We start from the raw sequence: 1153005 nt of genomic DNA, 5'->3' as shown, positions 1-1153005 counted from the left end.
GCTCCTAAAATGAGTTAGGTGATCTGATCTCTTACTTGATCAAGTAGTAATAGTTTTAAAATACAAGCAGAAAAGACTCACATTAGACACCGGGGGGAAAAAATTGTCAAACTGCAGGAACTATAGGAGGGATTGATGTTACTGCTCATCAGGCAGGCATCCCTCAGGGATGGTAAAGTATGGATGACCTTGCGCTTGGGCAGGGGGATGGACTGATTCACTCCTGAAGTCACTTTTGATTTTTAATTTTAATTTTTTTTGCTATGGTGTTATTCTTCTATTGTATCTTTGAATAGTAAATAACTTTATTTAAAATATATAATTGCAGAAGCTCACTCATTGAAAAAGAGAGATTTGGCAATATGGGCAGTCATTCCTTTCCTAGTGGCAGTGGGAAGCTTGTATCTTTGCTACAGAAAGAAACAGTGCTCAAAACATTCTGGTGAGTGACATATTTGCATTAACACATACTCTCTAAGTTAGGTGTTTGTTTTAAGATTGCTGGACAGGTGCACTTAAAAGGCATCACTAAGAGGAATTTCAGTGTATAACTTTTGCTCACCTGGTCCTGATCTGCTAGGGACACCTCAAGCTGCAAGAGGGGGGATCAGAGGCACTGCTTACAGTTCAAGCGAGTGTTCTTGCAGCCGCTTGCCTCCATTATTTATCTTTCCAGGAAGTGCGATCACTTAGAGTGAAGACCTTGACCTGGCTAGGGTATTGAAGGATAACAGTTCTGCTCTCATAGCAGATTGAAAATGTGAGGAGCCAGAACTTAGCTTTGCATCGTCTTACTCCTGGTAGTGAAGTGACATCTGAAAGACCCAGCCTTGGGGACTACATTCTGAGCTATGTTTTTTAAGCTGTGAATTTTTTTAACTAATTATTAATTTTGGGGTTTTGCAAAATCATGAAGTGAAAGATGGAATAAGTCACAAGAAGAAACAATGACTGGGAAGGGTACAGGACAAGTGTAAATGTAGGGCATCTGCAGGCAGTGGGTACAGATCAGTGACATATAACCTAAGGCAGCCTCTTAAGTAACTGTAGCGTGAGTCTTATGGTTGCAATGTGAGGCTTACTCAGCTTGTGAGCTGACAGGGATATAGGTGGGATATCTATGACTTGAGATGGAATTCAACTTGCAGATTGAAAAAGCAGGGGGAGAGGATTTAGACAAGCAAAGTCCCTAAACTCCTATTTCGGTCACTGGGATTGACACAGATAACCGTATGAACCGACCTGTTGTAGGTGTCTACTTAAGAGTGAGCTGATAGTTCTCTTGATCAGTTTTCATGGCACAAACCCTATTGACCAGGTCTCCATCGCATAAGGGGTGTTCAGAAATCTGAAGGCAGTTGATTTTGTCTACAAACGGAATACCACTCCAGCGCCTGTCATCAAAACTAGCCATACGAGGGCTCTGCACTCTTCATTTCAGAGCTTTATAGAGCTCTGGTAGAGTACCAGTGTGACGCTGGAAATGGACAGTAAGCGAGCAGTGACTGTAACTTGTTTCTTTTCTGAGGTTCTGCACAACTTCCTGTGCCGGCAGGAAGGCGTCAGGAGGAGCAGATGCTCAAAATCGTAGAGCTTCATGGGAGAAATGAACCCACCAAAGAAGCAGCTGAGGAAAACTCATCATGTAATTCTGTTGAATGGGTAAGTGGTTTATAAAAAGACTCTCGCTATGAGAGAATGGCTTTCAAAATGAGGCACTGGGGAGTGCGCTGAAGAGAACGGACACAACAAGTTACTGTTCCTAAGATGGCATCTTACTACACGTGAAAAAGGTTTTACAAAAAAAAAGTTTTCTTGCAAGAGACAACGCTCAGAAATAATAAAAAAACCATATATTTATGTAATAGGAAAGTATTGGATTCTGTTGTTATGTTTAAAATTGCCTGGAGAAGAAGACAGCAAAAAATGGAGACTGTCAATATAGAGACTGAATGGATGAAGTGTAAAAGTAGTAAAAAATGGCAGTAAAGTCCCTTTACATATAATTGTATATCAAGCTCAAGGGGCGTGGACCAGCTTCAGCTCACAGGGCCATTAGAGCAGGCAAAACTTGCTGAGAGCAGGCAGCAGATTTCAGGCAAGCTCTTTTTTCCAAGCAGTTATTCATCTTTTAATTACATTAAAACATAAAGCAGGCAAGAGAAAGAAGTCCTAATTTAACTCTTGCATACGCAGGCACAAATTCCCTTACAATCAGCTGGACAGGCTTGTTGGACAAGCCACACAGAGGTGACGTAAAACGCTAAAGCCCACGGTCGCCACTGCAGTTATTGAGCTTACAGATTCCTGAATTCTCCTGTTAGAGAACCTGGCTTCAGTCTTGATTTGGTCATATTGGTACTGAAATCATGGTGAGAGAGAATACCAGGATGCAGGTAGTAAACCAGTAATATCTATCTTTTATTGTGCAATAGTCATCATTCTAAAAAAAAGAAAATTTATAGCTGGGAAAATTCATTCCCCATAATGCGTAGAATCTCACTGAAGCAAAGAGACTTGCTTTTACAATTACAAAAGGTCTTTTGTTGCTGCTTTATAATTTAGCAGCTGTTAGCCAAAGTGACCTGTCAAGTTCACTGTTTTCTTTCATGTAACAGACCTTTTAGCTATTTTAGTGAAAGCAGAAAGTGCGATTTCATAGTGGTATCATTTTAAATGTTAAAGCATAATTGGATCTTATAAATCATTCAAGAGATCCGGTAGATTATTAAAACCCGTACACATGATGTGCACGGACACTATATTTCAAACGAATTAAGCCAGTAGTCATGTGCAAATATTATGGTGTCTCTGGAGCTGCACTCATTGCCTTTCAATTGTGTTGCAGAACACGATTGATTTAATTTAATTTTTTTTTATGTTTGTGCAGAAGTAAGTCTCTAGAATGTTTGCAGTAGTATTTTTACATTGCTTACACTTTTTTTAAGCTTGGAAAGCATAAAAAAAACCCTTTTTTTTTTTTTTTTTTAAACTGTACATTCTGGGTATGTTTGGGCACCATTTCTAGAACAGCAAACGTTGAAGGTTCTGTACGCCTCTGCAAGGCTATTTACAGTCTCCAATCTATGTCATGGTTTTTTCCAGTTCTTGGGGTTGCGAAGGCAGTCTTGTATCACAGAACTTGAATCCAGGCATGGATTTCTTTCATGCTTTTGCCAAGAAAGGTTGGACCAGATGATCCTTGAGGTCCCTTCCAACCTGGTATTCTATGATTCTATGATTTTGTTCTCACCTGTATCAAATGTCATAACAGGGCTGAACAATTAGGTCAGGTGGCAACACATACCTCCAAGTATCTAAGTTAGCTTAACCTGAGAGTGAACATCCCCATGGCAAAGCTGGGCACTCTAGCCATGATTTTACTATATAGCACTTGTCTCTCTCTCTCTGGAGATTCATCCCATATTTCCTGAGTTGAGAAGCTCAGGGAGCGTTTCACAGACAGTTCTGCCAGCTGCAGGGGAATTTGGCCCTTGAGGAGGGAATTCTTGGAGCAGTTGATAATTTTTTTCAGTGCTAAGTTCTGCAGGTTTCAACCCAAATCTAAGCATGGCTGCAGCATTAATGCAAACTTTCAGCTCATGGAACCACACAAAAAGCACGCTCCTGAGAGGCTCTGGTTGTGCAAAAATGCATAGAAGCATGATCCAGATTAGTTGGCCGTACCTACCATGCCTCCTGTTTGACATTCAGCCAGCAGGTACCTCTCTCTGTTCTGAACGTTCTTCATTAAAACAAAAATAGTAAAGCCCCATTGTAAAGTATTGGTGTGAAGGCAAAAAGCTGCATGACTTCCACCTTTTTCCTGGTTTATGCCATGTCAGCTTGAGAATTTGATTTGATCTGTCTGTGAGCACACGTCTTTGTGCACGTTTCAGGCAGATCTTTAATTCACAGGTTTTGCTGAAGGACTTACCGGAATCCACCATGGTCTTAGAAAATGAAAGCAGGATGATTTTTGCAGTCCAGAATAACATCTGAATACTGCAGCAGTTTGCTAGTTCACTGCATCAGAGTATCCATCCGGAAGGAACAGAGTGATAAAGCTTTTTGGAAATATTGGAGTTAAAGGATTAAGGGGGTAAAAAAGCTTTGCCATTTCAGATTTCATAGAAGCTGGTTTACACCGGGAACTTGACATCTTTGGTATTCTAAATAAGTACTCTGTGCCTGGTACCTAATTAACTAAGAGAATTGAATCCAAACATAGGAAGACTTTGCCTTTCAATGTTAGTATTGAGACACTCCCTCTGAAACTGTAACTCCGGGGCCCATGTTTCTCTCTGTTCTTTTGGGCTGGGCTAGGTGCTGTGTCTTGGGTAAAAGTTCATTTTAAACAGACTTTATGGGTAAAAGTTATTTTGACTGGAGTTTTCATTGCTTTTTAAGGCTGTGTCTACACTTTATGAATCACTCGATTCTTTTCTGAATGAATCAAGAGGAAAAGATGACAAATCCACTGCGACTATTGTATCCAGTGCAGCATATGAGCAAATCCCACAAACTAGGGCAGCTGAAAAAGTCTAGAACAAGAGGGAGACAAGCATCCACCACCTACTTTGACATTTAGAACTAAAAGGACAATGTCATAAACAAAATATGGCTAAATAACTATGAAACGGAAAACAATATGATAATTTGCTGCTGAAGGATGGATTACGTGAGTTTCCTGTCAGAAGCACGTCAGTGGGACAATATACAAGAAAAAAGGTTGGTTCCAAGCAGTCTTTCAATTTTTTGTCACTAACAAAACACTGTAAAGAGTCTGAATTGGGAGGGTTTGTCATTCTAGAACACTGTCTTCAGCTCTTCCCCCTGTGTCCAGAAATAATAAAGGATGTATTATCATACTTTGAAAAATCTTCTGGACTGAATAATTTTCTCCAACAAAAGCATTTCTCCAGCCAGACCATGTATAAATAGCAGAAGGTAGAGAAAAAATGTACATGGTGGTAATCATTTGACCAAATAGGCAACACTGCATATAGGATGGAGTGTCATCTCTGAACCGATCATCAGTGCTGACCACATCATAGCCAGAGTGATGTGCCAGAAAGTCCCTGTAGAAAGGGACTGTTAGTGTTAATTCATTCACACGCTAGGAAATCTCTTCCAGAGAAGGTAGTCTCCTATTCACAATGAAACACTGGGTTTAAATGAAGCTATATGTATAATTATTATGTATAATTATTGTCTAACTGGTAGAGGAGGGGTGCTTGGAGGAGATGGGCATGTAAACACTTGTTCCACTTTTGCCAGCTCTAAAACTTTAAAAAAAAAATCACTGAAGAAAAATCAAAACTGAAAATGTAAGTAAAACCTGGCTTCCAGGGTCTGAACAGAGCTGAAGAGTATTGACAGCAAAGCTAAGGGCAGTTGTCCAAGGACTGCTGAATAGTAAGAGCAGATATCTGAAACGTGAATGTATTTATGTACCAGGGTTATTTCGTCTTCTGTTAAAGTTCTTCAGAGCTTAGCTGGAGGTTAGATCATCTTGCCAGCAAAGCAGGGAGAAACTACTTCACTGCTCAAGAGGATTTTGGGCAGCGCAGTAGATGCAGACTAGCTTTCCTGGAGCCCTTAAAAACAGTTTTTTGGTAGTCTAAATGTGTGGCTGCCTTGCTACTCAATATTCTGTAAAGATATCTTTGAGGCCTTGCAGCATGGCTTGTGCTCTCGCTCTGTCTATGCTATAGCGACTGCAGTTCACAAAGCTACCTCTGAAATTACTGTAGCTCAGCTGTGGTCACTGCTTGGTGAGGATCCTCTTTCCTGGGCTGTTCTGTAACCTGCCCTGAATGCCCCTCTGCAGTGAATGTACTGCTATCTGAAATACGCTGTAATCACTGCACTGTGAATATGCCCTGTACAAGAGAAACTATTTGTTTATAGTACATGTCATGATATTTATGTATAAATTGAATAATGCAAGAGGATTTTCTTTTCTTCCTTTTGAAGTTCAGTCAGGTTTTTTTGTCCTGAAACTCATTGTTACAGATTTGTTTCCTTTACTGCATGGTGAAACACTGTCATGTGTCATATTCCTTTGAGGATCACAAATGAGACTGGATTTCCACAAACCATGTAACTTTGTCCTTTGCACAAGAAAGCCAAAATCAGTAAAAAGGGTGATGACCTTCATCCCAGGTCCCTGATCGAGGAAGCTCTCAGTTACGCACCAGCGCTGTAAGTGAGTGCAGTAAATTTTGGTATTTCGATATATTACTGGTTACTTCTCTACTTAAGCACAATGAGGAGACGTTGAGTATTCAGGGAATTGTTAAAGGAAAACCACTAAATGAAGAGATTGCCACCAAGCCACAGTTTAATAGTCTCCAAATCATATTTTCATTGCAACACTATTAATAAATTGTTGATTAAATGTGGTTCCTACCAGTCAAGAATGCTGACATATTAACAGCTGCTCATATTTTGTATGCTAACATGGCAATTTCCAACATCTGGCAGTTGAAGACTACACTCAATTTATCATGACCTATTTTTATCTATGTCTGACAGTAGCTATGAGCCAGCAGAGTATTTTCAGAGCTCAACAAGAGTTTGACACCTATGCATCATGTATATCATCTCTGCTTCTGTACCATTTGGGAAGCAACGAAGCCTGATGAGGATTTTCCAGGGCAGGCGGACTTCTGCTTTTTATTCTTCATGGTTATTTTGGTAGCTTTAAAACAAAAAAGAACTCTGTACTTAACCTCAGGACATATTCTAGCGTCCAGTATGATCTCAATTTTAACTGTCTGTTTTCACTGTTCAGTATATAATGAAGCCCATCTGCCTAATAACAGAACTTGAAGAGAATCCTGGGCCTTTGCTTTTAGCCAGTTTTGGTGGTTATTCCCTCTTGAACAGGCTGCTGCAAAGTGATGGTTCCATTCTGGTTTAATTTGCAGTTCAAAGTGCTGCGTTAAGCACACGCTAAAACACGCTAATTTAAGAGCAAGACTGGCACAAGCCCAGTATGCGTTCTGCTGTGCTTTTACTGTCTCATCAATGTACTTGGTTTAGTCATAGTCCTACAAATGGAGGCTCCCTCTCTGTTTCTGTTACGCTCATGACCCTGGGTTGGAGAGCTAGTCAACTTGAGAGTATAGCCCTAAACTCTCTCTCTTCCTGCTCCATTGCACAATCATCCAGGGAGTTGCAGTTTAATTAATCTACCTAGCATTTAGGCAGCTCATCTTAGCAACTGGGTACAAATTATTTCAGTCTGAATTGAACCACACTTTTTTCCCCAAGCCCTGGGTTGGGGTTCTTTCGTCTCATAGTGCTTGTGGAAGAAGCGTATGGAGCAGGTATTCCGGGCTCCGTTACACCAAGGATCCTCAGTAGTAGGCAGGATGATGAGGCACCGAACCAATGTATTGGCAAAATAGTCATGTTTGTGTGTGATGCTACAGCTAATGTTCTTGTGCCTGATAACAGTGCTGTCAGAACAGCAATGACGTTTACTTGGTTGACTAAACTTCATTTGAAACGTTGATTTTATCTAAAGCGGTTTCTCTGTACTGTTGACATCAAAACCACTGCAAAACTGCCACTATTCTCAAAAACTCAACAGCTACGGCCCAGGCTTAAATCACCTTAAGGATGCCTTCATTCAACTAGTTAAGAACACTCGCAGTTTAGAAATGCTCCTCCATTAGACAGGCGCAACTCTGTAGACAGGCTACATCTACAGAGAAAGTCTGATCTATGCAAACAGAAAGGGGATCGTTTGAATTGTAATTCTTGCCTAGTTCCTAGCATTGCTTGGGAAACAAAAGTTGAAATCAATACTTTGTCTGAGCTAAAATGTCTTTAGCCGCTTCTCTATTAAAGACTGCAATCTTCAAGTAGATCCTAAATTTAAGGAAAAATACCACCCGAAGGGAAAGTGAAGCGTGTCTTGGGGTCCACAGGATCCATTTTTTCCACTAAGCTAAAGAGGATGGTATGTTGGTTTTATTCTGCTATGATAAACTGGGCTTTCAAACCCAAATGCAATTTTGTGTGCTGCATCTATTTCACCATCAGACTCCAAATCAAGATATACTGCCACATCCTCTATAAATAACAGCAGGAAAAAAACAAACAGAGAGTAAATCTATAAGATGTTCAGAATTTATTTTTGCCATCATGTTTGCCTTGAGTAGTTACAATGAGGACAGCTGTAAAGGTTGGGAGTTTTTTTATTATTTCTTTTAATAAGGGGTCTTGTCTCAGTGTTTTGTAAACAGGAAACTCTGAATACAACTGACAAACGAATGCACATATCAAAAGAGCACTAACCAATTTTTCTGACCAAAAAAAAAAAGCGCAGGTGATAATATTTCCCATTTTCTACATTATATTAAATACTGAGATGGGAGGAAGGATTTTGATGAACTACTATATTCTAATGACAAGGCTCTGGCTAGGTTGCTGTGGTCTGGTGCTCGGCACTGGTGGATTTTATCAGCCAATAGGATGTGACAACAATTAATTCCTTGTCCTTTTTCCAGACCAGAGCCAGTTGGCAGGACGCAGCAACATCTTATACAGCCAGAGCTGCTCTTATCAAATTTACTTCATAACTGTGTCTCAGGAAGTATTCAACTCCACAGAGGTCGAGGAGTATAAAAAGGATAAGGTAGAGAGGGAGTGTTTCACATTATCAGCAGACTAAAGACAGACAGAGGTTAGAGATATAACCGAACAACGTAAGGGTTCAAAATAATAACAAGGAATTGGGTCTGTCACGTCCATCTGCTCTGAAATGCTCTATGTTCTGTTACCTGCTGATGGACCTGTCTTGTCCTAAAGCTGAATGGTCGGTTCCACGAGCCAGGAGTGCTGTATCTGTGCGTTGCCAGGTATAACAGGGTTGCAGTTCACAGTTGGGGCTTCTGAGACTGCCATGGAAATAAACCATGACAGCAAGTAATAGGTATTGCTCCCTTTTTTACTTTATAGTTTTTTCATTCTGTAAAGAGGAAAACCAAGATAAACATCTCTAATGGAGACAGCAGAAAAAGGTCAGGTGTTAAAGGTGACAGACACTCCAAAAATATCAGTGGGCTGGGTGGGTTTGCTCGGATAGAATAACTCTCCTTTCTCAGATCAGCAGCTGTACCATATCAAATACAATTCGTCCTTTGAAGTTTCTTTTTAAATACAGTCTAAGCTTAACCTAAAGACTCTAGGTCTAATCTAAACAGGGACTGCTATCGAGCAAGAAAGGAAATGGAAAGAGTAGCTACCATTTCATTTAAGCTCTGCGGGGAAAATATGAGCCGATTGCCTCTGTGTAGAAAGAATAACAACTGTGTGGTAGCAGTGTGGTAGCAAAGTTGTGTGAGCGTTGGGCCCGGGTACTGAGTGTGAGAACCTCAGACAGACACAGGCCATTTCCAAGACACTGTAACCAGTAATCGTCACGCAAATGGCTACTCTATTAAATAGCACGTAGTCCATCTAGATGGATTTAAACAGATTTAAAAGATAATTTGGGGGCAAAATAATGCAAGACCTGTGTTTATATCCATGACCACGTTTCTTCAACACACCGAAGCATCCTATGGGTTTAGGTAAGAGTCTGTTCATGGTTGGAACCCCCCCTCCAAGTCAAGGACTCTCCCGGTCCTATACAGGTCTGGTTTTTATTTCCCTGTTTACTGAAGGTCTTCTCGCTTTCTGATAAGCAAAACCTAAAGTCAAATCGTCTGTTACAAAAGCACCCTCTGGTTCACATTTCCCACCCCACCTGTGGGGGGTGTTTCGGAGCCTGGCATGCTCATTTGCTGCCCCGTTAACAACAACAGAATGGTGTCAGTGTTTGCCTACTGAAAAATGCCTACGTCTTCTTATCAGTTGCGCTATGCCCCATCGTTACTTTCTGGAAACCAGAAGGAGCCAGCTCTGTGAAATGTGTGTGCCTGGGGAACTTCCACTCCATCAAATTGCCTTGGAAATCTTCCTCACAGTGTATACGGGTGTCACCTCACTTCACACACAGTTCTGTGATAGCAGGTCAGCCCTTCTCATTTCTTCAACGTATGCATCAATTAGTATTTTAAAATGAAAAAAAAAAAATTATGTTGGATGCAAAAGGTTTTTCTTGATGCGTTGCCCGCACAGACGCTCAACAGGAGGACACTTTCTCTTTGGGATTCCTTCCCTTGGAGAAAATGTTTTTGTACAATATAAGAGAAATAGTATTGTTTAGTTCATGAGAACTTAACGTGGCCAAAATATTCTTTGAATGTGAAAGTCTTTTGAAAGCTTTCTTGGAATTGACTCAGTCATTCTTTTGTGTCTTTATCTCTCTCTAATAAATAGGAACTTCCTTTAAAAGGTTCACTCAGTCTGTTTAAACGTTTACAAAACAATCTTACCCTCTCACAGCTCATTTATTTTTCTTTTCTTTTCTTTTGTTCTTTTCTTTTTTTTTCTTTTTGTCTTTGTCGTTTTTTTCTTTGTCGTCTTTGTCTATTCTTTCTGACCATGCCATAGAACAACTTTTTACAATGGCGACCACAGCTCAGCATGGTGGCCCTCTGTTTGAGCAGGGTTTTACAAGCATTAAGGTAGAGCAAATGACAACTGGACTGCCTGTGTGAGACCAGCTGAGGAATCATGGTACTTACAAATCATGACTAAAGCACTTGAGTGGACAATATTCAGTTGCCTTAGGGTGTGACCTCTCTTTCTGTCATTACAATAAAAAACAAGAGTAGTCTTGGAAGCCTTGATATCATGAACCTTAAAACTGAAGTATAAAAAACCCAGTAAAGATCAGCATCCAGGAAAGTATTCAATCAAGGATTGAAAACTAGGCAGAAGTATTTACACTGCAAATATTAATTTATTGGCTGTAATATATTCATTGGTTTTGCAGTCTAATATGGCTATGCCTAGTGCACTAATAAATGTGTTTGAGTAGAGTCAATATACAAGGATGAAAGTATGTTTCCCATGGTGCAGCTTTGCCAGACGACAGTGTTATCACCCCAGCTCTCAACTCAGAAAGTCACACAGCCAGTTAGTTGACCTCGGCCTTCCCCATTTTACCTGCCTTTAAACTTCACTTAAACAGTAAGTGAGCTTATTAATTGCATCTGTGAAATACATTTTAAGGATATTTTGAGAAGTAAACGATAATCAAATAATGAAAACCTATATGTATAGAATTTACAGAACCTATACAGTGTCACAGAACATCACACTGTGCTTACATGAGCTCCTCTTCCGTCTATGCCTCATCAGTGCCTGTTTAGTCTAATCTTTCTAACTGCGTTTTGCAAAACAACGTAGTAATTGCATCATTTAATCACTAGACGTAAATAAATTTACCACGCATTCCGGAAATGAAATGACCTTTAAAAACTATTAACCAGACTTAGAGCAAGTTTTCAGAAGCAGTGCAAAGGAAAACCTTGCTCTTTAGTAAATAAAGTGTGTTGATACTCTTAAGTTCAACAAAGAATCCAGGACACTGGAAAATTTGAGGTTTTTGATAATTTTGTCTCAGTGTGGAACATGCAATGCTTGTTTATGGTTCAGATGTTATCCTCTTGCTAAGAGAAAAAAAGTGCTTTTCATGCTTCTGCCAAGATACAACTTAAGAAAAACAGTGAATTCATCATTTCAGGTTGTGTTTTCTTCCTCCCCTGCTGCTTCTATTCAGATACATAACAGATTTGTGGAAAATGTCAAAAGGTCCTTCTCACGTAACTTCCTGCACCTTTTGGAATAAGCTTTAAGGGATGATAAGCTCTAATAGAAGTTTAACATTTCAGTTATTCATCTGGCTGTGACGCAAATGGCTCTTTAGAGTAGAGCTGATAAATGTATTTATTCGGACTTCTCCAAAATGGACGCTACTGCAAAGAGCATAGGATAAAATTTCTTCTCTAAGAGAAAATCAGCACAAGGTCACACAAATCTCACGTAAGCCTGAACATCTGGCCAAATGCCATAAAATTTGAGTACATCTGAATGGGGTTTGAAAATTATGTGTGTGACAGTCAACGTTTGTATCACGTAAAACGGTGAGGGTGACAGAGCACTGGAACAGGCTGCCCAGGGAGGTTGTGGAGTCCCCTTCTCTGGAGATTTTCAAGACCCGCCTGGATGCAGCCCTGAGGGATGTGCTTTAGGCAATCCTGCTCTAGCAGGGGAGTTGGACTAGATGATCTCTAGAGGTCCCTTCCAACTCTGAAGATTCTGTGATTCTGTGATAAATAATTTAAACTTTTGGCCCAAGTTAGGAACAACAAAACCTAATTCTGTGTAAACCCTCAATAAATACTCATCCAAGCTGTTGCTCATACTATTCTTCAAAGAAAGAAACCTGAAAGAAGCAAATAGTGAATATTGTTTACATTAAAATAATAATATAAAATTTAAACAAGCCCACAGATAATGGCTTATCTCACTGGAGAGCTGACCAGATGGGTTGGCATCAAAACACTGCTTGCTTTCCTGCGTGAGCCTCCTATTTGTACTCGGCTTTGGTTTCGCAAACAGTTGTAACAGTCTTGTGCCTTGTGCACAGAACTGCTATTTTTAACGAAAAACAAATTGTAAGAAAATATTTAAACAATACAGCAAGCGTGATTTGAAAAGTCTGAGCAGTACTGATGTGTGCACATGCATGAATACAAATATGACAGTTTAAAAAAAAAAAAAAAGCCAAGCAGACAGTGCTACTATGGTGACCTTTCACCTTGTAGAAATTCAAGCCCTCCGGTTTATTTTCAGTTTTAGCACTTTTGGAGCCATCTTCTCAAAATTTTTTTTTTGCAAAGGAAAATGGGTCAAGAATGAGGACACCTTTTCTGCCAGGTTATGTGTCAAAGGTGTGGACATACTGACATATCCTGTTGACTGAAGCTGATGATCTTCCCCTCTGCCTTTTCAGGGCACTTTTGTTCCTCTTTCTGTGTAACTGCACTTTTGTTCCTCTTTCTGTGTAACTAACACCGATGTTCATGATTCAGAGTCATGAGAATGCGTGAAGTAGATATTTTATTTTGTTAAGTTTTCCTTTAGAGGGAGGAATTTCTTTTTCTTTAATGGCCATATATAATATTCATGTTACGGAAAAGGACAAAGAAAAGGTCGTGGTACTTGACACACCAGCGACTGCCGCTGCGTTTGTATGGAAACACCAGATGATATTCATAGCTAACAAGGGCCAGTTATTTGCCCTCTTCGTGTTCCTTGTTCTGAAGGAACCCTACAGGTTTCAACATGCACTTTAATGTAAAAACTTCAAACCTTGCTTAAAACTGAATGCAAGTCAGTTGCAATTATGTCATGAGGCTGAAGTCACAGGGACAAATAGTTCTGATGAACTGTTTGAATAAAGCTTACAGCCTGAGATGTGTCCCTGATTTTCTAGGAAATGCAAAATCCCTTGTTGGAGAATGTAAGATGGAAAATCATGGGTCTTTTGTTTCAGAAAGGTACTAGATTTCCTGTACTTGTGGTGTGTAGTCTTGCTCTGAGTTGTTATAGATGTTACAGGACAGATTTTGCCTGGGGAATAGGTGGCTATAGACATCTGTGAGAAAGGAATTTAATTTTAAATTTTTTTCTCAATTAAAACCCATTTTTTGCTAATTTCTCTATAGCATAACATGAGTGGAAAATTGTCGTCAAGCATGTTTTCTGGGGAGACCTTATAGCAGCCTTCCAGTACCTCAAAGGGGCCTACAGGAAAGATGGGGAGGGACTCTTTGTCAGGGAGTGGAGCGATAGGATGAAGGGTAACAGTTTTAAACTGAAAGAGGGGAGATTTAGATTAGATGTTAGGAATAAATTCTTTACTGTAAGGGTGGTGAGACACTGGAACAGGTTGTCCAGAGAAGTTGTGGATGCCCCATCCCTGGAAGTGTTCAAGGCCAGGCTGGATGGGGCTTTGAGCAGCCTGGTCTAGTGGGAGGTGTCCCTGCCCATGGCGGGGGGGTTGGGACTAGATGGTCTTTAAGGTCCCTTCCAACCCGAACCATTCTATGATTCTATGTCCAAAGACATCCAAACTTGGATTTAATTTGTGGAATCCATAGTCAGGGTCTTCTACAGAGAACACTGCACCCTTGGATCCATCAGCATTATTCATGCATGATGCCCTAGTTTTGATAGGTTCCCCCAGATAATTTGCTCAGATTGTGTCCAATCTGCAGACTCTAGTGTAGGTGTAACTCACCTGAAATAAGCTCCGCCAGGACTAGCATAGCCACCTGGAGTTTGACGGGGGCCGAGTTACCTTGCTGCTTGGCCAGAAAATTTAACTTGTTCAAAACTCAGTGTAGCTATCGCTGATCAGCTTCCACCAACTGAGCTAACACTGTCCATGTACTGCTCAGCTCCCAGCGCAGACCCTCAAACAGCTCTGTTGTATGTAAACATGGGTCCAGTGTTTGGCGTTTTAATGACGGGGGACCACAGTTTTCAAGCTAATCACAAAGCTCACCATAAGTCACAGAGGACCACAGGACTTCAAAGTGATCTTTTTTTTCAGCACAGTCCATTTTATTGCAAGGTTTGATGCTGCATAATGTCAATAACAAGTTATTTCACTGCAGATGGATTTTGATACTGGCTGTTTGCTGAAGTATCAGATTTACTCCTTCAAATATCCCCCTCTGAGCAAGTTCTTTGTGGAGCACCTCTGCAAAGTTCCCTTTACTGGTCCTGGAGAGATGTTGATTCAGCAGATCTGTTTCAGACATCTACTCTGGCCCGAGTGCAAGGCCAGGGGAACCAAGTTAGCTATCTGCGTCACAGACCTCTACTTTTCATCCAGTGAATCTCACTCCCAGGGTGTGCTGGTGAGACATCAGGTCTGCAACAAGGTCCTCTGCATGGCAGAGAGGAGAGTCTTGGCTGAGCACAGCCAGCACCTCACAGAGCCCCTAACTATGGTAGTGAAGAAGTGAGATGCTCCCCTTCCTCCTGAGCATATATAGCATATACTCTGGTGAAACTGGGCTATTGACCCTCTGCTCAGATGGGGTTATCTGAAGGAACAAATCTGATTCTCGAGCAAACAATATCAAAATCTGATTTTCGTTTGTTAGTCACACTGTGTATCTTGAAGGAGAGGCTGGTTTCTACTGGTGAGCAACTGGTTGTACCAGCCACACCAGGGTGATAAAGCCAGAATCTTGAATAGCTGTTAGCACAGAGGTGTGTGCTCCAAACAGTGCTTAGATACGGATGTTTGCTAAGGGATGACCATCCCTCTGGTGTGCCACCGTTGATTGGATGGGACAGTTGCATAAAGAACCCCAGAATAAGAGCAGTCTCCATCCTCCGAGAGAGCCCTGAGGCTGTTCCTGTTCAGAAGAAAGCCAGACTCTAGCAGCAACATGTCTCAGCTGGAAACTGCAATGGGAATGACCATTGCGGTCTTTGACAAGTACGCAAAGATGGATGGCAACAGGCAAACCCTCACCAAAGCAGAACTGAAGACCCTCCTGGAAAAAGAGCTCCCAAACTTCCTCTCGGTAAGAGAACAGCACGGCATCATTTCTATATAGCGGGTGGAGGGGCTGCCTGCAGACATAGCTTTTAGTACATTACAGGGGAAATTACACCCAGAAACATGCAATGGTTTGTAGAAAAAATTTCCCAAAAAAAGTCTTTGCGCATACTGTGTAAAACTGATTCTAATGCTCAGGGCCATTCCCTGTTTACTAAATTCATCACTGGAGTTATCAGGACAATGGCTTTGAAATAGACTGGGTTTCATCTTCAGAACTCACCTACTTCTTCTGTTTATCCCTGGATTTATAAGCTCATCTCACGTCACAACTGCTGTGAAGGTACTTATGTTGTCAGCAATCGAAGATCTTGATTGCAGATGGGGAATCTCTCTAAATATTTATACACTTACTTTCTCTAGGTATTTCTACTACATACTCAGCATGCTCAGCAAAATGCTGCATAAACAAGAACAACAGGTGAACTCAGAGCAAACTGTTTTGCATTTGTCTTTAATAGTAAAAGAAAGACTTGAAAAAGTATTTGACAACATAGATTTGTAATCATCATGTGCATTTAAGTAGGGTGTTTATATATATATATTTTATATATATATATATAAATAATTTCTCTTAGTAGGTATTCAAAATGCTTAATATGTTATAGCAAAAAGCTCTAGCTGCCTGGGAGACAAAATGCTTTTAATTTTCAATTGTTTTTTATTTGCTTCCCTTCACTAAAAATCCAGAAAACACTTTTAAATGTCTTGTTCTTTCCACACAAGAGTAATGTTTATCTGTCCCTACAGTTATTAGTCTTAATTGCAAAAGCCTAGAACCACATGTTCCAAATGTGGCTACCACTTTTTGTCTCCAGCTTAATTCAGTTTTTTTAACAACTATTTCAGGGCACTGCAGCCAGGGTACTTGATACAATTTAGTATCTTTCCATGCAAGCTATATGAAATCACCCTATGAAATCCAGGCCTGCTGGATTTATGACTCACAAACGAAACACAGATGCGATATTCAGAATCAGAACCTGGGTGGCTCTGGGAGGATAGATGAAAATGTCTCTGAAAAAAACTCTGGAAGAGAGATCAGTGGTTGTGACCCAACAGCGTCATAGGAACCATCCTGTTCCTGGTCATGGAGCTCTACGTTACCTGTAACACTTACACATAAAAAAAAAACAAAACCAACAACAAAACGGCAATTCCAACGGGGCGTGGAAATCCCCCAGAAACTTGACATTTGGTCTAAAAAAACTTGGGGAGCTGCTGCGCTAGACAACTACCAAATGGGGCGATGCTCAAAGGTCGTTCCTCTCTGTGATTACTGGCCAGGCACCACCTTTTCTAGGCCCCCATAGTTTCTTTTACTGGTTCTGCTTATTTTCTGAAACTGATGGAAAAAATGGTATTTTCCAGGGAGATAATTAACTGAATGTCCTTTTATATTCTAGTCTCCATTTTTCTTCCCATTTTACCTCTTCTAGAAAAAAAAAGCAAACCACAAAATAACATTTTATGCCAGTACTTACAATAAATTTAAACCAACAATGTCTTGTGTTGCAGACTACAAAAAAAAAAAAAAAAAAAGCAAGAAAAAAGTTTGGCTTCAGAAAAGAAACTTTTACCTGCTGTTTATGGACATATCAATATTTTTTTTTAGTTGCAAGAATGTTCTGGGAAACAGAGTCTTTTAAATATTCATATATATTTCTGGTCTTAGAATTGGTTATACCTGACACAGCTCACAAGTACCTGGAAAGGTCTGGAATCAATCGGAGGCAGCAATAAATCCATACCACAGCACTGAAGGACTGGACTCAGAGTTCACAAAAAAAATAATTCCCACATTTCAAAGTACTTCAGAGGACTAGTTCATATCTTTCACTAAACTTAAAATATTCGCTTATAAAACTAAAACTGATTGTAATTTGCAAAGAAATAAAACCTTCCAGACACATTCATCAGTCAGATCTACGGAACTGGTTCAATTTTTAGTGATTTTAAAAGGGCATATATTTAAAGTGAAACACGAAATTACAGAATGAGAAATTTAGTTGATTAGACCATGATCAAGAGGTGCCATCAGGTTTCAGTTAAGGTTGTCATTATTTAAAATTCCTGTAAATATTCCAAAAGTTTATATAATTTCTTCCTAGTATAATAGCGGATTTGTGTTTTTTTTAGCTTCAACAAAATGCACGCAGTTGTTTCCTACATTAGATAGATCTCTACTGCCATCCCTTGTTTATTTATAAAATTGCGTTTTCTAAAATCACCGTAGTTAATCAGTGCTGGGACTCAAGCCGAAAAGCCCTCCTGTAAGCTACTTCAGGAAAATAACCTTTCTTTTTTATTTATTTTGGAAAGATTAGGGGAAAAAAAAAAAGAAATCTCTTTTTACTTGGGTGGTGCCTCACTTAACATCAGCCTTGAGATGGACTTGAGTCAACCCGCCAGAATTATGGCAATTTAGAAAGAAAAAGATTTTCCTGATATTTTTTGCTGCCATGGCTCAAGCTCAGCATCAGGGTTGCTTCAGGAGGTGCCTTCCAGGGCGCCAGCTCCTGTGAGCAGCTTGTGCCGGGCACCAAGGCCAGAGGGAGCACTCGAAGCACTTCTGAGGCCCTTTGCATCTTTGCTGGGGTGGCGGTGCTTAATGAAGCTTAAATCTGACATTTGCCCCAGGAACGCAGCATTTTGCAGAACTGCAAACCGCCCGAGCTCCAGCCCAGCCGTTCCACGGGAGCGGATGGGGAATGCGTGGCATTTAGTTCAGCCGGGTAACATCCTCCAGGCTTTGCATTACACAGCTTAGCCACCATAAATGTTGTTTTAAATGTAGAAAAGGTGCCTGTCCGTGCTGGTGACCACAGCTCTCAGGTGTAATAAACACGGGAGCATACACTTTCAGAGGTGCGATGTGGTCGTTCCTGCTGCGGAGAGGGTGGGAAGATGCAGGTGTGCGCCCGTGCCATGAGGATGCCGGGATTCACGCTTGCCCCCGCCATCACCCAGAGCCCCCCAACCTCTGCCTGTTCCCCATGTGCATGGGCCTGATCCCAGCAGCGGCCCGAATTCCTGCGGGAATGATGTGCTTTTCAGGCAGCTGGAGGAGGAGACGTGCAGCTCTGGCTGAGATGGGCAGGCAGAGGCACGGCTCCCCGGGGATGTGACCTTCGTCCCATGCTGGGCGCTGAGCAGTGATCTCAGCCAAACACGGTGCAAAGGAAATCATGGCTTTATACCCAGAGATATGATGCACGAAACAATCAGAGAGAATTAAAAAAAAAGGCCTCACTAGCAGAAAATATGATAACCTGACACTCCAGGCAGGCCTACGGCAAGGCTGCGTGCAGGAGCTGTTACACCTCCATCACACCCCCACAGAAAGGTACAATGTACCTGAGCTGGCATCAGCCTCATGCTCCCTGGGTGCCCCCCTGCATGCCTCGGTGAGGGCCTGGACCCCAACCAGGACCCTTGCTTTGGGGGTACAGGTAGTTACGATGCTGCATTAGGGTTTGTGCCACCTCTCACCTAAACCTGCTCCTTTTCTTTTGCAGTCAGGGAAGGACAAGGACGCCATTGATAAAGTCTTCAAGAACCTGGATGAAAACGGTGACTCCCAAGTGGACTTCAAAGAATTTGTCATCTTTGTGGCATCTCTGACTTGCTACTGTCACAAATATTTTGAGCAGAAAGCAGCCAATTAATTGTCAAACTGCTCTCAAGAAGCCGTCTTTGCCTGTGCTCCATATGCTAGTAATATGGATCCCTTCACTTCTTCCACGTACCGCCATGCAGTTTACAAGCGTGCTGGGCTGTAAAAATAAATCCTACTGTGCTTCCTTCCCTGTCTCGAATGTTAATTTCTGCTCCTTTGTGGAAGAGCCTGGGTTTAACGGCTCCCACGAGCTCTCACTGAATATTTTCTCTCTTTTGCTGCTTTTTAAAATTCTGTTCTTGGCCAAAAGGCTCAATATTCATCCCAGCGCAGAGGCCACACAAGGGCTGGAGCCATGAGTCAGCTGGAGGCTGCTTTTCTACAGCAGCATCTCTGGGATGCAGCCTGCCAAGCTTCGGCTGATGGAGACTGCAGCCTAAATCTTCACGTGTGCCACCCCGGCTGCACGGGACGGGTCTCACAGGAGCTGCCTTGGAGCCTGTTTGGTACCCACAGCTGTGGGGTTGTTGCAGGCCTGCCATGAAGGCTCCTTCTTAGTTAAATAAAAACAAACCAAAACAAGTCTATCTTTTTTTGCAGCGTGGAGGATTCTGTGCAGTTTTATGTGCTGGTGACCCACCCCACGTGGATTTACTTCCTATAACATGATAAGGCTTCTCTACCAATACAATATTACTATACCATTGGCAATGTTGGGTTGCACACTGTAACCATTTTATTTTAAATAAATTTAAATACCCCCCAAATCGCATGCCATAGTATTTCTGCATGAAGCAAGACTAATGACAGCAGTTCTTGCTTCTTTACCTGAAAAACGTCTGCGCGGAGAAGTGGAAGAGTTTGCTTTCAGCGGAGCAAGCAGCAGACATCAGCTGTGACTCTGCAGCTGAAGCAAGACTGAACCAAATAGAATTTTGGAGCACTTTGCAGGTGACCATCCCAGTGCAAACTGCAATAAGTGTCAATTTCAGTTCCTTTATCTTCAGAAGGGTCCTTTTTGGTGCTATTCCCATCTTATGCCAAGAGTCAAGTCATTCCCTGTCCGACTGCACGTGCAAACGTGCTGTGCAGGTAGAGGTGCTGCAACTCCCTGTGCAGCTGCACCATGGTTCTGTGCAGCGTTGCAGCTCCGGCTGGAGATCACGCTGCGCAGCAGACATAGGAACAAGAGCTCTGTAGCTGCAGAGCGCTGCTTTAACTGCAAAAACACTTTCCTCTCCCAGCTGAAGCCCGGTACGATGAGCTAACTGGTCAAGTCACATACCTAGAGCTGTTTTCCTGCATTTCCCACTTCTGATGTTAAGCCACAGGGTTGATGCATTCATAACTGTGTATAAGCACACATATGTTTAAGTGTATTCATCTTCTTTCAAGATGAATCTTCATCTTTTGGGGCCTATTTGATTGTTTCAGCATGTTTTAAGCGTTACAGCTGTCCTTTCATTTAGCCACATTTTGTCCCTTGGTTTGGCTGTACTGACTAAATGGACTAAACACCACTTCAAACTTTCTTCCTACTATCGGGCACAGGGTCCCGAGGCCCTTTAATGGCTGTGACTGCCAGCTGCTTCGGGAAAGGCTGTGCTCCTCTCTGCCCTGCCACTGTTGGGTCACATCACGCCAGGGGCCAGGCTTGCCTTGGTGATGGTTGCTCTGTGCCCATCAGAGCTGTCCGACCCCGGTAAGACCTCAGAGTCCCATGTTCCCCTCACGCTACGTGTGCCTGGCATACCCACCAGCGCCGTACCTGGCCCAGACGCCCGCAGAGGGGTCCCCCACCCAAGAAGCATTAGAGCCACAATGGCTACGAATGGGAGCATCTCACTGGTGCGGCTGGAACTGGCACTGCAATGGCTACTCTTATCCTGTGGCCATGGTTAAATCATAGAATCATAGAATCACAGAATGGTTTGGGTTGGAAGGGACCTTAAAGATCATCCAGTTCCAACCCACCTGCCCTGGGCAGGGACACCTCCCACTAGACCAGGCTGCTCAAAGCCCCATCCAGCCTGGCCTTGAACACTTCCAGGGATGGGGCACCCACAACCTCCCTGGGCGACCTGTTCCAGTGCCTCACCACCCTCACAGGAAAGAATTTCTTCCTAGTATCGAATCTAAATCTACCCTCCTTCAGTTTGAAACCGTTACCCCTCATCCTATCATTACACTCCCTGATAAAGAGTCCCTCCCCATCCTTCCTGTAGGCCCCCTTGAGGTACTGGAAGGCCGCTGTAAGGTCTCCCTGGAGCCTTCTCTTCTCCAGGCTGAACAGCCCCAATTCTCTCACCTGTCCTCATAGCAGAGGTGCTCCAACCCCCTGATCATCTTCATGGTCCTCTGCTGGACTCGTTCCAACAGGTCCATGTCCTTCTTGTGCTGAGGACTCCAGAGCTGGACACAGTACTCCAGGTGGGGTCTCACCAGAGCCGAGTAGAGGGGCAGAATCACCTCCCTCGACCTGCTGGCCATACTTCTTTTGATGTGACCCAGGATGCAGTTGGCTTTCTGGGCTGCAAGTGCACATTGCCGGCTCATGTTGAGCTTCTCATCCACCAGCACCCCCAAGTCCTTCTCCTCAGGGCTGCTCTCAAGCCATTCTTCACCCAACCTGTATTTGTGCCTGGGATTGCCATGACCCAGGTGCAGGACCTTGCAGTTGGCCTGGTTGAACTTCATGAGGTTCATTTTCATAGAAATCAATAAAGCCCATACTTAATATGCAACCAAAAACTAGCGAGTGCTGCCCACATTCTTGATTTCTCCCTGGCACCTTGCTGAGAACAGATTCCCAGCTTAGCGTAGCCATACAACAAGAAACTAATGATCAGTTATTCCTCAGTCTCTAACAGACTTCATAAACTAGTACCTGCTTTCAAGGGACTGCTCGAAAAAGAGAAAGCATGTGGCTGTGTGTCTGCCTGCGTGTGTGCGCAGGCCTGTCCCTGCCGAAAGGGGCAGCAAGGCTGTGTCACCACCATTCCCGTGCTGCTACTGACCGAGCTGGTACAACAGACCATTTTGAGCAGGGGTCTGCCTTCTTGCCCCCAAATCCTTGCGGCGTGACAGCGTGGCACAAAATCATGCTGAACAACACTCAGAGGGTTGCTGAGCTCCTGGATGGCCAGAAATAAATTGCATCACGTAACATTACACTTGCAGAAGCAACATTACTTGCTTTATTGGCAACAGAAATATTTCTCTGCACTACCTGAGCAAGAAAACTACTAATTATGGAAATGCGCAAAAGTCTTCCCAATCCAGGGATCCCAAATTAGCCTTTTTTTCAGAGACTACTCCATATTATTTCAGTTGTTTGAGATACCTTTACAGCTCTAATCCCATATGTCCCTGCCCGATGGCTGCTGTGCAGCTCATCACCTGCAAGGGCTGGCACGTTCCACTGTCACATCCCTCACTATTTTGTCAGGGCTATAAATAAGCAAAGCGCCCTCCTTATTGCAAAGGCAGCTGACTATAAATTACAGATTACAAATTATAAATTTCATATATTGTGTATCTAGACAGCTAGTGGTATAAACCATCCTTGGGTGAGGAAATTTAGGCAATACCTATCATCAACTGATTGGTGTACCTTCATTTTTTTTAAATGCATTTTTTGCTTTTCCAAGCTTAGCATTAGCATCTAAAAGGTTTCCTCTGCAGTGCTTCATAATATCCATCCTCACTGAAATTATTTTTTTTTACCACTGTGTGGCACTAAATACAGCCTTATTACCCACTGAGCCCAAAATTCCATGTATCATTATTGACACAGAATGTAAAGAATTTGTGTTATGATTTTAAATATTCAGAAGTGTTCTTAACATCGTGGCAATTTTATTTCTACACAAACACTCTATGTCCCATCGAGAGCATTTCACTGATCGCAGCGGAAGCAGCAGGAGCCGAGGGCCACGCAGAGGCTCCATCTCTTGGGGTTTGGGTAGGGTTTAGCTGCACCATCCCAGGCTCACCCTTGTGAAAGTTGTTTCCCCTTCTTTGTAAATTGCAAATCCCTTGTGCAATTTACTGTAGCATCATTCTACACCCCATTGTGATCGCTTTTAAAACACATCTTTTAAAGAGCTTGTTGGTGAAAAGCTCCTCTCTTGTCAGTCAGGGGATTCACCTTATTACTCCATTTTATCTATCGGGTTTTTAAACCACGCTGTTCAGCAGCGAGAGCTGTATGTCATTGTAAGCAATACTGTAATTTATCCCATATTTCACTCTTATTTCATGAATTTCCTGCCCCCGGTGTCCGATACCTACACAATTTCACTCACTCTCTAATACCATTTTGCCCGTTTTCCTGGTTTTGTGCAGGTTTTATCTGTGCTTGTAGGGCATTTGAAGGTGTGGTTTTCTCCGCTTACCTGCAGTTCTGCTCTCATCAGCCTGAAGCTGCTTTGTAACTATTCCACCGCCAAAAAATGAGCACCAACCACCTGTGATGAGCTGAAGCACCCTTGCTCCCATGAAGGAATACCTGAGCCACCCCTCTCACCGCCAGCTCAAGCGTGCTATGAAACGAGTGGGATGTTATTTTTCACATTGTTCCTGCAGGGCCCAGCCCTGCAAACTCTTATGCTTGTGTTTCACCCTCCTCAGGCCCCCTGCTCCCAGTGGGACCTGGCCCAGTGAGACACCTGGAGATCCCAAGGACGGTGCCCAGGAGCGCACGGATGCTGTGTGCTGCTTTGCTAACCAGAGGGAGCTGTGCACGTTCAGAGCTGCAGAAAGAGGGGGAAGAAAAGGGGTTGGGTTTGGGTTTGTTTTTTTTTTTTTTTTCTCCCTGCAGATCTTTCAAAAGCTGTAACTCAGTGATGAATATTCATTTCAATGTAGTACTGAAAATTCAACTGATGACACCTCAGAGAGAAAATGATCCAAGAATAAAAGAAATTAACATATAGCTCCCACCTTATCATAGAACAAAAGTGACTTTTCAGAATATATTATTTAACCTAAAAGCATTTCAGCCGAGTTGCTTTAATATCTTTCAATCCACTAATTTTTTCCCCAGTATTATTAATTTTCACTATGAACCCACAGTTTACCCCAAATATACTGTGTATTTCCTTCCCTGGGTAAACTTTAGTCATTCAAGGTTGAAGTTGCAGAGATGCTAGACTTGGGTTTATACCTACCATTTAATCCCAGCTCTTAGGCCAAAGTGTATTGCGTAGAACGAGATAGTTTAAGAAACAGTATAAGGCAGATGTACGAGAAGGCAAAAGACAGCATAAAGAGCAGCTCAGCAAATACGAGCTAACAGTTGTAAGCAGGACATGTTAACTTACATTAACAGTAAATAGGATATGGGAAAAGATATTGCTAGCAAATTAGGAAATCATCATCTGTGATGAGTTTCAAATTAGGCGAGTCTTAAAGGCAGAGGTCAGAAAGTCAGCTAAGCAGCAAACCAGCCAAGAGGTGTTTTTGTTATCTTATACAGAACAAAATATAAATTTGTTTTACTATAGATGAAGATATTCTAGTATCTGTAGGTGCCATTTTGAAATTTGGTGGGGTACTGTCATGGCTTTTCAGTTTTTAAAATGACATATTGAAATCTTTTTTCTGAGTGTACATATGGGAGAAAATAGGCGTAATATTGTACCTAACCCTGAAGTCACTTGTGGTCACTTATGTTGTGGTTTTACCTAGGAAGGTTCCTCATTATTTTACCTTCAAGTTCACTGGGGCTCATGGAAAAAAAATAATTCACCCAGTCAAGCATAGAATTTATCTCCCCAGTAAACCCAGTTTGGGGCTGGAAACTGGACATTTCTCTCCCCAGAGCCTCTGAGCATCCCATGCTAGCAACATTTGATTTTCTTCAACACTTGACCTCCAGTGCCAAGATCAAGCTCTTTGCAAAATACGTTTCAGCTGCTGGTTTCCTTATAAAAGGTGGGTAGAGGAGGAGGAGGCAGCGATGCTACCTATCTTTTATGCAGAAACTTCACCGTGAAATGCTCCTGTAGGAGCTGGGAAATTGTGTTCAAACCTTTTCTCGGCTGAAACCCACACACGCCAGCTGAGCGCACTAAACAGCAGGAGCCAGGGTGGCGGGAGGCCCAGGGCACCTTCCCCCTGCTCCCTCCAGCGCATCGGAGACCGGTGAGGCTGAGGAGGCCTGGAAAAGGGCACATGAGAAGCAGCACGTCTCTGTAGCCTGGTAGGTGGAGTATACAGTCGGCAGCGCAGGTGTCTGGGTCACAGATAAACTATAATTCTGTATAGAATAAAATACAGAATTCTGTATTTTAATCAATGCCTACTTAATGCAAAATACACAGCCGGTATTTTGCATTAAGACACACTTTGCCAGTTAAGTTCCCAACCTATCGAATGGTAGAGCTATGGTCGCTGCTCCAGTCCTCTCTCTTGGACCACGTTCTCTGCAGCAGGCTGAAAAGGTTGCAGCAGAGGATGGAAGGGAGCATCTCCTCCTCCTCCTCCTCCTCGTTCTGCTCCGAGCAGCCAGTCAGCCCTGTAAAAGCGGGTAAAACAGTGGGTGATGCTCAGCCCACCAGCAGCAGAGACAAAGTCCTGCCAGTCTGACCCCACTCTGACCACTCAGCAGTGCTCGGTGAAGCTCTTAAACGAAAAAAAAGCTGACTCCTGCTCAGATACCTGAAAGGAAGGATCAAGATATCTGTTTGGCTAAAGAGTGTTCCCTTTCAGAGGGAGGTCTGGAGCTTGCCCGGTGTCTTCTGGGACATCACCTGCTGCCTGTGTGATGCAGCTCCCCAATGGATGGACTCACACTTTTGGGTCCCTTTCTGAGATCCCCTTCCCAGGTGCTGGGAGCAGAGCCCTGGGGCTTAACACAAGGTTCTGCAGTCTGCGCAGATCCACCCACCTGGAAATTAGTCATTCCAGCAGCTAATTGACTATGCTTTTGTACAGCTTTTTCAGGCCATTTTCTTCCCCAGACTCGTTCCTTTTTTTTTTTTTCCCCTAGTCAATAATTTTTTTTACTCCTCTACCAACCTGAAAGACTCTGGGTCACAGCTCCATTCTGGAAGCTGCTTATTGTCTGAAGGGAGAGAAAATCCTTATTTTTTTTTAAGGGCACAGCTCTGCTACACTCCAACAAGTGATCAATAGGTGCATACACCATATTATGCTGCAGGACTAGGCACCAGAATATTCTATAAATAGGTTTGATTTTGCCTTGTAAACCTTTCCATGATATCCAAATAAATGCACTGAATTTTTTTCCTCATGATTTTATAGCTTCCTATTTAGATGTAATTGCCAATAACATTTTCTTTTGTTTTATGACAGGCAGAAGTTGGTCTCTAAAGTATTAGGTAGCTATTGACTGTTGCATTCAGAAAGAACAAAAGGTTCCTGATAAGAAATGGAGAAGAAAGCTGAGCAGAGATGTGCTGAGAGAGCCAGGAACGTCCTCTCCAGGATGTAAGCACAAGCACAGAGAGACTGAACCAACCTGCAGGTCACTGCTGCGGTTTTAGCCTTGCTACCTAAAACGGTTTCAATCTGATGAAGGCTTGAAATCCCAGGATTGTGGGTTTGCTTTGGAAACATTTTAATGTTCAAATATTTGTTTTCCCTTAGTGCCTCTAAATCCTTGTCATAGTGATTATAACTCCCTTCTTCCTCATTTCCCAACCCTACTCTGTAATTTAAGTCTGTGATGCTTTGACCAAGTAGTTTTGGATGAAGATGTTCTGGAAGCCACCGATACATCACAAAAGTAAATTTTGTGTTTCTGAATTAAGTTCCTCACCTGTGCTGACCTCAGCTAGTTCCGTCTCTCCATACTCTCCATGAGATTTCATATCCGTCAGTGTAAGTTAATGGGTTTAAAAGGCTGAACAGTAAAACCTGCAGAACAAGTAAAAGGCCAAAGACCCTGAGCCCTTTGCCACTCTTTCTGCAGGTAGTAAGAGGGCTGTCTGAAATGAATATTCAATCTCCCATGACAAAAAAACCCCTCTTCTTCCCCGTCACTGCCTTCCCAAATGAAAAAGCTGGGAGAAAGAGAAATCCCAGAGCTGCAGCTGTAGGGGAGCAGCAAAGGATCTAAAGTAAATGATAAATATGGACTAATCAGGGATGATGCTTGGTTTGTCCTCTGAGGGCCCTGTGGTCGGAGGCAAAGAAGCGTGCCTTGCCTGGGGCTCAGCCTGGGGCTAGGGCTGGGAGAAAGGGAGAGCCCAGGGCTGCAGTTTTAGGGTGCTGGAAAGCATCTTCCAGAGCTAACTCAGGGCTGCTGCTTGATTACGCTACCGCAGAATACGTGATCTGAGCATGGAGCTGGGTGCCCGGCCACCTGCCACCTTAGTGAAAGCCACACTCCGTGGGCTGGTATCATTCCCAGCCATCATATGAGAGGCAGGAGGATTTTAGTCTGGTTTTGGCAGGGACAAGTGCAATTCCTGCAAAGCCAGGTACTGCCCTGCCGGTCTCTGGATAGGAAGGCTCTGTTGGCTTTCTCGCGTCACGAGGCAGCAGCAGATCCTCACCGACAGCCTGCCCTTGCTCAAAGCCTCTGGAGAGGCAGGGAAGATAACAAAGGGCAGGATAAAGCCAAGGCAGCGCAGCAGGGTGAGGCAGACGTGCAGGAAAGGACATTTTCCCCCAGCTGAATTTGAGCTGTGTCCTTGCTTTTCCCTGCTGTCCAGTTTCCTCCTTCTTTTCCTTTCTGTTTTCTTCCTGCCCAAATACGAAGGAGTCTTGCAGCGGAAAGCCGCACTGTGGTTTATTCTGTAAATAACAAGCCGAAGCTTTTCTCTCCTGCTAAATCCCCCAAAATCAAGCAAAAGATCTGTCCTCCTCTTGACAGCGGCGGCTGCTATTTTGGCTGCCAGGTCAGCCAGCACAACGTAGTCCTTTCCAGCGAGTCTCGCGCTGCTGCATGGCAGCTCAGCCTTTCAGCCCTCAGAGAATGAGCACATTGGGAGCTGAATATAAGCAATGTTTGCTTCCAATTTGCTCAGGCTATGCCCAATTACTTTATTAATGGACTGGTTTGCAGCAGGGTTCAGCTCAAACAAAGCTGTGCTTTAGGTTCGGCTTTGCAGTCCTCCCAGTTTTAGAGCAATAAAAACGAAGCAATGTTAACTTTCCTTCTGTGGGACATTGTCTACAGAAGCATGAAGGAAAGATCTCTCTATGGGCAGCCTGTCCTCTGCAGAGCTCAGTGCTAATGAAAGCAGAAGGACAAATAACTTTATTTTCCTGATACCTTTGGTTAGGACAGGATGGCTCTTCAAGAGACAGTTCAACAGCTTTAAATATCCATTTAATAATTCTTCTGGGATAATGGGTGTGGTGCTTCCCTTCACCAAGCAAGTCCAACATCCTCCTGCAATCCTACTTTTGGACTCCGTTCTCCTCGATAGGAGTTGGGACAGGCTTTTCAGAGAGATCCAGGAGACCTCTGGATCCGCTTTCTGGGGTATCAGGAACGCGGTTGCTGACAGCAGCGTGCAGGTACTGATAGCTGTGTGCTTCAGAAAACACTGAGCGAGGCTGCTAGGCCCTGAATGGGAAGGGAAGACAAGTATCACCCCCACCATCCGCATCACAGATGAGGCTTTGAGAGTCTGGACAAGACGATAGGAAGAGGAGGTAGCTCTACATGGGTTTCTACAATTGTAAAGCATAATTTTGGCCACTTTGCCTCTCAGAGATGAAAACATCCCATACATGTGCTTGGAAATGGTTTCTATAGAAGGAATCAGCGCAGGCAGAGCCATCTCCTACAAAGCAGAGCAAAACACTCTGGAAGGCTGCTGTCCTGTGAGTTGATGTCCGGAGCCTGCTATGAACTGGCCCCATGCCTGGACCGAGACGCAGCAGTGCTGCTCACTGTCCCATCCACAGACTGCTCTGTAACCCGAGGAGGTCATCTTTAAACCAAAGGGTTTAGCGGTGGCTACTTGCCGCTTTTAACTGCTGGTGTGACCTCTGCCATTTTTAAAATCTACCTGTTCTTTGAAAGAATCATCTTCAAATAAATATAAATCGATTATTAGTATATTTGTTGTCCTGTGGAGCCTATTACTGTATTTCTTTTACAATTTTTTTCAAAGACTTGGGCTTTGTATAGCATTGTAAAAATAAACCAGAATATTTTTTTTGTACTGCCTGGGGAGGGCTAATAAGTCTAGATGTTTTGCAATAAATATCCACCTCCCATTGAAATTTTTATTTTAATATTTTAAAACATATATAGTACTGAAGCACCTGTACTGAAGTGAAAAAAAATGTAAGAAGAAAAGGAGAACATACAGACCTGGTAGGGGTCACACTTTATAACCACACAATCTCTTCAAATGGCATCACATGTCAGCTACACTTGGGGACCAGAAGTGGTGGGCCTCCTCCTGCCAGGCTACAAGAATGCTGATATATTGTCATTAGACAAGATATCGACCTTGGCAGAAAGATGTGGGGATTAAGATTCTTGCTTGGAAAATCCCTCAAAGCAATTTGGAAAAACTGCTGAGTCCCCAGTTGCAGTTGATAGCAGAGAACTAAGTTTTGCAATTGGTCAACAATATGGGGCGATAGAAGACAATTCACGATAACATACAAAAGAGCCTTAGATGCTTCGTTATAGGATATCGTTTGTTCTCTATTTACGTAGTGCCTTTGTTTCAAAGTACGAGGGAAGGATAACAGCAGTGAAACGGAAAGCAATACTTGACAATGAAAGCAAACAAGCCATCAGCTCTGGACCTCAAGTGAGAACAATAGATAGAGTTTACAGAGGAAAGGAAAATACCAAGACAGTGGGGGAAGCGGCATAAAAGAAAGAAAACAGATTCCTATGGCTATATTTAGAGATTAAATTGTGAATGATAAGGAAGTACTTTTTTGCTGCATTGCCTCGAGGTAAGGTGCAGAGACTATGTCCACTTTTGTTTTAGATCTTTTCTCATGTCCTCCTTTGCTGAGGTGCCTGAGTCTGCAATACCACACTGCAATGGATGCTGGAAGTTTTAAATCTACTGCATATGTCTACATTGTACTGATGTGCCTGACCTTCTGAGAAGCACTGCAGTACTTAGCAAATCCATTTCTTTCCCTCGAATATCGGAATCACCCATGCGTTTTGCCCCCTCCTTCCCCAGAGAGATTCTGCCTCGCTTTTGTCATCACCTACCCTCTGCCAGGAGAACTGGTACCCCTTTTCTCCCCTACACACTATGTTGTCCAAGGCTTATCTGCTTCCACCCCAGGAACAGTCAGCAGCTGGGCTAGGAATCACTGCAGCCCCCAGGACGACAGCATAAGATGATGGGGAGAAAAAAAAAAGGACTCTTCTAGAGAGCGTAAGGATGAGACAGGGATGGGGAGAATCACCTTTCAGGGCATTAAACCAAGACAGCAGTTATACTTTCTATGTAGGAATCATAGAATCATAGAACGTGTTGGGTTGGAAGGGACCCTTAAAGGTCACCTAGTCCAACCCCCCTGCAGCTAGCAGGGACATCTTCAACTAGACCAGGTTGCTCAGAGCCTCGTCAAGCCTGACCTTGAATGTCTCCAGGGATGGGGCCTCCACCACCTCTCTGGGTAACCTGTGCCAGTGTCTCACCACCCTTATTGTAAAGAAGGATCAAACCCCTTCATTGTTGGCGAAATAAAACCAAATGTATTCATTTCCATAAGCCATGGGCAAAGAAGTGCTACACACAGCCAATAGCTGAAGGACTGAAGGCGGTGGCCTTGTTATCCTGCAACAGTTCTAGCCTGACGTGCCAGACAGGAGCAGACTGTCTTCCCAGTCCACCCTGGAAAATCCCAAAAGCAAATGCTTCAGGACATATGGAGTACGACAAAGCCTTGAGATAAGTGAGATATTCTGCAAAAGGCAGGCAGTGTTAACAGACACGTCTGACTTTGGCCTTTTAAAAGCCGAGGAATTAAAATTATAATTAATAGTTGTGCCAACAGGTTTTGGCTCTACTTAACAAGATCCCGCCAACAAAGTCTTGAGCCTTTGCTTTCTCTTCAGACCGGCTTCTGCAAGATCAAGGACCATTTGCTGCAACAGGCTGGCCACTGACCTACATAGAACAGCAAAGCACAATGCGATAAAGGGCAAAGCTGAAGTTCCTTTTCAAAAATAATCTAAGTTTAGAAATAATTTAGATGCTGGTGTGGCTGTGTGACTCCAGAAGCTGCAGAGCCTAAAGCCGGTGGTTTAATCTGTACCTGATTCTTGGCAGACCTTGTGCTGCTGCTGATTTTGCATCTAAAAATCTCTGCTTAAGGTCTTTTTAGTTCTGAACGGCAGAGGCATAGATGAAGACACAGAGAAACCACATTTCTTATTATGTAACAGTCTCTAAGCATCGTATTTTGTATTAATTTAAAGAGGTCTGCTCTAATTTATGCATACTGCCCAGCCCAAAGGAGGCTGAAATTCCTGACCTAGGCCTCCAGGCAGTATGGCAAGATAAATAAAAAATGTTAATAATATCTCTCATTATATGTCTCTAGTTGCTTACATGTCTTTTAACAGTTTTCAGGGCTGGGATTTTCCAGACTGCTGGGTGCTGATCTAAGTCTGACCTTGTTGCTTTCAGGGATTGAGGCATCCGTTCAAAATAGATCCCAATGTGAATATGTAACTTGGGACATGGGGGCAATTATTTTTTTTCTACTCTTATGAAGTACTATTTTGCTTGTTAAATCACATCAACTCAGTCTTTTACCAGCCTTGAAATAATTTATCCTGGTTGATCCTATCTTCATCTTGCTGTTATGCAAAGTGGTTGATGTTTGATGACCCAAGCACAGTCAATCTTATAATTTCTTAATTTGTATCAGGAGATTTTAAAAGTGCAACTTATATCATATCTGAGCAAAACCCCTTTACATGTGAGAAATTACTGGCCATCCATTTTGTGATCGAACGCATACAGCAAGATTAGTGATCATCTGTAGCTCAGCTGTTATTTTTACTGGGTTATCAAAGCTCTGGGGAGGATTTTGTAAAGCTATTTAGCCTGAAGGAAGGGATTAAAGAGGTTTCGCCCCATGAAACATCTGTTACAAATGTACTTTCTCATATCCAGAGCAGAATGTTAAAGTTAGTCAGAAAGGGGCAGAGTCTCTTTCCTGTTCAGCAGTCGTACCCTCTGCTGGGCCATCCCATGGGTCAACCCACTCTTTCTCTCCCAGCCCAAAGCAGAAGCTGCCCCCACCACTACAGAAGAGAGGACTTCTTTGGACGCTGAGCCCCTCAACACCCTGATGGGATACTTCAACTTCTTCCTCAAGCTCTCCTCCCTTTTGTCAATTAACGAGAAACTAGGACTTAAAGTGACTGTTAGAGTCAGAAAGGCCAACCATCCATGATCTCCTGCTCTTCTTGCCCTAATTCCCAGAATCTACCCTCATGCTTTTGTGGTATATGCACTTGCGCACACTTTTTTTTCTTTTTTTTGTTTTCCAAATAGGTACCTGCTGGAAGAGTGCATAATCATGTCTACTTTGAGCAATAACTGATTCTTTTCCCAAATGGAGCCCATTATCTACAATCCTTCTATTTGTGTGATTTTTTTAAAAAAAAAAAAAAGCTGTGCTGGCTAAAAAACAAAACAAAACAAAAGAATAGACTATTAAACAAACTTGGGTACTAGCAGTTCTGATACTGATATGGCCCAAGAGCTGTTTTCTGTACCTTTCTTCTCCTCTCACAGGGCTCTCTCAAGCCCACTTATCCCAGCCCCAGGATAAAGCTTGTACTCTAGGGGCAAGGATAACTTGTTTTCTCCAGTAGCAGATAGGACTAGGTTGTGCTATGCTTTTAGTGCTTATAGTATTGCTTTCTATAATATTTGGGGAGAAAGGAGATACGCAGTAATAAGCAGGCATATCCACCACAGAGCAATATACACTGTGCAAACTTAAGTGCTGAAAGAAGTTGGATAGAAACAAACTCTCAGCTTATTCTCCTGCTTCGTGCATGGGAGATTTTCAGAGAAATTGAGGAGACTAGACTCGATGTTCCTCATTCTTAGTGCTTTTTTTATTATTGAGTTTAGGAAAACAGCCTGATTTTTAATTTTCAGGGCAAAAGGAGAATTTAATTCTTCCCCTCTATATGAGAAGGGGAAGAATTATATACTCATGCTTATAAATGCTGGTCTTAGTAAACTGAAGCTTCAGAAGGGTGGGGAAATGGCTTACTGTAGCATGACAGCAGTATCTTAATAAGAGCCATAAGTGACACTGCTCACACTGCATGTCTGTCCTCAGTTCAGCCACAGACAAGTGACAGACCCCTTAAAAACACATCATCGTTGTTGCTGCTGATGATATCCCGTCGAACACAACGATGGTGGCTGCTGAGTGCTTAGTAGGACGTACCTGTCCTCGTCAGTCCATGCTCATAGCACATGAGCACAGAAGCAGTGGTGAGGCAATGATGTACCTACTATGCATGTGTTAAGAAATAACGAAGCAAGGATACTAAGGTGAAAAATTCCTAAATCTGGATACCTGGGGAGCTGCCGGGAGGGCCCAGGACTTATACCCTGTAGTCTTCCAGGAATGGAAGAGATTTCTTCTTGCAGAGCCGGGTTGTGGCAACACAAAATAGAACAGAAATTTTTAAGACTGTTTCAGGCTGATATATAGAAGAATTAGAATACAGTTTCTAGTGCTGAGTATGAGGACAAGGTCATAAATAAGAAGGCAGACAGTAAAACAACAGCAAATGCTTGTGCCTACTGCTATAAATTGCATCTCAAAGATTAACTGGTTGAGGTACACCAGCCAAGCTTTTCCATTATGGCATGGGTTTTAAAAAGTCCTTAAGCACTTCAGTTGGTTAAAGTTGTACTGGAAATCCTGGCGAATACATCCTGAAACCTTACAATGGATACAGTGGTCCAATGACCAAGACTTCTTTCCGAGGCAGTGAGGATGGGGCAACCAGACTTCTCCCATCACTGGTATGCACAGACCATGCCGCAGTCCTATTTGGGAGTCCACCTTCAGTGCCTTTTCAGACCTTTTGGTTGAGAACAACAAAACAGTGAAACATGTGAGCTCTTGTCTACTAAAAGCTGGAGTAAATCCAGAGTAATGTCACGGGGGTCATAAAACAGCCTGTAAATAACCACTGAAAACCTGGGCTATATTAAAACTGGTGATATGTGATTTAAAAAAGCTATCATTCCCCTCAGTCTCTGTGCCCACATCCAGGTGACACGCTGCCCCCTCCGCGGGGATGGCTGGGACGCAGCAGTTGACTTGGCAACTGCTACTGTAATCAAATATTTTCCCTCCGAATCAGAAAGTATTAAAAACATACTGACAAAATGCACCCTGCATTTTTCTCATGTAATAAATCTGCTTTCATATTTAAAGACCTTACTTCTTCCCCTGGCAGGACATAACTGTGGAATATTTCTTTCCTCAGAAGGCGCTGTACCAGCCCAGTTTCTGGAGGGCCTGTGAAGGGGCGATGCAGAAGTGCAAAAGAGGAGCTTTGTGCAGGTTGCTGCTGGTGGAGGCACAGGAGGTGTTCAAGGGACATCCATGGGCTTTGCTGAAGATACTGCAAGGAGCAAACCATTACAGGGCTCGCAGACCCAGCTGGCTAATGCAGGACAGGAGGCTGCCAAAGCCCTCCCTACCCTGGGAAAAGGACTGTCACTCAGTCATGTCAAAAATTTCCTGCATTCCCCATAGTACATGGGCTCCCACTCCAACACATTTCTGAGCATGGCCTAAGCAGGCGAGAGCATTTGCTCATGCTATAAGACCCCTACAGAATCCGTACAGGCTGTTGTAACCTGTTCTTAAAGCCATTTTGACTCAAGCTATTCAGATAATATCTTCTGGTTTGGGGTGGGCGCATGAGAAAGAAGCTAAGACAATTTCCAGGTACACCCTGCCTTTGGGGGCTGCTGCCTGGCTTTAGAGGACATGGAGCCGTTCCCTGAAAGAAGTAAGCAGAAATAACTGCGGCCTTATGGGACATCTGCAGCCAAGTCTCAAACACAGATGACAAATATCTTGCCTTGAATATAATCTTGGCTATTCTATTTAGTAAAGGCAACTATTAACTAATTATCAGCCAGTGGTTATACAGCACTCTCAAGTACAGCAGATTCATGATGCGAAGGGTAGCCGCTCCTTCTTCCTATATTTTTTTATTTATTTTTTGCAAAATAACTCTGGGGAGGCATGCAGAGAAGCAAAGCCTCTGAAACACATTTAATTAGATAAGCTGAATCTGCAATGTAGAATTTGGAAACCGTCCAGGTTCAGGATGGATAATTCAGTAATCTGGCTGGGTGATAGCGGACTCTGCTGATTTATGTGGGAATCAACTGCTGCTCTTCTGGGTTTCCCTTTCGCCTCCAGCCCAGTAATTCATCTGACCACCCCCTCTCCCATCTAAAGCTTCCGGGGTTTCTCACGTCGCCATCCCTCTGCCCTGAAACACACACATACGCATGCTTTTTCAGGACCGGTTTTGCACGTGTAGAGAAATGGAGGGGCACGGATTAGCGAAACCATTGCAGTCGATGGGTAATGGGGCCATGGAGGAGAGGACCTCCCAGGTCCCTGGTCCTATGGGATTTCTGCTGTATCTCCTTCCTAACCAAGAAGCTCCCTCTTCAAGGGAGGGAAGAGGGCTCTGTATATCTCCTGCTGTGCCCTCACTGATATTTATTCCCCTGGAAGCAGGCTGTAGAAATAAAGAAATCAAAGAAACAAGACTACAACTTGCACAAGGACTGAGAAGCTTCTTAAAGCAGCTCCAGGGCCAATCACAGTCATTGAGACATCCTGAATTAGCAGCACTCTGTGTGTGTCGAAGGGCACCCTGATGAAGAAACACAGATTATCCTTCATATTGGCAAAGTGATATCTGGGACAAGCTTGCACAATATTATAATCTAGAACTCAAGGTGTCCGTGGCCCTTGCCCAGGTAACTGCACCTGAATTGTTGACTCCTCACAGGTTGAAGTTAATTTACCAAAGTCCTAGTCACCGTCTTTTAACATTGTCTGAAAAGTGCTGGAAGTGTGTCCCATCCCCGGCATGCTCATATCTGGGGGCCAGAGACAAAACCCTGAGCTGGTCCGTGGAGCTGAGGGCAGCAGGGAAAGGGCAGAGCAGCCAGTGAGCAGAGCGATGGCTTCTGCTGCTGCAGAAGAGAGGGAGATGGGGAGCTGTGGAGGAACTTGTCGGTGGAGGATGGAAAGCAGAGTCTTCAATTCTTTAAATCGCACAGCAGATTAAAAAGAGGAGTCTCTGCCTGGCATTTTCTCTCTCAAAAGCAAACTGCTGGCCAGCCGCTTTGGAAGGAAACTCATCAGTTTGTTTACAGTGTCACCTGGAGCTGTAAAATAATTTTTCTGTCGCTAGAAAATATTTGGGCTTAACTGACACTGCTGCAACCCTGGGGAAAAATATGATGAGGGAGAAGGAGGCAAGGCTGCAAATGCAGGAGACGTGCTGTGTGTGCACAGCAGGCTGCCGGTCCCCGAGCAGCCTGTCATCACTCCTGCCCGCCTGGCAGAGCAGGTACGCCGTGCGTGCCGGCAGAATACGGCTGACTAACACATCTGCGCTCCAGAGGATGCTTCATCTTCATCGGCCTGCAAGCAAGAATCAAGGCATGTCTTACAAATAAATAATTTTTGAATGACAGGACATGTGAAGGCTGATTTCAGAGGGCTTTGTGTGCCGGGTTGGGTTGTTATGTGTGTAATAAAGTGCAGGCAGTGACTGAAGCATTTCCTGCAGCTCTCTCCTCCCTCATGTGAGTTCCCTGGTACTCACTCACACATTTGCTTTCACAGTGTAATCTGGCTTTCTGCAAGAAGCCCTCGTTTTCCTCTATCCTTCTGCCTGAGTTTTGCAAAGCTGTGAAAACAGACTATCTTTGAGATACCTAACACGCGATTCCTTTTGGTTAAAAAGTTTGGGTTTCCATTTTGGGAAAACAGTTGTGGTGTAGCTCCATTGCAGGGGGACTTCTTAAAAGCCTGACGTCTGATGTCCCTTCAATTAATCATTCTTTCCAAAAAAAAAGTTTATTTAATATGTCAGACAAAACTGCAAGTATGTCATGCATGTGAAACATGAATTACTTATTCAATTCTGATAGCATTCAAGCCTCACAAAATTCCTTTGCTGATCCCTGGACCTATTAGCTGAGAACATTCTCCATAAATCTAGTCTCTTCAGTCTCAGAACCGAACCCATTTTTTTGGTAAGAGAACAGGGAAGGGAGTCCGTGCTTTACTATTTTTAATAACAGAACAAGAAGTAACAGAGTTTTCTTTTTCCATGATTCTCCAGTGAGTATTATTTTTCACAACCAGTATCTTTTCTTCTTTCGAGGTAAATATATTGCTCTTTTGCTGGTTCAAATATGAAGCCAAGGAATCTATACTAATCTCATCATTTTAAGCTGAAAAAACCACATGTACTCTAAGAAGCTAACAAGAATAGATAGGTGACCACCATCAAGGTTTCCACTGTGGTTTCACTCTTGCTGTGTGCCTGCTGTCCAGACAATTCTTTGACTATGGAGGCCAGAGTGAAAGCATTGTCTTTAGACTGTATATGTGCAATTCAGCTCAGGGGAGTTTAGCTGTGGACACGTACTGGCTCAATTTCTTCTAACAAACCTCTCACTATTTGTCTCATGCTTACCCACAGACACATACCAGCATCTTTTCTGCAGAACAGTCACTACCATTGCTGGTCCTGCATGCAACCCAAAGCAAGAAACACCCCAAAGCAATAAACTGACGAAGTAGTAAGCCAAAATAAATGGCCTAAGACCCAGGTACTGTAGGAATACGGTGAGATTGGAATAATCTAATTCACAGTTGACAACCCAATTCTGGCTAATTTCAATCAAATCTGATAAACAGCTCCAGATGTCACTGGTGGGACTGACAGAGAGGTGAACAAGCAGCCGGAAGGATCCTTACAAAACCAGAGCAAAAATAAATTCGTCCAGGGACTGCTTTGTCCTTTTAGGACTCAGCTTAGAAAACATATACCCTCTGACGTGCAAATTTGGATAAGGGCAGGTAAAACTCCTCTAGCAGGTGGGAAGTCATGCTGATATATTGCCCTACTTACTACTGCATGCCCAAATCTTTTCCAAAACAAACCCTCTACCTGTGCTCCCATTTCTATGTGGGACAGATGCTTGGTCAATGCAGTATCTTTTGTACAAAAATCCTGTTTTCACCCCACTGAACTTACAAAGGCTTAGAGTGTCAAAAGTGCATAGGGGTACTGGCTCTGGCTGCCTAAGACTGTGTTATGGCCGTTTCGCTCCTTTGGGACTCCTTTGAAAACAGCTGACTGTATAGACAGAATGGTCAGAAACATAAACTCCATGGGAGGTGCTACAGATGTTTTTTACTGCTTACTCAGGGAGCGTGACTTATAAAGCAAACATTCAGGACTTTTGCAGGTCACAAAAGGTGAGCATTAAAGACAAATTAAATATTATTGAACAGTTTTTTACATTTCTTAAATCCTTCCCACAGTCTCTTCTGCACTGAGACTAGTCTAGTAGTGTCAGGCCCAAAATCTATTTCCCATGAAGTCCAGAGGAAAATCCTTACATCACATCCAATGTAAAGGTGTAAATCAGGGCAACGTGTTGTCCTAGATGTCTTCAGTCTCATTTACACTAAGATACTGCTCAGTGTCTCAGGGTTGCACCTCTAGCAGTGGCATATTCACTGTATTTGAATAGGTTAGCATTTTAGAGAAATCACAAAGCTTTTCATGAATATCAGCAAACCCATATAATGGTAAAGGTTGTGTGGCCCAAAGAGGCAATGGTGGAATTCAGCCATCAGAGGATCATCCTGGTCATGGACAGCCTACAAGAGACACAAGACCCATCGTAATGAAATTCAAAGAAAGATGTACTTCAGAGGAGTGAAGAACTTAATATCAAAAAATAACGCAAATTCTATCCTGGTACCATGAATAAAAGGATATTAAGACTTTCAAGAGCTCTCTATTAAGAAGTACAAAGTTGCTGTAGTCTGAGGAGCACCAAACTAACATGTGTAAATAGTAGTTGGATGGTTATTATGTCTTTCCACAACAGGGTAAAATTATGTTGGAAAGTTTCCAACACTGTTTACTCATCTATTAGGATGTTGTTTAGAAGGAATAATTTATTTTAAAAAGCATGCAATGGAGTGGCAGAGCCACAAGGCAAGGTGATAATCAGCCCCCTGCTATGTGACCCTTCCTTTGGGTATCCTACCAGGATAGCCTTATGATTACAGCCTTTCCTCCTAGATTAAAGATGGACTGATGACTGTCAGATTAGGCCTACCCCTGTGCAGATTTGCCCTTCCCTTTTATCTCCCGCTTTCACTGCCTTCTGCCTTTGTCCATCTGATCAGACGAATTATCAAACCATATTTTTGTGCTGAGCAGAAAACCCCATCCCAGCGCATGGATGGATTTTCAAAGGAACCTAGTCATAGAATCATAGGGTTGGAAGGGACCTCTGGAGATCATCTAGTCCAAGGCCCCTGCCAGAGCAGGGTCACCTAGAGCAGGTTACACAGGAACGCGTCCAGGCGGGTTTTGAATGTCTCCAGAGTTAGAGACTCTACCACCTCCCTGGGCAGCCTGTTCCAGTGCTCCGCCACCCTCAAAGTAAAGAAGTTCCTCCTCATGTTTAGGTGGAACTTCCTATGCTCAAGTTTGTGCCCTTTACCTCTTGCCCTGTTGCTGGGCACCACTGAAAAGAGCCTGGCCCCATCCTCCCGACACCCACCCTTTAAGTGTTTATAAGTGTTGATAAGGTCCCCCCTCAGCCATATTTTTTCCAGACTGAAGAGACCAAATCCCTCAGCCTTTCTTCATAAGAGAGGTGTTCCAGTCCCCTAATCATCTTGGTAGCTCTCTGCTGCACCCTCTCCAGGGGGAGATGTTGGTTTTGATGAGGCTTTTGATGGACAGAGGAGACGAAGCCTGCCAGTCCATGATAGGAGTCCACCAGGTACTCCTGGAGGTTAACCGATGGGTTTTCACTGCTCTGAAAGGCCTCCAAGATTTCACTTTTAAAACTCAGGCTCCATCGTTATCACCTCTCTGTCTTCACTCCCCACCACCGCCTTGTCCCACACCTCTCCTGCTCCTGCCTGGATCTCCTGCAGTCAGGGCTGGAGCCAAGCCAAGCAGCCTTGGTGGAGTTTATCAGCTCAGAATCTGCCAGCAATAGGTCCTGGCCCCTGCTGGGGCTGGCATACCAAGGTGTGCCTCTGCTGTCTGAGGCAATGTGGGCATCGAGGAACCACAATGTCACCCAAAGACAACAGGGACCCACGGCACCGTTCCCTCCAGCCAAGCCATGGCAGGTCAGGAGGCTCTGCACAAATTACTATGTCTACATATCGCAGCAATCTGCCTGTCAAAAATAGTAGCTTCGGTCTTGAAGTTGATATGAGGATGATGCTGCACCCAGATTAATGAGCACACTCACTCTCAGCAGGCCAAATTAGCCAGGGCAGGCTGGTGGGTTAATTCAGTTCCAGAGCTGGCTTGTTTTCTAGTTGTGACCTTGTTTGCCTCTAATTTGGGTATCTTTGCATGCTCTCACACTACAACTACATCTTGAGACCCGGCAGCATCTATGACACTTCTGAAACGCCGCTTAGTCATTTAGTTCATATAAGCCTTGACACGCTCAGCAGAGCTATACATAAATATGTTTTAAATATCTAGGCACCAGCACACTTCTCAGGTGGTTTCAGGAATCCAGCCCACACAGCCGTTTAATGCCAACCCGAGAGATGCTGGTTGCTGCTTCATGCAAAACCTGGACTGACTCTCACAAAAGTAAATCAAATTGCAGCACAAAATACAAGAATCAAATTAAAATACTAGTGATCACCGTACTAGTAGTTCACATGATGAGGGGACAGCTGGAATGGGCACCAGAAAATGTAAGTGCGGTGACTAGCCCTGAGAACTGCCTACATTTATTTGAAGAATAAAATCTGGTCTGTCTCCTTCGTTTGCTCATGAGGGAGGAAACTAACACTTAAAAGATGTACATAAAATCTTCAAGAAAACATTTTAAATGAAATGACTGTTTTCAGATTTACTTTCAAAAGAAATTCCCTTATGCTGGGCTCATATTCACAAGGCTCAAGGCAGCGGTAGCAAAAAATTTAGTAGGCCTTTACTGTAAAGACACAACCTGAGTCAAAAAAGAGTTAAAATTTTTTAAAGTCAGGAGAAAATTGCTCATTACACCTGCAATAATCTGAATTACTGTACCATATCCGTATTTTAGCATTACCTAGTCACCCAGGTTGAAATATCCTGTTATTGCCAAAATTCTCCAAGAAGCAATTGTATTACTAGACATTATGAAAAAAAATGGAATTCTCATGATTAGTAGGAACAATGTAGCAGGACCAAAAAAAAAATAATTTTTTATTCAGTATCTTGGAGCGATAGACAGAACCAAATTTCTGAAAAATTGCCTCTTTCATCTCTCAGAAAATTGAGCCTGTAATTATATTCCAGATCTTGGTAGAGACTTAGTTTTTTATATCATTGTTATGCACTTGTTCTTTATATGCATGTTAATGTGCCTTTTTGAAGTTTCCGTAATTTTTATGTATAGATGATTCATTTTGAGCAGCAGTAAAGGAATCTTGAAAATTTTCACCTTTTCTCCACACTTTTTGCAAATCCCCTCACAGCTTCGCATCGATGGGAGCTTGTAACCGCGTGTTTTCAGCCTACGTATTTACAGAAACGCTTCGGAGTTAATACGCGGTAACCACGGGAAGCTGCGACAACTTTCATACCGGAGCGAAACTGTAAGGAGATATTGAAAGCGAGCTGCTGGGAAGAATAACTCCGTTAAATTGCAAATACAGATGTCCCGGTTGAGCCGGGAGGGTTCTGTGGGAGGCTTGCCGGGGGAAGGCAGGCAGGGTGGGGAGGTGCGATTAGCCGGGGCCCCCGGCAGGGACGGGGTTATCACCGGCAGGGACTCCTGCCAGGTCACGGGGCAGTATTTCTCTGAAGCGGACAATCTGCAGGAGTTTAGTCATAATAAAACAGGATAAAGTGTGTTTTCGTAAACATGGAAAGGACGCAGGCTCATGCTGCGAAAACAGCTGCGAAAACGGTCAGTGTTTCGGAGTCTGACCTTCCCAGCTTCAACTTTTAAGAGATTTAATTCTTCATAGAATATTTAAACAGGAAACACTGACCATGAGTAGAAAGTCAAGAGTGGGAGGAAAAGAAAGTATTTTCAAGCAAATATTGTGTTTGGGATTTCGCTTTTGCAAAACCTGGTAAAAACAGAGGGAATTGAGGGGAAAAAAAGGAAGTACAATTTTTTTCTCAGACATATTTCCCCACAGAATGATCAGTGAAGGAGAGACGCTCGTTTCAATTTGTGCAAATCTGCAGTTTAGGGAAGTATGTGAATATCACAGGGAGAGTTTCAGAATTAAATGTCCGGATCTCTCAGGCCCAGCCTCTGCGCAGAGAAACCAAAAGGGAAACCTCGGGCACTGCTGGCACTTCCAAGATTACATCAAGAACTGCGTTGCTTCACTCGCCTTATACCCACTGTAGCGTGGCTGGTTTTGCCAGCAGTTGTTAACGCCGCAGCACAGTGATACCTCACCTTCAGAGCGCGGTTTCATCTGTGCTTGGGCTGATCTTTCAGCCTGAGCCTCCCCAGCTGCCTTGGCAGGGCTCTGGGTAGCAAAGGGGCACCGTCACTTCCAAAGCTCTGTTTCATACTATGTCGATGCCTTCTTTTTTTTTTTTTTTTGGCTTATAAAAGGGTTTCCATTTTTTAATGCTTTAATTCCTGCTCAAATTTTAAAGGTTTGTCAACAGATAAAAAAATTGCAGGAGGGCACCTAAATGTTTAATCCAGCTCCGTGTCTACTACTAGATGACTTAGGCGTTACTCATGTCCTCTTGCACAGGTCAGAAAGCTCATGCTCGCAGACCCCTTGCAGGACTAGGACCGTACCTCACGAGTTAAGAACATCTCAGCATGCTCAGCCATGTTTGGCTTTGGCACGTTGCGGATGACAAGGCCAGCTGTACGGGTAGGGGTCTGGACGTCTAATCAACCAGAAGGAGCAAGCAGCTATCTCTGGCGTCCTCCCCCATTCCCCAGCAGAACACATTTTTCCAGAGCCACTGATATTCTTGTAGCACAGACTTGATTTATCACTTGCGCCTTCAGGAGCTACTGCAATGCACACACTTAATTTGATAGCAATAGTTACAGTACCACGAACTGTTAACGTTTACAGAGGATCTTTCTGCAAATGACTTGTATTTACAAAAATAAATTGCATTTCCTATTTTCAAACATTCAAATCTGTGAATATGAATGCTCCTGCATTTGTATAAAAATATCCTCAAGATGCTCATACTAAAACATTATTGAAACATGCACAAATATATATATATATATTTATGTGAGAAACACAGTATGAGAATTAAAGAAAAGAAATACGCTAAATATGCCCTATCAGAGAAACACATTAAATAAATACCTGTTTTTAAATTGCCTTTTCAGCCCATATAAGACTCCAACAACTACGTTGCTCAGGCAGATGGTCCCCTCAGCAACTTCTACAGAAGTACACAGAGCGGAATTTAGCAATTAGATAAAAAAGTTGAGCTACTTTCTAATTTCCAAGTACATTAAGCAATTAGCAGGAACACTTTGTGGATTAGCTTTTGCAAGCCCTGCTAGAGGGGCCTCATGTCCTCAGCCTTGCTGGACCCGCGGGCCGCTGGGCTAATATGCGAGTTAAACCTGCACAGCCACGTGCCATTTGCTGCAAAACACTTTGCGTGTGGTAGCGGGGTCTCTTCTATTACCTCCAAATGTTTTTAACATCTCTAAGTTATTTGTCTGATAGAGGGCAGTAAATAAAGGCGCAAAGGGCTGTCCCTTTGACCCGCAGTGTAGAGCTCTGCAGCAGCACGCAGCAGCCTGGGGTGGTTTTTATGCCCGGGATTAACAGGGATTGGGAACGGTGCAGAAGCAGCATGCTGAATCAAGGGCCGGAAATCGCTTTGCGGGGCAATTTCTCCGGTAAGATTCAAAAACAATGATTTCCAAGTACAAACATACACCCTAATGCCCTATATTCAGAATTTGTTTATTTAATCTCAATTTTTGTACAGTAAATGGTGCAGCTCAGAGCTTGTTTGGATGAGCTGACAACGCTGCGTTTCATGGCACGAAGTTTTGGCTGCAAATGACAAAGCTATCAGAATATTTGGGAGAGGTGCATGCAAATAAGTTTGTTAAACTTTGACAGCAAAAGAGAGAAAAAAGAGAACATGTTTGCCATCAGAGACATTGCGTCATGCCCTTTTTCCCTTATTAGGGAAGGCAATGAAGCATTTCTGTTTATGCTGAACTTACTCCTGGTAGTTGTGGATACAATTAGTTCCAAATGTGTATTATTTTTAAAAATCTTTATCTCCCAAGTACATATTGAACTTTGACGAATAAAAGATTCTCTTGGATCCACTCTCAGTCAGATGGATCTAGATGATCTTTAAGGTCCCTTTCAACTCTAACAACCATTCTATGATTCCATGATTCTGTGGGTTTATTTTTTTCCTCATGTTCATTTTGACCTTATGAAGGATTCAGAATTAGGGAAAGTGAAACATTTATTTTCCTTCAAAGTCCTCTCCTTGCAAAAGCAGCATGCCTGCTTTTTTTCCTCATCCTTGATTCTCGGTCCCTTTGGTCCACTTCTCCATAGTCTTCAAGCATCATAAAAGCTGCAGCTCTCTTTTCCCTAGGTTTCTAATAATTCTCTCTTACTTGTTTCTACAGCCTCTCTCCTATTCCCTTTAAGGACATTGCCAGCACTCTACAAACTGCATAATGAATAATAATGAAGTATTTTATTGCATGCTTAGCTGTAAGCACACTCATGAATCATCTAAGTTTGATTATGAATGAAGATTTACACTTAACCTTGCCTCAGATGTATAGGTGCATTAAGAATATGAGTAATATCTGCGACAGACAGACATGTCTCCAAGTTTTCTGTAATAAGCAAGAAAATCCCTTCTTGATTTGCTCTTCAGCGGTCTCAAGAATATGTCTGTGGAATAAAAGTATTTTTTTCTCTCTTAGCTGAAGGACAGAGCTGCATAGTTCATCATGCCAAGCTAATGTATTTATGGTCCAAAGAGCTCTCCTCACCCCCAGACTTCAGGCTTACAGTGGAATCCAAGGTATGTAATGATGATATGAACATGATATACTTTACTGTAACCTGTGCTTCAGGCAGCTGTTAATGCCAGTCTAGCTTTTTGTAGTCTGCAGCCAAAGGAAAGTTGTCTGCAGCATATGTATAGCTTCAGCCCCCAGCATACTTACTGTGAAGTCAATGGCACGCTGAAGTAGATGCCACAGAACCAAAGAGCCATTTGTTAAAATTCAAGTCTCAGATGTTAATGTATATTTGGGATCATTTCTCTGCCTATGAGACAAATTAATTTCCTCCCTGCTAAATTACTCTGTGGTAGCGCCTAAAGTCTCACACAAAGATACACAGACACATTGTACTAAACTTTACAGAAACACTCCAAAAGATGGTCCGGCTCCAAAGAGGTAAAAGTCAAAGGTAGCAAAAAGGTCAAAACACATAAAGGAGAAACCAAGAAGTACGGTGGGAAGGGAAACAGAGAGATACACCGACTCCCCACAACAGCTCAGCAGATCAGTAACAGGAGGATTTGAACTCAGTCTGTTGGCCCCTAGTCTAATCTTCTATTGTATGCTGCTGCTTCTGACAATCTTGGTCAGGGGAGAGATGCCTTACTATTTCAATATTGCCCCAAATAATCTCTTTTTAAGTTGCTCTTGTTATGCAGACCCCTAAATTTTCAGCCCCAGTTGATATAAGTCATATGCCGCTTTGTTAACCAGAAGTTCATTATATTTTTCACTGAGTGTAAATGCTTTCAGTGGCATGCAGGTCAATAATATCCTACTCCCTGCTTAGTTTATGAACACGGAACCCTTATGCACATGATGTAGATCCAAAAATGTACACAGTGAGTTTCTCTGCAGCATCTCAGTTAGTGGTTCTGGTCCTGAACAGTCAGGGAAGGGAATCAATCAAACACTGCTTCTCCTTGGACTCTTCCTCTCATTGATCTGCAAAAAAGAACATGAGTAATTTTTAAGTTCAGACCTTCAAAAAGCTAAGTAATGTGGAAGGATTGCTTGGTTTTATTTACATGCAACGCTCCTCCTAAGACATCCTCATAGAATTTTTAATTATTAATGTTAAATTATGTTTATCAGTACCTAAATGTGCCTCAACGATGAAAATACCAGATGAAGTATTACCAAAGGCTTCATCGACCTCATCACATACACTTTTAGCTTCTCCCTGTGCTCTTATTTATGTGTAAACAGTAGTGAAGGCAATGGCAACACGTATTGATGGTACTGTGGATTAGATTTTAATTATTACAGTACGTAGAACAAAGACATAATTAAGTTCATGCAATATACCACTGCTGTAGGATAAATTTACCTTCTTTGCAACATTTTCTAGAAAACCATTTCGCTACGAACTGACGCTGTTTTTAATCACACTGCCAAAATATAAAACTGCGTTCAAAATTCAAGTGCTGTACACCAAGTACATCTTCAGCTTGGAGGTCTCCAGACCTTTTTGGAGTGCAGGGGCATGACCCGTGCTTACAAAGAGGTGGAGCTCAGGTATGGGCCCAGCTATCACCTACATCTGCATTTCCCATCTGCAGAGCCAGCTATCAGGTGCCAGACTGAATTTGCAAGCGCACAGTGACAGGCAGGCTTTGTGGACGAGGGAAGATAAGAAGTAGGTGCAAAATTTGCAGCAGATCAATGTGGACAGCACAGACATGCTATTTATCTTCCCAGAGCTCCTTGGAAAGGGCTCAAGGCACCTTCAAGGGCATTTCCTCTTACAAGCGAAAGTGAGCACCTCCGTGGCTAAACTCCTTAGTGATCTATAAAGGATTAAGCGTTAGAGGGAAACAAGAAGAGTCAAAGTTCTGTAATTGATTTTTGGCAGAGAGGAGCACTCAAAAAAGCCCACAGATTTGGTAGTAGCAGGCAAAACTGATTTCTTGGATCTGAGTGCTGTACAGAAGTATGAAAAGGGTGCAGACAGGAAAAGATGACAGCAAGACCACAGGGCAAACACAGAGAGCAGGAGCTGCCTGCATGTTAAAAGAAGGAGAGGGAAAAGAAGGCAAAAAAGAGATTAATATAAATTTTCTTTCCATAAAAGCCCTGTTTTCTACTCAATTTTTTTTCCATTTTACCTTAGCCTTTGTCGTCAGTGAACGGTGTCTGTTCGTTCTAGCAATAAATCCAACCTACAGTTTCTAGATTCCACTATTTGACAAGATGTTGGAACTTTGTCATTTGATTATTTGCACATTTCTATCTGATTATTTGCACATTTCTACTGAAGTACTTGCCTGCGTGACATTCAGACCGCCACACCCATCACAAAATACACCTTGGAGTAAGTGTAAGAGTGGGGTTTGCTCGCCTGAGCTTTTTTAGAACTGAAATACAATTCCAAAAGAAGAGCTAAGCTGCACATGTAGAATCGCGGGACTACTTTAGCATCCTGCAAACACATTTGGAGAGAGCAAAATTAAACATTTAAGCATGCTGATTAAGGCACTGATTCTGCAAATACTTACTACCAGGCTTAATCCCTTTCAAAGCAGGGGGACTATTCACGGTCAGAAAAGCTGTGCCGGTGAGTAAACATTTGCCTCCCTCAGCCCTTGAAAGCGATTGCAGGCGATATTTTTCTTCTAGATGGACAGTGCTCACTTGTCGGCAGTCCACAATGATGAAATTACAGTTATTGTAATCGTGAAAATTATATAGGACCGCCCCTAATAGCAGCCTGTAGTCAGTAATTGGCTCGGTGGTGAGATGAGAAGCGCTTAGTCATTCCGTGAGAGGCACACAGGAAATGCCGAGGTGAACTGTCGCAATTAGACACGTATTATTAGTATTGATTAAAACACAACTAGTTACACTGGTTGTGCATATTCTGTAGGCAGACCTTTTGAAAAACTGAGTAATCTAGCCTTAGCCCTGCAATACAGGCCTTGTTTACAATAGAAAGTTGTGCTGACCTAACCGTATTACTACAGTTAAAGCTGTACCTCTCCCATTTAGGAGGACTTGTATCAGAATAGCTTATTTTTCCTTAGCAGAAGGAAAGCCAATGGCAGTGTAAAACACCTCCGTACCAGTATAAGCATGCATCAATTGAAATAGTACAATTAAACAGGTTGTAAAAATTCACACAGATCAGATAATGTAGTTAAATTGGTACCTGATGTACAAAGAGAGCAGACTCTCTATTTCACAAATAAATGTCAATCAGTGAATCTCAACCCTCTTGCACACGAGAAGGAGAAGAGAGAAGTGAAAACGCCCAGTGTTTAGAACAGACCCTTTTATGCCTGAGCATCTTGTGACTTAACCAGCATTTGCAATTCAGTGAAATGCAATGTATACACTTGGCGGCTGCCTGTAAAAGTACTTGAATCAGTCTGAACCGATTCTTTGAACAGGAGCGAAGAGGGAATCACTACGGCTGGAGGGAGAGAAGATGCTCATTTAAGAAAACACTAAAAGGTCACAGAGGAATAAATGTTTCTGCCAACATTAATTTTACTATAATGTTGCAGTTTCTCATCTAGAAAATTGAAGGGATTTTTCCTCATTCTTGCAGTCAGAGAAAGTAATGCATATACGTGAATGAGAAACGTACTGCGTTATGGTGGAAGCTGGTTCATACTTTCTGAAGAAGGTTTTTGTTTTCCAGTGATCGCTGATGAGCACCACGCTGCTGAGGGACAGACGGCAGGACCAGGCGGCACAAACTGGGCTTCTGTATGGGACCCTTCTGAGTGGGACCCTGCCTCTGGCCTGATGTAAAACCTCTGGTAAATCACCTTCTCTCCCTGTGTCTCAGTTTCTTCCTTTACAAAAGGTCAATTTGCAAAGCACTTTGAGAAATAACAATGACAAACAAGTACTATATATTAGTTGGGTGGAATTGTTATTAGCTTCTACACCTTCTTTTCTTGTGCAATAGCCACCATTAAAGGCAGAAAATTCAGCTTTGATTGCTTATTAGATAATGTACTAGTTTTGGATCCAAATCTGAATTCAGATTTCAAATGAAGTTCAAAGCTTCAACTTATTAAATGTGATTTTTCAGTGTGAGGCATTTATTTCTTAAAAATCCATGTTATAGAAAATGCAAATTTTCATACAAAATACCTCAGTAAAGCACATTTTGTTCCTATTTATTATCTTGAATATCCAAATGGACACAATCAATCTGCTCAGCAACGTTAACCTGTTTTTGAAGATTCCCCTCGTTATGTATTTATAGAGAAATTGCTACAAGTAATTCCATTACCAATTGCTACCAGTAATTCCATTAGGCTGAATCCCTGAGTAACCTTGTTTCTGACACTATAACCAGATATATCGCATGAAGTAGTGAGCTGAATGCATCATGCACTGGGTGGCTGCTGGGAAGGATATACCGAAAGTTAGGAAAAGAGAAAATAGCACACAGATGTGAGATCTAACAAATCCAGCCAGGATTTGGGGTGGATTGGTCCTCGCTATATCTTACTAGTAAACTTACTACAATTAAAATGAAAAAAAAAAAAAGTTTTTATTTGCATAATTGCCTGGCACGTGGCACATCTTTTATGTAAAGTCTCGATTATAGAAATAAAAATATTCACATGTGAAAACATTTTCAGGATCAGAATCAATATCATAGAATCATAGAATAATTTGGGTTGGAAGGGACCTTTAAAGGTCATCTAGTCCGATCTCCCTTCAATGAGCAGGGACATCTTCAACTGGATCAAGCTGCTCAGAGTTTCGTCCAACCTGACCTTGAATGTTTCCAGGGATGGGGCATCTACCACCTCTCTGGGTGACCTGTGCCAGTGTTTCACCACCCTCAGTGTAAAAAATGTCTTCCTTATAGCTAGTCTGAGTCCACCCTCCTTTAGTTTAAAACCATGTTCTATCACAACAGGCCCTACCAAAAGTCTGTCCCCATCTTTCTTAAAAACACCCTTTAAGTACTGAAAGGCTGCAGTAAGGTGTCCCTGGAGTCTTCTCCAGGCTGAACAATCCCAACTCTGTCAGCCTGTCCTCAAAGGAGAGGTGCTCTATCCCTCTGATAGATGGGTCTTTCCTGTGCTGAGGGCTCCAGAACTGGACAGAGTGCTCCAGGTGGGGTCTCACCAGAGCGGAGTAGAGGGGCAGAATCACCTCCCTCGACCTGCTGGCCATGATTCTTTTGATGCAGCCCAGCTCATATCCCTGAGGGATACCACTTGTCACTAATCTCCATCTGGATATTGAGACATTGACCACTGCTCTCTGGATATGACCAGCCAACCAATTCCTCATCCACCGAACAGTCCACCCATCAAATCCATATCTCTCCAATTTAGAGAGAAGGATGTTGTGGGGACGATGTCAAAGGTGTTACAGAAGTCCAGACAGATGACATCCATAGCTCTTCCCTTGTCAACAGATATAGTTACTCCATCACAGAAGGCCACCAGGTTGATCAGGCATGACTTGTCCTTGGATATTGTCAGTGTTTCCATATGTAAGTTTCAGGCATGTTCTGTAACTGCAAGATCACATTTGGTCTCATTTTTTCTGCTTCAGTTCTGTAAAGGATCAAATATAAATAAAGTTAAACTGGAATAAAGAAAACAGAAGCTAGTCCCAGCTGCTTGTATAGTAAGTGTGGGAGAATAGCTACTCTTGCTTAATTCAAATTATCTCTATTTCTGTTTTACAGTTGTCTCTATTTTGCATATACTAGCTAAATTTATGCTTATTAAGTAAATTGTTTTATATCTGAAATGTTTATATTATGCCGGTTTTGTTGATATAGCACAGAAAAGAATCTAAAAGATATATTTCAATAATACTCTGTCTAATTATTTAATCCATTGCATAATGAACTACTTTCCTTCTTTTGTATTTTCTGTATTCTTGGTATATGTAAGAAATTCTCTTTACATGGCACTGAATCTTTGAATTGCAATAACACATTATTTTCTCTGAGACAGAAACTTCCTCAGTATGGAAATGGTTCGTTCCTCAAGTCCTGAAAAATCTTTCCAATATTTAAAGGTATAGTCTTGAATATCAGTGGCCCAGGCCCCACTGGCTTTATCAATATCAATTTTACTGAGCTGTTTGCCAGGATGCGCGTCATGAAATACATGAATAGCTTGTGTTTTATTAATTGTCTTTTGGATATCATCCCAGCATCTTCTGGCCATTCCAAATCATGTTTGCTGTAGAGATGGGTTTGAATTAATTCTCCAAATTCAGTTCAAGGCAGTTCAGACACAGGCTCTCATGTATTCCTTTCTCTTACAAATTTCCAGCCTGTGTCTCCTAGTCTTGTCCCATGCTGTTATCTGAAAATCTATGCAAATTATGAACACTTATTAAAAAGCTTTAATTTTGCCCAGAGTTGTATGAAAATGATATGGTAAACATGTATCTATGGAGGAGGAGAATAGTCTAGGATCATAACAAGCTGTGTTCTTCCTGCTCAATTAGTTATAAATTGTGTATCTTTCTGGCCTTAACTTAGGAAACCACTTTAACCTGTGATTAAATCCCAGTGAAATTAAGATCTCAGCACACATTTAAGACTTAGCCTACACTTCGGTGTTTAAAAGAGTAGCTTAACAACATGCATTCCTGAAGGAATATTTATCATGGTAAACCAGCATTTCCCTATGAGTGGGACACAGACTCCAGGCAATCCACCAAAAGAGATCTAAGAGAACATGAGACACTGACAAATTAATTAAATAACACTGAGACTACTTAAATATTCAACTTTTGTGAGGTCTGACGTAGTAAGTTTGGTAGCTCCACCCTTTCCATGCCCTGCAGGTGACTCTTGGCATTATCTCAGTGCTCCACAACCCACACTCCCTTATCATTCACCTTCAAGAATTCAGTCAATCTCTTGAAACACGCATGGAAATGATGTATGCTTATACTGAGAAATGCAGAGATGCACCATTCAGCACTCCTATCTGAAAAAAACAGTATAATTTGTAGACATGAATATATATTAACATATACATGCATATTTGTGGATTTCTGCTTTTACTTTTATGAACCTGTGGAACAAACTTTGCGACACCAGTATTTTCTTCTTCCCAGGGGAGTAAGGGTGTATATTAACCAGGTAAACATAGATTAATCTCTGTATAGCGTCTTCTCTGACATTTTGCTAAACTGAAAAATTGGCTGCATCATTGTTATTCTGTGCTTTCTAGCCATCCATAACTGAACTGACTGCATGCTGGAGGTGGGAAACTATTAGAACCTTATATATGCGCTATACCCTGTCAAAGTGTGATACAGCTCACGTGGTTCTTCCCCGGTGCCCTTCCAGGCATTGGGGCTTACAGGGTATGTTCCCTTCTGGAAAACTAAATATACTCCACATTGTTTAACTAATGCTTTATCTTCAGAAGCAGGTTTTCCAATAAAATAGAAATATAAATATTCTGCTGTGACTTCCTGTGAGCTCCCTTATACCATAGCGTACAAATGGCTCTTTTCATTATCTGATGTCACGTGGAAAAGGGACTGAAAGAAAGAACACTTATGCAAGATGAAAGGAGTGTTCATAGTTGCATGTGATAAAACTTTCCCAAAGAGATAACTTAAATTATGAAGCTTATTTTTTTCATTGGCATTATGTTCATCTCTTACCGAGACATTTAGCCACTGCAAACAGTAACTGATACTGTCTGCAAATATGATACACTACCGTGGGTGTTGTGCAAACCAAATACAGCCCACAAGACAATTCCTCTCATACCATCATTACCATCTTGTACAATCTTGGAGTGGAGATAAAAGGAAATGACTAATTCAGGAGGTGCATGAATCTCAGCAGAAGTTGTTGCTTCCGAATGAAGGAGTGGTTTGCCATCGCTTGGCAAGAAGAGACTGGCACATCTGTCCAACAGCAGCTCCAGGGTTAAAAAAGTGGAGAATGAAGGTGCACGAACCTCTGATAAACCTTCTTTGCTCCTTCTGGGAATGGGTTGCTGCTGCAATAATATTATCGCAAGAGCTTGTCCATAGAGAGTTCTGCCACTGCTGCATGTGAGTGCAGAAACACGTCGGTGCAACCTCTCCCTTCAGCCCTGGGAAGGCTAAGAGCCTGGTGAGACCAGCAGAAAGACGGAGCTTCTACTGAATGGAACAGCACGGTACTGTCCACTGTGCCAATGATGATGTACTCTTGGCAGGTGATAAATCATGTCAGCCTCCATAACGTTTCCATTGCGATTATATCTATGTATCTATTTATTGTGATATTTTATCTTGCGGGTTTTAACTATGATGTATTAAAACACGGTGCAGTGTAATCCAAAAGCAATGAGGCAAGTAACTGTAAAAGCCAAAATTAGGATAAAGAGAACAATGTATTTCAAATTAAGTGGGAACAAGATTACTTGTTAGCTGAAAATAATGAGCACCTTCAGTGCCTTATGTGCATGCAAATGATAGGTGTGCCAAAGGAATATAATATCAGCTGACATTACAAAACCTAACACCACGGAAAACAAGAGAAATGCACTGGAGAACCTAATCATTACGGAATTAAAAGAAAATCCCCCCAAAATCAACATCACAAGCAAAGAAGTCTGCTGACTGAACCTGCCGCTGCATAAACTCAAAACCTGGCAGCGTCCTATAAGATGTCCCTCAGGTGAGCCCCTGGAATGGGATGGCGAGCCAGAAAAAGGCATGTAGTTAAAATGTTCCTTACAACTACAGGTTAAAAAAAAAAAAAGTAACAAATCTCAGAAGTTGATTATAATCTCATTAACTACAGAAAGCAGAGTAGTTGACGGAAACAATCACACGCTGAAAATTTGAGACCAATCACAGAAAAATGTAAGCGCTTGTCATTGACTTTGGATGAGACCATTAACAGCAGGAAATCAGGCAGGTATTAAATTTCAGCTGAGCTATTATTGCTAAGGTTTTCTTTGTAAAACAAATGGGGCAGTACTTTTAACGTACATCAGAAGTACTTCTTCCTACCACTGGCTCGTGTAGCAGTTTTCAAAACTCCCTTGTCACAAATAATGACAAGCAGTGACTGTCAAGAAAAGTCAGTTAATGAGTTTGCTGAAAAGAAACTGCAGCTGAATGCCTCACTTTCACTGCACGATACATTACCAGACAGTTGGTGGTAAATCTATGAAACAAGAAACATGAAGACTAGTATCATACATACGGTTAACCTCACTCACAGAAAAAATACTGCACGTATGTACAGAAAATGGACCAAATCTTAAGGATCTGAATCCAAACTATGGGAATTTCCCCCCTCATTCAAAAGCTGGGTGACTGTAAGCAGGTAACCTGCTTTCTTAACTTTTCCAAATGTGCATGTCTTGAAGTTGAGAGAGCAAATAACACATTTCAGTTATAAGAGCCTATCTCTGCTCATTGGTCTTCCTACCAGCTTTGTAATAGCTCCAGACTGCATGGTGCCTAAAATCCAAGAGAACTATTCAGGTCACCTATTATCCATGGAAGAGCTTAAAATTTACTAGAGTTTCCACGTCGGACTGCAAAATTTTCTACAAAGAACCACACACATATTTAAAAGTATCCCAAACTGAAGTCTTAAAGCTGTAATTGAGAAAGAAGTGCCTGAAGTCATCCCCTGAGAGCCCATTCCCCCACCTAGCATCCACGAATAGCACTGAATTTAGCTCAAAATCCATTTAGTACTCCCAGCTGACATTAGCACTTTTATCCCGCCTGTGGAGACAGCTCTTCCAGAAGACTGCTCTAACCAGCAGTCTAGAGAATATCTTAGGATGAGGTCCATATCCTCCCTCCTCATACCTCTCAGTAAGTCACTCATGAGATAGGGAGAGTATTTGCATTTTGCATTACAGGGTTAGGTAAACTGCATACATATAAATGGAAACAGAGTTTTATTTGCAAGACTTTTAGACTTTTCATTTCTAAAGAGTATCTTCAGCAACGAGATAGAGGGAATTTGTCTCTGTTTTTGTATTCTTCTTGGTTCCGCCTTTCCTTTCCAAACAATAACCTAGTTGCAACAAGAGGGATGGAGAGTGGCCTGTATCCCAGGGCGTTCTGCCATTTGCTCATTCCTTTGGAAAATTAGAATCAGTCGGTTCAGCTTACTCAAGACTGAATAGGTCCTAGAAGAAATATCTCCATCTTCCAAGGCAAATGCATGAATCGTTAGATTACTGTGCACAAGGCTGCCACTGCTATGTCCTCCACTGGTAGCTGCCTTGTTCTGAAGACACAAAACATTATTTTGAACTTTGAAGTTATGCCTACAGCATCATAAAACACAAGACCAATGAATGGACTTGAACACAGCACTACATAGTACTTCACTGTTAGCACAGGCTTCGCCACTAACAGCTGTCTAGCATCATCTGGAGAGGGCACATGCCAAGAACCACCCCCGATAGGAAACCTGGGTGCAGACACACTGGTTTTTGGGAGTGAGGAGAGAAGAAAATGTAGTCATGTGAACGTGAAGCAGGGGCCCTTTATGGCCCCTACTTACTCGTAAAAATGTCTTGGTGGCCAGAGATATTGCGGGCAAAGGCAAATCTGCTGAATTTTCAGATGTTTTTTTAATAGTGTTTTCTACTGATGAGTTCTAAGTACTTCTCCATTTCAGCATATGGGAGTCCTGGATCAGGTGGCAGCCCTAAGCAGTCGGGGCAGAGAAGTCAGTGTCTCATACAGGTGCCCTCAATCCCTTTTTACAGGGGCTTATAGTTTTTCACTGACTGCAGAAGAAATGTTGCAATATTTTTTGGCACAGCAGTGCTTCAGTTCCAGATATGGAAATCACTTTTATGTACAACAGTGAAGCATGGAGTTTTCAGCTTGTCTCTTAAAGATATAATTTCCTACCTGAAAAACTTTGCAATGAAGTACTCTTCAATGTACAGAAGCATACACATCTGTGAAAGTATGCTCCCAGGAATAAAAATCTATAAAATCAAAATATTGCAACAAGCTAGAAAGCAGTGCCCTTGGCTGCCAATTCTTTTTCACCACTGTGAATATTGACACCAACATTTAGGAAGAAAATATTTGTTCTGTGAAATAAACTATTCTCTTATTTAATGATACTGCATTCATTTTACCCCTTTAACAGATAAAGTCCAAGCGATCCATCTTGTAGGATTATGCTCCCATCTGTGATCTGTAGTGATGGCCCAAACCTGGCAGCTAATATTCTCCTCTGATACACCACCACTGCATTAGTTTGGTCTTTACTGCCTCCCCCTTGTGTGATCTGATGTCAGTAGGTTCATGATTTAGCTCTATCTGGGCCTACAATCAGCCTCAGAGAAAAAAAATATGTCGCGTTCTTAGGGAAAATGACCTCTGTCTTCCCTACATCTGGAAAAGCTGTCTGGGTCTAGACATTTAACCATTCCTTTATTTCATGACCTCTTCAGCTGCTGAAATGTGTGGGTTTTTAACATCAAGACAGCAATTTCCATTCAGCCAATTAAAGCTATGCCTTCTTTTTTTGTCTCTGGGGAGTTGATATTGAAATAGTATCAAACTCAAAAGACACACCAATTTGAACACAAAATCCTAATGAAACCAGAAAACAAGCGGTTTTCATCTCATTGGAAATAGCTGTCTCCAGAGAAAACACCTTTATATATATACAAAATCTAAACTGGCCTTGGGAAGTCAGATAGTTTTATTCCAGTTCCAACAAGTAACTCTTCAAATGAGCATTTAAATATCATGCAGTTAGAATTACAAGCCAAAATATCATGAAAGATACTTCAGAGACCGTATCAGCACAGTTGCAAAGTATTGAAATATTAGCTACTTCTTGACAGAAAAATATCCTTTCCTTCTCTCGTGCTGCTCATTTTTTTCTCTTTCAGGCTGACAGCCCTGTAGTCAACCACACAAGCTAGAAATCTCTCCTCGGTGCAGTTACAGGTTTGGAAATGCAGGTACTAGATCTCAGCACGTATTTCGAAACAATTTTTTTCTAAGATGAAAATAGTAATACTTTTGTTGGGATTCAATACCCTTTTTCAAATGCTGCTTTTGTCACACTTGGCTTTTTTTTTCCTATTCTATATGAACCCTTTGTAATGGCTGCTGGTATTATTCAGGCACTCTTAATAGTTCTTCAGTATCTATGGAATTACTTATTTTTAATGGCAGCACTTCCTAGGTTATCAGTTCTATCAGAAAGCAGCAATGGCCATTCTCCCTCCCGCTCCCACACAGAGAAAACAGTTCACACACTAAAAAATATACAGAATAAACATAGGTTTATTACAGCCTGTAAGTCATGCATACAGATTCACTTACATGCCACAGCTTTCAAAACATGTATTTCCTTTTTTTTTTTTAGGCATCTGAAAACATGCACTGTTTTTGCTTTGCAGTTTTTACCATGGGATAAGAAAGCTTTTTTGATCGGTCAAAACATAGTGTCAAAGTACTGGGACAATAAGCCATTAATACACAAAGGACCTTTTCTTTTACTAGGGTCTGCAACAGAGTATCATGTTAAGAAAATGCTGATGCATTGGATGAAAAGAGTAATACTTGTGATGCAATTACTTTAAGAAATCAATGTATTTTCATGTGTTTCTTTCACTTTTCATTTCATATAGATGATCAATAAAGATGGAATGACTCTTTTAGTATATTCATTCCAAAATCTGTGGCTGGATCGTCAGCTAGTATAACGCGATCTGCTCTGTCTTCAGCCTTTTCACTGACTGAGAATATGGCCAATATCTGAAAAAAATGTTTGGTGGAATTAGTGTAGAACAATAATTGTATTTCTGACGAGTAAGGCAAGGATTGGATGCTGATGCTGCAGGCTACTCAAGGATGGTTAATTGTATTCATGAACTATTTGTAAGACAGCAAGCTGCCAAAACCTCAGACATTTCCAACATGGTAATTCTGGAATGCTGTAGTAAATAGGAAAAAACAGATGTCATAATGTGTTTCATCTAGTTTAAAACTTAACATGTAATTAACTTAATGGTTTGACAATAGCTGATGTAGCAACAAATATAATGCAATTAAATTAGTACCTCATTATGACAAGAAATTCTTCTACATATGCATTACCAAAAAAAGATCAGATTTTGAGACATTGGTATATTTTATGGTGACTAACTGTCCTTAAAACGCAATCACATGTAATACCTGCTTTGTGTTTCATCACTTGTGGAAATTATTTTATTTTTGTAACACTGAACTTTCTGTAGCCTTTTCATTACACCACTAGTGAAACCTGTTCCTTGGTTTATTGTTTCCAATGCCGTACCTAGGTGCTTGGACTTTCACATTCGTTATGTAGTAGAAAGCTTTCATTTTCTTTATCTTTTGTACTGCTTGGCTGTTTGTCCGAAGTGGTGTAGGCAATTATCACCTTTTTTTCACATGTTCTGTGAGTATTTTTTACGGTAGACTTCAGGTGGTCTGTTTTATGCGCACGGCAGCATGTTGAGACAGAGCCCTGTTCATTTATTATTTTGGACTTCCCAAAGGTTTCTCAAGGTATTATTAGGGTTTCCCAATTGTTAGTGCTGCAGGATGAAAAAGGGCAAGAGTACACCGAAGCACAATAAGCTAAAAAAAAAAATAATAAAAATAGAGTCCCAAAGAAAGACCAACAACAAACCCAGACATCCTTATCACAGAACAGTACTGCCTGACCTGCAATTTCTGTGACAGTTTCCTATGGGCAGTTTGTCTTCAAAGAAAGCAAAAATACATTTTGAGGTTATAGTAATACAGTCGTATTAAACAGAAAATAATTTTACTTCAAATTACGTAATTGATATTTTAAGTGACTCAAATCTTCCAAGCTCACCATGCCAGCATGTTCCCATTAAAGATACCGAAACTTGTTAGAGAGAAGTCTAAAAGGAAAAAGGAACTGTGGCCTAATGCAGATCCTACTAAAATTTAATGTGACTTTCCATTCACTGCCATAGATGAGGTCCTTGATGCTGACGACAAAGTGGCCTTCTGATGCTGTGAATATCTACAGCTTGGTTTTTCACTGTGCAGGGATATTATTAGGAAAGAGGGTTCAGTAAAAAGGAATCTGAAAACTGATCTAGTGCTGAGGAATGCCTTTTAAATGTGTCATTTGAACCTAGTTATTACTTCTGGGAGGTGTGAACGTTTTGCATGTGTCTTTGCTCAAAACCTGAAATCGACCGTGAAAAGTAGTAAAAAAGTTACGCAAGCCTTCATGCAATTAAGCAAAGTAGTTTCAAAGATAATTATATACTTTGGAAGCTGTACATCAAGATATCCAATAAAATGCATCATGTATCTGTGGGATGTTCCTTGTTTCACCTTACATTAAGGTCTGTCCATTTTCTGGATTTAAAAAATATCTATGAATTTATGTATATATTTAGATTCTGCACACTTAGATGATCTTTTTCGTCTCAAACTACATTTATTCCCTCATGAATGTTGCTCTATCTCCATTTCCAAAATGCTGAATGGGCAGATTGTTTCTAGCGAGCATTTCATATGAAGAGTTTATGAAGTGTGAACAATAGAGGACTGTCTAATGATTGGTTATCATGACTTTCAAAGTTAACTGATACAGAACCCCTGCTCAGGGAAAATCAGGGTTTTTTTTATGGCACCTAGCAGGAAATTTTAGGGAATACTATAAACTGACCAGTTTTAAGGAAGTAAGATGGATGGCCAACAGTAAAATGCTTACAAGCCGTGGCTATGTAATACTGAAGTGCTGTGCAATGCCTCCTTCAGTATGTTCCTTAATAGGAAAAAAAGTATTATATGGTGAAACTGATACATTTTTTCAAAATTTATTGGAGACCCTTTCCAGCAGGGGTCAGAATGAAAAAGGGAAAAAGTGGTACTTGCTGAGGCTGACAGCTAAAAGCACAAATCTATCAGTCACTCAGATGTGGTTTAGCATTCTTTTCAATGCAGATCATTTAGCCTCGATTTTCCAAACAAGTGCTGTCACCTACAATACACACCCACCTCGTCATTCTCACTGTGTGTAGGCTGTCACACAGGGGCAACAAACACAGTTCCCATAAAGAACTTCCATCTTTGATAGCAGTTCAGAAAGGAAAAGCCACTGATCGGTGTTAGCACGCTCTATCCCCATGGCTTTTTGGAGGAAAAGTTCATTAGCTGCTTCGCATGCCAAGGGACCAGCTGTCCTCCAGCACATGGAGCAGCTCTGATTGACCAGGAGGACAAGTGAGAAATAAGCTCACAGCGGTGCCAGCACGGCATATGGTCATGTACCAGCTGTTTCTGAAATGCTTGCCAAATGGAGACCAGAATCGGCTTGGCTGTTAGGAAAATAAAACCCAACAAAAAACAACAAGCAAACAAAAAATTCCACCGTCGGGATTCCTAAGATCTGACCACAAAACCACAACTGTCAATTTGAAATGTCACACAGCAACTACGTGAATATTCAGAATAATCTGTCATTGGCTTGCATGCTCTGACTTGCTCCATTCAGAGAACACTGAAGTTCTGAGCATTTGACCCTTCTACAGAGCTTTCGGAGAAAAAAAAATATTATAGAAAGGGTGAAATAAGGTAAATGGATTCGTATTAGTGATATACATTACCAGCACATTGAGAATACATTCAAAAACTGAATGGAGATTGATTTAAATTGGTGTCAATTGTTATTACAGACAAATCCCAGGTGTCCTGCATTTTACTATATTTTATTTCTACCTTGAAAAGGGGAATTCAGATTCTGAGCTCATGAACAAAAGGAGATTTGATTGCGATTGGCGCAGGTCGTATTACAGCATTGGTGAAATGCTTCTGATAAACCAGTGCAATGACTCAGCAGAAAACAGTCAGCAGGATTTTTCCCCCAAAGCTTTTCAGTTTCATCTTTTCATAACAAGAAAACAACTTAAACAGTAATTAAACAGTTCAGAGAACGACACTGTCCTTCCATCACGGGGTTTAAAGCACTACTTTCTCTTTAGAGCTTTCCTTCGCTCCTTCAGGGTTTGGGGGACGCCGAACTGATTAACTCCACGTTCACATGACATCAATTACTGCCTCATCAGCATTTAAGAGAACATCAGTAGCTCATGTAACTACACAATCCCGCACAATATTTAACTTCAAAAACTTAAGCTTTTTGGCTAGCCTAATCAAATTTATGACTAAATTAGGTGCAAAGGATGTTCAAAAAAAGGCGAAGCCTAGCTGAAACAAAAATAAGAGTAATGCTGCTCCTGTACCAGGAAATGAGTATATAGGCTGGGAGGCAGTGGTTACTATCTTGGCTTGCGTTCATGTTTCTTATGAGATGTATTTTTGTATACAGGCTTAACCTGTCAAAAGGCCTAAACGGGACAACATCCGGGGTGGGGGGGATCATCTTTTCAAAGATGAACTTGGTTCCAGGGACTGGAGATGTTTGCACAAAAGAAACTGTGTTAGCCAACATAGATGACATACTGCATTTTGGAACTCTAGGAACCACACGTTTAGCAGTGAGTAAAAGGAAGAAAACCCTGAGGATTACGCACAGACAGAAGACCATCTTTGACGTTTTACATAACATTGACTTTCCTTAGACCCGTATGTATTCATACCTTTGAGAAATGTGAGGTGTTACTGTACACCTGAAAAGGGCATTATTATTTTCCCAATTAAGAAGCTTAATTAGTACTTTGGTGTGTCATCTTTGTCATATTTTCAGTCTTAGAGTGGCCCATTTTCACCCATCTACTATGCTAAAAATGTTGCTCTTTCATTACTCTACGGTTGTGTAAACAGTTCTGATTAAGCTGGCATTTAATCAATTGGAATAAAATTTTCCTGGCTCCCGAGGAGGTCACCTACTGAAACCGACTTTCAACAGCATCAATCTCTTAAAAGATGACTTTCATTTCCAGACGGCCCCTCATTTGCCAGGAAAAAATAAACTTTTATTTGCCAACCTTGCCCTCAAGAGGCGCGAAGGATTTCAAAAGGCCCTCGCATGACAAACACCGCCACCGCGCTCCATCATTATCCCCCACTTCCTCCTTCGCATTCCCGCCCCGGCCCTGGGTGTTTCCCCTCTCCCTCGCTGCCAGGCCGCCAGCCCTCCCGAGGGGCGAGGCCGGATCCCGCCGGCAGCTCCCTCAGAGAGGTGAGGTGAGGGGCCGCCGCCCGCCTCAGGGGCACCCCGCGGGCCGGCGCCGCTCCCCTCGCCCACCGCCGAAGCGGCCCTCACAGGCACTCTCCCCGCCGGCCGCCCCGGTGACTTTCAAACGCCTCGCCCGCCCCTTTTCTCCTCAGGCGCCCGGCGGACAGCGCGGCGCTCTCCCGGCGGCGGGCGGGGCCGGGCCGCGGCTGTACAACCAGGGCAAAGGCATACTACCCCTCCTTCCCCCCGCCCGCCCTGCGCGGCCTCCCGCTATGGAGCCGGCTCGCCAGCGCCCGGGCACTACGGGAGGGGGACAGAGGGACCAAGCCCTCCCGCTCGGAGCGCCCCCGGCCGCCCCGCCAGGTCGGGCGCGGCCCCGCAAGCCGGTGGGATGCGGGCCGCCCTCTGGGCGGAAGGATACGGGGAGGAGCCTGCGGCGCGGTCCGCCGGGGCGCTGAGTCCTGTTGCCGGGTGACGGAGCGACCGGCCCCCCTCCCTCCCCGTGGCGCTGGGAGCCGCCGCCGCCGCCGGTTTACGTAACGCCTCCCAGGGCAGGTCCCGGCTCCGTCCCGCCCGCCTCACTCGGGGACGGCAGCAGCGGGACGGAGTCCGCCGCCTCCTCCGGCTGCCAGAGGCCCCAGGGCCCCGCTCTGCGCCGTCACGGCAGGTAAATACCCGCCGCGGGCCCGGGGAGCAGAGGGAGGGACGGGGCGGGAGGGAAGAAGGGAGGGTGGCTGCCGCCCTCCCCGTGGCAACGGGAGGACGGAGCCGGGAGGCGGCAGCGGCGGGCGCCCCCCCGGCCCCCCCACCCCGTTCCTTCCTGCCGCTGCGCTGAGGGACGGGCGGGCTCGACCCCCGGGGCCCGGCCGAGGAGGCCCGCGCCGGCCCGCTTCTCCCCTCCGCTAACAGCCCGGGAAGAGGAGGAGTTGCGGGGCCGGGCCTGGCCGGCGCTGGGAGGACGGTTTCCCGGGACGGCGCGTCCCGCTTCTGGGCTGCGCCTGCCGCAGCGCGGCGGGAGCGTGCCGGGCAGGCCGGGGGCAGGGCGGGGGGGAGAGGGGAGGAAGCGCGGCGACGGGAGAGAGGGGCCGGGGAGGGGGTGACAGGGAGGCGAGGGGCCGGGCCGGGGGGGGGGGGGGGCTGGCTGCAGGCCGGCGGCGAGGCAGGGCTCGGGGGCGGGGCCGGGGGGCCCGGCCGGGGTGCCCCGGTCCCAGCGCCTGCCTGGGAGCTGAGCTCTCGCCGGCCCCCTACCCCCCCCTCCATCCCACCCGGCCCCTGGGGTCCCAGCCTCAGGTAAGCGGCTTGGGTCGGGAGGGAGGTGGCGGCCTGGAGCGGGAGCCGGGGCTGCAGTGCCTTCGGGCCGGGTCACGCCCGGGAGGAGAGGAGGAGGAAGGCGGCACCCAGCAGCCACCCGTGGCGGGTGCCGGCCTGCGCCGATGTCACCCGGCACAGTGGGACGGGGAAACCGGAGGATGCGGCGCTTCGGGTGAGGGTAGCGGGAGCCGGAGGCGGGCAGCCCCTTCCCTGCCCGGCCTGACCGTGCGGTGGAAGTGACAGGGCTTTCCGCAGCCACCTCCATCTCCCTCCCCGGAGCTGCCGGCCCGGCCGGTGCTGGGTATGGCTCACGCCGTGACCTTTCATCCTGTGCGTGACTGTACAAAGCGCCGGCAGCGGCTGCGGGGCGGGTAGGGGCAGCCGGGGCTGGACGCCTGGGGTCGGGGTGGGTGGAAACCACCCCTGGCCTTACGGGGTCTGGTGGGACTCGCTCCCCTCTTTTTTTTTCTTTATTCCCCCCTTCGCCCTCCCCCTTCCAACAGCATTGTCCTTTAGGGGCCTATTGAAGGCAAAAGGCGGATAGAAAGGCTAGGGCTGCCGCTGTTCCAGGAGGAGGAGCTGGGCTGATAGGAGACTGATGGGAACCGCATCCTATGGCCGCTCGGAGCTGGGCGCCGCCGGGGCGGGCCCGGCAGGGCCGCAGCCTCTCGTTGGCAATGGGCGGGGTGGGGATGGGGGGGGGGTGGGGGGACACACAGACGACAAGGTTTGGCGAAGGTTACAGCTGAATGCAGAAGTGACACGAACTGACACTTCATTCCAGCAAACTCATTGCTATCTTCTCCTCGCGTTGACTCGGTTAAAAGTATGCAGTTACTGAGTCGCGTTATGAAACTTTGGGAAAAGAGAAAGTGCGGAGCTTTTTTCCCCCGTTTTGCCATTGTTTTAATTGCTCATTGCAGTACCTGGTACTGATCTGAAGGGTGAAAATAGTATGATTTCCTTGCCCTTTCAAAGAAAAGGCCTTCCTATATTGCAGTGTTTTCCGTATGTTAGTAATTTGGGTTGTACTTTATAGGCCTGGGATCAGAGGACACTGGTACGGGTACTTGGTGTTCCTCATGCAGACCCTTTTAGATGTTTAGGTTTCTACCCTTCTGTTGCACAGTGTATATTCCGTGTTCCTGGGATAAGTGAGATATGCTGATCAAATGTGGTTTCTTAGCTGTCAAAAGTGAGCTCGTGGTGATTCAGTAGATAATTGTGTAAAACAAACTACTTCACTGCAGTGCTTAAAACCCAAGTATTGTGGGCTTCTCGCAATCCATGGGAGTCTGAAATTGACATTTTTCTTTATTGTTTAAGACAAAAATGTGCCTTTTAAAAGTAAATGACATGGAACTTGATCGTTACTTGACATGTAACTGTACAGATTTTATTTTGTACTAATCCTCCATCTGCTGTTTCTTGTCAGCATGGATATGCTAAAACGGTAGTGTGCAACCCCTCCCTTCCAATCAATAAAGCATATAATATAGGTATCAGAATCTTCTGTTTTGATCATTGAGATGTAAGAGGGGATGTAGATAACTTGAATAAAATGAGTAGTATGCTATATATTTATAATGTTCTCAATTTTCAAAGACTAAGAATTATAGGGAAAATCCTGATTTGTACAGTCCGTTGAAAGCATCAGCAGTTTATATCCCCGCCATATTCTGCTTAGCAGATATTCCCGCATGTACAGTCACAGAACTTTTATCAGTTCATTTGTTTTGTGCACAGCAAGGGTAATGGTTCTTTGAGAGCACAGATTCCGCAAATCTGTGTTGGATGCATGACCCTCTAGCTTTTCTGCTCATCAGCAGGGGAATCAGAAGGACGGGAAGGGGCAAACAGATTCTATGTGACCCAAGAGGAAAAATTGGAGGCCTCAAACTTCTCTTGTTATCTTAATATGCTGATTTCATAGCCAGCGTTCCCCACTGCTTTTGTTGTTGTTGCTGCTATTCGTTATTCTTCCAAGTAAGAGAAATTCCATAGGGGTAAGATGATGTCAGCATTTTCCTTTGCTCATTTGCTGTGCATTCTAGCAGGAATAGGGACAGTGGAAGATCTAGATACTGCTCGTAACTTCATTATTTGTCCTTCTTGAGAATCTTGTTTCTAGGTGAATAGGGGGAATGAAGGAAGCCGAGAGGTTGGTTTTATACTTAGCACGGGTGAATTTTCTGTGGAAATCAGAATCTGTAGAGTCAGAATAGACTTTCTGCCTACTTAGCTAGAATCCTTGCAAAATCATCTGTCAGTTTGCTGCTTCTTTAACCTTTGCGTAAAGAAGCATATAAAATTTGTAATAATAGATGTTGAAATTAGTACGTGTTAAATACTTCCTTTAAAGCCACCTAAACATTAAATGCCTTCAAAATAAGAAAATTGAGCTTTTTTTTAAATATAATTGGGCTTTTCTATAGTTTGTGTAATTGTTTCGTGTTATTCCATTGCAGCTTGTTTTTCTTCTTAAGACATGCATTTATAGCGTAGGTTGCATACCTGACTGATAATGTGAAGACCCTAAAATTGTATAAAGGTAATAATGACCAGTAGCTAATAACTAAAAGTAGTAACTTATTACTATAGTAAGAGGAGTAACAGTGTCTGGTAAAGCAGAATGTGATGAAGGCAGCAAGACTTCAGAATTCCTGTAGGCTAAGAGAAGTAGCAGGAACTCTTCTAGTTATCTGTACTGCTAGTGGAGCTTGGAATACAAATGATCTTCTAGAAGCTATTTAATATGCTCTGTTTATGGAGGTAGTTTCTTCTGTATTGTGGAACAGAGATTGGAATCCTTCATTTTAGTCCAAGAACAGTGACAGGCTGGTTAGGTAATTTGTAAATGTAATTATAGAAATGAGTTGTTGTGTTGTGTCCACCCCCCCAACCCCACCCTAAGAATTTTTTCCCAGTAAAGTCAATTTCATGATACCAAATGAATATTTGAATGCTCAGTTGCATTTCAATCTACAGACATAAAGAAAATGGGCTGGTAGGAGGGAAAACAATGCTTTTTCATAATTTGCAAATAATTTACCAGATTTTTTTAGGCAGAAATACTATGTAACTGCAGGACTGTCAGAGTGTTTTAGTAGAAGAAGATCTAGATGAGCTAGTTATAATATTTTTACTAAAAAGCATCTTGTTCTACTTTTCCCAAAAGTTGGTTGGGTGTATTTGTAATGGATGCTGAGGGATTGAATGTGTATTTCACTGGGCCACGGTGGTGGTTGTGGGGGTGGAGGAAGTGTTGAGTGTTTTGAACATTCAGTACAAAGATTATTCTTCCATGGACTTCTTACTAGAAATTATTTCTCAAGCTTAATTGGAAGCTACTGAATATTTTTAATTTTTAATCTGCTATTTCCTTTATAATTTCACATGCAAATGTTTGGGTTTACCTACGTAAAACTATTCATTGATTATTTCTGCATCATCTAGACTGTGTTTATAACTTAGCTTCTGTACATCCACTTTGGTATCTGTCTTTCCAAGAGATTTATTTCTAAGGCATTAGTGTGGAAATTTCAATTATAAAGGATTTAAATTCATTTTTCACTGTTGTGATGTTATATGTAATGAGTGAATTATATCCTGCTGAGTTTGTGCATAGCCTGTGCTCAGGCTTGCTGTAACAATCTTCATTTTTAATATAATTTGGGGGATGTTTAAATTTCTCTTTTTTGTTGTATTGAGGAGGAAGTTTCAAATATGTGGACCATGCTAATTTTACTTTTGTCTGTAACTTTTTAGGACTTATTCTAGAAAGGATTGCATGTGAAAATTTACACTCTGTGCAAATAAACTTGTTAATAAATAAAAATAAATCTGAATAGTTTTGTGTTCTTGTAACTTTTAAAAATCTTCCCCTAGTTACTATTACATTTATATAAGGAACAAGGTCTGCTGGATAGAACTCTGGAGTAGGATTGAAGACACCTGCAGTTTTTTAACTGCTCTGTCACTGAGTGAATCCAAGCAAATTGTTTCGTCTTAATGTGCCTGTCCTTAAGATACTGTATGGAAAGGAGGAGCTGTGTGCCTTTTATATGTTATTAAATTGTGTGAGTGGGGGTTTTTGTTGTTTTTATGGTTTGATGAACTAGCTTGGTTACAGAAGAATTCTGAAGGGAGCCATAGTTGCATTGCTGAAGAAATTTTGCATATATAGACTGTAGAAGAAAGTACAGAGAGAGAAATAAGAGTAAGAGACTACGGGTAGCTGAGGGCCAGAAAAAAAGCAAGTTTTCATAAGATTGCCATTCTGATGTTAAAACTACACAGAGTTGAGTTGTACCATACGCTCTGCAAGGTTATTCCAGGTAGTGTTAGTTTAGTCAGGATTTAGATTGAGATAATCTTCAACAGTGAAGTGGGAAAAAGTGCTAAAACATATACAGAATGATTAAGGAAATAATGTTGGTCATTTAGCATGTGTCATATGTGCTTTTTAAGAAAATAAAGTGTTGTATTAGCCTAAAGAAAAAAGGCTGCTTGAAGCATCGCTAATGAAGAAATCAGTAATGCGTATTGCTGCTGTTGGATGAGTAATTAATTCTCGCTACATCTTTGTGACACTGTAATCTGTTATTACAAACTTGAAACAAATTTGAAGACTCTTGCTGAGTGGGAGTGCAACATTAAAACACTGCATTGAATTTAGGACACTGGAGCATTTTGAAAGAAACAGAGCCAGCTTCCAGTGATTTGTCTGATTGATAACTTTACTTATGAAACTTCAGGAGAAGCTTTCACTGTTTCATGGTATTTTAATTCTGCTGGCTGAAGATTTTGAGCTATCAGCTGTTACTAATTAGCTAAAGGTTGCTGTTGAGTGACTTTCTATTCTCCTGGTTCTGTCTTCTGGGGTAGAAGTTCACTCTGCTGCTTTTTTGACTATTGCACTTAACAGTGAAACAGAATAAACTGTAGGAATTCTTGTTTTATTGCAGTTTTTATGGCTGCTTTGCTGAAAGTCACGTTGAATTGTGTGGGGTGACACAGGAGTTTTAAAATGTTTCTATAAGCTCAGAGAGTAGTTTAATTTTCATATTTATATAGATCATTTTTTCACCAGCTTCTCTGAACAGGATATCTGATCAGCTTAAGAGAAACCTCAGAGTTCCAGTTTTTAGTAACTTTGTTCTTCAGTTGTGAAAGAAATGCCTTGGTTAACAGTACAGTAACTTCCTTGAAAAGAAGTAATATAATGCTGACCTGCTGTTTTTGTAAGAGGTTTTCTGATGGTGATAGTTAAGTATTTTGCGTTTTAGTAAAATAATATTTCCAGCTGTCATTTGAAGTAGCAAACAGCAAACTTATTATTTTAAGAGCAGTATTAACCTGTCCTACCTGTTATGTTTGTAAACTTTTTTTTTTTAAATAAGCAATAGTATTTTTAAGCAACACATTTAATCATAAAAGTGGCGATATGGTATGGCAACAAGTATCACCACTGTTTTTATAGTAAAAGAAGAAGAAAAAGTTGACGGTCTTACAACATAAACTGAACAAACAATGCTTATGCAAATGCACTCAAGTGCTAAAATATATGTTCTTTCCTATGAATTGTTCCTCTGTTTAAAATTGCAGAGTCTCCTGGTCTCAATTTCATAAACACACAGAGTTTAATTTACTAACATTTTGGATTAAAAATTAGAGGTAGTAGAAGTGCAGGAGAAAAGTATTTGAAACAATTTCCTTTGTAGGTCTGCCATATTTTCTGTATCAGTACAGAAGAATCAGTATCTTCTCTGCTGGTTAAGTTGTAGAGCTTGCAAATTCAACTTGTCAGAACTCTTTGCGATTGCCCAGCCTCTTGTGGCTCACACATTTTGTACATTTTTACACAGTTATTAGTGAAAGCATTGTCTATATGTGACTTCCAACTGAATTTATGATAACATTTATTTTTTTTAGGAAAATATCAGTTGAAAAGACTATACAGTTAGGCAATGGTTATATTTGTTTTTAAACCCTTCATGAGGCTATTTTAAGCTTTTCAAAAAGGTAGTAATTAACTCCTTGAATTGCAAACCAAGTATAGAAAACTTCAATAGTAAGTATTGAGAGAAGACCTTCATACAAATTAAAGAAGTTAATCAAATAAAATGTGTAGTGTGGTCATTAACTATTTAGATGTTTATATATATACCCGTGCTTATGGGTTATTAACTTTTGGAGTATAAATAGCTGGAGAAATACCATCACCTTTAAATGGGCAGTGGTTATTGGATCTTTGGAATTCATAATTCATTCTGCTTTTCCTTCCCCAACTGAAAGATGCAATGTATGCCTAAGAATGAATTGTATATTAATTGAAATAAATCTTGTATGGTTGCACCAAAAGAGTGGCTACTGGGCTACTTGGTGCTGCAGTAGTGTTCCAGCTGATGTGAAGAGCACTGAATATTTTATCAGGGTGACGCCACTGGTGGCCGGGGAGGGATGATTCCTTCAGGTGGCTGCCTGTGCCTCAGAGGAGGCTGTCAGCACCCCTTGAGGCGTGCTGGTCTCTGCATCTACACATGGAGACGTTTTGAAACTGAAGGCAGGTCTGTTTTAGTGGACGCACATGTAACTTGCTGCTCAGGCCTCCAAACCATTGCCAGCCTGCTTGGGAAGGGAGTTCAAACACAGACAAATAGCTGTTAGTAATAGGTAGTTTTTGAACTGCACTAAAAGCTGGGTAAATTGAAGATATCAGGAGGGCAGGAAGGAGGGTGATCAAAATAGTCAAGAGCATATATCTGTTCTTTCCATTACTTGACTGCATCCTCTGTTGTGTTGTTAAACCCCGCATATATCCTAGGTGATTGAAGGGCCAGTAAATATAGTCCTGTAGATAAATGTCTCGGTGAGCTTAAAATGTGTGTATCCTTTGTGATCTTAGTTACATTTGGTTTTGGTTTTTATTAGCTCCATTTATGTTTCCTCAAACCTGAGAACAAGTTACTGAAGTACGATGATGGTAATCAACGATGTGTGGTCTGTGGCTTGTGTACATAGTAACAGGTAGAGCTTTTGATAGTGTTCCTGTGAAGATTCTCATGGGACTGAACACAAAAAGGCTAACTGTCTCCTCCTTGACGTTACAGCTAGACAGGTATTTTCTCCCCAGGATATCCAGCCAATCCCTGTGTGTTATAGACTTGAGGTAAATGGGAGAGTGAGATGTTTATTGCTGGCTTTGCTCTGGTACACTGATAAGGTCTGCAATTTTAAATTGAAAAACTGAAATCATACCAATGTCTTCAATGGTAAAAAGAAATGTAAGAGTCTGAAATCCGATGTCAGTGATACTGAAATTGCATCGGTGGTTGGGGACTACTGTAAAGTATGAGCTGAGGCAACGTCTGTGTTCTTGAGGTCTTCTGCATTATCACACACGCTTTCTCTTGGGTTCTTCATGTTTCGGTGATCCCTAATATTCTAGGCTAGTTACAGTGCAACACCTGCTTCTCTCTTACCAAGCTTGAAGCAACCAGTAATTTCTTTGTTGTCTCCAGGCTACTGTTGTGGTGGGTTTTGTTTGTTTTGAGGCTGTATCTGCTGAATGATGTAAGTACAGGGTACAGTTGCATGGGTCAGTTGTAAATCTCTGTGAAAATGTTGGAAGTGCATATCATATCTGTTGAAGTACCGGGATTGGCTTCCACACTTCACGGTCCAAAGAGTAATGGTGATATTAAAGATTTGCATCTGAATTAGCTAAAATGTAGTTTTCTGCTTAAAATGCTGAAAGGAGCAACCCTACTTCCTTTCTTATGCAAGATGTGGAAATTCTGTGGCAATGGGGTGAGTTGATCACTTATTTGTATTTTTTAAAGGCTGGCCCACCAAAAATGAGGGTTGTTTTTTTTTTTTTTTTTCCATTTGGAACAAATTGATCCAGTTTGTCTCTGCAACCACACAGTGGATGGGTTAAGTACAAGGACAGAAGGGTGAGAACGCCAGGAAGGGACGATGGGAGAAACAGTAGGCCCATCCTCTCTTGGCAGTATGGAGTCACAGTGCAGTTTGTATTACACTAACTAGCCTATGAGTCGTCAGCCACAAAGGTTTCTCTGCCAACATGCTGCTGCTGGTATCGTTCTCTTGAAAGTTAGTTACTGCTGGTGTGAAAACCATCACTTCTGGTTTTTACAAACTGATACTTGTGGTGTCAGTAGTAGTAATTACTTCAAATTTTATCAGTTATGTGCAGTATTGTTTTAAGTTCATTTTTATGTGAAAAATATTTACTTAAATTCCTTGTCATTGTATGCCGATTCGTATTTTTAAACTTATAAAAAAACTAACATATTTCTAAGTTACATGATATGTGTACGTTTTTATTTTTTTCAGATAGGATTTAAAAAAAATGTAGTCTCGTTTAAAGAAAGGAGTAAAATTTATTTCAAACACCAGTTTTAAGCAGGTTTGAAATTTAGTTCAAAATCCAGTCTGGACAGTAACAAACTAAACTGGAAAAAAAGCCTCGTGGCAGTTTATATTCATCATTTTTTAAGAACGGAATGGAATTATTCAGACTGTACTACTGGTAACTGGATAGCTATGGACAAATTCTTACTAAAATAATGTAAATGTTTCCACTGTTAATGGCAGCTGGGCATTTGAAATTAGTGAAGCAGCATTCACTCCTCTAGATTCAAACAGTCTATAAATCTTTCAATCTATTAAATTGGATCAATGCTTGAAGGAGTTTTTAACAGTTGTAAGTCCTTATTAAAATTAATACTAAATTTTTTTGAGAGATAATGCTTTCGGGTGGGGGGGGCATGGGAAACAGATATGCTGTACTTACACTTACCTGGTACAACTGCACAACAAACCGGAACCAGAAATTAGTTTTTTTTGGTCAGGTTTTATTTTGTCTGAAATGCTCTGGGCTCCCTTATGTTTATTGAAATGGAAGCACTGGCTATGTGCTGCACAATGAAGTACTTGCTTTTGATTTTTTTTTTAATACATCTTTAGTATTGAGTCTTGACCTCCTGAAAGTTTCCTGAGTGATGCTATGAAGTAACAATTCTTTTGTCTTGAAGGTAAAATTTTCTTCCTCAATTACCAAGACACCTATTGAACCATGACCTGCAAAACTTACGAACTATTAGGGTTTATTAATTAAATTTTTAAGTCATATTACATGTAGTGAAGAACCACTTCCTAGGTCTCCATTATGAAGAGATGCTTCTTACAAGTCTGCTGTATGTAATAGGAACCCTTTCAAAAGAGTCTGTTTATGAAGCCACTTCCAGATCTTCTTACAATTCTGTGAAGTGATGAAATTTTGGTATGTGGTAGGCATAATAAGCTGTGACTGTTCTTCACAGTGTTTGTATGTTTTGCTGCTAGGTCATGCTTTTTCTTTTCCTCTTTCCATGTTCAATATATTCATCAATGACCTGGATGAGGGGATAGAGTGCACCCTCAGCAAGTTTGCTGATGATACAAAGCTGAGGGGGGTGGCTGACACACCGGAAGGCTGTGCCGCCATACAGAGAGACCTGGACAGGCTGGCGAGTTGGGCAGAGAGGAACCTTATGAAATTCAATAAGGGCAAGTGTAGGGTGCTGCACCTGGGGAGGAATAACCCCATGCACCAGTACAGGTTGGGGGCTGACCTGCTGGAGAGCAGCTCAGCTGAAAGAGACCTGGGAGTCCTGGTGGACAACAGGATGACCATGAGCCAGCAATGTGCCCTTGCGGCCAAAAAGGCCAGTGGCATCCTGGGGTGCATCAAGAAGAGTGCAGCCAGCAGGTTGAGGGAGGTCATCCTCCCCCTCTACTCTGCCTTGGTGAGGCCGCACCTGGAGTACTGTGTCCAGTTCTGGGCTCCCCGGCTCAAGAAGGACACGGAACTGCTGGAGATCATGCAGCAGACAGCTACCAAGATGATTAGGGGACTGGAACACCTCTCTTATGAAGAAAGGCTGAGGGATTTGGGTCTCTTCAGTCTGGAAAAAAGACGGCTGAGGGGGGACCTTATCAACACTTATAAATACTTAAAGGGTGGGTGTCAGGAGGATGGGGCCAGGCTCTTTTCAGTGGTGCCCGGGGACAAGACAAGAGGTAATGGGCACAAACTTGAGCATAGGAAGCTCCACCTAAACAGGAGGAGGAACTTCTTTACTTTGAGGGTGGCAGAGCACAGGCAGAGAGGTGGTGGAGTCTCCAACTCTGGAGACATTCAAAACCCGCCTGGATGCATTCCTGTGTAACCTGCTCTAGGTGACCCTGCTCTGGCAGGGGGCTTGGACTAGATGATCTCCAGAGGTCCCTTCCAACCCTATGATTCCATCTTGCCTTCCACCCCCACCACCCCCAACTTACAAATTGTACGTTTTCCAGCTTATTTTACACGTTTGTTTTGAGAGAGTGGAGAGTATTCAGATTATTGAGAATTTGGTATCTTGGATACGCAGCTGAACCCCTTGTGCAGGTGCCTCAGCTGCTGATTCTGCAGTCCATTGTTTCCCATAGCTCAGTTTTTGCCCTCTAACAGGATTGATGTTCTGGCATCTTGTAACAAAGTTCATATATGTTAATAATGTGCAGTCCTGTGAGTGGATCAGCTAATTGAACTCCTCTGGCTACCTTTTTTTTTTTTTAATTGTTGTTCTTGTACTAAGGTAAGCATGAATGTTTTATAAGAACAGCTGTACTGGTTCAGACAAAGACTTTGTCAAATCCGGTACTTGTCTGCAACAGCATCTGTGAGTGAGTTGTTAGGGAGAAAAAAGAACAGGGAGAGTATATGTGATACCTCTCCTGAATACTCCCTCAGCCTCACACTATTTTCAGTCTAGGGGATTTCCTGAGCCTGATGTGGTTTGTCTAGTTGGAAACTCTCAAGGGATCTCTTTTGTTCCATTTCCTTTGAAACCCATCTAATTTATTTTTTTTTTGAGCCCTCAGTATCTTTTGGCAAGGAATTCCTAATACCTGTTGTGTCAAGTTTTGTACATAGCTCTTACTAATTCATTGGTACTTCCTATTAAAAAAATATACTGAACAGTCAATCTCTATCCAGGGAGAGGCATGTTGTCTTTGATATTACAGGACCAGGGTTACATGTTATGTACAATATGTGTGTGAAACATTAATTCAGTGACACAAGGATGACTTAGGTTTCTGTGACTTATTCTTTTGACTACTGGTGGATTTGAGCTTACAGTTTCATGAAATATCTAACATAGTACTTAAGAAATAGATCCTGAGATTAATAGTCAGCTCACAACTCATTGTTCTGTCTATTAATAGCATGAGGTTATTATTCCTCCTCTGTCTCACTTCAAGTTTATCTATGCTGAATTTTATTTGCCTTTTTATTGCCCAGACCAATTTCATGAGGTCTGTCTGTATTTTTTCAGTTATGTTGTATTCAATATCCCTGATAGCTTGCTGTTGTTTGGTAGCTTCTTAACTGTGTTGCCCATCCAATTTTCCAGGTCGCTTAAGCAATGCAGGTCCCAGTGCAGAATCCTACAGAACTGGGCTGGTGACAGCCCTGATGTCATCTTGGTTGTATCTCTGTTCTTTTTTGTTGCTAACCTAAGTAAATGAGGCTTATATGGTAGCTCTTGAATCCTTTGAGTAATTCCATTAAGCTTTTATACAGGATTAGCAGCTTCAGATTTTCATTTGGATAAGTGTTATGAAAATAAGCTTGCAGATTTACAAGAAAAAAAGATCCTGCAGTAATGCCCACAGACTGGTTTCTGTCCCCTCTATTGGTTCTGTGACTTGACTTGACTTACACTAGAACCATAGCATAAGCCCAGCCTTGTTAGACATCAGTGAGCTGTAAAACATATATCCATTACAAATGAGATTGTATCACTCTTGCACATCCCAATAATACTTCTTAAAAAAGGAAATTCTGTGTATATCTAAAAATTAATTCACAGTGCTGCTTTTATGCTTCTGACCATTTCTAGTGTTCCTTGCTTTGATTCCAGCCAGGTGTTTCAATGTGTTCCTCATGGCATGGCAGTGCTTCTGAAGCTTTGTGGCAGAAATTATCTGAACTGGGATGGAAGGAGAGGTTTGTTTATAGCACAGGGATTATCATTTTTTTTTTTTCTTTTATGATAGTGTTTCAGTGCCTTGGCCATGAATCAAGTCCCTGCTTTGCTGTTTTATTAGGTAAATTTCTTAAATTATTGAGGAATGTGATTAAAAAATAACAAATTCTTTTACTTCTGAATTCACATGTCTTTTAAATGCCATGTGAAATTTATTAAGGACACAGATTCTATTGTTCGCTAGGTTTTAAATAGGCTTTGTTTCTGTTTCTGGGCTTTGACAGTGCCCTCCCCACTATGTGGTGTTTGGTTTGTATGTTAAGGATTTGTTTAGATTTTTCACTGAAAGAAACAAAAGAAATGATGGTAAAATTGCTGATTCCTCCATAATGTATGAGAACAATTTTGGACTTCTGTTACTATCATATGATGTGACCGTGCTTTTGATTATCAGTCTTCTAGAGGGGTCTGAAATTTACTGAAGTGAATATGTAATTTTTAGTATGTTGTTTGTTAACCAAACTTGATAAAATTTTTACTTTGATTTGCACTAATTAGGATTTGTGTATTTTTGCTAGATGTAGTTGTTAAGGAGAGGAAGGATTGTCTGCTTTTAATACAACGATTCTGGGAAAAAATATTACTTCTAAAAAACTTTGTTCTGGTTAAAAATGTGGACTCATATCCACATTAAATTATTATAATAATAAACCCGTAAGAATTCTACAGTCTTTTTTTTTTCCCCTTGCATTGAAAAATTGTCATACATTGTCAAAGACCATAGTGGTGGGAAAAAAAAACCCTTCTGAAAATGACAGCTGTTAATTGTAAACTATGTAATATACTGGCATATTTCACAGAATAATAGAGAAAACTTTGTATAAAACAGCAGTTACGACTTAACTATTGTGTGAGAATGTGTTTGGTCTAATTGTTGACATATATCAGTAGGCAGAATGAAGCACTGGAAACACAGAAGTTATCCCTTATGGGAATGGAAGGAAGGAAAAAGGTAGAATGCAGCTTTATGTAGGAGATCAACTTCTCTGTAGTACATGTATCAAAATGTGTAAAGAGTAACTATTAGGCTTGGGAGACTTTATTTGCAGATTATACAAATAAGTAAGATAGAAGTTTTCAACTTCCTTCTATATGTAGATGCTGTAATTTTTACTTTTTTTTTTTTTTCTCCACTGAGATTGTAGACCCTAGTGTAGTGGATTTAAGACTACAGACAATTTGCTTCCTTTTTAAGTTACGTTTTTATGATCTTCAAGAAATAGTCTATGGACCTTTAGTTTACCTGAAAGAACAATAGTAAGGGGTATGGTTTTTGCTCTCCTATTCCAATATTTTCTGTTAACTTAAGAGTTGGTAGTAGGCATATCTTTAAGAAAGCTTGAAAACTTGTTAAAGCATTAAGTCTACTTATTTTTTTCATTGACAAAATATGTTTGTTCAGAATCTTGCTGTGTGGATTCATAATTTTCAGAGACCTCTTGGTGCTGATAAAATACAGATAAGGTTATGTTTGATTAATTCAGTGGGTTTTGTGGTTTGGCTTTGGTCACCGTTTTCCAAGATCAGAAACAATTGGGGAAAAAAGGCCTTACTTTTAAGCTCCTTAAAAGAACTTCTTTTTTTGTATGAAGGGGAATTATGGAGGAAAAAAACGTTGTTGAAGACATGGAAAAGTCTTGCCTGGCGTGAGCTTTTAGCCAGTCTGCTCTTTCTGTTGATAGTCTGATAAGAACAGTTACATGTGCTAGCACTTCTTGGTGGGCTTGTATCAAGCTTCGTTGAAGAGCGATTTATTTACACCTTTGGTTTACTGCACTTTTTGGTAATCTTAGTGTAATTTTACACTATCATGCTGTATTTTCCATAGGCACAAGTGTCACAAGAAGGTGTTTGTGTGGCGCTCATTATTGTAGTACCAGTACACTTTTTTTAAATTTATGTTTTTATTATTATTTTATGTATTTCTTATTACAATACCCATATTCCATTTCACTTATGGAGAAGACAAGAATTATTTAGTCTTCAAAAAAAGGTTATTTTAAGGTAAATAACAAGAACAACTCTGCTCTGGGGAACAGACCTCAAGTGTTCCATTCATCCATTCATCAATTCTCCTTCCTTTTTCTTGAAGTTTGAAGTTCTTGCTTTTCCTTAACTAGATTTCAGGAGCCCAAAACTCGGTTATTGTCTTCTGTTGTCTATTTTAGGTCAAAATAATGTTTAGTGACTATCACACTGAGTAGAATTTTGAGAAAGAGTATCTGTTCTAAGGTAGTCTAATTTGTAAAATTTGAGTGTTTACACATTATTGTATTCTCATTCCTTCACATGACACTTCATAAATTGGATCCTGTCCCTATAGTTGTTAAGCTGTTGACAGCTTATCTAACAATGACCTTGTTAAGGTCATTCATTATTATTACAAAAACTGGAGGTTACTTAAAAGGAAAATTTTGACTAGGAAATGGAGTAACTAGAAGTTCTTTTGAAAGATACTCATCATATGTTGTTGACTTTAGGCATTGTAAGTAATCAGTAGTTTTCTCAAACTATTGATAGAGATGTGTAAGTTTTTACTTGGTAATTCTTATTATTAGACTTTTTCCTCCATCATATTTTATATCTGGAAATGGAGAATTCTTTCCAACTTGGTAGTTAAAATAACTAGACTTGCATTAGTTACTTAGGTTGTACTGTAGTCTCCCTTTTTCAGATTAACCATGGTCGTTGTGAGGATGGAGAACGTTATTTTTAACAAGATAGCATGAAAAAAGGTTAAGAAGGGATGATAACTTATTTGTCACAAAATGTTATCTCTAAAATCGCGCTTCACATCTATTAGCAGAAATGTTCACTCTTTGAGTGACTTGTATTAATTTGATATGGAAAGCCTCTCTCTAGTAGTGGGATGGCAAAGTACTTGGTTTGCAAGAAATCTTTTTAATTCTAAAACGTAATGGAAATATGTTTAAGACTTTCTGTAAAACAAAGTGCTCGAGACATCTGTAAAATGAGAACTTTCAAATATTATTTCAGAGTTTTGTTCAGATTTCCAGTTTCTATATCGTGTATATTTTGAAACTTAATGTTAAAATAGATACTTGAATATGATATTGAAAAAAGCTGGACTACAATATTTGAACATCATAGAAATTTTGTTGTTGTCTCATTTCTTAATTCCTGTGATAACCTGTCTCTCTCTTGCTGTGTCTCCCATCTCCTCCCCATCTAACAAAAGCAAGACACACTTTAACTGGTCAGCCAGAGTAAATCAGAGTTTGTCAGCGTAGATCTCAAGAACTGAATTTCTCAAATGCCTCATGAAAATAAGTGTTAAGATAGGAGAGGCCGCATTGTCACCTCATTCAGGGAAAAGCTAAAGCATAAACTCAGTCCTTACTACGTGCTAAGGGTTTAAACTGTGTGCCTAAGTAAGTTTTGATTGAAGTGACTCAGTATCCAGAAGCCTTTTGTTTTGCTATATAATAGAATCATGGAATGGTTTGGGTGGGAAGGAACCTTTAAAGATCATCTAGCCCAATGTCCCCTATTGTGGGCAGGGACATCTTCTATTAGATCAGGTTGCTCAAAGCCCTGTCCAGCCTGACCTTGAACACTTCAAGTAAGACATCCACAACTTCTCTTGGCAAGCTGTTCCACTGTTTCACCACCCTTGTTGTAAAAACTGTCTTCCTTATGTCCAATCTAAATCTACCGTCTTTCAGTTTAAAATCATTGACCCTTGTCCTGTCACTACAGGCACTTGTAAAAAGTGTGTCCCCATTTCTCTTATAAGCCCACTTCAAGTATTGAAAGGCTGCAATAAACTATCCCTGGAGCCTTCTCTTCTGTAGGCTTAACAACCCCAGCTCTCTCGATCTTTCTTCATAGGACAGGTGTTCCATCCCTCTGATTTTCATGGCACTCCTCTGGATCTGCTGTAACAGGTCCATGTCTTTCTTGTACTGGGGACCCCAGAGCTGGATGCAGTCCGCCAGGTAGGATTTTACAAGAGCGTAGTAGAGGGGCAGAATCTCCTCCCTTGACCTGCTGGCCATGCCTCTCTTTATGGAGGCCAGCATACAATTGGCTTTCTGGGCTGCAGGGTCTGGCTCACGTCCAATTTTTCATCTACCAGTATCCCCAAGTCCTTCTCTGCCAGGTTGCTCTCAAACTATTCATCCCCGACTCTGAATTGATACTGAGGGTTGCCCTGGCCCAGGTGCAGAACCTTGCACTTGGCCTTGTTGAACTTAATGAGGTTTGCATGAACCCACTCCTCAAGCCTGTCAAAGTTGCTCTGGATGGCATCCCTTCCCTCAAGCAAATCAATTGCACGACTCAGCTTGGTGTCACCTGCAAACTTGCTGAGGGTGTACTCAATCCCACTGTCAATGTCATGGATGAAGATCTTAAATAGTATTAGTCCCAGTATGGACCTTGGAGGGACACCAGTAGTTACTGGTTTCCACTTGGACATTGAGCCATTGACTGTAACTCTTTGGACACGGCCATTCAGACAATTCCTTATCCATCTAATAGTCCATCCATCAAATCCATATTTCTCCAATTTAGAGAGAAGGATGTTGTGTGGGACCATGCCAAAGGCCTAACAGAAATCTATGTAGGTGACATCTATAGCTTTTCCATTGCCCACTGATGCAGTTGCTTTTGATTGAAGTAACTCAGTTTCAGAAGCCCATTGCTCTGCTATATTGGATACTCAAAAGCTTAAATGAAAAATGTGGTCACCTTAACCAACCCCTGTTCATCCCACCTCTCTTGACTGTTTTTGATTGTATCTTTGCAAACCAAAGACTGCTTGGAACATGTGTTTGCTGTCCCTCTCCATTCACTGTACACTTTGTAAAAGAAAAGACTATGGGTAGATGGGAGACCTGCTGAATGAAAATAAATTAATTTCTTGTTCAGTCACCTTCTCACTTTTTTTTTCCTCCTGATTTTCGTCCCCATCCACTCTTCCATAATTCCCCTTTCCAGTGGAACTTTCTGTGAACTCCATCAAAAAGTTGTTGATTTCCTGAACATCCAGGCAGTTCTTCTCCATGTCTCAAAAAAGACAAATCAAGAGTGTTGCTTTTCCCGAACGTTTCAAACGTGGGGTTTGGGGGGCTGACTAGGGTTGTGGCATTGACTTAGGAAGAGTGTTCATCACATGAGAGTGATGTGGAGTACCAACTGGAGACGGACAAAATAGATGTTTAAGTGGAATGTTCTTCAACAATTAAGAGAATGTGGACTGCTTAAGAGTTTGGACTTGTGGCTCTTTGTTTGAAGTATCTTGGTCACAATATTAGACTTTTCTCATACTTTCGGTTCTCTAACTACGTGGTGAAGCAGTAACCCTTTGCATGATGTTTCTACCTGCTGTTATTTGTGCTTACTTATGAGATTCTGACTAATACAGACATGTTACTCACAAAGATTGAATACTCTTGCTTTACCTACTTTCTCAAAATGAACATTGTCATCAGAGAAGGTGGCTTTAACATAGCGTAGAGTTTTGTCAACTCTGTAGCAACTGGTTATAATGGGTTTCTTTTTGATGATGTCGCAATTGACTCAGTAAAGATCTAGAATATACAGTTGTTCCTGGGTGGTGATGCAAAGAAAGATTCTAAAAACTACGATCTTTTTTTTGTGTGGACATAGGTATCCACTGCAAGGTCACGTTTCAATTTTGTTTGGTCAGAAGACACATGCTGCTCACATGAAATGCTGTCCACAGTATACAGTTTAGATAGTTATATTAGGTGATGTCTGTTTTGAGTGTGTTGGTCATCTTACAGTGGGGTTGAAACATAGCAGTAGATTTTGCTTAGATCCTTTAGTCTTTGTTTCCTTTAAATGAAGGGATATTTCCTGCTAGAATTTGAGCTTTCTCCTGCTGAGAAGCTGGAGAGGAGAGAGAAGGCCTACACAAATGTCAGATTAGCATGTGGTTGATTGGCAGACCAGTCCAAAAATGCCTTTTTTGGACTGGCTGCTTCTGGGTTAGAGGGCAGAATACCTACATGTGTGGTGCTTGCACCTTCTGCCCCTTACTGAGATTGATTTGGGATTGTGGGTGGTGTAAGTCTTAGGATGGTTTGTCTATTGTAGGATGTGCTTTAGACTGTGAGCTCTCAGGTACGACTGGTATATGCTCTCTGTAAAGAGGGTTAAATGTTAATTCTGGCACTGACGAATTATGTTCTGCTCAATTTTTTTAAGTTTTTGTGAGGACAGATTTTGGATGATAAAATGCTTTCCTGTCCTGAGGCAAGGCAAATATTGAAACTAAAAAAAACCTTCAAAAGACCCAAGCCTGAAGATAGCAACTGTTTAGTGGTAGGATTTATGAAACTCCTGGCCAGGTGAATGTAATAAATTCAGTGTTTCTATAAACAAGACACTTTTTTCTATTCCAGAAATGGAAATCACTGCAAAATAGTAGGATTATATTGTCTTCTAATGATGCAAAATATACAGTCAGTCTTTATGCAAACTAAAGTAGATTGGGGTTTTCTTTAATCAAAGTGGGTTTGGTTTTTTTCAGCTGATAGTGAAAGTAATAAAATCTTGACTTTCCCATAAAGCTACGTCAAACATATTTCAATCAATGGATTAGTTGTTAAGTCTTTGATGAAAGAGTCTCTCTTCCTGCATTAGAAAGTACCTTTCCTAAAAGTCACCTTTAAACTTGGAATTATTCCTCTTATTCTTCAAAATGACACTGAATAGGTGTACTATATATGTGGATTAAGCAGTATGTAAATGACTGCTTTCTACATTGTGTGGTTTTTTTACTGTTTAATATTATTCATGTATGGATACATATTATCACAACTTATCATTTTTTCCTCTTTATAGGTCCTGCTGGGGACTTGCATCTGGCCTCAATGTGAAATTAAGGTAGAAAAACACATCTACATATGTGTTTGCTATTAGGATTTAGTTTATTCACTGGTCATGCCTGAAGAGTGATGTTCGTCTCTAGACGGCTAACTGCCAGGAAATATAAATGATTGTCCTAGAAGTCAAGCCTCTCTCCTATTTACTGGAGTGAAAATCACCTCCAGATATCGACGGAATATCAACTACAGAAAATGCTTCACGTTATAAGGATGCCAACCACCTAGATTCATGCGCCCTATCTGTACAGTTGTTGTGGATGGTTTGCCATCTGAAAGCTCCTCAAGCTCTTATCCAGGCCCTCTATCTGTTTCTGAAATGTCTCTGCTACATGCTTTGGGTCCAGTGCAGACCTGGCTGGGACAAGAGCTAGAGAAGTGTGGCATTGATGCCATGATTTATACTCGGTATGTCCTCAGTCTTCTGCTGCATGATAGCTATGACTACGACCTGCAGGAACAGGTATTTACATATTTTAGATGTTGTCCAGTGAAAGTGAGTTTTTGTAACAGTTATGTTTTGTGTATTATACGTGGGTATGGCTCAGATGGGGAGGCGGTTGTCTTTCAGTGTGTGGGTGGAAGGGGGGTATAAACCACATGGGAATCAAATTTGATGGGTGAAGTGAGATTAATGTAGTTAGTGTGCTGTATGAGCAATAACATTAAACAAAATTTTCACATTGCTACATTTAATATCAGAATTAGTAATACTGGAATGTTCTGTATCATAAATGCAGACATTCAGTATTTGTGATTATATGGTTACTTTAATACTGGAACATTAGTAAACTAATGTAATTATTGTAAACTGTGTGTCAAATTGGCCTGCTTCATAGTAGTTTGTAGACTCCCCATTACATCTCCTCATGGATTTAATCTTGTGCTATTTTCAGTAAAGAATAAAAAAAACCCACTTTTTTTTAGCATTTAAATATTTAAAATGTATTATTGCACATACATTATTCATCTCTTCTAAAAGAATGTTAATGATGAATCCTGATAAAAGGCATGCAAAAGAGTCGTGGAACAGTGAGTCGCTCTACATGGCTGTAATTCAAAAAGGGCAGGGGAAGAAAAGTGAAGCTGTGTATCAGAGAGGCACACTTGTATTACTGTTTCCATGTGCCTTTATTGCTGTGGACTTTATACGTCCCTAGAACATACTTTTCAGCCCTGATTTCACCTCTTTTTTTTCTTTTTTATTTTTTTTTAATTTCTCTGCATCATCAACCTATATCAAAATACTTTTAATAGTGGAGTTTTCTGGATATAAGACTCAGGGAAGTTCTGGTGTTTTCAACAAGGTATAAGGATGCTGTTGATCATAGACTTCATCTTACAAAGTAGCTGTGATTGCAGTGGGAAGAAAGGAAAGCAAATATCTCTTATTCGGTGGCTTAATTATTAGTTCTTTTTTGTTTCTGTTGTTTTGGTTATACTTCATACGTTGCTACCTAACTGCTTCAGAACTTTCATTGTTTTCTAGTTTACATTTTTAAAAATTCAGCAAGAGCAGGGCAGGGTATTGTGGAATAGATGTAAATGTGGCTGAAGCAGAAATAATTATTTTCAGATACTGCCAGTTTCTGAACTCTTAGCAACCATTACTGTGCCTAAAAACCTTCATGCTTCCATTGTGCAAAACAGAAAACTTGATGTGCAACAGTGATTTTTGTTCAAAAGTTTATCTGGCAGCAGTGGAAGTCACTAGGAACAACCTCATGGTTAATAATAATAGTAATTTAAAAAAAAACACACTGTAAGCAATTTTTAGAACATACCTTAACAGCGAATTTATTTAGGTCTTGGTCAGACGTGAATAACTGTACTTTAGAAGGCGACAGAATAAGGTTCCAAAACCTGTTTGAAAGGCGGGTGTGTGGGGCAAGGACAGAAAAAAGAAACTAAGTGAAACCACACCAGAATGTGAGGAGCTTTATAGATAGCCCCGTGGCCTTGGGTCAAAATGAAGACTGCTTTCTTTTCAGTCCATTTTAGAGCATAGTCGTAACTGAAGTCACTACTGTGATAATTTGAAACGGCTGAAGTGCCAAAATTAGTTTTCTTTTTATCAGGACTTGCAAGAAGCAGGGTAACTATATTATGAAAAACTCATTCAGTTTATTTCTCATTTCGATACCTTAACTGAGTGCTTTGTGGGTTGATAGTGGAGCTTTAAGGAATGTGTCTGTTCTTTTTCCAAGTTGATTATCTAAACCTACTGAGCCAAAAAGGGAAGAATACCACATGCTGACAGGGAAGCCAAGACCTGTGTTGCTGAGCAGGTGCTGTAGTACAAGTACAGGATGTCTTCTGAACGACATTGAGATTTGAAGAAGCTGGAAGTTCCTTTTTCAGCTCCTCCAATTTGATCCTGCTTATAACATACTTTTATTGCATTTGTTCCCTCTACTTCAAACAACTGTTTTCTAAGTTTTGAGACCTAATACCAATTTAGTTTTGGGATGATATTCTGTAATAATGATTGGGTGCATATGTTGTGAAACGTGCTGCTACCTAGTTCCTTTCTCAAATAGCTTAATCTTTAAAGACTACAAATACAAATTTCTTATATGGAAAATTAAGGAAATCTTAAAACACATCTGCTTGTACTTTTATTTCTTTTATTTATTTTTTTATTTATTTATTTTTATTGCCTACTGGTTATTTGTATGACCTCACATTTTAAAATTAATTTTGGTTAAGTCATTCAGAAACAAGAAAATCTGTGCTCCAAAGCAGATGTTTGCATATAAGTAGTTTCAATCCAATTTTGGTGATGCATACAACATTAAGACAAAGGGGAAAAACAAATACTAGTGTTGTTTACAAATAGAAATCAGGGAGGAGTGCAGCAATTAACCATCTAAATGGGAAATAATTGAGGAGTAAAATAGCGAGAGTTGCTGCACTCTTTTAATGCAGTTTAATTCCCATGGAAGAGTTGCTGCTTGGCATCGCAGGAATCTTTTCTCCCATAAGATTTCTTTGATTCTTGACAAAGATGACAGAATTTCCAGGAAAAGAACTGTTCTCAAGAGTGGGTTTATTGCAATGATTTCTCCACAACTTAAAGGACAGCTACAAGGAGGACGGAGGCTCTCTCTTCACAAGGAGCCACATGGAGAAAACAAGGGGCAATGGGTGCCAGTTGCGCTAGGTGAAGTTTCATCTCAATATGAGAGAGAATTTTTTTTTTTTTATAGTGAGAACGATCATTCACTGGAACAACCTCCTCAAGAACGTGATGGAGTCCCTACTGCTGGAGGTTTTCAAGATGCAGTAGGACAGGGTGCTAGATAATCTTATCCAGGCTCCCTTTCCCTCAAATGGGTGGACCAGATGATCTTTCGAGGTCCCTTCCAACCTGGACTGTTCTATGATTCTTTGCTTCTAGAACTCTGTTTCTGTGGGGAGCGATTAGCCATCGCTTCTTCCCCAAAACGCAGCAGTGGCTTCTGTTTTGAACAGGTTAAAAGGAATGTGTGGTCTCTGAACAGCCAGAATGGGATTACACATATGAGCAATCCATTGGGTTGTGCTTTTTGTGGGGATGGTGAAGAGGATAAATTTAGGAAGTCTTAATCTTATGGTTACTGGATAAATGATCTTCATTAGAAATGTTGCAAACTCAAATTAAGATGGTCATTAAGATCTTTCCACCTCAGAATGTTGATGACATCATTAGCACTGTTTTAGTTGCTTCAGGGAGCCTCCTTCCATGCTTTCTTTATAGTGTTCTGGTGTCATCAACTGTAGCAGGGAAATGGAACTCTGAAGTCCTTGACTGAGGTTCTGTAAGGTAAGTACAGAAAGATTTAAAATAAAAAATTAATGAAAAAACATCCCCAACCTTACTAGGCATATCTAGCTATTTAAAATATCGGTGTTATCAGTCACTTCTGTTTACATTTAAAATAAGTATTTCAAAAAAACATGGCTGTCTTGATTGACTAGGTCTTCAGGGTTATTTTTGAGAATAAGCAGGATGTTCCCTTCTGGTTTGTTACTGCTCTTGACTCTGCTGCAGACTTCTGTGGCTTTGGTCACTTGACCTGTCTTCCTCCAATATTATCTTTCACTGAATGGTGAGGTAGTTTGATGTGTGGATAGAAGATAAAATGTGTTTAAGGGTTTGGTGTGTGGCATTGTTTCGGGGTTTTTTTTTTTCTTTGGTTTGGTTTTCTTCGTTTGGGTTTTTTTTTTGTCCATGAGTCTGTTTTTTGGGATCCTTGTTTGTTTTTATTATTACTGTTGATTCTATGCCTTGCCCAATTAGAGTGGTCTTTGTTGGGTATCATTATATGGACACAGGCTCAATATCGCAAAATGATAGATCAAAAAGTCAGGAATTTTCAGAGAGTTGATAGGAGCTTTGTGGAAGTACTTGTGTGGGGGGCTGTGCAGGGAGGCACAGTACAGGAAACACAGGGGAATGTAAAACACTAATACACCGCAACCAAATTTTACTGGAATGTTTGCAGTTTTTATTCTGACTTATTGGCTTGAACTATTAAAATACTGGGAAAATTGACAGACAGGTATGTTTTGCCCATCTGTGTTTCAAAGTACTAGAGAGCTTTCAAGAAAATAATCTTGTTTATGGTAGATTACACTGTGGTACCAAGATCTTCCAGAGCTGCTATGGTTCTAAAGATGTTACACATACCTATCAAGAATTACTGTAACACCTCCTAAATATACACACTTTAAATGTTTTTTTTTTTAAAAATACTGAAGTTAACTTATTGTTGGCATTTATAACACAATTCTTATTCAAGCCATACTTGCTACTTTTGGAAATGAGCCTAAAACTTAAGATGTACAAGTTCTTAAGCAGTCCTTCATCCTTGGTGTGGGCACTTTTTTCATTTGATTTCCCTCTCCTCACCCCAAATGCGCCCCCCCCCCCCCTTTTTTTTTCCGGCACTGATATTGCTGGTGAGAGGGTTTAAGAGGGTGGAAGGGAGGAGGCTCTTTGGGATTTTTTTCACAGCGTTCACTGGTGGAGGAGAGAATACAAAGACAACATGAATTGAGTTTGCACATTTTCCTCGATTACTGTGGCACAGCAGCATGTTCATAGAAATTGGGTTTTTTGTGGCTAGTTAGTTTAGGTCTGTCGTATCAGAAGACAAGTAAGGACTTCAGTGGTAGATTTGCCTTACTATATTTTTCTAGAAACCAAGGTGTTTCTTGCTTACAAACTTTCTAGAGAATATGATTCTCAAATTGATTTATGCATAAGTTAGATGTCTACATGGTCAAAATTATTAAAGGAATCTGTTGAACCATGTTATATAACATATTATATTCATTATTTAGTGGTGTTTGTTTTGGGGGTGGGTTTGTTTTGTTTTTATTTTCTAAGATTTGAGGCCTATCAATGGTCTCTGTTCAAAATGCTTGGAAACCACTGGTAGTTTGTTGTGAGGTAGATGACCTTTTAGGTGCTTTTGGTCTGTTAAGGAAAACCTCATAGAATTGGTGTGGATTTAAAGACTGTGTGATGGTAACTAAAGTGCAGAATGTTTCTGTTAAGTATATATGCTTTCATCATTTGCATTTTATTACTGATTTTTCTTATTTTGGAGTAAATGATAAATTAAGGAGAAAACCCCATGAAATTACTGACAAACCTTTAACTTTTGGAGACACACAGAGTTTCTTTTGGGGGAGATCTGAACATTTCTGAGACAGCCTTTTGACTTTAGACTAGATTGATTTTTAATTAGAATGCCTTGCTCTTAGTTTCCTGATGTTAAACCAACTAGGTGCTTTTAAGATATCTGATTGTTATTTAAATGTTAATTAAAAGTATATATGTAGATACACGTGTTCTCAAACCAGTTTGTGATACAGTAAATATTGCATTAAGATAATATAATCTGTGTGAAGTGGAAGGCATTGCCTTAAAATATATTTTGTGTGAAACAGTATTTCATTGATCTTTATTTGTACAGTATTAAAAACAGTGTTCTGTGTTGTATATTTTCTATAATATTTATAAGCATAGCTGGTTCTGAATATAACCAGTTCTTTTTTGTTTTGCCTGCAGACTGTTCTCCCTTTTGAAGGGGTAGAGCCTTTATTTAAAAAAAAAAAAAAACAAAAAAAAAAAAAACAAACAAAAAAAAAAAAAACAAAAAAAAAAAAACCCAAAAAAACAACAAACCACCACCAAAACCCAAACCCAACAGCTAGACACTGCGAGATAAAGGCTTTGTTTGTAAGCCTGTGGTCATGCAGCATTTGTTGCATGCGTACATACATTTGTTATGCATACTTTCCCTATCAAGTGGCTTCTGTTGCTTTTGATCTACTTCTCTCAACTAATTTTTGGAAGTTGACATTTTTTTTCTGACCCTCAAAAGTAAAAATCCTAAAAAATTTTTTAAAAAAATATAGTAACTAACTCTGAGAATTAAGTAGCTGTTGTACTGCAAAGTATGTTCTTCTGTGACCAGCATGAGATTTTTCCTTTTGATTTTTCAATTTATAAGAGGGAGGGTTTCACTCTGGAAGACTAACTCTTTGTAGACTGATTTGAAATATATCCACTCACATAATCTTTTACATGGAGGGATAGAAAAAGTCTTCACAATGTTAGCTACGCTTCTGGTGACTCTCTGATCACAGTTTTTATTCTTGCGTTTTCATTGCTAGCACGTACGTATTTAAAGGCCAAAATGTAGTTTTCTTTTTTTTATATTAGAAGAGAAAAGCAGAGCAGTGGAAAAAGAGATCTGAGCACGCATATGATTAATTTTAGGTCTTTACTCTGTGGTTTTATCTCTGTAAATGCTTTTGGACTATCACGCTGAACTAGGATGGGGATATCATTGCCAACTCTTCTGCATTTGGTTAGTGTGTGCGGGTGACGGGATGCTTTTTGCTGACAGCACTTGTGATGCACCTGCTAGGTTCCAAGATCCAGCCGTTCGTGGGGCGTTTGTTTTGACTGCCATCCCATGTTAACCCAGTAGAGGGACCTGATGTCTAGATTTATATTCTATTAATGGATATTTAGTTTTTCACACGTATATGTTAGGGGGAAAAGAATGTGTTTTGTTTTGAAGTGAAAATCTCATCCATAACCTAAAGACAGGAGGAGAAATGAGGATTTGGTCCTCTGTACTACGCTAAGCATGTATTAAATGTTAATCTGGCTGGTATGCCTATTTAACAAAAGGTGACAATGCAGGTTCTAGTATAATTGCAACTGCTCTTTTATCATCCCTAAGAATTAACTGTGGGTCATTGAAACCTGCTTTTTTTTAATGCATTAAAATATGCAGCGTATAGTTCAGTTATAGTAGGGTAATGCTGTGTGACTGCTGCGCATGTCATTAAGTTTCAAAGTTCACCAGCAACATGTAAAAGTAAACTTCTCGAATGCAAAAACAGTTTAGTTTGTATTTGTGTTACTGCTCATTAAGCTGTGCAATATTCCTGTAGGAACAATTTTAAAAATTTTCTGACCTTAGTTTTTTAATCGTTACCCAAATTAAGTATGTAAAATTCAAGTTGCGAAAATCTGTGTATGAAGAAGAGGATAGTTAGGTAGGCAAGGGAACTGTGAGACCAAGACTTTTGCCTGTGCTTTTTTTTATATGATTAACTTGAAGTCCGTGGAGTATTCAAATGCGTACATGTTTGCAAGGAATATGGAAATAAAATCCCTTTTTTTCTCATACGTAAGCTTGTAAACTGAAGAAATAGCAGACATATTTGAGAAACAGTACTACATCCTCAAGTTAACATGCCCATACAGCTTATTTATTAATAGACAATAGTTTAATTTTTTTTAAAAGCCAGACAACTACGTCAAAAAGTTAACAGAGGATAACTTAGCTGTGGAGGAGGTACCAGCCGAGGACTATGTAACTCACGTTGTCATATTTAAACTTTGGAAAATAAAATCTTTTGTATACAGTATTAACTTGGTGAGAAAAATTGCGGGGATGTGGGTTCCTCTGCAGTTAAGCAGTGGAAGGTGACTGAAATGGCTTTACTGTAAAGACATGTGCCTCGGAAAACTCCCAGATATCTCTGAAGTGCTGTGTGTGCAGCAGGGTAGGGCCTCTTGTTTTTGGACTTGGAGCAGATAAAGCCCCCAGCACGATGGGTTTTGTCCTGTGAAAGCACCTGTAGTTCGCTTTGTGCGGAACAGCTGCACTGTAGTTGTTTTGCAGGTGCTGAAGTCGTTTCAGTTGGATTCCTCAAATACTGTCAGTACAAGAGCTTCCAGCCAAAGGTCATGTAACAGTTATGACCAATGCAACCAGAGTTCATACTGGTGCAGTGTCTCTGGGGGACGTATTCTTTATTTTATTTTATTTAAATTTATTAATTTTTAGTTGGCATTTTACTTGTTTATGATAACTGCTCTGTTCTGTATTTCTGTTTTGGTGACTGTTAGATGTGGGGTAGATTTGGAGTATTGTGGACTGTGCGTTTGTATTCTTTATTCCATTTTAGGGATGGGAATTGCAGTGGCAGGGATTGGAGCTCTGCAGTAGGCTCTCAGGGTCACTGTATTTGTGCAAATTTTACAGGTTTCAGGGTAGTCAGTTTCAGCTGATGTGTTAGTACAAAAGAAAAACATTTGTTCTCAAGGACTATGGCTTGATGAGAAATTTTTCTTTCAAACTGTCTTCCGCCTTTGTACCAGTGTGAGTGATCATGTTGAAATGCTGACTCCTTTGCAAACATATCTGTGCCAATATGTGAAACGTCCATTTCAGGACGTGAAACTTATGTAGGCTCTGTGGTGCCTCTCTTATGTACTATCCTATTGAAGTAGGCACATCTGTGTAATATAGTTAAAATGTTATCATTAGCTTCTGCTCTGAGTAATCAAAGCCATCTTTTACTTATGGTGTATCTCTCACAGTCATGCAAAAAGAATAACAGAATCACTTTTTTTTGTTAAGTTCTGACTTCTAATGTATTCTCGCAAAGGCTTACGTGGTGCAAAGCAGAGATATAAGCTCAAGTGCCAGGCTGGTTAGAACTCCGAAGAGTCAGGATTTATTTGCAGCCATCTCTGCGCGGATATTATTGTAGTGTTTTGGATTCTGGGTCTAGCTGAGATACCTCCTTAGTGTGCTTTGTACAGTAGACCATTGCATGACGGCACACTCGCCACATGTCTCCAAGCATAGGTGTGCACTGCCTACATTCTCTGAAATCAGATGACTACAGTTGTCTGTGATGCTTGCTACACAACTTTATTCCTAAAGTCCAAGAGAGCAACCATGAATGCTGTGGAATAACTTCTCCAGTCCTAACACTTCCCTTTCAGATATCTGGGCTCTGTAATGGCAATTTCTGTTGAGTTCTTGGCTTTGTTTTGTGCCACGTAGCTAAGATGTGCAAGTAAAATGATGTCTTCGTAGCTGTAGCTATAGCCTTGGTAAATTTTCTTCATTTCTGCTTTTACTTTAATGGTAAAACTCTACAGGCAGCCTGTTCAACAAACATAGGATTTCAACAGATGCAGTATTTGCATGTTCTCTCACTCTTGGGAGTGGGTGTGATCAAATTTCTTCTGCTTGGTTTCAACCTAGAGTAACTTCTAATTAGTGAACAACACATAGACTGCCCTTTCAAGTTGGTAGGATTATAAGCAAGAGTTTATAATTGACGGAAACTCGAATTACAGGATTTCATACTCAGATTGATTGGTTTCGATAGGTAAAGTTCTTCCCTGCCTGCAAATAATGGAATAATCAGTCCTGAACGCCTTGAGGACCTTGAAGTCATAGGAGTGCGGCGTGATGTGGTCTGATAAATTATCAGCTGTTCTGTTCAGTCCAACTGCATAGGATTGTAACATTCCAGTTACAGCAACTGGGAAAGAGGGGACTGCAGCGGCTAGATGATTCTCTGTCTTTTCACAAAAAGTCTTGAGTTCTTTCCCTGGTAATACCTGGATTTGGAGTAATTATCTAACATTAAAGAATGTTTTCCACTCCCCTCCATTCTGTGGTTGCATGGCTTTTGACATGGAGAAAACTTGTGCTGCTCTCTGAAAGTCCACTTATCTGCTGGTTTGGCTCCTGAACCTCATGTTGCATGTCTTTTGGAGAATATAAGCTGAGCTTGTGCCACTGTTCTTGTGCGTTCTTCTGAATTGTCTTGCATATGTATTATCTCATTATCGTGTGTCTCAGTCTGAGGCAGCCTGTGAGGAATGTCTGAGCTGATCCTGGCCATTTAGACCTTTCTCATTAATTATAGTGAGATGCAATGTCTCTTAAAATTTTTGCAAAAGCAATTATGAAAAGATGTATATCCCTGTGGCTCTAAGCAATCCATGAGAGTTCTTCCTGAATCTCAGTTTAGGGGAATTATTTTTTCAGGGAAGATCACTGAAGGTATTTATACAGTCTGCTTCTTGAATAATCTTAAAGGTGAAATACACGTGTAATCTCTGGCCATTTTCCCCAGATTCTCCGTTATGAGATCCCATTATGAGAGCTAGTGTTTGTGCAGGCCTTTGGAGAGTGCTGCTGGCTTGAGTTGAGACTATTCTGTCTCATGGGCAGAATAAAGATCTGTGAATTCTGTAGTACTACCAAAACATTTTGGGATTTGTGGTGTCTTATACAATCCATGACCTTGGTTTAGCAATTCTTTTGGGTGATCTTCCTTTTTCTATTTTTGAACTTCTTTCAAAGGAACAATGGCATATGCATTCATCGTTCACTCTGTCCATGTGAGCATTCGTTCCATTTTTCCCTTTGGCCTGTCCAGTAATTTGATGATCTATTCTAATAGCGTTTGAGAATCTTTAAAGAAGTTTTGTAAGAAAGTTTCTCCTACAGCTTGGTAGAGGAGCTTTTAAAAGCTGTGGGTAACTTTTTCCCCTTCCCTGGAGATATCTCTAAGTCTATTAACTGATAATTATAAGAAGGAAAAATAGTTCACACATATTACTCAATCTTGCAGGACTCTGCTTGCGTAGTTTAACAATTTTGGGAATTCTTTTTCACATCAGGTGATCTTGTCTGGATATTTGGGCTACTTGTTTTGATGGTATTCTTTGAGTTGGATTCTTAAAGGGAGAGAGACTGTGCATGTGATTATTTTGTATTTGACATTCAATGCTTCTTATTTTTGTATGAACTTGTTACTAGAACCTGCCTGTTGAAGCAGCACCTTTTGGCTAACCAGCTATAACTTTTATGAGAGCAAGAAATGCCAGGCTGGTAATATGCTTGAATAGCAACTGGTTTGTGCTGAAATGGAAATGCTCAGAAAAGAGTTCTTCAAAATTCTCTGATTCAGAATTTTTTTTTTAACTCAGTATTTTCTTTTCCCTTCTACGGGAATGGAGATTCTTGCCCTGAAGTCTCTTGTGTATAATTTGAAATAGAAACGTCAACCACATAGATAATTACGGCTCTTCAGGATATTATCTGAAAACTTATAAAGTTTTATGTGTTATATTTGTTCATCTTCATGTGTATCTAATTCAATCTGTAGTGTATTTATGGAGGCAGAATCTTAGGGAATCAGTTTACCTGAACTTACTTTAAGAAAAAAACACTGATTTTTAAAAACACATTTTTCTGCTGGTTTGATTTCCTCATTTGGGGAGTTTGTTGATCAGATTATTAAGTCTGATTCCTTTCCTGTGTGTTCTGCTGACAAGGCAAAGTTAAAGTCTGTTTACTTACCTGAATAGAAACTGGGACCTTGAGTCATCTAATGTTTCTGCATCAGTGAACTTTACTCCAGCTTTTATGAAGTATGGGTAGTTCCTGCAAGATTCTTGAAGTATGTTTTAACAGCGATTTTTCCATTTGTGTAGACTGTGAGCTTCAAAACAATTTTCTTTCAGTCTTACCACAAGGTGTCACATTTGTTCTCTTACTGAGAATAGATATTTCTTTATTATCTTTATAACAAATGAAAGTTAGAAGATTCACTACAAAACTTGCTTTTCTTTTGCTTCTCCAATTTCTTAGTAGTGTGGAGGGAAGCGGTGGAATTGATGTTTTTTGCGTAGTTGAGCAGGAGAAACAATTTAGAAATATCTTTCTAAAATTTGTGCCTGTATATTAATTCAGGATTGAATTAAGTGCTCCAAATACAATCCAATAGTGCATTTCTCAAGGCAGCATTACCATAAGGAATACAGATACTTTACCACCATTTCTTTAGCCACATTTATGGTTCTTAAGTTATTCTTGTCATGAAACTTTGCGCTTCCAGTGTCTTTACAATTAAAAATTTCTAATATGAATTTGTCTGGCTACTTAGTAGGTAGGTACAGTAGGACTCTGAAGAATAAATGTTTCAATAGCAGTTTAAATATTCAAACTTGAATTTTTCCAATATCCAGATGGCCTCGCCTTCCTATTGATATTTATTTAATATTAGGTGGTCATCCCTTAAAAATTTAACTAGTGGTAGTCTGTTTTAAATATTAGAGTTTTATAAACCAAATTTCAATTTTTCTTTTGTGTGCATGCACTCTTTTTAAATCTATAAGTTTGGGGTGGCGTTACTTTTATGAAACATTCATTGACCACTGAACACAATTGTGAAAATTCTAAGTTACGGTAGAGCTCTTGCATTAAAATGAGCATTATCATATGATCTCTAGTTCTGTTAGGAAGCAAAGGTAAATGAAGACGTCTAGTAGCTGAAGAGAACAGAAGTCCCTAGTGATTCTTTCCATGTGAAGTAACTAGTTTACTTGCCTTCATGCATACAGAATGTTTTGTTGAAGTGCTTCCTTTCCTGGTTGTCATGGACTTAATATTTTCCAGCCTAAACCTACAACAGGCTTCTGATCACCGGAGACAAAGTGGGGAGAAAAAAAAAAAAAAAAAAAAAAAAAAAAAAACCAAAACCACACAACCAAAAAACAAAACAAAACAAACAAACAAAAAAACAAACAACAACAAAAAAAACAAAAACAAAAAAAAAACAAAAAAACCCAACCAACCAACCAAAAAAAAAAAACCCAACAAAAAAAACCCCTTAATTTAAACCATTTGAAACTATTGGATTCTACTACAAACACTCTCTAGGGAATATGACATTTTCTTGTTTCTTAGCTGGTCTACTGTAATCTTTTTCTTATTTTTTTTTTTTTAGTGTGTGTGTGTAGTTCTACAGTGGTTCTAATAGATTATAACACAAGAATTACGTGTGAGGACATTTTTTTCTTCACTGCTCTGTAGTGTTTTGTGGGTGTGGTGTTTGATTTGTGTGCAGAAAGTGCAAGGCCCTCAATAAATTTAGGGTATATCAAATACATATGTAGTTTGCTGATAAACACTGTTGTTTATATGAGGATTTTAAACTTCAGAGTTTTATGTGGAATAGCTGCAATCCATGGTGTTTGCTAATCTTGTAAAATCTGAGGCTAAAAAATTAGTGAGTTTGTCCAGGAAAAATATTCAAACACTCAAGTTTTCAACATTTTTTTTTTCCTGTAAAGCTTAAAATGGCAGTGTGAAGCCCTAGCAGCCAGGTGGGACTGAAAACCATATGTTCAGAAACCAGTATTCTGTGTGTTGGCTAAAGGGGTAGAAAGGAGGAGAGAGGATTCTACTGAAGCTCTGTCCTCAATCACTGCACCCTACAAGATGAGCTGTGTTGTTCCCAGAGCCCACCAACAATGTGCTCGCTCTGGGAGGAGGGATGAGACCGTGATACGTGCAGCTCTGTGGTGGATGCGTGAGGCAGAATTCCATATAGCCTCTACTTAAATAAATGTAGTATTTCTCGCAAGGATTAAATTTGTAAAAATTGAAGTGTCAGAGTTTGTAGACAAGGTCAGCTGTCTTTCAAATTATGTGTGTGAAGAAGTGAATGAAGTGCTTTACAAATTTCTGTAAGCATGAAGGTTCTTCTTGCTCTGCTGACAGACTGCTAACATATACATCAAGTAGTAAAGCTACTCTTGCAGACATTCACTTTAATGTACCAGTACAAAGCAAAGCTTTGTTGGTGTAGATAAAGCATTTTGTTTTCAATATATAGCATTTTGACAATGTTTTCCTAGGGTAGGTGTTGCCTAAATCAAATTTCCACCTCAAAGCAGAATAAATGAAGTTAACTCTGCACATTTGCTGGTGTGCCTGGATTTTCATTTTGAGTAATGTATTGCAAGTGGGTATGTATTTTTTCATTTGTAACTGTGCTCGTGTGGATGAGTGAGACAGGCTTTGGAAGCGGGTGGAGAGTAGGTGGGTCTCATCAGTTTGTATACTTTCACGTGAATATCGGGAAGAGTTAGAGTGCTCTACAGCCTCATAGTGTATAAACACATATTTAAACTACAATTTTGGAAAAGACTTACGAATTTATTTCAGTCTATTGGACCTATTTTCTGAGAATTTTATTTTTCTTATCTTTTTTTTAATTATTTCTTTCTGTTAGTCATTCTAATAACAAAACAGTAGCCTGTTCAAATTTCTTGTTTTAAATGAACCACTGACATCTTGCACAAGTGTAAGGAAAACCAGAGTGACTGGTAGCGTCTTGTTCTTTCAGAACTAAATCCATTTCTCCAGTTTTGGTGATCAAATAAGACTTAAAGAGGTAAATCCAACAAATTGCTCTACTCTTTCCTGAAGGAATTGCTCATGTAAAATCATAAATAGGAGCCATTTTGATGGCGGCTTCTGAAGGTGATTGGTCCCTCTCCACCCTCTTTTTTCCCCCATCTTATTCTCTGATGGCACAGAGACAACTAGTTCCACTGACAACTTGGTTTTACTTCATTTTGAAGCCATGAGGAATTGAGAGTTTTTTTAAATGAGGGTAGGCCTTAGCCTGGATTTCATTAGAAGCAGTAACAGATACGTTGAAAAGGTTGAATGAAACAGGTATGCTGAAAAGCATCAGGTGTTTTTGGATCTCTTTGTACATTAAAAGGTATTAAAGATTATTTTCCTGATAGCCAGAATATTTTTTTAATGAGATGAACACGGGAAATAACATGTGTATATATGTTGTCCCAAAGTGACATTCCCATATGTGAATGGGCCGTGAAGAATAAGCAAGTCTGATAATAAATTTTGTAAATTCTGAACTGTGATACAAAATGAGTGCTACGTATCTTCCGATGGTTATATGTAATGTCATAGCATTCTTCTTTGATTTTATTGTTCTTAATGAAATCTTGCATGTTTGGGAACCTGTTCTTTCCTCACACCACCCACCCACCCAGCAGTATCTAATTTTCTTCTGAAACTAGTTGAGGTTCATTTTAAGATAGGCACTGCTATCTCTATTTGTAATGATGTTCATTGTGAGACTGACTTGAAGGCTTTGGGATCTAATGTTGCATTTTCTTCTTTTGGCTTTTTCAGCTTTCTTCTAAGTTTAATCTAACTCTGAACTACTTGCTTTTCATCTTTATTATTTCAGAGATCAGTGAAACTCTAACATATTTTGTGTAAATTACAGTAATACCTTCAATCATAAGTTGGCTATAAAATTATCTTTATGGATATGCTTTGCAATTGGAAAATATTGCAGTGAAGTGTGAGTAGTGTCCATGTCCCGTAAAAAATATATGTGCGTTTCTGAATAGTAAGTGCAAGTTTTCTGTAATCAAACTAATCTTTAATGTTACAAAAAGTAGGCTTTTGTGGATAGGATGAAGTTGGTTTTATTTTAAAAAGTGTGTTATTTGTAGTCCTGTTCTGCTATAGTACTGAGATATTAATGTATTTTAAATAATATAATTTCTTTATTTCAATTTTAGGAGAATGACATCTTCCTGGGCTGGGAAAAGGGAGCTTACAAGAAATGGGGAAAGAGTAAGAAAAAGTGCTCTGATCTAACACTAGAGGAAATGAAAAAACAGGCTGCTGTCCAGTGTCTTCGCTCTGCTTCTGATGAAGTAAGTTTAGACTATTTAATAGATTGTTAAGACTTTATGCCTTTCTTTGTGTTAGATATATTTAGCTTGTGATGCTTAGCTTTTAATTCTTAAAATGCAAGTTCCCCAAGAGTTCTCTGAAAGTTCTTTATTTTTCTTTAGGAAATTATGAAATCTGTGTATGGCCGCAGGATTTCACAAAAGGTTCTGTACTATGTAGTGTTATGCTTTCCTTTCTGTAAGCCCTCGCCTGTTCTTGTCAGGGACAGTTGCAATGCACCAGTTTGTGTTGAAATTACCACAAAGCTTTGCAAAAAGATATTTCTTAAAATTCTAAACTTAACTTTGTGTTGTGTGTGAGCAGCAAGGAATGGAATATTTGGGCAGAAAGCCATCGTGCTTTGTGTGTGCTGTATGTGTGAGGAGAGGTAAAGGCAACAGGTTGAAGGAATATACATACCAGAGGCAGCAGATACCATGTAGCTCAATGAAAAAGTGGAGAGAGAGAGAGAGACCATCAAAGGAAATATTTACAAAGAGAAAATAATCTGTAGCACAGGTCAATGAAAGCTCTTCAGGAAGACTTTTCAGACAGCAGAAATGAGAAAGACTGTCTTTTAGTTTACAGAACTACAAATACTCTCATCTGTCACTAATCTAAGAACAAACTACTCTGCCTATGCAGCCTGATTGCATTATTGCGCTATACAGCTTCCTGGTCGCAGTTTGTGATTGCACAAGCATTTGTGTGGTTGTGTGGAGAACTGGATTGGGAAAGTGAATCAGTTTCCTGAGATTAACCTGGTTGGGGTGGAGGAAATGTTAACCCAGAGAGGTTTCCTGGTCAGATTTGTAGCACAGACACTGGTGCCAGCAAGACTGGGGCAGGTATGTGGCCAAGAATAATGAGGGAAATGGCGTTGATTTGTGTGGTTATTCCTATCACCACCACCTTCAGCAGCATTGCCGTCATATACCGGCTGACTGTTTGCGAAGCTTCTTGAGCATTTGTTCAGTTACTAAAGTGCTCCCTGATTAATAGGGAGTTTTCTGAACTCGCATTCCCCCATTACTTAGTATCCTAACAAAAGGATGCAAAATAGAATTTTGTTGTTAATTTGCTCTGCTCTCGTAGTTACAGAATATTGAGGTAGCACTCTGATTACCATAAAAGTTAATTTAAATATGAGGAAGTAATTGCAAGAAAAAATAATAGTCTCATATGTAGACCGCAGGAATACCGTTGATCGATTTTTTAGCTTTAGAAATTACTCTCTTGATGCATCTTCACACAGCTGAAAATCAAGGAGCATCACTTAAAACTAAATTTGTAGCATATAGAGAAATCCAGTTGAAAAGAAAAAGGAAGGAGGTAAATTTATTAATAATCCCTGGTCTGCCTCCACTTGAGAGTTTGTATAATCCAAAACAGAAGAAGGGAAGAGACCCTTCAACTAGAGTTTTGAATGAATAAAAAGGTGTGGAATCTGAAAGGTTGAATGAGTAACTTCCTCCTTTGACTCCTGCCACCTTGTCAGATTTTTATTGTTCAACGTTAACCGGTAATCTAAAACCTATAGACCTGTGTTACTTCAGGGCTATTTTGACTTCTCTTGCATGCCTGGACAATTCAGCTTGCACATTTGTGGTCTTTAACGAAATTGTAGGTTATAATTTTTAAAATGTATTTTCAAACACAGAGTGGAACCTTCAGACCTTTTTAAAAGTTGTTGTTACTTAAAGCTGTTCTGTAGGTAGTTTAACACTTGTATTGCATAAGAGAGAAATATGGATATTTTTTTTTTTCATTTTTTTTTCCTCTGGAGTTGGGGGGAAGGGTGATCCTGCTTTGATGCTAGTAATGCTTTAAAGTAACTTGTAAGGTATCTTTTCTTTCTGCTTTTCAAACACGTTTCCTGTGTTGGCTGGTTTCTGTACTTATGTTTGTGTGCTAATCTGATGGGAATAATCAGTAGTTTTTGGACTGTAAAACATAATGTTACAGTACTATTTCTGCTGAGGCATTCAGGCTGCCCCATGCAATGTTCACGATTTCATCTCTACAAAAAAGATAAAAATACTCTGTTAACTGTAGCCAAAACTGATGGTTAGTGGTGTGGAGGAGCGTTTATAAAAACTGTTGAGATAGAAAGAAATACTTTTTTTTACAATGCTACTTGAATTTTTTTAAGTTGTTTTCTGAATCATCTGGAAATGTTTACTTGTAGATATATAGATTATTTTTTTTTTTTTGTCAAATAGGTAGAAGTTGGATGTGTACATAAGGATCTGGATAAATGTGTCAACTAGCAGCTTTGTTCTCACAGGTTTTTCTTCTTGCAAGGGGTCTGGCAATAGTCCATGTGGGCAGTTCTGGAGCTTGCTTATAGTTGCTATTCTTTTGTGATCATTTTTTCAAAGTAGGTGGATACGGAAATACCAATATCCTCGCATGAATATGAAACACTTGCTCTTCCAGCCTACCCTCTTTTTTCAACCTTAGCATTGGAGCAAAGCAAGCAAGGATGAGGTCGCTCCATTATTGGGAGTAATTGACAGAAGTCTTAGTGTATTTAAACTTATGTATATTTATATACAACTGTATTTAAGTGAAATGGTTAGAATGTTTACCCTGTGTGTGTTTGTAGAGGGAGCATATATACACACATGTATGCGTATGCACACACAAATGAAAAAAACACAACACACACACTCACCCCCCCAAAAAAAGGGTGACAATTAAATGAAGATTTTCAGTATTCTGCAGCCTGATCTGTTGGAGGGGGGGAAAATGTACAGAGGATGAAAGGGTATTGAGGGTTAATAATAACTTTTAAAACTCCCATAGGAAATGACAGAAATCCAGGTACCATAATTCTGATGTTTATATTTAGTTACTTAAACAAGTAATGTGTTGAGAAATTGAAGGCAGTCTGCTTCCTTCCCCCTACCAGTAATCAAAGGTCCTGAAATTAGGTGATCACTTGAAAAAGATGCTTGGTGGGGAGGGGAAGTCTATAGATTTGATGAAAATCAACTTGATAACAGTAAACACTGTTTTGTCAGTGTTTCATTTGATGGTTGAAATAAATATTTTAAAATCTTGTCTCTTCTGGATTTTCATTTACATAGTATTCATTCTTAGGGAGTACTTTATTTGGTAGCTTAGTTCTGTTTGAATTCATTTTTTTTTTCTCTTATTAAAAAGAGTAATGCTGTAAAATGCTAGGCTGAGAGAGAAATCCAAGATTCTAGTTATAATTTTATGGTGAAAAAAAACCCCACATTTGAATTCAGAAAGCCTACAGTTCAGTGTTTATTTCTAAAACATTTCCTAAGTTACAGAGTGTGAGAGGTCAGGGAAGCTGCACTCTTTTGACCACTCTGCATCACTGTGTCTTGTGGTGGCAAAGCATGTTGTGGATTAAGTGCTTTTGTGGCCTGATTTTGACAGATACTATCTGGTATACGTGAGAATGCAATTTGTTAATGTAGGTATGTTCTGAGGACAGTATTTTTTGCGTGACAAGCATTTTGGTGTCTCAAGGTGTCCTATATTTGTATGAATCTTTGGCTGCAGATGTTCCTGATGCAGTCAGGAGCAGAGAAAATGTAAGTACATTGCAACGCCAGAAAAGACAGAATGATGGTGAGAAGAACTCTTAAGACAAGTACTTTAATTTAGTAATCAATTACTATTCTTACTGCATTTCTAAAGTTTATTTTTTCCAAAACACTTGAATGGAATATAAGTAGCAGTTCAAAGGCATGGTGAAGAATTCTTCAGATTTTTAAAAACTTGTTAACATTGACCTTGAATAGAGACTTTATCTTAATTCTTATCCTGCTGAATTGTAGAAGAAACTTTAAAATGCTGGTTCACAATTAACTAGCAAAGGTATCCATTCTAATGACGTGTTGGGTAAAAAAGCCCAATTGTTTAGGACTGGGGAGTATTTATGTAAAAGTCCTTTGAGGAAAATAAGAGATCTTATCCTGAAATTACTGCCTCAAATTTTAAGTAAAAACGGCTGTTTCTCTCAGCATTAAATTGCCTTTTTTTTGTTAGTGGTTTTCTTTGTTGTTTTTTTTTTTTTTTTTAATTCCTGTCTGGTACCCTAAAAATAAGGTCAGTTTGTCCACGTATTGTTTCTGAGATGCCTTTTTTTTTTTTTTTTTTAAAGGTCTCTTAATTCTGAAAGTCTGTAAATTGTTCTGGATTTGAATAATGAAACTTGTCAGTAGCAAGACAGAGAAAGCAGTATCTTTGAGACTCAGAAGATTAGGAAAAAAATGTAAGAGTTTGGAAATTCACCTGCGTTGTATTTTTGCAAGGTGGATACTGTCTGAGCAAGATTGGAAGTAGAGGTTACTTGTTGAGACTGATACATGCAAGACACTTCAGTATATGTATTTCCTACTAATAATATTGAGATTACTTATGTTGCGTGTCCATTGGTCATTAATCCAAGCTTAATTACCTTTTAACTGACCAGTTTTCTGCTAAAGGCTGCATTACTCAATCGAGCAAGCAGGTTTTCAGCTGTGTTATTGCAGTTCCTATATAAAAGATACAGTTCATTTACTGAAGACTTGTAGTATTACATATGCAATTCCACATTCAAGATGGTGCTAGAGTTTTGGTTAAAGCATTTGGTGTTATCTTTATTCTGCTGAACTGTATGAGGACATTTTAAGAATGAGCAAAAGAGGCTACTGCGTATGTACCTGCTCTGATGAAACCAGATCTCCTTCTTTGCCTATAGGTGGCCACTTCACCTAAGCTATTCTACAGCACATACCAAGACATTGCTAGTGTCTGACGCTGCTGATCTCTCATGTCCTAATGGGGTTCAGGCAACGTGGTCCGTTTCTGAAGTAACCAGGCTCTCAGAATCTGCTAACTGGCACATGAAACTGTTAAAGAATTAGTCTTGGTTGATAGATTCCATAATGAATTTGAAAGAGCACTGCTCTAATGTATTGGACAAAAGCAAATGGTGCCTTCCATCCCACTGTTCTAAGAGGTTACTGCTTGGAGATAACACTGAAACATAATTGGTGAAGCTTCATAATGGTAATTTCTTTGAAATGTAGTCAGGTGGGGGCCTGCTGTTATTTGGAGCATTGACTTTGCTCATTCTGAATTATGAGGAGGGAATACGACCCTTCTGATATCCGTATTACCGTATGTGAGCACTTACAGGAACAAGTGTGGCTCTAGTGAACAGTGTCACTAAAAATTTGAAATGGTAATCTTCTCAAATGTATCTTGCTTTCGGCACAAATTTGAGATGTGTCTAGAATAAGGTTCTTTTGAAAATTTCTTAGCGTTTGTCATCTTTGTTGCTCTAAGTGCAGAACTGTCAAATGCTCCACGCAGTTACTACAGTTCTGCACATAAACCGTATTTGAAGAAATAAGCTCCTAATCAGGCCAAATTAGTCAGTTTGTTATGATTGCATGTCTGAGCGTATTTTTAGTGATGGCTTACTCCAGCCAACTATTGTAGTCTCCAAAGATTACGGTATTTGTCTGCCGGTGAGACCAAGGTGTTTTTGCGTAGTCTGTCTTGCACTTTGTGATAGTGATGTGTGAGAACAGAGGCAAACAGGCTTGTGGAGCCCGCAGCACAGGGAGTATGTTTCTTTTCATCTTATGTAGGATGACAGATTAGCTAGATTATTAAAAATTCATTGTAATCACTGGTTTATTTCTGGTGGTCTCTGTTTCTCTGGTGTAAGGCAGTATCAATTAGATAGTACACTCTGACTGCTATGCTGGGGTACCAGGGAATCAGCTAGTAAATATTAGATGGTTTGCTAAGTGATTTAATTTACGCATCTTCATGTAACTAGAAGTGACATGAACAAGAGATGTGCAAAGGAAGCGCCCAATGTTCTTTTGACTTTTTTAAAAATAGGTGAAAAATGTTAGTCAAAAAGCTGTGTATGGAGAGTAACCAAGTGCTGGGAAGAAAACTGTTAATGTAAAGATAAAGATGGTAAGGTATGGTAAGGATGAAGCAAGTTGTGTAAAAGCCATCTTAATAAATCAGAAAGATGAAACGCTGAAGTTGCTGTTGAAAAGTCCATGTTTATTAAAGCAAAAAAATTGAGTTACGGTTCTGAAACAACCATTAATGCTTCTTGAAGCATATATCCTGATTAGCTGTCGTAAGCGTTTCTGTGTGTCTGAAGATGATTGTTGAGAATGTTTTTCCAGGAAATCCCAAAACACCTCACAAAGTCAGTGAATATTACCTTCCTTTTGCATTGTATGCAGCTGGCCTTCTAGAAAGGGATATACTGTCTCTCTCTAGAACACACAACATAGGTTAGGAAAGGATTTTAAAATAACCAGGAGCTAAAAAGAATTTTAGACAAGACATATGTTTGGAAAAATAAAATGGAGCTAGGATTGATATCACTCAGCTGCTTCTGTGAGAAGGCACCACAGGGTTTTATGATTTCCAACCAGTCATTGTTTTTCTACAATAATTTAATTTGTATTGGTTTAAGATTATTTGTATTGGCTCTCTATTATCAAATCCGTTGGCTTCAAAAGTTTCCTTCTTTCTCCATATACTAAGTAAGCTGTATGGTATTGAATTTGGCAAACTATATCAGCCTGTGTTTTATAACTTAATATACCATACAGACAATTGAAATTAATTTGCTTGCCAAGGTAACCATCAGAGAGTAAAATAATTACAATATATTGATTCCTTTTTCCTTATGACTTTGGCATTTAAATAGGTACTCATAGTACCACATACCTGATTTGTTAGGTTACTGAAGCTGCTACCCTGAGTATAATAGCGTAATGGATGCTGACAAAATTTTTAATTATTCCAATTTTTGTATGAGTTTTCTTGATACAGAAACCATTTATACTGAACTGGAGAAGTTCTTTGTGGCCGTTTAGTCTGCATAGAAGTTGCTTAATAACTTGGAGGGGGGGCATTTGTTTCTCAGTTTACATCAAGACAGCAAAAGTAAATAAGTGTTTGACAGTGAATATAGCAGAGTACCTACTGAGGAAATTTTAAGTGTCCCTTCTGCATTTCACTTGATGCAGAAAATAACTTTTGCATAATTGGTGGCAACCAATTAAAAGTTTCTCTCGTGAGAAAAGCTTCTCCCTCTTGTCTTGCTTGGTATTGGATTTTTGTGATATTAAGTCAGTTTGTCTGCTTGGAAATAGATATTCTAAGGTCACACATCTATTGAAGATTACTTGGATCAATTATTGGTGAGCCCCAAAAGTGAAGTTAATAAATAGAATTTGTTTTTCTGACTGGTCCAATGTCTTTGTTGTAAATCAGTACCTATTCAAGTGAAAAGATAAAGATTTAATTACGTTCTCACTACTGAAGGGTCAAAAAGGTGTTGTACACGTACGTACCCTAAATGTTTCTTAGTTTAATCTGCCTTATAGTGGAGGAAAATCCCATAATGCAAATGGGTGCCATGTTTTATTGCTTTGAACTCTACCTGGATTGAACACCCCATGGAGCCTGCTGTTTTGGTGGATTTATTTATCTATTTATTTATTTAGTAATGATCTTGGTGTTAGTTTTGGGGTTTTTTTGTGCTTTTTTTTGGTCTTTCTTGAGCACCTCTTTTGAGAGTACTTGTAACCAGATGAATTATGCTGTATCAGAATGTTAGAAAATGAAAATGTAAACTTTTATCTAGCTCTCATCATCCTACAAAATATAGAAATAGATGTGTGGTTGCAGTGAATCACACTTTGTGCCTTACTCCGTTCACATGGCGTAACAGCTGATTCAGACAGAACAGCTACCTAATCTTCTGCTTGGGGACAGGCTACATGCCAAGAAAACAGTCCTGGTACACTACAGTCATAGTTCCATCTCTGTCTGGAGAGTCCTATGACCTGTTAAAAGAATGATTTGAAACTATGAATATATTGATTTACTTTAACTTCTAGATTGTTTGAACTTGTATTCTGTGAAAGGAGCGTCTGTATTCTGCTGTAGCTGATCCTGCTTCAGCAGAGGTTTGGACTAGATGATCTCCAGAGGTTCATTCCAACCTAAACAACTCTGTGCGCCTGGGAAAGAGAAATGAGGATTTGTTTTAACAGCGTGAGCTAGTAAACTCTCAAAAACCTAAAAGTAACTGAGTGATTATTTTAATTGTTAAAGTAAAATGAAGTGTAGTGCTTTTGTCTTTTCAAAATGCATGAAGAGGATCAAGGAACTTTCCTCATAACCTTATAGGCCTGAAGAAACAAGCCATGTTTAGTAAATATTTACAGTACACAGTTCAAACCTTCTGGAGGAAAACTTATTAACTTACCTTAGGCTAGAAGCAAAAAAAACCAAAGAAGCAAAAAGGAAGACCCCCAAACCAATACACCCCCCCCCCTAAAAACAACCTTTCCCTTTGAGTTGTACAATGTGATGGAATGTTTCTGTGTATATATTTATGGTATGTCAGATGTGGAAAGCTCATTCTAACAGCTTTGTTTTCCTTTTTTTGTCCAGAATTTTTGGTTATTGCATATGTACAGATCTGCAGAATAAAGTATAAATTTGCATGGCAATTTTGGGATCTAGTATGTAAGAGCCGTAACTAGATGACGTTACTGGGTGACAGGAAGGGCTGAAAGATCAGTTAAACCAAAGAATTTTGATGAATGGTGCTATCCTTAGTTTCATAGAATAATTGCGTGAAATAAGAGTGGTGCATGAACATTTGTGATCAAATTGAGGGAAAACTTGTTAAATCTCCTGGATGGTGACTGCTTGGTCCTTGTTTGCAACATTCAGAAGTAACCTACTAACAGAGATGAATATCAATAAGAATTAAAGCGATTTGTCAAGAATCTGAGAGGAGCTAATGTTTCACAGCTTCTTGTTAGAAACTCACAACACTGAGCCCACTGTTAACACAGGCAGCAGTTTTTAGTAGATTTGGTGTACTTCAATATTGTTTTGTTTCCATGGTTCACAGTTGATTGAACTGATAATTTTAAATTTATAAAAAATATTTCAGGAGTAACTAAATTTATAGATTTAGTATCTTCTGGGAACATTTTCTGCAGCTATACAGGGGTGTGAACGCACGTATAAAAGCAATTGGATTGCTTTAAGCTAATGAGTTACCACTTGTCATCTCTGACTGCTCTACTTCCAAAGCAGAGCATGCTAAAAAGATCTTTGATTTAAGATTTGACATTACACACATATATCTGCCTGTGTTTGGAAAAAAAAAAAAAGACAAAAAACTCAACAACCATTTTACATATATATGTGTAAATATATATGTTTATAAATATATATATAAAATATAAATGTGTGTATATATATTTATATATATTTTATATATATATTAAAATGTGTGTGAGCTTTGCTGTTTTTTTTTTTTAATTGCCATCATTCCTCATTACACAGAACTACATTAATTTGGCTCTGAACAGAGCAAAATTGGTGTGTTGGTCAGCAAGCAAGACCAGCTATTAGAGTCCTCTAACTGCAGCAGTCGGGTTGACTGTTCTTGTTCATGCTGGGTGAGTTCAGAAGCTTAATTTATCTGTTAGCATGGTCACTCCTGTGCCAGTAACATAACACCTATCCTTTATGTAATCCTTCCCTTGCTTCAGCCAGCTGATAAAAAGCCAAAAAGAACAACTTCTGATGGAACTGGATTTAAGTTAAAGCAGGGAAAGGAAATAGAAATACGTTGGAAACCGTAAAACAGAATAAAATGTGTTCTCATCATGGAGGAAGTTTTGTTACGCAAAATTAAAAATATGAATTAAAAAAATGAGGTGCTGCCCTTTGTAGTTTGAATGAGAGAAAAGGGTTAGTAGAAATCTGGGTCAGTAGTTTAAATAATCTTACAAGTAATCATGAGATTTAAGCCTTTCGTGTTGGAATTACAAAAGCAATCATAATTAGGCACTTCCACGTTGAAAAATGCTTTTAAGGTACTCCAGTATTTGTTCTATTTGGGGACTGTTTTTAATTTTGAACAGAAGCAAAGCAGTTGAAGCAGATCACCTGATTTTCTTAACTGATTGTGTCCTGTTGAACCAAGCCAGTGCCTGGAATATCTTACTTTCTGGCAATGGGGTTGCTGCATTAACTTCAACAGTTTAAAAATATAGTAACTAAATCTTTTATTTAGAGAACAACACTGTCATATATGAAATAATTGCTGAGGCATTCGTTACATTAGGTCTGCAGCTAGTTTTTATATACTGCAGTAGGAGGTTGAGCAAGTGGTCTCTAGAGACTTGGCATTCTGCACGGTAGCTTCCTCCCCCCCCCCCCGCCACCCTTTTTATTTTTATTTTATTTAGAAGCTAGCGCTGGCTCCCGCAGCATGCTATGCAGGACAGCATGCAGCCTGTCAGATGACTCAAGTATTAGTTTCATGGTACAGGAGGAAATGAAGCATTTGATTCCAAAAGTTTTCACTTCTTCGGTGTAATGGTGAGCATATTGTTGCTGGTTTGGGGGATTACTTTTTTTTTTTTTGACATGATGTTATAATTAAGTTAAGGAAGCGAATCTGTATTTCTTAGATTTTGAGTATTTGCTACAGGTGTCCTTTTGATGAGACAGTTCGGAGAGCTTAGCGAAAACAAGGCCAGCTCCTCCTCTGTTGCCCTTTTGGGGGGAGAAAGGGGGGGGTCAGGAGTGGTATAGCCATAAAGTGATGCTTATTACAACTACATAGGTTTGTCCGTGTTACTGTGCTACTTGGTTCTTTCTGAACAGTTTAATTTATGGTGGTAAATTTACCGATATAGAAGATGCCTTCTGAAGTTTAATATTGCTAAGTCATCCTCCGTTAAGTATGTGGCATAAAGGTTTATATTTAGCACTTCAGTGCAGCAATGCAGTTAGGAATAGAAAATTGCTTTTTCACTTGGCTGCAAATAATTAAAATTTAGAAGTTAGCATATAAGTCATTGCTTCAGTATATGATTTTTTCAAGCGTGTGTTTCTGACAGAGAATTAAACTAACTCATTTCACTGTATAAATTAGTATACCCTTTCCCATAATATTTTCTTGTGCTTTAGCAACATATATTCACATTTCTCAGCAATTTCTGACCAGTAATCAGGAGAGAGGAGAAACTCTTACATCTTGGAAAAATGAAATCTTTATACCACCATGGTGACACAGCAAATCAAACTCTTTTTTTTTATGCATCTCTGTAACTTGATATTTGATCTGCATTACTGTTGGAGAGAATGCGTGTTCCACGACTATATGCATACAAGATCATGTCAAATTGTAGGAGGTTTGTATGTCTCAGTCTCCAAGCATGAAGGGGATGAGATGCTGCAGTTGATAATTGGGGAAACTGCTCAGAGGGTAGAAGAAGCTGCGCACTTTCCCTGGTTACCGTTCCCAGCTGGGTGGTGTGTGCAGGGCACTTCTTGCATCCTTTTCACTTGTTTTGGATTGCTGCGTTTTGCTGTGATTCCAGCCTTTTGTTTGGTGTTATGGAAAGTATTATCTCCAAATGTGATCCCAGAGCATCGAAATAAGAATACTAAAATCTGATCTAGTTAAAGATGTTCCTGCTTACTGCAGGGGGGTTGGACTTGATGACCTTTAAAGGTCCCTTCCAACCCAACACATTCTATGGTCTACACAGCGCGCACCTCAACTAGTTTTTCTTCCAAAAGGAAAGGCTGTAGGTTGGTATTTCACTGACTGGCATGCACCTTTTATTCCATTAGAATAGCGCGGGGTTTTCTCCTGTGGGACAGTTGGTAGTCTATTGTGCCACTTCGTGCTGTTCTGGTGCTGCTGCTTTAGAACTGCTCACAAGTCTAGGTAGATGGTTAAAGCAGAAGAAAATGCACATGAGAATAACACTGAAATTGGATTTTAAAAGGAGGCTTGAGTGTATGGAAGGTTTATGTGGGGGAATAAAGGAGGAAAATAGAGGCTTATAGGGAGTAAGCTGTTTATTTTTCCCTTTGCTGTCCTGAGCAAACAACAAAACGTTTAAAAAAGAAGAAAAATTGGGCATTGTAAACTAGCAAAACTATGGGATAAGTTTTGCATGAAGATACTGTGGTAGCCTTTCCTCTCCCTCTCTGCCACTTATACGTATATGTCGTCATGCTGTTCTCCTTTTCACCTTCACTCCTGATTTTCTGTATCTTTTTAACAGTCCTATTCTCACAGGTATAAATTGTGCAACCAAAACAGTCAGACTTAGCTTTTTAAAATGCATCTTAGTGATCAGTTGATTCTTGAACTTTTCATGAGACTCTTGGCTAAATGTGAAGTGATATAGTGCAGTAAACATGATACTGCATAGTTTGCAAAACCTTGGATATACAACAATGCTTATGACTTGGAGTTGGAAACCTCTGTGTGAATGTATCTACGTGTTTCGTGAAATCGTTTTGACCTGCAATTAATGTATTTATAGTAATGGATTTCTATCTAGTAAGAATTTTTGTTGCTTTTTAATGTGTAGTTACCACGCAAAAAGAAAAATAGATGTCTGCCAAGATATATTTACTGTATTGATGTTGTTCTAGAAAATGAATATTCTTTTTAGTAAGTTGCGCTTTCTTTTTTATTTTTTTTTTTCTTCCCCCCTCTCTCCCCTCCCTGTGGTTTTGTTGTGCAGAGCTCCGGGATTGAAACGTTAGTGGAGGAGCTTTGCTCCAGACTGAAAGACCTTCAGAGTAAGCAAGGTGAGGAATAAATCTTTAAACTCTTGAGGCCATATCTTGTATTTATCAACTGTGTAACATTCTGAGGGGTGGGGGGACAGGCTGTTAATTCAGTAGCTTTTCATGAAGACCATGCAATTTTAAAATACACTTGAATAATTTCATTCAAATAGTTTGAGCAATTTTGTACTAGTATGCTTTGTTTACCTAGGAAATAGCCATTCACAAATGGAGTTTCATATATATAACATACATATATATATATTACTGTTCATATCCAGCTATATTCAGGATCCCTCCTCCCTACCAAAAGAAGTCAAAATAAAGTAGGCTTGTTTCTGTTCGTTTTGTGTGTTGGTATTGGTAAAGAATAGATTGGCCTTAAAATTGTTACATACTAGCTATTCCTGTGAGAAGCATCCAAGTAGCCATGGCAGAGAGGTGTGCCTAAAATTTCAAGGCTTTAGCGGGATGATAATGAGGACTTTTATGTTCTCAAGCTCAGGCCCTGGAGCATAAGGTAAAATTGTTGTGTCTCCGATGAAAGTTCATCGCACATACATGTTTATTCAGGCACACAGCAGCAGCCTTTGACACTTATAGTAAAATTAATATATTTATGGTGTAGTATAAATAGCAATAAATGAAGTATAAATATTTACCTGCTTAAAGCATGATTTTAGCTGTTTCGATTCCCTTTTTCTGTTGTTTAAACAGTTATTACTAGTCAGCTCTTAGTATTTCATAGTGCTATGCTGTGACGCTTTCTTACTGAGCCAAGATGATGCTAACCATTTATTTTGGAAAAAAAAAAAGCAAAACGAGTGTGTATCTCGCATCACTACTTTGGTATTTTACAGATTTTAATACAAAGGATTTAGAAATATTTAGAGCCACCTCTCACACAGGAAATATGCCCTTACATCTATCCAAAGCACAGCAACTACTGTGGGGTGCTTCCTTTTAGTGAAATACATGAGAGAATTGAGGCAACCATTTGTAAAGATGTTTAGTTAAATAGTTGCTTTTTAAAATCTTTTTTTATACCTAGCAATGTACGAAGAAGATAAAGATTTGAATATGAAATAGCTAAAAATCCAAAAGAAAGTCTCCTTGTTGGGGGCATTGCTAACCATGAAGTTGCATGTAGCTGCTAGCCAGTCACATTTGGTGAAATTTGTAGGGCTTAATAAGACAACTGTGGAAAACTTGAATCTTGGGTGATAATTTATAATTTCTTAATGTATAATAATCAGGCTATAAATTGTTCTGTTATTTACAGTGTTATATGGAAATTTACTACTATTGCAGGTATACATCCTGGTGCTTTTTGTTAAATACTGTTATAAAATACACTGGTGTTTTGAATTTTTCTGTTAAGTGTTTGGAATTTTCTTCCAAAACAGAGGAGAAGATTCACAAAAAGTTAGAAGGCTCTTTGTCTCCCGAGACTGACTTATCTCCCACAGCAAAGGATCAAGTAGAAATGTACGCATTTTTTTTTTGTTGTTGTTATTATTATTCTTATCTGAGATGCTTTTCTCCTTTTGCTCCCATATTTTAAAACAGTAAAGTTAACTTAGTGGGGAATCTGGAGTTTTGTGGATATTTAGAAATAATTCTTTTTCCTGACATCTTCTTTTGTTCATCTTATGGATTTAAATATGAGCATTTGATACCGTGGGCTAGTATAATTTTTGTCAAAGTCCTCACTGCTTTCTTCTGACTATAAGCAGAACTCAACTTTCCTTAAGATCAAGTCAGCTAGACAAATAAAAAGCCTTTAAAACTGCATTAATTGACATATTAGACTTGTGGGGAGAGAATTCGTTTCCCGTCTCCAGAATTCTGTCTTCTGTTGCAGAAGTGGGAAACTGGAACTCTTTGTACTCTTTATAACCAAAGTATTCTATTAGTTACCAAGTGCCTGAGTCTGGTGTTACGGAAGTACCCGGGAGTTTTATCGTTAACTTCTCTAGGAGATGTGAATGCTTCTGTATCTCTTAGTAATAGCCATCGCTAGCAACAGTCTAGTGTAAGTGTGGCTAAATGGATGATACTTTAAGGAACTGATTGTGCTAATGTGCACTTAACGGACTTAAAAAGATTTTTTTTTAATAGTTTTTCCTTGAAATATGTGCAATTCAGTATAAATCTCTTTACTGTCAAACACATGCTACTTTAAAAATTGCAGAAAACCATATTTTAGTCTTGTCCCTCTTGGACAAAGCTGTTAGCATTGTAAACTACTGTAGAACTACACTTTTTTGCAATAACTAAGATGTTTTGTTAGAAGTGGGTGCTTGTTGACCGTCTTTGCAAAACCATGTTGATGTTGTTTGATTTCTGCGATTGCTACAGCTTTTTCTTAATAGCTGGACGATCAGACTACGTAGACCTTAACAGATTGTATCTCATTTCACCAAAGAGAAGTAAAATAACCTGAAATTCAGGACTTCCTCATTTATACTCTAAATCATACATGTTTGAGAAGACTGCAGTGAATTGCTACATTGTTTAATAAATCTGGAGTCAGGCCTTCACAGTTTTAACCATCCAGAATTTCGGTCTACAGCGAAGTTTAGTGCTCCCTAAAAATAGGATTGTTTTACTTGACGGTATGTTTTGAAACATAATTAATATAAGCACTTTTAAAGCTTATCTTAATCTTCCCTTTGTTATCAAATAAACAGTGCAATGAGTGGCGTGTGCATATGTAGAACAAACTAGATTTTGTGGCAATTAGAATGGTAGTGTTTTGATGTGTTTTTAGTAATACTTCTAGTCTTAATGCCTGTCTGAAGTTCTACAATTTGAATGTCACCTTTTTGTTTTGCTTTCAGGTACTATGAAGCATTTCCTCCTCTTTCTGAAAAGCCAGTTTGCCTGCAGGAAATTATGACTGTATGGAATAAATCCAAAGTATGCTCTTACTCTAGCTCCTCATCTTCATCCACTGTTCCACCAACTAGCACGGATACATCTTCTCCAAAGGACTGCAATAGTGAAGGTGAAGTAACTAAAGACAGAAGTAATAAAGTATCTGCCACTGTACAGGAAAGAACCCAGCAGAAGAAAAGTAAAAATGAGAAAGAAAACAAGTTTAGTAACAACACTGTTGAAGAGAAGCCTGTTTTGTACAAAAAGCAAGTCCGACATAAGTCTGAGGGAAAGATGCGTCCTCGCTCCTGGTCATCCGGATCCAGTGAGGCTGGCTCAAGTTCTAGTGGTAATCAATGTGAATACAAGGCATCAATGAAATGTATTAAAGTAAGACACAAAACAAGAGAGGTTCGAAATAAAAAGGGGCGTAATGGGCAAAGCAGGCTTTCAGTGAAATCTGGTGAAAAGGCTGATAGAAAAGTCCTCAGCGGAAGCAGTAGCAGCAGTAGCAGCGGGTCCATCAAACAGCTTTGCAAAAGAGGTAAAAGGCCATTAAAAGAAATTGGAAGAAAAGAAGCTGGCGGTAGCGATGGAAAAGATTTGTATTTAGACAGCAGAAATGAAAAGGAATATAAAGAAGAACCCTTGTGGTATACTGAGCCGATTACAGAGTACTTTGTTCCTCTTAGCAGAAAAAGCAAGCTGGAGACTACATACCGCAACAGAGAAGATATATGTGGCGTAACATCAGAGGCTGTAGAAGAGTTGTCTGAATCAGTGCATGGTCTTTGTATTAGCAACAATAATATTCATAAAACATACCTCGCAGCAGGTACTTTCATAGATGGTCACTTTGTAGAAATGCCTGCAGTTCTAAATGAGGATATTGACCTCGCTGGGACCTCAATATGTTCTCAACCAGAGGACGACAAATATTTAGATGATGTTCATCTGTCAGAACTAACGCACTTCTATGAAGTGGATATTGATCAATCCATGTTGGATCCTGGTGCCTCAGATACGATGCAAGGGGAGAGTCGGATTTTAAATATGATTCGACAAAAGAGCAAAGAAAAAACTGATTTTGAGGCAGAATGTTGCATAGTGTTAGATGGAATGGAGTTGCAAGGGGAAAGTGCAATATGGACAGATTCGACCAGCTCTGTTGGTGCTGAAGGGTGGTTCTTGCAAGACCTTAGTAATTTAGCTCAATTTTGGGAGTGCTGTTCATCTTCTAGCTCTGGTGATGCAGATGGGGAAAGTTTTGGAGGAGATTCTCCGATCAGATTCTCCCCCATCTTAGACAGCACAATGCTTAATTCACACATGCTTGCTGGCAATCAAGAGCTCTTTTCAGATATTAATGAAGGGTCTGGTATAAACTCTTGTTTTTCAGTGTTTGAAGTGCAATGCAGTAACTCTGTTTTACCATTTTCTTTTGAAACACTCAACTTGGGAAACGAAAATGCAGATTCTAGTAGCACTGCTAATATTCTTGGGAAAACACAGTCTAGATTGCTAATATGGACCAAAAATAGTGCCTTTGATGAAAATGAACACTGTTCCAATCTTTCAACAAGAACCTGTAGTCCATGGTCACACTCAGAAGAAACACGTTCAGACAATGAGACTTTAAATATTCCATATGAAGAATCCACGCAATTTAATGCAGAAGATATTAATTATGTAGTTCCTAGAGTGTCTTCGAATTATGTAGATGAAGAAATTCTAGATTTTTTGCCCGAAGAAACCTGCCAGCAACAAGCTAGGACTTTAGGAGAAATGTCCACTTTGATTTTCAAAAAAAAATCTAAGCTAGAATCTGTCTGTGGTATTCAGCTAGAACAAAAAGCAGAAAGTAAAGACTATGAAACTACACAAGGGTGTAGTGAAAGCAGTCCACGTGGAGAAGGCTACAGCTCAGGGGTTATTAAAGATATTTGGACAAATATGGCAGACAGAAATTCGGCAGCGATGGTAGAAATAGAAGGAATAGAAGATGAATTGTTTTCAACTGATGTAAATAACTATTGCTGCTGTTTGGATACAGAAGCAAAAGTTGAAACCCTCCAGGAGCCCAATAAGGCAGTGCAGAGATCAGAGTATCATCTTTGGGAAGGTCAAAAGGAGAATTTAGAAAAGAGATCCTTTGTCTCAAATGACTTATCAAAAGTGGATGGTGGTGACTATACTACACCATCAAAACCTTGGGATGTTAACCAGGATAAAGAAAACTCGTTTATACTTGGTGGGGTGTATGGGGAGCTCAAAACATTTAACAGTGATGGAGAATGGGCAGTGGTGCCACCAGGTCACTCAAAAGGGAGCTTATTACAATGTGCAGCTTCTGATGTAGTGACAATAGCTGGTACGGATGTTTTTATGACTCCAGGTAACAGCTTTGCCCCTGGTCATAGGCAATTATGGAGGCCATTTGTATCATTTGAACAGAATGAGCAATCAAAGAGTGGAGATAACGGATTAAATAAGGGTTTTTCTTTTATCTTCCATGAAGACTTACTAGGAGCTTGTGGTAACTTTCAAGTTGAAGAACCAGGGCTTGAATACTCATTCTCTTCCTTTGATCTGAACAATCCGTTTTCACAAGTTCTTCATGTAGAGTGTTCGTTTGAGCCAGAAGGAATTGCATCTTTCAGCCCTAGTTTTAAACCTAAGTCAATTCTGTGCTCTGATTCAGACAGTGAGGTTTTACACCCCAGGATATGTGGTGTTGATCGAACGCAGTACAGGGCTATACGGATTTCTCCAAGGACTCACTTTCGCCCGATTTCTGCATCTGAACTTTCTCCAGGTGGTGGAAGTGAGTCGGAATTTGAGTCAGAAAAAGATGAGGGAAGTATTGCTGTCCCTTCTCAAGTAGATGTATTTGAGGATCCACAAGCAGATCTCAAACCTCTGGAAGAAGATGCAGAAAAAGAAGGGCATTATTATGGAAAATCAGAGCTTGAATCTGGAAAATTTCTTCCCAGATTAAAAAAGTCTGGAATGGAGAAGAGTGCACAAACATCATTGGATTCCCAAGAAGAGTCGGCTGGGATGTTGCCAGTAGGAAACCAAGATCCCTGTTTAGAATGCAGTATGAAAGAATCTCTAGATGGGAGGGCGATGGAGAGCTCTAAAGTAAACTGCAGAATAGTGGAGCCACGTGAGGAAACTAGCAGGTTTTGCAGTTGTAAAGCAGGGTGCCATTTCCCCACGTACGAGGATAATCCTGTTTCTTCAGGAGAGCTCGAAGAGGTATGTGGATATATAACGTTACAGAATTTGCAGCGGGCAGCTGATAACCAGCAATTTGTCATGTGACAGTTCAAGTTAAATGTTTGAAATTGTATAGTTCTTTTGAAAAATACAGTTTTGTAGAAACACTGGAGGTTCCATCTGAACATAAGGAAAAACTTTTTTACTGTAAGGGTGACCTGGCACTGGCACAGGTTGCCCAGGAAGGTTGTAGAGTCTCCATCCTTGGAGATATTCAAAAGACATCTAGACATGGTCCTGGGCAACCTGCTGTAGGTGGCCCAGCTCGAGCAGGGGGAGTTGGATGTCATGACCTCCAGAGTTCCTTTTGAACCTCAATCATTCTGTGATTCTGTGAAAAATTAACCATCTTCAGGCATTACGGTGTCATCTTGCATACCTTTAGAAATATATGCATGTGAAGACTCATGTGACTTTAAAATCTGTTTACCTTAGGTTTTTAGCTTATCTGATTTACATATAATATGTTAAAATGTGCATAAAGTTTGAGTAATGAGATATTACTGATGTTTATTCAAACCTATTTTAAAGAGGATGATCTGAAGTCAGTCTTTGCAATATGAATTATGGTTACTTCCAAGTAGAAGAATTTGGAGTTGAATTACTGGATGTAAATTTCAGGAAAGAAGGGTTTGTAGAAAGGCTTAATTTTCTGGAAATTAAAATGTTCTCTTGTCAGCGTAGACACAAAAAGAAATAAAACATGGATGCAAAATATCCATCACTACCACAGTACTGTAAGGAAGGCTAACTGTAACTACAGGTTACAAGAGCAAAAGAGCAAAAATCCCTTCCAGCCAAAAATATTCAAGTTGTCCTTGCTGTGAGCTCCCTCTGCTCTTGAGAAGAAATATTTGGCCAGCAAAATGAAGATCCTTAAATGTGTCCAGAGGATGGCAACAAAGCTGGTGACAGGGCTGGACCTGTGAGGAGTGGCTGAGGACTTTGGGTTTGTCTAGTTTGGAGAAAAGGAGGCTGAGGGGTTGACCTCATTGATCTCCTCAGCTTCCTGAGGAGGGGGAATAAGAGGGAGGTCCTGGTCTCTTCTCCCTGGGATCCAGTGAGAGGAGGCATGGGAATGGTTCAAAGCTGCACCAGGGGAGCTTTAGACTTGATATTTGGAAGGATTTCTTTGCTGAGAGGTGCATCAAACACTGGAACAGGCTTCCTAGAGAGGTGGTGGATGCCCCAAGCCTGTCAGTGTTTGAGAGGCATTTGGACAATGCCCTTAATAACATGCTTTAGCTTTTGCTGAGCCCTGAAGTGGTCAGGTAGTTGGACTAGATGGTTGTTGTAGCTCCCTTCCAACTGAAACAGTCTAGTCTATTCTAGTCTAAAATAATTTAGTCGTGTGGCCAGCCCAGAGGTGTTGTCTGGATAGTTGTAAGTTGCATCTTAGATTTTCTTTTCCTCTTCAGCCCCTTACACATACTCGGCAGTTGTTGTATCTACATTAGGAGGGATTTTTTTTTCATTTTCAACTGAAGAGTTGCACCCAGCTTGTGCTGTGCGATTGCAGACTCCTCAATTATAAGTTTGAAACACTAATTCATGTATGGGAAGGCTAGCCTTTTTCTTGCTAAAACTGAAGCTAACCTTTTTATTGAACAAAATTAGAGTTCCTATTTTCCTTCTTCCCCATTTGTTTCTCCTCTCATCCTCCTTTAAATTAATTGCTATTGCAGTTTCTTTTCCCAATGTCAATAAGTTGATGTCTGCTGTTTGCACATGAGAATCAAATTTATGACTTTTCCAGGCTTAGCTGTTAAATTAACAGCGATGAAGTGGCTCCAAAAATCTTTTCTGGAGTCTAGGAAGTTTCTGGGTGTGTGCCAGTCCTTGCAAAAAGTGTCACCAAAAAATAAATAAAGTTAGAGTGTAAGTCCCAACAGATTCCGAAATTACCTTTTTCCAGGAGTAAGCAAAATCTGACTTCATCATGCAGTAGGACATAATGAATAAACAAATGGTATGATACGGTTATTTGTGACGGCAAGAGTCTAAAGTTCCTTCCAGCCCTTTCCAGATTTCCTTTCTGGATGCTTAGTGCTCCATGAGGATGCTTACGCTGATCTTTACTTCAATCACTTACCCATTCAAGAAAGTGTCTAGTCTAAGATAAGTGTACAGTGGTTCCATAGTTCATGGTAGCTATGAGGCTTGAAAAAAACTTTGGTACTGAATAGGGCTCAGAAAGCTCTGGTATTGGATTTTCTTTAAGTTCCTTCGTGCAAGAGGAAAACTTAACTGCTTCCCTTGCTCAGGTCACTTTCATAGCTTTTCAGTGCACTTTCAGGCATTTTCATAGCTTCAGAATTATAAACCAGTGAGAAGTACAAAGGGCCAACAACAGTCTCAGCAGCCTGGACTCCAGTTTGGTTTGCAATTCCTGGGGGCCTTGAGGAGCCTGATTACAACCTAAACTCAGAAAGACTGGATTAACTAGTCCTAGCAGCTAGCTAGTATCTAGCAGCTCTCAAGAGGATGTGTGCAGACTGGGCTTTTCTATGAGCTGTTAGTGTGCATCTCAAGATAACAGGCTTTTTGACTTTACATTTATCTAGATTTATTATTGTGGTTAAGTGTATCTGTAAAAGAGCAAAGTTTTTTAAGCATTAAACCAATTTTAATATGTTGGTTAGAAGTAAACCTTAATCAGTAAAGATGATGACTGTCTCATGTGTGGGAAGGGGTGCAAAAGTCATGCAAATATGTCTTTTGGTGCACAAACTTTTTTAAGAGTGATACCGTTTATTTTCATGAGTGTTAAACAAAATCAATATAAAATACCTAGAACTAGAATGGTTTAGGAGAAGCATTCTTCCTGGACACCCCACACATGCACGGGGAAAAAGAGTTTTAACTTGAGCAGAGGCTATGGAATTGACTGATTAGTATAGATCAATATTTGTAAAGATTTTTTTAAAAATCAAACTTCTGTGCTTCTGTTTATTGACTTATGATAACAATTAAAGTTTTGTTTAACTCACTGTTATTTAACATAAAGTTTGAGTTGTGTTCTGAGGTACCTCCAATATTTTTGCATAAATAATGGATGTGAAAATACTAGTGTAGACCACAGTGTAGTAGAAAACATTCTGGTTTGCATCATATAAACTTGAATTACACACATGCTGTGCAAACGCGTGTCTTTGAATACCTTCTATTTATTTAACTGAATCTGGTTCAGTTTCCTCCCTCTTAGAGCGCTTCTTTTAGAACTATAGGATGTTTTGCAGCAGGAATTTGCTGATAGCTCCTGCAGAAATTCTTGTGAAAGTGAATGATAATTATATACCTAGCTTTAAGATTAAATAAAAAAAACAAAACATACAAAACCCCACCCCCAAACAAAAAAAAAAACCCACTCTCCCAAACAACAGAAAATATCCCATAAAAAATACCCCCCGAAATACAGTCCTTTTTATTCCGAGTAAATGCTCTTAGCACTTAGCTGTGGAGTCATGGGTAGGTACATGATCTGGTCCAGTTAATGGTCTCTGAATATAACAACGCTGAATCTCTTATGAACAAATTTGATGTGGGCTCTGATCTAGTAGGTGTGCCCTAAGAATGCTTATACTATTGCGTCCTTGACAAAGATAAAGTTTGGCAAAACGATTGCACTCTCAAAATAACAGTCAGTGGCTTACTAGAGGACATGGAATGTGACTAATTTTTCTGGTCTGGGGTGTAAAATACATGTTTATGAAAATCCCTGATGATATCAAACTGGAAAAGTCTGCAGTTACACTGGAAGACAGGATTAGAATCAAAAGGTTGTTAAATTGGAGAAACGATCTGAAAAATAAAATGCAGTGACAAATGCAAACTTCTAAAGAAAATAATAATCCTCTTAAACACAGTGTGAGGAGCGACAGGCGAGGAAATGATGCGAAACAGAAAAGCACCTTCAAGTAGATCATAAACTGAGCATAAATCAGCAATGGCACACTGCAAAAGACAGCGACCTTGTGATATATAAATAGGAAAGGCCTTCTGTAAGAGGGGAAGCAGTTGCTCAGCTGGAGCTAGAAAGCCTTTTGCTGGAGTACCGGGCTCAGCTCCCATTACCTTGTATCAAGAAAGATGTCCTGAAGGGAGAGCAACACAAAGATCACTACTTTTGAAAACAGAGTGAAGGAACTGGGGTTGCTCTGTCTCAAAAAAACCCAAAACAAATGAACAAAAAACCCCAAACAAACCAACAACAACCCCCAGAAAACGAAAGAACAACCAGAGAAACTTGAAGAACCACCCAGCAGTTTTGCAGAAGCCATGTTCATAGTTACAGGAGGTAAGGGAGAAGCTGTGCTTGTCCTGTAGGCTCTGGTAAATACAAAGAAAGTTGATGTGATGACCTTAAATCATAGCAAGGGAAATTGAAGAAAAAGAACTCTAAACAGAAAATGAGCTTAGTAAAGCTCAATATTAAATTTATAATTGAGTAAGGTTCAATTATTTTTAGGGAAGCAGTGGAAAATCTGTCTTGAAGAGATTTAGAGTGTAGGAGTAGTGCATTGTAGTTGATTCTGGCTTTGTGCTAGAATAGGGACTAGATGATCTCATAGGGTCCCTTACAAATACTTTCAGTGAAATTTGAGAATTAGGTGACTGCCAAATAGGTTTTAAGAACATAAATCATAGAATCATCAAATAGTTTGGGTTGGAAGGAACCTTTAAAGGTCATCTAGTCCAACCTCACCTGCAATGAGCAGGGACTCCTTCAACTAGGTCAGGTTGCTCAGAGCCCCATCCAGCCTGACCTTGAATGTTTCTAGGGATGGGGCATCTACCACCTCTCTGGATGACCTGTTCCAGTGTTTCACCACCCTCATTGTAAAAAATGTCTTCCTTATAGCTAGTCTAAATCTGTCCTCCTTTAGTTTAAAACCATTACCCCTTGTCCTGTCATAATAGGCCATGCTAAAAAGTCTGTCCCTGTCTTTCCTGTAGGCCCCTTTTAAGTACTGGAAGGCCGCTATAAGGTCTCCTTGGAGCCTTTTCTTCTCCAGGCTGAACAACCCCAACTTTCTCAGCCTGTCCTCGTAGGAGAGGTGCTCCAGCCCTCTGGTCATCTTCATGGCTCTCCTCTGGACCCATTCCAACAGGTCCATGTCTTTCCTGTGCTGAGGGCTCCAGAACTGGACAACAGTATTCCAGGTGGGGTCTCACCAGAGCAGAGCAGAGGGGCAGAATCACCTCCCTCAACTGCTCGCCATGCTTCTTTTCATGCAGCCCAGGATGTGGTTGGCTTTCTGGGCTCACTCACGTGTGAGTCCACGTTGTTGTCTCATGTCCAGCTTTTCATTCACCAGTATCCCCAAGTCCTTGTTGGTAGGGCTGCTCTAAATCCTTTCATTCCCCAGCCTGTATTGATACTGGGGGTTGTCCTGACCCAGGTGCAGGACCTTGTACTTGGCCTTGTTGAACCTCATGACCTTCTTAAGCCTGTCCAGGTGACTCTTGATGGCATCCTGTCCCTCAGGCATGTCAGCCGCACCACTCAGCACTGTCTGTGTCATTGATGAAGACATTGAACAGTACTGGTCCCAGTATGGACCTCCGAGGGACACTGCTTATCACCAGTCGCCATCTGGACATTTAGCTGTTGACCACTACCCTCTGAATGTGACCATCCAACCAATTCCTCATCCACTGAACAGTCCACCCATCAAATTCTTATGTCTCCAATTTAGAGAGCAAGATGTTCTGGGGGACCGTGTCAAAGGCCTTACAGAAGTCCAGGTAGATGACATCTGTAGCTCTTCCCTTATCCACTGGTGTAGTCACTCCATCATAGAAGGCCACTAGATCGGTCAGGCAAGACTTGCCCTTAGTGAAGCCATGCTGGATGTCTAAAATCACCTGTCTATCCTCCATGTGTCTCAGCATAGCTTCTAAGAGGATCTGTTCCATGATCTTCCCAGACACAGAGGTGAGGCTGACAGGTTGGTAGTTTCCAGGGTCCTCCTTTGTACCTTTTTTAAAAATGGGTACAACGTTTCCCTTTTTCCAGTCACTGGGGACTTCACCTGAACTGACGTAACTTTTCAAATAACAGAAAGAGTGGCTTGGCAACTACATCAGCCAATTCCCTCAGGACTCTGTGATACGTTTTCTGTATGTTCAGGTTCCTCAGGTGATCAGAACCTGATCTTCTCTTACAGTGGGGGGGACTTTGCTCCCCCGTTCTGTGCCTTGTGGTCTATCCACTTGAGAAATGTGGGGAGAGATGTTGCCAGTGAAGACTGAGGCAAAAAAGTTGTTGAGTACCTCATCCATTGTTACCAGTTTGCTAGTCTTGCTCATCGGGGGGGGTTTGCTTTCTTGGACCTTCCTTTGCTGGCTGACGTACCTGTAGAAGCCCTTCTTCTTATTCTTTGCATTCCTTGCCAAGTTCAGCTCCAGCTGCACCTTGGCCTTCCTGATCCAATCCCTACACAACCAGGCAGTGTCCCTATACTCTTCCCTTCCGTCCCTGTACTTCCACGGCCTGTGCACTTCCTTCTTGCCCTTTAGTTTGACCTGCAGGTCTTGACTTAGCCATGCCGATCTCTTGCCCTCTTTTCCTGATTTCTTACATGTAAAGTCTAGACTCAGCTCCCTTTGTTCATTCGTGACCAGCTTCTTGAGACAGATGTCACTTCCCTGGGTAGCTGATGAACTAAAATTAGGATCTGATCTTGGACTGGGACTCAATGAGTTCATTGCTGCTTTGATTTCTAAATTATTCATGTGTTCCTTGTATTCTTTCTTGTAAGGGATTGTAGAGCAGGTTCAAATTTGTACTTACAGATTAATGTGACTTAATTTTTCTGAGGTTGGTTATGAATCTGTCAGTCGTAACACTTCAGATAATATTCAGATCATAATGAGGCTTTAGTGCTTATTTCGTTCAGATTCTGCAAAACTTTTGTCACTGCCTCGATCCTTGTCAGCCTGCATTCTGAAAGCGTGGAATTATTCAATCCTGGTGTTTTCAAATTAGTATCTAAAGCCCAAATAGACTCTCCTGAAAGGTGTATCAACTTAAATGAAAAATAGTAGCTATTTAGATGGGTAGCTAGAAAGTTTAATAAAACTTCTAATAAAGTACTGGAAGTGCCCTTTTTCTCAAGATAGATGGTCCTTAAAACAGTAGGCCCCGGCTCGTAAGACCCCCAGCTTTGCATAAATTATGATTGAAGAATAAAGTTCTGACCAGTGTAACTTTTCTAACTAGCAAATGACTAATCAGCCATATGAACTTGCTGTAGACTTTTATCTGTAACTGTAGGGGGAAAACTTGTGATAGAAGTAAGGAAATCAACAAAAATGATTGCCACCTCATACAATATTGTCAGTTAAGGAACAGCAAAAAAAATTGTACTAATATTTCCCCCTGTGCAGATTGTTGATAAGATTGAAGTTGTTAAGCACATCCTATACAAAAACACGTTGTATATTCATAAATGCTCTCCAAGAAATTTATTTGAGATTGCAAAATAAAACTATCTGTCATTTTCTGCCAAGAAGAAAGAATAAAGTAAATTCCTAATGAACTACTTGTATGAGCAATAAAGCTCTTACCTGAGGAGAAATGATTTTTATATATATAAAAAAATAACTGTTTTGGGGTTTGTGGGGTTTTTAAATTTATCAACGTGAACTTCCCTTTTAATACATCTGTATACATAAGAAGAAGGGGAAGGATTTCTCCTACCTTTTTTTCCTTGGCTTTTCCATCTGTGCATTTACCATTCAGGTAATAAAACCTCATATTGCAGATGTGACAGTACCAAGTTTATAATTTTATCATATGATTCGGTCTTTTTTCTTGAATTCTGCTTTCATGCATGTAGACCTGGTCTTTCCCAACTTTGGTAGTCATTGTTTCCTCACCTGCCTAAATGCCCCTTGGCAAAGATATTCCTAAAAGTCAGCTTAGTATCCTGTCATACAGAAACTACAGTTAAACTTTATCTTATGTCAGCAAACCAACAGTACCACTCAAATGTGCTGTTTATCAGGCTGCCTCCTGGTCACAGTTGGAAACCATGGTGTTGGATACATCCCTTGCTGTAGTGAGTATGGAATGGTTTACACAAGCAAAACGAGGAGAAGAGTAAAATGCCCCTTCCAAGCATTTGTTCTGGTAGGCCCAGCTCCTCAGTCTGAAGTGTGTCTATCAAAGCAGCTTGTCCTTTTCCCCAGGTCAATATAATACGATATTCTGCTGCATACTCGCAATACAGCTTCATCAGCTAATTAATTACTTATTGATGTCCATTGTAGTCTGGCAAAGAAAGAAGCAGTACAATAAAACTGTGTAGAACAGTAATCTTCCTTGGCTGCTTTATTTCAAATATGTGTGTGAGTGGAAAAGGTGAGGAAAAATCTCATCAGCTGTAGGAAATGGCATTCATGATGCAGGAAACAATCTCACTTCTCTGCTTGTTTTTGCTTTTATTCAATTGTATCCTTAAAACTCTGAGTTGCTTTTCCATCGTGATGATGAAGATCAAATACGCTGTTTAAAATGGTCGTTATCCACTGAAGATCACAAAATCTCCTTCATGTTAGCCGCTTCATTCCAGCTAGGTTATGGTGTCATTTCACTGTAATTTGATCTTTGAAGCATCGCTAGATTTTTTTTTTTTAAAGTTGAAAAAAACCCTAATACTTGCCTTTATTTCTTTAGAAAGTATTTGTACTGATGTTTACAAAGAGTGGTTATTCTTTTGTATACCAGAGGTTTCATTTGAAATTTTGGATGAAAAACCTAAGTGGACAGCCCTGCTGTTGTGTGAAGTTCTTGGGAAGGTTCATTTGAGAAGACAGGCATAAAGTGATGTTGGAAGGGACAAATGTGAGCTAGATGCCAATGAAAGACATACAAGTGCTATTTAAAGTTTTGAAACTATTTTACTCTTTCAAACTCTTATACAGACAATAGCAAACATTAAACTTTTTTTCTGCTGTTGTCTTAACTCTCAGTAGGGGAGAGGTATCAGAGGGACAGAAGCAGAATTGGAGTTTTAGTTTCTGCATGTAACTGCACAATTCTGACCCAAATCTACTGAAAATTCATAGACAACTGTGGTTGAGATCAGGCAGTACTTGGGGCAGGAGAGTCTTGCATAACTATAATCTTACAGTACTGTTTGTGCTTGTGAATGCTGACGTCCTCGAGTGATTTTACATCGCCTCAACCAGAGGCTGTAAGAGAAGCCTCAGTTACCATATGTTACCGTAGAACAAGAAAGGAAACCCCCCATCTGTCTTCTCTCAGACCTGCAGCACGACTGGGAGCAAAACAGCATCGCAGTTGGGTTTGCCTTGGTGTCTTTGAGCTCTACTTTAAAATAGAGTAAAATAAGTATGAATAGTTTCAGAGAAAAAAGACTTCCACATGTAATTTCTAATACCAGTACCGTTGAGAATAATAGTTATTTGGGTGGATAGCTGGAAAACATAGTAAAACTTTTCATAGAACACTGGAAATGTATGTGAGTGTGTATGAGAGAGAAGGAGGCATAAATTGAAAATGCTGTTTTAAAAGGGAAAGAATGCCAACAAAGGAAGGCAGTCATGGTACTATTCTGGAGGTGGTATTTCGTATTTACTAATTGGGAGTATTTCTTTAATTAACAGAAATTTTCATAACGACAGACCATGCAATTATAGTTAACATCTAAGCAACTGTAGGAAAAAACGGGTTTCTTCAGTGAACGTGTAAAACGGACATCAGCTGCTGTCCCCCATCACCTCCCAAACAGAACCCCCAAATGGATTTAGCATGGATAGTGGGTCTTTCTACATCATCTGTCCTTTTGCTTTATACAGCTGACCTTAATGCTGGTTTAGAAATGAGCGTGAGTCATTCCATGAGGGTCAGTGTGGGGGCAGGAGGACCAGGTCTGAGCTCAAACTGAAGTTGTGCTGGGCTGCTTCTGCATTCAGCCAGGAGATGTCTCTCTGGCTTTCTCCAACTCATGTCCAACTCTCCAACGCTGCCCTGGTGTCGACGCAGGGATGGAAGGACATGGGAGCTGAGGCAGCCGGTGGCCAGCATCAGTTCGGTCACTGAGAGAAACCACTGATGGTTCAGTTACCATCCTGAAGCAGGGGCATAGGCTCTGATGATGACTTAGCCCAGGGAGCTTGTAATACCCTGCTGCCAGACTCATGCTGGCTTTGCTCGTGACCCGCTGTGGTTCCTCACGTGTGCAGATAGGAGTGCAAGTGTGCCACCAGCAATGTGGGAAGCTTTGTGGCTAATAAAGCATTGTGCCTGTGGAGTTTAGATGCTTCTCTTGATAGTCAGCAGCAGAGTGAGGCTTCTGTTGAATTTATTTGTAAATGCACATATTTCTTACTAAGTCCTGCTTCAAATGCCCTTGGGCTTGCTGTCTGTCTTTCTGTCTGTCTTTCTTACTATGGTTTAAGTTTCTAAGAACTCCCTTTTCTGGGGTTGGGGTTTCAGATTTTGGAGGGTGATTCCAAAAAGGACTGTTCCTCGGTGTTACGAGAGGAAACTAGCACAGATAATTTCAATATTTATTACTGCAGAATTTACCAGGGAAAAAAGTTTAATCTGGCACACGCTTCTGAACAGAGCACTCTTGGGTTGCTCATTTGTTTTGAGGGAGACTTCTGATTATTAAGTAATAAGCATTTGTAAGTATAGGTTTTATAGGTTATAATTCTACAGTAGCTTAAGGAAGAACAAAAGGAGGTTCGTTAATTGTCCATGCTTAAATGTTCTCAGGTTTATAGAGGAGGAAGCTGGAGAGAAACTTGGTGTTGAAGCTCATTTGTTACTGATTTTTAGTAGCTAGTTGCACTATAGTTTGTTTTTGAATCATTCTGTCTAATATCTGTAAGGGTTGTCACAAGCCGGCATCATCTTCTGAAGGTTAATGGGGTTACCCCAGCTGCAGTTATAAAACCAGGGACATGTCTGTTGTGACAAGCCTTTGGTATTTTAGCCATGTCCGTTAATTTAATAAGGGAAGGGCTCTGGTCAACTTAAATTAGCATCAAAATATGGTGGTGGGGGTAGTATTTAGGCATTTTTAGTCAGTGGATGGAGATACTTTTAGCATAAAGACAAATTATTAATCATCCCCACAACTAGTTTTTCCTCATGGTGGCACATTAATTCTCTGGTTTAATTTTATGTTATGCCATTGAAGATAATGGTACTACTTTAAACATTACATTTTGCTACTTGTGATTTCCTTTCTTTTCTGTTTTGTTTTACACTGAACTATTTGTCAGGTTGACTAACGTTTCATTGTATTTTCATCTCTTGGGTAGCTATCTGTTCTCTCTTGGTTTGTACTTAGATTATACGGCGTAGGGCTGGAATTTATGGGGTTTTTTTCTGGATTTGTACAAGTCTGTATCGGCAAAGTATGAGCCCTTGTGTGGATTATAAGAGTTCAGATAATGGATGTTCTGTGTAGTTTGACAGTCCTTTCCCATTAGTATTAGAAATTGAACATTGAGACCTATAAAAAATGCATTGTAACAACAGAGTTTCTTCCTCTACATGTAAGTATATTATTTATGGCATAATGAAGCGTGATTACTGTCTAAATACTTTCCTATATTGAATACTAATCTGCAGAGAATGAGTGGCAGCCAGGAAAAGCAATGCTGGTGGGAAAAGGCGCTCTATTCTCCCCTTTTTCCTGCATCACAGTGTGAAGGTAAGAAGCTTACAGCTGTTTAAACTAACTTGCTCTTGCACCTGTGTTAGAATAAAGTGCTCTTTCTTACGGATTGGAATTGTTGCAGATGAGTTGGAACTACCATATGCATTTAAAAAAACAACAAACCACAGTAAACTTCCATAATAAATTCTGTTATCTCAGAGAGAACTGGGATGCTTCAGTTGGATTTGTAATAAATCTCTAGTATGCTTCTAAATAGTTTTAAAATGAAAGTACTTTTAAAATAGCCTTAAATATTTATGTAAATTTACTTAATTCCAGAGCCTGGAATTAAGTAAATAGAATATTAATCTTTGACTCTGAAAATACTTTATTACATTTTTGAATACATTTCAACCTGAATAATACTTACTTAGGTAGCTAATTTTACATGAATGTGAAAACATGGTAATTACCTTTTATGGGTTCGCCTAAATAACATGCCAGTTATTCAGTGAACGTGTGGAATTTCTCTTAAGCTGGGAATGAGAGGGATTTGCCTCTCGGCCACTCCTTTCACAGTGACAATCTGGGACTTTTTCTGTCCCGCACAGAGTCAGTCCAGCCTCGGTGGGAGGCTGCTCCCAAGCGGAAGCAGGTGTGCTTCCAGCACTCTCTATTGCCTCCCAAGAATTCATACCATCTGACAGCTGGCCCCAGCCCAGGTTTTCAGTGGGCAGGCAAGAAGCCAGGCAGCGGTTTTTTTTTTTTTGTTGGTTTTTTTTTTTGCCTGCATACCACTTTACCTTTCCTGGGGAGAAAGCAAGAAACTAAATCCGAACATTCTGTGTACCTAACTGACAGGCTGTCTGATGCTTTCTGTTGGCAGCGGCTCAGTGCAATAAACTTTTCATCAGAGACCTGGTTCCTTAATAATCTGGAAGTAGATTAGCCAGTAATTATTATTGAACTATTTTTGGAGTGCACCTTAAAGTGCAACCAACTAAACTCTGTTCTCGGTGCCTAAATGCCCTTACTTTGGTGTTTAGGACAGTTTGCGTTACTTTCAAGAACATCTTACTTAGCTCCCAGCTACAGAAGTGTGTTTGCACAGTGAGAGAGAATAGATTGATGCCTACAGGACTTCGGTTTGCCTCCTGGACTCCTCACAGAACGTCCCATGTTAGAAAAATACTTAGTATTTACGGAATAAAGATATTTAGTAGCCCTTTTGTAAAGTTGTGGGTTTTTTTTCATGGTGACAATTGCTGAGGTATTATTGGTCTAAAAGCAAATGCGGTGACTCGCACTCTTGAGTCCATATTTTACAGAGTAATCCTTGAATTCCTGTGAGTGCGTTGTGTCATCTTTTTGCTGACATCTGCTGGTGAACCTGCATAACTGTGCAAGTGTTTCACCACCTTATTCCATCAGAGGAAGACAGAATATACAGTATAAAATACTACAAAGTCCAGAACCTGCTTGATACAGTGGAAGAATTTTTGTGACGTAGAGTAGTTCCACAATTTCCTCTTTTAGACTAAGTTTAACAAAACTAGAGCTTTATTATCGGAGTTAATGTTATTCTTTCATGAATCTTTAGCTGTATCCAGTTTTCTGCGTGGGTATTTTTTCTATGTGGATATTGACGTATGTGATCCATATATGTGTCTATGATATATGTTGATATTATGTATGGAAATTTACTCTGGTAAGTAGAAACCACAGACATTCATGGCAACTTAGGTTTTTTGACCTTCAGTCAGGATCAGGCTGCTGCAGTTTATTTTGTATGGATATAGAAATAGGAATGATGTGGAACACTATACAGTATCAGAATTGAAAAATGTACAGAACCATTTATAGTAAAAGAGCAATTCTTGCTCTTTGTACCTTACTGTTTTAGAAGTTTTCATTAACTAAGTAGCTGCTTTTTTTTCTTATTATTTGGCTATCCAGGTAGGATTTGATGAAGCTTCCGTAAGGTATTATGCTCATCTCTTTAAGGGTGACACTATAAAATCCCCCACAAGCACAGAGTTTACGTGGCTTAGAGTGTGAACGTTAAGAATGCTTGTCTAGATGTTTTCATTTCAGCTAAATGTAAATAACAGTGTTCCTCAATTCTGTTTTTTCTTCCTTTTTCCTCTGAAACATCCCCACAAACACAATGTAAGAGTGTTACACAAATGCCAAGGGAGAGAATGGTGTAGGAGAATTTGCAGATGTAAAAGAAATATCCAATGATGATGAACATCTTTTAGATTTTAATATGGTAAGTTTGTCATTGGTTTGGGGGAGGAGTTTTTTTGTTTATTTTATAAGGGTGTGCTACCATGTCTTTCTTTTCATCACAGTTTTCAGTCTGGCCTCAAATGTAATTCCTACAAAAACCTTCACAAGCTTTTCTTTCCTCACTTTGTTTTTTACTCTCCTGTGTCTCGAGCGTTCTTCTGAAAACTCTTCAGCGTCGTACTTTGGGGAGTACAACCCTTTGTACAAACAGTTGTACTTCTAGTAGTTAAGCAAACTCAGTTTCCTTTGGGAACACTTGGCTTTTGCTTGTCGTGTGTGTTAAACGCGAGTCTTTTTTTCCTCAACTTCTAATTTCAGTAAGTGTAGAATGGGCTGATGTGCACTGTGAAGGCAGAAAGGAGCATAACTAAAGGCATAAACGTAGCATATGCTGAATTCTGTCCTGCTCACGAACAAAGACCTGCTTTTTTGCTGTAGGGAGAATCTTTGTGTACACATGCACTTACTGATATTAAACTTTATACTGTGCCATGCTTGCTATAGTTTTACTGATTCAGCTGAAAATATATTGGTTTTGCTTGAAGTTCAGTCAGATCTGTGCTGTGTTTTCTTGCTATTTAATACTCACTACCAAATTTTGGAGATAATTTTTACAGTAATTTTCTAACATGACCTGTGATAATGATGCATTCTAACCGAGTTCACTTTTGATTCTCTTGCTGTTTTGTGCAAATCCTAAAGTTAAGGAATAGGAAAAAACAATAAAAGCCTCATCTTTTTTTCCTGCTGTTCTGCAGTCCTTTCTACATAGTGGACTAAGTCAGGAAAGAGGAGGACTTGCCCTGTAATTGTGACATCTCTCTTGACCAACTACAAAAATATATAACCTCCCAGCTCAGAAAAAAAGCAAGCGTGTTCTTTCTTGTTCCCCATCAACACTGTCAGTTTAAATCCTTAGGTTTCTTCTGTTTATGAAGCAAGATGTGCAGATGATATAAATGCTGAGGCAAAACCAAATGGCTTCAGGAAGAAGATCTACTCCAGTGATAGCTCCAGCTCTGAAGACACAGCTTCAGAAGGTGGAAGTGAATGGGCTGATCCGTGTGAGGAGGAGCTTTTTTCTCGAACTCAACTATAAAAACAGAGTAGAACAGATGATTTAAAAGTAACATGAGATGGAAAACTATCCTTCTTGAGGGTCTGTAGCTCTAAAACAACAACTTGAGTTTCCTCTTCAGTTAATGGATTCAGATGTGTATTTATCTTTCTCTTCTTGCTTATTTTATAGATGAGGACACAGCTGTCCTGTTGAAGATTTTTTTTTTTTTTCCCAAAAAAACTGTTAAATTCTTGGCTATTTGAACTAGACTAGATTGTGTTGTCAAATCAAGAATGGATGTGCATGTGCTTGTCTTAGTAGTACCACTGCTTTTTTGCATCTTAATTGCAGTTATTTTCATTCGTAACTGTAGCCCTACCACTATTACTATCTTCTTAGCATCGCAGTGTCTACAACTACTTCTGCTGTTCAGAGACTTCAGCTTTCTGCACATTAGGCTTTGTTCTTTAAGAACTGGGAGATAAATACTTAACACTGTAATCTATCAGTGCCTTTCTGAATGCAGGAGAAAAGCATGAATGACTTGTCCAGTCTTCATTCAGTAAATCTCATAACTTTGAAGTAGGAACAACAGGGTTGTGCTTTAGAGACTTACAGAAACTGTGTTTTCTATCCTATGATTCCCCCCTCCCGCAAACCAACACTGAGGATACCATGGTTTGTATTTTTGCTAACTGGAGAAGCCAAGGATTTTTTGTAGGTATGGAGGCAATGTGGGGTTGTTTTTTTTTTTGCTTTTTTTCTTTTTTTTTGTCCTTTTTAGCAACTTGCCAATGTGGGGCAGAAGTTTAAAAAGTAACACCAAAAATAATAAACCACTGGGGTGATGTGTGGATTGTTGTGAATTTTGTAACGAGTAATGAGAATGTTGTCTTGTTGCAGATGATGGCATTCATGTAAGCTGCAAAAGCATCCTGTACTTGAGCCTGAATGACTGAAACTCTCTAAAATGCTCAGAGTGTTCAATGTTTTAAATGCAAAGGGTCGGTGCTTCACTTGAAAGAAATCCTGTGGCTGCTGCAGTTAGCTGCTGTTGTGGCTGTAATTTAGTAAATCTCGTAGTTCCATTTTGTGTTTCTGAGAGAATGTGTGGGGCAAGTTATGTGTGTGGTGGGTGGGGGTAGGGAAAGTGATGATTTTCAACATACATGTGTGATTGCAGTAGTGATTGTTGCTTTATGTGACTTGCTTTTAAATTTTATTTTGTTAACTTAGTCAATACATCATCAAGTTGCATCTGTACAAGATTATCAACTCCTTGTGCTTTTAACACATTATGCAAAATGTATAAGCCAGGAGGAGCAATATTTGCAAAACTAAACATTCTGAGTTTTTACCAACTCATAGTTTGTAAAACAACAACAACTAACTAGTCTATACAATAGCAGCATGTCTATAACATCAGGAAGTGCAGAAAGTCCAATACTGACTTGAAAAGCTTAACCATTAATTTTGACAGGCAATAAACCTCATGAGAACTCTAGGTGTTTGAAACGTGAGCTGAACTGCCTTTGAAATATGTTCTGTGCTAGAAGGGTTTTCTGAGTAACTGGGTTTTGTTGCCTTTATTCGATTGATAACGTAAGAGTTGAAATCCGTGGTTGGGAAACCATGCCACTCTTTGTGCAACGCTTTTGTCGAGATCCTTACTTAAAATTGGCTTGGTTTGTCCTTACCCAGGGACTTCCTTTTGGTCCTCCTCTTAGACTATGTTTTAGGGTTTGTATTCATACAACAAATCTTGTGACACTTTACAGTTTCTTTTCTTAATTTATTTGCAGACTTTGGATAGAGTTTTATATATTTTACTTTCTTCTGGAGCTTCCTTGAGAGGTTGTTTAGCACCTGCACTGAGAACTAGTTAACTGTAACATGAAAGTAAAAAAGAACTTTACACACAAATTCTTCAAATCACTACAGTGAAGAATGGAATAGAACTTCATTCGAGAACAAGAAATGACCAAATGGACATATTTCAAACACAAACTTCAGCTCAGTTAATTTTGGCTAGAGCTGCTTCTTTGGTAAGAAAGGGCTCAAAACCAACAAAGGTGTTGCTTATAGTTACATTGTGGCATGTAATAATGCCAGCACCTTTGGGGAAGATAAAATCATATATTGAGCTTGGGCAATAACAAATTGTCTTTACTTGTTTTCATAGTTTAATGGCAAAAGCTCTAAAGCTTTCAGTGAGAGTTGAAGTGTGGTTTTTAGTTTTTCTGTATGGATAGAAACACACACAACAACAACAACAAAAGCATTAAAGGTTGGCATACGCTGAACCGCACCGTGGTATGAAGCGCATTGCATATCCATAGCACTGAAGTATCAGTTTTCCATTCCTGGGCTGAAATTTGTTTCTACTTTTTGCTTCAAGTGGTTGTATTGTTCTGATTTCACGTACACCAGAGTAACTGATTTTGTTTTCTTGTGGAGTTACTTAACACCGAATAAAAATATAAAAGGACAATTGGATGGTGTCTGGGTGCGTTCATTTTCTTTGGCTAACGTATATAACTTAGATCCAACACGGCAGTTAAGCATCAAACATTCTGTGGAGAGAGCACGAGGTATCGAATTTGGGAGTCCTTTTCATTGCTATAATTTTTTAGTCTATTTTTTATTATTTTTCAATACAATGCAGGAAAAGTAAATACACTGCCTATGTTCTTTAAAAATAAAGGACAAGCAAACAAAATAAAATTTCATAATCTCATTCCAAACATTAATTTGTAATGACGACTTCACAATAAGAGAATACGAGACCTCATGAATATGAGACCTCATTCAAAAAAAATATAAAATTAAAACCCAAGCAAACCCACACCCTCTCACATAACAGTCAAAGAACTTTTACATAGTGTGGAATCTAAAATAGCAGACTATATTTTTGCCTTCAAGTTGTGCTCAGCCATCAAGTGGTCAGTGTCTCACTTCTACTTTTGGAAAAACTGCACCTGTGAGAAGAAGATGCATACATCTGACTCCATGGCCAGACCTCTTTTTATGAAAAGGAAAAAAAGACAGACCCAATTTTCAACATCGCACATTTCAGCTTGGGTTTCTGTGTAGAATGACTGCAACTCCCCTGAATTAGAAGTGCAATGAAAACAACACATAACTACACACTTGGGAAATAACAGAAAATAGTTGTTTTGTAAGGTCCTTGGGTGAGTATTTTTGTTCATTAGTATCTAGCATGCTTTTTAAACTTAGCACTTAAAACTTTCAAAGGCATCAATTATTTTTAATTATTTCTTAAACATGGCAGGAGTATATTTTGTGTTTATAGAAGATGCTGATAAAAAATTAAATTTAATCAGATGGGCCTTTCAATTACTGTATCTGAATTAACTCTACATGTCCTAAAGAATTAGTTTCCAATGTAAACAATGTTTCTATCATGCAAAAACCACTGTATAGTCCTTGTCAGCAATTGCATCTGTCAGTGGTAGGGCAGGCTTCAAACGCATGTCAAACCATGACTTCATGGGAGTGAAGGTGCTGCCCACAGTGAAAATCCATGGAAAGGTACTGCGGTTCTCAGAGAGCCAGTCTTCCCAGGATTCCTTGACAGTAACTCATTCCTTTCCTGCCAGGACCAGCATATTTAAGCATTATCCTCAATGAATTTGTCATCTGCCTTCCATGTACAGCATCTCACATAATTTTCTTTTATGACCTGTGAAACTATTAGCAACAAGGCTCCAGAGGTTTGGGACAAATTAACTCATACGGTTTAGCTTTCTACAGTAAGATCCCTTTTCCATTGTTCAAGTTACTCTTAAAATGCATTATAATGTGCAAGTGCTTATAAATTTTATGAGCTACCTCTCTGCTCCAATGTGATGATAATGGGATTCAAGCTGGCACTGGGTCGGCATGCTGCTGAGAGAAAAAGTGACTGGGTGGCAAAGCACTGTTTTCCCTACCTTACTTCATCATTGTGTACAGCTTCCCCTATAAAAAAACACACCGAGGAGAGACTGAGATGAGAGGTGTCCATGTGTGCTTCCTTCTCCTACCTACCTGCAGCCTTCCCGTAGGGCAAGTGCTTCTGGAAGAACAGTACCTGTTACTGTGATGTATGTGCAACTGTAGAACCCTGTTAACCCAAGAACATGAGGAGGTGCAAAAGCCGTAATAAGTCTCCATTTCCCTCTCACTACAAGGCATGGGCACTTTTATTAACAGCAGTAACAGCTGTATAATACTGCTACAATTGCTTTTCACATAAAGGTTTTAGAAATTCTTAATGAAGGTGGCTTAACTGCCCACCATTTCTGCGTAGACCTTAGTTTACTCACTACAGCAAGGAGACACGGTGAGCCGTAGCAGCTCTCCTTGTATCACAGAATTGAGCAGTCTCAAATTCTTGAATGCGTTCTAAACATCAATCAAGCCTGTTAAAAAGTATAGATGAGTATATTTTCATATTCATTTCAGTGCTTTTCTTGTTCACAGACATGGAAATGCCTGAGCAAACGGCACTACAGTACAGTAGTGGTACTGAAGGCAAATGCGTAAGCACTAGAATAGACTGCCCAAAAAAGGGATGCCACTTCCACCATTACTGACTTTTAGGAACAGATTAGGTGAATGTGTCAGAAATTATGTAGGTATGTATACATGCATCCTGCCTCGGGGAAAAATGAGGAATTAAGTGATCTCCAGATTTCTCTGAATCACATTTTCCATACAGGAACAGTTTATATCCAGAAGGGCTGTTAAATTGATTCAGTTTACAGAGAAAAAAACCCAAAACATTAGATTGCCTAATTCAAACTTGTGCAGGTTTTCCTTTATTGATCTCAAACTTGTGTTTGAAAGAAGTGCAACTTGTGTGTGGTTTAAGCCCATTGTCCAAGGAGTAATTTGCCTCATTAATCCCCACCTGCTGTGGTAGGCCACCCTGATCCCTTCCAGATACGGGACAGAAACCAGAACTGAATTTTCTTTTTTGCACAGTTACTTTATTCATGCAATAATGAATGTTAAGGACTGTTAGCATGCTTTTTGTTCCCAATACTCTTTTGGTATTCCCTTTTACATTTTTTTTTTTTTTTTACATTTCATAACTTCTAATTTTTGTACTGATGTTTGGCTTTTAATTGTCTTCACTTGGAGATATGGTTTTAGCCCATAGTCTTTTGACTCTGGAACCCTTATCTGTTTCACAACAAAGTCTTCTTCAAGAAGTCTCAAAAGTCATTCACATTTTTTAATTTTTCCTCCATTTTCCCTATAATTTTATTACATAGAATATTGAATTCTTTGAAGCACTGCAGATCCACAGAGACATAATAATTGGATCTGTTATCTGCTCAAACTGAATGTTACTTGGTTTCGTTCATCATTACTGTTCTAGACAATAACTAGTTTTTAGTTCAGTAGTTTGTTTTTTTCTAGCGAGTTCCAATAGAAAGTTACCACATGTTGGGTGCAATGCTTTTTGTTACAGAATTAATCTGTCTGCTTTTGGAAACATAATTTAAATTGTACTTGCTTAAGAGAATAAATCTGCTGTAGCATTCCAACTTTTCGTTATGCAGCCGTGCATAATATAAACCTTGTTTCCTTCACTGGCATGATTTAGTGATAAGATCCATAACAGAAGTACCACGGAGGCTTTGTTAGCAATTATTTATGGGCACTTAAGATTCTGCAATTCTGAGATATTAATACAAGTAGCAATATTTTTAGTTTGTATAGTCTTACTCCTTCACACCTTATTACTCATTTTGTCTTCCCCGAACAGCTTGTAGACAGTGACAGAAACATTCCAGTCACACGCATCATGTTCCAGTAATATCAATGCAAACGTGCTGGAAAGTCTCGCACTCTCTTCCCCTACCATTCCTGCTCTTCATTTTCTTGCTGTCTCATGGAGGGGAACTTTAAAGCATGTAACTTCTTACCCAGTGGTAACAAAAGAGTCAACAGTAATGGCAGTTATGGACCTGCCTTCGTTTTTCTTACCCTTTATCAGGTTTAAGTTCCTATAGGAGGAGGCAGCCTTTTGGGAGAATGAAGAGAGACGTTCACCAGCTGTTCCTGATTCATTCCAAACCACTTAAAAAGGTTTGGTGCACAGACGTTCCACTGCCAGTAGGAATGCCCGTGATGATGGCTGTGCTAGAAATGGACTATCAAACACAGATGTGCAAAAGGCAAATATTCGTTTTGTGACAACAAAATTGATTTGTGATGAATTTGAAGTAGAAGAGCATAATACTCTCCATTTGTCAAAAACATCACCATTTGCTTGCGAGGTATTGATATTTTTGATCAAATCATCATCCTGATCATCGCTACGTGTCAGCAGAAACTGAATTTATTCATTGTTCCCTCTTCCTGTGCCATAAAACACACATTAGTTACTTTACCATATGTACAAGTAATTCTGTAAAGCAAGGAGGAAAAAGATCAATGCCTCATCTCTGTTCTAACACTCACCTTCAAGAGTGAACTCTTCTTTTAGCGTGATGGACTATAACAGAGATTATCCATCACTGCCTACGCTTAGTGCCCCTGCACTCTCGTCTACGTGAGCTAAAACTACCTTTAAATGACAGCGATGGAAAACGGAGGCAGGAGCTGCTATCAGCGAGTATTCAGTGCTGTGCAACTGTTACGTCTTCACAACATGCAAATCTTTGGTTAACTAGAGAAACAAATATTATATAGAAATGTCTTCTAGCTCATGAGAGAATGACTGACCACAAAGTGGACAGGGAGCTGCACAGCTGATTGAAACGAAGCTCAGCTTGGCCATCTCTGAAACTGTTTGCATCATACTTGGCTTCTGATGAATGAAAATTCAATCTATATGTTCCCATCTAGTTCTTAAAAAAAAATAATAAAGTCGTATCAATTGCAAAATTGCTGAAGCTTCAAAACAGAACTGAAAGCCTAAGCGGAGAATTATTTCCCACATCCACAGGCATTAGAAGCATAAGGGAAGCTTGCGTTTCTGTTCCTTAACTCTACCTTGTTCTAAAGCAACAGAGGAAGGACTAGGAAGGACTTTTGCCTTGCATGCTTTTTTCACATGTAGTATATTTTGGAGAAATTGGTGAGACACAACAGAGCACAAACCCTTCCAGCTTTTTTGCAGAGTAACCATGAAACTAGCATATCAGATTCTGCTGGCATGAATACGAGTTTGTACGACAGAGTTTTTCAATCGAACGTTTTCAAAGATTTGAAATCTCTAGCACTGAGGTACTATTAGACCAGTTAGATGTTTTTTGCCCACTAGGTGATTATCAGTTGCCAGTTTGAAGCTGCTCCATGTGGTGCTTCCTTTTCTACACAACAGCCACAGGCAAGACACTCTTAAACAAATTTGTCCCAAGAATTTTTACAAAAATGAGTATTTTACATGTTTACCTGACTCTAAATCGATGGCAGAGCACTGATGATAAAACCGCGCTGAGTTAAGTGCCACACTAACTTCTTGTTGTGCTTGTGAGGATTTACTTACAACCCATCTATTAAAACAGGAAAACTCGATTTCTCGGCGTGCCCATCTGAACTTGTCAGCTTTGTACAGCTGAAAAACAAAGGTGTTAAAGGTCCTCTTTGCACTTAGTTATGCATTTGTACGTCCCGTACCTGGTAGTACCTGTTCTGTTTCCTTTTAATAATTGGGACGTGCCACGTTTCCGTGAGAGCTAATGGTGTGACGCTACATTTAATCACATAATGTCAGCCCTTCACCCTTTACCAATAGAAGAAGAATAATACACAATACTTGCAGACAGAAACCATATTATGTTGGACAGAGGTGGCTTTAACAGAATCAATGCTAACTGCTAATGCAAAAAAGTCAACTTTTGCTAATAGCTTACAAGATCCAGAAATGCTGTTTACCCTTTTCCATGAGTTATGCAGTCATTCACATGCAATAAAGAGTATTTTTTTATATTGGCTAGGCTGTGATTTTCTGTAAACATTTTGAGGCCAACCCTGGTATTTCCACACTGCGTAGCACACTGGGACCCTGGCTCTTCTGTGCTTCTTCAGTGCAAAGAACAGTTAAGAATTTTGTTGTGAACGGGTATCAAAAAACCTACCAGCTGAATAGGAAGAGTCATCTGTGGGTTGGAAATGGAAAATAGCCATTAAAATAAATCACTTAGAACGGGATCTCAAAGGTATGATTGTTAGGCAAAATTCTATCCTTAAATAAGTGCTGACTCAAAAAGCATTTAAGCGCCTAACTCCTTGTGTGATTTGAAACTTTTAGCTGTTGCCTGTGCTCTGCTACTGCTGAAAGATTTCCTGCAGCAGGTATTTCTAATAGTTTCTTCAGCCTAAATAATATTACAAAGATGGGAGTATCATTACTTCCTTCGGAGACACAGACTTACAGAACGCATGACTGTGTATTTCCATTCTTTACCTACCCTAGAAACCTAAGAACTTTGATGACAATATACTTCTCTGGTTGCTCCAACAGAATTTATTCACACTCTCAAAAACAGAAAGAAAATGTTAATACTGAAAAAGGAATTAGTGACAGCATATGCTCCAAAATAGTATCTCTCTTGCACATAAACAAGCTTATAGTGCTTCAAAGCTGTTTTGGTTTTATTTACCTTCTTTTAATAGTAATATGCAAGCTGTCTTGCACAGGTAGCAGTGTTTTTCAAAGAAAGATACAGAGAAATTAGTGCCAATCTTAATTATGTTGATACCCATTTTAGAAATCCAGCAGAATAAGCACTGAAATTTATCACTCTCTGACCCGGTCACAGAAAGTATCTGCAGAGGTGTAATTTTTGGCTGACAGTAGGTTTTCAGTGCCTACTTCTCATCTTGATAATGACCTAATTCTCATCTTGATAGCGTGGAACTGGTGTCAGCGGGGTCATGGTGGCAAGTATTTCCACACAAGTTTATCTCATCCTCTCAAAATTTATACAGGTGAAACTTGCCCACATCAAAGCTTAAGCAATCACAGCTTTGCTCTTCTTGATATTAAGCTAACTACATTAACGCAAATTCAGAGATTTCTGCATTTGCTGCACTCACACTTCCAGCTTCAGGGTAAACATAAGAGGCATGAGGTGATGAGGCTGATACTTACACCCTCAGGATAGGGGACAACTTTACTCTTTTATCATACAACTTTATCTTGTTCTAGAGAGACGATCACCATGTCTAGGTGCAAAACACATACGACCTGTGTGGAAAAAAAACCAGAATGAGTTTTAAAGATGATAAGGAAACGAGAACTCTGCTCCTGTGAGCTACCAGCTGCTTGTAACTCCTTCGATTCCAGTACGAGGTGTGGGCCATAGATTGACTACACAGATGCCAAAAGGGAACACTTTTGAGACAGGGAGTAAAGATAAGATAATGGAAAGATAAATCAGACGTGCTAGAACAATCATCACCACCCCAGAGCCTCCACTGTTGGTACTGCGGTTCAATTCCACGGAGCCACGGATACACCTTCACTTGATGCCCCAGACTGGGACCTTCCACAGCCCAAGCGTGCAAAACCCATCAAGTTTTGCTTTCCCACTGAACGCAGCCAGAAACATAGGCAGAGCCCTCCGCAGAGCTGCTCCCCCCGGGGCCCGCCATCGCGCAGCTCCGGCCGCCCGCTAAGGCCGCTGGCGGTAGCGCAGGACGAGCTGCAGCCGCCCCGTAGCCGAAGAGCGGCTCTCCCCCCCAACACAGCGCGGCACTCCTCTAAACGACCGGCCTCCCTTAAAGCCCACCGCACTTCAACCCCTTCCCTTCCCCGGGACGACTCCGCCGCGGCTCAGCCGGGCAGGCACAACCCGTCCCCGCCGTTCGTCCGCAACTTCGGCCTCGCTGAGGCGATTCAAAATGGCGGCCAACGCCCAGCGGCCGCCTCCCCCCCCGTCGCCCGCCCCGCGCAGGCGTTTCCTTCCCTGCCGGGCGGCGCTTCTCGCCGCCGCGCTGGGGAGGGGGAGCGGTGGCGGGGCGAGAGGAGGCCGAGCCGCGGGGAGCGGAGCGTCCCGGCAGGAGACCAGCACCTGTCCCGCCGGCAGAGCCCGCCGCTGCGCCCGCAGCCAGGTGTGCGCCGAGCCCGCCGCGGGAGCGGGCGCCATGGGAGGCCCTTCGCCGCGCCGAGAGGGCGCCCAGCGGCTGGGGGCTGCGCCGCCTCAGCCCCGCTGAACCCGCCGCTCCTCCGCGGGGACCGGAGAGCGACATGGACCGGCCGCCGCAGCCGCCAGCCGCCTGCTAGTCCCGCAGCACCAGCTGTGGGGCGGGTTGGGCATGGCCCAGCATGAGGAGAGCGGCGGAGGGCAGCGCTACCCCGGTGAGGCGTCAAACTTTCTGCCTGGCTCTTCCTCCTCGGGGCGGCAGAGCCGGCCGGGCGGCGGCTCGCAGCCAGCCCTGCCGGGGATCGGGCCGCTCTTGGGGCTGGGGCGGGGGAGGTTCGGTGGCACCTGCTGGGGCGAGGGGCAGAGCCCGGGGCGGCGGGGGGGGGGGGGGGGAGCGGCCGCTGCCGGGGCGGGCCGGGCCGGCGGGAGCAGCCCCCGGTGGTGAGGGGCTCGCCTGGGGCCGGGCGGGCGGCAGGGTGACGAGCGGCAGGCTGCTCGCTTTGCTCGGCCGTGGCCACCTTAAAAAAAGTTGAGAGGAGCAGCTCGTCTTCGCCGAGTGGTTGAAAGAGCGCGGAGGAGAGCGAGCGTGGCTTCCTCCGGGCTTTGGGGGAAGGTAGTGCCTGGGTGTTTCGGTTTTGGGGCTTTTTCTTTTTTTTCTTTTCTTTTTTTTTTGGTGTGGTTTTGTTTTGTTTTGGTTGGTTTTTTTGTTGTTGTTGTTTTAAATGAAGGCCACCAGCTAGGAGGAAGCCTTCGCCGTGTCGGGTCAGCCTGAAAGCCCGTGAAAAGGCAGCAACTTCCATCTCTGTCAGAGCCTTCTCTTCCTAATGGAAGTCTCCTAGGCGATTCCCAAAGACCAAACAGAAGTACAGCCCGTGTTAGCTGAAGTTCTTGTGGCGCTGCAGCTAATTTAATGTGGCATCAGGTTTCTTCAGTAATATTGGTGGGGGGGAGGAAGAAAGCCCTGTAAACTGCTTCTGGAGCAGAGGCTTGAGAAGAGCACTGTGACTCACTTATATTGCCTGCCTGACATAGCAAAAAAGTGGAAAAGTGGTGAATGGTTTACTTATGATCACTTTCCAGGCGCTCCACTCACAAGTCAGGTTTGTAAAGCTCACGCTCTGTGAAGGAAGCCGGCTGGGAGTTAGATAAAAGACTTCTTAATTAAAAAAAAATAAAATATCCCATTTCTTTTTGCTATTAAAGTTTTGGCAGTGCTTACATATGTATCCTCAATCACTGTATCTCATTCGCATGCGTTGTTGAAAGCTAGGCTGTTCTGTAGGCTCAGGAATCCTTCACTGTTGGCAGTGCTGTGGCTGTTAGAACATGAACATAAACAATCTGAACCAAGAAATGTTTAATAAACAAAGCTGGTTTTGATGCTGTTGTGCACTGAGGTCACCTGCAGTTGCACTTGATAGCAGCAATGTGCTTCTTAGTACATTCAATAAAAATATTGTTAAATGCATGGAGAGTTTAAACCCCTTACTTTTTTTTTGTATGTTTTTCCTTTAAGAAGAAAAAAAAACATTTGCAACGTTGTAATTGAGGCAATTCCTTCCTTTTAAAATCTTTTTTTAAAAAAATGCTGGCAGAGATAAGTGTTGAAGAGACAAAGTGATAAAAATTGAGACGTTAACTCTGTGAGAGCTGAGCAGTATATGTAAACCATTCTTCTTGTTTCTATGAGGCAAGAAGATATAAAGCCTGTTTTGTAGATAGTTGTCTTCCCCTTCCTTCTAAGCAAGTTCATTGCCTAAATTGCATTGCAAGTCACAGCAAACTTGGAAGAACGTGGAAAGATGAGTTGGCATCTTTCTCATCTTTGTATTACTCTTAACAGTTTGGCGTGCTGTTAAGTTTCTTTAAATTTTACATTAAAATGGGTTAAAAAGCCATTTTATTCTAGATCTGAGAAATTATAAACAAATATGACTTGTTCCCTCTGTGTGGTTGGGTGATACGTAAAGTCAAAATGTGTTCTAAATCTTCTGGGTATTATCAGAGCCTTCTTGCATGTTGTGATCAGAATCTGGGGAATGTAAGGCCGTATGGACAGCCATAGTGAGATGGACCAAATTTACCTGGGAGAGGGCCTAAAAGCAGGACTAACGGACATTGATATTTCCCTGAAGTTCTGACACTTGCAGTTCAGGAACTTCCTGAGTTTCTTCTTGTTTAGGAATCCTCAGTGATTTTTTTTCTTCCCTGAGCTTACCTGTAAACTTTTAGCATCCACTGTGTACTGTGGCAAGGAGTTATGCAGTTCAGCTACCTTTTGCATGAATAGCTATGTCCTTATGTTAATTTTGAACCTAGCTACAAAACTATCTTTATTTGGTGCCCCTTAGCATTTACGTTGGAAGAGTTAGTGAGTAAATAATATCTACCTACCCTCTCATCGCCACTTGTGACCTCTACTGTAATTTCCTATCTCCTTTTTCCTTGTCATCTCGCTTCTGGGATATTCACACTTGTTAGGTCATCGTTCCTATAAGACATAGCATATTTGCAAATACCAGTTTTACTTAAGTATATTATCATCTAAGTAAACCATGGGGATGATGAATGTTGTGCAGACAAAAATCCTTATGCTTTCTCAGTAGTTTATTATACTGCTAATACTTTAATAATGTTATGTTTGTTATGGTGATGTTACAATAATGTTATTAAATGATTTACGGAAAGAAGTTAGTATTGGACCACACAACACTTGGAATGTTTGACATCAATTGTCAGATTTTGCACTTACCAGCGAGGCAGAGAAAACGAGGAGTATAAATACCACTTCACTACATCCTTAAAAACAATCCTACAACAACCTAACACAAAATGAATCAAGGAGTTCTCATGTATGTTTTTGACAGCTGATTACATCTCAAGTTTTCATTTAAAGCCCTTGATTGGGTATACTTCAAAGCTTCCCACAGTTTCGCTGAACTGTGTAAAACCTTTGTAACTTGTTATTGCATAATTTGCTCCAGCAAGCTAAAGCTGTTATATACTTCTGCATTTGCTGGCTGCCTGTTTACAGGATCTCTTCCTGTTAAATGTCTTGCTTAAAAACATACCAGTCCAAGTTAAAATAGCCTCAGTACCCTGCATGGAAATTTATTTTCACTTCTCTTTGAGCTTTCTTGTTTACAGAATTGTTTGGCCTCTTGAGCTGCTGTATTTACTGGCTCTTCCAAGGCCGCCTGGATGCCTACCATTTGTAAGCTTCGTCAAGAAGAGTCATACAATTAAACTAAGGACTGGCTGCTACTTGGGAAAATCATTGAGCAGAAGCGAAGGCAGCCACCAGAGGAATTTGTTATGGGAACATGCTTGTGCTATTTACCCAAACAACATCAAACTTTTTCTTCTTGGTTGATTACATTTCTGTACTTTCATGTTCTGGGCTGCATTTTCTGGATGCATTAATAAGCACGAATTGTGATAAAGCAAACACCTGCACCTTTGCTTATACAGTTCCATGGTGTGTGTGTGTATACGCTTTAGAGAAACATTGGGGCAGAGTGGGCTGTTGATATGAAGAGCAATGTAACGTGTATGAAGGGGTGGGTGAGCAAGGGGAAGAGAAAACAGTCAGACTTACGTTAGAACAATAAGCGAATCCAAGCGAGAATGTCTTAGAGGAGGAGATCCAAGTATACGCAACAGTAATTATATCTAATGCTGCATGTTCTGTCATATTCATACACTTTGTCTGTCACAGTTGGCTTCATAAAATAGAATAGTTTGTTGCTGGTATTCAAGGATTGTTATTTAGGGGGTTTTTATATGTTGGGCATTTTTTTGTTTGTTTGTTTTTTCTGGACCTTGCAATTTTAATTTAGTGAACAGAGAGGTTCATAATGTATGTGGTTGGTATGCTAGCTTTCTCAAGACATCACTTCTTTAAATTGCATAGGATGTAAACTTTTAAAACCATGGTAATGTGAAAAAAGAAAAGTTGCTATAGCAACTCTGTAAGAAAAGTGTTCATCTTCACAAGCTTTTTAGTCAATAAATTGACTAAAAGTGAATACTTGCATATCCAAAGGATTAGGCAACTGATGCATTGATTGATTTGGATGTGTAGTACATGGTTGGCTGTTAAAAAGTTCTGAAAAGGTCTAACAGATGAAATATCCAGGGTTGTTTCTACTTGACTTTTCCCTACGCTTAGGAGTGGATTGAACTGGAGCATTGGGTCAGCTAGCAAATACCATTTGTGTAGTAAGCTAAAGAGTTGGTGTAGCATATGAAGTAGGTTTGGATTCATGAACTTTTCATGTGACTGAAAGCTTGTGGAAAAAATCGTTACAGTTTGAACCAGTGGAATATGTTCGAAATGTGTTTTCTGTCACTGACTGCCTGTCAGTATCACAAAGCCAAAGTGTATTGATGGGCTCAGATCAAAGAATGGATGGTCAAACCCTGGTATTCGGCAGGGCTTAGGTGCCATTAGCCAGTGGTTTGGAACTGCTGGGAGGAACCAGTTTTCCCAAATGAGATGTTTGGGGTTTGGTTTGGGTTTGTTGTGGTTTTTTTTTTTTTTTTTTTTTTTTTTTGTAGGGGTGGTGTTTGTTTGTTTTTTAAAAGTAGAATATGGGGAGGACCTCCTAGAGGACAACCGGCACCTTTAATTAAGTGCTGCACATGAGACAGAACAGACCAGAAGCAGAAGACCAGGCTTCAGGAGCGGGAGAAAAATCCGTCTAGAAAGCGAGCTGTTTGCAAGATGGGAGGAATATTCTTCACTCCTTCACACTTAGTGCAGAGTGTTTCAGAGTGAAGAAACTGAAGCAATATGTGCATATTTGTTCTGCCAACTGCTGCAGAGTAATTACATTGCAAACTTCAGCAGAGCTATTGGTAATTTAACTATTCATATAGAAAGAGAAGATACATGTAATGTCACAATAACAATCATGTAGTGGCTTAAAGGGTCAGTAGCAGTTTTTGGGAGCCAGGGCTGTGGCCCTGAAGGTGTTCCAGGTTTATGAAAGGCCACAATTGCCCACAAAGACGGTGCATCTAACCCGCAGCTCATTCTTGACTGCCCTGTCTTTAAGGGTCGCTCAGATCTTGACTGGAAGTGGGGCACTGACTGGATTAACTGCCCTGCTGGCAGCCCCTGAGGAGACAGGGTGTGTATGTATAGCAAATATGAAGGATAGCGATCCCTGAGTGCAGTAAATACAGTGTATTTGCAAGTGTCAGTTTTACTGTAGATGCGCTGATGAAGTGTGTCATATGTATTGTCAAAACGTTGACTACATGGATAGCTTTATAGCTATTCAGATTTTGCATCTCTTGCTTAATGCAAAACTAATATGTTACGCATTCTGTTTCAGTGACAACTTTATTATCAATGTTATGGTTTCCAGAAGAATGCTAAAAAATTCTATTTAAATGAACACTTTAGTATTTTGGCCTAAGTGTTTTGGTCTAAGTTTTGTAGCCCCTCCAACATCAGTAGATATGCAGTTATGACTGTATAAAAACAAATTTCAAATATTTGTCTTAATATTGACACGGAACATTAAAGTACTGCAGTTTTTATAGTATGTAATTTCACTCTCAGGAAATGTATACGAAGCAAACACTGGCACACAAACTGCTTATGAAAAGGTTTTCATGCATGATGTTTTCTAGAAGCCTAATTTAAGTTGCCATTGTCCTGCTTGTTTAAGCAGGGGGAAGGGATAGTTACCACATGTAAGAGAAGATGAACAACTTGTAATTAAAAGCCTAAATTATGACAGGACTGTGTGTATTTAAAAAAAAAAAAACAAAAAAAAAAAAACAACCCAACAAACGGGCAAGAACAAACCACAACCTTCCTGCAAGCTCATAATCTTGTCTTTTCTTTCTTTTTAACCAGTTACCAGTTGGGCCAAGACAACTGATGTAAATTTATCCAGCTCCTTAAATGGTTTGAGCTTCATGGGAATTCTGGACGCAAGAGTGGGCAGCAGTATCCAGGGCCTTCAAAACTTGAACTCCGGGACCCCGACATCTCTCTCCTTGCCTGAGTATGAGCCTGGGCAGCTGTCCAATGCTTTAGAAGATTGTCATAGCCTTAAATCAGTGGATTCTGGTATTCCAACTCTAGAAATAGGAAATCCAGAGCCTGTTCACTGCAGTGTGTTAAATGTGAAGAGAAAGCAGTCAGAATCTGAAATTGTGCCTGACAGGGCTTTTCAGAGCGCATGCACACTGCCGTCTTACGTGCCTCCACATTCTCTGACTTCTGAACATGACCACGCTGTGCGAAAATCCTCTACTTTCCCAAGAACTGGGTATGACACTGTCAAACTTTATAGTCCAACTTCAAAAACTCTGAATCGAAGTGATGATATCTCTGTCTGTAGTGTTTCCAGTCTTAGCACAGAACTGTCAACAACTTTATCAGTTAGCAATGAAGACATTTTGGACTTTGTGGTCACAAGCAGTTCAAGTGCAATTGTGAATCTTGAGACTGATGAGGCGCACTTCTCGGATGTTACTCTGAATTCCACTAAAGAGACCAATGATCAGAGCCAGCAGGAGTGTTGTCAAGAGACAGATGTGGACAGTAAACGAAAAATATTGGGACCTTTTACAAGCTTCTTTGCCAGGTAATGTTTCCGTAAAATGCATTCATATTTTAACAGTGAGATAAGGTAAGATCATAGGGGAGAAGTCTTGTGTGATATTTTACTTTGGAAGAGGTACTATCTTGCTATTTTAATTTAAATTGGTATTAACGTATTTTTTCTGTTCTGAGTAAGTCGGCAAATATCGTTAGGGACTAGGGCTCTGAATCCTACTCTGTGTTATCTTTATGATGTATGGCAGCATGTTAAATCTTCTTAAAAGATTCCTTCTACGTTACAGTAAAAGGAGTTCTGAACAAGGTTTCTTTTCCTCTGAACAAGGGTTTTCTTCCTAGTTTCTCCAGTGATGCTTTTTGTGATTTTTGGCTAAGGTCCTTAATCTCATGTCCCATAAATAGGTAGAAATAGGTAGGATCCGTACCTGTATTGAAGAGCTTTGGCATCTAAGGATTCATAAGTGGTCTAGTAGCGATGGAGTATTTTATTCATCAGTGTAAGTCTGTGAAGCTTAAATACAAGTACTTGCCAAACACTTAGGTGACTACTATGATTTTTCCAAATCTCAGTTATAGTTTTGTTAATACTTTTTTTTCCTTCACTTTTGTATGGAATGAGAGCATCTGACACTTTGTCACTCAGTTATTGAAATGAAAGCATTGGCCACTCAAAGCAATTACATGACCTTTTCTAAACGTGGCCCTTGTATGAACGATAAGGTATTTGAAATGCAGATATCCAGTGAAAGTGGTGAATGAGGAACAGGACTAGTCTACTTTTGGGGGGTTGGGTTGTTTGTTGGTGGTTTTTTATATTTTTATTTAAGGCCTTCATAATGTCTCTTATTTTTAGGATATAATGTCTGAACTATGATATATTTTGAAGAAGCAGTTCTACAAATAAACTTTAGACATCAGAGTTGGCTGTATCTAACCTGTTTTGAACATGTGATTGCTTCAGCTAATCTCTCTTTTCTCGTGTAATTTTTCTTTGCATGAGATGAATAGGCTGATATGAATAGACTGATAAAATAATTGGCAAACATCATTCTTTGAAAGGCTGCCTTATTTGCAAAGCTTAAGAGAAGCAGTTTCTTTAGATCTGCTAAACTGGCTGAAGCCTGCATTGGTTTTTATGCTTAGGTGAAAGTTAGAGTAGAGTACTGTGCGGCAGAACTTCAGTCATGTTTGAGATGCTGAAGGTTTTGTGGACCTCATCTCTGTTTGTTGCCATGGAACCAGACTTAATTCTGAAGCAGGAGGCTTCTCAGCACTTCAAAGCATGAACTTTTGTTACCCATTCTGGTAGCACAACTGCTAACTCAAACAAATGCTGTCCTTCAGCCTGGAGGGAGCACAGTGAAACAGGCACGTTTAGATCCTGCTCAAAGTAGGATGTTTAACCACTTCTCAACTTTTCTCATCCAACAAAGTAAAGCCATCTGTCCAAATTCTATTCTAGTGTAGTCTCTAGTGGCTTTGCCAATGTTACAGAAACAGTGGTACTCACTAGACTAAGCTTTTTAACCTGAATCTTTTCAGGCACATTGAATTCCAGACAACGAAAGGCTGTCCTTACTACTATTTAAATGGGCAACAGGTAATCTTGGTCACCACATGATGTCCTCATGAGAATATGAGGATTAAAGTCAAACTACGTGATCGTCTTTGAAGTACCAGGTGCTCTATCTGCTCTGTCTGTAACCTGGCCTTTAATATCCTTCCCTTTAACATAAGCTCTCTGCTCTGTTTTGAAAACAAGAATTGCTCGCTTTTTGTCTGTACTTGCGCACCACGCACCCATATTTTACGCATCAGTTCCCTTATGTCATTTGACCCGGTGGTGAGTTTTACAGGTATTGAATAAGCAGGGACCTTGAGGGCCCTTCTATGCCACAGGGAATATTATCTATATTTATGCTGTCAACGTTGTTAAGGACTGTGGTGGGTTGACCCTGAGTGGATGCCAGATGGCTACCAAAGCAAGTCTATCGCTCCTCATCCTCAACTGGACAGGGGACAGAAAATACAACAAAAGGCACATGAGTTGAGATAAGGACAGGGAGAGGTCATTCAGCAATTACCGTTATGGGCAAAACAGACTTGACTTGGGGAAAATTAATTTAATTTATTACCAATCAAATCAGAGGAGGATAACGAGAAATAAAACCTAAATCTTAAAACACCTTACCCCTGCCTCTCCCTTCTGCCTGGGCTCAACTTCACTCCCGATTTCTCTGCCTCCTCCCCCTGAGCAGCGCAGGGGGACAGGGAATGGAGGTTGTGGTCAGTTCATCACACCTCCTCGGGGGGAGGACTCCTCACACTCTTGCCTTGCTTCATTGTGGGGTCCCTGCCATGGAAGACAGTCCTCCACAAACTTCTCTAACTTGAGTCCTTCTCACAGGCTGGAGTTCTTCACAAACTGCTCCAGCATGGGTCCCCCATGAGGTCACAAGTCCTGCCAGCAAACCTACTCCAGTGTAGGCTCCTCTCTCCACACGGCCACAGATCTTGCCAGGAGCCTGCTCCAGTGTGGGCTTCCCATAGGGCCACAGCCTCCTTTAGGCATCCACCTGCTCCGGTGTGGGGTCCTCCATGCAGATGGATATCTGCTCCAGCGTTAACCTCCATGGGCTGCAGGGGGACAGCCTGCCTCACCCTGGTCTTCACGGGCTGCAAGGGAATCTCTGCTTCGGTGCCTGGAGCACCTCCTCCCCCTCCTCCTCCTTCTTCACTGACCTTGGTGTCTGCAGAGTTGTTGCTCTCACATGTTCTCACTTCTCTCTTCTGGTTGCTGTTGCATAGTGTTTTGGGTTTTTTTCCCCCCTTCTTGTATATGTTATCACAGAGGTGTTACCACCATTGCTGATGGCTGGCCTTAGCCAGTGGCGGGTCTGTCTTGGAGCCGGCTGGCATTTGCTTTATCAGATACAAGGGAAGCTTCTAACGATGCTTCCCCTATGCTTCCTCTAATGATCCCATACAGTCCCTGTTCCCTGGGGTCCTTGGATTCCCAGGGCTTAAATGAGTACTACAGTAAATGAACTTGGATTTTGCAGTGTTTCGTTTGAAAGTAACTCAACTTCTAGGGTCCTTCCTACCTATCTCACCAGGCGCTGTGTGCCAGGGTTTGTGTACAGTGTTAGATGAGGAGGAGGCATTTGGAATAGTATCTTTGAAGACCAGCTGGCTGAGAAAGGAGCTTCCTAAAGTGGTTTGTAAAAAGTGCTGTGGTGGTAGGTATAAACAAAGTCCCAGAGAGGAGCATGTTCTTAGCACTTCAAGTTCTGCTGGAAGGAGTTACGCTTGAGATTCACTTTCTTGCAGGTTAAGTGCATAAACCTTCCTTTTTGAAAACCAAGGATGAACTATGGCAGAAGAAAGCCAAATTGCTTTGGCTTTGGTCAGTGGCTGGCACACTTGTGTACAGCATGGAAGAACAAGCACCTGGGTGGTTTGTACACAGCCTTTCTACCTTCCAGCAGCCTGATGGTCATGGGGTAAGACTGCAGTGCAGGGGCACTCAGCCTTCATCTGCAGGTTTAGCTCTTTGAGAGCTCCTCTGGGGATATGGGTTTGAACCACTGACAGCAAAGATGAATCAGCTTAGTTTTTGCTCGTTGTTGATATTTGGTAAAAGGAGAAACCTTATTTCTTGAAATGGCAGCTGTGCTTGTGTTGAACCCTGTTTGTCATATGAGAATGTGTTAGTTTCTCTGAACTTGTCGAGATCAAGTTTTCTCTGGATATGTCAGTTAAGATTTGTGGCTGTCTGTAGACATAATACTGACAAAAATTAGATGCCTCCAGTGCTTGGTCACATGCGTCTAAGCTGCTTACTTATCAAGTAAGGGTAAATCTTCTATAGTATCAAGAAGATGCTTAGAGAAGCACCTGCTTTGGAACATTATTATTATTTTGGAACAAAATTATTTCTTAGCACTCCATAGGCTTATTTTTCCTAGTGAGACCGTATGCATGTATACTATGCATGAGGTTGTGTGTTCCTTATCAGTTGTGGCATTATCTATGGTGTGTTATGAAGTGTTGGTGTTGGCTCAGGGCTGCATTTGAAAATTGAGTTATAGAGGAGATGGAAGAAAGGAGAACCCTGTTGGCTCATTGCCGGTCAGTCCCGACACCTTCAAGCGCATTTGGGAACGGAGTGCTCCTGCCCTGCCTTCTTGAGCACTATGCTGAAGAAAGTTTCCTGGACTGCCCCTCTGTCTTTGTTGCTCTCTCTGCAGCAGTTTGAGACTGAAAGGTCTGGTTGTTCCCTCCGGCTGTTACTTGCCTCTTTGGGTGTGGCAGGAAGATCCAAAGCGAGAAAAAGAGACCGCTTTCCTGGTTTGCACATAGCTTTCCTCTTGAAAGAGCGTAAGGCATCACAGGTACAGTGCTAAGTGAAGTACTAGTGCTGTCATTAGGCTCCAGGTTAGCACATGAAAATGGATTATTGCTTCTGAAAGCAGCTGTAGTGCTGACTGTTGACAAAGAAACCTAACATGTTGGCCGTTTTCAAGTGTCACGTGTGCTTGTATCAGCTCTAAAAGTCCAGAGGTCTTTCACATAAAGCATGAGTTGCAATTAATTTCCTTCATTTGAATATATGCAGGAACTTGGTTTGAGAAATAGTGTGAGCAAATAATTGGCTGAGGGGCTAAAGAGTCGGTGGTTTGTCCCTTTGCCCTAGTGACCCAGAGTAGTGTAGGTTAATGAATTTTACCTTTGGACTTCGCTTCTGTACAGTACTGCTGAAACACAGACTTTTTAAGTGCTTGGGTTTTTAAACAGCTTTGCTGAATCAGGACTGTTGTGATCTTGATGTAGAAGTTGTACTTTTCATTTATCGCTTTCATTTGTCACTTTGGGGAGCGAGGATGAGGCTTTTTATGGTTACACACAGAGGGACCATAAAAAAGAATATGTTCAGTTAAATAATAAGCCATGCAGTTCCCTTCCTTTTGAATGGACTACAAGACTCTTAAGTCTTTATTGAGTCCACTGCTGTGGATATTGTCTATTTTTCCAGGAGTCTGGCTCCTCTTCTTTTTCAGGCTGCTCCTAGAAGTTTTTGATCTAAATGTTCTAAGTAGCAGGATCTCAAGAAACCTCTACAGAGAATAGGGACTACACATGAAATAAAGGGCTTTAGGAATATTACATTTTAAGGTTTCCAAAGAATCTCTGTGTTTCTGAGAGAAAGCTTCTGAAGCAGGATTGGCATCCTAAACCATACATAGAAGGACAAATCTAGTCCAGACTGTGGCCTTACGTGTAGTCTGAGAAGAAAAAGGGCTTAAGTTTCACAATAATAACTACTGGTTTCAGCATTAAGTCTGAAATCATGTAACACATACATTTATATCACATACGTACACACACGCATATGTTTTGAGGTGACTGGTCACACTTAATTGGGAGTTCTGAACTTAAGGAATTGTGTCCATTGATACCATTGATAAGTCACCTGCATTATTGAATAGGACCCTTTCATAATGCCATTTATTGCTTTTAATGAGAGGGCAGCCTATTGTACTTCGCTAATTTTGGTGTTAAATGGAAAGTAGAATAACAAGGAGCATTATGCTGTTTGTTTCCCACTTTCATTTCTCCAAAAAGGGAATTCACTGACCACAGAAGGGAAGAGAAAGGATGAAAATAATTATGATTGAGTAATTTGAGATATTAAACTTTATATGTGATGTTGTCTCCTCTTCTGTGCATGTTTTATGTTAAATGAAACCTATTAGATAAGAGCATAGGCTGTTCAGGAGGAGACAGGCTGAGAACAGGACTGAAGTGTGTAGGAGGAGGGACAGAAAGAGCTGGATGTGCCATGGGGGAGGATATGAATACACTGCTTTTAACCACAAGTGAACAAAAACTAGCTGAGCTGCAAGTGATGTTGTCCAGAAGCTGGGAGGAAGGACTCCCTAAACCCAGCCTCTGATGGAGGGAACCTGCAGGGACACCCAGCATAGGCTGCTTCACCACCCTGTGGGTGGGCTGGGCTCCCCAGCCCTGCTGTCGCTGGACCCCCCAGGATTCACTTTCCTGTTGGAGGGAAAAGGGGAATTTGGTGGCAGTTTCGTCCCTCCCACTACTTTATCTGGATGCATTTTGAGCTGATAGTTACCAGTAACAGGCATCTAAAAGGTTTGGGGAGAGAGGAAGGCAAACAACATATGTTTTAGTGGTATGGGAAGCAGCATAGGCACCGAGGGTCCGTGTTGACAGATGATGCTGGAAACAGTATTTCAGCAGCCCATGAGGCATTTAGGTATACTCATCTGATGGATGCTTCAGTCTTCACAATATAATTTTGGGTACTACTTATTTGAAAGCCACTTTCTGTCTACTTGAAACAAAAGACTAATGGTCCTCCCCTCATCTGTACTTACTATCATATCTCTGTGTAGAACAAAAGAAAAGTTGTACCATTTTTCTGAAATAAACATTCTGTCTCAAAGCAAATCTTCCGTAGGTGTAAAGTTGGAGTTCTACAAAGATAACAGCCTTTTCTTTTGATAAAGGTTGAAAATTGATACAGTGAATGATACAGTGTTCAGAATTCCTGTCCTCTAATTCACTGCATGAAGTCTTGGACTTTTTCACATGGCCTGTTCTCCACTAGGTGTTGAACTGAAACTGTCCATATTAATTTTAATCCCTGTTTTTTATGTGTAGAATAACGTAACTTTTGTTTAGAATTACCATTCTGTTGGTTCTTCCTTAAATTTTGCACTGAATCTTATTTGAGATGCAGCCCTTTAGAATAAAGGGAAGTTGCTTTTGCAGATGAAATCTTTATTTAAACTCATGTTAGTGCAAAACTGCTTTCAGTTACTCAACAGCAAAACTAAGAGGCTTGTTGAAGTTATTTGTTCTATGGAAGTTAAATGAAAATCTGCTCAGCAGTACTTTGTCTTGGGTGTTTGGTTTTTTTTTCATTTTTTTTTTTCATTAATGGTATAAAACTATGCAGTGAATGGGGACTTAATGTGATCCAGTTATTATTTAGAATAAAGTCAAGTGCATCTGTTTCTTTTCTAGTGGCTGGTGGGAAGCATTACAAAAGTTTCCTACCTGGCTAGTGGATGAGATTTATGGTGTAGATGGGTGTTTTATGTCGCTTGCAGCATTAGTCTATAATGCTTTTCCCCCCTGTTTTTTCTCCTTCATCTCCTGTGTGGGGCTGCCTTTTGTAAAGCTTGTGGTTGTTCAGTTCTACGCATTCCACATGCTTGCTTTTGAACAGAAAGAGTAAGAATTACATACATTTTGATAGATGCATACAAGACTTGAGGAACTAATTCAGATGAATGAAATTAAGGTGTGTTTTCATTCTGATTCATTGGCTGTATGAAGGTTTAGTGAATTAGTGGGTTAGATGGACTTCGTATCTTCAGTTAATTCGGAAGAACTTTCCTGATGTTTCCTGTGTTAAAAGGAGCTGTGAGAAGAAGTGGATGAGCACTGGGGGATAGGGAGAATATCAGCACAATCGCTGCCATGTGACACACTGTCTCGCTCTCCGTCTAATCAAAATACCATTTAGCGTTCAACTGACTCTTTTTCCTTCCTTAGCAGCAGTATCAACTGCTGTAAGTTATTGCAAGTACAGAAATGATTAAAAAAAAAGAAATTACTCCAACTGTAAAGAGTACTTAATTCAGGGTTGACATTGTGAGGGAATGTTATGTACACTTACAGATTCTGAAAAATGCAGTGAGTGAGGTGAAATTAGATGAAATCTTGCTCCTTGATTTTTATTTTTTAATACTGTCAACTGTCCTTTCCCAGTGTTATGTAATCTGTGGGGATGTTGGAGTCAACATTGACTTTTTTTTTTAAACATCTTTGTAAAGGCTCAAATAAGAAACCGGTTGTTAATAAAATTACGTGTATGGATGAATACATTTAACAGAAATAGTATATGGAGACCATGGGTTTGCTGGAACAGGAATATGTGTTTTTTATGCCTTGCTCTGGATATTCAGAGTTCTGTTAAATAAATGTTGAGTTTGCTGTCAGGAAAAAAATAATCCATGAATTCTTCTTTATGAACTGTTAATCTCAATTTGGGCATTAGTTACATTGCTGTTTTAAGGAGCTATCTGTATTAAGTCTCTCTTCATAGTCATTAAGTGCCTCAAAAATTTACGAGACATACCATAAGAATAATAAAGAAAAAAAACTTACAGTAAATAAGGAGTCATTCACACCTTACATTGACAGCTGACAGAATAAACACAAGAACTTGGTAACAAACGTGTTACTTAGTGCTTGGACTCCCCTTTGTGAGCTGCAGCCTTTCTCAAGTACAGAGCCGCAAACCAGTTTAGGTCGGAAAGGACTTCTGGAGCCATCTGGTGTAACCTCCTACTCAGTGCAGGGTTGACTTCGGCATTACGTCGTGTTCCTGAGGACGTTGTCTAGCCAATTTGAGTATATCCGAGGATAGAATTAACCACAACCTCTCTAGGCTATATCGTCCAGGATTTATCCACTATGGGATTATTTTTTTTTTCTCCCTTTTTATCCATTTGGAGAATACCTTGCAGCAGCTTGGTGCTTTGCCACTTGTTTTTTTTCTGTTTGCATCTCTGAGAATGGTCATCCAGGCTAAATGAAACCATCTCCCTCAGCGTCCCCACTAGTATGTCATAGGCCTCAGCACCCAGCCATCACAGTGGTCATCCACTGGATTTCCTCCAGTTTTTGATCTCTCTATTTTAGTTCAGGGGCCCCAAACTGGATACAGATACAGTCTCATGGATACCAGATAGAACTTTTAATCACTTTCCTCTTGATCTTGCTAATGCAACCCAGAACGTGTTTAATCTTTATTGCTGCAGGATCTTGCTGCTGACTCAAGTTCAGTTTTTTGCTTAGGGTGACGTTTCATGTATTCATTACATTTTTTATCTGTGTGGTAATAGTACTTCAGATCAATGAAGAAAGCTGGGAATAGAATTTTGGGTTATTCCAATAACATCGGGGTAGCTGGGAATTTTGCCAGCTAGAAAAGAACCATCATGTATAGCCGGTTGACTCTGGTAGTTTGAACTTGGACCCAAATGTTGCTTTTGTATGAGAGTCCTAACTTGCTGAAACTCCTGTTTCTGCGGATTCTGCAGCATTCGTGTGGTAGGCTAGCACTATGCATCATGCACAGGCACAGTGGTTCTTGGGTTGCTACAACCAGTCATAACTGCTAAACATGCAGGACTGCTGTGACTTATCTTTTTGCGTCTTTGATGCTTCAGTGCAAGCAGCTCTGCTTTCTCTCCTCTGAAATGAGGGCTACCCTCTAAGAGAAAGAAGGTAAATATAGAACTTTGTAGTCTTGATAAGTAGTTTATCGAACCCTGCTTTTTTTTTTTTTCCAGAAACCTACAGAGAGATTTCCAAATGACCCTTTTGCAAGCTATCGGGTATCCTGTACTGCTAATTTGTATTGTATTACTGTCTTCCTCAACTGAGGAAATCTTTTTTTAGATCTGCAAGTATCTGCTGCATTGTAAAGTGTATTGGTTCTTGGTTCTTATTGAACATGCTGGAGTGTCAGTGGTTGGAAAACTTCATTTATAAAATGTGACAAGGATTTATAAAACATGATTTGTCATTAGTTACTGCTTTAGTAGGTAGGTCAACTTCTAGGCTGTCTGGCTCTATTCCTGCTGGATTTGTTTATCCATAAACCAAGCATTGTTATTCCTTTACCTTGACCTTTGGAACTCTCTGTGAGATAAAGTTCTGCAAACCCTGCTTTTGCATGTGATTTTTGAATTTTATTGAAAGTATAACTTTTGAGTCATTGACAAGGGTTCTTCACTGTAGCCAGAATACTTGGACTTTTTGATGATGTTTTGTTCTCCTTGCTTTGGTTTGCTTTTTTGTTGTTTTCTTTTTTTGCTTTTGTTTTGTGGTGGTGGCTTTTTTTTTTTTTAAATATAAAAGTGTAGGTTGACAGGCAATCTGGTGTTGGGAAGAGAGAATGCAAGAACTGACAGTCACTACATCTAGTGAATTATTTCTAGAAACCAGTGTTCTCTGGTCATGAGTACCAGCTGTTGGCTTTTGTCTGTGGAGAGTGTAGATTTAGGGCTTCTCAGAAGATTTCTGGTCGGGCTTCTGAGAAGAATTTCTTCTTACTTCCTTCAGTTCCCTAGTCATCATGATCTGTGTGTCAGTGTCTTGTTCCTCCACTAATCCGGTAACCAAAATTGCTGTGACACAATCCGCTGCTGATATTTGAGAGTTTGTTTTCTGTGCCTCTGGAAATGATTTAAGTGGCCAGGGTGCAAATTGTGAATATAGAGGTGAGAATCTTTCTTCTGTTTATTGAGGGTAAGTGGTGAAGGCTGTAGTTAGTACAGAATACAAAAGGTCATTGAAGGATGAGGAAAAAAACCCAAATACTGTTACACTTTTTGCCTAAATTGCATAAGGGTGTTGAGAATGTTTCCTAAATAGTGTTAATTGAATTTGTACCATGCTAGGTAAGATGGCTGGACACTTTAACTCACAATGCAGCAAATATTTAATAACATTTCTCTTAATATATTTTTTGCTTAATAGATGCTGTACGTTACGTAAAGCATCCTGTTTCACTGTCAGTTTCTGGATGCCTTGTGGAATAATGTCTGTAGAGACATCTCACACTGTGATCTTGTGCTCGACATATGGGCTTACCTTAGGTCTTATGATTAATATCTGCTTACTGTCAAACTCTTTATCTAGAAGTCCATTATACACTCCAGTATGGCTGCCTTTGCATAGGCTGAGGGGCTCAACGCATGAGTGCTCTCTCCATGTGTAGTTTAGAGTTGCCAGGAAATTTCAGGATCTTCCTCCAGAAGCAGCTGAAATGGACTTTGACTTGCCTCTTTCCTGCTTCTTAAGAATACATGTGAGTCTGACAGTTGTCTGAAATTGTTTTTCAAGATAACTTTCTTCTGCAAAACCTGAACCTTTTGCAGTTTCTCCACTGTCCTTGTTTTTCATCTGCTCTACTCACGAGACTGGTAAGTCCTTCCAGTTGTTAATTCACATGACTAGTCCAATTGTTTTATCTTCTGAAAGTAAACTTCTTAATTGAAAGACTAATTAAAATTTGAATGTGAGCATGCATCTTGAGAGCAGGAAATGTTATATGTGTTTTTAACGCTCATAAGAAAAATTTACTTGCAAATCAGTTTTGGGTAAATGCAGGTAAAAAAGTGAATCAGTCTGTGCACAAGTTTTGTCAGTTTCTAGTTAATTCTTATGCTTGTTTCTTTACAGTAACTGTCTCTTTAAAAGTAAGGAGCCCATTTATTTGCAAATATAATCCCTATGCTGGGTCGGCATTGAAGTAGTCTACCACAGAGCAGCATGTGCCATCTCACTTTTGTTTTGCTTGCAGCTATCATTCCATGCTGGTAGTTCACATATTGTGGTCTTTGGAACTTCGTGTAAGGAGCCATGTCAAAATAGGAACATCAAAATAGTTAAAAATCTTCATTGTTAGATTTTCTGGAGAACCCAAATACCCTTATCATGAAAACTCATACGTCCTAAGCTCCTATACCCTTTTATTTCAGGCAGCTGGTATATCTTGGGAGGTCTGGAGGAAAAAAAAATGCTGTAGCGTTGCCTGGATGTCCAGGTGTAGAGGGTGTGTGTGCACCAACAGGCGTCGGTGGGTGTATGTGTGTCCACCTTGCTTGACTCCACCCTCTGACAGCGACGGTGTTGGAGCCCATCCTTTTTTCCTGTTGTTGGACTGAGATGTGCCGGAGATACAGTTCCTTGACTCCAGTGGTACTGAACTTCAGAGGTATCTCAAGGGGCACAGTATTGAGCCTGCCTGGCTAGAGGAGACTTTGAGACTTTTCAAGGAGGAGGTTTACAGCTGACTTTAAGTTCTGGACTAAATTGGTAACAGAAACCGTGGCAGCACTGTCTCTGCTCCTTTTAGTGGATGGGTTTGTATACTGAACTGGGGGGAATGTTGGGGAGGGATGACCTTTTGAGAGGTGACTTCACATAAGGGGCTAACCTTGCCTGGGACAAGCTACAGCTGAAGTGTGAAGAAATGAATACTGGAACGCTTGTGGAGCACTGCTATGAACTCATCGCGTGGCTGTAGTTGCTGACAGTTGTGTTACAGACTTCCTGTCTTTTTAGAAAGAGAATTGAGCTAAACTAGATAAACTTTCTGCTTTGGTGCTGATGTAGGACTTTGTTTAAAAGCATAAGCTGGAAAAAGCTGTGATAGGTACTATGTCGGTAGATTTGGTTTGATTGCTTTTTGTTGATGTGGTTCTAATTTTTTTTTTTACTTGATTGAGGCTTCAGCCTGACCATGACAGCACACAAGGCTTCATAAATACTGGCAATATATGAATGTGCAGTATGTGCAACTGTTCAGTAAGTTTGTCTTATAACGCTTATAGAACTGAAATGAAGTGGTTCTGAAGTTATATTAAAAAAAAAAAAAAAAAAGATTAAGTTTTCCTGACACTGTTGAACCTATCTGTTAGTGTTAACTTCCTCCTTTCCCCACAAAAAAGGCAGTTGGGTAGATAAGTATACAATAATGGTGCAATACTGTGTATGTTCAAGCAAAAGGTTGTTAGATTTCTCTCCTGTATCACAGGATGCTGTTTGTATGGGTGTAGGCATTAACTCTGGAGTTAGAATTAATTTCTCTTCAGGCAGGTAACTCCTCTCCACAGCTCAATTAAAATAACAAGGTTAAACAGCTGTTCAGTGCCAAATTTTGCTTTTAGGGGACTGTGCAAAAGTAATTTTCTGTTTGAAACGTGATCTCAATTTAACTTGTGTGCTTGGTTTTCCTAAAATAAGCAGCTGCAGACGCTTAGTGTAAAATAGTTAACATGTTCGATATGAAATGTAACCCATGACACTTTAATGGCTCCACGCTATGATATTGCAAACATGATGTATCATGTTAGATATTCCTGTTAATATCCCTACTATAAATGAGCGTGATGTGCTCTAATGGGTGTGAGGAGGACAATGAGACTGAGATAATGACCAGCCTATGATATCTTCTTTACAGGCATGTCAACCCTTTTTACATTCAAGATCTGAAATTAATTTTTATATCTTAAAACACTTGTAATTAAACTTTGAGATCTTTTTACCCTAGGATTTCTGAGCTTGTTTTTGGAGTGAAAACCTGTTTTTTTCAAATAGAGAATTTTTGCTCCTTACTAACCTCTATTTTCCATTAGGTAAAATCTTCTTAAGTTACCTTTAAAGTGGAAATTTTTGGTGAATTATATTTGCTCAGAAGTGAGACTGCTTAGTATTTTTTTTTTTTTTTTTAAAATCCTAGGGAGCTGTGTAAGTATGGGAGGAAAGGAACTCCTCTTTGTGCTGTGGCAGCAGAAAAATGAAAGCTTTTGCTATGAATTATTTGCTCTGATAGATATGTATATGGCAGAAATCATTACTTCCTTCTAAGGGAGTTGCACATTTTAAGGATCTGCTTTCAGTCCAGAAGTCTCAAGCAGGGGCTTTATCGGGACCCCGTGGTGTTGTCCTGATTTATTGCAAAGCTCTGCAGAAATTGAACCAGAGAACATTCCATAGTATTTTATTCTTTTTCCTTAAGTTTTCTAAAATTAGGTGCACAGGGAGCAGCATCTCTTCTGCTTCTCCCATGCAAGCCCAGCTGTCATGTGGTTTACTTTTGGCTTGTTCCAGTCTGGGGTAGATATCAGGGTTTAACAATGTTGTGTGTCCTCAGTCAAAGCAAGAGCAGGTTATGTTTATGGTTCTATATCTGGTTGTGCCAGTTTCTGGCTTCTGATTATGTTACACCTTTTGGGAATTTTGAGACTTTTTGGGGTGCATAAAGAGTGTGGACACCAGCAAAACACCAGAACTTAGGCACAGACAGAGAGCAGAGAAAAAGAGGAAAAGGAGAGTAAGTTGTGCTGCACAGAATGGGAATTTTATATTTACCATGCCTGGTGCTTTCAGTTCAATGTATTTTTTTAAATTAAAAAAGGAAAGAAAAGGCAATCCAGAAGTCCCTGACATAATGCACCGAGAGGAAGAGAAGCCAGGTGCCCTAGAACGTGCAGTGGAAATCCTGCAGACAGAACTGAGCAAGTGCTATGCCATCTGCTAGATAGTCTGTAGAACAGATTACTTACTATGATGCTCCCTCTAAAGGGAAAACAGATAGTTAGGCTTGTGGAATTGAATGAAAGCAAGTATGTGAGATTGACTTTTCAGGTTTAGCTCATCTCACGCAGGCACTTGCAGCAGAGAGCTATTATACTTTATCATTCCAGTTCATCTTTATTTTGCTGCGAGGATAAAGACCTACTGCTGCTCTTAAAATCCTTCAGAGGAGATTGGGGGGATTGTTGCATGTATATATATACCTGTTGTAGCAACCTCTGGTGTGGATAGATAGGCAGAGAAAATTGCCTGTTAGTCCTTTAATTTTCATGTTACTGCAGCACTAATCAACTGTGGTGAAAGCCTTTTACTTGCAAAAGAGGATTTGAATGTGCACAGAACTGTCACACAGGTGTGCCTCTTTGTTGGGGCTCTGATCATCAGGTGTCCCTGATGCTAGAAGTTCTTGTTTTCTCTAAAGACAGTTTGTGGTATGGAATTTAGTTTCCTTGCTTCTGAAGTAGAAACAACCTGAAGCAAAACCTTTTGCAAGAGCAGCTGGCTAGTGTTGCACTGTGTATCCTATTTACCTGCAGTGGTTTTGGTGATGTTACTCCTGTTATATTTTCCTTTTTAGTCTTAGATATATTTTAGAACTTGCTTGGTATTTCTCAATTTTAAATTAACTAATTATATATATATAAAAAACATAACTTAATATCTGTCTCTCTTTGTGTTTATTTCTCTGGTTGCTGTCTCAAAGGATCCTATAAATCCATCATCTCAGGCTGTCTTACATACATGTTATGAATTTGGGCAGGGGTAAGAAGACAATTACATGCGGAAGCCTTTCAGGGTACTAAACACACAAAGAGAATGGATTCTCCTTATTGCCAAGGTGAAGGAGTTGCTGGTGAAAAGAAAGCAATTTCAACTGAGATACATTTCTTGGAAGTTGCTTTTATTGTCTCTTTTTCCAAACACTAGCAGTTGTAGTGGTAGCAGTGTAGTCAAATTGTTGATTAATGCTGTAGTTAGCTTATAAATCTCTAAGTAGCATTACAGCTGTAATGATGAGCTACAGGAGACCTTGATAACACTGAAACGGAGTATGCCAGTTGTAGAGACAAAGCAAATCTTTGATTTTGATACAGTAGTTTACCTGTAGTATTATAAGTTCCTCCTTTGAAAAAAGTGGAAAGAGGGAAAACACAGCAGTATGCTTCTGTGTTTTCCATGCTGTTCTTCTTTAGTGTTTTCCCTACAGTTGTTTCCCCTACATCTTTATACTATGTTTTATTTTGTGTGGGATAGGGGAAAGCTGAAAGGGGTTTGTAGAAGTATAGTTACTGCTTAGCTTTGACAGCACTTGTTACTGACTTGTGTGATTTGCGTACCTAAACACCTTGTTCTTATCTTTTAATATGATAATCTGTTCCTGGTTTGAGTTTCAAGGTAACTGTACCCTTGTGATATAGAAGCATGTGATCATTTGTGTAAATATATGCATATTTAAGGATGGCAGTGCACCCTTACCTTATAATACATTCCAGTGCACGGTGACATTTGTGCCTCCATTTCTTTTCCTTGTATTAAAGATTTATCCTGTACTCCAAGCAATACTATCTCTGTTGGTGTATTTATGATATTGTTCATGTCAGCTGATCCAAAGCGGCCAGGAAAAACAACTTTTTTGTGTCCATGTTTTTCCTCTTGCAGATGTGTATTCAGCCCTTTTAGAACATGAAGTTCAATATAGTTTTATTTCCCAAACTGCCACACTTTATGAATAAGAAACAATCGGTACTTGCTGGGTCAACCCACTGGGCATTAAGGTAGTAACTGTAAGTAAGGAAAAGCAGTAATGCCAGACTGGAAGCATCCGTGGTGTGAAGGTGCTATAGCTGCCTGCTGATGGAAGTAGCAAAAATACTTTTGTCTCAGTGGAATTGGTATTTTTTCCTTTTAAATGAGGGAGCGAAAGCCTATAGTCAAGTTCCCAAAAAAACCTACCAGAACGTGTGTAAATAATTGAGCTAACCTGGACATATTGGAATATTCGCTGAAATAGACAGTAGGGGAAAAAAAATAAATCTGTTATTTTAATAATCCAAGCATGCCATGGGTGTAGAATGTCTGTTGTGCTCTTGGAGGGTCTGAGTGCTGCCAAAAGCATGAAGACTGGTCTGTACTGTATGTCCAGTTTTGAAAAAACATAGTTGTGGTGAGAAGATGCAAGTCTGGCATATTGCTTTATGATTAAAAGCTAGCAATAGCAATAAAAATAATTCAACTTTCAGTGGCTTTGTCTAACTTTATGACTATTACTTCAGTGTTTAAGCTGGTTAATTTGAGACATTTCAGAGAGACTTCAGAATTAATGTGTTTTCATAGCTGCTTTTAAGGTTATTCAGAAAAAATAATCTTTTATGAAAGCAGATCAAATACAGCAAAAAAACTATGATGTCTGCAAATTTTTTTGTTATTTTTGGTAGTAGTGTGTTGTAACAGGTGGGTGGAAAATGTTTATACAGCAAGAGATACAGTGTCTTAGCCTGACTTTGAGCCTGAATGATCTAGAGGGAGGCTAAAACAGAAGGCTACTTCTAGAAAGTTACAAATAAACTTTTTTTTATCTACTAAAAATTCTTACTTAACCTAAGTCCATTGTCTAGCATGGTGATAAATACTGCATAATGTGTCAATGAGGGTGGGAAACAGTGCCTGCCAGCACAACCACAAGAGGAGTTGGAATGTGTGATTGGGATACATAAGCAATTAGTAAATTCTTCTTTCTGTTTACTATAATTAATCAACTTTTTTTTAATCAAACTTTTTTTTTAATAGGAATTTGTTTACCAGAAAGCAAAGTGCAAGATTTGAAAAACAAAATGATGTGGGATGGAAGTTGTTTGGAAAAGTACCCCTCAGAGAAAACTCACAGAAAGATCCAAAGAAAATACAAAAGGTACTTGTTTAATTCTCCGTTAGGGTTAGCGGTAAATGTAGAAGCCAGTTAAGTGTTTGATCGGTGTATATGACTGTGAAGCCTTTTTGTTTGATGAGTTGCGCACCATTTCTTGGACAGTATCAAGGAAGATTCTTCATTGAAATTTTTCTTTTCGCTTCTATTATAGCAGTGCTATTCAAAAGAATGTGTTCTACATGATTATTACATTGAGTACTCCATCAAAACAGACACCACTTTGGTATAAAGCATTTCATGTGACGATTCAAAGTATATGAATGCGTACTTGGTTTTTATAGTCAACCTTAGCAGGTATTTTGAAAATCTTTCAATCTTTTTTTTAATCTTTTTCTAGCTTTCACTGGTTTGTGGCCCTTGTGTGTCAGACCCATCTTATAACGTGCTGTTTGAAGGGAAATTGTGTTCAGCTGGGCCTTGCTTATTTGTGCTTAAATAGTAATTAAAAATACATAATTTCAAGATAGAGTGAATGTGGTAGAGTGCCAGAAACTTGTGCTGGAATGCTGGTTTTACCCACTCCTTGTTTTCTGAAGTGTTTGCTGTTTGGAGTTAAGATTTTTCCATGTGTTGATGAAAATTTGATTACTGACTTGAAATGTTGGAACAATATAATACAGTAAAGGATAAATGAATGGAATAAAGGTGATTTTTTTTTTTTCTTGTTCAGTATAGTTCAAAAGGGGTCATGTATTGAAATTGTTTATTGAAATGGTTCCCTGAATAGAGAAAAGGTTTAAAAGCATCATAAACACCAAAGAATTTAGGTTTCTCCTTGTCTTCGTTGCTGCTTAACTAGTTTTGACATGGATTTTTATGTGTATATCTGTTGCTTATATTTGCCAGTAGTTAGATCCACAATTTGTCAAATTTTAGCAGCCGTTTCTGGGGGCAGGGGAGGGAGATGAAGAGGTTATACAAAAATCTTTTCAGGCCTTCCTTGTTGTGCCCTAAGAGAATAAAAAACACAGTGAAAATCCCTTTCCTCCTGCTCTGCATATCCCTTCTCAAGGTATAGCATTATAACATTGTTGAAAACATAATATTTCAGAGGACTGGTCGTACTGCAGATAAATGTAAGCACATTGCGAGTGAATCAAATAACCTGCCTTCCCAAGGGGAGAAATCTTGTGAAATCCGACTGCATGGTCAGTAGTTTATGAGCTGCTCTTTCAGCGAGAAGAAATCATCCTCTTTCAGTCTGACTCACTTGATCTAGGATTTTTGGATTGCATATAGGCATTTTATGTGTTTGGGGCTTTTGTTTTATTTCATTCGGTTCTCGCTTCCGTGTCCAAACCACTGAGGGAATAGGAAGGTTTGCATGGAGAGAGACCATGCAGTTAGAACTTCAAACCCAGCTGCTGTGTGTGAAATGAGAATGCTGATTTGAAGGACTGTGCAGCTTAATTTAGGGTAAAGTACTTTGGAAATGCACATGTGTCATGTGGCTGTTCTTAGCTGTAGTTAGGCTGTTAATTTAAGTGAAGTTCGAGCAGCTTTTCAAAGTTGTCACTATGATCAACCATTCAGACTTTATCTGCTGCTTGTCTTGATACAATTAACAGTTCCGAAGTGTTCACCAAAGTTTTTTGATTACGCTATTGAAGAGGCTTAATAATCTCAGTACTCTGACACTTTATAGTGTATTTTATTGTAGTCATCTGTTCTTTGATAAGTGGGTAAATCATTTATTAACATTTTGTGGTTGTTGCTGGTACTGTGAATATTTTTCCTTTAGATCCAAACTATCTTGCATCATGAGTATTCAGTGTTCCCAGAACACTACAACATTGAATGGTTGTATTAAATTTGTTAGAAAAAAGTAGCTATTAAAGAATTGGGTAGTATGGCATCGAACCATTAGTGAGTTTCTGGCAAGATTGCAAGTCTGAAATGCCTCTTGGATAGCAATAACTAATCTTTCCTAATTTATTTGGTGCTTTCCTGAAGTTATTTTTGACATGCAGAATTTCTGAGGCATGGGTAATGCTGTAAATAATTAACCCAGTCTCACCAGCACCCAAAAGCACATCTCAATTTAGGTTACCCCTCACAGGTTGCTTTGACAATGACAAAGTGGCACTTGTGTTGCAGAGTTTTTTGCCCATTTAGAGATATGCTTTTATCGCTTTGATTTGTGCCTAAAGAATCTGCATATGTGTAAGTGGAGGAGTTGACAGCATATGGCTATTGGGATGATGCCTGTTGGCCAACACCAGTTCCTTCTTTCTGGAAAAAAGGGTACTAGGCCAGAAGAATAAATACTCTGGGTCTTTTTCTACCTTGAGGTATGTATTTTATTTCCAAGGCCAGAAGAGTAGGTGCTTGAAAGATCCTTATCTCATGTATTGAAGAATTTGGAGGTATGCACTGAAGAGGTGCCTAAACTGTTTCTTTTATAGGCGACTGTTAATTGTCTGCACTTTGTATATGCTTTACTTGAAATTGGGCTGCTTTTTTTTCCTTTAATTTATTTTTCTTTCCAGATGTGCTGAGGCCTTCCTTAAAGCTCAGTGCAATGGGAGTTATGCTTGCATTATATGAAATCCACTAGAGACACCAGGTGCCCTGAGAAGTTGATTGTTTGGGGATGCACGGTTGATGACTGTTTTGGAGCTCGAGACTCCATATTTTGATCACCAGTGTTTCATAACTTGCATGTGGTCTTATGCAAAGAGACATGGAAAACATTATGGAACACTCTTACATGGACTTGTCAGTATGGGAGCTGGGTCTTGCTTGAGGACTGTGCAGGGACCTGCAAAGCCCCGAACATTGATGGCAACATCATAATCGTTAATTGAATTCTGTCAGCTCTACATATGGTGAAGTGTGTACAGCACACAGTCTGAGTGGAAAATGCCACCTAGACAGAAGAAACTAGTTAAAAATCTAAGTATTCTTTTAACATAGCGTTGTGTGTACCTTCCTGTACACTTCAAGAAAACCAAACTGGAGGGAGAAAAGGGAGAGCCAGTTTTTCTGACGTCATGAGAAATCAGCAGGATTTTGAACTCTGCTGTCTGTTGCTCCCTTGAGCTAACATAGTGATTCGTAGCAGCAGTCACCTGTCACTTCATGCCATGAATTTCTGATTATATTACACAACTGGGCTTGTGAAAACTTGATGAGAAATAGTTAGACGTTGCCATGTGCTGCTGGCCACAGTTATCGTGGGTATTGCTTCCTTCCCATAGTACACTTTATTCCTTCTGTCTTCTGTATGTGCAGGATTATCTAACTTCATTCATAGGATTCAGTGCTCTGACAGACTTATTTCTAATGTTTTGTGCTGCTGACATGATGAACAAAAGAATTGTGCGTTGGCGTGCCCTTGTAACTAACTTTTCATCACTCTTGGGTATTCATCTGGATTTGTACTGAAGAGATACTTAGTGCCCTGTTAAAGGTTTTCATGCCTGTTTGCTGGTGACAGAAAACTGACAGGCTTCTGAGGGACTGCTACTTGAGATGCCTCAAGTTTGGGAAAGGGTGGAGATGTAGACTGTGCCTTCCTCTTGAGCTTGACCCTGTCTCTCGTGTTCCAGTTCCTGCATCTGTTGGTGCTGCTGGTGCTTGAAACAGTGGTTGTTTATTGAGCAAGAGCCTTTCCATTCTCTGTCTGCTCAGGCTTGACTTACTGATTCTTTTCAAGGGAAAAAACCCAAACTTATTCGTACCACGGAGTCCAGGTCTTCCTGAAAATTGTCTGTTCACAGTGATGTAGGGCCTGCAGGTCGAGGGAGGTGATTCTCCCCCTCTACTCTGCTCTGGTGAGACCCCACCTGGGGTACTGCGTCCAGCTCTGGAATCCTTAGCACAAGAAGGACATGGACCTGTTGGAACAGGTCCAGCGGAGGGCCACGAAGGTGATCAGAGGGCTGGAGCACCTCTGCTGTGAGGACAGGTGAGAGAATTGGGGTTGTTCAGCCTGGAGAAGAGAAGGCTCCAAGGAGACCTTATAGTGGCCTTCCAGTACCTAAAGGGGACCTACAGGAAAGATGGGGAGGGACTCTTTATCAGGGAGTGTAATGATAGGACGAGGGGCAACAGTTTTAAACTGAAAGAGGGTAGATTTAGATTAGATATAAGAAAGAAATTCTTTCCTGTGAGGGTGGTGAGGCACTGGAACAGGTTGCCCAGAGAAGTTGTGACTGCCCCATCCCTGGAAGTGTTCAAGGCCAGGCTGGATGGGGCTTTGAGCAGCCTGGTCTAGTGGGAGGTGTCCCTGCCCATGGCAGGTGGGTTTGAACTGGATGATGTTTGAGGTCCCATCTAACCCGAACCATTCTATGATTCTATGATGTTATTGTCTATGTGGTAAAATACTCATTAGCCCATAGTTTGTAGGAGAATCAATCTGCCTGACTACAGAGACTCTTCAGTAGTGTTTCTGTTAGCAACATTTTGGTCAGAGTTAATTCTGAAAGGCAACTGAGAGGAAAGGTGATAGATTCTTCAACGTGATTTTTACTTGACTGTGGTTTTCTGTCTTGAAAAAAAAATAAAAATTCAAGTTACATGTAACTTGTTTAGACTATCAGAGGTCCTTTGGATTATCTAAGATGCGACAAAATAGCCTGACCATAGCAGTAGCTATGGTTATCAATTTCTGTTTGTGTCTGTCCTCAAGTTTCACATACCTAGGGAAATTTGTCCGATCATACCTGCTTGGTATGAAGCTCTTTGTGCCCAGTAACTAAGATGACTGAGCCACCAAGCAATCCTTTCTCAAATCAGCTGCTTTTGCTTCTGGACAGACATCAAAGAAATCCTTTGTGCCAGGTCACTAATTAGAGCCCTGTGACTATCCCATGAATATGGCTGTAGGCTCCTATAGTGAGTTCATCATTATGTTCATGGTTCCATCTTTTGATACCTTTTTTTTTTTTTTCCAGAATGAGATGAGCAATGTTAATTGCAAACATAGTCTTCTGAAAGATAAGGATGTTAGTGCACATGTTTTTTTAAACTTATATGAAGGGAATAGTCTTTAAATACATTCATATTGTATGTTGTTCTGATACTTTCCCCATAATAATCTCATCTGGAACTGAAAGAAATTTGCACGATAGTATGCAGTTTTAAGCTGTTTATGTAAAGCATGAAAAAGGGGGGGGGGAAGTAATTGAACTGTGAAGTGGCTAACAATTGTTCTTAGAAATACCAATTCTTATTTCCTTCTGGCCTGCTATTTAATAAATAAATAATGAAAACTTGAGACCCTCAAACATCGGTTGCCTTTCATAAGTTGAATGTTGTTATACCACAGATGAAGAAGTACATATACAACTGAGGCCAGACACAATTTCTAAGGAGCTGTAACATTTTTTCTGTCTGACCTCTGACCAAAAGAATGGACAGACAGGTTTTTGAGCACATAAACCTTTTCTTAAATCCTATAAAAGCTTCTAACAGCACTCGCTTGTTCAACTAGTATATGTAAGACATAGCATCATAATCTATTTTAACAATGTGGGAATTAAAGTCACTCCAGCAAAGTCGGTGTTTGGCCTACTTTTACTGCTGACAGTATACATGAATGTTTCTCTTTCAATGAAGAGTCAGTATTGGCATAGGCTAAGGTTGGATTGCTTTGCATCATCACCAGAGGCTTTATATGTAGTTTTTACCCAGGTAAATGTTTTAAAGCTTAAAAGTTGTCAGAACAAGTAATCTCGTCTGAGAAGCTAGAAGTATGTGTACAATGGAGGTTTGCATGATTCATTTTTTTGTATCAATTATCTTTAGGAATCCTGCTTGAGCAGAACTGGTTATGTCAGTTGCTTTTGTAATTGATGTGTGAAAATGCACTAAAAGTCAGATGACAGTTACTTCACTGAAAGTAATAACCAAAGTTAGATTCTCTTCCCTTCCAGTAGACTGTAGAACTGAGCTAGGCTTTGCAGCCACTCTTCCTTTCAGGAGCTCTTTCCAGGATTGGCAAGAACAGCAGATGTAAATGCCATATCTTTGCAACTTCCTTCCTCTACCCTCCAGTGGTTTTGTTAGTGAATGCTCTTGAAAAAGAAATTCCTTTAAAAATTCAAGAAGATGTAACATTGTTCTCAGTGTATCATTTGGTTGTCTCCTCATGTGACTAGTTTTCACAGAACTTGTTTGCAACTGGCCAGTTAAGACCTTGTGTATTAACAGAATAATATTGTTATGGTTTGAGAAAATCCATAACAATTTATTGTCATTTATACAATTATTCTATTACCCGATGACTCCTTCCCACCTGGGAATGGGAATTGGGGAAAACAAGGAAATACAGGGGTTGAAATATAAATAGATTTAATAGAATAAGACTAAATAATTAACAACAATACTAAAGACCCATTAGTATTGATATATATATATATATATATATATATATAAAAATGCATTAGTATTGATCCCAATACTAATATAAAATATACGAGGATTATACTCAGCCAATTCTATCAGTAGGATGCTGTGCACTCCCAGCAGTGATCAGCAAATGTTGGACACTGCGAGCACAACAGCTTCAGGAGGAAGGGAAGGGCTCAGGGGTCTAGCGCTGAGGCAAAGAGTTTTCTGGACCACTACCATCAAGGGAGAGAGAGAGTGCACAGCAAACTTTCTAATTTACATTGAATGTGACGTTCATGGTATGAAATAATCCTGTTGGCCAGTGTGGGTCAAGTGCCCAGGTCTTGCTTCTCCTCATCCCTGCACCTGGCAAGGCTTGGAAACACCGAGACCTTGAATCCCACGTAGCCTAGCTGGCTATAAAGTAAATATTTTCATGAATTCAGACACTAGAGTTTTCTAAAAGTCCAGTTTTCCCAAGCATTAGAAGAGAAGTTAGTCCTGTCGCTCAAATCAGGACAAATGTGTATAGAGGAAAGTCAGATTTTAGCTATATCTTAGACACATGTTACAGTTGTCTTACCCAAAGGAGTAGCTTAAGTGAAATTACTTTTTTTCTGCAGTGTATGTCTCTTTCTGTAATATGAAAATCCATTTTTTTTAATCAGTGAGTAATTTTTTCCGCTCCAAATATACTGTGACCCTGTGAAGACCGTTCAGTTTAACTTTATGAATTCCAATAATAGCTCAATGAAGTGTCTTCATTTTCTTTGAGTTTCAATACCAGTAAAATTCAGCATGTATAACACTTGAGGCTTGTCGATAACAATCTTTACTCATAATTCACGTCTAAATACTTTATGATCTCATTTGCTGACAATCTATACCAGAATATTTTAAATTTCTAATGGCAATTCCTTAATAATAAAAAGTAGCTATGATTTTTAACCTAGGGATTGTCATCTTCCCAAACTTAAAAGGTTTTCTGTTCTGAAAGCCATAGTGCACTCTCTTGGTGGGGGGGTGGACTTTTTTCTTTCTTTCCTCCCCCTCCCCCCGCCCCCCCCCCAAGGTTAAGGATTCACATAAACAAATTGCTGGGGAGTTGGATTCCGGCCATGAAGCCACCAGCGATGAAAACAGCCTGCCCACCTCAAGATGCAGTGGAAAACTACAGGGGTTTATGTGCAGCTGTGGATAACAAGTTTGTGTGTGCGAGGCCGCAGGAGCAGATTGCAGGTGTGCGGTAGGTGAAGTGGCAGCATAAGAGCTTATAGCCAGGCTTTTCAGTACACCTTGCTTATTCTGCCCTTAACCATTGCAGCAGAGTCATTTGAATCAAATTGTTCAGCCTGATGATCACACTAATACAATATTGCTTCTGTCATACAAGCTGCCAGCAGTGTATTCCCACACCCTCCTACCAAACAATTTTGGGTTGTTGTTTGTTTTTTGTTGTTTTTTTTTTTTTTCCAATCATTCCTGTATTTGCTTCTTTCAATGAGGGGGGAGATGGAAAGTGTCATTCTTTTTTGGTACCACTGATAAAATTTCCCAACTGGGCTGTCATCAGCTGGAGATACAACAGGCTTTCTTTTAGGAGTGATGCACTAACAGGAAATAAATCAACATGATTTACCAGTGGTTTTTCTGTAATAATTAGATCATGACTATGTGTGGGATCAACAGTCTAGTTAATTAAAATCAATTGTACTTAAGAGGCTTACTCTGCAGCATATGATAAAGTGAAAATGAGCTCTCAAAACAGCCAAATACGTTGCTTGGCTCATAGGCGATGTTTTTTTACAGGATGAATAGTTAAGCTTATAATAGTACTTGAAGAAAAACCTTTGCAGTTGATTTGGGTCATTTACCATTCAAGTTGATCTTCACTTGATTTTCTTTTTTTTTTTTTTTTTGGTAAGCTATAATCCTTGTTGATTAATAAAATCACTTTACTTAAAGCCTGTTTTTTGGCTTGTACATATTAGGTGGAAAAAGGTTGCAGAGCAACAGCACCCAGCAAGAAATACTGAAAGAGATTACTACAAGCCATGCTTTAGGCAGTGATAAGAGCTGCTGTTGAGAGCAGCATATTTTATCCAGGAAAAAACCCACAACCCAGTGAACAGTCACCCAACTGCTGGTGTGTGGAGGTTCTCATGCAGCTCCGTGTGCAGGAGCACCCCAGATGGAAGCCGTGCAGCGTGGCTAGCTGCCACCATGTGTTCTGCTTCCTCTCACCCTCTGCTGATGGGTGACAATTGTCTAAAAATACTGAGCTTTTTGAAGCGTTTGCCTTAACCATGTGTTAGGCTGTATTCAGATGGACGATTCAGGGCCTTCTGAAGAGGAAGTGGCTCGTTGAAGCTGGCTGCTAATTGAGGCAGGAGGTAGATCTACAGTTTTGGATAAAGTGTTGTCTTTTGCTTGTACTGAGTTTTCTTTGGACAGATCATGTGATAAATCATTGTGACTAATGGCTATAGCTGTCAGTGGCAGGGTGGCTGTTTGCATGTGGACTTTTTTCACACTTTAAAGTGTTCTAGGCTATAAACTGTTTAGTGCAATTTTTTCTCTTCTGCAGTAGAATTCTGAGGGTGTAAATGATTCACTTCCCTTGTTCTCCTCCTCTGGATTCATTTCTACTTGTCAGCCTTCAAAAAAGCAGGATTTAGATCAGTCATGGTGTGTCTGAGTTCCTTTTCCTAAGAACAAAGAAACAAAAGTGCAGTTGCAGTGCAAGAAGGCATAGTTAACTGTGGTTAGTCTAAACCTAACCTATTCTTGTTGCAGTCTCTGGAAATAAAGGTTTAACTCTAATTTTCCCACTTAAGAATTATAACCCAAAACTTGCAAGTTGCCTTAAAGCACTGCTATTTCTTGTCTTTCCTTCTGATCCAATTAAATATTTTTATTTTATTGTAATCATATATAAAGGGCGTCTAATTTTTGTGAAAGTAAATAAAAATAAGTAAAGAAAGGAAACCTGTTTTGTCACTGATAAAGTCCTAAAATATATTATTTTTTTCCCCCAATAAGAAGAAATGTACTAAATAGATTATTCAGCAATTCAGTAGGCTGTATTACTCTGCAAAGAGTGTGTTGCCCTTGTCCTAACTTGAAAATTCCCTGCCTCAAACAAATCTACTATCATATTTAAACAGATAAAGCAAGAGTAATAGCTTCCATCCACAGTAAATGAAAGGGTAACTTAATACTACGGCAGAAGGATTGTTTTTGAGCATTTTAATAATAAAAGAATGTAATATGACTCACCCAGGTATCGTAATCTAGCGGAGTCTAGCTGCCAAGGTGCTGTTTTTGATGCTCTTGGAACTTCTTCCCTTATGTTACGAACATGTGAAAGCACAGAATATGTTCCGAGCATTAGGCTAATAGCAAATGATAGGGCTTTGAGTATGAGTTTTAACAGTTATTTCAAGCTACAAAGTGTTTTTTGAAAGGAAGTGAGATGGTTTCCTGCCCCCTCCTTTGCCAGTTTTAAAGCTTTTATTTTAGCTTTATCACTCTGTAAAACTCCTCATATATTGTCCTGGTCAAAAGCTGGAGGGATCCTAAATAGGTCTAACAGGCGGTGTTTAAGAGTAGGTACCTCTTTTCTGTAATAAAGATACTAAATAGATAGAAGTATAAGCTTTTTTTTTTCACTTGTTATTGCAGTAAAAATGTCAGCTGCTAGCCTCTACTGAAGGGTCTGTTTCAATGCAAGTGGTATGCTTTAGGGGAAATGCAGTAAGTGTACAGTTGTGCAGTGCAATCATAAAGTTTGTCTGTCTTAATTGAAGCAGTCACTTTGTAGCACAACTTGATGCTTAGCTCTAGATGGAATATAAATTCACATGGCACAAAATTATTTTTAAATGCAGGAAGCCACAACTTCATGGAGAAATGCTTGACTCTTGAGGATTCTAGCTCTTCTTACCCCCAAAATTTCAAGGCCGGGGAAGACAACTATTCAGAAGACCTGATATATTCGTGGAAGTTTGTTCTCATTTGCTGTTAAATGAGAACGTAACATGTAGCTGGCATTTGTGTGTCTGTAGTGCTTATAGATAGATACTGAAACACCTACATCTTTGTAGCCAGTAAATTTTTCAGTGTGGTAACCTTTCACTGTGTGTGCTGATAAGCAACATGTGGGTGGCTTTTGGATTTTTTTCTTCTTCCCATGGGTTTTGGAATGAAAATAGAAGTCTGTAGAGAGTGAGCCCGGAAATACTGGCGTGTATACTTTTGAATGTTGCATTGCACAAACACTTGGCAAAACATTACTGTGAAGCAAAGCTGGAGATAAATCCTTAAAGGCAGGTGAGTTAGCATGTGGTGGAACTGCCTATCCTAAGAGGAGACTAGAACTTGCATTGCTAAAATGTAAAATCAACTGAGAAAGCTTTGCAAGACTTCAGTATGTTAATTTTGTGTTAAACAGAAGCAAGCTTCCAAGAAACCCGACCTGAAGGTTTTCTTTGTCTGTCTTCCAGTTTATACATCTCAAACTTCATCTAAAACTAAAGAAGTGGGGGAGGTGAAGGTTTTGAAAGGCTAACTCTTGCTGTGCTCACTTGCAACAACAAAGAAAGCTGATGTTCTTTGGCTCTGCAAAATGAATGAAGTCACTGTATGTGTGTTACTAGAAACCCTGAGGATCCAGATGTAAGGATTTTTAAAAGCCAGACTGGTACTTTTTCCTTAAGTGTCTTTCTGAAGAAAGACTGGGAAAATATTTCTTCAAATTTTATGTTATCATTCTCCCTTTCTCTCACAGAATCACAGGCAGGGGACATTTGATCTCATTTTTTTCAATATGATATTATTACACATTTTTTTGTGCCTGTGAGTAATTTCCACATAAAAATTTTCTTTTGCTGCATTGAGAAGTTGTCTCTTTAGCATGACAAAGTTCAGTGGAAACAATTTCATTAATATTAAAGCCTGGAAATAGTCATTGCTTTAAGCTAGACTATGAAGGTGTGTTGCCTTCCTCCGTGTATTTTATTTGTATTTGTGTTAAAAAGCTAGAATCTCTTCTCCTCAAGACTGAACCTTAAGTTGTAAAGATGACTATATTCTGGAAAATTTAAATGTTGATACAGAATGTATGAGAGTCTGCCACTCTGAACAGATGATGAAAGATAATATGAAGCGCAGCACCAGTATGAGTACAAAAGAAGCCTTTATTAGACATGTAAGAAATTGGCACCAGTAATTGCTTCAAGGGTAATTTCAGGGATCAGAGAAGCAAACATGGATGTAGAAAAACACTCAAAAAGGCCTTAATGCAATAGACTTACCGCCTTGGTTTTCTGTCATTTCTAAGGGCAGACAGGTATCAAAACTTAAAAGGTCAGAGATCCTTAGAGATGCACAAATTTTGATAATGAAGCAGAATAAAAATTTGAAAAAAAGAGGGGGGAAGTGGAATATGGTTAAAAGTATCAAGTGAATTACCTTTTCTCACACTAGTGTAGTGTAGGTACTGAAGTCACGTAGCTAAATACAAGCCTGCTCATACTTACCTACATAGACAGCTGTTTGCAAACAAAAATAGTAACTGTGTGCTGTGGTGGGTATCTGAATGGCATAATAATGAGTTGTTGTGCATTGTAAAGTAGATGGCATTCCTGGGTGGCTTTTATGCTGTCTTGAAGATTGCAAGTATTTGAGGTCGTATTTGCAACTGATTTGAGAACATGCAAGATAAAACGCTGTATGCCTGTGACTCCTTTCCTGCATCCCAGAGTTAACCTGATGCTTTGGCCATTTCAGAATGGTGTCAGCATGAAGGTGACATGATGTGGAGAGTCCTCTTTATTTCTGTGTCTTACTGAGAATGAAGGGGACAGTTCTGACATGCTCTTCAGCCAGGCTGAAGAGCATGTTATTTGAGACTAGATAGGAAAGATAAGTCGTTTTTTTCCTGCAACATCAGCACTAATGTGAAATGTCAGAAGAAAAAGTGGCTGAGAGATTACTTGGAAGGGTATGGTGCTGAGGTTATAGAAAATTGAGGGGGAGAGATCAGCGAGCAGACATACAGTTTATGTAAAATTTTGTTTTTACATCAAGTCCATATCCAGTGTAATCTCGGTCTCTGGAATTGACATTTAAGGAAAACGCTGAAAACAGGTGTTTGCAGTATTTTATTCTGGCAGATGTTCATCCCCCACAAAAAAACCCAAAAACCAAAAAAACACAAAACCCAAAACCATTTAGTTTGTATTCTCTTGCTCAAGCATTTACCAGATGCTTGCCCTGCTGGAAGCCTTTCTTATAGATGTTTCCACTCATTTGATACGGTAGTGTATCAGATAGTATCAGTATATAGGGAAACTGCACAAGTCTGTATGTGCAGATTAAATTACATCCTTTTCAGTGTTCTAACTAGTAGGGGTGGGGGGGGTTTTGTTACTGTGACTCATATTGGAGTCACTCGTAAAAGTATGCTGCACCATCTAATTACAGATCCTACATTTGGCAATAAAAAGCTGTTCTTAAGCCACATGGTTCATAGGTGTGCTTTGTCTCTTGAGTACTTCAAATGCAGGGAACTATTCATGTTCTCCCCTCCCCCTTTTTTTTTTAATAAGGCATGTCACTCTATATGAACCAAAAAGCATTTAAGTTGCTTACATATATCACAAATGAAATAAGAACCCTGAGGGTGAGAACCATCTGATACACGTTGGCATGACTAGAGGTGACAAATTCCGAAACAGGAAAACTTATTCTTTCTTGGAAGGCCTAACTTGGCCTTATCTAGACTCAGGTTTTAAATGTTCCTTAATTTGATGTCTCCATTGCTCAAAATACAATGCTATAAAACTACACATATGTAAAAATTGTTAAAATAGTCCAGTGGCTGGAGCATGGGGCTGCAAAGCAGAGTATGTGGCTTCTAGTTCTCTCTTTACTGTTAACCTTTTGGAAGATTTGTGCATTATTTTATTCATTTAACTTCAGCGTGATTGTATGGGACCAAAGTTGCAAGCCCAAATTCCATATCACCTGTAATCAGAGGAGAGAAGTAGATGCTTTTCAGGGGAAAAGGGGGAAATTCAGAGCATTTGAAGTGATACCTAAAAATAGGTAGTGTGAGGTTTTCCTCATGTGAACTGGCCGTAATCTCTTATCCTGACATTGCTTAAGCATTCTTAATTTCCCGAGTATGGAACAGGAGAATACTGTGGTACTAAAGATGAGAAGGATGTCCTGGTGGAAGATAAAACTTCGCGCACATAACGTTATTTCAGTCAAGTTCTGTCATCACATTTCTATTTTCTGCTGTGGTATCCTTTCTGTAATGTAAGAGGATTATATATATATAGAGATGGGTAAGGCACGTAGGGCTGATAGTTCTTGAACCATTAATTGTAGAACTTGCCAGATCACTGGCAAAGTGTGCAGGTTTGTGTGTGCAACTCAGATTTCTCAGGTTCTCAGATCAGTAATAATTAATTGCATTTCAGAATAGTTCTGTACTGCTTTTGGAGTTATATTAAAAAGCCCTCATACATATCCCTTAAGGAGCTGTTTGAAAGTTTAATGTCTGAGCTCAGCAGTTTGTATTCTCTCTCTGTTAAGTTTTGAAGGATACTCTCATAATCCCATCTTTGCCTGAGGTGTCAGTCTCCTTAAGTTCTCTGATTACCGTAGTTGTATGATATATGTAAGAGCTGCCATTAAAATTACTACTTTATCGCTTGGAGCCATATCAAGAACCAAGTCTTAGTTTCTTGACCCAAAAGATCATCACAATGATCTGCTGTTTCCATTCCAAGCTTCCAAAAGAAACACCCGGCTGCTGGCTCCTTTTCCTTCCTTTTCCTTCCATGTTTACATTGCCCCACAGCAGACGCTACTGGAGTAACCAAACTAATCCAACAAAACAAAAGATTAGTTTTTGGCAGTATCATTTCCCCAATCCTAGTGTCTTGTACAGTCACACAACTACTTATGGTGGCACAAAAAAAACCCAACGGTGTGAGGGGCCGGAAGGGCAACGTAGGGCAGTGAAGTGCTGGGGGTGTGTGTGCCAGCTTGAATTTATCTGTTAAAACACTTTATAAATAAAAGGCAAGAGATTGCAGATGGACAGATAGACATGCAGTAGAAAGCTGTGAAGCAATACTGACGCAATATTTAGGTAGCAGTCAGACTCAAAACCCAGGAAAAAATAATTTTCCATTTGCTTGTGCGATTCTGGTACAGTTCCTATCTTGTATACTGAATAAGGTGGGAATTCCAGTGGAAAAAAATATCATGTAATTAAAGCTTGTGCCTAACTTGTTGGAGTAGCCTCAGGTACTTTTATAATTGTGGCAGCCTAAAAATAGTGACTGCTACCAAACATGTGTGTGATGTGTGGTTAGCTGTGGTTTGAGTTACAGAGCCTACTTGGCATTTCACCCAGAGAAGGACGTTCCCATGTCACCAGGCATCACTCTCTCCCGATCTGTTCTGCAGAATGCATAACTGATTGAGCCCTTCTTTTTGTGTATCCACAAATGGCTATTTCCTGTGTCCAGGAGAGCTGCAGTATCGTCCTGTTCTCACAGAGGTTTACCGCAGCAATACTATTGTCCACCTAAGGTTGCTCTTGTGATCTGAAGTTTTTTCTGTGTTAATAGCTGTAATTTTACATATTTTTTTTTATATGTGTGATAATTTACTTCTGAGAAAAAACATTGGCAGTGGAGGCTATAGTGCTTTTCATGGGCTATGTTGACTTGCCACTGTGGTAATTATTTGTGCTCTGACACTAGATGCTTGGATGGCAGATGTCTGTAATTAATTGGCAGCGGCAGGAATGGAGATACTTTTAAATGGTGAGCTGTTCCTCGTTTGATATAGAATCATAGAATGTGTTAGGTTGGAAGGGACCTTAAAGATCATCTAGTTCCAACCCCCCTGCCATGGGCAGGGACACCTTCCACTAGACCAGGCTGTTCGAAGCCCCATCCAGCCTGGCCTTGAACACCTCCAGGGACAGTGTCGCTGCATCCGTGAATCAGATGAGAAGTCACGGGTTCAACACAATAGCTGATACAACAGACAGCAATTTTAAGAAAATAAGTTATGTCCGCTTTTGCAAAGCCACCTTTTGAAAGCGGCATACTTTAGCGGCTTCGGTTGGTTTCGAGTTGGTCCTTGCTGCACGTTTGGTGATTCAGGATCAGGCCTTGATGGAGCCTGGCAGGGGCGACTCCCAGTCCGTGAAACTAAGGCATGTGGAATCCTCGGTACTGCGCTGCGGGGCGGAGAGCTGGCGGTCCCAGACGAACAGATAACGGGGTAACCCGCGGGTCTCCGTGGAGGGCGTCTCCCCGGGGTTAGATAACGGAGCTTCTGGACACGGGTCCATCTCGCACCTAGATCGGAAGCGGGTTGGGAAGAGCCTGCTGGGGGCGAGGGGCACAGGAGGCGGAAAGCGTGTGCCGGGCGGAGCAGCGCGGTACCGCGCAGGGCAGGCGCCTGCGTCGCCGGGGCCGCCGCCGCCGCCTTTCGCCCGGGGCCACCGCCGCCGTGCGTGCTCAGGCAGCGCTGGCGAGACGGAGAGAACCGATCGGCCGCGCCGGCTCCGCGGGTGATTAGCGGGGCTGGCGGGGCGGGGCGGAGGGCGGCCCGGGCTGGGCTGGGCTGGGCTGGGCTGGGCTGGGCAGGGCCGGGGCGGGCGGGCGGCCCGCGAGGCCGTGCGGGCCCGGGCGGCGCCGCGGCGGGGAGCCAGGCCCGCGGTGCGGGGCGGGCATGGGGCTCTGGCGCCGCTGCCGCCTGTGAAGGACCGCAGCTTTCATGGTGAGTGAGGCCGCGGGGAATGGTGTGGGGGCGGGCAGCTGCTTGGGTCGGGGGGAGCCGCGGGGGTGGGCGCGGACTTCATCACGGATCGGTCAAGCCAGCCTCGTCCGCTCTGAAACGGCCTCGCCGGGTCCGGCAGGGAAGCAGCTTGCTGGGAAGGGCATCCCCTTTGTGCGAGGCGGGCCGGGGGGACCCCGCCGGGGGTGGGAGGCGGCGGTGAGGGCCCACCCGGGACTGGGACTTGTAGCAGCGTGGAGGCTGCCGGCTGGGACCGGCGGGTGTGCCCGCGGCCGGCCGGCTCCCGTCCCGTGCCAGCCTGCTAGCCACGCAGCGGCAGTCGAGGCGTTTGCCAGCCGGGCGCTCAGCGTGGATATTTCATGTTCGGCTTCCTCGGAGAGTGGTTACCTTGAGACAAACGGGGCCAAAACGAGATGACCTTGATAGAGCAGTTTGTGTTAGTGTAGGTTCAGCTCTGCCGTGGTGCCGGTCCCCGGGGAGGCTCGGTGCGTGTGGGGAGTCACACAGCCCTCTCCCGGCTAGCCCAGCTGGGCTTTTAGCGCTTGCCCTGCCTTCTGCTGGGTTGTTGGTGTTTCTCCCTGGCGGTGGTTTAGGATCCCTTTGCAGGGTAGCTTCTCTTTCGTAGAGAATTGCGGAGGATCTCCACAACTTGAGCTCCTTGCATCTCAACTGCAAACTGTCGGGTTCCACCCAGAATTAAAACTTGGTTTCAGGGGTGTGTGTTTTTTGTTTGGTTGGTTTGCGTTTTTAAAATCAGGGCTTTAATCTACAGCACACTCTCTTAGAACATCTTCAAACCTGAGTTCAGCTATTGTGGCTGAATGATGAATAGATTAAAACGAAATCTGGAAGAAAGCCTAAGTGATCTCAGTGATAAGGATGTATTCTAAATAGTAAACGATCAGCTCATCCTAAATTGATCCTAAAATTAATTTACAACCATATCAGGTTAGTAACCCCTAATTACAGTATAGGATTTAAATGGATGGTGAACTGTGTACCTGTGAGAGATTTGTGTCTGTTTTTTGGGTTTTTTTGGTGTTTTTTTTTTTTTTTTAAGAAAAAGCTTAAAATGAGCTATTGTGTGTGGTTCAGCCAATTGCAGTATGCCTGTGTGTGCAAATACTTCTACTTGCTCAGTCAGCAGGTACTCTTAATATGAGTTTGTGGAGGTTTCAGTCTGCTTCATTGCTGTATCGTACATTGTGCTCTGTTCAAAATTGCATTCTCTTCTTACTGGAATAAAAGATCATTTTCACGAGCTTTTTTTCTTCTGTGAATTTTTGGTGGGGTTTTTTTGGGGGGTGGAGTGGTTTTTTTTCTGTTTGTTTTTTAATTTTCCCTTATTAAAAAACAGTCTTGTAGATAACGACTGTCACTAGCAGACATCTTTATTCTTTTTTGTCTGCCACTGAAAAGGATGAAATTACTACAAAGGGCTCATAGTTGTAATCTGATAAAATGTGCCACTCCCATTTTTGTGCTGCTCTGGCTTCTTTACTGTAGGGTAGTGCTGGATAGAACACGTCAGTGAATACTTGCTGAAATGCAGGGTGGGCTGTTGCTTTAAGAGGTTTGAATAACTGTACTAATATGCCAATACTGTAACTAGCCGCCCATATTCCAAAATAAAACACAATAAATAATTCCTTAACTAAGGAATTCTTAGAATAATGATATACGTAGTGCTGGTCCGGAAAACTTTGTGCTTAGGTGAATGAGATTTCCAAATTAATTCTGCTGTATGGAATAAAATCCCCATTGCAGCCTAGTGTGTACAGTTTTTCTCACCTTCAAAAGCAATTTTGCTCTGTAGTTGGCTTTCGATGAAAGAAAACCCCCAAAATAATTTTTGCTAGACAAAATTAGGCAGCTTTTCTGGAACTTCTACTGTAATAAGCATTGGGTGCATGTGTTTTAATGTCAAAATCTGTGATGCTTTAGGGAGATCAATATATGATTATTTCTGCATATTAGCAGTTTCGTGTGGATGGCAGATGTTTTTCCTTTCACTAGTAGTGTCTTGAAGGGGTAAAAACATTAGAGTTAGGGAAAAGGTTCACCTTCTCTGTAGAAGCGGTAGTAGAAGTTAATATTTGACTATGTTAATTTGTGAAAAATAGCTAATAAACAAATCAGTCTCCTAATAGCAACTAGGGGAAAGAATAGCTGTTTACTTCATTCCTGTCAGCACAGTGGATATACTCTGCAGTTGATGGTGCAGCTGAAGCATGTTATGATGGTGCACTCATACACTTGTCCCCGTCAGCTGCTTGCAAGGAGTTATTAATGCAGCAATAATGTCTTTGCTTTCTGAATATGCTGTCGATCACAATACTTTTTTTACTGTATTTCTTTGTCTATTTTCTTGTTGGATTTTCATTTGTTTTTTTTTTTAGTCAACAGCTTTGTCAGCATGAGCACTATCCCTTTACTAAACAAAGCTAAGTACTATTGAGTAATTGAAATACATTTTTCTTGATTTTTTTTTTCCTTGTTTTCAAACTGATGTCATGCATAGCAGTATTAGCTAGCATTAATGAGGCAGACATTCCAAATTCATGACAGTGTTTCCCGTCACAGCAATGCTGGCATTGTAGGATTGATTGTTGAGACAGTGCCCAGATAACAAACAAGGGAAAAGAGGGTTTTTCTGTGTCCTGAGAGCTTCACAGACGTGCCCCCATGAGTCCCACAGAACTAGCTTGAACTAGAATTAAATTGTATGATACAGAGTAGAAAACAACAGACCTGCTGCTCTGCATTCATGTGTGTTTTTCATCCATCCTTTTATTTTATTTTTTTTTTTTTTAGGATGAGGTTGGAGAAGAAGGCCTTTCTAGAAGTGATAGGGGTCTCGTTTTAGTTTCTGAATGTGTTGGAAAGGTTGGATCTGTTGCCCAAGGACAGGTTAGGCTGAAAGAAAGAAATGAGTACCATTTGAGGAGCTGATTGTGCTAACGGGAAAAAGTCCATGGCTGGAACAGTGTTCATAGTGCTCATTTGTGATGATTAGTTTTCACAGTATGGTTTATTTTTTAAATTATTATTTTAATATAAATGATATAAGCAAGCTACGCATGAAAGCAGATGGTTTTTGTAAGTGTCAAAATTCATTACAAAGTTGAATGTAAAAATATCTATAATATGGGTTTGGTTTTTCTGTAGGACTGTCTGACCATGTTTGTAGTTTGTATATCACTGATACTTTGCATACTTAACATTTGCTATAGTACTTCAAGCTTTGGAGTGGATGGGAGTTTTGTAAAGGTTGTTTTATTCCATTAGGTCATGGTTTTGGTACATTTTCTTCCAAAACAGTATTTGTAGGAAAAATAAAAATAGTATGTAATGCCAGGTCCCCTAATGTAGATCACAGTGATACAGGAATTAAGGGTGGAAGGAACTCTGAGGGGCTAACTCCGCTCTCAGAGCAGAGTCTGCTTAGACCAGCTTCCCAGGGCTCATCCACCTGAGCTTTGAACGTCTTCAGGGTTGCAGGTTCCACCACATCTCAGGAGATTTGTTCCCAGTGTTTGAGTACCTTCTTAGTGATTTTTTTTTTTTTCCCTAAAACCGGAATCCTCCTTGTAGCAGTTTGTGCCTGTTGTCTTCATGTTCTTTATACACGTGCCTTAGAGACTTATACTCGGCCTTCACCATCCTGTTATTGCTGTTGACCAAAGATCCCTATGAAGCCTTCTCTAAAGGCTGAACAAACCCAGTTCTCTCAGCCTCTCTTTGTACGTCAGTTGCTCCAGACCCATCATCTTGGTGCCTCTTTGCTAGTCTTACTGCAATGTGTCAGTGCCTATACTACAAACTCAAATTAATACATTATGCTCTGTTATGATTTAGAACTGTCGTACTTCCAAGGCATCATAAAAAGTGTGGGGTTTCTGTCTAACCATGATTTTAACGTTTTTTGGGGTTTTTTTGTTTGCCATCATTGGCCTGATGCATCTGAAAATAGCTTGGGTAGGAGAAATCTTATGATGAGATTTTAGGACATGGAGCTCATAGTCGTTTTTGACTTTGATTTCAAAACCACGTAAGTCAAAACAAAAATATTTTAAATAGGTCTTATACCTTGGGTAGTATCTGCTGTTTGTATGCTCATTCTTAGCAGTACTTTGTAAAAGCAGGCTGCTGCTCACAGGAACTTAAGATGTTTCTACAAATAGAAGGAATGGAAAAAACCATCATAACTCACTCCTGAACATAAATTTTAACATTGTTTTCAATTCTGAGGTTGCTCTAGTTGTAAAGCTTTAAAGGGCAGAGATGTGAAAGCATTATCTTGGAAGACTTTTGTAGACCCTGTTTAAATTCTCATGTAGTTCATCTTGGTGTTCTCCATGCTTTTAACTTGCCCTGTCTTTTGCTTCTTTAGGAATATGAAGAAAAAACTGGACGAGCTCACAGACCACTCTCTCCTAAACAGAATGTGAGGAAGAATCTTGATTTTGAACCACTCTCCACTACAGCACTTATTTTAGAGGACAGACCAGCGTAAGTTTTCAGAAATACCACAGAGAGGGTCCCTTTAAAATAAGGCTAGCAAAGCTTTTCGTAATGTTTGTATTTGATTACTCTAATTCAAACAGATGATTTATAATTTTAGGTAGAAATTTTTTCAGGCTAGAGAATATAAAAGGGGAATGATTATGACAAAAATTATTCAAACAAAATTAACGTTATTTCATAATAAAAGCAATGGCTTTGTATGAAAGGAGGTAATTAGGAGAGCAGAGCTCAAGTTTTGAGTAATTCTAGCTTCTAAGCATGCATAAGGGATTTTTATTTTCCCTGGGAGAACGTAAGCATAAAAATGAAGGTGGTATATGCTAAAGAAATTGAGAAGCAAGGATACAATGTCCTGTTTACGCAGAGAAAGACCACACCTCCATAAATAATGAAACAATATAATGATTGTTCTGCAGTGGGTTCAGCATCACATTTTAAAGGTTGTGAAGTACTTGATAGGTTGTTTTATGCTTCTGTTACTGCAAGGAGATACTTGCATATGCAGTGTAACTCCACAACAATTTAGCTGCTCTACCATGGTTTGCTCCTGAATTACACGAATTCAGTCATGCTTAGTCAGTTTATGAATGGTACCCAGCTTTACAGGCATGGCGTCTGCATTTTTAATATAGCTGTACATTGGTGTAAAGAACTGGCATAACACAGGGCTGTGTTTTCTTTAACAAATCTGTAGGAAGAATGCTCATATCAAAGTATTCTAGTTGAAGGGTCATTTAAGACACTTTTTGGCTTGACTTGTAGATTGTGTGTCAAGGCTTCTTGGGACATCTAGAACAGTATGAGTGTGATTATTTGTTATAGCAGGTTTTATTGTGTACAGCTGGAAACAGTACATACTAGCTTATTTGTTGTATTTAAAACCTGTCTGTTAAAAATGATTCTTTATGTGAGATAATCTGAGAACCAGTGTTCAGCTAGATTGAATTAGTGTGTCACATTACAGGATAATGTTCAGATTTTGCTTTCTTTCCTGTTGTTGATAGATTGAGGAACTCCTAGCAGAAGAGGTATTTTTAAGATTCTATACAATTGAATGATCATTTCTTTTATCTATTAGGGAAAACTACTCTGGACAGCAGTGCTGTCCTCTGAATCTTTTGATTCTTTAGAATTAATTTCTTGTTTACAGTTTTCATACTTTTTTAACCTTTTAGGCTTGAAGTAATTTCTTTTTGATATCCTATGACAAAAAGATTTAAGACTTTCGTAAGAAAAATGCAGTGAGATTTTAGTCCAAAATGGCTGCTCTTGATTTTGCACTCACTCACAGGGTTTAGGTAAAGCTTTCTAGGAAAAATCAGTAAATATTCCATATTCCCTCTAGCTTTAACTGGAAAAATCTTAGTAGATACTAAACATCATCTCACATATATGGTGATGTTGTTAAGAAGTAGGACAAATAATATAAGTGATGGAATTTAAGTTAGCAGAACTTGCGTTGTTTCATCCGGTTATTGTTTCCAAAGTTCCCTTAATTCACACCATTTCTAAAGATTTGGATTTAAAAAAGATGCTGGTCAATTTACATAAATGAAACTGGAAAAGAGTGAATTGTTTTCTGTGGTTAACAGTGACACTAATGTGAAAATCTACTTTTCTTGTTCTTTTAACGATCTTGATTCTAAAAAATATTCATAGGCAATGCATACTTTAGAGGTAATATGATTATGTAAATAGTAAAGAATACTACTATTATTGGTGACTGTTGATGGCTAGCAGCTGCCTTGTGTGTGACACCTTACAGGAACATGAAGGTGAATTTTTGCATATCTTTTTTATTAACCAAAGGTATAAACTGTCTTGGGAATACAATACAGTGTTCTACAATACAGGAGAACAAAATATTTAAGTCATTTCCTGTTCTGATGTTTTGGTGATCCTGTAGTTGTATGAGGTACATGGTGGTTATGCTAATTACAAATATGATTAGCTTAAAGTTAATGTGGTCTGACATATGAGTATGTGTATTTGTGTGACAGAGATGTTACCATCAGGGTTTAATCACAAACCAAATGGCTGTGTTGGTATTGATCAACGGAGAATATAGAGGATGGCTCCAGTGCCACTTGTTGCTGTCTAAGTGAGGAGGAGCAGTTAAGCCTTTAAAATAGACATGGTGTCTCAGAGAGCAGAGGGGAAAAAAAAGGAGTGTAGGGAGTCATTACTTCATGGGTAAAGAAAGTTGTGGATGTAACTCTTAAATGAGGTGTACAGTGAGAGAGTATGGTCTTGCATCATACCTGTAGAGAGCAGTTTAAATGAAAACTACCAGCTTGGTATATACCAGTATATTCTCTTTATTTATGAAGATCAGCCCATGGGTTCAGTTGTTTAATAATAAAAATGCTGAAATTACCAAACATAAGGAAATTACTCAGCATGTTTCGTGTATAAAAGTAGTCGTAGCTGGTCAGTGTTCTTTCCTTCTCTTCTGCTGACTCTGGCAAAAAAAAATTCTTTCCAAGGATCTGTTGCTCTCTTTACTCTTTGAACAGATATTTTGACAAGAACCAGTGTATGCTTTTCTTTCAGAAGTGCCTAGAATTTTCTTTGGACAGACTTGCCAACTTTCAATACTGATTATTATTTTTTTTTAAATTTAAGGAACCTCCCTGCAAAACCAGCAGAAGAAGCTCAGAAACACAGGCAACAGTACGAAGAAATGGTGGTTCAAGCAAAAAAAAGAGGTGATGGAATTTCTTGTCTTCATAGGAAAGAAGTGTAAAGTTAAGGGGTATTTCTAAACCTGAAATGCACTTGTGTCAGTCTGTTGCTCTGTAACGTGAGGGATCTGTACCTGCTCTCGAAGAAGAATCAATCCAGAGAAGAGAGAGGGACAACAGTTTCATTACAAAGCCCTACACCAGGCCGAGAAAGAAAACAATCCTGGAATCCAGCACGAAATAATTTTATTTTCATTTGTAACTCTTAAATAATTGAGTGGCATCTGTTCGTGGATTTAAAAATTTACTGATACAGTGAAGTAGATTATCAGTCAAATTAGTGAAGACTAGGCTTATTTAGATAACTACAGGATATTTGATGGTTTCATGTTGGGAACAACCTGTTGAGGCTGTAGTATATCAATACATAATTTTCCGCATAGGAAAATGTATGTAGTTACGTTCATTTGATAATCTGTCTCCCATCTAAAATTTACAGCTTTCCCAAGGTTTTGCTTGTAACTTCTTGTCTGATACTGTTCACAGAAGTGTCTCTGCAACACTGTGCCATGCATATCAGGTAGAGCTGACAGGTTTGGTTTTCTTCTGCAGATATTTTAGATCAGCTGGGTTTTCTAATAAACACAAGCATTGCAATAATAGTAAATTTGGACTCATTGAAGTTTTGTGTCCAGTGAGAGCTACTGGAAATATTTTTTTTTCCAGCTGGCCAGGCCCCTGTGCCGTATGAATCAGTGGAAAGGTGATATGAACACAGGACCTGCTCGCTTTCTGCAGTTGACATATTAATAAAAGTATCCCCTTGTGGTTTTGAGTATCATACACCTACTAGTGAATTTCTAACTTCATGTGACTCCCACGTTAGTATATCCACTCAATACGTGATAGTCCAGAAGAGTTTCTCTGTTCTTTCGTTGCACGTAGGGTAGATGGTTTGGGAGAAACGGGACGATGCTCAGGTTAGGCAATGGGCCAGGTCCTTGTGCTGTCTTCACTGTACTGGAGTATGTCATCATGTCCAGATAAATACCCTGACAAACTCACTTCCCCAAAAGCCACTCCAGATGAACAACTTTGCAGAGTCATGTGTAATGTAGTGTAGAGGTCAGGAAATCAAAGAGTGTAAACACCCTCTTTTTGTTTAGAGAAAATCTCAAAGTCTGCATTTAGGCAGGCTAACAAAGAGCTCATGTCGAAGGTGAAAACATTAGGAGGCAGTTGGTATGGTTCTGCTCAGGCACAGCTTCTGTTGGGCTTTAAAAAACGTGGACGCATCAGGTTGTGCATGTTCATTCCAAAGACCTTGTTCATGGTACTGCTGCTCTTCAGTTAGTTTTTCTTCCAGGTCAGTACCTTCCTATATTGTAGGCAGTGTGTGTGTGCTTGCACATGCCCTGTAGTGCCACTGTGCTGCTACAAAGAGTGTCTGCCTGCATTTGTTAAACTACATGTCTAACAAATTTGCCTATGGGAAAAATAGTAGTTGAAGCAAAAATGTAAAATATGTTTAAACATGAAAAATGTTTTCTTTTTAATGAACTGAAGATTTCCGGTGTATATATATTCGTGATGTGTGACATTTTGATTAACCGTACGCTAAGTAGCATCAAAAATGTGGCTCTTGTGATCACGGAATCATGGAATCTTCAGAGTTGGAAGGGACCTCTAGAGATCATCTAGTCCAACTCCCCTGCTAGAGCAGGGTTGCCTAGAGCACATTACTCAGGACTGCATCCAGGCGGGTCTTGAAAATCTCCAGAGAAGGGGACTCCACAACCTCCCTGGGCAGCCTGTTCCAGTGCTCTGTCACCCTCACTGTAAAGAAGTTTTTCCGTGTATTTGAACGGAACTTCCTATGTTCCAACTTGTGCCCATTGCCCCTTGTCCTGTCACTGGGAACCATTGAAAAGAGCCTGGCTCCGTCCTCCTTAAACCCACCCTTTAGATACTTGTAAACATTAATCAGGTCCCCCCTCAACCTTCTCTTTTGCAGGCTAAAGAGTCCCAGCTCTTTCAGCCTTTCCTCATAAGGGAGGTGCTCCAGTCCCATAATCATCTTGGTTGCCCTTCGCTGGACTCACTCCAGTAGTTCCCTGTCCCTCTTGAACTGGGGAGCCCAAAACTGGACACAGTACTCCAGTTGTGGCCTCACCAGTGCAGAGTAAAGGGGGAGAATGACCTCCCTCGACCTACTGGCCACAGTCTTCCCTATGCAGCCCAGGATGCCATTGGCCTTCTTGGCGACAAGGGCACACTGCTGGCTCATGGATAATTTGCTGTCTACCAGGACCCTCAGGTCCTTCTCCTCAGAGCTGCTTCCCAGCATGTCCGCCCCTAACATATACTGGTGTTTGGCATTCTTCCTTCCCAGGTGCAGGACCCTCCTCATTAGGTTCTTCTCTGCCCAGCTCTCCAGCCTGTCCAGGTCACGCTGGATGGCAGGACGGCCCTCTGGAGTGTCGGCCACCCCTCCCAGCTTGGTATCATCAGCGAACTTGCTGAGGATACACTCTGTCCCCTCATCTAGGTGATGTCCTGACAGTATATCTAAATCACAGTTTACGAAGAGCAACACAGAAGAGTGAAAACAAAATATAAAACTTGTATTATTTTAGCCTGTATTTTGGAATCTGCCATACAAAAAAGGGTGGGGCTTTATTAGGAAATACTCTGACCTGTCCTACTAGGTGGGGCTGTTGGCTGAGATGCTAATTCAAAGCTACTAATGTGGTTAGGTTTGAAGTGTCAAAGGAGCCACATATTATCCAACTCCCTTTGTCCCATCCATCAAAAATGAGCCTCATGGATAATTCCGCTTTTTTCTTTATTCACATGTGGCATCGCTGCTTAGCTTGCTGTATGCCTGGGAAATTTTAATTTGAACAGTCTACTCTACACTTAGGTGAATATAGTGTGCTTTTACATGGATATGTAGCCATGAATAGCTAACACTGAATATTTGGTTTCTGATTTTATTAATTTAAAAAGGAAATGGCTTTTTTGCAGAGCTTAAAGAAGCCCAGAAGAGGAAGAAACAACTGGAAGAACGCTGTAAACTGGAAGACAGCATCGGCAATGCTGTTCTGACTTGGAACAATGAAATCTTGCCCAACTGGGAAACTATGTAAGACAGTATGTTATACTGAGTTTTAATTAAAATTGCTGAGTCTGTATCCTGAAGAGAAGTTACAAAGTTAGCAAGTATAATTTTAAATGCTCTTGGAAGCTTTTGTTCAAAAGTTGCTTTTGGACAGCTACAAAGAAAATGAGCAACAAATGTTTCATTATTTCTACAAGATGGCTGGAAGTGATGCAGTTCTTATTTGTCTTTAATGGAGGTTTGGGATATTCAGAAACTGTGAAACACAGAGTAGTGATCTGTGGTAGAGAATGTAAAAGCAGAAAGCATAATGCTTGAACACCATGCATTTATCAGAAGTGAGCTTTCCTTGACTACTTGAGCTGTTGATGTTATAATATCAAATGCAGATTGATGTGACGTGTATGGCATTATGAAGCCTCTTTAATTACAGAGTGGTATACCTGCTGGGATAATCAAGTGATGGAAGAGAGAAGTAGGGAAAAAGTTATTTTAAAAAAAAATATTAAGTGCTAAAAGATTTCCTACAAAGACACAGCACAGGCAATTGGTAAGCTACCTTCGCTGTCTGGTTTTTCATGTCCTTTGTACTTTGCTAGTCATCTTAAAAAAAAAAAAAAAAAAAAAAAAAAAAACCAAACAAAAACCAAAAAAAACCCACCACAAACACCAAAACCAGCTTCCCCCTCCTCCCCCCCCCAATATAACCACCACCACAACAACAAAAACAGGTCTCCACAACACTCACGACTGCAGTTTGCTTAATCTTGGAATTCAGTTGTCCTGAGAATATATGTTAAAAATATGGTTGGAATTTGTTGGAAAATGCATTTCTGGGGAACTGAAGTAATAAATTAAGTATTAGCAAATTGCAGATTTGCATGTCTGTCTTTAGTATTTGAAGATGCATCCGTTATGGCTGCTGTTAAAATAATGACACCTTTTCCTGTACTGGTTTATAAATCCAGAATTTCCACAGTGTATTCACTATTTTACATTTTAGTTCAGGATCTGCTTTTAGGTATATAGATTGTTGTGTTTTATGTTACTACCACAAACTTTCATTGGTGCTTAGGTGCTATTCTGTTCCTCTTTCTGGGCTCTTGGATTGATGAACATCAGCTCCAGCCATTTCAAAGCCTGTGTTCTGTTAAAATGTATTTCATGCTGAAAGTTGTTATTTGTTACATCTTCATGTGTTTTTCTGGAGGGTTAGAGCTGCAAAGCTGTGTGGGAAACGGCATGTCTCATTTGCACGGCAGGGTGATAACAGAGGGGAGAGGGTAGACTTCCAAAACTCGTTTCTGTGTTTAATTTTACATGGAGATTTAAGTTTGTCCAGTGTTTATCATAGGCAGTGGTGCAGATACAGATTTAGTTTTCATTTGTTTATTTCTGTCCCCTATGATTCTTGCTGGTAAAGTAGGGTTGCAGATTACAGATATTGTGATTGCAGTGCTTCTGTCAAAATAAGCCATTAACTTGGAAGGAAGTAAGCTTTCCTTTACAGTTCAAAGCGAAATAGCACTAAAGAATGGGTATGTGCAAATCACTTTTGACTTCTTGGCCTGTTGATCTTCATTTTGGTTTGGATCCCTTCAGCAGTGGTAGGAGGACGCATTCACAATTCACCCGGCACTGAAATATTTCTCAGAATTAATCCATTTTATTTTAAACAGGTGTTGTTCCCGTAAAGTTCGAGAGCTATGGTGGCAGGGCATCCCACCGAGTGTGAGAGGCAAAGTCTGGAGCTTGGCAATTGGCAACGAGTTGAACATCACCCATGGTGAGACTGTTGTTTTGTCTACATTATCTTAGAAAGAGAAGTAGTAAGGGCACAGTCTTGGTTTTTATTATGGTGTATCAGAACCTGAGGTGTGGGTGTGGTATGTTATCTAGTTATGCTTTTTTTGTGGTGCTTTGACCTGTTTTGTTCAAAAATACAGTGTCTTTTTATCTTGTGACTGCTCTAGGACTGCCACTCTGAGTTGTTTCTGATTATCGCTGTTGCTGTGTCTTGCTTTGGCATTAGATGGAGATGGTCAGAATTAATGACTCAAGCTTGCTTTTTTCATTTTGACACCTAGAATTGTTGTTAATTTTGTAGTGCCTATGAGTATGCATATAGCATGCTCTGATTTAGAGCAAAACATTAGGTTTGTGAGAGATTAAAAGACCCCTGGGAAAATTTGTACGTTTGCTTATATGTGTGTTTGTGAAAATAGGAATAATGTAGTACTTCAGAGTACAGAAGAACACAACTTTGAAAGGCTAACATATATAATTAATTCCAACTTATAAATGTGGTAGATTGCCTGTACTCCTGCTGTATTGTGCTGCTTTTCTGTGCTTGGCGTAGTTACCTTGGGTGTAGTTCTTGGATGGAATTTTCTAGACTTATCCCAATTATCCATTCAGACTATAATTTTGAACGCTAGTGCTCTGCAAGAAAAATGCTTGAACATCAAATGCAACTTGTACCTGGATTGCCTTTTGTTTTCACTTAATCTTTAGTTACAGGTTAGCAGAACAAGTCTTTCAGAACCATAACCTATTTAGAAATTCAACTACTGGGTTAGAGATACTGTTACTTGTAATGAGTGGGGCAGCACTGCTCGCATGGTAGGTGGTTAGTACCTGACAATGGATATGAGCATATACAAATAGTGGACTTGGTCTTCTCTGTTTTGTTTTGGTTTGTTTTTTCCAGAACTGTATGATATTTGCCTGGCTCGTGCCAAAGAGAAGTGGCGATCACTTAGCACCGGAGGGGCTGAAGTAGAATGTGAAGGTATACTTTTCATGAAGACCTTATGCTGTGTTACAAAAAAAGAGATTTTGTAAAATTGTTCCTTAAAATTAAGTAAGAGATTATAAACAAAAAAATTCATATAAAAATGCCTCTGGTCAAAAGAGAGTTTGTTTTTGTGGAAGCAAGAAATAATTTTACTCTTTCTTCTCAATGAAACCATAGTCTCTTACAAAACACACTTGTTAATTTTTCTTTATAAACTATCTCTAGGTATGGTTCTTATTTGATGCTAATTTGTAGGAAAAGTAGTAAAGTTTGGGGATTATAATTTGAATTGCAACACTTTTCTGCATCCATAGTTTTGGAATTGAAATTCAAATTATAGCAGAAAATGACATTTTAGTCCCTTTTTGCAGCTTTGAGCCCATCTCTTGGGTGTGTTTCAGAGAGAAGCAATTTAGTTTTGCAGATGAAGTGATTTGAGATTTACTAATTGATTGGAAGAGTTGTCTGTTTTTGAGAGAGTATAAAGCTACATGCAGATGCTTGAAACTGCCTTTGATAAGTAATTATGCTGAGCAGAAAAAGGAGAACATACATACTGGCATTTATCAACAGAAAAATATTTTTGATTGGAAATCCCCTGCTTTGTTCTTTTAAGATTGTCTGCATCTCAAGATGACATCTAGTACATTTCCAGCTTCCTCTTGCACTTAATTTTGTGGAGTGTGTACGCTCATGTGATTGGTGTAAGCATTTGCTAGTGACAGCTCTTGGTTTTTGATTGTTTAATAAGCAGCAGCAAGTAACTCCCAACTATACTTACTAGAATGGACAAAATACAAATAAAAATTTTCAGTATCAGAAAGAAAACTAGTACTTCAGAAATTTACTTTGTATGAGGTCTCTTTCAGTTATGGAGAATTTATTGTAGTGTCCATGATGTTTAACAACACATACAAAGAATAAATAAACATGATTTTGGAAGGAGAGCTGACAGTAGTAGAGATAGGTGGTATCTATCAAATACTTCTGCTTTAGGACTTCTCCCTCCCTCCACAACCTTTTCACAGAGTCAGCTATTTCAGGAGCCGCTGGGAAGCCTTGCTGAAGGCGAGGGGTCACAGGTTAACAGCCTTGTGTCTGTCTAATGATTTGTTAGCCAATACCAGTGAAGTGCCTGGCCTGCCTTGTCATGCATCTTTCACCCATGACTTCAAATCATACTGAGGGTCAGTGTGCGGTATAGGGCTGCTTTGAGACTGGACATACTTGCTTCTTAGCCACTGTGCTGAATTCAGGGAATTTTCTTGTCTATACGCTTATTCCCTAGCATTCGCCTCAAAATAAATGAACTGTGCAAAAACTAACCCTTACTGGAAAGAAAAAAGAAATGAGGGTACACTGATCCATGTAATAAAACCAGTAACTTTGGCTTTTGTAGATGCTGGATTTTCTGCAGCTGACAGAGAAGCAAGCTTGGAGTTAATAAAACTGGATATCTCAAGAACATTTCCTAATCTCTGTATATTCCAGCAAGTAAGCAATGTTAACTTTTGTCTTGACTTCTCAGAGAAATTAAGTTTACATAATCTTGCCTGTCCGTTGGTTGAAACAGCCCATTGAGTTCCAGTCTGAAGAAGCAGATACCTTGAGAGAAAAAAGTTCTTAAAGATTTTGGAAAACTAAATAATCTAGAAAATACTAACCTCAAGGTACTATGCGTTTCGAAGAGGCAACAAAACCAATCTGTTGGCTAATGATCGTGATTCATCTAGCCCAGCTCATGCTGGTTTCTGTTTGATGAAGTGATGCAGGTGAGTGTTTCCAAGTCCGTGAATCAACACTGATGGGTTGCAAATACAGGGTAAGTGAGAGAGAGAGCACAGCTCAAGCAAGCAAGACTTGGTAGCCTCTTATTGGTTCCATGCAAGACTAATTTAACTTGTATGTTTTTGGTGTGCTTTAATGACTCATTTTAACCGTATATTTTGTCCTATAACAAATTTCAGCAGCCCTGTAAAAGCTTTAGATTGTGATAAGTCAACATTTTTGGGTGAGAAACTTTTCCCTTTGGAAATTCTCAGCCAGTTACAGTACTTACAGCAGCTGTTAGCAGTCAACAGCGTGAAATTCTTTTTAGCTATATATGTAATTTGTGATATGCTCTGTGTGTGTTATGGCATATTGTCGTAGTTTTAACTATTTTCTTCACGGTTGACTTCTGCCTCTAGTCTACTCTGCAGTTAAGTAGTTCTCATTGGTGTTCTACTTTCTTGTCACTAGTGTCAAAGTGCTGCTAACCTATAAGGAATCTCTTAGGTTACATTCCTCTTGCATAAGGATTTACTATGCAATTGGTGTATTGGATGAACTTTATGCATTTGTAATAAACGTGGTATGGAGGGCTGTTTCATGCTTTTAAAGCCAAAATTATTTCGAAAGACTTGGTGCTGTTCAAAGCTGCATAGGGAAATAATGCAGCTTCAGAAGTAATAGATACTGTCTGGAGCACTGTAGGGTTTTTAACGTTTGTTATATACTCAGATGTATTGTCTTGTTTTTCTTTAATTATAGGGTGGTCCGTACCATGACACGTTGCACAGTATTTTAGGAGCCTATACTTGTTACAGGCCTGATGTAGGCTATGTAAGTGACGAAAATTTTTTTCGGGGGTGAGGAGGGAGAGCTAGGGGGAGGGAGGGTTGTGTTAATCAGTCCTTTGTAGACCAGTGTTAAATGCTTTTGTGAATACTGAATACTTGTGGGGTTTCTGTGTGCTTTCTTCTATTCTAATGCATACTTGAGAAGGGTATACAAGGGTTCTGTTGCTAGATTTAAGCTTAACAGGTTAAGTAATTGGAAAACTCCAAAGTACATATTTGTACTGCTTGAAAATTGTAGTCAAAGGAGAAGTTGCAGTTAAATTGGTCCTTGAAGTACATACTGTTCTTAATGGCAGTCTTAGTGAGACTATTCTCAGTTGAGTATCTATATATATATGGATAACTATACTCTGTTGAGTATCTTACTCCTCTTGATACGTATTTCTGTGCCTTAGCACTGTGAGTTTCTGGAACAATCTTTAAAGCAATGTCCATTGAGGCTACGTGAGCTACCTCAAAGTATTTGAAGTAGTGATTATGAGAGGAGTGAGTGGATTTCAGATACTTCATGTAGTCTTTTTTCCCGGAGCAGGGATATATAAGAGCTTATTCTTTATTAGGGAGCAGTTGTTTTAGAGAAGGCAAATGTAGAAAGATAACGTTCCTATTCTATGAGTTGTATGTGGTGCTTGGCAAAAACTGCTGAATGTGACAGCTGGGAAACTAGAAAAAGGGCAGGTCAGGTGGTGTGCTTCATTTGGCATGGAACCTGTTGTGTTGGGAAGGAACTTGTTCCTCAGGTTTGCAGGAAAGACTGTCACACCTTGGTTCATGTGACTCTTCAGCTGTAGCGTTACACCCTCTGAGAGAGCGAGCTTTGCCTATGTTCAGCATTGATTCCATAGCATACTTTGTAGAATAATGCAACAACATCATGAGCTGATGGTAAATGAAACATGAGTTAATCTTAAAATGCAACTTACTGCTTGTCAAATGAGTCATTGCAGTTGTCTGTAACTGCCAGTAATTGATTGAAAAAGGAAAGGAAAGAAAAGACTTTGTCTCTAGTGTCCTAGTCCAGCTTTCCACAAATAAGGGTATGTATGACCCATCCCTAGGAGAAGAGGGATTGCTTAGGAACAGCTTATTCTTCAAAAAAATCTTTATTGTGCATATTTGAAAGTGCTGTCATCCTAGCCTGTCTTAGGAGTTCTACTTAGAGCCTTTGAAAGGAGGCAAGATGGGGATCATTAGCTTCCATGCTCTGAACATTCAATACCAAAGGGTCATGTGGGTTAAAAAAATCTTGCCTTTCTGAATGTTTTGCAAAATTCAGCACCTCAGTGAGTGCATTAAACACTAGTGATTACAAGGACAAAATGAGGCAGTATTCTTGGAAGAACACAGTTATTGCTGAATGATAACACTTCTCCTTTCTTCAGGTACAGGGCATGTCATTCATAGCGGCAGTATTGATCTTGAACTTGGATACTGCAGATGCCTTCATTGCTTTTTCTAATCTTTTAAATAAACCCTGTCAGATGGCGTTTTTCCGTGTGGACCATGGCCTTGTAAGTATGCAAGAAAACTGTAATCTACATGTAGTAGCTATGTGTAGGGAAAGGTGTTTTTTTATTAAAAAAAAAATTATGGTCTCAGTAGCTTGGTAAATAAGTCAGAATTCATTTTAAAGCAACATGCTTGATAAACAAAAAAAGCCCCAACACACACGCACACCTCCTCAAAAAAACCAAACCAAAACCCACCCCACTAACCTTTTTAAGCAGGCAGGTGAATTAAATCGTTCAGCTGCTATTTTATGATGCTCAGAGAATAGTTAATGAGAATATTATTGTAGGTGTTTCTCAAATTGGGCACTGCAGTTGATAGCTGAAAACACCTTAATATTAGAAGAAGTGTCTTGAAGGTGCTTTTTATCCCAAACTAATAGGTTGCTGAAAATAGACTGTTGCAGGGAGAGGCAGGTTTCCTGTCTCTTAGTGTAGCAGCTGTGTTTGACAAGCAGCCTGGGGGAAATCAGATGAGCAGACCCCTCCGGTTTTCAGTGGGAGCTGGTTGCCTGATTCTCTCTGGGGTCTCTGAAGTTCCTTGTTATCATGTACACTGGGCTACTTGTATACCCCATCTCCCAAAATGTGTTTTTAATTTACTTTAAAAGTATTTTTTAAAAAATATATGGCATTCTTTATCTCTTTCTCACTAATTTACCTTTTAACACTATGAAAATAGGATCTGCTTCTCAAAAGTTCAAATGGGAGAAAAAAAGCAAGGGAACGGATGACATAGCAGCAGTCACTTTTGTTGCTTAAACAGTAGGACCACTAGGGATCCTATCAGTATTTCCTGCTGGAAAAGCAGTATGTAATTCCCTGTTGCAGCCCCTGAATCTCATCAGTTATAAACGCCCATGGGGAGATGTACCACAGCGCAGACAGCATTGCTAGAAACAGTATCAGTCCATCTCCATTACTGTACTTTGAAAAAGAGGACGTGGTCATGCATTCAGTGTGTAAATATGGTTCTTGTGAAGATGATTTTGGAATTAAATTTACTGGAATAAGATGATATTTTTAGCTGAAATAGTGTGTTTTGATATGCTCTTGAATACTGCTGTTTAGTTCTGTTAGCCTGGCTAAATAGAGGCTACATGATAAATGAATGCTTACGGAACAGTTGAGATGGTGATACAATATTAACATATCATGAAATTACAAAGCCGTGATTCACACCACAAGGAAAACTTTGTACCTAAAATTTCAAACCGATTAGTGACACATAAAGTGAGACAGTTTGGGCTTCCTGTGGTTAATATACTCACCTGCTGTCTACCCTCATCTTTTTGTGTCAGTTTTCCAGCTTAATAACCAAATGCTGATTTGTCTTAACATATAATAAACTAAAAAAATAAAGCCAGCATTAGTTAGTTGTGGAAATGATAGTAATTTATACCAGTTTATCTTGATTCATTTTGTTGGTTGCAATTTTATTCAACTCGGAATTATTTTAGTTACTAGTAAGTGAATGTCTTGTTGAATGTTGATTTGATCAAGATAAATACCTGAACCGCTATTGCATTTCTGATACAGCTGCCAGCATTACTGTCAATAGATGTGATTGTAGCAGTTATGTGTAAAATTCCTTCTCTGAAGTACTTTTGAAACACTTTAGTAGAACTCTCTTACTGCAGTGCTAGCATGTAAACAGCTCATTTTGGAAGCCGGACTGTAACTGATGGTTCAGAGATTTTACGTAACTTTCTGTGGGTATTTTTGTAGAATACACCCATCTCTGATTGGCTTTTAAGCCTTATACTCTTACTGACTACCAGGCTCAATCTTTTATTTGTCGCTGTTAATGAAGGTAGTCTACCATCTGTCACTTCATTCAGATGAAATGGAAAATGTTTCTTTAAGGACATTTAAAAAAAAAATGGAAAGCAAATCTGTCATTCTTTAAAAGGATTTCAGACAAAAGGCTCCTCTTTTCACTTTACTGTTATGGTGTTTTGGGGAGAAGCATGATGATACAACTCATACTTTGAAGTAATCATAGCCATTCTTTATTGCTTTTAATGGGATATTGTGATTAAAATTACTGAATCATTCAAGGATTTTGCTTAACTTTTCTCCCTATAGTATTAAGAGCATGGTGGGGGGGAGGGGGGTGGGGTGGGGGAAGGGGCAGCTAAAAACCCTTTTTTTTTTTTTTTTTTTTAAACTCTTAGTTGGATTGGAAGATTGTCTTTTTCCATGTCCTCTATTATGAAATTTGACCTAAATATTCAAATTTTAAAGTAATATGAAAGCTTTTGTGTTTTAAAAGGAGTACAGTTCAGGGGTTGCGGTATCAGGTGGGAGTTACAATCTGTTTCTCTTGCATAGGTGTTTTGTCTTGGTCTTTGGCTTTTCTGTGTGAACTTTGTCTCTCCCTCTTTGCAGTAGAAATGCTATTATCTCATTTTAAAACGTATGGTGTAAAAGAAGCTTTGATATTAGAATGTGGTTTGTGATTGGAGCCAACTGGACACTTCACTCTTGCTGTGGACTATTAAATTATTTTAGTTACATATTTCATTTTACAATCCATTGAGCCTTGGATTTTATTCAGTGTAATATTAAATTACTGCCACAAGCATAAAGCACCATTCTGTTATAATTATTTTGAGAAATCAGCAAATAACTTCTGCTGGTATTTTTCTTTCCAAAGGAAGCTGGCCAAGACCCAAAACAATAATTATATTGTTCAGTATGAGAACAGTGTATAGGCTGAATCTTAAACTCTGTGTGCTTGCAGATTCTGTCCTTTATGTAAATGTTTAGTTCTTTATTGTATCATGTAATTCATAGGATCCTGTTTTTGAAGAGCATTAATCCAACAACAGATAACACGTTTAAGCCTATTAATACAGCTGACTGCTTTTTTCTCCCCATTGTATTTTCCCAGATGTTGACTTACTTTGCCGCATTTGAGGTATTCTTCGAAGAAAATCTGCCAAAGTTATTTGCTCACTTCAAAAAAAATAATTTAACTCCAGACATCTATCTTATTGATTGGTAAGACATTGAAAGTATAATTAATGTGTGTACTAGCGTATAGTTCCGTGTCAGTATTCATGACAGAAGCTGGAGTGCTTTTACCTGGTTTAGTGTTCTTTTAAGATAAAGGCTTTATCTTTTGTTCAGTACTTGAGTTTGTTAATCTAAATCATTCCCACATACTTTGCAATGTTTAATGTTTGCCTTTATTATTGTACTTCTGCTGAATTTGAAGCTTCTTTTGAAATACATCTGTATAGCACTGTTTATCCATATTTAGTGCATATTTGGATTGATCTTCTGAGAAAATCTACTGCGTGTGTAGGTGTGTACCAGGGGTGTATTTCCAGAAAGTATTGCTAGTCTTGCATTTGGAAGTTATAGTTTGTCCTCTTGCTCAGAAAAGGAAGAGTCATTAAAACATAGTGTTTCTGTCCATACAACAAAAAGCTAGAAGCTACAGAAAAGCAAACACGTAGGCTTTTTTAGCAGGATGAACTATGACTCTTGTGCAGTATCTCTCTCATATGTTAGGTGGTCCCAGACCCTATTTAGAGGATCCCAGTACAGGTTGTTTAAGAACTGGTCTTGACACCATCCAACTGAATAGCTAAAGGGCATTAGCATGTTTTTAATTACTGCAGCTATTCCACTTAGCAGAAAGGCAATTACAATCTTTTTATTTGATGAAACTGACTTTAGTTCTAGTGTAATTGAACCTTTTTCATTAGAGAGGAAAAAAGACAAGGATCTTATTTGCACTCCTGCCAAATTTCAGTGTGGTATAAGGCACTCCAAATTGAGCATTTGCATTTGTGCCCATCATGCTTGGGTTTGGGGCAGCTGAAATATCTCTTCTCAGCAAGACTTTGTTGTCAATTTCAGAATGATATGAAATCTTTTTTGTGAAAAATTGATTTGCACTTAAATTGTTGGCAACATCACCTCAAGTATCTGACTAAACACCTTCAGTAAAAGATGGAATTCCCAGTAGTAATAGTATTTTTTTCTGAGATTCAGAAGTTACTCTTTTGGAAAACATTTGTACTGTTAATGCAATTCTGCCTGAACTAACCTCTCGATACCCTGGTAATCTTTAAGACCTAGTTGCTAGGACTGAATTTGTTGCTGATCCATTAGACAGAAATCCATTTAAAGTAATTCAGTCCAATCCAACAGCCAGAAGTTTGAATACAAAAGTTTTTATAGAATCATAGAAGTCATCTCGTCTAAACCCACCGCTCAAAGAAGGGTCAGCTAGAAAAGGTTGCTCAGGAGCTTTTCCAGTCATGTTTTCATTATCTCCAAGGATGGAGACTCTACAACCTCTCCAGGTAAGCCATTCCAGTGTCCAGCCTTGACTCCTGTCAAGTATTTTTACACATTTAGATTCAAGACGTCTCTTCTCCCGGCTAAATAGTCCCAGCTTTCTCAGCCTCTCCCTGCGTATCAGATGATCCAAGTCTTTAATCATGTTCATGGCAAGCTGGACTCGCTCCAGTATAGCCATGTCTCTCTTGTACTGGGAAGCCCAGAACTGGCTCACTAGTGCTGAGTAGATGCATGACCTGCCTTGGCTTGCTGGCAGTGCTGTTCCTAATGCAGCCCAGGAGTTTGTGTACGTTATTTACTGCAAAGACATGTTGCTGGCTTACATTCAACTTGTCCACCAGGACCTCCATGTCCGTTTCTGCAAAGCTACTTTACAGTCTTTTGGCTTCCCATGTGTATTGGGGCCCAGGCATATTTCCTCCACAGGTGTAGGATTTGGCGTTTCCCTTTGCACTTCATGAGACTCTCGTCGGCTCATTTCTCCAGTGTCTCAGGGTCCCTATGGAGTGTTGTATCGACCACTCTTCCCAGTTTCGTATCACCTTTAAACTTGCTGAGGGTACAGTCTGACCTGTCATCCTTAATGAAGATATTTAAAAGTGCTGGATGAGTATCAGACTCTGGAGTACTCTACCAGTGGATTGGCTTGAAGCTGTACTTCATGCCACTAATGACAACCTTCTGAGCTTGTCGGTTCCAGCCAGTTTTCAGTCCATCTCACTGTCCATTTATCTGGTCCATACTTCATCAGTTCATCAACAAGGATTTTATGGTATACAGTGCAGAAAACCCTGCTGACATCAAGATAAACAACATCCATTGCTCTCCCTTCATCCACGAAGGCAGTCATCCCATCGTAGAAGGCTACCGGGTTGGTCAGGCATGATTTTGCTTTCATAAATCCATACTGACTTCTCCCAGTCACCTTTCTGCCCATCATATGTTTTGAAATTATCTCCAGGAATTTTTTTTCCATCACTTACCGAGGGATGGTGGTTAGACTGACCAGGCTGTGTTTCCCTCTATCCTGCTTCTTGAAGATAGGAGTGACATTTGTTTTCTTCTAGTCTTCAGGAACTTCCCCTGATCACTGGGACCTTTGAAAGACAATTGAGAGTAGTCTCACAATGACACCAATTTCCTCAGCGCTCACATGTGTATCTCATCAGGTCCCATGTACTTGCACATGCCAAATCTGTTTAAATATTCCCTAACTTGATCCTCCTTGCACTAGGCTTTCCCACTGGTCTGGAGGACTTGAGCTTCCTGAAGGTAAGTCTCAGTAAAGGCTGAGATGAAGAAGGCAGTGAGTACCACAACCTCCTGCATGTACTTTGTCACCAGGTTTCCTGCCCTGTTCAGCAACAGGCTCATGTTTTCCTGAGGTTTTTTTCTGCTGATGTACTGTGGAAAGCCCTTCTCATTGTCCTTAACATCCATTGCCAGATTCAACTCCAGATGGGCTTTGGCTTTCTTAGCCCCCTTCCTGCATACTCAGACAATGTCTCTGTATTTCTTTGGGGTTATCTGCCCCTCCTTCAGCCTTTTGTATGCTTCCTTATTATATTTGAGTTTTGTCAGGAGGTTCTTGTTCATCCATGCAGGCTTCCTGCTGCCTTTGCTTGAGTTCTGTAGTCTTCATGTGCCTCGTGCACAGAGGTTACTGTAACATGGGCTTTGTTTGGCTTGGCTTTTACACTGGGACTAAATCCTAATGCCACATGAGTAGAAGAATGAGGGGATGTGTAATGGATAGGTTAATACCATCGGAAGGGTTTTCATGACTGCAGGCTGAGAATATTAAGCTGAACTAGATCTTAAGCTGAACAGAGCAGGAAGATGCTGGAAAAAATACTGGAATAGGATAGAAGGGAAGGCAGAAGGCAGAGGCTGGTATGCTCAATGATGAGAGGAAAGATGTTGAAATTGTATTGCTTCAGACAATGTTGTGAAAAGCCTGTGTGTGGAGGAAACAATTGAAATAAAAGGGATATCACAATAGGAAGACTGTAAACATGCTGGAGAGTAACTGAACAGACAACATTAAAATCACCAGGTTATTGTATTTTCAGTGGATTACTATTTAATATGATGCTGTCATAAATAAGGTGATTTTTTTATGTAGGAGAGACTAAAAACAAGTGTCTTCACGGTGCAGGCATGTTAATACCACTCTGTTGTCTAACTTTGAGCTTTACATTGTGAAGAAGAAATCCTGAGGAGCAACACCAGAAATTGGAGATTTAGAAAAAGACTGTTGTGATGAAAGGTGGAAGGTTTACATTCACCTCAGCAATTTTGCTTTGATAAACTAGTCTTTATTGTGTTCTCTGGAGTAAACATTTATGTGATCAGTTGTTCTCTCTGAGCACATTTATAGGTTAAAAAAAAAAAAAAGAAAAAAGACTGACTTAGGACAAAGAACTGAAATGTTGCATTCTGAGTGTGGGGCACATCGTACCACCCCCTTTTGTTGCTTCTGTGGGTGTTGTTAAGAGCCCTTGAAAAAACCTTCTGCAGGAGTGCTTGTGGATGGTGCTTCTCAAGGTCTTTGTATGAATGGACTGACAACCCTTAGCATTTCTTGCTGACTACCTGCATCCATATTAAAGCTCTTTATTTTAATTCCAAGGACAATTTACTGTGTTCACCCCCATCTGTAGAGAGTCACAACACTATGATCTTGCACAGGAATGTTGACTAGTTGAGGCAGTCCTGCCCAATCCTGCATTAAACTTTTTTCACCCTTGTCTTGAGCTAGACAGCTTGTCCCACTCTGTCTTTAATTTTGTTAGACAGTGGAGTTGGTATTTAACTGTGTAAGATTCAGGTATAATATTTAAAGATATGCATATATAAGTATATATATACATATGTGTGTGTGCGCATATATATATACACACACTCTTAAAATACTTTGATCCTGTAGGAAGCAGATTCAGATATTTTTTTCTTTAAATGGCCACTGGAAACTCAGTGAATTGGGCTTTATATGTGCTGTCCTTCCATTACTTTCAGGAAGTAATACAGAAAAGATGTAAGGAAAAATCATGTGGTTCTGTGTTCTCACAAGTGAGTAACTATTAAAGCTCAAGACTTTGGAAAATATTGTTTATAAGGTTGCCTGTGGCTCGTGGCTGACAGTGAATTTGCTGTAGTACAGATATCGCTCCGTTAAAAACAACTGTTTCCGGATAGATAAGAATGTGGTTTCAGCGTATTTAAAGTCAGGGAAGAATATGGTACACTGTTGCTCTGAATAGAGAGACCTTTTGGTTGTGGGTAAAAATCTCTATGAAACAGCCTTGCTCTAACATCATTACTTTTATTTAAATGTGCGTTTGTTCTGAGCTCCAAAGGGATGCCTGCTGCTATTCCGGTGGCTGGCATGGTTACTGTGCAGGCATGTGTGCAGTAAATCTCAGTTGGTGCCAGCTCTGGGAGGGCTCCAGTAGCCGGTGCTGCACAGACCAGTTGCTGGGAAACCCTCATGCTCCTGCCGCAATTACAGTGGAATCAACTAGTCTCCTTTGTGCTGCTTCCTGTAACCAGTGCTGCGGGGAACGGCAGTAAAATCGGTGTGCTTAAATCATTTGTGGAAGGGATGCGTTCCAAGGAAAAAGGAATGCTGTGTGTATAGATGGGCCCATCTGTGCAGGTGATGCAGTGCTGCTTTGGGTTTTCTTGGGGCTGGTAGAGGATTTAGGGAGGGGAGATCCCCTGCCAGTTTAGTTCCACCACTGCCTTCTGCAATGGGAAAATGCCGAGGACTTGAGAATTTAATTAAAAGGTACAATGGCATTGATTATCAGTGGATACCTGCCAGAAGTGAGGCGTCTCTTTTTAAAAGGACCCATGTGCTTCAAGCCCAAACTCCAACTGATAAATCTCACGGTAAGAATTAAAAAGCTAGACAGGTTTTTACTTTTTTTGAAGAATATAAAGGGAATCAGTTGTGAGGGGAGCGTAAAGAGCAACGTACGGTCAGGTTCACAGAGAATAGGGGGGAAATAGTGTCTGAATAGCCCAGTTTTGGCCTCTCGGCTCTGTCAGCTGATGTATCACAGGCTCTTGTGAGCAGAGCAGAACGTGGATTTGCAAAGGACACATGCTGTCTATTTATGGCCCACCGCTGCTATACAAACACCCTTTATCCCTACTCAGAAAAATGATTTTGGCAATAATTATAGCCAAGGGCTTTGTTTGTACTGATGGATTGACCAATGATTCTTCAGTATTGCATTGACTGTGATTGTGCTCTCTGAACGCTAACTTTCTATTGACACCATTTGCTTGTTACAATAAAGGTCCGAGCCACTTTGTGTGGACATTTGTAGTGGGCACTTCCAGTGAAGTGTTTATAAGCTTGCTGTCTGTTACATTAAAAGAAACATAGTCCATGTCATGCCAGTAACTCTTCACCACACCACCCCCCAAAAAAAAATGAAGCTGAAGATTATGCTTTAAACGTATGCCTCCTTTTCAAAGAAAAAACGGACTGTAATTCTGTCCAAAGGTTTCTGGTGACATCCTGATTTTTTGAGCTTGAGTTGTTACCTGACTTCAAAACATCAGTCGTCAGCCCAATTTACGAGTGTGCTTATCCTTATGTCATTGCAGGCTAGGGTGGAATCAAGTGAAATACTGTGTTGCCTTGTTGTACTCCTAGGCAAGAGAGCAAGGCTTTTTGGGTGCTTCTGACTGACTGGAAATTGCTCAGGAACTCACACAGGATTTGTATTATATTGATGCATTTTAGAATACAGTCAGATTTGGTGAGTGCTGAGAAGTTGCTCTGTTGCGGTCAGTATTGTATAATATATAATACTTTTTCTTTCCCTTACAAGGAACAAAGTAAATGCTTCCACTTCTATTTTAAATTGTAATAATTTTAAAGTTGTACTAAGTAAACTATTGCCAAAAAGCATGTTGCAATAACTTTGAAGGTGCCAGTGGGAACAGAGATGCCACTATACAATAAAGTAGTGCATATGAACACTTGGAAAGATGCAATCTTTGTCTCAAAGCAGATGTAGTTGGAATTGATACAAAGTGTAATAACTAAATACTAGTACCAGAGTGAAGGAGGGAGGATCCAAGAATAAGTTTAAAAGCTCAATTAGGTCATCAGTTTTCACAGCTGAACTCCAAAGTTGCATAAATATTTTTGTGCTGTTACAGACATGGGAAAGGACTGTGTAGTGCAAGAATATGGAAGATCAGATTTGCATCAGTGTTGTTGTGCTTGAGTTGCCAACCTGAAATATGGCATACCTGTCTTCAGTGCTGTTGCTAATGATATTTATGAAGACTTTTTAATTAAAAAATAAAGAGGAAAAAAAAAAGAAAAAACAAGGAAAGAAAACACAGAGTTTGTGTTTATCATGGTAACAGTGCTTTGCTTTCTTGATAACGTTATTATGGTCATATGCTTTCCCTGTGAGTAGCAAACCAGCCAGCATTCCATGCATCTCCCTCAAAGTGCGCTTTCATCATAAGCAGGACTGGGAGGAGCAGGAGCATCTGGTATTTAGTTTTTTCCCCTCTTCCAAACTGATAGCAGCCAATAGCCTGCTTTTATGTTACTCTGGACATCTCTGTGCTAGTTAGCTGTGTTGTCTGCACCTGGGACTTCTCGTGGGTTGGAAGAGAGCTGCAGACAGAAAATCATCCTGTGGCACGGCGAGTAGAGTGCTAGTGCTGCTGAGAGCCGCTGCTGTGACTGGTTTAGTCTAGCAGCTGCTTTATTGCTATAATAAATTTCAGCTGGGTCCCAGACCAATAGCTCAGATGTCTAATAAAAAATGTCTTCCAGTAGGAAATGTTTGAAGGGAGGAAATGCTGTATCCATTCTTAGCAGTAATGATTCGACTATTGTTTCATTGCTTGTTCTAGGGCACCCAGTCTCCATTCTTGGGGCTTGATACATTTAATTCCATGCTAGTACTAATGAAAGTTGATTCCTGCAAATTACACTTCCTTCCAAATAATGAAGAGATCAATGTCAAATACCTTATTTGATGTGACAGCTTTTTTGATGCAAATAAATCTTTTCCTACAAAAAGTAGTTTTCTAATAAATAGTTCTCGCTCTTTCTTCTGACAGTTAATTTTCTGCCTAGTTGCAGGTTTGATACACATGGGTTATTCAGGTTAGGTCTGAATCATGACAGAATAATAGCTTTTGTGAATAAAAAGAGATTAAAAAAAATAGGCAGTTACTTATGTTTAACCAGGACTAGTTTCTGGCTGAGTGTTTGCCTGCTGCTTGGTGACCAGGAAAGGACTCAGCTGAATTGCTTCCTATTACACTGTTCCTTTTAAATGGAAAAGCTGTTCCTGTTTCCTGTGCGTGTGTGTGTAATAGACAAAAAGTCTTAATTTTGCTGTGTAGGTATTCTGTAGCAAGACATTTTTATACGGCATGTGACTGTATAAGAAAGTTGAAAGAGTGTACAAATTCTGCAACACATCATCAGCCAGTAACTCAAAAAGGGGGCTTTTATTGTGCTATTCTTATACATTAGTGTATGTATGTGAAATGCATATGAGAACAGTAGTGGGTTTTTTTCATCCCAGACTCTACCCCTTATTTACTTTTTCTATATTTCAAATTTAGCTTTTTGGAGAACAGAATTTAAATTATTTCTACTTGTTATAAAACCATTGCAATGAGATGTAAAAATAGAAAAAAGTAAAATCTGAAGGATCCTAAACCTGCAATTTACTTATCACCTGAATTTGTGCAAAAGGTTTAGTCTCGTCTTGTTCCTTGTAAAATGAATACGTTTTCCCATTTTCCTGAAGTGTGCTGATTCACAGAGAAGCTGGATACTTGATGAAACATCATTCAAGCAATCTTATATAGTAAAAAGCAAATACTGCAGAAAACCTTTATTAGAATTTGCTGTGAAAATACATTAATTCATATTCTACACCTATATATGTGTGTGTGTATATCTGTTCCATTATATTTTTTTATTTTAATTTAAACCCAAATTTACTAAATGAAAAATTGAAGGGGCTAAGGAGGGGTCTTAAACACAAGAGAACTACTGTTCAGTTCACCACAGTTGAAAAGAAATTTTGTGTTAAAAGATGTGGAAAAGATTTATTTAAATTTGAGGCTTTGCTGACCTCTGCCGGAGAAAGAGTTATTTGCAGTTTTACAGAGATCTTTTATGCAGTGCATCTGTGGAGAAATGTGTTCTCTCTAAATCCTGAAGGAAAAAAAATCACTGTTATTCTTTTCCCTTATATACTATAACATGATTCCAGGAAACTAAATTCTCTTCACTTGCTGTTCTGACATTGTTAGTGGCAATGAAAACTGCTCTGCCTTGTAGCGAAGTGTTGGATAGAGGAGGGAGTAGGGAGCATCTTCATGTTCCCATCTGCAAGGCTGTCAGCATTTTGATGAACGAAGCGTGCTCTTGGCAGTTAATGAAAATGCAATTTTAGCAACGGGGAGGAGGTTCTTGCTTCTGCTGTTACTTTTACTCTTTGGGGATCGCATCTGTTCAAGCATGCTCAGCCACCATTCTCTCTGGACATCTTGCCTGTTTCTCCCAACTCACTAGAGTTTAAACTGATCTGCCTGGAACACAGAGATGATTTTACACATTTCCTTCATCTGATGCACAAATTCCCTTTGCATTACGTCTAAAGATTCAGCTTTTTGTGTTCTCACAGCTAATACTGCATCAGTCCTCAACTCTGAAGTGATGATTAAGTATGCCTTTGGTTATACCTGTGGCCAGTGCATGTCTATCGTAAAACCACATATATTGTTTCTTCTGGTGTGATCTGAGAAAATTGAACTTGGAGACCCAGATTGATAGCAAGATGCCTTAACTGTTGTACAGTTCTGTGTTGTTTCATGTATTGCTATGCAGCAACTAACAGAAGTACTCCTGAAATAAAAAAAAAGTATTTAACTAATAATCAGTGTGTGTACTTCTGTGACTATCCAAGACATTTTCTTGTGCAGTAACTGAAAATTTTACTCTGTTTTTCAGGATATTCACATTGTACAGCAAATCTTTGCCACTAGACTTGGCATGTCGTGTCTGGGATGTGTTCTGCCGTGATGGAGAAGAGTTCTTATTCCGTACAGCCCTGGGAATATTAAAACTTTTTGAAGATATTTTGACCAAAATGGACTTCATTCATATAGCCCAGTTTTTAACAAAGCTACCAGAGGACTTGCCTTCAGAAGAATTCTTCACATCTATTTCTGCCATTCAGATGCAAAGTAGAAACAAAAAGTGGGCTCAGGTAAAGAAGGTGCTGATCTTTGATAACAGATGATTGTACTGTACTCATGAAAATGTGGTTTGGCAACACCTGGAAGAATGTTTTAGCAGAACTAGGGTTTGATTTTACAGGTGGATAGGACTGTGTAGCTCACTCCATGCTTTTAGTATACATTCAGGTGAGTGGATTCCTTGAGCTTTTTCACTTCTGGAAAGGGAGAGCTCAGTCAACATTCAAAATTGAAATTGTTGGCTGAAGCCGACCAAGTAAAGTATGAGACGACTTTTTTAACTTACTAATTACAAAGGCTGCTAGCAACATCACAACTTGATATTTAAAAGCAGAAATTCACTCTGAGAGAAGATGACAGTTTGTCAGGACATATACAGTCATTATCTAAATATCGTTGATGATCTAGTTTGCCTAATTTGGGTCTGTAAAGACATGACTACGTGTCAGACTTCTTCACTGGAAATTAGCACTAAAGCCTTTACTTCAACAATTGTAGTCTCATCACTGTAATTGCAACTAAATTCTAGCTTAAGGAAAATAAAGATGAAAGTGTGTCATCGGAATGTGGAAATTAAGTGATTGTAACAGACATCATGCTGGAGAGTTAAGTCAAATGTAGCTTTTCAAGTGTAAACTACATTTTTTTTCTTTCTTTCAAAGCAGTAATACAGCCTGCTTCATGAAGCATGCTGTATTAGAGCTTTGCCCAGTTTATCCATTCTTTTTTGCAGTGAAACTGAAAGGTGATGTTAAACATAGTGGTTATGGGAATTCATGGTTCTTTCCTGGAGTTAATAGTCTGCCTGTAGACAGGGGGGACTGCCAGCTTGCTATTTGAGATGAGAATTTCTAACCTTCACAGTAGGATTAGATGGTAGCCTTCTGAACCTTATCTTGTGTATAAGGGGGAGCACAACCTGTGCTCCTCAGGCTGTCAGCATTTCCTCCCTGACACGGCTTTCCTGACAGCTTATTTTGCGTTTACCTTCTGGTCTTTGTCATAAACTGCTAGTACAGATCGATCTTTTTTTGTATCCTTAAGAACATTTTTCAGACAGCAGTGTCTCTACAAGGAGCCTGCCATGGTCCTTGTTGAGACGATTCACTTTCTTTGAACATGTCTTGTGTGGATGAGGATCACATACCAATTCAATTCTCAGCCTATAGCTGCTTCATTTGCAGAGAAGGGGAGATAGTGGTCCTATTCTGCCAAGTAACCCAAGTAATAGGCTTGCTTAGCCAGTGGTTTTCAGTCTTTGACACCTATGAAGGTTCAGTGGTGATTATCACAACAGAAGGAAGACTTCAAAGTAACCTAGCCCAAGCAGTCTTCCAGTCTCTTCATCATCTTCATTCTGACTGTGCTGGAATTTCCAATAGTTTTTGCTTATTGTGGCAAGCTGAAGAAAAAATGCTGCTAAGCTCTGGTGCTGAACTCGAAACAGTTAGCATGCTGTAGGGTTGGTATTGGCTGACCTCTTACCTATCTTGACTTCTGCACCAGCTGGCTTTCTTCACCAGGTAGTTCCATTGCTGAGTAAGTTTCCATCAGGAAAGCCGCTTCACTCTCTCACCTGCCATCTTTTCCAAGCCAGAAGTGGGTAGGGGCTGTGAGTTTGCTCACGGCATGTGCTTACTGGCACTCCTCAGTCACTGAGGTACCACTGTTGGAACCAACCTAGAAACACTAATGAAGACAAAGAGTGTATGGGATTATGTTTTCTATTACTAAGATGCCATCTGTGATGACCCCTTATCTCTCTTCAGGCTTTTAAAGTTCACGTGGATGAGTTTGGACTCAGAAACCCGAACTTTGCTTTCTAAGACAGGCTTTTGGAAGTGTGTGACTTGGTTGCACAGGTGGTCTCATAGCAGTGCTAGAGCTGTGTCAGCATGCACCCACATAATATGCTTGAGAAGTCTGGCTGCAGTTGGGATGCTCCCTAGCTGGATAGTTATTTCTGAGTATTGTTTTAGGAGTCAGATGCTTTGCTGTGGTATCTATATGTTTTCTGTAGGGAAATAACTTTTCAAAGTAGCAAAATGAATGTCTATTGTGATGGGCGTGCTACCTTTAAGATAAACTCTAGGTGGACTGACTGACCAGGGGCACCAGTTCCCAGAGGATGCAGAGTGCTTTTGAGCTTAGAAGATTGGGCTTTGTGTTCCCATCGCTAGCATAATCTCATTTGGTTACAGTAACCGTACTGCATAAGCAAGCAGCAGAGCTTGAGGTACTACTTCTTTGTAAGAATATATTTGGACAAATTCAGCTGCGCTTCTCAGCAGTAGGTGTCTTTGGCACTCAAAAACACACCTGCTTACTGAACCTTTCATCTTGCTGTGCCATAGTAATTATAGTCCTGGTATCCTGTGGATCACGTTCTGGCGTGGTGATACATGTAGGACCTCATCTGAAATGTTACGGGCTGCTTATGAATCCAGATCCCACAGTCCTGGTTCCCTCGTCAAACGGACTGGTGTATGTTTTCCATCTTGCTCCATTTTCCTTTGGTCAATGACAATGTGATCAGGAAACTAAAGACTGAAAGGAGTCCTGCTAAATCACACACATGGCATTTCTGATAACAAGGACTCTGGTTATCAACAGGAAACCTGTGAGCTCTGTTCTTCTGGAATTATCTACAGGAACTCCAGGGCCTTGTGCCAATACAGCCTTAGCCCGAAACGTGAGTGGCTGTTGTTACATCCACTGCTTTGTTAACAGTAGAGAAATAGAAATGGTAGAAGAGATTAGACTGTTGGTTTAGCATTTCTGTAATCTGGATGTTTCAAATCTTAGCTGCATAAAGTTTTCTAAATAACTAAAGAATCTGAGCTGTGTTAGTTGGCTTCATGTCTGTGCTTTTCTGGATCGGTATTCAGGTGCCATTCTCTGGTTCCTTAAAAAGAGTAGCTTTTTTCCACTAGGGACGTTGTTACTGTGGCACTTGAAACTCTCATAAGCTCACTTGATTGAGTAGCTGTTTACACCGCCTATCTCTGTGAAGAGGACCTCACTGAAATCTCTCTCCAATTCTAGAAATTGCTGAACAGCCAGCCAGCTGTGGCTCTGTTCAGATCGATGTTGAACTCTTCTGTTGCAACAGCTATGGATGCTTTTGCATTGAAGCATAGGCAGTGTTGTGTGACTGCCCTATGAGTGATTTAGGCCCACCTCCTGTTAATTCTGGTGGTGCAGAGGTTTGCTTGAAGTCAGAGAGAGAGAAGGCGGTGCTTACTCGTAACTGCGGTTCTCTGAGATGAAATGTCCCTCAGTACATTCAGTTCCAGGGTGATTCTTGGGGATGCTGCTGGACTTCAGCAGAGACTAACCATAGGGCAGGGGGTGTGTAAGCAGCCTGGGAAACTGGTTATCATTGTGCCCTCTACATGAGGGCTAACAAAACAAAATTTTGTGTTGGATAATAGGAAATACAAATTTTCAGTGTGGATGCAAATGTGGACTTTTTGCTTTGGAAAAAGACGTAAGCATATCTGGAGACAGTGACGTGCTCTAGACGAGAACCAGTCAGTGCTATGGTAATTCTGTCCTGAACTCTTTGGTAATATCAGACTGCTGAGGCTGCTCACTTGCTGTGTTTTTAGACAGTCCATTTATCTTGAGAATTACAACTTCCCCTCAGACAGCATCCTTTAATAGTGCTAGACTCGTGTAGTCTGGGTAAGAATCTCAGCTCTCGGGCTTCAAAAGTGTGTATTTGGGGGAGATTGAATTTAAACCTTTGCAAAATCCATTTGTGTCTGCCATGTCACGAGAACTTATGGGAGGGGTCTCCATCAGTAGAGAGGTTCTCTAAATTTGATTACATTTAGTAGTTAAAATAGTATTGCTCAGAGATAATTAAATTGGAAACTCTTCAGACGGGGATTTATTGAGTCATTTTTTAAATCTAATACTTTTTTCTCTGTCATTTCTTGAAACATCTAGATACTGGCTGCTCTGCAGAAAGATAACCGGGAAATGGAAAAAGGAAGTCCTTCACTCAAACGTTAAAACTACGATTGCCTCCAGTGACTCACAGGAGAAGTGGCAAAAGTACTGAGTACTGTTTGACGTGTATGAGCCTGCAAATCAAAGTGTTATTTCAGAGTTTTGTTTAGTAGTAGGATAGCCTTAAAGCGGGGGGGGGAAGTTCTTGAGAGCAGTAAAAAAAAAAAAAAAGGAAGAACATTGAGGGATAAAACCCTTCTAAGTGAAACCTAGGCTTAGCCTTAAACTTTTAGTGGAATGAGCATTTGCTGTGGACAGCGTTACACATTCTGTACTTCTGATGAGGGCAGTGAAACCGAACAATATTAAGGGGTTTTTTTTAAGTTTCTTTTTTTCTTTGATGTTTTAAGACTGGGCTTTCAGCAATGTCAGTTGCTTTGAAAGCTGTTCCCCAGTTTCATTCTTAGGCAGGATATATTTCCCATACCCATAACAGTAAGTGGATGTGGATTTTAAATAACTGGTGCTGGAATTCATAGTTAAATGATGTAAGGACCATTTCTTTAGAAATGCTTCTTGTTTTCTAGGCTGTGGGTCCCATTTACCAAAGAAGTCATGTAGACATAGAACTACATTCCATTCTTTAATAAGAAAAAGTTAGGTAGAAAGTAAACTTGGAAGAGAAGTCACGCTAGCAGTGCAAAACCAATTATTCTTCAAGATGCCTTGGAAATCTGTGTTTCCAATCTGGATGCATATGGAAGAAGTTCCATTAATCAGACTAGATTCCAAATTGACCGGAGGGTTTCTAATATTAAGCTGGCATCGTTTCCCAATTGTACACCCTTTCCTCGGTTTAAACACAGGGTTACATACTACTAAACATATGTTTCCACATCTCCTCCTTCTGGGGCAGTGCCGTCTCAGGGTGTTCTTGCCTACCAGCTACTAATTCCTGTGCTGCCCCTCCAGTCATGCTGATAAAACTGTGGGCTGAGCAGATGAATTGAGAAATGGTTAAAAGCAATTTTTATAGTTTCTTTAAACCTAGCTCTGCTCACTGGCAAAACTGAGGAGGAAGGGTGTAGGGGAGAACTTAATGTAAGCCAACATTGCTGCTGAAAAGAAAAGGTTCTGGGGGGATCTCCTGAAGCTGCTGCTGCCACGGTGGGAAAGCGTTATGTGGAGCTGATCTAAATGTAGTGACGAGTGAAAGAAGTTTACTGGGGAATGTGCCAGCCAAATACTATCAGGTACAAGTACAAGCTGTCATTTCCTAGTGTTTTATCCAGCCTCTAATGCATGGGAGCAAGTTACAGAGATGGCAAACTGTGGTTGCATAATACTGTTATACAGCTTAGATCCCCTCTGCATTCAGATGAATGTTGAACTGTAAATCATGAGTGCCTCTGATTTACAAGAATGTTTATTGTGTAGTGTATAGTGTAAAATCTATTTTATAAATAACGACGATCATTGAAAAGGGAAACTGAAGCAATATTTGTGTTAACTGTAAATCGGCGTTACTAAATCCTCTAGCTATGTGGTCAGTGGTTTCCCAGTGCTCTTCAGTCTGTTTTATGCTGATTGTTTTGGCATTGTCTGAATAAAAAAATGAGAATAATAGTTGCACACTGCTCAGCTCAACATACAATGTAAAAGACTGTAGGACACAATCAAAAAGTTGTCCTTTAGTACAAACATTGTTTCTGTGAGGGATGATTTGATTGTAATATTAAAAAGAGTAAGTGAGATTCCCTGGTAAGTGAGGACGCATAGTTGCTGCAGAAGTTGTGTAATGCAAATGCAGCTTGCAAGTCTGATACCTCACGGGCCTCTTTTCCTGTCCACTTTGTGTACCTGGCATAATGGATGTGGTTTTTTCTGTTGGCCGTCTTAATTTCTCCGTAAGACTTCATCTAGGTCATCACTTACTGAAAACAGACATCAAGATGTTGGTATGAAGCACGTATTAATTCTTCTGGAGTTTGTATAGCTTTGGTCCTTGAGTGACCGGTACTTGTATGCTACGTTGCTTTGAAGTGCAATAGAAAGCTGGAAGGTCAGTAAGTGTTTTGTAATATTACTTTTTCTATTATTACAACAAATAATGCCTTTCCATGAAGGAAATGAGAGGCCTACCATCTGAAACATTTGCACTATGCTTTTAAACAGTTTATTAAACACAGAGACAACTTTTTCCTCAATATACATTTTTAGGTGGTACTGTAACAGGCTTTGTGATTTCAGTCTTCATCGCAACTAGATTTGTATTTCCTTTTAAACCAAGTCTACAAGCGTGGCTTGTTTGTCTGGTTAAAATGCATTCTTTAGCCACTAGGTATCTTTGCAGCCATCGACAGCCTGTTCTCCTTTTTCTCTTCTTAATAAGATGTTGAATGTAACGGTGAAAATGGGCATAGTTGTGGGGGAAAGGCCTGCTGCAACACTTGTGCACTGTTTGTTACTTGCAAATGTAATTATTTTGTTCTGTGATTTGATCTTTCTGTTCTTAGAAGATGTATATATTTTCTAAATGATTTCTTTGTGTATATAAGGTATGTTCTTTAATGAAGAAAAGCAATGCAATAAGGAGCTTTGCACAGTTTGTTTTCAAACAAAATACATCTTAAAAAAAAAAAATCACCTGCCTAAAGATGCAATTGTTTCAACTTCTCAGTAACTTGATTTGAAAGTAACGCTTGAATTTTGATAAAAACGGAGATGAGTAGTAAGGGCATGGAATTACTTGCCACTGAGCTTTTCAAATTTCTTGCAGCATACCAAATCTCTTAATTAGTTATTAAGGAATATTTCTGTAATAAATTCAGGGATTCCATAAAAATTTTTGACAATTCTGTTGTTCAGGTGCTTGAGAGTATCTGTAACCTGATGTGTGAGATTTTCTTTCATTGAGCAAGTGTTCCTATCAAGCAAACTTTATTTTCTTCATGGGTTTAAGGAAAAATAAAAATACTGCAATACATCCGAAGTCTGCAACTACCACTGTACATGCAGCAGATTAGAGAAACCAGAAAACTTCAGCCAGGTTTGGAATTCTGTGCGACCTGCACTTTATAATAAAGTTTTGCAACTTCAATCAGCAATCAATCATTAACATTATTTCATTTAGTAAAAAATTTCATTTGAAAGAAACAGGTACCTTGTAACAGCTTATTTTTGAATGTTTTAGAATCTAGGATGACACAGAGAACTGTTGATACATCCCCTGTACATCATGTTTAAATTGGTTTTATGTAGTTATCAAGTTTGTTTTGTTTAGATATGTGTATCAAACTGGAACTTTTTTCAACTGTAAATATATGGTTTTGTTAAATAAAGTCATGTAAAGTTATCTTAATCACCTATTGTCAGTGTAATTCAGAAATTAGCTAGCTGCGCTAGCTACTCTTTCAATAGAAAAGCTCACTTTTCATAATGAGGCCTAAGGTGAAAGGTACAAATATTGGTGTTGTCTTTTCATTCCACGTGTTTGGGTGTTACATTTGTCTCCTTTTACTGTCCAGCAAAACCAGACAGAGGCGGATCTCCTGGTATTTTCATAGAATCATAGACTTGTCTAGGTTGGAAGAGACCTTTCAGATCATCTAGTCAACCATCTTGTGAAAAGTTTTTGAATATTAGTTGTGTAATGTCTCTTAGTGAATTGAGTGTTGGAGCTGTTGAAGATCCAGAGTACTTCAGTTGTTTGCAGAACAAGAGCCTCTGCTGTTCCACTGTGTTTATGCAATAGTTCTGCAAAACTGTAACGATCTTAGAAGAAGATAACCAAGTCACTGCTGCATGATTGCAGTAAGAGTAAGAAATTACTGATCTCTTATTTTGCTATGACAAGAAAAAACAAGATTCAAACCTTTAGTAGTGTAATAGCCACTTTAATTATGCTTTGTCTTTTAAATACCCAGGCAATTATGAAAACCTAGTTCAGAGATTTAAAGAAGAGAAAGGTGTAAGCCATTCCTAAAAATGTCTTTATGTAACTTTATCTACTTTTTATCCCCATATAAGTGTATTCAGTGACTTGTGTACTTTGTTTAAATGCAGCAGTGCAGAGGGGACTGAAACGGTGATGGGCTTACGCTACTCTCTACCTCTTCATACACCATGAATGAGGAGGACAAGGCTGAGGACCCTCTAAAAATGTAGAAGCTGGAAGACTAAAAAATTCATAACTCTAGTTTTGAGCGGTAAGATTTATGTATATTTTTATACTATGAAAATAGTTCTTAAAGTAATAAACCTTTCTTGTGCATTGCCAACGTAAACGTGGCAGCCAAGTATACTTACAGAATAGGTGAATGATGTAATACTTCTGTAGTATATTGGCTGTATGCAAGTCGTGTCAGGTATTGACAATAAACTTCTCTCTGATCTACGAAAACCACCCCTTGCGATGTGTGGAGAAGGCACGTCTATTTATTGTACAGGTGAAGCTGATACTAAGTGATAAAATCCATACAGTTAGGGTATGGTGAGTGCTCTTATTAAACGGTATTTCCATGGCCTCAAAGGACAGAATGCTAAGGTGTTTTTCCAAAAGTGTAGGCTTTTGACAGGCTCTTTTTGTTTCTTCAGGATAGGCACGCATGTATGTTTTCATTCAAAAATGGGTAAAACTGCTCTTATCACTTCATTGAATGCATAATACTGACATGTCATTTAGAAAAGGGTTTTTCAGGAGTATGTAATGTATTCCCCAGGACTTACCAAAAAGGAGCATGTCAAAAACGAGAATTAGGGAAAACTCCTTAGTTTATTTTTTCCCATTCTTTCTTTTCTTTGGTCATCCTCAGCAAGGAAAGAGGAATTGGCTTCCTTGATTTTTTTCTGGATTCCACTACAAGTAAGGATCACACCAGCATGGTGACGCTTCAGTGTTTCCAGTTGCTGACTGAGCAGCTCTGCAGTATCCACCTTTTCTTCGAAGTCCCGAAGCAATATCTCATTTCCAAGCAACCCACACTTCTGCTGCAGTTTCAGATTGTTTCTCCGCAGTCTGTCTCTGGCCTTTTTGGTTTTGGTCAGAATGTCTCTCTTCTGGGCCAGGACGGTCTCAATGTCCATCAATTCAGCCTTTCTGTCTTGATTCTCAGCTTCCACAAACTGTAGTTTTTCCCTGAACTGGCTGAGAATATGTACTGCCTTTGATACCTTCTTTTTGAGCTTCAGGATTTCTTCAGTGAGGTCATCGATCTTTTCGCTGTGTTTCTGATTCTCTTTCTTCATGTGCTCAAAGTCCATAAAATGTTGACCCTCTGCCAGTTCTCCCTGAGCTTTCAAGATGGTTTCAAGGGTTTGGATTTCATGCTTCAGCTTGATATTTTCCACACGGGCCTAGAGGAGTAGAAACAAAAGAAGAATGACTTTTTAAAATCTCTGCCTTTCCAGGGAAGAAGTGCTTCTTTTTAAAAGAAGTCATGGCAATAATGAAGCTTCAAGGGGAGAAAAGCACGGTACCCCTTCTGTTGCTTAATACTGAGAAGTAGATGTTAGTGGAAGAGGAAAACGCTGCCCTTTTCAGAACGTTTATGACAAGCGAAGATAGAGATGAGACAGACGGGACTGCGGCCACAGCTCCACCGGGGCCCTGATCCTCACCTCACGCACTTGTTGCTCCTTGTCCCCTTCACGGGCCTGGATGCGCTCCACCGCCCTGGCCGCCGCCTCCCTGCCGCCCAGCCGCCGCCCGAGGCTGAAGACGGCCACCGCCTTCTTGCGTGCCTGGAAGGCGGCCCACTCCGCCTGGGCTCGGGCCTGCCGCTCCTCGCCGCCCCGCCGCCGGGCCGCCTCCCGCTCCCGGCAGGCGGCGGCCTCCCGCTCCCTCTGCTCCCGCAGCTCCTGCAGCCGCCGCAGGCGCTCGCCGTACCGCTGCGGCCCGTCCGCCCCCGCCTCCGCCCGCGGCCCCTCGCCCCGCCGCAGACGCAGCAGCTCCCCCAGACGCAGCTGCAGGCGGGCGCTGGCCTGCCGCAGCCGCTCCCGCTCGCCCGCCAGCCCGCGGTGCTGCTCCAGCAGCTCCGCCCGCTCCCGCCGCTCCTCTTCGCCCTCCTCCGCTACGTCCCGCTGCTCCGCGGCCGCCTCGCCCGCCGCCTCGCCGCTCCTCCGCTCGGCCTCGCCGGGAGGGACTGCGGCCTCTTCAGGCTGAGCGATGGGAGGCGTCTCGTCCGCGGCACCGTTCCCGCTGATCGACGCCGCCGCCTCCTCCCCGGCACCGCCGGCTGCTGGCGCGGCCTCCGAGGGCCCCGGCGGTCCCTCCGCGATCTCCGACCCCGGCGGCTCCGGTGGTTCCCAAGGCTCTGGCGACTCCGAGGGCCCCGACGGTCCCTCTGCGACCGACGGCCCTGGCGGCTCCGAAGGCCCCGGCGGTCCCGCCGCGACCTGCGGCTCTGACGGCTCCGACGGCTCCGGCTCCTGTACCTCGCAGGGCTGTGGCTCCGCCGGCCTCGGTTCTGCGGGTTCCCCGGGCCCGTCTAGCACCTCGGGCCCCGGCGACTCCCCTGGGGCAGCCGGGCTCAGCTCCCCCGGCCCCGGCAGCCCCTCGAGGCGCTCCGGCCCTGGCCCGCCGGCCGCCGCCATGGCCGGGCTGCTCTACGCTTCCCCCGTTGCCCGGGCAACGGGACTCGGCCCCGGCGGGCGGCCCAGCCCCGCCCCGCCCCTCTCCCCGTGTCTCCGACTCGGCCGCGCCCCCTCGCCCCGGCCAACCACTCAGCGGCGGGGTCGCTCGGGGTCGCCTCTTCGATTGGCCGCGCGCGATCCGTCTATCCTTTCCCGCGACCAATCGTAGCCGCTCATTCGTTTTGATACCCCCCGCGCCCAGGCGCGTTGGCCCCATTGGCCGGGGATCCGAGGGGAGGGCCGAGTCCTCCACCCCCATTGGCCGATCGCCGGTGGGCCCCGCCCTCCGGGCGGGCGGCCATTGGCGGTGCCGAAGCGGGGGCGTGCCGGCGCGTGCGCGCGGCCGGCCGGCGGGCGGGGTAAGATGGCGGAACTGGGGAAGAAGTACTGCGTGTACTGCCTGGCCGAGGTGAGTTCCCTCCGCTTCCGCTGCACCGAGTGCGCCGACATCGAGCTCTGCCCCGACTGCTTCTCGGCGGGTGCCGAGATCGGCCCGCACCGACGATGGCACGGCTACCAGCTCGTCGACGGCGGTCGCTTCACCCTCTGGGGCGCCGAGGCCGAGGGCGGCTGGAGCAGCCGGGAGGAGCAGCTGCTGCTGGACGCCATCGAGCAGTTCGGCTTCGGCAACTGGGTAAGTGCCGCGGCGGGCGCTCCCTAGGCCTGGGGCGGCGGGTGCGGGGGGCAGCGGGGGCCGCCGGCCTGAGGGGGGGCCGTCGGCCTGGGCTGAGGGGGCCCGCGGGCCTGGCAGCGGCGGGGGACGCGCGGCGTCCTGACAGGAGGCCCCGCTGTCGCCCCCCGCTCCGAGGCGGTGCGGGGACTGCGGCCTGGCTGGCTGGCAGGTGCGGGTGGCCGCCTGCCGGGTTGGTGGCCTTTACGTGGGCTACTGTGGGAGAAGTGTCGCTTCAAGGAGCGCTTCAGGCTTCTCGGACCTGTCGCTACCTCAAGTTCCATCCTGTGCCTTCCCCCCAGCCTGTCTGCGTTACAGATCTATCCCCTCTTCTTCTTACTGTCTTTTTCTTCAGGATGTCACAGCTGCAAAGTTGCTGCTTGCCTTCTGTGTGCTGTACAGTCAGGCTCGTTTTAATAAAGCAGCAGTGAAAAGCGTCATAATTTGATTCATTGTTACTTGATTATATTCTGCTTCATTAAATGTGGAGCCTTTTTGAAAATAATGAAGTTTATCATTATTGTAGCTTTAGTTCTTAAATAACTAGAAAAGAGTAAATGCTATCTTTCTTACTGTAAATACGCTCTTTCTTTATTTCTATATTGCTCTAAAAGTACTTCGGCAATGCAATATAAATGAGCAAAATCCGAACATGTAGTGATCTCAGTGCTGGCTTGGGACTGAGGCAGCTTCCTGGTGATGGTAAGCTTACTTTTTGAGCAACGGATACTCAGGAATCGCCATGGGGATCCAGTGTCTCGATAGTGTTCCTGTAGCTAGAGGATCTGGTGCAGCTTGCCTTGGTGATGTTCCTGAGCTCTTTCCGTGGTTTACATGCCCCCTGCGCTTGTAAATACTTATCTGGACCTAAAAATGCAGATCTGATGGAAACGCGGCTAACTTCAGTATTGCTAGAAAAGTTTAGGCATTGTGAGTTGGCTTTTGAGGAGCAGGGAACAAGAAGTCGTGCTGTTACCTGAGTGCGCATTGTGCTGGAGATGTAATGGGAATCATTTTATCGCTCCTCCTTATTTTCCATTTAGGAGGACATGGCTGCTCACGTGGGAGCCTCCCGAACGCCTCAGGAGGTGATGGAACACTATGTGAGCATGTATATCCACGGCAACCTGGGAAAAGCCTGCATCCCTGACACTATTCCCAACAGAGTAACGGATCACACGTGTCCCAGCGGTGGCCCGCTTTCTCCTAGCTTGACCACGCCGCTCCCACCATTGGATATATCGGTGGCTGAGCAGCAGCAGCTGGGATACATGCCGCTTCGGGATGACTACGAGATTGAATATGATCAAGATGCGGAGACTCTGATCAGTGGCCTTTCGGTGAACTATGATGACGATGATGTGGAAATAGAGTTAAAAAGAGCTCACGTAGACATGTATGTAAGGAAACTCAAGGAGAGGCAACGGCGGAAGAACATTGCGCGAGACTATAACTTGGTACCGGCCTTTCTGGGGAAGGATAAAAAGGACAAGGAGAAAGCTCCCAAACGAAAGATCACAAAAGAAGAGAAGGAGTTGAGGCTGAAACTGAGGCCTCTGTACCAGTTCATGTCTTGCAAGGAGTTTGAAGACTTCTTTGAGAACATGCACAAGGAGAGGATACTTCGAGCAAAGATTCGGGAGCTGCAGCGGTATCGTCGAAATGGAATCACCAAAATGGAAGAGTCGGCAGAATACGAGGCAGCCAGGCATAAACGGGAAAAGAGGAAGGAGAACAAAAACATAGCTAGTTCTAAGAGAGGGAAGGAAGACGGTAAAGAGGGTGAATTTGCTGCCATTGAAAACCTGCCTGGCTTTGAACTCCTATCGGACCGGGAAAAGGTGCTCTGCAGCTCTCTAAATTTGAGTCCTGCACGTTATGTGACTGTAAAAACTATAATCATTAAAGACCATCTCCAAAAAAGACAAGGAATTCCTTCAAAGAGTCGCCTTCCCAGTTACTTAGATAAGGTACTGAAGAAAAGGATTTTAAACTTTCTCACAGAAAGCGGTTGGATATCCAGGGATGCTTCATGAAACTCAGCTGATCTGAAAAAACACAGCAGAGGCCCATTAGAGCCTCAAGAACTCCGTTATTTTTTCCTTCCCTCCCCAAAGATACAGAAATTATGTCCCTTAACAACAACAAAAAAGCAAATATGTAAACCCCCACAGTATTCATGATCCGTGGTTCAAATAGACTTTAGCTTTGGATCATGGAAAATACTTAATTGTGAAACTTCTACATTGGATTTCACTGCTTTTGGTACATTATTAGAACAGATTTCTTTCATGTGAACTTATTCAAGTCCAGTAGTCCCAGAGTGCTTTACTCCTTGCTGCTGGACAAATGAATATCTGTGTAATCCTTGCTTGTTTTTTTGAAGGGGGGAGATAGTTTTCAGCAAATGAAACCTTCTTCTCCCTTTTTTTGTTTTGTTTTGTTTTTTTTTTTTTTGGCGTAATGCTGGCAGCAAAGTGAAGGTTACAAAAGTCCTGAGCTCAGGAGCATGCCGAGCGGGGATTTTTGTGACCATTGCTAAGGTTTCCGAACATTCTCCTTAGTAACTACAGCCGAGGCACTGGGACAGCGGGGTGAGAGTTTCTGTTGAGAATACAGCAGGGATGAGCCATGGCAGGGAGTAGAAGGAATGAAATATGGTAGGTGAGATGCCTCCAGGTACTTGTGCTGTGGAAAGGGTTCTTGAAGAGCTACTGCCTTCACACCCAGCTGGTCCGGACATAGCTTTGATGTGTTTGCTGAAACAGACCCCACTGAAGCTTCGATGTTAATTCACTCGTAGCGAAGTTGCAGGAGTACAGGGCAGCTGTGGTGCTCTGTTCCGGAGAAGGGGTCAGCACTACTGTGAAGTAGCTGATTTGGGCCAGAAATGGGGTTTGGGAAAAATAGGCGGTGAGTTTTCTTGCAGGGGTTGGGAGCCCCAGGAAGCAAAATCAGTTTCTTCTTGTGGGGGGAGCCTACTCCTCCTCCTTTGATATCTGTAACTTCCAAGCTTCTACGGGCTGAGGAGGTGTAGCTGCCTCCTTCTGGATTTGATTGTGAGGGACAGGGAGCGAGATTCTCAAACAGAGAGTGGTGACTGAGATGATGATTGTTTTTTAAAAACAAAAATGAGAAGTGATACAGATTAGGTAAAAATACACGGCCAGCATGGTCTGGTCCTAAAGTACGGAGCTGTAAATCAAGCCATTACAGGGTTCTAATTGCACATAACTTGAAATGTACCGGACTAAACCTGTTGAAATGACTGACATGGTAGGAGAACTGTGAATGCAGCCCAGTGCAGGGAGAACAGTGCACCGTGACAGATAACTCGTCACAACTCTGACGACTATGCTCTCAACTGGGTGCTTGCGACAGGCGCCAGCTGGTGATATAACACAGCGCGTAACAAATGCCAGATCCACAGTGCTGTACCGATTAGGGGAAACATGTTGAAGGAGGACTAGAAAACGATTTTTATACTCGCTTCATCCTTAAATTCCCATGGTGGTATTTAATCAAATGAATAAAAATTGGTGGTTGCCCCATGGAAGATGGCACAGTGTTACTTGTGCCTAAGCCTGTCTGCCGCTCATGTCCAGAGCAGGAAGCGGTGACTGGAGGCCAGCTGGGCAGGTCTCCTGGAGCACAGGTGTGCCAAAACGTGGAACTTCACTGGCTTCCGAACAAGTGCAAGCACTGGAAACAACATCTCGGTTTGATGCTTTGGGCTGTAGTCAGTGAGGATACCACAAAATCTTAAAACAGTATTAATTCTGCACCTTGGCAGAGGTATACTGATCAGAACTGGGTTTTAGTTAATGTGTCCAGCATTACCAAAATAGCGTTACCAGTGAGTTTAGAATAAAAGGGGTACAATTACAAAGCCAGCATTTCTATGGAAGAAAAAACCAAAACTCTAGTGCCTTTTTCTTTTGAGCTTGTGATGTTATGTCCCTTCAAAAAAGGTAAGGGCTATGTCCTCTCGGATGTAATATTTTGTTTGGCTTACGTGTAGGTGGCTTCTTGTGGAGTACTTGAGCCAAAACTGTCTCTGCTTGGCAGCAGTGGAACTAACTGCAATGTGCAGAGTAGCTTTTAAGACCCACTTCCACCCTATATGCATGTACAAAGAGCACACAAGTTCATAAGGTATAAACCCTTGGTTATTTTCTCTGTCCTACTCCCGTGGAAAGGAAGCTCAGCCTTTCTTTCTAGTATTCTAGTTATGCAATTTGGTTCTTCCTGTAACTTGTTACCTAACTGCCATAACATACCATTACTGATAAGTGTTCCGGAGCCTCAACTCTGCATGTAGCTGGGAGTTTAAAAGAACTGAGGGGTTTTTTTAATTATTATTTTCTCAGATCCGTGATTTTTGTATTTCTACACTGTTTTGGCACATCTAAGTCTAACTGAAGCAATAGTCTAAAACCCATCTGAACAGTAACTTAAAAAAAAAAAATCTAGGCACCAACGAGTCACTTAAATGTTGAAGTGAATTCTGCATTTACATTTTGTAGTTTCTTAATTCCTCAGCCCCTCCAAAATGTTTCTTTGGTGCTAGACGTAACTTATTGAACATCAAAATGAATGTAAAATAAAGTATTTTTAATGTATGAAATATGGATATCAATATTTATTTTATACTTGCAAGCGAATTCAAGGTGGTAAATGTTTGCTTTAGCAAATACTAGTCCCTTGGAAAGGGCTTCCCTAGAAGCAATGTCTCATTGTCAGCTATGCTTTTAATTTTAAAGGTGACTTGCACTAGAGGATGCTGCTGTTCCATATTTTCACATGGAACTGATTTAGTCTAAGCATTCCTTTGTTATGAGCTGCTGTTTTTTTGTTTGATTGTTTGTTTGTTTTTAAATTGAGATGCAGTTATATTAATCCAGCAACTTACTAGAGCTACGCTGCTTCTCTTCTGTGGTGAAGGGGCTGAGAAAAAAAACATGGCAAAGAGCTCTTCAACTTGTATTTTCTGTTGATCTGGAAGTGCTTCCTGTACTGTACGAATAACCTCGCCTTCATGTTGCTAATGAAAAGGTGTTTTATATGCTTAATGCTCTTGACTTTTCTAATTAAAGATATTACTAATGATAGTATCTGTCCTAACAGCATTGATGTAAACCTATGAAAAAGTGTCACTCCATAAGCTATTCAAAATACTGATCTGCTACTGATAGAGGCAGCAATAAGTCTGTTTTAATGCTGTATGTTTACTTCAATCAGTCCAGTCCCGCTGATGTTCTACAGTAATATTTGCTCACTAGGTAACAAGGGAGCATTAATCTCCATTCTGTGTGTATTACCCAGCGCAGAAGGGCTTGTTACAGAGTATTCTGGACACAGACCCTCCTGCCCTACGTTCCGTTGCAGTCCCTGCAAGCATTAATAACAGCGTTAGTAGGTTTGCACGAGCCTTTGACCATAAACTGCCTTGTAAATCACACAAACTAAGCACTCTGCCATTATTCTCTTGTGTGGTGGCTGCATCAAAGTTCTTTGCAACTGTAACAGATTTCATTAGCTTTTTGGTTTACTATCTCATCTTGCAAAATGTTTTTGCATGTGCCCCAATTGCTCTTAAGTGATGACACATTAAATACTGTGAAGGAAGGTACCTGGTGAGCATGTTCAGCTCATCAGCTGCTTCCTTAAAGGGAATGTTGCACTCATTTGAATAGTGTCCTGGTGCAGCTGTGCCAGACACACAAATGCCTGTGCTGAAATCATGTAAAACCTATCTGATGTTGTGCACACTCAGCATTTTACTAGGTTTTTGCATTGTATATTGGTAAATAAACTTGTATTAAAGTTTCTTTCTATTATTGATTTGATGGTAACGTAGCTTGTGTAATGAGGAAAACGGTTGAAGTCTTTGCAATAACAAATGGAGATGCATTTAGCTAAATGGTGATGGGTGGAGAAGTGGTCTTTATGAAATAGCTAAGCCAGAGGTACTGGTGGTAGCTGCTCTTATGCTTAAATTTCAGAACCACCTCCCTCTGGTCTTGATTTCTTCAGCGCTTCTTATTGTTGGACGGCAGAGTGCAAGATGTTTTGAGCTCTTGGTGAAGACTGAAGCTCTGAAAGGGCAGGCAGAGGAAAAGGAATCACTTACTTAAATGAGACAGTTATGAGCTTTAAAGATATTAGTTTGTGTCTTGCGTTGAACATGTAACAGTAACTTGTGTTTAGAAATACCCTGAATGAAGTAATGTAGTCCAAAAAAGACAGTTTGTGTGAGGTGCTGGGAAGCTCATTAACAAAATCTTAGTCTGCCAGGGAAGAAGCTGTCTGTTTGTTTTAATTACCCTACTGGAAAAACTTCTATACTAATGAAGTTATTAGATTTAGTTTAGATAGTGGGGTTGGGAGGGGACAGAACAACACATGACAGTTCTGAAGAGGAATGTGGCAGAGTAGTTGAGCACAGGTTCCAATCAGAGTGCAACAAAACTGTTTCTTCAATCCTGCTTCACACAGCTACAGCGTGCTCTAGCCCAGATGGAAGAAAGTTACTTCCAAATTGAATTTAAGTATATGGATTCCCCTTTTTTTTTCCCCTGTAGTGTTACATTCAGTCTTTGCACTGTAGTTGTCTTTTCACGCACACCAAAAAGTATCCTCCCTCCCCTGCCCAGTCAAAGCATTGATTTTCTTTCTTAAGAGTTGAGAAAGAATGAATGAATCCTTAAACATGGTTAATCCCCAAACAGTAGCATGGGCTTAGGTTGTTCCTAGTTAACTGTCTGATTCCCATGAGGCAAACCAGCGCTGGAAAAAATGTCTTATGGGACAAGCGATCACTTCTCACCATAAGGTGGCCTACTGTTCAGTAAGCTGTTGGCAACTCTGTATCTGAACCAAAAAAAAAAACCCCAACTTGACCTTAGGTAAGAAGGTCCTTAATGCAAGACAGCCAGAAACAAGGGTGAAAAATTTAGAAGTACTTACTGTTTAACTAGTCCTAATAACATGCATAAGTAAGTTTGAAGTTTCTGTCCTGTGTGTTAAATGTGTGGGCTTTGAGGATACAAGAGGACAGATGCTTTGTCAGCTGTGCAATTTGCCAGGTTCCATCCACTCCTATCTGGGTGACCAGACAAATGTAGGACAAAGCATTTGGTTAATCACATATTGTATTTTAGCCTGATTCTGCAGGATTGGGAGCAGCAGCTGGAGTTAGACATGGTGAGAGCTGCGTATGGGAAAAGTTCTGTTGCAACTTAAGATCCAAGCTGAGTAAATGCAAGAAATGAAGATGAAACTAAGTTCACGTTTTTGTTTGAGCCACTTTCATGCAATTATTTATGTAATTCTAAGAGACAGCATATACCAAACTCTCAGCTACTCGCTTCTTTGGGTATTCTGGCTTTCAGCAGGGTTGTAACTACAGTTTGCATAACAAACTGATTGTAAAGCTTGGAAGTTACAAGACTATCAAAATTGTTTAAACCAATTTATACAATATTAAATTAAAAATCCAGAGATAGGATAAATTCTATAGGTTCTTCAATGCCATACAAGTATTAGATGGTTTTCTTGAGTCAACATTACTACAGAACACAAAGGGTAGAAGAATTACAAAAGTTGTCTACTCTCCATTGCCTTTTATTTACAGGTCAGAATTCACAAAGGTTTCGATTTCAGTTGTTGAGAAAAATTATTTCTGAATAGACAAAAAAGGGCATTTATCACATGTGTGTAAAAGCTGACAGACGCTTGCAGAAAACAGGTTATTTATTTGTACTATTTCACCCACTTCTGCAATGTTACATCCTGTAAAACAAAAGGAAGTGTTTGAACCACTATTTGGATTTTCAGTCTACACAAAGTGATAAACATGAGATGGGAAAATTCTTGTGAGCATTTCGTTGCTTTCAATTTAGTGCACCTTTGGTAGCAATAGTGGTAAAAAAATGTTATCATCTAAAGCATTTGAGGGCTTAATGGCTCTTGTATTTCACACTTAAGAAGACAGCTTACGGAACAGTGATGTTGAAGGCCACTAAGCAAGAAAATTTAATTGTCTGCTTCATTTTCACTAGGAGACCTCAACCAATTCATATAAACCTCTCAGGGGGCAGAGGAATGAGGAAAGCATGGTGTAAGAGAAAAACCATCCAGCTGTTTAATAGTTGTATGGCATTTTAAATTCTCAGATTAAGCATTTTAAGCGTCTTTCACAACACCCACCAAGGCAGGCCGCAGTGTACGCCCATGCAGCTTATAGCCAATCTTGGATACTAATGCAATAGTGCCAGGCTCCTTCCCTTCCATGGGAGCATGGAACAACGCTTCGTGTTCATAGGGATCAAACTTGGCTCCGACAGGATTCAGTCTGAGCAGGCCGTGTTTTTTAAACACTTTTTGAATCTGTACTTCTGTCATAACAAGACCTTCGTATAAGCTCTTCAGGTGAGGATTTTCATCCTTAATTTCTTCTTTTGGAACACTTTCTGTTGCTTTCTCCAAGATGTCTGCAACTTCTAGTAAGTCCTTGCAGAAGCTCTGAATCCCTAAAAAGAAATAAGAGAAGGGTCTGGGATTACACCACTGAGGGAAACAGGCATTAAAAAACCCCAACCAAACACAACCCCAAAACCTCAGAAATAATCTGTTCTCTTTTAGGTTTTTAACAAGGTACATGATATTGTAAACATTTGCGGTAAAATGCCCTTCACAAGTTTACTTGATAATACAGAACTATTACAGATACCTTGAAATCTACACCAACTCTTCTAGTTCTATGGGAAAAATGTATTTCAACTTAATACTTAAAAGAGGTAAAGTTACACTGATGATCTGACATTAACAGTTAACATTCTAACTGAAGTTACCAAAACCTTCAGATGCCTTAATGTAGTTTCTTCATGTCTCCCTCATCCTGGGATTCACCTGAAGTTCGAAGCATTATGTTACCCTATTCCTACCCTTTAATCTGATGTGCTAAAAATACTTGCAGAAGAAAAAGCATGTAGTCAGACTGACTAGGAGTCTGAAGATGAACGGGGATTCTGCCTTGAATGGAAAGAATTCACACCTCTCCCTTCCCACTACAAACCGCATTTATGGAGTCAGAAGCTACGCCTTTGTAAAGACAAAGCAATTCCTAAGCTAACGATAGTCTGCATCCTGAAGCTGTTCTCTGGCTCACACTAAAAGAATCTGGACTAATCTCACTTAAGGCAAACTGTCTCTAGAAATCATGAAAAATCAAAATAATTCACTAGAATAACACATTTCAATGTAGAGGTAAGCCACTGACAAACTGCACTGCATTTTGGTAGCTTTGTTCCTTTTCTTTTAAGCCACAGACAGCCTTTTCAACTCTAACTCACATATTAGATGTTTTTTTTCCCCTTACCAAGAAGCAATATGAGCAGCATTACCAGAGGACAAGTCTTTCTTAGGTTTAAACAAAAAAACTACATAAACACCTTGCAAGATTTATAGGGATCAGCTAGTTCTCAGGAAAGGGTCTGAGACAACTTTAACAACTGCACAACTCCATAGAGTTCTTTATAGAGCTCTTTATAGAACTGTAACTAACAGTGTCCAAGTAGTTCCAAAAGTATGAACAAATGAATTGAGGTTTTCGATTAAAACTAGAACTGTGGTTAAGGCAGAAGTGTCCCAAAACCAGATTAACCAGTTGTCTAGGGATCTGGATCAAACCAAATAACCAAACTCTTCAGAAGGTGATTTGTTTTGGTTGGGTTTTATGTTTTGCGTTTGTTATTTCTGCAGATACCTGTGACTGCATCTCTGTGAATTTTTGCAAGTCTGAGAAATGAGCTTCTCTTCCTTCAACAGCAAAAGCAGTCATATACTAATGATAAAATCATGCAGATTATCTGTAATTTATAATGAGAAATTTTATTTGAATGTTTATTTCTATTATAGCATCTCTGAACTCAGACGTGACTCAAAGCCCTTCTGCATTAAGTAGCATATTAGTGAAACAATGCTTATTGAAAATCATCTTCAGGATGAAGCATTGAAACATCCATGAAACGGTATAGAATCATAGAATCATAGGGTTGGAAGGGACCTCTGGAGATCATCTAGTCCAACCCCCGGTACAAGAATACTACGTAACTGAGAAATGCTTTTTCTTACAGTACACATTAACTGAAGACCCCATATTCAGAAATTAAAACTTCTGTATTCAGAAGAGCCAAAAAAGAACCAAACCCAAAATAAACACCAAGAACAAAAAAAAAACCAAACCCAAACCAGAAGGAAAGCTAGTATTCCATGCTCTTGGTTCAGGTTTTGGCAGTCAATTTCAAGACCAAAGTGTGTGAAAAAAAGCAAACTTCAGGACACAAACCTCACTGAAAAATCTACTCCTGCAGTACATATTGTAGGAAATCAGACACCAAATTTAAAGAGTTCAAGTTGTTTACTGTAGCAGTGTAAGTCTCATCTTTGTCTAGCGAGATGATTACAAGTCTGATGCAAAGTGAGGAACTGCTCAAACCTCTCTGCCTCAAATACATTTTTTAACCAAGTAGTCAGAATCACTGGGAAGTACAACTTGTCAAAACTGTGGGCCAGTCAGCTCAGTTTTCCGGGCTTTGCATTTCCTGGGTCTTATGAGCATACACACAGGGAGTCTCCACTGACCGTATAACTTTGCCTCTTCTACCAGTTTCTGGCTTCTTTGCCTCACGTTTTCTGCATCTGCCAAGGCACGCTTGTACTTGTCCTAAAGAAGAAAAACCAGTAACAGAAGAGATTTCATTCCTGGTGGTTGGATGGTTCACAATAATTCACAACAGCATATTCAATATAACCCAGCATTTTAAACAGTTACATAGCCTAAACCCACCATCTAATGAGTAATCTGAAGACAACATGACACTTATCACAGCATCCTTCCCACCAAGGCAGATGTTTCCTTCACTTCAGTGCAGACAGAAGTAACCGAAATGAACTAAGAGGGGTCTCCAGACTCTTAGTATTTGTCAATAGGTTAGCTGGAAAAAAATTTTAACTCTACAGATATATCAAGTTTTATGGATCAAAGATTTCTGCTTTTTCTGACGTGTGTTCACAGAAAGCCTTCATCAGTCATAAGGTATTTTGACACTATGGCAAATGAGTGTCCGCCAGTTACTTCAAACTTCACATACTATGAAGTCTAACTCCTCTGTCGTTCAGGTTAAGTTTTGGTCTATTGCTAGCAATATGGCCATCTAAGAGCAGATAAATGAAGAATGAAAATTCAATACTAAGAATGAAATTCAACAAACTTAGGCACTTCAGGTTGAATGCTTCACCACCTAACCCAGAATTCCATGTTAGGCTTCCACTCTGAATATGCTTGACCTTCACATGCTTAATGAAGAATCAAAACAGAATAAAAATAGTCAACGAGTTGACTGAAGAGACATGTTAGGTAGCCAATAGCAAATGCTGTCACCAAAGATGCTAAATGACATCTCAGCTCTGTCCTTCAGTGCTTTGGGAAGGGCAACAGAAAGGAAACTCAATCCAATTATGATAGGTGCTGCTTCTAGAGAAGGTTCTGGGCTACCTCTCAAAGTCTCAAACACTCTAGAAAGACATTTTGTATAAAGCACTCATCCAGAAAAGCAACACCTTTGTTTAATCCACACCTCCCACTTTTCAGGGCATCCTCCACCCTCTGCTCAAGCCGCACGTGGGAGAAAATGCAAGATACACTACGCCACACAGAGGGAATGAGACGCTTCAGCCTTGTGTTTGAAGAGCTCTCCAACAGAGAAGGTTTGAAACTTCCAGTTTTTAAGTACCTAATAAGTACACTATTATAGAAAAGCTAAGCATCATTAACCCTGACCTTTGAAAAGTCAGCAGCTGCTTTCATAAGGCCTACTTTTAGCACAAGCAAATACACACATCAAAGACACATTCAAACCCTTCCATGGGCTTACAAAAGTTATTTCTCCACTGAGTAAAACTTAAGTGAACTGAAGTCAGCAAAACTCAGTTACAAATTTTCAGGCTGGAGAAGGTCCAATTCCATCCAGAAACTGAAAAGAAACTATCCAAAAATCTTAATTTTGGTCTCAGGTCTTGTAGTACATTTACTCTTAAGTTTAAAGAAATTATTGAATTGCAGGTTTTTATTCAACAACTAAACAGCAATCACACAACTGTATCCACATCATGCACGGAGAACCCATAATGAGCGCTGTTCAGTATGCGGTCTGTGAAGTATGCAACCTGATGACCAAAAGACACTTACGGTAACGTCTTTTAGTTGTTCTTCCAGTTTGGCCTTTTCTTCCGTTAACATTTTTTCAGCAGAGCTGGCTTCAACCTTCTGCTCATTTTGGCTCTGACTCTGGTCCTCTTCCAAGTTCTGGCCAGTATTTTTCTGTTGTGTTGCTACACAAAGCAGTCGTGGAGAAGTCCTAAGGCAAAAACACGTGGACAATATTAATAAGTTTCTTACTCTGGACGACACTTTATTTGACACGTCAATGTGTACAAAATTCTCACATTAAAGCACAAATTAATACAACAATTCAAGGTCTGTAAGAACTGTTTGCAGAACCTTTAATCAGAAGTAACTGAAGCTAGCCTGTCTGAATTGTTGCAAAAAATAACTTTGCTGCAAGAGAACAATCACTGGGCAGCAGCTTGTAAGTGTCGACTAATTCAGTTTTAAAATCGCAGCGCTTTTAAGGGCAATATGAGCTCATTTTCAGCACAGTACTCTATCAGGAAGCAAATCTAGTTTCTGTGATGCAATCACCTGCAACAGCCTCCCAGAAGACACACCGACGAGAACAGTGGAGAGCAACGGAAAAGCACCTTCTGTGTCACTCCTGTATCTCATTGCTATTTTGCAAACACCACGTAAAGAAAAGCCAGTCACCATGAAGATGGCAATTTATCCCTTCCTAACGCTTTTTGGACTGAAGTAGCCGAGCTACCTGAGCAAACCTGTTCACGGACGGGGCAGGTGGATCAGTGCTGCAACGCCAAAAGGCCTCGGATCCCCGCACGCCACATCCCGACCCCAGGCCTGGAGGCCTTCGGGCTCAAGACCGGGCCAGGAGGGCCCCGCAACGCCTGGCCGAGCCGCTCTCCGGGGGAGGGTAAGGGAAGCCAGCAAAGGGCGGCGGGGGAACGGGGGCCCAGCACCACCATCCCGTCCTGGCTGCAGGAAGGGGCTCCCCGGCGCAGAGCCAGAGGGCCGGGGCTCGGGGAGGGAAGCACCCCACCGCGGCGCGGCTGGGCCCCGCTCTCCTCCTGGCCTGGCCGGGCGACGGCGAGGCGGTGACTGCGGACCCGTTCCGCCGCGACCGATGTGGGCCAGGCGGCGCGGCGCGACCCTCACCTCAGGGAGAAGCTCAGCAGCGGGTACCGCGGGCGCAGCGCGGCCCGCACGCACTGGGCCACCGCCGCCATAGCGCCTTCCTGCCCACTGACCGCCTCAGCCCGCCCCTCCGGGCCTCCGACAGACCGCCGCCAATCAGCGAGCGGGCAGGCTAAGAGTGATGTGGCCGAGGACCAATCCGCGAAGCGAACGCACGCCTCAGGCCAAACAGGCGAGGCGGGAGGGGTGGAGCCTGTCGCTCTTCCGGAGCGCTGTGGGAAGCTCCTGCGAGGAGCGTTCTCCTTGCCCCGCCTCGTGGCGGAAGGTGACGTAGAGTGGGCGTGGCCGCAGGCTAGGCGAGGGGGCGGGGCTCACGGCTCGCACGCTCAGGCGCCATTTTGTCTTGTGAGGGTCGGAGGCGGGAGGGCCTGTGGCTGCCTTGAGCCGCGGCCCCGGGGGGCCGTTGCTGCCCTTCCGCGGGGTGGGAAAGCATAATGTCGGGAACGAGAGCTTGCGCTCGTATGCAGGGCACTGGCTGAGGTCAGTTGTTGGTGTTTCCCTGTCAAAACTGGATCAGCACTAGCTGGAGGCAGTTTGGTGGGTGCAGGTGAACTGGTCTAAGGATCCACGTGTTTCCTGTGCAGGTTGTGGCAGAAAAATTCTGAAGCTGAAGATTGCAGCACATTTTTTTTAAGTACTGAATAACCCTGTTATCAATAATACCGTGTAGCATCTGTCAATAGTTTGTCTGCAAACCTCCATATAGAGGTTTTCATGATGTATGTCTATACACATTGTAACTGTTGCATACAGTCTTGCTGGATAATCGTCATCTAAAACCTTGATCGTCCATTAAAAGGGATAATGTTGCTAATCTACTGCTGTCAAATTTGGCCACCTGTTTGTGCAAGTGTCCCGTGTAACTGGGGGCTACGGAAGCCCTGCTTGGTGATACTTGGATGACTTCTTAACTTCGGCAGCGTTGTCAATTAGTTTGTCATTATCCTGTTAAAAGGGAAAAGAAAATCAAGGTCATGCATTTATCGTACAGTCACGAAGCGAGTGCTAGATTTTTCATAGATGCGTGAACACCAGCTGTTAACCTGATTTTTGCATGCATTTGTACACTTCCCAAACAATTTGAAGAAGATGCAGATTCCATAATACAAATTCAGTAAATGTTACGTTCAAGTGTGCAATTAAAGTACTACTAAAAAAGAAGCTGCAGAAGACATTTCTGGCTTGCTGCGTAAGAATCCTGCAGAAGTTAGGACTTTGCTAAGTTCAATCAAACTTTGGCAGAGGACACTTAAGTTTTCAGCTTGGCCTTTATTTGGCAGGTCTATGATGTGTTGCTTCACGGCCTCTGCAGAAAGCAGGATAAATGGCATAACGAGGCCAGTGGTCTCACACTGTGACAACCATTAGATCCCCAGGAGTCTCACTGTCTCTTACAGTTACATGGATTTCTCCTGTGAGAAGATTTGGAAGAGCATACTAATAAATGCTCTTGGGTGACAACAGACAGCAGCTCTAAGATAAGAACCAAATGGTTTTGCAGTCTGTGGTTTTTATATTTTGGTGATTGCTGTTTTGTGAGGTGACACTGGTACAGTCCAAGGGCTTGCCTTTACAGAACACAGCAAAGAAAAAGGATGTACGCCGTGTGCTATCCATACATGGAGTGGCTGTACTGCCTTCAGTATCTGCTTTCTGGAAAGTAGGTAAGCCACAAATTCCAAGCTTCATCCTCAGAAATACTGGAAGAAGTAATTGAGGAAATCTGTTAAAGAGGCCGATAATGCTGAGGAAGGATCAGAGAGAACAAGGAGAAAAATAGGAGTAGCCATAAAGGACCCATTTACCCCAAATGACAGTTCATAGGCTTTTTGCAAGCAAATTTTCAAGATATTCCACAGTGAAAATGGATTTTGTTGTGATTTTCTGAATGTGAACAGCAAGCACAGATACTGATGGGTCAAGACTTAACAGCACATGCAGCACAGAAGAAGAGCGCGCAGGTTTACATGGAGCTTGTTTGCATCGTGACTGATGTTGGCTGTAAGTCCCACTGACAAAAAAAAAGTTTTTCATACTTTGTTCTGACTTAGACTGTTGCAGTCTGATCTGTTTTATTTGTAGTGCCACCTAGTGGGTTGGTTTTTTTTTAAACTCAACTAGTGAGTATTCAGTATCTGTTGTTTGACCCAGTTGTCAGTCACAGATATTCAGTAACAAGCGTAGTTTTGTTCTTGAGCAGTCCTCTCTATATCAAGCGGCCTTTTGCTCTTCACATAAATACCGGGTTTGAATATGATTTGATAGTAAGTAATGCTTATTCTGAATTCTAAAACGTTAACCAGCTGCTGCTTTTCAACTTGATGTGGTTAAAAGTGACTCTGACCTCTAATTTCTGTGGACTAGTGATAGGATCAGATAGTCCGGATATAATTCACAGTTCCTCTAGTGGTTTACTTTGTGGTCTTCTGCAGTTATTTAACCTCATTTCCACATTTCTACAACTGTAAATTAAGGGTAGTAATCTTTCAGTACCTTACAAGAAAGTTGTTTAGAGAGCATGAGGGAATTTCTGTGATATTTTGGAAATTCAAAATGTCAACTGAATGATAAGTCTCTTTTTTAATATTAACATTGCACTTGTAGTAAAGAGACTTGTAATCCTTTAAGATGATAAATGCCATAAATGCAAGATTTGTGGTTGAAAAGTTAAATGAAAAATCAAGGCATTGCTTTTTCTCAAAAAAAAAAAAGAAGCTAGTTCTGTCTCCTAATGTTAAGATAATCCATTGATATTCAGCCAGCAAACAGAATGTCATTATATTTGTGTTTCAAATATGAACTGTATTATAAATGTTTTGAGGGTGAAAGCAAAAGGCTATCATGGCTTTCTGATCAGCAATGTTATATGTCATCCTAATCAGAACCAAATATTGAGCTGTGGTGGGAGCAAGTGGGAAAAAATGCTAAAAAATATCTTGGTAAATATTCTAGCAGTGATGTTTCAGGCCAATTACCAGGAAATACCTACATCAAATTAAAAAATGTTAATTAGCTGTAAGACTGTTACTGATCTATATAGCAGTGAAGGCAAACTTGTTATTCATACCTGTGCCCTTTGGAAAAGGTCGCAGATAAGACCACTTAGCCATAGTATTCCATAGTCCCTTGTGGGAAGATATCTAGTGTAAAATTAAGGAACTGATCCTTGTGTATAAAATAATAAAAATAATTTCTCTATAAGTATTACTGGGACTGAGGATCAGCTGCACGCTGGATCCACTTCAGGCAGAAGACAATAAAGATTAAGTCATTACTTGAATCCAGAAACTTTAAATCTTGAAATGCAGTTTGGGGTGTGTGTGGGAGATAACCTTACTTTCTTGTAATTAGAGCAGTACTAAGATATTTAATCTGTATGTTCAGAATTTATAATTTTTAATGCAAACATTTTAAGAAATCTCTCCCAAGAGAGAGTGCATAATACATACTTTCTGCCTAGTTTCTCCTTAGGCTGAAAATACAGAATCATACATCTTGCTCTGATTATAAAGAGTACTCTTTGAGTTCCCATAGCTTTTTGCTAACTAGTTTGAAAGGTACGTTTTGTAACTATCTTGTTGCCTGGAGAATGTTGTCGCTGTGTTGGAAATCTAATAGCTATAGCCACAGGGCTCTGAAGAGAGCTAATTAGAGCAATTTAGAATAACAGAAGTTCTGTTCCTGGGAGGACACCGAAGAGGTCCTTCCCCAGAGCAGCATGCCATAATTTCACAGACAATTTATTGTAATATTCCTGCATAAGTCATCTGGTATCCCAAGGATTTACAAATCTGGCTATTACGGTTTGTTCTGTTAGCCGTCATGTTATCAGGGGCTTTCATGTGTGTCTTGTAACATTCCTGGAGATATAAAAATGGGAAAAAAAACAGTCAATCAAGCATTGTCTGTCTTACTTTAGCCTGGTTACCAGTCAGAACCAAGCTGTTCAAATGCACAGAAACAATCTTCTGTCATGCTGGTGTGGCTTTCCACCTTAGGACAAATGTATTGAGCTTTGAGAGAATAGTTTTCAAATCAGTTGTGATTCTCTTAATGTGGTGTCATGGATTTTCTTAATATTTTTCTTAAAAATAAATTGTTGCCTTTCAAATTGCCAGAACAAGTTGATAGAAGACGAAGTCAGCTCTCTTTTGTCACATTCAGATTTGCTAAGAAGGCAGCAGTTGTTGGTATCCATTTTTGTACAAAGGCTAAGAATGGAAGTGCTGTTATTGGAATGGTATTTTGACATTCAGATCTACATTTTTCTTTCTTTCTTAATTTTTCGTTAATATTTCATGAATTAGTTGCTGTGGGCCCGTTTCTGCTACCCTTGTGTACAAGTGATTTGTATTAGTTAAAGGGAATGTTGTACAGTGAAGGACTGCCAAACCAGGTGCTAGGCAAATAGGCTGCCAGTACCGCTGTAAAAGCCTGAGGCCTGGCTATTTATTGCTCAAGTGTGACTTGTGCAAATGTTCCTCCCTTGCTTTTTACATATTTTTTCTGCTGATTGACAGGATGTTGAACTGCATGGTTGGTTGGGCCGGTGCGCGGATCTCTGTTTAGGCATGATGTTTTAGTGCGCTGATTCACAGTTCAGTCTCATAGGCAGGCTGCTCTTCACGCACCCAGCTGGCGAAGAAAGGAGGAATGCTCATTCTGCTGACGTTGTGCAAGGGTATTGAAAAGCTGTGAATACAAGAAGCATAAAGCAAAATTTAAAAGGAGTAGCTTCCGCTTTAATTCAACTCCTGTAGAAAGCAGCAAGAGCTTTTAATGTTTTTCTGTGTGTAATTAATGAGTGGGTGCACACTCCTGTGGGACCATTGCTGTGCTTCACTCAATCCTAATCTAGCCAGGTGGGTCTGGACAGAATGGGGACAAACAGTTCAGCTAAAAATAGCTGGAGTGGGAGGGAATAAAAAACTTCTGAAAATCTGACTGCCACATAGATAAGATCTACCTAACAACTTTTTGATGCTTTATGTAGAGGTCATAATCTCTAATCCTGGATTTAAACTGGTCCCTAAAATGAGTGCTTTGTGCTTTGTTCCCTTTCCACAAGCATCTGTGAAGGCAGAACTTCAACCCTGTGATAGGAGCTCATATCATCATTAAAGTTAGACTGGTGAAATTGTTTTGTCAGATTTTCCTCAAAATTGGTTGGGTTCTGTTGCTGATATCTGTGGTATAACTCCATGTTTTGAAGTTTATTTGAATGTAAAACCTGCGCCAGGCAGGTACAGACAGAACTGAATGAAAGCCCTTGTTTTACATCCACAGTACTTGAAGCTTGTTCAGAAAGCAAGAGTGTGGCGGCTTTAAGTTTTCTAATAGTTATCACCCAAACTACTTTCACTGCTGTTTTAAAGGTCACCTCAGATTTATGAATCACCTCAGGTTAATGTGTTGTTAATCAATCAGAAACCAGTTGAAAATTATTGGTTCAGCACTGTGAATGCTCTTGTGCTAGATGTTTATAGAATAAAATACCAGGAAGGGAATCTGTACTTCCATGCTGTGTGTTAAATAGCAATTCTGCTGCGTTAGCTGAAACTACGTAGTCTTTCCCTCTGACTTCATTACAAGCTCCTGGTCTCTGCAGTGTTCTCTGGTCTGAGCACATTGTTGGTCCTTTGATTTTGCCCAGGCTTGTGCTGTCCTTTCTCCTTTTTCCCCTTTTACCTTCTGCTCTGCACTTTTCTATCACCACATCTGCTGCATTTGGAGTGGAAGAGCCTCTGTACCACACTGCTTCCATCTCTGCTTCCGTACTGGTTCTTGAGTTTTGCCAAAGCTGTCCTTGCTTAAGATTTCATCATGATTTGTGATCAAGAACACCTTCATCTTTTTGATATTAAACATTGCTTCAACAGCATTGTGTTAATTTCTAGAGGTGGTGTGACTGGTACCCCCTGCTCTGGTTCGTGATATTAGTGTTGGTTGATAATTATGCTTGTGCTGTGGTAAAGCATTAAGGTGGAGAATCCCTGCCCCTCTGTGGCTTCTCTTTTAATTCATCTTTATTACTGAACAAAGCAGACTCTTCCATTCAGAGAGCTTATAGCTTTTTTTATGACTAGCGCTGCCTGTAGTTTATTAGACCACCTTTTTCTGCTTGCTTAATTTGTATTTTAGGTCTATTTTTAAAATGATATTTTTATTGTGTCTTTTTAAATGTGTGTTTATTACTTTTCTATGACTCCCCAAGTGCCTTGGCTGGCAAAGTCTTAATGAATAAAATTACTGTCATGTTATAGCTATAAAAATCCACTCCCTCCTTGGAATGGGGCATGCAAGTTTGAAGAAGCTGAGGAAAATGAGAAGTATAGTTATCTTGGAGTTATTTTAAGTAAAATAGAATAAACACATAGGAAAAATGTTTGAAAAATTATTTTGTAGTTATGAACTGTTAATGTGTTGATCTTCCTAATTTTACATTATGCACATAAACCAAATGGTGTATCTGTACTATTATTACAGTGATGTTTGCTCTGTAGGACAGATCCACCGAGGCTAACTTTGTGGAAGTTGAATGCTGACAGTGCTCTGGAAGTACCAAAGAATTCTATATGTGCTAGAAAACCTGCTTGAGTGTCACGGTACATTGTCATGCTAATTAGCTCTGACGTGGTCGTGCTTCTGTAGAGCAACTAGTATCTGAGGCAGCTTGTGTCTCATACAGCTCTATACTGCTCTGCAGACACATTAGCGGCTGTCTACACATTGATTTGACAGCTTTTCTGTTATTTGGAACAGAAGGAGCTGTATTGGACTGACGGTTGTTGTTTTTCAGAGATAACTCTGAGAGCTGTAAAGTAGATGCTGTACTCTTCTGCCAGAAGACGGCGTGACAGACTCAGAGGATCTGTTCTCATGGTTCTCATTGCAAATAACTGTTTCAGAGCCAGATTTTCAGTAAACTCCAGCTAAACTATGTGGATCGTGTAAGCAGGTGGCCAGTGCAGCTACAAGCAAGGTCAAGCAAGAGCATGGCACAGGAAATATTTATGAATTAATGGCTATTTCCCTGTTACAGCTCATGGTTTGTAAGGAATAAATTCCCAGGTGGGGGCAGTTCTGAGCCAGCGAGGAAATTTATCTCGCTTTTTACTTTTCAGATACTACCTGCCGTTGTAAGGGTTCTGCAGATCACTAAGTAAGTGCAAAATGCTGGTAGAGTTAGGTGATGACTTAAGGCAGCCTCGTCTCTTCAGGCAGAGTCACTGAACAGGAGAGACAGGATACATTTATCATCCTCTGTTGGCACAATGCGATGGGTTGACCCTGGCCAGCAGCAAAGCACCACGAGCCGCTCGCTTACGTCCTGCCACAGCAGGAATGGGGAAGAGAGAATTGAAAGGGCAAAAGCAAGAAAAATTTACGGGTCAAGATAAAGACAGTTTAATAAGTGAAGGAAAAAATGAAAAAAAACCCCACCAAGTGATGCGAAGGCAATCACCATCTCTCACCAACAGACCAATGCTTGGCCAGCCTCTGAGCAGCAACTGCCTTGGAATACTCCCTTCCCAGTTTTATTGCTGAGCATGACATGGCATGCAATAACCCTTTGGTCAATTTGGTCAGCTGTGCCAGCCACATCTCCTCCCAACCTCCTATCCGCCCCAGCCTGTTTGCTGGGGGGCAGAGTGAAAACCTGAGGAGGCCTTGGTGCTTTGCAGCTGCTGTTCAGCAATAGCTAAAACATTGGTGTATTACAAACACCGTTTTAATCATAAATCTAAAACACAGCATCATACAAGTTGCTGTGAAGAAAATTAACTCCATCCCAGCTGGACCAGGTACCTACAATAATAGATACACCTCACCCTACAGTGGGATAAACACTGTGTTGGCTATAAATACAACTTGACTGCATCTGCATCTTGTCTTCTTCTTTTCTTTAGTTAGTGTTAATGACATGTATCCAGTTGACATAGAGAAATACCAGTATCTTCAGCTCCTAATAAATTTTATGAAAGCTATAAGCAAAAATTTTCAAGCGGAATGGCTGAAATTGAGCATCTGATCTCTATTTATGCACATAAATACTTTGGTCTTCAGACATGTACTTCACTTGAGTTCCAGACAATTTGTAGTAGTCCGATCACTCTAAGACTGCATTTTACAGGGGTTGTATAGTCATCATTTTTTGCTTGCATTTCTTGATATATTTTCATTGTATATTTAGGTGAAATTCTAGGTAAATATGCAACCTAGATAAATATAAGGCTCTGATTTAGAGAAACTTATTCCTGTAGAACCGTCTGTTTTTTCTTCTAGAGAAGTCTGTGCCCTGTGGCGAAACCTCACTCTGTTTAGGACCTTCCTGGAATGTCATTTCTAGCATTCCTCCATTTGCCCTGGAAGCGCTCCTGCTTTATTTGAACTTCTGGTTTTATGTGAAATTTGTTACATTTCTTTCTGGAAGAGAAGATCACTTGAAGCAGAGAGGGTGAGATGGCATGTAATGTGGGATGGAGGGGGTATAAGGCTCTGGAAACAGTAATACATTATTAAAACCAAGCAGTGTTTTGGCCTACGAAGGGTCAAGGGATGAGTTGAGCATTAGGCTTCATTTTGTTTGGCCAGTGATACCACTGCGTAGCTTTTGTATCTGTTATTTGGGCGGGCAGCTGAGTTGTCTGGTTTTTTCCACCATGTAAATTACAAAGCGAGTGATTGAGGTGCTAAATATGTGTAGTCCTGTTGTAGATAACCCACATACCCCACCTGGCCTCCAGCAGCTGTTCCAGAGTGTGCAAGCCTTAGTAAGGCTTGTTTTGTTTCCACCAGCACCATGCTGAGTCTCATTTAAAATGCTTTTAGATACCTATTTTTAGGCACCTGAATCACTCTTCAAACATCAGTTCTAGCGAATACGTCTACAAAAGTCCTGTAAGCCACAGTTCTGCACCTAGTATGTCACCTATACCATTGCAGCTGGTGTACAAGCTCCTCTGTGCATGTCAAAAGAAGACACTATCAAAGATATTTAAAGCCCAGCAAGTTGCTCTCTATCTTTCAGTCAGTATGGCGCTTTACATCACTGGGGCTTGTCTGCGTGTGCATTCCGTGTGTTTGTGTGTCCACTTGGCTCTTGGCAAAATAATTTGTGCCCTTTGCAGTCTGCCTTCCAGAATGATCCTGAGGCCTTTGTTTGGCTCAGTCTCCTGGCCTTCAATCTGTTTTCCTTAGCTCTGCTCTCATCCAGTGTTTCTTATGACTATGACTCTTGCCAGTGGTTTACCCAGCTATTTCAGGAGATATCCTGTCTTCTGACTCTTGCGTTTTGTGCTCTGGCTTGTGAGCTGGCCAGAAATGTGAGGGTCAACATAACCTTGATTTGAGTCATCGCTCTGTCTCATGTTGAATTCCTAATTATATGTTGGATTCCTGACTATTTACCAGCATGTTCTTCTTGCTTTGAACCTAAAGATGACCTCAAGAGACAGGCTTTTAAACCAAACCATTTGCCTAAGGCGGCTTTGGATGCTCCTTAAGAGCCTCCTTCTGTAGCTTTTTTTTAACTAGTTCCCTGTAAGTGAATAGAAAGCAAGGTTACATGTTTGGGATGAGTGAAAAAGTAGTTTAACCTCAGGAAGGACTTCATAAACCTTAGCGAAAATTGAGTTTTCTATTTCCATATCCCATCTTCTTTCTTCAGCAAGATTTGCTATAAGCCAAATGCTCATTGCTTATCCTTGATGTTTCTTGGGCTCTCTAACATACATTGGTGCCAGAGATGGTGTGTACATAGTACAAACAAAAATATGTGTAATGGTCAGTTTAATATGGTGTCAGGATACTTCCACGTCTATGTGATGGGCATATTGATGTGTATCACAGACTGGCCTGAACACAAAATTTATTTCCTTGTTTAGAAAGCGTGTAGCCCTAGTAATGGCATTACAAAGATCTCTTTTCAGTCATGTCAAAGTTGTTGCATTTGTTCTGACTTGTTAAAAAAAGATAATGTTGATTTATGTTATTTAACCATAAATACTTACCTCTTGCTCGGACCATATTGAAAATAAACCCCATTGTATTTAACAAGAAATGCTGCCCCGTATGCCACACAGAAGTGGCAGCCAGCATACAGCAGATTGGAAAGGTCTTCTATTGTTTTGCTAAAGTTCTGAAGTGAAAAGAACGTACCTGTGAAAATATTTAAGTAATATAGTCGTCTTATACTGTACCTCGTGTTCTGAAAATGCCTCTGAAAATGAATGAAAATAAATTGTACCTAATGTATTCTGTGTTTTGCAAGGAGGGCAAGCCTTTTCCCCTGATTTATTAGTGTTTGGAAAAAATTCATTGCACATAAAAATCCTATATTAAAAATAGTAATTCATGATGTTTTAATATCTTTTCCCCATAGTTAAAGAAGAGTAGGAAGTATAGCAGTAATTGTATTTTACTGCTCTGAAAATATTTCTATTTTTTGACAGTAACTGGCATCAAAAATAACAATAAAAAAAATATAAGCCATACTGAGAATTCCTTCTCTGATGTTTTATGTCTACTCAGAGAAGATAGAGCACAATTGTTCAGCTGCAGTAAAGTTCTCATTTTTATTGTGCAGAACTAAATTTATCCTTGCTGTAATTTTTCTGAAATCAGCAGAGTTGCTCCTGCTAGGCATGAGAGTGCCCTGCTCCAATTGTATTGCTGTTGTAGGAGAGACTACACTCGAACAGAGTTTTTTCCCTTCAGTTGAATACACGCATACACGTAAATTGCATTTACTTCTGCAACAGTTTGTATGAGTATAGTCAGCACAGATAGAAGAGCACAGTAACTTGAATCTTTGGCTTTCAGGTGGATGAGATAAGCATTTGTCATTCCAGAGGAAGGATGCTGTTCCCTATCATGTACTTCATCTGAAATGCTTCACCACATATGTGATTAGGCAGAAGCCTTCTTTAGAAACAAATTTGGGTTAGTACTCATGAGATGTTCAGAATCTTTCTACAGAATATCCAGAAATCAAGGCAGGGGGGAGGGGAGAGAAGAGCTTTGTTTTTTTTTAACAAATAAGTTTCTAGCATTGTATCAGAATATTCTGTGGTTATAAAAAAAACCCAGGTGGTGCAAAAGAAAATAGGCTGATGGGAGTTTTTCCAAAGCTGCTCTTTTAATTAAATAGATGTGTCAGTATAAGGTTTACACAGACGTAGGACCAAACTGAGATTTGACATCTAGTTTCTATTCTGAGATTACTCATTTTCTCACTATTAGGCTGTACAGACCCCAGTTGAGCTAGTTCTCTGTAAACTGAAGATTCACCATTCGCTCCCAGCATTTCATGTTCTGGTCTCCCTTGTATTGATGTGAAAATGGGAATTTTTCACAGAGCTGATTCATTTTTTTTTCCCTTCCCTTGGAAGTACCGTGTTTCCAGAAATGTGTATGGTTCATTTCTGTGCCTGCTTATATTTATTTATTTTTAATGGATTCTTTCACTGTCATCAGTAGCATATGTATGATACAGGTTGCCATGGTAAATATGAATTTTTTATTAACATTGTAAATATTAATTTAAAACATGAGAAGCTTGTAACTGAGATGTTAACACTACTTTGAAATTTTCCTGCTCCTGAGGTGATAGAAATTATATATGGGGTTACAAATGTGAAAAGCAACATGTCTTGGGAAGGAGGTGCTGTAGTGATAGTACAGCAGCCTAAAGGCACAGAAACGTAGGATATTTGGACTGTGAAGCAAAGACAATAGGAGGTCAGATATAAGCTGCTGACAGTTTAATACTAGAGATGACATGGAACTAAGGTTCAAGTTTTAAACTTCCTCATGTTTCTGGACCATTTGTAGTCAGTACTTTGCATCACTGTGTGACCAATTGGCTCAACTGAATCCAGTATAAAAAAGAGAGTGTGAAGAGACATGGTCAGCTTCAAGGCAGGGAGGGGCACAGGGCTGGCCTCCCGAAGTTTCCTTTATGACTTTACATCTAACTGTGCTTAACAAGTAATTTTAGGCAGATTTTTGAAAGCTCCCGAATGTCAGTTACCCAAATTTCACTGAGCTCAATGGGAGTTACCAGCCAGGAAGTTCTTGAAAATTCACCTTTCTAGACATATCATGTCTCTAAAACTCATGTCCTTCAGCCTCTGTTAGATTGATCGTGAAATGAGTCCGATGCTGCTTTCTTTCTTGGGAGATGAGGAAACAAGTATTTTTGGATAGGTGTTTTGTCCAATGAAGAATTTTTTTCTGCATAACCTGTGATTCCTGATGAATTTCTATTCGTCCATGAAGTCCATGGTGTTATGACTGAGTGTTAATTTTTCACTGTGGATTCACTTTTGGAGCAGAAAGTTATGAGGTTGTTGTCTTGCCCTGAGACTTTGACTTGTATTTGATGCTGTCACTGAAGAGTGATTTTAGAAGAAGCTACATGATGAGAGGTTCTATCTTTCATCAGATATGTTAAATTGGGGTCGCTTCTGTCAATGGCCCTCTTAAAAATCACCTCTGTGTCTTGTCAGACATTCCATTTCCCGGTGAAATTAATTCTAAAAATCAAGGACTGTGTCTGAGATATTACAAAGCCCATAATGGTGGCTCTGTTTGCCCCGTCTTCATTGCACTACTGGAATTGCACTTACTATTTTTGTCAGGACTTATATTACAAAACTCAATTTTACTCCGTTCTATATCACAAAGCAGCATATGTCACGCAAACTCTACTGAGCAGAGTAAGATTACTACATGAAATCTTACATCATCTTGTGATATATATACACACAAGATTACTCAGAAAATAACTTGTCACCACTGTAGACACTTCATGGTTGCTGGAAAAAACACTCCATAGTGAAGGTCATATGTATATATACACTGATTTAACAGCTCTATTCGCCCTTTGCTAGAACAGTGCTGCTAGCAGAATGACAGTTTAGTAAGGCCTCATACTTTCAAGGAAAGCTTTCTGATCCCCTCTGTTTAAAGAACCAAAGTTCCTTATATTGAAAAGAAACAGAACTTTGTAACTACATTATTTTGTGAAAAGAAAAGCACTCTCAACTCCATTTCACCTTAGAGACTATTAAGTCTCCAAATGTGTCACAAATGTTGCTATATAGCACACCATAGCGATTGCAGCATTAGATTCGACACTTTCAGATTGTTAATTCCTTAGTTTGAATCATTTTGGGGATTTTTTTCTTTTTTAATACGGATAAACAGTGCAAGGAGTTCAGTGTCTCTGGTTCTTTCAGCTGAGATGTTAAAAAGCATAGTCCTCTCAGACTCTTTGTAGGCTGAAATCTTATAACCATTCACAAGAAGAGGGTTTAGGAAAGCTGATTTTGGGTCATGTCTCTTTTCCATGCTCCCGTTCACTGTGCTGTATGCTTTTTCTGCTTGATGCATGTCAGTAGTGATTTCAAAGGTAAGAAGGCTTCCTTCCTTTTCTCATGAAAAGCCGCTTAGATTTTGCCGATTTGTAACCTATTGAAATATAACCTTTAGTATTAGTGTCCTGTGCCTTTGAGGTGGCTCCCAAAAGCCCAGGTCTTTCTGTTGGTTCTGTGCATTCCCAACTGAGATGGTTAGTTTTGCAGACTCACCTTTTATGTGTTCTGACTTACTGTGTGTCTAGAACTAAAATTCATTTTGGATGGGTAATGCTGGTTGATTTCTTGTCTTAAAATGTTTCACAAAACCAGTAAGGTTTTTTTTTTGTATTTCTGTGGGGTGTATTTGATAAGAAGTGACATTTCACATTCTTCTGCTGTTGGTACAGAAAAATTCTGTCCTAAGTAACTTGACTTCTAACAGACCCACATTCAGTTTTTCACAAGTGTCCGATCTGGCTTTGTGTTAGTTGATTTCTTTAATGGTTCCAGTGATATCTTATAACAGAAGAATGTTATATGCGACGCAGTAGTGTTGTGCTCTTTGTAGTCCGCAAATCAATAAATGCACTTAAAAAAACTAAACTCTAAAAACATTAATTACAGATATAGGCAAAGGTCACTCTCTCTGTCAAATTCCTCTCCCTATCCTATTTCTAAATAAAGAAAGTATAAAGCAGCATGCAATTTGTGAAGTCAAGTGACAGTATTTATATTTGTATGTAAATTAGACTGTAAGGGTTCAATGTTGGAATTGGAATGGAAAAATCTCAGTGAGCAGAATTCCCTCCCCGCTTAATAAAAATGGAGGTCTCTCCTCGTGTAGTATGTAACAACAACCACGAAAAATCCAGAAACATTATTGTGCTCAACTGTCAGTATCTCCATGTGGAATTACTTCTTGCTTGTAAACTAGCAGGAGGGTCTCTCAGCACTTTTACAGTAACCAAGCTGGGGCCTAAATTGGTATTCTACCACTTTGATTTAAATTCTAGCAATTATATAAAATAGATAGACACCTTTTGATATTTTTTCAAGTCCTGAATGTTGAATTAAAATGTGGAACTTCCTAATTGTCAAACGCTGTCATGAAGAGTTCGCTTGAAAGCAATTCAGACATTACAGAGAAGGGTACGGCTTAGTCAGCTTATTATTTCTTTCATTTAACTTGAGTTCTAATATGAAATTGTTTTAATAGCTTTGTTGCCGTTTTAAATGTTTTATGGGCTTTCCTTCTGCACAGAAATTTTAGTCACCATGTTTAATTTAGGAATCTTTCCTTAATGAAATTCATATTTAAAAAAGTCGGCAAGATTGTAAGCAAAATTCTGTGTTTATTCTCAGGACAGATACAGCATAGACAAGAAGAATGTAGTGCTCTTGTTTGTTAGATAGGCATGGTCATCTGGATCAATCTGCATCAATTAAAAGTCATCACCACAGCCCCTGGAAATGGCAGCACTGTGTCCTATGCTCTGCATTGTGCAGGTACTCTCAAACTATGTCTTGGCAAAGTCAACTGAGACAACCAGCTTTGCACTGAAGGAAAGGAGAAGCATTTACTCGTTTCTTCTACTAGCAAAGGTTTGGGGGCAATAGCCTATGTCAAGGGATAGTAACAGTGACTGTAAATTGTTGATACCTGTCCTAGCATCCTTCCTTGCAACATGAATGTGAATCGTGGCCTGAACTTTCATTTCACTTGTTCAATGATACTTGAGTCTTATTTTGGAATAGAAGAACAACTTCTAGCATTACAAATATGCTCATTTTTTCTGCAAGTTTGCAGTATGGGTTGTGATGCAGGTTGTCTATACCAGTGTAACTTCTGCCTTATTCTAAATTGCTGAAAATTACGCCGAGCTATGGACAATGGGGGTTTAGGGTCTTTCCACAGTAGGTAAATGGATTTGTGCTAACTGTGTGATAACTAACATGTAAAAAACCTGGTGGTTATATGGTATATACACAGCCTGTTTTTCTATAGCTGACATAATTTTGTTTGTTTTTAAGGTAGGATTTCCAAGTAATTATCATTGTGCTTTTTGAAATGTTAGCTTCTGCACAAGAACCAGTCTACCTGCTTTGTCAATTTTGGTTTGACTTAAAAGGTCACTATTAAACCAGTATTTATTTGAATCAGTGCTAGTCTATATAGTTGATGAATTCACCTGCTATCCAGAAGGTGGATAAAGGGACAGATACACTCTTCAGCTAGAGGTTAGCATACCTGATGCAGAGCCTCAGGTTGGTAAATGTGTGATGTGGTGCAAAATCAGCCAGTGTAGCTCAAGCCACAACTGGCATGGTTTGAGATGAGCTTTGACCTTGTCCTGAAGAAATGAGGAGGACTTAAACATTCTGGCTTGTTGGCTGTGATGCAAATGGAGTAACTTCCAGCCAAGAGAAGGCAACATGCAGCTTTAGGGCAGTGACACTGCCTAAGGCAGTGTCCGGGCAGTAACTGCTCTAGACAGCTGCTAAAAATCTAGTTTATATTTGTTACTTTTGTAGCATAAAAATGTAGATACAAACTCATAAACTCAAAGAAGCAGATGCAAAATACAGAGGTGTAAGCCAGATTAGATGTAACGTAAGAATGTCATAATATTCACGCATAATACTTCAAAATATCTTTAATTAAGCCAATGCAACTCACAGAGAAATTTGGGGGGAAGAAAGGGTGCTACATTACAAAAATTACTAATCCCCACTGTCTAAATCAACTCAGGCATTGGAAAGAATAAATGTCATGGAAAGTCAATAAGACTTGGCTCCTGGGTAACCTGTGTTATTTTAAATGTCATGCTCTGTGCTAAATAGTGACTCATTTTGTACATGTTACTAATTCTTCTTGGGAAATGATCTACATTAAACTAATGCCTGTGAAAGGAGCAGTCATTCCCTGGCCATCCATTTCTGATTTTTTGATTCTTTAAATATTGATACCCCTGCAAGGGGTCTAAAGAGAAAAAATGTCTCATAAACTAAAGGTGACCCAAATGCCTAGTAAAGATCTATGGCAAAGAAACCAAAGGTGTCAAATGCTGTATGAATTCTGACACAGGAATGTTACGTACAGAGGCAGACACGCTTGCAACCCGTAAGTGCAGTTAGGGTCTGAAAGAGGGTTTCATATGTAATTACAAATTTCCAGGAAATACTTCACTGAAGTTGTATTTATGCTAAAATAAACATCTTTAATGTATTGAGCTGAATACTGTAGCATTTTCCAGTTTCTCCTCTTTCTAAAACCTGCTTATGTGTCCTCAAAGTAACACAGATGGTCTTGATTGTCAAATACTTGGTTGTTAACTTTGAATTCCATGTTGTTTTCTAGAGGAAAGTTGTTTTTCTGTTTCTGTCAGAACAAACAACATCAGATTGTATATGTTCTGGTCTCTACTGTTCCTTCACATTAGTCTTGTACTCAGTGCAATCAATGGCTCAGTCTAACACATACGGAAAGCAGTAGGAGGTATTCTATTGATTAATAGGAGTTGGACTTCTCAAAGAAAAAGAAAATCATCCTCTGAGATCAGAATCTGGCATCCATTTTCCTTTCTGCAATTCTAAGTATCTTTCCTGACTTTTTTGTGAACATGGGAGAGATTTTACACAACCACCTTTAAGTCTACAACGGGAGCCGAAGAAGCAGAAATATTTTGTCTTGTTTCTGTTCTGGCTAGATACGTGCTTGATTATAGTGTTCTCCTGTATAACACCATAGAAAAGATCTGGCAGTTAGTAACTGTTTCGAAAGCTGTGTACTTTGGCTGTAAATAGCATTCCATGTGGAAAATTGGCATATCAGGTGTCAGCTCAGGATACTCAGAATTCGTCCTCTTTCTGCTACCAAATCAGGCACAGGAAATGTAAGGATTTTGTGGTTTCATGTTCCACTGTGCTGTTTCGTTCTCATTACTGCTATTTTACCTCCCATCCAGCTTCCACAAGTTTCTTAAATGAATGAGGTTCTACAAAAATGGAAGGAGGAGAACTATGCGAACTGCAGGCTTGGTAGCGTCACCTCAGTCCCTGAAGAGGATATGGAGCAAGTTATGTTGGAAGCTACTTCCCAGGCATTTGAAGAGTGAGAAGATAATTGAGAACAGCACAGCACAGATTTACCCTGGCAAATGATACCCGAACAATTCATTATATTCTAGAATGAAATGAGTGCTCTGTGGTCGAAGGAACAGTTGCGGATGTTGTTTACCTTGATAAGGCTTCTTACATGGTCTCCCATACCATCTTTGTAGCTAAACTAGTGAGACATGGATTGGGTAGTGGATGACAAAATGGACTCAATTTTGGCACAAAGGGGAGTGATCAATGGTTTGGAATAAAACTGGCAGGCAACCACAAGTGATCTTCCTCAGTGATCCATACTGGGGCTGATACTGTTGGACACCTTCATCAGCATGAAGGGGCAATCTGCACCCTTAGCGAGTTCATAAATGATGCCAAATTGTGTGTGTGGGAGGGAAGCAGCTGATATGTTAGATTGGAGCAGAACTTCTATACAGGGGGGCCTCAACAAGTGGGAGGAATGGGCTGGTAGGAGCCTCATAATGTTCATAATGCAAACGCACCGTTCTGCCAAGACAGATTAGTACAGGCTGGGGGCCAACTGGCTAACCTGTGGGGCTCCTGGTGGGCGACGAGGTGATCATGAGTCATCAGGAACACCCTCAGAGCAATGAAAGCCAATTGCATTCTAAGCTGCCTTGTCAAGACTGTAGCTAGCAGGTCAAGTGGTTATTCCCTTCTATTAATTACTTACAGGACCCCATGTAGAGAAGGGTGTTCAGTTTTGACCTTCTGTGCAAGAGAGAGAAGAATAAACTGGAGCAAGTCCAGCAGGAAGTAAGATGGTGAGGGAGCTGCTGCATAGGAAAATTCAGGAAGGTTAAGGCAGTGTAAGGTAAAGTTGAGAAGGCTGTGCTTGTTTACCCTGGACAAGTTAAGGCTAAGGGAGGATCTAACTGCAGCCTTCCACTACCTCGAGAAGGGATATAGAGAGGACGGAACCAGAACTGCACAGCAGAAGGGCAAGATGCAATGGATAGAAGTTGCTACATAGAAAATTCAAAGGCATTAGGAAAATTTCTTAGATAGGTAGTTACATATTTATTTCACAGGGAGGGTGCTTAAGTACTGAAACAGGTTGCCCAGAGAGGTTGTGGAGCCTCCATCCTTGCAGATACTGTAACTTGTTAAGTCCCTGAGCAACTGATTTCACTTTGGAACTCACCATGGAGGCAGTTGGGTTTGTCGATCTTCAGAGGTCTTTTCCAATCTAAACTATTCTATAATTATCCCATTCTATAAGTCTTCACCTCTGGACATGACATCCTTCTGAAACGTAGGAGAGATGTAGTGAGGACATGGGAAAGAAGTGCGAGGTTTGGAAGTTATTCTGTGGGCTTTCCTAGAAGATTTTCTAGATCTTAGGTTAGTCCTTGAGTCAGCTCTTCTCCTGATTTCCATGGGTGTATCGATCCTTAGAAGTACCGCAGAGCTCTGTTAATGCCTGAATAGCAGTGTGGTCCAGCGTACGAGACACAAAACTGCCACTCTGAGCTGACTTCTGTACCTGATCATCCTACTGAGTTGATAATGTACAAGTCACTAGTTTGTTTTCCCTTCCCATTCCTTCCCAATTTAGACTGCAAACTTTCTGGATTGGGAGGTGAATTTTTACTAACTGTTTAGCATACAGCATGTCAGGACCTTGCATTGGGTAGGTCTGTAAGTGCTTTTTTTGGAAAACACCGTCTGAGGTGAGCAATGCTGTAAAAATGCAAAGTGTTACAGCTGGAATTTCCCTCCGACTACATTTGTCATGTAACACTGAGAAAACATGAAAGTCCTCAGTGCTGTACTGCTCCCAGTAAGAGTCTTAAAAACACTTATATTATGAATGGAAATGTTAGCAGCGGTGACTGGAGATGGGGACTGAATTAGAGTAATCTGGGAGGAGAGAGGCTGAAGAGTCTTGTTACAGTTCATAGGGCAAGTTGAGGGAGAATAATTATTTGCTTGTAAGACTCTGCTTGTCCCCTGGCTCCCTCCTCTGCCCTCCTCCTAGAATAAAAATAAAGCCACAGGGCTTTATTTGGGACTGAAATCCATATGCAACTTCATGGAAGACTTTGTGTTGGTTCTGTAGTGTTAATTCCTGCAGGGTACTGCGAACCCTTGACTACTAAAATGTTGATGTAAAGTGCTCACAGGATTTATGAGCTAGAATTAAGAAAAATAACTGATGTGCACTGCTGCCATAGGTTCTTGGCTGTCTCTTGTAGCCAACTTTACTGCCACTAGAATTGTTTCTGGCAAAGTACTGCAGCTTCCTTTCTTTCCTTTTCCAGAATGGAAGGAAATATCTGATCATGCCCTGTGCATGTGTTTCCTGCAGCTTTTTACAAAGACAGCTGGGACTACTGTTGAAATGAATAGTTCAGAGACCCAGTGGATAGTTCTAGCTGCTTTGCAATCCATGAGGCAATAGAAGAGCAACCATAAAGCCCACTCCATGGCCAGGGTCAGATTAACTCACTTTTGGAAGAGTATCTCCAGCTGCCACACAGGTGATTTAGTAGCTCTGTGTTATTACTTTCTGCTAGGCCATGCAACTGTGGGTACAACTGGGACATGATTCGGTGCTTCATCAGTGTTAAATGAATAGCTGCCCTTGGCTCCCACACACAATGGCTGCTGAGCTAATTTCTGAACATTGAAGACGATTGTGAACCATGCTTGCTGATTTCCTTACCTTTCCCAAACTGAATGCAAGCACCTGGGACAGCTCGGGATGAGGTTGAAGCTTTTAAAAGTATTTGTTCTTAGCAATTATTTGTCAGAATTCACCCTTTTCTTTAAAAATAAGGAAAAAAGGAAAAAGGATTCTTACCTATTGAGAGTGTAAAGCTGTGATTTAAATTACTTTGGAGATGGTATTTCTAAAATAAATACTAGTCTTAGGTTTATATTAACTTGTCCTTTGCTGACTTTTGCTCTGATAGAGCTACTATGAACACAGAGCAGGTGACTCGGAAAGCGTTTAATTTTATTTTGTTACTGCCCCTGCTTGTGTCATTATTCCTCGTGAAGGTCCAGGATGTGATCTGTGAGTAATTTGTAATTATATCAATTAGAAAGGTAATGCTGGGCTTGCAGATAAATCACAGGACTTGATGGCAGGTGATGTAGGTTCTTTTGGCTTCATTACCTTTGTGGCCTCCAGCAAGTCACTGGATTTTGGTGTCTTATAGTACCTATCTGCTTATGTTGGACTCAGAAGCCGTGTCAAGTACAACAGAGCCTCAACATTTATACATACATTACGTTATACAACATTGCTGTCTGTAGTAAAAATAACTGTTTTTATGATGGTCAGTGTTATAGGGTAGCTTCAGAAGAGGAACTTAAATCCTTCTGAAATTAATAGGCTGTAATCTGAGTACCTTGACTAAATACATAGTTGAGAAGAGATCTCTTCCAATAGCAAATTTTCTGACAGAAAATTCTTGACCTGTGATAATCCTGGGAAAACTGATCTACAGCTTAATCCTGCACACAAAATAGATGGATAGAAGTAACCTGATGTCTTTATGAAAGACAACATTCCTATTGAATAAGGATTTTTTTTTGTTGGTTCATTCTGTTGTAGGCTATGATAACTGCTATGCAGGGTGACACCTGCTAAGTAGAGAGAGACTATTATGAAGAATTATCTATCATTTTTCCTTTTTTGTTGAAACACATTTGTGAGAACATAGCTTATTGTTATGTTGGCTGAAAAAGAAATATCTGTGCACATATTTCTGTAAAATTTATTTGGACTTTTATGAGTAGTATATTTTTATGTGATAAAGAGAGGAAGATAAAGTGATAAAGAGAGCCAGAAAGATCAGTTAACTATACCGATCTCAAACTGTATGCTGGAGTCACAGGTCCATTTAACTGCAGCATGGAGAATTCTGATTCCTGAATACATTTTGTTTGGTATGATGATTTTTAAATAAGCCTTTAAAGTTTCTGGTTTTTTAAGTATTTTGTAGTTTTCTTAAAAGTACATAGGGCTAATGGATTGACTTGTAGCATAGAAAAGGCAAAGTAATTTTTTTTTTAAGCTTATGATTCTCATACCTTTACATGCCTGTCCTAGTTTGTCGAAATTTGTGTTGTTAAAAATTGGATTTGAGAACACATACTATCCTTAGCGTCCTTGACATATTCACACTCTACGAGGATAACTCCTTACTCCTGTTTTTTACAAGTGGTCTAATTAATTTCAGTGGAACTTGTCACAAGACTCAAGATTTTTCATGGGTTTAGGGCCTTTTAGATTGATTCTAAAGTAGTGCAATCCACTTATCTTCCCTATGCAGTTTGACATGACTACTGTTCTTAGCTTTGACATCGAATAGCATAGCTGTGTGCTGTTAATCAGCTGCTACGTCCCACTCCATGTATTTGCTTGTGATTCCTGTGTCTCCCTTTAATTCTTTGATTAACTAATGGGAGGTGTTATTGGTGTTTGTCGAGTGGTTTGAAATCCATATATGAATGGTGTTGGAAAAGTGAAAAGCTGTTCTTAGGCAATGCCAGGAAAAACAGGCATTGCTTTGAATGTGGCCCATGGAGTTATCCTCAGTCACTCCCTTATCATTACAAAAAAATAAATAAAACAATGGGGTATGACTGGGCTCATTAAAAACATATTTCGTTATTAAGCATCCTGTAAAGAACATACTGTAATATCAATTACTGGCTTCATCAGTTTTGGGAAATGGGAGCATCAAAGTACATGAAAGCCAATATGCACCAATGGTATAGTCATTGATTTTCATAGGACTGTGGGAGTCAAAAATGGAAATTGATATTGCAGTGATGTCCTGGGTAATTGACCGTTTAAGTGATTCGGTAGTAGTCCTGTAGGTAAGGGAAGAGGTGCCCTTCTTTGGTGCCTGTTCCATGTTAATGAGGTTCATACTTAGTTTTTTATGCTTGTTTCATTTACAGTAGAGCTTCAAGTACCTGATCTTGACTTGGGAGTACTTGGCATCTTGCAGGATCGGGAATTGTGCCTGCCGAAGCTTGCTGCATTTAATTTAATTTTATCATTTTATTCACTGTTACTTACTCCATCTGTCCCAAGGGGAACATAGAGAAAGGAAAAGGGAAAGGAGAGAGTGCCAGTATAGTATAATAGCAGAAAGAAAGAACTAATTTTAAACTGTTTTGAAACATGCTTTCTGTATGCAATGTGGTCCTCCCAGGTGGCAAAGAGCTTAACTATTGAGAAGAATTGCAATAAACTTAGGTTTTCTTAGAATGGCATAACATAGTGTATTGATAACACCTACTTACAAGCACTGTCCAAAAAGGGTTTTCTAACCTAGGGAAATTGTAAAGTGGATAGGACCCAAAACCACAGAAATCCTTATTATGATCATAATTTATAGTGAGGGTCATACAGAGGGTTAATAAAAGACTTAATAGATATTTGAGTAAAAGGCAAATCAGCAATTACAGTCCAATAGGTTGCTTATGAACGTTGCCTTTAACTATCCATTAAACCTTCTAAGGATATTGTCAGCTGTAATATGTAAATCTTATAACTATACTGTCTTTATAACATGTTACAGTCATTTAACCTTTATAAAATATTTATAAATGGAACCTTATTATAAGTGTAGCCCATATTTTGTGTCTTTGATTTTCCCTCTGCAGCATGCTGCTTATTTTGCAGATCAATATTGTCTTATTGCTTCCTTGTATTCCCTCATCTGCCTGTATGTAAGAAAAGAGAATTTTCTTTAGATTAGCATCCCCATGCTACTGTGGAATTGTGCAAATGTGTTTAATTGTACACACAAATGTTATGAATGGCTTCCGAAAGATCAGCTCAGGAAATGCCAGAATGAATGTTGCCTGTCACAAGAAGCACATGCAACCCTGATCCGAAGGGCTTCTGTCTCACAGCACATGAAATTGGGAGTTAAGCCTCTGTGTGGTGTACATGAAGCAGTGTTCCTCCTCTTCCTCCTGTGCTGTGACATCTTACAATGTGGCAGGACCAGTATGGCAGTATGGGTGGAAGGAAGATCCAGACTCAATGATGTGTCATTTGGTGGATTCGCTGTTAGCCCACTTTGAAGCAGAAGAGTATTTTTGAAGTAGATCTCCCAGTTGTCAGTACTTTGTCTGCATTTCTTTGCGTCATAGAGCAGTTGCAGTTTGGACGAGCTAGATAGATTGCTTTCAGAGGAAACTAAACGAGAAGATCCACTGTGGGAACATACCAAATATGCCCCAATCCCTAATAATGAGGACTGCAACCATGAATTGCCCTCAGCACCATGAAGTTTTCTAGCATGAATCAAATGCATACCAAGAAGAGGCTCTTGGACACTTGAGAGTTTGTGCAGCACCCAGAAAGTACTTCTAGTGCTATATAAATGCCCATATGGCAAGTATGCCTTGATGTTTGCTGCCGTTGACCACCTTGAAATTTGCTTCTTTTTTCTTTTCTGGGACTCCTGCCTCGATATTGGCAGGGTTTGATGGTGATAATGAGACTGAGTGTTTATGGGTAAGAATCAGGGACAGGGCTAACAAGGCAGATATCGTAGTACGAGTCTGTTATAGACCGCCCAATCAGGATGAGGAGGCAGATGAAATATTCTAGAAACGGCTGGGAGAAGTCTCAAGATCGCGAGCTCTTGTCCTCGTGGGGGACTTCAATTTGCCGGACATTTGCTGGGAATACAATACAGCAGGGAGGGAACAGTCTAGAAGGTTCCTGGAATGTGCTGGGGATAACTTCCTGACACACCTAGTGAGAGAGCCAACTAGGGAAGGTGCCCTGCTGGATCTGTTGTTTGTAAACAGGGAAGGTCTTGTGGGGGATGTGAAGGTTGGAGGCTGTCTTGGGAACAGTGACCATGAAATGATAGAGTTTTCGATTCTGCGAGAAGCAAGGAGAGGGGTCAGCAGAACTGCTACCTTGGACTTCCGGAGGGCGGACTTTGGGCTTTTCAGGAGCCTGGTTGACAAAGTCCCCTGGGAGGCAGTCTTCCAGGGCAAAGGAGCCCAGGAAGCCTGGATGATTTTCAAGAAGGAAGTCTTAAAGGCGCATGGAGCAGGCTGTCCCCATGTGCCAGAAGACAAGCCGTCGGGGAAAAAGACCGGCCTGGCTAAGCGGGAGCTAGTGTTGCAACTTAGGGAAAAAAAGAGGATCTATGGCCTCTGGAAGGAAGGGCAGGCCACTCAAGATGACTACAAAGAGGTAGTTAAGCTATGTAGGGAAAAAATCAGGAGGGCCAAAGCCCAGCTAGAGCTAAACCTGGCTTCTGTTGTCAAGGACAACAAAAAAAGTTTCTATAAATATATTAGCAATAAGAAGAGGACTAAGGATTATCTCTGTCCTCTAGTAGATAGGGCCGGCAACATAGTGACCAAGGATGAGGAAAAGGCTGAGGTACTTAATGAAGTCTTTGCCTCAGTCTTCAGCAGTAGGACCAGTTGTTCCCTGAGCACCCAGACCCCTGAACTAGAAGACAGGGATGGGGAGCAGAATGAAGCCCCCATAATCCAAAGGGAAACGGTGAGGGACCTGCTTCAGCACCTGGAGGTGCACAAATCTATGGGGCCGGATGGGATCCACCCAAGGGTATTGAAAGAGCTGGCGGAGGTGCTCGCCAGGCCACTTGGTATCATTTATGAACAGTCCTGGACAACCGGGGAGGTCCCAGCTGACTGGAGGTTAGCAAATGTGACACCCATCCACAAGAAGGGCCGGAAGGAGGATCCGGGGAACTACAAGCCAGTCAGTCTGACCTCGGTGCCTGGGAAGGTCATGGAACAGATCCTCCTCAGTGCCATTACATGGCACATGCAGGAGAACAGGGTGATCAGGCCCAGTCAGCATGGGTTTGTGAAGGGCAGGTCATGCCTATCAAACCTAATATCCTTCTATGATAAGGTGACCCACTTAGTGGATGAGGGAAAGGCTGCGGATGTTATCTACTTGGATTTTTGCAAAGCTTTTGACACCGTTTCCCACAGCATTCTCCTGGAGAAACTGGCTGCTCATGGCCTGGACAGGTGTACTCTTCGCTGGGTAAAAAACTGGCTGGATGACCGTGCCCAGAGAGTGGTGGTAAATGGAGTTAAATCCAGTTGGTGTCCAGTCACAAGTGGTGTCCCCCAGGGCTCGGTGGTGGGGCCGGTTCTCTTTAATATCTTTATCAATGATCTGGATGAAGGGATCGAATGCACCCTCAGTAAGTTCGCAGATGACACTAAACTGGGCGGGCATGTTGATCTGCTTGAGGGTAGATTGGCTCTGCAGAGGGATCTGGACAGGCTGGACCGATGGGCTGAGACCAATGGTATGAGGTTCAACAAGGCCAAATGCCGGGTCCTGCACTTGGGTCACAACAACTCCATGCAGCGCTACAGGATTGGGGCAGAGTGGCTCGAAAGCAGTCCGACAGAAAAGGACTTGGGAGTGTTGGTTGATAGCCGGCTGAATATGAGCCAGCAGTGTGCCCAGGTGGCCAAGAAGGCCAACAGCATCCTAGCCTGTATCAGGAATAGTGTGGTGAGCCGGACTAGGGAAGTGATCATCCCCCTGTACTCGGCACTGGTGAGGCCCCACCTTGAGTACTGCGTTCAGTTTTGGGCCCCTCGCTACAAGAGGGACATTGAGGTGTTGGAGCGTGTCCAGAGAAGGGCTACAAAGCTGGTGAGGGGTCTGGAGGACAAACCTTATGAAGAACGACTGAGGGAGCTGGGGTTGTTTAGCCTGGAGAAGAGGAGGCTGAGGGGAGACCTTATCACCCTCTACAACTACCTGAAAGGAGGTTGTAGAGAGATGGGGGCTGACCTCTTCTCCCTGGTGACAAGTGATAGAACGAGGGGAAACGGGTTCAAGTTACGTCAGGGGAGGTTTAGATTGGATATTAGGAAACATTTTTTCACTGAGAGGGTTATTAAACATTGGAATAGGCTGCCCAGGGAGGTGGTGGATTCACCATCCCTGGAGGTGTTTAAAAAAAGGGTAGATGGGGCACTTAGGGACGTGGTTTAGAAGTGGCTCTTGTCAGGGTAGGCTAAAGGTTGGACTCGATGATCTTAAAGGTCCCTTCCAACCTCAACAATTCTATGATTCTATGATTCTATTATATTCTTAATTTACAAGCACTATCCCACGTGGCAGCCTGTCTTTGCTGAACCTATTTCTGAACAGAACCTTGGTCTCTTTTACAGTATCTCTCATTTTTCCCCATCTTGTTATTATTTCAGCCCACTCCCCACGGTCTTTCCAGATGGAAATGTCTTGCTGCTTCAGCCTTCCAGAAGATCCAACAAGGTACATGCTGTGGTCCTAGGAATATAATCATGTTTATTATCTTGTACTGTGAGAAAGCTGGAAAATTCTTCAGTGGCAGAACAAAGAGCTTGCTAACGTCAGGATAGCTTCTAGATGCAAGGGGGCTGGCGGTCAGCGGTGTACAAAGCACTGGAAGATGAAGGTTCTCTTGATAACAATAACTGCACTTTTGGGAAAACACAGTGGATGTACCCCTGCTGAGGAGATATGAAAAGCTTTTCAGGTGGGACCACACTTCTGAGGCTGCCATGCACTTGGATGCTTGTGCCCTGGGTCCTGGGATCATTATGCAGGGGTCCTGGGGGAGGACTCAGGCTCTAATGCCACTCCAAGGGAAGCTGAATCCCACAAATGACTCTCGTGAAAAGCTGTCAACATCGAGGGGTATTTCTTTTACTTGCTCTCTGCTGTGGCCAGTATCAACAGTCAGTCCCCTGTGTCAGATTTAGTGTTTTCATTTTATGTGAGCAAAGGTCTGCACAGCAACACTAAGGATCCCACCTCCTTCCTACGAAAACAAGCACAGGCTGGGTTTGTTTCAGAAATCAAGCCCAGGGTTTATCTTCATCTGCTGTTACGTTAGAAAACTATGAAGTTTTCTGTCTCCGTTAATATTTTACCCTAAATTTCAACTTCATTCTAACAAAGGCAAACTGTGAGAACAGTACCAACCTTAATGTTAGTACATAAAATATGTGTATATTTTAGGTGACTAGCCATAATTAAGACTTGGCTTGTTTTCATCCTCTTTCTTGGCCTGTGTGATAATGAACAAACAATTCTGATGAGTTATTTATCAAACTTGCTTGTAATGATAAAATAGAGTAAAAATCAGGTAATTTAAAATTATATTTAAAATTGAAATTAAATATATTTTCTTTTGAAAATACATCTTTTAAAAAATACCTTTAAAACATGAGTATATACTAAGCCCTGACTTTAGTAAAAAATACTTTTAATTATTTTTATGCATTAAAAGTTTATTATATTGTTGTCAATATTTTCAATAGCCAAACCACTGCAGTCACTGAGTAAGTCTTTGAAACTCTAGGTTTCTGAGGCTGTAATACAGGATTAGTTTTCTTCTGCAGACAAAAAAATGCTCCCTTATTTTGGCCTTTTCAAATAGTTCAGTTCAATAATTATTGAGCTCCAAGCTGAGAAACTGACCTGTGCTGAAAAAGCCAAAAAACTTGATTTTCTCTCTCAAACTGTTGTTATGATAGGAGGATCAGATCTACTAATTAAACACTTGGAGACAACAGCTATAAGAGACAATCAGATTAGTTTACTAATTTTAGATTAGTAAAGCCTTCTTTATCAATTACAAAATTTTGAAAATAAAATGTGAATAGACAAACATTTTTCTTTGGGTATACAGCAGACTGAAGATTTTTACTTACTTATAAAATATCTCCAAACACTGTGTTATGCATTTGGGGTAAATTAGAATTTTTAATCTTAATTCAGTTTGACAGAAGTTACACAAAAGCAAACATTTAATAAATAAGACACATGCTATTCACAAGAGTCTTACTCTAAGACCCCGAAGAGTCAAAATAATTGTGCATTACTCAAATAAGGTCTTAAATTAATTCATTTTTGTCAGCAAAGTGAAAATAACAATACATGCCACCAATGAAAATTAACTAAGTAAAGAATACAATTGCAAAACAAAAGTAATGATTATTTAAGGTCTTCTACTTGGTAATTCAAGTTATCATTAAAATCCGTGACTATCAGCATAGTCACAAATTATCGGTAATTCAAAGGCAGCAGCATAACTTTCTTTACTCTTCACACAGTCCCAGTATTCAACGATAGAAAATTCTGTGGCAAGATGGGAAATAGAAGAAAAATTCTGTTGAAGGAGACTGACAGTTCTGTTTTCAGTAATTCTTCAGTGGTAAAATGCTTACTAAGCAGTTAAAGCTGAATTGAAATGTTCTTACATATATTGAAATGCTAACTTAATCTACAGGAAATCACACTCATTGCAGCGTCTTGTTCAGTAATGTGGTGGTTAGTCAGTCTAACACTACGGATGGTCTTTTGATTTTTTAGTTTCTTCTTTCTTATTCCTGGTAACACTTTCTCTGTATTTTTAACTGTAAGTCGATAAAAATAAACTGACCACCATAAGGAAATTGAGCCAACAAAGGCAGTTTGCCTATGGATATGAACTTAATGGAGAAACAACAACAAACGCCCTTAGAAGACCATTAATTTGGACTGAAAAGGCTGAACTATATTTTTAATTGTAGCATTTTTAACTTCTGTGCTGTTACTTTAGGTTGTTTCTCAATGGATTTAAATGGTATGTGATGAATAAAATATTGATTGGTGGTTTCGGATGACAGATGCTTCTAAATCTGAACAAACATAACTAATATGAAATTCAAATTCTGATCAAACAGAAAATTAATATGAATTTCATATTTTCTTGCTTTTAATAAGCACAGATGTCTTGCCAGTGGCTCAGGCTCTGTCAAGCATCACTGCATCACTTTTTGTGGGCTCAGACATAAAGGTATAGAGTTCTTTCTATGTATGTGCCTTGCATGCAGAATCAAACTGGTTGATATTCAAGCATAACTGATGTTGACTTTTTTGAATGGCAGTTGTGGTCCTAATGTAAAAATCCTGAAACCCTTGCTTTTCCAGTACAATATGCATTTAGTAATTTAGGACCAGGAGGGTCCTAGCTCATCAGTGAATCACGTTCCCTGGTCTTGCAGGCAATTTGATCATATAATCCCTTTAACAGACTGCTGCAGCTTTGTGCCTCTTACTGCTTGACAATGGGTAAAAAAGATAAAATTGCTGATACTTCTTTTATCTTCTACCAGGTTACTGAAGATAAACAATGCCCTAGTCTAAATGAATCACAGAATCACAGAATCTTCAGAGCTGGAAGGGACCTCTAGAGATCATCTAGTCCAACTCCCCTGCTAGAGCAGGATTGCCTAGAGCACATTACTCAGGACTGCATCCAGGCGAGTCTTGAAAATCTCCAGAGAAGGGGACTCCACAACCTCCCTGGGCAGCCTGTTCCAGTGCTCTGTCACCCTCACCGTAAAGAAGTTTTTCCGTGTATTTGAACGGAGCTTCCTATGTTCCAACTTGTGCCCATTGCCCTTCGTCCTGTCACTGGGAACCATTGAAAAGAGTCTGGCACCATCCTCCTTCAACCCACCCTTTAGATACTTGTATGCCATAATAAGGTCTCTCCTCAGCCTTCTCTTCTCCAGGCTAAAGAGTCCCAGCTCTCTCAGCCTTTCCTCATAAGGGAGATGCTCTGGTCCCTCAGTCATCTTGGTTGCCCTTCGCTGGACTCGCTCCAGCAGTTCCCTGTCCCTCTTGAACTGGGGAGCCCAAAACTGGACACAGTACTCCAGTTGTGGCCTCACCAGTGCAGAGTAAAGGGGGAGAATGACCTCCTTCGACCTACTGGCCACACTCTTCCCTATGCAGCCCAGGATTCCATTGGCCTTCTTGGCAACAAGGGCACATTGTTGGCTCATGGATAATTTACTGTCTACCAGGACCCCCAGATCCTTCTCCTCAGAACTACTTCCCAGCAGGTCCACCCCTAACCTATACTGGTGCTTAGCATTCTTCCTCCCCAGGTGCAGGACCTTGCACTTGCTTTTGTTGAACCTCATTAGATCCTTCTCTGCCCAGCTCTCCAGCCTGTCCAGATCACGCTGGATGGCAGCACGGCCCTCTGGGGTGTCAGCCACCCCTCCCAGTTTGGTATCATCAGCGAACTTGCTGAGGATATACTCTGTCCCATCATCCAGGTCATTAATGAATATACTGAACAAAATTGGACCAAGTATTGACCCCTGGGGGACACCACTCGTTACAGGCCTCCAACTAGACTCTGTGCAGCTGATCACAACCCTCTGAGTTCTGTCACTCAGCCAGCTCTCGATCCACCTCACTGTCACCTCATCTAGCCCATACTTCCTCAGCTTCCTAATGAGGATGTTATGGGAGACAGTGTCAAAAGCCTTGCTAAAGTCAAGGTAGATGACATCTACGGCTCTCCCCTCATCCAGCCAACCAGTTATAACATCATAGAAAGCTATCAGATTGGTCAAGCATGATTTACCCTTGGTAAATCCATGTTGACCACTTCCAATAACTTCCTGTTCCTCAACGTGTTTGGAGATAACATCCAGAATGAGTCACTCCATTACCTTCCTAGGGACAGAGGTGAGACTAACTGGTCTGTAGTTCCCTGGGTCCTCCTTCTTGCCTTTTTTGAAGACTGGAGTGATGTCAGCCTTCCTCCAGTCCTCAGGCACCTCTCCTGTTCCCCATGACCTTTCAAAGACGATGGAGAGTGGTCTAGCAATAACATCTGCCAGCTGTCTCAGTACTCACGGGTGCATCCTGTCAGGGCCCATGGACTTATGAATGTCCAGATTGGCCAAGTGGTCTCTGACCCGGTCCTCCTCATCTGAGGGAAAATCTTCCTCTCTCCAGACCTTCCCCCTTGCCTCCAGGATATGGGATTCGTGAGACACAGCTTTAGCAGTGAAGACCGAAGAAAAGAAGGCATTCAGTAACTCAGCCTTCTCTGTGTCTTCCACCACTAGGGCACCCGTCTCATTCATCAGTGGGCCTACATTTTCCCTAGTCTTCCTTTTTCTATTGATATACTGAAAGAACCTCTTATTGTCTTTAACTGCAGTGGCCAAGCTGAGTTCAGATTGAGCTTTGTCCTTTCTAATTTTTCCCCCTACATAGCTTTGTTATATCTTGATAATCCTCATAAGTTTCCAGCCCCCTTTTCCAGAGAATGTAAGCTTTCCTTTTTTTCCTGAGGTCCAGCCAAAGCTCTCTATTTAGCCAGGCTGGTTTTCTTCCCCGTCGGCTCATTTTTCGAGACATGGGGATGGCCTTCTCCTGTGCATCTAAGAGCACCTGCTTGAAGTATGACCAGTCTTCCTGGGCACCTTTGCTCTTCAAAACTGCCTCCCAAGGGACACTCTCGACCATGCTCCTAAACAGGCTAAAGTCTGCCCTTTGGAAATCCAAGGTGGCAGTTCTGCTGGCTCCCCGCCTTGCTTCACCAAGAATTGAAAATTCTACCATTTCATGGTCACTGTGCCCAAGACGACCTCCAACCTTTACATCCCCCACAAGACCTTCTCTGTTAACAAACAGTAGGTCCAGTAGGGCACTTCCCCTAGTTGGTTCCTTCACCAGCTGTGTTAGGAAGTTGTTTTCCACACACTCCAGGAACCTCCGGGACTGTTCCCTCTCTGCTGTGTTATATTTCCAGCAGACATCTGGGAAGTTGAAGTCCCCCACAAGAACAAGGGCAAATGATCATGAGACCTCTGCCAGCTGCTTATAGAATACTTCATCAGATTCTACATCCTGATTAGGGGGTCTATAACAAACTCCCATCACGATATCTGCCTTGTTGGCCTTCCCCTTAATTCTTATCCATACACACTCAACACTGTCATTCACACTGTTAAGTTCTAGACATTCATAACTGCCCCTAACATAGAGGGCCACCCCGCCACCTCTCCTTCCTTGCCTATCCCTTCTGAAAAGTTGGTAGCCATCGATTACAGCACTCCACTTGTGTGTGTCTTCCCACCACGTTTCTGTGATGGCAACTATATCATAGTTTCCTTGCTGAACAATGGCCTCCAGCTCCTCCTGTGTATTCCCCATGCTGCGTGCATTAGTGTAGATGCACTTCAGCTGGGCTAACTGTTCTGCTACTTCCTTGGGGGGACAAGCCCTAATTCGCACCTGATCATGCTCGGACACTTCTGTACTTCCCAAATTATCACTACCCCTCATGTCTTTGCTACCACACAAATCACCATCCCCCACCATCACTGAGACAGATTGCAAGACCTTGCTAACACTTTTACCCAGAAGCACTGGTATGCTGCTCCCAGGCACCACTTTTGTAATCCTGGTTTCATCCCCATCCCCCTTCAAACAAAAAATTTCAAAAAAAATGAGGTATCGGTTTAGTGAACAATGAAGTATATGAACACAAGAATTGCCATGTAGGTCAAAATATTGTGTGTCTTGTCCTGTGTCCTAGGTTTGCCAATGTCCTATTCCAGACTGAGGTTTAAGAAGCTCTTTTCTGAATCATTGCACAGTGTCCTTCCTCTGGGGGAGGCATTTTTGTACTGGCTGTCAGTGAGAAATCCACACAAACTCCTGCTATATAACTTGTGTGTTCATCCTGTTTATATAAACATTTAAGTTTTGGTTTTAGTGCCTTATAGTGATGAGTTTCAGAGGTTAACCTGACAATTTTTATATTTTAAATATTTCTGCCTTTTACCTTTACTACTTCACTGAGTAAAGGTATACCAAACCCTGACTGACTGTGGCTATACCATTGATTATTTCATATATCTCCATCATATGTCTTCTTGTTGGCATCTTGCTGAAGCACTTAGTTTCCTCCATTATCTTTGAAAACAAGATGCCCAGAACTAAATGCACTATTTCAGCTGAAGGCATACTAATGACTAGAATAAAATGGCATGCTAACATTATTTTTATTCTCTTCTGTATTGTTCTGTTATAACCTGCTGGGGTTGTTCAGCCTGGAGAAGAGAAGGCTCCAGGGAGATCTTATAGCAGCCTTCCAGTACCTGAAGGGGGCCTACAGGAAGGCTGGGGAGGGGCTATTTGCAAGGGCATGTAGCGATAGGACAAGGGGCAGTGGTTTTAAATTAGAGCAGGGTAGGTTTAGATTAGACATTAGGAAGAAGTTCTTTACAATGAGGGTGGTGAGACACTGGAACAGGTTGCCCAGAGAGGTGGTGGAGGCCCCATCCCTGAAGACATTCAAGGCCAGGCTTGATGAGACTCTGAGCAACCTGATCTAGTTAAAGATGTCCCTGCTAGCTGCAGGGGGGTTGGACTAGATGACCTTTAAAGGTCCCTTCCAACCCAACATATTCTATGATTCTATCATTCCATTGCAGAAAATAAGGCTGAGGATCTCAAGAAATCTTTTGCCCTCCTTCTCCCATAATCCTAACACATTGTTTGCTTCTTTATTTGCAATTGTGTGTTGATCAGAAGCTTTTGTATTCAGTCTGTTTACAGTAGTGCTCCTGTCTCTTTCCTGAAAGGTTCTAATTAATATGGAATTTATCAGTGTCTAAATAATTCAGACAAGATTAATTTATAGTGAACTATGTCTGGATTAAAATCCTCATGTGTTGGATTGCTGAGTGGACTGGTGAAAGCATACACTGCCTTTCAGTTCTGGGGCAGTTCGATATGGTAATGACCAAAAATTCCCACCAACATGGATGGAGTTTGTGGTGATATCATCTTGGCACTTTTTTTCATAATCGGTGTATTTTTAGGAAATCTTCACCAAGAGGCCAAGGCTAGCATGAAATAGAGCCTGTACAGGTGTCTCTGAGAGGTGTGCCAGAGTGAAAAAGCTGCCACTGCTGCTCACTCTGCATTATTAATTCTAAAAAGATGCTAGGGAAGGGCAGATAAGTGGGTTTTTTTGCCCGTCAGGAACTTAAATAATATTTCTGCCCTCCCCAAAGTGATGTCATGAGTGTCTTTTGCTCCTTGGGTCAATGAGTCAGACAACTATGTTATATCATTCCTTTAATAACCTAACCAAACTTAGCCTAAACATGTGCTGGTGACTGTGGCCATGGCCAAAGGATCCAGCAGTAATAATACATTCTGATTAGGAGGCACCTATGCCTGAGGATTGTAGCTTCATTAGCTGTAATTAGCATGAATATGCAACAAGCTGAAATATGCACAGGATGAGTAAAATCTGAAGAAACTTAACATTTACATCCCATTGCCTCAAAACACTTAAAATGGTCCATAAATATATGTCTGTACAGGAGCAATACAGCATACAGCCTATCGCCTGGTTGAGTCCTGACATGCATATAGATATGGAAATCTCATTTCATTACAAGAGTGTATATGGTGTATTCAAAGAGTGAAACATACACAACACACTGGGTACATGCATTATCAATATATGAGCAGTTACCTATCATTTTAGATTGATACAGATAGAAGATATGTAGTAGTTTGATATATCTGTATATCTGTACAGATACACAGATCTGTACAGATTGATATATCTGTATTATAATATATCCGTACCGGTACACATGTATTAGATGCAGGAATAAAATAAATATCTTTTCCTAGTATGTGTCTGAAGTCTTATTAATTGCACAAATTAGACAGCACAATGTGTGATGGAAAAGCAGTTTATTCCTTCCAGAAATTTCAAGTGCAAAGCAATGAAAAATCTGGGGGTTTATTACATATTTTCTGTTATTATAAAAGCGTCTTCACCTATTGCATGAGGTAACCCGTCATGACAAGTCTTACTTATCATGACAAGTCATCAACTATATTACTTACAAGTTCAGCATTCATCCCCAGTGTTCTCTCCTTATAGTAACGGTCCATGCAAGACTCATCCTAGACATATGGCATTAGAAAAATATTACTCTGTCTCAGAACTGGAGTTGTTCAGAACTCTGCCACTGATCACCATATAGTAATGTCTGTCTCATTTGGAGGACCTGAAGAGGACCAGGGCTTTTCTGTGTTTAATGTTGTGTAGGACTGGTAGGAAAGTGTCTGGCTTCTACAGCCTAAGGTTGAAGTTGCCAAGGGACAAATGGAGAAGCATATAAATATCCAAAACAAATGACCACTAGATGTGTAGAGTACACACATGCATGTATCAGGGCACACATTTTTGCTAGTTAAGTAGAGAAACCAACCATTTAGTTTGGTTACATTTTGACTCGTTACTTCTGGGCATCATAGCAGAAGTGGGTAATGATAAAAAGGGGATGATCCAGGTGGGAGTTTAAATCTTTGTGTCTGATAGACAAATTCTAGAATTGTAAAACACTCTTATTGAAAGAGACCTCCAGAGGTTATCAGTGTCGTTCCCTTGTCCCTGTCTTCTCTGGTTTTGAATCCACAGAGGGACCTGGCTATATTGACAGTCCTCATACAAATTGAGATTCGTTCTTTCAATGCTCTTAATTTCATGTACTCTGTTCATCTTAATCATGTGAAGCACAGGTGCCCAAAATGGTAATTTTTCATGATGCTGAAAGATTGATTTAGCATACTGAATGAGCAAAATGCAGCTCTTTCTCTGTTTCTCCTGCTCCTTGCATTATTTCTGTAGCTGGTGTGGTATCAACCAGCTATTATGGTTTTGTCTTGATTTTTATGAGTTCATCTTTAGATTGCTGTAGCCACAGTTTCTAGTGATATATTTAAAAATTCTAATTCAGTCTTGCTACTGCTCAATAGGTCTGCAAACTGTCAAATTGATCATAGCATTCTCATCACTCAGCAGTCTTCTGCATAAGACCAACATGTTGCAGCACTTGAGCAGCTTTCATCTTTTCAAACTACTTGTTTCTGCTTATATACATTCTGCATGGAACTCAGAATTTATCAGTGATTTTACAAGGAGGAAATAAAATCTCGGGAGAAATTTATTTTCATTTCTGTTTTGTTTATTATGTCTTCTGTTGTCATTATAAAATACAGAATCTACTATTCCTTATATTGAGGAACAGGGATTTAAAAATAATGTTCATCTGAAGTTTATAGGACAAGTTTCTGAGGCTTTTTCAATTTTAAATGCATTTTCATTTTTTTGGTGAGATTTGAGTTACTTATTACATTCCTCCTTTCCTTATCATGGAGTGTGAGGTTCTCAAGGTGTTATGGAGCTGTATTTCCACTTTTTTTCCTACATGGACCTAGTGTAACTCCGGTAAAGTTGCTTTTGATTTCAGTAGCTACCATTGCTATGAGAATTGTCTCTCTGATTTTGAAACTGCTGAAAATGCATTGCTTTTATTCAGATATTTGAAAGGACAACAGAATGCTATAGACCTAAGAAGAAAGCCAGTACCAGATGCAGCCATAATGTGAAAGAAGGGATGTTGCTGGATGACTGCTTTTGTGTCATCTGACTATATCACATGCTCCTCTTGGTCCACTGCTTTTCCCTTGCCTACAGTAGTGGATCTACCTTTGTGAAGTGTAGAGAGAGAGAAAGGAGTCAAGTACCATGCCTTGACTTTCCTCCACAATCAGTCTCACAGTGACAAGAAGCTCCTTGCTTTAGGGTCAGATGCTGAGCTATTAGGAATATTCTGTGCCTGCCCCTCCCCCCCCTTTTTTTTTCTGCAGCTCTCTGTATTCTATTTTTCTAGACAATGGTGTGTTGTTGTGGATGGATGTACCACTTGTGGTTTAAGCTTTCTTTAACCTCAGAGCAGCATAAAGAAATTTGTTGGAGTCATTTAGTGACAATAAATAGTTACAGCCTGCTTTCCTAGGGAAATGACACAGCCAGGTCTGGTTTTGCCAATAGTGATGTTTACATCACCTGAATTTGAAATGGAGTAGAGCTATCAGAAGTAGTACATTCCTGCATGTTTTGTGAAAACTGGTTGGCTGGTGAAGGAGGTGTAACCTGTTAGTGTTGGAATACCTTTGATTCAAAGGTGTTCAGGCATCAGTGTCAATCCATCTTGAGTAGTAGGTTTTCCTAATGCTAGTAATTGTATAACTACATATTTTAAAACAGGGGGACTCACTAAAGGGTGGTTTATTTTGATTGTAATTTATCATTGGAAGGCTGTGTCTGGGGATAACTGTATTCTCTGTCACTTTTTCCTTAATTACTTTTTTCTAAACTGAATAGCCTTTTGAATACAGCTTCTAAATATGGCACAAGAAATAATTGGTGAAATTGTAAAGGACCTTAATGGCCTTAAAAACTATTGAAAATTCTAATTCTAATTTATTTATTCGTAAATTAGAGTTTCTATTGCAGGAGCTCAAGGCAGATGTCTCAGGCTCCCTGAGAATCCTGTGCTTATCACCTCTGCATAATTTAAGAGCAGATATAGCACTTAGATATTTATGTTTGATCCATTTTTCAAACTCACAGAAATTGGGTACATCATGATGCTTTCAGAATGTAAATATTTAATACAGACTTCTTCCAGGAGATGGAACCATATTGATCCTGTGTTCTTAATCTTTACAACTTTGTCATTTGTCTGACTGAAATTTGAAAGCTATCCTTTGTGTTTTTTAGAGTTCTCTTTCCGTTTATGCTGAACGACTTGACTAAACTCCAGATCACTAGGACTGTAATTTATGTAACTCAGTTTTTCAGCCTCTATCTCCTCGTTGAAACACTGTGTGGTTTGTTTCATTACTGAAATAGACTGCACTCCATAAATTACTTTTCAGTCTTTCAACAGGTAAGCTAAGGCTCTAAGTGTGAATGAAGGGAAAAATTCTGAACTTCATACACAGAAGCTGTAATTCAAACAACAAAGCAGATGTATTTCAGTAGGAGTAAAATCAAAGCTTCCAAGACTTTTTCTATTTTGAGATTGTAAGTTAGGATAATAAAAGCTTCAGTAATAAGGATCGATTAAATGAAGTCATATTCAGACCGTAAGTAACAGAACATTCACCTCCACTCTAATGAGAGGGCACTTGGTTTTAGCAGAACGTCGTTTCTTTCTATGAAATGAATTATGTATGTTTTCCATGGTTTAGATCTAGGATTTTTAATAAGTAGCAACTACACCTTACTTCTATTCATGTGGGTATTAATTATATGGTAGAGACCATAATTACTGGTATTATCAATTGGTGATAAGACTTTGCCCAAATCAATCTGGAGCAGACTTTGCACCTTTCTATAAAGCAAAAGAGCAGGTAGGGACTGTGTGATATTTTGGAAGAGTAGGCAATATAGAGAAGATCGGTGTGTAGCAAAAACTCTAAAACTGAAGTTGTTGCCCTGCACGGGGCTAGAATTGATTGTTCAGAAGCTAATAGTTTGCAGGTCCTTTTCCCAGGTGAGTATTACTAGAAGTTTACCATCACTATGCACTAGGAAGAGTACAATACATTTTAACCAGAATCATTGCTGAAAATGTCCAGTAACTAATAGTAATCTATCCAACAGATACAGACTTTCTTTCTGCAGTTCTGTTTTTGCCATTATGTCTTTAATCCTATTTGTCCAGGACACATACTCCAGTTTACCCTCACAATTTCTGAGACACTGAATCATTTCATTTCCCTAAATCCCTCTGTGACTAGATGATGAATTCTTGCAACTCAGTAATGCTGCACCATGTCCCTCCCTGAAGCAACATATCCAATAAGAGGGAGACTTTAAGTAACCTTGGTGCTTTTGCACCAAGTTTCTTGTGACCCAGATGTTCATGTGGCTGACTTGGGTAAGGTCTTGCAAAAGTGAATTCTTTTTCATGAAAGTAATGGGAATAGGACATAATTCTGGTAGTTATCTGGCTAGTTTGATAATGTCGCCTGAAAGCAGTGGAAAATGACATGTAAATAATTGAATTGCACATGCCTGTGTTGTTACTTTGTTGTTATTACTCCATATCTGAGTGTAGCTTCATAGAGATAGAAAGCTGTGCTTGCTGCTGCTCTCTGCTTTTATAGTTAAGCTACTTTGCATTTAAAAAGTTAAAACGGTGATAGAGCAAGGAGATATAAATAGAACACTGTCTCTCAATATCCAGTAACAGATGTTTGGGGAAAAATAAAAGAAACAGGGCAAATACTGAATAATCTTTCCCTGGTGCCATCCAACCTTTCCGTAAATGGTAACTTGGGGACTTTCAGACCTGGATGTTTCATCTGTACCATGATGCTCAAAAGCCTTCATGTGCTATTACCTCTCTCTAATGCCTCTTTTACTTCTGGCTTCCACAACATCTCATGTGGAATTTAATTATGTTAAAAAGTGTTTCATTTTGTGTGGTTTAGAACTGCTTGATTCACGAGCTACTTTCTCCCTACCAATTATTTCATAGAACTATACTGTGCTCCTCTTCAGTCATCATTCATCCAAGCTCAAGAGTCTGACTAGCCTCTTCTCATATAGATGTTGCTCATAACTTCCAGTCATCATTGTTGCACATTTCCTTCTCCGGGTTCTGTTACATTCTTTCTGAGATGGGAAGATCAGCACTCCACACAGCATTTAAAGAGCAGGCACACCATATGTATATACAACAGTGAAAACTGTCTTTGCACCTATTTTAGCAATTTCTTTGCTATAAAATGTGGCCATTCTAGGGAAAAAGAATGTTTCAGTACCTTGTCATGACATTTACAAGGTCTTTACAGGGCATTTGCATTACAGTGTGCTGTGCAGTTCATCCAGGAAGACCTTACCCCTTTGATCTCTTCTAATGCACCCTTTCCTAGTCTAAAAGGGTTTCAGAGCTCACCAATGGCCATGTTCTCTTCACTGGATATGACTGGCTGTGGAGCAGATACTTCGTTGACCAGTACTTACTTTAGACCTTTCATTTCTGAGCCTCACAAACAGCTACTGCTGGCTGCTTGCTTGGTGTAACTCTTGATCCCCATGTTAAGTACGCAAAGGTGCTTCACACCTTCTACATGCCAGTAGTCTCTCCTTCTCCATTGCTTTGTTTATCTGGCTCTTCCTCCTACTGCTTCCCCGTGCATGGAGTGTCATGTTCTTCCTTTGTTATCTGCTCCCCTTTCAGGGTCTTCCACTTCTACATTACTTTGCTTGCATTATTTTTCCTCTTCTCATCTTGTTTTAGAAATCAATGGTGAAGCATTTAATGTGATGGGAGATTGGAGATCTGTGGCCCATTTTGTCAAGTAGCATACAAACTTGATAGAAAAGATAATCTTAGTTTATAAGAGCTTACCATGTAAATTAAAGGTAACAGGGGGCTATGACAAGGGAAATGGAGCAGAGCAGTGAACTGTGAAAACTAGAGGTAGTCACAATAGCACTAAAAGTACACATAGGTCCAAGTCTAACCTGGAGACGTATAGTACTGAAATGTGGTGTGGAAGCAATAGTCCTTGTGTGTTTTTAATAGGCAGAATCAAACCTTTGGTTCAGATACTACTATGCACTAAGGTAAGAAAGTGTTAAAACTGAGACAGTATTTTCTGGTGCCTCAGACCCCTGTTCAAGTGAAGACTAAAAAGTCTCTGCTGCTACAGTACTAAAAAATGATAAATAAACACACTAAATAAAAACACCAAATACACTCTAAGGTTAATAACAAGCACTCCCTATCATAGTGTTGTATGCATGGTTTTATGCACAGGAACTCTTTTGTATCCAGGATGTGATAAAAAGTTATTATTGATAGATGCATAGTCTGCTTAAGAAAAGCTACAAAATATTCCACTCCTAACAAACTTTTACCTAAGATATACTTTTTTTCCTTATAATTGTTTATAGTGTCTTAATGTGTTATCTTAGACCTGTATGTACAACATGTAAGGGGTTTTGAGAATAATAAATGGAAGTTGCTATAGAAATAATACAAGAGTACTTAAGAATGACTTTTAAATGGTTCGTTGAAGTAGATACTGGAACGGCAATCTAAATTCTATCAGACAAGGTAATGGAGGGTAAAGAAACTGGCAAGCAGAGTGACTGGAAAACTAAGTGACAATATAAGCTTAAAGCATAGAAAAGCTTTGAGAAACTCTATGCAAATGGGCCAGGAAACTAACATGTACGTGAAGGACTGAAGCTTGAAAGGAGTAAAAGAAATATCTGGTTGAAAAGGGGTCAAGGAAGAGCTGAGCCAAAGGTGTTACTGAGTGCTTTTGCTCTGGATGTATGGCATCCATGCAGCCTAGGGCTAAATTCCCACTTGTGGTGTTTTGATTTAAAATAAACCTCTGTAGACATGGAAACTCAGGTAATTGGCAAAACTGCTCAGGTGCCATATTTCTGTCTAAGCTATTTTACACACAAATATTTGCACATTGGCCTGATAGCTACTAGTAGCTACTATTTTGGCTGATAACGCTGGATATCTAGCAGCCAATCACAAATGTATGAATCCTCCATATTAAGCCTGGAAGAAAATCCTGCCTTGAAAAGGGGAACACATCTTCAAGAAATCCATGGGAATACAACCTGGGGGGGAAACATTCATAGCTGGTTAATTCTAGTTTGAATGTGTTTAGTCTAAAGTGTTCTGACAATGGAGTGCTTACTGATAGTTATTTGAGAAATACATAGTAAAAATAGCAGAGGCAATTTCAGTTTTCCTAGGGAACAATCACGAAGAAAGTTGTTCCCAGTACTTTTCTAGAACTAGACAAGTGTTCACAGGTTTCTTTAGCAAGAATAAGTGCTCTAAAAAGAAAGCTTATCACCACAGTTCAGCCACATGACAAAGCATCCTGAGCGAATTAGTATATCACATACGTATCACAGGGGAATCCTGTCGCGGTTTTACAGATTTGGTGTGCATTGATGATCAGGCTGCTGTTGAATACAGTAAAACAGCAGATGCTGTGTTGAAATTTTGATTAAGGAGAAGACCGTTTTTAAGTATCTCAGCCAACATGGTTCCGTGAGGATTTGGAAGGAAGGATGTTCAGACAACATGGCAGGTGAATGCCTTTTCTGTACTGGTCTATAATGAAGCCTAGGCTTCTCAACACATGTGGTGTTTGGAACAATTGACTCTGTTGACTTCAAAAGGGGTAAGAATTTAATGTAATTTGCTCTGTTTTTAGCCAATTGGATAGTGCCACACCCTATTTAGTTTTGATTAGTTTAGTCAATGCGCAGGATTAGTAAATGTTAAATATTAATGTTAATCATACAGCAGTGCCACATACAGGCTGTCAACATTCTCATCTTTAGCCAGAAGTGCAGGTGTGCAAATGAGGAATGTTTTGGCTTTAAAACCCAAACCTTTCTGCCTCTCACACCTGCACGTGTTTGGAAAATGAATGTAGCCAACAAAAGCTCTTCTAAAGTATTATTGTCCAAGGATTCCCTATGCAAACACTTGTGAGACATGCACACATATATAAAAGAAGGAGATGCTATTCCAAGAAGTGTAAAGCATGCTTATTGCATGGAAGTTGATGTGGTCTAGCCATGCTCATCAGAACAGCAGCTTGTAGGAGGTATTTGATTACCTGCAGAGTCAGTCTCTGTCTCAGTTGACTGGTACATGATTATCTAAAAAGCCTCATCTTGCTACCTCTGAAGTCAATGACAGTCTCCTCATCTTCTTGTCATTAGTGGGTCATCTGTTGGGAATATTTCATTAGATTGTAGTTCACATACATGAGCTCCCCAATAAAATCTTTGTAAATATCGCCTTTCTTCTTTGTTTGTTTTAAGGGACAAGCTTAAACATTTTCACTTGCCTTCTGCATTTTTTTTTGCTATTATGTTTTTTTGTTTATTGTAGGGTTGTATTTTTTTTAACACTCAAAATTACAGGATCAAAATAACTACAGGAGTAAGTGGTATGTTACTCTACTGATTTCAGTGAAGTTATAAATGCATAGTTTATAATCTTCATGGCAAAATCCGGCAAAATGCAAAGTTTGGTTTTAATAATCTCAGTTTTTGTAAGAAAATGTACTTTGAACACTGCTTGTTGCATTGTATTTTGAAGATGTTAGTTCAGAATGAAATAGGAATTTGGTAAAGTGTATTTGTGAAAAGAATCAGTCACACATGGGATAATATTCCCTGGAAATTGTACAGACCCTCATGAAATCTCTGTTGCTGAAAAGCAAGGTCCTCTTATAGTACAGGATATACAGATGCCTAATATGTATCTTCTGGAGGTCAAGGAGGAGATAAGAAGATCAGAAGTGATATGGAACATTCACAATCAATAAACCTTTTATGAAGAGAAGTTGGATCCTGCCTTCCCCTCCAGGGACCTCCCTAAGGAAAAAGCAAGTGTGGGTGTGAATCTCTTCCTGGTGTCCAGTAAGACAAGTGATTCAGGAAGGAGTTAGTGCAGTTACTGGTAGAGTTTCAGCTGTGTCAGTTAGCCTAAGCACAGCAACCTTGGTAACATAGCCGAGGAAAGCACAACTGAACTTATTTAGAGCTAGTTTGATTATCTCTTTTAACAGGAGATGTGAATCTGGCTTAATGTGTAAAACTTGAGGAAGCCATAGTTGAAGATAATGATGGGGAATACTGGCAGAACTATTCAAAGTGAATAAATATCACGAAGGGAAAGAATTAAACTTTTTGGAGAGATTGAAAGGATATCTAACTAGAAATAATGGAACTGAGTCAAAACAAAACTGTTAGGATACGTGTGTCATTTGCATTGTGGCTCTAATGGAGTCACATTTTCTTACATTTGAGCTCATTTAAGGCATACATCCGCTTAAAAAGATCACTGTAGGCTTGGCTTGTGTGGTAGTAAGTCTATCTAAGGTTCAAAACCAACATTTATAATAGGAGAAGAAATAAGTGAATGGCAGTAGCTGTTAAGACATGATTAAATTTGGTGTATATGTCACCGGTGAATGGCTAGAGGCTACTTTTATTCTCTGGTAAGTGTTTGGTGACCAGAACTAGCAGCTGTATTGCTGTGGCATTGCATGAGCTCTCCTAGATTAGCATCCTCTGTATAACCCACGCACAGAAATACCCTTTAATTTGGCTGGTCTGTTGACCTAATAGTATTCCTGGAATCCAAGTATCTCTAAGGTTTCAGCCCTGCAAGACCTACAAACCTCAGATTACTAAATGGCTACTCCTTTTAACTGTGCTGCAAATGGGTTTCCAACCTAGGTTAGGGGTCACAGCATGAATAAGACTTCAGGGTAAACTGGAAATAAAAAGCCCAGATGACAAATTAGATAGCTTACATTGGGGCATCATTAGTATGAGAAATACTGCTATGAAGTCAATCCTTCTCCTTTGAAATGCTAATGCTTAGTGAATGCAATGGACACGGAGTTGGGATTTTCTCCATATTTCACTTTTTAAAAATGCACAAAAATGTTTCAAGAGTTGCAAAGGATGATTCCTAGTGAAATCAGTGCGTCCACTTGCATGACTGAAGTTAAACATGTGCTCAAGGTCTCTGCTGATTTGTGAGCCTTGGCATAGGACCTTCTTTTATTGGTCTTTTTTGTCTTTGCAAAGTCAGTAATGTATTCAACGTATTTTCTATAATTTACAACCCAACAGTGATAAGCAGTGTATCGAATGTTGCTGTAGTGACTAATGAAGTTCAGGGGCCACGTGCTTCCACAGCTTTATGCAGAATTAGGCTGGTTTTGGAGATGGAGGGAGACTCAGCCAATATGAAAAAAGATTAAGTATGCACCCTATTCACAGTAATACTCATATCCGTAGGAATAACTACTAATACAGCTAAGGTGGAAAACCTAGAAAATGAAGGTTCTTTGAAAATTGAGTGGTAGAAATAAACTGAGGATGAGAAAAATTCTATATCAAGCCAGCTACAACTGAATATCTTCACTAATATTTTTTTCTGCTGACACCAGAGATCCCATGAGAAGTCTTCTTTTTTTTTTTTTTCTTCCTAAAACAGAAGATTTGTGTCCTGTGATGCAGTTCTAGCAAGCTAAAACTACAAGAGCACTGCTGGAAAATTGCAGGAACAATGATTTATTCCTGGGTTGAAAGCTGAACAAGGGAAAACACATAAACACTGCACTATAGGCACAAAGGGTGATTATTTTTGCCACATGAAACAGTTTTAAAATTCATGGGAAAAAGTAATTTTTAACAGTATGCTGTAGGAGGTTTAGGTCTTATAAAAATAGCTATGGACGGTATGTTTTTTTTTCAGACTGCTATCTGCTCTACCATTCAGGTATTTTTAATGGCTTTTCTTTAATAAGAGTTAGAGTAGTTATGTTTATTGATGGATGGATTTATATGATTACAGCAGACTAAAATTGCAGAATCTTTACAATAGCAGAAACAAATCTGCAGCCTTACTGTATTTTTCTTGAGCAAGTTGTCTTGGGATCAAAGATCTGATCATTCTATTTGATTGATCCCCCCACACCCACCCACCCCCAGTTGTATTTATTTTAAGTATTTTGGTGGATAAATGTACTACTTTTCTGGCTGCTACACTCTGAATCATATGTGAAATTAAAGTGAAGTATGGGAATTTAGCAGTAGGTTTGTCACTAAAATATATGTAAAAGCCTCTGTTTCTTTGTCAGTTTTTACAGTTTAGGTGATGCAAACTCAGATCCCATATGCTCTTTCATGAGTCCTAAGCAGATTTGGTTTTTTAGGTGTTTCTAACATCTGTTTTTCCCAGATTTCTTGTTCCACCTTCTGTAGATCAGGGATACAGAATTACCAACTATAGATAGAAAAAAAATAAAAATCCTAGTGTCCTGGTTTAAGATCCTTTTTTCTTAAAAATTATTTCCCAAGTATCATTTCAAAACCAGAAGAAATCAGCTCAGGTCCTGTAATGTAATAACCACTAAAAGCTTTTGTAAGTTTAGTCAGGCAGGAGAAGATGGTGAGAAAATCATGCTAGACCTTTCTGACACAGCACTGCAAAACAAAAGCACAAAAGTTGAAAAATCATGAGAATGTCTTAAAGAATGTGACATTAAAATGAAGTTCTTGACTCCACTTTCTTTGTCTTCCAATATCCTGAGTCTAGAGGATTAATTTATTCACTGTTTTTGCTTTTTGAAAACGTGAGGACTATCAATCACACTTCCTAAATGCCAACACTGAGATTTTTATGCAGTCTCCTGAGTCCAACAGATGAAGCTCTAAGAAAAATATTCTGAATCTATAAGCTGCTGTATAAGCTTTATACATTGTTTCCTACGGATACACATTTGCTCTTATTTACCTCTCACACAGTACTTATTCCCAGTTTCCAATGAATGATATAGCAGGCATATGGAAAAAAACTTCCCTGCTTTTTGATAATCCCAAAGAAAATTGAAACAGCCGCTCATGCCAGATTTCTAAAGGCAAATTCATTTTCTAGAGCATTTGGGCTCTTAGCTCCCATTGATCTTTGTAGAAGTTGGGGGCCAAGAGCACTGAAAATGCCTACCTGCATCTTTACAGATTTAGGCTCTTTCAAGACTCTGGATCAAAGGGAACTTCAGGGTAGGCTGTGATTGTTTGGAATTGGTGAGAAAATATTGCATAGGAAAGAAAAAAAGAGAAATGCTTTTCTTTTGGATATTTTTTCATCCTGTGTGTTTATAAGAGGTACTGATAATGGAATTTGTAGAGGGCTGTTCAAAACAGTTTGATATTTATCCACCAGTTTGGTCTTTTTCAAGTTAGTTAGGTCATCCTATATTCATATGACAATACTAAAAAGTACCTTTTCTTTGGGAAAAGTAGTACATTGTCTTGATACAAGTAATCTGGCTTGGCGCATAAAACAAGACTTAAAAATATTACAAAATATGGGGCTTTTTTTTGTTTTACTCGCTCAAATGCAGAGCAAGAATTATTTAAAATAAATTAATGTTTAAATGTAGAAATACAATTGATAAAGGGAACCTTGGAAACTGTGAAGTCCTTTGTATTTCTCCAGCTTGTGATTCCAGCGCCCTCCAGCCTTTTACTTACACAAAACATCTGCCTTCAGCTGTTCCATTTTTCAGGAACAATAGCTTGTAGGAGAAGAATTGGTGCCAGTTGTCTTTTATGTTTCTGTTACTTTAATTTTCACTATTACCCATACAGCTTTTTTTGAAAATGGGCTTCTCTAGAATGTGTGATAGTCAGGTTCCCTGGCATCACACAGTACACATTTTTCACAGTGCTACATTGCTTTCAGTAACTTTCTTTTTTGGGGAAAGGGGAGGAAGACTTATCTTTATCCATTCATCGAGACCATGCAAATCTATATTGCAAACAAACACGGAAAAAAAAATTACATAAAAAAGAATAAGCCAACTCAGAAAAAAATACTACCTAAACCAAATTCCTGTACTATTCTGTTAATTATTTAAAGCATCTCTTCCTGAATGTTGTTACTTTAGGTAAATCTATTACACATATTGAAAACAGTGTGGTCTTCTATGATGTTTTAGTTAAGTATGTCTTCTATACAAAAATCTCTCATTTTTGTTGGTTTGGCTTTGAACCAGACACTGCTATATCTGCAGACCTTGGCCATGAGAAAAAATTTAGCAAACTCACTGGAAAACTTACAGCAAAATCCTCCCCCACCCCTTCAAATAGGCACCCAACCACACAGTACCCAGTCCCACACCAACTTAAGCTTTTATGTTTGCAATAGAAAGGATTTGCTCTGTTGGTCAAAATGTATTAACCATAAATTGGAGCCTTCTCCCATCTGCATTCCTCACTAAGCTTTTTCCATGAAGAGTTTGAGAGGACTGAGGTAGCTGTAAACATGTCATACTGACTTCCCACTAAACGTTTACCAGATGGGAAGATCTCCTATTAGAAAAATGGTGCCTTCAGGGATCTGTTGCAAAAGACCAAAAGACTAATTTAGAATGGATTGGTTTTAGTTGAGCTTAACATTTATTTATTTTTCTGATACCATTTTCTCAGAACTGCAACTATATTAGCAAACTGATTAATAAATGACACTGATAAAAATACTGGTAAGATTAGATCACAATGTAAGTGGTTGGTAAGACACTAACAGTATTTAAAATAAAAGGAACTGCATATCCATACCTATATGAAGCTGAATGTAAACCTGAGAATTAGATCCTTCACACCACATTTTACTTACGTAAATACCCAAACCTTTCCCAGCTTTCCATATTTTCTCAAATTAGCTTCATGCAATTTTAGGACAGAAAAAGCACGAATGCAAAGCTATTCTGTGAAAAACAAACTCCCCTAGTCTAGCCAGCCACATAAAAGAAAAAGCTCTTCTTGTTTTGTGGTAAACTCTTAAAGTGTAGACAATTAAGCCAACTCTCTCATGTTTTCAGAACTCTCCCCATTGATTGTTGGTGAGAAATTATGAGGGCTGAAGGCAGATAATCTTATAATAGCCACCACAACATTATGCTTCACCATATGCTTTCTATTTCAGACTAAGCCCCTGTTTCAGACTTTGTGGCATAACAAATTTATACAGGTTAGTTTATTTTTTTTTTCTGATTGATAGAAGATAAAACTTAGAGGCTCAAGGCAGCTTGTATTTCTTGTCAGCCTGTTTTATGAGTGACAGTAATTTTACAACTTTTTTCCTCTTTCATTTTATGAGCTAGAACTAGAGAAAAATATACTGTATATTTACCTACTTACTAGTAAAAATCCTGCAAGGTGCTGAGCTGTTCAGTTACTTTCATTGAATTAAATGAGAGCTGGAGATGCTCAAAGGATGAGGTTTCTAGACAACCTCTGACTTCTTGTTTATGGGCTACTGGCCTATATAAAGGTGGGTTGTTGCATCAGTTTTCTCTGCATACATGCTGTTTGCTAACTTGATATTGATATTGATTAGAAGCTATTTAGTTTTCCCTCAAATCATTTACAGCTCTTCCAGATTTTTTCTAATATGTCAGTTAGAATACTCATACCTGAACACAGCACTCCTTAATAATCATAGATAATACATTATGCTGAAATCCACTCTTTTTTATGTTGTTCAAATTTGAATAGGGTAATTGAACGTGTACTTTGTAGCTTAGTCAGTCTTTCATGGAACAAAGGCAGCTACTCACTTTTTCGACTTCAGAACTGCCCACAGAAGTAGAGTTTTGTTTTTCTACTGACAAGTGTTGCTTCCTATTAATTAGGCTTTCTTCTGTGGGCATCTGGGCTAGCTGCTGACAGCAGTGTATCAGTGAATTAATGTGAACAAAACAATCTGACATCTGCTTGATTGTTTATTCTCTCAAATGGAACAACTATTGAGAAAAGTGTTAAGACACCTAGATTTATTGAATAGAAAGATTTTTTTTTTGGTAATTGTAGTAATACAAACAGAAATTATTTTGGATCCCGAGCGGCCTAGCTAAATAAAAAACTGCTGTTTGGCATAAGGGAAATCAGGGTATGGCATTGTGTATAATAATTTGCATTTAACACAGAAGACAGTATTTGCTTTTTGTTAATTGGGTAATAAGGCAATAAAGCTTTGCCATTTATTAATTTGTTAGTTTAGAATGTGGTCAGAGTGAGTAATAAGGCTATTTTGGAGTCAAGCATTTTGATAAGACGTGTGAGATTAAATTGTTTTCATGCATGAGCATTTTGTCTAAAACCCTGCAGGTCACTGTGTTCTTAATGATGTTAGTAACACAAACACAATGTAAATAGTAATCGGTTTGCATCTAATTAATAGAACAAGGTATCCTAAATGCATCCTGATACATTAATTTAAATCAACCTTTAAAAGATGTAAACAATCTATAAGGAGCATGCTTAAACAGGTAATTCTTTTGTGATTTTCTACCATGTTGTGCATCTGTGGTTATCTTGCATTATCAATTTAAGAAAGCTGTGAGTATGAACATATAACAAACAGTTATCAATATTTTTATTTGCAAGAGTACTTCTTACGTCCAGTAGCAAAAGAAGTATTATTATTGTATCTTGGTTTCTGCTCAAGCAGAACATGCGGCTTTCTGTAATACTTGTGTTTGATCAGAAATGAACACGGTAAAAATAAAGTGGGTTAATTGAAGACTTTTTAATCTTAATCTAATCTGACAGTCAATAAAAATGTGCGTAGACTTTATTAGTATAGCACTAATAATTCTGCCATTAGCAGAAAGAAACTTGCTTTGGATTTACAACGCACTAATTCACTAATTCTTTTTCAAGCTTTTTCTATTTCTGTTTTGGGACTAGAGGAGCTCAGAGGTGTCTGACACTAGGTTATTTGTCTTTTTGTCTGCCTGTGCGTATTTGCTGAGCCAGAGTTTATAGGAAACATAAAAGGTGACAGAAATTTAGGGAAGCCTCTTTGTTTTAGGAATCCTTAAACTCAGTCTAAACTAGCTTTTTGGCAACCTTTAAGAAGCTCCAGTTAAAGAGGCTTTGAAACTGGGAAAGCGCTTTGCTCTTCAGAGTTGGTCTCTTATACTGCTTAGCTCACTTGGGCTTTCTAGACAAAATTATACACACTGGTCTGTAAATTAGCTTCCTCCTTTATTAACATACTTGATGTTAACAAACCTAGAAAAATCAGTAGTGATTCCGTTCTGTTCTGTTTGCATTTCAGCTGGAATAAACATAACAGAATAAGAAGTAATTAAATATTCCGGTCATGCTTTGGACTAGAATTACGTTATTTTGATTGTCCTTTGCATAACTAAACATTTCCATGAAGCAGGATCAACCTTTGTTTTCTCTTTTTGTACAGTAGCTACCTAACACAACTGGACCCTGATCTGTGATGTGATCCCCTAACTTTGGATAAAACAAATACATGTTTTTACCTCTTAGGTGATTTAACCACAGGACTTTGAATGACATTAATGGGACTTATATAATGAAACTTCTTTTCCAGTTTTGCAGACCTCTGCCTTCTCATCCAATCTGCTTGATACTCATACTGTCATCAAACATACGCAATAGTGATATAATGCAATTCAGGTACTGTTGCTACCATATCCCTAGTCTAGAGTTACAACATTTTATTATTGTGAATTATTGATATATTAAATATGCATTATTTATTAGATTGCAAGATTCAGTAAGTGTGTATTAATCTGGTTGATGTGAAAAGAGCTTCAATGGCTATTGAAGAAGTGGCCAGGTAAAAGCCTTTCACTTAGTGGCAGAAGTTCTCTGTATTTATCCTGAGAATGTCTATTGCAGAGACAAGGGATGGTGCAAATATTTTCCTAGCATTGCTCATACATCTGTCTTGGTTATGATAATCTCTAAAGGAGAGAAGTTACCTTGATTTCCATTTAATCCTTGACTGCTTAGGAGCTTGATACTAAGGGATTCAGTTAGTGACAAGCGCAGTGGTAGGCTGAGTGATTCATCCACATGTACTCAAATCTTACAATTCATAAAGATAAATAAGAATTACATCCCTTTCTCTCTGCTTTAGCGTCCTTCAGGTGAGATTTTTAATTGACTTGCCTACGAATAAAAGGCCTGTGAAATTATTCTTTGTCAGTGACTCATCAGTTGGGCTGTGTATCTGTCCATCCACCTTGGTCAACATCTTCTGAACCTGTAAGACAATTTCAACAAAATTGGCAAACAGGGGGAGGTCACAAAAATGGGTGGCAAGTTTCAAGATTGGGCAGACAAGAAGGACTTTATTAGTGGATTTGTTAGGCTCCTGTGAAGATACACGGGAAAGAATTCTGACAGTGGGAAAAGATTCAAGCAGACCTTGCAAGTGACCATCAGATGCAGGGCTGGAGGATACCAGGCTTCATTCATTCGAGAGCTACTGCTTGGTTTTCTTTTCATTTCTCATTGTGGGAAATGTCAGTTACTGACAGATATAAAGAGCATGACTCTTAGGAATGTGGACGTTATCATCTCTTCTCTTTGCTGCTGCTCAGTGGGAGCCCTACCTGTTGAACACAGTGGTGAATGCAAAATGGATAGGCATGACAAAGTCCAACTGTGTTCACTCAGGTGAAGTGTAAGGTTTTATATGCCAGTTTTAACATGTAGGGACTCAGGCCCTTCAAGCTATACTGAGTATTTTTACGTTATTCTACAAGTGTTGAGAAATCATCACTATTTCAAAGGAGACAGGCCACAATGTCAGAATCAAAATTATTGAATTCCTAAAAATGGACAAATCACCCCTTCATGTTGGTTGATAGGGTTGTGGTTGGTCAGTGTTTTCTTAACAATTCAGCATTGCATTTTTTCCTTTGTTGCTTTTTGTGCAGAGATGCAAAAGTTGGAATGTGACACACTCAACATGCAAGTGTTACCCCAGCAAAAAAATGATTTCCCACTCATGTGTTTTCTGCGAGCAGTTGAATCACTGCCTAATTTCTGTGACCCTAAAGAACATGTCCAAACAGCAATGATTCAAATAAGTGTTTGACCACCAGCTGTCACTGAGACCAGTTTGCAAGATTCAAGGGGGTTTTATCTGGAAAACTAACTTTCTGTCCACTTAAAACCGGGTGGTTTTCCTCTTACAAGGGCAGTGTTTCAGAATGATAAGACACTGTGAGAAAACACACTGCATGCAAAGATGATTCTCATCTCACGCTCATGTTTCACTTCCTTTAGATAGTTCCCTGTAGCTTCTCCTAGGCCTTCTGAGCTTTCAGTGTTGTTTCCAGAAATCAAGATTTCAAAACAGTCAACTTGCTTTTTACACAAGATGTAAACGGCTTGAGGAATGAATTTAATATGCAGCCCCTTCAAGAGTCCCAGAGGCAGCTTCTGGTGACCTAGGCCAGGTGGTGCTGCCTGCTGGAGTTCCTGCTGGCTGCCCGAGCTCCTGCTGGCAAGGTTTTTGGGGCAGAATCTCCCCAACCAGCAGCTGGAGATTCCCAGAGAAGGGGCAATTTCTTCTGTTAATTCAGACACCGCACGGGAGGAACAAGAGGGAAGGCTGTGCAAAAGCCATTTTGAGGCTGTAGGGCTGCGCTTGGGACTCTGAAAGAGGACTTTATTGGAAGCTGCAGAAAAAGCACATGGGATTATTTTATTTAGCTATTTTTATTTTTAATCTTTATTCCTTTTGAAAGGTGAGAGTCATCCTGAATTTGAAGCTGCCTTATAGTTTGAGCCACAACAGTAGTTACGGGGTAGGTTACCATAGGTTTCCTAACACTGAAGGTGTACGGCTAATATGTAATCATGTAGCTTGCTGAAAGTAATTTTTACATGAATTTGGGATGACCAGGTTATTTTAGGTCATTGTGGTAGTCATCCCAGGCCTGTAAACAGTTTAGTTAAACCAGCGGATACTATTTTTTCTATTAATCTTCCTAGAAAAGCCTTTGTAATCCTAATTTTCTAGGCCATTAGGGTAAAGGCAGATTACAACTAAAGCTGGTTTACTAACTTTACTCACCTTGGTTTTCCCCAGCCCAGATCTCTCTTACTAGGTGTCATCTAATGTGTCTGCCTGTAGCTGCAGTGATTACTGCCCTCGGTGGTCTTTCAAGTATGTTTTCTGACATTTAGGCCTGAGCAAGCTTATCTTACTGTGAAGTTAGATTCAACTTCAGAGTTGGCCCTGGACTGCACAGCAAGTTGGACCAGGAATCCTCCGGAGGTCCCCACTGACCTCAGTTACCCCATGATTCTAACCTGCTCCATCTCATGGCATCGAACCGCTTCACAAGTACCAATTTTATTCACAGTTACACAGCATGCTGCAGTGGAGCAGGAAGAGCATCCAGTCTATGATGCCTAAATCTTCTCCCACCCCTTCAGCTGTCTGTTTTGAGTTACGCCACATGGCACAGACCCTGTCATTGCCCTCCTGGCCGGGACCACACTGCCCCGAGCATTTCCGGGTGCTGCCATGGATCAGTCACAAGTTACAAGTCACCTGTCCCCACAGTGGGCAACACTGGATTAATGATCGGCTCTGGACAATGCAGGTGACAGCCGGCTGCTTGTGAGGAGCTGAGGGGCTAAGGAAAGGAAGGGCTCCCATTCTCCATGGGAGCACTTCTCGTCTTAATCACAAGAATCGTTATTTTTGCACCTGCTCCATTCGCTCCTCGGCTTCCAGCTGCTGACAAACAGACCCCTTCTGGCTTTTTTCCTGCAGCCTCCCGGGACTCACTGTCAAACCAGGGCCATCCCCTGTGCCGGCAGGGGGAGGGCTGGCGCGCTGGCCCCCAGCGGCCCTCGGCCCCGAGGGGCTGTGTGAGTTTTGCTCGGAGCGCCCTCGGAACGCCTCTCCCCGGAGCTCCGCGGGAAACTTCCCACGCAGCGGGCTCTGCCGATGCCAGCTCCTTCCCGTCTCACCGGGAGAGACCCGTCCCCCGCCGCTGCCCACCCGGGGCGCGGGCGGCTGTGCCCGTCACCCCGCGTCTGTCCGTCCGTCTGTGCCGAGCCCACACCCCCCGCCCGCCGCCGCCCGGCGTTTCGGCGCGGGCCAGCAGATGGCGGCGCCGCCCCGGCTGGGCGCGGAGCCCCGCGCACGCCGCTGCCGAGCGAGCCCCGCTCCGGTTACAACCCTCCCCCGCCCCCGCCCTCCGCGGCGGTGTCTCCCTCCCCGCCACCTCCCCGCCTGTCACTACCACGCCGGAGAGCCACCATGGCGCACGGCGGGCCACGCGTGTCCGCCGCCGCCGCTCCGCGCGGGGCCGCCCGCCTGCCGCCGCCGCTGCTGCTGCTGCTGCTGCTGCCACCGCTGCTGCTGGGCGCCGCCGCCGCGCTGCGCTGCGCGGAGCCCTGCGGCCGCCCGCGCCCTGGAGCCCTGACCCGCGGGGCGCGCAGCCCGCCGGAGCCGCGGCGCGGCGGCGAGGCGGCGGCGGGTGGCAGCCGCTCCAGGAGAGCATCCTCGGCGGCGGGCCGGGAGCAGGTCTCCCTCATCAGCACCTCTTTCGTGCTCAAAGGGGACGCGTCTCACAACCAGGCGATGGTGCACTGGACGGGCGAGAACAGCAGCGTGAGTGCGAGGGGCGGGGTGTGGGGGGGTCCCTGCCCTTACCCCTGCCTTTACCCCTGCGCTTACCATTGCTTTACTTCCCCAACTTGCGGGGGGCAGCCTGCCGCTGCCGCCTGCGCTCCGCCGGGCTCGGTGCGGACGGGGCGCGCTGCTCCCGCCGCCCGCTGCCTAGTCGGGGGCGCGGGGGTGCCCGCGGGCTCCGCTCGGGTCGAGCAGTACTCCGACGGCCGGTGAGGTGCCGCCGGGAGGCGAAGCGCCACCGGGGTCGGGCCAGCCCCGCGCACCTTCCGCCACTTCCCCAGAAGTTTGGAAAGTTTGCGAGCGCGCATCTTGCAGAGGGGCCGGGTGCGCGGTGTGCGCCGCGTTGCGAGGAGGAGGAGGAGGAGGTGGAAGGCTTTATCCCGGAGCGGCGAGGCGGTGTCCGTGTGCGATCGGCGTGCCCCCGGGGCTGTGCGAAGGTCTCCGGATAAAGGAGAGGCTAGGGGCGAGCTGCGGCGCGGGGATTATCTCCGCCGGCCCGCATAAGGTCCCAGCTTAAATTGTCGAGTCTTAATCGATTCTCCTCAATTCAGTCATCCCCGGCTACTTTTCCCCGCGCCGCGCTCTGCCTCCTCAAGCGCCGGGGAAAGAAAACCCCCAAACAAAACCAAAATCAAATAAAGTCCATGCCCGGGTTTGAGGTGGATGTGAGCGGCGGGAGCGGGTGAGCGGCGCGGCCCCGCGGAGAATCCGCCCGGCGGGCACCGAGCCTCCGCCACGGCGCGGGCGATGCGCGGGGAGGGCCGGGGCCCGCTCTCCCTCCCCGCACGGCCCGGAGCTTCACCCCGCCGGGAGCGGTGGCGGGGAGGGGGGGAGGGGGGAATTCCCGCAAAGGAATAGCAGCAGCTCACCGAAGATATTTACAGCCTCATCCGTGGATAAAAATCGCGCGCTGAGACCAGTGTTACTGCGTTAGAGCATCAGCGTTCACAACTTTTCGCAGTTAAAGCCCTGTGCCTTGCCTTTATTATTTAATTATATATTTTAGACAGCAGCTCTCACGGTGAGCACCTATAATCTATTTTTAACTAATTTTCAATTTCAGCTCGTCTTCATTTCTTTATGTATCGACCCATTAATGGTTGCCTATTTGCACAGGTAATTTCAGGGATTTGCTGCTTCTAATTTATCCTTCGCTGAAACATTGTATCATAACAGTGAGTGTCATAGGTAAATATTACATAGCACCTTGCACTGTCTGTGTAACTTCAGAGACAGGAAAATATTGTTATGAAGGCTCAAGATCAACTTTCTCCTGGAGGATTTTAGTGTTTCTGGAAAACTCTTGACTGTTTTTGCTACAGTTCAGCTAAGCTCCGACTCTGCTTGAACTTTGTGAATTTAGCATAAAGTTTACTTAAACTTGGCTCAGTTCAGAGAGCTTGTGTTGTACAAGCAAGTGTGTGAATTATCATCCTTTCAGTATGATCTCAAGTCCTGTTTTTTGCCCGTTCTGCTAGGGAGTCACCCAGGATGTGGAGCTGCTAAGGCTCCACTGGTGAGGATGTAGTGATTCCCTTGAGCATGCTGAGCGCTTGTGTTAATGCGCTTGTATAATCAGGTGTCAGAGTCGGTGTCAGAGTCGGAGTCAGCGTCATAAAGCTTGACAGTTTCAAAGTCAGTTTTTTATTTGCTCAGGAAGGAAGCATAAGATGATGGCCATTTTCTATGAAAAGAAAATGTTGCAAATCAGCAGCATCAGCTATTCTGATTCTGCCCTTCCTCTACTTCTCTGCTGTTAGACTGCTGCTGGTTTTTGTGGACAGTGCTTGCAGGCTATTAGGACTACTTCCTTGAAGAAGTCAGTATTAAAAAGTTGGCATAAGTTCATTTTTGACATAAAAGGCAAGTAACAGCTTTCATGCAAAGCACTCTGCACTCTAAAACGAATATAGTAGAACCTTGCTAATCCACATTTATGACTAGTGGTCTCTCCTCGCCTCTCTGCAAAGATTTAATAACAGATGCTGCAGTGAGGGCTTGTATTGCTAAAATGTTATTATTTTTTCACAGTATGCTACAGTTGACTTACTAGAATACTACCAAGTAGTCTTTTCAAAAGCAAAGATAAGTGGCAACTGTCAGAATAAATGAAAGTGGTTACAGTCTTTGCTGCAACTTCTTAGTTCTTTCTTGTTTGCTTAGTTACTATCTGCTAATTCAGTATTGCAGGATGATACTGTCACCATGAATGCCTGCAGACATAGTCTACAGCATTTACACATTCAATAGAAAATACTTTTGCCAAGTTACTTAAAAAATTATGTTGCTTACTCTGCCTGCCATCAAGTGATTACCATCAAGCAAGACTGGATTTGAACGAGTGACCTGGTAATGAAAAACTCTTTGCTGCCTTAACCCAAATGAGAGCAGACAGTCTTTTTGCGCTGGATGTTTTACAGTATGACTGTCAGCATTTTTTACACCTTCTTTTCTTGTTAGCTTTGTTTTATTGCACGCTTCCAGTAGAAGAGCTGATTTTAACAAAGGCTTCCAGAGAAAAATGATTTGTAAAGACAGTGTGTAGAATCTTTTTTTTTTTTTTAAAAGAAGTGGAAGAAATACATTAAGCCCAATGGGACCAGGGTAGACTTAAAGGGTTTGGAGAGAATTTTACTGCCTCTAAGTACGTGAGATTAAAACAATTGAAAAGAAGTACCTGATCCAAAACATATTTAAAGTAGTCTTGAATGTTTGTTTGTTTATATAGATATGTATGTACGTGTGAATGTATTTATTTGTTTATTTATTTTACTCTGGGTTAAGTGTTTGGAGGAACACTAAGATCCAGTGCTTCTCAAACCTTGCGCCTTACCCTACATTCTTAAATCTGTGGCAAATCTTGCCTTGCCTCAGAAGCACAGGCTTTAACCATGAAGTGCTGTTCTGTCCCAAGCATATTGGATCAGGCCCTGCAAACCTCAGGAGGTGCTAAGCAATCTTAAAGTGTCACCACGCACATTTGGCACCTCATTGGAGGTACTCAGCACTTTGTAAACCAAGGAGCTGAACTAGTTCCTTTACCCTGTAAAGCTGTGTGGCTGAAAATTTGACAGTGATGAGCTCCAGATGACCGTATATCCTCTTAAACGCCTCACCTAGTAAAATAAGTGAAGAAGAAATATGCAGTAGGATTATTCCTTTGAGCTCTGTGATGGAGAGACAAATAACCATAAAAGCAGAGGGGGCAGCTGCTTCTCTGAGGGATGTTCACCTGCACGAATAGTTCATTGAAAGTGCTACGATGGAGTACTCATATGTGTGGATCAAGGGCCAATAAATAAATTTGAGAGGGGCAGAGGTTAGGTTGATGTGCACATGGAGCTTTAAAACATTTATTTACATCTTTTAAATCCTCCTGTGCTGCAATAATAGGAGCAGGTGAATTTTTGGTTGCATGAGATGTCTTGAAAGAAACTAAGGAGGCTATAAATTAAATTGGTCCTCTTTCCTCCCCTTTTTTTCCTGTACTGTAGAAGTCTGATGTATCCTCTCGTAATGCTGTTAGTTTTGCGAATTAGAGAAGTGGTGGATTTGATAGCACAGCAGAGTATATAGTTGCACTGATTGTAAAGTGAGCTTGAATAACTGGGAAGATCACTGTGCACTTCCTTGCTTTGTCAAGTGAGAACTGTGCAGGGAGGTATGCAAATTGCTTCCTGTATTGTGTCCTCATTACTTTTATTTTGTACTCTAATAATTAATTATTTATAAATTACACAGACAATAAGCCTGCCCCCGACCTCTCTTGACAGTGGGATGCATAGTTAAAACCATCACTAGTGATGCAAATCTTGCAAAGCTAGTCCTTGTAACATCAAGAGTATATCAGGTTAGCAAATTCCTACAATTAGTATTTCTGCTCTCTGTCCCCTATCCACAGAAATCTGTTGTGCACTATTACTTTCAAACAAAGGCTCATGCAAGTGGAACTAATTTCCTTTCCAGTCTTAAAATATCATAAACTGAAGACATGACAGGTGGGTGGTGCAGCGCACCATTGACGCTGGTGAGGGCTACTGACTGACGTTTGTGTAACTGATAAATAATGTGAAGTTGTGCATCAGAATATATACAGGTAGTGTGCATACAGAATAGCCTCTTACTGTGTTAAGCTGAATATGTATGTTCACAGATTTGCTAAAAATACACTACCCTTTCTGATTTGGGGAAAAATAGTCAACTGATGACAGCTTTTAAAAACCCTGCTTTTCCTTAGAAGAGACCTTATAGTCATCCCTGGAGCTTTTTCTGTGCTAGGTAAACAACTTTCTTTGCAAAACTATATTCTTTTTTCCCCTTCTGGACAATTCCCGTTGTGCATTAGTACTAGCTGATTTAAAAAAAAAATAAAAATCAAAGCCAAAAGAGAAATACAGGGAGAATGAGACTTGTATTCACGATTGATTTTGATTCATGAGCTGCTCTTCATGCTGTGTGCAGACTGCTAAAGTGTTGTGAACAGGACTTTGGCCAACTAGTTCTATGTCTGTAGTTTCATGGTTCCAGTATTTCCTTTTTTTTTGTTTGTTGTAAAAATATTAAGTCCATGCAGGCACTTATTTGTCCAGTAAGTTGATGTCACGATCCCTCATAAACATGTAGATTTTTGTTATCGAAAATAAATATACACACATTTTTTTCTAGACTTACTATTTAGCAGCACCTTCTCAGAAAGGCAGGTTTATCACATATCTACAGAAATCGCTACACACAAAAAATTTAGCTGATCCGGACTTTTCTGTATTTGATGTACAGATGCTTTGTTTAATTTAAAAAATATTACTTTTTGCGATACAGTTTCACCATATATGATTTATAGAGCCCTGTGATCACTAAATGTATTCTTCTGGCAGATATTTTATTTAATTGGTTTTCTGTTTTGTTTAGTTGGCAATAAACTTTGCTGAGGGGATCTATAAATAGCATTGACTTAAATCTGTAGCAGTATCACTAATGGTAAATGTAATTATCTATCCAAACTGGGCAAAAGTCCATTTGTGGTAAGGTTTTGGTGCTGTTTCTCCAGAGTAGCCAGACCACTTTTTATGAAACTAAAGGGAGCATGAGGTCAAAAATCCTGATGGCTCAGACCTTTGATAAATGGCAGATATATTGCAAAGTGAAAGGCAGATTTCTAGGGAGTTTTTTTTTTAAAATTCCTTGAGATGATAGTGCGATAAAAAAACAAACAGAAACCAAATCCAATAATCATATTTGAATGGAACAGCAGAATCCCTTGTGGAAAACAGAATGATTTTAATCTGACTGAAGTAACTCAGGAGTTTAACATCTTTTTTTCCTTTTTTTTTTCTTGATGTAAAGTTTATGGCTTACTTCATTTATTTGCTTCTGCCAGCCTCTGTTTTCCCTCTCTTCCAGCCCTACAGCTTGCTAGTCATGTCGCTGCCTGCTGAGCTCTCTCCACGTTTCAGCAAATTCCAGCTGCTAAAGAAAAGAAGGGGCACCTCTTCTCATCCCCTAAGTAGGCTCTTAAAATTGATACATACTTTAATTAGGAAGTGTGTGTTTCAAACATACTTGAAAGTCCTTGTCCATGCGCAGCCTTCCACACCTGCAGTTGTACCTGGTTTTACCTGGTTTGCTGGTTTAACTGGTGTTACCTGGTTTGCTTAGAAGCAAGCTACTAACAGCCTTAGCCTGAGTAGGTACTACTGTGCCGAAATAGGGATGTGCTCAGAGAGTTTAAATCTAGGAGGGAAATTTAGCAATGAACACTAAAGACAGACACCAGATTGAAATCCTATCTCTGATACTGCTGATGTATTACACGTTCATGATAAACCAAACCTGGCTTAATAACAGTCATTAGATATGTGTTTAGGCTGTTGATTGCAGGTTCGCATATCCCAGTGGGAACATAATGCATTCTTCCCAAGCTTGACGGTGTTAGGAGTCTACTGATACAGATCTTTGGAGGAAGAAATGAGGACATCCTTTTGATTTTATTAAAATTCAATAGACTAGTACGTTCTTTTTGAAAGAACAGAAGGGGAAAATTATGAGCTTCCCAGAAAAAACTAATTGTTCTGCTAAAATGGGAAATTCTGTGAGGTGTGTGTACTGATTGATGAATTTAAAACATGAAACCGCCCAGATTACGCAAGTTTTTATGCCAAGCCCTTTGTATGTCCAAATAAAGTATTTTATGGTTCTGTCAATTAAGACCAAAGGATGTTAGCATAAGGAGAGAAAATCTGCAGTACAATGCAAGTGTTCTAGTTCCTGAAAGCACGAATTCATTTAAGCAAAAGCTGAAAGTGTAGGTTGAAAGTAGTCTGCAGTATATGACTGCTCGCCGTAGCTCAGGATGAAACTTGATGACCTGCAACATTCCTTCAGCATTTTTATTCCCCTAGTCTCACATTCTTTACCAAACATTCCCATCCCCAACTCTCTGCCCCAGTAATAATAATTTAAAAAACTAACAAATCACCAGTGACAAAACCACTTTCGAAAGAAATAATGGATGGAATCCTTTTTCGTGCCTAACTTCAGCCTTCAAGTCTAAGCTTCGACTTCTGCAGTTGCAGGAGGTGGAGGTGGTCCCTGGATTCATCCCTCCCCTGGCAATGTTAGCATCTGTACTTGAGAAAGCTTTGATGAGTTAACTCCTGAAAGCATGTCTCTCTCTGCACTTATTGTAGGGGGGCCTAGGAGACAAACTTTGATGAAACACAGAATTTATTTAAAGTTATCCCTGACCCAAATATCTGGAGTTTATTGCTGCTGCAGTTATTTTCTTCCTTCCTATTGTAGCATGGCTGTTTGAGTTCCAGTTATGGATTATGACTCTGTTGTGGTGGGTATTGCACAACCCCAATGCAAAAATACAGGTGCAGCTCTAAAGATTTTACAACGCTTCTACCTGAAAAGCAGAATTATATGCTTAAAGGTTGTACATTGACAGAGATTACACAAAGGTCTAAGTTTCAGTCCAAAGGCTGCTCCAACAGCTGTTTAAGTATTTTTTTTTTTCTAATGACTTGGAATATTCATACATAAGCAGCCACTGGGGAAAGGCCTAAAAATTTCTCTCCAAGTTGAGAATTAATTGGGAGGTTAGAAACATGCTCACTCTATGTTTGTATGTAGGTAGGTTTTTCTGTCTCTTTCTCTTTTGTCCAAACCAGTGGATCTGCAATGTGCCAAGAAAAAGTGGAACAGTTTTAGCAGCAAGGGTTATGAGTCTTTGTTCTGCCAGGAGATGTGTATTTCAACTCTTCCTGCAGAAGGGGGAATTAGATTCTTCTGCTGGGTGAGCACTCTAAGCCCAGTGCTGTTGTACAAGGGTGAGGTGGGCAGTGTTGCCTGCTGTGAGAAGTCACTGTGCCCTGTGAAATGCTCAGTGTTGTAGGTTCGTGCTGGCACATCTGCTGCACTTGCTGGTTTTGGTAAGATGGGTGGAGAAGTGCTGTGCTTATGGATCCTGTTGGATTTCGTCAGCCCTGGATGAGGCTTCTGTGGGAAGAGGAGAGATGATGAGGCACTGGTGTCTTGCAGGACTGAGAGCGTGCATGCTGCCCTTGGCACAACTGGCAATGCTCCACACAGCCCCATCACCACATCTGCGAACTCTGAAGCAGTGCTGCTGTATTCACAGTGATGCCTTGGGGAAATTCGAGGCTTCGCCAGAGGTTTAGCGCGAGGTTCCAAATGAACGGCTGTTGGGTTAAATTGGAGCTGAACAGGAGTACTGAGGAACTTTGCCAGCTACCTCACCAGTATCCTCTAAAATAGCACTTGCATTACATAGGTGATTTTATGCCTCAGTTTCCTACCTGCAATGCGAGAATAATGGTACTTCCCTTTCTCTTAGGATTGCTGTTGCACTTTGATATTAAAGTAATGCTTATTACCATAACACCTAAAAGGGGCAGGAAATAATCTCTATGGTTTCTTTGTTCCTTTGACTGTTTCACAGTCCAGTCTAGGAATTAGAGAAGAAAAGGCTCTGACAAGTCATGCAAACTTCTTTGCTTGTTCTCATGTTTGTTTTGATCAGGGCTCCTTTTAATGTGTAGTCCAGTTTAATGTAAATGCCTAGACTCTGGCACTTCAAGATCACGGAACAGACTTACGATTATGTGACTAAAACCATTTTCAGTGAAATGTAACCTGTATTTTTCCTCCCTCATTTACCAGTATACTGAAAGAGCTGTGCTTCTGTCTCAGTGTTTGTGGCTTTCCTACTCTTGTAGACTAATAATTATTTCTCTGAATAACATTTATTTTGGCCTTTAAAATTTTCTGTTATAGCCCACTTTTTCTAGCTCTTTAATTGCAGCATCTGGATAGGACAATACCTATATATAATAGTACCTACCTACTGTGTATTTGACTGGCGCATTTTTAGAAATTTACATACACACAGAGATTATTGTGCATTTCTGGCTTCCCTCTAATCTCTCTGATGTCCTTGTGATGATCTGTGTTTTCTAAAAAGAAAACCACAGAACAGTAAGTAGTTTTTTTTTTTTTTAAAAAGATAAGTCATGAAAGCACTTAAATAATTTGGTCATTAGCAAAAAATTAATTTCCGTGGTTTCTGTGCAGTAACATTGTTAAAAGGTTTTTCTAGTAGATGAAGTGGATGTATTTAATGTTTATTTTTTCCCCATTCACTTTATGAAATCTGTTTCTTCCATTGTCTTTGTAAGATCATCAGAGGTACGGTAAAACGGCATGAAGTGTCATAGAAGCGTATTTGCAAGCACCAACTACTGTGATGTGTCCTTATTCCTACTGAGCAGTAGGCCCATGTTTACTGGCCAGTGTGTTCAGTTTTAGCAGATGGCAAGCTACACTCTGTGAAAACACATTTTTTATCACTGTTACTGTCTCTTTCCGGCTCCCCAGACTGAAAGTGCCACAGGGAGAGAGCAGTCTTCCCCCTGCACGTGTACGAGCAAGATGTGGTGTACTGGGGCTCTTCTCTGAGTTGGTGGCATGTTACCTTATATTAACAAATAATAATGGTGATGACTGAGGATTGAGCTGTTCCACCTGTAAATTTTAGCAACGTGTAGCCTGGCCTCCCTAACTGAGCTACAGTAGAGAAAAGTTGCTTTCCTCAGGTCTTGAAGAACAGCCTGTTTATGGTTAATGCATTCCCATGCTTGCCTCCACAAGCAATTGTCACTGCAAGAGACATGCCCAAGGGGATGGAGCTGGAGGGTGAGAGGAATATGTTGGAACCACTCTTTGAGCTTTGGGCAGTGTTTCACAGTGTTAAATGTGAATGATTCTGAAGAAATAGTTGTTTCTTCTATGAAAACACAATTGTATCAGGGGATGTTAGGTTGCCATAAAACCCTCCTGGGTCTAAGTTCAATGAGATATTTTTCCTGTGTTTGCTAGCAGAAAAATACCTTGTAAGATGCTCTTTTCATAGGATTGGAACTGCCTGTGAGTCTAAGGCATCTAAATCTGCAGCAGTATTTGTTAAATCTTCCCATTTTTGGAAAGCAGAATATTCTTTTCTCAGATCTTCTTCTATGCTCCTACGTATTGTATTGGGTGTTCAGCATAAGTAGGCATCAGTGTTGGCATAGGTATAAGAGTATAACCCTGAGGGAACTCATGAACCCCTTTTGTATAGGCAGCTCTTTTTTATGCATGGTTTTTGAGGGGCTCTATGGATGAGGCATAAAAATAGAAATAAACCAAACAAAAGCAACACATGCCAGTGACAGGTGGATTACTTTCTGGGTGCATAGAGGTCTTTGCCAATCAATTGCCACCACAAGGCAATTGGGGACCCATCAGGAAGTAGTGCACTTACACAGTGCTCCAACATTCAGTCTGGATAGATCTCGTGAGGTGAACTCTGGGGATATTTGTAGCAGCAAATGCCTGGAGATGCCCAGGAACCTGGCTGGTGATGCTGGAGACCAGTAACCACATGCAGTTGGGTGGCACAGAAACACTAATGATCTATAGCCCAGCTCACCTCAACCGGCAGTGATTTCCCCAGTGGGAAAGGAAGTCAAAATTGAGTGATTTGGATCTGCTATGTGTTTGTGTGTTTGTGCTTACAGGCTCTAATTTCAATATTTCTTAACTAAACAAACCCCGGTATCCTACTCCATGACAAGTGGGTATTAACATCTAAGTTCCCAGCTGGTTTTTAGAGTGATCCCACTGTGCTCTTTCTGAGCGTTTTATGGGACCCCGTTGAGACTATTAAGGGTTCACATTAGATTTGTCTGCTACACATTGGTTTGTGGATATGCTATGTGAACATCGTTCCTTCTGACCTCTGTCATTTTAGTCTTGTAAACCGCACAAGTTTAATTGATATGTATAGACTTTGGAGTCTTGGGTATTGTAGGATTTCATGTGGTTACAACGTAGAAGCAAGCAGGCATCTGAACTAAAAATATTTCCTCCCCCAGGCTCAGGTGCCCCCCCACAGGCACCGGGACTTCATCAGAATTGCAGCTTTTGATTTAGAGGGCCGTTTCTTATTTTGCTAATTTGTTTGGCTTTTAATCAGTGGTTAACATAATCCTATGTTTCCCTGCCTGTTACCCAACCACATAATGGCAAGCATGTCAAAATGTCTCAGCTGCCTTGAGAGCAGTCCTGAAACGTATCCTTTGCCCTCAGTGAGCAGTATAAACTGAACAGAAACTATGCAAAATAGTTGGGGGTATGGGGGGAGTATGGGGGCTTTGGAGTGGTAGCTGTGTCCTGAGCACCAGTGACAGGCTACAGAGGATGGACAGTGAACTCCCTGGTTGCCCTTGGGTTTGTGCTGGTGCTGGGGGTAGAGAATTGGGAAGCTGTTAATGTTGTTGGTCCTGAGCTTTTCTTTCCCCTGAATGAGGGAGGCCAATAGTGGTGGAGTCAGCTGAGACCTAATCCTGTTCATTTTGAGGTTTCCCAGCCTGATAGGAAAAACAAATATGAAAGAATCCAGAGTTATTTTTTCCTCTCTTGTATGTGACATCCACTGAGGTGCTGCTGAGCACATGGAGGAGGGAGGAGGAGGATGTGTGCATGGAGCAAAAGTGCCCATATTTTTGGAGCAAGCAGCCCACTATCAATGTGTTTAATTTCTCTTGGGTCATGGATATTATTATTAAATTCTGTCTAAAATCACTGTAAAGAAAAGAAGCAAGAAAGTGTGTTGCACATCAACCAAACAGCATTTTTGTAGCTCTCTGAAACCCACTTTGTGATTCACTGACTAAGCTGTTGGCTTCCACCAGCTTCTGCAAAGGAAGATGCAGAAGGAAGGCATTCCCCTGCATATAGGCTGAATCGGGCACCTCTGCTCAAAAATTGTAAGATGGAGCTCAGCGAACACGTTTTCAGTTCATAATGAAATAACATATGTTCATCTTCATGCAGCATCTCTCAAGGGCTACTGTGTGGAGCACTGAGGGCCACTAACAAGATCTCCTTTTCCTTCCTTCCTCCTCTTCCAGCTGCTTTAAAACAGATGGTTTTTTTATAAAGTGGGCTACATTTAGAAGGCTTTGAACCTTGGTATTCCTTTTAATAATCTCATTGCTTCTGGAGAACTCTAAAAGACAGCGTCTTTTAAATTCATTGTATAAGCACCTTGTGCCCTGTGTTCCATTTTTGTATTTAAAAAACCCTCGGAGGAGAGGAGGAGATGATTGATATCAGGCTATCATCATATATATTCAGTGTGAGAGCTAGGTTGTTACCTGGTAAAATATCAACATAAAATATTTTTTTAAGTTTAGCTAACTGCAGAAAAGCCACTTCTTAAACTAGCACAAACTGGCAGAACTTAAGAACTGAATGAAAGGCAAGCTGCTTCATCAGCAGGTGGACTTGGTTCGGCCTGATCAGCCTGCAAGCACACAGGAATTTTTGAGCTGCTTTTGTGTGTGCTACTGAGGCAAGAGATGTTTTATGAACACTGAAAAGAAGACCCTCTGCTTCCTGTTTGAATCAGTGTCCATATTATTGTGAGGGATTACATCTTGGCTCTAACGTTCGTGACTGCAAAGAGACTGTTCCTGAAGATGGGAATGTAAAGGCTAGAGAAGGATATAATCTTTATCTTGTTTGCAGAAACTGCCAGCAAGTCTGGTTATTACATTGCTGTACGTTGTGAAGTATATCGAGGCTCCCGGAGGGAGCAGGACTCAGTCCAGCGTGATGTTTCACAGGGGTCGGTAGCTCAGAAGTCAAGCCCATTGAGATGAGAGCACTGAAATTCACATTTAGGCATAGACTGTGTGCCAGGAAATAATATAAAGAGTTCATAGTCTTTGATCCACAGTCTGTTGTATGTGGATGGTTTGCACAAAGTATGCAAGCTTTTTATTTTTTGTAGCAACTAAATGGACTTGTATTTATTAACTGAACCTGATTATCACAGTCACCATCACTCAGTGAGAAACTCTGCTCCCCTTTAGGCAACTTCTGCGCCTGTCCTTCGTTTCTGTTACTTTTCTGTCTGCTTTTTTGTATGTCTCTCATTCGTTCTTTCTTTTCTTTGTCTCTGTGTGTCTCCTTTGTTATTCTCCCTTCATTTCGTTCTCTGTATTAAATCACCTTTCTCACCCCTGAGGGCTTAAATAGCATCATCTTCTTGGTTCCATCTGGAAAAAAAGATCTTCGAAGAATGGTTAGTAATGACACAGACATGTCATCAGTTTGGGGGTTGCCATTCCAGTGAATATAGATGTTCACACTTGGTCACATGTTGTCTGCAGGCTTGGACAGACAGCGTGGCATTGCTTAAGGGAATCTTGCGTCCATGGCAGTATCTGTAGCTCTAGAGGACAGCAATAGCAGATGTTTAAAAAAAACACTGGCCCCAGAATACATCATTTAAGTTGGAACTGGCCCAGTGTGTTTCACTTCATGCCCTGTCCCTGTTGTCGTTAAATCCCAGCCAGCAGCTAGGGCCACGCAGCCGCTCGCTCACTCCCCCCAGTTGCAATGAGGGAGAGAATTGGAAGAGTAAACGTGAGAAAACTTGTGGGTAAAGACAGTTTAATAAATAAAGCAAAAGCTATGTGTGCAAGCAAAGCAAAACAAGGAGTTTATTCACTACTTCCCATCGGCAGGTGGGTGTTCAGCCATCTCCAGGAAAGCAGGGCTCCATCACACATAATGGTTACTTGGGAAGACAAACACCATAACTCCAAATGTCCCCCCCTTCCTTCTTCTTCCCCCAGCTTTATATACTGAGCATGACGTCATATGGTATGGAATAGCCCTTTGGTCAGTTGGGGTCAGCTGTCCCGGCTGTGCCCCCTCCCAACTTCTTGTGCACCCCCAGCCTGCTTATTGGCAGGGCAGCATGAGATGCAGAAAAGGCCTTGACTCTGTGTAAGCACTGCTCAGCAGTAACTAAAACATCCCTGTGTTATCAATACTGTTTTCAGCACAAATCCAAAACATAGCCCTGTTGTAGCTACTATGAAGAAAATTAACTCTGTTCCAGCCAGAATCAGCACATGCTACCAGCCTAAATCTGTGATCTCTTAATCTCACCTAGGGTTAGTTTTGGATTGGGGACATGGATTGGGATACACTGCTTCTGTGTCAAGCTTCTGTGTCAGTTTAAATGATCATAACTAGAAATAAAAGACTCAAAATCCCATTTCCAGTCATCCAGTTATGTAATCTGCACATGCCATCTAATAAGAATTTATATACTACCCATCGCTGGAATGACTCTGCTTCTCATCCAGGTTTAATTGAAAAATAATCATAATCTATTCAGTGTTAGATTTAGTGCATAATGGAAGTATTGTGAGCAAAACACAACTTCTGAAATGTCTGTTACAGTGTATTTTATTGTCTGAATTAAGTTCAGATATTAGTGTATGTCATTCTGATATGTGACTTTGCCAAGTATGCCTCATTATTCCTTTTTGCAACCTATAGGCAATGAATTCTTTTTCCTTTAAATGAAGTGAACTATTTACAAGCTGTTACTTATTGCAGGAATTAAAATGAATGAAGCTTCTTTTGAAAACAAACGCAAGCTGAGGAAAGAAAAGACAGCAAATGAGTGTGAAGCTGTTGTAGGAGGGAAATTGCAGCTCATCTTTGTAAACTCTGTGGCTTTAGCTGAGCCTTGAAAACATGGGAGTCAAAAGCAGGAAAGTGCTAAGGTCTCGATTTCTGGCATAGCTTGTTTCTCTGATGCAAGTTCACTTGCTGTGCAGCCACTACAGTTCATGGACTGAAAGAAGATGAACAGATTTAGAGTGCTTTTATCTAACATGAAATTGATACTGTCTTATGGGAATGACTTCTAAGAAGAACATAAGCATGTCTGTGCTAGGCTAGACCTGTGGATATCTAGGGAAGAGCTTCAGACTCAGACAAATATTTTGTGATCCTTTACCAGACAGCTTTTCTGGCCAACAGCAACAGCAATTGGTGGCTCAGGGGTACCTGTAAAAGCTTTTCAGGTGCAAAAAACATACCTTGTTTATAAACATGAAAATGAGAGGAAAGATGAGCTTACGTACTTAAATGCAGCAGTTAGTTAGCCAAAATTGCTAGTTCTGAATTTCTATTGATTACATCATCCTTTCCTCAAACCTAAATGAGTTCAAATTCTGGGGTGTGTTGTGATTTATATTTTGTGGGTCTGTAGCTACATTTTAGAATTTCAAAACCATTTCTTACTATATTGATTTAAATAGTGTTTAAATTCCAAAAGATGATATAAAATAACAAGTAGACCTATTAACACATAATTTACAAAGTACTTATTTTCTACTGTTTCTCACCAATTTGGGAAGTTTGAAGAGTACTGTTTCTGTTGAGTGAATGTTGTTTCTAGAAAGAAAGATGCATGACAAAAGTAGTTTTTAGAGGTCTTTTTGTTTTTATGGAATTTATTAAAGCATCTTTTAGAAGTGTTGGATGATAGTACTATCATATGGAAAAAGTACTAAGTATCCTGAATGTTTTCCTTGATTATTTAAAGTGGAAGAAATGTTCATTAAATGGACAACCTCATCTGAGCCAGGATTAATTTTCAATTCAAGCCATTATTCTCTTGGTACATAACCAATACAGTGTATGTTCTTATGAACAAGTGAGTCTCATTTTTAATTTATGAAAGTTTACCTGAGAGTATTCAAATGTCTCACCCTTTCCAAGCATTAAAAAATGCCTTTGATGTCTTAGCGTTTGACTTTAAAACAGCTGATCTTCTGGTGTGCTGTATAATAAAGTTGTTTTGATACATACAAGAAATGCTGCTTGTTCATTCCAAGTTTGCATGGCATAATTAAGCTACGTTTATGTTCAGTAAAAATTGGCGATTCTGTTAAAACAAAATCATTCCTTTTCTCTTAAGTTACTGTAAGGCAAATTATTAAACAGGCATGATCAAGTTTCTTAGATTTTAAGAAGTGCTGGAGGTGAATTTTGAAGTTCTTCTTGCTCATTCTTATTTTCAAGTAGTTCATGATTTTTAAATAAAGATTTCTAGTGCTCTTTTTTCATTTTTAATATTGGATTGAAGGATATCAATAAAAACATTCAATTATAGTGGACTGTCTGTAGGCTCCACTGGAACCCGAGTCGTGATTAGATTTCTCAGCTAGAGGAGAGCAGCACCATTTCATTGACTTAAATTTCACTCATTATGGAAGGATTCTTAGCTTTGATTTGCCTCACAGTTAGTGGAGTGTTCACAGGATGGGGAAAAGTAAACAAAAACAGGTAATATTACAAGAATTGTATTTTAAATGTTGAATTCCGCACTGTTCCTTCTTACTGTTTTTCCTCTTAATTTTTTTCCCTAAACATTTCTGTATTATCGAGTTTGTCTAGAAAAAGCAAGCTTGTTAGCTCAAGTAGAGGTTTGTTGCTTTTTGCCTTTCTTTGTCTTCTCACTCTCTCTTAGTCCTCTACCTTCCCTTCTATGGACTGGTTAATTTAATCTTTCCAGCTGCCGTATTGGTTTGTTCAGCGTCACTAGGGTCAGCATGCTACATATGAAAGACACATCAGCTGAAGGAAAGGAATATCCCGGTCAACATACCATCACTGCAGATAGAGGGAAACCAGCTGGCACGAGTGAATTGATTTCTGCATCAATCTACTTGCACAGGCAATCAGTTCAATGGAGAGAAACGAGACCTGAGTCCTCATCACTTCCGTGTTGCAGAAGGCTCCCTATATCGAAGTCTCATTCTTCCAAATTCACTGATGCACTCTGCTAACTCTTACCTATGAGAGCAATGGGACTCCATGCGGTGTTACTGAACCCAAAGCCTGTAGAAGGCAACAGCAGGCTTCAGTGTGTTTTGGATCAGATCCTTGGGCCAGTGCTGCAACCATACTAGTCACCATATTAGTTGGGAGGTATTTAAGCCCCAAAAGTATTTGGAGGGATGTCTCATCTCTCATTGCCAACAGTGTGAGGCTCATCCTGATAATAAAGCAGGACCAATTTTATTTGTAATTTTTTAGTATACTCAGCTGCTTTTTGTAATTTCTGAACCACATGCATACTAATAATTCTGAGGAATGACACGCAGTTTTAGTAGGCATCATTATTATATCTACTTGGGGAAAAAACCATGGTGCTTTTGTGCTTCCTCACATTTTTGGTGAAGGAAGAGCAGTGCAGCAAAACAGGACTGTTCTATAATAAAATTTTTCTGGGCACTATAATGTATAACTTAGGTAATGGCTTAAATAGTCAAGTTAAAGAGAAAATAATTAGAAGGTTAATTTGGATTCACCCTTCCCTATTACTGCTTAAAGATGTTGACTGTAGAGTTCTGTTGCTGCTTCATTTAGCTTGACTATTGCAATGACCTAACTCCTTGTGCATCAGACTTGTTTGGATATGAAGTACGGTTTTTGAGTCGCTAGATCTGAGCATGTAGCACTTGCGGCTTTTTTAACACTGTAGAATTAGGAGCGAATAAGCTGACATTGGCTCACACAAAGGGAACAGACTTGCTCTGCTTTGGTCCCAAAGGTGTCATTGATTCTGTTTGCATTACATGGTCAAATATTTGTATATGGTATCATTGAGGCTAACAAAAGGTTGTCATAGGGCAGTGTTTATGTCACAAATTGTGACATTTACTTGTTGATGGGATAGTGTAATGTCAGCGTGTTGTGGTGCAAATGTCATCATTTTGTGATGTGACAAATTGTCCCTAAGGATAGGCTTTTTAAGAGACCTTAACGGATGTTGGAAAAATGAATAGTTTTAGACTTATTTTATTTGTGTCACATTTAGGAACAATCAGAAGTTTAGGAAGCAAAGCTTGCAGCAATTGGTATCACTTTTCATTCTTGAAGGGTCTTTGCTAATGTCACAAACTTTAGTGATTATATACATGAAGCTTCCTCAGCAGGCAAATTTGTTGACTCATCATGCTTCAAGGCAGCCCCAGAGATGACAGTTCTTCAGTAGCTAACGTGTTTAATTGGACCATTCTCCATTTTTAGCAGACGGGATTTTCCTATTTTAACCACAAAATAGTAGGAGAATTTGGAAAGCTTCCCGTCTGTCAAAACTTAAGTGCAATAGAAAGTAAGATAATTTTGTTTGTGGTTGTTCCATCCTTCATTCAAACCTTGTTAGAAGTAATTGTGAGACATACTAAGCAGTGCTGCGTACGCCTTATCTACAAGGCAAATTCAGCTGGGATGGCTGTGCTTTGTTAACACAACTAAATTGAGCCAGAAGTATATTTGGTATGGCAGTGTATTCCTGGGCAGTTCCTCATGTATGCCTGAGACATACTGTAGGAAATCGAAGGAGATGTTCAGTAGTTTCCAGAAGACATTTTAGATAAAATTAAGACATGCAAATTGCACTGAAATCGGAGCCTTTGAGGATGTTGATCGGGTGTTGTAAACATGAAGGGAATATTGTGGCAAGAACTGAAGGCTGCAGCTTTTTCTGTGGAAATAGTAGATTTCTGCTTCTGTAGAAATAGACGCAATGGAAAAGTTGTTTGCCCAAGCACAGAATAATTAAATCACAGATTTTCTCTTCAGATGAGGTGTTTCTGGATTTAATGATGAAATTTGGTCTTAGACAGGCCTAGTCATACTTCAGGGTGGTGGCAGCATGCAGACTTACTCTGTCAAATGTGCGTCAGAAAAGCAACATGGAATAGCAGTAGTGGTCAGTATCCTGCCCTCAGTTCTTGAAGAGCTGGGTATTCATTCTAAGCTGGACTTCAGATGAGTGATTTTATATGAAACTACTTTCCACTAGATTTGGAAAAAGTTCTGATGAAATGTGTGCTTTCCAAATCTGTATGTTCTCAACTTAGTGTTCGCACCGAAATTTGGGTTTGTCTATGTGCTGTATGTGAAGCTATATAAGCAGGTGGGCTCAGGTGCTTATTCTGCCTGTATAGTTTGTAGATTTAATGCAGAAGTTTGAGCTGCTCTTCTTTGAAAACACAGATAAATATAAATAAAATATAGTGTGTTCTCTTGTAAAATTTTCTAAGTGAGGCTGGGATAGGCAGTCCCTGGATGACTCCTCCCCAGGAGCTGAGAGAAGCCTGTCCACTTATATCAGCTTCAACTATGGCACTACTGTCAGAGAACTCTTCTTGCTGTACTTGGCCAATGTTGAGCTAATGCTCTGTGGATTTTCTACAGAAGCAGGCTGTAACTTGCTGCTAAGGAAGAGAAACTGGATACAGAAAAAGCATAGTGAGCAAATTCCTGAAGTAGGACATTTTTGCCCAGATTACCAACAACGTAAGCCTCTGTTGCCGTAGTTTCTCTGTCAGTTCAAAAACAGACTCCAGGTGAGTTGCGATTTCTTTACAGAGGACTGTCAGTGGTTGCAACATGACGCGGTTCTTGCAGAAATGGCAAACGAGGCGGGTCTGGTTGTTTCTACATTTCTTGGGCTTCAGGAGAACTACTGGTTTGTGGGGCTGCCAGAAGCTTTCTGTTCAACCTTGAGCACATAACTTGAGTCTTTCTATATCTAAACGTCACGTACGGAAGTCTTGTTCCGCCTCTTTGGTTAGAAGGGCAACATCAAAGATCATGAAGTGTTTGGATACTTCGGAAATTTGTGTGATCATGTTACCATAGGTAAACAGAAGGGAAAAGAGAGGCAAGCTACACAGGAAAGTTATTTTTCTGATGTTAGTCTGATATAAGGGGATCTCATTTTACAGTCCCTCATCCAGAGCTTTCATGTGGCTTTACATCCTACATGACACTGTTTTTCAAATGTTGCCCTGTAAAAACAGTAGAGCATTATGAATGATTTCTCATTGACATGTATTTTTAATACCTGATACTGGTATTAGTGAAATATGCTTCTTACCAAGCCATGTTTTATTTTGATATATATTATTTTCTTTGTAATAACATCTACTTAAAAAATCATTGGGAAATTTTACCTTCCTTAAAGAATGTTTGAGATTTTTAAAATTCTTTTTCTCAACTATATGGTTTTTTAATTTTAATTTGGTAAGAGTTAAATTTCTTAGAATCATTGCATACATAATAATTTGAAATGTGTCTGGCATTAGTTCTGTAAAAACAATCTGGATGTTCTCTGATCTGGATCTACAGAGCCATAAAATATATATGGCACTGTATTAAGTTTTATAATGCTCATTACTTCAATGTTGTACCTGTTGGGTGGAAAATCACTGAAGCAGATGAAGAGTATTGCTCTTTGAGCAGCAGAAATATTAGAAGTGCTTTTACATGGCCCCTTCTAGATATGAGTTTCACTGCAAGAAATAATTAGTATTTAAACTGTTTGTGAACGAATATGACTATTCCTCCAGAGCAGAAGAATTACAAATCAGCGGAGCACTGCAGAGTTTTTCTTTGGGCTAAAATAATTGCCATATGAGGTCTTCAAGATATAATGAAGGATATCTGTGGTCTAGCAAAGTGAGCTTAAAGCTCAATATAGTAGGACCCTGTTTCAAATTCCCAAATCTTTCACGTGACTGTCATTGTAATTTGGGGCAATGCTCTTTGTTCCTTTGTTCCAGTTGTTAGAGGTGTATTAGCAACGTAATCTGTGTGTCTTTAAAATTAACTGTGCCTTCACATTTAGTTACTTTCAGGGTCAATTGCTACGCTACTAAAGACAACAAATTTAACCTACCTGCTTTGTAATCATTGTAATTGGTACTCTGGAAGGCCTGGGATCTACATGCGTGTTATACAACATTGACTGTTGTACTCCAACAATGATCTCCAAAAGGTTAAATATTTAGATAGTGTTATCTAACCTTCTACTTATGATTATAGCCCTAATAAACCTCAATATTGTCTTGATATCCTTCTGTTTTTGAAAGGGATTTTTATTTATGATCTGTAGAAAATGTATTTATTTAATGAGCATTGCATTAGCATTGCTAATGGTCATAATGTGTTTAGTTTCAAAGGATACCTGCTTTGAAATTTACTGCAGAATAGTGCAAGTGCCACCATTCACTTGAGAGAGTCTAGGAGAAAGTAATGTTAATGTTTTAATTTTAGAATATGTCATTGTAGTGTTCCACTTTCATTACTGAAGTGCCAATTGTTTGGTCTGAATAGATGTACAGAACATGAAACAGCCCTGTAAGTATCATGGTACAAAACCATACGAAAAGGTGGAAGTTTGTGGTGGGTGTATAATCCCCAGCTCAGTTTTGCACGATGAGAGCTTGTTGTCTTGTTTTGGTTGTAAGCAACTTCTGAGTATAAGAAGTGGTACACGTGCTCCATTTATGTGGGCAGCCCAGGTTCACCTGTCTATTGTACGGGTTTAGATGCTTTGCAGTATGCTGGTATTGCATTCTCCCAGGTTATAGGCCTCTTAAAACAACCCCTCCAAAACCAGGGTTGTTTTTAGTTGGCTCATTTCACTGTACCGGTGAATGGTACAGCTCTGCAACCATTGCACTGACACAACTGAAAGGGCATCAGACACAGGCAAGGCGCTGCGAACAAGTGGCCAGAGCAGTACGGAAATGGGAACTTTGGGAAGTAGCTTCACTGCTGAATCAGTGTATTGTGAAACAGATTCATTAACGTGTTGTTTGCTACCTGTTTCTCTGGGTAGCAGTGCTACCCTAAGCAGCCACAGAGTATTTCCAGGCCTGTACAAACCCTCTCAGCTGGTATCAGTGTAGTTGTTCATGGAGAAATGACTTGGAGAATTAATTGTGATAAGAAGAACCTGGGCAGCTGGGTTTAGACTATTTTCTTTAATGTCTGATTTAAATCTGCCTTGCTTCAGTTTACTTCTTTCCCTATCCACTAGGGATATGGAGAAAAGTTTATTCCCTGTCTCTTTTCATCAAGCTTTAATGTATCTGAAAGCCTTTATTATGCTTCTCCTATGTCTTGCATTCTTCAGATTTAATAACCTCAGCTTTGTCATCCTTTCCTTGTTGCTCACTTGGTGCTGCTTTTCTAGACCTCTCATCATTTTTATTGTATTCTTCCAGGCTCTCTGCATTTAATCCACATTAGTCCTGTGATGCTTTGGCATGAACACACTCTTCCAACTGAGGTCTTCAGGCTGGAGAAGTTTCCTTTCTGAGGGTCACAGTCTGCATGTGTCTTGTCTCGTAGCCTCTTTATCCATTACCTGATGGTGCCATGCTGTTGAGAAAAAGGCAGACATTACTGTCTCATGATTCATTTAATGCTCACAGCTCTTCTTTTGCTGAGTGTAGTTTGCTCTTGCCTATTCTGATTATGCTCATTGATTGCCATCGTTCTTGCTGAATGGCACCCAGCCATTTTTGATCATTTTTCCAGTTTGTGAAGATCACTTTGAGTTCTCATCCTGTGCCTCAGTCTGTATGTTTCATCTTGGTGTCATCCTCTGATTTAATAAGCATAGCCACTTCATGCAGATGTTAAATAATACCAGACTAAGGACGTGTTCCCTTGCAAACCTGCTTGATGCAGAGGGCATCTTTTGCCTCTCTATTGTCCCTAAGACCTGTTACTGTGCTATATGAAGGAATTAGATCATTTTGATACTATTTGCTTTTCAAATTTTAAACTGGACTTCACTCATTGCTAGCAGACAGTTTGTTTGCTGGTAGGTTCTAGAATTTTTCTGGGAATTGAAGCTACACTTGCTAGTTGGTGATTTTCAGACTCCTCCTATCTCTCCTCCTCTTTTTATAAGAATAGGTTCAATGTCGGTCTTTTTTTGGTCACTGTTATACATCCCATTTTCCATTATTTCTTTAAGAAGCAAGTAAAACAATCTCAAAACTTGTCAGTTTGAGAATCTGAGGATGATGTTCATCTCCACCTTATACTAGTATGCTTCTGTTGCCTTGTGCTTTGTTAAAATACCACCTAAATTGTTCTTTCACCCATGTCCATCTCCAAGCATCTGTTAATTTTCAATGCATTTCACTTAGCTTTGCCACCACAGCTCTTTGTGCGATCTTGTGGTAAAGCAAATGAGTGACCTGATTTAGATAAAAGTAGGTCTGTAGTCATTCTCCACAATGTCTTTCCTTTTCATGCTTTGCATGACACCCTCCTCCACCTGCATCCTTTACCCCCACACCCACACTGGGGGAATCACATGTGAAGAAGTCTGTATCCAGAAGTGACTGACAAGAAATTTGTGACAGGCTGTCTCCTGTTGCATTCCTATTCCAAAATATGTCTCCATAGGTTTGTTCACTTTAGTGGTAAACTCCAGGAATTGAATTTTTTTTCTTGCTGATTAAAATACTGTACAACGCCACAAATCTTTTAGAAGAATACGAATTCCTATATTTCTGTGGCTTTTACTTCACATGTCAAACTCTGCTTTCAATTAGTGCATCTGCTTCAAGGCCTGGATAGTGTCATTGGGTTTTGCATGCCATTGCCTGGATGTTCTTCCACACTGGCATATGGGCACACAGCATATGTCCTCCCACGCTGCCTCCCACCTCTGCTTCACTGCACTTCTACTGCTGGGCAGTCTCCCGGTCTTCCGTTATTTGTTTTTTCTTTATTTCTTCTTTTTATTCTCTTGACACTGCTGGCATTTTCTTTCTCTCTCCCTCCGCATCCTTAATTCTTTAACCTGCATGAGCCTCATAATACATTTCTGGATTATAGACATTTATAGGTAAATTTTGTATGAGAAAAATACACAGCTGGTAAAAATAAGTTAAAATCAGGGAAGGATCAGAAGCTCTGTGTGCATGTACGTATACTTACTTATGTCTCACTTGATATACTTTATTGGTTAACCTCTCATTTATTTACTTCCCAGAAAATCATTGAAATGTTTACAAGTAATGACCTCTGCTGCCTTGGTTCTGTGTTTACTTTTCCATATCCCTTTACCCATGTAGCTGATGTGAAATCTATAGTTCTGGAACAGTACCTTGTATGTCACTTAGTATAATTTTGATTTTGATCTTGGAGTAGGGCATATAGGTGCTATGGTAAAGCAGGTAATAATATTCAGCAGATGTTAATGCATTAAACATAGGAGTTCAGAGGCAGGCTTCTCACTTTCATTATTATTACCGCACAGCTTTTAAGTGTCTCTATGTCTTCCTAGGCAGATATCTGGAATTTATTGAGCGGAGTAAATTCCTTCTGGGTGTTTACAGGAAGAAGTGACAAATGTGATTTGATAACATTGACTATTACATGATTCCCTTCCTGCTGGTGAATCCAAAGCAACTTTTGAGAGCAATATGAAATTAAGTTATCACTAAGGCTAGCCACTGTGAGTTACAGTAAAATCAAGCATTTGGTTAAACCCTCAAAGCTGCAGAATTTCTTACGGAGGCATTCAGACAACAGAAGAAAAATATCGGAATGTTAATGAGCTTTATGTCTACCAGAATTAAATTGATTTTTCAGATAAACAGAAGTGCGTAGCTTCCTGAACAGAACAAAGAAGAAACGTTGCTGGCGCTCATACCAAGCCATTGCTACAGACAGTGTGATGAAGCTGTTGAGGAAAGTCTTTTAAAGAGTAACCAGTGGTACAGGGGGTACTAGTGAGCAAAGTGTGTCTGCTGTAATAATTACCCACAACATTAGATGACTGTTTCTGGTGCGGTTCATGTGTAGCAAAATGCCTCACTGTCTTGCATGCTCTATATTGCAAGTTTAGTAGGTTTCATAGACTACTCATGGCATTTATGTAAGCAGAAGACTGAAAATGGGCAAGGCTTGCTATTAAGCATGAGGAAACTGAAATGCTGAAGGTATGGAACTGTGTATTTCCCGTGTATTTCTACAGAGGTCAGTGAAGCTGTATGAGCAGTTGTGTACACTGTCCTAGGGGACCTGTGTTGTAAAGAAGCAAGAGCTGTAATACGAGATTTACCACTGGTAAGATCCAAAGACTTCACTAGCTGTCTAAAGCCAGTGCTCTTTAGTAGAGTGCGGAAGGAAAGCTTAGCATGACAGAAGAGAGAGGGCTTGGGTCTTCAAAAGACATCATACAATACTTGGCTTTAGATAGTTTTACTGAATATTAAAGAAGGCTCTGAATTTTGCATTGCTACTGCTTGGACTGTTTTTTAAGACAGTCAGTGAGTTTTTTGAGCTCATGGTATTTTTGTTGGAGGAAAAAACAAAGGTGAAGTTTGTAAATATTTAAGAAAGGCTCTGAAAATAATTTGGGAAAACATTGAAAACAAAGAACAGAGGAGATTGTGCCAGTGGGAGTTGCCATTGTGATTTCAAGTCCGCCACCTCTCTGAGAGCCAGGAAGTTGAGCTCTACGATAGTGCAGGGACATGTTGAAAGTGTGAGTATATTTAGGGATGTGGGAGTTCTGTGATGAGGAAAAGTGGTACTGTGTTATGGCCATCAGGCTCAATTTTTCACTTTGGCTTTACTAGAACCAGATTTGATTTTTGAACAAGTCTGTAATCAATCTCTTTCTTGACCTTGATAATCTACCTTTTATTTTCTTTTTGATCCTTTTTGTCTATTCAGATAAAACTTCAAGGAAAAGGCAGTTTCTTGCCATGCATTTCTGCAGCACAAAGCACAGAGGAATCCCAAATTTGAACAGAGTTTTGAAGTTCTACAATGCAGAGAGAGGAGTTCACCAGAAGAAGAGTTGATGCACATTATTTTGCCTGCTGAGCTGTAGCAGATCTTTACAAAAAGTTTACAGAGAGCATTGGCTCCACTTGTCTAATAATCTGTGCTTCAGTAGTTTGTGATCCCACGTATGTTCTGCTTCAGGCTAGATAATTAGCGTTGCCAGTGGTTATCACTTTCTGTGTAATAACTCATATCTGTCCTGGACTAGAGAATCATAGAATCATAGAATCATAGAATCTTCATGGTTGGAAAGGACCTTTGAAATCATCGAGTCCAACCATACACACACCAAAAAAAAACCAAACAAAAAAACCCCAACCACAAACCACCACAAACAAACAACCTACAATCTCTGCCACTAGAACATGCACTGAAGTGCCAAATCCAGACGTTTCTTAAATACCTCTAGGGATGGTGACTCAACCACCTCCCTGGGCAGGCTGTTCCAGTGCCTGACCACTCTTTCAGTAAATTCTTCCTAATATCTAATCTAAACCTCCCCTGCCGCAGCTTCAGACCATTTCCTCTGGTCCTGTCATTATTCACCTGGGAGAAGAGGCCAACACCCACCTCTCTACAGCCTCCTTTGAGGTAGTTGTAGAGGGCAATGAGGTCTCCCCTCAGCCTGCTCTTCTCCAAGCTAAACATGGCCAGCTCCCTCAGCCTCTCCTCATATGACCTGGTCTCCAGACCCCTCACCAGCCTGGCAGCTCTCCTCTGGACACGCTCCAGCACCTCAATGTCCCTCTGGTACAGAGGGGCCCAGAACTGAACACAGTACTCGAGGTGAGGCCTCACCAGTGCGGAGTACAGAGGCACGATCACTTCCCTGCTCCTGCTGGCCATGCTATTCCTGATACAAGCCAGAATGCTGTTGGTCTTCCTGGCCACCTGGGCACACTGCTGGCTCACGTTAAGCTGGCCGTCCACCAGCACCCCCAGGTCCTTTTCTGCCGGGCAGCTTTCCAGCCACTCTTCCCCAAGCCTGTAGCGTTGCTACAGGATGATACAGGTTGCTACAGGATGATAATCTTTTGTTCCATCTCAGGGTTGCTGTGCGTCCTCATGCCACTGTATATATACTACTTAAACAGTAATAATCTCTCTTTGGACTTTCTTGCTCTTGCTTTTCTGTGACATTGAGCATCTTTAAGGGTTTGAGAGAGAGAGTGAGTGGGTGATACACTTCACTGGGGAATGAGGACTGTAAAGGGGAGGTCATGCTACATCATGCTACAGTATTACTTTAACTTGGGCAGACAAGACTTCCTGTCACCTAGGGAGCATATTTTAAACTTCCAGGGTGGGAAAAAACGCCTGTGCCTTTGCTTGCTGAGTAGGAGACATATCATACAGGGCAATGCAGCATATAGAGCTTAACGGGAGTATTTAGCCATTTGTCCATATCAGCACACAGCAGATCAGCCTGTAGAGTTTCTGGTCACTCGATGGTGGCTTGCAGAGAACTTGTTTGATGATGGCACTCTCTGCACCTGGACAGCACCGGTGGCTTGGAGTGGGTACGGGTATGGCTCCATGCTCCCATTTTTCTTCAGAGAATTGTTTACCATCAGAGCATCCAATTGTGACTAACTAAGGAGTGGAGGCAACAAGTGGGGAGGAGGAGGACGTTATCATAATTTCTGATTGTAAATACTCCCTCACTTTGTCTTTACTCTGTTCTGAATCTGAATCAATAAGAAATAAGGATAAGTTATGAGTAAGACATACAGTGTAACTGAGCCCCAAAATGTTTACAAGATCACACTTTGATTTTTAAACAATTGCTTAAGCAGATAGTTTGTTGATAGAAGGACATTTCTTGAGTTTGAAAATGATTTACGATTTATACAGTAATTGAAGTGGCAGTTGCTTCATCACACTTAAGTTTATTGATTCCATTAGTACATTGACCTCCTTTCTGCTGAACCACCAGTTTGAATGTCTGTGCTGTGTAAGATAAATTAAAAGGAAAAGATGCCATTTTCCTAACTGTGCGGGACCCAGTTTTCTGCAATAAGTAAAGAAATGAAAGCAACCAAACAAGTGGAAAAAGAAAAATCAGAGGAGAAATGGTGCTTTGAATATCTGGGATTTTTCAAAGCAACTTTGTGTTTATCAGAATATGTCTTTTCTGCAGGTCGGTGATAGATGCTGAGTTAGCTTGCTCTGTTAAAGTGGCCAGCATCCATATTCCAGCAGTTTGAATAAGCAGAAATCCAGAAGAATATGAAAACTATCATATGAATGGGAGAACAAGGCCAGCTGGAAAGTGACTTCTGTATGATTCCACTTTGTATATTCTACGTGTTCCATAATAGTTTCCGCACTTTTATTTCCCCCCAGAAAGATCACTCATAGTTAGGCAATACTCAAAGCTGCAAAATAAAAATGTGGAGCATTGGCATGTGAACTCAGTGGGAGCTGAAAGACAGAAATTGCAGCAAGACAGAAATCTCTCTTTGCTTATGTTCTGCTGGAGCAGCAGCTCCCTCCTCCTCTGGCCTCTTTAGAGCAAGCTGCCTTCTGCTGCAGTCTCGCTCAGTCTTATCTCACCTTTGGGAAGATAGTGGCTTTCTGCACCAAACAGTGCCTGTAAGAGTAGGAGCTGCTGCCTTGCCAGGACCAAATGATCCTCCATCTCTGTCTGCCCTCCCTGAATTCCTGGCATCATTCAGCTTGCAGCATTTTCCCCTGGACAGTGTGGTATGAAAGCTGGTGGTCTGCCATGGCACTGAGTGCTCGGCTAGTCTGAGCATGGCACTAAGGAATGAACATTTTGGCTGTTGCTGCGTGTCCCTTAGATTTGATAGGTTTTTCGGCTTTTTCCTCTTGATCACTGATGAAAGTCAGCCAGACTGAAAGGACATGTTTTGCTCTTTGTAGCTGGGAAACAGAACAAAACAAAGTAAAGATTTGGCCCTTGGGATAATTGAAATGAGAATAACCCATCATTCTGTGTCTGGTGGAAGGATAGTTAATATTTTTACCATTGATAGTATAGGCTGGGCTAACAGATGTAAAGCTTCAAAAGCACCTGTAGGATATTCTGATCATTTAATCAGGCAGTTCTGAGAAATAAAGGACTTTGATTACAACCAAGGCTTCATGTAGCAGTCTCAAGCTAACATTCAAGGTCTCTTAGCAGTACTTAGATACTGGTAGAAGAGGTATTTAGCAAAGTCATCTTAGGAGCACCATGTTTTTAACAGCACGATTTGTGCCTGGATTACCACAAAGTGAGTTTTGACACGATCCCAGGAGCACCTTTTCATGGGATTTGGCCCAGGCATGCCGTGCTTTCACTGGACTGAGCCTGGACAAGCTGAGTAGGAGAAAGAGAAATTGGGAACCGTCATGCTCTTTCCAAAGGTTTTTCAAGCAGATTTGTTTTCATCTTAATGCAAGATGGAAACTTTTGGATGCAGTGCCTGATTTGGAGACCAAAGGGATTGCATAGTCTCACATTTATTAAATTGCGATGTGAGTTGGGCCATATGGCACAGAAGCAGAACATGGGGATTGTGAAGGGTTTTCTCCAGGGATCCAGCTCTTTCTGTGACTACAGTGGAGTTATTACCATTTTATGGTGCAGACATGCTCAGATGCTGTACTGAGAAGTGCAGTATAGTAATCTGAACTGGACTGAATTAATTTCTTCTATATGACAGCAAAGTCTCTGGCCACATTATGAAGTTGGCACTTGTCATCTTTTTTGGTTGTGGTACTCTAAATTTGGACCATCTGTGTGGGGTTACATTAGTGTTGTTGCTCAGAAGTTTACAAGCTTTCTAACAGCCAAGTGGAAAGGGCATTTCTCATTATTGTACTGATGGCTGAGACATTAAATGCTTGTTGTTATGTTCACAAATGAGTGTACAGATTTTTGGCAAAACCAAGGAGTCAGATTCACTCATGCAGATTAAGGTCTTATTACAGTACGTCCAAGGGGGTTGTATACACCCAGGTTGAACCAATGGGTCTTTCATGTGAAACGAGGAGTAGGTTTTAGATAAATGATAGAATTGGCATAATATTTTACCAGCCCTTTCTTTTTTTTTTTTTCCCCATCCATTTGATTAAGGGAGAAAACAGGATCTAATTTAATTTCCCTTCCTCCTCCCTGTAAAAATCTGTTTTACTGGCAAATTAAAGTGATGAGAATTTCTGAAAATTTTATCAAGCAAATACTTTCCATCTGACAAGGCTGAAATTCCAAAGTTGCCAGGAAACCAGAAAGCTAGTGTGACGTTAATTAGAAGAGATGGTCTGGCTTTTGCTTTTGCCATCTAACTCCATTTTTCTGTCCTTGCATCGTTTCACAGAGAAAGCCCAATAACTATTTTAGGTTCAGTAGCCAGCTGATTGTCTTGTCTTTTACGTTGCATAGCATGAATAAAAAAAGAGCTTATTTGCAGAAGTATCATGAAATATTTGTCTGTGCTACCTGTGAAAATACAATAATTTTTTTAGATTTTATGATGTGGCCTGAGCTTAAATGAGGAAAGGGAGAATGGTGACCAAAAGAGTGGCTAAGTACATAAAAACTGCAAGAAATACTTTCCACAAGCTCACTGTTATAATTTTATTAGAATGATAATTAGGAACCAAACCATAGTTTGAATACAGAAAAGGTTATGCTTCCCACCTCCTAATTTAAGGAGATGTATAAGGATTAAATTAAAGTAAATGTGCCTGTAATTTACTGTATTGCGTGCATTCAGCATACTTGCTCTTTGACAAGTATCCAGCTTCATTCAGTGCCAGCTACTTCCTAATCAAGTAATAGATGAGGCTGGAAGGAGGCTGCTCAGCATCCTCTGGTTGAGCGGTTGCTGCTGGGTAAAGAGGATTAAAGGGGCCAAATGTAGAATAAACAAGAGGAAGCGGGATGCTATAGGAGCATTTGTAGGACGAAATTTTTAGAAGTAGTGGCTCTGGATGCACCCATGGTGTCTGTGTTGCTATCCTGAATAATTAGTTACTTTTTTTGTCATTTAGCTGTCATTGCAGTGGCCTCCTGTCTTGTGACTTATAAACACATGCTGTCAAAAAAAAAAAAATACAATTAAGAAGTAAGTAAACTTAAGCTGCAGCTTCTTTAGTCCTGGGATCACAGGGAGTGACTACATTCATTGATCCACAGTGTGAATGTATTAGGACTGCATCTTCTACAAGAAGAAATAAACCAGGTATTAGGGATGAGTTTAACCATCCTGTGGAACAACTGCAGAATATTCTAAGTTTAGATTATGCCATAAAGTGTATTCATTTTTTTTCTGAAGTATTTATATGGAATTTCTTGAGAATTTTGGTTAGAAGCTTAAGTGGAATCCGTTAAGTCATAGTAATAGCAATCATTTGATGATGGATGTCACAGTTTTAGATCAATAGAAGCCAGATCAAAGTGGCCAGTCTCTGGGATCTTGAGCTTCTGCTTTGAATCGGTAAAATGGGAATAACGATGGTTCCTTATGTTCATATAGTTATCCAGAGAATTAATTCATTAACATGCAGTTGCTGGTGATGGGAGGCCTACAAGTATGTGGCGGGAGTGTTGGTATCGGGTATGGTTACGTACATACTATATCCAGTTGGATTCCATGGAATACATAGTGGTATTTTTGAGGGTTTCTAAAGTTTAGTACTATGGACTGCACTGAGATGAGGGAAAAAATGGAATCTGAAGTTCTTGTTTTTCTTCAAGACTCTCAGTTCACATGACTCTTCCTTTGGAACCTGACACTTTATTCTTTCCAACCATGGTCCAAGTTAAAGCAAAAGTGAAATAGTGTTTTCCATTGTCTCCCAGTAGGCATTGGATGCACTGGATACATGCCTATGCCTTGATTACATTATAAAATGCATGTAATGGCAATAGCTCTGGTTTGTGTTAGAGAGCTTGGTCCTGCAGTGTGCTGGACACTCCTGCCAGTTGTCAGTGCCCTTGCGATGGCTCAGAGTCTTCAATGTGTCCCTTAGGACTAAGTGAACAAGCTGAAATGCATTGCAGTGCTCAGTATTTATATTTTCGTTATACTGCTTTTTCTTTCCCTTTCTCTTTGTTAACTGTTCTCTTTGTCTGGCTTTGGGCTCAGGTATTCTCAGGTCCATAACTGATTCTAGGTTGTTGACTAAGTTTTCCACTATCTGTCTACTTCTTGCAGCCAAATTAATTTTTAATGGCGCATCAATTCAGCATGTATCAGCTTACACGTCAGAGTGTGTGAGATTCACCCTTTGTCCCATCCCTAATGCATTTCCCTTTTAGCAGTCACTGTTTGTGTATCTTTTTTTTTTTTTTGTTATTTTTTGATTTAGGACCTTGAAATGCACTGATGCTGCTTCATTAAGTTTTATTTAGCAAGTGCAGATTGCGTTTGTGATCAGTAAGCTGGTGAACACTGTCAGTTCAGTGAAACTACATACATCCCTGGTGTGCCATCACGCGCATGATGCTGCTCTTCTGTCACCGACATACTCCAAAGCAGAGGCAGTTTTAAGAGAGCACCATACCTAACTCAACTTTCACGTTTACTGTGGAATAACGTAAAGCTCTCTATCAGTCAGAACGTGGAGCAGGAGCCAGCAGTCCTGGGTTCGGTTTTCCTGGCAGATTTGTAAGATGCTGGGAGTGCAGACTTTTGGATGCTGGTGCTGGCTGTCCTGCTGATTTGTTGTTGCTGTTTCTTATTTGTGTTGCCACAGTGTCTAAGCATCCCAGGCAGGGAGCTGAACATCTTTGTTCTATGTATGTGCTCTGTACACACAACACAAAATGTGGTTTGGGGAACACTTTACAAACTTGTAGGAATAAAGTTAATTTTCTACAATTTATGCTCAAGTATTTAAATCAGCTTGGCTGGGTTTTTTTCCCCAGAAGTGGTGTACTGCTTTTTCACCTTTACAAAGACCAAGCTTATGGAAATAAATTAAGATAGCAAAGCAAAAAGTTTTGAAAATGATTGATTACAATAATATATTTACAGCTATTTAATTAGTTCAAATATTTAAGATTTTTTGGATACGCATCTTGAGTTTTTTGGTTTTTTTTAAAGGAGCATGTGAAAGGACTGAGAACAAAATCCTTTCTGAAAATTAGGTCTAGTTAAGGTTGCCTGAAATGAAGATGAGTGTGAGTCAGCTCACCACATCTATATTAATATTGAGGAACCTAATTTGTTTGGAAACAAAGTTTGTTTGGAAAGAAGCCTGTCTGGAAAGAAGCCTGTTTGGAAACACTGTTGCCATTTGTTTTTCTAGCTTCCTTTAATCCCTCCATACAGAGGGCTAAATGAGATACACCTCATCATATTGCTGTCAGAGTTAATACTTTTGCAAGAGTCTGAATACTTCACAAAATACAGCTCTAAAGTATTAATTTATTTATTATTGTGGCTCCTGGTGGAGACATACTTTGCCTTTCTGTATCCAGGTCTCTCTAAAATGAGCACAATGGTATTTGGTAATGATCTGTGTTTTTCCTGTGGGGAATGGAAACCAATTGATGCAGGCAGGAAATTCTGATGAGCTCCCCCTTTTCAAATTTTGTAGCTTAGGAGTTCCCTCTGCCACATTGCTGCCCCCTTAACCTGAAATTTTAAGCTATTTCCCTCTCTTGTTTTGATGTCTACTTTGTAACGTATTCCTATTAACATCACATTTGTGTCCTGCATTATATCTGGTGCTGCTGTGTAGCTGAGAGGTGCAAGCGTTTCAACCCAGAGTGAGTTTGTGGCTTGTATTCATATTCAAATTTTGGTATCATCTATTTATGAAATTATTCATCAGATTCCTCTGTGAATGCTTTTAATGGTTTAATGTGTTCAGCTGATAACAAACTGCATGCTGAAACGTAATGTTGCTCTTTTTAGACTTGATTAGACTCTATCCTTGATTGTGATTTAATGGCTGTTCACAAGCTTGTTCGCTCTTGCTGTTGCATATTAAGTACCAAAGTATCCAGCCAGGTCTGCCAAAATCTTTCAAGGGACCATGGTTTCTCAAGGGAGATGAAAAGCCCTAAGTAGGCTAACGTTTTGATTCAGGACTTGGATTGTATTTGATTGTTCTTGATTACCAAAGATTTTGTCCGTAAATCCCTCTGGAAATGTTTCAGTGCTCAAAGACCTGTCTCAGTGCTGGGTTTTACTCTCCTAAAATGCTATCTAAACAATCAAACAAAATCCTTTTTAAAGCAATTAGCACAAGTAATAGCAGTCAAAACAATTCCAAATATAAGTTTTATTCACCTTCTCCTTTTAATTTCCCAAATGCCCATCTATCTCAGCTATTGTGCCAGAAAAAGCAGTGTATGATTAGAAGTAAGCTATTTCTCATATGCTTTATGCATCATCTCTAACATCTTGTATTTGTGTATCATGGGTACTTGCATGGCCCCAATTACCATAATCTCTGCTTTTTAGCATACATTATTTCTCACTCTGCCCCTACAGAAGTAACGATAGACCTAACTCTCTTAACAGGAAGGTGCGGGGATTTCCACAAGAAGTCTACAGAGCAAGGGCTTGATCTGGAGTCCTACTCTAATGCCATTACCAAACAGTCGTGTTTAAACTAGGAAAGGATTAATGGAAGTGTGACAGTGACACTGTAGTTAGGAGATTGTTTAAGCTAGACTTGAAGTTATACTATATGCTTGAACAGCACAGGAAGAGATGAAATTTCTTCAGTAGTTTTCTGGACAAAGGGTCAGATGAGGGAAGATGCCCACTGGGCAGTGGGAATGTGGGACCACGGAAGTATGTTGATGTCTTGAAGTGATGTGCTCCTCACTTTTGGCTAACGTGTCTTTTGTAAGCCCTAGTGAACTCATGTTTTCTAAGAAAATATCTGTAAGAATAAATTAGCTTTTAAAGTGTAGGTTGGTGACAGCTGACCCTCAGGTGATGCTGAAAGTAGCCTGTCAGCAATGGCATGTTTTAAAGCAGAGCTGATTTCCACAGCCTGCATTAACTGTTGCTTTTCTAAAGAAAGGAATAGTCTAAGGATTTGCCAGTGCTTTTTTATACCAGTGAGTCTGTATTGACTTCGGTGGAATTATTTCTGGTTTACTCCGGCTAGCTGAGAGGAATTTAGTTGCCAGTGCCTCTGCTTTCCTTTCTCATGTCTGGCTGTGGTTAATGTACTGCCACAAGATTATTGCAAGATGCTGATTTCATTTTAGTTGAAATATTAACATCAACAGAGTGCCTTTGAACTGCATTTTATTTGCTTATTAAGCAAAATATGTTGATTATTAAAAAAAAAATAAAAAGAAACTTATCACCTAGAATAGAATAGACTAGAATAGACTATTTCAGTGGGAAGGGAGCTACAAGGATCATCTTAGTCCAACTGCCTGACCACTTCAGGGCTGATCACATGAAGTGTGTTGTTAAGAGCATTGTCCAAATGCTTCTTAAACACTGACAGGCTTAGGGCATTGACCACCTCTCTAGGAAGCCTGTTCCAGGGTTCGACCACCCTCTCAGTAAAGCAATGCTTCCTAAAGTTCAGTCCAAACCTCCCTTAGTGCAGCTTTGAACCATTCCCATGCATCCAGCAGATGTCCCTGCTTACTGCAGGGGGGTTGGACTAGATGACCTTTAAAGGTCCCTTCCAACCCAACACATTCTATGATTCCATGATACTATCACTGGATACCAGAGAGAAGAGACCAGCACCTCCCTCCCCTCTTCCAGTGCTCCCCAGCCACTCGTCTCCCAGTTTATACTTGTGCCCAGCATTACTCTGTCCTAGGTGCAGAATCCTGCATTTGGACTTGTTAAATTTCATCTCATTAATCATTGCCCCATTATTTAACATCAAGATCAAGAGAGTCAACAGCACGTCATGGTTTGGTATAATCAGCAAACTTGCTAATGGTGCATTCGACTCCTGCATCAAGATCATTGATAAATATATCGAACCGAACTGGCCCTAGAACTAAACCCTGAGGAACGCCACTGGTGACTGTTGCCAGCCAGATGTAGCTCCCTGCCTGTGGCCCAGCCGTACCCTTTCCTGCCGTCTTCCCTGTCCTCTCACCTCAGTTTTGCTCACCCATTGGCTCTCCTCCAACCTAGGCTGACTCACTGCGCAGCCCTTTTTATACCCTCCCTGGACCAGGCATGTCACAGACACAGCCCCTGCCCACATTCTGCCTCTTGTGACAGAGAACCAGTGGGAGGGGGGTGACAGGTGCTGATAAAAGGCCCAGCCCTCGGCTGCCCAGGGAAAAAGGGCTGTTGCTCTTCAAATTTACTCAAATGGGACAGATGAGTGGGTCAACATGGACAGCCCACTGTTGCTCTTGTCTGTGTGCCTCTCGCCTGGGGCTGCGGTCACATCACAGCCCCTCATTGCCCCCATCCCATCCCGCCTCCCCTTGGCCTCCTCCTTGCTGTCAGGGCCGGGGCAGAGGGAGGTGGAGCCCAGCATGAAGGTGCAGACAAATAAATGTGGTGTCTAAACACTGGGGAGCAATTCAGCTGTATAACACAGTGACCTTTTGCCACTTTGGCTGTCTGAAAGCTGTCTGTATGCATGAAATTGGCAGAATAAAACACATGCCTTTTTAGATCAGCCAGGTGGGGTACACTTAAGGCATCTGAAATTGCACTAAATACTTATTTTAATTCCCGTCATAATGCCTGGAACTCCACTGGCTCCATATATGCACAGTTAGCTCACACCTGGCTGTGCTTGGGAAAGATACCAAACTCACTAGCCTTTTATTAAGCACATTTAGAGATTAAATGCAGGAAGTTGTACATGAAGGAATGATTTTGCTGTAATATGTAATGTGGTACATACCAGTTATCAGGGAAAAGCCATGGGAAAGATGCAGTTTTGAACCCTGGTGAGTAGGTGCAATTGATTTGTTTTGAGAGTAGTCTTACAAGGAGGCAGGTTCTTGTACCCTGCTTTAAAACACTTGCAAAGATTAAAACCTCCAACATGCCTATTCCCGTCCAAGTGGCTCTTTTGTGATTGTATTCAACCCCATGCCTTCATCACTGCCTGCTAAAAGTCCTTCATTTTTCCATGGGGAAATAATCACCAGCTGAAGTGGATCAAGAATTACTTCTACGTGGATCATACTCTGCAACAAGTTTAATTACAGCTGAAGTGGCAGATATTCCCCTTGTGACACATCCTCCCTTTATTGGCACCAGAAGAAACATTTAACAGTGGAGGAACTCCGAACTTCCAGGAGAATATTCTGCTTTGCTGCTGCTCTGACCAGGTGACTCTTACATTAGCCCAGCTGCCCTTTCATCTTCCTTTCAGGAGAGAAGCAATATATAACTTGTGATTTAGTACATACCCAGCACAAGGACTGGGTATGGGGTTTTAAAATCAGCAAAATATTCTGCAAGCTTAAATTGCATGATAGTATTTTATTATGGCAGCAACTCTGGATTTTGTTAAGATTTAATGTAGACATTTTTATTACTTATTAATCAAATTCCAGATATGTCAGGAACATGATTTAATTCCTACTTAATAATCCTCTAAATGCAAATATTGGAACTCTTTAAAACAAGCAGAATATTTTTTCACTTGAGCTTGATGAAGCTGATTAAGAATTACCTGCAATAAGTTGTTTTAGTTCCAGTGTAGACTATCTGTTTAATGAAATAAATTACCACCTCAGGGGAGCGTAAAGAGAAACATTGGAACATCCTAAGGGCAAGATTTTCAGAAGCACTTTGTGATGGCTTAACTCTGCTCTTTACCCTTCACTTCAAAGGGAGGAAGGTGAGGGAAACACCCAGTGTCCATCGTGGATAAATGGCACACGGAGAATGCAGAAACATTTTTTTTCTCTATGATGTTCTCTATAAGATGTTTGTTCAGCATTGCTATGAAATCCTAGTTGTCTTGCTAAAATCAAAAGTCTTCTGCCAAAGGCAAGGACAGGTTAAACTAAGTGAGCTGAAAAACAGCTGTTACATTCACTGGCAGTACTTTATTGTCTGTGTCTTGTTAGCTTTTTGTTTGATTTGGCTCAGTTCCTTGAGAAACAATCCCATCTCTTAAAGAAATAAACCTCATGTTACCACCTTAAAATAATATGAAAAGTACTTGATTCTTCTTACTACATTCCTCCCATCTTCTTCTCCCTTTGAGCTGTGTTGTTTGGCCATTTTTCTGTTGGCCCCTTTCAGTGCTGAACCTGATACCTGCAATATTTTTCATTGCCTTATCCCCTAAAAACTCCAGCATATCACAGTGCTTGCCAGAAGCCATTCAAGCAAAATATGACCAGCTTATGAACTATCTTTAATTAATATGCATATACTTATGAGAAATAGGTGGTGTCAAATACTGTTCGGCCAAACCAAGCATTGTGCTGTTGTTTTTATTCACAGATCTCCTCTGCTTCGTTTGCTGGAATCTCTGTTGAATCATAACATTAAGCTGGGAGTCCTTCAGAGGGTGGGGGATTTGGGTAGTTTGCCAGGGGGCTGGGCCCCACCCTACCTTCTGGAGCCTGGGAAATAATAGACCGTGCTAGGGAAACAATGTGGATCCAATTTGAAGTCCGAGAAACGAGGATGTTCTGTGGCAGATCAGAAAGGCACGGCTTTTAACCCACTTTCTTATGCCTGGCTTTTGCTGGTGTCCTTGGGAGCACAGTGATCAAACATGACACACAACAAGCACCACCTCAGCTAAGCATGGTGGTGCAGGGGCAGGCAGAGTTATGGCCTTAAATTTGAATTTTCCATGGTTTTGCAATAGACGGAGTGTAACTCTATTGCTGCTGATTCACACATGCGTATTATGTGTGCTGAGAGGGAAGGTACCAGAGCTTCTTCCCCCGTGCCCCACAAGGCTCCAGCCTCCTGCAGAGCAGGGTAGGGCTCAAAGACAGCAGTGCTTTGCAAGCTTATGTTCAAGCATTTACAGCCACCTCTTCTGCAGAGCACCCAGATCACAGATTTATTACTTGTTATTAATTATCCTTCTGGGTGTTGATAAAATACATAATGAAAAATATACTGAAGAGTAACTGTGGTTTCTTTTCTTTTGGGTGCTGGAGTTGGGTGCATACTCACTCTGTGCACGCTAGGAGCATAGAGTGAGTAAAGGGTCCTCTGGGAGTTCATTGCTGGAGAAGCTGCATGTAATTGCTTTTGAGAAGTGGATATATTCATTTCAGGACGCTGCTTATTAAGCTTCCATATGGAAGGAAAGAGAGCTTTCCATGCATGATCATAGAATCGTAGAATGGTCTGGGTTGGAAGGGACCTTAAAGATCACCTTGTTCCAACCCCCCTGCCTTGATCCTTTTCATGCAGATGGAAACCACAGCTGTCTGTCTTTTTCTAACTCTTCTGTGTTCTGTGTTAGAAGCTCACAGGTAACTGTGCATTTGCACGCTGAGGCGGCTTTGGTTAGGCAGAGTCATCATAGAATCATACACTATCGAGTCCAACTCCCTTCTCCTTGCAGGACTGCCTAATACTAAACCATATGACTAAGGAAAGTAATTTGGTTTCATGTCCAGTTCTTAACCCTGACTGTCTTTGCAGCCTGAAATAAATCACTTAGGCCAACATTTTTTGAATGGCAATGTCTGAAGTTAGACATTCAAATTTGTAGTTAAGCATGTAAGTAGGACTGCTCTGATTTTTATAGACACTGACTCCCACAGTGTCTTTATGTGTTATATTGTGTGGGGGTTTGCAGCATTACTGAAAACTAAGTGTGGATTTAGGTGCATAACATAATACAGCTAAGTTTGAGAATATCAGCCTTGACCTACACAAGCTTAATTTTTTGCTGGTCTGTTAAGCTAACCTAGTAAGGCTTACCTGGCTGAAGAGGATGCCTGGAGGACTGATGGACAGTGAGTTTTTTGATTATGAAAGTGTTTTGATCAACCAGTAGCGTATCTTCTCTGGTTTACGAATAAAGACAGTTACTGTTACAATATAAAGAGGGAGATTTCTTCAGACTCTTTGCCCAAATATAGTGCAGTTGTCATGTGTAAATGTAACAATGTGATACATTTCTGAATATCAAGACTGTGCTGTTAAACACAGCCTGGTTTGATCCACGCTCCACCAAAACAGATGAACTGAAGTTTCATAACGAGCAGTTAGATACCTTTTTAGAGACATGCTATATCATACTGCCGAGATAAGGGCTCCTTTGTGGTGTCCTGGATTCATAAGCATACTGGCTTCATGGGCTGGGGCAGAATGTTTGAGCATGTTATTAAAAAATAATAATAAATTCCACTGTTTTGGTAAAGTTTTGGGGCCACATTCCAATCTCATTTTCATCACATATCTCTGGCATGGAGAACAGAGGAGCTTACAGCTATATTAGGGGCTAACTTCCTTTTCGTCACAGGGGGACCAAAGCACAGAGCTCTCCTTTTAAATTCCTCTGGTCCAGACTTACAGTGCAAGGACACGTTAATCCTGCTTCGTAATATAAAGGGAGTGAGTTCCGTGGCATACTCTAAAGAACTAGATTTGATAGTAGTAAGTGCAAGTGCAGCTTTCAGCTTGTTGCAGAGTTAGAGCTCCAGAGAGTGCGTGTTAAAAAAGAAGTTCCCAGTGAATGTAATATTGTTTGCAGGCAGAAGAGTCTTCAAGTCTAGTATCCATCTCACTTCCGTTTCGTGAGTGCTGTGACAACTCTGCCCCTTTTGGGGACAGACCAAAGTCTGCTGCAACTTTGTGTGGAACATGTATCAAAGCCTACTTTTGTCTTGGTGAATTCAATGGGAATTTTGTCTTTAAATGTAGTGGCAGCCCTGCTGGATTCCTTCTGTTATAATTTATTCTTTAAGGAGTTTATGTCCAGAAGTACTGACTGCCTCTTGCTTCCAGTGACTTAAACACGAGCTGACTGCTTATCACCCTTGAAAGGTGGGGGTCTTTCCCGCAGAAGATTCCAGTTTAAACAGACAGGCATAATTGCTCCGAGACAATTTTTCCCTTGGCTCCTGATGAGACTGTCTTAAGTCAGGCTTAGTTTGCTTTGGTGTGTTTGAGGCAGAGGTGTGACACTGCTTTTCGCATAATTGGGTTAACACTGAAAGCGTTGTCTATTTTGATTAACATGGTGCAGTTTTTCTTTAACAGGTAGAGAACCAGTACAGACACAGAATCATTTTGACTGCCAGAAAAAACGTTCTTCAGGCAAATGGATTTATCAGATACTTGATCAATCTTTCAAAATCCAGCTGTTGAACAGAATCAGCACAGGCAAATGTGTTTTCTGCAGTTTTAAATCATGTGTCAGAAAGGATCTTGACTTTTAAGAAATGCACTGCCTGTGTTGTTTTTTCACTCCGAAGCCATGAAGCTGCTTTGCTCCAATTTGGATTCAAGCGTCTTGTGCAGCACAGGGCTGTGTGCGGTACACAACTGCTGGAATTGTTTCTTTTTTTAACTAAGAGATTGGCAGCCACTTGGATGAGTCACAATCATGAGCCTAATTTTAGCTGGTATGTATGTATTGGGAGAATCTACCAGAGACAGTTGCATCTCAAGGCCTGAGAGAGGTGAAGTGAATTTAGTTTTGGGGCTTCTTAGAAATCAGCTTTTGTGTCTGAATTGTTTGTTCTGTCGTGTTTTTGTATAGTCGTATTATATGATCTTTCTGTTGGAATTCACCTAGTTCCTTCACCTTCAAAGAGTTTATCAGAAGGAGACAATCTAGAGTGACATCAATACTTTGACTGATGCTTGTTGGGTATGTGTTTGACTTGTATTTGTGTTTTGAACATAACGAAGTCCAGAGTTTAAGCTGTCTGTAGTGTCCCAGTTCATTTCTTAATTTATCTGTACGCAACCTCTGCTGGTTTCCTCTGGCTGACATGGGAAATAGTATCCAGGAAGGTGTGGTAGCGTGTAGTTTGAGAGGAGTTAGTTTAGTATATGCAGTCAGAGCCCTACAGTCATTCAGGCTGCCAGCGCTCATGCCACTGTTTAGTGACTGCTACTGTTATTTTAAGGCAGTAAAGGTGTTCTGTTGAATACTGCATTTTAGTCTTTTGGTTCACCTGTATCAAAGTAACACAACCTCTGGCAGGAGCTGGTTCCTACTTCTGGCAGCCTGTTAGGAAAGCAACGCAAACGGTGGTGCCTGCCTTTAAATGCTGTGTGCATGAGAAAGAAAAGGCATGTGCTTTTTATGGCATCTTGCTGTTCCCTAATGCATTATTCCTGTTTCCGCTGAGGCAAAGGTGTCAGACTGGATTGTGCAAGGATATGGAAGCCAAGTTGTCATTTACTGCCCTTGTTTAGAAAGCAGCCATTAGTAGTACCCAAGTCCCTCTTCTGCTTTGTGTTCTGCTCAGCTTCTGTGTGCACCTAGGTAGTAAACTACCATATGTTGTTTATAGTGAATGCAAAGCCAGTGTATCATTTTCCACTTAATCAGGATGTTCCTAATCGTCAAATTGCCCAGAGAACTAATTAAAGCCAAATGTACTCAATAACTACTGTTTAGGAGACACGGTAATTCTGCTTAGCAGGAACATCCTCAGGTGATTTACAGGTACCTGGGCCACGTCCCATTTTCAAACTGAACCTGGACTGGTTTCTCCTAGGAGAGCTCTTACTTTTATCTGAGCTATGATGCAGGGAATGTCTATGCAAACAAGTTCTCTCACTGTCTGATCCGTGTTGAAGCTCTGTCTTCTCTAGACCAGATAGGCAGTGTCCTTCCAGTCGTTGCTGTGGGTGGGTAGCCAGCCCTGATGCTGCTCTAGGCACAGATGCTTCTTCCATTACCCCAAGGAGTCTCAGGCTGCACTGGTGGTGGTGATGGTGATGGTCCCACTTAATCTTTGCTTATGCTTAGCATAAACACCTCCTAGCCCTGGACACATGTTCCTGATTTGTGGTGCTTCTTGTGTTGTCCTGGCAAACTATTTGTTCAGCTGTGCAGCAGCTAAATCTGGATACTGATCTGGCTGAAAAGTAACCTAGAGAAAGGGGGAAAAAAAGAAGAGAAGAGAGGTGTCTCATCCAAGTCTGTTTTCTAGCCTGGTTCACTATGTGGCTGCGCAAACAGCTGTACAAGCACAAAGAAGGGAGTGGTGGGAATAAGTGGGTGAGGTCAGGGAGAAGGGAGGCTATTTAAGCCAGCACTGCTGCCAAAACGTTACTTGCCAAATTACTTCTCAGCTCCTCTGTTTTCTTGAACATTTCCTCACATCTGCTCTGTCACAGTAACTCTTATGGATGTTACCACTTCTGCGTAATAGCGTAACAGCTGTACTGGTTCAGACAAAGACTTCATCTAGCCCAATATCCTGTCTCCAACAGTGGCCATAATAAGCAGACCCAGGGGGTAAGAAGGGGACACACATGTCTGACACTTCCATGAATCTTCTCTCAGCCTCAAACAATGTTTAACTCGGGGGATTTCTTGAACTTGATATGGTTCATTTGCAAAGTAACTCTCAGTGGTTGTTTTGAGTACTTGTCCAAGTCAAGTACTCCCCCGAAGGCCATGTAAAATTGTGATGTTCATGACATCTTTTGGCAAGGAGTCCACAGTTTTCCTACTTGGGATAATCTTGAAGTCTGTAGGCAGGAGAGACCTATAGTACCAACATGAATGGGCCTGGGACCATGCTGGCCCAGAGCGTGACAGGTGTGGGAGCAGTCCAGAACTGTCACACCTCTGCTCAACAAATGTGCCCTCCAAACCAGGGTAGCTCCAGCTGCTCCTCCTGTTGGGACTGGTCCCTGCTCACTATGGCTCTCAGGCCGTGTCTAGGGATTGTTGGCTGTGTTGGCAAGAGCCAAATAAGTGAGGGGCCCCTCAATGGCTCCCAGCATGGGCAGGTAAGTTCCAGTGCTTGGGCGTGTTCCATGGTGCTCTTTAATTTACAGAAGGAGGTGCAGCCATGATGCCTTCAGTGAAACATGTGTGGACTAATATAATTGGGATATTCCTAGATTGGCATTTTTAGCCTCTGAGGGTTTAGGAAGATGATAATTTCCTAGAGGAGATGATAGTGCTTATTTAGTGTGCTTAAATGTATAATTCCATTGAGTCAGGTTTAATGCCCAGTCCAGTCATCTGTGACCTATTGTCATTATTTTTATTAATATATCTTTTTACATAATGTTGACCCACTACAACATATAAACAGATAAAAATACTGGAGAAAAGTCTTCCTTGAAGAATTGGAAGTATCATGAAGTTAGTAACGCCTGCTAACTACTGCTCAGCGCAGATGAAATGTTTTGGTTGTCTCAGTCCAGTATGTGAAAGAAAGGTGTGAAAGGACCCTTTGCATAAGCCAGTGAAGGGTAATTAAGTTCTCAGTTGGTGTGCTCAGCTGAAATGACCAGGAATGACTCAGGATGCACATTATAAGTTCTTCTCTGGGGTGGTTGGGTTGAGTTCATACCTGAAAGTGCACCAGCCAGTGGAAAAGTTTGCAGCCTGCATCAGTTCTATGGGCAAATGAAAGTTTTTTACATCCTAATTGTGGTGGTTTAACCCTAGCCAGCAACTAGGACCATGCAGCTGCTCCCTCACTTCCCTCCCCCCTGCATAGGGTAGGGAGAAGAGAGAAAAGGAGGGGAAAGGAAAAAAACTTATGGGTTGATATAAAGACAGTTTAATAGAATAGTAACAGAAGAGGAAAATACTACTACTACTACTACTAACGCCAAAAGAATATACAAAATAAGGTAATACAACAGAAGTCACTCTCACCACCCAATGATCGGTTGCCCATCCTGAGCAGTGATTGTGGATTCCTACCCTCCCCGGCCAACCCCTGTTTATATACTGAGCATGGTGTCCATGGTGTGGAATATTCCTTTGGCCACCTTGTTCTGTCTATGCTCCCTCTCAGTTTGTATGGGAAGGTGAAAAAGTCCTTGATTAAGGTAAACATCACTTAGCAACAACTAAACCGATGTGATAATCAACATTATTCTCATATCAAATCCAAAAGACAGCAGCCACTAGAAACAAAATTAACTCTATCCCAGCTGAAACCAGGATGCTAATGCATGTCTAATTCCATTGGGATTCATGCTAGATCATAACTGGGTAACTCATAATTTCCTGTGCACATCTGGGCTTTGTGACCAAGTGTGTGAATTGCAGTGCTGCTCGAGAAGGGTGAATCCTCTGAGACAAGGCTGTGTTGACAAACTAGGGCAAATTTCAAATGTTTGTTTAGTGGTGTGTTTGATGGAGATGATAATTGTCTAGAACATACATACCCATTTTCTGGGATGAGAGGGAAAACTCTCCATCTCTTTTCACCTGGTGTTCATCATGTTTCTCACAGTAATCCGTGCTTAGGCCTGCAGGGCAGTCCTGATCGGTGTGGCACTGCCTGAGCCACCTGAGTTGCTTTGTCAATAAGGAACACATAGAAAGAGAATAAAATTACCTGGTATTTATTAGCACATTAAAATCTTTTTATGAATAGTCTGTACATTCCTTTCTTCCATCCCCTTGGGATGTGATTCCCCCTTTGTAAGATACTCGCAATTTATGTAAATGATTGTGATTGCCAAACTAATCAAACCAAGGACAAAGGCAATCACAGCCGCTCATCTAGCATCCAGCTTCCTGACTCCAGCCCCCACATTAGCTTCTACTTCATTAAAATATATATGACCCAATTCAAGAGCTAATTTGGACAAAACCATTAGGCTTCTGTCCTCATCACTGGTAGAAGTCTGAGGTTCATTTTCACACACGAGCGAGCAGTTGCAGCTTTAAGATGCATGAAGGTTATTGCCATGTATGTGCATATGAAAAGGAGGGGGAAAGTGGCAGACAGTGGACATACTCATTATTTCTGTAGCAATATCGTTCTATAAGGTCTTATTTGCACTCCACCTGTGGAACACTAGTCAGGATATAAAAATACATGGATGAGTTAAACACATGAAAGGAAAACTGAGCCTCTGAGAAGGGAGAGTGGCAGGATGCAGATGTTGCATCATAACTGTTAGGTAGCTAATAGAAGAGTTGGTGGTGGTCTCACTGGAGTCCCTAGTGGAAGATGTCTGGTCGTATCTCCAGAGGGGTTTGGACCAAGCCCAGAGGATCTCTACACACTCTGCAAAGTTGCTTGGTTTGGTTTGGTGTTGTTTGTTTTTTTTTTCATATTGGATAACTGTTTTAAATGCCTTAACTTCAAGAGAAGTCTTTAGCAGGCAGATTTTGCAAAAATACTCAGAAGAGCTACAGATTCAGACTCTCAAGATAGTTTTTAATCCGGCAAATCCAAGTAATTTATCCCAGTAGTTTCCCAGTCTTGGGAAGGATGCTATGACTAGATTGTGTCAGTAATATCTACCGGCATGGGTGGCTGTCAGGGGTATCAAGTTACTCTCCGGACTGATGGATGAGTCACTAGAATCTCTGCTTTGTTTGTGCATTTTATCAGAGATCATCAGGCAGCCGTCAGTATGATTGACTAACTCCACGCCAAGTGTCAGGCAAAAGTAGTTGAACTGAAGTAACACAAGTGACAGCTAAAGAATAAGCAACGATCTGTCTTTTCAAATGAGTTGTTCTCTTGGCAATTTGACAAATTGTATGGTGTAACTGAAAGTTCTAGTTAATGTGTTACATTACTTTATTTCAAAATATTCTGTTACGAATTGCTTATATTTAAATTCTGCTGGGTAGAATGCTTAATGCTATCAGTACAAATACAATAAAATTGACACAGAAATGCTGAGACAGTGCAAGTCTTCTGAGATTTATTCCTAAATATACTTGCAAATTCCTGTTTCAGCATTTTTAAAAATAATTTGACATTTTTGTTTTCTACGAAATAGAATTTAATGGGAGAGTTCTCAATATAAATAGACAAGAAGGAGAAAGGGTGGGATTGAAAACAATTTGTTTGCCCTCAGAAAACCTCCTGCAAACTTTTGCTCAGCAGATTTATTTGGGTGCCATATCAACCATTTGATCTAATTTGTCTGCCTTGCATGGGTAATTCATGTAAGAAAACCTGACTTCTTTTTTCGTTGAGTTTGATCAAAATTTTTCTGGTTCCATGCTGTAAGGATGACATTTTAATGGGCCATGTAAATAAGGAGTATCTCCATGGGCTCCAGTTTTGTTGCACAAATATACGCCAAAAATGTTGGAAGAATCTTCTTCCAAACTTTTGTTTTTCCTGGCTGGTTAATGCCTTGGGAGAGCTCACAGCTCTTGTGATTATCAGTGCATCAGTGTTTACCCATGTTTTTTGAAATTACTGTCATTCTGTAAGAAAATGTGAATCACGGTTAATTGAGCAGCAGCTGTATTAATTTATTATGACCATATTTCAAGGACTTATAATTTGTTTCTCACAGTCTGGCCAGTTGGTGTCTTGTATGTGGCTAGCTAACTTGTAAAAAGTTTAACTGGAAAAATTAAAGTGTGATTTTAAACAATTGCAGTTTTAGGGGTATATGTCCCTATGGGGATATCCTTGTTCTACAATGATTTTTTTTTTCCTTTTTTTCCCCTAGATTGACAAATAAAATTTGTGACTAATTTGAAATATTCTCCTCTGATTCCAGAGTAAGCATCCCCACACGAAGAGCTATTTGCAAGCAATCAAGTGGCCATATTTTAAAAACTTCCCTTGAAGGTGCTTCAGATGTCCTTGTTTTATTCTGTGTTGCAAGGGACTAGGACTGTACATTGTCAGCTCCCATGCTCGACTGAGGGTGCAAAGTCAATCACATTTGATCATTAAAAATGTCCACTGTGCATTAAATTGCTAATATTCTATCTTGGGCTAAGATTATTTAGATGTTTGCAGGGCTTAGAGTATCTAGGTGCTTTAGGTTTCCTGTCATGCTTGTTAGTCTGATACGGTGTGAAGACACACTGTTTCTGTTGGCAGGTACAGATTGTAGATTACGCACCAGTTGTATGGCAGTACGTCTCCTGTTTGTCTTCGTCACTGCTACCTGCTGCCTGTGGTGAAGATTTGTCCAGGAGTCTCTGTGAGAACAAGAGCAGACAGCAGAAACAGATAACTATAACTTCTTTTAGGAGTTATATTTTTGCACGTGGCATTCTTCAAGTTTTGATTTCATCCCTGGTGATGATAACTGCATGTTATTGGGATGAAGCGGAGACTCCAGTTATCATCATTATGCTGAGGCTTGGGGCTAACACAGAAGATGGGGGAAGCTGCTTTTGCCAGTTGCTGTGCCGAAAGCAAGGCAGCATCTTCTCAGTGTCACGCTGGTGGGGCTGGTACTCTTCCTGCTGACGTGAAGGCTCTCCCTCATGTTTTGGTCTGATTTAAGCACCATTGGCATCAAGATGTGTGACTGTTCTAGTGTAGCTGATATGACCAAATTTCTTCCTCCAAATGGGTTGATACCGGAGTTCACATGGGGGCTAGGTGGTTACGACCTAACATAGATAGGAAGGAGCGGAGACCATTTAAATAGAAGATTACCAGCAAGTTATTGCAGAGAATATAACCCCTGCTTGCCCTGAAGGTATTTACCTGTTCTCTAATAGCTGAATTTGCAATGACATCTTAGTGCCTGTGGCAACTAGTGCCATAAGAACTTTTTCTTTCAGATACAGGCTTTGTATCTAAACCTTTCAAAGGCGGCGGTACTGGCAGAAGCTGGCGTATGTGTGCTGGAAGCAATGAGCCTGTGCTAACTTCAGCAGATCCTGCCGCAGCTGCAGTGAGGCTGGTCGGCATCTGCATGGCCAGTGGCCCCTTGCTCCATCGCCTGACTTGGGACTACCTACTGTGCAGCTGGGGAGGCCATTTTGGAGAGAAGAGGAAGGGAAGGGAGGGCTCTAAAACTCCTCCCTCTCCCCCACGCACCAGTCAGCCCATTTCTGTGCAGGGTTCTCTCCCGATGAGAAGCTGGGTTTTTTTTGGAGGACATATACCTGCTGGCATCACTCCAGAAACTGTTAGATGTGACAGTGCTTTTGAGATCTGTTGTGGAGAGCTGTGGGTGGAATCTCTTGGCAAGAGTTTAAAAAAGAAAAAAAGACAATTGCACTAACCTCGCTTCTCCTCCCCCATTTAAAACAACTTGGTTGTTGGCATTTTCTCTTCCATTTTCAAAGGATGAACACTAATCCAGAGGTGATGATGATAATGGTTGATGGGTTTACTTTTGTTACGTAGTGAGTGTTGTATTATCCTTTTTTTTCTGTGATTTATGGTTAAAAATAAAACTGCCGACAGTTCTGAGAATGCAGGGGAAGCTTGGCTAACACACATATGGAGATGAAAAAATAAATAGATGAAAAAAATTACATTCTTCATTAGTGAGTATGTTTCTTGCAGGCTAATTTTTCTAAGGCAGATAGTAAAATTATGCTATATAAATTCAAACAACTATATTTAAAATATTTTATTACTTTGTTGGCTACTCCCTTTTTTACGGTATGTGCCCAGACTTTTGAAACACAGAGGTCATCTTCTTAAAGAATCCTACCATTGCCTTAGTTTGCAAATTAGCTCCTTGAAATATCAGCTGTACGTATTTTGCATTTAATAAATTCATTTATTAAGGAAGCAAGAAATTGATTATGCAATTACTGTGGATCAGGCACCAAACATCCTAGTATGTTAGATGAAGCATGAAGCTGATCGATAAAAATCGATTTCATCAGCATTTCTTAGCAGTGAACTAGCTGCTTGGGAGCAAACAAAAGCACACCCTTGCAAACCCCTCTCTCCTCTAAGTGTTTTCAGATGCTGGGACTGAAACACAAATGTCCTGCGCAATAGATCTGTGTATATAATCAGGGAATTTGTTATGTATAAAATGCAGTTTGCATTTCATTGCTGGAAAAAAGTTACATACGTGTTTGTTAGTAGTATATACGTCTGAGTGAGATATATGAATCCCATGAGTAAGAAACATATTATAAAATCTACGTGAAGAAAAATTTTGTGTATCTTAACATTAAAGCTGTGCTGAATGCTGGCAACAGTTCAGAATCAAAACTATCATGGTTTGTATGTGTCTGCCTGTTTCCTTCTTCTTAAAGGTCCTTTAAATCTTTCCTTGAGAGCAGGCTCTTGCAGGTAGTTTGTAGAGGATGCTGCCAAACTCTTCTCGTAGTGGACATATTAGAGGCCATGCAAAACAAAACAAGTCTTTTCTCTGGGAATGTATGTGCAGAGTGATTGCTAAACACTTTGCCTACTTTTTTGGGGGAAGGGGGAGTGTCAAAAATGTTCCTGTTGCAGTTGATGGAATGGATCATGTCCTACTATGTACTGCATAAAAGCGACAACATATATCCATTTTGGGAGGTGGGCAATAGAACATAATGACCCTGTCACATTAACACCAACTTTCTTAATGTCGCTCCATTTGGATTCTAAATATGCAAGCATCAGGCCATTAACTGTTACAAAACACTTAACTGCTGTTAACTGTCTACAAAATAATGATTGTGCTGGGCAGCAGTGTAATTATTGCGCTTTTGTTTGTTTGCGTATTTGTTTAATAATCTTCAATTTGGATTTTCCGGGCCAAGTTCTGCACTCTTCTGGATAAGTCTTAGACCTTCAATTTTTGACAAATATTGAATGTAGTTTACATAGTGTACTGAGATTAAGGAGATGACAGTGCTGTTATTCTAGTGGCTTCAGTGGAGTTCCTTTCCATTTACACCTAAATAATTAAGATTAGAGTCAGGTCATTGTTGGGTGGAGCCCTATTTTTTCTTTTTTCTTTTTACTAGAATCCATCTAATGTTATTCAGCTGCTTGAAAAATTTAAAGGAGCCAAAGTAAGTATTGCTTGGTGGTTTGGGAGTCTTTCCTATCTTTGAACAGTTTTATTTTGAAAATAAAATTATGCAAGCTAATTTTAATGCATTTTCCAAAACTGTGCTTATGATCTATGGTTTGTGTTACTGGTACACTTTCTTCCAGCGTGAGATCTCCCAGCTAGTCCTGGGAGATGTTGTAACAGTAGAATAATCTTTATCCCTCTCTCTATGAACCTGTAAAAACTACTACGACCACAAACCTACACAGATGAAGGAAGCAAAGCAAGTTAAACTCAAGGCAGATTTATGTCCCTCTTCAGCCAAACACTTCAGCATGTGTTCAACTACAGACATGGGTTTAATCCATTTATAGGCAACAAGTCACTTAAGCGCATGACTAAGTCCCACTGCATTACCATAAGAGGTGAGTGTGGGTGTACGTACTTTGCAGACTTGGAGTCTATTCCACACATAAGTGCAAGAGTCTGATAGTGTTGCGTGTGTGACGTTTGTGCCATGGTAGCTAGGTGTAAAGCCACAGAGTAGGGGTGAATCATCAACATCACCACAGCAACAAACTTCTTTATACTCAAACCTTTGTCTCTTGTGAGGCAGAATCTCTCATTACACGACCTTGGTAGAGCAGTAAGGAGGTTTTTATTGGAACAAACCGAGCAGGGGGGCTTGTACTTGTTGAAGTTCAACCAGCAGCTTTGCTTTGCTTTGCACAGGAGATGTCAATTTGGAGTTCAAGTCCTGTGGTTGCCTCCCAGATGCTGCCCTGGTGCTCTTGTGCACCTGCAGAAAGCTGTGGCCATCCCTGTGCTGAGGGACTTGGGATGAGAGGGGCACTGAGTACCCTGCTGCTCCCTGGCACCTGCCTGCAATCCAGAAAGGAGCAGACTTTGTTAAAGCCACAAACATTTGTGTATCAGCAGCAGCTACATCTAACTGTGCCGTGTAGGGCCATCCATGAAATTAAATTATTTGATACACCAGATTCTTAACTAGTGAGATTCAGTACCTGAATTAATTACAACGATGTAAACCAGCCAAGGGGAGGACACATCTTCCTGTGTGTGTTTTCCATTCTGAGAGTTTGCTCACTGAAGCAGACATCTGAAGTCCTTTTTTTAAAAAAATAACAACACAAATTGATTATTTTGAGGGAATGCAAATGTTCAGAATGAACCATTTTTTACCTATTTTGGGATTTGAATGATTGCGCCATAAACTGTGCCATAAACCCTTCCAGTCTCCATCAGGGTGATGAACTTTCTAAAATGAATTTTGTGTTGTCCTATTCTCCTCTCTAACATGGGTACAAATGCTTCTGTAAGGACTCTAAAAAGGAAGGATACTTTTTGATTCTTTGCATCGCGATCTGTAAACAATCTGAGATTCCTTACGGGATATAGTTTGTCAAACACCTGTCAGTCATGTAATCTCTGCTTTGTTGAATCCTCAAAAAAGGAATAGGATTCTGTTTCCAACTTGGCGCTTTAAAATGATTTAATAACAATGATGAGTTGAATGTTTTATGAGACTTTTTGGCTTGTGTATGCTTTTCTTGATATGGATGAAGGCACTTGAAGCTGAACCCGGAGCAAGGGTCAGAAAAGGGGTTATGATCAGATGGCCATCATGGGAGTCCTTTTTTCCCCCCATACTATTTATTTTGATAATAGAGCTCTTGATGGCGGCAGAGAAGAGATTCATGGCAGATGGCAAGCAGGAAGGCCTTGCAGGCGTAGCAAGGTTGGGTGCCCCTCTGAAGAGCTGGCCAGTATTCTTTCATTCGTTGTGATAATTATGGCTTGAGGTTTTTTCTATTTCTGAAAAACAGCAGGAGGAAAAGAATATTAAAAACTACACTGAGAAGATACCGCAATGACTATTCCTCAGTTGCTGGCTCTTGCAACTGGATGCTTGCTGTTGTTCTCTACCTCAACAAGTTTATTTGGAAGTTGTATAGATACTTTTAAATCTTTAAAAAAACCCACCCAAACCGAAGGAATTTGTGGTTGAACAGGGGAGACAGAAGACAAATGGCTGGCCAGCTCGTCTTTGTCTTTGCTTAATGACACTCTGTCCTGGCAGTTATACTGTGGATTTGACTGGGCTTGTTTCCCAAAATTTATATCCATCTATAATCAGAAGTTAATGTGGTAGAGTGATTCCAGTTCTGATTCTGTGCTCTCTCTCTTAATTAAATTATTTGAGACAGTTTGTGGTGAATAGAGGCAGTGCTACCCAGAAGTTGTAACCTTCTGTCCATCTTGCAGGAAATAAGTGCTATTCCATGGGTGTCCTCATCACGGATAAGAAGCTTCCTTCCCGGACAAACGTAGTTCAGTTCAATGGTTTATGTTTACATCAGTCACTGTTAAACTTAAACTAAGACTTCATGCCAGAAGAGTGCCAGCTAGTGCTGGGAAGCCTTTCCAAATGCTCTGCCTAGCTCTTTCGAACATAGGCTGTTCTTAAGATGATACAGTCTTTGGGGCTTACTGATTTAACAGGCTTCAGCTGTCTTTGGCCTGTTAGTACTTCTACAGTTTAAGTGTTAAGCATATGTCAACTCTACATTTTAGTTCTGGGAATGAGATTTTTATCCAACTTGCAAATTCTTAGCATTTGCTTACTGACTATATTTGTAATTGATATTTTGATTTTTTAAAGTGCTGGATGTGTTACACAATGTGGTTGTCCTCCATGACTAAATATTGGTAAAATTTGCTATCGTAGCTATTTTTTAACCAGCAAAAAAGGAACACTTTAATTCCTGAGAACACTCTCTTCTGTGTTAATGGATGTGAAATAAAGGGTGGAAAAAGCTTTATGGTACAAATCTTTTAATACAAAAATGCACAGGAGAATTAGACAACACGTAAGAGGATATCTTCTCCAGGTAATATAGCCTGTAGCTTGTGACTCTGCAAAGCAGATGATGTGTTAACTGTACAGCTCAAGAGAAACACTTCCATTGTAGTTTTTGATCATTTGAACTAGTCAAGACCCTTATGACTGCTTGATCTTAACAAAATAGATGACATTTTTGTCTTGAATTAGCCGTTACAATTGTAGTTCAGCAATATTTAAATACTGCATAAACTCTCAAAGCTTTCATTCCACTTTCGATGTACACATTATAGTAATTTTTTGAAGCAGAGTGATCCTTTCCAGACACAATATAAGGGTAGCTGAATAGTTTGCGTTTAATTCCTGAAATGTACATTTCTAGGTATATTCCTGGAGATGAGGCAAATGTGATATAACATTATGGTTTTCTTTTCAGTTCCCACGATTAGTTTTTTCTCATGATGTGGATACAACCCAAGATTTATCAGTTTCAATTTATCAGGTCAATAATGGCCATCTTTCCAGATGTAATATATTAAGCTCAACAGACAGCAGCCTTTTAACATTTCTGTCCTCTAAATTGCTATTTATGAGGAGAAGACGAGTCAGTGGAATCAGCTGGGTTCACATTTTCCCAGGTCTTCAGAATGGAAGACACTAGAGGAAAATAAACTTCTGAGTGCCTTCTGGATCTAACCAGCAGAGGTGGGTTATTCTCTGCCTACAATAATGTATCGTAAGATACTCTTTGCTGTCCGCAAGCTAATAAATTGTAGTCTGTGCTATCAAGGGAGTGTAAAACATGACCTCAGGAATTTGATATCCTTTTATATTGAGGGCTAGATAAACCTGGGTTCTTTATTTACTGCAAGGATTCAGAAATAGTTTCATATTTAATGGCAGTTATTGATTTACTAGGGTTTTTATTCTGTCCTGAGGGGTTGGAAAGAGGAGTGCTTTTGCTCATGCATAAAGTAACAGCAAACAAAATTTTCAAATCCCAGGCACATCAAAAGGTACATCCCTAAATCAGCATAATCTAATTAGTAGTCTTTAGACTACTTCTACTGTTTTCTTTCTGTTTCCCTGGGAGGAATCAGAGGAGGTGGGGATTAGCTCCTCCTGTACACGGAAAGGCACTCGGATCTGTCACTCCCACTTCAGTCTGGCCTATGAGAGGAGCACCGAAACTGGGATGTGTTGCACGTCTTATATCTGAGGTTTTATCACTCGCTCTTAAATAACCAAGTGACCTGATTTATATCACTGCTAAGCACCCATAGCCTCTGATAACTTTCATAATTTTCATGGTGTTCATAATTTGAAAACAAGATATTTAGATAAATGTGGACTTTGTTTTCCAGCTTTAGGATGAAGCTTTCAGAATTTTACCCTTTATTTCAACAACATAGGCATCAATGTAGTTTTCTGGAATGGTCTTTTAGATGCATCATCGTGTTGGTTACTTTTACCTTCCCTCCCTCCTTCTGCTATCTGTCTCATCTACAATCCCCTGAGAGTTACAGCTGCTTTTCTTGCACTCATCTGAGTCAGCCATAGTGAATATTGCTGAATAGAGACATAACCACGATTCCCTCCACCCTGATATTATACACTGTTATCCTGAGCTGCCTCGAAGAGTAGGAGTGATGTGAATATCCACATATAGATGCAGTTAGAAGACTGTATCACTGTCTTCAAGAGGTCCAGCATCTCCACGCTATTGTGTCTCTGCCTGTGTTTGGAGACTGAGACCGTTATGTTGAAATAGTGCTCCTTTTTAAGCTTCAGAATACAGTAATTCTTTGTTGTGTGCTTTTGCTCCTTAACATGTAGATGGCTTGCATGACTAACAGTACTTTTGATACTATTTCTGTTTGCGGATTTCTGGTTGCAAGGACACCTTTCCATAGACAACCTAGCTGGTTCAGTCTTTCAAGGGGGAGAGCACAGGTTTTTAATGTGGAAACTTGCTAACCCAGCATTTGTGTTGTGCGAGTAATAGTGCAGACCTGGCATGATTCATTGAAGTAGCAGATTTCATGTGTTCTTTGCATGTGCTAGTGCTAAATTTTGTCTACTTCCGTATCTTTTTATACATTGATATGCAAGGTAAGTGGAAAAAATTGAATTGATATGAAATGTCAACTGTTTAAACAGATATGTTAGAGGACCAGTTCTTTCATGCTCATTACCAAACCAGGAGTATTTCAAATATATTCATCAAATTCTATGTGAACTTTGCAAAACAAACAGTTGAATTTCTTTCACTGAATGTTGATGGTTTTCTGTAGCTCCAATTAACTCATTGAAAGGATCTGCTTTGTGATGTACCTGAACTCTGTAAGCCTCACTGGGAATTTGGTCCATTCAGTGAAGGCACTTTTAGTTTATTAGGCAGCTTGGTGTATTCTTAGAAAGAAAACTTCAAGATATATATGAAGGATTTGGTATGTATTGAATGAATACATGATTTGTGTACTGCAGAAAGAGAGGAACTGGTTTATCTTGTGATCTCTTGCCTATACAAAAACTTGCAATATGTTAACAAGGTTGGGATATTGTTGCTAGCACATATTGGAGGAAAGCCAAGCTCTGCTCGTATTTGGCTTCAATTCTAGTAAGTAATTTTTGATTATTTCAATTAAATTATTCGATTTATGTAATTCTATAATGCCTTGATAATGCAGAGGCCTGTGCCGCACACCTGCAATGTCAACTTTATATAATAGCTACTATTTGGGAGGAACATAATAGAAAATAATAGGATAAAAAAAAGAGTAGGATATAAACTTGCTGATTTCACCTGGTGGTTACACCAAGACTTTTATAATGTGCTTGTTCTCTAATACATTCCTGTCTTATGCATTTTGCCAACACCCTGAAATAAACATAATAGAATTTTGGAAGAATAAATGATGGATTTCTACCAAAATAGCAATTCGTGACATCCCGCATTGCTTGGTCTCATGCTGGGAGTGCTGCCGTCACTTGAGGCAAGCCTGCAGCCATCCCCCCACACCATTTCACGTGTGGGGTTTGTGGTATTCGGGATCTGGTACCATCCAAATGCAAAGGCATATGGGTCAGGATGAAGAAATATTTAAATTACCAGTTTCAGGGCGTGAACATGAGTTCTCTCTTTTCTTTTTCTTCAGTATAGCATTGAGGTCTTTTACTGGTGCCTATTCATTCAAAATAACAGTTTTCTTCTTCAAGGAACAGAATTATGCAATTGCCATAATGCTCCTGTTGGGTTTGCTGATGGGGCACTGGTGTATTTGTAAGAGTTGTGGTTGGAAATGCAGCTGCTTCTGTCTTGGGTGGAGAGGAAAGTAATTGTACTTCTTAGTTCATAGCTGTCCAGAATGGAAATTTTTAAAAGGGAGAATTTTCTGGTGAGTCATAGATATTAATGTAGATACTGATTCTTTTTTTTTCCTGTCTGTCTCTACTAATTATCTGATAGGGAACTTCTCAACCAGAAGACCAGGCTGCTGCTTTCTAAGCTTAAGATACTTTCATTGTTGGAATCTAAATATAAAGCTGCAATCAATAGGATGATCAGTTTTCTGCAAGCAAAGGGAGCATAGTGTATGTAATCATCACTATGTGTATATGTAGCTTGTTGAAGTGATTAGAAAAATGATGGCATCAGCTTTTTTATTACAGCAGTTGGATTAGTTAGGGCTTCATCTTGCAATATTATCCCAGAAACAGCAGATAAAGCAGCTGTTAGGGAAGCTTTGCTTGTTCCCGTTTACAAGGAGCTTGCACCTGTACTTGTTTATTTTCCAGTGTGTGGGGAAAATGCAGAGACCATAAAGCCACTAAGTGGCCAGAAATGATACCAGTCCATTACAGTTTTCATGGTTCATATTTTTTTACTGTGCTATAAGTAGTTAATCCAAGCCACCCATGGAAACACACATAAACCATGTGCCTCCCGTACTATAGTGGATGCTACTGTTTGCCTTCATCTTTCCTGAGCGATATGTTGGTCCTGATCCCACAGCCTTCTCCTGTGTTGAACAGTCCTTCCTTGCATGTAATCCTGGCTCAGCAGGACCCTCTCTAGGAGTATAACTTTGTGTGTGGGAGAACCTGAAAAGTCAGGTTGTGATTTCTGTTTTAACTTCCCAGGTGCATGGATTTCCACTGCTTATTGATCAAAGGCAGTAGAAATAAATACACGCGTGCCAGGATTAAGACATACAGACACCATGCAACTCTTTCTTTATTTGGGCATATATGATTTGAAGGGTAGACTTTCAAGTTTGTTTGGTTTTTGGGGTGGGTGTGTTTTTTTTAACTTAACCTTCTTTAATCCTCTCTGGGCTTTGAAATACACATAGTTTCATTTTCAAAGGCACTGAATAGTGGATCTCCTGACATCAGACACTGAGTACTTTCAAAGATTTATAGGTAGAGATTTAGAAATCCAATTTAGTTTCCAACCAAGTATGAAGCCTGAGATGTTTATTAAGCTTTACTTAAAAAAAAGTAAGAATATCAGTATGTATTCCCATAAAGGTCATTATTTTTTTCGTTCACAAGCATATGAATGAAACATTCCTTTTTCCGCTTGTGATGACACTTTTTATTGATGCTTCACCTAGAAAAAGTTTTCCCCAAAACGTAGTTTGTGTTTGGAGTTAAACAGCAGGCTTCGGCAAGTTTCTTTTGACAAGGACTTTAATATTTGGCATCCAGCCATTGAAAATACACAATCCTTGCTGCTTTGCTTAAGGCTGCATTGTTCGTCAAGAGCAGAGCTATCGTGCAAGATCATGGAAAATGAGGGGATTGTAAAGGCAGCTTGGTTAAAGGCTTTGCAAATTTAAGACAAGGCTTTAAAATATTTCTGAAGTTAAAAGGAAGCATTCATGTATTGGTGAGGTGTGTTTTTGCAGACTCCTGTTTGCCATGTGTGTCTTCATAGTCATATACTTTGTGCTAAATGTAGACAGACAGGGCTGTATCAGATCCATACAGGAATGATAGTCAAATTTTATTTCACTGTCAAATTGAGCAGTGTCAAATTTGCTTCAATAAAAATTTCCTGCTGTTGGAATTATTTATTAAAACTAGGAGGCTTTTCTTAACAGTTACGGCACTCAGATGAAGAAAGGTGATCTTAAAAATAGCTTGGACCTAACCCATATAAAGACTTTCGTAGCTCAGCATCAACGTCTTGAGCTGTATTAGGGTTAACAGGGCAGTCATATGGTATGAAAAATTGTGATGTTTTGTTCTTGTGAATAGCTGCTTTCTCTGTTGCTTGCAACTTTTAAGTGATCCACAGCTGCTCCGTGTAAAAATCAATACAGTAATCCAGTCCGGAGGTCCTAAGGTGTAGCAGCAGTGGCAATTATGCTTTGACAATAGACTTCTAAAGTGTGTGGTATGGCTTCATTACCGTGAATAACTTTAAATATACTGCCAGTTTTTTGAGGCTCCTCTGATCAGGGCTGAGCTGGAGCGGAGATCTTAAATCAAAGCAGCTGCTCTATCTGAGCAGTCCAAGTAAATGGGTCTTAATGGTGGCAGCTAGCGTGGTAATGAAAATCTGTTACACCTATTGCTTGGTGTAGCAGAGCTTTGGATACCACAAAAGGTTGTCTTCAGATGAGATAGGGGATTAGGATTAGTTTAAGGTGGACAGAGCAGATGGTTAAAGAAAATTAGCCACTCTGTATTTCAGGGGAGCAGCATAGATTTCAGATTACTTTGTGCTGCCTTTGTTGCTTTTTTTTTATTGTAGACATTTGCAAAGATTACTTTGGATGTGTGCATACCAATAAAGAAACTTGTAGTTTATGCAAACAAGGAGTCTAGCTTGCACATTCATCTGAGATAAAGAAGATATTCAAGCCATTAAGGAAATGAAAACATAACGATAGAAATAAGCCCATATAGATATGGCATTATTGTATTTGGTCTTCTGCCAGATGCAGCCCTTGGAGTTGTAGTGTTTTGCTGTCTTTAATACAGAGATGTGGCCACTGAGACAGGTGGTCAGAGCTGGAAGTTACTTAAATCAGAATGCAGTATTGCCTGTTGGGGCTTGCTGTCGTAGGGGACTCTACTTTCATTGATCAGATCAAGATGGATGGCTGTGAAATTGGATCTCCAGCCACACTGGAGTATAAGGGACTCAAGCAGAGGGATTATGCCCCAGTTTTGACATACTGCTCTAGGTGTAGCCCCAGGGCTGCTGACACCATCCCAGCGGTCTCTCTTTTGGCGGAAGCCTAACTAACTGCCTCACCCTTGAAGAATTTAAGATAAAGGAATGTGTGTTCCAGTCTGAAGAAAAAAAATACAAATGTTTCTAGCTGTCAGTGCAGTGTGTGTAGCAGGCCTTTTCTGCTGTAAGTTAGCTTCAGGTTCATACGGGAATTAAAAAGGTCAATCTCTTGCAAAGTAACCGACAAGACGATGTTAAGTTGCTCAAACAGACATCCCTCTCTTTCTCTGAAGTGTAATCTATCAATCATTTCTTAGCCTCTTTCTTTGCTGTCATGAGATGATAGCAAATTAATTGTAGGTGTGTACATCAGACTTTTAAGTCTGTATGTGTGCTTCTCTACAAAAATAAGTTTCAAAAATGGCTTGGAAATTGTAATTCTAGTGAGCACGCTCCTTCACCCATAAGACTTTATGTCTTTATAAAGTCATGAACAAGAATTAAACTTGGTTTTAAAAATTGGTTTTTAGAAATTAATGATTGTTAACAGAGAAGGATGGCTGTTAAGTGGGCTTCTCTACAAAAAATGCAACCAGCCCCTAGGACTCCAAACTTTTTCATTGCCCAGGTGTCTCTAGCAAGCTGTTCTTTTCCATGGGAAGAAATTTGCTATGGAATTGATTCTCTTGACAGTGTAGCAGGGGTGTCCAAAATAAGTCAAAATGCAGTCTTGCTTGACATTTTTGAAAGGACAACAGGATCCTGTCAGTTTGTCTGTCTCACTGCAGCAAACAGGGATCTTCACTGCCTGTGCATTTGCTGTAGGATTGACCTACAGAGCCACATAAAAGGGCATGGTTGTAGTTTCGTGATAAAGTGACCCTTAAAAATCCCATTCTTTATTCCTTAAACTGATTAGAAGACCACCACCTTTTGCAGGGCTTTTTTTAAATCCAGTTCTGTAAAGATAAATATCTAGGTCAGAATCTAGAGGTGCTGTCACCTTTTTTTTTTTTTTTTTTTCAAAGGTGTAGTATGTTTGGAAACTCTTTAATAATGTTAGATTGCTACAAGGAATCCATTGGGTTTCTAAAACACTCATTGAATTTAACCTCTAAAGCTCAACTTCCAGCAGATTAACTGAGGATTGTCAGCTAGTGCCTTCATCTTGATTTAGGCTGACATGAAAATTTTGAGAAAAAAGCAAAGAAAAAATTCTGTGTTCTCTTTATCCTATTCACATGCCTTTTGAGCTCTTCTCATTTACTTCACTTCCTTCATTATATTGCAAAATCGAGCTTAACTGTGTCACTTAGCAATGTAGGGCACCTGGCTCTGTGGTCTTGTTCTGCTGCTAATGAGGGTATTGACCACCCTGCTGATGAGACTGTGGCTGCTGGTGTGTTTGCCTGCATTGGGTGCGTCCGGCAGAGCCGGTAGCAGGGAGGGAGCGAAGTGTCAAAGCCAGAAGTGATGTTAACTCCATGGAGCTGAGCCCTGGGTACAATGGCTTTGCCTGGGTTGTGCAGAAACAAGACACCAGTTGCATGCTTGTTAGGATAGAAAACCTGTCCCCCTGAAAGGAGCACCTTTGCACTGAAGGACTTCTTGGGACTATATGCTTTGCTGGTGACCATACCTTTTTTTGCTGTCGTGAAGTGATACTTGTTGCTCTGGAAATCAGTTTAATGAATCAGCTGTCTGTAGGACTCTTCAGAAGATGCATCCTGCTGATATAAAAACAATTGAATTCTAGTTCTTGTTTAGATGTTTTTTTCTCTGACTTCAAGAAAAGAAGGTTTTTAAAGAGTATGTAGGTACTTAAATATTCAGGCAGAGACCTTGTGAAATTTAAAAAAAACAATCTGTATTTACAGATTTTTACAGTAACCTGTAGTTACTACAGGTGCTTAAATGCCTTACAAGTCTGCCCTGTGGCTTCTCTGCTGTAGATATTCCTTTACTAAAATGAAAAGATAATCAGGATTAATTAACTAATGGAAAATATATGGCAGTTGGACAGTATGCTGACAACAAAAAGTAACTTTCAAGAAATGTGAAATTCTTGTAATGCCTTTCTAAGACCAATAGGAAATACATCGGTCTGACATGGTGGAGGTAGTGAGGAAGAAGAGGTTGTTCCACACACCCTCTAAAGAAACAATGTCCCCTTAATGGCAGAACTCTGGGGTCCTTCTTTGCCGAAGGAAGTCTGACAGCATTTGTAGGTTAAATGAAATGAATTAGCAAACAAGTAATTATATTTGCATGTAACCTTGTTAAGATAATATCCTGTCCATCTTAAACCTGTCATATTAGACCTATTTAATCTTTGTGACGCATGGAGCGGTATATTATGTTTGACAGCTTCTAAAGGAAGAAGGACGAGAGACTGTAATTGGAATGCTGCCGTTGGATAATAATGATGAGCACTTCTCATCTTCAAAGGGTTTTCAGCCTCTCTAGCTAATCCACACATCCGCTGAGTGGGGAAGGTAAGTTTTATCCATGTTTTACAGATGGGGAAACTGAGATGCAAGAAGAATCATCGGATTAGGGCTTGGAAGTGCCTAGATGCTAGTAATGCTGTGTAAAAACAAAATTAGTTTAGATTTAGATTACATACATTACATCAATCATCCTGGTATTTGACCCTTCAAATATAAAGTCAGTCTCATGCACTACCAATATAACAAGTGTTCTCTAGTAATTCTATTACTGTTGAGTTCAATAATGTTTACGAGTAAAATGTGCAGAGTTTCTGAATGTTTGCGCTTGGAAGTGAAGTTCGGATCCTGAAAGCCTTCCGGGTATAGAATCTGTTTGTAATTAGTGGAATTTCAGACTCAGAAAACGGGGAGAGTATCACCTATCTCACTGGAGTGTGCAGCTTCCCGAACAGTTTTACTTGCTGGACTGGCATATTAAGGCAATTTGAGTTTACTGGTTATTAAAATGGTAAAACTAAATCAGTTGCTGAAGTGGACATCTTCCTTTCCTGAAGTGATTGCTTTTGGTGCTAAACAGATAGGTGGTTTAAAAATAACATTTTTTTTTTTGGTTTTAAATCTGTAACTTAATGTTACTAAACTGGAAAATGTTTTAAAAAATTAAGTTTGCCTTCTACTATTCATACATACTAGAATTCCTTTTATGTAGACAGCAAAACGGTGGGTCAATTATTACACATATTATTCGCTCCTGTGCGATTCTGTTGTCCCAAAGGCTAGTGAGTATCAGATATACATTAGATATTTTTACAAAAAGTATTTAATGAAAAAATAAATACTAAATTATTTTTTCCTCATTTTCAATTTAGTAAAGCTTCCCCGATGTCACCAAATCCTAATATACACATCAGCCATAAAAAGAACCATACTACAGTTCCCTGTTCGAACCCAATGGGTGAACTTTACGCAGCTGGAGAACAGACACAAAAATATTCCAACTGACGACATTTCTAATTACTATCTATGTATCTGGAGAATGCTTCATATATAGAAAAAAAAAAAGCAAGCGAATATTGCAACATTTAAAAACCTAATTAATAAAACCAGAAATGCTCCTTTTTCCTTTTCACTGATAGTCTTCCCCCTTCCCTTATTTTTACTTTGCAGTGCCGCCCAGTAATTTTGCAACTAGATGCCCCTTTTGTTTTCTTTCCCTTTTGCATTTTCTGGGGAAATTTCTATATGCACTTGTTAGTTCCCCGATAAAAGAAAACGTTTTCACTTAGTCTTTACCTGGGTTCTATTGGTTGAAATGACAACGCTGCTAAAAATCAATGTGCAGAAAGCCAGATCATTACTGAGGTTTTCCCTTGAACAGTTCATAGAGACAGCAAGCTCAGGAAAACAGCCTGAGTAAACTGCATCGTGATTGATTTCAAGTACATCTGATGGAGTATAATTGTCCACCCATTCATTTCTTTTCATTCGCATCTCTACCCGCTTCCTCTTTTGGGATCAAATAATCAGTAGCAATAATCACAAGCAGCAAGAATAAAAAAAGAAAATACATAGAAATGATCCCCAAATCATGGCTGCAAAACCAAATAGCAGTAACTTTATATTTCATTTATGATTTCCCATGTTCCACTATACTATCAGCAGAATCTTTGGGAAAGCCCTCACTCCACTTTATATTAAGTTAATAAAAATGCACACTTTAGTTTATATTGACGGTTTTGCTGTTAATGGCATTGAGACTAGATTTTCAAGTGTGTCAACATCATCACCAATATCTTCTTCCTCTTAATTTCTTTTGAAATGTGGCAAGAGAATCAATACTGTGAGGGGTTAAGTTCCCAGCATTTCTGGGTGGTTGCTTTTTTTTTAATTTTGGGTTGTTTTCTCCTTAGTTTTTTAATTGACATTTATGGCACTCAAAATGGAGACTCCGCAGTTCAGAAAATATGACTCTAAGTGGCCTTTTTGAACGGAGCATTAATTGTGGAATGTGGTCTGGTACCTACTTGATACAAATCCAGAGTATTAAATTGATATTAATAAACTTCCTTCAATAGGAGTCCCGATTAAAAGAAATTTAGATTCTACTCATACCCTTAACCTTGTAAGTTTACATCAGCACAAACTGCTGCAAACTCTTAATATGAGAAGAAATTGTTCTTCTGTGATTATCTGCCACGGACCATAAATCTGTTTTATAAAATCACACTCTACTTAAAGTATTATTCGAAAAGTTATTTAATTCATTGGCATTTTTGGTTTCAGGCACAAACATGTATCTTAAGGCTACCTAAGCAAATGTTTTTGGAATGTTTTTAAAAAAATAATTATATAAAAGTACTGTCATCTTACCTATGTATAGTTATAGCATGCCTGTGAATTGCTGTTACTGTGCTGAAAGGAACTGTTGTCATTAATGTGGACCTTTTTTGGGTTTTTTTGTGCTCTTACTGTTAACAGCTTTCATGCCACTGAGGATATCATCCGAGCACTATGATTTCTTGTGAATGTTTGCTCTAACGTTGTATGTTACTTTTAAATTTTGTTTAGTCCTGAATTCCTCTCTCAAATAATGCCTTGTCATTACGTCCTGGGGTTCTGTACTTGCAACTTCTCAACGTTTTAAGTATCAAATTTACTAGTGAAAAACTCATGGTTTTTTTTTCTTCTTGCCCAATTTGAAATGTGAGAAATGTGTGAACTAAGTTATGTTCCTCCTTTTCTGCGTGCGTGTTCCTAAACCTATCTCCAGTAAGAGATAAGCTTCTTCAGGTGGAAGGTTCATTGACTGTCATCAGAAAAAAAATCGCTTTTTTCAGATTATGCCTTTAGTGACCTCACCCACTGAAGGCAATGGGACTGTGCAGTGAGAACAAGGCTATGAGAAACAAAAGCAGCAATACTTCGTTTTGTTCAGGTATGTCTCTGCAAGGAGCAGATGCCATGGAAAAGAAGGCATTTTGAAGCTCTTCAGAACAGAACAATACTTTTGAGCATCTAAAAAGTCATGTCCGCTGTCATTTTTATAGGGAGATCATTAAACACTTTCTAGCTATTCAAACAGTTTCTCCTTTTGCACTCAATTTTAGGTGAACTAAATCCTTTCCTTCTTTCCTTTTTACTTTTCACGTAGTTAATCATCAGCTACGTTCATGTTTCCTTCTTCCTTCAGCTCAAGCCCTCATAGGTTTACCTTGCTTTATTATTTTGTTGTAGGCAAGTGACTCCAGCTCTGATGCTCTTTTGTAACCTTCGGTGAGAGCTCTCCAGTTTATCTACATCTTTCAAATAATGCTATGCATAGAAGTGCTTGTTAGCCAAATAGATCTGGGTTAATACTGCCTGTTAATAAGTGATTTAAATGTTAGATGTGTTACTGTGTTAATACAGGTAAATTTGGCCAGTAGCATATTGGCAAATAGATTTCTGTATTACACGAGTGTTTGTATATTCTCTTCCTATTTCAGCTGTGACTTTCAGGGAGTGCTGTTTACCTCTGCCATTCTGGATGAATTCTTCTATCCATTTTAAAAAAGCATAGGAGGACTTTATGGTAGAGAAGGCCCTCTTTACATTGAGATCTTCCCAGATAGTGAAGTTTTATGGGAAACAGCAATGAATTGGTTTCTGATGAGAATCACAATTGCATGAATTAATAACTCAATTGTATTAATTTTTGAATACAAACATATTGTGGGTCTTTGCATTGTCTCAGAATGTGTTTTAATTAATTACGCAAGATAGCACAAGGCATAACTCATTTTTGGTTTAAAATAAAGGAAAACATTTGAGTCTGATGTGTGGACCTGAGATTGATATCTACAGTCTTGTATTCCCCCTCTTCTTGTATTTCGGGGAAGTTCGGATGTTTTGGTATAGTCCATGAAACTGTACAGCAAGGAAAAACTGTGGAATTTGACTCTCAGTCAAGGATAAAATTCCACACACAATTCTATCGCTATACTTAGTGAGTCTGCAGCCTATTTTTTCTTATATTTTATTCATTATTTCTAAAATGTGTCTACAAGTAAGTCTCCTGGGATTAACTTTTTGGTTTTCTAAAAGCTGACAGTATGTCAGAAATAAACCTTCTGGCATTGGAGAAAAGGAGGCTTTGAGGTGTGGTTCTCAAAATCAAGACTTTGGGCCATGATACACTCCTTTTAGCTACATATCCATAATCAAATAGCCAGTTAAATTCCTGGGAGAAAGACTAGATAAATGTAACAGCTGATGCTGCGCTGTGTGTGACTAACTCACAGGTCTTTTGCAATTGCATGTTAAAGCACAGGGACACACTTCTGATTTCATCTGCTTCCAAGTACAAAATTACACGTTGTTCCTCATTAATAATATTCTTTTAAAAATAGTACAAGGATGAAGACAAAGCATGAACTATCTCTTATAACGATACCCTGGAGCACGAGAGATGCTACAAGCTTCTGATCTTGGTGTGAAAATAGTAAGCAAATGGAAAATGCCTGCGTATCAAGAATGCGTATCTTCCTGAATACTCTCATGCATGCTTTGCTTTGCTTTGGTGGATTTTAGTCTATACCACTGTGTTTTAACTCCTGTCCAGCATAATATATTAGTGTCTAATTACACCGCTCTTCAAACCAGTGGATCTCCAGGCTGTTTTTAGAGCTGATGGCTTAATACATTAACACAGAATATCCATCACAATAGTTGTTTGTTGCAGAAAATACAGGAGCTGTGCTGTTCATAGAAAGGAAAGACTACCTTGTGCCTGTGAAACTTGAGAGCCTGAGACTCGGTTTCTTACACAGGCAGTAGAAGTGTTGGAAAATATCTCTGTTCCAGTCTTTTTAATGACCTGGTGGTTAGATGAACTTCTACCAGAGCAAGAGATGCAGGTTTCACTGTAGACCAGTATCGACTGGATAAATGTTTTCTCCTTTGGGAGAATAATTGAGAGTAGTGAATGACAGTAAAAAAGCTGAGAATAATGAATGTAAGTAAGTGCCTAACCGAATGCAGAATTCACTCCTCTGCCAGGAAGCCTTGAATTTTCCTTGTTGCTTTCAGTGATTTAAATTTACCAAATGAAACTTGTTCCGTGTAACTTCTATTGAAAAGAAAAAGAGAAACTGGTTTGAGTGTGAGCCTTTGCCATTGGGATGGAGTTTTCTCCTCAGAGTCCATGGGAAAATGCTTTTGGGAAGTCTGCCTATTGATAGAGCCAAAAAGAAACCATAGAGGGATCATAATGACACAAGTAATGTTGGAAGCAAACAGAAAGACATTATTGGAAGGTAATGCAGGAGGGCTGAAGTGCAAGATACCAGGGTAGTCTGTCAGAAGAATTGTTCTCTTGCTGCCACAATGATGGCATGTGGTGGACAAAGAGATGAAAGACCAAAACTGAGTGATCTGTGAGAAAGACACAAAGGTGTAAATTTGGCAGAGGCGTCATAGTTGGTATTTCTAAATTTAGATACTAAGGCAATACTGTAGCAATATAAGGTGAGAGGGGGCTCGGTATATTCGTCAATTGGAGTTATGGTGCTTTGTAGTGGCAGAGCAGAGATGTCTCGGGGTGGAAGTGAAACACTCCTGTCACCCAGCTTGTTCCTAGAGTGCGTCTTTGTTAAGAGAAACAGATTCCTCAGATCTTAGACTAATTCCCAGCTGCAGTGGAAGTGCAGCTTCTCCAGTTACCAGGTATGTGCCTGCACCTGAGCCGCTTCCGCTTGGCAGCTCTCAATACTGCAGAGCTGTTGGGGGTGTTGGCTGCGCCGGCACTAGCAGGACAGATCTTTATAGGGAAATATGTGTGGGTTTTATACTTGGGAAACTACTGCTACGAAAACTGCCTTCAAAAAAGAGGCATCCCCTCTACAAAGCCACTGTGCTTGTCACCAGTTTTAAAGGCTCTGCTCAAAACTCCCGGAACTCTTCGGTTCTTTTTTCGGTGCTTTGCTTTTTCACCTTCTCTGCCAAGATTGTTTACATTTCATTGCTGTGTATTGCTTGTAGGCTATTTAGTCGCTCTAAAGGACCTGTAGCAGAAAAAGGTCTCATAATATGAGATGCTCAGTTCTTGTTAGTGCAGCTGCCATCTGTGGGAAGGGAATTCTGCATGGGTGGCTGTAGGTGCGAATTGAAAAAAATGGGGAGGTGATGAAGAAATCGAAGATGATGTGAATGTGAACCGAGAAATTGGATTGCTGAACATTTCTTGTCCTGCAGCATAAAATAATTATTGATGAAAGTTTTACTCTGCAGAAAATCTGTTTTGAGCTTCTTGCACACGAGCTTTTGCATTCAGCATGCAGATTTAAATGATGTGGGGAAATGCAGTCTCTTTTAGAAAGCAGCTGTTGATGATAATGGCACTAACCTGGAATTTGTTTCCATTTCCTGTCACTTTGGCAGAACAAGCTAGAAAAGCACTGAGCATCCTTTGCTGTTCTCATGATGAAGAGGACTGATCTTTTGCACTGTGCTTTGGGTTCCTTCAACTCCACAGAATAGATTATCTGTTGCTTTTTCAGGAAGAAGTTACAATAATTGTATTGATTGTCTTTCATTTGACTCTTGACTGAGAGGAATAAAAAGCTTCAGGATTATTGATTTAGTTTTGCGCTCAAGTATTTTACTTTTGTTTTCACTTCCCATAGGACCTAATCCCAAGGCCATTTAGGCAGTTGTGTGAGGCCTTAATGCAGTAGAGATAATGCAGTTTTGCTCTGCAGAAGCCTGAATCAGCAGAGAGCCCATGCGTCTACCTCCTTGCTCAGGCATTTGTAACTATATCGTCTGAGAATAACCCTAAAATGAATTAAGAGAAGTTTAAACAAATGGATTTGTTTATTTTGCTTTTTTAGCAACTGTTCTTTTTTCTTATGCACCCGAATGACTTCAGATAGGTACAGCAAGGATCTATCTAGATGTAGTTGAAGATGTCCCTGCTTACTGGAGGAGGGTTGGACTAGATGACCTTTAAAGGTCTCTTCCAACCCAACATATTCTATGATTCTCTGATTCTATCCCTGTCAGTGACCAACACCAGAGGGACAGGAATTTAGGGCTAGAGACTTTCGCATGCCAAGCACACCTTGATCTTATTGCTACTGAAATGCTGTATCTGTCATAGTAGAAACAGTCAGTGCATTGTGCTTTGGAACATCCATGAGTAGGAGTTAGGCAGTGTTGTCATAGTCAGCACTTAAATTTTAGTCTGTAAATGTTATTTTCTTCTCCTTACACCCTATTCTCCATCCTCAAATAAAGTGGAGCTTCGGCAATACTGATGCAAGCAATTTTGTAGGAAAGGTTGTTGAACTCCATGCTGACTACAGAGGTGATGCCCAGCTCAGAGGCTGGAACTGAGAATCCTTTTTTCAGTCTCTCAGTGCTTCAGTGTTTGTAAAAATAGTCTCCTGTAAACCTGTTGGATTTTATGTTTAATACTAATGTTTCCAATTCCTTTACTTGGAAAAATAATTAAATAAACCCACGAATATAAACAAAATATTGCTAGGCAGAAATATTTAGGCACAAAATACAAGCTAAGCACAGAAACATGCCATTAAATAAAACAAGTAAAACTTACTTCATTGATTAGGGTCTGTTGAGTTTAAAGGCCTTGTGGTTCAAAGACCCCACATTGAATCAACACAACTTCTATATCTGGCAGCTTATGCACTGTGCCTATAGATGTAATGCAAGCGTGTGTAAGAGGAAAGGAGTGGGGCACATGAATTGATTGTTTATGGAACACAGTTCCTGTGTTTGCTCTACCATTATTAAAATCACACAATACTGTAATAATGTAAGTTTATCTTTGACTTCTTGGCCACATTTTTCCCATCATTTTTAAACATTTTCACAGGAGTTATATTGGTGCTATATCCCTCTGCCACTTCATTTTCTTGATGTTGCAGGTAAAGCGTATTAAGAACTAGGAAATGCTTTGGGACAAAAAGAACACGTGCATTTAAAATTGTTTTACTATATTGAATTCAGCTTTCACTCTGAAATAGTGCCTTATGCACACAAGAATTTTAGGAAGGCAATCAAATATACTTAAGTCCAGGTCAGCTTTGTTCTCTTGGACAAAATTGTTTCTCCTGGGATGGCTGGTAGCTAATAACAGAGTCTGTTTCTCTAGTCTTAGTTTTGGCTTACTGGGTGACCTTGGGAAATCTTTTCTGTGTCTTGTCCTCATTTGTAAGGTAAGGATAAGGAGGCAGAGATCCATTGCACAATGCTTTGGCATCTCTTGATGAAAAATGCTGTGGCATTTCCAAGTTTTTTGTTATCATCCAAGTGTGGTCATTAGTATACTTTCCTTGAGAACATTAAGCCCTTCTCCAACCTTCTTTCTTTCCTCCAAAAAATTTATGTATATACTTTACGTCCAGGAACCTCCTAGCACTTTATAAAGATCAGAGGATAACATTATCTCTGTTTTACAGATGTAGCAACGGAGAATCTGTAAAGAGTAAGATCCTTCTTGGAGATTATGTATCTTGCTCAGTGGTCCAGGTTCCTATCTCCCAGCAGCTTTAATCGCTAGACAACTTTGTTACCCTTTGTAAGAGAGAGACGGATGAAAAAGCCATCTGCTGCTTGTGGTTGCTAGGGAGGCTCGTCCTGCCCGCAGGTTGGGCTCATCCACTTTCTCGCACATTTGTACTTGTTTGGACCACTGCTCTGTACCGAGCTAAAGCTGAGTTAGCTCCTGCTCTTTTCCTTCTCCTCACAGTAGTATGGCAACTGGACAATTTGAGGTGGGCTGCATGAATTTAAATCTATAACCTCTTAATATATACATGCGGAAAGGGAGATTAAATGTAGATTTTGTAAAACGTTGCTCTTCTACTTGCTCATTGTCTAAAGCTTGCAACATGGATGAGGAAGAAAACTGCTTTTAGTGAAGACTACTCACGCCCGAGACACTGGCAGAATACTGAGGTTTATATAAATCTGTTCATTATGGTTCTGTGGGGAATTTCCAAATGTATTAGCATTTTTAGGTCCTCTTATCAGCACTTCAAAGATAAAGTGGTGTGAGATGAATGCTTCTCCCTTAGCGTGCCGGGTTTTACATACACTGTGCACCCAAAATAGGTAGGAAAGTCTAAAAGGGGATTTATAAGCAGATGTTAAAAAATGCAGTGAATGATTTTTCATATCGTTTTTAGTTATGGTTTGTCAGATGGCTTCTCACAGGAGCATAATCACAAGCCAGATAATCACTAATAGTTTATTTAAAGAAAAAAAAAAAAGAAGAAAAGGCAGGCTGGGTAGTGTTTTTGTGAGGTACTGCTGATGGGGGCTCTGTGTGTCTCCATCACGTTTATCTCCCTGCTCACTGTCGTCATGGAAGCTCAGAGCCCACTGGGAGATCCTGCTCTGCACGGGACTGGATTACTGACCCTAATGCATGGAAAATGGAATGTATTAAGCGGCAGCCACATTTTCAACCCTAAGGACTTCACAAGGAATTTGAAACAAAAGGCCAGAGCCCTCTGAGGAGATTTTCATCCCAGGGGGGAGTCTCATTTTTAAAAAACAAATTAGCATCACCATAGAGAAGGAACTTCTAATGACGAAAAATTAGAATACAAAATGAAAGATTTTTTCATTCTCCTGAGTGCTGCTTTCCATCTTTTTTTACCAGTCGAAGGAGCGCTCTTGTCTTAGATGTAGCTGAGGTGAGCTAAGCTCTGACCTCAATGCAGTCGGTTGCACTCACATTGGAAGTGGGAAAACTAGCAACATCAGAATGTCTTGCCAATCCATGGGTGAAAGATAAAAGAGGCTCATTCTTTTATAGAGGGTTAACAACAGCGGTCTCTTGATTTATATGTATATAAATTCACTAAAGGTCCATGAAAGGAGAAATCTACAGGAGTTAATCTAGCAGGGGCAGATAGGGTTGGGTTTTTTCTCCTTTTCCTTTTGGTGGCAAATAAACTATTTCACAGACTTGTAATAAAAAATAGTCAGAATTCTGAAAAGACCTGTGAAAGAAAGCTCAAGAGCAATAAAACCTTGGCTTGTATGTGCTTGCATGTGGAAAATGTGGGTGTCATATCCCCCAGAAGACAGCCAGGAGCTGTCTTCTGAGGTTTGCATTTGGAAACGTGAACGATGGAATTGCCAGAGGTAAGGCATGGACAACCTCCATGTCTCCTTAACTCTGGTTTGCTGCCTTGTCCTACAGATTTGTGTTGCAGCAACTGGGCGTTGAGTTGAGTGGTGAGGTTAATGGCAGATGTGTGTCTGTGCGTGGGAGATGGGAGGGCGTGGGGCAAGCCTGGGAGACTTGTTTTGCCCCCCTGGGGCAACACCAGAATAGCTCCTGCCAGGGAGGTCTGTGGGGACTGTGCGCTGAATTAATGCAAAATGTGTTTCACCTACCTTTCCCTACGATAGATGCAGTCCTCTGAGTTCAGTGTACATCTTTTGAACTTCTCTAAGGAGTTGTTTTAGCCTTGTTGCAAATGGTAGCAGATTTATAAGATAACAAGCTTATACTATGAGTGTTTTTTCCTTAACCCTGGCTATCCAAATGTAATAATACTCTGCAGATTTTTCCCTGAAGGGTGCCCGTGTAGCCTGTCACTTCAGAGGATATGCACTAAAATTGAAACAACACTTCATTATGAAGAATAAGCAGATTTTAATGATGGCTGTTGTTGTATGAGACTTTACAAGTGAGGCGTACATTTTTGGTACAACCAAACCAAGAGCAAATCCAGCAGTACTGTTACTGCTTTTTGACTTTTTGCTGTAGAAAAATACTAAAAATATCTAGTTACATGTTTTTATATGCAAAAGACTTCATAAATATTAAATAACTAGTTCTCAAAAAATATATACTCAAAGCCAAAGTTGTCCCAATGCCTCTCCTCATCTCAGATATTGTTTAATTTCTGTCATTCCGTAGTAATTCATGCAATGCTCCGTCTTGATTTGGTTTTGATGGTATAGTACCTGATAGAAGTGTAGTATAGGAACAAAATAGGTAAATACGTAATTTATTTTAAAAGATTATATGCTACAGCATCCTTCAGTATATTTGTGTATAAGTCTATATGTGAGCATGTATCTCTTTGTACAATTAACAATACTGACATAGCAGTTTTACCACTGAAAGCTCTGGTTTTGGATGCTCTGTAGAACATAATAGGAGTCTTTTATTGTAAAGGTGGTGGCAAAATATCCTTTTTCTGCTCTATACACTGAACACTTAAAGGTCACACTTATTGAGAACAGCAGCTTTATTTTTGCCAGACAAGTGGAGTGTTTTGTCCTGGTTTATGCATTTTAGTCTGAGGAGTGAGTTGTGGCACTTGTGATGTGACTTGGCATCGTTTCAATTCTGTGAGCATTGGGTGACATACACTACAGCCACTGTGAGCTCAGGCAGAGAGGCGCAAAACACCCTGGTGTGGTTTTGATAAAGAAAGATGCTGAATCACTGTCTGCCCTAAAGAACTCTCCTCCAACAACACAGTAAGATTAAATTACAGTAACTTCCCAACTGTTCTTTTTTTTTTTTTTTTTTTTTAGCATCTACTAACATAAGCATACAGTAATGGTGGAAAGTGGGATAGCCAAAACACTGCATAGGGTGAGATAATAATGGTAAATCACGATAGGAGAGAGAATGAAACAGGGATCTGTTCTCCAGTGCCAAAGCTATAAGGGAACGTGGGGGGAAAAAATGAAGCAAAAAAACCCAACAAAACCCCACGCTGTGATTAACATGGCAAAAAAGCAGAGATGCTGGCATTCCTGTATGTGAATCAGGAGAAGACAGTAGTGACAAATGGACCCACGACAGCCCCCCAGACATTTGCAGCTGATTAGAAGCACCACAGATGAGCAGCTGTCATGCCAATGAAATATTATGGAATTGAAATGAACTTACAGCTGGTTGGGGTGTCACCCCTCGTACTTCACTTTTATCACTGCTGCTCCAGGCTCCTACTCTTTACCTTGTCAATGAGTCTCTCTATCTCCCTGCATGCATTCCATTTAATTAGGTTCACTTTAAATCAAAATGGGGCTCAGTTTCTGCAAGCCTGTGTTTTATAAGGTAGTGAGGTATGGCGCAGACTTAAACTGTTCTTCCTCAAGCACAACTGAGATTGGGTAGGTTATCACTGGTACAAGTGAGATGCTGATCAGCTAATAGCTACAAAAGTTTGGAGACCACTAGCTTTCAAAAAATTATGTTATCACACTGCTTTCTGTTCTTCATTTGTCTCACCCTTCTTTTCAATGCTCTTTTTCCTCTAGCCCTGTACAGAAAGCTTATTAATATTTTGTTCAGCTACCAGCTAACAGAATGAGGTTGCAAATAAAAGAAATACTTCTCCTCAAGTATCTGTATCCTTAAAAATATATACCTATATACTTAAAATGCTGAGCCCTGGTATAACATGTGTAAAATATATTTGCAGATCATTTAGCTCAAGCCATGGTGTGAAAGGTAATTCTAGTTGACTGCTGGGAAATAGGAAGTGTAGCCTCTCATTTTCTGCTTTCAGTGCTGAGCTATTCATGGAACCTGCAACTTTTTTTTTTTTTTTTCTTTTTGGTCTCTATTATTTTCCATTATTCTCTAGATTTAGCTGCTTCTAAATCCAAAGGAATACTCTGGGTTTAAAATATTGCCTCCAGGAGCAGAAAGCCTGTTTTCCTGTAGGATGGATGTTTTGCTCTTGAGTCTATTAATTATGGCCTTTTCTTTCAACGGGAATAATTGTGTTATTAATAGTCTTTTCGTGAACAGAAGAAAGGGCTCTTTGGAAGGAGAATGCTCTTGCTTCACAAAAGGTTTCTGATAGCCTTAAGGTGGATTTATCTGGTGGAGCCTTGGCTAACCTTCATATTAAACAGACAGAAGCAGTTTAGGGAATTTGGGGATGTGAAGCAAATTAGAAAATAAATTAAAAGCATTATAGCTCAATAGTATAAATTAATGCAGCTGCCGTAAGCTTCATCCTGAGAGAGTTGTCAATATCTGCAAAGCTCCTGCTATGGGGAAGAAAATTAATGTGTACTTTAACATTTGTGTTTTGCCCCACAAGATGCAATTTGAAAGAGTCCCCAGTAGCTTTGATGGCTTTCCTTATCTTAACTCCTTCCACACCAGTGCCCTGGGCGTTCTCTGGGGACTGCAGAGCGAAGGGGCTAACAGCCCATCCCAAGCCAAGCATGTTGTGAGTAAAAGCTGTGCGAAACAGATGCTGCTGACAACACTGATGTCCAGGCTTCCCTCCGCAGGGCGGGAGAAGGCTGTGCAGGTTGTGGCAGGCTCGGTCCAGCAATTTCTCTGTCTTGCAGATGAATAGTTTGGGCATAGAGGCATCAGCTGATCTGTGTCCACAGAGCAAAACTCTCTTCTGTTCTGCTATGGTTTTGTTAGTATTGGTGGGAGAGGAGCACTAACCTCCCTCCCTCTCGTATCCCAGCCCTCTGCAGCAGCTCTTTGTCCGCTCTTGTCAACGGAGATTTTAGTATTGTCTCTTTCCTCCCTGACACCTGAGTGGAGGCTCTACCAAGAGATCAGAGAGGGCAGTGGCGCATCTTTTATTACTTATGGAACAGAGAGAGGAGCGCTGCTCATCCTAAACCAACATGAGACAAACCTCCCAAAGCAGAAAAGAGCGAGATTGCAAGAACTGTGTCTTCAGCACGGACAGAGTCATTCAGAGCGGCTACGTGAGAATTGAGGATAATAATAAAAAAAATGTTCATTTCCTGGTTAAAAAGAAGACTTTGTATGGCATTTGTGTTCTCTGGTACTCTTAATATAAACAGCAATTGAAAACTGTTGTTGCTGTTGTATTTATATTCTAGTTGCACCGGGCACTCTTAGTCAGATCTGGTCCATGGTGTTCTGAGAACTGTGCAAACACATAATAACTGAGAAATTATGTTCCGGGGAGTTTGTGATCTTGATCAAAATAAAATGTTTCAAAGCATATGAAAGGATGGAAAGTGGTGAGGGCAATCATGATATGGCCCATGGCTGGCTAGGTAAAAATCAGCCCCACAAGGGTAAGCAGGAGATGGTGTCTGGCCACAGTTAACAACCTCCAAGATACAGATTTTAGAGCAGAACCTTTTCAGCTGTCCTGAGTCAGCCTTCCTAGCATTAGATGTGTAAGAGAGAGAGTTTGAGGTACCAGAGGACAAATGGCTATTTGAGATTGCCATTATTGGTACATTGGAGCATACTGGAGTGAGATAACTACTGGAAACACAGGCTGTGCAAGTGCTTACTGCAGGGGACAAGGAGGGTGTTCTTGAGTGAGAGCCAATAGAGAGACTTCAGTGATGACAATGATGTGTCAGGGCTTTTCGATGGTCCTCATGGAGACGAGCTGGGTGTTACGAAAATGGCAAGTATGCATGCTGGGTGCAGGAGGATGCAATCTGTGACAGAATATGGCAGCAAATTTTCTGGAGAGAATTTGATAAGTTTAATTCATTTGCTGATATCTATGAGGAGATATCCTAGGGACCTCATTCCATGTCTGTAGGTAAGATAGGAGATACTTTTCTACATTTTAGCTCGCTGGCTTTTTTTAGGGGGGTTTTGTCTCTTAATTTTTAATAAAAAGGACTACTTTCTGTGTTTAATACATGTTACTACTTTAAACGTTAATTCTAATCCTGACACTGTGAAATAGATTATAGCATGCTTCTGGCAGAACATAACTTGCCTCCAGAGCAAACAAGGAAACTCATAATCTCGAAAATCTGACCTTTGCTTAATTTCTGCTTACTTGTTCTCAGTATGTGTTTCTCCTGTAGTCTTCTCTTTATTTAAGCCATGAGAGAGCAAGAATGTTAGCTTTCTTCAAGCTACTCAGTGAACTTTGGATGCCTTGTATTTGTCTGTGTGAGGAGAAGGGTTTGGGCAAGGAAGATGAGGAATTGCACCTATGCGGAGAAGGATGTAACAGAGACCTTTACGCCAAAGTTGGAGTGAAAAATTCTTATCAAATGAAGGCTCACTTAGGCATAACTCTGCATCTGGTATTTGGCCTAAACTACCTCCAGCCTCTGCTACAAAACTCAAAAAATACCGTCTGGGCAATTTGTTTGAGCTGTAAACATTACGAATGGAGTAAGGAGGCCTAAGATGTGACAGCGAGTGCTAATATCTTTATTCTGCTGCACCTGAGACCCTGACATTCCCCTTATAGTGCTGCTGAAAATGCAGGTCAATTAATAGGAGCAGAGTTCTCATTTTTGATCCTGTATTTAATTCCCTGAAGCTATTATTGCCTTGAGGGAATGGGGGAAAAGTGGAGAAGATAATTAGACTTGACCTTGTGCTATGGACTTGTGCAAACTGTTGGATTAGCAATGAACACTGTCAAAGCTTGGTTAGAAAGTGTGGGGGGCAACAACACATTGTAAAGCATGTTGCTGAATATGCAAGAGAAGAAAAATTAAAATAGGAAAGACAAGAGGGAAGCTGAAAACAAATACTGAGGCCAACTCTGTAAGTGTGATGCTGTCAGGAGTTAATGTCTTTTTCTTTTTTTGTTGTCAGAACATCAGTGATAATCAGACAAAATGGTACTTACTGCAGAGAAACAATTAACTTGGGCCTTCGCAGCCTAAATGATTTAAAAAAAAAAAAAGGGAAAAAGATAGGAATAACACTAAGGGAACATGTTATAACAGAACTTGTGATGGCTAAACAGCAGCCCTACATCAAATAGATGGAGCAGAGCAGCTGATTCTGATCAGCTTTGCTTTTTCTTTCCCATTTCTCACTGCACATTCTCTCACATTATCCTACTATTAGCATTACCGGCTTCCATTTTGGTGTGGATTACAATGGCTTGAATAAGTCTTTTTTTGGAAACCATCGGGCCTTAGACATCAAAGAACAGCTGTAGATAGAGCTGGCTTTTAATGTAGCTAAAGTTCACATCTCTGTGTAAAATAAAATGGAGCAGTGCCCACATTGATGCTGACATGGTGACACTGGGCCTTGGGGAATTCAATTTCTCATTTTTGGTTTCCTTGCCTTCAGCCACACCCCCCATTAGGGATTCTGGGCCAAACCCTGTTCACCTTGCTGATGTGAGAATAGTTTTTGATATCAGTAGGATTCCTCGCTTGCATCTTTAGAGCATGCAGCCTGTGTCCTAAATGTAGGCATTGTTCAGCAAGTAGGGGTGAAAGGAAAAGAAGGTGATATGAAACCCAAGATATAATTAGAAATTTTGCGAAATGCTTATTTTTGTTTGCCTGAATCTTCGTGGCACTGGAAATCCAAAGTCAAAAGCAGGTCAGCAAAATGAAACATGCCAGAAAACACTTCAAAGGGTAAAACTGTAGGACTGGATTCTGCTCTCGTTTCCAGTGGTGTAAATGTAGAGCGATGTGGACATTTTCCAGATTTATGTAGCTATCACAAACAACTGTGCCCAACATAGGAAATGGAACTGATCATTGTTTTCAAGACCAGGAGGTAGCGCAGGAAGGAGAATTTGAAAACTTGATGTGATTTATGAAAATGTATTAATTTCTGAATTCCTAGGACTTAGCAGTAGCATTACAACTCAGCTGGAGCTGTAACATGAAGTTAGGAAATTTCAAAGGCAGCATTAAGAGGCAGACTGCTTCCAAGAACGAGCATGTGGTTGTTGCATTCCCTGTGCGTGGGTCCCCAGAAAGCAGAGCAGTGCCACGACCCTTTTGTTTCCTTTCCTTCCTGCCCCTGGGGCTTCGGCACAGTGGGCGATGCTGATCTGGCTCAGCCCCACTGTGCAGAGGAGGAAAACAGTGAGTAAAATATTCGTCATCCACATACCCTCTCCTGGCTTTTGAGGATCCGAATAGAAGCTGGGAATGACCTGGCTTTGCTGACCATTCCTTTCTACTTCAATTTCTGTAAGTAAAGGTACCTGTGGCCCCTGTGTACTGTGAAGCAAACAGAATTGTATTTGTGTTACTGCTTTAGTAATGGGCTGCACTGCCAAAACAGAGCAAATGGGGACTGAGCAATGAAAGAGGAAACTAATCCCCTGTTTATACCAAATCATTTTCCATAGACCTCTCTGAAAGAAACAAAGAGAAAGTGAAGGCCAGGGAAGAGGGTGCTGCAAAAACATGTATCAATTACTGTATGAAGAAGTAACTGTAAACTTTCCTTTTTAAAATTTGCTAAGCTTCATTGATTTAACATTGCACTCAACATGGAAATTTTCCTCCTGAGTAGCTAGGTTACAGTACACCTGACCTCTTGCCTGCTCTTTCTTTTATTTTTCAAAAGTGACTTTTTAATAATGATTTGTAAAACAAAGTGTGATTCGCTTTTATAAGTGCTCTCTCTATATTCCTGTATTCTTTGGCCATTGAAGTAATTGCTTGTAGGAGACATATATGTTAATGTAATGAAAAAAACCCCTATAAGTATAGTGTATCCAAATTCATGTTCTTATTCTGAGCAGACTTATTTTTAAGATAAAGTGCCCTTGCATACAATCTCACATTTAACAATATGCCATGATCTGTACATATTCTGGTGAACGTTAAATGACATAGATATTGGGCTGGACGAGTTCTAATATTTTGTACTTCCTCCATGGAGTCTCTGAAAGTTAATCCAAACCCTACTTCCATTGGGCTGCCAAGGTAGAAAGGAAAAAAACAAGAAAAAAAATTCCCAGCAAACTGCAGGGTAAAAGATTATTACAGGAGGGAATGAAATGCTAAAAGGAGAAGTTAAAAGCACTGCCCAGCTACACTGTAGGTTTATATTTGGATTATCTAATGAAAGCGCAATGAGAGGAGTATATATGATATATGTAAGTGTGATGTAAATGTAAATTATATCAGTATCATCCTACATCTAAGGAGGTAGCAGTGCTTTATATATATTATTTAAAGATTATATACATTTTGATATTATAGGTAATGCATAGGTGAATTATCTGAATTGCAGGAAGGTTAAATGGTGTGCTGGGGCTAGTGGGCCAGTTGCGGAGCTGGGATTAACTTTCAGTAACCTCAGAGCGAGGGACTGCGGTGTCCGACTGTGCCGATAACAGAGCTGGGAACGGAGGGTCCCTGCATGCAACGTTCATCAGGATAAAATTACAGTTCGCGTACAATGTTCTGGTCAATTAAGGTAGAAAATAACCTTCTGATTGCTGAAGATTTTTTCACTCTTTTCCGCTTCAGTTATTCTGGCACGCATCTGGAGTGTGTGGGTTGCCTGAAGTGGGGACGTTTTCTGGCCTCCTGACTGGGAGTGACACTGGTGCTGTGACATTTCACTGCACGTCTGTGGCCCTGTGGTTAGATAGCAGTCAGCAAATGGTATTAAAGGGATATTCACGAGCTAACTTGATGCTGGGGAGCTAGATTCCATGCTTGCCTGTCTCTTTCAAAAAGAAACAGGCTCTGATTCTGAATTACCTTCTGGAGGCTTCATTTCGCTTCTGGAGACTTCAACATCTGTGGATGTGGTCAAAGTTGACTTGTTTCCCCAGGCCATAATTTGCTTTGTGAATGTCTCCCCAGGAGTCTTGCTTCTGTAGGTGAGGGAAGGATAGGTGCCTGCTCTAGCAATTCCAGGTTCTTCTGCTGTTATTTAATGGTTGACTTTCCAGATTTTTGGGAATTGAGTCTCATTTTTCCTTGCACCGTAGCTTTTCAGAGGACTCAAACACACCATAGATATTGTTGCTTAACCAGTTACTGTAAATCAGCTGAGCCATGGTGACTTTCTGTGGGTGCTTGATCACAACTCTCAGCCCTTAAGTATGCCCTCATTGCTTCACAGAGATCTCCAGGCAGATCTCTGATTTAACTGATTGCACTACCTTGCTCTCCGCTCTCTTTGTTTTTCAATGGTGTATTAGTACTTCAAAGTCAGAAATAGTTCAAAGTTTTAAATCAGTTGCTAGTCCTGGAGAAAGCTTGTTTTTGTTCGTCTTAAGATTCAGTTTACTATCCCTTTTTTTTTTTTTTTATTTAAAATCAGAATGTATATTACTTGATAATTTGATCAGCGCTGCAGCAACAAAGGCCAGCCAGTGCCTCATTGCCTGTTGTGCCCTCTGGTTTGAATAGTAACAGCACATTTTCATGCTGAGTTTAGATGAATTGGCTCCTGCCTGTGTGTGCTGGGTAATGTCCTTTCATATTCTTGGCATTGGTAATGAATAGGATTTTGAACACAGCTTGCAGATGTTAAGGCTTATGGTAGGAAAAACCCCCACAAAAACTTTAAGCTTCTAATATGTGCCTAAAAGCCAAAGAGGGTATCAAAATTATGGTACTACTTCAGTTGCTATTGGTTGCTTGCTAGATCTCTAGTTGCCTGTATGAGCACTTAAATGCGTTTGGTGATAGGTGACTTAATTTTATAGTTCGCAGATTTTTTTTTTCCTGTCGTTTTGTCTGTATATAAGAGAACTTTGTCAACCTGCTTGCTTTTAGACCTACATTCATCTTTTAAATCCTGGATATCTTCTTGAACATTAATGGTGTTCTTGCATCTTAATTAAGATCAAAGTTTGACCTGTTTTTTTTTTCCCCTGAAGTAACAAAATAGCTCTGTTACTCATACCATGGTTTACTATAGGAAATCCTAAAAAAAATCGCAAAAAGAACAAACCAAAAACCTGAAAAAAACCCAGCCAAATCCCCAAGACTAAAATGTCCCCACGACCAAAATGTCTGTTGCCTGAAGATAGTCAGAGTATTTGCCACCTTGTGATTTATTATTTGTTTGCAAAACCAGAAACTGAAAAAACCTTTGCAGCGTCAAAACCGTCAACTTCTTATTTTAACAGGGTGTATTTCTGAATAGTAACACAAATAAAAAACAACTAACAAATAACAAATCTCCTTTTTTGAGGAATTACTGTGGTTTGCAGATCCTGTTTGATTTTACAGCAGAGAGTAATGCTATTGAAAAGCCGGATTTAACACAGACAGTTAAGAGGGATTCTGTGTGTTGTTTTTTTTTTGGCCTTTTTTTTTTTTTTTCCAAGGGAGATGTTTATTTCATCTGTGGATTTAATCCTTCCTTCAAAGAGAACTGGAGGATAAAGTGAATGCCAGAGCAGCACTGCGGGTTTCTACTGTACTTTTGCTCTTTGTTGCTGCAGTGCTAAACAAGTTTCTGTTAATGTGGTGGTGCAGGTGAAAATGCTGGGACTTCATTAACAGTCCAGATGATGAAGTGTGAACTAGAATAAAATCCAGTTCCTCCTCTGTTCGCTGAGTTAGATTTGCAGCACTAGCAGAAGCAGAAAGCGGCGTACCCTGCTCGTGTTATTCCACTGAACAGATTTCACTCAGACTCTATGTGGGCAGTAGAGTAAAAGAAAAGTAGCAATAAAAATGTGAAATCTTTATGCAGTCACATTTCTGAGTAAAACCAAACATGAGACCTTCAAAGTGAGGCTTCGCAGACCAATTACATTGGGTCATGTGTGCCATAGCCAAAATATACTGAGAAAAATAACTTGAGAATGACACATTAACAAGGAAAAGGTAAGGAAATGAACACATCGTTTTACCTTGTAGCGCAGTGTCAGAGAACGGGGTCAGACTCTGACACGGGTGCATGTGGTTTTACCGGTGCCTGATTTACTACCTCTTTAACTCCAGCATGCATAAGGTGGATGGTCTTGTGGCCAAAGACCTTGTTTAGATCTTAGAAGTAAATCTGAATGAATAATAATGATTTTTCCAATTTCCTGGCTAAAATGAATTAAAAAAATTGGAGACCAAAAATAATGTTTTAAACCAGGTTAAAGGCATTGATTTTTTTTTTCCTGCCCATTTGTTCAGACTCTCATGTGAGAATAAATTCAGTGATGTTTCAGTACTGTTGCAGTGGGATGGTACGAACAGACAAGCAGTGACAGGAGAGTCTGATCTGATTAAGAAGTAACCAGCTCATTGAAGAATTACAGTAGATGCTAAAGAAAAACCTGTTTTTGTTCTGCCTTTCATAATCTCTCTGGTAAACCTCTTTTCTAAACAGTGTTTTACATAAAAAAAAATGAACTCGTGTTAAAAAGAGTGCCTCAACATGTTTTTTTAAGAGAGGTGAACCAATAAAACCTTTCTCAACAATGGGAAGCACATTTAACACTTCACTGTTCTTAAGTATCACAACACACAAGAAAATGAAAAAAGAAGAAAAATCAGAGTCAGGTGAAGATGGTAATAACAGAAGTTCTTTAAAAGCTGGTGTTTCTTGTCTCTTGGTAATGCAATCAATAGACTCTCTAAAAGCTTTAAGGCAGTAAGAGTTTCTTTATATAGTGGTGTAGCTTTGAAATTCCCTTTCATACCTGGGTAGAACAACATTAAATCAAGAGACAGCATCATCAGACTTGCTTTGACTGACGAAAGAAAGGAGGTGGTTGTCTGTGCTCAGTCCTTTTTTTCTCCAAGAGAGCTTGCTACCTGCAAATCATTGGAGACAAAATTAGATTCTGCATCCATATTACCTTCTCAGAGAGATCTTTGCAGATCGGACTAGCACTTTCCCTTTTTCCCTAGGAGTCACCTAAATCTTTACTGTTTTTCGCTCAGTCGTATATACAGGAGACTTCGCTTATTTCCCAGGGCAGACTTCAGGTGATGCATAAAACGTAGGTCGTGAACACTGGTGGTAATTAAAGATCCATGGTATGTATATTCTAGGTTGTTAACTTAGGCATCTGGGCAAAATTCCAGCTTGGGTAATTATGTGCTGTCTGGCTGACTCCTGTCAGTGGCTTCCGCTGGGTAAGGTGTTGTGTTCAAGTCTTCTCCTACATGAGTGCCTAATATAAGTTGCTCAGTCTCCTGGGCCTGTGATTCTAGGAGCTGATTGCTGATTTACCCTTTGAAAAATCACTAATGATTTTACATGTCTATATCTCGTCACCCCATAAAAAGTCCAGTTCTGAAAGGGCACATCCTCAACCAAAAATCAAGTCCTTTCAGTATTTCTTGTTAAATTAAGCATATGAAATAACCAGTTATTTTGGAAAATTTAAGCTTTCAGCAGAAATTCAACAATTTCTGGATAGATTTTGTTCAACAGTAAGTTTCAATGCATTTACCAAAAAAAAAAAAAAAATACTTTCTTTTTGACCAAATACCCCCTCCTCCCCCATCAGTAATGCTGAATTGCCTGAGAATATGTGTATCTTTCTGTCGGAGAATAATCGGGGAGAACTGCAGTTCATGCTAAGTCTTTATTGGAGAGGAGTCAATTAGTAGGAGAGAATTCTCGTTGCTATTATCTTAATGTATTCATATATTTATAAATATTGACATTCTGTTCCTCTGTGTTGCCTGAGTGTTAGTTGAAAGCTTTTGAATATCTAAATCATTAATACTGGAACAGATTCTAGCTTGAGGAAAGTGGTGCTACTTTTTATTCCGTCAAATGCTTTGTGAGAACTGTATTTTGTCATGTGCATGCTCTGCTGTGTGTTACTGCTAAGTACCAAATTCCTGAAGACACTGGAGATGTAGTTCTAACAGCATCTTAAGCTGCTCAGTTAGAACAGAGGACTAAATATAGCTCTGGTCATTTTTATTTTAAAAATTGAGTTTTATAGTAAGAAGATGCTCCAGTAATGTATCCCAAGGGACTACCGTGATGAAGTTAATATAGCAGAGATTTTATGTTTTATAACATCACCTGTGGCAAACTGTGTTGTCACCGAAAACATGCTGCCATTGTGGAAATAACCTCCTCAGGCATAATTTCTGTGGTTTCTTGAATAACGTGAGTGGAACTTCAGAATGAAAATTTCCCAAAACATAGAATAGATATTAATGGGATTAGATGTACATATTGTGCCTCTGTAAATCTGATGCTGGTGTTGTTGACTGCTTACACAGACTTGGCTTTCTGATGCCGGGAAGAATCGAATCACAGCGGTTAATGTCATAGATTATGAGATGCCAAATAAACAGATTTTTCCCTTTTTTCATCTGCATTTTTTCCTGGTAGAGAGGTAAAAAAATAAGAGGAGAGGATAGAGTATGTCATCAGATCCAATTAGGAAACCTCTCTGCTGTTGAGGTGGGACTAGCAACAGTTCTGGGACATTCTTCATCCTTTGCCGCTAACAAGAACATAAAGATTTCATTAGATATTGGTGAAAACTTTTTCATTATGAAAATCATTGGTGGTTAAGCATTAGAACAGGTGCCCAGAGAAGCTCTGGTATCCCCACCCTTGGAGATACTCAGGGTTTGACTGGGTACAACCCTGAGCAGCCTGCTCTAACTTGGAAGTTGACCCTGCTTTCAGTAGGGCCTTGGAGCAGGTGACCTCCAGAGATCCGTTCCCTTTTATTCCATGATTCTAAATACGCATCCGGATATTTGGAGATTAATTTATCACTTGTTATTTCACTAACTTCACTCAGTTCATCCTAAAAGATCCTGTCCGCACTCCATTATAGCAGGTGGAGATGTTAATTTTGACTTCAGTTAGAATTAGTCCAAGTTCTGAGTCTCTGTAGTCCTGTTCCAGGGCCCATTAGATCAGACCTTTAACGACTCTAATTCATTTCTCTAATTTCTCTAATCCATTTATACATGTGACATCTATAACAGTGTGTGGGAGGCAGTTCCACAATATCACTGTATGAAAAAACCCTATTCTGCAGCCTAAAAGTTTATCTACTTTTTTATTTGCATTCCTTCCTATTGCCTTCCCTCTGTGGTTTGATAAAAGTTGGTCAGACCATTTATATGAAGCAGAAACAGTAAAAAAAACCATTTTGAATAAAAGAGCTTAGTACGTAACACTGGATTGGGAACTGTCAACCATGACAGAAGATAAAAGTGTTGAAATTGAAATAAGCATCCTGGACGGTGTATTTCTACCTCACCCTCAGCGCTAATATGCCTCGGTTGCGATAGTAAGACATTCTGCGAGCAGAAGGTACAGCCTCTTCTAAGAGCAGGACTGGTCTGCAATGGATTATTTCTCAAAACTTGCTGACTGGCAGCAAGCCCTCGGCTGGTTTAAGAGCATCCTTCTGCCCCAGCTGAGGAGCTTGCCCGGCAGGCTCATTGCTCCTGGGAGAAGCCAGATTTGAGCCAGTGACCCGGAGGTGAAAAAGCCCTGTATCCCATTAGCTGTTCTCTGGGGGATGTTCAGTCTCTCCAATTTTAACTGTTTAAGGATTGCTGCATTTTCTCTGATTTGGCAGAAGCGAACCGTTGATAAGAAATGAGATCAGACCCATTCCACTGAGGTTTCCTCTCTCACCCTCTCTGCTTGTAGCTCGACAGTTTGGATAGTGAAGAAATCAGTTATTTACTAACATTTTACAGTAGTTGAGCAGAAAAATGTCACAATATCTCTCTAATACAGCCTCTAGCTCCAAATCATGCAAGACACTGCTTTGAAATGGCTGGAAATATGCATGACTGCAGCAAGCGGATACATTATAGCCAACAGCTTTGCAATCAAGTTGAGATGACTATATATGAATATTTCCTAGTATTTGCACCTCTTCTATTTTGAGAGCAGTATTTTTGCTACTTGTAGGCTGGATTCCTCTGGTAGGTTTTATTAGCATGAGGAAGAAACTTTGGCTGCTTGGGTCTATCCTTTGTGGTTCTCACAGTTTTACAGTCGCTAGTTGTGTAACCCTTTTTATTACTGACAGGTGCTGCTGAGGTTTGTTAGTGCAGAGTTGCGTGGGACTAACTTCTGAACTAGCTGTGACAGCTAGAAATCTGAACAATTAAAAAAAGGGGAGTAATTCTTTTTATCGTGGCATTTTCTGCTCTGAGACAGTGGTCATGGTTCCAGTGCCTCATTAAAGGCATCCCAGAAGCTGCCCTTCAAACCAAACTTGTAGGTAGGACCAACAGCAAGCTGGCTTATGGAAGCACAGGTCTCCTCAGAGTGCATCTTCTTGAACCTCCCGGGCGCTGGAGCCTGCTCTAACTTGCCTACAGTTTGCATGTGGGAACAGGGCGAATCGTGGTTGTAGCCACTTCACAGACTGTTCTTTAGAGCCAATGACGTGACCTCCCTGGGAGATGGGAGAGTCTGGCATCTCTGAGTCTATGCAAGAGATGATTTGTTTCAATAAAAATAATGTTGGCTGTAGTAAGCAAATAGTGGACTTTCCCATGAGCCTAATTCTTTTTCCCTGGAGGGTATATAATATAGGAAGGTAGCTTTATTCCCAGGCATTTCTGCCTTGAATGGTGAGTGAGAATGGGTGATTCTACCTGAAAGAGCATAGAATAAAAAATGAACAGTGATAGTGATACATTTTTTTTTTTAGCAATCCAGCTGAATTCTGTTCAGGTGCTCCCGAGTATGGCCACATTCAGCAGCCTGTTAGAAGGAAACCAAGCAAGACAGCTCTTACTATGTATGGAGAATCAATTTGAGCCGATGGCCTGGAATGTGGGAGTCTGCCACTACAGCTGTGATGCCACCAGTGGAGCCTGATGGCATTCCTTGTGGAGCCTGACAGGATGCCTCGGTGCAGTGCAGTTCTGCCAGCTGTCTCTCTTCCATGGAGTAAAGCACAGTCCATTTAGATTCAATTTTGGTTTTATTCTTTGATGAGTGTTTAATAACCATTTCCAAATCTCTGCACAGTTGGAAAGTGACATTGTCAAGAACGGTGCAGCCATCTGAAATTATGTGGTAATGCTTGTTGTAACAGCACTGGGAAGAAGTAAAGCGGAAAAGTTTTACTTCCTTCAGGGCAGAGTTGGCTAAATGGAATTGAGATATCCTGGGATAAAATAAATGCCCTTTTGGTTTTGGCTTGCTTTCCATCGTGAGAGAAATGGGATGGCATTTTTAGCCAGGAATAAAAAGTCATATATTCTCATCCTAGCCTTGATATCAGCTTGCTGCATGACATTTGAAAAGTCACGTGAACAAAATTTTGAGTTTACTTGTTCTACAACCAGGTGCTTTTATCATTCGCCTAGATTCTTAAGGTAAACCCATAACTATGCTTTCCATTCTGGACGTCATTCTGGATGTTCCCAGCACTTGCTATTTGGATAATTAATTGAATATTGATACAGACATTCAGGACTGAATGTTTCAGCTTTATTTTTGCTGTAGGAACTCTTTGGGTTGCAAGGAAAATTAGTGGAACATAGAGGCATGCACCATCTTCTCAAATAATTTCTTTTATTTCTTAGTTTCTTCCTGGTTCAATTGTAGGCAATAATTCATATCTCATTGCATTGTTTTGAGGCTTTTAATCAATTAGAGTTGGGTACTGCGAGATATTGAACATCGTTAGCTCTGATGGATATTAACAGATGAGAATGCAGAGCACCTGGTGCAAGAAGGGGTCTTAATATTTGCAATTGCTTTGAGATCTTTGCTTTGAGATGATATTCAAGTGCTAAGCCTTATTAAGCTCTATCTTAATGCTGTCAACCCACTGCACTGTCAGTGGGCACTAGCCGTTCGTGGCAATGTTCTTTTATTCATGATATGCTTTACTGCTTTTCCTCTGATCTTTTCCACTGACTGCTTCATATAAATGTTTTGATGAACTCTGTAAGTGCTCAAAAGCCTTCCTTCTTGCAACTCTCCACTATCCTTTTCTCTGTTTTCTTTTTCTGATACTCCACCTTTTTGCTTTGCTTCTTCACTGCAGCAAAAACAGTAGGCACAGCAATCTCTGTCCTTCAGAGCAAAAGGATTACAGGGGTTAGATGGTAAAAGTATACATCGAATGAATAATTCCCATTAGAAAATCAGTTTGTTGACTAAGGGAAAGTAGCTGGGGAGGAAGGGAAGAGAAGAAAAAGGCCTATTTAAAATTGTTTTTCCCTGTTGAAGCCTTGTTAGACGGAACAGCTGATGTCTGTGGAAACTCTCTAACGTCCTTGCCTTGACCATGAACCTCCTCTTCATTGCTTGAGCTCCCTTTTTGCTAATAGAGGGGTTAACTCAGTAGATGGCAGTCTCCTTCCTCTGAGTCAGCGCAGAGAGGCAGCGAGCCAGGGCTGCGAGGCCGTTCAGCAAATGCCCTCTTTTGGAGAAGGTACAAAGCCCACACCCTGGTGAACTGGGGTCAGTCAGGACTGCTGTGCAGATTTCATGAAAGTAGGTGTGTTCGTGTGTTCTACGCCAGTAGGCTATCGCTCTCATAATTACATCTCATCTTTCCAAGTTAACAGTTGCTATTTTTATTATACCATTAAGTTTGGAAACAATACATACATGAGATCTGAGCTTTGTCTCACCAAAGGTAGCTTTACATGACTGTTGAGCAGTGGAGCTGATCTTCATTCATGTATGGAAGTGAAAGTGGAGGGTCAATCCCAACGTGTTGTCTTTAGCAAGGTGTTTGTCCAAAAATATGAGAAAAGACCCATGAAGGTAAATGATATGTTTAAAACCCTAATGACAAGTGGCATGTGAGAAGGTGTGCTGCTCCCAAATGCAGCTTCTCACACAGAGATATGTCCTCATGGAATAGAAGCTCTTTTTAAAAATTTCATTCTTATTGTGATAGTTGCAGCAAAAACCTGCACTGTGTTTAGTATAACACCAAAAAATAATTTACTTTGTATTTTGATACTAATATTTAATTTAATGGTTAATATTTTATTAAAATATTTTAGGAAGTAATGAAATTTTGTATGCCTTGATAGATTTCTTATTAAAATATTGAAAACTTTCAGTCCTAAATTAATGAATTAGACTTAAAAAGTCATTTATGAGACGTAAAAAGAATCCAAAGTGTATTTTGAAGTTGGATTGTTTTGGCTTCTAAGTGAGGTTCTGCATGGTTTCACTTACTCCAGGAGAAACCACTGCTTTTAAACACTGCTTTGAGTTGTCTGCATCTTAGCTTGCGGAGGCAAGTCAACTTCCAGCCCCAGACACTATCATATGATGGCAGAAACTCAATGCTGGAGTTTCCAGTTGAGGGTTTTGTTTTTTTTTTTTTTTTTTTACTTCATTCTCATCAGCTAGTATAGTGACCAGAGCATCAACATATCTGTGAAACAGTGAATCCATTACTAATTAGGCAGCTGCCTGTTATGCCAGCTGGAGTTTGTTTAGTCCTCTAGCTTACAGTCCCACGCAACTGCGCATTGCAGTGTTCAGGCTTGGAGGTCATATATATCTGGATGATCCTTGTCTCTCTTCCATTAGAAGAACATACAGGCCTGGATAGATTAGTTAATTGCTAAAATGTTCTTGCTTATTATATTTTTTCTCTCCGAGCTTAAAAAAAAAATAAATAAAAACATTAGCTACTAATACCTCTAATTTTGGAGCCTCTGAATAGATTTTGGTTAAGTATTTTGCACCATGGATTTTGACATGCTGTACGTTGCCATAGTATTACTACAACACCTGCTTCAAATTCTTCTCTCTCCTACCTGTCAGTGCATCATTTCATGCTCCACTAAGTGGTGCGAATAGCAAAACCATCTGTTCATTACTCATCTAGCCATTGTGTGAAATATGAATGAAACATCTCATGTCTGAAAGAGTCATTGTCAACTGAGTCCAGCTGGTATGGCTGTATTCTGCCCAGAATCCAGAGTCCAGTTGCTTCCTTCAGTTGTTGTGTTTCCTCTCAGCGCAGTACTTTTTCAAGCAAATGTCTAATCCATGATTCGAAATCTTCTGTTTATTCACTTTCTCCCCCTTGAAGTGTGCTTTAGGGTTGACATCCTTGCTAGGACATTAACTGTGGCATGAGGTCATTCTTTGATTTTATCCTTGTAGGTACCAATAAGTGAATAATATATGCATGTATACCTACAAACGAGGGAAAGAGATTAATATGTTACATATAACAGGAAGTTAAGGAATGTTTTAAAGAACTTATTTTTGCCCGCACACTGTCTTTACTGAAATAACTTCCATCAAAAGTTTTCACCACCAGGTCTAGAGTTCCATCTCTGTCAGAGCTATTTCTACCATCCTTTCTTTTGGCAGAAAGAATTGTTCCTTGGGAAGCCATCATTGTCAGTACTGCACAGATCAGATGGCAATGGCTTCTAAAATAGCAGGTTAATATCCCTGTCTGACAGGATTAAACGCTTAACAGTGATTCTTGCTTTTACAGCTATCAGGATAAGTGATGCCATATGCAATGATAAAGATGTGACATTGTTCAGCTTGCTTTCTGGAGAATGATTAAATGACATGCTTAAATCCTTTGTGGCCCCAGGTTTGATGGTACTGAGTGATACAGTGGAATAGAGCAGCTATACCTTAAGTGAGAAACAATGGCTAAGTTACGTATCTAAAATTTAGTTTATACTTCTAAGTTGCAGGCAGAAGGAACAGCACACACAATTTTCATTTGTAACTAACAAACAGATATACCATAAAATCTGTCTCTGGTGTAAGCTTTCCCATGCTCCTCATGAAGGCACTCATTCCTTTTGGGTGGAAGAGGCTGGATGACAACACCTTCAGTAAAGCCTGAATCTGCATCATCTCTTTAGACTTTAGGGTAAGATTCTATTTGTAAATTTAAATATCTGAATAGAGTTGTCTACATGTGAAGCAGGAGTCTAAGCTTCTGTTATAAAGTCATCAAAGATCTCATTGTAAGAGTCTAAAGTTATTCAGCTTCTAAAGCAACGCAGTCTAGGGCTGTTCAGCTAAGCAAATTTAAGTGCCTCTTTTAGGATGAGGTGAGCAGCTGACATGGACTCCATTGACTGTAGTAAGTGCTCAGGTGACTTCTTCACGTGTGAACACCTGTGTGTGGTACCATTCAGGTGTCCATTGTGAGATGGATCCAAGCCTCTCTTTGTGCAGTTTACAGCAAGATGAGTATTCCGTCTCATAATCCATGGAACAAACTGGACCATTGCAGCACAACAGATGAGGAAGGTTTGGCTTGTTGAGATAGAGCTGTTAGGGTCGGGTGAACCCCAGGTCAAAGGTGGGTTGTTTTCTGTGTACAGATTTACGTGGGCTTTAACATCCGTACACCTGAGGCATTGAAGGAACAGCTGAGCTGTAGGATTTTGAGGCTGTCATGGGACCTCAACAATAAATGTAGGTACTAAAACAAAGGTTGGTGTCTAAATATCTTTGAGGAGTTGGGCCTTGGCATTGTGCACAGGTTGCTGACATCATATTTAAAAACAGTGTTTGGAGTGGTAGTTTGGTCCGCTTCCATATTTTTTATTGCTAGCATAGAATTAAAGAGTTGTGTTGTAAGATATTAATCATTCATACTAGGATATTGCAGAAAACAGTGCTGTGAGAGATCTCAAGTGCTAAAATGGCCATCATATCTCCAAAGTCAGGATCAGCTGTACCAGTGTATTTGTAGAAGGCCTTGGAAGGGTGGAGTTTGGCAGGTAGGTGCTTGGGGGCCTCATCCACCACTGTCATGCTGATAGTCCCATTGAGCTGGATTCTGTTACAGGTGTTTAGGGAGCTTCTTTTCATGCTTAAGTTTTTCTCCAGTACAGAGGCAGTAAAAGAGTGCTTACTCTAACTTTGGTGTTTCCAGTCTTTTGACTGTTAATCTGTAGCCCCTTAGTGGTTTTGAGCGTCATGTATTATTTCACATATAGAAATGACATCATTAACCGAAAGTATTAGGAATATGAGAACTCTTAGACTAGATTTTAATATAAAAATATATGTTTCTTTTACATTGAGAAGTTGTAGCTGTCTGGCACAAGCCTTCTGCCATCACGAGCAATTCTTTAGTGGTTCTTTAGTGTCTCCATTGTGTAGCTTTAAGGGATCCCCATAATGGGAAATTAACCGTTATATAATCAGGCATCTAACACTTTGCAGTAGGATAAAATATAACTTGCAGGTTTGTGTTATGTGCAGTTTCCAGGCTGGTAGGATGTGAGCAGGTTTGGGCCAGCCTTAATGCTAAAAAGCAACTCAAAGTTCAGAAATCTGGAAAGCTGCCGGTATTTGCTTTGCTTAATAAAGCAAACTGTAAGTCAAACATTTAATCACAGCATTCTGGTAACAGGGGGCCTGTTTTAATACAGATCTTTTATTGGCCTCTTTGTAGTTCAGAAATAATAAAGGCGATCCTGGTGGATAAGGTGTTTTCAATGCAAGTCTCATGTGGAACCTTTATTTTCAGACACAGGCCTTGTATAACAATATGAATCACCGACATGAGAGCTGTTCTGATCTACGGTGGTTTTTCCAGTAGGGAAATAACCCGCTGAGTTTATTAATGTTTGTCTAATTTACATCATTAGGGTCATTTTTAAAATAGCCCTGTCTGTTTGCTTTATTGCCTGCGCGAGTGTTGGGAGGAGGGATGCCAGAGCACGAGTGCTGCTCAGTTCTGAGCAGACGGAAAAGCTGAGCCTTGGGTCCTCCCAGGCGCTCCCCGAGCAGAGGAGAAAAGCTTCAAGGCTTCAAGCTCTGAAGGCCTGCACACCACCGCAGTATGGTTTTTCTAGTTCCTCAAAAGACCTTTGTGACAGCAGGAGAAGCAGGGCTTGTGTGCTCAACAGGGAGACAATATGACACCCATTTCAAGATTTTAAAAGGAAATCTGTGTCATCCCTCTTCTTCCAGGTGTTGCACATACCAATTAACAAAGGGGGATTTTCACAGCTCTTTGTGTGCTCATCATTCGGCAGTGCCTGCAGAATTCAGCGGGGTTGTCCTTGTGCTGCTGGTGGTGGAGAGGAAGCTCATCAGTGGTGCTGGGAATGCTACGGTGCTTCTGAAAGGCTTGTGCAGCTCCTCTGAAGCACCCTCTCTTCTGAGGGATGGAAGATGTTTTTCTATGTCATTGCAGGAGACAGTATTGACAGTATCGTGTTACTACCACTGCTAGCAGTAATACAGGTGAGACTAGTTAGTTGAAAACACTGATCTGCAGGTCAGACTGAAATTTTATTTATATTTTTTCCTCATTAATTCTCGAAGGGGAATAAATGAAAGAAAAAAGGTAATACTGCATTTGAAATCTAGCAGACCAAGTTTTCATCTTTGTCTTCCAGTGAAAAACTGGAGTCTCTCTTTGGTTCGATAAGACTGGAATTTGATCAGGCTTCTATAATTTTTGTAAGCTGTTTGATATCTGTCTATCTACATATACATAGGAGATATGCGGACAGTTGCCTGTACTTGACTAAAATTATACTATATTGTAGTAATGGCAGAAGTAATTCAGTTCCACAGTTTCCGCAACTAAATCCTTTTTACCTGAGTGGGAAAAATTTAAGGAATTGTCCAGTCTGAGCCGCAATGCCTGTTGAGTTTGCCAGTGAGCAGCAGTGAGGTGCTCTGTCCCGTAGTGCATCCAGCCAGGCAGGTAAAGCAGAGGCAGAGATTTGGAAAAATCCTGATCTTTGCTCTTTATGAGTTTATAACATTTAAATTTAACACTCTCACTAGTAGAGCATTACACAGATTCCTTGGAGAAGGGTGTTCGAATGACTTGTGTCAATATATTGCAGAATTTAAGATTTTGAGATTATTGGGATTTTGGATAAAAAGGAACCTTGAAAGAGCTGTTTAATCTGGTACACTGACTGTACTTGGTTCTGTAGTAGACTGTAAGGAAGAAGTTAGATGCAACATACTTTCTTCTTTTTCCTGGGTAGGAAATTTTTTCTTCTCTTTGTGTGGACAGCTGCTCAGCTTCAGGTAAAAAACATTATAGTTTATGGGACTGCCAGCTGGAGCCAATTAAAATCTAATGGACCAGAGTTGGCACTGAAATATCTTTTTCTGCCCTAGCAATGTAGAGTTTTTGTTCTGCTGCTTATACATGATTTAAAAGGTTTACTATGTTGTTAAGAAACAAATTTACTCACCGTTTTGCAAACCAAGACATGTTTGAATTTAAAATCTGACACAAAAGTATTACGCTTTGCGTCCTTTAATGAAGTCATGGTTCCACCAAGCATGGAGTTGTGATAGAATCATAGAATAGTTTGGGTGGAAGGGACCTTTAAAGGTCATCTAGTCCAACCCCCCTGCAATAAGCAGGGACATCTTCAAGTAGGCCAGGTTGTTCAGAGCCCCGTCAAGCTCATCCACTGTGATGGAGGGAGTTTCCCTCCCTGATGTTCTCCCCGAAATATATGAGATGGAAGCAGAGAGCTAAATAACTTGCTTTGGTCACATCAAGGATCTGCTATGTAGCTAGGAAAAAATGCAGGTCTTAAGACAGATGATGTGTCTTTTAGTTCTGACTGCCTCAAGCAAAAGAAACCTAGGACAAGACTAGGAGCTTAAGTTATAGTATTGGAGAGTGAAAATCATTATTATTGAGAGTAACATGGGCAAAGGGAGATGTGGATGAGGTACGCTAGAGGGACAGAACAGAGAGTAAGAATTCAGCAAAAAGAATTGATTTTTGGAAAAAGAATTCAGTTCATTTGAACTGGAAGGAGCTGTTGTTTGTTCTTGAGAGATACAATTCAGACTAGTCTCTTTGTGCAAACCTGAAGGCTTAAAAGGCATTTTTTACCTTTCCAAAATTAAGTATTTTTCAAAGATTGAATTGAGACTTTTTGACTTAGTTTCGAAGGTGGGGAGAATTTTTTTTTTTTTTTTTTTTTTTTTTACAAAACATACAAATTTCACCAACACTGTATGAAACATGGCTCGTGTAGGCCATCTTTCTATCTAGGAAGCTCTTCTATTTCTTTACTTTGTGGTAACTTAAGTGCATTTCACTTAATGTTTTCAGTGAGAACTTTTGATCGGTTAGCAACCAAGGTTCGCCTGACAAACAGGAACTCAATTGCTTGTGATCGTTTCTCCACATTCTTAAAAGATTGCTCAGGGCACAAAAGATATGCTGATAACAGGTACAAAAGTAATCCTGTAGATGCATGAAAAAGGAAAGAGATGACGTTTAAGGCATAAACCTGGAGTATATTATCCTGTGGTTTCCACAAACAAGCTGGCTGTGCATTTGAAAGAGTGAGAAATGTGAATGGTGGGCATTTGAAAGTGTGATAAACTTAGGCCTGATTTCTCTTTTGCTGCTTATGGGGCAGCTTTAAGCTGCTTTAAGCATTCTGCCATTTATTCAAAGATTTCTGTATTCAAAGACTGGTCAACGTGACTGACTTTATTCATGAACTGACCAGTTTTAAGCCCAAAATGGGTTATTCCATGCATGTGTTCATACGTGCTGAGGGTGGTCAAGTTGCTCTAGAAGGGAGGAAGAAAAGAGAAATGGGAGAATAATAAAAGAGCATGAGAAAAAATTGAATTTAGAGGTACTTGTATGAAACGGATTACACAAGGCCTGAAAAACTTGTATATTTGGATGAGCTGCTTCAAAATGTCAAAGGTGGGTCATGAAATCTAGGGCGCATCTAGCGTAATGGTAGCCACAAACAGTTGATGTTTGTCCTGCTTTCACTTGTCACAGTGTTTTGCTGGTTCCTGGGTGACCAGTCCTTTTTGTCAATGAAGATCAGTTTGTGTTGAGTAGCATTTAGTGTTAGACCACTCAGAGGTGAAGATGCAGAGCTAAGAGAGAACAGTCCTCAGAGAAATGACACTGGGCCCAGGCCTAATTTGGTCCTAATTTTCATTTTTCCATAACTTTCCTTTTCCAAGGCCTTTGGGGACCATTTCTGTCTGGTTTTGTGTAAATAAGTTAATGAAATCACAAGTAATTTCTTAGAGCTTTACACAGTTAAAACTATGTAGTTCTCCTTACGATATATTCGGCTCCCCTCAATACTGAAACCAAGGATTCAAAGAGACCTGGAGATCATACAGCTGTAGGGTCGTCCTCAGGCCTGAGATACGCTCTCAGGAAACCATTGGAAGTGCTGCATAGGTGGTGTTATTATGCCTGTATCACAGCCAGAGCACTTCCCTCTCTGAACTTGTCAATGTGTCACTTATAATGGGCATTAAATTTAATATTTGGAGAGACACACAACTTCATAATATTAATAGCAGCTTCATAATGTTAAAGAGAAAGATATAACCTAATTGGAGAATGAATGTAGACTTTTTTGGCTGCTTTTCAGGCAGAAGATTTATTAGAAGCACTGTAGTACTCTTAATTCCTAATCCATCTCCTCTCCCCCACCTTACAGTAAGTTACTCTATTTGCCTCTCTCTCTCAGGAGTACTTTTGAAATGGCATCTTCTTACGTACCTGGTTTTTAGAGAACAGTGTGGAGGAAAAGGAAAAAGACACCAATCCAAACTAGAATATGGATGATTCATAGTAAGAAGTATTGAGGTTGTAAAAAACCCTAGTAGGGATTCTGACGAGTTGGCATATCTTCTTCCACATCGATAAATTTGTCACTGGTGAAAGTGTTTATTCCTTCGCAGTTGTATGATTTATGCTGGACCTTTTGTACTGCATATGTGGACCTATAGCTCATCCTCAAATGGTAGAAGATGAACTCTGACTAATAGATTTCAGTGACTATCCTACAATTTATGCAGGAGTAGTATTTTAAAGGGTAGTGTGCATGATTTAAGTAGGATTTGAGAATATAGCCATGGTTTGTCCTTTGCTGTCAGCAAAGGCATCCTAAGTTCATTTCTTTAAAGAAGCTCCAGGCCAAATGTCAGGAAAAATTAAATCAAGCAGTGATGTAGTCCTGTAGGGAAAATGTATTTCAATTGTGAGGTATTCATGGATATAATATATCATCCTGTAGTCTGTGACTGTTGGGTGTACTTACAGGCAATGTGGCTTGGTAAATGCTACTTGTTAAGAAATTTGGCTATGATAAAAAATGACCTGCCAGGGAGAGAGACAGTTTTGTTAATTTTATTTATGAAACTTTCATCAAAATTGAAAGAATGTGTCTATGTGGTGGCAAATCCTCAATGATATGGCATCTTTAATAAACGAACATTATTTTTGTCTTTCAGTAAGGAGGTACCATAATCTTTTCGAGCTTTGGCTCCTGCAGTCTGAGAAACAAGTTGGACACAAGCCTCTTGTTTTGCTCAGCCACCACCATTTTACTACCCAATTTGCCCTTCCTGAGGGCAAGTGTAAGCAAATGTTCTGTCTTTCCAACAGATGTGGGACAAAGCTAGGTTTGTCAGATCAGCCTGGATCCAAACCTGGAAAGAATTAACTCCACCCTCTGTAGTTTTGTTTTCATAAAGAGTTTCTTTTTTTTTTTTTCCCTGGTATATTCTAAATAAAACAAACCAGACCCTTACAGTTCAGATTAGTCTTTAGTGTGGATACCTGACCCAGGAGCAAGATGGTGTAGGGCATAATTAGAGGCCTGGCAAGCTGAGATGGAGCCACAAACTGCCTTTCCATGAGACACTTCCTTGCCCATGCTGTTGTATTAGCTTATTCTCTAAGCTTTTCTGGGGGCATAGAGGCTTGCAGTGGTTTTCTTTATCGTCTTTAATTACAGATGTGTTACCTTTGTGGTATCAGTAGTTGCAAGCACTGATGTGTAGCATTTAAACATCCATGTCATTCTTAGCCCTGTTGTTTGATTACTGTGAAGCGTTACATGTGGAGCACACACAGAATTTAGGAAGAGTATCTTTTCAGATGCAAATGGACATTTAAATCAGAAGAAGCCGATGCACATTTGATAGCAGCATCCTTCCAGAATGAAAAGATTTATCACCTTTTGAATCGTTAAGGAACAATAGACCTGGTCCCTCAGCTGGCCAAAATCATTGTATTGCTTTGGGCTTTAGCGACCCTCTGACATTAATGATCTAACCCAGTATTGTTCCTATATCCGAGGAAGAGAGTAATGAAGCCACATTTCATGGATTTATTTTAAGGACATGAGAAATAGAAGGGGCCAGATTCTGCTTCAGCTTGTGCCACTGTAAGTCCGTATGAGATGAATTAAAAACCTGAAGTAATTTTAAGCGGAGCACTTGTGTTATTCCACAGTAACACTTCCTTAGCCAGAAGCTTAAAACCAATGACAGAAAAAGATTGAATCATAAGAATTTCTGAATAGTTTCATTGTATGCTAGCACAATGCACAAGATGTTCTGGGCAAGGAAATAGGTTGCATGGAGTTTTGAATAGGAAAAAACCCTCACATAGTTAACCCTTTAGAGCCTGCAGACATGGGGAAGTGTCACACCAGCTGTAGACAGGAAAATTCAGGATGGGCTGTCACCGGACAGGCTCATGTGGCCCTTTCATGTCTGGCAAGCCAGTCCTTTAGGGAACATTTTATTATTCACGGTCTATCTGCAAAATAGTTCTTTTCGTGTCAAATTCACCTTTGTTTATCACTTTTTTGTTTGCATTTATCAAATTAAAAGAGCCATCTAAAGGAAAACAACGTTTTTGTTGTATCCTTCAATATTCATTCTTCTTACGTGTCTTAGAAGAATCATTAATTACCCAGGGTCTGTTGGAACTAAAGTACCTTGGGAGACAGTTAACCAATGCCTCTTCACTGCAAAGGATGTGGTTGACAGATCAAAGTGCGTTTTTCTCATAATAGTGAGCAAAAGATTTTAGTCGAGCTGCCCATATGACCATAAAGAGATGATCTCTTTTCCTGGGAGTCAAGGCTGATTTTACATTCATTGAATCTCTCTGAAGTGCATTTAATTACGGTGGCTCTCCTTTGTTATATTGCTGGAACACTTTGCTTTGCTTGGATTTAGTAGTTTTCCCCAGGTTGTTCTAGAGTCCAACCTAAATGATACTGTGTCACCCACAAACCTCTGTCTAAACTATTCAGATTTCTAATGAAGATGTTTCATAAACCCAAAGTTACTAAGACCATGGAAGCAAGTCTATTGATTAATTTCTTACATAAATGTTTTATATATTTCTTCTATAAATGCTTTTCTAAACATTGGTCCTGTCTGTTTAGACCAATACCTAGTGTTCGCAGCTCTTGGGTGAATAAGCATTCATTCCCATCCTTTCTTCCCCAGGTTCTCCTTTATCTTATTTCCTGCCAGTTTTCCTGTCTTCTTTGGTATTACTGCCTGCAGTATTTTTCTCCTTTGGTGTGTCTCATTTCCAGTTATTTCCTCCTTCCTTCATTGGAACCAGTAATTACTCAGTTTTCCCAGATAGTTAATTTCCTCAGCTTTTTTCCCAGTCCCCTAATTTTTTTTTCATGCTCTCTCTCTTTTTGCTATTGAGAGGTTCTTTTGTCCAACTCCATTATATTTTATGCAGGTAGTTCAAATATATTTCCCTGTTCTGCCTTGATTAACATGGACACGAGATGGTGCTTGTAGTAGCTGTTACCTATTGTACAGTTATTCAGCAATACCTGCAGGTATTTGCTTCCTTTTTTAGAGACTCATTCATTGCCTGTTGGCCCTGACTGAGAGATAGGAGCTCTCACTGAAGCTATTAAAAAAGGTTTGTTAAGAGGCAAACAAAAGCGTATTCTGCAATTGGTAAATGAAGCAATTGTTGCTGAAGGAGACTGAAGACAGTACAGTTGTTGGCAGTTGTGATTCCTACCCCCTCTTCTTTGGCAAAGCAATTTATGTAGATGTTATCAGATGGCATTCTAGGTACACTGGCCTACTTGGAGTGATGGAGATCTCCCGTGCATGTACCGTCTGCTCCTGGCCTGGATTTGCTTGTGGGAGGTGAGGAGAGCAAAGCCCAGAGCCAACCTGCGCTGCAGACGGCAGCGGGTGCTGAAGCAGCCCCTCTCAGATCAGTGAGACCTGGCTGTCTAGGTCGGCAGCTTCCTACTTCTTTGCATTTGTCCTTTGAAAAGTGTGGTTAAAAATTTTAGACTTATTTATGTAGTTTGGTGCATAATGATAAATATGCCTTTTTTTTTTTTTTTTTTTTTTTTTTTTTACAGAAGCCATTTGTAGCACAATGGTTGTGTTGCACTTTTATTTCTAAAGACTTCTCAGGGATTCTTTCCGGGCCATATGACTCACAACTTTGAAGTCACTGAGCAAAGGGTCAAGCCCTTCTTCACTCAATAGATGCTTTCAGCTCCAAGTGCTACTAGTACATTCAAGGCTAAAAATCTTGTCTATTGAAACAGCTGTAGCTTCAAAATGTCGTGAAGCTGCATTAACGCTTCATTTCCTGCAGTGAATCATTTTGCTTATGAAAGTGTAAGAGTTGGGGTCATTTGGGAAAAAAAAAAGAAAAAAAAAAACCCTCTGTGCTCTGGGATGGATCTTCCCCCCCACTGGATAACTTCATCCCATTGCAGCAGTAAAATGCAGTGATATGGAATAATTATGTGTTCCTAAGCCTTTCCAATTGATCTACTGTTGTGAAAATATATTCAGTAAATTCTCCTGAGTGACTTTGGACAGCAAAACACAAGGACATTATGACTAAAAGAAATACTTATTTGCCTGATATAATGGAGTGTTGTGACCACAGGAACTTCATTGTCAACCTCTATTCTAGATTAGAGTAGGTTTGTTGTCAGAAAAATGGGTGTGTGGTTCAGAAGGTGACTGCAAAAATGACTTGTGGGGCTTCATATTTATTCCCTTCCTCTACTTTCTGGCCTTAAAATTTAATTTTGGATTGGAAAATCAAGCTCTTTTCTTCCTGTTACTGTGAGCAGGAAGGAGATTTTTTTTTTTTTTTTTTTTCCTGAGAGAAGCCAAACGGCAATTTTGCTGGGTGAGGAAACGGGAAAAACAAAGCCTAGCTGTCTTCTCTTGGCTTTCTGGTGCGACTTGTATTTAAAATATAATTTAGTTTTAAAAATATTCAGATTTAAGGGAGCAGATGCTTGGAAAAAAGAATGTGCCATTATTAATGATTTGCTTCTGTCGGTAGCTGCATTTTGAATCACCACTGTCTTCCCCAGGCTGTATTAGCACCGTGAACAATGAAAACAGAAAAGTGCAATGTCATAGATAAAAAGTATACTCATTAGTATTCCACTGTTTTCCTCCAAGTATTCATCTTCTGCATTTGTCAGCCATACTTTAAAATACGAGGTAAAAATTGTTTAAATGTTTGTCAAATGGGGATGTAGGAGTTAGGAAATGCTGTAATGAGAAGTTATTTCAATACACCAGATAATTTATATGCTATGTAATACACACAGTTTGATATTATTAAGACATTATTGCAGAATTAACAGATTTCAGAAAGACACTATGTAACAGCCAATGAATATGATACATTGCAAATAAGGTCATCTTGTTATACAGCTAGAAGTAATAAATTTATACTGCTCAGGATTGTTTTTCTATATACATTTATCCTTCAGTGGCATTTGAATATTTTTCTTTGTGTCTTAAAACAACAAAAGAACTTACTGTAAGAGCTCAGAAACAATGAAAATAGAAGGAAAACTAAGAAAAGAGAGGAGGCAAAGAGCATTGCAGAGGAAAATGCTCCTTCAAAAATATATTTTTATGTATTTTAATTTCAAGAATATAATTTTAATGGGAGACTAACCTGCCAAGATACAGAGTTGCCTAAACAAAGAGAAATTGAAACTGCTGTGCTTTCAGTTTTTACACTATTTAAGCTTGAAAATTTCAACAGAAAGTTTTAAATTTTCTGGGTTTATAATTAAGTGTTTGAATTTTAAATGCCATTTCCATCTAGCTGCATCCCTCTTTTGGATTTCACTACTGAGAAATGATAGGATGTGGAAAGATTTGGGAAAAAGAGAAAAAAACCCAACTGTGAAGGAAAAAAAAAAGGAACCTGTAAGTTTTGTCAGCATAATTAAACAAAATCTCCAAACACCTCTTCCAAAATGTTTTTTTTTTTTTCCCCCTCCATATTTTTAATTATGGAGAGGTCCATTTTTGTCTACAGACACCTACTTTGAAAAAAAAAATCGACTAGTTCTACTTGTTAAATTATTATGGTAGAAGTGAGAACATCTAGCGTGTTTCTGAATAGTGTGACAACTATAATTACCCACACAGGGAATAATTTTTGAGAGTAGAGGGATCATCAGTCCAGGTGTCAAAGACACGGCAAGATCAAGCGACTGGAAACCGAAGCTAGACAAATTCAAGCAGAAGGTAAAAGCACAGGTTTTAAAAAGGGTTGTGTGGGGGGGTGTTATCCATAGGAACGTCTCATCAGGGTGTGCTGCTCTATCTCCATCTCTTGATGTCTCACATTGGTAGGATGGCTTTCTGAAAGATGTGCTGGAAGGAACTGGAAGATTTCTCGGGATTTATATGCCTCATTCTGTCAGGGGCAAAGTTGGATGAGATATCACAGCAGTCCTTCTGGTCTTAAAGTCAGAATCTATGAAACATTTATTCAGGCAGCTTTGTGAGTCTCTCCTCTAATGGCTGTGAGCTTCATCCTACATGCTGAGCTGGAGGAACCAGAAGCCTTGCAGAGAAAGGCTTATCTGACTGTTTCAAGGGGATGGTTCAGAATACCCACATAATCCAGTACAGCATGTGGTACAGCCAGGGCTGCCGTGTCATCTTCTGTGAACCATTTGACAGCCATGTGTGTTGGCTTGTAAAGGCATACAGCTGGACACCCTCATCACTCCTCTGCATGTGCTTCTCTCCTCTCTATTCTAATTCCCACTTCATCTGCAACCTGCTGGTAAACATACAGCAGTGTCTTGATGTCCCCTCTGTCACCTGAAGAACGTATTGCTCGTATTGCTGCAACCCACTTCTTGAAGAAACCTTCATTTGGGAAAAGGAATTTTTGAGCCCACCAGTACCTGATCTCTTCGTAGCTTTTACCAAGGATGTTAATTGCAAAGCCAGGGAGAGGAGGAGGAGGGTTGTTTCTGTGAGGTGGGCAGCTCTTTACTGATGAGTAAAGGGTGTCCTGCTGAGAGCCTCTGGAGGAAGTACATTTTTCACCCAGTTTTAATGTTGTGTGGAGTTAGATGTGGTGTTGCTAGCACTTTCTGTACAGAAATGTATTGTGCAGGTCACATTCTGTAATTTCAGGCAAAGAATAGGTGCAAGAGTCAGATGTAGCTGCCGTCATTAGTTAATGAGTTGTTAGCAGCATGAAAATAAAGATATTGACCAGATGGTGAACATCCTCTGAGTGAGTGTGGTGGGTTTACCCTGGCTGGATGCCAGGTGCCCACCGAAGCTGCTCTATCACTCCCCTCAGCTGGACAGGGGACAAAAAATACAATGAAAGGGTCAAGATAAGGACAGGGGGATCACTCAGCAATTATCATCACAAGCAAAACAGACTTGACTTGGGGAAAGTTGATTTAGTTTATTACCAATCAAATCAGAGGAGGATAATGAGAAATAAAAACTAAATCTCAAAACACCTTCCCCCTACTGCTTCCTTCTTCCTGGGCTCAACTTCACTCCCAAATTCTCTGCCTCTTCCCCCTGAGCAGCGCAGGGGGACAGGGAATGGGGGTTGTGATCAGTTCATCACATGTTGTTTCTGCCGCACCTTCCTCCTCAGCGGGAGGACTCCTCACACTCTTCCCCTGCTCCAGCATGGTGTCCCTCCCATGGGAGACAGTCCTCCACGAACTTCTCTAACTTGAGTCCTTCCCACGGGCTGCAGTTCTTCACAAACTGCTCCAGCGTGGGTCCTTTTTACAGTGTGCAGTCCTTCAGGACCAGACTTCCCCAGTGTGGGTCCCCCATGGGGTCACAAGTCCTGCCAGCAAACCTGCTGCAGTGTGAGCTCCTCTCTCCATGGGGTCACAGGTCCTGCCAGGAGCCTGTTCCAGCGCAGGCTTCCCATGGTGTCACGTCCTCCTTTGGGCATCCACCTGCTCTGGTGTGGGGTCCTCCATGGGCTGCAGATGGATATCTGCTCCAGCGTTAACCTCCATGGGCTGCAGGGGGACAGCCTGCCTCACCATGGTCTTCACCACGGGCTGCAAGGGAATCTCTGCTTCGGTGCCTGGAGCACCTCCTCCCCCTCCTTCTTCACTGACCTTGGTGTCTGCAGAGTTGTTGCTCTCACATATTCTCACTTCTTACTCTGGCTGCAGTTGTGCAGGTATTTTTTTACCCTTTCTTAAATATGTTATGACAGAGGCGCTACTGCTGTTGTTGATGGGCTCAGCCTTGCCAGTGGTGGGTCTGGCTGGCATTGGCTTTGTCAAACATAGGGGAAGCTTCTAGCAGCTTCTCACAGAAGCAACCCCTGTAGACCCTCCGTTACCAAAACCTGGTCACACAAACCCAATACCGTGAGAGAAGCTGTTGCATGTGAACAGCAAGGCTTTAACTTGAATTATATGAAGATTACTGAAAAGTTGAAAAAAGTTATTTAAGGCTATGCAGGGCTAATATTCATAGTAGCTGAAAGACTGCAAATGGAAGAAGAATTTTGTTCAATTTTTCTTGGTTCTCTATCACTTTGAATGCAGTGACAAGAACCAGGATAGTATTAAAGATTTGTGGGCCAGGATATATGGTTCCCATTCATTAAATAACATGGCTTCATAGCTGTCCAGTGGATAAAGAAAAGCAATGTTAGGTTCACATTGTAAAGGAACGAGATTGAGACAACTGAAATATATCTTGAGTTTTTCTCATTACAATATTTGACCAAGAGAGGAGCCTGTCTTATGCTAGGGTCAGCTGCAGGTGGCTCTGGCTCCTGGTTTGCCCAAACTCGTACCTGCCTGATGGAGCAGTGAGGGTAAGGTGATGTCTGCCAGGGTCCAAGTTGTCCCGAGGAGAGGGGAAGGAGAGTTGGGTAGAGCTGAGATGGTGACTTTGTGCCTGCTCAAGACTCCCTCTTGGGAGGTGACAGGAGACCTTTTAGTGGCTGAATTTTTGCTGTCCCAGTGGACAAGAGGAAAGTAGCATCAGGTTAAATTGCATGTACCGAAAGAACTCATTCATTACTTAAATCTTGATCCCTCAGAGGGTTTGTGCAGGATTAGTCAGCATCAATACGGGGCCAGTAGGAGTTAAATTATTTTCCTGGAGTCTCAGCAAGGAGTGGAATCAGAGCCAGAATTTGAAGGCAGTGTTTGAAGCCAGGTCCTGCAGTTGGACAATGAGGCTCGGCTCTCTTTTCATGGGGTACGGAACAGCTGGGTAGAAACATCTATTATTTGTAATACACATATTCAGAATATCTGCGCAATTAAATTGTAGCATTGATCCTTCAGCAGTTGCATTTGAGATCTCTGTGGACTAGAGGATTCAGACCTTAGTAGATTTTATGTTTCCTAAATCGATTTTGTAATTATGTTTTCACTATTTCAAATTTTCCCCCTGAAATACCAACATTTGATATACTTTCTCCATCTGTCTCTGTCCAGATTCAAATAGTTTGTGAGGTAAATTTAATCTCTCTATTGCATCGTTAGATTCAACAGCTTGTCAGCATTTCCATCCTGAGCCGTGTTATGGAGGTCTTTGTAACTCATCTGTGTACTAGTGAAATTTGGGCTTAAATTACTAAGATGTGAGTTGTTCTCCCCCCTGTTGCTTATGGGTAATTAAAATAAATTGGTATGGAATGCATTTTTAAGTTTGAGGAAGACCTAATGTTTAGACAGGGAATTGCTTAAGAGGTTGTTTTTTGCTGCTTACACTTAGATAAAGCCTGCCTCATTAGTGCAGTTTGCAGTTATTGTTAATTAGTCCATGCAAAACAAAGCAAGGAGATTGTTTGCCTGATTTTCTTCTAAATCTCACCTTTTTTAAACAGGTGTTATTCCAGCATCTCTAATAAAACTACTGTAGATTTAATGACATGCTGAATAATGCTCTCCAAGTCAAAAGTGTTCCTTGCTTGGTAAAACCTGAACTCCGCGATCTTCAGTTGCCAAACGAGGATATAGCTCATTCTCCATGTGTACTTCGGGCACCTATATTTTATTCCAGGCATTTACTGCTGTATGCCCAGAGGGTGCAGATTTACACAGCTGCGTCTCCTCTTACATGCAACTCATTTAAGCTATTTGCTGCACTGACACTCGGTGGGGCGAGGTGTTGACCCAGGGTTTGTGGCAGCGTGAGGTCTGAACTTTGTGCTTGCACCTAACTCAAAATATCCTCACTCAGAATAATTACCAGCTTTTGCTGTGATCAACCTTATTTGTCCCATCTCATTCCTCTCTTCGAATCTAGATGTGCACAGTGTGGACATTAAAAGGAAGTTAAATCAGCTGTTGAAGTCACAGTTTAGCAACCCTGCCTTGTGTGGGTAGGTAGTTCCATGTGTGCTCGACGAACCAGGTGTGCGGTTACTCAGTGTGAGATTAATTTACCAGGAATGAGTAGGACACAGACAAAGGTTCTGAAGACAAACAAGCAAACGTGGTCACTTAAGATGTTTTAAAATATATTGCTGCATGCACTAAGTATGTCTCGGAGAGATCTGTGGTATGCTGAGATGGGCAGAGCCTTGGCAATTTGATGCAGATTGCATATCATTTTCTAAGGCTGACATACAAGTGGCAATGCAGGACCATTAGAAATTGAAAAAATAAGTAAAACTTCTTATATGCTTCCATTCACAATGCAGAAAGTGGACACCTAAAGGGAAGTCTACTTCTTTTTTCCCAGAGGGATTTTAAATTAGAATAGAGTTAATGAGAATTAAAACCCCAAACACTTACTGTATAGGTAGTGGGAGCCAGCCTGTAACATTTGTGCCGTTCCGCTACAGCTAGCGGCTCTCTTTCAGCACTGCCCGTGCATCGTGCAGTGGGTTATACCAGTGTAGCTGCTGCAAGGAAAGAGTTACAAAATCATCTTAACCTGATAGCAGTCTTAACTCTGCTGGCTGATGATGCCCAGCTTAGAATCCCTTTTTGGTGGCTCTAACTGTTGAGTTTATAGCAGCAGCGTGTACTCTCATTAGTGCTTCTGTAATTTGCTGGGCTGTTTTATCTCTGAGAAGTGACCTGTGTTACACCAGTGCTGCATGTAGGACAGTCTGGAACCACTTCAGGTGTTAGGTGCTGGATGATCAAGGCTAATGAAACACCTTTGGATTCTGGAGAGTCCAGGAGACTTGGGAGGTTGATTGTCAGCATTCACATTCTGAAGCTGCATTTCTTGACTTGCTTTGTGTTGCCCCTTCCTTACGTTTACTTATAAAAGAAATCTCCCATATTCAGTGTCAGATGAAACGTTGACTCATCTGAAATCATCGGGGCCAGCATTTCACTCCAGGTCTTTCCAGTCCTCATACTTTCCTCTGCCCTGGGAAGGATTAGGCGTAGTTAATAGCCTCTGAACAAGAGCTGAAGGTGAGCTTTCCCTTTCCACTCCAGTTCCACAGGATGTTTGTTCAGGAATAGCCCTGATTTGTCAGAAATATTTACTGTATACACTTTTGCTCTTACTCAAGCATAAATAATGCTTTTTTTTTTTTTTTTTTCAGTTGTCAGGGTCAGTTGCATGCATAGCGTAATCCAGTATTCAGAGTAGGAAAACTCTCCCAAAGTGCTTGTGGCTTTTCACGAATTTTAAGCTTTGAAAATTAATTTTTGGCAGAAATGTAGTGTGAATGGTCTGAGTAGGAAATAACAATTATTGCATATCTACTGTCATTGTTTCTGTGTTTGTTCAGTGTTAGTTTGGCAGTAAGTAATGTGCTGGGATTTTTTTTGATGTTTATTTTATTACATTGTGGTACGCAGAATAATTGCAAAAGTACACTTGTTGGTTTTCGGCTTCAGGATAGAGGCTCTTGTTTTATTGGTAAGATGGGATACTTGTCAAAATAAGAAACTAAAACTGTGTATAGGCTGGGACCAGAAACCCAATCCTGATCTTGCTTACAGCGGTTCAGCCATTGCCTTGTGTCTTTGTTAAGCTCTGCACATCTACTGGATCGACGACATCGTAGTCGTGTACAAAACTTGTGAAGAAAAAGCAGTGCTGACTTCAGCATGCCAAGGTATTGGTCGGTTTGATTGACACAGTCCTTCTATCAAACTCACTGAATTTACAGATAATTATACATGCAGAAAACAGGGTGCTATGTAGTAGCTTTGTGCTTGTTTTGTTTTATGAGGGAGTAGAAACTAGTGGCTGAATTAAAACAACCAAACCTCTGAAGAGGTCTTCAGTAACTTAAAATAAAATTAGTAAATTTCTAGTATAGGCCTGCCTTCTGCTGTGTATTTTTTCAGTCAAATAAGTGGCATCTTCACATGATATTTAACAGGTAAACTGTTTGAAAGAAGGTACCTCCTTAAATTATGAAGCAGAGATGCAGAAAACTGTATTGGTGCTGGGTGCTGTTGTCTCAGCTCAGCTGCAGTCTCTCCCTACAGACTGAGAAACTGTTACTGCATGACCTCCTGGTGAGAGCAGTTGTTGTTAAAATAGTTAAATTCAATACGGCTTAAATCAAGATAGAGATTTTATGTAAAAGTCACACAAAGGGTATCTGCTCTTATTGCCACTAAATAGCTTTCTATTTTAGATGACAGCAAATGCAACAATTCTGACCAAAAAAGCTTCTAGAAATACAAAAACTATGGATACGACATATTAAAAGTGATAAAGAGCTTGTATTTAAGTAAAAATCGAATACAGCTTGTATGCGTGTGGAACAGACTGGTGCCAAAAAACCCAAAGCTGCGCAAGCCTTATCTTAGTTTCTTGCTGAATTGTTTTCCTTTTTAATCTTGAAGGCTGACATAGTTTTGTCATTAATATCTCTGTAGTACCAAAATATTTCAGATAACAGGTTGTAAGTTGATTTTTGGAACTTGACCATATGTATTTCTTGGCTTTGATGCTATAGGTGAAGCCTAAATTGCAGATAGGTCAAAAATAAATGAAAAGGTATTAACTGTCCGTTAATATTAATGTTGCATATGGATATTACTGGGGAGTCCAGTAACAGCCATGACTGCTGGGGTTTGTGGTGGAATGGGAAGCTCAAACCAAGCGATTCTGTAGCCTGGTTCAGCCAAGGTCAGAAGGGAGTAATACTTCTGAGCTCTGCTGGATTGCTGCAGGAAAGTGGAATGGGCTCATTGTCAAAATCTTTCTTGCACACATGGGACTCAGGAGAGGTTTGAAAGAGCTCAGAGACGATGACAGAGATGGACTTAGTAAAGGACTTGCCAATGGGGCAGTATGGGGAAGCTTTTGCTTGCTTTGTACGCACTTCTAATTTGTCCTACTTCATTTATTAGTATCAATATGAGGTTACATATATTTTGTTTGATATGATGCAGCCACACTTTTCAGCATTTTAAATAAGACATCACTCAGCCTTCTCTAGGCATCTTATTTCTAAATGTGTGCTTTCTTTCTGTGACAAGAGCTGGGAGCTGGCAGCCTAAAGGGAGAGGTAGCAAGAGATGGGGGAGTTCAGGAAAGAAAAGACAAGAATTTTCCTTCGGTGTGAGGAGAAAGATCAATAATACCTTTGATCACTGCATTTTTGTAAATGATTTGACACGGATCATTGGTGACTGGAGCATGCTAAAGCCATGTGGTCACTTCACTTGGAAGATCAATATATAAATGCAAGGCAGACAAAGAACGACATGAATAACTGGTTTTCTTGAATACTTGGCTGCTTCTTGCCAAGTGCAACATATAGGTGGCTTTTAGGGACTGGTGGATGAACACAATTTTTGTGGTCTCCTGTGTGGGAGCTTAAGCTACAATGATAAAATCCAATCTAATAATTTTTCTCCAGCGAAGGTCCAGCAAAGTTAACTGTACTAGCATGTACCAACCATCGTCTCACCAGGGCTAGTACGCTTCTAGGTCATCAGTGGTGGGAGATAGGAGCATAGACTGAATTCACTTCACTGTTTTCAATTCTTTTTGACCCTCCCCATTAGATTTCTTTTGTGTTCAGTGGTCTGGAAGTGCCCTCCTTGCCATTTTTTCAGTGTGCATATATGGTTGAGTGAAAACGAACTGTACATCCTCCCCGCTACGCACTTTCTTCTGTTTCTCATTTCTTTCTCATCCATTTTACTTTTATTAATTAATCTATTCTGCTTTATTAATTATCCTTTTAATGCCACATGACACCAGGGAATGGCAGTTACATTGAAGGCTTTTGTGAATTTGGCTAAAGAGGTAGGGAGTCTGACATGGTGAATATGCAGACAGCAGATGTGTGTGTGGCAGACGTTTATTCTTGTGCTGGTGAGCCCCGCTCCTGAGCTTTTGTTTATATCAGAAATCCAAACTCAGATCTGACTTAGCGAATAGCCCCTAACTCTGGAGTAGGCTGACTTAAAACTTGAGGACAGAAATCTTTCTGGTTTCCTATCAGCTACAGCTTTGAAATGTAAATAAGTTAGTATTGATTTTGTGTGTGTGTGTGTGAATGTGTGCATACCTACATACTTACTTCCCCACCAACCAAGTATTTTACAATTCTCTTTTCTGTAATGTTTCTTCCCTCCTATTCTGTCCAAGGCCTTTCTGCCATTTCCAACACATACAGGATGCTATGGAATAAAAATCCATGTAGAGGTAAGCATGTTAAGCCAGCAGGCTGTTCTTTACCTGCCGTGTGGGCAGATGCACAGACCATTTGAAGGCACTCTAGTTTGAGAAGAAAGTCAGCTTCAGACGAAAGACAGTGTTTGAGAAATAAAACTCACACTTTCAAGGACTGGGGCAGAGGTTGGATGCCATTCGGATTTTTCTTATCCTTTCTAAAATTTCAAATTTTAGGTAAAAACCATGTTTCTCCCAGAACTCCAGCTACTTCAAAGTCATTCTGCCTGCAGAAGTTTCACAGCTTGGGCTGAAGTTACTGATATGATGGAAGATGCTGTGGGCTTTGAGATTTTGTGGGGTGTTCTAGCCAAAAGGCTCTTGTTCATTAATAATTGAAGTGGAGAGTTAAAAGCAAGCCATGGGAAAGAATGTGTAATGTTTTTTAGAAGTCTAGGAATTTCATGCTTCCTAAATTTTTAAAATTAGTGCATTTTATTGTGTTTTCCCAATGTTAGAAAATGCCATGCAGCATTCAGAAGAACCCATCTTACTATTTTTGTAATTAGTAATTTTTATGCTGATGACATCTACCTATTCCACCATAAATTAATTCCTTGTCTGTTACGGAAACGAATTGAGAAACCATTGTGATTGAATAGGCTTGCAGCCTAAATACACAAATTAGCAGTAGGAAATATTAGTATCTCCCTTTTGCAAATAGGGGGTATAGGCACGGGGAAATTCAGTGATTTGGACTTACATATTCTACATCTGCTGAAGGCCTGGATCCCCAGGAACAGAGCCCACATTTTGCAAGATCTCTGAAACTATGAATCTGTTTTATTTGATTGTGTCTGCCATTGAACAGGTCAGAATTATTTAAAAAACATGAAGAAGCTAGTCTCCTCCAATATTCTCAATGTGAGTTAACGGTCAGTATTCTAACCCTAGTTTTACTGAAAGAAGAACTGGTAGAGAAGTGAATCAGGTGTTCTCTGATATTCCCAAGCCAAACATCCCAAAGAGGGATTATAAGGCTAATTTAGGAATTCTCTTGCTTTCACAGTAATTCCCTGCTCAGCTTTCACCACTGAGATACGATCAGAATCACAGTCTTCAATATTAAATGTCACTGCTTAGTTAGAAGTCAGTTATGTGAAAGACTGCAAGCTGCTATATGTTTACGTGTGATCAAAGCAGCTATAAAATTCCACCACTTTTCTAAATAAAAAATGAAGTTTTATGTGTTAGTGTTGAGTTTGTCCAGGTTCAGACTGTGAAAACAGTGGAGTTTGGGTCCTGCATAGCCTTAGAACTCAACTATATAGTATTATAGTCTGATAAATAATATTATATTTTTTCTTATAATTTCTCTTTCTATTTAATTGTTTTTATTTATTCCTATTTGTATGCAAAAATCAATCACTAATATAGTGTTAACATTGTTAATACCTTAATTGATCTCAAAGTCAGATTTTAATACAACAGCTTCTGCTTGTTAATATTTCAGTGAGTTCGTTTTAAGCTGAATGAAATCTACCTTTCTCAGTGCAGTTTTCCTTTTTAGTTAATCATCTTTGTGTACCAGCAATTGTCTGAATGCTACTTCTTGCACTAAACGTGTAGTTCATTTCCTTCCTTATTATAAAGCCACTTTCTCTAACAGGATTGCCATTTATTTCAACGGTACAGAAATGTTCTGTATCATTATCAAAGTAACCACCTGGAGTGCTATAAGTAATGCACATCCAGGGAACAAAACTCTGCTCTTTATTACAGATTTTCAAATGCAAAGTAGCTGCATGTCAGTTTAAAATAACTATTGACTTCAGTAGAGTTGCTCAAGATTTATACTTGTGTAATTGAGAGCAAAATGTAGCTTCATGTATATATCTTCTAATAATGCAGCAATATTGTGTGAGAAGTAAATCTAAACTTTATTGCCGTCTAATAAATTATCTGGTAAACACTATAATTAAACTACAAACCAGTTCATTAGATGCAGGCTATATCACTAGATTGGTTCTAATATAAGCTAGGTAGTTGCAGATTGTGAGTGGCTGATTGTGAATATTATTGCTGTGACAGCAACAGTTAATTCAAATAATGATGGGACTTTAATGGACGAGGTTGTGTGACAGAATTAGCAAAGGCAGATTTGCTGAATAATTGGTTCTTTCTTGGGTACAGTAAGTGAAGTCATTGATTTCTATTCTCTTCCTTCTCCTCCTTCCTTTTACAGTAGTACTCATCAATCTGATCAGATGTGCATAATGCCCTGAGACTTTAACACAGCTGTAGCAGAAGTTCAGTGCCTCTCGGAATGGGCCAAGCCTGGTAGGAGAAATACCAGACTAAATCCATCCCCGAGCCAGGAGGTGCCTTGTCCAGGAGGTGTGGGTTGTGAAACAAGGCAAGGGAAGGCACCCAGCTGGGAATAACACTGCGCTGTGGCTGGACCTGGGACAAAAGTGGGGTTTTCTGCCACACGCCTGCTGAGCTCTTCTACCTGCTCCTAATTTTTTTTAAAAAATGAAGTTACAGCCTAATGTAGTGTTTTCCAAGTGTAAATTGCTTTGCCTGCACTGCAGTTTTGATGTGGTTGTTCTTTTCTTTACTTTTTCTTAACTTGACCTGTTGCTAAAATCATCACAGTCAAGCTATTTCACTCACAGATCAAACATTGTGTCATACTGTCCTTTTCTCTTACAGTGTGAATACTCGCACGTTTTTATATACGTGAGCCATTGCAAAGTGTATGCATGGGTATGAGCTCACGAATGTATACATCTGTGAGATCGCATGGGCTACAGTGTTTTCAAAGCTCTAATGCCAAAATTTCTCAGCAAATGCCTTCAGGGTACGTCGCGTGATCTAGTACACAATCCTGTTTAATGTATTTTTTTTAATAGCACCAGACTGTGGGTTGTACTGCCAGATTTAAATTGATAATAGTTGCTGTAATAGCCATTTTAAGGAGAAATGAAAGATGTGAACTAAAACACTGGAGGCAGTTGGTTAAAATGTGGCTTGATAGGCAGGTGATGTAGCTCCAGACTCTGCATTAGAATAAATCAATTTTCTTATACAGTAACATTTCTCCGAAAGTTTATAGAGTTGGAGCTATATTTCGTACCTCAAGGGCCCTGCTTTGATTTTATTTTTGCATGTTGAAAGCCTTGATTGGACCTGTGTGTTAACTTGCCATCACTTCAAGGAAGTGTTACATAGATTCATCAGTACTCATTTTCCTGTGCCTCGCTACCTGACGTGTTCCGCAGCAGATGGGGGGAGTAACAGCTCCCGGCTGCTGATGCCACTGCAGTCTCTACATTCCTCTCACACCCAGATTCTGTTTTTTAATGCCACAGAACTGCATTTAGGAGTTCAGTAATTTAGGACATCTACTTTGCAAACTCTGACAGTGCTGAAACAAGGCTTTTGAATAATTCTTAAAAATTAACATTTTTCATAGGTCTCCGTACACTGGAGTGACAGGTACAGACTGTGCAGGTACAAAGAAAACTCTTCCTTTTCTGCATGCTCTGTGTCATATCCTTGCTGTTGTTATATTTTCTGGATTCAGGGCTGATTCCACTGGATTCTGGAATTCAGGGCTGATTTCATGTGGGTTCTAGAATTCCTCTGATTTTGGTTAACATGTTGGGTTCTAATTTCATGGAATAATGAAGTATTGACCCAAACTATGGACTTAAATGTCCACACAGCTTGAGGAAATCATAGAAATGATTTAGATGATATACACATTTTGGTTCCTCTTTTACTAGCATGCAATGTTTTTATTGGATTCTGGAGAGTTGAGAAAGTCAGGCTTTTTAATTTGCAGTCTGTAGGATTCTTGCAGATGCTTTGCAAATAGTTTTATACTCCAAGAACTCTGGACTGATCTTCTGCCAAAACCCAGGAGATATTCTGCTTTTTCTGATAAAGCAGGCAGTCTTTGCTTGGTAACCTGTCAACCAGGATCTAGACTAGCATAATGAAATATGTGCTGCTTTATTATAATCTTTAGTGATTGATTAACATTTAAAATAATTTCAAGATGGTAAGATCAGTTGCAGTTCATCATTATGGTCCTTGTTTTACAGAGAGACAAGATTAGGTACAACAGATGAACAGCTCAAAACCTTGTTTAAATATTATAAAATCTGAATACTTTCTTAATCTGTGACTTTATGCCTTGATTCTGAAAAGAATTAGGCATATATTAGTTATATTGCGTGCAGACTTCTGTCATTCTTCCTTTACACCCAAGAAAGGTTTTTAAACGTCAATGATTTTTTTTTTTTCATAATCATTTGTAGTATCCCTGAGACAATGTGATATATACCCTTTTGCAGCATTTGGATGCTACCAGATAAATTCAGCTTTGACGCTGGACATTTGTGTTGATAAAGCATCAATTGCTGTTTACACAGGTGCTAAATAAATAACAAACATTTCACTTTCCAACTTCTCCCTTATGGACCTTTTGTTAGAAGTGCTGCAGGGTACCACTGGCATGGTATTTTGATAGTTTACGTAGAAACATTAGAGAGTTCTTGGTTCCAAATTCTCCTCATGTTTCCAGTTCTGCAGCTGATAAAAGCTGTTCTGGAAAAGAGCAGATGTTCACTTTTCTTGTGAAAGTCATGGTTGTGCCTACACTTTCTCTAGGTTTAGTCTTTTCCTTCCGGAATGATAACAAATGTAAATTTACAGACAAGTAGCTCTGGCACCACTCACTTTTTACGGTATCGTCAGTACTTGTGGAGCAGAAATCCACAGACTCTCGTAAAAATATGGCGCGTTCCTGGTTTATTTGCAGGTGTACCAATTTAAAATTGTAGATTTGCTGTTTGTACTACTGAAATCGTGGAATGGCATGTTATATACAAGCCTTACAGCAAATGACTAACAGGCAGTTCCTGAAGGATTGTAAATTTAATTCGACATTTCCTGACTGGATTAGCTTTCATCTCCTATGTTAGTATAATGCAGGTTCCCCTATAAAGTTGTATCTAAAATAATATGATTTAAAGAATAATGTGGATAGTTGCTTTTTGACTCTTTGGTAATTATTATGGTTGTTAATCCTTAAAGATCCAAGAATCTATGTGAAACTAATTGGGTATTTCAGAGCTCTGCTATGTTTATCTAACAGTTTAAGTACTTCTCAATTTAGTTTGGAATTTACTTTTATTTAAGAATGGGTAAAAAGGAACGGATGTATTTAAATGGATGCATATTATTCCATGCACAACTGTATATTGTTTTAAAACCAGTTACGTCAATTTAAATTGCATTTGAATGTTTACTTAAGAAAATTAAACCTACCTGAGTCAGTTTTGTTTTTTAAGGGCAATGGCATGGAGTTCAATAAGGCAGTTTGAAATTACGTTGTTTATGGTATGGACACTACTGAGTATGGAATGGCTCTAATTGGAAGGTAAAGCAAATTGATTTAAACCGCCTGTAGTGATGCTTAATGTAAGTACGGTTGGTAAGTGGTAACTTCTTAAGTGATTGTAACTCCGTGACTCTCAGTGAAGTGCCCATATCTTCAGGAGAAACTTAGAGCTCAGACTTATAATCAGTTTATTACAGCTTAATAAATTACCATGCATCATCAGAGGCACAGCAGTGAAAGCCCAGCAACATAATCTACCTTAAATCTCAGTGTAAGAGGTTTGAGCTACATGGGATTACCTGGCTGTGGGCTAAGAGTGTGCATAAGGATCACAGAGTTGTGGTAACGTGAACTTGAGACAATAATGAATAGTGTGTAGGGCTATATGTTTTTCTGTTTTTCATAATGCATTAATAAACCTCAGTGGATTACAGCCACTAGTTTGTAAATGAAGAATCTGTATTAGAATTGTTCCTGTGGTATTCTGCAAATCCCATAAATTAATTACATAGGTATTTATTTGAATTTTCTTTGCAAATCCCATTAAGCCTGTGTTTAGAAGTTCAAATTATATACCTTGATGTTTTTCAAAAATTTTGAACTTTCTAGGGCTCCATTCGTTGTAATCAAATCACTGGAAGTTGCTACAGATTGAGCACTTTTTAAAAACAAGCCATATGTTTAGGCTCTTAATGAAATGTGTGAGCCTAGTTTTAGCACCCTCAGGAAATGTCCAAAGTCTATTCATTAATAAGATAACTTCCATTTATCTTAAAGATATTAACTCAATCTGTAATTGATTCTGAGCTATTACTGAATATTTAAAAATACCTGTTTTAAAAAATACCTCATGCTGCAGTGGAAGGGCTTCTGGAGAGGTATTCGCGTAGAGCGATCACCTCTGTGTAGCTGTACAAAACAAACCAGTGACTCAGGTTAGAAAGAATTGTTCAGGGACTGAAGTCTGTACAATACAGGTCAGCGGGTGGAAATGCAGACTCTGTGTAATCGGTAGCATCTGTTATTTACAGATGTAACGTCTCCTCTGAATTCTTCTAAAAGATAAAAGATGTTAAAACCCAATATTTTGACTTGGGCTCCTCTCTGCGAGGTGAAACAGTGCTCCCAAATCACCTTGTTTCCCAGCAGTGTCAAAAAGTAGTCTAAAGTACGTTTGTTCACACAGTGCTTAATTTGAAAAAGAAAAAGAAATCAGGATGTCAGGACTGCAGGCATCCTCCCATTGACTTGAATCCAGCCATTTTAGTTACATACAGCCCAAGCTGATGTAGGGTATTTGTTGTTTTCCCAGTTGGCTGGGTGGTATGAAGTAGGCATTAAGACCATAGTATAGTTCTTCCTGCACGTGCCTTGCATGTGCCTTACATGTGCATCTTGCCTTACAAAGCTGTGCAATCTGATGGTGCCGCACCAGCTCCAGGAGCCAAACCAAGCTCTCTCCTGTTGAAGACCCTTCAGGTGAGCTTCAAGGCTCATGGCTGGGCATGCTGGACCCGCTCTGTTGATAGCCTGAGGATGGCAGGCTTCATGCTGTCACTCTGTTATCTCTGTCTATCTGGATCTCTGGTGTCGTGTCTATCAGATTGTATGGGGAAGCAAGTAAGTAGAAATCTAGAGCACTTTTTTGAGACTTAAACAATTTAGGGCAATGCTCAGGTTTTCTGTTTCTTTGATTAAACTTCTTTCCAAATCCAAGTACTATGTGTTTAAAATTAAGATACATAAAACCAAGATGAAGTAGTAAACTGGAATGATATTTTTTTAGGAAATTAACCAAGATAGGATCTTTAATGACATGTAATAGGATATTTTTTATTAATGCATTTAAATAGTCAACCTCAGATATGATCAGAAAATTAATGAGATTACATTTGATGTAAATTTCAATTCATTATTACTGTCACTGTGTTCGTAGTCTCTGTAATAACATCTGCGTACCGTGCTAGTTCAAAAGGATAGCTCTGCCATGGAACTCATTGAGCGAGCACATCCAGTCAGGAAGTGTTTTAGAATGAGTCGGAGTTGTGTATTTAATATTGAAAGCTTTCTGTGATACTGTAGTGATCTGTAAATATTAAGACTGAAACAGTAGCTAATTAAGGCAAGCCTCTCTGTCCTATGAACAACAGTTTTAGTAACAACCCCAGCCTGGGTAAAGGAGAGTTGCTTGTTTGTTTGTTTCCAGATTTCACTTACTTCCATTAATTATTGAGCAGAAATACCAGACTGAACAAACTTCACTGTAACTTTTCCAGAGGTGAATATCATATCAGGAAAAAAAAAATTCCACATAAACAATATAACACGTTTCTTTTTCTGAGGTTAACAAATAAAGAAGAGATGATAGAAGATTAAAGAACTAATAGTTTCTAATCAGTCCTTTACTCAGGTTTTTCCTCTTTTCACTTATAAAAGTAATTTTAACTTGAGGAGCTTCCATAGGTATTTCACTTCCAGCTCAGGTCTCCTCTGGCCTTATTTTAGAAGACAGAAATGTGCTTGCATTTTCTTTTTGTTGTCATCTGTTTTCCTCCTCTTCCAAGGGATACTTCTTATATTAGCATTACAAACTCCAGGAGAAAGGGTCCAAGACATTACTTGAATCAACAGGTTTAAGAGTGTGTGCTGCAAATGTCATTATGTGATTCTGTTTGTTGGTAGGCAGTCTCTACGTTGTCTTTCCAAAAGGCTGCTGAGCTTATTTTGATATTATTTGAAACTGAATTAAGGTAGGAGAATGTTTATTAAAAAAACATGTGAGCGCTGGAGTTGGAAGTGTAGGGGAGCCCTTTCAGGCCAGCGCCTCTGAATAACGGTGCCAGTGAGGTAAAGAGAAATAGGACTGCACCTAACTTGTTTCCTTTCACCATTTCTTGTCCTAGTTTTTCAGCAGCAAACTAGAGGCCGGAAGCTGCTCAGTGGCACTGTATGGTGCTGCTGTTCTCCTGACAAGCCTGTTCCAATGTTATCCAGGTACGAAAAAGCCTTTGAACCCTTTTATAGATGTGGTTGAGCGTGACTTTTTCTGGTAATTCTTTTCCATGTTTTCTTATTCAGAAAGGGTGACAACTGCCTCTTTCCTAGAAGCTGAGATCTGAAATTGAGTAGCTTTAGTAGCCGTCTTTCATCATTCTGCTAGGAGGAAGAGGTCAGGCCACTTAAAGATGATGAAGACTGATGTATCACAGACAGGGTCAGAAGCAGAATTTGCTTCATTCTCGTAGAATTACATTAACTCTTGAAGAGCTGGGTTTTGCTCCAATTTCTACTCTGTAGGCAGTATTTTCAGCTGACTTTTGTGGAGCAGTTCACATAAAGTGTCTACCGTCAAGCTGAATACATCATCTTAATCACTGATTATATAAATCTGTTTCTTCCTACCTATCATCACTTCGTGAACAACTATCTTACATTTCCCTTCTTCAGAGTTTTAGCTTTTTTTTCGCTTCACTTTAGGTACCGAGTTGCATAAAAAGTCTTTCTTGTAGCCAAAGTAGGAATTATCATAAAATTCCAGTGTATAAACTTACCTACAGTGTATCGCGATTGATATCAGCAAATTCAGTTGTGTGAAGTACATGGCATGGAGTCTGTTCTAAAACCTTTGATGGGAGGTTTGTCAACAGGCCCTCCTCAAATCCCTAGTAGAGAGAGCAGTTAGCAAGGTCAGGGTCAGGTAGTGACTGTGGACCATGGGCAAACCCAGATTTTGCCGAGAATCATCAAAGTTTCAAAGGTTGCAGCCATATGATAGCTGAGCAGTGACCTATATTATTCCTTAGTCTTTTGAAGCCAGTGACTTGAAAAGGTAGGTCCTATAATGTCCATATGCAAGACCAGGTTGAAACATATTTCTGCTCTCATACAGAAAAGCTGATGTTGCTACAGCTTTCTACCAATTCCATGGCTGTTGAAGCATTGTTGGTCTTTAAAGCTGTTAATGTGCCATGTTTAATAAAAGTAACTACTTTTGTTCCAGTTTAATACCTTGACCCAGATGTGCCAATCTCAGAATCATCTATCACACAGAACTTGCACATCTCCTGCTGTTGGCAGGTTCTACACCTTTGTTGCAGATAGAGTTGCTCCCTCCTCTGATGCAAATGTATAGCCACTTCCCAGATACTCTCTCTGTCCCATAAAAAAGATTTATTAATTCTAGAAGTCCCTTTCCAGATCTAATTAGTGACTCTCTTAACCAATTTGTACTGGCACCATCTTTCTTATCCATTTCCTTCTAAAAAGGTTCATAATGTAACAGTGTAGTTGACAGTGAATTGACAGCGAATGCATAGAAAGTTGAGTCGATGCAGGTCGGGAAGGTCCTAATAGTAGCACAGTGTTCTTGTTACAAAGGTTTAGTTGTTTTTTAAATCAGTAAATGAAACTGGAGCTTTCAAACTGAATGTGGCTGCTGCCTAGGTATAGAAAAGCTCATTTGTCTTGTTCATATTCAGTCGCTCATAACGAACCATAGTGCAACAAATTTTGGGATTCCATCTGAGGTGGTAATTTTCATGACTTCTGGTCATGTTTATATCAGAGATTCTGTCTCAGGGATATGGAAATTGTTTGTTGTTAACCCCTACATATGTAGGATGGAGTTTGCAAAACTGTCTAATACAGTCTGTTGCCACTGGGGGCGTCAAAGGTAGTTTTACCTCTGATTTCAGTGAGAATAGAATTACGTGCCTACTCCACATGCTTTTAATAATCCAGTTCCCTAGTTGTTTTAAGTTTGGATACGCTTGTCCCTGGCAAATGTACTTTGCTTAATAAAGTTCCTTCTGGACTTAGTTCTTGACTGTATCCCATGACCAGTATACCCTTGCTAATAAGGAATTATAAACTTGTGATTTCATCTGACCTAACTTTTCATGGCAGTGCGTTTATACTTTCACTTTAACTATTTGATAGCATTTTTGCCTTACTTGAGCAAAGACTCTTTTAAAACATATCAAGTCTTAAAAGAAATTCAGTGTAAAGAGATTTGAAAAAGGTTTCTTCTTGAACATCCCATTATCCGAAGAATCCATAGAGGGAATAGTTATGATACCATGATGCTCTGTATGAGAGTAATTGAACGGAAGGTAGTATTTTAATGGTAAGATTTACGCTGTATAAAAGACTTGACTGAGTATCACCTTGCATTGAATAAACCAGTAGGTGAGATCATCATTTAGGTAGTCACAGAAATGACTGGACATATCTGTCTCTCTCCTTGTTACTAGTCTCTCCTTCATCCCCTGCCATTCTTTTCTACTAGGTCTTCCTATTCAAATTCACCATGCAGAACAGCTGCCCTGGGCCAGCTCCTGCTGAGCCAGGCTGATGGGAGAGCGCTGATTTTTGTTGCTTTTCTGTGATAGGTTGTGGGTGGATGTTGGACATAATGAACCCAGACAAAAAAAAAAAAAAAAAAAAAAAAAAAAAAAAAAAAAAAAAGTAAAAATAATGTCCTAAACCCAAAACAGAGTCTGAGCAGTTTTGGGGAGGGTGGGATGGTGTTCTGGGAAAATACAATTGCTGTGTATTCCATCTGTGCCAGCATCCGAGAGGAATGGTTATTAGAGCAGGACCCAGAGCATCACACCTGCAGTCCAGTCTCTGTGGGATCGGTAATTACGTGTTAATTAACAAGTCTGGAATGAGTGAGAGTTTGCATGTCAGCAGATAATCTGTATAGTGACTAATAAGCTGCAGAATGTTTTCAATTAGCAGGCTTGAAAAGGAAATCCCAGTGAGTGTTTTGCTTGGTTGGGAAAGCACTGAATGAATGCACTCTGTTGTTAGGACCCTCAAAATACGAAAGTGGCAGATTTAAAAACTACATTGTAAAGATTAAGATCTGTGGAACGTGTATACTTAAATTACTTGCTACTGCCACGCAGTGATGAAATCATAGAGATTAAATTTAAGTGAAATGAAATTTTTTCACTTGATTAAATAAGAGCAAACATGGAAAAATTCCACTCTTGCATAGATTCATTAAGGCATTGTAGTGGTCTAAACTGTATTTTTATTACAAGTTTTTTAATGGACTGATGTAGGGACATCTCCAGAATGTGTTCACTTGGGATGGAAACAAATGTTGCATTCTTTCTTTGACACAGATTCAGAGAATCACTGACTATACTCCAGGTCGGTTAGGTTTTTCACTGTGATTTCCAGGTGTTAGATTCCCTCCATTATATGTTTACATAGTAACATAAGGAAAAAAGTTATTTCCCAGTGACCTGGCTTGTCTATTTTGACTTGCCTTTATTTCTGTTCTGTCCATATTTGCGCGCAGGGCAGGGGCTACATTTGGAGAGGTAATTTACAGAAGTGTTTGAGCAATTTTATCATTCCCCTTTTTTTTCCCCCTCTTTTTCACTAGAATGGTATTACAAGGGCCGGCAATCTGCGACCCTGTTTTTTAATTAGCTACAAGTAAGAACTCATACAAGGGAAGAATGATTAAAATTTGTTTGGTATGTTACAATTTGTAGAAGTGGACTATAAAACTTTTCAATTAGATTGAACGACTTAAGAGCTTCATGATATATAGTGTATAATTTTGAACAACTTTCAGGCACCACAGATGGATCAGAACTGGTCAAATTAACCTAAAGGCATGGTTTTCAATTTAATTCTAGATAAGTGAGCTGTATTCAAAATTACAGTCAGACAGAAGACATACACTGTGATGGCCCTGGTGTATTGAGAATTACTGTTAGGGAGATATGCTCAAAATATGGTTGATTTTCAGACTTGAGAATATCCAGAACAACCTGGCTCTGGCACCATGCTGCACAGCTGCTTTTGGTGTCTTCTCCTAGTGAGGATGCTTTTTGGGAAAGAAAGGCTGACAGAGACCTGCTTTGTCCATTCCTCACCTGCCATGGCTCATCTTCAGCTCTCCCAAGCAGGATTGGAGCTGTGTGGAGCCTACCCTGCCCGGGCTGAGCTACTGGAGCAGGAGTCTGAACTCCACTCCTGTGCTATTGCCACATCGTATATCCCTGATAATGAACATTTTGCAGAAAGTGAGAGTTTTTTATGGTCTTGGAACAAGTGCAGCTTGGATATGAATAATGTCAGCAGTTGTAGCTTTTCTTCATAATAATCATTGGTCTTCTAGTTGGCAGTGAGCTGTTGGCATGTCTAAAGTGCAGAAGACAGAATCCCTCCTATTCATCCCGGGTGGTACCTCTTACCCCATGGAAACCACTGAACTTCTACTTGTGGTGTTCAAGGCTTGAGTTGCCCTCTGTGGACCTTCCGTCAACTTCAAAGGCACTGCTTTCTCTGTCCCTTCCCTCCCCCCCACATCCCTCAGATTGCTGCTGCTGCCGTGCTTAGGGAAGAAAGACAAAGGCCCATGGAAAGCTGTGAGGTCATTTCCATGTGGTGAGATAGAGCAGAGTTGGGCTGGTCACTTTAAAAGTCCAGATGCTTCAAGAAGTTTTACCAAATTTCTCTTCCGTGTTTTCCTGCAGATCCCTTCCTAGCTGCTACACTGAACTGATGCTGGATGTAAGAGATCTTAATACCATGTAAGACATCATCTCCTTCACGGAGCTAAAATTTTTATTATATTGTAATTAATTTGTAAGGTTTTCTGTGGGTATCTGCTAGGAAATTGAATTGGATGTACAGATTTGGCCAAGCTCCTTCTAGAGCAGGCAGGCAGGCGTTCTGCCATGTCAGATAAACTATGATCCTTGACTTCAAGCCATTTTAATTCTCATGGGCCTTATTAGTTCTCAACTCCATCAACTGCACACTATTGGGTTATTTTTAATTAAATTAATCTAGTTCAAGATCTTCCCCTCCTCCCACCAATTTCTGAAGGATACCTGAGCTTGTATGTCACTCAGTTCAGCTTGCAGATTTTTCAGCCCTCTTCTGTCATGTTAAAACCAGGATTGGTTGGAGCCTAAGAAATGGCATATGTTTTTCACTCTGAAGACAGCATGTATCGAGAATTATGTCCTCACAGGTAATTGAAGTTTCAGTTGTTGTACGAGCCACCTCTTTTCACACTGTCAGGGAAAAGAGGCACCATGGCAGACTACTAGCATTTCAAATCAACAGCTGGCATTTCTAACACATGCAGACCGTTATGTGTATAAATGTGAAGAGTTTTAAATCTGTTAGGGTGACTGTAAATTGGTTGACATCAGAGATTTCTTTGGATAGAAAATGTACCTGTGGTCATCTCGTGTTAACTCTTCTGGTTTTCCATCAGTATGACAGCTGTCCTTAGCTTATTGTTGAGAAAGTTTGTGAAGTGATGAAGTCATATTATCCCCACCTTACATGTCTTATTCCAGATTTTCCCCCCTACTTTGGGGTACATGTAGAAATGATCTAATTACTTGCGATTCCTCTTAGAAAGTACTGGCTGCATTCCTGCTTCCCCTACAATTTGACAAGTTATGCTATACAGAATGCTAAAATCAAAATGCCAGTGAAACAATAGTAGCAGTTGCCAGCACATCATGTTTGACACTGCTGTACCACTGAATGAATGAACAGGACTTTTAAATTACTATGAAATAAAAACACATTGAAGAGGAGCGTAAAGGACTTAGTCTTTCAGACGTTCAACCAACCTCATGGAGGTCATTTAACTTCTCTGTACCTGTTTGTCTCTGTTTACCATCACTCGTGTGATTTGCAGTTTCAGGAAATTCCTCTCATGAATGTCTCTAAAATGCTGTGAGACACCTGGCTGCCAAAGAACTATAAATATTGGCGAATACGCTTCTAATTTTTTGTACTGCATTTGTACCGCTGTCTGAACTGTGGTCACCACTGTAGCTTTAAAAACAGACTCTCAAACTGTGCAGTCTCAAATGAGAGGTAGCTTTAAAAAGCTGATGCTTTTCCCAAGGTCTATAAAACAGATAATACCAAACAAAAGCTGTAATTCACTGTAATTTCTGCAACATTAATGCCTCTTGTCCTGGCTGTCAGCGTGGCTCCACGATGAATCCGCTTGTATGCTGGTTGGAAGGGCTGGTTCAAGTGGTGTGGGATTCCTAAACTGAGGAGGTTGGCCAAAATCCCATCCTGCTGTCTCCTCTGTGAGATTGCATTACCCCAGCCAGGCTGGGGTGGCATGCTGGACCTGCTGGTTTTTTAACTAGGCATCATGAGTCGGACACTTTACTATTAGAAGTACAGAGTTTGGGCTATTTAATTATTTGTTAGCTGTAAGAATCTGAGGATTCATGAACCGACTCTTTTGAGGAATGCAGTGTTTTCATCAGATAAATGTTTAAAACAGGGCTAAGGTAGTAGCCAACCACAGCAGAAAAATATTTTTTCCTTTGAGATAACCTCTTAAATATATACATATTTAAAACCATTTTATCTTCTCTAATTCTAAGCACCCCTTCTGTCAGCGGCAGACAGAAATAAAAAGAAAAAACCCTCAGTGGATGCCTTTATTTTTTTGTGAAATGTGTCAGATGATAAGCAAAATGTAACTGGGTATTTATTTTACTTTTCATGTGCCCTGCAAACTGTGGAAGGCAGCAAGAGAGAGATAGAGCAGCAACAGCCTGATAAGCATGGCTTTTCCTTTTTTGACGGCTTTCTGTTTATACTGCCTTTAAGCGAACACTGGGCCTGAGACCAAATGTCTTTACTCATCTGGGAGATTTCAGAGCTGCTGGGAATAAACTGGTACAAAAAACCAACTTCTTGATTACAAGATCTGTAGGTAAACGTTACTCCTGCAATAATCACCATTTCCTCTCCATCTCCTCCACAGCACATTCTGTTCTCGCAGTGCCTAACAAACAATAATAGCAAAAATAAGGCGTATTTTTTACACTGGTTATTTTCTGTCTCCTTACTGAAAAGGACACATAATGGAATGAATCTGGCTTCCCATCTGTTGCTAGGTGCAATTCAAAGTGGCAGTTTTGACCTATAAAGATTTGGCTGGTTTGCGTCATGCTTACCCTAGAGACAGCCTCTCCCCTTTAATTTCTCTGTGTCTCCATTTTCCATCTGTGAAAAATCAGGATAACTCTACTTTTCTACTTCACAGGGATTTTACAAGGACACATTTATTAACAGGCACAAAGCATAGGCTCTGTATTAGACATCACACAACTATCTTGCCTAAAAACTTGCTGCCACCCTCAGTCCCACAGAATCCAAGTCCATTGACCTTCATTGCGTGATAGAAGGTGATTCATTGTTCTAGGCTGTATTATGTATTGCCAGCTCCTAATCTTGACATTTTTAATCACATATATAACATAATACTTGCAAGTTGTCCAGCTGAATTTTGTGTTGCCCAATAAATAGATTGGGACATCCCAGGGTTATAAAGTTAGAAATATGTTTAAATGTTGCAGTTTTGGGTCACAAATAAAATAAGGGGCAGTGGGGACCACAAACTGTTGGGTTGGAGGAGGTGTATGCAAGATATTTATTTACTTGAGAAAGGCTTCCTCCGAGCCCATATATCTAGAGTTGTGTTTTCCTGTTGTGTTAGAAGTGAAGTAGTTCTTCAGTAACCTTCATAAATCAATAGTTCTCAGGTGCATTTTTGCAGTCACATGTGGGTCAGGTTTAAGCAGTTCAACATGCTTATTTGAGGGAAGACATCTCCAGGGCATGTTGGCTGATCAAAGCAATATTTTAGACCTATACTAAATTATGGACTTAGTCCTGCAAGAGTTCAGGAGATGGGTAGGGGCATTTCAAGGAGCCTTGGCTTTACAGCAGCAACCCTTCAGTCCACACTTACGCCATTTCATACCTGTCCTATTTCTGATGTGATTGTTGGAATGACAAAATTCAAGCTCAACTGTGATAGTAGTTCTGCAACTGAATGATGGATGGGGCAGCAGCGTTTCTTGTGGATGATTGCAAGACATGGTCCATTGAGCTAGATGGATCAGCTTTCTCATTCGTTTGGCTCTTACCTTGGAAAAAGTAGGGTCCATCCTTACCAGACCTTTATAACCCTTGGTAAAATCTTTGACTTTTATTTCCCTGCTGTGCTAAGCATGGATAGCACATATGCTACCATGATACCAGCCCTTGGTGGGGATTTCGGTGTCTGTTCCCAAGCTCATGGAGACAGACAAGATGCAAGCTGTGCTGAAGTAGCACGTGGGAAACTGTTATCAGGTCTATTAAAGATCATTGCCATATTTTATGTTTTCCAGCATATTACATCCAAATATTCTATTCTTATAATAATAGTATTTTCACAACATTAATGAAAATTGACCTTGTTTGGTACAATACTGTTCTCTTAAAACTCCATTGTATTATGTGTGTATGCATCCACATGCTTTGCAGAAGATGCAAAGTCTTCTGCAGAGATCTCCACTAGCTAAAAAAAAAATCAGCTTCCACTCTACCTAACTGAGTAACTCCCCTTAATTCTATTCTTTGTGGTTTTGATAAATATAGGATTTTATCCTTTTCAGCTACCCTGAGAGAATTTTTAAAAAATTAAATAAAATTAAACTGCAGCAGAGGGTTTGGTGGTTTTTTTTAACGTGTTTAGGAACATGTTAACAAACTGCAAATAAGCAACAAATTAAAATTTAGCTAAAAGTGTATTCATTTTAGTTAACTAAACAAAACCCACAAGATCTTTCATTTGAACGCCAGTGATGTGCAAGTTGATTTTTTGAGTTTTGGCAGTGAGACAGCTTTTGAGAACTGGAAATAAGACTATCAGGGAAAGATAAAGACAGGGTCGCATCCTGCAAGGCTTTACTCGTTTGAATAGCTCGTCTTATTTCCTTAGGGCATATTTGCCTGTAGCACAGCATTCCAGTGGAAAATCTCTTAATTTTGTCAAAGATGGGGTCAGGAGGAGCTGACTTCTGCCTGTGTAGGAGGGCGCAGGCAGGTTGAGCTGTACTGAGCCTCCTCATGCACCGCCTGCTCAGCCCAAGGAGCAGCGCATTGGCTTGACCATGTGAGCTATTTCACAGCACCTCGTTAGCATGGGATGATGGCTTTATTGGGGGAACGAGTCATAAAAAAGCTTCCTTCAGTTAAAAATGAGCAGTTTCATTTTAGTGTGATGACAGCCTGATACTGAGGATTGAATATTTACGTTAAAGCTAGTTTTGTGTATGTGTGCAGGCAAGAGAAGCGAACTGTGGACACACATGCCTAGAAAGCAGCCACTGCAGGGGGTGAAATCAAAAGGAAGAAAACCTGCTGTGATATTTTTATTTTTATTTTTTAAACTTCTGAGGTTTTTATTCTCCTGTCAGCTCAGTGGTCAAAACAATTGCATGGAAGGCCCGTCCCTGAATTTCACTTACAAGAGGGATCATTTGCAACTATGGATAAGCAAAGTACCAAGGATGAAAGTATCAGATTTGGTTTTTACTGCTAGTCATAAAGGAAACATTTAATTATTGCACAGTCCTGTATCTTGTCATCATGGAAACAGTCTACAGAAAGTTTCTGTCTTATCTGTTCCAGTGGAAAAAACGTAATGTGGGAAAATGTGTCAAAACCGCCCCACGTAATGTAATACCAGTGTTTAAAAATCCATGTTCACCTTTCATGTGATATCCCAAAGTGCTTTTCAGATGGGGAAACAGGAACGCAGATTAATGATGTGGTACTTCTGGCTCGCTATTGCAATATATTTATTTAATTTTTCTTTTGTGTTTTGTTACCTAGGAAAGCCAATGTTGTTTTTTGTTATTGTTCATACCACAGAAGTGCCCCCACCCTGCCCTGGTCCTGAGGTCTCCAGATGCTTCTGTAATGTAAATAATGCATATCAGCAGGTCACTGGGTGAGGTGGGGGCAGAGGGAACAGAACCCAGGCTCCAGGGCATGTTTTCCTGGCCATTAGACCGGACTGCCTCCCTAGTGTTGGTTTTTGTCATTGACATTATATTGATTTCCAAGGAAAATGCCACAGAAAAGCAGCCACGCACTCGCTGAGAACAGAGCTAGCATAATAGTTATTAGATTTAGAAGCATAGCGCATGCATAGCTCACCCAAAAAAGCATATGATTATCTACAGTCAATCACAGGCTAATACCTCTGTCACTGCGTAACCACAGATATGCATCATGAAGAACAATAGCTAAATTCTTCGATACTAAAATGACAGACTTCTACCTGACAAGTCAGCATAAACTAATTTATGTGAGAAGAGGTCTGACTCAACCTCTTATTAATTGCTGTTTATGTTTTGTGATGACAGCCAGTAGAGGGCACTGGTAGATGTCTATATAGTAGAGAGCTGTGCATTCCCATTCCATAAGAGCCCAAATAAACCCACACAACTTGGTGTGACTCACTGACAAGAATATGTTGTGTTTCTCACCACAGTGCTTTATCCACCAATAGTATAAGTCTGCTTGAGCTACCAGCAAGTGGACTTAGTTCTTCAGCACGTATTGTAGACCTCATGCTTTATGTCAGGAGGTCTTCATCTAACTCCATTGACGACCAGAATGATAGTTCTTCGGATACACTATTTTCTGATGAAATAGAAAATAGTATTTGCAGATAATGTATAGGGATATCTATACATCCATAATTGGGATATCCATATGGGATATCCATATTTAGAGATTAGGTGGGGAAGGCGAAAAAGTGTTACATATCTTGTATAATTTAGCCACCTTGATTAGAGATGGACCTAACTGAAGATACTGTACTTCTGTCCTCATTGATTAAGATTTTTAGGTGCAGCTATTCTCTCTGACATCCCTGCTTGCCTAGATGGTGTCACATACATCTAACATACAGGCATACTACCTGCAAGGGAGGAGCTAATTTCAAAGGGCTGTTTGTTGTTGTGGGCAGCTCAGTACATGGATTGAGCGACCGCATGGACCCAAATACTCATATGAGACACTTTAGCCCTGAGGCCCTGGCCCGTTCTCTCCTACCCACATTTTTAATATATTTTTGTGTGATGGCTCCATTTATGTCCTGTTCTTTGTAAAACAACTAGCACAGTGGTGCTCGGGTTGTGACTGGACCCCTGGGCGTTATCATGTCATTAATAACAGTAAAGTCATTTCCACCTTCAAAGCCTGTGATGACCCCATCATGTTCTTCTATCTATTTTTTAAATGGTGTTCATCGTTAGTCCTCATAAAGACCACAGGAGGAACATTGACTTGCCACTGAGAATATTGGATCTTAGAGCGAACAGATCAGTTGTGGTCAGTTTTGGGTATTTTGGTGCCTTTGTATTCTTCAGGTTAAAGTGCTATTTATTCTTAGTGGTGTTGACCTGATTTTAATCCTAGCTAATGCCTTGCAGCCATTGAATGGAATACATTGAGTAGAAAAATAAATTCAGTCTTACAGAATGATGCTATAAGAGTAGTTTAAAAAGGTCAAAGATGGAATTTATTTTCTCTGTGTTGCTGGAACTCCTGTGTTTGAGTGTTTAGAAACTTGATATGCCTTTACAGCAAGTGAATAAATCAGAGAAAAGCTAGAGCTTTATATTGGCAGTTCCTGAATACCTCGCCGAGTAGCTTCTCCTTGGAGGTAAATCAGTGAGAGGTAAAAGGTGTTGAATGTCTTCACCTATTTGTGGATGTAGAACAGATCGGGGCAGGACGGAATAGAATCCATCCATTAATTAAGTCACCACAAATGGTTTTCAGTCAATGCACAGTTTCTGCACATACTAGAATAATAAAGAATGGGGGCGTCTGTATCAGAGGTCATAAGAAAAAACTCAAGTGTGTTAAATGTTCACATCTGTCAATCCTGCTCTTTTTGGAGTGGATGGAAAATAGCTGAAGAAATCATGATGCGTGTCCCAAATGACTCTACGCACGATCTGGGAAGACTCCAGGGATGGTATTTGATTCTGAACACACACTATTTTTTCTCATCAGTCCTCAAATTGCCATCACACACAGTTATTAAGCTATTACCCAGCTTTTGTGAAATTCACAGAATCGTTGCAACAAGATAAAGCCCTAAGTGAAAATCTCAGTGGCTTACAACAAACACTTGTTGAACAAAGCACAGTTCATTCTGCTGTTTTCTTCTGGTGATGTTCAGGGGCATTTACATTTAATACACTAATGTATCAGCAACTGTATTCAAAATGGGAGGAATAGAGAGTCTATTAATAGAGAGTCTCTAATAGAGAGTTTCATGAAAATATTTCATGAAACCTACTAATGAAAGTTAGGATTTTGTAGATTGCTCCCTGGAACAGTAAGATCTGTTGAGCACTTAGATGTGATTCCTGTAACTTGATCAGGGCACATGGAACTACTCTTACAGGAGAGGGGAAAAGACTACCTGGTTGATACAGTACAATTTGTTAAAAGGATAATTGGTGATTATGTGAATTTCTTAACAAAAGCTATCAACTTTACTAAAGTACCAATTCACTTGTAGATTTAAACAAAATGCTGATGACTGATGATAAGGATTTTTATTGGTTTGAAGACTTTGAACAAAGGTTTAGTATAATCTGACTATGACTTCCATTGACTTTGGTGCAATAGGCCCAGAAAATGTTTCCATATTTTAGGTTGAAAATACTTTGGCTTTTTCTCTAGCGCTTACGATGTTTAAGTTACTAGAAACACTTTTGCTTTGCACTTCTTAAATGTATAATTTTCATCCTGTGCTGTTTTTTGCTCAAACTAAATGGAGTTTTAGTTTTAACCACTCTTCTCTTAAAGAGAAAGAGAAAGCTTATTTTAAATATGGTCCTTTTCATGGAATCTTAAAAAAAAATAATTATTAGAAATACTTAATTTACACAAATTTTTAGAAAACATTTGTTCTTTATTTCTTAAATGCTATGCCTGCACTTCAGATTTATAGTACCCATCCCTTTTAAAAATGGGAAATGTAGACAAGGAAGACAAGGAAATGATTCCAAGTGTTCATTTAGTTTTTACACTGAAAGACATGAATCTTTTGGTGTTCAATTTTGTGCAGATGGTTCAGAGCATATATTAATCTACGGTGGGGGCATGTGTATGTGAACCCTTAACATCTGGAAATAAAATCAACTTCCTTATAATCTGTACAGAGTTTTTTTAAAAAAGACCAAATTATCTTGTTATTCAGCTGAAAGGGTTGTGTTTGCAACAGGACAACAACAATTCTAGCAGAATTTTGCCAGATGTGTAGTAATGCCTTTGTTTCACTTTGGGAAGGTGACTGTTTTAAAATGGCTTTTCTAATTCAGAATATTTTGATATTCAATAAATAATTTAAAAGAGTCTCGATTAGGATGGATGCCTTTAATAAATGTATTTTAAATTAAATAGGATTGAAATATTAATTTATTTTTTCTGCCTAGCTCCAAGTTGCCCATCAAGTCGTATTTTTTGTTAGCTCCAAATTCTCCCCTGTGTAAAGTCACGGGGTCAGCAGACTTAATCCATGCAAACATTTTTGCCCAGTGTCACTTTTGGTAACTTAATTTATACTTAATTGTTCAATATAATTACAAAGAGTACTTTAGTGATATTTTCTGAGAAATAGTCTCAATGAACCATTGCTAACACCATGGCTCCACAAATGAAATGTAGTATCTCAGTCTGCTAGTTCTGGCATCAGGTTTTTTGTTAAGTAAATAAAAGGTGACATGAGTAGATTTGCTGCTGAGCTCCGCCTGCAAAAAAGAATAATTTCCCCCATACCACATCAAGGTTTCTTACTCCTTATATCATTTCCCTGCACTGAGTGTAATGGGACTCTGTATAAGCCATCTCCACAGTAGAGAGTAGCTTCTCAAATAGGCTGGTGTATTCCTGCTTGGTATCTGTGGACTATGGATGGACTATAATAATGACACAACACTGGGCACTGTTGTTACAATCATATTGGAGAGTCTGCTGCATTTTTTATAGTGCGTGTGTTGCAGGGGGCTGTACAATTTAACTTGGGCACCAGCTTTTATTACAAAAAGGCTAGGCTGGCTTAAATTCATACTGCAATTCAGAACACTAAAGAGAATGACACCACCAGTAGACGTGGAGCTTTATGAAAACTGACCTTCATGCTATTATTAAAAATAAGAAAACAAAAGCTCGACACTGAATCCTAATGAAGAAGATCTTTGCATTAATTCAGAGAATGTAATATCATTTTGTAGACCTTCTCAGGTGGCTAGAGTAACTCCACTACAGCTGTGAAAGGATGAGTGCAATTACTCGTGTAATACTCCATTTCTAAAGTGCTGAATAGCCATTCAGTTCCTTGATCAAGGCCGTTGTTGGTCCTTTGCTATCTGGTGAAAATGATATGAAAAAAATATTAATATGTAAACGGTAGTATCTATTCATATAAAAATAAGAGGAATAATGCATGCCTGCTCCATAGGTAATCTGGAAGTATACCTGTCTATTATTCTTTTTTCAGCTGGTCAAAATATTTTTCTTTGCTTCTCTGTATTGCACATGGATTTCTGAGGTTCCATTCAAGTTATTTCCTTAAATATTTGATCTAGTAATTCTTATGTAAATACTAGCAATCCAGGGCAAGATTCTGGTCTATTTTCATTTGCCAAGGTCTGGAGTAACTGTGTTCAGCCGAATTATTCTAGACTTGTGTGGTAAAGGAGATCATGGTCTGGTCCGTACTGGTAAATGTGAGTTGTAGTCTCTCGTTTGATTCACTTAATGTTGTTCTCATTATGTTAATGGCTGTTGCACACATATATTAGGAGAATAGACCCTATTAGGAACTGTCTAAAAAGTGAAATGAAAATGATAATCACTTTGTCTTGGATGAGGTATTGTATTTGTTCTATGGGATTTTAAAGGATATTGTAGTGTTTAAATTATCTGGTGCATTAGAGACTGGTTCAGATAGGCTTCGGTTGATTGACAGTGGTGGGTATATTTTAGAAAATTATTATACGCATTGGGACTTTAATTTTGCTGTGAATTATATTATTTTTGGAAATGTAAATTGCCATCTCTCCCAGGAGAAAGAAATAGTGTTCCGCTTATTTGATTTTTAGCAATAATTAAAATGATGTGTTAAATTAGGCTCAGGTAGTATCGTGAAACGGGACTTACCTACCTTGTGTGGAGGAGTTCAGAATCCTTGACAGAGCCATGAAATTTTGTAGTAAAATAAAGTGGGTACTCTGTGGTTTGTATCCTAGAACTCACCCTTCTCCACGTGTATCATCATGTAAGAAGTGTATCATCATGTATCATCAAGTAGTCTGGCAGAGAGACAAGGTGGCAGAGCCGCTCACTGAGATCGAGGGTGGGTGCTCTCCAAATGAGAATTAAACTAATTGAAGAACGGATGAGTGGACTCGAGCTATTGCCTTGCCTTACACTTAGCTGACACAGAAGACTGTAATTTTGAATGCTGTCGATCCTTTAATTTTCATCTGTTGCCATTCATGAGGCTGTGACTGAATCAGTAAGTACCTATGCAAGGGCTTCGAAGGAGAATTCACTGCCAGCTGAATAGATCTGCACGTTACATCTCACTTTTTAGACCACTGGGCTTTGTGGTAGGGCTGTAGGAGGGAATAAGGTTAAAAGAAAAATCATTGGATCTCCTTGTTGTTTGGACTTCATGGTTTCCTACCAGCAGCCCCAATTTAGTTAAGGTTGTTATTTTCTCCCCTAGAGAAGAGAAATCAGGAGAAAAGTAAAGTGATGTTTGTTACAGCTGATGGGAAGCAAATTGAGTGCAGTGGAGTGGGTGATCTTTATTGAGGACTAGGTGGCAATGTCACATATCACCCTCTGCGCAGAACCTGGCAAGTGTAAAGATCCTCTTTCCTTCCTAACCAGAACAGGGGACGGTTGTCACACTAAATGGATGGAGTGGGTGTGAGAGGACTCGGAGAGTTCTTTTATGCCTCTAGTTGAGGAGAATCTGAGATAACCTGTTAATCTCCAAGGGACAGCAAAGAAAGTCAACAGCTTGGTTCAGAGAAAGAAAAAGCCTTAAGTGTGAGTACTATGAGAGCAGCATAAGTTGTTTCTAAATAGGGGCAGTGTGTTTCTCCATGTTCATCCTTAAGTGCTCTAAGCACAAGATGTTTGTCTGAAGCACAGGGCTGGGATTTGGAATAGCGTTCAAATAATTTCCATAGTTACAGCAAAGACAATTATAAATTTACCATATCAGGGAACTACAGAATTAAGACTTAAATTACTTTCTGTTGTACTACATTGTCTGCATATGCTCCATGTATAATGTCATAAAAATGGAAACGCTCTGCAATTTAACCGTGCCACTTCTTACTGAGGTCATCCTGGCCTTTGAAACCACTTATTGTCCAAACACTGGGAGGAGCATCAAGAATGGATTCCTAGCATTGATTTTTAATTTCTTTCCACTTTTGTCATGGGCTTTACAGGTATGACCTTATCTCAAAATGCTTGTATTTAATTACAAATTGCTTACATCTTCTATAATTATATAGGTGACAATGTGTAGTCGTAATTTAGGATGCTACAGTTCAGCTGTGGTAGGAAACTACAGTCTCTGGGGCCTCAGATTATAATTCTCAGTGTTTTGGGAGTGTAAGCAAAAGTTAGCAATGTGATGCTCAAATTTTGTGAGATTAGGGACCATCCACTTAGGCATCTCTCTAGCAGAAATTCACGGAATCACGGAATCTTCAGAGTTGGAAGGGACCTCTAGAGATCATCTAGTCCAACTCCCCTGCTAGAGCAGGGTTGCCTAAAGCACATCCCTCAGGGCTGCATCCAGGCGGGTCTTGAAAGTCTCCAGACAAGGGGACTCCACAACCTCCCTGGGCAGCCTGTTCCAGTGCTCTGTCACCCTCACCGTAAAGAAGTTTTTCCGTGTATTTGAACGGAACTTCCTATGTTCTAGCTTGTGCCCATTGCCCCTTGTCCTGTCACTGGGAACCATTGAAAAGAGCCTGGCTCCGTCCTCCTTAAACCCACCCTTTAGATACTTGTAAACATTAATCACGTCCCCCCTCAACCTTCTCTTCTGCAGGCTAAAGAGTCCCAGCTCTCTCAGCCTTTCCTCATAAGGGAGGTGCTCCAGTCCCATAATCATCTTGGTTGCCCTTCGCTGGACTCGCTCCAGTAGTTCCCTGTCCCTCTTGAACTGGGGAGCCCAAAACTGGACACAGTACTCCAGTTGTGGCCTCACCAGTGCAGAGTAGAGGGGGAGAATGACCTCCCTCGACCTACTGGCCACAGTCTTCCCTATGCAGCCCAGGATGCCATTGGCCTTCTTGGCGACAAGGGCACACTGCTGGCTCATGGATAATTTACTGTCTACCAGGACCCTCAGGTCCTTCTCCTCAGAGCATTCTGAACATTATTGTAAACCAAACACAAACAAGGAGAATGCAAAACTTGCAACGCTGAATCAAAACAGCTCTGTGATTCCTATAGTCTCTATTGCCAGGTAGTACTTCATTTTTCCGAATGCAGGGATAGAAAATGGCCAGTAATGGGTAACCGCCAAATAAACATAAATTTCAACATTACTGAGGCTTATCATATGCAAACCAAAAAAAGTAGAATAGTATTCTCTCCAAAACATTATTTATAACATTAGCTGGTGTATTGATTGGATATCCTCTCAACCAGTGTTTTTATTGACTTTATGTTCTTATCTGTTCATCATAGTACTATTCCTTTTCACGTTCCTTTTCTTTTTCATACCTGGAGGCAAAAATGTCATTTCATCTCAATAACAATTGGACTCGATGATTTTCAAATTCATAAAAAATAAAAAAGCCTGAGAGGTTCGCCAAATCCTCCACATTCTGCATTCATATTTTTCTGTATTGCTTTCCCCAGCCTCCTGTGCCTGCGTCTTGATGACCACTTCCTTGTCAAATCAAAAAGTCTTCCTGCTGTCAGAGAAACTCCTTAGTTCTGCCTTCTATTATTTGGAACAATTTCTTCACATCTCTCCACCTCATCAACTCACCTTATTGACTGTCTCTTGTGCTTCACATTTTGTCAAAGAACATATTTTTCTCCCTTTTCCTTGCCTGTATCTTCATTTCTTTGTCATTCTGCACTGTCTTGGTATTGCAGTCATTAATTGCAAAATTTCAAGGTAAAAAACAATATGGGCACAGTTTTTTTGAAAAAGAAGCTGTAGAATATTTGCCTTATTCTGTTATTTCCCCGGCTGCTTCTCTCCCTGCAAAAATGAGGCTCAGTTTCTGTAAATGTTCTTTTTCAGCTCCCAGCTCTGTCGTGCAAAACGGCATCTTGAGGTTGGCTCATCCATGTTGATTATGGTTATGTAGAAAGGGAGGACGAACAGCCTTGTTCTTCTGCTATTTCTATTAGACCAAATGAGAATCATTCTTTCTCAAAATCATAAGCAAGTATTATGCAGCCATTTGCTGTGTGGCGCTTGCAAGGAAAAGCCATCGCAGGAAAATATCTTTATCAGGAAATACTGATAGTATTTTTCTAGAGCTGAAACTTTAATACAGCACATTACTGATGTGTCTTGCACTATAACCGTGCTGTTGAATCGATGAGCAATTTTTTGCTTTAATCCAGCAGAGTATCTATAGTGGCAAAACTTTCCCTATGCAGATATGGCCGAAGAGGCCAAAGTCTGCCCCAGCCCTACCTCAGCTTGCTGTGTCTTTCAGCACCCTCACCTGGCCTAACTGCTCTGTAAACAAGAGCATTACTTTTTTTGTCATGTGAAATGGCTTCGTGTTAAGGAATTGTGCTGTCCTGTGGGCAAGCTGCATTTCAGACAGCATCTTGGCACAGAAGAAGCTGTCTGCTCTCGGGGAGTGATGTTTTCCTCTGCTTTTGAGCGTATCATATGTTTTTCACAAGTGAATTTCTTAGTCTGAACGTGATGCCATGGTGCGTGGATCAATACTGTTCCTCTGTGGCAAGGTATACAGAATGCCAAATGCGTTCAGCAGTCTGTTATTATAAGGCAACTTAGCGGAGCCAAGAAGCCTGCAACCACCACTTTCATTAAGGGTAATTATCCTTGAGCAGCTGGGATAGGAGCAGGAGCCTGAATGGTAATTAGCTGCAATTGTTAGGAGATGCGTTTTCAGGTTCCTGTACCATTTTTCTCTCTGTTTAAAGGACAGACTGAGGGAATTGTGATAAATCCTGAGTTCTTGCTGTTGGAGAGGAGCTAGCTGCCTACTGATCAGCTCAAATTAGAATGTTCTTTGCATGTCCGTGTGGTCTTGCTGCAGTGAGAAATCATCCTGCACTTGGATGGTTTGGGTCTTTGCGGCAACATTAACATTTTCCTGTCTGTTTTCTCAACAGATGTATTGCTTTACTGTTGAGTTTTATGTTGTAATAAATTAAAGTGACAACTACTGCAGATCTGTATTTGTTATACAGGTAGAGAGATACGTATGCATGCCACCAATGAACAGAATTACCAGACTGGTAGAAGCAGACAGATAAAACCTCAGTCACAGATAAGCTCGATGTGTTTCTATCCATCAACCTTTTCAAAATATACATTTTCAGTAGAAGTTTGGTGCTAGATTTAAATGGAAGAATGACTTTTTATTTTTAAACACCCCCCCCCAATCTTCTTTGGTGTTATGTTTTGGTGTCAGTAGATAGCATTGGAAGACCCTGAGAAGTAGCACGGCCTTGCTGCAAGATCTTTTCATGAAATGAGAGAATTTGTAAAGAGAGGAAAACAAATTAGTAAAGCTCTTATCACACAGCACAAATCTGCTAGACACTTGATCACCTCTGCTCTGTTTTTGGATTATATAACAGTCATCCTTATCTACTAATGTTCATCTTCAAAACTTTTTACAAGTATTAGTTGGAGTACTAGTATTAGTTAACCACTAAAAAGAGGTGCATGATGGAAAACTGAAATAAAGATGTTAGTAGTACACACATTTCCTGTACTGCATTTCTGTGTAGGAAACACTTCTTGTTAGTTTGGAAGAAAAAATAAAGATTAAAGACTTGCTTCTGTGCTTGCAAAGGACCCCTGAGGAATTGTGTCGGTGAGGATCAAGGGCACTCAGTATGTCTGTGCTAGATGCTGGGTCCTGGTAGGATTTGTCCTGGACGTACAGTTGTCTTTTCTGATTGCCCAATTATATTTTCCATGACCGGCATTTGTAGTGTACTATGTAGAATAATTATTGACTTCTTTTCACATTGCATGCAAGAATAAACAATAACGATCCCTGTCTGTAAAGCAGGCATGTTTCATGATATTACAGATTTGACTGTATATCCTGTTTTTTTCCCTGATACTTAAGACTTTTTTCTGTGAGTTATGGTTTTTCTGCTGTTAGAAATGTAAAACAATGGTTTCATCCCCTCCTCCAGTTCTAGCGGAATTTCAGCATGTGCTATTTATGACAGTATTGAGAATCACTGATGGATTGCATCGGTGCGAGTGGAGAGGACTCCAGCGGAGACTGAAGCATTTGAGGAGCCAGGCACAGGTCTGATTTTTGCTGTATGCCTTGAGGTGAGTTTTTCAACTTTCTGAAAGCCTTTTTGGAAGTCTCCACCGATCTCTGGAGGGGAGGCCATGCTGATCTATCCCTTAATCAGTAGCAGAAGTTTTCGTTGTCAGGTACATTTCTGTCTCTGACACTTTTCCTTTGCAAACCACAAAGTCCAGCAGTTCATGTTCTGTTGTAAGTGTGCTTTGTTAGTGCTGGTACTATTTTGGCTGCTGCTTCTTTGTATAGAAAAGAACGTGGTATAAAGGCTTGGTTATAGTGAAGCCTAAGAGAGATGAGCTCAGAGCATGGAGTAGAGATGTCTTGAGCTTAAAATAATGATTGATTTATAAACAGCAGAATCTATCCAAATACCTTCCTGTGCAGCAGCTCTTCTCGCTGCCCTCTTCCTTCTTTTTGGCTAATCTTCCTGTCCAGCAGCTATTTGCTTGTAGGTTGTATGAAGTTACAACTTAATAATGGGAATTCCCCCATTTGTTGGCTACATATAGGCCCCCTGGTGCCTTGTTAAGTGCTCCATTACCAGTGAATGTTCTTAATTATGTTCTGGAAGACGTTGTTCAAGTCACAAGTCATTTACTCAAGGTTTGGGCCCAGCAGGTAAACATTTTCAAATTAATTTAGGTTGCTAAACAGAAACTGCTTAGATCTCTTGAATGCTGATAACTTGCACTTCCCACTGAATTCAGTGGGAGAAGAGATTATTTACCGCATTTTGAAATCAGGCTGATTGCTGGTTAAATGACAGCATGAGCTTTTGCTAGTCTCCCAGTTTGGAATATATTGAATATGATTTGGATGTAGAGAGAGGTGTCTATAAAGTGCCTGACTTGCATATTTAGAAGGGACATTAGGCATGTGCTAATGAAAACAGTCACCTATAAATTACTAGTAGCAACATCTGATCATAAATGACTAAACATGAAGATTTGTTGTTCTCTATCTTACCAGTTTTACATAAAGTAAAACAATAAAGCTGTCTTAAGAATCTCTATTATTTCTATGTGCCTGCAAATATGTACTATAGCAAATGCTCTAAATATTGTAGATACTAAAGGTATTTATAGGTGAATGATTTTTCTTTTATTCTTTTATATAAGGACATAACTTTGGTTTTATGGACCTTCACTTAATGTAAATCTTTTTTTTTCCCTTTCATTGAAAGCCATAGAATCTTTCTGATTTCTTTGCTGTCATTATCATCATCAACTTTGTCCTTGTGCCTTTACTAATGAATGACAGCCATTAGAAAACCAGCGTCAGCAAAATTTATACAGGACTTTATGCAGCAGGAAGGGCAGGACTCCCAGGGTTGCTCTGCTGATGCACCCAGACCTTTACAACAGCAGACTTACATCGTGACCAAATCCAGACACTGACAAACAATAGGGGAAAGTGTTTCCTTGCCTCCCATATCCAGTAGTAAATCAATCAGTAAATAAAGCTAGCAAGCAAGCAAACTAAAAAACCTCTGAACAGATATAAATTTCCTTTAGCCTGGTTTACATAATTCCATTAATTTTCAGTGAGAAGACCGTGCCCCTCTCTCACTGACCAATAAAGAAATGGAAGGTTGTGAGTTTGACATGAGTATGGCCTCAGTTTCTGATGCACACACTCATCAATTATGATGATACCTGAATTTCCAGAATCTTAATTTCAACAGGGTCTGTCGGCAGAAGAATAGCTTGTATTAGAAGTGGTCATGGTGGTTTATGTAGCAAACTTCTACATGGGCGTGGTTTTTTTTGTAGCTGGAACTGGGGACTCCTTTTATTGTATCTTAAAGTACACGCAGTTTTGTTTTTTATTCACTCCCACCGTTGATGACCTGTCCACCTTTGAGAAAACATGCTAACTGTTTTAATCTGAGCTAATAGCGGTGAATATCAATACTTTTTAGTGCTATACTTTGGTTTCCATCTGTGACTTTGTTAGTATAGAACTTCTGACTTCAGCATAGTGATCTTAATCATTGAGCTTGCAGAAAAACTGTCAACAACAGACTTTTATTTTTAAATAGCTGTAATGCTATACTTGTTAAGATTTCTTTAGGAAAATATCACTTCAACACACATCTGCATCTACCCACAGTAAAAAGGATGATATTTTAGGTAGGTAAAGCCAAAAAATCAATGTCAAATATCATGCAGGTTGTTCTGTCAGGGTTTATGAAGTAAAATCTATCTATTTGTAAGTGAATTTACAATAAAAATCCAGATTTCTATCAGTGAATCTTGCTAAAAATATTGTACATGTAGGGAAGGGAACGGAGACATCAGACCCTGTGGAAGTGTACAAGAAATATAACCCCTGACTGACACCTCCTGGAAGCAGGGAGGTGCCTGAGGCATCTGCCAGGAAAGCTGTATGTGGATGGACTGCTTAGTCACCAGGAGGTGGGTGGCACTGAAAACTGGTTTGCAAGACTGGTTGTGTGTCTTGAGATCATACAGGTTGTGTGGGTATTTGACAACTGGGTGTTTGTGGAAACCGAGGGGCTCCTATTGGAAGAACACATAAATAGTAGGGATTTGGGTTACTTTGGATAGAAAAATAAGTAAGTGCTTAGAAAAAAGGATACTGGGTGCTTGAGGGGTGTGTGCAACATCTGGATTTGGAAGAACATGAAACTGCTGAATCAGCACAGTAGACCCTAACTTTGATGCTGCTGTTTCCATGTCCCTGTGGCCTTTGCTAGCTGAATTAGACAGCCGGGGGTGAGGTCCACAACTGCCCTTTCTGCAGTGGTGATTGTGGCTTGAAGTTCTTGCTGTGCACTTGCCATGCTCAGCAAGACTCGAGCTATGGGTTGGAACTGGTCTGGGGTGAGGAACAGTGGAGGACCTGTCTTCTGACAAGCGAGCAGCCCATGAGGTTTCTCCAGCTAAGTGAGCCACAAAGACAGGAGTCCTGTTTAAGTACCAGTAAGCACTTTGATACATGGTTAAAATGAAAAAATACCTTAGTAGAGCTGGCAAGAAAGACTAATGCTGCAGACATTGTGGATGTAGTGGTTGAAAAAGTTATCAAAGTGGAAACTGATTGCTCTACCTTTGTAACAGAGACTTCAGCCCCTTCATTTTTAACATCTGGGATGCTCTCTTTAGTTTCCTTTCTATTGAGAATAGAGAGATGACGTGCCTCAGTCAGGTTCGTCTGCCCTGCCATTCTCCCAGCTCAGTATAGATAAGAATTTCTTTCTGCTTTCCCAGCTGCTGCTGAATTCTCTTTTGTAAATAGTTCCCAATTTTTTCCCTTCATTTGAAGTCCCATTTGATTCTGAACAGCCAGCCATGATGTAGCTACCTCCCTGCGTGCCAGATGACTTCCTCAGTTGTTTTTCCCCCAGAGAGTTCCCACTCTTTCCCCCCCACTTGCTGGGGATGTGAGGATGTGCCTCTGCATTTCCTAAGTGACCTAGATCAAAAGGGACAGAGTTGACAAGAGTTATGGTACTTCCTCTTCAGCCTGTTCATCCTTGCCTGCTGATCTCCACATGCTTTCCTCTTTTGGCAGTCTTTTTAGCCATTTCAATGGAACAATGTTTCCTATAATATTCATGCATTGATATCAAAGGGTTTATTGGAATTCCAGAAGAAGAAATTGCTGCTACGTATCAGCAATAATTAACATTACTTAAATCTGTGATCCTCATCCATAACAATATAACATCAAAGACCCTGAAGATAAAGGAGCAGTAGCATCTAATGCTGCAGAGACTGTTTTCACCAGGTCATATATTTACATTTGTTTAGTAAGAGTTTGAAAGCAAAACTAAAGTTCAATTATTTTTATTACTTACAGGAATCCAACTACTTTAGTCTATCACGGATGCAGAAGGTATACCTGGCCCACTAGTATGAGGAAGAGCAAAGAGATCATGATTAGGCAGCAAAAAGTCTTTTTGAAGACTTCTGCAAGTTGAGGTTCTGGGTTTATTCTGCCAGTTCTTCAGAACTGATACCCCACTGCTGTGTAGTGGAGCATGCTGGGTTGTTACCATACATTCTTCCCTGTATCCCTGTGGGAGGGTTCATCCTCCCCTTCCTTTCAGAGAATCCGGAGACTGTTGTTGGTATATGAACTCCTCCATGTTTTTAATCACTAAGAATAATCTAACTAGCTTCCTAATGAGTATGTGAAAGCTTTCTTCCAAAAAAAGAAAAAAAAAAAAAAAAAAGAAGAGTATATTCGACCTTTTTTGCCTGGGTTATTTACTTTTTCAGTTGCAGAGCCACCTGTTCTCTCCGGTATGGTATGCATTTCTTTCCTTTCTCTAACACTTATGGTTTTTCATATTCAGGAATGCTGTCGTTAAGCCACAAGGCACTATTATGTAATTTTCCTGTGAACAGAAAGGACTTTTCCCACCCTTGTTGCCTGAATAGTTAAATCACAGTGGAATATATATTTACAGAGGCCAAAAATAATCTATGATGTAGAGGGGCAGTCGGTGCTGTGCTGGCACATGTTTGGAAGAGGCGGCAAAAATTTCTCTGTTGGCATCTTGTTGGTGTCATTCAGACTCAAGGCCTGGGATAAACGGTTTATCATCTCCCATCCCAGGGTACTTGCACTGAGGGCAGTTCTAGTCCTGAGTCTGGTTACTTGAGAGGCACAGCTCATATAATAGTTCAAATTCCTCTTCATTTATTGTATGAAGCTTAGTGGACTAGTCTGGAGTATTACATGTTTCACTGCTGTATCTGTAATTGTTTTAGCCCATTTATTCTTCTGCAGCTGTTCCACTGCAAACTTAAAGAAGACAGGCCTTTTGAACCAGCTTATATAAACTGATAGGACCTCAGTAAAGGTATTTTTCTTGAAGAAACCCAAAGCAAACACCACCCAAAAGCCCAAAATAACAAAAAAACCACCCCACCTGGTAGCCATATCTGAATAGCTGCAGATACTGAGATCTGCACTGAATACCTGCATGTTATTCTCCCCAACAAAAGCCTCCACTGTATTATGGAAACTTCCCTGTCCTGTTTTGAGTGACCTTACTGAGAACACAGTCCTGTGAAACCTGCCTGCAGAAGCAAATTGTTAACTAGATCGGTAGATTGAACTGATTTTGAACTACTCCAGGCTCAGCAGCCTTAGTTTCCTTTGGTAGATATATTGATGAACCAACATTAATTCCTCAACCTGTTTACGCTTCATGTTGCCAGAAGACCAATCTAATGCTTTTTCACTCCGTTCAGAAGGCTGAGAGAATACTAAACTGCATTTTTCTTTCCAGGTTACTATTAAGCTGAAAAACGTTTCAAACCACACCACTCCTCCCCCCAGCTGTACCTACTGATTACTTGGACTAGTCTCCCTTACTCAGCCTTTATCTTTGTCCACCTGGCATCAAGAATTGGTAGAAACAGCAGTCTCAGCTGGGGCTTTTTAGCTTAAAAACACTCTTCCGTGTTCATTACAACAATACTCTTAGGGATGTGACTTGATTAGGCTACATGGAGCTTGTCTGAACCACCAAAGAGAGCAATCGATCACTTGGTGGGTATGCTAAAAATGTCTGTAAACGAGAGAGGACTGCTTTGGAGGGGCATCTGGTGGGACCATCTTAAAGTAAGTTTGCTCTATTAAAATGCTAGGAACTCTTATGATGCTGTCATTAAGGGGTGAGCTGTCTTTTTGGAGCAGCAGCATTAGAAATATTGTTTTTTAAATGTGTACATATATATGTGTACATACAGTGAGTATAGATGTCTCATTCCACTAGAAGTAAATTTTTCCTCTTTATTGTAGAGGTTGGTGATAACTTATGACTAATTTTTAACTCTTGAAAAAGTAAAGAAAAGGTCTCCATTCATTCCCATACATAGACTTGCTTCAGGGCCTCATATGAGACCACACTGTTATCTTACAGCCCTCAGCGTCTCCCTGTGTCTAGCAACAGGTATGTGGGCAACTCCTTATGTAAGCTGCTCTATTAATTGCTGCTGGTTACCGTTCTGTGTTGGCCACTTCTTGGTTCCCTGGTATGACTTGACTCTGCAGTTCAGTCTCTGGTGTTCTTTTACTTCACGTTATCCCTAAATGTCAGCTGGTTAGGGACTTGCCTTGTAAATGATCTTTCTCATCTGATCCTCAGGATACCAGTGACTAGCTTGCACATGGACCTTTTCCAACTTTTTTATCCACTTCCCTATCAGTCATTTCTTGAATTGTTACATCTGGTGTGAAGTAGTTGCCCTGAGGCTGAGAATTAGAGCTGATATCTCTAAGAAAACCCCAGCTTCAGCATCTACTTTATAAGCCTGTAGGTTTGTGCAGTGTGTTTGCATTTCTCACCAGTGCATTAGGAAGCTCCCGTGCTAATTGTTTGCAAACTGACTTTTCACAGATGATCTCTTATGTCTTACATCTGGGCACAGAACGCTGGCTGGCATGCCCTTGCCAGGTCTGGCACAGCTGGCTTCGCTTCACTTGAGCTGTCTCTTAAGACAACTGGCACGAGGAAAACTGCATGAAAGTATTTGCAGTGCATACAAATAGGCATACAGAATTACTCCTCCTGTCTGCCTTCTGGCATGCCATCTCTTTCGATGTTTTAGAAAGCTGGTCTTTCCTGCCTCCTCCCCTGCTTGGAAGTGCTATAAGCTTGCATAGCTATCTGTAAGACCCACTGAGAAACTGCAAGCATGAGGTTTGGTATCACTTTTGAAAATTCGGACAGATAGAATGAAGCTTGTTCTTTAGCATTTTCGTATGCGGAAAGTGATAACTCCAAAATTCAAGTACAGAGATGCTTGGTTTAGTCAACACGATCAGTAAATTTAATCGCATATGGAAATGCTTTTGCCATCTGAATCTGCTGGCAGTGCTTGTCATTATTATTTTGAAAGATCAGAATTTTTGAACACAAAAACTTACAATTTGAGCAGACATAGGTAGGATGCAACTATTTGTTATCTGCTGTAATAGATAACTACTGTCTTGTTACCTAGCTTTAATGTTAAGATGCAGGCCTGCTGGGTAGCTATGGATTTACTTGGCAAATGCAGCTGGCTTATTGTCTTTAGTTCACCCAGAAGTGACACAGCAAATTATACTGGTAATCATAGCCAATATGATACAGAAAAAGTTAAGAAATTCAGAATGTAAGAGGGAAGAAGAATAATTTTTATAAAAGGTTACTGTTTACTCAAAAATGTGAGGTCTCTGTGCTTTGTATTGTAAAGGTGAAAAGGAAAAGGGCCAAGTCAGCTTGGGGCTCGTGTTGGTATAATTCCATGGCAGAATAACAGTATTTTCCTGTTATATGAAGAGATCATAACCAAGCTGCATCCTTACTATATCAGAGACATATAACCATGTAACACCCATGCTTCAGAAAACTAGATTTAGCAGACGAGTGAAATAAATAAGCCAGGAAAGGAGAGGATGGAAATGTGGGTGTTGGTGGTAATCGCACCATTAACAGTAATTCCCATTGCCCAGCCATTAGGACAGAGTTCACGTGTCAGGCAGATGAGATGCATAAAAGATGTAACAAGAGAGACGGGACCCTTTACGCTCCTAGAAACAAACTAGCCAAGGATGGAGCATAGTCTGGGAAAATTGCACCATATGCTCGTGGGTTGTACTGAATCTCACCACAGAAAACCTGAAAGCTGGCTGGGGGTCTGTGTCTCGGCAAAGGCGGAGTAGGTGTTTGGAGAGCAGGCTGATGGAGGTAACAAAATCACTGCGATGTTCTGCCAGGCGCCATCCTAACATGGCTCAGGGCCAAGCCTGAACAAGCTTCCTGGCCCCATATCCCCACGCTTAACTGTGGCTCCTGCTGCTTAAGGACCCAGCTTGTCTGCACAGCCTGCCAGCATCTCCTCTCTGCCGCGGTGGGCAGAGGCTGGCGGACGGAGGCTTCCCACCATGCTGGAGGGGAGCCAGCCCTGTCTGCTGTCACCTTGGCAAGTGGTGTACCCTGGGCTGGGAAGGCAGGGCAGGCACATGCTCCCAGGGATGGTGGAGATGGGGGGTGAAGGCAGGCACCAACTACGAGGGTGAGGGTTCCTCTGCTGGCACGGCCAAATGAAGTTTAGCCTATGCCTCCTAGTAGCTGAAATATGACACAGATCTTATGAAACAATTTAGCTTTGAAAAGCTGCACATCCTGTCCGCAGTCCTTCAGCTCAGAGACTAGAAGGTCTCGTTGATTCAGGATGCTTTAGTAGCGTGTATGGCCTTGGACTTGCTTAGTTTTCCTGTTTGCAACAGAGATGCTGTTTGTGGCTCATAATACAGAGAGAAAAATACCCAAATGTCAGCAGGGTTTCCACGTTGTGTATCTTGGTGAAATTCCTCTTCTCTGAAACTCAAAAGCTAGCTCCTGCTTATAGAGTTATCACTGGGGAAAGGACAGGCAGCAGGAATTAGCAGAAACCAAACTCCCATGATGTGGGCATAAGAAGCTCTCTCTTGACATAGTTTGCCAACATCTTCACACGAGGATTTGGTTCATACGTTAAAAAAAGCCACCCTTACTCTTCATACCCACCTATATATCATTCATTTGAAGTGTTCTCTTTAAACTGGTAGATTTTAGTGCACGCAGAGGCCGGTGACTTGAATCTATCTGATCGTACGGGAGCACGGGGGACTGCTCTGAAGAGCCTTTTTGCTTACAGACCTGACGGAGCTGTTCAGGTTTTTTTTTTTTTCTCATCACATGCTTTAAGTCCTAATTATATTTTTATTCATTAAAACAACAAACTTAAACGCATTTCTTAGTATTGCATTGCCTGGAGCTGTTAGATACTATTACAGAGTAATTATGTAGTTAAGACACTGTTAAAGCATGTGTAGAATTTGAAAGGCATTTTTTACTTGTAAGGCTTTATATGTGTGTATGTGTATATATATATATACACACACTCTCTCTCTGCTGAAGGAGGGGGGAAAAAGAAACAACAACAAAACTAACAAAAAAAAAATGGAAATTCCACTAAGGAACACAAACCAACATTTAAGTAATAGTGAAGAGTCTGGCTTAACTCAAAAATTCAAGGAAACTCAGAGTTAAGGCTGAAAATTTGTGTTGATAATAAGTCCTGATATGTTATTTCTTTCTTTTTACAGTAATGAGAATGGAGGCTGGAGTGATCAGGCCTTCAGCTTTAACTCAGAATCTAATTGGACACTTAATATTGAAAAAGAAAAAAAAATAAATCAGATTCTTGTAAATCAGTTGTAAATCAGTTTTTCTTTTAATAACACAGTATACTACTTCTATAGAGAGGAGAAGGTCTTAAAGAAAGCTGTTCTTCCAGGTAACAATATCTCCAGCCTGGCGTGCTAAGATGCAGGCACGAATGCGATCTCTCAACAGCAGCAAACGTTCATAAGGAGCACAACAGGATCACCCTGTAGGCAGAGAAGTGATGTGAAAGCAGAAAGGTTGCAGTATTCTGCAAACTGCAGGTGATCAAAAAGTCAGATTACTATTTCAGAAATCAGTAAGCAGCTTACTGAGTGCGTTACGTATGTGTATATATTATCTCTATATGATCAATATATATACAGTGTAAATATAAACACATAATCAGCATAGGTGATATTTCTATCCGTGTTTACTTTCTGACCTTTGAATAGATAGAGTTTACTTGCTAAAGTCTCATGAACTTAAATACTTCTCTTTGAGCTCAAATACTATGATTCAACCAGTTAGAATTTCAAAAATAAATATTCTTTTTTAGTAAGTGTTTAATTGCAGTAAAATCCTAAAAGTTAAAAATAGTAGTTATAAATTATTGACGCTGAATTCCTTTCCGTTTAGAAAGGTCGCTTAAAACTTCTCTCTGATTTGCATTTTATTGATGTGGACTGTAATATTTGAAAAAACTTACAAAAACAGGTAAAATGGGAAGCAGAGATGAAAAACTCTCTCTTTTTTTTTTTTTTTTGGAAGTCTAAGAGAACTCGTTATTCTTTCTCGCAGCTTGGCTGAACGGTGTTTCCCGCAGATGCGATGAGACCTCCTCCTACTGCTTCATTTTATTTTAGACACTGAGTGCACTCAGTTTCTACGCAGGGGATGAAAACCTCAAACTCTCTGAATGAGAAGTACTTGAAATCATACAAAACAGCTAGTGCACATTGATCGCTCCTCTCATCCCAAATGGCCACGATCAAACCCTTTTCCCCAGGAGAGACGGCTTTTCTTTCCAGGCTCCAGTACTTCCAATTCAGTTGTGAAGTAGGATGCTCCGATGGGAACATCTTTAATGCAGGTTCCTCTCAAGACCTCATCGACTGGAGTTGGGGTTATTGGCATCCACTGCCTTTGAGATGGAAAATAAATCTCATGATCTAGAACTCAAAGAAAATGTTCTTTGTATTTCCCTTGAGGGCACTAATCCCTATTTTTAATTGGGAGGCAAAACTTAAAAAGTGGAATTTATTAGGCCACATGTTCCATGAAGTAAAAGAGCAATTTGCACAGCAGCAGCTTTGTATTCCAGTGGTAGTGAAAGAAATGCTTGAAATGGGCATAAAGGTTGAACAGAGATCCATTTCAAGCGCTTAAACATCTTTTAGGAAAATATTGCTGACATGCTTTGGTGGTGTTTTGCCTTTTTTTTTTTTTTTTTTAAAGTCCATATCCTTCTAAAGAAAGACTAGGCTGTATTTAAAAAAAGAAAAGAAATCTACTGGATGCATCGCTATGACAGCTATTACCTGTTGCTGGGTTTGTCACATTTTTATTTGAAGCCATAGAGCTTTCATATTCTGAGCGTATCTGGGGAAATTGCCGTGTGGTTCAGAGTCACTTGAGGATATTTGGAGTTTAAATTTGATCTATGCTCCATCATTATTTTTTTTTCTGACAAGCAATGTTAATACGTTTCATTGGGAGAGAAATGTCAGAAACATCACCCTTTCTATTGAAGCTCAAGTCCCTGCATGGTGTTATGAAAAAAACTGATACCCAGAGTTCTCTTGCAGTACCGTTGTCTTGGGTAATGTTCCTCCCTTCACCCTCAATCCATTCCAGCATCACATGCTTTATAGCCCCTGTAGATGGTGCGTGGCTGCTGTGAGCTGGATGCAGGCAGGCTGTACTGCAACCACAGACATGCTCTGATATTTTTTTTATATAGAAGACACATGCCTCTTGAGGATTTTTGTGGCGAAAGAAGTTCAGCTGCTGGAAAATGAAGGATAGTCATGCCACGGACAAACCAAGTAGCTTTGTCGTCGTACAGCATGCAGCTTTTTATTTGCAGAGGAAAATAATACTTTGTGGTTTGGGTTAGTCTGGATCCGCGGGTTGGAAAGTTGACTTGACTTTCTCAGACCCTGCTGTTGATGAGTATCTTGCTAAGTCTGCCCTTCTTTCCTAGTTCCCATCTTAAATGCAGTTGTAGTGAATTCTTAACTTCGGAGTTTGCAATCTTTCTGCCAAACTTGTTGCACAGGTAGTGAATTTTCAGCTGTCAAATTCTGAATGAAGACTTGTTGCAGGGACACAAACACCTGAGCTAATTTCACCATGTTTTTCTCTTCCCCATGAAAAAAAGGACGAAAAACTTCTCTTGCAGGGTCTCTAATGAGCTGTTTGCATTCTACACCCCCTTCTGCACACTGCAATACAGAGTAAGCAGTCAGGACTAATTTTACTTTAACAGGAAATATTTTGTGTTTCCAGGGGAAAGGAGAATCTTGAATTTACTTAAATTCCTTAACAACTCGTAGTAATTCAAGACATAGCACGTGCCATGTAGATCTGATAGCTGAAACGTGTATCAGAGAAGCACAATTACGTGTACTAAAGTGTAGATTTGAATCACAGTTTGGCCTGAACGTGACCCTGAAGTATGTGTCTTACATTAATATTTACAATTGATATCAATCATTGCAATTAGTAATAACACTAATGGGACAGAAGCAAAATAGTAACCTTATTAAAATTCTCATTTCAATAATGTAATGTGACTCAGGCATTTGAAGTGAAAATTGATGCATGTTGATTAAATTTGAAAAATAATTTTTTTGAGTCTTTTCCTCAAAAAACCTCTTTATAGCTTGATTTGTCACTAAGGTTTACAGTTACCTGTAGTGGAAATGCAGAGCTTCATTAAAATAAATGGAGATCAGGAGAAAGAATAGCTGGAAGATCTAGTCTTGTAGCAGACTCCTGCTGGAGCAGGTTTGGTTTTTGTTTGTCTCTGGGGTTATGTATCTTGCAATTTAAATATCATTTAAATATCATAACCTAAAGTCATTAGGGATTAGAAATATTTATGGAAACTGTAAAATGTGTGATAATACTATCAGATGAAGTATTCAAAGCATCAGTTGTAGTAAATATATAGTAATCATAACACTGAGTTTTCAGGTAATTCCCCTACTTTTCTAATCAAAACAGCACGATAAAATAGAAGCACTTAATTTCATATTGTGTTATGATCTTTCTGCTAACTCAGATAGTAAAAGAGTACAAATACTTCTCACCACATCTTAGCCAAGAAATGCACATTTAAAAATAGGTTCTTGGTAGTTTCTACAGCATTCTGTATTCTCCTGCCAGGAATCCTCTGTTCTGGTCCTGATTATTTTCAAGCTGCAATTATGTAAGCCATAATGATAATGAAAGATACTTGGTGCTCTAAGAAAATATCGTAAGCAAGAGAGCAGAAAATTATTTCAGTGCTGTCTTGGGCTTTGCAAGCTTAACAATGTCACCCATCTCATGACTGAAATATTTGCAAAAACACTTAGTCTCACCAGTTCTTTCTCAGCTTTTCATCTTAGGCAGTCTCTCTATCTTTTTTTTTCTCTCCGTTTCAGACTTTCTTAATTGCTACAAGACCTAGCGCACAAAAGTCTCATCTGAATGCATCATGCAGAATCTTCCTGGCTGTAGCAGAAATGCCTGTCCTGGGTGTGTGTGGTTTTTTTTAGTTTAGTTTTGTTTTGTTTTCATTTACTATAGTAATTAAAGGATCCCTTTGGTTTATATTGTAGGGGTTGCATACAAAGAAGTTAATCAGCTTCTGTCTATCTGTTGTAAACCTTTCTCTTCTGTTACTAAAAACACATTTTCTGTAGCGAGAAATGCTGCAGTTGCCTGATCCTGTCGGCTGCCTACATTTGGCAAGTGTGGAGTACAGTTGCAAAATTCTAGCTAAACTGGGATTTTTGAGCTGCTGCCTTTGGTTCTTTGCTATCGGGAATCTCCATCACTACTTGGTTTTGGAGAGATTTCCCCTCCGGCTACCCATTCCGGTATTTACGGTGCTCAGACTTAAAGGATTTTTCCTAAAATCCATCCTAAACCTCCCCTGGTGCAACTTGAGGCCACTTCCTCTTGTCCTATCGTGTATTACTTGGGAGAAGAGACCAACACCCACCTCGGTACAACCTCCTTTCAGGTAGTTGTAGAAAGCCATAAGGTCTCCCCTCAGTCTCCTTTTCTGCAGGCTAAATGACCCCAGTTCCTTCAGTTACTCCTCATTAAGACTTGTTCTCCAGACCCCTCACTAGCTTTGTTGCCCTTCTCTGGACGCACTCCAGCACCTCAATGTCTTTTTTTTTTTTTTGTGGTGAGGGACCCAAAACTGGACACAATACTTGAGGTGGGGTAAGTTCTTTGGGACGGGGATCTTTTGAGCTCGGTGTTTGTGCAACATCTAGCGCAGTCGGTTTAATTAGAGACCTACTGTGCAGTATCATCATGAAAAACTAATGATCTGTTAAAGTTCAGGGAATAGCTTAACTGAAAACATAGATCCTTATCTATCTTGTACCAAACTTTAGGTTCACTGTCTTCTCAGAAAATTTTTGTATTTAAATAGCTACAGAGAAATCAAAAGCAGAATATGCAGAGCAATTATAGAGGAGACATAGGGCTCCATACTACTCGCCAGACTAACCACCCTGACTGTCTTTCTTGTCATTCCTATTTATTTTCACATGCTTTCAGATTGCTTTCATCCTTCCCCATCAATTTGAAAATCGGTTATTTCCTTTTTTTTTTTTTTTGTCACAACACTTCTGAACTCCCAACCCGTTGTTAGGGGCCCATCATTGTTTTCTTGGGTGTAGAACAATTTTCCTTACCCTTGATTGGACTTTTATCGCTAACTGGGAATTTGACTGACAGGAGAAATCGTAATCATTTTCTTGCCTCTATTGATGGTGGTTTGGAAGAGAAATTTCCTACCCATTGCGCAAAGGCTAATACCTGTATGTACCTCTCATACTCGGGTTCCATATAAATTTGGTCTTATTACTGCAGACTTTCATTTCCTGATAGCTCCTGCAAGGCATTCTTTCACAGGAGATGTTTTGGCACCTTAAACTTTATTTACATCTGGATATCGTGCCTGCAGACTTACCCAAGTAAGATGCTGACTGATTGAAAGTAGTCTTTTTGTATTCCATTTGAAGAATTCACCATCTGCAAGCTGTAATTAGACTTCTTACTAATTAGATATAACAAAGCTGCATAATGCCAAGTTTGAGGAAAAATAATTGTTAGAAATATGATGTAATATATGGCTGATTGTTTTTATTGCTTAACTGTAAATAAAATGTTCCTCTCATGTCCTGGGCATCCATAGTTTCCTACCCCTGTAGGTTTAAAGTCATTCATGGCACTACTTTGGTTGCTATAGTGATACCAATTTCCTGTCTCAGATTATTGTACTTCAGAGGTGCATGAGGCCTTTTAATCTTCCTTTTCTTTATTTTTTTCCTTTCTTCCCATTTCAGTCTTTGATTTTACAGATGCTCTTACTCAAGGACTGGAATTCCTATATTTTTTTCCCACTGTCTGATGGAAACCAGAATAAATAAATACTGTTCCCCCACGGGACTAATGAAGATTACTGCTGCTTTACTGGTACCCTTGCTGAACGTTGCTCTATATCGAGACCTTAAAAAAAATGTTATATTTAGTTTCGTTATGGGTCACTAAGCTAGAGAAGCACATGCTGTTCACCTTGACCAAATCAAGAGCAGCTGCACCCAACCAAGTAGAATTTACACACGTATGAAAAGCAGCTTGTCAGCCATGAGAGATGCTAGGTTGTCTGAAAAGTCCGGTTGGGCTGAGCCTCCATCATGGTGACTGAACCCCAACTGAGATGGTTTGCTCTTTCTGTGATATATGTAATAGAAAGAAACCATAAAGCAGTATTAGGTGATCAATATTCCCTTTGTTTCTCTACATGCGACAAAGCTCATGTGAATCTGCTGTGAGGATCAAGCTCTTTCTGTGGGGTTGTCACTGTGTTGGGTGTCCCTATATTGCTTCCTGCTCTTTCTCTACATCCCTTTGAGGGCTGCTCTGATCAGAGTGCGTGTGCCTTTGGCCTGTTAGTCTTTTGACAGAATATTTCCATTGACTCTGTGGTCTAATTACCTCTGCATTTTGTTCTCCTTCCTGCCGTACAGCATTGCCACTGTAGCCTTGATCATCAGCATATGTGGAATTTGGTATGTTTTGTGAGATGGGTAGCCCCAAGCAGCCTCAGTTCAAAGGTCTGTATTGCTAAATGCCTTTCTGCTCAGAAATCACTCATATAGATGAATGATGCCATTTTTGATACAGATCACATCCTGAAAACTCTGTGGAATCAGACAGGCTGCTAGAGTGTCTAAGCAGCAGGAAAAAATCATTACTGAATAAGGAAAAGATTCCAGGTGGGATTACTGAGTTTCCAAATGGGCAAAATCTGTAGGGGGGGAAGTGCATGTAGAAAACAGTCAGGAAAAGGAAGGGATCTCTTTCTTTGGCTGGAAGTAAATGATGTGTTTGTACTTTAGCAGGTAATGCATGCTAAAACTCAAGGAAAAATGGGAAATGAAGAAGATGGATGTGTGTGGATCCCAGGATGAATTCATATCCCATAGAATTATACATGAATTAAGCAGGGCAGCAATGATGCTTGTATAACTGAGAAGGAATGCACAATATGCTCTTTTTTGTTAATGTCTTTCTCATGTATATATGCTGTTCTACCTCATTTTCATTCTAATTTAGGCTCTCTTCTGATTTCTGTCCCTTGAGTGGCTGTCTAGCGTGGTGGATTTATGCTGTTTGTTCAGCAACATTCTCACTTTTCTGAATTCTGTCCCACGTGCGTTTAGCATAATCTTCATTTGCACTTCCACTTGCTGCCTACTTGTTCAGATTTTTCTCCCAGGCCATTAGTTGAGTTCTGTTTTCTTGTGGGAAAAGATTTTCTTCCTATGGTAGAAGTAATTAAGTCTCCTATGCTAAAATCATCTTCTCCAGGATACTTCAGATTTACTCTACTATCGTTCCCTTGAAATCCATATGCGATGTTATGCACTGGTGATATTAAAAACTTGGCTTCTCATGCTCCTTTTCCAGACAATGGAAGTTTCTGTGGCTGAACTGGCTGGCAGCAGGTGGGTCCCAAAGCAGTACCTGCACCACACCATTAGCAGCTATTTGCTTACCCTGCGGTGTTGTCTTTTTTATTTGTGCTAGTGTTCTCGGGTAGCAGCTGCTTGCTTCGCTATCTGTGTTCGGCTGCCTGTGTGTGGGCATAAAATCCATGTGAGGATCACTCTACTGTGGTTGTAATAGCAGAAAATAGATGTATTTTCATGTCTCAAAAGATCTTTAGATCTTTTCAAAGAGAAGTGAACTGTGATTGTGCAGGGTGAAAAGGGTCTTGTGCTTTTTAACTTATATATGATGACACAAGGGACAACTGCATTTCTTTCTTCTTTTTCTGTTCCTTTTATTGATGCTGGGAATTCAAGGCTTGTCTGGCTCAGGGGAATCCACAGGATTTATCGTTTCTCTCTTTTGTACTTATTTGACTTCATACCAATGATTGGTTTAAAAGTATTTTTATTAGCTTTTTAAAATTAATTGAATTGTGGTGCTATATCTCCACCTCAGCTGCCAGTGTATACTGTAACCACCTCTTGGAACCTGGAAGAATATTATAGAACAAGCTAGGAAGATCAGGTCAACCAGAATCTGAAAATTTTAAAACTTAATTTTTTTTTCTTGCTTTTAAAATTTGACGTGGGAATAGCAAACCTAGATTAAAAATGATGTAAAATGAATATTTCCCTGGTTGCAGGCAAGGTAACAAGTCAGGTCCAAGGTCAAGCCAGGAGATCCAAACAACAATTCAGGACCATCAGGGAATGGGAGTGGGAACAGGCACAACTATGACACAGCTCAGGCCAGGACCCTGTGCCAGAACTGAAAGGAAGATCCCCAGGGCTGTGGACAAGAGGGTACATGGATTGGGGTCCAGGGGGAGGATGCCCAGGGCAGAAGGCGTATTGATGCTCTCAGGTCCCTGAGAAACTTTAATACATTTACTGGGAGAATCTTATGGCCAAAGTCACTGTGACATTAGAAGTGCCCAGTAGAGCTGAAAGGTAGATGAAGCTGCCTATGTTGAGAATGAGCGTGAGGAGCTTCTGATTGGTGAACACTGGCTTTCAAATGGAGCAATTATGAGGAAAAATGGAGACAAAATAGTATCATTGCAACAGCAGACTGAATGAAGCCCACAGAGACCTACAATTCCAGTTCATGCGCTCTCTTACCAAGACTTCTTGTACAGTAGAGGAGCCTGGTAAGGGAAGAGGAAAGGTATATTTCTTAGAACAGCTAAAAAAGATGATAATTATAACTGATTTACTCTGAAAATAATCAGTGGACTTACATTGCGCTTTCTACAAAAGCCTGGCTTTCCAAAATCTTTTTGTGCTTTTGATCTGTGAAAGGAACTGCAGGTGATACTCATGTCGTATTTATATCAAAACACACGATTTCAGACAGAAATCAAGTACTTAAAATAATAAATAATTTAAACAGCTGATATTATCATTTCTGTAAAAGATCTGGATGCAAAATTAGATGACAGTGAAGAACCAAGGTCAAAAATCAGATTCTTAATACTATCTGACTAATAGTAAAAAGATTTGGTTTCCCGAGTCATTTGTCTTTCAAGTAGGAGACTCTTGTGGTAGGGGTATTTTTTACACAATGCATTTGGCCTTCTGCCAACAGATGAGCACTCCAGATTGATACTAATGAAAGAAATATTAATGCACCGTAGCATGTCAGTTATCTTCAAAAGGTCTCCAGCAACCATTTATCACTTAAATTTTACATCTTATAGCTGGGGACCAAATTGTGTTACATGTTAGAATAGTTCTGCTAAATTTGATCCATCATTAACTTTCATTTGTTGATAATTTGAACATGATTTTTTTATTTAAGTTATGCATCTTTGTCAACTTGATGGAAACGTCCTGAATTGTCATGTTGTCGTAGATGAGTGATGCTGTTTCACAGTTGAGACTTGACTGTCTTCTGAAATGCCTTTAAGGATATATCCCCCAGGAAAAAGTCCTGAGGCTGGGGACTTTATTTGTTGCATTTGGGGGGGAGGGAAGAAGGAAAAAAAGACTTAAATTGGATTCTCAATTGCTGAATCATGCACAGAAACTTAGTTTTGTTTTTGTTTTTTTTTTTTTTTAACTTCATTGTTATGATGGCTTTCATTGCTAGGGTTACCAGGCTTCCAAGCAAAACAGAATAGTTATAAAGAGGAAAAGTAACACCAACGAAAATTCTCTTTGTCTGCTAGGTGGGTTTCAGTGGATTGGGTGACATATCTCAGGTGCAAGAAGGCAAACAAATCCATTGTAGAGGACATGACGCAGTCACAGGTCTCAGCACTAAGCAATGTAACGTTAGTTGCCTGAGACTTCAGATAAAGGCAACACCTGGAGGGGTTTGACCAAGGAGGGTCAACACAGAAGGATCTCCCATCGTAATATTGAGAGAAATCCTTTGGCTAAAGGAGTTAGACTTGTTTAGCATGGGATGGCTGCTCCTGTTGACGAGTAAGGGGCAACACTTGGTAGGCTGTGGAAATATCAATCTTTCTCTGTAACGCTGGACTGTTGCAAAGCTCATCAGCTTCTTTTCCCTGTACAAGCCATACTTTTTCTCCTTGCCTTTTTAGAAAGCAAGCACACATCAGCTTAGACTTACGTTATTTTTTAAAGCTCTAAAATAAAATTCTTTGTGACATGCAGAACTCTGGCTAGCGGAAGCTCAGAGAAGGCTCATACATGGCAGGTAATGTGCTCAAATAACATTTTCAGGAGCATGGTACGGGGCCTGTGTTGAATAAAAACAATGGGAATCAAATAAAATGTACTTGAGCAGCCAGTAGTTAATTTAACAAGCTCAGGTGACACCTTCAGATGATGCAAATTAAAACCAGAGCAAAAGAGACAACAGAGGGTTAAACACTGATTGTAGCTTATGAAGTGCCTTGAAAATAGAAGCAAAGCCTTGGCATTGGGAAGAAACGTGTTTTGTTTTGTTTTTTTTCTTTTTGGAAAAACTGTGTCTGATCAGTATTCTCACCTTCATTTAAATGGGCAGTGCAAATGAATTCTTCATTAAGAGCTGAGGATTGCTGTGTATGTTGTGTTTGTGCCTGTGTTTGATTTAATTTACTCTTCTGAGGATCTGTAGCAGTATAAAGGCCTTAGGTAGACTTTCTCATAGTGATTAGGTCCTTGCGTTGTAAGTCAAGAGATCATGGTTGTAGTCGTTTCTCCATTACCGAGAGTATTGGGGGCTTTGGATAATGTACCTCATCCAGGATATGCTTGGAGTGCAATTTAAAGACCCTTGAATCACTGTACTGAGCTCCCAGGTTTCTGGAAAGGCTAATTAGCTCAGGTTGTGCACATAAAATACCTCTGTTCTGCTTCTAGACAAAACTGGGTCAAGAAGCAGCAAAAATGAGTTGTTGCTGCACCCTCAGCAAATAAACCTTAGCATGCTCTGCGGAGAGCTACGTCCATAACACTGTATGGTTAATTAGCAGCTTGAATAATTTGACCGTGTCTGGGCATAATTGACAGAGTTGCCAGCATTTTGCACCTTTGTCACATTGTCCCAGCCTTACAGTGGCCAGTAGTTGGTTGTCACGTTGTCTGTGAATTGTTCTGGTGACACTGCAGCGGCTCTTGGGTGTGTGGTTATTCTTGCTGCAGTGTGTGAAGTCCTGGTGTCTGTCAAAGGCCGTTGTGCCGGGAACAGAGTGGAGACAGCGGGATTTCCGAAGTATCATGCTAAACGAAGTCCTGACTCTGTGGTTTTATGGTGGTATCTCTTCAGTCAATAATGGTACTTCGTGGGGGAGTTCTTTGCTACTTCCCTTATCTTTTAAAACAGAGGGACAGTGATATTATGGCTGAGTGTGTTTAGAGAGAGCGCTGCTGAGATGCAGGCTCAGTTATGGTGCTGTCACAAATGCATAAATGTCAAGTCGCCTACGCTACCTGGTGTTAAAAACCCTGGACATTTAGTGCATCTGTTCCTAATTTTATGTTGCTTTAAAAGCACCATGATTCATTCGTGATACAAGAAAAACGCACCAAGTAATATCTCAATTTGCATGTTTTGCAGTGAGTTGAGCAGTGCTCTGACAATGGATATATGAACATCTCTTTTCATCTAACAGTAGTATAAAGATTTCTGATACGTGTTATCTTTCTTAGTAAATAGTAAGAACATCTTTCAAAGTTGCTTAATAGTTTGTTATTTTCTGGGTTGTGTCTAAATTATTCTAGAACCTATCTTAGAGTTTTTGTTTGTCTTATATACATATTTTGTATAGCTTTGTATATCTCTTGATATTTACAGTTTATCACTTCTCAATGTTAATATCTCATCTACTTAATCACCTCATGTCATCTACTTAATAGCATTTAGAGTTGTGCTTCATGTTTAGGTTTGTCGGAAAAACAAATGTGTGGGTCACAAAAAAACAACAAACCAACTCTGTTAAAAATATGTTCTCCGCCCTCTTTGCAAGAATTTAAAAAAAAAAAAATAAACAAGAGACAGTGTGTGCATATTGCAGGACTCTGTAATGGCCCGAGGCACTATTTTGGTATCGTATTGAGAATGGAGATGCTCCTTTAGTTCGTGTATGTCTCTGGAAGAGGGAGGATTTGAGTCTGGCAGTCACTGTTTAAGGAGGAACTTTTAGGGTTTTTTTCTAATGATGATGTGTATATTTCATTTAAAGTAACTAGGGAAAAATTTGGTGAAGCTTATTTACTTACTGGCAAAAAACTATATGATCCTAACATGAAAAACTCCATAGTAGGAGTAAGACTGTCTTTATATTAACAAGCCACTTAGCTCATCCCTGGATTAAGTGATGTGACTCAGTCACTTTCATTCTTGCTGTACCATGGAAACCAGCTGGATACAGAAAATTGCATTTTTGGAGAACAAGGCATAGTTAGTCACTTTAGCAGTGAGGCGTAGGGGAATTGTTGTGGAATTTATTTTACTCAAAATGTTCTGTAAAAAGGAATAATTTACATTTCAGTTGTTATAGACTTTCTGCTTATTTGTAACCTAAAATAAATTTTGCAATGGAAGCAGTCCTCGGGGAAAACGAGTTACGACAAACATCGTTACACCAAACCGTTGCTTCTTGTACTCTGTGGAGGTTATGCTCTCTCCCCTTAAACACACTCACGGTTCACCGAAGCTTGTTATCGACTCAGCGTGTTGCTATTTCCGACTTGGGAGGTTTTATGGAAAAATAAATTTAAATGCTAGTGATCTTCGTTATCAGCTTATAACACTGTTAAAGTCAACCCAGTAATGGGGTCCCAGACTGACAGTGTGTCTCGGCCTTTTCCACTGAACGGCACATAACCTGAGTGGCATCTGAAATCCACAGCTGGATTCTGTAACGCTGCATGGTCCAGGCTGATCTGGTCCGAGTTACGCCTCTACAGCTCTGCTCAATCAAGGATGGCCAGGGAGTGAATTCATCCACCTTCCTGGCTCCACAGGGCAGCAGGTTACTGGGAGGCTGTTGCTCTGTCCCTGTGCCTGCCTTAGGCAAGAGATATTTGACTCTTGGAGCTGTGTAGCAGTGAAGGGGCTCTGACCGCTTTCGGGTGCCTGCGACCAGGCTGGCCTCAGCGCACAGTCCTGGGAGAAGGTTTTCCTGGGAGCTCTGGGCACAGCCCTGTGTCCTCGCTTCCCCTTAGTCCCTGGACTGTGAGATCCCCCAGGACAGGATTGCGTTGGCCAGCACGCTGTTGCTCTGGCCTCTCCGGGAACCTGTTGCTTCTCCCAGGTCGATGTGAACAAGAAATAAGCGTCCAGCTCTGTGGTCGTTAATCCCAGACCAGGCGTTCCTTCATCATCCAGCAGCCCAAGTGTGATCTGGGGCAGCGCTGTCAAATTAGCCAGGCAGCGCAGCGTGAAATCTGTGCTGGCTCTGTGCCTGATGCTGGAAGACAGATGTTACCTGATCCATAGGGGTGATTGGAACGGTGCAAGAGGATAATACCTGAGCCAACATAAAGCTTGACAATAGAAAATCAACTTTTGAGCCTTTGTTCATCAGATTTGAACTGTCAGGGTGAGTTAATACTGATGCAGTGCTTGGGTGTTTTTTTAGAAGCCCTCAGGGTAGCTCTGCTGTAGTGTCAAACTACAGCCTAACTCTGATTTAGCAGCTGTTTATGTAAAGCGGGTGGTGAAACTTTGAAAGAAAATGAGTGGTTAATGTCCTCGACTGCTTTTGAAACCCTACCATGAGAGAGGTTTGCATGCAGTGAGCGCGGCAGCTCTTCCTAAGCAGCAACTGGACTCAGCTCATGTTAATTTTAGACTTAAAGTAGGGAGTCGGAGCCTGGTTACTGATGTGCCGTCTGTATACAATGCCATTAAATGAAACCAACTGTAGATGAAGCTCAACTAGGCACATTGCTGAATACTTTATTTTTCTTTTGTAGCTTTAATTTTTTTTTTAGGAAACGTTACTATTATTTTGAGCTTGTTTGTATTTCTTTCTTTTTTCTTTTCCACAGTGGGAGAAGGGGATTACAGTAAAATGAGTTTTTCCTTCACGTTGTCAGCAACACCATTTGCCATTTTAAGGGCAATGTTTTTAGTCCAGCAATGTGTTAGATATGTTCATAAAAGAAAGGAATGCTTGGAAATATGGCTTCCTCCAAAAGAAAAAATAGCAGAAGTGCACGCTATATGGACTTTTGTGAGGAAAATCTTGTTGTAAATTGGTGCAAATTATATGCACAATTTTAAGAGCTGTTTAATAGTTTTCAGCTAGTTAATACTGTCACTTCCAAATCCTGATCAGCTGCAATGAAGCATCATTTCAACAGATGACAATTTTACAGTCTGCAGAAGAAGTTACTAGAAAGTCATCTCTGTGCAATAGAAGTTCATAGCAGGATCTCACTGGTACAGATAATTTTTGTAAATTTTAAGGCTTATTCTTTACAGTAGTAGTTCATTTTCTAGGCTGAAACTACAGTGACTATCAGAACATTGTCTTAAGGATATAAATTGGTCTTAAAGGATAAGTTGAGGAAGGACTCCCTTTTCATGGTGCAGTGTACTATTGCAAGGTTACAACCATTAAGGGGAAAGTTCTTGCTTTAACATACCTTGCTTTATCCTCTTGGAGACAGGCTATTGTTAGCTTTTTTCTAGTGTGACTTAGAGTACTTTGCAATTACCACATGTTACAGAAGTAGAATATATCATATTATTTGAGATTCTTTTAAAATATAATCTATGGGTATGCTGAACGGCTTGTGGACAGATGACTTTTAAAAAGTTTTTTTTCAAGCCACCAATGCTTTCTGCTTAAAATGAAATTGTCTGGTTCAGAAAAGGAGATGCAGCTTTAACAAAGTATAGGGGTTTTGATATATTCATGTAGAATCTGATGGGACTTATTCTGATGCATCACAATGGACTGTATAAGTGATCGCATTCATGTAATGGGAGATATTCATATAAAACTGACTGAGTCTGTACAGAAGGAAAGAAAAAAGAATCCGAATTTTGGTTTTGTGGGAAGAATTTTATCTTAGATGCAACTGCCAGTCTTATTCTTTCACACGGAGACATTCTTAAAACCAGAAATTAATTTATGTAATGAACATACAGTCATCCTTGTGGGGGTGAGAATTAGATCCTGAAATGAAGTGTCTGTTTTAACGAAGTGTCTGTTTTTTTTTTTTTTAAAAAAAAAAGAGCCCATGTTACCTCTAATATTTATAATATTTACAGAAGCATGACAGAAACAACCCCAGAGCTTATCCAATTACACTTTAATGCTGTAAATAGATTTGAAATATTGGGTGCTTCCAAGGTGCTACAGGCATGTAGGAGATCATCTACAAAATTCTTGTGTGTGTAACAATAGAAATCTTAGTTGAGCATCAGTTAAATGGCACTCTTCTTTATTACATTAAAATTCAGTCATGTTTGAAGAATTGACTCCTGCAGTAGGAATATCAGAATTAAAAAATAGACTAATAAAAAAAACAACAAACAAAACCAAAAAAAACCCCCAACAAACCACCCTTGTTGCAATGCATTTTTTCCTTTAATTCTAAATTGCAGCTGATCAATGTCGTTGGCTAGCCCATGGTATGAGTGGAATAAAAGTTGGTTTGGAACAAATTGCTGCTGTCTAGGTCAGCAGCACAGTTGTCCTTTAGAAAATGAGCTTTAGGAGTTGAGCCCTAATTCGATGAATACTTGGTATGTGCCTGGGTGCTTTGCTGAATCATGGCTTCTGTGCTGGAAGTACAGGGCTAGATCCTCTTAATTTGAGTCCTCTCTGGGCTGTCGCAGAGTTTTGGCTGGATGGGATTCTGCTTCTGGGAATCCTGCGCACTTAGACTGAGCTTTTTTTGTTGAGGGAACGTCTTGTGCACTAGGGAACTATGTGAACTTGCCTGTCCCTGCTGTGGCACAACTAATATATTAAACTCCTTTTGTTAAATAGAAGCCTGTGCTTCCTAAAGGTCATGATTTCAGTCCCCTTTGAGCACCCTGCACAGGGTGGTAGGGAAGGGTCATTTTAAGTTTATGATGAGCGTTTGAGAAAGTCACCATTCAGGCTTGGAAAATGTTGCTCACGCAGCTGAACAAGTCCACGCTTGTTGCAGCGAGCTGTGGCCACTTGCTGCAGCTGCATCACTTTTCTTAGTTTTTTTTTCTTAAGCTGTGGGTCCTTTTCCTCTGAAAGGTTCTGAGGTCTTCTCTGTGTGTTTGTGTGCAGTTTAACAATAAAAATACTTTGTCAGTGGCTTTTGGTTGTTTTGTGTTTTTTTTTTTTGATTAGCAGCATTAATTAAGACAGTGATTCATAACATTTTTGGCCATTAGCCTCCATTGTGGTTTTCACAATATACCATTATTTTCTTTCTTTCTTCATAGTGGGCTACTAGCCCAGACTCCTTCCCCTTCTGCTGGAGTAGCAGCATGGATTTAACAGAAATCTCTCTGGGCTCAGAAAGAAAAGTGACTCATCTCCCCTTCCTCATCCACTCATGTACATCTTAATAAAAAGAAGTTTGTTTAATCATCTTGTTATGAATGTAGGGTATAGATTCAGCCTTGCCTTTGCAGTCTGTTTAATTTTTCATTTAAGCTAATGCGTTCCAAAGAGTTAATGTTATCTTAGTCAAGTGAGGGCTCAGGGCAGATCCTGCTCACTCATCCTGCTATAGCAGCCCTGCTGACTGGTCTGGCTGCTCCACCTCATTGCGGTAGGAGATGTGAAAGACATGCTTTGCAGCTATAGCCCTGGTCGCTCTGGGAAACCAGGCACCCTAGCTAAAAATAGTCTCCTCTAAGTTAGCAGCTTTGTTTGTGAATACACAGGCATGAGAAGCTGATTTGGGTAATAAGAGATTCTCATGGTAGACTGGGAACCAGGGCTATCTGGGAAGAGACAGACAGGAGAAAGACAGAGATGACAAAGATGTCGTGGTTTTAATCCTAGCATTGCCGGTCTATGGAATGCTTGATGTTGCATCCTTTAATTTTGCTAACCACTGTGTATTTACATAAAATCTCAGTCAAGGTCAGAATTTCATCCCACTAAATGCTTTACGCATGTATGAGAGAAAGTGTTTATCTCAAAGACCATAAAGTTTTAGCAAGCCAAGAACTATGTGAGGAAAACAAAGAATTATTGTATCTTTACTCAGCTCATGGGGAGTTAAGGTGAAGGAGACTTCCTTAAGAGGTTGAAAACTTACCATCAGAGGAATTCAACCTGAATTTTTGCGTTCAGGATGTGAGCCTTCGGACCAGTTCCCCTCTTCTCCTTATTTCCTGTGACTTGGCTGCTTCACCCTCCCTCTGCAAAGCTTTCTGTAACCCTCCCCGTCTTTTCACTTGTGCAGCTGAATTGAACTCATCCTACTGCCTGGGGGAATCCCTCCTCTGTGGAGGGAAGCTGTATTCATTGGTGTCTTATTCGCAGGTGGAACCAGCTCATTTTGTCAGCTATGGAAGATTTTCAGCTAGATGATCTGTGGTACAAGGAAGGAAAATAAAGATGGGGGTTGGGAAATGCAGTAGATAAAGGCTTAAGTGGTCAGAATTTAAATCTTAAATTGCCAATTGCATGGCTGGCTAGAAAAAGAAAATGTGGGAAGAAAAAGGAGGCAGTAAACATGATGATTAAGTGGATCTTACTCAGAGTAAATTATAGCATTCCTGAATGAAAGTCTTCTCTTTAACAGAGAAATCATTAAATGTTAAACTCACGCTATTATTTGTGTTTCATTGGGTAGACTTGCATGTGCAGAAATATCCATTTTAATTAGTGTTGAAAAGAAGTCTCGTGTACAGAGCACTGCCTGGTAGGTATTTTTGTACTCTCGCTCAGTGAACTCATTTTATATGATGATGATTTCCTCTAATTTTTAATTAACATGTCTAAGTTAGAGTTGGGGAGAATGATCAGTATTTCATTAACTGTCTCACACTTGGAGATCTATGCAAACCTAATTGATACGGTTGCTACAGGGTACTTTGTCAAAAAGAGCTGTCCTGCCGCTACTTTTCTCCCCTTGCTTTTCAGTGATACGAATTTGAGTGAAAGGCACACTGCCACAGCATATAGTTTTACCTCTAAAATGACAGCATATGATGTGGCGTTATATTTCAATGCAATGTTTCAGCCAGAATATTTCAAAACATTTTCTAGACTGTGTATCGGAAGATCATTTGCTTATCACTGGTATATAGTGCCCCCCCTTTGTAAAGAGTGTATATAGCAGTGGTTAGGAAAAGAAGTGAGACTATTTCTTGCTCCTTCTCTGGGGAAAATTATTGGCTCAACTCTAAGCATCGCAATTAAAAATATACTTGCTAGTCTATAATGAATACCTCTAAATTCATAATGTTTAATATCACAAATTAGTAAAGCTTATTGCTGATACTTATTGATTTATTTAACCATATATACAAATAAATTATAGTGTCTGACTGGAAAAAGTGGTTGAGATGCGTGAAGGCAGGATGGTCTAGTGGTAAAGGTGCTGTGCTTGTGAGGCCTCTGCTCTGCCACAACCTGCTTAATTACTGGGACCAAATCTCTGGGTACAACTATAGATGTACTAAAGAAAGTAATTTTGGGTGAGGAAGAGACTGTTATTACTCATGCTCGTTAGTAAGTGAATATACTCATACTACATGTTTTTCAAGGGGTTTAGGTTAAGCTGTAGTTGTAACTATATGGTTTCTGTTGCTATACTGTGATAATGAGAAAGGAGAAGAAAAGAGCAAAGGTAAAAAAGAACTGAAACCTAGTAACGTACTTGGTACTCTGCCCACAAATTATGCCATGGAACTGAGTTAGAGATTGTAAAGTCTTGAGTAGAAATGCTATCTCTGAACTTGCTTTATCTCAGGAAAAACAAGCCTTTTCACTGTCTGCTTATCATAGTGAGAAGAGCTAACTGCAATAGCAGTAGAATTGATATGTTATAAATTATTCAAATATGTTTTTATGAAGCCATTATTAAAAGGAGAATAAAAACTTCATTTTCTTCACAAAGTGGTGAAAGTGATTATGGTAATATAATATACTTGGTTTCTTTTAAAGTTTTGGACATGAAAATCTGATCAAGAAATCTTTTGTCTTAAAATATGATATTCACATGAGATATTAAGGCACATGAGATTAATTTAAAAGCAATCCATGTGGCATAGAATTGCAGAATAATTGAGGTTGGAGGGGACATCTGGAGGTCATCTGGTCCAGCTTCCTGCTCAAAGTCGGGCTTATATCAAAAGTGAGATGAAGTCGTTAAGGCCTGGTCCAGGCACGTTTTGAGATCTCCAAGGGCGGAGATTCCTCAGCCTCGCTGGGCAACCTGTCCTAGTACTTAACTATTCTTATGGTGAAAATATTTATCCTTTTATATCCCACTGGAAGTTATCCTCCAGCTTGTGGTTTTTCTTTTCTTGTTTGAAGAGTCTGTCTCTTCTCTTTAGATAGTCTTCTCTGCTTCGCTGGGCAAATGGAGCTCCCTTACTTTTCCCTATCTGTCCTGCACTTCAGCTCTCTAACTGTGATCCTCTGCTGCACTCACTTCAGTCTGTCAATCTTTGTTGCAGCAGGATCCCCAAAATGGACACAGTATTCTAGATTTTGTATGTAGTTGTCGATACGGAGTTGCTGAATGATAAATATCAATGGTGGGATCCCCACAATTACCTGGATGTAAGTTTATATGCCAGACTTGCCATGAGAAGCCGAATGTGACCTGGAAGGATAAGTTACATACATCTCTGTCTTTGCACCTTGTATTCCAGTTTTGAGAAAAAAGGGGTAGGAGAGAAACCCATTTTGAAAGAAGAGAGGAGGGTACGGAGTACTCGGTTATAATGGTGATATTAAGTACAAATTCTAAAGCTTCATTTTCCTGGAGAGGTGACAAAGAAGTGAGTTATGGAGAGATGAGTGAGGGTATGTCTTTTGATTGGAGCAAGCACAATGCAAGCCGTCAAGCAAACTGAAACACTGGAGCCGCTTTAGTGCTAAGCATGATGTAACGCAATGAACAGTTTTCTTTATTAACTGTTTCCGGTTCTGCAATTAGGAACGTAACCCATTGCGTTATGAGAATAAAATTTATTTTTCCTGGTAGGCTTTTTCGTGTTGGGTAAATATGACAGTCGGAACACATGGTGTTTCCTTAAAAGCTGTGAACTCAAATGATGCCTTAGTGTTGAAAAAGGGATCGTAAGCGTTAAGAGTCAAAGGCAGGTCTGTCATCTACAGAAGTCAGAGCATGTTTGCCACCAGCTAGAATAGTCCATTTGGGGCAATTTCTTGGGAGTGGATGGGGAGTAATCTCTCTTGGGGGAAGCACTGGCGACTTAATTCACAATTTTGTGAAAACTCATTTCCTTAGTTTCTAGGTTTTAGTTCTGAATCCAGTGCTAGTCAGTATTTCTGTGGTTTCAATACTGATAAGAATTTTGCTGTTAAGTTTGTGGATGGCACGAAAATTGCTCAAACAATGACGGTTGTTACAAGGATAATCTGAAATGGCTGATTAGATGATGAAGTTCCAGCAAAATTCATTTTGGTAAAGCCAGATGAAAAGCTGTACATCAGGAAGTAACAAAAATGAATGTGAGGCTCCCAGTGTGGAAGGTGGAAGGCTGCTTTGGGAAGCAGTGACACAGAAGTCAGTGTAAGGTTATTGAGGGGTAGCTTGCTCAACATGTACTTAAACTGGATTGGTGTGGCAAACAGAGCTCATGAGGTTTGTTCTTGATGCTGTAATTCCTATCTCTTTTTTTTTTTTTTCTTCTTTTTTTTTTTTTTCCCCTTTTTTCCTCTCTCTGTCTCCAGCCGCAGAGTTTTTCTTGACGAGCTTGCTCTTTTCTTCTACAGAAAATCAGTTGGATTCTACTGGCAATTAGCCCAGGGAAGCAGAGACTAGTTAGAATAATTATTGCTGGAGGTGTAGGTGGAGGTCTACAAAGCCTAAGGCTAAACAAGAGGAGACAGATTAGAAACAGCTCTTTGGAGTCTGAGAGATGAATAATGTCTGGGCTTGGAAAGTTCTTGGATTCTTGGGGAGAACCTGGTGGAGTGGAGGAAAAAATGCTGATTATTTTTGTATGTATCTGCATTCATTTAATCCTCCCTCTGCATGCTCTAATTTTATTAGGCGTTTGCCAAGTGATCTGTCCCTTTTAGGGAAAGAAGAACAAAATGTTTAACATAGTTCTACAACAGCAGCACTCTGCTGGCTTATTCCAGAATCACTTTCATGGAAACCTGTGGAGAGGCTCCTGTAAGCTGTTTGTGGGCTGTCCATAAAGGGTATATCAAGTACAAGTCAGAAAATTTGCTTCTGGTAGCTGCTGCTGTTCAGGTCTGATGCCTTCACCTCAGAAGTGCCCTCAATTCTAGGGGACGTACTCTGAAGATAAGAGATGAGAGGTGGGGAGAGGACCCACAAAAAATGGTCCAGATACTGGAAAATAAGCTTTATGAATTGAGTTGCAGGCAGACCAGTCATTAATCTTATTAAAGAGAAAAGGTCAAGAGATAATGTGATTGCTGTGTACAAGTACTTATATATGGAGAATATATTTGTCAGCAAGGGCCTTTTAATCTCCAGTACAAGGACATGATAAGATCCCATAGCTAAAGATTGAAGGTAGACAAATTTAGTCTAGAAGTATGCCATCATTACCTGCCTGTCCGCATAAATAAATACTGGAACTCTTTACTAGAGGAAGATGTAGAAGCTGTATTTTTTTGAAATGTATGTAGCTGTATTTAGAGCAATGTGCTTTAAGCGTGTTTGAGTTACAGGTATTTGGGCCTGGAAGGGAAGGAAAAGAGGAAGATGGACAGGAAGGACCAGGTGACACCTTCTAGCTTTGGGCTTTGCATCTGAGATGCCTTCAGTTTATTCCTTATGTTTAAGGGCTACTTGAGCATTGTTGTTTGAGTTTTCATAATCGCAGCAAATCTTAAGCAAGCAAGGTGGTGATTATCTGACACCTTAAGTGCATCAATCTGCAGGAGGTCAGGAGAGATACCTTTTTCTTCTGGACACGTGCTTGGCTCTACTTGCAGTCCCACCTGCCCCAGTGCAGCCCCCAACAGGTGTTAAGTTCCTTCAGGGAGTTGAGAAGAGCCACAACCTGGGATGAGACAGTGCCTGAGAAAACAGAGGCAAAGAACCTAGATCTTTGGCTTACCGCCTCTTTATAAAGAGAGTCTTTTCAGGAAATATGATTGTATTTTGTGCTTTGAGGGCCATTTCCAGTGCGCAAAATTGCTGCTGCCTCATAGCTCTGCGGGGATACCATCTTCTCCTTACTCCTGTGTTACAGGCAAACATTCTTGACTGTGGCAACTTTGCCACTGTCCTCCCTTCCCAATATAAGAGCAAAATATCAAATTAATCACTTAAAATAAATCAGAATATCATGTCTGTTTCTGATGCATAAACCTTCAGGAACAATCATGGGATTTTACACAAAATACAAATCACGTTAGAGTAAGTTAGGCTACAGGTACATCTTAGGAGCTAGAACCTACGTTTTAGTGAAGCTGAGCTAGGCTACAAAATGTGTTACAAGCTGTCTGACATGCCTAAGTACAGAAATAATTCACTTTACAGTAAAAAGGAACCACTGCCAGGAAGTAAAATATTTTTTTTTAAAAAAAACATGTATTCTTCGTGTTTTTTTTTTTTTTAACATTCTTCAATTTCTTTTTAGTTCAGGAACTAATTATCTTATTTACCCCTCTAGTAAACATTTACCTTGTAGCCTTTATCCACTTGGATTCATTATGAATTCAAGCAGAAAACATTTAACTTTTGTGATCGTTGTCTGCCATTACCTGCTATGAAGACCATTATATTTTATGGTATTGAACATTACTGGAATTAAGGTTGTAGTAGCAATTCCTTTAAGAAATACCTATTTCCATGGATTTGCAGCTCTATTCTAAGCATTCTGGAGAGGAAACATTTAGCTACAGGCAGTTATTTAAATTTTTATTTCTGTCCTTTTTCCTTTGGTGTTGAAAATAAAATTTTAAACAGCATCATCTTCTGAACCTATAAAATAAACAGATTGTCTTGGAGGCTTACTGATTATTCCCCCCCACGCCTCGCTTTTGTCCATCCCCCTACCCCTCTTCTAGCTGAAGTGGGATGGACCCTTTTCTCTAGTCTGTCAGTGTGAAATAGCTATGAGAGTCACTGCAAAGCTGAAAGGTAATTAATAATTAAAGACAGATCTGAAGGAATGTATCTATAATGCATTGATTTGTGGGGGGAGGAGTATGTAAGTTGTTTTTTTTTTAATAAAAGAAAGACTTAGCAAATAGTCTTGATTTTTAGACACAAATCCGTTTTACAAACTTCAGACTAAGCTTCTTATTAGTCATAACACTGCTCCTGGGTATGAGTTAGGTATTCAGTTCGCAGATCTCTCAGGCCTTGTTCATCTCAGCTAGTCTTGCACAGCCACAGACCATTAGTATTCTTTGCTCTGAGAAAATTTAAAAAAAAAAAAAAAAAGGACAGACAACCCTAGGTACCAGGATACTAAAAGCAAAACAAAGACTTGCCTGAGCTGTGATCAGAGACCCTGCACGTTTCCCTAAGCTATTTCTCTTAAGGCATTGAGGAGTAAGTATTTCTTGGGGACTGACAGTTTTCCAAACAGCTTAACCTGCTGAGGAAATGGACACTGCTTGAGTTGGATGGGAACCAAAGAACTGAACTGACTTGTTTGAGCATCTTTTTTTCCCCTTCCTGGTTGATGCATTTCTCTAGTAGCACATTTACTGCCTTTTTATTTTATTCATGGGGAATTCACATTATTTCCAGGTATCTGATGATTCCTATTTTTTCACTGTAGTCCTCTATGTCCTTTACATCCATACTCTGGTCTTCCTCTTTTGTTCAGAATTTTTTTGACCATTGTCCTGTTGTGCCTTATTTAATTAGCATGACTGATTTAGAGCGGCTTGTGTTATGTCTCCTTCCCTGAGAAATGCACTTCAGGCTGCTTGTGTTGTGACCTGGGGAGGGGAGAGGGAAGCTGCAAAAAATATCACTTCAGGTAAATTGCTGTCTATTTGTTGTTACAGGATTAAAGGATGCTTTTGCCTTCTCTGGACTAGGGAATATGGAGGGGACTTGATTTCTTTCCCTGCTGATAGGGAGTCAATGCCCTTGGAATTGCATAGGTTTCTGTGGGTAGCTGTCTGCACTGGGTGGCTTGTGAATATGGGTGGGAAATCTCTGGATTGAGCTAATGTCTCCCAGCACTGAACTTTAACATTTATAATTTCCTTCTTCATATAGCAGTAATAGCGATACTGTATTAATTAACTAATACCGTAATGTCTCTGAAAGAAAGCCTGAGCCATTTTTATCTGTATTTTTCTGATATCTTGCACAAGATTTTTTACCGGGGTACCATTCGCATGTTTGACTGTTGAAAGTCAAATTTCAGCTGAAATAAACTTCTGTTTCCTTATTTTTGACACTGCTCTTCCTGAAGAAATGTCACTGATCTCCCATTGGGAAAAAGAGTTCACTGAAGAATTGACAGGAAAAATAGAAGATTTTTTTTTTTCCTAAACCTTGATCAGCTTTTGACATGCTTCTGTCTTCAGGAGGTGGCTGACTAATCTTGAATGGATGTTTTATTCATTTTATTGTGTCTACAAAATAAACTTCTACAAGCTATTTCTTGGGCTGGATTGAAAGCATGTTTTCCCTTACGTAGGTGATCATGGATTGACATAATAGGTCTGAGGTCACTTCCAGCAATCTACCTCTGCTCGCTTTCTCCTCTACATTGTGAGTGAACTTGTACTTTAAGAAATGTCTATTTAGAGGGATCTTCAGGAGTGTAAGTTCCCACTATAGGATAACAAAGCTTGCATTATGAAGTATAATATAATTAAGTATAATATAATAAAGTTATTCTCTTTGAGTAGTCTTGTGTCCCTTATAACTTGACATTTAAAGTCATAAATTTGTACAACTGCACGTATTTTGTGGAAAATACAGCCTGACCATTTCTCCCGTGCACAAAATATATGAGACTTTTGCAAATACTGGTTTTTATCAAAATTGGATGTTTCCCTCCATGAAAGAAATTTCAAGGTCTGATTTACTTTTAATATGTTTAGAATGGGCTTAATCCAGATTCCCATTGGTTTAAATAGACTTTGGATCAGACTCAAAATAAATGCATGGGTATGGAAGGGTGAGGAGGGAGCAAGAAAAACATCCGTTTGCTAACAACATCGAGCTGAAAAATTGCCACTGGGTTTGTGCTGTATCCTCTGCACTCTCGTTATTAGTGCTTTTCTGTTATGGCATCAGTCAAACCCCAAACTCAAGAAAAACAATTTGCAAGAATTAAAAGGTTCAGATCTATTTCTTTGTTTTGGGATAAGGCAATTTCCATCAGAAGAAGACTATTGACTTGTAAACAGAGAAGGTTATGCTGTAAGTTTCAGAAATAGAATATAAATGGAGACAGTCATTTACAATAAAAATATAGAACAAACTCATTAGAAAAAAAAGATTGGAAGATAAATAGCCGCTCCAGAGAGATGCTCACTATAATGAAGGACAACGGTAAATGTCCTGTACACTGTACAGAAGTTTTAACTGTTTAATAGTGTTAAGCTCTGTAATAAAGTACCCCAGTATTAGACACATCATAGCCATGCATGCCATTTTGAAGAAATGAAATGTGATTTTTTTGGTAGTTACAAAAACTAGTCTGCTGCACCTTCTGAGATGATACATAGGTGCATAAATTTCTTCTAACTCTTTCCTCAGATTACCATTTATTCCTTGGTGGAAAGGCACACAAGGGGAAAAATGAATTTTTCCCATATTGAAAATGTTGTCTTTTTGTCACAGTTTATATTACATGACAGATATGACATCTGTGGGATAGAAGTACGTAACTGTACTTCAGACCACCTTGCTCTGGCAAGTGCTGGTGCATTGCTGTAAGGCGTGGGTACCAGTGTTAGGGTAAGTGGTCTTGAATGAATGCAAGACTTGGGTCTGTGAGCATCATGTATTGGAAAAGAAGGTCTTTAAGATTAGTGGCACGCAGAATTTATTTCAAGTCTGTTGATCTTGCTTCTCAGTTTGTCCTCTTTTTGTTGTTTGTGGTTTTGTTTTGTTTTTCTCTCTGCCTGGACTTCTTCCACAGCTCATTTAAGCACAGATTCCATCCAGGCTTTCTGAGAGGGTCAGGCTGGAAGTGTAGGTCCTTAGCATGATAAATCAATAGGGGGAAAAAAAAAAAAAGTACTTTCAAAGGACTATCAGATCTAGATAGGCAAAACTGATCTCCAGAGGTATCTTTTTTTGGTCTTAGGGACTGGTAGATCCTAAAGTTAGGTGGGATAAATCAGAGTGATACATCTCTGCCTCCATTTCCCAACTGTAAAATAGACAGTACTGCTACCTTATGTTAAGGGGCTGTGAGAAGCCTGGAATTACTGCATTTCTACAGAAAAGAGCCATGAGAAAGGTGTAAGTGTTAGAGACAGCTGTTCAAAAGTGTTGTAGGGATGAATCAAAAATATTTTCCTTCCAAGTCTTGTGCTGCTTAACTGTTGTACCTATGCTTATATCTATGAAGACAGAAAAGAGTAGTTCTCATAACATGAAGAAAGAAGTTCTTAACATATTTCAAAAACAGTCTGGGCTCAGAGGGGAGAGACCAAGCATGAAAAACATCAGTCTCTAAGGGGGAGAATTTCACATTAAGAGCTTGTTGCTGAAACTGCTTTGCAGCCCTAGCTACAGCCTGCTACATGCTGACATACAAAAACTGTCTCTAAAGAATCTGTCGAATGCCTAAGTCTTTGCTGGAGTAAAATAAAGAAATATAGACCTCATTTATCAGGGCCTACAATCTTTTCCTGCTTGTATCTACTTGATCTGAAGGTCATTTAAAATGTATTAGAGGTTTAAGATTGGAATGCAAGGCTAATTTGAAACCTGGCTCTAAGATGACCGATTGTGTTAATATTCTTCATACTGGTTAAACTAAAGCATAGTGTCTATGTGACAGGACGGCATTAGCTAGAGATCCAAAAGGATGTCGCATTGCCTGGTGAAATAGCTGTTTCTTTTCACAGATAATGCTGAATAATTCCACTTAGCTTTAATGGCCCCATGGCTCTTAAAGTAATGAACACCTAGGGCAGAGGCGGGGTAAAGAAATACAAAAAGCTGGCGAGAACTCAGTGCTCGCAGATTGGAAACCTCCTGGCTTGGCTTTGCACTGAATGTGGAGAACTCTCCAGCACTCCCCCGGCCCCTTCCAATGTTTTCTCTGACATATTTGGCCCCTGACCAATTTTCCCAACTGCTCCCAAGCCCTTTCTAATAGTCTCCTAACCCAGTTGGATGTTCCCTCGGCTCCTTTACGCCCTTTCCATTGGCACGGATACGAAGTTCTGCTGCTTCAGGGATAATGCTGAAGATAAATGTGCTTTCATCCTTCTTCCTCTCAGAGGGGGTCATTTCCAGTATTTTACAGTAGCTGAATTCTGTTAACGTCATTTGAGGTGTCCCAAATTTATTCTGAATGTGGCCACAGGGAGCAGATGGGCTTGGCATTTGCATGGGAATGGTCCCATTTCACACCATACTGGGGCAGTGTGTTGGTGATACCTCTACTGAAATTAATTATTTTAGCAAGATAAGTAGGAATGAAACAGTTAAAATGAGAGGCAGACGTAGAGAGACCAACTTCCACCCAGTAAAAGGGACAGCAAGGGGGTGGCATTGGGCCCAGTCTGTCCCTGTGCGAAGCAAATAGTCTTTGCTGGGAGAGTCACCCGTGCCCAGCCCACTGGGAGGGTGATCTGCTAGGGGACAAGAGGACTTTTTTTCATCAGCACTTGAAGTCACAGTCCCAGATAGGTTTTGTGTTAGTCCTGTTTCACTAGGCAACCCCATGACTTTTTTCTTTTCTTTTTTTTTTTTTCCTTTCTCCCTGCCCCCTACCGTTTTTGTGGCATTTTCCAGGCCTGATTTTGTCTTTGGAATATGGGGTGTTAAAGTACCCCTGAGCATCTTAATGCCTTTCAGTGCACCACATCACAAAAGGTGCGGAACAAGTTTTGCACCTGCCTATGCTGTGTCTCTGGTCTTCTGACTGAAATATTAATCAGCATCACTCTGTCACTGCCTTGACCTTTAGCATGTTTGTCCTGGCAGTGCACCTTTCAGGTAGGAATGTGCTGTTGTCCCCTTCTGTAGATCATGTGGCCATGTTTATCTTTCTCATTTATAAAGAACAAATTCAGGTACCTACAATATTCAGGAAATATAAAGTCCGGTCCTTATTCATGATAAGAAGGATATTAAACATTCTGACTCTTTGCCTGATCTTGATGCAGCGTCAAAGTCCTTGCTCCTATATGCAGTCTTACAAAGCCTCTTTATGATAGGCAGTTAGGTCTTATTTGAGCACAGTAAGCCGTTCTCAGAGATAACGAAATGTAATTTTGAGGTCAGGGTAGGTTGATGCAACCTCTGATAAATATGATGTTATCTGGTACAATAATATTTAATCGTGTGGTTCTGGTGAAGACAGAGCAGCTGTGAGGGAGAGTAACCAGTATGAACGTATCTGCCAACAGCCCTGCGTCAAATGAACAGTTTTCCCAGCTTATGGTATCCTCTACAGATGTTTCCATATGTCTTGCATAATAATGTCTTTTTTGAACTAAAGAGCATAATTATTTTTATATGGTAATTTAAATTAAAAAAAAAAGAAAAAGCTCTGGCTTTGAAAAAGGATTTAGTGATGCAGACTGGAAGCTCACTTTCAATTTTTGGCATTTTACTACTGGGCAGTAACACTGCATGACAGACCGGGAATATTTCACAAACAGCACTTAAAATTTGATCTTTCTTTTCTGGTAGTGAGTATATAACGTTGATGACCAAGGTGAATTGCCTATCCATAGTACTGGATTCCTGAAATATCTGTAAGAGTCAAGATGTCTTACACATGTCGTCTTTGGATGTCAGCTCTGCTTCATCCTGAATTTTCATGGGCATGGAAAATAATATTCAGACAATAGGTTTGCTTCTGCAGGAAGGATTGTTAATTCAATTTTGAATGCATTACTATAGGAGAAAACTAAAGCTAGTCTCTATTTCAAAAAAATTTAAAATTAGGAGTCAAGCCAGACTAGGAAAAAAATATTCTTGCTTCATGCTTTAGAAATTTATTCTCTTGGCATGTTTGCAGATGTGGTTTTAAGAGCTTATCAAATGCTATGTTAAATATTTGAATCTAAAAAATATTCCAGTTGAGTAGAAAAAGGCGATGGCAGAGAACTGGAGATTTTTGTGTCAATGACATTGTTTGGTGATGTTGTTTTGGCTTCTTTGAAAAAGAACAGAAAGTTTAATTGAACAAGTATTTAAAATATTAGATGCTGTTTCCCAAGCGGCAGATTTAATCTAGAATTTTGGGCCCTGTAATTCTGTGGCCTTCAAATCGAGTTCCCATCTGTTTGAGTGAGCGAGCTCTGCATCTGCAGCATCTCCAGAAATATCAGAGCTGCATCTAATGATTATAGAAATGAGTAGCAACATGAATATGTTAGAGTAGCAGTAATCCAGATTAGTTAACCAATTTTACATATGCTTTGATTTTTTGAAGACTAAATATGGGAAGTTACGAACACAGTAGTCCCTATTGTTGTGTTGATGGCTCCGGCAGTACCACCTAGACGCCAACTTCTAAAACCTGAAGTAACAGCCCAACTGCCTGAGTTGCAAATCGCTGAAGGCTGGAAAATATATTTGGGAAGCATCTTTATTTATTATATATTTATATTTCCCCCCATTCTAATACTTCTGTATTTTTTGTTTGCCACTGTTGGAGACACATTACTGATCTCGATGGACCTGTGATATGAACGGTTATGGCTACTTTAGCCTTATGGCTATCTATCTCTCTGTCAAATACGATTGAAATCAGTCAGTGGATTTAGAACTATAAGGTAGGGATGAGCAGCCAAAAGCATATATATACAGTGTACGTGCAATGCCATCACATAATCTTCTTAGGAGCTTGCACTGAAAATCTGAGATCAGTTGTTGATGATGTGAAGACTTCTCTTTTTTTCTGAACTTAGACTGTAGGCTCCTGAAAGCAATAGGCTGTCTTTTTGTTCTGTGTTTGTGCAGTGCTAACAGAATATAATCCTGTTCTTGCTAGATAGTGGATTAAATGTATTAGATATCTTAAAGTTACTCTTCTGTATAAATGTTTGCAGGGTCAATGTGTAAAGTACTATATTTAACATGGTTTTGAATCCGGAAGCAATCACAGCCACTGCTTTCAAGACTATGCACTTATTCAGCTCTTGTGGATAGAAATACCTCTTAGAGAATAGGAATTGAGCCATTATTTTGTCTTGCCTTGAATTATGAATAAATTCGCTGTACAGAATTATTACTAATGCTTAAGACAAGTGCACTGGTCCGGTCAGTGACTTCATACACTGTAAGTTCTCTCTTCTTCCAATACAATTTAGTTGGAAGAACTATAAATCTAATTCTTTAAGTCTTTCATGTTAAGTCATGGGTTGCTTTTATGAACTTTATTACCAGAGAGGAGTAGAAGCTTATACAGTGAATTCTCATTAGCTTTAGTAATGGTCTAAATGTCTCCTTTTTCACCTTTCATCATAATGCTGCAACAGAGCGAACCTAAACGCTCTCTTTCTGTTTACAGTTCTCCCAGTGTGATCAATAGACCTGTGGTAATATACCATCGTATTAATAATCTCTTGGGTTTTACTTTTCTTCTAAGAGTCTTTGTTTCAAGTAATGAATGTTAAAACTAGCATCGACATCAGCATGGTGACTGAAGAGCCTGCTGCTGCAAAAGTCGAAATGGCTTGACGGATTGGAGCAGTAGGTGGTTGCCTATAATTTGTTAGGGAGTTTTTTGATTATTAGTTGTCAAGAAAGTTTTGGAAGTACAGGGGGTGGTGGTGATGAGTTAATAGGCTGTGCCTAGAACATCTTGATTTCCCTGAAATAGTTACAGTTTACAGTGAAATAGTTATAGTTTAATAGCTGAAAAGGTGAGTTCGGCTGCGTTCTTGAACAGAACAGCAGCTTATGTCCCAGTCATACAGAGTATTAAGTGCCTGTTCAAGTGACTCTCAGAAGCACTTCTCTTGATTTCAGTGCGTTCATTCACATGAATTAAATTAAGCAGATGCTAAAAAGTATGCAGGCACTTGAGTCTGTCTGAGCAGTGTATTTCCCTGGTAGCTCTGGCTGCCCAGAAGTGTTTACAGGGTGCTCTCACCTTCTAATAAACTTGGGAAAACACAAAAACTTGCAATCATACTTGAAATTATACCTTTGAAAGGATGAGTCTTTTGCTGTTAAACTTCTGAATAGATGCCAAAAAAAATAATTACTTCAAATCACAAATGGCAGGGGTCAAATACAGCTTAATCCATAAGAATTGCCACGTAGAGAGAAAAAGAGAGATCTGTGTTAGGAATGGTCTGTGAAATAATACATCATGGAAGAAGCATGGGGGGAAAAAAGGATTTTTTTTTTTTTTTCATAAGTCAATGTTTATCAAAAAGAGAAGGATCTTAGCAAATCCTTCACTGAAAATGAAAAAAACACCCCAAAGATAAAATGTAAACACCAGGGAAACTGATTGATCTAGAATTCGTTCCTTTTTCCTTTCTTGCCCCTCTTAGGTGACGTGGTGATGAAAAGAGAGGATTAAAATGGGCTTCTTTAAAGCCAAAATTTTATTAGGAAATGATTAAAACCACATTCTATCTCTTGGAAGTGAGGGTTTGGTCTTTTTGGCCCAGCCGTGCAGCAAAGCATTTTCAGAAGGGAGCAAGAGAAAAGGAGAGGGGGAAAGCGTAGATCATTCTAACTTTAATTATTCATGGATAATAATATCTGTGGAATTTTCCATTTGTTTTCCCTGTCCATTATTCACTGAAAACTGAAGAAAGAAAGGTCTATATCCAGAAAGGATTTTTGGATCAGAAACTGCTAGAACTCTTTTGTTAGGAGAACAATTTTGAGCTGTAACTACCATAACAGTGAGAATCCACCCAGGCAGGAACTAAGTTAGGGAAGTAGGGGAATGGCATGGGAGGATCAAAACTCTCTCTCTGCACCACCCCCCCATCCCCCCAAAAACGGTGGGGGGAGGATGAAAAAGTAGAGGTAGAGAAATTTCTGAACTTAAGGTCTCCCAGCCTGGGCGAATTGACCAGAATTACTGTTATTACTTCCACTGAAAACTTAACTTCCAATGCACATTGTGTATGACTTTTGGAATCCTAAGGGATTTATCTTCCATATGTCCATATCACAGAATATATATCACAGATGTATATTCCATATCACAGAATATGGAGAAATACTGGTCAACTCTGGCTTTATGGAGAGGTCAAGGACTTTACTAAAGCAGCAAGTAATACAGCACTACTTTGTGACAAACGCTGAAAGTTTTGATTTTCCTTTTTCATTTTAAATCTATACTGTGTGACATGGTTGGTGCGTGCCTGTCAGGTAGTATCAAAATAAAACAATTTATTGGAAGGAAAAGGGTGAAAATACTGTCCCCTGAATTCTATGCAGGGAACCTGACAGGGAACTGGAGATATGATGCTCTGTTTATTCTAATGTTCCTGAAGGGAGGTGAAGCTGCAGTGTCTGCCAGCTCGCTGCAGAGGGGCAGAACGTGCTGAGATCAGAGCAAGCAGTAGAAAGGTAGTCAGAAAGCTGTAAAGTGCAGTAAGGACTGTGCCTAAGAGAAGGCTGTGGAGCTCAGATACTGAGCAAGGGATCTGTACCAGACATCCATGTCTTTATTTTGGACCAAAGTATGTGTGTATTTTTACTTGTTTTTACTTAAAACCCCCAAACAACCAAAATTCCAATCTTCGCGCTTCATTAACGTTTTCCCTCTTTAGGAATTGCAGGTAGAAAGGCCTTAGTGGTGTTATTGGTAACACAGATTCTGAGGAATCTGGGAAGAAGGAATGCTTAGGGACTTTTGTTTCAGGGCAGTGAAAGCTGAAGGAATACATTCCTTAGGTATTTTTGACCAGAAGCACCATCGGGTGTTCATAGGTAGCTACCACACAACAGGGAATTATTGTTGCCACCTCCATTGACATACTATCTCCAAGAACTGTGGGTGAATTTAAGATGAAATGGTTTAAAATGGTTTCACAAGTCTCCTCATAGAACAGGAGACTGGATGCATTAGGAGATCTCTAGGTAGCCCTATAAATCCATCTTTAAATAAAGAATTTGGTGAGTCTAATTCTCTTCCGTTGCCTACATTTATTTTAGCTATAAAAGAATACCACAAAAAATCTAAATTTATTTTAGCTGTCCGTGACTGATGGTAGTATGAGCTGGCTAAGGATCATACCCTTGATCATTGCTCAGTTGCTGTTGTGCTTCAAGCCTCTCTCTGTATCTACAGGCCACCCAAGCGCTTTCACTAGGACAGCCCTGTGTATGAACCATTGGCTTCCATCCAGCCTGTAAAACGCTTGTAATTATGGAGTGCCATTGAAATGAAATCAGTGAAACAGGGCTATGCTCGTACAAATGACGCAGAGAATCCAGAGATCCTGAAGACCTTTATGTTTTTATTATGAAATGATTCTTCCTGTTCTTTGCATCTGTTTATTAATTGAGAAAAAACACTGTTCTGGTTAGCAGGATCACTATTTAGCCTGAAAAGATGCCCATGATCCAGAGGACAATGCTGTAAAATCTGTTAAATAGCTGACCTACATTTTTTGGACATTGGGATGAAATCCACTGGCATAGTTGAAATAGCGGTCAGCCCCCCCGGCAGCTTCGTACTTCCTAGGTTGTGACAGGAATCTGCCAACAGCATTTAAGAATTCAAAGATGGCTCATTATAGCTTTGTTTTTCCTACTAAGTCATTCTCCATACTTCTGAAATGCAAAATAAGGTATTTTAATTTTTGAAAGAATTTACCAGCCCAGATTGGGAAATAGACATCTGTTTCTCAGAGCTATGACTCTGATTTAGGCACCAATCCTGCGGCATAAATAAGACATCGTGCTGCATATGGCTGCTCCCCAATGCAGTTTGCAGTTACCTGAAAGCCATTCATTTCGCGTGTGTGGAACAACAGTAGCTTTCTGATCTGGTGTGTGCATCCCCTAGATGAACAACAGCTACCAAGCAGTACAGTGAGCACACTCCTTGGCCCTGCAAGTCTTTAACACTTAGGACAGGTGCTGAGTTAAAGAAATGGCTTATCTCGAAGGTGCTTTGTTGATGCTTCCATAGAGGTTGAGTTCAAAGCAGGTGGATTGAGGGTAACCCAACAGGATCTTGTGTGTACAATAATAACCAGGTCCATTCAGGAATGAAGCATTGGGCTTACCCTGTGTCAGAATGTCTCCAATGCACGTCATTGAAATAATATGTCTGAATTTAAAAAGTTATGGTTGTACAGGGATAAAACAAGGTGGCTTACTAAGTTTAGGGTTCAGTTTTTGGTTCTGCACGAATGTAAGAAAATGAAGTGTAATCTCTTTGTATATATATCTTTTGATATTTTCTTTTTTTTTTTTTATTTCCATGCACCAAATAGGCATTCTTGCATCTCTTAAAAAAAACATCCCAGGTCAGTTTTTGTGGCCTAAGAGGAATTTCAATTGTTCAGAAGAGCACAGTCTGTAACTTTTTCCTTAATAATTGGAGCCAATAGATGCTCCCAGTAGTGAAGTTTCTTTCTTTTTCTCCTTAATTGCAAGCACCAGCAGAAAGCTGTAGTTAAGACACTGACAATAGAATAAATAGCTGACCTGACGAAGCGTGCTTGGGCTGTAGCCAGGAATCTCATCAGTAGATACTCTCCCCTTTGGGAAATAGTTCTTTCTCTTGGCTTTGTAAGTCTTGTAGTAACCCATTTAAAAATAAAAGATTTTTTTTTTCTTGCTTGCTTTCTTTTAAACCAAGCCTTTTTTTTTTATAAATCACCAAATTCCAGTGGTGGTCTGGTAGATTGTGACCCTTTTGAGAATAGGAGAGAATAATATTATTGGTGAATTATGGATTGGTTCTGCTTTTACCTGTATCAGTATACATCCAGGAATACGTGCTGTTAATTTATTAGGCTTAGATAACCCTGAGTGAGACTGGTATTACAGATCAGTTCTGTAAAACGTTGTGTTATTTCCAAAGTGCAGTCTACATAACACTCATGGTTTGGAATTCTGTTCTCTCACAAGCTCCAGCGTACAGAGACTGTGGCATAAAAGTATCATCAGCATATTAATTATCTCAATAATCAAAGTGAATGCCTACAGTTGCTGTTTGCTGGAGATTTCGTCTGGTGGTCAGGAGCAGAGGAAGTGCCAGCTAAGTAACGGCATGCTCCAAACTGCTGGAGCCTGATGTTGACCCCGCATTAAAGAAAGCGAAGAGCTGTGCAAGGAACCAGAGGTTCTTCCCACTCTCTATGAGGTTGCTATAGGAACGTGGGTATAAGAACCACTAATATGGACTGGCAGCCAGCGAGAGAAATCTGTTTTACATGATCTAAATATTAAACATAGCATTCGGATTGATATACCAGTCATGGACTAGTGCTTTATGTTGTTTGACCAGTGAATTTGTGAGACGTTGAGTGCATGGAACGTGTTTCTTGCTGACATAGGCTGAAGATGTTTTGTGGAGGAAATTTGTTTGTGTATTTTGTTGGCTGTTGGTGATGTAGATGAGTAATTTACAGAGTATGGAGCTGGTGCTTGAAGGAAAAAAAAAGTGATACTTCTAGGAATGAAAAATGACAGACATAAAAGTTGAGTTTCTGATCTTGTAGGGAAGACCAGAGCTCATTTTCTGCCTGAATGTGTTATCTGGATAATCAAAGTTAATAACCATTATTTAACACTTTGGATTAAAAAAAAAATATGTCTGCAGATGTCCAAGAGAATTGTCTCCTAAACTTAAACTAGCAACCAGATTGGTTCTTCCTGCTGAGAAAGTCATACAAATTGCTTGCGGGCTGTCATGTGGTGGGGGGATTTATGTGACTATTCCAACTCCACTGCTCATGTGAAATGGGCAATCTTTCACAAAGTCACCAGGTTTGCACAAAACTTTGAGTGCTGAAATCGCTCTTCTCGGAAAGAGAAAGGGGGGGGGGGCGGGGAACCAGTCTAAAAGCAAAACCAGCAAGAGGTAAAAATAAAGTGAAATACAGGTCAGATTTTCAGGAGCCTCACTCTTGCATTTACCAGAATAATGCTGCCCATGATCATGTTCTGTTTTTTACATCAGTTCATATATATAAATGTATTTATTCTCATTTTCTTTTTAGGTGATCCTGATCCTTACCAAGTATTATCATACTGATATGGGGAGAGTGTTGGAGAGCTCTTTGTGGAGGTAAGTTCTCTGCTGTTCTTATAACCTCCCCGCCGTTCTCATAATAAATCCATCTCTTTTCCCTTTCCAAACTGCTGCTGGGTTGACTTGGTAGCCAATTGATGCTAATATAGCAGGATTATCCAGTTGGTCATCAGCTCTTACTCATTCTCTTCCTTAAATGCAGTTCAGTAAGAAAGAGTTTGAAAAGAGTTTTAACAGTAAACAATGATAGAAACTATAAGGTACCTTCCTGATGCCGCTTTGCCAGGTGCCATTCTTTTCCTTTTCTTAGAAATTTTGCATCAAAGTTACTTAAGAACTTTGAAATACTTCTTGTGTTGGGATGTGTCTCTCAGGAGTTCTTACTGCTCTTGAGTACTGTATTGAGGTTAGTAAGTAATCCTGATTTAGCAGCAGTCACAATTAGATGAAATATAATACCAGTGCAGGTTATTTTGTGTCTTACGACAACTGGAAATATGTAGTAATCCAAATAAATTTCTAAATTGATTCACATTTCCTTAACATTCGTGAATTAAGATATCAATATGCTTGTTGCCTTCATGTTCACAAATTGCACGCTCAGGTGTATATCAGCACAAAACCAGGGCTAGGATAAGCCGATGTTATACTAGTCATGCTGCTTATCTTCTCCTGTGTTAATTTTGTTTTGCCGAGTGGGCTTTTTGTGCTCTAATTTTCTGGGTATCTGTATAAGTCTTCCACCACAAATTTTTGCTAGATGCATTATGTACACTTCAGAAGTGAAAGTATTTCACTGTTACCAATAAATATAATATTGCTCCAATATTCACTATGCTAGTTCTGCTGCGTTATCTGTAGCAGTGGAAATATTCTTGAAATATTCTGCTGGGATGTCTAAATAGTTGTTATAAATGATAGGAGACTTATTTGAGGAGTCTTACGTGAAATTCTTTTGTAGCCCATAAGCTTCAGGTCTAGAAACAAATGGGTTATCTAATAACTTGTGGCTTAGGTGCTTGTAAACTTCCTAGAGCTTGTATGGGCACTCAGCCTTCACCTGTGTGTGTAAGGAGCTTTACACAGACAATCCAAGAAAAGCAGTGGGCAACGGAACAGGGAGTGGGAAAAGTCTGTGACCAGGATGTGCTGCACACCAGCCTTGTTACTTGTTTTGGAGGAGGCTGCATTGTTTTAACCATGTGGGATTTCTCATAGCGACAGCGTATCTTTGCAATACCTCGTTGTCATACTAGTAGCTGAGGAGTACAGTCTGGCCAGGGGCAGTGGTCCATGCAACACAAGGGTATTTGCAAGTAAAAAGGAAACTTCTAATCATAAAAAGGGGGTGTTCAGGAAAGAGACTAAGCTCAAATGGAGATGGCGTAGTATTGTCTCAGGATTGGCCTTTTTAGGGTTATGATGGTTCATTTGTAATTATCCTTTAAACTTACAAGATGGGAAATTAATTGCACGTTTGTTTCTGGTTTAATTTTTGTCCAACATCTTGTGCAAAGAAGACAACCAAATGGCAATTTGGATACTCCCGTAATTGCGTAAGCACACATTGCTTTCCTGTTATATGCCCCTGGTCTATACAACATGTGCAATATGTTTTAAGTTTTGCTATCCACGCGTCAGTGTAATCTATCATAGAAGTCTTTTAAACTTATTCAGTCGGACTCTTCAAAATAAACTCTCTGCTCTTTCAAAATAAACATAAAACAGGCTTCAGATAATGTTGCTTTCTTTTGAGAACATAAACACTTCAAACAAGGTCATTCAGACCTTGCTGACAGCTGGTGTAAAGAAGTACTGGTGTGAACTGCATTCAAATAAAATTGATGCTAGCGTGCATCATAGCGAAATCAGGTCCTTTTACTTACAAGTAATAGATGTACCAGATGCTTTGGTTGTTTATAAAACTAGGATGGAAAAGCTGAAAGGAAGCAAGCGCTTAAGATTAGCACTTGCACCAGGCGTGGTAGCTGATCCATCCCTAGATATGTTCTGCTCTGGGCTCACCTCTTTCCTTTGCCCACTGGGGCGTAAAAGCGGCACGTGCGGTTGGCAGACTTGGGGAATTACAAAGAGCCTGGATCTGGAAGAGCACAAATGACACCAACTGGTGCAAAAATATCAAATAGTGCCTCTCTCTGTTGAGACGTAGCTCATTATTTGTACTAAGTGAAGTAAAAATAAATACTGTTGGTGAAGTCAAGGAACTTCTGTGTTTTTTCTCTGTGTTAAATGGTTGGGTGTGCATTCGTGCAGCTCCATGTTTGCTGATGGGGCCGGGGTGCTGTACTCACATTGGCAGCCTGCCCAGAATGCACCATGTATATTTTTAAACTTTTTTGTTTGATTCTCTTTTGCATTCCTCTCATTTGCATCAGAACAAATATATAGTTAAACAGGTGTGGAAAAATGTTACAGGGATTTTTGTCAGAGGGCAAAAGCTATTGGTCTTTGTGAGGTTTCTGTGCCCTAGTGGGAATGGATCCTGTCTGGTTATTTCCTGAACCAGTCCAATGTTTTTTCTTCTTCCTATCTTGCCTGGCTAGATCATACCAGACACTTCATATAGTCTAAGTGAAAATAAACTTGTTTTATAACCTGATCAGTCCCCACCAGGTTAATTTTTAATCTCCCACTTTCATCTTGCCAATCAGTAAATATTATCCTAGCTTGGCATTTGTCAGTTCTTTTCTTTCTTGAAACTGCACCTTTTTTTTCTTCCTCTAAAACATATTTCCTCTTCATCTCTCTCTCTTTTTCTCCCATCACTCAAAATAAACGGGTTGGTTTTTTTCCTTGCTGAGTGGAACAGGGAATGAGAAGGGAAGGGTGACTCAGTGGTCCAGTGATGCTTATTTGTTCTTTGTGACCTTGGAGTTGCAGTCAGACTTTTAAGAGTAATGTAAATGGTGGGGGAAAACACCAGTCGGAGGTACGTGGCTGGGGAGGCTTTATGCAAGGAAGATAGATGTTTGGAAGTGGATCTAGGTGACGAATTTCTGTGCCTCTGCAGAGCATTGTTAATTTGTGTAGATAATTTATGCCTGCCCATGTGGGTCAGGTTACAGGATTGGGAGGCCTAAATTTTAATTACCTTGGAATCTTTTCATTGTTGAATAAACAGGAAGAATGGTGCTGGATAATGAAAATCTTAACAAGTTTTTACTAGTGGCAGCCATGTCTGGTTACACTGAAGAGGTGGAGGCATAAATCTTGGTGGAAGCATGTAGTTAGAAAACACCAGGGTGTGCTTCTCTAGTCGGCTATTTCTGATACTTTGCTAATTTGCTTATTTAAGTAATTGTTAAAGTTGGGGTAAATTGTATTGTTATTTGACTCAAAATAAGGTAGCGAAATAAACAGATGACATCAGTTGCCTCTTGAATGTAAATTAAAATAACTTGTTGAGAAGGAACACAGGATTGTTTTCAGGTTTATTTTTGGAGTTTCTAAACTGCAGTACATATTGGGAATACAGGTTCATTGTTGTGTTAGGCCTCATTAGCATAACGAAAAAACCACTACTGTGACTAAAACTTAAAATTCAGGTACTCCAGCTATCTTCACAAATTGTGCATGTATTAAAGAGACTTTGCATACCAGTGCTGTTCCTATCAGAGTCCGCACATATCTTTACCCAGAATGTTTACTGTATGAAGGACCTGAATCAAACAGACCTTTTAGGATAACAGATACTTGAGTATGTGTTTTCATATGCTTTATGGACCAGTTTGTGCATAAATATATTGCTGCACATATTTTACAACCTCAGGTGCTTGCTTGCATAGATTGCATGCCTGCAACTTTTGATGTGTGTACTTGAATCTTACAATCACATATTTTAACTTTGAATTGGTAGTCACTAAGAAATTAATACTAATACTTACCTACACACCTGAGCTAATTAATCCTAATAATGTCTCTTGGAAATAGATATATTTTATTGCTATTACTATTTCATTTTCTACACGAGGCACCTGCAATGGTAACTGATTGCTGAAGGTTCTGCAGTGACTCAGCACCCTATGGCCACGGAATTGGCTTCCAGCCCTGTGCTTAGGTTGGCTCAGAGTCCTGTTTCTGGTATGTGTGCAGCCTTTCCTTCTTAACTTGATCTAAGCAATGAATAATAGATGCTGCTGATGATTGCTAATAAAGTTTTGATTGCGTATTATCAAGCTGTAATGATATGGTAGTGCTAATGCAACTTGCTGTGTAATTGCCATTGTTCCCAATGGCATCACCATGTTGTTATTGCTTCACCACAGCAAAACAAATGACATTATTTGATGTTAACTGCACTGTTAACTCCTCTCAGCATTGCATGCTGAACCCCAAGTAGGCCCATTTTCAGAGATGTTGGGATATTTTGCCCCATGTTGTCAATAATGAACTGCTAAATGCAGAAACAGACTTCTCCGACTGCTTAAATGTGGTTTGGATACCCTAGCTGATCATCCTGGGACTCCTCACTCCAAAGGCAGCCTGAGGAGGAAGCGCAGTCACAGCGCTGTGTGAGGAGGTTGTGAGTCCAAGTCAGTGGCCGGGCAGCTGGAGGTGAGAGCAATTGCATGAGCCTCATGGACAGCATAAGACTTTGCAAACCTCAGGGAGTCGTGAAAATCCTCTCTTCGGTGGCACAGTTGTTTCTATCTGCACCCACAAAAAAACACGTATTCAGGGCAAGACTGGGTTGTAGAAACCCATTGGCCATCAGCAGTGATCAATGCACAGTGACCGCAGGGTGCTTTGGGCATTTACACAAAGATGCATGTCTACACTAAGGTTAAAACCCAGACTATGAAGAGCAGGACATTCTTTTAAGGTAGACTCAGTTAACAACACTCAAGAAAGGAAGATTTCCAGACCCTGTGTGGCTTAGAGTGCTAGAAAATGAGTATGGGCATTTGTTTCTAAACTCTTTGGACATGCAGGTGAAGCTTATTTCACCTGTTTAGTGAGATTAATTTAAAAAGCAAACCAATAAACTCAATATAGAGTCTGGTGCCCCAGTGAAATTCTTTCTTGGTGTGAAGTTCTGCTTAGTAAGTGAGCAACTGTATTCTGCAGCAATTTGTGCTTCCAGATGGTCTTATATTGTGGTTCTGTTTTGAAAAGTGACTTTGTAGAAATGGCCCCAAGGGATGGAGTTATTGAGTCTGTGATTTCCATAACAAATTTGCTCTCTTTCCAAGTAAAAACAAGAAAAGGAATGGCTTCCTAATTATTAGACCAGCAAACTCAGCTTGGGATCTAATGTCTAGCTGTGCTTTCTCTGGCTAATGCATCATCCTGAGTAATGCAGGTTCTGCAATCAAAATAGACTGCCCTCAATTATACCTGTGCTGCTCTTTTGTCCTATTATATCCTTCTTTACACCTGTTCCACTGTGAAAAGGTTTTCAGTAGTACTGTTGAAAAGGCAGTCCTACAATTAAAATTTTATTTCTCTTATTGAACAACAGATTTTTATGCTCTCTTTGATCATATTTCCATATTCACCTAATAGAATTACAAAGACTTTCATTATATTTGCTGCAATTTCTGTGTTGCTAATACTCTACAGTGCATCATTATGAGTTGAATTGTACAGGAAAGTCTCTATTTTAAATTTATTTTGGGCATTTAAAATGAGCTGTAAATTCATAGTTAGGCTGAAATCCACTACATTCACTTTCTATCAGCAAGGTTTTATTATGGGTGTTGTGTAAGAAAAATATGTTAGAGACAAAGGAAATGAAAGCAACATGTCTTGACAAAATTTGGAATGCGCAAGATACTGAAGAGATGATTATTGATGTTTCTGATGGGCAGTGGTATTGATTTAGGGACGATGTTGCAGTGTGCTTCTGTAGTGTATGCTCTAACGGACACATGACCCACCATAGTCTTTCCTAAGACCAAGATGTAGCATATTAGCAATAACCTTACTGTAACCTTGGTGCTGCACTTATCCTGTCGTATGTTTTGGCTGTAGCTTTTGGCCATTCAATAAAGGAATGAACTTTGGTCATGGATGGTGAGAACCATTCTCTGAGTTGTAGACCCCTCTGAAGGAGATGTCTTTTAAATGGCTCTCCAGGGCATGGGGCTTACCTTAAGGAGGTCCATTTATGTCTGTGTTACCATAATAGCATTTAAAAAATACTTTTATGTCTTGTATGTATGAAGGTCTGAACTGAAAAAAAAATATAAAATCCCACAATCAAGTAAAAGCTACCAAAGAACTCTATCCAGAATACTTCACTGAATATCTGCTGCTCACAGATGAGAGTGCTGTGTCATAACTACTCTTCCAAGTCTTCAACAACTCTGAGTGGTGATGATGATTTCAAATGTTTACATGTTTCTACACTAGTTTGTGAATACACAAAGGATATATGACAGATAGATTAAAATCCAGTTGGAAAGACGTGATTTATATAGTTAAGAAAAGGCTCTTGCTTGCAGTACACTTGTGTTTCATTGGAGCTTGTTGCAGCATGGCTGCTGAGCATCTTTATATCTTGGAGCATGGGAATTTTTCTACTTTACAGGTTGATTTTTTTTTTTTCTTTTCTTTAATCCTCCTTCTGGAAAAGGAATTCAGTCATTGTGAGATATAACTCATAATAAGTGAGTCATAGAATCATAGAACCATAGGGTTGGAAGGGACCTCTGGAGATCATCTAGTCCAACTCCCCTGCCAGAGCAGGGTCACCTAGAGCAGGTTGCACAGGAACGCGTCCAGGCGGGTTTTGAATGTCTCCAGAGAAGGAGACTCCACCACCTCTCTGGGCAGCCTGTGCCAGTGCTCTGCCACCCTCAAAGTAAAGAAGTTCCTCCTCATGTTTAGGTGGAACTTCCTATGCTCAAGTTTGTGCCCATTACCTCTTGTCCTGTCCCCGGGCACCACTGAAAAGATCCTGGCCCCATCCTCCTGACACCCACCCTTTAAGTATTTATAAGTGTTGATAAGATCCCCCCCTCATCTGTCTTTTTTCCAGACTGAAGAGACCCAAATCCCTCAGCTTTTCTTCACAAGAGAGGTGTTCCAGTCCCCTAATCATATTGGTAGCCCTTTGCTGCACCCTCTCCAGCAGTTCTGTGTCCTTCTTGAGCCGGGGAGCCCAGAACTGGACACAGTACTCCAGGTGTGGCCTCACCAAGGCAGAGTAGAGGGGGAGGATGACCTCCCTCAACCTGCTGGCCACACTCTTCTTGATGCACCCCAGGATGCCATTAGCCTTTTTGGCCATGAGGGCGCATTGCTGGCTCATGGTCATCCTGTTGTCCACCAGGACTCCCAGGTCTCTTTCAGCTGAGCTGCTCTCCAGCAGGTCAGCCTCCAACCTGTACTGGTGCATGGGGTTATTCCTCCCCAGGTGCAGCACCCTACACTTGCCCTTATTGAATTTCATAAGGTTCCTCTTTGCCCAACTCTCCAGCCTGTCCAGGTCACTCTGTATGGCGGCACAGCCTTCCGGTGTGTCAGCTACCCGCCCCAGCTTTGTGTCATCAGCAAACTTGCTGAGGGTGCACTCTATCCCCTCATCCAGGTCACTGATGAATACATTGAAGAGAACTGGACCCAGTACTGACCCCTGGGGATCACCACTCGTCACTGACCTCCAACTAGACTGTGCCCCTAATCACTACCCTCTGAGCTCTGTCTTTCAACCAGTTATCTATCCACCTTACTGTCCATTCATCTAACCCACTCTTCCTAAGCTTCCCTATGAGGATACTGTGGGACACCATGTCAAACGCCTTGCTTAAGTCAAGGTAGACCACATCTACCGCCCTCCCCTCATCTATCCATCCAGTCATGCCATCATAGAAGGCTATCAGATTAGTCAGACATGGTTTCCCCTTGGTGAATCCATGTTGAGTACTTCTGATAGCTTTCTTTTCCTCCACATGCCTTGAGATGACGCCCAGAACAAGCTGTTCCATCATCTTTCCAGGGATGGAGGTGAGGCTGGCTGGCCTGTAGTTCCCCGGCTCCTCCTTCTTGCCCTTTTTGAAGACTGGAGTGACACTGGCTTTCCTCCAGTCCTCAGGCACCTCGCCTGTTCTCCAGGACCTTTCAAAGATTATGGAGAGCAGCCCAGCAATGACTTCCGCCAGCTCCTTCAGCACTCTCGGGTGCATCCCATCAGGGCCCATGGACTTGTGAATATCTAATTGACCTAATTGATCCCTCACTCAATCCTCCTCAACCTAGGGGAAGTCGTCTTCTTTCCCTGTTACTTTCCCCAGAACCTGGGACTCCTGAAGGCTGGGCCGAGCAGCAAAGACCAAAGCAAAGAAGGCATTCAGTAACTCCGTTTTCTCTGCATCCTCCGTCACCATGGCTCCTGTCTCATTCAACAGTGGGCCCACAATTTCTCTGGTCTTCCTTTTGCCTCCAGTATACTTGTAGAAGCCCTTCCTGTTGAGCTTGACATCCCTTGCCAGGTTTAATTCCAAGGCAGCCTTGGCTTTCCTTGTTTCATCCCTGCACGCTCTGGCGGCATTCTTGTAATCCTCCCAAAGGGTCAGTCCATTCTTGTGCTTACTGTAAACTTTCTTCTTCCACTTTTTCAGAAGCTCCCTGCTCAACCATGCAGGTCTCCTGTGTCCCTTGGCTGATTTCTTGCTCTTAGGGATGCACTGATCCTGAGCGTGGAGGAAGTGGTCTTTGAATACCAACCAGCTTTCTTGAGCCCCTTTGCCTTCCAGAGCCCTAGCCCACAGGATCTTTCCAAGCAGTTTCTTGAAGAGGTCGAAGTTAGCCCTCCTGAAATCCAAGGTTGTAATTTTACTTCTTGACGTTTTGTTTTGTGTGTAGTACCCACAATCCTGAACTCTATCATTTCATGATCGCTACAGTCTAGGGTGCCCCCTACCTTAATGTCCTCCACCAGTCCCTCTGTGTTTGTCAGTACCAGGTCCAGGAGTGCTCTTCTCCTTGTTGGCTCCTGTACCACCTGTGTCAAAAAGTTATCATCAATGCACTGGAAGAGCCTCCTGGACTGTGCGTGCCTGGCTGTGTAGTCTTCCCAGCAGATATCAGGGTGATTGAAGTCCCCCATGAAAACCAAGGCCTGCGATTGTGAGGCTACCTTCAGCTGTCTGTAGAAAGCCTCATCAGCTTCCCCATCCTGATCAGGTCGCCTATAATAAACACCCACAACAGTGTCCCTCATACTTGCCTGCCCCTTAATCCTTACCCATAAGCTCTCAACCCTCTCTTCATCCGCCCCTAATGAGAGCTCGATGCATTCCAATTGCTCTTTCACATAGAGTGCAATTCCACCACCATGCCTCGCTGGTCTGTCTTTCCTGAAAAGGACACAGCCATCCATGACAGCATTCCAGTCATGTGAGCTGTCCCACCATGTCTCAGTAATTGCAATGAGATCGTGGCCCTGCAACCGCACACAGATCTCCAGCTCTTCCTGCTTATTCCCCATGCTGCGTGCATTGGTGTATAAGGATTTCAGAGAGGGAGTCGTGTGTGTAGGTTTTACCCTTGGGATGTGGTGTGCCTTCTGGCTCTCAGAAATACTGGCACACTGGCCCACAAGTGCTGAGCAACTATGCCCTGGCACCTCACCAGCAAGCCCAGTACCCACCCCCCTTCAAATATAGTTTAAAGCCCTCTCAGTGAGCCCTGATAACTCTTGTCCTAGAACCCTTTTCCCCCTGGAAGACAAGGTATTCCCGCCTGTTACCAGCAGGCCTGGTGTTTTGTAGATCAGGCCATGATCAAAGAACCCAAAGTCCTGCCGGCAGCACCAATTTATTAAGTCAATTTATTAAGAAAGAATAACCATTTTTTTTAGAGTGGTTTAAGAATCCTGTTCTATTTGAGTAACTTGAACCTAAGTCATAGAATTTCTGATTGCTTTAACTGGAACTGGTATCATAAACATTTTTTATAGGCACAGGCTGTATGGGAATTGTACCACAGGTTCTTGTTTTCAGTAGACTCCTTTTGGCTGGGACTGACAACAGTAGAATAAGCAATCTTTCCTACCCAAAACCCATCTAGGTTGGTAGCAGTAGGAAGCTTAGGAAGTTCACTGGCGTTTCCTCAGATCTGTCATGGTATCTTATTGCATAAGCTTCCTTACAAGAAATTATCATCTTTCTTGCTGGCCTCAGCAGACAGGTTTAAGATGAGGAGTAGAGAAACAGTGTCCTTCGAAGCATTAGTTGTCAGTGGGGTTTGTCATTTTGTGTGTTGCCTTTGCCCTCCCTCCCGGCATAAAAGAGGGAAGCTTGCGTCGGCACTGCCCACGATACACTTCTACACGATCAAACCAAGAATTGCAATCTTGGAGCTTTTATTGTGGCATGATTCCTCTGTACTAAATTCATATAAAAACAGTTGAACTATCAGTTTTTAGCTAATCAGAAGTACTTTGCTGCATTGTCATCCATTAACTCCCACTGTCAGCAGGCCCGCACAGCAGGGAGGCGCGGGGCCCATAACCTAGGGCAGATGGAATGACACTGTATATGTATATTAAATGATGTTTCTTTTGCCATGCTGCAAAATGGAATAAATAAGAAACCATAATCAAAGCAGCTAGTTTCATTGCTCATCACATTTTTATGATGATGAATGAGGTATAAAAACCTGAGTAGGATATATTGTTTAAAACCTGAAAAGGGCGAAGTCATGGCTTAGGGGAGCATATGGTAAAGGAGATACGACATCACACTCAGCAAGCAGTGATGCTGCTGGTTCCACCTTCAGCCTACTGTGTGACCTTGTTTGAAGGACTTATGGTTCCTGGGCTTTTCTCTGCTTGGTCTTTGCCCGATTCATTCTTTGGTATATAAGTAATTTGGAGAACTGATTGTACAAGTGCAGTGGGACCCTGTCAGTGCTAGGGCTGTAATGCTGCGTTAATACAAATAATACGAAGGAGCTGAAACATTTCGGGATATTTGATATTTGTCTCCTTAAAGTTTTTGGCTTGATCCTGAGAAGGACAGGAGACTATCAGAGAGCACTAACATACCATGAGACCCATCCAAACCCACTTACCCGTAGTTTCGCTACAAGGCAGCTAATCAAGAAGTGCCTTTTTTCAGCTGCTGTTTTGAAAATGCTACTTTGCAACCCCCCGTTGCTTCTCTTAGTGCTGGGCACCTTGTGTCACTGATGCGGTATGTGGTGTGCGAGCAGCTTCGCTTGCTTCTGTAGTTTGTGCGGTCTGCTCTAGTGCATCCCCTGCAAACGGATTGCAAATTAATTTGGTTGTTGGGGCTGAATGAATGAACAGCTGCATAGTTAATTATGCAGAATGGTATAGAAAAATGTAGTGTTAATGTTTTATACTCTCATTATCCTTGCAGTATGGAATATATTTTTCAGTGTGAAAATGACAAAGGCAATATTTCCCACATAACTTATTTATTAGGAACTTTGTATTGTTAGGCATCTTTCTCTGCTTTAATTTAGTAGGGATTGGGACAATTAAAAACTCCATATAGGCCAGTTTTAAAAATGTAGATATAATCTTACATGCTGAAGTGTTGGGACTGTGGGTAGTTTACAAAAACTAAACCCATTTTACAGTAAGATTTAAATGTCTTGATTCTTTTTGGTGTTCTGAAATGTAGAAGACTAGTTGAGAGATTTCCTTTTTCTTCTCCCTGCAACCTCGCATTGAACAGATGACTGATAATTAGTCAGTTAGTCAACTGAAGCTCTGTTCCAGCTACTTTTTTGGTTTGTGTTTTTTTTGGGTTTTTTTGTGGGTATTTCCATGACCTGTGAGCACATTTGATCCCAATTTTCTACCATGGGATATGAAATTGTAATTTCAGTTGGGGGGTGGGGGATATACCTGTTCTCGCCTACTTGTTGAAAAGCACCTGTCTGTGTTAGTTTTATTTTTTTCAAATCTGGTATGTACTTTCTTTGTCAAATGGATATTGTTTTTCTTGAAGAGGGTGCATGCGGTTCAAATTATGCCCCTTGATAAAAAGACATTGCGCTATCAGTGAAATACAGCCACCTCTGGGCAAAAGCCAGGGAAACATGTAAAGCAGACACGCAGTAAATTGTGCTTCCTTAATATCAAAAAGCCTAACAGTTCAGCTCAAAAGCATCTACATCGTTCAGCCTTTTGATATGCAGTCTTTCAAGCTTTCCTTTCTGGCAGGAAGAGGATGTATGGTCGTGCTTTCTGTATGATTCAGATAGTTTTCCGTAACGCTGATCCGTCCTTCGGATCGCTGGCTGTTCTGAAGGCTTCAACATAAAATGTTAACACATGGGAGAGAAAATGATTTTAAATTTTACTCTCTTCCAAGAATTTGGAGACTTATCACTGTTTTATCTTAATTCTTACCATATGCTGTCCACTCCTTAATTTTGTAATGTCTCTTTGGGACAGACTGGATATGGAAAAATGTGATTTTAAAATAAAGTTGTGCTGTTCTGAAGTACGCTAACTAGAGTTTGAGATTTCTCTCCCTTAACCCTACCCCCTAGGTACTGTCTGTGCTAAATACTGGTGTCTCAGGTTTCAGTAGTTTTTAATTTGCTTTTTCTTCAGCCTCAGACACGTAAAATTAGAAAAGCAGTAATATGTTACTCTTTAGCCTCATTTAAAAATGATTGGAGGCAAAATATACAAATGATGGAGTTTTGTATGTGTGATGATTTCAAGTGTGTGATACTTATATTCTCAGTATTATTTTGCTGCAGTTTTCAACTGAGACTGCTCTGTGCTAATGAGAAGGATGCACTGGTAAGAAACTATTCTCCTTCACTGTGAGAGGGCAGCACTTTTCTGGCAAAGTGCGGAAGCCCAGGGTGAAAACTCTCATGCCTTGGCTTTCCATATGGCCTCAGGTGAATATGTGAATCTGCCGGTGTTCCAGAGTGGAAAGCATCCAAGAAGCACATTAAAATAAAATTAAAGAGGGAAAGAAAGTTAATTATTTAAAGATCAGAAAAGTATGTTACACGTATGCTGTATAAAGCACCCTGACTTTGTACCTATCACAGTGTTACCTTAATAGGTCACAGTTGGAGGAGACCTTGACTCCTTGCTTAAATATGCTTTAGGTACAAATCTCTTAATGTGCACTGATGTGTGAATTGAAGAGTCGTTTTCCAAAAACTTCACACTGGTAAGTGGACATAGCTTCTTAAAAGGCATGTTAACATTTGTAAAGTACTTTGATAAGTAAATATGAGTAAATATTTTTCTCTTGATTTCCATGTTAACTGGACGTCTTGGTCTTTGTACTTCCAAATTGTTGCGTTTTTATAAAAAATGCATCTTGGGAATCGATAAATGTTGATATTATTATAATAAACATTATTATTTATTTTTTCTTTGGCGTGTTTGGTAGGGCTGGGAATAGGGCATAAGTTTTCTGATGCCCAGTTGACCACTTAAATGTCTGCTTTGCTCGGAAGTCTCTTCTGTATTGCATACATTCAGAGAATAATGTTTGTTGCAAGGGAGCTCTGGTGGTCATCAAGTACAACCTCTGCTCAAAGCAGGGTTCACTGCAGAAGTTAATCACGTTGCTTATGGCCTCATCCTGTCCAGTTCTGAAAATTTTCCAGGATGGAGATCCCACAGCTTCACTGGGAAACCTGTGCCTATACTTTGCCGCTTTTACTGTAAGGGGTTACGTCAGCTGGAATTTCCCATCTTGCAGCTTGTGCTTGCCATCTATTGCCATTTCACTGTGTACCCTGGTCCTGTCTTATTTATAACCTTCTTTTAGGTACTGGGAGACTGAAATCAGATTCCCCATTAGCCTTGCTTCCCAGACTAACCTAACCCAGCACCCTCAGCCATTCCTTGTCGATCGTGTGCTCCAGTTCCCTCATCATCTTAGAGACCCTCCGCTGGACTCACTCCAGGCTGCTGATTTCTCTCTTCTATGAAGCAACACAAAATTATTTTATTCCATTTGTAGAAGTGGGATGATCTGTCCTCTGTGGGTCCCCCTCTGCTGCTCTGCCCACATATAGGCTGTGCTTGGGTGAACAGTTAGAATAGTTACCTTATTTATCTGAATATAAAAATAAGTGTGAAAATCCCTAAATGCTGAAATCGTTAACAGTAGAAATTCAGTTCTTTAAAAATTACTTATACACCCAAGTCACTTCATTACCTCTTGAAAAAGGTAACATTGGTCTTGTTTGCATTGAACCTCTCAGTGTACAAACAGTGGGGATGCCAGAATTAACTTTTTGTCCTCACTTTTGTTATGCAGTATGAATTCTTGATGCGTTTTGATTTAGTTGCTGGTACATTATTTATGACACCTCTTGGCTGCAGCTGCTGTAATCCACGAACCAAAGCCAAGCCTGTTGTTTCTAGTCATAGAATTGTAGTTTGTTGTGGAGTGACTCCCAGGTAATTAGGCAGGATGTGCTGTAATTGGTTGTAACATGGGCTCTTCTAAATAAAGCATTAATCAGACTGAATGACAAGTTAAAGTTTTGTGTTGGCTTTTTTTTGTTTGTTTTTTTTCTTTCGAAGATTTGCCTACCACAGGTAAATACTATTGTAGCCACAAACGTTAGGAAGATTAATTTTGCCAGAAAAGGAAGGAGAATTATGTGCTTTTTTTTTTTTTAATGGTCTTTTGCTTAGAAGAGAATTCTTTAAGTCAGGATATTGAAATGTGCAAAGCAGAGTTTTTTAGGGCAAGAATCCATGTACTAATCCTGAGATATGCATAAAGCTCACGTTTTTTTCAAAGAGTGAAATTCATATAGCAGTTCTTATTACTGTCAAATTTATGAAGTTTTGGAGAATTTTGGGTCATCTTTAGCTTGACCTGTATGTTTGTAGATGTATATTCTTGGTATATTCTTGATTGACAGGGTTGCAAAGGTCAAATGTAGACACCTGAAATCACTGGAGTAAAAACTGCTGATCGCTTTAAAAAGTGATTATGAACTGAGGAGAAATTGTAAGAGGCACAACATTTGTTTGGTGGATTTCTTGTTTCTTAGCATCTTCCCATCGAAGCTGGATTCTTTTGTGGAGTACGTGATGGATACAAGGTAACTGGAAGTAACGCAAAGAAAATGGGATGAAATTCAGCTTTAGCTCTGAAAATCAGAATATACTGTAGCCACTCCAAAATCTATGAGAAGCTAATGGATTTGCCTCAATTTGTGCAGCAAGCTTGTGAAACAGTCTTTGGCACAAGAACATTTAGGGCTGGGGATGGGAAACAAAGGGGAGTCAAATAGTGTTTGTTCCATTGAAGGTTGTTCCCTCAAATATGTTATTTTATCATGTTCTTTTCTTAAGAGAGAACTTAAAGAAGGAAAGGTCAAAGCTTTTCTCTTTTATGTCTCTGTCCTGTTCTGAATCTATATATTCAGTTTGACTGGCTAGTTGGGAACGGTACTGAAGAAAAATGAACTACCGTTACGTGTTACAAAGCAAGTGTCAGCATGACACTGAGGCAGAGCCTAGACCACACAGGGATTCTTCCAGTTTTCGTTTTGCTCCACAGTGTGCTGCATATTCAGTATTTAATTTTCCCTTTGCACCCTCTCTGTAAAATTCCTGTGAGAAGTTGCAGCTGTTGTTGCTGCCCAGCTTGCGGTGAGCAAGTCAGTGTGTTTTCACTATAAGAAAACCGTCACTTCAGAAGAACTGAACTATGTGGTGTCACCCCTGGGGACAAGCTAACCTGCATGGCCCTCCACCTTCTCTCCTTGAAAACAACCCATATTTTAGGGCACAAAAGCATGTGCCCTACTGGGGGACAAAGCAATAAATTGGCGTAATTGGTGTAAAGAGTGCTAGTGCTTTTGGAAGCAGTGGGGCTGTAATGATTTGCACAGGTTACAAGTCAGGAACAACCACTAAAAATAGACTTCAACTGCAGTTTGTACCGATTGTGGCTTTTTTAGAGCAACCATTTGTGGAGTGTAGTGTTATTTACTATGGAAATAGTAACATCTGTTTCCATTCTTTTTTTTCCCTCTGGTTGGTAGCCTCTGAGGCGACATTCCTTTGATTGCTGCAGTATCTGTTCCACAGATGAAGCCCTGCAGCAGAAAAGGGGTTAAACTTGAGCTCAACAGCAGGAATTTTCTTATTGTGACAGTTTGCACAGCATTTTTTTTTTTTTGCATCACAAAGCATTTTCATCTAGGCAGAAACTGGGTGATCTGAGTAAAAACTATAGGCTTGAAGGCCTTGGGCTTCCTCCATGCATCTGATGATGGTTGTATTGGTTCGGACATTAAGGTGGAGAGAATTGACATGTTAGAACTAAGTCTTGTCATCCATTTGTTCTTGTCTTCGTGATCTATTCTTTGATCTGTCACAAGCAAGGATCCTTGAGCCTCATACCTTATCACTCGTTTTGTCACTTAGTGTAATAGGCAGAAGGTTTCAAGGAGGCACACTGGAGGCCAAGTGAACTCTGGAGTAGATTCTTGGCTCCTGGTTTTCTTCTGCATTTGACAGCAAATGGCAAGAGTCCCAGTGTTTGAACCATGCCCTTCTCCCCCATCCAGGCTTAACTCAATCCTGCCTAGGCAGCTGAATGACAGCAACACAGCCGGTTGCAGAAAGACAATAGTTTTTACCTACTACAGTTTGCTTACAACACATGGTTTAGCTTTGTATTGGAAACAAGCAAATGGATCAGCCCCACCTGTGCTTAAAGATATGAATATGAAAATGTAAGCATTAGAGATCTGATTGCCTCCAGCTGTCTGCGGCCACTGCTCAGAATTTGGTCAGTGGTAGGGTTGGCACTTGGTGTGGCATCTGGTGCTTTCATATTTTATCTTAAAATCAGCACGTGGCTCACATGGAGCCTTGTAAGGCTCACCAGAGCTGTTGTCAGTGCTCCGTTCAGTGTAAATGTGCCTTAAATTGGTCACTGTATTTGTTCACGTGCTAAATAAACTAATGCTATATTTCCACAAAAGGTAAGTAATTACTGATAACCCACCTAATTTTCAGAGGGTGGGTGTTCAATACTTTCTAGTTACCGAGTTCTTCACTCTGAGTACTCAGAATGGGAGTTACCCAAAATTTTTGTCATCTTTGAAATTAAATGGTGAGATGTGCATGAAGAAAACCCCCACTTGATAAACAAAGAAAATGTACTGTTTACTAAGTTTTGTGTTTTAGTTACTGGGAATTCTTGGGATCTGGTAAGGATGGCAACTGTTTTGTTTATGCAATAGAACAAGAAGTATCACCAAAAAGAAATTTAGAAGTTTAACTGATTTTGTTGATTTCTACTTTGTTTTTCCACATCTTTACCAAATTTCTGCTTAAGTTTCTTTCCTTATAAATGAGTCTAGGACTTTTTGAACTGATATATTCTGCTTCACTGATTCTTTTCTGTATCATATTCTGGGAGTTTGCTCTCTTTTTAAATTGAAGTTTCCTGATACTCATTCTCTATTTAAGGGAATAGGGGGAAAGCGCTATGCAGTGTCAATAAGGCACAGGTTAAATATATTAAAAACTGGTTAATTCACAGATCTTTTAAATTTAATTAACATTGAGTAATTTTAACTGCCTGGAGTTCAGCAGTGATCAGTATTAGCCTTGCTTCAAGTCAACATTTTAACCACTTATTTGTCAGTAAATACAAATTATTGCTGATTACGGTTGTGGGTGACAAAAAAAAATTGAAAGAGTCGTGAGGACTGGACAGACAGAAGAGCTTTAAGTTGGCCCATTAAAACCAAGTTCAGCTTAATGGAATGTTATTTTTCTGGGAACAAGAAATGTGGGATATGATGTACAAAATATGCTGGCATATGGTGGAAAATAGTGATGGTAAAAAGGCTGAGGGGATCAGAGAGGTGACCTCCATGGTGTGTCTTGGGTAATTATGAACTTCATGTAAATCGCACTCAGGCGCAGGGAGAAGAACAGTATGTTGCTTTCTGTGCACACTGCTGCGAGGGTGATGCTGAAATACATCAGGGCCTCCTGTCCGTACATTCAGATGCATGGAGAAAAGTGGACGAGAGTTACGGGAGCATTTCAAAGCTGGAGAAAATGGCCTGCTGTGAGAGATGCACAGGGTTCATTCTTTCAGCTTATCAAAGGGAAGTAAAGGGCTCTTTAATGGTGAAGTTTACAAAGAGGGCTTGATGTTTGCTCTGCTCAACCCCAGGTGACCCTGCCTGTAGCCAGCAGGCTGCAGGGAAATCACGGCCATGCCTATTAATTTGTTTTCTCTTTCTGGTATCCTCCATCTTATCTGTTTTGACCAAAAATACCTTTCTGACTCCTTGCTCCTTAGCCAAACAGATTTCTCTTTAAACTATTTTCTAGTAGTTTTCCTTAAAAAAGAAAGGGAGGCAGTAACTGCTCTGTTGGATGGGGCATGTTCATTCTCCAATTGTTTTTGCAGGGGTGGGATAGAGAGAAGGAAGACCGAAGAGTAGTAAGAGGCAAGTTAGAAAATAACTATGTGGAAGAAGTCATCACTATACTTTACAAAAAGCATTCTAACATTTTGACATATCAAAATCCTTTTTAAACAATATTAACTTAGTTTATAAATTTCATCCCACTTAAAAATTAACAGTACATAGCACCAATTGTGCTGTGAGCTGGAAGAGTTGGTAATCTTGGTCTGATTGCTCACAGCAAAGTTGTTAAAATGATCAGAGTCGATGCTGATTTATGTTCTTATAGGCAGCTACAGGGGAAGGACCAGGGAACTCATAGAAATGTAGCCGTGAAACATGCTCTTCTCCTTGGATGCGAATGATTCGGAACAGAGCTTCAGCCATTAGCACGATGATCGGTTTTATTTTCTTGTCTGTTTAGTTTCATCGGTATTAGGTTTTGAAACTCTGAAACCTCGTCAGTTGATCCTTTTAAAGACCATGTGAAGTGAGACAGTATCATCACCTCTGTGCAACAGAGAGACGGGAAGGAATCCAGACTCAAGCATGGGTGATGCTCACTGAGAGCCTGCATAATTAAGGTGTCTTAGCAAAGTGCAATGTGTATAGACCATTTCTGTGTGCCTTCAGGTGCCTCTGCACTCTCAGGCTTTGGGATTTCCTTCTTAGACCAGAGGCAAGGATATTATTCCTGTTTTGTTTGCTTCTCATCCACGTATTCTGTCATTTCGAATGGGAATGTTTTCCCAAGAGAGTGTTAATTAAAAAGAAACAAGATATTTTAAATTGAAAGATTATTTGCAAATGCTGCATGAATGAAAACATTAAATGAGTGAATCTCCTGCAGTCTTTTGTGTCACTCCTGCTTATAGAAACAATCCCGAGAAAGAGACAAAACGCCCAACGGCTTAGATCAGTAGCATTTAACAATTTGAAATAGTCTAATTACCCACGTACTTCTTAGGAGAAGGGATCAGTACTTGGAGGGAGGACAGAAGACTTACATGATCCAGAAACACTATAAGTTAGTAAATGCAGATTTTGTTTAGGTTTAAATAGAGATGTTCTGAAATGACATTAGACAGGTTGGATGTGGGACATTTCTCTGAGTGGAGATCGTATGTTTTTGGTAGATTTTAATGGTCAATTTGAGTATCATCTGTGCCAGGTAAGCAGTCTTCTCTAATTTGAAAAATTGTTCAAGTGTTGTTCTGAATTGCACTGTTACATTTAGACAGATTGAAAAATATGAAAACTTGAAATAAATGGGCAGGAAGGAGAAAAATAAATCAAGATGATAGCTCTGTTGTAGGATATGGCTTTGAAAAGCCCTACTATAAATACCCTCCAAACCACCAAAGAGAAAGCTTTTTAGGAGATTATGGTTTTAGGAAAATCTTTTACGTGTTTCACTTTCTTGCCATTCTTTTTTTTTTTTTTTTTTTTTTTTCCTATCGGATGAGGAGTGACGGAAGGTGAGAATAAACTCACTGAGTATGGTGAGAGTCAGGGTGATATAGTGCAAAGCAATATTAGAGTCCTTCTCGGCTACACCTTCATCACTTTCAGCCCTGTATGCTTTGAATTAGGATAAGGAGCCATTGGGTCCTTGTGAGTCAGCACTGAGCACCTTCTCCTTTAGGAGGAAGATAAGGAGGAAAAATAGATTCGTCAAATAACGTAACCTCCATTTAAATCCTGTGGAAGTTATATTAAAAGGAGAATCTCTCCCTGGAAAGCTTTTGCAATGTGAGAATTAAATTTAACAGGCTAAGCTTTCCGTGATAATAATTGCACAGCTAAGGATGATGCAAATTTAATGGCTCTAATCAGATGAGGTGAAAGAAAGCAAACATTAGGTTTATGCTTTAATTTGTGATTTGCTCTATGGTTGATTCTTCTGTGCAAGAAGAAAGACGTGTTATGTGTGTTGTTTGTTTTTTTTTTTTCTTTTTTTTTTTTTTAACCTAGAAAGCTTTGGAAAATATTAATCAAATTGGGTGCTCTTCATCAACGTAAATTGATTCCATCTTAAAATGATACATTTTACAACATTTAAATTAAAATAATTTAGTGAAAATTATCATCTAGAAAATGAGAATGACCATAGTAGGTCACAACAGCCTGCTGAGTTGGACAGTCCTTTGTTTTGTTTCTGCCAGTAGCTCATACCAAATACTTATGAACTGTAAGAAAAGGACATTGCACTCCTGGAGTGGAGTTTAACAGAATCACATAATCATTGAGGGTGGAAGGAACCTCTCAAGATAGTCTAGTCCAAGCCCCCTGCTCAGAGCATGGTCAACTATAGCAGGTTGCCCAGGACCTTGCTCAGCTGGGTTTTGAATATCTCCAGGGATGGAGACTCCAAAACCTCTCAGGGCAACCTGTGCCAGTGTTTGACCCTCTTGACATGAAAAGATCTTTTTCTGACATTTAAATGGAATTTCCTGTGTTTCAGTTCATACCCATTGCCTCTCGTCCTGTCGTTGGGCATCACAGAGAAGAACCTGGCTCAGTTTTCCTCACAACACCCCCATCAGATGTTTATAGACATTGATAAGGTTCCCCCTTCACCAGGATAAACACTCCCAACTCTGTCTCTCCTTATTTGTCAAATGCTCCAGTCCCTTAACCACCCTCAATGCCCTTAGCTGACTTGCTTCGGTATGTCTGTGTCTCTCTTGTACTGGGGAGACCAGACCTGAACCCGGCACTCCAGACTGACTTAGCAGTGCTGAATGGGAAGGTTCACCTCCCTCAACCTGGTGGCCACACTCTTCCTAATGCAGCCTAAGAGACTGTTGCCTTTCTTTGCAGCAAGGGCACATTGCTGGCTCACGTTCAAGGTTGTCCACCCTTGTTGAGTTTCATGAGATTCCTGTCAGCTCATTTCACCAGCCTGTGGAGGTCCCTCTGAATTAGCAGCACAGCTATCCAATGTATCAGTCACTCATCCCAGTTTTGTATCATCTGCAAACTTGCTGAGGTTACAGTCTGTGACATCATCCAAGTCACTAATGAATATGTTAAGCAGTACTGGCTCCGGTATCAACCCATGGGGTATGTTACTAGGGCCTCACCTCCAGCTGGACTTCATCCTGCTGATCATAGAATCATAGAATCTTCATGGTTGGAAAGGACCCTTTGAGATCATTGAGTCCAACCATAAGTAGGTTGATCACAACCTGCTGAGCCTAGAATTTCAGCCTACCTCACTATCCACTTATCTAGACCATACTTCATCAGTTTGTCAATTAGGATCTTATGGGAGATGGCAACAAAAGCCTTGCTGAAGTCAAAGTAAACAGTATCTACAGCTTTCCCCTCACCCTGTGAGCTACCTAGAAAGTTATCGGTTTGGTTAAGCATGATTTTCCTCTTCATAAATCTATGCTGACTACTCCCAAACCTTCTTGTTCCTTCCTATGTGTAGAAATTAGTTTCAGGATTATTTGCTCCATCCTTCCCAGGGATGAAGGTGAGGCTGACATGCCTGTAGTTCCACAGATCCTCCTCCTTGCCCTTCTTGAAGATAGGAGGGACATTCATTCTTCCGTGAACACTCTCCCAGACTCCATCAATGTTTGACTCTGGCAGTTCCTGAGCTTGAGGTGCAGTCCCCTTGTTTAATATCCCTCATAGATGTGGGCTTCTTCCCCATCCAGGTTTCCTTTTTTTTTTTAACTTTCTTTTATTTTTTTTAGCTTGGGCATACATTTTTTACCACAGCTGTGGGTTATGATGAAACACCCCTTCCACTTTATCCTGTAAGCTTTTGGTTTTATGGACACTACAGTTTTTGGTCCTTGAAGAGAAGTCATTTTATTCCTTTTGCTTGCCCTTGACTGTCTTATGTGTACTTGTTGTGCTTCCCTTGTGTCCTGTTTGAGGTAAGTAGAGCAGTATTGAATGGGGTATTAAAGATAAGAGCATGATGAAGGGGCTCATACAGTGCTATAATGGAATTTCCTGTTTTGTTCTCTGTTACCTTCCTAAACATTTCTGAATTTATTTGTTTTTTGAATCACTGTTGAATGGCAGATTGATGTTTTCATGGTAGTCTGTATCATACCACTCAGGTACCTTTATGGAATGGTAGCAGTTTGTGCAAGAGCCTTCATTTTGTATGTAATGTTAAAACATCCCTTTAAATTTATCTACTGTGAATTTCTTTTGCCATTTTAATGATCAGTCACTCAGTATCATGAGGTTCATCTACAACTTTTCATGCTTACTGTCTTACTTGCTATTTATTCATCTTTGTTTTGCTCCTTTGAATGATGGATGTAGCACTATCAGCAGACTTTTGTCACTGTCTGCCCCTGTTTCTGTAATTATGAATACTTTAAATAGGACTGACCAAATTACCTTGTGGGACTCCTTTGACTTTTCTCAATAGCAAAAATGAATCAAACCTCATGTTTCCCATTTTTAGAGTAATTCCAAATGAAGACCTATTCACTTGTCCTCTTATCCTCTAGCAATATAGTTTCTTGAGCGTATTTTGTGGGGGTTCATTCTGAAAGATTTTTGGAATAGGCTATTTGGTTGAATTTTCCTTTTTATATGTTCATTGATTCTGTCAAAACCCGAGGATGTTAATGAGTTATGCATTCTCTTTCCAAAGCCATGTGGACCCTCACTCAGTACCTCTTATTTTTCCATGTGTCAAATTACAGAATTGGAATAGTTTTTACTAATTTGCCTAGTGCTGACATCAAACTTTACTGCCCTGAAGTACCTCTCTAAATTGCTCTTGGAGACCTTTAAAAAAAATTGGAATCCATATTTGCAATGTCCATTTCTCTAATACAAACATTATTTTAAATGAGAAGACACTCTCTGCAATTAACGGCTTAGTGATTTCATCCTTGAGTTCCCTTAGAACATTTGGATGAATACCATCTGGTTTGGGCAGAGGAGTAGTGTTGATTTGTGTAAAATGTCTTTCACTGACACTTTAATATGAGACATATCTTAATATAGCGACAGCAAAAAAGAGCTCTGACGTGGGAACCTTTCAGAGCAGCTCCAGGGTGAACAAAGATGAAAAACATTAGTTTGCTTTCTCTGCTGTGGCCTCATCTCTGGATGCTCTTTTCTCACCTTGCTCATGTGTTGGCGCCACAGATTGCTGTGGCAGGCTTCACATCTTTTGGTAGGTCAACGGAACATCTATTATTACAGTGTAAACTTTTTCAAGTTGTGTTTCAGAGGTTTTTATTTTGGCCTGTTGCATTATAGTGTTATCCTTCTGAGGAATTTTGTTCCCCTGTAGTCTTCAGCTAGCCAAAAATTCTTTCTTTCTTCAAGTAATTTTTCTTTTTAACCATGCTTTTTTTTTTTTTTCCTTTGGTCCGCTTTAGGTAGTATGCACTTGTACTAAAATTCAATCTCATGCCTTTAAAAAGACATTTCTGATGTTTTACCTAATTCATTCTTTCTTTTAGTTTTCTTTTTTTAACCAAGCTTCCTCCTTTTTGTGCAAGAATCCTGTTGAACCCACTCCCATTGTGGATATTTTGGCTTCCTTGCTTATGCATAGATGTTGAATATATGTCTGTGCTGATCATGGTTGCAGAGCGGCTCACCGACAGCCCTGTGGAGACTTGGTGAGGAGTTGCTTCCCCTCGGAGTTTCCTGGCTAGCTGCTCACCAAGCAGGGTCTGAAAATTTGCTCTGGCATCGTGCCCTGATATAACATTTAAGCAAGCTATGTGGGGTCATTGAAATCTCCCATTATGGCTATGTTTCCTGATCTGGCAGTCGTTGAGTTCACGAAGCAAATTGGAGTCTCTGCTCCCATCCAGGCCAGTCCAGTGGTGGTATGGTAAATACCGCATACTGAACTTCCAGCCCACAGGGATTGCCTGTTACTTCATACAGTTAACTTATTTATTGGATTTAACTTTAAGCATTTCCTGATGAACAGTACCCTTGCTAGCTACTCTGTTTTTTCTGTTTCCATCCCTTCCCCCAGTATTTAAGCAATCTTCTAACTTCTTAGATATCTAACGTTTATATAGAAGGACACTTACTTTATCCTCTGGTCTGATTTTTTTTTTTAATGCTTTCTTAAATGGGACTTTGTTTTATCGCACTGCTTTTTTTTGTTGTTGTTGTTGTTTTTTAATTGTCTCTTTTTCCTATGACTGTGAGTTTACATATTGGAGATGTCAAAAATGAGGCAATACTACATTTCTTTTTAGGGAAGAGGGTCCTTAACTCAAAAGCATTCCTGCCTTTCTCCCTCACTGCAGCGGCTTCCCTGGGAAAATTCTCACTAAGAGCGAGGAAGCCTTTGTAAAATCCTTGGCCATGTGTTTTGTGTACATTTGTCATCTGGCCTTTTCCTTTTTTTTTTCCTCCTTTTTTTCCTTTTTTTTTTTTTTTTTCTTTTAGTTATACATATTTGATATAAAAGCAAGTTGAAACTAACCAGAATTCAGAGGCTTTGACTTTTCTGGTGAATAAAAACAAAGATAGTGCACATGAATAAAACAGATTTTGCGTGTCTGCAGCAGCTTCCCACACTCCTTCCATCTAGCAGCCAACGCTTTCCATTGGCTTTTCAATTAAAGCTCTATGTGTAGGGACAGATTTGCATCATTTAAAATAAAACCGCTGTTTAATGCCTCATATACATTACCTCCAGAACATTATTATTCTTTAATTTTTACAGCTAGAAACAGCTTAGTCATCTGGACTGTAGTTTTATCTCACTACCACTTGTGCCTGTCTGTGGCTGGAGCAGAGATGTTTACTAGTCCTTTCCTCGCCGTCTCTGCCTCTTTTTTCTGCCTTCCCCTTTATAGGGAGACATCTCTTATGTTCTTTCACCTGAAAAGAGATCTCTCCCCATCTTCCCCCACCCATTTTTTCAGTGTGTTTTAAAATATAAGCAGAAATTTTAATAATGGAGATCAGCATTTCTAAGAATAAATAAAATTTTTGATGGTTTCTAAGAGGGTAATTGTGGATAAAATTTCCTAGAAATTTCTTAAGGTTTCCATGCATTTCCGAACATGGCTTCATATATTTTTAAGAAAAGAGCTTTTGTTTGTTTTTGCAGTAGTAAGACTCTGTCTATGACCTTCCTGTACGGCGGAAGGTCCTTTTCTTGCTAAGGAGCCCATTACAAGCACAAGTCTCTGTATCAGACCTGTCAGGAAAAGAAAAGGAGGAAGCCTTGTCCCCTTATCCCCACATATCTTTCATCAGGTGAATTATATATCTGAGGATGAGGAGAGGATAGTAAGAGGTGAAAACCTGGAGGGGGAAAAGAGGTGGGGGGAATTCCTCGAACACCATTTCATACTTTCTCTCTTTCTCTGCAGAAAATACTAATATACAAAATATATATAAATGCTGCATGTCAGCTAAACCATGTATTAAGGCTTATATCATCATTATTTTCAGCTTGTGTATGTCAACTCAACTGGGTGTACTTAGGGATATATGGTTGCACGAAGAGGCTGCCTGGGAATGTGAAGTGCTTTGTAAGCAAGGACTGATTGTCCTTCCTTTGGGATTTTGCACTGTTCCTCCTCATCAGGAGCAAAACAAGGTCTAAGCACCAAGGAGTGCTTTTTAATTGGCTTCTTAATTGGCTTTTACTGCCAGTGTCAGTGGCTTAGGATAGGACTTCAGGATGTGCCAGGTACATACAGAAAATGAACTTGTTTGCCATGAGGTGGAAATCTGTTCCATCATTCAGCCAGTGGAGCCATAATCACTTCAAGCTGGGATCTTGTTGGATCCCATCACCAAGCGAGCAGGGCTAGGCCAGGCTTCCCTACTGCTATATCAACCCCGGAGCTGCGTGCTAAGTGTAGTAGAGAGAAGAGGTGGCCACTGAGTAACTGTTACTGCCCCTCTGAGTGACAAAAATTGATGCCAGTGCTGTCTCTTGATAAGGCACTAAATAAAATCATTATATTTCATTAGCAGCAAGCCAGTCTTTATAAAAGGAGAGGACTTAACCCTGTTATCTTGAACACACTTCAACTCCTACATGTGCATTTTTTCAGATTTTGCGGAGGTGTTGATCACAGTTAATGGTGATGTGATACTCTGTGTGTTTGTATGCGTGTGTTTTTGTATTCAGACACGTATACCATTTAGAAGCAATTCATTGTACTCTCAAAGAGAGGAAATACCAAGCGCTAGAGAGCTCTACACTCTAACAAAAAAAAAAAAAAAAAAAAAAAAAAAAAAAGAAAAGGCATGAATAGAAGCAATGGCTGGGAATTGAAGCAAGACAAATTCAAATTAGAAATCAGACACACATTTTTAATTGGAAGCATAATTATATGCTGAAACAAACCAACCAGAGTAAGTGATAGATTCCTCTAGTCAAGACTAGGTGGCATTTAGAAATACAGTGTGTTGGCTAGACAAGAGTTACCATCTTCTTGTGTAGCTGTACTTCAGCAAAATGCTCTGGCCAGTTTCATGTGGCAGGTCAGGCTAGAGGCTCTAGTGCTTCTTTCCAGATTAAAACTAAGTGAATCTAAAGATTGTTGCTATGTTTAACAGTATTGCTGTGAGACAGAGGCATCTAAAGATGGAAAACACAACCTTGTTAAAATGTGGAGGGGCAAGTGTTGAAGGAAGGCTCCTGTTAAATTTCTAATTTCTAGATCTGTTTGTAGCATGATTTTTTTCTTTTCCTTCTCATGGGCATTTTCTTCACCCGTGTTGGCAAAGAATTTGAATGTAGAACAGCTTTACAAGTTGGGGTCTAATTGCCTTTCTTAATGTACTTTTGTCATCGGTTGGATTGGGGGATACTAGGATGCTCTCATTTCCCAGTGAAGAGAAAGGAGCAGCAATTTAAGATAGAATTTCTTTTCCTTTCTGTTTTTGGCACATTTGACCCTTTTCACATGTAGACATAGGAATACTTTTCTCAGTGCTTTTTATGTTGTGTTGTGGGGGCTGTGTCCTTCTATTTGTCATTAATTTGTCGCTTCGATATCATCCATAAGCTTGGAATAGAAAACTGGACACTGTGTATGAGAAATCTCCAGTGGCCTTACACTGGAGGAGGCAGCTTATCCATTTCCTACACTGGCTGCTCCATCAGCCTTAATGTCAGTCGGAAGAAGCAGCATGCCAGCAAAGTAGGGATGGGGAATGCTGGAAGAACCGAAATGTGCCAGCCTCTGAGGAAATTGTAATGATTGTCCTTGTATTCTAGCAAACTCTAACTCTTTCTGTATGTCTTGGGGGAGTGAAGGGAAATAAGGTTTGAACAGGCATTTTTAACTGTTTTTCTGTTCCTTCTTGTAATACTCACTGTTCTGCCTGACAGTCTATTGGCAGCCAGGGACTGCTGGTATCCCCTGGAGGGGGAGGAGGAATCCTGCCTTGAGAATTACATGGACATGATCAGCTTTCAGCAGTTGTAGGATCTCAGCCACCCAAAGCTGCTGTTGCCATCCATCATCTTTGTTTCAAAAATTTGCTTTCTGAATGCATTTCCTTAAAGCTGCAGGAAGGCATCATATAGCTCTTAGTACCATAGTATGCAAGATTTTATGTACCTGGTACTCTGGGAGACTATGAAATGTATAGGATCTCTTGGAGGGGTGTCTGTTTCTGTCTCTTTTTTTTTTCCTTTCTTTTCTTTTATTCTTTTTTCTGTAGTTTACAGATTACACAGGAAGTAAAAATACCTATCCAGCTGTTTTCCCCAATTTTAAATAGGTTTGGAAGCTTCCTATGAAGTCATCTGTCACCTAGTTACTACACATAAATGTGTTCCTAAATGTAACAGGTTTCAGATTGCTGGCTGAATTCCGCTTTGCCTGTGTCAGAAAAGCCCCACAAACTACAGACAGCTGGAGCTAAACAGAACTAATCATTCCCTGGAAGTGCCTCTACTGTGTATGGCAAATGGACCGCAGTTACTTAACTGCTTTTTAGGTTTGCCTGTGTATTTTTGTGAAGACTGTACACAATATTAAGGAAGTTATAAATTTTAAATTGCCCTTTTTGCTACTTTTCATACAGTGAAAGAGTAATTTGGAGTTGGGGAACTTCTTAGTAGGGGCTTGATTTCATTTATTCTGCGCAGCAGAAGCTATCTAAAGTATTTAGCAGTGCTACTGGAAACAAAGAGGAAAGGAAGGAAAATAAAGATGCTTAAGCTTTAATGAGCAGAGTTGTAACTAACTCCATTTCCCTTTTCTCCTCTCCATGTAAGTCTTGTTTTTTTAAAGGAAGAGCTCTCCTCTAAATGCATCAAGTGAGTGTAAGCCCCGGACATTCCTATTAACTTAAATGCCTAAATTAGGTAGTTGCCTGAGGTAATACGTATAGCTAATGGAGATGAGTAGAGGCCTCCAGAGGATGATTGGGAAGATAGGAATGATGACCTGACCATGGCAGTTGCCTTTTTCTGTCCACTGGTTTCTGCAAGGTGAATGTTAAGTGGGATGGATCTGGATCATAAGAGTCCCATTGGAAAAGGAGGAGTCCGTAGGTACCAGCTCTACAACTTTCTTGTTTTAGAATCAGAGATGATGATCTAAGATACATTTAGGGGAAAGGAGGAAACAAAAATACAACCGGAACAATAAGGAAATGCAATCGGTGAAGTTCAGCTTGGTGCTTTGTTGAACAAGAAACAGTAAAGAAGGTGGGAGGGATACAACAGGAGAATGACTCAGTCACAGAGAGAGAAAAACAGTAGCAGATTAAATTCATCTTTTCTGAAGACCTGTCAGATGATGCCCATGTTCCATGCAGGACATTTCTGGAGTAGGAAAAGATTTGCTGGATGTATATTGTGTACTCAGAGGTGATGATAACTACAATTGTAGTCTTTTTGATGCAACAGGGATGTTGCTGCCATTGCTTCCTGCGCTTCAGTGAGTTGCTAGATTTTTCTTTCTGAGAAGAAGTAGTATCCAAAAGAAATGGACATTGCAGTCAATTCCTGGCTGTCTGGGTAGGGAGATGTCCTTTTCTTACGGAAAGGAACAGCTTAGCGTGCCATCTCCATCTGCTGGTTGAGCAGATTGGCATCAGAAGTATCTGAACTGATTTCAGAAGAAAGACAACTAACATATTGAAAAATATCAGTAGGAAAGTAGAAAGCCTAATATACGCTTTCTGAAAAATGGAGCTTAATCAACAAGATACTAAAAATTACAGCCTTCCCTTAGATGATTTAAATAATCTCTTATATTTTCATGGAAGGGATATAATTACATATTGCTCAATCAATTGCATAAGGTATTACTGTGGAATATAACTTGACTGATATATGCATATCACTATATCTGTACTACTGCAAACATGGTAAAATAAGCATCTTTACTTGGAGAAGGCATCGTGGTTTGTTTTAAAGTTCAACCATGTGTAAAGCAATTATATAAATTGTATATTTTACAAACTTTGTGTGTTTAGTTTCTGACAATGTGTTGGATAATCTCATTGTTATCCTTAGGGTGTAAAATTACTTAATTGCTAATGAAAATGTTCAGCCCACCTGAAAAAATGTATTACCTAAGTACTTCTATTAAATATTTTCTGTTCTGTACAGAGTAGAGGAAGTTCTCATTTTTAAACTGGTTGTCACTGAAGTATTCACTTACTGTTGCTACACTTCATCATTTGAAATGTGCTTAGAGGAGGAACTTAGGAAACGTATTTTCCTTTTCAGACTTTAGTACATAAAATAGTCTGAGTGGCATGCTGATAACCTTCAGGGCAAAGGGATTTCTTCTGTGCCCCAATAATGAAAGGTGCACGTTCAAGGCTTTCCTGGAGCAAACTAGAAACCTTAAAAAGGGCAGAGGTGAGCTCTACCAGCTGGCAAGTTTTCTTGGCAGGTTGACTTCACTAAAATAGTATATTAATGAAGTCATGATCTGTAACTTTGGAGTTCAATCATTAAAATATGCATATTTACATATTTTAAAATTTATATGTGTATATTGCAGGTACATTCCTGAATTTTAGCATTTGGATCATCAGCATAACATTATAGGGATATAGTTTCCCTATTGTTGTTTTAATCTGTATTCAAAGTAAAAAAGAGGTAAAGCTTCTACAAGCTCTATGCTTTCCTTATTTTCAGGGATTACCTTGATATCGATCTATCCCTTCATTCAAATTTGGATTTGTTTATATAAGTGTGTTTAGGTAACTACATAGAGAGGTAGAGAGAAGCATGAACTTCTCAGCCGCACGTTTCAATTAAAAGAAAACCACAGTGATCCAAGAGCAATTAATGTCATAATCTTCTGATGTCTCTGTTTAGGGTCATGGTTTTGCATCTGGATATCATAGTGACTTTTGATGGAAAAACAGTGTGGCTTCATGTTTACTGAATCCATTTATTTGAAACCAGAGAAAGTCCAGCGGGGTTCAAGTGCAGGGAACTTGTATTAACCACACAGTTCATGACAAAATGAATGTGTGTGTGTTTTTGTTTTTTTTTTTTCTTTTTTTTCACTAAGAAAACCCAATATGAGTGTTTTAGCATTTTGGAAAATGTTTGAGGTATAGGCCAAACTGTTGATAACTGTAAGTAGCAAATTAAAAACTTATTGTGCTAGTTATAACTTGAAAATGAACCTTGTGCTTTGCTTTACGTTCCTCCTCTTCCGGAGTGGCAGACAATGTGGTTAGTACTATGTAATGCTTAGTTTTCAGTGTATTACCTGTGAGTAGTTCTTCTAAAAGCAGCAGGATACAGGAAGGAATTGGTGTAAACCTGATTGGCTATTCATTCCTTAAGAGCTGGTTATCCTTAGGTAAGTTCCTCTGTCCAATCTTTGCCAGCTTGTAAACTGTGACTGGCAAGAATATATATCAAGTATCAAAAGGAATTGGACTTCTCATGAAGTCTCCTACAGGTGGTTGTCTGATATACATCCTTTTACCCCATTTGAGTTTCTCTCCTTTGAGAGAAGGAGATAGTTTTGCCTTCATGGCAAATATTTTCTCTCAGGAAGCACACCTTTGTTTAAGAGACCATTTCTATCTTAAAAAAATTCAGCCCGAATAGAGCGTGAATAACCACCAGCAGCTGGTTATTTCTGTTTCGTCCTATTAGAATATGCAATGTGTACTCTGGTACTGCAAGCAAGAGAGTAAAATACATAAATGCACTTTGAAGAGTAATAACAGTCATATAGTAGTTGATTGTATATTCCCTGATAACATACCACTACTAAGAACTTCTGAACCTGTTATTTGTTGCTGCCTGGATTGTTTAGCAACGATAAATCCTGTGAATGTTGGGTCAATGGTCCTATTAGTGGGGCTTTGTGCTAGCTCCCACTTCAGAGGCACTCACTAATATTTCTTCTTCAACCTTGCCTACAGGAAACTTAATTAGAAAATGAGACCTTATTTTATTGCTCCGTTTCAAATCCAAAGAGTAGAAAATATACTCAAAGGGATCTGAAAGGATATGCTGGTACGTCTGCCACAGAAAAGTCTGGGTTTGATGTCTTTGCTGGAAAGTAAAATTCATTCCTGTGATACCCCTCAAGCTTCTGAACTCTTAAGCCATTCTTCAAGCCATAGATTATTTGAGCAAATGACCAATATCTCTCTAGCAGGTCCTTTGTACAGGGGTGATGGCACTGAAGAGGGTTTTTTTCCTTTTTCTTGGGTTTATTTCAAGTGACCATATAGACTTCTGGTGACGTCTAAAAGAGGCTAACCATATTTCATGTACTAAAGAAGAATCGTATTTATTACACCAACCATATTTCATATACCAGGTGCTTTTTATGAACTTTTCTGAAGGGGAGGATTGACCCCAAATCAGGATTGAAGCTGGAGTTGCCCACTTGCGTGGTTTCTGGTGATGTCTTGGCTGAGCAGGACAGAGGCAGGAGTCCCACCTTTGGAAATGGTTAGTATAATGAAGCCCCAACTCTGAGAATGAGAAGTCACCAGAGGATATGTTACATGGCTGAGTTGTGGAGCTGATGTAAATAGAGAGGTGACAGAGAAGGACAGGAGCTTTCCCAAGTGTCCTTATGCTGCTGAATTTCTTCCTCCATTCAGTGCTGGAGTTTCTGTTCTTATTACTGTCTTTCCTTGGAAGAAGTATGTTTGAAACTATTGTTATTATATCTTTAGCCTGGGGATCTTGGGGACCTTCTACCAGATGAGAGGCTTCTATATTCACGTGCTACAGAGTGCAACGGAGGCAGCAGATGTCAGGGTGAAGCTGGGCTAAAGGCATCTCTAAGGACATCTACTAACTGCCCCTGGCCCAGTGATGGTGGTTTAGGGAGAGATGACGTAGCTCAGAGGTAGTGCAAGAAGTCTCTTGACATCAGATGAACACGAATTCCCTTTTAGGGAGTGGAAATGGATTTGTTTGTGTGTGGTCTAGTCTCTGAGACTGCCTTAACCACTAAAGCTCACGGGAAGGGGTAAGTGAGCTGTAGAAGCAAGATCATAGAATCACAGGTGTGTTGGCTGGAGGTGACTTTTGGAGACTATGTAGTGCAGCCTCCTGAGATCTTTGCATTGGGCAATTTCACCATCAGCAGCTGTGCAAACTGAGGTGAGGGATTATTGCTGATGTGTCTTTGGGGCTGCGTATTTAGATTATAAATATGCATAAGTTTTAGCATTTTCTAATTTTAGTACTGTTTCTTTTCCTTGTAATAAAATTACCTTATAAAGGGCTTATGAGAAGGGATCAAGCCACTGAGGTGTACTCATATAAGTAAGAACCCTTGGATGTTTGCATCCTTCCACTTTCTTGCTTACAACACTGCTCTAAACAAGAATTGCGGGACTTAGCACCAAATATTTGACTTTGAACGAAAATAGAAATGCATATATGAAGTGATAAGGGAAATGATATGGAAGTGGAAATCAGGCTTCTGTACTCATGAGACATTCCAGGATTTCTTATGAATCATATATATTCATCCCTTAATGTTATTCTGAAGATAGATAATAGCTGAGAACTACCTCTTGCCCTGTTTCAGTAGTATCTTATGGTATCTGAAGGAGAAATATTTATGAAGTACCTAGTAGTTTTGAAATATGAGAGAATCATACAGTTGGGAAGTAAAGGCCACCTTTTATCTGCAGAGCTGGTTCAGTGAAGGTTGTGGTAGGAACTGTTTCTCAACGCACTGCTGTTTGGAAGGACCACCTCTAGCAGAGGGAGGGTGCAGCCTCTGTCGCTGTCGCCTGTGGAACCACTAACATCTAGTGTGTGATTGCCAACAAGGCTGTCAATTGGTACTATTTGTGTTGGTAGTTTTTGTGAGTCTAATTAAATTCTTCAAGCCATTCATATTGCTTTCCTTGGCCTTGCTGGTTTATTTAATGTTACCCACAGTCTGTGAGAAGGCATTTATGCTTATGTTGCATTGGTGCCAAATTAGATGTTTTAATGGCTACACCTTGTTGAAAACTGATGCTTGTGGCTTAGGAGTACATGAATGGAAATAAACACTGACAGCACCTAGGAATAATAATTTGGTTTTCTCATTTTTAGTTGTGAGCTTTTGCACACAGACAACACTTGCAGGTATTAATAAGCCCATCTGCTCTCCCAGCATTGGCACACCAACTAAAATAAGCCAATGTTATTATAAGCAACTACAGGTAGATTGGGGGGGCTATGCATTTGAAGATGTGAGCTTGCCTCAATCAGCTCTGGTGAGTCCCACTTTAATTTCCGTTATCTAAGGATTTGTCTGGGAGTGGTGTAAGGGAGTGTCTGTGTTTCTATACATACTGAGAATTTCCAGGATGTAGAAGTGACATTTTGGGGCAGGGGGGAGGGTGCAAGCTGTTAGTCTTCTGCTTAATATAGTTCAAGATTTTTCCTGGTTATTGGAGGGATCACCATGTTGACAGGAGTGCTCAGCTGAGTGCTCTGGCATGTTGCCATTTACTAACTTTCATTTGAGCCTAGTCTGCAAAGTAATACTGATTTCTCAAATAAATGTTTTAAAACCGCAGGATATTCCCACACTGAAAGAAACCCCAGGGGTCATCTGCTTCCTCTTTCCTGCTACATCAGGAGAGGCTATTTCTACCTCTTTCTTTCAATGCTATTTTTTCCAACAGTACCTATTGTCCCAAGCTATGCAGTAACCTAGGAACACAGCACTTCCAGCCACAAGTAACCCAGGAACTCAGCATTGCAAGTCATATGCAGAATGAAATATTTCCCACCCTTTATTTGGCTATACAGTGCTGGATGGAAAGAAAAATGTTATTTTGCTTTAGGAAGTGGTGAACCTTTATGCCTTATAGATTAACTTGCTGTGTATTCAGAACTTGATATATTCCGGCTTTATGTCCTTTATAGAACCAAGTGTATAATTGTTGTTCCGTAGAAAGTTCTTACAGTAAGAGGTGAAAAGCCTATTTAAGGGATCTTTGAGGAAAGATATCACAGAAATATAAATATCCATTGGTGTTTTACTTACGCACAATTTAAAAATTAATAAAGGAGCTAGAAAGTTTCTTGTTTGAACTTTTTTTTTAGATGAACTACAAGTTCCCATTACACTCTTTCTTTTTAAGTAGTGATCTATCCCAAATGAAAATTTAACCCTGGATCCAAAGGCAGTTTGTGAACATCCTTTCTTACTGCTAAAAGCCATGGACCTGATATTGAGTCCTTAAAGAGGAAGTGTTTAAGGACTGAGGGCACGTTCAGAATGTGAGCTTGAGTCTAGAGATGTGTCTCCTCTATTGTCAGATTTGAGAACCTTTAAAAATTCTGGGGTTCTTAGGCTTATTTTGTGGAAATGAGTAAACTGGGGAAATTTTCTTTTCTTTTCTTCTCTCTCTCTCTTTTTTTTTTTTTTTTTCATTTATGAATACTGCTTTTGCTGTCAGGGCACAAGAGAGTTTCTTTAAGGAAATTTATTGCTGAAATAAGGGAAGAAAATGAAATTCTGCTGGCTGCCGCTTCAGACTTATGTACAAAGAACATATGGACAATAATTACTTTTAAAGCCTCCCTGGAAAATATAAAATCTCTTGCTATTAACTAAACTGCCTTTAAAACTAAAGAAGGCATGTGGAAGGCCTGCACAATTTTTTCGTGTGTGTCCATGCGTAATTCTCTGTGGATTTTTCATTTCAAGTCTACATTTGCAATATTCTCCATTTCTTTCCTCTTATCCCTTTAAAGAACTTTTTAAATGCCTATTTAGACACAGAGAACACGTATTGTAATCCACAATTCCACTACTGAGTTTATTTATTTTTCATTTGATTATTGTGTTTTATTATAGTGTTGCATGGGCATTTTGGTTAGCTAAATATATATGTGTTGATCGGATTAATTTACAGTTGGAGCCGTGTGTCTTAATATAGGCAGTTCTTCCTTCGCAATGACTTTTCTGGTAGCTTGCAGTCTATTTGTACTTTCCTTGGTAACATTTCCCAGAGGTGGGATTTAAGGAAGGAAATGGAGCAAATCTAGATTCAGACTTTGCTTTTGGATCTCCTCTCTCTAGAGGATCAGAACAAATCCCTGAATTTAATGATGCACTCGAATGTAATGAAAATTTGGATATTAATCATCACTGGGAACCTGTGTTCTGTGCTCATTAAATAGAAAATTTTGGTGAGTGCTTCCCATTCCCTCATGAGATACCAGAACAGCAGGTAGACACCAAGCAACATCCCATCATAAGGCAAATTTTCTTTGAGGTAGAGCTGTGCATATTGCATTAGTTTTCAATGAAACCTCAGATTCTACTTTTACTAATGTAACTTTAACATCATAAATATGCAAAAGGGCTTTATCATATGCAATACAGGATTCTCATCACTTTTGTTAGTGAAAGTCTGGACTATTTAGAAAGGCCAGTTGTTTGAGTCTGCATGTGAATTAGACTGAGAAACAGATTTCAAGAGTGAAGAACAATAATTCAAGTGGCATTAGAAATAAGTGACTGCTGAAACCTTTCCTGACTTCCTTGTGAAATATATCTTTTTTTAATTAATTATGCTTGTATACAAGCATGCAACATGACCTAAATCTTTGGAGTCACGTAGTGACTCTAAGCAGTGTTGTCAATCTGATGCATTCAGAAGTCAGAAACAAGCTTGAGTTAATCAATTTTGAATTGTTTTTCCTTGTCTTTTGGCATTTTTGCCTTTAGGACTGGTATGTTGAAGGTTTTTTCTGCTTTCACAAAGAACAGAATGCTTTAAAAAGAGGAAGGGGAGGGAGGAAGCTGTGATTTTTGGGTGCTTATGTATCTCCCTGAAAGCAAAGAGGTCATTTAAAGGGAAAAAAATTAAAATCTTAAGTCTCAGGCTGATACTCAGATTTATCATAAGATTTTACAGTATGAAGCAGAAGGTAATTCCCATGGCTAGACCTGTGTCTTGCCTGTTCCCAGGACAGGATTACCTTCTTTCTCCATAGTGCCCCACACTGATACAGCCAAGGTATGTTAAGTTATGGTGCGAGAGAACAGGAGTACAGGTATTTCCTGTTCTGATGGGTTCTTATGCAGGAGAACTGTAGGAAAACATTTGGAATCCAGCTAGAACTTATGCTCCAGGTTGCTTTACCTGCCACCATCCTCCCTCCTGGCACTGTAGCTTGTCCTGGTAGGGGGCTGTCACATGCATGGAGACATGCAAAGACACGCAAGCTTTAAAGAGCGAGGGCTACATATGGATCGTGTCACTAAGTGTTTCTGCAGAAATACAGTATTGGTGTGATGGCTCTTCCACCATGCAAGAAGTTTAGCTTTTTATATTCTGTGTGGGCATGTGGAGTTCCCCCTGAGTTATTGTTTGGTTCATACTATAAGCAAATGACTGATTGAAAAATGATTCAAGATCCATGTGTTGCATCAGAAGGAAAAAGAAAATAAACACAAAAACCTGAGGGTTTTTTGGGTAATCGATACAGGGCACTTAGGAGCAAAGCAAATACCACAGTGAGTTTAAATTGTCTCTTCTCAAACCGCTTTAAAGTTGGAAAAGCAATATCTATGCTAACCTGTAAGAATGCAACTGAAGCTGTGTAACATCTGAAATTACTGAGTGCCAGAGGTAAAACTGTGTTTTTAGAATACGAGTATGAATTCACAGATGCATGTATTTTTAAACATGCAAAACCCCCATAGATTAGTAGCAAGTGATTGGATTCATGCTGTTGGTTTCTCTGTAAACTCTGCATCACAGGGGTAGGATCTTGCTCAAGTGTATTTGGGGTGAAATCTTGTTTTTCCTACAGTCACCTGGCAGGTGTGATGTTCTAGGTTCAGGACGCTACAGCTCCCTGCAGCGGCTGATGAGTCGCATGTATGTAAGGCTTGCAATCCCAAATCCAGAACTCGGCAAGGATGAAAGGACAGTATTTTTAGAAGCATTCACATATGCAGTATAACATGTTATATGTTTAAGTCTGTGTTTATAAAGACAGATTATTCTAGATGTTTAAAAAATGCAGATCAGAATAGAATATGTCATTTCTAATACATATTCTTTACCAGCTAATGTTATTTTAAAATAGATTCTATATGTATACATTATATATATACCTATGGTTTTTTCTCTTTGTAAAACAAAACTGAAGTTTAAAACTAATTAGTTTTAAAGACAAATTAGCATATTTTTACTCAATTGTGTATTAGAACGTCATGTATCAATACATTGTATGTTATTTTTTTAAAGTGAAGCCTCTGAAGAAGATTTCAACTTACTTATTGTTTGTTACTGATCTTACGCAGTGGTACTTGAATATTCTTACTTCCAAACACTGAATGGGAAGTGGTGGAATGGAATAGCGTTAATTCACCAGCAGCACTTTCTAATTGTTTGTGTGTTTTGGCTCTTTTGATTTAAAGAAGTAATGTTTGTTGTGGAAATATTAGCTATGTTTTATGTTTGGTGTGGGTGCTAAGCAGCTCTCCTTCCAGGACTGGTCTGAGCTTGCAAAACTATCTATGCATTCTTATACTAATGAACTTAATATTAGATTTTATACAATCTGCTGAACAAAACCCAAATGGGAGTAAAACTATTGAAGATACCTTTCTAAGTCCTCTTCTCTTGTGCAGTTTCATACTCATCTATGTAACTTATAGTAAATGAGTATCTGCAATTACTTGCTCAGTCTGCATTCTTTCCTAAGTGCCACCTCCTTGTTTGCTTGGTTTATATTCAGGAGAGGACTTGGGGAGACAGTGGCCTTATTTATTCTAATGTTATAATAACATATGTTAGTTTACTTGTATACACCGACAAATGTATGTTCTGTGCTGTAGAAGGAAAAAACAAAACCTCTTTTTCTAGCATTTAGCGTCAGTTGCTTTAGTTGAGTCTAGGTTTTAAAAACTGAGTTCTTCTTCCCTGTAAACACATTTGTCCATAATTTACCAAGTATGAAAGCCTGTTAGTTGCTTGTCCTTCCCATCCCGTGCTGACTGACTGCTTTGAATTTCAGGAGTAAATTAATTTGTGAGCAGTGGTTCATTCCATTTTGGCTTTAAGGCTTAATGAGACTGTAATGTATCCAGGCTGAGGTTTCTGTTTGATCTCTTAATAGTAAGAAATAGAAAAGTAGATTGCACTAATCATTAACGATTGCTAATACATTTGTTTCTCTCTATTCTGATAGAATGACTCTCTAATGCATGGGTTGGAGTCGAGCACATGGTAAATCTGGAAGGGTTATATTATCTTACCTATGTAATGTCACTGGCAAAAAATACATAGTTCGTTATAGAGAAGGCTGGCCATCTTTCACGTTTCCCTCTGTAGGAGTTGAAGATGGGAGGGTCAGTGCTGTTTAGAATAGCAGGGTATTTTTATTGGGAGCCTTCTCCTGTGAGCCACTCTGCAGGCATGACAGAGCTGACCCTAATGCCAATGGAGGAGGCGGGATGCTTTCAGTCATGCCACGTGGGAATTAATAATCCAGAGCATTGTGGTGGAACTGGTGGCGCATTTGTCCTGTGAAAGTAAGGGTTCACCTTTAATGTAGCGACTCTGGTGCTCTCTGAATTTATTCCTGAGACTCAGTCCTTTTATTCTCTCATAGGTGTTGGAGTGAATTATCTGTCCTGCCAGAACAGCCTGAAATGAATATACTTCCTTTAGGAAAATTGCAAAATTAAATTAAACTTTAAAGAAACCACATAATCCCTTTTGAATATTTAACTTAAACCTTGACTTTTTTTTTCTTCCCGCCGCCCCCCTCACTTGGCCTGACGTGGGACAGAATCAGAACTGAGGAATGGAAACCAGGGGTGGGAGGGCAGCCCTGGGCTAGAAGCTGGGTTTTTGGGTGGTGGCCAATCATGGGAGAAAGCCAAACTGGAAAACTTGCAGAGGTGTTAAAGGCTCTGAGCCCACAGTCCTGGGGCTCACTGATCTAAGCTAGAAAAAACTGCTGATCTGAAAAGGTAGTACAAAATGTATCGTAAAACATCAGGATGATAAAATAATATATGCAGTGAAATGGGAAACAATCTCAGACTTTTCAAAAACATCTGGATGTTCTGGAGTGTTTTTTTGTTGTTGTTTTTTTTTTTCTTTTTTTTTAAGTAATAGGACTTAAAAAATCTGCAGCATATGGGAGCTGCAAATTCCCACCATGTGTTGCTGCTAAGTGTAAGGATGTATGGTTTGTGCAGCAATTTTTATTGTTTTTAAAGTGTCTGATTTAGCTGCTTGCTTTGCTTCCTTCCCCTGCCCTAGTGAGAGAAGGCTGTCAGCTTGTGGCAGGAGAGAGCATTAGAGCCATCACGGACAACATCCTGGTGATCTGGAGATGGACGTAGATCCCGGCAGAAACAGACCCTGGGAGCTGAAAAGTTTCCAGTGTAACTTGACTGCCCGGCTCGCTTTCCACAGACCCTGTCAGCAACACTTAACTGTGGTGCTGATAAGTGCTATAAAATGTCATGGATGTTGTCTAGAGCCAAATCCTGATGGTGTTGCATTAGATTTGATCATGGGAATATGCATTCTCTTAGAAACAGTTCTGATATTAAAAATAATCTTTTCTTGCACCAACATTTGGCCGGCAGCTCTATAGACACTTCCCAGTAACAACACAGACGGCTTTATTTGCTTTTGGAAGGTTTTGCTGCCCAAGTTCATGCTCTGTCCCTGCCTTTCTCCACCCCATTTTTTTTTTTTTTAAATAGGGCTAGATCAAGGCACAGTGGATTTTGCAAGAAACCTTATGCTTTTTGGTGTCTCGTTGACAAAACAGATAAGGCAGTCAAGTGTCTTTTCCTGGCACACAAACATTTACTGACTGGAAGAAACAGTGTGTGGGGGAGTATCCAAACATTTACAGAAAGAAGAATGGCTGTGGCAGCTGCGTTGTATTTTATAACTGTGATAAAGATAAAATCATTCTGGTGCTTTTTTGAACCTAAGGAAATTATTTACTTGAGAGGAAAAAAAACCAGAAAAAACGTTTTCCGGTGTATATGAAGAAACCCACATGCACGCTCCGCTTAAACTCCAGTGCAACAATTTTGGCAAGTTTAAGGTTTGGGAATGTTTTCCTTGAGACACAACGTTCCTTGGGGACACATGGAGCAGGGCCTCGCAGCCCAGACAGGGTGTAGCAGGCTCTTGAGGATCCTTATGCCTTGTGATGTCCTCCTTTTTTTTTTTTTTTTAATAATTTTTTAAAGGGAGCTTGAGATTAGGTGATCTGGTTTTCAGGAGTGAGTTCTTAGCAATAGGCGAGCTCCTTTCTTTGAAACTTTGTCAGTGTTTGAAACACTGGGATAACTTCACAGTTCAGAGTGTGTTAGGCACATCTTGGTGGCACAGTGAAAATATTAGAAGCTGCCAGATGGGTGATATGATATTGCGGGCAGATGACAGGGACTATGACTAAGGCTTGTGGAGGTTCAACCATAATGAAGACCTTCAATAACAGATGCTGTATAATTTTTAAGTGCAAATGCAATGAAGAGTATCTCCCTGTAACTCGGAGCATTAGCATCCTGTTGAGTAGGCAGATGGTTCTGGAAACCAGGAAATGAAGGCATTAACTACCTGTTGTATATGCTAGTATTTGCTAGTAATGATAGTTTATTATTCTTAGAAACAAGGCACACATTTTCTCTGTTGTTTCTTTAGAAAGATTTCTTTGTATGTGATGACTAATGTTTTCTTCGCTTGGAGTTTTCATTGAGTTTTGGTTGGGGGTTTTTTACTGCTTTTAAAGACACTAAAGGTTGCTAAATAGCCTGCAAAAACAGTGTGCTAAGTTAAGAGATGTATCACAGGATTGTGCTTAGCCCTGAATAATGAAGACTAATCGCATGAGACCAAAGTCTATTTTTTGCCTTGTATTCTGGGAGATAGAATAGAAGGATAATCTTCTAGTTCAGGCATAAATTCTGGGTTTGGCTCTGCTATAAAGTTCATACACTGTGCTCTCAGAGGCTATCCAGGGAGCTTTCTCTAGGCATCTACAGAGGATCTCAAAGGCCAATTTTGTGCATTTAGGAAACAAAAGGCTTCAAGGTCAGTCATGACTCTGGGAAAGTGATACCCTGGGCTGGGTACACAGCTCCCATCACTCACAGCTTAACTGATACACAGACAGTGCATTTCCTAAATCCCATGCAAAGTGCTCACTTCTATGCAATCCTATCTTTTTGGGCACTGTTCTCTGTTTATAATTGTGATAGTCTCAGTACAATTATCCAGGGTCACTCAGAAAATGTTACCTATCTATCTTTCATGTTATATCTTGACATGCTGAAACTTGATGCAAAATCCATGGAAGCACCACATCTGCTATGAAGATATGAGCTGTACTTCACAGGGTTTCATGCCCAAAGGAACCACTAGAGGATTTAGTTCTACTTTTCTTTAAAGAAAATCATCGAAAAAGATTTTTTTGTTATACTTCTGTACTCCTTTAAGACTAAAGAATTTTTGTCTTCTGGAGTCTAAATTCTTTGTGCCAGATTGTAGAAGAGATAGTGAAACCTCCAATACTTGATACTCTTGGAATGACAAGGAATTTATTAGTTACGATTACACGAGTCCATTAGAAAAGAAAGAGTTCATAGAACTGTTTTTGTAGTTTCATCTTTTGCTTGTGCTTCATCTCTGATGCTGCAGAAGAAGCTAAATAGCGTTCTTTCCTTTTCTGCCTTTGGAGTAAGTCTAGATAGCTGCATGGGAGGGAGAAAGTGTTGTTTCTGACCTCAGCGGGTGATTTTGAAAGCCCTAAAATATGAGATGTCAATAAAATGATTTTTCTTAATGGAGAACAGAAGTCATTCTGACTCTTTGGGGAGAAAGGCAAGAAACTTTCTTTTCCTGTGAAGGAAGAGAGATGAGCAGACAGAGGTTTTGGAGTCTGTTTACCTTTATAGTCTTTCTGTCCCTGAAAGTCAAAACATCATATTTCCTGTCCAGTTCAACAAAGCATGTTAACTGCAGAAAAGTTCTCCAAGAATCTGTGGCAAAAAATGAAAAAGAAGAGGAGAAATATATTCTAGAAGGATAGCATAATTTTCTTTTAAAGACTTCAAGCAATGCATCGTCCCCTGGTAAAATATTTCAATTCAATTTTCCCAGCTGTGAAAGTAATCAAAAGCTTCTTTCAAGGTTTAACTTGCTAATGAGATCCAGTGACTGGAAGTTAGTTATGCCATTGTCTGCATGATTAACTATTTCCAGCCTGTTATCAGATAGCTTTTATGTGTGAAAATACCTGTGCGTGGTGATGAAGTCAGCCTATAACATTCTCTTTGATGATCTGAATATGTTGTGCTTCTTAAGTCTCACATCATAAATCATGTTTTCTAGGCTTGAGTCATTTTTGTGGCTCTCCTTTGAATGTTTTCCAGTATTTCCACATGTTTCTTAAATTGTGGACACTGTGCTGGTGTTCTGTGAGAGGTCTCACAAATAGTATAAAAAAAAGTGATATTATTTCTATTCGCCTAACCTTTATTTGATTCCCCCCATCCCCCTGCTCCCTAGAATGTCATACATGCTTTTCATTAAGGTCTTCAAGAGCTTATCCTGAAGTCCTCATCCTTCTCTTTCCTCCAGCTTCTCTTTTTTTCTCTCGCTTCCACTGAAGCTCTTCTCCACAGTCCCAAAGTGGGTGGCTGCCATGGCAGTGACCAACTGATAGCCTTCAGGCATCCAACTCTGGAAGTATCTATTTCTTTTTTTCATAATTCTGTAGGAAACACAGGCTTTTATTTTAAAAACTTCGACAAATATCTAAACTAAATTTCTTAGGTAGGCAAGTCAAGTACAATCCTGAAGTTCCCATTAGGCACATAAAAGCTCCATTCTTAATTCCCCTCGTGTTGCCATGCATTTAGTTCTATTAAATGAATCCCGTTAGATTCTCCTTGTAGACAGCAACTCAGCTTCTCAGACACCAAATTTTCTTCCCTAACCTTTGAGATGCTGTCTCACCTACCGCTGTTATCCCAGGAGATCTTATATTTTTGATAAAAATAACTTCAGATGAAGAATGAATCCCTTATGGCTCCACTAAATGAGGAGTTGTCGGTATCAAGAACATTTTGAGACTTGCGAGTATACTACAATTGAATCCAACTGAAGTACACTATGTTAATTCCACATCATCATTTTTTAATTGATATGTCATGTTGTACTAAGTCAAATGCCATGGAGAAATCAAGTGCACTATAGCATACAATTGCCTTTGTTAACCAGACCTGTTATCTCTTCACAAAAAGACAACAGGTTTGTTTTACAAGACCAACCTTCCATTAAACTAACTGATTGACATTAATTAGATTTTTAGCCTCTAATTCTTTGTTGATGAAATTCCAAATTAATCACTCCTTTTACTGAATGCTAAATAACTGTTCTAGAGGTCTATGGCCCATGTCTTTTATCTTTATTTAAATATTGGATCTCCTTTGGGAGTCCTTTATTTCTTTGGAATTTCCCCAGTTTTCAAAGGTTTTTTTAAAACTTAATATTAGCAATTCAGGGAGGCTCCTCACCTTGTCCTTTTAACACTTTAGGAGTATGTATTATCCCAGCTGCTGATTTGAACATTGTTTAATTTTAGTAGATCTTGCCTAACGTCCTCTATCTCATATGGCAAACTTTCTGTTCCATCCACAACTTCGCATGAGATGAATGCATCCTCCTGCTTCATTCTGAATACAGAACAGAAAAAAAAAAACACATTTGAGCATCTCTGTGTACTTTACGTCACCCTTTATACAGTTTTACCGCTCCCCTCTTGCAGATCTCCTGTATCTTTTCTTCCCACTATTATCTTTTATGCATTGTCATTCACTTACCTTTCTTCAGCCTTATATATCCAGACACTCTTTTTTTTTCCTGTGTGTGTTTTATATGTTCTCGTTTCTTTTCTGGTTTGATTGCTAATTCCGTGTCTCATTTTAAGTAAAATACCTTCTTGGCCTGTTTTGTGTGCATCTGGATGATGATGACTTCATGGCAGTTTAGCAGAATGCTTGTAAAGACACGCTTGTGTTTTGTTAAAACTTACAACTTAGATTTATTTTGTTGGTTTTTAATTTTTATGTGAACTGTTGCTTTAAGTTTTGGAAAAATGATCCTACAGTTTTCAAATTTTCTGTAAAATATGCACCTGTGCTTTTAGATAGAATTTGTTTTTCTGTGTGGTGGTGTTTTGCAGAAGGTAAGTGCAATGAAGTCACAATCATGAGAATTGCCATCTGATGTTGTGTGTATTTTTTTAAGAACAGTGTTTCACATTCCGTTATCTGAAATAGATCATGGGTAAGGAACCTGGAGTTTTGGGGGTTCTGATGTGTTGATTTTGTCAACTGTCGAAGGCAAATATTTTTCTTTGCTAGAATTTTGTTTATTTTTCTTGGTGGAGCTGAGCAAATCAGCTGATGCAGAGCCCGCGGAGAGCTGTGCCACTGTGCCAGTGCGGAGGCTCCATGCCATCAGTGAATTTCAGCAGCTGCTATCTGCAAATATGACATATTTTTAAGGGTGTTGGTGGTATTTACACAATATTATAGTGACAACTGTTCATTCAGGCCCTCTCGTGCATGAGCTGTTGTTAATGCAACACACTAGATCTTCTGCTTGCTGTCCCTCCTATGCTACAACTGAAATGGTATTAACGTTACTTCCTACTCTCACAGTGTTTGAGGAGGCGTGGGTTATTAAGCTGTATTAGCTCCCTCAGGCATCTTCAGTGTGCTGCTCTGGTGCTCACTTCTGCCTTTAGCGGTGGTTAGTCTCTTTGGCAGCAGAGAGCAATGTAGCCCCACAGGTTTATATTTACATTTAGGAAGTGCTACAGAGGGAAAGCAAATACCCTGAAGCGGTTGATGCCCGCCGTGAACCCAAGACAGATGGCACGGCCACCCTGCAACAGGATCTGTTCATGATGAGCCTCTGATCAATCTTCTTTCCATCTCCTCCGTTGTTCAATGAGCCCAGGTAGGCTCAGGATGCTGCCACGGTGAGAAAGGGCTGTGTGCAGGCAGTTTTTGTGGGTCTGATTAGGAAATCTGCTCCATGGAGAAAGGATGTTGGCTGAGGGTCTTTTAAGCAGAGAGGAGTAGAAGAAGAGGGGCTGATAGTTGAGGGCAGGGGGCACATCTGAACTGGGGAAGCTTATGTGCACACCAGCAGCTCCATCTCGCAAATATTCCTGTAACTCCAACTGGATTGCTTCCAATATCTGAGTTGTGGGTACGTATTTGTAATACCTATATCATGTAGAAATGACTCATGCAGCTGTATGTTGCTCTTAGCCCCAAGAGGACGGTTGGGGGTACAACCTAGAGTTTGACACATACATCAACTGCAAACCGAGAGACTTAAGACAGTGTGGACTTGATGTCCGAAGTGTAGTTGCCTCCTTCAGAATCTGACAAGTTTATTGCAATATTTTCTATACATATCATCCACCTCTTCAGATTTTGGCTCCAAGTCCTGTACTTTCTTCTCTTGCTCATTAGTACTCCTTCAGATAGAGCAGTCAAGGATGCACTGATGAGTGCTGTGGTAAGGATGACTTTATTATGAATACAATTACAGATGTTCTTTATGGTTTGTTTGACCCTTTTTAATCACTTTAATCACTTCCCTTCCGTGAGTTGCTGTCTGCTGACAACGGACTTTGTTTTCTATCTGTTGCTTAATGTGTGGAGACTAAATAACCTTGTACTTCAACTACATCTTCAATGTTTGCGTCTCTAATAGAAAATTGATTGATCAACTAATTGATAAAATCTAGCTAAGAATTCACTAAAGAGCTTGTGGGCACCAAAGAGGTGAGGAAAAAATGGAAAATCTATTTATTCTAATTAACTCTGTAAAAAACAATTTTGGGAAACAATTCCTGCCTTGGTGGTGTAGAAACCTACAGTTATAGGCAAAATAGCTTTATATAATGTTTCTCATTTTATTAAGAGGGAATTTCTGATTTGCCAGAGGGGCTCACTTTGCAGCGGTTTTTGCTAGTCAGGTAAGGTAGAAGAAGAAAATTAAAACTAGAGTCCTGGCAGCTTGAATGTAAAGTGTACTCACCAGTGGTCTTTGTTCTTCTTGTAGCCCCAAGCACAGAAAATCTCCCGTGCTGTTTCATTTCTTGCCTCAATGCATGTATTTGAAAGCTGTGAGTCAAAGTCAGTGGTAAAAGTGAGTGCCTGAGATATGGGAGTAAAATGGAAAGAAGCTGCAAGATATCAGCCGCATGACTCTAAATCTCATTGATTTTTATCTCCTCCTTTGTATGTTGGAGTTCAGGAGCAGCTTTTGCCCTTGCCTCCTGCTTCCTCCGCAGGAATGACAAAAAGGTTATTTTGACCTGTAAATGCTTTGGAGTCGAAGTGTATGTGCATGCATGGATAATTCAGTCACTTTCTACAACTCTTCATGCAACACATAATATGCTGCAGGTGATTCCTTGGGTTAAATCTGGTCCTGTAGCTAAGCTTTTATTTTTTAAAAAAACAAACCACCACCAACGAACAAAACCCCCAAACCAACAACAACAAACCCACCCAAAGCCAATCAAGCTCCCCTTTCTTCAGTAATTTCTTTCAGTTGTTAGAAGTATAAACCAACAACTCTTTGCTTGTCTGATTTTAAAGCCTGACCGTAAGAATAGTCTTAAAGGGGTGTAAAGATTTATTTCACTGAGAAGCCAAACTTGGAAAAATTCAAATGATACCAGTGTGAATAGCAACTCTTTCAACTTTAGTTAATTACTTCATTGCCTAGATTAGGCAGTGAAATAATTAACTAAATAATATGCTTGATTTCCAAACTCAGACGGCTTCCTCAGGTATCAAAACCTTCCAGTATTTCCTCTCCATCTGTCAAATTTTCTGCTTTCCCTATAGCCTTACCTGACAAGATTTATAATTTCCTTGTGAGTTTTCAGTGCAAAACTTTCTCCATGTTACCATTTAAATCTTCGAAGCCACACAAGTTAATCAAATGTAGTATAAAATTAAATATGGGACTAAAAGCAGGCCCAACCATTTAATATTTAGTTCACTTGAAAATTTTATTTTTCAGTTTGCTACAAGATTTTCCCCTACGTTGCAGTAAATGGTAGGCTCTTATCTTTGAATTGAGGCATTTTCCCCACAGCGCGTGGTGCTTTCATGCAGTGAAGTTATTCCCCGTGTGCAGAGCTGGGCTGGGAGGCAATGGACGCTCGCTAATGTGAGCCGCAGTTCACTTCTAGCCCTAAACAGGGTTATTGTTATCTCACTTTGGCTTCTTTAGCAGATGTACTTTATAGATCAGATATAAAAAATATATCTCTGAGGGGGGGTGTGGGACATTTTCTTCCTAAAAATCTTTGCTTCCTCCTCGCCTTTATGAATAGCACAGAGCCACTGCTGTTACTCAAGTGCTGCACTGAGTGGCAAAGCAGCTCGTGCAATACGGCTGTTTTCCATCCGAAAGTGCCTTCGTGATCCTTCCGGCTGCTTCGGATGTGCCTGGCTATTGGGAAACCAGCAGCGATGCTGTGCTGCTTTGACTAACCTTAATTTTAAAAAGAGGGAAATCTTTTTCAAATTAAAGAAATAATACATTTCTACCAAACTGTCTGGGATTTTCTAAAAGAAGCATTACTATATTTTATAGCTATATTACAAGTATGAAATAGGATTAGATTTAATACAGACAGACTGTGATCTCTTCAAAGAGTTTGGCTCATTATGCTTCTGTGTACCATGAGCTATATATTGTCAAGTGAATATATTGTGTCATGGAAGTTACAAGTTCAGTTCAGATGACTTAGCTTAAATTGCTGCAAATGGAATAGTTCTGGTTCAAGGCTCTTATAAGCTCCTCAAGTCTGAATGTTCTAGCTCAAGATATTTATATCTCCTGCCTGTGAAGGCCAGGCTAGTTTGTTTGTTCTGCAAGAACAGCAGCTTGAGGAGACTTTTCTCCTTTTCTGTTCATTTCATAATGTGTTTCTTTGGTTGTGTGGTGTTTTTTTTCCTTTTCTATAGGTTTTTCTCACTTCTGTGCACTCATGATACTGTTAAATAAGCAAGTTAAAGACTCGTGACTTCTGTTCAGTAGGAGTGAAAAAGAACATACACAAACATCAAGCAGCAGGAACTAAAACTTGAATATCCAACTCTAATTTGACATAAGTTGTATCTGCAGTAAGATAACGTGTCATTTTGTACCATTGACCACTTATCATATAATAAAATCGAGCATGCTGTAAAAAGTTAAGATTGCCAGATACACCATACATTTATTGCAGGCTTTGAGGGTAATATAAAATTTCATTCATAGATAAGAGAAAACTACTCAGTCTGTGAAATTTTTACATTCTTTAAAGTTGTATTCTGCAGACTTAGGACCATTAAAACAGAATTAATTTCTTACAGCTACAAACCTAACTGATATGAATATTTAATATAGGAAATTATATTTAATGTTTGGAATGCATTAGTAATTACTGATTATTTTCACAAGGAAATTTGAAGCGATATTCAGGTTAACCTTGGAGAGTTGGTATGATGTGAGAGAGTCAGGGAGTCAGGTGAAAGCCAGTACTCCGAGAGCCTGTGGGAGGCTGTATAGCATGAGGCTGCGGATAGGTTCTGTAGGCACCACAGATCTCTCAGGTGCCCGCAGCCGGTGCGTGGTGCCAGGGCGTAACAGAAACCCTGCACTTGAGACCATGAGTTCCCCACGCCAGGGCAGGGCATTCACAATCCCAAACTAATTTGGGGCAAGCTGCCAGTTACTCTTAACACCTTTATAAATTTTCTGCTGGTGAAACCAATAAAACGCGTTGTGGTTCACTTCAGCTATGCGTGGGGAGAAAGCAAGCAGAAGAAAACGCCTTTTGCAGGATCCCCCTGGAAAAGCAGCTGTAGGATGGAGGGAGCAGAGTTGCAGGGTGTGCTAATGCCAGGGATGCTCAGGCACACAGGCTTAGTGGGAAACCTTCTCCTAAAACGCTGTGGTTCCATGGTGAGTAGGTTGGGCTTCTATCTATCTGTGATTTCCTGGAAAGATCTGGCGCTTTTTTGTTGTTTGTCTTCTTCAGTCTTGTTGGAGTTTCTTACTTTGGTTAATTTGTCTGAGATTCCTGCTTTGCAGATGGTGCAGACAGGAGCCCCTGCCCCGAGTTCAGAGCGTTTGCAGCTCAGAGAAGTGAGCGGTTCCACCTTTAGCTCCTGATGCAGAAACCATTGTTCAAATACAGCATTCAAAATATGTAACATCTGTGGGAACTTTACCTGGCTTTGTACTAATGAGACAAGGAAAATGGGGAATGTAAGGAAGTCAGAAAGCTTCCTTTTTTTGAAAGCCCTGTGTAAGGCAGCAGCAATGGTGAAAAAGGGAAATGATCTTCTACATCTTTACTTTTGCCCCAAGCAAATCCTTTTCAAAAGTATGTATTCCATAGCTCAGCAATTTTTGCCTTGTTTGGGCATTATTGTATAGCATTATTTACATGTTTATGTAAATAAGTTTACCGATTAAAGCTGACACATTTTCTTTCCTGTTAGTTTTCTGATACTGCCTTCCCTTCTTCCGCTATTCCATTAATAAAAAGAAATTCAATTTCTTGGAATTCAGACCTTAAAGAATGAAGGATAGTATCATACCCTTGCACATTACCTATATCCATATATGGATGTAGATAAAGATTTTTAGTATGAGTAAATCTTTCTGATGTTCCAGAATTGTTACTGAGAGCTTTTGGTTAAAAAGGAAATAAAAGTAAAGGTGAAAATAGAAAGACAAAAGTTGGGCTTTGTCCTTTTATATCTTACAAATAGGAGGTACGTGTCTGGAAAATGACTGCCTTCTGAGGCCTCCCTCTGATTCAACTAATCTTTTAAAATTGGTGCTGATACTCACTTTTGCTCAAATCTGGGAATAAAACCTGTTCTAATGATGACCTGTGATCTGCTTCTGCCTCCTCCCTTTCATATAAAGCCTGCTTGTAATGGAAAAAAAAATGGTTGACATGCTATAGACAGAGCATGCTATACACATGCTTTGAAAAAATATAACTATGTAAAAGTGAGCTCAGTTTGACCAAACTTACCCAGTTCCTCTGTTTTTCTATTAAGGCCATGCCAACAACTTCCATGCGAGCCCCCTATCTAGCTGAGGGTGACCCGTTAGGTTTATTTGATGTTTGGTTTGTGGGTTGGAAAGATATGAAAGATGAATGTACACATATTCTCTGTAAAAAAATGTGAATTGGATGCAGATTAAGCAGAAATTTGTGTATCTGGTTTGGGCAGGATTCTGAAGTGCACACACTTATGTGCAAACTTGGGCCCTAAATGGTAGTTCCCATTTATTTTGATTTCTTTGAGGTCTGGTTATATGGTTTTGGAATGCTGTAGGTGACAGAATTACTTGATGTTTAGTTCAGTTGATGAAGGGATCAGCATTTTTCTTTCAGTAAGAGTCCTAGTCATGGTAAACGGACTGTACAAGGACTGAAAATACGCTCCAGTGTATTCCACAACCTGCTGGTGGAAAACTCCCGTTTACTGGATTAAGTCTAACCAAACTTCTGTTGAAGTAAGCCAAGCATTTAATGGAAAACTTTGGGTTTTAATGTACAGCCAAGACACAAGTGATGTTTTGTATGTCCCTGAATTCCAGGGTGACATTGCCCATGAGTGGAGCTGGGCATGCGAGAGCACAAGATCGTCTGGGTTGTGAACAGATGCTGTTACATTTCATAGATTTTTACCAATGGTTTTGTTTCAGTGGTACCCACATACGGCTGTTGGCTCTGCCGCGCTGCATGTTCTGTGGGAAGGCAGTATGTTAATATCATCGGTTAGAAAATTCAGCCAGGTGTTAAGTTGAACAGGAGTCAGATGACAATCTTGAACAGTTGTTTTTAGATGGAGGTTTTGGCCTGTTATTTACTGTCTTTATAGAAACACATGCCACTCGGCATCATAACACTTGCATCTCCCACCAGTTAAGACTTTTTATGTGCTGCAGTCTTGATGCAGATAATGATACCTGTGGAGCAGATACTTTCCATGCTCCAGCAATCGCTGTTACATCTCAAGATAACCTTTTCCCAGGAAAAAGATTTCATAATCAGGAGATGTGTCTTTCTCAGAGTTAGTTAGCTAGCTAGCTAGTGTTACTCTTGCAGAAGGTAATACTGAATAACTGCAGATGTGATTACAACCCTGTCAGTTTTGATATGAAAAGGTGTTTTAAGTTAGTCTCAGTTTCTCTTAAGTTATTAAGTTTCTCTGGATCATACTCTTCTTCCTTATAACAGAATTGTTATCCTCACGATACAGTCCCTAAATAGTCTTAATGCCTAAATGGGATTATATAGCAGAAATTGAGATGGGTGCACTTTTGTGCCAACAGCGTGCAAGAGTATGACAATCTTTGCTTTGTGCCCAATTTCATAGGAAGTACATTTTTACCAAACTAAGGCAATACAATTGTTAAGTGATTTAAGAAACCTAAAACCTTGTAAAAACTAGAAAATGGTTGGCACAAGGGGTTTTGAAGCGCAGTGTCCTCTCACTAACAATGACTGACAGCGGATGCTAAGGAAAGAGTATGAAAACGAACATATAGGCATATATACCAGTAAGGTCAAAGTCTGTCCTATGCACTTCCAGGATTACTCACAGGCATAGGAATCTGCTGCTTCTGCTACGAGCACATCCTTTGGAAAGCTGTCCACCTTTTTCTATAACCTCCATTGTTATCATCCCTCTTTTACGCATACAAATTTTGCTATACTACCTCTGTGAAACCTCATTTTCCAAATCACATTTTTCAAGAGGATTTATGTTTTCTTTAAAGACAAAGGCTTGGCTTGTGCAGTGTTTCCCGCAAGTACTTCATTTCCAGCTCTGCCAATGATTCGCTTTGATTTTGGACAAGACTGTTTATCCACTTTGTGGAAGCAGAGGTAATAGTATTTCTCTGCAGAGATAAGTTTAACGTTTTTTAATGGTTAAAGATACTGCACTACTAGGTCCACACTATATCATAACATTTTATTCATTAACTGGGTGGTGAATAAAGCTTATAGTACAGTGGGATCATGAGATACTGCTTGGGAGCCAGCTTAAATTTACCTAGTGATGAAAATTCAGTACACAGCTGACTAGCTCTGTCTGGCATTTCAAAAATATACATCTGAAACACATTGAGCTTTTTCCTTAAACAACACTTCATTGTGGATTTTTTTTTTTTTTTAGTAGAAGTTTTTCATGTCATATCTGTACTTGCAGAGAACTTAACTCCTATGGAATGATGGTTAAATAGGCTCTAAATTTTCTTATGAGGTCTTAAACCCCTTTTCTTTCAGGCTTTGCTCTCATTCTCATAATGTAAAAAGCCCTTTGGTTCCACCAGCTTGCACTGTCCATGTTTGCTGCTTACCCAACCTGGCATGCCAAAGTCAGTTTGCTGATTCCAGCCCTTCTAGAAACTGTTGAAAGAGTCAAGCTATATTTTTGCCGTGTAACATGCCAGAGAAATAGTGATTTATAGCGTTTATTTCCAAGTTGACGTATGGTGCAAGAGGCTGATTTTCATCATATTTTCTTGTGCTCTAAAGCACACAGTAAAATGGGTGTGTGCCTTGCGACGCACAGAGAAAATTATTCCCATTAACTGGCACAAGTGGCTACTTGCATGTGGGCGATGCTGAGCAAATGCTTCTAAAATTAACTACTGACATGTAATAAGAAGAAAACCCTCTATCGTGCTGTAAGGTTCCTGTAGGAATCCATTCTCCCTGATCTGAAATGTGGCATAGATGTGATCTCCTTAGAGCTGCTGCTACTTCCACCTCCTGCCTCACACAGTGATTCTTTTTTATGACGGCAACATTTTTTAGAAGATTGGGAAATATAGAACATGACATCAGAAAGAGAGATCACTCGCTTGTCTGGCTATTTTAAAATGGATATTTATCCTCTGTTGTGGTGTAAAATAACTGAAAAACAACAATGCTAAAAATAAATGTATTGTTGTGGTAAATGAGTCAAAATTGTATTCTTTCTCCTTGCATTATTCTAAATGATGCATTTTATCCAGTCCTATTCTGTCATGTTTTTTTAAATGATACTTTATTCCTTAAACGATAACACTGATTTTAAATGCATCAAACAATTTAGTCGGGAATAGTGCAAAGCTGCTGCTGTGCCAGTTTCTCCGTGCCAGCTCGGGGCCGAACTACACTGCACTGGACAGCCTCTGTTTTCAAGTACTCCTTAAATAAAACTGAGAAATGTTTTAATTGTTGACTTTCAGGTTGAAAAAGCTGGTGCATTAACTTATAATGTCTCCTCCTATGCTGTGCTTATTGATTCCTCGGGCCAGAAGTGGAGATAATAACGAACTGATGTGCTTTAACAGCAATTTATTGTAATAACTAGTCATGATTGTTTGATGGCATCTCTTCTTCTCCTTTTCCTTCCCTCCTGCAATACTGTCTCATCTATACTTTTGCTTCATCTCCCTAAGTCCATTGGTTCATCTGACCTCCTTATTAGTGTCTGTTTAGTGCCAAGTGCGCTAAACAGACAGTGCACAGTTTTAATCCCTCATTAGATAGTCAAAGAATTTTGCATGCACCAGGACAAAACACAGATTTTCATAATAACGTACTTGCAGTTCTTCTCTGGGTCAAGTTCAATAGGAAAATAAAATATTTAGTGGATACCTCATTTTAAAATTTGGGTTGTAACTTCAAAGTAGTGCAAATACTGTTCTGCTAAGAAATGAAGAGCTGGTGTAGATTGACTTGTATGTGTGCTGAACGATTTTTTTTTTTTTTTCTCTTTAAAAATCTTTGCTCCTGATTTTGGTCTTAGCAGGTTGAGAGCTCTGCAGGGAAAACTTCATAACTTCATAAATGCTTTACAGATAGTTAGTAAATTAGGCTGTAATTTACATCAAACTAACATTTGATCTCATCATCTAGAAAAAGCATAGCATGCTGCAAAAGTTAATGGTGATTGTCAAATTAGATGATGGTTTTTATGCTGGCTACTATAATCTCTGGTGATGTAGATGGATAAACCATTATCCAACAGGACATGCAGTTTAGGGAGCTGTAGAGTAAATCTCTCAAACTTGGACATAAAACTGCTGAAGATATTTGGGGAAAAAAAAGAAGCTATTGATAGGTGAATACTTACTTTTGATACATATAATCATTCTCATAATGCACATGGTTGTAAATTAATCTGGCAGGTTTTATTTTGTAGATATAATGTTTAAAGAGGAGAATGCCTGATTCATTTAAGTGTGAGTGACCTGAACTCTCACCAATGGGGCGTATGGATGCTCATGTCTGCTAAGAACTAAAACCTTGGAAACACACACACACTGTGACAGGGGGTGACTGCAGCTGCTGTAGGTGACTAAGCCCCAGTAGGGAACTGCTATAATTTTTTTTTTTCATCATTCTGTTAATTCTTGAGTCTTTCCAACTGATGATCAAGCTGTTTTAAGGGTGTTTTTTTCCAATGTGAAGAAGTGGTTTTGAAGTCAAGACAGTGGAGTGTCCTCCTTATCAATAATATGAAAAAACTTCAAATTATTCTCTTCATTCTCTGTTCTCGATGAGAAAAGATAAGGCAAAAGCTTCTATAGACATGATAGATTAGAGGAGATTTGTAAAGTAGTTTAAAAGGTTGGTGAATTACACGTCATTTCATGAAATACATGTCTTTCTGCATGTGTTGCTTTTAAGCAATATTTGACATGTGATTTTCCTAACTGGACATCTGAGTGTAGTGATAGGTCAAGGCAGAATTTAATCCAGATACTAAAGAGCACATTAGACTGTGAATTATCAAATTGTTGACTGTTTTTATTCCAGTATTACTCACTAGATTTCTCTAAAGCTCTGCAATGAAGAGAATGAAACCAGCGTGTCTTATTTAAGTATGACCATTCATTACTTCTGATGCACATGGTTGAGGTAAGGCTCTGGAACCCGTAATGACCATTGTGTGTCAGTAGAGATGGGTAATAAAGGTCTCCAGAGGTGAAATATATTTCATTACCTGCAAGGGCTCTAGTGACATCTCGCCAGCACTGTATGGTTTATGTTTCTAGTGCTTATGAATTGATTTATTGTGGGTCTCTATCACTTGTAGGGTTTCATTATATCACTGCAGATACAGAGATCATCTGATATGCCTTCCAGATTAGTTATTTTGCAGTTATTTTATTGACTTTTGAGTTGTGTGATGTATTGGTTAAAGTGCCTTCAGAAGATCTTCATTTTCCATATATTACTGCAAGAGAATATTTCAGTGCGGCTGTGCTACCTACTAATTCCCTTGATGGAAGATGTAAAATACTTCTGCAGAGAGCAGAGAAGAAAGTTCTTGTAATGGTTGCAGAGCATTTGTATTGTGATTCCTTCTTTCCAAGATTACATTTACAAAGGCTGTAATTGTCTGTGCTTGGTCTCTGCCCAAGAGCAAGGGTTTTGTTGGGGTTTTGTTGGGGTGTGTGTCTGTCTGTCTGTTTTTGTTTTTAGACCAAAGCCAAAATGGCTTAGTCATTATACAGAGGTATGAAAAAAACTAAGTAAAACAATTGTCCCTGCTGCCACTATAGAGAACTGGAAAAATTGAAAAGCCTGAATAAAAAATCAGAGAAAGCTAAAATTGTAAAATCCTTCCCTTGGAAGGATAGTGGGGTGTTTGATTAGCTTCAGCAGTGAGAAAAATGTTCATTTTTATGTTGACTAAAACATTTCTTTTTACCCTCATATGTCAATGTTCCTAGTGAAATCTGGCTCAAGTACACATGCTTGAGTGTCACTCTCTGTGAGTCAAGAACCTTGCTGCTTTTGTGATGTACTTACTCCTAGTCATATTTTTTGTTATGCATTTATGCATTTAGAGGGTGTTTTCCTCCGACCAGGAAAAAAATTAAAATTAAAACCTCTGCTTGGCTGTTTACTGGAGTACAGGGCAATCTACCCACTGTGTGACCAATTCTCTGACCATGCTGCCTTCTGAAGACTCAGGCACATTTCTCAGAAATGTTCTTCTGAGCAGTCACGTGGTAGCAGGACCCTGTCCCTGGGAGGGTGGTCCTTGAAGAAGTGGGGAGAAGGTGGGCTCTGAAACATTTCTGTTCCTGTGGACCCTAAAGAAGTGACTGGCCAGGGAGGTTTGAACAACCTCTGTAGGACAGGAAGACATTGAGTCTGAAGACTGTGACTCTGGGATGACGGGTTTCCTAGGAATTTTTCTTGAGCTTTACAAAAATTCCAAAATGTGGTGTGTTTTTACAGTACACTAAGGGTTATCAACTCATCTCCTTAGTAATTTGCCTAATAGACAAAACCAATACCAAAAAATGCCCAAAAGAAGATAAAAACAAAAGCATGCTTTGCGTTTGTTTTTTCCTAATACAGAGCTTTGATTCTGGTTGGCAGTGGCAGAGGGCTGGGACGTCATTAGCTTTGATTCTGCAATTTTGAGCTTAGTTTGAGAACAGTCAATTATTGACTAATTGTTTGAGACAATTTAGACTTAAAGCACCTAGGAAGCCAAGTGATCATAAATGATAGTTGCCTAGTTTCTTAAATAAAGCTATTCACAAAGCTCTTTTAAAGATGTAATTTAAATCTTTGTAATATTATGCTTGTTAGTTCTCAAAATAGTAATAATTTCCATTTATAGTACTAGTGTGCAGTTGTTACACTGTAACACTATGCTCTGGATAGTATTTATTCAATGTTTTTAATTGGAAGAGCTTAAAGCATTTCACAAAGCATTAATAATCCTTGCAATTGCCCTCTTAAAGGAAGTATTCATAGCCCCAGTTTCCCTATAAAAGAAGACAGAGACATTGAGTCATTTGCCTTGGGTAACAGAACAAGCCAGTGGCAGAGTGAAAATATAACCTGTGGGTCGTGATCTCTGAGAAGTGAAATAAATCTTCAAAAACACAGACAAATGTTTTTCATTGCATGGGAATTCCTTTATATGAACAGGGGGAATAGTAGAGATGAGTACGTTTCATGACTGAGTGCTTATGGAATTATGTACTAATTTTCTTGGACTGTTTCTCATGTTTTTTGTTGTTTTCGTTTTTTTTACGTTCTTTTTGAAAGAGTAGAAGTAAAATTTCCTAATAGGGCTATATAAGTGTGGTTATCTTCTGTCTTGTTTTTTCACTATGGTATAACAAAAAAAAAAAAGTACGTGCAGTGCTTTTGTGAGCATTTGAATTGCAGATTAGTATTTAACTGTTCAGCTGCAATGATATCAAGCACTACCAACCAGGGCTGACACAAGTGATATGGAAATACGGAACAATGCAATTTTTGCATCTCTGAGGAGATTCAAATCATTAGCCTGTGTAGAATAAAGTATATTTGAACAGATATCAGCCATATGAGAATAGACACTTTTAATTGAGTCAAGCCTAGTCCTTGAAAAAATGCTTTGTTTCCATAACCAATATTAGGCTACTATAGCATTTTTATTTTTCTTTCTGTATGTGAGGCGTTTTCTGTATTTAGAGCTATAAAAATGTGAAAGGTCAGATTAGCGTTATGGTTTTAATAATTAACATTCTGCTGTAAATCAAGTGTATAGCTTAGTTTGATGTTTTTATATAAATTTCTCAAGAAGTATAAGAACTTAAAAATTAAGGTTCACATCACAAAAAAGCAATGTTATATTGGAAAGGAAATAACTACCATGAAGAGATTATGTGTCTGAATTAAGTTGTATTTCTTCATCTAGTGCGGGGCATTTTATTCTCAATTTCTGCTCAGCAAAGAGAGGTGATTCCAATCCTGTCCACGTTCTGAAAGAATATTGATGGCTTTTGCATTTTGAAAGACAGGAGAGATGTAACCAGCTGCTCTTAGTCTTCTGTCTTTACTGTTGAAGGAAAGGTGTCTGGTGCTGTATTGGTTTCTAACGTGAATCTTGCACAAATTCATCGCGTTGAGTTGCTGTAGTGATACAGCAGGAAATGGAGACCATTTTATAGCCACTGTGAAGAAAATAGCCTAGGAGGGTGCTCTGCTCCCCGTGTCCTTGGACCCGTGCTAACACTAATCTTGTTTCTGCTGGTAGTGATTTTGGAAAGATGCCATTACTTCGCACCACTGTGATGCTTTATGAAAGGAAAAACACTGAGTTTTAAAAAGAAATATAAGAATAAAAATATACTCAGTGATGGCTTTGGTCTCTTCTTGTGGGGTTGGGCATCTGACTGAAAAGAAACTCTCTTTCTATGAAACACACTGCAACTGGTTCTGTGCCAAACTGGTTGTGAGAAATGCATTGTTGGTATTCAGATTTTCAAAATCAAGTATTCAGTCTGCAGTGCTGCATGAAACATGTTATAGATTAAATATATTATGAATGAAGATGTCAGATCTGCTTCAGGGGAAATAATTAATGCTAGTTGCAAGGCATGCTGTCACCATGACAAAATCCAAGTGGTAAATTGGATGATCTAGTGACCACTGATCTTTGTATCTCATTGGGAGACTGTCATATGTTTGTGGCCCATGTCTGAATAGCAGCTATTCTTCTGTAGTCAAAAGAACAAAATATCAACAACAAAAATTTTTCCCTTTTAGTGGTATACTTTGGGAAAAAAAGTTATGTATTTAAGAGCAACAGATACAAGATTGGGGATAAGCATAAGAGGAGAAAGGGAGAATTTTGCAACAAGGCAGTTATACTTTCAAGTAACCAAGTTACTTTTTCTTGCTGATGTAAGAAAATCTGTGTGTTGATCTTCAAGCAGCTCAGGATTACTAGGTGACCAATGATCCAGCTAGTCCAGTGTATAACATCCGAGTACCAAACGCTTAAGAAAAAGTGCAGAACATGTTAAGAGGTTTCTTTGGTATCTAAACTGGTTGAGACCCTGAGGAATAGGGTTTGATAAGGTTTCCAAAATGTGCTGGAACACTTGCCAGCTACTCTAGAAATTGTTATTTCTCTAAATATCATGCCATGACCTAAATATCAGTCTTTCTCTGCTTGATTATTATGTGACAGAGAAATCCACGCATTGGTTGCTTGGGAAAGATTGTTTTGCTTGATCAGGTCTGATTTGATACGTTCTTTGTTTTGTCCAGTATACCTTTGTCATGGTGCCGCATTGAAAAAAGTGTCAGATCAGCCCTCCGTAGCCTGTGCTTTTGTTATACAGCACGCTTATCATGTTTCCTCTAATTTTGTCGTCATAAAATAATCTTTCAGTCTTTTAAGTCACTCTTTTTGAGGGAATACTGGTATCAGTCTATAATTAATCTAATACTCCCTCCCTGAACCCCCTTCAGCTCTTTAATAAATGGATTTAGCAATTTGGATTAAGCATAAAGCAGACTAATTCTGCAGCTAGAAATGGATTTTAAACTTTTACTTTAATGTTTTGCTGAACCTTGGCCTAAATGAATATATTGGTTAAATCGGAAGTGTTTCTTAATTAGTATGCAGACACTGGTGAATGAATGTTATGAAATTCTTAGTAGCTATTTTTGGATTAAGTTAATAAAATTACTGAGCGTGTCATAAAGGACTATTTTTATTATTTTTACTCTTGTACACTGACATCTAAGTATATGACAGTTGTTTCCAATTTTAAGTTTTCTTCTGCTTCTTAATGGATCAACACCATATTTCAGAAACTAACTTGTGTTTAGTGTAGGGCCCAAATCATACAGTGCCAAATTTGGCATATGAAGAGTTCAAGAAAATAAATCCTCCATTTACCAAAGGCTATAAAAGAAACCTCGACTGACCTTTAACTGTAATGTCATAATCATGACTATATAGCATAGAACACCGTATGGGATTTCAGGTGAAATAACTTAATTTATGTTAAAACAGTTTAGGACATTGGAATAAATCTGTTCCCTTTGGTTCCAACAAGCTGCATGCTGTAGCAGCTTTGTTAATCTTCCAATACATGTAAGGCACACCACCGTTTAAATCTTTGCGATGGATAGGTACACATACACAAACAATAAAATGATTGTATGAATTAAGTGAAAAAAGTTTTATAATGTGGATTTGTTAGGATTACCCTCTTCCAAGGCCTGAGCTGCCTGTGCAGTGGGAAATGTAATACTGTTTGGCTGGTGGGTCTCGTTTTCTCCCCCTCTCCCTCCCCTTTTTTCTTCAGTTCCCAGTCCGAAATCTGAAGCTTTCCCAAATCCACATCCAATCCACAGGGATAAGTTTCTGGGAGTCAGTTAGCCTTCCACTGAAATGTGGCTGGTCTGGGGCACTGACATCTGTGGCCGTGACCTTCCTGTGAACCATCTAACGAGTCTATTGCCATTTTTCTGCTTTTCATTCAATATACGTGGCAAAGATTCACTAATTGCATTTGCTGAGCTATGCTACCTTTAAAACATTACTTTTACAATGTCCTTTCCCCTCATCTGCTTTTTTTTCCCTCTTTTCTGCGGTATCTGGAGAGTATCAAGCTGATAGTTGCAAACTGAGTATGAGCTTTTGAAGTCCAGACATTTGGAATATTGCTTGGCTTTAATGGTGAGAATAAGTGTGTTATTGAGAGATATTAAAGACAACTGGAGTCCTAATGACGTCAGGCCTGAAAAAATGATTATTCTATCAGTAGAACATTTAATTTCCAAAAATTAAATTATGCATCATTTCCAGATTTGTAATAAAATAATTAGTGCCTGCACTTTCTCATTATCGACTGGTTTGCTCCAATTTCTTTGTATGAAAGGGGCTTTGTCGTTTAGTGAGGAGTCATATTATAGTCAAGTTTTACACATTTTATTGTCTCGACTTCAGCTCCAAGAATTACATGTCTACTTGGGAAATGAATTCACAGTACCACAGCGGCTGGCAAGCTTCCAGATTTTAATTGCTTACCAGTGAGGTTCAGGGCAGACTCTTCTTCCTAGGGTGGGAAAATGAAAAAGAAGCAAACCTCAGTTGTGCTAAAGAAAATGAAAATCACCTTCTTGAAAAAAGTATTCACTGATATGCAAAACAAAGAACTTCATCATAGTTGTCATTGCATAGTGGACTCTGTGGCTGAATTGGCAAAACTGGGGAACTAAGCAAAGTTGGAGCTATCATGGTATTTAGCCAAGTCTTACGGCTTTTTGTAACTTCTTTTAGGCAGACTGAGGTAGCTGATGGGGAAAAAAGGGACTTAAGATCAAAATACGGGTACAAAGTTGAGAGGAAGGATGGCCTAAAAAGCTCTGTAGTAGCAAGCCAGAGAAGTTGCCCAGAACACGTCAGCTGCAAAGTAAAAGGTCAAGGCGCAAGGAGGTCGAGTGATGAGATCCTGTTACTGAAAGCCAAGAAATCTGGATTTCGATCTTGTGGCTCCTGTCATGCCTTGTTTCTGGTGTGCTCTGTGTGCAAAGAGGGAACATTTTTCCGCCATTTGCCTAAAGATCTCTTCCTCTCTCTCTCTTTTAAAGAAGTGTTTTCTATTGTATAACTTCATATCATTGCTTTCTTGTCTCCACCTTGTAGTATGCAACCATCATGATACCAAAAAAGTAGTGAGAATAACAGAGAGTAAAGGACTGGTGAAGGCTGAAGTGAAATAGTAACTCTAAGTGTGGGAAGTTGTTTGTTGCCATTTGTTGTTGCTGTCTAGAAAGGATGCTATTTATTTGATACAGCTTTAAAGGGGACCATTGATGCTTTGAGGAGGAGGATGACGTGTTTCACCTGCTGACGCTACTGCAGCAGCTACATAAGACTGTAAAAGGGAGCGAAAAGGAAAGAGGACAGTGTTGAACAGGCTCAACTCTAGGCTTTTCTAGAAAGAGTGATTCCTCAAAGTGAATCAGTTAATAGGTGACAAAAGGGTGAATTTTGTGTTTGCTACGAAAGTGGGTAGAGAGCACGTAGAGCTCTACTAGGAAGGATCTTTATTGCACTGTGCATGAATAGATGAAAAATAACATGCTTGAATTTGGATATGAGCAGCTTGGGAGATTGTGGAGGAGGTGAGATGCGGTAATCCACAGCTGTAGGCGAGTTTGGCAGCTGGAAGGATGGCTGGATTGGTGCGGGGGGGGGGGGTCTCTGTTCCAGGACATGTTTACTTGGAGCGTGGACAGCCTGACATCTGGTTGCCTTCTAATGAAACCCAGAGTCTCAACTTCATTGCCTCTCCTGAGCTTTCCTTTCATACCTGTTAATTGGCTTATACTAACGTTTGAGCAATCCCCATATTTTTTATTCTTCTTTTCATTGCCAGCCTGGTAAATGACGGGAAAGACATCAACATAGTTTAGCAGAGGGGAAAAATATTTCCATGCAGTGCAACATGGGCACTAAAATACATTTACCTAGCAAGAGGAAACACACTGCTTACGTGACTTAAGATCTCCTTATCTGTCAACAATTACGTGCTCCAATAGGTACTGTTTAACCTCAAGATACTAATAGTATGCATGCTAAAAACAGCTCTAGTTAGATTTGTCAGATCCAAAACTTTATAAGCCTTGCTATTCATTCACTAATGTTCACACTCACCAATGTTCATGCTCGTTAAATGTAACACTCATTAAAAATATATAATCCATATTCATCATTTTAGTTATCCATCACTAAATCAGATTAACAGATCACCATACAATTTTACATTCTTTTCACAACTTAATGGAAATGATCCATTATTCAAGTACTGAGCATTGCCCATCTGCACTCTTTTTTTTAATTTTTTTCTACAGTTGAGTCACCTATTAATGAGTGACAAAAAGAGTAATGCTGACAGGAGCGTTTGGAGATCTTCAAAATGTTGTTGCTAAGACCTCTTGTAGGGTTTGGTCAGCCTTCTGAGTCACCCCGCTTCTGGCTTCTCGTGCATCCCCAGGTGGGGTACTCCTATCTTGGCAATGCCTCTGAAGGATGGGATCTCTGTGTTTGGATTAATGGTTTCCCTTATTATGTCTGATGACTTTTCGTATTTCTCATTTTAATCCATTTTTAAAAAATGGCCTTATGTCTTGGTAACTTCTTTCCCATGAGAGGAGGTCTCTTTTAATCAAAACACTTCATTAAAGGTATTTTTCTGGTAAATATCTCATTCTTATTGCCAATACTGCCATATAAATAACACATAGCATAGTCACATATAAAATTCTATGTATCTTGGATAAGCAGAACATTGTATGTGTTTCTATTCCAGTTTATGGTTTCTGAGTGCACTAAGGAGACAAAAGACAATATGATATCGTGCTTAACTTCAATATTAATCACAACAATAACAAACTATAAGCATATCCCTCGCTGATTTGTCTCACCTAGGTTTAACTCAAGCAACACCTTGACTCTAAGAGATTTCTCCCTCAGGATTTCTCCACCTGTCTGTGTTATTAATTCTAATTATTTTTGTCTTGAACAACATCTCCAGAGAAGGTGGTGTTGCTGAAACCAGTGTGTAGCAGTCAGTTCTTAGAGGACAGCCTCCATCGCCTGAGACCTGGCACCATGGGGCCTGGGAATAGGGTCCAAAACCTTCTGAAAGCGTTTGCAGCTTCTCAGCTGCTGTCAAGGCTAAATGATGCAATTGTAGGAGAAACTCTTGGCAATCTGTTCTGTTCCTAGTCAGGAGTGCACTAGAAGATATACAGGGTGCTTCAATGCCTGGACGGTTCATGTCACTCAGTGCACAGAGATGAGCAATGCTAACCAGACTTAAGAGTTTCACAAGAAATGCTAAGGGAGAGGGGTGAAAAACAGGATGGGGGAGAGCTGAGTCTGTGCCTGATCATTGCAAAAAAAATTGCTTTCCAGCACCTGTGAAGACTTGTACAGCTCATGATGAATTCTCTCTCTCTCTCTCTCTGTAGTGCTCTTGTGTATGCGCGTAATTCCTTTGGCCAAGGACTTCCAGGTTGCACACATAATATAGTCTTTTAAAAATACCACTTAGTAAATCCAACGTGTTCTCTTTTATTCTTTTGACTTCCTTTACCCTTCATTTTGCCCCCACACACAATTCTATTTATAATTACTGAAGAGCTGCTTGTCGAGGCTACCATCGGTGGGGATGCTGGGCAGGTGATGTGCTGGGGGACAGCGGGGACACCTTTTGCTGCTGGCGTTCCCTTACTCAGCCAGTTCCCAGGAGCTCTCCCAGACGCGCTGCGGTGCCCTCCTGAACCTGATCCCACTGGGCTGACGGTCTCAATTGGCTGTGCATGGAGCCGGGTGTTCAGTTTTTTTGAACTTGCTCTTCTCCCTCTTTTCCTCCTGGCTTTCCTTTTTTTTCTACCTTGTTTCCCGTGTCTGCCCTCTGCCTTCCCTCCCCAGCTGCCTCCTGAGAGTTGCTGTTAAGGGGAGTGGGTGCAGGCTGGGCTTGCTGGTTTGTGAAAGGTTTTCGCAGAGGAACCTTGTAGGAGGCTGAAAGGTGAGAATTGTTTTCTTTTTCTTCAGTAAACACTTGAAAAAAGCAGCTTTGACAATGAAATAAACCTTCAGAGGTGATAGCAGAAGTAAAAGTGAAAATTTTCCACAGTGCAGAAAACATATCAGGCAATGTGTTTTTTAATTACAGTTACAGGAAAGCAAACAAAGAAACCTGTGAAGTCTGCAGTTTTTTGATTTGATAATAGTAGCTCTGTGAATTGCTGAGAGTGTTGCCATGCTGGGAAATCATCACATTCCCCCACTCTTGCCCCTATACCTGTAAGGCAAAATCAACTCCACTTTACCCATTTATCTAAAGCTTATTCATCGCTGCTGTAAGCTTCACAAAACAAGAGTGGATCTGAGTTATTGATCACTCAAAAGTGAGGTACTTTAATGACAGAAAAATAAAGAAAACATCAGTAGGTCCTATATAAGTATTTTAAACATTAAGCAAACCTGTTTCATACACATCCTTTACTAACCATGCATTTAGCAGCAGATTTTTTCTGTGTAGGTCCAGTGATGCAGTGAGTTGGGTTTGTTTGCATGTTGTGCAACATTTGATTTCACCTGCGTGTTTCCAACTCAGGAAAAAGTGGTCAGATAACCTTTACAGATAGGATGTGAGCCTTTGTCCTGTAGCTAAAACATGATGAGCCAATTTGTACTGACCTTTTGAAGTGTTTGGACGGGCTCTTACATTATGAACATTTTCTTGTGTTGTTCAGTGGTATTCCAAGATTACTATTTGCATTTCCTGTTCTCATTTCTTGCCTGCTCAGCCTTCATATTTCCTTCCCAAATACATCTTTTCTGTATGTCCTCATGCCTTTTTCTATGTCTTTTTTCCCTGTCCTTTCTAATTTGAATTCCTTTGTTCTCTTTCAGCATGAAATAACCTCACCCGCATCCTTACCCTGACTCTGTAAAGCCTTTCAGGAGCCATCCTCCTCTGAGATCCCCTAATGTCAAAAATGAAACAAAACAGAAGAACAAAGAGCCCAACTTAATGATAAATGCATCTTTCTGAGTTTCAGTATTTAGCCTGTGTTGTTTCACTGGGCTGTATTCTTTGTTCATATGATAGAGACACTTCCTTGGAGAATTTACAGGGTCAAAAGTACCACTGGAGAAAGCAATCAGTTAAAGAGGTTATCACGTACAAGCACAGTATGTTGGACAAAAATAGTTGCTATTAGAAAAGGAAGATTTATTTTAAATATTTTTTAGTAGTCTAAATGGCAGTAGTGGGTCTTTAGGAGGGATGTGAGCAATGAGAAATCTGTAGAGGAATCATTTGTTTAAGAGAGCTTCTCATGTGTAAGGGGAATGGGAACGAGGGGAGGGAAGTTGTGTTGTCAGTGGAGGAGGGAGGCAGGGGAGCAACTTCATGAGAGATCAGGACGGTTTTCTGGACTTTCTGCTCCAAGTTCAATGGAGCTTCAAACTGGAACGAAGAATTTTGGATGACAGTCTGGCCTTTTCAAAAGATGAAGGGGTTTGTATCCTCCTTAAATATTTAAAGAACACGGGGAGCACTTTGAAAAGACTAAAGCATTGAACTAGGCAATTAAAAGAGAGAAGATTCTGCTGAGACCTTGTTTTTGAAGAGGTACTGGGGAGATAAAAAAGCAGGCTGGTCCAAATGCTTAGTACACAGAAGACAGCGGATAGTAATTGCTTAAGCAAATGTGTGTTGTAAAAAAAAAAAAAAAAAGTGAGCAATGGAAAAAAGGTCAGTGTTCCCAATTTGCCATTGAGAACCTGAGTAGAGTTTTTCATGTTTGCATTAGAAATCTGTGCACTTGCATGGCTGTGTGTAATACCCCTCTGTACTGCTGAAATTAGGAGCCTTCCAGCCTCGTTCTACTTGGATAAAATTATTTCATTCAGCCTCTGCCCATCCAGTCATTGAGAACTGATGGGATATCACAAGATTTATTGTGCTCTGTAGATTTTTGAAAACTCACAGATTTTTCATGGCTGAAAATCTCTCCAAAGGAGTTAATTGTTAGATTTATCAATTATCAACAAACTCCACCCCCTCACCTCCCCCACCAACCCTGCTACCACAAGGATTTTTGTCCTGAATTGGGAGATCTTTGATATAGCTAGTGGTACCTGTAATGTGCTTCAGAGATGCATAAATGGGAAAGACATAGGTCATTCAGTAGTGGGTATTCACAATTGAAAGAATCCTAGGAAAATAATTGGCTTCAGAAGACTTTTGATTTGTGATTAATTATTCACAGCACAATTTCTCTAGCCCATCTTGGTCTTACGCTTTAATCTCTTCAATTTGTCTGGCCTTCATTAGTTTTATTTGTAAGTTCGTTAAAATTAATCTTTCTGAAAAAGAAGGCTGAATATAATCTCGCTTGTGCGATGAATGTGCGATGAACATTTTGCTTTGTTACACACATCTATATCTGGGGGAGCAGCGTATGAAAGCGTAGTCATGTGGATTAGATGAATGTGCAATCAGTTGTCTCCAAATGTAATATGTTACACAGCTTTCCCTCTACAAAACAATGGAGCATCTGCATGGACACATTCCACACTGCAGCACTGCTTTCATATAGCTGTATATTTTTTAAAAAAGATAAAAAGCGCTACTATGATTGGCTTCAAACTATTTGTAAGTGGACTGCAAGTGCCAAGCTGGGGTACGCTTTAGGTGCTGCATTTAGTTTCTTAGTCCTTATTACGTCCCACGTGCTTGCTGCTGGTGTCTTAGCGCTGGGGTTGTACAGGCAATTTTAATGATCAGAAGTTCCTCTGGCACAGAAAGGGGCAGCTCATTTCCCTCTTCTTCCCCAGCTACAGGCCACTGGTACCTGAACTGTCCCCTGTGCGGGTGCAGCTGCGGGGCAAGCCGGGCAGAGTGCAGGGCTGGCTGAGGATGCCCTCGGGAAGGGGAGCAGTTTGCAGCCAGATTTTTTTTTGCAGCAGCAGTTTCTTGCTGAAGCTCACTTCTCTCGCCAGGGGTTTTGGCACAAAGAGGGGAGCAGTAGCCCGTGGCAGGGAAGCAAGGGCCACGGGGAGCCTGCCTGTCTGCTCCTGGAAGCATCAGCAAGCAGTTCTTTATTTAGAGAAGTAGGATAGCACTGCTGTTTGTCAAAGGCAGCTGAAAGGATGGATAACAGGATGTTGAGGATGGTATTAGTGCTAACAAATTTAGGTACTAATCAAGATTGATGCATGGTTTGCTAGAGTGGTATTTTAATATATTGGTTGACAGAAAAAAGTGAAATACTGCTTTGGCAATTTTGATATTTTTGTTCCTAACTCTCCTCTGGTGTATTTGACTGGAAAGTGACATAGGATCCCCTCTGATTTGGGACTCTGTTTTGTAGCTATTTGCTTGAGTTTCATGCGCCTTCTTTTGATCTCTTTAGACGTATTTCTGTATTCATCAGCAGATACATTCTTCATCAGGTACCAGTGTTTCATCTGAGCCTTTTTCAAAATTATAATGATGCTCTGATAGTTCATATTCCAGGAGGAGTAAGTATCACCTTGTTTTAGTTGCTATTAAATTGTTACTTTGGTTTTGTCCTCTGTGTAGTTGTGTAGTTTTTAAACATGCTTTATGGCTCAGCTGAATATAGTTGAATTTGCTTAGCCCTTTTTTGTGAACAAAATAATAAGCTTGAATTAATATTTCTTAATTAGCAGTCCCTAGTCTTTGCTGATAAAAGTCACTTTGAAAATGAATCCAACCAGGGTTGCTATAGTGCTAGAGATACTCATTAGGTACTTCTGTCTATAAGAGTGTTCCAGATGTTCCCCCAGGTTTTAGTGCTGGTACTTGAAATGACTGACAATGGATGAGGAGGAGTTTGGGGTGTAAGTCCTCAAAACAGCATATCTGCAATTTTGCAGTTGGCCAGTATGGAGCAGAAGCAAGGGAAAATAGAGTGGAAGTGTGTAACCAGCACGAAGGGACATATGGCACACTGGTGGTCATGCTGTTGTTCAGGCACTCTGCCGCCAGCTCAGTTGAGGATCAGTTTGCTGCTTTCTTGTGTTTCAAATCTTTACTTGGCATGAAGGAAGAAGGGAAAATGTAACGCCTTCAGGGTCCTGTGATAACGGTCCTCACTGCAGAGTGCCCTGCAGGCACTAATGCCCCCATGACACATCTAAGTAGAGTGTTTCAGAATTGCATAAAGACTGACTTTTGGTCTCTGGTCCTAAAATCTGAAAGCACTGGTGAAAGCCTCACCACTCTGGGGAGATGAAACGTCCTACGGAGGTAAGGGGACGTTTTGCAGATGAAAGAGAGAAGTTGGAACTGTCTGAGAGCTTCTGGTGGTCTGCTGGATCTGGGTAGGGGAAAAGTGAGGAATCACAAGGTAATGCAGGTGGTATGAGAGGTTTACTTTCAAGATGCAAGACAGCGCTGTGCTGTGTGGTCAGCATGCTTGTTCCTTTGTTCTGGGAATTTTAAAAGTGGTTTACAGAGACAAAGTGTCTGAGCCTGAGGTGAAGTGAATTCATGCCAGTATCCTTCCTTTTGGGTAAAACTTAAGGGATCCTGGAGAGAATCATCTAATATCCAACAGACAGGTGCCAGCCAGTACGAAATGGCTGCACTGAAAGCAAACAGCGCATAGCGGTGTGTTTTATGGAGGGACAGCATGGTTTAAAATGCATACAAAAACCAAAAGTGGGTGTTTACGTGTTGTCACATGTTTATCAATGTCGTCTGAGGCTTTGATGATCTTAGAGGGTCTCCTCTCATGAGATACAAACACTACCTAATAAGAATTTGAAATGCTCATTTTTCTTGTCAGGGATAAGTGCCATTTAAATCTGAGATGAGATTTGAGACCTCTTCCCAGAAGAGCTGTTCATTAATTTTTGCTGATAAATAACACTTGGAGGATGTAGCACATAGTTTTCTCTTCTTCCCAATGTTGCTATAAAGTCTGTAACACAGCAAGGGGGGAACCCAAAGCTTAAACCCTCTTGATTTAGCCCTGTGTCTATCTCAATATTCATTTCTTGGGAATTACAGGTACCACCATAACCACGTGGGATCACAGATTAATCCTAACTTCTTTCTAATTTTGGAGTTTGATTTGATAAGATGCAGTACCTGGTGATTGCTGAAATACTGACTGTGTCTGGAACACCATCAGATTATTCCTAGTATTCTGCTCTAACTAGGAGTAGAATTTAACTTTGCAGAGGTTTGCCTTAACTCTTAAATTTTAGCTTCCATAAGCTTTGCTGAACTTGAGATTCAGAAAAGAGACATGGTATTATTAGGCAATGAATTGTTTGTTACAAAATGTTGTTACCACCTCAGCCATTTACATATTACCAATGTAGAATTAAGGAAATATTTAACTTCAGTCGTACTTGCTTTGCCAGTTGCTTTCATGGACAAAATTTTCAGTTGGTATATTCAGAATTTCACAAATTTAAGGACTTGCTAATGGCAAGGGGTTTAGTTTTTGTGTTGCTTGCATGGATGTGTTTCCGACTAGAGATTGCTTTAGAAATCTGCAGTAGCGTGTGTCTGGAGAGTGAAACCTGCTTTGTGTGAATGTGTTAGCAGCATTTTCTTATGATGGCATATTCGAAAAAAACTGAATACTGGAAATCCTTGACTAGCCATACATTAATTTTCCTCAGGTAGTGGGTGGTAGAAGGATGGTGGTTGTTACTCTTCTGGTCAGTGGCTTTGTCTTGGTTCACTGAGTTTCTCTCACCACAAACACGTTGCGTGTGGATCACTACTCACCATGTGTCCCAACCGATCCAGCCAATATCATCTCCTTTTTCCAAGTGGGCTGAAATTGGGCAGTCAAATGGAAACTCCTATTCACAGTTTGTGGTGAAAAAACTAATGAAATGCTCCATTAATCATTTAGTTTGACCTTCATTCCCGCTGTAATGAAGACTGAGAGGCAACATTAGCCCATCTGAAAGGTTTAAGCATTTGGGATTGATTTTGAATGGGATAAGGCCATCAGTGATATGATACGGGATTACTAAAGGCTTAAATAAATAACTCATGTCTTATAGTTCTGCTAACATAACAATCAGTCATACATAGTAATTCTAGGTACTGTATTTAAATACATTATTGAAATGCCTCTCATTGCTGGGCGTTTTGTCTGTTTGCTGAGAAACTTGGGAAGGCTGTTTACTTTGGCTATCCAGTATTTTATTGCACTACTTATAATGCTGTGAATGTTAATAATGCTAAGTGAAGCAGGAATTATTTTTTAATACCTGCAAAATAAAAATACCGCTGCTTTGTGCAGAGTTTCATCAGTCAGTGTTGGCAGCATTCTCCTCTTTGTGCCAGATGATCCCGGATCCAAATCCCTCTTAGAGACGTGGACATCAATTGTCTCAACATCTCGACATGGTGTTTGGTGTTCCATGTGAGATGTTGGGCCATATCCATACTTGAAGCGCAAATTCTGAAATTACAGGCACGATATATGAAAAATGTAGAGGAATTTAGGATACTGTGTAATTTATATTTTTCTTTTGTAATACTTCTTTCACAACCTTTATAATTAGGATGGAGCCTCTGTGGAAACAAGCACTGGTATTCAAAGGGCTTTCCATTATAAGTGTCTCCATTAAGTAAATAGATGTAGGAGTCGTAGCAAAGCAATTTGTTGTTTAGCTGTATAAAACAGCTGTGATTTGTGCTTATTGAATTTTAAAACAGCACAAAAAGTTAGAGCAGAATTTAGGAAATAGCTATGCAGTTCTTGTTCACTGTTACAAAAAGTTGAGTGATGCATACAAATAGCACTAATTAATTTTTCAGTAGGAAACCAACACTTCATGCATACTGATTCTTCCAACACTGGCATGAAATTGGTTACACTATTGCTATACCAGGAGCAAGAGGCATCGCTACAGGGAATTAGGATGTGTGTTGAAAGGTGTTACGCAATCAGCACTTCTTGGATCTGCAGTCTCATTGACTGAAGGCATTAAAAATGGGAAAATGTATCATTCCGGTTTTACCTATTACTTTGAAAATGTATGAAATTGAAATGTAATTTTCTGATTTTTTGTTACTTTAGGTAAATTAGGCTGTGATCAGTCTGTAACAAATGGAAGGATTACTGTGGTGCTTGAGCCAGGGTTGACGGCAAGCTCTAGGCAATGACAATCTTTAAATGAGCTGAACTTGTTGCTTGTCAAGTGATATTTGTCAGTAGAGCAGGTTTAATGTGAGATTTTTAGTAACAATAAGACTTTGTGGTTTTGTAGAATTTTGTTTAAAGAGCTGTAGAGTTACTTTCTTCCTATTAATGAATGAAGACTCAGAATACATTGTGGTTTTTTTTCTTTTATCAGGCTGCAATATTCAAGATAATAAGCCTTTAAAAACTCTAGGAGGTAGTTAAAGGCTGCAGCTGTTAATGTTACTTCTTTGCATTTAACTTTTTTCAAATGCAGTGAGAAGCAGAAACATATATGAAATTCCTGTACAGCAGGAAGCTGAATTGATCGTTCTGATGATAGGGAGAGTAAATTTTTGGAAATGTTTTCACAACAGAAAAACATGTTAAAATAATAAATGAGTCATGATAGGTGAAACTTCAGGTCATTGAGGCAACGCCTCTGCACATCCACTGTTGACTTAGCCCATTTAGTACTTTCCACCTTTGGATGACGACGCATGAGAAGACTGACAGAAGATAAACATGTTGGTACTGGGCTTCTCACAGTCACTGTCACTTTGCACTTCCCTTTGATAGGGCTCTATGTACTTTTCCTGGAACAAAAGTACAGCCTGCAGAATTAGCAGTTGATGAGGTTCACACCTTGCACCAAAGAAAATCTTTCTGTAGCCCTTGTATTGAAATAACTTGTAACTGACCAAATTGTGTTTATGCCTTTGCAAAACACGTAAATTGCAGTCCCTGACTTGACTGCAGCCTCTGGGATGATTTGTCCAGACTCAGAACAGTTGGAAGGTCTTTTTCTTCCCCTGCCCGTGTCAGAGTGCCTACTCTGCAAGCTGCTGCAGTAATCTCATGTTTCCTGAGAACGGGGTGACCGGCTATTGGTATATATCACAACAGACATTTGGCTTAAAGACTTCAGGGTGTTGGAACAGTCCAGCCACAGAATGCAACAACAGAATTGTGAAATTTTGGGTGTCAGTGAAATAATTGTTACCGATTTCACTGGATGCAAACTCAGGTCTTCTTTAGAAAGTTCCCCTGTTGCTTAATCGGCTGATACGGAACGGTTTGGAATATTTCAGAAATTTCTTTTGTAATTCTCTCTGGCAATAGCAAATCATCCTAACAGGCAAAGGGCTTGAAAGCTGATGTATCAGGACCATTCTTAAGTACAAACGTACATTGCTGTTGTGATGCTCTGGGACCAGCAGGGAATTTCATTTCACAACTCCAGTGCTCTAATGCATAGCCAGGGCCTTTTTAGTAGGGCAAGACCTTTCACCAGCTGGAAAATCTGAGCCAAACTGAGAATTAGCTAAGTGTTTCTAATGATTTTTCAGCACTACCTACTTTGTAACAAAACACCCAACTAAACAGACTTGTTGTATAATATTACATTTTTTGATCTGCTCTATCAAATTTTGGGTGCATTAAATGATTAAATGACTCATTCATTCTTTATACTACTCAGACTGCAAACTGCTCCATGGTGGTGGGGTAGAGTTTCTCCTGATGTAAACAGAGGTCAGTGGGAAGAACAAGGTTCAAGTCCAGTTCTTTGAATACACAGCAGAACGTTGTTGTTGCTTTTTAATTGGACTACGTTAGTATTAGAATGATACAACCCCAGAGTAGCACAATTTCTATCTGAAAGAGGAAAAGAAAGCATGCCGGACAACCCAAACAAAAATTTATTGTCAAATGGCAAGGATGGGGTAAGGTAACACTGTTGAAAGAGATCTTTTACTGTTAATGTTCGAGCATTAATAGAGGTATTGAGCTTGCAATAAAAAGTCATCTGAAGAATTCAAATCTGTTTTATAAATAAAATTTTATTTGCATACCAAAGCTTTTTATGAAAGTAATTATTATGGTCAAGTAAACCAGGGTGCAGTTTGTAACAGAGAGGAGAATATTGTCACCTCTCACTGGACCCTAGATGCATTGGAAAAGTGCGTAGAACAAAAGATTTCTTACAAACAAAGTGAATCTGTAGCCTGGTGGTTTCCTCCCCTCTCTGACTCTCCCTGACTGAGAGGTATCACTAGTTTTATGCCCCAGTGTATTTTCTGATACTATGTTTTAAACCCCTGTATGAGATCCTATAGATGCTTGAGAGCTTGTTCTATATGTTGTACAGACAAGTCTTCATGTAGAATGAATCCATCTAATGCCTTTTGTGTCCAGTTTTCCTCCTCCTTTCATAACATGTCTCCTTTTATTGAGTATGACACTGATTCAGGCTGTCTGATCTGTTCCTTTCAGACATTTGTCACTTAGATTCTTCTACCCAGTGTCTTATGGCAGGTGATTACTAAGGTTATTCTTCTTCTGTGTTTTTTTTTTTTTTAATTGTAACCTAGGCTTTGTAGCTTGCATTTCTCTGTAGAATATTGTAGAATATATGAAGCGCCTGTCTCCCCGTGTCTCTGTATTTCTAAGTCATTAACAGTTTTATTACTGCCTCCGTTCTATTAACTATAGGTTTATATTATCAGTGATTTTTTTTAAGCCTACTTAGCTTCCTTCTGAGTCTTTGATCAGCTTTAGCATAGACCACTTTTAGATTCAAGCTATTACTCCTTTTGGATTCAAGCTATTATTCCTTTTAGTTCTCTCTCCTACCATTGTAAATACTCCCTTACCAGAAAGGGATTATTCTTAAAAAGAGTACTCTCACCTTTCCTTCCAGGTATAAATGAAGTATTCTCATTCCCTCTCCTCTGGGCTTTATCTTTACAACCCTTCCATTGTTTTGCTTGCCTACTTTAGATTCTTTCTAACTTATTAATGTCCTTTTTGTAATAAGCGCCCAAAATGGCATGCAGTACTTTAAAGCGCAGGTGCTAAATAATTGATTTTCTATGAATAATTCAGTCCATACTCTGTTAATGAACTGATCCTGCCTCCACAGAAGCATCCGTTGTTCGTAAGTGTGTGCCAAATTGTTTGTGCAAACAAATTTCAGGTGATGGGATCTTGAATAGTTCAGCTGTTTGGGTTTGGTGGTATATGACTCTTAACATACGGTCCTGTCTTATCACAGTCTTCCTTAGTTAAATTGGTGCAAAGGGCATATGTCTTAAGAGGGCTTTAATGTGCTCTTGAGTATTAGTAGTGTTAAAAGTATGGCTCATCAGCTCATTTTCATCAATAGAATCTATGCTTTTAGTCCACCACGAATGTGAGATTAGATTTTTTGCCTCCCGTTCAGGTAAACAGCTTTAATCTAAGACCCTGAGTACAGCTGTTACTGTCCATGAGTTTTTGGCACATACATCCGCATTCTTGGTTGCATGTCTAAACTTAATTTACCCTAAATGTGTTCCTAAGCAACTTCAGCTAAATTGAAATAAATACATTGCTTAAGCTGAAATGAGAGCAGATATAAACACCTTGCAGAAATGCGATGCGATTCTGCAATCCAGTCCTGTCTGTGTGCCAGCATTGCAAGAGTGAAATTTGTCAGTGCCAGAAAGTAGGGTTACAGAGTGCCATTCAGTGAAAAGAAACCAAGGCAGGCCTGCTAAAACCGGCAAATAAGGGAGTTATCACCAGAATCCTTTATCTGTTCCCATAATCATAATCTGAATCCTGTTCCAAGAATTAAAGCAGAAATAACATCTAACAACATAAGCATGGTCTTTCACAGATTAAGCGTCAAAAGCAAAATTTGGAGTGGTTTTATTCATGATTATATCATTTTTAAAATACAGGATTTAAAAAAAGCATGTAGCTGGGACATCATCATTTGTCAGTGAGTCAATGAAGGATCACAGTGCATTACGTTTTCTGTTATTAATCTGCTTGCCACAGTCTGTGAGACTGGAGACATTGAATTTTGACAGGGACGTTGAATCTCGTAACAAGCTATTACAGGAACATTCTAAGGAAAGTATCACTTAAAATTATTTAACAAGCAATTTGTTATTTTGACTTCATATTCAATGGTTTAATTGCCTAGACTGTAAGACGTTGTGTCAAGACCGTCTTCCTCTTCTATGCTTTGCTATCTACCTCAGGTTGGGTGATACAGATAATGTAGTGATGCAGATACATAGTAGTACTGAAATTCTATATTAGTTTAACTCTATAGAATATTCACATTTTTTTTATTCAGACACTCTAAATAAAAAAAAAATCAAAGTATCAAACTATAGATTTAAAACAGTCTTACAACACGTAATATTGTTTGAGACAAGGTATGCTTGATGCTATATCTGAAGGGAAGATTTAACAGACTTTGGTCCTGAATGTTAGATCTCAACTAGGCAAATCAGCTGTAATTCCTCTGTCTGCAAAGTGAAACATCATTCTGATCTTGGTTACTACCTCTGATTTTAGGATTTCTCAATTAAGGAGGCCATTTCATAATGCAGTTCAAAAGTAGAAAAATTCTATCCTATCCCTCACGAGCGGTTCTAGGAGATGGTATTTCTTTGACTGATGGGCTGATTTTGACTTCTAGTAAGAAAAATGAATTGCAGCCATAACTATGAACTCTCTATTTCCAATTCCCATAAGTGCTCTTCTATTGTATATTAAGGACCTGAGATCTGAAAGAAGATTTAGCAAGGAGGACTATAATTCAGAATTAATAGAATATCTGGAGTTACATCAGGGTATTTGATTGGCTAGTGTACAGGTTATTACTTCTTTAGAGTTCATTCAAAACACATTGTTTCAAAATAGCTGTATGTCTATCACATTTAATTTTTTTTATGACAGCAATAAAATGAATGCAAGTCATTTCTGTGGAATCGATTGTCAACAAAGGTTAAATGTCCCAAGAAGTACCTTGTGTTTCAATCATTGTGCCTGAAAGAGGTGTGGATAGCTTAAAAACTTGAAAAAGCACTGGCAAGTACACAAAAGTCTGTTCTATGGCATAAAGATGAGAAATGGTATCAAAAGGAAGGTGTAGGATGAAGTATAAAGACGTATTCATATTGGGACCAAGAGGAATTACATAACTGAGAGCCATCCTACAGATAGTTTCCTGAGAAACTTCAGGTTGGTGTAATGAAAGTTGAGCACATCACACTGAATTGTAGTACAAAAGTGTAGCTTGGCTTTATTAGGATTTGAGAAATAGAGAGAAGCAAAGAAGATTGCGGGAGAAAAAAGATGAAACTTTAAAGTATTCAGAAATGGCAGAAATAAAACGGAGAGCAACATTTGAACCTTTTATTGATATTTGAGATTTAAAAAAAAACAACAAACACTTCGAAGATTTGCTTTAGCATATCTGTGGTGGCTTCCAGCTCCCAGCACACTAGAACTCAGGTTTTTTTGAATTCTTTTTGTTTGATGGTAAAAATACTTACTGTTAATGCATAGACTTGTGAGCAAGATTATTTGGCAAAGCAGTATAAATAGGTGACAGAAAATTGGCTAACGTACTTCTGGCAAAGTTATTTTCCACTTTTTGCTCATTGGGCCCAATTGTGTAGTCCCTGTAGAGCATTACTGATCTGTGTCATTTGGAGAATCTTTTAATAGCAGTTAATCATGGACTTTAAAAAGTAGAATGACAATAATGCAAGAATTTTCCCCTGATTAAAGATAATATTTAGTTAATACCCCATGATTATCTTTTTAAGACCTGGTGGTATGTGGGTTACTTTCACAATAAAATCTTTGATGTTTTGTGCAGATTATTTTATGTAGTCATGAATTGAGAATAACAAATAGTAGCATCTTCTGTAGGAAGATATATCCTTTTGTTATATCTAAAATATAATATATTCTAAAAGCAAAGCAAATTGAATCCTCCAGATTAGATGGATGTTAAGAACTCAGTTCAGGAAAGCACTCAGAAGAGCTTAAGCATGATCTCCTCAGCTTTCAGTGTTTTTAAAACCAAAATCTAAACAACAAAAACATTCAGCCCTCCTAGAATTGTGTTCCCTGAAGGCACCAATGGGCCTTGGTGGCCCTCACCAACCTCCCCCGGGCCCTCTCCCATCCCCTGTCCCTGGGCCCAGAAACCCCATTTCAGCTCAGCCTGGGATCATCAGCCCCTGCCTGAACCACACCATGGTCGTACCTATCTCCAGCTCTGCCACCAAGTGCCACTGCCTGGCCATGGCCCTTGATCATCTAGACCCCAATGCGCAGGCTGACTTGTTGACTAGACTTCAGACCTGCCTCCTCACCATGACCATTGCCTTATGATCTGGACTCATGGTTGGACACAGCCACCGTCTCCAGTCTTTCCAGCTCACTGCACTTGACATGGTAGGATGGGGCCCTCATCATTAAAGTTCTTGTCCTGCTGACCTTGTCCTTCAGGGAGCAGTCATCCCTTGTTGCTCCTTGACAAATTAAGGCTAATTCCATGTATTTTACAACAGTAAGAACTGCCCCTGCATGAATTCAAACACTGCAATCCAGTGTTTCAATAGTTGCTTTAGGCTCATTCTATTATAAATCCTATTCGGGGAGGAAAGGAGACAAAATACACAAAATACACGCTCTGTTGCCTGCTTCTGCAAAACAATTTAAAGGGAATGTCCTCTCTGAAAATGGAAGTCTGAAAAACTACTTTTCCTTATACTGGTAATTAACTTCCTGCTGGGAAAAGTGCCATGTGTCCTGTTTGTTTCTGGAACACAAATCTGACAATGAGGAGAGGTCAGCCCATCTAGGGAGAGGGAATACACTGGGTTGAAGAGTTTCAGAAGATCATAGTCAAAGACTTATTTTCCAATATCGAAACTGTAGTAAGTACAAAATTGCATCTGTTGTGTAAATACAGTGTCAGGGATGGTTGAACTTTTTCTTTACAGAGTATTTTGCCTCTGTCATTTTTCTGCAGTTTTTTAGTGTGGCTCTGTAAACCCATTGGGATGTTGACCTTGATTTTGTTCCTGAAAAAAACTAAACCCAAACAACCAAACACAAAAAACTCAAACAAACTCAAAGAGGTTTCTGTTATGAAAGAAAAGCAAATGATTAAGCAGTTTTGCAAAGAGAGACTGTACATCGATCATGCCAATTTAGGCTGATTTATAGTAGAAGATACAGAATGCTTTCTAATCCAGGTAAATATTCTCAGCCTAATCCATGGATATTGTGATAGGTGAATATGTAAGGACCAATATATTGAGCTGCAGGCATCTTCAGCGTGATACTTGTTTTTACTCTTTATTCGTGTATTCCTGTTAAAACAAGAATGGGAAATTTGTCATCCAGGATTCTGGCACATGATGTGGCAGAGCTTTTCAGGGAGATGCAGCAGCTCTTCTTCGATGGATGTAGCTGCGGAACTACATTGTGGTAGCAGCATAATTTAATCAGTTCCTTCTCTGGGCTGTCACCTTGATTCTCTCTGTGTGCTGGCTCTGCCCTGGTAATAACAATCACTGTTATTTTTCTAATGGAATTGTTCTACAGCTTGACCAGTTTTCCCATTCTAGTCATCAGACAGGCACACAAACACCTCCTGGAGCACAGCACTGCATGCTGTGCAAGGGCAGGAATAAGTGGCTGGGACTGAGGAGGTGATTACTTAGGCTGCTATAGGCAATACTGCTGGTGAATGTGTAATTGCAGCCTAGCTCCCATTGACTTTCAGCCTCTGTCACTTGTGCTTATGGAAAACTGAATCATTGTGTACGGCCCAGCAATAATTCCTGTTGTAGACTTCCAGCGTATTTGATCTGACTACTTGGTGTTTTCAGACTGAAATACCTGACCTCTTCTTGGCTTATCTGTCTTTATGTGACCCCCTGAGTAGACAATGTGAAGACTGAGATGCAGCTGTAATTACTGGCTTGCCTAAACATTTTGGAGGATCCGATCTGTTGTAAACAATTGCATTAGGTGAGCACTTCCCCTGCTAGTGAAACCACCTGTAGTCACTTATCACAGCCTGCTCTCATTTCTCCACTTTGGAAGAACTGAGTTTTTGCAGATTACTGCTGCTTAACAATTCTCAGTCTTCTTTCAGCTCCTTTGCCCCGGCTCCGGAGGGGCCATGATCCATAGTGTAAGAGTGTAAAACCACATTCGTATTCATAAATGGAATGCATGAAGTGTGTAACTCAAAGTGAAATTGAAAAGAGCAATATGAATTTTGGAAGAGGGGAAAAAAAGCCTTTCAGAATCACTTAATCTCTTTTTGAGCTTTATCAGTATAAGAAAATACCTAGAAGAATACGTGTCTTTTATTAACCGGAGGACCATATTGCTTGCACCTTATATTAAGTCATCATGTTGCTTTCACTGGGGCAATTTAAGAGAATAAGATGCAAATCAGTATAACGTTGTTCGAATCTTGCTGTATGTAATGCTTGAAGTTATATTTTCCAGGTGTTTTCTATATAATCTGACTTGCGCTGCCTTACAGACACATTTTTTTCAAAATTAGAAATCACCATTTAATACGGTGTTGTGGTTTAACCCCAGCCAGCAACTTGGACCATGCAGCCGTTTACTCCTCACCCACCCCCTTCACCTCACCCCTGCCCAGTAGGGTAGGGAGAAAGATGAGGGAGAAAAGGGAGGGGGAAAAAGGAAAAAAAAACTCGTGGGTTGAGATAAAGGCAGTTTAATAGAACAGTAACGTAAGAGAAAAATAATAATGATGGTAACAGTAAAAGAATATACAAAATAAAGTGATGTGACACAAATTGTTCCTACCACCCAAGGATTGGTTGCCTATCCTGTCCCAAGCAGCGATCACGGATCCCTGACTCCTATTATATACTGACCATGATGTCTATGGTATGGAATATTCCTTTGGCCAGCTTGTCCTGTCTATGCTCCCTCTCAGCTTCTTTGTGAAGCTGAAAAGGTCCTTGACTTAATAGAAGCGTTACTTGGCAATAACTAAAACAGTATGTGTTATCAACATTATTCTCATACTAAATCCAAAACACAGCAGCTACTAGAAAGAAAATTAACTCTATCCCAACCCAAACCAGGACAGTATCCATACCTTATTTTATACCATCTACATCGTGCCCAAGTCTTAGACTTCTCAACAAGTCACCACCGCTTTTCCTGTCGTTGATAAAGATATATATATATATACACACACACACAGAGATATCATTCCCTCTAAAATGTCTGTTGAGTTCTTTTAGTCCATGACTTTGGGCTCCATCTGTCATAACAGTCTTTCAGAGCAGGAGAGGTAGTGTGTGGTGTTAAATTGTTGCATGCTGCATCTGGAGCTTGCAGCTGGTGTATCTGGCACGGCCCGTGCCCATGGTCTGTGGATTGAAAGTGTTGATCTCAAGAAAATTGCCAGGGATGAGCTATACCCACTCAATGCCATGCGCTTTGGCCTAAGTGTTTATGAGGTTGTTTTGGAAAAGAGTCCTGTTGTCTGATTCAATTCTTTCTGGGGTGTCATGTTGCCATAAAACTTCTTTTTCAAGGTCCAGGATACTGTTCCAGGCAGTGACATGGGGCATGGGATATGTTTCCAGGTTGTTGCATCTACCATTGTAAGCACATGGTGTTTGCCTTAGCGGGTTTGTTGGAGTGTGATACAATCAATCTGCCAGGCCTCCCCATATTTGTATTTCAGCCATCCTCCTCCATACCAGAGAGGTTTTAACCACTTGGCTTGCTTAATTGCAGTGCGATAGTGTCCATGGTTAAGTCCACCCCTCAATCATGAGCCCATCTACGTGTTGCATGTCTTCCTTGGTGGCCTGTGGTGTCACGGGCCCATTGAGCTATGAGTAATTCACCCTTATGTTGCCAGTCCAGATCCACCTGGGCCACTTCAGTCTTAGCAGTCTGATCCACTTGCTGTCCAGCTGAGTCTTAAAAACATCCAATGTTGGGGATTCCACCACTTCCCTGGGGAGATTATTCCAGTGGTGGATTGTTCTCATTGTGAAAAATTTTCCTCTTGTGTCCAATTGAAATCTTCCCAGGAGTAACTTTACCCATCCCCCCTTGTCTTTTCCATGTGACTCCTTGTAAAAAGGGGGTCTCCATCTTCTTTGTAGCCACCCTTTAAATACTGGAACGTGATGATGAGGTCTCCCCTAAACCTTCTTTTCTCAAAGCTGAACAAACCCAGTTCTCTCAGCCTTTCCTCATATGGCAGGCTTCCCTGTCCTTTGGTGATCTTGGTGGCCCTTCTCTGGACACTCTCTAGCCAGTCCACATCTTTTTTGTATAGCAGGGACCAAAACTGAACATAGTATTCCAGGTGTGGCCTGAGAAGCGCTGAGTGGGATAATGACTTCTTTATCTCTGCTGGTGATGCCCTTGTTGACACAACCCAGCATCCTGTTGGCTTGCTTTGCTGCCGCAGCACACTGCTCACTCATATTGAGCTTGCTGTCCACCGGGACCCTCAGGTCCCTTTCCACAGAGCTGCTCCCCAGCCAGGTAGATCCTAGTCTGTGCTGCACTCCTGGGTTATGTTTTCCCAGGTGCGAGACCTTACACTTGTTCTTGTTGAACTTCATAAGGTTCTTGTTAACCCACTCTTCCAGCCTATGCAGGTCTTCCTGCAGGGTGTCTCTCCCTTTCAAAGTGTCCACTTAACCACTCAGTTTGGTATAATCAGCAAACTTGATCCCATCGTCCAGATCACTTATGAAGATATTAAACAGCGTTGGGACCAATATCAATCCCCAGAGGATCCCACTTGTGACAGGTTGCCAGTTTGAAAAAGAAGTATTTACCACCATCCCCTGGGTGAGACCTGTCAGCCAGTTCCCCACCCACCGCACAGACTACTTGTCTAGACCATAACGCATCAGTTTCTCTAGGAAGAGGCTGTGGGGACTGTATCAAAAGCCTTAGAGAAATCCACATAAACAATGTCCACTACTTGCCTTGCATCAGCCGAAATAGTTAATTTGTCATAGGAGATCAGATTTGTCAAGCACAATTTGCCCTTGGTGAAACCGTAATGTCTTTTCCTAATCACATGCTTCATTTGACTAGCAATAGCTCCCAGGAGCATTCATTCCATAACTTTCCCAGGGTCTGAAGTAAGACTGATTGGCCTTTAATTTCATGGATCCTCTTTTAAGCCCTTCTTGTAGATGGGGGCGACATTAGACTTCTACCAGTCTTCTTGGACATCCCGTGTTCTCCATGGCTTCTCAAAGACTGTGGAGAGTAGCCTCGCAGTGATGTCGGACGGCTCTCTTAACACCCCCGGGTGGATACTCAGGGCCCACCAATTCGTAGGGGTCAAGCTCCTGTAATAGTTCACGTACGAACTTACAGTAAAATAACAGTATTCTTGTTCTTTGGTTTGCTATATGGTCTGTGAATGTTAAGAAGCAATATCTCAGTTCTCAGAGCCAAAGACAAAACGTATTTATAGTCTTTTAACTAGTTAAGAGTTTGAGTTATCAATGTATAGCAAGTTTCTCCCTCACTTGCTCTCTGCCCAAGGTGATGGGCATTATGTGAGCTCATTATCAGCCACTAACAGTTAGCTCTTGGCTTCTGCTAGTGCAGTGTATTTGTATTTCAGGGTGGATAACGCTCTGGTTCTTCTCTCCCCGATTTATTTTTTTAATTGTAAAAATCAGATGGAATAAATTTATTCTAGAGATGTCTGGGCTTTGAGGGATCCAGCCAGTTTTTCATTATTACGTGCTCTTACATTACTTTTTATGCCAATGAAATACTTCATCTGTAAAGGATTACCTTTCATCCTCTTTTCCTTTAAATATACAGTTACACTTCTGAACATAGCGTGGAGAGTTTCTTATGAGTCTGAAGTGTGATGGCTCCCTGTTAGCTCCTGCAGGAGATGGTAATGGAAATCTTCACACTTTTGTCTTGAGGTTGAGCTGGGGTCTTCAGTTGTAGAAGTCGTGGACTGGGCCAGCGTGTACTGTCCAATGGGTTAAACGAGCACTGTGGAACTAAATATTTCCAAGACTTCATAAGGTCTGGACCCAATCCTAAATAAACATTAAAAAGTTTGAAAGGGACATAGTCCCAAGATGTGCTTTACAATTATGAGCCACAGATTTTCACATGGGCCAGAAATAGGTTTTGATTGATGAAATGGCACTAGTTCAGCCAGTGGTGCTAAAAAATACATTGATTGCACGTAAGCAAATAGAGATTTGACTAATGCATGGTTTAGTGGCCACATAGGATCCTTCCAGGCGTACATAAGTTATTGATAATGAAATATTTCATGCCTCCGGTATATTTTACCCTTCAACTGGAAGTATTTGTGATGTAGTAATTAGCTCTGCTGAAGTTGACACGAAAGTTTTGCCACTTTGAGGGGGCATAATGTGTGTGAAAAGCAAACAGGTTGTTACGTTGTAGTAGAGAGGTAGATGAGTTCTTTAACTTTTATTTCTGTAAGAAATATTTTACAGGGCTAACACTGAAAGCCAGTCTCAACTGCTACTGTGGAGTGATAGTTGCTCTATAATAAACTTATGATGCTGTCATAGGATGAAATATATAGATGTAGGCACACGGTTGTGTTATAAATATTTGATTCTGTGTTTTTTCCAAGACTCACAGCTTGAATCATGGGCTTTTGTTGCTTTCCTTTACAGATTATATGAGGGAAAGTTGATTCCACATCGTACAAAAAAATACCTTTGGAGGGGAATAGAGAGATATTGAATATCAAGCACAAGAAGGTTTATAACAAACAGTAAAAGGAAGACAAGCAGGAAAAAGGAAAAATTAAGATACAGAGCTTGTGAGAGTCACTCCATCAAGCAGTGAAATAGACTTGTTCTTCTCCAGCGTGCCTGCTCAGGCTATACTGTTTCAGGCTGCTGAATTCCGTACTCTGTCATACTTCCCAGGTCTTTGGCTCGTCTGTTCATTTTTTTGTTGTCGTTCACAGCAAAGAAATCTTCTCCATAGGACTGTAGTGATAAATGGCTAGAAACCAGGACATCCATCTTAGTTATAATTATGACCTTGCAACTTTTAAGGAGTATTGGAGGGATTTCTTGCTCAAAAATTCCCCAGAAAATGCTCGTTCATAGTAACAACGCTCCAAATGAAACTGGCAGTGAACTGTTCATAACACAAGGTCAGTGAATCATTTAATACTAGTTAGTTGTGGAAAAAAGTATTCCCTAATTTAGGTGCTGTTAGTGTCCTAATAGTTAATGTCTGTAAACATGGCAATGAATGCCCACTATCCTCTGCAAATGATCATTTAGCTTAAATACATGGAAAAAAAAAGGTCTTCCATCTAAGTTATAGTCCTGTTTTCATATTATTCATAGTTAACACTGTCAACCAGCATGGAGGCTGACTAATCTGTGCAATATTGAAAGATAATGCATACCTTAATAGTGCCTGGGGTTGCAAAAAATTTGCTTTAGAAGTATGGGATACCACTTCTACAGCAGGGAGCATTTGTACATGCAGGTTGCATTCTTCTTGCTGTGCAGGAGCAGCCTTGATGCCAAACTTGAGGCTAAATTCATCACCTATATACTTCATCTTCTCCAGTGCCTTCAGGGTTGCCTCTGAGGTAACCCAGTGGTGTTTCTGGGAACTCCTGTTTCAGTGTACACTCGAGCGTGTATTTATTTGTATGCAGCCTGGCAGTCTCCTGTGGCTCTGGCACACGTGCAGCAGACGTTCATGCAGTACTTCTTAAATGGCCACCAAGTTTATATGCCAAAAATGTAGATGGATTTCTGTGGTTAGCAGGAGTTTGGGCTGTCCACAAAGAAAATGTGGAACAATAATGCGAGCCTAAGTACAGGCATGGCCAGAGCACCTCTAGTGGGACCAGAATCTCTGATGGAATAGAAACAACAATAATAAAGAAGGAATTGGTGTTGAGAGGCTGTGTGCCATCCAAGCCTTGGAGTATAGAGGAAATACAAAAAGGTTCAAGCTAGGCTATTGCTTCTTATTCCTTTTCTCTCATTTTTTCATTTTCAATATGATGTCTCCTGTGGATTTCCACATCCACCATCTCTCTGCCTTTGTAGAGCCTCCCCAGGTGTATTGTCTCCAATAGTTTTGCAGTGTATTCTTTTGTGTAGCTTTCCTTGCTGCTTCTATTATTTGAGCTACTTTTGGCCAAATATATTGGTCCAGATAAGGGAATTACTTCATGCCTCAAACCCTAAAATAGTAATAAAAAAGGAGTATTGGAGAGGGAAAGCAATCTTTTCCCTTAATCATATCTGTTAACTCTTCTCCAAACCATCTTTTGTTTGTAGGCATAGCCCTACATTGGAGTTACTGTCAGCAAGAAAAAAGAATCCCCTAAATTAAAAAAAGGAAAAACAACAAAACCCAACTCTTTTTCACTGGTAAAATTATCTCCAAATATATGGCGTATGTCTGCCTAAACAGTACAATATAAATAGTAGCACAGGAGTGAGGTAGCAAAATGTTGCAGCAGCAGCATCTCTCGCAGAAGGAACCAGGAGTCGCATTACCATCCCTATGATCATTATGATAGCAGGACTGTCTTGGTTAGTCTGGCAGCCATCCCTAAGTGTGCGAAATGAGATGTGGGGACAGAGAGGAAACCTGTGTGTGAAGAAAACACATTTCTTAATTGAGCTGGGACTGAGAGTGGAGGAGCCTTTATGAGAACACCTTTTATTATCTCTCTCTGCATCAGGTACAAGAAGTGACCTGGAGCACTTTGTGTTAGAAATATTTTCCGCTGTTAGCATAAGCATAACAAACAACATAGCACAGCAGTCAAGACGCTAATGTGCATTGGCAGTGTATGCAAATGCTATAAAAAAAAATTTAATTTATTTATATACACTGCTATCAGTGTGGTGGGAATTGAAAATAATAACATCTGAATTGTTTAGTTGTTTTCTGGATAAATAAAAAGTGTCTAATGTAGGAACCTGATATTACATATATATTAGTTTTTTAGAGGGGAGAATTTAAAAAATGTTTTTATGTGTTGTGTTCTAGAAGGTGCTTTGCAGCTGAAGAGACTTGCTCTGTTCTCTGACAAATTGCCATGCTAAATGAGGCTCTATTTATTGAGGTGTTATCATTTTTCTACTAGAAAATGGGGCGTTCCTTTTCTAGCTACTTGGAAGCTTATTCTCTAAGGAAGGGTGTCCATTACTCAGGCTAGTTGTCCCAATTCCAGCACCGTTTTGTTACTCGGAGAACAAGTCTGGAATTTGCAGGACAGAAAAAAAAGAAGGAGGAGGATTGATGTAGCTCAAGCTAGACAAGAAGAAATTAAAGCTTGACTGCTTTGAAAGATGGATGCCTCCCAGCAGGAGCTCAGAGAAGAATTGCTTGTAAGAATAGAAAGTGGGGACAGGTTGCTGGGAAACGGATTAATGAGCTGGAAGATAAATTGAGAGGAAAAATTAAACAGCAGATAGACCCTGCCTTTAGTGTCACAAAGACTAATGTCCAGTTCCCTGTAAGTGAAGAAGCTGTGAGTAAAACTTCCATTTTAAATCCTCATGCTCTTAGTTTCCAGACCAAGACGTGTTCTGTGATCATATCTAGTGGTGAGGCAGGTTGGGATGCATCACGCTGCACGTGTACTGCTGCCTGCTCTTGGTGGTTTCAAGACATGCCATAGTGCATGGATAAAGACACTGATAGCATTACATGGGAGACAGGCAGAACTGGGCCCTGAAATGAGAAGGGTTACCAATAGTGTGCTCTGTTAAATCCCATTTGGATGCATGTACCTTACTTCTCTTCAGCGGATGGGAAACAGTAATGTTTTCTGACATGTTTTTAAGGGGAAAAATGTTTTCCTAATTGATTTCAAAGTTTACCTGTAAAAATGAATGGAATACCTGAGTGATTGCTTTCGAAAACAGACTATTAAAATGCTATGCATGATGTACATGCGTTGGTACAGAATCAATTTGTCATCATTTTACAATCTACCCATTTGGGACTAAGGTTAAGTTGGCCTGAGATCACTAGGGAAAACTTTGACTGTCACAAAAGTCCTTTTGTTAGTCAGAGTAATGAGGTGGTATGTCATTAGGAGTAAGCCAGTGATGAAATTTGTAAGCAAGAAGAACATTTTGCATACGCATGGGAGATCTACTGCAGATTCTCAGACAAAAGGAGAACATGTCCCATTTAGAGACACAACAGTGGAAAACGCAGATTATGGAAATGGGTCATGCTCGGCAACAATATGTAATGCCTGAGGGAGTATCCAAGAAGCGTCTAAGAGCTGGAAATGTAATGACACGGTTATGGATGGAGCAGCTCTGCTCATCCATTGGAGCAGAAAGCAAATACATCATTTCTCAAGAGCAAGAGAAGACAGGTGCAACAAGAACTGAAGGGAATTAAGAGTTACATACTGTGTAAAGTTCTCCTGTACTAAGGCCTTGCTGTTGAGTCCTTTTGGACGCATTTCCCAACACATAAGTTGTAGGCTTTTATTTGGTAAAATCTTATATGCCTCTATTATGCTTTCAGTTAACCAGGTGCAAATTTAGAGTCAATCTGTTTAGTTCAGTAGAGTTACTTGACATTTCTAAGGTGACTGAAGCAAAGTCTAGCCTCTATGGATGTTATAAATTTGAATGCAAAGAGGGCAGTTGTGTGAAACGATGCTCTTGTCAGAGCATGAGAACAAGAATGTTAACAGGAAGGAGGTCATCCTTCTAAATTTATAAAATTGCATTAAATTAAGTTTTCTAAAATTCTGGCCTTTAACCCAAGCGAAGGCTAGCATGGGACAGAATTTTATAGGCTGTGTAAGTGGGAAGATGAAGAAAGTAGCCCAGCTGAAAACAAGCTGAGGTAGACCGGGTAGAGAATGATACCGCTTACTGGGTTTTGGCCTAAATCTGGTTGCACTGATCTCAACAGTTCAGTATATAAGCTACAGGGGGCTAGATATGGAAATATCATGGAAATTTTAGGCAAAAGCTAGGTGGTGGACTAGTTCTATTGGAAACTATTTAGACCATATGGATCTAGCAAGCAAAGGAAAACAAAAGAAAGAGAGGGAGCAGCGCCTGAAATACAGTATTTTTAGACAACATGGAATATTTTATTGCTCTGTTTGCTCATCTTTCAGGCAAGAGAAGGAGGGAAAAAATGGGGAGTTCATTTTGTCTAACCATACTACATATGAAGGTGATTTGAGTAATTTTAAGTTTTATGCTATTTTGCCACTTGTCAAAATGTGCAGATGTGCCCACTTTTTCGTGATAGTTGATATACTGCAGCCGGAGTTGGGCAACGCTTAAAAGGTTGGCGCTGAAAATACAAACAATTTTTTTGCTGTTTTAGCTCCCCTGGCCTCTTTCTGTAGTCCAGCAAAAGGATGGAGACAGCATCAGCTTTTCCAGGGTTCTCTCAGATTTCTACTTTCTCTTACTGTCTGCTAAGTTATGAACAGTCTTATGCCTGGTAAAGCATCTGGATAATCTTTAATTCTGTAGTGAATAAATTCTCCTGCCTTTAGCACTGATGTGAAATAATGGGTCTGACCTTTAATTTCAGACCCTAGTCTTGTGGGATAAAGTGAAGCATAATGCTTTTTTCGCAGCTCCAGGAGGTTCTCTGTTTAATATTGTCAAGCGTACAATAGGATCTCATGTCTCATTATTATTGGGCAGTTTTAGGGATTTTATTAGAAGTATTTAGAACAATAACAAGAGATGCCCTTTGTAGAAGCTCGTGTATAGCATCCTGATAAAGCTTTTCGACAGAGGGTCCCATGAATCATCTCAAGGCCTGACATTAGGAAGACGCCTGTCTCTAGTCAGGTAATTGCACCACTTTTTCCTCGCTCTATCGTATGTAAAAGTTATAAAAACCACTCCTGTCCTTCAACTGTTCTGGGTTTTTTTTTCCCCCCGGTATAGTCCTATGATTAATAAGATATTTACCGTGAATGTAAAAAAGAAGTTAAGATAAAGGTAAATTTGCAGGCATAATTCAGAGCTCTGAATTCTCGGATCCCTCATTATGAAAATGAAATTCTCCCAATGCAGGCTTTGGAAATGTGGTATTAGGAATAACTTTACTTGAAGAATATGAGAGAAATGCTCTAAGGACATGCCATTGTATTAGAATAGTATGAGGAAATACTATCAAAGGATCAGAAACGTGCACCAGAAACTTGCTTTTCAACCAATATTTATCCTAACAAGCTTCAAAATTGTGAGGTGTTTATAGAGCATTTTTTGAAAAATGGTCTTGAAATTTAACTTGCAGAGGATTTAAATATGAACTCGTTGCATTTTCATTGTACTGTTGGGCAGGAACTTTCCAGTCCTACTAATCTGGACAGAGGATTTTTTCTGATTTTCTCTTCATGCTGGTTTGCTTATGCTTCATATTTCTACTAATCTGCTGTTTGTTAGAACACACTACTAATGTGTAGTGTGTTAAAAATACAGTAATTTTCAGTAATGCTGATACTGGTAAAGTAAATCTGAACAATGTAACCTAATGTAGAGATGAAGTAGCTTCATCTCTATATCTCTGCTCTTAAGAAGTCACATTATAATTATATCAATACCTAATAAAGTTTGTGAAGGTTTCTTTTGTTTTGTGAAATACACTATTAGGCATCAAATTAAAGAAGAGATGACAATGCCCAGCCCTGACGGCTGTGCACTCTGCATCCCAAACACAGTGATTGTGGGAAAAGACCCCTTTCTTTCATTTGTATTTTTTAAGGAGAGCTTTGCTTATTTTTATGTCATGTGTTATAAAGTGTACCCTTCAACCAGTTTTAATTTCACGCAGTGTTGTTAGTCTGATATATGTCATAGTATACTAGAATGGTTTGGGTTAGAAGGGACCTTAGAGATCATCTAGTTCCAACCCCCCTGCCATGGTCAGGGACACCCTCCACAAGACCAGGTTACTCAAAAAAAAAATCTAAAAAAATATAACTAAGGTATATATCTCCTTTCCTCTCTACTTGGAGTTTGCCTTAGAAGGTGATGGCAATTGCAAAAGCCCCATTGCTTTCCGGGAAGCCAAAATGTCGCATGTTTGTGAAGTTTATTGAAGCCAACAGAGACAGTTGTCATAAAACATTTTGTTTTCTTTTCTTCTGATTTAAATGGCTGTTAAATAGAATTGTCCAGAACTTTAAGAAAAGATGGGAGAAGTGGAAATTTGAGAAGAAAATAAGACAGTAGAGGCTTTCTTCCCTGCAAACCAGTTTTAGTATCCGTAATCCATGAGCATGCTAGAGGTGTATGGCCCTCATCCATAATCCCCAAAATGGTCCATTATGAATGAAAGTTATAAGGATACGGCTATTATAATTTAGTAAGAAACATTAATATTTCCCATTAATTTGGCTGTAATTTCAAAAGAGAGTAAGTTTCTATCAGTTGGTGTATTGCTAAAACATTGATAATTGATTAGTTTCTTTCCAATTAGACGTGTTCTCATTTAGGGATCTTTCCATTTGTTTGACTGCCAAAACTGTGGTGAGATGCAATTTGTTACTAAAATGCCTTGAAGTCTGTAACATGTCTGTTATCTTTAGAAGCCAGTGGAGAGGTTCCTCATTAATTTCAATAGGAATTGGGTTGATGCAAAAATTATTTGGTTTTAAGACTTATTTCTGCTTTGTTTTTACCAGCACATACTGTGGGTTGTGCATTTTTTTCCAGACTTCTTTCTCATTAAAAAACCACATTATTTGGAGAGAGAAGCTCTAAGCGTTGTGTGGTTGGGAGACTAGAGTTCTGGTTTTCAGCTCTTAGTAAGAAGAATTTCTCTCTATCTGAGGATACTCATTTGTCACCTGTGAAGATATTTCAAGTTTGTCACAATCAACAGTTGCAGTTAATATTCTTTGTTCTATTTAATTTTTATTTCTTTACAAGAAAGGAAAGATAACCATGGGCCTCCTAAAATTATGAGATAGAAAGCAAAGAACTGGGAAGACAGATGGAGAGTGTTAGGAGAGGGTCAGGGTGGGCATTTAGAGTTTTGGGTCCTTTTTAAAATCTATAAACTGACTTCTGCCTTTATAGTTTCTGAATGGAAAAACAATTGTGCTCTATAGGAGTCTGCTTGTCCTAATCTAATCTACACATGGCCTTAGAGTCACAACACTCAAGTTTCAAATGAATCCATAAATTGAACTAAAATCATATCTATATTTTAAACAATGAAAATATAAATTACATTCATTCTGTCTTGGAGAGAAGGGAAAAGTCCATGAAATGTGGGTGGTCTGAAGTCTGTGCAGCAGATGAGAGCTCTAATTTATAAAGGGGTCATGATTTTAGGGGATAAATGTTTATAATCCCAGATGGGAAAAGGTCTTAGAAAATAATCTTACAGTCATGGGATTGCCACTCAGAGAAGAATTACCTTCTTCTGGACATACCGTCCGTTATAATTCAGTTAAATATGTGTATGTACAGTCGTAATAATTTAACACCTTCCTTCTGTTGTGTCTTACTATGCTGGAAAAAGGCTTTAATTCTTCAGTGAACTCTCTGTCTCTCTGTTTTCCAACCTCCATTGGTTCTTCCAGATGTCTGTAATAGATGCCATGAAATGATAAAAGGATTAAGGTATTAAGCCATCTGGTGATGTAAGTCTTCGTAGCATTAAAAATTCTAATGGACATCTCAGTGTAGTACACATTTTCAAGACTACCTTTATTTCATTTTCAGTGCCTGTCTTGTAGGGTCTTTTAAGGCGTAGATTTACTTTTTTACGCATTTTAGAGATCAAACAAACATTCAGTACTTTGGTTATTTGGCAGCCTTCTCTTAGTATTTTCACTTACTTGAAAAGTCCTTACAAATACTGGAATATTTCTCCTATCTTTTTGTTACATAATTTTAGTTGTGAAGCATTTTTATTTAAGTTTATTCCATGTTCTGAGTTCATTAACAGCATTTTAAGTACTCTTCCTTTTACTAAAACATCTAAGGTCCAGATTTTTTAACAGCATCCCTTTGAGGATCTGAGCTTGATTCACTGCAAGGTCCATAGAGTTCACGCAATACAGTGTGATGGAAATGAAATGAGAGTTAAGCTTCTTACACTGCAGTTTGTACAGTTGCTTTAATAAGCAAAATGCTCTCAATGTAACTGAAGCAGGCAGCTTACAAATGTCTGGAATTGTAATTGTAAAATTATCCAGTCCTTCAGAGTGGTTCTCCTTTGCAAGTGCTTCTGAGGAAAAGTACTTGTGGATTGACTCTGGAAAGCTTGTAAATGCATACTGTGTTTCTAGGGCTCACTGACAACACCCAGACAACAGCTCCCGCCGGATTTTCAGCATGGAACAATATCTCATGGGTTGTAGTGGTGTAGGAAAGCGTTGCAGGCACAGGAAGTTTCTAAACATAACATGGTCACAATTATCACAGAATCACAGAATTGTAGGGGTTGGAAGGGACCTTTGGAGATCATCTAGTCTAACCCCCCTGCCAGAGCAGGGTCACCTAGAGCAGGTTGGACAGGAACGCATCCAGGCGGGTTTTGAATGTCTCCAGAGAAGGAGACTCCAGCGCCTCTCCGGGCAGCCTGTTCCAGTGCTCTGCATCCTCAAAGTAAAGAAGTTTTTCCTCACGTTGAGATGGAACTTCCTGTGTTCCCGCCTGTGCCCATTGCCCCTTGTCCTGTCACTGGGCACCACTGAGACGAGTTTGACCCCATCCTCTTGAGACCTGCCCTTTAGATATTTATAAGCATTGATAAGATCCCTTCTCAGTCGTCTTTTCTCCAGGCTAAACAGCCCCAGGTGTCTCAGCCTTTCCTCATAAGAGAGGTGCTCCATTCCCTTGATCATCTTTGTAGCCCCCCTGCTGGACTCTCTCCAGCAGTTCCCTGTCCTTCTTGAACTGGAGATCCCAGAACTAGACTCCAGATGTGGCCTCAGCAGGGCAGAGTAGAGGGGGAGGATGACCTCCCTTGACCTGCTGGCCATGCTCTTTTTAATGCGCTTCAGGAGAGCGTTGGCCTTTTTGGCCACAAGGGCACACTGCTGCCTCATGGTCGACTTGTTGTCCACCAGGACTCTCAGGTCTCTCTCTCTACAGAGCTGCTCTCCAGCAGGTCAGCCCCTAATCTGTACCAGTGCATGGGGTTATTTCTTCCTAGGTTCAGGATCCTACACTTGCCCTTGTTGAATTTCATTAGGTTCCTCACTGCCTAACTCTCCAGCCTGTCCAGGTCTCTCTGAATGGCAACACAGCCTTCTGGTGTGTCAGCCACTCCTCACAGTTTTGTATCATTGGCAGACTGGCTGTGGGTACACTCTGTCTTCTCATCCAGGTCATTGATGAATATATTGAACAAGACCAGCCCCAGTACTGACCCCTGGGGAACACTGGTGCGGGGGAACACTGCTATTTACTGGTCTCCAACTGGACTCTGCACCACTGATCCACAACCCTTTGAGCTCTGCTGTTCAGGCAGTTCTCAATCCACCTCACTGTCCACTCATCTAACCCACATTTCCTAAGCTTACCTGTGAGGATGTTATGGGGGACAAGGCCATGTTTTGGTATTTTTACCCCAACTAAGTAATTTAAATAAGCAGTAATAAGTTGGCAGTATTTGCCAAAACCTCCTTTTTGGTGTGAGGGCATTGCCATCAGACACTTGAAGACCTAATTTAAATGTCAGTGATGTAGATGTCTATGTTTGTTGTCTCAGTTTCTGTTTTCTATGTGTTTGTATAAAGATTGTCTGTGTGCTATTAACGTAGTCCTGAAACCACATTCCAAACCAGAGCCCTTGTCTACCTGTTTCTCCTCATTGGTGATAAAGCGAGCCCACATGACTGTCTCAGATGTTGGCATTTGCATTGTAGAGGTATAATATTTGTCAAGGTGAGTCCCACCATTGGCAAGGCAAAGTCGGAAACCCCCAAACCTTACTTGATTCCTGATCTTAATATGCAAGCTCCCTTCTCGGCTGAGGCGGCTATATAAGGGTCACATAGAATAAAAATGGCAAAGTAATTTATTGCAGTGACACATTGCACTTGTGTTGAAATGGGCTGCATCTCGTAACACGTTTTACAGAAGAGCAACTTTGAATTCAGTTACTAAGGCACTTAACCATTGGGGAATCACATCTGCGCAAGAAGTGATCAAAGCAGCTACGATGTGAGAGCCACTGACTGCAGTGCCACACGAGTAAAAGCTTCTTAGGCCTATATCCACAAGGACCATTACCTGCAGCAAATCAAGGAAAGCTGTCAAAACTCTAAGTAACAGGAAGCCTTGAACAATTAGAGTCTCCTTTCGGAAATACCAGTCATACTCATTCATAAAAGAAATGGGGTTTGTCTGCATGAAATTCAACTGCAGCTGGAATTTCTGAAGTGAAGAACGATGTTGGGGGTAAAACCCAGATACAGAAGAGGTTCTGGCTGACCTTTACAAAATAAATTTCTGATAGATTTTCCTTGCTTTGCTCCAGCCAGTTAATCATGTACTATCAGTTGCTATGTTCTATACTTAGACTCCATCTTACTGATCAGGTTCTAACCTGAGGCATCTGAAGACAGCCAACAGGAAGTTTTCATTCCCTCTTAAAATTCAAATGAAACCACTATCCTGTCAGATACATGAAATTATTTCCCCTTTTATTAATGAACTTCAGCCAGGATTTTGTTTTGGGAAGGTTGACTTTTTCTAATCGAAGTTGGCTGTTCAATATCTTTTTCTACCCTTAGGATTTTAATCAGAAGGCTGTATTTTCGTTTTACGCTTCAGGATACCATTCATTCCGAAAGACACAGGGTATCTCTTTGCTGTAATTAGGAAGATGGGGCCTTGGCCTGGGATTTACATGCAGCCCTTGGGTGACTGTCAAAACCAATCCATAGCTTTTGTAATCCCTTTCCTTTGGGAAGGGGAAAAATGTTTAAAGCATCCCTGCTCAACTCTTCTGTTGGTCACTTTAGCATTTTCTCTAGGCTTAACACTTATGAATGATCCCAAGAGGGAAGGGATAGACCTGGATAGGGCATGTTACTACTCTGAATTTGATATAGCGCTGAAATATCACAAAATGTGCTTTAGAAAACTATATTGGAAATATGAATGCCTTAATTTGTGGGGTGGTTTTTTCAGTTTCTAGCTCGGATGATTCTGTAGCATACACTGTTTGTTTTATCAAGCTCCCTTTTATAGGTCTAGAATTTGTGTGCACTCATTAGCAGTAAATTGGGTTATGACTTGGTCTCTGTTTCTCTTGGCCTCTGGTTTGCTTTTCTTTGAAATACCACTACTTTTTAAAGATTTATAAATATCTCGACCCATTTCAGTAAAACTGTAAGATCACTAGCAAGGGCATTGGCCAGTTCCTCCTTCCTCTTCTAGTAAATCTGAAGTTTAACAGTCTCTAAGAAGCCTTTCTCTCCAGAATGTGTCATCGTTTTCTGCTCAGGATGTCCTAATTTTTCTCAGGAAAGAACATAAGAACTGCTGCTCTCGTCAGGGCAGGCGTCCTGCCAGCCCAGTTTCCTTTCTCCAGGAAAGATCAGTACCTTATGGAAGAATAGAAGAAGTGAGACATTAAAAAGAAGCTTTAAAATACATTATTTTGTTGAATTTATTCTAGCCATTGATCCAAACAATATCATTCTCCTTTAGCAAGTAGCACTCTCATATATGAAATGGTCTTTTCCATGGTTTTAGCAGCCTTACACAGTCATTAACTCTATTTTATGTTAAAGCATAATAGGTACTTACTAATTTTCTCTCTAGACTCATATAAATTGCTGTATGAAATATAAAATTTTGATAAAAATGCAAATGTAGCACCTACACACTCCTCTGTTTATAGTAGAAAGTTTTTAACTTATTAGGCCCCTGTACAATAAATCTTAATCTGCTCCATTTGCTACATACAGAAAATATTCTCCAGCTGTTGAAAACAAGAGTAAATAATGTTGGAGAAAGCAGAAGCTGACATAGATTAAGTGACCTTTCTAATAAAAGGAACAATAATTGTAAATTAAAGTTTCAATTACCCAACATACCGATGGATCAATATCTACAGATGAGACTCCTGTTGTGGCGATAAATACTAAAGGGAAAGGTGCTATATGCAAGAGGGGTTTCTTTTTAAATTCTCTTCTTTCAGCCTCACGGATATTTTTTTTGCATTTTTTCCACTGTGGAAAAAAATTTCTTGTGTGGGTATGTGTTTCTGTCCCCAAAACTAGAACTTCTTTTCCTTATCTTCCTTTCTGTTGATGTGCCCTTGGCATCTTTCCATTCTTCATCCCTCCTCCTGCCCTCACCGTTGCTCACTTTCTTTCTCCGTGGATCTCTTTGCGAGGAAAACTGATGTCGTCCATTTATATTCTGCTCTCTGCTGCTGTTTACATTTCTGATTTTCTCACTTTCTATTTCCACAGCATGCTCTTCATATTAAATCATTTATCTTTGTTTTATTTCTCCACTCTGAACTTTGATCTTTATTTACACCTGGAAGATTTTCCCTATTCAGTGGGGAAATAAACTCTCTTTGTTCAGACCCTTTCTGAGAACTCGTCTCCTGTGTGTGATTGATACTAATAAGCCATGCAAATGATTTTATGTATTCTTAAAATGATTTACAGTTTGAGATAAAGTAATCTTCAGCCCTGTAATGTCTTATGTGTCTGTCTTGTACGTGATTATAGCTGCCTTGGGGCAGGGTTCCTGTCTTCGTTTCTTTTGCCTGCAGCTTGGAGCATGTTACTATCACTAAACAAGTCATGTTGTTATTGACTAATAGATGGGGTATTTTACTTCTCTGGTTTCTTAATTTGAACCTGGGTGAAAGGTGATTCCTTTTTTGAACTACTTAAATATTAGCTTACAGCTATTGTGATTCTCAACCCAATGGAAACAAACAAGGTATTTTGTTGGCAGAAGCATTTTAGATAAAATGTACTGTTGGCACGGCTTCTGAATCTTGATTTAGAAGATTTTAGAAGAGACATTTTGAATGATTTCTAAATGAAATGCAGTGAATGATATGCTGTGTTTGCTTCAGAAAGTGACTGACGCTCAATCTAGAATTTCTTCACAGTTGTATAGTTACTGCTTTTGATTTTAATGTGAAATTCAAACCACCACTATCAATTTGATTAATGGGGTAATACAACTTGTGACATTAAAAAAAAGTTAGATGTTGATAAAGGTAGTATTTGCCTAGGAAGCTGAAAATATATTCCAATTATTGCTGAAGAGTTATGAAGTCAGGTCTCTGAAAATGTTAGCTTGATTCTTAATGTTACAACTTTAAATAATACTTGTCATTTGAATATTTGAGCAGTTCTCCATTCTGTAAGACTTTACGCTGAAATCTTAATCTCTGCAGGGGCAAATAACTTTGTTACATAAACTAATTGGTTGTGAAGAAAGGAAAAGGGCATAAAATTGACACGAGAATAATCAGAAATGCCACTATCTTTGAAATCCACTGATTAGAACAGTTCTGAAAAAGTTACATCTGCAATACAAATATGCAAAAAGCATGTTGGCCTTTTTATTTTTAACATTTCATTTTCTTTTTGCATAAAATATGTAATATTTTTATTATATTTAACTATTGTGGTAGAACAAAATATTGTCCATTTGTAAGCAAACACACCATTTTCTTTATGGGTAAAGTAAAAGAATGCAGTTTCAGAGGGAGAGAGCAGTACTTCATACAAAATGTAGTTTAACACACACTGTTCCAAGAGGTGATGGACTTTAAACTGTAGAGGTGAAACAGAAAAAAAGAAGGAACATTCAGAAGCAGATTAGTGTGGAAGGGTAGGGGAAGGTAAGGGATGTAACAGGAGGAATGGTAGAACTGAAACCTTCAATATCTATCAGATTTATAAATCACTTTTTCTAGAGATAGTGGTAATAGTACCAAAAGAGACCTCCTCAATGATGCAAGTCTCTACATGGTCCTTCTTTTTTGTAGTATCCTCTTAAGTATTCTGGCAGTGTTCTTTTAAAATACAGACGCTCTTCTCTCCGAGGCAGATCAGTCTGGCCGTCATTACACTGTAGTCGTCCAAATAGCATATTTTCACAAATGGAGAAAAGCGGAACTGGCGGGAAGGCAGAGATCATCAAACTAGACACTCGTCTCAAGAGGAAGAAATATAGCCACATGCAATTAATTAATTTAGAATTCTTTTGTTTTCATAGTAGAGTAGAGCTATACTCTGAGAAAAATGGTTTTGTTAGCTGTGAAAACAACGTTGGTTCCCTCATGCTGTATTAAAATGTTGGTGTACGCTAGTTAATATTTCTTAGTGCTTCTCTGTGGGAGAGGGAGTCCTCTATGCCAGAGTGTGTAGGTGTGTGCAAGTAAATATATGTGTGTGTCTGTGTGCAGTTCTGACTTTGTGTTCTCATCAGGCAAGAGGAGCTGCGATTGGGAAAAATAAAAATTTTACCCCCATTTGCAGCTGCAAAGCTGAAGAACAGAGAAATTAAGAAATTTGAGACCACAGAACTAATCTCAGGTGACAGAACTAGGACCTACTGAGCCCAGAAGTTCCCTCCATAGCAGGAGTGTTATTGCTGCCACTCCTCTAGCTCTCCACTTGCAGAATTACAAGCCTTGGACTAATCTTGTCTATGAGGAATGCTACTGGGCTATTAAGATTCATATCACAAAAGACTTCAACTTTTAGGAAACAACATCATCCTCAGTGCTGTCATCTTGCCTCCCATCTCTTCAATGACTTGATTAATCTAAACTTGTCTTTAATGTAAGACTGGTACTCCTTACGGATTTTGTGTTTTTAATTACCCTTGCCTTAGAGAAGATTGGTTTGTTGTTTCAGTGCTCATGTAAATTCTTTACGGAAAATGAGGCGCCTCAAATGGCATAAATTGCATGTTTTATCGTCAGTTTTCTCCAAATAAATTGACAGTTTCAGAGATTTTAATACTTATAGTCCTACCCTCAGTTAAGACTGTGAGCAGGCCCAACGAGATTCATGACCATCTTTGAATAATAAGATATTGCACAGAATGAATGAAAACGGCAAATGCCAGCCCTGTGCTGTTACTGAAATGTCGATGCACCAGAGGCATATAAAGTTGTGGCTGAAAAAAAGGCTTTGAAAGGAAAGCAGAGTATAGACAGCTATGAATGCAGCTTTAAAAGAACAAAGTAGATGACCTGAAAGCAGAGCAGATTTAATGTACACCTTGCAGAATGAAAATTGCATCCCTCCCCTTCTCCCCACTGATATCTTGCTTACGTGCTTTTAGAAAACAGCAGTGACAAGTTGATGTTTTACACCAATTAACATTTTCTCTGTGTTAGACTTCAAAGTTTCTGCATTCTTGATGAAATCTAAATTGCGTGGTAAAATATTAAAATGATATTGTTTAAATTCTGTCATCTTCTTATGCTTTTACAACCCATTTGCTTCTATATTTTCACTCATTTCATTCAGTAGTTGCTGCAATATTGATTGTCAATTCCGAGGCCCGGTAGGCTAGAGGGCTTTCATACGATGTTTGAATATGTACTGGTACTATCAGGCCCTAAATCCAAAATATTTTCCGAGGTTGCACAGGTGTTGCATTTGTTTCACTGAATTTTTCATTTCCTCTTCAATTCAAAGTCCTATGGGGTGGGTTTCCATCTTCTTGGCCCTGTATGAGAATTTCTCTTAGACTGTTGAATCTAGTATCTGACTCCAGACAAAATCCATTCTTCAGAGAAGCTGGCAACGTGCTGTCTCTGAATTGACTGATGCCATCTGTATGTTGATTTTCACATGCTCTGTGTGCTTATGCCCTGAAATATGAAAGTTTTCTTTATTATATAGATAAAATCATGAGCAGAGATATGCGGAATTATATTGCTTTTCTTGGTATATAGTATTCAAATGTAATGGGTCTTTATTTTTTTGCCTTTTAATCACTAGCAACTGGTACGGCAAACTCAAAAATGAAGTTGAGCACCAATATTGCTTTAATGTAGCAGTGCATCAAGTTTTACTATTGTATCTTTATATCTAAATGATTTCTTCTTCCTATTTCTGACCTTGATGTTCTACATTTTTATGTCCAGATGAAGCAGTTTTATGGTTGAGAGGTTTTTTTCTAAAGCAAATGATGAATGTAGCTTTACACAAGAATTTTAATGCAACAGATGCATTCACTTATAGTAGGACCTCAAAGACTCTTTGACAGCAGAATGAAAATATATTAGTTTGTCATTAAAGGAATTTTGAATTTCTTACTAACTTAGATAAATGTAGCAAAGTATATCTTTGACATCTCATTAGTTAAGTTGATTCCAATAGAGTTGTACATTGTTAAATATGATAAAACATAACATTAGACCCTTGACTGGAAAATACAGTACAGAACAAACTGGAATTGATTTGTTGGGGTTTTTTTCCCCACTTTTTCTTTTAAGTGCAAATACAACTATGAGATAAATCACTCTCATTAGCTGGTGGTCATACTAAGTCTGCTACAACCACATCACCTAGCCAGCAGACAGACAGCAGGAGTAAGTAAGAATTTTTTTTTTAAGATTTTCTTTTTACTACATTCATATCTTGCACCCTGTCCTACTCCCATGATCCTGCCTTCTTTTGGTTCATAAGTGGTCCTTACTTTGTCGTATTGTTTTTGGAGTTTGTTTTCTGTCAAACATATCCCAATACCATCAAACATACCCCAGTACTTTCTGCTTTTGCACTGTATTAGTATCATAGAGTCTTCATGAATTGATAGGCATTGTGGTGGTGGTGCTGAAACCTTGGAAAGATGAAACACTTTAAATGCAACAAAAATAAGTTAAAGAATTTTAATGAGTAGACCCCAAATTCATTTTTAAAACCAGTTGTATAAAGTCCTACTTTTGAGAAACCTGACTTGTGATTTTTGTGTATTTGGGATTCACAGTGCAGTATCACAGTGTACCATTTTATATGTCATCATTTAATTTAATCAATATCAACAGTATGTTAAGCATTGACTTTGTTATTTCTCACTTAAGTGAAACGTTTACCTCTGGATCAGCTTCACGCAGATACAGCCTTTGCCGGTCAGCTGGCTAGCTGACATTTCTACAGGGTGATTTTATCAGATTTGTTACTGGTTGAATGTATCCTATTCAGAACCAACTAGGAACATAAAAGGAACCGGTGATACTGGAGTGTCATTCTTTAAAATGTCCTTGCAGAAAACTCAAGGGAAAAAGAATGGTAAAATGAATTAACTCTATGTGCTGCGCAGCAAGCCCTTCTAATGGTCATTAGTTGTCTCTTCATCAAGGTTGTAATACTATCCCTGAGAAACAGGGATTTTTGAGCACTGGTTTTAAGGGGATGGTATGATAACAAAGATGGCAGTAATAGTAAAATTTTGTCTGACAGTTAAGAAATAGTAACACAAGCAGATGGAGCAATTTCAGCAGGAAGAAAGAATGGTGGGAATGACATGCCTGCCCCAGAACCCCATTTATTCATGGGCTACATTTTTAAACCTATAAGAATTTCACTAATAAATTTATGTTAGCTTCACCTATTATTATGTTCTTGAAACAATTTTACATCTGTGCAGATGCTTTTGAACTTGCATACTTCTGTAGCCATGTCCAGTCAGTCCCCTGTATACAAAGCAGATTCCTCAGAAGGATCTAAGAGGAATTAGGGTTTGGGGACTTCTTGCAGAAGGTGTTCAGTGTTTAGTTTGAAATTGATACGTTTAAACATTTCATACCAATTTCTGTTAGTAAATACAGAAAGCTACAGTTTAAATTGTCCTCTGCAAACACAAGGAAGGTATCGGCTATTATGTTTTACATTTTAGCCTTCTGCCAAAGACAAACTGAGAATAAGTCCAGTTCCAGACAATACTGCTTGTCCTACTGAAAATATTCTGTTGATCATCTGATGACTGGACATGCCCAGGCCCTTTTTTAGTTTTTAAACCAGAGGAGACTCACTATCATCTGTTAATTTGTCATCGCTAATTAGTAATTGCTGGTAACATTCTCCCCCAAACATCTTTTCCCTCTTTCATTAAATATAGTTAGGGAAGAGATCATCACATACTCTGTTTTCCAGGTTGCCCATACCACTGAGGGAGATTAATTGAATATACAGGTTTCTGAAGAGCTAGCAGACTGGTTGGTGTTATCTCCTGGGAAATGGCTTTATGCAGGAACAGCTCAGAGCAATCAAAGTCAGGAGCATATTGCACAAATGCATCTATACTTTTGGGCGGGGGGGGGGGAGGGGGTGATGGGGGGGTGACGGGGACACCTGTCTTCAAACTGACTTTGAGTCATCTGTTACCAACTTGAGTCAAAGATGGATTGCAAACTCCACCTCAGTCCTGACCACAATGACCAGTTGAAGCTCTTGCCTTTGTCCCACACCCCTGATCTCCAAGCTCTGGGGGCCTTTGGTAGGGCTGCGTCTTGCAGTTTATAACTGGTACATGAGCCAAATTTCACAAAGCTGATACTTATCCCGGTCCTGCTGGGGTGTCTCTGCGTACTCTCCCATGCTTCCATTTCTAGGACAATTTTCATTTGCTCACTTTCATGATACTATGCCTATGTAATGCAATGCGAACACCCAAGCCAAGCTGGCTTCCTACAGACAGGTGTATTTATTACAGGAACAAGTCAAACTTCCTGCAGTGTCTGATTATTTGGGGCTTTGCCCTTCTTGGAAGTGTGCCAGCCCTCTTCCTTGCCTTAGATGATAATTGGCTCATTTAAAGGATCTAGTAAAATGATAGACTAGAGACTCTTTCAAAGGTGATAAAAACAATTACTGGTGCTGGTAGTTATTCTCTTCTATCATATTTTCCTTTACAACTTTGAGAGATGTGGAAGAGGGCCGAAGAGGCATTTTTTTGTCTGTGTATGTGTACAGAGACATTTTCACTTTCAATAAGAATATATGAGGGACATATTACAAAACACGGTATAGAGACATTGTTTGCCAGGATTCAGTCTTTCCAGTGCAGACAAGATTGAATGGTGCTTCAGGTATGTCATCGAATCTTCCCAAGATGACATAATGTTCAACTAGTCTCATTCTTTATGTAAAATTAGAAAATATGCAGAATTACTGAAATTTTCATTATTGAAACATAAAGCATAATTCAGGGGCATGAATAAGATGCAGATCAGTCCAAAATATGTAGAATTACTAAATTTATTTATACTCTTGCGCGGCAAACCCACAATATAGTTAACAATGTGTGCAGGAGCATGCAGATAGCTCTCTATAGTATGATTTAATGATTGTATAGCTTGGTTTTATCATTTCTATGTGTATATGTTTCTAGAAATAAGAAAAATGAAGAAATTCAAAATGGCTCAGTCAACAAATTAACTAAAAAAAAGGAGGAAATTGAGCAAAGTAGAGATGCACAGTGTTTTCACAATGCTGCAGAAAGACAGGGTGGACAGCATTACAGGAGTGACCAGTTTATGGCAAGAGAATTAATGAGCAGGAAATGAGGCAGCATAATGATAAGGTGGAAAAGAGTAGATATGGAAAGAATGATGCAAAAAGAAGGTATGCTGTTTGGTGAGAGAGAAATTACATGATGATCTATGAAATTAGAGAGGAAAGAAATATATGACGAAGTGAAATTGGATTTAATGAGGTAGAAGAAAGGTGATTAGGTACAGAAGAAAAATAGAATTTAGTGATGAGAAAATCCTATTAAATTATCCAATAAATCTTCTTGCCACTCAAGAATTTCCCTTCTTTCTCCTTCTTCTCCCCAGGATATTTTCCAAGGTAGTTGTCTCAATATGTAACCATACAGGAATGCCATTTTCCTTATGAAGCACTTCACCATCTCTCCATAGGACAAAGAAAATTATATGTAGTCATGGCCTTCAGGACTGTAGTCTACATAGTGTGTTAATGCTTTGTCAAGACCATGTTTTAAGTGATTGAGTTAACTTATTTTAAGGGTTCTTCTGTTTAGTTTGGTTTTGGTTTGGTGGGTTATATCTGTTCATTATATCAGATACTGCATATGAAATAACCATCTTTCTGATACTCTCCATTGCATAAGTTAAATCTCTGGACTTTGTACCGTCCTGCTTTTAACGTCATTCAGTTCCATATTACAGCTTCTTTTGCAGAGCAAAGCAGGTAGGAACGGCAATATAGTGCACGTAGCAGGTGGCTTTCCATTAGGAAATGATCAGTTTATCTGAACGGTACTCAAAAGGTAAAGTGCACGGTATTTGTGCAGTCTCTTTACTTTCTTTTTTTGATGGCTGAACAGGAAAATTCAGCACTTCATTCCTTAACAAAGCCTTAACTTAATTCATGCCTTAACAATTCCAGTGCAGCTGCTATTGCATTGTCAGTGTGTGACCTTTCTGCCTTAGTGTCATGTCATTGAGACCTCATTTGGCAAGAATTTCCCTATTGGTTAAAACTGTGTATGTTTGGACAGCAAGATGGAAATGCCAGCAAAATTACATATTTTCCACAAAAGGTGGTGTAACAAAACAAGCCTGGAAAGACTTCAAGGACAATTCACGCTTTACTGGTCTGAAACAGGGCTCTCTTCAAGTCAGTGAGCTAATAGAGATGGAGGGCTGTCCTGAAAAAGCAGTACAACTAAATTGCAAAGTTTTACTGTAGTTTAATTTGCATACAAAAAGCTTTCCTGTGAAGTTACAGTAAATCTGATGCATGCACTAAAGCATCAGTCTTAAGGTGGAGTGTTTTACAGAGTGGAAGGCAGCTAAATTTGCCAGTGTTTCTGGAGGTCTCCTGATCTCTTAGTGATGAGTAGTCACCAGTTTTTAAGTTGTTTTTTTGTTGTTTTTTTTTTTTTTTTCCTTTGGCAATAGTTTTAGATCTTCTAAAAGACTTTTTTGAAGACTATTTCACAGGAAAAAAAGAAATCCAGGAGCTAAAGTTAATGCAGTTGTCATAAAAGAAATATTTTGGTCTAGTCAACTCATAAAACTTCTTGGAGTGTACTGTTATGCTTATCCTACAAACTGGGAATACTGAGCAGAAATAAATGTATACCAACCAAGTCTTCCACTTCTGTGTCCTTCATGGGGAAACATTTTGAGTGTTGCAATTCCACAAGTCTATTTGTTCAGCTTGAAGTACATTTCAGAACTGTTCTGGTCAATTAGATAGGCCTGATGTTGCTCAGCAAAGTTCTTAACTTGCAAGGAAGCTCCCTTAAGCAGTAGTCCCCATGACATGGAAGGTGCTGACATCAAAACCGAGCAAGCTGCTTTCCTTTCCTACAGTCTCTGGCTGGTAACCCCATCTCCATAAATTCATGTTACTCACCCATTGGCATGCTGAAGATGCAATTGGCGTTTTAGAGAAACAGAATTGTTAACTTATTTTAACAAGCGAACCAGTATCTGAACAAAGCCTGTGTACCAGGATTTTGGAAACGTGTGTATGAAGTAAGAACACCCCTAATGACTGTGAAAAAGAAAAAATATTGAAGTAATGACACAATTTAAAGAGATAAATAAATTTAGCTCTGTGCTGTATCTGTTTCTTAAATACTTGATATTAACAGTAAGGACCCTGCATATTAATCCTAAAACCTCTCTTTCCTGGGAAGAAGATGCACAGCCCTTTTCCCAGCTATATGACTACAGTCTGTATTTTTAGCGATGGACCAAACACCAGTGATTCTTGCATTGGGTTCTGGGCTGGTTCCTGCTCTGTGTGTGTGTACCGAAGAGTCAAATTGTATGTAAAGTGAAATTTGAAAAGAAGACAGCAAGAAAGAATTTTTTAAGGAATATAAAATAAAACATGATAGCTGTTGAAAGCTGAAGGAAGCTTGAAGTGGCAAGAAGAGAGGAAGTATTCTAAATTTATAATGAAAATTAATTATGCATTCATTGCATTTGAAGAGGTCAGACATGATGAATTTAAATAGTACACGAGAATGAAGGCCATCTTTTATATTAAAGGCATTACAGCAGGGTGATGTGAGGAGAGAGAGGGAAATAAAGGAAGCAAAGGGGGAAAATTGCAACACTGAGGCAGTAAGTAACAAGAACATTAAATCGAACAGATCTGCTTTGCGACTAAATTGATTCATGATTTTCAGGCAATTCAAAATAATGATAATATATTAGCCATAAAATTATACTGGAAAAATGTTTAAAGCTGCTGAGAAAGTTAATAAAAGAAGGAATTTCAAAGTGGAGTCTCACCAGCTTGCAGCAACCTTTACAACTTCTGTGCATTGGAAGAATCCTTTCTTAAAATTTTGTTCCTTTCTTACATATAGTTGCTATATATGCTACCTGCTTTTATGGGGAAAATACTAGTTTTTTCTTCTGTTTTTCGCTATTTCCACTGCAACAGCTGCCACATCTGTGCTGTTTGCACTACCCCGTTTCATTTCTGAATATAGTATATGAGCAAAGAGATTAAAGACAAGCCTGTGTAAATGCTGTATGGGATAACTAGCTGTAAGCCTAAAGCAGAGTATCTTGCTCCACTTTCTGCATTAGAGGAGCAGAGAGTTGTTCTTAGCAAGGACAGACTACTGAATAGCACCAGTAGAAATACAGTGTAACCTTTCTGCTTAACACTGGTTTGATATATATATTCTGAAGTATATTAAGATACTGCATTACTGAACCACCTTTCTGTTTAGAAACACAGATACTTTGGAGCTGGGGACCCCATACCTTCCATGTGGAGTTGGGCAATACTTATATTGATATCTAAACACTGCTCTCAGACTCAATAGTTTATTTTGACTCAAGGTATTGCTATGGAGCTTGAGCATGACTGGGAAGTCAGAAACTCGCACCACTTTCCTAGCAAAGTCATACCTTTAATTATGGAAATTCCAGGTGAAGGGAGTCCTTCAAGGATTTCATTTCTATGTCTCTGAGCTAAGCATTGTCGACAGAAAGTGAAATCAGAGAGGCTTAGTGGTTAAGGAGTGGGAAAAAAAGGTATAACAGCAAATAGTAAATTGTCACCTCAGGCTTTTACAAAATAGCACATAAGAGAAATAAAGAGTATTTTTCCCTAGAGGGTGGTTTCATGTATCTAGTTGTCCATGGGGTGCAAGGTTACCAGAACAGGATACTGTACCAGATAATTCCCCTATGGCAGCTGTTATGCTTCACTGGTTTTAATATTATCCCCAACTTCACTTGAGGGAATTCTCCAGCAGAGATTCTAAAGCATAGCACGTAACCTAATAGCATTATTGTTTTTATTTTTTTATCACAGGCAAGTTCTTCATTTACTTACAGTCAATCTCTATACTGAAAATGGTACCGTAATTCTAATAGTCACAATTAGATAACCACAGTTAGATTGAATCAATACTCATTCTTGTGAAGAATGTTATACTGAAATTGTGGAGTATGGCTCTCTTCTTCCACCTGACAAATACAATTATCACTGTAAACCTGGTCCAAAGTCCACCTAATTAATGTAATACGTTATTTACCAATTAAATAACATATTAATAATAGATCAGTATTTAGTTAGTATTTAACACATGTTAGTAAATAGTATTTAACACGTGTGCTGTTCTCGTATTTTACGATCCTAAGTGTTCAGTGTGGTTATCTATTGATGACTTATTGCACTGTGTTTGGTGAAAACCCTAACAAATTTAACAGTCAAGAAGGCTTTTAGCACATGGGAGTTTTGATACCTAGTAAGGAGTGGGGGCTTTTCATGTTATATTTCCTTTTCCCTTTTATTTCCCTTATTCGTCACCCTAGAAATGAGAGTAATTGTTATTCTGAGAGTAGAAAATTTCTGTGATATATTCCTCCTTAACCCCAAAGTGCTTGCTGTTACTTTCCTCTTAAGCTTTGCATTGTGTTTTGAACTGACAAATGGTGGGGCTGGCATGGTTCTACTAAAATCATCAATGGTGAAACCACTCATATTAAGCTCTCATTTTTTCTTTGAGGACTTCACAATTCGTTCCCTTTACACTGAAAAAACTGATATACATTGATTTACCTCTAGGAAGTTTTCCTTTGCAAGGCGCTTCAGCCTGCTAGCACCTATGGATGTTCCTAATTTATTGATGAATTCACAGAGCCTAAATATATTACCAGGAGGAGGTCTTGGTGGGTTCCTTTTGATGAAGTATGAGAGTCTTGTCTGTAATTATGTGTTAGCTTTAAATCAGCTTCCTTTATGCAGCAATCAGCACAGTATATAAGGTTACAAAACACACCATCACTTTTTGATTGAGTTACGTTAGTTAGTGCTTTTGCAATATCAGTCAGGTCTGTCAGCTTTTCATTTGCCCCGTGAACAAAGTTGTGGGCGCTGGGTAACCAAGCGGGACTAATACTCTCCCTTCTCCATGACACTCATAGGTGGGCATTAGGTAGTTCTTGGAAAAGCAGTAATAGATGAAATACGAGAAAGAAATAGTAACAAGAATGTGGTGGGCAATCAGCAGACCAGATCATGCAGAAGTTTTTTTGTTGGAGAGGCATTCATAAAATAGGACAATCATCTCTTGTTTTCAACTTGCCATTTTAGTGCTATCCACGGGCATAATTCAATTCCAGTCATGACTTAAATTTTGCCTTAAGTTTGGCTCTAAAATTAAAATCCTATCCTTTTTCAACTTTTATTTTTATTTTAAAATGTTTCTACGTATTTCCTTTCATTTTCAATATCTCTGTCCTCAACCAGAAGTGGATTTTTTTTCTTTTAAAAAAGGTGCAACAGGGAAAAATCCTTCCCTTCTAGGACGCAGTCAAATTTTCCTCATCAGTTAGGTTGACAGCGGATTTAGCACATTTATTAATTATGAGGGCAATTTGTTAGAACAAACAGGATTCCAAACCTTTAGGAGGCCTGGTGTGATTATAAATAAATAAAAAAACCTTGAAAAATGCTTCAAGGCAAGAGCTCAGCAAATAAAAAGAAGGGACTCTACTTTGAGACTATGCCAGTAAACTGGAGGGTACTTTTGAAAAATTATGCCAAGTATGTTAGCAATTAATGGTCTACAAGTGTATATATAGTTTTTTGCTTGCTAGAGGTTCATTTAAACAAAACATGTTATGTTCTTGTATATGAATCTCCTTGTGAACATCTTCTGCCTTAGGGACTGGCAGTAGTTCTGTCCTCTTTCTTGTGTGTCTGATTGTGTTTCCAGCTATGGATCACCTGTCTGTGCTACTCCGCAGATAAAATTCTGCAACAGCAATGATTACTCTCGGAAGTTGTTTCTGGGTTGGCACATGCTCTTCTTTTTCAGGAGAATGGGTGCTTTCCAGGCCCTTGTAGGGATCTCTGGAGGTCATCTATCTAGTCAAACTCGCCACTTAAAAAATGCAGCCACCTTCTTCAAAATTACTATCCATCATAATTAACCAAAAGGGGAAGGTTTATTTTCAGACATCGCTTTTCATGTTGCATTTGTTCCCTAACAGACTACTTATTGAGCAGAACCAAAACACTAATGCTGGGGACATCAGTTGTCATAAATTACTACAGCGCTGCTTTTTGTGTGCCAGCAGATACAAGAGATTTGGGTGCTAATCAGCTGTCATGATCAACTACTGTATTTAGAGAATCTTAACTTTTCTGTGTTAGAGGCAGGCAGTGTGGTGATTTAGTTGGATAGCACTGAGATTATTGATTTCGGATCTTGAGAGACTTGTTAAATATATCATGAAGGCCAGTATTCATTTATTTATGTTTTCATGAACAGGCATCAACACTGAAACAATGAAAGTGGAATGCACAGTGGCAATATGAATAAACCTCACGTTAATGTCTTCAGAAGGAGCAAATGCCTGTTTGTAACAAACACAGTCATATTTTCTGTCCTGATCTGCCCTATGTCTCCATATTTACAGATATTTATTATTTCCACGAGTGTGTGTGTATATATATACACACCTCACCCTGTGAACATATGCCTTACAGTGCTGTAGCCACTTCATTCCTTGGTACAGAGCCAGTATGAACAGTTGTGTCTTGTCTTACTGTCTTGGGATTAGGATATCTGTATTTTCTTCTATGGCAGGGAGTTTGCATCCAATCGTTGCCGTTGACATGCCTCTATCCCATTGCTATACATTCTGCCATGAGAAGCAGAAAATAATGGAATGCAACCAAAGAATCTGCTCATTGCTGACAGTAGAACTTCAGAACTGAAAATACTTTTTTCCATAACTAACAAGGATACCCTTTTCTGAAGGAAATATGAGAGCACTTGCGCAGTGAACTGGACTCACCTCTCTGTTACACTGCTGTTAAAAAGGGTTCTGTGGTTGCGTTTCTGAGGCAGTTCCAGTGAAATTCAGGGAGCTGCTCCAGTTATACAGCTTTGTAAAACAGAGCTGAATTTGACTCATAGACATGTTTTTCTTCAGATGTAAGATTTGATTTCACTGATGTGCTACTGTAGTGTGCTGCTTTTGTAACTGCATTTGTTTCTTTGAAGTCAAGTATAACAATGACGTACTGTCAAGGTAGGTCAGACCCACGGAGGTGTGTGAGGTAGTCAAGAGGAGGATATTGTGGGCTGTGAGAGTGCCTGTGACCCAGAAAGTTGCACAGAAGTGCATTTGCTCTGTGTGCTGATGACATACTCGCTTTGTTTTTTCAAGAACTCAGTTACTCATTTTCCCACTCTATTATGTTTATTGGACAAGTTCCACATAGTTCATGATCAGCAGAAAACTGAGGTCATACCATTAACATTTTTTGGCATTCACAGCTAGATACATTTTTTTCCCCCTTTTAACAGAACAAGGCTTTGAAATAAATAAATTTTAAAACCCCAAAGCCAATTGTAGTACCTTGTAGGTCAATGACTTGGTTTTCCAAAAAATGGTGGTGCCTGACAATACCTATCAGCAATTGCTCAGCCTTTCTGAAAATCAAGACATCTGCTTAGGTACATGAGAGCCAATGTTACCATCCAACTTAAGGATTCTATGTTAACTTGTATTTTTTTTTTCCATAATTTTTTTATGGCTTTGAGGGTAATTTCCCTGACACAGAAGTTAACAACCAAAGAAAACAGACTCACATCTGAGTGTCTAAGTATAAACCATCAAAAAAGTGAAGGAGTCTCAGATTTTGGACATTTAATATCTGAGCTGTGCATCTTTGTCCGTCTGTGATTGACCCAAAGGTCTCTGGGATCAGCTGAAAGGCTGATATTTATGTCAGAGTTTTAAAAAAGCTCTGAGTGCTTTGTGCACCACTCCTGATTTTCAGTAAGATGTATTCTCTTTCTGAATATTTATATTGAGATTCCCAAAGGACAGGACGGTAGGGGATTCACTCAGTGACTGACTTTCAGGCTGCCCTGGACTTTATAATTTGTGATTTCAATTCTGTTTTAGCTGTGACTATATTAACAAAGTAGGTTAGTTTAAGTATGTTAAGACACAAAGTAGATATATATTGAGCATAGTTACAAACATAATGGATAGTACTTGAAAAACTTCTACAAATAATTTGAGGTTAGTTTTTTTAATTACGATTTTTTTAATTTGCAGGTACTCAGAGAAATGTTGTCCTATTAGCTGGGTATTCTAAAGGTTGCATTGGTTTATATTGTATTATGTGTATATATAAAATATTCTTATAAAGATAATTGTATTATTAAAATGGCTAACATCTAATGAAAGGGATGTTTTAGGAATTTTGAGATTAATTCAATATTCAGAAGGTTGGTGCTTTATCTCAAAGGTTTGTGCTCTTCCTTGCGTTTGCCCTGTGGAGTCCTCTTCCTCTGCAGCCCATTCCTTCCTGTCGTTGTCCTCAGTGACTCTGGCCCACCTTGGCTTTCTCCTGTGGTCTCTTCTTGCTTCCGCAACCATTTGTAAAAGTTGGGGGGGAGACTGTTCCACGTTTGGGTGATTACAGCTTTCATTTCGGGTGTCTCTCACACAGCCCACACGTGGTCTGTGCTGCAGGACGGCTGCTTGGTCTGTACCAGGAGCTGCTCTCGCTCATTACCTTTTCTCTCATTATGCCTCAAAGCCAGAAAGGCATCATTTCAGCTGCTGCCTGCTCCTGTGGTTCAGGCAGTACAGGACCAGGAAGATTTCACAGGCCTCGTCTGCGGACAGCTGTGTTTAATGATGCTCTTCTGTGGATTTTGGAAGATCCTGTAGTTAAAATGATCATAATTCAGTCTTTACAAATGCTTTTGTGAACATTTCATAGCCATATCCAAGCCATTCTCCATGTTTTGTGCAGACAAGGCAAGATGATTTCAAAGGAAACATTCTGTGCCTTTCTGGATGACATCCTGCTGCTTCCCAACCATTTTTTTTGTTTGCCTTTTTTTTTTTTTCCCCTCCATCATATATTAATTCCGTCTCTTCCTCCTTCAGAGACAGATGGTGAGCTGGTGATACTAATGAGCTCCCTGCTGCCCAGGGAAGGCAGACTGAAATGCTTTGTGTTCTGAGAACTAACAGGCTGAGCACCCTCACTATGGATGTAACACATGAGATGAAAGGTTTGATGCACAAATACTGTAGCAGACTTTCTTCACATGCACCTATGAACCATGTTTCCCCAAGAGAACAACTTCCCGAAACAGCCTGCCTAATAGTCCGATCCTTACTGTGTTTATTGGAGTGTTGCTCTGAATGGTACAATAATCTCTCTCTTTTATGGAGATGGAGAGAGCATTAGGTTGTGGACACATGGCAATTGAATGCCCTGCTTCTCTGGCATTAGCACACTGAGAAATAAAAACAAAGAGCACCTGCTGTTCTTCAGAATGAGTCTTTGAACATTATAAAAACTTTCTTGGCAGAAAGCCATTCTTTCCTGGGCAGACTTTAAAAAGAATGCAATTAATTATAGGAGCTGCAGACCTCTAAGGTAACAAAATGCAATTATCATGGGATTCATGATGGATTCAGTTATGTCTTGTTTAAAATGTAACAGGATTGTCAAAACTGACTTGTACTAAGTATGTAATTAAAGACGGGTCCAGTTGGCCTGGAAGTCTAATGGTTGCAGTCGTGTGGCCAGTTCAAGGCTGACTACAGAGTTCCCAAGGGATGGTAGGTATGTGGATTCAGCGTGATCCTGAGGAGTTTTTCAAAACCTAATGAATTGGTTATGATTCTGAGAACTTTCATAATGGATTCATTAAATGTTCTCTCTCCAGCAGAGATCACAAAGAAAGACATATCCCTTTCTCCACACTCAGCAGAAAAACTGCAGTGACACAAGATTTCTAATTGAGTGAATGTGAAACATTCACTTTTTGTGTTTAAAAACAAATAAATACTGGTATCAGGGTATCTGTCTTTTAATGAGAGATCTTTCTCAAGAAACAGCACTTTGCCACTGCAATGGAGAACATCAAAAAACCCAGACTCTGCTCTCAGTTACTATATAAAGATATAGCACGTAAGTTTAGGGGACAGATACTAAATCTTAACTCTAACCTGACCAACTATCATAGCTGATAAGGAGGCATTGGTCTCTTATCAAAGCAGGTGCTTTGATATCTGTTGATACAGAATAGTACCCAGCCCACATTTAAGTTAATTACTGTATACGAGCAAGTAACAGATGTGCTGCAGATGGCTAGGGTGATTAAAATAAAAAAGCTCACAAATAAAGATTTCACAGGTTCGGAAGCTAACAATAAATAAATGGCTTAAAAAGCACTATATTAAAACTCAAATATTTTAGTAATTGAACTAAAACCGTATTTGTTTCCATATTATCAGTCGGTTGCTGTGAATAGGTTTAAAACAAAATAATGAGTTACAGACTTAAACAGAGATGTTTTTCCCATTTGAATTTACTAGTACTATGCCAACGGTTACTCTGGGAACATGTGTGTGTACTCTCTTCTTGGTTCTGTGCTTTCACCAACTTTCAGTGAGAACATAAAATGAGGGTCAGTCTGAAAGTGGCTGATGGTCTTTGTTTTAGAATGTACATTTACATTTACTGAAATGAAAGCTTTTTACAGGAATGTACTGGTTTCACCAAGAATGCTTTTACAAGCGTTTCTGATTTATGACTGGAAATTCCACCCTGAAAGGAAAGGATGCCATGTATAGAGAGGCAAACACCTATCTTGGAAAAAGCAAGGTGGTCCTGGAGGCACTGTAGGATCAAGAAGTTGAACCAGAGGTTCCCACAAGACTGGTCGATACCTTCACCATAAGTGGTTTTTCTCTTCTGGGATGTTGCTCCTTCTCTGGGTTTTGTCGTTTTGGGTGGTTGTGTTTTTTGGTTTTGGGTTTTTTGGTTTTTTTTTTTTTTGTGAAAAACCTTGGCAAGTCTTATTTCATCTTTGTTTTCATCCTAATTCAAGCCGTGGCAATTTATGGAGTCTCAAAACTTTCATAAGACAAGAAAATGGTTTCCTGCCTAGCAGTGAGGGACGTCATTGTAAGGTGAGAAAGATTATGAAATGTTAGTAAAGGAAATGATACAATCTCAGTAATTTAAGTGTGACCCAATTTCCAAATTAGTAATAAAAATGTAGACCACCTTGCTGTGAGATCTGATCAAGAAGAACCACTTAGACAGATACATGATGTAACATGGAATTAGTGTAAAGGAGCTTAGTATGTTCAATGTACTACACTAAATAACATGTACAGAAGACCCATCATACTGTGGAACTCGGGACTGGATTAAAAAAAAAAATGAAAAAGAAAATTCATCTTTTAGAAATTGTTCCTAAATAAGTTTTTGTTTCTTTGTTGTTTTGTGGGGTTTTTTTCCTCATGGGATTGCAAATGGTACTTTATCAGCAAAATCGTGTACGAATTTTTATTTTAAGAGGGTGTTTTTAATATTAGGTGAAATAACTGCTTTTTGAAAGAGGTGACTAAACACAGGTGAACTGCTTCTTTCCGGATTTTGCTATAGCTGTTTTTGCAAGTAGTTATTAAGGGGGAGATAATAAGAAGAGAATACTCAGCTTCTACTATTTGCAGCTATAGACTGCTATGTATGAGTGGGACACCAGATAACCCCACTCATGGCACAGAAAGGACATGGAAGTTTCTCCCCATATCTTAAGACATTCTCCTTTTTATTCTAGTAAACCTCTGCACTGTATAGTCATTTACACCATATTCACATGGAGGTAGCCCTGCTAGTAGAATCACAGAATACTTTGCGTATCCACTGTAATAACAAGCTTCCTCACTATGTTCCCCTGACCTTTCTCTTTGAGTCCTGCAATACCCTGTGGTCTTCTCCACGTGCTTCTTGGAAGGGCAAGAGGCAGTACTTGCTGTGGCCGATGATGAGCCTCACGACTGCTGGCAAGCCAGCCAGCTGCTGCCTGCCAGACCCCCTGTTGGCCTCTTCCATTTGCCTTTCCCTCAGTGGAGATGCTAATTGAGTCTGTATCCTTTATCCAGCTATTTCTATTCATAAAACTTGTTGGAGTTCAGGATTTTTGATGTCTCTCTTCCTCTGAAATCTGGGTCCAAAAGCCATTTTGGATGGGGAAAGGAACTGGAAGAGAAAACAAATGATCGCGTAAGTCTTGTTTCCTGAGGGAGCCAGACTAAAGATGTCTATTTAAGACTTGTCTCACACATTATAGATCAAGCAGGATGCATCCTCTGGTGTACAGGTATAGTGGGAAGCTTAATTACAGGGGTGATTGAGAATTTAAAACTGTGCCTCTAGTGCCATGTGATAGCTCTAGGTTTGTATTATTTCAGAAATGCAGTTGTCATTTGTTCACATGTTCTAGGTAGTTATCTGTTTCCAACTGTTTCCTCTCAGGTCATAGCCAGAGATGACATAATTACATGCATTTATATATATTTTTATATACTTATATATATGATTTTTTATTTGACAAAAAATGTTGCACCGTGCGTTGTTCTGTCAAATGAGAAGGTAAGCATGAGATGCGATACAGTTATTTCTTTGCAGTGTTCTCTCACTTATTAAATTTGATTTCTATTAATGCTTTCTATTAGTTTGGATTTCTGGGTATGGTGGAACGTTATCAAGTATAACACGATTGTATTGTTCAGACAAGTTTTATGTTTGCATTGTCACAGATGCCCCCTTAAAGAACTAGAATGAAAGGAAAAAGAGCAACATTGCCTCTTCCTGAATTTGCATCATGAAACACCTCCTTAGAAATCACCTTTAAATTTCCATCATGTCATATGAAAAACTCCTGCTTTTCCCTTTAGTTGTGAGACAAATTACCCCACCCCTCAGATGTACAGAAAGGTGTAAGTTGAGGAAGTATTTAGAGTTGTTTAAGCTTTCTAAGTTTGAGCATATGCTGGTGGCACTGTGGAAACCTGGGAAACTTTCTCCCTGTGAGAGAAGATGCCTTTTCAATGCTGAATAAAGCGCCTCTGCTTTAAATATGGAGAGGCTTTGGTATTTTGGATTTAATGAGGCCTAAATATGTCAACATTGGAGGCTGTTTGCTTTTGTTAAATAGTTGGCACACTATACTGGCTGGCACTGTATTTGCTCTGTCAAAATCCTGTGCAACTCATTGTTTCCCAAGCTATATGGATTCAGCTCTTCAGGCCTGTCTTCATATTAGGTTGTTCTGTTTAGTTTTTGGATGAACTACCTCTGCTTTCTCTTTTTCCCCCCCCCCCAAATGTCTTGCTATTTCTTCTGTTACACATCCTACAAGCACTGATATAGACAAATTAATGTGAATAATTCTTTTGAATAAAGCCAGTACAAGAAAAGTGATGGATTTGAAATATGAACTGTGGAAGTTTAGCTCATGTAGATACTCTAATGGAGACTGATCGTAATCAAAATTGGTTTCTGAATATCCAAGACTACAGTTCTTTTAGCCAGGGGCACGAGGCTCTCATGCATATGGAGCTGGATTCCTCTGCAGTCCCAAATCTGCAATCTCCTGAGCTTGCACTACAAGGGATTATACTTGTTATAAATGACAGCTCTATAATCCGCTATCAGATTTCTCCACCAAAAATAGTTCTCGTCACGAGGCCTACTTGACTTAGTGTCTAGAAAACATATTTTCTCCAGAGTTGTTGCAGTTTTTAATTTCTCTTTCTGTGGTTAGCGTGCAAAGGACTACAGTAAATCATCTCTTTTGCTGTTGTGTACCATGTCTCTCTTGTGAGTACAATGCCAGAATTATAATGTGAATTGTTAATATTTCCATGCTCAGTGCTGAAGTCAATGGAAACTTGGCGTGTAGGATGATGGGATTATCACTACGAGTTCAGTAAAAGGCGTTATTGCTTTACTGCGTCATTTTCCATGAGGTAATTTTGGAGTATCTTTATTTTTGTCCAAAGATTTTGATGGCCTCCTGAAAATACCCCAAAATCTAGGGGTTGATAATCAAATGAAGAGGCTGCAGACAAGGTGGAGAGCTGGTCTGAAGACTTTCTCAGAAAGACTCATTACTGCTTCACTGGGAAAACAGAAAATTGAAATTAATGAGATTCTCTGGATGTCTGTGTGTTCAGGGTCAATCAATTTTTATTAGTGATCTGGTTGATGGTGTAGGCAGTGTATATATTAAATTTGTAGATGTCATGGAGTCTAAAGGGCTCGTAAGCATCTTGGAAGACAAAATTTGAATTCAAAATGATCTTGGCAAACTGAGGAAATGACTGGAAAGAGAGAGGAGATTAGTTAGTAGGTGTAAGTGCAAACCTTTGTGCTTCAACAGGAACTGACAGCCTCACAGCTACTGATTAAGTGGAAATTTTTACAGAAATAAAATGGATCACAAACTGAACTTCAGTCCTGTCTTGGTGATGCAGAAAAACCAAACCTCACACTGGAATATATGTATATCTGAGTTTATATGCAAAAGGTACAAATTAGTCCTTCTAGTCAATTCAATTTTGTAGGGCATCAGGTGGGAGCGAGCCTAGAAAAGAGCATCAGGGATGAAGGAGGGTCTAACATGTGACCTATGGCAAAGACCAGAATAATGTGGGTTGTTTATTTTAAAGAGCAGTCAACGGGTGATGTGTTAACAGTCTTCAAATATATTCAAAAATGTCAGCAAAGAGGATGCAGTCCCCAAATGCATAGTGCTAGATGATGAATAGCAAGCTTATATGTTAGCAACGAAAACACAAGTTAGAAATTAGGGAACTTTATAAAATTATATGCCATTTGGATTATTTGCCTAAGGAGTTTATAAAATCTTCTTTACTGCAGGTTAATAAATATATAAACAAACATCTGTTAGGGATGACAGAGTTATAATTCACCTGCCTTGGCAGTGGTGGAAGTGGAGTAGGCTTCTTTTGAAGAAACTTGCAGCCCTGTTTTCTGAATTTCTGTGTGGTCTTGTTTGTTTGTTTGTTTGTTGTGATTCTAATGGCAAATTGATATTATCAGAAAATAAATTTTGGAGTTTAGGACTTACTTATTGCTTTATGTACTTAAAGCCTGAAAAATTTCACACCACCCGGTAATTTTGCTTATATTTAAGTGATAAGAAGGTATCTTAAATTAGGCAGATGAATACTGGTATGCTGATCAATAATTATTTAATATATCTGCAATAGATTAAATCAGATGTTATTATTCCTTCCGTACGTGGTAAATTGTATCTTCCTTCTGGAGGACTTCCTTTTATGACCGTGCCTAAAATAAGCACTTTTATCTGCTCTGACATCTTGATGGTAAATAAAATATAGTTAGTGTTATGGCTCTTTTTTAAGTGTCAGATTTATTCTGATTACTATTGTGACCTCCTGAAAGTGGTAATTTGGAAAACACAGTAGGAATGTTAATAGGCTCCACAGGCACATTAGCCTATGTGGCATTAGAGTTTGTTTCGAAGTTCAGTAGAAGTTTGTACAATAAAGCAGGATTTGCCTCTGTGCCCTTGGTCTCATTTGTATTGATGTGCTGTTCTATCTGGCATGATACTTCTGTGTAAAGCAGTATAAACTCAGATTGGAAAGTAATGTGACATTATTATCACAGAGAGGAATAACCTACAGCAGGATCTGATGGGGATTTGGGAGAGGCAAAGGATCTGGTTGCTTTTGTCCCTGTAACTGCCTTACCCATGGTGGAGATGGGCATGGCAGAGCAGGCGGGTCGCCTTGAGGTGTTTGAGGTGGGTGGGACACCTGAATTAATCCTCTGTAGAGGTGAGAAGTTCACCAGTAATCCAACAGTCGGCAGCTGTTCTGCCTGCCTCAGGACCTTTCATTTTTCATACAGAAAGCAAGTTTTTGATCCTGTGAGGTGCTTCCTTCATTGTGGATAACAGGTATGCTGGAATGTGTGTTTAGATCCACGGTTCAGTAATGGAAGAATCGAGGACTTTCTCCGAGAAGGAAGTTATTTTTACAGTAGTTGTATACAACAACAGTTAAATACTTATAGGCACTGTGACAGGAAATTGGAATCCTGACTGCTAGTTGTGATTTATGCTCAAATCAAGAAGCTTCTTTTAGGTTTTTCATGCTTTGCATACATTCACATTTCTGCCCTAGTGCATTTTCAATTCCTTTTGTTACCTTAAATATCCTACACCTTTTAGATTTGGAAGAATGGACAATTTCCACCAGGCTCGTTTGTTCTGAGTTGCAGCATTACCTCATGGTTTTATCCCATCAAATATAGTAAACACTTAGTTAGCTCTGTTAGCTCTCCTGGATCACCATGCAAACTTGTAAATGAATTCGATATTGTACACAGATGTCAGCTCCATTATAAAGGTAGAACACTGAATTCAGATCCCTGAGCTTATCGCTGAACTTAACGTTCACTATCATTTTAAAAAAAGAAAAGCTCTCAGGGGCTTTAGCATTAAGAGTAGCCCACTGCAGTTGATGGAGGTTGTGAGCATCGTGCATGGCAATACTTGCAGGACCAGAGTTGGAGCTTGGTTTATATGACTGTTGCGTTGTACAACTATTACCACTTGAAAACATTTTCAGACAAATATGAATGCTCTCCAAATGTATGCGAAGAAGAGGAGCCAAGAATTGTTTGTGTTGCTGACTGATGACATTTGTAATTTTCTGTAGTGAAATCAAATTTTTATGAAAGCTGTAGTGTTCCAAAATACATTAGAACAAGTAATTCCAAGGTTAAGATTGAATTGTGGATGTTTCCAAGTGGCAAAACATTGCCAAAAAGGCACAAGTGTAGACCAGATGAAGAAGCACTCGTTCTGTGGTTAGGTTTGTTGGGACAGGTACGGTGACAGTTTTGCATCTCTGATAAATGCAGCACACATCAGTTGTGTGTCTTATAGTTCTCTTCCGTTATATTATCCCTTATAGTTCTGTTTGGTCACTATTAGTTTCGGAGAGAGTAGCAATGTGTTTGGGGAGTACATAGGTAAAAGAGCATGCATTATTTAGTGCATATGCAGTGCATGAGGATTAATTGAGAGGCCTCATTAAAGGATAGAAAGCTCTGTTGCAAGTGGTTCGGCAGGTGAACTAGGAAACCTTTTGAACTGCTCCCCTGCACGCTTTTGTTGAGTTGGATTCAAGTTGTTGGGGAGAAGAAACAATGTTTTTTGGTTACTGAAATAACTTTGAATGGGAATATGTCCTCAATGGAAACTATTCTTAACCACTTGGATTATCAGATTTCAGGAGGAAATCATGTATTTATAAATGTCTCTATATATTTAATGTCGATAGGAAAATAACGTTTACATTTTGAAGCAGTCTTTAGGGAATTAATTGTCGAGTTAAAAAGTATTGTTCCTTATCAGCAGGGATGGTGGTAGCTGGTAGAGAAATGGAAGGATAATGCTGGAATATTTACTTGGCTCTGGACGAGCAAGTGGCTTTCCTCTGGAGCACAAAGTGACCAGACCAGGAGTTCTGGCTCCTGTGATAAACCTCTGTGACTGAGAAGGGCTGCTGTCAGTAGATCTTGTCTCCTGCAAGTTCTGCCAAGCAACTATGTGTAGTTAAATTCACAGTGGGGCATTCAAACAGAATCAGCTCTTATAGTTGTTGTTACCACATACTTTATGGCATGTAGAGCCAATTCCATTTTTCATATCACTGTTTTTCAAAACTGAGTGTTTTCTAGGGGCAGACTGGACCAAGCATTGGTACTCTGCTTCGCCTGCAGGTGCTCATTCTGAAGTTAGGTGCTGGCATCATTCTGTTCTGTGGATTGTGTGATTTGATGGACAATATTCCCTATTAGCAAAACTAATGGCAAGAATGGTAGCATTCCTCTCACATCAAGGATTAATTCACAAGCCAAAGATACCATTGTGGAATCAGTGAGGGTGAAACTCAGAGGAATGACTAAGGACATTGATTTTCCCTTGGACCTCTTCCCTATATTTGAGTGTGTTTGAGGTTGTGATTGAGTTTAATTTTGGATAGGAAGCACATGGCAGTCGGCTGGGGAGCGGAGACTTTGCTGGGACACAGAACTAGTAATTGAGCCTCTTGTTCTGCTTGAGTCAAGCAACAGAGTATTGCAAGTTTTCTGTGAATGTTAGCTCATAGTTGAGAATTAATTTATTTCAATCCTGTCTAGACCCGTCCTGTGTTCATTTTCTACAAATAGACTTCAGCAAATGGCAGGATTTGCCAAATCAATACATTTTAACTATACATTACAGAATACTCAGGGATGACAATTGGAATTTATAATCACAAATGCTTAGGACAGAAGACCGATTCTGAGTTGCAAGTTGATCAGGCAAAAAACCAGATTTAATATGTTACCTTGTGCCCTGTCAGAGCTCAGGTATTTTATAGCTAAGAAGCTACAAGTCAAGAATTATTTTACAAATAATCTGAGAGAACTATTGTTGATTTTTCAGATAATTTCCAAAAAGAGTAATTTGTCTGAATAAATAATGCAACGCAATGTTCTGTGATATTCTTATGTATTGAGGTGAATTTAGTGCTTATATACACAGAAAGCACAGGGCTTGATACCAGGTGATTTACTTAGGTGCCTTTTTACTGGGAACTTAGGATGGACTGTTCTCTGCCCTTCAGCATCTCTTTCTTTCCTGTATACATCTTCCCAGAATATTTACTGTTTTCAGGAAATGCAATTTGTCTCACCATTCTCAGAGCTTCACCTTGTCTCTCTTATAATGGAAACTAGGGTGGTGAGAGGGTGGCAAGTGAATTCAGAAAGGATGGGCTAAATCCAGAGTAAGTACCTGGAGATGATGCAGTTAAATAAGCAGACTACTGTAGGTTTAGATGAACAATTTTCCAGCCATCTGTCCTATTTTTCTCTCCAGAACTGACGGCACAGTATCAAAACTGTGGACTAGTTAGTGACAGCTGTTAGAGGTACCTGTAAGCCCTCTGTATAGTGGTTCACAAATAGTGGTATGGACCACTGGAGATCTGCAAGTTCATGGGCCAGTGCTTCACAGCTGAGCTGTGGAACTACGTTGCAGGCATGTTGTTTTCAACTGGAACTGTAAAGTATAGTGATATCTGAAATATTCTGACAGAGGTCCACTTATCCAAAATTTTTGGAACCAATTGCCTGCAGACAGCATACCTGATGTTTAAGGCATTTATTTTCTCTTCTCTGAGATGGGGCAGTAAATTGACACCAAGCACTGATATGCTAAAAGAGAACATAATAGAAAATTCCAAAGCAAATACAAATAGGCCTTCCCATCTGTGTGCCAAGGATGCCTGACGTTGCTATCAGTACTGTTAGTGATGGTCTACCTGCAATTTAAATGAAATTTGTGCCCAGCATGTCCAGCTTTCAGAATAAGGAATAATGCATTTCTCTTTCCTTGCTTATGCTACACACAAAGTCTTTTGTAATCGCTGCCAAAAGATAAGAATAGAATGGGAAGAAAAAGTAACAAAAAAACAATGCTGTTCTGATGGGGAAGGCAAAGAAAAGATAGGTATAAAAGAAAGATCGGATGTGCAATTGGTGCTGTGATAATAATTTGAAATGCAGCTACTAAAGGTCAGCCATCTCCAAAGGCAAATTTTGCTCTGCTGCTCATGGACTTGTAAGCTGGCGCGGAGAGGCTTACAGGAAGTAAGAAGTAGGGATGGGGTGGGCAGCAGAGGATAGCAGATCATCTTTTCCTCCTTAGGACCTTAGATCTTCTAATGGTGAAATCATGTACATCTCTAGTTTTCATATGCCTGACAGTATTGCTTATTCGCCACAGCTTCAAGGCATGAATGACCCTGCTCTGTTCCTGTCTATTATACCTCTGATTTTGCAGATCTGCTTCTTGAGGGATGGGGGACCAGCAGAACTGATTCTCTCCCACATTCTTCTATGCTATTTGACACGTTTACTAACAAAGACAACGTATTTTTCCCCCAAATCTATACCTAAATATTTAAAGAGACAACTGCAAAGCATAAAATTGAAGCCTGAAAATCTACCTACAGTCTGCATAACCCAAACTGTATTTTCATGAAGATATTAAATTGAAAAGATTACATGAATGTTCTTCTTTTCTTTCCTCTTACACTTGGTGGTATGTGCGTAAAGATGTGAGAGTCTGAATGTGGTGTTATTTATTATTATTATTGTTGTTGTTATTTAGTAAAGCCACAGACCTGAAATGATAAGTAACCAAAACCTCATAATAATAAGTAGGCATGACATGTGGGTTGCTCATAAAGTATTTGTTCCATTAATCCCACTCTATCGTGTGGTTTAAAAGTGATCACATTTTGAATATCACTGTAAGTAACTTAGTAGTTTGGAATAACTTGAAATTTCTTATCAATCCATCAGCCAATATCTCTTACTTATAATTCGCATTCTTAACAGAATAAGCGACTCAAAGCTGCTTCTTATTTTACTTCTTTTTTTAGTAATTTACAGCTTCCTTTGATCATATGGTAATATCCTTCACTTTTGCATCCTTCAGTGTCTTAGAGGCAACCGGTATCAACTTTGTTCTATTTTTATGCTTTGTTGACGCAAAACCAGAAGTTTCTCTGACCTCTTGTAATATTTGAGGAAATTTGAGGAATCTGAAGCTCAGCTGAGTTGAATGCACATTTATACACCTGGGTAAAATACGTGAAACGTTAGGAGAATTTGAGACAAATCCAAAAGCTATAATCAAAAGAAAAAATTAGAAACTTGAAGTGCTAATCAAAATGCTGTCCACACATAGCTGCTGAATAGGCCATATGTGGCCAATGCAAATACAGGTGTGACGTGACTGTTCATTGTTCTGCTAGATTAGTCGGTTCCTGAAGACATAGCACTAATGTTGGAGGACACTTTCTCTGGGATTTGATGGGTCATCTGATTATCATATTTTGTATTATTCTTACTAATCTCATGCAGTAGAATAGATGAATTTGTAAGCAGGTAAATAAGGAGTGGAACTATATTGGAAGGAGCTGGAACAAAAGATCACTTTTCCTTCTGAGACAGTTGTGCAGCAAAGCAAAGGGTCTTTAGCAAGCACAAGAGAAAATTATTGCCACAGGTAATTTTTATATAATATTGCTAATGAAGGAAGGAAAGTATTACCACCGGAAAAGGTTCTGTAGCTATTTCTGGAAAGGGTGTTGCACCTGTCAAGTTAAGTCCTTTATTTGATAGTATAGCTTTTTTTCTTGTTCTCATGTAATGTGATCTATGTTGGCTTAAAAAAAAATAATGTTCTTCAATAAAAAACCACCGAAGAATAAAAAGTACTGTAAGAATTGTTTTACTTGTCTTTAATTGTAAGGTGGAATAATGAAATTTGTCTTTCTTAAAGTGCATTATAGATGACCCTACTGTCCAGACTCATTTACTATTATTAGATCTTTTCAAACCTGAGAAGCGCTGACATCCTGTCATTAATACTCTTGTAAATTCTGAAGTAAACAGATTTCAAAGACACTTGACTGTTAGTGTGAAGACAAGGTCAAAGAGTTGAACGACAAGTCCTCCTGGTACAATAAGACTACCCATCAATCAGTTTTACTAGCAACTTCTTAATAAAGAAAAGAGATCAGAACATGGCAAAATACAGTCTTGGAAAATGTATGTGCCTAATGTCCATTTTGGTATCCTTGGACTAGTAGTTAACGACGAACAACTCTTATATATGGTCTGGAAATATGGTAGTCTCCTGTAGGAGAACCTCTTCTTCAGTTTAAAACTTTTGAAATTCAGAAATTGAAAAATTCTATTATGCCAAAACTTTCTGAACAAGATATATTAAAGTAACTAAAATAACCAAGATGATTACATTTCATTTAAGAATTATCAGGTTTTAGTATTGATAAGTCAAGGATGGTCATTTACAGCCCTTAAAAACAATTTTATTGCAGTTATTAAGTATTCTTTTGCATGAGCGTGCAAGCTTCACTGTCGATGGATTCAGCAAATACACAGCTCTGAAGCTAGGTCATTGTCTAACTTTCTGCTGAAAGTTTTTGGAACTTTTTAGCTTGCCCTGTGGTGCCACTGTGTTTCATTTCCTTAAATCTTCTGTGGCATTTATTCTGCAGGGTTAGATTTTACAGACAGGTTAATCAGTGGTAATGTTAAATACAGCCAGTCTACCAGTTTAATAGTAGGACATGGTCTAAAGTCAGTCAGATGGCTCTGGAAGAAGGAATTCCCTTTATCTACTAATTAAATGTATAGGAACAATAAAATTATGATTCAGATCTCATTAGCACAGGATATTAAAAATTAGAGAAAATATAAAATGCCTACATGTGAAAGGACGTCGATGCCTTCAACAGTCAAGATTCTATATGTATCTTTAAGATAAACTGTGGGGCTTTTTCACTTTGTCATTATCTCATGATGATAATGAGAGTTTGTCTCAGTCTGTTCCAGTCTGAACACAAGATACATTTACATCTAAATTTACTTTACTGTATGAAGCTGAGAGAAGGAGGGCAGACTGCAGACTCCTGGGTTCACTGGGATTACCTGCAAATGTGGAGCAATAGGCATTGCATGGACTGACTCCTCCTAACCACCCTCCTTATGCTTTCTCCAGTGATAGCTGGAGTCTTGATTTCTGTGAAAAAAGACTGCTTGGAGTGGATATGATTTGGAAGTAAGAACAGCAAATGTATCTTAGTCTTTCTCCCCAAACACTGGGATGTTGGTTTTCATTTTATTGGTGTAAGATCAAGCTGGTTTCCGAGCCATGTATAAAAGGTACTTAATAAAATATGCCTGCTGGGACTAGTGGCGAGCATTTGGGATCTGTACATTTATTTGTGGAGTAGTGGTGTTGTGCTGAAGTTTCACTATGAACCTGAGGCTTGACCGCATATACCAAAATGTTTGCCAAAGCTTCCATAGGTTAAATTCCCCAAAGTGGTGGTTCTGAGCGGAATCAACAACAGCAGAGAAGAAAAAAATGCTTTCATTGGGCAAAACCACATGTTTTTTTCATGTAAGCTTGACTGCTTTGGGCAGTTGAATAAGACTTAGTTATGTGACTGCAAAAAAAAAAAAAGTAGATAAAATGCTTCTGTGCCACCTTTCAAACTACAAATTTAGAGTATGGGATATGACTATAATTTCAGACTTCATATCCAAAGATTGTGCAGGCCCTATGTGGTAGGTACATTGCTTATCTGGTACTCTTCCTGATGCAGCCTGAGAGACTGTTGGAATTCTTTGCAGCAAGGGCATGTTGCTGGCTTACAGTCAACTTGATGTCCACCAGGACCCCCAGGGCCTTTCTGCAAAGCTGCTTTCCAGCCTGTTGTGCTCCGGTATATACTGGTGCATGGGGTTATTACTCTCCAGGTGCGAGACTTCCCTGTGTTGAGCATTGTGACATTTCTGTTTGCCCATATCTCCACAAGATGTATCACTGATGTATCGGCCACTCCTCAGTTTTGTATCATCTACAAACTTGCTGTCATCCCATGGATCTCTTTCCTGTCATGTCAGCAGCTGTGGAGTCTGCACCTCTTCACTTGGTGACCCAGATCTTCCACCACCACAAGGCTCCTGCAAGGAAGAACGCATCTCCTGCTGTCCCAGCCTCAGTGAGAGACCCCAGACACCCCATCAGCCCCAGACCTGCAGAGCTGCATCCGCTGCTGGCAGCTCCATCTGGGCTTGAATGGTAGATGTTAGGGCAAGCAGAACATGTAAATAACCTTCGCTCCTACAAAAAGAACTCCTTTTTAGATGCTGAGTCACTTTTTTGTCTTCCTAGTCTCCCGTAATGCCAGACAAGAATGTGATTGAAGTATTCGACTCCTTGAGTGCTTTGTGTTATTTTGAACGTAGAGAGCTATTCTTATTCTGTGGGGGTTGTTTTCACTTGCATTTGAAATTACATGGCAACAATTTATTGTGGCCCAAGCCTCCGTTAAGAGCAGTTAGTCATCATCAAGTGAACGAATGTATTAGCATGTCACCCTGGTATATATCAGCCTCTCTCCTATAAAGCACAGTCAGCTCTGAACACACTCTCAGTGCGGCTTTCTTTTTTCAAAATATATCCAGCATGGCATGTATTCAGAAGACTACTTCTGCCAAGGATCATCTCCTTACTGTTTGATTTTACGAACATTCATTAACGGCGTGGAAGCACTGTAGATCCACGTGAAAGTGTTAATGGCCATAAAACCGCCTGCTTCCTGTACTTGTTGCTATGAAGTGTGATCTCAGTTTGGAAACTCGTATGTAAATGCGTGTATTCGTCTTAAGATTCTGTTTCCTAGCAAACTGCGACGCAGTGCAAAATGTGCTGCATTTGCTGTGGTTGGCCTTCGTAATCTGTCTGCATAATTTATGGGAACACTTCATGGCACCTTCTGCTGCTAATGGTCTCTCAGAGTCCTGCAGAAAAGGCTGGTTCTGCCTCCTAATTTTAAGAGCCATGATGGTGGCACTGTTTGTCTCTTTTCTGGATCTATTTTGGATTTATGTCTGGCCAAGGGTTTGGAAGAGCTGCTGTAAAAGCAGAAACATCTGCTGGGGCTTTATGTGCTGCCAGCTTGCCAAGTTCAACAGCAGGCCAAACTACAGCTGATGGGCTCGGCCCTCCCCAGGTGTCACTGCCGTTACAGGAGAACAACTGCAAGGGAAATTTGGCTGCTCTAAACAAAATAAATTTTAAAAAAAGCATCAGCGATTGTAGGAAGGCTATTAGGAGATTATGACTGGGGTCATTAGCAAGTAACAGAAACAAATTGTGCGGAAGTGGTTGTGAGCATCTGAGTTCCCCCAGTTACCCTGGTTACTGCAGCACCCTCAGGTGTGCCCCTGGTTACTGCAGAACCTCAGGTGTGCCTCCTCCCATCCTTATCTGCAGGCTTTCCCACTGTGTTCTGCAAACTGCCAGTTCAGGTGGCACAGACGTACGCTGATTTTAAAGGCTGTTAAGAAAGCCTTTACTTGTTTAACTGTCTAAATGTTTTCATGACTTAAGACACATTGCGGCAACCTCGTTCACGGGCATATGTGAGGCAGGAGGTATTTTAAACACCGGCAATGAACTTATGTTGCAGGAGAGGAATTAAAAATGATGCCTTAAAATTCCTTGCAAAGGTTTTATTCCTGATGCAATTGTAATAATTTAGAATAATCACTCCTTTGACACTGGGGACGTGGGAACTGATCTCCTGGATGAACTTGCGCTGCATCCGAGCACTGCCCAGCCTCCATCCATGATGTGTACTAGCAGTTTCGGAGAAGCGTGCCGGAAAACCCACAACAGATGACTGTGGGGCAGTTGATGCATTTCTAATACACTCAGTATAAGGCTTGATACCTTCCAGAGTCTGTTTATCTGTATTTACTCACTATTTAGGATAGTTTCATTCTTCATAAAAATGTCCGGTTACTCCCTTAGTTCTGCCAAGCATTTGGCTTCAGGTGCAGAGTATCACAGTCAAATTACTGACAAAACATTGACTTCATTTACCTTTTTATAAAGTGCTACAACCTGGCCATATCATTCACTCCCCCTCCCACCTCTCCCAGAGCAATCGTAAAGGTGAGGTCAGCACTTCGGCAGCAAAAGCAAAAACTTCTACAAATGGAGTTAAAGAAGAGTTCCACTTACTGGAGAGTAAAGTTGCTGAGTATTATAGCTGGCAGAGCCCATCACTAGAGAAATACATAATTGCATGTGAATGTGAACATACAATTTATGAAATTATTATCAGTTCTTTTTTTAATTTAGTAAATGTTCTTCTTGCAGCCAGATCTTTCCAGCGATTACAAGAAAACTTGCTGTTCTGGTCAGAAAGCACAAGGCCAAATGCTCTCTTCTCATGCATCCCAACATCCTTCTTGCCTTCCTGAGGCAAGTCAGCTGCCTGACCGAGAATAAATTTGTTTCAGAAATATTTCGTCTGTGTGTAGTGGTTTAAATAAAAAGCCTGGGCTGTGGGAAATACCTAGCATTTTTCCATGGTGGAGAATTTTAATGTTCCTTGCAAACCTCAAGAAAATGTTCTTAATCCATCCCCTTTCCCCAAATATGTAAGATGAGAATTTTTTTTTGTAATTACTCATTTCCAGTCAGAGCACTGACAAAAGAAGAATAGTACTGGAAGTGATATAATGATGTTTCCACTTCTGGCAATATAGTTAGTATGCATAATTTTGGAAAATGGCATTTTAGCACCAAAGGCTTCTCTTTCTTTTTTTTCTTCTCCCCCCCACCCCCCGCCCCCAATTTTCAACAAACACACTTTTTCAAATGCTGTTGTTTATTCAAATTGGTGGAAGGAAGTTAACACTCTATAGGGAGTGAAGTATTTTTTTTTGTAGGTAGTAATTAAATAGTTAAGTGAAAACACTGGGGTTTTTTCCTAATGCAGAACTTTGAGAAATAATAAATTCAGCTTGTGAAGGAAAGCCTTTTTATTAAAAAATATACACCTAACAGTAAAATTCTTCCTGTACTCTAATCCAGCTAGCATTTTTATGGACCAAAACCCCCCAAATTAACATTAATCATTTTTGTAACACTGTGTGAGTTATCAGTTCTGGTATTTTATGTATGTTTCTAATGGGCCAGAGCTGACTCTGAGTAGCAAACCCCTCAAACGCTCCATGATATACTCCATTCCTTGCTGAGACCTACTAATGCAATGCTGGATTTGCAGCTGCTGAAACTAAATCTACACAGGACCATTTCTTAGGATAAATGCTTGCACACTAACGGCTAGTTACAGGACATGTTGAATCAATGAAGAAAGTTACATGACATGTTGAATTTAATGAAGACAGCGTGGTAAGAAATCGATCTTTCCCTATTTCCCACAATTTAATTCTCGTTTTCTACTCCCTTATTTAGGTCACTACAACTGGTTGTGGGGCTGAGTTGTAAACAGGATTACTGAAATGATCCGGGTTAAAAGCAAGTCTTCAAAACCGTTAATTTGAACATGGATCATTTCAGTTGTTGGGTATTTTTTAACAAGAGCAAACGCCTGAACAATGGTGGGGAATTTTTAAGGTGCTCCCAGGCCCGGCTGTATCCAGCACCTGCCCCAGCCCCGCCTGCATTGCAAAGCTAAGAAGGAAGAAATAACACAGAGCTTTTACTTTTTACAAAAGTAAGACATAACCCTGTCTTCCTGGCAGTGTCTTGTCTGCTTTGTCACTGTGACACTGCTTGTTTCATGGTTGAACAGATTCATCACAAATATCTGTGTACTGCAAGCGTGGCTACAGGCTGTACCTTCCAAGCCGCGCCGTCAGCGAGTGCGGTGTGTTGGCAATGGAATTAATGCACCAAGACAGTAGTTTCAGAATAGGTGTCCTGCCTAAACTAACAGTTTCTGGGAGAAAAGGTGATAGCTGCAGCTAGTAGAAGCTGATGCGATGTTGTGCGGGCCTGCAAAATATAAAGTCTAATTATTGGAGCTGTGCAACAAAGTAATGAGGAGCTTGAAAATGTAACTGATAAGCAGCACGATTATAGGCTAATGAGGAGGATGTTTGTGGTATACTGAAGGACTAATGAAAGGCTGTAGAAGATAACTGTAAGACTATGCAGAGTAGGAATATTTAAATACAGCACTGAAAGATATGCAGTATAAACTAAAGACACAGTGCTGCTAACTATTAAAGTTTAAGTGTGTGTGTCTATATTGTACAGATTAAGTAATTAACCAAAAACAGTACACAATAAGTGCATGACAGAAGATACCAGTAAGGGAAAACATGATACTGTACATAAATAGGTATTATATAGCTTGAATTTTTTGCGCCAAGTAACACCCCATCCGTATACACAGCTGTTTATCACCTTCCAGGTTCCCTCATAAGAAAATGTGAACGATTCCTGTCCTGTGCGAAGCTTTGTGTCTGGACAGCTCTGAGACAGGGTAATTCCTGGAAAACATTGGCTTTGAAACACTTTCTGCAAAGGTAGCTGCGACATTAGGATAGAAAGTTGTAGCCCGGCATGCCAGTACGGGGCACAGTCAGGCCAGGTACCCTGCAGCGGCAGGGGAGCCGAATGTCAAACCCTCAGAGGAGAAGCCAACATGTAGCATCATTTAGTACTTGTCTCCTGCGATTTTTAAGTATGTTGAAAAATAAGGCTGCGTCCTATGCCTCACTGTGAAGTTAGTAACTGTAGCTCCTGAGGAAGGATCTGACTCCCTGAAGTCACCTAGCAGAGTAATCCTGGCTTTTATTATTGGCTACAGAGGACTGGTTTTCCCTCTCAGTGCAGCTAGTTGAATTGTGTGTATTTAATGCGCTGAATAAAAGTCCAGTTCTAGAATTCATTTATCCTCCTTGAGTTCTCACTCGATATGAATGTGGCTGTTCAGTGTTTTGGTTTCATTTGGATTTTTTTCTGTAGTTTTTTTTAGGTCATTATTTTACAATCAGTATGTTTACAGGTCACTAAAAAGCCACTGTGGATGGCTGCCTGTGCACATAATACCTGTAAAAATGTGAAGGAATCTCTATAACTGTATAAAGGCAGAGTTGCACCATGTTGCACCATCTATACTTATCAGCACATTACAGAGTAGGTCGCTTTAACTAAAAAGGCTGTTGTGGTAATCCACATTTCTTAAAAATATCTATGTTATCAGCATATATGATCAATATATGTTATCAGTAATGGATCGGTAAGTAGAAACAGGATACATTCATCTTTGCAGTACTTTTGGAAAAAACAGTAAATTCTGTATTGCCTAAATGTGAAGTTGCTAAACTGTTTATCTGTTAGCTCTTGCCTATGCCAATGATTCTTTAGTGTAAAACTGGATTGAGGAAGAAACATTTCTATATTTCTAGTTTTGAGAGGAAAAATATTTAATTTCAAAAAGGCTTGACTTTTCTGGAAACCAGAGAGAGGGGTATTTTCAGAAAGTACTCCCGTAGAGCTGATAGCTGATGAGTAATCTGTTAATTGGATTGCTAGGAGTCATACTCTTCTACAGCCTTTGAAGAAACTTTCATTGGCATGAATTCCTCAATAGATGGGTTGGGTACTGGAACCCAATGTTACAGTGTGTTTCTACTCTGAAGAAAGGCTTTAGGGGTTTGGAGGTTTTTTGTTGCTGTTTAAGAGGATTTTATGAGGCTAACCAAAGTCTCTGCAATTTCCACATCATACGCGTAAGAACCCTTGAAGTCTTCTGTGCTGTTTAAGTAAAGAAGATACAGTAGTGTACCACTTCTTTAGTGATACTGCTCTGGTTACTTCCCTTTCAGTAGGTTTGTCCTGGCATTTGTTGTTGGAACTTCTGATGTATCTGTTTTAGATATTCCATCATCTGGTCTTCACTACTGTACAGTTCTATAGATACCTATTTTCCTTGCAGATATTTGAGGTATAGGACATAGTGTTGTCTCGATTTTTCATGTGAGGGACCAGAACATAAAGGAAATCCTGGTGTTAGACATAAGTGTGTGATAGATCAAAAACCTGAATTAATTTCTCTTGCACTTTAAAGTTCATGGTGTAAATACTGGATCTTTCTTCTGACCAAAAGGAGGGGAAGGCAGGAAAATAACATTTGCATACAGTCTGGAGAAAATTAAGTGGGAAGAAGTCCAGTGAGTGTTATGCACAGATACACTCTTCCTTGACTCTGTAATATGCGTCTCAATTGAATCTCTTTTTTACAACAATTTATCAATAATCTAAACCAGCAGATCTTGCGTAGGGTTTTTTCCAAAGGCTTTCTTTTTGTTTCGCTAGTTGAGCAATCCATGAGTCATCATTTGAAGTCTCTTCATCGTTGTCTTTTAGGATTTTCAGTTAATAGGGCTTGTGCAGGATGGCTCATTCGGCTAGAATGGAGCTTGAGTTAATCTTCAAGAAGGAAAGGTAGAGGAAATCCGATGAACATGTGTGTTAAGTGTTCCAACCATTCTCTTTCCAGTGCATCTCTTCAATTCATTAAAAATAACAGAAAACAGGAAAGGACGCGTTTGCAGTTGACATTTCCTTTGAGTATTACATTTGACTTGGCAATGCACTTTTCATCTGTCTGAAAATTTTCATTAACATCTTCCGATAGACATTTTAATGTTTCTTATATATTTTAATGTTTGTTATATATTTTTTAATATATGCTTGTAAATATAATCTGGCAAAAAAAATAACAATGAGCAATACTGAATCACAGGTGTGAGTCATTGGTGGAGAGCTGTATAATGATAGTGAAGTTTAGACAGGCAAACATTTGGTTCATGTCTCTGTTGGTAGCTGTTAAATTTCTTCTTCTTTCTCAGTATTTCTGTTGGAAGATGTCCAGACTCAGTGTTTAGGTACACTTCCAAAGTATGTTAGGCATAAATTCATTTTAGCTCAAATATAAAAAAGTTGCATTTTTAAGGACGAGACACAAATTTCCTCAGAGTTTAGGGGCTTTGGAAGTTTTGTTTCGTCAGGGTATGTTCATCAGGATATAAACTATTGTTTGAGCTCACAGTATTAAAACAAGCTAAAAAGACATGATTCTGCCTGTGCTCTAACATCATTGTTTGATTTTGATGATTATTTCAATATGCCATTGTTATAGTAACAAGTGATTTTTCCTTAAAGAAAAAAAAGAAGAATGGCACATATTTCAGCAGATGTATACACTTTCAAAGAAGCTATTACCCACGCACAAGCCCTGGCAGACACAGGTTGTGTGATATCTGCATCTGTACATGAATAATCCCGTTGTTCCAGCATCCAGTGGTCTCACTACTCTTGAATGGCCCATTACCTGAATACTGGAAGACGTGTTTCCTGCGAGACCTCCACTGAGTTTTTCTCTACTAAGAAACGTCCATACAACCTGTAGCCTGTAGTGCACAGCTGGATAAGCAGCAGCGGGAAGCAGCCAGTGGATAGCTTGCTGTATCCCCTGGAATGTCTCACAGAAAGCCAAATGCTCACTAACTGCATCCAGATCACTCAGAACTGCAGGCCAGGCGCATTTTAAGAAATCAGACTTTATACTTCTTGCTCTGGCTTACGGAGTTCTGCTGTTGTGCTACCACTGCAAATAAATCATGCTATAGATGGATGTTTTACTCTTATCAGGTACGTGGGTATCCTCTTTCCATTAGAAATACCTGTTCATGAATTGTTAGGGAGGAAAGGCAATATATTTATCCTGATAAACACAGATGGTTCATTTGTGAGGGTTTTTTTTTCACCCTCTCCTTAACACTTTTTACACAGCACAAGTTTGGTTCTTAACACACAAAAAAATTCTCTTTGTGACTGGAAGAGTATAAAGGGCTTCTCCTCTCCTAAATTAGGTATAAAACACATTTTGTGCTGCTTCTTTATAATATATTCTTGAAATAGGCATGCTATCAGATCCCAGAATTCATCCTTCCCAGCCCTGTCTGTAGCCCAGTAGTGCAATTACAGGGAATTCTGTTCTAGCTGTGTGCTACAAAATGTTAATTCTTTATAGATGCAGAGTCAGGAACATGGAATTTATATCTCAAGTAAAAAAGTTGTAGTGACTTGTTTTCTCTGGATTGTAGCAGAATTGGAAAACCAATTATTTTGGACAGTGCTCCCCTTGAATAATGTCCTTGAGCTATGTCCTCTTGTACGTAAATTTCTCAAAGAGTAGCTGACATTCCTGCGCTCCCTCAAGGCTGGGTTATAATAAAAAAGATTTGGGAGTCTGAACAAATTTATCCATAGATCCACAGATCTTCTGCCAATCCAGGTACTCCTGCTTAGGCATTAGCCTGTTGTCTCAGATTGGAACTGGATTAATCTTTTTCCACATTGAGATAGCTAATTTGTACCAGAAAATAAAAGATGTTTGACTGTATACTTTTTCTACCTTTGTCTGAAAATACCTTTGTTACCATAGTGTACTCTTTTTGTTACCACTTTATTCTTTTCTTGGAGTACTTTTTATAAGCCATGAGAATTAGAAGAGGAAGTTTTAGACTGAAACTTTTTATCTTTGAAATGGCTTATCCTCTTTGGGCTTCCTGCCTGTACTCTTTTCATACCTTGATACAGTTGCCACCACCGTCCCTCCTGCAGTGTAACTCTCCAGTGGTCCCATTGTATTAGTCCTGCAACTGCCTCTTCAAAGTAAATTGGATCATCTTTAAGATTCAAGAATTATTTTAGGATGTTATTACTGGGCAAGCCACTGACCTGATGATATTCCATCCTCCAAGAGAATAGAGTAGGTTCTGTTTCCACCATGCATACTTGTTCTGCCTGATTTCAGTACGTCTGTCTGAAGTCAGTATTTTAGTCTTTGCTTTAATTTCTTTTCTGTCAAACACCTCCGGCAAATTAGGTTTAGCACTGTCCATCCTATTCCCCTTAGAATTTTAATTAGCTTGGTGCTGAATACCCGGTGTGGTGCAATTATACGTATTTGATTTCTACATAATTATTTGTCAAAACTGAATTGCTACGATTCCATTAACTTTTGTAATGCATTGCTGTATATCCGCAGGTGAAGCAACATTACAGGGGAAAAAAAAAACTGGATCAAATCCATTCAGATGTCACTATAAAATAGATAAAGTCTCAACTTTAGGTCTGTGTGTCATAGGCTTATGCCCAGTCATTTTTTGACTGGTAGAGAGGGAAGAAAAGCAAGGTAAATATGAACTGTTCTTTACTTGGTGTAACTTAGGACATGATCTGGGCATATCATTCTGTGCCCCATATGCTTGGTAATGCCAAAGATACAGAAAGCCGCTCCATGATCATAGCTGAAAGTTCTCACGTGGAAAGCTGGATGTGTGAAAGCAAAGTAGCCACCTCTGGCTTCATACAGCATGCTGACTTAGGTGACATCCTCGATGGGACTGGGACATGGGTGGGTACACAGTGCTCATGGCAGCCTCCTGCAGGCACCAGCCCCTCAGGGACCGTTCTGCCTCAAGCGCCTTGGAGGGGACCTCAGGCTGTGGGCCGCCTGTCAAGGTGTACACACTTAGCCAGGAATTTGGTTTCTCACTTTTCTCTCTTGCTGTACTCAGTCATGTTCCTACGAATTTCAGCAGTGACTCCCCTGGGTGAGGAGTTTGAGTCAACAGAGCCCACTGGAGAACAATAAACATGGTAGAATGGGGCTATAGGGCAAAAATCACTGCATAGGCAGTCCTCAGCGCCACACTGGGAGGGACAGAGGTCTCATCCTGGTTCTCTTGGACATGAGAGCTGTGGCATGTTCACAATTGTTTGAATAATGTAGAGGTATGAACAGCGTACCTTCAGCCCTGTTTGTTAAAGGAGATTGTTATTCCGGTGAAAAAAAGGGAGTATAGAGTGGAAATCCTCCCACCAACCACCTGTCTTAGGGAGGGCTTCTTGGTGAAGAAGGGAGAGGTGCCTTAGATGTGCCTGAGTCCCCTGCCAAATGTGAAAGGGAAAACTGTAAATAAGGAGAGACCATATGGTGCAAGTTGATCCTATATAGAACAAACAAGGCTTCATACAAAGTGATTCAATTTCAGATGTGACTTGTTTTCAGTTTCACTAACTAAGGCTTTCCTATATTAACATTTCACTTGCACGTTCTTTTTATGCCGTTCTGATATTGCCGATACAGGTGCATAGCAAGGATGCCATTTTTCACTTTAGTTTTTTCAGGAATATGAAACAATTTCTACCAAGTGCCCACATTTGAAATATTCATAGATTTGTATGTACGACGTACTGATGGCCAAGTTCTGACTTTGGTTTTATTCATTCAGAATTTAGTGCTCCGTTGAAAAAGAGCTGGAGGATTGGATAGATACCTTTATCAAGTATGAATTCTGGTAGAGGTCCATTGCGAGTCTTCCAGATCTCAGGCCGAATGGTTCTGTTATACAACACCAAGCTCTGAAGTTAGCTCTTCCTTTTCTGCATAGCCAAAGAGGTGCTGTTAGTACTTGCCAATGAGCCTTTGCTTTGCTTAGTTTTTTTTTTCCCACCTTGTTGGTGGTGATGGAAAGGCATACATGTTGTGCTTCCGTGACTGCACAGAGCAGTGTCGGGATGAAAGCTAGCACTGCACAGAACTGCTAAATACAGACAGAACTAGCCATGTTTTTTCAAACCTAGAAAAATATTCTTAATAGCGGCAGGTTCCTTTTAGTTTCTTTTAGCTAAGGAGCACTGAAAAGAACAAAAGAATGGTGGAGAAGCATTGAAAAGGGATAGTTACTGCAACAAAGTGGGGTTTTTTTTTTTTGCAGAGTTTCAATGATGAAGCCTTTAAAGAGAGCGTTTACAGATGTTTGATTTCTTTCAGGTCCTCAGATTTTGGGACATTATATACGAAGTTGAATCTACAGCCTGGGATTTCCACTGTTATTGACAATTTCTACATTTGTCCCACCAACAAAAAAAAGGTATGTGGCAAAAAAATTACTTTTCATAGGGCAGCTGAGACTCAACTATGCAATGCTGCAACCATGTGAAGTGTGTTTTACTGGTTTTCAAAATATAGGGAAGTGGTTTTCACAAAGTTACAGGTCACCTTAGATGAATTTGTGACGAAAGGAAGTGGGATATTTATTCTTGCTGAATAATATAGGAAGGAAGAAATGCCGTGATGGAGTATGAAAACTTTTGAGGCCATTGACTCCTGGAAATGGAGGTTCCATGGAGCTTTCCACAGAAATGGAAGAGCAACTCCTGTAAGTTTCCACACATCCACCTAAAATTTTTGAACTAGTGTTCAACCTCTTCATCCTTTATGCACAATTTCAAAGTCCTTTGCATGTTCCTTAATATAAAGCATAGGGACTGGGGAGGCTGTCATTGAGAATGATGTTTATCCTGTGTAAAACCTTAATTAAAAATTAAAAAAACCCTCTCCTTGAAACTCTTTCTTAAAAACTGCTCCTGCATCATTACTGAGCCAAAAAGCTTTTCATGGAGCCTAGGAAGATTAAGTGGACTTTATAAGCGAGAGCGAAATCGACCCATTGAGTGTATTTACAATGGATGTTATATTAGAAGCAACAGGAAGAGCGATTATGAGGAAAAAACCCAATAACAACCCTTCTATGTCTGCAAAATGCCTGTGTCTTAAACAGCAAAAATTGTGAAGTACATTGTGAATAACAGAAGCACAGTAGGTCTTTCATGAAATAAGAATTTTCTCTTGATAAGGGCCTTTTAACCCCAGTGTAATACAAAAGCATTGATTTCATGCAGAGGCCACTGATTGGAAGGACAATGTTAGTTGTGTTTATCTGTCTGTTCTGCTTAATCAAAAATCAGTGTAACTCAGCGAGGCTGCCTGGATGGTTAAGTAGATATTTTATTTCTCTTGCAATTGTCACTGGAGTTTTTGCACCCAAGCTATGCTTATGCCTGAGCTCAGTAATATATTTTCAATTTGCTGCAAAGTCAGAAATTATTTTTTTGTTTCTTGAAGTGGAACTACCACCAAGCACAAAGGCTCTGTGTCTCAGAGATAAGATCTACTGGTGATTTCAAGTCCAAAAGAATAAAAAAAAAAATCTTCACCCATTTCAGCTTTGGGAATAAAAGCTAAAAGTAAGAGACAGATGAGAGCTCTGTGGAGGATTTTTTCCCAGCTCACCCAGCTCTAATATAAAAGCCTGCATAAGCACAGGGGGGCTAGTGACAATGTGGTTGTGCCAGTTGTCTTGAAAAATAAAGGGGGGTAAAGAGGGCTGAATTTCAAGCCTGAAGGACACACACAAAAACCAAAAAAATCTCACGTTAACCCTGTCTCAGAAAAATCTATATTCTGCTCAAGAAAATTTGAAGTTCTTAGAGATACAAAGCCTGCTTAGTGTAAACTATCACCATATTGGAATCCATTTGTTATACAAAGTCCCTTTGGGTAGTTGTTAAATACACTGGTTTTATGCAGAGGTTTTCTTCTATGAAGATGTTATTCAATAGCATACAAACAACAAAACCAGCCGAGCAGAAAGGACTTCAGGATTTAGGGCCTTTAAACGATGCCAGAGGGAAACATGTTTCTGTATGCAAATATACATACACACACACATACATGGTACCAAAATGGTGAAAGCATTGGAATTAAATTGCCAACAGCAACTGGTCTTTGAGGTGTTGCAGTCACACATGGCAAGTAAGGGAGAAGTCTACATGTGATAAGAACTTTGTCAGTCATAATGGCAACTTTTCTGGTGTTGGACACTGACTAAGGCTACCAGCTGATTTCATAAAAGTTATTTAGAAGGATGGAAGAAAATGTTTCCCCATCCATCCATTTCAGCCCATTTGCAATAAGGTGGGATAGAACCTTTAGAGCTCTGACTCCCTTTTCTGAGCTGAGCAAAGTCTCAGGGTTTCACTCATTCCTGGTATTACTAGACTTCAGATCATTATGGTATGGATTTTTGTCAACCAGTTCACATCTTTTGAAACGCGCTGAAAACGGAAACTGTGCTGGAGTGCTGACTGTGTGTTCTGGAACTGAGCATGCAGTTTGAATTTAAAGCGTAAGTAGTCCCATGCTACCAGTTAGCATTTAGAGACTGGGAATATGCATGAAAGCAGAGATCAAAGACGTTGATGGGTATTTTTTGAATACTTTGCATATTAAGCATTATTCTATGCCTTCATTCCGTTTACCCATTGTAAACCGCATCTATGGAAGAACTGGTACTGCAAATTTAATGCTTATACTTTCCACCTCAATGTTATAAGAGCATTAACCTCACCTGGTTTTAGCTCAGTGCAACTTAGGTGCCTAGTCAAGCCCTCTCCCTCTGCAGTCAGTGGAGAAACGCATGTACCTGCAGGCAGTTCATCCTATTAAAGTCATAGTTCTTTGTATTTGTCAGAGTAAGACTTGAATGATCTTGTGGAGGTTCTTATACATGATGTTGAGACTGTTGTGGGTCTGACCAGAGACTCACTGCAGCTTCCTACAAAGACATACAAAGAGACGGAAGACTATTTTGTTTTGGAATGCAATTAGATAAAATATTTGCTATAAAGTTCCAGTCTACTTCCTGGACTGACATTATTTCTTCAGTTTATCTCTGCCAGTATACCAGCTCCTGGAGCGACTTTCACTCAACACGCCTCCACTCTGTGAGCTGCAGTTATACCATTCAGACCAATGGACTTATAAGTGAGCTTTATACAGCAAATGTGAAGTTCCACGGAAAATTTTCAGTGCCTATCAATTGCTTTAGTTTGCATTTTCTTAAGATAGATTGAAAAGAAAAAAAAAGTTTATACATCTTATCTTCCCTACCCTGTAGTTTAAGAAGTCAAAATTCCACAGAATTGTAATGCTGTTTGTGAAGAAGTGCGTTAGCAGATGCAGAGGGTACAACAACATCCTTTTCACATAGTGCTCCATGGAAAAGAGACTGTATAAAAAAAGAACAAAATTGTAAGGTAAACTACAGGAATGCTGGGGGATTTTAACTAGCTGGTAGAAGCAATTTATAAACCCTACTAAATCTAGGCAAAGTGGCAGATTCCTTTTCTCTCACTCTTCGATGAACAAGTTGTGATGACTACTGTTCATGGGCCTAAGAGATGAATGAGGAAGGAATTGTATCAAGGTCGTTTCTACACAATCTTTTGTAGTCTGGGTCTTTTTCTGTCTGAATGCAGCAGAACTCTGATGCGGAACTTGAGTTGCTCTGGTTACTGCAGGACTCAAGCTACGAAACTCAGTTTTGACAAGAAAAGGTGACAAACCTCTGAGGGTAGAGCTTTAAAGGGCTTTGTGTATCACTCTGAATGGGCCTTTCTGATGAAATCATGGGATGGAGGTGCGAACTGCGGCTGTATTGTTTGGGATTCAGAGCTGAATTGCAGTCACCTGGCAGCACAAGTAGAAGACATTTGCACCTACCTGCAAAAGAACATGTAGGCTCCCCCTAAACGCTATACAATGGAGTAATAGGCAAGGTAACCCTGTAATTAAGAGTTCACACTTCCTAAGGGTACATTAATATTTGCTTTGCATTCTGGCTGTTTTTAGTGTAGTATAAGCCCGCAACCGAAGACACTGAAACTGTTATTCTGACATGGTTTTGGAAAGTTGTAGAGTAATGAAGGTGAGTTCTCCTATGTAAGCTCTCTGATGCAAACTTCTCCATTTGAAGCACTTTTTCATTGATTTGTGACATAAAATAGCCTTACTCTGTGCAGGCCTTGAAGTCCTGTGCATTGATAAGGGATTTTCCTGCACTTTACATGGCAGAATTTACATAATTATATCCTTTTCTGTAATTACTCTATGCCAATAGTATCAAATAGTGCAGGCATCCCATAATGTACCATGTGGGGGAGATAATTTGATTTGAATCCTCTGTTTTTCTAAACAGCATTATAATTGTGATTTGGAAGTGATGCACATGTTTCATGGAGTATGGAATTATGCTTTCCATAGTGTCAATCTGGAGTCAGCTGAACAAAGTAAATTCTTTCTACAGAAGGCAAAAGTTAGCAGAATTCATCTAAGAATTTAACATTTTTATAGGGCATATGTGCTGTTTGGTGTAGAAATTACACATTTGCTTTAATTCTGTTTGTATAATATTGCGGGGGAGGAGTTGAATGAACACTGATCTTTTCCCACATTCAGCGCATATTTTAATTTTCATTGGTGCTAATGCAACTGATGGATCCATCCTTCTGTTTATGTGCTTCTGGAAAAGAGGCAGCTAAGCGGTGTACATTCAGGCTTTTCATATTAAGAGAAAATAAATTTTGATTGTGCATACACTGACTGATTAGTTAAATGGGTTGAACACTTACATTTCCCAGCTGTCACAATAACCAATAGCTGCATGTTTTTCAGAACTAAAAGGCAAGATGACAAACCTGTACTCTTGCTTGACAAACCATGCAGAACACTTAAGATAGTAATAAGGCTATATGCTATCCTGTACAATATTTTAAATCCTGATAGCTTAAAATAGTATAAATTACACATGATCACAAAAGGGTATTTGCCACAGCTATAAAAGCATTCCCAAGATGCAACTGGCTTGAGCAATGTTTGTAAGCACTTACAGGTAAATGCAGTCCTACAGCATTTTGACATTCGTCTTTCAGAGGAAAACAATTGGTAGTGGAAGTTGTCAAAATGCAGTATGACTACATTTAGTTGTAAGGAATAATTCTACTCAAGTATCAATTTCCTTAGAGACCGTACCAGAACATCCACGAACACAGAGAGCAGAGTTATCCTACACTTATATTAGTAGAAGTTGTCAACTATGGAATATTCCTTTCAATAACCTGAGTAGTTACTTCAGGAAGATTTCACTGTGAAACTGCAGAATATGGGTATGTTGTGATGCATCATCTCTCTACCATGATGCATTCTTTCCTTATAAGCAGTATCACCATTCAGTTTTATTCTAGTGATGCACCACCAGAGCACTGATGTAACCTGACAGCATCATTTTGCTTAAGACTTCTGGCTGGGACTGTTCAGTTCATCTTCAGATTTTCCAAAGGCTTCCAGAAGTATGCCCAGTAATCAAATTTTTTTTCCACCCATAATTTGCTAGTAAGTGGATTGCTGTGAGAGGCAGTCCTATGCAGAAATCCCAGATTTTATTCATACACACATAGCTGATGAACAGTTTCCTCGTTGACAGCCAGGAAGCTATTAAATGTGAGTGGAGCTCAATAGATTAAAACAGAGCTTTCACTGAGCGGTTGGCTAGCAGTCACCATCTACAGCAGAGGTCACCAAACCCAAGCCATACAGAGCGAAGGTTTGATGGGGTGTGAGTATGTATATGTGGAAAAATATGATAAATCTTTGAGAAACAGAGAAACAGTTGAAAATTAAACATATATATGGAGCGATCACGAGGAATCTGGGTATTAGAAAAGTATTTGAGCTATTTACTGGCTAAATGGAGGCAAGGACCTTCAGCATTCCCTGTCTGACTGATTCCTGCTTTGTTTGAGAAATCAGGGCTTTTTCATATGTTGTATGTTAACAGGTCTGCATCAAGAATGTGTAACTCTTATGTAATTTTCATACTCTATGTAACACCTCCTGTCTTAAAGAGTAGACTATGAATGCATTTTTCTGTATAGCGTGACAGAGAAAGGTTTGGTTTCCTTTCCACAACAATTTTGCTGATGCTTTCTGTGCCTTTCCTTGTCCTGGTCTTCTGTGTATGGAGCTAGAAAGGAATCCCAGCTCTTCTTGATTAGGTGCATTTTTGTCTTTGAATACTTTTTTGCATGCATGTCTACCTCTGCCTCTAAATCTTTTTGTTTCAGTTCTGCTCCCTTTGACCTATAAATTTTTTTATAGTCCAGCATCTGGAGTAGACTTGGGTCAAGGGCTACACCTTATTTAAAAAAAGAAAAATGATGACCCTCAAAAAACCCCAAATCAACAAACCTGGCTAACAGTGCAAGCGAACAGTAGACTGCCATGACTAGTGTGAAGGTTTAACATAGTATGTAGGATAATTACCCATCAAGGTAGAGGGTGTGTGGGCTAAATGGGTGCACACTTGAACAGACATTCTGTGTTATTGTTCTATCCTATAATTTATTCGATGCTTAATGTAGAGTTCTCAATTGAAGTTTTTGAGATTGACCTTCTGCTGTGATTTTGCAGCCTAATGTACAACTTTTGCATTCTTTTGTGCTCAGGCATACAATTATTCTACGGAAAAATAGTCCTGTCTTTACTGCATGCTTATTATAGATTCTTTTGTTCTGTTTTTATGAATTTCCTGTCTAAAACTCATTAATCATAAAAGCAGACCAACAACTACCAAAAAGCTGTAATGTTAAATTAAGTTTACTGTAGTGAAGCCAAAAATAAAAAGACTAGTTGGTGGGAGTACAACATAAAAAAGATTTATGTGATAATGGAAAAGACCTGTGAGCAAGTGTTAAGAGACCATTGTGCATATGATTCTGCACTTGAGAGACATCCATTTCCCTCCTGGTAATTCTGGGAAGAGAAGGAATCCAAGCATCGTATTTTCAGCAAGGTTTTATTTCCTATTATGATGAGCAGGGGTCATTGCTTGAAGAAATAGGAATAGTCAATCAAGAGCACCGAGTAGAAAGCAGGTCTGAAGCTACCCTCGCTACCTGCAGCGATGTGTGCTGCTGAGCGGGTGGCTGGTCGGAGAGGAGCCATAAACAGGAAAGCATAATGTTCCACACCAGAGGGGGTTTAAGATCTGGGATTTTGAGTTGGTTTGTCTGAAAAGAAGGGCAATTTTGCAAAATTTAGACCAGGCTCTGTCATGTCAAAGCTCTTTATTTTAAAATGTAGATTCTTATGCTTAGGCCCAAATCTGAATCCTAGCCATAAGCCAGAGGAAAATATAGAGGCGTGGTGGTAGATTTGCAGTGCGGGACAGTAGGCAGGTCATGTGTTTTTCTTGTCCAGCCTGCCCATGGGCTCATCGACCTGAAAGTACTTCTTGATTCCTCCTCTGCTTGAGATAACAACTAGGGAGAAAACGAAAATCAACCGATCAACCAAAATTGTCTGCGGTAGGTCTCTAGACATGAGTGAGACCTAGGCTTTTGTCTGGCATGGCAGAGACTTGTGTCCTACCTAGAGCTACAGCTGTCTTCTAATCAGTAGCTATGAGGATCATGCCTGTCTTTTTTGAAGGCTATACATTCCCATGAGAATATTATCCTGGAAGATTTTCTGATGCAATATGGAGCTTGCAGAATTAAATATAAGGAGGAAGCAAATTATAATATATGAGATAGCATCCAAAGGAGAAGGTGTCCATACGAAGAATGGACAGTTACCGATTCAGGGTTGCATGAAATCTGTGACAGATAAAACCAGAAAGGAAGAGGTGGTTATATCAGCGGTGCTGAATCTTTGCAAAAGGAAAGAGAAGAAAAGAGAGAGAAACTAATTGTAAAGAGCAAATGGTAAAGGATTAGTAACAAGCATCTTACGGTACTTAATCAGTATTTAATTCGTTGCCCGCTATGTCAGGATCAAATGGGTACAGATAAGTCTACAGAACAGAGTGAGGTTTCTGCTAAAGTGGCATACACAAGATGATGTTTTTCTGTGATTAATTTGGATTATTTATATCTATTGCAGTTATCCTGTGTGTTTAGATTACTTTCGTCTAATAATTTACTGAACATCACAACATGCCTAGAGGCATGTATCAACGTTCCCATGTTACAGAAGGGAGGAAATTGGGAACTCTTTCATCTTAACTCAGAGTCTAACTGCAGCAACAACTAACCAATAGGACAATGTTAAGGAGGTTATATGAAAACTTCTAAACCGTCTTTGAAGAAAGATGAGTAATACCGTTCAGGAGGTCTGCAAGGACAACATACAGTAGGCATATTCCCCAGACAGCCCAAAAATAATGGTATAGAGTGTTTGAAACACATCCATCATGCTTGCTGATGGACCTTCTGAATCTCCTGGAGACCTGTGCATTTCCTCCTCATTTCCCCAATGATGGAACAGCAGCACGAGTCCCAGCTTCCACGCTTCATGCTCTGCTAGCGTTTTCCAATCTACTGATGTGTCACATTCTGCTTCTCTTCACTGCAGCTGTTTGACTTCCCTCCACTCATTGCTGACCACACAAACTCCTCTGGCTCTTTCAGGAGCAGAGATGCAGCAGCATTTTTTTTCCCTGGGGTCAGCATGGAAGCACGGTAGAAATGAGCAGGGTTTAAATTGCTACCACAGCCATTTTGCAGGGCTGGCAGCATCTCACCCCACTGAGAATCCCGTGGCTTCTACCTCCCTACACTGCTGGGAGCGAAACTGCCGCTTAAACCAGTCAGCTGCTGCAATCTTGCTGTCACAGCACAAATATTTGTACAGGACTCCTAAACTACCATGAATCTCACTGTTAAGTACACCAGTGATTTTGTTTATTCCACTCTCTTTGTGGCATTTACTAGAAGGGATGAACGTAAGTGCTTACCAGTTTCTAATTCTGAAATGAGCCCTGATTCCAAGTGGCCCCAGCACCCTGCAGCAGAAAACTTCTACTGAAAAGGCAGGACCTGTGTGACAAATATGTTTTAATCATGTCATTCTCATGCAGCCTGTACACATTTATTTGAATATAGTCTTCAAAAATTAATGCAAACATAAAACAGAATTTTTTTTTTCCATTTCTCACTATGTGTTTCTGTCAGGCAGAGAAAGAATCTCACTTCTGGAAACTGAAGTCTCTTATGTTTAACTAAGCTACCTCTGAAGCCTTCTTGACAGTGGCCTCTTTCAAGCTTGTGCTAGAGACAGATTTTTTCCATCTGTGGGAGTAACTAATGCTGACATCCGTTCATAGCAGAAGATTGCTATCAGATGAATGGTGAATTCTTCCTAATTCCTGATTTGGTTTTGAGGAGGAATCTTCTGCAGCCTTGTTTTGTGTATAACCAGTATTTCTTTCCCCCATTTTTTTTTTCAAAATGATTTTTTGCAACCTTTCCATCACTTCTTTCTTTCCATCTCTTAATCTCTTTCCAGCTCTTTCTTGTTTTCCAGCTTTTCTTTCTTCCATTTCTCAGCATTACTCCTTTTTAAACCTCGCAAGTAATTTCTGGGCCGAATTAAACCTTTTTCTTTTACAGTTACAATTACTAAAAAAAAATATATATATTTAGAAGAATGTAGTTAATGGTCTATGTTTCTATTCAAAAATCATCATTTTCTTGGGATAATAAGAAAACTGCTGACACATCCCTGACTATAATTCATAAAATGAATCTCTTCAACGGTGCTAGTAGGATGATTCGATCAGGGAGCTGTTAGCCAGGAGACCTGACTTTAATTTCTATGACCTTGAGCAAGCCTGAGCCTCCCTGAAGCCTGACTTCCCATTGCCTCCCACCTTGTATTGTCATTTGCCTTGTGCAAAAACAGTGTGATGTGACATGATTTGACAGTCTACCTTGAGGTCAGATTACAGGGTTTTGCAAAAAGTACAGAATTATTCTGGTTTAGTTTCCTTATTTATAAACTTAAGACAATAATACTGAAGTCTACAGAGCACCTGTGATCCCTAAATAAATGCTGAGTATTTTTATGATCCCATTTCAAGGCGAATGCATATTTATAAGGTATTTTTTGTGTCACATCCCTGCAGTACTGAACAGCATTTTAAGATTTGCAGCATGCTGAAAATAATTGTTATAAATACGTTCCTATGTTTTTCAAGATTGTTTAGCATTTATCAGGCACGGCTGGTTCAGGACAAAGGTAGTAATTTGAGTATGATGGTAACATAAATGAGGAAATTAAACTACTTGCTCCAAATGGAACAGGATTAATTTCTACTGCATTGCTGGATCTACAATTTTTACAGGTTTACAGTCCTGTTCTCAGTCCTTTAAACAATATTACCTATCTGGACATTGAAACGGCATTCAGATTTGACTTTGAAATGCTCTCCTCCTTTTCCAGAAGACACTAAGTCTGCGCAAGGATATCTTGTGGAAAGGTCTGGTGAGGGAAGTGCCTCAGGTAGCACTGAGGGATTGTGGAGTGTTTATCTTGCAAAGCTTGGTGCCAGAAATGGACGACTGCTAGTTGCATAAAAGGCAGTGCTTTCAGTGTAACTATGACTACAGGAATCAGACCAGGATCACTGGGAATAAGCAAACATCTCCTGTCAATTTAAGATATTAAATGCACTGGTGGTGTTCTTCTTTAATGCTAATATACGTCCTGTTTGTTTCACTCAGCCACACCTGTAGACTAATTTTTTTCCACATTTTGTCACTTTGTAGGATTTTCTGTGTTTAAGTGCTTTTACAGTTTGTTTGTGATGCAGTGCAGGCAGGGATAAATTAGCAGGGCTTTGGCTAAAGGTTCGAGTCTGTCTGGGAGAATAATGTGCCTCGCACTTCATTCTTTCTGTGGGCTCTAGCAAAGGCAATGGTTCTCTTACTTGCTGCAGCTGAAGGGTTGAGAAATGCTCTTCTGTTCTGCAAGGTGCAGTAACACAGGAGCAGGAGATCCGGGCCTCCAGTTTTTACATCTTTGCTACGTAGAGCTCGGGGATACAGGGTTTCTGCTGCGCTTTGGGATGGCAAAGCCCAAAGGCTCCTCTGAAACTCTCCCATGCTGTATATTGTTGCAAGGTCCAGCCATAACTTTTCACTTGACTTAAGCAGACAAAGTCTATAAAACTGTCCTTTCTGAAATAAAATGCCGTTCAGGACGTAATAATGTTCCACTCTAATATTGCGTGGTATATTGTTAGACCATATTAAAACCACTTGTGAGTTGTACCCTGCCGTAAGATCTCAAAATTTTATACGCGTGTAGATGATTTGGTGTCTCCTGTTAATAGCTTTGGGAATTCTGAAGACGTTATAGGATTTCCCTTTTACAGATGTGGAAATAGAAAGATGTAAGTGACTTGCCTGGGGAAGAAATGAGAGAAATTTAATAATATGCCACACGTCTAAGCCAGACTCTCAGCTTGAAGCACAAAACTACCATTTGCCCCTCAACAAAATAATAGATTAATTAAATCAAATGCATTTTTAACAGTTCAGGGGAGAGTATGGGCTTGTGAAAGGTCTGTCAATACCATGAATATTATCAATAGTCAAATATATGAAAGCTTGTTTTTGAAGAAAAAGTCAGAATGGTTAATATTTCCAGAATGAATGACTGAAACTTGGGAAGTATTTTCAATGGTAAGACCATTATTAGCTTTGAGCAAGGACCAAGTAGATTTTGACACTTTTTTGTGTTATGATTTTGGAAGATTAAATAGAGAACACAGAATTTGATAAAATATTCTGCAATGCCTCTTCTAAGACTAAAGATGTGACTTATGAGCCAAATTTCTTAATAATTTTATAGAAAGCTAATCTGTGTTAATAACAAAATTTTAAAGCTTTTCTAAAGAGTTGAAGGCAATTTGAACTACATCTTTAAAAAGTTATACTTGGAAACAAAGAAGGGAGCTGAATTTACATTTAGAACCTAAATTTTAGACACTCTGTTGGAAAACAATGGCTCTGTGTTTCTGCTCAATGCATAAAATTCACTTTTTATTAACACTTATCTGCTATAAACCAGTTACCATGTAAAACATGGCTGGGTTAGGATAAGGTCAGAAATGCTTATCAATACTCTGAAAATTTCTGAAAAAATTATATCCTGGCTTACAGATGGAAATAAAGGACTTGGGAAAGAGTTGATGGAGCCGAGGTAAGGAAAAAAAGATGAGATTAAGTGAAATATTTTGTTTAAATTGTGACCCTCTTAAATGTAGTTTTTTAAAAGTATGTCAAAGTTTACTTGTAAAATTAATAAATACTCCTAATTAAAATGAATGTTCAAATTGAGAAATTGTCAAACTGTGCGTTGGAAAACATTGCCTGTGCCACTTCAGCATTTTCTGATCAACATTTATTTTTTCTGAAAGTGCCCTGGCATTTTAATAGCCAGTAAAGTGCCAGAATCTTATATATTTTTTTCTGCGATAGCTGGTAAATTTTTGACTTACAGCATCATTTATAACTCTGAGTTTATCTCAAGGCTATAATGTATTCTGCTTTACTTATATATTTTTCTCTCCGTGGGATTCTTTGATTCATTAATAAGGGGATTATCCTCTTCCCCCTTTTTTTTTTAAACTAAGATGTTAAGAGGCAAATTCATTAGGCTGATGCTCACAGTCTGCAGGTAACACTGCAGTGTTTTTCTTTTTTCCTGTATTCTGTGGTCCATGATTTAGGTAATTGCCAGTTATTTATCTTTTTTGAACATTTTGATAGCACACTGGGTTTTGTTTGCGGTGTGTTTTTTTACCCTCTCTCTTGTCTGTTCTCTTTGACTGGAAAAATTACTGGAGCTTGGCAGTGGCTGAGGCTGGACACTTTGCTGTTCCTTAATACTACTGTGCCACCTGCCACTGCATTTAAGCTGTGTTCACAAACATAAGCTAAATATCACCCAGGTAAAAACCAGAGAAGGGCTAAATCTCTAAATATTGATTCTAACAAATAAGTTTATTTAAAAATCATCAAGTGCTGCGGTGGCAGAACCCAGGAGTCCTCCTTTCTGCCTTTTCTGCAGGTCAGTTTATAAATTTCAGCTAACAAAATTATCCCCAGAGAACACTGAGGTTGTAAACTTGCAGTGACATCCACTGTGGTAGGAGCTACAGGCTTTTACCAGAAATCTCCAAAAAAAGGTCTATTCTCAAGGCTGTAGCCATTTTTAGTAGATCTTAGAAAGGTGAAGAATAACATGAGAATGCACAATAAATTTTCAGTCCACTTTTTAATCCAGTAAATCTATGTCAATAGCTGCACAGTAAGATGTTATTGTGCTTTTTCCCTAAAGGATTTGAGTTTCCAGTTTATTGTGATTTCTTAAGGAACTACAAAAATCAGGAGGAAACCTCCAATTTCAGCCTGCCCAGCTCTGTTATAGCATATTATAAGGTAATCGGGGCACTCCAGCTTGATGACCTTTCATCTAGGGCTCTTGTTTAACAATGTACAGTGCTGCAATCTGGGCTTTCATGTGATTTGAGTATTGATTTGCCAGATAGGGAGAACTGCAATAATAACCTGGGGAGGTCTAGCATCGCTGTGAACTGGTTTGCTTTCATTCCTTATGGCTCTAGGCAAGGCAGTCAGTTCCCAGGAGAGGTGGGCTGCTGGAAACGCCATGTCTCTCCCCAACTTTGCTTGTGTGAAAGCCCCGAAAAAGTGTTTCCCTGGTGTAACTGGCTCTCCCTCCAGCCTTCCTTTCCAGCTTATTTCCATTCCACTTCTCTTCTTATCCTCCCACCCTTCCAGTTGCAGATTGGCCTGGAGGGGGCTTTTCCTGGCACCCTCACCCCAGGAGCAGCCACATTCATCTCAGTATCTATTGCTGGGCAGCCTTGCACAGGCACTGCTAATGGCTGCAGCATTGGAAGCTGAGGGAGTTGCACGTCAGATGCAAAACTGCGTATCAGATGCAATTTTGGTCATGAATCACCTCAAAATGGTGCTCAGCTCTCATAATGTATTGTTTCTTTCCTTCGGACAAAGAAATGTGCTGGCATTATCTGGTTCAAATCTCTATGTAAATTAACTTCTTCCCTTCCTAAAGCTCTAGGGTATCAATCCAGTTCACACTGGGGTACCATGGTGATGGGTGGCTTCCAAATACCAAAGAGAATAAGTGTGTTAATGGTTGCTGTGGTGTTCTTAATCCCCTCATGATCCTCTTTATATGAGACTAGTTCTATGTGAAGAACCTATGATCCAGACTAAATACTCTTCATGTCAAAGGAATGACAATACGGGGAGTAGTGATGTCTCATGGGGTTGAGTTGATGACTGATGTCAGTACTCCAGGTTTCTAAAGCTATGTCACCAGTTGTCTTTGTAATCCTGGATATGTTTACTCGATCTAAAAGACTCTTTGTAAATGGGGTTCTTTCATGTGAAGGAGGTTTCTTACCGACTATTTCAGAATACAGTATATTGTCAATATTTGTTCATCGCATATAATGGCGGGTATGCAATATTTATAGTCTTCCCATAAGGATTACCGTTGGGAATAGTGGAGTCACAACCAATTGCCTCAGCTGCTACTTACAAAAGCCAGCTAAGTTACCATACCTTGGTTGGAATAATCTAGCCCTGTGTTAGAAGTATATTACCCAGCAAACACAATGCAATTGATGCCTATTTGAAGAGACCTCAGTCGTTTCAAAAGTCTCAGGAGACAAAATAATTATTTGTGTGGCTGAATGACTGAAGAAAAGAGAAGCTGTTTGTTATCTGAAGTAACAGGACAGCATATGTTTCACTGCAGTGTGGCTGGCAGCCTAGAGCCTTGAAAAATGTGTTCTTGTCTTCAGGGGAGCATAGACATCAACTTCGTGCATCTCAAGAGGTGTTAAAACAGCATCTGATGAGTCAAGTTGCAATAAAATGAGCCTTGCTAGGGAAGAGCAAGCAACATATTCAAAATTTTGTCAACTGCCATTTTACCTTTGCCTTTTTTAATCAGATAAAATCTGCTGCAATTTCTCACAAGTTTTCTTGAGCTTTAAAATAAAGATGCCCTGAGCTATTCTCTATCTCTCACCCAACCATTTTGAAATTTTAACCTTAGAAGTGAAAATAAAATAAAAAGTTAAAATGCAGTCTGTATTTTTGTTTCTGTTCCCTTACCTATTAAAAATTACTGAGTTAGTCACCAGGGGAGAGACCTATGGAACCTGTCTTTACTTTGGAAAAAAGAATTGTCAATTTTTATTTTTATCATTTTGAAGAACACTTTTTACTGCCAAACAAATATCGTGAAGAGTCAATGCTGCAAAAGTACATAGTCCTAAATTTGTCACGTTCGTGTTCAGATATGCCATGCCATCTGTCTTCGTGGTTGTAAGAAGCTTATTAGACGTAACCCTTTGGGTAGTTTAGAGCTTGTATTTTGTGGTAGAAGATATCAGTGATGCCCACAGTTTTAACACCCTCACTCTGGTAAAGAAGAAAAGATGGTAATCATTAGAGACTTTTTATACCCAGCAGCTTGCAAACATTGTAGAAAATAGTCAGTCCTTGTACAAGATAAAGCTGAAATGTGTGTGAAATGTTTTTCAAAGACCGTATGTTTTCTAGAAGGTCAAGCAATTTCATCACTGCACTTGGCAAGAATGAGGGACTTCATTTGCTGGTGATGAAAACAGCCTGGTAAAAAAGGGACTGCATCAAAAGAAGCGTGACCAGCAGGTTGAGGGAGGTGATTCTGCCCCTCTACTCTGCTCTCGTGAGACCCCACCTGGAGTACTGCATCCAGCTCTGGAGCCCTCAGCACAAGAAGGACATGGACCTGTTGGAGCGGGTCCAGAGGAGGGCCACGAAGATGATCAGAGGGCTGGAGCCCTCTCCTATGAGGACAGGCTGAGAGAGTTGGGGTTGTTCAGCCTGGAGATGAGAAGGCTCCTTAGCTCCCTTAGATGGGGGGCTTCTCATTTCTGATGATTTTCACCTCAGAATTCCTTTTTGCTCACAGAGTCATGTTTGTAATGGAAATTATGAAGGATTTAAGGAAACCCTTTAATCTTTTCTCTCTTTTCTCTTCTTTCCATGTTGAGAAATTATCACCCAAAGTGGAAGGAGTGTCCTTTTCTTCATTCAGAAAAAATATGGAAAATTAAATCAATCAATATAGATTATTTCAATATATATCGGCTAAAACGGCGTAATTCTGCCATGGCTATTACATCATGGGGAAATTGTTACATTAGGAAGGCTAATAATTGCCTCAATGGAAGATATCCTATTTTGTTAGCGTACCTCATGCTGTTGCATGTTTATTGCAATTATCAAGGTAAATGAGTGGTTTGTACATGCAACGTTGCATTCTGTTGACATCTTTATAGCACTACTTGGTCACGTTCTCAGGGGTAGTGGTTCAACTGGTTCATGAGCGACAGCAATTAGTAGGTAAGACAGCACAGACAAATATTTTTAATATTTTTTTCTTTTTTAACTTTTCCATGGCTGTGAGCAACATGGAAGAGCATCACAGGCACTGTGTTGCTCCCAGTGCTGCTTTATGAGCTGACCTAAAGAGATAGGTAACTAGCTGAATACCGTTGGAAAAAAGAAAAAAAAGACGTAAATTAGGTGGATTTACTCTTCAAGAAGTAAGCGAAGGAGCATTTATCAAAATATTGTACAAAACTTCTGCTGCTGTGTTTACTTGTGTCACTTTATTCACTCATCATTACCCTTCTCAGAGCCTAAATCTTTTGCCTGCCACCAGAACTTGAGTGTTGCAAATAGTTTCTTAATTGTTCTATTCACTGTGAGTATCTTTATTATCAGATTATGTCCTTATGACACAGAATATACCTAGAGATGTATGATATGCAATATAAATATGATAAGAAGTGTCACTAGAGCTCATCCTTGATTAAGAATTTATTTTACTCTCCTCTTAACAAGGATTGACTGGATCACAGGCCATTTCATTTAGGAGGCTGTATGTGAGAGCTTTGTTGATTTTTAATTTTCCTCCATTGATTTTCAGCATCCAGAGAGCACTTGTTCTCTAATGGCTCTCTGTGTTGGTGTTTGCTTGCAAATTGAAGTAAAAGATAAATGGCTTTCAGGGTAATACCTCTCCAAGGGCTTCTACTTGAGGGCCGGTGGCTGTTAGCAGAGCTACAGTAAGTTTAGAAAAGTTCTGTGCTCAAACAAAAGCATTCCTGAGTCTCTAAATGTAGTAAAATTGTTTTAGGCCTGGTGTGACAACAATCTGTAACTGATTTATAAATCTTTACAAGGAATAGTCCCATTTGTCCACATTTTTCTATGAAAGTGAAATGCTCTGCACTTTTCGTAATAGGGATTCAAATGTTTTCCTTGCACATGTTTTTCCTCAGCAAACAATTGATTTTTCAGTAAAAGAAGAGGAGGAGAGCTGCTGGTATTCGGTTAGTTATAAACAAGCATTTGTACTAAGATGCAGCAATTTTTTCCTTGTGCTAAGGCTGAAAGTTTTGGCCTGTCTATTGGAAAACAATATTTTGAAACATTAATTTTCAAAATCTTTTCTTGCTTAGGAATATTAAGTTCATCTATAGTGTAAACTTGCTTTATATTTGGATATTTCAAGCCTGCTTGTACACTGCTGCTGTGATACATCATTGCATCGTGTAACAGTGTTCTGTCTTATAACCACTGCTGATGAAAGGGTCCTGCCTAGCACCCCTTACACATTGCCTTCTCAGACCAGGCTTCGCTACTTAGAAAAGACTTACCCTTATTCTAGGCTTGAGTTAGAAAGCCATGGAAAAAGGGGTGTGAGGCTCTTGGAGCTCCAGGGAGATGATCCCGTAAATCGTGAGCCTCATCTCCCACAGGTGCTGCGCAGCATCTCTTCCCATCAGCTTCTCTGGGAATGATTGCTGTTCATTGCCTCAGAAAGTTGTATTTGTGTGTCAGATAGATTTATACAGCGTGTACACACAGACTGCAGTATGTATTTTCATACATTCAAATTGTAAAATTGGGCTAATACAAATTTTTAAGAGAGTTCAGTTATTAAACGTATGCTGCATATATAGCATCCATGTTTATCTTTTCTTGATTAGGCTTTCAGCTTTTCAACTGTCCTGTAAAATCAGTAAGAATTTGGCTTAAGGAACCTGTGATACATTTTTTTTTACTAGCTGCTTCTTATGTCACTTGCATTGAGCTTAAGCAGCTTCAGCAAAGGTCTGGAGGAAGATACGCATTCACATGTCTGGATCAGTACTGAAACAGCTGAACAAACTACTTCATTAGCATATAGGTCTGAGAAATTAAAGATTCGGTCTGAAATGAAGAGGAGCTACAAATCCTGGGCTCCTTTCTCTGTTCTGCTGCTGTGTCATTTTGTGCCTCCAAGATGGGTATTAAGGACAGTCTCCTTAACAGTCCCCTTGTCCTGCAGCATCCAGCATCAGTCAGAGTTTCATCAAAACTGAAGAATGGAGACCTGAATTTCAGGTTGGTTTCTGTGTTCTGCTTCGGCAGAAGTTTAAACTGTTCATGTTTGGCATTAAGCGCATGGATGATGCCATTGACTTCAGTTCAGCGCATAAGGTTAAGCATTTGCACAATTGCATTTGGGAACTGGGGAATAAAATGGAATGCACAAAAATTAGTCTTTACCAGAGGAGCGGGACAGTAGTCTCTCCATATGTTAATTTATAAATGAGAAGAGTAGCTTTTTTCCAAGCAAATTAAGTAATTGTTCTATAGCAAAATGCAGTTTATCTGGAACCTTCCCTTAGCTCTTTTTCAAAATTCATAAATTGCTGATGGCTGTGTGTGCCACAGGGTACGCACAAAAATCTTTTGCTGGAGGCTTTGTTTCAAGCTTGTGGCGCTTTTCCTTCTCAGTAGCCAGGCTTATTACATCAGATGTGCTTTTGTTTTGTTTCTTCAGTGCAGCTTTCAGGGTGACCTCTGCTGAGATAAAAGGACTAAAACCACTGTGGATTTTCCTGAAGCAACATCTTCAGCAGCGATGGGGCAGTTCATCGCTCTGAAAGCAGCTGCACACTCCAGAAAAGAACCCAAACCAGACCAGAGCAGACCTGGCAGAGCTCTTGCTTTTGTCTGTCCCTCCTGTGTTGCTTGTGAATCAGGCAATGCTAAATCTTAAAATATAGTAGTATAGGTAATGACCATAGTAATGATGGAGAAAAAGCATCGTCTTATGTTTTCCCTGGGGAATTTAAAGAGTATCGTAATGTCGTTACATTCCTGGTCAGCTGTTCATTGGGGGCTCTTCTGGAAAAGCTTGATTTTTGGGCTGTATCTTCAGTGCATGGCTCAGTGCTGTTTAAACTCAGGCAAATCTAATGTGAAGGGGTTTGAAATGCTGCCAATAGTAAGGGATGGCTTTAAGCTACTGCTACAAGAAGTACCACCGAAGAAGGGAAGATGACCAGGTTCGGACCATGCAGAGGTACCACAGCTGCTCTGTAATGAAGGGACACATATATGCTGGCGGTCCATCCCAGGGCCTGGTTTCCTTGTCAGTGAGTTTAAGTATGGTTTTAGGCCAGCACAGAGCTCCAGAAAAAGGATGCTCCCCCTCTCCCTCCCCTCTAAAAATGGGGAGCCGCAGGTTGGGCTCCGAGGAGCTCTTCTCAAAAAGAGAAAGATATATCCGCCAAATGACTGAAGGGCAAAGTGGCAGACCCAAGGGACGTTAAATGGAGTGTGTCCTGATTTTTCTTCTGTTTAGCTTTAAAGCCTGATGCAGCAGCCTTCCCGCAAGAGAGGTGGTGGTGCCTGTCGCCTGGGATGGTGCGGATGAGGCTCGCTGCTCTGCTCACGCTGTAGGAGCTCAGTAGGGATCCAGCAGTTTTTGGTGGGAGGGTAGGGTGCTGCGTATTTAACTTTGCATAGCTGTGAATGGCTAAATTGAAAGTCAGGGAGTAGAGAAATGAAACCTCCATCTCTTGTGGAAGTGGCAAATAATAGTCTCTATTGTGAAGGTGACTCTCTGTTTACTTTTATTGCAATAGAAGGTAGCAGATTTTGTAAGCAATATTAGAATATTTTGCAATCCATAAATCAATCCATATTCTTTGAAATGAGGGTGGAGGCAGAGGTATATGTGTCTGTTTATCAGCAATGGATGCCCTAGAGTATTTCCTGGGAAACAGGTAAGACTAATTTTAGGGAATAGTCCTGGAATAAGACTCAAATGAATAAGATAGTGAATATTTTTCTTAATACTTCTTTTTAATAAGATGCCTAACAAGGGAGTTGAGGGAGGGCACTGGGGTGGTTTGAAGCTGAAAATCAAGCATTTTATGGAAATAGGCTCATTAAAGCTGCCTGTTGTAGAAGTGCAACTGTTTTGCTATGAAAGTGATATTTGTTCAATAATTGAAATTTTTTTTTAAAAAGAAATATACTGTCAGTTTTCTTTTTTGATTATGTAATTCATAAATCCCATTTATAAGTAGACTAAATATCTTGCCCCAGAAAGCCTGGAACACATCTACCGGGTTTTTACTGGTCTGGTAATGTCATCAACCTGCAGAATGAAGATTTATTTTGTTGACTGGGCAAATTACTAATGTGAATCAGTTCTGCCCCACAGCCTGTATTGTCTAATGTTGATGGACCAGACTCAAGTTGCTTTAAGTTCTTTACCTTATTTAAAATACCTTCTTCTACGAACTACTAACTTATTTTACAATATATTTTTAAAAATATTTTTAAAAAGCAATTCTTTCACTTTGGAACTTTTCTTAGATCTTAAACAATAGCCCTTGCTATTGCCCTTGCACACAGGTTTGGGGAAGCCACTTGATTACTTATTGTAATCTTACTTATTGTCATCTTTTTAACCATCGTATTAATACTTCAATTCTACAGAGTGCTACTTAGTTCTTATTTACACCATAGAGAGTGACAGCCTTGGCTTAAGGAAGTCTATGCAACTTATTCCAGGTTCAGTGCTCAGTCTCAGGATGCAGTGCAGGGCGACTGCTCCCTGTGGGACAGGGGACTGGGAGCTGAGGGCGATCCTGTGGCCGGTGGGGCAGGAACAGTGAATGCCAGGCACATCCACAGTGATGAGGCCACGGTCAAGGGGGTCAGCCCCGGCTGTGGCCTCCCCACAGGACTTCTGGGACCCTCTTCCTCCCTCCCACCCCAAAATTCTCACAAATATTTTCAACCTGAGTTAGCTGTTCTGCTAATCCCATCAGCCAACCCCCAGGCTGGTCTGCTTGAGCAGGAGGCTGGACCGGAGACCTCCTGAGGTCTGTGGGCTTCTGGGGTTACTGAGTGCCACACACATTCAGAATTCAGTTTCATGGTTCCTCCAGTCAAAGGTTATGGTTTACTTAATGTGTTTTTACTTTACATGTCCAGTTGTTTAACTTAAATTCAAAACTGCTTAAGATTCTTTTCTGGGTAAGACGAGCAGTTTGAATTGGGCCATTTATGTATGCAATCTGGTTATATATTGCAGAGTTAAGGACACCATGAGAAAGGAAAATGCTATGAAGCATGCAGTATAAATCTTTGAAATAGATCCTCTGAGTCTCCCAGTCACCAGTTTCTCACTGCTCACTGTACAAAAATGTCTTGGTTCAATCCTCCAGTTGGCCACAGACCCCATTTTAAACATTTATTTCTCATTTCTGTGATATCCTTTCCCTTTTGTAAGTATCTGAACTAGACTTTTCAAGATTGTAGCATTTCTTCCCTCCCATTCCCCTGATGGGACAAAAGATTGCTCTTGTCATGCCCCCCGGAGCCCGAGTGAGACAAGAATCAGTGCCTTGTTAGGCTGAGAGTGTCCCGAATTCTCTAGGGATGGAAAGCCATGCTGTTGTAAGCAAGATGACCAAAGTTCACTTGGGTTTGTTGCATTATGTTTATAAATATTGGTTCTTTTGTCACTTGGCTGACTTGTCACTTAACAACCTTCCTGTTTTGAAGTCTAGTGGCACGCTGGAGGCCAGTTGAACCCGAGAGGCACTGGTGATCTATTGTGTGGGAGTTAAGGGTGTCTGAAGCTGTGGTTTGCAATTCAGTGAATGCTGATCAGTTCCTGTGGCAGATGCCATTAGTTATGGTTTCCCTTTAAGCAAAAGGTTTGCAAGCGCCTTTGTACCAAGTTCATGGGTAAAAGAGAAAGACATACTGTGCACATGGAGTATTCACCCCTTTCCAGAGCAGCCCACTCTTCTGCAGAGCTTTTTCTTTTTCTATACATTACATACTTTTCCCTTTGTTGATGGATATTTTCACCGCTTCCATCCAATTTTGTTTAAAATATGGCTGTCTGGGTAAAATGGTTAATACTTTTCACTTCAGTTTGTTCATTCAAAGACATCAATGCATGCTACAAATTTGTCTAAGCCATGGCAAAACTGAGTGTGAGGTGTTGGAATGCAGTTTTTCATGTAAAAAGAGACAGAGAAAGGTAGAGCCCATCAGGGTGGGTCACTCCCCATGTGTGGCAGCATCAAGGATTGCTTGCAGAGTGCCGATTGCATGCCAATTAATAGACCATGCTCTCAACCTTTATTTTCTTAGGTGTTGGTAGTGCATGAGCTGCTGGGTCTTTGGCTGTTCATACAGGGTATTGAAGGTAGACTTGTATAGGACTTTTGTTTTGTTTTGTTTTCTCCAGAATTCTTTTTAAAGCAGGCAAGCTGTGAGAATCTGCAGTGTACCTATAGGCAAAGTACATTCTGTACAGCACATTTAGTGACCCCTTTCAGCTCTCCCTGTAAACAGTAGAGCACCTGTCGATGGACTTTGCGTTGGCATTTTCATCGGGTTTCTGAAGAGGCAACATTGCTGGCTCGATCAATAAAACTCAGTTAGATTTACTGATTACACAATTCTCTTTTCCCAAGACAAACAGCGAGTTCGTAATTGCTTAGTGTACTATGTTTTCTAGCAGCTATATCCAACCACACCAGCCAGTTTGCATGTGTCACAGGACAGGATTCAGATCGCTTCAGATCTCTTTTTTTCTCCCACACTGCGGTGAGCTGGCGGACTTTCTTCAGCAGAAAAGCAGAAATGCGCATTTTACGATCTGAGCCTGTCACTGCAGTCTTCAGAGCAGTGACCATAAGATGAAACAGATGTTTTGAGATTTTAAAAGGGTAGATGGTGATGGCTGAGTGTGCTACCTTAAAAAAGACATAGGTTGTCTCAAAGAGTATACTAATCTTACAAATTAGTAATAACAAATGAGGTTATCGTAGTATGTCCAACTGAGCTACACTGTCACTGATTTTAATTTTATTTCTGAATAGAAATATATTTTTTGTTGTTTCCAAGACTATGCTAGGAACTGTGAGATGGCCTATGTGTTGTTACCTCTACAACTGTATACCTGCTCTTTTCTTGTACATGGGCAGATAATGTCAGTATTAAGTTTCAGGAGTTTTAAGTCTCCGGTACACATGAAAACTCTGGGCTCAGTGTAAGTGTTGGATCTCTTGTGCAAACTAAATGCCAGTCAAGAAAAACTGATAGTTAAAGTCTTGCAGCTGAGGGTAATTAATTCATTTAATCAAGGCGATCTGGATATCTGCAAACCACTATGCTACATGTTAATGGGCAAGTGTCTCCAAGTGCTTTTTCTCCCCTGGGTTTGGTAAAGCAGTTATTCTTCTCTTTGAAAATGCAGGTCATGTACAACTTGGAAAATACGTGCTAAATAACACAAAACAGTTAGATGAGAACTTCCATTCCAATAATCACATTTTCCCCAGAATTGCTGTTGCTTTTTAGTAATCTATTTACTGCTGTAAGAATGCTGCAATTACTGGGCTAAGGCGTACTTACTGAAGTACTTCCTAAATAGCTCTGTTAGAGGTATGTCCTTCTTTAATTTGGCTGCTTGTGAGGGAATTACAGGCATTCCCTTCCTATTTCCTTTCTTCTGGAGCACAGATTCTCTGTTGAGACGAATAGACAGAGTTTCATTGATAACATCACTCAATTTTGAGCATTCTCTTTGCTATACCTTCTCCCGCACTTCGGTCATTACTGCTGCAAGAAACACTTTTCATCAGTTTGCATAATTTGTTTTGGTAAATGTAATAGGTTGACCATCCCTCTTGCTGGGTGTGCAAACCTGATATGCCTGGAAAAATCTATGGAAAAAGAAGGGAAGGATTCAATGACACTGAGTGGCTGGAATTGCCTTCTCTTAGAGGTTATGTCATTTTTTTTCTAAATAATTTTGATACTCTTGGGGCTTGATTCTCCACTGTCCTGAAACCTGCTTAGGGACTTCTCAAACTATGAGAAGAAGCTTCAAGCTCACAAGTACTCCATCAGCTCTGTGACAATACAAAATGGAGGTGGCAGAGAAACAGGGATGGTTTTAGACGGCAAACAGAAAGAATTTGAGGATCCTAATACAAGGATTAATAAATGTTCCCAGGGGCAGAAACAGCCTGAGTTTCCTAATGAGTATTTTATTGCATTTCAGGCAACCGTTTCACCATAGTTATCATCTTTGCTTTCTTTGAAACAGACTGACCTGCAGCTGAACTGTGCTAAGACACAGTTTTAACAGAATTATACCAGCTGTTAATAGTGAGTTAGAAAAAACCCTGTGCTAGATTCGCAGCTGGTATAAATTGATGCAATTACATTGTGTTCAGAGGAGCTCTGCTCATTATATGAACCTGAGGGTCTGGTGTGTGAGGCTTTTCCGAGGCTGATGTGCAGCACGTGGCTGCTTTTTTCTCCACGTGCTGTGCAGTTTTGCTTACCGTGAGGTGGTGCAAATATCTGCTTTTAGTCTTAGAGATTCCTCTCTTGGATTTTGAAGAGTCTTCTGAATTTGCCCTTTTAATGCTTCTAATGCTTCCCAGCTCTTAAAGAGCTGAGTGTGACAACTGTTTGCCTGGCTGGAAGTGCACTAGCTGGTTGCAGATATGGAACCTCCCTAAGGTAGGCATAAATGTATGCAATATGTTATTTCACTGCATAGTGTAAAAGCACTTAAAAGGAGGTCTCATTTTCAAGGAGAAACTGTATTGTGACACGTTGAAGATATTTACACGTGAGCAGTATCTGCATTGTGGTTTTAGCTACCGGTTTGCAGATAGGCAGAATGGGAATAAATCAGTGGGCTCATCTTTTCCAGGTTGCCTGCTCCTTAGGAAAACTATAACTAAAGCTTTCTCCTTTGGACAGATTTGTCTCCTCTGGAAATCAGTTGGTTGGGTTTTTTTCAGTATCAGATAAAGTTTTTAATGAATAACTTAATCTCTTTAAGTAATTTTCGTGTAGTTCTCTTAAACTACAAAATTCCTAGGAGATGGGTACTATCTAAGTCCAAAGAGACTTGAAAAAAAAAATGCTAGGCTGCTTTTGTCCAAAACAGCATTTCTCAGTATCTGTCTACAATAGTGCAATGTCTGTGATAAGTTGAGGTTTTTCCCCTGTTATTTTGGCACCATGAAGCAAGAGCTCTATGATAGAGATGCTATTTAGTAGCCCTTGCTTACTCCTATATGTAGAAATAAAAGTCTTCCAAAGAAATAAAGGTAAATAAATATATGCTAAAGACATTTTGAACATATTTACTTCTTTGGATGTCTAAACCGAGTCATTTTTTCAGATGATTACTGCTTGCCATTTTCTAAAGTAGAGATTGTCTCCAAGTGGATGTCCTGGAATGAGATATCAAATCCATTTTGTCTTTGCTTCTTAGGCAGCTTATTACAGCTAGAGAGAAGGGCAGCCAAATGTTAAATGACGTGTCTCAGGCCATAGATACTAGTTTCAGATACAGCATTAAAATTCAGAAAAAATTAGTACCCTTCCTTGGACTGATAGCTTTCAGTGAAAAAAAAAAAAACCAAACAAACCACAACCCAAACAAAAAAAAACACCCAATAAAACCCAAGATTTTTTTTTCCTCTCCCCATTGCAAAACTTTTATATTTTTTTTAATAGGTTTTGTGCATGTGTGTGTATCTCCATTAAATATATGATTGCCTAAGTTACTTCTCTTTCCCTATATGTAGCAGCCCTTATGACCAAGGGGAGCTATTCCTTGTGCATAAGATAAGAGTGTATATGTTTCTAGCCTATTTTAATATGGTTTAGCAGGTGGAAGAAGGAGCGGAATTACCTGTTAGGTGGTCAGGTACTCCTTGGTGTAGCAGCAGCAGGTGAACTGCTGGCCTCTAGTGGTAAATGGGGAGTAATCTGAGAGTCTGAGTATCTCTTGCTCAGATATGATGTCTTCTGATGTTACTTCATGTGAGTTACACCAAAATTTTAAGTATGAGTGAGACTATGGCTGTGATTTAGTTTCAGTTACATGAATTATTTTCAGTGTGATTCAGATAATCTTGAAATGGAATACTCTTCATTTGTACTGGTGTAAATAGAATTCAAGCTGTGTGTGAGCACTGGAAGAATTAAATTCTTCTAATGAGAGCTAAGGGCAGAGTTATTTTAAGAGACCATGCAGCCAGTATTTTATAATTTCTGTAAAGAGGATATTTTATAATTTCTGTAAAGAGGAAGAGTCTTTGTCAGGCTGCTCGTGACAGAGAAATAAATGTTGTTATAAAACATGTAATCCTCTGAAAATATGTTTTGGTTTTTTTCTTTTCCAAGTGAATCTATAGAGAGATATGGCTCTCCCTGGGCTATATGGCAGCTCATTCTTTTTAGAATTAATGAGGAAAATAATATAAAGGCCAGTTTGGTGGCCTACAGGTTAAATGTTGTGTTACAGGGCTGATCTCTGCCCTTCTGAGATGGCAGAAGCCACAGAGGGGCAAGCTGCAACATTCCCATTTTTAACACATCACTGAACTGTGATCCAGTCCAGCAAGTGTTGCAGTGGTGCTCATGTGAGCTCTCCTAATGAAATTTAGTAGTTGTCACATGGAAATGATAGCCAAAACATGCTAAATCTGTCTAGCAGTCTCCAGGACAAATGCTCATTATAGCAATACCTTAGAGGGTTTGAAAGAAGGGAGGAAAATGCAAACCTTTCAGCACAATTGCGAGGAGAAAGGTCCTTCATTAATTCCAGAAGCAATCAGCTTGAGAAGCAAGGCACTTATTCTTACTAATTTTTGTATTGTCAGATGTTTTTGTATTACTTTAATTTTCTTGAATAAATATATCTGAGTTAAAACTTACACGTTGCCCAACCTTTATTAATACCAAATAAAGTTACTCTCTGCTTAGTTCAGTCCTTTTTTTAAAGGACAGAAATAATGGCCTTGAGTCCTAATTACAGAAAATGGTGTAATTCAAAGGTAGAACCGAAGGATCTGTGCCAAGGTAAAACCAGAATGGACTCTGATTCCTTTGCTTTGAATGGTGAGTTAGGCTTTGGCGTTGAGGTTGAGCTGCTGTTTTCTGGTTAGCCTGGAGTAGCTGCCATTTCTGCAAGGATATTCCCTTCTGTAAGACATTCTTCATCCCCTTTTTCCTCCTTCTCCTCAAGTCACTGGAATGACAGAAACGATTTGCTTACGCTTATAAGCACCTCAGTAACAGTATTTGCCAAATTTTCTTTGGCAGGACGTTTTGTGGTGACTAAAAGTTTCTCTTTTTGTATCCGTTTACTCCCTTTTTTTGGTCTATTTGGAAACATGTAAGGCATCTGCTGGGTTTCCAGGTGTGTTCTATCCAGCAGAAGGCGGCATAGATGGCAGAGAAGTCCCAGGAATACAATATACTTTTCTTCATAAAAGCTAACTTTCAGTGCAGATGGCTCAGCTGCAGGCGAAGGGCAGTAGAGCGCAGCTTCTCCCTGCCTGCCTGCCCGGCCGTGGGCTGGCCAACGGCATTGGGGTTGTTGCGATCTGAAGGAAGAAAATGTCAAAAGCAGATTAAAAAGGCAAAAGCAGATTAAAAAGCCAAAAACTGCAACATGCTTGAACAGCCAGGTGTTGTTAACACAGTATAGTTTCTGTGAAGTTTCTGTTACTGTAGACATTTTAACATTTAAGATTTGCCTCTGAAAAACTTGTGTGTTTCAGCAGCTCCTGAGTCTCTTGGAGCTTTTTCCCTGGGTGTCCCCAGCTTGGAAGAATGTGTGGCTTTACTGTAGCTGCTGGAGATCCGGCTTTGTGTTTGGTTCTTAGTGCTGTTCCCCTCATTCATAGGGAGCAGTGGCTTGGAAGAAAAGACTGATGCCCCTCCTGGCATTCATAATAGGATTTCCTTCCATTTACAGGCCCTTAACGTTACTTACTCAGCTGTGCAGGGGTTGATGTCAGTGAATAGCTGGCTGAGTCATTTTTGAGTTATTTAGTGTGTTGAGAATAAGCCTGAAGCTGTCAGACAAATAACATCTACATAGGCTTTTTCTAGCTGCAGCCATTCTTAATTTCTGTGCTATATTAAAGCTAAGCTAATAATAGTACTTTGAGTGATATTTTGATGGGAAGCTTTGCTAATGCATTTGCGAAGACTAAAGAGGCCGGTTAATTCAGTGCTAGAAATGTTAGAGAGGCAATGATGCTAAACTGGAGATTGAATGAATAGATGGAGCAGCTAGTTGTTTTGCTAAAGAAGATAAAATATCTGTGTGTAAAGTCTTTGCAGCACATTAACTGGTGAATAGGCACAATAGCTGCATTGTCATAGTTGGAGCTGCTTCTTTTCTTCTTTAGGAATGGATGCTCAGTGTTTCAAGTAGAAACTGATTGTTAACAGTGAGACTAATTTTAAGAATATGGGTACAGATATTCAGTTCCTTGTTACATGGTAGTAGTCATTCCCACACTGAATCTTTTTTCAGAAATAGCCTAGTGTTTGGCCCAAGTTAATTAGAAAGGAGGAGGGGTGTGGTGTGCGTCTCTGAGCTGTCAGCAGATGATGTACAGATGGCACCCATGTCTGCACTACTGTGCAGCAAAATAAAATAGGGCTGTCTCCAAGTGATTTGGTTACTTGAGAAGGTTCAGAGGAGAGCAGTGGCAATGAGAGCTGCATCTGAGAAGAGCAGGTGAGGATGGGGAAGCATCCTGGAGAGCTTGATAAAGCCACCGTTGTACCAGAGTTTTGTCAAATACTTCTGTGTACAGCTGGAAAACCAGACCCCTCTTTGGTGGCATTGATGGAGTCATTGGAGCTGTGGTGACTTGCCACATTTGAGAATTTGTCTCAAATGGGTCAGCTGCCTTATTGAGACTTCGGTGAACTCAAAGATGTGGAGTAGCTGACATCCACTGCTGACTAATCTGAGAAATGTCATGGTTAGGAAAGTAAGATTAGGAAATCTAATAATAAACACAACAGTCACTGCCAGACTGTAACCCTCTAGAAATCATTGATTTTGTATTAAGTTCAGTTAGATGTTAACTGGTCATAAAAGCAAAAATTACAGATGGATCCTTTCTAGAAATGAATAATTTCATATTTGTATCAATAAGCTTGTAATAAATATTGTATAGTGTGTGTTGACTTCTGTGGTTATGTGTTTTTTATGTGTAGGAGGAGTTGCAGAGTGGGAGCTAAACGTACCCTGACAGGGTTATTCTTGTTTACTTCCTTGCTTTTCTTTACCCTTTGGTGTCTCTCTGTGGAGTAATTGTATTGTATTAGATAAATTCTATTCCTTATATAAAATTGTTTAGATAAGCTTGAAAACTGTTTTGAAAGAAAATGCTCTACTAAATTCTGTGGATTGTGTTTTATTTCCTTCATTCTTACTGAATTAGGCCATAGAAGAAGAATTGTAAGTTATATGGTATTGTTTAGTATCAGTAATGGTGGCAGAAAACAGCTTTATATGTTTGACTAATATTTCCTTGGCTAAGTCAGTGAAAGCATCGAGGGCAGCACAAAGAAACTGGCCAGGGCGAGAGTAGGAGACAGAAATACTGAAAAAGATGATTAAAAATGAAAATATATTAGTGTGAAGAAGCTAAACTTGGGATAGTCTTGCTGCCTTTGCCATAAATCCCCACATTTATGGGGTAAGCTAGCACGTGAAGTCCTGTGGTGGGAAACCTGATGCATGTGTACTTGTTGCTGACTGCTGCTCTCGGCTTGTCTGTGGCACTTCCTATCCAAGCATTTCAGTACGATTTCCAAGCATTATATAGTGAAACTGTAACCCAGACCAGTTAAGAGACTCATCTGAGGCTGTCCAGGAATGCGAGGCAGATGCAGAACCCAGCCTGTGTGAGGCTTTCTTCTATCTTCCGTCGCTCAGTGTGGCAGCATCATGGTGGGACCCACAGCATCTTTGCCTTTGGGGTGCATGTATTCTTTGATTGCGGGACATTGGTCAGTATAGAGTCACAAAATGGGTCCTGTAAGTTACCTTCACAGGGGTGTTGTGGAGACTGCCGATGCACGTTACCTTGTGGGAGATGTTATCTGTAGTCTGTATACAATAAACAAAGGGAGCAGTGCCAGATCTTCAGCCCACCTGGCAGTGGCAATTTTCTTCCAGATTGGCTCTTGCTTTGAACGTGAGGAAGGCAATGAGGGTCAATGCCCCATATTCTCTGCATCCCCCTTTGCTCCAGTTGTGCAGTTTGCTCACAGCATACGTAAGCAGATGAGCTCCTCTTTTGTATTCTCTTTGTGATTTCTTTCCATGTTTTGCTTTTTTTTCCCCTTCGTACATGGACCAAGTGATAAACCTTGAAAGCAAATGTGCAAGAATAAACAGATTGTCCACTCTTTGTATCCCGTACAGGCTTTGAAATGTTTTTTCTCTCAGCTAGAAATGTCAAAATAGTCAGCAACTGGAAAGCTAGTGCTTTGTATTAAGGGAAAATGTTGACACAATTTTCACCAGCATCAAGGCTCTTAATGAGCAACTCTTCAGGAAGAGAAGACCAACACAAGTAATTGTATTGCTCTTTGGGATTACCCTGTCAGCTGTAGTTCTCCTTTTCAGAAAAGCACAGAAGAGTATTTTTAAGGTAATTAGAAATGCAAGATACTGAGGACTGAGAGTCAGTTTTTACACCTGGAATATTGAAGCTTCCAGTCATCCTGAAAAATTGAATAACCGTTTCTGCCACTGCATGTTGAGAACAGGCTTGCAGATGTGGTGCAGGGCCATTAATGAGTTGATGGTAGATCATTGCCCTAACCTTGTCTTGGCCTCCATGTCATTCACAGGCAAAGTCTGAATATCTTTAGATGATGTAACTGAGGAGGATGCTGCCTCTTGAGATTTCTAAAACTCAAATATTCTCTTGCCTAGTACCGTTATTCATGCAGGGACACTGGAACAAGGACGTTTTTAGCAGTTAAAGCATTGAATAATGAAAGCTAAGGGAAATACTCTCAGTTCTCTTTGTGAGATTTAAGCATGCAAAGTCTATTAATACCAATGATGGTAATGCTTTTAAATTCTGCTAGTACTCAAATGTAAAAATATGCAAACGGATATAAAATATGTATCTTTTTGGCCAGGATTGTCTGAAAAATGAAATATTGCTGTTCTAGAATTTACTGAAATGGCTCTTGGTTTTTATGGGGGGGTGGAAAAAAGAGCCATCACAAGCTTTACTAAATGGACATAATCACTCACTGGTCTATGTACAGTGTAGCTGTGATGCTTTGTGCTTTTGCTGTCGATTCCACTGTCACTATCCCAGATATAAAGGCTGTTCATGCAGGATCCGTACACAGTGTGAAGGAGGTTTTTTTTTAATACCTAGACATTTATAAGATAGCTCTATGCAAGAATTGGTTTAGTATTGGGACAGAACCAGAAGGAGAACACCAAAGTCCAAATTCAGGTTCTCCGAAGACTGAAACATTTGGTAGGCGAACTAACTTAGACATCCTTAGATGTCGTTTCCCTCAGAAGAAAATTGTGTCCTATGTATTTTGAAGCAATTTTTGTTGTTGTTTTGGGGATGGTGGTGGTTATTATGGAAGGAGATTTTTGTATTCCAACTAGCGCTGATACTATTTTAAGCAACACACAGAAAAAAATATCAAGGGGCTGGATTGAAAAAGCCAAACATTACTTTCTTGCTACTGTCTCTCGTTACTCTTCCCCTGCTTCCTAAATGATACTTCCTATTTAATTTCCTGATTATACGATGATTTTAAAGAACTGTCAACTTTAGAAAACTTGGAAATTGGATTTGCTTATGGACATCCAGAATATTTAGATTCTTTTTTGTTAAAGCTTTTGGATTTATTTTATTTTGTGATTATGTTATCGCTAAGTGCCTAATTCTAACAGCTACCATTTTTATTTAATTTATATTTTTGTTAGAGCCTCACCTGTAGAAATAAGATTTAAACCTCATAGAAGTAATAAGGATTGTTTGCTCCTGAAAGCTTCAGTTATATGTCCTCATCTCTCAGAAGGTCACATGCGCTGGCTGTCCCTCAGGTTTCAAACAGAATGAGATCCTTTAGATGCATTTTATGTTTCAGCCTAACAAATAATATTTGGTTATGTACTTAATGAAAAAGATTGCTGGTGGATGCTCTCGGTCTACTTTAGGTTGTTATCAGTGCTCATCGATCCATGAGAGCAGTTTAATTACACTAAAAATGAATGTTGATGGATGTAGAAAGAAATAAATCTTTTAAATCTGTATAGCATAATTCACTGAAATAACAGAGTTTACTGCCCTTTCTAAGGCTACCTTTAAGAAAGGTTAAAATGGAGATATAATGTGCTGTGTCTGCATCCTTCAGCACTCGCGTTTAACCTGTCTGTCACTGCTTCTAAAATCAAGGGCTGGAACAATGAGTTGATTTGTAGATGAGAGCTTTGTAGGCTTCAGGTGATCTGTCTTTATGTGGTATCTTATGTTTATATTGGGTTAACTTGCTGTGGATTTATTTTAACCACACTTAAAATGGCAAGAATTAGCTATGAAAGGGTAGGAAGTGGGCTTTACTGTTATTCATATAGCATATGAAAGAGTTATTGACTGACCGTAGCTCTGTCTCTTAGCTCTTGGTGTGGCAATATTTTGGTTGAGTGGGAAATGTAGACTTTATTCCGTTTTGCTGCGAGGAAGTGCATTCTGGAGGTTTTTCTTGAACATAAAGTATTGTTCAACCAGCAGAATCACCAGCTGTGTTCCAAATTGTGGGATTCAAGACAGTTATTTGTATGCATGTGAGGCAGAAGGATAATTGATGTTTAGGTCAGTACCTTGAAAGGTCTCTCAAAATAACATAGTAGTAGTGTGATCTGATTGTTGCTAATCTCATTTCCTGGTCCAAAAAGTGTTTGAGATTTTTGGCTGCGTTTTCTGGCAGTCGGCTGAATTGCTGGGTGAAAATACAGTAATTTAGAACAACTCACATTTCTTTAACTCTATTTGTAAGTGAATTTCTCCAAGGGCTTGATAAAGCCTTTAATTACAGAATAGCTGTGGAATAAATATCCATAGGACAATGCAGGTACCATTTAAAGCTCAGCTACATCACCTTTACGGCAATCAAGCTTAATGTCAACTAATGAGCAGAGTGTTCATGAGAGAGTAGATATTGGCAGGATAATAGAGCTGTTGCTACAACTATAAAAGGTCATTGGATTTTTAAGCTTTCGGTTAGCACTTACTTAAATGGACAGGAACCGGGACTGATGTTTCAGCCATTCTCGCTGTAAAGTCACTTAAATACATATGTACATATGATGAAAATCTGACAGCTTCTACCTTCACGGATATTCGGGGAAAGCAGACCTGACCTTGGTGGCACTTACCTTCCCTGCTTTAAGTGCAAGGCAAGCACTGCTCAAAGTAGGTCATGTTTGTCACTCTCCCATTCTCTCACTGACTTCAGACACTGACTCACAGGTTCAGCTGTCCCTTCATTTAAAACAAAACCCCAAACTTTTCTATCAAACAGTAATCAAACCATTTTAGAGATTTCCCCCCTCCCCCCAGCCTTTCTCAATGTTACGGTGTCTATTTTTGAAGCTGAGACTGAAGTGATATCCCTGAAGTCAAAAAGGATCTGGGTTGTGGAGACAGAAGATGTAACTTGGGTATCCTGGTGCTGGTTTGGTGTCCTGTCCGTTGGGCTGTGCTGTCCACAGCAGTGGTGTGTCCAGTGCTCCCAACTTGCCTCTGTATTTGGTTTTATAGTCACAGTAATGAGTGTTGCTCATCTTGTTTCCTGCTATACTATTTATTAGATTAAAATCTGTGTGCTGTCCTCAGGTTCAGGGGTGGCGTATAACAGTCCAGTATTTATGGGTCATTTAACTTTGCAGTTTTTAAACACAGTTATTGATATTCCTCTGTCCTTTATTTGTAATCGCTGCAAGGACTTGATGCTCCGATCTGATCAAGTGTGTTGTACAGAGAAGTAGCTTGCAAAATATTAAAGAAAAGATGAATAGGAAAAAGGAAAAGTTGCTTGTTAAACTGCACCCCTAGTTCCTCCTGATTTCGGAAAAGGATAAATTCTTAAACTCTACATGATTTATTATTTTGTAAGAATGGCATTTTCCCCATAATTATTTGATTCGGTGATTTGTAAAAAGGAAAAAAAAAAACCAGCTATTGCTACTGTAGTTCTGTAATCTTGTACGTAATAGTCCAGATCCAGAAGTGATATGAACATTCATATTAATGAGGGACTTGCTTCCTTCATTAGTAGTAGTCCGAAAAGCTAAGTGTTTAGTACATTTTAATTGTCAAAATTAATGAAAAAGCAATGGCATCTCAACATGACACATCACAGAATTGGAGTGAGAGGTAGTTGAAATATATCATTGAATATGGAAGTGACCAATATATCGTTGAAGTGTGAGGGTGACCGCCTTTGTCTAGAGACTGAGGATATCTTCACTTAGAGGCAGTTTTTTAAAAATAACCACTAAGAAGAAATTGGCCTTTCATTGTCATTATTGACTACTTCTTTGTGTGTGTGTGTTCGCTGTTAAAACCTTAAGCATCTAATCCTGTGTTAAGTTTGTATTTCTAAATCAATACTACCAAAGGAGAATTTTGCTTGCAGAGTTTATTCCATGTCTGACAAATGAAAACTATTAATGAGAAGTTCCTAATTTCCATATACATTTCTACTGTGCATCATGAACTGTCTTGAAATGATAAATCGATGCTGTTGGTTGCTCAGTTGTTCATATGTTCTAGTATAAATTGCCGTTATTATTAATACTCTAAAATATGTTTGGGTCTCTGTTGCTATTGGTACTTTTTCTTGCACCGAGAGACTTGTTGAACATCTCCCAAAGCAGTAAAATGACTGCTAAATCTGGGGAACTGATACAGATTGCAAGTAGCTGTAACGAGGGCATGGCAGTACAGAAAAGGTAGTGAAGCTACAAGTGTCCCCTTATTCAGCGAGACTGTAGCATGCCTGGAGATGAAGAAAGTGAACTGGGGATACCTGTTCTAACTTTCAGTTTATTAATAGCTGATCTTCCTACAATTCAGGTCTTTTGTCTTTGGAAAAGCTATGTTCTTTCTCAATTATGTGTGCACTGTTAACCTTCAGGAATAATTACCTGGGGGAAAAAATAAAATCAATTATGTACACACATGGCAGATTAGACCTGAGTTTCATCTCTACTGAAGTGACTTTTCACTCCTACTAACAGTAATTTGATTGTTTTGTTTGGTTTTTTTAAAAAAAAAAAAACTTAATAGAAAATATGCAGCAAGAGGATGTGACACCGTTTAAAATAGTCTTCATTGTCCATTGCCATTTCCTATTGATGACAAAGTCATAAAAGTGTTTGCTGAATGTTTACCAAAGAAGGGTTCTATTGAAGTACAATCTGTCCCTTTTTCAAGACCACCATGATATTAATATTAAGCAGGTTTTCCTGCAGACATGGCAAATAGAGGACAATAACAGTTTTGTGTCCTCTGTTTGTTAATCAAATCGAGATGTTAAATAAGCAGGCGGTCTCTTGATAAAGGGTAGCTCTGTATTTGTAGATCCAGACTGCTTGCAGGTCGGTTTGAGCTAGGTAAGAATTTGCAGTGGGCGTTGTTTTAATAGAGCATAGTGGTGTGTTGCCTGAGAAACGTGGCAGTTCTAATAAGAAACTATGGTCAATAAGGTATGATTGAAGGCACTAACTTCCTTTAGAATTAACCTTTAATGAAAATCTCAATGTGATTAAGAAAGAAAGGAGATTCTTCATAAATATTATATGTTAATAGTATTAACACTTAAGAGGTACTGAAACATACCGTGATATATTTGCAGAACTTGAGTGTCTTCCCCAGTTGTATACCAATACATGCTTTCTGAAATACATAATCAGTAGACTACTTCAGTGTGGTACACATCAGATTTGGCAGCAGGTGTGATTATCATCTCCTTTCTGAAGCAAGTTAATTGTCACATAGTTGTCACAAGTTAATTTAACACATAGGTATTTTCCACTGAAGGTGAAATATCAGTGCTGCCTACTTGATGAGGATATTTAGATTCCATGGCTCTTTTACTAAAGGTGGATTTTTTTCTGTCATTAGGGTTGTAATCTGATGAAGCTTGTAATTGTTAGGCACGTTCTTTAGCTGTCAGCTGTCACTCTGTTGAAGAAGCTGGAGCTTTTCATTGGCACTGTATGTGACTTTGAAGTCTTCTGGGGTGGGCAGAACTGCTGTGTTACAGTATTGCTAATAAAAATGTAAATACTAAAAGACACGTTATCCAGGGAAATTCAGATCTGCAGAATGTGCAGATCTAGGCAGTGAACATTTGTGAGGAGCAGCGGCAATAGAGATTTGGGTATTGAGATGAGCAACATTGGCTTTTGACTCTTTGAAGTGTCACAGATGGCAGGGAGGCAGATTAACAATTCTTTGAGAAAACAGTTGTGTGTGCTACCAGGCTTTTGACAGATGGGTTTCTGCAGTAAGGCCTGCAAGCTATAGTTTCCGCTGCTACTGTTGACTTACGAATTCAGGGGAGTTAGTGGTGGATCAATAGGGATTTCAGCAGGCTTCAAGGCTTATAGTGGGAGGTGAGTGAGTGATATCCTTGGACATTCAAGAGGTTACTCAGTAATAAATCAGGCAAAGATATGAATTTTCTACCACAACAATGGTATGACCAAATGAACTTTGTAGCTTGAAAGACAATTTTTCCCGCTTCAACAAATACGCATATGACTAGGATTCAGTTAATTCAGTTTGGTAATTGGATCAGCGGTTTCCGTGGTAAAGCCTGACTACTGGTAGTGCTGACAATAAAAACCAAAGATCTGTTATTCCTTCTGAGAGCCAAAAGGCTAATCCCTTTGGTGCTGTTTTCCATGGGGTGGCCGAGCCCATCACTGATGCCCCTCTGGATCTGTGGGAGCAGCACCCCATGGATCTGCCATGTGTCCGTCCCATGACACATGGGTTGAACCACCTGAGCTCCTGGACGGGGAAAGGAGTAAAAGCTTTAAGGAAGAAGACAAGTACCATAAATTGGTACTGACTGGTTATGAAAGAAATGGGAAGGGAGTGAAATCTAAAGACTCGATTAAAAACAGAGAGAGGGAGCAGGGCAGGATCTTTGCTGTATGCGTGGGATGCACACCAGCTCCTCCTATAGGAAGAGGAGGCAGGTGTATATGGATATTCTAATGTCTTTATCTTAAGCTTCTTTTTTCAGATGTATTCAGGTACCTGATAAAGGGGAAAAAAAAAAAAAAAGAAAAAGAAGCTTGGATTAAACTGACCTCAGATCTGCTATACAATGTCGCATCCAACGCAGAGGGAGCGTACCTCTTTAAAAGAATTGTGAGTGCTTATCTGAATGGTTATAGAAATTCTTGTCATGTTAGATAAAAGCCAATGTACAGAAATGAAGAATTAGGAAGCAAGCAAATAAGAGTGCTAGGATTTAGTTGTGTCAGAGATGTCAGTAGAAGTCATATGTCACTTCAGGAGGCATGAAGAGCATTGCATGGTGGGGTATTTGGTGGGCATTTTCTCTTGGATTAAAAATTGTAGGCAGAACACGAGCCAACATACTGAAGTTTCAATGTGTGGGGAAAAAAAAATCAAATTGGGGCACAGCAAACTGGGCAGTGTATCACCCTTGCTGTACAAGGGACCGCTGTACAAATCTGCACCAAAATACAAATATATTAATTATAATCTTAATAAAAACAGCAGCTACAGATGGCATTAGCATCTTTAGAGAAAATTTGAAAGAGATACTGTAGGTGAATTTTCATAATCTAAAATTACTGAACTTTTAAGTAACTCAGTTTCCTAACATTTGTAATTCTTCTTATTGCACTGGATCAATCAGCAGAATGCTTAATGCCAGGGAGGGAATGCTTCACACTGACAGTCTAAAGGAGAGAGGAGAAACTCACAATTCTCTCAGAGTAAGAAGCAATAGGATTCATTGCTGATGATACTTTAGGAAATGTTAGGAACAGCGTGTCAGGTGCATTGGTGAGAGCATCTTCTGGGCATACTGATAGACAAGGCTAATAAAGCCGGCGCACAAGAACGTGAAAGAAAGAGCACTTGGCAGGAAGCCACAGGCAAAAAGTTCTCTGTATTTAGAAATGAGTAAAATTGCAGTTGAAAGGAGGCATAAAAAAGCAAGGCTAGGCGTGTAAGGAGTAGAACCAGAACACTGATCCTATTAGCACAGGAAGCACAGGGCTGCATATTGCATGGGGACTGACCGTAGACTCATCCTTATTTCACAGTGTCTGAGACCAGAAAGGGGAGAATGAAATCATGCAGGGTTCAGACTGGCTATTAAATTGTATTGACTAGCGTTGTACTGAGCCTGAGAGATTTGCTGAGACAGTTTTGCCCCAAAGCACTGCATACTACAAGCAGACAGGGGAGGCTCAGGCATGGCCAGTGGTGGAAGGTGGTACTTGCTGCCGGCCTACGCTGCACACCTTGGCTGAACAGTTCTCGGTCAGCATGGTCTGGGGTAAGATTCCTTCCCAATCCTAAATCTCATGTGAACACAGAGGAGATGAAGCTATGAACTTGAAAAATGGTTTATTTTCACTGCCACAACGTCGTGTCTTTTTATTTCTGCTTTCAGCTATCATATCCTAACACACATATATCATCGAAACTGAGCATTTCTCTTCCATTACATCTTTTCCCCGTCTAAGTACCAACAGTTTGCTCCTGCTGAACAGATTGGGCTCTGGAGGCCTTACATGGTAAAGCTGACACTTCATCCCTTAAAGCGTTCCTGTGGCTCCACCCCCCCCCCCCAGTTCTGTGGATTACCACATTTCACATTTGAGTAAATTTATTTGCTAATTATACCCTGCCATACCTACTTAATACTCTATGTGGTTTTGGGGTTTTTTTGTCACCTACAAATGGAACCAGCAAAGAATCCATATAAGAATCTGTATGATCAGTGATGCTGACTACTTACTGGGAGATACTGAATGCTGATTAACTATAGATACTACAACTAGGGCAGCTTACTATTTCTTGTGTTCCTTACAAAACGTGTAATTGTGACTGTGAGGTTGACTTTTGTGTTAGGCATAATAGAGGATGGTCCGAGTGAGACATGATGGAAAATTACTAGTTGAACCAAACCCAGTATACATGCCAAGAAAAAGGACCTCAGTACTGTTGCTGCAAAAACTATGTGTGTATCCATGAGAACCTGACCTTCAAAGAAGAAGATAACAAGAAGGGAGTACAACAGTGTAGTCAGGTATCAGACAGCTGCTGTTAGCAAAGCTGGATCATGAGTCTGGTAAGGCTCACTGCAGGCACTGGCCATGCGTGCAGCGACTCTAGCCTGTACTTTTTCTACTCAATCCAGTGCAGGATATGAGGGGGGCTGTCTCGGGCCGGAGAGGGAGAGAGAGAGACATGAGCGCGCTTCGAAGATACAGGGGACGCCCTGAACAAGCGCTGTGCCTGCCTTCCCTCTGCCGTACCGATGTAGCTCCTCATTATCCTGCTGCTCAGCGGTACTACTACAATCTGTGGGGTGGTAAGACTCTTGGAAGTAACTTTTGGAACATTTGGGAACTGCTTAGCAAGGGCCATGCCTACTTCCCTCTGCCGTACTGATGGGTCTCCTTGTTAACCCGCTGCTCAGTGGTACTACTACGATTTATGGGGTGGTAAGACTCCCTGAAGTAACTTTTGGGACATGTGGGAACTGTTTAGCAAGGCTTTGCAATAAAGCCAAATTCACTGCTTTTTTTCTCTGTAGCAAGACTTCACAATAAAGCAGAGTTAACCTTTTTTTTTTTTTTTTCTTTCCTTTGTGTGGGCTCCAGTTTGTATGTCAGAATCTTTAAAAAAGAACCGGTTACAACTTTTCAAAGTCTTTCTTGCTGGCCTAGTTCTGCTTCTGCCGCAGACCATAGCAAACGTCTCTTCCTAGCCAGTGGGAGCGAAGTTAGGCAGGCAGTGAGAGCTTTATAAAATCCCACCCTACAATTACAACCAAAAATAATTTTCTAGCAAATGGTTGTCTCTGGATTCTTTTTTTACAGCAAAGCCATGCACTGGGTATTTGATTCTGTAGACTCCGAAGATGATGCTGGGGTGAGGAAATTCAACCTAAAAATAACTTAGAGGAGCTCTTTTATGCTTCAACAAAGATGCAGTTGTAGGCCTGTCACTTCTGGACCTCCAGGGCTGAAAAATAAGTGTTGGATGCTCTGAAAAGACAATATATATATATGCATGTAGGCACGTGCCTGTGCGCTCTAGATGTGTACACAGAAACTTTTTCAATTTTTACCCTCCTTTGGGCAAATTAGAAATGTTTCTTCAAGAATATGGATTACTCTCTTCTTCAGCATCCTTATTGCATTATTCTATAGGTAACACCCAAACTACTGCAATACTTTAAGACTATTGTTTGCTAATTTGTTGTAAATCTAGGTACAGTTTATAAAATAGTGACACTGTTGATACAAGTGAGTCACTGCCAGCAGAACTGCAGAAAAAGCTAGATTCTCAGAAGGAATCTGAGGTGATGCTTTGTAAGTAGAGCAATAGACATGGGACTATGTTGTGCTCAGCACTTATACCACAGTAGATCCCAATCAGCTCCACTAACTTTACCAAATCCATGTGAACTTCAGGGTGCGTTTATTTGAGAGCAGAATATAAACTATGGTGTCCCACTACTTGCTTTACTCGTGGGTGGATTAACAAGGTTCAGTACTCAAGTTGTTGCTGAATTGTGACTCCCAGTAGTGCATTTCCCCTTTGTTGCAGCCCTGGCTGCAGCATCCTAGGAGGCTGATGAAAATGTCACTTGGGAATGAGGTGGCCAAATTCCTGTGGGTAAAAGGCATCTATTTTTTAGCTCATAGGAGACCGAGTTTGTCACCTGTTGGTTGCTTTCAGTTTTCAGAGTCTATGTGGCAAGAGTGCAGAAAAGTTTTTCTCATATTTATTTGAGTTGAAGGACTTGGGAATACAGTCTTTTGGCTTTTCAGGGGGACATCGTTGGTCTTGCAGTGCTCTGCTACTGTTCTGCTGGAAAAGCTGTCCATATGGTGTAAGGTAAATCAAAAGCCAGAAACGGAGCTGATCCTGTTTGCATTCTGTAGCTCTTCCACAAAGAGTTAATATTCTTCCATTTGTTTTAAAGGGTGATTTTTTTTTTTTTTGCATTTATTTTACTCTGAGCCTCCAGTAACACCCATCAAGCCTGATTATACGAAGGGTTTGCAGTCAGACTCTACTGAGGGAGACGGAAGGATGTAAACATTGCTGCTTGCTTCATAAAGAAGCATATTAATCTCAGTCTGCCAGGCCTTTGTAAACCTTTGCAGTGGATAAATGATATTACAATTCTTCAAGCATGTAGAGAAGGGAAAGCTGGTTACTTCACTTGTGCTGTCAGCTATCATGGGCAACATAAAGTCTGTATTCCTACAGCTGCTGACAGTTTGTAGAAGTCATGAATAAAAATATGCATCTTTAGTCAAATTGTGCTGCCTAACCCCGGTCTGCTGTTAGCAGGATATCCTATTTCTGGGTGGAATATAATAGATTTGATTGAATAATTCTATTTTGAGTTTAGTATTTCATCTTTCTGCCTGTATTTTCAAGATTATAAATAAATCCATGTGATCATTTAGACATTATCTTACAATAAAAATCTATGGTAATTTCTGTATAGGAGAGAAGAATTCATTTGTAATTTTGATCAAATGTTAAATGTATACTTATGTATATTCATTGTTATTTAATATTTCTGTCACAGTATTACAAAAAACTTCTAATTGCACTCTAAGACGATAATTTCAAGAAACATTCTTTGTGGTAGTCAGTGTTGACCAGTGTTATAAAAGGTAGATTATGAAAAGGACGCCATTCTTGCTTTCTGGAGGTCATAAATAGAATCATAAATGTACCACAATAATACAAATTCTAATTCATATTTCTGTGTAATTACAGAAAACATGGGTCGTTATGTCTTCTGTAATTTTCTAGCTGCATTTCCTGTAAATTCCAGCTGTACCATTTTTCTATATATTTTCATAGCTGAAGGAAAATGTCATTTCCCAGTAGACAGAGTCCTCTGTAAATAAAGTAAAAACAGAAATGTAAAATGTCAGCAACTGTTTTCTTTTAAAGAAGGCCATTTTGCTTGTGTGTTTGCATGCAGAGAGTAGGGAAAAGGAGTTACGTTTCTTTTCCCCAGTATTGCTGATAAGGATGATATTTCAAGCAGCATTTTTAATTTGTTCTTCTCCAGGGGCTGACTGGTATAAAATGGTGATAATGAATTATTAACAGTTTTTAACAGAGATGCTGCCAGTTCACAGTGTGCCTGTAATCCGCGGTTGGGTCCTGTCCTCCTTGGAGGAATAGGACTTTGTTCTGTGAAATCAGTGGGATTTCAGCTGTGATCAGATGACCTTTGAGAAACAGCTGTAGTGGTCTGAGGTGTTATCAACCCTGTTATCGTTCATCCTTTGAGTCGGAGACTGGTCTGGAAGACAGTTGAGGTAGCAGAATGAATTGTTCAAGGACTGTTCAGCAGCTTTCATGCAAAATCAACTATCTTTGTTTAATCAGGTTGCACTAGTTATCCAAGCCAAGCCATCTAAGTTGGGTCTGAAGAGGAGGAGGAATGTTTATACAATCAGCTACTCAGTCAACAGTAGGAGAGGTGGTCTTCAGCCAAAGAGTTAGTGAACAGCTTATACAAGGGAAAGGCTTCCACCATTCCAATGGCTACACGTAGAAACATGTAGTCATTGGAAATGCCAGCTGTCAGTTTTTCTGAGTTGTCCTGGTGTCAGCTGGGATAGAGTTATTTTCTTCCTCGTACTGCTGTGTTTTGGATTTAGTATGAGAATGATGTTAATAACACATATTGTTTTAGTTGTTGTTATGTGATATTTATACTGGCCAAGGACTTTTTCAGCTTCCCATAGTGGTGGTGAGAGCAACTTGTGTTGTATCACTTTATTTTGTATATTATTTTACAATTGTTGTTGTTATTTTCTTCTTCTGTCACTGTTTTATTAAACTGTCTTTCTCTCAACCCGCAAGTTGTTTTTTTCGCCTCCTTTTTTCCCCTCTTATCCCTACCCTACTGGCGTGGGGAGTGAGCGGCTGCATGATCCTAGTTGCTGTCTGGGGTTGAACCATGACGTTGGTTTATCTTAATCTTGGAGAAAAAGGTTGGGGAGGGTAAGATTTGTACATTGGGGCCCAGATTCATTCCAAAAACTGCATAGATATCTTTGGCTTACCCTCCTAACCTGCAATCTTAGTCTTTCCCTGTAGAAGAGTGGCATTGCGAGGGTACATTTCCTTCCGTGTAGGATGTAAATAGTCCTGTGCTTGGTCTTTTAACTCACTGTAGAAGGACCACATGCCATTTTGTACACGTGGATTAAGTATTGCCCTTGATTGTCTACAATTAGGTGGGATGAATTTGGTGTTAACAGCTCAAACACACAATCAAGTTATTGTGCTAACAAATTGCTTCTGACAAAGTCATGCAAGTTATCTTTAACCACATCCCACTGCCTTTTAAGTTGTAGTGCATTAATTTGTATTTATTATGGTCTAAGACTATGCACACTGGTGGTTGCCATGGGTCAGCTGATGTTTGGTAGATGAATAAACTATAATAACTGGACTTGGAATCTAATCCCAAGATGAATTTGTGCATCAAGAGTATTGTTGTTACTGAACTTCTTTATTAGAGTATCTGTGCACTAAGAAACCAAGTATTACATTAATAGATGTGATCTAAGGTAATAAATGATGTGATCTGCTTAGTTTAATATCCTGTCTCCAAGAGAAATTAGTTTGGGAAAAACATCAATATCTCACAACAAGGAGTGAAGGGGGAAGAGTTAATGTTTCCTACTTTTTTTTTTTTTTTTAAATAAACCACTAGTCAGTTTTCTTGAATGACCCTTTACTCTTCTGTCATGAGATAGAGAACTAAAGCTCCCTCTCAATACAACTCATTATTTTTGATATATTAATTATGCATCTTCTTGTTTATTTCCCTTCTGGGATAAACACTATCAATGTTTTCAAATCCTACTTCAAAGGAAGAAGCTCTGTTTACAAAGAATTCCTAAAAATATGTCTGATCTTGAAAGTATGTTCCAGACACAAACTCTTTGATAAATGTAACATTACTGTTATACCAAAGCATCGTGAAAAAAGATTGAGTCAGAAAATAATGCCCTGTCTATTCATTGACCTGATGCTGCTACCTTTAAACTTGAAGATGGCTGGAGTTAGTATGAGAAAATCTATCTTGTTAAGTTTCAGAGGATAGGGAAGGAGCAACATATTTCCTATAAATTGTGCAATTTGTGTATTCCAATTTTTGAATGGAAATGCTGGACTTCCCAGGTCCTCAGCAGAGTGTTAGAATTGAATAACAAAGGGAAGCATAAACCAGGCTATGCAGTCACTGGAGGAACAAAGATAATCTACATATTTATGAGAATAAATAAGGACAACTTTTGGACTACTTCTTTTTGCTGTCTCAGTTGCTGCTTCCAATTATAGCATCCCTTTTTTATCTGTCTTCATCTTTTTCTTAATTAATGCTATGGAGTCATCCTCATACATGTTGTCTAGACATCTTTTTTCATACTTAAGTATTTTCATTTTTAAAAAATGTATGTTGCCTAATGATTGCAATGTACTCTGAGATGGTATGAATACCCCTAGTAATGTTTGCCTTAGGCTACTTTTTTGGTATATCAATGACCTGTAAGGTAGGTGTGAATCAGAGCACTAGAGTTACAGCCCAAGCATTCTATGTAATGAGCAGTGAGAGCTTTGTCACCTTGAGGGTGGATGAAGAATATATCAGGACTTCTAACAGAAAAGTGGCTCCTCTGTAAAAGCTTCTGACTTTTTTCACATCTCAAAACTTTAATATTTCAGTTAAGACTCTTAAGACAACGGTGGTCTTTTAGATAAGTTGTTTTTTGTATTTTTTTACTTGAGCACTGGCACTCAATTTATTACTGCAGATGAGAAGGAGCATTCAAGAACATTAGAATGCATGTCAGGATGTTCTTCAAATCACAAGATTTGTTTAGTTTGCTGTTGCACAGGCACAATGATATTCTGAAAGGAGCAAGGCATTAGAGTCATTTTAAATTAGGTTTTACAGCTTAATATATTTCTTGCGTAGTGATAGATGACTTGTTTTACAATACAAATAAAGTCATTGGAATTAATTATGGGGCATAAAATTAAACATAAACTTGCTGAGTCCTTGCAGAATTGTGGCCTAACAATTATTACATCCTGGAAAATTACTACGTTTAAGTACATCTCAAAACTTGGCTTTTAATTTAGGAGGTAGATCTGAACTGTCAGAGTACTTTATGAAACACATTTATATAAAAATCAAAAAATCAAGTTTGATAGGAGCAGTTTTTTCCATATATCGGTGTTCATTTAAAAAAATTGCTTCTGATTGTCAAATTTCATGTAATGAAGTCTTAGTCAAAACTTGGTAACTGTTATGAAAAGATGGGTTGGAAAGAGGCAACTCGTGACCAGCCCAGGGGCAAGTCAAAAGTTGTTGGTACATCTTTTTATTGTTTGTCAAGGAGTCAGAAGATGCTACAAGGGGGATGAGTATCTTTCGTAATAGTGTCTGCCAGACCACAGCTGTGTGCAGCAGGGACTGCACGTACCATGTCTGAGAAGTCTTTACTATGTAAAGAAGAGAGCAAAGGAGGACTTAATCTTTACTGTGTCTTTGAGTATACATTCCCACTGTAATCTGCAATGGATTGCTGTTGTTGCTGCAGAGTAACAGTAGACATTGCTTGAATGTTGTATTAGATAAGGGAAAATGAGGTAAAATAGGTGCAAATTAAAGCATGTTCAAACTTGTGTTCTATAAATGTAATTGAACTTTTAATATGGACTTTTTGTAGACTTCTCATCATGGTTGTATTTATTAGTAGTATTTTGCTGCAAGAAAATAATTCTTGAAGGATAACTAGATTTTTCTCTTCTGTCAGTGAAAATAAAAACAATCAAAGTTGATTTGATGGGAAAATGGAAAATGCTTGTCCTCCATTTTATACACGAAGGCTGAATAAATGCCAGTTTTGCATATTCTCCAATTAACTTAAAATTTGCAAAGATACCTTGACTAAATCTTGCAATTCTTTGCTCATTGGTATTAAATTAGGTGAAACATTTGGTTTATTCAGTACATGCAGTTGTACAGATAAATTAATCCATAATCATAGTGCAGATGTCCTTTATTTGGGAAAGAAACCATGGCAGCCTGCTGCAGTATTGGTTCACATGTTTGGACCTGGGACTTAGGGTAGTGTAGCCGATGTCTGAGTACCATTTAAATTGAAGGATCAGTGTTCCATTTCTGCTAACTAAATATATAAGCATTAATTGCTATAAAGATCTCAAGAATAACATAGAGCTTCCCATGGGTAGTATCTCCTTTTAGCGTTGGAGAAATCATTGTAACTTCAAATGTTTCCCAAGATAGTCTGAGATTTTGAGCAGTTCTAGTTCTTCTCAGTTACTTAAAGATTTGAAAGATACTGAAGCTGTATCGAAGTGCTCAAGAAATTAAGCAACAGTGGTAGTAGAAGACTTTAGAATAGCTTTTATTCTATAATAAAGTATAATGTGTTTGATATGCTTCAGAATTACAGTATTTAAGATATCTAAGAATGTAATTCTCAGTTATATTCCCCCCCCCCCCCGCCCCGAGTTCTCCACTGTTAACCAGCAGCTAGAAGAATTAAAATTTTGGTAATAATTTCTGGAATTCTCATACAGGCAGAAAACAGAACATTTTTAAAAGAAAAAGTTGAAAGGCAAGAGCAATTAGTTCAGCTTGGAGCTCTTTCCTCCATGGCTGGACAGTTTTAAAGTGACTGAATCAGTTTCTCTTAGCAGAGGCCAGGTCACAGTTAGTACAATTTCAGTAGCACAAGCCTAAACCCAAGGTTTAAAGTGGAGAGTACTCGCTAACCCCACAACAGGTTGCTGTTATGTGTTTACTCTAGTGATGTATTTCATGTTTATATGAAGTATTGATTTCTTTGTCAAAATTCTCTGTAAGAAGAGCAAATATACTTACATCTTATTGATAACATTTGGCCACTTGCCTTTCCCCTTTCAGTTCTTTTTGCAATCCTTTTTGGTTGCATTGCTGTGTGCTTCTGATCATCAAGCTGACAGACTTGAAGGCACTCTTGCTGCTGAATTTGGTCAACAAGCTATTTGTGATTGCAGTAGATGTTTGATGTATTTGAGTGCATTTTACTGAGCATGTTTTGCTGTTTGTTTTGCTCTAGAAGTAAACGCAGGCATGGTTCCCTGAAATCACCGTTTGGCAGCAAGGGCTAATGGCAGGACCAACCTCTCAATGTCCAGACCAAGTCTTCTAACCATCTTCTTGCTGATGGCTGATGCTGACCTTTGAGTTAGAAAAGAGCTGTGTCTCTTGTGAGAAGTATTTGACTGAATGCTGCGTTTTAGAACTAGAAACTTGAATGAGCAGCTTGGTGCTTTCACATATCTAAAGGTGTTATATCTCAGATTGTAAATCTGACCATTGACTGTACATCACAATTATGTCATATAAGTGCAGCTGGAAGAACATTTGTCTGGCATTAAACCAACCAGCTCAACTCTTTCAGACAGCAGCACACATATAACAGTTTCAGATCATTCATCCATCTAGATTTTGATCTACTGTGAAAAGAAATGCCAGAATTGATGCACTTGGTCACACTGCTGACAGATTCCTCAGGATGCTTTGAAGAAATCTGACAGCTCCAATTTAAGTTTACTAATGCAATAAAGTGTTTTTTAAAGGGAATAAACATTTTATAAGGGGAGCTGTAGTCTTGCCGGGGAAAGTCTTTGGCCTTACAAAAACATAAAGCAAACAAACTGCCCTCCATAAAATAACATGGCTTTATAGTAACATCCTTAGAGAAATTGATATAGTTCAATCTGCTGAAGAAACTAAAGGATTCCATATGCCATTGGATTTCTGGGGCAAAATCCTTAAAGTGCAGAAATATTCTAACAGAAGAAAGGTTAAATTGTGTGATTAAAAAACCAAAACAGAACACCTGGTTTTTCAAAAATTTTTTTCCCCTAAATTAAACATGAAATATTGACTTAAATATGGGTCTTTATGGAAATACCTTTACAAAGGTCAAATCCAGTTGTTTGATATTTTTTAATAATACTCCTTGGTTGATATGAAACTTTGTATTTCAGCCCACAAAGCTACTGATGTGTCCAAACCATCTACTCGTTTCAGGACTGCCTCCAGTTTTACATCAGAGTAACTGGTTTCATATCTTTCTTGAATCATTTTGAATATATGGAACCAGAGTGAGAGCACAGTTAGTGTAATCGCTTTGTCCAAACGTATGGAGCAAGAAGTAATTTAGGAGAGAAAGCTGCTTTGACATGTCTATTGGCATTGTAGTGTCCCCTATGCTCCTTGACAGGAAGGAATAAGAAAACTCATCTCTCCTTTCCCATTCAAATTGGACCAATTTCCTTAATGTTATAACATAGGATGGATGAAATAGATTTTTAACTTGAGCTTGTGGAAGAACTTAATTGCTGTTCAGGATAATTACTTGTTTTCTGCCGTACTGTAATACATAATGTTGTCTTTGCAGTAAAATAGCATCTTAGAGTGAGAGCACTTAATAACAATTAGTCTGATTTTAAACTATAACCATCAATGTGAAGGTAAGCATCATGTTGTTCCTCACTTCAGAGATGTACAGTGAAGATAATCAATTGGTTTGATTGTGTCTGTTGTGTCAGGTGGAAACACCAAAATAATCAAGAGAATGGAAGAAACTTGTATTGCCTGCAGTGAGTCAAGTGGTCCTCCCACCGGTACCCCTTGTTCACTGGGGACGTCTGAAAGTATGAAACTGAAGTGCCAGTAGAGAAGATATTAAAATAAATGGCCAGAAGCTGATGATAGTTCCCTAGGAGGGGAAAGGAACTTAGGGATGTAATAGTTCTGCCTTGTACCTGTTGCTGAAATCTGATGGGCCGCCAGGGGAGCAGAAGGTGTCAAATAGACCTCAAAATTGGAGAGGGAAGAAAAGGGAGAATGTGTGATCTGCGGAACTACCCAGTAAGCCCAATACCCATAACTAATCAGTAGAAACACTTTTAAAGAATAAAAATAATAAATAAATTTTGTATTGAAGGGCTTCTGTATGAATCTTAATGTCTCAAAAATGTTAGAGTTTTTTTGAGGAACCTATTTTTGAACAGGAAAGATATGTTTGATATTCTGTTTGGATTTTTCTAATGGTCCTACTTTCCTACTTCTACTGCTGCTTTGTGTGTTCTGGTATTGGCACGGGAGTCTGTGGATGTAAAACATTTGCAATGGTTCAAAAAAGGATTAAGAAATTTGTGGAAGAAAAGTACATCTAGACTGTTAACACAAAGCTGCCGCTCTTGTCTTGGAAACCACTGCCATCTTCTATCAACTCATGGTTCAGTATAGAAAAACTGTGGGGCAAAAAGTGTTGGGCAAAGATTTACTTTTCCTATAGTAGTTTTTCTCAGAAATCTATTCCTCTCCAGTCCCGGAGAAAAGACATTGATGTGAACCCTCTGTCAGCACCAGTGTGGCTAATCTTAGGAATATGTGAAGAGTATAAAACTGCAAAAGCCCCTACATAGCATCTTCATCTCCCACTGGCTGGTGCTCCCTGGGGCTATTATTTTTTTTTTTTTAAATCTGAAATGATGAATGCGCCCAACATATTTTTTTAAGTTAAATATTATAGTTGTTCTCTGAATAGATTATTATTGAATATTTACTCTCCTGTAACTGAAAACGCTTACTTAATTTAAAACTGTTCCAGTAGTATGAAAGATGTGTCACACGGTGTATGATCCTGTTCAGAAGGAGATGCACCAGAATACACCTGAATGCACCTGAAATGATTCAACATACTCTTTGTCAACATTCTGAATGGAATTCCCTTATAGCTTTATCATGTGATGTTTTCTATATATTGTCTTTGTTAAGTGATGGATTCACTGGATGAACACGATATTGGGTGCTAAACTTTCTCATAGCTTTCTAAATCTTCTCATTTCTTTCAGCAGATAGATATGGATACAGTCTTCTCTGTGAATCTGGCACACACACGTCTCCCCGGTTACTCATTTCTTTGTTGCTTCTTATAGCACACTCATCATCATTCTCTTAAGCCTAGCTCAAAATTTAGCATCTAAATACAATTTTGATGGAATTGAAGTGCAGGAGAATGATCCCGAGAATGTCACTGGGTGAGTTACAATCCCCGGAGGTCCAACTTTTTTCACTAGTGGAGTGCTTGAAGTGCCTAGGCTTTTACTGCCGTGCAAGCCAAGAGCTGCCTCCGTGTCTTGGCACCTCCCTGGTGCCTGAGGCAGTGTGTGATTCATGCAGCCAGCATCTCGCTGCTTAGGCCCCCAAGCAAATAATCTAGTAGGTATATTCAGTACATGTCTAACCTATGCTGAAAGCGTTGCAAAGTTACGGCTACTGTAATTGCTACGAGTGGTGCCTATACCTGTATAAAGTAAGTGATAAAGGGCATCTGTCCAAGTAATGGATAACCAGGATCTTAGGACTGCTTTAGCTAGAGGGAGAGCTTGCACTCTTCAGAAGTGTTCCCTAAACTTCTGTTCTCCTAGGAGAATTTCTGTTTTATACTAAATAGTCAGGGAATATAAAATGTACTTCTGAAAGCCAGAGCCAGATCCAGGACTTTGCCTTTCCGGATGATTCCCAAAAGCAGGGACCTAGAGACAGGATGCTGGCACTCCCCCCTTCTTGCCTCCCTAAATCTCCTCCTCTTGCTGATATAGTGGCCAAGCATTAAGGTGTGCCCTTTTCCAGTTCGGCGGAAAGCTGCTGGGTGGCATGCTCTTCAACCTTATGAGTAGCTTACCATGTAGTATAGTAAATAACAATTCTCGCTCCTCCAACTTAAAAAGGAAAGTGTATGTTACTTCTGTCTATACAAAGTGAAACATTTAATTTAGGGGAAAGCTGATAATCCTGGTGTTCTGTCACTGTCAAACTGGAGGCTTTTGCTCAGTGTACGATCTCAAGAAAGAGGTGGTATTTTTTACTATTTTATCTCGCTTATTTTAGCTGAGCCCTTGATCCTCTGCCCATTTCAGTGTACTGACAGTATTCGCATTCCACTCTAGATGCCTCAGTCTCTACATTCAGTATATTGTAATTTTTTTGGTTGTTTCTTAAAATAAATAAATAAAAATAAAAAATTAACACAGACCCAAGGGAAACCCAGATGTCAAGACACAATATACCCAAGTTCACCTTTTTTTACCCCTAGAATCAATATGTCTGTGTTTGCATGATAGGTAAGAGTATCTTTCCATTGTGCCTCTGCTTTCAGGGTTGTCTGAAGAAGCCTCATGGGGGCACTTGGTTAGACAAACGTTTATGCTCCTGAAATAGAACACTTGTTAATTCTGCTTGGGCAAGTAGGTGTCTTGACTCCCCTTGAGGATGTGACCAAAGGGCCATGTTGGTACCTACGCTCAAACTCAACGCATGTTTTCATCTTCTTCTGCATTTCTAAATTATTCCTAAACCTTTTCCATAAGGAAATTAACTTAAGCTGTGTAAGTTCTAGAAGTAACTATGTTGAAAGTGCCATGTACTATGAAGAAGATTTGAAGACATGGTTCAATATTTTGTTTTAAATGGATTTATTATTACATATGGGGATTCTTTGCTTCCACAGTCCTGAATGGCACAGAAGGAGAAGAATGACAGCATGTGTGGGAGTATTGATTTTGTATAACTAGACTATTAAATGATAGCAAAAAATGCATCACTCAATAGATACTGCTAAGGACAATATCACATTCATCTGTCGCTGTGGAATGAAAAGAAATTTTAGACTAATACCTCAGTTTTTTATATAGATTTTATGGACTTTTTTTTTGCTTTTATAATTGGATTAGAATTGTTGCACTTGTAACCTTTTTAGTAAGTACTCATTCAAGTATTGACACATGTATGTGTTTTATTAGTATCACCCTTGTTGCGCAAGGGCTTGTGCTGCGAACAAATGTATATCCGTCTCCCTAGAAATGTCTCTCAATGACTCTAAATTCCAGGAAAACATATAATTTATAATAATATTGATTTTCATTTCTTCCCTTTACTTGAATTTAGCAACATCTCTTCAGGCTGACAGCGTTGGCTATTAAAACCCTCTGTTCGGGTTCAGATGGAGCTATAGTTCAAACAGTCTCCCTGGATGATGTTTAAATCACGTCAGCCCCTCTGCAAGGTCTTTGTGACTGTTTAGTAGAGTTGTGAGGCATTGTGTTGCCTATAATAGTTCTGTCCAGTGAAAAATTGCCTAATAAAACTACTTTTAAACTTGTGTTGAATTAGTAGCATTATTAAAGAGGTTGAAAAAAGTGGCTATGATATTGTGAGGTACTGGTTTATTTTTTTTAAATTGATTTTCATTTTTAAATTGACCTTATGGGGGCAGGGGTAGCATTAAGGTAGGCGATTATGTTATGTATTAGTTTTTAATCCCTTTCTGACTTCAAGTATCTGGGAATAAAAGAAATGTCTTGGAACCATTTTTTTGTTCATAACAATTTCTAGATCTCTGTAATTTAGCGATCTTAGAAGTTCATGAACAGGAATTAGGAATTAATAGCATCATGTAGATAAAAAAGACATTGGAAATGGAAAGCAGACATGTTACCATATTTCATCTGGAAATATGACGGAGAGGCACTCTGAATTTTCATGTAGATACAGTATGTATTTGAGTTGGTAAAGAGGCAATTCTCAAAAGCAAATGCAAACCTTTTATCCAAAACGCATAACTGATATGAGGGTAATGTTGATCCAAAGACGGCCTTTGTGATCGCGGAGTAATTTTTTTTTTTTTATTGTGTATGCACAAGATGTAATATTTTGAATTGTTTTGGTGTGCAGAAAAACGTATAGCTGTCCTGTATTATAACATCCTGAGGGATGAAGTCTAACGCATATCAGTCCTGATGAAACTGCTGTGAGTTTCATGTGAGAAGGTGATCTAACACCTTCCTAATGCAGAGAAATAGGTGGTTTCCAAACACAATGTATTAAGACCTAATCCTGTACTTGACTCGTGAGGTGTGCCTCAAGTGGGACTATTTGTATAGGCAAGGATAATAATTTCCAAATCGCTCTTTCCCAAATACAAGCATCAGGAGCTAGATTAAGTGCAATGCCAACAATATGAAATTGCTCACTTGTTCTTGCTCTCAAGAACACTTGTTATTAATTTCCCTTCATGTTTTTTATTCTTATTTTAAATAAACCATATTTTTTTTCTGTATGTTTTGCTGAAAATGTCTGAGCTCAGCTGGGGAGAACATACCCATGTAAACAGTCCTATTAAGGTCAAGGTTTGTGGACCCATGTAAACAGTTGTATTAGTGTCTGTCGCTAATTATGTTACAGAATAACTGAACAGTGGCACAGGATCATGTTCTCATGGGGTTTCTTTAGGTGTAGGAAGATCTCTGTGATTTTACCCCTTCCACATCCACTGCCTTTTCCAGTGTTTTTTTTTGCTGGGTTTTTTTAGTTGTTTGGGATTTTTTTTTTTTTGTCAGCTTTTAAGCTCTGCATATCTGTTCCCTTTAATATAAATGGTAACTTTACATATATGAGTAATGTTTTTTAATTCAGTGGAGACTACCAGTGAGTTTAAGACTCCACCTTCATTCTCTGGGGCAGGGATGATAGTGCAGAGCATATTTCCAGCTCTGTAAACAAACAATAAATAGTAACTACACATAAAATATTAGGCTTAGATTTATCAGTATGCAGAAAAGTGCAGAACTGTTTGGTTGTTTTTTTTTTTTTTTTTTTTAAAAAAGACACAACTGCTTTCGCCCTTGTGCTTAAATAATTCAAAACTGGCAAAATGATCTGGTGTTAACCTTGCCGAAGTATTTTCTTTTGGAACCAAGACCCAAGCAAGAGAAAGATTATCCCAGATGTATGCTTTTTGAGGAGATATACATGACAGAAAAGACCCAGTTAGAAGTGAAAAACACTATTTCAACCTGACCTTTAACATCCATCCCCAGATGATGCTCTGTGAATAGCTCTGGTGGCTTTCACTTTGGAAAGTCTTGTTTTAACCTAATGCCTGGCATGCTGAGGCTCTCTGCAGTCCGCATCATCGTTATAGGTGATGCAATTCTGACAATACAATCTTGGACTAGAAATATGGTGGCAGAAGCTGTGTTGGTGATGGTAACGATCTGTATTTGCAGTAGTGAGAGTCAGGTTGTGGTTGTTTAGTGGGGAGAGCAGAGGTTGTTCACCTGGGAAACGTGGATGAGGTGTGACTGTATTTGTCTTTTGTTTTGTTTTTGTTTTCCTAATGCATTGTTAGCATCTTTCTATTAGCATTTCCAATGCGTGCATCTCTCCCCCAAGACCCTATCTATGCTGCGCACAAAACAGAAATGACCTTTCACTGAATCAAGGGCAGACTATCTCCAGAATGATCATAATCTTTATACCCTAAAAATGCCTTTTTTTTTTTTTTTTTCCTTAAAAAAAAAACCAAACAAGTCAGGTAGGTAAGAAATACATCTTTTCTGGATTTTTATGTGTTGTCTTTCCTGCTCATCCCTCCTTGGTGCAGGGTGCATCATCAGGTATAAATTAGTGATGAGAACTTAGAGCTGCTGCTTTGGGACCTTGCTGGTACAAACTCGCTGGTATTTCATACAGTGTGTGGTGACAGCGGGAACAAGCACGACCGTTGATGACCTGACATCTCCTTTCCTTTGTGGTGGCGTTTCCAGATTACATACAGCACCAGACTTGGCAACATTGGTTGAAGCGACTCAGGCTAATAATTTAGGTCATTTATTGGGGTTATTTATTTTTTTTTATCCTTCTGTTAAATTTTTTTCCAAATAACAAAAGGTTGCAGCAGGAAGCGTATGAGAATGTCCAGCAGCAGATGCTGCCTGCTACAAAAGGGGGCTGGAAGGGGATTTGAGGGCACTAAATGGGGATAAAGAGAAAAATAAGCTGCAAGTCCATTTTAAAAGGTCTTGAAGCCATAATCCATCTCTATCATAGGATTTTGTGGTGTTTAGAAACCCATGTCAGGGCAGTTTTTTCAGCTTCAGATACTGGTGGTGGCATAAGGTTAAATTAAAAAATAAAAAAAAAAAAAAAAAAAAAAAACAAACCAAACCAAAACAAAAAAAAGGTGGTGTGAAATTGTAGTAACTAGTAGCAGAAAAAAGTTGAAGCCACAGGGGTGAACAACAGCTGACATATCAAAGTGTAAAGTACGTTTTATCTCAGTTCTCAGTCCTTTTGTAAGATATTAATGGTTTATTTGAAATGCAAATTAGAAGGAATGAGATTTTATTGCAAAACCATATTCCACATCAAACTTTGATGTCTGATTATACAGAAAGAACTTCTAAAATTTTTCCGTAGTTTTTTAAATCACCTCAACGTATTCTTAAAGGGCCTGCGCTTAAGATAAAAAGACTTGGTAAGCAAACAGTGGTTGCTGGTTTAAGTGCAGTTTCCTATTCACCAAAGCGGGAGAATTGTTAAGTCTCCTTTGTTTAAGTTGAGTGGAAGGAGAGGGCGGGAGGCGAGTAAAGACATTGTGGTTATTATCACAGAGACTATTTTATACAGCCCTTTTGTACTACCTGACCGGGAATCAATAGTATTTTATTGGAAAACAAACAAGCAAAATGAAAACCTAAGAAAGCTCCTGAGCGCAGCTGCCTGTGTTGCTGTTGGGAAATGAAATCTCCCTTCAACTTTCAGCATTTGCACAAAAGGGCATCAATGCTGTTGGAATTTTACATTAAATTTGACTTCTCTTTAGAACCTTTCTAAATTATTTTTTTTAACCAAAAGCATAGTCTTACTGTTTTCATGCAATATAAATCACATGTTCTTGTATGTGCTGTACCAATACAGTAACTTATACATGGAAAGGTCTTACTTTTTTTCTCTCTTATTTTTATTCAGCTCTGTGCTCTTATTCCCGTCCCTCTTTTCTTCCTCTGCTCCCATCCACAATTCCACTTCTTTACCATGGTATAAATGGCAGCCAATTTGCAAGGAAGTGGAGAAGTACTCTTAAACGACATCGTCTCAGAGAAACTCTTGATCTCTTTGGTTTGCACTTTGAGTGTCTTTGTGCCTTCCTCCACTCAGGAAGCATTACCGACTCAACAAGGTAGCAGAGATTTCAACTCTAATTCAGGCTGGAAGTTGTCAAACTCAAATGGAAACTCCTATTGATATGAAAGAAAAAAATTGTTTGAACGCTTCATCAGAAAAAAATGGGACAAAACTGTGATAATTTTCGAATGTAATAAGAGTGATTTTGAAATCTTGTTGTCAAAATAGACATTGTTTGCTCATCCTGCTGATCCTCTTTTTCTTTGGTTTGGTAATGACCACTTCATGAAACACTGGCTTCAATCCTGGGAGGAGAGTCCCCTAAAATTATTATTGTGATTTTTTTTTTTTTTGCCTTTCTTGTGCTTTTCAGTTAGTTAATTTTTTAAAAAGAATGCTTTTAGAAATACAAATGGGTAGAATTGTAAAAACTAAGTATGGTTAACTTTTTGGATAGGATTCCTCAGGCCTGGAGTATTGGTGTCAACATCTCTGTTACAATTGGTGGAAGGAACTGCGCTTTTGGGGTGCAGTTCAGTTCACAGGATAGATGTCTGAATTTATACCCTTAAAGTGCCTATTTCTCTTTGTTGCCCAGAGAAACTTGGATAACTAACTCAGGTTTAGGTATTTATGTAGCTGTCTAAATTTAGAAATTAATTTTATGCTCTAACTTGACAGCATCCAGTCAAAATAAACCTTGGCATCAGAGTTAGACAGCTGAATTCAGGCTTCTATATATTGTGTAACAGCTGCCAAAGAACAAACGAATATTCAAAAGTTAAAGGAATGGAAGAAAGAAAAATGCTGAAAACGCTATAGCTATGATTTTATTAAAAAAAAAAAGAAAAGTCAGTGCTGTGCCCTCACCTGGGACACTGTGTTTGGTTCTGATTGCTGTATCAGAAAGACACATTAGAGAAGCAGAGTGGTTGAGACAAGAGGAGAATGACAGGGGTTTGGAGAAAGTGTTCTCATATGAAAAGAGATTGAAAAGACTTGGACTATTTAGGGAGAGATGAATAAGAAGGAAACAGTAAAACTAACCAAAGTAATGATTACAGTAAAGCAGGATGGGAATTTGTATTTTATTTTTAAAGCTTGAATAGAAGAACAAGAAAACACTGATTGAAACTGGAAGGGGGAAATTGAAAACTGGTGAAAGAAAAGACATTATTCACACATTGTGTAATTAACCCATGGCAGTCATTTCCCTAAGATGGCATCGAGGCTAGTGTTTTACCAGCCTTGGAAATAGGGACTGGAAATATATATGGGAACAAGCGAAACACCTATGGCCATGATAATATGCAACATGCCACCCTCAAAAACACTTTCAGTGCCCCTAGAACAGCATGACTTTGTGATGATTTCGGACTTTCACCATTTCTGAGCAAAATAGAAAGTAAATGGTTTTGAGGAATTTTTTTGAACAGTTAATTTGTTTATGCAAAATAAATGTACTGTTTGAAACCATCAGATTGGATATTGCTTAGTTATCATCTGTTCTCATTTATTCAACTTTATGCAAAATCTGTTGTGGTCCTCTATCAGAATGAAGGCATATTTTTGTTTGTGATATATTAAGGACAAAATAGCAGCAATATTTCAAAAAGAGTGGGCTAAATCAGTTTCAGTACATTGTCTGGCTGGGAGATGAGCTCAAAGGAATCTCAAAGCAATTCAAGCAGGTTTCAGCCTTTAAATGCTAATTGAGTTTGTCTGCAATGTTATTGATAGAGCCTCTAAGGAAGAGAATGAGAATTCATTATTCCTTATATGAATAACTGAAGGAAGAGGAAATGAATTAAAGCAGATGTACTTTTTCTTCCTAAAGTCTAGATTTACCAAACCAATTTCACTCATTTCAATCTTGTGTCTAGTGGTCAGTGTAATGTCTTAGGTTTTGTTCTGTTTGAAGGTCGTTAAATATCTGTTGCAAAAATCAGTGGTTTCTTTTAATTAAGCTGCTAGCAAAATGTGATTTCTTGTTGATTGCTCTGGTTGTGGGATGAAACATAGCCATGCAGTCCTTTTCCATGTCCGCTTTGGTCTATTCCACAAGGATTATGTGAAGCCCTATTTCTCTGAGTTAAGAAGAGCTGAGTTTTATGAAAGCCTCAAGGTCGTTTTAACCAGGACCTGCCATCAAGTTCTCTTATGTGCTGTTGTGTCTTTTTTGGCCAAGGAGATCTGGAATTTCTGTCCTTGTTTCATCACCTACTGCTCTTGGTGGCATTTTGTTGTGCTGTGCAATTCCCTGATTCTCAGCTCAAGCTGGAATGTGGTTGGGGCTGTGTGGGATTGGTGTGAGAAGGCAACACAGCAGCTTCCCGCTGTTATGTTGTGGTCCATGGAAAATAGTATGGGGAGACCACTTCCAGAAGGGTATGACAAATATCTATGAGGTAGCACATTAATTAGAGGTGGTGGGAAGCAATAGAAAAGGAGATGCTTGCACCTAAATTATGGAGTTTTTTGCTCCCTAATCTGCAATGTTGTTCTGCCTGGGTGCACTTCTCTCCCCTTTCCCAATGTAGTTTGCTGTGGTCCAACCCTTAACGTTGTTACTAACAAGAATTTTCCATGAAGCTGCTGCTGCTGTGAGTGTCAAATTGGGTTAGAATGTGACTTGGAATGAGCAATGAGGAGTTTAAAACTGGGAACGCTGGGCTGTATTCATTAGTGCATACCAGCTGCTCTGTTTTGATGTGAAGGGTATGAAAACATCATCAGACCAGGAGATTAAACTAGGTTTATTGCTGCTTTCTGTCACTTTCAAAGGGACTGCTGTACTGTACTGGTGAATCCCTGTAATTTTGAGACCAGTTTGAAAAAGGAAGGCTATTCATCTTTTAGACTTATTTTGTTAAACTCTGCGAAAATGAATATCATTGAGAGGACTATTATTTTTCACAGAGTTGCAGTAAAAACTGGAGAGCATCTCTAAAGATTGTGCTGGATACTGTATATGTGTACCGTGGGTAGCTGTGCCCCAAACATCTTATGGGCCATTTGCTGAAATTAATATTTTTTTTTTTTCAGTTTCAGTCATGGTATTTCTATTTATTTCTTCTTTCATAAACCAGATATAAAACAAAGAGCTTGCAAGCTATCAGATATTCAGTAACGAAGTGTGTTAATTTTTCTTAGCATTCTTTTTTATTGTGGCATTGGAATAAGCAATATAATTATGCTCCCTTAAACCAACCCAAAAAGCATTTCCGTGAGCAAAAGTTAGTGCTTTTCTCCACAGCACTGCAGACCAGAGCCCCTATGTATTTCTTGGCATTCTCTCTTAATCTTAAATTTAAAACAGAACAACAACAACAAAAGTTGTATTAGTACAGGATTTCGCCATAGTGATTCTGGTTTCCTCCTTGTCACAGCCCCTCCCAGCTGCTTTTGTAGGGTCTCTCTTGCCGTTCTGGCTATATTTCTCTTTCATAGGTCTTCGTGCTGTTGATATAAGTATAATGACACCTCTCAGGGCAAAACAGTCTGGCACTATAGCTCTTTATCTTTGTGCGTCCCGAACCTGTCTTGGGGCCTTATGTCAAATCTCTTAAATCTTGAAATAGGGGGTGGGTGCACAGCAAATAATGCCTGAGTTTGCAAGGGTCCTGATGAAATCTTGTTTCCTAGGACTTCCGTGTGATGTAATACTGGCTCTCTCCCCTTAAAAGCAGGCCTTAATGCAAATATGTTAGACTTAGTGGGAGGCTCTGCTTGAAGTTTCTTAACCTTCTTGCTACCAGATGCATAATTTCTTAACTAATAATAATAATTTCCTCTGAACTATTTCATTCTCACAGCAAAATATACTTTATGTACATTTGTCTATTATGCTCCATTAATAAGTAAAGAGTGATGATAATGTAAGTAAGCAAAATGCAAAGATTGTAAATATTCCCATGTTCAGGTCCAAGTGATGGAGATTTAAATATAATCGCTATATAAGAAGTTATATTTACTTGGTAGCTGCCAAGTGAAAAAACAGCGGATGCATATTTAAATTGAACTTGGTTTGAAGTCTGCAAGCACTGAACATATTTAGATTCATTGCAGCTCTTTGTATTATAGCTCTTGAGGGGAAAGTGATGAAGGAGGGGGAGAGAGTTTGTAGGATTATAACTCTGCAAAAATATCCAAACTCTGAAACTAATGAGGATACTTGGCAAAGTTTTTCCATGAATATACTTCAGTATATGCACGCATTAATCATAGTATATCTATTCTGCCTAATAGGCAGCCAGAAGCTGTCTCTAATCAGTATGTGTATATATAGATACGCACGTGTATATGTATATATATAAATGAAAGCTTTACATCTGTAGCAGAAGAAACGAAGAAGGAAGATTTAGAAAACATGCGTTTGAAAAAGAGTTAAGTTAGAGCAAAATAAAAGAATGACCCTGTGTAATAACCTGTGCTTTGTGGCAGGTAGTCTGAGAGAGAAGCGTGTCGTGGCCAGTGTTAAGTATTAGGAGATGATGAGTAGCATGGTTCTCTTAAATTGTTAGTGCTCCTCTGTGTGTCACAGTCCCTGGCAGGCCACAGAGCATGTCCACTTGGGCTGTTGAGCCAGTGAAGCGTCTGTCTTTTTCAAATGATGCTTGTGGCTAATTGCTGTTGAATTGAATGCTGCCATAGAGTTTTTCAGAGGCGTTTTTGGAACGCTTCATATTGAACCTTTTTGATACTATCTATATACCTCCTTAAGGATTGTGTTTAAGTATTCTTTTGGTGCCAGTTGAAGTATGATCGGATTTGCAGAGCACATGAAGTAGTCACAGCCAATGTAGAGAAAAATGGGGAAAAAATGTCAGTGTGACTTCAGAAGTGACAATAAAAACATATGGCTAGTGCAGAATAAAGGTTGATTTCCAAATAGGTGGATTTAATTCTTTTTTCTTGACAGGATTTTAAAACATAAGTGCTATTGATATAAATTTGATAAGAAAGCAGAGCACCACTGTAACTTCTTAGCACCTGGTATGCTCCAATGATGCAAACTGAATAGAAGTCTGGTTTAAAGTGAGTTTAAAGTAAAATGAAACCTATTCCTATGTCATTATTGTCACCAACAGCGTACCAGTGACTGTAGCCATAAAAAAGTATTAATTTCCTTTAAAAAAAAAAAAATTGGCCTTGAAAATGGCATCAAATAGTTTGCTTGCTTTAATGGCTAAGTCTTGAGAATCAGCAGAAATAATCATAGACTTGTTCATGGTGGCCCTAATGACAACTTCAAAATTATTGTTTACTCTCTTTGAAGTGGTGACCAAAGTCTTCCTTTATCACCTTTGTCTTTGCCTGCAAGGGAGATGATTCTCTTTTCATCGCTTTCCAAATGGAGATGCCACAAACTGGCAACACTAGGAGAGAGGCTCATTAAATGAGAATATGATAGTGTTTCAAGGCATTCAAAATTAGCTGTACATGCTTAAAATGACTATCTGCTCTCCCTTATGAACCATATACTGCAATTAATTGGACAACCTTTGAGAATATTTCCAGCCATCTGGATATCTACAAAAATGGTGGAAGAGCTTTATCTCTTCAGGTTTAAAAAAAAAAAAAAAAAAAGGCAAGCTTGAGTTTAATATCAATTAGGGCTTTAACATCTGTTACTAGAACTAATAGTCCATAAACATCAGAATTCTCAACATAAAATGTTAAAGGTTGGAATGTATCTGACTTGATGTTTAGCAGTATAAATGTTATGCATCTAGCTAGAGATAATTTTCTAGTGTTTCTGTCTAGTCAATGGACAGAGGCATCTGTGGAGGATGGTTTGTTCTGTTCTAAGATAGATCTCTAACATGACTAGCAGAAGTCGCCCTTTCAAGGTGCCTGCACCTCTCTGCCATGACATTAGAGAGAAGCGAGGTATTTGTCTATTTAGATGGCTAGGGTTATTCAGATTACTTCCAGTCTAAGTACCAAACTGCAGCTTATTTAAAAAAAAAAAAAAAAAAAAAAAAAAAAAAAAAAAAAAAAAGGAGGAGGAGAAAGAAAAAGCAGGAGGAAAAAAATAGTAGCGTGAAGTGGTGATGGATATCTCATAGCAGGTATGAGTCAAGTGGCATATTGGGAATCTTTTACGTCAGCCTGGCTTTGCAATTAGTAGGGAAGGGAGAGGGGAAAAGGCTGTTTGAAAGTAGTTAAGTAAGACATACTGTTATAGCTGGAATACTATACTCTTTGTTCGTTTACTTTCACTTGTCCCACTTAGGTCTCAGCCCCAAAAAGAACTATGCAGTAGGTATTGTCTTGGTTGTTTAAGTCCAACCACTTTTTAGACTGAATTTTTTATAGCTGCTCAAGCATAGATGCTGATGATTCTGTGCTGTAGGGGTAATTACCATTTTCTCACCTTAAAACTTTTTCTAGAGAAATTAGAGCACTTCTATCTCCATGCTTCTTTCTCAGTGATTTAGCATATCCCCGGTGTATTTGAATTGTTCATTAACCAGATGCTACCTAGATTAGAAGGGAAAAGGTAATCTACCGTGCAACATGACCCAATACTTGCTTAAAAATGAACTAAATTTGTTCCAAACCATAGCAAATAACATGGGCTTGTCCCTTAGGCTTTCCACTGAAAATTTCATGCACAGCTTATAAATGTCATCTCTGTGTCCATATGCAGTCTGTACACATGCCATTTTGTATAATAAGGTGCCTTGTCAGACTTGGACAAAGTCGGGATAATGTTGTAGGGACAAGCCACACGCCATTCCTCTTCTTTTTAAAAAAAAAAAAAAAAAAAAAAATCCTGCCATACAGGGAAAATCAAATAAGTAGTTCAATAGAGACTCTGGAATTAGATCTTGCTCCCTTCTGCATAGATTTGTTTAGGACTTCATGAAGCTTTAAGGCCACGTGAATAGAACTGGAGACTTTGGTTAAGGTTCATAAAGAGATTGAGGGACTGTAGGAAGCAGACAGACTTCTTGCAGAATTTGTGTAAACGCTTAAACAATTTGGTGATTAAACCCAAACTTTAGCTAAACCGTTGTAGGCACGGTTGTAGATCATTCTAAGAATATATTTCAGTGCTTTCAATGTCTTCATAGCTCCAACTACAGGAGCTAAAACCTCCAATAAATGTATACTTTTGGGGATTCTTTTTAAAATTATTCTCATTTACTGTCCATAGCTGCATCCAGACCACTGGAAATGCGCAGAAAAGGATGAGGGCTAGGGGAAGAGCCAAGACTCAGTTGTCTCTACGTGCTCACTTGTATTAAAACTTGTAGAATTTTAATTTCCTGTGGTCCCATTCATAGTCTTTAAACTTTATGCCACACAAGCCACAGGAAAAGACATGGTCCTTACCTGAGGAATCTGCGACATATTGAAAAAATGCAAGTATAATTACCATAGGTTTGCTATGATGACAGTAGTAAGAGTAACATCCTGGTAACATAATACAGACCTGAGGCACCTTCTTGTCATCTGTTTGCCATTAAAAAACATCTGTAGCTTCTGTGCCTGTTTTGCTGTTAAACCTAGCTACAAGACTGGCACTGAACTTTTTTTTTTTTTTTCTTTCTTCTATATTGTTGCCCAGAAACATACTCCTAGTGTTTCAGATATTTCCTTTCATCTTTCCTCCTCTCTCTGACAGAGCAGGTAAGTGCTGTGATGTTCAAGATCAAACCATCACCATGCAGAGAGTTCAACTTTAGTGAAATGAGTTCATTTGTTTTAGATAATGATATAAAATACATAGTTACAATTTTTGAAACTGCTATATGTATATATTGGAAAAACTGAATTACTCCGTGATCTTATGAATGTCAAATATTACAAAGCAATACTTTTCTTCCTGGTGAAGTTCTAATGTCAGCATGCTGTGGCAATGTTATAAGCATATGTTTTTTCTGTAGAAAGCCTAACAGATGGGTATATTTGGTACTTTATTCACAAAGGTGATCAATAATTTATATGCTACTTTGCATCCAATTGTAAAACTGCTCAATGAGCAAATTAAAGCTTAAGAAGACTGTTGGGTTTGTGGAACAGAATTCTATTCATCATTTCAGTTCCCTTATCTCAAGCCTCTCTCCTTTTTCTGTCTGTCCTTACTGTTGCTGCTTCTCTTGCTGACCATCGGCTTCTCTCCTCCGCTATTCATCCTCTTTTTTGTGTTACAGAATTTCCATTTCTATAAAAACATCACAACCTTCCACAACCTACTCATAGTTCTCGCATCCTATTTGGAATCATGAATTTATAGGAAAATGGCAATTTGCACCAACTACAATGGAGGGAGATAGAAATAAAATTCCTGTTCCCCACTTAAAAATATTGGCAGATATTCCCTCTTGACCCATCTGCTGAGTAGTGGGCCATTCAGCCCCGTATTCTCTCTTTAGAAACTGTGTTTCTTTGCTGCTTGTAGCTTTAAGCAAAATTTCTTCACCCTGTTTGCACAAATGTCCACTAGAGATACTTCCGTTAGAGTCAAAAAGGTAAATGATCCCCATATTTCTGTAGTATTTATTTTCTGTTCTGCAATTTGACAAAGTGACTCTTATGAGTTCACAGTGAAGAAATTAAGTGTCTTGGAAGGCTCTGCTGGCCTCAGAATTAATGAAGTAAAGACCATCGATTTTACTGGGGATAGTGCCATGTCAATTAACAAACAAATTACTTTGTTATATGTACGACTTAAGGTCAGTGAGAAGATCTGAAAGGCATCTAGAAAAATTCAAGTTGTTAATTTCTTAAGTCAGAGTCTATACTGATACCCACTGCATTTAGTGCATGAAATTCTTCTCCCAACTGCAGTACATTGCAAGGAAGGAAAGGAAGTCATTCTGCTGCAGACAATATTTCCCTGTGTTGAAACGTTAATAAATGTGACTTAATTTTGGTTAAACTGTGAAAATCAGGAAGGTTCCATTTGTGGATGATTTGATGCTAAAATGTATATGCTCACTAATTGTAATTTGGTTTTAAATGTGTTAAACACACATGAGGCACTCTATTTCAGAGTGGGTAGAGATAATTTCAATAGAGTGCTATTGATATTCTGTCGGGCTTTACTAGTAATCAATAGAAAAGGTTGGCAGCAACGTCACTTATATTAGCACATTGTTTTGTTTTAGTTTTCCATTTATTGAGAAAACAAATAGTTCAAATCTTGATCTAAACTCTAAAAACCTTCAATTTTTGACAGCTCCTGACTATTCTTATGACTGACAGTAAAATAATCACGCTAAGTCCTGTCACACCAGTGTTACCAGTTAGAATCTTTTCTGGTTGTGATGGTTTGATTATTATTTTTTTTCCAAAGACATTTGCAAGGGAATTCAAGTCAGAATTGGGAGCAGATGTCTCAGCAGTCACTGAATGGCCAAAGTTGAGGTAAAGGTAGCTAGAAGTCTTGAAAGTGAAGCCAGGAATTTTGTAGATCACAGGGATAGGAAAAAAGCCAGAAGAGGGGGAATAAAGAGGAGAATATGAAAGATGCTTGAAGAAGTATCAGTGGGAGAAATTTGTATTTGCAAAGGCCAGGAAAAAGGGATCTGCTGTAATATTTTGACAATGTAGTATATGAAACAAAACTGAATAATACGAAAGCAAAGTCATATCTTAGACTTGACACGCAGTGTCTGCAAAATGTAGATGCATGACAAAAAGGTGCCTGAGTGGAAAGTTGGGTCTGAACCAGGATAAAACAGTGCCATCTCCTAATCCAGAAGCTGTCAAATGGCTGAACTTTGATGAGTTTTTCTTAAAAAAAAAAATATACATTTTACCAAATAAGCTTAACTGTTACTTAAGAGAGAGTTTATTTGGTTTAAGCATGTGTACAGTTGAGATTTATAACAAATTAATGAGATCAATTTAAAATTGATTCAAGTTAAACCAGTTCAATTTGTCATGAAGACTGAATTTCGGATGGGTCAACTACTGGAACAAGAGATTAAGGCAAAGTTTTTCCACAGTGAGAATTTCCAGATAGTTGGCAGTTATGAAAATCAAACTTCTTATTGATGGTTAAATCAAATGTAGGAACTTAACTGTGTTCTCTTTTCGTCTCTTGGCCTCAGTGGCTTGCCCGGGTCACTCTGTGAGTCAATGGCAGAGCTGGAAATAAAACTGAAGAATTATTACTCCCAGTCACAGGCACTAACCACAAGACAATCTTTCTCCTCATTTCCCTTTTAATGGACTACACTTGCATTTAGCATTCCACTCCAGTCAACAGGGGAAAATTATTGGCTATAGTTAGGCAAGCATACTAAAGAGTACCTCAGAGTTTATGGATGAAAACAGCTATAAAAATGCTCAGGTTTATTATTATTATTTATTGTTTGCAAACATGGAAATTCAATAAAAGTTTACAGATAAAAGAGGCCCAGCACAGGACTTAAGTTTCCCATTATTTCTTTTCTGTTCCAAAAGCAATATGCATTGCCTGAAATATTTAGCTGAAAGATGTTGTTGCCAACATATTTCTGATATTTATTCTTGGAAAAATATATTAAAATATGGAAGAACTCGTTATGAAAAATTATCTTAAATTATTCTGTTTCCATTCTTAGCTTCTCCATCTAGTAATTGTTACATGGTTCTCTGCTCAGAACATAAACCAGGACCTATTAGTGAAATCAAGAGTTCCTATAGTCCTGAGTAATCTGTGAAGGGTTTTCTTTCATTGCCAGATCATTTTCACTAGTCTGAATGGCAGCTCAGTTCTCCACACTGAGGTCAGTTCCCAAATTTTGTAGTTGATTTGTCTTCCTGTCGTTGCCAATCAGCATGAGTGAGTGGTGGGAATGAGTTGTATTATCAAGTACCATTCAACGTGAACAACCCGTAAAAATTAATGGCTATATTTTTCTTTTGGGGATTCCATTAATTTAAATGTGAAACATATTTGACAGCAAACATTTAAACCGTGAATTGAAATAATTGAGAACTGAGATGAAAAGCTAAGGTTAGCAGGTTATGAAACTTCAGACAGTCTGACTGCACAAGTTCAGCAAGGACACCACAGCATGTCCAGCAATGGGTAAGACACAAAATGAAGACTGTTTTCCTGGAGACATAGTCACAAAATTAAAAGAAACGGATCTGCATACCTAGCAGAACCTGGCAGTGGTTATAGGGGTGCAGCAAAAGCATGGGGCAGCTAAACACCAGGCAGCAAGCAGTGTTTGTTTTGCGTATCTACTGCCAGTCTTGTAAATGAGCTGCAGAGATGTGCCATGCAGCACACCATGGAGAGCAGAGAATAACCTTTGGGACGTGTACAATAACGAGGCTTGAGGGCAACGCTTCATCATGTTCAGGAATTGCAAATTACTTCCGTGAGGAGAGGACCTACCCCTGTGCATTTGGGTGCTAGAGGGGTGTTGTATCTATCTAGTTGCAGAACAAAGAGGCAGTGGTGTGAAATACTTACTGGTCTTTCCAACGGCCACAAGGCCCTGCAGTAGGTGGTGCATATTTTTTAATTCAGCATCTCTAGTACTTTAGGTGTATGGAATGAGAATCTATGAATGAGCTCAAGGTGGTGAAATGGGGAATTGGTGCTGATAATAGATAATATGCTGGTAGTGCTAAGAAAGGGTGAACAAATTACCATGAGCAAGTAGTCCAGTAGTGCCATTGCAGAGATGAGAGAGGTATTTTGAATGCTGTGCTTGGGGGAGTGGAGTCATATGCAGAAGCATAACACATGCATTGCTATGTTTGGTATTGCTACCTATGCTAAACTTGAAAAATGTGACAAAAAAATACAGTTTTGTGAGGAACTCCTGACAACTACAAGTGTGTTGGTGTGCCTGGAACTATGTGGAGTGTCTTGTTGTTCGTCATGTCCACCCTGTGCTTTTTCAATTTAAAGGACTTTCTGTCTTCTCTTTCTGTTTATTTATTTATTATCAAAGGATTGAGAGTATAATCAACCTCATTTGACCAAGAAGCAGCAATTTTAAAGCCTCCTGCTCCTTGTTGATTTGTGTGACTCACATACTTAAGCTTTGTTCGTTCTTTAACGCTAAATGCCAGTACAGTGAAGAAAAAATCAAGCAAGCCTCAGAACCTAACACAAACCACAGTCAACAAGTAGCAGAATTCAATAGCAAATTTCAGGCTTCACTTGACTACAAATTAATTCTGCATTCTAACTGTGCTCTCTGGTTCATTAACATTCCAGTTTCTGTTGTGTTTTCTGGGCACTGCCTTTAACTCTTAACACATCCCAGTTTATTTCTGCATAACGTCATTCTACCATAACATTCCAGTAGCAGGCACCGGGTTTAGAGAAACGCAGCTTTTTCTTTTTCTTTTTTTTTTTTTTTCCTCCCCTCCCCCTTCCAACATATTTCTCATCAAAGGAGTTTTTCCATCAGCTTCCGTAAGGCAATATTTCACCAAGTGCGCATTAAAAATGAGGATAAAGTAAGTGTAAGTGTGAGTACATCAGTAAAAATAGCTTCCCCCCCCTTTTTTCCCTCCTCTCTATTTTTTTTATTTGCAAGTCATTTGGATCTTTCAGAACTCTCTTAAAAGTCATTAATATTGTTATGGTACTCTCTAGTCTCAGTAGAGAGACTTAACCTATTAAATAGACTCAAGGAGGTGGGGAACCCTTCTGCGATAGCAACAATATCAGCCCTGTTTTGCAAGATTCCTCTCACCTTCCCCACCCCTTAGAAAGGTATAATTTGTACCTAGTAATCTGAAAATAACATGAAGATTTGTTTTTAATGCAAAAATGAATATAGTAAAATTTACTGAATGTGAAATCATCATGTTAATATAAAGTACAAATGACATAAACCGTCAGCCTTTGGGTTTGCAAGCTGATCAACTGGCATAAGAGAAATCTCCTAATCTCCAGGTGCATGAGGTTTTATGCATTCCTCTAAAGCATTAGACCACAGCTGGAAACAGATGAGGATGATCTGTGGCACTTAGTGTAACAATTCCCAGAAAAATGTGCATTTAGTATTTGCAGCCATGAAATGAGTACGTTTAATGGATTTCTGTGGTCTTTTTTCTTGGACACGTGGTAATCCAAAAAATGAAATGTTTGGCAGACTGTAATACAAAGTGCGAGACAGACAGTTTTTTATTATTTTATTTTTTTTGTTTATTTGTTCTTTAATAAAAGGTGAGTGATGCAATGTAGTTCTTTCACTCTGTTCTGCTTCATGTGCCTCAGTCACAAATATGTAATGGAAATGCGGAGCGACTCGTATCACGTTCGCAAGCTGCTCCATAGTCAAATGTCCAGGGACTCGGAGCTGACTTCAGAGCCCTGCTCTTGGGATTATTTCTGGTTTTCATGTGGTGCCTGTGTAATGCACAACGCATAAACTAAGCAGGGAGTGTAACCTAGTTTCTCCTGCTTCCCACTGAGTACCTTGAGTATGAGGCCATAGAAACAGCTTACTCTGCCTGCAAATACCTTCACTCCTCTAACGCACAGCTATGAAACGTATCTTCACCAGACTCTCCTGTAGCCTGATGGACAGGCACTCTGACTTGTATTCCTCCCACTAAATTCTAGACCCTTAATGGAATGGAAATGTTAAAAGGAGTTTCAGAATCTTACGTCAGTAATGAATGGAAAGAGAGAAGCAGTTCTCCATCAAATATATTTACAGGTAAATTGCCTGTGGAATGTATACACGCACACCCTCTCAACCCAGAGAGATTCACAACAAATTCTCTGCAAGTTTAGGAAAGCATCTAGAATTAGATGGAGGAAGACTTGTCTCTCTGAGATGCATGACAGGTGGGTTTGAGTTTCTTCTACCCAAGGGAAGACCCAGATCCCCACCTCTTCCATTCCTGGTTATATATGCTAACTTGCAGGGCGCTGTGTAAGTGATTATTGTCACCCACCATTGGACGTGGGTTATAGATATGAGTCCTACCTGCAGATGTGGCACCTGGATCTCAAGTGGAGGGAGCCACTAAGCCGATACTCGGGTGCCTTTGCTTGAGAGCATGGCAGGAATTTGGAGACAACCCTGTTGTCTAGCTGTTGTAGGTTTCTCCTTGTTAACTTTGGGGCTTTCTAGGTCATTCTTTGGAACCTTTTCCTGCTAGTGATTTTTTTATTTTTTTTTTATTTTTTTTAAGGGGATACACAGTCCTTGGTTAAAAGCAAAACGAGAACATGTGAACGTTACTGCCTCAGTCTGTGAGCTGGCTCACATAGCAGCAACAGTTGCAGACTTGGCCAGATGAAGCAGGTTTCAGACACATCCCAACCAGACCCCTTCAGGTCTTCAGCGTCTCCACTAAGGCTGTTCTCTCTCCTGCTCCGCAGGATAAGGGGTAATACTCTTTTCACTCCTCCTTCCTATTCTGGATGAAGTGAGCGTGAGCAGGGCTGATTGCACCCACAGAAGATTACTAATCGCTTCTGGCAGCTTGGTATTAATATCCCCATCACAGCGTCAAATCCTGGTGCTGTGAAAAGGAAATGCATCTTCTTAAAGCTCTTAGCCTGCAAGACACAATTTAGTTGTGAATAGGGATATTTCTGCTAGAAATATAATGTCCTTTCCCTGATTTTGTACCAAAGACAGTCACCTAGCGGTTTTTATTTGCAGTTATGAGCGTGTAGTAAACTGTGTGACTTAAGCATGTTACATATCAATGCAATACATAAATCATGGTCAACTGAAAATAAGCCAGATCTTTGCATACATGAAAATGTTACTCAAGTGAACGGAAAAATCATGTTTGCATGATCTTTTTTCCTCTCACTGTAAGCATTGAAGAGTAAGTGAAATGCCAATTGTCAATATGCAGTTATGCCATTTCGTATTGTTAAAACTGGATGGATTTGTGAACAGTCTAATAGTACGGGTTCTCCAGAATTATTATTTTTTTCTTCATCTGGGGAAGCGATGATATAATATTATCAGAAGATGTTACGGTAGCACTTTGGCCAACGTAGTATGACGTGTCTTGCTGTGAATTAAAGTAGAGCACGTTCTCTCTCCCTTCTTGTGATGTCCCTAGTATCTTAAATTTCTAAGGAACTGTGTATTTTGGGGGGTTTAGCGTTTTGGTTTTAAATAATGGGGAATAAGTGATCATCTTCACCGTATTTTGCAGTAACACAATTCCACTGATATCTTTTTAGTACAGCTCTTTTACAGATATTGTAAATAGAGCAAGGTGAGCATTGTCTCTCTCATGAAGGATAAGGGGTTACAACTGATGCAAAACATATAATCTAAGCTACTTTTAGTGCTAATTGCCTCTCTGTTCGAAGCCGTGGTGTGGTAACAACTGTTTGGTCTGCTGTAGGACAGAAAATACACATACGGTCTCGCCATGTCTTTAGTACTAGTACTGTCAAAGACTGCCTTGAATTTAGTAAAAATCATAGTAATTTGGAACTCAATAAAATCAATCCGTTAAAAAGTTCAACAAATAATTGGCTCCAGCATGCCGAAACATGTGTCACTGAAAATTGGGTAGGTTTTTGAGTGTTACGTTTTTATTTTGCTAAAATAAGTGAAATATTTGAATACAGTCATTTTCTCCAACTCTTCAAATGTCACAAATGTATTTCTAAGAAGAAAATAGTTTGGGATTAAGAAGCATAGGTATTTTAGGTTACGTGAAAATTGAATCAACTAAGCATTTTAAAATGTTCTTCATTTTAAATTAATAGTCAATATGTCCACAGCAATTCAGTGAGATTTATTACGTACTTACTTGACTTCAATTCTTGGAAAAATACTGGAAGAAGTCACTAAAAGTACCTGTAAGCACCCAGAAAAATAAAGGAGATGAGGGATGGTAAACATACATCTGCCAAGAACAAAATGTGTCAAACCAATTTAATTTTCATCTCATAAAATAACAGGTCTTGTGGGTAAAGGACAGGCAGTAGATGTCATTTATTTTGACTTCAGCACAAGAAATTATTGTAGGTAGATAGAAAACTGTTGGAAAAGCTATAATAGGGGAGTGTTATTAATATTTCACTGTCAAAAGGAAGCGTGTGTCAAGAATGTGCTTATTAAATCTGTAGATGACACCAACCTGAGAAGTACTGTAAGTACTTGGAAAACAGTGAAGCAGAAGAACAGGAAAAAAACTTACAATGTGATTACATAGGGAGAGGTACCTGGAAAATGTAATGATGTTGCAGTAAGTAGGGAATACCTTAATTTTGCTACAGTTTAAAATGAATTATGGCTGAATAAAAAGCATGGCAGATCATTGCATTTGCTATTTTTCTTGATAATTATGATTGAAAAAGATCTGCCTTGCAGTATTCACGTTAGCACTTAAGGTGTGATATTTCTATCTAATGATTTGGGTGAAAGAGTCCATGCAAATGGAAAGGGACACAATATCTGTTTGAGAAAAGTGCAAATCTTTGTCATAAAACTTAAAAGCTATTTTATATCACAACTACCAAAAACTTCAATTTCAGCATTGCAACTGCTACCTCCACTCTATCCAGCCATCAGACTTTCTTTTATTGGCTGAAGTTTTATCATTTAAGTGGGAAAAGTACAATTTATTTGATCATTTGAAAATAACAGAATAGAGGTTCTGTAATGAGGCAATTTTCATCTCTTTGTAACAATGAGAAAGCAAATATTCTTGGTAAAAGTAGTTTAGCGTCGTATTTGAATATTGTTGTTGAAAGGATGTTACTTTGTCTTTATATCATATATTACTTCTGATATAAGTATATTAACATCTGTATATACATCTTAATAAACTGTCTATACATGTATCTCTATGTGCATGTTAATTATACCCGAGAGCCTTACATTTTGCAGAATTGTCTCTTTAAACCCTCCTTTAGGAAGCTACTATTGTTGTAAGAAAACTATTTACTGACATTCACAAAACAAATACAGAAAGACCGGAATTCAAATCCCAATTCCCTTAATAATACTGTGTTAACCTCATTAAAGAAATTCTATTAAGTGTTGGAGCATTGTGGGGTTAAGTAAAGGATTGCCGAACAGTTTCTTTTCATTGTATCAAAACTATTGGGCTTAAGTGATCAAGTCTCAGCAAAATAAATGCTTCCCAAATTCGTTTAACTTAAAATAATGGTGGCAAATTTTTTTAAATATAAAATTGCTGTTTAGTTACCACGTTAGCATTTTATTTTTGTGTTTCTAGACAATGTATTTTTAATATTAATCCCGTTAATATGTTTTACCATCTTTTTCTTAGTAAAATTGTTTTATCTTCACTGAAATAATTATATTTTCTTTAATAAGATGAACATTTAATGTGCTCTTGGCATGAATTAATTTTTAATAAACCATTAATAAGTCAAATCTCTATGGATTTCTTTCCCTTAAAAATCAAACCTCTTCCAGCAAGGAGTTTTTGATAGATCCTGGTATTTGAATTTATTGTAGCATTTTCAACATTATTCATAATAAGAAGAAAGGAAACACTCTGGTTAGCCAGACTGCAGATGATTATTTTTTTTCCCCCTTTGATACATTTGTGAGACAATGTAAAATTTGTGTTGTTAGAGAAGATGATTCTTTAAGGTGTGGTGAAGCCTGGGTTATTATAATGTGTGTTCTAATTTCCTAGTAGAAATTAACAAAACAACAAATTTTATCTGTTTATCTACCTGTCAGAATGTTTGTGTTGTACTCAAGCACTGATTCACTCTTCAATTGGCTGATGAGCTACTGTGATAGTTTTTGCATTGATGCTTCAGAGATCTGAGTTGCAGAACTGACACGGTCCGAGTATGGAAACAGGAATTCTGCCTAGAACTTGAAAACCTACCTTGGTAAGCTACAGTCCTAGCCTTCTATTCTGTCCAAGATTTACACAGGAGGTAGCGTGGATATATTGGTAGCTGATTTAAGATTGTCAGCAATTGCTCTTTAAATGATAGGGTTGGAAGGGACCTCTGGAGATCATCTAGTCTAACCCCCCTGCCAGAGCAGGGTCACCTAGACCAGGTTACGCAGGAACGCGTCCAGGTGGGTTTTGAATGTCTCCAGAGTTGGAGACTCCACCACCTCTCTGGGCAGCCTGTTCCAGTGCTCTGCCACCCTCAAAGTAAAGAAGTTCCTCCTCATGTTTAGGTGGAACTTCCTATGCTCAAGTTTGTGCCCATTGCCTCTTGTCCTGTCCCTGGGCACCACTGAAAAGAGCCTGGCCCCATCCTCCTGACACCCATCCTTTAAGTATTTATAAGTGTTGATAAGATCCCCCCTCAGCCATCTTTTTTCCAGACTGAAGAGACCCAAATCCCTCAGCCTTTCTTCACAAGAGAGGTGTTCCAGTCCCCTAATCATATTGGTAGCTCTCTGCTGCACCCTCTCCAGCAGTTCCGTGTCCTTCTTGAGCCGGGGAGCCCAGAACTGGACACAGTACTCCAGGTGTGGCCTCACCAAGGCAGAGTAGAGGGGGAGGATGACCTCCCTTGACCTGCTGGCCGCACTCTTCTTGATGCACCCCAGGATGCCACTGGCCTTCTTGGCCATGAGGGCACATTGCTGGCTCATAAATTAAACGTACCCTGAATTTACATGCAAACTCCATGAAAAAGCTGTACATTCCAGCTCTCGGGGGGGGGGGGGAGGGGGGGGGCGGGGAGGATGCTCAGAAAAGAGAATATCTGGGTTACTTTTTGTTGCACTGACTGTAGAGTTGGGAAAAGCTGGACAAGCCTTTGAGCTGTTCAGTTCAAAACAGAAGTAGCAAATCTCAGAGGGAACGGTTTGTCAGGGTTTAGTTACATTGATATCAGTTGCAGTTCAGGAGAGTGTATGTTGGTACTTGTGGGATGGAGCGGAAAATGCTGAGTTGTTCTTCCCAGGGAGAAAGAGATCAAGACCTAGAAATGTAAACTATCCTTTTAAAAGAAAGGGACTTATATACTAATTCCTCGGTGTAAATTTAGGAAATCTGATAGTGGGTTTTATCTGCTCACAGGCACTCAACTTTTTTACCAGAGACTTTTTGTTGACCTCTAGTGGGTTATTGTATTTACCTGAAGTCAGTGACATTCAGAAAGCTGGAGTTGGAGCTGCGTAACCTCTTGCTCTTAGCCTGTTGTTTCGTGGGCGCTATTTCTGTGAGCAGAGAACATAAAGTCCTTGAGTGGAAGGCTTCTCTTGGGTCATTTTGTGCAGCTGGAGTTCTGTTTCAATACAAAATTGAAGCAAGTCTCGTAGATGTTTGCTTAAAACTTACAGAAAAAACAGTTTGCTTTGAATTTTAAACTCTGTTGTATTATCGACTGCAAAGAAACAAGTGGGTACATAACCACTTGGTCAGGATCCACCCTGAGGGAAGAGCTACGCTTGGTTCTACTAATACCTAATTGTTTTTAATGACATTTTGGAGGGACTAAGGCCTAGCATAACACCTCGTCATCAGCTCAACTCCAGCTGTGCTGCCAATTCCCTTGAATTAAATGGGGCTTCTGCCAGCCTTCCGGTTGGAGCACTTGTGTGTGCTGCGTGGGATCAGGCCATACGTGAACAGGGGTTTACTCACTTCACTGCTCCCAAGGTCCATGTCCTGTCCCCCTCCCTGCAATAACTGTGTGTTATTAACGAAATGGTGGTGAACCTGACTTAACTTCGGCATTTTAAAGGAACTGTAGCAAAGAAGAGGAAATAGTGTGTCTAAATTGTAATATAGGCATTTCTGTTTTCGGCAAAACAGATGTGGTTGTTTCTTCTTCCATTGCATTATGGAAACAACACTTTGCTTAGGTTTGGGCCTTTCTTGCTGTTCTCAGAAGTGTTGCTGTGTGTGTAGAATTCAAAGACAAGACATTTTTGTTCCTGTGCCATTGTGTGTTGAAGATGTTCTCAGTCTGAGCCATTAATTTATGAAGAAACTTACATTTACTCTTGTTAAATTGGAGCTAAAGGTTTTTAGAATAGACTTCAAAGAGGAATGTATGAAACAGGCTGAAGAACTTATAATTGGCCTGGATTTATAAACTATGTAGCTATAATATATCTTGTGGTTACTTGCAAAAAGCTTGTTAGCTTCCTTGCTTCAAAGGTGCTGACAGTTTCTACTGTGGTACAGTTTGAATAAGCCTGCAAACATGCAAATGCAATCCAAGATAAGCTTTTACTAACACTAACAACCAATTGATCAGGTCGAGTGACAGAGGTGGACATGCAGGGCTAAACCAAAGTCTGGAGAGGATTCTTATTCCTTTATTTGTATTCATTTTCTTTGCTGCTAAATCAAAGAGATAGAAGGGAAACACCCACAGGCATTCTCGTGTAATATGGTTCTGTGACCATAAGGATCACGTCTTTTGCAGGCGTCTTTTCTAAGAAATTACTGATGCTTTGTACCTTATAATGTAGCCATTTTTATTATTTTCTAACTTAGTTACAGTACATTTCAATGTTTACATTACCTGCTTTCCTTGTTCTGCTTGCACTAATTCTGTCCATCTTGAAGTAAGGAAACTTGAATAGTTTCCACATACTTTTACTTAAATAGGAGCGATCTTCTGGTTTTGCTTGTTTTTTTTCCTAAGATTTAAAGCAATCCAGCATGGAGGATGACTACGGTGTTCAGAAAATTGCTGTGTTATGTTAAATGCGGGGGGTTTTGTCACTCTTATGAAGATAAATTAGTAAGTGCTCTTCTAATTGTAGTTTGGCGGAACCTTCTGAAGATACTCATGTATTTCGTTAGTAGAATATTTGCTTAGGAGATGAGACAGATTCAGTGCTGTTGTCAGCATGATGGCGCTGTAACTCTCCACTCCTGGGGAAACTGCCATTGCACAGAGTGCAGGGCACAACAAGGAAGAGAGGAAGGAAATGAAGAGGAAAGAAAACTCAGGAGTGATATGAACCCTTGTGGTTTGGCCTCTGTATTAAGCAGCAAAGACTTTTTTCTATAAAATATATGAGTGGTTTTTGTAAACAGGGATACAAGGCTTCATAATCCCTGTTCCTCCCTGCTCTATGCTCCTCATAGGTAATCTCACAGTTGCAGCTGGTTTGATAGGAGACGTAGACTTGAATCCTTTCAGACATTGGACTTCAGTCTCTACTCTGTCACAACTACATTTTGTGCAGGTTTTCATGCTGGTGGCAAATGTTACTAGTACTTTGAGAACACTTACCAGACTGAGGCTCCAAAGGTGTATAGAAAAGAAATAATCCAGGGTTTTTATTTGTTTCGGGGTTTTTTGTTTGTTTCGGTTTTAGGTTGCGGTTTGGCTTTTTTTTTGTTGTGGTTTTTTTTTTTTTTTTTTAAACTGGTTGTTCTTCATTACCACAATATTCAGCAAAACCTGGGTGGAAATGGCAAACACATAATACCATCTGTAAAGCAAGGGAAGGAGGAAGAATCTTGGCATTACAAGTCTGTCAGTTTAACCCTTTGTTTTTTTAAAATAAATTCTTTGTAAGCAACTAGAAGATTACAATGATGCTTAATAACGGTAATCAAGAAATCAAGATTAATCAAGAAAAATATGTCATGAATTTAGTTCTCTGTTCTGACAGCTTAACAGTTCTGGTAGATAGAGGAGAAGCCGTAGATGTCTGTATATGTACACATTAGAAAAATCTGTCAGAATGGACTGATACATCAAAAGGGACTTCAGGAGCCTGACTTCAGCCCAATCATTATTCTGTATTTTCATTAAGTACTTTGGATGAAGTACAGAGACTGTTTATTCAGTCGTCAGGTGACAATAACATGGGAAAGTGTGCAAGGATGTTTGGGTGGCAAGGTCTGGATTCTGTGAATGTAAACCAATTCTAGTTGTTTTGTTACTGAAACACTATGGAAAAAATAAAATAAGCTTATCTGGGTTGCTGTGTAGAAAGGACAGATGTAAACTTCTATATTTAGGTAGGAATAATTAACTGTACAAGCACAGGATGGGTAATGACTCCTTAGGCATCATCAATATAAGAAAAAAATGTGGGTTAATAGTCAATCTCAACTTGAACTTAGGTAAACAATGTCTTGTCAATGATGTCAAACACCATCTGGAGTGTGTGACAGAAACATTGTGTTAAACAACAGAAGAAATTCTTTAGCCCTCCTTGAGCCTCCTAAGGTCAAAAAGGATAGGGACCAATTTAGGAGAGTTCAGAGAAAAATGAGTCCTAAAAGGTCCGTTTAAAAAAAAAAAAAAGGCAAACTAATAAGAAAAGGTTGAAGGAATGGGATTTTACAGAGAAGTTAAGATTAAGGTGTCATGATAACAGCTTTCAAATATATTAAAGGCTGCTGCAAAGAGGTAGAGAATACGTTCAGTCTTTCACAAGGGAGATCAGTGAGAAACAGACTTGAATTGCAGCAAGGAAGATTTAGGTTATACATCAGAAAAAAACCTTCTAAGCATAAGCATGGTAAACCTTTGAAACAGGTAGCCTAGGGAGAATGTGATATTTCCATTATTTGAGGTTTCAAGAACGAGTGTCTTTTCTTGGTGTTGGGAAATATAGCAGAGGCACAGGGAGCTCTTTGACTAGGGGTAATAGATGCATACGAATTTGATGCATCAAGTAACATCTGTTAGCTTTATGTTGGATTCTTGGAAACAATATGTTAGTAATTGTATGTTTGTTTGATATTGATATGTGAAAATACTGGGGTATAATGCAGTTAAATATATGTTGAACCTGAGAAGAGGAGCATAACTTACTCCCTTGCTCTCTCATTCTTCTGTGCAAAGGCATTCTACCTGTTAGTGTTTCAAAGGTGAAGTAGAGAACAAATCTGAACTGCTTTTCTTACAGATTTTTTTTCTCCTAAAATGCTGGTTCAGCACTCGGCAGCTCAGAGCATGACATTTCCACTGGAGACGTGTACCTCTGTCCTAACCCTGTCCTAATGGCACCACTGGGCCCAATGCTTCTTGGCCAGTGCTTGTTATTGACTTTGATTTCGCAGAACCTGACAGCAAAGGTCCTGCAAACTCCAGCCTTGTTATAGTCTTTTTTTCTATGTCTCATAACTTCTTTAGCTTTCACTGTGCTGCTGCTTTTTTTATTTTTATTTTTTTTCCCCCTCTTGCTTGTGTAATCCTGGTTGGGATCATATCAAATGGTGTTCTTAACCATTGGGTCCAAAGCCACCTCTCTGCTTGGTCCTGCTTTTGTTGGGAAAATAGATCTCTTCTGGTTTTGTTTTTAAACAGCAGAGGGCTTCACTTCGGGTCAGACTGTTTATCTGAAAGGCACTTCAGAGATAAAAAGAAGAATGCTGTATTTATCTTGCAGTAACAGCAACATCCAGTGAATAATGCAGCCATCTCCCTTGGCTCCTGTGCCTGAGACACAAACAAACCAGCTATAGAAAGCAGTTCATGTTGCTAGAGACTCTCAATTTAAGCACTGCCTATTAAAGAACATCTACATGGCCAATTTTTTCTTGTTTTCCTCCCTCAAAGGGAGCTGTTTTTCAGTCACAAAGGTTCTCAGTCCCAACAGATGGAAGAACTGTCATCTCTCTTCTCCTTAAGTGGAAAAAGGACATTCATCAGCTCTTGGAATTGGGTGCAAAAATCAATAGCTCCTATGTTGTTAAATCCATTCAAAGCAGTAGTTTCAGCATATTTGTAAAACAGCTTAATGCTGTGAATAATAATAATTAAAAAAGCCTTGCAATAGGACAGCCTCACTAATTTTAGTATTTAGCCAGAATATTCCCTATTAGCCTACTTAAATATTCGTATAGATCCACAATATAAGGGCTTTTTTTTCTAATCCTAAACATACTTAATTTTAAAACCGGGAATTAATTTCTCACATTTCTTATCTTCTAAATACTTACCTCAAAATTCGATTTGTCACTAGCTTAGCTAGTGCTGTATGCATTGTGAGCTGTGACAGAATTGCTAGTACAACCTGGGCTGTTTGGAAGTGACTCAAAGGCAAGGAGGAGGTAGATGGGTGCTGCTTCACTGAGTTTCTGATTTTGAACTGATCCACAGTACGTAGCTGAGCTTCCGCTGCAATATCCTCCAGTGGTGACATTTCAAGGTATTGGAATTAGTCTAGGATAAATACATTGAGTCGTTTGGCAAATATAAACTTTCTTTGCTCAGGGATGGTGAGAGCAGTAGTGGGAAATATTTTTTCTGTAATTAACATTGTGTCTTTCACTGAAATTAGCCTGTGGTTTTTTTCAGAATATATAACACACTTTGAGTCTTTGCTGACACTGTTCACTTGAGACTTTGTGACCGTGTGCAATTCTCTTTAGTTTTTCTAAATTTCAGAGTAAACTCTGCTTTTAAAGATACACAGGGCTTTTCATCATTGTGCAAAATTCTGTTGAATCTCAGAATTAAGAGCTCGTGTTCACTGGATAAGGAAATCTGGAATTATGTTGTTCAGGCCATGCTATGGCAATAGCCTTTGACAGAAATACATTTCACATCTCATTTATGATAAAGCACATGTGAAAAAATGAAGTCGGAATGTATGTAACCTGAGAGACTGAGATCTGGGTTTTTTTCTGCACATAGAACTGAGTTATGAATTTTTACGTCCTATGCAGCAGATCAGTGCCCTAATCTCTGTGTTTTGAGTGGTCTACCTTTGTGAGGCTGTAACTTTGGGAAGATCTCAGGTGGTCTGATATACAATGAAAAGTTTCATGCCCAGAACTGGTTCAGGGTCATAGCTACTCTTGGTAGTGATCACAGAACGGTTGAGGTTGGAAGGGACCTCTGGAGGTCATCTGGTCCAACCCCCCAGCTCAAGCAGGGCCACCTACAGCCATTTGTCCAGGGCTTTGTCCAGATGGCTTTTGAGTACCTCTATGGAGACTCCACAACCTCCCTAGGCAACCTGTGCCAGTGCTTGGTCACCCTCGCACTAAGAAAGTGTTTTCTGATGTTCAGAGGCAACCTCCCATGTTTCAATTTATGCCCATTGCCTCTGGTCCTGTCACTGGGCACCACTGGAAGGAGCCTGGCTCTATCTTCTTTGCACCCTCCCTTCAGGTATTTATAGACATTGATAAGATCCCCCCTAAACTTTCTCTTCCCCAGGCTGAACAGTCCCATTTATAATATCACTCTTATATTGTATCATACTAAATTTTATTATCTTTATGAAAACTCATTGAAGTTTCTGTTTATGTCAGTCAGATTATGTACTGACCCGAAAGCAGTTGCACCTATAAAAATCCATTGAAAGCAGTTGGTTTGACATAGTAGCATAGTCAGAGTCGAGTACTATGTGTTTCAATAAATGTAATCATGATTTAATACATGAAGTTGTATTTTCTGGTGGTGACAAACTTCTGAGCAGTTCAGTTTGACTTTGAGATCCCAGATTGGGTTTGGAGTGGAAGAACAGTAAATAGCTGTGAAAATCTCCGAAAGAGAATGTCTTCTGTAATAAAATTTTGCAGTCATATGTATAATGCAAATTTCACTAAATATGTGTACTTCAGGATAAGCAGGAATGTTCTTTCCGTGTTCAGACAGATTTATCCTATGCTTCAGGGAAATCCCTTTATTTTATCACAATTTTTTTCTGTGGTAACAAGGTACTATCAATCACATTACAGTAACAACAGATTTTGTTTTCTTCTGGAGAACAAATGCGCTTGCAGTAGCAGATCTCATTCAGTGTATTGTTTTCAATAGCGTGTATTGTTTTCAGTTTTCAAGGCGAATCCTTGAGATATCCTCCTCTAAATGAAAAAGCTTGAATTCTTAGATCTCGTTATTGCTTAGGTTTGGAGGAAGTTGTGTTAAAATTCAATTGTGTTAGTAAAGATGGTCAATTGGTTAAAGAATTCACTCTTGTATCTGTAACATCTCTAAAATGGCACCTTTTTTGATTCTGACCTTAAAGATTAAAGGTGACGTATGGGGTTGTTAGAAGTGGATTTCACAGAAAGCTTTGAAGAAAATCCTGGTCTACTAGTCAAAGAAGACACAAAGCTGTAATTCTTTCTTTGATGAAGTCCACCACTGTGAGATTTGACACTTGAGTCCCCGTTGTATTCTATACACGCGTGATGGATTTCTGATAAAAGTATGTGCTGCTCTCTCATCTGGCTTTGTGTGTGTTTACCTGTGGTTATTTTAGAGGATATATGACATCTCTATCCGTTCTTGCTGTCAGTGTTCTCAGGGTAAATAATAGATGATCTTCTAAAAGTTTTATTGTATAAATTAAATTGCAGATAAAGAGGAGCTTAGTGGCTCATTACTACAGAAGAAATAAAATTTCTTTTTAATTGGCAGTAGTGTTGAGAAATATGTGTGCATAGTCTTTTGAGCATTTTATAAAGTTATCCTTAATGTAGTGTTTCCTCTCTTCTTTAAAACTTTTAATAAAGATGCTGAATTCAGTCTTGAGTACTTGGTATGTGGTAGTTAAACACATAAATTAACTAAATGTGGCTTGGTTAGATTCTTCATAAGAATATTAAGGAAATGTTTCTGCAGACTGGATAAAAACTGATTAATGCTTTATCATGACATTGCCTCACATGAACTATGTTACTGGTGGGAAATACTGAAGGAATTTTGCTGAGACCTCTGTGTCTCGTTCCTTTTAAAAAATGAATAAATAAGTAAAAAAGGCAGTGTTCTGAGACCAGCGTATCTTAAACGATCCTTTTGTGGCACGTACTCAACAAAACTGCCAGAGTGCATTCTTGTGCTTATGGCTTATCTTAATGTTTTCTTCTGTCAGACAAGTTGGCAGGTATTTTATTTCTTCTCCTCTTTTAACAACTCTTTGCTACTGGCCTAAGGTATAGCTTCAGTTAAAAGGAGCGTGTTGGAGAGAAATCAAAGGAGCTACAATTCCTTATGGGCACGAAGGTATCACCACATGTATGATATTACATCTGCAAAATATGTGCAGAATTTGGATGCTATGTGGTTTGGGTTTTGGGCGATCTGGGTGCATGATGACAGGATATTAACCCTTAGATCTTCAGCTGGGTTCAAGGCACATCATACTGAACATTGACCATCTTTACAGCTGGAAGAATGGAAAAAATTATCGCTGCACTGGGGGGATGTTTTTGCACTTGGTAGTTGATGGATTTTCTGTTGGGCATTTGGTAAGGGAAGATTGCAGAGGGATAAGGGAAAAGGCAGGTGGGAATTGCAGGAGGATGCAGAACCTGAGCGTAGCCAAATAGTTGGTCAGATGGGCATGCTGCCTGTATGCCTTGAATGCTCAACACCAGTTAAGCATGCGATTGAGGATGCAGCACTTCTTCAGTCATGGCAGGTTAACAATGAATCTTTCCGGTGTATTTTTCAAGTGTTTTTTGTGTGGTGTTATCAGGATCTCTTAAGTGCCCACCCTCATTCACAGTCTCTCAGCTGCAGTTATCCATCCTGGTGATGGCTTCTCGGGCTTTTAAGTAATACCAGAGTGCTAAAACCCTATCATCATTTAATGTCAGCAATTAAATAAAAGGCAATACTCCAATATTTCCTTCTTCTGTAAACTCGGTCAGTTCCTTTTCTCTTTCACATCTGGGAAAAGTTTGCATGTCTTTGTCTTATCTGGCTCAGAAGGTAGGATAAGAGAGGCACCTAGACTGAATGCCTGCACTTTTTATTTTTTTTAAACTTTAAACTACCAGTAATCCTTTCAAATGAATAAAAATCACTAGTAACCTCCATTACTATTCAGTGGACTTGAGAATTAGGTGGCAGATTTCAGTTACCTGTGGTTCACCTTGCAGCTCCTGAGTTGTTGCAGAGCTGGAATCTTTTGCAGCATAATAAAAAAGAAGAGTCCGGACTGTCACAAATTAGGTGATTGTTTTGCACTTAGAAAGCTGCATATTTGGGGGAATTTTATATATGTATATTTTAAACAATTTTCAAGTAGTACAATCTCATTAGTTTATCAAAAGAAATACCGAGATGTAACGTGACTACGATTTATGAGTATTGTAACAGGAGATAGTTTTCAAGAAACACTAAGCCAGACAACTTAAACGTCATGCTGCATGCAAGTTTTAATGGGTTGTGACTTTCACCTCTTGAGGTTCCTGGCTTGAAACTAGTGAATTATTCTATAATGTAGAATATACTGTAGGCAAATGCAAATACTAGTTGAACTTGAGAATAATAGGTGGTGTTGCATAGCCTTTACTGCACTGATTTCAGGCTGTTTCTGATGATCCCTTCCCTTAGAAATCTGTGAATCAATGATTCCCAAGTAGTAAAAAAAGCTTTGGTAAAGCTAAGCTAACATTGACCTTTCAAATTCTTAGTAAAAATAAATTGTCAAAGTTATACCAAAAAATGAAACTCAGCTTTATTTGCAGCATTAAAGCCTTTCTTCAGTAGATCTGGAACAGGGGACTTGAAAATCATAAGCTTTTCATGAGATCTTGGTGGTTACATCTGGCTTGTTCTTTGCTCCTCCATCCCAAACAGAATAAGCAGTTGGCACATCATCTTTGTAACAGTAAGTGGAGCCGTCTGTCTCACTCTTAGTGGACTCTATCCCAACCTTTGTGTCCAGTTCTTTAGAATTGACTGAACATTTTGTTTTCAGTTTTAAATTTTCCAAGTCTAATGGTGAGTTAGTTACCTTGTACTCTTCATTTGTTTTCTACCAGACATGACCAACTCTGACCTAAATCGATGGCTGCAAATTTGTCCAAATTATCTCTTTTAGAATTTATGTTCTTCTGAATCTTTTCTGAGCTAATGATGATGTTAAGACTTGATCCTGTAATAGCATGGCTGTCACTCTCATCACCAGGTTTAACTTCCTCAGGGTTTAACTTTATTTTTTACTTTTTTTTTTTTTTTTTTATTCATGCAGATGATATCAGTTCTACGGGGGTAGTATTGCTTGAGTTGCAGCTGCTAGAGTAGGCCTGTCAATCTGTCAAGTTTTGGTCACTTTCTGCCATTCATTGGTGTTTCTTTGTATCGATCACCCTAAACAGGGATATGTCTCCTGAAAACTATTGTAATATTGTTGTGATTTTTTTAGTTGCCTTATAATTTGTGAATGGTATTCCTGTCATCCCTGTCTACTGCTCTTCATACCATGGGGAGGATTTTTTTGATTTTTAAAGGTTAGAGAAAGTGATACTAAATGAATGGTAACAGCAGAATATCCCAGGAGATAACAGACATAGAGGAAATTTCATAAGAAAATGCTTGCGTCTAACAGAAAAAGCTATTGAAGAAATGAAATGAAGTAACAGTCATTCAATAAAGACATCAAGAGGAGAGAGGGTTCTCCACCATTCTCATGCTGTGTATTAAAAAAAACTAGTGAAGCGTGTCAGAGCTATCTATTCTTTTTTGCAGGAAAATCGCTTTTGACCACTAGAATTCACCAAATCACCAGGTCAAACTCAGGCCTTTTTGGGGTAGAAGGAGTTATTTATGATTGGTGAAGAACATGAGACCTGAAACAGTGTGTGAGGAAGCTGTTACTGCTGCTGCTGTTGTGTTGTATTTTAAGGGAAATGCATAAATTAATAAATCTTAGGCCTGAAAGTCCATTGAACTTTTTTTATAATACTGATCACAGAATGTCACCAGTGTGATGAGCTGAAGAGCTTGTCTGGAGTCTGTAGGCAAAGCAGTTTGTTTATAAGATGCCTTGAGTATTATTAAAATACTAGATTATTAAATCAGAAAAGTCTGACTAAAATATTCTGATTCATGAGGCATATAATACTGAAATGCAGAATTACTTGGGATAATATACATAAGGATTATAAAATGTCTGCAATAGCATGAGACAATAATAATAACAACAGCTGTTCTCAGTAAGAGACATTCCTTGGTCGTTGCAGGCATTTGTTTAAGTTTTTAAATAATTTATTTTTACATTTAAATATAATTTTATTACAGAGGTTTATGTAACTCACAACATCTATAATTTCAATAGAAAAACAAATTGGTAAGAACCAAACAGGAAAATTCTCATAAGAGTGATTTCCTGGTACTGCTAGGCTGTTATATCTGGAAATTGTCTGTTTTGGGACAAAACCCAGCACCAAGCTATACATCTGTACAAAGACAGATGTCTTGTGTTTTGTTTGTTTGTTTGCTTTTTAAATTCATATTGAATCGGTGCTGCTCTCTCTGTCCCTGACAACTGCTTGATTTTTCTTGTTTCCCCTCATCCTTTGCAGACCGCAGTATTGACTCCCATTTAGAGCAAATGGATGCAGTCTGTGATTTTTATCCGTAAGCTTTCTTTCCAACTGCTTGTCATTCTCAATGCGACCGAGGAGTCTGTTGCTACCTTACTGCAGTTGTTTTTGGAAATGTGCTCCATCATTTTTACACAGCAGCAGAAGCCGGAATGCCTTCAAGTTGTGGATTTGGTAAATTAAGGCAAACAGATGAATTGTGAAAGTGTGTTGCTCTGTACTTGTCAGTGAGATATTCTGAAATTCAATTCAGAAATACTCCCTTTGCAACTCTGTTTTGTTTCACAGGGAAATATTTGTACGGGAAACACTGTAAATCAGTTTGCTAAAGTATGTCATCCATGATTCCTAAATTCCTAGTTCTCATCTGGGAGTAAGGTTTTATTCATCATGACTCACTTGGGAGGTTTATAATAATCTGTCATCATCTCCCTTTCCTCCCCACCTGTCCTGTCTGACCCTTTTCTCCTGCTAATCAGTGACGGAGATGTTTTTATTTCCTTGCATCTTGTCATCTTGGTGACTCCTCTGGAGGTAGTGCTGAGTTCAGATAATCCATTTCAACTCGGAGTTTCAGACAAGTACAGAGGAAGACAGCAGGGAGTCATAGAAAATGGCATTTGGTAGAATAGAAAATAAGCAATGAATTTTTAAAACACAAGTGATAAAGACATGGGGACACATAGGGAAAGAAACAGTAGCAAAACTATTTCCAGAAATGGGACATCTTTTCAAGTCATGGCTTGGAAACAATGGGGCAGGTTATGATGTCCTAAATCATTGCTGCACCTTTTAAAGAGGCATTGCACACGTGGCTTCAAAAAAAGGCCCTGAAGTGTTAACTGAGTAAATTCTTTATTAGATTGATTTCTCGTTGATAAGCATCTACATCCATTACTACAACGTTATTTGTGTTTCACTGGTAAGCTCATGAATTTGTTACATCCTGCAAACTAGAAGGATGTTTACTTGTACTCACTTTTTAGTACACCACAGTTTGCGCTAATTGAAATTCTCACAGTGATTTCTAAGTTCAGAATGTAGGTTTAAAGAAATATAGTGGTTTAGCAAGCTGGCACTGCTGACTTCTCAGGATTGTACTTACATCTTTTTGCTGTTTATAGCACACATAATTTATAAAATTGAAATCCCAGGAATGTGCTCAGCCCCACAATAGGATGGTGTTGGAAGGTGAGCTCAGCTGACATGTCACCTCCAATTTTCTGCAAGACCTGAGATTTTTTTACACAGGGGTTTGGTTGTTTGGGTTTTTTTTGTTTGTTTGTTTGTTTTAAGATAAATTGCATGAATCACAAGGAAAAGGTGTCTAAGGTCACCCAGTAAAGCTCATAGTTCAGTGCCTAGTTTTTCTTGGGCTTTTTATCCTCTGATTTAAGTACCTGATTGCATGGTCTTATTAAAAATGAACCAGAAGCAAGAACATATAGAAACCCTATCAAAAACAGCTGCTGCAATTTGGAAAGTTAGGTTAGCCAAATGGTAAGTTTTAATATTAAATAGAGATGCAGTGGCTTTCCAGCACTTTCGTTGAAGGTCAGGAGAACATAACTGGTAATCAAAATATGATTATTTAATACTATTTAATAATTGAATAGTCATAAAATCTATTGTGTGACGTAGCTAAGTGCCTTTCAAGCAGTGACGTAGTGACGGGTAGGTGAGGTATCTTTACTCTGCCTCTGCTCTTGGATTATCGTTGCAACAGAGCCTTAAAGAAACCAAAAAATTATTACCATGTTTTGATCTTGAACCAAAGAAGTTATTTAGTGGTAAATTCACTGTGCTTCATATGTAAACATGATTGTTGTATCCAAAACCTTTCAACTATGAAAAACTCAACTGTGACAGCCATTGTTTGCCTTTGTACTCAAGCCTTCAAGAAAGCATGATAATAATTAAATGTAAGGATATCTTTTAGTAATTGAGGTGATAGGGCTTCTTTGATACCTTCTCTGTAGTAACTGTTCTTAAGCATGAACAGTGTCTGTGCTGGACAAGGCAAAAAAGCTGTGCAGTTTTTGGTCTGACCTGGGCAGCCATTGAGCAAAGGGCTTCAAAAAGCCCGGAGAGGGATTGATCAATGCTGATTTGCTTCTCGTGAGTCAATAATTCAGATTATCAAACAGTAAATTCTACTAATATGCAAATGAAACATGTTCTTATCAGTTTCTTCTTTTCAGATGTCAGAATAATGCCATGATTTTGGTGTATTATGTACTTGTGAAGTAAGAAGGCAATAGCGATGTTTCCTTTCAGTTTCATTTTGGCACAGAGCATCTTTAATTCTTTGTTGTGTCTGTTTTTTTATGAGGGACAAACATGAAGGGGGGGGAAGGGGTGGTTAAGGCCTGATACCACCACTTTTGGGGTCAATAGCAAATAGCCTGCTCAAATAAACTGTTGTCAATACAGGTCTTCCTACTGACCTCTGTGAATTTTGGACCAGCCCCATGAGAATGGGAGCAGGTCCCTAGCAGAAGAAAAGCAAAAAGAGCAGAAAAGTAATGTTCATCACAAGTTTAAAAAGTTTGGAATAAGGGCCTTGAAGCTTTGAATAACCTAAAGGGACAATGAGGCATCTTTACCTTCATTCCCTCAAAGCATATTGTATCATATGCAGATGGCTCAGGGCAGGTCTGAACATCATTTGGTGAGACCCCACCTGGAGTACTGTGTCCAGCTCTGGGGCCCCCAACATAAGAAGGACATGGACCTGCTCGAGTGTGTCCAGAGGAGGGCCACAAAGATGTTCAAAGGGCTTGGAGCACCTCTCCTGTGAGGACAGAGTTGGGGTTGTTTAGCCTAAGGAAGAGAAGGCTCCGGGGAAACCTTATAGCAGCCTTCCAGTACCTAAAGGGGGACTACAAGAAAGATGGGGAAGGGACTCTTGATCCAGGGAGTGTAGTGACACAGGATGAGGGGTAACAGTTTTAAACTGAAAAGGGGGTATATTAGATTAGATATTAGGAAGAAATTCTTTACTGTGAGGGTGGTGAGGCACTGGAACAGGTTGCCCAGGGATGTTGGGTGTGTCCCCTCCCTGGAAGTGGTTCAAGACCGTGTTGGATGGTTCTTTGTGTAAGCTGGTCTAGTGGGAGGTGTCCCCGCCCATGCCAAGGGGGTTGGAACTAGATGATCTTTAGGCTCCCTTCCAACCCAAACCGTTCTGTGATCATCACAGTTGTTTTTTGAATATCCAGCTCTAGGAATGATGCCCACAAGCCCATCTTCCAGCACCTGCTCTTTATAAAGCACACGGAGGCTGTCAGGTGTTCAAGCATGTGAACTGTGCAGGAACGTCTAAGCCAGTTCAAAGCTGTAGCCAGTTGCCTGGGGCTGCAGAAGGTAATGGAAGTATATCTCAGCAGCAACTGCAAGCTGTCAGCTGTATCATGAAGTAAGGGGAAAGAACGAGATCCTAGAAAAGAGACATGATTAGGGTGAGGAGAAAGAAAGAGATCTGCATCCTTCTGCAGCTTGAAGAGCTGTGATCCCTGGTCCCTCAAACCCAGTTCCTCCAAATCATGCACATCCCAGTACTCTTCCTGCATCCTGCTATCAGCCTTTCCCACACAAAACCCCACTAGCCCTTCCTAGCCTAGCCCTCGAAATGCCAATGACTGCTTCTGCCCCTTCTGCAATTCTTAACTCAGGGCGTTGCCACTGCAAAATTGAATTGTTCTAATAATACTGAAGCCTGGAATCACCTGTGAGTCATTTGACAGGAAAAGCTGAACAAAGACAGGGTGCAAAAATGTCTCTGTGGCCTGACTGGAGTGTTTCTGGGGTAGGCATTTTTTGCTTCAAATTTCAGGAATTTAATGATGTTTGTCGCTGTTTGCTTAATTTGTTGTGATGGGAGAGAAAGAGGATTCTGCCGTTTGTGCAATGGCCTCAAGGCTGCACGCCCTCCCTGCGTGCAGGCAGCTGGGTTGTGTCCCCTGTCTCAGCAGCCCAGCCCTGTCTCCCCGAGAAAGCAGGAAAGAGAGTGGCAAAGAGGTCAGGCTGCAGCTTCTGTCTGATGGTGGTTTATGCGTTCTGTATTTTTATTCTTCAATGAAAAATGAATAAGTAGTTTTCAGGTGAAGGTCTAAAAGCCAGATCTTGTATTTCCTGGACAGAGACCCCAGCCCCATACACTATTAGGAAAATGTAAGCACTGCTGCTGTCTTCAGTTCTTCATTTCCTCCTTTTTGAGCTTGGTGATGTCCATACTTGTGGACATGTGCTGAGTACGTCTCCCAGATTAGTAGACACAAATTTTAGGCCCATGGGAGCCTGAATTTATGAATCTGAGCTTGATTTGCTATGCATTTACATACACAGCTGAGGAAAGATGGCAAATGCACAAACGCAAAGCACCCTGGTAATTTTTCTGTGGAAAGCAGAAGTTCTCAGGGCCCATTAGGTATGGAACTTGTTACGATGAAAATTGTTTTGTAGCTCTCATGTTTGGACTCTACCTAAATTTTGCCTGATAATTGTGGATGCTTGGGTGCTTTATTTTCCCCTTAAAAATTGATAGATAAAGTATGTCTTAGGGAAAATTGAGGCATACGCAAATAGTACATTTACATTGCTATAGAATGTTTTATGTTAGAAATTAGTTCTCAAATCTACAGATGGCTTATTTCTTTTTTGCATTCCTTTTCATTAAAACTGTATTAGGATCCAATAGGAACTAATGATCTAAAGATGTAATAGGCACTGAATTTTGCAAATTAGTGAATATACAAATTCAGGTTTTTTTCAAGAAAGAATAGATAATGCAACTCAAAATATATTTTAGATCTTTTTTGACAAATGTAGATTAATATTGAATTAAAGGCTTCCTAGAATACTAATAAATATTATTTGATAATTTTCAGTAAAGCTCGAGATTCTTAGGGTAATGTACAGTAAATTGCAAATCTCATTATGTCGGTCTTTGGAAATCCTTTCTGAGAAGAAAGTAGATAGTGATTATAATGCAAATTGTAAAGTGCAAACTAAATATTAGCTAGTAAGGTGCTATTCTGTTTAGATTTTATGGTTCTTGTTTTCTCCCATAGATAAACCTACTGCATTCGTTTTAAAAATAAATAGTGTTATGGAGTTTCTATGCCTATTGTACATTAGGTTAAAGCACTAATTCTTATTTTTTTGCTTTCTTTTAATTCGTGGGGTTGTTTAATATGATTCTATTTATATGTGGAGATACAGAAGAGTGCTCTCATTTGCTCTTTCCTCCTCTGAAATTTTTATTTTTTGCAGTGACTTCTTACTCTGGAGAAGTGGAAGGAAAGGTGATTTGAACGGGTGTGACATGGCTTTCTGGGTTCCCTGGCACCTCTTGTGGCCTTAATTTCTCTAGATTGGTCATGACTTTCCTATTGAGCTGTCATCCTGTCTCTCCTTAAAGCGATGATGTTCGCAACTGCTTTGACACCCTTTCATGACGACGCAGCTGTCAGAAGCATAACTTTTCCTCGGTGTATGTAGTACATAATGAAACTGTCTTTATGTCCAGGGTGGGTTCCTATGGCAACAACAATGTGTTCGCTGAAAGGTTAATTACAGTCATGTTGGTAAATGAAGAGCTTGAAGAGCTGCATGGTGACTAATCCCATCTACCTGTGGCTGCCACTGAGGCAATGCTTGGTTTAGGAGAGTGTATCGTTCACTATGTTTTTGAATTATGCAACCCCCAAAGCGACACCTTTTACAACAATCAGGGAGGGCAAATTTTATCAGTGTTATTTCCATCAGATTTGGACTAAGGACATAGTCCAGGGGGCTTGCCTCACTGACTGGTTCCACAGGGCTGGGGGCAGCTGGTGACTCTGAAGCATCTTATGGGGCTGGTTCCCTTGGCCAGCTTGGGAACCTGACAGCAGAAGCTTTTCACTTCTAACTAGATATTTTTTGAAGGTTTTCTCTGGTTTCATTAGTGCAGAAATGTAATGTCAAAATTTGTAACTACTCTTGAAAACAGATGAACAAGGCAGTAGCGGGCCCGGGTTTACGAGCCAGCAGTGCATTATCCCTTCCTCCTTGTTTGACCCCATTACCGAGAGTCTGCAAGGAACTGGTACGCAGAGTGAAAAGTTTCAGACCAAATCCTTACAGACTTACTAGATTCCATTTTATTGGTATCTGACAACATATATGAGAAAGTGTAATCTCTGCATTAGCCCTACAAAGGTATCAATGCATGATAGAAATATTGAGAGAAAACTCCTCTGAAACACCATGGAGGGAAATCCACAGCTGTCATCTTTAAGCTGTAACTAAAGTTTTCAAGGACAAAAGGGATTGAATTGTCAGGTGAAGTTTAATAACTACATCTTCTATTCCAGTTAGTTACTTTTTCCAGTTTCACTTGTTGAGTATCATAGAATATCTCGAGTTGAAAGGCATCCCATGAGGATCATCAAGTCCAACTTCCTGCTCCTCGCAGACCACCTGTATCCTTGAACACTACCTGTATCCAAAGATATCTAGTATCTTTGTTACTCTGGTCACCATATTGAATTTCTACAATTGCCTTTTGAAAGCAAAGACTGGTTCAGTGATTTTGGTTTTTTTGTTTGTTTGTTTTCATAGTATGAAATGTAAGTAAAATCCTTAGTAATGTAACTTGAGCAAAATGCGGGGTTTTTTTGGTAATAGGCAGCCTGGGAGTGTATTCAGGAGGCAATGGGATATACTATTCTACTGTCTAGTCCCAGCATGGGTGATACCAGAGAGGAGTGTGTATTGCAGGATTCGTACACATTGCTGCCTACCGTTTATCAGACAATGACTTTATTTACAGAGAAATGTGTGCAGATGTGTAAGGAAAAGCAAATACAGTTGAGCCAACAAAAGGTGCACTAAGCTTAGCCATGCTTTTATCATTCTCATTTTCTTTCTTTACCTAGTTTGATTTTATGCCTTTCTGTGCCTTTATAGCATCTGTCTGTCTGTAGGAAGTACATTACTGTTTCACAAGTGATAAATAGTAACAAAATTTCACCTGGCCTGCAGTGAGAAGTGGGGGACACTTGGTCAGAGAAATTTACTCAGTAAAGTAGGAAAAAACCACCATATAAGGCGATTGGAATTTTAGACTTTGGAAGACTGTAATCACAATTTGCAAATGTATTTGCAGATTTCCTCGTGGAATCGAGAAGGTGTAGAAGGTTTAAACAGGATGCACAGAAACGTTTCATTTTCTTTTTTCTTTTTTTTTTCCTAGTACAAGGAAATCTGTTTTGTAGATATCAGTCTTTTAAATATATCTACTATGAAGTGAGATGGCTTGGTGCTTATTTCTTAGTACATGATTAGATCATTCCAGTGATGGATGCAGAATAGTTAGATATCCTGTTTCTAGTGTTATTGAAGTCTTGTGAGACATGATAACTGCTCATCAGCAGGAATAGCTAGCAAAATGTTAGAAGGACATGACAGAGGTCACTTTTTTATAAATCTAAGTTCTGTCAACATTTGTGTGTAGTCACGTAGTTTATACTGCAGCATTTGGGTTTGTTTAGTCTCAGAAAAAAAGAATGAGAGAAAAAAAAAAGATAATTAATAAGAGATAGATATAGGGGTTTGTTTATTTATTTATTTTATTTTTCCCAATATCCTGTCCCTCTGCACAGAACAGAGTAAGCCAAGTAGAAGACCACAGAGATATGCAGGAACTGAATGGGCAGTTGTTATTATCAGTAGTTGTTACTGAAATAATCTACAGTAGTCACATTGCAGATAACCATCCTGGCAGGGTGCTGTCATCCCTTAAGAACAGAGTCGGTCTGATCTTTGTGGGGACAAGGACATGAATAGTGATAAATACAGCATCTGCATGTGAAAAAAACTACGTGTGAATGCCGTAACATCATTCCCCATTTTTAGTTTAGTATCTGGAAAACAACTCTAAAATCTGTGTTGAAAAGACATGGGGAAGGCACACCATGGGTTAGTGCTCTGTGTGGACAATGTCGATGCAGTGTTGAAGTAATGCTTTTGGACAGCTAAACCAGTATGTAAAAACTTTTGTATGGTCTGTCTAATGGTAATTTTATTTCCAAAAACTTTCAAAGTTTCCTTGGGGGGACAGGATATGCCCGGCAGAACAAAAAGCCCTATAGCTCTATGCTGTTACGATGATAGGAAGCGACTTCAAAGGCAGGGATACAAAGCTTTTCTTGCCCTTAGTAAGGTTTAGTCTCCAGACCTGTATATAAAGGCTAGAAAAGGGCTAGCAAAGTACATGTGTTTACACAAAACACATGAACGTTGGCTGCTAAATAAGTGGTTGGACTGCTGCCATCTTTGGGTAACCTACTATAATAGCATATGTTGGTGAGAAAACATGTTTATGTAAACGACCAATTTGTAGACAAGGAATGCTGAGTGGGATCTGTCTCATCTGAGCATGCCTGACGTTAAGAAGACTAGAAGATTAGCCTCGTCAATAGGAATTACTCCCTCTTCCTCCAGCCCTTGCAAGGGAAGAATGATACCCTGAGCACTTCACTGCTCACTACCTGCTGCCATGTGATAATTGCTTTGACTCAATCAAGCCTGAATTAAAATGTTATTGATAATTTGTCTGCAAAGAAACACTTGTTCACTTTTCTTAATGGGAGGTCGTGTCATCGCTTACTTTAATCAGCTAAAACTTTAAAATTCACCTTGGTCTTTTTGCTTTGCTGTGGAAGTATTGGTCAGTAAGTTTTCAACCTGTTGATTTCTATACGCAGAACTAACTGGTGAAAGCAAAGAGGAAGATATGCAAGGAAATCCAGGGATGGCATGCAAAAAAAATAAAAAAAGGTATATATAGAGATAACACTTTACAAGTAAGAGAACTTATCAATTGCTTAGCAACAATAGCTGAGCAAATCTCAGCAATTTTATTTCTTCTACATCTGTCTAAAGACTTTCTTCTAATTGTTAGATCTGAAGTGTAACAATAAGCCATTTTCATTTAATGTTCCGGTAGAAAAAACGCATAGATCCCTATAGTAAAACTCAAAACTGATCAATTTACCTGAGTTTGCACGAAGATACGGATAGGAATTTACAATGCTGCTGTTTTCGTTAAGTTGCCTAGCTAGTGCTGAAAATTCTATTGGGGTCATATAAGAGAAGAAATTAGTTAATCTCTGAGAGATTAACAAATGTTAATCTTGGATGTCTCAGATGTTTGGCCAAGAAAATCTACAGCTTTGATCGCTGAGAACTGAGTTCCACTTCAGAAAACATTCCATTAGGTGTGTACCTGAAGGGAATATACCTTGGCAAAAAGATCAGTGTGTGGAATGGTGCCAATGAAGAACAAGGTTTTCGTATTAGCTATTCTTATTGTATATACTTGTTTTGATTTCTGGTTGGAAAAATCCTTTGGAGAAAACCTGTCATTGACTATACCCAGTCTGACTTTGGCTTAATCTTTCAACAAATATGTGACCAAATATCTTTGCTGGTTGTATTTTGGTAAAGTGTGACTAGTTTTTGTCCAGTATTTACTGGTCTTTCTTTAAATGTGCATCCTGCAAGCATATAGGATGTTGATCCCCACTTGCTTTTTCAGTGTTTTTTAGCATCACATTGTAGTTACTTTGTGAATTTCTGGATTTTGTTGGTTTTTTTTTTTGTTTTTTTTTTTTTCATTCTGAGGCTAAAAAGCAGCTTATGCTTTTAAATAACCAGGTGAGAATAGTAGCTTGATTATGAGCTTGATAGAGCTAGTGAGTTTGGTTCTGTAAAAAATGCTGAAGTAATATCTGACTAGGAAAGGGTATCGATGCTGCAGAAGAATATTTTATAGCACATAAATTTCTTCCAATACATGCACATGAAGGAGTGATTCAGTTAACTGCAGTTGTCAGCATACAACTTTGTATGTAATATTTTTTTGGGGGAAAAAGGACAAGCTAGAGTGTTAACTTCAAATGAAGTTTATTCAGAGCACATAAGCGCTTTCCAATGCAAAACAGTTGTGCCCAGGAAAAGCGTTGGCTAGTTTGTGGCCTGGGACATCATTACTGATCATTCATTCTGTGTTGCTTATAGAAATTTTTCTATCTGTTATTTTAGAAGGCGCAGTTTTTAATTTGTGGAGTGATTTCCCCCCCCACCCCCGGTCTCCATTTTCACATCAAAGTCTAAACATCCTGATTGCTACCATGATTGAGGCAAATCTCTGTGGGAGGAGATTTATTCCAGTATACATCTAGCAGATAGGGTGGGGATTTTCTTTTGCTCTCATAAGATTATGTAAAAGCAGGCATAAATTGAGTCTCATTAGTACTGGATATAGGAAGGCTAGTTTCTTCATTCTCTCTCTACCAACAATTAGCATAAAATGTTACTCTGTGCTCCAGTATGCTTTTGTGATCTCTTTTTCACAGCTGACATAATTCAAATACACTTTACGATTAATGGTGCTCCACATTATCGGAGTGTTGTACAAATCATTAACAGTCCTTGTCATTCCCCTTTCATTTTTGTGATGAGAAAGGTATTATCATCATCATCTTTACTGAAAAATCTAACAGACAGGCAAGTGAAGAGTCTTCTTCATTGTGATTCACTGGCAGACAGTCAGCCCCAGATAATGACAACGCCCGGAGTAGTGCGGGTGGTCACTAGGGTGCAATTCGGACTGCTGAACCGTGCTGCCTCGCTGGGAGGAGAGGTAAGAAAGGATTTAATAACAAGTGCTAGGTGGCTGCAGGCAGCTGTGTTAGGAAATGAGGCAGTATTTATTGGAAGATGCATATAGCTGTTGTATTTCCTCACCAGGGAAGTGAAAGCATAAATATTCAGCCAGATTTCTAATTATTCCTATCTAGTTAAGGGCACTATGCAACCTGTTTGGAGCTAAATCCCTGTGAAAAGAATGGCCATTTTTAGTGGCAAGACAGCTTCCCTCTCCTGTTGTCTTATGCAGCGTATGCGTCAAGCATAGACATCAGATTTCTGTAATTCCTCATCATGCTTGTCCTGTTTTCCTGTTTTAAATCCACCCAGTAGGTGACCAGTTTCCAGTTAGATTTTTCAGAAGTGGTTTTGTTTCAGTTGTAGTGAGACCCACTTTTTAAGTAAGAAGTGTGGTTGCACATCAAATACATATTTTGTGACTCCATTGGAGTCCTGCTTGATGAGGTATCTTCCGATTTACACTAGCCTTCAGTCTGCTGTTGTGTTACAGTGAATATTTTTGTTCCTGATATGTGAAGAAATAAAGAACTGAAGACTAATGATACATGGAAATCAAGCGCTAGAAGTCGGGTTGAGAAGTAAACATTTGTTTTCTCTCTTCCTGTCTTCTGCATTTTGGGTATGGCGCATTTTGGGGTTTTTTTTCTGTCCATGTGTGTAAGGGAAGGATAGGTGAAAAGAAGTGTGACTTTAGGGATTGTACAACTGTGGATTTTGGACTACGGAAGTACGAAATTCCTTCACTGAAGACATGGGTCATGAGATGAACTTATTTCCCTTTACTGCACCCTCAGCAAGTTTGCAGGTGGCACCAAGCGGAGTGCTGTGGTTGACACACCAGAGGGACCTGGACAGGCTTGAGAATTGAACCTCATGAGGTTCAACAAGGCCAAGTGCAGAGTCCTGCCCCTGGATTGGGGCAGCCCCCGGTATCAATACAGGCAGGCGGATGAAGGGAGTAAGAGTGGTCCTGCCAAGAAGGACTTGGGGATACTGGTGGATGAAAAGCTGGACATGAGCCGACAATGTATGCTAGCAGCCCAGAAAACCAACCGCATCCTGGGCTGCATCAAAAGCAGCATGGCCAGCAGGTCAAGAGAGGGGATTAGGGGATTCTCTGCCTCTCTCCACTCTCATGAGACCCCACCTGGAGTACTGTATGCAACTCTGGGGCCCCCACCATAAGAAGGACATGGACCTGTTGGAGCGAGTCCAGAGGAGGGCCACAAAAATGATCAGCGGGCTGGCATGAGGACAGGCTGAGAGAGTTGGGGTTGTTCAGCCTGGAGAAGAGAGGGCTCCGGGGAGACCTTATTTGTGGCCTTTCAGTACTTAAAGGGGGCTTATAAGAAAGATGCGGAAAAACATTTTAGCAGGGCCTTTTGCAAGAGGACAAGGGGTAATGGTTTTAAACTAAAAGAGGGAAGATTTAGAGCAGATATAAGGAAGACATTTTTTTACAACGAGGGTGGGGAAACACTGGCCCAGGTTGCCCAGAGAGGTGGTAGATGTGTTATCCCTGGAACCATTCAAGGTCAGGTTGGACGGGGCTCTGAGCAACCTGATCTAGTTGAAGATGTCCCTGCTGCTTGCAGGGGGGTTGGACTAGATGACTTTTAAAAGGTCCCTTCTAACAGAAACTATTCTATGATTCTACTGTCTGCAGATCTCCTTCTATTTAAATCTTTGCTAAGTTGGTTCTGAAGAATTTGTTTTCCGTCATCCCAGCCATAGAAATGAGTAACCTTTATTGTCTCACTAATTTAAAACAGTTGCTTCTCTGTGAAAGTAGTGCCGCTCCATCTTCTCCTTCACTCTTCTGGTGTAGGACTGTAGCCTTAGTAGCTCATATTCATTTACTGTCTTGTCTGTTTCAGAATTAAGCACACTTAAGCCCACCTATCCAGTTTACAGAAGTTTTTCCTTGTTGTCCTCGTTACAGCTGGGATAGAGTTAATTTTCTTTCTAGTGGCTGCCGTATGTAGGATTTAGTATGAGAATAATGCTGATAACACATATTTGCTAAGTAACGTTTTGTCATGAAAGTCAAGGACTTTCTCAGCTTCCCATAGAAGCTGAGAGGTAGCATAAACAGGACAAAGGAATATTCCATACCATAGATGCCATGCTCAGTATACAAATGGGGGTGTGCTGGGGGGCAGGGATCCGTGATTGCTGCTCAAGACGGGCTGGGCAACTGATCGTTGGGTGGTGAGAGCAATTTATTTTGCATCACTTAATGGTAAAAGAATATACAAAATAATTATCATTATTATTTTTTCTCTTCCATTACTGTTCTATTAAAGGGTCTTTATCTCAACCCATGAGGTTTTTTTCCCCCCTCCTTTTCTCTCCCTTTTCCCTACCCTACTGGACGGTGGGGGAGGAGGGTGAGTGGAGGGCTGCGTGGTCCTAGTTGCCAGCTGGGGTTAAACCAAGACACTCATTAGTTTTATTATCTAAATTCTTTAACATTTGAAATGTGAAGTACATGTACCATGCCTTGGGCTCATCTGGTGGTGTTTGTGTGTGCTTCTGATTTTGTATTTCCAGCTAAAACTAAATGAGGAAAAAAAGGGAATCCAGAACTGATGTCCTCTTTGTAGTCTAAGCACAAATCAAGCCCAGGCTAAGAAAAAGTTGACTAACCACAAAGGATCTTTCTGCATTTTCAATCATTGTGACAAAAGCATCATAAATAATAATACTGTCAGAAACTAGTAATCTTTCAAATCTTTTTTTCCTTAGGAAATCCAATTGTTTTGCCATTAATATAGTATCTTATTTTGTATCAACTACTTACAAAGAAAAACTATATTATGTATAATGATAGCTTACCATAAATGCTTCCCATTTAGCCTATTACTTTGAGATCCTGTATTATTACCCTGACACATTTATGTCTCATCATAGTTTGACCAATGTGACATAAAAGTATTAGCAAATTTCTTGAAGCTGCATAATTTACCTTTCTGTAAAAGATAAGCCTCTCATATTAAAAAGGAAAAGCTGAAAGGGAATATAAAGTTGTGCATGGTGGTTTTGGATTCCTGTAGATGAAAAATTCCTAAGGACTTTGTATAGTGAAATTTTATTATAAAATTTATTATATAAATATATAAAATTATAAATTATATAAATATATATAAATTTATTATAAAAGTTTTCCTAGCTGAAATTCTTCCCAGTCCCCATATACATTTATCTGTAGTTGTCAGATAATACAGCAGCCAACTAGTTCAGTCCTTAACAAGCTTTGAATGTGCGTGAAAAGTCAAGTGATGAAATAAGGTAGATGATAAGCCAACCCTAGGCGTCTCCATAGTTTGAGGCCAAACCAGAGCTGCCTAAAGTTGTTGTGACTGTGGCTTTGTCCCAGGATAGTATCTCATGCTGTGGGTCGAGGTCATCCAATCTGCCAAGTCTCTGTTACAGTCCCATGAATAATTTTTCATGACTGGTTGCGAGAATAAAATCTTAAACCAGGATCTGCAAGGGGGCACCAGTATATCTATTCAAGTACTGATTCTGTTTGTTTTTACTGGATGCTCAGGGTTGGAACTTGACTTTATCTGTGTTTGTGATGCAGTGTTTAACTTGCAGATGACATTTAGAAGTTTGTAAATAACTCCTATTATACTTTATATTCAGCCTTGTGTTCTTGTTCTAACAGGCACATTCTTTCCCAATGAGTCGGAAATACAGATCTTCCAACAGAACATTTTTTCAGCAGTATTTTCCTGCCTGAGCCACTTACCTATTGTACAACTGTCTACTGAGGAAATTTCAAAATTTCCTGAAATAATCATCACTGAAAGAGAAGGGAATGAAAAATGGATACAGTAATAGAGAGTAGTGGCAAAAGCATACAGAAGCAGATGAGTTTTTCTTTTGCTCTTCTTGCAAAGGTGTTTTATTTTCCTCCAAATGTCTGTTTCCCTTTGAAATCTGGTTTCTAGTTGAAAGTTTGTTTTACATAAATGATTTTTTGGCAGGGAAACCCTAGATGACATATCTAATGTATACTGCAGGCATCTGTTCTTCTCTGATACTAAGTCCTGCTAGAACATTTTAAAGCCTTTCGACTACCAGATGGCTGTATGACTTTTCAAAAGAACTTTTTCATTTTGAACCTGGGCTCAGGTTATCTCAGTCCAACTGTTTGTGAATTCTGAAAAAAGCATTGGGGAAATACATGAGTACAGTGCTCCTTAGTTTAATAATACATATTTATCAAGCTTTTCCTCTTTCTATGTACTAATATTTAAAGGAACAAGTCCCAGTGGCCCATTTTGTGATGGGCTGGTTTCCTTAGTAGAACATGATTTTTGGAGTTTGTGGCAGCTGTTTGGTCATTTGTCAAATAAATTCTAAGTTTTCATATGGAACATGAAGAATTTAACTTTGTTGAGACCAACGTGATATACCTTACCAAGCAGAATCAATGTGTCTCTTTGTGCCTTTTAAAATTACGTGGTTTAACTGGCTTTTTAATTTGGTGACATGCTTTTTAGTTTAAGGATTTCCTACCATTGGTTGTTTGCAAAAAAAGAAAAAAACACCAAAACAAAGGAAAATATGAGAAAAGGGCTTTATATTAGGACTTGATTACTTCAAATATTAGATTCATTTTGAGTTTTAAAAACTTCATTGAATAGTCACGGTAGGTATAGCACTGAGTCACCCTGTTTGATTTTTCTATTGCTCATCTTAATTAGCCATAACAAGAAGAATTTTTTAAAGTGACTAAATGATTTACAAGAACATGTATCAGTGAAAATGGTGTGCTTAGATACCTTTGAAAATATTTTATCCTGTATTTACTGTAATCTGTGATGAACTTTACAAATGCATAGGGCAAAATATGCTACAGTGAAATCAAGCACTCTGATGCGTTCAGTAATGATTTTGATAAAATCTTTGTTTTCAGAGCTTAAGCATTGCTTTAAAAACATTAAAAGTAGGTTGATGAAATCACAAGGAGCCATGAACATTTTCTCCTCTCTATGAGATTTGCTGTAACACTCAGTGTCAGTTGTAAGCAGAACCAGAAGTAACAGGAATATTTTAAACAGCCAGAGGAATTGGAACATCCGTAATATTTGAGAGAATGGAATTATCTTGACTGAAGTTTGGGTTGCTATATGGTCTTAAGTTAAACAGAATCTTATGTTTTGCTTTACTTATCTGTTATATGAGAGCCTGATTCGAAGCTGAATCTTCCCATATCCTCCACTGGGTTTTGAATAGGTTTCAGATGAATCTCCCATGGTTATTATGGAGGTTAATAAGTTAATGTTTGTATAGCACATAGAAAATGTAAAGTAATCCCTGCCCAGTGAATATGTCGAATTTAGAAGCAGCTGTAGTCCAGGTATAGATGGAGAGAAGGGAGTGTGAAAGGTTGAGGCAAGCTACATATCTCCATGACCGGGACCGTGTCATGTGATTCAAGAACATATGCCACTGTGATAATCAAAGAGCTATAGCCTCTTTAATCTTCCTCATCCAATAAATCTATCTGATCTGAAATAAGCCTTCCAAAAAATTGAATGAGGGGCAACCTCTGAGAAGACAACCTTTTCACGCTCCTTATAACCCATGAGCATGGTTTTACTGTTCTGTAATAAGAATAAACCATTTCTTTGGGGAAAAAAAAAATTACTCTCTTTGAGCAAATGTACAGATAAAGGTATTGTTGGATTATGCTAAATATTAGGGATTCAAGGTGAATGCTTCTATTTTGGGGCTTTGTTATCTGCGTTTAGGCTAACTACTGATGCTAGCATTTGGATTTTGTCTTACTAAGCTATTCTAGACAGGCAGAAAATTTGATTATTTGCAAGCATGTCCAAAGACCAGTTGTAAGAGTAAGGTGGCATCATGGAGTGAGATATTTCAGGTTAGCTCTTGTAAAAGACAGTTTATTCTATAAGTTAAATAAATATAGCTCTGTTACATTTGGGTTCCCAGTCATAATATGCCACCTTTGTATCTGAGGCATTGCCTTTGCGGGAGGAAGCCAGAAAGGGAGGATGATGAAGATGTGAGAGGGCTGGACTTGGAGACTATTCAGAGGAAACCCGTGCTTTCACATGGTGGTGATGTGTTTGGAATAATGAAACCAGTTAGCAGAACTCTGGGCTTGTAGAGGAGTCCCTATGGGCATGTTAAGAGAGAAAAAAGTGACACATTAATTTTCACTTACTAGTGAGTACCTTTAAAGATGCTTGGCTTCCTGCTATCTCTGCCCCTTCCGTGTAGAGATTACCTTAAGAGCCTTTAGTATCAGAAAAAATAATTGTTTAAACAATATTTTAATATGCTTTTGCTTGGAAGCAGAGATACTGTTAAACTCTGCACTAAGCCATGAAGTCCGTCCTTTTTGTTGCAGTTTTTTTTAAACAGAAAATCGTTGCCAAAAGTATGTTCCCTTGTTTTATTACATGACACTTCTTTGCCTCACTTTTTCAGTAAAGTACAATTGAGATCAAGGAGGATAGTGAACTTCTGAGGTAAAAATCAGGGACAGCTGCAAGGTATGTTTTACAGCCAAAGAGGATCACTTATCATCTGTGCTACTAAGAGCCACGGGGTAGCTTCTGTCTCTACACACATCTTTGCAGAAAAACTTAAAGATAACCAAAGATGCTGAGAAGCATTCTTTTAATCCTGCCTCTTACACCAGAAATGTCTGAGAATTTGAACTGAAGGGCTTAGAGAACACACTGAAGTGCTGTAATAAATAAACATATTTGGCTGTGGATAAAGTCGGCTGGACACATCTGCCTCCAGAGATGAATAATGCAGCCCTGTGTGGCAGCCAGAAGGGCCAGTTAAGCGTGATGTGAGCTGCTTGCAGCCCCCAGGAGATATTAACAATTGCATTTAATGCTTATGTAGCACTTTCCCAACATTTAACTGGATTACTGGAGGCTTGTAACTTAAAGGCTTCTGATGACTTAAAACAGAAGAATAGCTGAAATCCATTAAAATAAAAAATGACTACAAAAAAGAGCAGTATTACCTGCCTAAACCTCAGGCTCTGCAACAATAGCATGATGAAGAACAAATACAACCGGAGGGCAGAAAAATCCTTCTCCTTATGGACATACCCTAGGACAGGAGCACTTAACCAGGAACAAAAGAAGACATGTGTCCTCTCAAACCGGAGCTTCACCAAATGTAGCTTGTTACGTATGGAGTATGTACTAGGTCATACACAGTGATCAAACAAAACAAAGACATGGCATTATATTGATAGCAATGGTAGATAAAGGGTTTTTTCATCACGATAGTAATAAATTAAACTGTGCTCTTGCTAGCCAAAATGTGATCTGGCCCTAACGTGTGTAAAAGGGCCAGTACGGAAGACATAAAATAAGGCTGAAATAAAGCTAGTCTATGTGAAAGGACATATATGTTGCAGTATGTAGAGTGGGGAAGAATAGCTAAAAATTTACACTTTCCTTAAGTGGAAGTGAAGAAGTTGGTAAAGGATTATGGTGAAGTAAGAGTTCTCTCCCTGTGTACCCTTCAAGCTGACGGAGCTGTGTTGACTCGTGAACAAAACACCAAGCAAGAGCATCCTAACCAAGCCTCCCGCTAATATTAGGTACAGACTAGATAGGAAGGGTTTGAAGCAAATCATACCAGACATCTTTCATAACCCATTAATGGCAGTGCATTATTGCAAGCAGATACTGAGGCATTAGAGTACAAAATGCGCAGATACCAAAACCATGGAATCTTGTTGTCAAAAGGATGATCCAAGTATTTAGTTGCTTAGTATTTCCTAATACTGGATTTACTTTTTAGTTGCTTATAACTCTGCCTGGCTTTAGTTTGGTAAAGCTTAGATTGGATTTTTGTTTTACATATCTGCTATGCAATTGTTTTAATTTACTGCGAAAGTTCTATAATTTTTTTGTAATATTAGGCAGTAAATGGCCTTTGAAGGTTAGGTATGCATCTTTTGCCAGCGAATGAAGACGGTATGTGGAACTATGTGCAAGAAAGGATTATATGCTCAAAGACTCATTTGTAATATATACCTAAGAAGCTGAGCCAAGGTTGTGCAAGAAAAGTCAGCATAAGTTTTGGCAATTACGGCTCCAGCGCTTCTGGTCTGTATCTCTGGGATAGGAGTGCTGGAGTATTAAGAGCTCAGAGTAAACATGTCTGTGCTGTCCCATGTGAATTCACCTCTGGCTTTGTCCCACAGGAACAATCAGTTATTTCCCATGAATCCTGGAGGCCTTTATCAGCTCAAATACAACACTGTGCCTGAGATAACCAAGAGCTGGAGTGCCAGAGAAGGCAGTGTCGAATCCCATGGAGATCTCTCCTCATGTGCTCTTCGTGCTTCAACCTCCCGTGCACATGTGGCAGTAGCAATATTATTTGGTTTTCCTTCGCCCTCCTCCCTCACCCTCCCGAAATTGGACACTTGACTTTAATATTGTTTTAGGCTGTTTTCTGAAGAATATATCCCTTGCTGAACCATTTATCCTTTTGACACAGGACAATTATGTCTTAGACAAGTTAGCTCTTTAATCTTTCCCATGAAGTGTAAGTGGAAAAAAAGCGTGGTTTTATTGTGAAGAAATAACACGTCGGAGCCCAATTTTGATGACTTGAGTCATCAAAGCATTAGCTAATTCGCTTATTAGTGAATGCTCGCTGGAGCATCTAACTCCAGAAGTAGCCCTACTGGATTCATTGGGTCTACTCATAGAGCAAGAGGTCTCTTACTCTGAATAAATGTAAAGAAGTGGTTCTCTAGCATTAGAACAGACAGAAGATCTGACAAGAAAAATATTTGAGGTCTTTGTTATTTCTTTTTAATTTTGACTTCTAGCAAGTTCTGCTAAAGCTCATAGGAATTTGTAGGAATGTGGAAGGAATAAATACTGAGGTAGCATATCAAGATTTGGCTTCCCTTGGTAAGGGGAAAAAGAGATATTCTGATGCTAATAGCTCAGCACACTGCAAATATAGCAATGCACAAGCCATGTCAACAGTTATGTGCATGCTTGACCAGCCAAATATAATTGCGCTCGGTCAACCTAATGCAATGGTGACACATGACGTGTCCCTTTCCAGCAAGGCAGGATGTGCAGTTTTATTATGCCATGTTGCATGGGCCAGTAATCAACCTACTATTGGTTGATTACTTTGGTTTGATTACTTTGCTTTTGGTGTAGGAAATCAAGCAAATTTGTTGTAAATACTAAGGAAAATATACTGTAGCTGGATTTCTGCTTGAGGTTTGTACATCCATTTTTCTGTCGGGTGAAACATGTTTCATTTTATAAACCTCAAATCACTGTCCAATCCAATATACATTGTCTTTTAATCTTAATTTTAGCATTCCTATTCTTTGTTCTTGACTTTTTGTTTTTGTTTTTCTATCCAAACATATGTGAAACCAGAAGACTATATTTTGTCTCCAGTAACTTTACTCCTGTTTTTGGAACCTGTATGTAAAAAAGCATATGGATGTCTGTGAGCACAAAACTCTAACCTGTGTTTGTAGTGATGATGAAAATTCAGTAGTTGCTCCTATAAACATTCAGTTACATATCTGTATCTACTTGCATGCATAATTATTCATGCAACTTTTGAAAAATTAGGTCATTCATAATTTTGCTTACGCTGCCACTGACAAAATGGTCATTCATCTTAATGTTTCAGGAGCATACTTGACAGTGTATAGTTAGCAAGTTTATGATTACAGAAACACTTATGTCCTCAGATGGCTGAGAAAGCTGATTATTTGTAGATGGTGCAGGCAGCACTTTGGAAGTGTGAGCACCCAAGTCTTTCTGTGCTGAACTCTCAAATGTTGGAAGTGTATCTGTCCTTTGGGGACCAGTTCTTTGGAGAACCATTATTTGTTTGGCTTTGGTTTTTCGATGGTTTGGTGGTGGGTTATTTTTTTTTTTTTTTTTTCTTCATGGAAAAAGGTGCAGAAAAGTAAGTTTCATGCTGTAGTCCATAACCAAGCTGAAAAAAAGGAATTTTGTTAAAAGGCTTAAAACAACCAATGATTTTTTGAAGAATCTTTCTTATTGCAAAACTTTTGTCTGCAACAAGACAACAAGTTCTGAGACTTGCATTTTGCTAAATTTTCTAAGCAAAGTAATTTGGCTCAAACATCACACAAAGATATTTTCAAAATGCTAAGAGAAGCTTATAATAGAATTTTCAAGATTTGAGTCATACTATACCTTTACCTTCAAGACACTAATATTCTTCTTATACTAAAAAAGTTTCTATTGTATGTAGGGTACGGAGCTCAGTGTTAAAGTTTTTCATAATAAAAATATTAATAACAGTGTTATTGTGGTTGAGTTGCATGCAATCAGATATTTTAGTTGATTCTCCGTATTGCTGCTGTGTATCAGGATAATAAATTGCAGATTTATTTTCTATTCAGTAATTTTCCAGTCTGTTTGTGAATATGCTGTAGAATTTTGCATGTTATGCAGTCTAATTCCCTACTTCTGAACTAATTATTATACAAATCCAAGATGAAGTTCACTATCTGCGGTGTTGTGGAATTGATGCTATTTCAAAGCTTGTTTGATGTCAGATATTTTACCTAGATATTAATGATTGTGGTCTTTGTGTGAAATTGTTTTTACAGCAGAATCAGAAATAAAAAAGAGCAACAAAAATGATACTAATGCCCAGTAACTCGGTGGAGGGTGTGCCAAAGTTATACTTTTCTTCAGGTTTTCTAGCAAGTGTTTCTATTCAGTGCTGGATTCTCATAGCAGAGATCACCGGGAAGAACTTGGCATCTTAGTTTTCATCATTTAGGCAAGTCCTTCATATCCTACTGTGAGTCTGAGGGGACATCCTGCCCATTGTCTTTTTTTTTTTTTTTCTTCCCTTTGTATTTTAAAACAGTATTAAAGTTAAGGATATGCTTGGTGGATTGCTGGTTGATTTGAGGCCCTGTGTGTAGCTTCTCTGTATCAAACAATATCAAACGATAATTAAATAAATGGTATCAATAATAATATTAAATAATATAAATCGTATCAAACGATAAATTTTGTTTGGATAATTTTCATCTGGAATTTTGCGGGAAATGACGTTTAAAGGTTTTAAATCTATTCCAAAAACATGCTTCAGTCAAACTTCACACTTCTCTTCCCTCTTTCTTTTATGAATACCTGCTGAGATGGAATCTTATTTTTATTTCTTTGGTGGTTTTTTTCCTGCCACCTTGATTAAAAATGTGAAATGGCAACAAATTCTTCTCCCAGAATGTATCTGCACAATATTTGGTAGTAATCATGTAATCTGTCTGATTGCATAGGCTGATTGCAAAAGCAGGTGTTCAGATTGATTACATAAAACAGTTTCCCTTTTGCAAATAACTGTCATTAAGAGGCGAATTGTGCTCTCATGCTAGTTTAATTCCAAAGTCACTCCATTTGAATTCATGGAAAGTCTTTGGATTTCAACCAAGATAAGGTGTTTAGTGAACAGTTCAGATGGCAAACTGGCATCTAGCTGTATAATTTTTTTTATTTTTATTTTTTTTTTGCCCAGGTGTTTTAAAGCCAGAGAGGATGTTTTGGAGTGATTGTGCAGAGGTCATTATCTGAGATACAGATTAAAGAATGGAGCTATGTAAAGTGGATTTTTATATTTTTTTGGTTTGTAATGGGAATTTCAGGTCTGGGTGTTATAAACCAAGTATTTCATTCTGTCGGTGTCATTAATGGTACTGAAAAGTTGCTTGGAAATGGGCCCCAAGCAAAAAATACAGCGTACTTCAGGAGTGCCATTTATTTGCCACAGCTTCCTCTGCAATTCCTAATGTGGGTAATACTCTTCTGTGACACCTGTAGACCTTTCTTCAGTTCAAATATGATTCCGTTAATGTAGAGATGCATTGTGGTTACTTGGGTACTAATAGTGTCCCCTTATCTCCTGGTAAGACCTGAAGTATTCTGACATTCCCCCACAGGGGATGCATTTGCTGTGATAGCGAGTAGGATGGTGTTAGTACGACTCTCACCAGCCCCTCTTGATCTTTGGGTTGTTGTGCTTCATGAGATGAACTACATTTTACAGGAAAAGCAGAACACATGCAGTGAACCCTAATCTAGGAAAAAAAGTTGCATCGTTTTGAAGTCTTACTTTACATGTAAACAGTGTTTTTATGTAACAAGTATAGACAGCATAGTGTTAAAGAGATAATTAGTAGAGATCTGGGGAAAATCCAGCAAACCAGCAATATTATGCCAGGCTAAAAGTCATGTTAGAAATCTGCAGTACTATTTCATGCGGTTTCATCAGTGTTGCACTTGTAAGAGACTGTTATAGTGGCCTCTTCTAGCCTTAAAAGGTATGAACCTGTGAGGTTTTTATATTTAGGGAAAATACAGCAATTGCTCTGTATTTTTATGGTAAATAAGTACTTCTAAAAATTGTCTGGTGTCAATAATTTAATGCATAACTGATTCGACTTTTTACATATGGGTTGCAGTTTGCCTTTTAGATCAATTCCTCCAACAAATGGAAGCCTCATAATATATTTGAGCACTCTGTGGTGCTTAGAGTTAATATTAAGGCACATGGCAAAAAGTGTTACGATCTTCTTACAGGGCTTCATTGTCTTTTTTTTTATATCACAGAAGGAGAGATAAAGGGTTCTTTCTCGAGCATGCCCTGTATTTGAACAGAATGCTGCTTGACGCTGTCATATTGCAATCCAAGTTCATTGCACTAAAACCAACACTGCCATGGCATGAGCACAACTGGGCAGATTCTGTTGTCTAAGCTGTAAATTCACAACCTGCTGTGCAAGTGGTAGCTTATCAAAACTTGATTAAGAGGTAGAGACTGGGGAGATGGGATAGGAGTCTCAAATGTTACACTTTTTGAACTCTTACTTGAAAACCCTGGCGACAAATAGCTGATAGCAGTAGGTTGCTATTGCAAAGGCTTGAACAGGTCCAGTAAAGGGGCAGTGGTGCACATCTGTGTCAGCCGAGCCTCAGCGGTGATACCTGCCTCTCAATTACACTTATCTCTGAAGTTTCATGGGTACATACCACCTTCATAAAACATACTAGACAAGGATATTGCATGCACAGAGCTCAGTAAAAAGGTGACTGTCTTGTCTGATGCTGAGTTGGAAAGTTACTGATGGAGGATCTGTAAAGGGTGGTGAAATTTAGAACAGAAAAACACTTTAATAAATCCTAACTCTTGACTCTAATGAATGTTGATTGACTGTGTAACTTTTAGGTAGGTTTGAGTTGGAATAAATGTCAAATATAATTCAGTTCACACAGCAGTGTGAAAAGAACTGTTACTTCCCTTGGAGAAAACCTGACAGCCCAACTTTCTTAAAGGGCTTTTCTGTCTTGCTTGTTCATTCTCACTTTTTAATGAAGCCTTTCACAATTGACACTTCCCTAACAAAAGGTAACACAGGTCATTCCATTAAACAGAATATTCTTCCATCAGCGACATCACATCTGTAATCTGAGATCAGAAACTATTATTTCTCTTTCATCTGATGGAAAGGATGAGTTGTTACTCAAGAATAGTGTGGTATTCTGAAGTGATGTCTGTAGACTGTGGGTGCTTGGTATTAAGGGCACATGTTGAGAACAGGTATTTAACTGCCATAAATATAAAATATGTGGTGTTACATATATGAAACTAAGAAATGTGTGGTATTAAGTTCTTGAGTGAAAAAGAAGATGGACTGCATTAATACCCAGCTCTGCAACAGTCTTCGCATTTACAGAAGCTTTTTGGGAGTGGATTTGGGGGATGGTGGGAGAGGAGAGAAAGGATCAAAATTGCTTAGTGCCTGTGATTAAGATCAGATTTTTCAAGAGCTCAGAGTACCAAGTTCAGACATAATTGGAAAAGGTACTCATGGGGTCACAACAGGAGTTGCTGTATCCTTAGCATTTTTGAAAACCATGTCTTTATTTACATGCTTCAGTAGAAGGTAAGATTTTTTGAAAGCTGGTCTTTGTTTTTCTCCATCAATTCACAACGTGGAGACTGATGGTAATAATTTTTCCCTCGTACTTCAGTCCCTTTTCTTTTTTACGTTACAAATGGTGGTCAGGATCTGTGCTCACATTTCTGATCTGCTGTGGTTGGTTCAGAGTCACAGAAGTATTCAGAAGTCCTTTGGGTCCATCTGTTGTATTTTAGTCATCTGGGGCAGGATCACACTGCTTTAAGTTGTTGGAGATTTCTAAGATGACCAGTATGCGTGCCAGTCAAAATCAGGAGGAGCCGGGAGTATTAAATTTGCTTCTAACAGGGGAAGGACCAACACAGGGTGGGTTGAAAAAGTAAGACTTGACCTCCAAGAGCAGTCAAGAAAGGTGTAGCAGCAGGGAGAGAAAGGAAGAGCAGGAGCAGAAAGTTGTAGGAGCTAGAGATTGCTTTTGACAAGTGCTTCAGGAAGCAACTGTCATGTCAACAATTCAGCCACGTTGAACAGAGCCACCTACAGTGCCGCCCCTTGTTGAATGCTGCGATACGTGTTAATTCAGCATTGTAACGAAAATAAAGAAATAAATGTGTCTGAAGAGCAGGAGGCTGAGTAGAACTATTAAGAGCCACTATTGAAACTTAGAAAAGGTTTGTCCCTGTAAAATGTAGCAAAGTGTGTTCTGGATGTAATTAAATAGGTAAGACTTGACAGATAGTAAAGAGATGATGGAGGAAAACAGCACCTGTATTGTTCCCAGGTAAGACTAAGATTCAGTTTGTGTTTGTATTTGTTACAGAAAACAAGGCAACTAGAGATGCAGTTTGGTGAAAATGGTATTATTTATATGGAGAGCAGGAATTGTGAAAAAAAGCTTTTCTATTACTGGCAGTGGTTTTTTTTTATACTTCTCTTGAGATGTTTGAGAAAATCATTTTAGTAGTCCAGTTGGAAGATAAATTTTGACACTTTCTGATCATTCCATAATTACAGCTGTTTATGACTTGGGAGAAGCTGGCTATGTGGTGTGGGTAATGATGATATCCCCTGTGATTACTCAGGAGGCAGCAGGACTCGTAAGGTTTCCTGCAATTTTTGTCTACGCAAATTGTACAAAAGCCACTCTGGGATATAATATTTCTCATGCAGCAAAATACTGTTCTTCAAAGATTCTTTAAATACATTTAAATATGTATTTAAGATTCTAATAAATACATTTCCTATGTAGATAAAAAACAAATAAATCTTAGAATTATTTGCACCGCTGTATTTCTCTGCCGTATTTTGCTGCCATGGTATATATTCCCACTTGCATTAGAACACACTAGTACTGCTTTGAAGTAAGAGTTATACTTGATTTTCCTTCATTTTAGCCACTTCTCTTTTCGTAAGATGGCCCTTTCAAGTTGGAAGGCTACAGTACACACTTAATGCTTTCCAAATTGCTACTCAGAATTGAATGGATTGAGTGCAGGATGGCAACTGGGGAGTAAGGGAGACAAATATTCACATAATTCAACAGTATTTGCAAAATTGTCTATTTATTTTTTTATTTGCAGTGGGAATCCATGTGTGTTGAAGTCCTATCACATTACTCCCTAGCCCAAGAGGTGAAGCTTGTCTTTGCAGAAGACAAAGCTTGCTTGGGATTTGGTCTGAGGGAAGGCTAAGAACTGCCAGCAACCTTTGTGTCTTCTCTTCCATCTGCAAGGGGCACTCTTGGTCTTGTATTCTCCAGGGTACAGAAGTGTATATATTTTAATAAAACTCCATATCTAGACTGTGCGCAAGTGCCTCCTTGAAAAGTATTTTTAAGGATCTCTCTGTGATCAAATCATATCGTTCCATTAATTCAAATAAACTGAGACAGAACCCATCATCCAGAAGCACCGCTAACTCACAATGCTGGTGGAGTGACCTTTTTTTCTGAGGCAAAGAATGGTTTATACTGACTTGTAGTCAGCATGATTTGACCTCATGTGACTTTTGATTCCTTTTTACTGAGTAATTCAAGTGCAGTCCATTCAGAATTTGTAATATAATCGTTGAATGCTGTGATTCTGCTTTTTCTTTAGAGTGGTGAGACTGCTAGTGGTAATTACTAGATCTAAAAATAGATATATTAGCTAACTTTCACATCAGAAATAGCGTGGGGGGGTGGAATGGAGTGCTAATACAAGTGTTAACTTTTCACACTGAATTGAGCACCTCTTGATAATATGAAAGCCATGGAATACTGGTGTGCTATAGAGGATAAACCAGCTCCAAGGCCTGAATTCTTACGCCTCTGCAAAACAAGACGCTCGTCACAAATTGTTTTACTTCAACAGGTGGCCACAGCAAACCTGATTCTGCAGCTTCCTCTTACGTTAGAAAGGATTACTTATTTCACTAAAACACCTCATATGAAGTGAAGAAGGACTGCAGAGACCCTTACCTCCAACTCTATTTTTTTGAAAGGTCAAAATAGATCTGGACTTCATAGCTTTAGCCACAATTTTTACACTGGCAAATGTGGTTGAACCAGATTTCATAGCAAGGGATTTTATTTCTCAGGGTAAAGATTTGTATCTGTTAGACCGAGCTTCAGCAGATTTAATGGTCTTCGTATTTGGCTCTTTCATTTCTGGAGGGAACTATGACGTTGAATGGGTAAAGGTTACACTTCATTAATGGAAAATCGGCATTTGAGACTTCTTTTGACAGCACAGATGACGTTTATTTTTCTCCACCATATTGTTTGTTTCCTTGTTCTGTGGCTACTATTTTGATCTACGTTATGCCCGTTATAGCAACAGTTTTACATTAAATGGTCAAAATACCAGCATGGAAAATGAGAGGAAACCAACACAGGATGAAACCTGTGTGCTTTTTTTGGAGAAGTGTTAAGTGTGGATATTCTGAAGTACTTACAGCAGAGGACGGTTTAATATTAAATCATATTTTAATTCCATCATCTTAGTCCTACAATGCATATAAGTATTATCCCCATTATGTTGATGGGTATTATGAAGCACAGAGAGGTGAGGTGAAGTGAAGAGTCCCCCAAGTCTTATAGTGAATTGTTGAGAAAATCTCAAATACAGCTTGGAAACCTGAGTCTCTAATGCCTGGTTTTGCTTCCTGCCCATCACAGCCACATCCTTGTTGGGATCCAAGAGTCATCTTCTGGTGAATCTTGTTTGAACTATCAATATGGTAGTTTGTCATAACATACTGGTCTGTGACCGGAGCAGGCATTTTTGCTGTCCCTTTTCTAGAGTGTAACCTTCAGCAGAGAGGTTGCAGACACCCATCTCAAAATACAGCAGAGATGGCATAGCTTTAGAGTCTTGTGTTGAGGGGGAAGGCTTTGTGAACATGTAATTTTATTACAAATCTTCTGTTGAGAAAAGGCTGTGTGCTTTTTGCAGCCATGATCTATGTTTGTGTAGTGCGATGTGCTTTGGAAAACAGTTACTACCTTGTCAGCCTGCATTATGTTACAGAATTCACAGCAAGTTGTTTTGTTACCATCACTCTATTGCAAAAAGTACTCTTCAGTGAATGAAACCTTTGAAGGTGTTTTTCCCCCCTCATGTTTAACAAAGTGAACATTGATTAATAAAGTCACAGCTGATTATTTTGCCTAAAGATACAACAAGCTGGATTTGGGAATAGATACAAAAGATGCAATGCACTCCTAAGTTCTGAAGGTAAGCATAGACAGAATACTGACATAAAATCAAACCGTTTTTCATTATATGAGCATTCAGAGTATCACAGGATCAGCCACTGCTATTGTGCTACATAATGGGAACTACAGACCATCAAACGTTTTCCTGGGGGGCCCAGAGCTGATAGAGATACAGGGAAGTGCAGAAATGAATTTAACTCCGACTTTTGATGGGCATGCTTATATGAATGTTTAAATTACCTATAAGCTACACTGCTCATTCTCCTTTTCCCGTGATAGTTCATCCACTTCCAGTTTCACTTAGACATGAATAACAGAGAGAAGTCAAAAGATGTAACGGAGTTGGAGGAACAAAGTACATAAATTCTCAGCCTGAGCATGGTAAATCTTGGACACCAATGACAATACAGACTTGAAATGCATATCGTAACATGGTCTGTATCCCATGAATGTTTCCAAAGCTTTGCAGACATGTAAAGACTTTGTCCATACTCATTTTCCTGGTGAAAAACAGAGATAATCTTTGGTTAATAGGTTATGATGTGAACATGTGGGTAGGCTGCAAAATTTAGCTGTTTCGTGTCTTTCTGATAAATGTCTCAATATGAGGCAGACTTTTTTCAGTGGGATTATTTTATTGTAGAACTTTGGTGTAGTTGGAAACCAAATCTGCACTATGTTGAGCTATATGGCCCCAGTTCACTGACAAGTGTTTCTCTCTAGCAGATATAGGTTCCACACTCTAAAAGAAACTGTGGCCTAAATCTGAATTCAAAAATTCTTCCAAAACCCAAAGACTAAACATACTCATTAAATGTAAATTTGAAGATGGATAAGAAAGATGTCAAGAATTATTTTGTATTAGAAAAATATTGTCATCGTGCTGCAGCTGCCCTACCCAGTTGGATTTCTATAAAGCTTTGTGCTGATGACCTGTGCCTTGTTCAGCAGAGGGACCTGAGAGTCCCCTGATGTTACCAAGGGAAGAGAATAGGAACCAGAAGAGCAGGTCGTAACCTGAAGCTTGACAGGTTGGGTATATTGCTGAGAGTTTACAGGGATTTACCATTCTCTAGAATTGATATCGGCCAGTCCAAAAACATAGCTTCAACTTCTTGTTTCATCCTGTTTCAACTAGCTGTTGGCAATTTGACGTTTCTTAGTCAGAGCGTGTTTTCCAGGTGAACAGTTCAGCTTCTCAATGGCTTGCAGTGATTACTGTCAGTTAGCATGGTGCCACAACAGGTTGTTCGGGCATGAACCTGCGCTGTTCTCTTTTACTCTTTTCATCTTTGGCTGCAGCAATTATAACAGCCTGAATCACATCTAGCCTTTCATTAATACCCATTGCCGTGACTGTTTGCAAAGTCACCTTCATAGCTCCAGGATACTGAAAACTCTTCCAAGTGATAAACCTTGGAAAAGATGCTCAGAATAGGAGGTTTAGCAGACTCAGGCTTCTCTGTAGGCATAGATTTAAAATCTCTGAAAATTGTAGAAAGCATGAAAGATGATGATGCACTTGGGTATTTTTGGAGCTTAGCAGTTTGAAAATCATGCCACTAGTATATCATCAGTAGTACAACGAATGAAATTAATGGCCTTGCTTTCTATATATGACAGTGGAAATGAGGGCAGTGTAGCTCATTTGAATTAATTTGCCATAAATATTTGATGTGTCTTTAAAAATTACCAAATTCTCATTTAGGGGTTAAAAAAATAGAAGCGAGTTCAAAAAACACTCAGCAGCTCTCAGCACTCAGTGTGGCCAGTCTGGTTTTTGCAGCTGTATTTATTTACTTTTATCATGATTGCACCTACAGGCAAAGGTATGATTGAGCTCGGCACTGTCCAGATGTGAAGCCGAGAGAGAGTCTTGCCCTGGGCAACTTGTAATCAGGCTGACAGAGAAATGGATGTGCTGAAGCCTTTTGAAAACTTGGTTAGGACTGTAGGCATGCTGACTGTGTTTCAGATGGTGGGATCCTATTGCTGCTTTGTTTATGAATCCTAACTTCATTATTATTTCTGCATCCCCAGTCACCACTTTGATTTATGCAGCTAAAACTGACAGAAATTTTGGTTCTTACTTTCTGAAACATTTTGATTTAGGATCCTTTGGTTCTGTATAAACATGCAATAACAGAATCATAGAATTGTTTAGTAATCACAGAAAAATTATTTCACAAACCACAGAGGACTGTTTGCAGGCAGTTTGGGAAGACTAGCTATCCACCTGGGCAATCTTCTTAAATGAGGCTCATTTTTTCTTCATATTTTGAGGTTTTGGGGTGTTTGGTGTGGGTTTGTTTTTTTTTTTTTTTGTAAATATAGCATCTTTGATGTCTTTTAAGTCCCATAGGCCCTTCTGTTTTCAGTAGCAATAAATGAGTTATGGCCTATTCCTCTACAAACTTTGTCTTGTCTGCTTATTAATTTTCTCAAAGAAATGCCTAGGAGCAAGCTGATGAAGCGAGGTAGATTTGACTGTGAGACAGCGTCAGGCAAGAGAGAAAATAACCTTCTTTTCCACCACTCCCTGTCCCTCTGCCTGTCACTGAACTGTTTAACTTGAATAAATTATCAAGAACTGTTAGTAAATTAGTATGCCATCTGGGACGGGCTGTTGATTATTGTGTGATTTCTATTTACTTTTCTGGAATGGACTGCAGTCTCAGATGAGCGCTTCTTTCAGGAAACTCACTGTAGATATGACAAAAGGCTGTTTTTTCTGGATATAGATCATACTGAGAGTTTTTAATTAACTTTTAATTATGTGAAAGAGGCTCTTCGTATCTCCTAGTGTTTCTTTTTTTAATGTCTCATCCTTTATGGCTAACTCATGCCACCCTGCCTCCACCCACTTAGTTGTGGTTGTATTACAGTGAATTTGATGGTGCTTAGAAGTTCTTAGGAGCATTACCTCAAATACAATTGATATAAAAGACCATAAATCTTCTTATGCTTTTTATCAGTGGCTAGCTGTGGTCCAGGGCTGCAATGGATTAAAACATAGGAGGTGAGGGACAAGGTGTCCTGGAAAGTTATACTGGAAAGGATTTTATAAACATGAGAAAATACACTATGTTGTTTGCAGGGCAAATGAGGCGGGGACCCGGGGGGATGACCAAAACAAAAAGCAAATTTTGAAACATATCTTGAGGACCAGAAAAGGTCATTTGACTGTACTCTAGAGCAGAAATGAGCAATTAAACATTCCTGATTATTTTAAATGATGCTAGAAAATCAAGGGTGCAATCTCATCCTTCCAATTTAGGAATCTGAGATCAAGCCTCATCAAAATGTTAGGGGCTTGGACTAATTGGGTCAATAGACCGCACTTTACCTAGGCATCTGCCTTGCTCCAACAAGATACAAACCTCTGAAAAATCCAGTGGGCAATCTAATCTTCCCAGCTTCAGTGCTTGCCTTTCTATATGGGCTGTACAGGGAACAGCATTTGTGGGCGACTATGGGGTGGCTGTTGAGACAACAGCAATTGTTAGGTACCTCCATCTACACGCATTTTTTTCAGGATGGTACTTTCAGAGCCGCAGTCACTCTGCAGGCTGGAGCAATGAGCCAGTAGGAAACATGTTCAACATGTTTCAATGTTCAACAAAGGCAAATAAAAAAAAAAATCCTCTATCTGGGGTGAAATAACTCCAGCAACTGTATGAATGGGGCCGACTGGCTAGAAAACAGCTTTGCAGGAAAGATCTGGGGTTCCTTGTTGAACTCCCAAGGGCAGAGCAGTGTGCCTTTGCAGCAAAGAAACCCAACCGCATAGTCTAGAAAGAGTGTAGCCAGCAGCTCCAGGAAAGTGATCCTTCCCCTCTATTTAGGAATTTTGAGATTGTATCTGGAATAGATTCTCCAGTTTTGGGCTCCCTGGGACAAGAGAGGCACTCACATACCAGAGGGAGCCCAGTGGAGGGGCAGTTAGATCCAGCACTGGGGCACAAAAGACACGAGGAGAGACTGCGGGAGCTGGACTTGTTCAGCCTTAGCAAGGCTCAGGGGAGATCTTATCGCTGTCTAAAACCAGCTGTGCATGAAACTGGAGTCAGACTCTGCTCAGTGGTGTGGACCAGAGGTAGAGCTAACAACACCATCTGGAACATGGGAAACTCCAATGGCTTACAAGGAAACACATTTTTATGAGGAGGGTCATTGAACACTGAAACAGGCCGTCCAGACTGTGGGATCTCCATCCGTAGAGATATTCAGGACTGGAGGGGACATGGTCCTGAACTATCTGCTCTACTTGGTCTTGCCTGGAGGAGGAGTTTGGAGTAGATTATCTCTGGAAGTCCTTTCCTACCTATATGTTTGTGTTATTCCCTTCTCTTTGGTGTTCTCGAAGTTAAACTGGGCAAATAAATCCTAGTAGCCACATAGCCTGTCCCTTAGTTCAACAGATGGCCTGAGGAGCATAGGCAAAGTAGAGGGAAAAACAGTGAGATAAGATTAAGTTCTTACCTAGGAATAAGAACATGTTCATTTGAAAAGAAAGTAAGGGAAAGACCGTAAAAGCATGCAACTTCCAAGACAAGAAGCTATTTCTAATGTAACACCTGGGCAGTATCCATCTGGGTCTATCAAACACTGGAACTGAGTCTCCCAGAATGATGCCTAATTACCAGTTGAGGTGAATTGTTTTTATCCTTTCTGTCTAACCCAGGTTATTTAAGACTGCCTGTTCAGTTTGGAAGACATACAGGTCTGTTCTGTTTGCTGTATGTGCATGCCAGTTGAGCAGTAGATTTAATCAAAAACATACACATCTGCACAGCTGAGATTAGAAATTGGCTCTGGAGCAGTAAGGTGTTCATCCCTCATGAAAGTTAACTCTAAGGTACTGAGACCACTGAGCAGTATACTGTGACCTTAACGTACAGTAAAGGGGTGAAATTTATTATTCGGTCATTGGAAGTAGATAGTACTTTAAAGTGAAAGTTTGAAGTTACTTTGCAATAGTTTGTGGGGTTTTTTTCATGAGAACAACTCCTAGTATCAATATCAACATTTTTTCAGGATTAATGCTTCATTGGCAGCATCGGGGGTGGGATGTGGGAGGGAGGAGTCGCTTTTTTATTTACTGCGAAAATTTGTTTTGTTTATATGGGGCTGCTTCCAGTAACGCCATATATACTTCCAATATGCTTGAGACAATCCAGTGACTTGTGTGGTATCCAGTACTTTCTGCCAATGAGTCAAAATATGAACAATAGTGAGTTTTTGAGGAGAATGGCAAGACAGGTTTTCTCTTCCTTTCTTTGTTGAAATGCAATTGTTCCTGCTAATGTATCTTCAATATTTTGTGCCAGTTCCTGAATTTCTTTGTTTTTGTAGTTCCTCCATTTCCCTTTTAAAGCAACATATGTATTTTTATTCCCATGCTGTTGGCATTGATGTGAAACCTAGAGAAACTGTGATATATGTAAAATCTCGTAAGAAATTTGTGTTACAGCCTCAAGAACTACTACAAAATCTTGTTAAGTGCCAACACAGTAGCGTGACCAATGTTTTGTTTGGATTTGGGTTTAGATGGGGTCAGTCCCAGGGTCTGCAAAACTGTCAGTTTGCAAAGTTCTTGCTGACTGAGAACAGAATTGGTACCCCAAGACTAACCTTGGTCGGATGTTTTTAGAGCTCTGTGTAGCTGTCTGTCTTAGAAGAAAAAGATAACAGTATCACCTGGGTTTTCTTTTTCAGTATCAGCCATAATTCGTAGCTGAATCTATAGTGATGTTCTTGCCAAGAAAGAAAGCTCCTGAAATCTTCCTAGCTGCCTTCTGTCTCTGTAAACACACTGCCAGGATCTGAGCTCTCTAATGTCTCATTTTCAGTAAAATATTATGTTTCTATAAAAAAAAAAAAATAATCCCCTGTATTAATTACAAACTTTTCCTGATGATTAAATGTTAGTAAAAGTGAGAGAAGGGGAATTAGTAGAAATGTTCGTGCATTTATTTCATTTACTTTCCTATTCACCTTTCAACTTTTCATTAAAATGTATAGAGAAAGAGACAAAAGAACATGCTTAGGAACAAACAAACAAACAATAACCCTTGCCCCTAAATTTTACAAATCTAGCAAATGAGCAAAATAACATTGTTTCTATTTCTTTCTTAGTTTTGGTGGTGTGTGCAGCCTTTTTTCTCTCATACATATGAGAATATGTAAAGAGTTGCCTAAGGTTTAGTAATCACAGCATTCAACGGGGGAAGATACCATGACCCGTTCCTGCAATGACGCGTGCGAGTGCTCTAACCACTGAGCAACGAAGTCAGTGTCTCTGTCCCAACAAATATTTTCTTTGTATCTGTATAAGGTGGAGCAGCCCCAGAAGGAATACCCTCACCCCATAATTACCTCATGGGCCTTAGGAGTCATGCTGGTAAATCTTCTGATGGAAGTTTTCAGCAATACATTTCAGTTACGTCAAAACGATGCTTTTCAATAGAAAAAAAAGAAAAAAGAAGTTTTATACATCATCTTTCAAAAGCTCAAATCAACACCCATCGCAAGTATACCTGGAGAAAACTAGCGCAATGAGTGCCAGGGTATGTGCATTTACTATAAAACCCTACCTCAATATAAAATGGGTACTTTACAACTGCAAAAATCTAAGCCCTAATGTAGGAAGGTTTATTATCGACAGTGCTGCTAGAATCAGGCACAGTAGTACTGTATGCTTCCGAATATAAAAGCTGTATTCTTCGGTGAAGTCCGTTTTCTATTAATGAGATTCACCCTAATGGGACCAAAAATTACTTTAAAAGACATTTACTTTCTGCTTTTCAAGGGCTTTTTTTTCCAGTCCATTTGGACTGGATATCAAAGATAAGGCGAAATATTTCAATAGCAAGAGCTTTTATAATTAAGCTTTGTAGCCTACATAATGGAGATATGGCCAAATTCAAGTGAAAAATAATTACTGTTTTTCCAGCGCTTGCTTCTGCTGCTCTGCCTCCCTTTCTTGTTCCCCTTCCATTTTCTCCTTCAAAACCACATAATCAGTTGTGCCTTATGTATGAAAGGCTTGCTCAACGCAGCTCTCTCCCCCAGGTTTATATTTTTCCCTGTGGCCTAGGAGAGAAGAGCTCTTCAATCTCTAACTACACCCAGACCGCTATTAAGAAGAGCACCTACAGTTCTCAAAAGGAAGCAGGTGCTTCCTTAAAGGGTAAAGACTTCAGCAACTCACTTCTTAGTGCCAGGTACCCCTTTAGATATGGGAACATACAAGTTCAAAATACAGTGTGCGACACACCTGAGAGACTTTGCAGATGATATTAAGATGGGCAGGGTGTTTATTGTTTTCTGATCTTCAGGAACCGCTCCCATCACTAGGGTCATTCAAAGCTCTCAGTGATTTCAGCCAGCTGCTTCAGCGACTTTGGATGTAGCCCATCTGGTGGCATAAACCTGTGTGTATTTGCAGATGTATATACACGCGCATGCACACCTCCAAGTCCAGAAAATACTACTTATTCTTTATGATTTGTAACAGACTTGTTAAGTACATGGATCTTCATAAGAAGTGTTCTATAGAATTTGGAGGGAGAGGAATAGAGATAATTGGAAGTTCATTCCTCAACTGGCATAAGGGATATCTTGGCATGGCATTATGGCATGGCCTTTGGCTGCGAGAACACCAGGAACACATTGAGTATTTAGGATTGGAGGTGACAATTTGTGCAAAGTGAGATTCCCCAGATTAATGTTTTAAGAGCTTCCTTTTCCAGCCTTCCCAGAAAATTCTTATGCAGCCTCATAATAGAACTGAGTTTCATAATCAAAGACACACTTGTAATATTTTTAAGGCATACTAATGTTTTACCTATTACACAAGATGATGAGGTCCTGATTGATCCCATATGACTGATATTTTTAACCACCACAACTGCCTGATGTTCCTTCGTATTTTCTCCCTGTCCACTAATTACCGTCCACATAATTTCTCTTTGAGTTTACTGTGGTTTTTGCTGCTGACAAATTAATGGCTGGTGACTAGGAACAGTTTGACCTGTTTCTCCATTGAATGAGATCAACACACGTATGCAGTCATTTGTTGTGCATCCATTATCCTGTTTGGGAAGCATAGTTTTATATTTTTTGCTCTGTAATGTTTGCAGGCAGAAGATTTTTGCAGGTTTATTGGCGATCTGCAAAATAACTTCTTAAATTAGATTGCAAATGTCCAAACTAAAAAGATTGCTGTGTGCCTGTTCTGTCTGGGAAATACTAAAGTTTGTGGACATGTTGGTGAGAGAGTGAAACTTGCCCATTTCTGCTGTGCAGTCTAACTGCCTTTTTCTTTTTTTTCCCCCTTCGAGTCACACAAAATGTCCTTATTTTATGGGCAATACAAAACCTGGTTAGGGAACATTCCCCTGCTGTGACTAGAGTTGGAGCTATGCCCTCCCAGTGCTGTTCCCCACTCAAACTTCTGATGTTGAGTGTACTGGGAAAGACTATGTGATTCAGTTCCTGGTATACTGGAGTGCATAGTTTTAAATTAAACCATTTGAATGTGTAAAGATATTAATATGATGATCATCCCACAAAACATCTCAACATTAGGTTTTGCTCTATTTAGAGGTAGGAACTCTACAAAGGGTACATTAAATGATTGCTGTTGCCAAAGAATTAGCAATAGTCAGGCTGACGTTTGACCTTGCAGGAAGACCAAAGGACTTTTCTGTTTTCACTTTAAAAAAAGTAGTAAAAGTAGTATCTGTAACAAACAGTGTTAGGTTCTTTTATGTCAATCTTAGGTACCTAATAAAGCTTCTGTTCCTCTCGGTGTAAGTTCAGCCTGTGCCAAGAGATCCACTGGATATATATTAAACATATTCCTTATTAATTAACTACTTGCTCATAACAGTGACAATGTACAGAAGATAAACAATGTATGTATATCTTAGCTCTGCAAGACAGATGCAAATAACACTAGAAAAATCAGCTTTTAAAGAAAGGACTGTCTATGACCATGTTGAGTACTGTTTCTCCTCTCCCTCTGCTGTGATCTTTGGCATATTCACACCTCTCTCAGTATATTTCAGGAATACAAAATTTCTTAATATGTGCCAGATTTTTAAAATTCTCGGCCTGGCAGCATGAGTTACTGCTCTGAAATGATCTTGAGCAGAGCATTCCTCATGAAAATTTGGCCTGCCACGCTAGTCAAGTGGCAACAATTTTTTGGTTCCAGCAGGTTATAGGTGGGTGAGATTTGTTCCCGTGGAGGAAGAGGTAATGATCAGCTTGCTTATCCTACCTGACACTTCTCTAAATAAGAAGACTGAAGAATTGGTATCCCCTAGAGAGCTGGCATAGTCAGCATCTTTGAGGTGTTAAGTTACAGAGATCTGGCAGATTTGGGTACATGCAGGTTTCCAACTAGCGCAACAGGGCAGGATTTTCAGGCTGGTCATTAACATCAGTCAGAATTTTTGTAGCTGTTTCTCGGTGGGCATTCATTATTATGATATGTAACCACCCTTAAACTTGCTTCCACTATAGTGAGTGCCCTAGAGAAAAGCCAACTATTTCAAAACTATTTCATTTTACTCTCAGATTATATTATTTCAGGCTTGCCTAGTTGCAGTGTAAGCCAGTTGTCCTCCGTCCAGTTGCTCTGAATGCATTTTTCTGTTCAGGTGCTAACTCTGATGCTCATTCCCTCTTTAGCATGTTTCATGTGTTACCAGCTTCTCCAGTTGGTAACCAGCTCATTTTAAGATCCTAAACTCCTATTATTCACTCCACATCCTAAAGTGTCTAATATGTTGCTGGTACTAGATAAATAATCTTACAGCTTCCGATGTGATATTCCAAATGATTAATGAGCTGACCACAACACAGGGGAGAGGAAACTGTAATACATGCTTTCCATTAGCCCCACCAGGATTGCTTCATATGGCCTTTGATTGTGTCCTGAGATTATGTGATCTGTGTAGCGGATGTTTCTCAGGAGCCATCCTTAACGTTCCCAACTTCCTTTCTCTTATGGTGCTTCTCATAGAGACTAGTTGCTGTTTTGAAATGCATCTGTGTGACAGCTTGAAAGGGACTCTTCAAGAGAAAGTAAATACAAATTCTAAAGGAAGCTGTGAATGCTTACCATGAAAAGTAATATACCATTCTGGGATGTGTGTACATTCACGTATATATGTATTCCGTCAGTGTGCATTTACACAATTCAGTTGCACACACAAGCTGATTTTCTAGCTCTTGTTAACTTTCAGTGATTCATTAGTGATTAGATTTGCTAATAACTAACATTTGTGAGGAGCGATTTTTTTGGGTGCAACTTTCAGGGAAAATTTGCAAGATTAACGTGCTACCTGGAAAGCATTTTATTTTATACTCTGCTTGGAATTACACTGGGTCGATTCTTTAGATATTGTTTTTGCCACTATGAGAGTAAAGGGACTGTATTTCACTCTGCAGCTTTGCCACTCTTGAGTTATCAGGTCTTTCATACCATCCAAGATAAAAATCATAACCCTTGGCAGTCCCCTTTGTGTGTTTTATGAATGCTGTCTGAGAAGCAACATCTCATTTACAACTGGGACCAGGAGGCAGAGTAATTTCTGTGTCAGCCAAGCATATCTAATAACTTATAAATAATGTAAATTGTAAAAAAAAAAGAAAAAAAAAGAAAAAAAAAGAAAAAGAAAAATAGATGAGTTAGTTACTTAATCTGAAAAACGTTGAGCGTGTGACTGCAGCGCTATGAAGCTTGATGAATACCGCCCCTAGATCGGCAGTATTGCCACAAAGACTATTTATCTTCAGAACTCATATAGGCAGGCAGCTGTATGTGATGGTATCACTAGGACTTTGGTGCTGCCCTGTGCCCAGCAACCTTGTCTCCAGTTTAGCTAAGAACCTTCATCTAGGCGTTAACATTACATGTTCTTAATGGAAATTAATTGACCTTAGTGGGGATGGCTCATAAGTTTGCATCATTGAGGTTTTTTGCTGGAGTGAGTCCAGCACTCTAGGATTGAATCCCCATAGCCAAATCCTCTATGTCCAGTGGGAGTTCCGTCTACTGGAGGTGACTGAAGAGGTGTAGGTGCTTCCTGGGCATGCTTGGCCTCTCGGTGCATGGATGCTCTGTGCTTAAATGAAGACTTTCTGTATTTTGATTTCTTATTCAGCCCAAAGGAGGTTTCTTCCTTCGAAGTCAGTTTAGAGTGCTCAGGAATATCAAGTGTCTTGATTTCAGACCATATGCAGGATTATAGAATTAAAAAATGGCATGTCTCATCTCTCTCGCCACTTACTGCGCAAATTTCCTGTGGCAAGTCAGATGCTGTGAGTCTAGAAATATCTTCATGATGGACATTTTGACTTTTTATTTTTCCCAAATTTAATGTGAGAAATACAGAAAGGAAAATAAAAGCTGGAATTAAAATTAAGATCAGTTGCTGAAGCTGAAAGAGCACAATTGTAATATGTTAGAAGATTGCCTTGTTTTAGAGAAAGTGCTGATTAAGATCAAATTTATCTTGAGTTTACATTTGATTGGACCTAAACTGAGGGGAGGGGGGGATATATTTCAGACACAGTGGAAATGATGCATGTTAATATCCTGTGTTTATTGCCACTTGAAATTACAGCATAGCTTTGAATTGCTGCCAAATCTACAGTTAAGTCTCCCTAGTAATCACTATGATTATTCCAAGTCTTCATGGTAATAGCGGGAAGAAGTATGATACACAAGCTACTGTAGCCTAAGCTGTCAGAGTCTTTTTATCCTTTGGGGTTCAGATTGTGATTCCACCCAGTAGAGGGAATGGTGAGACATGCACATTGGGCAATCAGTCCTGAAAGGGAGACTAAATAAATGGATTTAATTATGTTCTTTTCAGTTTTATTTGGCTTTTATATTACCTTCTGCCTCACTAACTTTTCCTGAAATGAGGAAAAACATAGCTTCTCTTTGGTTTTGGAATGCTTTAATTCATATGTTGGCATGGTGTAGTATTTTTCCATTTTTATTAGAAATTTTTTTTTGCTTTCCTTCCTGTGGTTCTATAACATATTCTATTTTTACTCATTTTCTTTACAATCCATGGGATAGTTTATCTCCTTGAAATATTCTTTTACCTCTGCTTAACTATTGGAAGTTGTAGATTTACGTCTGCTCTGAATGTATACACATGTGTTATTGTGGTTGATGGGAGATTAAGTAGTGAGGTCAGGGATAAACAGCATAATATAAAGTTACAATTTACTAAAAAAATATTAGGAAAGTCTCACAGGAGGGAGAAATGCTCTGTAAAAAGTTGTTTAAAAGAAGCTTAAGTGAAATTTAGATGTGATTAAAAGCTGTTCTGGTTTTTGGATACACAATTATTCAAGCAAGTAGTTGTTTATTTTGAGTTAAAACCCTCAGCAATCACTGTTAGTCAGCTCTCCAGATAGTATGTCCCAGTTGCATCCCTTCATCAGTTGCTAGCAGGAAGGTTTTGCTATTTGTTCCACTTACAAAGTAAATAAAACTTGTTATGGAATGCATTTAATGTGGATACAATATTTACTCTGGAATATTTTCCTCAATAAGTAGTGTTAGCCAGCAGGCAAGTCTGAGGACCCAGTGTGTTAGCTGTGGGAAGCAAATCTGTATGCCTGGCACATAATGATCGGTTTAAGCTATTGAAATATAAATCAGAACAGTGAGTGAAATTGAAAAATATTTCATTAAATGAATTACGATGTGGATGTGAATAAAAGTATAGTTAGGGACTCTGCCATATATGCTTAGATGTCTACAATCTTTGGGCTGTTTTTTTTTCTGATAGATTTAACTCTGAAAGATACATAACATTTTTGAAGGGCAGCATTAGCAAATATCACAGCACGCTTGCATTTCATTATAGCTAGCATTTTTATTGTGACTTCAGTTTCTAGAATGATGTTCTCTGTAAGATGCTCTTGGGTGCTCATTGTGAAACTTAGACGTGCCTAATCTAAAGGCTCATTAACAGTGAAAACCACTCCCAAATTTATAAACCTAATTCCTTTAGTATTATTTCAAAGCCAATATTTTGGTATTTTTGGAAGCATAAGATTTCTTGGGCCAGAAAAAGAAAGCAAGGCAAAATACTGCTGTAGTCCAGAGATTACTGTTCTGTACAAGTGCAGTTTTATGCCTTTTCTGGAGTATATATGCCATAGTGATTTTTTGTCTCAGTTGTATACATTTAAAAAAAACATTAACAGGAGAGAATGAAGATAATGGTATTTACAGAAAGTGTTATTTGGGCTAGAAGGCTGTATCCAAAGATATTAAGCTTTCTATATGGAATTACTGCTGTACTGCTTCTAGCGATACAGCGTGGAAGCACTTGGACATGCTGCTAAGCATGAGTCTCAGGACCAGCCCTCTGCATGCGTTAAAATGCGAGGAGGTGCCTGGCCACCAGCTTCAGCAGAAATTGTGGAGCTCACGTTGCAGCCTTGCTTGTAGAGGTTGCTTTAGCACAGGACCAGGTCCTTCTTTCTGTGATCTGGTCTGGAACCAACAAGAATGAGCACTATATAGCTCACTCAGAATGCAGATAGTTTGGATTCATTTATTTCCAAGAAAAACTAGATATTTTGAGCCTGAGTTGCAGACAGTAGCATGGCAAGCAAAATACAAATCTCTGTGCTGGGCATAAACCGCGTCTTCGCTCCGCCTTGCGACGTGAGCAAAGGGACAGGGCAGCACATTCAATTTTAGGTCACTGCTGTGCCCTCTGCAGAAAACCTGCCAAATTCAATGTGTTACAAGAATCTTTGAATGCTATATGTAGGCCACCAGCAGCGTACTGGGTGCGCACGTAGTAATAAATTAAACAGATCCTGTTTAAAGAGTTTACTGAGAGACAGGAGGCTATTGAATACGGTTGGAATAAGAAATGGCATTTGTGAAGGTGTCGTTTATAGAGGCTTTCCAATAAAAATGACAGAGTTTCCTACACTTGGGTAAAGTGTATCATTAAAAAAATACAAGATCATAGTAAGGTTATTGGCTATTACCTTGCTCTTCTAACTGACCTAGTCACACAGCTACTAGAAATAGGTTTGGCTTAACATATGCTTTAGTTTGGGGTTGCAGTGGTGGACTGTGGACCCTGAAGTTTGTGCAGTTCTCTTTCTCGTTCAACAACGTACCTCACTATGTCCCCTATTTTAGGTATATGAAAGCTATGCAGAAATTAGTGCAACTTTGTATGTGCTTTAAGTACAAGTGCACATGCTTAAGTAACCTGTCAAATTACAGCATCTACAAATGTGGTATTTATAGTTCTTCCCCCAAGACCAATTGCAGTAAAAGCTCAGTCCGGCTCTCATATCTGTGTAATTCATTAGAAATTTCAAATTTTTAACTTCAGCTTTACTATAAAAAAAAAAGACTGCATAAAAATTGTACTGTTTTGCCTAATATATTTCCTTCTCTGTGTTCACGTTATTGTAATTCTGTTTGCATAACTCATTGCCATTTATCTCTGTAAGCAATTTACAGTCACTGTATCACAGTGATCAGGATTCTGTGGTGCCTTCTGCATCATTTGTTGAATATTCTAAAAACATTTTGAATTCACGATTTATTTATTTTTTTAATTATTTTTGAAGTGAGAGCCAAATAAAGCCCAGCTGGGCATTGAAAAAATCCATATTTTGTTTGTAAGCTATCAATTGATTAAGGCACCTCTTTGAATGCAAACTGGGCCTGTTTGATCTGGAATGACAATAAAAATGTATTCTCACATTGGCATTTTTAGAACCACCTTATAACATGCTGGCCAACTGCAGAAGGTGGAGAAGTTGAAAAGAGTGAAGTTCTGATTAAATTATGTGGGGATAATTTCTTAGTTGCTGACAGCGTGACATGGAGCTCACGGAAGGAGAGAGCTCAAGCTATTAGTGTGCTTGAGTTAAGGTATTATCTGGACCCGAGAAAAGGAAATGCAAATAATTGATGGGCATATTTTTCTGCATCAAAGTGAATTGCCATTTTATCCCAAATGTGTCAGCAGGAGGAGAATGGTGAAGCAATGGAGAGATGTTACAAACTAGTTCTTTCTCCTAGGCCATTCTTCTGATATAACTATAACAGTGATTATTTTTACATTTACTATTTATAAAGGCAGCCTCACTAGATAAAGTGATGTATTTATATGGACATATTAAAATGAGTCATTACTAGTATTAATTCTTTTTTGGTTAGTCTGAAGATTTTGTCATGTGGCCTCACACACCTTGCACAAGGACCAAAATCCAAGGCAGTCATTTTGAGTAGAGATGAGGAGTGATCAATTTGGAATGATTTGCAAGAGATGTTACAGAATTTAACATTGACGGATTTGGTCAGGGAAGATTAATAGGATCTTGCAGTCCTTATCTCTTTGATGCTTTTGAATGTCTTGTCCACAAAATTTTGACAGGTAAGGTAGGTACAAAATCTGACTCTTATGCAAGAAAAATAAGGCTATGCTGTCTGTTATAAAGAAAAAAGTCTTCTGAATATATTTTGTTTGTTTTTTCTTTTAGATTATTCTCGTAAGTTCTTCCCATAATGATCGTGACCAAAGTCTTTTCATAAGCACGGATGAAGGAGCCACCTTCCAGAAACAACCTATTACTTTCTTTGTGGAAACTCTTCTTTTTCACCCAAAAGAAGAAGATAAAGTACTTGCTTACACTAAGGAAGGCAAGGTAAAGCTTGAAGATACAGCATTTGTTTGAAATTTAGGAATTTATTTTTAAGGAGATATAAAACAGTTCTGATATGCTGATTAGTGTTGGGTTTTATGACATATCAGTTGCCCAGAAGGGAATCATATGCTGGTGTTGAGGCTTATTAAAATATATCTTTTTTTTTTTTTTTTTCCCCCCAGGAATTTCAATCCTGGCATTTTCAGTTGATATGGATATTGCTAATATTTATTCTCATGCATAAAATAGTTAAATAGTACCTCTGCAATATGCTCCTCCCTAGAAAGTGACCATAAGCAATTGCTCTGTAATTTATAGTGTAGTAGAAAGTTAATGAAGCTGAAATAGTGCATCCAACAGCCGTTCCTGAGATGTAATATAAAATAAACAGCACAGTCATACAGCAGAAGAGGAGTTGGGGAATCAGTGAAGCTGTAGAAATGTAGAATAATTCTCTCTCTTATGATGTATTTATACCACTTTTAGATTCAGGACTTGTATCATGTGGTTAATAAATTTTGGCCATCTTTCAGATTTCTTCTGGTTAAATTATAAAGTCATTTTTTTGAATGGGTTAGGCTAAGCACTGATGAGTGCGCACACAGTTTGTTCATCCCTTTTTTTATCAGTTGTAAAGTCACCGTGATTCTGGTCCTTGTAGTGGTCTTAACTTACCTGCATCGTTACTCCTGTTTTAAACTGAAATTAGTAAGCTCCAGTCCATTTTAATCCTTGTCAGACTTCACAGCATCTGTATATTTAGGTGGCGAGATTGGTTAAAGTTGCCCATGCTACAGCCAAATACTGCACAGACTTCAATCATCATAGATTTCAATTTCATAGAATCGTCTAGGTTGCAAGGAACATTTAAGATCATCAGCGTCCAACGATTTACCTAACACTGCCAAAACTACCACTGAGCTATGTCCCTAAGCACCATGTCTACCCGTCTTTTAATTACCTCCAGGGATGGTGACTCAACCACTTCCCTGGGCAGCCTGTTCCAATGCTTGACAAGCCTTTCTGTGAAGAATTTTTTCCTAATATCCATCCTAAACCTCTCCTGGCGCAACTTCAGGCCATTTCCTCTTGTCCTACCACTTGTCACTTGGGAAAAGAAACCAATCCCCACCTCGCTACGACCTCCTTTCATGTAGAGAGCAATAAGGTCTCCTCTCAGCCTCCTTTTCTCCAGGCTAAACAACTCCAGGTCCCTCAAGTCCACTCCTCATAAGCCCTGTGCTCCAGGCCCCTCACCACCTTCGTTGCCCTTCTCTGGACACACTGCAGCACCTCAACGTCTTTAGTGTCGTGAGGGGCCCAAAACTGAACACAGTACTGGAGGTGCGGCCTCACCAGTGCTGAGCACAGCAGTACAATCACTTCCCTAGTCCATCAGGTCATCCTTTGGGATATTTTCTGGGATATATAAGTTAACAGCTGATCCCAAAACAATTCATGTTTACAGGGATTTGCAGAAAAGGATAGAACTAGAATAAAAAACATAGCAAATCAAACTCAGTCACAAATTACATTAAATATTTTACTTAGCAGCTTCAATCCTAACACAATTACAAATATGTTGAATGCATGTTATGTAAACAGAATACTTCAGGGAAGCCTGAAGTTATGAAAAGCCTATGTTATGAAACATATGTCAGTTTCAGTTTTGTTTCTGACAATAGATATAATTCCTGCATTCTGTGTAGTTACGGAATTGACAGAACCTTTAAGTGTAAGAGTCCGAAGAATTGTATTGAAGAAGTTGTCCAGCCCACAAGAAGCGCATAGAAATATTTGCCGGTAAAGAGGAGGAGGCAGAAGCACAAAGTGAAGCATTTGCTTTGTGTTTTGATGAATTATGCATGATAGGGATATTTTCACGCATTTTATACTTGGATAATATTCCAAAAGGAGTGATGCTATTATTTGCCACTCTTAAAATATGACTGGACAAAAAACCCTACAAAATATTCAGTAAAGCTCTGCAGGAGTAGCAGGAATGGTAAGGTAATCTGATGGACTTTTCTCAGGCGTTCAATATGATGCTAAAAGGAGTCAACCATAAAGACTTACTGGTGAAGTCTTACATGTTTACCTAAGATGTGTAGGAATAAAGGATGCCTTTTACTATAGCTGGTTCAGTAACCTGTTTAAATTTTGTATAATATCTGATATATTTAGCCTAGGGGGAAGAGGAAGTGATATTGGCAAAGGAGGAGCTAAACATCAAAATTGCAACATGACATAAAAAGAGGTCACTGTACTAAAATCAATGCTCTTCAGAGATAGCGTTGATCTGAATTTGGCCTAGGGAGATGGTATGCTCTACTATGCTTGAGTTTAGTAACTTTACCTTCACTGAAAGAAAGTAGTATCAATCTAAAACTCAGGAAGAGCCATTACCTCCTGGTACTCAAATGATTTCTTACAGTCGCGCTTTTGAGAATACAAGGAATACAGGATCACGTCCTTCATAAATAGCAATTGGGCTTCTTTGTCTACTGGAGCATCACGGCCTTTCTCACAACTTCTGATTTGATTTAGAGCTTATTTTGTATTGCAAAATATGCGTTCTTCTTTCATTCAGAACCCTAGATTTTGTTTAAATAAAGCTCTAGCCTCTAGCTGACACTATAAATGAATGCAAATCCAGTCAATATGGTTGGATTAATCCATTTACTGCCTCAAATCTATACTTTCCTTTTCTGGCTACCTCAGTTATAATGAATAACAATTAGCTATTCACTGAGTCTATATAAATGCTTCTAGATTTTTTTAAAACTCAACAAGGATGCAGTAGATTTTAATTGTTCATTTAGAAGCTGAAAGGATGAAAAATGGTAAAACTGCGAAAAGCCTTTTCAATTTTTTTAAAAATTGATTCCACGCATTTATTACATGGGTGGCAATAAACGGAATTCTAGCGTCTATTAGATGTGTAAGCCAGAGATTTTAGCTGTCCACTAATATAACTGTTTTCACCTCATAGTTAATCACATTTAATAGTTTTATCATATGTACCTGTTAAAAAACAAAACACATTTGAGTCACACATTGGTCATTTTTTTAATTAAAGGAAGTTGAACGTACGCCTAAGCTGGGTATGCATTATTTTGTATTTATTTCAAACAATGCATCAGTTAAAAATTCTTCTTAGTTTGGATGTGCCTTATCAATCTTATCGTACAGTAAGATTGCAAGGGCTTCCCCCTACACTAAACCAAACTGTTCATTCATAAGCTCCCAGACTTCAGTCTTAAATGTGTGTGAGGGCAGGTAGTTTAGGTTTGGTGGTAAGGATTTGGGTTGGTCTTTTTCAGCCCCTACTGCACAGACATTTCTGTTGTAATGCTAGGAATCTTCTCTCATTTTCTGCTGAAATTAGTCGATGACAAAATTATGTCCCTTTATTCATTTGCCAGTGTTGTCCCTTATCCTAAATAGCTCTTTTCCCTCTTGCTAGGAACCTCTTGAATTCTTGGCTTTCTTTGCAGTTTGGACACCATGGTTAGGGCAGAGCATTAAATGATCATCTCTTCCAGATTTATAGTGGTCTGCTGAGGCTGGTAACCAACTGAGCAGGGTCCACCCTTCTAGAAAGATGGTCAAACCGATGATTATCTTTTCTATAATGCCTGTGGTGATAAATGTTTGAAGAAGTAAGAAGCTCAGGTTCTCCGATTTGCATGGTCTAGCCCATTAAAAGCCACATGCCTCCCTTCCAGGAGGTTGCGCTGAGCTATTTGATATAAAATGCACTGGTTGCAGCAAACCCTAACCCACGTAATAAAACTAAGATCAGAAAGTTAGCAGGCAAATCAGGAGCCTGGCTCTGCTGCCCCATCATTAACGCATTTAGCTCTGGGGTTGAAGACTTTTTGATCTGTGATCGTTTCTGTCTATGCATTGACTGGGTGAATGCTAAAGTAAGCAATCTGAGTCCTGATAGTAATTTCTCACCCGAAATGTGGTCTACCTGCTTTAATTGAGCATGCAGTGGAACAAAGCCCAGTCATTCTGAAAGGCAGAGTAACTGGGAAATACTCTTTTATCTCTAATTCAAATTTTAGTAAATTTACCCATAGAATTTATGCTGAGATGAGTGACCTTAGCCTTTATCTTTACATATTAATATTGCCGGTGTTCTGTAGTAAAACATAATACATAATCGTGGGGTGTTTTTTTTCATTTGTCATTGAACCTGTCATTTTAAAACAAAAACATTTCTTACTAGTCCTCATAAGACACTTTCCCTCAGAACCATCAGCGACTGAACTGGTGACTTACTCCCACATCAGAGAAGAACAGTTTTACTTGCCTTTTTTTTTTTTTCCCTATTAGAGATATTAAGAGAAAACGCATCATATGTAAATTGGATCAAAGAAGAAATGCATGCAGACAGCAGGGGGCTTTAAATCTGTCTTTTTAGAATTCTGATAGATATTTCCTATTTCAACCAGAGGAAACGCATTATGAAGGCAAATGCTGAAGGAGGGAGATTTTTGAATAGCTATTTTATATCCCACTTTATTCTGGGGGAAAACAGCTTTCATCTGCAGTCTTGATATCCATCCATATTATTAGCCTTTGCTTTTTTACCAGGGGTGAACTGTTCAGAGGGAAGGTGGAGCTGGAGACCTCGTCCTCCAGGCCATCGTCGACCTCTCTGCTGAGTGACCATTTCTCATGGGTCACAAATTGGACCCACAAAACAAGCCCTTAAGTGCATCTCTCCTTATCAAATCTCTTAAGCATTTCTCTAACATCTTTTGGTCCTATTTTAGCAGAGTTTTAAATCCATTGACTTCCTAGCTTAAGTATTTTTGATGGCATTAAGGCTTGAAGCATAAAGGTAATATTTCTGCTTATTTGGCCAATGAATGGGAAGAAGGAGAAGAAAAGTGTCCTTTTACCATCCCTCTGTGAAATCATGCTGATGTAAAAAAGCATCTGACCGAAAATGAACTGTGAATTGTTTTCATGGTAAACAAGAAGACATTGTCACTGAGTTTTGTTCATTATAGATTATATTTTATAAGATTTTCTCTATGAAAGGTTATTACTCTGAAAAACATTGTAGAGAACTCCTGGTAATGATTTTTATTTTTTTTTTATTGGTGTACAATCTGTTATTTTAATAGTGACATAGGGCCTGTCTTTGAAGATGTACAACATTAACAGTTTCCTATCATCCAATTTTTCTTTTTTTTTTTTTTTTTTTTTTCTTTCGTAGGTTTATGTATCCATTGACTTGGGGAAAAAATGGATCCTTCTGCAGGAACGAGTTTCAAAAGATCATATTTTTTGGTAAGAAGTCTGTTATTTTCCAAACAAAAAAATGAACAGCAAAAAGTACTTCGTTCTAATCAAGAAAGATGTTTCCAGAGGTACTGATGGGGACAGTACAAGCCTTGGTGTCTTTTGCAATTTGTATCAGTGTTGCTGCACATTGCAAATCCGTACTCGTGCCAGCGATCGTACTGAGTGTCAGCACGTGTAGGGGTTATAGGTCTGGATCTATGGAGCCCAGGATTTAAAGAGAGCTGTAATGTCCAATGAAATTGCTCTTCGTTTTACTGGTGAAATTGATCTTTAGAAAGGAGACCAGTCTTTTTTTGCAGAGAAAAATCTATAACATTTTTTTAAGCGAGGTTGAATCAGACCTATTAACTGGAGTCATATATAAACTTAAGCTATTAAGGAAACTGGGGAAAAAGATGACTTTATCGAGTACACGTATATCAAAGGATTTCATGTTCAGCTCAAATATTTTGCAGTCTCTCAAAATGTTTAAGAAGTGATTTGAGCAGGTTGACAAAATGTTTGAAGAATAAGTCAATGCCTGTTTTCTATACAAATGAAATTAATTTGAAAAGTGTATAACTCTTTACACTGAAATTACTCTTTTGATAGTGTTTTTAATTGATTTTGTATTTAAAAATGGTCAGTTTGCACACTCAATGGTTATCTGATTTCTGTTGAAAAAGCCAGAGAATTCCCCCTTTCACTTTTTACTTCAGTGTGTAAGTATGGACTATGCATAACTGTATCATTACCAATAATAAGTATTTTTTTATTACAGGATTAGTCATAACATGCTAGACACTTCTGTTCCCTAAATGACTTTTGATTTTAGTTCTAGAAGGACTCCGATCTGTGTCAATTACATAAAATATAATTATCCACATGTCTATGGAGCCATATCTGGCTTTCAGCAATATTTGGTGGTTTGCTAGTGGTGTTGCCAGTATTGAAATGGATCTACCTGATCTTGGTTGCAAGATTTGAGGTGTGTTTGGCATTCATGCTGTGATCCTTCTTGTTCTTCAGGTAGTTGCTTTTCTCTTGAGTTGAAATAGATACTCCCATTGTCGAGGAAAGACAAAACAAACAAACCCCCAACCTGCTTAAACTGCCGGCGTAGCGGTTACAAAGCATGCAGAGCTGTTGAAATACCTAGAGAGACATTGGCCATTGGCCTTCAAAAAAACTTGGGGAGGTTGTGACCCGGGGCAGGGACACGTGGACAGGTTAAACCCTGTTTCAAAGGTTGGGAGCACAAGAACTAACCTACCCTGCTGCCCTGCTGGTGTAATTATCCCTGGACATGTAAAGGGAGCTTTTTCATGCTTCCGAGTGCCTCTTCTTCAGTCTGCAACCTACTTAGTGGCTGTACTTTTAGAACACAAGCCTGCGGTTGGTTTGTAGTAACACCCATCTGATTTACTCCGGTTTATCTCAACCTTTTCTACTGAATTACTTAAGCAGAAAGTGTCAGGCTGATTCACTTGCTCCTGCAAAATAAAGCCTTAGTGAAGAACTTATTTCTGCACAGCAGCTGGAGTTTCATAGGCAATACACTTTACAGGTCTCTTAACTACCACGTGAAAGGGTATAATTATTTAGAAGTAATACATTGGGTCAGAAATGTCATGTCTGCCTTAAAACTGATTTTTCTGTAGCAAGATTATATAGAGTGTAAATCAGGAGATCATGTGGCGCTCTGTCTTTAATCAAACAAATTTTTCAAATGTGTTAGGTCTGAAAACTGTCAAAGTTACTAACAGGTAAGAAAGAACAGTGGAAGCCTCTCTCTAGTCTAGGTATATATTTAGCACACTTAAATTATGAAAAACGTAACATATCACTGAGATATGTGTCAGTTTTGCTCTGACTCAAACAATCTCTCAATAATTTTTGTATGTAAGAATTAAAGCCAGTAAGGCGTGTTTAATATTAAGTCTGCATTTTGCTATGTGTCAGAATCTTTATATCATTCAGACACAATCAGGGAAGCATCCTGGAGCTTCAATAGGAATAACTCCCATGTAGTACTTCAAAGTCATGGTTGTTCATAAACGTCACATTCCTCTCAGATAAGAATAATAAATTATAAAAGTCTGTACATTTATAACCACTAGAAGTATTTTCTAGGTTTTCGCTTTCCGCTTTTCTGTATGTAGACCATTCTGATTTCTCTCAACAGCTGTATCAGCCAGCAACAGCAAGGATTTGGGAGCAAATTAGAATCATAGAATCATTCACGTTGGAAAAGACCCTTGGGATCATCGAGTCCAACCATCAACTCCACTCTACGAAGTTCTCCCTTACACTATATCCCTTAACACCACATCTAAACGAGTCTTAAACACATCCAGGGATGGTGACTCCACCACCTCCCTGGGCAGCCTATTCCAGTGTCTGACCGGTCTTTCTGTGAAGAATTTTTTCCTAATGTCCAGCCTAAAGCTGCCCTGCTGCAGCTTGAACCCGTTCCCTCCTGTTCTATCGCTAATTACCTGTGAGAAGAGACCAGCACCAACCTCTCTACAATGTCCTTTCAGGTAGTTGTAGAGAGTGATGAGGTCTCCCCTCAGCCTCCTCTTCCTCAAACTAAACAGTCCCAGCTCCTTCAATCGCTCCTCATAAGATTTATTCTCCAGGCCCTTCACCAGCTTCGTTGCCCTCCTCTGCACTCGCTCCAGCACCTCAATATCTCTCTTGTATTGAGGTGCCCAGAACTGGACACAATACTCAAGGTGTGGCCTCACCAGTGCTGAGCACAGGGGGACAATCACCTCCCTCCTCCTGCTGGTCACACTATTTCTAATACAAGCCAGGATGCCATTGGCCCTCTTGGCCACCTGGGCACACTGCTGGCTCATGTTCAGCCGCTTGTCAGTTAGAACCCCCAGGTCCTTTTCTGCCAGGCAGCTCTCCAGCCATGCTTCCCCAAGCCTGTGGCGATGCATGGGGTTGTTGTGGCCCAAGTGCAGGACCTGGCACTAGGTGCCTCATCAGTACCAAATGATCCTTCCCTTAAACTTTCATAGAAATACAGATATATAAATATATTTTACTTCTAATATCATACACAACATTGCCATATAGAATCTGATGCAAGTGGGGGTTTGGACGTGATGGGAGTTACTCTGTCATTATATGAAACTTTATGGCCTTCATCACCCGAGTTATCTGAGTGCTAGATGGAAACAAGTATTTGTGTAGTTTTCAACAGATGTAAGAATACAGGTTTTGTCATACCTTGACTGTTAGGACACTAAGTCCAGTATTGTTTTCTTGGCAATATATAACATCTGGTGTGTTAAAGATAGGTTAAATTAATTCAAACTAATTGTACAGCTCTGTAAATGAGGGTGTGTGTCTTGCTGATACTGGCTGGTTCTGGGCAGATCTTTAGCAGATGTTTCTTCTTTGATTTCAGTCAGGCTTTGCCACTGAAGTTGATAATATAGCCTAAGATTTTTTTGCAGCCTGGTAAGTACAAATATTATCAGTCATAATATTTTCCTGTGCTTTGTAAAAACAAATTTTTTGGTGCCTCCAGCAGCAGCCAGATCTTCATGCATTTCCTGAAGAAGCATTTCTGTTTTAATCAATGAAAATCCAAATGCAATTAATTTAATGGCATGTTTTATGTATTTATATTAAGGGAAGGTCAGTAGGGACTGAGTATTCTAAATTATTTATGTTCTGATCTTACGCTGTAAGTTTATAAGCAATATATTAAAATCATCTTCTTGGCTTTATTTGCTTTTCAAGTGTTTTGCACCATCCCTGAAGTATCTTTGCGAATTTAATGTATGGAATTTGGTCTTTCATGATAGTGGAACTAATGGAAGGATGACTGGGACCAGTGGAAAGTGTATACTACCATCTCTATTTTAGGAGTACGGAATATTTTCTTCCTATTTGTGATATAGTGTGGCATTTTCTTACCCCTTCCCAGACATTTTACCAATTTGTTTCATTATTCTTTTGGAAAGGAAAATTGACCAATCCTTCATAGCAGTTTGTCTTCTCTTAGCATTTTAGGAAGCAAAACAGGATCCCTAGAGGGGTGATCATTGCCCCAAGCCTGTCAATGTTTTAAGAGGCTTTTGGGCAATGTCTATAACAACATGCTTTAACTTTTGGTCCACTCTGAAGTGGTCAGGCAGTTGGACTACATGGTCATTGTAGGTTCCTTCCAACTAAAAATATTGTAGTCTAGTCCATTCTATTCTAAAATCAAAAGAGCTGTAAGGCTGCAGATAGAATCATAGAATCATTTTGGTTGGAAGAAACCTTTAAGATCATCAAGTCCATCCGTTAACCTAGCACTGCCAAGTTACCACGAAACCACGTCCCTCAGCACTACATCTGATAGATGTAAAGATGGTTTCAAAACATATATTCTAGGAATTTCTTTTTTGTTTTGTTTTGTTTTCTCATTCAAGTTAGAATGAAAAAATCAAAATACAGGGAAAAAAACCCTGTTCCTAAATGATGGAAATACTGAAAATAATTGCTCTGACATTGTTCATTAAAAAGGTTTTTTAAATTTTCAAAGCAAAATTATGAAATGTGGATTTGAAATTAACTTAATAAATTTAACTACTAAGTCACACTGTAATTAAAAAAAAATTAATTTTGTATCAACATTTAGAAAATAAACCTTATATAAAGACTAGCTAGGAAGATTCAGAATTTTTTTTTTTAATGTGAGAAGTTTCCATTTTGAGCAAATTCTTGTGCTTTAAAATTAAGAAACTTTGGTTACTGTGACCTGCTGCATGTAAACTGCAACTGGCCATGCAGTATTGCCCTAATGTGATGATTTTTGTTTAGGGGATGTTACACTACCCATCCTTTATAAGTACATATATCAAGCCCGTTTAAAAAAAAAAAAAAAAAAGGTGTATTGTATGGTAATCCTGGAGAGGAAGCGAGAGTAGTGCAGTTTAGGATTTCTCCGGCTCTGATGCTATTCTTTTCAGTCCCCAGGGCTTATGCACCAGTTAAGTTCCTTTTGATTTCTCAAAATAGAGCGTTGTAATACATAAGCAAAGAATAGATTGTGAATCAGCTGTCTACACCAGCACAAACATACCCCAGGACAGTAGGTCATGCATTGGTAATTACAGAGAATTAGGCCCAGCACATTTCCTTTATGACTCTGCCTAGAGCCTTAGACATTCTTTATCCTCAGTGCGCTAGATATGTGGATCCTATGCTATGGGTATCTGTTACTCTTATTTTTAGCTGTAGGTTCTCCGTTTTCATGAGAGGTGAGAACATAAAAAAAAAAAAATGGCGAGTTTATTTGGGTATAGCAGTTGTTCTCAGAGGACTGAAGTTCTGTTCTCACGATGAAATCCCACAAGAGTAATCAATCACAGCCATACCCATTATTAATGTCAAGTCTAGCGGGTTCCTGGCTATTCAAGTGTCAGGTGAACGAGGGGATTTCAGCGATGTTATGCCCTGAAGGAAAGAGAAATGCAAAGAGGACTTCATTGAGCCTTTAACATCGAATTTTGTGTGAAAGGCTCTTGTGTGGGAAGCCAAGAATCTGTGTGGGTAGTCACTCTTAACGTGTGACTTGATTACTTGGGATGGTATTTGTTTCTATTTCTGTCTGTGTGGTGATGTGTATGACTCTATTGAGTTTATGTGTCACGGTTTGATAGCAGAGGCGTTTGGGCCTTCTGTGAGAAGAGACCAGGAACTGCACCTGTGTCAGACAGAGGCAGTTCCAGCCAGCTCCAAGACAGACCTACTGCTGGCCAGAGCTGAGCCCATGGGTGACACTGGCGGCACCTCTGTGGTAACATATTTAAGAAAGGGTAAAAAAGCTGCGCAATAGCATCTGGGAGAGAAGAGTGAGAAAAATGTGAAAGAAACAACTCTGCAAACACCTCCTCTGCCTCTGCAGTGAAGAAGGAGGGGGGAGGAGGTCCTCCAGGTGCCAGAGCAGAGATTCTTCTGCAGCCTGTGCTGAAGACCATTGTGAGGCAGGCTGTCCCCCTGCGGCCCATGGAGGTCTGCACTGGAGCAGATATCTACCTGCAGCCCATGGAAGACTCCATGCCAGAGCAGGTGAATGCCCAAAGGAGGCTGTGACCCCATAGAGAGCCCATGCTGGAGCAGGCTTCTGGGAGGACCTGTGGGCCTGTGGAGAGGAGTCCACGCTGGAGCAGGTTTGCTGCTAGGAACTCTGGCCTTATGGGGGACCCGTGCTGGAGCAGTCTGTTCCTGAAAGACTGCACCCCGTGAGAAGGATGCATGCTGGAGAAGTTTGTGGAGGACTCTCTCCCATGGGACAGACTCCACGCTGGAGCAGGGGAAGAGCACAAGGAGGAGGGAGCAGCAGAGACAACGTGTGAGGAACTGACCGCAACCCCCATTCCCCATCCCTTTGCGCTGCTCAGTCAGAGGACTTTAGAAGAGTCAAGGTGTGAAATTGAATCTGAGGAGAGGGGTTTTTTTAGTTTTGTGTCATTTTTCTCACTATCCTACACTGTTATTAATTGGCAATAAATTAAATTAATCTTTCTCAAGTCAAGTCTGTTTCACCTGTGACAGTAATTGGTGAGCTATCTCTCTGTCTTTATCTCAACTCATGAGCTTTTCATCTTATTTTCTCCTCCTGTCTTGTTAAGAAGGGGGAGGGATAGAGCAGCTTGCTGGGCACCTGGAGGCCAGCCAAGGTCAACCCATGGCAATGACAAACCACTCCAGCTATGCTGTTTGGATAAAGGTGACAGGAAAGATATTTTCGTTAAAAAGTATTTAAGCATAGGGAATAAATAAGTAGCAGCACACTTTGGCTGTGTATGGCATTGACTGAATCATTGAAGGTATGTCTTTTAAAGCAGATGCAAAGGTGGCAAGGCCTGAAATACAAATCAGTCATAATCAAACACATTTTTAGCTTGTATGAATCAAATCATAGTTTTGTCTCCCTGAGTAACCAGGTTGCCAAGAGTCAATACCGTTTTAAGCTACTCAGTAGAAAATTTTGCATGCTTTTGACTTGCTTTCTAAGCAAGGCACCGCCCTTAAGTAAAATATGCCTTCATGCCTTGAAGTAAAATATGAATCATAATTATCCTGTAAGGGACTGTTTTTTGTCAGTGTTAGGTTGATGGTTGGACTAGCTGATCTGAAAGGTCCCTTCCAACCTAGGCGATTCTATGATTCTATGATGTCTATGATTCACATTTTGGGATGCATAGTATTATGTCAGTGGTAATTTTTGTTCATGTATATTACACAAATATGAAATTTCAGGTGAGTATTGGTGTTTTTCTAATACTACATGCAACTACAATAAGAAAATACTAGGGCAGTCTGTGAAGAAGAGAGGTAGCTGATTAAAAGAAAAATTATTACTAAAATAATGCCAAAGGTCTCATAATTGGAATGCTTAACAGAAAATTCTAAATTCTTAGAATTTCAGCGTGGTTATAGGGAGGTGATTGTGCCTCTGTACTCAGCACTGGTGAGGCCTCACCTCGAGTACTGTGTTCAGTTCTGGGCCCCTCTGTACCAGAGGGACATTGAGGTGCTGGAGCGTGTCCAGAGGAGAGCTGCCAGGCTGGTGAGGGGTCTGGAGACCAGGTCATATGAGGAGAGGCTGAGGGAGCTGGGCATGTTTAGCTTGGAGAAGAGGAGGCTGAGGGGAGACCTCACTGCCCTCTACAACTACTTAAAAGGAGGTTGTAGAGAGGTGGGTGTTGGCCTCTTCTCCCAGGTGAATAATGACAGGACCAGAGGAAATGGTCTGAAGCTGCGGCAGGGGAGGTTTAGATTAGATATTAGGAGGGATTACTTTACTGAAAGAGTGGTCAGGCACTGGAACAGCCTGCCCAGGGAGGTGGTTGAGTCACCATCCCTAGAGGTGTTTAAGAAACGTCTGGATTTGGCACTTCAGTGCATGTTCTAGTGGCAGAGATTGTAGGTTGTTTGTTTGTGGGGGGTTTTTTTGGTGTGGTTTTTTTTTTGGTGTGTGTATGGTTGGAGTCGATGATCTCAAAGGTCCTTTCCAACCATGAAGATTCTATGATTCTATGATTTAAAAGTATAAAATACCAGATGGTCATATCATGGAGTATACGTTTATACACAGACCAAAGCAGATGCAGAGGGCTTGTTATTCCCCTCCATTGCACCATTTTCATGCTGATGTAATGCTGTTAAGGTCAGTGGAATTACCTGGCGAACACTAATGCAAAGACATGAAGAATTAGATCGTACAACAGCTAATCTTTCAGGTGAACCTCCCTAAAGTCTAAAAAACCACGTGTAAAAGAAAGGGCTCTAGTGTCCCTCAGGAGACCTAATTCAGGCCTGAATGGAAGCAAAGGTGCCCTGAATTTCCTTCTGCTTCTCAACGTGTTTTATCAGATGCAGCTTTATAACATAAAGGAGGTTAGTCATGCACAAAGGCTGCACTGGCACTGAGGCCATTTCACCTCTGCACGACCAAAAAGGGAGTATCTTGCTGCTTTTCTTGCATGGGATCGGTGCTCAACTGCTGCCATGATCTGGTGACTTAAGAAACAGAAAACTAATCCCTCCAAAAAGTTCTAAAATTACATTCTGCAGGACTAGTTTTCCCAAGGGGCTCAACATGGTGTCAGACAAGCACAAGGGAGATCATGGGAACTTGTGTTCACAGGAAAGGGAAGAAGCATGTTGAGGCTGCCGGTATTTACACCACCCTACAATCAAGTTGGGCGATTTTAATTCTGAAGTGTTGTAACCACGCTGTTACATGATCTGACATGCTGGTGTGTTGCACTTGCTTTATCCAACATTATGTACTTGGTCAAGAGATATTTCTTTTCCTAGAGGAAGACTTGTCTGATCTAAAACTAAAGTTCGTCTGAATTTCATTGGAAATTTTAACAGTTGAACGTAAATTGCTAAAACAACCCAAACCCAGAAAACCCTGAATGCGGTGGTGAGCCATCCTTTACCCAAGTAAAACAAATAAACAAAGAAATGGTCCCAGATTGCTGAGATATGACCGTTTTCATTGCAAACTACTTTGAGAAGAAAAGTGGGGAATTCTAACCAAACAAAGCTAAAAGCCCTGCTGAAATTGAGAAAAATAGTTCCCAAGAAAGTGCTTGTTCTATTTGGGGAAAAAATGTTAAAAATTGATGCTGAAATGTCAACTAAAAAGGAAGAAGCTGTTGGATTATCAGGGTCCATTGTGTCTGTGCTTTGTAAGATGGAAGAGGTCCTATCCTAAAGCCAGCTGAGGAACAGTAAACTGTGCTTGTGAATGAATGTGTGAAAACAGTCCTCACAGTGGTACATGCATTTATGTTGTTATAGTAGTAAGTTTGTAAATGAGAATGCAAAAAAAAAATTGACTTATATTTCTCCCTTAATATGAAAAAACATATAATCGAGCCTTCCTTTTAAGTGGATCATTTACTTTATGTGTTTCTGTATGTACATTTTTTGCCCATCATTTTAAGAAAGCTGTATCGCGCGGGGACCTAGAGGGTCCTAGACTGTTTAGCCTGCGTAGTGTCATACGACTTTCCCTTTGGTTCATGATTTAAGCTCAAGTGAAATAGCAGTATTGCTTTTTAAAGTGCTGTTGGCAGAGGAGTCCACTGAAATGAGTAGATTAGTTTATTCTTCAGGGATATAGCTTCAAATTCTCTGCATTAGTTATACTCTGCTCTGAAGATTTTCTTAGCAGCCGTAATAGATGGGGTCTTTTTTTCGGTAAAAGAAGAAAGGACTATTTCTAAGTGTTTGTAAAGCTGGGTAAAGGGACTTAGGAGTTTGGAAACTCTGTTCTTAAGCTGACATTTTAAAGTAGCCTTTGAGGGTGTAATGTCTTCACTGAGTAAACGGTCTCTGCTGTTATAGCTTATCTGTACAATTAGAGTAATGAAAAACACAGAACATATTTTTGAAATGTTCTGCTTACTTAATTTGTGCCTTTTGGAATGGATAAACTCTGCACTTAAAGGGTGGATTTCTCCTGTCAGATGTGTCTAAAGTTAGAGGTCTACAGGTCTAGCTTAATGGTCATTTCTTTCAGCACCTTGTGTCTTCCATCTTTGTAGGATCGCCTGTAAATTAGACAATTCCCACCACTGGAACCTGGCAAGTGCAATGGGACATCTGAGGCAGTGAATGAGAGGCAAGACTGGGGACACAGAATGGGGTGGCTTAATGTGGTAGAGCAATTAGCAGAAATGCTTGTCAGACTGCAGCCCAGAGCTGTCATCCTAAACCACCTTTATAGTCAATGGACACCGAGTTTAGGAAGCTGGTTTAGGAAGAGTGGACTTAACCTTTGGAAGTAACTGTTCTCCTGAAGAATGAAGGATAGTTTTAAAAGGGGCAGTAGGGGAAATGTCTGAACTTCAGGGGGAAAGAGGTATTGCTTTTTTCTGGCTGGTTTATAAAAAAAAAACCAAACCAACCCTTCCTTGTGATTTATTCACATCTACTCAAATAGAAATCTAAAGGAGAAAAGTAGTCTGGGTTGGAAACTTTCATCTTCTGTGTTGAGGCAGTGTTCATTAAAACAGATCAGTTACAACCTCTTGCACTAGAAGATTACACTGGAAACGAGATTAGAGGCTACTTGTGCCAGCTGCCACTGTTAGAAGCAACACGGTAGACATGAGATCATTGTCACTTCTAAGCTGTTGAAGGAAATACAGGAAGGTAAAGATGTTGAAAAATATCTCAAACTGTGCTTATGAAATTGTGTGTGATAAATTATAGATATAAGAGGTTGTTTCAAAAGTACTCAAAAACTGTCTTTGCATTATTGATGCCAATCAGCACATCAGGCTGAGCCTTGGAAGATTTCAACCCTAAAGTTTTTTGTAGTTTAGTTTGTGGTTCAGCTGCATGAAGTCCAGCACAAAAAATAAACTATTCAGCAAGCACAATTTTCTTCCTTCAAAAAGCTGATTCCAGAGATGATAGCAGGTTTGATTTGGTGTGAGTATCTAGAAAAACATCAACAGCTCATACAGCAAAAAAGTTCACAGATCCCTTCCCTCTGCTCAGATATATTCTTACCAGACCTCAATGAATGTAACATCTTCTCTGACTTAATGTGTTGCCTCCAAAATGCTAGTATAGTTTGTTTTTCAGAGACCAGTTTCTTAAATGGAAGATTTTTCCATGCATTTACTAAACAATTCCCACTAGAAGTTTCCTTCACATCTTATGGCTTGGCGCGGGCTCATCCCTCCCCCTCCCTCTCCTTCTTCGGACTGATAATTTATCTTATTAGGGAAAAACGGCATATGTGCTTATTTCTGGTTGTTATGCAGCAGTGGAAATCATCCAGTCTCTTCCCCCTGGCCTGCATTCCCAAGGAACCACCAATTACTGAGTCTGAGTTTTAACCGCTCCTCGTAAATCAATGCTATTAAAATCATTAAACAGTGATGTAATTTCAGTCGAAAGTGTAGTTTTATTGCATTTGATTATTAATAATTGTATCAAAATGATAATTTTCTCTCAAGTATTTTAATGGGCTTTTTTAATATCTGCATCCAGCTGCACTTTATCACTCAGTGTATCTCCTTTGCGTGTCTTCAGCCCACATCTGCTGACTCGATGGACTCGTACCGTGCCAGTGAAGAGCGATGTAGCTATGGGAGTGGGGCAGGATTCTGTTTCGCTTAGTGACAGCATGACCGTCAGCTCAAAGCTTTCTCTGGAGACTCTGCCTGACTAATGACAAGGGAAGGGCTGGACAAAAGCACAGCTGGGGCTGCCTTTCCCAGATTGGGATGGAAGCCCTAAGGGTAGAAAGCTTATCTTTTGGCTGAGCGTATTTGACATGGGAGATACTAAGAGAAAATCAGCTGGTATTCCCATTACACCTTTTCAAAGTTAAACTGCACCTTGATCAATTCTGGCTGAATTTCCTTCTCAGGATATTCTTCTCAAAATTATTCTTCACTTTCTTCCTTTGTCAAAGTGGAATCTACTCTTCTCCTGAATATGCTAACCAAAAATGTATCAATTCATAATGAAGCTGTGTCTCAAGTTTAAAATATTTCTAATAAGAATGGAATCTAGGTCTTTTTTAGCACTAAATCTGCCTTGTAGTCTCAAATGTCAAAGGTAATTGTAAAAAGATGCTCTAGTGCTTGCCAGTGCATGTGAGTGTGTGCATATCTGTGTGTGTGTATATTTATCCATTTATGATTATGAAGTTTTGTTTCTGGTTTCATACCTATTTCTATTCTTTCCCCCAATTGTTCCTATTTGTATGCATATTTTAGTAAAAGAGATTCTAAAGAAATTTAAGAAAAAAGTGATGTCAAGTACAGAATAAGTAGTTTCCATCTAGGTGTTAGTAATAGTACATTATAAAAAGTGTTTATTTTAATTTCCCAGATAGAATGTTAAAGCTGGTTAGTATGAAATCCTCTCTTTTCTCCATCCACATAATGATTATTCTGTAGCTGGCTCTACATAACTTGATTATATTATGTTCTCAGGGCTGTTGCTGGAGTTGATGGAGACCCTGATTTAGTTCATATGGAAATCCAGGACCCCAGTGGAGGTATGGAAATGAAAATGTTATCAATTGATGCCCTAGTGTATAGTCACTTCTCTTTGTTTTAGAGAGTACTTTATGGATTGTTTTTAAAACTAGTCAGAAGAGAAATTGTGCAAGTCAGATTCTTTCTCTGTTTTTCTGTAGTCAGCAAAGCTGTCCTGTTATATAAAAATATAGTATAATTTAAAATTTACTTGTTTTCCACTCTAAGGCGAATTGACGTCAAGATGCTATGCTCTGTTGAAAACATCCATTAATACTACAATTTATTCTGGCAGTTAAACATTGAACATTTTTTCCTGATTTGCAAATAAAACTGGCAGTGCAGTGTTAGTGCTGGGTAAGCGTCTGTTAAAGTGAATCGCTGCATATGTCAGTCCTACTGCACTAACCACCATCTCCCAGAATTTCCTCATGTTACAGTATCCAGTGTACTCTGAGACTTCAAAGGGAAAATAAATGAAAAAGCAGATTAGCAGTCAGGATGTGCTGTACTAAAGAGTCACCAAGATTCCAAAAGCTTGTATAGTTTCTTGTTACCAACTGTACTCTTAAAAGATAATTTAATTCCTTGACTCGGATGATCTAAGTTCCTGTGCAGTCTTAAAAATGAGTTGTAAAGAACGCGCAATTTGATTTTCCCTGATCCAGTAGCTTTTCCTCATTTCAGCCCTATTAAAAAATCAAAGTTACCATGTTAAATTCTGGATGACAAAGTTTCTAAATCTTTCAGTGGTGAGATTTCTGAGACTTGGTGACCCTTACACAGCCCCATCAGCTGCTCTATTTAGAGACAATGTAAGACAATTCTTCAGGAGCTAGGTAGAAAGATTTAATATTTTTTTTTAGTTAACAGAAACAGCAGAAAAAGAAAAACTCTCACGAAATATTTCCTGGCTGGGTTCTCAACAAACTGACTTTGTGCACGTATGGTCAGTACAAGCATCGCCATTGATTTTAGTGGAAACAGCATCTTTGTATGACCTATCTGAGGAGGAACTATAATGCTTGTCTTGCTGCCCATTGCTACCGCTTGCTCAAATATCCTTGTGGTGATGATTTGAACACCAGGAAAACTTGGATTGACTCTAGCTGCCTCTTAAACAGATCCAGATTTAAAAACAAATATTTGTATCTAATATACTCGTTTGGCCTTTTCTAATTGAAAGTCATAAAGTGTGGAATGCATTTCCTATCACACTGCAAAAGTAATGAACCACATGCATGGAGGTGCATTATTTGCTCTTTCATACTGTATCTGGAGTGTGGGGAGAATTAGTGATCTGGACGCAGGATTGTGTGTATAACAGTTTTCTCACTGCACTTGGGAAAGTCACTCAAGTACTTTGTGCTGAGAAGCTTGTGACAAAGGTTGAGCTGTACAAGGGCTTGAATCTAAAAGGTGGTGTTTGGGCCACAGGTAGTATGAGATATGATTATTGGCTCTGCTCTCTGTGATAAGAACAGATTGCATCAAAGATGCAGTGATCCTGTTCTAACACCCCAGGCAGAGAGGATATTCCTTGCCCATTGCTAACTGGAGAGCAAGAGAGAGGCCAGAGCCTCCACTGATATAAATCAGTGCAGGCTTTTTCAGCAAGGTATTAACTCTGAATATAGAAGTCCTGCCCCAAAAGAACAGTTCCAATAGTGTGTTAATAGCGTGTCTTAACTTTCCTACAGAGCTTTAAAAATAGCCTTTAAAATTCTGCATGCTATCTATTAAATGGAGTCTGATTCTCTTCTTGCTCATCACAGTTTTATGCTGGGGTTGATCTATTGATTTCAGTTATGTTGTGTCAGGCTGACGTTTCTCCAAGTGAATAATTCGGCTCTGTGCATAGGTTAAGTGAGAAAAGAGGCTCCTTCTATTATCCCCACCCATGAATGTCTCATTCATCTAACCCCTAATCTCTCTGGACCAGCAAAATTTGGATAATAACAGACTGCCTCCCAGGAATGATCTGAACTGTAAGCAGTTCATTCTCAGTACATTGGAGATTGAAAAACTCTTATATGAGGGTTTAATATAATAATTTTACAACTAACTTGACTGGCAAAGGCAGCACTTTCCCTACATGAATAACATTTTATACTGCTTGCTTCTTTTTCCCTTGATAGCCCTGTCATATGTTTCTGTCTCTCTTCCCTCAGGTTATCGTTACATCACTTGCCAGATTCAAAATTGCTCTGATAAGACAATGACAGTCCAGTTTGCTGGTGGCACTGATCGGGATTCCCTTACTGTGCAGGATGACTACATATTTCTTCAGGTACTGCCGCTTTCTGGAGAGACACTCCATTTCCAAATTCAAAAATAAAATTTTAAACAGTGCAGCAACACTGTAATTTAGGAGCATGGAGAAACCTGTTACAGAGTATGAATGGTGATTTATGAATTTATACGTGGAACAAAGCATTCCTTTATCAGGGAAAAGAAAAAAAAAAAACAGTGCATCTTTAATTTGTGCAACCAGATGCCTGTTTATTTGGTTGATTTTAATTTATCACTGACCTAGCTTTAACAAGGTGGAAGCTTTCAAATAGATTGTATGGTTCAAAATTACTTGTACGTTAAGCAAAATGCAACCCTTTTGTTTTCCTGCTTACAACCTCTTCTGGGTCCTTTCCAGTACCTCCATAGTACAAAAAGGTTACCTGATTCAAGGAATCAGGTATTCAAGGAAAGCCACTTACAGTGTAGTGGCTCAGCTTCTTCACATGGATTCTCTTGTGAAGAAGTTTTGCTGGGAAAGAATTTATACAGCTGTGCTTAGGAAGCGCAGGGTGAAACGGCTATAGCTGGGAAGCTTGGAGCCACTTCTGATGGTCCAAATTGCATTAGGGTTATTTCATTCCCAAACTGTAAGACCTGCATGCAGAAACCTGGGCTGGGACTCCATCAGCCTTGTGGCATCATGTACAGTTCAGGCATGCTTAAAGTCATGTCATTTTATGTGCTTGGGACTGGTTATGATTTGAATCTGTCAGAGCTACAAACTTCTGAAAGAAAGGTTATGTCTTATTTTTTAAGATTTTCCTAGGAAAGTTGCTTGTACTTTCCTCAGTGTTTGACTATTATTTTTCCCTTACTTTGGTAAGATTTGCTTGTTGCAAGGGCTTGTTTGTTGACTCTTGCAGGAAAGCAATGCTGTGGTGATGGGTAGCTCTCCCCATCACTGCCTCGGTGTACATCAGATTAGCTTCTGTGCAACTTTCCCCCATTGTGGCTGTTTCTTCCAAAAGGATGTGTAAATTGATAAAGAGACAAAAAATCTGTTCTCCTCTTGTTTGCCATAGTGGTTTCAAAGGCCCACATGGCTTAGAACGTTTATCACCACAAAAAAAAAAAGCAAAACGGATTTGGAAGATTATTTTTGAGTTAAAGTAGGCATTTTTCAGCTCAGGTCTAGCACTCTTGGCACCCATTTTGCTCAAAGGTGGTATTATCTCTGGATCCCTCCAGGCACACTCTAAAATCCATTTCACGGTGTGTAGATGGTGAGAAGTACTTCTCACCATGTGTGCTTCCAGACTGCTGTGCCTCCTCTTCAAGCATTTTGTTTTGCCAGACGTCTTGTATAATTGCATCTTGAGTTGTTGTTATTCTGTCTCATGCCAGGCATGGGCAGACACAAAATGGACGTGCAACCTGGAAAGTAACGGACGGTTGCTACTAGCAAAACGATGGCATTGATAACATAGTCTCTGTAGATTTGCGGTATGTCAGTGCCAGTAAATGAGATGTGCATGTATTCCACATAAAGGAGTAATGTCTCTAGTCTTTTCCTTTCAGACTTACCTGCAGTAATTCACGGTATGGAATATACATCTCTCTTATTGCTAAATTGGTTTACTGTTAGCCGTATCTATGTTACGGCAGGATAGAAGATAACTCTGGGATCCTATAATCACATCTGAAGTGCAGCCACCCCCAAGGTGTGATGCAGGACACTGCTTAACTGGTCCAGTGAAACCACACAGCAGCTGCACAGCTGAGAAACAACATCCGTTTGAAACCACTTGGAAATTCTTTTATCGCTAGACTAAGATATTGCTATGTAAATTAGAATATCGCTATATGAGTTAGAGTCAGACCAGGGACTCCTCGTAATATCACAGCGGTATCTGTCAGAAAGAAGATGGGACAGAATCATCTGGGCAAAAAGAGGAGAGTTTGAGACTGTCTTATTGCCCCCGGCATCGCTCGCATCCCCTCAGCTGTGCAGCTGTGAATCAGAGCCTTGCAGGTCTCCGCTGCTAATCCTGCTAATCTCAGACTTCTACCATCTTGGAGGAAGATCTCCACCCCATTTCTTTAGTATGTCTATATCCACGAAGATCAGGAACTTTCTAATACTCATTTCTTTTCCAGCTTGCACTGACAGTCAGACAGTTTGAGAGGTGATGTTAGTAGGAGGATTAAAGTTTCAACACTGTTTTTAAGCACAGACCAGCCTTTAATGTCAGTGAGGCTTGACACAACTAGCTGCTTCCACTCTGATTCTCTGCTGCCTTGCATCATCTTCAGTCATTTAAAAGGAGTGACATAGAATAAATGCATAATGAACAAGAAGGCTATTAAAAGATGAATAAGACTGCTATTTAACACTCATTAAATAAATGGTGAGGTTTTTGGTTTAATCCATAATTTAACAAATCACATTCTTAATGGGCATCACATTCTTTCTACCACAAAAAGAAAAGGAAATTGGTTTAAAAAAAAAGGAAATTGGTTTAAAAAAAAAAAGAGGGAAAATGATTATATTTGTAAATACTTTGAGATCTTGAAAATATTCAGGCAGGTGGATTTACTGGCATGTATCAACTCTATTTTTGCCAAGCCGAGCCCAGTTTGCGTGCTTCAGGATAGGCTGTTTTCTGAATCAGGTTCCCTTTTTAAACACAAAAGTTGAGGAGAAAAGCAGTGAGATTAGGGTACGATTTTAAATGGATTTTCTAAGACAAAGAAGGAAGATGAGTCTGTGCTTCTGTTCCACAGTCTGATTTGTCATGGACAACCAGAGAAAAATTTCGCACATTTCATTTCACTTCTTCCATTTTCTTTTTTGACCAGTCCATTACTGCAAAGCAGCCACCCTTTATAAACTCAGTGAAAATGACTGGAGAGCCATTACCTAGGTGATCTGTAGGGAAAAAAATGTGAAATATTATTTGCAAAAGGCTAAAACCTTTGCTAATCTAATCTGATGGGGGTTCAAGAGGCTTAGTTGGTTATGTGTGATTTATATACCAGCACAGATTTTTGTGTTATATTTCTGACTTGAAAAACCTAGGGCAGCTGTTAGTTGAGCATTTTCATAGATGGTTATTTAGAATGGTCCTTTTGGTACTTTGGAACAATATTTGCATTGATTTTTTTGGAAATAAGGTAAAGGTCTTCAAATGACCAGTGTATCTGCTATTACAAAGAGGAGAAAGGAACTAATGGGCAATAGTCAGAACAGTGGTGTTCCTTTCAATGTGCCTTTCTGTTGGCTTTCTTTGGTGAAAATCTTTATAAGCGCCCAAGTATTTTACATAAAACTTAATCTGTCTTCAGTTCCACACATGCAGGCAGTTGAAATACATATTTAACCTTTCTAGGCGTATAATTGTGTCTTCAGGAGGTATCGTTGTCTTTCAAATTGACCAACCAATGGATTCAGAATTACATCACTATCGTCCATGTGGCATGTCAGCATCTCGCACCGGAAAATGTTTTATCCTGTGTAGAAAATATTAGTCAAATATAGCTAATGCTTTACATAATGTTAGCGTAATTTATTTAGCCTTTTTTGCTCTGCTTTGAATAGTGCTGTTGGAGTACCACTTGACCTTGAGGTACCTGGTGTTCATGGCCAGTGTACCTCCTCCTGACCTCTTACTGGGAAGGTGCTGCAGCTGGGTTTCTACAAAAGGGCAGAAATGTGGGAGGCCTATAGGTACCGAGATATCAATAAGGATTGCAGATGGTGAGATGCTGAAGTCTCAGGTATCACCCATGACAGCTGAAATGGCAAAAGAGGGAAGTCAATAACTTTTTTTTTGGTCTTCCTAAAGAGGCGGAGACCATAAGAGTTTCAGTCTTTGGAGTTTATTTTCCCCACAATTTTTTATTTATTCTTTTAGAATAAACACAGTACACTGTGCAAATTGATCACATGTAATAGAAGTAATAGCTATGTATTTCAGTTGCAGGTTAAAAAAAAATAGTCTTCTACTGCACACTCTTTAGAGTGTGAAATGTATGAGTGTGACATAAACTATCACAAGGTTCTGTTTTTCCTTTGTATAGACAACATCAGCAAATCAGACCAAGTATTATGTGTCTTATCGTCGCAACGGCTTTGTACAGATGAAGTTGCCAAAATACGCGTTGCCAAAGGTAAGTATACATGTTTTTCTTTCTTTTTGTATATTTTTCTTCTTCTCTTTCTACCTAAACTAGCTTTGTTCTTTTCTTTAACCTCATTCTTCTGAGATCATAATTTCTCCTTGCAAAGATTTCTGAATCCCTTTTGTGGTATATTCTTGCCCTACTGTTTTTATTTTTATTCTAGGAATGTAGTAGCCCATAAACCGTAGAGGGCAAGAACATACAATAGCTTATTTGTCATTAAATTTTGGGCTTTGCTTCCATGAAACAATGCTACACACCCAGTGGCACTATAATGATATTGAACAAGTGTTCTTTCAAGAATCAATTACAGTTTAATTCCACATGGTGCTTTCTGGTATAAGCATGAATAGTAATAGAAGAGAATTTTACCAGTTGATGGTGCTCTATTTCATTAAAGAATCCCAATATGAACTTTAATTACTTAACAAAACGGCAAGGCTTGTTGAGAGGTTCCTTCAGTCTAGCATATTTTTATAGTGACAAGGTTTCTCTACTTGCATAGTAAATTAGCAATAAAGCACAGACAGATATTTATATATGCAATTGAATTTTTGTGCTGCACTTAATGTATTTCATAACTTTATGTATAGTTAGAAAGCTTCTACAATCCGGAAGAAAAATGACTTGGAGGTTTTAAAGACCCGGCTGGATAAAGCCCCAGGGAACCTGGTCTGGCCTCACAGTTCACCCTGCTCCGAGCAGGAGGTCTGTCTAGAGACCTCCTGAGGTTCCTGCCTTTTCATGTGGTTCTGTCACTTAGTAGAGAACTAAGACATGTGATTTTTACATGTCTTGAAATGCACAGGTTTAATTCATTGCTTATCTAATGAAGGACAGTGGAGTACAAGCTATTTCCTTCTTTTCTTCACAAAGAATGTGTTAATTTTTTTTATCTTTGCCTTTTTTTTTTTTTTTTTTTTTAAACCTAAGTGGTGGTCCGTAGTCTTCTGGTTTTAAATATACAGCATATTAATAAAACCCAGAAATCAAATCCTCAGATGTTATTTGGGATATATTCCCAGTAGCACTATGGAAATAGCTATTTATTTATTTATTTATCTATTTTGACAAAAAATGTATAGACACAGGTAAATATATCAACCTCTCCATATAATTATCTCAGTGTTTTTAAGGCCTTCAGTGTAGCCTTTATGTTTTCTTGGGGAAATTTGTAATTAGGAAAACAATAGGAGAATATCCAGTTGTAAATGTTACAACATGCCAGATGTGCACACTCTGAGGGACTGCAGGCCTCGGGCAGCTCCCGCTGGCACAGGGACACCCCAAGGGACTGCAGCCCATGGCAACTTTCCTAAAGAAGTGTCCGCACCTTAGTGCAAGCGTTGACTATACTAACTTGTGTGGGAAAATGTTGTCTGTTGGGAAGTGGAGGGGCAGAAATCTTATAAGAGAAACCTGGGCATTTCTTCCTTCTGCTTTTGGATGGCCTGTGTAGGATATGTACCTTTCCATTGCAGTTTCCTTCTCATGCCCAGTAATCTGCTGCATTTGGCCAGTGGAGCACTGTTTGCCCTTCCTGATACTGCCATCACATAGAAGATGGACATACTAACTCAATTTTTTAAGGGTTGCACAGAGTGTTATGATTGTAGACAGTAGGGATAATTACTCAAGCATTCAGGAAAGGGATTATTTTTTTTTAAGTTGGATGCATACTATACCTGTTTAATGACACATGCCTCTGATTTAAATATCTATATAGCAGTACACTATATTAATAAAAGGTATGTTATTTGGGTTCAGATCTAGCTATCTGACACATCTCCATAAATGGGTGGAGGTTGTCAGAACTCAAGAACTATATGAGATTATTCCCTTGTAGGCATCCACGTTTGTAATAGGTGAGCTTGCATCAGTTGTGAAGAGCAGCAAATGCTATGGGAAGGCTGGAGACATGGCACACAGTGGGTGACCTATATCTTTGTTCCATGGCTTTCCTTGGCAGCAAAACCAGTTTAAAAAGTCCTCCCCAGTCATTTATTTCTCCTACTCCCCTGCAGTCCACTATATGTTGTGTTTGCAGGACCGCACTATAAACAAGATCAGTTCAGCAATCTGATTGAAAAATAAGCCTGAAAAAAGTATAATTTGTTTTTCAAAAAGGCAGATCAAGAGACAACTTGATTTTAATGAAGAAGCCTCCTTATGGGGAGAAAACACAGAGTCTTAAAAGTGCTTTAGTAGAGAAAGACCCACCATAGCTGTGAGCTCAATCCAGATGCATTCAAATTAGAAACTGAGCTCAACTTCTTAATGTTGTTGGTGACTATTTATTTGAAAAAGTGCCAAGGAAAGTGACAGATATTCTAGGTTTTGAAGTTTTCAAATCATAACTGAGTACCTTTCTGGGAGATTTGCTCTAGCCGTATAGAAGTTATTTGCTCCTCCTGCATCTTATAAAATATGCAGAAATAATTGTTGGAAATTCTCTGGTTGGAAAGATAGCAGAGAGCGAACTAGGGTATCTAATAATCACTCTTAGCCTTAAAATCCATTAACGTGCAAAGGGTACTTAGTTTATGGGGCATATGGTCTTACAGAGTTCATTTCTGACATACTCGAAAAATGTCAGTCATAACTCACTAGTATTTTTGCCATATGTAATCTGGATTGTTTGAAACAGTGCTGCATGCTGAATTCTTTGTTTTGGAAAATATAGGTTTTGTTTATTTGTCTTTTTTTTTTTTTTCCTTGCTAAGCAGATTAACTCCAGGCTTGGCTGAATAAATAAATTAGAAGTTAATGGTTTCATTTTGGATAGAGTCAATAGCAAGCTAGGAACAGGATGACTGTGACATTTGGAAAAGGATGTTTTTGTGTTCTTCCTAGTTCAGGCAATACCTGATGAGTGGAACGAAATAAACTGTATCTCTTTAGCATTTTGATGATGCCTCCAAGAGAAGTTTTTTGGGTATCTGCACACAACAGAGCTGAAAATTTCACTAAGAGAGCCTGGAAGCCATACATCTATCCGTTAGAACAGTGGTGAATGGGAGAGATTTTAACCTCTTCTGTAAAAGATACGTTTTTTTGAAGTGATTTGGTACCTTTGCATTACAGCAGAAATTTTAGATACTGAAGTAAATAAGACTAATAAGATAAATAAGAACACAGCTGTGAAATTTTTCATCACACATATCAATGAGAATCATCAGAGTGCAGTAGAAATGTATCTTCCAATCCAGTTTGAACAGAAGGAAAAAGATTCATATGATCAAATTAATGATGAAATTTTGCAAAGAAGCAGGATATCAGCAAAGACACCGGGACATTAAGAGTACATCTGGAATGCATGACTGTGGAGTTGATACTCTTATGGTGTTAGAAGATAAACAGAATGAAAGAATTTACAAAGAATCTGTTTTTTAAGTTTGGTTAAAAACAACAGCTTCTGAAAGAACTGAGTTTCCGAGTTTTGTATTAGATTCTGCCTAACCAGGAGATGAAGCGAGTCTGAAATAGGCTATATTGCATTTTTCTCAAAAGAATTGGATGAGGCTTCAAAAAATCTGTTTCCAAGTGATCTCTGTAAAGTGCTTCATATCACTGGCCAGAGTTTTTGAGCAGCAATTGTGTACAGGGAAGGAAAACTGTAGCTAAGACAGAAGATACTACACGCTGGTCAAGGATGTGTCTAACAAAATTAGGAGAGCTGCGCTGGAAAACCAGGCTCCAGCCTCAGGGAGTGGTGCTGGGCTCTTCAGATATTATTCTTTTGCAGCATAGATGTGTTTCACGGTGATTTTATATATGGAGATAGAATGAACATTTTCAGACTGAGCAATTACAAAATGTTATTGATGTCTCGTTTTCCTTTTGATATGAAGAGGTTGAAAATCTGCAAAAAAAAAAAAAAAAAATTGTTTTATATTGTTTATATTTGCATTTGTGCCTGTATTTGTCCAAATGTACCCACAAAGAGAAACCGAGAAAAGGATAAATGTTTGTCTTTGGATATATGTCAACGCCTCCTTACTTGTGAATCAAAGGCTGATAAAAGCAGCTTCCAGCCAAGCTTTACATGTGCTAAGTTTCTAGGCTCCGGCTCCACAGTGACACTTAGATCACCTTTTTGTAACACATCGGAGCTCTGTGTATGTACAGAGAGCAGAGCTGTTGGGGGCCATTTAATGAACAGAATTGATATTTTCTTTTTTAGCTTTTTTGCCTGCTGTTGACAGATTATTTTTTTTTTTTTAGTAGCGTGTTTGATACTGACACTACATTGAATCACACAGCTGTCTCCTGCATTTGACAGGAGTCACATTCTGGCTGCAGCCAGGAAGAGGGGTAGCGAAGCCATATGAAAGGCCGCCTGTATGTTTCCCAAAACAGAAGAGGAAATTTGGAGTGATTGTATTAAAACTGAATTGGCTTTTATTCTGTATTCCATTTTACCAAGGTAGCTTGTTTTCTGCTGCTAAAGCCTAGATCAGAAGTGAATAACTCGTAGGAAATGAATACCAAGCCAAGAGCGGCAAGATTGCATTTGTGTCATGAGGTGACTGGCTGGGCATGCAGGTGTGTTCAGGGAGATCTAGTAAGATCCAGGGAGACCCAGCAATCTTCCTTGGGCGAGTTTCATGCCAGAGCAGGGGTTCAGCCGCCGCTGCTGGGAGACCAAGTCTGCTGTAGCCCCATCCAGAGAGTTGTCACACCTGTATTGCATGGAAGTTCCTGCAGCTCTGATTGCCCTCACCTAGAGAAGTCTGGAGAAGGAGGAATATGTTGGGTTCTGGTCCTTATTCGGGGTTTCGAGTCATGCTCTAATGTGACTAACAGTAAAACTGGGAACTAGTTCATTCTAAGAGTTTAAGAAAAAAAACTGTTAATACAATTGCTGACCAAACCAAGGAATCTGCTGCAAATCCTGGTAGTTTTACTGTTGCAATTTGTAAGAATTTAATTATCCTGAGTCCCCTTCCCACCTCTGGTGAATAAGCTCCATTGATAATGATCTCCTTTTATGAACTGATACAAGGCATTCATTGATTCTGCATTTGTTCATGACAGCTACAAAATCTTATTAATGTGAGAGCTCTATTGTCTGTTATATCCTACTGTAATTCAGAAAGTTTAGTTCTGCTGTGGAAAAAGATTCATCTATTTTGATCTCTGTATGTCTCTTCAATCTAGTGAAATGGGCAATAATGTAAAATTTTTCAGGTAACAAAGATAAAAGAGAGTACAGGGGAAAAATAAACAAAAATAAAAGGAAAAAAAATCCTATTGCCTTAGAAATAATTCATATTGCCATGTATTCATGGTAATATGAATCTCCTATACACGCCTTTCATCAACTCCATATATTCTTTTTATGTGATTATCCCCTAGTGCCCTTCTGAGGGGCTCGAAACAGGTCCACCTCTTCCCTGCCTCAGTCTGAGATATACATCATTATTTTAACCACAGGTTTTCTTCCACGCTTGTCTGTATCATCCAATAATAGATACAATACTATCAAGAGTAAAATATTTTGAGCAGTTTTACTCTTTCTCTCTAAATAGCCATCAGTCTTTTGAAGCACGTATTCCCTTCTCTGTTAAGCTCCCTCTTACCAAAACTTTTTCAAGGATTCCTTAAATGGGCCCATTCATTAACAGCAGAAATGTCAGGAAACATTCCTGCAGCCCTTTTGTCAGTAGACAAAGTTCTCTTGAGGCTCTGGCTGCGTGATGGTTGGATAACGAAGTACTGAGGCTATGAGAGCTCATTTAGCAAGGCTCTTAAGTCTCCCAAGAATTGTTTCTCTGCTTGGGTACCCCTTTGCCACCTCCGTCATCTGTCACGTGAGGTGGCTTAGGCTGAGGTTGTTCCCCTGTGCCAGGCAGAAAAGCAGAGTGTAGCTGCAGCAGGACCACTTCTCCAGCCTTCTGAAAGTCCATTGTTGAACAAAGAATAAAGGGAAACAAAATAGAAATAGAGATAGCAGTGGCATTTGATGCAGTAGAAGTATCCCTTTGCCAGGTGGTGTCACTGCAGTAGCCAGTGAACCTGGGCTGGAGCAGCTGTCTGGCTCCCCGGACATACAAATCTATCCGAGGAGGATTCAAGGAACTGTTCTTTTATTCCTGCTGTAGCTTGTTATTGATTTCTCTCCTTGCACCGTTTTACTCAGCCAGGCAAGGAAGATTAGGGAGATTATCTTTGGGATATGTGCCATCCAGTTACCTTGATTGTACTTAAGAGATTACAGGGGTATAACTGTGGTGCAACTGGAGGTCAAGGCTGAGACTACGCAGCCTTGAGTGCTTACATCTGTTGTGCTTCTGATACATTTACTCCTTGTGATTCTCTGTTTAATTTATCACTTGCTTCAGGTTAACGTATTGCCAACCACGGCATTAAAAGATTGCAGAGGGTCAAAATTCTGACATTGGAGTAAAAATTGTAAGATATGAAAAATGGGAATTTTGAGTTTCTTTTTTATTTGCCTTATTGACTGAAGCGTCCTGCCTGTGTAGCATTTTGTCAGCTGTGCGGAACATTGCCTACAGTGATTTCACTGAATGGTATTTCCTGTGTTATCCCCACACTTTACTACAGAAAGGAGCAGCGGCTTGCTGTGCGATCCTTGTCATCTTTTATATTCTTCGGTCTTCAAGGTGTAATTGTATTTGTGTCATAGCGTTTCTTATCGTGGTTAGTAATACAGTAAACCATATAGAATGTTTATTGAATATAAAATTCTATAAAGTATTAGCAGGCTTACAGGCTGGTGAGTTACTAAATGTAGATGGTATGGGGCTGTGTACAGTGAAAACAACGCATTTCTCTTCCCTTCCTCCTCTAAACCTCTTTCCCTCCTCCCACCTATCCTCAGCTCCCCAAAAACACGGCTCTTAATTGTTTAATGCTTTTGTGCTTCTTGACTCATAATTGATTTTTGATTTGGTGTTCGTTCCGCCTTCTGTGAAAACAGACTCAACTGCATTAAAAGCATATAATTTGGGGAAAATGCTAGAGTGATCATGTTGGTATCTCTGAGTTAAAAGTAAAGAAATAATTCAGAAGCAGTGTGGTTGTTTTTAAGAAGTGATATTTGATCGTTGCTCTGTACTTGCTGGAAGAGCTTTTGGGTGCTTGCTTTCCATTGCATGGCTGAACATGCACAGTTATTTCAATGTCATGTGCACACCCTCAGATTCATTTATATTGTTTAATAGACCAGGTCTGTCCATGTGATATGACGTTTCTTTGAAGTGGTGCTCATCTTTAGTACAATTTGGCCTTCTATACATGTCTAATTATTTCTAGTATCACTTTGAAACTGTCTTTGTGTTTATTTGAACAATTGTGTTCTTTGCTACTGATGAAAGGTATAAACACAGCAGCTTACAAGTCCCTGAGAGAGCAGGAGTGGTATGACCTGTCACTGGATGCCTTGTTTAATAATACCAGTTTTTAATATGCAGTCTTTGATCGCTTTCAGCATTCATTTAGCATTTTTGTAGAAAAGTAATTCAGATTCAACAGTTTTCCAGCTGCCCTTAATTCTAATTCCATGATCAAGTTGAAATTCTTACTTGTTTGGAAATTGTCTGCTTTCTTTAGTATAGTTAAGAAATCATAGCTTTTGAATTTAAAAAAAAAAAAAAAAACAAACAAAAAAAAACAAAAAACAAAAAAAACCACCAAAAAACCCACAACAAACTAAAAACTAAAACCAGAACAAAACCCAAAAAGCTCAAATCCTGGTTTTTTAATGATGTATGTTTAACATTTCAAGTGATCTCAATAAGGTGTGTTTTTATTTTCTCCTGTTTTCACAGGACCATAGAAAATAGATGTGGAAAGGATGTTGAGAGGTCCTTTTCCAAAACATAGTCATCTGCCTAAACCAGTTCTGACAGATATTTGTCTAACATACTCTTAACAATTCCCAAAGATGAAGATTACTTTACTTTCCTAGGCATTTCATCCTCAGTGTGTATGACCCGGCCCTACTATAGAAGGATATTCTGATGTCTAACCTAAATCTCCTTAACTGCGATTTATACCCAGTATTTAACTGCAGGTAGACAGAAGACAGTTTATTCCATTTTCCTTGGGGTAGTTGTTTGTGTTATTTGAAGGCTGTTTTCTCTTTACTCTCATCCACCATAGGGAAATGACCCTGTGGACTTGATGGCGTAGTGGATTTTAAGAGTACTTTGCAGGCGTCTTTGGTTGCACGTATAGGTAGACCTATCCCTGGCCCTGGGATGGTCCACTGTCTTGAACCTATGAGTAGTTCCACAGATTTTTAGTGATGAACATACAGACATCTGTGCTTAGTGTGCTATAACATTACCCAGTAAAGAGAGGAGGATGAAGGAAACATTGTGTCAAAGGAATTCACAGAATATAGTGCACAAGAAGCACCTTAGCAAACAGAACCAAGAATTGTCATGGGGATTTAGATTTAAAGAAAAAAAAAAAAGGGGAGTTTTGGACAATATATAGTTAGTAGCATTGGAAGTCTCATCAGAGCTCTACAAAAGAAAAGCTTACAACCTGAAAAGATGAGATAAAGCTAATGGAGAAAATTGCATGGCATTTGGGAATGACAGCCTATTCCTGATACAAAATGCCATTGGCGAGCTTTGCAAAAACAAAAAAGAGAGAGAAGTGAGAATGACGGCAGCATGGATGCTTGGGTCAACAAGACATGGGACAGAGCAAACATGTGCAGAGCAAAAGCAAAGTAGTAGAGAAATGGGAATGCCACAGAGAAAAATGAAGTCGGGGTTATAGCAAACCTGGAGAAAGATTCTGCCTTCGGACACCCAAAAATACACAGACTCTCTCGTTTGAGCACAGAAATGAAAGGGAAGCACAAGAATTCAAATACTGAATGTATATAAGAAAGCAGCCTGGCGATAAACAAATATCTGAGTAGTTACAATAAGAAATGTTCCAAATTCTGAAGGTCTCTAACATCAGTAAAGAAGATCTTTATAAATAATTTGAATAAACCATGTGTGAATAGCATAATTACAGAAAAATTAGATGATCAGCGGGACTTTGAGTAGCCTGTGGAATGTGGAGAGAGAAAGCATGAGGTCCAGCAAGAATGCAATTGCAGTAGTCCAAGCATAAAATCATAAAAGAATGAATGCTTTCCTTATAGGATCTGCTGAGATTACAGCCTGAGGTAGTATCTGTGGCCGTAAATTAGGTAAAGCGATAAAAACTCTGATTCCTTGAATCAAGATATTTCTTCTCTCTCAGGAGTCCTTGCTAGTTAACTCTTTACTGACAGTAAATTCTGTCTAGCAATATTTGCTGATATACCGTCTTTGTGTGCTTTTCATCTGTTGAGCAGTGGGTATCATGTCAGTAGAAGCAGCCTGGTCTAGTGGGAGGTGTCCCTGGCCCATGGCAGGGGGGTTGGAACTAGATGATCTTCACGGTCCCCTTCCAACTCTGACCATTCTGTGATTCTATGACATGACAATTTAGCTTTGTTTTAGCTAGGTTATCAACAGTCTGTGTCATTCAGGAATGTTAAAGGTATTGTGCGTGACATTTGCAGTTTTCCTTACTTTGCCAATTAATTTTCCCAGAGGATTATGTCATGATTGTGGGCAGAAAGTTTCACAGGATTCTTGCAAGGTAGTATAACTGAAGGTCTGTTTTGCTTCTTGACGGAGAAAGAAATCACTGCCAAAAGAAGTAATAGTAAGGCTGAACTAGAAATCTGAAAGTGTAAATTCTGAATGGAAGGAACAAAGTTCAAGGAAGTGGAAAGACAATTTGACTTGCTAAAACCAGGATCCGTTGAATTCTTGCCTCAGAAAAAAATTGGCAGCAAACAGTCTGAGTGTACAAACCTCTTTGCTTGGTAACAGTCACTACCAAGAGAAAAGTAAGCCCTCATTTGTTGTGGTAAACTTCTCCAGTCCAACCACTCATTCTTCACCTGATGCCTTCACTCTGCTCAAAATTAATTTTGCTGTCTTTCTGCACCACGTGTTTTAGCTCTTTGTGCGCTGCTTCTGCTGACTCAGCATCTCCCACCCCACCCCGAGACACGAGAACCACAATTGTGCTTGTCCTCTCAGCTCGCACCTCTGCCGCCACAGGCCACCCATGCAGCCACTGCTGCCCCACCAGAGCTTGGGGAAGGAAAGTGCCTTATCTACATTCACTGGAGTTTTGCATTTGTTTGTGGCACTGTATAAATGTTTTATTGTAATAACATGGATGATAATTTTGCTGAAAGCTCCTGGCATCACAGGAGAGTAAGGGTTTTCTAGAGGTTTTCACGTGGAAAAAAAGGTTTCATTACTCCTTGCTTCACTCCCTGCTTCACTTCCATCCTTACTTAATGGATAATGACAGGAGCTTTTCTCACACTGCAAAAGAGAAAGTGAATTCAGTATTAGATGTGGTGTAATGTGGGCTACCCAGCCATATCTTCAAGGCAGGAGATGAAGCGTTCTGTACAAGTAAGAGGCTGTTTAAAGAACCTGTTGGGATCAGTTGCTGTGTTTTGCTGGCATTTCTGTGGCAGAACAGTTACTGTTTTGTACTCGGATGGAAAGAACTGAAGTTCTGTTGGACTCTCTGCTTCTGACTGATTTTTGAGTACAAGAGAAGAGATCTATTAACAGGATGCTAAATAAAAATCTACTTCAGCACAAAGTTCAACAAGAAAGTCTTTGAAAACAGCATTGAGCTGTCATTGATAAGGAAACTGCATTTAGGTTCTTTTGGGTTGAGATGTGTCAGACATGTAAAAATACTTTAAATTTAAGTAATGATTAGTTATTTAATGACAATTTTTTGTTCATATTAAAAATCTTTCCATTGTATTATTTTATTTCTATTCATGTCTTTTTTTTTTTTTTTAAATTAATTGCCATAATTGAATCCTGCTTGTTGCCTAAAGCATGACTGCCATGCTTTGCCAAGTATTCAGCATTTCTCAGCAATACTCGTGTTTTCTTCAATCTTAACTGGATCCTTATAGAATTTGTTTTATTTCTCTCTTAGAGTTCTACAAAGTTGTTTCCTTGAGATATGTATATATACATACGTATATTTATATGTATATATATTTAAGCCAATTTTCCCCAACTCATATTCTTTTGACATTTTGGTGGCTTTATTTCATATTCACTCCACCGCCTTAGTTATTTTTCCAGTAATAAGGTGACCAGAACTGTATATATTCTCTCAGTTAAGTACCATGGTCATAAAGAGTTTACAAGCTTCCAGTCTTCGTGACTAGATGTCATTTCACATGTAGCCCCAACATCTGCCTTTATGCTGCCATCCCCTATTGCAAACTCACGTCCTTTTTTCTGTTTGCTAAGCTTAGTTCAGCGTTGCTAGTTCCCAATTTATTTCTTCTGCTTAATATTAGTATTAAATTATTTTCCCCAGCTGTGCATTTTTTGTCTGAGAAGTTTGGAGTGAAGAAGCTGGGAAAACTGAAAGAAAGCTGTTGCAGTATTCATGCCTGAAATTCTTGAGAAATGAATGCAGAGTGTTGACTCTCATGTTATTACTGTTGGATATTCCAGTGGATTTGTCCACATAGAGAGATAAATTAGCATTGTGTGCTATAATATACATGAGCTGTATGTCCCACTTCTTATGTGTAACTGCTGTAAATTATATCTGATCCTCTTTAAGCTATGTTATGCTTTACCCTGGACAAAATAGTTTTTAATTCTTTAGCTACCTGGGGATTATTTTTTTAGATTAACTTTGTTTATGTTGTTCCAGTCTTCCATTGACTCTCATCCGGATCTTAGAAAATCATTTACTTTTTTCTTCCCTTGCCTTTTTTTTCCCCCCCTTCTTTTCAAGAAGTCATTTCCCATGAAAGTCAAAGCAGATCACAGCTTTAGTACCAGCTTGTGTACTGTAGCCAGAAGGCAGTGACTGATCACCTCAGAGTGGGGGGATACAGCATGTTGATTAGCATTGTGCTGAGACATTACTGTCTCTGAACTTTCAGATGCATTACTCTCCTCCTTCCCTCCCCCACCCCCCATATTCAATTCTCCTGGTCAACTTACTGTTTGTAAAATAGAAATTATGAGAAAGGGAGTCATTTTGTATCTTATTTTTCTCCAGGATTTACAGATAATCAGTACAGATGAAAACCAGGTGTTTGTGGCTGTTCAGGAGTGGTACCAGACAGACACGTACAACCTGTACCAGTCTGACCCGCAAGGTGTTTACTACTCTATCCTGCTGGAGAATGTCCGCAGCACAAAGCAGCCAGAAGAGAATGTCCTGATAGATATTCTGGAGGTAGGTCTTTATCTCTTCCAATATGTGTAGTCTCGGTAGAGTTTTAGTTTGTTTTTTTTTTTTTTTTTGATTGAATATAATTAATTTTACATTAATATATTTTCACAGTTGTTTTTAATGTAAAAAGACTAGGATTTCTTTCTTATTGATAGTGCATTGTTACTACTTACGTTTCCCTCTTGCCCTTGTGCTGTGTGTTCTAAGAGCAAGATTCTTGGTATGAGGTTCCATGGATGTGCAAAAGCAGAATTGGCTGAGTTTGTTTTTTTATTTTAAAATATTGAGAAGTGAAACTGGCAGCGCAATTTATTATTGAAGTAAGAAGTTATGCAGCTGCCTATGTACAGCTTTTTTCTTCTAGGTGACTTGGTGATACGCTTTCTGACTCTGAGCAGGACATCTTTTAGCCAGTAGGGTCTTAAATAGTAATTGCGTGAGCCTTGTGCTAGGTTGTGTCAGCTCGGACAAGCAAAGAATGGACAAAATTAGATACTGGGCAGCAAATCCTCTTGGTTTCAGTAGGTGTCTTGTGCAAACAACATTTGCTATGAGACTGTCCTGTAAACAAATCTATCTTGTATTTTCACATCAGCTCACTTGGCACAAGAAAAGACTGAAGAATACAGTATTTTGGAAGAGTAGCACAAACTGTTATCAATTCCATTCCTGTTGATGATGATATTTAAATGTTATAAGGTGTTGTCGTGGTTTAACCCCAGATGGCAGGTAGGTCCACGCAGCCACTCACTCCCCCTGTGCTCCCTCCTGCCCTCTCCCACCCCAGTAGGATAGGGAGAAGAGGGAGAAAAAGGAGAAAAAAAAAAAAAAAAAAGAGAGAAAGAAGAAAGAAACCCCAAACCAAACAAAGAAAACCCAAACCTCATGGGTTGACGTAAAGACAGTTTAATAGAACAATAACGGAAGAGAAAATAATAACGGTGAAAGAATATACCAAAAAAAAAAGTGATGCAATACAGTTGCTCACCACCTGATGATCACTTGCCCAGCCCACCCTGAGCAGAGATCGTGGGTCCCTGCCCACTGGCCAACCATCATTTATATACTGAGCATGACATCTATGGTATGGAATACTCCTTTGGCCAGCTTGTCCTGTCTATGCTCCCTCTCAGCTTCTTTGTGAAGCTGAAAAAGTCCTTGAGTTAATAGAAGCATTACTTGGCAGCAACTAAAACAGTATGTGTTATCGACATTATTCTCATACTAAATCCAAAGCACAGCAGCTACTAGAAAGAAAATTAACTGTATCCCAGGTGAAACTAGGACAGGTGTACATTTGCTCTGGTTCTGTTCTTTCTTGTAGCATGGTAACACTGGCCATTATCAGGGTATTAAACTAATGGACCTTTGGTCCGACAGTTTGGCCACTGCTACTCTCTAATCTGCCTGGTGTTAGTTAAAAAAAAATATCTTTATACGTGCACTAGATTTTTCTGGAAAATGTTTGTAGTAATTCAGGGTACAAGTCATACATATACAGAGCTGTTAAATGGCAGTAATTAGGCTCTTCTAGGTAGGGGGAAATGACAGTAGTTTTCCCCCCACCTTATCTCCTCCATCTTTGTTTAACCTTTTCTTTCCGAATGGCTCTAGTAAAGCAAAAATTGTATCATTACCAATGGTTATTTTCTAGACTCTACCTCTTTAGAAATGAGGCTTCTTAATGAGTGAAGCTACACATTGTGTGTAGCCACATTCCCAGAGGGTGATTTGTTGAGAGCATTAGTTTGCAGCTCTTTGCTCCTGGTCACTCCTGTGGGATGCAAAGCTCAAAGGTAGTTGGGTGCAATCTCTTTTCCCTGTGTAGCATGTCATTTCAGATAAGTTGTACAGAGATGCCACCCCTGGATGTCCTTTTTTCTGAAAGAGTTATTTACTTAATTCAGTTTCACTGATGATTTCATAAATTCAAAATGCTGCTGAGGGCACATTTGATAATGCGCAAGAGAAAGATATCCTAGATTATCGTGGGTGCTGGATTAATTTGTAGGGTTGCATTAAAAAGAAAATGTGCATGTGATAAAGAGTAATAGGAAAAACAATACATGGAGCCATACATTTCAATTTTTTAGAGCTATTTTTGGAATAGACTTGCATTATAGTAGAACACTTATTTGCTTACAGTAAGAAAGCCTACAGCTTCCAGGTAGCTTATATGATAAATAACTAGTGTTCATTTTCTGTACTAGAATGGGATCGAGTACTTGTATCTACAAGTAGCATATGGATTATTTACACAGTAATAAATAGCTGCTAAATATAACATGTATTGCAGTCCTTGAGGATGGTATGTTTTTGGTTTAGTCTGGGTTTTCTCTCTGGGCATTTTGATGCAAGTATCCCATCTCGGCAAGAGGAATCTTCAGTGCAACACTGAGACAGTCCTGAACGGTTGACCAGTTCTCTTTCCACCAGTGCATAATTCTCCCTAAAATTTGCACTGTTCATCTTCGTTATCTTCTGCTGACCTCACTTCATCTTTTACTTGTACATCTGCTGTAAAATCTTTTATAGGTTTCTACCTGTCTGCGTTCATTTTCTTTTATATGCTTTATCTCTTTTTTTGTACTGTATTTCTTTTCATGTTGCATATGAGAAAGGGGAATAATTCCAAAATACTTGTTCAAAGAAGAAAAGACAAAGAAAGGAGCATGCCCTTGGAGCACAGGAAAGGAGCATAGACATTTGTGACTGTACAAAAGGAGTGTGTCCTTGAAATTGTATCAAGTACTGCCAATGTGAACCAGTCACAAATTTGACATAGGCATATTTGCAAAATGGGCACACGAATGTAATACTTCTAGACTGGATCTTGTTATGACTCCTCATATGGGTAAGAGCTACACAAGTTGCAGTACACATTCTTCATCCTTTTTTTCCCAAACAATAAATTGTATATATTTAAATTTTAATCACAAACTTCTATTATATAGCTGTATTTTTTGTATTTCAGTAACTGCTTCTAATAAACACTGTGGGGCCATCTGAGCAGTGCTTCTTGCTACCAAGTAGTATAGAATATTGTTTGGCTGTAAAATCAGTAATGTAAAAATGCAGAAATTAACGTGTCAGAATACATCATCATAGCAGGAAACCCATTTAGAGAATAGGTTTATAAGGCACCAAGTGCCTTATGAGCATAGTGGGGTACCACTAACCCCTAGAATCATAGAATCATAGGGTTGGAAGGGACCTCTGGAGATCATCTAGTCCAACTCCCCTGCCAGAGCAGGGTCACCTAGAGCAGGTTACACAGGAACGCGTCCAGGCGGGTTTTGAATGTCTCCAGAGTTAGAGACGCCACCACCTCTCTGGGCAGCCTGTGCCAGTGCTCTGCCACCCTCAAAGTAAAGAAGTTCCTCCTCATGTTTAGGTGGAACTTCCTATGCTCAAGTTTGTGCCCATTACCTCTTGTCCTGTCCCCGGGCACCACTGAAAAGAGCCTGGCCCCATCCTCCTGACACCCACCATTTAAGTATTGATAGTGTTGATTTTAAGTGTTGATAATTAAGTGTTGATAACATTAAGTGTTGATAACACATCCTGATAACATGATAACATTAAGTGTTGATAAGGTCCCCCCTCAGCCGTCTTTTTTTCCAGACTGGAGACCCAATTCCCACAGCTTTTCTTCATAAGAGAGGTGTTTGAGTCCCCTAATCATCTTGGTAGCCCTTTGCTGCACCCTCTCCAGCAGTTCCCTGTCCTTCTTGAGCCGGGGAGCCCAGAACTGGACACAGTACTCCAGGTGCGGCCTCACCAAGGCAGAGTAGAGGGGGAGGATGACCTCCCTCGACCTGCTGGCCACACTCTTCTTGATGCACCCCAGGATGCCATTGGCCTTCTTGGCCATGAGGGCCCTGAACTATTTTGGAAAATCGGTGCTCTGAGAACTAATCCAAAAGTCTGAAGAAGAACAAAGGAAAGGTACTTTTGAGTTTCCTTCCTTCTGTCTTGGGTAGATACTGGACTGCTCATCAGAGTAACTGAACACTCAACAATGTTGAAATGTCTTCTTTTCCGTAGCACCTTATTATTAATGTGAATCTTTTTCCTTCTTGGTAGAAAGATGCTAATCTACCAATTTTAGATTAGGGAATTGAGTCAAGGAGTAGAAAGTACGGAAGAATTTGGATCCCTCAGCATCACAGTTGAATCCAGAAGGCAGATTTGACATACAGCATTTAAAGACAGGTTCGGGTGTGTAATTACATTACATACCGGACAAATAAAATAGAAAATGCTACCGGGGGGATGGGCTGTTTTAAAACCGCCATTTTTTACACAACATATTTTATATTAGTTACTGGTTTTTAGGTTAATGCATCACTCCAAACATCATGCTTCTGAACTTTCTCTGAAGATAGATGCCTGAAACTTATTTATTATTTCAAGCAAGATTTATGCCTTTCATTCAACATAGCACTGCTGAAGTGCTGGTTGGCTTGTATCTTTTTTTAGGAGCAGCGGTGAGAGAAGTTAAGTGAGACACTGGAAGAATTTTTTTCATAACCTTTCTGTCTGATAGATTCAAAGACTTGTGTGCCATATTCTAGAGAGGAGAAGTTACTCTTAGCACTTGGATAGGTTAGAGATGGGAATGGGAATGCAGAAAAATTTTAGGCTGACTCCCATTGAATGATTATATGGAATGATTAAATATTCATTAAACAAGAATGAGAGAAAAAGAGAGACAGAGAGAGGAAATAAAAATATTCTTGATTCTTGATTGTTTTTGCCATCCACAAATGAAGAGGGAAACCTCACTTGCAGTCCCTGATCTAATTATTTTTTAAATAGTTAATATTGTGTTCACTGGAAGAAAGACATGCACAGAAATTGAACCCCAAGTCTGTCTTCTCAAGTAAATGTTTGAACTGCCAGGCTTTTCAGTAATATCCATGGCTGTGCCGTCTCTGGAAGACAGAATATGTAATAAAGCCCCAGAAAGATGAAAGTGCGCTGAAACTGAAGAAAGCAGGTTCCTAGTTTCTTCCCTCCCCTTCCTTTTCTCACCTGCACTGCAAAGTGGTTGACTTTTTTAGTATGTCTGACCTGGAGGTGATTCTGAGCTTCCAGCATGCTGGAGAGTGAGCCAACAGCACACACATGGCATTTAAGGAAGAAGGAACTCATGAGAGAGTGCGGTATTAAAATGTCTATACGGAATTTGGTTATCTAAATGTAAATATATTTCCAAGTTCTAGGCTATTACCATAACCAGCAGGGCATTCTTATTCTCTGTAGATTTGGGTCAGTTCCTTAGAAAAAAGCATATATTTCTAAACAATAGATACCGAATCTGTAGCTTGATGAAAGGGATGCCTTCTTTTCACCCTAAATGCAGACTTCTGTTAAATTAATGTCAAAGGGAGTTCATAACTGGTAGTAGGAAAAAAAGGAAAAGTATTTTAGGTATAAAATAAATAGTAAGTCCAGGAATGAATCAGGTCAGTAAGAGGCAACTATTCCTGATTATGTGAGGAGCTGGCTATCTTGTGCAGTCAGTTGTAGTGAATGGTTCAGTTTTGTTAAATGTCAGCATGTAAGCAGATTAGAGAGCTGTACTATGCTGGAAATGGTATATGAGTTGATATACATTTTCAACTTTTTTTTTTTTTTTAATCAAGAAACCTTATAAATAATTGCAAGGGAAATGAGAGCTCTTAAGGAAACCTTCAAATGTAATACAAGATCTTATCTCGTGGCATTGGGTGGAATATTAACACATAACATAAATGTTAGGGGTAGAACTAAACACACTAAGGTGCGATTACTGTCTGCATTTATTTCCTACAAAAGGCAATTGTGCTTCCTAATTCAGTGTTATTTTGAAGGATGTTATATTGTATTTTGTTACTGTAACCTATTTGTGTACTATTTGTATGATATGGGTCACAAGACTTCAGTGTAAAAGGCAGGTTGCTGTTATAAATTGCTTACATCATTTGTAGAATAACATTTTAGAGATGTCCATATTTTAAAAAAATGCAGAGCTGTAATTTTAACAGTAGTGAACAGTAAGGCCATGCTATTGTGATTTTCGTATATTGCTGTATAAACAACATGTGATTTGATTAGCCTTCTGACATGGAGAGCTGTATATCCTTTTAAAATACATTTAGAAATACAAATCAGTTCAATCAGTTAATAATTATTGTCCCCTTCTCGCATTCACCCTTTCCTGTTATCCTTTTGCCTTTGTTTCTTTTTTTTTACGAAGTATCCTTTTTTAAAATATCTTTAAAGTTTTCCTTTTTTTTTTTTTTAAAGTATCATTCACTTTCCTAGCGGAGAATCTACATGAGGTACGCAGTTCAGAGCCACAGAAGAGCAGCTAATCAGGGATAATCCTTGTTGAAAAAAATGTATATGTGCTGGTCATTAATTCTCTCTCCTGTATGTTTCAGGTCAGAGGTGTAAAAGGAGTCTTTCTGGCCAACCAGAAAATTGACGGGAAAGTTACAACTCTGATAACCTATAACAAAGGTCGTGACTGGGATTTTCTAAACCCTCCAGAAATTGATATGAATGGCAAACCGACAAACTGCAAACCTGTAAGTGGTTCTTTTTAGCCTGTCCTTTCTCTAAAGTGCACAGGAATTATTTGTATGGTAGGATGTGCAGTAGTTTTAACAGCCCAAGAGCTTTGAGCCAAGTTTACCAGCCAAACTAGTGGGCAAATCTACTTGCATTACATAGCAGTGGTTTCACAAGCGGTTAGTCCAGTCATCTTGTAGTGTGAGTAGTCACGGCCCTGTCTGTAGCACTGCATTTCTTAATGTAGAGCTTACTTTCACACCAAGAAGACCTTTTTTTTGTGTCAACCACACAACACAGTTCAGAATAATCACAACAGCTGTTTGTCTCTGGATATAAGGGGTGCATCATCAGTCAAATAGATACCAATACCTTTTCTCTTTCCATCTTTCATATTTCTGTTTCATCTTAAACCAAGGTAACCCTTGGTTCCCTGTTAAAGGGAACTCTTGACAGTTGCTTGAAAATAAACACCACGGTTAACTGCATGAAAAAGGCCTTCTTTTTTTGTAAGATGATGTTATTTCAGTTTGTTTAGATGTCCCAGCTACCCATAATATTTTGTTATTTTCGGGGCTGTACTGAAAACCTTGTATTTTTCTCACTGATTCTCTGCTCCTGGGGACTCCAGGCTCTGCGTCGATGGGTGAAATAAATACTTTTAGTCCTGCCACTGCCGGAGCTCTGATCCCTCTCCACATAGCAGAAGTGGAGGGCTGGAGCTTCTGGCTCCCTTTGGAAGACCGTGCGGTGTGATCTTGAATTCAGCCTGCAGGGCCTGATCCGGAGCTCTCTGAGACGAGTGGAGGGCTGGCAGTGCCAGCAGCTCCCAGGCGATGCTGGTAGCCCACTCCTGGTCAGTTTGCTGTGAGCGATATGACCTCTGGGTGCCACTGCATAAAGAGCAAGAACCAGTAAGTTGCTTAGCCAAGGAGAGACGATAGATGTGTCCAAACGTCATTATGCTGTTTTTCATAGCTTTTTTTTTTTTCTAAAAAAGAAATTTCAGTACAAACAGTTGGTTTACATCATCATTTTACCAGTTACCTGGCACCAAAAAACATACAATACTTGTTGCTGTTAGTTATAATTTTTAAGCAATTCTTCTGTCACAAGGGTTTTTTATACAATAATTTCAGTCTGACTTTCGAATTTGGAAATCTTTTTGCTGAGACAGTGGCAAACTATGCAGACATCACCAGAGATTCTTGTTAGCTAGATAGCTAATATTAACTGGATATTTCAGACTGGACTTTGGCTCCATGGGAAGCAGCTATTCCCTTTCTTTACAAAGACATACGTTGCTGAAGCTGGTCGCTGACTGTGTTTTCACTATTGTAGGAACATAACTGTTACCAGTTCTGTTTTGTTTTTTTAAAACTTGTCATCTTCTTCCCCCACAAGCCTGATTGCTACCTTCACCTCCATCTCCGCTGGGCAGACAACCCCTATGTGTCAGGCACAGTCCATACGAAGGACACTGCACCAGGGCTCATAATGGGGGCAGGTAAATGCTTAAAATTATTTTTTGAGACCTGAAACGTGGCAGCAGTTCTTTGTAGATCTAGTCTTTTGGTTTATAACAATACCATGCTAGAAACATTGCCAATGTAAGGTTTTCCCTGTGGAATAACCCTTTATGGGATCTCTTGATCAAACAATTTAATAAAAGTTAATTGAACTCCCAGAGCTGCGTTTTCTAGGACAGATATGTAACAGGATACATTATGTTTCTCTGTGCTGTGTAATATCTCCTTCCTCATTAGTGCGATGGGGAGGAGTGACAGTGGCTGAAGGACTTGTCCTGCGTTCTTTTTCTCTAGAAGTGGGGTGTAGGGCCTCCAGCATCATGAATAACCCAGAAAACTGATGTAAACAGTGGCCAAGCCTTTGTTCTTTATGCTTAGATAGAGATAATTTGTCTTGTCATTTTTATTAATTCTCTTTTTGCCTAAAGAGAGATGAAGTGAAAGAGGCAAATGCGTCTCTGTGATGGGAACAATGCTGGTTGTGGCTTCTCCATTATAACATACATATGGACCCATGGTACTGTGAAGTGGCATTTAATAAAAGGATTTCTATTGCAGTGGTGACTGCTCATCAAGAAAAATATTCTCATAACTCTGTTTTACTTCATATCCTTGTGATTCCTCTATTCATTTATTTCAGAATTATTGAAATGTTAACTGTTCTAAGAGGTTTTTTTGTAAAATTGCATTATTTTATGCTTGTTATGGATTATCTTTCTGCCTTAGCTTACACTAGTCTCTTAGAAATGGCTTACTAAATTGAGAATTTCCTGAGAATATCAAGGTGAGCATATTTGCTGTTGAAAGAAACTGACAGCTGCATTACTTCAATATAACTGAAGATTTCAAGTTTTCCCCTAGTGTTAATGGAGTTTAAAGTATTTACTTGAGGCAGACCTACCTAGTGAAATGCTGCTGTATTTTTATTGACACGAATGAGACTAAGAATTTCTACGGTGCCCAGGTAGATACATTTCTATTGGGTGTTTAATTCACTTTTTATGAATTCCAGTATTTCAATAAAAAACTTCCGTCTCAGGGATCTTCTTTTTACATGAAGGTACTCCTATTCTAATGTAGGTTCTTAACTTTAGCCTCACCATATTGTACCTGAATGCCTTCTAGTAGCAAATGAAGCAATGGGGTTTAATTAATTAGTACATTACTTCTATTTCATTTTAATCTGTCCTTGTTTTATCTGATGTTGTGAACTGGTATTCTTTGAGATACTGGATTGTTTTCATTTGGTTGGGTTTTGTGGTGTTTGACTGCACTGTTCTCTGAGATTGTATTAGGGATAGCAGGTTGGAGAAGAGTATTTTGCCCTTAATTCCTTCCTGAAATGGGGCGAGATTTTATCCCTTTGACATTGTCTTACAGTAGCAGTAGGTAAACTTGTCAACAGCTTTCCTCAACGTGAATATGAGGGAACCTTTTTGATGACATCCAGATATCATTAAGAACTGGACTGATGTTAAATTTGACTTGATTGTGGAGCAACTTATAACGTAATGAAAATGGTAGAGGGGCACCATCCCTCATAGCATAGCTATGGAACTGCTGTGAGGGATGGTGCTAATCTCTAGCTAGGAGAGATGGTGTGAAAGTGAGAAAAATTTTCCCAAGAGTGGTGCAGTACATCCTTCCTCTGGTAGAAGGTCATGTAGTTGCAAATGGAGCTGGGGGATTTATTTTGGAGTCTTAAAAATCTTAAAGAGCTACTGCATCCCCTTGCCAACAGATGAGATGAATCAACTCTGATTTTGACTTGCATTTATATTATTTGGATGCTCAGGTCATCTAGATTCAGTGCACATGTTCAGTTTTATCTGGCAAACCTGATATCCTTGTAAATTTACACTTCTTATCAGAAATACTTTTACCAACAATGAGCTTGAATTTCTTCTGGCCTGATCCTTGAAATTGATAATCCTATGCAAATCAACAGAACTACTAGGTTCTTAGCACATTCATTATTGGAATTTTACTGCTAGGTTTAGGGAGAGCACATCTTCTGGAAATGACCGGCGGTGATAAAGATCTGTGAATGTCAGTTGATCAGAGTGTGACTAGGAACCATCAGTGCCTTGTGCTGTAAAAAAGGGAAATGTGTTCTGATGGTGAAGTAGGTAAACAATTGCCAATGGAGAGAGGGAAATATTAATACTCTGGGAAAATACTGTGACTTATAAGAATGCGTATAATTCTGATCATCAATTTTCAGAGCCAATGAGCAGGTGCTAAGAAGGACTACTTGGCAGTTATGGAAATAGAGAATATTTAGAAGAGGAACCTCATTAGCTGTGAAAAATAAAGGACAATAAAGAATATGATCTTTTTTCCTGAAACTGTAACTATGGGGTAGAAACAAGCAATGTAAACAAGTGGATAAGAATTAGAAATTTCTAGAATTAGAAGTTTCTGACCATAAGAGCCATGAAGTTGTTCCTCTCAATAAGAGCAGTGTTGCTATCAATCAAAAAGGCAAACAAACAAACAAAAATCCCTTTAACATGGAGTTTGGCCACTTGATAGAAAGCTTATACAACACAGCTGCTTGTGGTAATGGAAAACCTAACCTATGACTTAAAGATAGTTTTGATACTGTGCTTGAAAATCAGAGCACAGAGACTACTGAATATTGTTTTAATTTAAAAAATAATTAAATGGTGAACAGCATTCATGCCTAGAGCATTTGGGAAAAATGCAATAATAGGATTTTAAAATTGCATCTTTTTAAACTCATATTTGAAAAAAGAAATCCACTCTATTAAAGTTGCATAAATAGTTCTGAGGAATGCATATTTTTAGCTTATGTATATATATAAATTGTTCAGACAGAATATTAAATTTTATAGCTGCATATTAAAGTGTTCTTTTAAATAACTGCTTTGCTCCCTGTAAGGAATGTAATAGGATTTTGCATTTACATTTGATTTTTGTGCATTTTAATCTTGGCAACAGCTTCTATTTCTCACAGCATCAGCTATGAAATGTGTGTCAATTGATGTGTAAATTTTTATTATAAACTTGTGAAGGACTTCTGTATGAAAAATGTTTAGAGAAAGTGTAGATTTTTCAGGTGCTAGTTCACAACAATTGTCTGCTTAGCTTTCAATCCTGACGGCAAATCAAGCAAGCAGCAAATTCTGCACGTTCACACAAATTGAGGAAGTGCTGGAAAGTTCCATTTACTTTTTGTCGTATGAGGCCCAAATACATTGCATACATTGTGATAAATTTCTATCATTTTTCACAAAAGTAGCATACTAGGATGCCACTGTAAAAAGGATGAGGGAACAGGGAGATGACTGGGCAGTTTCCAGTGCGTTTTTGAGTGAAGATGCTGCAATTCATTTGGATTTTTCTTGCATCAACATGTTCCCCCACTCTGATGGTGTGAATCGCTCCCTCAGCTAAACACATCTTCAGCTTGCCAGGCAAAAACTGTCTATTTGGGACATTTAAACACAAATTGGTTGTATGTTTGTTCTTCACTGTGACTACAAGTTTACAAACCATGAAATTTTAGCTTACTGTGCATTGACCAAAGGGATATTGCAACTGTATTAATTACCAGTAATCTAGGGAAGGTACATCTTTCTTTTTGGAGCAGGTATCTGCCTGTATGCTAAATTTAAGTGGCTAATATGGAAAAGATTTTTCCATATTAGAAGGATTATCAAAGTGTTGCATATGGGGATTATTTCTTCTCACAGTAAGCACGTCTAAAATCACATATAAAAATATGGGTAAATGCAGTGATAGGCAGCTCTTAAAACATGTAAATTAATAATAAATGATAAATGAAAGTAATTTGTGGCACGGTAGGAACCTGCCAAAATGCCTGAGCAAAGACAAACTTTTAATTACTCTCTTGAGATCTGTATGCGTTTTTCACAGCTATACCACCTTTCCAGAGAGCTTGGCTGGCCACTGGTCATCACTAAAATACCTTGGTTTCTTTCACGCCCCCGTGCTACCAGCTGCTGAAATGTCATGTGCAAAGTTATGAATAGCTTGGAGAAATATGTTGAAGGGTAGTTAGTATCCCTGTATTCTAGTTTTTGGGACTGCCGCCCCTGCAGGGATGGAATGTGTGATTTTACCTAGTAACTTCAAAATTAGCCTTTACTCAGGACAAGTGAAAAAGCAAAAGAGGATTTCCTGTATCCCAAAGCACAGTTTGAAAAGGTTTATAAGAATGCAAGTAATAGAAATGAAAGATGAATATGCTTAATCAAAAAGTCCAAAATAAAGACCAAAATGTTTCCCTTTGTTTCAAGGTGTCAGAACATAATAACAGCAGAGTCATACTGACTCGGCCCAAGTCCATCTAGCACAGTATCCTGGCTCTGTTGGTGACAAAAGCCTTCGGGGCAGTGTTTAAGAAGAATTCAGGTGTACCTGGGCCCCCAAGCCATGTCTGGGGAGAAGGCACAGACATGGGACTGTTTCTGATAAGTGTCATGGTCAAGACAGCACCAGCTTTACCTCTCCTAACCTACGCAACCCAACATACCTTGGCCTTCTACCCTCAGACACATCTATCATGATCGGGGGCATGCCACATACATCCTCAGTATCTTCACATGAGAACGCCATTTTCACGGCCTATAACATAGCTCTCATGTTATTTCAGGTAATTTGGACTTGAAAAAACAATCAAAAAAACAAACCCCCAAAAGAAAAAAACCCAAAACCTCACCCAAAAAATACATCTTCTGGCTGTTGTAGCACCACCAGGGGAGGGCCGGGCCTGAGTGCTCTGTGGTGTGAACGTGGTCGGGTCATGCCAACTGGCCTCAGGGCTGCAGGACAGTCTCTGGCCTTTCCTTATTTCATGTATGTGTCGTGTTTGCAATAATACTGTCCCTTTATGAGGGAAAAAGTATGAACCTCTAAAAATGACTTTAACTACAGTATGTTTAAAGTTGGATGAGAAATGTAGAAACCAAAGTTGGAGCAAATATTCACCATAATTTGAAAAGTCTTCTTTCACAATAATTTGAAAAGTCTTCTTTCCGGTTCCTGTCATTTAGCTACAAAAATAATATAAAATAAGACAAACTTGAGAAGCTTCTATATTACAGACAAAACTTCTTGAAACTAGATGGCAAAACAGTCTGTGTCGTGTGTCAGAGTAGTTTTCACGCCATTTAGATCAAAAAGTGATGTTAAAATTATAGCATTTATAGCTCTGGCTAAAATAGCCTGCAGTTGATTACCCGTTCCAGATGCAGTAACTTTTTCAGTATGAACCTGAATTGCCTTCAGTGTATTATATTACCTTTACTAGTTACCACAGATGGATTTGGAGATCTAACACAGACCTACTGTAATGATAAAAAAGTTTCTGTGTTGTAGCGGCACACCTGAGGAGTTACTACAGACCTTTACAGCTGCAATAAGGAGCACAGATTTTGGTGTGATTCACCAGGCAAACAGCACGCTGATGTTTGTGGGTGTGTGGTACAGTCTGAACACTTCAGGATGTGGTGGGAATGGTACTTACAAACTGTAAGTATTGGCTTCCAGTCTGGGGGCTGAGCATAATTTGGCAGTTTCTCACCTTCTGTATCACTTGATCGTGATGTCAGTTGTGCACATGTGTTACAGGCTGCCACGTTTACCACGAATAAGGTTCCTAGTTCCAAGTTAATGTCAGGATTTTTTGCATTTCATTTGATGTGAATTGGAGCTGTTGTAAAGGGGTTTATGGGGTGCTATTACATGTGCTTTGTCTAGTTGGCTGGCTTAATCCAGTAACATGACACACTGCGAGGTAGCTAGAGCCTTGAAGTAAAATTATGCACTTTATTTTAAATCTCAAAAATAACAATGTCCCAAATCTTTGAAGTTATTTTTTATTAGAATATAAAAAATAAAGTGATGTAACTCTTTAAATAGAGAAAACTCGTAACTCTTGTGTGACACATGTTAAATAGAAAGGTTTGCACATAAATCTGTGGTGAGTCTGCTAAGTTCTTTGAAGGACTTAGTTTTATTCCGGTTCCACTTTTTCAGGCTAACAGCTTTCAAAGATACTATTTGAAATGGTATCACATGTACCATTAAATGCATCACACACCCCTATGTGTTCCTATGGAAATTTCCTTCTGCCTGTCACTCCTGAGATGTGGCTGCGTGGCTGTTTCCCACGGCAAATAACGCCCTGCGCTTTGCAGGAGCCTCCCTGTCTCCATTGGTGACGCAGGTCCCCTGCTTGCTGCCTCTCCTGCTTTTTTTCTTTCTGCATCCACCCATGCTGTTTTTCAGCAAGGCATTGCGAACTGCAACTATACTGAAGAGTTTTATCCTCCCTTGCAGAAAGGGTTTTCTGATGTGCATGAAGACGTGTTTGAGTTTATAAAGTTTGCAAACTTATGTAATATAATTGTGTCTCCTAAAAAATGTGGAAGTACTGGAAATGACAGCCTTCATGAATGCACAGAACATTATGTCAGCAGCCGGAAGTACCTGTCAACCTCTGGGTTTTCACCCTTGGCCTGGGGACAGTCTGCTTTCAAAGGTTGAAGAAGCAGGGAAGTCCTTTTTCCCAAAGCAGCGCACCAGCCTCTGCGCCAGGTTTGTCATCAGCTGTGTTTTTTGACAGAATGGCATTTCTCTGTGATTTTAATTGAGTCCACCAACTCCTTTCGCTCATTTACCAAGAAAAGGCAATAAAGGTAAAACAAAACTAGGAGAAGTCATGTCTGTCTTTTTACACAGCTGCAGTTACAAAGCTGTTGCTAGTATCGTTCAGTCATTACCATATCAGCTGGATGTAAAGGGCTTTCTAATGAAGCACAAGTTGATGCTGTTTAGTTTACAGACTGTTTCTCCATTAGCTAAGGCAATTTAGCACAGCACTTTTTAAAGTGCAGATCCATAGCAATTCTCAAAATAAAGACCTACTCAGGTAAGCAGATTTAAGTAACTGGCAAAAAGATGTACAATAAACAGCATTTATCCAGGAGCAAAACTAGCAATGCATTCATTAAAGGTATCTGTGCAAAGAAGGGTGTAGACTGACAGCAATTCTTTAGATTCTAGCAAGGAATAAATATTTCTATCCCCAGCTATCTCAAAGAAAAAGTTCTGTGAGTGATTGCAGAAGCACAAAAATATACCCGTTTGCAGAAACATATACCAGTGAAATCTATGCAAAGGAAAGTAAGAATAGCAAAAGAAGTATGTTTTGTATAAACAGCAAATCAAACCTCCCCCTTCCCTTCCTACAAATCCTGAGAAGGTGATTTCTCATTCATACTTCCTTCTAGTGACCAAATTAATCTTCACTACACAAAGCTGATGGGATCTGGTCCTACCTGCTGATGAGATCTGTGAGACTCAGGAAAATCAGATCATGTTTCCTGATCTTTGCTTACTTGGGGTTCTAGGATTCAAAGTGATAATAAATTGAAAATGCCATAAACCAAAAAGTTTTAAATAAACTTGAGGAGAAAAGACAACTGGATTCAAATGTGAAGCTTTCATTTTAGATCTCTCATTAGATAATATTTACAACTTAATCATGTTTAATTATTGGGTTTTTTCTCTTATAATGGAAGATCTGTCTAAATGAATGCAATGTGACTGTAATCAAAACACGTAATTTTCCAAGGACTGTTGGACAGAATAAAACCCAAAGCTTAATCTGTTTTTTTAAAAAGATTGAACCTTGTGTTAGGCCTATGGTCCTTTGTTCTTAACACTGATGATAAGGTGGTAATTTTCTGTCATTTCTGTCGTGGAGGTTTCGTTTCGATTGCTGGTATCACTAGAGCCCTTGTTTCTTAAAACTAGGCAGCCTTATGTACAAATGATAACGCTTTTGGGAAGCCATATGGTGGCCCTTTCTACCCTGGCTCCATGGCTCAAGTCAGCAGGCAGAGCGGTGGGAAGGTGCGACCACGCACCGCCTGGGCAAGCGCCCCATGGCCTCAGTGCTGACTTAATGGTGGGCTGTTTTTGAAGATGAAGGTGTTTGCAGGGGAAAAAATAGGGGGTGTTCCCTCCACAATTACCCATTTCTCTTTCCTTCCCACTTGGCACAACTGCTGTCACATCCAATAGTAGTCATTCCTGATCTGGGAGTCTGTAAGCTGGTTTTGACACATTTTTAATCTTACAGATCTTACATCTACTTCATCTATACGAGCCTGATTCATAAGTGTGTGTTCAGTCTACTTCACCTCCATCCATACTGTACTGACCTTATCAAGTCTCCCCATTGCCTACAAGAACAGGGTCTTATTTTCAAAATGACACGGCCAACTAAATCTGTGCTGAATTATTTGATAAATGAGAGAGCATGAAGTGGGTTGGAAAGATGAAAACCTAAGAAGGGGCAGTGGCATCTTCTGAAACCTTAGATGCATTTGAAAGAAATGAACAGACTCCTAAAAATTCCCTGATTCAACATAAATATTCTAATCCTATCTAGGTTATATTTAGGGTTAAATAATGTAGAGTTATACTATTAAGCAGTGGTGCACACGCAATCTGGATATTTTGGGCAGTGGGTGCTGTCATTCCTCTCAGGAACCTTTCAGCACTAATGAGCGCGCTCTGCGTAAACAGATCTGTTTTGGTGGTTAAAACCAGCTATTTATATAACACACAAGTGAAATTTCATACCACTATCCTAATCTCAAGTGTTTTCTTCCCTCGTCTCTTCTGCTTAAGAGGATCTCATAACTTCAGTCTTATTTTAACTGTAAAAACATGCAAAACCCATATATTTAAGTCAAAATCCCCTGGAGGATACCATTCAGAAGGAATATTGTGCTATGATTGCTTCTCCCCTAGAATACTGTAAACTGCCTGGTGGCTTAATAGTTTGCTATTTGAAAATACCGCATGTTAAAAGATGAAGATCTCAGTATTGGGATTGCATCTGCTAAGATCACCTTCCACAAGTTTGTTTTAACACTTCTGTTTGCTTTGCAGTAATCTGAATGCTAGCTGCTGCCCCTCACTGCATTTTGTCAAAATATTCCGTAGCTTCCTGGTCAATATTTAGGTAAATCAAGTAATTCTGCTTTAGATTATTTTGTGTTTACATGCTTTTTCAAACCCCCTGCCCCTCTTTTCAGTGTTATGTATTTCTCCAGATTCTAGATTTTGCTACTACTTCATAAAGTCTTATAGATAAAAGTTTTTTTTATTTTAACAATTTAAATTCAAGATTAATAATATTACAGAATGAGGTTCAGGTTAAGGTATGGCTTCTGAGTTTATGGTCGTTTCAGACTTACATCTTAAATATGTGTTCTTCTCTAATAATTTTTCAGCCTGCAGCAACAAAAGTAAAATGTTTGGTTGCCCTCATTGCTCCCACCTGTAGACAGCTAGCAATGTAAAGAAGGAAGTTAAAAGTGTATATACGTGGTTTTAAGAGGATTTATCTGGTGCTCCCAGAAATGAAGCCTGCTCATCATCTGAGTTCAGTTCTTGCTCTGACCTAGAAACTTCTCGCTCTGCGTAGCACCAGGACTAGATCCAATCTCTCTTGCTCACATGGATACAACCCTCGTTTCCTCCTGTTTCATGACAGGTAACCTGGGGTCCCAGCTGGTTGAGTATAAAGAAGAGATGTACATAACGTCTGACTGTGGGAACACGTGGCGTCAGGTAGGAAACAGGAATCATCAAAAGCACCTGGAAATAATTTTAATGTACTCAATATGATGAATTTTATAATGCTTAACTAATCTTTATATACCTGCTGTTTTGAGGGAGGTAGCTATTATTATCCCCATTTCGCTTGGAAACTGGGAGAGATTAAGGAGGTGATTTGCAAAGACTCAAATTGGTCAGGCTGTGAGGTTCTGCTGAAACTTGAATATTTCAGTATTTTTAAAGATTTTAGAAGTATCTTGCATTAAAAAAACATAGAGTCTTTTTTTGGTTTTTAATAATTTAAGTAATCTTCCTATGCTAATGATGAAGTGGACTTCAGCTAGATCTGGCAGTACAAATATTCCAACCTGAAAGAAGAAATTCCTCTTCTTCATACTCTGAAAACTGGTATTTAAGCTTCAACTTTTTTCTCCATTGAAACTGAGAAAGCAAAAAGAGTTTGAAAAAAGTGATAAACCTTTGAATGTCTTTTAGTATGATTTAATCAGTTCTGGGACTACAAGAATCAAACATTTTTTAAAAAAACAGTCTTGTAGTAGCTGTTATTATTATAGTAGTAGCTGTTATTATGTTATTTGAATTCTGGATGTCTTTTGTTTCCAATGCCTAGTGTCAATTTAAATATTGCACCTTTATTTTGTATTTTTTCCTAAATAGGTCTGTCTCAGTGATGTTTAATCACAGGGATATTTTCTTTTTGAGTGTAAACAGCAACAGCAGTCATGATCATAAGATATAAGGAAGTTCTGGAATCTACTTATAGTTTATATCCAGGAAGAAAACAACCCTCAAACCACCAAAGTGTGTCAAAAAGTCATTTACTTTCACTTAAAATAATATTTTAGTGTTCAGCTAAAATAAAATTCAGTTGTGTTATTATCCGAGAAGAAGTAAGTGTGAAAATGCTCTCACTAGTGTTATTGATCTCAGGGAGTTTGAGATGAAAAGAAAAATACAGATGATTTCTTATATTGCTGTTGTAGGGTGCCATTAATACTCCACAGAAGGACTTTTAAGAAGAAATACATTATTTTTGTCATGATAATGTCCTTTGAGGTTTAAAAGATAAAATTTTATGCCAAATTCCTTCTTGAATTCTAGCAGATGATAAATAGGTGTTTAAATGCAAAAGTCTACCAGGATTTACAGTGGGTACTGTGTTCTCTAATACTTCACAGAGACCTCTCTAATAATTTATTGTCACCATTTGCCAAAGTTCTGTTTTTCCTGGGGTGAAAAATAAGAAGGAAAGAGTGAAGGGGATAAAATTCATGTTTTCACTGCTTTTTATTTAAGAGACGCTCAGGCAAATGATACGTGATGAAGTCTGACCTTAAGGTGACTATTGACGCTGTAAAACCAGCCACAAACTGATCCCTCACTATGACAGTCAAAATGACAAACATTATTGCTAGCTTTATTTTAATTACAACTGCTTCGAAGCTTTTGAAAGAGCTTACTCAATCCTAATATTTGCCATCAGAATGAAAATGTAGATTATTGTATGTATTTTATGGCCTCGCTGTTCATGATCAAACAGTTCTTCCAGAGGAGAGCGGTACATTTGCTTTCTCTGTTGGAGTTCATGCAACGAAAGACAAGGCTTCAGATGATATGGGAATTATTTAGACAGTAAATTACAGGTCTTCTGAGCTGGCAAAAAGCAGAACAAAGCTCATGTTTTGGCACAGCTCTTCAGGTGGGTTTAAGTCACTGACTTGGAAACTTTGCAGTTGTCATTAGTGAGTGCCTGTCACCTTTCTCACATGCCACGTGTGATGTTGCGGAGCTGTCTACAGACTAGAAGAAAAGCAGTCTGTGCTTGAGTAAAGTGACAGAGCAATGCAAGGAAGTAAATATAAAGGAATTTGGAGAAAAGGCAGTTCAAGGAATTAATTAAAAGCTTCCCTGAAATAATAGCAGTATTGGTTCATAGGAATATAGGACTGGGAGGAAGGTCAAAGATCATGTAATCCAATCATGTGCTCTAAGACAGCATCAAACATACTAGGAACGCTTCTAACAGAGGTTTGCCAGACCTGTTTGTTAATCCTTCACTGTAGGAGATTCTGCAGTCTGCCTTTGTGGTATTTCGCCTTTCTTCATAGATTTTTCTGAATATCATAGAATAGTTTGAGTTGGAAGGGACCTTCAAAGGTCATCTAGTCCAAGCCCCCTGCAACGAGCAGGGACATCTTCAACTAGATCAGGTTGTGCAGTACCCTGTCTAGCCTGACCTTGAATGTTTCCAGGAATGGGGCATCTATCACCACTCTGGGCAACCTGTTCAGTGTTTCATCAAACGTTAAACATAAGCTAGTGGAGCTTTTTGCTGTTATTCTTGCAGCTTCACAAATTTTGCAAGGTAGGTTGATTTATTCTTGTCTTTGAAGAGGAGTGGTTTCCTGTCACCTTTGAACAACTTTTCAGATGTTGAAAGGTGATTATCGTGTCTACCCAGAGCCATAGGGGTTTTTTCCCTTGGAAAAAAGCAAACTGAAATCCACTGATTTTCCAAATTGATTCAATTTCTAAAGTGTGTTTCCTTTTTGTTGCTCATCGATTGGATGATCTAATGTGACATCCCTCTCCTGAAGCATGGTAAAACTGGATGCAAAATTACAATGGCTGCAGTCCCAGCCTCTCACCCCTGGGAAGGTCCAACTGGCTTATCCTCTGTTTCCAGATTGGAATTTAGAAATGGATGTCCCTTGGTGAGAGAAACAAGTGACTGGCCATTTTTGGCTACTTTTTTAACTTCTGTATCTCAGAGTAAAATTGTGTGGAGTATATTTCTCTAGGATAGCTTAAAAATGATTTAATTGATTTCATGGAGCTCTCCTAATTGCTCCCAGCAGATACCTTGTTCTGAAGTAGCTGCCGAAGTTGTTAGGACAGACACAGGAAGAAAACATGGAGAGCTGAAGGAGAGAGAAGGAGAGAAAAGACGTTGACATTATGTCTATAAATCACATCATATGCTTGAAAAAACACGGAAGAAGGAAAAAATACAGAAATAGGCTATAAAAATCTAGTTCTGTAATGGCTGGCTACTAGTAAAGACGATAATATGTATGTTACCTGAACTTTAGTTAGTGAAGAATTCATGGCTGATTCTGAACATACATACCCCTTGTTCCTGGGCTCGAACTTCAGCTCTGACACTGGGACCACCTTTGCCTAAATCCTTTGCAAACTGTTTGCCTTGGGTTTGTTTCTAGAAAGTAGAGATAAATACTTACTTGTGTGCTGAACTCCACAGGCATGAAATCGTTAATTCTTTTCAATGTACTGAAGATGAAGATTTGCTTTCATAAGGAATTTCATACATTTTGCTTACCAACTGTTTGAAATGTGTGCAAAAAGAGCATGATATAAAGATGCCGTTAATATGCCTGTAATGTATCTGCTGTGCTTTATAGTGTGCTAAGGCTGGCGTACTGAAATGGTGCATGAGAAAGTGCCGTAGTGCTTTTCTGGGAAAACCTAATTTGCATTAAGTGATGCAGATACCAGCTTCCTTTGTCTTCAGCATGATGCTGAAGCTTGCGGAGACTTCATGTCCCAGCATATACTGTTTCATTTTGATTTGAGCAAAAGTTCAAACAAAGTTTAGAGGAGGATCAAGACTCTGCTTGCTTATTTGACTCCAGCTGGTCTCATCCTTTTGAAGTGCATCTAAAATTAATGTCTGTCGTCTACTGAATTCTCTCCTAAAACATGCAGCTGTGTGGAACAAGTAGATAGGACTGTAAATGCCTCATATCAGGGTTTTGCCTGTAAATTGGCAACGTTGAAAAACCGATCGGACACTTGAAGCCCTAGGATTCCCATAAAATATGCTCTTACTAGATGAGAGGAAGACTGAATTCTGAACCCAAATTAAATGCTTACTATTTTTGAAGTAATTGTGAATGTGCTCTAAGATACTTTCTCCCCCCTCTGGTTCAGACTTGCTGATAAATCCTCTAAATGTAGCATTTAGTACTGACAAAAAACCAAGCATTCAGTGATGCAGATACCTGTGATGCATCACTATTTTCTCATTCACAAAACAAAGAAAAGCTAACCTTTATGTTTTTCACCTTTGCTTTGCCGAAGCGTGTAGGAGGCTGCATGTTCGTCTATTAACTGCGAAGCATGTGTAGTAACTCGCACTTTATCACCTGCTCTTATGTTAAATGAACTTTCACACGCTAATAACATGAGTAAACCATGTCTTAAAATAGATTTCAGATGTAAAAAAGGGAAGATATCTACCTGTTCATTTATTTTAGTTCTGCTGATGACCTCTAGAAAATGTATGAAAAGAATTTGGAAATTTTGAATCCTTTAAACCATTAAATCAATATTACATGTATTTTGGTTCAGAACTAAGAGTGGCCACTGTGTGAGATCACATGAAGTTTGAATTTAAATAAATCATCGACACTGGAAATGCAGAAAACATGCTTGCACCAATTATTTCAAGTTCTGTAGAGTCTGGAGAACATGTGAGAAATTCATGGATGGCAATACTTTTCCTATTTTTCTTAGAATTAGATTACAAAGCATTTTATTCTGCAAGGTACACAGAATATGGCAAATACTGAAGTAAGGTGATAGGTCACTCGGTGATATATAATAGGAAGAAATGCAGAATGCATACTGTGAGAAATATAAGCTTGGGTTAGAATCCCTTTAGACAGTTTAATCTGACTGTGATTTGAACCTGAACATTTTCTGATTCACCTGCTTAACTTTCTTTTTTTTTTACAGCTGTGAGAAATACAAGAGTTAAACTGACTTTTATGTCCTTTTCAATTTGAAGTGTGGACGTTATAAAACATATAAGTCTTTTAATCCTGGTTTGCTCATACGTTTTATTTCTGCTGTTTTGTACATTTGCTTAGGTGGCCTTTTCTTGTCTGACTTGTAGGTCTTTGAAGAAGAGCATCACATCTTGTACCTGGACCATGGTGGAGTTATTGTGGCCATCAAGGACACCTCTATCCCTCTGAAAATACTCAAGTAATCCTACAGTCAATTAGATTAGAGCTATTGTGTATTCAAGACCTCAGGCAAAGTTCAGAGTTTAAGATGAGCATTTCAATGCGATCATGTATGAAATGCAGCTGGAGTCAGCTTAATTTAACATTCATTAAGTCAACAAAATGCAGGTGGATGTATTCTTAAAGATTATGTCATGGTGCTGAAGGTACCATGGCATAATGCATTAATCATAATAAAATTTTCTTGCATCAAGTGTAGATATTTTCCCTTAAAAGGCTACCCTGTAACTCTACAGTACAAGCCACGTTCAGCATGGTTATTATCTGCTACTGGTTTGCACCAGCAGTATATGGTGATGATGCTTATCCTATGGTGCATATATGGCCTAGGTATCTGGTCAGGATAGTTCATGTGTACTGTAATAAAGCTCTGTCCCCTCCAAGGGCCACAGTGAATGAAGAGGTTAGAGAATAGCCCCGAGTTGCTCTGGCAAGAGCAATATAATGTAGACTTTGGGATTCAATGGGGAAAGGACTTATGTGTGCTTATGTGCTGTGTAATACAGTATGCCAGAACCCCAGTTGATGTGAGATATTCATGCACAGATTAACTGTAATATGTGTAGATCCTGTCATATAATGATAACGCAGCAAATGGCTGCCTTAGCTTGTTTGGCAGGAATGATTTGCTGCAAAGCATTTTGTTATAAAATATCGAGTTTTAAACTGCATGATAGTGAAACAAACTATGGTAACCTTATGTAATGGCATACAAAACTATCATCTTGGTCATAAAAAATGCAAGAGATCTCTATCACTTGTGACTAGGTTCATTTTTGCCTAATACTGTATACACTAATAGGAACTAGGCTATGTACTTGGTTAGCTAGAATGAAAGCCATCATTAACCTACTATCCAAAAGACCTGGAGAAAATGTACAGAAGAAAAGAGACTTTGAATTGTGAATTTTGGGTGCACAGAGTATTTGAAATACGTTTTGCTGATTCATCGGCATCTTTTGCAAGTTTTGAAGTGGATGGTAGCAGCTGTGAAGGACCATCATCTTGGTGCCTGCAGTTTCCGCACCTCCCACGTGTTTTAGCAATTGAGTTGTTTTGCCTCTCCTGTTTCACTGACCTCTGCTTAACAGGTCTCTAGCTCAGAGACTACTAGAAAGAATGAAGGGTAAATTAACTTGCTCTTGAACCTACATGGTAGCAAGATAGTTTGTTGACAGACCTTGGTCTTTATGTGCCTGAGAATTTCCATTGTTGTGGTACATTTATATACACCTTCTAATAAAGATGTGAGCCCCTGGATGTGTTGCTGAGAAAAAGTTCACATTGATATGATACACTGTCCAGGCATACTGTATTTTGGTGATCGTAAATGCTGGACTTTAGTAGTAAAGGGTTGGGGTTTGTTGTTGTTGGTTTTTTTTTTTTTTTTTTTTTTTTTTTTTTGAATGAATGAATTCTGTTTTGTATAATAATAGCTGTAAATGAAAACCATTTCTGCTCTTTTTACAGGTTCAGCATAGATGAAGGCCAGACTTGGAGTACACATAATTTTACCAGCACTTCAGTCTTTGTAGATGGGTTACTTAGTGAACCTGGAGATGAGACACTAGTCATGACGTAAGTTTCTGGTTTCATTTTTTTTTTCAGGGGGCTCTCTGCTTATGCACTTGAGCATATTTTTAATTGTGGATGTTTGAGAGAGTCCTCGGGTCAGTGGCTTTTGCTTCTTGCATTCACACAGATTCTTACACTGATGTCCAAACAGCCCTAGTGTGCAGCCTGTCTTTGGTGTTATCTGAGTGCAGTATTTCAGATTGTAAAGATGAAATGTTATGTTCATGTGCAATTTCACAGTTACCACCAGGAACAGTAGAATAATAGGACTGCAAATACAAATCTGAGAAATGTAGGTAAAAAATTAACTATTTCCTGCATTGTTTCTGTTTTCTACAGATTCTTAGGCAGACTCCAAAAATACTAAACATCTATCTCTTTTTCTTTTTTTATGAAAATTGTCTTTGCAGCGTAAATAACTATGTTGTCCTAGTAACGAGCATTGCAGGACTTTGTGTAACCAAACACTGTGCTAGCAAATACACATTTTAATTCTGTGCAGTGACTGAGGCAGATGATGTGAATAGAGTTAAAAATAGCCAAATGCTGCAGCTTAGTCGCCTGTTTATCTTTTTCAAAGAGGCCAGCAACATCTGGATCTGAGCTGCAGGTTTTGCTGTGTCTCTAGGATAAATGCTAATGCTTTGGAAGTGTCTGAGACTAGAAAACACCTGTCCAATTAGAAAGAAAGTCACATGCTGACTGCAGGAGGGAAGGGGAATGCGCTCAGAGATGTGCAGGTTGTTAACACATGCTCCTATCAGAACAGCTTGTGTGATCCTTTATATTGGAGCTCAGTGTGTTCATGACAAGCTTTTTTTTCCTAGAAATTACAAATAGAGCGGGCTTTGACAGGTACCAGTAGCATTTTCCCCAGGAAAAAAAAAAAATATTAGCCCAGTATGGAGTTGTGTAAAGGATCCTCAGCTAAACAAAAATCCTACTCAATGTACTTCAAAGCATTGTGCCAAGTTCATAATGCTGTACTGTGCAGGGGTGAATTTAGCCTGTTAGTTCTTTCCTTCTTTCTCCACTGTCCCATTTATCCTGTTATACATATATGACCGGAGCAGAACAGTATTACTCCACCATCTTCCCCTTTTCTCAAGCATAAGGGTTTTTTATGCTATAATATATGCCACACAGAGATACTTATGCCTCTGAATGAAGGATTTCCATTGATTTCAGTGGAAGCAGAGGGATCAAAAGCTTATTTTAAACTCTACTTACTGGCAGATAAAATGATGTATGATGACTATATGCTCTGTGTGTGTTTTTTTTTATTATTAAGTATCATTTAAAGCAGTGATTTTGTGAAGATGTACTTAAATATCTGGCTGAATAGGCTAAAGAGCTCATGTAAAACAATACCTTTTTGAAATCATCCATCTGAAATATATATAACTGTAGCTAGATTTGGTACATGAGCCCGCATTGACAAAAAAGCATCATATCGCTTTTATGTTTCTAAGGGCTTAACAAGAGTCTCACTCCAGCATTTCAGTGCCAGGCTTGTAGGATCTTACCTTGCAGCTAGTTCTACTGAACATGGAGGACATCAAACACTTACTGTCACAGACTGGCCCTGAAAACACTTATCAGAATCTAGAGATAGTAGGATGAATAAACTTACAGTGTGTTTTTCCTTGTTGCTGTTTTATCAGCTTCCTTGTCTCTCCTAATGCTTTTGATTGGGTTTTACCTTCAAGGTGACATTGCCTGCCCAGTGGTTCTCTGTCTGACTTTACCTCAAGACCTTTTGTCGTTCTGTCTGGCTTAGGTCATTTTCTCTTAAAACTGCACACTTGAACTGGGTTGCTGGGCATGACTTAATCTGCAGTGATTTTCTGCTTTTGAGAAATGTCATCCACTGATACCCACCTCCTTGGGAAAAAAAAAAATCAACTATACCGTCTTTTCCATTTTATTAGATAAAAAGTATTTTTCCTTCTGGGTAGAACATGGTAAGATGAACTCGTGCATGGTAATGGGAATAAATTAATGGAGTCTTTCACCCTGAAGAGTCCAAATCCATTATTAAGGACCTAGTCTGACATTTTTTACTCATACAGGAATTTCATTTTCTCCCTTTGGTAGGAAGTTTGTTTGAATAAGGAGTTTGAATAAAGAGTCCAATGTCAAAATATGCATAAATTAGCAGAGATAACATAATTCTGAAGTGGGGAGGCAATAACTGAAAGAGTTTGCAGCAAAATGGTGGGACAGAGATGGTTTTATTTAAAGTTTCTAGAATAAACTCACAAAAAAGTCAATGTTTTACTTGTACGGGAAGCAGCTGTTACTGTAGGGTAAAATCCTGGTTCTACTAAAGTCAGCTTAGGGATTTCCTTCAAGGCTTTTAATTTTTATTAAAAAAAAAAAAAATCCACAAGAAGAATATCTGGGGAAGACATTAAGAGACCTGATAACAGCGTGTGTATGAGAGAATTCTTTTTCCAGCACGGTGACTGGGACGTTGACCTGACTTGTAAGGGACTTCCATTTGAATTCCTGTTCTGTCATAACTTATCCAAAATGAAGAGGTCTGGAAAGCTTTACTGAAGAAAAAGGGGAATGTGAACCTGGTTGTCTCAAGTCTTCATTTCAGAAAGTTTTGTGTTTTCTCCAAAACAGAGAAAAAACAAATGTTGACTTGTCAAAAGTTTTCATAAACTGAGTTGTCATCTGCCAGTCGACATTAATCTAAATCATTCATCCAAATCCCCTGCAGTATTCAAAATACGTGCGCTCAAGTGCCAAGGAAAATATATTTTATTCCATTGTGCTGTGCAATAGATCTCGTTAAGGTTTTTAGGAGTTTTAAGCAGTAAAGTGTTCAAAAATTTTAGAAAACTCATACTGTGTACAAATCGATTTCTAAATAGACCTAGTTAAGAGTTTTAGGAGAGATAAGCAATAAAGTATTCATAAAGTTTAGGAAACTCATTCTGTGTGAAAAATCAATTTCTAAATTAAGAGCTCAAATTCACCATTTATTGTGAAATGAGTAAGTAAGGTTTGCTAAGAAATTTCCTTAAGTAATTGATATGTATTCATCAAAATAGTGCATGGTCTAGTAGGCTTTATTTTGTGCTAAATTCTTTAAGAATGAACGTTACTGCAACCCAGTTTTAAAAATATATTTGGAAAAAATTACTTAATAACGCTGGATTGAGTAATGGCCTAACTCAGTGGGAAAAGGAAGCATTTTTGTGTCTGAAATATTGATGTTCCTCTTCAAAGGAAGTAGTTCATATAATGAAAGTTTCAAACCTGTTAAAATGACTTCTAAATCACAGTTCAGTTTCTGGGAGCGTTTCCCAAACCAGGTTATTTAGATTGCAGTGTAAACCCAGTAGACATGATAATCATGGTACCACAGCCCGTGGCCCCTTTTTAAAAGGCCAATAAGAGGTTACATAAAAGGACTGCATTTCTTTGTCAGATAGAATCCAAGTCTTCCTTTTTTTTTTTTTTTTAATAAGGGATTTTTTTTTTATAAGGTCTTTAGAGTAACAACAGTTACTTCCAGTGCTGCTGGGAACTTCATGACATCTCTGAACTGCAGAACTCCTGCATGTGCATCTTGCTCTCTTGAAAGTCTGTTGTTGCAGTCCTGTTGGGTTCCTAGGTGATAATAGAAGCAAAAATAGTCTAGTTTAGACTTAATCAAAACAAGGTGGATAGGATATTAACAAGTGTTAGATATTAGGAAGAACCGTCTGGAATTTTGCAACTGTCGATTCTGCTAGTAATGTCAACCTCAGCTTTAACATCAGTAACAGTCAACATTATGTGTAGTTTGTGAGGCTTATTGTTGTGCCACACATGGCAGCACACTGCCTTTCCTGTTGTCTTTGAGTGTCTTACTAGGTGGAGGTACTTCTCTGTGTTGGGAATTCTTCACTACTAACTTTCTCATACTGCAACCCTTAAAAAAAGGTTGATAAATGGTAGATAAAGCCTCATTATGTAAGAGAATAGCTGATTTCCCAAGGCAAATTCTAGGTTTTATTTGCAGCTACTTAATCTCTTGTTTGAGAAGCAGTGCTCGGTCCTGAAATGGCTGTTCTACTCTCTGCATAATGAGGAGCATATCTGTCCGTCAATAGATAAAGTATAGAAAGAGAAGAAGAGAATGATGACCTTTGATAAAAGAGCATTGAAAAAGCAAACTGGTTACTCTACTTCAATCTAATCTAGATATCAGCTAATCCAGATGTACAAATGCCTGTTTAGTGGCAAGTCTAATGCTTTTGCTCGCATCTCTGTGGACACAGATGTTAGCAGAGCAAGTCAAAGCATTGTAGTGTCACGGCCAACCTGTGGTCTTGCAACCAAGATCATGGGACTGCCCCTCTCTCTCCCTCTCCTCAAAAGAAGTCCAGTGTTTAAAGCTTTGTTTTTTTCTTTCCATAAAGTTTCCATAACATATTCAGAAGCAAGGGAACATGATGTTTTCAGTGTCTTGCTAAAGCTCATTTTTAGTACATTTTGAGGGCAGATCTGGTAATATATTTGATTAAAAGGAACTGAAAGTTTAGGAATACGTGTCCTGTAAGACTCTTTAATCGCCTTGTCACTATTTAGAGGAGGAGAGAAGGAGAGTAAGAGGGTGACAAGTGACTTTTTTTATTCAGATAGAGTCTTTGCGTCATTTTGAGCCCCTGTCACTGACAGACCGCCTGCAGCTGTGGTGCTCTAACTTCTCATTCAGGGAGACAGTTCCATTTCAGTGACTGGTTCTAATGGCAATGATGAGGTAGACATTGGAAGCTTTCACCAGTAATAAAATTGTTCAAATATTTTACTGATTTTTGCGTCCAGCCTTTGCAGCCTTGAACTCCATTTTGCTATATTTTGTTCTCACAATAAAGGAGTCACCATTTAGGTGACCATAGGCTATTTACTCCGGCTCTGCCAGGTGAAGTCTGCATAAAGAATTTCCTACCTGTGACAAAAGGGATCTGCTTTTTAAATATGTGAGTAGAAAAAAAATTATTAGCTAAGGAATGAATTATAAAATTTTGTAAGTATTCAAAATTAATTTGATCTTTAAATAAGATGACAGCAGAGAGCTGAATGATGCAAAGCTATCCTTTATAATGTCATATGTTTCTCCTTAAATTAATCCATTTGATTCACAGTATGCCTTGTATTTACTTCTACATAAAGCATCAGGCTAGGCATTAAATCTGCAATTTTTTCCAAACAGCTTACATGTTAAAAGGTTGTTCTTGGACAGGGATTTACCAAATAGATGGAAAAAAATGTTGGAGGTAGTTCACAAACCTAAATGGAGCCACTGAGCTTCTGGATAAAATGGGAACATGCTCATCCTACTCCTCCCCAGCACTTCTCAGAACTGAAGCATTCGTTTCCGTTCTTTTTCCCCAAAAGACTTAAAACCAAGATGTATTGGCATAAAAGAATGATTGGCAATTATTGTTTTTTGGGGGCAGGAAACAATGAAAAAACATACTTTGGTTCAATTTCAACTTAATTGTTTCCGCCCCTCATTTTTCACTTTGGCAGACAAACCAAAAAAGAAAAACTACTCTTCAGTGCATAAAGTATATGCATGTGTTTGTAGTTTAAGGCACTTAAATCATAAGTGTCTCAGCATATTTGCACATGATCTGTTGTGTACACAAGCACTGTTTTTGTGCAGTTGCTTTATGTAGGCAGGTGTCTACTTTTGCACATGGAAGCATTCATCATTTCTGTAGTTGCGGTTTAGGAGGGCCACTGAAAATGTGACCTCTGTTACATTCTTCTGCGGAATTAGAAAAATACGCAGAATTATAATCTTGATGTGTAACAGACTGCAGCTTGAATCTTACATTACTTTCATCCATTTTACTAGTACGAACCCTTTGACTTATCTAGTTTCTGTTGATTTTACATTGATGTAAAGGAAGCAAAGACAACATTTTCTTTTTGAAAATGGTGGGCTTTAAATAGCCCACCTATTAAATAGCCCACAGTCACGGCTAACCCACTCTTCCAACACTTATCCCCTTGGAAAATCTTTCATTAACAATGTTAATTGTTTCTGTGAGTTAAGAAGAATACTACCTGTTGGCAATGGTTACACTAGAGATGAAGGAGGCATCTTTCCATGCCACAACCTCATCGCTTTACTCCCTCAACTTGGTAATTTCTTTACAGATTTTGGCAAGGGGAGGTCATGTGTCTTGCTGCATATTCAGAGGCACTGTAATAATACGAACTACAACAGGCAAAACAAAAAGAAGATTGTCACATTTATTTGCTTTTTCAGTTGTATTGTATTCATTTGTAGTAAAGGTCTAAGTGAAGCAAAGGACTTGGCTCTTTGAGCTCACCATAAATTGACAAGAAACTTCCAACACACTACTCCTTTTATGTAAAAGACAACTGAGAAAGTTGCTGCTGTTTTAATGTAATTATCCTCTGGTATCTAGTGAACTGTAAGGTGAATTAAGTATTCAATCTGAAAATGCAATTGTGTTATAAAAATAATCAAGGAGGTGTGACAGTTAAAAAAAAGATTTTAACAATACAGTAAGTTCACTGACAATTGTGTTTCCTGCTAATATGATCTACAACAGGAAAGGAAGCCTTACATGGGTAACAAGATCTAAATACCACAGCTCTGTGACTGCTTCCATTTAAACGAATACTTTCCAAGAGAGAGACTGAGAGTTGTTAAAATAATTAACTTGCACCTCCGAGAGCCTGGTTTCCTTTCCCAGCTTGGTCTCATACTCGCTGTTGGATATTGAGGTTTAGATCCATAAAGAATTTCAGGTCCTGCCTTTTTGCATGTGGTTGGACATCTTTGCTTAGGTGCTGCCCAGAAGAATTTAGACATGTTGTCCAAGATAGAGCCATTGAGATTGCCCACATCACCTGTATGTGGGGTCCTCAATTGACCCTGATTCAAATCCTATGCTTTTTTTTTGATAGTTTTATACATTTGAAGGTGCCTCCAAAACACTAGAGCTCCTGTTCCACCCCCAGCTGGCATGTCCAGCTAGCAGAGTGTGTCAGCAGGGCAGTACAGGACTGTGCAGACAAATTCTGCTACCTTGGCAGCATGCTGCTTTGAGCATTACGGTTGATGACAAAGTCATGTAGAGGAGAGCAAAAGCCAACGCAGCACTTGGGAGATTAAAGCAGCATGTCTAGAATGAAAGAGGCATCTGATTTCAAACAAAAGTAGCTGTGCATCACGCAGCTGTCATCACCAGTCTTCAGTACGACTGCAAAACTTGGACAATTTAAGTTGCTACGTTAAACATCTGAATAAATTCCACATGTGCTGTCTTCATGACCTTGGTGGGGTAGTATAGCAGGATCACTTCCACCACTCTGAGGTCTTTGAGTGTTCTCGGATATTGAGCAGTAAAGCAAAACCATTGCAGGTTCAGCTATGTTGCTCTGAATATCTGGTGGGTATATCAGACATCAGGCTGCTCAAAGCATTTTCTTTGTCTGTAGACAGTATGGCTAACAGCTCAAAGGTAAACCACCATAATATTACAAAAAGTTGCTCAAAGCACGTCTTAATTTATATAGCGTTAGATACATGATATTGGACACTGTAGCTAAAATCCATCTGCTCTGAGAAACAGCGTTTTGATGCTGTGAAACCATGTGAATAAAATCTTGAGGAACACAGCAGAAAAGCTAAAGAGGAAGACAAGTGTAGTGGTTATGAAAAGATGTCTGTGACATCTGAGATGAGCAGCGTGTTGTCAAAATCAGTGTCATTTCTCCTCAATAAAGCCATAGAAGCTGAATGTTTACCTGATAAATCTGCGGGAGTCTCCAGCTTTAGCACCATCATAGCTTCAGTCGGGTGGTTTGCAAGTGACACAGGCAGCAGGCAACGTGGCTATTACTTTTTGTCTGAACTAAGAACATCTATTGAATAGATCCTTTTTTCTATTGAACAGAAATGTGAATTTACTGGAAGAGATTATCATTGCATATAATTTCTGTTAAATTATCTCCCCCTGATTATGAGCTTTATCAGGAACAGAAATAACCAGCAATCCTCCAGCAAATAGTTTAAATGAGTTAGCTTAAAAACGGCATTAAACTGTCTTAGCTATCAAATGATGCAATCAAATTAAAAAATGATGTGCTCATAAATGAACTAGGAACAAATGTACAAAGTTGTTATGGCAACTGAAACACTGAAGTTAAAATTATGGATCCCAAAATCTTGCAAATAAAAGTAAATCAATTTCCAAGGTAATTGGAATTTCTTTTAAAAATTATTTGTCACAGCATCATCTTTCATAGTTTCAACAGAATTTATTGGATGGCTTTCTAATGAAATATAATTAATCAAGAAGAAGGTTTCTATGAATTACTGTCATCTTGATATTTAACTGCTAATCATCAGTTACACTTGCTGCACTATTCCAGTTTTTTCCATTCATATGATTTTATTGGGCATATATATTTTGCACCTGAGCAATTAGATTGTGATTGCTGGTATGTATAGCTTTATTTTAGCTCATGCTTTTATCTAATCCATTGAATCCTACTTAAAACATGCCTTTCTTCCTTACTTTGGAAAAATACTTCTTTTTAATTCTAGTGATATTTGGCAATGCATTTAAATGGGCTCTCCTGATATGTCTACAAAACCCTGTCCTCAATAGGGCAACATTGCCGCAACAGCATTAATAATCATGAGGCTGTGGTTTCAAATAGTTTGCTAAGCTGGGTGCACGTAAGGGGCTGGATACCCTAGGATATTTGCCCCAGGAATTCCAAAGCTGTATGGCTGCATTTTTCATGGTGTTTGTGGCTGTGCTGAGACACTTGCAGGAATCTCAGGAATTTTACTTAAGCCAGAGAATGGTGGAATCAGTGGTGCAGTTACTGTGCTCTGTCAGAACCTGGGTTTCAGTCTGGAGAATCACAGCAGCCGTAATGGAAATGATAATTTTTTTGTAAAAGGCTGAACCAACAGGCAGAAAGGTTATTTCTGTCTTTTGCTAAAAATCCACAGGCTTATAGTTTGCTCGTTGAAGCATTGCCTTTGCTGTATAAACATAGTTTACACGTAGCTTCCATATTCTTCTGGAATTTACATGATTTCTAGAATAATTTATACAATTTTTATAAAATTGTAGGATGTGGGAGTGGGCAATATCTCAAAAGTTTATCACCTCTAGCTCTAATTCTGATGTTTCACTAATTTCTTACTCCAGTGAGGGAGAATAAACAACTTCAATAGCTCGTACCATTACCATTACAGAATCACAGCATGTTTGAAGCTGGAAGGGACCTCTCTGGAGGTCATCTGGTCCAACCCTCCTGCTCAAGCAGGACTACCTACACCCAGGACTGTGTGCAGATGGCTTTTCAGTATCACCAAGGATGGGGAGTCTACAATCTCCCTGAGCAACCTGTGGCAGTGCTCGACCACCCTCACAGTAAAAAAGTCTTTCCTGATGTTCAGAGGGAACCTCCCATGTTTCAGTCTGCACCCATTGCCTCTGGTCTTGACAGTGAGCAGCACTGAAAAGAGCCTGGCCCTGCCTTCTTTGCACCCTCCCTTCAAGAACTTATAGACATTGATAAGATCCCTCTGAGCCTTCTCTTCTCCAGGCTGAACTGTCCCAGGTCTCTCAGCCTTTCCTCACAGGAGAGGTGCTCCTGCCCCTTCATCATCGTCATGGCCCTTTGTTGGACTCCCTTGTCTGTCTGTGTCTCTCTCGTACCGAGGACTCCAGAACTGGATATAGTACTCTCAACTGTGGCCTCAGCAGTGCTGAGGAGAAGGACTTGGAGAATTGTGCAGCTGTAACTTTTAAGTTTATTGATCCTTGTCCTTCGGGGTTTTTTGCCCTTACTCCAAGTCTCTCTGAAGGCAACTCTTCAAATCTGTAACAAGACTCTCAAGACATTTTGTTGTACTTCTCAGCTTTATCTTTTCCAGAGAAAAGACCCATTCTTTCAATCTTTCTTCACTGGTTACATTTTCTAAGTAGCTTATGAGTCATCCTTGCCCCTCTTCAAATTAATTTTTAGAGGGTGTGTAAATATGTATATAACATCCAAAATTAGACAGCGTATTCTTCCAGAAGCTCCACTAGACTAGTGCCAAGTTTATCAAAATAATTACCTCCATGTTTTCTGTTTTTCGGTTCTGAATACAACCTAGAATTAGTCTTTCTTCTTGCAGCAACACTGCATTCTTGTTTTAATTCCACAGAAATTCCTCAAGCCCTTTCTTCAATATTTGCAAGTTACTCTCCGTTTTGGTTTTGCACCTTTGTTATGTGGGTATTTATTTTTTTTCTCCTAGGAGTACTTTTTGCCATTGGTTTTGTAGCATTTCATGATGTTGATTTCTGACCATTGCTTCCATCACTGAGTGCCCACCCCCTTCCTCCTATGTTATCTGCAAAATCTTGTGTTTGTTATTTGACCATACGGGTGTTAATGAAGTCACTGACTGTGGACCCATCATATCTTTGCAATACATATCTCAAAATATTTCCCTGTTTGATAACTACTTTTTGAAAATGGATTCTTCTAATTGGATATGTACTCCCTTTCCTCATTATGATTTTATCTTCATTATTGTTTTATTATATTTTTTTTATTATTGAGACAATGTCAGCTAGCACTGTGTAACAGTTTTATCAAAGGTCAAATTATTTCCTTTATCCACTAAGCCAGTTACCCTGTAAAAGAAGGAAATTACATTAGTTTGACATGACTTCGTTTTGACAAATCCGTGGTGGCTGTTTGTTATCGTTTTAATTATCTCCAAGGTGCTTACAAGTGGGTAGTTTAATAATTTGTTTGGTATCTTTGTGGAAATCAAAATTAATTCTGTAACTCCCTGGGCTCTGTTTTGTTGGTTTTTATATATGGTTATATATACATACACAGGCAGATACATATATGTGTATGTGTCTGTGTATATATATGTATAGGTGAAATGTTTCCCTTTCTGTAGTCATCTGAAATCACCCTCATCCACTGTGAGGTCTCAAAGACAATTATTAATAGTTCAGAGATTTTGTTATATACTTTCATGGGAATTTCATTATTCCGTTCTGCGTTGAACTCAGCCATCTCTTCTCCTTTCTGTTCTTCTCCTTTCCTGACTAATCTGCCTGAGATAGCTAACGTGAACGAAGAAAATTTCATTTGTTCCGTAGAAAATACTTTTCTTGAGGCAGGAGTGAAGCTTTGACAGGACTTGGCTACTTGCACTTGAACATATTTGTTGATAAATGAGTTAATAAAAGAAATGTAACCAATGTGTAAAGTTTTGTGGTGTCTAAAGAAGCATTCACTGAGGTAGGTAGCTGCACAAGCACATGGTGAAGTCTGCCTTATGTTAGTACATTGTATTGAGAAAAAAAGATTAAAAAAAAAAGGCACAGGTATTTAGCATGGAAAAGACACTTCATGCCTGTCAGCAAAGCTGGTCATATTGAAGCAGGCATTGTGGAAAAAGCATGAGACCACCTAAGTAGTCACTTTATTGCGTAGGTAACTACAAGTGAATAAGATTATATGGTGACAGCAGCTCTCATGATCCAGCTGAACCAGAAAAAGGAACCAAACCTGTAGGTCTCGATGCAAGACAGTCTTCCTGCTGAGAGAAGCAGGACCACCTATGTGCATATACAGCCAGTAGACCAAGCCACATTTTTTAGTTTTCGTGTATTGTTTCTACTTCTGAGACATGGGTAGATTGAAAAGGAAAGAAAGTCAGATGATGTAAATGCTTTAATCTCAGAGCATTACTAAGAAAAGAGTAAGACATACAAACTAAATGCACGTGTCTCTGTTTAATTAAGTGCACTTCTGATGGTGAAGTTGGTGAGCATGGATTGTTTGGTTGTTATAATGTGGGCATTATGGGCAGTAATCTACAGATACCTACATCTCTGTGCTATGGCTGAGAAGCAAATACACCAGAAAAGAAAGAGGGAAATCACTGCACATCAGTAATCTGCAACTATTTTTTGGCCTCTTTGGTAGACTTCAGAGCCCTACATCCATCCACCAGGGAGGAGGCTTAGTGTGATGTTGTTGCCTCTGTGCTTCAGAGAATCCACCATTTTCTCACTTCTGGTCTACCCCAGTTCCACTTTGAACCTGGTATTCAGGACAAGAGAAATGACTGCACACAGCAGAATGCTTTTAGCAAAACTGTACCATTCCTGCTGTGTCTGGATTTGGACAAAACTGAGGGCAAAACAAAAGGAATGAATTAGTTTGAAGAATGCTACTAAAGCTTGGAATATGAACGCTGTGCAGTATGAACTGCACAGAAATTGTTGGCTTCAGAATCAACCTTAAATTCTTTGGCAAGTAAGCCACATAAGCCTGATACAAACCACAAATACATTTGACTTTTACCCAAATAGAGTCTTTATCCTTTCTAATTTGTTGCTGGATGTCATACTTACCCGTTTTGTTTTGGAAATAAATATTCTGACTTTGAAAATGTTGGCTGCTTCGAATGTGCAGCTTGGTTTCTAAAGCAATGAGCTTTCTTTTTTTTTTTTTTCCCCCAAAAAGAAATTTCCAGTTTGTGCCTGTTTTTTGTTATACATTGGACTATCTGAAATGAAGAGGAGACTTGAGAGTTCTTCAGGACAATGTGTAGATTCAGTGTACGCCTTAGAAATTAATACAATTTCATGATACTGCTGTGAGTTTGAACAATACCAAATTGCCACCTGAAATCTGTTGAAGTTAAGAAAAAACCCCACACAAACAACGGAAGGAGTTGCACCATAATCATAAGGAATGAGTGACAGAGCTGGAAATTGAACCCAGTGACCCTGGGTTCTGTTCCATGATCTGAGCTCCCTATCGAAAAATGTTTCATATAACAAGATAATAGACAAAAAGGTTGGATTCCAAGTTAGAAAAGATAGTATAGTTCTAATTAAATTTCTGGATAGTTTGTTGGGGAAAAAAATCTCTAATCTATGAGCTATATTTTTTCATTATAGAGTTCCATAGACAATTTGCAAGTGTTTTCTAACTAGACGCGTTGCATATGAAGAAGAATAAAAGTGGAAGAAAAATTACCAGGGACCTTTTAGTAGGGCACCATGACTGTTGCGGATGGAGTGATGCACTTCACTCATAAGAGAAGCAATATTTTTCTTGATATAAAACAGCGATTTAGCAAAGTTTGGTAGTAAGTGCGACAGTGTTTTAACAAGATTAGATGGCAAGGTGCACTTGGTTATTTACTGCATAGAGAACAGGGTCAAACAAAACTCTCGTGGAGACCCTCCCATTGAGTCATGAGGTTCAGAAAGGACCCCCTTGCTTTCTAAACTCCTCCTCAGAGAGGATGCAGTTGGATCCTATCCTAGTCCCCGACTTGGTCAACCATTTGCATCTGAAGGATTATATAGGGGTCATCAATATCACTTAGCTAAGATCTCAAAGTTTAGCATGCTATTAGTCACTTACCGTGAATCTGTTGTGGCAAGAAATCTCTCAACCCTGAGGAGTAACCTTGGGAGGCACCCCTACTCAAGGGGAGATCCTGGCGTGCAGCCTGCTGCTGTGCAGGGGAGCTCAAAGAGCTCTTGGGCTGTTCACTATTCATGGGGTAAGATGATTGATTCATAGTCGTATTTGCATACTGACTGTAGATGATAGTTTCTTCCAAATTAGCCCTGAGTCGCATGTTGCCCAGCACTGGGGTTAGGTGAGGGCATTGCCATAAATTAGCCCTTGGTGATTATGTTGTTATCTGTCTCCCCTGAATCCACTCTGACCAGATGCATCCATCATGACCGCCACTGGTGGTTATTGCTTGAGCAGGGTTACGGGACAACGTGGCTTGGGGGAGCACACCGTCACAGTGACCATGGAAAGGAAAAGATAGAAGGAAAATTTGAATCTCAGATGTATGTATTTCTTTCCAGTAAGATTTTATTTTTGGTCTTTTTGTTCAGAGTCTTTGGACATATTAGCTACCGTTCAGACTGGGAACTGGTGAAGGTGGACTTCAGACCATCCTTCCCCAGGGAGTGCTCTGATGATGACTATGAATCTTGGGAGCTCACAAATCTACAGGTATTCATGGTCTTATGTTAACTGACACAACTTTTCTGCAGCTTTTAGAGTCACGTAGAACTACATGCTAGGAAAATGTTTTCAAATAGAATTTGGATGCTACTTCCCCCGCTTTGTTGTCCTTGTGTTGGTATTTGCTGATTTTACAATAGTTTAAAATGGAGGAGGATATTTTGGTCTCTTTGGTTGTGCAATCTGTGTCCTGGGAAAGGCGGAAGTACGTCTGGTGGTCTGCCATAATAATAGGTGGTCCTGCTGGATTATGAAGCATATACCATAAACTAAAGTGTGTAATATTGATTGAAGAAATTTCAACATGGAGTCGTACGTTCTGCCAACTTCCTGACCACAATATATAAATTGCTATAAGTAAAGCCCATTCCAGAAGTAATTTAGGATCTCAGTGGACCGATCATGTAACGAGGTCCAGTTGTTTTGGGTAATACCATTTCTGCAGTAATGCATTAAGGCTGTGCTAATCCTGGTTTTCTGGCCAAATCCAATTTTGGGAAGCTACATTCTCTATACAATGTATTGATTAAAGAGACCACATTAAATGGAATATGTCATATTTATTCATAATAATTCTGATTATTATGTTTGTGCTTCTTCCAGTACATTTGTTCTGTCACTCTCCGCAGGGTTAGTTTGGGTTTTTTTTGCATACAACTCAGTGTTATTCCAGCTTTTCAGCTCTCGTTTGCTAGTTCTCATGCCTAATTGCCTAATTTTATACTTCTTGTTTGGGAATGCTGTGTATTTACTAAGAATGTTATGCACATCTGAGCCTAAAGAGTAACAGTATTTTGGGATATTGGCATTGAAATGTCTTTCAGGAATTAGGAACTACTAAAATGACTTTGACAGAGTACTTGCAGCTGCCCAGTTATCAGTTGAGTGTGTTCATATAGTCTTAATTCTACCTGTATCTGCATGATTCGTGCTTCTTGTTGGCTGCCGACATGAGACAAAGTGGTATAGATAGAACTTCAGCTGTCTGCATCCACACTGAATTTTTAAATGGACAATTGTAGGGTTGTGCCTAGATTCTGCGCACATGGAACATGGGTTAAATTGCACTTGAAATTTTCTTGTACATCTTTGGATTTGTGCCCTGAAATACAGTGTATGTTACAACTCTGTGATGGCCCGTTAGTTGATGGCAGTGGCTGAGACCTTTGCACACCTATACATTTGAATGTGAAAGAGGTGATACAAGTTTATAGTCTTGGCAATAAGACCACCCCATTGACAACATAAGGTCACGTCTGTGTGGTGTAGGTTACGGTGTGCAATAAGTCCGGTGCTTTGATGTTCAGGGTGATCGTTGCATCATGGGCCAGCAGAGGAGCTTTCGGAAGAGGAAGATTTCGTCATGGTGCATTAAAGGGAGAAGTTTCACATCAGCTCTCACATCCAAAGTTTGTGAATGTGTGAACTCTGATTTCTTATGGTGAGTCTGTCCGTGAACCTTTTGATTTATTGCTTGTAAGTAGTTACTTGGAGTTTGAGCTGGGTTTATTTTCCTCCTTTTGCTCCTCTCTCCACATAGCTGTGTATAAACAAATAGGCAACCTGTAATTTGAGTAAAAGGTTGCTTTTGCATTTGCTATTGTTTAAAAACATTGCCATGTTTTAAGTGTTTGTTCCACCTGACTGAACAAATCCTGATATTTTTCTCTATTGGTCAAGACTTGAAAAATGACCATTGGGTTAATTTATAAGGCAAGCAAACCCTTCTATTTGCAAATGAAGCAAAAAAACCCCAGAAGAAATGTGTTGGTCTGAGTAGCAAAAGAAACCTTTTAAAAATCTAAGCTAGCAAGAGAGTACTCATTTTGAAGAACTGACAAAGTAATTACAACCAGCTTTTCACCCAGGTGTACGCATCTCCTGATGTAATTGGACTTGGAACAGAACTGGCTTCATCAACTTTATGTTCAGCTGGTAGAATAATAATAAAAAATCTTTTTACTCGTAAAAATGTAGTCTCATCCACCCCAAATTAGACTGCTGAACAAAGTGGGGATAGTTAACACCCTTGGTGTTGATGTTTTTCAGTGATTATGGGTTTGAGCGCTCTGCACCTCTGAAGTCGGAGTCTAGCAAATGCTTTGCTGACTTTTGGTTTAACCCAGAAGCACCTCCTGAAGACTGCGTGCTGGGGCAGGCCTACAGCAGCAGCACCGGGTAAGCTGATTTTGCCTTCGACTGGCTTGCAGAGGCTTCCAGAGCAGGGGAGAGCATTCCACCCAAGGGCCAGAAAAGTGGTTTTAAGAAAATGTAAACACGGCAAACTGTAAAAAAGTAGGAAATACAAAAGTTCTGACTCCAACTTAGAGCATGTGCAAAAGTTTCCTACAGACAAATGAAAGACGAATGTTACTTTACATGTTCATAGCAGTTCAAAAACTAATGCGTTTGAGAACAGGGGGACCTGTCTTCTTCCCAGTATTTTCATTTTTTATTTTGTAACCATTGCTACACTTACGACAGGAATGTCCATTCAAAGGCTTTTTTTTTTTTTGGCGCATTGCTTGAGTTTAGACCAATATTCAGTTTGAATACAATTAATTACTCTGAGGAGCCAGTAACACCTCACAGAACTTCCCAGTCTCTCACTTCTATAGGGGTAAGGAGTTCTATGGAGAATCGATTCTTTTCCTGACCATATGGGACGCTCAGAATCAAAGGAAAGCTTTAGTAACTGTAAACAATACCACATAGAATATACATTACAATGTAGTCTGACGTCTGTGCTGAGAATAACTTGCAGCTGGCATCTATTCTGGCTTATCATAACATCATCTCTGTTGGTTGTGGAGATGAGAACCAAATGATGAAATGTCAAATCTGGCAATAGAATCACGGTCTCTGTGTATATTTGCCTTACCAAGGAAAATGATGCCTTTTGGGTTGCGGCTGACAGCTGTAGTATACAGAATAGGAATTCAAAAGAGGGAAATCTGACTCCAATTTTAAAGGATGTTTAAAAAAAACATACCTGAGTGAAACTGATCTGTAAATAATTACTGTACACATCCAAGTATTTCATTATTAGTTCTTTAAAAGTGTTAGGCTTTTCACTCTTTTATACTGTTATGTTAAATAAATGCTTTAAGTATTTTAAAAAATGCATGGATTTGAGAGCAGCAGATAAGCAATTGGTTCTGGGATAATGCAAAAGCTGCTTGATCTAATTTCTTCCTGATGTTTGGGATTTGAGCCAAGACCTTTAGAGCATTGAAGACTGTTGAACTCTAGGAAAGGGTATGGCAGAGAGGACATTAGACTATATAGCTCCTCGAGGCCTGGTCAGGCATGTTTCTAAATTTGAAAAGGCAGACTCTACCAATGCATACAAGTGAGACCCCCATCTGCTCCATGCCCTCTGCTTTCAACAGGTTTTACTTTGTAAAGGCAATGTCCGTCATGAAGGTATTTGCATCATGAGTTGATCATCTGCAGTCTTGTCTGTTCATGAACCCAAGGGATATTCATTAGCTACCATCACGCTCGCATTCAGTGCCTCTGATGGCATTCTCCTGCTCACCTCTAATTCATTGTGCTCACGGCTTACTGTTTTTGCAGGTACAGGAAAGTCGTTTCTAATGTGTGTGAAGGTGGCATAGACCTGCAGCAGAACTTAGCACAGCGTATGTGTCCATTGATTGCTCCCAAGGGACTTCAGATCAGCATCAGAGAAGAAAGCCTGGCTGTTAAGCCTGGGGAAGACGTCACCTTCATCGTCAAACAAGAGCAGGTAGTAATGAACATTGGCTTTATGAAAGTTTCCACACTATTTTTATGGTTCCTTTCTCTGTTGCCCGCTTTGCTGCTGAATGAGATTAAGTTGTGCTTAAGACAAAGACAAATGACTCTCTAAATATTGAAACTTCTGTTTTCAAATGAATCAGACAATCCAGTAAGCTCAGTGAACCAGCAAGTTCTGTCCACAGAATGGGATTTGTCTCCTTAGCAGCGTGGTCAGTCATTGGCTTCTTTGAAAATCAAAGGAACTAAATCACCAAAGCCTCCCTGGACTGAAAATTTCAACTGCTGTATCAGAGAAGAACAGAAATGCAGACAACATTTAATATTCTGGTTTAAGTGGTTTTGAGAATCTGCCTTTCAGAAAGGAATCAGGCATAGCTTTACAGAAATCACCAAATAGCACAGCATAAGAACATTTATTATATGTTAGTTGTGTTGCCAAAGATATGGGGTTTTTTTCTGTTTATTGAGAGAGACAGTGCCCTAAGGCCCTGACCAACGGGAGCGAATAACTTTTGGATGAATTGTTTGCTGTGGGTATCTTTCTTAATGCTTGCTTTCAGTGTTAGGCTCTAACTGTTGTGCTCAGGTTACCGGAGTATTGTACTTCCTGGCTAACCCCACTGATTTGCAAGAACTTGAAGAAACTTCATGCATTTTGGCAAACGTTTGCGGTATAAGTCAGGCACTTGGGATTTATTTCTGTAATGGAATCAAAAAGGTTATGTGCAGAACACTGAGCTGCTTAATGCTTCGTAGGCTCTGCATCCCGATGCTTGCAGTGCCCCAACAGTCATGTGGCAAGTTATTCTGCCGTCTCTTGTTTATAATTTGTTTGGAAATGCTTATTGTAACAATAGAGCATTTGGTTGCCATTTGGACTGTAATGATTTTGATTGGCAGTTTGACTTTTTTTCCTACTGTATAGATGCTGAAGCTTTCATGAATCTCTGTGGCAATACGTAAAACATTTAAAACTATTAAAAAATCTTCAGAAGTCAGGGATCTTGAAGAGGGAATCCCGTGCTGTGTTTTCTGCTCGTTACATCGAACTGGAAAGCAGATTTAGAAGAAATGTAACAATTTGCTGCCCCCTATGGCTAAGAATAATATTTATACTCGGGTGTTCTGAGTGTTTAGGATTTAATCTATATAACAAAGTCTAATGAGAATTCATAACAATTACTGAATTTAAGAAATAACTCTACTAGGATAAAACAAAACATACCACTTTCTCTGCTGAACAAAATTAATTTACTAGTTTGTGTGAATGCGTGTTACTAGGTGCAGGAATGGCAGACATCAGGGAGTAAAGAAAGCAGGCTTTGGATATGTTTGGGCAGTTTGCAAAGCGACCTTAGAAATAATGATCATTTATAATTATTTTTTCCCAAATTCTGTTGGCTGAATGTATGAATAAATAATGTCATGCCAATCATATATTTTGCATGGAGGTGGGAGTCCCAGTTCCTTTTAAATTTAGCTGCCTTTTCCCCGTGTGACTCGTTTGTTATCTGTCCACTGCTCTCTGTCTTTCCTGGTCAGGGAAACAGAAGTGCCTTGGTGTTTTGAAGGCAGCACTCTCATCTTTACGCTAGGGAAGGTATTAGAATAAGACATTAAGAGAAACTTGCATCTCCTGACTTTCAACACTGGTTTCTGTCTCACCTGGAAAAAATAATGCATGTATACTTGTTAGCATAAGAAAGAGTGAGCAAGAACTGTTTGCAAGCTAATGGTGTCTAAAGAGATTCCACTTACTGGCACATTGCTGGCAAGAAGACGTGTCTTTTTGCTTTAAACTTTAATAACATATTATCTCCTCTGCTAAATTCTACCCATCTGTTGTCAAAAGAAAGATGTTATTTGGAAAAAAATATTCACAGTAAAGGAGCTTTCAACGTCCTTTATGTGTGCTGAAATACAGTGTTCAGGTGTATGATAACCCTACAGGTTCCTGATTATGGGTATTCTTTTACGTTATAAGCAATGTTCTTTCATCTGATAAAACATGGAAGAAAATCAACCAAACTGCAAAATAATAAAAGGAGGAAATAATACTATGTTTTCCTTCCCTTTGTAATGCCAGTGTATGTAAGTTCTGTGCTTTGTTGCCTCCTTTGATTTTACATTAGCGCTGCCTTTTGGGATTAGATTTTGATATAAATCTATTTCAGAGAGTGGCTTATGGGCAAGTGAAGTGGTTTTTGAACACTTTGATGGGTGTCAATCCTTCTCTGCTCTGATGGCCATTCAGGTCACCTGACTAGCATATGGATGTGTACGATCCTTTCCTAGAGGCAACGAAGATTTTTAAACTGACACTGTGTTTTCACAGTACAGAGGATTTTCTGCGAAGCCTGGCCCTGCAGCCTGTTTTAATTGCATGACGGTGATGGCCATGTACTGTGGCACGCGAGCAGGAACATATTTCTGAAGACCGAGGAAGCAGGGCAGCTCGCTAAGGCAGTGCTGCCAGTATATTGAGAAGGTGTTACTGCTCACAGCTAAAATGAATTTTCCTTTTACTCCATCTGCATCGCCAGTCCGCGTAGCACAGGCCTGAATTCTCTCCTGAGCAGCCACACCGTGACAACAGGAGTGATGGACATACGTTTGTCCTCTGATCAGTCTTGCAGTATTTTAGGGCTGAGTTCAGGAAGACAGTGTCATTTAAAGGAGCACTTAGCAGAAGTGCAATGAATTATAAATTCTGTGAGATGTTTGACATGACAAAATTATTTGGCTGGACTTTTAAACCCTTTCCCAAACTCAGCGCAATAATCTGCTTCATTACTCATGCATCTAATTTTGCAGTAGAGCATGTTAGTTCTAAATATGCTGGTAGCTCTGTATAATTCAGTACAACTCTGTGCGAACATCCCAGCTTGGATCTTGAAGTGGTTGACACTCAGAGGGTGTGATTAGAAGGTGCTGTGAATAAGGTCTAAACCAATTAATTTTACTTTATAATTGCGTGGGTTAAAAATTCACTTGAATGAGTGGTAATTCGCTAAAATAACAATATTCGGTTGTTTGCAGTCATATGAGCATCACTCAGAACTTGCTGCCCTGCACCATTATGTTAGTTAACGTCCAGCTGCATTAAGACAAGAGTAATCATTTCTGTGTCATACAACTTATTTAGTGGTCTGGGGTATCTTATTGTAAGGTGGCGCCTTACTGTGGAAATTTAGTATTATCTCTGTTAATGCATGCAAAAAAAATCTTTGCCATGGATGTAGTGGTTTTACTGCAACTATTGCAATTGAGTCAAAATATCTGGCTGGGGCTGGAAATGCTGTTGTGATTCAGGAAATGGTTATAATCATGTGTCCTGTCTATTTTGGTTCTGGCCATTTAAAATATTTTTGATATATTTTCCTTTTAGGGGGATATATTGAATACCAAATACCAGGTAGATCTTGGAGATGGCTTTAAGGCGATATATGTGAACCTTACGATGACTGGAGAACCCATCCGTCACCGCTATGAGAATCCTGGGATTTACCGTGTCTCGGTGAAGGCTGAGAATGTGGCTGGGCATGATGAGGCTGTGGTGTTCGTCCAAGTCAACTGTAAATCAGCTCTTCGGTTTTCTTGCTTTTGTTACTGTATAAAAACCACATGACAGCTATGAAGTAGTAAGGAAAATTCCTAGTCACAATTAAGGAAATTGCATATTTTTTCAGTAACCTCATGGAGTCTTGCAGTGCTGTATGTTGTTAATGCAGAGGCTTGTAAACCTAATGTATTAGGAGGTCAGATTTAGTTTTATTTGGATTTGGGAGAAGGATGGTGTATTAATCTTTAAGTAGCAAGCATGCCTCAGTTCAAATCTCAGGTTTGAGATTCCTTCTTCAAGGAATGAAGGAATTCCCAGACTCAAGGACTGAGTCAACTTCCTGACTCAAGACCCCATTGGCAGTCTTAGCAGCTAAAGTTTAACACTTCAAGCTATATCTTTTTAGGAGCTTCTAGGTGTTGTGTGAAGCAGCTGAACAGACACGTTGAGAAATGTATGAGCTTTTGTATGGTTTTAAAAAAAGAGTCAAAATCTCAGTGTTTCTAAAAGTCGGGCTACTTTTTAAGCGCTAGAATCTAGATTTAGGTAGTTAATTCTCACAGAGTTCTAAAGTGGTACTTGGGTATAACTTCATGTTGGCAGGCAGTATTACTTGACTTAGACTTCTCTCCCTCTCCTTAATTAAGACCTAAAACCCCCATCAAATAGATTAAAAGAAAAGAATAGCATGGCACAGGGAATATCATGCGCCATCGCAAGTTTAATGTACCTCAGTCATTTCATAATTGAAACTAAGAAGGAAATTCATAACTGGAACTGAATTCTCCTCTTCCTTCGAGATTCAAGACAGCTATTGCTTTGCCTGTTTTCAGATGTGTCAAAAATTCAGAAACAAGTAGCATCAAAAGAAAAGATACTCATCTTGCATTCTCCAGGTGTCTGTTTCCCCTCTGTTGTGAGCGGTGTGGCTTCCATCCTAATCCCAAAGCAGTGGAAATTGCTAGAGCCACATACACGGCTGTGCACAGATCCATGTGCTTTATGTCAGCTTGTCTGGTGACTACTGATATTTATGTATTTTGCTAGTCACAGTCCTTGAGTCCAGAGTTTCCAGTTCTGTTTTGATTAGCAGATGGAGCCCAACCCATTAGTGCTACTGGCCAATCTCTGATTAAAATCAAATGGAAAGGATCAGAATCAAATTCTCCACCTCAGTTTCATTATCTCTTTCTTTGTTACGTTTGGTTTTTTAAATCATCTGGCAACTCCAGAGAGCTCAGATAAATTACTTAGGGCTTCAACTGTTAATTTTTTGGAGCTTCTAGGTGCTGAGAAGTAGATTAAGCACAGGAACAGTAGATCTGTACAAGCAACAAACAGCAAAAAAGCTCTGTGTAATACCCTTCTCTCTGGGGAGAACAACTTCGTGCTGTTCAGAGAATGACAAGCAGTAGCAAGCCCTGACAGAAAGCGGAACAACAGCTTTCTCAAAATGTGCTTCTGGTGTGGCCTACATGAGGATAAACGGTAAAAATATAAGATGTCGATTGTATTTTTTGCGGTGGATTTACGAATTGCAGAAGCCAGAGGTATTTTTTACAAGTAAAACGACTGGTGTGTTAAGAGGACTTTGATGCTGAAGTGCAGAGGCAGCAGAGCACTGAAGCAGATGTGGTCCATTCCTGAGCTTGTCCATGGATTCTGCGCGTGGTCTAGAAGACTCACAAAAGCGTGTTACCCAGCACGCTTGAATAAATGCTTTCTGTGTGATTTACTGTGTTTAATTTTTTAAGTAAATTACAAGATTTGAGGAAATTAGCTGGCACTAATTAAACTGCTATTTCTATGTTCTAGAGAAACACTAATAGCCGTTCAGGGACATTTTTCACTGTGGAATATCATGAAAGCCCAAATGCCCATACAGTCCAGCTTTCACCATATCTCCAGCTGATGTATTCCCTGGGAACTTTTTCAAGGACAAATGATAACGGGAATTTAAAGCCAAGTTCTGTTGCCATGGGATCCCCTGTAATGCAGGACAATTATGTGACCTTTGGCCTCTCATCCAGATTATGCTTTCTGATCCAGATCACACAATATACAACTTGTTAATGAACTGTAGGAGAAATTGGAGCAAGTCTGACAGTATGAACATGAGTAGGTAACCCAGAATAAGAATAACTGAAGAAGAACTAGGTGTACATTTTCTTTTTCATGAAACCTTCATGTCTATTGTGTGAATAATAAGGGAGCGTTGAAAACTGTGCTGAAATTGTAGCTTCACTAAACAGAAATCTTATAAGTCAACTACATTCCTATTGTATACACTTAAGGGTGCTGTGAAACTTGTTCAAATGCATTATGCAACTGTGTGACTGAGATCAGCAGAATGACTCACAATAATTATTTTTAGCTCTTTACTGTATAGGAATTTAGAAATAACAGTCATCATTCAAGTTCCAAACAACTTCCTCCCTAAAAACTCTGGAAAAGTAACCTGCTTCAGGACCAAAACTATCTCAGAATGATCGATTTTCACTGGGAAAATATAAATTTATAGCACAATCAACACAGTGACACAGATTGCTCCAGACTTCTTTAATTTGCCTCATCAGAAGGAAAATCTCTTTCTAGGAGGAACAGATTTGATGGTATTGCTACATTTTCTGAATTTTCCTTAAGGCACTAGCAACAGGAGGAGCATTTTAACTCTGTATCAGTAAAGAAGCTATTGAAGAAGCCATTTGTTTGAACACTCAACATGTCTTGAATTCATGTAGGTGGTTAAAGAGCTATCGGAGAAAACACAGACTGAAAATAGAGCCTTATATTTGGATGAAGCAGCACACAGGCTGGTTGAAGTGAGGTGGAAAAGAAGGAGGGTGTACTCTTAGAGAAGTTCAATCTGTTTAATCAAAGTGAATTAGAAGTGAATGGGCAATGAATCAGTTAATGAAAGAGAGTAAGAGAAAGGCTTTGAACTGGTATGAATTACCTTTAAATTTGAACTGAGATGAAAGCCCTTTGAATGAGTTAAAAGTTTTTTAAAATGAAACAAAAATGGATGGATTAGTATTCACTGTGTGTAATGAATGTACGTTGGACCATAGAGCACTTTGGTATCCTGGATAGATGGTGCAGCTGAAGTTAAGAAATTCTAGTTATCCCATTTTACTGTTATAAAGCTTTTACTCAATAGCCTTTTCTGTAAATTGGAGAGATATGGATTTCATGGGTGGACTGTTCAGTGGATGAAGAATTGGTTGGATGGGTCGCATCCAGGGAGTAGTGGTCAATGGCTCAATGTCCAGATGGAGACTGGTGACCCTCAAAAGTCTGTACTGGGACCGGTACTGTTCAGTTTCTTCAATGATACAGACAGTGGGATTGAGTGCACCCTCAGCAAGTTTGCCGACAACACCAAGTTGAGTGGTGCAGCTGACACACCTGAGGGACAGGACATCATTCAGAGGGACCTGGACAGGCTTGAGAAGTGTGCCCACGTGAACGTCGTGGGGTTCGACAAGGCCAAGTGCAGGGTCCTGCTCCTGGATCGGGGCAACCCCCAGTATCAGTACAGGATAGGGATGAAGGGAGTAAGAGTGGTCCTGCCAAGAAGGACTTGGGGATACTGGTGGATGAAAAGCTGGACATGAGTTGGCAATGTGCACTCGCAGCCCAGAAAACCAACCGTATCCTGGGCTGCATCAAAAGCAGCATGGCCAGCAGGTTCTGCTCTGGTGAGGCCCCACCTGGAGTACTGCATCCAGCTTTGGAGCCCTCGGCACAGGAAAAACATGGACCCATTGGAGCGGGTCCAGAGGAGGGCCACACAAATGATCAGAGAGATGGAACACACCTCTCCCATGAGGACAGGCTGAGAGAGCTGGGGTTGTTCAGCCTGGAGAAGAGAAGGCTCTGGGGAGACCTTACTGCAGCCTTTTGGTCCTTGAAGCAGTCTTCTAAGAAAGATGGGGACAGACTTTTTAGCACGGCCTCTTGCAACAGGGGCAATGGTTTTAGACTAAAAGAGGGTATGTTGAGGCTAGATATAAGGAAGGAATTTTTTGCAATGAGGGTGGTGAAACCCTGGCCCAGGTTGCCCAGAGAGGTGGTAGATGCCTGGAAACCTTCAAGGTGAGGTTGGATGGGGCTCTGAGCAACCTGATCTAGTTGAAGATGTCCCTGCTCATCGCAGGGGAGGTTGGACTAGATGACCTTTAAAGGTCCCTTCCAACCCAAACTATTCTATGATTCAGACATTCTGAAAACGATATACACGTAAACCTACGGAAGATTTTTTTTCAATAAAGTTATTGTGCTATGAAGCAAAATACAACATCAAGAAGCAGATAAAAATCATGGCAATGATGCATTTCTTTTATACAAATAATAATGTTTACAGCCTTCATAGGCAAAAGTTCAGAAAGGAGAAAACTTATTCTGAAGGCATATTTTGGAGTACAGAGGTTATCTATTTTGAGTTGCAAATAAATGCTCCCCTGATACACGCATCTATTTTAAAATATGCATTAATGAGGTCGTATGTGTGGTGTGAGCCTAACAGCTTATATTTTAACACGAAAATGAGTAGTCAGCGACATTCTTTTTCAATTTTCTGCTTTTTCCCTTAGCGATTTGAGATATTTGTTAGATTTCTATTAATTTGATATTTTATTACATTAAAAAAAAAAGAAAAAAAAAGCTGAGATGCCTTTTCCACTTTTTAGCTGGGATATTTGCTTATGGTTTCTAGAATTGGACATGCACCCAAAAAAAAGTATATCAGAGAGGTGCATTTTGGTAATCCATTGTGTTACGCTAGAATTTTGTTTGTGGTTTATTTGTTTGTTTTTTTTTAATTTGGAGTTTTTTTGTTGAAATGAGGTCCTCCCAATTATGCTCATAGCATTCATCACAGATGTAAAGCATGAGGGGAAGGGAAAAATAAATTCAGGACCTTGTGGTGAGCTGGTGAGAGGCTTTTGGGGGAAGAGATATTAATAAATTGATAGATTCGTGTTTAATGATATTTTTGAACTTTGTTCAGCTCCACTGCAGGCTTTAAATTTAGAAGTGGTTCCAGTTGTTGGGAGAAACCAGGAGGTGAACCTGACAGCCATCATACTGCCTAAGAACCCGAATTTGACAGTCTTCTACTGGTGGATAGGAAACAATCTGCAGGTACATAAATGGTTTTGACTGAGATTATTTTTGACCTCTTTCCAGTAAAGTTTGAGTGACACCTTTTACTGTATAGAAATACTACTATGTTGCATGACTTCTTTTAGACCATCTTTCATTCCAAACAATATCGGGTGGCAAGCAGTATCTAACTTGCCTTGTTTTATCACATACTTTTAAGGTGTTAATTTCACTTTATTGCTTATGTGGAAATGGAAATTTCTCTTCTAGAATTGGTTTGAATTTCTAAACTATTTTCTTGAGGGAGGGGAACAAAATTTTTTTCTATTTCATTACCTGTGGGGAAAAAAACTTGTGGAGGGGGATGCATTTGGGATCATAGCCTTGGTGAATGACAGAACTTTGATTTATGCACTTCCATGTTGATAATGTGACTACTGTAAATTTAAGTGCTGAATATATACAAAAATATATGTATTCATTGTTTAGATAAATATTTTCTGGGAGTCTAAAATAAACTGGCATATCAACAATAACTGGGATATCTAAAAGGATATCAAAATAGTGAAAGCACTAACACAATCTAGTGATATTCACTTTGGGATAGAAATTATAGATAAACATATCCTAGAGCAATAAATATCCAGATATTCCTATTAGGAATATTTCTTGTCTAGCTGGGTTAATTTCTTTTAATTCTTTCAATAACAGACAAATGAAATATTTTCTTTATGAGGGAGACTAAGTATGACAGAGGAATGCTTCAGATAAGCACAATGAACTTGCTTCTTGTAACTGTGCTGTCTACCATAATCCCAGCCTGTATCTTGTCCCTATTATTGACTGTGCCATTGCTAGAAGAGGCACTGCAGATCGATGTAGTCTTGTAGAGGGTTTTGTAGTTCATGCAGTTGTGGTCAGGGAACAGAGTATCTCAGTTTTGCCTTGGAGGTTATGGTGGACTGGTGCGCGTCCATGGATGATGCTCTAAATTCACAGAATTAATCCTGTTGACTTTGACTACACCCCACGTTTTTTGAGGCGAATGTCTTGCTATATATGATCTTGTAGAGATTTGAGAGCCTGAGTCAAAGTCTGTTTGTTTCAGTGAGATCTGAGTGAAAACCTAATACTCTACCAATTATTCTGAAAGAAATGTTTGCCCCATCTGGCAGCTATTCTGTTTATAAAAGTTCCATTTAGGGAAAGAAATATTCTGTATTGAAAATTGTAATTGAGCAATTTGATAAAATATTGATTAATGGAATAATTGATGTGAAACCTTTTTTGCTAACATTTGTAGTGACGGTCTCTTCAGACACTGTTTTTGTGGTTCTTGCTGAAATTCTTTTTCAAATTATCTTTGTTTTTAAAGCCACTCCTTACATTGGAGAGTTTTCTGGTGACAAAGTTTGCTGAGACAGGTGACGTCAGAGTTACAGTGCAGGCTTCCTGTGGGAGCTCCATGCTTCAGGACTCAAAAGTTGTCCACGTTTTTGGTGAGACATTGCTCTTGTTAATTATTTTTGTTTGTTTGTTTCATGTGTACTTGTTTCTTTTGCCTCTTAAACCATCCTGACACAACTGAACCTGTTGTAAAATTATATCTAATGCCGCATTTAATTCTTAAAATTAAAGGGATGAGCTGTCACTAGGTAACTCCATGAAGCTGAACAGTGTCATTGTATGAAGCGCTTTCATCTAAAACATTGTGCTTCCTTTGCTTATTTAAAATGTTACTGTAGTTCCCAAATGCTATATGTAGCAATAGTGTTTAAGTAGTATTTTGGCCTATGACTGGAGAGTTTCTTAGAATTTGTAAATAAAGTAGTTGAAATACCTCTGAAAAAAAAGAAAATTTACTTGTGTATGTACTCTCAGCATTAAAACCAATGTGAAATAATTGCCTTTTATCACAATATGTCGCTGTTCCTTTGATGTTTATCTGAGAGTTTGGATCAAGTAGAGCTCTGCTGTAATTATTGAATAACTCTTCAGATCTTGTTTCTCATTGTGCCCTGGTGTGTTTTTCTGTGTCTAATAATGTGGTGACAAGGTATAAAATACTGTAAAAAATGTAGTGCCGACGAATTATTTACATTTGTATTTGTGTTGTCACATTGTGAGAATTGTGATAAGTGAAAAACCTTCTTTTTAATGCAGAGCTAAAAGCCTTCAGATATCATGACATACACAACATGATACATCTCTCTTGTCTGAAGAAGATTCTGTTATTTTTGCTTTAAGTATACTTACTAATTTAAAATAATGGTAAAAAAGACACTCATGCTAAACGCAGCTTTTATGAACCTTCTCCTTTCCAAAGATAAATTGATTTAACGTTTATGATACCACTTATAAGTGCATCCACTTTTTTAGAAATCTTAGACATATAACCCATCTTGGTGTGACTAGATCAATGACTGGTTTTCAAACACTGCTTCGGCTCTTAGGGTTGGCAAATCCTGATACTAAGAGCAAAAAAAGTACTGGTCGTGGGGGAAATAAAGAAGAAACCTCTGGTAAAGAAAACCACATTAAAATTCTGTCGGAAGCAGTGGGGAGGCATTCCAGAGGTTCTCTTTCTCTGCTTTGGATTAAGTTCCCCAGGTGTTCATCCAAGGAGCCTATATGGAAAAAGGAAAGACTTTGGAGACTGTTTACTGAGGAACAGCCCATTTCTGGTATTTCAGATGTTTTGGGCAATATCCAGAGAAATGTGGGTGTACCTTGTTTTTATTTTTTTGAAGAGGGCGGCAGTTAGCCTTTGGTATATCATTTCTGTTCATATTTTCATAGCTACTTAATGGATTACATAAAATATTCATTTTACATGAAAAACAGGAACACGTAATGGGCAAAACCCACATGTTTATGATTCAGTGAGAATAAAATCCATTGGCACATTCCCATTACAAATAAAAGAAACCAACCACGTCTGAGTGGTGTGTTGTCCTAAGGAAAAATTATTGGGAAGGTTATGACCCCAGAGGATGTATGCAAATCTGCTTTGTGTATGTTTTTCTTCCTGCTTTTTTATCTTTAGGCACAAATTTGATGATGTTGACAAAAATACAGAAAGAAATTGAGTGCCTGACAGGAGCGTACTCTTGCTCTACACAACACAGAGCAGCGGGGTTCCTCGATACTGCATTGCTGCGCAGCAAATAATGCCGAATATGTATTTTCAGCTTTGATTTCTGCAAAACTGTTTTTGCAGCCTGGTTTGTTACTTGTTCAAAAATGCTTGGTTTCTTTTTTTCCTAGATCATTTTCATGTTCTTCCTCTGAAGTTTACTAAGCACCTGGACATATACAACCCTGACATACCAGAGTGGAGGGAAGACATAGGGCGGGTAGTAACACGACTTCTCGCAAAGGTGCTCGTTCGGATTGCTCGTAAAATGTTCCCTCACCAGTCGTAAAGCTTGAAGGTTAAGTTAATGCCTTCTCATTTAGAAAAAAGGAGGCAGTGCAAAATAATAAAGTGAACCTCATGAGCCACATTTTAAACAAGTCTGAGCCTAGTGTGGCTTTTACATGCAGGCTGTAGATGATGATATTGTAACGTAGAAAGTTTAGGTCTAACACAGCCTAATTGGTATTTAATGCTAAATATTGCTCTCTGGGGTTAGGGATAGACGTATTGGTAAATACTGCTGACTCCAAAACAGGAAGAGTAGCTTAAATGTGATATATCTAGAAGTTAAGCAAAGGATGCTGTGTAATATAAAGGACATAGGCTTTGTGTAAAAACAAAACAGAAAGAAAAAATCTACAATGTCAGTTGTGTAACTTTGAAAATTATTTATAATTATGATTCTATAATACCTAGGCAAACAATTCATACAGATGGTTATTTAGATCATATTTGCAAAAGAAATGTGGAGTGGGAGCAGTTGAATCCTGTAGGTTAATTCAAGTACAAAGCCATGCAGCAGTTCTGCGAGATAAGTAAATGCACCTCATAAAAACTGTGAGTTCTAGGGCCGTGCTCTTCAGGTCCGCACGCTGCCAGCAACTGAGTGTGCACGCACTGACTTTTTGTGAGGACAATAGCACTGAGATGCAGGTTGATAATTGTTAGAAAATGCTTGTGTTTGAAATCACTTGACTTTTTGTGGATTTACAGTAGTGCAAATCAGGTTCTGGAATTTTGACTTTATCCTTTTCCCTGCCTTTTTGGTTTTTTTTTTTAAGGTTCATATCAAATGTCAAATTAAAGTAAATTCACACTTTTAATTTAACCCCATTCCGTAACCAGTGTCAGTCAAACAAATATTTTACTTCCTTATAAAATAGCCCTTGTATTTTTATAATTTCTAAATCATTTGCAAAAGAATATGAACAGTTTAATGAAATTTCAGAATCTGTTGGAGAAAGGGTACAGAAAGTACCCAGCGTGTTGTCATTAGAATTGTGTGACTGTATTACACAACACAAAGAGGAATTTGGGGCTAAAAGCAAAATTTGCACAAACTGTTTTGAAAAGGCATACACTTGATGTGGGTGGGGGATGCAGGTGTTAATAACAATTTCAGAAACTGAACCTAGGTGCTCTTAGTCTCACCCTGGAAGACTTCTCTCTGACCATTAAACACAGATGGAAGAGTAGCTTCCCCAAGCTAAGGTTAGCTGTAATAAATAAGCCCTTCTAAGACTACTAAGTGTCTGAATGGCCCACAAAGGATCCTAAATCACTTAGGATTCTTTTTTTTTATGTTACCCTAGAAATGTACAGCCATTGCAGAGTTTTGCTAAAGCTGTATACCACTTCATTTTGCTTCTTTCCATGATGCCACTACATCTCTTTAATGTGATAACAAAGCTTAGCTCTTCCAGTCTTCAAAGAACAGCTCACGTTTCAGTTAAATTATGTTTGGCTTTGTTCATGTTTTAGCTGCTGGTGGAATCCTCTCTAAATATTAAGGATCTGAACACTAAAGACTAAAAGACACGTGTGAAGTTACTTATGTATTTTCTATAAAATATAAAGCATGATGTCCTATAATTTGCCATATGCCTTTGTCTTCACAGGAAACCAATATACCCAAAGAAACACTCATGACAGTCGTGAAACCTGGTCTGCCCACAACTGCTGACTTGCATGTGCTACTACCAGCAAACCAACCAAAAAGGAAGAGAAGTGTAACTAGTGATAAGGTAACCAGAGCAACGTATGTCTGGTTAGGACAGCCTTCATCCTGTTTTGCAATCAGTGGCTGTACTTTCATTGTCTTTTTAATAAATTAAAAGGTTCTCCCTAACACTGATTGTTTATAGAGTACAATGCTGTAGAGCCAGTCTTCTAGTGCCAGCTGCCTAAATTTCTATTTTTATATTATTGCTAAGGGACACTACTTTAGCTATTGATATGTGCGTATAAATTTGTTGATTTAGAATGGAATGGCACAAATCTTGATAAAATGCGTTGTATCAGAATCCATTGTGACTTGAGAAATATCCTAAATTATACCCTCTGCCAATAAACTTAGAAGCCATAACTGGTTAAGTCAACAGGAAAATACTCATGGTGTCACTTGTTTAAAGATTTGTTACATTCTCTTCTGTTACCAGAAAAGAATCTTGAAGGTCTTCATCATGTTTCACTGGAAGGATGTGCTTTGTCATGCTGCTGGTGCCAGTTCTCAAAGTCAGTGTTGTGACGCCATTGCAAGGATTCACCAATGCAGAATGTTTTCTGCACATTTGGAGGAGATGTCCCTGAAATCCTTGACTTAGACATAGTTATGAAATGTCTTCCCTTGAAGAGAACCTATTTGTTCTTAACCTTTTAGATTTGGGATATTATGTGATTTAAGACGGATTGTTAATACAATAATTTCTTGGTCAGGCAGAGAACACCTACTTGGTGGAGTTTTTATTGGTGTTTTACATGGAGTGTTGTGATGCGATGCTATTTATTAAGTCAGTAGTCTAGAATAGGAGTCATTACTGATAAAAGTAGCCAGCAATAACAAAGATCTTAAGTTGGCAGTGTAGTAGTAGGAGCCCTTTGGATAATTCTGAAATGTGATTCCATTCTGACAAAAGCCCTTTTTCTTTCAAATTTGTACATGTAGAAATAAAAGCTGAGTGTGATTTAACCTGTTTTAACCACAGCAATTTCAAAAGTATTTCATTCTAATAATTGACTCTAGAGGAAGACTTGGTCACTTGATTTATGCACATCTGTTACATGTCTAACGTCAGGTGGGATGAGTTCAGTTGAAAGAGTCAGTTAAAGCGCATTTAAACTATAGCCTGGGAAGCAGTGGCTCTGAGGGAGATTTGGGGCTCTATCTAGACAAGCTACTGCATGAAAATTCCCAATGAGTTGCTTTGGCAAAAAGGGCAAGTCAGACCCCTAGATGTGTAAGAGGTTAAGAGTTTGAATACTGTCATTATTTTTGCATTCTTATACCACAGTGCAGGAGCCATTGCGTACACATGTTCAAGCATTATCACTGGAAAGAATCTAGAAAAAGAGGATAGAAAATCCAAATGCTGGTGTAAGAACTTTAATTTTGAGAGTCTAGAGAGAAGCTCCAAACACTGGATTTGTTTTTTAAACAGTTGGGAGAGGTGGCAGCACTGTGGTCAATAAATATCTTGGGGCAGAAAAAAAACAAGCATGAGGACTGAAACAACCATCAATCTAACAGTGAAATAAATAAGCCAGAACTGTTGGTTGGATTCACATGAGATTCAGATTTTAGACATGTGGTAGTGTAGTTCATATAGGCTTTGGTGGGAACCTGGAGTGGAGGGAGGAATAACCAACAAGTGTTACTTACTTAAGCAACAACCAGAGCAAATGTTGAATTCTTCAAACGCCTGCCAGGAAAATATGATGTATCCAAAGTTATGGGGCTTGGTAATTTCATTTACTGGCTGAAAGTCAGATTAGCCTCAAGTAGTGGTCCCTCTTGTGTTGTATACCATAAACATGTGAGTGAACCTCGACTGAGACTAAGTAACTCTATTTCAGTGGTGCCAGCAACACTTTAAAGGCTACTAATCAATATAGTTGTCATACCCATTCTATTTTCAGACTTTGGGCACAAAAAATAAATACTTAGGAGCTATCTGGAGTAATTGTCTTGTAAAACAACCAAGGCCATGCTCCAATCACCCTTATGTTGAGTCATTCCCCCCCCCCCCCAAATAAATGTAATAAAGTCAGTGGAATGGCTTCAGAAGTTAGATATTCCAGATGAGTGAGGATATTTGAATTTGAACTTTTGTGTAGTCTCTGTCCGTAACACGAGAGAGATTACATGGATTTCTATTTGTTATACTGCAAAGGCTTGCCAAAGATGAACACTGTAATTGATAATATCATAAAAGGAGTTGCTCGTGAAGGTTTCATGGATATAAAGCATATTTCTAATTTGGCATCCTGTGGAAAGACGTATCCTAAATTGTAAGGCATAGAGTATAAAACTAGCTTTGGTCTTTTAGAAAATTACCCATGTTGAAGACACAAGCAAGTAGAAGGGAAAATTTAGACAATTTGTCATTTGGGGTTAGAATACGATGGTATATTTAATGGTTCTGCTCCATAAAAATGTGAGAGACCATATTTTACTATGCTCTATCCGCTGGAGAAAAATAGGAGAAATCTTGATTTTTTCCACATGGATGGACGTATATATTTCTACAGAGTATTGTTAAATGCATAAATGGAATCCATCCCATTATAGGTAAGGAGGTGAGGTAAATTTATGACATGCAGTTCATTATCAAATAGCAGTTACTTTTCATAGCAAGAAATCTAAAGTGACATTGCAGGTTTTGTTCCGATAGGTTAGAAAAATTGACTGTTTTTAATATGGATTACGCATTGTGTGAGTTATGACCCAGGTAAACCCAATAGTGCATGCAAATGACATGTTGGTTGTTACATACTAGGTAAAGGGTTTGGTAAGCAAAAAGAAAGACTTGGCTATAAAGTTTGGACATTTTCAGCTTTTTACGGCTTGTGGAGTTTTGCATGATTTTTAAATATGGATTTTCTTTAAAATTTCAGCTCGTCGTTGACAAATGCTTTCTGAGTTTCTCAGCGTTTAATGAACCAGAGGTTTTCCTTTTTAGAGCATTGAGTCTCTCAAAGTGGAACAGAGTGCAAGACATCTGACATTCTCTCTGTTGTATTTTCAGAGAATAGCAGCTATAAAGCAGGCCTTGAATGCACACAACATCAGTTTCTTTCTGAGGGGAGGATACTGGGTCTTAGTGACTTTAGCTGACTCCAGTTCAGGTAAGTATATGAACAAAGCTCCCAACAGACCAACCTTTGGATGCTTGTCTGAGTTCTGATAAGTTAAGGAGAAAATCTTTGTATCAATATATGTGTATGTATACACACATATATATTTACTTGGTTATATAGATACATAAATATATCTGAGTGTATGTATGTAAATATATATATCCATACACACATATGTATATATGAATATATTTTTAATTGGTACTTGTTAACAATCACCATGAAGTAAATATTTCTTACATAATTCCGTTTAGTCATACCTCATTATTTGTATCAACAGCTTCTTGCTTTTTCTGTGTAACTGTGACATTAACTAAATACCTATATTATACAGAACAGTGCCCTGAAGGAAGAGCCAACCAGGCTTCAAAAATACCATCTGTTGAAGCACTTTGGTTGCACTGGCTGCCGAGAAAGCAGAGCTGCTTTACTTCAGCCAGATATAACTCCAGGGGTCTGGGACCTTGCGTCTCTGCCTTGTATATCTGATCTCCAAATCAACAGACGTGAAGCTTGCTGTAGGGTTTCCACATTTGCTGTAGGGTTTCCACATTGCTAATCCTGTCCTGAGATAAATTACATGGTTTTTCTGTGTTTAAAACAAATGGAAACAGGTTTTTTGCAAGCGTTTCCTGCATCTCTGGATTCACTGTGTACCTGGAAACTGGTTGAAGAGAGTATATGTGTATACGTGTGTGTGTATTTTGAACAGCGATACATTAAAATGATGTTTTAACCAGAAAGTTCAGCGTTGACTTAAACCTTGTACTAGAACATCCTGTAATTTTTATTTGTGTATCATATCCCATAATATACCCTTCTTTCTTATTTCAATGTGTTGTGGGAGAACAACTTAGCTGACCACAATCAATTAATGTAAATATTGGTGTGATATTTTATCTGTCATCTCTCTGCGGAAGACAAAGCTCTTTTACCTAGTCTCTGATGTAGAATCGTGCTACAGTTTTGCTGTGGTACCTCATCTGGTTTAAAGGTCTAACATGCACTAGCCAGCACAAAAGGCTGGGATTGAAAGAAGCCCATGTTCATTCCAGCCTTTTCCAATGTTTGACCTTGACGAGTTCATTTGTTGTTCAGAGCCTTAGTTTCTCTCTCTGTGAAACTAATACAGCCCTGCTTTTGCAACGCGTGTACTTAGAGTATGTGATCGTTTCCTATGTTAACTTTAGATTCACAGAAGAAAAACGTTGAGCGCGTAAATAAATCTTCAGGGTTTTGCTTTTTGTGTTTGTTTTTTTTTTAATTGGTCCTCTGTCCTTCAGTCACAAGTCACCAATTAATTTTGTGGTGTTGCCTTTTTGAAGAGGCTACAGATAGAGTGAAGAGGTTACACAAATAACGAAAAGTGACAATTAGATAGAAAAGAAAGCCCAAGAATGTGACAGATCTGAAATAGGACATGCTAAGCTGTTCTTTTATTTCATATTTCAGACTCTCAGAGGATTGGAGGAGGCAGTGGCTACTGGGCTATTGTGGTTCTCTTTGTTATCTGTCTAGTCGCAGTTGGGGCTTTCATCCTCTACAAGTTCAAAAGGCAAGTAAACCTTCATCAACAACATACACATTTTAAGAATTAAGTTTATCCACAGATCAGCAAAACAGAGTTTGTATTTTGAAAAGGAGATTTCTTGAAGAATTGCAAGAAATCCACTGCTTTGAAAATCATGTTTTTCTGAACTTTTCAGACATCAAGGTAATGCACTGATGTTTGCTTTGACTTGCTGTGTTCCAAGATAAATAGCAGCAGTATGGGACCTATGGAGAGTTTGTTCAGCTTGTGTAAATAATATCATCAAGAAAGAGAGCTGAGATAAAATATGATTCCTGATTAATTCCAACCTCATTACTCCTAGCAGTTATGAATAAACTAAAGCTATCTGGGACAATGAGTGTGTCTGCAATGCTGATTTGCTTAAAAAAAGAAGTTTTATCAAAACGTGTAGCTCTCTGGAGTTTCTCTGCACACGTTACATTTTAATGGCTGGGGCAATGCCACGTAGAATGAGTGATGGAAATAGATTAGTGTTAATATGACACTAGAGTGTCAAATAATTCTAGAAGTGGCCCTTATGCGAGACATATTCTCAAAATTGACAAGGGATGCCATGCCAACCTTTGACAGTCCAATGTATCTTCAGTCCACAATTGATTTTAATCAGAGCTACTAGGTGCTGTGCGATTTAAAGATTTGTTCTTGTTCATGAGTCTGTGTTATCATTGGCTATGCTCTTGGTATTTTTCTGTCTCTGGGGCATTTAGAAGCTATTGGGTTTGAGCATACTGGAAACAAGCCTTCATCATCATCAAATCCTAATGTCATTACTCGGTGAGGATTCCTATTGATTTGTCTCATTTTTTAAACATTGATTTTTATTGGAAACATACATCAGTTTATAGAAATGGATGCGGAACTGAGTTTGTGATAGCAGTAGGCGTAGATAGCATTTAAGCAAGAGTTTGTTTAGATAAAGGGTTTTTAAGTCAATAGAGAAACCCCCTTTTTTCCAAGAATCTTTTCTTTTTCTCACTGCAGCACCTAGGTTTCTTAGAGCTCATAGTGGCTGATTGCTCTAAATAACAAAGCACAGAATGCTGTATCAGACTGTCTACAACTGAATAAAAATCCATTTTGCTATTTTAGGTGCCTGCAGCAAGGAAAAGCATAAAAATGGTTGATGTGATGTAATTATATTATTTCAGTAGCAATACATGGAGGATTTGCTGTTTCTAGTGTGGAATCATAAAAATTGTTTGTGATATCTTTTGAAAGCTGTATGATTTATATCTTTTATTAGGTCTTAAATGAGAGCAATTAAATAACAGACACAATTACTGCATAGCAAAAGAAGTATAAAATATTCAAGAAAGGAAGAAAAAAATTATTTTCCTTGAGTTCTTTCTACAATGTCCAATGAACCATTGCTTTATAAATAGAGCTTTTATTAAGGAGGAAACTATAGTGCAATTTGCAAATTGTGAGCTTTAATGTCTCTTGCACTTCTATATATAATCTGTGAAAATCATTTGCATTTAAATTTTTGGGCGTTTAATTTAGGTGCCGAGTGAGAAGAATTGTGAGATATATTCAAATGTTTCTCAGTAGCCTGAAAACTGCTGTTGGCATTGATGAATGACCATGCAGTAGTATTCAATTTTCTGAGATATTTGACAGAATTATTTTTAAATATTCCCGCTGAACTTTTCCAAGATGACAATTTTTTCAGTTGCATCCTTCATTTGCAATTTGATCCTCAAAGAATATTGAGCGCCTAATCAGTGCTACATTGAAAAATCACTTTCTCCCTGTGTGCTCCCTGTGAAATCCTCTCCCACCCAGATCTTTAATCCCTTAAAATTTTTTTTCCTGTGGTTATAAAGATGGATACTGAATCCCCATGGAGCTGCAAGTTGCAAGTATACTTACTTGCAAGTATAGTCCCTTTAAAGTCAGTGCAGTGAGTATGTAAGTTTACAAACTAGTCCATAGGGACTGAGGCTATGAAACTGAGTGTCCTTTATAGATATAAAGGTTACAGGTTGTAATGCACAAAGGAGACTTGTCAATATTATATGCCTGTATATCAAAAATTAATTTGCTGAAAGAATGCCGTAGGCAACAAAAATTGTTTAATTCTAGGAGATAATTTCAGCAGAAGATCTCTTTCTGGGCCCTGTGGTAACTCAGATAACACATGCAAATATAAATATAAATTATTTCCACATAGAAATTACCAACAAGTGTAAAGTGTTGAAACGTTAATACTGTCCATAATTATTATGTACCATTCACAAAATTAAGGAGGTGGAAGACATTTGGTGGTGCTTTCCTTTCATTTATCTAAGTTGATAGTCAGCTAGTCCCTTCAGAAAAGGGTTAAAATTCCTTTTCCCCCACACTGAGTCAGACAAAGGTTTATTAGGTTTTGTTTTATCACTACACTGATCGGGTCTATAGGGCTTTCAGTTGGCATTGGGGCACAGGCAAAGCAGGTCATCTGCAAACGATTGCATGAAACGTGCCTTGGACTATTCTGTCTCTCTTTGCTGGCCCAAAGGGCAGTTCTTAAGGTAAAGTTTGATACCTGGAAAGTTGCAAGATGGAAAGACTGGCTTGGAGATAAGATGGGGGCTGGATTGGCAGGAGGGTTACAGCTTCATACATGAGAGCATTTCATCCATTTGCAATGAGCAGAGGCACTGTTCCGGACTTGTGATGAGAAGTAAAGAGAAAATATTGAACTTCCGTGTAGACCATTGTACAGCTTTGATAGAAAACGGGGAAACCTGTCTCAGACTGCCTGATGATTCCTGACTGCCGAGGCCCCTTGTCCTCCGAGCGTGGTCTCTGCTCTTCCTGCCTGGATTATCTCTGAAGTTCGTGTCATGAACTTGGATCCTAATTTACATTCATTTTTGTCAGGCAGAATTGTGAGATGAAAGACGGTGTTGACAAGACATCAGGGAATAATCTAATACCTCTTTTTTGTGAATCTTTCAGGGCAGTCAGGGCAGCTATGATGAAACTTTCTGCTCCTGTTTGATCTGCCAGTTTTTGAAAACTGCAACACCAAGTACTAAAAATTGGTGTCCCTCACAAGGACTAAATCTCACAAGATTAGTTTGAGATAGAGCAGAAATCTAAAAATAAGTCCTGCATAAGATTCTGTGTCAGATGCCTCATATGCAGAAAAGGAAGAGAGTATTTTATCTAATTAAGTAGGGGGTTAGGAGAAAAACAGAGGCAGCATCATGTAGAGGTAGTGGGATTTTGGCTGATTAGTTATATGCAGAGTGAAAACCAACACAGTCTCATCACTCCTGGAGGAATGCCCATTAAAAAGAAAAGATTAAAATTGTATTATTTCCCACTACTCTAATCAAAACTAAATTTTTAGGGTCTGCTGGATAATCAGAGTTGTCATGACTGTCTAGGTCAATGATTAGGTATGATTGTATCATTTTCAATATACCCTAATTCCAAATATTTAAACACTAAGACGACTGCTGCCCTCTGTTCTTATATACAGTAAAATTGCAAGCATCTATCATCTTGTCTCTCTGTGCCTCCTCACCCCGCTTCTCCTCCCACCCTCTTTATCTAGTGGCCTGTTCCTTCTCCCCAGGAACACGTGCTCAGTAAACTGGTGCTGGAGTCCCCAGAGCTCATGGAGCAACTCTTGTCAATCTCAAGTGGTTAGTTGCATTAGACAAAAAAAAAAATAAAAAGACAGAAAGTCTTGGCACACGCAGGGGTTTGATCATTTGTGATCAGAGTAGGTAAGCAATTCAGATTAGGGATATTATTACTCAGTAAATGAAAAGTGAATTTTAAATTATAAACATCGATAGTTTTAAAAACTAATTCTAGTTGTATGCCACTGATGAACAAAGATTGGTTTAAATAGTTTTGGGGGAAGTTTTCAGGACGGCAGTAAGGAGTGAGAGGTAATAAATATCCCAGTTGCTGAATCTGACTGTGGCACAAGAGGTAGTGCAGACAACGAAAATAGATGGTGGGCAAGCCCAAGAATAATTTGCTTTTTTCTTTGCTCCTACTTTCTGAGTGTGGAAATCACCGATCTGATGCCTCGAGCAAACAATATGTTACAACACTCACTAGTACGCTTCGGTTGTTTAAGCGTCCAGGTAAAATGGACTACAGCTGCTCATTTGACCAGAACAATATGAAGCAGCTGGAAAATATTTTTGAGAAATCAGGTCCATTTTTTAATGTAGATTTGGGACCTGCATCTATTTCTTCTATACTATACCATCTTTACTAAATCTGCTTCAATAAAAAAAAGCACTGATTCCGTTCCCTTTGAAACAATGTTTATATTTTTTGTGGGTTTCAAGTTGCCATCCAGAAAAGATTTCCTCATTCTTTCAGAGCAAGCTTCTATGCTATGGGGGTCTGGGCAACAGTATAGAGAAGGCAAATACCACTGTCTACACTAGGCAAAGTGGGGGAAAGGAAAATTCCAGCCACGTCAGAGCTGCCATATAAACATTATGTTACTAGTTTAGTGGAAGATCCAAAATCATCCTTTTCTTATTTTTTACTTCTGTATAACAACAGGATACTAGAGTAGCCAAAACCAGAGCAAATAGCTGGCTTTTCTGCTTAGGTATTTTACCTGGTTAATAGTTGCAAATTTGGTTTTCTAAAAGAGTATGAAAATCTTAATCTTTTCATTTGTATGCAAACTACTGCCAGTGTACTTAAAGCTGCATACATTGTTTTCACAAATCGCCGTGAATCTACTTCAGCCAAATTTATACCATTTTGTGTGTATTTCTTTTTTCTCTGCTACTATCAAGTGCCACTTTTGGTAAATGAACCCCCTCCTGGGTCATTTCCACAATCTGGAGCAGAACTGTGTTATCTTTCTGCCTCATTGACTTACTATCTCATTTTCGGTCTCTGAGAAAAGCTATCTTTTTCCCCACCTTGCTTATACTACTTTTATGTTCCATGAGAGCAAGTTTAGTCCCAGTCCATGCCATTTAGTTATAAAAAAACAGGCACTAATTTAATGATCCATAACATTTCATAAAAACTTCCTCAGAAATCAAAGTAATAGCATGTAGAAAAGATTTCTGAAATGAAAGAGGCAAGTAAATCAGGAGTGCCTTAAAGTACAAAGAAGTCAGTCATCCGAACATTAATCCAAACATAATAAAGACAACACCACAACAAAGTATTCTATTTAATGGATTATTATTGTTAGTTTTATTTAAGTTCCAAGAGAATGCTACATTATTCCATATCCTTTGCCATGTGAATATGTTCCTATTTTTTTATACTAAACAGAATCTTAATCAAGCCTCTGGAAAATGAATGAAGTTGCATAAAGGCCAATGAATATTGGCTCCACAAGGAAGGAATTGAAAGCCAAATAAACTAGAGAGTTTAAAAGAGTGGGAATCAATATCTCATCTCCCTCCTGCTGTTCCTTACTGATGAACATTTTTAAGTGCAAACAGTTTCGAGTATGAACTGATTAGAATTTGTGAATATAGGGAAGAAAAAAAATGTTTCCTGGAGTATCCTCTAAAAGGTATGGGATCTGGAGAGCCTGAAGAAAGCCACGTGCTGTGATGTTCGTTAGTAGTTCTGTGTAGAATTAAGTCTCCAGTTCATATGGAAACTTATGATCCTCAAAGCAGGCATGAATATTTCTTCTTCATGATTGAAATAAAATGCTACAGAGTAAACAAAAGGAACTAAAACTGTAAACCATGGAGTGCTGCTCAGCAGAGGTAATTGTCTCCAGTGATGGATGCGAAGCACATGCATTTTGCAGCTGAAGAGTAAATCCCTGAAAGAAACAATCGCATAATCTTTTTCTCTGTTCTTATAAGTGTGCTTTCAATTTTTCATATTGCTGATATAAATCTCTTGGGTCAAATTTCATGTCTTGTCATGTTTTCACAGTAGTCTTTTATGTAGACCCAGAGCGTTTCAGCTCTGCCTACTTCAAACAGTTACATTAGACTCAACATAAATTGCTTCCTTAAGAAGAGCAAAGCATATCAGGGTACACAACGGTTTTTCTCTGTACAATTAGGGGTGGCTGCTTCCTTCCTACATGTTAGAGCAGTGAGGAGTGACTGGAAAATTGCCAGAATCAGTCCCAACTTTAGCAAGGATTCAATATCCACATCCTGTTTCATCCCACTGTGCGGTTGTCCCTTATAAACAGAACATCTGGCGCATGTGTTAAAAATGACTCTTGAAAAGGCTTGGACTATGGTTTTCTTCAGTCTGGTTGAGTCTCTTCCTTGTAAAACTGAACCAATATGAAACACATAGAGATCTTTATAACGTATAAAAGGTCAAATGCCTACAGCGTATGCGTTCACAAGGCCTGTAATATTCTCCTTCCTCTCATCCATACTTAGTGTTGCAATCTAAGGTGCTTTCCTCTGTAAGTGTGAGGAGCAAAGTATAGAAGAGTCACTGAGTACCTCAACTTTATATCTTCCATGAAGAATTTGTGCTTAGCAGGATTAGGCTTGTGAGGCTCGTGAGTGAGAAATAACAGCTTACACCTTTTCTCCTTTTACCCTTAACCCATAAAGAACTGCTCTTAACAACAACACATTTAATGGTTATTTGTGGACTTGTGCGGTTTCTTCATTCAGGAACCCTTTAGTATGTTTAATAGTATGTATTGTGACTGTGGTAATGTCTAACTAGTAAGTCTTACCAGAGTTGTGAGTTGAAGCCTCAGGATTTACACCAAAGGACACATCTTGTTGACCTGGTGTCAGACAGGTCCTTCATCCTGGGCAGACAACAGTTAGACTAGCAGCTCTGCTCCCTTTACTAAACTGCAAAGGTCTGATGTGCCATATGGTTTTGAGATGGAAAACGTTTTTATTATGTCAAAAAATATTTTGATAATGCCATTGATGCTTCTACAATCTGTCAAATACAGTTTTGAGAAGGTCGCCTAATTATTGCAGCAACATATGTGCTAATTCTGCAGATGTGTTTTGTTTCCCTTAGGCATTTGGCAGTGGACTGAAAGTGAGCAGTTTGACAGGTTTGATGCAGGTCTGATTGAGAGGGATATTGTTCTCCACATGACCACTTTCATTAGCAAACACATTAAAAGCAGACTGGAGTTACTGGCCCTAGAGAAAAAAGTCAAAATTAATTACCTAATGTATTTGTTTTGGTAATGAGGAATGTCCTTCCCCCTTTCAACATGGCTTTTTTCATCCAGTTAATGGGAGAAGAGTGAGGCAGAGCTTGGCTTTATCTGTATGTTTGTGCTGGAGGAGCCCTTGGACTAGTTGAAGTGGTCATAATAGTTGTGTTGTGCTATGAGATCTTCTTTCCATCCTTGTCCTTTGCATTTGGTTACTCTTGTGCTTTATTTAGAATCATAGAATCATTCGGGTTGGAAAAGACCCTTGGGATCATCAAGTCCAACCATCGACCCCACTCTACAAAGTTCTCCCCTATGCCGTATCCCCTAACACCACATCTAAACGACTCTTCAGGGATGGTGACTCCACCACCTCCCTGGGCAGCCTATTCCAGTGTCTGACCAGTCTTTCTGTGAAGAATTTTTTCCTAATGTCCAGTCTGAACCTACCATGTTGCAGTTTAAAGCCATTCCCTCTTGTTCTATCACTAATTACCTGTGAGAAGAGACCAGCACCAACCTCTCTACAGTGTCCTTTCAAGTAGTTGTAGAGAGTGATGAGGTCTCCCCTCAGCCTCCTCTTCCTCAAACTAAACAGTCCCAGCTCCTTCAATCGCTCCTCATAAGATTTATTCTCCAGGCCCTTCACCAGCTTCGTTGCCCTCCTCTGCACTCGCTCCAGCACCTCGATATCTCTCTCGTATTGAGGTGCCCAGAACTGGACACAATACTCAAGGTGTGGCCTCACCAGTGCTGAGCACAGGGGGACAATCACCTCCCTCCTCCTGCTGGTCACACTATTTCTAATACAAGCCAGGATGCCATTGGCCCTCTTGGCCACCTGGGCACACTGCTGGCTCATGTTCAGCCGCTTGTCAATTAGAACCCCCAGGTCCTTTTCTGCCAGGCAGCTCTCCAGCCACACTGGGGGATGCATTTACTCCATGGTCACTGAGATACAGAAAAGAGCAAGAGCAATCAGATTTCTTTCTTTGTGCTGCTTATAAAAAATGAGATAAAATATGTGAATTCTGTGTGTATATGATTTTGTTTGTGTGTGTATACATGTACCTATACAGATGTGTGTGTACATATATAGGTATATAGGATGCAATTCATTTCTTGGATAGATCAAATTAAAGGGAGGAGATCCTCTTCAGTTGTCTTTCATTGTTTAATAATTTCTATTTATTCTAACTAGTTTGAATCAATGGAAGGTGCAGTTCAAAAAAGTTTGATGCAGTATGTTTTATCTCAAACTAAGATGGTACCACCTGGTAAAGAACCGTTCTTCTGAAATGACATTTAAAGACAGGTCATCTTCAAAAGCCTCGAGAAAAGACAGCAACCTGTGTGTTTATCCAGGCTTCAAACTGCTGCCAGAATATGGAGCAGAAGATGGTCGTTCTTAGAGATATGCCTAAAAATTAGTGTCACTTTTTCTGTCTTCTCACTGCCTAAGGGAGCTCAGCAGAAACCACAGCGTAACCTCAGCGGTTCAACCCCATTTTCTCTTTTCTTCTCATGGTCTGCCTGTTGCAATAATCTGTGTTTAAGCACAGACTTCGACAGTGTTGATCTGCTGTCATGCTGATCAAGCTGTCAAGCTGCTTCTTGCAGTGTAGGAAACGGAGCTCACAACCGGCAGCTCCCTAATCAGAAGTGGCTGCTTGGTGCCTAGGAAAAGATCTCCTTATGTGCCCAGGCAGATTGCGGGCGAATGCGGCTACAGCAAAGGATATGGCTCTCTACAAATATTTCTGTTACGAAGTTAGAAGGCCCTAATTATTCCCTTTGATTTTACAAAGTCTAATTTAAGTTAATCTAGTGAAGAACCATGTATCAATACTTACTCTTAAGCCTCCCAGGCTCAGACATGGTACTAATTAGAGCTGCTAGAGCCATTTAATAACGTGCTTTTTGTTTTTTTTTCTAGATTCAAATCAGAATGAATGAATTAATTAAATGCTGTCTGCTATAGAAAGTTTTGTCTAATTCAGCAATTCCCAGTTTTCCTGGGCCAAGCTCTACTCTCTGTCTCCTTCGGTGCTGCCTGCTTAACTTCACTAACCTTCCCTGTCTTCTTATTTGCCCTTATTGATGCCTATTTAGCTTCTTAATCCTTACCCCATGCTCCTGGCCTCCTGGTTCTTCACTCTTTGCTCCCTTTCCATTCCCTGTTTCCTGGATTTCTCCTGCTTCTTTTTGCTCAACCTGATGGAGTATGAGAGTGCTACTTGATGCTATCACCCACCTTCAGTGTCAGCCCACCTCACCAGGGAGATGTGATCATAGAATGGTTTGCATTGAAGGGGACCTTAAAGATCATCTAGTTCCAACCCCCCTGCCATGGGCAGGGACACCTCCCACTAGACCAGGCTGCTCAAAGCCTAATCCAACCTGGCCTTGAACACTTCCAGGGAGGGGTAACCCACAACTTCCCTGGGCAACCTGTTCCAGTGTCTCACCATCCACACAGTAATTTAATTTAATTAATTAAAGTATCTAATTTAAATCTACCTGCTTTCAGTTTAAACCGTTACCACTCATCCTATCGCTACATTCCCTGATCACGTCTTCCTCCCCATCTTTCCTATAGGCCCCCTTTTAGGTACTGGAAGGCTGCTATAAGGTCTCCCTGGAGCCTTCTCTTCCTTAGGCTGAACAACCCCAACTCTCTCAGCCTGTCCTCATAGGAGAGGTGTTCCATCGCTCTGATCATCAACATGGTCCTCCTCTGGACCCACTTGAGCAGGTCCATGTCCTTATGTTGGGGGTCCCAGACCTGGACACAGTACTCTAGGTGGGGTCTCACAAGGGATCATGATTGTGACCCAGCTTAATGTTTTTGAAGACACCTGGAACCAGGAATGAATGCCTGTTTTTCCTTTTTATTGCTTGAGTTCTTAAAAATAGCTTTTCTGTGGGTTTTGTTTTGCTTTTTTTTTTTTTTATATTGTTCATTGTCTGTCAATCTTAGTCAAGAAATTGATGCTTAATTATTACATTGGTATGAACATTGTGATGAGGCAGTTACATAAAACTGTGACTGAGAGTAAGAAGTTGTGTTTAGGTTGTGAACTCAAAATTAAGGAAGGGTGGGATTGGTGCTATTTTGTGATTCTGGTGTGACTTCCCTCTGCTGAAGCTCTGCTCTGATGCCAGTGTGAGTGCAACACAAAGGAACTCCATCACAAGACTTTTTCTCCTTGTCCAATTTAGGAAACTGCCAGGCAGAAATGTCTATGCCCAGATGCACAACGAAAAAGAGCAGGAGATGACAAGCCCTGTTAATCATAGTGAGGACACCCAGAACATCATCCAGGGTGAGGAGTTTATTGATGATGATCTGGACTCTCAAACACTAGGTAACGCAAGAGGTAACTTCATTTTTGGTTTATAAATTTTCGTAAGTAATTGATTTTTAATTAATGCGTGTTTTCATTTTAGCTTTTTTTCATTTTCTGCTTAGACTCAGGAGGAAGCAAATAGTACACCGCCAACAGAGGATTATCTCAGTTATCTTATTTTGGCTTGCTTGTGATGGAGGCTAATGTATGGATGACATGCTATATAGAGCATGAATACAGAGATAGTACAGTTTAATGTCAGGAGACTTACTTAGACAATTTTAGAGATAAATTATACTTAGTAGAACAGGATATAATAGGTAACATTTGAATTAACTCAATAATCCCCTTTATTAGTGGAAAATGGCATTTAGGCCAGAAGGATTTGTAGAGTCATTGTTTCCGTGATTTCAGATGGATTGTATCTAGATCCATGGCTATATCTGCCATCATATTCCAGTGGCATTTAAAGTTTTCATGATTAGAAACATTAAATTTATTCCTGTATAAAAAGTATCATAAGTCTTCCCTGTTTTAGCAGGTAACTTTCTAGTATTCATGAGGTGGTCATAAGGAACCCATGAGGGAAACTTTTTGTGAATATCTCTCAGTGCAAATGATTTCACTGTCAGGTGGAAGTGTATATGCTGGCACCCTGTGGTTATTTTTAATGCAACATAGATTGCTGATCTATAAAGTTCATTTCTTGTAAAATTTACCATTGTGTTCAGACTGCTTTCAGGTCACAGGCTGAAAAGTGTAGGACAATGAAAAAAGCCCCTGATCCATTTCTACACATTTTGTGAAAATAAATCAGATAACCCAAAGCCTTTGGGATTTGTAGCAGTAGATTCATAGTGTAACAGGCAACTGTAATGCCTTCATGAACCCACAGAAGAAGATGTGTTTTAGCTGCAACATAGGTAGCCTGGGGAAAGACGGAATTTTGGCAGAGATTTCTTTATCTTGGGTTTCACCTTTATTGTTTGTTGTTGATGTCTTTATTTTCATTTGCTGAACCGTGTGCTGCTTCTAGGTTCTTGGAGGTGTTGGCTTTGAGCACAAGGGAAGAATTCAGCCTCCTGCTTTGCTTTCTGTATTTCTGTCTTTTCTCTGACAACCTTTGTGTATGAGTATCACTGTGTTTTCATTCAGATTTTGCAAGACAACCTTGATTGCATTCCTGACTCTACCGGAGTTTGTTCCAAAAACAACCCTGGAAAAACAAAGTCTGTGTTAAAATTGTTTGATCCACTCATCTCCAGGGCCTTTAGAATGAAAGGCTGAATGATAACAAAGTCTTTGCAGACATGACAAAGTGGAGCATTCAAACACCTCTAGTAATGTACAAAAGCATAACTTCTTTTAATGGCAGAAAATCCCTTATGGCCTATTAATATAAGGCAGCTTGGGATGCTGGAATAAAGAAATGCTACCCTGATCTGTAATGCATTCAGAAATAATCTCTGCTTGCCCTGCGCTCCTTGCTCAGTGGAAAAAAAAATTCTTCTATCTGGGCAAAGCATTATTAGGGTTAAAGAGTGCAAGATCGTGATGTTTTGATGTGAAACTTAAGACAAGTGCAGATTTCGAGGTGATTTGTGCTTCTGCCAGGTTGTCAACACCAGCAGCATTTCCAGTGGAGCACAGAGAGTTCATTTATGTGTATCATAATCATCCATATTCGTCAGCTACTGTACAGCTTTTAGACAAAAGACTTATTTAAGACATAAAACTATACTTCTGCTTGCTGTACTGTGTTGTTGCATGCAATACTTTCCACTAGCTCCGGTATTGCTCAGTACTGCCAAGAAAATATTCCTGTTAATGATGCTCCTCTATTTTATCTGGCTAGAGTACGAAACATATTATAATCCCTGCTTTAAATTAAATTCTGTTTTACAACATTATTTGCAGAAGGTTCCTATGTTATGGAGATCCCTTCTAGTTGTGGTGAGCTTTCTCCCTCCCTGTTGGGAGATGTCAGTAGCAGCCTCCGCTCCCTGCACAGCAGGGAATTACAGGCCTCGGTTTCTGTTTGTTCTCTCTCTTCTCATAACTTTTGAATTTCCACAGTACAGTATTTCCAGACTCACCCATCCACTTTTTTTGTTTTCTATATATTTTATGTTGCCTACTTTATCGCAACCCCCACCTTGGGACTCCTCAACACCATTACCTTGCAGTGACTCCTTCTGGGAGAAGTGGCAACTTGAACAGCTACAGAGTTCCCCTATTGCTGATGCCGGTCAGTGTCCAGTCCCAGGTCAGTGGCATGTCGAATGGACGCCTCAGGTTCCATTCTCCTCCCTCACCTGCACCCCTCGAGACAACTACACCTTTTTAAGCCACAAAGAGAACCAACTTTATGCTGTCACTGGGATAGAAACCCTAGGAATTCGCCACAAATCCACCACCATGAGCAAAAGCTTTGCGCGAAAGTATGCTGTAGGTACATGGAGCTGTTGCACCAACCTTCACCTGACCTGTTGTTTGATAAAGCCACTCTCTTTATGCGATTGACTTGTCCCTGCAATAAAAGGGGGATTCATTGTAAAGTGCCTGAAATACACTAATGCTGGCCTTTTGTTTCTGTATTTTCATAGGCAATCACTCAGGCGTGGTTTTGAGCATCAACTCCAGAGAGATGCACAGTTACCTGGTTAGCTGATATTTACAGCTGAACATAAAAACCGAAAGACTCTTCTCTGTATCATTTTATTTTTCCCTGGTGATGTCACAAAATTTCAAATATGGCTGTAAATGCTGGTGGAGAGGAGGTTCCTTATTGGTCCCGTGGAAAAAAGTGTCCATCATCAGTTACCAGGGAAGAAGGATAATACGTCTTGTGTTCACTCTATGGCCTGGGAACTCGTTATGATTGAAACTCAAACTACGGTAGCAAATTTGTAGCCCTAGGCACCTTCAATGCCACCTTTTTTCTTTTCTGTATATACTCTAGTTCTTTATGTTTATTTTTAGAAGGATTGACTGTAACTTTTTAACTATATTTTTAATTGAGGTATTCAGCAGAAGGCTGGAGTTCTTCAGCCTTAAAAAGTGATTTTTACCCAAGCGACTAGACCAGAACATGGTTGGTTGATCACAATGACATTTTTTCAGGAGGCCGAGCGTTTCTGTACTGGGAGAGGACTGAGCAAGGAGACAAATGCACTCCTAGTCAATACAAGCTCTTTAACTTAAACATGTGTGAGACAATCTAATGAATTGAGGCTTAGGCCCTTCTGTGGATTGAAAGAAGTAAAGTGCTATTCAGGATATCTCATAATATAGGATAATGCTCTTGTAAGTGTAGCAAGTCCTGACAAACCATCAGCACCAGTATCTCCCCCAATCCCACCCCACATGAAAGAAAAACACCAGCTTGACGCTGTTTCCAGACCAGGTGCCTTCACTTGTGGACGGTCATTTCAGTTGCTCCTTCTTGTCTCCTGAGCGAGCACTTCTAGGACGATGGCAGCTGCCAGATGAGTTATCCTATAAAACCCCGTGCTGGTGGCCTGTCTGTTTTTAAATTTCCAGAGAGTGTAAATACCTCTTTTAAGTCACTTTCTTTGTATGGTTATTTTTTTAAAACTTCTTATTAGGGCAGAGGTGCCGGGTGGGTCAGAGCTCTCCCCTGGGCAGGACTGGGTAGCACACCACCGTCCCCTTCCCACCCATATCCTTCTTTGGGATTTTCCCTGGCTGTTTGCCCTTGCAGGCAGGGGTGGGCAAACTCTTACCTGACCTTTGCCGCTCTGGTTGGTTTGGCAATCTGGAGGGCCATGATGGGCTATGATTCAGGGGTTCGTATTTCCTTTCCATCATGACAGGGTGTTGTTCAGTCCCTGCCACTGCTGGCCCCTGTTTCTGCAGGGAGGGTGGTTGGGCTCCTGAAGGAGCTGCCTGCGGAAAGGCTTGTGAGTCAGATCAAGAGTTTTCCTAATCCCAATTTGGTGAGTTGGGTCAGAGTTTCCTAGTCCCAACCTCTGCATCCCTAGGGAAGTGGCAGTGGGGTGAATCCAAACCCCGCTCGTCTTTTCCCTGGGGTTTACGGAGCCATGTAGGAAATGGACAGTGATGTGATCAGTTTAAACCTCTGGCATCCTATGTGTCACAGCTGCCTGGAATTAGGATGCTTCTCTCAGAAACCTATATAATCTCTTCACTTTTTGCCTTCGGTAGAGAATAGCTAGCTCTTTACTCACTGAATGTCATACTGATGCTAGTGGCAAGCTTGCACACCACCTTGCTTAAGGAGGATACAGGTACCTAACTACATCTTTCTGAATAAACAAACAGAAAATAATGAATGCTGGTAAGACAGAAAAGAACTGTCTTAAAATTATCATATGCATTCCATGTAGCTGTGGATATCCTAGAGCATATTGTCATCAAATGCAATGGACTGAGATGTAATAATTCAGTGCGGTACTGTAGGCTCTCACAAATCCCACAGGATGTATATGTAAAGCACAAGAAAATCTAGATTATGAACTTACTGTAAGGAAGTAGGTGGAAAAGTTTAAGTGAAGATTCTGAAAAGCGCTTGCAAACTCCTCAGGAAAATAATTTCAAAAATTGTTCTAAAATTTCTGCCTAGGTAGTTATAGAGTGCCATGCAAACCGACTTCCAGAGAAGCGATGCTCTAGCTGACTGTTGTATGCCAGCCTGTGTAGAAATCCAAGGGGTTACACGTATCTGAGTCTGGCTTTCTTGAAGAGAAGTGCAAATAGAAAACGTGCTGTGCATTGGAAGCTCTCAGGATCCTTGCTTTCCATTCTCACTAGCCCTTTATGTTTTCTCTAATGGAAATGAGCTGGAACAGAGAATAAAGTAGTATTGCAAACATCTTACTCATTCCTGTGAAATAGAACTAAAGTGGGTTATTTGTAAGTAATAGGTGAGTAGCGGATTAGCCTCACGGATAAGGGATGGGATGGAAGTTCTAGCTTGGGGTTGTTCTCCCGCGGTTCGTCTGATTGGCAAAGGACACTGTTGGAAGCGGGTCACAGGTCTAATCTGTGCTTTAACAGCTACTTTTATACATTTAATACAGGGTGATTTGTGTCTCTGATAACAGGAGTCTCTCGGAACACCGTAGAATATTTAACTGCGTGGTACTCTAATTAACACTTAGCACAATATAGTGCCTGTAATAATGTTTTTCGACACTTATTAATTTGATTCATGCAGTACTCCTGTGAGGTTGGTTTGTCATGTCTTAAAAACACTGTTTTCTAAAGAGTTGTCAGTTTTGCCATAACTGTATTTATAATACCCAGCAGATAATAAAGGAAACTTTTGATTCCCTGGCAAGAATAACTTTAAAATTAATTATTTTAAAATTGAGAAAATACCCTTACCGTTTTCCTATTCATGGTGTCTTGGTTTATCTTTAAATGAAAAGGCTCAGTAGTGTTAGGTTTTGAATCTCTTGAACTACATCCATGATATCTTAGCATTTTATCCTTTATATGCATCTAAATCCTAGACATACATATACAGAAACACAGAGTTTTGTCTATGCACAAATGCTTGTCATACGTGCACGCACACACACATGCAGTATTTGTACATATTCTAGTTAAATCTGTTAGTGAGGAAGGGTGATTTGATGGCTAAGAAACAGAAGATGGCTGTCAGGTACCTGGATTCTGTACCTAGACTTTGGGCAAGTTACGTAACCTGTATGTGCCTCAGTTTCCCCACCTATAAAATTGGGCTGATAGTAATTACCTACCTCACAGGGGTATTGTGAGGCTAAATTAATCACTGTTTGGTCAGGATCTTCAGAGTGAAAGAATTTTGTGATCATTTCTTTGTTTTACTTGTAATTATCGCTGTTATTAAAGGTAGTGTACTGAAACCAGTTGCAATTATATATAAATGTAAAACATGCGTAATCTGAAAAAGGTACATTACTATTAAAAAAAAAAGGTAATTTGATTTAAAAACTGTTATTGGATCATATTGTTACATGGTAGCATTGCAACGTTGGCTGTGATTTTGCTAAGTTACACACTAGTACCTTAAACTTTCTTTTCTACAGTGTTATTTGGTCAAAAACCTTATAATAATGGGTACAGTAATACTTACCAACATTGATATTGAACTATACTGAAACCAACAAAATTGGTGGTATATTGTCCTTGTTTACATGTTTTGGCTATCTTTAACTCTTACGTGTTTGCAATTCCAAAACCCCCCTGTACTTTTCAGAGTGCTCCAAGCAGCACTGATTTGAAGCGTTCTAACACAGACTTCAAGATTTACGGCTGTTATCTTTGCTTTCCCTTTTGACATTGAATGTTTTATATGTCTTTGGAGTGGTCCATCCATATAAAGTGCTCAGAAGACATTTAGGGAAAATCCACACACAGTGTAAATCAATGTCTCAAAAATAAAAGCAATATAAACCAATGTATGTTTTTATACCCTGTAGAAGAGGGTGGTGGAAATGACCATAAAGAAATAGAAGGTGCCAGCCTGAGGCAAGATGTTGTTATCTCCAATTCACATCCAATTTCTTTGAACTGTTTTAGGATATTCTCATTGAATTATATCTTTCTTGATGAGTTTTCTGCTTTCAGAGACCAGTGTAAAGAGGAGTAAAGTGTTTATTCGTGTAAAGTAGATGTCTCTGGACAGACAGAGACAAATCAGCGCTTTGCCATTAGCAGTTCGAGTAGAAAGCAGATTTCATCTGACATGATTGTGATGGTTAGTTGTGTTTCAGGTCCAATGAGACATCCCTTTAGAGGGAGTACTCTACTACTGCATGTGGTCTTTTTAATAGAGGTCAGCAGAATGGAACAGAATGGAACTGCAGTGGTTTCCATCCTCCTTACACAAATGTGTGCTCAAAGAAATGTTGGGTTTTTTAATTCTTTTTGGGAAATTAAATACATGCCGTTGTTTGCAGTAACTTTTTGATGATGAGCCAATGGTTCTGATATGCTTTGAATTTCTAGTGTTGCTTCAAGTTGAATACAATGTTGCTAAGTTGATAGAATCAATGACAATTTCAGTTGTAAATTTTTCCAATGTTTCCTATAAAACAATGTTTTGTAATTTTTTATTAATGAGGCTTTGGGGGGGAAAGAGAGACTAAAATTTTTATTTCATTGCAGAATCCCCGACAGTTGGAGTCGTTATTGTATATTGATTGATACCACTATATTGTTTCCATCTTCATTTTTATTTCAGAGTTTTAGATGAAAGTAAGTGCACATTTCTCTCAAAATATTGGCTTTCCACCAGGAAGGAATGCGTAAGCATTTACCTTTATAAATACTGATTTCTGCAATGCAAAATTTTGTTGTGTCTTCTAAGTCCAACCAAAAAGCCACTTCCTGGCTCATTTTCTCTGTTTTAGTCCCAATTGCACATTGCCTCTATAACTTTCATTACGAAACTGGCATATAGACTAATCTTACTAGTCTGAGAAAGTCGTTCTAAAACTTCCATTAGAGTAACATTTAATTGCCTAGAAGTAGTTACAGAATCTGCTCAGACCATTTTCCTGATGTTAAGTCTATATTTTCATGTTCCTTGTTTCCTTTCAGTATTTCAGTATTAGCCCTCTCCGTGCCATTTAAATGCATGTTTATTCCTGTCACGGACATATATGTAATGCTTTTCACTTATTTTCAGACTATAATCGTCAAAGTGACAAATTTTGAAATAACTCAGACCCCCAGTTAGCTTTTGCAATTAAAAGCCTGGCCCTGCAGTCTTTGGGAAACGTCAAGCTGTGCCCTCTTAATTTTTTGATCTTCTTTCCTAAGCCAGCCCTTCTACCCTATGGATAACCTCAGCAGCTTTTCTTTCAACTCAGTTTGTAACTTCAAGCTGGAGGGAGTGCAGAAGGGTTTCTCACTGTTGAGATGGACTAGAACAGGTCACTTCCCAAATCTGATCAGGAATGTCACGTGGACAAAGTTTTTATTTTTCCTTTCTTTTCAACTATGTTGCACAGAGGGATTTATACATACCATCAGGGAAATAGGACCTGTAATGGTACTTCAGGATGGTGTGAAGACTAAAGAATACATTCCTCCTTTTTTTTTTATGAAATTGGTACATACAGCAAGTAAGTTTCGTGATTTTTAATATGTGAGATGTCATTTCTTTAAATCTTCGGGCCTGGCCTTTTTCATCCTTGTTAAATGGAGTAGCAAATTACTTAAAATATGAATTATGGAGCCGTGTATGAGCAAATGAGAGATCTTCATTCTTTTAATTATTTTTTTTTTTTTCCATATGTGAGACTTGTCAGAATTACTGTTTTCAGGTAGTTTATGTGCTGGTAGCTGAGATGGTCTTCTGGAAGACAGTATCTGAGACGAGAAGTCCTGGAAGGCTTAGAAATAGGTACTCTGAAGTGCAGCGATATAAACTATGTGAATAGTGCTCGGGTATGAACATGCTGGACAAAACGAAATCCTTATCAAAGAGCTGTTAAGGTTTTGTATTAAAATCCATTTTTCAATAGCATCTCTAAAAATACATGTTCTTAATTGCATACTCTTCGCCTCTCTCTTCTTCCAGATTGATTTTCTTTTAGGAGTGACATTTACTAGCCCTGGAAAAAAAAGTGGATTCTTTCCCTTACACGAGTAATTCTGTTTAAAATTATTTCTTTGCAACACTTGAAAGCATTACACAAACTTGAGCTTTATTGATTCGTCTTGATTTCTCAGTTTCTGTAGAATTTGCATCTTTACACTAATTTTTTGCAATACAGTGGACATAAAGCCCTGCTGGGCAGCAATAATACATGCCCCAGTACATGGTGCTACTTAAATAATACGCCTTTGTTGCACATGGTTTTAGTGGTATAATGAGTATCTTAATCACCAGGAAGGCCAGGCGTTCCAAATAACTTTCTTAGCATGTCTTATATTTCTGTGTATTTGTTGCTAATTTTAACCAGCTTTTGATACTTATTTAGTTCCTACTGACAGCGTCTGCTCTTGCAGATCAAAGGGCAAGAATTAGCTTATTCTGTTTTGTTTTTTTTTTTTAAAAGTATTAATTCACAGTATTTGCTTATTAATTAAAACAGTTTTAAAAGGAAATTTTTCTGAAATGGTGAAGGAGGTGCTTTTTAATGACAACAGCTCATATAGGAAAACAGTAGACTTGTATGCACATGGTTTTTGAGACATTCTTGTTATGAATAGGCTGGACTATGCAGAAAGGGACGTATAGACCCCAAATATCAGTAACGTGCACTTAGGCAGTTTGCAAATGATGAAACTAGTCTAAAGGAGAATATTTTAATACACCAATTATATGTCCCAGATTCACAGAAGGGCATTTAAATGGTTAAGATTACAGAATATCATCACAAACTTGGGAAGGTGCTCAATTCACTGGCTCCATTTGCTCGTAAATATATTCCTCTCTTTGTTTGGGGTTCATCTTTTGAGATGCTGAACTCTTCAGAGAAGTGACGTGCATTGTGTAATGCTTCCAACTTTTTGCTGAGTAATTGGTGACACTTTATAGAAAAAATTGTCTGAATTTCCATTCTCTTCTGTTTCTCCTCAGTTCTCCCTCTCCTTTTTTGTTCTTTTGTTCTTTTTCATTATTGCTGCTGTTTGTCGCTCTGTCTTGCCTGCCTCCTCCTCCTGATGACAGTTCTCTACTACCCACTTTTTTCTTCCTTGCTCTTTGTTTTGCTTTGTGTTCTACTTCTTTCTATGTTTTTATTTGGATACACACCCTACTATGTCCTGAGTGCTAACAAGAAGAATCATGATTTCTTCCCCATCCCTGTCTCTCCTCTGAGCTCTGCTGTATTATCTGAGTTGATGTAGGTCCCCTGTGCTTTGCCTCTCCGCAGTCCTTCCTGCCTGTTTCTTTCCCACTTTTGGTTATTTTAATCCTTTTAATTTTGGCTCTCATTTTCTCTAAATCTTTCTGGAACTCTTCTCTTTAGCCTTTCCAGGACTTCTCACAGCAGCTTGTCACAGAGAGCACGTACTTCTAGTCTGAGAGGCAGATGATTATTGTACTCCCTGGAAGAATAATAAACCCATAACTAGCATTTTCCTCTTTCACCCATGTATGTATTGACCTTGCCGTCTCTCTGTAGTGGAAAATACATATTTAATTGACAGACAGCTATACCCATTATCTCCCAAATACCGCCTACTGCCTTGTTTCAGGTTATGGGGATGAGGCATGGTGTTTGCATGAGTTTCCTGGAGCACAGCAAGGGCTGGTTTGCTTTGCCAGCCCTTCAAACTGGCAGATGCAGAATTGCAGCAAGGTTGGGCAGGGACACCTGGCCAGACCATCGGGCTGGATTTGCATTTCAATATGGGAAATATTGAGGCCCAAGCTAGTACATAGCCTTTAAGATAAATTATAAATAATAACAAACTGAAGCTGAAGAACAGGTGATAATTGCTAATAGAGTAGCAGGGTTCATTCCTCTTGGGAACAATTTGCCTTGTCAGGTTTGTGGGATGGGTCTGTATGCAACCTCTCGTGGAGGCAGGGGCAAGTGGCTTGCTTTCACGTTCCATAAAATACAAGTTTAAGCAAAATCGTCGCATAGGTTTGGCAGAATCTTCTTGCTGGGAGAGCTTGGAGAAGTTGATGTGGGCAAGATAATTGAAAAGCTCAGCAGTATCTTTGTAGGGTAGAGCCTGTGTTAGAGAAGAGTAAGTGTATGTGAGAGAGATGCAGGAGGGAGGGGGAGCACAAGACTAAACAGGACAAGGAAGAGCAGGGAGAAAGTTAGTGTTATCAGGGTGTATTATTTTGCCACAAGTTGTTGATTTTGTTTTGCTGAAGCTTTGGAGCTTACTTTAATTTGTGATGGCCACTGTTTTTGGTTGGTTGCATATTTGTTGGTTGCATACAGTGGTGTTAAACCGTGAGTGTTAAACCATTGATGCAGCACCAGGAACATGTGAACATCTCAGCATTTCTACCTATAATTTAGGAGAGATCTGGCTCACACCAACGTCCCACTTGAGGTACGTGGAAAAGAGATTGCTTCGCAGGAGCCATGATGCATGTATGTGTGCTCCGGAGGTAGCTCCAATGGAGGTTTACTTGTGAGATGATTTTAGGGTATTTGCTAATGGTGTTCCTCCTTAGCACACCACTCAGCTAGGAGGCAAGGGAGAAGAATTATTTTATAGGGTCTGTGTTTTGGATTTATACTGCTTAAATGTAATTTGCTAGAATCCCGCTACGAGTTGTAATTTTATAATGTTTAGAGAGGATGGATGGGGTTGGTATAGTATTCCTGAGGGTAAACACCAGCCGCTGGAGTTTACTGAGCATGTGACTAGAAATTTTAATTTTAGGAACACTGAGTTCTTCCATTTCATATACACACTAGACATTTGAGTATAGCTCCTTTTTTTATTTGTCACTGACAAGCTATGATTTATTTCCTCATGGGTGTATGTCATGGGCTGCGCTTTCTGCAGTGCAGAAGGCTCTGGAGGGAAAACATAATCAAATGGAGAAGTATGCTTGAATTCTCCCCTCTTGATCCCAGTCATTTCTGAGTTGCTTTTCTCTGATTGTGGTTCTGCCAGTATGCTGGGTTGATGTCAAAAGGGGTTTAACTCATTTTTATCCTCTTCTGTATGGCTGAGAAAAAAAACACAAGAAAAAATTTGCAGAGGAATAGCAGATTGGAAGAGGTGGGGAACTTGATCAGCTGGCAGGGCGCTTTGGGAAGCTTCCACTTTTGTGCTTTACTTACCACTTATTTTTACAAATATGCACTGTGATTTACCTTTCCATTAACCATAGATATATGTCTTTCCAAAAGGGGAGGTGGTCACACCAGAGCATTGCAATTGTGGTTTTAGGGGACATCAACTATCACCCTTCCTCACCTAAATGAAATTGTCATAGTATTATTGCTCTGTATTTATGAAGCCACACTAGGAATATAAATTCACCCTGGATTAAGTATTGGAGGAAGATTTGGAGAGATAATGAGAGTTGGAATGGGAGAATTTTCCATTTTAAGGATAAAGGATGAATACTGGCATATTTACAGTGCATCTGTGCCTGTTTCAGCACAGGTGGATCCAGAATCTCTCATTTCAAACCTGGACAGATAAATCATATGGATTTTGCTGGCATTACCCATGTGAACAAAATTGGCCAGTAAACCGAGCCCAAATCATATTTTTTGGCTAATTAGACCTACAGCTCTTGGTAAAGATATGAAAGCCAATAAAGGAAAAACTAACCTTGATATACTTGGGGAGATTCACAGAGCATTTCTCACTACCCTGTTGTTCACGTACAGCATTATTTATTTGGCACTGCAGGGCCAAATTCTACCCTAATTTATGACCATGAAGTTCCACGGCCTTTGTCAGTTCAGCTTTGTGTTATGGCAGAAATCTTCCTGCCCACGGTGAATTTGAAATGCAGCTGCAGGCTAAGATCCGTCATTGCATTGCTGCGTCTGTACTCACGCAGGGGATGGGCTGGTTTTCACCTCTAATTCTTATTCCCGTGGTTAGCAAGAGAGTACACCAAGGCAGAACTTAATTTTTGAACTACTTGCACCTACTTTTCCAGAATACGATCAACAAATGCTTAATACTGTGTTTCTAACCAGATTTCTGACAGAGGAGCCCTTCCAACCCGTGTAGAGCTCTTAGTGGGCATCAGTGTGCTGTAGTCCATACCTTTAACATACCTGACTACGCAGTCCTCTCCTTTTGCCTTCGCACATTCTAGTATTTGTGAAAACAGTACATGCCTTTTCCTAACTTTGTTTCAGGAGACCTTGGCTTTGAGCAGGTTTCTTTCTATACGTTATCAGGGCTAAAGGGAAGAATGGAATTAATCTGTAACCGGTGCATTGTCATAAGTGGGGAAAAGTGTTATTTGTATATTTTTGTAAATATGTAACATTTAATGGCAGTTTTGTAGTGACGTGCTGTTTTTGAGAAAAAAAATAAATCAAATATATGTTTGAATATGCTTAATGTAACACTTAACTGTGATTCAATTGCACAATTAATAGCTTAATCAAAAGTCTTGTGCAATATGTAGTGCACACACATAACCAAGTATCTGTTAGTGATCCACAACCAAGGTTTTGGCAACTCTTAACGATGGCGATGAACTGTGCGGTGCAGTTTATCACAGTCTCTTTCAGCTTCCAAACATGTAGCAGGCAAACTACTGTATACGTACCTGTGTACTCCACTGCATCCAAAGGTATGCATTTGTCCTGAGAACCTGCACTACAGGTTTTTCTTTAATAAAATTTGGTTCTAAACTATTGGTTGCTTTGTTTTTCTTGTGAAGAATTTCTTGGGATTTGTGGAGGGAAAATGGTTTAAGCAGCCCCCGGAGTTTGTGTGTGTGTGTGCGTTTTGATTTGTCAGCAAACTACTCAACTTCAGCAGCACCTCCACTTGAGCCGCTCCGCTTTGTCCTCCTGCACTGCAGCTTCAACTCCACAAGGAAAAGTCCTTTTTTCCCTAGGAGCGGAGTTGAGCTGCAGTATAACTGGCGTGAGGGTGACACTCTGTGGTGAGACTGAAGCCATGCAACTGCCCTTGAAGAAAAAGAAACATTCTCCTAGAATCCCACTGAATCAAAGGCTGAATATTTCTGTCTAGCTAAAGAATTAGAGAATTAAGCCGGTTTTAACCTTGATCTCCCTGTAACAGAGAGCTGTAAAAAGAACGAAGCTCTGTGCATTCTTCTGCCCTGCCCATGTCTTTATTCCAGTCTCTTCTTCCACTTTTGTTGGTTTCTTCACACACCACCTGCTCCTCATTTATTCTTTTTGCTTTATTAACTGCGTTGTCTTTCCTTTATCCCGCTCTCTTCCTGAAGAGCTGCTTGTGCTGTATAGAAGCTGCATCCTCCTTGCAAAATTGAGGGGTCTGCAAATCAAAACTTGTCCTTAAGGTAGCTTTATGCAGGGATCGGGCCCTGGCTTTTAAAATGCTCTCTGATCCTGGCAAGTGCTCTCTATCTTTGCCAAGGTCACTGAATTTCTAAAGTCAGAACGTGGCGCGCGTCCCTGCAATTGGGGCGTTCTTCCCTGCTTCAGAGTTTTGAGGTGAGCTGCTGCTGGCTGGACTCCGATTTAGAATTGGCATACAGTTTTGGGTTTGCTGCTGTTCAGCTTGGCCTTCCCAGGGGAAGCCTGACACTGGTAAAATCCAAACTTAGTTCTTTTCACTGCCTAACGCCCACAACGGGGAAGAGCAGAGACATTGCCAAGCGTTGTGGTTGTGGATGTGCAATGCGAAGTCTCGCTAAACCTCATACTGGAACAAAGCAGCAACATAAACTATTGTCTGCCAATTTTTTTAATTAGCCATAGAAATTTTATAGACTACACTGAGGTTTTAAATGGGATGAATGGATTATTTATTCATGGAGTGGGTATATTTTGAGGATCAGAAGAGGGGTAATTAGAAGGAAAAATTTCCAAAATATAAGTTTAAAATTAATTTTCTCAGTCTGCCCTAGTGCAGCAGTTTCTCATAGTCCCTGACGAAGGACTTAGCAGCCAGAGGAACCCCTGGGTATGGGCTATATGATCCTGCTCTCTGGCACATCGCGCTGAACGTGAGGCTGGGTTCAGAAATGAAGCTTGAGGCTTTCCCTGCTTGTGTAACTCCGCTAGCAAACATGTTGGTGGTTGTCATTTTAGGTTCTCTAATCCTCTATTGTGGCTAGCCGAGACTTTAAACTGCAACTTATCACTAAAAAAGCCGCCTGTTGAATCTCAAGCGGCTACGTTTCATCTTCCAAATTTAGTGCTCTGATATAAATAAAAGCAAAACCAAAAGAAAGCCTAAAGTCTCTTATTTTTAACGATGTTCTGATAGCTCTTTCTGAGGAAAGCGCCTCAGTTGGAAGGGCAGGAGTGAGAACAGACACGGACAAGATGTTTCCATAAATGAGACACCAAATGAAGGTTGCTAATACTTAACCTGAAGGGCTACTTTACTTCAGAAACCAATTTCCGTGGAAAAAAGGATAAGATGATCACTCCACTACTGTTTCCTTTGCTGCGCTCATCAAAGCCATATTAATTGCTATGCTATTTTGAAGCCTTGCTGGTTTCAACATCATCATAAATTACATCTCTATAATAAAACTTCTGAGTCATAAACACCAGCCAATATTTTTTCCTGTTTTCCACGAAGACACTGATTTCTTTTCCATTTTTTTCTTTTTGTCATTTATGCCTTGAAAGATGCTTTTGCTTTCATACGATTCCAGCTGCTGTGGTGAAAATGTTACTGTACTCTGACCCTCGCGGCTTTCAAAAGCTGAAGGAAAATGCTACAAATGCTGCTCAGTGTATTTTTGATGTGATAAAAGGGTCCGCTCCCACCATCACACCACAAGTGGACCTCCAAAAAAATCGGAAAAAGCAGTACATGCTAAAAAACCAGGTTAAACGAGTAATAATTGAAAGAAATAATTCAGTGACAGCAATTATCAGTCTGTTTACAAATTAATAATGAAACCAGGAATGAAGCTTTTCACTTAAGTTCAACTCAGGACCATGTAGCTGAAATTCTACTGAGCTATAATTCTACAAAATCTACTAGGAAAATTATTTCCTTGTCATACAGAGAGATTATGGAAGAGGAATATCCTTGATGTAATTTAATTATTTCAATTACCTAATATATTTGGAAGGAATGACATTGCATTGTCTTGATCTTAAGACAGATGCTCTCTTTAAAAATCAAATTGAAAGGAAGGTGATACATTATTTTATAGGGGAGAATGCTTTTGTAACTGCTGGTGGGAAAAATTAAATAATCTTTTATCAATGAAACCAGCTTAATTTATCAAAACCAGTATGGCAGGGGAACCAGGGGGAAGCACAGAAGGACACTGACCTTCCAGCCTCCATCCACAGTGGACCTGGACCTGCTTCCGAGCTGGGAGCTCTGTGCTTAATAGACCTAAAGTAATTCTTTTCTGCCATGAATTTTCTTTGTTGTTTACGGAGCTGTAGAAGCTTTTAGCATCCATAAAATTCTGTGGCAACAAGCTCCATAGCTGAATTAGGCAGTGAGTGAAAGTACCTCTGTGTAGCGGTTTTGAGCCTGCCCCATTAATTTTGATACCCTCAGAGTTTGTACCGTTAGTGACAAGGACTATTTTATTCCCATGTCACATTCTACTGCTGATTTTTATAACCTTTTAACATATTCTTTCCCCTACTCAAGATACCTTTTTTCACACTGAAAAGCCCTTATCTTTGTTTTCTCTTTAAATTTAATTGTAAAAAACAGTATTATTTTTCCGTGTATCATGAGGTTTCTCTACTTTTGGATCTCTTTCTTAGTCTTGTACCATCACCCATAGGGATTTATGTATTTATGACATTCAGGGCCCAGATTTTGGATAATGTTCTATAGGTCCTAAAGCAGACGATGGATCGATCAGAGCTGGTAGGTCGGCGTTTTTCTTCTTTTAGCGCTTGTTTGTACAAGTTCTTGTGCATAGCAGTTGTTTTAGTGTTATCTTTATCAATGGAAACATTTGGTGTCCTGGGTGACAGGTACTATTACAGCCCACGATGCTTTGTTTTAGATCACAGGATATTTGACATGGGATGTTTTTTGCCTTTTTTTTTTTTTTTTAATTATTGTTACCGTGCAGTACATGGATGTTTTCTTGAACCTAACTGTTAAAACTCCATGATCATCTGTGCGTGTAGTCAGAGCTATTTCCGTGCTCAAAATTAGCTAGGCTGGTTTTTTGGGAATTTTTTTCTTCTTTCCTTACGGTTCTTTCTACACTGAATTTATTCTGACGTTTTAATGACCGGTGAAGTTGTGAAAGGTATTTCTGGCAATTCTGGGTAAAAAACCCACTAAAGAGCTTTTAGTGTTATTATCCTGAATAAGTAAATAACAGCAAATTTTTCATCTTTTTTTTTTTTTCCAATTATTTCAATTATTCTCATATGCACAAGGCTCAAACCCTAGCCCTATGGGATCCCAAGGCTGACTGGAAAGACCCAAGCCAGCGGAAACAGAGATTTTATGCCCTTTTTTTTTGTTGTTTACCAACCAGTTATTTATCCTATTGTTTTGTTGTTTGTTTTTGGTGTTTTTTTTTTTCCTTTTCTCCAGTAGCTACTTAAATCTTTTTAGTGACGGACCTTGTCAAAAGCGTGTTGAAGAAATCCAAGCAGAATATGTTCTTTCCCTGGATGCTCATTAACGGCCTCACAGAGCTCAGACTTCACGAGCAATGACACTCCAGTATAAAACTTGTGTTGACTCTACCCCAGTACAGTGATTTCTTAGTCTGTTCACTAATGCTTCACTTCATTATACTGTCAATTTGCCCAGTACAGCTGTAAAAGTCTGCGTTCCCTGATTTTTTCCCTCTCCATTCAAAAAATAGTGTCACATTTGGCATCACTCATCCTCTAGCAAGGAGCCCTTCTTTATAAAGCCCTGTGCTTAAGTACTGTAACGAGGGGTCTGATGGTGCTCAACTTTTGCACAAATTAAAAAAAATATATAAAAAAAGAAGAACTTAACATTAAAGCACTGCACGTGGGTGCCCACCTGCAAGAATAAACCACAGTGGAGTAAGTTAGGTGTTGGTACGTTCTTTCATATTGAATGCCTTTGAGATGCAACTGGGTAGACCAAATATTAAATGTAGCTTATAGAAAAAGACTAAGATGGTCTTTAAGGCTTTTTTAGGCCATGTGCCTGAGTAACTTAAAGTACTCATTTTCTAATTTTTGCATACATATTACTATACTACAATAATAATATATATTATATAGTACAGCTAGTCTAAATATATATTTTTATATATTAACATTTTTTTTTACAACTTGTCCTGTATATATATTTTCTACAGACATTCTTTCTCTAGAGAAATACTAATAATTTGCTTTGCTTTTGAGGTGGAAAGCTTTTTAATTGCATGAAAGGCAGCGAAGTGTTAAAAGCCTTGATTAAGCAGACAAAAAGTCGTGTCTACTTGAGACACAATTCGTATTAGTTATACCACCATCAGCTGCTTTACATATGCTGACCACCTTTTTCTCCTGACATCCAGGAGGTTGGGATTACAGAAAAGAAACCAATTAGGCTACTTTATAATACCGCTTCCCTGGGTTTGGTAAAATGAAATGTATTTTCTATTTAAGCATGACATTTGGTAATAATTTTAGTGTAATGGGAACAAGAGTTAAATCTAGGAAAAGCCACAAGGAGTAATTATGGCTTATCGCTTGTCAATCTAACCTGCCAGTCATCTATAAGGAATTGCTACATTCCTAGTTAATTAGCACAGTTTGATTTTGATCTGCTTTAATTTCTGAGAGGTAATTTTTAGTGTTTTACAGTTTTACATTATTTATTAACGGGGCTGATGTCTAAGCCATCTGATGCAGTAACACTAAGTAAGCGGTAACTTCTGCTCTGAGCATTAAATACATTGAACGTCCATTTGCCGTTGCCAGGCTGCCCCTTAGATAGACTGCGTTCCAGTTGCAGAAGGTCATCACAAAGTTAAACGGGGACAGAACTGATAACAAAAAAATACTAAATGTAACCTGTCCGTTTTTCAACTGGCTGGCAGGGGAGAATGGTACTTGGTTGAGGATGACTATTGCGGGTGTCCTGCTAAGGTGCCACCTACTTCTTATACTGACAAAGACCAAGAAACAACAATGCAAATACTTCTTTCTTTGACAGGTAACTTTATTAATAATGGTCTTCGATGTGTCGCACCTACCAGGTGCCAGTCTTTTTTCACACTCTGCAAGACTTTCTGAAGAGTAAACTAGAAAGGCATAAAGTTAGTTGAAGCTACTAAGACACACATTTGAAGATGGGTCTGTTTTGGTCTTTTTTTTTTTTTTAACAGAAGTTTCCATGAACGTGTGTCAAAAAACTTAAATACATTGAGAAATACAGTAGAAAGACTATATTTACAGTCAATTATAATGGGCACTGCCAACATATCCAATAACAAAAATAAAACAAAAACTTTTTTCATGTTTCTTTCATGCTTTTTTTTTTTCACAGAGATTTTTAAATATGATTTTGTTTTTTAAAAAATACAATAAGGAAATAATTACATTCTTCATATGAGAACATTATTTTACAACATACAGCCTGGGCCAATTAATTTGAAAGTGTCTTTAACAAAAATTGATACTAAATTAAGTATTCTCCGTTTCAAAAATCAAATTGCCACAATCATTTCATTAAAAAAACACCTTTGATCCCCCAGAGTTATGATCTTTTTTTCTTAAAAAAAGCATCATAAAAAACAATTAAAAAAAGCACCTGGTACAGTAACAGGAGTTTGTTGAGGAAGCGCAAGTGTGATGTTTTCTTAAAAGACACAGAAATGGTTAAAAATACTAGAGTTTTCCTTTAAAACAAAAGTCATGCTGCTCTATTGCTGACTTTGCCTGGTGAACCTGAAATCTAAAAATGGTGAAAATACAAGCTCTGTCGCTTTTTATAAAAAATTGTACAGCAATAGTACTATTCAAGAAAACAGAGTCTATTTCACAGCACCGAATGTGGTCTATCGAGAGGTTACTTCCCGAGGTTTTTTTGTTTTCCTTCTTTCAAAACCTTGGCCATTATATAGAACAGAGGTGTCATGAATGCAAATTGCGGTGGTACCGACGCACTTATACATTAGAGAATGTCCTTATGCATTAGAGACGTACAGTTACAGCACGTGGCAGGCTGGGGTGAAGGGCGGCGGTGCCTTTATGGAGCCCTTGCTGCAGGAAGGGCAAAAGACGCTTTATTTTGCTGGCAGCCCCTGCTGCAGCGGGAGCTCTAGGTGCCAAGGGCGCTAGAGATGCTGAGGGCGATCAGCATCTACGGCAGAGCAGAAGGCTGTGGCACCAAGGCTGAGGTTGTGTGCACGGTTCCAGCACCACACAATTTCTGTTGGGACAGAAATTTGCACGTTTCTATCTCCGACATGGATTAAAACCTGTCCTTGCCAAGGGTTTATTTTTTTTCCATAGGATATGGAGGGTGGAAGATACAATGGGTAAAATATTGGGTAAACAAGATAAAGTGATTTGGCTTTTGACTACTCGGCATTACTTGATGCGGGACCACTTCTTAATGGCAACTGTTACATCATTGCAAACGTTGACTAGAAGCCTAATTTGCATCATAAATATGTACAGATATAAATTAAATATTTATTGAAATATACAAATAAATAACTTAATTTGAAATAAAAAGCCTAAATGAACTTACTTTTGCTTCAAATTTGTTTCTGCTAATAATTATGGGAACTTGATACTGTTTAGTTCATAGTCATACAGCATAGAATGTGCCCTCCACTTAGAGAGTTAGTAAGTAAGCAGATGACCTAAAATAATATAAAAAAATCCTATTTCAGTGAAAACCACACTGACACTTGCTTCCCTACTGTATCTGCATTCCTGTTGCACTTTGTACAAAGCATAGTCCCAAGAAGCAAAGAGCCTTCTCTCATGTTGGGCCCCATTTCTGCTCTGCTGAGGTCAATGGGATCCCTGGCACTAACTGCATTTGGCAACAGGACACAGCCCTGTGTCCCAGTGGCCATCAGGCCTCTCTGACGGCTCTGTGCCTTCACATCCCACCTGCTCCTGCGGGAAGCCCTCTGGCATCCAGCTCAGCTGGGAATCCCAGTGTACCCTTCAAGAGTCACGCACCTACTCCTAAAGGTAACTATAGGCTGGGCCATAAAGGGATGTGATCCTTGATAACTGCTGTCTTGCCAACGTCTGTGGTTTTAATTGCAAGTCTTAACTATCAAGACTCCAGCCCTAGCATCTGTAATTATCTCGAAGTATGAGTAGTATTTTAATTTTTTTAATTAAAGTCATTTTCTAGTCCTCACAGCTGAGGAGAGAAAGAATCTTGAGGATGCGATTGAAGGCTCTCCAAAGGCTTAAAAAAAGCACAGAGAAAAAAATTAAAAGAATCCAATAAATTGTATGATTAGGTTGTGGTTTTTTTTCTGTCGCTTGCTCTCCTGATTTTTTAAAGCCAATCTTGAGATTTTGAAGGACTTTAATTGGCAATTTACTGCGTGTAAGTTCTCAGGACTGACATGGATGGATACAAAGAACAGATTTCTGTAATTTTACAGACTAAAATGCAAGACGCTGTTTCCTAGTAAACAGAAATGGACTCCTGTCTAAGAAAATCCCCAATTCTTTGTAAAATTGTTTATAAAAGAGTCTGGAAACTATCATCTTTTCAATCCATCTTCCTCAAAAATAATAGCTGAGGTCTGAAAAGATGAAGGAAAATAAGTACAGCAGTGTTCTATAACTCAAGTTTAACAATATTATATTATAAAAAAAAAAACAAAACAAGACTGACTGCATAAGCTATTCTGAGTTGCCATTATCTGTTGAGGATTAATTTCAATTACATTTTCTTTTTCTTTTTCAAAAGTATAGAAAAGAAGTCGTATCTAAAAATACCTGTTTGCCTTTTAAAAAAAATCAGGAACAAATCATAGTTCGACAACATGACCTTTGAAAATGACTGGTGCTTCAGAATAGTAATAAAGAGAATGTACTAAAATGCATTTTTCTCAAAGTATGGCAGCTTTTTACCTCCCAATGACAAAAATCACCTGTCTTAACAGTATCCAAAAAATGCTCCACAGCTGAGTCGTGTCAGCCCACGGTCTCGCACCAGCGTAGAGGACAGTGGCACTGAAGAGCTCCTGCCTTGCCGGCCAAGCAAGCCATGCCATTGCTGTGAATACAGTTCTTCCGTTTTCTTTTGCCACGTGAACAGCTATCAGCAAAGTGACCGCGAACGAGCAAGATTTTGCTCAGCCACCTCTGTGGCAGACCTCGCAAAGGCGGTTTTAACCTGTAAGAGTACTTCTTATCCACCATGATTTCACATCGGTCTTAACGCACCAGTCTTCAGTGGTGTTCGGGCCATCTGACGCGATATAATTAACATTGCTGGTCTATGCTGGTTCGGCAAAGTAAACTTCCAACTGCTACTTTATGCTCCTTTTTAATTACTATGCTTGGTTCGGGTTTTTTTTGGTTTTCATTTTCTTTACCAGTGAAGTTGGAAATAAAGAGTTACAGCTAATAAAAAGGGGCACACGTAGTTACACAGCAATACAGTAGAGGGAATACAGGCAAATTAGCGCCAAGCTACCATTAACTTAACAGAATTATAAAACCTCTTATGTTGTATCGCTTGATACCACCTTTCAGATGAGTCTTTTGCAGCCTACGTCTTGGTCCATAATAGGTAAGGCCTTTATGGAAAGTGAGTGGTTTTGCTGTATTTATGTTCCATTTTTCATCTCCCATTCCTGGAAGGTGGGGGGGGGAGAAAAAAAAGATACGGAAAATGTTAGAGAAATCAGGCTATTTCAGTGATGTCATCAGATCTGCTAAGCCAAAGCCAGCTGAGGTCAGTAACAGTTTTTCCACGAACTTCACCGAATCCAGGCTTCTGCCCACAAATTAGTTAGGGAATGCTAACAAGTACGTCCTGGTAGCGTCTGTGCGCAGCTTCCACCCCTCCGCAACTATATACGGCAACTTTTTCTCTAGCGCAGTGCAAATAAGCCATGTTTGTTTGATGCAAAGGGTACGTAGGGAAAAACTTCACGCACCACAGCTGGTCTGAAGCACTCAGCTGGAACTGAGTAAGAGAGGGGCTGATTTAGCAGATCGGGCTTTCTAACCTACTTGCACGGGACGGCAGGAAGCACTCAGTATTTCTCATAGCCGACACCAAGTCACTGCTTTGCTCTTCAATTTTTTATTATAAAACTCATGGCAGACACACATTTCTATGGCTAAGAAGGGCGACTTACTGAGGTAGAATGACTTACAGGCAGGGCAAAGAAAAGCAAGTTAGTTACTGCTGCATACATTCCCCATGTACGCAACCCAAGTCGAGCTATTGCTTGGCAAGTTAAAGAAATCACTTTGCCTTTCTGTGCCTCAGTTTCCCCACCTGTCAGCTGAGGACAACGACACCTACCGACCACAGCAAAGCACGTAACCTATAATGCTGTCATCCATATATCTCAGAGCAAGGTATTGCCGTTTCTTCTGCTACACAAGGGACAATCATGGGATTCCTGCAGGTAAACACCCAGTTAAATCAAACTTGTGGCTCTTGACTTGAGGAGCAGAAGAGTTGAAGAGGGATGGGCTCAGCCTAGGGCATCCGCACTGTACTTACTCCCTGAAACACACCCTGACAGTGATCAGGAAACAGGGAAGACACGGAGGAGTTGGCCTCCCGCTGAAGTAATCCCTGTGGAGCGACCGCCCAGCTGTTCCTAGCCAGGCACCGGGGTCTGCGGATTCCTCTCCCACCCATCGCCTCTGCAGAGGTACTCTGCAGGCAGCCTGCTGACTTGGCTCCCAACTTGAATTCCTGAATTTAACACTCATTCCACAACATTTAAGAGCTCTGACTGAAAACGGTTACTTATGCATGTAAATATCTGTTTCTGCTGCTGAAAGCAGTAATAGCATTAGTTTGGCTGAACAGCTGCATGACCGTGACACCTCTTCAACCACTGTAAAGCAACAGTAAAGGTCACAGCTGGTGGCTGTTTTAGCAATATAAGAAAAAAATCCTGGGTTTAAAGCATGTAGACAATAATTTTTTATTATTTTAATCTTGTGGGGTATTTTTTCTTCATTTAAACGGTACTTTTATTAAAATACAACGTATTTTAATTACTCAGTTTTACATTTCAAATTATGGTAAACCTAAACTTAAAACACAGTATTGGTAAAAACTCAATTATTTTAAAAAGGATATTAAATGTATATTCTCTATGCGTATGCTGCCAAAGCTCTCAAGGAAGTCGCTGGTTAAGCAACTGGGAGGAGAATTTTGCTAAAAGTGTTAAATAAGCTTTGAAAGCAGTAGCTTCTTTTGCAGGTGCAGAAGGAACTTTTTCTTTGTTTCCATTTCCCAGGCAGGTTCACGCCAGTTAAAGAATGTTTAAGTCAACACTGCCAGCCTGACTGGGAGCTGGGGCACCGGGAGAGCGCTTTTTCTCCTCCAGTCCCTGAACATGAGCAAAACGTAAGCAGCTGACCTGACATTCACCAGCCCACCAGTTTTAAAAACAGATCAGAAATAATCATTGCAGTTTCCTTGCTGCACATAACAATTTGCTTTTAGAAATTAATTTGAAATGTGAAATATTTAGATAATTGTTTTTCTTGCACAGCAAGGATATTTGGAGTATTTTTACTTCCGTGGGAATGCTACTGCAGAATATTTTTTTTCCACGTTTTAATACAGTCTCCACTTCCAGACAAGTAGAGATTAACAAAATTACATTTTAAATGCCTTCTGGCTTCTTAAAAATATGCATTATTACTTTCTAAGAACATTTAAAAGCATGTTACAAACAGAAAAGTTAAAACATCTAAATATGTGTGTAGGTACAGCATATGTCCTAAAGAGTGCATCCCCAAATTCTGCTAGTCCTTAGATTTAACACTAGATCTGTCCTCCTGCTTCTCTCTGTATTTACCCTTTTGTGATGTGCATATGAGAGGAGAGAGATTTTTGGTGGAGCAGCTTCCAAACCTCCCCCCTCCCTCCACCTCCCCGAGGCGTCGCTGTGCCCCACAGCGCTCCCGGGGCAGGCTGCACCCCACGCCTTGTGCCTCAGCATCAGCATCAGCATCTGCCCTAGCAGAGAGGGGCACAGTCTTGTGTGGGCTCCGGCGGTGACATCAGGGTGGCTGCAAGCACAAAGCTGGCTGGTGAACAGACTCGGCACCCTTCGTGCAAGGAAAGAGCAGGGAAGGAGGCATTCAGTGCATTCAGATACATATTGCGGGGGGGAGGGGGAAATAATCTGACGGGTTGAACGCTTATACAACTCCCTCGTAACACTGGGAGATGTGCCAGTGGCTGAAGATGCAAGCGCTAGCACGGCCGTGGAACCTGTTTCACGCCCCCAGGTTGCACTGACATCCATGCGTGGAGAGCCAAGTAAGTTCTGCTCTGGGATACTCACGTGTGACGCCCTTTCTTTAGCCACATCTACGAGGCCTGGGCTCACGCATCACTGCAAAAGGCCAAAAGAACTGAGAGCCAGATTCCACCCTCGCACATGTACATTTAACTCCCCCTGGAAGCGGGCTGTGCCGCAGATGCATACCTGATGGCAGACTTTGGCTGCAGCTCCTTGCAAATGGGCTGAGCACGGCTTGGGTTGCACTATCTAATTCAGCAAAATTTCACTCTTAATATTTCGTGCGTGAAGTTTTAGGAAAAAGCTGTTAAAGCTGAATTGGATACTTCTGAGTTGTTTTTCCCAGGATGGGAAATATGCATAGTAGCTCCATATCCTTTCTGATTAGCCTAATCCTATATCCAAGATTCCTCTGCAAAGGAGCTTGACCGACCTATCGTGCCATCCAAAGCACGGCGATATCAAACAACACAGCAGGGATTTTCCTGTATAGCATATGCTGAGCATAAAAAATGTACTACAGCTGGAAGGTATTCTTTACGCTAAAAATGTTCAGGTTTTTATAGTGTCCTGGATTCTCCAGCTGTAGTGAATAATGGCTGGCTCTAATTAATGTGCCTGTCCAGCATGTAGCACAAATCCACGCTCCCTTTCTTAAGGACTGTGCTCTGCTAGACCGTATTCCCTGAGTAACGCTGTGCTAACATGCAAATCTAAGACACAGTGTATAGCTAGAGGTGGTATCTTCATGAGACAAATTAGGCCATAATTGGAATACACAAGCTTCAGAGCATGTGAATCCTTCTTCAGGTTAGGAACAAAAGCAGCAAACTTCGAAGTCAAACAACTGAAACCTATTACCCTGAGTTTAATTATTCTTACTTGAATTGAAATGAATGAGGCTAACTGGCAGAAAAAACAGTCGGTGTCCATGGAAAGGATGGAGGAAATGGTGGCAGAAGAAGGGTGGGAAAGCTCTCACATAGGTACAGTGGGAGAAGTAATTCATGGCCTGGGTAACATAGAGAGGTTAAAGGGGCCGGGAGGAGGAAACAGAGAGATTAGGATGTGCCACGAAACCAAATCATTTATTGAGATGATGATTTTTCAGTATCTATCTACTACATTGAGGTGCCAGGCTCATTCTCAGTCACTGTAAACGTATATAATCTCAGTCACTGTAAATAATGAAGATGTGTAACAGAAGTTACTTAAAAAAAACCCCTATATAGAATACTTCATTATTACTACTCACCAAGTCTCTGCAAAAGGCTCCCCAAAATCAGCAGTATTTATGTTGTAATACAAATAATTCAGATATGGCACATTCTCTTCTTAAGGCTAAATTTCACCCACAGAAGCAGCAGGAACCGATCTTTCCCTCTCTCCTCTGTCCCGGTCTCTCCACGAGCAAGTAAGACTTTTTAAGAAAGCAAGAAAATGTACAGAAAAAGAAAACTAGACATAAGTCTTCTCACCTTTGCTTTTCGAAGGACATGGCCTCGACATGGAGAATTATTTGACGAGGGAGGTCGCTTCAGAGCTGCTGCGCTGTTCACAGGGATTGAGCATTCGGTATCACTGGTATCACAACTGGAGATTGGAGAGTTCTCCAAAGTTCGGTGCTTGAAAATTGGAGACTAATGAAGAGGGAAAAGCCTACATTGAGTTTCCTCCAAGTAGTCACACGGGCAATGTTTCCTATCAAGACTTAGAACTGCAGATTTTTTTTTAAGAAACCATATTCATAATAATGATGGATAAATGAAAAAGAGGTTAGAACAAAAGAAAACGAAATGGTGTTGTGTTCTGTGATGAAAATTAAAGCTCATTTTCTGTGATTAAACAACATTGGCTGATCCTGAGGAACTGACACATCCCTCTCTGGTCCTTCTGATGGCTGCTTCTGACACAGATCTATAGCATAAGCCAGGACTGCCATGCTCCATCATGAGCGCAGGAGAGGCAGCCCTTGCAAAGGGGACAGGGGACCGGCACAAGTGGGTCTCCATCACTGCACCGTGACTTGGTGCATTTAAATCTCCCTGGGGTGGAGTGGGGTGATGTCTCAGTTCGTGCACTTGTACAGTCACGGAGGGCAGGGAGGTGTCAGCTTTTGCACATTATCCCAACACATGCTGCCTGTGATTCCCATGTCTACCTGCTCCCCGCTGCTCTAGAAAGTACACCAGATGTAGCTGAAGAATGCAAATATCAGAGAAAGGCATTTAGTTCTGCTCTTATTTCCCGGGCTTAATAAACCTTTTGAAAACTCTCAGTTCCCACACATTTTACCGGAGCTGACAAAGCAGCGTGCTCCCAGCCCATGGTGCTGGGATTTTGCATACCTGTGGGCTTGATGTTCCTGATTTGGGCTCAATAGCCAAGCCCAGTGTGATGCCGCCAGCCAAGGCTTTCTTAAGGCTCTCCTTCACCTCGGTCAGTTCTAGCTCCAGGTTTACACGCTCAGCCTCCTTCTGCTTACACTCCTCTTCCAACTTCTTTAACTTGTCTTCAAGAACCACTTGGGTTTTTCTGCCTGTCATCCACAGCAATGTTGTTATTTCAATAAGAAGCTTAAATTGTCACATACAGAATTATTTTCTTTTAAAAAAAGTAAGGAATAGCTTCTCTAAAAATCAGTGACACCACTAAAAAAGTTATGTACTTTGCAAAAACCACTTTTTCTTGTAAAAAGTTTAGCAACAGAAATCAGATGCCTTCCCTAGGTTCCTAGTATAGTTTCAAATGAGCATTTGTTTTGTTATTTTTCCATGTCAGGAAAATATAATTAGCCAGTCACAACAAAATTATTCCCATGTTCTGCTTGTCTGAAGTCCCCATCAGTGTCATTTCATAGGTGTTTATATATATACACACATGCATATATATAAAACATGTATATAAAATAAGTATATACACCTGTACATATATATAATATATATATTTATGTTATATATTTTATATCTACATAGAAAGCAAATACAGACATTACAGAGTACAATTTAACATCAAAACCAAACCTCACCTAGTGACAGAATACAAAGCTATTTGGATAATTAAGCCCACCCAGGGCAGAATTCAGCACAACAAAGCACCTCATACCAGCATTGACTTCAATGGCAGCGCGAAGATCTTTTCTTTCTTTTCGGAGCTGGGCCAGCCTATTCCGGAGTGCTTCTTTCCTCTTTAGCAGCTCCTCCTCTTTGCTTTGTAACCTCTTTGCATCTGCCTCCACACGATTCTTGCCGTATTTGTACTGCTCTGCATCTGTATGTATCAGATTGTAGTTATTTATGGTTAAAATTAACAGTAAAACTATAAACTATTGCCTGAGACTGAACATCACAAGAAGCATGTCATGATTTGAGACACCGGTTTGCCATCCCTCTTCCACTGGCGTTTTCTCAAGGTGCACAATTCACGCTGAGTTCTGCAGCAGAGCTACATAAAAGATACGGGTCAGTTTGCTCTGTGCATTTATGCGGGGAAGATGAGATATGCCAGTTACCTTATAGTACCTTGGTTCTGAAAAATGGCCTTGCCTTTCTGTGCAGTTCAGAGGAAGGAAAAGAGGCTCCTCTTTGGCTCCGAACCCTTGATTTTTAATTGAAAGGGGTCAGAGGAAAAACCACCTGCCTGCCCTTATACCTGGGTTCCGTTCCTATTTCAAGTGCTTAAAGCACACATCTTGTCTCACCTGACATAAGAGAATACAAAGATGTTCTCAAGTTTTTCTACTTTAGAGCTTTCTTTTTCTTTTTTTAATTTCCCATATAAATGCTTTTATTTCATGGCTCACATCTATCTGTGGTCTAATTTATATCCCAGACCCTTCTATACCTCTGCTCCAGTTGCAGCCTCAAAGAAAATAGGTCAGCTAAAAGATCACGTTGTCTATCTGCATATCTGAAGGCAAAGTCAACTAAACCATCCCTGACAAATAGCTGTCAAACCAGTTTTAGTTGGTCATTAGTAACCGAGATGCCTCTACTCCCACAACTATCTTTTCCAGTACCAATTGACCCACATGGTTCAAAAGATACATACTTCTTTCCTGAAGTCTAACCCAAAATTCTTTTGTGGCCATTAAATCCACGACTTCTTAAAAATTTATCATGGGATTAAAACCCCACATTCTCTTCTTCTCCAGCAGAAGCCATCTTTTTGAATTCATATTTTAAAATTATGATTATAGTTCTTTTTTGTCTTTTCTTCTTTAAGCAAAGCAATCTCTGTTAGGAATTCCCTAGAGGCAATTCGCCTCTAGGTGAGAAGATCCCTCTTTCTGAAGCTGCCACTCACCAAGCTCTTCTCTCTGAGGAAGCTTTTAAGCTGTGTGGTTGTTATACCTTTTCTTTTTCATTAGTGGTAAGAGTGCTTCCACTTTTGACCAATACGATACAGTGTTTGCATGTGTTTCTCAGCTCCTCATATGCCTCTTCCAACAGGAATACAGATTTACTCTCTGCCTCAAATAAATAATAATCATCATTACTCTTTTTTTTTTTCCTGCTGTCCTCACGACTTTGCAGCCATGGGTCCACATTTCATATTTATCATTCTCCATATGACAACCCTTCATCTCGTGGCATGGCTGGAGTACTAATGACTCACCAATGCAAACAATATCTCCTATTCAAAGTCTTGATGGGCATCTCCCGCTCAGCCTCTCAGCCACAGAAGAACTACAGCGGTTCTTTATCTTGTTTGCTGAGTAAGACAGCTATTTTGGGTACCCTCATGACTGCATTCGCAAGTGAGGCAGCAGTGAGGAGACATACTTACTGGACGCGGTGCGCTTCACACATGACACCGATTCAGTTTTCTTCGGCTGGCTATTTAAAGTTCTCCCTTTTCCAGTGATCCCGTTAGCGGTCACAGGAGGCTTCTTGCCTTTAAACTGTTTGAAAACAAAAGTACAAATGGGGTCCAGCTATTCCTGTACCACTGGCATCACAGTCACCCTTTCATCAAGGGCAAAGCTCAACAAAAAGCCGCCCGCTCAGAGAGCCTTAATAGACTGCATTGATTGAGCTGGAGACGACACTTCCTCCGGAGATACCGTCTTGAGAGCTGCCTGCTCAGCGGCAGCCACTCCAGCAATCACAGGATAACAAGGGGATGAACTCCCCAGCTCTGGTGGCATCATGGTCTCCAAGTTATTTAAAACTCTGGCATTTACTGTATTAAGAAAGCCATTGTGAGGCAGAAAAGTTGCACCTTTGAATACACAGTATAGAGTCTTGAAACACAGGTTTGTCAGAGTTAATTTCATATAGAAAAACCCAACAGGGTTTGCCACACACAAATTCAACACTCTTTCTTATTTACTATATGACCTTGCCATCCTTGTGGTGCATGGATTATTTTTTTTTTTTTTTCAAAAAAATATAATTATTACACATTTTTAAATGTTAGGAGTTAGCATATCAATTTCCTCTAATACAACTTCCAGCTACTAATGAAAAGTTTTTCTTAATTATAAAAACCTCTCACAATGACCAGATGAGTTCACAAGATTACCAGAAACAGCACATTTCATGTCCCAGGGGCTTCCATTTAGAGGGCTCCCCTGCACTGAACTAAACCCTGGGGAGAGCAACACTGTCCTTGGTTAAGGGTAGCATTTCCGTGGGGGATGCCTTTGCCCAGCACAGGGCACACGTGTGCCACGCTCTCGGCACCTGCTTCCAAAAGCTTTTGAGGACTGAACTTGGCGTGTAGCAAAATCTGCTGCTGCAGCCTAAGATCAGGGCAATTTTTGCTCGGGTCTGTATACATTCTGCAACTTCACTGAATTCTAATATTCCCATATGAAGTTTTTATAGGGGTTAAGTGAATTAACACGCAATATGGCAGGTATTATTCAATGGAACCATTTATCTAACTGTTCCACTTCAGATTAGATTAAAAACCACTCATCTTTGTGATACATTCACAGGCTTATGCCAATGACCAGCTTTTGGAGACTGGCTACGGGCTTTGGAGAAGGTCCCTGTGTGGCTGCGAGCGAGGTTTGCTCTGCCCCCCAGCTGGGATCTGCCTGACTGCTATTGAGACTGAGCACACAGGATTTCATTTCTCTTTCGCTTCGCTTTCATTTCAGCTGAGGTCCAGAAGCCTGAGGCTGTCCTCAGAAAGTAGCATAGACATAGGCTTAGGTTTTTTTAGGGGAAGAAAATAACAGTCAGTAATTTAAATATGGTACATACACACTATATACAATATAACTTAGAACAGACAGGATATAATATATGTTACGATGTATATATTTTCACAATATATATAAAAATAGTAATATAATATACAGATCAGTAACATTCTAGAGAAGCAAATTTTCTGTCATGGCCAAGTCATATTTGTCTTTTATTTTTTTTTAAGCCATCACTGCCTAAGGGGACAGAAGGCATCCAGACATGCACTCAGGTTAAGTTTGAAGGTCACATCTATATTTTTTGTTGTTATCCACAATTTGTAAATCACCAAGAACTTGTGTATCAGCATTTACAACTTAGCAAACCTGTTCCATTTGCAGTGGGCCCATGACTAGGCTCCAAGCACTTCGGCGCTAAGACTAAGGGACTGAAGTAGCCCAAGGCCCTTTAGATAACAAGCAGATAAACAGAACAACAACAAAAAAATTAAAAAGCTTTGTTAAGTATTAAATAGTACAGTACCTGGGAGCCAGATCCCCTCCCCACAGCAGAGGTATTAGTGACAGACTGAGCAGAAGACAGATTGGATGAGACAGGGTATTTGTAATGGTTAGAGGAGAGTTTGTCAGTAGATAACCTATTGGGCTTTCTGTCAGCTGGCGGATAGCGCGCAAAGATTTTTGGAGACGGCAAGTTATCGTACAGGCCTGCGTTATCATAAAGCATTTCTTCTCCAATGTTCCTGCTACGAGAAGAAGGAAAGCCATCTTCTGGTTCCCACTGCAACACATACACTTTGGCAGTTAGTACACAATTCACCATGCAGCACCTCCTCAGCAAAGTGAAAACATTAGTAATCCTTTTGACCGTAGCAAGCCCACGGTGTTTAGCAAGTATATGCTTATTGCTTCTGTTTGAATCAAACTATTTAGAAAGAGGAGGGGAGGACACAGTGTGGAAAGGAAGCATTGCATTACATGGCTCGTAGGCTCAGTCCGGTGCATTTTCCATAGCGGGAGCAAGCCGGCACTGCCCTATCACCCTTGCTGTTTCACAGACAGCACCTTCCGTTGTTAGCTCTAGCACTGAGGGGGCACGAGCAGGCTTTGTTAACAGAGGGATACTCACAGACATCACAGATGGATCTGTGGGATTAAATCTGCTACATGAGTTGTTAAAAGTAATATGGCCTAACAGTTAGCAGAAGCCAAAAGGGTTTTTTCTTTTTTCTTTTTTTTTTTCCCCCCCCTTTCTTCAGGCTATATGTCTTTCCAGTGAATACCAGCTGCTGGTATGCTTGTATTACATTTTATTTGCTGGAGAATTATTGTTCTGAGCTAACCAGCTAAAATAGCCACAGGCCATTCCTTTTTTTTGCTTTTCTTTTTTTTTTCTTTTCAGAAAAATGGAAAGCTCAACAACAATACTCCAGTGATTCATTCAATTAATCTTAAAAGAAACCAACCTTGTTGTCAAATATCCTTCCTTAATCCATCCTGGCCGTGGCTGTACACTACTCATACAAAGGCAGGAGCACATCCAAGACCTACACATACAGACTACTCACCACACATGTGGTCGTGCGTTGGTCCCAAGAGGGGCCTTCTACCATCTTTATGACATTACTAATACACGATGGAGGACTGAACTTGCAGTCCACTTCACACTTTGAAACTCTGAATTTCTCTGGAGTTCAGCCTGGGGGGGGGGGCGCTTTATGAAGCAGCCCAAATGAAGAGCTGTAGCTCCCCTGTAAATCTTTTTGAGGACCACATATATGTGTTAAACCCTATTACACATCTGCCTACAATCAGCTCTGCAAGTTATGAAGATGGCAGGGAACACTGTGGTTCTCCTTTGCGATGAGCAGTACCTGCTGTCATGAGGAATGCAGCTCCAGGGACTAAGAAGTGTTTGGGTTTTGGGTGGTTTTTTTTTTTCAACAGACACCAAAAAATGCCTGGTATAACTGAGTCCTTAATTTTGCCAGGTCCAGTGTGATCTAAAAAGTACCCCCTCGAGTGAGTATTATATTCAAGGACTTGGCAACCAATCGTCAACAGGCAACCGCTTTCTAAATGCACGTTGGCTCATGTGCAGGTTAATGTAAACAATATGTCCCACACCCCTAATACTCTGTAGGTGTGAGAGAAGTTTGCAGCCCCCAATCAGAAAAATAGGAGTTCATTTGGAAGCTACCCAGTGGGGCTTTTTAGATAATATAATTTTCAGATGTCCATGCATTCAACACATGCAAACCATTCGTTCTGTGCAAATTCAATTCTTACCGATCCATTTATGCAGGGAACATCATCGTAATGAAGTGCCATTCCACTCGGACAGGCGTAGCCATTGGCAGTGCTTCCCCGATACGGATTTGTAGATATAACTCGCCTGTTCATAAAACTGAATAAAGCAAAATAAAAATAATAAAAACCAGCACTTGAGCCTAAGTCTAAATGATGATTCAGTGGTATGTTCCCTGTATCCGATTATGCAGCCTGGAAGCACATATCTTCTCACTTCCTGCAAGAAAGCTGCGGACAGTTTTCTTTCTTTTGCTACTCACATGTTGCTGCTAGCAGCCAATATTAAACCATATGTTCCTGTCCTCCGTTCTTACAGCGGGGATACGACTGTGTGGAAGCCAGGAGGGCAACAGCTGTAACTGCTCAGTGGCATGTTTACATGGGAACCTGCTGATCTATGTTATAAACCAGCTTGCCAGTGTCCCATAAAAGTTCCCTTGTTGTCTGCATCAGGGAGAAGCAGGTGTTTCTGGGTGCATGTGTGCTCCGGGGGGATGCGAACTTAGGAACTGGGAGAGAGCAAAAATTTGGAAAAAAAAAAAAGTGTTACTGATGAAATCTAAGTTAACATTTCTATCGAAATTTGCTGAATGTTTTCTTCCTCAAAATCTGGGAATTTTTCATTTCCGTATCAGCACTTTAGGCTGGGTAGAGTGTGCAGAATGGCACTATGCTTCCCAGCTCGGGGTAACTGTGCATGCAAATACTCTGTGTGTTCATTCTTGCTGTATTTCAGCCCTCTGGACACTTCAACAGGGGGAGAGAGATATGTATATGCATATGCATATGTATATGATATATATGTATGTTTTATTTGTTTCACCCTCCCTCTCCAAAATCAACATTGCAGCTTGTTTTACTGTAATTCTGCAGAACACATGCAAGATACCATGGACCACAACGGGCTTTGTGTCGTGAGCAAAGACCTAACGGTGTGGAAAATGGCAGAATCAGGCCCAATAGCAGTAACGACCCCGAGGGCAAGTCTCCCTTTGTAGCAACTGCTAAAATTGAACGAGGTATAGAGTGAGATCCCAAATAATTCCTATAGCTTCAGGTGTACGTGAATGGGAAAACAAAGCTTTCCATCCCAAACAATGGAACTATTCAGACTCTGTGCTGACATTCATAAAATATGATAAAGCCCTACTAAAGCAGAGAGGGTCTTCTGTAGCGCTGGCTGCAGCTCAAGAATGCTGTGGTTTCCAACAGTTGCTTTCTTTTAGGTTTGGAATAACATGGAGTCCATTGAATTTCTCATTCGGAGGGAGCCAGACCTCATCCAACTGCGGCTCACCTGAGCCGCGGGAGATCCGGGCTCACAGGAGGAACAAACCTGCCCAGTTCGGTGTGAACCTTTCAGGGCAGGGCGAGGGTGGAATATTCATTAGACAGAAGCTTTTCTTACTTCAAACAAACAAACAGCAAAAAGCCCTAGATAAATTCCATGATAAAAAATGTTTTTAACTTTATCACATCTCATACTTTATTAGACATTATTAAAGGGCTGCATTTGTTTACTGTTCCTCTTAATGAAGAACATTGCTCAAGTGTTTCTGGTTAGTCTGAAGGACTGCATTTGGAGTCACTATTGTATTTCTTTCTATTTAAGTAGCTTCGATGAGTGTGATGCATAATAACCATGTCTGAAAACTAGGATATTCATTTATGACATCTGATGCACCTGTAGTAACTATTTCCACCACCAAAGGCAGCTAAGATTTATCTAAGTATCTGCAAACACTTCAGAAGCATTATTTCACTAAGCCTCATTAATCCTGTTTACAGATGAAGCCATCTAAGCTAATTTTATTATGAAACTGCTACATGAGAAAGGAAATGGAGAAAACCTGCTTGGAAGCATTTTTTCTTCAGCCTGGCCTAGATATCTAATGATTTAGATGAAGAAAATTCATGGGACTATTAATGAAGAGCTGATCGTTTTTGCAAAGCACCAGTCTCAGGAACCGAATAACCAGTAACCCTGAAGTGACTGTGCGACAGTCAAAGCTTTAATGATAATTGCAGTTCATTTGGAATACTAATATTCAGGGCAAGAATAGTATTTTATTAACACTTAAGTATCATTGTAATTTCTCCTCGTTTTCTAGGAGTAGTTGAAAATCAGCAGACAGTTACTCTAGTTGCTTATCAACAAGCTCTTACAGTCTTCTAAAGACACGAATGAATTTTAATTAATTCTTAATAGCGGAGTTCTGCTATTTTGCAGGTTGTTTGACATTCCTTGCTAACATGTGGCCCAGTTGCATATGTTTTTTCACTTGGCTCCAATTAATATCACATTTGTTCAGAAAAGGAAAGCGAAGCAGTATTCAGGGGGAAAAGGGTTCCATTCTATTTCTTTCTTAAGTGTGGTTATTGCTAGCTGCTGACTGAAGCAAAAATACATGTCAACGCAGGATAAACTTTTTGAGCTCTATTAACTTCAAAACAAATATTAACATAAATTGTAAGCTAAGTGCATTTTGATACTATCGAAATTATGTGGTTTTCACAAAACTGGGCTTGTGGTAACATTCGGTCACTTGGATCTCTATCAGAAGTCATTCAAACTGCATCCTGAATAAGCTGCCCGTTTTCCCTCATTAAAGCCCTCTTAACACCTCGCTAATGGCAAGACAATCTTCTTCTGGAAAACTCAGAAGCTTTTGCCCATTTTTCTTTGCATTTTCAGTCTGCTTAAAGGTATGGTGGGCAGATGGGGGTGTGATTCTCTAATATATTAAGTCCCACGACTTCCAAATTTGTGTGGGGCGTCTCATTTTGCAGTGAGACGGGGGATGACGCCTTTGCCAGCTGTTTTCTCAGGCCACCCGCTTTCTGACCCAAGGAAACCACAGGGTACGTATGCAGCGGGACATCCCGCCTGTCCCAACTGTTCCTTCACTCCGTCTCTAAACAACCTCATCCAGCCAAGGAAAAATGAGTGTCTCTTCCCACCAAAGACTGCTTTAATGCCTAAACTGATTTGAACATGTAAATCACTATATATGCTAAGTATGCATTACTTTTCTTAGCACCGGATCAGTAATGGGGAATTCACTGCGCTGATTTGCAATTCAAACACAGTTTTCGTGCTGCGCCCTAGACACCTTCCCAATTTCCACCTTCTAAATTAAAAGCCAGAAATTAATTGGACTGGTGTGAGCTTGATGAGGTTTTTAATTAATCATAAAGAACTTGAGAAGGAAACACTAAGAATGTGATTATCCAAGACTTAAATTCGCTATACATTTTTAGTGTACAGCATATACTGGCCAATATATGCTGTACTTATTGGCTATATGTACAGCAAATACAGCCAATAGATAAACGTGAGCTACATAGCTACATATTTCAGTATATTTGTCCTCTTCCAAGGATAGTTCTAAGTCCTCAGGCAAAATAAAAGATTAAAATATAGCATTTGATAAGGAGACTTACTGAAAAAATGAGTAAAGATTTGAGTAAAGTTGGATGGTGTCTGCATCTTTTATGGAACTTAGCAGGATGCCAACATGATAATCATGAACACATCTAACATGCTGCGATGCTGAAACACTTCAGGAGCTCAATATCTGGCAAAGGGGGAGGTGGATTTTGATAAGCTGTCTTGGCACTGGAGTTAACACAGGGATATAAATTCTCAGAGTACTGGAAACACCCGGGTAGCTGAACACCTCTCACCAGAAAGTCTGTTTGGCCGCCTGGATGACACTCGCCGTCATTTCCACGTCGATGTAGTCGTAGTGCAGAGCTCCAGGGTCTGTCGAAGACCCTGTTTCTGCCAGCAAAATTCCTATCCACCTGCCCATGTCTTCAGAGGAGGACGCCTGCAAGGAGAGGGCAAGAGCATCTGTCAGGTCGTTAGTCTGCCACTGAACTGAGCATTATTTCAAAACGGCGCATTCTTCTTGGCTGACAAATTGCTGCCACCTTGTATGAGAGGCTTTGGTTTATCTCTGCTGAACTCCTAAAAACCCCAGGATTTCTTATTAAATGTGCTTTTCTAGAAGGAGGCACTTTAAGTAAGCTATGTGCTCATCAGTTATGATGTAATACAACGTGGGCAATCTCCAAAAAGGAAGAAAAAAATAATCATTTAAAGCTAGTGGACTTAGAGTCAAGCCATGCTTATTCTAGACGTCAGAAAATTGAAAGCTATAACAGAATTATTTTCCTATGCTAGGCTGGGGGATTTTAGTTAGCATGACTCCTGAGAAGAAAATGTTAGTGCTAAGCAGAAACGAGGCAGGGGGGTGAGAAATGAAATAGTAGAAGAGATTTTAATGTTATTTTTTGAAAAATGCCAATACATTTGTCTAGATGATGGCATTCATTTTCCTAATGTCACATGTACAAACGTGAATACTATTAAAATAATTTTTAAGTTTTCATGTTTTGCTTCAAGTCACCAATTGAGAAGTTAAACAGTAGCAAAATAAATAACGGAAAAAGGGAGGAGGAAATTGCGGTTTCTAAATTTCTCATTCTTTTGAAATATTTCATTGCCTTTCACAGTTCCTTGAGCCGCTTTCCAGTTTTTCAGCTTCTCTGAACTGCTCACATACAACAGGCCTGGTTGTGAGACCATCGTGACCTGGAGTCAGAAACCCAAAGCGGTCAAAGTGTCCATCCTGCCACTGAAAGGAAAAGGTTGCCTCATTATGATACTTATATTTGGCTTTATATTATACTTGGTGTTGTGTCTTCTCATTTCAGCTTTGAAAATATGATGAATAAAGCCTCCTAAAAAATCCTAACCCGCCTAACACAGATGAAGGTATGACCTTTGTAGTGCGAGGAGTGTGGCAGCGTGTACACGTGTGGTGTGCCCAAGAGACTCACCAGGATGGCGGCACGCTTTATTTTCTTACTGCAGAATTACCTTAATACGGACACAGACTGAGCAAAAGTGGTTCACGTAAGTAGCAGACAAATCAGAGTTAAGAGCTCTAGAGTTCCCATCAACAGTGATCCACTATTTAATTATTGCTAAGTTATTTACCAAAGTAATTATATCCCTCGTGTAAAAGCGTGCATAGAGAAAGAGCAGAGATATTTTAGTAGCAGGTCAAGGGAAGGTCAGTGTAGAGAAGCGCATCTTACTGAGAAGATTTCTGAACCGCATTAAATCTCAGTTTTCTCTTTGCCTACAACTCTTAATATTTTATTTCTCCTTCTAGTATTTATTATCCAGCTCTGCAATAATATTATTCCAAAGATTTTTGTGAATGGCCAGGTTGTATGGAAGTGCTTCTCTAATTTAGCTTGTGTATGTTCCTACAATTCATAGCCATTAGCAACCACCGCACCTCGAGCACAGCAACCTCCTGCCCGTTTCGGAGCAGGCGGAAGGTCAGGGGATGCTTCGAATCCAGTCCTGGGATAACTTCGCAGCCACGGAGAGGGATAGAAACAATATGCGTCTTCAAATCTGTCCTGTCCTTGTGGAAAATTAGTTTATTATCTTTCACTCTGCACCAGCGCTCACGCCAACGGTTATTTGAGAGCACGTTGAGATATCCTGCAATAAAATGAAATGTGAGATATTTTACTCCTGCCTTTTTTTTAAAAGAAAAAAAAAAAACAACCCTCACTTTTCACTGTAATGCTAGCACTTAAACAAGTTATTCCTCTTATAATAGAAAGTCCAGATGGATTTTAGGAAGACAAGTAAATGACCCTGCCCCACTTGTTTTAATGAAAAATTTCAGTGTGCCAATAACCTCGAAAAAAAAGCGTATAAAGATGTGATCCCGCTCACGTGCAAATGGCTGTTCTGCGTTACTGCTGCAGCTGGTTAAGCAGGAGCACACCGATCTCTGAGACTTTAGTAAGAATGGGAGAGGGCCAGTGGTAAAAAGGTATGCACACAGCCGCTGTGCTCGCACAGAAGACCCACGTTCTCCATGTGTAACGGCTTTGATAACTGTGGCTGACCGAAATTTTCTGGGAAAAATCACTGCTCGTATTATAAAATTAGATGATGAGCTACCTTCCGTAACATCCAAAATCAGTGTTTTAAAGATGTACTAAGTGTTGATGTTACATGGTCTAATTTCACTTAGAAAGAAGTCAGGCTTGGTTTGCAACACTTTTAAAGCAGAATTTAACAGATTGCTACCTATGCCAATAAAAATAAAATTCATACCAGTTTAAAATTCAAGAAGTAAATATATATGAAATTCAACTCAAATTTAAGACAAAAGTTTAAATAAAGATCTTTTTTTTCCAAGGGATAATACAGTACCCTTACAACACCTCAAAATTTCATGAACAAATTGCCTTTTAAAAACCCCACTTTTCTTATCATGCGCTATCTCAGATACAGTGTCTAGGCATATAATATCATTAAATGGGCAGCGTTTGTGTTTTTCCTTCTCTGTACCATAGCAACAATCTTTCCAGACTCACACCTTACAATCAAGACAATGCACAATTTTCCTGCCATATTTAGTTTGGGAATGTGAAAAAAAAAATATAAAATCTTTTACTTTTGCTTCCATAGAGTGAACAGCACATGAATCCAGCATGTTGCTGCTTCCAAACAGGCTATGAAGAGGGAAACAAATGATATCTTGCACAGGCCAGAATTTATGTAAAAAAATTGTCTTCTATCGCAGGTCTGATTTTCATTTAATCCTGTTGGATAGCTATCTCTTTGGTTTTCATTAAAACTATGACTTATCATTAATTTTTCTGGGTTTTCCTTCCAACATTATGGTTCCAATGTCAAAGCTTGATCCAACAGGATATAGCAGATCAGAATTGCGCACATCTTGGAAAGTGCCATAAAAAAAAGGAGGATGTGCACAATCCTCTGATTTTTGGCTCCTTGTGATGATCACACTCCAGCTCTCCTCCCTCATCCTGTAACAAAACCCCGTATAGCTGTGCATTATGCTATTAATCCCTAGAAATGGAAAGCCCTTCACGTGCAAGCCAGCTGGCTTGTTTTGGAGTGTGAGTCCTTTTTTTCAGATAGTACTTGGTTTTCCCCTCTGCTCCCAATGCACCTCTCAGAAAAGCTCTTCCAAACCCTCCTACTTCACTTGAACTAAGTAGGATCCCGTGCTTTTCCTCCCACATATCCCTACTTAAAACTTCAACAACTGACATGACCAAAGTGCCTTGAGTATATTCCCAGTTGGGGCTTAGCACTTCAGCTTAGCCCAGGCAGTCAAAGACCAATGATGCTGTAGGGAAGAGCTTGTGATGACTCCCAGTGCAGGTGGGTTTTATTTTCCACTCTAGCTGGGTGTCCCCTACAGCCCCGCTGGGCTTTTCCCTTTGTTCATGGGAGGCAGAGCCTTTTAAAGTGTAAAAGCCTTCAACTATGGAGCAACCTCCCAGAGAGTGTTGCACTGAGCCAAATTCTTGCTGGTGAGAAACTCCTGCAAAGACTCCCTGCAATGACCAAAGCCTAGACACTTACATATTTTCCTACAAAATCTGCAAGTGGCGTAGAGTAGAGCCAAATGCAGACACCAGTAATGGCCGTATTTATGTCCATATCCAAAATAATGATAGAAATACTAGGAATTAGATCGTACAGCTGTGGTTAACATCTCACATAATACAGAATAATCAACGGACTATGAGACCCCGGAAGTTTGAGCTTTTATGGAAGCCAGATGCTTCGGACAATGCATCTGGCTGGACACAGCTTTTCCCAGCTGTTCTTTTGGTTGATAAATCACATCTGTACTTAGCTGACGTATAGACATATATATACACACTTATTTAATCAAAGATCGCTTATATGAATGATTCCCAAAGTGTGGCTTGAGAGCCACCTGTGATCTATGAAGTTCTCGGCGGTGGTCCATGGATCTACTTCTTTCACATCTGCCACACTTCATGCACGGATGGGTTCTGCCAACTGCTGCCTAATCACAGATTTCTGGGTTTCCCAAAGTTTTCCTACTCAATTACAGAGGAAACCAATTCAGAATCTGGTGCAACTGCTTCACAGATTGCTTTCTATGGAAATATTTTTGGGAAGGGATTGGGAGAAGGGTGCATTCAACCTTATTCACGTGTGGAAGTGTCACTTCATACAGGAGCACCAGAACGCAACCAGGAGAATGTAAATACATTGCACTGTTTAAAAATACCAGAGCTGTGAGGACATCAGCTAAGTGCATTGCACAAAGTCCTGAATTGTGAGCAAACATTAACAGCTAAGATACAAAACATAAGCATTTTCTGCACGCCTTTTTAAATACTTCCTTGGCTGCCAAGCACTACAACTGTCATACGGAGTGACCAACATTAGGAGATAAAATAGCTTACTAGAAATTTGTAACTTCATTCAAGTTTTGTCCAATATGTACCACTTTAGGAACCCACAATTAAACTCAAATCACTTTGGCTGAGGCCAGAAGACTGCTGTCTTGATTGCTATCCCATAAAACCTCACCATAATCTATCCAAAAAGACTTGATCCCTTTCCCAAGAACCTTCTTTTAATTCCTAACCTAAATTTATTCCATATTGCCACCTATATTCATTTTATATCCATTTGTTTGAAAACAGCTCGTTTCTTTCTGCTTTTTGTCCACACTTCTCTTCCCCCTCACCTTTGCAAAGAGCAATTTTTCCAGCGCCCACCTTTGCAAAGGCTCCTTCTGAGCCTGTGCTACCATTTTATTTGAAAAGTCAAGTTCGTTTAGTCTCTTTTCAAATGATAAGCTCTTGATTACTCCTTTTTCAGTCTGAGTGCATCCTTCTGATGTCAAGGGAAGAATTATAGCAGCTAAAGCAATTTTAGAGGAATTTCTAGGCTAGAATTTTATAAAGTTTTAGTCACAGTGTGCATTAAAGACTCAAGGAGAGAAATCACTTACCACATGTTGGAACATCTTCTTCAGCTGATGAGGTCTGTTCATCTGTTGATGGCTTTTTCTTTCCTAAACCAATGATCTTCGTTATTTTTTTCCCTGTTACTTTAGTCACAGTGCCCTTGGCTTCTGATTTTGAACTTTTTTTCCTCTTCACTATTAAGAAAGCAAAAATGTGTATTTTAGAGTATTTACATTAACCAATGAATAGAGAGAACCTGAATAAAAACAGTAGTTCAGACAAACAATCTTGTGCAAGATGAACATTTGTACAAAAGTGCAATGTACAAAAGACTGCAATGAGACAAACATTATATGCTCTCTCTAATGCGGATGCCTATAAATAACCTCTGTGGTATAAAAATCATGGCATTCAGAAGGATAAGAAAAACAAAAATCAAGCTTCCAATTTAATTTAATCTAATCATAGAATCATAGAATAATAGAATCGTTTAGGTTGGAAAAGACCTTTAAGATCGTTGAGTCCAACCATTAACCTAACACTGCCAAGTTACCACTAAACCGTGTCCCTGAGCACCACGGCTACAAGTCCTTTAAATTCCTCCAGGGATGGTGGCTCAACCACTTCCCAGGGCAGCCTGTTCCAATGCTTGCCAACCCTTTCAGTGAAGAAGTTATTCCTAATATCCAATCTAAACCTCCCTTGGTGCAACTTGAGGCCATTTCCTCTTGTCCTATCACTTGTTACTTGGGAGAAGAGACCAACATCCACCTCGCTACAACCTCCCTTCAGGTAGTTGTAGAGAGCGATAAAGTCTGCCCTCAACCTCCTTTTTGCAGGCTAAACAACCCCAATTTCCTCAGCTGCTCATCATAGAACTGGTGCTCTGGACTTCTCACCAGCTTCATTGCCCTTCTCTGGACACACTCCAGCACCTCAATGTCTTTCTTGTAGTGAGGGGCCCAAAACTGAACACAGTATTTGAGGTGGGGCCTCACCAGTGTACAGTACAGTACAGCGTACGGTACAGGGGGGATGATCACCTCCCTAGGCCTGCTGGCCACACTGTTTCTGATACAAGCCATCCATTGCAGCACTCCAGTCCTGTGAGTCATCCCACCCTGTTTCTGTGATGGCAACTATATCATAGTTTTCCTGCTGCGCAATGGTTTCCAGCTCCTCTTGTTTGCTGCCCATGCTGTGTGCATTGGTGTAGAGGCACTTCAGCTGGGCTGTCAGCCCTGTGACCTTTTTAGAGGTGCGCCCCTTAAATCCTTGGAGGTATTTCCCTGGTGTTTCCGTGTTGGCTCCTATTACCTCATGAGCCCCTGGCTCATCTCTGTAAGGCTTCAAGTGTGCTGCAGTGTAGCCAGCTGTAATCAAGCTGAAAGCCTCTTTCCACACCAGTGGTCATCTAATTTATCAGTATGCCTGAGCTATCTGCATATGAATTTCGCCTGTATACATGAGAATAAAAATCCAGCCAGACGATCCTTCATGCTCCTAAACACTTACCTCAAAATACTTCACCAATTAAATATACAACACAGACAGACTACGCTCGTCCATCGAAAATGCCCCTGCTGTGTACAATTAGGTTAAGGTATCTTACCACAATGGGCCTTTTAGAAGGACAAGACTTATAAATTAGCTACTAACAATTAAGTCAATGGGATCAGTATAAGCCTTCAATGAAAAGATTGACCCTTTTTGTGATCATGCAGGCTTGAAAGAAAAAGCTCTGCTGAAAAGGGGTATTTTGCTAACATCCAGTCTCTGCTTTCTTTAACTTAATACGATACTAGTAATATTACAGCTCTGTGCACTGAGACGTTGAGCTGCTGAAAAGAAACATGGCGAGGACTATGGTTATAACTTTTAAAAGTGCCTACCTGACTAAAATCCTAATAAACTTGTTGAAAAAAAAAAAAAAGTTTCTAAGAGTGAACAGAATCCAAAAAGAAGACCTTTTACTTGCAAAACAGAACAAAGAAAATGAAATGAACTTTCAGAAATTGCATTCAGCCTTATTTGGATTCCATCCACAGAGCAAGTCTCCTTGCTAACTGACTGAGTAGCAAAATTATCCATCAACTTGTCCTGATACATAATTTGTGTGAAAAATACATTTAGGATAGTTACTGATTGGGCTGCTGTAACTTTATCCCTGACATATCAATTCCCTTTGCAACAGGGAACATTTAGCAGTTATGGACTTGTGTAAACTGAGGGGAAATAAAAAAGGGACCAAATGTTCACAGGAAAAATGACTATTTGAATTGATGAGCTGGGAAGAAGAATGCACAGAAATAGAGAAGCAGTTTGGGACTCACAATGGGATAATTTATCATATTTAGTTTAATTGTTAGCAATCATGGAACATTATTTAGAAATTGTATCCGTAGCCAAGACTGTACAAATCTGTCACCTGCTGCGTGCGGTGCTGAGGGGCAAAGGCAGCTTTTCAGGCACGGATTTTGCTGTTCACCAGCAAACTCCAATACAGCGACGCACGTGTGCAAGCGAAGGCCTAATTCTCTCTTCCTAAGGGAGGGGTGTTCACAACGTATATTGTGCTCCCTAAACGCGCAACGAGTTCCCATGTTTGAGGGAGGAAGGCCATCCGTCCATCTGCTCGTGGGGGATCATCGTGTTCATCCCTCTGCCTGAGGGATGACCCCAAGGCAGCACCTGCCCGCAGACAGGTTTCCATCCCACGCAGAGGCAGCCGATGACCGACTGTGGCTGTTGAGTGGGTAGGAGATGAAAAGCATTGAAAAAACCCAGAGACTGAGAAAAACTCATCTCTCTCAGACAGAAGCCCAAAGGAACCATTCTCAGCAGCATGAACAGACAGTGGAATAGGCCCATTTCAGTGCTTTTTTGTTTGTTTGTTTTCCTGCTCTATCTTCCTTTCACACTGCTGTTTTATTCTGCAGAACTGAGAGGCACCAGAAATAAGGCCTTCATGACCCAATCTTTTCGAGTCTAAAGAATACATCGATTGCCTGACAGCCAGTGATTCTTTGTCACAAAAGCCTTTTCTTCTTATTTCCTTCCCCACAGCAAAACGAGCAGCTGGTTAAGAGCGGAGCAGAGGCTGGCCGATGGGTGACGGCTGGAGACGACTGCTCTCCGGAGTCTCCCTTCCCACGTACTCCCTTAAGTATTTGCTATCCGTTGTTTGAAAAAACAAAAAAAGTGTAACGTCATCCAGAACCACTTAAAATGATGCCAGGGATATTTTAATCTCCTTTCAGTCATTAATACCTATTCTTTTTATTACCACATATTGAAGGGAACAATTTTCAAAAGCAACTGGTATTTTTAATTACCCTCCTTGAGACACCTAAGCTGAGCTGGTTTTCCAGCAGCATGTGCTCCATCAGCCTGTCTCCCATAGGGCACCTGAGCCACCAGGCACTTTTGGACATCATGGACAACAAGCTTTTGGGTCACAGATGTTTCTCGGCAGGTTTCAGAGGCTAAAACAGTAGTGTGCTTTTTGAAAGCTTAGTAGAAGATTTTATATGGTGAAATTTAACCATGTACCACAGCTTCTAGAAACCACAAGACCTGACATTGTTCCATACCGTTGGGTATGTCAGAGATCTGTATAGTCAGGAAATGCTGGAAAACGACCCAGGGAGAAGACAAAGGAAATGAGTCAAAAGGCGAGACAGCGCTGGCACCAAGGCCAGTATCGACATTGTGCTCACTGCAGCTCACATTACCCTTCAGCTTGACAGCTGCAGAAAAATGCCTTCTCTAAATGATACCATTGCTATATGGCAAGTTAACAAAGTCACAGAATTTCTTCTGCTTTGAGGAGCAGGGAGGGGGGAGCGACGGGGGAAGAGAGCACAGGGGTTGAGATTTTTAGACATAACTCAGACAAAATTCCCTCTGGGTTTGGGATGTGCCTCCGTAAGGTTATAAGGACTACAAAACACGCATGGCTCCAAAGTAGCATATGTAAGATTATATACACAAACCCACTGATAGTACATGATTATTTATATTTTAGTATGTTAATAATCATAAATGTTTTTATATATATGTATCTGTGTAAACACAAATATATAAACTGTATATATGTGTATACATACACATATATCTAATACACGTGATTCTTTCCTTCTGTTCAATGATAGCTTTTTTGCTTAGAAGCTATACACCCATAATTTATGTTGCCACTATACAGTTACAGTTAATAAAAGCAACTGTTAGTTGCTTATAGTGGTCACTCAAGCTCTGAAAAACTGTACTTTTGAATACACAAAAGCCTAAGTCCAAATTTCTATATTCTGTTTCCTTGTACTAATTATATTGATTTTACCTGCACAACGACAACATCAAATGCCTTCTGTTCCTGCAAAGTTTTAAGGAGCCACTCTTAACATAATTCAGCTTTCACGTTAAATTTAATCCTAACAAAAATATTAAAAAACTTTACTGCCCATTTTTAAAAGACAAAAGCCAGGTATTTCAGCACCTATGGCTCTCTATATGCACATATAGTTTCCACCAAGCATCTCTGCATCTGAGATGTACCTTGCTCTTTTCCATTGCACACGGTAGTGATGCCATTTTCCACAGCACCCTCCCCATCTGAGCTTGGCCTCTCAGACGACAGCTTCTGCAGGGACAGAGAGATTAGCTGACAGACAATGTGGGCACTACCGCCAAACGACGCGAGTCAATTTAACAATATGCTTACTGTGAAATACAACACATTTCAAGCTCTCATCCACTTGGAAGACAAATAGAAGACAGTGAAAAATTCAGTTTTAGAGAGTTTATTTACATTGCCATATAGGCTTTAGAAAAGCACAGAAACCACAAAATGGGTCTATATTTGAAAATAGAGTCAAAACAGTGAAATAATCATAAGTAAATAGTTCTTATTACACAATATATTTTTCATTAATATCTAGAGTCTAAATGTTGCTGTTTATTAATCTGATAAGCAATTAACAATTACATTGATAAGAATAATTTTAAAATTATTTCTTTTAAAAATGCTTCACATATGCATTTACAATTACAACTTATCAGAAAACAGTTCATTCCTACATGGTGCTTCAGTACTTCCAATAGCCACAAAAGAGAGGCTTTCGAAATAAATTTTCAGCACTGATTATTCTGTCATGGTTGTGTACAAGACACAGGATGACGCAGTAAAGAGCTTATGCCGGCACAGTTTTGGTAAGCACATTACTCATGAGTAGCGAAGCCATGAAGAAGATTTACTGATTATCCCAAAAAGAAACAAATGAGAAGTTTTGCTACCCTTTTTCATGGCACACCTTTTAGAAAACACCTATTTTATGTCACTTTTGGTTACTGTCTTAACACTCTGCAGGTGCGTGCAAGCATGCAACACAACAGCTTTTTGCCTTGTGAAATCAGGAGGTCTGTGCTGGCACGGAACGAACATGCTTTGCTTTTACTATCCCAGGTGCAATGCAATGTAACGCTACTGACTGTAGCGTCCTTCCACCATGGGGTTAGAATTTGCCATCAGGAATTTAGTGATGAAACCTTTGTCACGGGAGCTTTTAAGCAGGGTGTGCAGACGCATCTGCTCACACGGATGCCTTAACAGAGCAGGGGCTTAAGTCGGTGCTGTTAATGTACTGATTGTTCAGGGCAGGGCTGTTCTCCTTCCTAATTCTTGCTCTCATATCCTGCTGAGTCAAGGCAGCAGAGACAACCACATGTGAATAGCCAAGTTTCTGTGTTGAGGCACGAATGCTTGAAAGGGTCTGCCAAAACAGTGACCTCAGCATGCCCAGGGAGCTCTTCAAGAACTAAAGTCTCAAAACCAAAAGACTTTCCCTGAAAACTTCTGTATAATCTTCAGCTATTCTTCCCCGAGGGTCACATCCCCGCTTGCTCTTTGCAACAGAGAGTGTCTCTGCATCACAGCACACATATCAGACCCGCTGGCTGGTTGTGACCAAGTGAGTAGATGTGGCAGGAGTCTTAATTCTGTAGGATGTGTGCACGTATCCAGACAAAAATGACACAAGGGCAAACAGTCTAAGACAGTGGCACAAGTCAGCACAAGTTATTGAAGAATGCCCCAGAAAACGGTCTCACATGAAAAAGTCAATACATGAAATCCAGAATCTAAATTCAATTTCAGCTCAATTTCAGTCCAAACATCCTCTAAACCATGCAGTGCCTAGCAGTGCGTCTATAATAAGTAATCACAAGGAATTTTGCATTCATCATTTCAATAACTTTACCTTTTCCAGCTCCGTCTTGTGCACTGGAGAACTAGACAACGGCCCATCAGAGTCTACCGCTCCCGTACAGTTGCTGCACACATCCTTTATAACCTTAGGAGACAAGGTGAAGCTTGTTAATAATTCACAAAATACAAATCAGAGAAATTATATATGAATGTGAAGGGAGATGGAAGGAAAATCCCACAGACATTTACTAGGCTGGCAGGTGTCAGGCAGGCTGCCACGACACCAACTTCTCCACGCTGCCTCCCCAAGTCATTTCGTGCGTGACCTGGAAGAGACATAATGTCTAGAGGTGGAAGGTTTCAGTTTCTAGACAACCTAAGCTCCAAGGCTCTCCTGAGTAAAGAAACCAACAGCGCTGCTGATTTCCACGTGCTGGTTTTGCAATACGAACTCAGCTGACACCACCAAATTAATTTCGTTATGATGACGAAAAAGTGGGATTAGATCCAAGGTCCCGCATGTCAAAGGACAAGAGTTCTGCATAATACTCTACCCAGCTGCTTATTTTTTGCTATTGGAGAATTAATGAAGTGCTGATCGACTTACAGTTAATACTGCGCAGTGGTATTTTGTGGTATTTTGTATTATACTTACACATTGACATAAAGGTATAGGTAAAAGTAGTTGTAAATGTGTTCTCAGAAATGGGAATGGCATTAAGTCTGCTTTTAAAAAGTTAAAGAAAAATCCAGAACCAAATTCACTGAGGTTTTGACAGAATGTGAAGAACTTCAAAACCTGAAACTACATGAATGTAAAAATACGTGAAGAGTAAAGACATTTGATGACTCCCTATGGGCATAATTAAGTTTTTTTATCTCTCATGAGGTTACCACCAGCCCATTATGAGTCTGAAATTGCTTGTGCTGATGAGAACAGGTCCCGGCTCTCCATCCAGACTCACGCTGAGGGGGTGCTGAGCTCCACACCGCTGATTACAGCCATGCAGCCACACAGGGACAGCAGAGCCAAGTGACCTAAGAAAGAAAGACCCTATTCTGCTGGAAGCATTACCGCTAGACATGCAAACTTTCCCCTTCACATGTACATGTACGTGTTTCCATATCCAGCTCCTCCTTTCACACTGTTTACAGCAAGCCCGGCTGGCAGAGAGGAGGATCTGGCCCGAGAACTCCCAGTTCAAGGGAAAACAGCAATTATCTAACTATCAAAATCCAGATTTCTTTGAAGGAGAGGAAAAGCAAAACAACAAACAACTTCATTTCAGTTTTGAACGGAACAATTTTGATGCGGAAACCATTAAAGAGCTAAAGATGGCACCAAACAGCCCTTGCACAGCACTGAAGTTCTCTTTAAGGGTGAAGCTAAACAAATCAAATGTTTATGGGCTTTCAAAGACCCTATTGCTACAACTCACGAGCACATCATAAATTACAGGCACTGTATACCATAAAGAAGGAAAGAGCACCAGCCCCGTTTTACAGATGGAGAACTGGGGAACAAAAGAAAGATTAAATCACTCACTCAATGATCACTCACTACATAAAAAAAATCTAAGCACAGCAGGGAAATGAACCTACACTTTTATTTCTGAGCTAGTATCTTAAAACACTTCAGCATCCTTTCTTGACTGTCTGAACTTCCCGGTATCTTGCCCTAGACACATAAGCACAGTATTTCATGGCACTTGGTGTCCTTTGTAACAGAAAACTTAGATAGATCTGTTGTGGAGCATTTGCACCTCAGAGTTAAATGTAGCCCTAAATTCCTCAAAATCTTAAGAATTTTTTTTATGTTTTATTTTTAGTTCTTGGGACTCAGCATGGTGTAAATACACTGCTGTTTTCTTCCTAGAGAAATGTGACCGTACAGTTTCTGGGAACATTCATTTCTGTCTCCTGCATGACCCTGATTCAATGGCTCATGTTTTCAGCATCTGCTCACACCACACAGCTAGTTAATTTTGGCAAAGGCAGATAGTAATGGGAGTTACAGACAGAAGAGAGGGAAATGATTTGGCAGCGCTAACTGAATAGTATGCGCAAAGTCATGCACCCAAGTAAATCCGGTTCTTATCATACCTCACATATTTAAGGAGAAGCTGAAGTGTTTAATTGGGCTGCAATTAAATTTTGATTAAAAAAAATTACACACCCTCAGATGGAAGTTCAGGGCAAGATCTGAAGCAAATGCACATTCAAGGATCCAGCACTTCAGTTGGGTTCAAGGGGTTCACTGGCAAAGACTTGCTCATCGCCTTCTATGTGCAATATAATTGTGTTCGATGCACAGCATAAAACTCACACTTCTACAGCTCACCAGGATGAAATGCCTTTAATATATAATGGTTGCCTGGATGCACTCTCTATAATTACATTTGCAGACAGCTGCCATTATAAATGTGGTTTTCACATGCTTATAGCTTTAACTCAAAATTTTAAGGATAAAACATTCCACCAGTGTTGCCAACTTGCATAATTTCAATCACAAGACTCGGCATTTTTGTCAGTTTTTTTTCTATGCAGTCTCCTGGAGTCATACGAAAACAAAAGATCGCTATTTTCATTAAAAAATAGTTGTGAGTGAGAGTGGGGAAAGGAGGTCCGCAAACTTCTATCCATTGCAATGAAATGTGTGAAAATATGAATAAATGTATCTCAGTGGCTCCAAAACTAGAAAGGAAATAAAAAGAATCCCCAAGTGTGTTATTTTTAATAAAATGGCATAATCTGGAAGGCTGTACCGAGAATACTTTGTAATGGCCCATACTCCATTAATAGTTTAAGCTTTCCCACACATTAGAAAAGGGAAATCATTCTCTTTTTCTCACCACAAATGCCTTTGTACATTACATATACACAGACACAGGGTCATCTGCCAGGAAAATTGAACTGAGATCATAAACAGGCTATGTATTCAAATATTTAAAATATATAAGCAAATGTAATCAGAAAACTGAAGACCTTTAATTTCTTTGGATAGCCTCAAAACTAAATACATTTAAAATAATCTTCTGTTATTTCACCACAAGAATTTTAAATACCACAATTACCATTACAATGTTACAATTAGTAGACTTCAGAACTGCCGCTTTCAAACGCAGACCTGGAAAAAGCTTGCGCAGCCTGAACTCTATTATTATTCCTTATTTATGTTATAGAAAGGTCTTGAATCCCCAGCTGGATCAGGATATACTTCAGTGTATCGCATTGACTGCAGTGACACGAGGAACAGAGGGGAAATATTTGCAGGTACAAAGCTGGAAAGATTCCCTGCCCCAAGCCATTGACAGTGACGGGTGAAGTCAGTGGAACTTCTGCCACGTGGTGTGTCTGGAACATTTCTCTCTTTAAAACTACCTTACTATACGAGCACTAACATTTACTATAAAGCCTTCATATTTTAAATGACACACCATGACTGGAGGCAAAATACTTACCCTACATGCAAAGTCAGAAGAATCAAATTAGATTTTTCCAGCTACCTTCAAAGATCCAGGCTTCAGATAAAAAGCCCAGGCTGTGCAGTAAAAGCAGAAAGCCAACTACTGCTTGCCAGCCAGACCCTGCCACACAGAAACCCAACAAATTCAGAGTAAAAGTGCCAAATTTGTAGCTGGTTCCTTGTAGGTGACCTCTTTGGGACCCGATAAGGAGTAAGGTGGAGTCTTCCTGCATTTGAGGAGCTTGGAGACCGCTCTCCTGGTGGGTACCGTGGGACGAGTTCAGGCTACAGGCTGTGCTCACCACAGGGATGTGATTACAGCATCTCGCCTTGTCTCGTGTTTTCCTGAAACTCACCAGAGATGCTCTCACTTTTAATATGATCGAGTTCAAAAGTGATTAAGGAGAAAGCTGATGGCCTGACTGCACATTTGCTTCACTTCTGTATGTAACCAGGCCAGAAATCCAGCCAGCCAGCCCACCCCCCCATCCTTATCTACCCACATGTTTCACAAAGACAGGAATTGTTAGAAATGGGATAGGCTGAATCCCTGCCTCTTTCTTGTCTCCGTGGCTTCACTCTGAAGACAGGAATATAGTAAAGCTGAAATCTGCTTATACACAACATAGCAAAGGGAAAAGGGTTTGTCTCCAGACGTAACTCGGTATTTTTCGTTCCCGAAAACCTCCTTTTTTCAGTGCTGGAGAAGTACTGACTTTCTGAGACTCTTTGTCATTTTGGCATGACTAATTCTCACTTTCTCTCTTTTGGACCCTTAGACACTACATACATTAGCATCAAACTCCTCCTCCTTAAGAGAGGACCAAAACTCTCTCGGCATTTTGCAGAGAAGAAATGCCCCAAGGGGTTTACCTAGATAAATTAGAGGAAAGGCAGAAATTCTTGACATCGTAGCCTGTGCTTTAAGTCCCCCACAGAAACTCCCCTTTACCTTCATTACTGGAAAACATCATTCTCAAGCATCCCCTAGCCTAAAAAGATTCATCTTTCTGCCTTGTTGCTGTTTGTCTGAGCAAAGTGGTGATGAAACACGAGCACAGTAGCAGCCAGCAAGCCTATCTTTAGTGCCTGTGTATCCCCTTAAAAATACTTTTCTGACATACTCAACCAAGACAAGTCCTCTATCCTTTCTCCAGCATTATTACCATGAAGTCTATTGCCATATATGGCCACTGGATCGGGCAGAGCCCAGGGAAGGAGGCGCTGGGTGGCTGGGGGGGCCGCTGGAGGCGTTGCTGCAGGAAGGGCAGAGGTACCCGAGCAAGGGCAGCTGCATCCCCAGCCCAGGCGGTGCAGAGATGCAGACCCCATTTTAGGCCATAAACCTGAACTAGGTATGATTGAAATAATTTTCCATCCAAAGCTGCGAGTAGGAGAGAAGAGGAATACTATCTCGTGGTGAAAGCAAGGGATCAAGTCTCAGCCCTCCTGGGTTCTGCTCTTAGATCTGCTACAGCTTGCATTTGTGATTTTAGCCAGGAACTTAAAGAAAACATCCCTGAGAAAACAAGCAAATAGGATGTTTGCGGTTCTGTATTCACTGGTGTTTTGGGTTTTTTTTAACTTTACATATGCCTCTGCTTTTTTAAAGTAATGTATTGTTTTCCATGGTGCCGGTCACAGAAACACACTCTGGTTCACAGCCAGGATGGGGTCCTCCAGCTCTGTCAAAGCACACTGGCAGCAGTCCTGCACGCTGGACGAAGCCCTCACATGCAGCTCAGTCTGCTACGCCTCCAGATCATGCCCTAAATAGTTCTTATGCAAACATACTGACCTTACTGTGGTTTCTACCAAGGTATCTAAAACCCTCTCTTTGAGACAATAGCCGTGTAAGTCCTGGGAGGTTTAATTTAGTTTGCAAAGCTTTCACTGCTGGCGACGGTGTGGAGTGGAGAAAGAACCCAGCCTGACTGTCTTGGGACACAGTATGTTCCCAAAGTTCCTTATAAACTAACAAACGCTATATGGAAATCGCTTGTACCGAGCATACATCCCCAAACGCACTTTTTCCAGTCAGTTTTAAGGCACGATCGTTCAGCACTTGACTCGACTCAGCTCCAAAATGGAGATAATAACCTCTTTGGGGAACATTACTTAAGCCAAGAAAGTAATGTTTGAAGTGTTTTGAGATCTCTCGCTGGAAATTCCCATAGAAAGTAAAACCAGCCACACAATGTTTACAGTTCCAAGCTCAGTTTTGTGCTGATTCAAACTGGTAAAAGAAGAGCTCTGTCAGTAGTTTATTCTTCAGTAAAACTCAGTCCACATTAAGTCTGGAGCCCAGAAGTTACTTGACTCCCCTCACTAAGCTCAGGGCAATGAAAAAAAAGATGTTTTCAAAGACTTCTACGAGAGACAATATGCAGTTAACATCAGAGACGGTAACTGGGTAGGACAACCAGATTAACAGCCCTATGAGGAGTGTTGCAGGGTCTTTGGGTGGCTGGATACAATCACAACCTTGATTTTCTTCTCTCTTCAGGGCAAAAAAATCCCTCTTATTACAACAAGTTCAGAACTGACTGAACATTGTCAAAATGATAGATGCAGCAATGTCTACTTATAGCTGAGAGATTCTTCTCTAAATTACAGACCCTCAACTGAAGAGATTGCTGCAAAATGGCCGCACACCATAAAATGAAGAAAAGTTAAAAAATGGTGCATAATGCTAGGGAAAAATGAAAATCAAGGCCAGTACTTCAAAATGATAGATTAGCTCTCATGCATGATAAACCAGAAATACATTTTTGCAGGAGGCAATGCAAAAAGGAAGAGAAGGCCTTGGGACCAGACACAATGACCATTTCCTTCTTTCACCGGTCTTCTACAAGAAGCTACTTCAGAACTTAAGTTCTTTAGCATTCACATATTTTTAATATTAAGAGCAGTTTTCTGTGGCCTAGGCTGAAGGTCCTCCACAAAGAACACATTCATCTGTATGAATGAATCCACTAAACAAGCATCTTCTTGTAATGTCATGTTCTTAGTAGTCCTTTTATTTTTAATGTACCATTTCCCAGGGATGCTGACGAATAAATGCAGTTTTAACCAGTCCGTTGGATGTCCTGAGACAAACAGGCAGATTTAAGACCTCACTTGACCACAAATGCACAAAAGCGCACACAGATGCACATATACTCAAGCGCGCACGGAAAAAGCTCATGTTTGGGTCTGAGTGTGTAACTGCACACATTTTTTCATGTACATTTTTGTGGGAAGATTTTTAGGACTCAAGTCTGGAAAATTCCACCACTTTATGTTGCACACCATATTACTGCTATGATCTCAGCTCTAGCCTGAATTTATACTAGTTACGCTCCTTGCTCTGAAAGCTTGACAGGCTCTTCGGTGACATCAGCTATCTTTTTTTTTCATCAAGCATTTGTTAGCTGGTAAACCTGAAACTCCCTTTGTGGTTTCCAGTCTAGACTTCAATTTGCACTAGGTTTATCAGCTGGCTTTTTTGGTGTCATCTTTACAAAAAAGGTCTGAAATATTCCGCATTTATTTCATGCTTGTCTTCCAGTAGATATTTTAAAATTATTTGCTTAAGTAAACGTATTTTATACGTTTATACGTATAAAGTCAGATTACATCTGACTTAAAAAAAAAATAATCTGGTTTAGTTTTCATGGGAAAATCTGGCCTCCAAAGCCATTCTGAGCTTTTCAGGCTCAAAAGTAAAGCTGTAGTTCGACACTTGCATATGAATTCATGAGAATCTGTTCCTGAGTGACAACCTGGCTTGTATTGGTATGGTACCTTTGACAGAGAAGGCATGTTATGATTTAAAAACGTGGTTGCAGGGACCTTTCTCATTGTCAGTCTCTGAATCTGCCCATTTTATTAACTGCAGAAATCACACATAGGTGACAGAGCTGGGTACAACCCTGCCTCTCTGAGTGACAGGCAGGGAAAGCTCAAACCATTTCTCCCAAGACAAAGCAGTGATCTCTTTCTCAGTACAGGAACTTATTAACAAGGCCACACATGATTTTCAGAAGTAAGGCTTGAATGAGCAAGAAATAATTATTTTCACAATAACAAAACCAAAAAAACCCTTACATTTTGCTACATTTTTAAAAATACAAAAACCAACGCTTTTTTTCTCACGAAGCTATACTTCTTGAAAACGTTGGAGCTGTTGCAAGAGCTGTGCAGACCATTTTTGGTCAGGCAATTTGGTGGATAAGCAATTTGTACTACGCAGAACAGAGAGGGCTGCAGCAGCGCTGAGGACTTGGAAGCTGAGCGTACAGTAGCATTGCCATGTACTTGAAGGAGTTTTTATTAATAGAGAGCTTTGCAGCATGAAGGGAATAAATAAAGTGCTGTCAGATTGTCTCCAAATGCTTTGCAGATAACATACTGTTCGGCCATTCACCCGCAGCACACACAAGTTTGTTAACATGCAACTGTACAAAATATTTGTTTTCTTTTTTTTTTTTTTAAAAGTAGCAGGAAGGCATCTGGGATATGGAAAAGTCTAGCACTGGTCTCTCTGCCTGTGTGGGGAATGCTTTATGTACAATTTAAAAAAAAAAAAAAAACAAAACCAATTTTTATGAAAGAAAGTCCGATAAATGCCAATGAATTCAGCATTACTAAACCCAAGTTTAGAACAACACAGGAAATAATGGTGCCGTTACTATGATCTAATTACAGTGGAATTCCCTTGGAAAAGAATACGACTTATGAATTTCTTTTCATTCCAATCAGTGTTTTTGAAACTCTAGGTGAGTTAGTGGGACACTTGGATGGTGCTAGATTTTAAAAATTAAAACAAGATACTGATGTTAGAAGAAGCCTAACGGATACATCGCTGTGATAAGTTTCTATTAAAAAAGACCGCACTGAGTGTTTTTTCTAAGCTAAGATACAAACTCACAGTCAAAACCAAACGCACACAAACCGCAAACCCCCAAAAGGTATATTCCAATATTGCAAAATAGGAAATTACAGATTAATTTTCCATTTAGTAAATTAGCCCACAGCAGAACTCATACCTCTTAAGCTGCATTTTATGTCTCCCTCTTCTGCAGAGAAACTATCTGCCATCAGGAAATTCCTATGTGTTTAATTTGATTGTATTTGGAAAAATACAATTTATTCTTAGAAAAGTGAGTACCATATAAGGTTAGATCAGAGCGCAGCATGGAGAATGCCTGATGAGTCTTATGCATTCAGACTTTTATATGCATTTAAAAGGCTGGACTTCAAGGTCTTAAAACAAGCTACTGAAACTGCAGTGATACATTTCCCACACTACTGCACTGACCTCCACATTTGAGACTGGCAAAGTCCAACATAAAGACTAGTACTCTGGTTAGGATCTAAAGCTGCAGCCCTTGCATTGGGATTTTCTACAGTTTCAGACACCTAACAGAAAGGAGTGGAAGATGACAAAATCCCATTTCTCAGAAGCCTGCATTCCCAGAACAAACCCTAACAGATGATACCCTGCTAAACCAGGATTAGCAAACTTGAACTGACTTCAGGAAGCTGAAGGATTTTTCTCCATCCAGAGCAATTCAAACAGGTATCTCCTCAGAGATCCTTCTTTTTAAAAAGGCGACTGTGAGGTTTGTATGCCCAATTTTTGCAGGGCAGCCTATGGCAGTTATGCACATATACCACTCCAAAAAGCAACCTGGGTGCCAGCACCCTCCACATTAGGGAACTTGAACATTCAGCGCGCTACTGGTGTCCCCTAACCACCAAAGCTTTCTGGAAAATGAGCCGGAGGTGAAAACGCAAGGGACTTTGCCACCTCTCCTCTCGGTGCCAGATTATTGTGCAATTAGCACTGAAAACCATAGGCAGCAGCAGCTGTGTAATACTGAGCTGCTGGCTGCCCAAGGACTTGCTCGGAGGCCTGAACTTTAACTCTGTATTTCTGCAGTCCCAAATTAGATAGGATTTCAGTGGTCTGGATTTGCCTGAATATTACTTTCTGTATCTCAGTTTTAACAACAACTGAGCGGGCAACGGAAGCACTTTGTGGGTGGAAAAGCTCCTGGTCAGAAATCCCCCCCTTACCTTTAGCCACTGCTCTGCCTGCTCTTTGCTCTGTACTGCCAGAACCAGGGCATCCGCTCCTTGGTGCGAGATTTTCAGCTCATGCTTCTTCTTTTTGCTGTCCTTGGGAATGTACGTGATACTGCAGTCATTCAGGAGCAGCTCCATCTGGGGCTGCTGGTCCTTGGAACTTTTGTAACACTAAATAAATGTACAGGAAGTTCAAAAGTTAGACATCACCTTTCTGAACCTTGGGGGAAAGCTGTTATTATATAGACATGCTATTTTTTAATTTTTAATATTTTCCGTGCACTCCTTTACCACATACCACAGAGTTCAGCCAACGCCAACTTTTCATTTCTCCTCCTCATCCCCTCTGTAAAGCAAAATTACTTCCAGACTGACATTAACAGACATCTTTTATTGCAGGACAGGTACAACATATGGAGAGTATTAAGCTTCTCTGCGTTATCCTTATGACTCAACCTTGACCTTGGTCAAGTAGGAAAAGGGTGATTCAGGATATCTGTTCACATGTAGCAGCAGAATAAACTTGTACAGTTAACGACTTTAAAGCCTCGACGCTCACCCTGCCCTGCAGCAACAGCCTGGAGTATCAAGGCAAACCTGCGCCAGTGCCTACACGCTGCAGCCACAAAGGCGCTGGCACAAGCCCTGCCCAGCTGTTCTTTTTCTTGAGATAAGTAAAAAAATTGTCACCCTGTGGAAAGGGGGCAAAGTCACAGGACAGTAACATTTTTAGCTAATTCAGTTTAATCAGTCACTGCACAAAACCGCATAAATCTCCACATTAGTCTACTCTGTAAGCTCCTGGATAAAACTATATGACTTACCTGATGGTTTTTCCCTCAGTAGTAAGTGCTGTCCTTGAACAGCCATTTCATGCTGGATCACTGATGACCTGCTCTATGTTTAAATTGGTGATCTAAAGATTAAGGGTTTCACATTACATCGCTTGTCCTATAGACCTAGTCTCTACTCTTGTCTTCTAACATATCAGTACAGTTGCGGTTCATCAAGCTGTCATCAAGTGCCAGACTACAGAACAATGTTTAACTGTCTATAGGATTGTCTGGCTATTTTATATACTTCCGTAAATTGAGCTTTTACTCAATACAACTAAGCACAAAGGCAAAAAAGGTATGGGATAATAAAGATGACTAATTAATATGCACACATATAGAATAATTGAGTATAAACGTGTGTAAATGTGAACAGAGAAAATCACACGAACTTTTGCATGTCTGCGGCAGTCATGATGCAACTGTCGGGAAGACAGTAGCTGTTAAAAGCATGTTATAAACACAACAACGCAGGCTGAGCAAATACGGCCACTCTAAACCAGCCTCTGCAAATCACTCGTAATCCTCCTTCCCTCTCCAGAGTTTCTCTAGCTTGGTCACAGATTTTAAGTTTGTACTATTAAAAAAATATTATGTTTTCAAGCTATGAAATCTTGAAAACATACAACATTAGTCACTTTAAGAAGCAATAAACAGCATATAATTCCCTTCAAATTAATTTAAATATTTTATTTATAGTTATACATTACTAAAACTGCAGTGTATATATATTAAAGGACTTTAAGTGAAAGACTATTCCCTACTAAAAGTTATTACTAATGTCTAATTCTAATTAAAATATTTTGGTTTTATGAGGACAGCTGCATTTATAATACAAGCAATTACTAATCCCTAAGAACATATATTTGTTTTACTTGTATATCTCATAAGTTAAATGTCCAAGTCCTCCTTCAAACAATAAACCAATCTTGTGTAACTTGGTCGTTAGACTCCTATTGTGATTTTTATTTTCTTAATCTCCATTACAGAATTACTGAAAAGACAATCCCTATAAGGAGAAAAAAACCCCAACTTTTCAGACCACACATGTGGCTAAAGGAAATGAAAATAGAAAAAAATAACATATTTCTATACAGAACAACAAACATAATTGTAGAAGAAATACTGTGTGACTTCAGGGAAAAATCTCGTTTTTCCCCCTCTTTCTTTCTTTCTTTCTTGCTTGCTTTCTTTCTTTCTTTTCTTCAAGCTGTTATCAAATAGTCTTGAAATTTGATATGATCCTGGTATACGGTGATAAAAATGTGGACTAAGTATAATGGCATTGCAAGAATACAATACAAACTGAATTGGAATCAACATTCTTTTCGACACTTAAATGGAGGAGGATAGAAAAATTAAATCCTCAGTAACCATTGAAAACTGGCAAATGAATTCCAACGATATTTTCAGAAACCTCTTAACCAGATACCTCTGTTTCATATCCTGTTATTTCCTATACTGCCACAAGAATAAACGTAATTTAAATCGAACGTATCTAAGCTATGTTGTAAGAGTGTAGAATAATAAGGCTGTACAGAAAATATTCCATCACCTGTTCATCAGCTTTTAACGTTTGGGCTATTTCAGTAATTATTAGTTACATAATTAGCTACAACTGTTGGAAGCACCAGACAGGAAGACAAGGAGTGCCTAAGACCTCAACTTATTTATTACGGTAAGCATTAGATCCCTTATAATGACACAGAAATGAGTGTTTCCCTCAATTAGGCTCTCTTTTCAGAAAACAGAAAGACATCTATGAGCAGATAATTTACTAACTTACGGAATCTTTTACTGGTGCCTCCAATCAGAAAGAAACATAACAGATATGCTTAAGGAACAAATACATCCACTTGTTTCTTTCTTTTCTATAATGCAGCTGTGCATCATGTGAATACTGCATCTGTAATTACTGCAGAACAGATGGCAAAGGTTTAGTTTAAAGTGTATACATTACCACGGCATATGCTGCCAAGTGAATTCTCAGTCTAACAAGGGACTTTTCGTTCCAGCGGTCTGATCCAACAGTTCATACACAAAGCTCCCTATGAGATTTTTGGTCCCCAGGGAATGAAAGATTGGATTTACAGTTTCAGCAATTTTTTTTTCCAAATGAAATATGTTAGAAGCTAATAGGCCACATTTTCTTTCCAGTACCAGGGAACTGCCTGGGTTTAAGTTTAAGTGCAATAAAACTCGAATTTCTAAGTGGCTAAATGATACACTTAGAATTTCAGTGCTTCTCTGCTTCTTGGGTAAATCATGACCGAACTCTTTTGTAAGGTTACTGTAGACTTAGCCACTGTTTGCAGAACATATTCCAAAACCCAGATTCCTGTAAAAATAAATACATCATCTAAAAGGTACAAAGAAAATATAGCTAGACAAAAATGAAAATTACCAGTAGTTTGTTTTCTTTGATAACACACAGTAGTTTGGTCCATTGCCCAAATCGTTTCTTTCTAAGGAGGAACGCACAGATTTTGGCATCCTTCACCAGATCCATAGAAGCCTCCTCAGAAGGCCACTGATGTCTCATTTTCTTCCCCTTCCCATCCTCCTCCTCTTCATCGTAGGATTCGTAAGAGCTGCTCATAGCATCCGAGTCATAATCTTTAAGAAAAGCATAAAAGTGTCAAGTTAAAACATTTAGCAATGAAGCGTACGGAAATAACTGAAAATCTCAACAGGGTTCATTTTAAGTTAAGGCTTTTGAATGTCAGCCATGAACAGATTACTGTTTCAGTGCTTAGTAATATCAATACATTAAGTTAATTGAATATGAGATCCTGTTTCATTATGAAATTTTACAGAAGACCCACACTGATACCTTGGGAATTCTAATTGAAAGAATAAGCTGGGAATGAATAGTTAGAATTTTACGTAGTTTTTTATTATCTTCAAAATATTACGTAGCAGATACTTCCACCATTTGAAATTCTTTTACAGAGAAACATCTTCATCTTGACCTATTGCATAATGCAAAATGTAGGCACAGAAATTTCAATATTAGTACAACATACTAAGAAACAAACATGGAATATAACACCTGCACTGATACAATTAACCTTGAATAGACAATGCTGTTCCTTGAACTATAGATTTTGCTGGAGTTAAAGGCGTTCTGCAAAGAACATGTTGTTATGTTAGCCTAAAATGTTTAATCCTGCTCTAAGTTTGACGATGTAATGGCAAGATTCCTTTTTAATGAAACAATCTTTGTTCATTTTCAACCTGTCATTTTCAACAATGCCATCAGCTCCAGCAGTCCCCTAAACTACAAAACTAATCTGCCATTATCACAGAACCCTCTCTTCCACCATCCGTACTTATTTATTTGTTTATGTAGGCATATAAGTAAAGTTCCTCAGATAATAACACCTGAAGGCATGTTTGTTATCCACTGACACACGCTCCCATGGAGGATACTTGATTGGAATATTTTCAACAGCTAAAACTTTGTCCAAACATTTCAAATAGACTTTGATATATTTTTAGGCCAGAAGGCGGAAGAAAAATCTCCCATTTGCTTTAGCTAGGTATTTGGGACACAGGTAGGATGTAGGAAGGAGACCTGGAACAACTGGGAAATGGACAAGACAGTGGATTGCTGGAAAGCTCATTCTAAATCAGTTCCTCCCTAACGTGCAGAGTCAGAATGGGATATACTCAGACCTCACATCTCTGAACCAAGACTAAATATTCTGATCTTATTTGTGTTTTCGCAAAAGTGTACAAAATAGGTTTTCTTCATTCCAAAGTGAAATGAAAACAAAATTTCAAACTCTTGAAACTTTCTCTTTAATTTAACTGAATTGCCATCTTCTGGTCAATTCTGCTATAGAGTGTTTGGTTCGGGGCAGCTCCATACGAGCAAGCAGTAAAAGCTGCAGATGATTCAATGAATTGTAGGCAGTGCTGACTGAGACTTCAAAGTAGAGATTTAACTTCTGCGCGTTAAATATCCTACAGGTACTTCCTGTGTGGCTCACAAGCAGGCCAAGCGCAGATTTCATGTTAGCAATAAGGTGTATGATCAGCAGAAGGACTCTGTTGGCACAGCACATGCAGGTTCATCCAAATCTGCTTATATGAGGATGAAAGTCACAGGAGCTTCTGAGGCTGACATTTCTGGAATACCATCCTCGCGCAGTAAGGGGATCGTGGGGGAGCTCTTGCCATACCCTGCCCATTAACTACTCCCAATGTTTCTCTCCTCTGTGGGTCGTGGGACTCTTGGCCAGAAGAGGAGTTTGCTGTGTGACCACCTTGGAGGACTAATACGATCTGGGCTGAGACCTTTGCTGCTGTTTGACACAACCCGCTTCTATTCTTTGTTTCTCCAAACTGCTATATCATGACCAAAACAAGGACTTCAGGCTCTGGGCACAAACTAGCTCCTGTTCACACTGTAAAGTGACTATTTTAACATAAACAGGATAGGCAGTCGACTTCCCATATGTAACAGCTTTAACAGATATTCAGAATGTTACGGAGGGAAATTCAGCACGTACGTATAATTTCAAAGGGTTTTGAAGCAGTGTTACTCCCAACTAGGAATCCCTATGAACTGAATTTGGGAAGCAGTAAACTTCCTATTAAAAAATGATAAATTATGGAAGCAAACGGTGTAAAGGTAAGTTGTGGAAAGGCTAGTAGTGACTAAAACCTGTTGTCTCTCATTGTCTCACCACAACAGGTAATGAAGCAGGCTTGACAGTAAACTACAGGTAAGAGCTGAAAATTTCTTGTATATATGTTGAAGTCAACACACTCTTTGGGTCTTGGAGTGGCGAAGGGGGCAAGAGAAAGGGGAGAAATACAAAAAATATAAAAAAGGTGAAAAGTGTCTCCCCAAAATAAACTTCTTTTAAGTCTACTAAAGTCTCAGAGACCGAAATTCACTGATACAACATGTTCCAATGCTTCTGATCTATATTTTTTTGCATCTTCTGCATTTTCTTTTGACCTTGGCTTTTCACACTTATACTTATCAAAATTTTCTCCTGTTAGGGGGTGAAAATCACAACGGACTTTCACATTATTTGTAATAGCATATTCCAAAAATTAGTCTGTAGTAATTTAGGCATATTGTACAGACCAGTAACTTTTAAAAAAGAGAAAGGGAATTATCAGATAAGGCATATACAATCTTGTTTTCACCTACTTGCAAGTGTTCATTTACAAACAGATTACAGGGACTTGGGGAAGTTACAGATATCTCATTTTCATGATCTATATTCTGCAATCTTCTGCTGCTCTTCGCCTTTATAGGTAGGAAACATAGCATGTAAGCCTCCTTGCTCTTAATGACATTTCAAAAATATTCCATAGGAATATTTACTTAAGATAATGATATCTACCCCAGCAGTTGTTTAACTGTTTATTCTTACACTTAGACTTTTAGCACTTCTTTGTTATGGTCTTCTCTGCCTCAAACAGTCTGAATAGCTAAGGTTACGTCTTTGGTTAATACACTGCTTTGGTGGCTTATTTTAATTGCCACACACTCTGGATTTAGTGGAAGTTTTGCTTGAGTGGAGATACATTACTAATGGCATATTGAATTTAAAAGCAACTTCATTACCGATGAAGAACCAAGTACTTCAAACACAAATTAGAAGAGATGATACGGAGTTCAGGACATAAGAAAAGACAGCAAAGTCACAGCAAGTGAGATGGTAAGTTAAAATAACAGAGATTTAAATGTATGAATATATATTCTTAAATTGCAGAATTATTAACGAACTTTTAGGACAGATAGCCTAAATATTTTTATGGATTTGGATGGTTAAGTACAATAAGAAATCAGTTTCATATTTTATCTTTTTTGTTTCCCTAGGCAATCCTTTAGTAGTGCTATTAATATTTGTTCTATTAATATTTTTCTGCCTGAGCACGGCTCTTGTTTAATAACAAAACACAAATCAGCAGTTCTCTGGATTACAGGGGGACCACCCTGCAGCATTTCAAGGGAGGAAATGACGAGAGGAGTGATTTTGCTGCTCTGCTAAGACTGTATATTCCTTCATTTGCTTTACAATATACGAAACTCTTACCTTGAATTTCTTAGGTAAATTAATATAACCTCAGTTTGTGCAGTGTACGAGTGAATAATTAAGATTCTAACGTGACTCCTATGCATGTGTTTTAAGAACGGAGATATCATTTTATTCACTTCTAGTTCAAATAATAAAAATGGCTATAAAATGGGGGAAGATATGCCTTTAATCTTTGGGCCATAGAAAATAATGATTAGTGACAAATCAGCCATATGCAAGTAATAAATTAGCCCAGCCAATAAAAAAGCAGCAAAAAGGAAAATCTTGGTACATAATGTCCTGTTGACTGACCCTCTGTAAATGTCATTTCATTGCTTCATCAGCGTGCTCCCAGTGTACTTCCCGCGAAGTGCACAGGTCTTTGGAGAAGTATTTGGATGTGAGATAGAGCATTTTTGTGTTGCAGAAGGACATTCTGGTGGTCAGTTAGGAGGCTGCACTCTGCCTTTTGCACTAAACCAATAGTCACAAAAACACTGTCATGTGCATCAAACCTGGCTTGTGGGAGCCAGTATGAGTGATTTATCCCTATCCACAGTGTGTCATCAGAAATGCCGCAAATCACATCTTTTCAATAATTCCTTTTTTCTTTTTATTTGTCTACTTTAGCAAGTAATTCAGTGCAACAGAGGCATACCTGTACAGCTGCAGATTGCCACCAGTTTCTGAAACATCTACATTTACAGTATTGCCAGTTTACAGGGGTTTACTCTGGACAATCCTTAACCCTGGACTCCCGGTCCAATGTCCTCACCACATCTGTGGTTCAAATCTGTCCAAAAGACCAGTTGCTGATTTGGACCCTCTGTCTCAAACAGCAGCAGAAACATGTTTATGTGCACCTAACTTGAGCTCCAGGTTTAGTTTCCTCCAAAAGGAGCTTGGTTTGTGCACACCAAAACAATTCTGCAAACCAAACCAATGCACGGACAGTGAGGATAACCAGAACCGTCCCCAGATGGTCAAAGCCACGCTTACGACATGTCACCACAGCACTAATAGAGATATAGATGTCAAATACTAAAAAAGCTGAAGGCCACTGGAATTACCAGTTCCTCGGAAATTGGTCTGGATATATATTACTCACTGGAAGTGATGTACTCGGGAGCCTTTCCAGGACTAAGTGGCACTGCCTCTTCATAATAGCCTTCGGGAAGGGAAGATGTTGGTAATGGTGGAGGTCCATTATCTGGTGGCTAAAAAAACAGAAAAAGTGAACATCCATGACTCATGATAAGGTAGCAGAAATTTTTGCATGTACTCCAGCTGAGTCCTTTGGGGATACAAACACAGTACCATCTTACTTGCCATTGTTAAGGATGTCAAATTCAAGATAAGTACATTAGAAGAAGTCGTTTCTACAACAGCATTAAGTGGTAAAAATACTGAAAAGACACAGTTCTCTATTTAAGAACTGGAAACTTATAGGGCCTATCTAGGAAAGAGACTTCTGTGCATAGACCATTTTACAATGTTAAAGCTTATTTATCAGTATTTTACATCTAAAATAATTTGTATTACAGCGGCGAACAACAGTTTGGTTGCGCAGTTTAGAAAAGCTAAATAGCTGAGCTGGCAGAGATAAAGGACAGATAATTTAGATCATATTTTCATGATGTATTTTGTTTTTCAATGGTATGTCAATTCTTAATATAGACATTAGTTTTTAAAATGCTCTTTCTACATAGTGAAAACCGAGCTACAACCAAGGAAAAGTTTGGAGAAACATTGAGAAACTATTATATGATAAAATAAATATTTCAAATACCAGGTCAAATTCTAAAATGCTTCTATTCTAAATATAAACCTGTTTTAAATTTAAAACTGACCTGGTATGTTGATATAGTAACAAAGTAAATTTAGTACTCTGTGACTTCTTCCATATGACTTTACTGTTCTATTTCCTTAACAAGTACCAAAACAACTGTATTTTATAGAACTCATTCATATTTGCCACAGGTTTTTAGTTCCACATTTTCATATCAGAGAAAATACCGAAGTCTTTTTCTAACACCAGCAGTTTATTATATGATTACAAAAATACAGCTTGTAAGCAGAGTCTCATTTCTGCAGTAACATTTTTTCCATACATCTTTCTCTTTTTTCATGTAATGAAAGAGACGTAATGGTGTTTTTCTGCATTGGGTTGATCTAGTCCAAACTTGGTGAATGAACAGAGATAAGAAACTAGTCAGGGTGGGCTTTGCTCATGGTCAGATACAGACACTTCTGGAGTGCAATTCAATGGGCCGGACAGTCTAGTAGAGGCCTAGAGCCTTCTTCCATGTAATATAGGTGAAGCCACAGTGACTACACTCCTCTTTTGCTATAGACCTAAAGTTACCTGGGAGGAACTGAGCTTTAATAACACATGGCATTAGCTATAATGAAATTAATTCTGTGGGCACTTTCAGGGCTGGATTCACCTTTGCAGATTTCAGAGCGAGACATCTCCAAATCTCATTACCAATTATACACCTACGCCAAACACCTAATTCTTAACAACATCAGCAAGACAAGTCCCACACTTAGTGTGCTCTGCAGTTAAATTCATATCGAGTAGGTTATTCCACCTTGCAGGTCAGTGCTTGTGTATTCCCGATGCACAGGAAGGCAAGGAGCTAACGAATAAACCTGCCCTTCCAGTGCTGGCTTCCCTTCGTGCACTGAATAATATCAGAAACTTCCTCATGAACAATGAACCAATTCATGACTGAACACAGAAATTCTTGGTCTTGAGATTTACACTAACATTACTTCTATATCAAATGATACAGTCAACTTCATATGTCAAACTCAATTACAGATAAGAGATGGCAATTACTGTTATCTACAACGTGAACCAAGTGAGTTTTCCTCACAGACCAGTTTTGCTAGAGAAGTTATCGGTCAAAGAAGCAAAATAATGAAAAAAATGTGACTTTTAGCATCATTTCCCTGTGATTCTGCTGAAAAAAAACCAAATTGCAAATCTGCACATAATCACAAAATAAATGAGTCTTTGAAGGTTAGCTGCTGCTGCGTAAGGGACAGGAAAAAATATTACACGTTTGTTAATACTGGAAAATTGACAGCACGTTATGAATTCTGCCCTACACACCTGCACACATCAGCTCTGTGTGGCCTGAACTGCGAGACACAATAGGGAGAACTGCCTCCAAAGAGTCTGTGTTTTCTCCCTTCACCCAGGTGGGCAGAGCCTTGCTCAAGTGAGTCAGGGTCAAGGTTTGTTCCTGGGGCGGTATAGATTCATACCACCCTTTTCAGAAGACAGATACATTAATATCGTGGTCTAGCCTTAAACTATTTTCCCCGTCAGGTGTATATACGACATATGAAATTCCTATCATTATTAAACCTAATTCACCCAGGAAATAGCCATCCCAAGAGTCATTCCAATTTTGACTTGACACAGCACCAAGGTTTCAAAGCTATCTTTTATCCAGAAAAAAATAAGAGGTTCCAATAAAGATCGGGGGGTATGTGGGGGGGAATCCTTGTTTTTAGACAAAATGTTATTCAGAAAGAAAGAAAAAAGGAAATGAAACACAAATGGTACTTGTCTGAATTCGACCCTGCTGGAGCACCAGTTACTTCATACAGCTGGGGCGGGCTGGGCTGTGCAGCCAACGTCAACACAGATGGAATCCATTGCTGAATTAACCAGGCCCTCCTTTCTGAAATGCATTTTGCAGTGCTTGCCATAACAAAGTTGAAAACAATTATAAAAAAGATATTTTAAAAAAAAAATCATTAGGAGAAACAGAAACATCCAACATTAAATACTTTCTGATTAAAGCAAGGCTGCTTTAATATTGAAAGAAAATCCAACTGATTAAATACAAAATAAAAATACCTCGTGCAAATCTGTACCATAAACAGCTGCATCTTTTGGGAGCTATGGAATATATAAGTGTTCGAGCAACAAGAAATGTAAAAAGTACATCTCAGCATTCTGATATTACTTACTAATATTTACAGCACTTTAATTTTTTTTATTATTGCTAGCTGCATTGTGTAATTCTTTCAACTTGGCAATTCTTTAGTGGAAGAATTTTGATGAAGTTATGAATTATGAACTGAAATAATTCTTGATTCAATAACTTCTCATTAGTTGTGAAAAATAACAAGGCCATAAACCCCACAAAACTATTTACGTATTCTATAAAAGGATTAAATCTCAAAAACCCTAGGATATGTGTAGTTTGAGTGGTATCAGGAGGAAAGACCTGGCAACCTGCAAAGAAGGCATTAGCACGAATCTCTACTTTTTTTTTTTTTATGACAGGCCACAAGGAAGAAAACTAGAGAATGTTGCCTTTCAAGATAAATAACCTTGCTCAATCACAGGAATAAGAACTGAGTTAGAAAAAAATTAACATTATTTTGATCTCACTGGAAGAAAAGGGGCAAAGATGAGTGAGATATTGTTGCCCAGAATAATACCAGTAATACTGAAACAATACTGTTAAAGGTGTTTGTCAGGTGCTGGGTCTGAGACCAAAAGAGAGATGCTTTATTTGAAACAAAGAAGTGGATGGGGTGATAATTACACGACAGGGTTGAGATCTCTGAAGACATTAAAGAATGGGTTGTGCGCGGGATGCCCAGCTCCAGTTTACAGGAGGGACTGTTGAGAGAAAGAAACAAGTATCTCAAATAATAAGCAATATTTAACTGGATAGTAAAACTCATGATTGTACTAGACACTATGAAACAGTCTTAGTGGAAATATTAATTTTATGGCATCTATGGTCTTCCCCTCCACCTGCTCCTCTGTGTTCCACAGACCACAAATGAACTCTTGCTTTCGTTATCCTAGGAGACAAAATACTTTATTTCCCCCTTGTGTCCAAGGGCACCTACCAAGAGAGGTAGGTACTTTTTTTTTAGGGATAGTCTAGCTGATATCTGCTGACAATATGAAAGTATATAGTGTGGAAAGCACCATGAAATACAGAGGAAAATAAATGTCATCGTATAGGGACCTGAGGATATAAAATCACTTTACACCCCAATGAAGACTTACACTATGTAGGAAATAGAAAGAAACACCTCCCTTTATGCAATGATTTAGGACGTGGAGATTTCCAGTGGAAAGCAGTGACTTTAACAGAGGCAGAGACTGTCAGTAGACCCGTGCTGCAGGCAAAGGCTGCCAGCAATTCAAGAGCCATGCTCGCACGTGTGATATTAGATCAACCACCAATTCGGATCCAGCCGGTCTGCGGAGCCAGCTGCTACGTAACCCCTCAACACTGAAAAGCAGCAACATGAGACTGGAAAAGTGGTCACACACTGGTAATGCATAATAAAGCTATTCAGAAGCCAGCAGGCAAATGTGGGCTGTCAAGAAGAAACCTTGACACATGCACATGCCATTTGCGTTGGAGCAAGCTTAGACTTGACCTCTGTACAACCCTACGGCATCCTCAGCCTGGGAGAGGGAACACATTTATGATCCCTTTCCCCATATGTGAAAAAATGGACGTCCAGAAAGCAAAATAAATCAACAAACCAAATACCAAAACAGCTGGCAAAATTACAGCCAGAACATTTCAAGCAAGCTTCTTCATACCCCTGTAAAGGCTGGAAACTGGGCCCCAGTACTAGCCACGCACTTGGTCTGAAAGCCTTTAGATAAATTCAGAATCGCTAAGGCACTGAAAAGAAATCACCATTTAATGCCAGCTACTGAGGACCCGGATGGACCTTGGATTTATTCAGGACAAAAGCGCTGACTGTATGGGATGTTAAGACCATATGGAGCTGTGCAGGAGTGAAATTCTAGCCTGAGTGTAGACAAGCAGAAGCCAGGAAGAATTCTTCATTTGATATCAGCTCTGTATCCTAAAGTTATTAATTTCTCAGCTTGCCAGATGGACCCTACAAAACCGGGAGCCAAATAATGTGAAAGAAGTCTAACAACTTCTCTTTTCCGCTTCTGAGCACATCTGACAAAGGACAGTAAACCAGCCAGCCAGACACCAAACTCAGTTTTTTGGAACAGAGTAATCCCTGCAGTCCCACCACAAGGTGGGTAACACGGCTGCGTGACAGGCTGTTGGTACAGTCCCACCCAACCACCACTGAGTCTGCCCAAGCAATTACAGCACAGGCCTCTGGTACACAGGTGGTACCAAGAAAAAAAACAAAAGGAATTGCCCAAGAAATCAACAGCCAGAGTCAGACATGATGGGAGGCCCAGCAACCCGTGGTGATTCTGCAAAGAGCCGAACTGGTAACCCACCAGCTCTTTCTGCACTGCTGAACAGACAGGGGCAAGGAGGAAACACTAGCAGAAGTGACGACCAGGTGGAGGATGAGTATATGCACAAGCGAAGCTTTTGGTTAGGGTTTAAGACTAAGAATAAAAGAAGGTACATGCTTTACACGCTGTCCTCCAGGGAGTGGAGGTACATCTGACACAGCCTAAGTGCGTGTCTGCTGACTCAGGGGTGAATGCCTAATTAAAGGTATCTCTGGAAAAGCATTTAGTATGTATAGTGACTACAAACAGATTGCAGCCTCAGAAAGCAGAGCCTGATGATGGGAAAGGGATCTGAACAGACTTGCTCGCATTTAAAGAATGAATCAGGGTGTACTATGGCTCCACAGTTCGATCTGAAGATTGTCTGGAGAGCATTTACACAGGAACCTCACCAGGAACTGAGCTGCCATTTCACAAAATAGAGCACATCTGAGTTCTGCTTAGATAACCCCATAACCCCTTTACCTAAGCAACAGGAAGGCAAAGATGGCAATGGAGAAAAACAAATGGAAACAGTAAGAAACCAATACAGTATATCCACTGAGCAGAGGATCCAGTTGGTTCTTCCATCTCTCTGATGGCAACGTCAGCCTGTGGCAGAACCCAGGCATAAGCTTAAGTCTCAGTTCTTGCCATTGTATTTAATTAACATTTGAGGTATTAAATAAAACTGAAAAGACTGGAGCAGAGAATGCACCACTGAAAGGACCGATAGCTGGAAGGAGTTACACGCATACTCAATGGAAGACAGGAGTGGAAATAAACGCCAGACTCCATGGAACTAACAGAAGATCTAAGGAAATAATTCAAATGTGAAAGAGAATGAGCCAGAAAGAAACCCACAATATTTCTATATCACTCCGATTTTATAATATAAGATTATTACCCAGCCAGTTGCAAGCACCACTCACACAAAACACAATAGAGTTGACTCATATCAAGCAAAGGGTCTGGGCGTACCAAGAAGAGAAATGGCCTTTAATCAATGCTGGGAAACACTTTCATGCATATTACATGAGAAAGATGAATCTGAATTTTAATCAGCATAGGGCCCTCAGTCAGAGGTGGTTATTGTAATTGCGCTCAAAGAAGTGTCTGTATTCCCCAGCAAAGACAAAATCACCTTCGTATTCCCGGAGTTAATAAGCTCATCCAGGTACATGACATGCCGGTGTTGACGAGACAAGGCAAAATGGTGAGAAAAGTGTAGGCAACACCATTTCCACCAGAACAATATTCTCTTAAGGGCCTGAGCACTGCATCAAATGGACACAAGAGAAGACTTTGGTACTTACTGGCCTAATTCCTTTCCCATGTGTTTGTGCACAGCACAATAATGAGCATGTTTAGGAAGGCAAATAGGCTGGTCCCTAACTATCAGCACAGGGAGGTTGTTTTATGGACAGGTATAGCATAGAAACAAGAAACCAAAAACCTGAGGCCACAAGCGTGAGCATGTTATGAAAAATGGTGGGAAAATATCCTATCAAATCTGTGGCACTAGTAATTTAATAGCTTGCTTCTATGGAGATCACAGATCACCAGCATCTAGTAAAGACAGAAAAGAGGGTATACGGTTTCACAATGAAGCAGTTCAATCCTACATTAAACCTGGCCTGAGCTCATCCAGTTTAAATGTGAATTCCAGTTAAAGGTAGTCAGGAACAGCTCATTCTGGCAGCTTAGACATGAAGAAAACTTTGAAATACGGTGCACTGTTATAAAGGTATATTGTAAGTGAACTGAGAAGGAAATTACTTTAACTAAATCTTTTCTGTGATACCACTTGCAAATGTGAAATATATCATCAACAATAAGGCACCAACCCCCCCGAGGGAAATGGGAATGGCAACTACAGTGTCCTGCAAGACATCATCAACAAAAAAGAGGCTGCAAACATTTCTTTGTCCTTAATCCTTATGCAATCACATGTGAGGACCAAAAGTATTCCACAACTGAATCACGTCCAGAAGACTCTGCTGTTCTGGTCACTCATGATCAGACTCGAACGTGAACCTACAGCAGGCGCACAGGAGAAATACTGACATGGGAACTAGTTCGATAGAATTAAACTACAGCTCAAAATGCAACTGATAGAGCCTCTTATATGCAATGTAATGAAATGAAACCCAAGAGGAATATGATTGTGATTTCAAAGGATATCTGAGGCGCAGGTACCAAGGTGGGGGAAAAAAGTGACTTAAAACCAAGGAGAAAGGCTGGTGATGAACACTGGGATGGTGGAACAGCCTTTCAAATTGAAATAGTGGGTTAAAGAAATCTATGTGCTAGTAAATAGATCTTGGTAAGTTTCTGAAAGGGCTAATATTTTATAATTGCCTGCAGTAAGAGTGACTGTACTGAATAATCAAAAAGGCCTCGTTAGTTGTTCCTTCATTATGGAAGAACTTGCTGAGATTTGTTCAAACTGAAGCTATCAACCAGCTCTAAATGAAACAACTGAATTTTTGTTGAATTTATTTTTGTGGCTTTTAAAAAGTTTCTGCAAGGAGGAAAACTCCAAATACTACCTTAAGATTATCTTTTAAGAAGAACAGAGAATAACAACTGCTTTTCAATGTTAGAAGAAAAAGCAAGATGAAATAAAGATTCATAAGTACCCACCTGGCACGTGAGCCCCTTGCTTTTGTTATGGCACTAGCCTGACTGCACATTTTAGAAGAATCTTTAAGACTAGCATTTTTTTGGTGGTTGTTCAAAGAATGACTAATGTAATTGGTGATGTTTCACCTTAAAAATCCTTTTGATTTCAGGATGATTTTTTTTCTTCTCCAAGGGCACTGTCTCCTTTGAGCATTTTCTAATAAATATCTGAGAGTATACCTGACAGGCAGCCAGAAAAAGGGAGGCTGTCAAATTGCTTCCCCACAATAGGAAACCCATTTATATGAAACACTCCTACAGAGCGACTGTGTATGTTTCAGGAAAGGGTTGGAGGAAGATGACCTATCCTTTTGATTTATATCTACAGGGGTTCTGGCATCTTGCTAGACACTTGTTGCGGTTAAATAATTATTGAATTGTCAATATTCCAAGCAAAATAAAACATATACTCAATTTTACTGTGAAAATCATGCAAAATAGCTGTGTGCTGTTTGTATTTGATTTTGTTGGACTGCACAGTGCACTGAAATCACCGACTGTCAGATGTAATATGACAACCAAATGCTTGGAGGCTAGAAGTATTCTGTCACTGTCATGCTGTGGATAATTTATGACAGTAATCCTCGGGCGCATCGGAGCAGCAGGACACGCTGGATCTTATTCTATTGCCTCAGTGGAAAATGTACTTCAAGGCAACTTGGTGACAGTGCAATGACGGGATCCCAGGTGTTAAACCACCAGCAGCACTGCGAGGGACACACAGCGCATTGCCTCCATTATTCCTCCAAACCCATCATCTAGCACTGCTTCTTGCCTGTCAAGTGCGAGGAAATATCATAAAAGTAGCTGCTGATGTAGAGATGGAGAAAGCAGGCTAAAAGACACAAGCCCTGGCAGGTTCAAGAGGGACAAACCAACACCACTCTATTTCCAATACGGTGATCTCCCCCTCTGCTGCTGACCCAGGCAAAGCTTCCCTACCTGCTGGCACTGCATTCATGCCAGCAAGGACATATTAACGCGCCCAGGCAAACAGCGTCTCAGTTCTGCGGGAGGACTCTGAGCTGTCCTTAAACTCTCATCCTTCATCTGCAGCTTTTACTTTGCCGGCCATCTGAAGGAGCTGTATGCACAGGCTAAAGCAAGCGAGTATTTGTGCTTTCTAAGCCTGACAGAAAGTCTGCTAGACCAGATGTAGGCAAGGGAATGTATACAGAAAAAGAGAATTACTAAGAGATTGTGTGCTCAGTGATTCGCTTTATTCAAGTATACGCAAGGTCCAACTTTGCACCTTGATTTTAAGACCGGTACAAAGCCCACTGAATCCAGGAAAACTCTCTGGGCTTTAATGTGTTTTAATAACTGGAGACTTCATTTAAACTATTAACAGCATGTCTCTAAATAAAATGAATTTTATACTCTTTGTTCATGGGCTGATGAATAACACAACTGATACAAGATTTGGCCTGAGCAAATATGCAGGTCTATTTACAGATTTACAAAGGAAACCTTGCACAGCACCTGCCCACACATAATTCTGGCTCCTGGCACTACTTTAAGGAGTATTGAATTCCTTCCCACCCACATATCTTTACATAAGTAAAAGCTTAAACATCAATTCAGACTAAACATTTTTTGAATGCAGAATCCCTCGAGTGCCATAAAAAGAAACAGTGGTGTAAATGAAACTTTAATTTCCACCACGCTCAATAACTGATGTGCTAAACCCATAGATTTTAAAACAGCGCATAGTTTATTTAAAGTTATTGATTCCCACTTCCAGTAAAGTCCTGTGTTCCAGCAGCACATTGTGTTTCCACTGGAGCCTGAGACCACCACTAGATGTTATTCAGCAAGTGGAAAAAGTTTCTGTCCTGAACGGCTGACAAAAAGAGGTGCCATACAACATGACTTCCAACTTGCCATGTGAAGAAGGGCAACCTGGAGCAGAATTTCCTAGCCTCTGGTGGGGCCAGGGAATTTATTCCACTTGACCAGGAAAGCACGGTCTGTGAAAAGTGGCTAGGAACGGTAGATCAGTACTTGTGTCACTGAGCGACGTAATTATGTACAGACTGCCATCATCAGCTACGAAGTTTTAGGAGTCCATTGATTAAGGGTAGGTTGAAAATCACCATAGAGGAGCATTAATGGAAGGGAAAATTAGATCTTAGCCACTGTCACTGATGTCCAGCCTGGTGTAAAAAGAAAGATAATGCGACAGTCTCTGGTCATATCTAATAATAATGAGGGGCTAACAAAGAGGCATCTAATAGAGAAAGGTTTCCAGAAAACAGCTAATGATCAATTCCATTAGTTCAACATGACTTTAGGAGAAGTTTCTGAAGTCAGAGTGGGGTTTGAGCTTGCCCCAGTGTCCAAAGGTCAAGAAGCTGATGGTTTTTTTCCTCCCCTTCTGACTCCACCTGGTCTTTTGCAGGAAAGCAGCAGTCTGTCATTTTTTTCACAAATTACTATGTGCTACCATCTTAAAATAGCATCACTCATAACCTGTATTTGGATAATGCAAGACAACGAGAGGCCTGAGACATTTCCTGGCTGATCTCAAAGCGTCACCGACACCAGAAAGGGAGGTGAAAACCACACTGCCTGACGGCAGCAACAGAGTTGCAGAAAAACTGGCAAAAATCAGCTTCTACCACTATGGAAAAACCACCTCAGCTTGATGACTTCACCAAGATGAAAGTGTCCGCAGCGTTACAGGCAGGTCAGAGGGGAGGGCCATGTTCAAACCCCACTTTGCCAGGCTCAACATGGGAAGATCGCACTCCAGACTGGCCAGCTCTAACTGTGTCAACTTCCACGGTAATTCCCACTGTATCTCAGAGAAATATTTTTGTTACTCCAAAATCCCAACTGAACTACTGCAAAAAACAGTGCTGACCTCCTGGACCTAATTCATACTTCACACCATTTCACTCGCTGCAGCTGTACCAACTTTAAGGGAATTTACACATTAGTGTATGAGAAAGGAAAAGTAGGTCAGTTGTCTTTAGAAAAACAACTTGAATCTTCAGAGCCAATTTATTAAACTGAACCTACATAAATATGAAAGAACGAGGATCTCAATTGGCTTCAGTTTATGAAGCTAGCACCTGAAGTCTGCATTTCAAAGGCTTGTGCATTTTCCATAATTTTCCTGCCTCTCATCAACCCCTTCCCTTGTAATTTATGCTATATGCATCTTGAATTAAAGAAAAATAATCATTTTCAGGCACTGTTAACCATGAAATGGATTCTCCAGGTTTCATTGCATATTAATAAGATCACTTTTGCATCCATCCAAATCTTGCATAATTATTTTATAGCACCCTTTTTAGTTGAATTTTGCTACAGTATATATACCAGCTCTGGATAGGAGTAATTCTAGCATAAACATTTCCTTCCTATAATGATTCCAGTAATGATTCTCATTACATTACGTAGAATTAAAATTAAAAAAAACAATAATCTTGCTCAGGTCACAAACCAAAAGCTGGTAGTGCTTAGGGAGAGACTATGATTAAGGTATTCTACTTAATACGGTTGTTGGGATTTTTTTACTTTGTTCTGCAGTACACGGCATTATTCACCATCAAATAAAGGTTATTACGAAAGTCTGGCCAGGAGTTTGATCTGGTAAATTAGTTCTTACGTTCATAAGATGCTAATGGCTTATGTATCTCTTAGAACTGGGCATAAATGTGATAACAGAGTAACACACTAAAATGAGGCAGAATATCAGTCACCCAGTTGTTCTGTCCCCATAAACTGCATCTACATTTCCTGCTTCAGCCAATGAACGCGGGTCTCCACGGGTTGTCCTTATCACCATGCACAAAATTTTTCAAAAATTAATAAAAAGATGGATAATTTATCAGTATTTGGACTAAGACCATGTTCGCCTTTCAACAGGCTAAATCATGATTTGCTTTTGCTTCTCTAAAAAAATGTTGAAAATGTTTTCTTCAAATCTACCGTAAAGTCAGTAACAGAGGAGAATTAAAACTTGTTTATAGTTTATTTTGCAACAAGACAGCTGCTCCCAACTGGAGGAATTGAATTACAGATCTCAACCAGTATCTTTGCTATAAACATCTCTGAGAACAGACACTTCTTGTTCTGCAGGGAATTTCCTACCCAGAGACTGAGCACAGAATGGCACTAAAGACTTTATAAAAAAAAAAGAAGCCGTCTTCCTTCATTTTAAAACTTTGTACTTTCATTTTTCAGATATCAAGAGGGAGTCTTCTCATAAGGCTTGCTCCAGGAAAAGCTGATCCTTAAAACTGTAAGAAACTAACTGGGACCTGTGAGCTTGGCCAGGCCAACCTGCAACACAAGGCAGGTCAACCTCTGAAGTTAAATTGCTCAGACTTTTGCCACTTGAATTTTGAAAATCACCAAAGACTGTGATTCCACAGCCTTTGCAGGTGACCTGCTCCTGGGCTTGTATCACCACAGGGAATTTTTTGCCTTCTCTTCTGCAAGTTGAATCCAATTCCCTCAATCAGAGCGGAGCTGAGAGGAATAATAATTTCCCTGGACGTGGAGGCTCCTTCCCCTTGTAAACATTTCTGTTAGTGCTTATCACAAATATATTCTCTCATATATATATATATAAAAAAATTAACACTCACCAGCCACTGCTGAGGTATTTCTGGCAGAGGCATTTGAGGAGGCGCCGGCAAACTGTTGGCAACTTCTTGCTTCTGTACATGTTCTTTTATTTCAAAACCTGTGGAAGAGCAACAGACATCACTTAACACTTTGGTGGGTGCAAACAGGACATTTTTTCCACACTTGGACACCACATCTGACTGTCACACATTGAAATCTGGCACACAGTGCTGCTCACGACCTACCTCCCAAGTGCAGTTACCAAGGCAGGACTGGAAGAATGCTGGGAATTCAGGAATTAAATCAAGCAGAACAAACACAGACTTACTCTATATGATAATAACATATATGCTATTTGGATCAACAAATACCAGACACTGAAAAAATTTACAGGAAGTCATTCTGAACTGCCTATCCATCTGGAACTGAAAGACTTAAACAGCTAAAATCCAAACACATTGCCAGGCATCTACCATACAGATAAAACCATTTAGGGGGGCAAGATACCCCACTTGTGTATGTCCCATTGGCACCATAAAGTGAATAAAACATGGTGAGCCTATGAGCAGTATGTGGCTGGCTGCATTTTACCAGTGGAGACGAGCAACAGTCGTTCCCATGGCACACTTTGGATGGGCAAGGCCATCATGCAGAAATGAGTCCAAACCCTCCTTTCATGCCAGAAGAGTGGGGAAGAAGGCAGAAGAAGAGACCCTGCCTCTCTCCCTCCCCTGCAGCAGTGGTGACAGCTATTCAGCCAAGCCCACAGCACCCACACAGCACAGAACCCATGTTCTTTGGGCTCCCTGCTGCCCCCACCGCCTCCGATCAGGGAACCGTGGTGCGAGTCTACACAAGCCCTGGGAGAGGCAGGATGCTAGGACACCCCAACCTGGAGCACGCTGCTGCTGGGGGGACTTTGCTCAAACCACCTCACCATTAACAGAACTGCACACTGAGCATGTTTTCCCACCATTTCCATCTTCCTCTTTTTTTTTTTCTTAAATAATCCCATAATTTTCCAGGTGAATTTGAAAAGGGAAAAGGAGCTGAATGTAAAAGCTGCTTTGAGGATCCTTTGTATCACTATTGCATCTCCCTCCCAGAGAAAAAGAGGAGTGAGCCACTCGTTCTGAGTTTCTGGCACAATAATTTAAATCCCAGTTGAACTCACTACATAGGAACATGATATCGTTTATTTTTCTAAATATCAAAAGGGAGATTAGGATGCATCTCCTCAATGTTCTGGCAAAAATTCAGTCAATGGATTGTACCCTGCTTACTCCTAAACTGAATTTAGCTTCTAGTGTTTAGTTTAGTTTTTAAAATATATATTTACATAGTCAAATGGATGTCTTTTGGTCAAGATCATATAATTCTCAAAAATGTAATCAATGATGAAATGTTTCTTGTCATAATAACCCAGTCCCACTGGGTGTGAAGTCATGGATTGAAAAACAACACTGATAAAATAAACTGACTCTAAGGGCCACAGATTCTTCTTTCTTCCTACAAATCAAGAGGGGGATTAGTCTTGGGAAACATTCCAATTTTATTTTTTTTTAGTATAACTTTCACTTGTTCCTCTTCTTGTAGGATGAATCCATATTATGACTGCTATCCGTATTCAAGTCTCCCGTGCTTTCCATAACAACCAAAAGTCAAATACGAAGGCTTTTTTACTGCAAAAAAGAAAAGTATTCTGAGTGAATTCTATTGACTTTGTAAAACTAGTTTTTCCTCAGTTTTAAACTATGAGTGTTTAAGCAAGAACCTACTCTAACATTTAGTTTCTTCTGCCAAATTACACGGCAAATCAGCATTATAAGTTTACAGCATCAGGTCCCTTTAAAGAAAACAAGCAATGTTGACAGTCATATTAAATGACTAAATCCACCAACAGTTCTCACTCCAAAATAAACTGTTTGTGTCTTTGTTTTTCAGAAGAAAGTCTGAGTTTCAGAAGGAAATGCCAAGTGTTTTGTTCAAACCTACAATCTATTGGGCATGCCAAGGCTCAGGAAGAAAAATAAGATTTATAGTTTTGCCAGCTATTCAGAGTAACCACGGGTTTGGATGTGGGGCAGGTCAAGGCCGGCAGCTATGACCTGAAGAATACATCTGCCTGGCCCAGTTCTCTCTGCTTGATAGATATTAAATGAAGAAAACAGTGTGCATTTGGGAGATGTAACAAAACAAGGCAAAAGATTTCTAACGAATTCCCCAAGTAAGAACTTACTGAGTTTAAAGGGTTTTGCTAAAAGCCAACAAGCCCATTATAATAATTTCCACACCTTTACAAAGAAAAACATAATTGTCCATTTCCAGATGTTATAAAGAACTCAGCCAGTTCCCAATTCCACACATCCTTCATTACTGTTCCCCATTGAACTTAAACGGTTTGTTCCAGCAATCGAAATATCCTGTTGGATTCACACAGTTGATTTTTGCAAATGCATATAAAGAGTTTGAACTCAGCATAGTCCTCAGGCCTCTTAAATTGTGCCAGCGACCCAAGAGCTCTGCCAGCGACCCAAGAGCTCTCGTGGGGTGATGTGGGTGGAGTAAAACAACGTTTTGAAAAACAGACTCTGAATGACAGTTCAGCTTAGTTACAGAGTACGGTGGCTTTATGCATCTTTTACTGCTTTTAATTTTAATGAAGAGATGAATAGTTTCAAAGGGATGGGAGTACTGAATGTTATAACTGATAAAAAAAGCAGCAGGGTCAGCTCCAGTAAAGTACATGACTCCCTGGGTAGTTTCGCACACACTTGAAGCCAGCAGAGGATGGCAGAGCTCCCAAGGAGGCAGCTCCTCTCCTTCCCTGCCTTGTTCCTGTCCCTGCACCAACCTCACCCTTTGTGCCAGCGTAAGCATGTGTGTGGCCTCAGGTTGAACCAGAACAGGGAAGTAACACTGGTTAGGACTAAACCAGAAAAAAAAAACCCAACAAATAATGCTTGTGCTAGCAGAGAGGAAGATGCAATACATGATGAGCAAGAATGAGTAGCCTGGGGAGGGAAACAGGATGCTTTTTTTAGAGGCTATGTTGGCTTAAACTCTTATTTAAACTGCAATTCCATAAAGTGGAGTTCGTAGACATCTAAAGCACGGTCCTGTGGCCTCTTGCTTAACTGAACTATGGGTTTTCCTTGAATTAATACTTGTTTGAACTAGAGCATATCTTTTAGCAAAATATTCTATCTTGATGAAACGCCAGCAATGGCATGCAGACCTTACAAAGTCCCCACATTAGTTCATAGCTTCAGTGCTCAAACATGTGCTTTATTTCCACTTTGAAACAAACATTCCACCATTGCACACTGCTTTTTGCTGTGTAAGTCTAAGAGCTCATTCTCAGTCATTCCTCTCCTACATCAAGGTTAATTATGATACTTCATTTTGGATAATTTGAAGGCGTATTTCTGGATTCTTTCATCACTTTTATGACTTTTCTTTGAAATGTCTAACTTTTATCTCCTCGAACGTAGGCACTAGGCGTGGGTATAACATTTCAGTAACAACTGCACTGAACCAAGCTCCATCACTTAATATATGGATCTTGTTAATGGATGGACCCTGTAATAGGATGTAATGGATCTTGTTATAGATCCTGAAATAGGCTTTAAAACCTAAACAGTAGATCTGAAAGGCAGAAAGCTATGGTCCTTGGGTCTTTTTATCCTTGTCCACATCTAAAGTCATAAATTAAACATGCCTGGGAAGGTGCTCTGGTACAGAGAAATCCATATCCATATGGTTAAAACCTCTCACCCCTCAAAACCAGGGGGGAGGGTGATGATTTTGAGGTATCTGTTGGGAACAGATCTTTGCCCATGCTAACTCCCAAGTCATGCCTAGGAACTGATGGAGGAGATGAGTCAGCTCAAGCCAAACCCATGCCCAGGACCACTCCATAATTTAACAGCATAAAGAAATGAGTTCCAGGGTCCACAAACATACCCAGCACTGTTTAATTTACTAGTAGAGCTGTAACTTTTGTGTCCTGAAACACCATCCACAATCCAGAAGGAAAGGATATGATAACCCTTCCCTGTGTTTCCAAAATTGGCAACAGAATGGCGTCTGACTTTTTGAGGAAGTCAAATGTTTTTCTTAATAAATAAAGTTGAAAACATTACAAGAAGAAAATGCAGTGTCAGATCAGCATTGTTGAGCTTATTTTGAACTTCTGTAACATATAGCTGTTTCTAAACATATCAAATTGCAGGTTCTCACCTACAGTTTTTGGGTTTGGGGGGTTTGGGTTTGGGGAATCGGCTTTTGGAGCATGAAGCCTCCTTCCACAGTATGTGCCTGCCCCCTTCTCTCAGTAGTAAAGAAAAAATAGTGATGAGTCTTTAAGAATGTCAAAACGGAAAGGAGGACAACAGTTATTTTCAAGTTTGTCTCCTTGAACTTGAATCTTGTGGCAGAAATGATGTCTTTAGTGAAGGGGGGAAATACTGCATCAAACAAGATCGTATTTTTTTAGCACTGGAGAAGAAACAAATCATGAGAAATGCAACTGCTCACAATGTGGAATTTTTCTTCAACACACTCTAGTATTCTTGAAAAATCTAAACACTGTGGGTTTACACTGACAGTATTTCTGTCAAATGTAAGAGAAACAGAGGCCACTTCATACAGAAAGACGCTGTAAGGAAATATGACAGTACTGTTAGAAAAAATAGTGAGGAATATTCTTCGCATAAGGTCTGTGGAAAGGTTGCTGTACACAGTGAATCATTTATATTGCATTCAGTTCCATAACCTTGACAGAGACAAAAGTGATTGTGCAATCAAAATGGTTTTAGATAGGAAGAAAAGGGGTAAGTGAATATCACTCTAATTGCAAAATGCAAACCAAACATGCTGACAGCCACCTCCTAGCTCTGGCCTGGCTCTCCTGTATCAGCCGTGCACCAATTCAGTATCAAGCTTTCTGATGGATCTGGGTCATTTACCAGAGAAGCAGCACGCAGCACCCACGCAGCTATAAAGTGGTGCTGTGGCCAGCACTCCCTCACACAGCATTACTTTTCCATCAAAACTCATAAATAGCATCGCTGCCGCAAATAAAATGAAGTAACCACTGTATCAGGAGACGCAAAAACATTCTATCTCGCACGTAATTTTGTAGCTGGATTCACCCATGTGCACCCAAGATACTTCCAGTATGCCTTTTGCTATGTTTTACTGCTGAACATGAACAAAAGTGTTCAGGAAAGTTACACTTTGGCTTCACCCTGTCTTTCTGTCTTGCTTCAATTTAGTGCTTGTCTTCAGCCCTTAAAGCTATTTCACTGAGCACAGACTTATTCTGTGCATTCTGCAAGCGAGAAAACCCACCCCTGACACTGACCTTTTGATGACTGTATCCTCAGGAGAATGTTAGTTATTACTGCCTTCTTCTCCCTGACAGTGGAAGTTAGATATTCATGGTCCAGAAGTTCAAGAAACAGGCGCAGCTCAACTATTAACTCTTCCATGGCTGAAAGACAAAAAAGAAGAGACAATTGCTTTTTCCAAAAAGTCCCATTAGAAAAAAAAAAAAAAAAGATTTCATTCTCATTTATTCACATTCCTAGTTATTTTCTAGCATTTCTTAAAAATGTATGGTCCTCCCTGCTGGAAACAGACTGCATTCATTAGTAAAACCAATAGACTAGTCCATTAGTGAGGACCAATGGCACTTGCAGCAATTACCTCAAAAAGACAGTTCTTCTCACACACCACATCATGAAGCCAGCACTAGACAAAAGTGGGTGCAGGAGTGTGGCCATCTGCTTTTCTAGCAGTGCTGCTCTGCTTCCCCTCCCTTTAACAAACAAGTTCGAACTGCAGAACAAAATTATAGCTTGATAAAGCTTCTCGACAAATTGATATCTTCATAAATGTTTAGGGAAACTCTCTCTTTCCCTCATCTTATTTATCATGTTTGCTAGGGGGGGAAAAGGGCAGGTATTCCTTGTTTACAGTGATTCATGCTTCTTACAGCTTCCAAAGACAAACTCCCAACCCATCGCATAATTTCTTATTACTCCCTAGATTCCTGATGATGCACTTCGTATTTCCTCCCATTTCTACTATTCCAGATCTCAAGGCTTTCCAATTCTTTCTAAAAAAAAAAAAAAAAAAATTACATTCCTTCTCTGCATTCTCATTTTTTTAATCAACAAACTTTGTAAGCACATTTCTACTTTTTTCCTTTCAAATTACCTCTCAAGTCTTGCATTGACTTAATAACTGCAGTAGCTCAGACCATACATATAAAAACATTTGTTACAGCCTAATCATATGATACCTGTTCCATGGATTTATGAGAAGCCCATGGTATTGAACCTCAGTTTCATGCTTCATTTCTCTCATAACTCTGAGATGCTCCAGTCCCTTCGCTTAAGTGGACTCCCTATTTTTAGCTTAAGTTTCATCTTGGGTAGAATAGTACACATTTCCATACTTCTGTATCTGATGACATTATCCTCATTAAAAGATGAGGAGGAACATCCATTTAATTCCAGGGCCGCACCTAGGATTAATCTCAGTCCTATCCTCATTCCAAAATGCCTCTACTTAAATTTTTCTCTACTTATTCACATTTGTTTTTATAGTCTTTTCAAGGCCTAACAGGGCGACCGCTGCTAAGCCTCTTCAGACCTCTAAAAAGTACATTCTTTACCGCTTACTCTCTCACAAACTCTTCCCTACACCTAAAACTTTTCTGATATGGCTGTTTACCCAAGTGAACCTGGAATCCTGTTTTCCATTTCTGAGAACGTGTCTGGAGCCTTAAACAAGCCTTGTTTTATCCAACGCTTGAACACAGCACGGTGCAGGGAAACCTGTGGATGTCAGCTATGGTCCTACAAGGGGCTGGTTGGCCCCTTCTTGTCTCCGGTGAATGCAGATTTTCCCCATTAATTTGCTCACTGTACCTGCCAGCATGCTCTGGCTATTCCGGCAAGAAGCTGTCTAGAATTCCATCAGAAATCAAAGTATTCCACAATAACCTTATTAATTTCAGGGATGTTCACATTATGGAACACACAGCACACAATGCATACAGCCTTCTGAAGCAAATAGTATAGGTTCAGATTTGCAAAGCAGTAAGCGATCACAAGACTCAAGGACAAAAAAAAAGAAAGAAGACCTATGGCCTAAAAAAACCCCAAACCCCAAATAATCACCTCTTAGGTTATTTTTTAAATTAATACACTTTAGAAATAAGATGTATATTCCATTAAGGGTACAGTGGGTCTCTTAAGTATGCTTTGAATTTAAGATGTATCACTACTGTTTTTATGAGCTTTATTTTAATTATGGAATATATGAATCTTTTAATATTTTTTTTATTACAATATGTGCATTTCAAAAGCAATCATTACAATAGAATCTAGGGCAGGTCATTGTGAAATCTAATCAGGTGCACAGCACACGAAATGTATATTTTTCAAGTCGTTCTAGAGCCATAATAAATACTGTCAGTAATTGCATATATTACTGCACTAGAATTTCTTTGTAATGACAATGTTTTCTGGATTCCTTAAGGCAAGGGATTGTAAATAAGTTGAAAGGGAGCTCTCCCTTCCCCTCTTCACCAAAGAATACACGCTGTGCCACAGTAACCCCATTTCTTTGCCAAGAACCTTCAGTTTTGGGAAGGCAGAGAGAAAAGGAGGAAAGCAGCAGATACCGCTGATGTGCACAGAGTGCATAACTGTTTTCAGTTATTAAAAATGATAAGATCCTTGTACTCAGGAGCTATAATCTAACATAAACAGATAGAACTGTAAAATGAGAAATGAGAAGCAGACCAAGAGGGAGTTATGAGGCAAAGAGACAGGGAAGAAACAAGAAGAGGAGATAGGAAGCTGCTGCTGGAGAGACTCCTGGGACCTGGCATCAGCCCAAATCTCTCCTGAGGCCTCATCACATAAACGTGTGGCCTTTCCTCCTCCTCCATGGCTTTGGAGGAATCTGGATTGCAGTCACCAATTGACCGCAGCTACAATGACCAAGCCACCAAAGTTACTGGAAGCAGTTTAACGGCACCCAGCAGAGAATTTTTTAAAAAATACCTTGGTTAGGACTGAGAAAGGATGACATGATGAAGCTCATACCAGTGAGACAATGCTTAAAAAATCTCAAAACCACTGCCTCAGTAACACATTCACTGTAACTGCATTTACATTTGGCCTAGTGTCCAGCACTGTGGTTTAAATATCTTGTAGTGCATCATAATACACAACATGAGAAGACTTGTTCTTCCTGCTTTGTAAGCTTACAGGTATACAACACTGACTTCAAGCAAGCAGTCGTAAACGCTAGTTTGAAATTTTAATATGACAACAGAATAAAATTGTTAGCAGCTGTTGTAAAATGCTAGGCACAGACACCTAGGCACTGCTTCTCTTATTTTACTACCAGGATTAAACTGGGGTTGTATTTTCTTTTGTGGGAGTTAATAGCATCACAAACATCAAAGTGTGAAGGAAGGAAGTTCTGAACTTCATTTTATATATACGCAATGATGTCAAATATCCAAAAAGTAAAAAGGAAACACTGTTCCCAGCTAGTAAGAAACACTCTTTCCACCTATCCTAAAAATACACTTTGCTTTTTAATACTTTTTCTGCTTAATCAAAGAACAAAAATACATGGAGTGCATTTAAAGTATTCAAAATAAGGAATTGAAATCTCCTCTTTTTTAAAGATAGTAACAAATAAACTTGTATGCACTAAGGAAAAAAACAAGTTTGCCTGTTTTCAATTCTTGGCTTATTTTCTGGATTAAAGAATCTTCTTTTCTCCTTCCTAGAAATGTAGTGATGTGCTCACAAAAAGTAATGGAACTGAATAATAGAAAATCCACATAATGCATATTTTCAGTAAGCAATCATTACTTCTGAAATGGAGACTAAAAATGAGAGGGTGATGCAAGTCCCAAAGAAAAACATACTCCTCCAGTGAGAGATTACCCTTGGAAATATGACATCACCACAAAATAAGAATAATAATCAGAAGGCTCTCAGAAAGGGGCCAATTTATTTGACAGTTTGGGCTGTATTCTCATTGCCAAAGGAATTACTTGTAAGTGGCAGGTGGTGAAAGGCAGGGTGGAGCCCAGGGATGGTAATCACAACAGTAAGCAGATTTTAGCTCGACCGAGGAGCAAAATCACATTCCTCATTAAATGATGAGAAGTCCATTCTATGCTCAATAGGAATTATAGGCCCCTAATGGGCTGCTGCAATTGCCATGCACAAATAAAAAAACAATGATACATCCAGAAGGATTTCCAAGACTGGCTCTCAAGAGTTTTAAAGTTTTTGAAACAACAGCACATAAAAACGATATACACAAGCCAGCAATGGAATACACCAAGGTAAAAATAATCAGAGGAAGGCAATTACATCACGCTATAGTTTTTGTTCCAAACTAGAAATAAAACCAACTGGGATTGAAAGAGCATGATGATGCAGTTCTTCCAAATCTACATTTATGGGTACTAGCCTATAATCATTTTTTAAAGAATATGGAGTTTTCACTTCCAATTGATTAAAAAAATTCTTAGGAGCAGTGCTGTATCACACACATGACTTCAAGGTGGTCTTAAACCAGAAGAAAAGACAAGGATGAGCTCATTACAATAACGGTCAGATTGTTTTTTGGTCACTCACAGCAATCACAGTATCTCTTAACCTTGCCACACCACAAATGACCCAAAAGTGTTCTCCAGTTGACTAATATCTGCTGAAGACCTTTTAAGGAAAAAGAAAGACAAATCCATGAGGGATGACAAGAAGTATTTTTATTAATTATTGTCTTGTCCATACAAGAAAAACCCCAAGCAAAGTAAATGCTCCTCTATGCTTGCATGTCTATTATAAATGCACGTATACAAGTATGTCAGTATACATCTTCCAGGAAAGCCAAAAAACTATGTCAACATTTTGAGCTCTACCTTGACAGAGGCAGGGGTGGAAATCCCGTTTAACATCCTAAAACAAATCTGATTGGATTTTAGGATCATCTTGATGCCAATCTTTAGGCTACACATGAAAATCAGGTATTGAGAATAGGTGTGCTTCTGTCCAACTACAACCCAATACAAGCGTACATGTGCACATCCACGTGTACACAGAGAAGAACTATATTTGGTAACCACTAAGAGGTTTTCAGAGTGGATGTCTCAGCCTTAACCTTGCCTTTATGGTCATTTATTGCAAGGTCATATTAAATGAAATACATACGTAATCCTATAATAGTATTTATTCTCAAAAAAATGTTCATGCTGGAGTTTTGTCTTACATAAAAAAGATGTTCTCTACCTCATACACCACATGGGCCAATTTCAATGCAAATATGTTCTAACCTCTTAAAAATCTAAGCCTCCATATTCTGTTAGCAGTATGATACTTTGGGACTTTCTTCAGAAAAAAGTTAAAGCTAGTGGTGGCTGGCTGGCTGAATGATTAAAAATTATTCTGTTACAAAATCTGATTGAAGCCTACTGAGATCCAATGTGTAAAAACTTCTTGAAACATACAGACTCCCCCTACCCTGCCAAAAAAACCTCATTGGCATTTGGGTACGCATGCAACAGTGAAGAAACCAGACATATGATCTAGTTTTGAATCAAAAACAGAGTGTGAACTGCATGTTTATTCCCATTTCTATTGCAATAGTGTCATCATCCTTAGTTTTGGATGTTGTCATTTGAACATTTTATTAAAAAGCTCATAATGGAATACCCTTGGGGAAACCATGTCTGTGTTTTATAAAGATATAAATATCAGAGACATTATGAAGAATTTAGAGTCACAAGGAGACAAAAATCTTTAAAGTGTGAAGAAAAACACAAAATCACTTTGACTTGCTTCCACTCAATACCATAATGCAATTACAAAAATCTAGTAATCAATGAAAAAGTTCCTTTTGTGACTACATGATCATTATCTGGGAAAAGAATTTCACACAGAAATTCACAAAATCTGGAAGCAGGCAGCGACAGTGTATTTAGCACCAGGAAAAATTTTTAATTTCTTCAACATGCTACCAGAAACTAGATGACATTTGAAAACTCTATTAAAATCCTATCCACCAAGAAATGAAAAGGCATGCTATTTGAAGAACACAGAGTGAAAAATCAAGACTTTTCAGGAGGAGTGTTCTCATGGTTGCACTGGCCCTTCTTTGCTGCCCTGTTAATGGTGGTGTATGAGATGTGGTGAACTCTACCTGTTAAGTATGCGAAAAACCTGCTCCAGAAAGTAGAGATGATCATCTTGGGGGTCCATGGTATTTCAGGAGGGAATGCTAGAAGTGTATGAAAAAGGGGTGAACCCTAAATAGTAGATAAAGCCCAAAGATGAAGAATTAGCATGGAGCAAGTAAAACACATACAAGGATTGTCATTACAGTGTTTTAACATAAAAATAATTATATTTAAGCCTCTCTAAAAGCTCATAACAATCATCTTTTGTTTAAAATTTGGAGCTCCCCAGGCTGTCACAAACGCTTTTTCCAGGCAGCTTGGGGTAAGAGAGGCAAAACACAGCTACTAAAAACTCCTCCTGTCTCATGCATATTTATGATCAACCTCAATGAGTGTCAAGGGATCGTTCCAGCCACAACCCACATGTATTCCTCTTTTTCTTTCTTCCCTCTGCTTCAGTTTTCAAGGAATTGGCTTTTAAAAAAACCAGCTTTCCAAAAAAGCTATCAGAGCTCCAAATTCTGCTGTTGCAATACTTGGGTGATAAAACAGGAGGTGGGAAAGCATTAAGGAATGTTTGGACAAGAAATAAGGTGCCAAAAATCCTACTCAATCAGCTACAGCCATGCAATGACTGACAGCAATGCAGGAGTGTAATCCATTAACATAAGGTAGATGGATAAAGAGTTTATTTTTTAAAGTCCAAACCAGTGTTTAAGTACTGCCACAGACTTTGGAGAGGAATGCTTCCTTTTAAGCAAGTTCACAGACCCATAAAAAAATGAAGAAAGAAAAAAGAAAATGGAAGAAAGAAAGGAGAAAAAAGAAGAAAGAAGAAAAGAAAGAAGAAAGGAGAAAGAAGAAACAAAAGAAGAAAGAAGAAAAAAGGAAAGAAGAAAAAAGAAGAAAAAAGAAAGAAGAAAAAAGAAAAATTAAAAAGAAATAATTTAGTATTAAAGGCATTTATTTTTATTTAAGTATTAATTATCTACATTGAACTTGTGATATGTTAGCCAAAAAAAAAAAAGCTGATCTAACTACAGAAACTTACAGTGGACTTTACCAAGTGGTGAAGACTTTCTCTAAAAGTATATTTTTAATATGAGGCTACTTTTGTTCCCAAAATAAATGTAACATACCTTGTAAAGCAAAAGACCATGGTTTTCACTCCAACTGCAGGCCCAGCAGCCCGGGCGAGAGTCTCACCCTCCCATCTCTGTGCACACTGTGGGCATTCAGGTCGAGTTTTCCTTTCAGACTCCCATTACCCTACTGGTGCCGAAAATGGAAATGTCTTCCATTTAACCATCTCCAAATGTATCAGCTGACATCATCTCGTCAGGACAAGACATTCCAGGTCTTGCTTGCTGGCTCCTGCATTAGCTCAACTCCTCCATTACTCCAAACCACAAAAGATAAGCAGCCACTACAGAACTAAAACATGGGCTCGGATTCCACAAAAGAAAAGCAGTTCCCACATGATGCAAAAAGGAGACAGAAAATCTGTGGTAGGAGGTGAAATGCTGCCCCAGACCCCAAGTCCCAGGGGGAGACGGGACTCAGTTAAGGCTGAGACACACTGAAGCAGATAACCTGCGGCAGCAAAAGAAAGCAAAGCCTTGTAGTACGACTTGTGAGTGCTTCACTCGGGTCCTCAGCTGCACACAGATCCCTTTTTAGGTTAGGATTGCTTTCAAAGTCATGAATAATTACATATCCAGCAGAAATGTGAGACAGTAAGTTAATGAACTTAATGGAAGGAAAAACAGAGTAGTAAAACAATGACAAAGAAATACAAATACGGCAATGGTAGGAACTGCACAGTTGCATTTGGTATTTTTTGTATTCTGCAATACAATTTTTTATACACAATACATGTAAAACACCAAACTTAAAAATTGTTCAAAAAGTCCTAGGGCTGATCATGTCAGCCATACCTGCAGTACAGTCCAAGAACAGTTTGCACTCTGTGAATCTGGTGTTATAGGCTTCCCACTTGCAGCTAATTTAAAGCCAGAAATGAGATAATATTATGTTTTTATAAGAACAGATCCAGAAGTCCTCACATTTGTATGTGAAGATGGAAAAAAATAATATTTTTTTTTTTTGTATCTTACAACACTTTTTTATAGCACTGTTCTCACTGCTGGGTCTGTTATGCAATGAGTAACTTCTACCATACATTGCTTCTTTGCGGCTCTTCCCAAGGAGAGAAGCATGTTCTGCTCTTCCTGACAGGCTTTTGAAAATTTCTTTAAATAGATGTACACTTTGATACAGATTTATGTTAAGAAAATAAGAGCAAAGAAACGTACTTTACACTGATAGAGAGCAGAAGAGTGAGAGCTCAAATCTCTCTTCATATGGAAATTGCACCATTCCCCATGTTACACCAGTGCTCCAAAAAACTTCTGTGTCCTTTAGTCACCCCTTATTCTTATTTTGGAGAATTACATTATGTAAGAGGTAGGTCGTAGTCAACAGAAAAAAAAAATATTCCATGTGTAGGGAATGGGGAATATCTGGTCACTGTCAGCCTCCTGGAAAATCAGGTCTAAAATGCTTGGCTCATCAAGCAACTCTGAAGACACAGAGGATCCAGCACTCTAAAGCAATGTTAGACTGCCAGAAAAATGAGAGTATCCTTTCTTTGATGCAACACTCTGCGTGATTGAAAAACTTGGAGGACACATAAAAAGGTGCTCTAAACCCAACGCTTTCTCCCACTATGCAAGTTGACTCATTTCTAGACCTCCGTTATGAATAAGGACATAAACGCAACCACAATTTCATAAAATCCCACCATCATGATAAATATCAACATAAAACTTTTCAGTTAATTACTCTGTACTCTTAGACAGATTTTCCAGGCCAGAAAGAAAGAGAGCTTTCCTGCATTTCCAACACAGACTTTTAGAGACCAAAGGGAGCAGTTGCAAATGTATGGACCTTAAGGGAGAATATCCTTGAGTAAGCATCGTCTTACATAACACTGGACCTCTCTCACAAGCACCCACCTAAACCATAACTTTAACAGCTTTTCACAGTCAGATGCTCAAAAAGACATAATGTCTTAGACAAGTTGCCCAGGACATTTGTGGTTTTATGGATAAAAGGAAATCAACATGTTGAACACAGCTCATAAACCAAGACTCCGTCAAGGCAATAACAGTAAATGAAGTATTCACAAATAGGCACATATAATATAATATTGTTAATAATAATGATAATTAATCATAATAACAACTATACAGTATTCGGTATGTAGCCCCTTGCACTGGAATTGTGTGGTACCAATGGAAAAAAATTTTGGTACCACATCTGACATTGGTCTGCAGTGTAAGGTAGAAAGCAGGGTTTGAGGTGTCAGGCATGTCATCAAAGTGAGGACTGTTTGGTGACACACAGGTAGGGCTGGTAGCAGAGCCTATATGCTAAGCAAATCCATCAATGGGTGACATGGGACAGCTCTCCTCCTAAGATACGCCTTCAAAGCTTTTCCTCCAGCAGGCACACGCACAACTTACATCAGTTTGCTGAACTTCTTCGGTGTACCATTCACTTGGACCTGTCTCTGACACATGTGATCCATAAATGTAACCATGAAATATAGTCCCATATGCATTTCAACAGTGGAGTCAGCTAGCTGTGATAAAGTAGGAAAATTGCAATTCTAGAATGGGGAATTCCCTTTGTCCCTTGTAGCTGTCAAGTTAATTCTCTGAAATACATCAATGTCTCTCTGATTTCTCCTCTTTATAGTTCTCCTTTGTGAATACTACATAGGCAGGACAATCAAATGAACTTTTAATTTTATAGTTTCTGACCCAAAAAAAAAAAAGTCAAGCTCAGCCACCCAGAAGCAAATCATTCCTTTCAGTTCCTTCACTCAGCACATCTGCAAAATCAGACTGACCAAAGGTTCCCTATGTAACCCTACTGGGCCGACTGGCCGACTGGCCCAGTGAGTGCCAGGAACCTGGATTTGGTCCAGGTGCCTCTGGGCTTGGACAGAGAGCGCTCCAAAGGAGGGCCACAGCAAACACACTAACTAGTGGTAAGGGATCAGCCGAGAGTGGAATTCACACTTGCTAATGGACCTCCACACAGTAACCTTCAAGGTCCCTTTTTTGTCTCCAAAAATGTAAGTGAAGGTTACACTTTCTCTCTAAAAGCAGATACAGCTAACAAGTACCTTTTAGAAATCCATGAAATTTAGGTCCCATAAACTAAATTATATTTCCTTAAAATAGGAGAATTAGTAGTCCAAAAAGTGCATTTTAAAATATTTCTAAGAAAATAAGAGGTGTTAAAGAATACACTAGTGATAAGCTGGTTCAGTAAGTCAACAGAAGTTTTGTCAATGGAGCTAAGGACTGTGCTGGAATTTGAAATGCCCTTTTGTCGCAAAATCTCATACTTCTGCCTTTAAAAATATGCAGAAACTTCCTCAATTAAATATTCTAGCACAATGCTGGAGGTGCCTATGAGATTTTGAAGAAATGCAGCTATATGGATGCAAGGGTCACTGCCCTGGTAAAACACAGGCAGTATTATTGCAATGTGGCCTGAGACTGAGCAGGCTGTAGAAGGATCACAAACGCTCTGGAACAATATTCATGAACAGATTTAGACCCCACAAATCTGATATAAGACGTTGTCACCATGTCACCAACAGCCACCCAGTGAACCATATGAAATGCACTAATTGTAAAGCCAAATAACTTGTCCAAATACATGGTGGTTTTTTGTCTCTGGCACTGATCAGGCAGAAAATAACGTATCAGGCCATTACGTTTTTCAAAAGACTTGAGCATTTCATGGCATAAAATACAAACCATGAACAACAACTTTAAAAAATCCATAATCATTCTAATTACTGACTCATTAGTGTGTCATAAGATGGACAGAACCACTGAAATTACTGAAGCTGTTTCTTCATGGAAGCCTTCAAAATACGCAGTTAGATCCCTGAAACATTAAATACTGGATACAGCCCAAGCTTTTAAAGAAAACTCCGTCTTTCTCATACTATCAACAGTTATTCTGAAGACTCATGGTGAGCTGGATCTGCAGAAAGTTCAAGTGCGAGGCCAGAGGACACCGAAGTGGACTACAGCACCCTTAGTTCTGTTTGCTGGTCTTTAGAGTACAAAATTCTAGCAGAAATCTTTGCCTTAAAAAATGCAGATTCTTACAAATATATTTAACTGCCGTGTTGAGGGTTTTATATATTACTTGTCTGAACACAAAACTTGGGACTTAAAATTGAACTTCTCTCACCAAACAAAATAAACACTAACCTATATTTATATTCTAAGGATACAGAATAAAATAAATAAATAAGAGAATTCCCCTCACAAAAAAATGGAAAACAAAAATGATTAAAAACTTTGGGTCCTTATCTGGTGTAGTTCTCATGGTTTCAGTGATGCCCAACTAGTTCATTGCAACCTAGACTATACAGCTAATACTTGTATGTTACGGAGATTTCATTTTAATTATAGATGTCCCTTGAATTTATCATGAAACCAGAAAACATCTGTTTAACAAATACTAATAATCTGCTGCCCTCACCTTTCTCTCAGGCTGCTCCAGCCACCTTTCTTCTTCTATCCAGTCGCCCTCGCGCCTCTTTGCAATACAGACTGTGCTAGACAGACTTACCTACAAGATCTTAGGGAAAATTTACCACCCTGGCTTTCACTCCCCTTGGCCGCTTTCTGTTTTCTGCGCATTATCCAGTTTTTCTACATCTGGTTAGGCTGCCCCATATGTTTGGAACAGCCTCCCTTCTCCCTGCCAAGCAACCTCCCTCTCCCCCATGAAATCCCTCTTTCTTTCAGCAGTCCCTTCAACAATAATCCTCACATTCCCCCTTGCCCAACAGTTGCGCCGTGTCTCGTCATGCAGCTGGTTTTTTTATCTACCTTTAGGCCAGACCTTGCAAACATTTTCCCATGGTAAAAAAAAAAAAAAAAAAAAGTCCCAATCCTTCTGATTGGTTTCACTAACCACAACAACAGGATGAGTTCAGAGAAAAAAAAAATAAAAAAATAAATCCGTGTTATAGTTATTAACATCTAAAAGGCGGTAATTTCATTCCTGTGCAACAGGAGCAAAGTAGACAAACAGTCGGATGTCTGTTCCTCCTGCCCGCAGCGGGAGGATGCAGCACTGAGGATGGGAGAACTGGGCAGCTGCTGGGACGTACCCTGGCACCAGCACAGGCACTGCCCGGCCGGCTGGGCCTGCTCCATCCTACCCCTCACAGCTGCCCCTTTCCAACAGGGAGGTGATATTTAAAAAAAAAAAAAAAAAGAAAAAAAAAATCCATACAAAGTATTTCAAAGCTGTGAGGACGTGTGTCCAAAAAGTTAGCATTACCAGAGGCTCTCACTCACCTTGAGTCTAGGTGCATTTCTTTGAGGTCAATGAGCTAATTTACCATTTGTAAAATGTGCTGCCACAGAACTGAACAGCACAAGTTACACCAGCTTCTCACTCTTACGGCATCTAAAAACTTCGTATCTGGCCATGAGAGAGAATAAAAATGCACTTTACATGTATCTTTAGCATATTCTCCCCATGCTTACCCACTTGTGTCAGATGATGGATACCATAAAGACACAAATGGACCACTGGATCCAGAACAAACCCCTCTGTTCAAATTACGCAGCTACCTCTGAGCACACTTCGGCAATATCACTTGGGGAAGGAAGCCACATTTTACGTCTAGGAGGATCACTGCAACTCCATTTGTCCCCACCAGACTTCTGTCACAGCTGAGGGGATATCCTGATCAACATGAGCTACCCCAAGGGTTGAGTGTGCCATTGATCTCAATGCCTTGTATCACTGGACAAGGTCCTGGATGGCTTGTTTAACAATATTTGCTAAAAGGTGCTTCCCAGTTCTTTGTGTATTCCTGAGTAGCAAAGAAGATGCACTGCCAAATGTCCTCCCACTGATGTTCCAAAGGCAAAAACCCAGCACCCTCCCCCAAGAATAAAAAAAAACAGCAAGGATTTCAGTTTATAGCAAGTTTGCATACTTTCCTGAGTTTATGTGCTTTGTTTCACACAGACTCATAACCTAACTAGGAAACCACTGACTGCTGCCTCTGTTGGTCTCAGTTATTACCAAAAATGTGCTGACTCTGTATAAAAGTTATCCCATTGCATCATAGCACAAACAGCCCGTGTCACGCCTGTAGCCGTGCGCAGATGAGCCCTGGGCAGCATCCCTCCGCAGCCAGGCTGGCCAAGGACCAGCTGGTGCGGCCGGGCAGTGATCGGGTCCCGCTGGCTCAGCCCAGCATCAGCCACAGCCATTACACAAAGGTAAAAGCTATCGATGGCAGACATTTGCATCCCTGCCTCATCTCACCATCTGCTTTTGCTGCTGCTCCCTTGAAAATTAATACGGTGGTTGCTCGCATCAGAAGCTAATGCTACATCTGTCTTCCTTAGCATTACAGACAATTATTAGACTGCATGTGCAGCCCTTTTTGCAACTCAAATGGGACGACAGTGGCCTCTAATCTGACAGGATCCTTCCTTCATCAAGAGAGACCAAAATGCTTCATTTGCAATTGTAGCCCCTGAAACAAATTGGATTGAATCTTCCTCCTCCTAGTCTGTGCTCCCTTTCTTCCCCTTCTTCTTCTTCCCCCCCCATACACTTTCTTTCATCAGAACTAAAAAGTAAATTAATAAAGTGTAAATCTATTTCGAAGAACACAAAAAGGTCTTTCGCAAGCAAACATACAGAAAACTCAGGGCTGGTCTTGCTTGTATAAATTACATCTCCTAGTTCAATGTCTGAGGCTGTTCGCCAAACACGGACATTAAGAAAACAACTAAAATTACATTTTATCATCTCAATCATTTATTCCTAATAGTTTCCTATTTACATCTGATTTGCACTGCATGAAGGAAAGCACAAATGTGAGAAGAATCGAGTACATACTGCATAAAGTCCTTGATGTTAGCATACTCATACAAATTTTAATGCCTTTAATACAGAGAAAGTCTCAAAGAGGTATTCCCTATATATTAATTGTAACATACTGGTTTTAGAGAAGGACTAATTTCACAGGCTTCAGGGGAAAAACTCTGAGATAGAGATCTGTTCTCTTCTTTCCCATGTAAGACAGCTCTAAACTGCTTATAAGAACTTTATCAAATAGAATTATTTTTTAAAACCTCCTATTAAAAATGATTTTACCCTACGTGCACTTTTCATCACTTGAGTTAGAATTTATTTACAATCAGAAAGCAAGCAGTCAAATCCACTTTGATAGCTTTCAGGGGAATTCTTGAGAAATTTATAGATATTAAAAAAAAAAAAAAAAACCCTTCCCTCCTGTTCAAAGCAGTTTGAAAAATGCAGTGCAGAAACTTTTAAGAAGAAAGTTTGCAACCATTTTTTCAGAAGCTATACTTTGAGCACCGTGGTTATAGCGAATAAGCTGCTAAAACTACAAAAAGCATAAGAAAGGATAAAATGTTCCGTCACGTTCTAGTCCTTTCCAGTTCTGTCCCCCTATTTGCAGAGGCTCATGACATATATACACATTAGCAACAAAATAATGCAAGATGATCTCCTTCACCCCCTATCAACAAGAACACGACAGACAATTGGCAAAAGTCAGAAAAGGCCACTGGAAAAATGGAAACTACTTAAATAAGCCCTTGGTTTGAAGCATTTGAGAATGCCAGAAAGGTGCTTCAAAAAGGCCAGGCTGTCCTGTGAATAGGAAGGAGCATGAGAAGAAAAACAAGAGAGAGATGGGTCATTCAGAGTCCATGAACCTTAACAGTATTCCTTGAAGAAAAACAAAAAGGTTTATCTCATTTTAAGTTTGTTCATAGGAAAAATGCAAACATGCACTTGCGGTAAAGGGTTTTTTTCTCTTCTATGCTTCTTTAATCTGTTTTCCCATGATTACACTTTTTTGCTCCCAATTTTTCTTAGGAGACATATAAAGAAAGGCAAAATCAGCTTACGCTTTCTTTTCATTCCAGATGGCAAACTGATGAAAACTGACTGATAGCCAAATCCAGAAATGAATTATGATGAAGGCATGGCTTCTAAAAAAAGCCTTTGCAATTTTTAAAATGAGAGAAGCAGGAGAGCAAATATTCATCACACAACTTTTAGAAAGCAATTTGCAGTCTCAAGGCACTGTAGACCCATTAACTATTTCCTTTTCCTACCACCCTTTTGGGTTGCAGAGCAGCACCCTCCGGTTTACAGATGGGAAACTGAGGCAGGCTTGGTATCACAAAGACCTTCACTGAGCATAACTCAGTGCTGACACCAAAAGGAGCAGCCGCACGTGCCCTTCCCAAACCCAGGCTGGCATTCCTGCCTCCTTGCCGGGCTGGCACAGGTGCTTGTGCAGCCACAGGATGGACCGGAGCCCGGGACCGATGCAGTTTTTAGGTGCAATACCTAGTTATGCTAGAGTAACTTTGTGGTGGAATGCCACCATAGATCTACTTGTAGAGTGGAGCTCCATGGGGCTGTAGTCCCAAACTCGGGCTGTTTAGAAAACCCTTTTATCCTAGGATCAGGCAATAGTGGGGGATCTCAGTATGAAAGAATCAGGTGGCGTTCTGTGTGCAATTTCCTGACGTATCACAAGGAGAGACAGGACACATCAAGGGCTGGTGTCCCATCCACACTGCACGCTGGAGCAGTTCTGTGCACATCCAAAAGCAGGAATACCTGGTATTTCCCTCCTGGGGACACGAGCAAAAGATGAGGAAAATTGCACATTCTGCAGTTCTCTAAATCCACAAATTTGGTGTCAACATCATTTCTGTGCTATAACAGAATTAGCCCTACAGACCAAATATATCCACATTGAATGTGTAACGCTAAACGTTTGAGACAAAATCTCAGATCCAAACAGCATTTGTCTAACGATTCCCATTAATGGCAAAGTTCTCCCAATGTCAACAGCTGCTGAGATAATCTAACCCTGAAAATCTAACCCTAACATCTGAAAATCCAAATCAAACTGTGGCCCTCTCAAGAAAACCTGACTAATTTTATCCTTTTTTGACAGCGTTGTCTATTTTTGTCTTTGGCTTTTGTAACCAAAATGTGGATCTAGATCACGTGACCTGGATGCAGTGGAAAGTCCTTAAGGACTTTTTGAAGAAGAGATAAGTTTTCCTTAAACCTTAAAAAAATCCCAAACCCCTATATAGTAAATGATTAGACATTTGTATTAGAGAATTAGAAAAAATCATTCAAAGCATATAGAATTTACTATTAATAAATTTTATAATATTTAATTTTATTAATAAATTTCTACACCCCTTCGCAGGTTTCCCTGGCATTGCAGGGCTGCCGCAGGGCCACAGCCCTGTGAACGGGGGCAGACCCCGCTGGCAGGAGCCGCCGCAGCATGGCTTGACCAGATGTGCAGATGCTAATAAATAATAGTAACGATGATGATGATGGCAGAACCATGTAAGCATTCACTATTTTCTCGTTTCCAGCCTCTCCTCGATCTCTAACGCCAAACTGCCTCAGATGGCTGGCGAGAAGTCAGACGCTGACAGCCATCCTGGCAGCGCTCTCAGCCCCCGGGGCCCCTCACCTAATTAGCCTGACACGGAGCAGAAGGATGCTGTGCTGCTGCCAAACGGGGAGATGTGGGCTCCGGGGGACACCCGATTTCAGCATACGATGCTCCGCACCGAACCCATGGAGTCTGGCCCGGGAGGACAATCACAGGCCACCTTGGGCCTCCGGATCTACGTTCCTGGCTTGCATTAGCCTGCAGGCAAATGGCTTACCTAAGTCCAGGAGTAGCGAGGGAGAGGACTGGATTTCAAGCCAAGCCAGAGATCATTTGCAGCATGGATTAATTAAAACTACTCAGATTTCACTTTTTACGCTCCCATACTGAGTAGGAATAAATGCTTCAGAATAGAAATGCTCAGCCACGCCAATACATCTCCCCCACCAGTGCCACCAACTGATTGCTGCACGTGCCAGGGCGCAGCCTGGCCATATGTGGCTAGCATAATTCTCTGACACGATGACGCTTACAAAACTTATTTCACAGGCTACGGTGAAACCGTATCCCACTGTATCAGCTTAGCCTGCACGTCTGAAACAAGAACAACATGGAGAAGTAAAACAAGAAGTGAAAAATTGTCATCATATTCAAGCAAACCACATGCACAGCTCTGAAATGTTCATTACAAAATTCCAAGCAATGGTCTCAGTTCTGCGGCGCAGAGAGACTGTATTTTGAAATAATGAAAAAGCATGGGTGGAAGGGGGCTTGGAATAAAAGTCAGCAGGTGTGATTATTATTTGGAAAATTCTTACGCACTTATTCTTCAGAGCACTGCATGAATATTCATTAAGCCTCCCAGCTTAGGAGGTTTCAGATTGGAGTGTTGATATCTTCCCTTTATGGAAGAAAAAACAAGCCATAAAAGCCCAGCTCCAGACAGCTAAGTGGAACTTGAGGACTGCAGTTTCTCCACAGCCTCATCAAGTCCTTTACCGATTATCTTTCTTTAAGGTAAAAAGAGCAACAGCTAAGTGACTGTGGAGAAAAGCAATCGCCTAAGACCACTACAAAAATAAATGGCAAAACCAGAGATGAATTCAGAGCTCTGAAAACTCAGTCCAGTACCCTGGTCCTTTGGGAACACTACTTAAGCGTAGCAAATCATGAGCTAATATCACTCTTTCGAGCTCTGGTAGCAGTTTCACAAAGTGTGCTCTGTGAGGGCACAGTTCAATGATCCATGCAGCTGATCAATGGAGCAGTGCTGTCAGCAGAGCTTCCAATCAAAAGCCAAAAGAAAAGGGTTCACTGAGCTCTTGACATAAGCTTTTGGTTCAGCGACAGCGCCTCAATAACACTGCTCTTTGGCAATTATCACAGTCAGATGGCATTTTTCAGAAAATATCTAGAGTTTGGAAAATACTGTTTTGTCAGGAAGTATCTTGCAAGCCCCGGATATTCTGGTTCGTAGTTGAGGACCACCACAGCAAACACCTCCCCAGGTGTATGTTAGAGATGGACACCTGTTTAATTGTAACTTAGAGAATCTGTATCCTTCACCAAACAATGGAGCAAACAGTTTTCCTTCAAGAAGCTTCAATAATATCTCAAAAGCCTATTCAGAAAAGAAACAACCCTGGCTGCAAATTCTATGTGGAAAGTCTAGGAAGCAGTCAAATGATACGCTGTGGCTCCCCCCAACACCTTTGATCCCCCCCAAAATAGAGGACTAAAAGGAAGATACTAGAGGACTCTGGGACTTGGAGCAACCTGGTCTAGTGGAAGGTATCCCTGCCAATGGCAGGGGGGGTTGGAACTAGATGATCTTTAAGGTCCCTTCCAATTCTAACCATTCTATGATTCTCTGATTCTCAGTAGACCCACTTCTGCTTCTCCATGGACCTGCGAGATGCACAGAAGCAACTGGTATCTCCTCTAACCTCCAGGTTTGCCATCACTGGAGATAAAAATTTTAATCCCTTTTGTTTTGAACCTTGATATCTGCTAAAGGGAGACAATACGTTAGAGTTAGATACCATTATATCATGTTATATCATTATATCATAAAACACACATACGAAAGCAACATAAGAATTCTTGCATATGCCACCTAACATTTTAATGGTTTTGCAATCATACAAATCTGAAAGCTAGATAAGAAGAAAAAGTGCTGCAAATGAAGCTAACCAGAGTATGATCTCAAAGGTCTACCAGCAAGCAACCAAACATATCTGTCTTATTTGTTCAGTCATTTCTAAATTTTCCTCCATTAGAAGAAAATAATTGCTATTTATTCTCATTTACAGTCTATTCCTTTGAGTAAAGGACACAGGAAGGGTCACTGCTACCCTGGCAGGGTTTAATCTTCTAGGTGGTCTAAGTAATGGTGAAGTTTTTCTAAATGAGCAAATAAATATATATCTTCAAGCCTTCCCCACTTAAAAGTAAACAATATGAAGCTGAGTAACATAAGAACTATAAGGGGAGTAAAAACAAATCAAAGAAAAAGACTGAGGCAATATGGATGGTAGAAACCTGAAAAATGCGAAGTCTGGGAAGGGGAAAATTGGGAAGAAAGTTTAGGAAGGTGGTCTGAAAAGCCACTCTCTACACTGCATTTTCATACAGGGTGCCTTAACTGTGGGCTTGCCTGATGCTGCTGGGAAAGGGCACTGCCATCATTCACCCACCAGCTGACGCAGAAACTGAGAAACGCCCATTCCCAGCAGCTCTGCTGGGCTGTGGACTCCCTCATTGTTCCCTCCTGCTCTTCCCCAGCACGGCCCACATGGAAGAGACAGTGCCATGTCACTTCTTAGTGACACCCCTGCACCTACCGACGTGCCCCACAGCGCCTCCCCAGTCTCCAGTCTTACTGTCCCTGACATCTTGATTCCATTCCCATCCCACATGACAAAAAGGAAAATTCACAGCAGAACACATCTACTTCATGTACCACAACCGACAAGAGGGCATCTATAAACAGTGTGACAGAAACAACTAACTTTTATAATGCTACGCTAATTTTTATACTGTTACATGCTACTCACAGAACCCACCTATAGATTATTATAACGCATAAAGGATCAGGTAGACTTGCTTCAGAGAAAAACAAAAAACACAGACTACTTGTCTAAGGAAAGACAAAAGTGTAATGAAAACGATGTAAAACAGGATGCTGGGATGCTATTTACACCTCTTAATAATTAAACAGCAAGAAGACAGTAGAACTGAAAGACAACAAACAGATAAAAGGAAACTATACAAAATTTTCACCTGAAATGTATGAATATAAAATAGCAAGAAAGATGCAGAGAATATGGTTTTTGCTAATAGTTCTGGATCACTGGGTATGACAAAGACCAAACAGGGTTATCTTTTTATCAGGGATTAAGAAGAAGCTTCCTGGAAGGGCAGGTTATGCCAAACAGATGGGGTGAGGCATCCTCTTTTTGTGCCTTTGTTAGATGAGGTGGAGTCTCTGGCAATAGTGCACTCAGACGAGGGCAGACAGAAGGAAAGTGCTGCATTTGCTTTGGGAGCTTCTTAGCAATACTTGATTCCATCATCACTAGTTGTGCCTATTTCTGCCCCTACACTTGGAGCACGCCCTGGCCCCCGTGAATCAGCAGAGGAAGACAAGGCAGAAGCTGAGTGCAAGGAATAGTCTGGGTCATAGTTTATTTGTTTATTATTTCACTTAATTCTACGAAACTCTTTTCTAATTTGCCCGTATTTTCCAAGGGCATTGCATCTTTGTGTTTTCTTAGAGATTCTGCACCTCTTAACGAGCCTCTTTGCTGCCTTTTCACTTTGGACGGGCCTTATCTCTCTTTGCAAGACTTTATTTATTCTCTTTGCAGAACCTTATTTATTGTTGGACACTGGTAATGAGATCAGCCTCCCCAGAACACAAGAGTGGATACAGTCCAAACCCCCGTAGAGTTTACAATCCAAACATTCACTCAGCAGAAAATCCTCGTTAGCTCTGTTTCATCCCTGTCTCCCACCCCTTATTTATTTTGGCATTGTGAAAGAATATGTAGTGTTCTTGAAAACAGAAGTCTCCTCTATAGTAGGATTTAGGTACGTTAAAGCAGGTAAAGTGCAATTTTGATGAAAATTAATGTAGTAGCCTGGTGGGACCGCAGCTGTTTAGCTTCGCTCTTCACAAAAGAAGAGATGCTGAACTGTGTGCCACAGCCACCAGCTTCACCGTGGCAGAAAGAGGGATGGAAGAAAAGGAGCCCCATCCCAGAAAGACAAAGTTTCCCAGTTTGTAACACCACATTCCCCTTAACCAAGCAGTTGTGAGACCCTCGAGTGAAAGACAGCTGTATGTAAGCACATACATATTAGATCACTGCCAACGGTCTTTAGGAGCTCCAGAATTATTTGAATTCAGCCTCACATCTCACTCTGACGGAGGCATGTCTCAGTGTACTAGAAGGAGGAGGCCGTAAAGGGTTACATGACCATTTTCACAGCATGCTGTGACAAGAAGCAGGTGATCTGCACTTCCTCGACCATCCTTCTCTTTTCTCCTCGAGAGCATGAGAAGTTACCACACCAAGAGGAGAGATTTGCAGCATGCCAAGGATAAAAGGCAGGATCACACAGGGTGGCAAGAAGCCACCCCGAGAACCAAAGACCTGTTCAGAAGTCTTTTATCAGGACAAAATATAAGACCCCGCCAATGTGAGGTACTGAGATAGACTCAGAAGGTCCCCTCATTTATAGCCAGTGCTCCAGAGCCATTTCTTCATGCCTTCAAGGCACACGAACATTTTCTTTCACCTCAGAATAATACAGTATTAAATGTTAGAAAAAGATGCTCTGGAAACTTACCACGTAGGTTACCAGCAAATATCCACTTCTTGGCAGCCTTATGTATTTGGAAAGGTTTTTTATTTAGTTAAAAAAAAAGAGAGAATTTTTTACTAAATAAACATACACACGTTATTACTCACATCCAGAAGGAAGTGTGACTTTTCAGGAAAAATGAACTTTCTGCTCAGGCAGTTTCCAATAAGAGCCGAGAAGAATGAGTATGCTACGAGTCAGATTCATTAGAAGTCAATTAAAATCGTCTGCCGTAAGAAAGCTCTTTTTTTCTCCTCTAAACTTTTATTCTGAAGCAGAAATTAATTTCAATTGTACTTCAAAACAAAATAAATAAAAGATTTTGTAACTTGCATTACCTCCCTAAATGTAGTGTTTATAATGAACAGAAGTTATTTATTTTTGGAGGGTAAAAAATGAATGTCCTGGTATTTTTTTTGGCTGGTTTGTGCCTTTTTAACAGCAATGCATTTCATTCTTTTCAAATGCCTATTCATTTTTGGCATTACAATACCTTTAGGTAATTTTGGAAATAGAAAGATACCGAAGTCTATGCCTTTACTTCACTATTTTATATATCTTTTCAAAAATGAATCTCATTGATTTGTTTTGAAATTCACCAAAAGTTCAAAGTTTTCATCACTTTTAAGAACTGGCCCCTAATATCAGTTAAAATGTCATTATACAGTAACCTGTTTGGAAACCAGAGCCTCTCCACTTAATCATAAACACTACAGCTAAAGTCTGACCTACGTAATCTGCCAAACGCTGCGAAGGAGCTGGTGCCAGTTAGGAAGATAATCTAATTCTCTCTGTTCCCAGAGCTGGGCTTTATCCAGGGGACAATTTTTTTCTTTGGGTTGTATTTTTAAGCTAATTTGGGGCATTTTGCCTTCAGCTTGGAACATTTTCTAAATAAAATAAAAACATTAATTTGGACATAGTGTAAGTGCCAATACCATAATGTACTGCTTTTATATGGTTTAATGTGAAAAAAAATAAATCCCCATTACGTCAAAGACACAATTATAATAAAAGATATAGTCCTAAAAAGCCTTCCCTTTCTTTCAGGCATGTGGGAAATGTCGCTCTGAACAGATCTGCAGGACCTATAGCAAACCCAAAAGTTAACTTGAATCATCCTCCTATGGCACATCCCCCTAGACATACAATTCCTTCTTGCTCCTGCTCCAGTGCGACTGCGGGCTGCTGGGAAAGGATGGAGCTGCTCTGCCCCCCACTTTCTGCTGCAGGTTTCTGGCTTTTCCCTGCGCCAAGGACTAGACTAAGCAGTTGCAGAGTCCCTTGATTCAGTGCAAAAGGGAGGATTTCTTTCCCGAGTAGGAGCCATCTCACCCTACAGCTGCACAACTGCTGCATCCATCATGAATCCAACCGAGTCACTGGTAAAGCAATCCAGTCAGGTGCTGCAATCTTCAGGGCTGCCGACTTTAATTTTACAATAACTCTGCAGCTACTCAGTTTCCAACTGCTTTTTGCCCTGCTTGCTAATGTCTTACTCTGCAGTGGAGAATGCAATCTTTCAATAGCCAGGTTTAATCACAAAACCCATTTACAGTTAAGAAGTGCATTCCTCCCACATTTGTTCAGTTTTACTGCCCTGAATTTCGTTAGATAGTTTATGACAGAGGGCAGTTAAATTTTGTGCCAGAGGCAGTTAAGCAGTTCACTCTTATTTTAAGAGAATGTTTTGCTAACATGGCGATACAGAAAACTATGAGCTGTCTTCATGGAACCAATTCCTAATTTTTTATTAAATATTTCCTGCTAGCGGTTTTATATTAGGCCACTGGCTGTTGGAAACTACAAGCATGATCCTGGTAGAGGTTGCATCTCCTGAGGCACAAAACAGCTCTGCCAGGGTCTGAGTCTCTCTCTCCTACAAGACCCCGCTGAGCACCCTGCGCACATAGACAAAGCCTTGCCTTTAAAGCACCCTTCATGCTGCAGGGCCAGTGCTTGCTTTTTTTCTAGTGGAGAAGTAATTAAGGAGAAAGGGGAAGAAATAAAGGTTCCTAGAAGTGAAAAACATGGTTTCAAGTTAGAAATCAAAATTAGACCTGAGATGTTTTGGAGAACTGCTGGAGGTTGGACGGCAGCTGGGGAACCTTCACCTTTACTCTCTGTTAAGGCTTGCTCCTACAAGGTGGTAAGTACACTAGATGTATGCATGACTTATCTGAATTCATGGGACCAGTCACTTCTTTCAGCACATGCTCCTTCTGGACTCAGTTACGCAGAGGTTAAACCCTTATTCTCATGGGTCCCTGGAGGGCTGGTACATACTCTGGCAGGAAGGCAGCCTTTCATCCAAGTGCAGCAGCACACCTGTTGACAGAGATTTGCTCCCGTTCTTTTCTATAATTACCCCGTCCCCCCCAAGGACAGTTAATGCACAAAATATCAGCAAATATTAACTCACATATTAAGCAAACACATCGCATCTACACTTCTCCCCCACCAGGAGTGTTGGCCTAAAGAGCCTGACGCCATCAGATGTTGCTCAGAGTTGGAGCCAGGCAACGCTCCCCATCCTCTCCTCCCCATTCCAGGACTGAACTGCACTGGGATGCACGGAATCCCCCTCACTCACACTCCAGGAAAAGGGTGAAACTGGCGAGCTGAAACCTTTCTCTGCTGTCCCAGCACTGCTCCGGCTCAGGACAGTGCCTCAGGGACAGAGGTAGTGCCTGGTGCTATAGGTTTTCCCCATCTCCTCTGGTCTTGGTGGTTGAAAGATGGTTCAGTCCTTTCCCATGGTTCAGTCCTTCAATCCAATGCCACAGATTGTCCTCAAGCTTAATACGCTGTCTCTACATCATTGCTATTAGACTATATTTGTATGTAACAATTTCTCTGTAAGCTGAATGAAAGACACATGCAATTTGTAAATCAATTTTTCCTTCTACCAGCTATGGCTGTAAAAGATCCCATCCTGTTAATAGGTCTAAACTTCAAAGGACATTTAATTCTACATTTTTGCAACTACAATGGCAAATGCGTGGGTTTTTTTCAGTTTAATCTGTTTAAGTTCATTTAACTGAACGCCGGTGATGGGCTGTGAGCTACACACAGAGATCTTTCTGCAGAAGGCTCATGTCCTCAGCGCAAGCCTTTTGATGAAGAACCACAGGCATCAGTAACATTTGCCAACAGCTATAGCATATTGACAATACTTTATTATTTGCATTATGCTAATACCCCCCAAAAATGCAAAATGGGGTGAATTAACTGAGGTTCTATCATAGCTAAGAAGATAGAACCACTACTTGCAGGACTGGATGACCAGGTTGGTTTTTCCACATATAATCTCATCTGTCTCTAGTGTTTATTTCAGTGTTAGGAGAGAGTTAGTTCTTTTATGTATATATCCTTTCCATTCTGGATCAAGGTTACATTAATCTCAAGGCTTCATTCAGACATAGACACAGTAATTATAGTGAGAGTTATTCTACTGTATTTTGAAACGTACCTCAGTCATGAAAACTAGAGTCTTCTTTTTAAAAGCCCAGCAGGTATAGCATGATAAATAACGTAATGCAATACTCCAGAGGATCCTCCACTAACAGACCTCAAACATGGTATGGAGAAAAAATTTTCTACGTAAAAAAATTTTTGCATCCTGGGAAGTTGCATTATTTTGTTATTTATGTAATTAATTACACCCACTGGAAATATATTTTCTGCATCAATTGCAGCAAAAGCATTTTACTATAGATGCCTATCGATAACTGGATGAGACTTCCAGCTCATTTCACACTACCTGGAAAAAGCCTCAGCCATGTTAATGACTTTGAGGTTGGCTGGATTTCAAGTAATAACCTAAAGATGAACAATCCTACGTATCCAATTACTAACTGAGTCCCTTCAAATGGACACTAACTGGATATTCATCTTTGTATTCCGAGAGAATAAAGGAAAAAATTCATTGCCAGGCCAGCAGAAACCATTTATTTGGCAACTGTCTGAACTAAATAGTAGATTTATTGGATTAAAGAATAGTCTAAAAATCAGAATTGCCATGAAGTCAGACACATAAAATTGCAATCTTATACCAAATTTTGACTATAATCTTTCAAATGACATGCCTGACTCAATTTTCAAATCTTTTTAAGATTTGGCTTTAAGATTTTTTAATCTTTTTAAGATTGGCCACCAACCTTTTTAAGGCTTGGTGGCCAATTGAAAGGATATTCAGTAAAAGAAAATTGTAATACAGGGTAATAATCGTAACAATTCCCAGTGGTGGCTGTGTGGTCCAACTTTCCTTAAACATGTACTGAGAAAGTACACAGACTACTTCACATTCTGTTTTGATACAAGTCAATAATTTATGAGTAAACTGTTTTAACAGAAAAAGCAGTATTTGGTAAATATGAATTGCAAGAATGAAAAACCTGTAGAGATTGTTTATGCTGTGAGTGCTAGTTAAAATAACTGCAGATTATATGGCACCAAAAAGAGAGTAATGACAACTAAAAATACAACAAAAACAAAGAGAGTGCTGCATGATGATCTACTACTATATATTTTAAATGATAGATTTCAAAGTAAATACAGCTTTCTTTAAACACCAAAGGTTAGTCTAACACTGCTTGCTCTTCGTTTTCCCTACCTTCTTTGTTTCAAATTTATGAAAGTCTTTTGCTATTACTGGGCCTATTCCCTTCTTAATGCTCCAGTGATAACGTGCTTCGCATCCTGCAAATAAACATGCACTGAGAGGTCACAGAAGAGTACGAAAAAGTGATTAATTACTCACTTATCAGCATAACTGGTCTAAAGGAGTTAACCACTTATGACACAATATGAATATGCTGAAGAAGCATTGGCTTCCCTAAAGTTCTGTTAATTGGAAGAAACACGAAGGAGAAACCACTCCTCCTTATTGCATAATTGTGTTCATGCACATTTATTGCTTATGAAACACGTCCCTGCATCCCACCTTCGCTGTTGCCAGCAAACGGGATGCCTGCTCTGCACACTGGAACGCCACACGTGTATTTTAATCACAGTAGTATACATGAAGGTATATTAAACCCAAAAGACATCTTGTACATGTCCCGGACGTATACATATCAGACAGATGCCACATAACAAGGAAACCAAAATCTAAAGGTTTATGTTGAGTCTCAAGGTCTAACAGAGCCTAAGGACTAAGCATCATTTCTCTACTGCTTGGGGTGGGTACAAACCAAGAATTCGGAATAACTCCAGCTCTGCTTAAGCTGATGTAAAGATGGAATAACGCTGCTGCCTTTGTGGTGGTTTTCAAGATTTATACCTCTATAAATCAGGAACCAGTGGTTTCAGTGACCAGATAAGGGAGGCTGGAAATTTAGATTGCAACATTTTAGTCTCAGGTTCTTCACGGTCTTCCAGTACAGCCTATGCTGATATTATTTAAGGTCTCTGAAAACACTAACACATTGCCACCTTCTTTTCACAAGCGCTGCGATACAATGAAGTCCTCCGATTAAAGCGACAGAAGCGGTCACACTGCCAACATGCCCCTTCGAACCATCACATCAAACATTTAACACAGTCTGCTTCTCAGAAAGGACACCAGAGCCAACCTACTGATAACATAACTCCTACTGATACGAAATTATCCAGCAGCTCCTGTACAAACAGGCCCTAATGTGCCACATTAGCTGATATCATGGAGTAAATAAACCAACACTTCGAACACACTGATTTTAAATATTCTGCTAACATTGATGCATTTACTCCTTGTTTTATGCCCACCTATGAGAAGATCCAGCTATATTCCTAAAATCCTTAGCACAATACACCAGCAGCATGAAACCAGCTCCTTGTCCCTTTGAATCAGTGTGTTCTTTCACTCCTCATCTCAGCACTTCTGGAAAAGTGCAGCATCAGTGACAGATTCTGCTTGTCAGGAATTGTTAATACTTACTGACAGAAAACACACATACTGAAAAAAGCTAGGGAGCAAATTTAACAGAAAAAAATGTCATGTTATTTATGCCAAAATCATGTAGGCCACATTAAACATTTGGACATGGTGGTTCACGTTGACATTTAAATATTTAAGGTAGAGTGGTGAGATTTTTTTGATCTTATTACACTCCCACAATTTCCAGGTAGCACTACGTACATTCTTGACCCTCATATTAAACATACAAACTCTATCCTACACCGTCTCTCAGTTACTTCCCTAAAAATCTAAGTTTGGGATTAGAAAACCAGTATTACTTTTTCAAATTTTATAAGTAAAGAGACCACAAATTTTTTGCAATCATTTCTAAACAAACTTTTCTAAACAAAGATATTAACAAAACAGTTCAGGCCATCTCATCAATTCAAATCAAATAATCCGTCTCCATGTAAATGTAAGAAAAAGTAAGAAGTCTCCCCATGGACTCCCCAGCATTACCCTTACAGAGCACCTACCATTTAAAAGGGAAGAAAAGGCTACAGGAATCTCCTAGATACTGAATAGCCTCTAAATAGTCAAATGAAAAATAGAAAGAATCCTACTTTTTGCAATGAAAAAAAATGTACTACTCTTACCTCAAAATTACTAAGTCATTAGTATGGCTTTTGCGAAACACTCCAGTGGCCTTCCAAACTGCAAAAGCTGCCAAATTCTTTGACTCAGTTGCCATAAAACGTTTCTAAATCACTGGAACCAAGTCCAAATTTTGTTTTATAAAAGTATAAAAAGGATATGAGTAAAACCGTGGGTTGATTCAGTGTGAATGTAACATATGTTAAAGGGTTTCCGGGTCCTGTTACTCATTATGAGAAAATAGCAATCCAGATACGCAGATATATTATGGTGGCTCCACAGATTTAGTCTCATCCTATTGTTTTTGGTAGTTTTCCCTTTCATCTAATCATCTGCATCTGGGTTTTCCCTAAGTAAATCCATGTCTTCCAAACCCAAGTAAACTAAAGCAGTGCCATCCATAGAAGTGTGTACTTTCTCTAGTAATATTAACCACACGCTTTCCTCTTCGTCAACAGAGCAAATTAGATCACAGAGAAAACGACTCTTTGGACTTCTCAGATACTCAGCTATATTACTATGAAATTCAGAGTATTTTTATCCTTTAAGAAGATAATAATGTAACTTAAAATTGGATTTATGCCCAGGGTGAACAAAGAGCTAGAAAGGATCCTGAAGTATGTTTTTAAATCCTTACTCAATGTTTCAGTAAAGTTCTTTAATTTTTTTTCAGTTTAAACAGATCTTCAGAGGCTGTTCAGTAGTTAATCAATTCCATATAATTAACCAATCATCATGAAATTCATACTTAGTTATCTGCAGGAACATCTGCTTTACTGTTTAATAAACTAGCCCAGTTCAGGTGTGAGAGGTCCATCACAAACATAAGACATACATACATACGATAACTCTTGCCTTTCCAGATGAGTTTTGAAAGAGCTTCTGGGAGCATATCTCAATAGGTTCACCATGTCCTTTCAGGCACACATAGGAAATTTTGGGAATGCACAAGAAGAATAACTACTTGTCTGTAGCTTGTCCCCCATCCTGGCTGGGAAGCGGGAAGAATAGCAGCCCACAGCAACGACCCCCTCATCTATTAGTTTATCTGCTCACATCAACCTGCTTGCCTGTACTGAAAGCAGCACCAAGCTCCATTCAAAGGTTTTAAAGCACGTTTGGGAAGTGCACTAGACACCTTCACACCCGGGTAAGTGCAGGAGTGAAGTCAGCAGAGGCAGCAGCAGCTAATTCATGTCCATCCCGCCTTCCCAGAGTCCAAGTAGTCCCAGAGCTGCAGCCTCATCAGCGGTAACACAAGGCTTAATATTAGTTTGGCACAGGTATTTTTTTTTGTCTAAACTATAGGCTGGAATTACAAGGACAGATATAAAGCAAGTTAAATTTTTACTACAGCTTCTGATGTTCGTGTAATGTGCAACAGAGTTTTCTGAATTTCAGGATGTGTCTGTCTTTTAGAGAGTTCAAGTTTGGGCAGTGCCGGGGGAGTGATGAGGCTGTTTTGACCTCATTTGTAAGGAAAAACATTTCCATGCTTTTAGTGTCAGTTTTCAAAAAAGCAGAGGGGTTTGGTGGTTTGGTTTTTTCGTTTGGGTAATTTTTTAAACTTTCAAACAAACTTTAAGTGATCCATTGCTTTGGAGGACCGTGTAGAAGGGAGGTGTTTTTAACAAACCTCCCAAGATCCTCTTTAAAAATAAAAACTGCAATCTCTTCTGTCCCACCACTTAGGTGGGGGTTTTTTTGCCTGCAAACTGATTTTTTAAAATTATTTTTTAGTTTCCTTTTTTTCTTATTTCACTCATACCACAGAACAAACATTTACTGTCAAACATCAACATTAGGCAAATATATTCTTTGAATTGTTTTGCCGATTGTGTCCCTTCCACAACATTTTTTGTTTCCAATGCTCACCACTCCTATCAAGCTGGTTTTAGGCAGCAGCACAAGGAACTTCAGGATTTCACTTAATATTCAGTATTCCTCTCCCCATGGAGTGGTGGTGTCATATTTCAGCTTTTGCTTTATATTTCCTGTTGTCATGTGTCTCTGCATGTTTTTTAAGACACAGCTTAGGCAGAATCTGTTTCTTAGGGGTTCAGAGTAGGAAAAATGCACTTTTAGCAAAGGCAAAGAGGATGACAAACAGGAGAAGAGCTAAAGACCCAAAGGGGGAAAATACTTGTGAGCAGGCTGTGATTGCGACTCCAAACCATTTTCAGCCCAAAAGTGTTTATAAAAAGTGGAATCTTAATCTTAGTCATTATCTCTGTTTTTTGTTTTTGTAGCTAAGTGATTATATTTAACACAGCTTGAAGCCAGTTATGTTTATACAAGTGCGTGGATCTAACGTGAAGAACCAAAGTCTGCCAAAAGTAATTGAACCGTAAAAGTCACTCAAAGTTTTCATGTTACAGCAGAGAAGCAAACCCACCGATATCGGTGCTGTATTCGAATCAGATAGCTGAAAAACAAAGCTGGACATATGCTGGTTATGTTTTCTTAGAAATGTTATTTCCACACTACTTCAAAGAAAACATTTTTTTGTACTGAAGCCACTTCCAAAGCGGCAGCAATCAGAGGAAGCAGGATGAGACAACCGAGGCAGGAGGGAGAAAGGACAAACCACAACACCAGAATGAGACGTCCCCTCAGTCGGAGCGTCTCCAGCATTCGTTCCTTGAAATGCTCAGTTGGCTATTTTCCTCCTAAAAAGTCAGGCTTTAATCACCACGGACTTCTATGTTACTTTGAACCGACTGTCTCTTGCAAGTCGTATCCCTCAGAGGCTGCATCTCACGAGGATGAGTGGTGGGCTGACTCAGTAAAACAACATGCTCTCATTAGGGAGTGAGAAGTGCCAGCCACTAAAAACTGAAAGAAGGGGAGAGTAAGCGTGTCCCAGCCTGGCAGCAGCTTCAGCAGATGGTTTTCTCCAATTTCTGCCCATTTCAGAGGCAACTGGAAGGGAAAGAAAGGGAAGGTATTGCTGTCAAGAAGAGGCGACAAAGTAACTAATCCTGCATCTGCTATCAAGGGGAAAAGTCTGTTTAAGTTTTGCTAAGAATTGCAAAATTCGGTTTCAACACAATAAAAGAAGAAAAGAATAAAGAACAGAATAACTGCAAATATAAAGTTATACGGGAAAGCTTTGGGTGAATATGAAACTGTGATTTGAGAAGACAGAATTAAGGATATGAAAGTGAAGCAATGGTATTTAGCAGTTAAAGCTTTCTCCAAGACGTCAAAACCATTTTGCATTAGCTAGTTACTGTATTACCATCATAGTCTATTTAAGATGGAGAAACAGATTATGGTAGGTCATTGTCTGAAGAGAACAGCCTAGAAATCCAAGCTACCCTCATGAAGACTGCTCTTCACTGTGTTTAAGTTTACTTTGTTAAGACATCATTACGCATTAGCCTGAGGAAAGTAATTTTTAAAAAAGAAAAATATTGATCTTTTGGTTGGAAGAGGATTAGAAAAATATGAGAATGCACACAACATAAATAGTTCTTCAAACAGCTGAAAGAAACAGCGAAGGAGCGATGTTGTTCGTCATTCTCATCCAAGGTGAGCTCAGCTAGACCCATCTCATTCCTGGTGGAAGTCAGTCCAGCCTTTGACCTCTGGGGGCAATCGAGTTCAACCTTCAACCATAGTTACCACAACAAAGAGTGTTTATAATGTGCACTATCAATCTCCTGTGCTGAGATTTAAGACCATTTTTCTGGTTCTGTCCAGAGAACACATGGGAAACACACTCCCTTTCTCTTCATAGCAGCCTTAACTTATTTGAAGACTATGATCGTGTCTCTCCTCAGTTTTCTCTCAGCTAAATAACTGAAATCTCAACACCAGCCTTTCACTGGTGTTTCATCTTCCAGCCCTTTGATTATTCCTGTTGCTTTCTTCTGAAATCTCTCCAATGGCCCCTATTATCCCCCACGTGCTTTGCCCCACATCATACACTGCTCCAGTTGAGGCCTTGTCTAGGTTATTTAGGCCCAGAGGATTATTTCACATCTTTTCCAGACAAAGGTCCCAGTAAAATCTTTGCCTGTTTTTCTGGCAAAGGCATGACATCAGTCCTTCAGGCTTGGCCAAGATGTGGTTGTCACATCTACACACCTTGCAGTGCATACAATTGTTTTATTCTTGCTATAGGTAATGCACTGAAACAAAAGATATCACTTACTTTCACCTTAAATTGCTTCTATTACTTAAAAACATGGAGGGGAGAGGCAGGGATGTGACACTGGCCTTCAGCCTCTGCATAAGCAACATGAAAAAAAGTCTTCAGGGTTTCATCACCAAATTCATCATACCAAAGATGAAAAATGAATGGGGAAAACTCACCCTAATTGCCTAGAATAATAAATCTTTTTGTCATCCGGGCATGAGACAACACAACAAAAGAGCCATAAACGTCCCAGCTGGTAGCTGTCTGAAGAAACTGCTGTGCTCCAGGTTCAGAAACCCCTTCCCACATGCCAAGATTTTGGAGAAGACCTGCTAAATCCTCCTCCTCCATGTTATAAAAGTCAGTTTTATGAGAAGCAGAATGATGGAAAGAGGAAAGATTACAAATGGATGATACAAATGAGGTGCTTAGGAGTCCAGGAACAGCCTTCAGCCTCGACTTCCAACTTTTCTGCTTAAGCAATGTTTGAGTAACAGTGGCAGCACTGGGGAAAAGAACACAACAGAATCTATCACCTCCTGATATTACTGCATCTCATTTTAATCAGAGAAACAGCCTGTGTTTGTCTGAAGTATTAAGAGTGACAATATATACATAGCCCAGCTGACCTTATCCTCTCATGATCAAAGGTTATGATGAGGAAACATCGCTTTGCTGATATGACAGATTAGTAGGTTGTAAAGAAGTGGACACATGACAAAGCCTAATTACAGAGTGGAGGTAATAGGTTATAGGCTCCTTTCTGTCTGTCCTCAATTGTTACAAAAGTTCAGGCCAGAGGAAAAAGAGGCAGAATATTTAAAAGATGAGACACTATACAGGCCCTTCAAAATCAGCTCACCTCAAAAGAATGACACAGATCTCTTAGGGCTTGGCCATACCTTGGCACAATTGCCAAGAATATTGCTTCCCCTCTTCCTCACACGTGGAAGCTGCACCGGTCTTATTTCAGCTGATGAGCCACTGTGGCTGAAAGAGTCATGTTAATGCAAAAGATCCCTATTTCTGGTTAGTATTTAAAAGCCACAGCAGTTCAGCAGCTGATTCACAAGCAGCTCAGACATGCACGGGTAGTATTAACTTCAGTTGGCCACAAAGGGTAGGCCAGAGCTCTTAATCAAGCAGGGTTTGAAAGGCTCACTACTAAAGAAGCCTGCACAGAGCTTCAAGTAACTGATCTTTTCCCAAAACCTTCCTCTTCTTTCTTGTTAGTTTGTCACATGATATAATTTTCACAGGAAATAAGTGTTTCTCATTCATGATTTAGATCTAATCATGCAGAGTGCTGCTTAAGTAGGAAGAAATAACGTTCTTATGGAATCCAGCTGATGCTTGTCAAGGCATAGCAGTTATTTAGACACTAGCTGTAACATATCATCCCAGTAATACACCCAGAAAAGTCAAAAAAAGGTAATTTTGACATTGCTAAGAGTTTAAACTCCAAATATATTAATCTCCTCCTTTTTAGATTAGCATCAGATAAATAATATACTCTGTGAGAGGATGACATGTACATTGACCATAAATAAAAAAACTCCTGTTGGTGCTCTCTCCACTTCCCTCCTTCCCTTCCAAGCTGCTCATGGGGTGCTTTCAGCTTAACTAATTAGAGAAGCTGCGATCCAGGGGAGTGGCTGACACACCAGAAGGCTGTGCCGCCATACAGAGAGACCTGGACAGGCTGGAGAGTTGGGCAGAGAGGAACCGTATGAAATTCAATAAGGGCAAGTGCAGGGTGCTGCACCTGGGGAGGAATAACCCCATGCACCAGTACAGGTTGGGGGCTGACCTGCTGGAGAGCAGCTCAGCTGAAAGAGACCTGGGAGTCCTGGTGGACAACAGGATGACCATGAGCCAGCAATGTGCCCTCATGGCCAAGAAGGCCAATGGCATCCTGGGGTACATCAAGAAGAGTGCGGCCAGCAGGTTGAGGGAGGTCATCCTCCCCCTCTACTCTGCCTTGGTGAGGCCACACCTGGAGTACTGTGTCCAGTTCTGGGCTCCCTGGTTCAAGAGGGACAGGGAACTGCTGGAGAGGGTGCAGCAGACAGCTACCAAGATGATCAGGGGACTGGAACACCTCTCTTATGACGAAAGGCTGAGGGATTTGGGTCTCTTCAGTCTGGAAAAAAGATGGCTGAGGGGGGATCTTATCAACACTTACAAATACTTAAAGGGTGGGTGTCAGGAGGATGGGGCCGGGCTCTTTTCAGTGGTGCCCGGGGACAGGACAAGAGGTAATGGGCACAAACTTGAGCATAGGAAGGTCCACCTAAACATGAGGAGGAACTTCTTTACTTTGAGGGTGGCGGAGCACTGGAACAGGCTGCCCAGAGAGGTGGTGGAGTCTCCAACTCTGGAGACATTCAAACCCCGCCTGGACGCGTTCCTGCATAACCTGCTCTAGGTGACCCTGCTCTGGCAGGGGGCTTGGACTACATGATCTCCAGAGGTCCCTTCCAACCCTATGATTCTATGATTCTTAGGCCAGGCTGGATATTCTCCTTAAAATCAGTTACCAATGCTCTGAGAAAACAAGTACTAGAGAGTCCCTTCCTGAGATACTGAGATGGATGTCTCAGTACAGTCTGTACAAGTGAAAGAAGCATATACAAGTGTGCAAATGTGTCTGTCTTTCAAATAAGATGGTTATTTCTGCCTTTGTTTGCTCTAAACGTTTTAAGTTAACATATGTCTGGATTGCTGCTGAGAGTGATCTTGTCTTTGACCCTTCATTTTCATCCCTTCCTTTGGGCCAACATGTGTATTTCTGGGCCACGGGGGGAGCTAGAGGAGGGCAGAGAGCTCCCTGAATGCCTGCAGGAGCCTCCAATAGTGCTCAGGTAGGGCAAGAGCAAGGAATGGGAGGAAGAGTTGCATTGTCTCTTTTACGAGCACCTACATTTAGATTTAAAGCTATTGTGAAACTACGTCTCTAGCACACAATGATTAACATTGGAAGAGACCTCTGCACATGGTCTAGTCCTACAGATATGTGTATATATATTCATCCAGCTCTGAAGCCCCAAACACCAGAAGGACATGGAGGCCAGAGGAGGGCCACAAAGATGATCAGAGGGCTGGAGCCCCTCTGCTATGAAGACAGGCTGAGGGAGTTGGGGTTGTTCAGGTCGGAGAAGAGAAGGCTCCAGGGAGACCTTACAGCAGCCTTCAAGTACCTAAAGGGGGCCTATAGGAGAGATGGGGAGGGACTCTTTATCAGGGAATGTAGTGATAGGATGAGGGGTAATGGTTTTAAACTGACAGAGGGGAGATTTAGATTAGAGATTAGGAAGAAATTCTTTACTGTGAGGGCAGTAAGACACTGGAACAGGATGCCCAGAGAAGCTGTGGATGTCCCATCCCTGGAAGTGTTCAAGGCCAGGCTGGATGGGGCTTTGAGTAACCTGGTCTAGTGGGAGGTGTCCCTGCCCATGGCAGGGGGGTTGGAACTAGATGATCTTTAAGGTCCCTTCACACTCTAACCATTCTATGATTCCATGATATATATGTCCATATGCGTGTGTGTATATATGTGCACGCACGCAAATACATACGTACATACGTGACTTTCCTCATGTTGCTGTGGGTGGAAGCCTGACAGCTGCTGGTATGCGAGTGGTGGGAGAAAACATCTCTGTCTCTCGGGTCAGGCACTTGGGCCACGCAGGAAGGCTGCAGCTCACCCCGAGCTCCTCAGAGGAGAGTCCCTATTCCTGTGGGGTTTCATTTGTTTATGTGTAGGACTCAGCAGCTATGTGGAAGCAAGAATAAGGATGTTTTTGTTATGCAGTGTGAGGCCTACTGAATCAAGTATACTATGCTTCTTGGAACATGCACGACTCGGACATAGAAATTTGGGATGCATAGACCATATCGTAACAAAACTCACGAAGGTAAAAAATGGTATTTATTAAACACATATGCAAAATACTTCTGTGTATTATATGTGAAATACACTCAGGCACTCTGAACTGCTGAAATTACTGGAGGCAATGTCACCAATAGCCTAAATGTTATAATTATTTTCAAATGAAAGCAATAGCTGCAAGTAGGCTCACATTTAGCTTTCTCTTCCCCGGGGCAGTGCATTCCTAGCAGGGGTGTTATCCTGCATCTCTGTGGAAAGCATTAGCTGCTCCGATAACAATGCAGCTTTGTGCTTTTAAAGACTACAAAGCAACCATGCAGAGCAGTAAAGTTCATTCTGAATATTTCTGTGAGAATTAAAACAGCCCAGTAGTATTTCATGTCTTACATTAGGGAGATCGTTTATTTTCCCTTCTGAAATTTGTCTTAAGGTCAATAAATACAACATCAGTAGAGACTACTTTTTTTTACAAAAATAATGAACCAGTGGGTACCACACCTACCCTTTACGTTTTATCCTTTTTACTTTGTGCTTCTACCTGATAATTAAACAGAAGAGACTGAAACTGGATAAGCAAACGTTATTATGGAGGAATGCACACAGTTATTCACGTCTTTCATTTTGAGGGGACTTATTTAATTTTTTGATGTATTTTAACTCTCAGGACATCTCCAGATGAAATAGAGTACAATATAGTTCCTTCTACATTCTTTTTTCCTAGAAGTATGGTTCAAACATATTACTTAACCACTACAGAGGCAGTACTACTAATAGACAACACATACATATTCTCGCACTGTAAGATGGATTTAATAAAACTATTGCTTGGAAAAAAAGCTGACACGTATTTTGATTTGTGCTGACATGTAACAACCAAGAGAAGCCAGCATTTTTAAAGTACCTCCTGGCAAGGTTTTGGAATCCACAAGCAGCATGGAAAATGAATGCAGTAAATAAATTAAAAACAAAAACAAAAAACACCAACCAAATGAAAAAAAGAACCCATACCCTGTAAGGATGGAGTAGGAAAAGGTGGAAAGCTTTGGTGCTTCTAATAGAAGAGAAAATGGAAATGTATCTGAAATGACAGGAAGAAATGTCTCCTGAAGGCAGTCAGAATTCCACTGCAGCAGGCTATGTACTATATTGTAGTTCTAGTTGCTCATCTACGAATGTTTGTTACGCAATACAGAAGTATGCAGAAGTGTTAATGCAAGAGACTACACACACAAATGCATTCATATATAAGACCAGCTGTTCTTAACACAGTTTAAGTAACTGTGTCTTTCCTATCCCACAGCTCAAGCTGAAACGATTCATCAGCTGGAAGTGCTACCTAACTGTACTTAGCGTTTCTCCAGCAAAACCCAACAGCTCAATCATGGACTCATGAAAAGTGAGGAAGCTTCCCTAAATTCAGAGGAAAAGAATCAGGTCCACTGCAAAGACCCAGGGGATATACATTACTCAGGAATCTCAGTGCTAGGGATGAGCACATGCGTATATATAGATAGATATATACATATTCTGTAGGACACTGAGAGTGGAATAGCAACAGAAGGGGGAGGAGTGATAGGCAACAGCTAGCCATCGAACAAGAAGCTGGGAACAAGTCTCCCCAAATATTTTTGTGGTCAGCAAATGAGGCTGCTTGAAGAAAAAAAATCTAGATGCATCCAACCTTTTGAAACGAGAGCCTATGCTCTCTTGATGTAGGCTTGTTGAACAGTATATGGGTTTTTTCCAGACTTACACTTGCAATACACTTTACCAGATTACTAGGTCAGACCTCATTACCCCTCAGGGGAGAAGACTAGTTTCAAATTAGTTTTAAGTCAAGAAACCCTATTTATTAATAACCTCGTGAGGTGAAGAGGTATAAGCACCTATACACTATATGGTTGCAGGTACAAACCAGTTTCTTCCAAATCAAGGTCAATGCTGAAAGGGAGACATCGCCAGAAGGTTGTTCCTTGCACTTAAATTCTTAATCCCTGCCCAGCCCTTTAAATTTTGTTGGATCTAAGGTCTTTATCTGTAAGAGATATCAGCAATTCTCTGGATAAGTAAGGTAAGGAGGATTGTGTAAATATGTACTACAGATACCTTCTACCAACATCTGTAGCAACTGTTGGTGTTTTGCTAGGGATCTGGATACAGTTTCAGAGAAAACACTGAAACCTCTACCAAGGTTTGAGGCCCTCATTTAGCTCTACCTTGCCTTTGTGGTTAATACAGAATGTTAACATAAACTCCAGCTGCTCAGCATATCATAAGCCCCTGTAAAGAACATGTAAATGCACGCTTGCCTAAACTAAACAGCCACCATGTGGTGGTCTACACTTGAGTGAATGTGATGTGTTTATGAATAGCACTTTCTAATAAATGCTGTACCTCTACAGCTCTTAATAATATTTAACTTATCTCTTTCTTTCAACAAAAATTATTTAGATAAAACAATACAGCAATAATCATCACATTTCAAACAGTAATGAATCTTTCTGGGAGGTCACCTACCATAGGTAATACAAGCAAGATGTAGCCAGACTGCAGTTATTCAGCCTGAAGCAGTGATGAAGAACTACATTCTTTATAAAAATAGCTTAAACTATTTTTAAGTCTTTGAACTATTTTTAAGACTTAAACACCAACAAAATGTCAGACAAAGGCCGATGCCAGTAAACACATGTCAACAGGAAAAGAAATACAGAACATGGGTTATGTACACTGTCTGCCTTAGGGGTGAAGTTAACCCCAGTACAAAGGAGCTTCACAAGACACTCTGCATCTTCACAGAATCATAGAACCATAGGGTTGGAAGGGACCTCTGGAGATCATCTAGTCCAAGCCCCCTGCCAGAGCAGGGTCACCTAGAGCAGGTTAGAGACTCCACCACCTCCCTGGGCAGCCTGTTCCAGTGCTCTGCCACCCTCAAAGTAAAGAAGTTCCTCCTCATGTTTAGGTGGAACTTCCTATGCTCAAGTTTGTGCCCATTACCTCTTGTCCTGTCCCCGGGCACCACTGAAAAGAGCCTGGCCCCATCCTCCTGACACCCACCCTTTAAGTATTTGTAAGTGTTGATAAGGTCCCCCCCTCAGCCATCTTTTTTCTTCTGGGTCTGCAGTTTTATTCCACCTTCTGGTGCGTTAATAGACATATTTAAGTCTCTGAATTTTTCCACTAGCTTCAATGCAAACACATACATGTGTAAAGAACTTTGCTTGATTGGGTCTCATGGGCAAAACCCTATTTTTATAGGTGTTCTTTTCCTACTGGAGTCATTTGAGTACTGTTGCATGTTTACAGTCTCTAGACATCCCTATGTAAAATTCCTTACTAAATTCCATAGAAATTATCGCTCTACAAAACTAGCTGAGAATGACACATACATATAATACATTTAATATGTAATATAGTATATAATAAAAACCAAAACAAATACAAGCCTGGTTAACAGATAGCCATTAAGGAGATCAGCTTGCAATACAATACTTATATATGTACTTCTGCTAAAGAAAGTCATATTTCTCAATTATCTATAGCTATACTTCCTGTCTAAATCTGAAGTATACTTATAAAAAAATCACGTTTTGGTAATAAATTCAAGCCACTGGTTCTCCCTGGACTTCCTTTCAAAATCCCAAATCCCTGACATTACTCAGACATAGGATACATGTTTCAATGGATTAGTAAATTATTGGTTAAACCCAGATGCTTCCCCTTCCCAGAAATTATGGCCTCTAATGTGCACCTTTTCTAAGGATGCATGCAACAAAATTCTCCCAAATTCTAGGTGTAGTTTCCATGTACCTCCAACTAATGACTCCCAAGCCACTGCACAACCAGTTTTTTTCACTTTTTCAGTTTTCAGAACTTGTTTTTCTGTGATTTGATGGCACATTTTTTTCTTTTCTAAGTTTAAACAGTGGTAATAAAACTGATTATTTTTGGTCTATTTAAGAACCTCAGTCACACAAACACAAGACATCTTAATTAGTACGGCACCAAGCACAGCAGTCTAAATAAAATTTTCACAGCTGAATGAACCGACATTTGGTATGAAAATGATCTTATATGAGACCAATATGACAAATCTCTCATAAAAGAGAGAACTAATATTATACAGCAATTCTCAGAAATTCACAGATAACAATTTTATATCATAAAACTCATTTTGCAAGAATCTGTCTCGGTTATCTTTTCTGCGTTTCCAGTCTCTTTTCAAGGATGTTTTCACTGAGTCCCTTGAGCCTTCAACGCATTGAAGCAGCCCCGCAAAGGCGTTGTGACTGACTTTTTTGTAAGCACTGAGTAAACCTAAATTAAGAGTACAAATACTCCACCTATCTGTGCAAAGCTAAAGAACGATCATCTTGTTTTAGGCCTCCTGAATAAATTCTTTTACTTCAGAAGAATTACTCATTTTATAGGGTTGAAAGTAGGGAGGCAGACCACTTGAGCTTTAGAGGTGACATTCCTCTGACTAAATGCCAACGCTTACAACATAGTCGTCTGTATCTCAGCTAGTTGCCCTAGGCCCAATGCACAGTCAATGGAGAAATTTAGCCTTCCTAAAATAGACATTTTGAACGGATCAGATTAATTACATCCTAGAGAAGCAGCCTTCTATCCCCTGACTGTAAAGGAAGTCTAGAGGGAACAAGCTCGGCTGTAGACCTGCTCTCTCGTGTGTGGCTCGAGTCTGGCAGGATGTATCTCACCCTTAGTGCTTATCAGCTTTCATGTGCCTTTAATTTGAAAATCTGATCCCATGTTTACTAAAACTAAAGTGAAAAAGAGCTTTCTCATTACAGTAAAGCCATTTAAACATAGTTAGAAAGTTGTGTAAATAGTCATATGTTATCTTCATACACGTATTTAATAGTGCTATGATTACTTATCATTTTTATGTCATCTTTTACCTGTCCTTATCCAGTTTTACTGAGAAGAGAAGTAGGAGAAATATCTAGACTTGCATTTTCTGAAGTACCTATGAACTGGCACCACTGGGAGCCGCTCATACAGAGTCTCCTCGGTTTCTGGCTCACTCGGCATGCACATGTTACAAGCACCAGGGACAGGCAGGACTTGTGAACATATGATGACACTTAGCTTCATATTCCCATTTTTCCAATACAGATGGTCTGAGTGAGTGCTTTTCTCAGTGCTTTGCAAGTACCAATAGTTGAGTCCTAATTTAGAAGTGAATAGATTAAAACAAACTGTTTCTCCTCAGTTAGAAAGCACATTTCCAAATGCTAAATCTTCAAGATTAGTAAATGTAACGTTACTTCATAAAAATGCATTCTCATTTCACTCTAACTTTGGCTTCCTCCTGTCACAGCCTCATCACAGGTCTTTTTCTCCCAGCCTCAAAACTCTGGTGTGAAAAACATAACAGATTTGACGTACGAATGAAAGATTTCATCCCACTGTCCCAAGAGAAGGGAGGAGGGAAAGAAAGCACTTCTGGCTCGTAGCTGTCACCCATGTACCAAGAGCAGCCAATGTGACAAGCCACCACAAACATAATGAAAATCATTTTAACAAACAGCAAACCTATTCTCTCAAGTCCCACAGATAAACAGGGTAAGGGTTTGCGCTGCACTCAGTACCTTTGCTTTTCCAAACCCACCAACACCAGTTCAGCCGTGCCGATTTAGCTCCAGCCCCGCAGTACACTGAATAAGGCAGTTAAGTATCCCATCACTACTCTTCTATATCCCATCACTACTCTTCTACACCTGATCTAGATAAGCATTGATGCATTTATTTCACATATCTCCCTCCTTGTTACTATTTGAAAGCATTCTCCTCTTCGATCAATGTCCAAGTTGGTTGCCCTCTGCTCCACTTTGCCTTTGGTTGCACGTCGAGTTGCATTCTGTCCTTGGAGGACAGTGACTGAAAATAATCTGAAATGAAATCCCCTACATAATTTCTACCCATGCTCTGTTGATAAGAAATCAGATGCAAACAAATTCCCATTGGCAAGACTCCATATTGCTGGACTGAAAATCACCATGCTGGAGCACCTCGGTCTCATTTCTTACAAGGGGGGACTTTCTCACCATTTGTCTTCTCAAGCAATTTGTCAGGATACTGACTCTATCATAATCTACTCTCACATGAAAATTCACAACAGATGCAGGTACTCGATAAAATACAGAGTAAGGCAAGCCAAAAAAAAAGGATAGCAGACAATTATATAGAGGATAGGGCACCATTCAGTACAAAAGATCCCCAGTATGGCACAGGCTTTTGCTTGCAAACAAGCATAAACATAAATAATAACTAATATCATTATTATGGGGTAGGATATTTACAAATGAAGTGATTTCATTGTGGAGACAAACCAGTTTAATGTTTTCCAGCAGAAATATTGTCATCTTTGGACAATGCAGTTAGACTGAGCTCATCCTACATTGTTAAGTGCCCTGTAGAAGTAGATGCTGACAGATGATCGTCTGGAAATGTATTTGGAAGAGCAGCTATCAGGCACAATCAATACACCACTTTAAATTTTCCCTTCAGAAGTTCATATTTTTAATCCGGAAACTGATAGCAATCTGACCTAACAAGAATCTTAGTAAAAATCCTACAATAACAACACAGCAAAAGAGTGATAACACATTACTTATCTTACAGAATACACAGTTCTTGCCTTGAAAGATTCTGAAAATGGGTGCACATAGGAAGAAGGTAGAAAAAAAACCTCTGTGAACATAAAGAAGCTAGGGCAACACAAAACTAAGTCAATCCCTTTGCTAGTCTTAATATACATTTTACAGTTGTTTAGCTAGCTTAATAATGCCATTTCTTAACCCTCACACTTGGAACAGATGAGATGCCGCCCTCTGATCCTTAAATTAAAGAACACGCAACTTTATGCTGACGAAACTTTTAATCATCCAGGACACACAGTCTACCACTGTCAGAATTTTAATTCAGTGACATAATTCCATGGTGTGATCAGATAAAGAAAGGAAAATAATGGTATCCTCAAAAGCCCGGATTCTAGTAATCTTCGCTTCTAGTCACAAGCCGGCAGACAAGCTGAATGTAAAACAAGATAATGGCAGCAGACAATGAAAATTCTCACTCAAAGACCTCTCCGCTGGTGTTCAGTGATTTCCCAGCAGTCCTATTATTAGGGTCCCAAGTCCCTGATCTTTCTCTTATTAGTCAATGACAAAAATTCACTTGCCTACAGGCAGAGGAAGAGTCATTGTAGGCACGGATGCTATTTCTTGAGCACAGGAAGATAGAGGCATCACTCTGTTTATAACACCAAATTAAAACATGAATAAAATTATGAAATGCTGTATTAGGTTTAGTACAGTATAAATAACGATTCCATAGGAAAATGCACTTTACGTGTGAAATCAGCAGCCACTGAACATTTATTTTTCCAGGTGGCTTTTATCATTCTGCTCTTAACAGTTTGAAAAGGCATCTTCCCCTTCAGCTTTGGACAACTTCCACCAGTGAATGTGGTGTATCTGTTTCCTCCTTACAAAAATCTCATTGGGAAGAAATTCTCACTTTAATACAGAAACAATGACAAAAGGAATTTAACATTTTCTTAGGTAGGCTTACCTCTGGAAGTGTCCAATAGTTACGCTTTTGGATAAAAATGATTTCTCCAACCCAAGGAAAAACCCTTTTTGTCATGCCCTTTGTCTGCTTTCATGTAGTTCTACCCTGCCAGACTCTATTATGACAGGGTACGGTTGCTCAATATTATTTCGTACCTTTCTGAACTATGCAAAAATGCTCTTTATTATTGACTGTAGCCAAACCACCCTGTGAAGTGCTATGGTACACAGAGGGCCATGCTTCGTTCCACCCCTCCCAGAGCTGACAAGAGCCTTCTGGAATTATACACATACTTTTAGTTGCTTCATTGCACTGGGTGCAGATGAACTGAATAGGGGACGGATTATTTTGGCAGACTACTGTAATGAAGTGAACTGATCCAGGACAGTCATGACGCCCTATAGCTGACCCTCGTGAATGCAATCAAAGAAAAGTGCATGGATGTGTGGAGAGTCCCAGCACGTCTCACGTCAGTGAGATAACTTGCATGGCTCTTCTCCACTGGCTCGCTGGGAGAAGAGCGCAGTCTGTAATTTTAATAGCAAATAATATAGCATTACGTGACACTGCTCACGTCAGGAGTACAGGGCTGAAAACAGCAGGTGAGATGTTTGCTCCATAGGCTGCTTGGCAGAAGGGGCAGGTGACCTAACACCTGTAAACTGAGTTCAAACGGTGACAAACAGTCCTATGGATATAACACCTAGCATTATTCCAGAAATTAGGTTTCCCAGGTAAAGTAGACAAATGCTTGTTTATCACAGAGTTTAGGAGTGTTCCTAAACTCACTTGAGTTGCAGGAGTTAAGATGAAAGCTTATAAACCAGGGGTGACTACAGCAAAAGTGGCAGATGATGCTATAGGATTCTTACATGCTTCTCTTCCTCCTATGCACTTCATTAAAGTGAAGGCTACAGTTTTAGACCGAAATCTCAGGAGTGCTGGGGCACTAGCAGGGCTGATGAGAGAGACGAACAGTGCACCTAAATCCTTACAACTTTATTATGTGTTTCTTTCAAGCATTCAGGCAGACTAAGTCAGTTCTCTCCTTCCCTCTGCACCCTGAGCATCTGCCATTTCCAGTTCCCGCTCCCCGTCCCATCTCATGAAGTCATTAATTTTGTATGAGTTATTAACATATAAAGAGCTGCTCTAGGGTACCAAGTGCTCTGTAAGTCACTGATGATAACTTGCTAGAAGGGCACACGCTTTTTTGGCTATATATATAGCTCAAGCTATAGCTTAAGCAAGGGCACATTCCTGTGATAATGTCTCTGGACTACTTTGGTCCTGGCTCAGTCGGGTGACTTGGACCATCCAGGTGATGCCTCCTGGCCAAAAACAGCTCCGCGGTCACACCTAGGAAAGCTGTGTACCTTCATTTCATGTATCTTTACTTTCAGATATTTACATTTAGATCTCGCTCTGGGTTGTGCAGATCCTGACTCACAGAGGAACGCACTTAGACCTGAGTAGGAAACAGCCCTTCCCTACGGTGATGTACAGGGAAAGGACTCCCATAAATATTGCTTCCAAGTCACCTCCCTGAAAGGAAAGAACTTAACTAGTGTAAATTCAAAGACTGAGACTACTTAAAGCACACTCAGACCAAGCTAAGGTTTGATCCCTATTTGGCAGAGTATTTTTTCTTTATTTGGTTGTTTTTCTTTAAAGCTGGCAGAATGACAACCCTAGAACAGCTGTTTTTTTGCAAGGGCTGGTATGTCAGGAAACCTAGCCCAAATGACCCCAAGTCTCAAAGACAGATTTCACCCTTTGCTCTCATAAAGCACAATAAACTTCAGGGCAATCTGAGTTTGCACTTAGATCTTGGAGCCCGTAGAGGTGCATAAACCAGAAAGGAATCCCCCAGTGCAAGTACAGCAGAGTCAGTCCCATATTGCTTAAAAAGATGTTACTGTGGTAGGAGAAAGAAATTGAAGGAGTTGAAAAGGGTTGAAGTCGTCTAAAAATCCCCAAACATCATACCTCTTCAAGATAGGTTTTGTTTTCCTTGTAATTTAATCAGTATTTCAGTTGTTTCTTTGGGGGACGCAGTCATGTGGGCCTCCTGCAGGTACCTGTAATTGCCCTTAGGTTGTACAAGAGCTACTGTTTACAGGGAAGCCTTCAGTATAGCCCATTTTTTACACTCAAACAACTTCAAAAAGTTACATAGCTGCAAAAGTTCCATATAAGCAAGAGGACAGACAAATGCGAACTCTGGAGAAGACGAGGTCAAAGGGGTGACAGCGCTCAGCAAGATTTTCCACACATGCAAAATCTAGGCTCGGCGTTTTGTAAACAATAACAAAGGAGAAGATCCAAAGGGATGTGAAGGAAATTGCAGCGTTGAGAGGCTGCGAGGCCCTGTCACTGCAGACAGACAGACGGGAACAGCAGTCACCAGGAGCTTGAGTCAGGTTAATTGGGACTTGAGTCAGGTTAAAATTAACTGCTGCATCTTGTTGGACACGGTTTGATGCAGATCGGCTCTGGGATCGGGCTGAGGATGTGGCTGTCACAAGGAGGAAGGTGTCTTGGTGGCTCCAAGCCGCAGCAGTGGAGGTCAGTGGGAGGGCTCCTTTTGGGGGCAGAAAGGTGGTTGTGGGGTGGGCACATCTACACACCTCCCGAGCCCGCTCCTGTCCGCGGGGGCTCCCGCTCAGCAGAGCAGCGTAAACATGGGCACAACCCCAAGCACTAATCTCACCGCCATCAAATGAGATAATTCATTTATTTAAAGCTGAGCGCTCGCATAAACACTCCTCCGAGCTCCAGGGAAAGAAGTGCAGGAGACCAAGAAGCTGCAAAAAGTGAACCAAGGACAGCAGAAAGTCCCAGAGAAGATGAAAAGTTCACAAGCCACAGGAACAGACAAACTTTCCCAGAGAGGGAACAGCTCTTCCATTCCCCAGAGGACGCTTGTTTTGTTTATCTGAGGTTTTTGGTGTGTGCTTTCAGCTGTCTGCATGTTTGGGGACTTGTTTTCATTAATTTCTGAAGTGAGAGACTTTTAGGTTTTTTGGGTTGGGGTTTTTTTTTATTTTTTTTTTAAGGTCTCTAACTGTTTTTTTCTCCTTTTAAATGAGACCTCACTTGTCAGCAGAACTAACTAACCTTGGAAATAGTATTGTTTTTGTAACCAGGTGGGGTCCCACCCATCTGCGCTCAGCATTATTCACGCTGGCCCCCATCCAGAATTTTCCCCAAGACTCTTCAGGGTGGATTTCATTCCTGTTAAGCTCAAAACAAAATGCCGTGGCCTGACCTAGCCTCTATCTCCTTTTAGCTCTCCTGGTTCTTCCTGAAGGACCCATCATCCCCTGTCCAAGGAGACTCGCAGCTTTGCATGGTCCTAAACTGTGCATGGTCCTAATGGCAAACACATGGTGCAGATAGAGGGATCAGGCAAGGAGAAGAGCTCTGTATATTCACAGAAGCTACTCAGCCTGAATGATTTTTTTCCCCCTCCAAGAAGCAGATCTTCTCATTTTCCAAAGGGTATTCTTTGATAATGTTGCGTGTTAAGAGAGTTGAAAATCAGTTAGCTCCTAACATTTTCAGGTATTTCTTTTCTTCTGCCTGTACCTCCCACAGCCAGCGACTGTATCCAGTAAGTATTTCACTCTATTCCCTAGCATGGACTTGGCTTACAAGAATAAATCCCACTCTCCGCAAGGGCAATTTATTTCAGTTTGATCTATGCTAAGCCCCAGCAGCCGAACAGCATCAAACAGTGGCCCCTCTGCAGCTCAGCTGCTGGCCACCACCGCCCCGGTGACACTCAGCAGCCCCACTTCTCCTTATCTAATGACTTTGCCTTTGACATTATCTGTCTTATTTTCAACTCCTGCCATTTTATCATTTCCTCACTGCAGCCCACCCTGCTTGCAGGGCTGAAACGATGTCTTTTTGTTAGGTCTACGCCAGCAGCAGGCAGCCAGCTGGTTTGCTGCGTGCTCATCAAGCAGGAGCCCCCAAACAATGAATTCCTGCGGGCAGCTTCCCATCTCCTCCTCATGCCCCTGCTGGGATGGGACCACTTACGGCTTTGGCCTCTTAAAACCCCTCTACCAAGTGGTTGGGCAGCTGTGGTGCCTGGCTGCGGAAGCTCGTGGTCCAGAGTTTCAGCTTCTCCTGGCCCCGTCTCCTGCCCGGGCAGAGATGCTGGGCTGAGACCCAGGGGCTGATGCCGGCTCAGCAGTGGGGACGGGCACCGCTGACACGCAGCGGCTGAGAGCACCATCTGAAACCACCCAAGGATGTCTGTCTGTCAAACCCTTCCCCTCAGCTGCCAAAATCCTCAGGGACAGCCCCAGCATTGGAAGACAGACAACGCGCAGCATCATTTTGGTCAGGCTCCTTTTCACTGGGGTTTGCTGGCCTCTGGGGCAGGGGCTGAGCTGCGGCCACTGCCCTGCCCGGTGCCACCTCAGCAGCTGGGGCCATAAAACCTCTCAAACTGACACAGCCCGCACAGAGGAAAACCTCAGAAGTCATTCTTTCCATAGCCAGCTAGCCAATTCACATGGGTTTTTTCCTGATAGACTAGATAACCATTTTGCTAAACATATTCCACACTTCATGAGCGTTTTCCTTGCACCTGCTATTGCATATTTCTTATGGCATTTCAAGCTTCCTTGCCCAAATCTAGTACTAAGGTAGCTTTTACCAAGAACTGGCTGTTTAAAAACCACAAAAATTAAAGATAACACCCCACTTTCAGACATCGACATTAGAGTTTGAAGCTCGGGGCCTTAACCTTTTACTTGACACTATAACAGTAAATATCTATATTTATTAGCAATTAGTCATTTTTCTCAGAAAACCTGTGTGGCAAAGGCAGCTCTAATACATATCACCTATACATATACACACTGTCTCTATATATCATATTTACATATCTACAGCCTTCCGGTACCTAAAGGGGGCTTACAGGAAAGATGGGGAGGGACTCTTGATCAGGGAGTGTAGTGATAGGACGAGGGGGAATGGTTTCAAACTGAAAGAGGGGAGATTTAGATTGGACATTAGGAAGAAATTCTTTCCTGTGAGGGTGGTGAGGCACTGGAACAGGATGCCCAGAGAAGTTGTGGCTGCCCCATCCCTGGAAGTGTTCAAGGCCAGGCTGGATGGGGCTTTGAGCAGCCTGGTCTAGTGGGAGGTGTCCCTGCCCATGGCAGGGGGGTTGGAACTAGATGATCTTGAAGGTCCCTTCCAACCCAAACCGTTCTATGATTCTATCTGTATATATCACATATACATACAAAGATATGCCCGTGAAGGAAGTGAGAATTACACACTAGCAATTCTGCCTGTCCCTGTTGCTTCCTGCTCTCCCATCTACCTGTTAGCTTGGACTAGGACTAGGACTTGGACTTGCCTGCAAGGAAGCCAGGCACGAAGTGACAACCTGTCACTGTACTGAGCCCTGGAAAGGAAGGCAAGAAAGTTGTACTTACTGCAGCTGGCAAGAAAAGGAGGCCAAAGGAATTTGAAAACAGCAGCGGACTTGGTGTAACAGTAAGAACACAAAATATTTTAAATTTCAGTAAATTTAAATTTCATTTTTTTTCCAAACCAGACCAAGGTCAGTAGGGAAAACCAAACAAACACACACAAAACAAACAAATGAAACACTTACAGCATGTTAATAATGTTTTGCATGCTTAAAAGTGGGATGTTGCAGCTGATTGCCTCGGAAAGAGCCCTGAAATAGCTACGAAGGCACACATTCCCACAAAAAACAGCAAACCGCTTAATCTGAGAAAGCTACGTTATTTCATATAAAAATTGGAGAAGTCTGAAAACACTTCTTTATTCCCTAACATTTATGTGTTCAGAAAACACCTAAATTAATATAACTGCATCAACTCCTTAGTAAAAATAATGCTGAGGACTAGAATGAGACTGGAGAGCATCGACTGCGACAGGCTGAAGCTGCAACGGCTTGTGAATGATTTCCCAACGCCATTGAGACGTAGTGGAAGTCTCTTCCACTGCTTTACAACCATCGTATTTTATTAATCAGCCTAACAGCACACGGTAAAAACGGAAATCTGCCTACAAAGCTGGCACATATGGGAAAAGCTCACTCCTCGTTGTTTTATTTTAAACGAAACCTACAGTAGCTCCCATTGTTTGTTTTGTTTTTCCCCCCAGACTAGACAGCATGTGGCTTATGAGCCACACTGATAGATGCGATAAAGCTCCTGCCAGAACTGATTGATGACTGCACTAGGAAACGCTGTGAAGGTCACACTGTAATTCTCTCTTTGCAGCTGCTCCTGGTAAGAAATGGTACAGCAAAATAATATCTGGATCTGCTAATTGTTAATAACAAGGAAATTCCCTCCTTACCTTGCCTTATCTCCTCTTCCAGTTTTGAACAACAGGAATGCTGTAAGCATGTGTAACCGATGAGAGACCAGATAAGTTTCAAAGAGATACTTAAACATACTTTAATGGACAAAAGAGAATCCACCCACAGCAACTGGCCAAATATGGAGCCTTTATATATTTGAAGGCAGCACATAGTAGTTTAGCACGAAAGCGGCATATTAAAGAGTTTTCACTATTTGCCTCTCTGCAAAACTGAGATAACATACCACAACATATTCTCTGTGAGGGAGTGCTATCTCTGCTACTGTGAATACATGAATTAAGCTCCTTTCCCAAAGTCCGTTCATTTTAAATGAACCAACCAAGTATGCTCATTAAAAGTGGCTACCAGTTCAGGATAAATTCAGCAAGCCAGAACATCAGTCAGTCAAGTAGGACACCAAAATCTTGTTTTCCATATATGTTTAGATGTGAGGAGCACAGTGATAATAGACTTTGGGGAATTCACAAACATGATATAATGACAGTCTCCTAATGAATAATATATATTTAGTGCAAGTCATAGCAATTACCTCACATACATAAAGTGCTGTATTTCTTGGGGGTAAAAATGCTGTTATCTTTGAGATATCAGCTACACTGCAGATTAAATTTAAAACCACTTGCGTACTCTTTTCTGGCACTTAATATTAATGGATGGAAATATTTTTATTCAGCATTTTGTACTCATAAGGATTTTGGCACTAACATCTCTCCTAAAGAAAGACAGCCTTTTTCACTCAGCTCAAAAATACATGATGGCCAAGAGACGCTGCAGCAGAAATCCCCCAGATATAGTCAAAAAATCCCACCACTATGTCACCATGAGAGGAATAATGCACTGATTTCTTAAAATGTTTATTTCTTTTTCAGTTTAGGAAAGAGATTTAAAGAAGACAGCCCTATGCAATTTTGCTTATTTTACTGCCAAACAGACACCATCAACTTTTAAGATACCACTACATATAAAGAGCAATATCTCTACAAAATCAAACCGATAAAAAAAGTCCTCTTAGGAGCTTCTTTCCTAGATTTCTTGATGGGCACTGGTAAAATACACAACAGATATTGATTCATCCTTTTCACAGCCTAGCGTATTCTCCCAGGGCTGCTCTATAGAGGTGACCACCACCAGCTCATCTGGACATTGCTACGTGTTAAGGGTGCTCAGCACCTTGAGCACTCAAGCCTTACTACGCACTATACGTCATGGCCAACTTTCTGTTCAGGGGGCAGAGGGGTCATAGACAGCAGACAACTTTATCTCTCTGCCATTCAGGATTTAATTTCTTGCCATATCTCTGGAGCATGGGGCTTATGTCCCAAAAGGCTCATTTGTTATCTGCTATGAGACATCCCCCTTTCCACAAACCCGAATTATGTTCCTACAATACTATTCATTAGCACTACTAGCATCAGCATGTGTTTCATGACATGGAGAGTCAAGAGTTAAGTTTAAGCAGAGAGTAAGAGCTATTTAATCTATGTTACCGTGCTGTTGCATATGCAATACAAAGACAAGACCTTCACATATAGGCAGATGTGTAGGTACAGTCCAAACACCTGCACATTGCACTCAGGGTCACCCCTGTGCAATTGCAGCTACATGTTTTCTTACCTGCTCGTAACGTTGACAGACTATTCTCGGTATTGCTTTATTCAGACACTCCCCAGAAAGACATCTGGTATGGTATCAAGAACTTAAATTTGCTCTAAGGCCAGCTGAGGATGCTTCATAGTAGAAAAGCTAACTCCTAAATTTCAATAGATAACCTTAATAGATGTAGTATAGGTGTACATTGAAGCCTTAGCTTTTTCAGCCCCGGTTCAGAGTTCACAGTAGTCCTTTGGTTGACTTCCATTTTTCTATTTTTTTTGTTGGGTTTGACTATTCGAGTTCAATTGGGAGCCTACAAACATTTTATATTAGAGTATATTAACCTGGAATAATACCTACTGAGTGTGTATCACACTCACCTGCCCAGCCCAGACAGACAGTTCCTGTGCCAGATGAAACACTGTATTTGTCAATAAACCGATGAATCAGAGGAAATTCAGGGTTATAGCAGTAGCAAGGTGTCATTCCCATCTAAAACAAGTTGAATTGCATAACTGGAAGGGATGCATCATGTTTTTTTTTTTTTAGAGTTGACACAGTTGGCTTTAGTGTGACTAAAACCATAATGACATAGAGTGAACTAACCAGTACGGGAGTTTGGAAGCGTAAGTCCCTGCATCCCACCCTCCCGCTTCAGCAAGAGATCTCTTGCAAAGGAATATGAAGCACGTGCGTTCCTCCTCCTCCTCGCCCGCTCCTTGCAAAACAAAGAGCGCAGCTTCAGACAATGCAGTTAACCAGGCGGGCTCTCCTAGATACCATACTCCCATTGACTGACGTATCAGAAACGCAAACTTTTGAAAATGGACGGAAATTAAATTGGCCGACCCCAGATTGCATAAACCAGCCCTGAACTGCTGGCTCTTTGTCCTGGGGCAATGTCTCAAGGAAGCCTGCAGTGAGCAGCAGGGCAAGACAATTCCTGATCTGACCTTACAGCAGGTTGTCTTCGCACCACTGAAAGGAACAGCACAGTTAGTCATATGTGTACCAAATACTGCCTGCCCCCGCTGAGACTTCAATATTTATACATATTTTTTAACGTCTCTGACAGTATCCCTTCAATTTTGAGAGCTTCAGGAGATGAAAATGAAAAACCTCTCCACTAAGGTTGTAAGGTTTTAAAATATTGTGAATGGCTGACCTATTGAAGTGTCTTTGCCTTTTACCCCTCCTTGTTGCCACTGCATCAAGAAACACTGCAAATTCAACCCCCACAGATCTTCCAAATCTAAAAATCTACCTGAGACCGGAGAACACCACATAACACTTTGAATTTTGCTGACATATTTCCTAGGAAACACCAAACGGTGCTGTATATCACCAAAGGCAGTGAATATCTGCTCATTGTTCTGTGCGCAGGCTTGTCACTGCGATCACTGGGTACCCACAGACACAAAGAAAACTGTAAATGCTTCCTTTCAGAAACCATTTCAAATTCTTAAACCCATCTGGTGCCCTATAGACCTAGAAAGACAGGACGGCTCTCCCTCTGGCTCTAATGTAGGATTTGCTCCACTTCCACCCCAGTCCCAAAAGGAAAAACGATTGTTCAAAAGGAGACAGTAATTGTGTGGCTCTTCCTATGGAAACCACCAGGAGGCATAAGGGATGACTGAAGGGCACCAAGTGCCCATATAGGAGGGCGCTGATGGATGGATCCATCTGGCTGCCAAGCTGTTCCCTTTTCCCCCTGCGCCGACCCCTCCCGGAGAAGCGAAGAAAAAGAACTTCATAATAGTGCTATTTTTATAAAAGAAAAAAGTGGCCATGTAACACTGGGAGCAAACGGCGACAGAGCACCTGCAAGGGCGAGGTACTAGTTACGGCAAATACCTCCCAGAGCCGAACCAAGCCGGGCTGTGACATTTTTTTTCCCCATAGAACAAAACAAAGAACTGCACAAAGAACAGCAGAATCTGTCAGCTTAGGAAGCCCTAGACTGCAGTACGGTATTTAATTAGATCTCTCTGGCTCTGAGATGTATTATTTTCTAGTCAAATCTCAGCCGAAAAGTCATTGAAAAGGTATGATAAATAAAACAGACACAGGCACACCAAGTGTTTCCATCAAACCGATCGTATAGGATCCAGAGGGGAGATTAGCTAAATACTTCTCTGTTCCTGACATCTGTCTTGTCTTGCATCGCACCCTTCAGAAGGGTGCATTCATTTATCTGCGCTGCCTTTCTGGGCAGGTGAACGCCTCTGTTTCCGAGGGATGCCTGCCTGAATCCATTCACCTCCTCCAACTCCAGAGCTTTAGTTTATAAAGCAACATCTGCTTTTGGCTGTTTATCTGGCCCGTTTGGCGCCTATTATTTTCCTACCAGCTAAATGTTTGGCGAGTTTCCTCTATTTCCCCCACCCAAGACACATAACGCGCACGGAACCGACAAAGTTAAAACTGAGTTTCCACAAAAAACCCTCAGTGGAAGAAATCAAAATACGTCGCTGCGAACTGAACGGCCGCCTACCAATGGCAGGCTGCTTTTTCGTGCTAACCTCGCTCTTCAACAGGAAATAAAAAGGAGGGGGTCGGACGGGGAAGCCAATGGGACAGATCTGGAAGGATGGTTCTTTTCGCCTTTGCCCTTACTGAATCCAGCACCGTAACATGATGCAATCTCGCCGCTATGATGAAAGGGGTTCAAATGACAGAAGCCTGGAGAGAGACCACCTCTCCCCACCCTAAAAGGGAGAAAATAATGAAACTCTCATCGGTACAAAGCAGCAGCCCGGGCTCCCGCGGCTGCCAGGCCGGTGCCTTTACCCGGGAAGGGATGCGAGTTTCGGGATCGCAAACAGAGGGTTTCATCCCGGGTATCTCAGCCGGATTTCGGCTCTTTCAAAGCCCGGGTGCGGGCCGCGTCGTGCGGCGATGCCGGGGCCCGGCGGGGAGCCGAAGGGGACGGCAGCCGCCGGAGCTGCCGCCGCCTGATGCTCGGGCTCCCTCGCAAGCTTTTCCCATGTGCTTCTCCCGGCCAGCAAAACGAAAGAGACTTTTCCTTCTTTCTTTCTTTTTTTTTTTTTTAATTTTTTAGGCTTTTTTTTTTTTCCCCAGCAAGCCCCCAGCTTTGAACTGCTACCACGGGGCTGCCCGGAGCAGCAGCGGGGTCTCGTCAGAAAAAGCCCTTTTCTGAATCCAGCCCTTCCCCTCCCTTCTTTCTCCCCCCCCCCCGCCCTCCCTGCCCGCGGAGCTGAGGAGAGAGATGCTGCCTGGAGGCAGAGGGGGAGCGGGGGCGGCGGGAGCCCTCCTACCTTTCCGGCCGTCCTGCCGCGGCTGCCGGCGCAAAGCGGGCTGCGGGCAGCAGCGGGGGCGGGCGCAGCTCCGGCCGCGGAGCGCAGCTCCAAGCCGGGGAGCGCAGCCAGCACCGCACCGCACCGCACCGCACCGCGCCGCGCCGGGGGCGGGGAGAGGCGGGGAGCGGGCGGGGAGGAGGCACCGGCCCGCCCGGTCCCACCGCCCCCGCGCCGCGTAGCCCCCGCCCCGCGGGGAGGGGACAGGGGACAGGCGGAGCCAGGGGAACAAAGGCGCGGGGGGAGAGGGGGGAGCGGTGCGGCCCCCGCAGCATCCCCCCCGCGGGGGGCGGCAGCCGCCGGGCAGGCGCAGCTTCCCCAGGGGCAGGTGAGCCGGGGTGACACCCTGCGAGGCAGATGCTGGCAGTTCAAACGTGGGCTTCCCGCCCCTGGGTAAAGCATCCTGGGTGGATGGAGGCTTTTTCCCCGAGTGAATGCTGAAATACTGCGGTACCATAACCGGAGCTTCCCATTTATCCCCAGGAGATGCTGTCGCTGGCATTCGGCTGTGGGGGAATGACCCAAATCATGGAATTGGAGCTCACCAAGCATATTGCCATTCATCACAATTTAAGCCCTTTTGCTAAAACGGTGTAAAATCACGCACAGACCCAACATAAAACTGGGTTCCGTTGCCTTAGTTTAGCTCGATGCAAGCCAGATTTAAATTGAGCGCAAGGTGGGACAGTTTATGTTGATTAAAGTTTATACTGATTAAAAATGCCTTCTGAGAGCTTAAAGCAGGCTTCAGTTTTCAGCAAAATTGCAGGCTGAACCAGTGCAAACGTGCACATGGACAAGGTGGGTAAACGTGTTCCAACTTCCACAGGTTCACATAGGTTCACATATTTGTTTTCTTCTCTACCCACAGAGAAATTGGAAAACTGGGGTCACAGCGGAAGAACATCGGTTAAGGCAACGCTATCTCTTCATCTGTAGTCCAGCTGGGTGTTAGAGCATCTTTTCTTTTACTTCAACTGTAACTGTTGGATGCACAAGTGTTCTCTTGTGAGGAGTATATGGGGCATTCTACATGCAAATTCATCATTCTGTACAAGCTCATAGCTTATGTTGTCGTGGATCTTAGAGCATACAACTCATTAAGCGTCTTTATTTTTTGGTGAATAAAGTTTGGTTTGATCTGGCCAGGTTTAATGTGGTCTTCTGTCCTGTTTCATCACTCTCTGTCATTCCAATAGGGTCATACCCAAAGTAACAGATTCAGCAAGGGAAATTTCTATTTATTCAGCATTTACACTGCATGGCCAGCTAGGATATGCACGAGATCTCTGTAGCATAAACCAGGAGTGCTGAATTCACAGCCCAGCCTTGTCAGGACAAATTATTTAGCCTAAAATCTCATTTTCAGATGTTCTCTTTCTTGTATGCCTGTGGGTATGGGCAGGGAAGGACTTGCCTACTGGATGAGCTCTTCTGACAGCAGCGGCCTGCTCCTACCTGCCTTTTTTCATTCCGCTTGTTGGGAGCTGGCAGGAGTGGGGTTTGGAGTAATTAGAAGTAGTGATTTTTCTGGCAATATTAAAGGGCTTAGTCAGCCTTGAAAAATTAAACCGTAGCTCCTCTTCTCCATGGTTCAATTGCTTTCAGCTATTGCTGTCTTAGAGCTACTTGATTTGTATCATGACCTGAAAAACACAATCACTAGAGAGAACAATCCAAGAATCTGCTGTAAAAGCACAGCTCCTGGCTGCTCTGGTGCATGCAGTGTAATCTGTGCATAGCACCACTGATTTCTATGCTTGCTCTGAGCACTTCAAGGATTTGGTGGCGTTACTGCCTCCAGTTTGATAAATTTTAATGCCCACATTATATTAAATAACACATCAGTGTATTGCCTCTGCCTGCCCACACATTGTGTGGCCCTTCTGCAGTCTGTTAGCAGGGTGCTTGGTTCTAGCAACACTGCAGGGTATTTCTTCCACAGAAATGTCCTGAAGATATTAGCAAGCTGATCAGCAAAGAAACGAAGATGAGAAATAGTCATCACAAGGCAGGCACAAGAAAACAAGCACTTTATGCCCTATGCCAGATAAGAAAGTGGGATAATAAGGGGTTTGTCCTTCGGCTGTTGGACAGATTGGCAGGGACTTCTTGTCTTCTGGTGGTAACTCCACAGGGACTAAAGCATGGGCCATACAATCACAGAATGGTTCAGATTAGAAGGGACCCTCAAGATCATCTAGTTCCAACCCCCCTGCCATGGGCAGGGACACCTCCCACTAGACCAGGCTGCTCAAAGCCCCATCCAGCCTGGCCTTGAACACTTCCAGGGATGGGGCATCCACAACTTCTCTGGGCAACCTGTTCCAGTGTCTCACCACTCCCAGAGTAAAGAATTTCTTCCTAATATTTAATCTGAATCTCCTCTTTTTCAGTTTAAAACCATTCCCCCTTGTCCTATTGCTGCACTCCCTCATAAAGAGTCCCTCCCCATCTCTCCTATAGGCCCCCTTTAGGTACTGGAAGGCCGCTGTAAGGTCTCCCCAGAGCTTTCTCTTCTCCAGGCTGAACAACCCCAAGTCCCTCAGCCTGTCCTCATAGCAGAGATGCTCCAACCCTCTGATCATCTTCATGGCCCTCCGCTGGACCCGTTCCAACAGGTCCATGTCCTTCTTGTGCTGAGGACTCCAGAGCTGGACACAGTACTCCAGGTGGGGTCTCACCAAAGCCGAGTAGAGGGGCAGAATCACCTCCCTCGACCTGCTGGCCATACTTCTTTTGATGCGACCCAGGATGTGGTTGGCTTTCTGGGCTGCAAGTGCACATTGCCAGCTCATGTTGAGCTTCTCGTCCACCAGCACCCCCAAGTCCTTCTCCTCAGGGCTGCTCTCAAGCCATTCTCCGCCCGATGTGTATTTGTGCCTGGTATTGCCATGGTCCAGGTGCAGGACCTTGCACTTGGCCTGACTGGACTTCATCTATCTATCACAGAGACAAACATCAGACAACACAAACAGTTCCTCTGGAAGACAAAGTCTCTAAAGCTGAGGGGTTCAAGAGAACTCTTTTCTTGTCAAATTCTTAGTTTCCATGACGCTGCCTTTTAAAATGGCATTTTCCCCACCCCCAGTTCTGAGTTTGGCCATATGCACCCTGTAAGCTACTTCAGCTGCAAAACAGACCTCAGTGATTCAGTGGATTTCTTTCCCATGAGTCTTAATGACACTATTTAAATAAAAATACTATTTTATAGAATTAAAAGGAACAGCATATAACTCACCTCAAACACAGTACGATCAAAATAAATCAATTAATTATCAAGGAGTTTCTTGCATGGAAACTGAAGTCACGCCATTAAAAGGAAATCTGTGGTTCACAGTAACTGTACGTCATACTTTGCACCCAATAAACTTCTTAAACTAATCATCTTCTAACACAAAGTAGTAGAAGGCAATTTTGTATAAATCTCCCAATTCAAAAAACACATCCTCCATGTTGGAAAAAGCGCCTTCTAGCTTTAAGACCAAACACCCATGCAATGTTCCAAATATTGTCTTTGTTCTCAATATTTCACAATAAATTCCCACTCTGTCAAGAGTAACTACTGTAGAAATAGTCTTCACAACTTCAGGCATGACTTGAAGCTGAGACATAGGGATGCCCTTATCTTCCTGTAATCTTCTTAGTACTGGTTATCACAAAAAAAAGAAAATAATCAGAACAAAAAAAAGAAAATAATCGAGTAGTGCCAGCAGTATCCAAATATAGTTGTTTACAAGATTGGGACTCTGACCATCAGATAATCTCCAGTGTGTTGAAGGAGAAAAGTCATGACAACGACAGGACATATTTATTATCTTTAGGATGTGCTTAGAAGAGTTATTATGCACGTTTTAAGAATTTTTTTTCCCTTGGAAAATCAACATTGGATGAAATCTGAGAAACACAGCCATGAGAAAAAAAATCTCCAACCATTTGTTGTGATTTATGTCTTGTAAGGAACTCCAAGCAATTTGGATTTGGCTCCCTTAAATACTGCAAAAAGGCAGGAAAACAGTACTTTAAGCATTTAAAAGTATGGGTCAGTTTTTGAAGATACACTCGATTCCACTTCAAATCTGCCTTGGAGTGAGTCCACAAGCAGACAAGTTGCTAGTTTTAAGAGGCCCCAAAACCTCAGCAACATCCTAGTGAGAAAACAAGTATAAGAAAAGCTATTGGATGATGTGATAATTGGCATCCCCTAAAAGTCTGCTCAATACTTTTCAGTAAGACCTTTCAAGATGTTTCTACAAGAATATGGGGTGGGGGTGGGGGTGTGTCAGTATCTTAAAGTGAAATCATAGCTGTAAGAAAGAGCTGTTATGGTCTTGCCATTTGGTACCAAAAAGGCTGTCAGCACAATCTGCCTCTGGGTTCTTTTGGGAGGGGGGGGCGGTTTGAGGGATTTTGTTGTTTGATCAGACATGAAAAACCTACAGTTGTCAAAATGTTGACTTCATGGAGAGACCTGACACCGCCCCATGCAGAAGACACTGGTGTGTTGGGCAGGGGAGAGGAGGGCTCCCTGGAACAAGCCTTGCTTCGGCTGCCTCCATGCCGTGTCCGACCTCCTGCCCTCCCGTTGTGTCGGCATGGGGGGAACGGATGGTCTCTGGGAACTGTGAAAAGCAGGCAAAAATACAGCGCAATCTGGGCTGTCAATAGATGGAGTGACATTACAGTAATTGCCACTCTCTTCAGTAAAACATAATGATGGCAGGATTTCAAAAACAGAAGGCAAGTTACAGCTTTTTAGAACAAAAATCTTCTGTTACTTTGAAACTGCTTTTTCTGTAAGGAAAACATCAGTGTTTCTACAGCTGTCTCAGACGCTTGGGGCATTTACAAACTAGGAATAAATGTCTTTTACCCACAGCAGAAAGTTCTTGATGAAGGGTTGGTTTTTTTCCTTTCTTATCATATACTGTGATCCTATTACTGCAGAATCTATTGTTATTAATACTCTAATACTTGACATCTTCCTGATTTTTTTTTAAAAAAGTATCTTTTTGAAGTATCTCTTCAACGAGCTGTTTTTTCTTGGGTCACACATACTTTCCCAGTTCAGTGGGAGAAAAAAATAATTATATTTTACATATACTTTAAAAATTTGTTTCAGGAATCTCACAGTGCTGAGTATATACGTGTCCCAAAAGGACTTCTTACACGGGTAAAACTTACTTTCATAGAAATGCCATTCACCTTTCTGCAGAAAGCAAATCTGAAAAAGTGTGCATTATAGAAACTTCAAGAAGAGGGATTATGCAGCTTTTGTATCATGCATGGGCCTCTCCTAACTCTCTAGAGATACGTATTCTCCTGTGTAATAAAACTATTTGCAACTATCTTCTCTTCACAGAGATGTAAAAGATCTTAAATTAGGCTCTTCATTCCACTGCTAATTGATTTTGAATCAGGGTGATGGAGGGAATACCTAAAAAAGGATAATACATGCTTCGTAGAATCTTAATGTGTAGCTGAAAATGGTTTATACTTGCCATTCGTAGTCTTCTGCTTGAGGTAAAGATAAACAAACAATCCCTCCTTCTGATTTCAGTTTTAGAAGAATTTCTATATAACCTGACCTTTGGGGTCTTGTGCAGGTAGAGATTGCCAGTGATTTCAGTGGGCTTAGCATTTAGTGCCTGACATTTTCAAAATGCTATGCTAACATCCTTTTATTAGCTGCATATTAAAACCCCAGCATTACTGAAAAGTAGTTCTACCTTTGGGTCCTTAAAAAAAAAAAAAATCCTACTCTTGTTACTTTTATTTATATATTAAGGTTGAACCCACCGGGCGAAGATTTCCAGTAAATCTCACCTCCTTACCTGCGCTTCCTTTGAATTCAAGCAAGATTAGGCCAAAAATGGAATCTCAGCCCTTCCCTGCCTCTTTTTCCCCCAACATTGTTCAACAACGTATGAAACTCTATACCTTCCTTCTCCTTTATCATCAAGATCAGGCAACAGCCATTTCTTAAACTTATCATCGGTTAAAATAACGCCTGTGTAATTCTGCTGAAAATCTCAACTATTCGGATAAACCCGCTGTGTTGTTTTACTTGTGCGTTACTTCGCACTTGTTCCTACAGAAACACACTTATGTAAGCACTGGAAAAGCTACTTCAAGTTACTCCTTATTTACACCTTATTTACTCTTGACTTGACTCACTGGGATACAATGTCACTTTTTTACATGAGTAATTTTCTTATTCCTTCAAGTGAGCTTGGCCAGCTTTGCTCTCAATGATACTTTCACAAGTAACAAAGCCATACTTTTTCTGCTCCAAGCCCCCTTTCCAGTATTTCCATTTAAACCAATGAACTGGAAGGATTTTGAAAGAAAAAGACCTTATTTATGGTTGGGCATGTGCTACTTTAACGTTTGCCTTCTGTACAGTGTTTGGAAATAAAGGTCTGACGATGTAGAGTAAGTATATTTACAAGGTTTGTTTTGCAAGTATTAGGCCTCTTTATTTCTTACTGAATTTCTTACAGGAGACGTTTCACCATTTTTTAGTAAGCAAGATGAGGTTCAAGCAAATTTTCACGAATACTTTTAATTTCAGAATAATAGTTGCCAATCAGTTGCCAAACTGCTATTAATATAGAAATACTAATTCTAGTCATCTCGTGAGGCCTGAAATATGCTAATTGATATGTGAGCCTCTTCCAGAGGTACAAAGGCAAAGTAAATGTGAAAGCACATTAACTGATATTTATATTTTTATAGAATACTTTAAAAAACATTTATAGACCCTGGAGGAAAGTGTCTGCCTTGAAATTCAGCACTTCATAATAACCTACAGCAACAGAGTTCTCCCACTGACAACAGGAGTTCATTCTTCTGTAGAACACTTTAATTTTAGCATCTACTCAAAAAAAGAGATATATTTCAACTTCTATCAGGTATTTATATTCTCTTCTGTGACATTTAAAGTGGAATAAATTATTTCAGTAGCCTTTGATTACTATGTTATTTTTATTGCGCTATCAAAATACCCAGTTATTACACTGAAAAAAAAGGATTAAGGGAAAAAAAATGCAATTTGAACAACTGGATGCTTATACAGTGACTCACAAAGTCCTGCAGGCACTACCATCTATCAAAAACTAGCTGAGAGATGAAAAACATCTAGTATAAAATTGGCAAAAACTGTTGACCCCAAAGTGTCTGTATTCCAGATCCCTAACTTCACAGAGATTTATATTTTTTTTTAAGTTTGACAGGCAAAATTGTCAAGTGGCATGAAGGGTATTAACCTGGTTCCACAACTGAATTATTCCAGGCCAGACAACTTGGAAAATTCAGACAACCATTAGCAACTTCAATTGTTTAATTTGCTATATCAATCATCTTACCTATTTAATTATCGGTTAATAGAAAAACGCATAGATAATAGTGTAAAAAAGTAAAATTACTCATATGTCAGAGTTCAGGAGCATGTCCACTCAGGGAAAAAAACACCCAGCAGCTTGCAATAGTGAGATTAGCTCTACCAGGGCTTCAGGATAATGTATATTTGTATTAAAAGAGTCAAAATCATTCTTACCTTTCTTATTCTCCTGTAAAAAAAAAAAGATGTTATAATGTTTGACATAATGCGGTGAATATAAAGCAAGTACTGTAGTGCCTTTATTCTGTCAGACCACCTCCTGCATACAAGGTAGACTGGGCTGAGAGGAGCTTGCAGAAGAATTATCAAGGGCAAAGAAAGGTTTGAATCTCAAAAGAAATTGAAAACGTTGCAGTTTTTAGTGGAGAAAAGAGTTAGAGGACGTAATAAGGGAGTGCATCATAGCAAGTGGAGAAAACAGGTGAACTGCAAATCATTCAGGACACAAATGTAACAAGATTCAGAAAAAGAAATCAAGGATATCCAGACTCCTAACAAATGGTAAATATATCATAGCTGAGACAGTAAGCCTCTTCCCTAAATTTAGATATGTGGGACACGTTGCTTTTGTCCATTTTTTTGACCAATCACTCCGGAGCTGCTGCTGTTGGGCAGTCTGGCACAGAAGGACTACCAGCTGGTCCCAACTGCTTGAATGCTGCATAGATTTGTTCAACCACCTAAAAAAAAACCCCATGGAACCTACCTCCTGACAAATACCTGCGTGCATAGTAGTCAAGATGTCAGTCAAAAACTGAGTGGTAGGAAGAAAACATGCTAAATCGTGAGAGTAAGAGCACTTAGAAACTGTAACTCACAGAGATGGTGGTTGTGAGGAGGGAATAATAACCAGCTGCAAAACCCCAAGAAAATTCAATTTGCTGCGTGTGCTTTATTACCCGAGAAGTAAACTATTGAGAGTTTCAAATGTTTCATTTTTACTGAGTACCACCTTTTCCAACACAGCTTTTCACAGAATAGAGTGAGTGAGAAGGAATACAAAGACTCCAAAAGCCTGAGCCAGCACCTCCCGTGAGCCTGTGAAGATTCGGCCATACCTCCGAAGTGGCCTGGATATGAAGAAGAAATGCAAGCCTCCAGTAGAATTTTAGACGTTCAAGAGGGTTGCAGTCTGTCATTGTGATACAAAAAACATTTGTCTTTTTTTCAGATATTCAAGATCTGAAAAATGGTAGACCCACCTGTGAGCTATCAAGTAATCACATAGGTCAAGGGCCAGTCTAGATCTTAGGAAGCTTAGAAGAACGTAACCCTTTTCCTCACACACGAGTCAGAGGGACAGGAGAATATAAGGACCCCTTGGAACTGATGTGCCACACAGATGTCAGTGCTTGGGGTCTCACCTAGCTAATCTGCAAATAGCAGAACAGCATTTTCCTGCAGGTCTGTGAAAAGGCTAATAAAATTAATGGTCTGGCTTGGTCGTACTCAGGAAATGTTAAATAGATGGTTCCTCATCAAAATAAGGAATGCAAGACCAGGCATCTCTCTTGGTCTGAACTGCATCTTTTTTGTTCACGCAAAACTAATCTTGTCTCAGAGGGTTATTACATTCCAGGTAGCTTCTGACAACTATGTATTTCCTTGTTTCTGCAATTCCAGTTTTCAGAGTTCTCCCCTGAACCACAAGGAAAAGAAATAGCAGAAGGTCAGACAAAAATGTCCAGCCTTCTCAGACAGCTATAATGGTAATCTGGCACGCCTGGTTTCCTATCTGGAACTGTTGGTCAGATATTCCTCATCAACCACAAAAATCCACGTGTTCCTTTGTCTCAAAGACTACGCTGATGAAATATCTTGGCTCGTTCATTGCTGTGTTTGAGACATGCCTTTTTTAAAATACATGAGGTGAGAATTAGGTCATACATCGGGGTTGTCATGAACAGCTGAGACGTACACTTCAGATCCAAGTGTGAAAATGAAATCTCTGACAGAATTCCCTTGCTTCTTGTATACATATCAAAATAGGTTCCTCCAAGATCTATATTGATCCTTTTGAGCTGCATAGTCATATCCATACTTACCAAAATGGTGAAAGACAGCATTTCCTGGAAAACAGGACTTTGGAGCAGTATCTTAATAACTTGAAAGAGCCTTATCTAAAAAACAGCTGATGATTTATTGAGACTCTCAGTTTGTTACTGCCAATGGTGGGCCACACTATCAGATGGAATATTCTGGCAATGATTTATCTAATTACTCTGAAATGCATTTTCCATTTCATAATGCTATTTAAGATTAGCATATGGAACGCTAGAAATAAACCAGAACATTGATTATGCACATGTTAGTCTATTCACATTTAGTAAGACGCTCTTAAGTTCCTGAAAGAAGACTACATGACTAAAATTCCAATTTGCAGCTTTTAAATGGGGAAAATATGATATATTTTAGAAACAGAAGTGTTGTATTCTCTGGTATGCCATGTTCTTGTTTACGGAGTTTAGGTGATGTACAGAAGACTTAGCAGTGAAGTGAATTACAACAGTACTCACTTTATGGCTCTTTTACACTGGTGTATTTGGCTGGTGCCAAATCCAGCACACAATCATCATATTGAAAATGAGAATTTAGTTAGGCTAGAACGCATAACTAAATAGGTCCCTACACCATGTGACAGTAGATGCTTTAAATATAGAGTGATACGCTGACATGTATCATCTGAAAAACAGAACAGCTTATTGAGTTATGCCACCTTTGCACAGAACAGACATCTACAGACCATTTCAAACTTTCAGGAAAATGAAATAAGGAGGACACACAAGAGTACTTGTTCATCTAACGTCCGCAAAGGTTTTGTGTATGGAAGCCAAAATTCCTTTTTGGTTTTGGCTGGTAGTAGGAACGTAAGTTGATAAACTGACTGTCTTCTAAAACATTTTTGCGTGTTTGGCATCGAATACATGCCTGTTTGGTGAATAGTATAATGAACACAAAGAATTACTGTGTTAAGGCATTTTTTGAGATCTGTGCAATTCAAAGTACCATCCTGATGGCTTGAAAGTGATTTGGTAACATGCTCTAGAAACTGCCAATGGTTGGAAGACTGGTATTCCATCAATTTGGTAAAATTTGGCTTATTATTTTCACTTACAGACTGTAGGCATAAAATTAATTTCATCTAAGATTAGCTGGCTTGCAATGCGTACTTCTGCAGTTGGATTAGCCTTCTTACCATATTCAGTGGACAGAAATATGATAGAGGCAATTCATACAACTATTTTTGAACATTAGGATGTGACTGAAGTGCTTTTTTTCTCTTCACTTACCATAAAAGGGAGCACAGAATGACAAACTGACTCGTAGGCAAATATAGATAGACGATGGGGTACCACTCCTAGGTACAGTTGTGCATTGTGACAAGAACTGATGCTCATGAGCTAAAACATCTACATGGGGCTATGTAAAACAAGAGTTGTATCTGATTTAGGTAAGGCAGGACAAGAATCTTCAGGAGACACTTCTAAGGCTGGTGATGGTATAAGAGACTAGCTGGCTCAACACATCATAAATAGGTCAGAGCTCACGTGCCTCATTGTCCTCACTTGTCATCACCTATGTGTGTGTGTGTATGGTTGGACTCGATGATCTCACAGGTCCTTTCCAACCATGAAGATTCTATGATTCCATATATCCGCATAACACAGTACAGCAGCATGGAGCTGTTGATCACGTGTTGCTTAGTAATGTACATTTTCCTTGCAGCATAGGTTGAATCCTACACTGGTACAATAGCTGCTGTGGTGAAGCGATTTTCAAACTATTTATGAGTATCCACATTGAACCTGATCTGCACTGGTATACGGATTTCTTTGGTCAACTGCAATTTTTTTTTTTCACTCACAGAGAAGAAGCCTGTAATCAATCTGATGTCCCAGGAAGGTGTAGATGAAAAGAGTGGTCTTCACCAATGTCAAACTTCATCATCATTATTCTCCAACCAATTGCTCTCCTGGATTTAGATTTTCGTAGTACCAATGGAGCTTGCTGATGACATTTTAGACTGGCCTTTTTCAGTGTGCTGCCAGTGTTCACACGTAGGCAAAACACAGCAAGCTATTCTGAGGTTGAAGAGCATTATGGATGCAGACAACAGGTGATCAGGAGCTCTCACTTACAACTGGCTAATGGTTCTGTACACTGAACATCACCAGTTAAGCACTTTTTGCTTGGTCAGATGTGCCAGTTGCTAGATGGATGGCTGACATCATGACCAACTTTACTGTAACTGGACATTCAGAGGTACACTTATTGTGTAAGTGTACCTTATACAAATGTGCTCTACTCATTGAGCAAAACTAATACAAACTATGTATTATTTACACTAATACGATGGAAAGACTCCATCTAGCGCAGCACTCCAATCTAAAAATTATACACTCGTTAGCAAAATCATTCACTTATGTCTCTGTTTTAATGAATTTTTTAAACATTTGTATCATCAGACAAAACATTTAGGTCATGAGAAAATATTTATTTCCAACAGCATGGATTTCGAAAATTAGTTGGAAGAAGGCATGTTCAATGCTATGGTTTTGCCAATGCTGGGTCAGTTGAAACAGTGTGTTGTAGTGCATATATTAACCAGTTACTTTAAGGAAATGCAAAAAGACATAGTGAAGTAGGAAGTGAGTACAAACATTCAAGGCAGTAAAAATGCAGAATACTGACACATGGCTGAAAAACGTACTTTTTGTAATGCTCTTTTAGTATCACACAAAACTAGCAACTCACTTTAAAACATTCCTTGTCAGCAACCATACTTCTGACCATATGAAACTGTTAAATTTAATACAGTCTTTCAGCTGGAAGAGATATTAAGGTCTAACGCTCATATCAAATGCTTAGATTTTGTTAGCTTTGCTTGTTATTTAAGATAGTTTCAAGGTACTACACCAGTATCACATAGGGTTTGGTTTTTTTTTAAATTGATTTGTACAGAAACATGCAAATAGTAATGCATGAGGGTCTTATATACTTGATTATAATTGGATGTAGTATTGATAGAGCACACCAAGCTTTTTTTGTTACATTTTATGCTGAACTGTTCCATTTCCACACCTACCAGTTGCCATCCTAGTTCTCGTGGCTTACTGTGTAAAGCCAGAAAGTGGAGAAAGTAAGAATGTCTTTACTCAGGACATATATATTAATGAAAATAATTCTTTTATAGATAGATATATCTATCTACATATAATTAAGATTACATGGTATTTTTATCAGCATGAAATGTAAAAAAAAAGTTCTCCAAACACCCCAAACTAGTAGGAAAACACAGTTAACTGGCACAATACACTCTTAAACCAGTTTTGTATAAGGCTTCAGTTTTCCTGATGAATGGGACTAAATTTTTAAGTAGGTCTGTATACATTTTAGTCATTATAACTGTTCTATGTCACAATATATTCTTAATAAAATAAAAACTCTTGTGTTGTAATTAAAGATAGCTAGTTACCTTCTAGACAAATATGACCTTTTAGAGAGTAGGCTGTGTCTAAAGTATAAGAAGTAGAATTAAGGTGCTTCCATATTTTTGCTTTCATTCTTAAAAAGTACCCCACATAAACAATTGCAATATTTGCTTGCGGACATGCTTTTCTTTGGCTTTTACCATATTCTTAATAGCATGTGATCCCCCGTTGGAGAATTTTATATTCATTACTTACTTGATTTTGTAAAAATTGTGTTGTAAAACTTAATGGAACAAAATGTTGGATGCATTTCCTTTGTCACAGCTACACTTTTTCTCTTCCTTTCATAATTTCCGTTTGCATCAAGCAATAACTGCAAGCAACAATAAATTTAAAGCTAGATTTTTTTGCACGTTGTAAACTGGGTAGGACCAGGAGTTACTGACAAAACCATCTGGTCATGCAAGATTAGCAAATTCTCTGTATTCCAACGCGTTGCCATCTAATCTGTCCTGTTTCCCCGACACATACTAACACAATGAAGCTGGACAATGGTTCAACAGCAAGTGCATGTGATAGTTCTGGCAAGACTATTTTTGTTTTGATTAAGCACATATTTCATCCGGGAGGGGCTAGAAAAGCAGGGCCTTTTTCTTCAGGTCATTCCGCTTCCAAAGTGCCAGACGATCAAATTCCTCAATGCTCATTTTGAAGACTTCCTGGAACTCTTCAGGGGATAAATGCCTCTTGAAAATGAAAATACAAAAGGTATCATTAAGCTCTTCTGTGCACGTGAATATTTCTGCCCTTCCTAAGTTTTAAAACACACCACAAAATAATGCATGAGGATTTGCATTTAAATTCCCAAACTGCTTCTGGAAAAGACCGTATCAAAACCAAATGAGCTCAGAGTAGATGGGAAATAACATTATTGATGGCAGTAGGAACTTTAAAAAAAACCAAACCACTTTTCAATAGAGTTCCAACTGAGCAGAAGCTGTGGTCCTCGGAAAAATGATGTGTTTATACATGGTGCTTGATGACAGAGCATGCCGAGACAAATTTAAGCTATTCCAGGACTTTAAAGAGATTGATAACAACGTAATTTCAGAGTTGGATTTGTTTTGCCTTGATCTTTAATGAGAGTGGTGGATGCCACACTGGTCCACTAATAGCAGCCTTGTAACAAAGGACAGAGCACACTGCTAAATTCTTAAATCCAAAATGTGCTTATCCATGGGGATAAACTCGTATCAGAAGCCCAAGCTGGATAACGATTTTGTTTTTAAATGCCAAGAACTATGCTTCTATTTGATGCTTTCATGATTCAGTATTAAAAAAAAAGAAAAGGGAGAGAGAAAAAGGGGAGAATACCAACATAAAGAATTGGAAGGAGGTAAGATAACAATTACCTAACAATTATTAATACACATACAGAAAAGGCAAAAAAGATAAATGTGTGAATTAGAAAGGAATATAATATAAAATTCTTCTAATAATTGTGGACTAACTCTTGTTCAAGCATGTCAGTAGTATCAGTTATAGTTCTCTATTTCTGATGTGTTAAGCACACACCATCTAAAAAGGACACATTCCGTGCAATGAGAATTACAAATTGCAATTTTTAAACATGGACTCCACAAAGATTTCCTTGAAACCTGGGACCAGCCCTGCAATCTAACTCTCTCCTCCCCAACTGAGCTTTTTACTTGAAGTTTCCAAGGTGCAGGTCTCCTTCCTGGACACCCCAGCAGACCTGTCCCAAGCACCTCAGCGCCTGCACCCAGAAATGAGCTTCCCAAAGCTACTAAGTGGAGGAAATGCTTGGACATCTCTCACACAGCAGAATCAGGCTCATCACACATTAGACAACTGCATTATTTCAAGGGAGGGATATTGGCCTTTTCCTTTTGTCTCACCGCCTCCTGGTTGCAGGACTTCCCAGGAGGTGGGAAACCTGAGTTCAATGTCCTCATCACTTGGAAGAGGCTCAAAACGGCCATTTAGTCCACATCACTCACTCTCGAGATGCATGCCAGCAAGCCAGCCAGGAGGGTAGTTTCAGAGGAGATGCAGTCCTCATGAATGTGAATAATGCTGAGTGCAAGATGCTGAAGGTAGAGGGGAGCACAGCACTCCCCAAGGGAAGGGGGGCCACTGGGTCCTTTGGGCTATGTTTTTACTGGTAGTTCAAATAAGCCAAGGTTGTCTATCATTTGAATCCCGGTCCCAGCATTGTCTGGAAGAGTGCTTGCCACCATTAGCCAAAATCGTGTCAGGGAGCATGCTGACATGCCCTGGTAATCCCACAATAGTTTACCTAACCAGGATGGACACAGCCCCATTGGCCTACCTTACCCAAAGCTATTTTTTGGACAATTTTGACTTTCCACTTCCTAACAATGCATTTATATTTTCAATGTAAATTACCCAAGGAAAATTAATGAAATTGTTTGTAAGAAATCACTACATTTAATTACCTTCAATGGTCATTATGGGCCCTTGTGGTTTCTTAAAAAAGGACAGCCTTGTTTTTTTTCCCTTGAGATTCCACATATTCAGAACAACAGTGACTAATATTTTGGAACAGAGCCTTCATTTTTCATTTGACCAATGATAGCAACCCACCATAAGCACTATGCATAGCATGGAACAAACACGCCATGCATATTTGGCAAAGGAGATTCTGTTTCGCATGGAAATGAGCAACATCTGACAACGTATTTTAGAAACAATGTCTCACTAACAGAATTTAATTCTACTGGGTTTGGAAAGAAAAAGTAACTTCGCTCTGCACTGAACTTTTTTTTCATATTTTCCTGGTAATCCAGCGGACAAATGTGAGCAAGCTTAACTTCACTAATTTCTCACAGCAAGGAACCCGTCTGTAAACTTTGGGATTGAAAAAGAAGTCTGGATGAGCAAAGTATATCATATTTTGTTTTATGTTGCTTTCCAGATTGTGGGTAAGACTTGAGATCCTGAGACTCCTCACTCAGGAGAAAGCTGTAGTTCATACTCAAAGAGAAAATCAGAAAGCCCATACCCTGCAGGTAAATCCACTTTGCCAATCACACAAAACCATAGGAAATGTAAAACTTCAAAAGGAATGTTTCCACCATTTTTAATCTTGAGGTAAATTACACCATGTCTTCCTAGAAACTACTGTGGTCTCATCAGATCCGTTCCAATACTGAAGGTCAAGTAGGGAGAGTCCGCAAGCCCTACATCCGGCCTCTTCTGCTGGGTGTCGAATACTCACTATGCTTCCCCTCCCAACGAAGCTTGCCACCAGTCTCAGAACAAGCTCTGCAATTCCCCCTTTCCTCTCCAAGGCCGTACTTTGCCATTTATCATTTTGCTTTGCCCTCAGGCTTACTGAGTTTTCAGTCTGCAGGCATCTATCCAAGCCAGTATGAATTAGATTTGTGCTCTGCTCCTCTGCTTGTATCCAGATGACATCACCTTCATTCCTTGCATGCACTCATTTTCTAATTATATGGAAGTTTTGTTTTACACCGGCACCATTTTTTTTTCCCCTTACAGAAGCTCTCACTTGGTGCCGCCTGGTCCAAAAGGAGTTGAAAGTTTCCATCCCAGGGATGCAGTAGCAGAGACTGAGGTTGGGAACGCATGAGTTTCGCTTATTTTCACCTCCCATTCCACTAGGAAGTTTCTTTGCTTTTAATTCTCCACATTCTGTGTCCCTCATCTCAAGGACTAACAGTCAGACTGCAATATTAACAAAGTTTCTTACTCCATCAATGCATTACCCACACTTGAAATTAATTCTAGAGGAAAGGAACACTTCCCTTTGATCTGAACCCTCTTCTGAGGGAACCAGTCTGTGCCCAACGTAGCATAATTCCCATTGTTTTCCCCTCCATCTCAGAAACTTTCACCATCTCTTTCTTAAGCACCATGGGCTGTAGCTTTGGGACCAACCCTAGAAGCAGCAATGATTACGGTCCTGTCTGCAAATTCTGGAATAAACCTTGATCCCAGAAAGATGTCATCAAATTGGCAAAGCTTCAGATAAAAGTAACAAAAGTAATCACGGGTTGCAGAGTTTGATTTATGAGGAAAGACTAAAAGGCCTAAGTATGTATAAGCTTAGCCAAATGATGACTAAGGGAGAATATGGTAAATGTCTACAAGTATTTGAAGGGTCTAAACACCATGGGAATAGGGCAGTGTGGGAAGTTTATGTTCATACTTTTCTTTGTATGTCCGATGTTAAATTTTTTCTGCACTATTGTTGGGACTTTCCTAAACCTTACAGCTTTAAGACCTAGAGCTCTTCCCAAACAAAGGCAGAGAAAATGCACCACTAAGAAATATTAGATTGATTTATCTTTCTTCTCAGCTATTTGAATATTAATTTGTCTTAACTGAAGCGTTATGTTGTCTCATTAGTCAAACAAAAGAACGGAAATTGAAAATTATGTGTAGGGAATAGGGAGGATATTCATCTTGAGGTATGAGAGAAGATGTGTGTGTAAAGCTATGCTTTACAGGGCCAAGAACATTATATCTTTTATTTTTTTTCATCCTTTTTTTATGATTGGGCCAGCTTAAAATATCCAGCTATGTTAATAGTGCATCATTGGGCCATTAAATGAATGGCCCAACTTACTAGTAAAAGTAAAATTCATTTCTTTTTTTTTTTTTACTAGTCTTGGCCTTGTTTACATAGGAAGTCTGGGTGTTTTACAGCGTGCTAGTAACCAATTCTTAATTCCCTTTGTGACAATTTGGCCATATTCAGGCAGCTTAACTCAATCTAATTCTCTGCTCTGCATCAACAGCAAAGCTGGGCACGCTGCAGACACTGAGGAGGGTACAGAGGACCAGATTAAGTTCCCCTTCTGCCCACACTCTGAACTGGCTGCATTTGGCTGAGCTCAGTTTGGAAGCTGCATAGTGATGTTAAGGTGATGCTACCTGAAAGCCCTGCTAAAAGATAAAGTAAATAGCTTAAAGATGGTTCATCACTAAAATGGCTGCTAAACGGGAGCTCGTGGCATCAGAACATCAGCATTTTGTGAAATTGTCACACTAGAAAGGACTACCACATCATATCGTTTTGATAAAATTGTATTAATCTGAGGCTTGTAAAGTCAATAGTGCTCAACCTTTTGTTCTGGGTAGCGTGTCACGTTAGCTTGCATGAGAAACGAGAGAAAGACAGTGAGACTCAATTTCAGTAAAGTGCTGGTCCCACCAGATGTGCCCACAGGTCGCGGCAGTGGCTTTGTGCGGAAGAGTAGAGTCGTGTCTCCAGAAGCACAATCTCTCACCTGCACTGACAGCATTTTGGATTACAGAAATGGGGTCAAACCATTGGGATCCCACTTTGGGAAGCCTGAAGGTGGCCTGCAGGCTTGGGAACCGAATGCTGCTGCTGTAATTCCTCACCTGGATGTTACCTATCTGGCACAGTGCTGTGTAAGAAGAGTCGCCACACCTCGCTGTAATTATGCAGCTCGCCCTCCTACAACATACACATGCACAACGGAAGAATTAAAACGTAAATGTTTCTTATTAAGATATACAGAACTAAGCAAGGGCTGAGCTAAGCCTCTCTACTGCCGCACAACCACTATAATGGAAAATCCTCATGCTTTACGGAACACGATCATTAAAATGAGCCGTCCAGATACTTGCTCATTTCTGAGTCTCTCAGAACAAAGGTAATTAATTGCACATTCAAATACTTGCTCTACAGTGTTATCTCAGAAAGAAGAGATGCTTTTCGCTGTAAATTAATGAGGCTTGTCTCTATTTTTCTGTGGCCTGCCAAAAGGTCACTAATCATTCTAAACAGAGTTATAATGTTTATTTAATTCAATGAGATTTCTTTTCCCCAAGAATAATTGTACTTTTAATGAAATTCAGAGATCTTCAAAACCAATACGTAAGAACATGGCATTAGAGTGAATAAGTCACAGGAAGGGAAAATTGCAATTAACCTACAGCCATACTGCAGTAAGCTGTGACCAGGTCATGCTGCACAAGCATGTTTACTCTGTGTCAGTAATTGGATGGGAATCTTCCTGTGAAAACCTGCTGATGTAGGACATCCAGGGGATATCATACTTCTTCATGAGTCAATATTGAACCAATGAACCAACACAGTGGATGGCAGGAGGTGATGAGCTGAAGACTAGAAAAATCAAAGCCCGGATTCCTAGACGTCATTTAAAACCTCGGGTTTGTTTCTCTTTTGCTTTTTGTTACATTATGTTATAGGAAATGACAGCTGAGCTTTACATTACCTTTGCCTGAATCCATAGTGAATCTTTCAGCTAGTCTCTCTCTGAAGCACTGCTGTGCGCTCTATTTTATAGAGTGAAATTTTAAGTAGTTGTCCACTTCAATTCATTTTTATTCAGAGTCCTTGTAATACTTCCAACCTCTGATCCACAAAATCCAGAAGTAAAAGCTACAGGATCTTTTCCAGAGTCTTCAAAATGCAAACCAGTCAAACTAAACAGGGATTTACTGGGAAAGGTTTACCCACAGGTAAGCAAGCATTCATGTAAATAACCAGATCTTAGCTCTTTTAGGGTAGTTAGAGCAGAGGCTTTGCAGGTGGGACATAGTCTTTTCCTGTATTCAGATCTAGCACGTTAAAAGTATGTCAACTGAATACATTTCGAACAATAACTGCTACATCCCTTCTCCAGTTTTTTCTCCTCTCCCTCCCATTCCCTTCTCCTGCGCCTCTCAAAGTTAGCCCAAATATTACTTTCAGATGCCCAATCCTAATTTTCTGGAAAATGTTCTCTTTCATCTACTGAATTTCGAATCCTCATTCTGCTTTCACAAGGCTTGCACTTTCCCCCCTTTTTTCTGTAGCACTGCTGGGGCTCAGCAGGCTTTTCAGAGGTTTCTTCTAAGCCTACTGTGTGGCTAATTCCAAAACTGTACTTAGCCATGTGCCATGTTCCCAAGGGAGTACTGAATGTTATGCTCATCTACAAAGTAATTAAGCTTCACGCTCAATAAGTGTTTCAAACTATTAAGTAATTATGTGATAGGGGAGGGAACGTTAAGAAACGGCATGAGTTGCCACCTAATGAACTTCAAAAAGGTATCAAAAGATAACTAGAGCAACTCCATTGATCAGGGGATGAGGCAGTAGGTGCTACAATTGCGGTTACACTAGATGAGGGCACTTAGTCACAACACTGAATAGTTGTGCAACTTGGAGCGCTTGTGCAACCGAGCCTTGGAAGCAGGCAGAGATCCCCCTCTCCTCTGCTTCCACATAGCAATGTGGGTCCCCAGACAGGCTCCCAGGAAAAACTGTGCAACAGAAGCAATGAGGAAGGGAGTGTGAAACCTTTCCCCCTGCCGATGTAGCCCCAAGCATCTATACAAGGCTCCTGGACCTGTGGATGTATCTCATTTAGTATCTCAGGGTATCATGAAACTTCACAGAGAAGCTGCCTTCCACTCAGCACGACTACTGGGGGGTATTTAAAATCTAACCTCTTACGAAATATCACAAGGCACAAGCAAACTATTCTACAGTAGCGTTGTACATCCAGTATTTTCCTCAGCTGTGTAATTATGCCATAAGCTGAAAAGATACAAGTATTTCACTCAGGGATATCAATATATTACCTACATAGTGGTAGACAGTAGAACATCTCTGAAGATAACTTGTGCCACCATTCTGTCATTCAACTAAACGAGCCCTTTCATGCTGACAGTTACAGAAGTAATCACCTTCAACAGACTGATCAACATGCTACATAATTAAGAAAATAATTCATAAATAAAACTAAGTCTGCGAATCCATAATGAATAATGAAAATATATAGAGGATATTGAGTTTCCAAAATTTAAGACATGTAAATGCAATTTTGTCTTAAAAGGTAGATGACTATTGAACTGGAGAATCTAATGAAGTTATTTATTGTGTTTTCATGTATTTTAGCGCCAGCACTTGTTTGGATATTTGTCCCAGACTCACAGCCAGGGCTCAGAGGTTTGGTTTCAGGTGGTATGTCTACGGTCTTTGGGCATCATCCAAAAAAGTATGCTGGAGTCAACATGAAACTTCCCATATTCATTTGTTTTAGGTACAAAATACCTGAAAGCAGATTTTCCAGTTTCCCCTAGTTTTGGCTTTAGTGCACCCATAACATGAATGCTCCACATCTAATCCCGGTTCCCTCTCACAGTGTTTCCACTCTGATAGGAATAGCTTTTGTAATTTCTAATGTGTATTTTAATTTTACAATGGGTCTTTTCATAAGGGCTTTGAAAACTGATCTGGACATCCAGCACTGATCACGATGCAAGCAAATGCCTAGAATAAGAAACATCACACAAACGTTTTGCAAGTTTAGACAGTGTGAAGTTCCACTGAATTCAGCGAACTGCACTTTTTCACGCCAGATTCATTGTGAAGTGAGCCCGTAACCTCAAATTCAGCCCCAAACTACAAACTGCACTTCTCTATGTTAAAACACACAGCATTCCAGTTTTGCTCTGATTTTCTCCATCTGAGCTCCAGAGGAGCTGGGACGCACAACATTACTTGTATGAATGACATCTAGGAGCTGGGACTGTTATAAATTCAGGCCCAATTACTGGAAACCAGTCCTAAAATGGTTGCAGCCCAAATGGCTAGAACCCAGGGTGATTGTTGAATAAAAACTAGTGGAAAAAAATGTCATGCCTAAAACAAATCCAGACAAGCAGTTTCAGGAGGAAAAGCATGTTTGAATTAATGTGAGTGCTCTGTTCAAACAAGACCGCACCCATGTTTAAATCTCTCATTTCTGTTTACAAGAGAACAAGGTGGCAGATGAAGGTTTGCTACTCGACATTCCAGAATTTTTTTTTTTCCTTAGCAATTGTTTCAGTGTATCCTTGTTAAACAACGAATGAACAGGCTCAAACAAAAGTGGAATAATATACTTTCTACTGTATTTGATAGGCATGAACGAATAATGCTTTTAACTCTCTGACATTCAAAAGAAAAGGCTAAAGAAGCTAAGATACATTAAGATAAGAAAATCAAATGAAAACACTAAAAGATGGTTTCCAAATGGATGACTATGTTGGCTTTCAAAACTACCAGCCTGTGACCACAAAAGAAATCTTATACTCTGATAAAAGCAACTTCAGGAGGAAAAAAATAAACCTATGCAGCTGGGCATGAACCACCAATGTGGATGTGCAAGCACTGAATCACATTGTTGTGACTGAATAACAGGCAAACGATATCCAATCTAAGATAAAAGTATCAATTGCATGCTTTTAGCAGCCCAAGGCCTAAATCATAAAAGGTATTCAAGTACTTAAAAGAGGTATCAAGATTTTCAAAGGTGTCCATAAGCCCAACTTCCTTTGGAAAAAAACCCAAAACAGGTCATGTGGAACACCACAGGGAAACCAGCAGGTAAGGAATGTGCTAATGTGTACCATCCAAAGGTGATATCTTAGTCCCTGCAAACACAGGACTTTAGTTGTCCAAAATAGAGAAGTTTGCTCCAGACACTTATATTTAAACCTCTGTCTAATAAAATGATCCTTTCAATACAAAATGTTCCAAGATAGAACAAATTATGCATTTTTTTTTACAAATGCTATTGCAGCAAAGGTAGCTTAGAATCCTATTTTGTTATCCAACCTAAGCAAATAAGAGACCTATGGACGCCTTCAAAGCATGGCCAACTTTAAAATTAGACCACATCCCTCAGGGGATGTCCAGCGAATTTTGCCTGCCTCCAGGGATGGAGACTCCACAGCCTCTTGGGCAACCTGTTCCAGTGCACTGTCCTCCCTGTGAGGAACTTGTCCCTTACGTCTAATTGTAATTTCCCTTCCTGCAACTTGTGACTGCTTCCTCTTGGCCTTCCAGTGCCTACTTCTGAGAAGGCTATGTTTTCCTCTATAACCCCTTTACTGCAAAGGTGCGCTGCTGACTCATGTTCAGCTCATTTTCCAACAGTTACATTTCTGCAGAGCTGCTCCCCCCATCTTGTGCTGCTGAATGGTGTTATTCTGTCACAAGTGCAGGAATCTGGATTTACCTTCATTGAACTTCATGAAGTACCTGTCAACCCATTCCCCCAGCCTGGCCAGGTCCCTCTGCTCACCAGAGCATCACCTGCTCTCCTCCCCAGTTTGTGTCATCTGCAGACATGGTGAGGGTGCAATTCCTCATCTTCACCCAGACTGTATGACCCCAATCCTGTCCTACTGCTTTGTTGTTCTGTTCGTTATCTGAATTAACTTGTTCTTCACCATTTCCCATTAGAATAGCTCACAGGAATGCTCCTCTGTTCATCTAACATTAGAATAAACAGCTCTGTGGTATAGAGGAACTTCTAAAAAAGCCTCCTGAGCCAAATCCTTATCTAGTGTAAATTCAGCTTGTACTAAATGAAGATCCAGGCTATTCATTCAAAAGTCAGAGTGACAGTAACGTATTTAAAAATCAGCAGGTCATTTATTATAACTAGTTCTCAATGCTGCATGTCTTACTTCACTGTTGGCATAAACATCTCCTGGAGAAGCACGAGAACTGGGCTACTTCTACCTCACTGCTGAGTTAGAACAAGCAAACAAAAACATGCCGAGTGTTTCTGCGCTTAGATATATGTGCTTTTGAAGAAAGAATTCCTATTATTTGAACGCATTTATTACCAGTTGAGCCTTCCTAATCTCTAGATACTTCTTAGGCTTAGAAAAATATGCATTTTTACAAGAAAATATTTTCTATAATCCTTAAAATAAATTTCTTACACAACAGCGTAATCTTAAAAATACTCGCAATGGGAGCAAAGTTAGGAAAATACTACCACCCATTAAAACCCCACCCTCCTGCGACCCTTGACCACTAGCCGAGGCCTTCGTTACAGCCTCCCTTAATTTGACTGAAGGAGCTAATACCATTTAGTTGAGTTCACTTTCCATGACAGAAGCATTCAATATAGGAGACTTCCCTTGTAAGAGGGAATCAGAGACAAACAACAGTGCCTTTTCCATGACATTTATGCCAGATCATTCAAAGTTCATAACAAACTGTTTCACAAACAGGAGCCTGCTTCAAGTCAACTTGCAAGAGGGCTGTTAAATAAAGCTAGCTCATGCAGACTTATTCAACTTATTACTCTTAAGTAGACTAGGAAATCAGAAACATGACGTGTGAGATATTCTAATCATACTGGACATGGTAAGACTGCTTTCAGGTTTGATAGCTGATATAAAACACAATGGCTCTAGGTCTCCTTCCAGTGACACCACCTGTATCTTGCCCACAGTCATCACAGCCAGGAGCTCCCGCTGATTTGCGGCAGCGAGAGCAAGGTGAGGCTTCAGTTCACTAAACTCATCGTAACAAAACTGGAATATTAGAACATGGATTTTTTTCTTAAAAGATTTTCCATGATTAATCAATCTACAGCTTGGATAATGCATGGGCTCAGCAGTGCTATTACCTTCACCACTTCTGTAGGCACAATCCAGCCCTTTCAAGAGTGACACTTGCTGTGCAGGATGAAAACACGAGACCAGCCGGCAACCCATTCTGCTCACAGAGGGCACTTGCTTCCTAGACATCTGTGAGCATCGAACCACACCCTCTAGTGAATGTGAAATGGAGCTCGAGAAAAGGTGAAATCTAACCTTAAAAACCTGCTTCCAGTATTGCTTCCCAAAAGCCTGAAGATAACAAAATATGCTAAGTGGGTCCTCTACTAACAGATGGTGGGTATGTCTAACCCTGGTCTGCTCCTGTGCAAACCAATAAACTCCCGTAATCCTGGGCTCTTGGAGCCTGGATCTCACCCAAGCCTGAAATCTGCTGAATGCACAAGTCAGCAACTAAGTTACAATCTTCTTCATCTGCCACAAGAGGAAATAACGAAACTGCTTTTCTATGCAAAGGCACTTATTTCCAGCAACTCTGTAATGCAGAAGGAAGGGTCAGGGAGGAGGGGAAGAGGCCGGCAGGGAAGGCAACAGTTTGTGCCTGTCAACTCTGCATATGGTTTGAATGTGTACATGAGCTGCTGCCTCTGTTTCTCCAGTAGTTGTAATCCTGCTAATTTAATTGTTTAAAAACCGACCAATCCCTAATGAATGTAAGATGGTCTCCAAAGGAGTCCTTCCTGCAGACACGTGCGTTTAACACAGTGCAACAATCAGCAGGGTCAGCCTGGTCCCCTTATCACTTTCCTGGTGCGGGTTCGAAGCAGATCTCGTTTATTGTTCTTTTTGCAAACCTCTGTGAGATCTTTGAAGCGGTCGGGCTCCTTGAGGCATCAGGCACCAGGCTGCACCTGGTACCAGGCAGACCCAGCAATTCCTCTGTTAAACAAACAGCGATCCCAGCTGAGGACAGCGTATGAGTTACGGATAATGGCAGCCAGGACAGGCACGATCCATCCAAAGCAAACTATACGTTGCCTTAAAAAAAGCAATTTGGAGATGCATTTGCTATTCAGACGAGCCTGATGTGTTTAAACAAAGACTCTATTCTTTAATACACACACACACGTATGTATGTATATACATGAAAGAATCCTTTAGAGGATGTGTCCAGATGAGTATCCCTCCAACTCCCTGCTCCTTATTCTGGAATCATTATTCTTTTTATTATTGCTACCATGCCTTGCTATACCCTAGGCTTGAAACAGCACACATTTGAGGCTCTTTTTTCCTTACAATCAAATCAATACCACTTGCTGGGTAATCAGGCGACAAGCACATTTAAGTATTTAAGAACATAGCATCATTTCCAAAATATACTTCACGTATAAGAATTTGGTAAATTTTTATTTTTTTTAAATAAGGAACTTGATGCTACTTCAGTTTTTCTTCTTTTTTTTACTTTAATATTAAAGTTTCTTTCTTCTTTTCTTGTCACATCATGAAGTTAAAAACACGATAAATTTATTTAAATATAAATCTTCCCCAGAGTCCAATATTGTTAATCACATAATTTTTGTTGAACTCTCTCTTCTTCTGAATAGGAATTTACGCAAAGATACATTAGTTTAATAATTTAGGTGAGTCTTTATTCAATCCTGTCATTAATCACTCAAAAAAACCCAACCTCATGAATTTCGCTTGAACACTGACTTCAGGATTTGGCCTTTGGAAACTAAGCTTTCCTTTACAATAAATTATATCTGCATTTCTCCAGCTTATACTACTGCTCCTTGAGAGAGGTGGACGCTACAGCAAACCTGTAGCACAGTGATCATGGATCGCACAGACAAAGCATAGGTTGAATAAGGCAATGGACCAGAAACACAGGCCCATACATTTGCAGGATAAATGGAGATTTTTTTATAATACTCGGGTTATTCTAGGAGGGTGTCTTTTACAGGAATTAAAAAAAAAGTTTTTTTTACAGGCACCCCATTCTATAATCATGGGGTTCATCAGTATCTTTGTAAAACACCATTTGGTCAGACATTTGCCAGGCTTTTGGCTACTCTTTTTTAGTTAAACTGCCTACATACTAGTGTTTTGAAATAAAATATAATATGTAATGTTATTCCTCTCTTCTCTCTATTCTTTTGTTGCTATTACTTGGGCACAGGAATATCTAAGATGGTAAAGAAAGAGGACAAAGACTTGCAAAGCCATCAAGTAAATATCATTCCTACCTCCAGCCTGGTCCTGTCCACATCCTTAGGCAATTTCACACGAACTCGGTTTGTTACAATAAGTGTTTTATAAGGATAAATCTGTTAAAGAGACAAGAGCATGTGAACTCCAGCCAAATCTGATTCTGATGCGTGGAAATGACAGTGCGGGGAACTTACTAATTTAAATGGTACATACTTGCATCCTGATTTGACATATATTTCACTGGGACAAAAATTAACAAAATAAAATTAAAAAAAAAAAAAGGAACACATGTAACCTTGCTAGGAAGTGCTGAATCTGATTGTTCTTCCAGTGTTGGAAAAGCCCGTCTTACCTTGTATTCTGCAAGAGAACGAGAACAGGTTCACAGTTTAGAATTTAGAGGCTTCTTTTGGAGTAACTGCAATGAACATCTGGGTACATCGGCATTTTGTTATGCTACTACATTTCTCTCTTCTCAATAGTTGTTGTTGAACTGCATGCATAGTAAACGTTTCACCCCCGTGCTCTGAATGCCTATAACACCGTCCATTACCGAAGCAATAGTCCTTGAAACCAAAGGCTTATTACAGAAAATTCATCTCCCGATGCCATTGGGTTACACAGTGTCTGGCAAAATTGGGAATTTCTTTTTACAGGGGGCTTTCGTGCAGAGTTAAGTCAGTCATCCCAAAGTCCTGCCCTTACTGTTCTTTACTGAAAATAGTTAAAATATACGGATTATTACAGGCATGTCAGTTTGGGAACATATATGAAAACCATTGAGTTAATACAATATTCCAAGATGCCAACATCCTGCACTTGGGCTGACTGCAGTAGGAATAACAACAGTGAAGAAAAGATCGTTTGGGGATGTGGGGAAAATGACTCCTGGATCTAAACTAGCACAAGAGTATTGTAGTTAGGTCAGTGTAGGACTATACATGATATGACCACCACAAGGTCATCTGTTCACAACGATGACTAAATACAACCAGGATAGCTGGTATGTTTTCATAGACCTTTTTATGGTCTGAAATGAAATTAGAGATAAGTCTACTTTTCAAAATCTGTACTTTAAACTATTCAAACACAGAGACAAAGATTTGTATCAACACAGAGGCATGAAGTGAAGCATTAGAGTAAGGTTTTTAAAACGAGATTAAGTGTCTTGGAAACAAAATCCTGCTCTTCCCCATGAGTAGATGCATGTTCCTAAATTGCTTCCTCTCTTTGATATGAAACCACCACCACAGAGGCTGTTGCCACATATTGAGGACACTGAGATTGACTCAGCCTAGTTGCACCACTTTATGATGCAGACTTCAGTCTGGCCTTTATGTTCAGTTAGATAAAAAGAAGATTCACTGTGAAAACATGATGCTGAGCTGGGTCTCTGTCTAGTCATTATTATGTGAAGCTCTGAGAATAGTAACCTTTATGGCAACATGTTAATGAGCATCCTCAAAGGAAGAAAACATGAAGTGGAGTGGAAATGATATTGCAATGTACCTTTCATCCCCCAGCTCGCCTCCTGGTCCGTTTCATATTGGCCCATATTTTCAGGCTGAAAGAGAAAAAAAAGAAATGTAGCAGCAAAATACACCACAAAACCACACTGTACATTGTTGAGAGGAAAAAAAAAAAATCAGCTGGTACCACACAACCAAAATACAGATCCTCGTGAGAGAGAAAGAGGAATAAGTCTCATTGGAACTTGACCTAATTGCTCACAGCAGGCATCCCAAATGCTCACAACACCCATCAACCTACGATTACAGAGATGGAGTTCTGTCTGTAGAAGAGGATGGAGTGCCTGGGTCCTTGGAGGCACTGCAGGTGCAGCTTGCTGCCTACGCTGTGAACTTCTACAGACCAGTGAAAGCTGGCGCTTGGATGTCACTCAGAGAGGCAACTGCAGTGTCATGTCAACACACCCCACCTCTAAGCCCTTTGGACATTTTTGAGCTCTGATTCCTCACAGCTTTCAATGAGACAGAAAGGTGTCAGAAAGCCACCAGCCACCCCCATTTGAAGACCTGGCAGTAAGGTAAGACTGAGATTGTCACATGCCTTTCCCTGTGATGCAGATGTCTTACTGCCATTGTCACAAATCACTTATGCTGCACTGAAACTTGTCTCTTTCTGCTCGTGGCTTCACAATGCTGATGCCACTGAGAGCAGGGAGAACTGTACGTATGTGCCATCGCTTTGTTTGACCCACTGTCTTTTTCCTTTGCTGGCCAACGCTATGATGAAAAACATTACAGGAGATCACTAAAGCACTATTATATGATTTTTTTTCCCCTGAGTCTCATTTTTGCCTGTTAAGGTATCAACGGTGTGCACAGCTATGCTGACAATAACCTGCAAGGCTCCTTATTGTTTGGTTTTGGTTTATTTTGTTATGCAGCAGTGAGATGGCTGATTAAAAATAACAAACCACAAAAGCCGGTATGAACCTGCAATCCAAAGAGCGGACACCCATTCTGAGAAGAATTTTGGCCTCAAGGATTTGACCATGAGCAACCTTTTCAACTTTCCTACAGTTTTCAGATGGGAGGTTGGACCCTTTAGGTGGGACAAATGCTGCCATCTGCTGCTTTCATGTTACATTGCAGGGCTTCAGCTGATGGAGTTTGCTCCACTGCTGATGGAGTTTGGCTTGGCCTCATCCAGGTGAAGCCCGCTGATGGCTTTGGTGCCTCACCAGTGCAGAAGCTGGGCGCAGGTCTGTCGCTCGCTCGCTTCAGGTTACTGGTAACCATTACTCTGAGAAGTCAGAAAAAAGGTTTTGACTCAGAGGCAGGGACAGGTTTATCTAGACCCTTTCAAATTCCTAAATCTCATTTGATCAAGTTGCCAGCGTCACTGGTTCCTTCAGAGAGGAATTCAAGCATCCAGGTATTGAAGCAACGCAGGCACAATTATTCTTGCAATATTAACTCAAAGGGATGAAGGTTTCAGGAGCTACTGAAAAATTCATTTAGCTACCCTCTGACAGTTGTTTTCTTGTAGCTCCTTCCCCAGTGATAAGAGCCAAACTGCAGGTCATTGGAAGTTTAATCCCGCTTTTGTAGCTTTTACATCTTCCTTTGGAGAAAGGAGGGTATTTGAACGAGGTCCTGTCCATGTAATTTAGACACAAATCAATCTTCAAAATGTAAGTGCATATGCACCTATGTATTGCCAATTTGTCACCATCATGAGTTTGTACCTAAAAATACAAGCCATGAACTGAGAACCCATAACACTAGATGCCAGAGACACACCACAGTGTCAAAGATGCTTTTTTCCTAAAGACTTAAAAAAACTATAAAAAAGGATTAGAAAAAGAATGCCTAGTCTGATCTGTTCATAATTTTGTTATGCATTTTGCTTTCTAGATTGCTGCCTGCCATTCTCTCTGTATCGCTCTCTCCCCGCCTTAGAAGTACAATGACTCTATGCATATATATATATATATACACACACAAACACACACATACTAAAAAAAACAGAACAGATGGTTCAAGAAATGCAATGGATGTGGGCTGCTCCACCTTTGCTCTAAGATCATTACTTGCCTAATTAGGCCTAACCCACTCTATCATTAATTCAATCTATACTGTGATCTATTAATATGTGCAGCCTGTACACTTTTGGACCGCTGTTTCTTTTGGGAGGAGAATCAAGATTCCTAATGCTTATGTTGCACACAATTAAAAGGAGAAGCCTCAGTCTGTCTTACTCTTGCAGACAGACAAACTGTAACCCACACAGGGTATGAATCTGTCAGACAAGGCTGGCAGCCAAAACATCTTTGAATTGTTATTACTGTGTAGATTTTCAGCTACTTACTAAGCTGCCTATTTATGATACACTCTTGTCTGGAGAATGCATTTAAATGTATACCTACCTGATGTAAGCCATTCTTTCCGTAGCCAGGTAGAGAAGCTGATTTAGAATATGGAAATCCTGTAAAAGATATAATATACAGCTATTTTTTTTTTTGTAAATCCTTTACAGCCTACTAAAACACAGAATTCAAGAAACCATCCAGAAACTGAAAGTACAAGATCAATATGTACATTCTATTAACGAGATGAAATATAACTGAGCAATGCTCACATCTTCTCCATATGTAGTGTACATGAAAATGTACATGTGAATGTCTATAAGTAACAGCATGCCAGGATGCAATCACCTTACCAGGCATGACACAAAGAAAGTTTTGGGACTCATATTATGGAAGCCTTATGCAGCTTCGTGATGCAAAGCAGATTTGAGAGCTTGTGAAATCTCTGTCCTCCAACTTGGTGTTTAGCCATGACTTGAAAATGGGATTAAAGGTACCATCATTTTAGAGTTACATCACTTCTGATCATGGTCTATGTGGTCTGGTTTTGGTTTTGTTTCTTAAAAAAAGAAGGTCTGGTATCCTACCACTTAAAAAAACCCACAACTTTTTTTTTTTTTCTTTCTTTAAAACTTCTTCTACTGCTTCAAGTGGAAACAAGCACAACTGAAGATATGGCAATGGATAAAGTAAATCACTGAGTGTAGAAACACTCAAGGGAAAGAGAGTTTAAGATAGGCAAAATTGGCAAAGTGGTGTCACCGTGAACAAACTGGATGTGATATGGTGATGAAACTCTGCAGTCACTATGAAACAACCGAAGAGCCTTATTTTTAATATCGACAGTCTAATAAGAAAGTCTGGAAGTTCCTTATGTCGATGAAAGGACAAAAAGTGCTTCAGATTAGTTTTTGGTTAATAAAAATAATGCTATATAGAAGTGACAAGCTGAATCAGTTTAAATTAAATAGAAGATGAAAAAACACATGTGTAATAAACATTCTTGATTCCAGTACAGGAAACTTTGATAATTTGATGCAAAGAGTTACAGAAGTCAGTTAGCTCAAAGAACTGAATGTACAATGCTTCTTTCTGTCAAAAATGTTAGCAATCTGTGTCCAACAGGGAATGCAGGAAGGGACTCCAGACCCCACTGGATTAATAAATACCCTAAGGAGATGATTAAGAATAAGCATACAGAAAGAAAAAAGAAAAGATGGATCAGCAAAGAGCTCACGATGTGCTGAGATAAAGTGAGAACTGCCAGAAGTCAAGCTGAGTTAAACACTGAAAATGATATTAAAACAAATAGCAAAAGGTTCTCCAGCTATCCAAATAAAAAGAGAACAAGGAAAGAAGAAATGGGATCACGGGGAGTTACGCTATGTCAGTAAACAGCAGAGGTGAAAGGTAACCTAGGTAGGGCTCCAACACTGAAGGAATACTTCACCTCTGATTTTAGGAACAAAAGGTAGAGTACTGAGCAAGGAGGGAAAGCTCACGAAATGAGGGTATGCCAATGAATCACAGTTGTGACGGAAACATAATTCAAAGCATTTATGTACTTAAACAAGGAGTGATAAGCTCATATTGAATCACAAGTCCAATACCCCTTATCATTGGAGAACAACAACTATACTTCTTATATTTAATAGGGGAAATAGATAATGAGGAGCCACCAGTTTGCTACCAACAGAAACCTTAAGGAAAGACTGAACAAAAACATCAAAGTAAACATAAAATTAATTATATTCACATAGATTTTAATTGGTTTGACATAAGTTGAAGACACACTGCCAGACTTTCTTGGTAGCTTTCTTTGTTAAGAGAAATTACTTCAGCACAACATAAATTTTATTTGGTCTCATCTAATGTGATATCATTACAGTGTTTGGTATTTGGCTGCACATGAAATATTTAATTTGCATTTAGCAAATCTGGAGAAGATGGAGTTTATCAAAGGAACTGTAGGCTCAGTAAGAAAATAATGAAATGTAAAAAACAGGTAGTGAGAACTGAGCAGAGCTGACAGAGAAAAGTGTCATCATGGACTGGTGTCGAGTTGAAATTGCCTCTTGTTTTCACTAATAATCTGAACACCAAAAATAGTAACGGGCTAATAAACTTCCAAGTCTAAACAAAGTTATAAAGCACTGCCAGTATAGAAGAGGATTGGGGTATCATAAAGAACTGGGATAACCTTGAACATCAGAGTAATAGAAATGGGATAAAATGTAATAATTCATAGGAAAAGTCATGCACTTGGGGACTAACAAATACCCCAAACTTCTATTTAAACTGAGAGCTCATAATTTGGAAATGACAGGGCAGGAGACAGGCTTAGATATACAGCTCAATCACAAGATGACCTTGAGTTGCTAATATAAGTTTAAAAAAAAGCACAAGTTGGATATGTCTGTCCTGATACATACAAGATACAGAAATAATAGTATTTTCAGGCAGTGACAGAAGATCCTGGAGGAATCCTTTGTGCTGTTCTTGTTCATCAGTGTTCAAGTGGGTTAAATTAACTCCACCAGACCAGCGGCCTACAGGATAACTGGGGCATTGAAAGCTCATCGCAGGAAAGAAGGCTTGATAAACTTGACTTATTTAAGCTAGTAAAATAAAGATGATCTATAAAAGCAAGAGAATTTTTAGAAACACAATCAACCACCATCTGAGAATTGGTATAAACTATGAGCAGAACTTTTGTTTTCATCCCCGCAGGGGCTTTCCATGTCTGATACAGGGATGTAGTGATGAATACTGAATTAGATGGGTCACTTAGCTATTCCAGTTTGGAAACTAGAAACTTATCGTTGCTTGTTATCGGAATGGCAGTGACACCAGAGGGCAAGGAGTATAATACCTGCAAGACAGAACGAATGTATCTGCAACAAAACTATCATCTCTGCTCCTGCCTGGAAAAAGATGCTGGTGCTGAACATCAGTGTGGAGTTCCATTTCTTGGCCTCCTGGCTACAGAGAAGATGGGCGAGACACTTTTTTTCTATCACCAAATAATACTACGCAGTTACCAAGGAAAAATGCACTAAGGTAAAGACCGGTTTGAAAACAAACCCAATTCACTTCAGCATGTAGCAGCTGCCTCCCAGGCTGCCAGGACTGAGCCACATCTGCGGGCACAAGCGACATCGTGTGGCCGGCTGGAAAAAATCCAGGAGGCAAATAAAGCCAGAATAGCCCAAAACAAGCTAGCAAGACCCACTGACTCCCGCGGGAACTGTATTTCAGTTAGCTTTTGTTTCCCATGAACTTAGTTGCAAAGTTAAATACTTTTTAATTTTCTGCTTTTTTTTTTAATATAAAATAAAAATAGGACACTGAAAGCCAACAACCACATACCGCTCGTTATCACATCCAACTGCAGTTGTACTGTTATAGTAAATTTTCTGGAGTAACTGACCAAGATAAAGCAATCTTTCCTTCTAAGTAGGCACTATCTGAACAATTACTCTCTGCATGGATATGGTTCCTGCTTTTTCCAGTATGACATTCAGTCTACCCTGGATATTCTGAGCTTGCCCCTCAGCACACCAGAGACACATGAACAGCAAGGGTTACACACCTTGCTAGGTATCTGCTTTCCTAAATATTTGACACTTAAATTTATGAATTACGCTAAATGATTAACTATTAAACATCTATATATACAGAAACAAGACACATTGGCACAGGTGGATGTAAGGAGATGCAAGCTCCACTCTAGATACAGCAGGCCTGTAAAAAAAAGCCTCATACTGATGTGCTTTGTTGTTAGATGCATTCTTCTGGGCATATAGCTAACATCATGTGGCTAAACATCTTCTAGAGCAAAATAACCGTTCTCTGGTTTGCTCAGAGGCTGGACAGATGAACACAGGGCTGTTTGCACAGTATGTTTGGACACATCACCAGAGACTCGCGGTCTGATGCCTGCTAACTTCCTCCACTCTGCATATAACCCCTTGGCACTGAACCTATACCTGAAAAGTTCGTTTTCTCTGATACTCACTGACTAAGCTACAGAGATGGGGCTGAATGTCGGAGTTCTCAACCGTAAGTGCAAGAGGCAAAGAAGCTACTCTTCCGTGGCCAATGGGACATGTGACAGACTACAAATATTCAGAACTAAATAGGGAAACACTGAGTAGAGAAGGAATTACTTAGTGTGTCCTTGGATATTAAAACAGTCAGATGACTGAATAAAACCATAAAGAAAGGAAAAAAAAAAAGCGTAAATGTCAGGAAAAGAAAACTTCCTCAATGTCATTTCTGTGCAGCTGCAAATTGAGTAACAGGGCCAACTTTCATGAGGGACAGAGAAACACTGACAAAAGCAATGGAAAATGAACTACACAACCTATATTGCACTGGCACAGAGGTGATATCGACCCTGACAGAGGCATGAACCATCTTTTGCATTTCTAGTTTTAATAGCTCCATAATAAAAAAAAACATAAAAGAAATGCTGGTATAGAAGACTGACAGGTATAGCAATATGCTCTTGAAAAAAACTGACACCTTATGTTGTTCTTTTATGACAGTTCTCGTTGTGCAACATACTTCTCCCTACTTAAAATTTGCACGCAAGGACTATTCACTCAATACATATGTAGAAATGCATTGTATCAACTCCAGAAAGCTTCCAAAAATACCCAACATGCGCATTACAATGGAAGGTTTAGGTGTTCATTTCTGGGCAGTGACTTATGGATGTTCGGTGTGTGAGCTGGTCAGACTCAGTTTCCCCTGCACAGAGAATCCTACAATACGCTTCATGCACATGTATGCAATGTCTGGTGAGGACTAAGGAATCAAATCCCCTCAAGTTAGACCACTGAGACTGATGATCAAAAATAACTGATCCTCTTTATCTTGTTACAGCCTTGTGACAGACTTTGTAGCATCTGTTTTTCCTCTTCCTCACATAGCTAAGCCATAATTTCCTTAATATAAGTTGATGGAGCCAGCTATCACATTACCAAAATGCCCACAAGACTGACATCCTAGCCCTGCCGCCAGACATGCCTCGCATTGGATGCATTCTTTTGGAAAACTGCTTCCCCAACTCGTTTACCCCAGATGACCTGCTACTGCTGTATGGTGTGAAGTGGAGGAGGCAGGGAGCGAAATGGCCCAGTTATCTGTTAAAATTAATTTAGCCTATTTTTTGTCAATTATGTAATCTAAAAGTAAAATTCAGACTCAATTCTGATGATCATCTCCCTCACCTCCTGACTTGCTGAGGTGTGGAGTAAGAAATGTGTAGAACATGCTTGTGGTATTGACAGCAAACATGGACATATGGTCTTCAGTCTAGTATTTAGCAACAAAATTATCCCATTATTCCACCTGGTTGCTCAACGGCTTATATATCTGGAAGATTTCTGTGAACTTATAGGTATAACTGTGAGAAAGAATAAAAAAATGTCTATTCCAAATTAATCTATGGAGCAAAGTGTTCTTTATGCTTTATCATGATACAGAAGAAATGTCTCCACTAATATTCAAAACAGGTAGTTTGTATCAAGGAGCAATTAGCACAAATCAACCATCTGCCTGACACTACCATCCCGCCTACTGAAAACGGGTAGCAGTACTCACGGGAGTAGCCGGCAGTCGTGCCCTCCTGCACCCTCGGGAAGTTTTCTCTGTCGGTTCCGGCAGTAAGAGACAGGGACCGGGTGTCTGAATCCGGGGAATTAGTTCTGGTGTCCATATCCCCTTTCAGAATAAGCCAACTGGTCTTTAGCTGGAGAGAGTAAAAGCCCGCTATAGGATTCAGAATTCAACATCTCAATGCAGTTCTACTTCACCTGTCTGGGAAGTCTTGTGAACCGACTGGGTTTTTATGCTCATTGCAACTTGCACCATCCTTTATCAAATGATAAAAGTTGACTATATTGTGGGACTCCCTGGTAGATGCCACAGCTTCCAAAAACTTTTAACTCACAGGTGGGTTGAGGATAGTTTCTCTGTTAATTGAGTTGCCCACTGCCCCCCACTTGAGAAGATGCACTATGCAATTTTCTTAGAATTAATCTTCCGTGAACATTTTTCTTGTATGTTAATATGCACACTAAGTAAAAGTCCACAGGCTGAACTGAATCACCAATGTATATATTGAGACTGAGTGAAAATCCCTGAGCTTATTGCTCTTAATCTCAATATCCCTATTCCTTTCTTTACTGTAGAATGTAGATTCTAAACCCTCTGTGTGAGAGATTTAACTTTTCTATATCTTCTTGGAAAGACCTAAAAGTAGTAATTATTATTTCAGTTATATAGAAAGAATACCTTTACGTATGAACAGGTTTTAAAAAACAGTTGCTTCAAGAAAGATCAATAAACTAGCCCCTTTTGTGCTTTCTGATCATTACCTTCTTACTGTCCTGATCCAAGCTTCCATCCTCCCCTTCTGATCTTCTTGCGGCTGGAAGATTAATTTTAAAAATTAGAACAGATTACATTTTTTTTGTCGTCTGTTTTGACTGTGGTTATGTTCCAAATATTTTTAAGAGAGGAAAAAGAAACAACCAAAAAAACCCAAAACAGCTGGTCAGAAAATTCAATGTGTAGAGCTATGGTTTCACAGAGTTACCTAAAATCATTTTGAAATTGGTTACAGTAATACCCATCCTTCAGACACACAGTGAATTTACAGAATCTATTCTTGCTGGACTTTGAATCTATCTTTTTAGGAAGTAACTATGTTTGGGGAATTGCTGATATTTTACTGTTGGTTTATTTTCTTGTAGCTTTCCAACTTGCTGGGAAGAAAAACTCAAAACTGACATCTTAAAAGCTATTCATTAGATGGTTCACAACCATCAAATGATGTTTTCCTTGTCTTTTATGTTCCACACACTGAGTTACACCTCAGAATCTTACAGAAATATTTTGTTGTGGATTTCACAGCATTTCAGATGAAGTCCCAAAATTTGAGTCCTACTTGCCTTTGTATTGCTCTGTGCTGTTTGGGGAGAGTTTAATGGCACAAAACTGGAGTAATGCAATGATCTAGCACAATTTTAAGTCCATGAGAAGTCATCATAACAAGGGGTTTGTCTGCAATGCCTGAGTACAAGGGCAACACAAGAGCCCCATGCAACACAATGCAGTCAGAAAACATATTTATTAATAATAAAAATAGTATGGTAATACAAAAGTTAAGGCTCAGATTAGACTCTCGGAGACAGAGGTGAGGAGGAGATCAAGTTGTGCTGTTAGAAGTGCTGCAACGCTCCCAGCAAAGTTGGGAACAACTCTGCCATCTCCATTCCCCCGTCCAGCGTGTTTGCAGAGGACCTGCCCTGCATCTGAACTACAACGGGCAAAAGGCCCCCACCACTAGCATTTCAGCGCTATTCAGTTTTATTTTCTGGTGCCATTACGCAGCTCCCATGCAGACCTTAACTGGTTTTGTTGAGGAGGTGATACTTGACAAATTGCAGTAAGGAAAAAAATGTATGGGTTAGAGGTGAAAATCTGTAACTGTAGAGGGTGGAGTTTTTTTCTCAATTTAATGTGGCAAAACAAAACTGGGCCATAAAATAAAAGCAGCATTATGAAAAAACTCAAGGTTTTTACAGTTAGCTAACAGCATCCTGACAAGGGCATTTTCCCAAGATGGCAAGCTGCTTCTCTAAGAAAGAAATAGAAAGAAATATCCATATATGACAGATGAAGAATAAAGTCTCTGCATTGCAAGAAAGATTTAATCCTGGCTCACTGATATTTAGGGAGCACACCCTAAAACACCAGTCAACATGTTGTTCCAGGTTACATGTATGGATCTTGCTCTCACTAAATCAGAAATCCATATAGAGATTCTGATGTGTTTTTGGAAATTGTTTTTGTTTCAAGATGTTGACATTTTCAAAGGATAACAAACCAAGTTTAATCCAAAGCATTATTCAACCAACAGGGGCCATGAAGACTGGCCCCTTCCGAGTTCCTGAGAGTGCTTCTACAACACATGGTTGGCAGAGAAATCCAAGTGGCCTGAATTTCATCAGTACTGAGCATTAGCTTCACTGCTACAAGGGATACCCAGTTCTGCTGTGAACCCCAATGTTTCACATGGATCAGTGCTAATATTGCAGAAGAGCAAACCTCTTCATTTTTTTTTTTAAGCTTTGAACTATGTTAAACTATTTCTGAAACATGAACACGCACACACACATGAACAGCCACAGAGGCTCCCGCACTCTTCACTTTCCGACCCCAGCTCTCAGCCTGATCTCTCATATGTCCCATTCTTCCACCACCTTTTTCATTCTGCAGTTGGGTGTTTATAATAGAAACACAGAGCTGTAGCTACAGCAAATCTGCTGGGCACTGCTGTAACTGAAACCTTTTAAAGCCAAATGTTCTGGAAGAGCTTCTTGCCCTTTTTGTTTTAAAGAACATTTTTGTGCTTGTTTGTTCAAACTTGGTCTCTTCAATGAAGGAATGTTCTCTGGCTCCTTTTCATCATGTACCAGTTCAGTGTCCCATTAGCTTGAGGAGCTGAATCATCAGCTGCTCATGTGTCCGTGCTTTAGCCGCTGGGAGTTCTTCCACAATAAAATATAAATTTTATTTATTCGTTTATTTATTTATTGGAAGGAAAGTTCATTGATTTTTTTCTGGTTTTGAGTTAGAGAAAATAATGTTTTGCTCTTTAGTAGGAAAATGAGCATGTATTTTCAACACAACTTTTCAGAACACCTATAATCTATAAAAGAAAGTTTAAAACATATATTCTTGTTAACCCATAGAGATTGCTGACTCAATAATTTAATTCTCTGCTCACTCCAGTGATTACGAGGAACAACTCCATAGAGCAGTGCAAAACTGACATAAACCAGACTTCAGCTGCATATCTGAAGGATGGAAAACTGATATAAAAATGCCTGGCCTGGAACAGAAAAAAAGCTGCTGCTTAGAATCATCTTTGCAAACCAAAAATATCTGTAACATTAAATGACGCAGCCAAGATACGGGACATCAGAGCCATATCATCAGCTTGCGTAAATCAGTGAAGCTATGCTGATTTACACCAGATGACTGTAACTTTGCATTTGTTCATGATCTTTCCAAAGACCACTGTAACACTCAACTTTTTCCTCTGACAGTAGCTTTTTTTGCTCAGCCTGAGTATTTGCCTCAAATGATTTGTATATCTAAAGACAAGAAGGAATTAGAGAGCTTGAGCAGACTATAAGGTTGGCAGATTACATTAAATCAAGCACTAAACCAAACAGATACTATCTCTTTGCCTTAGGGGTAACATTAGTTTGTCCAAGATTAGGATATTGTGAGCAGAAAATGTACATCAAAGACCAACACCTAAAAGTGCACTGAAACGTCAGCGAGTCTGACTTTGCTCAAAACCATACCCAGAAAACCACAGAGGTTACCTAACTCTGGATGATTTGAATGCGCAGTTACTTTAGTGTGAAGCACCAGTCACTGCGAACGTGCACAGGCTGACTCACTCAGTTGGGAGACATCAGTTGACAATTTTCTTTCTCCAATTACTGTATCAGATCCAAACTAGAACTTCATCCAAAACAGAAATAACTTGTTTTCCGTGAAAGATAGTAAAAAATGATTAACTACATAAAAGCAACCTTTTTAAAACTATGTTAATTGGGTATTATAAAATGAGTTAAAGCCTCCTGTTACCACAAAAGAAAAATACGCAAAATGTATTTTCCTTGTTATGACCCTGAAGCCAGTGATGTATCTGCAGTTCCCTAACCTTTCACTCACAGGAAGTTTTCAGCTATCAGCTAAAGCCAGGGAGAACAGACACACGGAGCTTTCTCACTCTCACATACAACATGGGAGGTCACCTCTGTGCAGACAGTGCTGCAGAAGGTAAGAGGATGGGAGGAGTTGCTCCAACAGAGACACAGCTGGCAGGCACAGACTGGACCAGCCCTTGCCATGAAGAGTGGCACAGCTTTGCTCTCCCATCTGCATCCCCAAAGATACAAGCTTTCATCCCCAAAGTGCCGTAGCTACTGCTCACTTTGTGATAAACATCTCTCATGTTTATTTTATTCTCTCATTCATTCCCAAGATGGGGAGTAACCATTATTAAAATACAATTTTTGGTTTGGGGCAGATTTATGTTACTTATTTTATTATTGTCCTTTGCTTCTGAGTACAGGAGTACCCCAGTCATGACTCTTAATCAGAAGTGTACTTCTGCACTTCTCAGGCACCCTATTACAGCAGAATCCATACATATTTGATTCAAAGAGCAACAATGGAATTCAGTTTAGAAAAATGAATTCTGTATTACTAAGCCTGTACCATAAACCAAGATCATTGTCAAACATCACTGAGAACACAGTAGGAACTGACACCAATATGGAAATTCCATTGATGTTAATCAGTGAGATATACAGCAAAAATAATAAGAGAAGAATGCAGACTTCGTATTTCTATTTTTTACATTTACTAGAGTCTTAAGTCAGATCCTCAGTGGTCTAAAACATCGCGTATCTCTTTCTGTTCTTTAGAAACTCAGACAACAATTTTGTTGCTGGGTTTACCAAAGTTTTTCCAATCATATCTTGCCAACGTTATCAGCTACTGAATTTGCTCCTCACTGCCATGGTGTGATCACATTTGTTCCTGATATTTTACATCTTGAACAACTTGCAGATGAAAAATAGGTATTTCATACACACCACTTATCAATGAACATTTTTTTCCCCAGCAATGTAGAAGTCAGAATTATTTACAAAAACTAGATACACCAAGACACGGTCTGAAAAGAGAAGAACAACTTCCTACAGTTACATGTTTTATATCATTCCATAAATAAGAAAATTGCTTACAAGTTACTATCAGCTCTGAATTACCAAGACAAATCAAAACATCATTATCCCGGTTTTAGAGAACTTACTGAATCCTTGGATATCATCTTATATAAAATGCTATTTAATTTTCACATTACTTTTTTTCCTTTTCTATTTGAGATTGTGGGGACATAATGAAATGTGAAGGCTACAGCAAACTAATCCAGAAGTCAATAGCATTTCTTTACAAGGACATGTAGAGAAAAGTGCCACAGAGAAAAGCAGACTGTACCATGCTGTTTGTAGATAGGAGGTTTCCTATAGATGTTATCTTTTACGCCAGTGTCTGAGAAAAAGGAAAGAGAAAGGAAAGAATAAGAGAGTAAGCAAGCAGTTCAGACCATGCTGCTCTTGTCTCCTCTCAACAACACTAAAAATGCAAACACTTCAGCAAAGACTACGCATTCACTCAGTGGCTTGTCATTCACTCGTTATTACAAGAGAATGAAGCCTTACCCACCATCTTTATACATTTAAAACATTGGCTATGCCTACCTCTGCAGTATAATCACCCGTAAGTCCCTCAAAATGCTTTAGGACACCTTGAATGGCATTCATTTGCTGAAACATAGGTGGTTACGTCTGCACTACTAATGTATACTTCATAGACAACAAAGAAACTGGCTACACTCAGTACTTAAAATCCATATACAGGCACAGCAGACTATAATCACACTTGAAAGGGGACTTTCTCCATTAATTATGAAGAAAATGTACATGTTCAGATATAGATGCTTATACTGGAAATGCCCAATATTCTTATAGGAAATTCTATAGTTTGTCTTAATTTTGAATTGTATAGCTAACCCGGCTTTCCAGGAATTTTTTGAAAGCCCCCAGAGGCACAGTCTAGGGTTCCCATATCATGTTGTACGGACAACAGATTTACTTAGTACCGCAGACTTCAGCAGATACAACTCCTAATTACTGTGTGTTTATAGAAACATTAACCCCAGAAGCTAAACATAAATAAACTATTCCATTGAACAAGTAGATGTGCTTAGCAGTCAAAAAGCTAACAGTGTGGACATAAATTTAATGTGCTCGTTGACTGAATGTGAACTTGAAAACAGTATAGTACATGTGCAAAGACACAACCACAGTGAGCCTCCTGGAGGTCTAAGGTCTACCAGCTATTTTTAAAGTCTATGGATAAGGAAAAAACCAAAACCCCAAACCCCTTCAGCCTTCCCTCCTGCACACAAATTTGACAGACGTGTGAAGCAATGGCACTATAAATAACTGTATCTTTGTTGGCTCGATAGCATTCATCACTGACTGCCTCCTCCAATGCATTTTTTATGTACGTAAGCACACAGCTCTCTAACTCCTTCATTTCTGAGACCAAGTTAAACTGTTAACAGATTTTCACTTATCAAACGTTTTCTTCTCTTGCAGTTCGAAGTTCACAAATCAATGCAAAAATAAAATAAAATTACATTCAGAAGAGAATAAACAGGTGCCAGCAATCGAAGATCAAAAGCTAAGCAGTGAATGCCTACCTGGAATATGGAAATGCCTAGGAGCCTGCTGATAGACAGAAGGTGAAGATTTGCTGTCTGAGTACATGGATAAGCTTGGAGTGCTCCGACCACTTTCACTGCCTCCAAGGGGAAGAGCAAAGAAAGCAGATAAAAGAAAAAATGGAAAGCAAAGTAGAGTATTTTAAGCGTAAAAGCTTGTTCAGAATGACTTGTTAATCCAACAATTTTAAATATATGGTTTTTGTAAAACCCATTATTTTTCAGCACAGTGTATTGGCTCAAGTCTCCAAACATCTCATCAGTAATGAATATCTGATATATAATATCAGATTAAACTGCCCCACTTTGAAACTAACGCTTCTCTTTTAACAACACTTTAATGAAGAAAAGGATAATAACATCCACAATCTTGTAATGTATTTTGCATAGCCATAACGGAATAATCTCTCAATCAAGTTTTTGAAAAGTTTAATGCTATGGTTTATAGTCTGCCCCTGAAACCAGTAATGAAATCATTCAGTACTTTTCAAATTATCTCAAAGCAGGACTAGGCCAAAAAACAAATGTTATGGTTAAGTCAAATATTCCTGCATACATCGGCGACAAAAACAGATGTTGAAATTTGGTTCTTAATTGCAAACTTTTCCCACAGGTAACATGCCACAGCATATTTATGCAAACAAAGTTGGATTATCAAGTCATGAATCTATAATGCCATAGTCACTTCACCAAATTTCAAGATATACATAGACTGATCCATATTCATTTTCCCACTTGTTTTGTCAAATGCTCAGTAGGTGCCATTCATTTCCTCTTAGCTAATTTCCCCGAAGCACACTCTATGGCATTATAGTGCTGCTTGGCAAACAAAAAAGTAAAGCTCTACTTTTTTGGGACTTGTAAAATCCATATAATTTACAGCACTGTTAAGCAACTGGAAGCCAAACATGACATTTATTCTTACACAAAATGGTTGTTAATTCACTGTTATTGTTTTAGTGTGGATGGAGCACAAATTTAATGGCTAGTAACAATGAAATTACAGCAAGTTTTTGGGGGAGGTAAAGAAAGTGCAGCAGCTCGGAGCACTAGACCTGTAACTGAGTTCTGCCTTCAGGGAGGGGAAGTTTTATAACCATAAAACTACTGGATTACCATAACTGCCTAGGCCATGCCCATGGAGGTGGCCTCTGCTGAACCCATGCCTCTCTTGACAAGCAGTGGACGCGTGGTTATTGGTCTGTCACCAAAGCCAGCCTTGACACGCACCACTGAAATCAACTGGGTAGCGCCACTGAGTTCGACAGGAGGAAAAGCAAGCCAGAAGAGGTCAGAAGAGCGTGCTGCGTATCTCATGACAATTCTAAATTCGTTCTAAACTTTGTGTCTGTTATTTTCATAGTTGGTGCAAAATTAAAACTCGAAAGGTATTCAGACATTACCACTGTGTACTCAATAATAGTGATTTCTTGTTGAAAAAAAAAAAAGAGGTAATCAGAGCAGTTGAGAAAGTGAAATTACAACTGCACATGCTGTTAGCCTATGGCCCTTCCAAAAAGTAAGGGAAGGATTATGGCATTACTAAAAGCATGGTGCGTCATCACCAGCTACCAGTCAAGTTGTCCTCAGACAAGGAACCACGCTGTTACTCAGTTTCTTGATTCCTGCTTTGTCTTTGGAAGGAAAGAAACGGTGACAGGTTTTCACTGCACGTTTGTTAATTCCCTCTTTCTTTGCTGCTTGCTGCCCAGATGCTTGGCCACCCCTACAAAGTGGAAGAAGCCTCAGCGTCACTCCAACTTTGAATGCAAAGAGCAGTGATAGACACTTATTTAAGTAAGGTCCTTTAAAACTCCAAGAACCTTAAAAAATCTTCATCCCAAAGTGATGTTACTTTTGGAATTTTTTAACTTAAAAGAAAAGGAAAGTTGTCAGGTGACTTTCACAGTGTATCAATTCCTGATTTGCTTAAAATTAGTGTATTATTAAAACCTCATATTCATATATGACTGGCATGAATAATTACTTCACTGAGCAGTGATCCCAAGATGCTGGCATTGTACATACATAGAGAGTCATTCTTGAGGGACAGGGATAGAGTGTCAGCGGGGAATCGGGAGGAAGTACTGATTGAGAGGAATCAGTTGTAGGAGAACAGGATGCAAGCACAAGTACCAGGGGACAGAAAATCCATGAACTGCTCAATGCAAGGATCACCTCGGTGGAGCGATTTGCAAAGCCATCCCCTCTAACTTGCTCGAAAGGGAAGAATTAAGGATGAAACGAGGGAAAAGGTTCTTCTTGCAGCCCACTCATACAAGCTGATGTGCATTTAAATTGTATTTATAACTCTGCCATTGATCTGGACAAACACAAAAAAGCAGTTGCATTTTACATTTCGCATACAAAATTTATGTAGTTAACCATAAAGCAAACTAAAGACCGACGTAGAAATTTCATGTGTAGGAACTCCAGTCAGTCATTTAATCTAGCCTGTAAAAAAAAAAAAAAAAAATCTCTAAAATGAAACTTTGCCAAGAATTTGTCTCTTTCAAGGTTTGCCTGGTATACATTGAAGAACTTCAAACAAGGTCTCAGGGAAAATAAAACTACCCGAGAGAGATATTTTTCAAACTTCTGGTTTTGTCTTTTGCCACAAGGAGCTGCAGGCTGTGATCTGCTCTACTGGTCAGTGCAGACTGAAAAACCAGAATCATGAATTCTTCCCTGGATTTTGTTTAACTTGGAAAGAATCTGGAAAGGTTTGCTTTGAACTTGAGTGTCAACCACAAAAACTTCCTTGTGTCTTTTGGCTGCTGAGAGGGTAGGCTGCTCTTTTAACCTTGTGTGCATGGAGCCAACTGACCAGAGCTCAGACCATGCTCCCTTTTCAAGGGATTGTCAGGAAAAGTATCATATTGTTTATACCTCCTTCCTAGTCAGCTTTCATCTTATCTGGGAGGATGGGAGATTTGATAACAAGTTAAAGTAAGAGCTGTCTGAGTTGAGGATTGAACACCAAACAGATACCACTGGCCTAATGAGGGAGATGTCAGAGCCTACTCCCGAAACTGGATCCTTTAGTATCTCTGCACATGGTACATTAAAGTTTTTTGAAGTTTGATGACTAATTCTTTTCAAGCTTTCAAAGCCAAATGAAACGGGCTTTGGAAGCTGTGCTCCTGCACTAGAAAGGCAAGATACTTTCCACCACATTTTAGTAAGCATTTTTTCAGTAGGGCTCAGCACAGCCTGTACGCTCACTGACTCCATCACCTCAAGAGGAAGAGTTACACCAAGCGTTGGTACTTGGAATATCACACCCTGTGATTCGCAAGGGCACGAACTGTGAAGCTTTCTCAAAGTGAGGTTGCACAGGATTTATTTTGAAGAGACATTTGCAAGACAAAAAAAAAAAAAAAAAATCCTTAAAAGAGCACAACCAAATCATTTGTCTGCATGATAAAGAATAGCTCATCCTATTACATTTCATGGGAGATAGACTAGAGTACACTGAAGAAAGAACAGGAACTCAGTAATCATATTTTTCACTGGAAAAATGATGAACCATGTAATTCTCAGAAAGAATATGATGCAAACCCAGTAAAGTCAAAAGGAAGATTCTGCCTGTTTTAATTTCCCTAGGGTAGTAACATTTGTGTCTCCTGAAAGCTTGAAGAAATATTTTTAATGACAATTGTGGAGTGCTGTTCTTACAAAGATAATAAGCTAGCATTATTAAGCAGTGTTTTATTTTGGGATTTAATCAAAATTTTTTAAATGAGCGTGACTTCACTTTTTTAAAACTGAAGTGGCAACGTTAACCTTGGTCTGGATACAAAGGAACTATTTCTACAATCCTACTCTCCCCACGCTAACCACTTTGAAGAGAAAAAACCAGCACACTGACACCCTCAAAAGGCTTCTCGAGATAAGGAAAAAATACGGTCTGCAACTCAGAGAAAAGCATTCAGAGAACGTGAAGAGGATGGGGGCAAATCTTCTGACTCCTTTCGGACTGAGATGTTAACTTGGTGTAAAACAGCGGATAATCCATACAACCTCTGCAGGGCTCAGGATTACCTACACAGGGAAAGTATAAACAGGCTTGCCTGCCTCACAGGAGCGCTGTGAGGGACTGTAAGCTACCGCTTGCAAAATATTTTAGCTCCTTGATAAAAAGAGCTGCAGACTTGCAAAACATTATAATTTTGATCACACTACTAAAATAATTGTTTGGGCACAAGGAGCCGCCACTTGAGGACTTCTTCCCCCAAAGAGCAGCACAAAGTAATCGCTGCTGCTCTGAGCAAGAGCAGGGAGCACCAAACAGAAACTCATTTTACCAGGAATGCTGCTAAGCAACTGCAGGCGGGCTTTCGAGTAAGAGCTTTCCATACAGTGATATCGTGCACTGCAGCACACTGAAGAGGTTTTTCTTACTCAGTACATCAGGCTGGATGATATCACCCAAATTCAGAGGGCAGATCAAAAAATTGTTCACGCGGCGCCTCAGGGAATACCAGGGCGTGTGCCAGCCTCCCAAGAAACGTTCCCACCACCCAGGGTGTGGGGAAGGAGTTTTGCAGGTAGATTTTAAAATGGCAACAATCCGTTTAATCTCATCAGCTTTTTCTTCTGAAATTTTCTCTCAGGGATCACATTTGGGAGACTCGAGCCTGATTCTGTTCCTGCTTATACCAGTGAAATTCAGTTGACTTTGGGCAGAACTGTTTCTGGATGCATTAGGGCCCAATGAAGATGCATTAGTTATTTTTTCCAAAGGTGATGAGCGCCTGCTATTCATTTGAGTTTGCAAGTCCGGTTCCTGCAGAGGGTCACTTCCTTTTCTGTACTGGTTATGAAGGCAAGAAGAACAGTTTTGCTTTATTAAATCAAACAGTACATGAGAGTCAAGGAACAGGCACTGAAAACGTTTGGCGTTCATCATTCATGTCTCCTCCCCACTTGTATTGTTACTAGAGAGGACAGACTCAGGGGAAGATACATGTGGTAGCTGAATGTCTTCTCTTTCTGACAATAAACTAACTAGCTAAAAAAAAAATAGCCTTTGCCTCAAAAGTTCTTGGCATTTCTTGTTACTGTCTCACATCCGCAACATGGAAGTCATTAAAAGTTAACATCCACTGCAAAAAAAAATCATTGGCAAGGAGACTAGAATCACTTACACTGTTTTATAACACTATTTGCTAATCAGTGCAGGTATATTGATTTAACCAGCTTATCTGGCATAACTTTTGGTAATGCTACAAATAACATGAAAAATCCCTAAATGTAGGTTAGAAGGTTAGATAACTGATCATCCAATGTTGGATCCAACATATAAGCTTGTTATATTTATTTAGCATCACCAAAATAGGGTAAACAATATATTTTAGAACAAATTGACTTTTAAAGTATTTCCCTCCCTCATTTTCATTAGAAAATCTAATCCCTTCCCTCCACCCCTTTGAAAAACACTTAACACTCACTGAAAAAAAGCAAAAATAAAACAACCCATACCCACTCAGTTCTTAAAACTTACACAATACATCAAAAAAGCACTTGCACAAAATTAAGACAAATTTTATCCAAGTGGAAGCCATGCTTGCACAGACATAAAAGTGAAACACATCTGAGTAAGTCTACAGTATCACAGCACGGTTTTGCATTCCTGGACCTTACCTTTGAAGAAAGGGATGTAATGATGTCTGAATGTAGATGTAGGGCTTGGGTGTTGGGGCAGGGAGATGCAGCTACTGGTACCAAGACTCTGAGTACCAGCTGGGGGCAACAGAGAGTAAGTGAAAATAAACTATTTAGTTCACTTACTGAAAGCCACAAATTACAATGCCATCCTTTTTTTCAGGAACATTTTCCTCCTGATGCTTAGAAAACATATAGTTTATATTTAAAACTTCTGTTTATTGCTAAAAACTTCACAGTGGCCGTACTATGCAGTTGGCCAAGGGACACGGGCTTTCTGCAGACAGAAAGGATATCATAGAAAATACTGATAATGTAACGCATCAGAAAATATTCCAGAAAAGGCACCACAAAAAGCATAGCTGCACTCAGGGGAAAATCTGCATATTCAAAAGCTGCAAGAGGGAATGATATATGCTTATAATGGATCTAATGAAATGAAATGGGGAGAGCCTCGTCTCTGCCGAGAACTGTGCTACGAGTGGGTCCAGTTCTCACTTGCCGTCGGTGCGCGCTGGCAGGATTTAGTTCACAACGCACCAGGATACTCAAGTGCATGACTAATTTAAGCTTTGAAGAAACATCCTGAAGTTATTTGAGCTCTGAAAGTTAGACATGTGATTGAGTACTTTGAAAAACGTTCTCAGAAGTCATCTTTGCTTTGTTGTAATAATGTCCTGATAACATATTTTGTAGGACTAACGGTAATTATTAAAAGTGGCAATTATAATGACTATCTTCTAAATTTTCACTGAATCTGTAAAACATGAGAATTAATTTAGAATTTCTTTTGTCTTCCCTCCTTCCTTTAACAGTGTGCAGCTAAACTTAAGCACGACACAGCTGCCAGACCTTCAGCAGAGACTAATCTTCCCTCTCTCTAATAGATCTGATACTCTCTCTCATTTCCACTTCAAAGACTTTATGTAGTACAAATATTCAATTCCTGTAAAAATTATTTGTGTTAACCATAAAATTTTAATTTCCAATGGAAAGATTATGAACTCCCAATTTTCCAAACTAGTTTATAATTATAACATATCCCCAGTGAAATGAAAAGACGCCAAGAAAATAATACAAATGCTCTGTGTTTTCCACCCAGATGACGGAGTGGAGAAAAATTGGAATGAATTTTGAAAAATTTAGTTGATTGTTTCTAAGGATAGAACTCTGTGCAATGCCCAAACACAAACGTGCTTTTGTATGGGGCCCCCACACAGAGACTAAAAGGGGTGATCCCTCCTCTCTGTGCAACAAGAACACCGATGCAGCTGCCGCTACAGCCGAGAGCTGCAATAAACATTGCTGTAAGCTTCTCAACTAAAGCAAGCAACTTGGCCCTCAAAATCCAGCCATTAGAACCACTAGTCACTCCTCCAGCTCTTGCACTGTGGAGAAGAAACACGGACCATAACCCTGCAGTATAAGAAGGGATACAAAGTCACTCCGTCACCCTCTTGGCTTTCTGTGCATTCACTGCTACCATGCCGCACCATGAAAGAGCTGTGGATTGAATGTGTAGCTTCAGGCAGGATGGGACCAGGATTAAGTCCTTTAAACTGTTCTATCTTCTGTTTACAGATACATCAAATCAATCTTTCTAGATGCCTGTTTTCATTTTTTTAGATGCTTGTTCCTGAAGCACTTGTTTCCTTTCTCCCCATGAGACTCTCTGTTCACAGTAAATAAGTCACTGCAATGAACTGCTACTCCACCTTAAACCCCTGCCTACCGGAGTCTACCCTACTTACAATGTAAGACAAATTAGTGGAAAAATCTAGAGAATAAATAAGGCTGCTTTTCAATTACCTGGTCTGCTGTAATGCTGAGGAGAATGGGAGGTTGGGGTGTAGCGACCATAGCCCAGCGAGCCAGCAGAGCTAGGACTTGACGTCCTGTACTGCTTGAAAGATCTGTCATCTTGGTCACCCTGAGAGGATGAGAGGAAATATACGTCATTAGGGGAGAGAGAAATGACTTCCGAAACAGGCAGAATGTAACACTTTGCACATTTCTGTGCCATGTAGATGGAATTCAATGCTGTTATAACGCTCCATGCAAATCCAATGAAATGAGGTGGCTTTTGGCCATAAACACCTCCACCACAATGTGACCAAAGCAGCTTTGCCAAGTATCAGAGATCAGTCGTGTTTGCAGGAAAATCAGTACACGCATGAATTTAAAACGACAATATAACGTGAAAAGAATATAACACTGTAGAAGTGTTTTTTCAGGACAGTATAATTCCCTGAACATACGTGGGAGGGAAGACGGAAGATGAGATCGGGTTAGTGTGATAGTACTATGGTCACTTTGTATCTATATGAATGGATGCATAATGGTTACAGGCAACACAAAAATCAGTATTTGTTGGCTTCATTACATCACAGAAACAACTGTATCGGCTCTACAAACTGCCCAGCGTACCTTACGGTCATTACTAGTGAGGTAACTGATATAAACACTCTTATATAGCTTTAGCATTAATACTGCAGCATTGTGCAAAGCAAGTCATACAACACATTTCCCACTAAAACCTTGGCTTCAACCACTTAAAACCACGTACACCCATTCCAAACACCACACTCTCTATAGCTAGTTAAATTACAATCGTAATTTGCGTGTGGTGTCTTCTTAACAGTAACAGCATTACTAAGTGAATTAGGTCTGGAAATTATTTTTTGTAAACCAGCTATAAAAGCAAAGGCAAATTTCTTGTTTCTTTTAAGACAAGCAAGAATTGGCTTGAGTTAAATTCAACTAGAACAAATCAAGGTAACCTGCAGATACTCCCTTATGGAAAGCTATACTCCATCAAATGCTTCCCCTCTCCTACTCCAGACATGCTACACCATAACAGGTGCTAGTCACTTGTCATGAATCCCGGGACATCTTTAGGCACTTGTGTGACTCCCACAGGATCATTCATCATCTAAACACACAGGAGATCCTACTTATCCCCCATCATCATCTCCCAGATTCCTATCAGGACAACTTAATTATATCGATCCATTCCTCTTTAGGTGAATCCAGACAGCAAGCACGGCAAAGCTAGATAACCTAGAGAATTCACATAACATGAAACACGGCAGCACCAACCTCCATACCGGTGTCACTTCTGGAACTTGGTAGTACGACCATTTGCTAACTGATAGCTAATTTAAAGGGAATTATTATAATCTTCCAAACCACCAAAATTTCATATAGATTATTTCACACCTTACCTTTTGTGTACTTTGTGTCTCTGCAAGGAACAGCCAATCAAGTTCATGAAATCCAATATCCAATAAAACATGTTTTTATTTTTAAACTGTCAATTAAATTACATTTCTATTGGTTAACTTCTCTGTTCAACCAATGCTTATAGCGACAGTTGGTTATTTACAAACCTTAAGGTAAATTCGCAATTCACCACTATTACTGAAATTTTGCAATACAGTTCTCTTAACATAAAATTGGGATAATGGAAAAGTTAGCCAGGCCTGTGACATGTAACTGAGTAATTGTATTTGGGAAGCTGTGTGAAATGCTTTCACTGCTTCCAAGGTGATGTTTCTTGAAACAATGAGTGGCTTTGATCATTAATGCACATCAAAATACACAGACCTAGAAGTTCAGGTATGTGCAAATGATTTAACAGTTTGTGTGCACAAATAGTATAAGTAGATTAACTATTTGTGAAATAAAAAAACAAAATGAAAAAAAGAGAAAGCTATGCCAAGCATTAATTTAAGTCAACTCATGCTGGCAGCTTTAAATGTAAACATAAATCATATTTCCCAGTGTAATTTATTTAGTAGAGCTTGAAGAAGTGACCACAATACAACCTTTATTTTGGAAAGCAGAAACATGGATGACAGTGGAGATAGATGTGTACAGATGACAATCCAGAAGCAGAGCACGTATTCAACACAAGTAACACTGTGAAAAACATAAATTATAAACCCCCATGCACTGTAGAGGCAGGAGGCAAACCCCGCATTTCAGACTTTGCTGGTTATCAATATGACCAGGTTTACGCATCACAAAATGGGTCAGAACAGGAGTACAAAGGCATTGGGGATTACCTCAGTAGGTGTTGGAGAGAGCAACTGAGGTGACTGCAAACAGCAACACACAACAAATTAGTGATACAAATTCATGCATGATGTTACTTGTGAGAAGAACTACTCTTAAAATACCATTATCCATGTATAACACAATACAGTTACAAAAACCACCTGTCAATTAAGTTAGGCCAATTTTTCTTTTTTATTTGTTTTTAAATAAGTAAATAAGGAATAAGATATTAATAATTTCATACAAAGCTTTTCTTGATTTCTTTACTACAAAACCCTTGAGTCTGGTGAGGGTGGTGCTGTACCACAGAGAGTGCTGCCAGAAGGGAAACTCACATTTAAAGCAACTGCCTGAGACCAGAAGAAAGCCCTTGTTAAATCTGGACTAGAACTTTGTTGGTCTCAGAGCTGGCTGCTTTAAGGGAAAGAAAAATATCTGTACTTTTAAATTAAACATCATGTAATTTGAAAAATTGCTGTTCATTCGTTTTCCTTTTGAAACTAAGGTCTAAACTTGTTGAGTTGAGCAGAAATCTACTGAAACTATTGTGGCAGCAAGTATAGCCAGGATGCTGAAATTTGGAAGACAGGATACACATACGTACAAACTGGGGGACAGGAGTCCAGAGAGCAGACCTCCAGAAAGAAATCTGGGGGTCTGGGTCGATAGCCCCAAAAGGGCCAGCCACGTCCTGGGGTGGATCAAGCACAGCATAGCTAGCCAGTTGAGGGAGGCGACTGTCCCACTCTACAATGGTGCAGCCCCACCTTGAGTGCTGTGTGCAGCTTTGGGCACCTCAATATAAGGACATCAAATTATTTGAGTGTGTCCACAGAAGCACAGCCAAGATTGTGAAAGGCCTCGAGGGCAAGAGTTACTAGGAACGACTGAGGTCACTTGGTTTGTTCAGCTTGGAGAAGAGAAGGCTGAGGGGTGACCTCATTGAGGTGATCTCTTCTCTCTGGTGACCAGCAATAGGACATGAGGAAATGGAATGAAGCTGCACCAAGGGAAGTTCAGATTGGACATTAGGAAAAGGTTCTTTCACCAAGAAGGTGGTTGGTCACTGGAACAGGCTCTCCAAGGAAGCGGTCATGGCACCAAGCCTGCCAGACTTCAAGGATGACCTGTGAGCAGGAACTCGATGATCCTTATGGGCTCCTTCCAACTTGAGATATTCTACAGTGCTATGATATTTTTTCCCCTGGCAATATCAAGGATGTACATATCTGGAGCATCACAAAAATGTACATGTTGGATTGTGAGCACAGCCCAACATCCCCTCCTGGTTTAGGTACCTAGAAACAGATGACTTGACCCCACTTTAAGATATCACTGAAGTCTTGCTGACACAAATGCCTACATCAGCACAGACCTATCTGAGACAGCATTGGTGGTGCAAACACTGTAGGTGTTTCCTACAGCCCCAGGGGAAAAGCCCCCCATTCATGATGTGGTCCCTTTTATCTTCTGTTAAGCTATATGTTTACTGAAATGGGCAATGACTCCAGTTGTCTGAATAAACCCCTCCTGCTGTGGTCTCACCACTAAGCTACCCCCTAAAAGCAGTTGACAGACAGCCCTCTTTGCTGTGGTTTTATTTCTTTGGTTGGTTGTTATTTTTAGAGCTCAACTGCAACTGTCTTCTATCCCACTCCTGAAAGTGCAACGCTGAGGTTCTCACAGTTCACAGCCACTGGCTGGGCTGCCACCAACACGGGCAGTTTCACCGCACCATCAGGCAGTTGTCCCACCTGTGGGACCTCCAGCCTTTGAGTGATGGCATGGAGTCAGATTATGCCATGGGTTCAGTAGAAACCTAAGCCGTATGGGCACTTGCTTTGGCAAAGGGGAGGAGCAAGTGGCCGAAGAGATGCTGAGGGCAGGCAGGGGAAACTCACTCCAGCAACAGCACAGATTTATGCTGGGTGTGATGGTTTTACAACCATCACCTTGGAGCGGGTGCAATGAGCAAGACCTCACAGGAGCTTGGCAGAAGGTTGTTTAGTTTATGCATCTCTGCCAAGCCTAGGTGTCACCTCTGCCAAGCCTAGGTGTCACCTCTGCCAAGCCTGGATGGGAACAGGCAGCTAAGAAGGGCCGCAAACATTATCAGCACCCAAAAATTCTGACGTAGAAAGGAAAAGTTTATAGTCCATAGGTTCTGAGCTAGCAAGCAGCTTTCAGTTTTGTGAGTTCAGAAACCTAAATACCATTTAAACCCTTCGCCAGATACAATCTTAATTCTTTTAGCATGCAGTGTAATAGAGCTACTGGGGTTCAGCATTGTACAGAGAGGGTCTGGAAGAGAGTCTACAAGATCTAACCGTACATGCTGCACTTCACCTGAGAGCAGTACTGAGACTGTAGTAGTGAATTAAGTGTAAAAGGTGGAAGTGATAGAAGGACTGGGGCTTTTATAAACAGTATGGCTATTATTTACAGTATTCATTTCTACCCATTCACTTACACCTATAGAGAACAATTCAGACTTCCTTTCTAGACCATATATATCTTGATAGTATACCTAGTATACATAAGAGGTTTGATTTGTATAAAAGTATCTAAAGTTACAAAAGAAATCATAAATTCAAACAAAAGGTAGATATGGTTAGGAAAGAAAAGCTAACTTGCATGACAGGAGTTGTATACAAATATGCTTCACAAAAAAACAGAATTAGTATTAGTAAAGTTATGTTAAATCAGATTTCATTAGCACAAACTGCATAATATTAGCTCTGCATATGAATAGGTTGAAATGCATGCATGACATGAGGATGAACTTTAGTAAGGGACAGTTGAAAGATATTTGTGCATAGGAAAGTGATACCATTGTTGTGTTACCAAAATAACACGGTACACTTTAAAAAAAATAAATTAGAAAAATCATGACAGACATTTGGCTTCGCTTCTGATTTTTGCATTATAATTAGCAATGGCTCCTGTTTCCTACCACATGCATGTAGAACTCCTCTCATAGAAAAACATATTTTAATTACATGTCATCTGTTTTAAAAATGATCACAGAAAGCAATTCGTTCATTTCCACAAACTAAAAAAGTGAAATGAACATCTCACTTGTTTTTTTGGAAGGCCTTGTGAATGAATGAATGACATGAGTCAATTTACTGAAGTTATAAAAGTTAAGGTTTTCTTTAAATTATGCACATGTTTAAGGGCGTTCAGCAACATGTTTAATGATGCACAAACTCTCAAATTCACAGTAAAAAAGATACCCATGTTTCAGTACCTCCCCGTAACTATGCCTGTCATCTGAAGAGTAACTGATATATGGAGAATAGGAGATCATATCTGGGCGGTCAATGTTATAGATGGCTTTATTTTTAGGAAGAGCAGCCAAATCCCTGTAGTCAAGAATTTCATCTCCAAGCTTTGCCTAAGAAAAGGAGGAAAGAAAGCAGTGAGAATAAGAAAGAATATGATCAGGATACAATCAGAAAAGGACAGGTAAGCATAGGTAGAATAGTCATCATCATAATAAACCACTTTTTCTGTTTGTGCACATTTAAGTCTCCTCTATTTACAATGCTAAGTATTACTGCTGTTTTCTTTTTATGTTCTGGTGCTTTCTACTTTTCTTTGTCACTCACATTTGGCTAATAAGAGTAGCATGGCATCATTCCAGGTCCCCTGGTTATATCCCGCTTACTGCTAGCTGCACAAAGAGACACGGGGGACAGATATTGTAATCCCTTTCAGGCAAAATGCCCTTCACTTTAAAGTGGTTTCAGTGTGCAGGGCTCCCCTACCATAAGCAGTAGTGAATAATCAAATATGTATTTCCAACATATACTCTCCAGATGCTGAAAAACATTAGTCAGGTCTTTAATTTTTGCCTTTCAGCTGTGTCCCACAGCTTCACCTCCTTTCCTGACTATGTCTAAGTAGCCCTTAATTACGGGTCACAAACCAGCAGATGATGGATTTGCACCATGCTGGATTAGTTGGAAGATCACAGATGCCACTTAAGGAAAGTTCAAACCCCTTCATGAGACTCACACAGCCAACAAAGGGAAAGGGCTGTGTTGCTCCCCATTCTCCTCTTACTAAGCTTATTCCAAAAACATAATTACAAAATGCTACATTTGAACAGATTATCCTTAGGATAATGGCAACGTGCACCAAAACTGTATCCAGCATGTACTGTCTTGTAGATACGACAAGTTGGCCACATTGAGAGTGGAGAAATGGGCAGTGTAATTGTCTCATTCCCCATTCAGGCTTAGCAGAACGATATGCTCTTTGTTGGCAACAAAACGAGTGAATCTCGCTATTCTCTAAAAATCTCAGTATGACCAGCTATAAAAATATAATAATGTTTTCCACATGCAAAAATATGAAAGTATCCAGGATTTATGTGTGCAGTGATTACATTTTTTTCTTAGTATGAGCTAAGAAAAGTTCAGTAGATTTTCCAGGGAAGTTTTCTATTAGGTTAATCATACAGGAGAAATTTAGTGTGACAACTTTCATTTATCCCTTTCTCCAAAACAATGCAAGAATTTGTGCAAGCCTAAGCAACACGGAAAGGAGGAAGATTCCTCTTAATTAAGAAAGTTGAATGAAGCCGCCATAACTATCACATATTCTTATCCTCAAAACTAATGAAAAAGATGTGTTTTAATCAAATACGTGATTCTTCAGTGACCTACAGCTCTCACCTTCCTTGCAGCTATTTTAAGAAACTAAAAAGCAATGAAATAGCCCCTTAATGAAAATAAATCCCTCCCTACTGAGAGGCCAGTGGCAGGGTCTGACGCAGGGATAGGTCACACCAAGATAAGGAGGAGTCAAGTCTGTTTCAGGAAGACTTTGGGCAGCATTGTACCTACAAGGAAGGCCAAGGAGGTTGTGATAATTTTTTTTAAGGTATCCAGAGTTGTGGAGTTGATTCTAGTGAACCCAGAGAAATTCTCAATTGGGAATATTTAAGTGTGAATTACAGTAATTTTAGCCCCTATCTCTCCATGTAGAAGTGCAACTTGAGATCCTCTCAGACTTCAGAACTGTCAGGAGTAAAGCATCTAGTTACGTAATTCCTCTCAGTTTAAATACCAAAACATAGGCAAATTTGGATGAAAAAACACCTTAGAGATACAGTTGCTTTCTACACACTCAATTTTACAAACATTCAGCCTACATTGTTTTCTGTTTTATTTGTTTCACCCACTTTCAAATACGTGAGAGGAATTCAAATATGCTAGGGAAGGCTCAAATTATGGCAAAGAGGCTGTGAGCCATTTCTTCAATAATCTGGTATTTTGGATTCTGTTAAAATCATGCTCTGAGTTTAGAATATGTGTTTTATTTGGAATACGTAATTTTACAATTGTATAATTGCAAATATGATCTGTATAAAAATATAACTTTTTTGATTTCTATTTCTAGTGATTTCTATTCCTAGTACGACAACATAGCTATGTAACCTAACCTGCACCTCCCAGGTAGAGATATCTTTGCAGGGAGCTCCTAATTCTCTTTTCATGAAATTCAGCTAAGTATAAAGAAGGACTTCTATTTAAGCCCGATTTAATCTCATAATTTAGAAATTAACTAGTTTTTCAGTGGTATTTAGGACTCTGAGGGGATGCCTGCACTGGGGTAAATTTCAGTCTAGATATTATCCAGCCATCACTGAAGTTAATGAAAAGATGCCCATTAACATCAAAGGGCAAACTCTCTCAGTGCAAGACACCAAAGCCTGGTATCAACAGAAGAAGAAAAAGTACGGCTTTAGTAAACGGTCTGTATGAGTCACATTCAGGTTTAGTCAAAATACACTTTCTTCATCTTTCCCTAGCTTAACCATGACCCAGGAACACGTCTCCCGTGAGATGGTGTGTTGTTCAGAAAGATTGTGTTGCTCTGACTTGATGACTTTGAAAATATGAGCACTGAAAATTCATGGTTCCTAAGCTTTAACTGTTTTCTCTAAATTCGCTTTTGTCGAGCATGATACTTCACAGACCTCAACAGTTGTCAAGGTACAGTTTCACTATTGGTTTTAATGATCTGAATCCATGATACTGCTGATGCGTCTGTCCTGTGTGAGCCTTCACACTCTGCTCTGCCTTCTACATTAGCATTAGAGACATGTAGACAGCTGGGTCTTTTTTTGCCTCTTTGGTTAGCTGGAGGTTTTTCCTGGGTTATTTTTTAGCTGAATCCGGTCTCAAATCTGACTGATCATTCCTCTGTACCCACCACTAGTAGCACCAAAAAGGAGATGGCCAGAGAGGGGACAGGGCCACAATGTGGGTGGAACCTGCCTTTCAGTGGCAGCACAAATTTAGGTTTGGTAAAGCCAATCAGAAAAGCACCCCAGACAAGTCTTGAGCATGTCTGTACGTCACAACACTCCTGTAATAGAAAACAGCTGCAAAAGATAGCTAAACAATCATTTTGATAATATGAAAGTCCAATAACATGTTTTTAATTCTTTTTACTTTCCTGTCTGTAAAAGCCAAAACAGAATTTAATCAGTCTCACAGCTTTGACAATTAAGCAGTCAGAGATGAGAGAGAGATAGCAAGAACTTGCACACTTTGGGGAATATTTTTTCCTAATTGACTCATATTTGCTAGACAACTTTATTCTTTCACAGTCCCAGCTGCCTCTAAAGTATATTACAGTAAGAAACATTAGAGTTGTGCGCTGCTATAATGATATTCTTCAAAAAAAAACCCCAGAAAGAGACTGGAGGGTCATCCTTGATTTTTAACAGCCTGTGAAGCATGCTTAAAGCTGTGATCACAAACATCAAGAAAACCAGTACCATCCAAAAGTCTGATAAATGTCACTAAAAACATCCGAATCTTAGAAGAACGCTCATGCCTCTAAAAACAATGCAGTGGTGCATGGCTGGAGAGATACAGACCATCTGTCCAAAGAAAGTGCTTACATGATAACAGGCTCCTTGCACAACAAATTGTCATCATAGGAGTTGAGGTAATGACGTTTTTTCACTGGGAATATACCACTGGTAACCACCAGCATGGAGCTCTACTGGAAGGAGAGCTCAGAAAAAATGATGAGCATTTAGATAAGGGGCAGTTCCCCCACTTCTAGTTCACTCTTACTCAGATAAAGGGTATATTGCATTCAAAATAATTTTTACTTGAAGAAAAAAGAGAAGTTTGGCTCCAAAGGACTCTTTTGCTTGTCTCAGTGCAGTAGATAAAAGCCCTTAAACTTTGTATAACAACTTCTCTGTCAGTCAGTCACATCTCCCGCAATTTCCTCTGCATATGGTCCTACCTGATGAGAATGACCTGCCTACCCAAGGGACACTTGGACAGGACAAAGAATAGCCCTGGGAATACTGAAGCTCTCCAAGAGATGTTTGTATGGAACATGGCATGCTTGTGGATGCTTTTTACCTATTGGCAGTACCCTTGAAAATTTGGCCATGAACATTAGCTAGAGCAATTATGACACACAAGGTACACCTGGTATCGAAAAAAAATACTCAGCATAAGCTTTTATCATACTTGTTATTTTAAATTCTCTCTGTGAGCTTTCCAGAGCTAGCACTTCTTAGACCATAAACACATCAAAGGTCCTCTGAGGTTAGGGACTGGCATTTGTCAAGGCCCGAGTCCTGCAATCACACACACGAGTGTTTTCATAAGCAATCGGATGCAGGCCCAAGAGCTCGATTTAGACAAGTTGTGTTCAAACCTAGGCTTGTAATCTACCTGTGGGTTGTACTGTTTACTTAAACTTTTCTTTTTAGGAAGCGCTGTGGTGTTTTGCATGCTTTGGTATAAGCCAGCTCTAGTGGTAATGTAAGTGCTATAAATACACCACAGAAAATAACAGGAAACTGCCAGAATTCTGTTATGGTAAATGCAGTATTCGAACATTTTAAACATGAGAAAGTAAATTCTGTTTTAGAGGAATTGCCAACTGCAGTGGTTTGGAGATACTAGCTTTCCACACAACGTGCTAAACTGTGGGAGGAAGCAGGGGGTTTTCCCCATCCCACGGAATGAATTTCACCAGGAAATACTCACATAGATCACACGGCTTGGGGAACCTGATGTACTTGAAGCAGGTACAGAAATAATACTCTCAGATGAAGTCCTTGTTTCCTATGGCAGGATAAAAGAAGTGAAACAGATCAGAAATAGAGGAGAGGGAGCGAAAAATGTAACTGTTACTGCAAGAAGAGCGTGCAAGACATTTCATTTAATTTAACCTTTACCACTCAAAAATGGCATGTTACAGCGAGCTCAAAATATACAGGTATACCAAAGAATTAAAGATAAAAGAACACCTTTATTCAACCAAATTCACCTTTGGAAATGCAAAAATGATTTTACATATGACTTTCTTTTCCCCTCCCTTCAGAATGAAATGGCCTGGAGCACTTCTGGGCTGCCAGGACCGCCTTCGGGCACTATCAGGGACAGGTCAAGTTACAGCAGCTCTGACTCCCGGGTCACAAGATGATACGGTGGCAGCATTTGTACTCTAATGTTATACCACCAAACCAATCTATAACCCCTTCTGGAACGTGTCACGCTACCATGCCATTCACTCATGGCAAACAGCACGACACCCTGCAGAGCACCCCGAATGAGGCAAGGCATCCGATAGGTTAGCTTTCCCCTCTCCGACTGTAACACTACCAGATTAATTTTAATGCTCCACTGGTTTTGCTCTGTTTTCAATCATTCCGGCTTTCAGAGTGACAGACCTTTACTGCTTTCTTTTTGGTAGATTCCTTTATGATGAAAAATATAATTACTTTTAAATAACAAAGGGTCATGCGACACATTGATACTAACCGTGAGCAAACAGACCTGACATTCATAACTGCAGTTTAAACAAATCTTACTATGAAGTCAGTGGGTTTATACCCTCTTTTACCCAGATATGTTAATGCATCATAAAATACTCTTTCCCATCTATGGAAAAGTATGTCCCCGATTGCAAAAAGTACATCTTTTTCCATGCACCTCTGAATGACCACCATTTACTGTCTCACCAAAGGCTGGCTCTTCTCAACTGGAGGTTATAACTGTTCAGACCCTTAAAAAGATTTTAGCATTATTAAGCTGTCAGGTCAAGGAAGCATCCTTCCTACTACTCCAGCCCTTGTGTGAAATATTTACTGTCTTTCAGAAGCAATATGTGAATATATCTGTACTGTACTGTGTTAGCAGCGCAAACAAACTCAATGATGACAACTATCCTTCCACAGACCTTCTCTGGACTTCTTCAAGACAGTATGTGGTGATACTTATCCATATAAAAAAAGATTCAGTTTAATTGTTTTGGCATGTCTGACTGGGATTTGAGAATTTTCTCCCTCTCATTTTCAGTTGTGTCACACTGAGGCTGTGGACAAGCTCAGGAGGTCCTTCTTTCACAACTCTTTCACGACTCTTTTTCCCTTCCACTCCACCTCCAAAGTTTTGGAGTGTGCTGCCACTTACACCTTCTGCCTTTGTCACCTACTTTAATTACATGCTGTGCATGTATCTATATAAATATATAGAAACTTAACTTAAAACAAACTGCAGAAGTTGACCAGAAAATTTCTCAATCCTTATATCCCACTCCCAACTTTACAGGTTATGTTGAAAGGTCCGTTACTACTCTCTTTGAAACGGTATCCTTTCTACTTGGTTTATTTTTCAGTAATAAGCGTAAAGACCAGAAAAAAGAGGAAAAACCCAAAGAAAAGGAAAAATGATTAGACTTGGAAAAATTCTTTGAGCTCCATTCTGTTTTTTTTTTCCTTAACTCAGGCAAAACTCCCACTGATTTTCAGATACAGATGTCTTCCTCTCTGCTGGGGACAGGGCAGACTCCCAGCACTTAGAGAGATGCTTTATAAATGAGTCAGCCTTTACACAGTGTCTCACAAGTACACTTTTTTTGCCTTTGTGAGGAAAAGGCAGCCAGTAGGAACCCAGTACAACTTTATCCACTGCCTTTCTTTGAAGGTGAGAAAAAAAAAAAACCTCCCAACCTACTACATTTTCAATAAATTACCTGGGGTTTTAGGCTTGCAATTTCAGTTACTCAGCCAGAATAAAATCATTAGGAAGCCTGAAATACTGCTTAATAGTATCAGCAGCACTTACTAAAGTATTTTCACAGATTTTAATATGCATATATTAAACAATACATTTTATACTGAAATGTTACTTATTTGATATTCAGAGCTCGCCATGAAGAATACCAGAGCAACCTCTTCGCAAACACACGGGTACAAAAAATACAGCCAAGACCCTTCAGGACAAAGCCCAAACCAAATCTTTTTTCAAAACTATAATTTAGTCAAAGTTGCACTTGCTAACATACTAGATTTGTAAACACTCTTTTTATAGCTGCTGCCTGCTGATCTGACTTGTGCCTTCCATCCAAGGCTTGATGAATCAAAGCAGAGCTTTTTTGAACGAGGATACCAAGGGTACCAACTTGGAGCATCAGAGAACATCAGAACTGAAGAACCCCATACTTGGCCTCCACATTAAATGAGATAGTTGCATCTCAGTCCCACCACTTCAGAGAGAGCACTTCCCCAGCTACAGAATTAATTCTTCATTTCCTAGGGGCAGCTTATTCATCTGCTAACCTTGTAATTATTAAAGTTGCCAGAACTCCCCCCTTGCACACAGACAGATGCACAAATCATCCAACTTAAGGAGGTACTTAAAGCCAGAGATTAAATTAAGTTGGGGCTGGCTTGCCAACGTTTTGCAAACAAATAATAAAAAAGAAATTCCAAGGAGAGATTTTTTTTTGTAAAAACAAATAAAGTGAAAGTCCTCTGATCTTTTAAGTGCAGAGCCACATAAAAAGAGAAGAGGTCATGCACTGATCACATCATAATCAGACAGAAGTTAAAAATTAACTTTGTTTTTTCTTATTCATATTTTTACATTTTTCCTTATTCAGTTTATACATATAACTCTTAGGTCAGCATTCTCCTGAACTTGTACCTTTAATCACTAAGTAAAAGCAGAATATTTATATTACATTATTACATTACATTAACCTACTAGATTTCTGTAACTTAAAATTTAAAATTACAGGAGGGGAAAAAAATCCAAATCCTTCCCTCGATGCCCACTGCAAAAAAAGGGATAGAGAATAATATGACAATGGAATAACAACGGGTAAAAATATGGTCTTTTTACCTTGTTTTTTTCTTCAGCCTTTGCAGCCTGTCTACAAACTGGATGCCAAATGGATGTACCTGGAAAATAAATTTCAAGTTCTGTTTAATTCAGTTCCCCAATAAGAACCTTATTAAACCTTCCTATAAGGTTTTCTAAGATACAGCATACTGACTGATTCCGTGACAGTCACCATTTCACAGATACTTTCGAAGCTAAAACTGACAACTTCTCAATAACGGGAAGTCTGATCACATACATTTTAAAGACTAGGTGCGCTTCAGAATCATAGAACCGTAGGGTTGGAAGGGACCTCTGGAGATCATCTAGTCAAACCCCTCTGCCAGAGCAGGGTCACCTAGGGCAGGTTACACAGGAACGCGTCCAGGCGGGTTTTGAATGTCTCCAGAGTTGGAGACTCCACCACCTCTCTGGGCAGTCTGTGCCAGTGCTCTGCCACCCTCAAAGTAAAGAAGTTCCTCCTCCTGTTTAGGTGGAACTTCCTGTGCTCAAGTTTGTGCCCATTACTTCTTGTCCTGTTGCTGGGCACCACTGAAAAGAGCCCGGCCCCATCCTCCCGACACCCACCCTTTAAGTATTTATAAGCATTGATGAGATCCCCCCTCAGCCATCTTTTTTCCAGACTGAAAAGACCCAAATCCCTCAGCCTTTCTTCATAAGAGAGGTGTTTGAGTCCCCTAATCATCTTGGTAGCTGTCTGCTGCACCCTCTCCAGCAGTTCCATGTCCTTCTTGAACAGGGGAGCTCAGTTACATGGGCTTGAGCCCAGCTCCCAACTTGGGAGCCCAGTTACACGGAAAGTTACATGTACTTGAATATGTGAGATCAACATCATAACCCAAGTCCTAAGAAGGTTGATATGGGATCTCTGTAGCTCCTCCAGCCCAACCTCATGCTCAGAGCAGGTCCCGCTACAGCAGGCAGCTCAGGGCTGTGCCCATTTGGGTTCTACATATCTCCAAGGATGGAGATCCCACAGCATCTCTGGGCAACCTGTTACACTCTCATGTTTTGTTTGTTTTCTTTTTTCCCTTATATGTGGCTACAATTTCCTGTACTCTTATTATTCATATTCTTGTAATAGTCTGGCTCAGGTTGTACTAAGTAGCACACTGCGATGGGATGGCATAGCATGGTGGCATTTAACACTAGCTGAAAATCCAGTCCTTCCTTCTGAATTATTCACTGTACTGGATCTTGCACTTCCTACATGCTTGTCTCTCAGAGATCAAAATACTAACTGTCCAAATTCAGGGGAATATCCATCCTGGAGGAAGCAGAAAATACAGAATGAACCAATTCTCTACTGCATACAAGTATAGAAGAGAGGGTTATGAAGTCTAGAGGTATAAAAGTAAACATGAAGTGTGTAAAGAAACTTAATAACTTTGCATTAGTCACAAAGGAAAAAAATATTTAAAAAAATTTGAACACAATGGAAGTGGAATGTGTGTAACTATATGAAATAAAAGAATGATTTGTAAATTTTAATAGTAAAAAGGAACCTTTATGTTTATGCCAGTCCGAGCTTGGACAAGCCACAAACTAAAGCCCCCCACAGTTAAATAATGGGAGCGCGGCACAACTTCTGCCTGACTAAATGGGAAGCTGAGAACCTTTGTGTTATAAATATTTAATGTTTATACTGGGTGGAGAGCACCAAGAAGGTTTATTGGAAATGTTTTGTTTTCACTGCAGTTTGATAGTTTTTTAACCAGTGGATTTTGGAAACAAGATAGAAACAGAAAATCTATTTCCCAGAAGACAGATGGAGATCATTAGAATCTATTTCACAAAAATAACACAGATGAACTCAGACTCAAGCAGTAAAAGACTATCTGTAAGTACAGACCAGATAAGTTATGTTTACTAATTTACTGAAGTTTTTTGGGACTTAACCACTAAGACACATCTTTGTAATACCTTTGAATTTAATGCTAATTTATCTTCCAATTACAAGTGGGTCAGAGCTTGCCTACCGAAAGCGTTTGTCCCAACTGCTGTGTAAGTTCATGTAAATCTTCCCCATGGTTTTAAGTATTTAAATCAACTTTTTTTGAGTTACTCCTACCTGTGGTCAAGCAAAACTGGCTGGGAAGCTTTTTCACACAGAAGAAAAAGAGTCCTTTCACCCAAAAGTCATCTGCTGGATGACCACTGATGATTCAATTTCTGCTAACAAACGTGCAACACCTAAAGGAACTTTACAGTAGTTTAATAAGAGGATGAAGAATAAGTCATAAAACCCTGGGCTCTGACATTTTTTATTATCTACCACATCAGGTGAGGCAGTCCAAATGCCTGATCATGGATCTTTTATGAAGTTAGCACCAGTTTCTAATGAAAACTGCTCTTCATGTGAAAGGCTAAAAGTAAGCTGGTATGAATGTTCACAGAATCACAGAATTGTAGTGTTGGAAGGGACCTCTGGAGATCATCTAGTCCAACCCCCCTGCCAGAGCAGGGTCACCTAGAGCAGGTTACACAGGAACGCGTCCAGGTGGGTTCTGAATGTCTCCAAAGTTGGAGACTCCACCACCTCTCTGGGCAGCCTGCGCCAGTGCTCTGCCACCCTCAAAGTAAAGAAGTTCCTCCTCATGTTTAGGTGGAACTTCCTATGCTCAAGTTTGTGCCCATTACCTCTTGTCCTGTCCCCAGGCACCACCGAAAAGAGCCCGGCCCCATCCTCCCGACACCCACCCTTTCAGTATTTATAAGCGTTCCATGCATCAGAAAACAAAGTGAGTAAGACGGGTCCAAATTAACAGGACCTGACCATACTTTGCGACTACTTGAACTAAAAATCAGCACAAAACCTAACAAATATCCACCCTTATAACAGTTTCAGAGGTTTTGAAATCTAGAAATAGATTTGTAGTTTGATATCTTTTTAAAGCATTGATTTCCCAGGGGACTTTAGTACTGCTAAGCTACTTTGCAATTAGAAGAGCCACAGCATTTTCTGGCTCCTGAGGGAGAATACATGAGCACAGACAAGGATCATTATGTCCTTTAATGAGCTAGTTCTTGTTGCAAACCAAAGTGACAATAAAATTGTCATTTTAAATAACGTGCTAAATTATAATTAGATCTTACTGAGACCACTATTGTGTTTTAAATAAAGTCTAACTTTTCCAGCTTTATGAAGTATTTCAAAGTACGCTTCTAGAAAACTGTGGACAATTGCGAATTTCTAACACAGATCTGGGCAAGCATGTGATTTTAGGATAATACACCAGCCAGGCAGTTCCCACATCCCACTGAGCTTCTCTTTTCTGTTTTCCTTTGAAAAGATACTGCCAGTCAAAGACATAGGCGAAAGCCTTCATTTTCTCTGCTGTCTGACCCTGTATTTAGCTGTGTAGACGTTGGTTTTTTTGATCAGTTTAGTACGGCTAAAAGTTGCTACATATGAAATATACATTTTAGCTCATATCTATGTTAAATAAGTTTTTGTTTTCCGTGGAATAAATTATTGTGCAAGTCCTTCTCTATTACCACTGAAATTCCCTGACAAGAAACACTGAATTTCTCCTGTGCAAGCTTATGGCTGTGTCAGGTACAGGCATACTGTGCGGTAAGGGCTTCAGCTCCATGGTGTCCTCTGCTCCAGCCTCTGAGGGCACTTAGGTCTGATTGAGGGCAATTCAGGTAAGGACCTTCAGATTTTCTCCTCATACCCAAATGGGCAATAGGTACAGAACTAGTCTTAGGACTGCAACAGCAGCTTTAGGGAACCTGCTGTCCTGCATGCCTGTTAACATCCACTTGGACCATTTATCACTGCAGAAAAATCATGGGTTTTTAGTAAATGGAAATTCTTATAGTCTTCCCTGTCACATACTTCCATCTGCAGGAAATAACTGCTACCACTCATCCTTTCTGTCATTCACACTTGCTACTGAATTTGAGTAATTGGATTGGACACTTGCTATTGGATTTTTAAGTAATCAGTGAGTAAGAAGCAAGAAGGGTTTGGTTTTGTTTTTCCTTAGCCTACACATTGCATTCTTCAATTTCTTTGGTAGTTATAAAGTGAGAGTATGTGCAAGATAGCTCAGGCACGCTAGCAGGTATGGGCAAGAGGGCAATGCTGCCAAGTATAATGATTTGGGGTTTGTTTTTTTTAGTTTTTACCTTGAAGATACATTTCTTCTCCTTCTGCAAACATCTGACTGCACCTGACACATCGTGCGCACGTTGGGTGGTAATGTTTTTCTCCTGCCTGTTTGGGAAAAAAGGCACAGATGATTAAGTATACTGATCAATTTAGAAGCTTCACTATGAGAAGTTTTTCTTTCATCTCTAGAATATGACTAATTTGAGTAAATTAGTTAATACCAATTAGTTCAACAATCTCCTACAACCACAATGCTTACTTTTGATTATAGATAATTCATGATTTAAAATGTAATTATGGTCTTGCCTACACAAAAATGTTAATGTGCAATAGTTAAGTCTCTGAATTTACAGAATGGAAATAATTTTATATAGTGAACACATTTTCCCTGTAAACAACTATACTGTGCACCACGCCCAAGATGGCTTAGGACTTACCTACACAAGGAAGTTGGGATGTCATAGCCTTGGGCATGGATTTGCCACTCAACTGTATGTTCTTCACGATCACACTGAATATATAATCGTAACGCACAGTTAAGAATCCTCTTATGCAAGGAATGTTTGTATCTGCTTTGAAAATGTCTTGCAGGTAATGGGTACTAAAGCGTTTCCACGAGGAATGCGTGTCACGTGCCGACAGGATTGTAAGAGCTGACACTTTTGGGTACTGTGCTCTACCTTCCTCACGCAGACAAGCCAGGAGCTTTGCCAATTGTTTTCAGATTTATCCACGTAATATTATACCACTCTTTTCATTGATTGGAATGAGAACAGGACAGAGCCCTAAATTTGCTCGTAAGAGCTTAGTAACTCATCAATTTTCATGTATTTAAATTTCCAATTACCTTATAACCCCATTAATGTAAAATGTTTCACCATTGACCTCAGCGTGTTTTTCAAGAGGAGACATCTACCCGCTAAAAGGAGCAAGAGCTTGTCTGTGTCAGAACACCAATATGTAACACAGACAAGGGTGAAATTAATCTCAAATGAGTATCGGGAAAGAAAGCCAAGATTCCTGGATCACAGGATTCATGCAGGACTCAATTTTGGTAGTTTGGCCAAAATTCAATTCTATGTCCGACTGTGGGCAAACTTCTTAGCTCTCTTTCCCACAGGTAAGGGCAGCAGCACCACAAGGCAACGCTGGCTTGAGCCAGTAACAGAAACAGCATTCAGCAAGTTCTGCTCTTCTGAGTGAACATCATGGCGCAGCCCCTCCAACCTGCACCCCTACCCCATCTTTCAGATGACACTCACAAAACAGAGTTCAACAACCCAAAGCCAGCTCTTGCTCATGCTCTCAGCACTCCTTACTCAAAATCCCTACAGAATTGAAAGCCAAATCTTGGAGTCTCCTTCCTCCTCTTTGACCCCACACTCTTCTGTGATAGACAGAATGGCCCATGGTTTAAGTGGCTTAAGGTCAATGCCACTTGCATTATGAACAAAAGCCGGGTGACCAAGTAACTCTAAAGCTTAGAGCTAAATTAAACTAAATTTAGCCTGAAGTTAAGCCAAGTCTAACTTCAGTAGAAGTTCTCCTGGATTTAAAGATAAGCAAATTTTAGTCCATGTAGGACGTCTCATAACCTGTTTATCTGGAATAAGTTGAAAAGGCATTGAATGTACCTTCAAGAAATTACTACCAAGTATTGCCCCACTGTCTTCAGCATGTAAATATGTTCTCACAGCATTGCACTGTGAACAGCCCTTCTATTAATCTAGAAATTCAACGCTCTTGCTACAGGGATGACTTGTCTTACTCTTTTTCATTGACTGAATGTCGAAGTCTTCAGAGGTATTTATACTAAAGAATATAATTTGTGTCTGGGGGCTATTTTGCCATTCACAATATCAAGTACAGGAGTGTGACAAATTTAGGTTAAAAAAAATCTCTGGATTTATTTTGTCAGTGTTGACTTGGTCCACCCCTGAAAACCTGTTGCTGTATTTTAAATCAGCAATAAGGAAGAGCAATGCGTCACATCAGACTTGCCATTTTGAAAACAGCTTTGTTCCAGTTCGCTCTTATTTTTATTGCTGGGCAACTTCTGCAACTTTAGACATGGAAGATGGTCATTATGACCCATGTCAACACCTTAAAGTATCAGACTGTGAAGTATCAGTACCAGGTTTAAAACTCAGGTTTAAAATTGCTTGAGTGAGTGCAGGTGTTTAAGCACAGGTTATTTGACTATCATGAAATAAACTTAAATTTTGAATATCAAGCTGGAAAGAAATATAATTTCCTTTCAAAGATTTGTACCGCACAAGCGTTGCTAATGCAATGCATAGCCTCAATAATTCGATTGATTCAGTACAACTGATACAATTCCCAGGCTAACACTCTCTAGGGGAATTCAATTATTCCTTTGCTAAAATAAACTGTCAGAACGCATTCTCAGATAACTTGGATGCATTACAGAATAAATTCCATTTCCCTAAATTTAACAACACAACCAAATACATCATTTTAATTCACTCTGTAGAGTAAGTAATGTCAGCTAGCTGTAGAATGGTACAGAGACCTCTTTTTATAACTTAGGTACAATTATAACAGAAAAATCAGGGGGAAAAGGTGTAGTGATCCTTTTGTTGATGCTCACACCAGCTTAACTCCAATAGATTTTGCTTAGTTACCTCTGAATTAAAATGGGACATACTCAAAACTCTTCATATAAATCAAAGTGCTGACAGCTGTCTTTGTTGCCCTTTTTTATAATTTTTTATGATGTCCCTCTTCAAACAAAAGCACAGAAGACAAGACATGGCAGATTCTTCATCACTTGAAGTATCTAAAACAGATCACGCCACCTTTCTAAAGGAGAGGCGACAGCTGAATCTGAGGCTAGGGACTTGATGCAGGAATTCACTACTAATATTCCCTGATATGTTTATACAAGTAGCCTGATTAGATACCATATACTATATCCAGACCTGGGTGTGTTGGGTCCAAATGTGAACTATAACCCCACTTGGGTACATGCCAAGGAGGCTTCTATCAGTGCCCCTGTCTCCTCTCTCTCCAGACTATTTCAGAGGCTTCATCTCATAGATGAACAATCGGCTCCAGCAGAACCCAGAAATTTTACAAGCTTAGGGCAGCAACTGTTTTATGTTTTCAGTTTAGTTATAATGATGGCCTTGTTATTTTTTCTTTTCTTGGTTATATTGATGTGAGGGGGTTTAACGCAGCAAACAAATTCCTAACCATATGGTTACTTCTTCTTTGCACAGTTTGAAAGCTTAGTTTGACAGATTGTTGTCTCAGTGTTTAATAAAATATCAACGCACACAGAGCACAGAAGAAGGGACATTCATCTCTCAGAGATCTCTTATGGTTCAAGTAATAGATTATAAGAAACCTTCTCAACATCCTACACTCGCTTCAAGACCGCACCAGGTCTTTGTGCCTAGGCATCCCGATGTGAAGACAGTATTATTATGAAGATCAATATAAAGATTAATTCTTAACTGACATTTCCTCACACCTGAATAGCAAAGCCTGTCCTTAAAGGTGGAATCAAAACAGTCCTTAACACTCTGAGACAACATGTCATGAATTAATTCATTCTCTTTAGGTATGAGAGACTGCTTTGAATAGTGAATCTCCTCTGCACAGAGGGCAGAGCCTTCTGGGCTGGGTCCACATGAGGAACGTTATCCCAGCAGAGCCAAGGACCTCCCCGCACTCCCTGCCCTAAGCATGGGGGGCACTGCAACGTTGCCACCTGTCCCACAGTACACTGACAAGTGAACCCATGCTTCACTTAAAAAAGGACCAGAAAGTTCTGCAAAAAAGTACATACAACCTTATTTTCTCATTTCTCATAACTTCAGGGCTTGAACTAGATAAAAGAAGAATGAACCTGATGCAACAAATGTGAATCACATAATCTAAAGCACAGTTTGAAGACAGTAAGGGGTGTTATCCTAAAGTCTGCAGAGCAGCATGAACACCAGGCTTGGGAAACATGCAACACTAGCAAAACCAGAGTAATTCATACCAGAAGGAATAACCTTATCTAGTTAAGGTTGGGTTTTAAATTAGCTGTCATCACTCAGGAAAAAGATACTACATTATTGCAGACAGCTCAGCTAAAACCTCTGCTCGTTCTCTGGCTCTGTCTGCAAGAACTGATGAAGTGGTAGAATTATAATAAAGGATGATATGGATAATAATTGTAACTCTATCACAATAACATTGCTTGTCTGGCCTCTCATGCCGTTGCTAGGAGTGTGATTGATGTAATTTTTTACTGCAGTTGATGAGCGACAACTGCTTATGGATTGACACATGAGGGATTGAACCAGAGCAGTCTAGAGTTCAAAGCATGAGCTGAGTCCTGGAACAAGACTCAAGATTTCTGATGATTCCCACCAGTGAAGACTATGTACATCCCATCTGATCACATTACTCACTTAGTAAAGTAGTTAGTAAACCATAGAATAGTTTGGGTTGGAAGGGACCTTTAAAGATCATCTAGTTCACCTTCCCCTGCAATGAGCAGGGACATCTTCCAGTAGATCAGGTTGCTCAGAGCCCCGTCCAACCTGACCCTGAATGTTTCCAGGGATGGGGCATCTACCACCTCTCTGGGCAACCTGGGCCAGTGCTTCAACAGCCTTGTAAAAAATTTCTTCCTTATATCTAGTCTAAATCTTCCCTCTTTTAGTTTAAAACCATTACCCCTTGTCCTATCGCAACAGGCTCTGCTAAAAATTCATCCCCATCTTTCTTATGAGCCCTCATTAAGCACTGACAGGCCACAATAGGGTCCCCTCAGAGCCTTCTCTTCTCCAGGCTGAACAACCCCAACTCTCTCAGCCTGTCTTCATAGGAGAGGTGCTCCATCCCTCTGATCATTCGTGTGGCCCTCCTCTGGACCCGCTCCAACAGGTCCATGTCCTTCCTGTGCTGAGGGCTCCAAAGCTGGACGCAGTACTCCAGGTGGGGTCTCACCAGAGTGGAGTAGAGCGGTAGAATCACCTCCTTTAACCAGATGGCCATGCTTCTTTCGATGCAGCCCAGGATGCGGTTGGCTTTCTGGGCTGCAAGTGCGCATTGCTGGTTCATGTCCAGCTTTTCATCCACCAGTACCCCCAAGTCCTTCTCAGCATGGCTGCTCTCAATTCCTTCAACCCCAGCCTGTATTGATACTGAGGGTTGCCGAAACACAGGTGCAGAACCCTGCACTTGGCCTTGTTGAACCTCATGGGGTTCACACAGGCCCACTTCTCAAGCCTGTCCAGCTCCCTCTGGATGGCATCCTGTCCCTCAACTGCACCACTCAGCTTGATGTTGCCTGCAAACTTGCTGAAGGTGCGCTTGATCCCACTGTCTATGTCACTGATGAAGATATTGAACAGTACTGGTCCCAATACGGACCCCTGAGTAACACCACTTCTCACTGATCTCCATCAGGGCATTGAGCCATTGACTGCTATCCTATCGATGCAACCATTCAACCAATTCCTCATCCACCAAACAGTCCACCCAACAAATCCACATCTCTCCAATTTAGAGGGAAGAAAGAGTTGTCAAAATCATTTAATGTCTTAAATAAACCTGTAACTATTTGGTTCCTTTTCTGAGAATGAAAAGGTTTCAGTAAACTTTTTCCTGAGAAAAAAATTTAAAAAATCTACCTCATTATCAAAATGCACAGCAGTAACACCACCTTTTACTGCTGGGAGTAAAGAATTTGTGGAAGCGAGAAAAGGCTAGACTGCTGCAACGATTCAATCGTATCAAAGAATATTTTCACAGAACCACATAATTTTCCATTTTAAGGGTATAATAGGTTGCTGTAATAGTGCATTATTACCACTGAGTGCTATCTATTGAGGTAGGTGCAAATCCTGCCATCCCCATACTCTAAAATCTCCAAATGAAGTCCTACCTGTATCCTATCCAGAACAAAGATATTGCAAGTCAGCCTACAAAACACTGAGCCTGCCGGTATGCCAAGGCATGGTGCAGTTACATGACCTAGAAACAAAGCCAACAGAAGATGGGTATAAAGCATTCTTAGTTAAAAGCTTCTCACATGGAACAAATTTGTTGGAGAGCTGGGTCACAACCAGACAACCACCTGTTCAAGCAAAGGCAAACAGAATAAAGCACAAAACTAATGACAATCAATAAGCCTTTCCATCAGGCAGCTTCTCACCCTGAAATGAAGGACTAAAGCTCTTATGAAAGACATACGACTTGACTGCTGCTATCTGTTTAAATGGAAAGGAGTTACTATTTGTGTGGGTTGAGAAGGAGAAAAATACCCAGGTGCTGTAGTGATGGGCAGAAGTTTAAAACTTCAATAAATTATTCCCTTTTCTATGTCTCCATTTCCTGAATAATTTTCATTCACATGGACATTCACATTCCTTCATTAAAGGGCACTGAGATTTATTCAGGTGCACTTTGTAATACAGCTAGTAGTAGAAATATAATTCAGTTTAAATTCAGGAAGTGTGCAAGTGCACCACAGAATGATAGCATCATTCAACTTGGACAGAACCTCAGGAGGTCATCTAATCCAACCTCCTACACTCAATTCAGACCAGTCTGCTCAGGTATTTGTCCAGTGAGATACTGAAAACTTCCAAAGATGGAGACTGCACAGCCTCTGGGCACAATGCTCCAGTACTTAGTTATCCTTATGGTGATTTTTTTTTTTCCCCAGTCAGAACTTCCACTCTTTCAATTTATGATAGCTCAGTCAAGACATAACTCCTTGATAAATGAATCTCCCACCACTTTCAGCTTATGTCCATGGATTCATATGAGTAGATCTGAGGAGAAAAACATTTTAACACTAGGTAAGGAAAGTTCATTGTCTATCATATTAAATTCAATTGAGGAGTACATACCTTCACTGGGAAATGTTTTTAGAGTACACAAATCAAAAAAGGTGGAAAACCACTGAACCCCTTTAGTTGCTATTTAATTCATCCTGTTTACAGTTCCTCATTCATTCCCCAAATGACTGGTTCTACTGAACTATTACATCAATGAGCTGTTTTTCTTAGGTGGCAGAAATGTACAGGAAACTGACAGTGAAATACAGGTATAAAAGGGAACTTAGATATTTATCTTTATGAAATTTAATAAAGTTTTTGAACGAGATACAGCATTTCAACCTTAAATGGCCCAACTAGTCACTGCACTGATTTATGGATTTTCTATAAGTAAGTGCAGTTCCCTGACTTTGGCTGAGCTAAGATTCTAGTTCCTGGTCCCAGAACTAGATAAGTTATTATTTAAAAACTCTCTGACCTAAGAGCACAAAACTGCCCCAGAAAATCTTCCTATCAAGTTATTCCACCTACTAGGCTGAAATGAGGGGTTGTTCTTGCTTATTCCCACCTGGTAACATAACACTCTTGTTCTTGGACAGCGCTTCAACACGAGGTTGTGCGATGTGGGTTTAATCCTAAAGGCTGTGTAAAATCTAAGGCCCAGGTGTTCGTCCTTCCGTCTTTATCTCAAGAGCACCCTGGAGAAGGAGCAGGGCACTGCACCCTCAAGTGTTGTTCAATGGCCACACGCTCATTAACTGTAACTCTGCCGTTGCATCTACGTAGTGGCATATTTGTTGCGTGGACTATACTTGCTCCGTAAACTGGATTCTATAGGGTATTTTCAAAATAGAATTATGATATTCAGAAAGTCAGACAACCTCTGCTGCTTGGCGTAGAAGACTGTACTTAGCTACCAGCTTTAAGCCTAACCACAAAAAAAAATAATCTCCATTCGCATTTATAGCGAAGCCAGAGTTTTGCATATGCTACAGAAGAACTTGAAGGATTACTCAGTAATAGTTGTATACAATACTGGTTAAGTCAGTGAACAGTTGTCATGTTACCTACTGGGTATGAAGGGACAAGCAACATTATCAAGGCAGAGGTATTTGGCAAAATATCTATTGCTTATGTTACACAACAGTGCCGAGGAGAGGAAAGTGTGAGAGCCAGGAGACAAAGAGAGAATTATTTGGAGGAAAACTCTTCCTAATTGTCTCAGTCACAGTGGACCTGACTCACCACTGAGTCACTCCAGCAGTGTGCCAGGGCAAATGAACCATTTTCAACGGGGTTTACACCAGCGTAAACGTAGTGTAATGTTTTGAATCAATCCTTCTCCTCATTTTCTCCTTACTGGATTCATTTATCATCCCACTAGATGCCAAGAAACAGTCATGGGAAACGTTCAATACATGCACCTGCAGCATTACTTACAGCTTTAGCTGTCTCACATGTACAGTTATTTCACATTGTCTTGGTTCTGGCTCATCCTGCTGTACTTTGTGGAGCCTTGAGACTTCCCACCCACATTTGAGTCATTTTTACTGCCTCCCCCACACTCTTTATTCTTCCAGGTATAAAGCGCAGATCAAACGTACCAAAGGGGACATTTGTTTCAGAAGGATAGTAACTTACTATATACTGGACTCTCAGGAGAGGTTTCTAATGCTTGTGGGAGAAATAAAAAAAAAATTATTTAAAACCCCTAAAGGGAATACTTAAGAAAAAAGAAAGACTAAAAAGAAAAATCAGCATTATTCTAAATGAACTCTCATTCTGTGACATCTGCAAACAACTTCTGACTCAGGAGCAAATTCAGCCCTGCTACAGCCAGGCAAAAGCTGGAAGAGGCCAATAGTGCGTTTTTTTTTCTACAGAATTTGGTACGTGATCTTGTAAACCAAAATGGTCTGTCATACCTAAAATCACTGATTTTGTACTCAGTTGCTATTGTTATGCAATGAGCGATCTGCCCCTTTTGTCTTTTTCATCTCAGCTTTGCAAATTTTTCTTGCCACCCACTGAGACTGGAAGAGGCTTCTGTTTTCCATTTGCTCAACAACCTTCATTTCTTTTCCACTTTCCTCTCCCACTCCTTAAAACCCACTTACAGGCCAAGACGAGCTGCAGCTGGCTCTCACTTCTGCCATCCCTTGACAGGGGAGAGGGGGAGAAGGAGGAGAAAGATGACTTGCAGACATATTCCCCTTCCTTTTTGACTTTGCAGCTGTGCATTTAGCCCACCCATTTCAGATGGGAAGAATGATGCTGCAACCAACACTGACCAGCCCTGGAGAGGCAGCATGATGTATCAGATGAAGCCAGCTCTTTTCTTGCTGGTTGTGGCGATCCAGGCTGCAAACATCTGAGGACAGTCTCTCATTCTGTGCCTGAACAAGGGCTGATATTTTGGATCCCCAAATTTAGCTGGAACTGGAAATGCCACTGTCATATGCAGAACTGATATTAACAGTACGTCCTGGAAGTAGGAAGTTGCTCCTTCAGATTCCACACATTTCCAGTTCAAGGTACCATTCAGAAGTTCTTACTTTCGGGGGAAAAAAGAGATTTGAAGCAGCACAGAAAATGCTGAATATTGGCAGGATAAAAAAAATAAATCTTAAAAAACACAAGAAATGAGTCACATAGGCTGCTTTCCTGCTATTAGCAGGCACACCAAACCGTGGTCACATGGGCCAGAGCATCCCGGAGATACTTTATCAACAAAGCAAATTGTCACTAAGTGCACTCAGTGCTGCACCACTGTCATGGTTACGGGAGAGAGCTGGAGGGAGGCGCCTGGAGGCTGGATCACGGGTAGGTACAGGGCACTGGGGAGCCGCAGTCTGGCCGACTGCAGCCTGCCCCAGGCATGAGTCAGAAGCCCCACCAGAAATGAAAGAAATTATGCAACGTAATAGGATGAGGAACTGAAAACACCTCAAAAGCGCAACGTTTCACATTGTCAAAATATTCAAATGCCGGCAAATAGTACTAGATACCAATGCATCACCACAGCAACACAGTGCTTGGAAAGGCATTGTAACTGGCGTACTGTATGCTGTTTGTGTCTAAGGCTCAGAAGGTATCAAGGTGACTACCGCAACCACTGCTTTGATGCTTTCATTAATCAGTTAATATAGTTTAAGTAGTTAACTGGTAATACGTTTTTGCGTAACAGGAAAAGGCAGTGGACACCATTCACCTGTCTGCCAGGCTCAAAAGTCAAACTGTGCACTAAAACTCTAACACATACAAACCCACACAGCCACAAATGCACAGCAGCACTACTATGTATGGGAAAAAGTCCCCAGGAGAGAAACCCTCAACAGAAAAGAAAGCAAGCAACTGAAAAAAAAAATAAAAAACCAACAAAAAACCTGCAATAGTCATTCTATCAAACAGTTTTCCTCAAATTCTGAACTCCTTTTGCATTATTCAGAGAGAGTTTGCAGAATCCCTTACTTGGGTAAAAATGTAAGCTATATAGCTTAACCTAGCGCCAAATGCTACTCCACGCTCTTCCTCAATAAACCTAAAAACTGATTCACAGGGTAAAAACTATGCAAACAGTTCCCTTTAATACGTACTGGGTTTTCCTGACATGTCAACAACGGTGGATTTTTAACAGTCCAGATAATAAATACAGATAGGTGCAGCTCTTTATCTCTTTCTGTGGAGAAGAGGTCATTGAAAAAGGGAAAGGATGAGGGTGGGAGAAAGATAAGGTGAATGTATGTAAAACAATACAATTGGGCTACAGAGAAGGCTAAAAGCTACAGTCAAAAACATTTGCGTTGCTATTTATATGATTGTTGATGCCCTTTTTAATGATGCCTGTTTTAAAGCAGAAAGTCTAAGCCAACTGTCAATTAACACTCACCCAGCCAAGTTCAGATACTATGCACTGATGATTAACCTGCCATTCAAACCAGCAGCCCCAGACGAATGCGAGCAGCACCAAAACAGAGACCGTTCTCAAGCTGCAAAATGCCTTGCCTCTCTGCGAACACTAAGCATTGAGAGTGCTGGTTAACGTTTCCTACCTTAGACGGTTTCCTTTCGCAAGAGCTAATGCTGATTTATTAGACGTATCTTTTCCAACAGTTTCCCTTCTTCTCTTGCGATGGGAGAAAACTGGCAGAGAGCAGTTTCTAACTGAAGATTAGTACTGACACTTGGATCCTTTTGCTGCTTTCTCAAGGCTGCCCATGCCACTGGAAAGCCTTCCTTCATATAGACGGAGCCGGTTTTATTGCACGTTTCAGTATTAATGCCTACATTATAAGCTGCTCAAGTACCTCGCACACATCACTAGGTTTTGCTGTTAGCGAAACAGCGGGGAAACAAGGCATTTCAGAACGAACCATTCTTCCACACGGCAGGCAGAGATTTGTACACCCTGCTGTAAAGAATTAGTCTCGTCTCTCTGCTATACCGAGACTTTTGCAAAGGCAAAGGCAATTGATTTACAAAGTAGATGGGGCTGGAAACAAAAGCAGCTCAACCCTAGGGCAAAGCAAAAAACAAACTACAAAAAAAAAGTAATTAATGTTTGATTAATATGTCACTGAGGTATAAGTGGCATTTAATTGGCATATAAATAATTGGCATTTTTAGTCTCATTCCTGCCTAGTGCCTACTGCATTTGTTCCCTTAAAGTAACACATGGTTATGATTAATAGATTTTTTAAAAATATACTGATTATGCTTTTCCAGACATTTACATATACATGTAAACCAGAAAAATGTTAACCCGTTCTTCCCCCACATATACCGAGTGCCATGCTGCCAAGTTAGGATGTCAGATGCAGCAGTTGGACCCATTTTATGATTAGTAAGAGATACAGCCATTTTCACCAGCACTTGTTGGACACATTTACACCACAGCCGTGAAGCTGTAATTCATGGGACAGTTGTAGACAGAAGTCTAGTCAATACTCCTTAGTGCTTACAGAAGCAGTTGAGCTGCATGCAAATTAGTCCCAAGAGACCTTTCCAAAAGCGTAACTTCCAACACGCTACACTGTCAACTTTATTATTAACTCAAAACACCAGGCAGCAGCAGCAGTAATCCCATTAGTTCATCAGCTGGACATGAAGGCCTGCTAAAAGGCAACTAAACATGGCCATCACTGGGTTGCAGTTGCCCATCCAAGCAATCACACCTCCCCTCACAACCTATGCCACGTTTGCCATCAAAACATCCCCAGGAGGTTATCTTTGGATATGAAGGCTTCCCCTAACAACCTAGCCTTCCTCTAACATCATTAGCTGAAACAGCAGATGAAGAGAACCGCCCCCCCCCCCCCCGCCAAGTAATATCTCGCTACACGCTGTCAATGTTAACAAAGCCAGAGAAAAACAACCACACTCAGTGTGAGATGTACCAGGGAAAGTATTTTCTTTAGAAACTGTGGAAGGAGTTACTACAACTGCACAAGGTAGTGCTGAAGCATCATGTGAAGCGCTATGTTCCCCCATGCTGAGGGAGGGTGGCTCCAGCTGGGAATAGATGGCGCGAAGGTCCACCAGCATCACCAGAAGAGCCTGGAGCTGACTTTATGAGCAGAGGAGAATTTGGCTCATTCAGTTTTGCAAAATGAAAGTTGGGAGGAACTGAGACTGCTCTCCATAAATTCTCCTTAGAGCTTATCAGTTAATGGGGAGAAGATCTGCATCAGAAGAATTAATAACCATACAGCACAGAGAGTTTGCTGGAATTGAGTTTCTAAATATCAGATGTTAAGGAAACCCAGGCATGTTCCCCAGGAGGGGACTAGGAGGAGTCACTGGTTGTCAGAAAGCTCCTCCACGCACCTCAACAGCCTTCCAAGCCTCTGCACGGCTTCTCATGTGGGAAGGACTGGGAGGCAGGCAACCCTCCTCTGCCTCCTCCAAGCAAATCACAGCTCGAAGACTGATTAAAAATCATGAAACAAATGGAAAGTGTGTTCTTGATTGAAAGGGGTGTGTATCAGGCTCTGAATGATCATGCAAAAAAATAGTATATTTTTGGAAAAAAGACAATTACACTTATTTTGTCTATTTTTATGATATGCTCATTAGCACAAGTTGCAATTTCAATTAATAAATAACTGCTTGCGATAGAAAAAGAGAGAAAAATATTTTTAGTGCCAAATGCAGAGAAATAGATTGCAACACGACGAAAGGGAAATGGCTCGTTATAAAAATCAACAGCTTGTTATTTTAGAACGTGTTTGTTTTCTGTGTTATTGCATGATTTTAGCTATTGCTGGACTGGGAACAGAGCTATAGCATAAGCACTAAAATAAACCCTTTTTCTCCCTAAAGGTCTTCAGTCATACTGCATTTTAAGTCAAACTATAAAGTAAACTCCAGCCACCTCTTGCTGCCCATTTAAGATGGTAAGTTTATCAATATATATGGTCAGTAATAATACATCACATTTTCTAGGAGAGGACTGATGTTGCATTAAACAGGGCTCTGTATGCTTCATGAGCAAAGCAAACCTTGCCCATAAAAGTACTGGTGGACAAGGTTTTTGTAAAAAGAACAGCAAAACTGTTGCCTTTAAAAGCAACAGAAGAATTTATGGTGTCCGTAAATTAGCTCCTCAGCTCCTTTTGTAGCTTTTCCAGTACAAGTTCCCTGGGAGACTGAATCATAGAATCATAGAATCATAGGGTTGGAAGGGACCTCTGGAGATCATCTAGTCCAACCCCCCTGCCAGAGCAGGGTCACCTAGAGCAGGTTACACAGGAACACGTCCAGGTGGGTTTTGAATGTCTCCAGAGATGGAGACTCCACCACCTCTCTGGGCAGCCTGTTCCAGTGCTCTGCCACCCTCAGGGTAAAGAAGTTCCTCCTCATGTTTAGGTGGAACTTCCTATGTTCCAGTTTGTGCCCATTGCCTCTTGTCCTGTCCCCGGGCACCACTGAAAAGAGCCTCGCCCCATCGTCCTGACACCCACCCTTTAAGTATTTATAAATGTTGATAAGATCCCCCCTCAGACGTCTTTTTTCCAGACTGAAGAGACCCAAATCCCTCAGCCTTTCCTCATAAGAGAGGTGTTCCAGTCCCCTAATCATCCTCGTAGCCCTCCGCTACACCCTTTCCAGCAGTTCCCTGTCCCTCTTGAACCGGGGAGCCCAGAACTGGACACAGTACTCCAGGTGCGGCCTCACCAAGGCAGAGTAGAGGGGGAGGATGACCTCCCTTGACCTGCTGGCCACGCTCCTCTTGATGCACCCCAGGATGCCATTGGCCTTCTTGGCCACAAGGGCACATTGCTGACTCATGGTCATCCTGTTGTCCACCAGGACTCCCAGGTCTCTTTCCACAGAGCTGCTCTCCAGCAGGTCAGCCTCCAACCTGTACTGGTGCATGGGGTTGTTCCTCCCCAGGTGCAGCACCCTACACTTGCCCTTGTTGAACTTCATAAGGTTTCTCTCTGCCCAGATCTCCAACCTGTCCAGGTCTCTCTGTATGGCGGCACAGCCTTCCGGTGTGTCAGCCACCCCACCCAGCTTGGTGTCATCAGCAAACTTGCTGAGGGTGCACTCTATCCCCTCATCCAGGTCATTGATGAATATGTTGAACAGGACTGGACCCAGTACTGACCCCTGGGGAACACCACTCGTCACTGGTCTCCAACTAGACTCTGTGCCCCTAATCACAACCCTCTGAGCTCTATCTTTCAACCAGTTTTCTATCCACCCCACTGTCCATTCATCTAACCCACACTTCCTAAGCTTCCCTATGAGGATGCTGTGGGAGACCGTGTCAAACGCCTTGCTTAAGTCAAGGTAGACCACATCTACCGCCCTCCCCTCATCTATCCATCTAGTCATGCCATCGTAGAAGGCTATCAGGTTAGTCAGACATGATTTCCCCCTGGTGAATCCATGCTGAGTACTTCTGATAGCTTTCCTTTCCTCCACGCGCCTTGAGATGACACCCAGAACGAGCTGTTCCATCATCTTTCCAGGGATGGAGGTGAGGCTGACCGGCCTGTAGTTCCCCGGCTCCTCCTTCTTGCCTTTCTTGAAGACTGGAGTGACATTGGCTTTCCTCCAGTCCGCAGGCACCTCGCCTGTTCTCCAGGACTTTTCAAAGATGATGGAGAGCGGCCCAGCAATGACTTCCGCCAGCTCCCTCAGCACTCTCGGGTGCATCCCATCAGGGCCCATGGACTTGTGAATATCTAGATGATCTAATTGGTCCCTCACTCGCTCCTCCTCAACCCAAGGGAAGTCGTCTTCTTTCCCTGTTACTTTATTCAATGCCTGGGACTCCTGAGGGCTGGGCCGAGCAGAAAAGACCGAAGCAAAGAAGGCATTCAGTAACTCTGCCTTCTCCACATCCTCCGTCACCATGACTCCTGCCTCATTCAGCAGTGGGCCTACAACTTCCCTGGTCTTCCTTTTGCTTCCAATATACTTGTAGAAGCTCTTTTTGTTTTGCTTGATGTCCCTAGCCAGGTCTAATTCCAAGGCGGCCTTGGCTTTCCTTGTTTCATCCCTGCACGCTCTGGTGGCATTCTTGTAATCCTCCCAAGGGGTCAGTCCCTTCTTCCACTTATTATAAACTTCCTTCTTCCACTTGAGCTTTTTCTGAAGCTCCCTGCTCAACCATGCAGGTCTCCTGCGTCCCTTGGCCGATTTCTTTCTCTTAGGGATGCACCGATCCTGAGCTTGGAGGAAGTGGTCTTTGAATATCAACCAGCTTTCTTGAGCCCCTTTGCCTTCCAGAGCCCTAGCCCACGGGATCTCTCCAAGCAGTTTCTTAAAGAGGTCGAAGTTAGCCCTCCTGAAATCCAAGGTTGTAATTTTACTTCTTGTTGTTGTTTTGTGGATAGTACCCATGATCCTGAACTCAATCATTTCATGATCACTACAACCTAGGGTGCCCCCAACCTTAATGTCCTCCACCAGTCCCTCTGTGTTTGTCAGTACCAGGTCCAGGAGTGCTCCTCTCCTTGTTGGCTCCTGTACCACCTGTGTCAAAAAGTTGTCATCAATGCACTGGAGGAGCCTCCTGGACTGTGCATGCCTGGCTGTGTGGTCTTCCCAGCAGATATCGGGGTGATTGAAGTCCCCCATGAGAACCAGGGCCTGCGCTTGCGAGGCTACCTTCAGTTGTCTGTAGAAAGCCTCATCAGTCTCCCCATCCTGATCAGGTGGCCTGTAATAAACACCCACAACAGTGTCCCTCATATTTGACTGGGGGCAAGCCAAGGTGGACTGGAGTGGAAGAAAGAAACAAGAAAGGAATTATAATCAGAACTATCCTGTGTTTAAGCCCATTTACTACATGGAATGAATCTAGCCCTCAGAAAACTGGCTGAAGGAAGAATTTAAGTAACTAAATCATCATTGTATTTGGCTGGCAACCTAGAAAAACAGCCATATTTTTGTAAGTTATCAGTAACTCACACTAGTTGACTCTCCCTTCCTCCTCTGCTGAATAAACACTTAAAACGAACAAGTGTGTTGGAAAGGGAGACAACATTATAAAATCTGGGCACAGAATAATTGTGGAAGCAGCTGTCCTCCTGACATTATCAGAGAAATCAGAGATGGAAAAAATCTTATTAGGTCATATAGTCCCTCCCTTTGTCATTGCAGGACTGTTCCCTAACGTAGATTTTCCAGTGCCTTGTCCAATCTTGTTTTAATAAGATCTAAGTGATAGCTTCCAGCAGCTCCCTTAGGAGACTATTCTTCTGCCTAATAACTATCGCTGTCAAGCTTTTCCCCCACTTTAATAGCAATTCTCCCCTATTACTTCAGTGCATCTCCAGATCATATTCAAGATGGTAAAGAGAAATACTGAAGTTTTGAAAAATGTTTCAGGATTCCAGACAATTCCACAAAAAAATACATCCTGCAATGAAACCAGTCATGGCTGCTACTTTTTTCTCTCCTCCTGATCACGAGATACACAAATATACCAGCAAGCTGGCTGGTGACACACACCGAGTTTGATACCAGCCAGAGAGAAGAGATCAGCCCCAATTCCCAGCCTTTCGAACAAGTATGTCTACTGCAGACGAACGACAAATGACTTAACCATGTTAGCTACGGATACGGTCTCTGCGTTCTTTCAGATCTGTGTGCTTAGGTCATGACTTCCTAATGAAATGAGGTGTACGTTCTACCTCCTCATCTGACTGCTCTCCACGGTCAACACAAACTCAATGGCCATCTAAGGTGATGCCTTATAGAGGTCCAAAGGCTGGTGGAAATCACAGGCTGATCACCACGGAAGGAGTCTCACACTGTGTTTCACCTCTTGACCACGTGAACAGGCAGTGGAAATGTAAAGAAAACTCTCAAAATACTTCATGAAGAAACAGAGTGGATGGAAGAAGGTAAGTTTGGAGATGTAAAGAGCAACAGGACATATCGTGACAGCGGAATGCTAGGGCATAGGATGTTCACCCATATTCAAGCTTCATTAGTTTTGTTGCACACAAAACAACATTATACAATCTTATGGAAAGAAGGTTATAGACAAAGTTTCCAGGTTGTTGTGATAAGCTTCCAGACATTAAATTTCATTGTACCTGTTCAACTCCACTGCCTGCTTCACACTAACTTCATCCTATCTTTCCTATTTGACAGTGACACTATCTGACTCTGCTGTGCTTTTACAGATCACAAAAATCCTTTCTCCTCATCTTCTTTTTTAAAAAAAAGTTTCAGAATGTTGCATCAGGTTTTTTCCCCCACAGTTAAATGCCACAGACTTCAATCAAAGTCGCTGCCAGCCTGCACCAGTACCAAAGTAAGAAGAGAATCAGTACCACAGTATTGTCATCAGAGCAACGTTAGGGAAAGGGAGAGGAGGGGGACACACAGGCACTACCCAAGAACATCACCTAGAACTACAACGACAGACGTAATCAGTCATGGTAAAATTCCTACAACAGCTTTAAAGAATTATCTTTTCTTGAGTTTTTTATTGGTCCATCTATAATAAAAACAAGGGATTCTCCTCCTGTTCAGTATGCTCTCACCAAGCAGTTAGAAGAAAGAGGTACAGCCACATGGCCCACAAATCCAACTCAGCACTGCCACTATGCAAATATTTTTAATTTTTTTTTTTTCTCTTCATCATCCACAAAGACAGTAAGGACCCAGTTCTTAATCACATCACACCACATGCTGCTGTTTAACCATCCTGCAGATAAAATATTACCAAGTAAAAGCAATATTTTTGTACAGACGTTTCAAGGCAAGAACTAGGACAGAAAAACACAATACTGTGAAACAGAGTCAGTAGAGACACTGGAGCTGCTGTTCTTCTCCCTTCTTAGTATTAATCGCTCCCTGTAACCTGCTATGGGTAAGCGCACCCCAAATTTGCTACAGCTTTTCCCATGACCCTCTTCCCTCTGCATTGACCTCTTCTTTATCACATCAAATGTAAGTTAATTAGCTTCACCTCCAAAGCCCAGCCCCTCATACTACCTTTCATTCAGCGCCAAAGGCTGACAGCTCTGAAAACATGTAGCAGTTTCCACTGGTCACCCTTTACTTTTTTGAAGGTTTTTTAATGTTTCCTTTTTTTTTTTTTTTCCCTCTCCCACTTGAGAGAGATGCTTGTAAATAGTGAGAAAGCTGTCTTTATACTCTTTCAAATCCCTTATTAGAATTCTGTTTTCTGAGATGTCTGTAAAAACAATTTGATAGTGGAAGAGCCTCTGATGCCTAACCCTAACACCGTACCGTGCCATCTAGTGTGGAGTCATTGTTTCCTTCCATTTGCTTATCAGTCCCTTCCATAGCTAAAATTGTCCACCATTTAGACAGTTAAGTCTTTGACTCAATTGTCCACCATTTGGACAGTTAAGTCTTTGTACAACTCCTAGCGGACCCTTCTCTGGTGAAAGTCCTTTGGGACTTCTCCAGGCTTTCTTAACTGATGAAGAGAAAGGGGCGAACGGAGAAACCTGGGAAACCTCTTCCTAAATCCAGTACTGCTAAGGCTTCACAACATACAGAAAAGGGGCAGAAAGAAAAAGTGGATAAATTATTACATTGATTTGATAACCATACACTTAGATCCAATGATAAGTTCTATTTACATCAAAGGAATATATCAATTTCTGACCCTAGGTCAGTTATGTGGAAATTTCTTTTCATAAAGTATAAACATTCACCTACACTAAACCAGCAAACTCAAAAAAACCCTACAACATAGCTCATTTCTGGGTGAAAAAATACATTTCAAAGGATTCATTTTAGTTTTTCAGCAGGTTCGCCCTAACTCTAGGGAACTTAAAGCAGAATCAAAGAGCAGAATGTACAAAGGAATTTAGCGTAAGTATTAAAATGTGCCGGATAACCCCATTCACTTATTACTTCTGCTATCTGAACATTCTCCAGTACCACAAATACCCATTCAGGGAGTATGTGTATTATCGAACCATTACGAGAAAAAAAACGAGAACAATTATAGAAGAAGTTCCTAGTATTTCACAAAAGTAACATTAAACTGCTGCATTAACCCTCATTTGCGAGCATATGACTAGAACCAAAAGAGCAAGTCTCTTTTTACACTTTGAGATGTGTTCGAATGACAGGTTCTCCTTACCTCAAGCACTCTTCCTGTGATATACTTTTCACAATTGTCACATCTGATACCAAACTTTGCATGATAGTCTGTTTCGCAGTATGGAATGCCATCCCTAGAGAGGAACAACAGAGATTGCTTTAGGTAGGTTTACTGAGAGGTTATAGAGATAAAATTTGTTAATGCTTCAACACTTCACAGGGTGTTTATGGACTCTTCCCCCTCCCAAATACTTGTATTTATTAATTTTGTAAAGAATTGAATAGTTAATGAACTACTCTGGCCCTTCAGAGTCTACCACGATCCCACTTCCCTGATTTGTCGCTGAATTCAGCCATCGCCTCTCCCAGAGATGTCACAACACTCAGTCTCCAAGATTCTCACAGCATTTGTTTTGATAGTGTTACTCATTAAATTCTTCCACCTGTTTCACACTCTGGAAAAAAATACTTATTTCTACGTATTATTCTTTCACTCTTTATTTATCATCTAATTGTATTTAGCTTAGTCTTCAGAGTAATTTCTTATCTGACTACCTTGACCGCGAACGAAGTTTTTTGATTAACACTTAAGTCTACCGACATTCTTGACTGGACTTGCTTAAAGGCAGTCTTGGATTAACCAACTTGGGAACCTGCCCTGTGGAAGCCAGTAATGACTAAGAGGCTTCAACCTGAGCAGCAGAAGAGATCTTGCAGTGTGTTCATGGAAACAGTTATTTCACCACCATAATTGATTTAAGATAATGTACAGTTTAAAGATACACAGAATAAAAACAGGAGTCCTAGCTTTTAAGTCAGAACCAGAGCATTTGGGCTAGCGCTCTGAAATGAACCTATTTGTTAATTTTACATTTAGATCACAACTTTACAAAATTTTACATTTAGTCCACTAAACCAATGAATGAAAATAAATTACTCCAGAAGAAACTGAAGGCTCTTCTCCTGTTTCAAAGTGCAAGTTAAACATAGAACCACAGAATAGTTTGGGTTGGAAGAGACCTTTAAAGGTCATCCAGTCCAATCCCCCTGCAATGAGCAGGGACATCTTTAACCAGATCAGGTTGCTCAGAGCCCTGTCCAGCCTGACCTTTGAGTGTTTCCAGGGATGAGGCATCTACCACCTCTCTGGGCAACCTGGGCCAGGGTTTCACCACCCTCATTGTAAAAAATTTCTTCCTTGTATCTACTCTGAATCTGCCCTCTTTTAGTTTAAAACCACTACCCTTGTTCTAGCGCAACAGGCCCTGTCCCCATCTTTCCTGTAGGCCCCTTTTAAGTACTGGAAGGCCACAATAAGGTCTCCTTGGAGCCGCCTCTTCTCCAGGCTGAACAGCCCCAACTCTCTCAGCGTGTCCTCATAGGAGAGGTGCTCTCTCCCTCTGATTATTTTGTGGTCCATATTTAACTTATTTAACTATGTTTAGTGTGCTATGCTAAAACAGCCCATGATCAGACAGATTTATTAGCAGAGGCATAATTTTACTCGACATTTCCCTGGAGAAACATAAAATTTTATAGGATGCAAGTTGGATTGCTTAGAGACTAACCTATAAGATAATTCAATTAATTATTGTGATAATTTAAGCAAGAATCTTCTCTTGAGTTATTTTGTTTGGCATTTAGGTTTTTTAAAAAAGAGGATTTCACAATAACTGTATCTTTACAATTTTGGCAGGGTTTATTATTAAATAACAAGTAAAAAAGCACTGTAGCAAAATACAGCAGAATAGCATAACATTTGAGATAACGCAAAACCTTATTTAAGAACACCCTTTTATTAAATACTGTTTTCTCAGCCTCCGGTGCAAACTGTGAAATTAAATGTATACTTGTATTAATCTAAATCCACAAAATTGTTGAAATTCAGTGGGACATCATCTCTGAAACTCCCTCATCTCTGGGTTCTGGTGACCGAATTACTTAACCGTTCAGGAAAATTTCACCGTATCAACACACTTCTCTTAAGGAGAAATTAATCCCAGGTGCCTTGGCCAGTGAAAGCCCTGTATCTCACCGGACTGATATGAGTGTTGACATGGGACTTGGTCTGTGTGTGAGCTTTGTGCTGCCTCTCATCGCTCTAATCACATTCAGTCCAAATCTGACAGCACGAGGCTCTGGAGCAGCTCAAAATCATGATACGTACCTCCTTAATGAACTTTTTGAGAACATTTTTCCTTATGTGAAACACATGGAAAGGATAATATCTGCTTGTTCACATTACAACATTGCATAGAGCAAAGTCAAACATAGATAAGTAAGGGCACACTCCCCCCATTGCCTTTCTACAGCCTTGGCAAGTCCCATTTCAGGTAAATGGACAAATTCTACTTTTCTTAATTTGAATTTTCCTGTGTTTAATACAATTTAGGTAATAATCTCTAATCTTTTATATATGGCCAACCACTGATAAACACAAATTAGAGGACAAGTAACACTGAATTAATTATTTGGTACTAAAAGAATGCTGAAAGGAATGGAAAATGCTCCTCCACTCAACTTACTTGCTGATGTACTCTGCATTCAGTAGCTTGCCGCATGTATTGCACTTAAAACAGCCCAAATGCCAGTGTTTGTCCAAGGCAACCAGTGACTGCCCATTTTTGATTTCTGAACCACAGCCCCCGCAATCTGCAAGGGAAAAATCCAATATGAGTGAATCACAGGCTTTAAATGGTCACGCAACAACCCTGGTTACTGCAGTACCAGGATCCATCGGTGTCCTAGTAACAGTTCGTGCAGGCTCTAAAGCTCGCCGCTGCCTGCTCACTGATGGATGATAAGTGGTCCTGCCCTAATATTGTCCTAACATTGCTACAGACATGAATCATCCAAAGAAAAACACTAATGACAGGTTCCCTAGTGACTTAGGTTTCATTTTAAGTCATTTATACTGTGTTTAAAAGAGACAAAGTTTCGCTGATTAAATTTTCAAGCATCACAAATCAGCCTAATAAAATTAATTAAAAAAGACCTAAAAGTCATTAAAATATTTTAATATTAATAAATAAAATATTAATTATTAACAAAATAATATTAATAAATAAAATAATATGAATAATTGAACCTTCATGTTAGACTTTGCTTCTGGTCTGAAAGCTTTACTCATGGTTCAAAATTCTCTTTGCAGCTGTAGAAACAACTAAGCTGAAGTTCCGATGTGAACTTCTGTAACAAGGAGAAATACCCCAATACTTGAGAGGCATTACAAATCCCTGAGCAGCAGTCACATGGCAACGTGTGGAAGTGACAGCTAGCTATGTATTTATTATTTGTAGAAATTCACTTATATAGACCTCCAAAAAGTTGGAAGGAAGATTAAATGCAAAACATGTAACTGGATAACATAAGCTAGACTATGTTGGTTAAACAGGTTATCCGTGAAGTAGCTATAGTCCTCAGAAAAAGTAATTGAGGAAGGACAAGACTTTTTTGGGGGCTTCATTGATTTTTTTAGATTTTTTTTTTTTAGTTGTGGAGGCTTTTGACTATGGTAGTAAAAGCCAAATCCACCCTTAGCTTCCATGCCAACAGTCCACCTGTGAGGGCTCTGTTTAGGGAAGCTACACTGACATGGGATTTGAACCTGGTTCTCTGTATCCTAAATGAGTCCTCTATTACCCTATCAGGTCCACCTCTCATTCACTCTTTACTCTCTACACATTCCAATCTACATATAATTTTCTTACAAGGTGTTAAAATAGTCAGAATATGCGGAAAAATAGGGATAAACATCAGTAATAAACTTATTCTAGTATCAATACCTCAGTAAACCTTCCAATCCTCCATATGATTATATCTGCCATCTTATGTGAAAACACATATTTTATTTGTTTTTAGGAATTCTTAATGTATACCAACAATTTGCTAGAGAAAAGACAAACCCTGAAAGACATTTGAAGAGTCATTTAGAGATGTCAGAAAAGAAAAAAAACCACCACACAACAGTGACTAGCACGGAAGAGAAAGACACACAAAAGCATTAAAAAGATTTATCTAGTTATTAAGAAATAGCTTCAAACACAGGAACTCATTAAAAGATTTAAACAGTCCTCTTAAAAACTTTCTGATTTAAGATTCTATTTAGTTGGTTATGTGAGCCCTAAGGAGACGCTCTGTTAGTGCAATTGTAAATGTTTAACTTCTTAGTGCACAACAATAAAGGATAGTTCTTATTTTCCTTTAGTGGATTTGGAATGGATTAAGGGAGCGATAATATGCCTCTCTAATATCACCCTGTAGAGCACCAATATGTGGAAACAAGCCCAGCACAAAAGCGTACGCACCACGGATCAGAACATTTGAATTTTGCTAATAGAAAAGAACATTTGGGTGTGTACCTGGATTTAGTCCCACAAGACAATAAATACTGCAGTATCTATTATTTAACTGCAATCAGACAATCAGATATTTTTTTTTTATCTCCTCTGCACCAGGGGTTCATCTGGTAATCTAATTTAATCTCAGTGCTTGAGGGTTTATTTCACAAATTTAATACAACACTGTGTGCTCAGATGTTATTCACCTTTGATCTGGTGTAAGCTCGTTTGAGCAGAAAAGCAGCATTTTGTGAGCTACTTTTTTATTCCTAACTGCTGTTTTCTCTGTTAAGTTCCAGATAATTAAAAACAAATATTGTGGTTGCTATGCCAACAGTGCCTATTGATGCAATGTCCTTGTCTTCCCGTCTTGGATGTAGCATCCTTTGGTGACTCACCTAGTTTCAACCAATAACTCTACAGAACACATCAATTTGCTGCTACATGTTGATATTCTTCCCTAAGTACTCTTTCAACATCAACACTGCCACAAGAGGTTTTCACAGCTAGCATTTTATAAAAGAAACAAAACAGGTAGCTAGGTATTTATATAATAATAAAAAATTCAAGGACTCAGGGAAAAAGCAAATATTTGACATTTTTCATTTCTTTCTTCAAATGTAATGCATAAAGAAGGTCAAAAACTAAACCGGGAGGATGAAAACAGAGGGACTGCTCAGAAGGGGCAGTAATGTTGGGAGCTCAGTGGGTCCCAAGAGATCTCCTGAAAGCATTCCTGAGCTCGTCAGAGATAAACAGGCTGACAAATAACATACATAGTACTTATCAGGCAGTCCTGAGCCAAGAGCAAAGCCAACGTAACAACAGGTCAACGTACTACCTGGTCCTTGACACAGCTTGCTTGAAGTCACCTGTTTTTGTGCACTACTGTTCTTCTATAAAAAGAATTGTTTGTTTAAAACCTCAAGGTCTTTTCCAAGAAGACTGTTGTTAAAACAAGGAGACACTAATGCCATTTATTGCTTTGTATCATATGTGGCATAGCTACAGACAGCCATTCTGGACTTTCAATTTTCCAGCTCAACCAAAATATCCCTGACACTGCTTCTTTATTCCTGAAACACTGGTTCTAACCTAAGGATTAGCAAGTGCTTGGAAAACTGCTGTTATTACACATCACTCTTCCATGTTTTACATATTAATTTGAATGCTTCCCAAATTCTTTATTATCTTTTTAGATAATTGGTTAATTTTCTCTGTATTGTCATTGGTCGGGCTCTGACATTTCCTGCTCCATATACATGCACACACCTCCATGTATTCGTGGCTGCAATGCTTCCCATTGACTCATTAAAGCTCTATTCCCCACAGCAATGCCGGATTACATCATTACTACCCAATTTCCTGAAGCCCACGAGCTCTGCAGCTCCTGGGCCAGCTGGCTGCTGCACATCACCATGAAATCCTAAAATGCTGCCCTGCAGCAGCACTGCAAGACACTGGGGAGATGGAGTAAGGAAGAGATAAGAATGGACTTAGTCTATACAGGTAAGGAAGATACTTATCTGGGATCCTGACAACATCATGGCACAATTTACTTGCAGAACAGATACGGACCTCAGTTTGCCATTTAAGAAGCCATGGCATCTATCAGCTCGCCCCATCACCACATAGTTTGAGAAGCAGAGTTGATAAGTCTCAGGTGAAGACCAAATCAAATTATTTCAGAAATCCAGTCTACAGTGTGGCAGATAGCCAGGTTTGAACCAAGGCTCTTATGTGAATCCACTAAAACCTGTAGCAAGCAAGATTTCTTCCATTTCTGGTAAGTTTTAAAGCAGACCTATATTTGAGGTTTAAATACTCGCATCTGTGAGATTTTATTCAGGGAAAAGCTAAACTTTTGCTTTCCCAGGTCAGGTTTTGCCACAAAGATTGTGCTCTTTCTCTTTGAGGTCAGTGGTTTGCTGAGGTTTGCAGGTACCCGTGCACTGGGAAGGCTTGGTGCAGTGACCTCAGAGAGCTGGGGAAATGCAACAGAAGAAAACTCTCTATAGGGGGGGTGTGTATACAGAGAAAGGGAATATAAGTACATTAAAGGAATCTGTGTCACAGATAATCAAATGAAGTTGTTCTGTCAGTACTCAACCAGGCAAATAATTTCCATTAAAGTCAAAGCCGCTTTTCCCGTATGACAAGGAGACAAACAGACGATTGGCCATTAAAGTATGGATCTGGAAATGCAGCCAGCCAAGATGGCTGAGGATGATCCACCTCTGGAATAAGTGACAAGAGAAAGCACCTAAGAGAGGGCCATCTCCTCCCCAAAAAGAGAACAGCATTAGCAACAGCTTAGTGTCTCTCATTGCATGCACACAGCAGGTTTTGCTGACAAACCGGAGAAACGAGATGGTGAAAACTTCTGTAAAAGAGAGAGATGTGGGGAAAAACAAAGAAAAAAAAAAAAGGAGAAATTTCTCCCTGAAGTTAGCTGAATCCCTTACACACAAAGAACAGCAATCTGTGGGGTCCCTTCCTCAGCCATGCCGAATCCAGCTCAATGTGATATGATAGTCATTAAAAACATTTCTCTCTTTGCTGTTTAATTGAAGAATTGCTGTTGATGTTTAATTACATACAGGTGGTGGATGAATGTTAAAGCACGGCAGCTCCTCATGCACAAACTGACAGAAGAACAGAGTTCAGAGGAACAACGCTACTCTATGATCTGCTGCAAAAAACATCCTATCAAAAGAACACATTTCTTCTCTGAAGTGTTTGTATCTTCTGATAGTACACAACAGTACTGAGGTCAAGGCAAATGTCCCTTTGGTCACGTTGCATACATTAACCCTTCCTGTGTAGTATTTAGGCATGCGGTCCTGTTACTGGTATTTTCTGAAGCAACCATGGAACACTTAAATATCATGTTGGATTCTCTTTTAGCTGGAGTTGGACTAAATCCTCAAAAACATTAACTTCAATATTGCACCTTTCTCCAAATAATTTGATTTACTCCAGTTTTAACCAAATGTTCTGGGAAGTTCTGCGTACTGTTAAGACTATAATGGTACCGTTTGTGTTTCTTTTTAGTATCAGACTTCTCGGAAAACTATGATACCCTTTTTCACATGACTACTTTGTATTTCTTGACACCTTTTAAGCAGCATAGTGGTAAAAATTCCAGTTAAACATATTGGTAAAATTACGTTCTTTAAACCTCTACAGACTAAGAAGTATCAACAGAAAAGAGCAGAAACCCCTACTTACTTCGGAGGTTCTGTACGGGGAAAGAGCCGGCGCTGCTGGAAGGGGGCAGAGAACATTTCTGGCAGATGCACTCCTTCCCATTAAAAGTTACGCGGTCGCCTGCAGGGAAAGGCAGCCTACAACAGAGGAAACAAAAGCAAACAGGTTACAGTCTCACGCCTATATCAAAATTCAATATCTTCCCATTAAAAGGAACTGAATATTGCTCAGGTTTCGTTTCCTCTACTTGCCCAGTTCTCATTCACAATTTTTCAGCCACTTGGAGGATAAAGTATCGAAGGGACATACCAACCAGACAAATGCAAATGCAGATGTTATAGCTACTTAGAAAAAAAAATAAAATATCTAAAGATACAAAACCCCATTCAACTCCAAATTCTTGCGCAGCTAAAACTGTAGTATCATCAAGGCTTGATCACTGAACAGGATCAGTTGCAAAATGAAAATAAAATTGGCATTAGAAGCAGTAAGTATGGACAAAAGCAGCTGCTTTATGTTGTTAAAATGCTGCATGACAGTGATGACTTTCGTACATTAAAAAAACCAGCCGTTGTCCTCCCAACTTTGATCATATCAAAGTCCTTCTCTTAATCTATATGCTCAGAAAGCAAATGTCAATGAAGTCTCACAGGAGAAAATCTATCCCACTTATAAAACCCAAAGTGTCTACCATTACTTGCTAGCTCTACTCAAGAATAGCTCTCCTTACACTTAATTAAATCCTGCATTTTTATCAATGTCCGCAAAACAAAAAGCTTTCCGCTGTGAGCTTTCTTGCCTAGATAAAGAAACTACTGAGTTGTCTTCCCTAAGAGGACCAGATGGAGAAATCACTTCATAATGCAGCAAAGGATGGTGAGGATTTAGAAACACATTTCACTCCACCCAAAGCTCATGTCCAACTAAATCCCAAGCGAGCTATCAAAATATGGCTTAAGTGGGGCACAAACATAATGCAAGCCTTCTGCCTCGTGGTGAAGTCCATCTGATCAGATTGTTTCATTAACATTTCATTAAAACTATGCATGACGTTCCCCACAAACGCTATCAAATTCATGCCAATTAAAAGGTTGTCTTCACTGCAAAAGCTGTACAGCTTCTTGTTACACTTATACTTCTATATAACCATATACTTCTATATAAGCATAAACATTATTTTGCTCCCTAAACCACCCAAGAGTGGCTTATTCTACATTTGTGTTGTATTTAAAAGAAAATTTTTATTACTTCAAAAGAAAACAAAAACAATGCTGTCCTTTGTTTCCAAATAATGTTACTAAATAACAGTAAAAAAGTGTTCCCTACTGTCATACGTTTTGGTTCACAGGCAATACTTTGAAAATTATGAGGACATGTAGTTTAAATATTGTTGTATCTTCGGAGATCTGATAATGAATTCTGCTTTTCACCATTTTTTTTTCCCCTTCACTAATGACTTAATACTCCAAATACTTGCTACCTTCTTACTTACCAAAAGTTAAGCTAAGGAAAAATATCTTATGGAAATAGCCTTTAAAATTATCTTGCTCTTTGACACAACTAAATGTTCCATGTGTGACTCTGGTACAAACAGGCCCAACGCCATGTTAGTATAGATCCAGGAGTCCTCAAGTTCCACCTGTTCAAGAGAGGACTTTGTACCATGAATTCTACTCGCTAACTGGATCAGAAGACAACACCACCATCTCTAGTATGTAACAGACAGTATGTGATGGAGCCGCGCTGCTCGCAAGAAGCAAGTCTCTCCCATCTTGCAGCAATCCAGCAGCAGCAAACTCCTGTGTTATGTATAAAAACCAAAAACGTTCTTTTTAGGTCATAGCTGTCGCAATGGATTTTTATACTGCTTAAACTCAGACCCTTCTAATACATGGAATAATGAAAGGGTTTCATGAACATGGTTGAGGTTGGAAAGGACCTCTGGACATGAACATACATTCATTTGAATAAAAATTACCATAAATGTGATACACTTCTATATAGATCATGAAAATTAATGACTAATTACCAAAAACTGTCTTAACAATGGAGTGACACGATTCAAATGCTATCCTAGTTTCCTACTGCCAATGTGAAAGACAAAAGCCAAGGAATTTCAGCTGTTCCAGAATTGAGACAAGAACTTGTAACTGACCTCCTATGTGTTTTTAGGAAGACATCTTGTCTTGATTTACAGACACCCATATATTTATTATGACCACTGGTAATCTATTTTGAATTAAACCCCCACAAAAATGATAACCTGCTCCACAGATACAATCACACAACTACATTGCCTACCTCAATACCTTTCATTCTCGTGCCCGCCCTGGGTAGGATATTACCATCAAGTATGCTTTGCCATACTCGTTATGGGGAACAAGACCGGGAACTCGGCTCATGACACAACTGGACTCTCATGAGATGTCTCGGTAAAACAGCAGGCTTTGCACTGTTAATAGTCCTGCAGACGGTGACATCCTGGAAGCCATGAACAATTCACTGCTCTGAAGAAGCACCGCGACCACTGAGCATTCTTTTATCTAGCATGTTAGGAGCAGAAGCCAGAGGCAAAGTTAATAAATTTTCTGACTCAATGATTTACCTAACAAAAATCCATCTGAACACAGAAGCCCATCTGAAACAGATGGGCCAAGTATCAAGTAGAAGTAGGGACTGCTCACTTCGAATTGGCTCAGCTACATCAGGCAATTAAACAATTTGAAAGAATGTGCAGTTAAAACTTAGAGAGGAATAGGATAATTGACCTCCTATACCACAGAGCCAGGCAGATGACACCCACAAATCATGCCAAAGCTCACAGGCACCACAGCACGCCACAGAGTCTCCTTTGGGATGACTGTGTGTGAAGGCTTTCCTACCCCATAAACATATCTTATTTGACCTATTTCTGAAAGTTTAGCAACAATTCACTGTGCCTTTCCATTCAGAGGGGAGAGGGCAACAATTTCACTTCTCTATTAAGTTTTTCGCATCTGCAAGCTACCTTACTCTACAAAAAAATCCTCCTTGGAAGTTGTCTGCCCAAAGGTACAGGCAGATGTTGCCTTCCCTCACTGGTCTTCTAAACTCGTAATTAAGTCTTGGTGTTTGCTTCACTATTGCGTTGATCATACACAACACATTTGCCAGTATTTCTGTAACATCTGACCTCTCCCTTTCACAAGCAGCCCTATGTGAGGATTTCAATGCTGGTACGAGTGAAGGCACAACAGAAGGTGATAACAGTCAATTAACAAGGTTTCGGTTTCTGAGCTCTTTAACTTGTGAGCAAGACTATAAATAGCATTGTAGGTTAAGAGCAGTGTATCTGCCTTTGAATATAATGACATCTCACAACCAGTCACTCACTGAACATTGCTAGGTATGGGTTTTAATTAGCTACTTATCCTTTTAAAAATATTCAGTGTGATTTTCACAGTTGGCTAATCTATTTTTAAAATGAGAATTAAGAGCATCTTTAAAGGAGCTCGCTGAAATTACTTGTAGGAGTTTAATACATCTTCTGTGATTCACTTCCCAATGAATTTTGGTTTATCCACCTACCTACAATATTTGTAAACCCAGAAATGACTGGAGCTGACCAACAAAATTATATTGTAAAACATCAAACCACGACCAGCCTAATTCAGGGTAACTGTGTGCCGACACTGAAATGTCTGGTCCTGGCCTGGTCCTTCTCCACACCATGCCTCAACTTATGCAGCTGTGGGCAAGTCATTCAAGCTTTCTGGGCTAAAAGAAAATATTCAGTTTTTTTCAGAGCAGATGGATGGCCTTCTGTTCTTTAAGTTGCTGATCTGACTCTGTGGCTGAACAGTCAACTAAATTTTATATAGTAAAATTAACAGAAGCATATGGTCAGGGTTGTGGGAAGAACAAAGCTATTCATTTCATTAGCAGACTGCAGTTACCTTGGCTGAGGTGTAGTGTCAGACTGCAACCTAAGGACCTACAGGATAGAATTCTGCTCTAATTTCTACCTGGTACAATCACATCCCTCAAGGTTGCTCCATAGGGATGAATTTGACAAAGGTGTTAAACAAGTGGACAAAGTGGGCATTACTTGCTACCTGCGGCCTTCATGAATATTAACAAGGCGAATGCTAAGTCCTGCACCAAGGGAGGAATAACCCCATGCACCAGTACAACACGGGGGTCAATGAGCTGGAATGCGTAAAAAGACACAGGGTCCTGGTGGAAGCCAAGGTGAATGTGTGTCAGCAGAGTGTCCCTGCGGCAAAGGCGGCCAACTGCATCTGGGCTGCATTAGCGTAGTCAGCAGGTCCAGGAAACTGACCTTTCCCTCTGTTCATCATTTGAGCAACTGCATCTGGAGCAACATGTACCATTTTGCACTCCTCAGGATAAGATTTACTGGGGGGAGACCAGTGCAGGTGGCTAGGTCCAGAGCTGGAGCACAGGATGCATGAGCAGTGGCTGAAGGAGTGAGACTTGTTCAGCCTTAAAATGCTCAGGCAAGATCTTATTGCTGTCTAAAACTACCCGATGATGTGTATATGAAGTTGGAGCCAGGCTCTTGCCAGAGGTATAAAGTAAAAGGACAAGAGGTAGCAGACATAAGCCGGAACATGGGAAAAGCCAACTCACTATAAGGAGGGAAAAACCACTTCCATAAGCGTGCTCAAATGCTGGAACAGGCTATCCACGGAGTTTGTGGGATCTCCGTTCCTTGTAGATATTTAAAATGTGACTGGACAGTGTCCGCAGCAGCCTGCTCAAACTGGACTTGCCTTGAGCCAGGGGCTGGACCACAGGACCTCCACAGGTCCCTTCAATCCTACATGACTCTAGGGCAACAGGTATGTTCCATGCGGAAACCTGAAGAGCTGGACAGCAAACCTCCTTTGTTCAGAAAACACCATATATTGATAAATCTACGTGTTTCAGAATCAAAATGCCAAGAACACTCACTCTGATTTCAAAACTTTGGCCTCAACTTCCAGATGAAGAAGCATGCATCATAAGATGCTTTAAGAAGTACCCAGTACAGCTTAAGCAGCACTAAAAAAAGTGAGTAATTAAAAAGGTTTAGCATTTTAAAAAAAGTCTGACATAATTGCTACATTCCAGAACAAACTGAATTTTAACTTCTAATTTTCAGTATTGTTTTATTTTCTTAAGAAATACATACACAAAAGCCATCAGCTTCTTTCTAGAAATAGCAGCCTTGTATGTAGGACCCATTTGGGGGAGAAAAAAAAAGTTATCAATTTTCTGAATTTTTATATTCAACTGCCTGGCCACAGTGAATTACCTTCTTGAAGGTAACAGAAATACAAATGGATTGAGAGAAGTTTTAGATCTGGATTCGGCGCCAAACCCCTTGAAAAATATGTAACTGCCTTTTACCCCTCCACACGTTATTCACCTCTGTGTGGCACACGTTCAGCTTCTGCCAATATGCTATTTCAAGACAAAGCTTCCTAAATTCAGACAAAATACTGAACTCTCATATCCAAATTCTGTAAAGAAAACCTGAACCTATTTGGTTATTAACCTGGAACATACATCCTAATTTATTCCCCCAGGAACGTATATAATAGTTATACCTTTCAGTATTCTTTTTAGTAAAGGTTGGAAAAATATAGGTTTTTGTGACACATAAGAGATGAAGAGAGAAGGAGAATTTGACTCTTAAATAAGGGCTATATTTTTTACAAACTTTAATGAAAAGAATACTGAAATTAAAGGGATAAATATTATACACATTCCTCCAACTGAGTGAATAAACAACGCCCCAATTTTACCAATTACATTAAACCTTAAAACCAAAACCCAGATTTTTGATACCCTATGGACACACAGAACATCAGTAACACTGAAATCAAATACAGACCCCTATGCATAGCACAAATTTATGCCGATCATACATCTTATAGATGTATGGTCTGCATAGATGTATTAAGACTTCTGAAAATTCCCATTTTTGAAAATATTATCGCAGGGATGATTACCCATTGCTTTCTGAAAGACTCCACTTCCTGCCCTTTGCCATCCTGCATAAAATACTCCTGGGAGCCGTACTCCCTGTCTCTGTCAGTAGGACTTTTGGTTTGGGAAAAACTCATGCTGTGGTTATATGAGACAATAAATGTAACTTAAGGATTCCTAAGTAACCAGATCAAACATGCTGCATCTACAGAACTTACATAAGAGTTTAAGCTCACTCTGGCAGTCCATACTTGTTCATTCCTGTCTCTGACACCTGCATAATTGTGTGCACAATTTTAATAAAGCTCAGCTTCCAGTGATACAGATAGCCTTCGTTTTCTCCCTCCTTCTATTTCGCTTTTACAAGCACGTGAACCTTTTGGAGGAAATGTCTTTGTCAGCCCTCTGCAGGGCACAGCCCCTTCCAGTTAACAAAGTGGTAAGCGTACAATCACTCACTCACCTCCCGTGAATTCAGAGTAAGGAGTTAATATGCAACGTTTTTTCATCTATGCTGTTATTCTTCTACTCATTCCTAGTTTTAGGCATTATCATCATGAAACACCAGAGCAGAAAACCATTTCACTGGACTATAAACAGCACTGGAAGAAGAAGGGGCCAAACCCTCAATCTTTATGCCAGCAGTGCAAACATGCAATTAAAACCTAAATTTGTTTAGGAGCAAACCAGTCAATGCAAGATAGAGAGAAACAATCACGTAAGACAACACATTATAGTGTACTTTTAATAGTTTTTCTCTGAACTCTTTTTTTTTTTTTCCCTCCACACTTTGACCTGTGGCAGCCCTGGGCAATAGCATCCGAGTCTCAGGGGATGCCCAGGGACCAGTCTGGTTTTTGATTGGTTTTTGGTTTTGGCAAGCTTTTTGACCGAGGAGAGCAGCAGCTTCGGAATGCAGAGCAGAGGGCACCAGGGCACACAGCTCTTTTCTGTGACGCTGGGCCACATGGCATTCAAGACCAGTAATACCACAAGCTCCAGAAAACAAACGGGCTTATGTTACTGGCTTTTCCCCACCGCTCCAGCTAGCTGTACGCACATTAGATTTTCGCACTGATTTTACCATCTGAAGCAATATACCCTTCCTACCAGTTTCTATTCAAATCTTCTCTGAAAATAAGAAAAAAGGAGTTGCTACTGTGACTGGTTTACTATTCAACACAGGAACAGTTTAAAAGTGTTACTTCAGAGCTACAGAAATACAGGTTATAAAAGTGGTCATTTAAAGCACCTAACCATCCTGCACCACTCTGGAGACCCGTGCCATGAGTGCAAAGTGCCTTCTGCTGCCAATATTTTTCTGCTGAAGTTGGTAAGAGCCTTGCTTGCTTTCCATTAGAGCAGGACCAGCCCTGCTGTCAGGCTGTCAGCACCTCTCACGCACACACCGTTCTGGAAATCAGAATTCTAACCGAGTGCCCACATTAACGTCCAGCTGTAAAAGGCGCTGATCAGCCAACTGCCCCAGGCAGCATGCTTTTGGCCCATTACTTCAGGTTTCTGCCCGTCTGTAAGAAATGAGGACACAAATGGTACTCCGTCCTCTTCCCACCACAGAAAATACCAAGGTAGAATGCTTTACAAACCTGCACCTCAAATCAAACTGCTCTACTTTTTTGCTATTTAATTTTAATTTTTTTAAACAAGCAAACAAAAAAGTTCTTTGGTCTGCTTAAGCCACATGTATTTATAGTCTACCCACCTTATTTTTACTGAGCATGTCACTCAATAAAATAAATGCTGATGATGTTTAGATAGGACACTCTTTCCCATAAAAACCATAATGATGTTTAGATAGGACAGGACACTCTTTCCCATAAAAAAAAACATAAATTATGTCTGGCTTGCAAAGAGTGGGGTAATTGAAGCAGTGCTGATTTAAAGCAGTTGAGGACCTGGTTCAGTTTTTTTTACTATAAACAGATGATAGGATTCTTCTGTTGCTCTGCACCACAACTCAGTGTTGCAGCCCCCCTGGGAGACACTAATTGAATCCGGTTAGTCAGCAGGGCATTAGTTGGCTCTCATAAAGACAGCAGGAATTTGTGTGTCCATCTAAGGAAAGCAACAGAAGCAAATCCACTTATTCCTACTGAAGTTTTAGACAGCAGCAATTAGAAACTTCATCACTGAAATCACTTTTAATCCAATTATTTAGTTCTAGATAAGTTTAGGGAACATCTCTGATTTTTTTTTTTTTATGAAATACTGTTGTATCAGGAACTTCATTTTTAAAAGCTTTAGCATGTCTTCAACAAACATGGTATTTGTAGCATGTTCTAGTGAGTATTTTCACTGTATCGCAACACAGCTCACCTGCATTGTTAGGTACTTAAGAATAAACAGTTTAGCCATATGGAAAATTATTCTGAATTTCCAGGGAGACGAGACAAATTGTACTACCAAGCTCCAAACTATCAGCTGAAGGACTGACTGAATACAGCAGGAGGTTGGTATATCCAACAGCCTGACTGAAACCTAGGTTAGGTTCCAAGTTGCTAAGTACAGTAACACACAGGTAAATAATTTATGCCTGAATGCTAAACACTAATGGTGGGGCTGAGGATACAAAGCACATTTAGCAGGAAAATGGAATCAACCAGTTTTTCTTTTTCTCTGAAACAAAAAAGTACCTCGCTTTACAGAAGGTACTAGTGCTAAGAAGAAAGGTACGAAGAATTAGCTGTGCTCATTTGCAGAAGAGCTGTAATACTGACAGGCTGCAGGCCAAGAGCATGTACAGCCAGCAGTTAACTCATGAGATCCACAATTACCCAAATAAATAATTTTTCCTCCTATTTAAGAAAAAAAAATCATGATTTTAGGGTTTTTGGTTACCTTTGCTCTTCAACTCTGTTTAAAGTACGCAAAAGGAAAAAAATCTCCTATTAAACACAGCAAACCTTGAACAGACAGAATTTAATATAATAAGGCTTATCAGTCTCAAAACCTTCCCCTTAACATGGCAATTTAATTATTCCTGCAATTGATATATTAAACTGAGATCCTGCCGTGAACCACAGCTGTTCTGGAATTTGAAGTCCTGCTTCTACATCAGCACAGGTGGATACCTGATCTCAGCAGCCCTACGAGCTGGGCAGACTGGGCTGGCAGATGGCCACAGCGACACGGACACGCTGGTTTGGGGCTGCAGAATCACCTGAATGAGGCACCAGCACACGTAGCACCTACACTGTGGTGCATCAGTGCCCCGCTGCGCTTTCCCTTTCAACATGGGGTTACTTTTCTCATACTGTTAAAGGCTCAAGTTTAGCCAGAGAAATTATTACAGCATTTCCATTTGTTCCAAACTGCTATAAGAGCGCATTTCCTGAAGGTGTGGTGGACTTAAAAGTTTCTTCCTGAAGTCTTCAACAGTTTGTGTGATTTCCACAGAAGAGGACTAAGACGCAGGTCAAGCAGACATCCACCGCTTGTACTGCAAACATCCTCACCAACGCTGGCTCACAACGTCGCACATACCCACGTGGGAAGTGGTCCCACTGAACCGCACTGGGATGTAGCGGGGGAAAATCTTGTATGCTGTGTCACTTGTCACCTCCACAGCTGCTGGAGATCCTCAGTGAAATCCAAGACGTACATAAGCGTTTGTAAGTCCAGGACCTTTCTGTCCTATTTCAAATGACTATCAAGAGTTTCTGGGAAGCAGCACTATGAAATTTCAGCTTAAATCTATTAACACAGTATCCATTCGGCTCACCAAAGACTCAGCCACTGGCACTGGAATCCTTTGTAATTTCAGTCAACAAAAGACAAAATAGCAGACAACAGAGAAATAAAGTAACATTTGGGGCAAAAGGTCTCACAGTAGAGGCAGTGGCAGTTTCTCAAGTACTTTGAAAGCCTCACACATAAGGTATCATAAAACAGAAAAAGTATTTGGGGGAAAAAAAAAAAAGAGGTCCTCAGAATTTGCACTTTTTTTTTTTAATTCTGCTACTTGGATAAAAGAAAACAGAACTACTTTTTTTTCCCATCTTTAGGCTATAAGTTTGCACAACTGGCACTGGTCTTTCAAAAAAATCTAGTTTTTAAATGAAACGTAACTTCATGTAGAAAACATACCTGCAGACAGCACACACAAAACAGTCTGGGTGGTAGGTTTTGCCCAGTGCTGAGACCACTTCTCCCTCAATGAATTCATCGCAACTGAAGCACCGTGTGCCATAGAGTCTCTGGTAGTCCAAAGTACAGATGTAGTCGCCCTGTCTCACAAAAAATCCTCCTTGAGCCAGGTCACATCCACAAGCTGCAGGAAGAGAAAAGGCAGACTCAGAAGGCTAGAAAAGCAAAGCTCGCTCTCTAAGATGATACTGATTTTTCATCTATGATCAGTATGGTTCCTAGTGGAGTATTTTAGCATTTCAATATATAGGCTTATGATCACAGAACAGTTGTGCCTCTGAAAAAACACTATTTTTATAGTAAATTACATCAGTGATGTATTTTGTACACTAATAGTCTGGATTTATTCCATTTATTCCATGTAAAAATATTAACCTCAGTGCAGAGGCTGCTAGCACAGAGTCTTCAGGAGTTGAGTATGAGCTAGCATATACAACACCCGTCACATTTAATAGGTTAAAGGAAATGCATAAAGGACATAAACCTTCAAAATCTAAAGCACCAATGCTACAAAGAATTGTCTCTGAGAGATCACAATTGTCCGATATTCCTCCTAGACACAAAAGTAGTTAAATACTGCTCCCTCTAAAGACAGGGTCTGATGTGCGTGGCAACTGCTGTAAACTTCTACAGGTTTACAAGATCCTTTTTTAATAAAAATCTTACATTTACCTGACAAATGTCACCCACCCACCATGAATTGGAGGGATCTCCAGAACTACCTGCTCCTGGCAAAAGTAGAGTTTTTAATCCTATGCTATATTTTTTAAGCTAAATCTGCAGTTGATTAACCAGAGGCTTGTGAGACTTTTCAGGGGCTTTCTCCATTGCACCAGGGATGGAGCTCGGCTGGTATTTGGAGAACATACAAAATGGGAAAGGAGAGATAAAACAGTCTGGCTGAAGTCATATAGAACTAGATAGAGATGTAGAAGATGACCCTCATCCATATTGACCAGGATCTTTGAAAACAGACTTGAATTGGTTTATATGGAGAACTGGAATTCAAAATAGTGAGTTATTCTGCTGCTGTGCTGACTACTACTTAATGTTAAAGCATCACACTTGTTACTACATACTTCTGCTCCTGGGGGATGTGCATGTAGGGAAGCACTTCCATCAGCAAATGATGCCTACAGGCAAACGAGGCTGAACAGACGATGGCAGCAGTGTCACTACTCGCATGCAGCAGAAGAGTGGGAATGTTGCTTAACAAATTTGGGCTGCATGTACAAAACACTGCAGAGCTGCTCGGTGCCTTGGCCCCAAAATAGCAAAGGTACCTAAATGTTTGAAGTTCAAGACTAAGATTTCTTCTTAGGTACCTGAGAGTCCACAGGCACTTCACTTTTTAAACGTAAAGCCCCCCAACTCACACCAAATCCTGTTTGCAATGCCAGGATCAGTCATCTTGCAAACGACGAGAAACGAGTCCAGCAGGCATGCTCAAGGAACAAAATAACACATACCCACAGCACAGAAACCCCAAGAAAGCACAGGATCCTGAACATTAATTCAAAACCACATCCAATCACTTGCCCTTTTTTTAACGTCTTTCTTGGTAGTTAGAGACTGCAGCACAGGAGGCCTGGGCTCAAGGCCCTCTTTAATCCCTAAGTGGCAATTTAAATCCTGATCTTTCTCCCTAGAGACGGCCCCAACAACTAGGTGACAGAAAACAACAATCACACTGAAACTGTATTGGTATATGATCAAGAACTGAAGAACCATAGGTTAATTGACCTTTCTTATAAGTCAATTATTTCCAGTTATATTGCATTTGTCATGGACTACGGCTTAGATGATTTATCTTGCAATACATTGTTCACGTGCTTTATCTCACAGGCTTAACACAATCACTTGAACATTTTTTCTTCCTCGCTCTTGCTCTTATTTTTACTAAGGACATGCTTTTTGAACAGACTTTTCAAAACTATGGCATGACTTGGTGAATATGACGAGTTCCTTTCAGTCTATGTATTTCAGCTAGGTACGTACTGGTGTGACAGAAGCACAAATCAACGATGGATTTAAGATGATGCTGAACAGCACGCTGAGCTGATAATAACGATGCACCACAGTAGTTCTAAATTGTATCATACAGTGTTTAAACTTGCAGAATAGACCATAAGAGAAAAAAGCTAAAGGACATAATTGTGTTTCTGAAGCAAGCAGGGAGGGGTTACGTCCCTATAGAGTATTTCTTTGTGCCAGTAGTGGCACATCTTATTGCAGCGCACCTGAACAAAGCCGCCAAGAACCGCTTTGAGCTGCAGGGCAGGCACCGACCGACGCGCTTTGGTCTGTGCCACCCAAGGGGGACTTGGAGCTGGGCTTTCATGACAAGAGGAAGATGAGGAGTTGATCGTGTACCCACAAATTACCTGCCACTGCTCTGTCATGCACTCTTGCCACTACTCACCTACTAAAATAAACAGTAAGCACAAGCAAATCTGTACTTTTTTACTGACGACGTGGGTCCTCAAGGGAGGCCAGGCAGACCCTGTTTCACAGCTGCTAAAGGGCCTCGGTGGGAGGTTGGGCCAGGTGGGTTGGCGACAGCCCTGCCACTGGTGTTTGATGGGACCCTGTCTCACCCCGAAGGTATCTGCCTTTCTCTCTGCTGTCACCTAGGTTACAATTACCGTGGCTCAGTGTGTATTACTCCAAAGCAGTTCGCACCAATGTGCTTAATCCTGGCTTCTTGGCAAACCCGGCAGTGAAACTGTTCACCCAAAGCGAGACAGAAAAACAAGATATTTGGACTTCAAAATAAAAGCTGAGCTTGGCCTTCACTCAAGCCCCTTTCTGCATTGCCATCACTTCAGCCTCCCTGTACACAAAGAGTGGCTGAATTCAGGAAAGAGGAACACACAAATTGTTCCATGTTCATCTGAACAGCAGAACAAAGATTAAGAATTGTTTTCTAGCTAAGTTGTTTTAATACCTGTTACTGTACTTTCCAATTAATGTTAACAGCCTGACAGTCACAACAGGTACGCTGCAAGTGAACCACATGCCACAGTAATGGGTTCCTCTACTGGCTTTCGCTACACACTGCACCAGGGTGACATTCATACGAGAAATAAAGTAGACCGTGAGAAGGAAAAACAACTTACCAACATACTTGCTCCACAATCCAGAGTCAATGATTTCATTCCTGCAAAGAGCTACTTCAAGACACGTGACTTTCTAGATAAACAAAGTGCTGTATATCTCACCTACCTAGAGCAATAGGTAGGATAGAAAAAAATTAACAGGATGAAATTCTAATTAGGTAATTGGCCAAGGGGGAGCTGACAGTGGTTTGTGAAGAAGGGGGAAGCCCAGTCCCAAGGAAGACTATTAGTACAGCTGATTAATGACTAAGCAAAACGCCAATAGGAATAACATTCTTGCTACAACAAAGCAGACCCATGGCAATGAAGAAGGCTAATGCCCCAGAGCACGTAGGCACTATTGGCACAGAAGGGCATCTGGATACAAGGGGAGTTGGAAACCTTGAGACACGGAAAAGGGATTTACTTTACACACACAAGGTGAACCATCTTCCATTCAAAAAGGAGCAACAAAAAAAACTTCCTTTCTGAGTGGCAAAAGGAAAGAAAGATTTGTAAATAGGGGCAATCACAGGACAAGTACAAGTCATTAATGTTTTGGAGCAATAAGAAAGGATGCGCTGGGCCAAGCAGGTCCCACAGAACCACTTAGTACTAACGATGGCAAACCTTGTGAGCTCTCATCTAGCGCACAGGGCGTAACTTGCTCAGTTATTTCCACAAAACACCAATTCACAGCAGAGCAGGGCTATCAGGACGACCTACAGAATGAAAGCCTATTTTAAGAGACAAGTAGAACTTGGCTTGTTTAGCTTAACGAAAAAACCCAAACAACTAATACCTCAACATACAGCTGAGGTTTAAACAGAGCGAGTTAAAGAAAAGATGAAGAGCTATTTAAATACAATGAGAATGTTGTCACAAGAACAAGTGAGGAAACCCTGGCTGCAAATTAATAGAAATGTTTCTAACCATCACAGGGAAGAGGCTGTGGAACAGCATCCCAGTAAGAATGAAAAAAGATGGAAAAAAAGGCCTAACATCTCTATAGCTTTGGAATGAAGTTTGGGCAGTATTAAGAAGGGATTACGAGATATGGTTAAAATATTAGCCTAAAGAGACTATCTTTTAAAGGATAATGAGAGAGATCGTAGAATAATAAAAAGCATCAAATGCGAGACAAGATTGGATGAAATTAGAAAAAAAAATAATTCTTTTTAAATTTCTTAGGGTTTGGGTACCTTAGACCCAATACCATCCATAAAATATAAGTATCAACATTCAAAAACACAGTTCTTGTGTTTAATGCTTCTGCTTAATTAAGCAGATGCATCTGTCATCCTCCATAAAATCAGTGCTTCGCAAACATTACAATATAAAAAAAAAAATCCAAATAGTTTCATTCAACTGTTCCCTGATACTACATGAAATTTCAAGTCCTCGAATTCTCTGGTTACAGCACAAAATGCACGGGGGAAATAAGGAAAGAAGCTGTTTCTTTTTCACTGACAGTACTACCCTCTGTGTAATACAGTAGTAGAAATAAACTGACGTCTAAATAGGTATAAATTTATTTGGAACCAATTAGATTCGTAACAAATTGAATTGAGACTAGTGGCCAACATGCTTATTCTTCTTCAGAGATTTGATAACCTCTTCCGCTCAGCAAGGCTATTAAATCTCCTGATGTACGTCAATACGACTACTGATTCAGTTTAGTGCAAGAACGTTTTTTATGGCAGAGGATTATAATTTTCTTGAATATTTCTTTTATAAAGCCAGCCAATTCTATGTCACTAAAAACATAACTTCTGAAGAATTTAGCTGAAGTAGTCTTACATGTGCTATATTAAAGAAAAATATTTTTTCCATTACAGGTTTTAAATGAAAACAGGCTTTTCACGCAAAAGCATTAGGTACACTGCAAAACACGTCTTCAGAGACAAAAGCTGGGATGAAAAGACTTCAAACAGGCATAGCCATCACACGAGTTTTTATCTGTATCAGTGATACCACTTTTGATACAGGTTTTCAGTGTTTTAGCGTTGCAAGCGGTTTCGAAAACCATTTGTATCAAACCTCAATGCCACATTTAGCCCCTTAATCTCAATTCTTGTCAATGGTTATTAGTTCTTCTAGGGTTCCCTTCAGACTGATTAGCTATAAGCAAAACTCCTAAGACAGAGAGTCCATTAATGCATTTTTGGCACAGAAAAGTGAGCAGGGTGGGCTTTTGGCCCTTTCTTTCCATCTTGTTTTGGCACATGCCTGTAACAGAGACCACATACATGACAGTTCACAGAGGCACTACCCTCTGCAAAGTCTTTGTATTTATTCATGAATGAAGAAAAACCTAGCTCATAAGTGAATCTGGAGCACAGGAGGGAGTCTCCGTCGTTATACTCTCTCCCTGTTACCCACTGACTCTGCAGGACAGGGGAAGTCACAGCTTTTCCACAAGCCAAATCTTCCTCCCCTGCTCTTCACACATCACTCCACCACCAGCTATGCTCCACCAGCCACAACTCGAGTCGCAAACTCTCGCACGCTCCTGCATTCTTTGAACCATCTGGTATAATTTAACTCGACACCCAGCTGACCCAGAGGAGAACACAGGGATTCCAGTTAAATACTGGCTTGGATATTAAAATAGTCCCAATTTAAAGCTGAGAAGAGTAGCTCTGAAAACAGACCCATTAGCCATCCCTCGGATGAGATGCTGTGCCCCTTGCCACTCCTTACACGGACAGAGAGACTGCCCAGCGGAGATGATCCTGCACACCTGCAGAGACAAGAAACCAGGGAAAGGAAAGCTGGAGGAAGTCTAGGGAGCACGTTTGAAGGCAACTACCAGATTTTACTCTCCTAGAACAGGAAAAATCAGCGTTATGTCACAGATCCACTCCTACCCAACACTTGTCATCCAAAATGAGTATCTGGAGGTAGGGTTATTTAAAACCCAGAAACAGTTTCCAACCATTACTGACATTCATTTCAGTGAAGCAAGAAAAGCACTGCAGACATAGCAGTTATGATAATGAAGAGACCAACACTGAGTAACTCAGCTGCTTGTCTTGGTATTACCCTGCACGCCAAGGCAATGCCCCATCCAGAACAGTTAGGAGCTTTAGGAGTAATTTTTAAGTAGTGAATAAATGAGTCTTTGTCCCCACTTATGGTATTTGGCAGCAAGCTGATACATGAAGATGCTGTGGGACTTGAGGTGGAAGATTGCCACACCATTTCTGAGGAGGGTACTTCAGGACAGCCTCTCTGACAACTCAATAATTACACTCATTAAGATGGTTTGCAGTTACCTGACACCGATACACCCCATCTAGATCTGAGGGTTTCCTTTACTTGCTTAGAAACACACTACTTTGTCCCCCAGCCCAGTGTCTGTAACAGCACCTGGAGCACTGTCATTTATGCTGTGTGATTTCACAGTCAATCTAACTCCATAATTCTTTATTGCCTACAACCCATAAAAATAAATAGCAGCAACAGCAATTAATTAATGTGCTTTAAGCACGTTGCTAGCCCGCTGTTGTATGTAATCAGTATTCCACTTGCACTGCACGAGTATAAAATGCATCTCTCTCTTCCTTGCTGGTAAATGAGCCTACTGAAAGTAGATTAATTTTTTGTCTGTGTGCTGGGCCTGGAAAATCAGCTGTGTCCTGAGAGGCTCCAAGGATGCTACACTCGCTGTGCTGCTGTACACTACGGCAGGTTGTAACAGTAAACGCACTGGTCTTGTCATCCAAACGGTGCCATTTTGCTTTCAGCCTGTGAGATAATCAAGTGTTTTGCTGATCAACCTGCAATTGCATGTCTGAAGCCTATTTTTTTCCTCCTGTTTGTTGCCTGACGAAAGAGACCAAGAGTGAATCCAACACAGGAGAGAGAGGCAGAGACCCTGAATATAAAAAAAAGGAACAAAGACCCATTCATAACATTGTTACGGAGAAAACAAGAAAGATCTTTGCTTGTTCAGAGATAAATAAAATTTTTCTTCCTCAGCACTGCAGCTTTATGTCCATTTCTACTATTTTCCTCCATCTCTGAGATGGACGCTGGTGGCTAAGATCCCAAGAATGACATGTAATTTGTTGTTGACGTAATTCTCTTCCGGCAGCTAAACTGCATATCTTCATACACCATTGATGCAGCCTGAAAGCCCATTCTCCAAAAGACCATGATTATACGTGGAACACTCCTCCTGGCCAGAAGAGCTGTGAGAAGCAATAGCAACCACCTGGCAACCTTCCACCGCTACAGCTTTGACTTAACTTCAAACTGATCTGCAATTAACTTACAGCAGTCTAAGCCCGTTTCCAGAAGAGAACTGTCACTGTGACACTCGTTCTGTTGCGTGCTCTGGTGCTGACGAGTCCACGTAAGCATTTTACAAAGGTCTTGGGGAAGTCTTCCCCCGATGGAGTTTGCTGACCATGCAAAGTCTGCATGGGAATATCACCCCACTCGCCCTCTTGGACAATTCACACCTGAAACTTCTGTCTATAGGTGAGGAAGCAGCAAGACAGAAGGAACCTTGCTATGGTATATAATCCAATCACTCTTCCTAGGTGGGAGTAATTACACCCAAGTCTTTTCAAGCAGATGTCCGTGAAATCAAGAATACTCAAGCCTGTCAGTCACTGGCAATATTTTAGCTATAATATCTGAAATACCAGCTATAATATCAAGGACTGGAATCTCACCTCATTTTGTTACAGTCTGGGTAAACGAAAATAGGAGTATGCAGCACCACGAAAGTCAAGGCAGACCTGCTGGCTCAGGAACTGCAGGAAAGCAGACAGTTCTGCCAAAGGAAAACCAGACCAACTTTCTAGAGTGGGTAAGATACAGAGAAGCACGGGCTATGTCTTATCCGTCTTACAACACTTCACATGCATGTGTAGCACTGATAAAGCTATAAAGGATATAGCATACAGGACATCTACACAAGCTCTCGGCTAGACTGGCCGTGATACCCGTAAATTAATTTGTGGAGTACACACGTCAGTGCAGGAAACCCCTTAGAGATTCAGAATGCTCTTATGAGACTGACAAAACATTAACAACGCAGGTGTACTAATTAGAACGAAAGGGAGTTTGGGGAGTTTCTGTGCACTATGTAACTCGACTCCTATAATTTATGGGAACACACATCTAGTAATTTTTGCATTACAAAGTGAAGTAGAATTAGCCAGTAGTTTAAAGACAGTGTCACAGCCCTAAAAAAGCTCTCCGATGGTGTTAAGGGTGAGAGAGATCCTCACAGTATTACATATGTGGCTGTTTCAAGCCACTGAAACAACTCCCAGGAAAATTGGAAAAGTTATCCAGTTTATATTGATTTATTATCTTAAGGAATCAATCCAGTTATTTAAAATTTCTAAGTATGCTAAAGAGATCTAAGAAACAGAGTAATGTGTTTTAATCCATTTTCAACCTAACAGCATCTTAAGTGCTTATGATGAAATACTGCTGTCATTTGTCAGACTAATTAAAACAGTTTGCTTTTTTATTTCTTTTTTTGAAAAACATGTAAAGCAACAATATTAAATATTTTCTGATTTTTCATAATGATGCTTTGGGTGCCAGTTACAGGTTTGCAAATTAAGTGCTTGCTCTGACTATGCACAGATATGGCAGATGGTCTTGTGTTAATGAGTCGCAGAAAGCGGGAGGTGGAATAACACCACTGTGGCAGAGATGAATTTTATGCAACAACTCTCTGGCTCTCCATGCAGCCTTCACGTCACCTTAGTACCTCGAAACGCCCAGTAACTACTCCATCGCGCTGGCTGTATCCCTGCTGTATCCCCATGTGAAAGAACACGACACAGATAGAAAGTTCCCCTGCATAAAGGCATTCTTGCACTGGTATTTTTTTTGCGTGGGGAGAAACTTTACCCTAAGAAGAGAACTTGAGTAATTCAAAAGAATTACAGGCTCTTCATGGGGGTGACACTATCGAATGTGGGCAGAAATTATATATGCTCAAAACTGCCTTATCTGAATAATAACTTTACTGCCTGCAAAGCCTGTGTTTCCATCCAAAAGCTTATCTAACAAACATCAGGCATAATTTCCAAATGCATTCAATTTTGTCCTGGTTCTACTTTGATTTCAACCAAGGTGAGTTTTACTACTCTCCATTTATTTGGTGCCTTTGTCTAAATCTACCTGTGTACTCCCAGCAAGGTTAAGGACCTCTCCCAGTGAGGAACAAGCCCTCCACAATGCAAACGCCTTCTGCACATGGCTGTATCTGTAGTTTGGATTGTCCCTCAAATTTCCGCAATTACTGCTTTGAAAATCCTATCTATGTTTTTAAGGAGCACTTGAATTTCTAGCACAACTTACCAGTCTTTGGAATAGAAGGATATAAATAAGGAGAAAAGCAAGGCAATGAAAAGACTAAAGAAAACTGTATTTGTCCATTAGTAAGAAGGTAAAGCAGGAGTATTATGGGTATAAAGAGTAGAGTAAGCATTGTATAGCTTTACTATGCCCAAAAAACCCTAAAACCCCAGAAACTTTGTGTCTTTCAATGAGATAAATCAAGTTGGAAAGGAGAAATGACAGAAGCTTGGCTTCCTGGGGTGGATGGATGGACGGACAAATAGGTAGACAGATAGATAGATAAGCTTTATTGCAATGTTAGGAAGATATTCCTTTACCAATACTCTTAACAGTGATTCCTCTCCTGTCCCTTTCCCATACCTTGCTAATGTTATGTTATCTCATGAAAGATACTCTTCAAAAATTCGACACTTTGGATGAAACGTATGCCATAAAATAAAGCTTTTGCTGAAGCGCTGATGTGATTGGTACAACCAAGACATGGGAAGCTGCAGAAAGTTCTTTATGAATCCAAAGAAAGGCTGCAACTAAGAAGGACGTGATCAAAACAACAGAAAAACTAACAGATTACTTCACGATTGTGAAAGTTCACTGATGAAAAAGTGTTTTCATGCTTAAATTATTGAGTTGCTCTTGGAAAGTTAGTGATTAATGATTTTTAAAGTTTAAGTTTAAAAATCTCAAAACCACAATGTAGAACTACTGGCCGCTGCATTAAATCCCTTTTTGCACAAGCAAAAGTGATATTAATTGTCATTATCATTATTTCAATTAAATAAAAAATTAAGTTAACGTGACATTGGTAAGTCAGCCTGTCCTGGTTTGAGGTAAAACACAACCAATTTTCTGATTTGTAATTTTTACTTTTTAGCTGGGCCTCTTCTAACTGGCTGAAGTCTGAAATTAACAGTATGTTGTTCAGAAACTGTTCACTCTCAGAGTGATAAGACCTGACTATACCAAGGAATGGTATGCACAGAGGCTCTTGCGTATACTTGCTGCTGTAACAACCAAGGCCAGCTAACTCTGCTATTTGCCCCGTTAGAGGGTCGGAAATGGAGAAGCATAGAGGGGTCCCACCTGCAGGGAAGAGCGGACAGGACAGGTGACCCAAAACTGACCAACAAGGTATTCCATCCCATCTGCATCACGCTCAGTAAAAAAGCTGAGGGATCAAAGGGGCAAGGCTGCTCTGGTTCACACTCTTTCTTCAATGGCTGACATCCAAGGAGGACCCCATCTGCTCGCCTGCCTTTGATCCCGATGTGAGCATTTCTGACTCTAGTTCCAGAATTCAGCTCCCGTCCATCGCTGACTCCAGTCTGGGAATTTCCCTGTGTCTGCTGGTGACATGATTGTATATATTGTACACTTTTTTAAAAAAATTATTATTCTATTATTATTTACTATTTTCTTATTTATTATTATTTTCATTAAAGTAGTTTAGTTCTTTTTCTAAACTCTTAAATCTCCTTATCTCTTCCTCTCCTCTCTGAGGAGAGGTGGGGAGGGGGGGAAGGCCATCTGTCATTCTAATTGGCCAATTCGGCCAAAACCATGATACTGCCCCAAACCCACCACACCATCCAAGCCAGGCTCAGTATGAGAATATTGCATAGAAAGTGTAGTTTTTCCTATTATACCAAGTTAATATGATTTGGGACCGCAAACTCATAAAGTACCTGGGAAGTGATGGGCACGTTGCTGAGAGCACCTGATGAACACGAGCCCCTGCTGCCTCCCCAGCGCCTAAGATACCACACATGCCATCAACTGCTTGGCCAAAAGTTGGGACTCCGAAATTTTACTAGTGAGCTTCCCATAAATGACTCCCATTCTGAAACGTGAAACCCTGCAGCTATGTCCAAACGCGAGCCCCTCAGATTACACAGCATAGCTTTTAACATATTTATATCCTAGCAGACGCATTTGATCTAACAAACAAATCACTCCTACTACCGAGTTACTTGATGTTTTTAACCTTTTTACTGAATATTCTGTGTTAGCCCTTCCTGTTAACATGGCTTCGCCAAAATGATGTAACTCAGGGTTATGTTGTATGTTCTACTGAAAAAATGTTGTAGAGTGATACATCCAGCCCAGGGCTTTTTAACCATTCCCAGGAAAATGGAGTTCCACAACAATCAGACACACTGACCCACAGAACCACACACCCAAACCCAGCTGAAGATGTGATATGTTCTAACGGGTTAATTAAACAAATAGATGAAAACTCACAGGGAAAAAAGCATACTTGAAACTGCTAGCCGTGCTGCCGTGGAAGACCTCACGTGCTGCATCCACAGCAAGAGAGCAATCCAGGGAATTTTGAATAGGTGTAAAACAAGACAGACACACACATAGCAAAGCTGCTATAGCGCAATGGTCATGTTTTTACATCTGCAGCTCAGACTGCAAGCTTGCTTCATTTCATCAAGTTACGGTTCTTCTCACATACGAGTAATCTTGTACAAAGAACAGCTTTTTGCAGGACTGCACGGATTTTTCCCATTTAACTAGGATGGGGGCTGCAGGATTTTTGCATGCAAATCCATTTGCAAACATGCTATGGATTGTCCATCATTTGGTCTGCTAGAGCAACTATATAAAACACTATAAAGTGTAGTTTCTGATTTTATAAAGCTATAGTAATCAAATTATCCAGACCACCTAAAAACACTGGGGTTTGATTCACACTTCCAATATTTCCTAAATGCTGTATGTGGCATAGGTTACTGTTACTTTGGAAATGTTGGGATGCTATCACATCACAGAAAAGGTAGTTGTTGACAAACACTCCTAAACCAAGGTAATTTCTCTCTTTACGAAAGATCAAAGAGGCTACCCAGAATAATGTAACTGCAGCACCTACATCTCTCCTACATACAACTCTACATTAGTCCGTCTCTACTGGCTCACTAAATTAAACTGTTGTAATCGAGCTCCAGGTGAGTATTTGCCTGACACCAAACCCTCTATGAGAAGCAGTCCTGACCTGACAGACACCCGCAGAATTAACTAGATAAAACAATTTGTTTTAATTTGACAGTCTGAGTGAACAATATTTTATCACCTTTTGTCATTTTCCGTGGTCCTTCTGTTACAGCAGTAACAAATAATAAGAGAGTTTGCAAACATGGGAACCAAAGCCCTTGAAGCCTAACAAATAAAATGTTTGCCTTATATTTCAGAGGCATCTACTTTTATTATAACTGCATTTTTATTAAAGCTGATTAAAATGGGAGATATTTTAAAGTAAAGACTGAGTAAAAATTTGAAGTGAGACTAGATTGCATGTCCCCTACAGCTTTTTACTAGCAGATTAGATGCGCACCTTAACAAGAAATAATATATATGAATAGATATGAGTATAAACCTTATTTATAATGCCTATTTAACTCCATAAGTCCTCCTAAACTTTGATACTGAGTAAAACTAGCAGATGTTCACAGTATTGCTATGGAATTTTTTAATCTGGATGTACATCTCACCATCTTGAATAAGGACAAGAATCAGTCAGCACTTGACTATTTGATTTTTAAAACTTAGATTTCTTTAGAAGCATTATCTGGGAAATTCAGGAAGAACTGGGTGGGAATGAGTGGCTCTATACTGACCTTCCCTGGGTTTGCACAGTTATATCATTTAACTGAAATACAGAAGGCACCTACGTACTTGCTGTTACCATTCTGAAACTCACAGTCCTCGCAGGAATAATCAGACAGCAGTAAGGCAATATAGAAAACTACCTTTCTACCTTGAAAAAAAAAATGAAGCAATTCAATGTTTAAGCCTCCCAAAACCTCATAATTTATCCAATGCTACCAAATAAAGGGTTTCACATATCACACGTATTCAAAAAGGTATGCGTGACTTCTTCCAGTATAATATCATTTGTCACCGATCAAGTCATATAAACAGATGTCAAAGACCTCTGGACACCCTCTCAAAAGACAGTAATTTGCACGTCTTCATGGGCTCTTTGTCAGTTTGTGGTCTCTGTCATCATACATCTGTAAATACTGGGAGAAGGAACATAGTTTTCTGCAGTTTTACAAGTATTAAGGTTTTCTGATGAAGGCTATGAGATGGTTCAACATGGAGGCAATCAACCTAAGCAGGCGGGCAGCAGGCAGCTTAGCGGGGCGATGCAGCCAGCCCACACGTGGGGATTATCTGTCCCGGGACTGTCCTGCAGCTGCGCTGGACGCAGGACACACAGCCCCTTTCGAGGCGCTATCTTTGGCAGATGAGGTGAGAGGGGGAAAACTGCATCGCTGAGTACCATCAAAATAAATGCACAACAGGGAGGAGTCAATTGTAAGGTAAATATATTCCCAGGATCATCGCTCTGCCCATGCACAACAGCCCAGCAGCATGACGAGAAAAGCAGTGCAGAACAGGGGTCACGGCATGAACCTCTCCTCCAAGGCTGACAAGAGGTAAGTGGTCAATTGACCAGGAGAACTGAGTACCATTTATGGTTTTTTGCTAAATCCTAACACATTAACTATATTTTTTTCATCCCTTGATTTGAGCACATGATTAAAAACCCCAATCACATTTGCCTAACCTGATTTTTTCCCCTGTATGTTAGCTAGTGAAATGTATGTTCAGTGCTCTGTTCTGTTCCTAAGCTCCTCTCATTTAACAACGTGGTAAATCCACACTAGAAAGCAACTAACACTTCTTGAGCAACAAATAAAACCCAGAAACAAAACAAAAACAGATACCAAAAGGATGCCAGCAAATTGATGGAAACCCCTGAAAAGTGATAAAAGGAATTATGGCATTTAAATAATGAGAGGGGAAAAAATCCCAACCATGTGTGCAAACTTATCACTTCGCAAAGTGATTAGTAAAGGGGAATATCAGTACTCCAAGAGCCCTGACACCAAGAAGCAGTTCAACCATGCATCTCTGACACTACCTCCTGTGCCAGCTGAGTCTGATGGGCGGCTCACAGGCACTACCCTGCTTCTTGCTCATTAACATCGGGATTTTTCCTCTCGTTTTATCCAAGATCTGCCCAAAGCAAACAAACTCCTCCCTATCTCTTACAGACAGGTAGGGGCAATGCAGCTTCAACAGGACATTCTTCATCATCTTCTGCATGGGGGTGGGAAAGAAAGCTTCCACACTGCCTAAATTTGGGATCAGGGAATAGTTTCAGAATCCGCCTGGTACATTTGCAGGTGACCAGGCAACTTCTAAAAGGAGATGCCCTACAAAATGAAAATGTGGATGTATAATTGTGTCTGGTTCCTCCCTGTGGGACTTGTCAACGTTTTCTCATAGCAGATCTGTATAAAAGAGGGCTTGGATTCATCAAGATAATTACATGGAGCACATATCAGTATGTTACTGAGGCTTCATGCAGGAGACAAGACTCCTGAATAATAAGTTAGCTGCCATAAGAACACATGGCTTTAAAAGAGTTTGAAAGATGTATGTACAGGTATCTACAGGTGTTATGTATGGAGTAAACCAAGTAGTTACCCCCCCAAAAAACCCAAAAAACACAGAGGATCACACTGGGATTCAAAGACCACATTCCAACACAAGAGAGTCGGAGCAGATGTGGCCACCGCCCACCCCACGGCACACATTAGAAAGCTGGGAGAGGGATAGTCTCTGAGTTTCTTTGTCAATGTTAATTCTCTCCTAACCCGGCACTGTGTTTCACTATCAGTTCTCTCAACCTGTTCTTCATCAGGTCACAATTCTAAGTAAACTCCACAGGTTTATATCCATTCAAGTCATACTCTACTTTTAGGATTTAGGATGTTTACAGTCTTAGAGTAAGCCGTCACAGAGTTTACAGTAAATCCTTTCAGGCATGAATTGCACTGTAAAACACGTTTGTGAAGTTTCCAGGACCATGAAGTCACACGCCCAGTGTTAATGCCCTACTCATAGGAACAGCTGTCACAAACACTTACCTTTGCAAACAAAGCACTTAATATGGAAATATTTGTTCTGAACTCTCAAAACTTCTCCTTTGCATGGGTTTCCACAGTTATTGCAGAGAATTGCAGTACTTGATGGCTTCTCCAGTTGGCTATGTACAGCCTGGGGTTGTGAAACTGCAAGGGAAGACAAAAGACACAGAGCATTTTAAAGGTTGTCAGATGCACCTTCTGTAAGACCTACAAATAATGACAACACCTGGGACAGAACAAGTCAAGCAGATAAAACCTTTTTAACTTCTGGTATTGGCCAGCACAGGAGAAAATATCTGCTAAGGGAGCTGAGCCAAGCTTCTCATTTCATAACTTTCAAAGCTCATGCCTGCAAACATTTCAAACATAAACCAGAATTGCTTATGAAGAATGCCCATGACCAAGTCTTGAGAGACTCCGCCTGAATTCCAAAAAAAAAAAAAAAACACTTTCTTGCCTTTTCTCTTCAAGAAGCCAGACTATAGATAAAAGGCATTGGTTTTATCCAAAATACCTTTAATGGGACTTAGTAACTATTACACTGGGAGCTACTGATCTTTAAAGTCCAAGGTAATTAATTGCCTTTTAAACTGATCTTAGGATAGAAATACACTTCTGTAGATGTTCTGAGTTCATACTTCTGAAACATTGACATCGCTGTAAACACCACATTAATATCATCATTAAACAAAGGTTGCTGTCATTTTGTAAGAAAACCATGATTTCAAGAGATTAGGTTTATTTAGGTTAGTAAGATATTAAGTGAATTAAAAATTTGCTGCCATCTTGTGATGTAAATTAGAAACTGCATTTATTGGGCTGTTGATAATAAGAATATAAATTGGCATCACAATGTGTTATGTGGAACAGGTGGGATACAACCTTATTCTTGCAAGTCTGCTGCAATACTTGCATCAAATTTTATCACAGTGCACTTAGTCTAGAGAGCAAACATCAAAGCAGTTAATTATAAAAAGGCTATATTATAACTCAATAGACTTGGCTCTTTTCCTCTGTGAAGAACTAGTAACAGAAAAACATATCAAGCATTTCAAGCAAATTACGTATTTCATTACATTCTTCTGTAATGCAGCACATTTATTCTAAGGTCGGATTGCTTATTTCAAAGTGATTGAATTTTTTTAAATTTTAGCTTCAAACTTAACAATCAACCAGTCAAGATGGAGCAGCCTCTCATAGGCTGATACACTAAGTACGAATGGCAATCAGATATGTTTCCCTCCAGGGTTTAGTCACAGGATAATGCCACCACTGTGTAACCCCTCTCTTTCATCAACATTCAGAAAAACACTGGGAAATAGCTTTTTGTATGAGACTGCTGTGAAACAATTAATAAATTTGTAAGAGGCTGTGTTAAACTCAGACTGGTCAAGATCTTTAGTTTCTATTCCTATTGTAATATCAGAGATTCCATTTCAAAAAAAGGGCTTCTGAAAGAAAGAAAAAAAAAAGAAGAGGGAAAAAATCCACAAAACTGATTTTATTTAAAAACAAAGCAAAACAAAATGACACAACAACAAAACAACAGTAATGTCTATACCTTCACCATAGGTAGGGAAGATATACAGAGGCAGTGATGGTATTGTCTCTATGAACACAAACGATAATAAGCAACACCAAAATCAGTAAGTGAGCATCATCCAGCTCTTGTTCTCTAGCATCCGACCTTGCTGCTCTTCCTCCTTTATTCTCACCCTCATCCCCACCACCTGAACCCAATGGTGATACCTCAAAAGGCCTTTCCACATCCACCAACTTTAAGGAGACAGTATTTCAATGCGATGCTGAGCCTCCCACCCAGTCTTCAAGGGGAGTTTCGGCAAGTTTTGACCAAAACGGCACTTTCTACTCCTGTAAGTAAAGTATGTTTTTTTTTTCCCCAAGGAGATATGTGGGATTGAGCTGCCAGTAGCATTATTCACCACCCATTAGCATTCTGCCTTGTCTGCTGAAACTATGCATTTTGGGATTGTCAAAAGAGTCCTGCTCAAGGCAATGTGAACTTTGGAGCTATTACTGAAGCCCTGGTTATAATTAAGTACTTCTCCAATAAAAACACCACAGCACGACAGGCAATTAGAAGTTTATAGAAAGGCAGATGCTCAAATTTACACAGAGCAAATAGCACACACGGTTCAAGGGTCTGGCTTATTGTTGCAGGGTGTTTTTATTCCGCAAAAGAAAACAGAGGAAACCCTGAACTTTGCAAGACTTAAGTCTTGACATGAGAATTTCTCTTTACTGTAACCTGCCCAAAACAAACTACCCACCCTGAAAAAAAGAATCAACTCTGTAAGAAACCAAAACAGCGCATTTTCCTGAGTTACTTGGTAGAGTAGCTGCTAAAAGTTTATAACTACGGATAAAGCTTTGCTCCCTCCAGAGTTACTAACAAGCACCAAATTTGTAGCATTTAATTCATGGAAGACTTGACTTAGAAAGAGCTGACCACACCCAGAACATTTTGGCCTAAAAAGTTACATTTGAAATATAAAATTCTGATTGGAATGATTAAACATTTGCCCCTTTTTTCCACGCTCGACTCTTCCCATGGCTAAAGGCTTCCTCAACAGCATGTCTCCAGAGGCAGCAGTGCCTGGCTGGTGCAGAGGCACAGGGACGGCTGTGGTCCGGTCCCACAGCCAGGACAGTGCCCCAGCCGAGGAGTCCCAACGGCCACGCAGAGCCTGTGCTGGAGGGACCCAGGTGCGCTGCTGGAGCGCCCCGAGGCAGCCCTCCACACCAAACATACCCCTTTCCCTAAAGTGAAAATATTGTCATGTTTCCAGGGAAAACTTCATTTTTCTGCTTGTTTTCTTGCACCTGGGAGTTCATTGATGAACTTACTGCAAAGCAGCAGGAAACTGAAAATTGTTGTGACTTTGTTTTTTGAATTGTGAAAATTGTTGCAAGTTGATAATTGTTGCAAAGTGGCAGAGAACAGAAAGTTTTGCTTTACACATCGAACACGGTGCTCAGCGTCCAGAGCTAAAGGGCAGGGGGAATTCACACATTTGCTGCTCTTCAGGTCTCTGGATCAAGGTTCAGAACTCAAAAAAACCCAACAACTCCACGATAAAATAAATTAAAAAGGAAAGTATGTTGGAATTCTTCCAACCAATTCAGAATTCTTCCATTAATCTTCAAAGAACACAAATCATATTTAAAATATGCATGATAGAAAGATGAATAATTATTTCGCTTTCCTCTCAGTTCCAAACTAAGCTACTCTATTTCAACAAGACCCCAGTGGGAAAACAGTGCCTTTGGGCTCATTATAAAACTGTGCTTCTGAAGACAGTTTTAAATACTTATTCTTTCATCTAGCACAACAAAATTATGTTATTAATGATACATTAGTTTAAGTTTAAATATTTTTAAATATATTGTGCTTTATGATGAAATAACTGCTGGCACAATTTTGAGAAATAACTCTATTAGTCAAAATTTTAACTTAGATTTCAAATCATATTTAAGGAAAGATTTTTACATGGTAGTTTTCAGCATTCTACTTTTATGCCTTTATGTATCAAAACTAGTCTTTGAAGCAGCAGAAGATACAATCAACATCTTTAATGAGTGAAAAAGCAAATTACTGATGAATGTAATGATCTGAGATTACTCATCGGATCATAACTAACTAAAGAGCTCATCAAAAATTAAATGCTTACATTATACCCTGATTTGTAGAATTTAATGAAACTAGAAATTTCCTTCTTAAGTTTAAATGATTTTTTTCTGAGCGGAAATAAAAATGGATGCCTGATTCTCCAAATTTCCTTTTCTCCCAGACTGCATCATGCTCTAGCAGAGGTGTCTCCACCAATCTTTAAGTCCTAAAGGGATCTAACTGCAACTCACTTTTTGACAAGGACAAAAGCCAGCAAGAAATGAACTAGCAAACACTTTCCACAGCATTTCTTTGGTGTACAAGACCTGTCTGCTGGGGACATCCCTGCCAATACTCTTGCTAAATGTCCAGTGCTCACATATTTCTGATGTCAAGTCTCGGCCTCTCTCCAACAGGCTATGCAGTACATAATTCTGCAGGTCTGGATGAAGTAGGGCTTGTTGAAATAGCAATGGTTTGTTAAAAGAAAAAAAAAGTCAAATAAGATGCATTCCTCAGATTTACTTCCATACTGCTGGCTCAAAACATATGGACTTGCTGCAAGTATCATGGGGAAGAGGGAACGGTGGTACCACTCGTTACTAAAGCTGCATTACACACCTTACAGCAACTGTAAAGTGATGTTTTCAGTGTGCTTATATCTTTGCCAAACTTCAACTGTTCACAGAGACATTCACACTTGGTGTTCTCAAGCTTGCTTCTTCAGGGAAAGTTTGAGACGAACAGTTTAAGCTTTTTATAAAGATGAAGAAAAGAGAAAGGATAAAACATACTGGTTTTTAATGTTAAAAAGAAAGCATAGCACCTTGGTTTTGGAAGTACTTGGAGTAAAGGCTGAAACCTGACAGAGATGGACATTGTGACAGGTACACTAGATCCATGAAAATCCACAATATGTGGGCCAAAAAACACCCTTTGAATAAGCACAGTTCTTTTGGTATTGCTAGACTAAGTAGGATTTAACAGCAGTGGGGACCAGGATGAGGTGCCAGGGATGAGGACGAGATTTGGCTGAGGCAGGAGCATTTTGGAAGCAGCACAAGACAAGCCAATGGTGGTGGCAGAAGGGAGAAGATTTGCAAGTCTCTGGTCACGCTCCGCTCTGGAGCCTGGGATGGAAAACATCATCTTCTTTCTGCTGTGAGCAAACTGCTAGGGGAAATCAAACCCTTGGCAAAAGATCCCCTCTAGGACCAATCCACACAGAGGATGACAAACCCCTTTGCTATAAGGCTCTCTGACAGCCAAATGAGAGAAATTACAGACCCGATGAAGAAACACATGGCCAGAAACTGCAGAATTCGACACAGTCCTAATGCTTTTTCCAGTTTGGTGCATTTTGTTTTAACTTAGCATAAAACCCATAGAAGCCATAACTGAGTTTAGAAATCAAGTACTGAAAAGTTAAGAAGTGTCATGCTTAAGAATGTACATTCAACCTTGGATCAAACCTCAAATATGAAGTTCATTAATAAAGACTTCCATCTGCCTTTTTCAATATATGGACACAAACAAGGCCACATATCATATATACTCCACGTTATTTAACCCTGTTCTAAAAAAACCGTTGATTAGATTTACTGCTCTTGGCAATTACACAAGTCTAAAATGACAAAGGGCCAAATGACACAATTTAATATTAGAATCACAGAATGGTTTGAGTTGGAGAGGACCTTAAAGATCATCTAGTTCCAACCCCCCTGCCATGGGCAGGGACACCTCCCACTAGACCAGGCTGCTCAAAGCCCCATCCAGCCTGGCCTTGAACACTTCCAGGGATGGGGCATTCACAACCTCCCTGGGCAACCTGTTCCAGTGTCTCACCACCCTCACAATGAAGAATTTCTGTCTAATCTCTAATCTAAATCTCCCATCTTTCAGTTTAAAACTGTGACCCCCCCCATCCTATCACTACACTCCCTGATCAAGAGTGCCTCCCTGTCTTTCCTGTAGGCTCCCCCATAGGTACTGGAAGGCCGCTATAAGGTCTCCCCGGACCCTTCTCTTCTCCAGGCTGAAGAACCTCAACTCTCTCAGCCTGTCCTCATATGGGAGCTGTTCCAGCCCCCTGATCATCTTCATGACCTTCCTCTGGACCCGTGCAAGCAGGTCCATGTCCTTCTTACGCTGGGGGCCACAGAGCTGAAATTTAAGTCTGACAGGTGCTTTCTGTTCTGTGATATTCCATACGGATATTTTAAAAAGAGTACTGTGAACTAAACTAAGGTGTAATTTGAATGGATAGATAACATTTATGTGCATAAATATCTTATTCCTTAAGAACAATTTTTCTAAATGCCCCAAATAACCTCTCAATCCAGGCAAAGTGATAATTCCCCACCAAGGGTCCTGGATGGAATGTTTAGAACCAGAGCTTAAAAGTCAACAGTAAAAGGAAAACCAAAAGGGTTGTGGGGGGTTCTTTTTTTCGAGTTTTTTTTGTCCTGTTCTTGAGGTTGGATTAAAAAAAGTACAAGCCTTTCATTTCAGACTCAGACAAATAATGTCATTTGCCTTCCAGAGCAACCCTCCATCAGAAGAAAAGCTACAGCAGTTTTCTTTATCAACTAACAGCACCTCTGGCTCCTCTATAAATTCACCGGGAACATCCCTTCTTCATTACCCGTTACATTTGCTTCATGAGATGGAAACCTTCTGTTTGAGTAAAAAGATGTTAATATCAAGAATTACCAGTATCATCTGCTTAGTTCATACAAATGTTCATTTTTTTCAACAAAGACATAGGCCACATTCCAACTCTGAACCAAAAATGTACAGCTCTGATAAAAGATATTATTCTGCATGAAGGAATTAGCAGGAAATTATCTCTATGTTGACACTGAAATCTTTCATCTACAGCTAAAGGCGCTGACTGAAAATCAAAATAAATAGATATGAGACCCAAATGCCTTTTACTCACTAAGTATTTGAGAAACAGGACAGAAGTATTGATTGCTGAAATGCTGTATCAAGTGATTTGGGGAGGGTGTTGTTCACAGCAGCCTGGAGGGGAATTAAATTTGCAATCTTCTCTGAGCAGGATTAAAGGAGAAGCAGATGAGCACAGCAGCACCCCACCGGAATTAAGAGATTGGAGTCCAAATTGTTTTTTTGCCAAACCCTTCTTGTGTCGCTTCAGTCAAAACACTCAGGGTTGGATTTAAAAACTCAGATGAAAGTAAAGAAAACAAGTATTTAGCTGCCTCTAAATATCCCATGAAGCATTATTCCTGGTTTTTAAGTGCCTAAAGCTGACCCCTGCTCCCTCCCTGCCTTGCGTCTGTGTGTAAAATACAGTGACCAGGAGTACTTGAGTGCTGGTGTTGGGGGAAGGGCAATATAACGCGGTAATAAGTAATACGGTAATACATGCGGTGTTCAGAGAACTGCAAAGGTGTGAGCTATAAATTTACTCTTGATACGAAGTTTGGTGGTGTTTGGGTTTTTTTTTTTTCCCCTAAGAACTGGTGATTCACTACAAAGCCTCGTGGGGGCCTGAGACCTCGATAGTCCTTTCCACAGAAAGGATGAGAGAAAGGGCGACTGTGAAATAGGGACTGCAGAAGCTTTCCCCATCCATCCTTCCCACCAGGCTGGGCAGCAGGGAAGAGCAATTCCCCAGCCCCAGCCCTGCCAGCGTCCAGGCACCGTGGCAGGAGGGAGCACACGTGCCCAAACGGGACAGGCAACAAACCTGCAACTGTACGTTAAGTATCTAGTGGTAACCTGTGCATTTCTCAATTAGCAGCTTGTGTTAAAAGCTGCTTCAAATGTGTTTGCATGCTTTATGGCGCCTTGTCATTAGAACACAATACCTTTTCCTTCCATACATCTCACAACAAAGCAGAAGATCACAAGGATAAAGGGAAAGCTAAAGAGGTTTTGCCTTAAATGTCCACATTAGGTAGTCCCTCAAGCCCTCCAGCTGGCCATACAGAGGGCCGATGCGTCCCCACGCCAGCACACACGAGCCCAGTCGGGATTTTCTGCACCAAGCAGGTCCAGTCACTCCCCCAGAAATGCTGCCTGCTCTTTGCAAGCCCTCTGCTGTGGCTCCTACAGCAGGGCACTGCTACCGCTTCCCTCTTCAGTTCCTATACCGTAACACAGGCAATTCAGCAAATTCAATAAATCTCTATGTCAGTAGGTCTCTATTTAGTTGAATGCATTCATATAGTCCAACAATACTAAATAACAAGGTCCAAGAATCACGTTTCTTTTTGAATTCCATACCTGTGTCTACTGCTTATAAAAAACATCTTTTACAGTGCCTTTCCTTTAACTATAAGGAAAGGATTGCACACCTTTTCCAGCACTTCTTACAGATCATAAAGAAAACAGAAACCTATAGCTGACAGAGGACAGCAGGCAGACAGCACAACTTTGCTTTTACTGCCAGTTAGAGTTTACGGGGTCAGAGATGAAGGAGAGGCGTTATCCAGCAGGATGTGAATGCAACCGTGCCCAAGAGATGCAGCACAGCACAAGTGCTCAACACGCAAGAGCTCCAAATCTCACCGTACGCTCAGTGCAAAATTCACATCACGTAAAGGAGCCCAGCACGAGCTAACCTCCCGCCCTTGTTATTATAATAAAATATTTACCGAACCCAAAGCCAGTTAGTAAACATCTCCGTTGAATTTTAGGGACTGTTACCGCAGCAACATAAAGGCTATTTTTGTATGGGTTTAGCAAGATTACAATGAGAAAGGATATAGGAAGAGCATTCCAACAAATCTGCATAAAGCAACAGGTATTATTTTTTTTCATTACAAGCTAATATAAATCTAAAATAAATCTAAATTAACTAAAATGAGGGAAGTTTTCAAATTGAGCTGTCAGGTAAGTGCTGGTATCATGATAATTTCCAAATCATCATTCATATAATTAAAAGAATACGAAACAGAATTTAAAATAAACGTTTAACCATCTTCCTCCACTCAGCTGCGTTTCCACATAAACATAGAATAATTATTCTCATAACAGTATCAGCGATTTAGTTACTGCAGCTACGGGTGAAAAACAAGTAATTTCAGGTCTAGGCTCTCCAAAATGTGGAGTCGTCACACTGTACCTGTATCTTCCGGCATTCCCACGTTAATTCCCTTGGTGAGGGGAAAACGCCACCAGAAGCACCGCTGCTGGGTGTCTGGCCAGCACGAGGAGCTCCTCCGGAGCACCCGGGGAGTGGGAGCTGGGACAGCGTGCCGGTACGGAGCGCTCCGACACCAGCATGCCCAGGGGTCAGATGACTCCTGCAGCACCCACGCACAGGCGGGAGGCGAGCCAACACCTCGCCGCCGGGTAAAAATAGTGTCCTGCAGGAGCCTAAATATTGTCACGTCCACGGGGTGGGCCACGGAGGGACCGGACGCAGGACGTGCCAGCGACGGCTGTCTTGGTGTGGGGTGATACCACCTTCCATAGCCACTGCTGGGTGGTGCTGGGCACCTGGGGAAAAAGGCTTAACGAAGGACAAACTGCAAAATGCCCTGCCATAAAATTAAAAATATGGGCTGAGGTAGCTGAGAAATCCCTCTAGCCATCCCCCCGGTCCAGGCAGTCCCTGTGCCCCTGGTGCCGGGGAGCACGGCACTGATTTCAGCACAAAATGCTGTAAGCATTTCTCCCTCCCAAAGGCAGTCAGTGAGATACCTGGCAGCCAAAAATCTCTCCCCTGATTGCTCATACGGAGTTGGACTGCCTATCACTGCAATAACAGCAATGTGTTGAGCTATTTAAAGCAATACTTGCTTGCCCAGTTATCATGTGAATACTCCACGAGGATTAAAATCTGTAGCTCTTACTTGCTTTGGACTAAATTTGTATGAAGGCAGTAACGTGTGCATTGGAAAAGGGACTGATGGCTTGGAGAACAAACTGACTGAACCTGGAATAAAGTGGTGAGATAGGAACAGGATTGCACCTCCCTTTTTCACAATGCAGATTATTTTTTTCCCCCCGCAGGCTTCACAGAAGCCAAAACACTCTCCCCCGCACTTCCATTGCTCACCATCCTTTACCAACCATTGCCTACTTGGTTACAAAGCAGCAAAGAAACAGCTTTTTTCTCTCTTTTGACAAACAGAAACTAGTCAGGGGTGTAAATGTGAAAACAGGTTTCCACAGCTTCTGATGCTGCTGAGGGAGGGCTGTGAAAACAACACAGTTTGTGTAGCACCGTGCACAAAAAGCACAGTAAGTTTACTCTGCTACATAGGTTGAGGAATATTTTGCACTGCACCACATTAAAATCTATAGAACTGCTCCAAGCTGCATGGAAGACTGTCTCTCCATCGACTCCAACAGTCTATCCTGAATCATTTTGCAGGATGTTCAATACCTTCCAATCCTCACCAAAACCCAAACAATTTTATTTAACACTTGAAATATTGCTTTTTTTCTTTATTTGAAAAAGGAAAAGGCTTATTTGTGTAGAATAAAGTGCAGATTTTATGGTTTAATGAAAGTCTTATGAATTTTTTTTAAGCTCTTACCAGCTCACTATGGATGAATTCTTATAAAGACTATATAAAGAGGGGGTGGAGGTTCTTTTTTTTTTTTTTTAAGACAAAAGGCATCAATCTTTCAACAGCATCTATATGCAATTACAATCAAGTTTGAAAAATATTTCATGATGAGAAGCCAGAAACAGCTGATAGTTCATAGACCTTACAGAAACGCCCATCAACAGCAGCAAAAATCAAGAATTCCCCTGCGTTTCAGAACGTTTCCCTTTGGTTTCTTACATACAGAAAATATCTTTACATTTTGTAATGGATATGAAATAAAGTATTGCTTTGTTTGTCCAGTATTGACTATTGGGAATGGAAAGAGCATTTCTATAAGGCCAGCTGAGGAGCTCTGACTGCAGAAATCCATGTGGTGACACACCACTGTCCTGGGCCATGCCAGATGTGGTCCTGGCTGACATGGCCTGAAGACCCAGAGGGAAGATCGGAAGGTTCTGCACATTGAATCATAACTATGAATTATTCCATTTTTGAAAATTCTTGTATATGCACTATCTTGCAGCAACTGACTTTCAGCATTAAAACCTTATGGCAATGTTTTATTTTGTTCAATGCTGTCATGCTGTCTGCGTGAGGCCAAATCCGTCCCCATGCTCTTTTGGATCGTCACCAGCCACCCTGGCTGAGCTTTCCAGATATCTGCAGGATTTGGCCTACTTAGTTTTTCCCAGTGGCTACTTCAGCTTGGCAGAAACACAGAAGGCACTTTGCTAAATAGCAACGCTCTGAAGGAACGTAAATTAATAGGCAGGAAAAGTGAAAGCACTTTCACTCTAACCCAGCCTTCCCTGCTGCTCGCCAGGCTTTCTCCTTTTCAAGGCTAAATGCTATATAACCCACATTTTGATGTTATACGATCTTAACGCAGTCGCACAGTGTACTAATTTGTATTTACAATTCGAGGCATGATCCTCGAGCCTCCCCTGCGGTCTCACCGCTTGGCTACAGCAAAGGAGAAATCACACTCAAGGAGCTCGGAGGGTTTTGATGGCATTGCTGTGAAACTCCGGCACCAGCCATGGGCTTGACAGGCACAAAGCACAAGGCTACTGCACTTCATTAGCGTGATGGGCTGACTCGGGGGAGCGTGACAAGGGATAGCAGCAAGAGCACCACAGGCGAGACAGCTCAGACACCGCCTGCTGACGGTCCTGCTGCAAATGATCCAAAAAGCAGTGCACCTTTAACCTGGTTTCTCAAACCAACACAAGCCAAACACCTGCAGTTCCCCTTGTTTTGAACGTATTAACAGAACGCTGCCCTTGCTATAGGAAAGGATGAGGCACTTGGCTCCTCTAACAACATCAAGTTGAAGTTCTGGTAGCCACAGCAGAGCCCTCACCCATCCTCTGTTTCAGGTTCCCTTTCACCAAGGTTACATTGCCGAGGTCAACGCCTTCCCTGACATCTTTGCAAACAGCAGCCAGACAGCTTAGCAACCAATTTAGGCCACACTGAAATGGATTAGTTGGCTGCAAACTCTTTATAGCCTATGGTACCATTGGTTGTAAATGGCATTTTTAAAGGATTTCAGATCCGGTCCTAATTAACTCATGGTTTTTTCCTCTACTCACTTCCCTCTTTCCAGTAAGAGTGAATGTCAATAGTAATTGAAGGTGACGGTATGGAGTCGAACCCTGCCCCCATGCTCACAGCACCTCACCAGACCAGGTTAGTGTTTATCTGGATTTTCTATTGAGGATAATATGATCCCAAACAAACAAAACAAATGCAGTAAAATTAAGTACATTTCTGTGTGTAATGATACAGATTTTGGCAATGTTTGATCACTAGGACAAAAATAAAATTTAAAAACAGATGTTTCCTTTTAATTATCATCCTTTATTAATTGATCTGATGTATTCCGCAATGGTTGTGTTCAAAGTTGGCACTTTTGCTGAACAGTCCTTGCCCTCAAACACTTATGATGCAAATAAAGCGGACGAACACACGGTAGAACTGAAAACAAACAATATAAGGGTAAGGTTTAATGAGAGAGTTGGATAAACGGTGTCTCTACAACTAAACCCTCATCTTCCAACTTTCTGCCCAGCCTCTCTTGTGTCAATCCCATCCCTGCTGGGAATGGACTTGCAGAGTCACCCAACCATTGCCTCAGCGACCAGTTGTACTCTGCCAAAACCAAACCTGCTCAGAAACAGCCTGAATTTAAACTTTTGGCTCTCAAGCACCTCCATCCTCAAGTCCACACCTGAGAAAACATTTTGCATCACCTGCACAGCAATGAGCCGTATACAAGGGCATCTTTAATTGAAACACACACACAAGCAAGTCAGAGAAAAATAACAATTTGTGGGCTCTTGTAGTACAAGGCACTGAAGGATAAGACACCAACAGCGCTACATATTTATAAAGCAGGAAAACTTAAAATGTGAGATCAGGCTGAGAATCCACTCTGAGCTCTGCATAACGAAGTGCAGGCAGCTGTGCTTGCTCCAGAGGTAAGTGGGTCACGAGTCCTTCTCTGCTCCCTGCTATCCCTCAGGAATAAAGAGCTTCCTTCAGCCCCGAAATTCGTGATGACAGGCCTTGTCTGCTGGCCAGCAAGTCAGATGAATGAAACCAGAACTTCTCCCACTCCCACCTCCTTTCTCCCAAGGGGGACCTTTCTACAGCAGACCTAGATCCAGACTGAAGGGTGGGTTATCCCCCTTTACTCCCCCAACTAGGATAAAAACACCATCTAGTAGTCTTCAGAAAACTGTGCACATGAAATAGTGAGCAGAAATCAAACATCAAGCCTGCAAAGCCTTCAGCAGAGATGTATAATGAGAAAAAGTTGTATATCAAACCCATAAATAGGGTGCAAGAAAATCCTTGTAGGGCTAAAAAAAATCTGAAAACCCTGTCTCATAATGAGGTGACAGAGTACTGGCATGTCCATAAAGTGGTCTGCAAAGTGACACTGGTCAGAGGGTAAAGGGATACAGTCTGGTTAGCAGCGAAGTGACAACAAGAGCCACAGCGATGGTACTGCAGGGCGCACGCCTTCAGAAATGAACCTGCTGCACAGGGAACCCGCTGACCTTACGAAACTGATAGGGATGGCCAGTAACAAATGGAGTAGCCATCAGGTAAGAAAAGACCTGCTTACATAGGGATTATAAATTGACACGTGCCATTTAGTGCAGAAAAACTGCCATGTAATAAGGATAAGGCAAGCAATTAGCAAAAGGTATTAGTTTCTAAAAGGTCAGGCACTACAAGGGTCTAATCAGAGAAAGGAATTGAGAGTGCAAGAGGGAAACTTAAACCGCCTGCTGAATACCTGGCCCTAAGCTGGGAAAGCAAACAGGGTAATGGGAGGTATTGTATTAAGGGAAGGCAACCCGGCTGCAATAGAAACGGTTCTGTAACAAGAACTGCCGAGATAAAACCCAGAATCCGAGCCCGGCATTTTATGGAAGGGAAACTGGAGAAACAGAACAAGGCAATAAGTGTCAGCTGGTGCAGCCAAAAATTGTATGTAGTAGGCATGGAAGTTAGAAAAGCTAATTTATACCCTTTAATACAGGAGGAATCAAAATACAATATTAATTTGACATTAAGGGGATCACAAATGGTGCAAGAAATGTGACAGGCATTGCAAAGACACCTAGATCATTTTTGGGTATTTCTTCTGGGAGTAAATTAATGCACAGAGCAGGTTTTGAAAATAGGTTTTTTCCCCCCCTCCCCCATGTGGGCTGATGCCACATGCACACAAAGAAAGAAAGAGATCACTAAATATTAATTTACCATTGTTTTACATATAAAATTACCATTTAAATTATCTGGATTTTTAATCAATGGAAATTTTGAGTGCTTAAATGGAGAATAAATTGAAGTATTAACTAAGCAATCAGATAGACTAAGAGATCTTCACTGCTTTACTCTTTTCTGGAAAGTTACACAGATATTGCCACAATTCTGCTATCACAAGCTACCTATTGTGCAAGATTATCAAATGATCATGTGGGTTGGGTGCTATTTGGAAAAAAGACTCAACCTGCTCTCTCACATGTTGCAATTACTACCCAGAAATTTAACTCTGGAAGTGTCTTACAAAGAACAAACAAACACCTTGAAAAAAATGGAAGCTTTTGAGAGTTAAGAGGCCTGGGACTAGGTTTAAGGAAAGACTCAGGTGCCTGAGATGCCATACACGTTAAGTCCAGTGCTGCAAGGCTGAACCCCCCCTTTTTAACAGCCTTCTCATGCCTGCTCCTTCGCACATCCAAAGGCAAAGCGAGCTGATTTTTCGCTTCCTATTTCCCAGCTGTCCCCAGAGGGCTGCAAGAAAAAGCCTTTGGCTTCCCCCCACTTTTCCATATGTAGTGGATGGTAAAGCAGCTGTATATGCTTGCTTGGAGGTTAAATCCTTTCTGCTAACGTGGGGTACCGAGTGCTCTTACTCGGTGTCATCCAGCAGATCTGAGGATCTTCCATTCGAAGAGCTACCTTCCTTGCTTTCCAAGGAGACATGACTAGAGACCTTTTTGGGACCTTGGCATATTTGTTGGAGGAAACCCAGAGAGACACTTCCCCCCCTGAGCCTGGGCTGCCTTGCTGCCCAGGCTCAGACCGCCTCCAACGCATGGCACCTCCAGGACAGGCACACACGGCAAACACACGGGCAGAAACAACTCTTTGCAAAAAATGGGCTACTGTCTCCCAGTTAGGGCGAGCTGAAAAAACTGGCAAGGTGAGTTTAACTGCGATAGATCTAATAGGGAACCACAGCTGCAAAATTCCACTTACGCAGGAGCTCAAGCAGCTGTGAGCCTAACCCCAGCCTCTGCCCAGACACCTCCATCCAGGTTTTCAAAGGTGAGGAGAGAGACGCTGAAAGCAGGGTCAGGATCCAGACTGTGAATCCCAAGCGTAAAGCCCTGAACAAAAAACCTGCCCGAGAGGGGATTTCAGACACGTCCTCGTCTTCAGCTCTCCACATCCTGTGCACACGCACCCGACTCCCAGCGCTTTAATCCTTGCATTGAGCCCAGAGTGACCAAGTCAGAAAACATTTTTCTGCCCGCTTTCCAAACCCCATTCTCTATAAAGGGATGTAGCTGCAAAGCAGCAGGTCAGATCCAAAGCCTACATAAATGCATTCATTTTGGTTCATGATCACCGAGGAATTTGTCAACAGCATGGAAGTGCTGTTTTGAAAGTAAGGATAAAAAAAGTCATCATTAGAAGGGTGATACTGTTGGACTTGACCCTGTTCCCAGTGAAGCCTACTGGTAAAACTATTATTGATCTGTGTGGAAGACTTTCAACAGCATTAATTTCTGATCTCAGTTCAGCCAAGTTTTGATCTTGGCAATTTACTCATCACTGTCAGAAAGTTTGGCCTTTCCCCTCTTTGCCTAAGGTTACAATTTCTCATTAGGAACATCTGAAATGAAATTATGTCTCTGAGCGCACTTTAATACCAAGAAACAAAGAAGAAAGATTTTTTTTTCTTGGAGTACATCTAAATTAAATTATATTCTTTATTGCTCAGTTCTAGCATAAGCAGGTCCAAAAATCTTAAGAATCAATTAAAAAAAACCCACCACCCTGGACTCTATGTCTATTACTGCTCCGCAACTCCCTGATAATCACTTCTAGCACCTCCACCAGTTATTCAAGTGCTATTCCTGCCAGTTCCCTCACCTTTAGGGCATTAAGCTATAGAGTGCCATGATCCTAGACCAGAAACCGGCATTTCAGTGCTACCTCCTGCTCCCCCAGCTCCATAACAGCAACCAGGCTGCACCCCTGGCCTGCCATGACTCCTCATGCTGGTATTTGCTCCGTCTGTGACATCAAATTGAGGAGGGGAACAAGCACATTCCCTGGCTCGGAAATGAGCAAGTGTTTGGAACTGGGGAAAAAAGCCCCACAGTTTAGATGGAATTTCCATGGCTCATTTCTCTCTCCATTCCCTGGTACAAACAGAATAACAACAACAATGCCTGCTTGTTATAGCAACACCAAAAAAGCAAAAGTGAGATAAAATAATGTAGAAAACAATAGTTAATTTTGTTAGCCAAGCCACAATGAATCACCTCTAATCATTAATTAAATTATAACTTACTAACTTTCCACTTACACTATATGAAATAGTGTTTCTAAAAGGATTACAAACAATAATTTAAAGACCTTTCCAAAGGTTCTGTCTTTTTTTATGTTGCATATGAAAATGTCTTAGATAATTACTCCGAAATATAAAACTGAACTCCCGTTTTTATTTCCTCTGCTTAATTTGGCATTAAGAGGGGATTAGCTGCTGTTTTATTGCAATCATACAGTTACTTCAAATATATATAGGTATTGACATTATGGAAGTCCTGGTGCTAAAGTCACAGTACTTTAAATAGGTGCAAATTAGTTAACTTTGGCGAAGTTGCCACAGCACGAGAATTTCTTCTTAGATGCAAATCTAATTGTGCTTCATCCTCATCAGATGTATCAGCACATCGCCTCCCTTTTCACACGCAGGCTACACAGTTTCTGCAATCAATTATCTTTCAACACCGCATTCATAGGAGAAATGTGTTATATTCACACAAACACAACCCCAGAGCCCGGGGCCACTGTGCTACTTCTTGCACAGTTCTGCAACTAACATTTCTACTGGCGACAGATACATTTTTGAGCTATCTACACAACACACTTTTTGACTGAGTTTTGGGTTGCTTAATTTGCAACATGACACCTTATTCAGCCAGTGAACGAGTTTCATGTCAAACCGAGTATTTTGGTCTGAAGCTTTATATTTGCCTTTTGCAGACAGGAGGGGAAGAAGCAACATCATCTGATAAAATTGGGTCTTATTTACAAAAGAAAGATATCCCACACTGTTTTTCCCAGGTAATGTACAGAAATACGATTCAGTGAAGGATGGATGAAAACGCAATTCCAAATCCCACGCTGGCCTCACTCCCCTGACTGGAACCACAGACAAACTAGGTTCACCGTGCTGAGGTAACAATAGTGAGATACATGCGCTGTGGGGGCAGGAGATGCTAGTCCCCATCCAGCCTCTGTACCCAGGTCACTTTTGCATGGAGACCCTAGTTTAGAGGGAGTGAGGGAAACTGGTGGCCAAGGTCTGGCCCCAGCGCCATGTTCAGGGAGAAGCTGTGGTGCGCACAAACAGGAGCTGCCACAGTCTTCGCATTGCCTGGATTTACTTAGTCCAACTCACTGGAAAAGAAGGAAGAGCAGCAGGCTCGGGGGGACCTCATCACAGTATTGCAGTATTTAAAGAGCAGCCACAAAGAGGATGGAGGCTCTCTCTTCACAAGGAGCCACACAGAGAAGACAAGAGACAACAGACACAAGTTGCACTGTGAAAGATTTCATCTTGACATAAGAAAGAAATTTCTCACAGCGAGAACAATAATTCCCTGGAACAACCTCCCTGGGGATGTGGTAGAGTCCCCATCACTGGACGTTTTCAAGATGTGATTGGAAAGGTTTCTAGGTGATGTCATCTTAGGCTCCCTTTCCCACAAAAGGCTGGGCCAAGTGATCTTTCCAGGTACCTTCTAACCTGACTTGTTCTATGATTCTGTGAATAAATGCTGCCCTGCATGATGAAAAGTGTGATTCAGAAATTCACTTCTGTTCACCAAGGGGGACAGAGAAGGTTGGAGAAAAGCGCCAAAAAATGCTTTTCAAGTCAAAACAAAAGAAAGCAAAAGAAACCGGTTTTAGGTACTTTCTTAATCCAAATTGGCTTTTAGTTTCACCGGGGCTGAACCTGGTAAGTCCTCACATTCCATGCAATAAAATGAATTAATCTAAAATTGTAGCCAAGACCTGGTGAACACCAGCTACCTTTACAAGAGCATTAAAAAAAACCTTTATTTTCCTCAAGAGAAGCCTTTACCTCTGTCCCTAACATAGAAAAGCCTAGAGAGTCGCTGCGACGCAGAGGCTGGCAGCCCCAGCGCCCACCCCACCGGGCAGATATGGGTCACTCTTCCTCTGCACCAAGGGAAGGCAACGGGGAGGTTTATCTGGCTGCAAGCTGCTCCCATTGCCAATAATCCTACTGATTCGAGTCTTTAATAACAACCTACTAAGACGACAATTACGGAGGATGCTATTACTAAGATGACAATTATGTAGGATGCTATTCCTTGACCTATATCCCGCTGAAGCGGAGTCGGTCTGTCGGGCCATCACTGACGCAGCTGTCCTGGCTCATGGACTCCACTTGTGACACTGCCTACACGTTTTACCACGTCCCCTTCTTGCTGTACGCATGGCTCTGAGGCTGTATCCACAGCCATTACTCCTGAACCACTTCCAGCTCCCTTCCGCTTTCCCACAAGGGATGACCAGGACCAAAATTTGGCTCTGCTCTACTCTAAAGCGTGACACAAAAATACCAGTTTTAATGAGAAGCCCAACTTTAGTTTAATGCAACACACAGGAAGAGCAAGGCATCCATGCTACCGCTGCACATTTCCAGTGCTTATTTCTAAAACAGAATATAAGCACAGATAATTCTCTTCCCAGTCCAACTACTCATAAAGTAAATGATGAGTCAGACGGTAAATGCCCTTTCTATGGCAGCCCATTTCTCTCTATCATTTAGAGTGACAGCCCTGCTCTCACTGAATTAAAAAAGGACAATTCTGCTTTGTAATGAATGGAATCAACATTCGCTCCAGTATGACTCGTTTTCTGCACTGCTAAGCACTATTAGTATCTGTACTTCAAAACCTTTTGTTTTAATAGTGTTTCTGCAGGAACAGGCCTGAATTTCAAAAAGTTATTTTGTTTTTCCGGATACTCTTAAAACATGGACATGAACATAGCACTAAGTGAGCTGCCTAAGGACAACATACACTAATAAAGTTAATCTGATCAAGCTGCAAGAAGTGAGTATCATTTAAATATTCAAAGCATGATACCTAACTCTGTGAAAGGACTGATGAGGTCCTCAGGGTATGAAAAATGATAGGATGTGATTGAATTATCTCAGCAATATATTTTCTTACATAAAAGCTAGAAAAAGGACACAGCAGGAGCTAACATTTTAAATAAGCAGAGAACTAGGAGCAATTCCTTAATGCAATCCAATCCTTACATTTCTAATAATTTTAGGTACAATTGCCACTGAGGCTGTGCAAAATGAGACATCTTTTGGAAGTGCTTCTCTCCGCTGATTAACTTGCTTAAACAAGCCAGTGAGACATTAGGTGCCAAAAAAAAAAAATCTCTAAATTAGCCACCATGACTTGCAGAAACCCTTAATTTGACCTAGCTTCCAGACTCAGTCATTCCAACAACATTTTCCATACCGTCAATCACAAGCCATCCCCATCTCTTTAAGCTACTCCACTAGTAATACCTTCCTGTATCACTAAGCATTGGAAATTCCAGTGCTATCTCAATTTTAGTCCCTCTTCCAACACTGAGCTGAAATAAAGTTGAAAAGTCTAGCCTGAATTTCAGTCTGGAAGATGGGAATGACGTACGCTTATGCCCCAAGCCACACAGCTTGATGACCCCCATCGCGTCACAGTTTCACCATCTGACACCATGCTGACAGCCTGAGGCAGACGGGTTTTAACACCATGCATTGTATCACTGATTTCGGAATGACAATGCTTTTAGACAGTTTATATTTCCAAAGTTTCTATTTCCAAACTGTCTATGAGGAAGACTAGCATGGCATCTTTTCCAACAGCAACTGTAATCACCTGAGGAACAAGTTTTTAGTTCTTCAATCCATGAAAATGTGAGCTTTATACAAACAGAGAGATTGGGTACAGCTTCAGTCTCCCCTTGTTTACTAGGGTGAGAGTCATCTCACCTAACTCCAGGCATCCAAAAATTAGGAGGGGGGAGGCACGGTGCAAGCCTGAGTGCATAACTGCTCACTCTGTTTTCTGTGCTTGTTTAAAAATTTTGTTGGGATTGTGAGTTTCTTTTATTTCCTATGCAAACCATGTCTGAATCTCCTACATCTGTCACTCAGGTGCCAGCTCTCCTGATCCTCCTCATCAATGCTTCTTGTTATTCCACCATGGGAACCCTGTAAACACGAAACTCTCATCCTTCATTACAAAGGGAAAAATACAGCCTTCTAACCCACCAGAATTATTTGAGAATTGTGCATAGTCATTTTAAACAAATATAATACTTTTTGCAAGTTAGATTTTCTAACAATTTGGTGATGCTGGAAACACTTCAGCATCACGTTTTCAATCCATTATTTCAGCAACGCACTGAAGTGCAGTAGAGTAGCTCTTTGTGCTATTTCCCCTTTCAAGTAGCTCTACGTAATTTTGAACTTTTAATTGTGAATTATCCCAATTAATGACTATGTAGTCTTTTTCTAGCATCTTTCTTGGATTTTGTTAATGTGAATCCATTAACAGTCTTTCATATTTTCGGATGCTCATACTAGTAGAGCATATACCAATACGATCACCAACAAAGAATGAAAAAAATCTAGTGCAGTATTCCAGCTGTATTGAAGTGAATGGAAATATTCTATGTATAATAGATGTCTATCTTGATAGGTTTGGTGGGTCACAACGCTACCTCTTTGGAGGAATGATCATAATTACTTTTTATGTCTATAAAACGCCAACTTTCGTTTGCCAAAACGCTACTGCCAACAGCAATACAAGTTTAATCAGCAGAAAGTTAGCAATTCCCAAACAAAATCACTTAGCCAGACCATTGTGTATGAAACTACACGCAAATATATTTTATTCAAAGCAAAGGTATTTATAAGGGTTTAAGCATTGCTCTCGGGCAGGAATTAATACTACGTGGGACTGTGTAACAAAAATGAAACATCTCTAATCTCTAAGTTTTAAACTTAGGCAATGGAAGAAGAAAGTCTCTTTCTGAATAAGTATTCCCATGATGTTACACACTCTTACTTCCAGATTCTGATTAAACAAGTTCAGGATATAACCCAACATTAAATACATGTGCAAACTGTGTCTTTAATATAGACTCATATCAAAACTTTACAGATTAAGGGAAAAAGAAAGAAAAACAAAGCCACCTCTCTTAGTGGAAGGTCTACGAAATGATAGAAAACCTCTGCATATAAACAGCTGGGAACACTGGCAAACACAGGTACCACCCTGAGAACAGAGAACTACCAGGGGAAAGGCAAAACCCACCCATTACTACATCCAATGGGAAAAGAAGAGCAACAGGTTCCCTGATGTGGAGAAACTGCTGAAACAGATATTTCTGAATCAGGAGATTGCCCCCTGTTCTTTGGCCCTGCTATTCGCAGCAAAAGTGGCCTTTCTTCATGTTCTTTTCTTATGAAAATGTAATTTTGCAAGGAATATCTGCATTTGTTGTCAACCCAATGCAGAATTCTTTCACCAAAATAATAAGTGCTCAAAATGCTAGCAAAACATTCACAAAAGAAAAAGGAGCAATACTGTGTCACTCTATGATTACTACCTATTATCTAAAAATCTAAGATTTTTTGATAAAATATTCTTTGCTCAAGATGGGGTCATGGAGGTTTTCTGTACACATAGTAATAATATTACCTTCATTAATAAATACACCACTAAGATAGTGCCATTTAGTATGGCACTTATGAAAGCAGCAGAATCTCTGCACCTGTAGCTCAAGAACATTTTCTGCCGTGTTTACAATTTGCTTCTTTTAAGCCTCCATTTAACTTTCTTTCCAATCGCGGGTCAAATCTGTCACCTAATTCAGGCCATCAGTCCAATCACTGCCAGACTGCTAGCACCGTTATACCTATAAAGATGTAATCAACACTTATTTATAAATTGAGTAGGCCAATTCCAGTTATGAGTTCCACTGAGCAGCAGGGAAGGGTAAAGGAAAATTGCTGTAAGTCATCTCTTTGCCCTCCAGATAGACAGCCCATGTCCCCAACGCTACAGCACTGTAACAGCAGTCCCCTAAGGATCCTCCAGCACTGATAGATTTCCCATGTCCATATTTGGAAGTAATAATTATTAATTAATTCATGAAATTAGTTTATTTTCCTTCTTATCCCAGTTTCTGATAATTAATAATAATTATAATCAATGTGAAAGCTACTGAGACAGTTTTTCATTCATTCTGTATGTTCCCTTTGCAACCAGTGAGATTACATCTGTACAAAGTTAGAATTATAACAATCACTTAAAAGGGTATTCTTCTACTCACACAGTAAGATTTCGTTGTTTTACTTAAAGCACTGATCCAAAACTTTTCAAACACACTCAGACCTACTCAAAGGCTTTAATGCTTATATGCTAATCCTAAACTCTTGTATGTATCAGTCCATTTATTAGTTGTATGATGAGGTATGGACACAATTAGAAAGTGTAACAAAATAAATTTTGCTTTTTAAAACTTGAAATTGCCCTAATCTTTAAAAACCTCCTTCAATATCTCTTCCAGTCATTTTAGAGATCTTTTACACCAATGGGATTCTACCTCTCCTATCTAGGAATTCACTATACATTTTGCACTCACTCCACAAGAAAATAATGGTCCCAAGATTCAACTTTAAATCAAGACACTATCTTAAAACTGGCCTAATTGTAGTAATGACATAGTAAATTAAAAATTAGAAGCTGGGTACTCTACCATACAGAAAATCTACAGAAAATTGGAAATGTATTGTCTTTATTCTCAGGTCAGATGTCTAAGAGATTAGATCTTTTAATTATGTCACAGAATGGGGAAAAGAAGCCTTGAATCCATTCAGCTGTTCAGTTTATGACCTGGAGAATTAGATCTGACCCCTTACAAAGTACATCTAAGCATCATGAACACCCCGAGACATAGCTATGTTTTTAAAACAGTCATGTAACTCTCATCTGGGATATCACTATGCTACAGAATAACTGAGTTTCCACTGAAAATGTACATGTCTGTATTTTTGAGAGTGCTGCACAAGAGTCCCAGAAGCATTGCCCTGCTGTCCTACTCCAGCTTTAAATATAATTTTAATCATGTCGACATCAAGTTTAGCACTCCCACATGCTATATTTAGAACTGCAGAATAATTTAGGTTGGAAGGCACCTCTGGAGGTCAACTAATCCAGCCTCCCGCTCAGCACAGATCCCACTAGATCAGGTTGCTCAGAGCCTTGTCACATCCAGATCTGAAAACCTCCAAGGATGGAAGGCCACCACTTCCCTGGGCAACCTGCTCCAGTGCTTTCTGACTTTCTCGGGAATTTTGTTTCCCCTTATACCTAATCAGAACTTGCCATGTCACAAGCTGTCACTGTTGACTCTTGTCTTTTTGCATGCATCTCTGAGAAGAGCCTGGCTCCATCTTCTCTACAGCCCACCAGCAGGGACATGAAGAGGGAGATTACCTGCTCAAGTGGGTCCAGAGGAGGGCTACGAAGATGATCAGAGGGATGGAACACTTCCCGTATGAGGACAGGCTGAGAGAGCTGGGGTTGTTCACCCTGGAGAAGAGAAGGCTCCGGGGAGACCTTATAGTGGCCTTCCAGTACCTAAAGGGGGTCTAGAGGAAAGATGGGGAGGGACTCTATCAGGGAGTGTAATGATAGGATGAGAGTTAACAGTTTTAAACTGAAAGAGGGGAGATTTAGATTAGATATCAGGAAGAAATTCTTTACTCTGAGGGTGGTGAGACACTGGAACAGGTTGCCCAGAGAAGTTGTGGGTGCCCCATCCCTGGAAGTGTTCAAGGCCAGGCTGGATGGGGCTTGGAGCAACCTGGTCTAGTGGAAGGTGTCCCTGCCCATGGCAGGGGGGTTGGAACTAGATCTTTAAGGTTCCTTCCAACTCAAACCATTCTATGATTCTATGACAAAATTTCCCCCTCAACCTCCTGAAGGAGCCTGGCTCCTGCACCCCCTCCTCGTGCACTCAGCCCCCTGCCATCCAGGCATCCCATCCACAGATCTGCTCCACATTGTCCCAGCAGCAGGACCCTGGCACAACAGCAAAACAGATCATCACAAGTGAGTGAGGACACACACTTTAAAGCAGGGTGACTAAAATTAGCCTTCCAAACTCATATTTAGCATCTATGGAAAAGTGACCTGGTATTCAGTGCTGCTGAACACCTTTCACCCAGAGCATCTTTGCCCATCTAGTGTTTGGGGTTTTTTTGGGTGGTTTTGTTTTTTTTTTTTTTTAAACAAGGCTAACATTGTACTACATACCATAAGTAATATTGCAAAACTTCTCTCTGGATCTGCCATAAAGAGCTTGGGATGTCCTGGAGGGTCAACATTTCTGATCTGAACTTGTACATGTAGACCATTTGATTCCTAACAGAATAAAAGCTAATTTTAGGCACGCTCATGTATAAATGGCTAAATGAATGACTTTGTCTTTTTTTTTTCAGACATAAGTGTCAGAATAAATTTCTTGTCTCATAGTGCTATCAATCACAACGAATATGCCTATTTCCATTGACGCTGCCTGCCTTCGGATTTGCAGCAGTCTGGCCCAAGGACTGCCCCTGAGAATTCAGGGGGAATTTCATAACAATCCTACAACCCAAGTATTAGACGTACAATGCCGCTGGTGATCCCACCACCAAAAAGTCACAGTGAAGCAGAGAAGCAAAGCTGGTTTTTTAAACCTAAACATACACCAAACATACAAAGAAACCAACCTGGTTTACCAAGTTACACATTCAACATTGCAATTTGCCTTAGAAGCAGTGATTTTGTTGTGACAGTAAATACCAATCCCACTTAACCACATACCCTGTGGGTCACATCCTTAGGCGCAGGCATTACTACACAGGTATCCAGTTTCCAGCCTCTACACCCTGCACAGCTCCCTTGCAATTTAAATAACAGGCAATGCGATTAACACCGCTAATCTGGCTGCATTTTGAATTTTGGCTGACTGTTTGACATGGGAGCTCTGGGAGTTTTGACTGCAATATAAGAAGCATTGTTAAGTCTCACGATTTTATCACAGCCTTGAAATACTTGACATTTTAAATTAAGTACCACTGCTGGGAGATAAGTGATTACGCAGCAATCTTTTTTTTTTAATGTAGTTCTAGCTGTCATGGTTGCAGAAAAAGGTTAAAGGTTTTTAATTCCCTTCATCCCTTTCCTGTATGAACAACAGAAACAAATTCCAAATGGTAAAAAGGAGACTCCAACTTGTATTCTGTTTTATAGATGAAGATGGTATTGCTTGTGATTTCTCCCTGAATTTTCTTGCATGTATACATGACCTAATTGATAGTTAGATCTCAAGGGCAAGCATATGGTTTTCACTTCTGCTTGTATACTATCTGGTAAACTGATTAAACTATAGTAATTAAAACAAAAATAGCATAAGGTTATTCAAAGTCCTAAAGATGCTCCAAAACAAGGTATTCTAGTGTAAGAACTGCAGTCACACAGGTTTTGTTGTGAAGCGCCTTCCCAGAGCAGACAAAGATGGCGAGCAGTTCCACTCACTGGTATAGCTCCAATAATAGGCATAAATATTAGGGGGGAAAAAGAAAAAAATCCTCCCCCAGCAAGTGATATTCCTCTTGGAAATACCAGATACAGCCCTTTCATTCCACTCACTAATTTTACTGCCACAGCAGGAGGGGAAACAGGATGGCAGTGATACACCCATAGCTGAGCATCTCCTACCAAACCAAGGCAGGGGCCAAAAGCATCTCACCAATGCGGCTGGTATCAAGGGACCCAAAACTGTCCCCAGCCCTGCACCACTTGGAGCACCAAATCCTGAGCTGCTGGATCCGCCCACGTATCTTTTGCCATAATACTTACTTTCCTCAGCCCATGGGCAACTGACAGAGCAGACGTCACTGAAATCACTTAACACATTAAGCTGCTATTTATTTCATTCTGATGTGGAAAACGTCTCACACTCCAAATAGTTTAGTATGTTAATGTACCACTGTAGCAACCTACAGCAATCTTTTATAATTTTATTCTAGACCTATTTGCTTATTGATTTTATTCTAAATCGTAATTAAAACCTGCTTTCTTGCTTCCTACCTATGTTTTTTTAAGTGTAGTCTTAACTCCACCTTTCATTTCCTCAAGCTGAATAAACAGAACTATTATCTCAAATAAACATTTAATGTCCTAGTATATTTTATTTACAATTCATTTGCATTAAGTGACATAAACCAGCTGTGAACTTCCAGAATAACATATTCCATTAACAATTTGCAGCACAACAGCTCACAGATGAGGGGGCTCTAGGGGTCCAACTTTAAGGAATAACATTGTGGTACCTATATCTGCACAAGAAAGCTGACCAAAGCTGTATTTAGAATCGGTCTCCGAGTAATATCATCAATGAAAAATTGAAGAATCTTTTTTTGAAAAAGTTTGATTCGTACAAGAGTATTTTAGGTTTCAGAGATTTTTAAGTCTAAGGTAAGGGGCAGCTTTTAATAACTGCAGTGTGAAGTTTTGTTTCTTATATTAATACACAGTTCCTTATGCTTCAATGGGACGATACATAACAAAGAGGGTAGTCTTGAATTTGAAAATTATCCATTTCAAAAACATTTAAGGAATTAATTTTAGAATAACTTTTAAAGCATTATGATGAGCACTACAAATGAGAAATCCCAAGCCGTAAATGTGAATAGTGTCCATTTCAAAATAAAGGCACAACATAACGCCAACTAAATTTAACTCTTTGTGGATTTGCATTCAGATGTTGCAGAGCCTTTTTAGCTTGCACTATAAGCATGTATTAGTAAAATTAATCCTCTTGCATGTAGCTGCACTCCTTTGATAAGTCAGCATCCCTCGCATTAGCGCTTCTGCTTTCTTGAGACTCTCTGGGCACGCATAAGACAAATTTAACTTGCCGGCGCCTTACCCTGATGCTCTGTCATGGTGCATTTTGACAGGCATTCCCTATGGGGGCTATAGGCGTCAGGGCTGGCTGCTCTTTCATTAGTGGCTTCATGTGAACAGCTCGGAAAACACCACTCATGGATTTCTTCAAATGAACTATAAATTTGAACAAGTTTTTGTGGATGCTTTTCAAAATACAGCTTCCGAAACATACGCTTCTGTGGTTTGAAGTCCAGTTAAAGCCCATTATTGTGTGATACTGAGGATTTCCTACAAAGGCCAAACATCGGAAAATGCTTCAAAGAACACAAAAGCTGGAATGAGTTTGCTCAGCAATGCAGTTCTTCATAAGCACCCTGTGCTGGTGCTGCGCTGGTCCCCAGTGGGCACACACCCCCCCCGCCAGTGTGACCTGTCTGCTCCACGTCTCACCTGAATGGTTCTCATTATGCAGGTTCTCTTTCCCCCGGTATTAAATTATACCGGTGGTTACACCCTTCTGGAATGACGCAACGATCAAAACCTGATGACAAACAGATCAATACAGGAACTTGATGCTGCTGTAGTTATATAGAGAGTGACAGGGGACAATCAGCATGGTGCACTTTGGTCAGATTTTTCTTGACGTGACCTTGGTTGCTTTGATGTATTTTGGACAGAAGTGCTACATGTGGCTTGGAGTAGGTCCACTTTATCTGGACACATTTACCCAATGAACAGGCTTGACTTGGTACAAGCCCTCAGGACTGAAATAGTCCTCACCCCAGTAACTGAGCGTTCAGGTCACTGGGGGATACAAAAGCTGAGAGGTGTTATTGGTGTGATCTGGGACAGATCACAAATATTTTCCAAACTACCCACTGTACTCATGTGATCGTAACTGATGAAAGCTGCAGAAATTGAAAAATCAGAACGTTGCCTCCATCCCCAGCTTTCCTACCTGTCCGGAACAGGGAGAGGAGCGAGCAGAGAGAAGCGCAGGGGCTCTTCCCCTTTTCTGCAAGCATCTGTAACGCTGGCCGCTGGGGAAACATTAACTTAAGCCTGCCTCTAGAGGAAAGAGCTGCGTGCTATCTCTATGCCACCTTTAAAGAGCTTTAAACAAGCGGAAAGTGACAGTGGCAGCTGCTGGCAGGGGTCTGCCGGGACAGGCGTCACTGTGGGCTGCACAGATTCCTTGGTGGGGCTGCATGCTTGCAGCTCGGGTGCCAGTACATGCAGCCTTTTCCTGCCACGTAAAAATAAAAAATAACCAAAACATTTTCCAGGGTTAGGCTCCTGGGGGATATTTTTTTTTTTTTGGAAGTATTTTACACATGTAGTCTTATCTGAAGGATGACATCAGTTGCAACCTTGATTTCTTTTTGGAACTAAATCTCCGCGTGGATACAATCCAGAGAGAAACAAAAAGCGGGGGGGGGGGGGGGGGGGGGCAGGGGGAGGGCATATCTAGGTTGCCCAAGGCATGGAGCTAACAGCAAGAAACTGGCTTTCCTGCAGCTAGTTTTTACAAGCCAAACTCTTCCCTCCCTCTTGGCCCCTTTGAGCTGTTGGACAAGCTAAGGACCAGCTAAGACTTTATTTTTCAAAACTCAGTGGAAGATAGCAAACAAATTAAGCATTCATTTCCCGTTCTTACATCTGTAGACAAGCACCAACCACTCATGCCAATGCCAAAACCAACCCAAAACATCCCTATATGCGTGAAGTCAGAGTGACCTAATGGATGCAACAGTTACAATTCAGGCTTTAGTATTTCAAATTCTTTTCCTCTTGACTAATCTGTCTAAACGCAAGTCACAAATCTGTTCTCAGTTCCCATACGCACACCAGTGAATTTACTTCTCTTTTGAGAGCTCTGCAGTCAATCAATGAAAACTACTATTAAACAGCTAAATATATTTATAAAAATACGCAGCTCCAGCAGTACTATAATGAAATTCTACCAAAAGGAAACCCTGACATCAGAGAACATATATGTAAAGAGTGTTACATCCTACCAAAAAAGAAGGAGTTCCTGCAAAATATAGCAGAATTTTCCTAAAGAGATTATGTTATCTTTCAGCCTGGGACTAGAAATACTATGGCTGTTTATACAGTACGCAAAGCCAGAGACAGCATCTCCTCCCCAAAGTTTACAAACAACATTAACCGCAGTCAGAGGAAATACAGGGAATATTAATATAACAGCAATTACCGTGTTAATTATATTATTTGCATTTTAAAGAGTTTTCTAATTTTTTTTATTGCATTAATAATTTCTTCAGGGCATAGCATTTTAGAATGCTTACGCAGAAGTATGCAACAAAGTCTAAATAAATAGATAAAAAGAGACTTTGACACTGACAGCGAGATGCAATGGTCGTCTCAGAAGCAGCAGAAGAGATTGCAGTCTAGAGACAAAATGGAGTAAAACACATAGGGTGACTTATTTACGGGTTAGTACAACAGCTCTCCTGGACGCGTAGCTTTTACAGTCCATCCAAAGTCCTCCCTCCCTACTGCTCGAGTGCTATACATAGCTGTCAAGTTGAAATGCCAAATAGCCTGTGACCAATATAGGTTCTTTGGTAACTGTTAATTCTTCATAGTCCAATAGCATCAATGCAGTGGAAATACTTTCCATAGTACAATTACTTTCAATAGCATAATTACCATGATTTCCCTAGAAACTTCACAGAGGCCACCTGTCACACTGCAGTTCTTTGCCCTCCACCACACCAAGAGCACAAGTGTCATCACCTGCCTCCCAGAGCCACAGCAGAGAGGCACAGGGCAGGCTAAGAGCAGGAACCTTGCTTTAACACATCAAGGTTTGCTGTTCAACCACTGCTAAAGTCTCTGCAAGCAACACTGGATGCACAACTCCTTAAAATACATTCACAGGTTTGCTTACAGAAAATAGGTTCAATTAGAGAAAAAAATTTTTTATTTTTGAGAAGTTACATAAACCAGTACAGCATTTTCTACAGAAGCAGAGTAATTATAGAATCATAGAACAGTTCGGGTTGAAAGGGACCTTAAAGATCATCTAGTTCCCACCCCCCTGCCATGGGCAGGGACACCTCCCACTAGACCAGGCTGCTCAAAGCCCCATCCAGCCTGGCCTTGAACACTTCCAGGGATGGGGCATCCACAACCTCCCTGGGCAACCTGTTCCAGTGCCTCACCACTACCATTACACAATTAGTACAGAAACGGACTGGTAAGTTTGTTCTCTTGTTGTCTTGAGGGAAAACAGCTGCTGTGCTTTTGCAAACAACTCAGTATTGGAATATGTGAGTGAAAACAATCAGTTACACAGAGAAGCAGTAGAAGATCAGATATTTTAGCAACTGAATCCGACCTATAACCTAGACAGTATCATAAAAATAGTTTAAAGTAGTAACTAGAATTAAAGATGAATTTCATAACTGAAATTGGTGAGCCGTTTCATGTCCATATTGCAAACAGCTATATTGAAAGCATCCATCGCTCTATTAAACACAACATTACACCACCTAGGAAACACATGCAGGACATCAAAATTACCAGGACTGAATCTGGGACTGCCTCCAATATATATCATTCCTATATATTTCCAAAAATATTAAGTACCTTTGCATTTAGAAAGGCTCTGAAAAGCTGCCTTTTCCTAATTCATAACAGGACAGGTAAACCAAGCCAGTATCCAACCAACGTTAACGGCAGTTTCTGACAGCTTTAGCTTAACAGCCGTGCTTCTTCTGCCAACTTACATTTGCAGCTCGTGCTGTTTGCTGCTTTCTAAAATAGGCATGACTACGGCACGCTTCTAGATCTATGGAGACCTTACGTGCTTCAGAGACAAGATGCAGAAAGCCCAGCCGAGCATTTCTTCAGAGCTGGCAGCATCCCCCAACGTCAGTCTCATTCTTTACAGGACAGACCATGCTGTTCCCACAGAAAATCAGCCTTGACCTTGGAAAACAGCTCAGGCACATCACAATTTAGAATTATAGATCTATGGAAAGAAATGTGAAATGAGTGCCTATCACTTCAGCAGTTTTCCTGAAAATGTAGCATATCACTTCAGTCCAGAAAGATTATTTAACCCTAAAGTTTAGAAATAACAGGAGCTAAGGGTCCCCAGCACGACCTAGGTTTCAGTCTTATGTCAAATCCAATTAATAATACAGACACGAACAAATCTACAGCACTGTAACTGTGTAGCTCTATTAAGATATAAATAGAAGTTTGTTGTTATGCTGGTTTTCTGCAGACAACAAAATTTAGGCCACGCTACCAAAAATGAGCTAAAATTTGGTACTTGAGGTGATGCATCACTTAGTACCATCTTGAGAAAAATTCAAGACCAAGGTGGACACAGCTATCCACTGTTATTGGTCTTTCCCAGGTCAGGATGACGGGCACGGCTGGACACAGGCTACTGGGCCACGCAGACATTTAATCTGAGCTGGTACAGACAGTGATCTTAAATAATGGCAATAACTGTGGCATACAGCAAACTGAAACAGAAATGCTTATTCCTAAAGGTCTTATGGTTCGTAAAGACAGAAGCCTTAAAGAAGCTGCTGGAAAAGCTTTGGTTGCTCTCACAGACAACAACACATTAGGACAGTCTCCAAGATGCTTGTTATCTTAGATTTGTAACATGAAAAGCCGTGGCTATTAGAACAAAGACGTTAAAATGTTTAAACCTAATTCCATACTAAGGCGCATACATAAATGCCTTAGTTTAAGAGTGACAAAACACTCTGCAGTTCACATTGATATCACCCATGGGTGATGGATGCTTAGTGTTTCTCAAAGTCCCAGCAGTGATGGAGAAGCCAGATGTTCACACCAAACTCTGTCCCAGTCAAGGAGGGACTCTGCAGCTGCACATACAGAACCCACAAGAGAGGTCTGCATCTTTCAGACAACTGTTCAACAGATTTGTGGTACATAAACTCTGTTTCTCCAGAGCCTGGTGCAGGAGAGCTTACAAACATTCATACATGAAGCTGATGTTAGTTTTTCTCCAATTTTCCGAGGCAGGAATGAGCCACCAAAACACAGACAGGAAGACTGGTTGGTAAATGGCCACACAAAACATTTGAGATTAATCTGCCCGTAGATCTCTGTAGCAGCTCAACAGGAGCTCTGCAGCCAGGCTTTATGATGGCTTCAGATACCAACAAAAAACTTTGGGCCAGATGCCCAGACGTCCAACTCACAGAAAGGCAATCTCCAAAGCTAGGTCAGGTTGCCCAGGCCTTTGCCAATTAAATTTTGACAATCTCTGAGGCCAAAGATTTCACAGCTTCTCTGGGCACTCTCCTCCAGGGTGCAGGCATTCTCACTGCAGGTTTTTTTTTCCCCCCCTTACAACCGGTGGGAATTTCCCTTGCTGCATCTCCTGACTGTTGCCTCTCACCCTTTTCCCACGCACCTTAGAGGAACTTGGCTCTGTTGTTCCTCTACCCCCTTATTAGGGGGTTGAAGACCACCATTCAGTTCCCATTGGCATTCTCCTCTCCAGGTGGATGAAAAGCAGACCTCTCCATCTCTCCTTGCCCGCCCCACACTCAAGGAATGCCCACAGCAGCTCCTCCCATCGCACTCGCTGCACAAACCCCCATAGGATTAGGGGCTAGACTCTGTTGACAACGCTGTACATAAATGTACGCTATTAGTCATGTAGGGCTTCAAGACAGCACACGAACCAGTCCTGCACTCTTATCACCAGTATTTCAATATATATATATCACCTGTGCCTGTGCTCAGGCACACGTCTGTCACTGCTCCAAAGGCAGAGCGCGGGGTTTTATTTAATCTGAGCAGGGCAGGAACCACCGAGCGCACCGAGGCTCCGACCGCAAGCAGGAATCCTACAATCGGCATGAGCCTGACTTATAGCCAGGTTAACAGATAACAGAATGGGGAGCATATGTGCAAGTCAGAGGGTGAGGTGCTGCAGTTACTGCCAGACACTCACTACAACTCGCGGTGCAGACATACACAGGCCCAGCTGTTCCCCATTGCCTTGTGTCCCAGTTACAGGATTTGGCTGCAAAACCCTTTTCCATTCTCACCTCCCTGTCATCAAGGGTAACAGTGGCAACACAGCCCATTTCTACGGTGTCCTTTGCTCTCTGTCCCCTACACAACTATAGATGCAACCTTAAGGATCAGATCCTCTAGTATTGGTGGTGCATCTAAAATTGTGACTGAGTGATTGCTTTAACGCCCCTGGTATTGCAAAGCCAAACGAAACATCAGAGCAAGGCAAACCCTACAAGACTTTGCAAAGCCAAACTTGTCAGCTGAACTCTATCAAAAATCCTCACCATCTGTTACAAGGTAAAGAACAGAAACACCTGTTTGACTTGCAGAACCCAGCTAAGTTTGCAACACTGAGAACGTCAACAGGAAAATAAAGGTAGAGAATTTGTAAACGGAGCAAATTAAGCAAGAGTAACTGAGAAAAATAAAGATGAAACTGTAAAAATACTTTTTGTGACTTCTAGGGCACTTACATCATTTTAAACAGCAAAATTTGAGGCAATGTACCTCAATGAACTCTCTTGACACAAGTATGAAGTCAAGCAAAAACTGAAGTCGTCTGTGATCAAGAACTCTCCAAATTAATTACTACACAGAAGGCTGCCTATTCATTTAGTCCCACTTAACAGGGGACATCTCAGCAGAGAAGATCCCAGTGTACATTTAGACATCAGCTAGTAAACTGCCTTATGAATTACTTCTCGAATTCCCTGCTATCCACGAATCCTCAAGTCACACTCCTGTGAGGGGAAGGAGGTACATGACCTATTTTCTAAAGTGACAAAAGCTCTTGCATGACACCGTCAAGCAGAACAGGTTCTGTGGCTTCTTCATGTGATATGCATCAAACACTAACTCCTACTTCATTGAGGATTTCACCACACAAACAATGTCACAGGGATTAAATTTTACTTTGAAATCCCCTGAAACAGTTTGAAGGAACACATCCAGTGCATGCTTAATCCTCCACATTTATACTATATCCAGTTATTTCACTCCATAAACCAGTACATGGGACAATCACATTTCATCCTCTTCTGAAGCATCAGGGTGCCCCACGCTAGAAATGAAACTATAGCTACCTGAAAACTTCCAAGGAGCCGTGTCTGTGAGCACCTACGGTACAGTAAGAGCCGAGACACCACACCTGTTCCTCATATCCACCATGAGGAGCAACTACGATCTGTTACCGTTTACAATGACAGTATTACTTAAATCTAAAAATAACAGTTCCTAAATAGCCAAAACAACCCATATTACACGAACATTAAAGTCATCTTAAAATATCACTAGCAACATGTTACAGTTCAGGAATGTTTATTTTTCTTGGTCAATTGCATTTAGACTTTGTTTTCCTTCAACTGCAGGCCAAACAACGTGTCCTATAGGATCAGGAGAATCTCCAAAATAGACTTATTGATCATTTTGACTAGTGCCAGTAGAAGAATGATTTGTTTTCACAGAGAAAGGGCAAAAAACAGCTTCTAAAGGAGGCAGAAATATTCACTGAATGGAGTTCATATTCCTCTCACATTCCTTTTCTGAAATGGAAAAATAAATAACCGTGCTTCGTGCAAAACAATACCCCATCTCGATTTCAGAGCATGAACATCAACTAATAAGCTGCGAAAAAAACATTCCACCATTTCAGACAGTAACAGTTAAGGACCTTGACACACTGCTAATGGATCTTGACACAGGGAATAATCTAAATTCAGAAACATTTGCCTTAAGGTTATATTTAAGGATGCAGACCACGAGCCAGCAAATTGTCCAATAATCTCCAAGGCCCATCCGCTTCCCTGCTTGTGCAGAGCCACAGCTCTGCTGGCTGTGCCCCTCTCACCCAGCCGCTGACAGGGCTCTGCTCTGAAAAGCCCCAAGCAGCACGGCCCGTTTTCACACAAATGTGCTCAATTCATTACTGTGAGCGCTGGATGCTCAGATGGAGAACCCAAGGTCCAAAGGTGAGTTAATGGCACCAGCAATCCCCCAGCAGGACTGGAAAGCGCAGAGGTGAGCGTTAAGTTAACAACAGTCAAGATCGACGTGTTTCCATTGCTAAAAGCTTGAATTTGTGTAGTGTAGAACCCAAACAATTTGTTGAATTAGGCAAAACTAAAAATCATGGTCTCCTCACTTCTCCTTGAATGTTGGCCAGCCCATTGCACAGAAGAAGGTAAAAGGAGGAAAAGGTTACCTCAGTAGCCATGTTTTGATTAATATTTCAACTTTCGTTACATTTCTTAGCCCTCTATGTTTTTATAACAAAGCTGATTATTGGGCATTAAGTACATAAGCCATTAACGCCCTGAGAAGCAAACCTGAACGTATGCTGACTTTAACGTATTGCAGTGGCAGTCAGATGCGTACAGATACCTGCCACAGAGGATGCTCGTTACTGTACAGATGCTGCGCTGCAGACCGGCAAATTGGCAAGAACTAGACCTCAGTCAGAAAGGCACATACCCGGGTTTTTTAAAGCAGAACTAGGCGCCTTCCCAGAGATGGGCTGCAGCGCTGGGGCAGCACGTGAAGGCCCGTGGCAGCCAGGATGTCCTGCAGTCAGGAGTTACCAACTGATGTACCATCACTTGATAAGCTCTTCCGACTTATTTCACCCTCTCCTAACTGTGCTGTGTGTTCTTACAATCCCAGAACATGATGCCATTTAACAGATGTCATGCACTGAGCTGAAATCCTTTTCTAAAGAACTATAAAGAAGAATCTTCCACCAAAACCTTAAAGAATCCTAAGATAGGACTTCCTATTTTTTTTTTTTTTACAATCTAAGAAGTTACACACATTCTATGCAATTCAACTTCAAAGGAAGAAAATACCACTAGGAAATATGTGTCATTGCTTATTTTTTCGGGGAAATGCAGCTAAAATGGCAATGGAAGGAAGCAGTTCTAATCCTGTTTAATTACAAGACTTGGAGGATTGTGTGTTATGATCTTCACACGTTCATTAGTTGGAGAACTCTGAAGGAAGCCAACCTCTTGCTGCTCGTATCTAGTAATTCAATGATCTCTTCTCCCAGTGCTCAAAATTAAGTGCTGAAAGTAAACCACTGTATCTAACTATAAAATATACTACAGTCTGAAACAGTCATAGTATTGTCTCCAGAGAGGATGCCTATCAGCATATTTGCATGTGAACTTTGAAAAGGAACTAAGCATCTCCCAAGCAGAGCAGGAACAACGCACATAACCTCTTTTGTAACCAGGATCCCCACCTTCCTCCTCCATTTGGGCTGTGACACTCCATTAGCTGTTCTCTGATACACACAATCAAATTTTGCCTCTGATATAATAGTTTTAAGACTAAATAGCTGCAAGAATTTGTGTCATGACATTTATTTTAATCTAATATAAGATAATTCACCTAGTATGTAATTAGCTCTGCAATTCTTTTTTTTCCACTTAAATAATAGACACCATGTTACCCTATTTCTGGGAATTGATGGGAACCTAATTTTCTCAATCTTAAATTTTTAACCTACTCTGTTCTTCTTGCTATGATTTCAAAATGGTAGAGAACTGAAATACTAGACTGATCATGTATTATAAACTCTTAAAAGTACATTTAGAATCCTGAAAGCACAGCCATGCCATGCAAACACAGGTGTAAAGGACAGTGAACAAGCTCTTAGAAATACTTTCAGACAAGATCAATGGTAAATATATGGAAGTCAGCTGAGGAAAATCACACATGGAAAAATCTAATTACAACATACGTAATAATGAATTTCAGATGTGTTACTATGCCACATGATCATACACTTTCTAGATTTAGTGTTATAGCATGAGCCTGCAGTCCATTAACACGGAATGATGGTTCAATGTATGTACTATTGGGACACTTTGAATTATATTATCTATATATTACAAGCTAAATCATGTTTACCAAATACACACATCTCTATATCCAAAGCCAAATCCTATGGTTAAAATGGCAGGGCAGGGTCACAGGGTTGCCGGAAACCCTCTTGACACAGACAGCTAATGATGTGTTGCATCAGCACAAGAGGGAAACAGTGAAGGTCTCTGGAGTAATAAGGACAGATACGCAACGCTTCACTCCATCTCAAGAGTACCAGGAAGAGCAGGGATTTCTCCTGAATTGCCAAACAGTGCAGCAATTCCTTGAACTTTATGCGAGGCTGATCTTAATACCACATTGCACACGTATTTTCTTTGCAGAACCAGAAACATCTTTCTGTTACGGTAAATACCAAACTTCACGTTACAGCTTTCCCACAGTAATTTTGGTGGAAATCTTTTGGAGGAAATCTTTTGGAAACAATAATTTTAGTCAAAACGTGGTATTAAGTTTACTGTACAATACTTGCCCCATTGATGTCAATGGAAAGTTTCCATTGATTTTGCAGGGTAGGTATAGGCTCCTCACACTTCATTTATCACAAAAATTGATTGTAAATTGTTTACAGAGTCTACATAGACATGCAAAATCAAAATTTGGAAACATCAAAGCTAAACTGATACTTAAAACCAATGCTCTTAAAACTGCCAGTTATACTTTCAAATGAGAGCTAAGAACCCTCAGGAGGTTTTTTTTCCCACTCTCTTTTTTCCCAGGATGTTATTTTTATCTTGGCACCGTTCATTTTTGCTATTTCATTTACACCATGTTTGGTGCAATTACTGAGATAGAATTGTGTCAAGTCTCCTCTGCACTAGACTGTTATGCACTAACTTTTCTATGGCTTTATAACTTCACAATCTATTTAATTGGTGTTTTAAATACTATAGAGATACAACTTTGGACTTTAATATTCCCTCTACCAGCCTCAGTTCTATCACTACAGAATTTAGCTGTTTAACAGTATTTTGTGTTCGTCAGTTAGACATTACAGACGGGTAACCGAGGATAGGATTCTGTGCTGGAGTTTAATCATCTCCAGTGCAGATGTCACCATCTGCATTAACCATCTCGATTCCCTTTAGAGGCGTGGAACAGAATCAGGATTTCTAGCACACGATTCAGTTCAACCCTGCAACACGCACTTACTCTGCTCTCACCCGCACCCCTGGACACCTACCCTGGCCTGGGCGCTTCCCCGGAGAGGACCGGCACACTGGCTGTGCATGTTTCATCCACAGACTGTGCGGGAACATGGATAATGGGCACACATGGAAATATCCACACCTTCATCAGACGTGAGGAAATGCCAAAGTAGGTTTTTAGCTGAAGGCTCTGGCAGGTGCCTGACCCCAGGTCTAGCACCGTTCTCACAGGGAGCTCATTCTCCTCTTTGTTTGCAGTAGGCTCTCATTTGGCTCGCTATGAGGACGCGATATGATTAAGCATGTTGACATACAGAGTCACCACGTAATTGTAGCTATTCAACCTCTCCCTGTTGTTGTGGCAGAGGGTATATTTAGCAACTACAGTTAACCTCAGAAACAAAATACACAACTCAAAACCTTCCCCTTTCCCCGATGCACAGCCCTGTATTTGCCTTAAAAGACTGTAATGTTTTGCGATCAGCTGCGCTCTGAAGTAACCACCTCCCGCTGCCAACACAAGGCAGATGAATACCGAATCGCTGGAAAACACAATTCCGAGTCAGTTCTCAAATTCTGCACGTATCACAGGAGAAATTACTTTTGTATCGCCCTGGGCAACTGGATCCCTCCGGCCGGTAATCCTAGCTAGGGCTCCGTCATTTTCACCTTCTCTATCACTATGGTATCGCGGCCAGCAAAAAAGGCCGAGCTTTTAACCCAAATATCGCCCGTCTGCAGAGCCGCCGTGCTCCCACCCCCTGGGATGCGGAGCGGGGAGGGGGGCAGCAGCCTGCCGGCTGCCCTCAGCCGCACGTCGGCTGCGGGGCCGGGGCCAGACACCCCCGGGGCCGTGCCGTGGGGTGTCGGAGCTGTGTGCGGAGACAGACACGGGTCGCCTCTCGCTGCGGCCGGCCAAGGGCTCCCCGCCGCGGGTGCGGGCGACGCCCGGGGGGAGCGGCACCGCCGGAGCCCCCTTTCGCCCCCGCAGGGTCCCGACACGGCGGCGGCAGCCGCAGCTCCTCCCGCCCGGCAGCGCCCGCGGCTGCGGCAGCGCCAGCTCCTCTCCGAGACACCCGCGCACATACACACACACACGCATTTTCCGCTTTTTTTAGCGTCTTTCAGCCGGCTCCCCCCGCCCGCACCCCGGAGAGTGGCACCGCAACGTGACGGACCCCCAAACACGACGGGGGGTCGCTCGCACCCCCCCCGCCCCCGCCTACCTGTGCCGGTGCTCATGGCTCGCAGGAGGGGCCGCGCCCGCCGCCGCTCCCCCGCCGCCCGTCACCGCGCCCCCGCGGGCGGCACCGGCACCATCCCCGCCCGCCGCCGCGCAGCCCGCAGCGGGGCAGGCGGCGCCGCGCTCCGCCCCCGCCGGCAGGTGCCGGCACCCAGAGCCCCGGCGCGGCGCGGCGGGCACCTTGGGAAGTGTAGGCAGCTCCGCACCCCCCCTCCCCGCGGACTACATCCCCCTCCGTGCCTTGCTGCGGCCGGGGTGGGTCGGGGGGAGGCTCCGGCCCCGCCGCTTCTGCGGGCAGAGATGATGCTGCTGCCCGCACCGTCCCCCGCCGCCCGCTCTCACCTCCTTGCCCGCCAGCTCCCCATCCAGCGACCCGGTGCTCGGCGGGCGAGGGCTTCCTCTGCATTTCCCTGCCCTACTTGTAGGCTGCCCGAGCACAGGTGTCTTTGCATGTCCCCCCCAAGAAGAAAGGCCCGGGGGATGAGGCTGTGTGCGTCCTGCCGCGGCTCCAGGCAGCGCTGCGCCGCGCAGATGTTTGGCAGCAAGTCTGATTGTCCGGGAGGGGCAGGTGGGGCTTTCGGGAGCAGGTGGACTCTCACCGACTCTCACTTGTATTTGAGAATACAAGGACACACAATGTTTTATTAAAGCCAGCTTCTTCAGTATTCCGGAAGTCTGAAAATCTACTATAGCTCTTGAAGAAATAACGTTTAAAAAAAA

The 1153005-nt window shown here is 40.0% G+C and overlaps 9 protein-coding genes across 26 annotated transcripts; 5 read left to right on the top strand and 4 right to left on the bottom strand.

Moving 5' to 3' along the window:
* The first annotated feature begins 13949 nt into the window (after window positions 1-13949).
* S100P (S100 calcium binding protein P) lies at window positions 13950-19939 on the top strand. The gene is made up of 2 exons (XM_063335534.1): window positions 13950-15518; window positions 19072-19939. Exons 1-2 carry the CDS (start codon window positions 15381-15383, stop codon window positions 19219-19221), a joined length of 288 nt encoding a protein of 95 aa, XP_063191604.1. The 5' UTR covers window positions 13950-15380; the 3' UTR covers window positions 19222-19939.
* A 43104-nt stretch (window positions 19940-63043) lies between these two features.
* KIAA0232 (KIAA0232 ortholog) lies at window positions 63044-135057 on the top strand. 3 transcript variants are annotated; one of them, XM_063337228.1, is made up of 9 exons: window positions 63044-63240; window positions 82823-83326; window positions 98606-98743; window positions 111362-111428; window positions 112814-112895; window positions 114251-117548; window positions 129187-129268; window positions 131389-131486; window positions 132426-135057. In XM_063337228.1, exons 2-9 carry the CDS (start codon window positions 83096-83098, stop codon window positions 132603-132605), a joined length of 4176 nt encoding a protein of 1391 aa, XP_063193298.1. In that variant the 5' UTR covers window positions 63044-63240; window positions 82823-83095; the 3' UTR covers window positions 132606-135057. The 3 variants fall into 3 exon arrangements, with proteins under 3 accessions (XP_063193298.1, XP_063193299.1, XP_063193301.1); XM_063337229.1 differs by having other exon boundaries at window positions 63045-63240; window positions 82823-82864; XM_063337231.1 differs by lacking the exon at window positions 82823-83326 and having other exon boundaries at window positions 63045-63240.
* Window positions 135058-142428: 7371 nt separating this feature from the next.
* TBC1D14 (TBC1 domain family member 14) lies at window positions 142429-216547 on the top strand. 4 transcript variants are annotated; one of them, XM_063337232.1, is made up of 14 exons: window positions 142429-142890; window positions 148548-149283; window positions 166260-166380; window positions 186965-187083; window positions 189724-189806; window positions 192810-192927; window positions 194583-194689; window positions 195614-195694; window positions 197100-197194; window positions 198233-198304; window positions 199704-199832; window positions 202726-202835; window positions 212167-212425; window positions 216369-216547. In XM_063337232.1, exons 1-14 carry the CDS (start codon window positions 142848-142850, stop codon window positions 216432-216434), a joined length of 2139 nt encoding a protein of 712 aa, XP_063193302.1. In that variant the 5' UTR covers window positions 142429-142847; the 3' UTR covers window positions 216435-216547. The 4 variants fall into 4 exon arrangements, with proteins under 4 accessions (XP_063193302.1, XP_063193303.1, XP_063193305.1 ...); XM_063337233.1 differs by lacking the exon at window positions 142429-142890 and adding an exon at window positions 143157-143288; XM_063337235.1 differs by lacking the exons at window positions 142429-142890; window positions 148548-149283; window positions 166260-166380 and adding an exon at window positions 182305-182344.
* A 3247-nt stretch (window positions 216548-219794) lies between these two features.
* CFAP184 (cilia and flagella associated protein 184) lies at window positions 219795-223114 on the bottom strand. Its single transcript, XM_063337236.1, has 2 exons — window positions 221991-223114; window positions 219795-221726 (listed from the first exon to the last, which is right to left on the bottom strand). Exons 1-2 carry the CDS (start codon window positions 222963-222965, stop codon window positions 221127-221129), a joined length of 1575 nt encoding a protein of 524 aa, XP_063193306.1. The 5' UTR covers window positions 222966-223114; the 3' UTR covers window positions 219795-221126.
* A 115-nt stretch (window positions 223115-223229) lies between these two features.
* Window positions 223230-229505, top strand: TADA2B (transcriptional adaptor 2B). Its single transcript, XM_063337237.1, has 2 exons — window positions 223230-223638; window positions 224718-229505. The coding sequence occupies exons 1-2, from the start codon at window positions 223369-223371 to the stop codon at window positions 225708-225710; spliced, it is 1263 nt and encodes a 420-aa protein (XP_063193307.1). The 5' UTR covers window positions 223230-223368; the 3' UTR covers window positions 225711-229505.
* Window positions 229506-230810: 1305 nt separating this feature from the next.
* Window positions 230811-237186, bottom strand: GRPEL1 (GrpE like 1, mitochondrial). The gene is made up of 4 exons (XM_063337238.1): window positions 237029-237186; window positions 235928-236096; window positions 234322-234403; window positions 230811-232208 (listed from the first exon to the last, which is right to left on the bottom strand). Exons 1-4 carry the CDS (start codon window positions 237097-237099, stop codon window positions 231862-231864), a joined length of 669 nt encoding a protein of 222 aa, XP_063193308.1. The 5' UTR covers window positions 237100-237186; the 3' UTR covers window positions 230811-231861.
* Window positions 237187-291927: 54741 nt separating this feature from the next.
* SORCS2 (sortilin related VPS10 domain containing receptor 2) lies at window positions 291928-863377 on the top strand. 3 transcript variants are annotated; one of them, XM_063335691.1, is made up of 28 exons: window positions 291928-292290; window positions 477058-477125; window positions 616018-616117; window positions 746456-746620; window positions 751857-751930; window positions 764416-764480; window positions 766632-766750; window positions 770776-770865; window positions 782974-783153; window positions 789582-789728; window positions 791116-791218; window positions 800803-800879; window positions 805807-805898; window positions 807410-807517; window positions 821473-821593; window positions 822913-823046; window positions 823655-823783; window positions 825185-825356; window positions 828759-828945; window positions 833944-834077; window positions 835414-835537; window positions 837306-837418; window positions 839076-839201; window positions 842202-842301; window positions 843766-843868; window positions 854217-854374; window positions 856531-856610; window positions 856951-863377. In XM_063335691.1, the coding sequence occupies exons 1-28, from the start codon at window positions 291937-291939 to the stop codon at window positions 856972-856974; spliced, it is 3447 nt and encodes a 1148-aa protein (XP_063191761.1). In that variant the 5' UTR covers window positions 291928-291936; the 3' UTR covers window positions 856975-863377. The 3 variants fall into 3 exon arrangements, with proteins under 3 accessions (XP_063191761.1, XP_063191763.1, XP_063191762.1); XM_063335693.1 differs by lacking the exon at window positions 856531-856610 and having other exon boundaries at window positions 854217-854362; XM_063335692.1 differs by lacking the exon at window positions 856531-856610.
* A 9289-nt stretch (window positions 863378-872666) lies between these two features.
* Window positions 872667-992984, bottom strand: AFAP1 (actin filament associated protein 1). 3 transcript variants are annotated; one of them, XM_063335942.1, is made up of 19 exons: window positions 992845-992984; window positions 938148-938276; window positions 932800-932897; window positions 920351-920459; window positions 915603-915814; window positions 912357-912536; window positions 902880-902972; window positions 901180-901264; window positions 896670-896819; window positions 893133-893344; window positions 891505-891650; window positions 887797-887914; window positions 886031-886288; window positions 884139-884253; window positions 882456-882620; window positions 881699-881889; window positions 880829-880990; window positions 879393-879443; window positions 872667-876698 (listed from the first exon to the last, which is right to left on the bottom strand). In XM_063335942.1, the coding sequence occupies exons 2-18, from the start codon at window positions 938272-938274 to the stop codon at window positions 879441-879443; spliced, it is 2424 nt and encodes an 807-aa protein (XP_063192012.1). In that variant the 5' UTR covers window positions 938275-938276; window positions 992845-992984; the 3' UTR covers window positions 872667-876698; window positions 879393-879440. The 3 variants fall into 3 exon arrangements, with proteins under 3 accessions (XP_063192012.1, XP_063192010.1, XP_063192013.1); XM_063335940.1 differs by lacking the exon at window positions 879393-879443 and having other exon boundaries at window positions 872668-876698; XM_063335943.1 differs by lacking the exons at window positions 879393-879443; window positions 886031-886288 and having other exon boundaries at window positions 872668-876698.
* Window positions 992985-1004698: 11714 nt separating this feature from the next.
* ABLIM2 (actin binding LIM protein family member 2) lies at window positions 1004699-1152762 on the bottom strand. 9 transcript variants are annotated; one of them, XM_063337137.1, is made up of 22 exons: window positions 1152628-1152758; window positions 1112999-1113142; window positions 1097563-1097746; window positions 1087501-1087616; window positions 1082455-1082581; window positions 1079970-1080063; window positions 1060589-1060676; window positions 1056452-1056510; window positions 1053311-1053388; window positions 1048525-1048671; window positions 1045283-1045315; window positions 1043025-1043145; window positions 1041195-1041293; window positions 1035528-1035629; window positions 1034258-1034311; window positions 1029547-1029599; window positions 1028771-1028918; window positions 1023221-1023279; window positions 1020835-1020889; window positions 1019621-1019685; window positions 1019361-1019441; window positions 1004699-1006463 (listed from the first exon to the last, which is right to left on the bottom strand). In XM_063337137.1, the coding sequence occupies exons 1-22, from the start codon at window positions 1152689-1152691 to the stop codon at window positions 1006350-1006352; spliced, it is 2085 nt and encodes a 694-aa protein (XP_063193207.1). In that variant the 5' UTR covers window positions 1152692-1152758; the 3' UTR covers window positions 1004699-1006349. The 9 variants fall into 9 exon arrangements, with proteins under 9 accessions (XP_063193207.1, XP_063193209.1, XP_063193211.1 ...); XM_063337139.1 differs by lacking the exon at window positions 1152628-1152758 and adding an exon at window positions 1152269-1152427; XM_063337141.1 differs by lacking the exon at window positions 1152628-1152758 and adding an exon at window positions 1121725-1121854.
* Window positions 1152763-1153005: the final 243 nt, after the last annotated feature.

Source organism: Chroicocephalus ridibundus, chromosome 5 (genome assembly GCF_963924245.1).
Source record: "Chroicocephalus ridibundus chromosome 5, bChrRid1.1, whole genome shotgun sequence".
In the NCBI taxonomy this organism is placed as follows: Eukaryota; Metazoa; Chordata; class Aves; order Charadriiformes; family Laridae; genus Chroicocephalus; species Chroicocephalus ridibundus.
This window is presented reverse-complemented; position numbering and strand designations above follow the sequence as displayed.

Coding starts and splice junctions, on each gene's coding strand:
- S100P (XM_063335534.1), top strand. CDS start 15,381: ATGTCTCAGCTGGAAACTGCAATGGGAATGACCATTGCGGTCTTTGAC. Junction 15,519..19,071: donor AGCTCCCAAACTTCCTCTCG/GTAAGAGAACAG, acceptor TTTCTTTTGCAG/TCAGGGAAGGACAAGGACGC.
- KIAA0232 (XM_063337228.1), top strand. CDS start 83,096: ATGCGCCCTATCTGTACAGTTGTTGTGGATGGTTTGCCATCTGAAAGC. Junction 98,744..111,361: donor TTCGCTCTGCTTCTGATGAA/GTAAGTTTAGAC, acceptor TTTGTTGTGCAG/AGCTCCGGGATTGAAACGTT. Junction 112,896..114,250: donor GCAAAGGATCAAGTAGAAAT/GTACGCATTTTT, acceptor TTTTGCTTTCAG/GTACTATGAAGCATTTCCTC.
- TBC1D14 (XM_063337232.1), top strand. CDS start 142,848: ATGGCCCAGCATGAGGAGAGCGGCGGAGGGCAGCGCTACCCCG. Junction 187,084..189,723: donor ATTTTAGAGGACAGACCAGC/GTAAGTTTTCAG, acceptor TTTAAATTTAAG/GAACCTCCCTGCAAAACCAG. Junction 198,305..199,703: donor ACAGGCCTGATGTAGGCTAT/GTAAGTGACGAA, acceptor TCCTTTCTTCAG/GTACAGGGCATGTCATTCAT.
- CFAP184 (XM_063337236.1), bottom strand. CDS start 222,965: ATGGCGGCGGCCGGCGGGCCAGGGCCGGAGCGCCTCGAGGGGCTGCCG. Junction 221,727..221,990: donor AGGAGCAACAAGTGCGTGAG/GTGAGGATCAGG, acceptor CTACTCCTCTAG/GCCCGTGTGGAAAATATCAA.
- TADA2B (XM_063337237.1), top strand. CDS start 223,369: ATGGCGGAACTGGGGAAGAAGTACTGCGTGTACTGCCTGGCCGAGGTG. Junction 223,639..224,717: donor AGTTCGGCTTCGGCAACTGG/GTAAGTGCCGCG, acceptor TTTTCCATTTAG/GAGGACATGGCTGCTCACGT.
- GRPEL1 (XM_063337238.1), bottom strand. CDS start 237,099: ATGGCGGCGGTGGCCCAGTGCGTGCGGGCCGCGCTGCGCCCGCGGTAC. Junction 236,097..237,028: donor CTGCTGAGCTTCTCCCTGAG/GTGAGGGTCGCG, acceptor TTTTTGCCTTAG/GACTTCTCCACGACTGCTTT. Junction 234,404..235,927: donor AACAACTAAAAGACGTTACC/GTAAGTGTCTTT, acceptor TTTCTTCTTTAG/GACAAGTACAAGCGTGCCTT.
- SORCS2 (XM_063335691.1), top strand. CDS start 291,937: ATGGCGCACGGCGGGCCACGCGTGTCCGCCGCCGCCGCTCCGCGCGGG. Junction 825,357..828,758: donor TCATCGTCAAACAAGAGCAG/GTAGTAATGAAC, acceptor TTTTCCTTTTAG/GGGGATATATTGAATACCAA. Junction 834,078..835,413: donor GGATAGGAAACAATCTGCAG/GTACATAAATGG, acceptor TTGTTTTTAAAG/CCACTCCTTACATTGGAGAG.
- AFAP1 (XM_063335940.1), bottom strand. CDS start 938,274: ATGGAAGAGTTAATAGTTGAGCTGCGCCTGTTTCTTGAACTTCTGGAC. Junction 920,460..932,799: donor AAATACCTCAGCAGTGGCTG/GTGAGTGTTAAT, acceptor CTGTTTTTTTAG/CCACCAGATAATGGACCTCC. Junction 902,973..912,356: donor AGGCAGAGCAGTGGCTAAAG/GTAAGGGGGGGA, acceptor TTGTCTCCTAAG/GTTATAAAGGATGTGTGCAG.
- ABLIM2 (XM_063337137.1), bottom strand. CDS start 1,152,691: ATGCAGAGGAAGCCCTCGCCCGCCGAGCACCGGGTCGCTGGATGGGGA. Junction 1,087,617..1,097,562: donor TTTGTGTGTGCTGTCTGCAG/GTATGTTTTCTA, acceptor CCTCTGTTGTAG/GCTGCCTTTCCCTGCAGGCG. Junction 1,019,686..1,020,834: donor GGCGAGCTGGGGGATGAAAG/GTACATTGCAAT, acceptor GTTCTCTTGCAG/AATACAAGGTAAGACGGGCT.